General features: G+C 42.0%; 48 protein-coding genes, 4 long non-coding RNA genes and 4 other non-coding genes across 132 annotated transcripts; 23 read left to right on the top strand and 33 right to left on the bottom strand.

Annotated features, from left to right (window-relative positions):
- The first annotated feature begins 20,369 nt into the window (after positions 1–20,369).
- Hgtx (HGTX homeodomain transcription factor) lies at positions 20,370–38,784 on the top strand. The gene is made up of 3 exons (XM_070667108.1): positions 20,370–21,810; positions 29,307–29,417; positions 38,058–38,784. Exons 1-3 carry the CDS (start codon positions 21,039–21,041, stop codon positions 38,375–38,377), a joined length of 1,203 nt encoding a protein of 400 aa, XP_070523209.1. The 5' UTR covers positions 20,370–21,038; the 3' UTR covers positions 38,378–38,784.
- Positions 32,305–58,319, bottom strand: LOC139108650 (uncharacterized). The gene is made up of 5 exons (XR_011546692.1): positions 57,741–58,319; positions 56,561–57,163; positions 56,176–56,448; positions 55,941–56,041; positions 32,305–32,687 (listed from the first exon to the last, which is right to left on the bottom strand). It is a non-coding gene; the product is annotated as an uncharacterized lncRNA (long non-coding RNA).
- An 846-nt stretch (positions 58,320–59,165) lies between these two features.
- Positions 59,166–67,103, bottom strand: LOC139108674 (ubiquitin carboxyl-terminal hydrolase 8). Of its 3 annotated transcripts, XM_070667163.1 has the most exons (12): positions 66,955–67,103; positions 66,376–66,721; positions 65,943–66,298; positions 64,946–65,846; positions 64,683–64,852; positions 64,285–64,420; positions 64,033–64,191; positions 61,893–62,129; positions 61,716–61,820; positions 61,431–61,637; positions 60,993–61,348; positions 59,166–60,843 (listed from the first exon to the last, which is right to left on the bottom strand). In XM_070667163.1, the coding sequence occupies exons 2-12, from the start codon at positions 66,637–66,639 to the stop codon at positions 60,729–60,731; spliced, it is 3,006 nt and encodes a 1,001-aa protein (XP_070523264.1). In that variant the 5' UTR covers positions 66,640–66,721; positions 66,955–67,103; the 3' UTR covers positions 59,166–60,728. The 3 variants fall into 3 exon arrangements, with proteins under 3 accessions (XP_070523264.1, XP_070523266.1, XP_070523265.1); XM_070667165.1 differs by lacking the exon at positions 66,955–67,103 and having other exon boundaries at positions 65,943–66,270; positions 66,376–66,490; XM_070667164.1 differs by lacking the exon at positions 64,033–64,191 and having other exon boundaries at positions 66,376–67,057.
- Positions 67,104–67,263: 160 nt separating this feature from the next.
- On the top strand, positions 67,264–73,958 carry LOC139108685 (uncharacterized). Of its 4 annotated transcripts, XR_011546704.1 has the most exons (4): positions 67,264–67,378; positions 67,484–67,765; positions 69,663–70,690; positions 73,886–73,958. It is a non-coding gene; the product is annotated as an uncharacterized lncRNA (long non-coding RNA). The 4 variants fall into 4 exon arrangements; XR_011546706.1 differs by lacking the exon at positions 73,886–73,958 and having other exon boundaries at positions 67,286–67,378; positions 67,480–67,765; positions 69,663–71,417; XR_011546703.1 differs by lacking the exon at positions 73,886–73,958 and having other exon boundaries at positions 67,287–67,378; positions 69,663–71,417.
- Positions 73,959–73,963: 5 nt separating this feature from the next.
- Positions 73,964–266,926, top strand: Plexa (plexin A). The gene is made up of 11 exons (XM_070667156.1): positions 73,964–75,209; positions 206,090–206,272; positions 258,010–258,741; positions 260,343–260,468; positions 260,687–261,148; positions 261,275–262,953; positions 263,035–263,248; positions 263,318–263,501; positions 263,581–264,291; positions 264,377–264,522; positions 264,616–266,926. The coding sequence occupies exons 1-11, from the start codon at positions 74,025–74,027 to the stop codon at positions 264,787–264,789; spliced, it is 5,796 nt and encodes a 1,931-aa protein (XP_070523257.1). The 5' UTR covers positions 73,964–74,024; the 3' UTR covers positions 264,790–266,926.
- On the bottom strand, positions 251,285–256,404 carry LOC139108684 (uncharacterized). 4 transcript variants are annotated; one of them, XR_011546702.1, is made up of 3 exons: positions 254,402–256,404; positions 253,694–254,284; positions 251,285–253,433 (listed from the first exon to the last, which is right to left on the bottom strand). It is a non-coding gene; the product is annotated as an uncharacterized lncRNA (long non-coding RNA). The 4 variants fall into 4 exon arrangements; XR_011546701.1 differs by having other exon boundaries at positions 251,285–254,284; positions 254,402–254,570; positions 255,360–256,404; XR_011546700.1 differs by having other exon boundaries at positions 251,285–254,284; positions 254,402–255,822; positions 256,007–256,404.
- A 1,738-nt stretch (positions 266,927–268,664) lies between the features above and the next one.
- LOC139108676 (patched domain-containing protein 3) lies at positions 268,665–273,569 on the bottom strand. Its single transcript, XM_070667166.1, has 9 exons — positions 273,076–273,569; positions 272,740–272,986; positions 272,554–272,630; positions 271,987–272,431; positions 271,114–271,359; positions 270,731–271,033; positions 269,990–270,557; positions 269,417–269,899; positions 268,665–269,308 (listed from the first exon to the last, which is right to left on the bottom strand). The coding sequence occupies exons 1-9, from the start codon at positions 273,192–273,194 to the stop codon at positions 268,932–268,934; spliced, it is 2,865 nt and encodes a 954-aa protein (XP_070523267.1). The 5' UTR covers positions 273,195–273,569; the 3' UTR covers positions 268,665–268,931.
- Positions 273,570–273,593: 24 nt separating this feature from the next.
- Positions 273,594–283,225, top strand: LOC139108673 (uncharacterized). 6 transcript variants are annotated; one of them, XM_070667162.1, is made up of 12 exons: positions 273,594–273,721; positions 274,072–274,154; positions 274,701–275,709; positions 275,839–275,984; positions 276,106–276,222; positions 276,304–278,820; positions 278,926–279,057; positions 279,341–279,682; positions 279,844–280,027; positions 280,454–280,660; positions 280,807–281,399; positions 281,595–283,225. In XM_070667162.1, the coding sequence occupies exons 2-6, from the start codon at positions 274,135–274,137 to the stop codon at positions 278,072–278,074; spliced, it is 3,063 nt and encodes a 1,020-aa protein (XP_070523263.1). In that variant the 5' UTR covers positions 273,594–273,721; positions 274,072–274,134; the 3' UTR covers positions 278,075–278,820; positions 278,926–279,057; positions 279,341–279,682; positions 279,844–280,027; positions 280,454–280,660; positions 280,807–281,399; positions 281,595–283,225. The 6 variants fall into 6 exon arrangements, with proteins under 6 accessions (XP_070523263.1, XP_070523259.1, XP_070523258.1 ...); XM_070667158.1 differs by having other exon boundaries at positions 273,607–273,721; positions 274,701–275,984; positions 281,595–281,848; positions 281,932–283,225; XM_070667157.1 differs by having other exon boundaries at positions 273,607–273,721; positions 274,701–275,984.
- LOC139108677 (hemocyte protein-glutamine gamma-glutamyltransferase) lies at positions 278,149–283,485 on the bottom strand. Of its 2 annotated transcripts, XM_070667168.1 has the most exons (9): positions 283,389–283,485; positions 283,245–283,265; positions 281,925–282,399; positions 281,627–281,853; positions 280,792–281,393; positions 279,889–279,986; positions 279,386–279,676; positions 278,935–279,095; positions 278,149–278,792 (listed from the first exon to the last, which is right to left on the bottom strand). In XM_070667168.1, the coding sequence occupies exons 3-9, from the start codon at positions 282,397–282,399 to the stop codon at positions 278,508–278,510; spliced, it is 2,139 nt and encodes a 712-aa protein (XP_070523269.1). In that variant the 5' UTR covers positions 283,245–283,265; positions 283,389–283,485; the 3' UTR covers positions 278,149–278,507. The 2 variants fall into 2 exon arrangements, with proteins under 2 accessions (XP_070523269.1, XP_070523268.1); XM_070667167.1 differs by lacking the exon at positions 283,245–283,265 and having other exon boundaries at positions 283,389–283,481.
- Positions 283,486–284,269: 784 nt separating this feature from the next.
- LOC139108678 (uncharacterized) lies at positions 284,270–321,207 on the bottom strand. 2 transcript variants are annotated; one of them, XM_070667169.1, is made up of 8 exons: positions 319,930–321,207; positions 317,493–317,784; positions 313,647–313,829; positions 295,484–295,660; positions 291,188–291,338; positions 289,992–290,521; positions 289,441–289,708; positions 284,270–289,092 (listed from the first exon to the last, which is right to left on the bottom strand). In XM_070667169.1, exons 1-8 carry the CDS (start codon positions 320,012–320,014, stop codon positions 288,979–288,981), a joined length of 1,800 nt encoding a protein of 599 aa, XP_070523270.1. In that variant the 5' UTR covers positions 320,015–321,207; the 3' UTR covers positions 284,270–288,978. The 2 variants fall into 2 exon arrangements, with proteins under 2 accessions (XP_070523270.1, XP_070523271.1); XM_070667170.1 differs by having other exon boundaries at positions 289,992–290,500.
- Positions 321,208–321,259: 52 nt separating this feature from the next.
- Temp (protein prenyltransferase alpha subunit repeat-containing protein tempura) lies at positions 321,260–325,413 on the bottom strand. The gene is made up of 2 exons (XM_070667172.1): positions 325,040–325,413; positions 321,260–323,415 (listed from the first exon to the last, which is right to left on the bottom strand). Exons 1-2 carry the CDS (start codon positions 325,114–325,116, stop codon positions 322,173–322,175), a joined length of 1,320 nt encoding a protein of 439 aa, XP_070523273.1. The 5' UTR covers positions 325,117–325,413; the 3' UTR covers positions 321,260–322,172.
- Positions 325,414–325,922: 509 nt separating this feature from the next.
- LOC139108683 (tubulin-specific chaperone A-like) lies at positions 325,923–326,869 on the top strand. The gene is made up of 2 exons (XM_070667174.1): positions 325,923–326,566; positions 326,636–326,869. Exons 1-2 carry the CDS (start codon positions 326,437–326,439, stop codon positions 326,860–326,862), a joined length of 357 nt encoding a protein of 118 aa, XP_070523275.1. The 5' UTR covers positions 325,923–326,436; the 3' UTR covers positions 326,863–326,869.
- Positions 326,870–327,036: 167 nt separating this feature from the next.
- Positions 327,037–328,590, top strand: LOC139108681 (programmed cell death protein 7-like). The gene is made up of 3 exons (XM_070667173.1): positions 327,037–327,883; positions 328,111–328,318; positions 328,401–328,590. The coding sequence occupies exons 1-3, from the start codon at positions 327,037–327,039 to the stop codon at positions 328,522–328,524; spliced, it is 1,179 nt and encodes a 392-aa protein (XP_070523274.1). The 3' UTR covers positions 328,525–328,590.
- A 146-nt stretch (positions 328,591–328,736) lies between these two features.
- Positions 328,737–331,288, bottom strand: LOC139108679 (U3 small nucleolar RNA-associated protein 15 homolog). Its single transcript, XM_070667171.1, has 5 exons — positions 331,134–331,288; positions 330,357–330,939; positions 330,004–330,224; positions 329,457–329,895; positions 328,737–329,372 (listed from the first exon to the last, which is right to left on the bottom strand). The coding sequence occupies exons 1-5, from the start codon at positions 331,221–331,223 to the stop codon at positions 329,131–329,133; spliced, it is 1,575 nt and encodes a 524-aa protein (XP_070523272.1). The 5' UTR covers positions 331,224–331,288; the 3' UTR covers positions 328,737–329,130.
- An 86-nt stretch (positions 331,289–331,374) lies between these two features.
- LOC139108351 (CXXC motif containing zinc binding protein) lies at positions 331,375–333,017 on the top strand. 3 transcript variants are annotated; one of them, XM_070666547.1, is made up of 3 exons: positions 331,375–331,451; positions 331,721–331,865; positions 331,945–333,017. In XM_070666547.1, exon 3 carries the CDS (start codon positions 331,973–331,975, stop codon positions 332,456–332,458), a length of 486 nt encoding a protein of 161 aa, XP_070522648.1. In that variant the 5' UTR covers positions 331,375–331,451; positions 331,721–331,865; positions 331,945–331,972; the 3' UTR covers positions 332,459–333,017. The 3 variants fall into 3 exon arrangements, with proteins under 3 accessions (XP_070522648.1, XP_070522647.1, XP_070522649.1); XM_070666546.1 differs by lacking the exon at positions 331,375–331,451 and adding an exon at positions 331,459–331,599; XM_070666548.1 differs by lacking the exon at positions 331,375–331,451 and having other exon boundaries at positions 331,656–331,865.
- A 95-nt stretch (positions 333,018–333,112) lies between these two features.
- LOC139108341 (uncharacterized) lies at positions 333,113–397,631 on the bottom strand. Of its 2 annotated transcripts, XM_070666521.1 has the most exons (11): positions 397,100–397,631; positions 379,390–379,711; positions 379,233–379,276; positions 343,336–343,643; positions 341,486–341,941; positions 339,627–340,018; positions 338,462–338,971; positions 338,003–338,351; positions 337,043–337,860; positions 336,716–336,885; positions 333,113–336,432 (listed from the first exon to the last, which is right to left on the bottom strand). In XM_070666521.1, exons 4-11 carry the CDS (start codon positions 343,483–343,485, stop codon positions 336,191–336,193), a joined length of 3,087 nt encoding a protein of 1,028 aa, XP_070522622.1. In that variant the 5' UTR covers positions 343,486–343,643; positions 379,233–379,276; positions 379,390–379,711; positions 397,100–397,631; the 3' UTR covers positions 333,113–336,190. The 2 variants fall into 2 exon arrangements, with proteins under 2 accessions (XP_070522622.1, XP_070522623.1); XM_070666522.1 differs by lacking the exons at positions 379,233–379,276; positions 379,390–379,711; positions 397,100–397,631 and adding an exon at positions 376,646–377,246.
- Positions 387,001–387,073, bottom strand: Trnak-cuu (transfer RNA lysine (anticodon CUU)). Its single transcript has one exon. It is a non-coding gene; the product is annotated as a tRNA-Lys (tRNA).
- Positions 388,518–388,589, bottom strand: Trnad-guc (transfer RNA aspartic acid (anticodon GUC)). Its single transcript has one exon. It is a non-coding gene; the product is annotated as a tRNA-Asp (tRNA).
- On the bottom strand, positions 388,940–389,021 carry Trnas-gcu (transfer RNA serine (anticodon GCU)). Its single transcript has one exon. It is a non-coding gene; the product is annotated as a tRNA-Ser (tRNA).
- A 268-nt stretch (positions 397,632–397,899) lies between the features above and the next one.
- LOC139108346 (uncharacterized) lies at positions 397,900–411,381 on the bottom strand. Of its 3 annotated transcripts, XR_011546647.1 has the most exons (4): positions 408,898–411,381; positions 407,092–407,922; positions 403,494–403,590; positions 397,900–398,359 (listed from the first exon to the last, which is right to left on the bottom strand). XR_011546647.1 is itself a non-coding variant. In XM_070666535.1 (3 exons), exons 1-2 carry the CDS (start codon positions 409,637–409,639, stop codon positions 407,126–407,128), a joined length of 1,539 nt encoding a protein of 512 aa, XP_070522636.1. In that variant the 5' UTR covers positions 409,640–411,381; the 3' UTR covers positions 402,184–403,590; positions 407,092–407,125. The 3 variants fall into 3 exon arrangements, 2 of the variants coding, with proteins under 2 accessions (XP_070522636.1, XP_070522639.1); XM_070666535.1 differs by lacking the exon at positions 397,900–398,359 and having other exon boundaries at positions 402,184–403,590; XM_070666538.1 differs by lacking the exons at positions 397,900–398,359; positions 403,494–403,590 and having other exon boundaries at positions 407,040–407,922.
- Positions 411,382–413,886: 2,505 nt separating this feature from the next.
- On the bottom strand, positions 413,887–416,966 carry LOC139108348 (uncharacterized). The gene is made up of 5 exons (XM_070666540.1): positions 415,452–416,966; positions 415,230–415,371; positions 414,998–415,141; positions 414,704–414,855; positions 413,887–414,224 (listed from the first exon to the last, which is right to left on the bottom strand). Exons 1-5 carry the CDS (start codon positions 415,565–415,567, stop codon positions 413,999–414,001), a joined length of 780 nt encoding a protein of 259 aa, XP_070522641.1. The 5' UTR covers positions 415,568–416,966; the 3' UTR covers positions 413,887–413,998.
- A 6,765-nt stretch (positions 416,967–423,731) lies between these two features.
- Positions 423,732–441,138, top strand: Lpin (phosphatidate phosphatase LPIN). 3 transcript variants are annotated; one of them, XR_011546646.1, is made up of 13 exons: positions 423,732–424,038; positions 431,722–432,688; positions 432,959–433,945; positions 434,038–434,153; positions 434,229–434,437; positions 434,660–434,839; positions 435,191–435,715; positions 435,820–435,901; positions 435,973–436,240; positions 436,318–436,821; positions 436,915–437,018; positions 437,611–438,015; positions 438,799–438,938. XR_011546646.1 is itself a non-coding variant. In XM_070666518.1 (12 exons), the coding sequence occupies exons 2-12, from the start codon at positions 432,500–432,502 to the stop codon at positions 438,947–438,949; spliced, it is 3,315 nt and encodes a 1,104-aa protein (XP_070522619.1). In that variant the 5' UTR covers positions 423,732–424,038; positions 431,722–432,499; the 3' UTR covers positions 438,950–441,138. The 3 variants fall into 3 exon arrangements, 2 of the variants coding, with proteins under 2 accessions (XP_070522619.1, XP_070522620.1); XM_070666518.1 differs by lacking the exon at positions 437,611–438,015 and having other exon boundaries at positions 438,799–441,138; XM_070666519.1 differs by lacking the exons at positions 434,660–434,839; positions 437,611–438,015 and having other exon boundaries at positions 438,799–441,138.
- Positions 441,139–441,999: 861 nt separating this feature from the next.
- Rplp0-like (ribosomal protein LP0-like) lies at positions 442,000–443,671 on the bottom strand. The gene is made up of 4 exons (XM_070666544.1): positions 443,531–443,671; positions 443,012–443,331; positions 442,632–442,868; positions 442,000–442,544 (listed from the first exon to the last, which is right to left on the bottom strand). Exons 1-4 carry the CDS (start codon positions 443,556–443,558, stop codon positions 442,398–442,400), a joined length of 732 nt encoding a protein of 243 aa, XP_070522645.1. The 5' UTR covers positions 443,559–443,671; the 3' UTR covers positions 442,000–442,397.
- Positions 443,672–444,065: 394 nt separating this feature from the next.
- On the top strand, positions 444,066–484,262 carry 14-3-3zeta (tyrosine 3-monooxygenase/tryptophan 5-monooxygenase activation protein zeta). Of its 3 annotated transcripts, none has more exons than XM_070666543.1 (5): positions 444,066–444,194; positions 470,141–470,448; positions 476,579–476,702; positions 478,857–479,020; positions 479,751–484,262. In XM_070666543.1, the coding sequence occupies exons 2-5, from the start codon at positions 470,149–470,151 to the stop codon at positions 479,904–479,906; spliced, it is 744 nt and encodes a 247-aa protein (XP_070522644.1). In that variant the 5' UTR covers positions 444,066–444,194; positions 470,141–470,148; the 3' UTR covers positions 479,907–484,262. The 3 variants fall into 3 exon arrangements, with proteins under 3 accessions (XP_070522644.1, XP_070522642.1, XP_070522643.1); XM_070666541.1 differs by lacking the exon at positions 478,857–479,020 and adding an exon at positions 477,925–478,088 and having other exon boundaries at positions 444,068–444,194; positions 479,751–483,664; XM_070666542.1 differs by lacking the exons at positions 444,066–444,194; positions 478,857–479,020 and adding exons at positions 461,400–461,862; positions 477,925–478,088 and having other exon boundaries at positions 479,751–483,664.
- Positions 484,263–487,485: 3,223 nt separating this feature from the next.
- Pfk (ATP-dependent 6-phosphofructokinase) lies at positions 487,486–498,484 on the top strand. Of its 8 annotated transcripts, none has more exons than XM_070666530.1 (17): positions 487,486–487,648; positions 490,379–490,499; positions 490,604–490,755; positions 490,840–491,029; positions 491,115–491,325; positions 492,433–492,541; positions 492,820–493,008; positions 493,087–493,277; positions 493,363–493,438; positions 493,698–493,724; positions 493,827–493,847; positions 494,074–494,175; positions 494,254–494,460; positions 494,541–494,693; positions 494,765–495,089; positions 495,184–495,406; positions 495,488–498,484. In XM_070666530.1, the coding sequence occupies exons 1-17, from the start codon at positions 487,619–487,621 to the stop codon at positions 495,630–495,632; spliced, it is 2,472 nt and encodes an 823-aa protein (XP_070522631.1). In that variant the 5' UTR covers positions 487,486–487,618; the 3' UTR covers positions 495,633–498,484. The 8 variants fall into 8 exon arrangements, with proteins under 8 accessions (XP_070522631.1, XP_070522633.1, XP_070522632.1 ...); XM_070666532.1 differs by lacking the exon at positions 487,486–487,648 and adding an exon at positions 488,190–488,336; XM_070666531.1 differs by lacking the exon at positions 487,486–487,648 and adding an exon at positions 488,649–488,672.
- A 461-nt stretch (positions 498,485–498,945) lies between these two features.
- On the top strand, positions 498,946–502,139 carry Tram (translocating chain-associated membrane protein 1). The gene is made up of 7 exons (XM_070666539.1): positions 498,946–499,192; positions 499,706–499,882; positions 499,994–500,109; positions 500,188–500,400; positions 500,471–500,580; positions 500,667–500,954; positions 501,074–502,139. The coding sequence occupies exons 1-7, from the start codon at positions 499,061–499,063 to the stop codon at positions 501,169–501,171; spliced, it is 1,134 nt and encodes a 377-aa protein (XP_070522640.1). The 5' UTR covers positions 498,946–499,060; the 3' UTR covers positions 501,172–502,139.
- Positions 502,140–503,072: 933 nt separating this feature from the next.
- On the top strand, positions 503,073–509,905 carry LOC139108343 (uncharacterized). The gene is made up of 4 exons (XM_070666523.1): positions 503,073–503,488; positions 503,887–504,744; positions 504,832–504,960; positions 505,104–509,905. Exons 1-4 carry the CDS (start codon positions 503,143–503,145, stop codon positions 506,405–506,407), a joined length of 2,637 nt encoding a protein of 878 aa, XP_070522624.1. The 5' UTR covers positions 503,073–503,142; the 3' UTR covers positions 506,408–509,905.
- Positions 509,906–510,809: 904 nt separating this feature from the next.
- On the top strand, positions 510,810–524,944 carry Cry2 (cryptochrome 2). Of its 2 annotated transcripts, none has more exons than XM_070666533.1 (11): positions 510,810–512,645; positions 517,873–518,101; positions 518,917–519,168; positions 519,714–519,898; positions 521,204–521,433; positions 521,859–522,026; positions 522,322–522,462; positions 522,818–522,969; positions 523,586–523,788; positions 523,965–523,991; positions 524,106–524,944. In XM_070666533.1, exons 2-11 carry the CDS (start codon positions 517,887–517,889, stop codon positions 524,255–524,257), a joined length of 1,725 nt encoding a protein of 574 aa, XP_070522634.1. In that variant the 5' UTR covers positions 510,810–512,645; positions 517,873–517,886; the 3' UTR covers positions 524,258–524,944. The 2 variants fall into 2 exon arrangements, with proteins under 2 accessions (XP_070522634.1, XP_070522635.1); XM_070666534.1 differs by having other exon boundaries at positions 510,810–515,935.
- Positions 524,945–547,579: 22,635 nt separating this feature from the next.
- Positions 547,580–601,210, bottom strand: Mid1. The gene is made up of 4 exons (XM_070666520.1): positions 599,216–601,210; positions 553,662–553,884; positions 551,342–551,545; positions 547,580–550,941 (listed from the first exon to the last, which is right to left on the bottom strand). Exons 1-4 carry the CDS (start codon positions 601,208–601,210, stop codon positions 550,112–550,114), a joined length of 3,252 nt encoding a protein of 1,083 aa, XP_070522621.1. The 3' UTR covers positions 547,580–550,111.
- A 5,579-nt stretch (positions 601,211–606,789) lies between these two features.
- On the bottom strand, positions 606,790–609,961 carry LOC139108661 (neuronal acetylcholine receptor subunit alpha-9-like). Its single transcript, XM_070667147.1, has 8 exons — positions 609,775–609,961; positions 609,474–609,664; positions 609,333–609,377; positions 609,120–609,229; positions 608,739–608,949; positions 608,479–608,650; positions 608,254–608,406; positions 606,790–607,990 (listed from the first exon to the last, which is right to left on the bottom strand). The coding sequence occupies exons 1-8, from the start codon at positions 609,842–609,844 to the stop codon at positions 607,665–607,667; spliced, it is 1,278 nt and encodes a 425-aa protein (XP_070523248.1). The 5' UTR covers positions 609,845–609,961; the 3' UTR covers positions 606,790–607,664.
- A 287-nt stretch (positions 609,962–610,248) lies between these two features.
- Positions 610,249–620,030, bottom strand: Gogo (golden goal). The gene is made up of 15 exons (XM_070667116.1): positions 619,119–620,030; positions 616,867–617,014; positions 616,500–616,743; positions 616,013–616,217; positions 615,602–615,823; positions 615,358–615,507; positions 614,885–615,233; positions 614,465–614,595; positions 614,114–614,359; positions 613,778–614,033; positions 613,416–613,628; positions 613,126–613,294; positions 612,731–612,904; positions 612,447–612,588; positions 610,249–612,266 (listed from the first exon to the last, which is right to left on the bottom strand). Exons 2-15 carry the CDS (start codon positions 616,925–616,927, stop codon positions 610,947–610,949), a joined length of 3,882 nt encoding a protein of 1,293 aa, XP_070523217.1. The 5' UTR covers positions 616,928–617,014; positions 619,119–620,030; the 3' UTR covers positions 610,249–610,946.
- A 1,412-nt stretch (positions 620,031–621,442) lies between these two features.
- LOC139108658 (SCY1-like protein 2) lies at positions 621,443–625,745 on the bottom strand. Its single transcript, XM_070667143.1, has 7 exons — positions 624,883–625,745; positions 624,571–624,809; positions 624,157–624,495; positions 623,722–624,024; positions 623,229–623,613; positions 622,764–623,139; positions 621,443–622,678 (listed from the first exon to the last, which is right to left on the bottom strand). The coding sequence occupies exons 1-7, from the start codon at positions 625,304–625,306 to the stop codon at positions 622,165–622,167; spliced, it is 2,580 nt and encodes an 859-aa protein (XP_070523244.1). The 5' UTR covers positions 625,307–625,745; the 3' UTR covers positions 621,443–622,164.
- A 714-nt stretch (positions 625,746–626,459) lies between these two features.
- Positions 626,460–704,872, bottom strand: Ripk5 (receptor interacting protein kinase 5). 9 transcript variants are annotated; one of them, XM_070667124.1, is made up of 8 exons: positions 704,241–704,654; positions 670,536–670,681; positions 670,377–670,420; positions 634,877–635,006; positions 631,192–631,365; positions 628,681–631,116; positions 628,207–628,452; positions 626,460–627,262 (listed from the first exon to the last, which is right to left on the bottom strand). In XM_070667124.1, exons 5-8 carry the CDS (start codon positions 631,313–631,315, stop codon positions 627,186–627,188), a joined length of 2,883 nt encoding a protein of 960 aa, XP_070523225.1. In that variant the 5' UTR covers positions 631,316–631,365; positions 634,877–635,006; positions 670,377–670,420; positions 670,536–670,681; positions 704,241–704,654; the 3' UTR covers positions 626,460–627,185. The 9 variants fall into 9 exon arrangements, with proteins under 9 accessions (XP_070523225.1, XP_070523226.1, XP_070523219.1 ...); XM_070667125.1 differs by having other exon boundaries at positions 628,309–628,452; XM_070667118.1 differs by lacking the exon at positions 626,460–627,262 and adding an exon at positions 704,685–704,872 and having other exon boundaries at positions 627,435–628,452; positions 704,241–704,372.
- Positions 633,458–634,783, top strand: Bin1 (histone deacetylase complex subunit SAP18). Its single transcript, XM_070667154.1, has 4 exons — positions 633,458–633,908; positions 634,024–634,130; positions 634,250–634,444; positions 634,525–634,783. The coding sequence occupies exons 1-4, from the start codon at positions 633,837–633,839 to the stop codon at positions 634,616–634,618; spliced, it is 468 nt and encodes a 155-aa protein (XP_070523255.1). The 5' UTR covers positions 633,458–633,836; the 3' UTR covers positions 634,619–634,783.
- Foxp (forkhead box P) lies at positions 679,508–923,949 on the top strand. Of its 18 annotated transcripts, none has more exons than XM_070667137.1 (19): positions 679,508–680,336; positions 703,803–703,874; positions 761,104–761,157; positions 798,588–798,695; positions 831,877–832,011; positions 896,667–897,242; positions 897,647–897,709; positions 900,984–901,233; positions 901,372–901,476; positions 901,594–901,768; positions 902,927–903,113; positions 903,909–904,206; positions 904,791–904,859; positions 906,675–906,751; positions 907,277–907,378; positions 912,920–913,095; positions 916,505–916,580; positions 916,929–917,035; positions 917,640–923,949. In XM_070667137.1, the coding sequence occupies exons 5-19, from the start codon at positions 831,889–831,891 to the stop codon at positions 917,887–917,889; spliced, it is 2,634 nt and encodes an 877-aa protein (XP_070523238.1). In that variant the 5' UTR covers positions 679,508–680,336; positions 703,803–703,874; positions 761,104–761,157; positions 798,588–798,695; positions 831,877–831,888; the 3' UTR covers positions 917,890–923,949. The 18 variants fall into 18 exon arrangements, 17 of the variants coding, with proteins under 17 accessions (XP_070523238.1, XP_070523239.1, XP_070523234.1 ...); XM_070667139.1 differs by lacking the exon at positions 679,508–680,336 and adding an exon at positions 691,787–692,273; XM_070667138.1 differs by lacking the exon at positions 703,803–703,874.
- Positions 923,950–924,526: 577 nt separating this feature from the next.
- Positions 924,527–932,840, bottom strand: LOC139108660 (protein tyrosine phosphatase domain-containing protein 1). Of its 4 annotated transcripts, none has more exons than XR_011546696.1 (13): positions 932,746–932,840; positions 932,540–932,617; positions 931,442–932,167; positions 930,930–931,148; positions 930,303–930,499; positions 929,726–929,848; positions 927,434–927,723; positions 927,032–927,233; positions 926,740–926,859; positions 926,386–926,606; positions 925,714–926,047; positions 925,072–925,347; positions 924,527–925,001 (listed from the first exon to the last, which is right to left on the bottom strand). XR_011546696.1 is itself a non-coding variant. In XM_070667144.1 (13 exons), exons 5-13 carry the CDS (start codon positions 931,145–931,147, stop codon positions 925,163–925,165), a joined length of 1,890 nt encoding a protein of 629 aa, XP_070523245.1. In that variant the 5' UTR covers position 931,148; positions 931,442–931,887; positions 931,984–932,167; positions 932,540–932,617; positions 932,746–932,840; the 3' UTR covers positions 924,527–925,162. The 4 variants fall into 4 exon arrangements, 3 of the variants coding, with proteins under 3 accessions (XP_070523245.1, XP_070523247.1, XP_070523246.1); XM_070667144.1 differs by having other exon boundaries at positions 924,527–925,347; positions 931,442–931,887; positions 931,984–932,167; XM_070667146.1 differs by having other exon boundaries at positions 924,527–925,347; positions 931,984–932,167.
- A 212-nt stretch (positions 932,841–933,052) lies between these two features.
- Positions 933,053–934,068, top strand: Alr (Evr1_Alr domain-containing protein Alr). The gene is made up of 2 exons (XM_070667153.1): positions 933,053–933,426; positions 933,600–934,068. Exons 1-2 carry the CDS (start codon positions 933,340–933,342, stop codon positions 933,999–934,001), a joined length of 489 nt encoding a protein of 162 aa, XP_070523254.1. The 5' UTR covers positions 933,053–933,339; the 3' UTR covers positions 934,002–934,068.
- A 590-nt stretch (positions 934,069–934,658) lies between these two features.
- LOC139108670 (transmembrane protein 145) lies at positions 934,659–936,534 on the bottom strand. The gene is given in 4 exon segments (XM_070667155.1): positions 934,659–934,931; positions 935,018–935,607; positions 935,684–936,107; positions 936,352–936,534. Coding segments are annotated over 4 exon segments (1,467 nt in total). The 5' UTR covers positions 936,532–936,534.
- A 2-nt stretch (positions 936,535–936,536) lies between these two features.
- Positions 936,537–939,539, top strand: LOC139108666 (ribosomal RNA-processing protein 7 homolog A). Its single transcript, XM_070667151.1, has 5 exons — positions 936,537–937,659; positions 937,739–937,887; positions 937,954–938,286; positions 938,370–938,666; positions 938,748–939,539. Exons 2-5 carry the CDS (start codon positions 937,845–937,847, stop codon positions 938,831–938,833), a joined length of 759 nt encoding a protein of 252 aa, XP_070523252.1. The 5' UTR covers positions 936,537–937,659; positions 937,739–937,844; the 3' UTR covers positions 938,834–939,539.
- LOC139108663 (integrator complex subunit 15) lies at positions 938,985–940,644 on the bottom strand. Its single transcript, XM_070667149.1, has 4 exons — positions 940,502–940,644; positions 939,600–940,311; positions 939,212–939,513; positions 938,985–939,125 (listed from the first exon to the last, which is right to left on the bottom strand). The coding sequence occupies exons 1-4, from the start codon at positions 940,578–940,580 to the stop codon at positions 939,037–939,039; spliced, it is 1,182 nt and encodes a 393-aa protein (XP_070523250.1). The 5' UTR covers positions 940,581–940,644; the 3' UTR covers positions 938,985–939,036.
- Adcy8 (adenylyl cyclase 78C) lies at positions 940,629–951,367 on the top strand. 2 transcript variants are annotated; one of them, XM_070667115.1, is made up of 23 exons: positions 940,629–940,767; positions 940,844–940,936; positions 941,064–941,177; positions 941,290–941,521; positions 942,413–942,461; positions 942,823–943,067; positions 943,156–943,313; positions 943,605–943,794; positions 944,395–944,579; positions 944,934–945,132; positions 946,300–946,458; positions 946,632–946,861; positions 946,980–947,116; positions 947,202–947,523; positions 947,644–947,850; positions 948,015–948,112; positions 948,231–948,755; positions 948,997–949,314; positions 949,407–949,644; positions 949,758–949,884; positions 949,997–950,103; positions 950,262–950,525; positions 950,654–951,367. In XM_070667115.1, the coding sequence occupies exons 5-23, from the start codon at positions 942,427–942,429 to the stop codon at positions 950,870–950,872; spliced, it is 3,963 nt and encodes a 1,320-aa protein (XP_070523216.1). In that variant the 5' UTR covers positions 940,629–940,767; positions 940,844–940,936; positions 941,064–941,177; positions 941,290–941,521; positions 942,413–942,426; the 3' UTR covers positions 950,873–951,367. The 2 variants fall into 2 exon arrangements, with proteins under 2 accessions (XP_070523216.1, XP_070523215.1); XM_070667114.1 differs by having other exon boundaries at positions 942,303–942,461.
- Positions 951,368–951,520: 153 nt separating this feature from the next.
- Utx (Utx histone demethylase) lies at positions 951,521–1,007,571 on the bottom strand. 2 transcript variants are annotated; one of them, XM_070667112.1, is made up of 13 exons: positions 1,007,413–1,007,571; positions 1,006,746–1,006,999; positions 1,006,338–1,006,446; positions 967,651–967,829; positions 966,281–966,409; positions 962,548–962,731; positions 961,746–961,961; positions 961,329–961,484; positions 960,508–960,688; positions 959,892–960,209; positions 958,169–959,740; positions 957,485–958,078; positions 951,521–957,226 (listed from the first exon to the last, which is right to left on the bottom strand). In XM_070667112.1, exons 1-13 carry the CDS (start codon positions 1,007,478–1,007,480, stop codon positions 956,951–956,953), a joined length of 4,236 nt encoding a protein of 1,411 aa, XP_070523213.1. In that variant the 5' UTR covers positions 1,007,481–1,007,571; the 3' UTR covers positions 951,521–956,950. The 2 variants fall into 2 exon arrangements, with proteins under 2 accessions (XP_070523213.1, XP_070523214.1); XM_070667113.1 differs by lacking the exons at positions 1,006,338–1,006,446; positions 1,006,746–1,006,999; positions 1,007,413–1,007,571 and adding an exon at positions 993,513–994,157.
- A 479-nt stretch (positions 1,007,572–1,008,050) lies between these two features.
- On the bottom strand, positions 1,008,051–1,011,673 carry Ing3 (inhibitor of growth family, member 3). The gene is made up of 6 exons (XM_070667148.1): positions 1,011,243–1,011,673; positions 1,010,509–1,010,580; positions 1,010,062–1,010,421; positions 1,009,456–1,009,879; positions 1,009,042–1,009,240; positions 1,008,051–1,008,977 (listed from the first exon to the last, which is right to left on the bottom strand). Exons 1-6 carry the CDS (start codon positions 1,011,268–1,011,270, stop codon positions 1,008,861–1,008,863), a joined length of 1,200 nt encoding a protein of 399 aa, XP_070523249.1. The 5' UTR covers positions 1,011,271–1,011,673; the 3' UTR covers positions 1,008,051–1,008,860.
- A 336-nt stretch (positions 1,011,674–1,012,009) lies between these two features.
- Tfb4 (transcription factor B4) lies at positions 1,012,010–1,013,886 on the bottom strand. Its single transcript, XM_070667150.1, has 6 exons — positions 1,013,710–1,013,886; positions 1,013,116–1,013,612; positions 1,012,913–1,013,035; positions 1,012,690–1,012,825; positions 1,012,577–1,012,613; positions 1,012,010–1,012,482 (listed from the first exon to the last, which is right to left on the bottom strand). Exons 1-6 carry the CDS (start codon positions 1,013,717–1,013,719, stop codon positions 1,012,407–1,012,409), a joined length of 879 nt encoding a protein of 292 aa, XP_070523251.1. The 5' UTR covers positions 1,013,720–1,013,886; the 3' UTR covers positions 1,012,010–1,012,406.
- A 147-nt stretch (positions 1,013,887–1,014,033) lies between these two features.
- On the bottom strand, positions 1,014,034–1,015,265 carry LOC139108667 (uncharacterized). The gene is made up of 4 exons (XM_070667152.1): positions 1,015,011–1,015,265; positions 1,014,745–1,014,871; positions 1,014,535–1,014,677; positions 1,014,034–1,014,436 (listed from the first exon to the last, which is right to left on the bottom strand). The coding sequence occupies exons 1-4, from the start codon at positions 1,015,107–1,015,109 to the stop codon at positions 1,014,263–1,014,265; spliced, it is 543 nt and encodes a 180-aa protein (XP_070523253.1). The 5' UTR covers positions 1,015,110–1,015,265; the 3' UTR covers positions 1,014,034–1,014,262.
- Positions 1,015,266–1,016,368: 1,103 nt separating this feature from the next.
- LOC139108574 (uncharacterized) lies at positions 1,016,369–1,026,241 on the top strand. 3 transcript variants are annotated; one of them, XM_070666981.1, is made up of 16 exons: positions 1,016,369–1,016,439; positions 1,016,630–1,016,831; positions 1,016,955–1,017,076; positions 1,017,284–1,017,622; positions 1,017,756–1,018,023; positions 1,020,535–1,020,748; positions 1,020,867–1,021,100; positions 1,021,190–1,021,321; positions 1,021,478–1,021,677; positions 1,021,771–1,021,891; positions 1,021,997–1,022,103; positions 1,023,287–1,023,468; positions 1,023,589–1,024,040; positions 1,024,105–1,024,851; positions 1,024,941–1,025,077; positions 1,026,116–1,026,220. In XM_070666981.1, exons 4-16 carry the CDS (start codon positions 1,017,292–1,017,294, stop codon positions 1,026,126–1,026,128), a joined length of 3,138 nt encoding a protein of 1,045 aa, XP_070523082.1. In that variant the 5' UTR covers positions 1,016,369–1,016,439; positions 1,016,630–1,016,831; positions 1,016,955–1,017,076; positions 1,017,284–1,017,291; the 3' UTR covers positions 1,026,129–1,026,220. The 3 variants fall into 3 exon arrangements, with proteins under 3 accessions (XP_070523082.1, XP_070523083.1, XP_070523084.1); XM_070666982.1 differs by lacking the exon at positions 1,016,369–1,016,439 and having other exon boundaries at positions 1,016,671–1,016,831; positions 1,017,443–1,017,622; XM_070666983.1 differs by lacking the exons at positions 1,016,369–1,016,439; positions 1,024,941–1,025,077 and having other exon boundaries at positions 1,016,671–1,016,831; positions 1,024,105–1,024,641; positions 1,026,116–1,026,241.
- LOC139108578 (uncharacterized) lies at positions 1,018,041–1,020,477 on the bottom strand. The gene is made up of 7 exons (XM_070666995.1): positions 1,020,069–1,020,477; positions 1,019,667–1,019,910; positions 1,019,359–1,019,557; positions 1,019,105–1,019,232; positions 1,018,823–1,019,005; positions 1,018,542–1,018,711; positions 1,018,041–1,018,380 (listed from the first exon to the last, which is right to left on the bottom strand). Exons 1-7 carry the CDS (start codon positions 1,020,080–1,020,082, stop codon positions 1,018,254–1,018,256), a joined length of 1,065 nt encoding a protein of 354 aa, XP_070523096.1. The 5' UTR covers positions 1,020,083–1,020,477; the 3' UTR covers positions 1,018,041–1,018,253.
- LOC139108577 (palmitoyltransferase ZDHHC16A) lies at positions 1,025,210–1,030,598 on the bottom strand. Its single transcript, XM_070666994.1, has 6 exons — positions 1,030,278–1,030,598; positions 1,029,922–1,030,069; positions 1,029,440–1,029,749; positions 1,029,104–1,029,294; positions 1,028,714–1,029,024; positions 1,025,210–1,028,488 (listed from the first exon to the last, which is right to left on the bottom strand). The coding sequence occupies exons 1-6, from the start codon at positions 1,030,322–1,030,324 to the stop codon at positions 1,028,398–1,028,400; spliced, it is 1,098 nt and encodes a 365-aa protein (XP_070523095.1). The 5' UTR covers positions 1,030,325–1,030,598; the 3' UTR covers positions 1,025,210–1,028,397.
- LOC139108536 (serine protease snake) lies at positions 1,026,478–1,028,040 on the top strand. The gene is made up of 4 exons (XM_070666936.1): positions 1,026,478–1,026,574; positions 1,026,765–1,027,026; positions 1,027,262–1,027,509; positions 1,027,685–1,028,040. Exons 1-4 carry the CDS (start codon positions 1,026,478–1,026,480, stop codon positions 1,028,008–1,028,010), a joined length of 933 nt encoding a protein of 310 aa, XP_070523037.1. The 3' UTR covers positions 1,028,011–1,028,040.
- Positions 1,030,599–1,030,842: 244 nt separating the features above from the next.
- On the bottom strand, positions 1,030,843–1,038,426 carry LOC139108580 (A-type potassium channel modulatory protein KCNIP2). Of its 5 annotated transcripts, none has more exons than XM_070666999.1 (9): positions 1,038,188–1,038,426; positions 1,037,898–1,038,077; positions 1,037,378–1,037,420; positions 1,037,006–1,037,142; positions 1,036,047–1,036,755; positions 1,033,367–1,033,594; positions 1,033,173–1,033,243; positions 1,032,806–1,033,024; positions 1,030,843–1,032,641 (listed from the first exon to the last, which is right to left on the bottom strand). In XM_070666999.1, exons 5-9 carry the CDS (start codon positions 1,036,057–1,036,059, stop codon positions 1,032,531–1,032,533), a joined length of 642 nt encoding a protein of 213 aa, XP_070523100.1. In that variant the 5' UTR covers positions 1,036,060–1,036,755; positions 1,037,006–1,037,142; positions 1,037,378–1,037,420; positions 1,037,898–1,038,077; positions 1,038,188–1,038,426; the 3' UTR covers positions 1,030,843–1,032,530. The 5 variants fall into 5 exon arrangements, with proteins under 5 accessions (XP_070523100.1, XP_070523102.1, XP_070523098.1 ...); XM_070667001.1 differs by having other exon boundaries at positions 1,033,367–1,033,561; XM_070666997.1 differs by having other exon boundaries at positions 1,036,267–1,036,755.
- Positions 1,038,427–1,038,559: 133 nt separating this feature from the next.
- On the top strand, positions 1,038,560–1,042,942 carry LOC139108576 (putative uncharacterized protein DDB_G0267716). 4 transcript variants are annotated; one of them, XM_070666993.1, is made up of 5 exons: positions 1,038,561–1,038,772; positions 1,039,531–1,039,767; positions 1,039,942–1,041,097; positions 1,041,257–1,041,684; positions 1,041,945–1,042,942. In XM_070666993.1, exons 1-5 carry the CDS (start codon positions 1,038,686–1,038,688, stop codon positions 1,041,960–1,041,962), a joined length of 1,926 nt encoding a protein of 641 aa, XP_070523094.1. In that variant the 5' UTR covers positions 1,038,561–1,038,685; the 3' UTR covers positions 1,041,963–1,042,942. The 4 variants fall into 4 exon arrangements, with proteins under 4 accessions (XP_070523093.1, XP_070523094.1, XP_070523092.1 ...); XM_070666992.1 differs by having other exon boundaries at positions 1,038,560–1,038,772; positions 1,039,960–1,041,097; positions 1,041,257–1,042,942; XM_070666991.1 differs by having other exon boundaries at positions 1,041,260–1,042,942.
- Positions 1,042,943–1,043,727: 785 nt separating this feature from the next.
- Positions 1,043,728–1,044,934, bottom strand: Mrps26 (mitochondrial ribosomal protein S26). Its single transcript, XM_070666996.1, has 3 exons — positions 1,044,719–1,044,934; positions 1,044,391–1,044,637; positions 1,043,728–1,044,304 (listed from the first exon to the last, which is right to left on the bottom strand). Exons 2-3 carry the CDS (start codon positions 1,044,630–1,044,632, stop codon positions 1,043,869–1,043,871), a joined length of 678 nt encoding a protein of 225 aa, XP_070523097.1. The 5' UTR covers positions 1,044,633–1,044,637; positions 1,044,719–1,044,934; the 3' UTR covers positions 1,043,728–1,043,868.
- Positions 1,044,935–1,045,042: 108 nt separating this feature from the next.
- On the bottom strand, positions 1,045,043–1,054,494 carry Med (Smad/Smad4 homolog Medea). 6 transcript variants are annotated; one of them, XR_011546680.1, is made up of 13 exons: positions 1,054,010–1,054,493; positions 1,053,470–1,053,677; positions 1,053,182–1,053,330; positions 1,052,816–1,053,095; positions 1,052,231–1,052,497; positions 1,051,581–1,051,718; positions 1,050,979–1,051,173; positions 1,050,728–1,050,901; positions 1,050,379–1,050,633; positions 1,050,007–1,050,288; positions 1,049,778–1,049,908; positions 1,049,180–1,049,567; positions 1,045,043–1,048,602 (listed from the first exon to the last, which is right to left on the bottom strand). XR_011546680.1 is itself a non-coding variant. In XM_070666988.1 (12 exons), the coding sequence occupies exons 2-12, from the start codon at positions 1,053,534–1,053,536 to the stop codon at positions 1,049,487–1,049,489; spliced, it is 2,004 nt and encodes a 667-aa protein (XP_070523089.1). In that variant the 5' UTR covers positions 1,053,537–1,053,677; positions 1,054,010–1,054,494; the 3' UTR covers positions 1,045,043–1,049,486. The 6 variants fall into 6 exon arrangements, 5 of the variants coding, with proteins under 5 accessions (XP_070523089.1, XP_070523085.1, XP_070523088.1 ...); XM_070666988.1 differs by having other exon boundaries at positions 1,045,043–1,049,567; positions 1,052,231–1,052,482; positions 1,054,010–1,054,494; XM_070666984.1 differs by having other exon boundaries at positions 1,045,043–1,049,567.
- Positions 1,054,495–1,055,170: 676 nt separating this feature from the next.
- Positions 1,055,171–1,055,242, top strand: Trnaa-cgc (transfer RNA alanine (anticodon CGC)). The gene has a single exon. It is a non-coding gene; the product is annotated as a tRNA-Ala (tRNA).
- Positions 1,055,243–1,057,561: 2,319 nt separating this feature from the next.
- Positions 1,057,562–1,087,017, top strand: LOC139108581 (ras-related and estrogen-regulated growth inhibitor). Its single transcript, XM_070667002.1, has 6 exons — positions 1,057,562–1,057,669; positions 1,059,886–1,061,119; positions 1,065,500–1,065,556; positions 1,069,001–1,069,077; positions 1,078,837–1,079,018; positions 1,084,824–1,087,017. Exons 2-6 carry the CDS (start codon positions 1,061,059–1,061,061, stop codon positions 1,085,080–1,085,082), a joined length of 636 nt encoding a protein of 211 aa, XP_070523103.1. The 5' UTR covers positions 1,057,562–1,057,669; positions 1,059,886–1,061,058; the 3' UTR covers positions 1,085,083–1,087,017.
- LOC139108582 (uncharacterized) lies at positions 1,083,225–1,120,307 on the bottom strand. The gene is made up of 4 exons (XR_011546681.1): positions 1,119,871–1,120,307; positions 1,119,558–1,119,603; positions 1,084,387–1,084,507; positions 1,083,225–1,084,268 (listed from the first exon to the last, which is right to left on the bottom strand). It is a non-coding gene; the product is annotated as an uncharacterized lncRNA (long non-coding RNA).
- Between the last annotated feature and the right edge of the window lie 13,949 nt (positions 1,120,308–1,134,256).

The raw sequence follows: 1,134,256 nt of genomic DNA, 5'->3' as shown, positions 1-1,134,256 counted from the left end.
AGATAGGAAGAGACAGAGAAAGAGAGAGAGAGAGAGAGAGGCCTGTAAGAGACGACGGTTGGAGAGAGGGCTGGTTAATTGGCATGACAGATAGAGGGTGCGAGAGAAGTTGTCGCTTAGTAACATTACGCGATGAAAGTGATTTCCAACCCTCCTCCCGTTCTGCTACTGCTGTCGCTACTTCTGCGCCACCCGCTGTTCCGCGTATTGGCGAAACGTTTCAGAGTGGATTGCACGAGCGCTCGATTCCTTGTATTATTAGAGAAGAAGAGCTCTGAGAGTTTTTCATTGCGTGCTATCATCTCGTATTCCGTCTGCCTCGATAACAACAGATTTTTTTTTTCTTTTTCATAAATAGTGAGCCACTAAAACGCGTAAAATTTTTACTCAATACAACGTAGTAGAGTTCGCCGAATTTTACAAGCGTGGATTATTAATTTTTAATACATTTAAATTAACAGAAAAAAAGAAAAAAAAATCCTGGATACCTCTCACTCTTTTCCGTTGCTAATAGATAACCCGTCCTTAACTCAATTAATGTACTTGTTTATACTAAACTAACATATTCGACTAACTTTACATTCCGTATTACGACACTAAATCACAAATCCTGAATAGAATGTCAAAAATCTCATTGCAGAGCCGGTGGGGTAGGGCGTGGAATCTCGCCATATGAGCACCCGCGCTTTCCTGCGACCTCTTTCTCTCTTTCTCTCTCTTTCTCTCTTCTCCGTCATGTTTACAGAGTATCAAGCAACACCATAAGTGGGCGGTACAAAGAACACATCGTGGGTCCATATATCCCCTTGTCCCCTCTCGAAACAAGTCTCTTCCATCCCACCCCTTCTATACATCATCCGACGACTCATCCGCTGACTTGTTATTAAATTAATCCTTCGTTTAGTCAAATTGATGCATCGATATCACAGAGCGCTCATAATTCACGGCACCCTCCCTCTCGGCCGGGGTGCACTCATATACGAGCATACGCACGCACGCGCGAGCGCGTGGTACCGCCGCCCCCGGATTCGTGGCTGCGAAGGGTTGCGTCCCCGCGAAGCCCCCAATTGCGCCACGCGTTGCACACACAGACTCCACTATTTATTAATATCGTTACTTAACATTTCAACCGCTCGTGCATCACGTCGTGACGTCATTAAGATAAATGCGGCCCGCCGGCCGCGCGGCCTGGCGTCACTCGATTGTTGTTCATTATAATTAATAATTCGAGGATCGGACGACCGTGCTTTTATATTAAGCGCCACTTTGCGTCGTACATCAATAGCGACAGCACGGTACAGGGGGTGAGAAAGAAAGAGAGAACAATATCGCAGATCGAGATAATAAAATAATCAAAGACTTGATACAGAAAAGTTGACAGGAATAATTTCAAAAAAAAAAAAAAAATTCTTGTCTTACAGAAAAATTGGTAAGATCTTTTTCGGTTTGTCACAATTTACATTTTACTTATTTTTATAAAAACTAAACGTTCAGCATTAAATCCCAAAACGACAATTTAACTAAATGCATTTTATACGCGTCGTTGTGTAATGGTTTATTTATGTTAATCTTTAGAATTAATTAATCAGTTTCTTTTTTCTCTCTCTCTCTGTAAAGATTAGGTTTGTTCGCATAACGAGACCAGATTTCCATACGATACTTTCAGATTCAGATGATATTCCTAATCAAAGTGAACCGAGATCTTCGAAATTGAGTTTGACTCCGCGGCGAAGTTTGAATCTTAAACGGTGGAGAGGTCCGTGACCAAATCAGGATCAAACGATTCGATTCGAGGACACAGGATTAAGGAGCACAAGCCAGCATTCGGATGGGTGCGTTTAGGGGATAGAGCGAGTGACCGTGTCGGCCATCATGGGACGGTGAATTAACACGTGCGTACATCAGTAGATATCAGTATGTATCAGTATGTACTCTCGCGATAGAAACTATCGAGAGTAAAGCCGTCCAAATACTGACGATTAACGAGCGCTGCACAAGAACAAAATAACGACAAAACACATTAACGCGATCTAATAATTAAGTATTGTTTAATTTAAAAAAGACAATATCATTTTTATCCTCACACATTTTATATATCTTATATAAAATAATGAACATTATTACGTCAATACGATTATGATTACAATAGACTTTTAATTAAAAAAAAAAAAAAAAAAAATATGCAATTTATTTTAATAGGTAAGATATTTAAAGTTCTTCCTTTCGCCCTCCGGAAATCCACGTTGAATTTAATACTTGAAAAAGAAGCGAGGCGCGTTTCTACTATAAAGTGCAAAACTAGTGCATCGCGGTGGCGGGTGGTTTAAAAAAAAAAAGAGAGAGAGAGAAAAAAAAACAGGAAAAGCGCGAGAAGAGAAAGAGTCGGGGATGAGGAAAAAGAAAGAGAAAGGGAGAGAGAAAGAGCAGCTTTAGACAATAGGACGACCGAACAGAATCGAGTGCGGAGAGCGAAGAGAGCGGAGAGGCAGGGCGGGCCATAAACAAGTGCTTACCGCAATCTAATGCGTCTGTAATTGCTCGAGCACCGGTATCTCCCCCAACGGTCCCACTTGCTCCCGCGATTTAATTACTATGTAAATGTCGCATTCCCTAACCTGTCCGTTTTCCTGCCTGCCTGGCCCGCCCTTTCCCCCTGTCCCTGGATCCTCGTCGTCCTCCGCTGTCGTCCTCTGCCACCGCCGTTGCCGCCCGATGTCCTTAATTACTTTATACGTTATTATAGCCCACCAACTACTACGTCGACCGTACTCACTCCATCCGGCACCCCGGCAGGCATTCCACTCCATTTCGTTCAGCCATATTGCCGTCCCGGGTTAAAGCGGACTGGCTGGGATACATTCTGTTCGCGCTGATTATCTCGAGCGAATCGCCCGCGACGCTCACGAGCTTGTTGAGTTATTTTCTACAGCGGGCACGGACTCCATATTTATATGGTCATTCGGGTGGTTTGTTTAATAATTCTAATGCGCGATAAGGTTTCGTGGATATCTTGTGCAAGCGTCGATGCTGTTTAGATAATTTTTTAACGCTGACACATGTAAAGTCACGTTAAAAAAGAAATAAAAAAAAAAAAAAAAGAAAGAAAGAAAGAAAATAAAAAAATGTCTCGCGCGTGAGAGTAACGCGAGATATGAAGAGAAGACATTTTTCCTGCCGCGAGGGAATTTTAACGTGCGCGGGTAAGCCCGTTTAAGTTGCTTGAAAGTTTACAAAGGGTTAAAATAAATATCAGTCCAGCAGGACGGGTAATATCGCCTACCGGTGATTTGGAAGCCGGCCATTGCGCGAACGCGCGATAAACTGCACTCGTATTGCCTCGAAATGGAGAACGATTTCATCCCGTTTCGGCCCCTCTTTGTCTCGTCTCGCGCTACTTCCGCCCTCGTCCTGTGTTCTCTCGTCGGACTTTTAACAGTATAAATGGTCCGGCTGTCCACAGGCTTCCGATAATGTGGCGGCCGAGAGGGTCGTGGGAGGATGGCTTTGGTCAGTTTGTCAGCCGCCGATGTACCTAAGAGGGTCCTTTTCCTCCTGCGTCGATTTGTCTTCCACCGCAATGGATAAACTTCACGCAATCTGCCACTGGTATTTCTCAGAGGCAGACGCGATCTGACGCGAGCACGTGCGCCCCGGCGCGGATTTCGCTCGCCCGCCATTTGACAATGGAATTGATTTCGGAAATTAGCGGATAATTCCCGTTGATAATTACGTCCTTACGATGCTACGCGGCGAGCGATGTATTTCGGAGATTTCGCCAGATTATAGAAATACGTCATTTGACGTAAGCAGGTAAGTCTGTGATTCATGCGAACGCTTTCAATGATATTAATTTAGAGAAATTAATCAAGCAAAAAGAAAAAAAAAAAAAAAAAATGTTATCTCAAACGTAGACGAAACGTATTGCTTTTCTATTGAAATTTATCATAACGATATCTCATGTACTTTGCAAAACGTTGTTTAAAAAAAAAAAAAAAAAAAAAGATATATGTCAAAACATTATCTTCGATTGAGAACAACGATAGTGTAATGAAGCACGTCTTTAATAGAAGAAACTTTAAATTGCGGTTTAATCAAATGGATATCGCGTTTAAAGTCCGCGTCACAAGTTAGATAAAACAGAGGATTCTACAATGATATTATAGTCTCGCTTATAAACTTTATAATTAAAGAAAAAAATAAGAAACAGAGAGAGAGCGTCTAGAATATTTGCAATCTTATTTTATGTTACGCACGATTTGTGCAGTTTTAATTTATTATCTATCAGTTTTAAATTGGATATCAGTTGAGATGCAGGATTCTCATAGTAAAGAATAACTCGCGTTATTTTTCGTAAGTCCGCGGCAAACACACGCGTGTAAGAAATTCAGGATAGGGGAGTTCCGCCCTGGTCTCCGGGAAATATATGCGTAAATCGGGGTGGCGGCATGCGGTTTTCACCCGCGGCGCGTTCTCTATATGAAACAAATATGACTTTTAAACGGAACGAACATCCCAGACATTCGCAGAGCAGTAACGGCGGGGAAAGATTAAAGTTGCGGGTCGTCCCGATGTTTTCGAGTGGCCTCCAGTGCTTTTAGTAGACATTTCTTGGTGATTAAAAAGAGCATCGCGTTAGGGCAACCGGCCAAATGAATCGGATTTCTTTCCAGCTTTATCAAAAATTCTGATCGCATTCCAACCCCGTTAACTACAAGCTTCCATATCTCGTGCTATCGAAATTCTTACGAATTAAATGCTCGATAACGAAGCGATAGTAATTTGTCATCATCCTATTTTTTTGTTATCTATTCGACTTAAGATACTATCAAGATTTAATTAATTGCACGTCGTACTACGTGTGCGAGAAAAAGAAACTTTTTCTTTGGAAAACTGAAAAAATTTGACGAATTCAAGTGCGAGAATCATTCTAGGGATGCCGTGATAATCGTTGTCGCATCGATTGCGACTTGATCCACCGCTGTAAACTTTGATAAGCGAGCGTGACGAATACGCAGCCAGAGATTCTGATTCTTCCCGGTCCGATATGCGGAAAAAGTAAGAGCGTGCGTCGATGGACCAGCCACCCGTTCGCCACCGTGATTTTTTTCTTTCCTCCGAAACCCCACGCGAGATCGAGCGATCGCGCGTCTACATAACTGCCAATAATTCCTACCTCCCTCTCATCTCGATTCGCCAGCTCGCTCATGCCGGCCGACACGAAATCCCGGGTTTTACTTTGAATACCGCATTGATTAACTTATCTAATCTAATTTAAATGCGAACGAGGGGACGACGACGACGACGACGCCGACGACGACGGCGACGCCTTCGCTTTGCGTTCCCACTTGAAGGGAAGGAGAGCAGGGGGATGAAAAACGTAGGTCGGATCCAAGTAGCGTCGTTGAAGAAGGGGATGGGAGAGCGACGTCGGTGGTGGTGACGACGCCGTTTGCGTCGGTGGCGGCAGGAAGCGGGCGGGAGAGACGGACAGTGGAAACATCAGGAGCGTCGGCAAGTGTTCCCTCTCGGGACGAGAGGGCTTGGAAGCGGGGGGTGGTTGCTCCCGGGGATGGAGAGACAACCAAGGGGAAAGGATAAAGACGGAAGGAATAGATGCGCTATCGTTGGATAAAGGGAGAAGTGGAGAGAACAGCGAGAAGAGAATCGAGAATAGAGAACGAGAAGAGTAAAGGGGAAAAGAGAGAGAACGAAAAGGATGGAGTAAAAGAGAGTAAGCGGCGCACAGTGGTCTCCGTTCGCGAGAGAAAGAGGGACAGCGGGGTGGAAACAAGAGACGAGGCGATCCGGGATATGGGCGGGTTACCGTGTACGTGTGTGCGGAGGGTAGGTAGGTAATACGTGCGAGAGGGTGGCGGAGAAAGAGAGAAGGAGACGAGAGAGGGTGTGTGTAGCGGATGTAGCGGGTAAGGCAAGCCGGGGCATACAAACCGCCGTGTAACGCACCAAATTGAGTGCTGAATCCCGGATTAAATCGGCGAGAGCGAAACAAGGGTATCGGAGGGGGGCTGAGAGGGAGAATTTCCTGGCGCGGGAGGCGAGGGGAGCGTCCGTGAAACCGGGGCGAAGATGGGGGAAAATCCGCACTCGGAGCCCGGTAGTCTAAGTCCGCCTCCACGTTACATTTTCTCCTCTTCCTCCTTCTATTTATCTATCTCGCTCGCGATGGGGGTGCAACTTGTAGATCTCACTAATTCTCCGATAGATCTCTGCCTACCCCGTCTCTATCCCTGTCTGTCACGACAAAAGGATGGGAAAGGGGTGCGTCTCTTACGTAAGTAGATGCATTTTGCGCCGCGAGGCTAATGCAACGCGGAAACTGGAGGTTCTGCACTATGAATTGCGCGATGAAAGATTGTCGGTAAAGGATATATTCAATTTCTAAAGCAATAAACGCGATCGTTTATTTTTAAAAAGCAGCTATCGCTAATCAAATTATCGATTCTCAGGTATCTCACGATACACTTTTATTCTTAATTATCATTAATTAATTATAATAATTTCTGTATGATAATTATAATTGAGTAAATTATGGTTGGCGACGTGTTATCGGATCAAAATACTCAACTACGAAACAAACTACGAAAAAAAATTCATGCGACTTACCAATCTGCTTCAGCGGAGTTGTTGAGTTCTGCTGGTGACTGTAACAGAAAAAAAAATTAATATAGACATGTAAATTAGTTAATAAAATTAAAAAAAAAAAAATAAAAGTTTTTATTTAATAAAAATTTTATAAGAAAAATTTATGCTTACCTAAGAGTTGCTCCGCCGATGCAAGATGCCCGTCCCGGGCCTGCTCCTCCTCTCAGTTGGGACGTGACGAGTCATCCTTCCGCGCACTGGACGTGGGATAGTTCACGTTAAATCTTCAATCTCGACGTAAGAAACTGGCCGCAATGTAAAGCGAAGTCCAAAAGTTTTTTGATTCTTCGGTCAATTCTCACCGGAAGAATAAACGATGTCGAGAACTTGCGTTAAGCGGCGAATAAAACGATCTCTGAAACATTTACGAAAAAAATAAAAAAATTAAAGTAAAGTACGATTACTAAAAATTTTGTTAAAAAAAAAAGTCAGATTTAAATTTATCGAAAAGTCGGCACTCGAGAAATGCGCGATATCTAGAACGCTGTACAAGCTATTACACAAAAAATGAGACCCAAGTTAACGCCATGTCACGCGTGTACTCGAGGATATTAGAGGGAGGGCGTATCGAAATACGAGGAGTTTTAAATAAGTTTCCGCCGGCATTACCGTGTCGAGCAGCCGCGGCTTGTAAAGTTTCTCGTTAAAAAAGGCGAAAAGGTAGATTCCATTATAAACTTTAAGGCATGAATTTTCATTTAATTTCATCCGCGCGAACAAGTGAGCGAACTAAACGGCCACGAGCTTCGATTTCCGATCCGTAAACTTCCGCAGCACGCTAATTACCGCCAACAACCGCGACACTCCGTATAGACATTGTCGCGTTTCGCCCGAATAAGCGGTTGCAAAATTACCGATTGCTACCGCTACTAAAATAATTTAATTAACAAAAAAGAAAAAAGAAATAAAATTCACCGAGAAAATTAATATGTCACGTTATTACTCTAATTTTACAGGACTTCGTCAATTTTTAACATCAAATAATTATAGCCAATCGTAAAGTATACATCGCCTAAAAATAATGCCCAGAAATATACTAATTAATAATTGAAAAAAAAAAAAAATGTCTAGGTAAATTTTTTGTGTGTGTAACGTAAATGTTCTAAATGCTTGGGGTAACTTGAGTGAAGGGAGAAAGCTAATAATCTCTCAATGACACCCAATGCAGAGAAATCTCACCCTATTACGAAGAACAACGTGAGAACCGGGGTGTTGGAGAAACAACCAGGAGCCTTTAAACATGTCGCAGTACTGCTCGCGCTGCTCTCGAGCAGGAACATCAATGCGAAACCACCGACGATGATCCGAAAGCGCAGCGAAGGGACTCCGCAGGCTGTTCACATAAAGAGAATTCTCTGTATGTGTGCGTATACCGCTCGTATACGTGTATATATCGGGTGTTCCGCCTACTTCATATTGAATTTTCCAAACGGAAACAGATTTGTTAACCGTACCGTATCTGGATATTCTTTAAAATACCGAGGTGGCAATAACTTTTCCAACGATTAAATTTTAGAAGAAAAAAAAAATATAAAAAAGACCCAGAATTAATTATAACAAGAATATATAAAAAAATCAATCAATTAATTAATTAATTGTTTAATTAATTAATTATTTAAACTGTCAAGAGGGTTTTTATTTAAAACAGTACCTGAGAATATCGAGAAGTACGATAACAACCTCTTAGAATTCGTTTTTCAAAGAACGGTCTAAAATTACATTAAAAGAAATACCGTTTTAATATAACGTATATCAGAAGAATATAAAAGACACCTTGTATATCTATGTACATTTACGTGAGGGATGAAAAGATGCAGGGAACGACTACCATCATGATACACCGTAGTAGCATAGCTCCGCTCCGAGTGACTTTGCAGCGCGATTCAAGAGAGGAGGCATGGGGGTCCGCGGGAGGAGAAGAAGGTGGAGGAGATGGGGACGGCATAGAAAGGCAGAGCGCATAATGGCCGGAGATCAAGAACTATAATAGACCGACGCGGCAATACGTGGCCAGGGCGCATAGCAGCGACTGACTCCGACTGACTGACTGACTGCTTATTTGTATTATGGTATTATAAGGGCAACCCTATATCCGGACGGGGGTAGGACCCCTGGCTTTTGGGCCCCGCGCCGCGCCGAGAGCGAGATAGAGAGCCGCCGCCGCCTTCGTCGTCGTTTTCGAGCCGCCCCGAGCGTTCGGCCGAAAGTCACGAACCGACGAAGGGACCCGGGACGCCCATGCAGTTGACCTGCGCCGCCTAATTTGATGGCTTTTGAGGCCATTGTGCCCCGGATTTCGTTCGCGAGAGAGACGCGATTCTATTGCCGCGCGCGGCCGTGACCGAAAAAGTGGCAGCGCACTTTCCGGTGCCACGTTTTGTCCCGGGACTCCCGAGAAAAGGGCGCGCAGGCAGGATGTGGCGAAGGAGAGAAACGGGCCCCTTTCCTTTTCCCTTTCACCCTTCGTCCGCGGGGAGTCAATGCGCGGGAGTCGTTTCCTCTTCCATCTCTTCACGGTCGTGGCGCTCGGTCGATCCGGAGCCGTGAAACAGATTATTCGACACTTCGCTCTCCTTGGCCGAGAACGCGTTATAAATCACACGGAAATTCCCGGGCTCCCGGCATATACACACGATTTGTCGAGATCGTAATGAACCTGCGGTCGACTATTTTGGCCCCCGGACCCCGCCCCAGAAGGCCCCAGCGTTAGATTTCTCGAGTGTACATCATATTTTCTAGCTGCTGTCGCGGAGGGGTTGCTCCTGCTCGTTAGTTTAGGGTAAATAAAAATATGACGTGCATACGAAAATTCTCGTAAGGTAACTTGGAGAACTTGTATAATGCATAGATCATTCTCCGCGTTTGTAATTGAAATAGAAATATTAAATTACTTATAAAAATTGTATCGAATAAAATAAAAACTGTCTCTTTAATAATTTAATTTACTTATTACGGCAGTAAATATATTAAAAGCGTCAGTCTGGAGAACACATTTTCAGAGATATCGCCTGTAACTTAAGAATTATTGGCGTCCCGCGTTTCTTCACCGAGAAAGATTTCCAGACCGAGGCAGCCAATATGCGAAAGATTTGCTAGACTTGCCGGGGTCTAGGACACCCCGTAGAGGATTAGATCGTACCGATCAGAGGCGTGTCCTGCGGGCTACCAGAAGGACGAAGGACTGGCGCGACCGGCAGGCGAGATCGACGTGATCGAGCTCTCGCTAATACGGAGAGATTAGCCGCATCTGTTCACCGTGCAACGCATTGTATTCGCGAGGAATCCACCGTGGAAACTTGACGTAGCCGGGGCCCTTCGTTCCACCCTTCCCCTCCTCCCCCGATCACAATAATGATGTCGGTTTTCTACGCGGCCACCGCGCCACATCGCGCCGCGTCCGCGCCGCACCGCACCGCGGCCATCCATCACCGACTGGTTATTATTTAAGCCGCAAAGTGACGTCATAAATACGTCGTTAGGCGCGCGAGTCGTTGCGCCGGGGAACAATGTTACCCGCGATGACATTGATGCATTAGGGCCCCGTCTTTATTCCGCAGCGAGAGCGCGTCCGCCGCCGCGTCCGCCGGGATGGCCGCGCCGCGCAGAGGAATTAAGGAATTAATAAACTGGATAAATAATAATAACGGCGACGGGCGTCGTGGCGAATCCACGTCTCCGTTGAGCGGGATTGCCGAATGAATAATCGCCCACCCGTAATAATTGAATTTCCTTACGTAAAAGAAAAAGAAAAAAAACGCGGCGCGCCGCACACTTTTCGTCCAGGATGTTTTCGAACAAACTGTAAAGAGGCTGCGTTCGCTCCGTCGACGCTAACCCTTGAAATTCCATTGTTGAATAATTAACGCGATAAAAATTATTTAACGAGCCAGAGATATTTCACGTTTTATTTAAATTGTACGATATTTGTTTAATGATTAATAACAATTTTGACTGCTATTAATAAAGAGCGCGCCCTAATCTTCTATCAGTCTCTTATATACCCTTCATCAATCTCAATAGCAGTACGCGCGCGAATTAAATTTGCGCGTAACAGGCAACGGCGAATTTGTTTAGGATAATTTGCTCGAGATGGGGCGTCCTGCACCCTTGTCAGAAATCTGCGATATAAACAGCGGCACAAGATAAAGAGAGATAGTAAGTGTGCGCAAGTACGTGTGTGTGCGCGCGTGTGTGTGGCAGAGAGGAGAATTCAAATGTCCTCCCCGCCATGTCGGAAGGGATGTTGCGGCGGGTGCGAGATTTGCTGTTGGACGGGTAGATAGCGATCGTACAGCTCGATTTAACGGCGTGAATTTTGTTTTTAAGTGTCGCGGAGGCCTGCCATGTCCGTCCCTCCCTCGTCCCACCCGATACGTAGACAATGCTCGGTAATAACAGTAAAACGTGGCGATACGATAGCGTCAGGACCATCAGATAACTCCAATTACTCCTTCCATTTAAATGTACTATAGCGAATTTGCTATGCTATATGATTCTAGTATTACAATGCGTCGTTTAAAACGAATGATTTCTATAACGTAACCAAATTTTCGCAAACTTTTTTTACACTTTAATATTCCTTTTTTTTTTTAATTACAAAAATTTTATTTAGAAAGAAAAAACTATCGCGGGTAAAATAAATTACATTCGCGCAAAATGTAAAATATTTTTTTGACCTGTAAATCCATCGCGGTTGCGTTACACATCCTATCTATTAAAAGTTATATTTAATTTTTCTCGTTGAAACAATTAGATCGTGACGTCGGTAATTCAATGAGTGTCACAGTTACTTGTTCAGCCTGATTGGAGCTCTTTAGAAATCTCTTTTGTAACCGATATGACATTATGCCTGAGAAAAAGCGGCTAATTGAAATAACCGAATATAGTGGCGGGAAACGAGCTCTTAATAAGTCGGAGGCGCGAAGCGCGCATTATGCTTCTCGTACGAACCGTTTATTCTTGTGTTCATAGCAAGCCGGAAGTGTACGCTGCATGCGTGATTAATAGCTCACTTTCACCGATCTTACTGACGGAGTCATCGTTGCACTTGCGCTTCGCAATAGCAAACGGTACACCGAGATCCTCTCCTTTCAAAGGGAGACCGTTGCTACAAATTCTTTTCTTTTTTTTTTTTCATCGTGTTAACGCAGTTAAATATAACGTCGTACAATTAAATTTAATCGTATTTTATACAGGACTAAAAGAGTCACCATCACGCTTCACTTTTCGATTGTTACAACACAATCGTGTCAGTCGTATATCCGCGACGGAAAATTCTCCCGAATCAAAGGTATAGATTTCCCTCCCCTTAGCACCATATTCTACGGCAGTGTCCTGTTAAACCATTTCATTGACCAAATTTAACGCTAATGCTGTCCAAATACGACAGCCGCTTTTGTTGGGGACCATGAAAGGATCCGGTGCCCCGAACGAGAACGGCGGGGTTAAAGGGGGGGACGGGGCTACAGCTGCTGCTGTTGCAGCGGGGCTAGTAAGGGCCGACAAACAGGCTTAAGTCAGTGTCCTTCCTCGGTCTATCAGTCATCGTGAGCGTACGGAGAAAGCATCCGAGCGTTATATAGGTCCATTCACAGGGTATATCTAGTGGCCGGTGGCGACACGCACACTGCTGGAAGTCACGCTTTTACACCTAACTCCGCGATGCAGCGTGGAACACGTCGGGCGTTGCGCGAACCTAACGAAAAGGGGTTGCGACCACACGGAGGCCTCGGAATCGACGGCACGGATTTGAGGACCTCGGATTTGCTCGTATATTAAAGAAAAAAATTATACCAGATAAAATACAAATTACTTGGCTACGTAATTCGGACGCGCACGCACGGCCTCAGATTTTACAGTGAACAAATTAATATAGCCGCCACGTTTATTCCGACCGGTCTTTTAATATCTCGGAACGCTGGGAAATTCAAATAATTTCATCGGCTGTAGTTATAGGGCTTGATCGTAAAAACGACGTCCCGCCGGTTTTCACCGGTCGTGTGTGTTTTGTGTGTATCGCGACGTATACGATGCACCCTATTCGCGTAATATATGCGTTTCGATCTTTTACGGCGGACCGTATAAGCATTTTACAGCCGCGGATATAAAGTGGCTCTAGGAAAGAAGCACTGATCACCGGCAAGCCATTAATGGCGCTACGATGTTGCGGAGCGTCGATTATTCGGCCTCGGAATTGAACGTCCAATTACCGAAAAACACATTTTTCTTTTTTTTTTCTTTTTTTTTTTTAACTAGTACAACCGTAATTTAAACGCGTCGTTCAAGTCGCACGACTTCAAGTAATTCGTCAAACTCGCGCGACAAAGAAGCGTCTCGTTATATTTAGAAGACGCAAGTTCTCCTTTTACATTTATTCGAAGCATATTTCATTACCTTAGAAATGCAAATTAAAAATTGTACACGGGACATAATTCGCTTTTTAGTAATTCTCATTTACAGAATTGACTCGATTCACCGACAGAATCAATACCAATAAATGGCGGATTGCACTTAAAATTCAGCAGCAATTAGCCGTGTAATAATCTGTATGTTAATTGTGTACATTAATTGTTTACTCGTTGGAGCGAATACAAATAGTTGCAAACGCAAATAGTTAACTACATTAACTCTGTCAGATAAATTAATTATGTATATGCCTCCGTTCACACGCGTCGCAATGCCTATTTATATTTCCACAAGAATATTCGCAAAAGAACAGTCAATTTTTTTTTGCCCCTCAATTTTTTTCTTTTTTTTTTTTTATTTTTTACACGGTAATTGCAATTTTATTTCAAAGGCAACGTACTCCAAGAAACACCTTTTGGTGTAATATGAAACGATCTATCGGCGTTAACTCGGTGAGCCGGCGCGCGTTGTTTATGAAATGAAAACATAATGCCAACCATCTCAATTCGTATTTCATTAAAATATTATTCGGCGGATCGCTTTCGCGGGATAATACGTTTTTAAAGGAGGATGCGCGGTTGTTAGGAACTATGCCGTGTTCAAAGCAGCAAATGAAGCTCGGACTCATTAATCGACAGGGCAACCGTGAATATTATCGCGAAATGATGAAGCGTCACTAATAGGCGTCTCAGTATTCTTGAAGACGCATTGATTTCGCTGAATCACACTCCGCCATCCAGCGTCATCTCCGGTCTCCCTCCGTTCCACCCTCCCTCTCTTTTCGCCTCCCTCCCCCCTTGGCCCCCGCCGCTTCCTGCCCGTCGTCATATAATCGCCATAATCGGTCGCCGCTGGACCGCGAGCATTTATAAATGTCGGGCCCAACAATGTGACGAAATGTAAAACTACTTCGCCGCGGTAGAAAGAAGAGCGTACGAAACGAGGAACACCTCACCGGCTTCCTGCTATCGCATCCTCCGCCTAATCCTTTGAAGTCGAGAGAGCTACCCGGGGCTAAATCCTCGGGATAGAAACCTCGATTCTCGGTCGTGCCGTTGTGTGCCCGAGGCACAAGGGGTAGCCGTTCCCCGAGACGCGTTTTGTTCCCGCGTAAAATATGGGCTTCTTAAATCGTAGAGGGTAACCGAATTATTCCTTGACGAATAGTGTTTTAAGAAGACGGATCATATTCGATGTCTATTCCCGCGGCGTTAGCTCGCGTCGCCGTAGAAGTCGTCGTCATTGTGACTCCATTGAGAATTGCTCCAAGTTTTTTTCTTTTTTTTTTTTTACGCCGGTGACGTACGCACGTACGGCTCGCAATGACGTTCTACGCGCTGGTGCTCTTTGACAAACGCACGGAACGTCGTTTATCAAAATTTCGAGGATGCAGGAAATGAATAATTCGACGAAGAATTTTTGTTCTGGTTCGACGCTGACAATGTAAACGCAAAACTTTCGTGGGGATTTTTTTTGCAAAGGTAAAGTAACGTTTAATTTCCTGGCACGGCGGGGGAGTTAAACGCACCAGCGCGTACGCATTTTGGGACCCATTGCGGTTCAAATTATGTTCGCGGGCACTTCGCGCCGGGTGGGTTCATGTTAATTTCGCGAGATTTCTTTACGTGTCCTCTCGTATTCGAATTAACGCAATTATCTCATATTACAATGTACGTCCATCCATTTCGGTATTACCGCGTGTTTTCGCGAAGTCTGCCTTATTGTTTGTCGTCTACGCGGAGATGAATTATGACGCTTGTGCGATATGGTTCCCCGAAGGGCTAAAATGGCTCATTAACAACGTCGCTGCGCGAATCGAGATTAGAACTGTTACTTCATATTGTGACAAATATAATTTACATTACGTATTAAGAACACATTGTTATCCAAGTTACGTCGTTCGTAATAAAAATAAAATTAATTAACTTCCCATACGCGTATTGCGTCTTTTGTACTTTATATTTCAAGCAGACGTGAAATAAAACGAGAACTTGATAAAATAATAAATAAAAAGAAAACGAAAAAGGAGGAGAAAAAAAAAAACTCGGCAAATCGGGTCGCGAAAAAAACCACCTCGACCCTCGAAAAGTCATATTCGTAGGTCCGCCGCGAGATCGGCATCTTTACGACGCAGTCGATCGATATAATGTCTGGGGCGGAAATAAAACAATATTGGCCATATGCAGCCGAACTGCAAAAGGCGATCCCGGGGTCTGAGCGCGGCAAAAAGCACGAGCTATTACAGCGAGGGGGATGAATAAGGGAATGACGGCCGCGCCGCGCACGGGCCCGCCGCGATGCGGATTATCCACGGGCGAGCGATCGACTCTGCACGCTTAATATAATGCAATCATCGGCGTGTGACGAGGCCGTCGCAGACGCACAATGGTGCCCCGGAGCCCGGTGTCCGCGCGAAATGACTTCTTCACCGACGGCCGAGCTACCCGGCACTCTTCACCTGCCTCGGCGCGCTCGGCCGTGTCATTAATAAGAGCCGATGTTCCGTAAAATTAGGTCGCACTTACCGAAGGCCGCCCCTACGAAGTGTCGAGACGACACCCCCCGTTTATCGCCGCCGACCGGAAGGAAACGCCTGTCGTAGAATACAGACGTTGATCGTGTATATTCGCGTGTATGTGTGGCTTTATTGAGTATAATGCACGTGTGTGTATTGGCCGGAAAAATTTATGTATTGCACGAAAGGGCGGGACAAAAATCCTGTCGTATGGCGTATTAATACGTTGAAGGATCGGGACATTTAGTGCCAGACAGTTAAGATAAATCTCATGCCCTTCTAACTGTCCAAAAATTTTTTGGAAAGTCTAATGGAAAATCGAGATGTCATCTGGTCAAGATGTATTGATTTACAATTTTTTCTTTTTTTTTTTTTGTTTGTATTAAAGTAACTTTTGTATGTAATAAAATAATTTTTTATCCGTGGTAATGAAATTAATTATTTACTGCCTGTCTTTCCCTTTTCATTCTTCCCCTATCATCATGTCGTAAAATTCTCGACACACGCGGATGCAACGATGAATTAAGAATAAACCGTTCTCGCGCCTCTTAAACTGCCATTTGAAAGCGATTCGTGAAATAATAATCGCGAATCGATTGGAGAAGGAGGGACGAAAAAAATTCACGTTTGACGGCGATCGTGTCTCGGCCGCCCTTTTCCCGAGCGACTTGTTTCGAAGTTTGACGGAAACGTATTATCGGGCCAGGGGCCACCGAAAAAGTTTCGTGTCCTCCGTGAGTTACGCGATGGCAAAACGACATCCGCAAAACTTTCGATGCGTTTCAGATTCGAATCCATACGGCGTGATCATGCGACGCGCGGTCGTGCCGCGAATACGAATTAGCCGAACGTGGTAACGGGGGGAGTTTCCGCGTGTTCCTTCCGCGTGTAGATGAAGATTTTCAGCGAGCTGCCGCCAGGGCGTACAAATGGACTGCTAATTCCGCGTTTATGTCCCGACAAGAGACCGCGCGTGCAAAAAGCGAATCTTAAGTCTTATCCAAGTGAGCCGAATTTCCAACCAAAGATACTTTAGTCTTCAGTCAATAAAGATATTAAGCGGATAAAGATCTCGACTCTTTTCTGCGTATTAAAAAAAAAATTAAATTAATATTATCTGAATATAAAGACTACATTTTTTAAGAACGATTACCCACGATTGGATACACGCTCGCCCTTCCTCCCCTGATCGGCTAATCTTCCGATAAATTAACTCATCGTCACGCGATAAAGCGATTACTACAGCTGATATACGCTAAAACCCCAAAACGACGTTGGTCGCAAAGAGTCCTCCGCGCGCGGTCCTGCGCCGATGAACATCCGATTAATCAGCGTCATCAAATCGCCAGTTTTCGCCGTTATTGTCAGTTAATCACGGCAATGAAGCTTAGACACGCATCGGGGCGTGTAATTTGCGCGATTTTATGGGACACTTTGGTCTGTGCATAATAATTTCACCCTAAATCGAAGGGATAACAAAAGAGAAAGCGAGAGAACGAGAGAGAGAGAGAGTGAGAAAGGGGTCTTCCAGAGAGGGTAGAAAAGAGGCGCAGTCGCCGATAGGGTGGTTTAAGGGGTGGGACTTGGGGAGTACAAGCAGTCGAATTTGTATAGCGACTTTCTACAGGAAGGGAACCAAATAATGGGCGTAGTTTTTAACGACGAATTTATGTCCCGAGCACGCGTTGTATCTCAAAGCGATTATGCGAGGTGTCGAGGAGCATTCACGACTGTTCGGCCGTCGGGACCGCCTTCGAAATTACTCGCGTATATATTTATAGGCGCGAATAGGTACATATAACGAAAACGTAGGAGTAACAGTGGCAAGATGAGCCTCTTGTTCGCCGGCGCATGACGGATTTCTTTCCCGTGATATATTTCACGCTGCATGGTTTATTAAAGCGAGGTATATTTGATAGATAAGCTCGCCCTGGCAATGCGAGGGTAATGATACGTGGCGCAACTAGGATTTAATATTTCGCGATCGCGCGCGGCATATGGCGCGTACTGCCGCGCTTATCGGGGCCAACAAATTATTTGTAATAATCCTGCGAAACGGTGTTTAAATAAGAACAATTTTATTGCCACTCGATTCGCGTCGGATATCGGTACGTCAAAAATTGACTCACTTAATGACGGAAATATCCCGGCGCGCAAAATAATCGATAACACAAAAAAAAAAAAAAAAAAAAAAAAAAGAACGAAAGCAAAAAAGATATTCTGATAAGATATAAAATAATTTTATATACATATCATATCTAATAATAAAAGTAACGTGAAAGAAACAAGGAAAAGAAAAAAAAAGAAAGAAAGAAATAAAAAATAATATACGCAATTTACCAATAAATTCACGTAAAAATGTTACATGTCAGTACCTACAATCTTAAACAGAGAGAAACGAAGTTCCACTTCAATTTCGAATCTTTTATCGCGCGGCGCCGCGCATCGAGATACGTATTCATGAGAAAAATAATTTTCCTCATCGTCCTGATCTGTTATACGATCCGCGTAAAAGGAGAGAGCACGTTCCGGGCGAAACCGAATTTTTCCTCGCGAGCGAAAAGTTCACGCAAGCGGGAAACGAACGGTTCCGCCGAGGCGAGCGACTGTTCCTCGCGAAAATAATACCCGCCGTAAAACATCCGGCGATGGGAATCAATACTTGTCGCTGGCCGCCCGTCGCGTTTTACATAATTCGCAAGGAGCGTCCGTGGAGGCGCGCGGCCGGCAAGAGGGACGGCGAGAGTTCCTCTTCCTGCCCTCGAAAAGGACCGATCCTTCGGGGTCAAATAAAATGGATTTAAATCCCGCACGGCTCTCGCCGGCAGAGTGGCCGGCCTTTTTTTCCCCCCTCCCCTCCTCCTCCCCATTTCGTGCCGTCACCCCTCGCTAAGAATCGACATGATAATTAAATAGAGGGTACGCGGCAAAGGTATACTTGGCAGGAAAATCAGCGCCGACAATGGAAACGGTTCGATTCCCTCCGATACAGATACAGATAGTCGACGGTTATCGATACGTGCGTAAAAAAAAAAACGGCTGAAAAGCTCCCTCGCAAATTAGACAACAATGTGTGGCGCGAAGCGGATTGCAAAAGCCTCCTACGCGCGCAAGTGCAATATTAATGCGACTGGTGATTAATACGGTGCAACAAATATTGGCAACTGCGCTGCTTGCCGGCTATTATTGCGTCATGCTGCTTTAATAATATCCATTATTGTTTCATTATTAATAATACGCACGTATTTGAACGTGGTAATGATGATACCCTGTAAGCTTATTTCGAGCCTTCATCATAATCGGGCCGCATTAGCATAATTACTCTTAAACGATCGATCTCGGCACGCTCGCGTTTAATGATGCAGATACTGCGCCCGGTCGTACGCTGCCGGCTCAAAACGTCACGTCTACGCGTACACGATTTTTCGCTACAAATTATTACCGTAACGATCTCGCGGCGAGATAAACGTCGCAGCCTACATACCGCTAGCTACAAGTAAAACATTATTATTTCACCCCGTGAAACTTTTACTTCGCGCTCGCGAGAGCGTTCGGCACGTAAAATTGGAGAGATCTACGTTTAAAACGTGAGGGTAAAAAATTTCGTGCCCAGAGGAAACCTGCCCCGAGTGGGGAAAATATTTATCTCACACACGGGCGAGCGGAAGAAATTTGCGAGGATTTCGTTGGAGGATTATACGGTCGCACGTCGAACCGGAAGGAGTCCTTCTCGCGCGAGAGAGGAAGGATAAATGCGGAGGACAAGAAAGGAAGAGAGAGAGAGAGCAAAATACACCCCACCCTACGCGGCGCTTAATGACCAGGAGCGCGAAGTGCAGTCAGCCGTCGTAAATTATCCGTTCGGTTCGACGGCAAGTCTAAAACGCGGATCCAATAGACGAGAGCGGGACCGAGCAGCGAAACGCGGCCGACATTACATTGGTCGGCTGCCAGAGTCGGAGAGAGCCCAGCGAGTTCATCTGACATTAGTTACGTCAGCCGCCGTGCGACGCGGCGATGGTTCGTCGGGATGAAGTAACCGAATTCTCGTTGACACGTGTATCGTATCGGCATACGTACGGCGGGCGGCCAGGAGCCGGCGGGACAAATGGACCATCCGGCGAATAACCCGATTCGCCGTATCCGCGCGTACTCGACCGGCTGAAAGGGTGGAAGGGTAGGTGGTGAACGGAAGTCGTGCGGACGCGAGGGACGGAGCTAAACGGCGCGAGAGGGTGACGGAAAAAGAGATACGTTAGGTAGGCAGCGAAGCAGGAAACGACGGAAGGAAGCGAGTTATCGAGACAGTAGCGTCGTCGTAGTCTCGCGCGGAGGTGCCCGGTCGCCAAGCGAAGCGGAGGACTAGTCTCGGAGCCAAAGAGGCTCAGTCAGCCAACCAGCCAGGCCGTTCGGCTGCCAGCTAGCGAGCGTACGAGCGAGCGAGCGAGCGGACGAGCGAGCGAACCAGCAAGTTCTTGTTTTATTCAGTCGGGATCATAAATTACGAATTTAAACACACAATGAAAGACGCTTAACAAGAAGCTAACGCGAGATTGAGAGGCCCCGCCCGGAACACCTCTCTTTCCGGTGGAAAACCACCGGGTCGACCAATCCGGCGGCAGTACCGCCCCCGAGCACTTAAACGACCCAGGGACTGCACGCCAATCGACTCTCGTCGAGGGCAGACCTAGCTCTCCCTCCCCCACGGTAGTTCCCGGAACGCGCGCGCGAGGACGAGGGCAAGGACGAAGGCACGGGAGAGAGACTCGATCTCCCGCCGGAGAGAGAGCGCGCGTCCGATGCACCCTGCTTGCACACCACTTGGCGACGCGGCGAGTCACTCGGCGAGGACCCCGTACCGTCGCGGCACGGACAACGACTCCCTGATCGCGCGTGTGGACCAGCCGTCGATGACAGTCGAGGTCGGAGACAGCCCGTGACCGATCCGCGATAGTTGGTTCTCCATGTTATCGCGCGGAACCGGAAAACTCTCACGGTGTGCGGTGGCTACCCTTCTACTCATCGATCGCGAAACGTGTTAACTATAGCGCAGAGAACGCGTCGTGCGATCCGCGGAAACAATGGGGGATCAGTGATTGACCTGGGTGAGAACATCGGTGAAACGGAGGGAACGAAACGGCAGAGTATCATCCCCCTTCGAGAACAGTGTCGCTCGCGGTCGCGATCGTGAAGAGTGCCGGACGTGTCCTGTGTCATCCGCGGCTTAGCGTACGTATAAGAATCGCGCAGTGAGACGATAGTTACGATATTACCTTCGATCGAATCGCCGACATCGTCGCGAGACATTTATCCCCGGCACGGCGAACGGCTCTTGGGAATCATCCCCTCGCGCGCGAGAACTTGGCGGCTTCGAGGCGGCCGCAAGCCTCGTTCAGCGCGCAGCTAAGCACCGGCTAAGATTTTTCGCTCACTACCGAACTATGCGTGGTGCGAGATGGTGTGTTCTCTGACCAGCGGTAAGGCTTGCGCCGACAGCGGAGACCCGTGCCCGGACCCGCCATCGCGCTCCACGCCGGAGGGCGGCGGACTCGAGATCACCGAGAACATGTCGTCGCTCAGCGACGCGCACCGACGCAACAATAACCATCACCTGGACCAGGGCGACCGCAGCTCGTCCGCGGGCTCCTCGCTGGGCTCGTGCTCGCCACCACCCGCCTCGAGCCACTCGCCACCACCCCCGCGGCCGCCCTGGCTTCACGATTTCCACGCGGCGGCCGCGCCCCATGTTTTGCAGTTTCTCAATCTGAGCGCCGCCGGGGGTGGCATGCTCGGCAGCCAGCCGCTAGCCGCTTTGCACTCTATGGCTGAGAGAAGTCATCAGCATCAGCAGCAGCAGCAACAGCAGCAGCAGCATCAACAGCAGCAGCAGCAACAGCCGCAGCAGCAGCAGTCACATCAGCAGCATCATCCTCCGCACCAACAGCAACAGGGCGGCATTCAATTGCCACGTATCACGGTGCCGTTGTCTACTATCACGCAGGGCCAGTCGTCGCCCACCGGGAGCGGCAAGCACAGCCCGGCGACCTCTATCACCTCCGTCGGCAGCAATCCCCACGGCATCGACACGATACTCTCGAGACCGACGGCGACGGTTCACCCCCAGACGACGGTACCGCCGTCGCACGCGACCCTGCCACCGACCCCGCATCCGCAGCACATGGCCGCGCCGCGATACGCCATGCACGCCGGCTTCACGGCGTCCTCGGGTGAGTACCACCGCTTTTCCCCCAAGTTTAAACGCGGACGATTCGGTAACATGTTTAATAATCGAGAATTGCCAATGAAACTGATTCGTGTCATTATATAATATAATATAATAAATAAATGACGTTTATTATAAAAAGAAAGAATCTAAGCACTGGATTCTAAATTCTTGAAACATTATTATATGTTTAATAAAATTTTTTTTAATTATTGCGAAGATAAATATATCACTTTTATAGTAATAAAAATTTAATAACTATTGTAATATTTAATTTTAATACTTGATACTGTTTGTAGCAAAATCAGATAATTGGCAAAAAGAAAAAAAAATTTCAGATGTTTATACGACGATCATAATTTTATGACGAAGGAGCTAACGATCGAGGTGAAAATATCGTTCGAAAATATTTTTCAAACGTCGGAGGGAGATAAACGTCGGGGCGTTATTGATGCTTGTAGATATTAGTAGCATCTGCAACCGGTAACAATTCGCGCGTTTGCGATAGAAAATCGGGGGAAACCGCTGTTCTCCACGCACAAATCGTCGCGTGCTACGATAGCGTGTAATGCGGGACGGATTGAACGCATTAATCGTAGAATTACCAAGGGCGGTCGATCGAACAACCGCGAGCCAGACGAAAGCACGACTAGGAGTTACGAATCTATTACGAAACTATCTGTGCATTCGATACGATCGGTCCCGGCGTATAATTCACGGATTTACATAGTCGGAGTCTGATTTTCCACTTTGATTCGCGTGAATCACTATCGCCTGTTTTAACCCGTTCCAGTTCTAACTAGGGAGATAAATATCAGTTGCGGCTTTTGATTTATTGCCGGGGTAAAGCTGAAGAAACGTAAATTATTAGAAACGTTCACGAGTACGTTCGGGCGTGTTCTAGCAATTTTAAAGATATGAAGTCGTTAAAACTAGTCCTTAGTAAAATTATGAGAAGTTGCAACAAAAAGAAATCCTGATACTTTGCGAAATATATTTTTTTGACATAAATGCACGAGCTTTCAATTCACTTTTACAATGTCATTTCCTCGTGTTTTGTTGCTGGCAGCCCGCGCCATCAAGACCTCGTTTGTGATGTTGCAAATGCACAACTTTTCCATCGAGTGGCGCGCGACAAAGCAGAAGGCGTTTGTCATCGTCTTGAAAGCTTGTGAAAAGATGTCACGTTCAAGAGCGCTTTCGTGCAACGCTCGCGTATACATTAAGCTGAATATGATGCCGAGAGCATTATTAATATTTGACACTAAATTATTTGGCATCAACGGCGACGTTTGAGTTCGCAAAAATGTACGAGGTGTCAACGTTAAGACGAAACGAATTTATCTCGACGGTATATCTCGAAATAACAAAATTATAGAAAAAAAAAAAAAACATATTAACGAGGATTGCAATTTTTTAAGAATAACATTTCATGAAAATCTCCTTCGCGTTTTTTTTTTCACGCGTCACTTATCATTTCCCGAGTATCAGGAATGTGTTCGGGTATTAATTTTAGAATTATCTGGGAAAGGGTCGGCGTTACAACGGAGGGAAGATAGGATCGTATTATGAAGTTGCTCGCGCAAATAACGTGTCGTACAATATCGCGGTAATATCGGAGACGTGGATTTAATTCATAAACGCCGGTATCACGGTTTACGATCTATAATCTGTTAAAACTGCTTTATCACGCCTTCTGACCAAATCGCAACCTAAATATCACGATTTCAAACGCAGCTACTTGAAAACGTTAATTCGTATAATAGACGTGACGTTGAAAACTTTTAAAACGGTTGATATAAATGTGACAGTATAAAGAATAACGGTACTGATTGAAATATTCGACCGGAAGGAGCGGCGGATACGGAACGGCGGCTCTAAAATTTATGCTTACCGAATTACCTGCTCTCCCCCGGTACATTAACGAGCGACGCAAACGAGGGACGTTACTTAACATTCATGGCATTAAATTTCTAAATGATTTGCTCCCGACAGAGCGCGATTATACTTCGTAATAACGAATCGCTAAACAGCGGGTGCTATAATATATCCGCGATTTATACGTTTCGCATGTCGAAATGTGCTAATCGAGGCATCGCCGGTTCGATTTTATCGCGTGATAATATGACATACGAGCGTGTAATGCAGCGGCGAAGATAACACGATCGTATATGCAAGATTTTTCAGTAACTTTAATTCAAGAACTTTGTTTGCGCTCTCTTTTTATCTTTCATCTCCACGATTTTGCTTCGTATTTTTTTTTCTTTTTATTTTTCTTATATCTTAAAAATTATTATCTTGTTCCGTCGCAATATTTACAATCAGACGACTAGTCACGACTGATTTTACTCACGTAAAAATAATGAGAAAAAGTGTAAAAGGGTATAATATTACACCGCGAACGATTACAATAGCTGTTTACAATAGGACGTGAATTATTTGATAGCCAAATAGGGTGACCATATACGAGCGGAAGTTAGGATATTGTGGGTTAACCAACTGACGACCATGCTCGTACGCGGCTTGGTGGCGAATTCGGATTTCCGCGAGAGGATGCATGGAGCCTCTGGTCCACTTGCGGTTCAGCGAACAAAAAGATCACGTTGCGATAAACTGCAGCGGTAAACGAGGCACCGAGCACCGCGGCACGGCGATGATAAAAAGTGACGATAAAAGGGAACACGCGTGTAGATTTAATCCCGCGTGCAAAAAGAAGGCATTCGCGAGATCGGTATTCGAAAAATAAAGGGTAATGGGAAATCGCATTAAAGCTCATCCCGCAAATAAATCCTTCATTACTCCAGCCTTGTAAAAAGAAAAAGGAACGAGAGAGAAGCGGGAATCATATCGGAAAGCGACCCAGCACGCGCGAGCAATTCAATTTTGGAAAGTTCGCCGCAAAAATATCGCGGTTACGTTCTTGCGCCGTTCCTCGCGTGACGAATTACATCCTGCGGATTTTCACGATGCCGACGATACTACGCGGAATTATTCCCGGCACTGCTACTGCCTCGCGACGCTCTTCTTAAAATTGTTTTTCGCGTTTCGCGCGATTCTCGTCCTGATCGATTTCGAAGGGACAACGCGCATATCGTCTAATGTCACGTATCCTCGCGAACGTTCGTGCCAAATTGGAGGACGGCTCGACGCAGGTGTACCATTCCGAAATAGAGTCAACGCCCTGCGGGTGTCGAATATCGCGAGCGACGGTAGGTTTATCTTGAAAGCAGATATTCACGTCGTCTTAGAAAAGAAACTGCTCGACGCGCCATGTGCCTCCTCACGTCCGTCTTTCATTTTTTTATCGCCTGTAATAGAAACCTCGGAAATATCGCGTGACATCTGCTCCTGTTTCTATATCGTAAATTACGACGTTTTCCTTCACCCTTTTATAAGCGCACCTCGCGAAATCTCGGGGGCCTCCTTCCCACACCCGCGTCTTTCGCGACAACGGAGAATCCCTTTTTTTTTTCTTTTTTTTTTCTTTTACGCGACAGTACAGGACTACGTGATTCCGGGTGGTCTGAAAATTCCCGCGCAACCGAATTGCCGTCGGCGAACTGCATTAAGAGGCGCGCCCCGCACCCGCAATAAATGCGGTTATCTACGCGAATAAATTCAAGAGCGGAACCAATGACCACGGGTAATCGATAGAGAGGCGAGACGTTTCTTAAACACATTTACTCGCGTGAACGTACGCGTCCAATTAAACGGACCGAATGTTAAAATACGGAGGTGGCCGCGAAAGCTTTTCGAAAGATTGCACGTCGAAAGGTTTAGCACGGCCGAATGATCTTCAGAACGTAGTCCCTCTTTCGCGCGTCAATGCAGACTTGAGAACGACGTTTCCTTCGCATGCCGAGCGAAAGCACTTTGAAATGGAAATATCCTGTATTTCGAACGGCGGTACACACGTGTATGTACGTGCGCGCAGAATTTTAACGCGGCGAAATAAAATCGCCATATATCGCTGTTACGTAATCCTGTTGCATTTACGATATTTGCCTCGTCGCTTCGAATTGGTGAACGCGTCCCGACATTCGGTGCATATGCGCGTTTACGACGGCGCGCACCGCCTCCCGTAATTCGCCGTAATCGTATACGGGTTTCAATAACGGTTTAATGGGTAACCGACTTCATTGTCGTATTAGACAGATTACAAATGCGACGAGCAACGGGCTCGTATTTACAACGCCAATTCGATGCCGCGCGAGCGCGCCGTTTCTGGTAAAATTACAGACGGCAGTCGGGAATACATGCGTAACGTATGCAATACTGTTACACGCGCGCGTACACGTACGCTTAAATATAAATTTTATCTGGCAAAACATATCGTCGTATTTTATTCATCATCGATAATGCTCTCCGTCGATTAAAACGCATCCCGATACGATTCGTCCGATTGAAATAAAATAACTTCGCAAAGAAAGGGCCTTCAAAGATAGATAACTTGTCCAAGTTGTCTTTGAAATTGACATTTACTCTCGTTAATCACTCCCTCGTAATCTCGCGGCGCAATTATGCGATATTCGTACGATATAAAGAAAACAATTGCACCGACTTGTTAGCGGATAGAAAATATTACCCGTTTGCGTAGTGTAAAACTTCTGGATTATATCGAAATGTCGTGTGATAAAGTACAGAGAGCCGCTCTTTATTTTTTCTTTCTTTTTCTTCTTCTTCTTTTTTTTTCACGCCACGTCGCATTATCGCCGTCCCGATTATGCGACTTGCAACGCGCGACGCTAATTGACATCTGATACCGATCGATCTCTCACGCGCGCGAACGCTTTACACCGACGGCGGTCATTAATTAAATTCTCACTGGGCGCGCGCGCGAGACTGCCGATCGCCGCTGTATGAACGGCCCAAAAAAAGCCCATCAAAATGTGCGGTATTAAACGATAAATATTTCCGCTTGCTCGCCCGTCGACGTCGCGCGTCCGTGCCTTATTCACCGCGATATTCGGTGCGTCAAATATTTATAGCCGGCGCTCACGCGCGCCGTGTTTCCCCGATTGCAGTCGCATCAATAAACGTATTCCATATATGCACGTAGGTTGTTCTAGCTTGCGAGTTTAAAGCCGGCTCTTTTTTGACAAAAACGTTGACGCGTCGATGGCACTCTTCGCACATACAGATTGCACCAAATAAAATCTCGCGGTTGCAAACAAGAGGGGGAGAAAGGACTTTCGCTGACTTTAAATGATCCCCGATGGTTTCGGAATTTTAATTTAAAATCGAATCTTTACGAATAAAAAAAATTTAACTTGTAACTTTTTTCCTAACGTTATTTATAAAATTTTATGTATAAATTTAAAGTGTAAAAGAAGTATTCGAATATCATTTAGGTATGTTTTTTTTTTAATACTTTTAATTGCCCGATTCACGGCATTTTCTCGAAACGAGGCGTCGTAAAAGCGCGTGCCGGGGGTTCCGTTCGAGAATCGAGGACCTCACCTTTCTACTTCTTTCCTCGGACGGGCCCCGGCCACGTGGACCCGCGGGACAAAGAACATAATCGCGGATATTTTTGTTGATGAGCGTGCGCAGGTTTAACTGTTTATGATCCCATAAATCCCGCCTGATTTCGGCGTAACGGACAAAAGAAGCGACCGATCGAATAGCGCGTATCCCATTATTCTCGTTCCTGTTCTCGTCGTCGACAGTAAAATGGAAATGGCGCTTTATTGTTCGGACGGACGAGCATAAACGGCCGGTGGAAACACGCAACTGGAAACGAATTAAACGCGCCCACGCAACCCGGGAGCCAGCGCTCTCTCAATCGCGATTATGGCTAATTTCTGAATGAGAACGACGCCTGTCGCCGATTGTTAAACGATGCTCTTTAGTAAACGACATCGTGTCGTGAATGTCGCCGATGAAATATTGCGGGTAAGACGCCGGGAGAATACGCGTTATATGATGACAATTAATTGAACGTGGGTGTAAATAACTTTCCAAAATTATACTATGAATTACACGCCGAATTAGACTCCCGATGCTGAAGCCGGACGACGTTAGGAAACTGGTCCGCGCGAGGCTCGCGCGGAAACGATTTATTACTCGTCGAAAAGCATTTTTCAAGCGGGTAAATTATCGTCGACTTTCTCACAAAGACAGCGAGATGATAATAACATTTGGAAACGCGTGCAATGATAATTTCTTTATTCGTTCTTTATCCGTTCTTTATTCGATTCGCGGCGTTTCGATCGTCAGAGAGATCAGCTTAATCTTCCTTAATCCACGCAAAAAGTCCGTCGGATCCCAACGAGCGATATTTACGGATTCGATATCCCAGCCGGCGTTACCTCACACAGAGCCCGGCTTAAGTCGACTAATTTCTCGCGTTCGAAAGGTCGGATCATTAAGGTTCCCGCATAGCCTGAGTAACCCGGAGGAACCTCTCTCGAGGCTGCGAATCGAATTAGGCGTCATATGTGCATGTGTGAGTACGCGAACCCCAATAATCTCGATACCAGATTCGATAGATACGAATCTCCGTCGAATTTACTGTCGGATTATAAATAAAAGAAACGAAAAACGCCTAAAGGTGTTCTAATTTTTTTTTTTTTTTTTTCTAATCGATCTTATCTCTCTTGATACGTTTAATACGAATTACATTATTCCCACACTAATCGCTCTAATAATAATGATCAACTTTAAAGAATTGAAACTGTACGATTCATAAAGTGTAATAAAAATTGTTTCTATTTGCGACACAATAACACATACGCTCGGAAATTTTTTTCCTCAATTTATTTTAACGTTTAATTGTTCGGCGGGGAGGAGGGAAAGGCGGGAAAAGAGCGAGATTGAAATCTGTCGCGAGGTCGCGTGGCTTATAAAATTGCGGGCATTTAAATTCCGCTTGCATATTCCGGCCGGGGATGCGAGTTGTATGAAAATAGCGTGTGATAAAAATGTGAAATGAATCGCGTAGATGTGGAAACGAGCGGGGTAAAAAGCTCAAGCTTAATAAAGCGGTTTACGGTGGAGAAACGGGACGACTTGGCTCGACATCGATCCAAGGAAGCTGTTTCACTCGGTCAGTAAATGCGCGTTCGCTTCTACATCTCGCCGTTGCATTTTACGGCTTCCTTCGATTATTACTCCAATATGCGCCGCTATCTGAATTATCGTAAATCCAATATCGTTATCTACACCGACGAGCCAAGGCATATGTTACGTTCACCGCGTTTAATTCTAATATCAGTTAAATATAGATCAACCATTGTTAACGATTATTAATATCGCGCGATGTACACTTTTCTTTTTTTTATCAATTATTTCCGAGGAACAATCGAAAGTGGAATTCTCGCGAATACGGCAAGGAATTGCTGATATTAATTACTGTTGTTGATTAAAAAATATATATATATATATATATATATTAAGAAGAGTGGCGCAACCTTATTAATTCACGCACTATCGAATAACCGGTTTCAAAGTCAAAACTCACACGTTAATACGCAAGTATTTATTTGTATATCTCCCTAGGTATCGGTCAATTTCAACAAAGGGCGGAACCACGGCACACTGCTGTCTATTGGCCGGGCCTTCAGGGACTAGTCAGTGATCCTCTTGCATGGCGGGCAAGATTACACACATGTAAGTTCAATATCTCTCACGTACTACATCTCTTATCCGTACATGTACGATATTAAATACACGGAGAAAATACTGCCTTGTATATTTACGTAGCGCGATTTACGACTATATTTAAATGTAATTAACTCAAAATTTATTAGCCGCAGTCTATTGGAACGGGGATGCTATTTAATAATGTCTCGTTTTTTTATTCTTTCTTTTTTTTTTTTAACTGAAGTTCTCCAGTCTTTTTCCTATCTACTCGATTTCTATTTTCTCGAGCGCCTTATTCCATCGACAATAAAAGAGCGTGTTATCACTACTTTTAAATACACGCATCGTCGTACGTCTCGACCGTCTGCTGAATGTTCCGTTACCTATCCCCGGGCGCTGTCGCGGAGGGTTTGACAGCTGCGCGTGTTTGCTTTCGCGGCAGGAAAATCACGGGACCGAAGTGAAGAAACACGTGCTGCCGAACGTGTCTCCGTTTGTAACGGCGTGCCTGGAAAGTCGTTTGAACCGAACTCCCGGCGTGGGTCGCCTACGGGGAGGAATTTAAAAAATGCGTGGAAACCATCATCGCGCGCCAGAGAGTGCGGGAAAGGAAGTTCGTGGAGCGAAGGGCCCGCGGCTTCGAAAGGGACGATGGGGGACCTTCAATCCGAACGCAGACACGTAGATGACACATAAACGAAAGATTTGACCAATCGACAAAAAAAAGAAAAAAAAAACGCTCACCAATTGCTTCGTCGTTCCCTTCTCTCATGATTTTGATTCAAAATTGGAAAAACGCAAGTTTGTGCGCCACGTAACAAAATAATTGTAGAAATAAAATTGTTGCATATAAAATGCATAATTATAGAGATTTACGAAATTGGGGTAAGTCGAGTTAATGTAAAGAAGAAGAAAATTTTATAAGCTAGCTAGACGAAATTGTGCTGTGCAAGGTATATCGAACGTTGAATATAAAATTAATTCGAGTTATCGAGTTTACAGTTTCATCGATATAATGCAACGCATACTAATTGCTAATTGAATTGCAAATATTCGTGTAATCTATTATTTCCCAATTTACACTAATGTACATCATCTTTTACATGCAATTTTGTGGCAAAGAAACGGACGCAAATGAGTAGCTAAATGAGGTAGGTCAATTCAAAATTTTTAATTGTACGATCCGAGAGCGCATTGATAATACCAGATTTATTGTATTCAATTACAATGAGGAGAGACGAGGGAATATTTTAAATCGAATAGAGAACGCCGTTATTACCGGGAGGTATTAACTTTCAGTGTAATAATTATTGTAAAAAATTATTTTATCGCATTTGCCAATTATATATTAAATAAGTTTATTAAATTTCATATTTATTTGATTGCCTTTCTATGCAAATCGCCCGATAAAACGTTGCAAATTACGAGTTAGGTATCCGCAGAGTTTTGCGACATTCATATCTGGATTGTACGAGACTATACGATCATCGCGTTTGTATGTAGACCCCGGCAATGCCGATCGCGACAGGTCGATCCCGATCGTTATCAAGTGCCGACACACTCCCTTCGCACTCCCTCGAGCACTTGGACGGTTCACGCTCAATTAGCCACTGAGATCCCTCGACATACATACCGGAACATTCCCAACGGTAGTACGACTGCCGTATATACACCCTCGTCCTTACGAGAAGACGATTAAGGGCACCGCAAAGAGAAAGAAAGAGAGAGAAAGAGGAAAAAAAAGAAGAAAAAATCACAAACAAAGTAAGGGAACACGTGACGTCCCGTCTGGTTCCCCTTTTCGACGGACAACGAAGATGGAGAGCGACGGCGGCGAAGACAAGGAGGCGAAGGAAAGTCGACGCGGTACATCAACCCTCCTCCGTGGGGGACGACACATGTGCCGCGGTTGCGTTGCGACGTAAGAAGAGCGTGGAACGCGGGCGTGGACACGCCGTGTGGAGGCACGTGTGTGGGCGCGTGTGTTTCGAGTGTGCTCGGCGTGTCGGTAAAAAGAAAGAGAGAAAAAGAGAGAGAGAGAGAGAAACGTGGCAGAACGAGGGAGAGCATGTCGCACGGACCGTAGGGGGCGAATAAGAGGGTGGTAGCGGTAGTCCGCTGCGGCGTCGGATCCGGGATATCATCATATTCAATATCAACCCTGCCTCCAACCCCCGAGAGCGACCGCCGCCGGCCGTCGGCCGCCCTGTCCCAACCCCCCGTTCGACTCCTCTTCTCCCTCCCCCCTCCCCGCTCGCGCGCTACGTTTTCCACACTCGCGCGAATAACTCCAGCAATATTTTAACTGCGGCATCCGGGGCATCCGCGCCTGCCTTTTCTACCACCCACGGTACACGCTGCGGTAGATTCCTCCTCCCGTGGGGCGACGGAGGAGGGGACAGAGAGACCAGCGCGCACCCCCTTTCGCATGGAACGTAAGAGTTACATCGGCTATCCGGTATATTTTATATTCTGGAGCGAAACGTTGATCGGCTCATGGCCCTCGCGAGGCATCGCCGAACGATCGCCACGGGAATCGTCGTCTATTTATGCTTCCGCACCATATATATCGGGTACCTGCGACTATACCCCGAGATAAACCAGCCCGGGCCAACTTCCATCTTTTCTGTGTCGCCCTTATTTTACGCGCGTCCAAAAAGAAAAAGCTACCGACTATAACGATTGGCCCGATATTCACCCGAGACTCGTACAGATTATTAAAGACACGAATTATGAATTAATTGAAATATTTATATAGATTAGAAGAAACCATGCGCACGCTACGCGTACTTTATTTTTTAGATCTCAATTATAAGCAACGAAAAAAAGTTATGCAACTTACCGATCTGCATGAGCATCAGCGGAGTTGTCGAGTTCTGCCGGTGACTGTAACATAAAAAAGAAAATATTAATAAAGACATGTTTATTAATTAATGAGATTAATAAAAAAATATATATATTCTTTTTCAATTTATACTTACTTAAAAGTTGCTCCGCCGATGCAGGATGCCCGTCCCGGGCCTGCTCCTCCTCTCAGATGGGACGTGTCGAGTCATCCTTCCGCGCACAAGTAACTCGCGAACCCCGACCGTGATTTTATATCGCGAGAATTACTCTATGATCACTCTCGCGCATTCTATACTCGGCACTCGCGATTAAAAGAAAATCGTGTATCGAAAAACTACGCCCGAATACTCAGCGGAACTCGCGAAACGACCGACGAACCGACCGCGGTTCGTATGATTAATATCGGCGTTGACGATACTCGTTGACGACACTAGATGCAACGGCGTCGATCTGTAACAAAAAGAAATACCAAGTTGAATCCTAGTTATAGTGTCGGAAGGGTTTTCGTTAAAAGGAAGTGCGAATTACTTTTGGTACGGAGACACGTGCTTGCTCCGCAGCGCGTAGTACGTGTGTGTGCTCGCGCGACCGCTGGAGAAGGACAAAGCGAGAGTGGGAGTAGTGGGGAAATATACCTAGCGCGCGGCACGTAGGCTCGCGCTCGCTCTCACCCAGTCCCCCCCGCCTCCCCCCGACCCTCCCGCGCCTATCTATTCGTTATTCTCGTTCGATTTAATTGTAATATTGAATTAGTATGTCCAGACAAAGACGGTACTTTCACCAGGTCGTTCTCGATCTCGAAAATCGCGAAGACCGTCTTTGCCTGGACATATTAATTAAATATTAAAATTAAATCAAACCTCAAAATTGACTCGCTTGGCGTGAAGCAAGTCAAGCGAGAGAGAACAAATATTAATATTAATTTTAATTGATATTTTCATTGCAAAGTTTTACCCGAGCCTGCCAGTATCAATTAATAAATAAAGCTTGTTGAGACTTTTAGTAACTTTCGTTGATATTAATTTGTAATCCACGCGGAAGAATTCCCATATAAAATCTCATAACACCCCGATTTCATTCCCGTATAGCATAAAATCCTATCCTATGCATAAAACACGAACTTCTCGTGAAAATGACGGGCATCTATCCGTCTGCACGTCTTTCTATTCGTTTCCATTCCCATAACGAGAACGTCGGATATCGTGCACCTTATTTCTGTTTTGATATCTACGATGTACACTGTTATTCCTACTGCTCCTTCCTGTATTTTCCTTCTCATTTCTCCACTTTTTTTCGCGCCGTCATCGCCCGTTCTTTTCCGTGTTTCCTGCCTTTTTCCTTCCCCTCGTGCTCACCAATTCTATCTCTCCTCGGCTTCTCATTTGGTCGGCTTTATGGACACGAAACTCACCCGAGTAAGCGTCACGTAAGCGAACCCGGTAATGAAAACGTCGCTGACGCGACGAGATTCCGGTGGTCCACGCCACGCTGGCCGATGTATATTGTTATTACTCACGATATATCCATAGAGAGCGAATGACCCTAGTAGGGAGAAACCGACCGCGATCTAGCTTCAAATAACTTTGTGCTGTTTCACGGAAACATCGTCTTGACGTAGAAATCAAGAACGACCCTTCGACAATTGATTAAAAAAAAAAATTTACATTGATCCCAAAAAATTATTATTGTACAAAACCAAATATGAACTTTGTATGTAAAAGCATTTAAATAATTAAAAAACTCGAAACTAAACGATTATATTTGTATATAAAATAAAAAAAATTTTTTTTTTTTACTGCTTTAATTTCTCTTTTTTTTTTTACTGCACATTGTTGAAAATTTATTCGCAATACATTTTTCTCTGCAAGTCGCGCTAATGATCGCAACCCTTCAATCGGCGCCGACATCATCGTTAATGGATCTCGCGCGACCAGCGTGGCGGGAAAGTCTCGTTAGCCCGAATTAACTAAGCATCCATTTACTTTTGGTGACAACACACTTTGCACACTCGATAAAGCATTCCTCTCGAACGTCAGTCGACTCGATGCGCGCCGTTATTACTCACGTCGCCGATGGAGCGAGCAGCCCCTTCAAGAGCGCCCGATCATGCTTTCTAGAAGTCGAGTGATATCCGATTCAATTACGTCGAAGTGACGGACCATCGCCTTACGTCATCCCTAACTTTTTATTCCAACGAAAGTACCGCGCCGAACATTTACTTGAATATAATTATCACCGATAAAGCACAAGTGATGCGTCGGAACAATTTTATTCGGAAGATTAATTTTCTTAATATTGTAATTCAATATAGAGACGCTTATTATGTTTTCAACTCAATTTCCTATTATTTCCGAACATTACTTAACAGAACCTATCGGCGGCACTAAATTAAAAAGACTGATTTTGTTATATAACTCGACAGTATTGTATATTAAAACATAGTTATAAAGCCTGTTTTTTTTTATACCGTAGGATTTTTAAATGAAAAACAGCGGCCACAAGCCTTCAAACAAGAATAAATTCTGATATTGCTAAAAAAAAATAATAGCAACTGTTCTATCGATCTCCACCCACCTCTCTCTCTCTCTCACCCTCTCTCTTTCTGTCTTTCTCTATATCCGAATCGCGACGCATCTTTACCACGAATGATTTGTTTCGCCCCGAACTCTCGGGTGGATAAAACGGCCCGTGACACCGCGTGCGCGCGGGGGGTCGCTCACCCCGTATAAATCGAGCAATCGAGCCGCGCCGTGCCTCGCACCCGGACTTCCCGTTCGCCGATAACGAATATTACGAATGGCCGGACGGTGTCTCGTTTTTGATCGTTCCTCTTTTTTGAAACGCCGCGCGCGCGCTCGCAACCGATACGGTCACCTGCCGCTGATTTACATCGACACCGTGCGGGCGGACGCATCAATTTGCCGTGCCGATACTTCGTCTAATCGGACATCGGAACGTTATCCGCGACGGCGATGCGGCGCGCTCGCGCGCGATGGCCGGCCGCGTGTGTGGTGGCGGTATCGATATATACGCATTATCCGGAAGCGATTTCGCTCGCATACACCGTCTGCGACACGGATGTCACTTGTTCACTCTAAATCGGCTGATTAAATTATGGTTCTGCCCTTCTCTGTCCTCGTCCACCCCTCTATCACGCCGCGACACGCTACAAAGATTAATCCGGAATCCGTTGGCGCAGCGGAGGATGATACCTTCGACAGATATGACCACGTGCCGAAGACAAATAGTCCTCTGATCGACGCGATGCGTAAACGACCCGGCTCTCTTTCCGTGGATTTTATTTGCGTAAGGGCGACAACGTAATCTGAACGCGGCAGCTTCGGCGGCTCGTTTACGATTCGTTCGTTTCGTTTATTTGTATTATAACTTCTTTGCGGAAAAAAAAAACGCGCGGAACGGGCGAATTCAATTGGAATTGGACGGGCACGGTCGATAGATGGGTTAAAACTTTATACCACAGGTTCGAATTCCCGAGCGGAAAAAATATTTTGTGGAAAGAGTCGAGCAATAAATCGTCGAAACGACCGGACGCAACCGGACGTCCGGCTTGTTTAAAAAAATCAAGAAAGTACTTTAATTAAAAAGCTCTCGCGCATGGAAACGCCATATTTCTTCGTTATATATTACAAAATATAATACGACGAATCGTCCATCGTTCTTTGTTTAAAAAAATTCTCCGGTGATGTTACAAATATCAAAATGTTACAGCCGTACGTATAATAAGCTTCAATTCAATTTTATTTAAGCTCAAACGTAGATGGGAATAATTCAGCTCGACGTTTTAGTAAATTCCTCAGTAATTAAAATTTAATTGTCACGAAGAAAGAGTCCGATCATTTTTCGCGAGCTCCCCGACGAATCGCGCCGATGACGCTGACAATATCTTTATCTCGCCGAGCGCAAGTCCTGAAATTATATCGCGAAAGAAATCCCGCTTGCCGTATGCGGCGCATACAAATTTTGATAAAAACGCGGACTTATCGGGTTTTGCGGAGGCGGCCGCGGAGATATGCGCGACGGCTTAGTAGGACGAATGGAGGGATATCCAACGCCGGAGAACGTACGCCCCCGTCGCCGTCGAAGGCACCCGGGGTTGGAGTGCGGTAAGCAGCTCATTAGAACCCTCCCCGCCGACCGGCCATTATTGCCTCGTTCCGTATTCCGTTACAAATTGCTTTATTAAATTAAAGTCCCACAACCCACACTGTACCGCGTCACGGCGACCCTGCGCGTCGACCCTTCCCTCCGCCCACCCCCGGCGCGTCCCTTTCGCTTCTCGCACCCCCTTGTACACGCGCCCACATGCCACATCGGGCCGTGCACGGCCCCCTCTTGTCCCCGTGGAAGACGTTCCCCTCCCCTCCCCCTAAACTGTCCCTCTCGATTACCCTCGAAAAATTTCTCGAACCTTTTTTTTTTTTTTCCTAATCTAATTAAGAATCGGACGGCTCGACCGAGTGGCCGAGATTAAAAATAATTAACCGACACGGAGACAAGATTAAGTCCTTTAATCTGCAAAAGTTTTTCCACGGGGATTATCGACGGTAACATTAAATAACGATCGTCGATTAAAATTTTGAAATAAGTGTTAAAAAATAATCTCGAATAAAATAGAGAAAGAACGTATACGTATACAGATATTTTTTAGACTGCTAGTGATTGCGAGTATTGTAATTATAATTGAATTTAAAAACTAATCTGCTTGAAATGCGCAAAATAGTATAAAGTGCATATTGTGACAACGGAAGAGTCGTTTAAATAAGTTTCGCGAAAAATAGATATGCGTCGGTAATTGAGACATTAATAATTGAAGAAGTAGAAGACTTCGCAGAAAAATCAGTCGGCTGTAGTCGCGGGTTCAATGAAAGAGAAATATTAAACGGCTACGGCAATAATTGCCAACCGTTATAAGGACCGTAATTAATTCCCGGAATATGGCGAATTAATTTCGAACTGCGGTTAAAATGAAATACTTCTTACGGTTATAACACGGAAGCTAATTATGCTCGAAGATATATCGCAGACATATTTTTCCTACGTTAAATAAATGGGGGTAAGTGTGTATATGGGGCAAGTGCATATAATAACGTTGCATCCACGTAATAAATTTCATTGCGCTGTATAATTAGCATAATACCAATACGACGAAATCAAGATAGTTAAGAAAGCGCGGAATATGTTACGTGCATTATCTCCGCGTATGCACTTATTTTCGCTCGGTGTAATTCAGAGTAACGGTATTAGTGTGACGAAGTAAATTATGGCGATATTTCCCTACGACTTGTCATAACGATAGAAAGTCACAGATGGGACTTGCAGCTTCCCCTTTAATTTAACGAATCGAAAAGGAGATCAACGAGGGGCCTGATAGAATACCCTCCTCGTGTAACGGTACGCACAACTGGATCCGCACAATTGAAAACGAAACGAAAATTTACGGCCGGTAGAGAGGTTGATATCAAAGTTTCATTACTTTTTCGGAATTTCTCGTCTTGACCGTAACGAAAAGATCGGCCTGTCTTATTAATTAATTGTAAGATATTGATCGCAAACAAAAATCGGTATACGTTTATAGAGATTAATTTGAGGAATGAGAGCAGCGAATTTCAGGCGCTTAAAAAAGCAGAACAAATTTCACAAACTAAGATGCGACTACGTTTCTTAAAGTGATATCTCGCTTCGAACATCTAAATTGAACGGAACGTCGCCCTATGCTATTGACCAAGGCTAATTACTCAATTCGCAGCGAAGCGAAACGGATATTCAGGAGCCACTCATCGGGTGACGCGAATGTTGCAGTGTCGCAACAGCTGGGCTGTCAGCAAGCGATGACGGGCACGGGCGGCGGCGCCGGGGAACACGAGGGCGGCAAGAAGAAGCACACGAGGCCCACGTTCAGTGGACAGCAGATCTTCGCCCTGGAGAAGACATTCGAGCAGACCAAGTACCTAGCCGGACCGGAACGCGCCAAATTAGCGTACGCTCTCGGGATGTCGGAATCCCAAGTCAAGGTAACATCCCGGTTTTTGCACGCATTATGCATTCGAGTATGGTTTGTTATATTTACCTTCGGAATTGACGATATATCTTTTTTCTTTTTTTTTTTTTTTTTTTTATAACGATATCTTATTTTTATGAGGAAAAGTTTTGGAGTTTAACGAGAGGTGTTTTACAAATGATAGCCTGGCACAACAAGTAAGATATTACCGTGATTCGCGCAAATATCCCGACACTCGTCAAAACCATATCGCAAGTATCTCTCTCGGTGGAAAAAGAAGGCGAGGAGACATTTGTCTTCGCGTTCGCCGCTGACACTGGGAGATCGATCAAAGCATCGCCCCGCCGCGGGAAAACGCAAATCCGCGCGGCGCGAAGTAATCCACGACCGAAAAATCACCCTCGAAAAAAGAAATCCGCCCGCGATCGCCCGTCGACGCCCCGAGGGGAGAAGGGGGGAGGCGCCCTCCACGATGGTTCCCGCAAAAAGCGACTCGCTCGCGCGGAGGTGCGATTTTAAAAAAACGTCCTACTCGTTGCTCAGCTTACTCCATCAACGCGCCCCATCCGTGGGGTAGAAAAGGCGCAGAAACCGAGAACGGGGAAAGAGGGGGGCGAAGCGGAAAGGGCGGGCGGGGAGGGCATCTAACGAGGTAGCCGGTAAAAAAGTTCGAAGGATAAAAGAAGGTGACAAAACAGCCGGAGACGTGTCAAGCTTTGCGGCACCTGCGTCATCCTCGGCATCGCTCTCTCGCGGACGCCGGCGGTGCGTCCTCCCTTTTCGCTACCCCTCGCGTCAGGCAGGGGGGAAAGGAACGGGTAACACCGAGTGAGACACGGATGAAACTCGGGTGAGGCCGCGGTGACGGTGAGCGAAAGGACGGAAGGAGAGAGAATTATCTCTCTCCTTTCGTCCTTCGCGTGAGCTTTTACACTCCTCTTCTTCCACCCCTGGCATCTCTCCGCGCCCGCAAGCTCCTCCGCCCTTCGCCTTCTATCTTCAGCGTTCCACTACGAGTCGAAGCCTTCGCCTCTCACCCTTCATCTCCCTTTTCCTCCTCTTACACTTCTCTCGCCATCTTCGACCCTCTGACGGTGAGAGAGAGAGAGAGAGAGAAAGAGAGAGCGCTTCCCATTTGGAAGCCCTCAACCCCTGCTGCAGGGCAGGGTTTTCCCTTTCTCTCCCTCTCTGTCTTACTCTCTTTCTCTCTCTCCATCTATCTATCCCTCGCGGACTCGGGCGTCGATGTAGCGCTGTCATTGGCTCGTTCTACGCCGCCATATTTACATTTTTATTGAAAGCTACAAGTCTGTGTCGGTGAGTGATGGCGAAGGGGGAGCGAGAGTGCGAGCGTAGCGCCCCCTGAAGCCCACGGGGGTTGGGGTGGCCAGGAGGGTAGACGAGGGACGCGACACGGAGGGTGGACGACGAGGAGGAGTTGCGCGCAGCAAGAGCGCGGACGAGGGGTCGCGCCGCGGGGGTGAGGAGGGTTAGCATTCAATTACCTCGGATTTCCTCGGGAAGAGGCGATTCACCTCCGCGTATATGCCATCTTCGAGGGTGAGATTGCCCCCGGATCTCCGAGTGCCGGCGCGTTTTTCGAAATATTACGACAATATATACCCGCGTACTCTTTTACGCGCGCAACCGGCTGACTGAAAAAAAAAAAAAAAAAGAGAGAAAGAAAGAGCTTGTTTACATCAACACCCCCGATGAATCCTGCGTTATCTCGCGATATCGTGTCGATTTTCTTTAAAGTTGGTCGGGGATGAGCACGGCGATCGTGAAACTATCTGCGGGGATATATATGTACGTGATAGGGGAAAAAAAAAATGGTGATATCAACCGGATTACAGCTGTTGCTTTACACATTCAGCGACTTCACCCCTATGCGAAAAATCGCGGTCTAAATGTTTCAACTTTCTCCAAAAATACAGACTTATCTGCTACTAAAATATATTTCAAAAAATTTGCAAGCATTTGCTTTTATTTAAAAAAAACACACGCAAAAGAGAAGCTTGCATAAAAAATTTCAGCAAAGCCCGAAATTACTTGCCCGAAATTAAGTAAATCATGTAATTGCATTCGTAGCGCGACATCGCGATCGTATGCACCCGAGTTTTGTTTTATTCGAGGATGGTATCTTATAATTGGGATACATGGGAGGATGTGGAGAACGATGCGGTCGATGCGAACGGAATACCAACGATAGATCGATACCGCTCCCTCGCGGTTTCGGGTAATACCGGATCATTACATACTGGACCTATCACTTTTTTCAATATTGGAAAGGGATTTACGCGGTACGAAGGGATTTGGCAGCGCAGCGCGATGAAGATTTATATCTGCCCGCCGTTTCACAATTCCAGATTTATAACTTTTTCATTATCGAAACGCGTATACCTTACCGACGCCCGCCGTCCGTATGGGCCACGCGAGAGAGCGCCGGTCTTCTCTCTTTCTCTCTCTTTGTACCTCTACCTCTGTCTCATTTTTTCTTTTTTTTTTTTTCCTTTTTTCCGTTCGCCTAATAGCGCGACGGCGGATTTCGGGAGATGTAATCCCCAGAATACATTTTGCCACCGATGGTTCTCGGGGTTATATCCGTCAGGCTGTACAAATTGCCCGCACGTTAATATATTCGATCAACCGAACGTCGTTGCTCGAATGTGACTCCCATATCCTTCTCGCGAAACGACACGGGAAGGAGCGTCTCTCCGTAATGCGCGCGGTCGGCGTTCGCATAAATTCTTGCGATGAAATATTTGCCGGTGATGTATATGCGTAATCTGAGCTAATAAATGATACAGGTGTTTCGTATGTATGATACCTCGTGCGCGATGTGTACGTAACGTTGAATGCAAAATCGTCAAAAGTCTGCAACACTTTTTTATCATCGCATAATGAAATTGATTTATCATACTTAGTGCTCGATCAGCGGGAATTAATTTTTTACACGATAATAATTTTCTCTTCGAGATGTATTTAAGTATTATTATGTCTAAGAAAAAAATTTAATTACGACAAAGATTAATTTTATTTTTTTTTTTTTAAATTGCCACCGTTAATCTTTTGCAATTTCCCATGCTGGTACGTTAAAATAATAAGTATATATTCATTTACGCATATTTTCAAAGAGATTCGCTAATTTTATCGTATTCGATCAATAGTTACGCGCATCAAATGAACATGATTTTGTCGTTTCCGAAATTGGCAGTGATGTCCGTCGCGCGATTTAATCAGAGACCGCCGCGTAAACACTCAGTTAAGACAAGTCAAGTGCAACGCGACGTGGCGAGGCGAGACGAAGAGCTCTTAGCATGAATGATCCCTCAACTGACGCGCGTGTCCCCCTATTAGAATCTAATACGGCGAAGTGAACGTGGGGCATTTGCGAGTTAAAGACCGTGGCGCCCCTGTTTCATGGGCGGGTTCTATCTCTCTCATATCGAAGCGTGTATCGCGAGAAGAGAACGCGTGAGATAGGGGGTGGCTTCAAGGGCGATGAAGAGCGCGAGAGCGGACGACACCGCGGGTGGTTGTACGAGGGTGGCGAGGGAGAAAGAGGAAGAAAGAGAAAGCGATAAGAAAGAAAGAGAGAGCGGAAGCAGACAGGGTTGCGTATAGCGATGGCATCGACAGTGAATCAGGGGGATTAGATACTTTCTTGTACAGATGATGCCTGGGGTACGGTAGACGCGATTCATTGTCGCGACGGAAAGTCAGTGGTCTCCGCAGCCTCCTCTCTCTCTCTTTCTCTCTTTCTCTTTATCGAGGCGATTGCGGATACGACGGCAGGGAGTGTTTGGATAGACTATAACTTTGTTGAGCTGGTTAAAGTGTACGATGGGGAGAAGATATTCCTTTATCTCTAGTGTGGTCTAATAGTTGTCTAAATTGCACGGATCTTATTTGAGAGAATTACAGATTCGAACTCGAAAGTGTCGTTTAAAAGTTAACCATAAGCCCGACGAGAAATTTTCTACTGAAGACGTGTGTATGGAATATAGATAAAAATTTAATTATCTGTGTAATTTTTCTTGAATACTTTGGTTTAATAATAAAGAACAAGTTTAATTAATAAAAATAATTCGAAAATTATTAACGTCAAAATTTTATATCGTCGTTAAAAATATGTATATTAAGTATAAAAATATTAATATAAATAATAATTTGTTTAATGAACATTGTGACGAAATCATCAAATCTTCAACTTTATTAACACAAAAGTATTCATAGCGTTGCTTTTACAAGACAATCAACTCATCGTACTCGATTAATTTTCCGTCCTTTCTCTATCGCTTTCTCCCAAAACATTCTGTACCGCTTCGAGTTAATTGAAAACAGCGGCATCCCCAACGCATTAAACGCGATATCAAACTGCGCGTCGCAAACGGGCTCGGGCCTTTCGCTACGAGTGCGCCTCCTGCAAAGGGCAAACGTTGGATAGGGTCACCAGTACACGCGGGGTTTGCAACGGCCTTACAACGTGGGCTACGTATCCCTATTCGCGCTATACGATAGCAGTGATGGCAATGCTGATGGCAATGCTGATGGCAAAGTGGTTCCCCGTCGAGGCGGAATGTGCGGCAGCGGCTACCGAAAGGGGACCGGCTCGGTGACTGGGGGGTTGGTGGGCCGAGTTGTTTACGGCGGAGTAATCTGCTCGTCGACGGATACCAATATCGATGACGTCAATTAGTACGAGGTGGAAGGTCCCTTTCTCTCTCTTTCTCTCTCTCTCTCTCGCGGTCTCTCTTCCACCCGCTTCTCCACCTCTGGCCATGTATCATCATGGCGGTGTATGTACGCGGTGCGGCGCGGCGTGGCGTGATAAATCACGGCAGCAGGCGGCGTACCCTTCATTCACCTCCCACTACCACCATCAGTGTGCCGTATCGCGCTGCACCGCACCACATCGCGTACCCTCGAAATTGGCCCACATGTACTTGACTCCATAATGCCCGCGATTCCACCGGCACGACTTGCCTCGGCTCCACTCTCTTTTTCTCTCTCTCTCTTCCTCTCTCGCGCTTTCCCGATAAAACCGACTTTATTTTTTGGCCGAACCTGCCAGGCTACCTTCCCGCTCCGATCTACCTCTCTTCGTTCATTTCACGCGTGTCCCACCTTAGTTCGTTTGTCCATCTTTCTCTCGCTTATTCCCTTCCTTCCGCTCGACCCTGCCGGCGGAACGATCTCGTCGAGATCGCCGGCACGGAATTATATCGGGGTGTATACACGGGCGCCCGAGACGCCATTATGTTTTATGGGCCGCGTAATTGTATGGGCTGGCCTCGGGAAATTATTAGGAACCTTTTTCCGGGGGGCCAATATTTCGATACCGGAGCGAGGAAAGTAATGCCCCGCTCGCACGTAACGCGGTAAGCTCGGATTATCGCAGCGCCGAGAGACAGCATCGGTGATGTTTGATAAATCGGACGCGCGATACACTTTGCGCCGCGACGACGCACGCGATAATTGCTTTTCGATTACGTTGCCTCATTAACGTCACGAAGGCTTACACCGAATTATTTTCAAAGTCCACATTCGCGTGTAAACGTTGTCCCTGCACTTTGCATATCTTTGCAAATTTTTAAAAAATATTGTAAAATAAAAAATTATTATCGATAACGTAAGACAGAAATACGAAACGTCAAAAATGTAATTTGCAAATGCCCATTACCGTGTAAAAAGCAATCATGGAAGGTTTATCGCTATATTACGAGGAACGTTTCGACGCATTCAGTTTAACCGGTGTTCATTATCGAGTCAGTCGACCGCTCGTATCGAGACGTCTAAAGATATTCCACATAATGTGTTTCTTGTATAGCGACACTGTGCGTCGACATGTACCGTTCCTTCGCGTACACATGTCACGCACATCGTATTGTATCCGGAAATTCGCATTAGAGTTGCATTCCGCGTTTGCAAAAAGTTAATTTCCATAAATCAGGAGTAACTACTACTCGGAAAAATCTCTCAATATAGACATGCACCTTGTATTTCATAAACAGGCCAGGTTCTGTAGAACATGATTCCTTTTTCTAAAGGTGTGCATACACTTAGCGAACGAACTAACAGCGAGTGCGATTACTCATAAAGAAATCAATCGCTACAAAAATAACACATTAAAAACGTGCATCACCGAAGAATGTTTGCTGTGTTTGTTCGGTGTTCGTTAGCTTAGTGCCTTTTTAAAATAAGAGGATCATAAACTATCCCGATTTAATTTTTAACGGTGTATCGACATCATTTTAACTAGGTATTAATATTTTCCTATTTTTTTTTTTTTTTTTACGCCGGTGGTTTATTAGATTCCCTTCGCGTTACATCGATCGCTCTCCACCGTAAGCACGAAATCATTTTTGAAAGGATTTTATAAGGAGATCGAGCGGGCGTTTACGACCCGAGAATAGACAATGATATAAATTTTCAATCTCATTTACATCGTTCCCGCCAAATCGGAGCAGGATGGGGTAAACGCTGAATGTTTTTCACGGAAAAAAGATTTTTGAAAGAATTTTAATAGCGATTTCAAATCAAAACCTTATTATTTTCACGTAAAACAAAGAAAATTTTATCAATGAAACGAGCGAAAAGAATCATGCATAATTATTAACTGCAAACGTTCCGATATAATAAAATTAAAGTAGTTAAATAAATAAATTAAAAATAATGTTGAAAATATTTTCTTCACTAAACACTACCTAATAAATTATTTTTTTATCGACTCTCTCTCCAGTATTTAAAGCTGGCAAAAAATTCTCCCGCGTTCTAAGCACCGGAATGTCGCGTGGAAATTAAACAGGGAGTACTTTAATAAACGCGGGAGCATCTCGATTGGGGATGGTAACGTAAAAAAAAGAGAAACAGTTCTTTTCTATTGAGGCGCAGGGGAGAATTAAGAGCAGCTGCTCTTGAGAATAATCCCGCACGCAAAGAATCGTGCTCGCGCTTCGAAAATATTTGCGGTGTAAAATTAACGCGCGAGAAGTAGCGCGAAAAAGCGAAGTGTGCTCCGGCTGAGAAAATTCATTAACCTCGGCCATCGTGCTGACGCTTATCTGACATTTCAATGTGCTGTTATATCTGATAATTCACTTCATAACGGAGTGTATCGGGATCGAATCGTCGCGACTTTTCCGAGAATGGAGGATTCCCGGCCGGGTAAAGAAGAGAGACAGAGAAAGAGACAGAGATCGTAAAAGTACGTCGGGATCGCGACGGTCGTCGCGAAATTTGATTCCGAAATAAAAATAGAATATTGGGGATAACGCGAATCGGTGAAGCCATTTGATCTCCACGCGGGGCCAAATGGGCGGTCGGGGGTGTCTCGGGGAAGGTGCAGGGGGACGAGAGGAAACATATCGATATGGGGAAGCGCTACGGCAACGGAATACAGAGGAGCGCATTATCGCCGGCAAGCCAACTACCCTCCGTCGTCCGAACCCCCGGTTTCCCTCCCGTTCGCCTGCCCTCCCAACCCCTCCCCCTCTCTCCCGGTCGTACCCGCGAAGAGATCGCGTTACTTATTACTCGAAGAAACGTTCTGCTCCAAGCACTCTGTAATATTGCGAACCGTGAATTCCTGCGATTACTCCGAACCGATTGACGACGGAAAATCGCGGCCGCGTTAGCGATTCGCGACACCCTGCGCGACTCGGAGGGTGCGCGACGAGAGAATCTCCCATTTCCCGATTCTGTATAATGCGTAAATATATATGTATATCACATTTATTCAATCCTTACATATATCTCTATCAGAATCAAGCGGTGAAGAAATGAGCGAAGTTAAAAATCATACGCGCAAGAAAATTTCGGAAATTTATTCCGAACGGAAAACGTTGCGGCAAAATATTAATTTCAAATTTTGTTTAATATTAAAATAAAATTATTAAATCAATTACTTTATTAATTATATATTTAAACTCCCCTTAATAGAAGTAGTATAATTTTCTACGCGTTCAAAAATTCACCGGTGATTTCCATGATAATAAAATCCGACCGAAATAATATTCAGCTGAGAATCTTTTCTTCGAGTCTCTTTATAAATTAAAATTTTAGTTAGACAAACAAGCGCGCGATTACGTACGTCAATCGTAAATAATCTCGTCATCGTCGTTCACTTTATTCACTTTGCGTTTGTGACAAGCTGGCAGAAAAGCACCGACTGCCATCATCGACCTGCCTTACGACAAAGCTAATGTAACATGTGACACAAATATCGAGCCTGCGGCGGTTAACACTCTCGGTTTGATGGCATTTAGGAGCTCTCGTTACTCCACCCCGGTCGGTAGGTTACAAATAGGCTGTCGCGTCACGCCATATGGCGTAAATGCAAATTTTATACTAAAAGAAGCCCGGGCAGTCAATGCGTTAAAGGGCATCGGTCGAGGCTCAATAGTTTTGTTTGCATCACACGGATATGTCTCTCGCTATACTATCGTACCACATGCATCAACATGACAAAAGGCAAAAGCCAGGTTTTTCTCGTCGTGGCATATAGCGGCTCACAAAGAAAAAAAAAAACTCGATATTAAAACCACCGTTCTCCGTTATCTTACGATATATTCGGCTAATATTCCATAGAATCGATTAAATATCGGTCCCGTCGTTAAAATCAAAATTCGCTGAATCTCGATCGAAATGTTTTGCCGCGGAAATATTAAATATAAAATGTGATTTCTCTCAAACCGATTCGACAATCAAGCCGATAAAATATTGAAAAATCGCTGCGATTAATGTACTTCGTGCATATCGTACCGCGACAATAGAAATTCATAACGCGAAGAGATGCATTGCGAAATCAGCGTGCGGAAGACGAAAGGCAAGGAGTTACAAGGATAAAATTCTGCTAAACACGCCGGGGCCGCAATAATGCTTAACGACGCGTGCGGAGTCATGTGTGACATTTACTCGAAGGTTTTCCGCATCGTTGGACGAATCGCTTATTATTCAAAGGGTACGCTTTCATCGGATCGCCGATAAATTTTTAAGCTCCGGTGCACCTTTTTTACGCGCCAGACGTGGATATGGATTTTGGAAAAAGTTACGGGAGTTACGTTTCCCTCGTCGACGCGACGACGACGCCGGTGGTAGATCTCGCGTATCTCGACGAACGGCGGGATCGATCGCGGATTAATCGTACGTGCTATTTAAAAACAACAAGCCGGCTCTTCGTTGCGGCAAAATTCGATTGATATGCGAGCATCAATTTCTATAACGTCATATATATTATCCTCAAATACACGGGAATAACTTCCATTTATATTATATCACTGCAAAAATAATACCTTATAAATTCCAAATGCCAAAATTAATTAATTCCCATATTGCATTGCGACAAAAATCTTGGAAAGAAAATTACGAGCAATCTATTTTATGATTTGATAGGCATGATTTTGTGCAAGGAATATAGAGAGCCACTGAGAGAATTAAATGCAAGTAGGAGTAAAAAAGATTGAGCAATATATCCATTTGGGTTATTGGCAAAAGTATTGAAAACGAGTATCCTATATGCAATACGCGCGCTAGTAGTAACTAGCAAGGCGTGCCAAGCCATTGAAAATAATGCATCCCAAATGCAGTGAAGACGGAAAACATGACTCTCTTTTCCTCCTTTCATTTTTTTTTTCTCTCTCTCTCTCTCTTTTTTTTTTTTTTTTTTTATTGGAAAAATATATTTCTCCTATGTGCGCGGCGTTCTCTTAATACGCGGCGTAATTCAATCGAACGGAAATTTCGCTCTATTTCTGGCAGCGTTTCCAATTAATTGACTTTTTGGCAATCGGCGTTATCGAGAGTCCTCGAGAACGCTAAGTGGTCCATTTCAGCGCGATAACCGATTCCCGTAAACGCGAAATCATTGAATTATTTTTTTTTTTATCGCAAATAACGTGTGTTTTGCATATTTAGATTTGTTATTTTGCGAATGCGCGTCATAAATTTCTACCTGCGTCTACATTTATTTATTGCATTTTAAAATGCGCTTCGCAAATAGCAACGAAAGACCATACACTACTGTGATATCTTTTTCTCCTGAGAAAAGCAGAAGGAAAAACTGATTAGGACTATCAGAGCTGCGCCAATGGCATCTTGGAATATACGCGGCTTTAAATGTGAAAGGTGGAGAGAAGAGAAAAGAAAGAGAAAGAGAGAGAGAGAGAAGGAGAACAATCTGTAACTGCAATCCGCAGCTTCCTTTTCTTTTCACGCATTTACATCGAAATCCGTTCCTATGCATACACAGTTCTTTCATCTCGCCGTCTCCCTTTCTCTCGTAATCTCTGTGCCAGCCCGTTACTCGCACTTCTCTCCCAACGGAATATCCCACCTTGTCAGTCGGTTTTCTCTTTCTATTTGCTCCTCTCTCTCTCTTTCTCTCTATCTCTCTCTCCCCCAAATTCCACCTGCACCTAGGTTTTGCGTTAATTTACATCCTTTGCTTCTTTTCTGACCATTCCGTCTCCTTTCGCATGTCTGTCTTCGATGTTCTTTTTCTTTGCATCACGCTTTACCCTCCCGATATCTGTGTCTATCGACACTCCCCCTCCCGCTATCTTTTTATTATATAGTTTATTATATCTTAGAATTAATTGTTCAAAGAAAAAAAATTGTTTCTTTCAAATCGGATACTCTATTAATATAAATCACTCGTATTCAAATAATTAGATTAAAAATAAGATTTATGCGTTTGAGGCAAGGTACCTATCAAGATTATCAGATTCGCGATGGTCTTATCAGAATTTTGAGTTGAGAAGCTACACGCGCGAATTTTGCCACCCCCTCCTCGAGGGTGAGAACTGAGTCACACGGCCGTAATCTTTCGCATAATAAATTGTCCCAGCGGCGATATCAACGGCGAGATCAGATGCTATCGGTATTATCTGTTACGGGCGAGGGGAGGGAAAGGGTAGGTAGACGACCGCGGAAATCAGTGCCGCTCTCTACGGGACCGCCCTAAGGGCTTTACGCGAGTTACAAATGCGGTTTTGTATCTAGCTCTCGACGGGACAAAGTAATGGGCTTAGATAATCCTGATTTAATAAATCGAACAGTTGTGAGGCGACGCGCAACGCCGACGACGAGGGAACGAAGGGCGAAGAGAGAACAACCACCGCTGGTCCCCCGCCCTCATCTCGCAACGTGCGCGTGACTAATGCGTTCAAAAACAAGATGGATGGATCCCGGCCAGGACTTTCTTTGCATTTACATTTTCGCACTGTATCAGTCGCGACGATTTAAAGAATAACGATCGGGAAAGCTTTGCGGTTGCATCCCCAAATCGGTTTTTCATCGTTTCATCGAAAGAGATCAAATTGTCGTCCCCATTTTACGAACGTTGCTTATACGAGCTCTTTTATTTTAATAACGTTAATTTTAATTCTTTTATATTAGTCGGTAAATTTTAATTGTCATTATTTTCTTTATGATAAATCTTTGTCTAACAAAATGCAGCATCCGCGTTTCTGGAAAAATAGGACGTTGCATTTGAATTTATTAAGGGCTTAACTAAGTGCTTTATCGTCTTTAAAGTTTGTTTTAGCAAAGTAAACAGGGTCGGTACTAATAGAGAGAAACTAGGTCGGCTCGCGCGATCCCGAGGGGGAGTTCGGTAAACTTAGCATCAATTTTGATTGTCTTCAGTTTCTCCGATCCATTGAACGATATCTCTGAAATTGCGAATCCTCGCGGACGGAAGGAGCTTGTTTATCACGATTGTGAAATCACAATCGCATCGAGGCAAACCCGTGCACGAGCATCTACTTATTTGCGGAATGTGTGTATCTCAAATAACACGATATTAATCTATACTCTTATTTGATAGATCGATGAGTTAATCTTGACTGGCATTCTTTAAAAAAATCTTTCTTTCCTCTAATTAAAATATTTATCTCAAATGTTTACAACTGTCATATTAGAAAAAAGAAAAAAAAGGGTAAAAATTCTTCTAATTACAATATAATAATATTCAAACAATCTTCTTTTTAATTTACAATAAATTCTAAATTTTTTTTTTTTATTTAATGTATTTACAATTAAAGCGATTGAACGACAGCCGAAGGCTCCTAATCTTTTCCTCGCGTATCTCGTTCTCTTTCATCTCTTCCTTTATCCTCTTTCTTTTTCTCTCTCTCTTTTTTTTATAAAGATCAGCATGAAATACAAATTGGACTTTCGTTACCGAACTGCTTTTTTACGTCCGACATTTGCCTGCAGTCAATCCCTGCAGATTGTCCATTCGCCTGCCTCTCCGTTATCTTAATTCCTCGAGTATTTTAATTTTCATCCGAACAACCATTAACTTTTACGGCCGGCCGTTTACTTTTTAATTCGTTTACCGCTTCGCGCCCGCGCTCGCTCGCTGGGACGCTTATATCTTTAATTTAAGCTCTCGACTTGGCGGCCATTGAACAAGCCTGCGGATTGGGGTTGGATACGGAAGAGCGGCGGCGGCAGCGGCGGCGGCAACGAGGGTGGCCGGGAGGAGGGAGGACGAGGGCGAAGAGGAAGAGGAGGAGTTTAGCGGGGGCCACACGCTGGCATGGATCGGGGGTGGTTTGCGGGTGCAATCGCGCTACGGTGAAGCACCCCCGTGCTCCCCTGACACCCGTTACGTTAATTAAATACATTGTTGCGGGGACACAGACTCCTACTGTGTATCTCGAGCTTTATAGGTGCAGAGGGGCACCTTAAGTTAGCGCCGTTCCCGACCCCCTCCGATCCCCGCGGGAGGCCAGTCGCCGATGAATTTTCTCCGGGACCTTTGCCCGTTAATTCAAATGTTATAGACGCCCGGCCGGAGTCGAGGCCGGCGTATTAATCGAAAGAGGTCGAATGGACTCCGCGGGTGGCCGATGTTAAAGATGTCGAGAGAGTCGACTAATGTCAATAATTCACCCGGCGATTCGCGCCGAAAGCTTCGCCTCGCGAATGAGAATTTTTTTTCTTCGGAGCTACGTTCCGTTTCTCTTCGAATTGACTGCTTGCGTAATTTTAAGAGACCGTCTCATCGGTAATTTCTATTCACTCGACATAATTTATAGTGGTTGAATGTACAAGAAACAAGATCCAAATAGGATTTTAATGATCATCATATTTACGCTGCAATTCTTTAATTAGTAATGAAAAGAATTATGAATATCCGATAACGAGATAATTAAAAGAAACTTGGGAAACTTTCGATGCATCCTTTTTGCACGTTGTCGAAACATTTATTATATGCGGCTTGAAGAATGTCGCCGTGTAGCGAGTCTTCTTACCTTGCTTTCCATTTATCGCCCCGCAACTAATATAAAAGTGCAACATGAATATGCAATGGGCAATTTTAAATTATAATTTCCGGCGTCCGGCCGGAAATTGGAGAACGTATTCGGGCTTAACGAATGCATCGGGGAATTAGAATCACGATTTAATCATGAACTTGTTAACACGGGCGTCCGTTTCCGGATTTTTCAGGTGTGGTTCCAGAATCGGCGGACGAAGTGGCGGAAGAAGCACGCGGCGGAGATGGCGACGGCGAAGCGACGGCAGGAGGAGGTCGAGGGCGTCGTCGCCGAGGGTGAGGACGGTTGCAGTGATGCCGAGGCCGATGCCGGTGGTGGCGGCGGCGGCGGCGGCGGTGGCGGCGGCGGTGGTGGTGCTGGCGGTGGTGGCGGCGAAACTGCCGCGAAGAGGCTGCGAAGGGAGCTTGAGCAGCAGTACAGGCATTGAGAACCGCCGGGGACGGCGGGGGTTGCCCGGGGACACGCGGGGGTGCGAAAAAAGGGAAAAGAGGGATGCGGAGGAGAAGGATAAGGCGTGGCCCGGGGGCGGCGCGTACCGGAGGGTGCCTCGCGGCTTGTTCGGAGAACAACGCGCGTGTCGGCTCAGAAATGATCGCAGAACGACTGCACGGGTGCTTGCGGCAGAGAGGGAGGCAATGGGTGAAAGAGAGAAAGAGGAGAGAGACGACCGAGTACGTGTGTGCCCGCGTGTCTTCCTTCGTGATTTAGCCGGACGCTTAACGCGGGCGTCGCGAGTGACGTACGGGATGTCCGGGAGGTCGCGCGTTTTCTTCCGTATCGCGCCAAGGACGAGGGGCGGGTTGGGAGGGGGAGAATGGTTGGTTTTGGAATTTTAACAGAGAGCAGAACGGAGAATCTCCGCGGTTCGCACGAGTCGATTCTCATTGAGTTGCGAGCGCAGCGTTGGAAGATCCGCCGAGAAATACGGACGGGATTTACTTTCGAGTTTAACTTCCGGTGATGAATTTTTGCCGGGGCGAAATTCTAATTAGAGAAGTTTAATTGTCGTTGCCTAGTCTTTCATAAGGAGAACTTGATTTCCCAAGATTATTAAGGAAACTCGGGAGCCGCGGAAAAACGTGAGCGATTTGCGGGGCATTCGGTATGTCGTCTAACGTTCATAAAAAAAAAAAAAAGTATTTCGTGTACATTGTTGCGCTATTGTAGCTGAAAAAGATTGTGGCTCTTTGAGAGAACCTCTCTTTGAAGCTATTACCTTGTGCCCGATTCTAACGGGCAAAAATCTCGCTCTAAAACATTGCGAATTGCGAAACGTGGATTTTGTCGATGGCGGATTTTGGTGCTCGATGATTTAAATGTTAACGAAACGGCGATTATTTAAATCGAAATTAAGCGTTGCAATGTATAAAGCAAATTAGCACATATATATAATTTATTTATTTGTCGCATTAATTAAAATTTTTCTTATTATTACAAATATATTTATTATTTATTGTTACGAGTATTATTGCGAATATATCACGAATATTAAATGCGGAAATATTTTCGTGATAAGAGGCTAAAAATTTCGATGCGCAATAAATCTGCCATCAGACAAAATAATTTGGCGACGAACCCGAGCTACGTCCCGTTGCCAAATTGATCTCTATGATAATTTGGAAGTATCGAATAAAGACTATTCATCGCTGATCTCAAAAAAAAAAAAATACAATCACTCGATCAGACGGGTGCATTTATCTATCTGGAGACTTTAATTAAACGCCAACAGTCCCGATACCGATTTATTATCATAAAGTGAGCTCGCAGTAATTCTTGACCGTCTACTCGTCTTGTTCCAAGAGATAAACACGAATCTAGTGTCGTAAATTCTTTTAACTAGAATTTGTTTGTCAAGCAAATATATCGTAATCGAATATCTTACGTTTATGTTCAAATTTCTACTTTTTTAAAGAGATTATTATAAAGTAATACGCGCGTATATTATAAATAGACCTCACACAAAATAATCGTTAAATCCCGTATCGATCAACGAATCCGAGAGCTGAACCTACGTGATTTAAAATCGATGGGCACTTGCCGACACTCGCTACAACACTTCTGTGTTTGTCGAGAAAATATAGCGACGTCCAAATATCGTTAACCACCTTCCGGAACGCGACGTGTTACCATCCCCAAAATCTCTCGATCACGTGTGCATATTTAGTCTGTAGCTGCGAGAGCATACGGAGAAATCGATAGGAAGGGTTTGCCGAGCTGCTTATGCGATGGCAGATTAGTCGCTGGGGGCTTTGTTATCCATCCGACAAACAAACGCACGGCAAATATGGCAAACAACGCACGCGACGTGAACGTCAGCCCCCCGTCAAGAAGGTGTTAATGGATAACCATAAATCCAAGGGCCCGGCAATCTACACGCCGTTCTAAACTAGTCGACTCATTTCAACCGGGAATAGGCGCGATATTCTCCCGATTGAATAAAGTAATAAATACGTAAATATCTAAAGGCTCAAAACGCCTCGAGGGAATTACTCGGTACGTTGAAACACGCGATTGACCGTCTTTTCCATCGGAAATAAAATTGAAGCACGGACGTGACGAAGACGTGTTGCCTCCGCAGGGGAATAATGTCGCATAACACCGACGTCGCGCTCACGCGCCGCTTAATGAGATTATTTGCTAATGAAAGATGTCTTTCTCACGTGGTGTCGAGCGAAATAAGGGGAAAGAAAAGAAAATATACATATATCTGAGAGGTAAAATTGTACGTGAAGTTTGAACACGTTTGAAAAAAAAAGAAAAAAGAAAAAAAAGAAAAAAAAGAAATCAATAAATAATGGACTTTGCGCATCGACGGATCGCGCGAAATGGATTTTGTATATTATGTAGATATACGATAAACGTGAATGTGATATCTAACGTATTTAATACGACGTTCGGTCTAGGAGCGTAAATGAAGTAAGTAGATATCGTCTATTGTAGACTAAAATAAAATGCAGAGGAATAGGAGAACAAAAAAAAAAAATATATATATATACATACACAAAATATATATATAAATCGCACGTGGCGTGTGATCTAAACTCGTAACTCTGGCTCTGTTTTTTTCAGCTGCACTTCCTTACGTTTTCCGCATTTAAAACGAGAGAGGTGTATATTCGGGCTTTCGGGGAAAGAGTAAAGGGTAGGAAGAGAAAAAAGAAAATAGTAAAAAATAAAAGTGCAACTAAAAAGAACGAACCTTTTGTGTTCTCGCCATAGGTTAGCACTAAATACGATTGTCTGATCCTGCAGCTTTCGCTCGTAAAGACGTTATTTTAATGAATATATAAAACCTGATTTTTTTTTTATAAGGCATAAGATTTATAAAGATTGCATGTACTTTAATAATTAACTTTTAAAATTTTTTGAATTGCAGAAATAAAAGTATTATTTTATTCAATCAACATTTACTAAAATATATCTCGTTTAAAAATTAAATATTTAATTTTTTAATTATTTCTTTTCCTCAAACAAAGAAAAATTGATTTCTTATTTATAAACGTGCTATTATCTTTGCTTTTGGTCTAACATGTGACGAGAATGCGAGCTATAGAATCTGATAAGCTGTGTTCAGGAAAATTCGGCAGTGGACTAACATAAGTCCTCTAAAGGACGAAAGAGTTTTCGAGGAACGTTTACCGGAAAAGAAAATAAAAAGAAGAGCGCTTCGCTACTTTGCGCTGTGACTAATCGAGCGATCGTTTCCTAAAAGGCGCATCCTAAGTCTCTTGTAACGTCTATCAAGTATCCCACAACAAACACATACCCATACACACTCCGCCACACACCTATACACACAAACACATGCACAACATACATACATTGCTGTACAGTAAATCTAGGTAAATTGTTAATGGACGAGGTAGAGACAATCTGTATAAAATACTGTATAAATTATACATACGTGTTATCTATCGCTTGTGTATTATATCTCCAATTTAATAAATGGAACACGTATTATGGTATAATTGTAGAATTATATTATATATCTCGTAATGTGTTCACTTCATTTATTCCATCCCGCCCACTCCTCGCATTGTCGCATGTGCAATTTTCAGTTCGGCGTGTTAAAATCATCATGATCGGCGCATGTTTTCATTCCATTAAAATTCATTTAGCTTTGGCTAAGCATTCGTTTAATTGCAACGCTTAATGAAGTTAGAATTAAATACTGATAAAACAATACATTTCCGTTACTAACGGTAAAGTTTCATAATCAAGTTACTAACTTTTTTTTAACTTTTATTTTAATTAAAAGAACGAACTAGTTTCTCTACTAAAAAAAAAAAACATAATAACGAATGCCGACAGTTTACTTCATCAAATTAACGTTGTGTAATAAAGAGGACGAAGTCGATAAAATTCGCAAAAGGTATAAAACAATGAGTTACTCACCAATGATGACTTAATCTCATCCGTGTTTCCAACCAAATTTTCCTGTTTGTCCTATTTCCGTTCGATTCTTTTTGTCTTCCTTCTTTCATCCTTCGTTGCACCTGAAAACAGAAAATATGTTAGAATAAAATTTGCATTTAATTTTGATTTCTTACGATTAAAATTAAGAAACACGACGAACGATTATTCGTTGTATAAACTTGCGCTCTCGATATTCGTAGCGTTGTTTACTTACCGGGTCTTTACTCGAGTCGTCTTCGATTCCGACACAACTGGTTGCGATGGAAAGCGTGGTCCAAAGGTCATGCTGATCCTTCGATTGATTCTCGCCGGTGGAACGAATGACGCCGCTTTAAACGGCGAACGAGACGGGTCGCGATGTAGAACGTTCCCTGCGCACTTCATCTTCCTCGAGTTCCTCAAAAATAAGTCGTTCCAAACGGATTGAGAATCCCATCTGCGACGAAGAAGACTGGCGAGGTGCAGATCTCATGCTCTCAAACATGACCTGAAATTTAAGTTTCTATAAGATTTCGATCATTGCAGCTACGATGCTCGCGTATCGTCGCCCGACCACAAATACGCAAAGCAATCATAAAAGAATAAAGGACGAGATTAACCTTTATTTGCCTGGTCGAATGGATAGACAACAGCAATGTTCTCTGCAGGACACTGCGGTTCATAGGGATCCCAGGGCGAGGCGAGACATATGCACAGGACAATAAGCCGCGAGAGATGCTTTGCAACACCCGCAGATGCCTCAACATCCGTCTCGAGAACCGCGATGCTCTCCGTGTGACCGGCGTCTATTCTCAACTACGCAATGGGTTGCGCGTAGGCTGCTGGCGATCAGGCGATTCCCGGAGCGCTGTGATTGGTCGGCGCGCTAGCGTCCCTCTCTCTCACTCTCCCCGAAAGTTACCTAGCGCGCGTAGCCGACGACGTCACTCGAATACGATCGCTAGTGGTAGTTGAGGAGATGCGATGAGGGAAGGAAAAATCGTGTAGACCGTCTTTGATAACCTTGAGCCCTCTTTCCTCGTCACGCACGATTTTTTCAGTTGCGATGTACTGTTAATCGGCACCTCCGTATTCCGATTAAATTGCGGTTACAGCGCAATTCCTTGCGTACCTTGCGCTACATGAAGCCACGTATCCGTGTCCGGTGGAATCATTTGCAACTTAGTCCCGGCGACTTGCTGTAGTTCGCGAGGCGCACGTCCCTAAGGCAGAGCATTAACGCGTAATTAATCAGCCATCGCCGGAGCAGGGGGGCAGGGGGAAAGGGAGAGAGGGACGGGGGAACAGCTAAAGAAGGAGCGGAGATGCAAAGAAATTTAAATGCGGCGAGTGATTTCCTCGAACAAAATCCTAGAAAGATGTTTCGCTTTTTGCGAGACGCGAGCAGTAAATTATCCGCCGCTCCAACTTCGCCGTGAAAAAAAAAAATTATTTAACTCCGCTCGAAGTAATCGCATGGCCATATGCGGCGATCGTATTGCACGATGCCGGAAGCTAACTCCGCAATAATGCCGCGTCATCGAAACATTTCGCACCGGCTTGATCTACTAATAAATAACGTAATTTGCTTGATCGCTAGTTTCAATACCCCGCATTACGATCTCAACCGGAAAGATCGTCGGAGCGAGGCGCCGCTTACGACAAGATGGGATCTTTGAAACGCCGCTTGGGAGCTTGCGATGCCCCGACGAAAGTTTGACGAAGCGAGGCGTCCCCGCGGCGTAACAGCACCGGCTTGTATCGCCGTGAGTGCGTCTCGCGGTATTTTACTATATTTACCTAGATTTGCGGTATAAATCGCGGTTAGAGTACTTTGCGGCCGAATCCAACGACGCATCGGAGTAGCAAGGACCATGCGAACTCCACCGAAACTTCGTTCAATCTGGCCGTTACTCGAGCCTCGATCCCAGCTCCTCGGTATCGGTGCTACGCGCGTCATCTGTGAGCAACGCAACAAATTACCAGCCGTTGAAATAAACCGTAACTACTTATAGTCGTACAAGTAGAACAGCTCAATTACTTTTGTACACATGCACTTCGTCCCTTTTTACCGCAAATCTTGAAAATATTTTGAATTAAAGCTACTCAATTACGTATGCTTGATATATTATTAAATTAATAAAATAATTAAAACAGCGCGTAGAACTTTCAATAAAAAGGGAGAAGATAAAAAAGAAGCACGGTTCTCCTACGTCATTTTTAGCTTCTCGAAAAGGATCTCTACGTATAACCCTCTTTCGCCACCTCTCGATTTTTCTTTCCCGCAGCGAGGGTCGAGGAAACGAAAGAAACACTCGTAAACAGGCGGGGTGACAAGCGCGCGGCCTGCTCACCCCCGCGGCCTCGACGTATCGATTTCGGATAAGCACGGTGATTAATGTTAACGAGAGTTTTTGCGACTCGTAAAGTGTGTCGGCGACACGTAAACGCGCGCGATCCTTACGTCCCTTCCTTCCCCGCCCAGCCGAAGAAGGCTCTCCTTCTCCCCCGAGTCGTAGTGCCGCGGGGCTGGCAGCCCCCGCTCGGCGTATCGGCTCTGTAAATTTATCGAGGCGTTAAGGCGTTAATATTTGCCCGCCTCCTCGACGACCGGGGCCTTAAATCAATGGGAAATATTCCTAATTGGAATATGGAAAAAGTTGAGCAGAGCACGCTGCGACGACACGAGGAAGGGTAAGAGGGGACGCGCGAGCGGGTACACCCCGGGGGGGAGTCGTATTAAAGGATAAAAGAATATAAATTGTGCCGAGGGAACAGCGGCGAGCCGAGAAAAAACGGCGAGAAGTTTCCAATCGAGGCACGGGATCGCGCGGGACGTGTATTGAACTACAGATTGCACAGGAGTTATTAACGACGCGCGAAAGTTCGGCACTTTTCACTAAGGGTGACCCGATGCTAATTGCAAGGACCGCGGCTGTATTGGCGCGAGAACATGAACGCAAATCTACGGTGCCAGCTTCGCCGAAAGCACGCCGATCGGCAGTACAATTAATTAACATTTAATTAAAAAGAACGGACACGACGAATAAAGTACATGCTTAATTACTTTTGGCGCTTTTAATTACATTAGGATTCTTAAACAACACAAACTTTTCGGGCAGCTGCAATAAAATATACTTTAAAAATATTAATGGAGCACATGTTTACAAAGAGAGAAGACTGGATATGTGATTTTTGTGAAAGAAATAAATTTACAGAAATAGATACGCTGCACGAAATGTTGTTATATAATATAATCATACATGGCAATAATAAATAGGTACGCAACATAAGTTGCGTCATAAACTAGCGGAGCTCACGCAAAATTCTCTTCTACTTCTAAATTTTACAAGTGCAAATTGCTTTCATACTGTGTCAATATCAGGATGTTTCATCTACATATTCATAAAAAAGATATTCCCTGAGAATTGAGACAATTCCCTGACTTGTCAGACGTTTTCATTAAAATATTTAAGTAAAAATAAAATATTTTTCAAATTTTAAGTTTTATTAATTATTGCAATAGTATTTGTAAACTACTTACATATATTGAAAAATAATAGTGTCAGTATTTAATCAAAGATCTCTAAAAACTTACTGATTTGGATTAAAAATTTCCTGAGAACTCTATGCTTTCTTTTTTTCAGGTTTTTCCCAATAATGGACACCCTGAACATGTATGGCAAATGCATATAAAATATCTGAGGCTCGTGTTACATTATACAATGCGTGAAAAAGAGATATATACATTATATTATATACATAAATATATTAACGTAATTATACCAATATAATTATATATAGAAATTACATAAAATTTATATACATAAACGTATTGTTATGAAATAAGAAAGTAGCTTGCATTTGCAAAGACTATACTATATATAGCCTTAATTGGAACATAATGTTTCAAGTATAGAAATATTAATCATGACTATTTAAAATGTGACTTTAGGCTGCGTTGAGCCAATAAATTTATATACATATGCTTGCATTATACGTTCGTACGCACCGGAACCATAAGTAACTTGTTCTCTTTCTTTTCTTGTTTTTTTTTTATTTTAGACACACGTTTCAACGACGCCTTTTGTTTCATATACAAAATGTTACGACAATACTGGCAGCGCAGCGAAGAAGGCAGTTAGTGTGCTGCTAATATATCTAAATCGGCCGCATACAATGTATACATTTCATCTATATTAAACGTTATTTGTAATGAATGACTGTAGAAACCACTTGTGCAAAATATGATTAATCCTAACATATTTTTGACATATGGATTCCAAATTTGAATAAATTCCTCAAAAACGTCTTAATTGCTCGATAAGGCAAGGAACTATGGCCCCATCCACTTCGTTTTATAAAGAAAGTATTATAAAAAACAAAAATTCATAATAATGTAATAACATCTATCTAATTTTTCGATTAAATCTGTCAATATAATTTATAATAATATAACGAAGCTCTATGCACATATTAAAATATTCTTGAACTCACCTATATTTGCTTTATCTCGAAAGCGACAAACTGCAAAAATACAGAAAAATCGCCACATGCATTTACATATTTATAAATGCCAGCACCAATAAAGTTTTCAATATCGTTACAACCACTTTTTGGAGTTACGTTCACTTGTAGAAGAATTATCATGTAAAATATAATCGTTTGATATCTACAGACCGTTGTAAGTCATATTCTTATGATTTATACTCCTTCTCTTAAGTAATATCACACTGAAGACTTTCGTCATAACCGGATTTTGATCACATCCATGGATGTATCCTCATACTACATGATCGTATTCGGATATGACGTATAAAACAATAAATAGGCAGTCGCATTTTGAGATTTTACTTGACTCGGCGACACCTCTGTGACTGTTTGATCATCGTACTTGTACCATCTGCAAATATACATACATTATAACAATACCACAAAGTTATCTTAATTTTCTGATAAAAATTTTACTAGAAAATATAAATTAATATTAAAAATTTAAACTTAAAACAAAAAAAATTTAAGGAATTTTCCATTTACCAATATCACACGTACTTATTTTGAGTAGCGTTTTTGCAAAATGCCGTGTAGTGACCGCCATCCATTGTTCCAAAATGATTTGATATTGCATAAAGAGAGTAATTGTAATTACGAACACTGTTTGACATGATCGACTTAGTGTTTTCTATAACAAGATATGGCTTCAAATTGAATCCTGTAAGAGGAAAGTCGACGGCGGCATTGCTTTTTTCGAAAGATCCGCCGCTGTCGCCAAAACGGTTCAAGTGAATTACAACAACGGGTGCAAGTTTGACGAAATCGAATTTCTTTATCGCATCGCGTGGTGCCTGGCACTTAGGACACTTCCATCCGCTCACTTTCTGTCCCGTCACAAATTTCTCCATACAATCCTAAAATAATAAAATAAACCAATTAAATATAAGACATATACAATAGTTGCTACAGTGCATGCAATACATTTTGTAAACTTACGTTTAAAGTACAACGACTGGATGAAGATAAAGACATTGTTAAACTATTAAATGTCTCATATGTAGTACTCGCTTGCTTGCAAAATAAACATGTGATAGTGGATCTTAATTGTCCAAAGAATAAATCGGAAATAATAGATTTCTGAGAGTTCATTGCTTTGTCCCATTCTTTCTCCGCATTAGTCATTTCGATCAACATTTTCGTCTCCTACAAGCAAAAGATAATTTTAATATTTTTATATTTATTTTAATAATAAATTTCATGAAAATCTTCATAAATTTTCACCTTCTTAAGCTCATTATGCATCCAGTCTAAGAGAAATGTGAGAAATTCGTGAGAATCTTGTTGCTCGTAACTGTCAAATTGCTCTTTGTATTGTCCAACTGCAATCTACAACAATAATTATTAATAATAGTTGTATAAATTATAATTTATTTAAAAATAAAACAAAAAAAAACCTACCTTTAGGTCGTTAGGAGATATACTTTTATACTGGCCTCTCCACAACGCTTTAATTACTTGAGCAACTTCTTCTACTACTTGGCGTTGTGTCACTTTGTGGTTATTCGAGTTAAGATCGTCAGCATATGAGTTATCAGTAAAATATTTTGCTAAAGATGTCGTGTTACTTAGGCATTGAATAATGCTGTTCATATAACAAGAATTTCCCAAATTCTTTAGGCCAGTTATGCCCGGATACTGCAAATACAAAAAAACTATTTTTACACTGATATATATTACATTATTAATCTATACATTTGTACTATATATACACAATATGCACACGCATCCATCCATCGCATGTTATAAGTACAAATACATTAATCAAAATTTTTCTTTGAATAATTTTAATATTTAAACATTATTTAACTTAACTCGTATTACGTAATACTTTATTTTAATCTTAAACTTTGCTTAAACATTTCTATTTAAAATGTTTAATAAATTTTTTGTATATAATGTTAAAATTAGAAATTTTATATAATTTTTTTTAATAAAAAAAAATTGCTAAAACAATTCTTTGTTACACAAATTGAATGAAATTTGCAGTTGCAGAACTTCGTAATTTACTAATATAATTAAACAGATTTATTGATCTATTTACATCAACATGTGATGGTCAATCAAACCTTATAACGTACTTATTTTGACGTATTATACATTGACTTAAAGATTAAAATGCCATTCGCTACTTTTTATTAAATAGAATTTATTAATAAATAATTTCTTAATATATGACACTAAACGATTTTATTAAGAATTTGTAGAGAAATTTAATTTAACGTTCAGTAAATATTAGAATTACGTTAGTTTCGTATAATAAAAACTTTATAATTCAAGAAAGATATTCAAGAGATACATTAATTTAATTAATTACAATACTCTTTAGCAAATCCAGAAATGAACAATAATTTTACTATTCATTACCTTTTTAAAATAATTAAGCAGTTGCAACGGAATAAATTTTCTGTGAAGATACACCATTGTCTATAATTTTTTATAACTTCAACGAAAAATAATTTTATCATTTTGTGCCCACGCACATAGTTAACTGTATCGTGCATCAAATTATGATTAAATATTATATTGTTATTGTAAGCAAGGCGTGAATAAAATTTGCAAATAACAAATATGAGCTACACATTTGCCAATTCAATTAATTCCATAAGACAAAATGTAGAGAAAAAATCCAAAGCATTAATATAAGTAAAATAAATTATTACTTCGACGCTAATTGTAAGTATAAAAAAAATTTTTTAAGTGGAGTTAATCACTTTGGCTTCTGAACGGCTCATATATTAATATAAATACATTAACAATCTCACATACACACACTCAGCTACACTTTATGGATGTCCTAAGATAATTAATATTTCAATATAATAAGCTTTCAAGTTTAAGAAATAATTTTTAATAGCATAAAAAAAAATAAAAAAATATCACGAACACTTTCGAGAGAAAACACCTCCGACAGGTGATTTCCCGATCTGGCAAATGTTGCTTGGACACTACGCGTGCTTGCCGTAGCACTAATCATCAGAAGTTTGTCTGTGAATTGGATTGAGAAACCCCACGTGTGTCAAGTCACTCCACGCGTACACGTGCGAGTACATTCATTTTTTATACGATATAATTATACTGCACGCGACACGTGTTTTACGTTTCCTCGGGACAGAAACCTTTAGAAACATATCAACTGACCTAATAATTTTCTTTTCTTCTAAAATTGCGCATCTAGAATTTTAGATAATTTTTATTTATTTATTAATATTTAAATTTTCCCAAATATCATGTCTAATATAAAATTATCTGCATAAAATTCTATATAATTATGCTTAAGCTCTTAAAATAATAAATTTTATTTGTTAGTATGCCAATATCGCTCGCAATTCAATACACGAGATATGTGCTAAGCATTGCATGAAATGGAAGACTGAGAACCCAATACCATAAGCATTTTTAATCAAAACACGGACGTTCATCTCCAATATCGCGAAAACGAATGTAATGAAAGCAAAAGCTATGACATATTCATATGTACGATCGTATTAGCAATTTTGCCGAAAAGCGCCCGTACAATCTTGTCCGAATAAGTACTTACAACAGTGCCGTGAATAGGAGTCATTCGTTCCTCCCGATTTCCCCAACTAAGAAGAGACACTTTGATGTTCTCATTCCCAATTCCCAATCCATTTTGATTGCGCGGCGAAATATGTGGCTTAGAAGTTCTATCTATCTGAGGTGCTTTACGTTCTCCCAACTAATAAAAATGTCATTATGCGATTGCTATTTTAAGTACATAAACAAAAGAAAACGGATTAATTGTAAAATTGTAGCGCGGGATTCTTTGTACCTGGAATAGATTTGGAGTTGAATAAGAACGCTCCAAGTTAGTGTTCATGGACGAACCATCCGTCTTCAAGGGTTCCTTGAAAACATCACTGTCATTCTGCTTCATTAGCTCCTTGTGTTCTCTTTGTAAGAAATCTCTATAACCACACAACGTAATATAAATTAAAGCCAAAAATTAATTTTAATACAAAATATAATATTGATTTTTGTTAATACGTTGATTGCTAATTAATTTGTAACCAATAATTTATTGACAAACGTCAAGTCCATTAAATTTTCTATAAATATAAAAAAAGCATTAAAATAATCTCAAAAATAATATAATGTTAACATGTAAATGGCATTTAAAATATAAATTTTCAGTTTTATAATGTTAATAAGACATGTGCACATATTTACTCTTGTAGCTTTTTTCTTTTGGTTTCAATTTCTTTTATACCGTTGTTTAGAGAGAAGAGCTGTAATTCATATGTTTTCTTCTCATTGTCTTCATTAGCATTATACTTGATTGTATCAGCTTCTTCTAAATATGCTTTATACTCATTCTCGACTTTAAGGTACATTTTGTGCTGTAACACAAAATAATAAAAATATTTAATTTATTGTAATTTATGGTGTAGTAATCAATAAGTCGAAACAAATTATCAAAAAGAAACATGTACCATATCTTCCAATTTAACTTTTAGAGATTTTATTTCTGTTCGTAAATATTTTTCATCACTGGCACTGTACTTATCTTCATGTTGCGAATAAAGTTCATACTCTTGGTGAAACAATTCTTGGGCAAGCTTCGCTTTTGATTTTGCCAGTTCAGTCAATTCTTTCATAAATCTTAACACTTCCTTACATCGTGGATCAGACGTCTTCAAGATAGTTGGTTTGCTACTGCGATCAATCATAGGTTTTATATTTACTTCATTTTGGAACTCTTTATTCAATATTTTACGTGAATTTAATTGCGTTGGACTTTCTGGATACTCTAATCGTTGATCGATCACACTGTCCCCCCATAATGGCCGTTTGTCATCATCCGATATCGTTACATGAGTAACAAAATTCTTAGATTTGTTTGGAGAAACAGTAACATTGCTGTTTGATTTTGTATGCCTGAACTTTGCTGATTTATTATCACAATGATCCATTTCTATGTTAATGTTTTTATTATTTAATTTATTTTTTCTTTGTTGCTCTTCGTTCACGGCCTCATCTTCGTCGTCAGAGTATACCCATTCTGGATATTCGAATGTCTTCAATATCTCGTCTTCGATATTGTTAAATTCGGGCACTTTAATACTGGGATTTGTTGTGAATGCAGGATATCGTTCGAACCATTCTTGATACCCTCCATTTAAAATCTTTATCTTATTATGTTTTATACCAGGATCCCATTCCTCAAAAATATTTTTCAATAGATTAACATGAGCAGATTTTGCCAGAGTTTCTTGTGTAGCATTCCAATCTAACAAAACTAAAATATCTATGTCCTGTGATGATCGATTAATATACAATTCACGTGCCTGAGACCTTTTTGGAAAACACTTTTCAAAATGAGAACCCAGCAACCTACAAAATTCACCATTTAAAATTAATAAATTATAAATAAAATAACACAATTCCAAGATAAAACTTTAAAACGTTGTAAAAGAACATTTCACTTACCCTCTTTTAATTTCTGATTGTGGAATGTTAATACATCTATCAGACAATATTGTGGAATCCTCAAAATGGGTCTTTGGCCTAGTATCAATGATCAGATATCTGATACCTATCTTTTGTATTAAATAATATAAATGCTCACATGATATAAATTTATCGCTATCGCTACACAGATTTATGTATAAGGGATCTTCAGTAGGTATTTCTGGCAATTTCAATCCAATGTCGCTATTCTGAGCATCTGTGTTTACCTCCACATCCATTGCTTCCACTGTATTGTTTTGCTTCTTGGATTTATGCTCATAGCGTACTTCTAACTTTTGCCTCATGTCTGCAAGTATGTTTTTCACTTCATTTATCTAGAATACAAACATTTATGTATTCCAACATTTATATAATAAATCAGGCTAGTTATTTCAGAAATGTTACTTCTTACCTCGTCAATAGTTACTTTTGCAGCATTGATTAACTTGCCGTCTTTGTTATGAGTTCTCTTCAGCCACTCTACCATGTCTAGCCATCTTTTCAACATGATGAATGCTTCCTCGTCGTCCCCTTGTTTCTTCTTCACATCAGACTTCTGTCGCATCGCAGCTAACCTCTGGTCCACCGAGCGTGGATCTTTGTCTGCAAGATTGATCTTGGCTTTTTGCACAAGATCATTGATGCAGGTAAAGTTCAACTTTGACACGTCGGACATGCTGCCGGACCTAGTGGCTCTGGATTATCGACGCGAGATCGGGGATCCGTTTAGCATCCGGAACTATACGCGTCGCAGCTCACTGATAATCAAAGAACCCGAATTAATTGCCTAATCTACTTAGGACCGCGAGACATAGCGGCTCGTGACGACTCGTATAGAGGCGCGTGTCGCGGTCTCGGCGTCGACGGAGGCACGACGAAGGATGCTTATCGATCACGGGCGCGTCTTCGTCACGTCATCGGAGGAAGCCTCTCCGTGACGTTTGATAACAGACGAACTCTTGCCCTCGAATAAATTCACATTTCAGAGTACCTGGAGTGGACCTGGACTACTTGAAGTACCTCACCACGATATTGTCCTTCGGTAATTCCGTGGTTACGCGTGCGATAAAGTATTGTAGATGTCAGCTGCTCGATCGAGAAATCCAGGAATGCAGCCAGGAAGAGAACAAATAATTTATGACCTTTATGACTGTTGAGGTTTTTCGTTGGACCTGGCCTGTTTAACCACGATGCGATCAGTCGTTCGATAAGCTTTTAATTACAACGAAATCCGCTACGAGCCAGCACTGGTACTACTTCGGTCAAGATCGCCATTAGTCGTCACCACCATGGTGTGACCAATATGGTGGGGGATGGTGAGAGTAGCAGTGCGGCGCGCTCTCTTCAGACCTTGGTAACCGGCGCTCTGTGGCACATGTACTGCGCGCTTTGTGTGAGATTCAACGCATATCACGGTAAGGTCGCGTACGCTAGCCGTCGTCGTCGAAGCAAATGCTATACCTGCCATCCAGTCTACAACATCCAGCTACTTTTCTTTTCCTATCTTGCGTTTAAGGCAGGCCCCCCGCCACGATGCCACACAGATGAATCCAGTAGCGAGGGCCGGGACGAAACACATGACACTCAAGATGCATAAAGTGTTACCCACACATGTATTGGTAAAGGTAGATGCCCGCTACATCTGCGTCCGACGGAGACAGAAACTTTACCCCGCGACCGCGCCGCACCTTCAACGCCGAATCGTGATCTAAAAGATTGAAAGGAACAACGAAGCCTAAAGATGCATCATGCCTCGCATTACTCGACCGAGTCGAAGCCTCTGGATGCTGACAATGATTCGAGTTAGTAAGTCTTATGTTCTTTTGTAATCAAATTGTTGCGTGTTTACATTCTTTGTTTTGACGATTTTTAAGTCTTGAGCTTTTACGCTCCCTCGATTCTCTGCATTCGTCTTGTATTTAATATTCCGTGGTTCGTTTGTGCGTATATACGTATCGCAAATTCCGCGTACTTTATTCGCTACAATAGGTCGCGCGCATCCTAGTGGCCCCTTTCACGTGATGCGTTCCTAGCGCGCAGACGAGTCGCAGGACTGGCCGGTCCGCGGGCGTGGGAGCTCGGCGGGGGTTCGTGGCGCGCGACACGGTTAGTAGAACAGCACTGGGGGTGAGTCGAGATACGCGGGACGGCTAGTAGTCGCGGAACTTTTGGGACAGGGCGCGACGGGGGTAGGTAGGCCGAAGTGATAGCCGGTCGGCGCAAGTCCAACGGTGAAGCAGCGGGGGTGAGGGGCGTATCGCGGCCTGGCGAAGCCCAGTCGAGTCCCGTGAGTCCGGGCAAGCACTGCTATCGAGTAGGTGGCATCGTGAGGTGGTGGTGGTGGTGGAGGTGGTGGTGTTAGGCGTCGTCCGGGGCCGAGGAGCGAGAAAGAGAGAGAGAGAGAGAAAGAGAACCCTCCGAAAGAGAGAACCGCCATCGAGCACCGCTGCCGCCGCCACCGTCGTCGTCGTCGTCGTCTCGCGGTCGCGACCGTTGCCGTTGTTTTCGTCGCCTTCGTGTTTAACGTCGCCGTCGTGCTGCCGCCGTCGCGCTCTCGGTAAAAGCCCAGCCCCGAAGAGCGAAGTAAACAGCCTCCTTCATCTCCCTCGCACCGCGTAAAGAGCAAAGTGGATGTAAAACGAACGGGAGAGAGAACGGTCAGTTAACGTAAGCGGATGACTGAGTGAAAGAAATGGAGAGAAAGAGAGAGAGAGAGAGAGAGTGAGTGTATGCGTGAATGGGAGAGATGAGGAAAATGCAGGGTGATTGCGAGTCAAGAGAAGGAGAGAATTGAACGTTCTTAGAAGCGGTAAAGAAGTAAAGAAGTACCGGTCTTGCTTGTTGTCGGGGTAGGGGAGGGGAAGGGGGGAGGGAAGGGACGCGCCTACCGGTCGTGTAGCGCGCCAAGTCTTGTCGAAACCGACCGAAGCCTCGCCGGCGACGAAGATGACAGACGTGGAAGTACGAGAACGCGACGGAGGAGAAGGAGGTGTAGGAGGAGAGGCGACGGCAACGAGAGCTGACACTCTGATCGCCATTTTAGCGGCGAGGAACGGCTGCGGAGGATACGCACGTCGAGGCCGGTGCGTGCCGACGACGCAGCGGATGCGCTTCGCCTGGCCGTGATCGCCCTCGTCGTGCGTCGAGTACTCGCGAGTGCCCCGAGCGACTCTCTCCTCCCACCCCTCCGCCCTCCTCTTCCGGGATGATAAACGCGCGTTAAGTCGAGACCCTCGAAACCTGCGGGAAGCGCGTAACCACGCGCAAACGCGCACGTGTCCGTCACGATAATGCTCGCGATTCTTTCTGGGGACTGTTAAGCCGCCGTTAAATTTATAGGTACGTGTGCGGGAGAAACGTTACCGCGCTCACCGTTTGTAATCCGTCGCTCGCGTAAATTCACCAGGTCGGTTTATCCGGCGAGATTGACACAGAGCAATTATTCAATTGTCGAATTATTTTGATTCACGCCGCGAGAACAGTCTTGATTGACGAAAGTGTTTTTTTATTGGCGGACGGTTTTTCTAAAGGCGACTAACAATAAGAGAATTAATTTACTGAAGGAAATAGAAATTAAATAATTATAGTTCAATTTAATGTAATTTATTTATTTATTTTTTTTTTACAATTTGGTCAGTACTGTGTTATATTGATATTATTTTAATTTTCTGTTGGTAATTTTTCTTTTCGTCATTTTAGGTTTAGAGCGACGTCGCATGGAGAAACAAGTGAATGGACAAACGCGATGATCGCACGAACGAGTGAGCGAAAGAGAAGAGGAGAAAGCTAGTGTGCCGGAGGGAGAGCGCGCGCGAGGGAGAAATAGGGAGAGTGCTGCGAAAGAAGCCCGGCGCCATACTAGCTCCCCGTGGTTTCGCGACACGCACGCCGGGAAGCGTGGTCAGTGAGCGAGCCAGGCCGACGCTTTTCACGGGGCTGATCGCCGAAACGCGAGGCAACCTGATCGATCGCGCTTTTCGAATGCCTTTCCAGATGCCAACGCGGCGACATCTGTTCCCACGACGGATCGTCGTTTCGCGCGTCGTCGCCGCCACGCACCTGGCCGCGGATCACCCGGAAATCAGCGATCACTGGTCCACCGAGGAGGAGACTCGTCCCCCGCGGCGCACGTGAAGAGGACCGAGAGCGAAAACGCGGCCGACAGCCGCGTGCGCGATGATTCTGCGCTGCTCGGGCCTACACTCTACACCCTGCACCCATGCACCGTGAGCGAGCCGAGTGAGACGAGACAGAGCCAGGCGAGTTGTTCACGCGTGCGACGCGCGTGCGTGTGCCGAGGCTGATACGGATTGTTTGACGGTAAAAAGAAAAGAAGAAAAGGAAATCGAGCCGCGACGCTAGGCCCCGCGGCGTTAAGTTCTTCGTGGTGATCGAGTGTTTCCAACGTATAGTGCGTTCAGAAAAAGAGGAGAGGAACGAACGAGAGAGACAGAGGAAGAGAGAAATCTAGTTCCGGAACCGCGAGTGTGCACTGGATTCACGAGACGACCCGGAATAACGATATAACAGCGAACTCGCCGGCCGCGTGTGAGTGTGCTCGTCGCTTCAAACACGAGGATTGTGTCAGGAACGGCGTGGTCCAAGTGACGTCGGGGGGGGCGCGTTCATCCGACTTTGCCCCCCCGTCCCCTGCGCCCGTGATCGTCCACCCTTGGAGGTCCGCCACGGAGGGAATCGCTCGTCGACTTTGCTGTGCTGCGGTCTAGGTAAGTCTCAAAGATATTTTTTAAACTCTCTTGTCCGTTGGCTTACAAACATCGGAAGCACTTTATCTTCGAGTACTCACACTCGGTATACATGTGTATTGCGACGGTCAAAACGAAATAATAACCAATAATTTGCTTTATACATTTCGAAATATGCAAGTTGTACGATTAAGCCGATTGGGAAAATGGAAATGATAATGGGAATATTTTATGTAAAACTTCAATAAGTATTTCATTAAGTAACTTTACTCGTCGCGAAGTGAAACGCCGAAAAATCACCGGCCGGTGGTTTACGATCGCTTTCGCAATTACCTCGAGATTTATTTGTTTGTCGCTTCCGCCGTCGGGAGCGAAAGAGCAAGCGCGCAATAAACGAGCTGAGCGCCTCCGCTGCTCGCTCGCGATCCGCGCCGTTCGGTCCGCGGCGTGTTGCTTCGATCGACGAGGACGCGTGCATCGCAAGGTAGCGTCGGCGCGCACCGGTTCGACGGAATTCCATTGAAGTCGAAGCTTTCCCCGCGCGCGGCCGCCTCCGTAAAAACGCGTGAGAACGCGTCGTCGCGCCGCCGCTTTTGCCGAGCGCCGGGAATATCACGGAGAAACTCGGTATCGCGAAGTCGTTGGCCAAGCGTCGCATTTCGCAACGGCGACGTCCTCGCTCGCAGGAAGGCCGTTTCGCTCGCGGAGAGAGACCGCCTTCGCTCGGTGCCGATCGCGACGAGCTCGCGGACGAGGCAAAAAAAAAAAAAACGCTAAACGTTTCGAGGAAGTGAGCGTCGCGAAAAGACGATCGTGTTTTTTTCCAGCCTGCGCGGAGAAAAACAAGAAGGTAGTTTTTCACGTAAGACAAAACACAAGCGTTATTATTCCCGTCTTTCTTCGGCGTTTGTTCACCGACGAAGATAGAGCGACGTTGCGCGCAGAAATAACCCGCGGGTTCGGTGTGAGTAGATAACGGTCGAAGTTGGCCCCGAATCGATGTTGTTATTCTCATATATTTATACATTTGAGTCGATTTCTTTTAAACTGAGAAAAACTGGCGCTATACGAAATGAAATAAAATTTTAAAAGCTAATTCTCTTAAACCAAGCGCAAGCTGAAGCAACGACAAATGTTTTCTTCGCGCGCGAGAGGAAGATTCTTGATTCGAGAGTGGGTTTTTTTTATTCGCGTACCGTCGCGAGTCCCGCGGTCGGAAACGAGAGCAAGAAGATAACGAGCAGCCTTCGTGCCAGACGGTACGCGAGAACGCGTCGCGACTTCTCTCGCGGTCACGCGACACCCCTCGAGGAGGCACGAAGGCGACGGCAGGGGCAGCGTGGTAGCCGCCAGCAGCGCAACGCTCGGGGACGCTCGAAACGCAGTCGTATCTGCTCGGCCACGCTCGAACCAGCTCGGTCGCGCCCGACCGTCTCCGGTCGTCTTCGTCCGTCTACGGCTCGCCTAACTCGCAGCTCTTCGCCTCCGCGGGTCAGTACGCTGCAGTCCGGGTCAGTTTGTCGAACGATCGTCGTCCCGTGCGGCAGGACGCGTGCGCGAGTGCCGTCGAGTAGTGATTACGTGAGAAAGCGAGTGCGGAGAAGTTCGATAGTTGGTTCGGTGGCTAGCGTGCCTGAACCGTGCGTCCGCGCGTCGCCTTGGGAAACAAGTGCATAGTGAGTAAGCGATTCCACCGGCCGGATATCAGAGCTTCGCAAGCGTACCTAGGGATAATGTACAGGCGTGTCGGTGCGAGGGCCGCCGTCGAAGTTCCACGGAGAGAACCGAGATCCGCCGACGGGCGCCAGCACGCGTGACAGGTAGGACTTAACCTCCATCATGGTGTCTCTTGCGCGCGGCCGAAAATTCCCGTCCGGCTTCGACCGCTTCGCGTAGGCGTGGTTTTTTTTTTTCTTCTTTTTTTCTCCCGACGGATCTCGGTATGCGAGACCCTCCGCTGCGAGAGCGAGAAACGAAATAAAAATATCGACCCGGCGCAATAACTTTTAATCGATCGATGTCGTCCAAAGTGTATTAAACGCGGGATTCTCATGAAAGCGCGTTCGGCGTTTGCGGCATCGATGCCCTCCGCCCTTTCGTTCCCCGTCTCAATCCCCGCATATCAATACGGTTAACATAAGATATTGCAGAGATCTTTGTCTTTGAGCTTCAGGCATTTTCTGGTCGAGCGTTTTCTCGCAATTGAAACGTGATATTAATAATCAAGTTACACGTCTCGAGGATCAAACTTTCTGATGATCGATTAAGTAAGATTCTGCATCTTCGTTCGAGTGCAAATTAATTTTAGCTGTTGAAATATTTAATTCTTTGCGCTTAAAGAAAATCACAAATGAAAAAAAATAGAATAATTCAGGCGCGTTATTTTATTTTCTATATTTAAGATGACGCTTAAAACAATAGATTCTATCGTCAAGTTGGAAGAATACTCGTAACTTGTAACGCAAGTTTTTGATAAGTATCATAATTATTATGCGGTGGCTTGCGTTATAATGTACCGCGTTATTTTTGCGGAAGATATTTTTCGTCATCGGTTATAATTATGTGACGGAAATCATGCTTGACTTCGACGGCTCGTACGTTCGCCAAGTCCGAAAGACTTGATTATCGGTTTTATTTATATTAATTGTAGAAAATTAAAAATTAACGCGAAGAATTAATTATTAGCAAGCGTTGTCTTTTCTCTCTTTCATGCGAACATTTTGGTTGTTTTTAGTGCAACTACTCAGAGTGCTTTCAACGCACGTTGCGCGTTATTATGCCCGATTGTTATCACGCGTTCTCCGCAATAATTGTTCCGTGTCGTTGCACTAATTGCACCTTTCCCTTCGATCGAAAGTAGATTACGTTGCATGCAAGAGGTGCTCTCACCTTGAGTCCAAGGAGGTAATCATTACAATTACGATGTGAATACTGTCTCTTACGTATAATGATGCCATGAACAATACTGCGTTGCTGCAGTTTAATATTTTCATAAGAAAGTACAAATTAAAACTGAAGAAATTTAACACGTTACATAAAATATATTTTCTTTTAAACTACTTTATCTTATTTTACTTCAAAGAAATGTATAAACGAAGAAGATATTTCTTAAGCGTGTGGGGTTTTTAAAATTTGATAAATTTAATTTGTTACATTTCTATGCGGCTCAAGGGCGTTTTAATATGCTAACCTAATCATCAATTTTGCCTGTTGCAGATTTGAGAAAGCTGAAGGAAGAAGTTACCTCCGTCACAATCGCCGGACACCGCAGAAGAGGAGGGGGTGGGGGAGGAGGTGGGGGAGGTGGTGGTTGAGGCGCGACGGAGTCCACAGTGCGATAATAGGTAGAGTAGACATGTTGTCAGTCTTCCCGACAACGAGCACGGGGATGACGAGAAGGGTGGCGAGGCCACGGCGACGATGCTGGTGTCGTCCGTCGCTGGCGGTGATCCTGGTCCTGATGCTGCCGCTGTCGCTACCGGCGGTGCGCTCGTTGCCGGCCGACATAGTGCACAAGTTCCACGATCCGGAGGTAGAGCGCATGAACCATCTGGTGGTGGACAAGAACACCGGCCGGGTGTACGTGGGTGCGGTAAATCGTCTCTATCAGCTGTCGCCGGACTTGCTGCTGGTGATAAAGGAGGTCACCGGACCGAAGGGAGACTCGACCGCGTGCTCGATGCTGGACTGCCCGCACGAGGCGCAGAAGCGGCCAGTCGACAACGTGAACAAGGCCCTAGTGATCGATTACACGACCACGCGGTTGATCTCATGCGGCAGCCTGTTTCAAGGCATGTGTACGGTGCGCAACCTGCACAACATATCGGACGTGGTGCAAGAAGTAAAAGAGGCGGTGGTGGCGAACAACGCGACGGCCTCGACGGTCGCCTTTATCGCGCCCGGGCCGCCTAACCCCCCGGTATCTCAAGTGATGTACGTCGGCGTGACCTTCACCGGAAACTCGCCTTACCGTTCGGAAGTGCCGGCGGTGAGCTCGCGCTCCCTCGACAAGGACAAGATGCTCAACATCGCGGAGGCAGCGGTAACGACCGGTACCCGGATGTACGTTAACTCTCTGTCGCGCGAACGTTACCCCATCAACTACATCTACGGCTTCAGCAGCGGTGGGTTCAGTTACTTCCTCACCACGCAGATGAAAAACACGGACACGCCGATCTACCTGTCGAAGCTGGTTCGCGTGTGTCAGGACGACGAGCACTATTACTCGTACACGGAGATACCAATCAACTGTACCAGTGACGAGCGTATTTACAACCTAGTGCAGGCCGCCTACGTCGGTAAGCCCGGCTCGCTGCTCGCCGCCGAGCTGGGCATTACCCCTCAGGACGACGTGCTGTACGCTGTGTTCGCCGAGAGCGATGGACCCAACAGTGATGTGCCGCGGCCACTCTCGGCTCTCTGCGTCTACTCGTTGAAGGCGATCCGCCGCAAGTTCATGAGCAACATACAAAGGTGCTTCAGCGGCGAGGGACAGCGGGGCCTGGAGTTCATCTCGCCGAGCCACAAATGCATCTTAACGGTGAGTCATTTTCAACAGTTATTTTGTCGCCAAGGTGCACTGAGAAAAAAATTATTTAATTAAAATGAATATTTTGTTGTATATGTTTAAACAAATGTTTATTTAAAGTGAGCAAAAATACATTTATATTAGTAAAATATATTGTCCATGTTAATATATTTTATTTAAATATATTTTTGCTTACTTTAAATAATTTATTTGTTTGAGCGTATTCAACTAAATGTTTTTTTTAGATTAAGTTATTTCTTTTTCTTAGTGTGTTTACATATTTTTTGATACGCGTGTGCGCGGCCTTAACGTCGGTCAGCACTTCGGTGTTGACTTACTTTTGTTTTGGCTGTCGCTTTCGATTGTTTCCTCTTTTTCTTTTTCATGGCGTAGAAAACATTGTACGCCTTTCATCAAAAAAGTATAGCTATTCAACGAAAGAAGTGAAATCGATCGCATGCCAGGACGAGCTCTCGCCATACCACGCGTATATAAACGTGTTAGTCACTGCCTCGTTGAAATCTCTCGTTACCTCGTTTATTCCCTGGCATGCCCGCGGTGGATTGATAGCTCGTTTAAATGAATTGATATCTCGCAGCGCGGCTACCGCCAGCCAACAATAACTCGCGGAAGGTACTTTGCGCGCCCGATAGCCCGGCACGGCTAGGGTATCGGTGCCGTCGCAATCCGGAATTATTATAACCGCACGGCGCGATGAACGCCGGTGCGTTCGCGGTCGTCGGCCATCAGGCTGGAAGACCACCTCCCGCTGCCGTGAAGGACGGCGGGGCTCGTCCTCCCCGATTATTACGGCGCGAATCAATCGGCCGCGTCTCAGGAAGCTCGCGTTCTTCTTCTCGAGTCCGCTCGCATTTACGTAACAGGTGGCGTCGAGAAAGACATAGACGCGGGAGACTCGCACAAAGCGCCATATGCTCTTTTCGCACGGTCTCCGCGTCATCCGTGCGTGAGCCCACGAGAACAATCTCGCCGCAGCATCCGCTCTCGTTTCCGCGCGCACGTTGAAAAAAGCGTCCACCTCGCCGCGGTGCGCAATCGAATTTTCGGTACGAGCGAAACGGCTCCGCATTAATTTCCCAAATCCCGGGGACTCGTCTCGGGGAAAGTGCCCGCCGTGCGATCTGCTAAATTGCACGTGTAATGTTACATCCGAGCCGTTATTTGCATTAATGCGGAAAACACGCGTCGGGATATTGTTTTATTTACGTAATCGCGAAAATTAGCGTTGCGCTGCAATTAAAACGTATTGTATCGCAACTCGCAGTGATAAAGTGGATAAAGTACGTATGTTTGACCGCGATTATGTGGGAACGCGAGCCTGAGCACTCGTCGGGTATATCGTGAAATGCGATTATCAATTCGCCGCCCGGGTTTATTATTGCGGGATCATATGATTCGCGGCTGTCGGAATTCTAAATGAACTCTCGTGATCGCCTTCGCGCTGTACAACGTTATCGATCGTTTCGCAGTACCTGTATCACCTGGTAGGTCCCTAAGAACGTGTTCGCAAATTTTAAGCCGAGTTTCTGTTGCTTACGTTTAATTTCTACAACGTCGCCTTTTACGTATTTCGATGCCGCTTTCCTTTTCTTATCTTATCCGTGCTTATTTTTTTCATTGAATTTTCTCGAAACGCGCTTAAAATTATATTCTCGCGATACCGCATTATTTTCTGGAAAAACTCGTCGTTTTGTAAATCTTCTGGAGCGGAGATAACGAGCTGCGATGTTTTCGTGGAGTGCGCCTCGCAACGGTAATACACTTCGCGGACATTTAGTTTCAGTTTAAGTTCGCCGGCGAGGAGGAAAGTTCGCCGCTCTCCGGTCACCGAAGCGGCGGCTCCCGATGCGAACTCACCGTCGGAATCGGGGAGGAAGGGGGAAAAAGGGTGGGCTGTTTTGAAAAAGTCACCGGTCGGCCGATTGCCCGAGCCCTTTAACGATTGTTCAACTCGTTAAGGATCCATTAGGGGCTTCGGACTCGGTAGACCGCGCGCAAATTTCCCGCCGGCTCCAAGTCTCTCGTCCGCCGCTTCCTGCGCTTTAGCGCCGGCAAATTAATTCAAGTTTTCCCATCCGAGTTGGTTATAGTAAGTTTTTGCTAACGGCCGTTCTCTTCCCCGGAAAATTTCCCCGTAGACCATAATAACCGCGCCGCTGTATTTAAGAGCTTTTAGTTAGGTTTGGCGAGCGATAAATCGCTGTTATCGTAAACGGCGCTCGTTCAACTCGGTATACCTCGAAATTTTCGGTTTACGCAAGAATAGCAGAAGGCGAAACAATAAATGGAACGTTTAACTCGATGAAATAAACTTACAGCGAAATGTACATCGGTTGTAAATTGAGCAAATCAAGCAAATAGCCGTTTGATAGTAATTTAACAGTAACAAATTAAGTGTAAACCAATGAAAATTATTCCAGATAAAACTCCCACTTGTTATCTTTTTTTTTTTTTTTTACGACGGAAAATGCCTTCTTTACGCATCCCCCCCTTGGCTGGGGGGGTATGTGGGGCTCTCAGGTCTTATGGCTCGCTAACCGAGGCCTGCCCACTACCCACTAAAACCCGTCGGGGCTCTGACCCAATGCGTTTTTCTGGAGGGAGTCCGAGGATGCACGATAGTATGACTTCTCGGCTCCCTCCGCACTTGCATTCAATACATTCATCTCGGCACTTTTACATGCCTAGGTCGTCTTTTTGCTCAACTCCTTATAGTTTGGAGGAGCATCTCGCACTTCGACTACTTTCTATATATGTCGAATGTCCACGGGGAGGGGGATGATGGTGTCCCTCCCCGTGTTTGTCACCGTTGTGACCTAGTTCTCGGATATGACGCGGAGGGCCTGAAGGGCACGGTGCGAGTGCCCGGGCCCACTTGTTATCTATCGATACGTACGTAAATTTTGCCGGGCACTGAAAGCGGCTCTTATCGTTTCACCTTTTGTATTGAAATTACCGGCTCCCTCCAGTTAAACGTCGTGGAAAGTTAAATTCGTTTTTACGTCGCGTCTCTTTGAATTACGGCTCGAGTTTCCGCGACATGTTTTCCACGTCGACCATTTGCTTAATGAGGAATCAGGAGGAGCCCGAGCTAAGGGGATAGAGGGTTTAAAGGATCGCGGCGAGCATCCCTCCCCGCGTTTCAACTTCCCCGACTGCCGCCCGTCTTCTTCTTTCAACGTTTACCGCTCATTCTTTTTTATTTTATTTTTTTTATGCCTTCAATACTTGCACTTTCCTCCCGGACGCGTTTGTCGAGCAATCACATTCGTTACGTGGCCTTTTCTTGAAAAGGCAATTTGTCTCTCAGGCTTACGCGAACGATCTTATCTTCAATGCGCGTTCCACATAGCGACCGTCGGAAATAAATCTTTTTGCATGAGGATTGAACGGCTGAGAAATCAATCAATCGGAAACTTCATATAAGAGACAACTTCGAGGATCACTCCGGGAGTGCTGGCGTATTTTTTTCATACGCGATTACGAATATTTCTCACCGATATCACTGTGAAGTGGTATTTATTTTTACGCGCGTAATGCTTACGGTATACTTTTACATGAATATGCGAACCCGAATGAGTGAAAATATCGTCGCTTCGATAACTCGAAACATCCCGGTAGCCTTGAGTTTGGCAACGCCCGAAGCCTCTGCACGCTAATTAGCCTGTAGTTTCACGCATGTTTGACTTTCTCGACTAACGTAACTCGTTGTCGGCAACGAGAGGTGTCTCCGTCGTGTATCGCTCTGGCGAAATCGCGGTGCAAATTACCGAGAGCAATTAAGATCGTTAATTACCGACGTCAAAGTGCGTGTCGCTCCTCTCCGGCACAATGGGAATTCACGAAGAAAGGCACGCGTTCTCTCCATCAGATACGGCCGGCTATCATAGTCTATCTTCTACATTGTAGAATCCGCGGCGTAATTGACTTACCAGCTGACATCTATACGCGAGAGTAATATTTTTTATTCGGTAACTAACTTTTGTTTCGCGTATCGAAGAATTATTTTGTTGAACTTTACATTTAATTATTGGGCTGCCTTGAATATTAATTTGAAGGGTCTTTTATGCGTTTCTGTTTCGTCGAGCGCGATTTTTTTTTTTCTTTTTTTTTCTTTTTTTTTCTTTCTCTTTCCTTCGCCACATTCCCGCGCTGTTTCTTTCGCGAGAAGTTGCGTGCTCGTAGTCAATTCAATACTTATCAGTGCACGTGTCACCTAGTCAACTTTCTTTGTATCTGCGATCGTTACACATGCTGCTTACTCACCTTAAATGGCACGAGCAATTGCGCGAACTCGGTATCTTTTTTTTTATTTTTTCGCGGAACAAACGCTTTTATGCGGCATTGGACACCCCGATTTGTCATTTAATGACGCGAGCTTGTTGGATCGAAGCTGCTTATAGCCTACGAGACTGAAACTACGCCTCGCTGAATAAATAAATCGATAGCAATTCGTCGTTTCTATCAAGCTCTTTCGAATGCACGAGGCAGGGGACCGCGGCACCGTTTGACTGGCAATTAAATTAGTTAATTAAATCGGCTGATCGCGTAAAAGTCAAAAGAGGTTTGAATGCATCCGTGAATCAAATTAATCTTAAAGACCGCGCGGAGTGTTTGAGATTTTTGCACGCAGATGTTTCTAATCCTCCTAGGGGTGAGCGGCACTATGAACCGAGATTGACATCGAACGAAATCGTCGGGGGAATGGGGACGTAATCCGGGAACAAGGGGGAATGTGGAGAAAACGGATCTTCGGAAAATAAGAAAACTTTTTTTTCCCGATCGGTCGTTACCCACCGCGTGGCGATAACAGACGAAAGAGAGATGATTGCCATCTCTCTCTTTCTCTCTCTTTTTCCCCCCTTCTCTCTTCACCCTCCTCGTCCCTTTCGCCACCCTTCGCTTTTCTCAACTGCTCGCCGGCTGCATGAAGTCATTTTCTTGACGGTCGGGCTCGCAACGGTCGTTGCGTTGCGTGCCGCTCGTATTCGTCCGCGTTAACTTATCGTTTCATCCGCGCAGTCATTTGGGCCCGGCAAACCCATAGATTCAAGCCCAGTGAATAGCCGAAGGAAGATAGAAGCCACAGATAACTCACTTTAAAAAGAAGAATAACGATAAGAGCTAGAATGCACACGCGTTTGATTTACGCGGGGCAGGGTATTCTGAAAAGTGCTACCCGCTTATAACAGATGTAAACGTACCTTGTATCTTAGCTATATAATTGCGGAATTCGCTGCAGTGGTCGACGACGCGTGTAGAGAAAGGCCTTATTCGCAGACTCATTAGAGATTTTTTTATTATGACGGGCGCGCGATCCCGGGACAGCCGCAGCGCAGGTCCATCGGAGCTAATGAGAAGTAAGAGGAGTGTATCGGCTCGATTTTTCTTAGTCTTTTTTTTTTTTTTTTTTTTACGTAAGGAAATCCCTTTACAGATACCCCCGGTTAATTAAGATAACTGTCGAGGGTTATGTAGGACTCGGAAGTCTTTTCAATACTTACTAAAACCTCACCAGTGGCCTAGTGGCAATGATAGGTGGGCGGTATGGGAGGCATGAGCACATTACGCGTGCCACACCGCCCACTTATCACCCTTACGGGAGCTATTGGGCCCCTCGTCCCCCGACACCAGCAGGCGGCAGACCGTCTGGGCCCGATTTTTATTAGCCTTCCCTTAATGAATTCTGTTACCCGGCCGATTCGATTTTTATCCGTCGCTCATTCGCCTATTTAATCGCGTTATATTTTTTTCTTTTTCTCTCTTTTTCTTTTTTTTCAATTAACAAAACCTGGAATTTTCATTACAGTATTAATATTTGCAAGTGCTCATCATCGTAACTCTGCTAATATTTTTTTGTTACTTGCTTCGTATCTCGTAAACTATTTATTTTGATTTAGTTCAGCGATCAAAAGTGCTGCTGTCTTTTTTATTAAAAAAAAAAAAATTAAATTAACGAGCCCGTGTTTTAAATTTATTTTTTGTCGTGTATGTACAAAATATAAAGAACCTAGCAAATTATTTGTGCAATAATAATAAATATTTGAAAATAACGAGTAAGCTTTCTCTCTTTCTCGTTTTATCTCTCATTTGCTACTTAGTTTGATGCTGAAGGGCGCGCCTGCTCCTTAATTGTCACGAAATTATTAAAAGGGCGTGTAGAGCGCTCGCAGGTCGAGTCGCAGCCCTGCCATAAGGGGGCACGTCGTGACGGAATTCATTCCCGTAGCGCATCTTGCGCGTGGGGCTTCTCATTTCGTCCTATCTTTCCTTTTGCCTTCGTCTGACTAGACGACACACGTAGAGTTTCTCTTTCTCGCGCGGACCCTCCTCCTGGAACGTACCCGGTTCTATTTGTCTCTGTCACTGGTAAATGGCCTTTGCCGAGTACCACGACGAGTCTTCGGGATATCCCTTCTCTCTCTCTCTCTCTCTCTCTTTCTCTTTCTCTCTTTGTCTCTGAGTCCGCAGATTCTCGTAGCATCTCCTGCCTTTTCCCGTCGTCTCTCCTCCTTCTTTCTCTCTTTATGTGTCTCGCGCATTCCTTCTCATACACTTTTCTCTCTCTTTCTCTCTCTTCTTAGGCTTCGAACTGGGACCGATAAAAATTGGCTCGGATGACGTCATTGAGAGGATTCTCGCCTCTATTTCTCCGCCGGCTTCGCGGCGCAATCTCGTTTGTTCACGTTTCTCTGCTTACATGCTAAACGAGTCTTTATCTAACGAATCGCTGCAAATATTTTAGCCGGAAGCTCAGTTTTCCGGCACTTAAAATTTGAAACCCTTTCGCTATAATCTCGAGAACGATTGCCTGAGTTGTTTTTTTCTCTTTTTTAATTTCTAACTAGTTGTACAGGGTTGACACGCGTAACTAAGTAATTGTGTTAAAAAAGATTGATGACCGCTGTGATGAAGAATAAATTTGGGAGCTATCTGTAGTTGGTCCATTCGCTCTCAGATGACACGGCGTCATAACGCTGCTTATACGATCGTGCATATAAACCACCTATCGTAGGTCAAAGTGGATAACGATGCCCGCTTACTGTCGAAAGTCGGGTATGACCGTTACCCGATCAATGCGCGCGCGCCTAGAAATGGCACATTGGTCTGAAAAGTATTGCGCTCGATCGCATATTTATTCCCGCGTTTATTCCACTCTTATTTCAAATGCATTTCGTTGCAGTATAGTTATCTTCGAGCATAACTTTTAAGGATACGAAATATATGTATAAATGGTCCCAATTTCTTTATTTCAATTTAATGGTCTGATTTTATTTTAAAATTAAACAAACTTGGTTTTGGGTAAAAAATATTTTTTTGTTAAATTAAATAAAAATAATTTAGAATTTTTTAATTTAGTTTAATTACATTTTTTATAAATAGTTTAAAACTGATTTCGCCGCATATTTTCCTCTTTTTTTTCTTTTTTTATCTTCATCGGCCGAGCGTCCTTGCATACTGGAAGTCCCGTTCACAGATACAGATTGCGATACCGCATTTTCAAGGAATCTTTCCGAGACGGAGCGCGAGTTCACTAAAAATTGTCGCCTTGCCCGAAAGCACAAATTTATTTTTTCTTTTTTTTTCGTCGAGAAATGTTTCTCGACGAAATGTTTTATAAATGGTCCCAATTTCTTATTTTCAGTTTAATGGTCTGATTTTATTTTTAAATTAAACAAAACTTGGTTTTGGGTAAAAATAATTTTTTTTGTTAAATTAAATAAAAATAGTTTAGTATTATTTAATTTAATTCAATTAAATTTTTATACAGGATGTCCCAAACAATGTGTCGCTCTCAAAGACTATATAGGTAGGAAATTGGAATTGAAGACTAAAGTCAAATACAATTTAAAAAATTTTGAATAGTTTTCGTGAAAAAAATTAATTTATGTACGCGTAAGAGCGACATGAAAGCTGCGTGCGAGTGAGCGCGACAGGCGAATGGCGCCGTCGTCTGTCGCGCTCACTCAGCTCGCGCATCCTTACTCGTACATAAATTAATTTTTTTTTCTAAAATTATTGAGAGTTTTTTAAAATTGTATTTGACTTTTCGTCTTTGGTTCTAACTTCTTACCCATAGTTTTTAGAAGCGACACATTGTTCGGGTCACCCTGTATAAATGGTTTAAAACCGATTCTTAAATAAATGGTCCCAATTTCTTTTTTTTAATTTTTATATAAATGGTCCCAATTCTTTCAATTTAATGGTCTGATTTTATTTTAAAATTAAATAAAACTTTGTTTTGGGTAAAAAATATATGGGTAATAAATTAATTCGATATCGCACGCGTACGGCGATTTGCCTGACGTTACTCGGCCGGATTGAGTGAGATAAGTTGAGAATTTTTAAATAAAGCCCTATCTGATATGAAATGTAATACACGTCCGTGATCCGTTGTCTAGAACCTTGAGAAAAAAAAGGAAAAAAAACCGAGATAATGCATTGAACACGTATCAAATATTTTAAAGAATTACACGTGAATACATGCCACGCTGTTCTTAAATCTTATCAACATTTCTTGCCTTATCTTTTTGTTTCATCTTCACGTGCCTACGTTGTGTAAGCGCGGCGCCTGTGATCTCTGTCTACAATAACTCATGTTAATTAACAGGCTTGGACGTTGCGAAGAGCATCAAAATGTAGCTAGTTCGAAGTTTCGAAAGAAACATTTCTCGACGAAAAAGAGAGAAAAAATAAATTTGTGCTTTCGGGCAAGGCGACAATTTTTAGTGAACTCGCGCTCCGTCTCGGAAAGGTTCTTTGAAAATGCGGTATCGCGATCTGTATCTGTGAACGGGACTTCCGGTATGCAAGGACGCTCGGCCGATGAAGATAAAAAAAGAAAAAAAAGAAGAAAATATGCGGCGGGACGTACATTAAGCATGCGAGAGTGACGGATACGTCTGCTAACATTTGCGGCTACCGACTGCCGTTCGCCGTCCTTCCTAATTAATTACCATATTCGATCGGCGCGATCCATCCACATTAATCAACCTCTTACAAAAAAAGAATAAAAACAAAATACCTTAATTCACAGTCTCGACCAGTGAAAACATCGAGAAATATACCGCACGATGCTTGACCGTGATGTAATACAGTAAAAACCGACGTAAACTATAACGTCTAGAAAATTTTAGTGGAAAAGTCGATCGTTTAGAAAGAAAATAAAAATAAACATGCACGTTTATAAAATTTATCTCGTTGCAACTGCTCGAAATAAAAAACTCTTCATTAGATCATCACTAAATCATTATCTGGTCTGATCATCACTAAATCATAAAATCTGGCGTATAGCAATCGCAAGCGATTTTTCTTTTCTTTTTCTCTTTTTTTTTTTTCTTTACCATCTTTCGCGAGTCGCTCGCGGGCATGGCGTTTTTCGCACGTGCGTCCGAGTCACCGTATTATTCTCGGCGAGGTGCTGTCACGCATTCCAGCGGCGTTTCGTAACGCGCGCGGCAGTTTTCTCGGCGGTAAACTGTTTTGCCCGGCGAAAGAAACCGCAGTGGTGGCGCGTAACGCGTCTCGGAGTAATTGTTTCGCGTACGACAGTGCGCTCGTTTTTCGCTTTACGGGCCGAGAGAAACGATTAAACTCTCTCTCGCGCGCATTGATTTTCTCGCGTAACAGGCGGCTAATGTGGCGGCGTAAGAAGCTACGCCCGCCCGCCGTAACGAGAGATCGGGCGTCGTGGCGAGATGAATAGTTGCCCGTTTTATCTAATCTTTACGACGGTGACGATCGATCGGTCCGATAAGGTACGCGGGGTCCCAGTCGCTTTTTTTTTTTTTTCCCCAGGAGATCTCCGGTTGCAATCGTGCAACGGCACTCGGCGCGCCGCTAATCGATAGGTATTATTTCCTGAATCGTACGGAAAATCGCTGGGCAATTTGCATTCGATTTATATTCCGAGAACAAGACAGATTATAATGCCTCGCGACGGAGATTAAGTCCTTGGATCTTCCTCACTCAAGAATAACTCGAAGGCCTCGGGGGGGTGGAATGGCAATGAAGCGATAGCTCAACTTCCCGGTCGAACTTGGGGGCCGAAACGCTGTACTCGCAGCTTAACTCATTTTAAGCGCCGGTAAGCTCCGACGGGGTAATTGAAACTATCGGAATGAGATACATAACTGATTTTCGTACAGGCAATTACCAGTAATTACGATACTGCGCGAAGAAAACGTGTTTTTTATTATTATCATATAATCACTTGCCGATAACTAAATAAATGGAAATTTATCTCGTAATAATTGCGCTACTAATTTTATTATCTAAAGCTCATTTATCCCGAGACAGAGTCGGCTGTTGAATCCTAAATCAGGTTACGAGATTTAATCCGAGTTATAACCGAGATTTTTACAATTCAAGCGCGTCTTATTTTTACGCACGCGTCACCTTGTTAGTCACATTTTATAACTCTGTTCCTATGCCGTTCTAAAGGTCCCATTGTACCTGCTCCCAAGTCTTTTCCGAGTCATTAAACCTACGAATTATGCTCGCCCGATGTCAAATAATTATTATTTGCGGGACACTTGTCGCAATTTGCATTCGATTTGATATTCAAGATTAACAAACACGGCACTCCAACCGGGATATTAAATCCTGCGGTTTTTCGCTTCGGGCTCTCGCGAATTAAGCCCGAGCTGGCTCAAGAGAGTCTCGAGAGGAATCGCCACGCGAGAGAGATACTTGCCGCGCCGATATTTTCGTTTCGCAAAGTGTTTTCAGGCTTATAATATTCGAGGGTGGATTTTTATTTGGGTGGAACATTGCATAATCGAGTATAACAGCCGCAACGCCGCAACCGACAATGAGCGATTGTTATTATGCCGCATGAAGCTAAACATTTGTCGCGATTTGCATTCCTTTGATGACGCCAGAATAACAAACATTATTGCCGTTCGGCGCGGCTCTTCGCCGGATAAACCGAAGCTCTTGGACAGAATTGCAATATATGAGGAGGCAGGAGGCTCCACTTGCTACGTGAACTCTGATATTTGTCTCGTAAAGCGCTTTTGAACGTGTAATTTCCCCGGGATCCGGTATTTCCGAAGTGAAATAATGGCTCGCGGAATCGAGTTAACGGTTTTCCACCGCGGCTAAGTGATTGGTATTATTTCTTACACGAAGAAGCCTGGCAGGTCTGTGATTTGCATTCGATTTCTTACCGAAGTCTGGGAAAATCTTATTGTCCGCGGCAATCTTGAGATTCCACCGCGGAAATTAAGTTCACGAATCTACTATTTCACTTCTCTCTCAAAGTCGCGGACTCCGTCCCGGTTTCGCGAAATAGATTCTAGGAGTCGATACGACATCTCGTTACGCGCCTGGCTTTGTTTGCGCATAACGATCGCAATTATCTCGGCGCGACATTATCCGCCGTGAATCACCTGCTAATCTGACGTAACGCGTGCCTGTTGCAATTTCACGTTCCCGCGACGTATTTAGGACGAAGAGCGCCTCGGCGCGGTGTGCGCATCACCGTGATAATACAACGATAAATACAGATTGACTTCAGCTCGTGCTCTCTTACGTGGCAAGATTCCCTGTGAGTCAGCCGTTGTTAATCAATTTGATCTCGCAATACCACTTTCAGGAAACGCTTAATGTCGTTTGACAAAAGACGATCAGATATAAAAACTTTTTTTTTTTCTTCCTTTTTTTTTAATTCGATATACGCTGCAAAAATATTTCCATCATAATAATGTACGTAAAGTTACGTTGTAAAAAAATTTTTTTTCACGCTCTAGAATTATTATAGAATTGTATATGGTAAATAAATCCATTCGTGATCGAATGGCCGAACAAAAGGCGCACTATTATAGTTACAGTTAATGCCGAGCCAGCTCGGGTAGCATCTGTGCGAAAGGCATGACGGAAATATAATCAATAAAGTGCATCTCGATGGGCTTAATCGCATAGACAGGCCGGCCGCTTCGTTAACCCTTTCCATGGAAATTAATTTAACAAGGTCTTGCATAGCCCTTTCTCACGAGGACACTTTTCTTTTTCTTTCTCTCTCTTTAGAAAAGAGCCGCTTGCAACTCGGTCAGATTAATAAACAGCTTTAAATTTAGCGTCCGCTTAATAACAACGTTTTTGTCGAGCTGTTGTATTATTGCAATAAAAAGATATTAGCTTCTAAATAATTGACATTAGATGACATTAGATGGTCAATGCGAAAAAGAAGAAATTAAAAATTGCAGCAATTTAATACTTTAACCGAAATATTTAAAAGATTATTAAAATATTATCAGCTGTATGTCGATTTATCGGTTATTGATAGGATTTTTTTTTTTAAATTACTTAATTAAAAATTAAAATGTTTTATAGTTAAACATTAATAAAATGTATTAAAAACTTTTAATAATGGTTATTGTCAAAGTCCAACAAGACTTATCGTAACACGCTGCCGGATTCGAATAAAAATTATCCGAGTGTTATGCGGTCGTATTCTGTTTCCACTTGTCTTTATCACGTTCACTTCTCTTTCTCAATGTGCAGTCAAACGTTCGTATCATCCTCGTCCGGTCTTTTGCCGTTCGTTTTTATCTTTTGTACGCGTCATCATTTTCGAAATGCACGTGTCTTGTCCACATGTTTCTTAGAAAACTCGATATATTATTAAATATATGTAAGATATGTTAATTAATTTTTTCCTATAAAATATATTTAAAAATAAAACTTTACAGAAAATATATTATAAAGTAATTAATAAATTAGTATAAATATCAGTACCTATATGTACATATATTTAATACTCAATATCGTTCTTGATTTTTTTTCTTTTCGTTCTCCGCAAAATAATTCGCGGCAATCGAATTATTTTGAACAATATTACAATTCTAGTGGTTGGGTTCTTTGAACAATATTACAATTCTAGTGGTTGGGTTCTTTACATGGGTAAAAGTTGCACGCTCGAAATCGCCTTCCGGTCTCGAAATATGAATTTTCGATTTGCAAGAAAGTAGACGGAAAAATCGTCGGTCCAGCGAGCCCTCTCGGTCCCGCGAACCCCTCGGATCGTTGCATAAAATCTACGTTATATGAGTCCGTTCGTGCGTGGAATAAATCCTTACTTCGAAGGACATTGCGCGTCAGAATTTGGAGTTTTCCTTAGCCGGTACGTAATGACGAAACGATACGTGTCATCCTAATCGCGCATTGCGTTCACGTAGTAGCTCCCACGCGTCTGGATCGGTTTGCTGATGTGCGCGTTATCATTCGCCGCGAGAGTTATCTCGTGTCAGACGAAAGGGTCACGTACTCGATAACATGCCACGATACTCGGGAATGCTTTCGACGTATTCGGGTTGAGACGGTGGAGTCGGCACGTTTGTCCCGGTTGTTTCTCTTGGCTTGTCAATTGTTTCAAGTGGATATTTTCTACAATCGCTGAAGAATCGCGAAAGAGTCAAATTAGCGCTTACGCGTATAAATATATGAATGACAAAGGGAGATTCGTCGTCTCTACGTCGTTCGTTTCAATGCATAATACGACACTTGCAATATAATGTTACCGCCGAGCCGCGAAATTCGGTGACACGGGGATTTCACGCGTTTTCAATATAATCGGAAAACGCACGCCGCGCTAAAATTCCGATTATCCCAACGTAATTCACGGCGGAAGTCAATATTGGCGTGTTCCGGAGAAGTCGCCGCGTGGCGAAGAGGAGTGTTTCGACGACGTTGTCAGGGCTCCCGTAGATCGCGCACGGCCAGAGCGGCTTTCATTGTGATTTCGCGAGTGAATTCGTCGAATATCTTCGGCCCCGAGCGGCTGCGTCCTTATATCTCTTCTCGATGGCTGTACCGGTATTTCTATACGAGCGCCCTGCGCTTCTTTCTCCATCCGGATCTTCTCTCCTCCTTGGTCCCCTCTGCCTCTTCTCCGCTGTGCTCGTTTCCTCATTGTCAACGTTCGCCTCTTCTTTGTCTCGTCCTTCCCCTTGTTCTTCTTCCCGAGGATCACCCGTGGTCCTCTCGTGGAACTTCTCTCGCTGCCCTTTTCCTTCCCTCCGTCCCTCCGTCTCCCCCGTTCTTCCCCCACGCTCTTCCGCAGGAATTCTCTTCTTCTCCCGTCCTCCAGATCGCCTCGGGCTTTCCAAACTTTACCATCTTCTCGTGTCTTCCCATCGTCCCTCTCGCAATATCTCTTCGTCTAAATAGACCTTTTAGTATTTTGCATTTCTTATATTGCGCGACGTGTGCACCTGCAACTCCTTTGATTTCTGTCTTACTTTGAGGTCTCGTTTTTATTTTTCCTCATTTTTTTTCCTTTCTTTCTCGCCGTCGCGTTCTATTTTTCACACACAACTTTATCCGGGCTTGACAAAACGGGTCACTTCGCGTTGCACTTTGTAATCTAACCCTCGTTTCGAAAAGTACCCTTCAAGCACATTCTAGCTGCGAGTTATATAATATAAACCGTACGTTTCTCCATTTCTTTCTCACGTGTGCAGTCTCTTCCCTCCCATAATTTATACCTCATACATTATTTAGCTGCACGCCGCTTTTGATTTATACAGTTTAACGCAACGTCGATTTTATTATTTCGAGCGTACCCGCGTACGTTCGTCCGTCGGTATAAATTAATGATTTGGTAAATAGCGTTTCATACCTTGCACAGATTTTTTTGTTATGCGTTTCTTTTTTTTTAATATTATGTTTTTATTTACGCATAACTTTTGCCCGCTCTTTCAAACGCTGTGCAATTTATTTGCAATATATAAAAGACCGCAAAATATTAATAACTATTCTTCCTTCTTTCTGTCTCTCTCTCTCTCTCTCTCTCTCTTTTGCTCGTTTGCCAACTTCTTTATTTCTTAATTCTCTTTCTTTTGTACGGTATTGCGAGATCTTTTTACTCTCTTCGCTTTTTCGCTTTGCCTATTATCCCCGAGGTCATGGCATCCCTCCGGCTCTTTCTCGCTTTTCGCTTCTCCAGGCGCCGTTAGCATCATCGTCGTCCCCGGCGAACTCTTCTTAATTTTGTGCGAGAAACGCGCCTTCGCGATTAAGACAAAGTGCAACGGACTTATCGAGCTATGCGGCCCGTATGCCACTGACTTCTTTACCGTACTCGCCAAAGGGAAGAGTGCCTTTGAGATCCCCAACGGCGAAACTTCGGATAACTGGATGTAATGCTTACTTTTTACGAGAGAGTTTCTGTATCGTAACGCCAGTAATATCGCCCGAGCTTGCACCGAATCTTTTCGAATTTAATATTGCACGGGAAGGGGATTCCACGTCTTGCGTTATTTTGATCTCGTGTCTCGACAATAAGAAACTTTTAAATATCTATATAGATTTATCGAAGAGAATGTCAATAATTGTATCTCTCACTCTTACCCAATACTTTTTTTTTCTCTTATCGCTTGATAGCGAGGGTTATGATAAAGAATCAGCTTACCGCGTTTACGATGTTCTGGCTTTCATTAGATTTTATTCACAGCGACAGAAGAAATACTCTTTTGACATCCTTTTACCTTTCATCTCGCGCTGTCGCGTAAAGAGAGATAAAGATAGACAGAGAACGATAGAAAGGGAGGGAGAGGGAGAAATTGAAATGGACGGACGGAGCGAGAGCGCGAGGATCAAACGAACGCAAATTATTTCCGCTTCCAAACGAAATAATCCCGCTCGTATCATCGTCGTGGAAACAACGAAAAGCAATTTTCTCCGCAAGTACGAAATAGTTACGGCGAGTCTATACCGGGGCTTTAATACCGGGCCGGGCGGTGTATGTGCAAATGAACTCGGCTCGCACAAAGAAATCATCCTGCAATTCTACTTTATTCGATCGTAAATCCATTGTAGCCGCGTTTTAATATTTATTTCTATTATAATCGTTCCGTAGACAAAGCCTTTCCGGAGGTGTAACGAAACCGTGGCTCCGCGACACACATTTGCAGATTTTCCGCAGATCCGCTCGACCGTAGGCAATTATTCGTCATATGAGTAATTATTCGTCACGTGAAAAAAAAAAGAAAGGAAAAAAAAAATAGTGAACGTCATAGAACTTTTTTTTTTTATATTACGACTCGGACTAACTTTGAGCATGTACGAATTGCGATTCGCAGCAGCATTTTCTCCCTCTCAAATTCTCGATCTCTTTCTGCGAAATTTCTCTTTCGAAAGAACGAACTCGCGCTGATTAGATCGATCGAAAAGACATTACTTTCTACTGCAACTTTATCCATTTAGCTCTCGAATTCGACAGAATTCTCTCAGTTGCTTTCGCCGCTTTATTTTCGTCAATACGAAAGCCAATTTCGAACACGGGCTAAATTATTCCGACAACATCATTTACATTCGCCTAATCGCTTTACACTTGAGCGATATCTCCCCTTCCAACCGCGTGCGCAAATAATTAAAAATTATATGCTTATTTTTATCGTCTGCGGAAAAAAAACGCGCGCGATTATGGATGGAATGACAATGGGGACACGTGTCTAGGAAATTAATGCAATTCTCCCTGCGTTCTCGTTCCTCTGTATATTTAGTGGCGCACGAAACATTAGGCTAGGCTGGTTCTAGTAGTTGATGGAAAGAATCGCGTGTCGCCGCTTCCCGTCACGCGTCGATGTCGCCGTGAATGCCGCGGTGTAAGGGCACTGGGCCGCCGGAAGTGAATGTAAATACCTAACGTTGCTCGTTGAAATTCCAGAGACGTTGAATGGTATCATTAGCAGCCGAGAACATAGAGCGTACAACATCCGAAAGTATGAAAAGAAATTCTTGCGTAGAATTATTCGGGATTTTTTTTTTTTAAAGCATTGCTAGCCGACGCGTGGAATAAATTTAATAATTTTTACTACAGTAATAACGAACAATATGGAAAAAAGTTAGGTTCTTACTGCCGCAAGAATATTAGATATTTTTGCGTATTTATTCACATTTATGTGTCTCCGCGTCAGGCCGCGAATTTGCCTCAATTATTCGTGCTTACCGATAGCGTAGAAGGTATTATGGCGCAACTACTGTCAGCCGGTGCAATTTTCAATTCTGCTCGGTCTTCTTGCACGGCTATCCGCGCATCCATTTTTTTTTTTCCCTCCCGCAAGCCGATCGCGACCTTTTTGCGTTCGCATCAATATTATTTCTTGCCGTTTTCAGCGCCGGCAAAACCAATTAACGGAAAGCCGAGGAGAAAAATCGTGTCTCGAAAAGATTATCCGCACCTTGGTGGTGGGAACTTTAATTTATATTCCCTTTCTTTCTTTCTTTCTTTTTTTTCTAAATATTACTTGAGATTACGATATTTGTGAGATTTAGCTTTCTTTTGACGTGTAAATATAATATCGGGAGATCTGTGGCGTTCTGCTTTCTAGAATAAATGTTGTGCCTTGTCGTTGATTAGTTACGGACGAGATCTTTTTTATTGAAATGCTAATTGAAGTGGAGCGCCTGACATTTCGGTTTAACTTCTTTCTGCTTTCACGGTAGGTGATTTTCGACACTTAAACGATCGAATGACGCATATAGGTTTTTCTCTTAAATTAAAAGCGAGACGTTTAGTACTCGATCTCATTTATCGTAATTTACCTCCCATTTCGCCAAAATTATAGAATTATATATTCGGACTTGTATATAGTATACATGAAATAGCTCGATAATTAAAGAACGATCAATTACACAGTATTACGTGCCGTTTTCGCGATACCGCGGGATTTTTGTTTGCTTTCGAGCCGTGCCGATTCGGGATTGACCGAAAAACCGTTCGATTTGGCGACTCGGCTCCGGAACGAGATGTACTCGGCGAGGTCGCTCGACGTTCCCGATAATCGATCCGTTACACACCGGTAACAAAGTGCACGCTCACCGACAGCTCGGAGCCGTTGAACTTGTTAAGAATGAGATTTCGTTCACACCGCCTCGCTGGAATCAATAGAGAGTGCCGGGGCTGAAGCCGAACTGGGTTAATACAAAAGCGCCCCGCGATTCGGACGCGAGAGCTCTCCGCTCCGTTCTATTTTCACGTACGCGCCTATTCTCCGCTTCTGCTCTTTTTATCGGCGCGCGTAATGGATTACGCGATTTAATCCGTTCTCTATTTCGCACGCGCGATCCACCATCGACAGCCCTCATTCTCTCTCTGTTTTTCGATTCCTCCCCCTCGTGTTCCTTCTCTTGGTATTATTATCACTTGCATGCACGATCTACGAATGGACGATCAAGGTATAAGTTCTCAATTCAGTCGTGACGTGCACTTTTTATAATTGAACAATCACGTCGCTCTGTTTATTTATTAATTTATTTCTTTTCCTTTCTTTTTAAAGATTTTAGTTTGGGTTATTTTACAGTCTCTTATCCTCGGTATTTATACGGTTTGCTAAATAATTTGCGAGACCACCAATCGTGAATGCTTAATTACAACAGCTTGCTCGTCAAGCTCTTCCTTTTGAATCTTAACATTTTATCAGGTTATTTTATAATTGCAGAGTGTAATATATTTATCGAGTGTAATCGAATTCTCTTCCAGGAAAGATTGATCGGACTGCACTCTCTCTTTCTCTCTCTCTCTCTCTGTTTCTCTATTAAAATTTAATTAAACCTCACCCATCGTGGTCTTGTTTGAAGTTTCGACGCTTATTAAGATATAATATTATCTCATTTCTGGTCGGCGTATAATCAACATATAATATTATAATGTCGTCCTTTTTTTTTTGTCTTCCAATAAACGCTTCTTTCTCGGCCTCGCTCCGCTTTATCTTCTCTCTTGCTCTTCTTTTCTAGCCGGAACGTACGGCCGACCGTATAACGCGGTCGCGCTATTAAATCTAAGTGGCTTAAGGCCTTAAAGTCCGTTTCGCGCCAATAAAAAGTGGATGAAATTACATTGGCCGGCTTGCGGCTTACCCTGCCCTCCGGTCGTCCTTTCCGGCATTTTCGCCAGGAAAAATTCGCCGCCGCCGTATTCGCGAGTTATCGCACGAATATCGCGTCTGTGCGATGCGCTCGCAAACGATTCTTGTAACCGTGGCTCGTAAAAACCCTTAAGAAAGTAAAACTAGAGATGTGACGGAAACGACGAATTACGTTCGGGGGTTCAAGGGCGGTCATCTTGAAATTCTAAAGTCTCGCGTTCTACTGCTACAGATTTTTTTTTTTTTTTTTTTTTTTTTTTTTTTTTGATGAGTTTTACTCGTAAAAGTAGAACAAAGCTGATGGCGACGATGCGCTCAGGTCGGACCGAGTTTCGCGGTTAGGTTAGGACAATTTCGCCAAAAGATAGCGTTCCCTTTACGAAAAGAGCTAGATTACTGGATAAAAGGGTCGCGGCTCGCGCCGGCAATAAGTGCGTACGCCTGTGTCTTTGGCGAGGCTTTCTGTTTCCTCCGTGCAGGACGGGGAAATTAGACGGCGAGAAAAAGGGGATTCTAACTCGTTCCCTGAAAAATTCCGGAGTATTTTTATATCCTCGCGAGAGCGTTTCTTTCTTTCGTTTAACCGGCGCCGCCCGGCTCCCGCAGGTCCACGACATGTTACATATGCTAATAGCCTGCTTAGCGAAAAGACATCTTAAAGGGTGGATTACGGTACACTTGGTCTCGTTTCTTTGTCTTTTTTCTACGTATATAAAATTGCGGATAAAATTCACGTAATAAAATTAATTATTTATTTTACATAATATGTATAACACGTAACGGCATATGTCGCAATACAAAGTGTCCCACCTCATCTTGACAAACTCTCCGAGTTAGATAGGTCTCGTGGATACAACTCAATAAGTTCTATGTCATTTTGTACAATTTTCAACCATTATTGAAAAAATAATTAAAATGTGTAACTTAAAAACGACAAGGAAGCTGCGGGCGTGTGAGCGCGACAGACGATTGGCGCCGTCGTCTGTCGCGCTCACTCACGCGTAGCTTTCTTGTCGCTTTTGCGCTAGACAAATTAATTTTTTTCTCAATAACTATCGTGAATTTTTCAAAACGGCAAAGAACTTATTGATTTGTGTCCACGAGACCTATCTAACTCGGAGAGTTTATCAATATGGGGTGGGACACCCTGTATAATAAATTAAAAGTTACATATTAATTTTGCATGCTTGTAAGCGGCTGTTCATCATTTTGTGACGCTTAAATCTGTATCGAAGCTGTCGATAAGGCGTACCGCGGCGGGATTATATGTATACAGGGTCTCCTTCGCCGCGACTTACGTGCACGCTTGCTTCGAAAAATAAAACTATCGCCTTGCAGCATGGAACAATAAAGAATTCTCGCATTCAAATAACCTTTCTACCTGCTGCAAAGTGTTACGGTATTAAATTTACGTCTTCGGTTCTATTTACATTTTTTTTCTGCTGACAATTTATCTTTATTTGACGTATATTTTTAACTTTGCCGACTGGAACTTGAACTCTTTTTTTTTTTTATTTATAATATTTAATTTGTCAAGATTAACATTTTTTTATATTAGGGTGAGATAATTCGATTTCTTTAAAAAAAATGTATTTATTAAGAAAAATTAATTTACTTGAAAATCAACTGTATATCTTTACTGAAAAATTATTTTTTTTCCGGTAAATAGCATTTTATATATTTATTTAGTTCAACAAAGCTTCGCTCTCGGAGAACAAGCGGAGTTCCGAGCGAACGAGTCGGGACACCCTGTATACACGTCGAGTCCTAGATTCTTGCTTTCGTATCCGTGAGAGAGGAGAGAAGGAACAAACCCGTGGTTCGCCAGTCCCACGGAGCCTCGGTGTCCTCAGTTATCTCGGCCGGCCGGCGTGATGGCGGCGACGGTGGAGGGAAGGGGGAGGGAGAGGGCAAAGAGACGCGGGGCCTTACCTCCGCGATCCTCTTCTCAGTCCCCTTTCTCTCTCGCGGCCAGTCCTTTCGAATCCATCCGCCAGCCTCCGTCTGTTCGCCTCATCTCCGTCTTTTTCTTCGGAACGCCAACGCCGCCCGAGCGGTCTTCCCCCCTCACTCTCTCTGTTCTCTTTCTCTTTCTCTCCCTCCTCTCTCTCTCGCCTTGCTCGCCCCTTGTTGCTGTTTCTTACATTTAATTCCGCCTTGTCTGGTAGTGATCTCTACCTCTTCGTCACGACCGCGAGAACTCACCTCTGGACTTTCGTAAAATATGTATCCGCGTCTTGCTGATAATGAGAGGAGAGCTTGCTCGCGAGGGAGTTGCGCTCTCGACTGCGATCTCGCGACTTCTCCACGGTGCGGACCGATTTCCTCGTTGCCCCCCTTGATTTACGTTTGCCGATGAATTATGTGGGCGCCGTGTCGATTAATAAGCGTGGCGTGCGCGATGTTACGTTCGGAGCCCAGCAGTGGCAAACATTAGCGAGCCTACGTGCCGGCGTAGGAGTGTTGCGGGAATTTCAAGGAATAATCTTTCTTCGACATTGCACGGATTTGATACACGAGCCTTCTCTTGAACGAAAGAAAGGGAAAAAAAAGAAAAAAAAAACGACTTTTGCGCAACTTTCAGCCGCGATTCCAGCCGAACTCTTCTACTTCTCGTCATGAAACGGTGTTTAGCAAAAGATAAATACTTGCGGCGCACGTCTCTTGAAATGCACATAATTTCCGCCAATGTATTTTTATTTTAACTTTTAAACATACACCGGCGGTTACACGCTAGTTGTAAAATTAATCTGACATAAGATCGTGAATCGTCCCACATACATTTGTGAAACGTTTGTTGAATAAATCCTCCGCCGGCTTTCTTTTCCCTTCCAGCTGCAAGGTTTTAATTCGCGTTGTATCGTTTGGGTTTTTTTTTCCCTAATACGCCTTGATATTTTTTTATCTATATAAAGATCGACATCAGGCTTTTGATGATCGGGCGTTTCGTGGAGCTCGCGCGTAACAGCGGTAACGATCATTGGGTATTAAACGGTACTCGACGCGACTAATAATTAATCCCCTTTTTTTTCGAAACTGAAGTAGGCGTTTTTTTTTTTTTTATTATTATTTTTCTTAGCCCCGCGTTAACCCGGCTCGCTCGATGGCAGGACCGGTCGCTCGGCGCCGGTAACGCAAATGACTTTAACGTGCTCGGAACGCGCGTTCTAATCAACTTCATCTAGATAGCGCGAGCCTGCCGATTCTTTTTCGCCTCGTCACGCGATCGATCGCTCACTCTTTCGCGTTCGACATTCAATAACCGGGAGCCGCTCTCGGAGAGATCATTCGGCGCATTCGACGCGGGAGGTCCGCGACTCCGCTCGACTCATCCGCGAAGATGAAATATCGTGCTTGTCGGCACGCTCGCCACGGGAATCCGCGGGACCGGGCGTGCAATTAGTTCTCGTGAAAAAAGTAATTGTTCTCTCGAACGTCCTTATCGAATGTTTAAAGCTGCCCCGAATTGCCGCGACAGTTTCGCGGATATACTTTTTACACGCGGCTTAACGTCGCGATTACATATTCAGGAGCCCCCTGCATTCTTGCTGGCGGCGCTGTTTCGCGGCGATGAATTCGTGCGAATGTAGGAAGATCCCTCAATTATCCAGCCTTCTGGTTCTCTTAAGAAACGCGTAAAAACGGTGCCGCTTCCTCCTTTTTCTCGTGTCTTTCCGTGTCTTCGTTTCGGCGCTCTCGCCGGAGTTAATCGACGCCGCAAAAGAGTTTGCTGCCGACTGCTGGGCGACTTTAAAATACGGCCGGCTTTCGTGGCTCCGACCATTAACAGGCGGCACGGTTAACCTCAGAAAGTCTACGGGTCGGCCTTCCGCCGGCCTTCCGCGGGCAATTTCATTCCGGTGTATGATGAGGAAGGATGGCAACGAAGAACGAGGTCGACCGTTCGTTCTTTTTTTTTTCCCCCGTACCCTCTTTTTTTTTTTTTTTTCCGGCTCTCGATGCGAAAAGGCGCGATCTCGCGGCATTATTATTGGGGACTCAGATAAATCTTCGATCGCCTCCTTTGTTTTAAAAAAAAGAAAAAAAAAGTAATTGCACGTAAATTCTCAAATTTTAATAGACGTAAAATCACGCTAAGCATTCAGAACGTTTGCATAAATAATATTTATATTATCGATTTACTTTCTGCTAAAATTTTTTTATTAAAAAAAACACTAAAGGTACATTTTTTACGTTGAGAAATTTAATCAACTTTGTAAAATTTGGAAGGAAAGTTCGCCTTCCTCGTGACACCGAGTTCGGGAAACGCGTTGACGGTTTTGATCTCGCGCGGGTAAGCGGACCCCTTTTGAAATACAACCTACTATGATCCGACCGTGCGACAAAAAAATGTGGGCAAGATCATTCGTAGTTGGGCAGAGAGGTACCTGAAATAACAGGCGCGAAAGGGTCGCCGGATTACGTTTCGTATTTGTTCGGCGGGGTCGATACGCGAATTGTTTTTAGAACGCATTGGCACCCCCGGGGGTTTGTTTACCACGCTCACAGGTAAAGGCACGCACGTGTAGGTATTTAAAGATCGAGAGTTAAAACGGAAGAGAGCTAAAATACACTAACGCGAGTGGAGTGTCAATTTTTATCACTCGAACGTTGAATCGCATTATTTTATTGGAAGTACATTTTTACATTCTTGTTTATTGGTAATTAAGTACGTTACTCCTGCAAGTCGATATTATATTTTTACACGTATTACTTTGGCATTATTATGTTATATGAATTATAATAATAAATTCGGAATCATTAACAGTTTAAGGCTTTTTCGTAATTTACGAGACAAATATCCGCGAGAACCGACAACGGCATGCGCCTTCATAAATTACGAGAAGGGTTAGTCCTAAAGACTATAAAACACTTTATTTGCGCGAAGACAGGAAAGAGAATCTGACGCAGTTTGCATACATTACGATGATAAATTCGTATTTATCATGCCAGCGAAATACTCGACGATAAAGACCAAAAAGCATCCTGTTCATGTTTAAGCTCGTTTTAGAAATAATGTGTTTATTGCGCTTGTTTATTCGGACGACGCTCACTCGTCTTTATTTTTATTTTATTGGTTATTTTTGCTCGCTGTTCGAACAACAATACGGTTTCGTGTTACATTTTATTTTAAATTATAACGAATTCGATTTGGTCATTTTTAATTATCCGAACATATCCAAAGGGCAAAAAGCAGGAAAAGCTTCACTTTCTATTTATATTTTACACAAATTCAGAGTTAAAAGTGGCGGAGAAACGTTTATTCCTTTTTTTTTTTTTTTTACGTGTCTTTAATTTTTTTAATTCATTATTTTACAAGTTTATTATTTAGTGCAAAATTTAATCGGAGGAATCAGATAGTTATTTTTTAAATTTGGTTTTTTTTTTTTACTTTTTTAACTAGCTGTTCTTAACTCAATTCAGCTCGTTCAAATTTACTACTAAACGGGAAAGTTTAATTTGAGTAATTAAGAATTCAGCTTTATCGATTTCTGTTGCGTTATACACATTCGTGACGAATAATAATTTATTAACATCATGAGCAATCGTTAATTTTATAATTGTTGTAGAACATAATAATGATTTAATTACATTAAAAATGTTGCTCTTAAATTAACTGTTCGAGCCGGCTTAATTGTACTATATTGTACTATATAGTATTTCGTACAGTTTCGGTAAACGTTATAGGTACCTTTCTGACCGTTCCTTTATTTCTTAATTATCAAAATCGCTCAGTTTGAAGAATATACACTCGAGCATCAAATAACGACGTCGATTATCGATCGTCATCAATTTTAATTACGTTTTCATTGCCGCTTCGAGACGTCACGCGATTTCTCGCGCGATTCGTTTGATCGCCGCGTTTGCCAGTCTACCTTGTATTTTCAACGGAAAAGACGAAGGGGGGAAAAAAGAAAAAGAAAAAAAAACATGCGAAAGAGAGAAAGAGGGTCACGAGCTGTGAGTTACCGAGTAGAACGTCGCCCGAGGATGACGGGTTCGATGTAGCGCCCAAACCACCAGCCGCCTCGCCTCGTAATAACGGTCCGCCGTTTTACAGCTGGTCGACTCTTTTATTTGAGGATCCACGCGAACGGAGGGATCCGAGGCCATTCCGCCGCGGAGTTTCCCCGAGAGCGGAACGGCGTACCGGCATTCCCGTCCCGCAATTTTGCTCGACGCGGCCGCGCCAAGAGGCTCGTTTTATCGTCCCCGGGTAAGCCCAGCCGGGATGAGAAACGCCCGATGTCGCGGATAGAAGCCCAACCCCCCTCGGTATCCTCCTTGCCAGCCACTGTCGCCCGCGACAGGTGAGGCTGATCGCGTTTGATTAACACGTAAAACACGTTGCCAGGGATCCAGCCCCAGCCTAAAAAAATATATTTATAAAATATATTTTTTAATCCATTTTTCCGAGTCACTTATGGTATTAGAAAGAAAACAGATTTAATTTAATTTTGTAGAAATAGTATGTGGAAAAAAAAAGAAAAAGAAAATAAAAATAAATAGTTGTTGAGAAAGCCTTTCTCTGATTTGCAACGATTTTGGTAAATTATTTAGCGTGAATCATTTAAAGTGAAACACGCAGAGTTTCCAGCCTAAGTGATTCGTGAAAGTGCATTTAAAAGGCTTCGTTTCGCATGTAGTTATAGAGGCTAGATTTATATAGATGATCTTGAGTGAATTATGATTCGGTTATTGTACAAATGGACGTTTCGGTCGTGCCGCAAACTTTAAATGGAAGGCGAATTTATCTACATCTTATTTTCGACATTTTAATCCTTTCACTACCGACGCCGGAATATTATTTCAAATGCCATCGACTTATTGTTCTCCATATATTTGCACGTAATACGTTTATTATATTTCAACCGGTCCGGAGTAATCTCGCGAACTTCGTGACGAGGAAAATGTTAGCGATACGACTACGGCTTTTTCACCGACGGTAAATCTCATTGCTTATTGCGCTGAGAAAGAACTCTGATTAATTTCTCACCCGCCCATAATCTTGTATTTATTCTAATAATAAATCCAACTATCTTAATATCATACATACAGGGTGTCTCAGCCCATGTGTAAAATCCTATACAGATAGGTAGGTCTTAGGGAGATAAATAAAAAAGTTATTTAACATTTTGTAAAATTCTCAATTGTTATTGAGAAAAAAATTAATTTGTCTAGCGCAAGAGTGACAAGGAAGCTGCGGGCAAGTCAGCGCGACAGGCGATTGGCGCCGTCGCCTATCGCGCTCACTCACCTATAGCTTCCTTGTCCTCTTGCGCTAGACAAATTAATTTTTTTTTCAATAAGTATTGAAAATTTTTCAAAACGTTAAAGAACTTTTTTATTTATCTCCCTAAGACCTACCTATCTGTATAGGATTTTACACATGGGCTGAGACACCCTGTATATCGTCAGATTAGTAATTTACGTTAAATAAATCTAATTTAAATAAATAAAAAAAATTTTGTCTGCTCACAACTACATCATTAGAATAAAATAAATACGGAAACTCATCAATTTAAAACTCGCTCATTAAATCGAATCTTTATGAATATACTCACGCACTCACGTCTATGTATATTTGATCGTTGCGATTTGATTTGAAATCGCAGTTTAAATCCTCTTGACGTTTATCTACTCGGTTATCTTTCAAGTAGGCCGTAATATTTAATTTTCCCCACTCAAAGGGACATAAAGTGAGATAAAGCGGATAAATACTGACGCGGAAAGCAAAAGTGTCTTAGCGGAATATAGATTTCACAAAGTTTGCAATTTCTCAACATTATGCTTTTTGCATTTTGTCTTTGTGCACTTTGTTTCGGCATAAAGGGATATTGAAAAAGTTCTCTTTCAGCGTGTTATTATTATGGATGGTAAACTGACCTATTCGATATGGATGGTTTTCATGTAAAAGCTGAGAAATAATATAAGCTTCATAGTTGATTTTTTTATTTATTATTTTTTTTCTCGTTTAAAATTTAACCTCTTTTATTTAAAGTTGAACTTAATGGAAAAATAATCTAAATGTATTACCCGCGTGTATATGCGTACGCCGCGTATAATGATTATTTAAAATTAGCTTTAATCTCGTAAATGCACAAAAAATTCCCGCTTCCAAAGGATTCAAACTTTTATTTTTTTTTTTTCCCCTTTTTTCCCTCTTTCTTTGCACATAGTAATTTCCTGCAAATCCTTCTGCGCAAAGTTTATTAAAAATAAAATTAAGCATTTAACAGACATAAAGAGGGAATTAATTTTTTACTTTGCTCCTTCTGTGCTTGGATCGCGGATAAAATAACCGTTTTCACGATTCTCTTTTACACTCTTAAACGTTCATAGGAGCAATACTGTTCGAAACGGATACGAGCTGGTTTTCTAGCGCATCATCGGCGAAACGTGGGCGGACGAGACCCTCGGGTTATAAACTTCTGAAAGAAAGGAGGCGTGGTTTTATAACGATTTATTGCACGCGGCCGTAATAGCGTGTAACGAGTCGGAAGTGGGTGCTTTTACTGCTTTCCCGCGTGGAAAAAAAAGAGAAAAGTAAAAAAAAAAAAAAAAAAAGAAAGAAAAAATACGCGCACGTTCGGACGGCGCGCGCTGTTTCGCAGCGAAACGGGCGATTTTGTTTCGGTTACCGGCGCGCAGCACTTCGCCTCTAATATGAGACAGTTAGGAGGATATATGCGCCTTATATAGCCCTAGCCAGGTCGTTCCGCGGGTGTTACTTCGACGTGAAATTCCGCACGCGATACCTCGTAAAGTGAATCGAATAAGAGGCACAACCCACCCCGAGAGAAACCGAGACAGGCCTTCCCCTCCGATGGGCGTCGAAAAAAGGGTCACTTGAAATTTACGGACCAAGTGACTCCGGAACTTACGAGGCACGACCGCGATGATTGAAGGGTTGCACTCACGAAGAATGTGGCCTTAATAAAATCCCGAGCTTTGAACACAGCTCGGCTCGGTTGATAAAGACTTTGTCGGATTTTAATTCTAACATTACCGAGATTGAACACGATAGGAGGGAAAGTAAAAAGGCAAGATCTAAACGGGCGCAGAGAAATGTTACGTAATTATTATATATATTTGTTTTTTCATCAAAATTTTAACGACTATTTTACATTATATTTGATATTCGATATCGCTGCCTGAGAGCCGTAAAGGTAGAGCTTTGTTCGCAGTATCGACTTCTCTGATAATAAAAGAACAGGCGTGATATGGTGATTACAGCTCGATGACGTCGTTAAATTATATGATCGTTGACAAAGACCAGAAAGCAAGAACAAAGCTTGTCAATCTAATGATATATAAAAAAACCTTTTATAAAATAACGTAAATGCAGCTGCAAGACATTGTCAAATTTAAAAAGTAACGGGTGAAAATAATAAATGAAAATAAATAATAAATTTTTCTAAGTTTGTATTAAATTAATAATATATTCTCCCAATTAAATCCGATCAGAAATGATATATGCGTCATTAGTACGTAATAAAAATTAATATTTGGACGGTTTAATTAAAAAAAAGAAATGTTAATTTTTAATCATGATAAATAGTTTCCCAACAAAGCGAATTGAATTAAAATTATAAGATGCGATACAAATAGAAATCACTTTCCCTCATTTCGAGAGTCGGAAATAAGCGGGTGGCTTGTGAACAAATGTTTTTAACCGGGTTAAAATGCGAGTTTATTTCGCGTTTATGATAAATCGCAGACAAACCCGCGCACATCTATACTTGCGCATGCACGCGCGATCAGGATTATACCGCTGTGTTCTTCGAAAAAGGATCGAGGTCAATTTGATTTGAGCAAATATCATCAGCGATTTCGAGCGGAGCCATAATCAGTTTGGCCGGGAATGCGACCCCGAGTATTATCACGTTGCTCGTAAGAGAAAACGTTCTGGCGAAAAGTGCAAACGGTACGAAAACGTGTTCCGATATCGTCCGCAGCTATTCCCGGTGTTTTCAATCCCGTACCGCTGGATATTTCGCAGCTCTCGTAATACTCGCGGGCTTTAAAAGCGCCGCATACGCATTCGACTTAATTTTTTTTTTTTTTTCCACAAATGCTAATGGCACTGATTTGTAAGAGAAATAGTTACTTACGGCTGGAACTAGGATTTTATGATATTTTTAACAAGCAAATAAATACCAGTCGACTTTTCAACTGTTATGATGGAAATAGTTAAGTCTAAATCTTGATTATAGATATGGCTAGAAATATGAAATTATAGTTGAGGCTAAATTTTTCGCTTTGAGTGAGAACAGCTACTTTCCAATTTAAACGAAAAATGTCATAAAAAGTTTTTTTTTTATGATCATATATTTTATAAAAATTATTTTATAAAAAAATATATAACTTTTATTATGTACGTGAATACATATTATGAATTATTAATCAATTATAATTACATTTTATTATAGCAATATATATATTTTTAATTATCGTAACGTGTGCGATAAATTAAGTGCTGTTACATGACGAGCTGAAATTAAATAAAATTCTATTCATCAAACGTTTTGCGTAATTGTATATTTCAATTAATATTTAATTTGATTTGACATTAAAGCACTAAACGTGCCCCGTTTACGTCCAAGAATGATAAATAAAGGGAAAAAATTTTTATTTATTCGTAACCCTGCTAATTTAAATCAAGACTAATTGTCAAAGCTCAGTTGCTAACTTTAACCAATCTCAAAATATTTTTCTCTCCTTTAAAAATAGGGGGAAAAAAAAATTAAAAAAATAAAAAGAAAAAAAAATATATTTGATGCTCGCGGATTACGTCATTTCGTAGATTCGCGTGGATATCGCGGACGGATACCACGAGTATAAGGTGCGTCTATCGCGAACGACTGTATAAACGGGGAACGCAGTGAAACGCGGGATGCGGCGGCGAGATTAACGTAGAAAATCGCGCTTCCCTCGGATTTTCGTTGTCGTATTTCCCCGGGCGACCGTCTCCCTCTTCGAGACGATGCCGCAATACCCGCTTCGGTGGAATGCCACCGAGGACAGCTGCCATCCCTCGTTCCGTTGCGGGTATCCCGACTGGTAAGTTACCGCGGTGCGCAGGGTAAACTTACCAATGGCATCCGAGTGGACGCCATCCTCGGTCACGTTTCCGCTCACGGTCTCGCCATTTGTTTGAAATCGCATAACGCTTACACGAGCCACCATTACCTCGGCCGTCGCCTCGGTCGTCGGTGCGGCCGCTTTCTTCTTCTCACTCGATTTCCCACTCTGTTTGTTTCAACCCTTCCTTATCTCGCGCGCACTCCCCTCGCCCCCTCGCCCCGCGGAAACCTTTTCTCCCCGAGGGACGTTACCCTCCTCATTCTCGCGTTTTCCCTTTATTTTGTTGCGAGTTGAGAGCGAGCGTGCTCGCCGATCTGTCTACAAGTGTCAAAAATAATTTCACGGGGAAAAAGTTGGGCTCTTAAATGTATGCGCGCTGTAATTTTAGTTTCGTCACTTAATGAATAAAATTAAATTAATTATCGCCGTAAATGTTACGCTTTTTCGTATACAGACATAATAAAAAAAAATTAAAAAAAACCTTGAGAGTGAAAACTTGATTTAAAATTTGTTGCAAATTCGAGCAGGGTATATCAATGCAATAAATTTATTCGTGGCGTTTTCCTACGCTAATTTTGCCAGTCGCAGATATTTCCACGGTATACAATCGGTTAATGAATATTTCTGCCACTAAATTTATTAGCGGTTGCGACGAGGGTGGAGACAAAAGCGGGCGACGTGGCGTCTCGGGGAGATCTTACAAACGTTTCGTCAACGTGGAGCCAAGAGTATAATTGGTTTAATTCGCATCTACGGTCGCGAGAAACTCCGGCATTTAAATGTGCTTAGACGCGGCGTTATTATGTCTCCCTCGTACTTGATTTCAGTTCTCGTCGGCCTTCTTTAAAACTCAATCATTCCAAGTAATATGCATATTGTTATCAGCTACAATTATTTCACTTTAATAAATATATTTAACAAATAAGATCCAAGAATTAAAATCAAATGTAATTTTTCAAGATACAAGGGAACGTTGAAACGTTAAACTTTGCTAGTCTAAAAAAGAAAAAAAAAAAGACAGTTACATTTTTTATTTTGTGCAGCGAGAACCGACGCGAAATCGTGCAAGTAAATGCCTGCGCGAAACCACGGAGATACGCTCGCGACTCGATGTCCCTTTCCGGCTTGCAGCGGTAATTAATTAGTGTAATGATTCATCCGCGTAAACATTCGTTTCGTTCGCCTCTAACGAGTAGAGTTTCGCAAAGTTTTCGACCCCTACAATATTGCGATGCAGCTCTCCTCTCCGCCAACCATTCCGCCGCCTTTCCTCTCTTTTTCCACCCCCTCGGCCTCGCCTCATCGAAATTCGTATCGCAATTTTAATGAGCGACAAGCTATGCAAATATACGCGCTTAAAGAGAATTTTACGTCTGTGCAGTAACGACGTTATCGGAGCTTAGCGCGCGCGTACAACAAATTGTCACGCGTGCGATCAATTAAAAAAAAAAAAATTTATATCTATTGCAATTCTTAAAAATAATTCACTTCAACTATTTCTACAAGCCACAACTGTCTTCATTTTGTAACAAATGAGACATAATTATTATAATTATTAAATTAAAAAATTTAATTAATTACGGCAGGTTTATATTCATCTTTCGTATCTCTCATATTTTTTTTTTTTTTAATTATCACCATTTCGTTAATAATTCTTCCTCTAGCATTTTCTATGTCTTAGTTATCGTCGTGCCTTAATTTTAAATCGCTGTAAGAAATTATCGGTTATATAAATTATTAAATTTAATCTCGATAATCCCATCGCGCCTGTAACAAGCGCAATTTTCATCTCCATTTTGGTAGAAACGTCTCACACGTGTATGTGCGCGTCGTTATAAATTATTACTTTCTTGTGTACGTGTCTCTTAGGTAACGGAGTTACTTAGTAGATTGAAGAGGCGCTTTTTGCGATATACCGACCTGCTTTCGCAAATTGCTTTTTGATGTCACACGGACATCGATGGCGAGTCATGCTAATATACGCGAATCGATATTCGCCGATGAACAACATATCGAGCTAACGATCTCATCGAGCCGGATCGGATTAAGAGTTTCATTAACTCGCAAGCACCCATCGCTAGATCGCTAGATCTTTTCATTTCAATTAAATGTCAAAGTCGCTGAAATAATAGAGCAAAAAAAAATTTATATCTTAGGATAGAATAAAAAAGAAAAAGAAAAGGGAAGAGAAACAAACACTTGCAGATAAGAAATTATTTTTGCTCGAAGCAGGTCTCTGCTGAGAGTCCCGGTTTATTTTCAGTAAATCCAGTTCAAACATTTCAAATATGACTTACGTATTTGTTATCGAATTGTCACGAAGGTATTGATGACTGAAGCTCGGCTTCCGAGGTGTTTACACTCCTCCAATGACAGTAAAAAGATTTTCCGATAAATCAGAAGCTTAACATAATGCCTTGATAAATTTTGAAAATTTTTTTTTAAATTACAGTAGCGGCGGATAATAATAAATACTAAATCGCATTGATTCAAGCTGATATAACCGCGCAAAAATTATTCCGTATTTAAGTAAAACCGATTTATCACATTTGCAATTTACGATAATTCACGACGACTCAGCCCCCGAAGGAATATTATATCTTTCCCTCAACCGTTTCCAATTAAATTTTTTAGCGAAAAATAAGAACCCCGGGGTGCAGGTAGAGCTGTCGCGCGATAGAAATAAAGCGAAATTACCTCGCCAGCGGGACGGAGGATACCGTACGCTTAAATATTTATTCGGTCATTTATTTGTCTATCGCGAAAAGTTCTCCGCTCAATTCCCGGTTGCAACTGCGACGAGCAATGGCTCGGGAAGCTGTTTTCTCCGCGAAAGAATCGCGCCTAATGGAGTCGGTGGAAGATCCGAGAGCTCGCGTCGCACGACAAGCTTCTTCCTTGCATTAATGTGGGGCGCATTTCCTTCAACGATTTTTTTTTTTTTTCCTTTTTTCCTTTTTACGCGTAATGCCGACTAACAATCTCCCGTAAAATGTGGACAAGGATAACGGGCAAGGCCGCGGGTAGTCGGCCGAGATTTCAAAGTCACGGGAGCGTAAAAAATGCAATTTAATACCACGCCGATGCGCTCGAGGACCGCAATTCCGCGCGTATAGACGTCGGGAATATGAGATTAAAGCGCGGGAAAGATTCCAAAACGGCCTTTCCTCTCTCTCTCTCCGGGGAAAGATCGCCAACGAAATTCGGCCGAGAGAAAACGCGCAGCTCTCGGTATCTCGGTGATATTAGCGGAGAAGGGAACACGGTGAACGCGGACCGCCACGTTCTAACTCGCGACCTTTCGAGTGGAGATAACAATGCGAGCCCTTCGATTACACGCGATCGACGGATGCATGTAAATGGAATTTAATATAGATAGATATATAAGGCATTCCCTTCCATTGTTCCCCGCGAGTGCGGCCTCGCTTATGCGGCCGGAATGGAATCGGAATAATAAGCCGAGAAAATTATGCATGTGATTTTACGCAGAGGCTTTCGGGGAGAAATCTCGCGATCCACGCGTAAAGCTCGATCGATCCGATTTATCTTCAAATCGAGGAGATTTTTCCCTTCCACCCGGGCGCGACCCGCCCGCTCGAGATGGAACGCCGTCGAGAGGAGGTCGTATCCTTTCCTCGAGAGTTTTCTTTGTCGACGGGGCGGAATCGCGTTTAATGGAGTCAACGGTGGCTCGCGCTACGCGGTCGAAAGAGAGAAGAAGATCGTTTCCCCGCATTAATATCACTTCGTGCCGCTTTTTTCCCCGCGGGTCTTTTCTATTTTTCGCATTATAAGGCTCCCCCATTTACGACGCGCGGAAAATCGAGAGGCATCCGGCGTCCATTAGAACCCCGGCGGAGGAAAAATATTCAAATCGCCCGGAGCTTGCCACGAACGCGAAACGATCGGATAATGAAAGCTCATTTCGTCCTTGATCGATCGATTTGATGCGAGTCGGAGGAGAAAGCAGAGTGGCGGGTCTCCGCCGATTTAATTAGTCGGAAAGGGAGGCTACAAGGGGAGGGATTTTTTTTTTCGTCTTGAAATAATGCTTTCAAGATTTTTACGTTCAAGGCTATCGTGCCATGTCCCTGGCTATCGACGCATTTATCTTTTCTTCTCACACAGTCGTTACGAGCGGCTTTAAAATTATTTTCAATTACAACTTAAATTATTAAATTATTAAGTGTTTTATTTTTTAATATTAAATTAATTACTATGAAATAATGATTAAATTATCTGCTTGTAATTGATAAACCATGAATGTATTTGGTTAAGTACGTTATTTTTTTTCTTTTTTTTTAATGTTATCACGATGTGCTGAGTGGACGTTTTTGATATACGAGTTATCATATCGACACGCAGGATGTGCAAGGTGCCATTTCTGACTCTTGATTTATTTCTTGTCGGCTAAACCGGTTGTCAGCGATAGTCTTACGGTGCCCTTATTCTTTCCCGGAAGTTATGTTTTCTATCATCTGCGATAGAGTTCCACGCTAGAATTATCGGTACTTACATTAACGAGCTTGAAGAGAAAAAAAGAAAAAAAAAACGTAATGTACAAGGCAGAAGTTTAATTTTATTTTATAACACTTCTATATAGTTCTATACAGGGTGTCTCAGCCCATGTGTAAAATCCTATACAGGTAGGTAGGTCTTAGGGAGATAAATAAAAAAGTTATTTAACATTTTGTAAAATTCTCAATTGTTATTGAGAAAAAAATTAATTTGTCTAGCGCAAGAGTGACAAGGAAGCTGCGGGCAAGTGAGCGCGACAGGCGATTGGCGCCGTCGCCTATCGCGCTCACTCACCTATAGCTTCCTTGTCCTCTTGCGCTAGACAAATTAATTTTTTTTTTAATAAGTATTGAAAATTTTTCAAAACTTTAAAGAACTTTTTTATTTATCTCCTTAAGACCTACCTATCTGTATAGGATTTTACACATGGGCTGAGACACCCTGTATATTACAGTTAAATAACTATTGATTATTAATTTGCGATTTCCATTTTGTGTAATTATTAATCAACGATTATTAAATCAATAAATGATTTATAAATGATTTAATTTTTGACTTGATTTTTAAATTATGTTTTTAATAATTAAGTAATGTTAACGTTAAATGTTTCCGTTCATCCGTCATCAATCGGAAATGTTTATTAGTAGTTCGCGTGATTAGTAACGTAATACAGGATGTGATACCGAGCGTGAGGACCCTCCCATCGAATTGTTTGCCTTTATCTCTTAGTGTTACGGGCATCTCGCCGACCCCTGCTATCGATACCGGTTAGTGCCAATGTTGAATTGCACATGTCTAATTGCCAATTCCGGCTATCGAAGTTGCGAAAACGGCGAATCGATCCACCGAGCCTATCTCGACTCCGTTCCCTGTTCTTGTTATCTCTCAACGAAATCAGACGTGAGCGAGATGAGCAGACGTGGTAGTAGAAAAAAAAAAAAAAGAGAGAAAAAAAAGGAAACGTGAACTTTGTTGCAATGCTGTTGCAAATTACGCGCCACTTCCAGCTCGATCTTTATTTTATTCATCATTTATCTAATACAGACTTACGTGCAAGTGCACGGAAACTAACAAAAAAGAGGCTTTAAAACGCAAAAAGAAATATAGTTTCGTGGTTGGATTAAAACAGCGTGGTGGAACGTTGTTACTTTTAAACTCGCTTCGCTCCGAGAATTTCAGGATCGATCTGCGAAAAATAGCGGTACGATATGGAACCGAAACCAGAGTGAAAAGGGGTGAGGGGGGGTGGTCTCAAAAAGCCTCCCTTCAAGTACCAATATACCCGAGGTTGACGTTGTCTCGCAATACGGTACAATCGTTGTCGCAGAAAAAGAGCGCCTCGCGCCGCGGGACGGATATTGGAACGGATTTTCGAATGTAGCGCGCGAAACACGGGAATCTCTGCCTTTACAACGGTCAAAGTATATTTTACTTCGCTATGCGCCTCATGTATTATTCAGGTTCCTCGCCGAAAGACCGTCGCTATCATATTTTTGTCGCGCGCGCGCGCTTTCTCTCTTTTTCTCTTGCCAGGGAGCTTCGCCGCGAGCTGCGGATCGTGTTCGCCCTTCGGATTCTCCCGGTATTCATTAAATATAATGACGAGGCTCTTTCACGCGTGTCTTCGTAATAGAGATTTTCGCGGGCATTGACATGCCAAAAAGGTCCTATGGAATAATCGAAACGCCGCGGGTTTCATTGGAATGTCGACAATTGCGGAGATAATTCGCGCCGACAGGAAGCGAACTTGACTGTAATTACACATTTTGGAAGGAAAAAAAGAAAAAGAAAAAAATCTTTTGAAAAAAAAGACTAGTCAAACATGCGGCGACTGTTGTTCAACTTGTTTTGCAGCACTCGACAATAATAGATTACTTTTTTTTCTCTTGTTTCCATTAAAACAAAATTTTAAAGCTTTCAAAAAAAAATTTAAAAATAAAAAAAGAAAAAACTTAATATATCAAGTATGGTTGAATCAACCGTATTTGCCTAAAATCAATCTCTCTCCCTTACTCTCTCTTTTTTTTCTGTATGCGTTTACGGTAATGAACGGATTCGTTTAACGAAATGATCGAAACGCGACTCGTAAATTCGGCTTAATTTTGCGGAGCTGGCAATAATTCGCGCAATGTGTGCTCCCGACATTAACGGAAACGTGCCATCGCTCATCAGCAGCGAGGAGCCCGGGATCGCGTCCCGGGGTCAATTCCTGAGATAATAAATCAGTACACGCGTTAGGACGATAAATCACGGTGTTCCACGTCGACGCGCCCGGCTTCTCTCCGCCTCGTCTTCGCGCTCGCCGAACGCGCTCCTCGCGATTAGGCAAGTTTCGTTTCCCGGGGATGCGACGTTATCTCGATCATAATCACAGAAGTTCGTGGTTGCGCCCGAGATACATCCTACCCGAGCGAGTTTGTTTTTTTTCTTTTTCTCTCGCCCCTTTTTTTTTCTTCTTTTCCTTTTTTCTTCTTTTTTTTCTCTTTCTTCGCCGAAGATCCGCAGATTCCATCGCGGCCGAAAGAAGAAAATCCTTTCGTTTTTATTCAAATGCGTGGGATTGATGTAATCTAGACGCGGCGCTGTTCTCGCATCGCGTATTATTAGCGATAACGAATCGCACGCTTACGGTTTGCGGCTTTTCTTTTCCAGTTAGCGCCGAACGATAGTTGCGGTATCTCACGTTCGCGCTCGTTAATACAGCAGGTTCGGTTTTTCGTTAAATTTGCTAAATTGATAAAGAATCCACGGGCTGTAAAGTAAATTACGCTCACGCTGCCAAATGTGATAAGTGCGAAATAATTTTTTAGGCTTGCTCTAATCGGGGTTTTATAACAACGACGATTTTAGAGCTCGAAAATAGACGGTGCATACATATACTCGATTACTCGAGCGTCGAACGCGATGATATTTTGTTTTGGCTGAAGACGCCTCGAGCTCTGGAAGCACATAAAAAAAACGTAAACAAAACTCCGCGTCGAGCTCGGCGCTTCCGAGAATTCCGACCGGGCTCGTGCTTTTTGTTTTCGCGAGAAGGACAGCGCGCAATCGACGGTTGACTATATCGGCTGTCTCACTTTCTTACGCGGTACTAGTCGGTTCTCTTCCCTCTAACGGCCGAAATCTCTAATGGTCAGTCTAGTTGCGGAGTTGCGCTTCGCAATTAGATAACGGGCAGAACTCTATGGTATTTATTTTATTTCCGCAAGCCTTCTTTTTCGATACAAGTTAAAGTGTAATTTTCATCCGGGTTCTCGTAATTTCGAGGCGGAGGCGCGCCATACACGACTGCATTTTCGTATCTCTCTTATCGTACCACCTGCCGTCTTCTTTTTGCGGGCGTAATTATCCCGGCGTGGTGTACAAAATTTAGAATACACGTTGCCCAGCCAAATATATCAAATTTAACTTCGGACTCCCGAACTAATTTGTCGTAATGAGGAATAATGAGCTGCAATTTTCTTCCCGGCAAGCATGTCGTATATCGATTTTCACTCATCCCCCCCCTACCCTCACCCCCTTTTCGTCCCTTTTTCTTACTTGCCTCTCGACCTCTCGCTCCCCCTCGTCAACGAAATCTCGTGGCGCTTTAATTAAAATCTTAAGCGATCGCGTCGCGCGAGTGATCCTCGCGTTTTATCCGCCGTGAATCGTCGATGGGGCGTGAATTTTGGAAAGGCAAAATTAATATCTCTCGAAGATTACGCGAGGCCGGGCTTTATGTGCGTGTCCGTCGACCGTCGCACACTTGAGAATAATTCGTCGACGCTGGATGGACCGCGGAGTGATGGGTGGCCGCGGAAAAAGACTTCTCTCTCGCGGTGCGTTCGTCTCCTTTGGTTCGCACCTCGCGGTCGAAACCGTTAATTACGTCGTAACTGCGGGGCGAAAGGTAACGGCGGCGAGCCGTGTTTAGTTTTTTTTAATTCGAGCATCGAATTGTCGCGTTTGTAATTTCGTCACATCGCGACGCAAACAGAAATGGATTCCGTAGTGTCAAGATGCAATGCGAATTATCCTTTTGTCTTTGGAGTTCCTTTGTCCCGATACTTCGGTACTCGCAATACTCGCGTCCCGGGGACCGAACAGAATTCCTCGTCTCTCGGAATTATATGGCGAAACGGCAACAGGGAGTTGTTCTCAGGGCTATAATACGAACGGACATCCTTTAAACGACTATTGTTACACTGTGCGCGACGAACAAATGAGACTGTGCTACTTCGCCATTTCATTCGCGAATAAATTTCACGGAGAGATCCCATCCCGTTGTTTTACAGACAAACACGTCGAAACGTCGTCGCGTCAAAAATTCGTTCTTAAAAAAAGAAAAGAAAAAAAAGACTAAGCTCTCTCACGGCGAGAACGAGAGCAAAAAGCTCCGATTCAAGCTCGGCTATTTAGTTTTACGGAAATTGATTGCGTCATTACTCAGGCTTTAATTAATTATATTAATTTTCATTTTCGAGCTCTAAAATCGTCGTTGTTATAAAACCTCGATTCGAGCAAGCCTAAAAAATCATTTCGCATTTATCACATTTGGCAGCGTGAGCGTAATTTACTTTACAACCCGTGGATTCTCTACAACGTTATAGGCACGGCGGACACTTGCGGTGATGAACGGCCGCTCGCTAAAAAGCGTATCATCAAGCCACAAGTGAATTAACTTAATTCTACGGCTAACTACTGATAAGCGTTTATCATTGATAGCTGGTCGCGGTCGATAGAAGTGCCTGTCTTCTTTATTTGCGACTACAGCCCTGGTTCTCCTTGCCAGCAGCCTTGCCCGAACCGGCCAACGACCGTATCTCTCTTACCTATCCCGCGGCAGTTCTCTCTCTCTCTCTCTCTCTCTCTCTCTCTCTTTCTCGCCCTCCTCTCTCCCTCGCCCGTCTTTCGCGCTCCTTTCTCTTTCGCTGAAACAAGCTTCGCTCTTCCAAGTTTCCTTTGATCCGACGTGTACAGGTAGCCCCATGCTAAACTTGCACCAACTCGTAAACGATCGGCCGAACGATTAAAGCCCGAGGTGTCGCGCGTTCGAAATGAGACGAGATATTTTAGGCGATAAGGATGCCTCCGTGACGTTTTACTCCGCGTTGATCGACGCGGAAAAGGCGAGAGGTGGGTAACGAGAGACGAAGGCAGAAGCAGAGAAAGAGAGAGAACTGCCACGGTATAGGTAAGAGAGATACGGTCGTGAGAGCTAGACGGACCTTCGGTCTTTCCCCCCTCCTTGTTCATAAACCTTGCGTCGCAACGGGATTTAATTTTTTCGTTTCCCTCTTTTGTCCGCGCGCGTGGATGAACGGGGCGGCCCCGCGTTGTTACGTGTGTCAGATCGATGTCGAGATCGTAGATTCAGAGTTTTCGGCAACACGGAGTCGCGCGCCCCCGTCGTCGACAACATTCGCTCCGTGTTCAACGTCTACACTGCAAATCCAAGTGTGTTATTTAACACATTTTTTGTGTGTAATTTTAAAATTACACGTTTTTCCACGTTTATGTGTGTTATTTAAACATACGTAAGTGTGTAATAGATTTATTTTAATACAAATTATGTGTTTTACAAAGTTTATGCGTCTTAAAGACGTGTAATAAAGTAAAACACTTTATGCTTAAAACGTTTTAATACATTTTAAATGTGTTTAAAGAGAACATTTTTTTCGATTTACACGTTTGCACAGATAACACGTTTTATTAACACGGTTCATTAACACACGTATGAACACATTTATTACACAAAAAAAAAATTTTTCTTTAGGGCTACTATTTCAGTTCCCTATAGGGCTACTATTTCAGTTCCCGGCATTATTCATGCGAAGGGGTATGAAAATGCCGGCGGTATCGTCTCGAGCGGAAGTCAGATAAGTACTCAAATGTCATTCAATAGCACGGCGGGAGTGAAGGAGAAAGTATATCAACGTTTGTGGAACTCGACGCTACGGTTTAGGGACTATATCCGCTCGATAGTTTAGACATTTTACTCGGATCGTGTGCGAACCGGCGTTATTACTTTGCGCAATGAATCTTGTTAAGTCACTTTCCGACAACGTAACGAGAAATATTTTTTTTTAACAGCATGTGCGTGAGTCTGAAATAATTCCATATTAAGTTATAATTATCTTGAGTTGACCTGAAAAAGGCTGGATTAGTACAAGAAAGAAAAAAAAAAAATCCAGATCCATGACACCGTTATAATCGTTTATACGACAGATGGAGGCGCAATTCCGCGAATTAGATCCTTCTCTATAATTATTTCATTCCGACTCACATATTATCCTGCCAATCGGGATGAATATTCAGGGACGTTATGTAAGCGATTTCGTCGTTTTCGTTTTGAAGCGCTTTAATTTCACCACTGCATATATTCCCCGGCACATTAAATACGCATTAATAAATGTGTATCGCGGTCTTAGGCGTGTTACGTTAAATTTCATGCCTTTTAGGCATGGATTCGTTGACAGATATGTTATTATCCCATAGTAGCACGAACTTATATGTATATTACAACGTCGCGATCTGGAGCCGAGCTCTCTATCTGCTTCGTATCTTTTCGTTCTTGTGTTTCGAGCGCATTTTTACGTGGCGTACTGATCTTTCGTTACTTTGTTAAAATAATTTTTTAATAATAACATTTTCTCCGGCTGAGATTTATACGAAATACGAATTCACCTACGTCGTCGATTTTTATTTTCGCACAATTAGTATCACGAGTGCTCGTAAGTTTCTCTCTCTTTTTCTTTCTCTCTATTTCTCGTGATGTTCTCAGTTTTCGAGAAGGAAAAAGATCGGACAGTCGGAACCATTAATCTTCAAGCGGACTACAAGTGGTTAAAATTTCAAACGATTTCAGGGTTATTCCGGGTGTTTGAAGGCTTCCCTAGAGATAAGTATCTTTCGGGCCCTTCGTTCTGATAATAACGGCCGAATCTTCGTCTTTCTTTTCCGCGGGGGCCTTTCTTCCCGCGATAGAGAAAAAAAGGACGCGTAAAGTGTTTCCCTTTGTCCCGACCGGGGTCCGTGCACCGGCGATTTCGCAATGAAAGTGCGAAGTCAAATTAACGTTTGCCGAGACAAACCGGGAACGACGGTTTTTCTCTCCCTCTTATTTTTCGTCTTCTCTCCTTTACTGTTTTACCCAGCCGTCGTTACAAACCCTTTGTCTCTCTTCCTGGAACCCGTTTCGGGCCGATCTCGCCGGGCCCGGCGAGAGCGAGACCCGAGACCTGTGAAAACGATCGCATTCCTGATCCCGTTCGAACCTGTCGAGGCGAGTTTAACCTTGAATTCTTCGGCTTTTGCGTCGAAATAAAGACGTTTCGAAATCGAATTTATGAGATTATCTTTTTATTATTTAATACACTCGTCGATCCTTCTAAAGTTAACAAACGGAGAAGGCGATAGTTAACTTGAAAATATATTTCTGCAGCTAGGCAATAAATACATATAACTTGTCTGTATAATCGGCACGATACCGAGAGCCTTTTCACGTGCGCGCGTACGTGAAACTGCACGACCCACCTTTACCTCACGCTAACGACTCCGCTGCCAGAGAAAACCGACATGTGGAAATATAATTATCCCGCGCCCGCGTATGACGCGATCGTAATAACGTGTCCAGCCCGAATCATAATGATTCTCGCGATACGATGATTATTTTCTCAAGCGGCGGCTTAAGAAACGTTAATCGAGCAGAAATTTAGCATTAGACCGACCTTCGCCGTTGACACACTGACACTGTGAGATAATAAGTGATTGAGTAGCGGCGAGATTAATCGTGTTTGCCGTTTTTCGTACGACACTTGGGGGCAGAAATTACAACCGCCAAGAGCTCACCGAGAAAGACACGCGCGTTGAGCCTGTCGATAAAATGCCGCAATTAAAAATTAATTTTCAGAAAGTAAAAAAATCTTTTATAGTCGCGGGCATTAATTGTTTTTAATAAATTCCTCCAGAACTCCTCGGCGCGCAGTTCTTCTTTAATAAGAGCTGACTCGGCGAGAGCTGGACGTTAATTATTGACGGGGGAAACGATCGTAAACCACCGGCCGGTGATTTTTCGGTGTTTTACTTCGCAATGAGTAAAGTTACTTAAGTGTTACGTGCGAGCAACGTACTGCTTTTATTTAAAGACGAAAGTATTCATTGAAAACCGTGTAGTAATTTTTTTCTTCTCCCCCGTTCAATATTTCCTCAGGTGCTGCATTTGTGTTTTCGAGGATACGTTTTAATAATTCGTTGCTTCAATTCCACACTGTTGTAATTTAACGTGACGCTTGAAACGGATGGGAGTAATCCCAAAGAATTGATAACTCGTCTACGATGTGAATATTTAAAAAATGCGGGATTGATCGCGGCCGACCACTTGGGTTACATGCGCGGCCGGCCGTGCACCTTAACCATTCCGTAATGTGTAACGTCGCATTAATGATGTCCAGGTGTTAGGCGATACGGGCAACGAAATACGATAGCTTCCTCGTCAACCCGACGGCTAGAGCGCGGCGCGGCGCGGCGTAATGTGGAAATGGAGCAATTCCGCAAGTCGTCCGCTCACTCGCGCATGAAGCGAAGGAATATCATTTTTCGTCAGGCTCTTCTTCCGTAACCGTGCGAGACTGTCACGAGGTAGGCTCGCGCCGGTGACTCGAAATATGAGTCAGCGGTGAAGTACTGTTACGCGCACTTGCATCGCCGCGGATAACAATAAGAAGATTCTACGTTCGGTGAAAAGAGTTTTACATAGATGTAAAATTCAATTCTAAAAATAAGTATTCGAAAAAAAAAAAAGAAAGAGAAAAGTAAAAATAATTTTTTTAAAAGAAAATTACTAGCGCGCAGTCGTTTGAGAATCCTTTACCCAACTATTTCGGCGTGCTAGGCTCATTACGACGATGAAAGCATGCTCAAAGTCGTATTATCGCGACATCCGCCTCGCCCGCGGTTGATAAGACGGGATAGGCCCACGCCACCCACGCCTGTCAGAACGAAAGTTAGCCCACTCGTTCTCTTTCGAGCGAGTCGAGTCCGGCGCGACTGCTTACAAGGAGGTTCAAAGTATATTTGAAATTCTTTCTACTATATTTCTGATATGGAGCGACGTAATATGTCCCTTGTCATCTTTTCGCATTTGTTCCCGCGGACATAGTTCTAGGTGTGTGATGCTGGCACCCCCAAATTAAGATTTTTAAAACACATTGTTCGGGTCACTCTGTATATGGTTTTAATTTTTTAACTTAGATACAACTTTTTTTTGAAAATTGAATAAATAAAATTTTTAGTTGGACTTACATGGACAAACAATGGACAAACGTATGGCACTCAGAAAAAAAAGAAATTGTATCGTGGGGGTGCTGGTACCAAAAAAAAATAATTATTGTAAATAATTTTGTTTATAAAGGTGGACAAATAAAATTTTTTATTGGACATACGTGGACAAACGAATGCAACTTGATTTTTAAAAGAATCTTAATTTGGGGGTGCCAGCATCACACATCTCATAGTTCTTGATCTTTAAAATTTGTTATTTTCCGCGCGACGTGATATATTTCATTTTCTACGTGAGCACGAGTGTATAATAATAAAATTATTAATATAATACGCCCGCGGTTAACGCAAACATATTTAACTTGCGAGAGGCGCAGCGAAATATTGATGCGTTCCTCAATTATTTTTTAATCAATCATCAAGCGCACAAAGGGGCGAAATTGCGTCCCGAAAAACACATCAATCGGTGCAATTGGAGCTGATAATAAAATAATGTATTCAATGCGGTTCGCAGCCGTGCGCACATACGCAACGCGATTTCCCAGAATCGAAAACGAATTATTTATACGGGAAAAGAAATTTTCGCGGGACTTAAATATTTTAATGCTGTTGCGGAGAAACAACGCGTGAAATCGAAAATTTTTTTTACAGCACGAAGTGCATTAAATGCATCACGTTAATATTCTTTTTTTTTTCGTAAGTTAATCAACAGTACAATCATAATTTACGTATTCAATTTTGAAAGAACAAAAATTCCACGAGCTGTAGTAATTAAATTATAAATAAATAAAAATAAAAAAGAAAACCCATCGTGCTTCCGTTGACAAGTGTTCCGCTTGAATGGGTGGGCACGTCGTATTTCCAGAGCACCAGATACACTTATTTCTTCTGGATGCGCCTACGTATGCATATGACTGTTCGAATCAAGTCGGGAACAAGCTATTCGGGCACGGGCAGGTAGTATAAAGTCGTTCTTCGGAGGTGAATATTTTAGCGGCTCCCCCGCGGGTGCGGGAAAATTTTCGGAGTGCGCGCGTGAATATTTCACGGCGCGCCGAGCTTCCGCGATAAAATAATTCTCGCGCGGCCGCGGCAAGATAACGGCGGCTTTCGCTCGAGTATAATGCGCGATACGTATAAACGTGTCTCTCGCGGAGAATCGGAAGCGGGAGAAAGGTTCGGGACGTTTTAATACTTTAATGCCGTTACGGGATACAGACGCGGGCACGGGGAAAACGTGTCGCTTAGCGTCGTCGGCGCGAACTCGCGCCCCGAATTTATGCGCCCGGTGTTCCGCCTCCCCGCGGTGTTCGTCGTATATATCATCCCCGAGTCTGGCCCGGTGAATCGCGTGTAATCCACCGTCCCGTAACGGCGGCCACAACGCTCTCTTTATTCCTCGCCGCGGCGCGAAACTCCGAGCGTTTTCGAGCGGTTTGCGCTACTTCGAGCGCGAGGGCCCCATTGCCTCGTGAAACGCTAGAACGTTTTCAGGGGAAAGTAGATAAAACCCCGCTTGTGTCAACAATGGTTACGCGCGGAGTACGCGTTTTTCCCTCGGATTCTGAAAAGTAAGCGTGACGACGCGCAGAGGTTTTAATCCCGTCAGTTTTCCGTGAAAGTCGCGTGATTACTTGACCAGGCGACGTTTAAAGGAATGCGACGTGACTGACCTTTGCGAATTCTTACGTGTAAAAATCTCGAAAGGGGGTAAAAGTTGAAAACGCTGACAATGCGAATATCTGTCGCTTTTTTTTTTATGTTTGGATGCGTGTAATTAAGTAACTCGAAAGTCGTGCGTCTAATCGCGATGATATGAAGCCGAGGATGTGAAACCAGCGGAGATAAACTTACTTAAATTAATTAGCCCGAGATTTATGCGTGCGCGAGAACTTTTTCTTTTTTTTTTTTTTTTTTTTAAGTATCGCACATTGTAGATACGGAATTGCGGGTGGGCGAAAACGTATTATCTTGCGGCACTGGCGACTTGGAGCTACGCCACTGTCTGCGGGACTATCTCTGAAGATGGACAGGCACGGATAATGGAGAGATACGTCATCCAGCCGGTCCCGCGTGTGAGCGAGGTGCAGCCTCGAGATGAGCTGTTTGCATGTGTGCGCGGCATAGCTGCCGCCCGCGTCTGTGTGCGAGAGAGAAGAATCCATCGATGGGAATCGATGCAGCGTCCGCGTTATTCCGATACAGGCGTTTTCCTCGAGTTGAACAACTCCGCCGCGGAAAAGTTAGTTTTCTCGTTAAAGGCGACGGCGTTAACGGCGCAGTCATACCGCACGCGGTACGTTACAGAAAGAGAGAGAGAGACGGAAACGACATCATTACAATCTCGGGAAGTATGGCACACTACCGTCAGTTGAATTTCGCCTCATTGCGGGAAGAATATTAAGGAGGTACACGTCGTTAATTCGAATGAACGCGCGTCTTAATAAGATGGCAATCTATTCGCGTCGTACGAAATCACGGAATGTAAAAACGGACGTGTAATGAAGAAACAATCTTACCGATAAGATATTATAATTTTGACTTTCTATCCTGTCGAGAATTTTATGAATTAAAAATAATAAAATAAAACTGAATTGAGTATTACACGAGAAAAGTATTTTTTTTTTTTTTTTTACTTTCTAAAGTTTCAGTTGAATTTTTATATAAAACTTTTTGAGTCACGAAAAGTTTTTTGACTCAAGATATATATATCCGCTGGAGTTTATTCAAACGTTTTATTAATACTCGTGAATATTTGATAAGTGAACGCGTCGTCTGGAGTCGGCTTCATAATGGCGAGGCGCATAACCGCGATGAATGGACAAGAGGCGGGGGAGAGTGAGCTGAAAGTATGAATGGATTAATCAATTTATGCAGGCGTAGTCTTTGCCCGCATCCCGGCTGTCGTGGGATCAACAATTTTTATCCGCGAATAGTTAATACGAGAGAGAAAGAGGCGTAAATGTGCGTAAAATAAAGAATTGAATACCGAGGCGTACAACTCTCGCTTATAAGCGTTGGAAATTAATTTACTCAACTAGAATAATATTGGTATATTATATAAATTCAATAAAAATCGAACAATTTAGCGTCAAAATTCAAAATTTTATTATAACAAAAAAAAATGTTTAGACGACAAGACCTTTGATTTTTAAAGTCAAATTATATAAATTTAAAGTCAAATTATATAAAAAAATTATATAAATGCAAATTTAATTTTTGCAATTGAAATCAAATTAATTTGCATTAAACTTTACGGACGCTTTTATTTTCTCACACTCAGCTGGTGTATGTATACTTTTAAATATTCCCTGTGATAGTAGACTTCTACTTGAAACGCGAGACTTAATCCGCTGCAAAGAGCATCGATTTCTTTACTTTCCCGGAAAAAAACAGGACTTTCGGTAGCGCGAGGACTCGGCGGCGGACTCGGTGATTATCCGCAAAATTTTTGAGGCCAAACAGCGACACAAAATCGTGCGTAGGGAAGAAGGCATAAAATCAATTTCTAGTTAGCGGTTCACAACTTCCTCGAGTTGCTCAAAGTCGCGCCGACAGTTGACGCCGCGGCGCCGTCGAGTCGCAGCCTTCGACGCGGCCTGAATGTGCGGTTGGTTCACGAGATTACGGTCTAAAGTGGTTAGCGAGAAACAACCCTCTCGTGCCTTTTGTCGTCGCAGCGCGCGGACGTTACCTGGACCGAAGTCGATCATTAACGCGAGATGACAAGCGGGAAGTATCGCGTGTTTGTTTCCCATGAAAAGCGACGCGAACGCGGAGGAGTATCCGATAGTTCTGATACCGTCGCGCATTGATCTTCGCAGCTTCTCCCTTCGGAATTCAGAAAACTGAGAAGCCGCCTCCGCTTTCTCGGCCACTTTCAATAATGCCTAACGTCCGTCAGAAAAAAAGGAAAGCGTAGCCACCGCGTTTATCCGCTACTTTCCCCGCGAGAGCCACTCGAGCGTGTTTCCATCGCGTACAACAATTCGATCGAATTATCTCCGGATAAATGGAGAAGAGAGAATGCCTGAAGTCACTTGATACACGTACATATATTCACAAGCTTAAAAATCGAGTTTATAAACCGCCGCTTGAATAAAAAGCCTCGCATCGGTGCATAATGTACAAAAAAGGGGGAAAAATATATTTAAAAAAATAATAAAAATAAAATAAAAGGTTGAAACTGTGGAGTGTCACGGATGCGTAAGTACGGGAAATGTGTGTCAGCAGGAAGAGAGAGAATAAACGTGAAGAGCAGGGGGAGGCGTGGGGGATGTGCGGGATAACCGACGTATCGATTCCACGCGCGATACACCCGGATGCTTCCTGGGTCTCAACGGAGCACCACCTTCGACAACTTTGACAACGCTAATTACAAGACGACGGACCGTGTGACCGCAGGCGGCAAGCTCGCCGAAAATTTTCGTCTCTCGCGGTGCTGAGAGTTACACGAGCGCAATCCGCGTCCCAAGTTCTCCCAGTGATTCAGCCTGACACCGGCCGGTCGCCGCAAACGCGGAAATATTGAATCGGGTTCAGTCATTTTCCACCGTTATCCATTAAGTCGTCACGTCGCTCGGATTTAACATTGATCTCTCTGAAGCATTTCGAAATTATTCCTTAATAAACCCTTAACTCTCGCTTTAGAAATAACATTCATGTAACATTCAAATAATGTGCACGTTCTTAATTAATAATAATGAAGTTAAAATTCTCATTAATACTTTTTATAATTTATTATTCTTATTACTAATTATCGCTACTTTTATCTTTATTTTATTGACTATAGTTTTTTGTAAATGTTGATCACGACGTGATCAAGTATGCGTAAAAAATCTACATCTGGTTCTAAAAATTGTTTCCACTTTTTTTTTTTTTTTTTTCTTTCTTTTTTTTTCTTTAAATTGCACACGTTTAACCGATGACAGAAGAGTAGGAATTGCGACTTGAAAGAGACGTCGACGAATAACCAGCTTGGTACGTCACGACCGACCGGAAATCGTACGACTTTCGGTGAAAAGGGGGCTCCCACAATTTTCCGATGCCATTCATCGGAGCGGCGGCCCCGTGAAATTGGCATATAGGTTTACAGGCGTGCAACGCGCACGATTGCTTCCCTGAGACTTCCGGGCTGGTCGCTCCGATATTTTTTACCGTCGATCTCGTATTCCCGGCCGGGGGGAAACACGAAATTCGAATCATGCGAGATTGCCGGGAGACTGCTATCGGGGGTGGTTTTTCCCGCGATAAAATCTGCCAGGTCGAGAAGAGTGTGCGGTTTCTCTCCCTCGAAGCTGGACGCAGGAAAAAAATTCCCCTCACCGCGCGCGAAGACTGACGAAACTTATTCGCCGCGCGCAAAATCGGTCTCTTCACGTTATTCAGAATTAATAGATATATCGTCACAAACACCCTAAAGTGAAGGAAACTAGCGTTGTTTAAACGGTTGTTTTATTAATTTAGGACAGAGAGAGAGAGAGAAACGATTAAAAAACCAACGTTTTGATACAACTTTAAAGTTACATCAAATGTACGTAGATTAAATCGCGTTTCCCGCGAGACAGTATTTGTCATTCATATTTTTATTCCATTTTATGCGATCCAATTTAACTTTGCCAATTAAATCCGCCATTGTTTGTTAACACTTTCATAATTTTTTTTTTCTAATCGGTAAAAAAAAATTGTCTTATTGTAAAATATAATCAACTTGAAATGTTTTTAGAGCGTAATAAAGATCGCCCGCGTAACGTGAGGTCAGCAAAAAAAAATTTTTTAATGTATAACGTTCCGACTAAATAAAATAATTAAGGAGGCAGAAAAGTAGTGTTTCGCGTACGAGATATTTTTATAATTCTAATGTAAAGATATAAGCAGAAATCGCGAGCGCGTATCTTTTATACAGAGTCGACATTTTACGGATTGTAAGCTAGAAATACTGGCGTTATTCTTCCCTCTTACAGACTCGCGGAGGTCAGTGAGCTCGTTCTGCTGATAAACTTGTTATCGCGTGCATAAAGATCATCGTCTGCAGGAAATAATTCAATATCGAATACAGTCATAAAAAAAAAGAAGAAACGTAGAAAAACTTTTTTAATCGTCTCATTCGAATTCTTGGAGCTCCTTTCCTTCGCCATTTATTTTCATACACCCCAGCAGCTTTTTTTTTCCTCCTTGCGTTAAATGTTTCGATACACTCCCTCCGCGTATAAGGTAGCGGGCATCGATACATAACGCTTTCCGAGCACGTTCCTTAATAGACGGCCGTGTCGGCGCGGGGTTAAGCGACACATTGCCCTAATTGCATGTAACGCGATCTCTATCTTTCGTAACGGTACTCCCGGCCGATTCGCTTAATAAGAAAACTTTGTTACGGCGAGTTGTCGATCCTGTCGTGCCGCCGAGGCTGCGAATGTACCGCGCCGTCGACGGGAGAGCAGCCGTGAACTCGCGCGAGTGACTGGTCACTGAATCATTCGCGCAATAATCCACGCCTGCACACCCGGGAGGCGCTCGACCGTGCATCTACATGCGGCCCGCGTGCGTGTGCGTGCACGTGTGCGCGTATCACCCAGCGTGCATGTGTAGTACATCATATCGCGACGTTCGTGCGCGAGTAAAGCCGGTTCCGCTCGCCAAATATGCATCTACCCGAGGCGGATATCGTATCACGTAGATGGTGTAAGATATGTGACTGGATTTGGCGAGCGCCTCACACGCGGAATATCTTAAAACCCCTCGTCCGCACTTACACGTTCTACATAATAGACCAGGTTCTATTACGCGGGAAAGAATGTTAGCCGCAAATTGAGAATGCCGTTCTCGCGTATAATCGAAAACAATGGTCGGATTTTTTTTTCTTTCTTTTTTCTTTCAAAGAATCAAGTTATAAATCACCAACTATTACAGATGTGAACACGCTGAATTATAATAGCGCGTACCTAATTTATTACAATTGGTCATTTACGTGTTATTTTTAAATTAAATAAAACTTGGTTTTGGATAAAAAATATTTGTTTTGTTAAATTAAATAAAAATGATTTAGTATTATTTAATTTAATTCAATTAAATTTTTTATAAATAATTTAAAACTGATTCTTTAATAAATGGTCCCAATTTCTTTTTTTTAATTTTTATATAAATGGTCCCAATTTCTTTTTTTTAATTTAATGGTCAGATTTTATTTTAAAATTAAATAAAACTTGGTTTTGGGTAAAAAATATTTGTTTTGTTAAATTAAATAAAAATGGTTTAGTATTATTTAATTTAATTCAATTAAATTTTTTATAAATAATTTAAAACTGATTCTTTAATAAATGGTCTCAATTTCTTTTTTCCAACTCTTATATTTAGTTTTAAGTAGATTTCCGGTTATTATTATTCCGGTTATTCCGGCTATTAATTTTTCTTAACAAAGGGCATAGCCAGATAAGCATGTCAAATAAGTTCCTATCGAGTTTTTAATCGGTACTGCATAGATGAATTTAGTACCAAATAAAAATAATTTCATCAACATTTCTCTCTTAATCTCAAAAATCATTTTACCGGTAATAAAAAAAAATTTATTGTTTTGTTTCATTATTTTTTTTAATAGTGAAATTTGAAATTAATTAATGGCAATTTTTTTTCAAATGCTTACAACTAAAAGCAATAAAAAAACACTTTCATCATGATTGTACATTTTTGTACTTAGAAATAAAAAAATTATTTTTTGTTTGACGCAACATAAAAAAAATTTATAACAAAAATTAAAAACTGATTTTTTAAAAATAATTTTATATTTTAACTACTTGTACTATATTTTATTAATAAAAAAAACAAATAAATTTTTAGATACAGAAAATACTATATTTGTTATAAATCGTATTAGCAAAATGCTTTAAATTTATCTTCATCGCTGTTCTCATTGATCACTACACAGTGACTCGATGTTATTAAAAATGCGAATTAATATTTCTGCTGATCTTACAATTTTTGATAAATATCTAGCTGTGACAAATAATATAATAATCCCTGCTACATATGACATGTATGATAGGTATGACAACCAACTTGGAATAAAAGCAAGTTAGGTTTCGGCATATTAATGCGAAAACATTTCGCTGCTTCATTGAAGCTTGAATATCATTCTGACAATATTGGAAGAATGAACCAAATTTCTCGATACTTTTTTTTTTTTTTTTTTATTTTTATAGTGGGGGAATGCTTTTACGCATACCTTCTCTCCTGGAGAAAGGAGAGGGTTATGTCGGCCTCGGGTCTTATGCCGCAAGGCTGCCCATTACCGACTAAACCCCCACTGTTGGCCTGCATGGCGCCGAATTTTTTGATACTGCTATGATTGCGCTAATGGTAAGCGTACAACTGTACCTTTGGTTCAGTTATCTGTATCAGTTGGTTTAATTGTTTTTGTCACATACTAAATATTTATTAAAAATTGCTAGATTAGCAGATATTTAAAGTCGAATTTTTAATATTTCTTGGCACTGTGTAGTGATTAATGAGGAGAGTGATGAAGATTAATTTGAAGTATTCGAAATATAAATTGCTAATATGTTTTATAATTGTACTTTTTGTATTTGAATGTACATTTGGTTTTTTTTAATCAATAAAATATTGCACCAAGTAGTTAAAATATGAAATTATTAAAAAAAAATCAGTTTTAAAATTCTTTTTTAATGTTACACGAAACCAAAAAAATTAAAATAATTCTTGAGTACAGAGGTGCACGAGAGGCTCATCTGTCAAAATTTGATGCATATTATAACATGCGCATTAAAGAAATAATTTTAATTTTTTTTTTTTTGGTTAAAAATCGGGTTTTAATTTGGGGATCATGACGAAAGCGTTATATTATTGCTTTTACTCGTAAGTATTTACTTGTAAGTATTGCCATAAATTAATTTTAATTTTTACTATAAAAAAAAATAAATAAATAAATAAATAAAATAAAATAAAAACTAAAAAATGGATTTTTATATTATTAGGTACTCGTAAAATGTTAGAGATTTAGAGTTGAAAGTTGAATTAAATTTTGTTTGATACTAAATTCATCTCTTACAGTGCCGATTGAAAGCTCGGTGGGAGCATGCTTATCCGGTTATATGTTCTTTGTTAAAAAAAATTAATAATGACCAGAACTTTGCTTGAAACTAATAAAAATAAACATATTTATTCGCGCTACATAATAAATAGTAAAAAAATTAAGTAAAAGTGATTTAGAATTATTTAATTTAATTGAATTAAATTTAAAAAAATGGTCTAAAACTTATTCTGAAATAAATGGTCCCAAGTTTTTTCTTTCAATTTAAGGGTCTAATTTTATTTTAAAATTAAATTAAACTTGGTTTTGGGTAAAAAATATTTTTTTTGTTAAATTAAATAAAAATGGTTAGAATTGTTTAATTTAATTCAATTGAATTTTTTATAAATAATTTAAAATTGATTCTTTAATAAATGGTCCCAATTTCTTTTTTTTAATTTTTATATAAATGGTCCCAATTTTTTTCTTTCAATTTAATGGTCTGATTTTATTTTAAAATTAAATAAAACTCGGTTTTGGGTAAAAAATATTTTTTTGGTTAAATTAAATAAAAATGGTTTAGTATTATTTAATTTAATTCAATTGAATTTTTTATAAATAATTTAAAACTGATTCTTTAATAAATGGTCCCAATTTCTTTTTTTTAATTTTTATATAAATGGTCTTAAGTTCTTTCTTTCAATTTAATGGTTTGATTATCTTTCGAAGACCGTATCGAGTCGCGCGGAGCCTCGCTCGTAATAAATGTCTCCGCGCGAGAGATCAAGAAAAAAAAAAGGAAGAAAAAAAATGGGGGAGGTCGGGGCGACTCCCGCGGGATTATCTCGAGCAAGAGTTGCCCTCGTCCGCATTAAACGTCGGGATTTATAAGCCCGTGGTCGGTTCGCGCGTCGGCGACGACGACAAGTCGGTAAGTCCCGAGCCGAGGCCCCGCCGCGCGAGGTCTGGACCTCTCGATAGTCAAGATTTATCGGGTCTACAGTTTGACGAATTCGATCCCGGGGCAATCCGCTCCTCGTCCTCCTTTTCGGACTTTTGTGCCGCGGCGCCTCCCACGGGAGTAGAAGGACTTTTCCCCGATACATCCTTAGCGAGATTTATTGAACGGATAACTTCCCGCCGCCGACTGCATCGTCGCGGAAATATCTTCCTCTGATCGACAACAATAAATTCTAGGCTATTTATTCTGGAATTAATCAAGTATCTTATTCGATCTCCTCCCCTGTTTTACAAGAAGAAATTGATTTATCGGGGCTAAATATAGCTCGTAGCTGAATTAATTTATACCAAGTAAACACCGTTTCCCCGTAATAGCCGCGCCTTGTGATATCGGTAACCGCTTCTGCAATTCTTTAAGTGGAATAACAACAGGATACGCGACGTTTAATGCCGTTTTGCTGTTCCGTTGCTGCCAACGGCGAAATCTGTGAAACATAAAATCGCGTTGTACAATTGCTCGTTTATTTTTTCCTTCTTTTTATTATTATTTTATTTTATTATTACTTTTTCATTTCATTTTTTTTTATTTGGCTATGCAAAACATTCGTTCACCCAGCGGTTACAGAGTAAGCAAGCACGACAGGCATTTCCGGGATTCGCGATGGAACTCGCCAGTACGATAGCAATTAGACCCGAAACATTTTCAGCGTCAATTAGGCGTTAATGTTTGTAATAACGACTGACGACGATGGCTGTAATCGCGATGTCGCATGCGACGTTGTACGAAACTGCGAGAATGCATTCCTGCCGTTACGAGATACTCGTCCCGTCGACCTAAATCCATAAGACAATGTCGAATATTATATTACCGACAATCGCGAAGTTAAAAATTTATCGGGCAGTTCGCGTAAGCATTGTTGATGTGCAGTCGTTTCCCACGCAGAAGCTCGCGACCCCGATGCGGTCGCCGAAGTGGCCGCGTTCTTCTTAAGACTCGAGGCGTCCTGGAGTGCGGCCAGTGAAAGAGCGGCGCAGCACTTGGCGGGAGGCTTAGATAGTTAATCAAACGATAAGCATGCTTGGAACTGGTCCAAACTAGGTTTGTTCTTGTAACGGCGCGCTGTATAGGCCGTTCGAAACACGCGCCTGATAATAAACATATTTTGTACGCGAGCGATTACCATTTTACACGACGAAGCGAGTACGTGTTTTTCGGCATTCGTTGCAATTATTTTTACATTGATTTTTTAAAAGAAATTATTACGAAACCGTCGGGAAATTGATTGCAAAAGTAGCGAACTGTCCTCCCGGAGGATAATCAACGACGCCTTGTCCTTTTTCAAGTACTCTCGACTGATCAGTTTTAATTAACGTCCTCGGAAAGCTCGGGGGGGATTTTGCCCGTCTGAAACACGCCCGGTGCTTCAATCTATTTGTTTAATGATACCTTGATTGCACAACTATATTACGCAGGTACTCCTAATCCGGTGCGTTTAGCAGCGCGTCCAGCTAATAAGCCGGGCGGTCCGATTTTTGTACCGGCTCACGGGCTGAACCTACCGCGGCGCTAATCGCGATAATTTGTAACCGTTGACGTCGCCCGGTCTTCTTGCAGCGCAGCCTCCTCGTAACTGACAATGGCCCTTTATTCCACGAGTAGTGCACGTACGTACAGGTGCATGCGACGTACGATACGACGCATTAATGGCTCTGTCGGCACCCTCCCCATAAACTTTGCCTCCTCCACGAAGCAACAGTATTGGAAAATGTCCCGGGGATCCGCGTTCCTAATTTCGCAGACAGATTCTTTGTCTCGGTTGAAGCGCGCAAGTTCTCGAGAAGCCAATACTTTCAGCCGCGGGGATGAATTTCTTTTTTTAATATTCAAACCGCGCGATTAAAACAAACCAAAGAAACTGGCACGGGGAAAACTTTGGTCAAAAGTCGACGGCGATAAATTAAAAATTTTATTTTCTTTTTTTTATTTCTTTCATGCGACGTTCCCCCGCGTTATTTCTGCTCCAAAAAATCGTACCTTGCACAAATGTCTGGAAGTAAAGAAGAAAGACTTTCCAAAGTTCAGAACACGACGTGTGTACTGTACTTTCCCAAGTTTCGCATTATACACGCCGTGTCACGAAGATCCTCCGATATACCGCTTTGATTCGCAACGTATCTGTATTCGCTAAACAAAGTCAATATGTATGGGAGGATAACTTTGGAATACGAATTTCGCGTTTCGTTTCTCCAGGCTGTTTTTTTTCTATTTTTTTTTAATTATTTTTTTTTTTTCCCCCACGTTCGAAACGTATTTCCTGTTGACTGATACCGCTGAGCAATAAAAAAAGCGCATCCACGGCTGTTATTACAAACGCGCAATCATTCTCGAAAACGTAAACATATTTTGCACGCACACGCTGCTCTGTCATCCTGATAAAATGTTTCCCGACGAAAAATTCTGCAACTTTTGCGTCCGTTGTAATCTGATAAAAAGACGTATGTACATACATACCGTGTACACGTGTGAGATTTTTTTTTTATTATTATTATTTTAATAAACGTTTTTGTTGCGTCGAATCCTAAAAACAGTCCGTTACTGATTTTGTAGATATTTATCGAAATAACGCCGTTGAAATAAAACTTTAATTTTTAATATAATTTCTGTAAAACAAAAAAAATTTATGCGCGGAAACATTAAAAACTATACGCAGTATATTACCTACAGCGATTAAAAAATCGGCGCCAACTAATGAGAAAGTTCCGCATCGCTCAACCACGTGCAAGTAAGCCCGAACGGGTTTTTCCGGCAAATCTCGCCGGTGTGCGATAAAAGCCGTCGACCGCGCGCTAATCTCGTCCGACGGCGAAATCGAATGAGAGAGCCCCGCAATTTTCGAAAATATGAAAATGTCGACGGGCGGGCAATGAAATCGCAAACGCGCGCCATATTTCGCCGTTCGGCAATCCGATTAAGGACAATCCGTTCTCTCTGCCGCCGCCGCCGCCGCGGCAATTTTTCGCGTCGTCGCCGAGTTCCACGCCGAAATCTCATTTTCCGAAAAAGAGGGGGAGCAAAAAAAAAAAAAAATTGACGCTCCTCCGTCGATTCGCCCGTCGTGTCGATCTGCGAGCGACGACGGACGGGCGCGATTTCGAGAATGTCGAGAGCGCGGGCACGATCGTCGCATTTTCTCTTCTTCGATCTCGACGTCGTCCTCGTCGTCTATTCCGCCTTGGTTTCCTCTCGATCCTCCGCCTCTCTTCCATCTTGGTTTTCCGCCAATAATTTCGACTTTCGCGTACGGCGCTGCACCTCGCTGTCGTCACCTGACGATATTTCTCGGGGAGTACGTGACACGAAGGTCCTTTGGTAACATAAATCGACGCCCGCGCCCGATATGTGAGGCAAATATTTCCATCCCGCGGTTACTATATCCATTTTATTTGAATATGCTGATTTAATGTAGATAAATTGCAATTTTAACTTGCCGCGATAAATATTTTAATGCTATGATTTTAAACCACGTTCGCCGCGTAATTCATATCGCGATTATTAAAAATAATTAGCAAGAGAAAAGAAAAATAATTTATGACTTTCTTCTTTATAATACAGTTTACATATACATGTAATTTTTTTTTTGTTTTTATCTTTTTTAAAACGCATTTGGAAATGGAAAAATACTGAAATATTATAAAAATTTGGTTACAAAATATTTTTCCCATTTGCCGAAGAGTAACGTTAAATTCGTAAAAACTCACGTTGCGCGGTAATATTTAAACGAACGCGTCGCCATGGCTTTTAAGGAGATAATGTCAAAAATGTTCGCGGAGAGATAAATAACGTTACAGCTCGCGCTTAAATGAACAGTTAAATTACGACTAAAAGAAAAAGCGCACTGCTACCGTAAACGCGGCATCATTTATGGAGAGGCGCGCTCATAACTCACAATTATTCATGTGCCATCAGCGCTACAAAGGAATGCATCACACGGGAGCGCCGGCAGAAATTTCTCCAATTAACCCTACCCCCGTCGCGCGTTTCGCGTAATTCGTAATAACGTGTATATCGCGGTCGACTCGCGCGACGCGGCCCGCGGTACGTTAAATTTCCGGAGCGAGTAACAAAACTGCGCGCGGACTATGGCCGCGTAATCCGCGAGAAAATACGACGCGCGATGCTAAATCTTACACCAGTAAAAACGAAAAAAGAAAAAAAAAATAATGGTGTAACTTCCAGCGAAGTAGTTTGCACGGCAAAGTATAAGTAAAGGTATTTTTCAACTGTGACCTAATATCTGTTTAACGCAACGGTATCACTTCCACTAACGTATCTTTCCGTTTCCTTCTCGAAACTCGACTAACGAGATCTCTTCTTCAGGGTATCGAGCGAGCAATTTAAGAGAATAGTTCGGGGGACAACGGGTGCCGCCGAGAAAATGGCGGGCGCGTATCGAGTTATTGGGCCACTTATCGCGAGTGCTTCCCGATCCGCGGCGAAAGTCCGGCAAAATCGCTTCAACGCAATTGTTTTTCCATTGGCTTTTGTTACACCGCGTTATACACGGCCTTTCGGCGCGACGTTGCGAAACGCGTGAAATTATCTTTTCCAGCGAAAGGGATTTAATTAAATTTCTTTTTGATACAGATGTAATATTGCGAAAATCTTTCGTAACAATATAACATTTTTTTTTCTTTTTTTATTATTATTACTATTTTTTTTTTAATAAAAGTTCGCGCATTTATTAAATAAAAAAATTGATGAAATGTAACTTTTAAATGTACTCTCCCTTTCAGGAGTTTGTACAGGTACTCGATGAATAGAATATAAACTTATTATTACGTGCGCGCTTTTGTCAGGTACTTTTACGCTCACACAGACAAAATTCATTACGTGGTAATTAAAATATCGTAAATTGTTTTACACTTGAAAATATTGTAAACACTGCAAAAGTCTTTTTCACGATAAATTTGTCTCGTAATATTATTTAAAAATATTGATTCCTTCTCTTATTTTATTTCGACTGTATTATTATTTTATAATTAATTGCGTATAATCGCTGCAATTTCAGTCAAGTTTACGGAAAATCTGCACGTTGCAGATAAAAATATCACTCGTTCGAAACATCGCATTTTGTACGAGTAAATTTTGACATCATTTAATTTTCTTTTTTTTCTACCTCAAATAGTAAAGTAAATTGGAGAGGCAACGTCGGTTTTAGAAAGTTTCGGAGGAGCGCCAAGATTTTCCCGGAAAAATACTCCCTTTCCGAAATTTTTTCGCGTACACTGTCGAATGACATATTCGAAATACGAAGTTATCGACAAAACAACGCGACAGACCCGTCCCGCGGACATAATTTTCGCTCGACATTGTTTCATTTTCCTTCTTTCATTTTATTTCAATGACCGCGTTTTTGTCAATACGGGATATTGATTCGCTTTGATGTTATCCTGCTCGACGGAACAGAACAGGAACAGATAAGGGCTGATTTATTTTTCCGTCGGCGATCGAGTTGTGTCTCGATACTTGTCCCGGCGCGTTATTACATCTCTCGTTTTGCGTATAAAAAAAAAGAAAAGAAAGAACAATGGCGAACGATATTAACTTCTATCGTGGCTTCAGTTGAATTTATTTTCTCCTTTTTTTTTTTTTTCTACCTCGATCAAAGCAAGATTTTATACAACATTAATTACTCCGAATATAAATTTATTCTTAAGAAATAATATTGCGAGAGAATCCTGATACGTTTGCATTTATCGCAAAAAATAAATTTAATATATACCCTTTGACCCTCGGCGCCATGGGACCTTCTTTGGGGTTGATAATTTAGTTAAGTAAACGAAACGCTAGAGGTGGACATTTGGGGCTGGAAACATCTGGGAAAGCAGAGTGGAAATCTCGCGTTGAATGATGAATTTGGTTCACGAGAAGAGAGAGCTCGCGAGAATACCGAGTCTCCGAATTTTCGATGCAGAAACAACAGAGGAAAGTATTTGATTTCGGTTAACTCGCAAAACAATATGACTCCTGACAACTTTGGAGATGAAACGCGTTTTAAAAGTGCAGAGCCGCACTCTGGGAAAGCAAAAGGAAAAGAACGTAATAAAACTACGTAGTATTCGTACCGTGGCGTTTCAGACACCATTCCATTTGCAAAAATAATGTTATGTGTTAAAATAAATTTTACTTTAAAGTATTATATATTTTTTGTGGTAAATTTTAACGAACTCTATCATTCTCGCGGTCAAAGATCTATCGCGATCGATTATTACCCACGGTGATTAATAAAGGAAAAAAAAAAATTAAAATTAACTCTGCTCGATAGCCGGCTGACTGTCAGTTACGAAACGCATGTTTACCCACGTTTGCCGTCAGTTATGTATCAGCTATCGCCGAGAAGCCGTTCAATAACGCGAAGCGTGTGGATTTCAATTTAAGACGCATTGAGGTTAAGCCGTCGTTGCGGCATTGGGGGAGGAAAATAAAAGACAAAAAAAATAGGAACATAAGGTTCGGCACGCCGCGTATCACACGCGATACACAGGGTCTCGAAAGGTTAATAGGAATATGTCGAAATCCCCCGCTTCCTCTACCCACTCTCGCCTACTCTCGATTTTTTTTCCGAATCTCGCAGGCGAGAGAGCGCCGCCGTTGCTGTTATTATTAGGTATTATACCGCGTTGGGTGCACATTGTTTGCCGGCCTAATAGAATTTAGATGCAACAATTCGTCGCGGTGATTAATTATTATACACATTATATACGTCGCTTACAATGCATCACATATTTATTAAACGCGTTACATTGTTAGCGCGGATGGCAGAGCGGAGAGAGGCGCAAATGTTATAGTCGTATGTAATCAATCGGAAATTCATCTTTAGAAATGCATAAATAAATTATAGCCGGACGACAGAAGCGAACTGTCCTTACTCTCGGCGCAAGGGGAGCTGCGAAATGAAGTCTCCCGGCGAAAATCAGGCCGCGTTGCGACACGAGTCCCGCTTTCGCCGCGACGGGAAAACGGATCGCGGGGGTCCAGCGATGTCGCAATCGTTCTCTCGTCTCGAGGAAACGGGCGTGCGGAGGCGTGCCTCATTGTTACGGCCGTGAAATTGCGAACAACGTCTCGTCGGGCGCGTGTACGGTCCGAAAGCGCGGCGAGAACCTTCGTACGCGCGCCAGATACACGGCCGAGATTTGCGTAAATCACGGCGGCCGGACCCGATCCTCGGCCCTACGCACGTGCGTGCACGCGCGGAATACTTTCACGTTCGAGATGACCGAAAAAACGAGCGGTACATTCAGAGTTTTTCTGCACCGTTTGGAAGAGCCTATTATTAGTTTGCATTTTAATTTTTTTATACATTTAATATGTATTGATATTGATTCGCGGCGGAAAATGAAGACGCGCAAGATTGCGGAATGAATACGAGAAATCAAGCCGCGGTAAACATATCAAGCTTTTACTCATGCATGTATCTGAAACCGTCTTGTCGCACCAATCATCATCAGGATCTCTCGATCCCACCAACCGAGAACCAAATAAAGTATTTCTACCTGAATTGATTCGCTTAGAAAACGATATTTTTATTTTTCAGTCTGATATTAGTTTACCAACCCGCGGCCGGAGCCGAGTAGTTTTTTTTTCCCTCTCCCGGCGACTTCTGCGAGGCTGGAAAATTAATTTTCCGAGCTTTTAATAGAACCGTCCGCAATTTCTACGTTTCTAATTTCAAAACAAATCTCAAAGGGACAGGCAAATAAGCCCCGGGAAAGAGGCGCTTAGACGGGCCGGGTAGAGAGCGATAGCTGCGGCGGTGCTAATAAACGTCATCCGTTAGTGGGAAGCGTAGCAACCGGGTCAGCAGATGTTGACCGTCTCGTTTAAGACTTCCACGCTCGAATCAATTCCGAGATACGCGATAAGCGAGCCGATCTAGCTCCGCTTGCCGAGTTCACCGCGAGGGCTCGTTACGAGCCCTTTGCCTTGGCTCTTCCACCGTAGCCCTCTGTTCTTTACTGTTACTCCCGCCACTTGTTTCGTTTCCCTTGTAGGTACATAACGGCTGCCGCCACCCACGCTGCTCCTCCCTTTCTCCCTTCCCCCTCGTCCTTCCATCTTTTCCCAGCAGAGGAATCTCGCTCGCAGTTTTTTTCCGGCGCCCTGCACACGTAACCACCCTCCACTCTCGCGTCTCTGTTTTTCTCCCGGGCGTCTCCGCCCCCGGGACCGAGAGAGAAGCTTCTAACGAAGGGCGCGCCGGGTCCGGGATGAGGTACGAAGGAAAACGCCGGAGAAAGACGCGCGCGGTACGGGAAGAGACTGCTGGAAAATAGTCACGTTCCGGTTAATTTCGAGCAACGTTCCACCCTCTCCCTTGCCGTCGTTTCCCCCGCGCCTCCACCCCTTTCTCTTTTGTACACGACGTGTAGTTGCGACCATCATCCCGCCGTTCTCATCCTCCTCTTCTCTTCCGTCCCCCTCCTCCCCCTTTGCCGTCTCACGCATCCTCCCGTAGTTCGTCGCGAGTTTCCGTTCACCCGCGTGTTCCCGTTCGCGTTCTTTCACTTTGCCAACGGCTTCCCCCCATCCTCTTCTTCGTCGCATCTTCCTCTTCTCACGATTCAATAGCTGCGTAATTGCTTGTGTCAACGCTTGTGCGTAATATAATAAAGCGTTAATAATTCCGCGCGGTCCCTCTCAGTGCGTCTCCTCGTCGGATCGATAGATTAAATTGTTTGAAACGTAACGATTTAATACGGTCTCAGTCGGATAGCTTTGCAAGTAATTACAAGAACTTATAATCTTTTTTTTTTTCATTTTTTTTCATATCATTTTCATATCTATTGACGTTGGCCGTCCAGGTGTCTGCGTGTAGACTCGTAGTATATTCCGCACACATGTGTATTCATCTCGGTAAACCTGTCGCAAGGCGGGCGTCGAGCAGCGCGCGTCCTTTGATCCTCGAATATTAGTTACGCGCCGATTTAGTCGTCATTAAAATCGTTCGGTCGTATCGCTGCAGCTGCGCCGCACGGCGATTATTTCATTTTCAGCCAATCGGCGAAACGGTTCGGCCCGGCTCGCTCAAGCTGTTTTGCTCCCTTTCATCTTAAATTAAATGACGATGCCCGGCGCGGGTAGAAAGTCTCTCGGTCGCGCGTGCGGCCACCCTCCTCATCCCCACCGTGTCGAGAATAATTCATCGCACTCGAGGTTTTTGTGCCAGATAACACATGAATATCAAGCGCCGCCGAAGCATTGACACAGCGGCTTTGTGTGCCCGAGATATTAAAAGCCGACGCGAGATTTTGCATACTATGAATTTTTTAAGTCCCCACGCCCTTTGCGTGGGAAAAACATAAAGAGTAAATCCGGGCAAACGCGAAGGTCCCGCGCGAATATTTAAGGTTTGAATATTAACGTCGCGCATTAACATCTTTTTACCGCCGGAATTAAAATTAGTGAGAAGCGCGGTGCGCTAAATATGCAAATTGCCGCACGCGCGCATAAAGCGACCCGCTCGAACTGCGATTAACGAATATTTGTTCGCGTTACCCGCGCACTCGTACGTCAAATCGCGGTTCTTTGTAAATTCCGACGGGTTAATTTTTTTTCTTTTTTTAGATTCTTCACGTTGTATCGAACTCGATAAATGTTGAAAGCTTTATTTATCCTACCGCGGGTTTAAATCGCTCGACCACGCGGATCTTTTTTAAAACACCGGAGCTCCGCGAATCGTTAATGTATCTACTGATATTTGAATTATTATTACCGACTTGCGCGCGGAGTGAAGAATTAATTTGTTTCAGCTCGCGTTTGCGATTTGCATCTCGTTCAGCGTGTTTAAATTGAATTCGCATTGCACACGCGGATGCCGCTTCGGGCGCGGTTTCGCGCAAGGACGGTACCTACCACCGTCGCTGATTTTCCGTAATTATTGCCGTCGCCGCGAGGACGCGGCCGCAGCGAGAACGCGCCGCGACGCGCCTTCCGTACCGTCGTATTAGCGCCGGGAATGCAAATAATTGTTCGCCGCAATGCGCGCGTGTGCGTGCTTGCGCGGCGTGGCGAAACCGACCCTCAGAATGCAAATAGAGGCCCCGACTTCGCGCGGGACTCCCGCCGCGAACGAGCTGGTTTGCTCGCTGACGTGGATACATATGCCGAGTGTTGCGAGCATCAAGTGAAACCCACCCTCAAAGTCGCGTAATCGCAAGTATTCCATCAGCCCTAACACGTTATTCTGTTATTGTTCTTCTATAAGTAACGACGCGAAAGATAGCGCGACGTGCCAGCGCTGATAGCCCGCTCCTGTATCGCGTATCCTACGCTTCGCGAAGAAGAAAGGGTATAGCGTGTTCGATAAAAGGCAATAAAATATCGCATCTCCGTGTCGTAGAACGCGATTAATCGCCGGTCCGGCAAGAATTAATCGTCGGAGGTGCGATAATATATCGCGGTCCGTCTCGCCGCGATATTTTAGCCGCGGATGTTTTTCCTGGTTTCGCGCTTCGCTAACCTACCCGCTTTTGCCCCGGAAAAAGGAAGCGCATCCCGACTCCCGGCGAAATCACTCCCTCGATTCTCTGTCCACCGAGATTCCCCGGTGCTGGTCGTTCTCCCGGTGTTACCTTTTTTCCCGGGCAATTCGCCTCAACAGCGTTTCGTACTTTTTGATCCCGCCCAGAACAGCAATGCAATTTCTTTTATTACAAAATCGACGTTCAAACAAGAATTTAATTCACCGTGTAAAATTATGTTAAAGACAGGTTTTTTTTTTTTTTTTTTTTTTTTTTTTTTAAATAAAACCTAATGTAAAAGTTAATATTTTACGTTGGACGAGACAGCGTTCTGTAAAACTCCCGCGGAAAATCCAGTTTTTTTTAACATTTCGCACACATGCAGGAGAGTCAAAAGGATTAGACTTAGTGATTTTCCGCTAATGCGGGAGGGGAAAAAAAAAGAAAAAAAATTAAATTTATGTCCTCGTACTTCGCACTTTAACGCGCGGGGTTAAGGATCTGCAAGTAAAATTAATCGCGCCCTATTTCCCCAGGCGGCGAATTAGTCGTTATAAAGTGAGCTTTTAATTCTTAACCCTAAGGGTCAAAGGGAAGCCATTTACAACACAAATAGGAAAGAGTTGTTTTTATATATATATATATATATATATATATATATATATATATATATATGCTTTTTGCTTCGTCGTATATATCTCTAAAATCCCTCCTCTCGAGTTTCCTTTGCGTTGGCGGCGGTAAAGCGACGATATGCGCTCTGTGCAGAAGGAGAACGAGGAGGCGCGCAATTATCTCGCGGCCTCTATTCTCCTCTCCGATCTTCATTCGAAGAAGGAGAGGAAAACTCAAACTCGGTTCTCCGCGCTCCTTATGAACTACTTCTCCGTGGATCAGCCTTGGATCCCGCGCGCGCCGCAAGCGGCACACAGGCCACCTTTCGGGAGTACAAGCGCGAACGAGTTGTCGGCTTGTTTCACTCCGGGCGGCGGCGCGCGAGAGGCAGATCTACTCTTTTTCGTTCGGCGCGTATATACGTATAATTATTTTACGCAACACATAAATGTTATTTATGTATGCAAACTGTACATTTTTGTTTTCTTACGTAGAAATATATTAATTAAAAAATTTTCAAAGAGATACCACCGCGACTCTCGGCCGCTCTTTTGCGCGCGTTTGACCTCGCCGTCGTCGCCGCCTGCCATCGGCCGATCGACGAATATTAAAGGGCCACGGACGTTTCGGAATTGGACGCGTCGCTCGACGAATGCCGATAGTATCGACGCGCCTGATAAATACGCCTTCATTGAGCCGTACATTCATGTCGAAATGAAGCCCTTTACGTTTCGCCGCGACGTGAATTTATTGGACATTTTCGGGGCCCATTAATGTGACAAGAGTGCAAATTCGCGAGCATGTTGCATTTTTCTTCCGCATTGCGTAAATCTACACATACGTACACGTACTAAAAAAAAAAAAAAATGATTGCGATTAATGTTACCGGCACTGGTCCCCTCTTCGTTGTTCAACTCTCTCCGCGTTCGAGTTTTACGAGCTTCGATAATTATCTCGATCTGACGGCGACTGCGGGGCTAACCGGCGCCGTCATCCGGTACCTCGAAGAGCACGTAGAGCGGTTGAAAGGTTAAGTGTAATTTCGAGCTGTGAGGTGACGACGACGACGACGACAACCACGAAGACGACATACAGCGCGCGGACTCATCGGGCGAGACCTCGCCGTAACGGAGGTCGACGTCCTCGTGGACCTTTCGAAACTACCGTGGAACTCGCGCGCGCAGTCTCGTTAATCCTCGTCGACTATCCGCGCGAACTTGTCGCGCAATTCCGCCTCGTGCCTTTTGCAAAAAAAAAAAAAAAAAAGAAAAAAATTGAACGCGCCGGGTTTCTTTCTCTCTTCTAGTTCCTCTCTGAGTAATCGATAATCACTCGTGAAAGCGCATCGCCGTTGATAAGTCCCGGTGTTCCGCGATTTCCGGAGGTGACTTCGATCGTCGGGGAAGTGAGCGAGGGAAAGAGGAAAACGTGGGAAAGTCCCGAAATTGCTTTTTCGGCGAGGCAGCACGTTCCGTCATTTGGCCTCGCCGGTTGTTTTTGCCGCGGCGGCTGCCGTCACGTTTCCGAGAGTATCGCGAATCGGCCGCGATCTAATCGGCAAATGAGCGGAGACACATGACGCCAAGTGATTATCTCCTTCTCGTTCCGCGCCGAAACGAAGGCGGACGCCGCGCGGTCGGCATTCAACGCCGGGCTGTTGCGGTTCCGTCAAAGTTCAGCCGGGTGCCGCGCTTCCCGGTTCAGTGATTAAACGTTCGAGTTTTCCGGCGGTTTTGGTTGAAATATCCGGTAATGGTCGCGCGGGCTCGCACTTACGGCGGCCGACCATTACCGTAATTATCGCGCGCTTTTAATTTCTCCGCCTCGTATTTGTCGCCTACCCGCGGTAAGCCAAGGGGGTGGGCACTTAATTAGGCGCAGACTAAGCGGAAGGCGCGCGAGCTCGCCGCTTGAACGACGAGGAAAAAAAAATTTCCATTTAAGAATAATACTCGCACGAAAATTATATACTACGCGAGTGTGACGCGCTTATACGCGACGCGCGTATTAAAAAATACTTTTAACACGGGGAAAAGGGGTAGATCGTCGTTAAATATACCGTCGCATATAAATCTTTCTGCGAGAGACAGCGGGGAGCTAGCTCGCGGGGTGGCTTCGGCAGTCTCTTACAATTCTAACTCGCCGCAAGCACAGGTGATATTTTAAATTCGCTGTATTTTCGTCACGCGCGCGACTCGAGCACCGATTTGGCCGCTGCTCGCGGAATTGGTTTTATCGAGTATTGGCTTCGCACGAAAAATATTTATACATTCCGCGTTACGTCGGCGAGACAGCGGCGTTTTTTCATACCCCGAAAGTTTGCGATGACGTTTCCGAATGACGACCGAACGCGCTGTGCGCGCTTCTATCCACCCCCGGTTCTCCGCACCGTCCGCCGCTTTGTTTGACGTAAACGTGCAAACGTTGTCGCATATGGCAGCCGGGAAAAACAGCCGCGTTGTCGAGAAACGGAACATCCGCGCGCACAAAGAACCGCGTATTCTAGAGATTAAATATCCACCGTCGCTCATGCAATTCGCGTTCTCCACCGGCTCGCACACATCGGCTGAAAACGTTCAGTAACATTTAACATCGGTGTTTCGCGGCTGGCTGTTACTGCGCATTGATCAACTTTGTGCACTATCTGGCTATTTGAAAGATAGCCGATTCTATTTCCCGATTGTAGGATTCTATTTCCTCGTGCATCGATAACATACGGTGAAAAGTAAGAGGGATTAACGTTGTGTTTTGATATTTTATTTAACATATTTATCGATATAAGAATTAAATCATAAAAAAAAAAAAATCTGAAAGCCGGAGGCTTTTCAATCGCCTCTAGGATCTCTCTCTCTCTCTCTCTCTTTTATGAGTATTTCCCTGTCACGCTGTAACCCAAGACAAATGAGACAAACACCGCGCGTTGCGTGCGGGCACAATGCCGCCGAAAGCCGTCGTCATCGCGCGCGTGTTTCAGGTAAGAGAGCGGCGTTTAAACGCGGGAACCACCAAGGCAAGTATCGCGCCTCTCCTCGTGTACTTTACAACGTTGCATACATTTATTATACCGTAAAGACAGGCGTGTCAGATTTACTTCGATTCGCACGCACGACGAGAGCGATTTCGCACTAGGCGCGGTGCAGCGCGGCATCCATTTCCGATAATTGAAAGGGAGGACAGGCTCGGCTTTCGCAAGGAAGGCTTTTAAGACCCAATTTGCAAGGCCTAGATATTTACTTTCGTCCTCGACTGTCCCTAATTATAATTAAAATTTAAAAATTAATTTTGAAAAAGAAGGTATTATTGTAATATTAAATTTTTTTTTTATATGAATAATTATTTTGGAAATTAATCCATCATCGCGTCGTTTAATTTATGAAAAATTAAATATTAAATGTATTAAAGAGATCAATTCGTGATAACAATTTTTAGATAGAGTTCACTTGTATTTGCATATTTTATGCGAATTCTACGGACTGGGAAACAATTTTTAATAAACGTTTTGCACTTTATGAAGAATTTTGCGCTCGGTAATTGTAGAGATTGAAATTCCCGTTTCGAAACGGTTTAACATTTCGCGGTTGTTGCTCACGAGTAGCTGCAAGCTACGCGCGAGGGAGGGATACAAACTCCGAACGCTCCGAGAAACTTTCGAATCGAGCATTAATCCAATTCGTTACGCGAAAGTTCTGAATTAACAAAAATAGACGCGGGAGTAGATTTTTCTCCGCGTCGTTCTGAGCAAAACGTGTCGTCCACTCGACCAGCGAAACTTATCGCGGCCAACACTTATCACTTTTATTTAACCAATTCAAAGATGATTTTCAAAGATGATTTTCTTATAACAATTTACAAAATTTTTTTTTTTCTTAATATACAGGCATACGTTATTGATAATAACGTATGTATTACATTTATTATTACACGCGACGCCAGATACTTACCCACCGTGGAAAAATTTCCATTCGTACGATATCCATTTACATAAACAATTGCGCCGAGGCGGGTAACGGTGCGGAAACCGACGTGAAAATTATTAACGTAAGCCCGAGAGCCCCGCGCGCCTGACAAGATTCCCGACCGGCGGGTCTCGGCTGGAAATTTTGCTGAATTACATCCGACTTGCGCTTCGCCGACCGTGAGGGAGCTAAATTAATCGATTAATTTCGTCGTACTCTAATACCACGGTCGCTTCTAATGCGACATAGGCTCGGGCCGCTCTGCGCGCGGCCAGGTAAAATTGCGCAACGCCAAAGCGACCGCGTTCCATTCGTGTGCATTCGATAGTTTATGCAATGCATTAGGAAGCCGCGTGTCAAAACCGCGGCGAATAATTCAACCACTTTAATGAATCGACGGAGCATTGCGCGGCATTGCGAAATCCCGAGTTATTACGCCGGTGATTCGTGCATTACCTCGCGGCATCTTAATGCGACTACTTTCTTGCCGGCATTTACTTACGAGTTTAGTACACTCGAATATGCACGTATATACATATACATAGGTTTACTCAACATTAATGAGGGGGGACAAATTCACGGAATAGAAATATATCGGAAGTAAAAAAGTATTCTCGGTAAGGCAGCCGCGTTGCTATTGTACTGCAGCTGTTTGTTCGTAATTTATCGACTAATATAATTTCAAGAGGGAAACGGTTCTTGAAACATTGTGTAAGAGTTGGAAAAAATTTTATCTAATTAACGTTAATTGTTGTCAAATATTAATTGTTGTCACATATTTATATCACTATTTTATATCACTATTTTACAGGGACCGTGCAAACTTCGCGAATCTAGCACGGCACTTTCCCCTCTAAAGTAATAAAACTCATTGAAAATAATTATTTTTTTAAAGAGACGGTCTGGAACTCATACGCTGTACTTTATAAATTTTTTTAAATTCATGTCTCGACTATAATTTAAAAAAACGTAAAATGATATAGAACTTTTATGTTTAATTTATCGAGATCTAACACTCCACGAGCGTTGTCACACCAACCTTGGAACACCCAGTATACAGGGTGTCTCAGCCCATGTGTAAAATCCTATACAGATAGGTAGGTCTTAGGGAGATAAATAAAAAAGTTATTTAACATTTTGTACAATTCTCAATTGTTATTGAGAAAAAAATTAATTTGTCTAGCGCAAGAGCGATAAGAAAGCTGCGGGCAAGTGAGTGCGACAGGCGATTGGCGCCGTCGCCTATCGCGCTCACTCACCTATAGCTTCCTTGTCCTCTTGTGCTAGACAAATTAATTTTTTTTTCAATAAGTATTGAAAATTTTTCAAAACATTAAAGAACTTTTTTATTTATCTTTTTAAGACCTACCTATCTGTATAGGATTTTACACATGGGCTGAGACACCCTGTATATATATTTTTTTTTCTATGTTGAAACTTTCGTTAAAATATTAATTAAATATCTCCAGCTCGAGAGTGTTGTAATTTTTTGATGAATTTAATTATTTTCGAGTATACCAAAAAAATCGATCTATAAAGAAATGGGTCGAGAGCACCCTCCGCGCAGCGAAGGGCTCGTAAAGTTCCATGGAAACGGTTTCGAGGCTCTAAATGTAGTTAACGGCCGGAGCTTGTACCTCGGCCTCGCACAGTCTCCTAGGCATTCGGGGGCCACTTTGCACACGCTACGAATGTAATTGCAGTTCATAATCCGTAGGACTAACAAGCGCAGTTCTGAGGCGCGATATTAATATTCGGTGAACATCAAAACGTTATTTACAGTCGCGCGCCGCCAATAACGATCCGCGCACTGTTGCGAACGAACGGCTGCCGAATTGCAGAATTTGTAATCCCGTTGGAAACTGCATTAGTCGAGATGCGCTGGCATATGGCGAAAGGGACAAAGTTTGCTCTTCGCACACGTTCAACGGGACACGGCATCTCGCGAGATCGGCAAATGTCGGCCGTCCGCTCGATACATTTGCCGCAGCCGTTAGGTTTTTATAGTTGGGGAAAACTTTTTTTTTTTTTGCAGATAAAAATGCCACGGTATTAAATATATAATATTAATGAAAATAATTTAATTCTTTCTCTCTCTTTCTCGGACACAATAGCACGAGAGCAGAACAGCACGTAATAATTGTGACCTACGCGTCGAATTTAATTTTCGTACAAATTCTAAATATATTTCTCTCGAATTATATTTTATTTCTTGTCATTTAAAATGTTCTTAAAAATAAATTTTTTTTTATGAAAAGTATATTTAGTTCAGATCCCAATAAAAAAATATATTTCTTTAGCCGTGTAAAAATCTTAATAGATTACTTGAAGAAAATAGCTCGGTTGATTACATTTGGCTTTAATTAGTCAAATTTTTTTTTTCTTTTTTTTTTTAGTCGAGTAATCGCAAATCAGATCACGCAGTTGTGACACGATGTCGCGGAACACTGTTCAACGGAGATGTCTCGTCGTGGTTTCGTCGAGTTTCGCCAACCCTCGACGAGACAGCTCGCAAATGCACGTCCATATGGTCGCCTAACACGTTCGCGTGTGCATTATTTTGGTTACGCCGATTCATCACGTTCTGACGCATCGTCGGTGACTACTGCACTGACGAATGTCACCGTGACACTGCTTTTCGTTCTTCGATCTATTACCGCGCGCGATAATGAATGATCACCCGACACTATCGCCATCAAGTTCGGACATTAATAAGTAAATTAAGAAGGTAAAAATGAAAAAATATAGAGGGCACGAGAAAAAAAAATGGGCAAAAGTTATTACTTTAAACTACAAGGTAGAAATTGTATACAAAATACCCGTAAACCTTAAAAGATAAAAAGGAAAAGTCTTAAAATCTCAAAATGTAACTCATATTGTTTACGACATCATCGGACTCAATAAAACGGTGAATCCGCAGGAGATTAAACTAGTTTCGTTGACGAGGCTCTAGAAAGTGATGGGAATTACCGATTCATTATTTTGACGTCATAATTATACAGTTATTATCTTCAACTGTTTAATTTTGTACTTGCTTCGACGATAATTTGTCACGGGAGTTTGGACAGCGCAATACAATACGGCGGAAGTTTCCTGAAACTTGAAGTGTCAACCTTGTTAAATGACCAATTTTCGTAAACTTGTGATAAGTGATATATGCACGTATACAGGGTGTCTCGAAAAATACGGCGTTGCCCTGCCTTATCTAAAACGGCGAAGCATTTTATTCTTCTTCGCACAATTCCGCATTCCCGCGTCTTCATTTTTACTTGTCTCGGTCTTATTGGCGTGGAGGACGTCATTTTTCGCGTACACGATTCGCCGCGTCACACCATCCATCGGCCGAAAATTCCCGCGTAGGGACGGCCATGCGGAAAATCGAGCCGGAATTTCCGCAGACTCGTACAATCTACGGTTGAAATGGCCCGGAACGATGGAAATTTTCGCGGTTATTGATTTTTCCCAGCCCGTGGCACGGGTGCAGATGCGCGCGTGCACGTAATCCCACGTCGAAGGGAGAGGAAAAGGGGCGAGATGTAAAAAGAAATAAAATAACGGGCTGATAAAACAGCGACGTTGTAAAAAAAAAAAAAAAACAGTAAATAAAATCGTCGAAAATGCGATTTCGCAATCTTGTAACGAGCGTTCTAATTATTCGCACTTTGCAAAATTTCGTGGAATGATATTCCGATTGTTTGCAAATAAAAATACTTGAATTATTTGTTTTCCGGGACTTCCTCGACTGGGATTTCAAGCGTTCAACTTTTGTGCGAAAAATCATACATGTAGAAACTTACAAATTATTTAACTTTTCATTTAAAAAGTTTTCAGAGCTTCCAAAAACAAAGTTTGCACGCGCGCATATATTTTCGAAATTACGACAGCTAAAGTGTGTGGGATAAAAAAAAAAGAAAAAGAAACGTGTGGGTCGCGGAAAGTTTTCTTTTATTTAAAAAAATCCGGTGAAATTATTGCGGCCCGAGCTCTGGCGATAATTCGCGCGCCGCGAAAGTTAAGGGAACCATGATTATAGACGAGGAGGCTCCTCTCCTTCGCGAACTTCACCCGCTACCACCTCGCGCCTCTGGTATCTCAACGCTAACACGTCGAAGGAACTCGTTCGACGCGCCAATTAAACGCCGGCGCGTCGAAACAAGAAAGCGAAGCGACGTTTCGCAAATTGCTTTTCTCGCTCCCTTCAACGCCGCCGATTTCACCCCCTTCCGTCCCCCCCCTGCCCCCTTTTTTTCACTAGGTCCCGCGGGAGTCCAAGGCAGGAATTCGGCTGAATGATTTACCTGAAGTCGAAGTTCCCGGCGCGCTCAAACTTTGCGCCTCGAAAATTTACAATTGAAACATGGAGCCCGGCTTTTTTTATTTACTCGCGCGTGCCAGTCGAAATTCGATTTACGAGCGCCGTGCCGCGTGGGAATTACGAAAAATACCGACGGCAATCCGAGAGATAGCCGGCATTCTGTTGCCCGTAAACAAGTCGGGCACGGCGGAAAGCGATATTTGCGCCGCAAACGAATCGCGAGAAATCGAAATGACTCCGGCGACGGATCGGCAGTCGCGATCGCGACGCAAGTTTAAAGTTCCACGAGTTTTCCCTTTCATGGCGATCGTCATGGGTGAAATTGATTGACGAAGAGAGTTTCCGCTGAAATTCACGGAAAAAAAAAAAAAAAAATACAGTTGGCTATTGAAGGACCCAACTGTAAGCCAATTTACGATTATTTAACAATATACGTGACGAACGTGACAATTATATTATTAATTAACTCGATCGTACTTGTCGTCAGAAATGTCATAAAATTACGAATAAGTTCAGAAAGAAACTAGCATTTGTATCTCAGTGCGTAGGCGATTATTCATCTCCAGCCGGTTGCGGATCAAAGCGTTTCCGCGATTTTTTTCCCGCTTAGAGTGACTCATCGAGACGTTGATCGCCGTCAAAGGCGAAACCGCGTAAATTCGCGGCGACATACGCGCGCGGCGCGCCGCAGAAATGTATGCCGTGTCTCAGCAAGCGCGAGAATTTCGCGCGCATTGCCGCGTTTCATTGCACGCGATTACCATCTTTTCCCGTCTCTCTTTCCGCGCTATAAATTTCTATAGTGTCGCGCGTTAATCCGCAGATTAGCCGCCGACTGCGGGGCCTGCAGCGACGCTCGTTGCAAAGAGCGCGCGCGAGAGAGCGAGGCCGAGAAGGCAGGCGTTCCGCGCGTAGGCTCTACCACGAACGTGATAAAATACGGAAAGCAACGTTCGCGAGAACAATTAGTCTCCCCCGGCTCTTCCGCATTTGACGCGGCGACCTGTAGGATAAATAAATTAACGGACCCGCGATAAAGTAAAGTAAACGCGCTCTCTCTCCGCGGGTCGCCTGGACTGTCGAAACATTGTAGATGAAATTTGAAATTTTATTTTTCAAAGATATGTATAAATATTTAAATATTTTACTTGGGATAGAATAACAGCTGTATATAAATTTTTTAAACAAGCCTTCTATTTGCGTATTCAATTTGTCTCGTCGCAGTAACGAAAAAGTGAATTCGGAATTATATCCTTTGTAAGTACACCGCGACGTAATATCAAGCGGGTGGCTGCTTGTTATGTTCCTATACCTACGTATGTATATGTTCTTCAAATTCTCACTTCCGTTTCTACAGCACACTGCTGTTTAGGACTGTCAAACGAACGATTCCGAACCTCTTTCATTCGCGATCCCCATGTTTTACGTGCCCTTTTCCATCCTTTTACCAGTCTCCCCTTCCCGCTTCGCCCTTCAGGTCGATTTTGCAGCGCGCTAGTAGTACCGTTCTTTGGTTACGCTGATCCTGCCGGATTTGCAGCCCCCCTGGATCCAATAAATCTGCCTTGCTACGCGTACCTGCCCCCCAACCCCTTATCAAACCCCTCTCTCCCCCTAAATCGATGCACCCGCGCCCCGGTCTCGTCACTCGACCGCCCAAGCCCGCCGTCCTCCCCCGCGCACGTGCGTGCGTGCGTTTCTCTGCGTTTCGCTCTCTTGGATCATGTTCGCATGTCAAGCCCAACCGCTCTGACACGCTTTACGCTCGAGAGGCTCCTTTGTCGAGGCGCTCGTCGGCGTAATACGCACATACATACAGCGTGTCCCGGAATTATTATCGCCGTGGATTTGTCTCGAGAATTTTATCCCAGCATCGAGAAGGATTCCCACGCGCGAGAACTCGGTGTATCGCGAACGGTCCACCGATTACAATTACGTTGATCCGCGCAAATCTTTCTCCGCTCCGACGACGAACAATCGGATCTTAATTTTTTATTAAACATAAATCTCGGCCACCAAGATCTTAATTCAGTAACCGAGATGTTTGCGGGACGAGCTACGATAATTATTAAAATTGCCGTCGATGATCGGGATACCGAGGGACGTTTAGTTTCGAATCTGAAAGCCTTAGAATATATTCCGGACACCCCATATATTCTGCGGATTATTATCCGGATGATGCGCGCACGCTGATTATGTCTTTGATACGGTGTCGCCAGGGTTCGAGGTCGTTTTACAAGGTGCAAGGTTTACATCGAACAGTAGACTCTTGTTCTCGAAGTTTGATGAAATGCGCAACTAGTTATTTTCACATTACAGGCGCTTCGTGCGCGAAACGTATTTGCCGGATATACCTGTTAACAAACGCTGCAAGAATACACAATGAACGTTCTATATTCGCCAATCGTGACGCAGACGAGTCCACTAGTCTCGGTCCTTTATTCATCTATAATTTATTGAAGCGGATGTGTCGGTCGGAGGGAAAAGAAAAAGAAAATAGCTCGGCAGTTTCATTTTCACGGCTATTCTAGTAAATAGTAACAAGAAAAGTCTTCTATTTTCCATCCTCCTATCGTGACTGGTGCCCAATCGCGTACCGCGAAACAGTCGGAATATAATAAGGCGGTATTCAATTTCGAATTAGCGCCGGGACAAGTCTAATACCGCTATTTCGAGCTCGACGGTGATATTTGAAATCGATTCGCCGCGGTGTTGCTGACGCCGGGCGACGTTCGAAATTAATTTCTGTGGCCAGCGGGAAGGAACTTCGCCGCGGACATCGATTACGGCGGCGTCACGTCAGCGTGCTTTAACGACGAGAGCGGCCGCGCTCGCAATATACAGGGTGTCTCAGCCCATGTGTAAAATCCAAATAAAAAAGTTATTTAACATTTTGTAAAATTCTCAATTGTTATTGAGAAAAAAATTAATTTGTCTAGCGCAAGAGTGACAAGGAAGCTGCGGGCAAGTGAGCGCGACAGGCGATTGGCGCCGTCGCCTATCGCGCTCACTCACCTATAGCTTCCTTGTCCTCTTGCGCTAGACAAATTAATTTTTTTTTCAATAAGTATTGAAAATTTTTCAAAACTTTAAAGAACTTTTTTATTTATCTCCCTAAGACCTACCTATCTGTATAGGATTTTACACATGGGCTGAGACACCCTGTATATTTATATATACATATATGTATATAGGTACCCGAGAAAATTATTGCGCATAATGTATCGTTCTGTGTTATCTCGACACTCGCCTCAAATTTCGACAGTCACCGGAGAGAGAATTAAGGGAAGAACTCTGTAAAAAAAAAAAAAAAAAAGGAGTGTCATCATTCTCCGAGGAGATGAGATCTTGTCCGACGTTGTAGTACACCGACCTCCGACCCAATTTCGAACCGATCAAGCAGAGGTTCCTCTCGTCGCGCATTTTTCCCTTAAATTGACGGGGATAGTCCGGAAAAATACGGAATTTTATAACACCGATAATGATAGTCGGTCCGCGTCTGAAGTTATTTTTTTCTGCACGATCGCGTGGAAATTATTAACGAAAGTAATGCGCGAAGTAAAAAAGCGAAGGATGATAAAAAATTACGAACGTACGAATAAGGAAGTGTAAAAAAAGGGTTGAAAATAGAGAAGCCACTCACAGCTCGAAAATTCGTACGTTACTGGCCTGTTGTCGGCGGCATAGGGATGTGAGACTTTTACATATGCGCCTCGTACACCCTTGGGGTGTGAGGTGACTGAATAATCTCCCTGCCGCGCCCTATTCCCAGACTCGTATTTCCACAGTGACCCAAAACTATTGTTGCCTCTTGTACAAAATTCTCTGACCGATTCGCGATCGATTTTTTTCACGAATAAAAATACCGGGCCAATACTTGTTGCACGGCAAACAAGCCGATAAGAAATAACTGACATTAAAATCTTACTTTTTAATTAAATTTATTAATTTTCTCTAACCAAATTTCAGAAGTATCATGATACTTCTGAAATATGCGGCTTAAATAACTACAGTAAGTTGAATATTTAATGCATTAAATATTCAACTTACTGTAGTTATTTAAGCCGCTTATTTATTTTTAAATATTTATAATAATAATCAAACGCAATTTGAAATGGATCGTTTTAAAAGAAAATGTTATTTGATCGAATTTTTATTGAATATAAAAATATGCATATCGAATAAAATGAGAAAAGAAATTAAACGGCAATAATTTTGCTACGTTCGATACGAGATGGCTCCAGCCCGAGTACGCTAAATTCGCGTTTCATCACTCGCGAGCGCGCACACAGATTTGCGTAGCTCATGTTGCGTGCAGCAGTTGTGCCTTCTGGCGCGGCATTGTGCGTGTGTCATGCGTAAATTTGCATAAACGCGGGCACGAAAGCGACACCGCTGAATATTTCAGAAAATACACACGCGCTTAGAAATTTATTATTGCGCTATCTCTTTGCTAACGAGGCAATGTATATTTATAAGCTTCATCACGAAAACTATAACACTGAGAAAAATATTTTGATCGTGTGCAACAAAGTGCATTTGTTACTTAGTGATTTACGTACTTGGCAAAGTTCTCGCTAAGAGCGCAAATCGTTAAGTTGATATCGCAAATCGTATCTGACTCAACTAAAAAAAATATGTTAATGATATAACGTCAGTAAAGCATTTTTCTCAGTGTACCGTTGCTATTCGGCTTTAGTGAGATCGACAACAGATTGGAGGCGAAATATTTAACGCAATTATTGCAAAAATGAAGATATATTCATTTGCATTGAAAAACCTTGCCGTCCCCTCGCTCTATCCGGCACCCACCTCCGCCCCTTTTGACAATATGCGTTAACACGAAAAACGTAATTACGGACACACAATCGCGGTGGAAAAAGTGTCTGGCAGTTTAAATACACACGTATCCGCATATTTTTCATGATTTTATTCGCCCCCGCGCGAAAATACGCGGCCACGCTTTGTCTCCCGTCCGCTACGAATCCACCTCTGTGGACTGGTTTGATTAATTCACATTTATTTTGCCGCGAGAAATGTCTTTATCCTCTTCGGTGCAATATAACCCGCGTTTGTAACCCCTCTTTCAATTTCCACGATGCTGCGATTAAAGGGCCGTTATTCGGGGATTGGTGGCCGTGATCGAAAGCAGGACATTTAATCCGTTCTCCATTCACGCGCACTGCCCGCCACCGGGCGCCCACCAATACGCTCGCGAGCGCCTTACACGTAGAAAACGAAGCTTCGCGTATTGACCGTTGGACCGAAAAGCACAGATTGTGTGTGCGCTTGTTAAATAATCGATGTCTTTAGATTAATTCTCGCGGTATCTATTCGTCGGACGACGGGAAAGAGCCGACGAGAAGAGCCTCGCGGTGGATCCTCGAACGTCAGGCCGCGCGGGGAAGTCCTGGAAAAGGGGAGGCCAAGGTGAGAGAGTGCGACCGGTTGTGTCGTCAACCCCCGGGGTACGTCATTCTCGCGGAGTGGAAGGCGAGTTTTTCTCGGGCCGAGTCAGGGCGGGAAAGGAAGATTGATACCCCAGACCCTTCTGGGGAATGGGGTGAATAAGTTAGGACGTATATCCTTTGTTGTTTCGCTCCTTTGATACGCATTGGAGGAGAGGGAATTAAGGGAGAAACAGGGAAAAGTATCGGATCGAGTGTTCCGCGGGCACCGTCGAATGAAAAAACATGGGTGTTGCGCGTCCTAGGCGGCTCTCGCTCCTCGCTCTTCTCTCGCACCGCCTGTGAATCCCGACGCCAGGACGACTGGGGAAAAAAGGGCGAGGAGGGCGCCCGAGCGCGCGCAGCTCAAAGGCGTTAACCGGCCCGCCACCGCGGTGGTGGTGGCGTCGCGTTCACCAGGATATCGACGAAAGTCCTTACCGAGGGCTCTTTTCCTCGAAGCGGGACGTAATAACGCTCCCACGCTATCTCGCCACTTCCGTTCTGGCTCCCTTCGAGACCGGCCGTAATAATCGACTCTCTTGACTGTCTCCATTAACCGCGGCGAACCCTGACCCGGCGTGTATCGTAAAAAAAAAAAAAGAAAAAATTGCCCGCAATAACAGATGTGAAACGTATACGCTGTAAAATTTTAGTGAGCTTATACAAATAATAGCTACAAGAGTTATAAAGATTATTTAATAATTACTCAAGTTTGCGAGTTTATTGTTTCGTCATATAGTTTATATAAAATGTGACGTTGTTGATTAATATAATGTGCCGTTGCATCTCTGTTTTTTTTTTTTTTTTTTTTTTCTCCCCAAAATTCTCTTTTATATTCGAGTAAAATATAGCCCGGTGCATATATCCTGACACGTTTTCGGTGTGAAATAGACCGGCGCAAAGTACATCGGCGCCCTTTTACGAGCGCGTAAATTCACGTTAGAGAGGGAATGTTTATAAATTAGCGTTCGTACACGCGGGGGATGAATCCGAGTTTATCGCGAGGGTGACGACGAAGGGCGCGGGCGGATGGTCAGGCATAATTGTTTGCTCTGCTAAATGTCAATCCGATAGCGGTGGCCAATGAAGTCCGTGATTATGCTACTGGGATGCATTCGCGGCGGATCGAAGGGAAAATTAATCTCGGCTCGTTGCTGGGGTGCGAAACGCGCGATAAAATTTTGGGCGAAGATACGGCGACAAGTTGGTGCGCCCTGAACTATAAAATCTTTTTATTGTACGAGCGTATGATACGTGTAGTCGAGTAGTTAAATCTTGACAAATATATTTAACATTTATTATAAAAGTATATTTAAAAAATATTTTTATGCGGGCATTTCTAACTTAAAATTGATACACTCTTAATCATGTATCTCCAAAAATTGGCGGTACATGTTTCATTTTTTTCCCTACGTACTTTTCGAGGTACAAGAACACTATCAAACTAGAAAGGACAATAGTATCGCGAAATTTGGAGGTACTATTGTCAAGAAAATTTATGCGGTACAAAATACTGCACAATTAGGAGATACATTCATACTAGCAATGAATCATTCCGCGGGACGAAATATTTTCTGGCATAATTTTACCTCAGTATGCAATAATTACAAAATTAAACTGATCAAGCAAATGTTGTATACTGAGGTAAAATTATGCCAAAAAGGAAGAAAAATATTTCGTCTCGCGGAATGATTCACTGCTAGTGTGAATGTATATATTATATATCATATAATAAATATAAAAATATATTAAAAAGAAATAAGACCTATTAAAGTGACTACGGCTTTCGTCAAGAATCATATTTTACATTTTATTCAATGTTTGAATGACAAAGTAATTTTAACAACTTCTTTAAGATAGATCCATACGTTTTAAGACATCTTTAACTTTTTGAGATAAAAAATTTTTGCCAAAATTATCCAAGGGAAATACGATTTTTTGTAAAATTGCAAGAATTGGGGCAAATGCTGCAGGATAAGTTAAATTCTTAATATAATAAACTCGTTATCGAGTATTACTTCTTCATATACTATAGTATTATCTGAAAAGTTTTTAGGAAAATTTGATGAAATAATTTTCTTTAAAAGAGAAAAGAAAAAAAAGAGAGAAAAAGGGACGAAAGAAAAATAAAAAGAATCGATTTTCGTAAAGAAAGACGAAAGGTGAAAGTTCTGGGATGCCTTGTATTTACATTTCACATACAGGGTGTCTCAGCCCATGTGTAAAATCCTATACAGATAGGTAGGTCTTAGGGAGATAAATAAAAAAGTTATTTAACATTTTGTAAAATTCTCAATTGTTATTGAGAAAAAAATTAATTTGTCTAGCGCAAGAGCGACAAGGAAGCTGCGGGCAAGTGAGTGCGACAGGCGATTGGCGCCGTCGCCTATCGCGCTCACTTACCTATAGCTTCCTTGTCCTCTTGTGCTAAACAAATTAATTTTTTTTTCAATAAGTATTGAAAATTTTTCAAAACGTTAAAGAACTTTTTTATTTATCTTTTTAAGACCTACCTATCTGTATAGGATTTTACACATGGGCTGAGACACCCTGTATATTTCCGAGTTGAAAGGCACGTCAGGGCGCGGACGAAATGAACCAACCCGACGTCTATCGTCGGATTCCGCTGGGCTCCCCAGGCAAAGATGCCGAAGCGAAGGAGAGGAGACGGTTTTCCCCTTCGCGAAAAACAATATCGTTACACGTCGTCGCGCGAATCCGGCGTGTCTCATTGGCTGGGCGCATCGCGATGTTACCAACGATTCCCAGGCGAATCAATAGCATTACAGAAACTCGCTCTCGCGTTGTAACGCCGAATATTACTACTCGCGCCACGAACGAACGCCGTTCCCGTCCTCTCTCCCGCTGATCTCTACCAGAGTCGGCCGCGTATACGGACACGCATGGCTGTAAATTCATAACTGTATTAGAGCCACTGCACTCGAAACGGCCGATGCGCTCGATGGCGGCTTCATCGGATTTTGACGTTGCCGAGAGAGAGAAAGAGAGAAAGAGGAAGAGAGCAAGAGAGAGAGATAGAGGGAACGCGGGCGGACACTTCGTCGATAACGTTTTCCAACGGCGGCTACACGGTAATGTCCGACGAATCGATATTCGGAGCACCCCCCGGGGAGGGAGGCGGCGGCCCGAAGGCGCCGGGGCGACCGAGGGGTGCCGTGGTCAGGGTGAAAAGGGACGAGACGATGAGGGCGGCGGGGCACGCGAGACGGCGAACGTGTGTTCCGGACGGCGCGCCGTTGTTCGGGGACGGCGATCACTATTCGATTAGGTTTCACTTCGACTTTGGCGAAGAAAAACGATATGCGACCACTCGCAGTCGAGTGGATCGCCTTTTTCTCCACGCGCTCCGGGAAAGATGTCGATCTTTTCATTTTTAACTTACGCGCAGTCGGGACATTTGAGCTTGTTTTTTATTTTATTTTATTTTTTTTTAATACGTATTTATTACGGCACAACCCCTTGTCTTTACAAGTAGAATAACTTCTAATTAAAAGTGCTTTAAAAACGATTAAACTTATTATGTTCATTTTAATATAAAAATTATGTTCGCGTTTGCATTAAATTTATAAAAGTAAATTGAAATATCGTACAAACATCTTTATCTTGAAATGGAAATTTTACTCTCAAAATGACAGAATACTATATTCTTTCCATTAATCTGCGATTCGTATTCTTCCAAATGCATATCTCTTTATAATCAGCCCCGTTCTCAGAACGTAGGGTTGCAATCGATTGCATTCTGCCCTCCGGGCAATGACGTTATTGGGTTACCACGTGGCATTGTGCGTGTTAACTCTCAAACATAACGCTATACACTGAGAAAAATATTTTACTGCTGTTATGTTATTATAACAAAACACAAGTATCTACAACAAATTTTTTTTGTAGCTATAGTGACAGCAAATAACATTGTTCTGACAACAAATATGATTTGTAACTTTTGATTTGCTACTGTAGCAGTACATAATAACATTTACTGATATGTTAATTTTACAAATCATTTGTCCGTCTAACTTTTTATTTGCTACTGTAGCATCACTTAACAACATTTGGTTATTTGTTGTGTTTACAAATCTTTTGTCATTAAAACCTTTTTATTTGTTAATATAGCCACACGTAATAACATTTGCTCATCCGTCAATTTCACAAATTATTTGTCGTTTTAAATTTTATAATTAGTTTTTATAACAAACTAAATTCACCGTGGGATGCAAAGTTAATTCGCGCGATCGCGCAGTATAAATTCGCGGGCAAGGCGGAATTAATGTAACGCAGCCGACGGACGGTGAACGATAAATAAAAAGGAGAGCAGAAATCGTAAGGATAAGAACGCGTGTCGGTGCCGCGCGTCGACAAGTCGTAAAGGCGAGCCGGGGATTTTACAACAGGCAAACGATCAGATCCACGCGGACGTTTAATGTATGTAACGCTTTTTTTTTACCGTAGCCGGCGGGTACAGCCGTTCATAATGACACCGTCGTCGTCTTTTCGCCTTTACCGCGTGTCACGGTAGCGACGTCCACCGCGTGTTACAGCGATATGGCGTGTAACACGTTTTAAAGTCCCCGCCCGACAAATTGTCGGGAGCGTTTGCAGAACGGGATTTCGCATCGATCCTTCTTCGATTACCTACGACGGTTTATGATCGAGGAGATGCGCGACCGTTTGTTCCTTTACGACGCCGCCGTGACTCTTTGAAAAAAGGAAAAAGAAAGAAAGAAAAGAAAAGAAAAAGAAAAATTAATCTACATTCCCTGCATTAATTTCGCTATTATTCTTTTCTTCTCTCTCTTTCTCTCTCAGAAATTAAAATCGCCGTCGCAATTAATTACTTGCGTAATTAATCCACGTGCAAATATCATATGTTAAACTTATCACGGTATTATCTCGTCTCGATGAAATTTAGTTTCGCGTATGTAACAATGATAATAATTTTTTTTATATTCCACCTATTGTTTTGTAACAAATCTAATTTATGATTGCGTATTTCTTCCCCGCCCACATTTCCCTTCCGGGATTAAGATCTCACAATCAGATCAAGTTTATATTATATTCGAGAACTCCAAAGGGTCTGAACGGTGAGGCGTGGGTTACTCTTGCATATTTAGCTTTCACACGACACCTCATTCTGGCAACTCGTAGTATCATTTTTTTCTGCTTACGTCTCGGAACATAATATATTTATTTTTAAGTGGTTTCTTTTTTTTTTTTTTTTTTTTATCGATACTTAAATGTTTGGGGAAAGAGAATGTTTTTACTTTAAACACTTGGAAATCGTCCTGAGTTATGGTAGCCCTATATCCTTACGATTTCTGCTCTCCTTTTTATTTATCGTTCACCGTCCGTCGGCTGCGTTACATTAATTCCGCCTTGCCCGCGAATTTATACTGCGCGATCGCGCGAATTAACTTTGCATCCCACGGTGAATTATAAAGATTACATGGCTGGATTTTTCCACATTTTTTTATTGTCTTTTTTTTAATAAAAATAAAAGTTGAGAATGCACGATATTGTTGTGTTTCAAAAACACATACGTGGATTAATTTATTAATTATCTATATTTTAGTAAAGTCGATGATATAAATGTTGACCGATACGGATTTAACTAAACTGAGCTAATAATGTCTAACCGCGTCGCTTTTTATACTAGCGATGAAACGAAAAAAGTAAAACAAATTTCACGAAAGCCAGCAACGTCATATGAAAGTATTCTAATGCCCCGAGAGCGCGAATTACCGCTCGGCAAATTCGGGGAACAATTATCCCCGTGCCATTATATTCCCCGGTAACTTTTCCGCGCCGTCTGCGCGCAACGGGCTAATTCTCTGGTGTGTATCGCGCGCTGTACATTAGTTAAAACTCGACGATACGGCGGCGACGGCCACGGCAAAGTTCGCTCGAGCTTGACTTCTCGCGATAAAGGCATTCGAGAACTTGGAGGCCCGACCCAGAAGCGCAGCCGGCCTGACCTAGAAACGTCGAAACGACGGCGAAGGCTCGTCGAAATAGCGAGGACGTTCCGCCTGCCGCGCGTTTGTCGACGACAGATGGAATTCACTTAGCCGTCATACCGATGAGGCCAATCGACGTACTCGCCAGAGCGTGAACCGAGTTAACTGCACGGCACGGAGATGGAATCCTGCCGGGCGCACAATTACAGCTTTTTCTCGCGAGGCTCGCCGATCTTTGGAAAAAAGAAAGAAAGGAAGAGGAGAAAAATAAAAAAATAACGATCCCCAGATTAGAGGTAGATAAAAAAAAAAGCGGCGAGCTTTATTATTGCAAATATCCCTAACAAAAAATGTCACCTCGGGTAAAATCGACGGCGGCTGACGGTAAGGATCCTCGAGCGTCATCGGGAGATAAAAGTACGAGCGACTGGCGGGTGATAGGCGGCATCGTTCCAACGGAAAGGTTCAAACGGACGTGTGCACGCCGAGCGCGCGCTGTTCCATATGACAAATGCGAGGAGCTGCTCGCGAGAACGGAAACACGGCATCTAATTTTCGCGAGTTATGCGATTCCGTTTGACGGCGTAGGTGTCACGTCATCGTGTGTCACACTTGATGCAAAAACGCCTCTGGAATCGCGGGATAAAAGCGAAAGACGTATTCTACTTTGAGAAGAAGACGCAGAAGGACTTGGCCTCTTTCTCAGGAAGGGTGACGGTGGCCCACCCGCTCATCTTCTTCTCACTTTCACGTTCGGGTTGATTTTTCTTCGCGAACAGGTCTAATGTCTTACTTCGTTGCATCTTTACGTCGGCGTGGAGCGAGATATTTCGAGCTATTATTTCAAGCACAATCGAGAGAGATTCTCCATTTGTCCGCGGGTCAAGGGCAGTATCGCGATGATCAGCGAACGGTGACTAATTGCGGTGCAAGCCGATCGTGCGCGCGAAAGCAAGAGTCTTCCTCGCGACGGCGAGAGCGGGGCATTTGTTCGCGAGGAGATCGAATTGGAAATAATTATCCGTCGCGGCGCAGCTCGCAGCCGGTATGCGAGGCGAGATAATACAACGGCTCGATTAGGATCTTCGCAAGGTCCGCGCGCGTGCACGATCTCGCGGGCACGAAGCGCCAAGTGCGCCCGTCGTATCGCGAAGCTTCCGTTATCGGGAACTTTGATCTGCCCTCGACGCACCGCCTAAGACGATCCGATCTTACCACCCTGAGGCCGTTCTTAGCCTTAGCGCGCACGATTTCGCCCCCGATAAATACATTCATCTCTCTGGCGCGGCTTGCTGTGAGCTTGAGACGTTAACGTACCTTCGTTTGGAATTTGGAATAAAATAAAAATTTTTTACGTATTTTGCACGGCGCTTTAAACATGCCTTTAAGGTTTTAACGGTCACGGCACGGATTCGGAAACGGAGGCTCGCGTGTCCCTTAAAAACCCATATCGATCCCCCTCGCCTGGCGCGACCCAGCGATTTCGAGCCCGGCGGGCTCTCTCGCGCGTTCGAGACGTTCGTCTCGTTCGCTAAATTATTCCACCCACTTGCGCGCGCCATGTGAAAACCCACCTTTCTCCTCGCCAGAGGAGCGCCACCCTCGATTGAAGAAACAATGGGATACGCAGGGGGTTGCCCCGCGATTCCGCGCCGCGTACGTCAAACGCGAGAGAGAACAAACGTGGAAGCGCGAGGCACAACGAGACAACGTCGTTACTTTCTAAACGATGGAAAATCGAGGGGAGTCGATAATGTACGCGCAACGGTTAAGGACCAACGAGGTTGCTACTAGGACGGGGATCAACGGACAAGTTTTCCCGTTGGCGATTGTCTTACGCCGAGTACGCGAGACAAAGATTTTCCGCGCGAGCTGCAAATATTGTATAACATAATTTTACCATTGGCCGGAAGATGTCAATTTGGAGCTAAATCGAGCGCGAAGACGGAGAGAGAGTGCTCGGGTGTATAATTCGATAAGTCAAAGTTCACCGTGGCGGTCAGCTGCGACATAGGTCGGCCCATTGACGACACGACAAATGCGTGAATCGATCACCGAGCTTTGACTTTTCCGGTCACGAGTATGTCGCGCAGTACGCTCGCGAACAACGCGCACCGCGGCGGGTACAACAATAGCACCCCTTACGCTCTTTAATCGGTGTCTTTAACCTTAGCTCTCGAGGAGCGTGACGCGGTGAACGTCGACATGCGCCGCTTCCGCGAGCGGTGACGGATAAACGCTAGGTTTTCTATCCCCGCGATGTAATTACGCTACACCGAATTGTCCGCGTTCATCGACGCTCAACGACTAGGAGCGCGACATAAGAACAGTCCACGTGCGATAAATATTTAAAGGCGTTAATATTATTTATTTGAAAATTTTATTAACGAATGTAAAAAAAGAAAAAAAAGAAAAAATCGCGAAGTCACGTCGTGAAACTTGATAGAAAGCGATAGGTCTCTCGAACGAATGCAACCAATCCGTAAAAAAGACCTGACAAATTGCAGGAAAAACGAGCCGTATTCCGCGGGATTATTCGAATCCCGAGGAGAGCGTAAAACGCGCCCGCGTATTCTTTAAAAGCCGCCCATAAATATCAGCCGACTCCATGCGTGCAGTTTCCCCCTTCACCCGGTACCCGCTTCGCGTCTCGTAGATGGTTTTGCATGGCAATAACGTCGGGTCGCGGCGCCGCTATTCTTCTTACCGAGGTTTTTGCGTTATTATTTCAATTTCCGCGCACGTCAGTCGCACGCGCGACGAAAACGCTAATCAAAGCTCGATAACTCGGCGCGCGCTGCTTCCGCCCGCGCGGCGTCCCCGGCGTGCGCTTAATATCGATCTCGCGGACCGGCATTACAGAGGCGGGCGCTATTGTTTGCCGGGCAAATTATTGCACGCGCGCCGCCGATCGGGATCTACGACGGCAGCGCGCGATACTGGCGGGGCCCATTGTGAGCCCGGGTTCCCGCCGGCGGCGCGTATCGCGTATATCTTCCCGCGAGAAAATTATCACGCGCCCGAGTTCTTGACCTTACTTGAACGTCTGCCAATACGCTATCCGGCAAGTCGCACGCTTAAATACCACGCCGGAGGCCAAGGCAAGGTGGAAGACAACGAGCTGGGAAAGGAATAAAGAGATCACACAGGCTCTCGCTCCCGCCTGCGTGTCAAGTTTTAAACCGGAATTTTAGAAATGTATGTAGTTTAAATAAAAATCTTCTCGAAGACAATTTCGCGAGGGAGAAGATAAAAAAAAATTTTTTTTAATAATAATAAAAAGGTGGAAAATACTTAATCTATTCGTAAGAAATAATGTAATAATAATAATAGATTTTATACAGGGTGTCCCACCCCATATTGACAAACTCTCAGAGTTAGATAGGTCTCGTGGATACAAGTCAATAAGTTCTATGCCATTTTGTACAATTCTCAACCATTATTGAAAAAATAATTAAAATGTGTAACTTAAGAGCGACAAGGAAGCTGCGGGCGTGTGAGCGCGACAGACGAATGGCGCCTCGTCTGTCGCGCTCACTCATGCATAGCTTCCTTGTCGCTTTTGCGCTAGACAAATTAATTTTTTTTTTTAATAAGTATTGAGAATTTTTCAAAACGTTAAAGAACTTTTTTTATTAATCTCCCTAAGACGTACCTATCTGTATAGGATTTTACACATGGGCTGAGACACCCTGTATAATTTACATGGCTGAGGGATAATAGCTCGAGATTCTGGTAGAAGGATAGAAAATAATTGCACCCGATAAATTAATCTTTCCCCGGTATCTCTCGTGTGAGAGCATCTTACCCGACGTGTTTCGCCTACGCGGAATATTGATTAATATTGTAGAACACGATAAACATGAACACTTCCGCTGATGCAACGGCAAAAGAAAGCAGGCATTTATATGGCGATAAGAAAATTATCTCCCACAAGCGGCAACGCTTGGATTCCCGTGGCCGGCTGCCAGCCCTGCACAACGGTGGCATACTCGACCGAAATAACTCTGAATTACTTACTTTAAACTTTAAAAACGTACATGCTAAAACGCGGAATAAATCCGGGTAACTCGCGGCTGAAACGCGAAGCGATATATCGCCGAAAAAAAAAAATCATATTTCACGACGTGCAATTTATTAGATAGTAAGTCCAAGTATCGTTTGCGATTTTATTATTTTCTTTTGCACCCGAAGATTGTTCGGAATCTCGATTGCTTTGTCTAATATTGAAATAAGATTTATTGAAGCGGCTCAAAGTTGCCGCGCAGTTGCTAATTACGTTTGCTGCTGTGTGCGGGAAAGTGTATTCTCGTTACGCCGCTCAGGTTTTCAATTACGGGCCGGCGGCCGGCCGGGCCGCGTTTCAGGATGATTATCAGAGCCGCTATTATTTCCGGCGCACTTCCGCCAAGTCCCGCGATATGTTTATGCCAATTACGGCCGTCGGCGGAGTCGCTAACGGGATAATCTTTCGGGTGACGTTCCGGGCAAATGAGCCGCGAACACGCGGCGGCATCGCGAGAACGGACACGTCGCGTTTGCCGCGACAACAGATCGATAACGCCCGCTGGAAAATGTAACGATAACGAACGAGGCCGGACGCATCGACGATCCGTCCACGGGCATTCAAACATTTATGCCTCCACCTGCGTTTCATAATTCAGATAGAAAAGTCGACGGTGCGTTGATTTGACGTCGTGCAATCGTTATTAAACATGCAACGCGCACGTCGAAAGTCGATCGCATGAAAGTCAATAGACTTTCTCGGGCGTCGTGTTTCTCGTAGGATCGAGATCTCGCCGGTACGTGTGAGACCGACCGTCCGAAATAAACTGCGCGCGAGAAAAAAAAAAAGAAAGAAAAAAAGAGAAGAAGAAAAGATGCGCGGATTATTCGTGCGCGTGCACACCAAGAGGCAGATATTAGCTGTAAAATAAAACTCGGGATTTTTATAGCAATTGCGAAATAACTCCTTTCCGTTGGGCGCAGCTGCCGTCGATTTTCGGCCTCGACTGTGAACTTTGTAATACTCCAAACGAGTGAACAAATATATCGACCCGACCATTCCCGCCACCGTAATCGTTACAAGAAATACCATGCGATTATATTATCGAGGCTGAATTTGTCTCCCGGTGCAGCTGCGCGGCCATAATGAAGTTTCGCGCCGGTCGAATTTGCTCGCACGTAACTTGTTGCTGGCGAGGAGCGCGTATCCGGGACCCGCTCTGTTCGTTAACTTTGCTTGCTGCGCCGGTTCGCTCCCGCTGCGAGTGACGGCGAGCACCGCGTTTATTGTCAACTGCACGAGGCGAACGGTGCTCTCACATTCTCTCCCTGAAACGAGGCTTAACGCGCAACGGGGGATCGAACTTCCCACCGTCCCTCCTGCCGTTGCAGCCCCCGAAGGGCTTCTAAACCCCTTTTCACGAGAGGAGACAGCGCGGCACTCCTCTCCGTCCCTTTACTTGCTTTCCCCGTTCGTTTACCGGCATCTCTCTTCGCGAGATTGATATTTGCTCTTAGCCGGCCGACGCGGCTCGGGCTGGTCAACGCTCGGCCATCAACGGCCGACTACCTACCGCGCCGTTTATTCGTGTCCGTGAACCATCGTCGTCGACGTCGTCACGGTATCTCTCGTGCCCATTGCGTACTCGTCTCCTTGAATGCTTCACGGGCGATTTCTGGTCGATGCTCTCTTAGCACCGGGATACCCGGCTCGCTCTTTTCCCAGTACTAACGAGCGGCCGTAGGACCGGGCGAAGGGAGGCGCGAGAGGGCCTGTGCCGGTGAAGGAGGAGCGATACGACGACGGCAATATCGGTATTAGCAACAGCAACGGCAGCATCACGATGCAAAGAATCGTGCGCGAGGGAAAGGGCAACGGCGAAGAGCAGAGGGCAGACGTGTTACGGGAGAAGGAAAGATCTGGGCGGGAAAGAAAGACGGGCAAAGGGGGGGGGAGGGGGGAGAGCGGAAGAGAGAAGAGAAGAGAACCGCGGACTGGCCTCAGAAGCGAGCCAACGTCGACGAGATAGGAGGCGGCAGCCTGCAATTACTAGCTGGAATGTCTGGGAACGCGTGGGACTCGGACCTAAAGGCCCGACCACGACAAAGTCTCTCCTCCTCTTCGCCCGTCCGATCCCTTCCTCCACGTCAATGGCTACTCCGTGAGGCCCCTACCTTGTGCGGGATGACCCCGGGAAAATACCGCGGCTACCTGCCGATCGCGCCGCGATCACATCGCATGCTTAATCCGCCGGACGCACGTCATATTCCGCGAGATGATTACGCTACTCCCAAACGAGCGGTCACGTAACAGAGCGCTAGAGAGAACGAATTAAAAGAAAGAAAGAAAGCGAGGAAAGGCGAGAATTTCCATTTCTTACAATGGCGCGTTTTTAATTTATAATCCCCCTGCTTTTTGTTCGCCCGCGATTCCCGCCGGCCCGCCGCCGAAGTTTGGATCGAAATTCAATCGGGGAATTATGCAAAGTTAATTTCGGCCGGAAATTTAATTAATTCTGTTGACTTAAGGCCGCGATGAAAAAGAAGCCGGGCCCGCACTCGTTCCTCGCTCCGGCGAGCGAAAAGAGTAATCTCGTTACCTCATTTTTCTCGCAGCGCGCAGCACGCGACGGCCCGATGACGCGATATCGCGTGGCGGTTTTAATGAATATAATTAACGCGTACTTATACGCCACATCTCTTTCAATCATTATCTATTGTGGCCGCGGCGGCGCAGTTTCTTTCGCGGGGCGTTAAGAATCAATTCATTTATGCAGATTACTCATTTTACGATCGGCGGCATTCGTTATTACAGTTCTTAAAGGGATTTTTACATTATTCATATCTCAATTCAGAACTTAACGTTATTCGCCTTACGATTTAACGTTGTAATAATAATTTTTTTTAATTTTTTTTATTTTTACGGCGTTCTGAACAAGTCCCTAACATTATTCACATTCGAAGATGTGTGCTAAAATTATTTGCTTGTGATAAGGTGCATTTGCATTATTTTCATTACACTGTTAGAAATTTCTTATTGATTTTTAATTAAAATGTAAAGAAAGCATGTGGTTAGGCCCGTAAATAAAATGTAATGAACACTGTATATGAGTCTTCATTTACTGATGTCTTAAATTTCATTAAGAAATGTAATGAACACTGTATATAAATATTCACTTACTGATGTCTTAATTTTCATAATTAATTCATTTACTGATTTCTTAAATTTTATAATAAAAATTATGAAATTTAAGACATCAGTAAATGAATACTCATATACAGTGTTCATTACATTTCTATCGCGTCGCCTATCGCGCTCACTCACCTATAGCTTCCTTGTCTTCTTGCGCTAGACAAATTAATTTTTTTTTTTAATAAGTATTGAGAATTTTTCAAAACGTTAAAGAACTTTTTTTATTAATCTCCCTAAGACGTACCTATCTGTATAGGATTTTACACATGGGCTGAGACACCCTGTATACTTATTACACTAAAATTTAATATACACGTACATTAAAATGTATTTAATGTACTGTAATTTAAAATTGTTTTTATTATTTGCGTATTAAATATGTATTAATATTTAATACATTTATATACTTTAATTAATTTTATTAAAATGTACATTAAGGTTTAGTTTTATTGATGAATGAAATTTAAGGTCTTTTCTAACAGTGTACTTCCCGTTTACTGTTAACCGGCAGTTTGAACGTAACTTCTCTCTCTTTTTTCTTTTTTTTTTTAACCGGTTTGTATCAAGGGCTACTGTTGTTTAAACGCCAACCATGTCGTCGTGCGCGAGTATCAGTTTCAATCTCATCATAATACGGGCGTTTGTATTACATACACGAATCGAGCGTTATGATAATACGTAAGCACGCCGACAATGTGTACGAGTAATTCGCAATGTTTCGCGTTACACGTAAATGAAATTCCAGCGAAACGTTGTATCGAATACCTGTCGATAAAATGACAAAAAGTTGATCCTAATCAGCAATCATGTATCAATTAAACGTCGGCATAACACGCGCGTATCCGTCCCGATCGAAGAACACCGGTGCGGTTTAATATATAAATTTGTCGCAATTCTGGCGATCGAGAGAGCCACTTGATACTACGCCCGGCACAATCGCGAGGCGTTTGCTCCCATCGAGAATGGCGATTCGAATCGCCATGCCGATAGGAATATAACGACCCAAATCTTACCCCGAGAGAGCCCAAGTGCCCTCAAACGCGATTTGCACGTCTTGACCGCGCTCGCAATCCCGCTCTTCGACTTCTCGCCGATCTCCCTTCGATTCTTGCTCGCGCTGTGTCGCTTCCTCACCCTCTCCACGACAAAGTGCTGCGCCGCTCTTTCACTGGCCGCACTCCAGGACGCCTCGAGTCTTAAGAAGAACGCGGCCACTTCGGCGACCGCATCGGGGTCGCGAGCTTCTGCGTGGGAAACGACTGCACATCCTCGCATTTTCGTGCATTTGAAGAGCGACGGCATTCACGCGAAAACCGCGACTCTCACGAAAAACCGAAATATACATGAGTTTTTATTTTTTTTAATTTTTTTATTTTATTTGTTTCTATTGTTTGCAGTTTCAATTACGGAATATACAGGGTGTTCCAAAGTCATGTAGACAGACTTTGGAACTAGGTAGATCTCGTTATTTTAAGACGAAAAGTCCTTAATCATTTTTTATTCTGAGTATTTTATTTTACGCACGTTTTCTTGGTGCTCGCAGCTTTCAGTCATTATTATTACTTTCGCTGTGATAAAAATTGCGATGGAAAGCTAAACTAAATAAATAAATCTTTCTTTTTCCGTTTCTTATCACGATTTCTGCTATTCACCCGGAAAACCACGCCATTTGAATCCGCAAAAGTGAAAAGTCTCGAAGATGTATTTCTCTTAATGCCTTCTGACGGCAAGGTATCAATTTTCTGACGGAACGTCAATTAATACACGACGTCCTTAACTCTTTATCGACAAACGCCGTGCCAGCGAGGCGCATAAATTCGTTCTTCCGAAACTTCTAATATACTTTTGCGCTTCGAGATTACACTTAGAGATGGAATAAATCATACGTCTCGCCTTTCTCGGTCTGCCTCTCGACCGTTTTCCTCGTATCGTCGTCTCGCAAATCTTCTCTTGTCTCATCTGTTAAGCTTTGAAACACTCGAGCGTAATCAATGAGAGAGGTGGGATAGCGTAAGGAGCGCGCGCCGGTGTGTACACTGGCCTCACAACTGCTCCTGCATACGTGTATGCGCGTATTCGCGTACACGTATATATTGGCCGCCTCTCTCATCGGGCCTTGCAACCGCGTATTCCTGTATAAGGTGCTTCCAAAGCGCTGTCACGTAGCGCCCAAGATCGCTGGGATTCTCGGCGTGGTTACGCAGGACGCCTTGACCACATTCGACCGAATCCGGCGTAAGCAAACGCGGCCGCGCTCAGAGAAATGTACAGTTGGCCTTTAACTTTGTTGTATCTCTAACTAAATATAGGTATAATAAATTTTTTATGTGATTTTGCGTATACAACATATATTCAGCAATACGTATACTCGATACTCTTAATTTTCGTAGTCATATTTACGCTCGCGAGGAAAAATCTGGGGTATAAAGCCGATTGTATCGTCAAACCAGGCGAGAGATATAATCGCTATTCGCGACTCGATAACTTCCTCGTTGCGGTAACTAAATTTATTATTCAAATAATAAATTGAAATTAAAATAAATTGAAAATAAAATAAAACTATTTGTGTGCGTGTATCTATGTGAAATTTTGACTCGTTTAAATTCGATTAATTTTCGCTGACGGGCACGTGTAATGAATCATATCTCTGTTATTACAGGAGAAGTAATTTAGCAAAGTTGAATAATAAACGTTCACCTAATTTAATATCGGGAACTATTTCGTCCCCTTTCGAGAGATGACTTCGCATTACGGCTGTATAGGGAGGAATGTTCCCCGCGATCGCTTATTGAGACGAGCATGAATCGTGAAATTCGTCCGAAGTCGCGTGTATCCGTGCGGAATCAATTCGCCAGGGTTTCTGAACAGGAATGCACGGGACGATCTAGGTTTCCTTTTATGGGTCTTTCCTTTTTTTTTTCGATAAAAATTGACGACGAAGCCAATAAAAATCTTTGCGCTATAAAAAATTGAGGAATCTTCCGAGAGTTAAGTCTCGAGCGAAATTTCGCGCGCGTTTATTTTTTATACTATAAAGATGTTATAATTTTTTTATTTTGTATTAAAATGATGACTGAGCATAAAAAAAATTTAGGAAACTTGTGAAATTATCAAATTCTTAAATTTAATAAATTAATTATGTTTCCTTCCGGCTCCTCTCTCTCTCTTTTTTTCTCTTTCTTCGCGTTCACGACAAACTGTTAATGAAAATTGCAACTGCAGCTATTCCAAGAAGAAAAAGAGTAAATTGAAATGTAAATAAAGAAAAAAAAAGAAAAGAAAAAAAAGAAAGAAAAAGAGGAAAAACTAAAGAAAGGTGAAAGTAAAAAAGAACAGTCGGTTTTTCCCTCCGAATTCTGCCATATATGTACGATATGCACGGACACATGTTCACGTCCGTGAATATTCCGTCGCTGTGTAGATTCAATTTTTACGTCACAAAAGAATCGCGGCAAAGGGCTCGACACGAAGGGCCGGGGGTGGCGAGGGAGGGAGGGCTTTCGAGAAAAACCCATTCGCTCAAATTGGATGGCCTCCTCTCGCCTCGATCATCGGAGTGAGCCTCGCAATTAAAAAGTTTTGCGCGGTGAAAAAAAAGAAAAAAAAAAAAAAAAAAAACGCGACTCGCAGATAGTGCAAATGCGATGCAGTTCTGCGGGAATTTTTCCTCCCTGTCTCTCCGGAAAACGAACACGGGACCGTGCGTGAAAAAATCACTCGCACTCGATTGTTACAGAGGATAGCGATTGGATCGGTTGGTATGAAAAATAATAGGCGCATAAATAGACCGGGGAAAAAGTAAATAAGTTGCATATCGAGCGCATGTAAATTTTTATTTACTCACTTTCACAGTTCTTTTGTTACTACGGCGAAAGTAAATTTGTTTAAATTTCTATAAATCAATTACGGAGACACGGTGTGGTGTACAGAATTAAGCGACGGACTTAAAACAATGCCGGTTTGCGTCCCATTCCAATTTTAATAATTTTTTTAATTGTGACTGCTTCTTGAAGGCTTAAACCTATCATTAATACCAGATAGAAAAGGAGAAAGTATTTAACGCGATAGACACCAGATTGTTAAAATTAAAAGCTTGATAGGAAGCATCAGTTCTAAAGCTGTCGTTGGACAGGCTTCCCGAGACAACGTGTATACACTTCGGGAAGCCAACATCATCGACGTCGAGGTGGATCGATCGAATCTAATCGTTGCGATTGAAGCCCCTATTGAAGCCCGATTGAAATCCGATACTTTTGTTGTTTTTTCGCTCATAATTTATCGGAGGAGACGAGAAATCCTTACTGCTCTTATTACAAGGAGTGGACATTACGGTAAATTGAGGCCCGACGTAAAGACGCGCTCGAACATATTTCGATACGTACCGAAGAATCCGGTAATATTTTCACTCATTTTCCGAGATAATCGCTCCACGCCGCTCTACTTTTTCTCCCTTTTCGTTCAAGTGCAACCTCACTTTCGCGCCCGGGAACAGTTAGAAGTAACATTGCGAGATACCGTATACTGGGCTTACTGGGGCGTGGAATAGTAATTGCTGGACGAGACACGAAGCCGCGCGCAATCGTGCCGCGGTATAAACCGCGTCGCGATAACTTCTCTCCCGAGTATCGGAAACTGTATAAAAAAAAAAAGAAAAAAAAAACGAAAAGAAAGAAATCGAGAAATAATTGGGGTCCGAGAATCGTGGGACTTTCAACGATTAATGTCGTAAAATTCGAGATGACAGGTTTTAAGACTCTCGCCTCGGGTGCTGCGAGGAAAAATTTCGAGATCGGATTTTTATCCGGATTAGAACTTTTATTTTTTATAAATACCTTAGAGTCTCGCAGTGCGGTACTCAAATACCTCGCATTCCGTAAAAGAAAATAGCCGAATTCAAGAAAGGAATATACCGGTTTCCTTTTTTTTATTACCGCTGCATGTATAGCGGGGTTTAAATTAAATTATCAATATTTGCACAGATTGAATTATATGAAACTTGAAATACGGATTGGCGTGAATTACAGGGACATTCACCAGAAGAGTCCGATCCATAAAAGTTATTCCTAATTTAGTTGGACGGCAGACACATACGTTGCGTTTAATTTTGCAGTGACGTCTGGTTTCGAGGAATAACCAATTTATTAATAATTATTAATAATTATAAGAAGACACGAAGACACCTTAATTTCTTATACGTGTACATTTATACATACGTTTCAATGACTTGAACGTTTTAAGTACTGCGAGCGTGATTATCATATTGATTATTAATTGCAAAAATCAACGCGCAATGATGAGCCGATATCGCCGCGTTAAAAATCTATTATCTGCAGATCGGCAATCAGATCGGTTCAATAAGAGCTTATCACGCGGTGAATAATACGCAGCTGTGCGTTTGTTGTGTTATACTATCGACGCAATTGATGACATTTGAGCCTCGATATAACACTCGTGTAATGAGTATCATTGCGCTGCAGTTGTTAACAAATAATTATTTCGCGAGCATCATGCAGATATTGTTTCTTGCCAGAGAAAGCGCGATGAAAGTAAAAGAGTAATAACAGAGATAACAAAAAAAATTGTTACTTGGCCAAATTTTTTTTTTTTAATAAAAGTAGCTATTTATAATCTTTAATTATTTTTTCACGTAATTATGTTATACGAACGTTAAATATTCTGCAGTTAAATTTAATAATTTTGAGGAAAAGCACAGATTTTATTGTATAAAATTAAGACTCATAAGGCACGTTTTCTGTTTAGTTTGATATGATATACTGGCACGCGGCTCAGGCATATACAGACGCGAGACTGCGCGAGGAGAGTATATTTGAATAAAAACTCTGACAAAGCATCTGAAAATGTGAATGATTTGTGGTTATAGCGTTACAGCGGTGACACAGGCTGTCGTTATTTCGTTACAATGGGGAAGGGGTTGTATGAATTCTCGCAGCGAAACGGGAAGTCGTCGAGAACTATACGTCGCGTCGGTGTGTGACAGGTGTGTCTGATAGCGATATCTCGACATCGTATTACATAATACACGGTGTCCGAGATCTTTGTGTCCCCGGAGTATTCGATTTCCAAAGTAATTCTCAGTTAAAGACGTCATAAAATTCTGAAAATAAATTTAATTCCAACTACCGACGTGTTATACAGGGTGTCTCAGCCCATGTGTAAAATCCTATACAGATAGGTAGGTCTTAAGGAGATAAATAAAAAAGTTCTTTAAAGTTTTGAAAAATTTTCAATACTTATTGAAAAAAAAATTAATTTGTCTAGCGCAAGAGGACAAGGAAGCTATAGGTGAGTGAGCGCGATAGGCGACGGCGCCAATCGCCTGTCGCGCTCACTTGCCCGCAGCTTCCTTGTCGCTCTTGCGCTAGACAAATTAATTTTTTTCTCAATAACAATTGAGAATTTTACAAAATGTTAAATAACTTTTTTATTTATCTCCCTAAGACCTACCTATCTCTATAGGATTTTACACATGGGCTGAGACACCCTGTATAATTTGTTCGGACAAATTAATTAATAAAAGAAATTAAATATTTTAAAACTATAACGAAAGGAATAATACATAATTCGGTGCGAAACCGTGGGCTGGAGTCCTCGACGGTAACCGCGTCCAGCTGTTCCCGTGTTACGGGATGGGGAAAGGGCGGAAGGGGTGACTTTGTTCAGAAATTCGAATACCAGAGCGCGGCCGGACACACGAGGGGTTACAAACTTACGACACGCGGAACTCAGGATCTGGAGGAAAAGAACAGACGCGCGGATGAATATTGGAAGGGACGTGGCAAGGGCACCGGCACCGACGGGAGAACGGGGCGATATGTCGACGAACCGCGGAGAGGTCGGGGACGAAATAGAAGAGGGATGTTGCTTGTACAGAGCCCAGCCTGTTAAGTTTCCCCGATGAGAGAAATAAAATCAAATAAATGAAAAAATATTATTTGCATTTCTATAAATTGCTCGCCGCTTATTTCTGCAACTTCGCCGCGTTATATTTTTGTCGGAGGGCGCCCTAGATTCGCGACAAGTATTTACCTATTTATCCAGGCGCCGTCCTTTTCACTCGTTCGCTTTTGCTTCTTCTCTTGACACGAGTCAAAGATGCAAGACCGTCGGGTACACGAAAACGAGACGCCGACGATGCATTATTACATCGAGCGATGCTCGAATTAAATTTTTAATCGTTATCCCGGGCGCGCTTCTCCTCTCCTTCTAACTTCTGAGGTCGCTTATGGTCCAGAGAATTTCCCCTTTTAGAAACCGGCAAGAAGATTATATACATAATAATTAAAAGGCTTCGGCGTCGATAGCGCGCCCGGTTCGCGGTTCGCGTTAAATAATGAGAGCGCAAACGTCGGCGTCGTCGTTTCGAAGAAAATTTAATGATATTCTACATGAGACTGTCTATAAACGTCGGCTGCGCCGCGAGAATGCCACAATGTAAAGTTATCCGTTCTGATCGAAGCAAAATTCTGCGAGCAAGCTCAACTATTAATCAATTTATGCTTATTGAGCGAGCGTAGCGCGTTGCCTGATAATAATTAGTAATGCTGCGGCGACAAATTTAAATTGCGACGACAAGCCGGGGCAACGATTTAGCAAACAAAGGTAATGGCCGGACAAGAGAACAGCGAGAGAATTTGACAAGGGTCGCAACACGGGTATCTCGAACGCCGCGCGCATCCTCGGTGTTCTGGTCTCAACAACAGTCGGCAACAATAATGGCAAGCTGGATGGTCGGCCGGAGTTTAGCCGCAAATTATCGCTGCGTTAGGACGATAATGGAAATCCGATTGAAGCCATCCATTTGCGACACGTTATGGTGGTTGTTTGGCATTTTAATTGGGAAATCGCAATTAACCTGACAGTATAGATCGTTTAGGCTTGCGACGTTCGCCGTATCGCTGAAATCTCTTCGCGCCCTATCTAAACTACCGCTCGGAATCATCCGCCGGATGCTGTAAGTAAAATTACGTGTAAATCACCGGCCGCGATTGACGACACGTTTATATCTATCGATACGAAATATATCTAGGTAGGATTCGGCTTTGAATTCTTTTTAAGTCGACGTTCAGGAAGAGCATTATTTTAAAATTCGTTGTACAAACGAATGTTGTCGAAAGAGGAAGTGTTCTACTCCTCGGCACCTATTTCCACGGATTCTTTAAGGTTCTCGCTCTTTATAAATCACGGCATTATTCGTCGCGAGGAATTTTCATCAAAGTTTTTGTCTCGCCTAGTACAAAGTCGCCGAATACTTTTAACGGCCGAACTTCGATTCCTTTTTACGGCGGAGACGCGCGCGGCTTTCTCTCGTCGATGTTGAGGCATCTTCTCGACGGACGTTTTAATTGGAAAATTGTAATTGGCCCTGTCTGCTTCTATGGGACGCGCCGCCCGCAGTCTTCGGGAGCCCGAGAAATTCCCTCGGAACATCGACATCCTTAGAGACCACCGATTCTTTCACGTTTGTTTTCCCGCCCGTCCGTTCGCGCTGCTCCTCTTTTTTTTTATTCTCTCTCTATCATTATCTCACATTTATTTCACTTGTACATGATCAACGATAGTGAATTCTAATTTCTTGATAGTACCATTATTTTACGTCGCAAGTGCTTCTCGATATTTTAATTGTTAAAAATGTCATTTTTGTAGCAAATCACAAATTAATAAGTTTTTTTTATATTTAAGAGACTGCACAATTATTCTTTAACAGATATCAAAACAATGATTCTTTTAACGCAATGCTTTCTCGAATAATCGTAAATGTACTTTTTTTTTCCTATAATCGAGTCACTTCCTCGAGCTGAGAACGAAAAGTCTTTTTTATGGAGCACGCCCGGTACACCGTCCCAACTTTTAATTGGCGAATGGTAATTGGACACGCGGAAATAGCTGGGTATAGTGGAATCCTTTGACTTCGATCTGTGCACCATCAGGCGGAAGAGAAAAAGAAAGCGGAGAAGCGACGAGAAAGAAAGGGGAGGTTCTTTGAAATTTGATTGAAATTTATTTTAGAAATTATATTCGATGCGCGCGTAGGACACGGGGAAAGCAAATAGAAGCGGCGAAAGAGAGAGATAATCACGGATTCGCCGAAGGAATGAGTTATGGCGCATTATTTACACGAATCCGCGCTGTAATATCCGCGCAATCCGATGCCGGAGGGTCGCCGGCGGCGATGTCCAAATGCAATTAACATATTTCGGGCGCGAAGGGTGGAAAAAGACCCCCTCCCCCTTCCCTCTCGCCCGGTCCTTCATCCCCCGCGGCTGGCATTATTCTCGCCCGGCCCCAATTTTCTTGCCGATGCACCCTCCGAGGGTCCGCCGCAGATTTTCAATCTGCATTTCTCTTTCCCTCCTCCCCTTCTTTCGGCCACCTCACGCCGCTCCTCGTATCCCAACCCCCGCTTCCTCTCACTTTTCGCGAGGACCCACGGCTCAATTCTCTGCGGCCACATCGAAAAGAAAGTGTAAATGCGAGCCGGGAAAATGGAAGGGAAAACGTCGAACTTCCGCGCGTACGTCTCTCGCGACTTTACGAGAGCTTTTCTCCTTACAGAAACTCCAATTCCGTCGCATTTACATGGGCAAACCTGAGAGCAGAGGCTCGTCAACGACCGGGATGTGGGTGTTATACGTTTCGACGGTATTATCAAACTTCGCCCGCCTCTCATATACTTGAAAAAGGAAAGTTTCCCTCCTAAATTTCAATCAGGGATTTGTATTAATTTACTCCCCGATAATTTACGGCGAATGATAAATTCGTGCTTCGTCGAAGTACCTATAAATATTCTATGCTTTTTTTTTATTAATAATACAATAATGAAACTTAGAAATAATTCTGCAGATCAGAGAACAAAAAAAGAAAAAAAAAAAGTTATTACGAACAATGGTGGGCGAAGAGTTACGTCACGTCGTCCAAGGCAGAATGAGGGAGAGTGACTTTTAGCCCACGTTTCTCTCCTCTCCTCCGATGTACTACTCGCGGCCCTTTAAGGTCCTGTCACGCCGCAGGATCACCCGGGATTATTATGACTGTCACGTGCGCCGCGAAGCTTTTGTCGGCCCTCGTCGTTACGACAACGAACAACCGCGATTTTTCCGGCTTACGCCGGTACGCTCTATGAACTCGAGGGCCTTAAGAAGCTTGGAGGTGTTCTGATATATTCGCAGCGCCCGATTTCAAAAGCCTTTCTCCTTTTCTACAACTTGGGTCGGTTTAACGACGGGACATGAAGATAGCTGCGATACGAGCTACGGTCCGTTTAATTGTTCTAGCGAATGAATTTAAATTAAAGTATTTTATATTAATTTTTAATATGCATTTTTAGGCAAATAGTTAACATGATACACGGGCGGCTATAAACTTTATGAATATTTGAAATTTCTTTACGCACGTAGTATTTCAAAATAACTAAAATCTTGTGTAAAAATAATACTTTCGCAAACCAGACGGTATTGCTGAAATTTATTTAAACGTAAAAAACTCACGCACATTTCTAATAAAACAACAAAATTTCTATATTTTTTTGATGACGTAAATAAAATTGTTTTGACCACGGGGGATTGTTATTTTGGTAAATTGTATAATTATTTAAGAGAAAAAAATATTGCATTCGGTATTGAATAGAGTTTAATATTTATCTGATGTGTTTTTCTACGCCACGCATACGCGTAGCATCGTTGTCGATGTATGGTGATTTATATAGCAGTCAGCCTAGATTATTTAGATTTCTCAAGACCTACTGGTTCTTCTTCAGCGATTCCGATTATTTGCTTGCCGTGGCTGCTAACGCAACACTCGAATACCACTAGCTTTTCAGTCCAACGTGTCGGTGATCGCTTACGCTTTTTTTTTCCCTTTTGGTCGTCCCTTTACCATTAGTTTTTCCATGATATCGTGGCGTACTATATGTCCGAAAAACTTAAAAATTCGTCTATATACAATATTTCGATCGCACATCTTGGTATATAAATTTATTATTAATATATTAAAATTTCCCAACGACGATATTAAGTCAAAGACAATATATCGAAATATATAAATTTTATTCTACCATTTACATGTGTCTGACCACTTCGAGCGTGCGTCAGCGATGATAGATCCCTGTCGGAACGTCGAACAGACCACGCTCCGGTGAACAGCATCAAATTAATCAGAATGATTTTTTTCTTTTCGTCGAGCGCGCCGAGTTTCTCGATGAAGAGATAACGCGATCTTGATATACGCCTTCCTTTCTTACATCGAGAGTTAAGGATATATTTAATTTTAAAATAAAATCAGATCAAGTTTATAACATACTTTTTGCGCGGATCCCCAACAAACTCGTACTTTATTACTATTCACTTTGGGCTTTTTGCCACTATTCCATTCCTCACGTCCCGAGAGATATGAAGTCCCCGGGCATGTAATAATATACTATTGTCTCAACGTTTTCTAATTCGATCGCCGTTATTATGTTCCTTTGTTTAACGCGCTGTCCGTCAATGTTTCTCTTTAATTTTTTAAATATTTTTTTATACCGTCCCTCGGATAAATAATATTTCGCCTGCTAACAAATTTATTTCGCGCGTTTAATTATTCTTTTTATTACAAAAAAAAATTTTCGGCCATTCCGCCACCGCGGGCGGTTAACGGTAAGCGACAATGAGTGTCATCCGATTACCAAACGGCGTAAAACAAAGCAATCCGGGAATCCGACACGATCTCGCCGTGTGTCGATCCCCCCGTGTGCTCGTAATCGAGTTTGTATCGAGAGTTTCCACCGAACCAGCAGAAGTACGCGATCGTTTGGGATGGCAGCGGAGCACCGGGAAGGGGGGGAGGTAAGGGCGATGGATGGAGGGGTAGAAGGGGGATTATCGATTACGTCTGAATCCGCACGGCGCGCGGCACCAAGGCGCATCATCGAAATTGCAAAGCGCTCTTCCGTCCGCCGACAATGAGCAGGGCGAGATGGGAGGAAGGGGAGGGGAAGGGCGCGCGGCTTCTGCCAGAATGGCAGAATCATCCTGCCGCGGTCTATCACGAGAGAGCCGTGCCCCGGCCGTTGCACTTACGCCAGCGGCAAGGTAGCAATCAAAATATTGCGCAAACGGTATCGCGCCGCATGCCGTGCCGGTGCGGCGTTTATATTTGCGCGATTGTCGGGCCAGTTAGCCATCAGGTGAACACCCCGACGGTAACGAGCGTCTCTCTTTTCCGGACTTCTCTTTTCTCTCTCTTTCTCTCTTTTATTTAAAACATTTTCATCAACCTCACTTATATCTCGCTCTCATATTTTTTAATTAATTGTACGTAATTTAATTAGGATATTTTTTTCATCTGGATTTTCTTAATGCGAAGGAAAGATTGATGCACTTAGTTCTGGAACAGGACCGGTTAATTAAATCGCAAGGATATTATAATAAACAGCGCGCATCTCTTTGGCTTCTCGCTCGAGTACTAAGCTTTTGACTTTTGCCGAGGATCTAAGCCGACGAGGCCGTGCAAACGAGCGACGGCCGGCGATTTCACAAGTCGTGTGCGTTGTGCAATTCGCCCGGCAAACCGGCTTCTCCGTTGCCTTTCGACCCGGGGGTTTTCTCGCTCGGCCGACTAATAATGGAATAATTGGAGGAGCGCGTCTCACGATGCACGCGGCGGTGAATAATGGCGCGTAATGATCACAGAACGTCCAAGTGCTCCCGCGCACGCGAGCAGAGGCCGGAAAGAGCCATCGAAATTACGTCGATATTTGAACGCGCGGTCATCGTAGGCGAGTATTAATTAAATAGAAAGCGGGGGCGAGATTGGGATGAATGGGGATGCAGGCCGTGCGTCCAGTTGTTCGCGCGAAGCCGAGTTGACGCGGCAAGTTGAGCCTTTAACCGGCCGGCGTCGACTAATTCTCGCAGTTAAATCTTCAGCCGGTTAATTAACCGACTTACCCTGCCAATTATGATAAGTAGATAAGCCCGCATTATGTTCGGACCCTGAATTCTGACCCGCCATTTCACTCTATTTACGATTTTGTCTGTCGGCCGTCTAACTCTCACCGACGCCACCGGGGCCCAGGCTCCAGTCAACTAATTATTCTAACTAATCAGTCGAGTGAACTAGCTAATCCGGAGTAGTAATTCAGTTATCTGGCTACTTTAGCCCCGACGCAGCTAAGTGAATTAGCCAATTACGCAAGTTAATGAACAGCGCCGGGCTCAGGGAAAGTTCGGTGAAAATTATTAAGCGCCGATCGAGCTCCGCGCGATCGCCTGCGCGACATCGATTCCGCGGCCGGTTAAAATCTCGCGGTCCCCCGTCGGTGCCACCCGATAGAGAGAACGTCTCATGATTTTACGGAGGTATTACAATCTTGCGAGGCGTAATTTCGGCGAGTCCGGCGTAATTTCCTCGGGCATTTACGAGCTCTCCGGCTCGGCTCGACCCCCAAGGGCTCGTCATTCCCTCTCCCGCTTGTCCTTTCTTGCTCTCGCTCGCAGAGCCTTCTCCTTTCCATTCACCTAGGGATCTCTTTCGAGACGCAGTCCCCCTCCTCTTCCTCCTCCTCCTCCGGTCTCTGATGTCCCATAAGCGATGCCACTCGCAGTCGCCGACATTTACGAGCCTAAGTGGGCGATGGTCATACCAAAGTAAGTAAAGTACCTACATGCTCTTTGCCGTCCTTCACCCTCTCCCATCTCCGTATCGTCTTTTTCTCTCGCTTTTCCATCTGCCCGCCGCGCGAATGCAATATTTTTCGCCTATAAACTCGCCGCCCCCAAGGCGCGCGTTCGCGTCGTTTTTCACGGATATACCGCGATATATTCCACGCGCGATTCTCCAACGGAAAACTTACGCGCTCGCAATTCACGACGCATAACTACGTGAGGTACTGCAGCTCCGGAATCGCATGGCCCTTCGCCCTCTTCCCGCCGCTCTTTTTCTAGCGATTGATCTCGCGTCTTACAGAGGTCTTTTGAATTTTGAACACCCCTGACGTTATTCGAAGCGATTGCGAGAGACTTAAAATGTTTTATGAAGCTTGGGCAAGAAAGAGAAAGAAGGAAAGAAAAGAAGAAAAAAAAAAAAAAAGAAAAAGGAGATTTCTTTGCTCTGAAAATATTAAATAATTGAGCAATGTCGTAAAAAATGGAAAGCTTTCAAATGGTCTATTTTAATTCTGTTCCACTTGTATCTTCGCGATAATTTGCGGCTTTCGGAAGATCAATCGTTTCCATCGTGACCGACGAAAATAGAAAGGAAGTCTAGTTCACCCTTTCACGCGACCCTTGGTTACAATTTTAGGGGCGCGATCGGCTGGTAGTTTCGTATCGATGGCGCCCAACCTCGGCTGAAACCCGCGGAAAAAAACATTTTGCGGCCGTCACAATCGCGACGCGGCGCAAACCGCCCGCCAAATTGATGTCCGGCCGACCGCGGCGCGTTTCGGTTTAATCGCTTTTCGCTCGCTCGTAATAACGCGAGAAATAATTGTCGCGCCGTAATTTATACCGTAGAAAAATACATAAATAGATTCACTCCCGCGATTCCATCCCGCGCGCGTTTGTGCCGAAAGAATGCCACATAAATCGCGCAAATGAAATTTATACCAGAGTCAATACGTTTCGCCGTTATCTCTCCCGGGCCACATTTTCGATGGTAAATTTTTCCGCGGCGGTAAAAAAAAAAAAAGAAAAAAAAAACTAATATTCCGTCCGTCAATTAAATAATCTCGTAAAATCCTACATTTTGTACATATAATTCGGTAAATTCAATCCACAGTTTCTTTTCAATTTGTAAATCCTATAAACGTTCCTCCGCAGAATTGTTACCGCAAAACGGGGGGAATCCTCTTGCTACAAACGGTTCTCGCATAACTATTAAAAATCCCGGTCGCGTTTTATAAATAATTACGAGAGATTTATAAAATTTAACTTTCACTTAATTTGACGATACTCGCCGGGAGTAATGTCGCAACGCTGAAGGTAAAATTCCACGTCATCTTTAAATCGGGATCCGTGACTAAGCGCTTCGCGGTTCAATCGGCATCGGGACAGCAGTAGGATAATTACAGGCCGTGTCAGAACAGTCAACTGGATTCATTCCGCAACCAGTGGCGGCCGTGAGTGGGACGATTTTAAGTTGCATTCGTACGAGGACGATTGCTGATAGTATAGATAATCGCACCGAAGGCAGCTTGCCAGCGCCCATTAAAAAGGAACGATCATTGCCGGTCGTTTAGTCGTATAGGATCCGATTTCGACATAGAGAAGCCTGGCGGAACGTGAGAGCTAGAGGCGGGAGGGCGGGATAAAAATAGAAAAGAAAAGTGCCCCCGGCTGGAGAGACGGAAAGATCCTAAATCGAATCTTAGGACTTCGAGAGAGAGAGAAAAAGAGAGAGCAGGGCATCGTGCCAGACGAGTCTCGTTAAAGGGCGCGCGCGTCTTTAAGAATGTATGCCACGATTTTTCGTTTTAATCTTCTACGAGTCCTCCCTTCCATTCAATAACGCCATTGAGAATGTATCGTCGTCAATTTCATCGGAATTGATAACGCTGAATTCACTTTTAAAACGCGAGCGCACAATATACCTCTTTAAATAGTAAACGCTACGCCGCGGTTAGGCAATTTATAAATGTTTCAACGGTAGTTGCATAATTATATACGAGCGCGTGTAAACACGCGCTGTAAGTATTAACGTTACAATCGACAAGGGAGATTGTAAAACGGTAGACAGGAAATTATCTCGCGTGCGATAATTAATGAAAATTAAACGCGGGACCGAAAAGAACCGCCGTCAGACTTGATTTACAGAAATCGTCGACTATTTCCGGGGACACATTGGTCCACCCCGCAGGGCGTCGATATTTGGCCTAACGATCCGAGATAAGACGCCAATACCGTAAATACCTCGGGCCTCGTAAAAACAAGACGCCCGCCGTTATTGAACCGTCCTAGTATTCCCTAATCGCGCGGAGTTCAACGATAACCGCCCGGCGCGGTCGAGTTTAACGGGGCAGTGTGCCAGCCGTTATTATAACGGAGTGACGGCGACGATCATCACCGTCGAAAGAGTCCCCGGTGAAAGAGGGTGGCGGGGACGTAAGAGAAACGGATGTTTAAGAGGGCGAGTCTCGGCGTACGGGGAGACAGTGGAGGCCTCGAGACACGGGTAGATATCAATGGATCGTGCAGCCCGGAGGCTTTCTCTCTTACCCGGCGACCTGGCCCTTATCCCTACCGCGCAGCCCTTCCGCACCCGCCCGCAGGGCCATCCACGACGAGTACACCACCCTTCTCTCGTGGCGCAGCCGCCCTTGCGCGGACCAAACGAATTTCGCCAGGCTTAGCCCGGGGGTTGGCTGCTTTAGGGCGCCTCCGCTCTCTTCTTCGCTCGACCTGTCCCTTACCCTTCTCGCGATCTAACCGGCGTCTCTTCCTTTACTACGCCGCTTCTCTCGCTCAGGAGAGAAAGAGAGAGAGATACCGCTCGCTCTTTCCACCTCGCTCCTTAACTTACGAAACCCGACGAGACTTCGTTGCCAAGTTTCTCGAGGGTCTCACCTACTCGATGTTGTGTACGCGCTGTGAAATATGCTTAAATCCCTAATTACGTGCAGTTTCGCGTTTACGCGATTTTTCGAACGGCCGAACGAGCGCCTGGTGAAATAAATTTAGATCAGACTAACTAAAAACTTGGCTCTTTAAAAATCTATTCGCCATACGTGGGACGTAAATAAATATTCATTACTTTCGTCGGATGTGAGAATCAACGTCGGCGAAATGAATAATTAAAAACTTCTGAATTTATTTTAATTAAGTTTAAATTTCCATTTGCAGCGATCGAAATAAATCTGAATTAATTTGGACATCTAACCCGATACAAATCAATCGTTCCGAGCTATACTTACTTGCAATTAGAAACAAAAATAATTATTAGTCACAAACGTAGAGATTTGCCGTCGTCTCATAACACCGCCGCGGCGTACGTTCGTTCGTTCTCCCCCGCTCGCTGCCTTCGTTACGAGAATAAATAATGAAAAAGCACCGAGCTGACGGCGCGTTTTAATTCCTTTATTTTTCGCGCAGGAACTTAACCGCGCTAGTTATGTCGGGCCGTGTACAACCACGGTAGTCGGTTAGCCTCGCAATCTCCGAGAACGGATGCCCGGCCGCGCCGAAATCCCGCGCGCGCCCGTCCGAGTTAAGGATTAACGGTATGCATCATCCAGCGTTTCCAGCTAGAGTAATCCTTCTAGCTGGCCGGTGGAAGATGCATCCGAGAGCCGCGGAGAGCGATGTATCCCGCAACAGTGCGGGTGCATCTGGATGCAGCCAGCTGCGTCGGACGACGATACTCGAGCGGCTTCCGTCCATCGAGCGACGCGGTCCTCGAGAGAGAGAAAGAGAGAGAGAGAGGTATATATAGAGAATATAATGCACTTCCCATATCCGGGACACACCGGCGCCCACTTCCGTGATCTTGAGATGTCCTCACTCCGGGAAGAGTGCCGCCCGTCTTTGTTCGAACCTACGTGCCATTTCTTAACGATTATCCCGCGCGTTAATCACCGCGCGGCGAACAATGCCCTCGCGATCTTGATACGAAGGGAGGAGAAAAAAAAAAGAAAAACTAAAGAAACCTCGATGACAGAGTACGTTCGCCGTTCAGCTCCTGACAATCCCGCATCGCGGCAAAGGCCGCGCCGCGCGCCTCGGAGAAAACGTGACTTTCTCACATTGTTCTCCACGGACGACGTGCAATTAGATATATCGTCGTAGATGAAGTATTAATGTTTTACTTGTAATTATTTCGAGATAAGAATACTTATATTCTGCTGAAGTTTCTCTTCGGAAATTTAAGGGCATCGGAGATTATACATATACCTCGTTCGCGAGATGCGAGGCGCTTTTAAAAACGCTGAAGAAGTTTCAGTCGGGGATAAAGACGCGATAGACACGCGATATCGTTAAGAAGGTTTGACTTTCGCCGTGGAGGCACGGCAGTTAACCTCCTTTGATGGAATGTCTTCCCGGTCGTCTCTTCTGTCGATACGGTTCTGACCTCGTGGTCCGTCGTCCTCTGACCCGCCGCAGTCCCTTAACCCATGATCCCGTGACCTAACCCGAACCAACGAGTGCATTCCAGCCGACGGAGCGCAAGAAAAGAAAAAAGAAAGGAGAATAAGAAAAAAAAAAGATGTTAGACGGCGATAAATTAAAAGGCGGAGGTCGTTGGCTCGTCTAAGTCAGGATAGTCAGGAAGAAGGAGCGCGAGGTGCGGAACTAACAGAGATACAATCAGGAACTAAAAAGGTATGTGAGAGAGCTGGAAGAATTCGAGATTCGACAATGTAATGAGAGTGGAGTAGAGTGGATGAGAATCTTGGTGAAAAGAGCAACACGGTGGAAAGATAAAAAATATTTTTTTTATACGTCGAAATGAGCATTTTAAAAGCGGGATATAAAATTTATAAAGCCGTTAAAAAAAAGAAAATTAATAAAAAAAGTTAAAAGTAAAAATAACATTTAATTTTAATTAACGGGAGATATATTTAAAAATGCGTTACGCAAAATATAATATTTTTAAAATTAATAACATTTTGCGTAAAGTACCAACATATTTTCACAAGAATATCTGGATTTCGACGAATAATCGTAAAACATCGTCGAGGAAGTTACAACTTTTAGATTCAAAAGGCGATTAAACCGGGACGGGGGGAAAAAAAAGTAGGAAAAAAGGAGAGAGAGGGATAGCTGATTCCACTCAGCGAATTCCTTAGCCAGGACCGTTCAATAAGTCGATGGATGTAAAGGAACACGCCGTTCAAACATTTATAAAAGTCGAAGTGATAGTAATTAAAGACAGCATACTTCGGCTTTAGTGATGTTGTAAGCTTCTGGGAAACAAAGTTTCAAACCCCTCGGTGTACTTGGAATTTCCAAGTCCAGCGGAAGACACAAGATCAATAGAATAAGGCGGAGATGCTGCATAAACGAGATAAATACTTGGTCACTAGACGGCCGAAGGTTTTCGCTCGCTCCAAGATTTCGCTCATTATTCGCCTCGAGGTTTTACTTTCGAGTTTGTCTTATTATCATAGCGTGGACTAGGAAAATCTGGCCGCCCCGTGGAAAAAGTCAGACTTATTTCTTTCTGCCAAATGACACGTTTTTATTTTCTTTTTATAAATTACACGATCGGTTTATTTTTCGCGCGCACTTGACTCGATGACGAAATTTATTAATTCATTAATATCCTGTTACAATAAATATCATAGTAATATAATAAAATTGCATAGCAATCCTCCTGCAAAATGCATCGTGCATTATTAATGTCTAAATATTGATATTAATAACATAAATTATACCTAATATATATATATATATATATATATATATATATATATATATATATATATATATCTAATATTATACATTAATAAGCAAATTAAAAAAAAAAAATGTGGAGATTTATATGTTAAGTAAAAGGATGATTTTTACTGTTGAAAATTTAATCAATATTTTAGTTTGTTTGAAATTTATTGACAAATCGCCGTATAATGGATAAAATTTCCATGAAACCAGAAACGTTTCTGGATGATATTTTACTGTAAACACGTCGAGAGAAGCAGCCGTAATACTCTGCTATTATAAACTGTTGTACGCTGCGGTTAGCTAAAATCATACGCAAAAGCGCAAACAGCGCATTGAAACATGTTATCTCGAATTAAACAAAGGGAGGCAAGATTTTTTTTTTTTTTCAGAAACATTTCAAACAAATTTCTTCTTCTCGATTGTGTACGCATTTACTTTACCGTTAGTTTCTAGTACTCGCAACGCTCTGGCGGCATTAAAGAGTCATAATTACTAATATTTAAACGGAATATGTAAAAAGTCTATTTGTAAGTGGCCGGCTCGGACCGTGATAACTCACCCACGCGTACGTAGTCGCGCTTTTGAAATTGTAATCGCACACGATGCGAAGGTAAAATTAAAAATAAAGCTGTTGTTAAAAAAGATACACGTCCGGGACGGTGGTAGCTTCATCTATCCCGTCCAGCGAATAGGTGTAAAATATACGTGGGGATTTGTTCGGGTGGCTGTTAGAACACTGCGTTACAGCGAGCGGGAAAGAGTGCGGAAGGAGAGAGAGAGAGTGTCAGGGCCGGTGTGTCATTGTCCCTGGTGCACCCTTGCCGGACGAAGAGGGTGCATCGCCGTCCCTGGACCACCCTGAACGCCTCCTCGCCCTCATCTCGCCTCCCCTTTCTCTCGCCCCTCACCGCCCCCGGCTCTCACCCTCGTTCCCGTGCGAATCAATAGTGCGTAGTCGCGGCGCCCCCTGGCTCGGCTCGGATACTGTAAGGGGGTAGTTGCTTGTCGGCTCGCGGGGGTGGCCGCGACGACGCCCGAGCAACACCGGAGAACACCGATTCTTCGTACGACGACGGGGTTCGGCGATCGACGAATCTCTATGAGGGTGCGCGCTCCTTCTTCTGTGTCGCTCTTTAATTTATCCGGATGTTAATTATTCGTATATATTTTACACGGCGACACTTGGCCGTTTTCTATCCTTCATTTTCGGCTTAAGACACCTGACCCGAATTCGCTGCCTTGCGTCACTTTCGTCTTTACTTATTTATTATACTCTGTATAATATATACAGAGTATCTGTATTGCTATTGCTATAATTTAACATTTTAATATACCAAATAATATAAATATTTTAACTTATATTACAATAATTAAATTAATTTTTTTTTAAATATTAAAATATAGATAAAAGAAGATGTAACGTTTACATGTCTCCTTTTCCACGGTTATTTTTTTTCTTTTCTCCTTCGACATGTGCACTTCTGGCATATTATCGCATATAGGACAAGGCAGAGCAGCGGAGGGAAACCCCCCCTTTCTTCAACTCTCCCTCTGTCCGTTTTCCAAGTAGGTTTTCGCCAGCAACGACGATGAGCATATACCCCTGGGTCGATCTTCCCGGCTAGCTAGCCCCAAAACCTTGGGCGTCCCTCGAGTTTCGACGTATGCCATAATACTCGCGGGTTCTCATAGTGACGTAATCGCGGGACTTCTTGTAGTACGCGCGTTATAATAGTCACCGCCGTTGCGAAACACCGCGCGAAACATGCGAGCTGACCGCCTGATGCTGTATCGCGCCGCGTTTGTACGACCTAATGCAAACATCAATTATTTTTAGTCCTCCCCGTCGTTTCCGCAGATTCCCCCGTCGCTTTCAACATGCCTTTCGCGCAAGTAGAGAAAAAATATTCACGAAATTAATATTTCACGGATTGAATTTAACAATTTGTAATTATAACAAGTGAAAAAGATCCTGGAGCAATGGCAATTAATTATTATTATTCCCCGAGTTTATAAACATCGTTGTAAAATAATAATTTTTAATATTATATGTACAAAAGAATATTAAATGGAAAAAACAAAAAATTGAAAACGGGTTTTATATATGTAAATTATGTATACAGCGTTTGTCAAAGAGATAGCGAATTTTCGACGTCTCTTCGAAAATTTTCGGATCCACTTTTCCCCGTAGAAATTTTGCATTTTCAATATAATCGATGTGATTAATCGGAGTCGGGATTATAATTCTGGGCATTGAAACGGCGCTATTATGGACTACTTTGTATTAACCTGTGCAATCATCGTGATGCACGATTGCTCCGATTAACATTCTCGATGTCTGCTGCCAGATAATGATATCCCTCCGCGCGAGTGCAGGGCGCCGTTACGAAAACGCAGTAATTTCAGGCGCGGCTGGCCTGCTTCGCTTTTATTCCGGCGTTACTGTTGTTACGCGGGCCGAGTGTCGACCGAGCGTCTCGGTTGCGCGTAAATCGCGTAGATAAATTTATCGCGAGCCGTAAAATAGCGCGGCGAACGAGCGTCCGCGGGTAGCCAAGGCGGCAACAAAAATTGGGGATTACGTTCTAGGACAGGTTTCCCTTTCGAGCGGCTTAATCGCCGCCGCGGTGCTCGACTTAACTCGGATTACTTGCGCGAATGCCTCGTTAAATTGCATAATTTCCTCGGCCCTTCCGGCAAGCGCCCGTTTTTCCGTTACGGGTCGCGGAAAAGTATCCGCGCAACACTTCCGCGAGAAACTCGAGCGTAAAATTCGACACTGTGTTTGTGGGAGAAATTTCCTTATCAGATTACATACACCTATATATAGTATATACATATATATATATATATTTTTTTTCATTATCACCTCGTAGCACGGAACCTATCGAGAAGCTCTTTAAGCGCGAAAAAACTTAATTATAAAACAGCAATTAAGAAACTTCCTTAATCAGACGCTTTACGTTGTCTCGAATCAGATTTTTCAGTTTGTCTCTTTTTTCTTTCCTTTTTTTTTTTTTAATTCCGCGAACAATCGCGTTACACAGATTTTTGCGATATCGATTTCGTTCGCGATGTCATTCATTCATTCCGCAGGGAAGGCGGTAGACAAACTAGAATTTCCGCCCGCGAGGTTCAATTTCGTCCCTCAGAATGAAGAAGAGCGAGCGCGGGAAAAGCAAAGGGCGCGTCGGAGATGAGGGCGAAAGGTGGAAAGGCCCCGGTGAATCGCGGGGAGAAGAGGGGGCGCCGGTGGGCGAGGGAGAGTTAGAAAGCGAACTCGCTCGAAAGGGAATATCGCGTCGGGGTTGGATGCTAATTAGCATTTTCCAATTAAGGCGCCGAAGGCGCCGGGATCTCGCGCCCTCCGCTGGGAGATAGAGAGAATCGTTTCGAACGAATTATCTTTCGCGTCGACACCGAGAAATCGCGTTATCGTCCTCGTAATTCGCGCCTCGGCTCTCACAATTGTTGACTCGCGTGTGAGATTCGCTCGCAGATTTCCGACGCGTGTGTTCTTTTTTTTTCATTTTTTTTTTTATCGCGTACGTGACGTTTATCACCGCCGGAATAGTCACTCAATTTATTTTTAAGTTTTATAGATTTAATAAAAAATTAATTATCAATAATTATTTTACACAGAATTTTTACAGACAACTGCTTCGTTTGAAAATGAAAAATAAAATAATTTCAGCACACGCACGTTCCGATCTTCGTGAGCATTTTTCTAATTAATCCACGATATAATACTAATAAATACTTCCGCTATATCGAGCAGACGATCCGTTGTGCTGGTCATTTAAATTGCAATTAAGGGAAAATTACGACTGCACTCTGGACCGTCTTGAGCTTTATCTTCGACTTTGCGTCGCTATTTTCCTCGCGTGCCGCTACTTAATCTTAACGCGCGATAAACTATTTGAACTTATTTGAAATTGAAAAATATAAAATATTTTTTTATTTCGGTGCAGATTTTTACATTACTTTAATTCGAACGAGTAATCGAAAGTTCTCGCGCAGTGCTCGATCAAGCGCATTTATCTCAATTCTTCGATTTATTTTTACAAATTTCGGACAATTATATACGAAAGAAACCATTCATTTTTCATATCGGCGCCGTCATTTGTCTTCCATATCGGTTAAGCGGAGTAAGACACCTCTCTCTCTCTTTTTTTTTTTTTTTTTTATCTTGCACACGCTCGCGCAGAGAACGACGACGATGGTTTCTTTCCTGAATGGTGGTTATAACGAAGCTGCGCCCGAGTTTCGTCGCGCGGGGTGCACCGCGTTGGCTTTCTCGCGAAACTTCGCCGGGAACGGTACTTAGAGAACCGTTTCCAGTGCCCGCTTAAAGATGCGGAACACTCCGTAAAGTCTCGCGAAATGATATTCATGACGCGGCGCGAGATTTATTCAAATTTTCTGCATTTCGTCTCGCTTTCTCCGTCGCCCGTATAACTTCCCCTCCTCCCCCCCTTTTTCTCCCCCTCTGCCGTGGGAACGTATGCCGGAACACAAAGGATTTCTTTGCGTAGGAAGGCGAGGAAAAAGGCGCGGAACCTGCCGAGAGTTAGTCGCCGGACGGAGATAAGCGGGTGGCCATAAAGAAGATAAAGATTGTTTGTTTGGTCTAGCCGGCGTTGAGCTACCGTGGGACTACGCGTCTTTTACTCCTATTTTCCTTCTTTTCTCCGTCATTCTGCTCCGGTCGACTCTCGAGCCTCCACCCCTTTCCGCAGCTCTTTCTTTATATCTCGTCCGAACCGCAACGGACATTATTGTATACATATATCGCGCGAACGGAAACGGACAAATTCACCGGATGTGCGGCGCTCGTCTGGCTGATTGGAGATCGTGTTTAGTCTTTGTCGATCTTACAGACAACCTGCAGCTTGAAAATAATAAAACGTTAATGGTTGGTCGAGCTACATTCTCTTTATATTTATATGCTTTTATTTTTCGCGATTAAAAACCGTTTTGCTCTAACGAAATTTATACATATACGTATGTATAAAATCCTTCCCTTTTTTTTATTTTTTTCCCTTGCGGTTTGTCCGATAGAGTTTCCAAATGCTAGGGCTCGACTTCGAAATTGGAGTACGCGACAGCGTCCCGATACGAAATGTCCGGAAAAGCGGTCAGTAAAACCGAGGACTCATCCGCGTTTTGTATAAGTTTCGGTTAACCGCTGACGAACAATCGGCAGCGATCGATCCCGAAGAGATAGCCTCGGTGGTTGCGGGCAGGAACGATGCGGCGGATGCGAAAGAGCTGTCGCATTTTCGCCTCCGACGCGGCGGAAAAAGTCGCGGAATGCGATTGCCGCTCGCCGCGAGCGCGCGCGCGCGGCAATAAAATTGCTCCGCGGCGGCGAAGCGGCTCCCGGTACGCTAATAAATTAAAATTAGAATAATCGTCTAGGTGACGAGTAGAAGAGACGAAGATATTTTTAATGACGTGTCTTGCGCGTCTATTTTTCGGACAATTTGGTTGTACTTTTCGCGCTTAATAGCGTTACTCGCGAGAGTCTCGTCGTCCAGGCATCTCTTTTTGTGCGTATAATTTGGCGCCGCGAATAAAGAGCACTAGGGAGGGAAAAGGGTGAAATTATTTCGCTAGATTCACGAAAAATATGAGGCGATAATGACGAACGCGTAACGACACCACGTTGCAAATAAAAGGATTAAAAATTTTTTTTTTTTTTTTTTTCGAGAAGAAAGAGAGAGAGTAAGGGAAGAAATGTTACAAGTATTGTAGAAAGCTACTGACAGAGAGAAATAGAGCGGAAGAATTGAGAGCGAGGCAAGGGCCGTTTTCATGTAGATTGCACGCGACGTAAAGTCAAAGAAAAGACGGAAAAAGGTTATCTGTGCGGAGTACACGCGCGTAAGAAATATCTACGGCAAGGAAGAGGCGAGAAATCGCCGACTTCGTCGTGTCCATTCGAACGCCGGTCCGACGCGGAACAAACAGCGTTCTGAAAAGCGGCGCAACGTTTTTCCGAAAGCGCCGAGAGAGGAAGGAAGTTTAATGCGATTTGAAAACGGGCTTTTGAATTCTCGACGTGACCGCGCTTCTCTCTCCCGAGTATCTTATACTCGATAATGTCGAAAAGAATGAAATGCGCTTCGCTTGTTTATTAAGCCTCCGGACAAGCATCCGTTACAAAGATTGTTTTACGTCAAACGGGTTTTCTCTCCCAGTATCGATCGAATCGCGGCTCGTTTATCTTGCCTTTTATCTCGCTCCGATCTCGTCGCCTCGAAACGCCCACGATTTCGAGACCACTTTCGAACTTTCAAATCATTTTCTGCTCCTCCCTATTCTCGGCGGCGATTTTTCATTTCTATATCATTTATTACGCCAATTTATTTCTGTTATCTGCTTAGCTTTCCCGAAGTATTGTCTTTAAACATCATCGGCGCTATTATTCATTGCCCTCTCACGTGTCTTTAATTCTGGTTTATCGTTTTACTTTTCTCTAACGCACTCTCGCGATTCTTAAATAGGCTCAGCTCATCTGCATACGTTTTTTCCTCGGTTTTATAATTAATTTATTGTATAATTAATTTGCCTTCGCTTCCGGGAGAGATTACCCTACGCCAACAATAAATATAACTCCGGACCGTTTCTCTTCTTCTCCCCGCTGACGTTTCCAGCGCATTAGGCTGCTTGAAATAATAATCGACCGTCTCTTCCTTCCGTCCGTCGCCATCGCGCCGAATAATCCGACGTGCCGGTGAAATTCACGCTCCGATCCCCGCGAATCCCGTCCCTCCCCCTCTCGCCCCTTGGCGTCCGGTTTTTCGTTCGACCGACGCTTCGACGGGCGCGGCTCAAACAAATGCAAATCCGTTAAGCTCGGGACTAAGCTCGGGGCTTTTATCGAAAAAAAGCTGTGCCCTCGAAATCGGCGGCCCTTCCCGTCGCGACGGTGAACCGCAAGCTCGGGCGCCATCGAGGAGAAGCAACGTTTTTAATCCCCGCGAACGCGTTCCAGAACCCCCGCAGCTTTCCCTAAACGACCACGTAAATGCGCGGACGAGAAGTTTTACGAATGCGAAAAAAATACGCCGGCTCGAAATGCCTTCTCACTCACTCTTTTTTTTTTTCTTCTCTAAAAAAAAAGAATTAAAAATTTAGACAAGCATTTTATTGGTTCTTTACAATTTGTACAAATGCGTCTCAACAAGACTATTCTACTTTCCCGTGATAATTGCTGAGTTTTCTGAGTTTCTTCAGTTGTATTAATTAATTATTCGCATGCTAATATATGTATAAATAAGAAACATGTACGAGATAAGATCGACTGCTAATAGACGCAACTCCGGTATTGTGTCTCCGAAGTTGGACACGGTCGAGATATCCGCGAGAAGGGGGAAAAAAAAAGAAACTCGGAAAATGTCACGACATTTAACACCCCGAATAACATTCCGATGAAATATCAATCTGTTACCCGGCGCGACGAGGACTACGCTGCGATCCCCGCGGCCTACAATTTCGTAAAGTGTAAAACGCAGGGAAGAGAATCGTCTGATTTGCATACACGATCCTCCCGTGCGGAGAAAATAATATTCTTACCCGCTTGAAAATATTATACGACTGCTATTGCTTTTCTTCAATAAAAGTTACATTCTCGTCTGTCGCGAAGTGCGATACACTCGGACTCGCCGTACTAAAATAAATATAATCAGAACGAGCGGAAATTATAATGTACTTTTAATTGACCTTTTGAAATCTTTATTTCTCCTAATATTCATATTCTCAAATAGCTTCAAGAAACTTTTCACATTTTTTTTTTTTTTTTCTCTTTCCGTCTCTTTCCGGTCTCCTGTTTCTTCTCTTTTCTGCACTTCGTGCCTCCTGTTTATCCGCTATGCATTGAACCAATAATCACGTTCCCTGATATGGCTCTGGCACATTGCCCTGTATGCCATCCAATGAACATCCCGCTTTCGACGTCGCGACGTCCCGCTACGCGAAAAAGACGACAGCCCAACGTGGCTGCCCATTCAGACTTTGATCGCGCATGAGCAACGCCGTTCTATATTCAGAAATGTTCGCCGCTGGTCCACCTCGTAGAACGCACGAGATACGATATCGCCACGCTCGAGTTTATTAGATCGTTACTTTCCCGGATTTACCGAATTGTGTTCCTCCTTCGCGGCTTGGCTCTCCCCCGCTTATCGATTGCCCGACGAGAACGAAAGTGCACCTTCAAACGCAACGCGAGTGAATTAATGTAAGCCGATCGACGCGGCGCATTATATTATTATTCATTTCGCGGGATTTAGTATTTAACGCTTAGTTTTATTTCGACTCGGCAGACGAGCGGAGGTTCTGAGCAAATTAAATTTATAATTATTATCAACGCGCCGCATATTTGTTTGTTATTGTCTCGTCATGCGAGCTGTAATCGCGATACGTGTTAATGGATATGTAAATTTAAATTACATCATATTAGCGGATATCGCGAATTTAATTTCACCGATAAATATTACTTTGTAATGCTTTGCGCAAGACATCGGTAGTAATTAACGCGTATTATTTGAACAATATTTTAATAATAATAATATTAATGAAATTCTTACAAGTAACATGCGCGAAGACTCTTTAAAATTTTGCGGCGTTATGCTTTCTGTTTTCTGTTATTATTATAATTGACAATTTACTTGCCAATTCTTTTTACGGCTAAAGCTACGCGTGGTTTTTTTTTTTTTTTTTTTTTTTTTTCTTCTTTAGCGGGACTTACGTTCGTAATACCGTTTCATTTAGTGTGAGGTTTACATTGCCGTCTTACGGTTTGCGCAGCGTGTTTGCGCGTAGATGCTTCAGAGACAACGACAATTAAAAGCACTCGAGACCGGGCGCGCGGCGGGAATAATCCCGTGGATAACAGTTAAACGGAGCGACGTTACGTACAAACGACACTGGCCCCCGGTGCGGCATCGCTGGCCCATTGCCTTCCGTGCATTTCGTAAAACGCTGTCGCGTCTACAGCATTCTCTTTCGCGACGAGATGCAGTTTCTCGACTTCCGGTCGAGCGCCCGCCTCGCCGAAGCTGCGCGAATACCCCGAAGTGGGTTATCACACGTTCGCGTTAAGAGGTCGAGAGACGCGAGTCAGCCTCTCTTTGCCCTTGAAGATGAAGCGCGTCGCACCCCATTTTCTAACTCTTTTTTTTCTTTCCCTCCCTCTTTCTCCGCTAGTTTTCTTTATCGTCCCTATTTCCTGCCCCGGTATTCTCTCCTCCACGCTAGGTCGGTCAGCGTGACGCAACGGTATTATTGTCTGGGCGCAGAATGCACCGGGAACGATAGCACTCCTTTCCCAGAGCCCATCGCCGTGGAACGTACTCAGTCGGTGTCGATTTCTTTCTCTCTTTCTCTTTCGCTTTTTCTCTCGTATTTTCCTCTTCGCTCTTTATCGCCGTCCCGGGGTCATTTCGCTTCCGCCAACGACGAGATGACGCGTGATACGTTAAACAAAAGTGAGATGATCTAGATATAATCTGTCGTTCGGAATGAGACCTTGTGAGAACATTGTTGTACAATAATGCCCGACGCGGGAGACGTTCCGGGAGAAAGCAGAGAGCATTACGGATACCTCGCTGATTTTATCCGCAAGAATCATATTTATCTCGTTTAATGTGCATTTCCCAGGGAGAATATCGCGGTAGCGAATCGCATTCGCTCGTCTCAACGTAAATTTTACTTGCGAGGATACTTCTCTTTTCTAAGCTGCTATTATCGTGTTGTTAATTGCAATGTAAAAGCAGTAGGTAACGATCGGATTTCGATATCTTTTTTTTTTTTTTTTTAATAGAATCACTGTATCAGCGAAGAATCACTCGAAAAGTTTATCAGTATTTTTTTTTTTTTTTTTTTACCATCCCGAAATATACGTATAGCGCCTACATACAATCTTAGCTTTGCACTCGCGACGGAACGTAGGGAAGCTTACGGAGTCCAGGTCGGGAACGCGCAGATTAAACGACGTCGCTCTCACGAGCGGTGCTAATCTCGGCCGATTAGAACAGACTTTCAAGAGGGGGTTCACGTACGGATGTGAAAATTCCACATGGCCCGATGGGCATCTCTGTAAATCAATCGAGCGTTTACCCTTTGCCTTTCGAGCCACCCTCGGTACGAGCGAGCGACCACCCTCCTCCGCGAATTACGACGAAGGAGCGGTCTTGACTTCTATAAATAAGGATTACCCCCGGGGGTGAGGAGAGGGGAGGGGAGTGGTTGGTTACCTCTTCCACCTGCCCTCGTCGCACGGCCGATTTTATTGAGCGCTCGACTGGCGCAAGTGCGGCTTACTTTTTCCAGTGGATTATTTATCAATTAATGCCCGGTGAATAGTGAAAAGAGAGGGCTCGTTCGCTAAATCGCATTTACTTCACGCAGTCGCGGACGTCGAATCGAACGGCCGACAAGAATTATTTACGGAATTAATTGATAGCAGGATCCATCGATCACGTCGCTGCGGCTCGTATAAAAATAATTCACTGAATCATATTGGTGCAGGGAAATATGATTAATCTACCGCTCGGTAAATATGATTAATCTACTGATAAGACAGGCGTGATTAAAATGTTGGCCGCGAGTTTAAATACTTCCACCTCTCCGCGACATATACTTTTATTAGGCAACCAAAGAGAATCGCGATACTTTTTGCCAGGTCATCGCGATCGCGTCATGATTTTACGCGATAATCTTCGGTACTCCACTTCGTTTCTTCGGTTTTCATAACGCGAAGCGCACGGTTTAAATTTCCAAACTCCAAACTCGTGCTTATCCGAGGTTATAAATTTAAACTAATACGATATAATTTATATCTTAGACCGCTCATACTCGAACCACGCCGGGAAGCCGCTCCTATTTATATCGCCGGATTAATATAATTAAATAGAGGGGCGAGGAAGGGGCGAGCTGCAATTTTTTCACATCAGAATCTCAAAAGCCTTCCGCGGAAACGGGGATTAATCCGATTAAAGTGTCTTTTTCTTCTTTTCGCGCCTCCCCCTTTCCCCCCTGGGAATCCGACGGACAAAATAATCTAGCGAGGCGCCAGGTGGCGGCGGAATTTTATCGGGAACACGTTGTCCGTGCAGTTGCCTCCCAACGAGACAATCAAATCGGATCGCGGGAGATAATGCGAGGTGCGGCGGAAACCGTATAAACTGCCAAGCGGGAGCCAATATGGAGGCGAACCTCCGCTTTTCCCGGGGAAAAGATTCTTATCGGGCTGCAGTCGTCGCCGTCGTCGTCGGGCGGCGTGAAATCTATCGAGCTAACTTTAATCGAACCCACTCCGGCCGCGTAAAGCGCGCGGGTGCTGAGAAACAGCGTCCCGCCGCCGTCATTGTAGAGCCCCCCCAATCGCCTTTTCGATTAAGGTGTCGCCAAGTGCGTTATCGCGCGATCAAAGCGCTTTAACTTTCACGCGTCTCGCAACTCCGGCTCGGCAACTCACCTCCAGCCCGACTTTTCCACGTCGAGTGGCGAGGCCTGCGAAGAGCTAATCGCGTGCCATTTATGCGGACGGTATTAGCGAACTGCTCCGCCTTATCTTCATTTGTTTGTTTAAAATACCGCGCGTGGAAACGACGGAAATTCCGCTTTATCTCGGTGCTCCTCGAGTTTTACGTCGCTTTTCGCGGCGGTTTTAATTATTGATTCGCATAATAAAAAAATATAGTTATGAGTAATAATTTTTTTTTTTTTTTGTTGAGACACTTTGAAATGGAAATAACTGAACTTCTGTATTGCTGGTGTTGCTGGGCCACGTTGTATCATTGTTTTTTTTTTCTTTTTTTTTTTATCTCAATGAGTCAGGGTTTTTAAAACTATGCAAATTAATGAAATAAAGCCTTTTAATTTTTTTTAAACAGCAAAAAATAAGGCTCATACCGTTTCATTTGATAAAGTCTACAAACTTTTTTTTAAACCGTGAATAATTAATTATAAATAACAGTTTTACGTTTCAACAAATTACGTTTATACCTTCGATTTAAATTGATTTACCTTTCTTATTTTTATCGGACACATATCTTTTTTTTCTTTTTTTTCGTAAGACTTTCTATTCTCGGAGCGAGAGTCTTTGTCATAGATTACGGCATTATCTATGCGGCAAATCTTGGAACATTATACTCGCAGCTGGATATCTATGCGCTTTGTTTACATTGTTATTATCTACCTTGTTACATCTATGACATCGTGTTATAAATGATAATATAATTTTCCGAAAGGCATTTCGAAATAATTTCTATTGTTAGGCATACAGATATCTCATTTAAATTACATCAGCCATCAGTGACTTAAGTTCGCTCATCTCTTTTTCCTGAATATTAAAATAAGTGGAAGGTTTAACAATGCTTACTTAATAATGATTTGCTCAATAATAACTTCCTTTCGATCAGAAAACTTAAAAAGCTAAAAAATTACTTTTTTACGTTCCGCGCTTCAAAACTGACCTAAAAATCAATTTTGATTAATACTATCGATGAAATAAATGCAAATGTACGTAACGTATTTATTTAATGAACTCAAATATTGTGCATTATTGCTATTTATTGATTAAACAACGGTAATTCAACATACGATCTTATTTTGAAAATCGTGAAAAGATGCGTAAATATTTCTCTCCCGCGTATCTATTTGTATCCCCGATTTAATTTGTGATATAAAAATAATTGAAAAAAATTAATATCAATAACAAAGATTGATAATCAGCAACGGTAGTTACACGTTACATAAATATTTTTGCGTGTCTCAGCATCAACGTAATAGTCACTCGTCTAATTAATAAATTCGCTTCGTTTATGAAACGTGCTCATTTAAATTCCGAAACGTGCGCATTCGCTAGTCGCGGACAATCGCGATGGAGACTTTCATCCAGCTGGCGCTTATCGCATCCGTTTTTGATTAGAACGTTATCTGCCCGGCGATATCAATGCTGCACTCGCCAGTGCGTACTCGCACGGTGCCGCGCTCGCTTTTGGAGGAAGGGAGATGGAGAAAAGGCCCGAATTCCCAGGGTGCATTAAGCTATCTATCAATCTATCTCTCGTGTATACGCGGAGAGCGCATACGCTCGGGTACTAATCACGCGTGTGCATACGCGAATCCGCGTGCACGCGCCTAGGTTGGCAAACGCGGTAACGTACGGGCTTCGCATTGTCATACGCGCACGAAAGTTACGTTAACGTCAGTCACGGAGAGATCCACGGAGCGAATCGAGATACAGTCGTACAATTGTAACGAATATAGCCGCTCTCGATGGATTAATAATACAGAACGTGCGTAATGTAGGCTTAAGAAGCTCGAAAGTTAAACACCATCGACGAACTTGGGTGAATTTTTACGGTCTCGAAATATATTACGGGGGTGGACACGCTCGTGGGGGCGCGGAGCAGCGTTTCCTTTCTTTTCATCCCTGCACGCGACCAGCCCTTTTTCACCGGCAAGGGCAGCACGCCGCCAGACAGCGGGCGGCGACCTAACAAAGGCAGATCTCAACTTCAAGGCGCCGCGCTATCTCCACGACGTACTTCCGCCCTGTTGCGTTTTTCCGATTTCTCTTCTCTCGGACTTCTTTTTACCGCTTTGCTCTTAACTCCACGTTCTTTCCCTCCCCCTCGATCGTACATTCACGCCGACAATCGCACTAGAACCCCGTGCCATTCCCTCGCTTACCGACACCCTCGAGCCCTTTCTCGCCGCCCAGCGCGAATCTTCTCTTAAACGTATGTCCGCGTATTTAGATAAGGGCGGGGAGGGGCGCACCTTTGCGAACTACATGTCCCGCTTTATCATTGCGAGGACTCTTTGTGCATCACGACTCGTTTTGAAAAAAAAAAAAAGAGAGAGAGAAAAAAGAGGGTGCGATAAACACGGAGTAAATAGGGTACGTCGATGGGCGTTTTAATCCCGCATTGAACGCAAGAGGGTCAGTGAACTTCCAAAGCCTAGTTATTTTTTCGACGTTTTCAGCGGAATATTATTTAAACGCGATATTTTCCCGTTTCAAATACACGCCAGAGTGTGTTACGCGTTAACAGAAATTTGAAACTGCAGCGTTTGCTGTCGCGAATAAATTTACGATTAATTTGAAAAATTACTCGAAAACGTTATCGCAAATACACCGAGCGGCGTTTCTCCTGAAAATTAAAAATTACACGATACCGTATGTTTTACGGTTATAAATTATATTAAAGTCCTGCCCTGCCGTTTAAAATATCATCTCTCGTAATTATTATAAAGATTTATAATACATATTAATAAAGATTGTGCAGGTTTTTGCGGATATACAATATATTTAATTCGACGTAATTTCTTTACCTCCGTTTATAACGATGCGCGCTCGCGTAACGTATTGTTCAATAAGTTCCTTGAGCAACGAGCGTGTTAAAATAAAGCTTTCGCCACGAAACAAAGACTTCTGCGGGTTCTCTCGAGAAGCAGTTTCTCCATAACGTTTTCTTCTTTTTCTTTTTTTTCTTCTTTTTTTTTTAACGCAACCATAACCGCGACGGTACAGCCGCGCGATGATCGATGCGAAATTTCTAAATGAATACCGGCGGAGAGAATTACGACGATGTCGTAAACTTTTCCCGGCTTCGAATCGCGGACTCGGACCCCAACATCGCCCAGAACTTTCGCCATTTCCTTCGGCCGCGCGAGGCTCGGGCTGGCTTCCTTCGCGACGTACGTTCGTGCGCTTAGATAACAATTGCGAGGCATGGCTCAGTGCTCGAGAGCACGAACCCAGTCGGCTTCTTCGCTCCATCTCGCTTTCCCCGGTTCGTGCATCTTTTTTTTTTCCCCCTCCGCGTCCTCGCGTAAGCAGGATGTATTACGTACACTTTATGACGGTCGTGACGGGCAAATGGGCTAATGCAGCTACACGCTCGGCCGTCGTGAATTTTTATCCCCGGTGCCGGAAGGAGGCAGTGCCCCACCTACACATCTCAACCGAGTTGTTAACCCGCGCGCTAATTAATTACCACGGCTAAGCGCCCTTCTTCCGCGGGTCGGTCAGCTACTGGCTGTCTACTTCAACCACCTCGACTCGCTCCGCTTTACTCCGACGTTCCGAAAAAAGACTCCTTAAACTCCTTCATTTCACCCGGCGATAAGACCGACAGACTCGTTGGCTCTTGGCGTTTCACGGTACGAATAACATCCCACGTGTTTCGGCCCACGTGCTTTATTACGGAAAATACAGAAGGCATCGATTAACGCGTAATCGTCGGTATTGTTGCCGCAGCGGAGTAAAGGAATTTGCCGGTTCTACGAGAAAAAAGCGTGTGCGAATAAAGGGGCGGCTTTTAGTTTCACGCTTTACTATTATCTCCCGGTCATACGTGACGATTTGAATTCACGTTTGTCGTATATTGTTCGCCGCCGGCATAATTACCCGGGAAATCTGGTGCAAGTCGTCAAAAGGGAAAAGAGAGCAAAAGAGACGGAGAGGGACGGAGGCATCTCGAGTCTTCAATTTTAATGAGCGGCGGCTTAAATGGCGCAACGAGTTGAGCTGCGGATTTAAAACCTTAATTCCCGTGTTTAATCCGATAATTCGGTAATACGAAACTGTGGCAGATGCCTCGCAGCATCTGCATACCTAATCGCGCATCCAGTCGGGATATTCAAATCGTAATCCAGATCCAGGTTGGATTTCATCAATCCGCAAAATCGCGCGTGTACAGTAAGACGTGTACTCGCTCGCTGGAGTCAGGTAACTCAAATACTTCATTTAAGATTATCACTTAAAGCTTGTTTAACTTTAGATCTAAAACCGCATTCTTCTATTACTAATCTCATATTTCAGTTTTGAAATTAAATAAAATTGAACTATTTTTTTCTTCGCTGACCAGTCTGGCTCTCGTGAAAAAAGCGATATTCAATTCTTTCTCTTTTCGATCTTCGGATTGTCCGCATGGAACGTGCAACAAATCTCACCACGTGCACGCACGTGTACCTGTCCGAGTTTTTTGGCGAGAAAAAGAGAGGAGGGAGAGGGGGAAGGAGAGAAGAGAATCAGTAGAGAAAAAGAGAGTGAGAGAGGAAACGTGGAAGGGAATGGCAGGTACGGAAAAAGAGAGAACGGAAAAGAGAAACGTCCAGCAATGTCAGCAATTCGGGCGATGTAAACGCGCGTCAATCCGTAACGCGGCGTAACGTTTCGTTTATTTTTCGAGGAAAGCGCTCGGGCAGCACGTGGCGGCTGCCGCTTGCGAGTGACACGTGTGTATACATACAGCGCTGCGCTTTCTCTTCTTCCTCCGCCGCCTCTGCCTCCGTCTCCCCCTGGTCGCTCATTCACGGTGGTTGATCGCCGGCGACACGCGTTTGCATGCGGCGGCAAAAAAAAAAAAGAAAAAAGGCGTGACACCTCGCCGCGACAATGGCATGATAATTCGCGCGAATAAGGACGGCGCAGGAAAACGCGGTGAGAGTAGACGCGAACGTGAGACCTAAATCGAGGAACGCTCTTGGTGAGCAAAAAAAAATTTTACTTTCTACCAACAATTTTTTATTTTTATGTTTACTTTTTTTTCTTTTTTTTTTCCTTTTTTTTTGCTGGAAAAGTTTAGTCGCCTCAAGTCAGTCAAACCAATTATTTTTTTAATGTAATTTTTTCTTTTACCTTGACGTTCTCTGGCTATACATATACGTTCGTCCTTCTCAAAGTACACTTGCCTGCAAAGAAGTAACAATCTTCGGCTTTCGTCTATTCTGCTTTATAAAGATTCGACAGATTACATGCTTCGCTGTTTACGTGTAACGGTATGCCGCGCATTAGTATCCTACATTTAACGGTATAGCTCTGATTTGGATTTTTGCCGGCCTAATGGACAGCGCGCCGTGTCCCTAACGGGTTCGAGGATCAAATGGATGACATTTAGCGATCACGGGTCTCGGCATTACGGGATGGGGAATCAAGAAAGCGCACGAATGTAGAGAATTAAACGACGCTGTCCGCCGATGTTCGCTATTAATGAAGACGACGTAAGAATGTGGTGTCATAATCGGCATTGCCACCAGGTGCAATCCCGTGATTCCCTCAAGTTTATTGCCGCGCACAATAAACGGTACTTGCAAACGGTCGTGGCATGAATACCACGATACCTAACCGGCGAGTAATCAGCAAGCAGAACGCTCGTTAAAAAGCAGCTCTTGTTCGTCTCTTATTCGATATTTCTATAAATATTGCCCGCGAATTACGCAACAAAACATATTTAATTTATTACGTGCGAAACATCGATCAGTTAATTTTTTTTTTCTTTTTAAGATTCTTTAACAATTAAGATTAATATTCATTGTAGGTACTGCCGCGTAACGCGACGATGAATTTCCGTAAAATTAGATTGTCAGGTTAAACGCGAACGTTTTTTATACCGTTTTTTATAATCGCGCCGACGCCGCACCGCTCGGCATCGAATTATGCTTATTTGCATGAAAGAGAAGGGAAACACAGAAGGGAAGGAGAATACCAAGTCTCGACAAAGAGGTTTTGGAAGTCGACGAATTCCGCCGAGATAAGTCTATCTACCGGCGCACTGCTCGTTCGTTATTATTTTCGAGATTATTACGTCCCCGAATCGTTCTCGTCGCACAGTATTCTGCATTTAACGCTTAATGCCGGCTTAGCTGATGCCATTGAATATAACTATCGCGTTTTGTGTATAAAAACGCTTTATCCGGCGCAATAACGATTTCACTTTTCATTCCCACGTCCATTTGTTCGTCTAAAATCGAGTCTCAGGGTGTATTCATTTAGAAACGGTCAGAATCGAAACAAATATTTCGCCCTCTCTCTTTCTCTCTTTTTCTCTTTTCTCCCTGAAACGCGGCTGAGACGCTGAGTTTTTTCTTCTGATCTTGACAGAGCCGCGCCTCTCGAAAATTTCGCGTTCTCAATAGAGTAATTATGCGACGTGGTATCTGGATTTGCCAGGTTCCGCGGGCTGGTTTTTCTTGGTGCGACGACGTGGCGCGTTAATCTCTTGTTGAAGGGCTGTCGCTGAATTGGATGATTCAGGTGGAGGATGGCCGGGGCGCGCAACGCTCTTTGCCTAGGGTCGAACGTTTACCGGCATCTCTCTTCCTCGGACGCCTCCATCCGATCGATTATCGCTCGATCGAACCCTGGTATGTGCCTTCAGATAAAGGACTACCTGGGACAATAGATGTACACGCGGACAAGTACACATGCATACAAACATCCAGACGTAATGATTTCTAGCTCGATTCAATCGCGCCGTTTTTTTTTATCTCTATTTTTATTTTTTTATTTTTAGAGATAGACTTTTTAAGTGATAAAAATGAATTTCTCTCACTCATTCGGCGATCGAAGCCGTTTAAACTCGCGGGGGTCAAGATAATTCTTCTCTCTTCCCGTGTGATCTTTCTTTTTTTTTTTTTTTATTCTGGTCGCTGTCCTCACTTCTCGTCGTATTATTATTATAATACACGAGTGCGGGATGTATTTTTAATCAGTCCGAATCGAGTTCGCTTCCAATCCGCCCCGGCCGAGTCGGTGCGATCCTACTTTCCGTTCGACTTGCCACGCGATTCTCTCCCGCGGGAATTCGCCGCGCGGGGACCTTCCCGACGAAACTCGATATTCGCAATTTTGTTCGACTATCGCCGGAATCGAGAAGCAGAGAGGTTTCATCCGCTCCTTCCGCCCTCCGTCGATCGATCCTCCCCCCCCCTCCCGCGGCCCTTCTCACACCTCGGGAACATCGTTCAGACTCTTTCTTTAAACTCGATTTCTTTTGTTTCCTTTTCGTGTCTCTCGCTGCGCTCGATCAACTTGTGTATGAAATAAAATGGTCGACAAATGGATTCGTAATTGGAGAGTCATTCGCGAAGGAAGGGGCGCTTGCTCGCAAGCCGAAACGTTGTTCCTCGAGGCGTAGCTTTTCCGGTTCGCTCGCGATAATCTCTCAAGTTTCCACTTCGGAGATGTATTTTAATTATAAAATCAAAGTAATGTCGAGGACGATCTCGTCTTTTTATATGCTTTTTAATTTTTGCCGTTTTAATTACACGCGCGGTTAAATGCGCGATCGAAAAACCGGCAGGAATCGAAAACGCTGAATTGAACTCATTTTCGACCGCGGTGAATTTTGCGAAAAGTTTTTCAAACTTCCGAACACCTTGTGCGTTTTCACGCGTGGGTGCTCCGCCGATGCTTTCGCTTTGATTCGCGCGAAATGCGATATCTGTTATTTGCGTCGGACGCAATCTTGGCAACCCAATAGGTCGCGTGCTTACCTGGAACGTCTCGAATTTACAACTCACTCCCGAAAAGAAGCAATTCGCCACGCGAACACGTACCGCCGCTGATCGGAACCTTGTAATTAGTTAAATCGCAACTCACGCCGACGGTGACTCGATTCGCGGGCGACAAAAAAAAAAGAAAAAGAGAGACGAAAATACAGAAATTGCATATAATTATTATTTATTATTTTTAATATCCCCGTTTTAATTAAAGTTTACTGCGCGGCGCGGGCATTAATTTTACGCAAACGATATAATTTACGTACTAAACACGTTAAATATTTTCATAATAATTAATTGGCGATTCTACTCCCAACAAAATCGTCGATTGACGATATAATACTCTCTCATAATATTTAATCGCACCGATAATCGATATTTACGATAGTCCGTCCAATATTGAACTTTCCGTAACTTATTCGATCTTGTTTATTTGTATTTACAGAAACTGCAAACGATCGGGGAGGACTTCTGCGGCCTCGACGTGAACACGCCTCTAGGGGGCGAAGAGCCGATGGGCGCGACTGCGGTTTTGACGTTCGAGACTCACCTTACTGCCGTGGCAGCCACTTCGACCGGCGAGTACACCGTAGTGTTCGTGGGCACCAACAAGGGCCATCTCAAAAAGGTCAGTGCTCGAAGCTGATTAACTTAATACTCGACTCGACCCCCGTGAAATTATAGCTGCAGCCGCGCGCGTCTGCGATTCGCGGGAAAGATAATCTCGCCTATAAATTTTCCAAGCGAGATAGTTTTAAGTCCGTCAATTATTAACGGGACTTTTAAAAACTTGCAGTTGAATTATTGACCGCGACAAAATAGTTACATTATCGCTCGGAGGTGGAGAGAGAAAAAGAGAGGGATTGTCGGAAAATTGATGAGTTAAATAAAAGTACGGCACCGGGAATGGATCTCGTTATATCGGGACAGCTTCTCTCGTTGCGTGAGTCAACGACACCGCGGGCGAGAGCAACCGCCGTTCGATTGCGCGCCGCAAAAACGTTTTCGCAAACCCTGTACGAGACGAAAGTCGGCGCGATCACCGGCGCTTTAATAATTACGTGATAATGGGGAATTTCCTACGTGAGATAACCGAGACGGTCGGCATTATAGAGTCATCGATTAGCGAAACATAGGTCGACGCTTAACGCTACTTGCTTCCCCCCGGTCTCTACGGCGCCGCAGGCAAGGAGTTCAGCAACCCTGAACCTTAACGGGGCGAAGCGGGGATCAAATGGCAAAGTTCAGTAGTTGCATACGTGCGCGTGCACACGCACGCGTGTGCCCCGAAGTCCCTTTCCCCCTGATCGCGGGGCCACGATCGTTAAATTAATCGCGATCTACCGCGCTCGTGATTCGAGAGACGTAACAGCCGCATAAATGTTGCACCGGGCCGTTTAATTGGCAGCGCGATGGGAGTTCGCCCGAAAAAGCCCGCTCGCGCTCGTAGAATTCGGGATCAACGATAGCGAATTATCGCGTCATCGCCGTGGCAATCCCCGCGTGATTTTCTTAGGAGTAACTGCACCGTCAGTCGGATCATCGCGAGCGGGAATCTTCGCGGCACGAACTTCTACTTTTTTTATTTTTCCTCCTCCCCCTTTTTCTAATCCGGATGCCGCGATTTGTTGAGAGATTTCGTACCTCTCGTTCTCTGCGTTCTCAGACGCATTTTCGAATCTCTTCTCCCGTGCGCGTTACGAAAACTCTTATTCAGCAGCCGCTAATAACTTTTCGATTTATTTCGCGAAACTTTGTCGTCGGTCACCTGCGGGTAGAAAGGAAACGCGTTCTCGCTCGTGATCTCGAACGACAGTCACCGTCCTCTCGACAGAGAAAGTAGCGATAAATATAGCCGGCCGTCCCATTGTTGATAACAATATTTATAGAGTAATAATGTGCATAATATCGGGCGGAGAGAGAAGATGGGAGAGAAAAGGAAGCGCGGCGGCGCACGCTGCCTGCACACGCTTCTATTTCCACGTCTACATTTAACGCCACGGTAGGCTACGTTTTTTACGCCGTGGCGTCATATCTCGTTATAAATTTACATTATTTACGATACCGTAAATGCGAAAATCCGGATTCGCGGTGCTCTTTCTTAAGATTTATCGGCCGCCGTAAACAGAGACGACGGTGTTGCGAGCCCTTCTCTCCCTTCCCCCTCGCTTCGGACATTCGTCGCCTCTCGGTGCTGCAACATCCGGAATCGGGTGCCTCGTGATTCGCCCTTTGTGAGCCTCGGCGACGTAATACGCCTTTTGCCATTTCAACGGAAATGGATTATCTCGGCGAGACCTCGCCTCGGGCGCGCCTCGCTAATGTTTCCGAGTACCCGATCAGCTTGCTCGATAGGTCAGGTCGATTTACGCGAGCGTGAGCTTATTATCACGAGGAGATTTATTTAGATCCAGAAAACTGATCCGAGAATCGCTAATACAGAGCTACGAGAATGCGCAAGGTGGAACACGAATGCGTGCATTAGATAAAAATGATAACGGCGGGTGATGTTGTAAAACTACATTCCCTTAAAATCAAATTAAATAATATAAATTTAATCATTTAGATCGTAATAATTTTTTAAAGAACATTATATTTATTATTTGTTATTTTATTAATTAACGTCCACTCCTGGCATTATTTTAAATCGTAACGAGATAATCATTTCTCTTGTTTCAACTTTTCCTTTATGGTATTATTTTTTTTTGGGGGGAGGAGAAGATGTTTTGTATAAACTGTCTCGAGATAACATAAAAGATACGATTTCTACGAAGGGCAAAGTTCAAATAAATAGGATTTTTGTTCAAATTAAATGTTTTATTTCCAGTAAAAGTTTTCGCGCACACGATGGAGCATTGTTACCGGCGAGCTGCGATATCTCCGCTTTATTCCCTCGCAAACTTATTTTATTAGTTCCATGAGATCATCTCGTCACGAATTGTACCTTCGGTCATGTAGGAATACTTATTGTTAGTTTTAATGGGGGCTATCAATATCTTCATGCATTCAATATCGAATATTGTAACTACTGATCCTTCGCGATATTAAATAAAAAATAAAAGAAAGGATATTTTATATCAATGCTGTTTCGAACGGAATAATACGAGAAAAAGAGGAAGCTCCAACGGGATAAATGAACAACAGCAATTGTTAATAAATTAATAATTATTAATAATTTATTTTTACGTTGTATTATTTTAATATATTGATGTGCCCACCGATGAATATTTTCAATATTAATATTTCACGAATAATTTATTGATAAAATCTATTGTTACTTGAATAATTAACACGCTCGCTTTTATTTATACAATATATAACACTTAAAATTTTTCAATCGTAATCGTTTTCAGCGACTGATGTTGGGGATGACATATTAATATCGAAAATATTTTTATCGAAACGTCAGCATGTTAAAATAAGTATGCGAGTTTCCGCTCTGAATAGTTTTATAGCGAATGCGATATATCAGATGCGAAGCGTGTCTTCGTCGTATCGTTGTAATTCAATGATGGGAACGAAAACGACGGTAATAAAATGCGCGCCGTACGCAAATCAATGACGCATAGATAAAATAGAGGAAAGAAAAAAAAGAAGAAGAAAAAAAAAACGGGGTCATCTCCATCTCTCGTATTTCGCATTCTATATAATTCATCGGTCGGTCAAATTTAATCGTACTTTCGGTTTTATCGCCTTTCTTATCCACGCGCCCGACCTAGTAGTGCGAAAGCGTGTTTTCACGTAGCGACACGTGGCGACGATGTATGACGCATGTGCGCCTGTTATAGCCGATGTTTAATATTAATTGATACAGGTAAATCGGTAACCGAGCCAAGTCGACAGTTCCACTTTTATCGCGTAAAAAAAGAAGACGTGTAAATTCGTCTTCTGTCAAATTGACAGTTACAATACAACTATTACGATAGAAGCATTACGCCATACTTATTTATTTTAAACAAACTAAATAATGCACGTTGTTTTTTTTTTTTTTTTTTACAAAGCAGCGTCCAGTTTTTGCGGATCGGACTTTTTCACACGAGTGCATTGACTCGCGCGAGCTAATTACGGCCGATCGGCCGGCCGATGATTAATTAATCGTATCGCATTGTTTATCATTCCTATGATTATAGCTACGACGCGGCGGCGGCGGCGGCGGCGGCAAGATATTTCGTCCGCAATGCCGTGACGTGAGAAGACGCCGCACGCGGCGTTGATTCATGACTCGTCCCGGTCCCGGAAGGTATTAATTAATGATCGCGTCTACTTATACACGTATACGCGCGTATATATCGGTAAAACGTGCGGTCGAATGCGGGCCGGCACCTCTCAGGTCGTGCCGGGGGGTCACTTCGGAGATTTACACGTGCAGTCGCCAGGTATATAAACTTCCAATCTGCTTCGGTATAAATCGCCGTATAAATTTCATGTCGTAGCTCTTTAGTAATATTCGCCGACCGGCGTGTCACGTGAAAGAGATGTTGAATTAACGAACGGAAAATCTGCCACGGCCTTGCTTATGAATTTTATTTTAAAAACGATTGAAAATTATTTAGAAGTTGGGTGCCAGCTGTTTCGCGTGGCATCTCTTTTATTTTTTATTTTTTTATTTTTTTTCGAACTGAGATTTCCGCGTATATTACGCAAAGGACTTAAGCAGACTTCACTTTTCGGATTAATCAATACAGATTTCTGTAATTAACAAGTCCTAAGATGCTTGACGGCGCCTCCCCAAGTTAAGTTACTCCGTTATAATCTCCTTCAATGGCAGGTTCCCCACGTCTCGCTTCTGTTTGCTTGCTAATTGCCGACGCATCTGATGTCGATCTCTTAATTAATACACGAATCTTAGATCTTCCGCGGTCCCGTGGTCGTTGGAAGCGCGACAACGAGCCGATCGATCGAGGCGGGTTCCCGAGTCTCGTCGATAGACCACGGCTTCTCGTTGCGGTGATAATTAACCATCGCATGCCTGTACCCGCGTTTAACAACGTGCGACTGACGTTTATGGTAGCGATAGCGTAACTATCGGAAACTATCTTTTAAGCTTTCGCCGGTAATTGTGGGAATACACCGAGTAAGACGTATATACGTTAGGGTTATTCAGGATAGCGTCGAGGAAGTTCGCGCGTTAACTTATCGATACGAGTTTGGACCCCGACAACTTCAAAAGATTTTCAAAATGGATTTACTTCGGATAACATCTACTTTTAATTTATTTCGTTTTCAACATAAGTAGCTCACTTATTTCCTATCTCTAAAGCAGCCATGTTAGATCAAATCAGAGTCCCGATTACTGCTTTTTCGTGTCGCCAATTAGTTTTCTTTTTTTTTTACTTTTTCGCTTGGTTCACTTCGTCCCGTCAATCCTTCAGTTAATTATATCTCCCGAGCGGATCAACGAATGAGAGAAAACGGCATTAAAAATACTCTTTTTCATAACTGAATAAAAATTGACTATGCATCTGGCAAGCGGCGTTTCATCGCAAAATAGAAGCTCGATTCGGAAAGTCTTCAGGTCGAAAAGTCATAGAACGTGATTGGATAAAATTGTTTGATTTTCCGATATCCGATATAACGAGAGTTAACGTCAAATTTCGCCGAAGTGCATGCCAGACGGTTATACGCTTCCATTACCCCTCTCTGCATTCGATAAAATGTTCATTACATTTTTCTTTCTGCCGCTTCAATCCGTAATACCCCGCAAAATCCAATTTTGACATTCGTAGTAGCTACGAATTTATGATACCGACAATATCCAACCTTTTCCGACCGTCGATTCGACTGCGCCGTTGATCATTATTTAATCTGCACTTTTTTTTTGTTTGATTTTTTCTTTTTTTTTTAGTAAACGTTGAACGTTCTTAGGAAAAGAATTATTTTCTTCGGTTTTGAAAATGCTAATTTTTCCTATAATTTTTCTATAATTGATCTCGGGATTCTCGCGCTACTAGTAAAAATAGCCGCGGAACAATATCTCCCGAAAATGTTCATCATACGGAATTTAGTTTGCAACGTAACTAGAATTTAATCACTCACAGCTGCCGTGAGAATAGACAGGTACAATCGCATGGATCATTGATTAATTCCGATCCATCAATTGGCCGATTCTGTATGGAAGCTCGCGATTAATAATGGCTTACAATTAATAACGGTTGTTTAAGATCTTACGTATGAATAATTATCCGCTCCTATAGATAGATATAGATTTCTACTTCGAATTACTAAAAATGAAGCAAACTGACCGAGGCAACAAATTTATAAACCAAGTCGCTTGGTCGTTTGGACTTTGGACGAAAAAAAAAAGATGCTTGAACGTAACGCGGCGAAATAAATTCAGTAAAATATCAGAAGTTGATGTTATTCATCGTTGTAATAATTTAGGGGAATCAGAATTGATATTATATTCATCGTTCATCGATATTATATTCATTGTAATAATACGCAACAGGAATCTGCGACATAGGTAATGAGAAAATGGCGATTATCATTATGGCAAAATATCATTATTTTCCGGATTTCCGCATTTTCGCATATTCAAATGTATGAGCATAGTAATATATTTATGCTGTAGAGCTAATAAACGTAATTATCTCTCCATGAATTGCAAGTCAATGGGTTTATATCTCTTACGCGTTAATGCCGTGTATGTTTTTTAATTTCAATTTTGATAATTATAACGCAACAATATTTTATTACGTACTTAATCAAAAAAATTTTTTTTTTTTTTCTTTAGGGAAAGTTTATACTATATTTATAATTTTTTCTGATTTAAATTTTGTGTTTTACGTGATAATTTATGATAAAGCAACGTAATAATAATTAAATGTATGTTATTTTTCCGTTTTATGTAATCTTGAAATAGTCACATAATTATATTACACATATAGTAAATGCTTTACTGTTATACAATTTTATTTATTTTAATTTTTGTTGTATTAATTAAACTATGCAATATTAAATTTCATTAGTTAAACTTGAACCCAAATTTGAGCATGTTATTTTTATGGGTTTAATTAAATTAATAATTAGTTTAATTAACAAATAACAGCGACACAATTTCGCCAGGTCAAATCGCAGTCTTTTCATTACCTTGTTCTTTAGTATATTTATTATACTTTGTATTATTTAAAATTTATTTCAATAAGCGGTATGTAAAGCGCGCCGATCGTAATACTCGGATGATATGTTCTATCGTTGTTTCATACATTTTCGGTCGAATTGATAAACTTTATGCGACGTAAACCTTGTAACACGGATAATAGGCTCGGAAGGCAACATTAACACAGTCGCGAGCTAAGCCGCAAATAATATTGATCCGCGGTGTAATTAAGTGTACTAGTTTCAATTTGTTCATGATTGGCGAACATCACGCGGTCAGAGAGAGAGAGAGAGAGAGGGATCGCCGAGCGCCGCACTTTGAAGGGCGTGCTCGCGATTATTGCACGCACGCCGCGTTTCGAGAACACGTGCGCCACGACGGCGACCATGGGTTAAGGGCCGGTAATGGGTTAAGCTCGGAGATTCCCGGTTAATTAATTGGTATTAACGTGCGGCTCGATGGGGATAGACGCGATGCGAAACGAGGGATCATCCCGATATTCGAAAACGTTTGCGTTATCATATACGCATTACGTTGTCGTATATGCAAAGATCGTAAATCAGGCACGGTCGAATCCGGGAAAGCCGAGGATCGAGCGGTGAATTATATCCACTCGGCTTATTTCGCTAATAATACTCCTTTTCAAATTTTATACCGGTAACGCCAAGCCCTCGCCTTTTAAATTCCCATGCAGCTCGACGAAACATTATCACCGCGCCATTCAACAGATCGCTCCGTAAAGCGCGAGAGTTCGATGACGTGGTACGAGAAAGCACGTCCGCCGAAACCGCGCCGTGATAAATAGGACGCCGCATTTCATTTCATCGAGGCCTCCGCGCTTCGTGGGATGCGCCACCCGCGCGTTCAAACGTTCCGTCACGCGGAAAGAATCCCGAGCGCGCCGCGCCGCGTCGCGCGCGCGCGCGACGGATCGATCCCCCGTAATTTATTATTCGCTTTCGCGTCGCGACGTTCGATGACAATAATGCGCGACGGTTCGATGATAATAACGCCGTCGAAAGGGGCGAAAGGGGGGAGAGCGCGGAACGGTCCGAGCGGGCAAACGCGGCTAATGGGGGGCGTCCTCCTCATCGCGCAGTTTCATCAATGCGCAATAATAGGCTGCGGCGAACCGCGCTGCAACTGCAGCATCCGCGAGCAATTGGATTACCGTACGCTCGGGCCGCGTCTGAAAATTTCGATCGGCGATAACGATTCGGCTTATCGTTCGGCGGGTACAGATGCTCAAGCGGCCCCTTCGCCGAGGACCCCCGCGATTCTAATCCTTCACGTCGCCGCGATACCCGTAATGCGGATAAATTAATTAATCCGTTGGACAGAGAGACACTAACGAGGAACAGGGCCGGTACCACGCCGAGAGAGACCTTCCCCACGGTTAGGCCGATCCGCGGATCAGCGTCAAATCCTTCAAGGGCTCAATTTGTCCTGTAATCAATTTACCGTACTAGCTCGCGCGAGGCTTTATTAATTTGTACGCCTGTTACGTTCCTATTGATAAGTGACGTCGCTCGTTCGTGATTTTTAATTATTTATTGTTATGTTATTACTGTTATTAAATTGCGCTTTTATAAAAAAATAAGCCCGTGACCGATGCTTAAACACTTTTATATGTATGCCTGCTTCGAAGCTCTGTATTAACAGATACCGACCTCGCGCGAGTGACTTTAGAATTTCGCGTATTAAATCCGCAAGATAAATCGGGATTTGTCTTCGAATTTTAAATAATTAAACGGGCTTATCGATTCGACTTGATACGCTATATTTAATTTATATACTTTAAGGTAACATGTTATATCAATCCGCAGGTGTATGTTAATTAAATCAATAGAGAGAGCGATATGGTCTCGCTTAGAATCTAATTTGGGACGCGATTATTTGTCGATTAATTTGTCGATTTCGTTGGGCTCGATATTGCGGTCAGCGTGCGAGGGCCGCCGCCGCCGCGTTGAAAGATGTGAAATTAAGCGCGACATAACGGCGGAATTAATCGGCCTCGCGATTAGGGTGAGAGTCGACAGACGCAGCCGCGAGCATTAGTTTGGTACGGCGATCGATCGACTGCCGGGTTTCCCGGTCGGGCACGTCGTGCCTCGACGCCACGAATTATTAACACGCTTTCGCGAAGTCTTGTCGGAAAGAGTATCTTCCGCCATATGGCGCTCCTTGGACGTTTATTCGCGGATATATTACTTCCCCCTCGTCACCTTTTATTATAAGTTACAAGTGGCGTAAACATTTGCGCGCTACTAGAAATACGCTTCGCGCGTTAATTAAAAACTTATTTACGATTCGATTAAGCGGCAGCGCGGGCGCGCGCGGCGGCGGCGGCTCTCGCAGTCAAACGAATAGATAAATTAATTAATTAAACTCAAGGAACAACGAGGAGAAATAAATAACAAATTATGCCGAGGCGCGCGAGGCAAATTATATAAATTATGCAAACGTAAAAAAGCAAAGGAATTAAAATAATAAAATACGCTGAACTGTGTTATTCCTCGGATATAGAGACGGATATATGTATATGTATATTTTTCTTACACCCGCAAAAGTCAGAGGACATTTTTAATTAGTTAAACTTCGTGTCTATGTGTCAATTAATCTTCGTTCGAGATATTTTTATTATCCGAAATGAGCGGCGATGGTTACTTAACCGTCATCTGTCCCACGGGCAGTTAAATTTATATACCTCGCGACGTTAAATACCTGTGAAATCCGTAATACCTTTCAGTGAACCTCGTCATTATTCTTCCTTCCTCATTTTGACCGTTCTATTACGTATATCTGTTCTCGTATAATACGTCCGTTTAATTTTTTTTTTTTTTCTCCCCTTTGTCTCGCTTTTATGGTCACTTTTCGGGATCGCGTTCCATGACCTCACGGAAATCGGGAGCGAAATAAGTAAGTAAGCAACGAACGCGAAGGGAAACACACGGGACAAAGGGGGCGGGATGTGGATGCAGGCCAGATCAGTAGGGCGGAATGGCGATGGGAGCTTTCGGGGAAGCCTGGGGTATATCGGGTCCCGGCCCAGAACGCCTCGGGAATAACGAGAGATTGGGACGACGAGGAAATTTCATCGCTCGTCCGATCGATGTGTGCGGCGAGATAGAAGGGAACCGAACGGGGGCGAGTGAGAAAAAGAGAGAGAGAGAGAGCGGAGGGAAGGCAAGATTTATCGAATTTTCGAAATACCCGTGCACTCAGCGGTGTCGAACCAGACGCCTCCATTTCTCCACAGTTCCTGTCTGTCTCACTCTTTTTTTCCGTTTCCTTACTTCCCGCTGTGGCCACCCTCGCTTCCATTCGCGATTCGACCCCCTTTTCCCGCTCGCGCCGTTGTCTCTCTCTTTCTTTCTCTCTTTTTCTCGTTTCCTGTCCTAAGATCAGTTCTATTTCGTAATGATTCCCGATTTCTCAATTTTGCGGACACCTGGAAAGTACTTTCCCCGAGATACGTATCTGGAAGATTTTTGAGAAGAGACAATCCTTGAGATTGCAGATTATACTTGAAGTAAAACATCTTTCTTCTTAATATTTTCTTTTATTTTTATTATTTTTTTTTAATAGATATTTTTAATCTCTATAAAAGAATATCTAAATATCGTTTAATGATTAAATTGAAACTGAGAGAAACGTATTCGACAGTATTTATTTTAAAATTTAAAAATAAAATTTGATCCTTGACCCATTTTTTTTTTTTTTTACACTCGTATTAAATAAGAACGGTAACGTATAAATTTGATTTTGATCTGTATTTTTAAAAAGCACAGCGCAAAAATGTTTTTTCATCCAATTTTGTTCTCGTGATTTTCCTTTTATTGAATTTTTATCGAACCACCGGTCTCTTTCCCTCGCGCGCTTCTCCGAGGGTCGTGTTTCCGCGATTGAGATATATCGAAAAAGAACAACCGGAATATTGCCGCGCTGATCGCACGAAGTTGTCAGACTTCGTTGCACAAGGGTGGATCGCTCCTCTGCCCAAATAATCGAAAATCAGGAGAACTTGCGCGAACTATGTTTGTCTTCGGGATATCTTCGAACTCGCCCGCTTGATTTCTTTCGTAGTTTTCTATTGTCCGCGCCGGGTGTGTTTGGCTTCTGGGTACCGATCGTGTAACTTTGCTTAGAGAAGGAACGTGTGGAATGAAAATTTTCAACATTAAAATTAAAAGAAAAGTTGTCCCCTTTTTTTTCCTTAAAAAATGCACGATTGGAATTCGAAGTATTTTACTTTGCGAGTCGCGTACGGTTTTGTCATAAAAATATAAACATTGTTAATTTAATGACAAAACTGAATTCAATTATCATTATCCTTCTAAAAAGTTACACGGCGGTTTTTTTTATTATTAGGGTAATTACGAATGAGGGGAAAAAAAATTATCGTCGGCATAATAACTGTCGGAAAGAGTGATAAACTAAGCTATCGCAATTAATTTTTTTTTTTTTTCTTCATGAACAGATGGCGAAGGGATTATTTTTGTATGTTTCGCGTGGTTTAATTCCGTTTGTTTTACATATTTTAATCCGGCTCTCAATTAATCACCGATAACGTTAGTAATTCATAGATTTTTAGAACGTAGAGTGACACGGATGATGTAGCTGTGACATAAATTAATTACGAAATGAGATAACAAATTTTCGTTTGCTAATGTAATAATACATCTTGCAAAACATGATAAAATACTACTTCGATAAAATATTCTTCGGGATACTATAATATTTAATATTAATTAAAATGTATACGCGATGTAAAAGATTTCTTATTTATCACTGTTTGTCCCCTTATTTTCTATCTCTCTTTATTCTTTTCTTTTTCGTTCTCACCTATTATTCCGTGCAGCATCAGAATAAAAATCGATAGCGAGATATTGAATTCAATGCGAAAGCAACGAGATCCCGACGAGTATCGGAACGGGAGGAGAATACACGGTGAAACGAGCACCGGAAGTGCGGGGGAGGTGACGCGAATACGCAAACCGGAATCATGGCGTTCCACCGTCGAGAATTTGTTGAGAATTTCCAAAAGCACGAGGCCAGGCATGGCAAATTACATATATTATTCGTTCCCGCCCGGGTTCCGCAAATATTCCAGCTGCGATACCGCCGGTCCTTCCTCCATCTTTGTCTATATCCTTCTCCCGCGATCTCCCTTCATCTCGCTCCTCGTCGTTAATCCTGCTCGGACCCGCGAATGGATTCCCGCATGCCCGCGTTTCCCATGGGGGCCACCCGGGAGAAATTATGAACGAGACGAGAGCCGAGGAAAGAGAGGCCGAATGCGTTTCGCGTTCGTCATATTCTCGTTTCCGAGCGGCGCTGACACGCGCACGCGTGCGCGATATCGCCGATAAAAGGAATGGGTTAACGTGAGTAACGTTATGCAATATCATTTAATATGCGAGCGACCAATGACATTTTAATCGGACTCGATACTCCTCTGCGACGTGTTTATAATTTTTTTTTTTCCTGACAAATGGAACGATAAAGATTGCTTATCGATTGCGAAATCCGCGCGGAAGAAGGCTTTCGTCGTCCGCGAATTTTCCGAAGGCAACCCCTTCTTTCTCGGCGCTCACCATCCGCGATGAACGGGATAATTAACGTGTCGGAAGCGCGCACGTGAGAAGACGGGGACCAGACTTTAAAGGTGGACGGGGACATTAGAAAATACGTTTTCGCGAAGCGCTCGAAAACCGGGTCGGAAATTGCATCCGGGGCGCGTCGCAACTTTTCCGTCTATATCGTTCTCCTCCCCGCGTTCGTTCGCCCGGCGTCTCGGGGAGGAATAAATATATCGCCGCGGCGGCGAGCGAGCGCTGGAAATGAAAAAGGTGAGGCTGACAGCTACGAGAGTTTCTGTTTCTCATTATAACCGCTTTAAGTCGCGACTACGCGATCGCGGTTATTGCTGCAGGAGGTAATATCGCGGGGGTTCGTTCGCAGTGCCGGCTTATTGGGAGCGAGACGTGGCTGATATCTCTCTTTATTCGGAAAACGGATACGATATCTCTTTATCCGGGAGAAACGGCCGCGACGGCTCTTTATTCGCGAGATACGCGCGACGTCTCTTTATGCATTCGATAGAGGAAGCGGATACGGGACCGAGATTTCAGCGAGATGAGGACGAGAGAACGATCAAAGGACGGACCGACTATTTAACGTAATCCGATCTTTAAAGCCGTATCCAGATGTACCATTATGCATAATATTCTTTTATAATTTCACGTAATCGTAACGGCAATCTTACGCCGCTGCACCTCGTGCGAAGCACCCGTTCTTATTTTCCGGCGGAACGTGGCGTTTCATTGAAACGGAAACCCTCCTCCCGGGTTTTATTACTAAGAATCTTAACTTCGCGCGGCAACGCGATCCGTGTTCGGGAACGTGGAACTCGGGGAGTACAACGGGGCGCGAGTTGGTCCCGGTGATAAATTACGAGACGGCGGAGAGCGAACTCTTGTCTTGTTTAGGCCGGCGTAGCTCCGGGTACTTGACGGAAAACGTTTTCTTCTTCTCGGGCACGTCGAAAGTTTCGTTGTTGCGAGGCCGCGCGGCCGCAGTTAAGCCACGGCCATATTCCGCCGGGAGAATTTCCGCGCGACGCTGCGCAAGTTAAGCGAAACTTCTTGCTTTCGTTATCGAAGGGCGGGGGGTGGGGGGAGGATACGGTAACCCGGTGACACGAGGGAAATCCTGCGTGGCGGGCCGCGAATTCCAGACGGAGGTATAAAACCGCCCTGTTTCTTACGAGCCATTGTCAAGCGTCGGTCCGCCGGTCTCTTTTTCGGCTGCCGCGGTGTAAGTGCTGCTATTTTTCTACACCACGAAGTTCCCGGCCGATGAATTACGAGCTGGAGTGATTAGCTTGAAAAATTGTGAAAACTCGCCGCTGCCGTCCATTGTTCGCGGTGCGATTTTGCGGGCATTTATTTATCACCCTTCGCCGAAGATACCGCAACATTTTTAACTTAAAATTTAATACGAAAACAACGCCGGTGTGTCATAGAAATTTTTCGCGGGGAAGAAAAAAAAAAAAAAAGAAAAAAAAATGTACGAAGAAAGGGCGCGATTTACACCGCGCGACCTTGTGCAACATTTCGTTCGAACGACTGTAATTCTCATCACGATCGTAAGTCAGCTGTACTTTTGCTTTTCCCACGCGGGCCATATCGCGCGGGGAAAATTTATTCCCCTCGCGTGGAGGATATTTTCCGGAACGGAGGATGTTCCGCGCGTTAAAACGACGAATCCCTCCCATTATTGGCTGATCCAGTGGAATCGACCTGGGCGCTCCGGGTAACGTAACACGAAACGGAATATAAAGCGGCGGTCGGGGTAAAGGCGCCTCGGCCTCTAAGTCGCCCGGGTACATCCGTCTAACTGAAAACACGCGGAATTTACGACGACCGAACCGGTATTAATGCGAGCCCGAGACGTACGGACTGATGCTTCATCGTCGCCGAAGATTACGCCCGTAAATAAATCAGCGTAGGAACTTCCCAGCTGATCGTTACGTAATCTGAGTCGATCTTAGCCCGGCGAAGGGCGGCGGCCACCTACTTCTTCCGGGTCCCAAAGATTTGCGACATCGTTCCACCTGGGGGATCTTGCCGGGCGATTTGCGACGCGCCACTTCGGCGGTTTGTCTAACCGCCAAAGTACCTAACCCGCCTGGAGTGCGCACGGAGCGAAGTGCTTCGTCCCGCCGAGGTCACGGAAAAAAGACCGCGAGAGAGTCCTCCCTTTCTTCTCCTTAAAAGGTCGCCGATCCCCTTTTATACATCGCGGCGGAAATCGATTTGCGCGGTGATAAAGTGAAAACGATAAAAATTAACCGCGCGCACGTTTACGTTTGTAATTATTCGATAAGGTAAACGGCGGGAATAACTGGCGCGGGTGAAAAATAGCGTTACGGTCGATCAGGAATGACTTTAATCAAAACCCCGCGTGAGAAATGGCGTCTGCAATTACAGTCATCTACGACCTATATGCTTTGATTATTTAGCAGATTATATAAACACGCTGTCTCCAGCGTTGGCGCAATGACGCGGCTCACAAATTGCAATCCTTTCTCCCGACTTAATTGCGAATTACAAAATTCTCGTCGATCATGCAAAGTGATTGAACGCCGCACGCAATAACGGCTTATGAATAGTTAATTCGTAACGACGTCAACATCCGCGATGACGTTGCATCTAAGCTCAATAGGCGGTTCTTGAGTTTTTCTTTATTTTTTTTCCCAGTTTCCCGGTTTCCTCCGCCGTCTTCATTAGCGCACAAAAATCAGTTCAATTGACCTCTTCCGGCTCTCGGTTATTCTTATAATTCTCGCCTACGTTTCAAGTTCGATAATAGTCCTCATTAACGGGGTTCTCGTTTCAGCGTTTTACCTGCGATCCGCCAATTTAGCGCTCGGCGAATTCCAGGTTGTTAATATGTGTCCGATTGAGGGAAATTACCGGTCAGCATTGTTATAAGAAAGTGTACACAAGTCGGAAAGACTAGACCCCATTGTTTTCCACATAGTCCAAGAGAGCCACGTCGAAATTAATTATCGGAAAATTATAATGATATCGGGGCGAGCGTGTTAATTTCCTAAACGCTAGCTGGAATATCTCCGAATCCGATAAAGTCAAGCGCGGGGCCGAGTGAGTATCGTAACATATCTCGCGTGTAATCGATAGGTAATTCCGAGCGACCTGCGCCGCCATTAGACGACTAATTAAAATAACGCGAGCCAGCCTCGCCATTTGCCTCTTTAGCGTTCCGTCAGATACCACCGGTGGTAAACGCGAGCCTGTTTCGCGGCAGGCAGAGCCTGCATTGTCGGCGTTCCTGGCGGCGATCGGTCGTCACTCGGTTGGCTCAGGTCAGGTTCAGCCGCGGCGTAGCCGTGAGTACCGTGAGTCCAGTGCCCTGTGAGAACCGTTCCGGCCGATAAACCACCTCGTCCGCCGCGCGCCGTGTACAGGATTCGACGCGGATGGACGTCGTGAGGGTTAGACCGGGTCAACCGAAACGCCGGACACGACGGAGCGAACGCACGCGAAGAAGACGGCCAGTTAGTTAGCGCTACAATGCCTTTGGCCGGCCTCTCGACACGTACCACCCCCACCTTTCCCCCCTTCGATCTCCCTATGATCGGCGCTCTTCCCTTCGCACCGATTCGCAATCCAGTTTCGAACTCCAGAAAATCGACCGTCGTCGCCGAGCTCGCAACGATTTAATTGCCAATTTGGTACTCGCGTCGTTCCCGCGACAATGCCGTTACTTGAATCGTTAATAAATTAACCTTCTCGACCCTTTCCCCTCCCCCCGCCCTTCCGCGAACGTCTCCGTTTCGCAAACCTGTTACGAATCATTCCGCGCGCGGCGATTCTCTCGTGGTATAGTGATACCGCCGTGAACAGCGGACGGCTTGGGGATAGAAGCGGAGGAAAAAAAAAATTCGAGGGCACGATAAGAACATTTCCATTGCGCTCGGCCGCGTACGTGTACGCGGATGTAGCGCGCGTCTCTTGCATGCCGCGGCAACGGAAACTCTCGGAGTACAATTCCAGCGGGCAAGCGCGCGACGAGCAAAAATAAGGAACACAACCGGCTCCACCCACGCGGTTTCCCCGCGAGAGATCGTACGTCAGTCTTGTACCAACTGCGAGCACAGCAACAGCGAGCCGGGCAGGTCCAATTTGCCGGCTACAGAGGCGGCCGAGTAACACGTATGGAATATGGGATAGAAACGGAGATCGCATCAGCTGCGGCGGAGTCGCGAGAGCGAGTTTTGACCACTCGCCGAAAATCGATTTCTTTTTTTTTTTTTTCTCTTTTATCTTATTATCGGAAATTTGTCAGGAAAAAAATATTTAATAAAATTCTGTCTCTGAAAGCATTCGCAGACTTCGGTTACGATTTCGGAAATTGCGTACCGATAATGGAAACGTTAAATCGCTCGACCCGGGGAATTAGAAATTTAACTGCGACGAAGACTTAATTACAGCACTCGACGACTTGTATTCCGATTTATCTCGCGAGAACTTAATACCTGCATTATGACTGATACATTATTCATGGGAGTATAGTGTTTCTCCGTAACAAAGTTCGCAATTACGGTGAAATGGATTAAAAATGCGGTTGCGCTTTTTTCTCTTTTTCTCTCTCTCTCGCTCCCTTTTTTTTTTTTTTTTAATTTATTTGCTTGCGCCGGTGGCGCCGAAGCGGTGATAAGTTATCGATTTTGTTATACATAAAGTTATCCGCGACGCCTCCGTTTGTGTCGCGAGCAATCGCATTACCGCGGCAATTTTTTCTCATAATCGCGCGTTAACGAGAGTCGCTTTGTATACCGCGGGGACGCTCTTCAAATAGTCAATTTTATGAATAATCCAATCCCTCGGTCTCAGCGCCGCGCGTCATCTCGCAGTCTCCATTAAACGCGTCGTAGACGCGACCATTCAGGGGACCGGGTCGTTGCACCGGCCGACAGGATAGAAGTAGATTACTAATGTCACTGGTATCAGACGTGCAGCGGTATTATTAACAATCCCATCGGCGGCGGTGCCCTGGCAGCCATAGAAAATCATCCCTTAATTTTCTCCATTACGCGCCGTGAACGCGCGGCGGTTCGTTAAAAAAAAAAAAAAAAGAAAAAGAAAAAAGAAAAGGAAAAAAAAGAAATCACCGGAAAATGTTCGGCTTGTTTACACGCAAACAACGAAGTAACGTCAGAACCTGCCTGCTGCTTTGACTTTTGAATACGTAATAATGAACTCGTAACAGGAGATATAAACGAGTTTGTAATATTACTGTTAATCACAATCGTCCCGGTAATAATTATAACGTATATAAGTTTGCAAACTTGGTGAACCAGTTCGCCAAAGTTTTCGGTTAAAATGAATCAACCGAAATTGGAAGTAGAAAGATGCACGTATGAAATATTCGTCCGACAGCGGTATCTTTCGCCGCCTTAACGCCTTTGTAGTCCGTTTAGTTCGTAGCTCTGTTAAAGTGACCCGGCTGATGCATTATTCGGCGCACGAGCCTCCCCGCGAGAGAGAGAAAGAAAGAGAGAGAGAGAAAGAAAGAGAGAGAGAGAGAAAGAGAGAGAGACGAACAGCAGGAATTCGTCGTGAGAACCGCGAGCCCTATCGGGCTTAGCTGGCGAACACGCCTGAAAGATTTAGCGGATTACGTCGAGTGAATCGCTCGACGAGCACTCGCGGTAAATGTTACATGACGTTCCGTTTTCTCTCGGAGATCCGCAGCTTTCGATAAATGGCTCCGCGAACGGGGCGCATTCGCTCGGATATTAAAAAGACCCGGCACTGACAGGAGATAGACACCTTAAGGCTACACTGAGGTATTGAGAATTTTTTACCAGACGATGGCCGACCGATCGTTAAATATCGCTATTCAGTTCGATTGTAAGTGAAATGTTTGACTAACGCAATTCTACAATTGCCGGGCGCGTTCTCGTGTACCTGCGGGGCTTTATTATCGCTATGTAATCTTGTTGTTCCTGCTTATTTGTATATAAAATATTTTTAAAAAGTCGATAATTAATCCTGAACTTTATACTTTGCGCATTGTTCGTAAAATCGGGGAAAATCGAAATTTTTCGGAGAATATTTGCAACACCCGCAGTTTCCGTGTTGTACGTATATTTTCGCCTCGGCTACGATATTGCCTATCTGCAATATCGAAAAGAATTTCTTACGTATGCTAGTCATGCAATATAATCTAATACCGATAAAATTCGAATTATCCGCGATAGTGGCATCAAGCAACGATACGATGCTCGATCTAATTTATGGCTACTTGAAATGTTTTTGTCCGCGAAAGAGATATTTTTCTCGTCTAAAAGCGAGGCAACGTTAAGAACTTCAATGTAATATCGAAAAGTTTTTCCCCGTTGGACAACTCGGTGCTCCGCGGTGTAATGGAGAAGTATACTTTTATATAATTCATTCTCAGCTCCGTTAAGATATTTCATCAACATCCAGAGACCGAAGTTATTCAGACTTCGACGTGCATTAATTCGCCGTGGGAGAACGCGCGAAGTAAACGACACATCGCCGCCGTAAAATTATATATGATTTACCTAGCTCGGCTTCCTCCAACAGCGTGGATAATTTACGGCCGTACCGAGATCGATAGCTTTGCTCTCTGGTTAAAAAGAAAACGTTGAAATTGTCATTGTTGCCCAATTGCCGACACTTTTCTGCAATACCGATTCTCTCGTTCGGCTCGTTTCCTGCCGCGAGAGTGAATGTCAGCTTAATTTTTATTATTTTCTTCGCAAACTGCGGCACCGCTCTGCTGCAGGCAGAGGAATGTCGGGAAGCCGTGCCGACAAAGTCACGCGTAGCCGCCCGATCGCCCGAACTTTATTTGCGTGCATATCTTATCTCCCTACGCAGGTTAAACGCGTTGCAAAAGAATTTATACTGAATATTATGTCGCATACCTATTACGTCAAATACCGCTGTTAATATATCGTGAATTTGTAGAACAGATACGTGTTCGTTGATTAAATTTTAATTACTATTGCTGTATATTATTTTTTCCCGCATGCGATGCGTATAATTTTTTCTAGATTTAATATAAATATTTTTTGGGTGTAAGCGACATTTTCTGTAATTTTTAAAGAAATATTATTTAAGCTTCGCCGTTACAATTATCTTTAATCACTTATAACGTAATATTTTATTAGCTTCGAAATATATTTACGACCACGCAAGGTTGAAGAAACGAGCGATATCGATTTTGTTCGGTCTTCGAAATATTAATACGAGAGGAGCGAGCGATCTTTTATATAAATATATCAGGGATTAAACTTTTCCGACATATATATATATATTTTTTTTTTTTTTTATCTAAATGTAACTAAAATTGACGACTGGTGCCCGTTATATAGAACAACCATCCATTTGACACTCGAGTGTCGATGTGTAAAATGTCAGCAGTTAAATGGAAGACGGATGCTATCGGACGAAAGCGGCACGCTTACCTCCGCGGCAGAATTATGTCGATCATCTCGAAGCTGCAATATTTTCGCAAAAATATCGACGCAATAACGTGCCGGGAGGTGAATTGTGGCGCTTTATCATCTGCCATTTTTCGTGCAGCCGTTTGTAATACGTGTGTAGTGAGATGCGAAAACGTACCGTCTTGAAAGTCCGCGGCGGATAATGCTCGCGATAAGACCACGAGATTTACGAAATACAAGCACGTCGGGACAAAATTTACGAAGAGAAGGTGTGTAACAATCGCGGATGCAGAATCGTTTATAATCGCGCGAGCCAATTGTACACCTACGTTCTAAAGCCGATCGGATTCCAAAAAGGATGGGTTCAATATATCGCAGCACGATTCCGGTTTTTTTTTTTTTTTTTTTTTCGGCGGGCTAGCGTACTGCAATTCAGAAAATCTGGACGTTCTCGTTTCTGTTTTGTGAAAAACATTGATTCTCTTTGCCGTCCGTTCTGGTCGCGTTGTCGCGCGCACGTGGACATATAAGTACCGATGTGCCGAAATAATGAAAGGGCGTCGTCGAAAGAAACGGAGCTGCGAGAAAAGAGCAGACGCAAAAAAAAAAAAAAAAAATTATATGTATATATACATATATGTATATGTTGAGAGTCAGCACGTATCTACCGACCCGTAACGTATGGCACATTTTGCCCAAACTCGGCGAGGACGCACTTTCACGCCGCACGCGCGTTGCACGCGCTTTCACGAGTGCCTGCGGAGTCAGCAGTGATGAACGACGGACTCGTCTCACATGAACGAGATATCCCTTTTTTTTTCTTTTTTTTTTTTTAATTTGAGCGAAAGTTTACATTCGACGCAATCGATTGGACGTACAAAATGCAGCCCTCTTCTCAGAGTTTCTCTTATTACATTTAAATTATTTCATATTATTTTTAATAAAAATTGCGCTTTTTTTTTTATTCGAAGGGACGAGCAGGAGTGTTTCGAGCGATCGGTCGCCTAGTGGCAGTTCCGTATTATTCGTCATCTCAAACGAGCTTCCGATCGATGGATCATACAGCGCAAATTTAATTTTACATTTGCCGATGCAGCGAGAAATATAAAAAAAAAATCCCATTTTCGAGCGCTTGCCAGATCGTGTCGAATGTCAACCGATCCTGACGATCGAAAATAATTTCCGTCAAACGGCCCACGAAATTTACGAAACGAGTTGCTTTAATTCGCGTGCGGAGCTCTCTTTGCGCGGCCGTGTCGCGCTCAAACGCGAATATCGCGTTATAAACTGCATTGTGCTGCCGGCATGCGTATCAAATATTCACGGGGTTTATATTTATGAAACACTCATGAAATTTATATTGTTGCTTTGTGCAACGGGGCGTGCGGGCGTGTGCATGTAAATATCATGTTGCCGCGCACTTTGCAGTCGTTTCTCGAAATAACATGACGCGGCTATCGCGGCCGCCCGGGAGGCTGTCGAAATACGGCTTCAAAGTAAATCTCCATTTTGATCATATTAATTTTTCCCCTCCTCTTCCCCCCTTTCTTTTTATGAGCGACATTGGGGTCGGTGATAAAGCAGCTCTACGACCATTGTCATTGGTCGTACGTTCGTATTGGAGGCACAGAAACTCTAAAGCCGCGCAGTATTACCTTTACGATCCACTTTCATCGTCTAATCGTTTAATCGTTGGAAACTTACAGTTTACGCGGCCAATGAAAAAAATTGCCATTGCGATCGGCGATTATAGTATAGAAAACACGGTCTTTGAAATCACGCGATTCGAATTTCTAAGTGACATCGCCGTCCAACACAGACACGAAGTCTTCTAAAATGACATGAAGAAAAAAAGAAAAAAAAAATGAAGTACTTTAATTCTTCATTTCAAACGCGATAAAATTTTTAATATATAAAACGGAATATTGTTTGTATAATACTTTTTTTTTTTTTTTGTAGCTCTACAATTTTAGAACGTTATTTAATTATTATTGAGGACCTCATTGAGGCAAACCTCTGAGTACTGTTAAAAAAAATTACTTTCCAATATCGCCGCGGTGATTCTTACGACTTGAAAGCGAACGTCAGGGACTCGCCCCGAAGCGATCGTTAAATTTTTCCCAGAAGGAACCCCGTTGCGGGACGCTAATGACGAGTAATCAAAACGCTAACGTTGTAAATCCGCATAACAGCGTCGTTAAAAATGAGATCGGCTCACGACGCGAGAATGCGCGTAAAGGTCGCGTCGCGGAATGAGAGTCGCCCGTGAAAATCGTGTCGTTCCATTAAACTGTTAACGCAACGGGGATGCGCGCTGTTAATTCGAAAAATCGAATGCGGGATTTAATTAACTCGGCGAAGGGAGAGGGGGAAGAGATATAGTAGGGAGCTATCGACTCCCACGTCGTTGTTTATGAGGTCCCATTATGATTTGGCTGACCAATTCTCGATTGAATTAACTTTTTTTGCTATTAAAATGATAATAGCCATAATTAAACAAATTGAATGAGCGCCGCGCGTCACACGGGAGATCATCGCATTACGGGATGCGAGCTAATATGAAGTAATATAAACGGGATTACGGCGTTTGGATGTAATATAACGAGCGTGGTCGCGGCGTGATGTAACTAGGAGAACGAAGAGGGAAAAAAAAAAGATTACATTAATTACGCGATGATGTTGTATTAATGATAATGGAGTGCTCTGATAAAAACGGGAGGCTCACTTGAATACGAGCGGTAACAACCGTATCGCAGCTACGCGTTATCGCGTTACATCACGTGTGTACTGGTGGTATCGCTTGTGTCGCACAAAAGTCACTAGAGTCCAGGAGAGAGAGGAAAAACGAAAAAAAAAGAAAAAAAAAAAAGAACAAGTTGTCAAAGCTCTTGCGACGCGAGGCATTAACGTATTACGCGAAAGCAGTACAATGTAACGCGATAAAAACTGAAATTTACGTAGAACGCGAAGCGGGCGTTGGGAGCGAAATTTTCACGTCGCTAAAGCTCGAGAAACGCGTATACATGCGAGTTAACGAGGGACTTGGAAAAGCGACGTGTTCAACGTGTCGCCATATCGGAATTACACCGAAACTAAAATCACCGGCGGCAGAGGGTGGGGAAGGGGGGGGGAGACACGGAAACGCAACGCGCGGATATTTGTACGTCGCTGCCCGCGTCTCATTACGCGTACACGCGCTCAGGAAAAACAGATGCGGATGCAGTGCGTCGTTTGCCAGAGCGCGGGAGGGGGGAGAGGGAGGTAAATCTAAAAATCCGAACAAAATTTAATTAAACCGAGGACGCTGAGTTGACCCGCTGTTAACTGGAGCTCTTCTCTCCCTCCCCCCGTCATTGCGAACGTTGCGAGCCGCGCGGCGCGCCGCTCTGCAAAATGCACTGACGAGCGATGTCTCGAAACGATTTTCCGTCGCCAAATTACCTTTTTTCGGATCTATTTGCAACTTAAAAGCCTTTCCGGGCCGCCTGCAGCGGAAATTTACATCGCCAGCGCTATCAACTGTTTCGCCGTTATCCACCCATTTACGAAAAACCTGCTGTAATTGAAAACGTACAGCGGGGAGGGAGAGAGAGAGAGAGAGAGAGAGAGAGAGAGAGAGAAAGAGAGATACGCATCGTATAACGAAGTGAAAATTTCTACAGCGCGGGTTGCGTGCTCGCGAAAATATTTGTGAATCGGCGTAACAATTATTTCAGACCGCAAAGCGGATTACAGATTAGCTGCGTATCCAGAACCGTTACGGACAATGAGTCCCCCGCATTTGCCAAATGAGTTCGATCGAGTCCCGCAGTATCGCACGCGAATTTTATACGCTTACTAATTAAAATAATTAGAGCGTCATTAATAAACATTAATTTCATTTATATGCTATATCCTACCAAACCGGAACGTAATACTCGAAAACTTTTAAAATCGTCAAACGTTTATTTTGTAAAATGTTAATTACTTACGTAAGACATTTGATTTCACATTCTACACTCCGCACGCGGCAGAGATACCTAGTCAATTTTTCAATTCCCAATCTACGCGATTAAAAATAATTATCAACAGTCGCCGTTAGACAGCCAAAGTGCTGCTAATAATCAGACAAAGCCAGCCCAGACATTTACACCTGCATCGGAAATACTATCAAAAACTATCGCTATCAGCTTGATAAAAAAATTAATAAATAAGTAGACTAAAAAAAGCCCAATAAAAAAAAGGAAAGATAAATGTTGCATAAAAACTAAGGTTGATTACCGAGCTCGCGTGTGCCCACTCTTGCGAACGTGCCCGTCTTCTCACGTGCGTAAAAAAACTCCCCGACCCTGGGCAGCGTCGCTCGCTGCCGGTGTTCGCCAAAAATAGCCGATCGATTGTGGCATCGGCACGCACAAATAAGCCCCCGCGCAACCCTAAGCGCCGAGGATACGGCCTCGCTTGCGCGTCGCGATTCCCTTTTTATCGGTGGAATTCGCTTTCGAGCGAAAGCTTGGGATTCCAACGGCGGCGCGAAACCGGTTCCTCCTCGGGACGAGGACGGACCGTCCTCGGGAATTGGAAGGAGGTGCCTGGTGGGCGATCGCCTTATCTCGGGGGGCCTCTTTCTTTCCTCCTAGCGCGTCTCGGGATCGGTTTCTCGCGCGCGACCCTCGCGGCCGATAAATCCGCGCGGCGTAATCGCGCGCTCCCTCCGCGCGCGAACGAGCGACAAATCACCTCGATTAGCGATATTAGCGCTCGGCGACCTGGCGATGCCGTCGCCGCTGCGACACTTTAAACAAGACGACGAGATAGAGAAAGAGAGGAGAGGCTGTGAGGATGCCGCTCGCAATATTAACGGGCCGAGTCCCGTACCGCCGTCCCGCAATATACGATTAATTAGCCGCACGCTAGAGACTGCCCTCTGCTCCGGGATGATCGGAAAAGCGGAGAGGCAAAGCCCGTTATGTACCACCGGGATGAGAACTCTCTCAAAGCGATAGGTAAATAAATGCGAGCCGGGGACGATAATGATTAAATGGAAAATTACTGCCGCGCGTAGGAAGCGTCGCCTATTTTTATTCGAAAAATATACGGTGGATAAACGGGGATATAAATAGCGTTTAACGGGGTCGTCGCGTCGCGTTTCTGATTTCTTTCAAAGCGCAATTTTGTTTTTCGCAGTTTCGAAAAGCGTTAAACTGTCTTAAAGCTTTTTGTTTCACATTTTTACATTTTTTCAATCGATATACCTACGTATGTTTTATTGTCGTATACATGAAGTTATTTCTAGATTAATAAAAAATTAACTTGCCAAACTGGAAAAATATATTGAAAAAGATTATTCCGTAATGATTTATTTTCTTTATTTAATATTTATTTGATAAAAAAGATTTTAAAAAAACGGAAAAAAAGGAAGAAAAAAAAAAATACATCGGCTTGTATATTCCATGACAGCGAGAAGAGATATCTGCGGCTTATTGTACAGCGTTTGCCCGCAGTTTCAGATACAAGTTGCCTTCTCTCGCATGGACGGCCGATGGGAGCGTTAAAAAATGACGAAAGCTGCGGGATCGCGGTATTTCTGCGCTAATGGAACGGCCGGGGCGGCGATCGCTCTTAAGCAATTTTACGGTACAATTTTAATTGGCTCTCGCCGGCCTATGTGCGGATTGCATAAATTACTATTCCCCGCGTAATGCGTATGAGTTATACAAGTGCGTTTTAATTTACGATCCGAGCGATTAATGCGTTACATCGCGCCGCGCTTCTGATAAAATCACGCTCGCGCCGGATAATCTCCGCGAAAAACTAGTCGATGTAACGCGCGGCTTATAAATATGTAATTATAACGACGCGCGGATAAAAATATACATGTGCATATATATTAATATGCGCCCGCGCGCGTATGGGTGTACTGTGTAAAATATTTAGCATAGCTTTTGCGAGAACAGCAGCAGAAACAAGAAGTGCAAAACAAACTAAAATAATTTAGCATTTTATTCGGAGATATAAAACTATCTCGAGACGCACTCTGCGGAACTCTAATTAATACTCGTTAATTAGCCAGAGAGAGAGAGGGAAAAAGAAAAAGAAAAAGTGACGCGTATTCGATTTACGTTTGCAGATTGCCAAAAATGATACGAATGATACCAATTTAATCCTAAGCGTATATTAACGACGCGTCGGTGCACCGGACTTAACGCAGCTCTCGCGAGGTTGACGATGCAGCGAGAGAGCCTCCGTGTAATAAAGTAAACGTCGCGGATTGCAAATATATAAATACGTTTAATAAACCGGCCGGAGAGCGGTCAGCTTTCCGTCTCTGTCGGCGGAGATTAATCGCGCCGCGGTTTGTCGCGGATGAGAGGAAGCGCGCGCAATCTGCGGGATACTTGCGGCGTGCACGATAATATTGTAGCAGCCGTACGACCTGCGCGATGGTATTTAAACATTATGCCGGACGAGTAATGGGACGGCTCGGTGGCGAGAAGCTTCGCGAGAGATCGCGGCGATGCGCGGAGCGTGCATATGGCGATGGACCGACCCATGCCGGAACGGGCGGCGTCGCGCCGGTTGCGGGAATCGTTTTCACCGGCGGGCAATGTTCGCGCCGATAAATCTGCGCCTCCGTACGCGCGCGTAATCGCGATCGTTTCGCAGCGACAAAACGCACTCCCGCGACTCACGGCAAAGCGCGCCCGGCGATCGCGATACACGTCGCTATAACTCGCGGCCCCGAGTACACTTTTTCCTGAATTATCGCACGTCCCGAGATTCGAACTCGCGCCGCGGAGAGAATTTCATCGCTGCGAGGGCTCTCTCTTTACGACGTCAATAATAATTTGCAACATCCTTTCGACGATACGTTAATAAAACTTTCGGGCCGCCGTAATATCTTGTTCCCGTTACGTCAGAGTTTCCATTGTCGAAATTTCGATAGGCTTTCATAAAGCATTTACGACGCCATCCGGGCGCAGCAGGTCGCCGGGATCGTGTTCGGCGCGCGCTCGCGAAGGAAAATAATTTCTCACGGCGGGCTCTCGTGCGGCCCGCGCCGATAAAATCTCGCGGGCGCCTCCGCGCGAGAAGGCGGAACGGAGCGAAGTGGGTATCACTCGATTTTCGGGCGGAAATTGAAGCGGCGGTCTCATCGCTTTTCCCGGCTTTCCCCGCGACAAAGGGTAGTCTCTCGCGCCTCGATCGGCGTGCGCCTTCTCGCTCCGCGGTAGATTCGCGGATCCGCGATACAATGCCCCGGCGTCGTCGTTGCGTTTACGGTAACGCAGCAATGTCGTTACGCGCTACGTGACACGCCGACGGCGCGGTATGGAACGTAACGGATCGCCGTGGCTCGCCTGTATAATACGCCGTAGCTCGCGCGAAATTACGGGATTACATTCGCGCGCGCGACTATTTAGTACCGCGACGTGAGCGCGGCAAATAACGATGTCTTATTGTAATCGATACGTTATCTTCGCGAACGCTGCGGCCGCGGCCGTGATTTATGCGGTATGAATATGGAAAATTGTCTGAGGCGTCTGGAACGGGGCAAACATATTTTGTCAAGTACGTGTAAACTTGCCGCCTTGCCGCGTCGCTCGATGCGCAGTTCCTGCGCGAATGTAACGCGCTGTTTTATTGAAAACGGCTATTTTACTACTTTGCTTGATTTATTATTATTATTACCCGTTTAGAACGGTTTCGTTGAATTATTTTTGCGATCGTAGTTTTACTGCAGTTTGCCCTGTTTTTACCAGCGTTTTGATTAGCTTATTTTGTGCATTCCCACCAGTAGTTTTATTTATATTCGTTTTATCTGTCATGGAGCTCAGCTGTCAGTTTCTCGTACATTATACAGTATATATGACTGTTCTATTCTCGGCATTTATATTTGTCTATACATATATACATATATTTCCTTGATCTGTGACGACGCGTCGCTTCCTCGCGCGCTAGTTATTTATTTATCGTATGCATTCGCCGCGGAAAGACTCGCGTTTTCGTTCACTCGTTACGCGACGATCTACATATTTTTTTTTCTCTTTTTTTTTTCGCGGCGCACTGTGCGTTCTCTTCGTTTCCTCACAGTCTGCGTCTTATCTACACGGTCGCTTACGTATTTCCTCCGCGGCTGGTTTATTTCTCGATTTCATTAGCGCATTATCACGCTTGTTTCGCGCGGTTTATTGCGCATACGTTACGCGCCGTGATTAAGAAGACGGAGGTAACGAGTCGCATGGGCGCGCGCGTCATTACGGCACCCTGGCGCGCGCGGACAATTTAGCGCTTCAATACCGCCGTAATAGAAAATCACTTCTTGATACGTTCCACGGCGGGACGACGAGCGGCGTCTGTCCCCGTAATTGCGACTCTGTAATCACGAGCGTCCGCGTTTGGACGAGTCACCGAACGAAACGGCGACTCGCCGAGTCACTCTGCGCCGGAAGTTACATCTTTTCGCGCGGCTGATGGAGCTCTCTCCCCCTGCGGAAAGTGTTGGCGATCAAGCGCGCGAACGCGTGTCGCCGCTTCGCTAATATTTATCACGCGGCGAATTATAACAGACGGAAGTCCCGACCTGACCGTTGCCGAACGTTATGTGCGTGACGAACGGTGGATGATTTTTTTCTAAGTGGCATCACCGCGGAAATAATCTGCCTTTGCGTTCAAGATCTCTGATTCTATCGCGCCCGACTGATTTGATTAAACCGAGACAATTTTGGTATACCCGGTCGTTTGCCGATCGTTACAGATCGCAGCCCGGATGCTCGTCGACGGCGCTTGTAGCTCGACGTTTAATCGGCGTTCAAGCTTGAGGTGACGGCGCTACCTCGAGCTGTTCTCGCTGCGTTTGACGGGGAAACTCCGAAAGGCCGACGGGCTCGAGTCGACGTCCATTACGTTAAATCGCGCACGGAGGAGCGCGCGGCAATTTATCAGCGGTACGGTTTATTTACACGCGAGTCCTCCCGGTGACGCTGCGGCGCGGATGGCTCCCTTTCATCTCTTTCATTTGCCGGATAGTCGGGCGGACGGCAGCGACCGAATTCGAAAACGTCATTTAATTCGTCGCCGAGGACATTTCACTTTCCGTCCGCCTGTCTGCCCATCTGTCCCGTCCGTCCGTCCGTCGTGTCTCTTTTCCCTCGTTCTCGCTTTTTGCACCGCCGACCGACCGACCAATCGTGTTCACGTCAGGACACAGCGGCCGCGTATCGATCATGCAACGCGTACAGAGAGATCGCCCGACGACGGGCGAATCGACGAGATTTTTCCTCCCCCTTGGCGCGCGGAACGCCCGCGATCCGCGCTTCAATTAAAGCTCGCGGATGAATGGTACTTGCGAAGGGAGAGGAAAAAAAACCGGCGGACAGGATGCTCCGAGGATGGACATGATACTACGTCACGGTCCGTATATGGCCGCGAAGGTGGGCGAGGAGCGTGCGACCGGCGCGAAATTCTCGCGAGATTTGCGAAAGCGCCGGAGCCTGCGTGTATTACAAAAAGCGAACGTGTTTAATGTGCAATTATAAGTATTCTTTACGCGGCGGAAGATGAAAGACTTTATCATTTCGATTTTTATTTATTTATTTTTATTATTATTAATATTAATTATTTTATATTTTTTTTATACGGACTGCAAAATATTTTTTATGTAAGGGAATCGGTCTAGACTTTCAGTCTGAATCATTTCGCGCATTCTTCCAAACCGGCAGATATATAAGTTGACATTTAATCTATTTAATGTGGAAGAGTTTTCCTAGACTGGCACAAACTAGATTTATAGTAAATTGATTCTCGTTTACGAACGCGCTGAAAGTGAATTATTACACATATATGCATCGATAACAACGTGTTCCCAATAGTATTAAATGAGAAGAGGAATAGAGAGGAGAGTAGAGAGAGACAGAGAAAGAGAGTGAGAGAGAAATGTTAAATGGAGATGAGAGAATATAACGAATTCAAGGGGATTATAACGAATTTGCGATATACATTCCGAATTGAATTGTTAATTGCATTTAAGCCGCTTAAAATAATCACGATTGTATTAAATTTCCAGCGGTATTTCGGTTAGCGTTAATTCTTTTTAACTAAATTTTTCTTTGGTTATGTTACAAATACGCGTAATACCGTAGAGGAACAAATTTATTTCTAGCTTTCTCGGTATTGGCGATAACTCTTTTTTTTTTTTTTTTTTCTAAACCTCCGCGCGTCTCCCACGCAAGTCACATCTGTCTCAGCTTTCCGAGCTCTCGCCTATGAAGATGTAACAACTTGCTTGTCGCATCCGAGTGACATCTACTATAATGACAGCACCGCAATTCCCATTTCGTTGAATACCGCGGAACATTAACCCTTTCAAGATCCGCGTTATAATTTAACATATATAATAAAATGATACGCTATTCATACAACGAATAATGAACCACGAGTAAAAAGAAAAGAAATTTTTAATATGAAATAAAAATTAATTTATTATCGCAGAGTTACGTTTTTCGGTTTGCGACTCTTTCTCTCTTTTTATTTTTTGCTCGCGAACGGAGGATTCTCCGTCATAATTCAGAAGTTCCCGAACACCTGAGACGCACACGCGAACGCCAACGAACGACGTCTGAAAGCGGCGCGATTCACGTCCCGCGGAGTTTGCGTTTGCCTCTCACTCGCCGGGCTTTCCCCTCGAAGCCGTACTTTTTTATTGCAAAATTAAATTTGCATTCCGAGCAACGGAATACTCGAGGTGCATTCGCGATATAAAAGTGCCGCCTTGAGGAACTGTACGACGAGTCGGAGGGTTCCTTTGCGGGTTTTCTCTACCTTCGCCCTTTGGTTATTCGTTATTTCGCTTAGTTTTTTTTTCGAGAATCGCGAGGTTAAAATTTTTTTTTTTAACTGACCGCTCGACGGATGTTCACATTAAAAAGTTTTTGCACCTATGGGTTTCTCTCTTGAAGCGCTTTGCCGTTCCCGAGCCACGTAGATTCGATTTGGAAATCATTGTCAATTATTATTAGCGTTTAATGTTTAACGTTAAAATCGTTGATTTTATTATACGCATATACTTGATTATTAGTAGTAAATTATTAATTTTTATATCAAAATTAATTGACAATAATTAGTGAGTTAACGAGCAAACGAATATCGACATTTATGTTGCATACAATATGTCGTTCTGTTTGAACTCGTAAAGTGAAGTTCGTCTCTTTTGCCCTGTGCTGGCTTATCTAACTAGTGCAGTTTCCAACGAGACTACATCTCATCCCACGAGTACTCACACTTATCAGTGTCTAACGTAGTCGTTAAATTTATCATAATTATTCTAGATTTGATATCAGTCTTAATTGAAACCTAATCTATTTTATTTACGTAAAACATGTGTAATTAACCGAAGTAAGAAATTTGTTTTGTCATTTAATTTCTCCGATATCGATAACTTTTTATTGTGCTTACTGTCGTACAAAAAAATCGAGTGACGTATGTTAACAAGCGCAATAGATAAACGAGAGAGACTCTCGTATAAAGCTAGAGCTTGAAGAGCGTACGTGGCGAAGCAACGATTGACCAAATAGGAAAATCGCCGGTAGAGTTTGCCATTGCAGAATTTTCTACTGATTGTACGCGACGAACGGCCCCTCGTTTCATATCCGACGACTAAAGGAGAGAGAAGAACCGGGTATCAAACGCAAATTATGCTCATAACACGGTGTCGAGTTCGAAAAGTTGAGCTTGCTGAGCGATCGTAATGCGATAGAAAGCGTTATCGGAATGCATTCCGCATTTGCAAGCTCACCTCCCTTCCCACACAACCACCCCGAGAGAAAAGTACGACTGCTTTTCGTATCCGGCGATGATTTCACGAGATTCCAATCGACTGAGTCACTCTCATTTTTATCAGAAATGTAAATTATAAAATTATAATAATGTTACGTAAAATATTACGAAATTACGACTGCTTCCGATATCGTCTCAACGTTCGCGATCGTTTTTCTTTTTTTTTTTTTTCTACTCGGCTTATCGCAATAAATTCGATTCACCGTAAACGTCGGAAAAAGGCCGCGCCGGATCGAGTTTTACGCGTGAGGCATTACGCGCGGGACTCAAGTTCCGCTGATACAGATCTACGATCAGGAATGCGAGCGCATGTAAAATTTTTTACTTGTTGCCGTTGTGTGCGGAGAAACTTCGTGCCGGTGCCACGCCGAAGAGCCAGCTCGCCTTCACCCTTCGCGGTGGAAAGAGGAGAGTAGTAAGATGGCTTCGAACTTTTCACTCGCGGGCTCGCGGGAAAATTTTCACGTCGCATCGCCCGTAAGAAACTTGACAGAAATTGGATTAGAAATTCCCGGTGAGAGTCGGGTCAATTTTCGTCACCCCGCCCGCCCCCCAGTTCCCTTGGCGGTACGTCAAAAATCGTACGCCCGGCAAAAATCACCTCCCCTTGAAAGAACAACAAAGAGACGCCGGGCGCTATTTTATCGAGAGGAAGAGTGCGATTTGAATTGCGTTTGTCACGAAACGGGCTCTCTCAAATCGAAGTCGCTCGTGAAACTGTAAATCTCGTTTGACATAAAGAACACCGTCTCGTCTACCCGGATAGTGCGCAAATTGATTTTGGCGGCGGTTCAAAGTCATTTTTGCCTCGAGTGAAGAAAGTATATCGCTTAATTAAGGATCAAAAAAAAGAAAAAAATAGGTTTACTCAATAAATAGCGTGCGCGGGAATACGACTTGCGAATTGTGTCGGAGATAAAATTACCGCGTTTAAAATCTATATGCGGCTGGAAATTTCGTTGCGATATTTCCTCCCCGTTCTAACGCGGCCAAGTACCGGCGAATAAAGCGGGGTCTCGTTAGTGCGGCTAACATTCGCATTACAGTGAGCGATTGCAAAAATGGCGAGCGCGGCTGTTCCACACAATGCGAACGCGATTGTCCGCAATTTACCGTATTGTGGAGGCAAATAAGACATCGTTACGTTGTCACGAACAGTTGTACGAACGCGACCTGGTTGATTAGGTTGACACGTCGCCCTCGGTTCCTTAATTATGTCGTCTTTGTTCGGTAATTATGGTACGTGCGATTGCGATACCGCGGCGAGACAATGCCGGTGCATCTCTTCTTTTCTGCTCAATTCACCTCCCCTCCCTCATCCCCTCTGTCTTTGAATCTCTCTCTACCTTTTTCATTCCCTCTGATCTAGCGCGTTAGCACGTATTTGCCGTCGAGGGCTCGCGTTAAAGGCCGCGTCCACGAATTGCGCTAATGCGCGGAGACAAGAGTCCCTTTGTCATCGAGAAGACAATGCCGGAACGTCCTTAAAGAGAAGCGCCTTTGCGCTCGCACTCGTCCTCTCCGAGATGAAGATTTCTCACGGTGGTGCGGTACGCGTCATACACCGTCTTACTTTGCCGGCGTAACGGCCGAAACTCGGCGACCCACCCGACGGCTTTGCGACTGCCGCCTCGTAAGATCGATGGCGTTATTCGCGGATTTAACCGCTATAAAGTCGTAACGCGAAACGTGACTTTAACTCTTTCCCGGCACGAGAGGCGCCGGCGCGCCGCTTCCAGCGGGGCCGAGTCGGCTTTAAAATCATTAATTGCGAATGTACGCGAGTGTACGTCGACGATATTAGAGGGGGAGACGCGTTCCGCGGCGGACATGCACACGTTTTTCAAACGCCGGCACGACACGTCGTGACGATCATCGCGAGACTCGCAGGAACGCGTAACGGTGCCGGTTGTTTGCCGAATGAGACAGTCGTAGTGCTGGGTCTAATTACGGCGCCGCGCTCACGGGTCTCGTTCGTGAACCGCGTCGAAGTCGATTTTTCGTCGGTTTCTTTCTTTTTTTTTTTTCTCTCTCTCTTTTTTTCTTTCTTTCTCTCGCGCAACGGAGAGGCGATCACGATCCGAGGCGAAGGAAGCCAGATACCGTTGCGCTTCCGATAATTTAGCCCCCGAGCATAGATGGGATACACGCCGTGTAACCGGCACTACGTTACGCTTCATTGACAATAAATTCGCCCGAACGTGGAGCGAAACGGAGCCATTAAATGTCCCGGAATAGAGACAATCCGAAAATGTGGCCTCATAGACGTTTTACCCGCGCACTTAGCGGAATCGTTTGATAAAAGAAACATTAAGAATATTACAAATTATTTCACGTGCGCCTATTGCGAATTTAAATATTCTCCTAATTTTAAAAGGTAACGCAACCGTGTATAATATTTAATTAATATTTTCAATGCTGTTTTACGGTGCTTTTTTATTAGCCAAGTTAAATAATAATTGGTTTGCAAACTGGTAGTTGAGAAGCATTCGCGTGCTTAAACTACAAATCACGTTTTATGGAGAAACAATTTTCCTCATTATTAAATAGGATTATGCATTTTATGCAGATGGACTTGTGCCCGGCAAAATTTATGTTAGCGATAAAGATTATGTAACTTAAAGTTCCACGGAAACGGCGGTAATAACGAACGTCCAAAGCACGCGAGGGATATTTCTGGAAAACGTGATATCCGATCATTCGCCGCGATCCTTCGCGAGAGTTATTCGGCGAAGTGGCTCGAGATTCCATCCAGGGCACCGCCGTGCCCTTTGGAAGGCCTCGCGAGGCAGCGGAGAGAGATTTTTAACGTCTCATCGAGACGAGAAGAAACGTTGGCACGATTGTAGTAGCTGTATATCGGTTCTAGGGTCGGCGGGAGCGACGAAGGACGTGAAAAGAGGAAAAAGAAGGTCGGCGAATGCCATACGGAGGGCACACGGAATGCGCGAGTGCGCCCTTTTACGTCCGTAGGGATAAAAAAAAAAAAAGCGAGCCTGCCAAACTTTTCTTGCACTTGAGCCTCGAACGACCTACCGGAGCTGCATTTACACTACATTCTCCTTCTTTCTCGTTCTCTCTCTTTCTCTTTCTTTCTCTCGTGCTTGCCTTCCTCCTTTCCTGCCTCCTTCTTTCCACCTCTCTGTTCATCTTTTCAAAGAGCACCTTCGAACGAGCATTCGCGTAGGAAACAATTTCGAGAATCTGCCGAGAGACAATCGAGAAATTGTACGAGAAGAAATTTCAAAGAGAGATAGACGCAATCTCTCGTCGAAATTGGAGTTTGGAATAAGTGAATTTTGTTTGATCGAAGAAAACAAACGATCGCCGAGTGGAATCGAATGATGAAGGGTCCACAAAGGAGAGAAAGATTTAGGAGGAACGCAAGAGTGATATTCCAGCGGTGTAAAAATCTCGCGTAAAGGCCGTTCGATTATCGATCCCTTGAAATTTATAATTAACACCGCGAAACGTTTAGGCTTGTTTCCCGAATGATTGAAACCGATCTCCATTCTCCGTGCCCTTATTAATAACCCGGTGTCGTAAAAAGTAATTAAACGTTATATATTCGAACGCAAAAATAAAAGGCGCAAAATAGTTTTATGGCTTTAAAGGTTCGTTTGAGAAACTCGGATAACTCGCGGCTGTTTCCGGGCGAGAGAAAGGTGATGAATAGCCAAAATCGCGCGGATATACTTTTTCGTACGTCAAGGCGGGGAACGTAACGAGCTTCCGTAACGAGTTCGTACTTGCAATTTCTTGCGTGTACACATCGCGAGTTATAATACATCACAAATATTGTTTTACGTAATGGAAGGTACCGTGGGGATATTAACCGGCTCCGCTGTATTCTATGGATTGTCAGAAATTACACCGCGAGACACTCGCTGCCTGTTTTGTTTGGGGATCGATATCTAGCTGCCGTTTCTATCACCCTCATATTTCTCGACAACAAAGACCCGTGGAGTTGCTATCGTAAAGTCTCGAAGAAGCTCCTTTGAAGCTCCTTTCGAACTTTCCGATTTAGAACATTCCCCCCTTGCCACCAGCCCACCCCCTTCGTTCATCTTCGCCCGTTCCCCGAGTCATATCGATGACTTCGAATTAATTATTGCCCGACGCGTCGTCTAAACACTGTAAACCTATTAAATTCTCTGATCGAAAGTAATTTCTCTTCATTTGCTTATCAAAACAGCGTTTGCTTGTTTTCGAAATAGAGATTACTCCTTGTTTCTTATTTTCAGCGTTAGAATAGCTGACGATAAACTCCGGTAAGGGATAAATCGAGAGATAAAAGAAAAGAGCTACTAAAAAATTGTGCAAAGACGTGATCGAAAAGTTATAACTTGAGAGATGAAAATACACTTTATAGCAAGATATATAATTTTATATAGTTTTAGTATTAATGTGGTTAACAAAATTTTTTTTTTTTTTTTTTTTTTTTTTGTTTAATGGAAGATTCAAATATCGTCAGTACCTAAGCGAACGTCTAGTCAGTACTCATAAACTTCACCGGATCTAACTAATTCGAGTCAGCGTCTTTCGCTCTCGACTCGAAAAGATTGCGCCGATTCGTCTGATTGCCGTTGTTAATTACATCTTTGTAGACTCGAGGCGACTCTCATCCTTTCTGGGCGCCGATGCTCCATTAATCAAAAACTCTTTCGAATCTCTATTCGTTTCCTCCACGTATCGCTGAGAAATACGGGACGAAATTACGCGACTAACGGACGCGAGCGTATCTTTCGCGTAATTGACGCTGAGGTATGCGACCCTCGATATTAAATCTTTGGAGCGAGATCGTCGTTAATTACCGGCGCGGCGTACATCGCTCGATTAGTTTTCGAAAAAGAAAGTCCCGGGTGAACGTGCCCTATTTATCGAAAGTCGATTCTTCGCAATTTTCTCGTTCCCTCTTTCTCCGTTTTACACCCGTATGCGCAGAAAAAAAAATAATAAAATGCGAAATCTATGAAGTAAAATAATATAAATAAAATATCTGTGCGATACGTTTTAAACGAGCCCTTTTACGCAAGAAGTGTCACTTCCTGGCAGCTTGAATTATACACATTTAGCGGTAGCACGAGAGAAGTAGATTGGATATTATGCCATATATCAACGAAGTTTACTAATTATACCCTTGTGTATTCTAGGAAGCGCATTGTAATATTATGCTCGGCGCTCGGTAAGAGCATAAGTCAAAATTGCGTATAATCTGGAGTTAATAAATGAAAATTGCAATAAATTCTTGGGGAGAAAAAAAGAAAAATAGTAGAACAGCTTTTAAATATGATAAAGGTTAAATGAATAAAAATTGGGGAATTTCTACTGCGTAATGTATTTTAAAGCAATTAACTCATTTTGAATTAAGTTAAAGTACATAATTTAAATTTCTTTCATAGAACTAGAAATACCGCACGTTCTGGTCTTGTCATTAAATTCGGGATATTTCGAGACGTTAATGCGATTTATTTTAAAATAATATAATTGGATTCCGATAAGACTTTCTTAACTTAATATATTTTATTATTACCTCAAAAAAAGCGAAAATATCTTATAGTATAATAAATTACATTTTTATATTTAAGTACCTAATTTTTTATTTATTTATTGAAGATTTAATGTGAATAAAAATGAAATATCGTTAGATATTATTTCCTGAATTCACGAGATTAGCACGACCTAGTAAATCTCCTTGGCGTGTAACATTTCGCATAAATGCTTCAATCGTGAATAAAAAAAGAAGTGAACTCTATCAACGATTTGTTAAAATTTGCTATCGACAAACTAATTGTGAATTTTATTTTGAAACCGAAACTCACGGATACAGATTGAACACGATAAATGCTTCAAATTCTGATTTCGCAGCTACGTAATCCGATTACAACTGACATTTTTAATATCCCTGTATATTTTATCACAGCGATTGTTATTTTAAGTTTATTCACAGTTTTCTCGCGCTTCTAAAAAAAGAGGGAGGCGGGGGGAGAAAGGATTTCGTGCAGTACCAACTGAAAAATTTAGTCCTAATGGAGTATCGTTGCACATTAACAATCATTCGATGGGACGCAAACGTGACCGCTTTCTCTTTTTTTTTTTTTTTATTCTCGATGGCTCGTTTTTCAAAATTAGTTCGGGCTGACTTCGACAGCTCGCGTTTCACGCGAATGCCCGGTCGAAGTAACGAACTTTGGCATAATTGACGGGAGGCGCACGCGTGAAGCACGGCTTTCACCCGTAAATCTTTGGATGCACAATCGACGTTGGTGTTCCACCACCGCGCGTACGCGAACCTCATCCGCTAACTGGACCATATTTTCATCTTCCTCGTGAATTTAATCCCCCTTCCGATTTCAATCCCGCCCGCGGCCCGAAATGACGATAAACACGACGGACAGTATTTCAAGTTTGATGGTAATTTTTAAGTGCATTAAATGCACGGCGAATGCAGGACCTGTCTCGTTAGTTTATTTCGCGTCAAGTCAAACTCGATAGCATCACGTTGGGTTTTTAGCGAGGCGCAAAAATAAATTGATGTAACGCGATCGTTTTTTGTGACACTTACGAAACGTCTTTAAAATGAACGTTTTATTTACGGCGCTGATGTATTCATTACGGATAGCCGTATCGAATTCGATTCTCCTACGTGAATAGAGCGTTATTTTAAGAACGAAATTGTAAAGGTACTTCATAAATGTCAAATATCGGTTATTTTTCCGATTTGTGTATATTGCGATAATAATATTCGTTTTTACAGGATAAAACTGTTTAACAAATAGATCCTTTTTAAAATATAGATACGCGTGTTATAACAAGCACGACGAAGGGAACTCCTAGCAGCGCAAGTTTGTCTGGGTTTCAAAAATAGTATTCGGAAAAAAAAAAAGAAAAGAAAGAAAGAACTCTTGATTTACCTTTCGACCCCGAAATTAAATGGACTTCAACAAGATAGCTGTGAATTTTATTCAAGAAAACTCGCGACGAGAAATTCAAGTTCGACCGTGTCTCTATTAATTTATTATTCCGCAAGCTGAGTGCAGACTTGCGTAACGAGGGATGCCGAATCGCGGCGGCGATGGGGGGAGAAAATTTTTACGACCGGTATCGCGGCCGGCACTCCCGTCGAAAGTAAAAACGGAAATAACCTAGGGCACTGCGACATGTGCGTGTCCGTAAAAATCCAAAGAATGAATCGTAAAAGTACGCGTACGAGGGCAAAAATATGAAGAGGCGGAAGGGACGAGCGGCCACGTAGAAATCAAATGAAGCAGCGAGAGCAAGTGGCAAAGGGGAGAAAAATGGAAATTACTAAAAAAGGAAAAAAAAAAAAAATTGGAATACGATGAGAAAAGTCTGCGGTGAAATCGCGAAAATCTCGAGAGAGAGAGACACTATTATTACATTCGTTGCTCGCAACGTAAGAGAACTTATCCTTTTTTTTTTTTTTTTTTTTTCAAGAAAATATATACGATGTATTTTAATAATTTAGTAATTAGATTCGGTGCGATGCACACTTAAGATGTGAAAGTGAGATGCAAAACAGTAATTTAATGGAAATGTACACATATGAATACGTCGTTGGCGAAAGTCATTTTATTAATTTCAAACGGACAAATGGTATGTTTTATATATATATATTTTATATATATATATATATATATATATATATATATATATATATATATATATCGTTCACGATCGAGGGACCAATAAAGCACCGGTACATTAGAGGTCCGAGCGCAAAGAAAATATAGATAACCACGATAGAGCGCGAGCGTGCAAGGGGAGCAAGGTAAAGTATGTCCATAAATACGGCAGAAGTCGGAACACGGAGCTGTATGAGCTATAAAGAGGAAGCGAGACAATAAGTGGCGGGAGCGACCGAGGAATCGGGCGGGCGAAATAAGGTGAAAAGGAAAAATCGCCGGCAAGGAAAATATACTCGAGAGAAACTCGGCGACGAGAGAAAGGAAAGCACGGAGAGTGTTATTAATGTTGGTCCTCAGACGACGAGACCAAATCTGACCGCTTTGTAGTCAAAGAAAACTCATTTCACCCATGAATTTTTAAAATAATACGGTCCCTAAGTTCATCTCTAACAATCTCTCGCACGTTCTTCGTTCCGTTAAACAGCGGCTGATATAATCACGGTAGTTCGCTAAGAGTTCTTCTAATTCGTGCCGCGGCAATTCATTTTAAGCGTTATTTCACTTGGATCGCTTTCGATAGCGGACGCTTTCGATCGTATATTTAACCGCGAGCTGCGCGAGGCACAAAAATTTGAGCGACACAGGCCCGCTGGTGGCGCTAAATTATCTTTCGCATACGGCATAAGAAAAACTTACCGACGCCCATCTCGCCCGACGACGGCAAACCTGGGGCGAGGATAATTATAAAATAAATCTCTAGAGGGAAAGCGGAATGAAGTGTATTAATAAATTGGGTGGTAGCTGGGTGGATGGTGGTAGCAAAGCCATAAAGATGAAGCGAAGAGGGGTGAAGGGAGGAAAAGCTATGAGGCGAGACGGTGGATGGAGAGGAAGAACTCTCGACGAAGGCGGAAAAGATGACGGTGAGAAGAAGAAGCTGAGAAACGGGTGAGAGAGAACGGTCGGAGAAGAAAGAGGGGAGAAAGAACACCAAGGAAAACTTGGAAGACGAGCCATTGTTTCTCCATGCCAGACCCGTTTCGAGACTAATGAATTGTATTATTGGAAATCCAGAATACAAATTAGATTCTCTTACTGTATATTACATGTATATGTATAAACGTGTAATATTAATATAATAAATTTTAACAATTATATAAAAATCATAGTAAAATGTAGTGCTTACATAAATATTGAATAGAAGCGTGACGTTTAAAATGCCTCGGTTAGATAAATGAGGATTCCCTAAGAAGTAGCCGACTTTATCGCACGCGGGGCAAAAGAATAATCCGTAAAAGTAAGAGGGGCAGTGGAGCCGTCGAAAAATGACGGAAGATTAATTCGCCGCGTTTCTTACAACAGTTTCGACATTTTGCCGGAACCGAACTTTCCCTTTAGAAAGCCATTTTTTCCGATTGTCGTGCATAACGCACGGCGGGATGACGGGGACGTGCGAACGTGAGTTCGCAATCGCGCGCTGATCGCGCTGCTACCGGCGAACGTTTATTTAGCGATCATTCGGGCACGGCTCGTTGAAAAACGATTTATACCGCGTGTTCTCTCGCGTCGACTTAGGATTCGCTGTTCCGCCGCGCGCCTTTCGCGACAGGATTTTTGCGAGACTACCACATCGTATGGTCGTTAGCGTCGGACGGGCGGTATTGAAGGGCCCCGAAATGCGGCGTTAGCCGCGCAAAGTATGATTTATAGGAAAAATCCGATTAGCTTCACTCGCGGCTGCAGTACGTACGCGTCTTCTCACCGTAGCCACCCTCTTTTCATCATCATCCCGCTCACACCCTCGCGCTCGTTTTTTTTGTTCCGCGGTACCGGCGTGGATTTCTAAGGCGAATTTACACGGTTCATCTCTGATCATCCTGGATGAAACGACTCGACTCCGGTCGCGATGAAAATTTCATTAGACGTCGTAATTGTCATTTATCAGTTTCCGATACGCGTGACGTACGTTAGTCTCTTTAACGAGCGATCCTCGTGGAAAAGTGGGTTGTCGCGGGATCAGAAATATACTCGGGCGCTCAGGGTAAAAGTAACGTTCCAGAACAATGCTAGTCAATTGATCCGCACCGCGAAGATGTCGACTGTATTAATTTCGCTCGCTCCCCGCGGCTTCGTCGGGAATGAAATCTCGGCCTGCCGCCGGAACGAAATGCCGTACCACCGGCTCCCTCGCTCCCTCCCTCCCCCCTCGGGGCATTTCGTTCCAGGATTGTCGTGCCGCTTAATTAGAGTTCGCGAGATGAGACTTTTTTTCCCCACCGTGTTTCAATAGCGATTCCATTCGGCGATTCGATGGCAATTAATCTCGGACGTTGTCGAGGAACGGACGAAAGCGCAGGTAAATAGTGGAGGACCCTTTTATTCGGGGTAAAACCGATAAAAAGTTCGTGGCGTTATTCTGGATTCTTGCCACCTTCCTCTCCCTCCCTCCCCCTTTTTTTCCCCGCGGTCCTTCGCGTCGAAAAACAACGACAGATTCGAATAATGAAAAATTGTTGGCCGACTATCGCGCGCAACACCGTGGCGTACAATCGCATTATGTCAACCTCGGTTGTTTTATGCCGGGACGGACGGAGGTAGGGGTGGGAAAACACGAGGGTGAAACACATTATGCGCGCGCTTTTACCGACGTCGGGGCGACCCGGTTATTACACACCGCGAGTTCATTTATCAAATCGTGGGATAGCGAGTTCTTGCGCCTCCATCGGGGGGTTCGACTAAAAACGCGATTCGCCGGCTATAAATGCGCACTGCCGGCCGTCGCTTCTTATCGGCACCGATTATCGCCGGGAAACGATGATTCGCGCGTGCGGCATTTTAATGACGGCCGCGGATGAATGTCCGATGGTCCCTCCCCCCCTCCTGTTAATTTCAGTTTAATGGATTTCTCCGGCCTGCGATTATTTTTCGTCGCGTCGTTATCGCTGGGATATATAATTTAACGTACTTCCAGCGACCAACCTTTCAGAGCTCCATCAGCATTAGCACCATCGCTAGGTGCACGTTGCGAATTAGAAATAATAGTAATAAGGAGAATTGAATTAAAGGACTTTGCCGTGGCCCACCATTTCGTCGAGACGCGATGGAAATAATGGGAAAAAATACCGTGAAAGATTTATCCGTTTCTATCGAATCGCTATTTCGGTCCTAGCTCGCAAATACCTAACTGCGATTCAACAATAATGACGCAACCCTCGTTGCCATTGTGCCGCTTGCGCTCAGTTCCGTAAATGTGACAACGATAAAGTATCGATTTTTCATACCGATCGTTTATTTTTACCGAAGCTAGATTAGCGATTCATCACTTTTTTTTTTCCATTCCGATCCACCGCGGTTAGATTTGCACGGCTAATAACGATTGGTTTCAGGAGTCGATTAACGTTAATGATTTAAAAACCAGTTCTCGGTACTTCAAAAATGTCACATTAAAATTACACGCAAAGCTTTATTAATAAAATAAAGATAGAAAGAGGTCGCGCGGATTTTTTTAGTAGATTACATATAATATCTACGCGTCTGCAAAATTGTAATCCTTTCGTCATGCCGACAATAAACATACATATATAATAGGAGCATAAAAAAAATTAATTAGTACGATTCTAAATAGGTAAAAGAACGCGTTTGCGCAGCAAGGAAATTTCTACTCGCTCGAAACTAGGATGCGAGATTACCCGACGTTAAAAATCTTTCGACTCGCAGCAGCGAACTAAGGCGATATTGATATAAAATGGTGAGGAGCAACTTCTGTCATTAATATTAGGCACGGATAACACGGGAAGAGAGTCGTAAGTGATAAATGACGCGGATTTAATATCCCGCGAAAGTTCTCGGGATAGATCCATTATCACAGAGCACATTACATTCTATATTTCTGAGTCGGGGTTAATGAGAGTTAATTCTAATCGATTTCGTTCATTCCCTCCCTTCGCGAATCCCGCGGGGCACGAACGCGCATCCGATCCCGCTAGATAAAATCGATAGGAGAGATTCATGAAATAGGATTTTGCGGGAATCTCTCAGTCGGCGGAATACATTTGTGCCGCTGTCGAACGGCTCTAAGAGACATTGTCCTCCCGTCACCCTTCTCGCTGAGTGGCGCCAGGAAAATCCCTATTCTTTCGTCCCCCCGCTGCCCGTCGCGAGAAGAAATCCCGGCGATAGTGCGGCGAACCGCGTCGAAGAATGCATTTAAAAATTCCGGAGAGCCGGCGGTTGACGGAAGGGGAAGAGAAAAAAAGGGGCTAAAAGGCTGAAGGGACGCGAGGGGAGAAAGTAGGGTGGGATGCATACGTAACTTGACGTATAATCACCGCGTCGGAGTACATCGCGGGAGTACATCCGGATTTAATCGCCCTCCCGTACCTCGAGACATTCCGACGGGACGCAAAAACACGCACCGTAGGTTCTTGCTCCGATTATCGCTCCTAAATCTGTCGTGTGTTATCGGTAATTAACAATTTAATTTATTGATCGGCTGACAGTCCGTCGCTTCCTGCACGCGCGACCGGAGACAAAGACACGTTTTGTTAATCAGTCTTGCTCGCTGTTTATCATGCAACGAGCCCCGAGGTGTGGATTTCACCGTGGCATTAATGCGCAAACACCTTTACGTGGGACGTGCAAACATGCTCGGTTCGAAATTGATTCAGGAATGTCGACGTTCGATTCGCTTTTTATCGGCCAGTTCGACGCGCCGATCGGCAGCATATGTTGCCCACGCAATGCGAGCGCAAAGATAGACGCACATGCGATTGCATCGTACCAGAAAAAAAAAAAGCGGGAACGCGGCCGGCTCGTTAATTAAGACGTCCACCTACTTCTCGGCAGCATCGCGCGGCGATTATTATTTTCCGCGCGTTTAACCATCGTCGATTGACTGTCGAGATACGAAGACAACTATGTTCTATCATCTCGCTTCTTTCGTTATTTTTATTTTACTTAAATTTTTTCTCTTTTTTTTAATTTAATAGCTTGTCTTCTGTGAATCGAAATAACTGTTGGCTATCATTATTTTTTTTCTCACGAGTATATACAAATTTAAAAAGACAAAAAAATATCTCTATTTGTTCCGCTTAATGTGACTGATGTATCAAGCCTTCATCAAATTTTTTTCACGTCAATCCAGATGACCGTTTCTGAATTATTCCTCCGAACGTTCATCTTTATTGTTAGATACCTTCGTTTTATCGGCGTTTCTTTTGTATATATTTATCCTTTTTCTACGTTCCTTATTCCGCACGCAACTTTCTTGCGAGCTCGTTGCCCGCGCCTTGTCTCCGTCTCCTTCATCATTACCAGGTACCCCGTTTACGTCTACCTCGATGCTTCTTCCTCTATTAAGAAATAATTTCTATCTGCCTCCTTCCTCCCTCCTCCCCGTACCCTCCACCCTCTTTGCCGCCTCATCCTCGACCTCGCCGACCTAGCCTTTATCCCCGCGCGTTTATTAAAGCCTCTTTGTGCGTCGACGTCGGCCGGGGATTTGCCGAGGCCGAATGACGCGCGAACATCGCACTCGTGTACCAACACGGGTGAAATCACGCGTCCCGAAACGGCGGATACCGCGCGCGAACCTTAGAATTAGCAGCCATCACTAACACTCGGTAGCCCCGTAATTATTGTGATTATTACCCTTCCGCCCTGGTTTTACCTGGACACCAGGACTTGTAACATAGTTACTCGCGTCGTGATTACCTGTCCCAAGTAACGACTCATTACCCGGCAAGTGGTCGAGCGCCCACTGATACACGCGGTGGACATGCAGCCTTTGGCCCTCGTTTCAGGTTTTTTTTTTTTTTTTCCTACCACGACGGGACGCTATTCGGTATTCCGCGGAATCTAATCTGCTATTGTAACCTAAGAGTTCTTTCCGACGGATTATTCTTCGGTTTCTATCGCGTGACAAAATCGTATCGTTACCGAAACCTTTCGGGGAGCGTAACGTTTATTAACAACGCGACGATGGAAGCTGCCTATGTTGTAAGTAACAATCTATCCTTCCGCCTTTATTAAAAGGCATTAATTATTGTTCTAATGAGCATTGTAGAATAGACGAGCAGATGTTTGCCAAATTGCGCCAAATTGCTTGTCGGCTCGATTCGCGCTGCGCGACGCGACTTAATTAATATTTGTTAATTAAATCGGAATAGCGTGCCGTGCGTTTACCGCGAGCTTCGCTTCGCTCTCTCAATTCAATTTGTTGTAAATTACATGCGAGTGTTTAACTATTCCATTTCTGCGGCAATAAAACAGCTCGCTTGCAGGACTGTGCGAGTCTTTCTTCTCGTTACATTATCGTTAACAGGCTACAGTGCCGAAATTACTGAGCCAATATCAACGCGCCGCTGCTAGAGAGCCCGGTATTACGGAAAATTTCTGCAGAAGGAAAATTACGGTCCTCGCATCTTAGAATCCGTCCCGAAGAGTTTCGCAAGGGAAATCAAACCGAGCCCGAAGGTCTAACTCTTTACTAATTACTCAGGCAAAATGAGAAAATCGCGAAGCCTGATGTACTCGTTACATTACACAATATTACCGCGATCGTTACCGATCGTTACGTAAAGCACCTATCTCGGGACCGCCAGGAATAATTGCCAGACGGTGAATGTCATTCTCTAAATTCGTTACATCGAATGTAAACGTCGTCGTCGCGGCGATTCACGTCGCGTTTCGACATGATTACTGTTATTACCGTTCGAAAGTGCGGCCTTTTTATTAGGCTCGCGAGAACGTCCGGTCCCCGGGGACCCCGTCTCCCATCCGTCGCCGTCATTTCGCTGTCAATTGAAAATGGACGTCGCGGGCCGAGATTTAATTTACGACCCCTTAACCGCGACCGCGAGTGAGACTCGCGGTGAGGTCCGGAGAACGGATGCTGCGAAGCGCACCTGGCAGAGGGACGCCGCGCGAAAAAGACACGGCGCGCCGAGAATCTTAAAATAATAGCTCACAAATTGTAGCCGCGCTATTACTTTCGGTGACGGCAATCTCGCGTCTATGCGACCACCTGCGTTGGAAGGAAGTTTACGGCGAACGCACGACATCCACCTGGGAGATCTCGATTAAAAACTAATTTTTTTTTTTGGTCATTTACGTTGCACTCGAAAAATTCACCACCGTTAAATGATTACAGTCGGATTATTCTACGCTATTACCGCTGAAATCGGCAAGGGAACGCACGCATAAAATATTTTTTGCAAATGTGCATTATCGTGGGAAACTCCATGGGAAAACGGAATGCGTAATGAGAGGTCGTCATTGAACTAATATCGAGAATTAATAACCAATAAATACTTAAACGGAAGTAACGTTTACTCCGCGCCGGCCGACGGCGGTTGTTCATAATTTCGTCGTGAATATTTAACTCTTCATCCCACCCGCATGTAGTCCCCCCCGTTTCGCTCGTGCGAGAGCACTCAGTATTACATACATGGTAAATATATTATACGCCTGTTATCTACAATCATCAGTAACTGAGCCCCTCTAAATTTGTACCGGGCAAGTTTCTCTCATTTTTTAACAAATCCCCCGAGCCTGTCGTAAAGACGCCGTAAAGTTTTCCACTACCTCAAACGTTTCTCTTAATATAACTCAGATATTGCATTCTCGCCGAACTATTTTTTCGATGGACACAACATCGTGAATCACACGATACAACGATCGCGTCAATTACGTTCTCTTTCAATTACTGATCCTAATTTTAAAAAAAGATATCTAACATAACCAGAAGTTTCGCCTACGATAGGATACGCAGTACCCTGGGTGGTTTGTAATTCGGTGCCGAGTTCGTTTAAAATTATTTTTTAGCGAGAATAAATTATGATACGCAGACGAGTTAGAAAACGATTTTTTAAAACGAAAACGAATCAGAGAAGTAATCGAGAATGTCGACTATATGTCGTAAGTGGTCGAGAAAGACGAAAATGTCTTTCCATTCTCGAAGTTAAAGCACTTTCTAAACTACTCTACTGCTACTTCTACGTATGTATAGGCAACGAATCTACGATTATCTACGTTATAATATTTTTAAATAATTACTGAATATTAATATAATATATTTATAATTACAATGAATACTGTAATAAAATATAATTATTTTTTTGTTAATCGTTAATTCATTGCCTCGGTAAAAAAAAATTGATTACTCACATTCGATGCGATGCGAGCGGAGTTCAGCTACTAGATCCGATGATGGGATGATATTCTGTAACACAAAAGAGAAACAAAAATGAAAAATATATGTAAGATAATATTTATCGATTTTAACGTGATTTTTTATGAATATTTTTAAAGAGATTTTTGAAAATATAATAATTTTACTTTAAAAAAAAAAAAAAAAATTTTTTTTAATTTTAAATCTTTTTTACTTTAACATTTTTTTTTATAATTATTATTGAATAATGAAAGGAGTCAATTAAACAGAAAAAAGATTTTGTATTTATGTAAATTAAAAATGATACTTACCCAAACGGTGCTCCGCTGATGCCTGATGTCCATCCGGGACCAGCTCCTCCTCTCAGCACTCAGATCGTTCGTCCCTCCAGAAGTCACTCGCGACACTCGCGAATACGCGCGCGGATTGTTAATGAAAATTAATCGCGCGACCTCTGACGTCACTCCCGATTTAAAGATATATATAATAAAATTCGTACGCGCGATTACTTATATGCGGTATCCGCGACGAACTCTGACCGTGGTTCGTTTATTTAATTATCGGCGGCAACGACACTTAAAGTTTAAATAATATCTTAGGAGGTGCTTATAGCTGTAAAATACTGTATTAAATGGCACATTGAAATATACAATTAATATAATCAAATCTACAACTACTACTATTACTACAACTACTAACTACAAGCTTTGTTTTACGCGAAATTCGCGAAATACGCGGACACCCGATTTACGCGGAATGATTTACGCGATCTACATGAACATTTCGATTTAAACGTGTTTTTTAAATAATTTTTACGCGGTCAGCGATAATTTTCTTATATCGCTGACATTGAAAAAAGTTTTTGACTCACCATTTGATGCGCAGTAGCGGAATTGTCTGATCTGCAACAAATAAATAGAAAATTTAAATTATTGAGAGGCTGAAATTGTTTATTGTCTTAAAAAAATTTAATTGAAAGTACAAGAATTAATTTTGTGTTAAGGATAAGTGATACCTACCAAGGGGTTGATCCGCTAAGGCAAGATGCCTTTCCGAGGCCTCCTCCTCCTCTCAGGGTGTTTGGAACGTGGGGCTAAATCATCCTTCCACACTAGATATTGGTGATGAATTACTCGTAACAGTATGGAAGACCGCGGCGACAAGAGTACTCTTCCTTCAGACTTCCATCTGAAATAGAAAAGTACTTCAGTTGAAAATGATCTTGGGATACTTCGCGTAAAACTCATTGAGCGTGACAATTACTCTTCTGTACTCGTGGAGCTCCGCTATCTCCGTATGCTGCGTATGATCTACTACGCTACGTCGTATTGATAAAGGATAGGATAGGAGAGGTAGCGAGAGTAGTGAAGGAACATTACACAAACATCGGCCGGCTCGTCCTAAGTCAAGGTCTATGTGTGTGTACATTTTTTAGCGATGAAGTTCAGTGAAGCGTGAAAAGATATATACTCAAAATAATATTTTAAATATCATGTGAAATATTATGCCGAATATTCACTATTCACTTTAACAAACTTATAACTAAGGAATATGTTACGGCATTTTATTTACTGAATCAATCACTTATTGTTTAAAAAATTAACTTAAAAAAATTAATATTATTAAGGGAAATGTACAGACGTACGAATCGTAAGAAAAAAAGTAATTTTTACGATTTTTACTACTCGTATATGATATGTACATTCATACGTTAATTATATTAATTTCTTTAAGTTGATTCAGTGATAACGATAAGTGATTTACTCAATCTAATAAAATACCGCGACCTATTTCTCATTGTGTGTTATAAGTTTGTTAAAGTGAATAATATTCGACATAATATTTTACATGATATTCTAAAAATTATCTCAAGTATAAATTCTTTTACACTTTACTGAACTTTACACAGATATCGGTAAGGTAATTACGTGCTAGCTAAGATTTTTATTTTACTAAAAAGTAAGAAATAATTTTTACACTGGTTTGGTTGCTGCGGCTGCTCTCCCGATGTAAAATAGTCCTCATGAGTCTCCTCTTACCCTCAGGATGTTGTCAAGGATAATGCGTTGGCATCTTCCTTCTACGCACAGGGTAGCACGAGAACCAAGACTGTAAAAACGCAATTACGGGAACTATTAAATACATTATCAATTAAATACCTGCGTGACTCTGGACGACACTCGAGTTACTCACCTTTGTAAATCTTCCTCCGAGATTAAAACGACGCCTCCAGGAAGATATCTGACCTATCCAATGCACTGGCTGCGGCGTTAAAGAGACACGTTCGCTCTTTTCTCGTGTACGTGCGTCGTCCATGCACGTGCTTCGCCGTGTGCGACGCTGGGCCTGTATGCCGCCGGATGCTGGCGGCCGAGCGTACTCGAACACGATCGAAGGCGCCCGACTATTCCGTTTATTCCACTGTAGTCGTAATTCACTGCTGAAAATAATTAAATATAAAATAATTTTCTTTCATTGAATATTACCTCAAATATTATGCTGAATATTCTCTTTAAAAATGCATACGTCTGTAATTTATCGACGAAGTATACATATATTTCACGTAAAATTGTTTTCTCACTCATTGACAGATAATTTAACGAAAATATAAAAATGATGCGTACCTTGAGGTTGCTCCATCGAAGCAGGGTGTCTCTTCCGAGGCCTTCTTTTGCTCTCAGTATGTCGGGTCGTGTTCTCTTTTCTCGCACAAGATTATCACCTAAAAAAAGAAAACGGTCACATAGATAAAATATTCAGAATATTTCATCTACCACGATGAGATCGTACTCGGGAAGGGAAGTATTTTTATTACATAAAGTCAGATTATCCTATATGTTATATCTATCATAAAAATGCATAAATATATTTTTTTTTTTTTAATTTTTACCCAACGGTCGTTGGTTGTAGAAGGTAATTTTCATCGCCCGATGTCTTCGTTCGTCGAGCGCAATTAATTTTCAATCTTCCACGACGTTTTCGGTTATCGCCAGATGAAGTCGAAAGTGATAACGTGTCGATAGTACGTCGACGACGTCGACGTGCAGGAGTCGCGTACCCTGCTCGCTCGCCTTCTTCTGGGTGTCTTGATCGGCCGCACGAGTTTCACTGCGTTATTTAAACAAATGTATATAATTCTTTATGCAAGCTTCGCAACATATTCGACTGCCGATGAGCAAATATTAAAATGTGACGTCTCGATAATGCGAAAGTTACGTACGGTACCTGTGCCTCGACTTTGGCGTACTTCTCTCGAGCGCTACGCACTTTACGCGTTAAAATAAACTACGTATATCGATTATTACACTGAATATTACATGTATTAATATGTTATGAAGTTACAATCGGTGGATGCGTTGCAATATGATATTCATCGATTACAGCCCGCCGCTACACTCAACTGCCCGATTAAACGAATCTGTTTAACTTTTTGTACTACCAACTGTGTTTTTTGGCGAGCGTCCGCAAATGCGTTCAGCGAGAACGCTGTTGGTAGCGTTAAAAATTAAGGGCTGTTTCGTCCAATCAGAGCTTGATCGAAGCGATATAAACTAAATTTCTATGAATGCAGATTAACTCGAATTTCGCCTCATCTCGCTCCTTAATTAATTAAATTAAGATAAAGAACAACCCGAGCTGAACAAGCCGAGATCGAAATAAATTCGCACGAAGAAATATCTCTCACTCAATTATTTGTCGCTTACGCGGAGCAGTCAAAAATAAAAAAATTGAGAACATAATTATAATCATAAATATATTTAAAATTACCTGTAGAAATTGAAAGAGCGCTCATGAATTACTCTCCGCGTATAGACAACCGATCGCGGAAGTGATCTCGCCGCGAATTAGGAGGTTTTAATTATTAAATACGTCGCGACGTTCGTCGATAATATCCCGCTTCGGCTAAGCTCCGACTGAACTGACCCGACCGGCTTTTAATTTTCGTCACCACGAGCAATATTTCCGTCAGCCGTAAAGCTCCCGCAAACACTGACAGCGGCAGTAAATCTCCGATCGCTTTGATCGCAGCTCGGTGAACTCGTCGCGGGTCACGGCGTACGCCCCAGCGACGCAAGTGTAATTAATAACGCGTAAATGAGGATAGCACTTACCTCGAAGGGATTCTTTTCGCGAGTGTTTTCTCTGCGCGGAGCAATCGCCGGAGAAGTCAAATCACGCCGGGAGCGTCGGGACACATCCTCGCACCATCGCACAAGTATAATACGTATTATTTCCGATACGAACGGAAGGCCTCTTGACCAAAGTCGTGCTGAACGCTGGACTTCCGACAGAGGGAAGCGTCGCGCACCTACTTCCGTGCATTTCCGCTCACACTCCTCCGCTTCCTCTCGCTTCAACGTCATCCGCGGCTCTCGGTCTCTAACCTATACGCAGTTCAAGTTTAACGCGCTGTGAAATCATCTACGTCGAACGTGCAAGAAACTGGGATAAACGCCGTTTAGTTCTTATTATCTAGTATTGTATAAAGTTCGTAATGTCTCGTTCTTTAAAAATCGTAATTACATTACCCTGTACGTATATGGAAACCCTATTTCGTCGTTTAATTAAATTTATTAAATAAATTAACCGCGTCAAGTAACCTAAAATATATATATTTCTGTTGCAGGTGGTAGTGGAAAGCTCGACCCTAGCCCTGGAATACGGCGACCTCGAGATCGATCCCGGCTCTGCGGTGAGCCCGGATCTGCTGTTCGATTCGCAGCTGATGCACCTCTACGTGCTGACGGAGAAGAAGGTCTCGAAGGTCAAGGTGCAAGAGTGCTCGGTCTACAAGACCTGCTGGGACTGCTTGGGCGCCAAGGACCCGTACTGCGGCTGGTGCTCGCTGGAGAACAAGTGCAACCTGCGGAGCGACTGTCGGGACGCGGCCAAGGATCCGCTTTACTGGATCTCCTACAAGAGCGGCCGGTGCACGACCATCACCACCGTCACGCCGGATCAGCTGCAGCGCACCACCGCCCGGACCCTCGAGCTCGTGATCGAGAACCTGCCGACCTTGTCCGGGCAGTTCCTATGCGCGTTCTCCGCCCTCGACAAGACCCTGATCACGAACGCCTCCCGCAAGTCCTACGGCGTTAACTGCACCACGCCGAGAACCGACCTGCTGCCGTCGATACCGCAGGGTCGGCACCACTTCACGGCGAAGCTGTCTGTGCGGATGACGAACGGACCTGATTTGGTGGCGACCAATTTCACTTTCTTCGACTGCAACACGTACAGCTCGTGCACGCAATGCGTGTCGTCGAGCTTCCCGTGCGACTGGTGCGTTGACGGGCACCGGTGCACGCACGACACGGCAGAGAACTGTCGCAACGACATCCTCGTCACGGGAGTTAGTGTGAGTACCGTTCGTCTTCACGTTAAAGCGAAATCAAATGGCAAAAATATTTCCGTCGATGGTTAATTATAAGATTTCTCGTTCCAATCAAACCGAGAACGTCGCACGCGCGCAAAACCTGAGAGAAATTCGAGACTACATTTCTGTGGCCAATAATACTCTTGGCGGATTGCCACGGTCGTCACCTCTCGGATGGAAATTGCCAGTTCTTGGATTTTAAACGACGTCTTTTTCATTCGGCTATTTAAATTATTTCGTCAAATTATTCGACTAAGGGAGGCCATTCATTTTTTTTTTTTTTTATTACGTTGAGCGACAAATTATCGCGCATTAATCACCGTAACGCGGTATTACAGATGTTAACATTGCCATACGATTGCACGAAATATTAATAAACGATACGTGTAACGCGATAAATACCACCTCGCTTCATTTATTCGATCAAACACTTCATGCGTTACCGCAAGCTCTTAATTTCGACGATAATTACGCGCGATAAATTGCGACGAGAAATCGCGGGGCTGTTCAAATTCATTTTCAAATTTAAGTACAGCTAAAGAAATAATTATCGCGATGGAGAACGGTAATTTGTACGAATTCTATCCACCGCCGCCTCTCGATCTCGACAAATAAACGCGCAACGCGTGCGAAATAACGTTGCTTCGATAAATAGCCTTCGCTTTAATACGCGCGCGCGCTATTAATTGTAGAAACCGACTGATTGCGCGGACCAATAATCGCTAATTGATCGGAATATTCGCATTACATAGAATAATAATGCGATAGCACGTGGAGCAATCGCGCAGCTGGCTGCTTGCTCTAGTATCATTGCGCGAATACCGGCGTATCGACTCTGCTTATACAGTAAGCCGTAACGAACAAAATTATTGGCACGTAATAATTTGTGTAATTATCTAATCGATCATTCTTTACCTACTTGACTTGTTTGAATTAATTATAATTATGCACGTGCGCGTCTTGAGTTTATAAACGGAGAAATTAACAATGCTCTATCTCGTCGATCGGTCCATTTAAAAAAATATAGAAGGAAAACTCAAAAATCAATATAATCGTGAGTTCAGTCATATTTCCATTTTAGTAGAGCTCATTAAAGTTTCAAAATGGATTTACATCGTTTTCGCAAGATAAACGATTCATATGTGCTGCAAACTCACAACACCTAATTTCGAAGCAGAATTGGAATTCTGTTGTTGCGTACATGTTAACATGCATCGACTAATTTAATTTTGACGTCAACTCGATTTGTTTTTGAGTTAAAACGTTGCGTTCGCTCTATGAATATTAATGCGCGATTATCAATTAACTTGTAATTTTTGATGAAAATTTGATGGCCGAAACTTGGCTCTATGATTCGAATTGTATAACGTCGACAATAATCAAATGGGAGAAAATTCGAATAGACACGGTAATTGCACGTTAAGTTATGTAATTGTGCTTTATTGAAACAGGAGAAGGCACGGGCAATATTAAATCCGAAGGCGAAAATTCTAAATTTATCTACGTAGAAATTTTAAATCGTTTTAATGATAGTTTTAAGTAAAAATATTAACTGTCTCCTTACCTTGTGTGTATTCTTGCAGCGAATGGGACCAAGCTATAGAAGCGGGCCAGGTTTTTGCCCTACTATAAACGCCACCGAATCTCAAGAGATCCTCGTGTCTTCCGGTATCAAAAAGGCAATACGAGTTAAAGTGCATATCATTGGGGTACGTAAAAAATATTACACCACTAGATGCTAATTGTCAATACATTTTTGTTTTACAATTTTTTTGTGAAACTGTTAAACGTCGCAGACTTTCAAGTTTAATTTCTAAAATAGTAGATTTGTTCAACACTCTTCAGCCCTGTGCTGACGTTAACTCATTTTACACTCAATTTATTGAATTCGTTGAAAAATAATATGTACGTTTTATGCAATTTTCAGCAATTCATCATACAAACGCGGTTTGTGTGCCAATTCAACATCGAGGGTCGCGTGACGAGCGTGAACGCTCGTCTGCTGGCTGACACGATCTACTGCGAGGAAACGGAGTTCTCTTATACCTCTCGCGCGCCGAACATTACGGTACCTTTTGCAGTAATCTGGGGCGGTTCCAAGCCCTTGGATAATCCGGACAATATACACCTTGTGATATACCGTTGCCGCGATATGGCGGACAACTGCGGCATGTGCTTGGCCCTGCCAACCAAGTACGGTTGCGGCTGGTGCCAGAGCTCGGACAGGTGCGAGGTGAAGGATCAGTGCGACCGCGGCACGGGCATGTGGCTGAATAGTAACCAGACTTGCCCGAATCCGGAGATAAAATCGTTTGAGCCAATTATGGGCCCTTGGGAAGGCAACACCAACGTGACGATTCGCGGCATCAATCTTGGCAAGACGTTCAAGGTATGACATACGTAATTTGATTTATCTAGCATTTCTTATCGTAACAAAATATAGTCAGCTCCATTTTTTATTTATTAATTTAGATTAAATGTATTTTTTAAATATGTAATTAATTTATCATTGCAGGATATAGTTAACGGCGTTACCGTGGCTGGTATGCGATGCCTGCCTTACGAGGAGCTTTATATTCGAACGAAGCAAATTGTTTGTCGAGTCGACGGACCTGGCACGAAAGTAGTCAGAAGCGGGCCGGTTATCGTCAAGATCGAGGATTTTCGCGGTGAATCAGACTACAATTTTGAATTTGTAGATCCACAAATTATATCGATATCACCCAAATACGGCCCTCTGAGTGGTGGTACTACCATCAAGATAATCGGTAATTACATGAATGCCGGTAGCACCATTGACGCCGATATCGACGAGTTACCCTGCTCGATAATAAGTGCCGAACCGAACGAGGCTCTTTGCATGACGAGTCCGAGCGATCGAAAACGGAATGGCACGTTGAAGATGTCATTCGATGGTGGTAAGCGATTGTACGACGGCAGGTTCGAATACGTCGACGATCCGACAATCGAGAGCGTGGAGAGTGGCGTAGCTGGTCAGATGAAGGTTCCAAAGGGAATTCCGTCAGGCGGAATAAAGATCTCCGTGACCGGCAAGAATCTCGGCTATATACAGAGCCCACAAATGTACGTCTACTACGACGAGAAGATGTTCGTATCGCAGTGCGAGGTGCACAGTCAGGAAAATATGGTGTGCAAATCGCCGACCATCGAAGTGTCTGACAACGTGATGCTGGATGCCGAACGACCACTTTCTTTAGAATACGGTTTCCGCATGGACAACGTCACCGGCGTGCAAAATCTCTCGCAACACGGCTTCAACCATTTCCTTCTGTATCCAAATCCATTCTATGAAGTCTTCGACGAAGAGGTCAAATATTATAAAAGCGACTATCTAACTATCAATGGGCAACATCTTGACCGAGCCTGCCAAGAATCCGATGTGGTCGTGCAAATCGGTAACGCTTTCTGCAACGTCACGTCTTTGTCGCGGCAACAACTCACCTGCCGGCCCCCCTTAACGCAGCCACCGGCTATCGACGCTCAAGGTCTGCCGAATAAGCAAGAACTGCCCGAGGTAGTACTAATAGTTGGTGGAACGCTTCGTTATAATATTGGGAAACTTAGCTATGCAATGCCAGCTGGACTGAACGGACCTTTGTCGAAGCCCGCGCTCTTCGGCGTGATCGCCGCCATCGTGGTCATACTATTAGTATTCGTAGGGTTCCTCATCGCTTATCGCAGAAAATCTACAGAAAGCAATCGCGTGCTGAAAAATATGCAAGAGCAAATGGATATTTTGGAGCTGCGCGTCGCAGCTGAGTGCAAAGAAGCCTTTGCCGAACTGCAAACGGAAATGACTGATTTAACAGGGGATCTCACCAGTGGCGGTATACCTTTCCTCGATTATCGCACGTACGCAATGATGATATTATTCCCCAGTGACGACAATAGCCCGGTACTGCAGTGGGACAGGCCAGAGCTCGCACGAAAAGAGAAAGGATTACGTTTATTCGGCCAATTAATAATGAATAAAACTTTCTTATTGTTGTTTGTACGGACGCTTGAAAGCAATCGTTACTTTTCGATGAGAGATCGCGTTAACGTTGCCAGCTTGATTATGGTTACACTGCAGAGTAAAATGGAATACTGCACCGACATTTTGAAAACTTTACTGGCAGATCTTATTGAGAAGTGCACAGAAGGCAAAAGTCATCCGAAATTATTTCTCAGACGGTAAGTTTACCACATTGTATTCTTTATTATTAATGTCCGATTTTTATATTTGCAATTTTAAGAGATTTATTTATTTTATAGAACTGAGAGCGTCGCCGAGAAAATGCTGTCCGCTTGGTTCACGTTTCTCTTGTACAAATTCATGAGAGAATGCGCTGGTGAACCGCTGTACGTACTATTTCGCGCAGTGAAACAGCAGGTCGATAAGGGTCCTGTCGATGCGATTACATCGGAAGCACGGTATTCCTTGTCCGAAGAAAAATTGATCCGACAATCTATTGACTTCAAGCCAATGGTAAAGAAACGTCGAGGCTCCCAGAAGATAAGTCGATGCTCTGTAATAACATTTCTATTACAATTTCAGACGGTCTTCGTTTCGATATCCCAACAAGCCGTATTCGTTGGCGGATTGGATTTTAACACGGAGAACGTGCCAGTCAAGGTTCTCGATTGCGATACAATATCTCAAGTGAAGGAGAAGGCATTGGATACGATCTTCCGAGCGACTTCGTACAGTCAGAGGCCTCGGAAAGAGGATCTTGATCTCGGTAAGACATTTCTCGCGTGTATTTAAATTTTGTATAAAAAATTCTACGATTCTTATATTACACTAATGAATTGTTGCAGAGTGGCGAACTGGTGCATCCGGTAGATTAATTCTCTACGACGAAGACTCGACAACGAAGGCAGAAGGCGAGTGGAAGAAAAGAAACACTTTGAATCATTACAGGGTACCGGACGCAGCGTCGCTCAATTTAGTCTCCAAGCAATCGTCTATATACAACCTCTCGATTCTATCAGAGAAAACAGACAAATCGCACAAGTACGAAACTTTAAATCTTAGTAAGTTCAGTTCGGCGAGTCCTCCGCTTTCTCGCGCCACTTCGCCGCTCAATCAGAATATTGAAGCCGGCATGAAAGTTTGGCATCTTGTTAAACATCACGATTCCGACGCGCGGAAAGAAGGAGATCGCGGAAACAAAATGGTTTCGGAGATTTATTTGACGAGGCTACTGGCAACCAAGGGTACGCTTCAGAAGTTTGTCGACGATCTGTTTGAGACGATATTCAGCACTGCTCATCGAGGCTCGGCATTACCTCTCGCCATAAAGTACATGTTCGATTTCATGGACGACCAAGCTTTGCAACACGGCATATCCGATCCGGAAGTGGTCCACACGTGGAAGAGTAATTCCCTTCCCCTTAGGTTTTGGGTTAATCTCATAAAGAACCCGAATTTTATTTTCGATATACACAAGTCCAACATCGTGGACTCGTGTTTATCCGTCGTGGCGCAGACATTTATGGATAGCTGTTCGACGTCGGACCATAGATTAGGTACGTATTTTTTATAAATTTTACGCACCTGTGTTAATTAATAAGATTCAGAAATGTGTAAAGATTTATCTTCTGTTACTTTTAGGTAAGGACTCTCCGAGTTCAAAACTATTATATGCGAAAGACATTCCAGTGTACAAAGATTGGGTAGAGCGTTACTATTCAGATATTAAAGTCATGCCAGCCATATCCGATCAAGACATGAACGCCATGCTTGCCGAAGAATCAAGGGTATTTATTTATTTCTATATTTATAGTGCACGAATTTCCCAAAAAAAATTTATTTGATACGATTTCGTCAATATCTGTTCCCTTTTGTTTCAGTTGCACACAACGGAGTTTAATACGAATTGTGCTTTATACGAACTGTATACATACGCGGGTAAATACAACGAACAACTAATAGTCACGCTCGAGGAGGACGAATTCTCGCAGAAACAGAGACTGGCGTATAAACTCGAGCAAGTGCACAATATAATGGGGGCGGACAATCCCTGATGCATGACCATGAACTCCATGAAGCACATGACGAAGTCTGCTCGTCAAGAGTTACCCTGCTGAGCGGTCAATCGCGATCCGGCATAATTATCAACGGCGCGAACGAAGGGAACTGGCCTACCTTGAAATCGATTATCTCAGGATCCGTGCAAAAGCCAGTTTTCTCAGCTTAACGCGAATCGCGAGTGAACTTTCAAGCTATTCCGACGGGGGACTAAAAGGAAAAACGTCGCGAGTTAAACTGGGAATTAATTAAAGAATTAAGTGTTAAAAGTATGTGTCGAGGAAGTCTTCTCAGAGGTCGCCAGTTCGTAGGTGTGGCCATAATCATAAGCACATTGCTGCGTGCGCGCATAATTGTACATAAGATATCAAAAATCATGAATAATTGTAATAGGATATTAAATGTACGATCACGCCTCGACGAGTCGAGTCGAGTGCAACGGCGGGGCGAGAGGAGCGTTTCCCTCGCTGCGCGGTGATCGCACGCCCGTTTGCACCGCGAGTAATAATTTAAAGAAAAAAAAAAAAATAATAAATGTAACACATGTTAGTGATAAGGGAGGCGCGAGTGAGGGAATCCGCCGTGATATCGATCGATACTTTGTAAATGTGTTTAAAAATGTAAGGAAGAAACGGTCGATCGCCGGCGCCGGTGATCTCGGTGATCTGGCGATTTTTAACGAAGAAACATTTCCATCCACCGCTACTCTAGCTGAAATTTTTTGAATTACGAGAACTGACGAATTTTAAGAGATAATGATAATTATCGATAACGATGAAATAATTAAACGATATATGGATATATTATATATATATATATGTATGGATGGTATGTCGTATGTATATGTGTACATATATACACTTTATACTGGCGCAAGCATGCCTGCGTGCGCGTGTGCGTATATCTAGTATCCGATAAGGATGCGCGCGTGTGAGTAGGTAGAACGGTATCTCGCGCCGAGTTATATTTTGCCATAACTTTGTCACATGAAAAAAAACGAAGATCCAAGGAAGTCTCACTCGCTCGCACGCTTGCCAGCGCGCTGGTGCACCACGTAACTCGGCAGCCGTCGTACCGCACGCACGTGCGCACTTAAAATATTACGTATACTTGCACGGCGCTCGAGAAGGAAAAAGAAAAAAAAAAGGGAGGAAAAAAAGTCATCCGCGCAACGGAGACAGACTGTGTATTAGCTAGTAAGTAATTAATCTATGGACTATGGCCGCGCGCGAGGCCAGCTCGATGTGACGGTTGTGTTGAGTGTGCGTGCTTCCCCTCTTTGGTCTCCGCGGCTCATTATTCCATTTCGCCATTTAATCGTTCATTCCTGTCGTCGTGCATCCATCACCGATGTCATTGTCGCTGTTCCATAATCATTGATAAACCCCGACCCCTTTCCCGCTACGTCCTTTCGTCCGTCGTTATCCCCCAATTTCCTCTCTTCTCATACTACTTTGTAGCATGTCCGTCATCGAAACGTCTCCCTAATCTTCCCGCTCCTAGAATTCACACCACTTTCAAAACTCTTCGTCTATCTACCTGTATTTCTCTCTCTATCTCTCTCTCTCTCTCTCTCTTTCTCCCTTGTAATGCTTCAACGCCTCCGTCGTCATGTTGTTGTCACTCTTAATTATTGTAATATATAATGAATAACGATCACTGTTGAGTATTGTCTTATTGTAATACATTAATATTGAATTGATATTGAATTGATAATCATTAATTAAAAGCGTAACATTAACTCTGTGGATGTAGCCATATTGGTGTGTGTGAGAGTGAGCCACGCGAGTGAATGGGTGCTTGGTCAAGAGTCGGAAGCATTGCGCAGTACTGAAAAAAAAAAAAAGGCGCGTTTGATCTTGTATCTGAGCCGATATTACCGAAGGGCCGCCGCATCGATGAACGAAGTTCGATCAATAGTTGCTTCTTTCGTATTAACGCACAAAACAGCCAAGTCGCGGCACGTTCTTTGTAAGCCGAGCAGCAAATCCGATTTGCAGAATGTTTTATTCCGGCACGATTTTACACGAGGGAGAAGGAAGAGCTATTGATGCGAAACGGGAAGTTTTTTTTCGAGCTCGCAGCCCTTGCGTTTTAAGCGACGTTCTGCCAATGCGTACGGCTGGTAGCGAATGACGACTGCCCGACGTGTGTGCACGTGTATATGTGTCCTGTGCGTCAATTCAATGTGCAGTTATACGTGGAGAAAGTATTTATTGCTCAAAAAACATCGGAAGACCGTGGTGGAAAGGTAAGGAAGCGGGTGAAAGACACGGAGTTGTTGGTAAGCTTATTGGAAAAGGAATTGGGGGAGGGCGGGGTGGAGAACCGAAAAATGATTAACACAATGGAATCTACGCGCCGAACAGGGTAACAATCATAGCAGAAAAGAAGAAGCGAGAAATGGTAAAATTAAATGATAACGGGTCAGCCGGGAACGATTGTCTTTTTAAGGGTGAGGCGCGTGCTCGCCCGCTGTTCCGCGCACGAAAGAACGGGGCGTGCGGTTACCCTCCCCCACGCACGCCGACTTCAAATGGTACTAATAAACCCAAAGTGCCTCTGGTAGATTTTTGGGCATAAGCTTGAGTAATAAAGACTACATAGCATTTACTATTAAAAAGGAAAGAAAGGAGAAAGACACGACTACGACGTGACCGCTGATTATAATAAAACGATAATAAAAAAGCCGAAAAGAAGAGAGAGAGAGAGAGAAGAAAAAAAAAAAAGGATTAAAAACGGAGAACGAAACTTGGCGAGAGTGCTTCTGACGCGCCCCACGCGAAAATCGACTGCGCGCAAAATGCGAGCGGAGGTGCCAGGCGTACCAGACGTGTACGCGGTGCGTATGCTAATTAAACGTTTAGATAGATATTAACGTATAGTCGGTAGCCTAGTCTCTATGTCGATGTCTGTCTGCCCTGAGTGTCTTTCCCACGGTGTACCCCTTAAGCGCGTGTACCTTGAAATCCCGGCGAGCAGATTCCCTCACACTGCCCAAACGCCCTCCTCGGTCACCGTCGTCCTCGAGTTCAGCCTCCCTTCACCCTGCCGCGTCACATCCCCGGCCGTGTATCAACCCGTTGTGAATCCTCGCCGTCCTTCGTCCTCCGACTCTTCTCCGGTACCTCGACACCCCCGTCTTTTAACGCAACTAACTGTGCTCACATCACGCGTCATTCACCACGATTACCGATCGGCACACGTTTTGCTAAGTACATATTACGGATTATTATGATTATTATGATTATGATTATTGTATCGATGGTTCCTCACCAATTATGGAATATACGAATCCCGATTTGTAAAATTCGACTTAACTAAGATGTGTAATAACTTAATCATCGTATCGTTCATGCGTGGCTTGCTGCCCCGGCAGTCTAACTACCGTCGTGTGTCTGAATGCGGAGACAACGTGCGCGCCTCCGAGAGCGTTTCCGATGTATGTTGGTGCATGAACGAGTATGAACGTCTGCGCGTCTATCACATTCCCGTCTTTTTACGCGTCTTATCCAAGTTGTTCGCTCCGTTTTCCTCTGTGTTGCCCGTCAATCAGAATTCCGTCGGGTTGAACTGCAAGAGATGAAGAGGAACAATTTGAAAAAGAAACAGAGGAGACGAGACTGCAAGAAACGAATGGTCGAATGAATGTTAGGTGGATTGTGCAAGACTGAGAGAGGCAGCGGAGGGAGTCTGCCAATCAATTCCGAGGTTGCTCCCTCGCCGCTCATTTTTACGTCGTAAATATTAATTATGATTATACGTAAAAGATAAACGCATTCAACAAAACATGATTACGTTACGTTTATAATAGTCATGTTCCTTTCCGATCGATGATATTTGGTAATAAATCTATATCAATCTTGCTACATTATTTTGTACTTGTTTTTTAATATTTCTTAATTTTTTAATCTTAATATATATTATATATATATATATATACAAATAAAAATCTATAAATAATGCCGTTTTTAAGTTATACCGAACGTATTAGTATCATTATTATTATTAATTATTATTTTTGTATAAATGTGTGATTAATAGTACGGATAGTGTAATAATTTTGTATGTTTATTGAACCAAAAATAAATATTATTGATAAAGAAACGAAATTGCCTGAACCAACTGTGCATCTGTTTCAATCTTCATCGTCAATTATAGCAATGGACTTTTCGGACATTGGTTCCGGTTGCCGTATCACACGTAAGCTTTGTGGCCCGATAGTGCTCAACACTACCGGTAAAAGGATCAACCCATGCCAGAGTCCAAATAAAATTACTAAATAGAATATCCGGAAAAAAGCGATGAACACGTAGGACGACGATAAACCCAGCATCGAAACGGCGAGAAACGTTGAACCAGCACCATATGCGACCGCTGCACCGATATGTCTAACAGCAATTAATGTGCGAGTTCTGCGAGCATTATCATCATCTTCTCGCGCTTCAGCATTCAGGAAAGCATGAGCTACGTGTGCTGCGTAATCTACACTTAAACCGATGGCAAGCTCGAGACCTGTAAAAAATTCTTACTTAATTGAAAAGAAATTGCTTGACTTTTTTTAGAACAATCGAAAAAAAGATCGCGGAAACAAAGTACATACAATGCACAAAATGTACTCACCAATGCAGGACACTATATCTATTGTAAGTCCCCAGAAATACATGAAACCGCAAACATTTAACAACGTGAGAAGCACACAAAGCAAGATCCAACAACAAGTTTGTACTTCGGCGATGAGAAATGCTGTAGTCCCCATCACACAAACTAATGCCAGGATGATATTTCGTATTACTTCTTGACTAATTAATTTATCGGTGGTCCATGTTGCGAACATTTTACACCAGACCGTTGCATATCCATGAATTTGTGCTTCTTTCATAAAGAGTTTACTATTGTCCATTGCCGGGACCCATTCGTAAGGAGCTTCAAATCGTCTAAAGTTGAAATCAATAGTTGCCACTACAATTCGTGGGGCATTGGTGCCGCACTTGAACTTCTCGGTGAAAAAGAAATTTCTCTGATATTTACCACCGCTTCGACTAACAAGAAATTTCGATAAGTAAAAATTAAATTTGTCATTTGTCACTCTTGTAGTCTTTAAATCTAAGTAAAAGAAAAATATTCAGTTAATCGGCAAGTTCGATATGATTTATCAAACAAATGTTAATAATAATAAATGTTACAAAAAATCACCTGTAGCATAATACGTTGACACAAATTTGGCGAAATTGATCGGCCAGGGTTCTATGTTCTGCACGAAAGATGCATTCTCCAAACGTTCCGTCAAAGATATTATTTTAGGAAACTCAGAGGCGTAATCGATATCATCTCCCATAAGTACGAAAGCCTCTTGTCCATGATTCGGAAATGCTTCATTCAACACAGCTATATATTGGGACAAATATGAATCTTTCGGTAACAACCACCTTGGATCAAACCATTGTTGCAATTGAAGCAAACCCATAATACTTATAGACATCGTTACAATAGTAATTAATACTGTAATTATTTTTCCAGGCGTAGTCAATACTACCCTCGAATATAGAAAGTCAATAAATCTGCAAGATATTCCAGTTCTTATGTTCGATGACTTTGGCGTAAAAGTTTCATGTACGATACACGGTATCATCCCATTTCTTTTTCGTTCTATTCTTTTAGCGTCCAAAGTAAAGCAGGCAATAAAAAACGTAATTTGTAATAAAAATGTCACAAATACACCCACTGCAGCATAAATACAAAATGACTGAAGCGAAGGTAATATCTAGAAAAAAACATCATTATAACGATATCTTTCAAATAGTAATTTAAATGTAAATAGTACATGTAATTAAAATATGATAAAAAAGTACATGTAATTAAAAATAATAAAAATAAAATTATGGTTTAGTTGCAATAATCACCATTATTCATGCATACGATTATTATTTTACATACTGTCGAAGCACCGATGATGAATGCCACGACATCGGTAAGCGAGGTAATACTGATAGCGGAACCGGCATGGCCTAATGTAAGACCGATTCTTTCGGTTAATGGCTTATTCGAGTTCAATTCGTCGGTATGTATTTTTCTCCAAGAAGCGTTAATTACGAAAATATCATCTATTCCTAGACCCAAAAGCAGAAACGGCAGCGACGTATGCACTGGACCATACGGAATTCCGATTAGAGAACATATTCCCACGGCGAGTATGAATGCAGCACCCACGCATAACAGACCGGTACTGGTGAGGCAGAACTGCAAAAAAACGATAACTGTTACTAAATAAAAGTATCAAATCATTCGAAAATAATTGCTCTTGCAATAATCATACGTACCCGCCATTCGACCCAACTCTGCTTCGATAATATCATCAAGACGTATAGAAACATCAAAAAAATACCTATAATCAATTTATCCATGTCTTGAAACATTGATATCGCGGTAATATCTCCGAAACTTCGACCAGCTTCGTAATAAAGCGCCATGGAATCATTCACATCACTGTCGTTTTGCATCTGATTTGAAATATTCTCTATATTTTTTAAATAAGCTGATTCCCATTTTAATACATCTTCTGTTGCCTAGATATAAATGATTGGCTTTTATTTTAAACTATTGTTTGTTCATTATACGCATTAGATTCAGTATTATGAATAAAAATAAAATATTGTGATTTGTAGATGTAGCGAAAAAAATTGTATATGACTGATAATGTAGACAGAAATAAATTAATTTAATAAAAGATAAAAATTAATTAATTTAATAAATTATTCAACATTATAAATATTAGAATTAATACTTTTGATTAGCACAATTTATATAATATTTTTGCATTCGCGTCTGGTTGCAGTCGCGTCTCTCTTGTTCACTCTCTCTCTCTCTCTCTCTCACGCTCACTCATTCTGCGCATTTCCAAATTCGTTTACTTTAAATGATAAGATATGAATAACAAGATTAAGTTATTTGTTCATCTATTAAATGATTATCTTTAAATAAATATATGATAAGTTATGATAATGAAAGAGGCCTAAATCATATTAAATTTTATTAATAGAGATTTACTTTTTCTGTTTTTAAATTTGTAGTTTACTTTCAATAAAGTAAAGCTTAATTTATAATAAATTTTAAAACTTTATCAGAATATTTCGACAATTGTCAAGATAATTATAAAAAAGTATGATTTAGACCTTGACATGAACTCACCTTACCCAATCGGCAGTCCCAGCAATATTTCCAATTTTATCCATATCCAAATTGAGAAAACTGACATGGACCATCAGATCGGTTCGTATAGCCTCAGCAGCAACAATCCTGCCTTTCTCGTCTAAAGTCACATCTCCAAGGAGCTCGCTAAAGTTCATAGGGTGGCCCAATGTAGGGCTCACTTTTATCGTATTTATTTTAGTGATAATGTCTTCTGTGGAATCCTTTTCAATTTTAGCGCTATCAAAGTTCCATATATCTAAAATACTGAATAACAAGCAGCCCATAGGTAGGCTCTCAATTACGCTACAATATAGATTGCTATCAACATGAACGGCGGGTTCGAACGTTTGATTAACTGTAGACATGAGATCGTCGTCAAAGAAACTATCTTCCAAGAGAAGGCTTTGTCTTTTTTGCCTATACATATGACCAGAAATAACAGGAACTCTGCAAATAAATATTTCTCGTCAACAATTAGTTTTCATCTTACTGTAAAACGTTTTGCAAAACTGTAGTAAAGTATTTATTAAAATCGACCTTCTAAAGAAAATTACGCATTTTATGCTTACTTCATACAAACATCTGTCCAAGAAATGTTCTCAGCTGGTGTTTGAGTTGAAATCATTTGCTTGGTAATCTCATTTAACTGCAACAATCGCAAAATGTTCTCTCAATTACTAATAATGAATTATAATCAGCTATGTCAAATGAGAATCAACTATTGGAATAAATCATTCATAATGTAATTTAATTACCCTAATAAGTGCTTGCTGTTCCAAGACATTATCTCCAGTTAAGATAAACGTTTGGATTCGCAAAGCCTCCAGGTAGTGAGTCATCAGCCACTCAGTAGCAATCACGAAATCAGAATCTGGTGGTACCCAGAGCTTAATAGGATTTTTTTCCTGACGAAAACGAAGGAGACCCAGGACACAGACCAGCACCACTGCGAGACATCCGAGCATCCACTTGTACGGGCTTCGAGCGATGTGTACCCCAAGGCTGCAAACAGTGACAGTCACAGTTGCTTAATTATTAATTCCAAAGTTTTCCTTTTCCTCGCGGATTACGAAAAAAAAAAAAAAGCTTACCGATAAAAGGCATGTTCCACCGTCCTAGATATTCGCTCTGGCAGGCTGTGCCAAAACTCTCGGCACGACTGACGCTTCCTGACACGGCTCTCGCGTAGATCCATCGCTTCTTTTGTCATGACGGGTCAATAAGATCTGAGATAGTGCGTTACGTGACGGTCTGATCGATGCGTTACGCGGCGTGACCTCTGATCGAGACGATGTTACACATTTACCGTCTCACAAGATCGTAGAATTAAAAACCAGTTAGATGACTAATCACTGTTAATTGCCACTTTTAATATCACATCATGAAAATTGCGTGCGACTGCGAAGGTCGGCGGCGGGGTTAACCTCCAAACCCGAGGCGAGCCCTGCAGGGCCTCCTACGCGCTGGCTTTTATCACGCCGAAATTCTGACTGATAACGCGCTCTCGCGTGCTTACCTGCACGCGGGACCTCGTCTTCGAACAGTCAGCAACAACGTCTCTCATTGTTATGCACTGTGCGTCGGAGCTGGTTACGTCAGGGCCATTAGTATGCGCGGTCAGCTGATTCTACGGACTAGGGCAGCGGCAGACTTCAGCGGACTAGGGATAGGGAAGAAGAAGGAGGAGAGCAAGAGGGGGATATGCGGAGGAAAACTGGGTCATGGAGATGAAACTAGGTGAACCAGTTGTTTTCTTACGATATTTAGGACGGGCTGTCAATATTACGATAAAGCGATTATATCAAATACCTATTAATTATTAGTATTATTATTATTTGATATTAATAATGCTAATAGAAACCGTGAGTTCGGTTGGCATGTAATCTCCCGATATATCGATTAAAATTAAGAATGTACATATATTAATTTGATTCGCGATTTTTAAAACAGTCGCAAGACAGTCTTTTCTGCCGAACGCAACCAATGGCAATAACTCAAGGCGAGTTTGCCTCAGTACTTAACCGATTGGCTTAGAATCGAAGCGTTGAACGCTTCCTTTGTTTTTTTCTACTTTTTTTTTCTGTTAGCATTCTTCTTTGTGACAACTGAGACGTCAGACCTAAGCCTCTCGCAGCCTCTCGTGTCAAATTATGGGACCGCAGCTCGTAATGTAATCATGATTTTTCGTTATTCGGAAAGCGTGTGCATGCAGATTTATTCGTTTCTCTACGCGCGTATATGTCTACATATTATTGATCAGTATCGATACAGGAAATAATTCTACCAGTGCCTCTATCGCAATTTCTTCGGTTCTAAAGACGAAAATGTAGTTTAGTAACCGTAAATTCGTAAATCCGCGTACGTGTACTTTCTGTATTTTCTTCTCTTTTTATTCCTTTATTAATTTCTTTTATGTAATTAATGTGTACTGTAGATGTATCTTGTGTTGTTCGGACAATATTTGATAGTATTTTTCAAGTATATCTCTGGCTTGACTGTTATCCCAGAAAATATCTACAAATATTTGTTTTATTTTTAGAGTTTGAAAAAGAGATAAAGAAGAACAAAAAGCTGCGTTAAAATCGCGAAGACCACTTCGAAGACTTGTTTTAGTCTGTACATTATTAAGAAAGTAAGAGAATGTAGGAAACAAATTCCAATCTGTAATGTAATTCTTTCATTTTACACTTAAAATCTTTTTCTTTTTTTTAAACAGAAAAATGTTGAGACTCGGGAATACTACAAGTAATGCCCACACTCGGCCACATTTTGCCAGACACACTCAATCTTCGTTGATGAAAGCACGGACACCAATGAAATTGAGAAAGTCATTGCTTAAAGATGTATGCGAACCAAAAAAGCCACTGGGAACAGTCATTCTTAGAAGCTCAATTCACAAGAAACGAAACAGCATTACGAAACAGAATAGAAGCTTACAGATGATGTTATCGATTCTTAAGGAACAGCAAGATCGTCGTGCGACAATCTTTTATCCCGGTACTGAGCTAATAAAAACGACTTATCACGTGAAAAAATCATTCATTTTGCTTCAAAACGATTTGATCAAAGACATCACTTGCGATCTGAAAAAATGCACTGGCAGTCCAATTAAATTAGGGACAAAAGTTACTGATAAACCCGAAAAGCATGTGGAAAACTTGCAAAACGATTTTCAGAACGAAACAAACTATATAGAAGAGAATAACGATACCTATGTTATAGAAAGAGATAATTTAGTAAAAAATATTTGCGTTCCTGCCGAAGATCATACAACCGTCTCTTGCGATCTGAAAAAGTGCACTGGCAGTCCAATTAAATTAGAGACAAAAGTTACTGATAAACCTGAAAAGCATGTAAAAAACTTGCATGACGATTTTCAGAACGAAACAAACTATATAAAAGAGAATAACGATACCTATGGTATAGAAAGAGATAATTTAGTAAAAAATATTTGCGTTCCTGCCGAAGATCATACAACCGTAGATGTTGCCTGTAAGTTTCAATTGTGTTTGGACAACGAGAAGCCTGGAGACTCGTGTTGTAAAATTAAAGTTCTCCATAAAACAGAATTGGAAGAAGAATCTGATAATTCTCTAACGAACGAAGGTTGCTCTCAACTCGAGACTCAAGTACATCCGCAAAATGTGAACGTGACAAATCGTTCACATAAATTTTATAGAAGGAGAAGTTATAAGAGGAAAAATATTGGAACTGAAAATGAACAAGTAAGCGATGTATATCGTGCCGATTCACAAGATTCTAAAAACGCAAAGCATGTTGATAAATTAATTAACAATAAGAACGTAATTACTCGGAAGAAAAATACACTTCAAAAGAATTTCACTGTTAATCAGCAAACATGGAAACCAACCGGCATTTCGAAAACCTGGAATACGGAAAGCGTAACATCATTGCAATCAGTATCGAAGAAGTCGTCTCAGTTAATGGAAAAATGTTTCGTCCCGTCAAAGAGTAAACATTCATCGACTGAACATGTCGAGTAATATACATTATATTTATTATCTTTTATTTTATATGTTTATGGTCATTCTTATTTTTATTTCTTAATTTATTTTTATTTAAAATAATTTTGAGCATACTTTATGTAATCTTTTTTTCAGCGCCTCAAAAAACGAGTCTACGGCCACATCAAAATCGGCAGATGAGTTCAAGGCGATAATGAAAGAAAACAAAGACCCTCGCGCAAACCACATGACAAAAATCTACAAAAGTTCTGTGTAAGAAACATATATTTATATTCAACATTTTGTAAATTACAATTTATGTAACAAGATTTATAAATTGCAATTTTATTATAGGGAAACGAAGGAACGACAGAATCAGCAAAGCTACAAAAACTTGTCGAAAAAGAAACAATCGAAATCAAAGAATAATCCAAAGAATTTAAATAAAAATGACAACTCGAATCCAACCCTGCCGAAATTGAAGTCGCAATATTTTCAAACACAATTAGTGCCAAAGAAATTCTCAAATAATGCGGACATCGAACGGAATCCTGCGTCTATCCAGGCTTGTAATAAAACAACCAAAACTTTGGAAGTGGTTCACACATTGAGAACAGTCAACGATAGCGTAAAAAAAGACGGAAATGCAGAGAAAAATGCTATAAAAAAGAACTGCGAAGAAGATAATAAGGAAGTACAAATGTCACTAAACGATGAACTTTGCTCGCCAGGTAGTAGGTTATATAAAATTTTTTCAAAAGATATAAACGTATATAAAGTAAATAAATTACCTCAAAGATCAATTGGTACGCAGACAGATCCGGTTTTCACTTTTTACGAAAAAGTTGAAGATAAAAATAAGACAAATCTAGTTGACATTGGTTGTAACACTTCTGTTTCCTACAATGATGTACAGATTTCCTTCGATCTGCTAGACTTTACAGAAAGTGATCCACTGATTGATAACAAATTAACTATAAATTCTATTGATTCAGAGCTTTTAACTGTCAATAATACTAAAATAAATGTTGAAAGTGAAGATGGTAATAAAAACAGTGAGCTCAGCAATGAAACATTTAACAAAGAGATAAGCATGACATTAAAAAATTATGAAGCCGTAGAAGTTTCAAAAACAATGATAAACAACGCTTCTAAAGAAGCGAAAGAGGTTGTGTACGAGAAAGCTTGTAAAGATATTTTAGAATCTACCAATCTAAATGACAAAGCAAATACTGATATCGATAGACGTCGGGAATCTACAAAGCGCTCCGATAATCACGGTGCAAATAGCACTGCAGTAGAAACTTCATTTTTGACAAGATCTGAACCATTAATTTATGACTACGATACATCTCGTCCTCCCGAAGAGGTCCCGGAATATCTCGAAAACGACGTTCAAAACGAAGATGCGATTACGTGGGAATTAAAAAAGAACAATATTTCAAAAGATATAATCATGACTTTAGAGCTCGCAGCAAAACGTGCGCGGAATATTCACGAAGCATTTGTTATATATCGTGAAAACTTAATGTCAAAAGATTCTGGAGAACAGAATAAAGAAACGATTCAAGATTACGAAACATCAAAGTTCCATGATACACAGCAGCGTCTTGAGACAAGTGATTCTTTCATAAATTGCGAAAATTGCATAAAATCCAAAGCGATATGCCATATTGCGGACAAAGAAGATTTTAGTGAATTCTCAACGTGCTCGTCGAGAAGCAGCATTTCTGTTCTATCGTGCGAGTTTGAGAACAAAGATTTATTACACAGTTACATACCACAGAATTACGAATTAGACCAAAAAGAAGCAGGCTCTACTTTTTCGAAAAATGATCGAGCTATAATGAAATCGAGTCTAAACGAATTCACTGATCACAAAGACATAAAGTCACTGATGCAACTGATTCACCGCCCGCCAGAGAAGTATGCTCTCGCATTGTTGTCGGAAAGTGAACGTAACAAAAACTTCGAAACGGAAGGGGCAGCGAGTAAAACTTTAGCACTTTCCGCAACGATTGAAAAAACTTACCTTTTATCACGTGATAATTTAATTCCTTTTTTTTATTGTGTCGTTTGTACTGTAGTATTTTGGTTTTTACAATTTTCATTCCAATGTGATTAAAAAAAGTATCTCTTTGTAATTTACGTCACATATTTTTTTATTCTGCAAAGTAAAAAAATTTAATTTCGTTGACATTTATTTAAATTGACTCTTTTAATTTCAAGAAAAAAAGTTCTTATGTTATATTTTATTGTATTTAGTATGCATACTTTATGTTATATAAAAATATAAACGATAGCTAAAAATATACATTATCAAAAATATGTTTTGCAAAGTAGTCAAAGATTTTGTAATGTCTTTGTGATAAAATTAATATATAAAAATAATACTGAAAGGAAGAAAAGGTTCAATTATTTATATTGTCGCTCTATTTTAAAAATTATGAATTGACTGCGAGAAACAAATTATATCACGTTAATCAGATACGTCTGATATTCCTGGTACTCCGAGTGATTTACATTATAATCGAATTAAATCCAAATTGTCACGCCGTTTATTCGGCGTCAAGGACATCGACTGTTGCGCAACCAGTGATATCGACCAATTCTTTCGAAGTGAAAGTGGCAATTATCTTTTGCTCTCCAGGCTTCTGCGGCACGAGCTGATGTTCCACGTAAACGTCCGCCTCAGGCTCAACGTCTCTGAAGGCCAGAGTCTTGTTCCTGGAAAGACCGGGTCCGGCGTAGTTGAATTGGCAATTGGTCAAGGTCCTTTTTAAGGGATTTTTAAAGCTCAGTGAGATGGGCGTCGGCTGTCCAACTACTGGGTCACCTTCGATCTACAATATTGGAAATGGTTCAATTTTGGTAATAAGTTTTTTTAGTAACAGAAACATTTTTAGATAGGTATTTATATGTAATAATAATGTTTAGTTATTCTGAAAGTAGTTCTAATTTAATTATTTTTTTAAGGATTTGTACCTTGACATCGATCGTCGGTTTTAAAACTTGAAAATCATCTTCATCTGCCCAAGTTTGTCTAGTTTCCTTGACCGTGGCGATGCAATATAATTTCATAATACAATACTCCACCAGCTTGTCTAGGTAATCATTCACTGTTACAGTGAGTCTTAATTGTTCCTCTGTAATGAATTAAAAAACTATTTTTAATCTAAATATAAATTGCAAATAACCATTTAAGTTCGAAGCAATAGATACAAAAAAATTAATAACGCAGTAAAGAATTAATTTTATATTTTTTTTTTCTTATCCAATAAATTATCATTATCTAGGAATTCCACTACTTAATTATGATACGCTTCAACGAGTTATCGTTTTTGTCCATTTATCTCTAACGTTAATGAAACATTTATTTCCAATATTACAGATGTTTATCACAAGCACTTGCAAAAGAAAAAAGAAGCAATCTCACCGGCATTCGGTTGAAGTACAAAGTCTCCAGACGCTCTTTTTACTAGGTTTGCCTTAACTCCGGTGTAATAAACACTTCCGGCTGATAAAATAGCCTGGATAGTGCGTGTTTCGTTGGATTTGTTTTTTATATTCACAGTCACGGCAAACGGCTCCCCAATGTTAACGCGCTCGAGCTCGTCGAGATCAAATTCGACGTCCTCTTTACCCGGCGATGGCAGCGAATAGAATCTTTTGGCCATCTCCGTGCTGCGCACTGCTCTATATAAAGTCAATCTCTCAACCCCGGTACCTGAAAGTAAGTCAAACTTGTTTTCCATTGAGATGAAACAGGGTCTTATAATTAACATGCGAATAAATTAATATATTAATTATTTAATAACGTAGTTCAAATTTTGAAATACTTAAACACTCTCATCAACAAGATTGATTGTAAATTTGTATGTAATGTCTGTACAGAGTCAACGTCGAAATGAGAACGTTTTTGCTTGGAGTCGTACGCACCTTCTTTGGCTTTGTAAAGTGACGTTATGTCCTGCCTATCCTTATCTCCGTTAGGATCGAAGATCCATGGTGCCTTCGTTAGAATCATTCGACCGATGCTGTGGAGATATATTTCACTTGATTATTAGCGCATGTGGTGGTAAGATCTTTTTATTATCTTTTTATATATATTATATATTTTAGAAGGGAAAGATGAGAATTGTGGAATTTCTTCATAATTAATAATAACACTAATTACTAATGACTATTGCGATGAAAAAAGAATCCAAGCGGAATCGCTGGAAGCACGCTTCTATAATGAGATAAACGTGAGAAACAATAGTACGCGGAATAATCCATTACAAAGACATTATATTCACGCATGTGTTTTACATTATTTGCATTTGTCTCTACATACCTCGCGGAAATTATGGAAATTGAAAGTGCACAATAATTCACGCTTTACGACGCATCGAAGGACAAATTGCGAATTACAAGATCAGACAAATTGCGCAAGGCTCGCCTTTCCGTTTTGCCGGTCGATACCGTCGTTCACACTCGTCTAACTCGTTTTTATGTATCTCAGACTTTGCAGTTTGTCATAACTATTTCTGTCCGCGACGAATTTGCTTGCACCGTGATGAACGATCGGCGAATCACCGACGAGTGAAATCATCACAAAAGAATAACAAATGAAACGTAAAGAGGAGGCCTGCGGAAGACTCAAGGGCACTAATTGATGTGTGACTCGTTTTAATAGTATTGATTGAATGAATCAGTTCTTATAATCACGGTGAGAAATTTAAATAGTTTTTATAAATTAAAATTTTGCGTTTTTAATTCTAAAAATATAATCCATCATACTTTGATGAATGATACGATTTTCTAAGTATGCGTTCAACGAATATAAATTTGTATACTCACTGGTACTTGTTACAGTCGATTTTGGAATATCCCAGATCGCTCTCCGGATCCTCTTTCCATCTCATTAAGTCCGCGTTCACGGACGCCACCATAAACGTCACGTCGTAGTTGTAGCCGACGGCGCCTTCCTTGATGGCTTCTACCGACGCCGGGCCGCACTGATAAAAGCTGTCCGACTGTTCTTGCGGAGTAGCATCGATGGCCTGCCAGCCTCCGTAACCCTTCGGCAGATCCGGCCTCGCCATCCACACGTCGTTCCATACGTGGTAGTTCCAGACCGAATCTTCGCCCATGGGATTGTTCGGATCGTATTCGAGCTCCTCGTTATTCAGGTCGTAATAACGGTCCACCGAAAGCGACGCGTTGGCGTCGTGAGCTGACACTAAATTGGATACCACCCTCGACGGGATTCCCAGAGCGCGACACACCGTAGTGACGACACCCGCGAAGACCCAACATTGTCCGTATTTCACCTCGTTGCCGGTCTCCCAGAACTGTTCGAGAATGGGCACGCTTCCGGTCCAGGCGGCTGGCGCGGTGCCGTCGCTGTACTCGCCGTCCCAGCGCCCGGTTATAACACCTTTATCATCATTTGAGTTCACCTAAAAGTAATAAAAGACAACTGTAGTAGAGTTCGATTTAAATGAGATAAAAATAATAGATTTCGAGCTTAGACTAAACATTATAATATTTGTTTCTAATTGTTTTTAATTAAGATATATTTAAGTAATCTTGCGGCATATATTAATAATCGTCAAATATAATTTTCTACAAATTTATAATATCTTGAATATTATTTTCAGTTCTGGAATAATTTTGGACGAAAATATATTACGATTCTCGAGATTGCCCGAGCGGTTTTGACAGGATCGCCCCTAGAAATCGCTTTGATACCGGACCGTTCGAGCAATAATTGACAAGCTGGCAGCACACACTCATCGAACTGCCCGAAGATCCATTCTCTACCACGAGAGCTACCCCATGGGCCCACCCATATCTTTCCGACGTCATTAAGGATGTACTCGTCGAGCAATTGTTCGTCTTCCATGTACACCAGGTCCTCTGTGTTACATTAAATATTAATTACAGTTGCGTGATATTTTTAAATTTTTTAATCTCGAAACTTTCTGTACCTTTCAGCCACGGATTAAACAGCAGATAAATATCCTTATCGTAGCTGTAAGTGTACGGCGCGTTCCTTCTGCCAAGAGTATTGGTTTCTATGTTTAACTGCCACACTCCGACCGGACTATCTATAGGACTTCTCACTTCGACAGAGATATCGACTCCTTCAGCGCCGACCATGCGTACGCCCCAGGCTTCCAAGTCGGTCAAATACGTGTCTCTGTTGGTGATCGTGTTAACACCCCTGGTGCCTCGTAATACATTAGGATTCGGGCCGAAACTAAAGAGCAGCCGGACGATATCAGTCTCGTCCACGTACTCGCGATTGAATCTCAGGGCTATGTGGAAGGCCTGCCCTCGTCGAAGAACGGGAGTTGCCGGTTCCTGATGGACCATCTCGAAATTGAAAGTACGATGGGCCTCGGCATTTTTCTTCTCGTACAAATGCACCGCCTCGACTATTAACGGCTCTTCGAATGACATCTGAAGAGATTAAAAATAAAAAATTAAAACATGCCTCGCTAACGACATGTGAAAAGAGTTCACATTAGATTTGTAATTCAAGTTTGCACGTGGCGAGAGAAATGGTAACGTCAGATATCAAATTTGTACGGAAATAGAACGGAAGTATGACTGGCGCATCGGTCGCGATCTTGTAATTTCACTCCCAGATATTGCTACAATGAGATCACAGCCAGGATGTGTTCCCATTGTCGGATCGCATGACTGGTCGGTCATTAAATCACCCGAGAACATTGCGTAAAAGTTCAAGAGAAATTCCGAGCGCGCAATCGTGTCCTGCAAAGGGGCGATCGATCGACCTCGATTAATCCGCTGATTCACTGAATCCGATCTCTGTGCAGGTGAAATACGGGATTCCACGTGTGTCACACGCATTCTCGATCGTCCGGTGAGTTACTCGTGAGAACTACACGTGTATATGCATATATTATATATGTACGTATATTATATCGAACGTAGAAATTAAATCAGTATTTCGAGACGACCCCTTCATTTACTGAATCGTGTGTTACGCAAGTTACGATTCCTCGTCTTATTTTGGAATCGCGTTCAACACAAGTTACATGATATCGTAATCAAATAAAAAGTCTCATTATTTTTTTTTTGTGAGAACGTTCGAGCTTGATAATTTTTAACAACGTCGTCAATATTGCAGAAAAAAATTGCGAGTAGAGAGAGATTTTAAAATGTGAGTGATACTTGATAAAAAAATAGAGATAAAGGAAATAATATTCATTAAGTAATATACTTACTTTATAATATATTAAATATATTAAACTTTTATAAATATACTTTTCATTGCTCACCGGTATTATATTGTAATATTGCTGCAACAATTACATATTTATATTTAATTTTATCGTTAAGAAGTTATAAGTACCGTCGTTTTTCATTTAATCGCTCCATTACTTCTCTGTATAAAAAAGAAGAAGATAAAATTTGTAACTTACCTTAAAGTCCTATGTTAAAAATTAAGAACGGAATAGACTGTGACACAGAGCAACCGCAAACGATCATCGGCTCGTAAGTTTACACACCGCAAGCGTACTGACGGCTCTTAAACACGTCGTACTTTTTATATCGGATACAGCTTCCTCCGGAAAAACCACAGATCCCCACTACAGTAGAATAATCTCGTGTAACATACATATCACTGAATATTAGTCCACGGTAAAACTTTTATTTTATTATTTTTATTATCATCGAGTAATATGCAATTCGAGCTTTTCAATGTACGTACATCCATAATTCGATCATTGTTGAAAATTGTTAAACGTATAGCACTTCTTTAACGTATAAGAAATAAGAGTTACGAAGCACCTAAGCTCAGACTTGTAATGTTATTAAAAACCTATATTAACAATCGAATAAATAAAATATTTAATTAAAGTGAAAGAGAAACAGTATAATTCAGTCATGCACTCATATAAATGATCGACAAATTCAAAGTGAACAAGATGACAAATAGGCAGTATCTGAAAACGCTCGGAATATACCGGAAATACAGAAGACGTAAGTTGGTAGCACGGAGGATCACGCTTTCCGCCAATTCTAAGGCCACGCCTTTTTTGTAATGGTTGCTACGAAATTGGCGGGAACGGCGCTCGCTAGTGTCTAGCCCATATAGACCATAGAGTAATAAAATTATTTTAGTTCCGAGAAAATCCACTGCAGGTCGTCGTCGGCAAATTAAGCAAAGTAGTACGAATAAATGCATCAATAATCAGCTGATCCACGGGAGACATCAGTGGTATATCTAAAAATAATTTGGACGTTAGAAAAAATAAAATACAGCAAAATAAAGCAAAATATAGAGATAAGGAAAAAGGTATTATATGTTTTCATAAATTTATTTGCGTCCTGTGTATCGAGCTACACAAATTACGTAGTAAATTATTGGTCTGCAATTGTTTTTGGATTCCCTTCCGCCACGCGACTTTTCACGCGCGCAATAATTGCGAGATCCGATAATTGCGGGCACGAATCTCTTTCCCTTCTCTGCTGCCGCGCAATATTAGTGTTAACAAATACTCTCTCCAATCGTGCGCTTCGGGTATCGCGTCGAAAAGCCTCTCGGCTTAATATCTTTCTCATTTAGAAAACGATTCTTAGTCAGCTGCCCGTCTCAGACAGCTACCTAGAATTTAAAAAAATGTCGTGTCTTAACAGTCCGATTGAGATCTTTGATATACTTTTGACGACACGCAAAGCGCACTGTTCCAGTATCAATCTTGCAACACATACACACTCGTATATATCGTTAAATAAACGGACCGTGTGTGTTGAGCACCCATCTAAAATGTCTAAAAACATTACGGTAAGGCAAGTAGCAGTCATATGTAAACAAGAACGAGGAATAGATACTATCGACTACTCAATACAATCAACTAACGCAACATCCGCTTCAAGTAATTTCCGGATCGGGGGGATTGTTATCGTCTTGTGTGCTTCGCATTTTTCTTTCAATCATCTCTCTCAAGATTCCACCGCAATGTCCAAGTTCGTTCGCGCAAAAAACATGCCCATCTCATTGTCCATTCATACGATTAATCTGTAATCACCCACAAAAAGCTGACAAAGATTGCCAATAAATAATACTTAATTTTGTTCGACGCAATATACTTTATGTAAAATATTATTTAAAGTAAGAAATCATAAAATTAAACTTTTATGCAGTTACGCGTCTATTCAGAATTGAAATCCAGGTTTAAATTTTACATATATTTACTATCTTTATTTTTTTGTTTGATTATTTTTATTAGAAAACCTATATTTGTCACGAATGCGTACTCTTTTTAATTAAAAATAATTATTGTATAATAGATAATTGTTTCGTTGAAAATTTTTGTGGATGATTAATCAATCGGCAACTGTCGCTTCATTTTTAAACGATTCTTGATATCATTTGGCATTACTTTCCTTTAAACAAGTTCTTAACATCGACTCTTTAATGTGGTGCAAAAACTGTACGAGCGCACGACAATTGACAGGAACAAGTATATCTTCGTTAAGGAGATTTCATTCAATTTTTACCAAATTTGGCACAGAACTTGGCTGTTGCGTATATTGGCTACGATTCTCGCAAAATGTCTCAACGTCCATTCTCAATTTCTCTCACAACAGATCGCCAATTTCCGACATGAAGTTGTTACATCAATTTCAATTTATAAAATATTAGAAAACTAATAAAACAATGATAAGACATGCTATTATAAATTTGTGAAAATTACAATTTTAATTTTAAAATAGATTAGCTCATCTCAATCTTTCCATTAATTTTGCAAGCAGATCTGTGTAGATAAGTTCTTAATAAAATCTAGATAGCGGAAACGGCAATCTATTCAAATGACGAGTCTTAAAATTGATCTTTCAGCGTATGAGATATGGATCGAGAGATCGTATTTTATAAATTCCAAGGGTTTATCATATGTCACAATGTACAACATATCGGGCTTGGGCACAAGTCCCGTTTCAAGGTTTTCGAGCAAAGCGGTTTTATAAGTTTAATTCTTATGCGTATGTTCGCGGTTTTCCGGCGTATATGTCGGAATACTTCCGTCTTTTAATGAGCTGTTAATAACGACACGTGTCGGTCGATACGGTCGTTCTATTTACGGTCAAACTATATATCTCGTGTACGCTCTTGCGCAAATTGCGGAATATTCATCGCGCGCAAAGTCGAGTCGTGTATTTCAAATTCGGACACGCGAAAGAAATACCACATCGTTTTCATGAGAAGACGTTTCCGAGAGAAAATTGGAAGAGAATAAATAAGTTTGTGTTGTCTCGTTTCTCTGCGCAAATATAATAACGCATCTAATGTAGTCGATTGATAAAACGTAATACCAGTATAACGATAATTTCTAATAAAAAATCGAAACTTAAAGTAACACCGCAATACCGTCCGTTATATCCCATTAATTATGAAACAATATGCAAATCAACGTATAAAAAAAAACATTTACGGGATTTTCCTCTTTTTTTCTCCCTTTACGTTCTTATAAATATAGCTAATTAATATAACAGCACTTCTCTTAGATTCCATATAAAGCCCGAAGAGAGAACGATCGCGCTTATCAATTATCTCTTTTCTCGGGCCAAAAAGAAATCATAAAAATAATCTTTTACCGACAATGAGTCGCATGTGTCACAACAATATATTATACTATTTCAGCGTTTTCCTTTCTTTTTTCGTAAGTATAACGTTTTTCTTTTTAATTTGCAAAGACAAAAATTTACGCAGCACAGGATTAAGCGCGGTCGTGGCCTCTACACGCGCACATTCACGATCCTATTATCACAGTCAGCCTCCATCCTCTCATTTTCCATATGATAACCGCAAATACAATAACGTTTTTTTTTTAAAAAAAAAAACATTCCTTGTGCCGTCGGAAAGTGCATCAATTTCGGAATTTATTCAAGTAAATTAAATATTTCGCGAGCACTTTCGCGCGCGAGTCGTTTGTTTCAAATAAACATAAAAAAAACCATAGATATCGCTGTGTTTTCAGATCTTTCGCATCTTAGACATTGGTATAAATATATAAAAAAATCTACACATGCGTAGATTAAAAATAAAATCACAAGCAGATATTATTAAAGTAAATTCGGTCAAATATTTTAGTTAAATTGATCGAGTTATATATAAGTTAAAACGCCAAAAGATGAAGCCTTTCTGTGTTTCTAAATTTTCTCAAATTTATCTGACGTTGAATAAAATCATTTTCGATACAAACGACTCGCGTGATCGAAACCAGAAGAGATATACGTCGTCGTTACTTCCAGAAACAATCAAGAGCGTGTAGTAGGAACAGTCACGCAAGAGAATCCGACATCTCTCTCTCTTTCATTCTTTCTTTCTCTCATATCTCCGGGTTCATCCGAGCTGCGCAACTTAACCCTTTCAGTACCGAAATAAAATATGGGGATGTTCCTTCCTCTTCGTAATTCAATGCAATTTTACAGCCAGTGTTCATCAATATGATCGCTTAACTTTAACTGTCATTAAGTAAATATTCCTTTACGCTCATCTCGGGATACAAATATGTAAATCCTAATATTTAGGCAAGAGTTTTCGTTTACCGTAACTCTCTTTTAAATTTGTCAAAAATCCCTCTTTCCATTTGTAATATATTATAGTTTATATTTAATCTGTTAAGACATTGAAAATTACTTAAATAATATCAGCAAATAACTACGAGGTCACATTTTTCTTCATTTACGAAGATTTGTGCTGGGCTTATAGTTATTAAAAGAATTCATTTTGTAATAACAGAAAATTGCGTTTTTTTTCAAGAACCCGGTCTACATTTTTTTTAATTATACAAAAATTATGTTACCCTTTCCTTTAATAATATTTAACGCACATGTTTATAATTTTGTTGCTTAATACAGAAGAAATTGCCTTTACAAATAGCGTTTTACTGAATTTCAGTTAAATGACAGCGAAGGAACGTAATTGTTAACAAGATTTAAGACATTGAGTATATAGCTGGGACAGGGAACTTCGTAAAAGTTTATTAAACTTTTATATCATTACTAAATGCAGATTTAAGGCAGGTACTGAAAGAGCTAATGGCGAATAAGAAAAGCAAACTTCTCTATTATATCTCGGTAGATACTTCATCGTGAAGTATTGTCACACAACGCGTAGATTGCGCGTAACATCGAGATAAGATTATCCAATTGTGATGCTATATAATACGTGTCGATCTTTATAATATATTATATATTTTATATGTATATATATAAATATGTATATATATATATTTATATATATACATATATACCTACATATATATATTCATATATAGCAGCGGTGATAGAGTAGTGCCCGACTAGCTCGAAATACATAATTAACGAACAAGTAATCGCGAAATATGCGTTTGTTAATCTATATCTGTATGTATAGATATTTTAGATGTATATAACCGTGTATATATATATACATATACCATTTTGTTCATTCTGTTTCTTTCGCCGTACCTCGGGGCTTAGGTACACGCGTGACTAGCTCAAAAAGAAAGAAAAAAAAGAGCGGAAATCTCTGTTTGCCCACCCGCGCACTTCGCTTCTTCTTCCCTATATGTGTATTCGTATATGTGTACCTAAGGTATTCTTATGCACATATATGTTTCTGTCAAAACAGCCTATAATCTGTAAGCGCTCGATTTTAACTCGCGCGGGCATTCAAGGCTTCGCTTCAAAAATTCACTCGAAAATGATATATCATTCTCAGTGTTTGAGATGCACCCGAAGTCTCTCTCGCTTTACGAGACGAGGCTGTCTTTCTAAAACGCTCATGGAAGTCTAGGTTCTATAATGACAATAGCTCCCATTTGGAAGGCCAATCATAGGATCGACCCTTGCGGTCGTCGGCGATTAGCGCGACGAAAACGAAGACAATGACAATGATGACAACGACGACGACTAAGACAATAATACGGTCGTCGTTTACGAGGCGATGCTATGTGCGCCGGCGGACCGACGAGGCCTCGTGTCGTTTTTTGGCTGAATTGAGTCGAGTCTCACTGTCGAGGGCTAACTCGGCGCGTCTTCTGGTTCCACCACTCCGCCAGCCGGACCCGTCTGATGACTACCACCCTGGCTCATCGTCACAAACTGCTGCGATAGCGTTTGCAAACTCTGCCGCACCTACAAACGTATTTCCTTATAACAAGCGAACGTGATATAGTCACTCACTAGACCGTACGATTAGATGTCAACCACACCTTAGCAGATCACATCAAGTTCTTCTTAATTATCTTAGATTTTCAAGTATATAGCGATAAAATCTGAATACCTGGAACCGTTGCGCAAATAAAACTGCTCATAAATTTAGTCGTCTATTTGAAAAAGAAATTAATCGTGTCCAATATTTATGTATTGAGATGAAAGAGACTTCATCACCGATATTATTAATTGAATTTATGTGTTTCATTATTAAAATAATAAATTTAGATAGATGTACCGGCACACCGATCGCGAATTGAGAAAATTTACCTTCACTATTTGATCCAGGTTCGTGTTAAGATAGTGCAACAACCGATCCTGCGTGAAGCGTTCTGGCGAGACGAGCGGGTGGTTCAAATAAGCGGTGTGCAGCCTGTCAATGCGCATCATCATTAAAGCCGCCGATACGTAAAGAACTGCCAAGAGAGCCACCAGTATCGCTATCACCATGCCAGGCTTTAACCCATTGGTAAACAGAGACCCAAGCCTGTCGGATTTGCTCGGCGTTAACGCCTTTGTCAACACTGTCGTCTCCAGCCTTAAAAAAAGAAGCGAAAGTAAGTAAAATTGCGTAAAACACATAAGAAAAAAGGAGCAGAGACTCGATAAGATTATCTAGATTCTTTCGTTATTGCGATTTAACGAAAGTAAAGATAAGATTACTTTGTGTTCTCTGCATTACGACTGCATACCGATTTTGTTTTTGTTTAAAAACCATCAGTTATTTCGTTTGAAATAATTAACAAAACTAATAGAATTTCTTTGCTCGTTTTATCCACGTTCTAGATGCAGTGGATTAAGTAACTAACTGGAAGACTCACCTTGCGGGGGGCAAACTGGGCCTGTTGAGAGCGACGGGTGCAGCGTCGGTGTCGGTGCAAGCAGGCGGCGATCTGGTGGCCGCCGTGAGATCGGTGCCGCTCTCGGACATGCTCGTCGACTCGTCCTCGTCGACCAGCAGCCTGTCCGGCGGTAGAAGCTTGTCGTCGTTGTCGATCACTGGCAACGCGTCCTCTGTCGCTTGCGGTTCCATCGCCGCGTCCCAGACCTGTTTCATCAATTTGTAAGTGGAGTCGCGCGAAAGCAAAGAGCAAAAGACGTGACGCTCGTCTTCGGTGGTGATCGCCACCGCGTTCGGTATGATACGCGCGGTCTTCTCCTTGCTTATCTTCAGCACGGACGCCGTCGGTATCAGCAGCTTCGTCACGTAACCGAACACGTTGCTGTAGAAGGCGAAGTAGTTGGGTGTGATGTACAAGTGGCCTTGCAGCAGGATGTCGCCCACCAGAGCGCAGCTGTAGTAATTCAGCACGCGCTCGTCCTCCGCTACCTGATACCGAAATTTTGAAGACTAGGGATTAGGTCGGCACTGCCCTTTTGCCAAAGCGACGAGGCTCCTTTCCTCTCAAACGGAAAGGAGGCCTTCGTCTGAAAGTTCGAGTAAAACAAACTCGAACGTCGCGACTTAGTCTGCACCGAGTGTGCGATGGAAAATGAGCGAAGAAATCGGCGCGCTAGAATAACAGCAGCTTTTAACTTTCTTGCAGAGAGCCCTTGGGGTTCTCTTTCCGAGAACGCGCATAATTTATCGCGCCTAAGACTGATTAAATTACTGTGCACTCATTACCTACCGATTGACACTTTTGCCTCCAAGACCGATTCAGTTTCAAGCTGACACGCGAAACCTTGTTTATCAAATATTCGTCGAGCATCAGGTCTCTTCTCTTATCGCGCCGTAATTGCGTTCATTAATAATTCAGCTTGCATATGCGACATTGTAGTATGTAAGCGTATACTCAGCGGTAACGTGGGTCAAGATAAACCGTGTGACCGCGAATTCCGATAAACTTCTAATTAATAATTAATTCTCGTCAATTAATTAAAAATTTAAAAAAAATTAAAAATAAAAAAAGGAGAAAGAGAAAGAGAACGCCTCGTAATATTGATCGAGTGTTCTCTGTTGTACCTATTCGTGAACGCGAAGAAAATGGAAGTATCACCTGAAATGAGTCTTTACCTGTGTGAAATGCCTATTGAATTTCTTCTGTCTCGCGCTGCTGGTAGACGTCGGCGACGACCTCGACGAGGATCTGCTAACCTTTGCCGGAGTTTGCGCGCCGCCAGCTGCCATCGATGGTGTACTCCTACTCAGTGGCTTCGAAAGGTGACTGAGGAGAAAAAAAAGGAAAAAAATAGAAATATATTAAAAGACTTCATCATAGGTATTAAACATGACGCGGGCAGATTCATTGTTTATACGCATCGTTAGAGCTTATCGTCGTTTAATTAAAAATCGCAATTGCCTACAGATTCGAAAAAGAATTTGTAGGCAATTGCGATTTTTAATTAAATATGAACGATACGAATATGAACGTGTTATCCAGAACTCTTTAGAAACTGCTCGGCAGTGTCTCGCAAGACGTATTCGAATTTATTTAATATGCGTGTCGCGAGCGATAGGAAACGATTTCCGACGACATTCCGGATGCGAGGCCGGAAAAGAATGTCGAACGAAAGGTTGCCGATCCTCTGGAAAACGTAACGATAACGGCGTGTTGCAAGGGTTATCTTTTTAGTACATTATCGAAAAACACAGCTCGACCGGTCGCAGCTCGTTTGCATCATTTTAACGTGTTGCGTAACACTCGCTTTAGCACACCGCCGTTATATGTGTGTTGGCGGCGCACAATGAAAAGCCTTTCTTCGGCGGTAAATCAATATGATAATTAATCGCGACGGACTTTGGATGTTTTAGCACTTGGCTTTCAGATTAATATGCAATTACCTTTATCCTTAATATAATTTCGCGCCTGAAGAAAGCTACGATATTTGGCGGAAGGAATAAGAGATCGAGCGCGGAATCATTATCATTAACAGATACTTTATCTTATCCTTTCGCTCAAACTTAAAAAATAAAATTATATTACTTTCACGTCCCTAATTTTTATCAAAAATAAACAAGTAAATAAAAGGCATTGTATTACGAAAATAAGCTGGTAAAAAAAAAAATTATTAAATAATTGCTAACTTGTTGGAATGGCACTTTTCAGACGTCGTCCTGTTTCTTTTGCTCTTAATAGATATACTCCATAAATCGTTACCCCACATGTCCACACGTGTTCCCATCTTCGGATTGTTCTCTCCTCGTTTTTCGCGTTTCAGAAATTGAAGCAATCTCATGCGTGCGCTTTTGTTGACTCGGCTCGCACAATGGGGCGTTATCACAGTTTCATACCTAGCGGCGCGCAAGACTCACGTATCGTAGAAAAATACGAGAGCCTGCACCTTTGAAAAATTTCGACACATGAGCAGGATGGATAAATTAATTTACATTTCTCGTTAAAGAAAAAAAAAATTTTTTTTTTTAATTTTTTAGTTCTAAAACATTTTAAGTTAATAAAAAAAAAATTTAAGTGAATACCTGTGTAACGCTTGCATAGACTCACGTATATTATTCGTGAATTCGAGTTTCCTCGAGCTCAAATAATATTAAGAGATGCGGAGAATACGCCTAGCTGGTCTCTTTATTTCTTTGTTACAGTGAGAAGGATTAGTTATACGGCAGATATGATTATTCCTTTTCGGAGCGGCGGGTAATAAAAGCTCGAAGGGCCGAGAGCTCGAGTCATCGACCACGGCGACTCATCTTGCCGATCCCGTCGCGTAATCGCCGCGATTTCCGCAGCGTGAAGACGACCCGGCCAACGCGCGGCTGCACGCGTAACTGGTGCACGACCCGCGGCTTAACAATCCGCTGCCGGCGGCGGTGATGATAACACGTAGGAGACTGTTTGGAGCGGCTGTCGTGCCATCTCGATCCGAGAGACTCGCCGGAACCGAAATAAAGAGACCCGAAAGAAAAAAAACCCCCCGACGAGCCGTTTTTAACGATAATGAGTAACGAGATAACAGCAAGATATGAATTCGAGCACGATAAGATTCACGGGTGCCCGATGACACCCAAGTGTTGATAGGGGCGCGAATTTTGTGGCTCGGCATGATTTCCGTGAACGGCGAGGTGGGGCAGGAAGTGAATGGGAAAAAAAAAGTAAAAGAAAATACGTCTTCCGACGCACGTCTACGACCGTTTGATAAGACCTGCCGAGTATCACGAGGTTGTGTCTTCTCCTTGTCGCTCATGTGCCTTTTCACTCGGGATTATCTCTCACGATACAGTCCGTATGTCATTGTATACAAAACGATGCTAATCTTCGTCCGGCGGTTGTAAGAGAGCTGACCTCTGATAATCTCTTTCTTCTTATTTATTTAATTTCTTTTTTTTTTTTTTAATTAGGGAAATGTATTGTTTCTTTAAATATCGATGGCGATTAGGTATGTTCAGAAAATTAACGTTACTCGCATATTATTACAAGCCAAATGGATAAATATTAATAAAAGCCCGATGAAAAATAAAATTATAAACACGTTTATCAAGCAATATTCGTTTATTTCGTCAGAGTTAAGATAACTGCACAAAAGTGCGCAAATTTCTTTAACTAAAAGGTTCCAGCTAGGCTGAACCGAACTTGGTAAACACCCGAAGGAACTGTAAGTAAATTACTTTTACTTTTTAGTGCATTAAAAAAAATAAAAAATAAACGTATAAACGAGAGAAAAGGAAAGTATATTGTCTACTAAACGTTCTCGATTTGTTTAAATTTTATCCGACAAAGCTCGAGAGGACAAAGAGAAGATATTATCGACGACTAATCGACGCATGCATTTCGTATCGAGGCGATTTAGCCGCAAAAAGGCAATTTCACCCAGATAATACGCGCAACGTCACGCTTTGTAGCGTAATAAGCGTTTACGAACGGCACGCATGGAACGGCTATTGTAAGAATGGCCGCAAAGCATTCCCGTACGATTAAACTGTTTCAAAACACAATTCTATTCTCGACATGATTTAACGCTGCAAGTGCCGTCTAACTCCCGCGGCGTATACCGATGAGAACAATCGACCTACATTTGCGTGTCGCTTATTATTTTTTTTATTGTTATCATTATTATATTTAATAATAGAAGCTCGCAAAGCTCTCCAACAGACGCAGCTTCGCTTCTGCGCGTCTCATCTTACCCAGAATCAACGCGTTCTATTGGGTTTTATAACAGTTTTAAGAATAAAAAAAAAATTAAATGCGTTACGTAAATAAATGCTAAAAATAACGTAGAATTCACAGTAAACTGGAATATACTTTTCGCGTGTTTGCTAAAGGAAAGAGAAGAAAAAAAAGAATTTTTTTCTATTATCTTCCTCGTATGTATTTTCCTTAATAAGTATAATAAATAGACAACGATTGACTTCGAAATAATTTTGCGTAATAATTATTTAATCAGTTAGGATGCATGCGAAAGTAAGGCGGAGACCAGGCTGGACCGTAATTATTTGCCACCGTTTCTAAAATGACGACTTCTATTACGAAGTCCTCTTATTTAACTGACGCCGACGGATGAACGACTCCGCCAACGTAATCGAGGCAAGCATAACGTAATAATATTTGAAGACCATAAATAAATGCAGCTAATAACCGGCGCTCGATAATTATGACGTACCAGCTATCTCGTAGAAACGTATTTTCCCACCGTGCAAACAGATAAATCAATTATATTACTTTATCGCGAGGGAGAGTAAGCCTCATTTTTTATCGCAATCCTCCTCCCACCCCCTCCGTTCTCCTCTGCCCGCGCATCCTCTCAATTTCTGCACAGGTGGGACATTATCGCTATTGCCACTCGTTGACAATTTCCAAGAACCGATATCGCATGCGATTTCACGCGCGAATCATCTGACTCGCGGAAGCAAAGTTGAATGTAATAATAACGATATTAATAAAAATTCCTATGCAAATTTATGTAAAACTATTCAACGTTTATTTCTTTTTCTTTTCCTTCCTCCCCATACTTCGTCAGCAAAATGTTTTTCAAGCGTTCAACAGCGAAGGAAAAAAAAGGAAGAACGATTCAGCGCACGTAACGTAAACGCAATTAAAATAATTGCACGGCAAGCTAAATCTTCTTTTTTTTTTGAGAACTAAACGAACCGTTGGTATTTACAGATAAATTAAGTATTAAAACCTACGTGTTGCTTTCACGTTTCTTTATCGCGTCTGCATTCATCCGGCTGAAGTTAATGTCCGCAGTGATTTTATTTCTCAAATTTAAGTTGTTTACAAGCGAAACGTAATATGCGACGCGTGATACATACGTATGAGGAGGAATCGCGACATGTGGCAAGTTCACGATCGTAAATTCATATTATAGCCGCAAGCGCAGCGGTGTCGAAGTTTGCGAAAAAGGACATAATACGACTTACCTGTCGTTACATTTCAAGGCCGCGTGGCTAGGGCTCCTTGGAGGCTGCGGATAGTTGGCGCCGGCCACGGTGAGTTGGGATCCACTGATCGATTGTTGGCCCCCTGCCTGAGGTGCATCGGGGGCAGCTTGCAAGGGGGTGCTGGGTGCCGAGCGCGCGCCTATGGACCCCGCAGACCTGCAACCAAAACGAAAAGATTAATTTAATTTTCTTTGTTTTCTATTTTTTCATTTTTTTATTTATTTATTAATTTCTTTTATTTTTTATTTCAATTTCTTATCCATTTTTGTTACGTCAAAATATTACGCGATATAATATATATTACACGGTAACATACGCAGCGTTTCGACTTCAACATCTAACATAAGATAAGCTTAACCGACTTCTGCGGTATTTTCACTCGCGCACGTAATCAGTTACGATCTTCTTTTTTAAGCTTGAAATTCAAGAGCCTCCGTATCGTCTCGATTTAATTTGAACGAAAATAGACGGTGTTTACGCTACCGCGGAGTTTTATCGCTCTCGCGGTTGTAAATCACGTACCTTGCCCTGATGAGCGGGCGCGAGGAGAGGCAAAGGTTGATCAGCCCCCGAGTTTCAAGCTCCATCATCGTGAAAATTCCAAACGTTACGAAATCCTCTATCGTTGTATTATCTTCCCCGATAATATCCGCGGGATTTCCTTCGCCAGTGACAATGTTATCGTATTAAAAGTAGCCTCAACGCCGGTTACTAGCTGATCGGTAATCGACGTGAGCTCCGCGATCGGTCTGCGCCTTCTGCGCGATCACCGTGAAGGTCCCAGACAGATGTACGGGGGCGATTCCCGATAAAAATTGTTATCGAAAACTTGCACGGGCGTTGAGAATCAAACTGATTCATCGATGTATTTGATTACGACGATTTTTCTTTGAATCCACATCGGTTACCGACGCGCTGCAGGCATCGCCGTCACGTCGGATCGCTCGACGCGATAATGGATCGACTGTATCCGCTTCGTATCTGTATATTTTATCTACGTTATCACTCCGGGTTATGAAAATAGCTCGAGCGACGGATAAGGATTAACGTGTGAGAACGTAGAGGCAAAGTAGTTAGGACTAGTATTAGCACGAGTCGAGATCGAGTGAACTAGGCTCGCTCGGCAACTTCGACGGAGCTGTGCGGTAAGAAGATAAGAGGAAACGAGGGGCCGAGAAAATCGCAGGAAAAAGGAAAAAAATAAAAAATAAAAGGAAAGCTTGTCGGGACCGAGAGGTAAAGCTAAACGGGGTGAAAGAACGAGATGCGGTGACTAACGAGCCAGTTTCGGTCCTCTCTTCGTGCCGCGAGAATAGCCACACCTCACCGCGCGGGTTCAACGAGCTTTGAACAAGCGCGGACGCGACGTCGATGCACAATCGAGCAAGGGTGGAAAAAAAGAAAAAAAAAAAGAGAGAGCGCCCTTTGCCGCGGAGAGAGGTTTCCTCCGTTTCAGTAGAATCCTCGCTGGTATCGACACTTCCTGAAGATTCCCCTCTTCGACTGTCGCCACTTAGCGCCGAACGATCGCACGGCCAGCCTCGCGAGAAAGATGATACTCATCTCGGCGATCTTTTCCTCGCGGTGAGAAGAAGAGGAACGAATGTCCGGTTCGCGAGAGAGCGATCGCACCGTTCCAGCGGTGCCCGATCCTCCCGCTGTTTACGCGGAGCCTGCGAGTCGGCAGGTGCGACGGAGGTACACGGGAAAATTTACGAGACTGTGTAAAAGAAACGATGAAGAGGACCAAAGAAGAAGGTGCTTATGAGGTACAAGAGAGGCTCAGCGCGAGTCCGGTGTTCCACGGGCCAGCCGGGATTACAGACTGATCGCAGGTGCACAGGTTCGAGACTTTTTACTCAGCCGACCTTGCGACCTTCTTCATAATTGACAAATCCCCGACGTACACCTGTCTACCTAATGAAGAACCTATAGCTCGGGCTCTAGACTACTTGTACTTGAATCGCACGGGACGCGCACGTTGAAAAATGACTGCGCGTAATATAGTTTATTCCTTCGATTTTTCGACTCGCGCTTTCCGCCGCGTGGAGTGTGCGCTAAAATTAATATCAGAGCGCACGGAGACGAAAAGGTATAGGTTTCGTGAGCAATCAGAAGTTGAAGAATCTACGTACAGTCCTACGCAACGAGGAGAGCAACGCTGAATCAATTAGTTATGCACATAAGCGGCTCGCCTACATTCCAATCGAAGGCAAACACATTCGCGAAATTAATCGACTTATTAATCTCCCGAGTGGCGGGGCGGGCGCGATTGATCGCCCGGCTACTTTAGCGTAATGGCGCGAAGTATATACCGCTCGGTGCTTACGGCCCGACGACGTGCCCGGTCTCCGGGAAGTGCAGCTGCGACTATTATTATCTTATACCACGTACTCACGGACGTAACGCGGAATTTGATTAGCGGCTCGTTCCTTTTCTTCCACCCCCGCCGGGATATCAATAAAGCGCGATGACCACAACGCACGGCGGTGTCCTGCATTATTGATACGCGGCCAGGTGTCCCGCCGATTGCGCCAAGTCCTCCTTGAAGGCCGCGAAAAGACGTCACCCGGCACTTAAACAAAGTTTCGCCGTAGATCCGGAAGTGTGTTCGAAGGAAAGTTATATCCCGCGCCGGGAACGCGTTAGCTCGTACGCGACGAGGCGGAGGTGTTTCTGGAAAGTGTTTTTCCTTATTGATTCACGGTGCCCAACGTGCGCGAGCATCGTCAAATGTTATCGCGAACGAGATAATCGTTTAAAATTAAAGAACTATGACGTCGCGCGCGTGACGTTGTACCCTATATTCGAGAATTTAATCTCGGCGCATCCGCGGGCAACGCTGAATATCGCGGATGCACCGCACGTATTACGTTTAATGCGCCCGTATAAACGCCGAGTATTATCTAACGGATGGAAAAGGTAACGCGGAGTCGGCCGGCCTTCAAAAATAACTCGGAAAGCCGCTATTGAGGACGAATGTCCCGATAACACGCGATTTAATCGATGCAGGAGGAACCGTCCTCCGCAATTTCTTAAGAAATTGTGTGCAATTTCGTCCAATTTCGATTTCGATCAAATCCTGGTTAATCGTAAATAATAGTTAATAGTTAATAACAGAGCGTGATCAATTGATAGCAATATTCAGCGTATCTATAACAAATATATGTAAAATGTTAGTTCGATAAATGATAGTTGTTTCTCTCGTGCGCATAACGTTACCGCATTTTTTTACGTTTTATTATATTCGAATCAATGATTGTAAACGTTGCAATAATAAGAAAGTATTCTTGCAGCGTAAAATATTCACAATAGGTGAATAATTAATCGCTAACAGTTGCGAACTCCGTTTTGTGCAGTGATAAAAAGTAAATATGTAGCGTCTGGAGTTACATGTGTAAAGCGTGTCTGTACTCGACCTCCATAAATTGTTCGATACTTCAACTTGAAATTTTAAACGAGCGTTCTTACGTGTGCTTATCTCCTCTCGACTTCATTTTTTTTTCGCTTTCTTTTTTTTTTCTTTTCTTTTTTTTTCATTACCTTGCACAATTCGACTCTCCGCTTTATGTTCCAATTAGCGCTTGACCAGGGCGAGATTTTTAATTTGTCACGTTAGTTAATATTTCGTGCCACTTTCGTGGATTTAACGGAATCTTCGAGTGGTAAACCGCGATCGTCCTCGGACGTGTGCGTGAAATCTTGGCAGGGCTTTCAGCGTGCCTGTCAAACGAGGGAAAAATAAACGAAGAGTAATCGGGAGGCGAAGCGGATCACGAAATATCGTGACGTTCGACAGAAGTATATTAAATAAAGAGGTCATGGCATCGTCAAGGTTGCCACAAGGCAGAAAGTATTCGCGATGATGCATTTTAAGCCCGCCGGTTCGCAGATTATAACGCCAGTCGGGGATTATGTTTGACAGGCGATGGTTCTTGTAACAGAAGCGGGCGTCAAGGCGATATTACTTAGTATATTTTTTTTTAAACTTTATCTTGTATTATATTACATATAATTAAACGCCGTTAAAATGTTAAAAAATTCCGAAGCAATATCTCTTCCCGAGACTCGATATTTAACCGACTGAATTTTAATTCTCTCCTCTCCACAAAAGAAAAAAAAAAAAAAAAAAAAAAAAAATTAATAAAAAAACCGAGAAACAAAAAAAGTATATTAAATGTCAAGACCTTCCGGAAAGTTACGACAGCCTTTTGCAAATCCGCTCATTTAAATCTTTTATAGCTGTTGCATCATCGAGCGAGCCGCGTAAGAGCAAGATATACGCGAGATGCCGACGAAAAGCGATTCAGAGAAGATCCCCGGGAGGGATTCGCGAAGTCACCTTAATTTTCGGCGGATGTGCGGCCGGGTTCGGCCAGCTGTGAATGAAGGCGATCCGGGACGCGGAAGTTACGGCGATCGCGGTATACGGACGAGGCGACGGCCGCTTGAATAACAACAGATCGAGCCACGTGAACGTGCTGTGAAAACGAGCCGGCGAGGGCAGCTGCCAAGTGCTGGCTGGTGTGCCGCCCGCTGCGCCCGCGAGCAAGTCCGAGACACCGCGCCGGTTCCGCGAGGTCGTCGTTCTACGAACGGAGGAGCTTGACGGTATTCCTCCTCTCTCCTTCCGTACGCCCGGGGGACCCACCGACTCGCCCGCAGCTACCGAGCACTGATTGACCCTAGAAACCCACGGGTGCAGCGTCGCGCGTATGATGACCCCGATGAAAACTCGCGATCGCACACCGAGAGAGGAATAAGTTCCTTTCGGGTTTTCAACGAGAATTTTACGGTATCTTTAACGAGGAATATGGGACTGAGTCAGTCGTCAGTCGATATGATACATTTATCGCTGGGAATATTATAAAATTATGTTCGGACCGGAAGAGATATACTTTTCTCTTGCTCCCTCCCTCTCTATTCCTCTCTCTTTTTCTCTCGACGTGGCTGGTATCGCCAACCGGCCGTATCATAACGGTCCACTCGCGACGAAACCGTTCTACGTCGGGGCTTTAAGGCCGTTCGCTATTTCGGGCCGCGAACCGGCACGGGACTTCGATCGTTCATTAAAGCGGGACCCGCCCGATCGGTATCCGGCACGGAATAAAATACGAAGTGGAACGAGATAAAAATTCCACGCCGTCGCGGATAGATCGTAAAAACGCTCGCAGCGGCGAGGTGCTCGATAGCTCTGAATATTTAACGAGCCCCAGGCTAATTGATATTCAACTTTAAGAATAGAAACCTACGTCGTCGCTCGAGAAAATTTAAAATTTCAAGTTTGGTGGCGGCAGAGGAGATCTTTATCGCGGGCTGCCTCGAGAGGGTTTGAGGTAACCGTGCCGATGGTCGCCGGCTGGCTCGTGTCGAAACGTTTCAACCAAGTATTGTGCGGATAAAGGGACGATGTGCGCGGGTAATATTTTTTTTTCCTTTTTTTTGCGGCTCGACGAGAGAGCCCTGGCATTTACAGGTCCTCGCGGCTCGATCAAGTTGTATCAATTAGCAAATTAGAAGGTCGTTGCAGCGCCAGATCGCCGTATCGTTTATCCGACTACGTGACGACGCCGACGGGACGAACGGCAGCGAACTATCCTTCCTTTTGGGTCACGTCAAAATTAGAAACGCTCATTTCTCTTCGTGTTAGCACGGCGGCGAAAATACCGCCCGATGAGTTCGCAGCTTTTCACTCGCACGCCCATCGCAGCGCTGTTATTTCTACCCCCCCTCCCCCTCCTCCCTCTCCCGGGTTTCCTGCAATTAATTATGGAGCTATCGAATGTGTTTTTACTCGCGATCACGTTACGTCGCGTAACGTGCGTCACGCGAGACTTTTGCCGATCGCAACACCACGCATTCACGTGTAGCATCGCCGCCTTCGACGTAGATCTCAAACGTTTTTAATTGTCTCATTTCCATAAACGTAAGCGAGCATCAACGATGATCGTCGTGTTAAAAAAAAATGTTCTACGTCACAGAACCGTGTGCCGGGAAAAATAAACCGATTACTTTTATACGCGGTCAGAATTAATGACATTTTCAGGGATAAATATAGAGGTCATAATTTAATTATACACATAACCGAGATTAATAAATTAATTTTTCTTTCTAAATAAGTAAGTGATTAATATTCATCTGTATAATAATACAGAAATATCCTGAAATTGTAGCCAGCTCGAAAGGTGAGCTGACTTGTACATTTCTCTCTCCGTGTAGCCGAGGCTGAGCGTCTCCCGCCTCGCTGCGCTCGCAGGGCTCTGGTATATTTTATAGCCGAGGGACGTAGAAAACGAAAGAAAGAGAAACGCGCCGGGGCCGGAATCGCGGTCGGTCTCTCGTCGCTTCGAGCACACATCGCGTCCGGTCTGATCTCGTCTTCTACAACCCGCGCCAGTAGTTGCACGCCTGCGACGTCAGTGACCCAAATAGGACGGCGGGACTGGCCAAGGGGAGGGGAAATAGAGATAAAAAAGCACGTTCCCTCGAACCTATTGACCCTCGCCGCGATAAGGCGTAAAACTGTACGCGATCCTCCTTTGCGATCCTTCCTCGCGACGGTAACCCGAGATAGAAAGAGAGAGAGAGGCACAGTCACCTTTGGACTTGAGGATAATTATATATTTCCACCGTGATCAACTCGGTCGCATTTATAATCGACTCGATCACGCTTGTTGTTGGGAATATTAAAAAAAATTATAGTAGCGTGCAAAAGTAACTGTCGGTATTATACTTGCGGCACGGAAAGAACGGGCGGTGCCCTTTTCCTCGCACGACGGGCAGAAATGTAGAACGGCGGCGCGCTCGGTGCGCGCAGCGAGAGACGGAGCTGCATTATCGATAAAAAACGATTTTTATATTTGAAGAATCCGTGGAATCGCGCGCGGCTCTGGGTTGTGTTACGCGGATACGGGGGAGGGAAAAATAAACAACGCTGGTCTCGTTTCACTCCGTACGTTTTCCGGCGCCGGTTTGCGGGATTCCACGCGCCGCGCCAATGCCGGGCTTGATACTTCATTTGTAGCGCACGATAAAGGATACGATCTAATCGCAACGTCGTGTCCGCTTTCAATAATGGAAACTCGAAATGCACGTCGCGGATCTCTGGATTTCGACGTGGGAGGACCTTAAATATTAATATGAATACATGGACGTGCACGTATACGTCGAAATATATTTTAAGCGTGTAAATAAAGCACGGAAGCAACGATAATTGTTTAAAATAATTACCTCACCGAATTACGGGCCGTTTAATAATGACGAATTATACGATTAGCGTTGTCGTATTGCATGAATGCATTGTCCTCGCTCATTAAACTCTTAACTAATTAGTCGATTGATTGTAATATTATTATACTCCCCGAGCTAATACTAAGTGCATAGATAACAATTACCCGATAGCGCACGTAAATATGTTACAGTGCAACAAATTTATTATATTATTAATACGTGTATTCCGCAAATTTATTATTTATTCGCGCTGCTGAAACGTGTCGAGCTGCATTCCGAAGATAAAACTAATCGGTTCTTTACGCGAAGGTAATTAATGAGTTTCTTACGCTGAGCCAAAGACACTTTCGGAATGCAGCACGAGAGGATAAACTTTCGGCAGCCGCTCTTTCCTTTTTTCTATTTTTTTACTTTTTAACAAATCACGCGAATCTCTCAATTTCCTTTACCTTTTGTTGCGTCGCGACTTCGAGTCATCCTTCGTGTAGAACCCCTGAACGAAGCAGAGCATTATTAGTTCTCTGAGATGTCCATGCACCTCTCCCATGCACCCTTACTCGCGCGCCCTTCCCCAGCGTCTCTTCGTGACTCGCGCGAGATATGTCGTAGGTTCGCGAACTCGCGTCTCTTCTCAAAAAGATCACCTCGCGGATCGCGTACCACGTCCTCTTTTCGTCGACACCTCGAGCGCTTCCGAAAGCTCCGATCTGTCACGCGGGCACTGCCGTTTACGTCGAACATCCAGAGCGGCGGCGTGGGTATCCAGACTGGCGAGATACGCTTCCTGGAGAAGATGCTGGGCGCCGAAGAAGCGTCGCGAGATTCGGACGAGCTATCGCGCTGAGCCGGCGATCCTCCCTGCTCTATCTCGATCGGGATTCCCCGCGGTGCGATCGTCTCGCCGAAAGACGACGCGGGGCATAATAACGCGGTGGTTGCGGGGGCGGCGTGTCGGCACCCTTAAGGTATCGCCACGCGGTTGCCAGGCCAACAACCTAACCAGGAAAAGGGCGAAGCACTCGTCGAACTGCTTACTAACGACAAGAAGGCACGAAGCCCGTGTTACTCTATCGATTCACTATTCTCTCTTCCTCCGTTCTAGCTCACCCACCCTCTCTCTCCCCTTCCCTCCCTCCCTTCCGTGCCCTCCGCGTCCCGGCCTGCTCTCGTTAGCCGGAGATCAACGGAGTGCCATTGACTGAGTATTTTCAGCGATTGGAAGCCGATCGAATGTCCGCGAGAGGCTTCTCGAAGGCAGACGGCGGGGCCCGCCTATCGTTCGACGATTAATCGTCCCCCTTCTTTTTACACGCTCGATATTTCGCCCGCGAGTTACCGGGGGTGGAGTAGGTGGTGAAAAGAGGTGTCGATACCTAGCCGCACGTCCGTTTTTATTTTCCGGTCAATTACGCGCGAGCCCCTTGATAAAACGAGCGTTAAAGGATACCACGGACCGCGCCTGCCTGTTAGAGTCTCATTCGAGGGTAATTAATATAAAATATTAAGGGCGACGCGACGACCTTCATCCTTCGCGTGGTATCACGTAGCAGAACTCTCCCGAACCCACTCGGATCTTCTTCACTTTAGCCGGCGAACGGGCACGGACCTCGTATCATCTCCTCGCGCGAGACGCGCCGCGAAGATTTTCACGCGGATGTTAATGGCGCGCGCGCGGTTCTCCGGGCGATATTATAATTAAAAACCTGTCGCTGATTGCCGTGCCACTCGTTCGCTCATCGATCCGCTTCTCGTTGACCGAGCCACTTTCTGTCCCACACGACGGTAATTTATTTATAAATTAACACAGCCGAGAAAGGAGACGTTCACCGGCCGATCTCCGAGTCACCGGATCGCTCCGGCGCCGATGGAAGCGTCCAGCTCGCTGTCCTGCACACCGTCTCGAGAAGGTTCATTCACGTAAATCCAAATCCCGTTCGAGAGGCGCGGTTCTCAATACGCGACCCGAAATATCGGTACCCTGCGGTTCGTGGCAGCATCGCGTCGTACGGGTATCCACACTGAAGAAAGAGCCTCCTCCGCGAGAATCGAGATTCCCAGGAAACTGGAAACCGCGACCGGGAAAACACGCCAAAATCGGCGATCGATCGTTCGCGCGCGAGTACCCTCCGCCTCGGGGTTATCGGGGGTTAACGCTCCCCGGGTCGGACTCTCCGGCAACCCACAGCGAGAGAGAGCGAGAGAGACGGCGAGAGAGGGAGGGAGAGAGAGCGAGAGAAAGAAAGAGAGAGAACTAGACGCCGATGGCACTTGCACCGCTCGGGACTTGCACCAACTCACGATAGTTCGGGATGGGCGACGGCACCTCCGTTCGCCGGTGTACGGAGCCGCTGCCTGCGAAACAAACGCGCACGGATTTTGACGCGAGGTACGGGAACGATACCGAACGATACGAGCAAGCCGTATCTCCATCCGACACTGGCGACGACGAAACGCCACCGCCGCCGATCAGCGCGCGCGTTCTTCGGGTTCCTCTCTCCACAGCCACCGCCACCGCCGTCGCTCGATACGTCTCCTCTATACTACCTTCGTTCTAACTCGCGCAGGGACGCGGTGCACGTCTGCGTATGGGTGTACACGCTTCCACGGGCTTTACGTGTGCGCGTGCCTGCCTCTCCTATATGCACCTGCACGAACATCGGGGCAGGTGGTTGAGAAATTAAAACCGGTACCGATACGCCGAAGACAAAAAAAAAATAAAGTATATATATATATATCGGCACTTTTCACGCCTAGATAACAGCGCGTGCAGCAACGCGGAAAACAATCTAATTTTTGCATCTTTGACGAATGCAGGAAGTATTGAAGGAATATGCGCGCCGTATTTAAGTGAGAGTTCTTCCGTGCGAATGTTTCCTACGATGAAAAATTCAGCAGCTTTACTTTTGATTCGATGTACCGGCGAACAAACTCCCTTGCAACTGTTAACGGAATTTTTTTCGCAGCACCGTTAATTATCTGGCGTTATCGATACGCGTCTTACGTTTGAAAAACGTTTCATTTCCGTGAATAAAACGGCGAACAAGAAGGAAATGCTTTTTACGTAACAGCTCTGATGTTACCGAACGCTTCTGCTTTCTAAAACGTGGAAAATTTGAAGTGGCTTTCCTTCAAACGCAATCTAAGCGGCGTCATTATCTACAAAAATCAGACATTTCCTTTTTCTTTCTTTTTTTTTAATAAGTACGTAAGATTTTACTGCAAATTTTTTTTTTATAATACAATCAATAAAATTCCCAAATTAAATTAGCGGAGTTTAGAAGAATTTAGTTTAGGAAATTTGCGATGCGATTTGCAATAACGGTAGAGCGCAAAGTTCCGCTGGCTCGAGTCACCGGTTGGTTGCGAAACGCAAGTAGTTTAATGCGAGCGATCCGATTACTAAATTATTGCAAGCCTCGCAGTGGCCGCGGCATTTTTTATTTCCTTTTTTCTTTTTTTTCTTTTCCAACTTTTGCCGCAAACGTCTTGCGACACGTGTAAGCACCCGCGTGTGTTTTTCCGCCAACCGCGATGCATATATATCATTTATACTTTCTATACGCTTAAAGACACGAACTTGGAGCGCGAGCCGCGGCTAAGAGGCAATAAACACGGCGGTTTAGCCGTATTACGGTAATTTTCTCTTTTCTGTAAACGCGCGCGTTCAATTATCCGTGATTGCGTACCGTTGCAATCTCAATTTTTCCTTTTTTTTTTTTTTTTTTTTTTCCCTGACCGTTAAGTCCCGCCTGAGCTTTTAGAGTCACGAGCTCGGCTCGTTCGGCTCGAAAAAGCCACGCGTAACATAACGATTCGAATCGATCTCGTTACTTATCGCGCGGGCACAACATAGTCTTACAAACCATAACTTGAAACAGAATGCACGATCAATATCTGTAAGACGATATGCAATTTTCTCACACAGCTCTTGCTCGTTGATTTCTTTTATATCGAAATAGAAAAAAAAAAAGCGGCGTGCTGCGTGAACGAGAGAAGCCGCCAGAAACAAAACGCGGGTCTCGTCTTAAAACTTTCCGGCGTTCTATACGCGAGATATATGTTTAATTATCTTTAAGAACGACAAATTATATACTTAGACGACCCACTTAAATATTTGCACAAACATTCGTGAACAAGTAGCTCGCGAGATTAGATACGCGTCCCATTTTAGAAGTCGCTATCTCAACAGCAGAATGTATAACGATTGACTTTCGAAATCGCGAATGCATATATCTCTATAAACAAACACCGTCAAATCGGTTCTTAATCTACAAAAATATGTAAATCGTGACAATGGCATTTAATTATAAATCGTTACGTCAGAATTAATACATTAATTAACAAGTCGCTCGGAGAGTTTTTACGTCCGAAAAATAATAGCCTGATTGCCTCTCCGAAATCGATCGCCGTTTTTCACGCCTGCAAGTGAAAAAGTTTACCTGTTTCTCGGACGATGAAGACTCGTTTCGTTCTCTGTCGCGCTACAATTGTTCAAAACGCGTTCACTTGACCACTCGCGAGACGGAGACGAGTTTCAGGATAGACCCGCGACTCTCGCGGGAACGACTGGGTGCCGCGGATTCTGCGCGGCGTCGCGTTTCTTTCCTTCGCCGGCGGGAACAAACGGGCGGTGAGCGCTTGGAAAAATTGCCGCGTAGCAGCCGTTATCTATGGCACGGGTTATCTGCGACGAGGAGCAACGACAATGACGGCCAGAAGACGCCTTTGCCGGCTAACGGCGGCCGCGCTGCATCGCCTGCATATGCGCGCGCGGAGGCTGATAATCTTCCGGCTCGCCGCAGCAAAAGGAATCGCGGATCGAAGCTCGACGTGTGCATCGTGATAAAAACAAAACCGTCCTACAATCGATAAAGCTCAATTGACCGTTTTACCCGGCCTTACGCCTTTTTAAAGACGCCCGAGCGCTTCTAAAGGCGCACCCGAGAGCGCCGCTGGAGGAGTAGTCACGTGGGAATGATTTAAATAACTTTATGCCCCGCGTTTTTAAATGAGCGATCATTACGCGTATTAATTCACGGATATATTAACCCGGAGCGTGTTGGCCACTTGTGCAAATTTAAGTCCCGCTGAGTGATTATTATATTGCGCTAGGGGATTAGCAGTCAGACAGTTAAATATTTTCATGTCAAATATTATAACGCGAAATATTATCTCTTGTTTGCGCCCGATAGCGGTCGATTGAAGAAAAATTAATTAGCTACCCGGTGGAGGATGATAAAAATATATTTTATGTACGGTCTCCATTTAAAAAGGAAACGTAGAGATCTCGTTGTTTCGCGGGATCGCGCCGACGTTTTTCCGCGACGCTGACTTGAGTCCCTCCGTTTGGCAGAGGTTAAAATTTAAGCGACCGTCATACGTTTAATTAATCCGACAGATAATACGGCCCCACGAAACCTCACGCGCCGGACATCGGCGTTGGATTTATGTCATATTTAACCGGCTTCGCGTCGTTCTTCGCACTTCCTATCGTTATGCATTATACAATCGCGAGAAGTAAACGATAACGATAACTGGCGTTACTTAAGACATGTTGTCTTTCCGCCGGTTCATTATCTACGTATTTTTTTGAAGGGGGAAAAAAAAAGTAACGACTGTCTACACGTCCCGATTAACTCTCACGTACGCGGTTATTAGTTTTTAGAGCTTTGTGATTTCTTTTTCTTTTCTTTTCTTTTTTTTTTTTTTTTACTTCTACATCGACGAACTCATTTGAGTCCGTGACTTGCCAAACATTCAGATACTCGTTTCACTTTGTCTCTCATTAATACGGTACGTTGCATTCAATGCAGATCGACGGTTTCGACCGCAAAATGCACCGTTACTTCAACGGAGCACTATTGTGATTTGCTCGTTCTATCAACCGTATGCAGCTTGTTAATGCCTTTTGATAGTACGCGATAAGTGCCGCGCGCAAGGCCGGCCAGTGGCACGTACGACGGTTCATTGCACCGCAATTTTTTTTTACTCTCCTCCGCGTCCACCTCTTCCCTTCTCCTCCCCCTCCCCCCCCTCTCTCTTTCTCTTCCACATCCAGTAATGAGAAGCTCGACAAACAGTAATTCTTTTTGATCTCTTTGCCCTGAGGATGTCGTGAATTATCGTTGTGCGTGATAGTAAGAATAATAATTTCCGAAATGACATCGGGTGATTGTGAGAAAGTTAAACATTTATCGCGCGCGATAAGACACTCTCGCATTTCCACACGCTGCTGTATAATTGTGTGTCGTACGATATTAAAGAAAAAAAACTTTTTTTTTTAATAAAATAAATTAATACTCGAAAAATACAATGCGAACGCGAACGCGGCATGTACATTCGCGCGTTCCCGGATAAAGGCCTCTCTGAAAATTTCTCGGCGACGTATATTTAGCCGGCGTTAACCGGCTTTTGCTTGCTCCTTTCTCGAGTCGGTCCCTCAGCATCGTAAAATCGAACGTGAACACGAGCCGTCTCGTAAAGATCAACGCGAGCGCGGAACAGTATTAATAGCGAGATGGAAGAACGAATTCTTCTTTTTATTACGGTAAAATGTTCCCGGTTAAAGTCGCCCCCGGTGGACGTAAGTCCGCAAAGTGCTGGGATGAAAAAAGTATTTCGACGATGCTGTTTACAGACATAACATATTTCGTAATATTATATCGAAACGACGCGTAACCTAATCGTTGTTAATTTTAATGGAAACAAGGGTTATCAAAATTTTTTGTGTCACCGACGATGGGTAGTTTACGTCTACAGATAATGTGGCACCGACATGCACCGATTAAAAGTAAAATGACATCGCGTAATAAAGAACGAGATAACTCCGCTTTAATTATAAAACAAGAATAATTATAAAACGAGAAATCACTTCTCGAAGAATGATAAACAGAGTGAAAGAGCTCGCTTCGAAATCATCATCAACCAAGTGATCTCTTCAGATTTAATTGGCAGGAGGTAAATATCTCAAGATGCGTGGATCGTGTTTGTTTAATCGAATCGGTGGATGGAAAATAAAATTTCACGGGTGATTATGTTTGTCGGGAACGAGTCGCGGCAGAGCCGATCGTCTGTTCGCTATGCGAAAAACGTAGAAAGCTCACTTTCTAACGTGAGGGACATTAACTGCGGTTAATGCGCGATCGTGAGAGAACCAAGCGCCTGCTGCAAAACCCGGGAGAAAACTAGATCAGAAAGATTAACCTTAATATCGAAGGCTCAAGCGAAACCTTAGGATACTGTTTCGTGGGAGAGGAGGACAAACCGATCGGCGTTCGCTTAGGGAATCCCTGCTTGAGAGCGATCGACTATCGCCCTAATTTATTGTTATCGGCGTGCACCTCGCGACTTTCTCACCGATTATTCGCGGACTCCGGCGAGCTTCGCTGGCGAGCTCGTGCGTGCGCAAAATATTGGCGGAGTTTACGGAGACACGTCTCGATTATCGAAATAAAGAAACACTTCCGAGGGAGATATCCACTTTCTATCGAGCCGTTTCGAAAGTGACGGCTTGATTCACGCCAGTCTCGCGAGACCGCGTGATTATTAAAAATCCAGCGCCGATCTTTTATTGTCGGGCACCATCACGTTCGCGCGAATGCTTCATTTTCGCGCGCGTGCCTGCCGGTGCGTCGTGTTAACCGTGAAACACTACCGCGTATAACAGCGGCTCTTTACAGCGCGCTTTTCGTCCGGAACAGTCTTTGAATAACGCTAATTTATTAGCACGCACGCGGAAGAGGAAACGTAAACCGCATTGCCTGACTGCGCGATCGAGAATCTGTCACCGTGCACGTTCACCAGCCGGTCTGTTAAAGTGACAGTAATCAGTATGCGGCGATAGGAGAGACCGCGGCAGGATAATTTTATAAAAACAAAAAAAAAACCCACAAAAAAAACCGCTACTGCGGCATAAAATGTAATACACGACTCTTTCGTGCATTTAATTGCGAAAGCATGACGCTTGGCAGGATGCTCGTCTATAGTCGAGTCGTGCCTGCATACGATGTTGCTGATTGCCGTTATAATTAACCGTTGCTATACATAGACATTCGCCGCATAGGAGAAACCGCGACGCGATGTCTGATGCACAGAGTTTTTGTTTAATTTCTAAGAGGCTCGTACTCGCCGTCGGGTTTAATCATTCAAGCTGAATCGACAGATTTAAATCGCATCGGATTCAATACTTTAGAGAATCGCCTTTACGAAAATTTAAGCGACGCTTGTCACGGCTCGTCGTGAATAAATACGAGACGACGCGCCTATAATATCGTCGAGTAATTTCATAATGAGATTCACTTCGCGCCGAATAAAAAGCGTGACGTTAATAAAATCAGAGAAATATCGTCGTCGTCGAATCGCGTCGCACTTTAAATCACGCCCGTGCCAATCTCGGCGCGATTCGCCGCATCGATCGCACCGCCAGATATCTAACAGTGAATTCTATTAAAAGTCGGACCCAGAGGCCGCGCAGAGAGAAGACGCCCGCGACAAATTGACAGCAATGAGTCCGTCTGCACGGCGATGCACTTTGGCTACGCGATGTGTTTTAATGCAAAGTCATTTAGGCGTTCACGTCGCCTTGGCCCGCTCGAATCGCTGATACGCCGACTCTAAATCGGGTGCGCCGCTATATGCTCATCCTTCATTACTGCCCGTTGAATTTAGAAGCCGTGCGCTTTCTACTATTGCCCTGACACTCGATTTAGATTACGAAGCAGTTTGAAAAGTGCGACAACAAATAATTTGATTAATCATCGCAATGATATCGTTTGTCGTAAAAAAAAGTATCGCGGGCAAACAATTCGCTTTAATTTATTTCCTTTTTTATTATTTTTATTTTATTTTATTTTATTTTGAATACTGACGTTTAGTGGAGTTTAACTCTTTGGAACTCCCGCTACAGAAATTGTGAATAATGTAGTATATACATGTCGCAAACTGTTAAAACGAGTCGAGTGACGTATATTTCGTTGAAAGTCATTAACGCTTCGGGTTATGAGTAATGCGATTTTGCAAAGGAGGTGAATATATCCGGCATCCAGCACGTTTGCTGATTTATCATAGCTGGAAACGATCTCGCGGCTGGCGTTAACGCGGCTAATCCTCATGTCCGATATCTCGCAGATTAAGAGTAAAAATATCCGTTATCAACGTGCCTGCGCGCCATAATTTATAACGCGCTGTCGCACGTTATCTGCACGTTATAAAGCAACAAAGGAACTTCAACTGTCAGGGGATTGCAAAATTTTCATTTTTATCGCCGCGCTTTCATTACCGATATTTTATAACTATGTGTCATAAATTATTCAGGCGGTAAAATAATATATCGTCGGATGCGATGCAAGTGGCGTGAAAAATGATACATCACTCGCTGCGAGAGACGGGGCAAGAGGCGTAGACGGCGATTACGTTGCCAGAAAACATTTTCCTCTTTCCGGGATTTGTCCCGGCGAGTGAGCAACTAATAAACGATCGCGCGACGCTAATCACCAGAACAGGATAATTATACGGCACTCCCGACGTATGCCACACGCGATACGCATTTCGCTACCGCTGCCAACGAGAGCGCGAGATAAGAACGCTAATGAGTTATGCCATTATTTGGAAAACTCCAATTGACCGAGAAATGTAAAATGGAAACTTTGTTTGCACACGTGCCATTAAAAAAAAAAAAAAAAAAAAACCCCGATGAAATAAGCGCGCGTTAACGAACGCGATCAATCAGTACCTACATCTACATATGATTTTCATTGTTTAAAATTTCAAATTTTATTTTAATTAGCAGAATATCCCGAGCGCGATACGAGATACGAGTGGAGTTATTCCTAAAGAAATTATTGCCCGCGTGAATAAAACGTTTTTGCAGTGTTTCTCCCATGTCGATTCGCTGACACGGGCCGCGAACGAAATCCCTCGAATAAACCTTGACAAACGGCTGGGCCCATTTATATTCAATTGCGCGAAGTTGATTAAAGCGCGACCGGCTATTACTAATTGTAATCATATAAAGTAATCGCGTTTCGATAGACGATATAAAAACGGGCAGAGTGACATGTGCTCTGGTACCTGCTCGTTCAGAAGCTGCGTGTGCGAACAATGCGGCGCGTGGCGATTTGGCCTTGTACGAAGTGTGTACACGGGTAACCTTGCGGCCAGGGTCGAAATAAAACTCGACATCAGAGCCGCTGACCTCGCCGTTGAAAAGTTTCACGAGCATTTAATATAGAAAATTACGCGTTTCCATTACGGTTTTTTTTTTCTTTTTTCTTTTATTTTTTTAATCAAATTAGTGATCAACACGCTAACACAACGAGACCAAGACGCGATTCCTGTACTTTTCTCTCAGCCGATCAATTGCAAGATAAACGAATAGAGATTCGATTTCAGAATATATAGCTATATAAAAAAAAGCCCCGCGTGTAAATGGATCCAATATTGTTAAGCCTACCCGTTAAGTTTGTCAAGGAATCGAGGGGATTCATGAAATCCACACGGCCTTCTGTTTGCCAGAGTGGCGGCGAAGAGAAACTGTCAAAACTGCTGCGCAAATAAACCTAAGAGCGAGTACGGAGAAATTCTTTAGCGATTTATTTTCAAGCCTTGAAAACGATAGGAAAAACTTGCTCTAAAAATACATAAGCGAGCGCGAGAATTTTATTTACGGGCTGCGAAACATATTGATCAGTTTGTAATTGTTTACCGCGTCCGTCTTCAAGCTGAAGAATTTTATGTAACGCTCGCAACATTAGAGCGAAGAATAATTTTTAATGCACATATACAAATAATAAAATCGTTTTCGTATGTAATTATTCTCATTGATCCTTTAATAAATCCTTCACCTATCAATCGTGGAAACGCGGAAACGATCGCGGGACCAAATTTCAAATTAGTAATTATTCGTGAGACTCACCCATTGATGACGGAAGCGGATTCATCGACGTTAGGTGGGCCCGACACCTGGACTTTAGGCACGGTGTAAGGGTCCAGATTCTGTCCGTAACTACCCGCATGACCTGTGGGATGATGATGGGCGGTGGTATAGTCATCGCTGTCGCTGCTTGGCACTTGCTCCGACCCAACACCGCCGCGAGGTCTGCAACAAAAAAATCAAAATAAATTAGATCGAGAGAAAGGAAAAAGGAGTCAGAATCGGGAGGAGTCGTAGTCACTCGAGCCTATCTGTTTAAGCTTTCCGGATCCTTACGTCATCTATCTCGCGCGGCACAAGATTGCGGGGGATCGATCGTCCTGAGCTCGCTGGCATTTTGCCAGTGCAGGCGCATTATCGCGGAAGGATATTTCCAGAACAACGATGTGCATACGCGAGATAATGACGAAGCGAAGGAAAGGAAAGGGGCAGGAATATTCCGCGAATCCTTGCCTCACGCCTACGCGTTTCCTTCGTAACCCATCGAGGGTGTCAGCGACAGGACAGAGCGCACTGCACAGCCGCAAGACATCCGTTCACGTCCGGCGCAAGATCCGGCGAGAAAATGGAAACTACCTAACCGTTTCGCCCAGCAATTTCGTGCACGTTTTACATTTCGCGAAAGCTATTTTTGTTCGCGGAAGTCCTCGCGATCAATCGCGATGGTTTTATTCGGCGGCTACGGTTGTATGCTGTAAATTAAACAAGATTACGTGCAAGCCTCTTTTTATTTGCGACAGTAAGGCATCCGAAGTAGAATTTTTTGCTCCACGTAGAGAAGCCATGCAACTGATACACATCTACGTCTGTCAATCGACGAGACAGTCCAGTACCACGTACTCGTTTACCTTTATCTCTTTTCTCGCTGCGTATCTAGCTATCGGCAAAAACACGATCTCTGATCCGTGATCTTTGATCTCACTGTCGGTGAGCATCTCGCGACGCCGATGCACCCGATCGTTCGCGGTTAAAGTCGCATGCATGATCGCGGGTAATAAATGTTGAAACGACTGCAGAGAAAACCGAGCTGGCTCGCTGTCTCGGCCTCTTAGCCTTCCAAAAATTTCCAAGCGAGCAATTAGATCGCTCTAAATGCCAAAATTGTACGATGTACTTTTATCCGTTTTCTCATTTTTTTTTTTTCTTCTCAGGATATCACCGGCGCGTTTGGCTGTAAAAGCAAGCTACAACTACCCGGCCATTATCACAGATTAATCTCTAATGGCGGCAATTAAATTTATATTTCTACTAAGCTACGCAATGCTGCAACGAGTATATAAGATGGCGGTTTCAACGAGTAGAGCCAGATTAAATGAAATTCAATGAGATAACTCGCCGATATTTCACGGCGGACACGCGGCCTTCGATCGCACCTGCGGTGTGTGTTATCGTAGCTGGCAGTCCAGTAGAGAGGCGCCACTGTCCCGCGTTATCGTTCACAACGGTGGGCACATGCAAAGAGCCGTCTCCGGAGCTGGAATTGGGTCTTGCCCCACGCGAAGCGCAGCTTCAATTAAACCAATTTTCCCGCATCCTCTTTACGCGCCTCGCCTCACCGACGCGAGGAACCGCGACGGAATCTTGGCCCGCGCGCGCGGCACCGGACGAGAGGCTCTCCCTTATCAGCTGGTGACACCTCCTCAGCCGTATCCTCCGGGAAAGTCCTCCTTCGCACCTCGGCCCTCCTTTCTTCCGGATCCTCGACGTTGAACCGCCGCTCCTGCCCGGTCCTTTCCCACTGTCACCCAAGAGCGACGTCACTAAAGACCGGGCGAGACCTTCTTCCGGGTAGGCGCTTCCCTCGAGAGGGAAGACGCGGGACCGCGGCGATGACGGCCGCGCGCGGATGGTGGCAGAGGAGAAGGACGTGACGAGCCGCCGCTCCGATATCCCCGGACGTGTTTCCGATAGCGAGCGGAGGAGAATACGGCAATGCGGCGCGAAGCGTGTCCGCGTTCGTGGTCTACTCTCCGCGACGACGGGTCTCGGCAACGCTTTCGCGGGATGTACGTGTGGCACGACGACGGTGAGCACGCACACAGACCGGGCGAGAGCGACAGGCTGGTACCGCCGCGTCTGCGCCGCGCGGCTCACCTATTGACCGAATATCATCGCGGTAGCTATATAGCTGCGAATAATGGTGCACATCGGCAACGAGAGCGACGGGCCGGAGAATCCTGAAGCTCTCCTGCTCTCCTTCTCTCTCTATCTCTTTCTCTCTTTCCCGTCTCCTTATCGAGCGGCTGCGGTGATCGCGATGGCGGTCCACTGATCGCAGCTGCCGCACCTTATCCCAAGACCGGCAGACTCCTTCGTTTCTCTATCGTTCTTCGCCCACGGAAATCTTCCTTTCGTCAGATCTTATCATTCCATGACGATTCGACAAAGTCTTCACCTTCCACCTTTCACGCCTACGAGACGAGTTCCGCGATCAATCCTTTCGCGAAAGGCCGCGAACGCCTCGCCGTCTTGCCGTCCCTTTCCGCATGTTTTTCCCTCCGTCTAATCTCTCGTCGACGTCCTACCTTTCCCCCCCGGTTTTTCTCTTTTGTAGGACACTTATCCGCTTTTTACGCAGCGCTTTTTGCAACGTCAATATTTTCCAACGCCCGTCTCCGGTTTTTCCCTGCGCGCTACGTACGTTCTTTCCACCCGTGTATTTTTATTATAAATTTTTTCCCACGGCCGTACACGCTCTCGTACTATCTATAGAATCCTGCGAGACCAGTTCTCGCCCCAGCGTCTAGTTTCAACGAGCTGGGAGGTGCGACGACTAGACTCTACCTCTCGTGAATTCAACTTTGCAATATTGCGAGATAATGGCAGACCGTAACTACTGCGTCGTACCTCGGTCCACCGTTCGTTTCGTTCCTCCCCTCATTTCACCCCTTAAATTTTTAATTTACCTCGCGAACGGGCTAGCGTGCGTCAGCACCGTGCCACGAGACCGTCATAAATTTAATTGCCCCATGAGAATTCGCGGCGCAAAAATGACTTCCTTGTTGAGGAAAGAGGGGCCCCGGTTCGCAGTTCTCTTCTCCGCGCTCTCGTTCCCAGACGCGACCGCGGAAGTTCGCCAGCATCCCGACAAAGGAGGGTCGATCGAGGGAGCACCGCTCGCGAGGGGCAGACCAGCTCGGCGTATCGTTCACACAACAATCAAACGCGCCATCGTAATCGCCGCCGCGATGGAAAAATTGATGTTGCGTGAACGCAGTGCTTTACTGGTTTTTTATTTTTAATTCATTTTTTTTTCCTGTTAACTACGACGTAATCGGCTTCCGATATTAGAGAACTCGACGGACCGATAGTCTTAACGACGCCTCGCATCGCGACAATTATTTTCAACAGACGCGTCAGAACGGCGCGAGAGAGGGAAAGATAATCGAGTTACTCTTCTCTCGCCTCGTTCCCGGTTGAACGTGGGTGGGAAACGTGTCCCGACGTGGGTTTTTTTTTTCCTCTCTCTCTCTTTTTTTTTTTACGTTCCTCGCGTTACGTCATACCTGGGTTGCGCAATCGAGACCAACCCTCGGGCCGATCCACCCAGCATCTCCGTCGGCGTCGCCTTGACCGGGATGCAGCCACGCGCCGCCGTGTCACGTCTCGAGGAAATCGGGGCCGATGTAATTCCGATACGAGCGCGGATTCCAGCGCGTTCGCCGCGCGTATTGAGATCACCTTTGTGCTTATTCATGAGTGAAAACGTGGCCCTCGCCGTTTCTCGCGCGCGAAAGTGATTCCGACGAGATTGAACGCGATGCCGCCGCGGCCGCCTGCGCTCCTTCGGACCCGAGGTGAGAGAAAGGTACCGGAAGCGTGACTTACGTGGGCATCGACACAGCAGGACATCCGAGCTGCAGGAGGCTCCTGGCGAGGTACTCCGGCGCAGGTGCGTCACTCGTAGCCTCAGGTACGTATCGCCTGGCGGACCGGGATCTTTCCCCGGCGGCGGCACATCTGTCCGACGACGAGGAAGACGCTGAGCTCGTGGACGTCGACAACGACAACGTCGACGGAGGCGACGATCTCGTTTCCGCCAACTGCTTCTGCGCGTCCTGATCGCCGCCCGTCCGTGGAATTCTCAAGGAGCCGCCGCGCCGCAGGCCTACCTCGCTCTCTGAAATTTTATATTCACACTCGTTGATTATTAGTCATTACTTGCGCCGATGATTGACGTGGGCCGCTATTATTATGCCAATTGTTAAAGTGAAAGCAATCCGCGAAGAGCGATTGCGAAATCGGGGGAAGGCGGACACTTGGGATACACTACGCAACGGCCCTTCCCCTTCGCACCCTTTTCGACCTGCTAAACGTTACACAGGCGTCCTTAATTCTCGTCCTTGCGATAAGCGCCCGCTGGGCAAATATAATTTCGATATTCCGCCGAGAGTTCTCCGCGGAAAAAAACAATGGAAAAAATACAAAAGAATCAACGCGCAATCCAGAAGCAGGCGGAATCTTCACAAAATAATATTCTCAATGTATTACTGTATTTAAAAAAATCGTAGCACTTAAGTAATCGTTCGAAATACATTTTCATTGATATAAGCGTGGTATTTTTCTTTTTTATATCGCACTTCGAAACCAACAGAGACAACAGAATCGTTCTTCACTCGGCCGCGAGGCTTTCCGGATGCGCTTTCGCAGAGCCGTAAGACAATCCTGCGACAACTTTCCCTCTCGCGCGCAGTTCCTTCGGAGGAAGTTACTTCGGCGAACGCGACAAGCCGCCGTGATGGATCATTGGCGCGGGACTTTAACACGCCGGAAGAAAGGAAAAAAATAGAGAAAAAAAAAAGATCGCGAGCCAACAAAAAAAAACAACGGACGAGCCAGCGATGCGTTCCGTCGCACGGCCGTGCTTGCTAGTCTCCGGCGGCTTTAATTCGTTTAAAAGCTCCAAGCCGCGCGTTACGTCAACCGGCATATTAACGAGTCTCCGATATACCACCTGCATTACGTGAGCGCATTACGAACACGGGATGCCTTTAGCTTAAGTGACTTAAGCTCGCGTTGGACGCGAGGATTTACTTACCCCGGGCCGTCCGGAGCCGAGTCGTTCCGTCCGAGATTTGCGACACGCGAGCGCAAACAAATTTCACCGAATGGCAAAATAATCGAACGGCCAAATTGTGGCATAAACCGCGGCGCGAGGGGGAGAACCCCGCCGGGTTTCGTTATCCCCGCAGATTTCGTGAGGGAAATACCACCGGGACCTGGGAAAATTGCTCTCGTCGTCGATCAACGGAAATCCCGTCAGGAGATTTCAAGCGAAGCTCGACGAAAGTGGATTTTGCGAAATCTTCTGCGAGACCTTGAGACGAGCGACACGAGTGGAAACGTTACCGAGACGTGGAATTATGCTTGGCGCCCGGCAAAGATTAACGACGACGAACATTAGGTTCGTTTAGGATTAAAGCGTGACGATCGTTTACGAGATAACACGCCGACGTGCCCGAAGTCGTTCTCGCGAACGATGCGTACAATTTTTAATCAAACCGTCACGTCAGCCTCTTTATTTTAATTACATTTAGACCGCTCGTTAATACGAAATTCGATGACATGTGCGGGTTTCAGCGGTGGACTGGTTACGAGCTTCTCTGAGAGTATCGATGAGCGAGCGATTTTCGCGCCGAGTGCGCACTTCAATGTATATATTTGCGTCTCTATTTAAACAACAGCGCAGCTGAATAAAGTAAATCATTCTCCGAGTAAAAGTGGCTCTTAGAGAATCGCCGGGAAGAGCGCGGGGTTTCTCAGGCATGAATCACAAACACCCTGCCGTGTCGCCTGCCAAATGTTTATACTTCTCACTATTAATAATGTCATGATATGTACGTGATAACGCATCCCGCGTTCTCACGCGAGAAAACGTGCCGCTCGCGTCGTACGTCACGCATGTCTACGGGGTCGCATGTCGACGCGCGTAATACCGCACGTGTTTAACTCGGTGAGTAAAACAAGTATATATTTTTTTCATTTTTTTCCTTTTTTTCGCGAGCTCGTAATCTACTCGTTAGAAAGATGAGTCAGAACGAGGCGGCTACGGTTTAATTACTTAACGTCATGTACGTTTCAAATAACTTTCCTCGTGTCAAATTACCGTTAAAAACTGGCGGCTAGCAGAGACGTTCTTTTAAATCTTTTTTTTTTACATTAAAAAATATGAGACTAAAAAAAGATACTTCGATTGGCAAAATATCCACGAGCGTCACGGGGAGGTTTCTTTTCCGGGAAAATCGCTGCGACTTGGCTGTCTTACCTTCGCCAGGAGTGACTGATGGGACTGTGAAACTCGTACCGCGTCGCAGACTGGTGACTGTGGTCTCCCCTTCCGGTTCCAACATTCCAATCGTCGATCCCGCAGGATCATAGAGGAAGAGGAAAAAAAAATGTACCGCCGGGAAAGCGGATGCGACAAGTTGCGTGGTAACGCGACGGCAAAACTCGGTCCGAGTTGTGACAGCTGGACACAACGGTGTCCACTTCTCGGGCGAGGATATCGCGAGGATGCCTATCGACCGGCTTTGCAGCCTATCGCCCGGATCGGCCAATAGGGATTAGTCACGTGCGACCGCTTCCGACGGCATGTCCTCGAAAGATTTCTCGTCGATTTAATCACCGCAACGTGTACGAGTATAACGAAAGCCAGGCGCGAATATTTCGGTGCCGCTGACGAGTCAAAGTCTAAACGAGACGAAACGTTCGCCGAGGGATCCTAACGAACAAAGCTGCCGATAAGCGTGTAATTGGCCGCGCGTAACAAACGTTTGATCGCGACTGAGAGATCGCAGAGTTAAAGCCCGACGGTTTATTTCTATCGCGACGTGTTGTGCCAAGGAACGAAGTGCCGATATCGCGTGATACGCTCTGTCCAGAATTAATGATGCGCGTGAAAATTAATTTATTTTCATATTCGATGCGGGTCGCAAAAAAAAAAAAAAAATACGAGCGAGTTATATTCATTCGCGCCTGCTAGAAAAGAATTCGAACGCAAACTCGGAATCTATATTTTCTCAAGAAAACCACGTGGCTTTCGTTACCGAGAAATCAAGCGCGCGATTCGACTTCTTCGCGGAACGAAAGAGATTCGCGCGAGTTCGAATTGCGCGAATACAACGAACGCCCGAGTGCGACTGAGGGTGCCAGCCGGGCGTTAAAAAGTTTGTTTATTTTGGCTATTGCGTCGTGCCAAGAAGCACCTGACAGCTGGCTGGTGACAGCAATCGCGACGACGTCAAACTGTCCCTTCGGTTAAATCGATCGAAACAATTACCTCGAGCAATCTTTCTCGCATGGAACTTCTTTTTTTTCTAACTTTTTTTTGAGGAACAATAGAACGACAAAGAAAAAGCCGACACTTGCTACCGATCCAGATAAACGGAATAGAAGGAAGAAAGGAACTGATCTTTTATTGCTGCACATTAGGAACTGTAAATTTTACTTCGAAACTTACGGACGTGAAAGAGTTAAATAAATGAAAAGACGGGTACATGTCGTTGTGAAGAAGAAGAAAAGAAAAAAAAAAAAGAAAAGAAAAAAAGAAAAGAAAAAAGAATTAAAAAAAAAAAAACATACACATCCACACAATCTTAGAAAACTAATATCTTCATTTCTTCATTCCATATTTTACAAGTATACATAATTATTCTCACGACAAAACTCTCACACTCGACGGAGATCTCGTTAAGACGGATCCCGCCTTTTCATTTTTCTCGGCTATATCCCCTGTACCTCGTTATTATATTAAATTTTACTTTTACGTATCACTGGTGTAGTCGATGGCTCGCCGAACTCGCTACGCGAGCGAACAATGCAGGAATTAAGTATCGATAACGATTCAATTCCGCCTATCTATATTGAATCCTGCTTATCGTGCTAACGTGAAAGAAACGCCCCGCGAATCGAAGAGAATAATTCTTTGAGCATCTAACTGGAATATTTCAGAGTTACGAAAAACCATGCTCTTTCGAAAGCGCACTCATTTTCCAAACCTATACCTTTAAAATATTCCTGCAATATACAAAGAATCCATCCTCGTTAAAAAAAAAGTCAAGTGGTAACGTGAAAAATAATAACTAACACACAACTATCCTTCAAGTAGTTTCAAAGCTCGAAATATAACCAGCGAACTTTTTAAAAAGATACCTTCGCAAATTGTGTAAGTAAGAAATTGAAAAGAAAAAACTAATAATGAAAACACACAATCAAACGCCTTAAAAATACCTCAGGATTATCAAAACCTTTTCGATACCTTTAAAGAAATAAACAACAATTCGCAAATATTCGAAATAAACGCCTCGCGCACTGTTAAACTTCACAGATATCGAAGAAAAAGCATCTTGATAAGACTTGGACGAAATCACAAAAAGAGAGAGAGAAAGAGAGAGAGAGAGAGAAAGAGAAATAGTACATCTCGACGAAATTATTGCGAGAGCATTGATGCGAGTTTCCACTTTTAGCTCATTACTTAATTATATGCATTCTCTGGCGCAAAGTCTCGGCTCATCGCGGCGTTGTAAAGTCGTAAAGTGCTAATTCCGATGACAAGCCTATTCTCTCGAGATACTTGCAGAATTTATCTAATAACCCATTTTCATACGACGTGAGAACGGCTGGATCGGCGTCGATGAGCCTGGTGGAGCAAAAAGTCCTGATGAGCATCACATGGGCCGCCATAAAGAGATCGTCGCTAACGTCAAGAGGCCGTTGAGGAGGAAGGAGCGATGCGAGCGAGGACTTGTCGTAGCAGTGAGCGTACCAGAAGTCGTCGTAGCGGTAACAGGCGTGCTTTGCGTAAGCGGTGGTGAGAACGGCGAGCAGGTGACCGAGGAACCTGAAGTGGCACCACAAGATCTCGTGATCGGTGTACTTGCACACGTAGTTCACGATGAAGCAGCACTCCTCCGTCCAGAACGTGAGCGCCAGCATGTAGATCTTGAGCTTACGGGCATAATCGGGTGTAAAGTCGTCGCATTCGTAATACATCGCCTGATTGATACGCTTGATCAACATCTCCTCGTGAACGTCGAGGTTGTGCTTGCGCATAAAGTGATTCGTGCCGTAATGTGGGCTGCAGATGCGAATAATGTCGGTCTCCTTCCCGGAGGTGATTACCTTCAGCATGAACTTCCGCAGCAGGAACTGCCGGTAGGAGTACGCGCTGTGGTCGGACACGTGCCTTTTGCACCAGTCCATCGTGTCGTTCCACTCTTTCTTGAAGGTAAGCTGCCACTGGCCAAGCTGCTCGAACATGGTGACCAAGTAGCGACGATAACTCCACGCGTGATAATTATTCGCGTAACGATCCGCGCAGGTTTGCACGAGCTTGAGCTCGTCTTTGATGATTGTCTCCTTAACGGCGGCGTCCAGGACGTCCAGAAAGTGCGGCATCAGCCAGCTGCGATACGAAAAAGCCTCGAAGCACTTCGGCGTGTGATAGAGGACCGGTCGTGTCAGGGACAGTTCGTCGCGCGGGTCCAACCGGCCGGCGCGTACCAGTTCCCGGCGCATGTTCCAGAACGTGGTCACGTTCGGGTTTAACAGCAGGGCGCCCAGCAGCCACCTCGCCACAGTGCTGGGCTCCTCGCGCCGCTGATGCCGCTCCCGACGATACTCCAGCAGCCGGCGATACGTGTACACGTATAGCGGTTGGACGCACCATGACGCGAGGCCCAGGCTGTCTTCCTGATAGAACACCGGCGACCGGTTCTCGCTATCCTCCATCGGCAAGATAACGAAACTGTTTCTAACAAACAAGAGAAAAGTCGCGATCATCAGATCCTCCCTACGCTTTCTCCTTGCATTCGAAAAGGAAACGCATCAAAAGCAAGCCCCTTTTTTTTTACGTAGAAACAAAAAAAAACGTTAATAAGCTATCGTCTTCGAGTGTTAATTTATTTCGATTCCCACATCGAGGAAATTACGCAAGGCTCGTTACGTAAAATGGTGTACCGTGCAATTATGTATGCAGTGTGCGTGCGGAAAGAACTTTTATGATCACGCGTGCACATACGCGGAGCTCTGATAACAAATAGTCGAAGGAGAGTAGAAACCGATGTAAGATACGGCTGTTTTTTTTTTGTTTCTCCCCTCCACGTCGATTTCTCCTCCGGCAGCGCAAAAGAAGCTGTGGTGAAAATAAGCAGGTAATTGAAATCAAGCGCGGTTACATAAGAGGAATTAATAAGGACCGCGATTATTAGCACCCGATGCTCTCAGGATGGCGCTACTTTACGGACGCGACCGATTATTAACCTCGCGACGTTCTCGTTTCTGCGGATTTACGTTATCTCGCGCAATTTTCTTTTCTTTGATTTTATTCCAATCACGGTCGCAAGCGCGAGCTTGAGTCTGAACTCTGCGGAAACTGGAATAACCAGATTGACAAGCACCTATTCAGAAATAAACCAAGGAACTTGAGCGAATTTTCCTGTGCATCTTTATTAAATATAAATAAGTCGAACCTCGGATGGAATACTATCTTAACTTCACTTCCTTTCCTTTCATCTCTCAGGATTTGACATACCAACTTTATTATTTTATTCATCGATTCGCTAGACATTGAAGAAAAGGAATACATTGAGAAAAAAATATATATATTGTATAAAAAGAAAGTTTCTGATAGCGCTTGCTCTATCATACTTCATAAATTACGATCTAGAGTGGTACAGTTATAGTTAATTATAGATAGACCACATGACTCGCGGCATCGATCGCCGCGTTAAAATCGCAACAATTGCGATTAACAACTCGCGATCACTGATGCACTTGTTTTTTTTCTTTTTTTTTTTTCCTCTCCCTTCCGCCTTCGCCGAAGACTCCGCCCACGCAACTGCGCGATGCGTGCCCGTCGCCGGGGTTTGCAGGCCGCGAAACGAGAGATGTTTAGGTTAGGACTCTCCTCACCGTGTGAAGTCCGCGGTGATTTTAAATACGCGTCCGTGGAACGATTTGACTGCTTTTCTTTCCCTTTCACGCGCCCAGTTTCCTTCCGTTGTCGCGAGTAAAATCGACGCGCGACTGAAAACGCACTCTGAGAAAAATCGAAGAGAAACGATTGCGGCGAAGTGCGCGGCAAACGCGTCTAAAGAGAGCCGCGAGTCGTGCAGCAAAAAAAAATGTGTTAATTTCGTGCCCGGAGTTCGAAATCGTGACTTAACCGCAAAAGCCTGGATGCGTGCGGCGTGAGATGACAACGGACAGCGGTGCATGAGAGAAAGGGGGAGCAGGGGAACCATGTAAATTGTCGGCCGTGTGAACTCAACCGGGTTTCGATCTTACGCGGAGGCGAAAGCACACCCGTGTGCGCCGCTGGTATGGCGGGGTCGTACGAGAAGCGCGGGGAAGGAAAAAGGCAAAGGAAAACTCACATGGTGGGATTCCTTCGGATGGTGTTCTCGATGTCGCCGAGGATCTTCTCGGCGGCCGGAAACTCGTTGTCCGTCATCGTGCGGGCATCACGTTCTCCCTCGTGGACGTGTATCAATCGACGGCGGACGCGCCAGTGTGACCACACCACCCTCGCATCCGTTCCTTTCTCGCTTCCACCCTCTCGTCGTCGACCGCTCCCTCTCTCGCTTCCTCTTTCTCGCCCTCGCCGCCTATACGGCGCGGTACGACACAGTACACATCCCGTTGCGGCCTCTGCGGCGTATACAGGCGTATATACGATGCAAGTATTGCAAGTGCGACACTTCGGCGCTGCGGAAGCGCCGCCGAACGGCCAACGGTCGCGGCGCTGCGCTGGGCTGCGGCGTAAAGTCGACCGCGAAGCCGGCCCGGCCCGGGCCGGGCGCGCCGCGCCCAGGTCCACCAACCTCGCGCGTTTTTACCCCGCGAACGACCGCGCCCGCGTCTCCATGGCAATTAGCGATAATAACCACAAGAACGATAAGTCAAGACGCCAATTCGACGTCATGCTGATCAAATTATGACGAATTTACGTCATTTTTTTGGTCAATACAACGTCAAATTGATATATCACTTTAACTCTGTTCCTTTCAGAGCTTGCATGCCTTCCGTTTTTATGCCAGTCTGAAATCTCGACAATCTATACATATATTACTGTCCGTTTATTTTCCGGCCTTGACTTATTTCCCGACAAATAAAAAAAGCCCTTCAAGTACTTTTATTCGAATCCCTTAAAAACGCGCTCGCTACTTTGTCAGATTACTTTCAGAAACATAATGTACCGAACGTCCAACGGTCAGTCTCGTCGGAGCGCGATGTCACCGGCACCAGTGAATAACGAAGATATATGCCCGTCTGATTTCTTTGTCTCACCCGTATCTCTGATAACAATAATCGCCGCACGATAAGCCGCCTCTTGACGTTTTCGTATCGTGATAAAGCTCGCGGCGAACTCACGGCAGTCAAGGTGCTCGAAGGTGCAACGCGACGAAGGAGAGTAACCGCCATAAGACTGAGTAAATTCGAAAAGTTAACAGCCTGCCATCTCTCGTTCGCTCCGCCCCCGTAGCTTCCGAAATCGAGATCTCGACGAGCGCGTCAAGTGTACGAACTGTACGAAGTGAAGTGAGCGCGCGAGGTGGCACATAACCTCGTTGCGTTCGCGTGTCTCACCGCTATTTCATTTCCGTCGAGTTGCCTAATAAGGTAAAAAAAGGAAAAAAAAAAGAAAAGGAAACGAACCCAGGGAGAAGTAAAGGACTTAACCTTTCGACACGCAGCCCCACAACCTACGGTCTCCGTCTTTCTCGTCGAGCCGCAGAGTCCCCGTGTTCCGTTTCCACGCACGAGATAAATAATGTCCGACCCGCGCATAAGAACGCTTAAGATTAAGACAGGAGTAGTAAAGCGCCTTGCCAAAGAAAAGGTCACGTACGAGAAAGAGGCGGCGCAGCAGCGCGAGAGGATACAGAAGCTAAAAGAGCAAGGCAAAGATTATACATTTATATAATATAATAACGTGATATTTTAATTTTAAATTTTGTATGTACTTGCAGACAAAGACGGTTACGATATAAAGAAGCAAGAGGAAGTGCTCCAAGAATCTCTTATGATGGTACCAGACTGCCAGCGGCGTCTTGTAAAAGCATTTGAAGAGCTCAAAAAGATTCTGGACACCGAGCAAGATTTAAAGGAGGTAGAAGATTACGCCGAGGCTGAGAAAGTGCTCCGGGAAGCAGAAGAGCAGCTACCAAAAGAAGGGGATATTTTGCAGATGTGCTAAAACAAAAGTGCTCTCCAATAACTTTCGCAAAATTTTTTTTTTTTAATATTATTCAACATTTGTGTTTCTCACTCTTACTAACCTTTTACAATTTACTAAATCACGTCAAATTATTATTCTAGAGTTTCTTTTTTTACTTCTTTTTGTATTTAAAGGCACATATATTATATAAACATGTACAGTGGTCAACTTTTCCAAGATACTGGACAAACTTATGAAAATGTACATATTAATATGTACGGTAATTATCCGGTAACTCGGCAACCGTTTGCATACAATGTAAATTATGGTGGGAATATATATTATAACGTTTATCCAAGCCATGCCACATGTGATAACAGTACTATTAATAATGCGACGTCAATCGATAGACTAAGAACGAGACAAGAAGATGAAAAGGCCATTGAACAGTTCCTCCTGCTGACAGAATCGGCAGTTCCTACCAAGAACAAGCAGAGAGATGCGTTTAAAATCGCGGATGCCAAAAGTGCGCTGATATCGGTGGCTACATTAAATAAGCAACTTGAGGCCGTTTGCACGGAACTCAAGAACAACGTTAATTTACCGGAAAAGGAATGGCAGGAAAAGGTTAGTGCCTGTAACGCTGCAAAACACGAAATCTGCGAGATCTTAAAAACTATAAAAGACGTAAACTTTTTGAATAAAGTTAAAAAAGATTTAGAAAAACGTAAGAAGAAACGTACAAGGGAACGACTTAAAAAGGAAGAATGGAAAAAGAAAAAGTTAATGAAGGAAGAAAGAAGAACGAGATTGCACGCGGAAGCTGATGCATGGATTCGAAATGAGCAGGCGATAATTGAGCGGGAGAAACAAGAGGAAAACTTACGCAAGGATGCAGATATGGTTTTATCTGAAGTTCGAAGTAAGAGAAACGACGCACGGAAATACCTTGGGATTTTGCAAGAACTACAAAACTTACGAAAGATCAAGGCAAATATTGCACGAGCGAGAGGCGAGAAACTTTCCTTAGCAACTGAGGAAGAATTCAATAATACAATTGGTAATATTTTATTGCATATTTTTAGTAATCAATTTCTCAAAATTCTGAATAAAATATCGATACGTTAATTAACACAAACGCATAAAAAATATTTTGAATAAAATAAAAAATATACGCGTATGTATAAAACGTGCGACATTAATATTCTGAAACTGTTAAGATTTTACATTATACTGACTTGTAACAAATTATAATGTTATTTTTAATTATATAAATGTGTGTTACAGCTAAGTTAATCAAACAATGGGCTGCTTTGGACAGCAAGTATGCATTAGAAGAACAAGAATTAAAATTGATGTTAAAATCAGATAATGAAAAAAGAATCGAGAAGCAAACAAAAAATATATTTAAAGATTGGGAAAATGTGCTATTTGGAACAAACATTCTGCCTGCTGAACAATCTTACAAAGATACAAATGGTTTCATCGCGATTCGGTGCGTATTTAATATATATATTCATATATAATTAATTGTAAATAATATAATTTTTTTTAATGAAAAACGATTACCTTTTCAGTGCGGCCTGGGATAAATTTATCAGCTTAGACGGTGATGCAACAACGATTCCAATTGGATGGATAGTGCCTGAAAAACCATCTTCTGCTGTTTGGCAAAAATGCCTCAATAAGGAGACTTTTTAAGATAAGCAAATAATGTATCGATTTAAGTTTACTTAAAAAAATAATAATAAACAATTTGCTAGAATATGATTGAGTTAAGTGATTTACATACCATAATCAAATTTTTCCTTGTGCTTCCATTAAAATTGTTATATATAAGGAAAAATATATTGTTTTAATTTTTCGGGAACTAATGTTGTTATTTTTTACTTATTCACATAAAAACGATTACCTTTTCAATCAAAAAGATATTTAAATCGTTTTACTTATTTCGGAAAATGTTCATGTAATATAAAATTATGTACAGAAAGATATTTTACAAAAATTATTGTACACTCACAGTCAGGAATGGCATTCGTGGTGCTGCGACGGCGGCTAGCGTATGTGATCTTGGCGTGATGTGCGTCGAGGCTCACACAAAGCACGTGCGTACGTGTGTCGCGGAGCACCGGTCACAGAAGAATGAGGAACGCGGCCTACTACACCTCCCCGTACTCGGCGGCCGAGAGAGAGGGAAGTCACGTACGCCAGTCGCCGTCGCCGCTCGCCGTAGCAAATGCCATATCTGTCTTATATTAATAATTTTATAAATTATATATATATATATATTTATATATATATATATAATTAACCTATATTTAAAACAATATCACGTTCCGTTTGAGCAGCGTTTGACGGCTCCAAGCTTTGATTCTCTTTTATAGCAGGCAAGGAAGACGTTTCGGCGCCAGATAACATGATTTGCATTGAACCTTGCAATTGTGTTAAGGCTAAAATTAATTGATATTCCTCCTCCAGCTTCTGTGATAGTATAACGAACATTTTTCGTACTTCTTCCGACAGTTCATCTAAATGGTCTTCGTACACGTCTATTAAATAAAAAAATATTTTCTTTTTACATGAAAAATATATAAATTTCTAAAGAAAAATAAAAAAAGTTTTTTTAAACTTACCTAATAACACACTCGCCACGTGCAATAATACTCTTCCAAAACGAATATTACCAATATATTTATTCAGGAATTTTATAATGTTCACTAACGATTTACCATCTCTACCGGCCAAGGCTCGCCTTAAGCCTTCGCGTCTAATGAGTTCCTGTGTCAGCGCTACAGTGACGTGCGGCGTTTTATTAACCACATAATTCATCATAACGCAGTCGAGTGCTTTACTGTATTGAAACTTTCGCAAGCAGGCATCATGCTTGCTCATTATGTCTTTGACTTCTTGATGCACGATCACATCGATACTTCGCACATGTAGATTTTCGCCCGCGTGTCTATATGATACCCTTTTACGTTTTGGTTTTATTAAATTTTTTACATCTTCTTCGCGTCTTCTAACAGAAATTAAGCCGTCCACCATACCAGCTACAACGGTTTCATCATCTGCCTGCAATTTTAATTAACGTTTACCTTTATAAATCACTTAGTTTAATAATAATAATTAAACGTTGCAAATAAATATATAAATAATTAAAAGAGCAATATATTTTCTTACACTGATTCCTATACTGAGTACTGCATTGGGATAATCCAAAGCATGAAGGGTTTTATATGTTCCAGCATCATAAACTTTAACATGCCTGTCCAATGACCCAGATAATATTCTGTGGCCATTAGAGGCGATATTTAAACATGTTACAGTTTTGTGATGTTGTGTAATTTTTGCGAGTAATTTGCCACCTGCAAGGGCATCCCAAACTTTAATATCTGTCCCACCTAAAAATCATAGATAAATAAAGCATTAATTATAAATTATATTAAATTACTTACATATTACATATAAATTTATAGCAAAACTCTCAAAATTTAGAGGTATACAAAATTGTCTAAATATTTTAAGTACTGTACCTGCAGAGAGAAATATTCCTCCAGTAGGCAAGAAAAGTACACTTTCCACTGGTGAATCATGATTAACACTGAATATTTTTTTATTAGTTCTGGCGTCATACATATTTACAATTTTGTCATATCCCCCAGACAGCAACACATCAGTGGACACAGGGCTCACTGCTCCAGCTCTGATGTAATCTGTGTGTTCATTAAAACTTGTCAATTGTTTTTCAGTAGATATATCCCACAATGCTACAGTCTTGTCGTCTGAGAATGAGGCAATGTGAAGATCATTGCTTGTAAAGGAAACTCGGTGCACTGCAGCCTTGTGGCCAGAAAAAAGCCGCAGCATGCTGTTTGAGCTGATGTTGAAAAGGCGGACGACTGCTTCCTCTCCACCAACGCACAGTAGCTTGCCATCTCGACGGAAACAGCCTCCATATGCAGCCTCTTTGAACCTGCTGTAGGTCTTCGTGGCTAACTTTGTAATAGGATTATACAATTGCACTCGAACCGAGCATGTTGTCGCGAAATAATGCGGTTCCACCGGTGAGAAGTCTATATAGTCTATCGGGCCAAATTCTTTTATTAAAACTGGAGGCTGTTAACAAAAATTGACAAATAATTCATTAATTTAAGAATTATATAAAAACATTGAAATTGTGATTAAACATGAAAAAAGCGAGCTATTTTTTAATGAGAGCACGATTGTTTTTATTCATAGGCTCGCACGTGTTATGGCGCACGTGGATGGCTTCAAGTAAAAAGCATCTCAATTGCTCAAACAATACGTACTGTATATTTTTTCCAATATATGTTATCTTCAGTCAATTCCGATTTCGTTCTGGCAAACGCTTTCGTATTAATTTTCTTAAACGAAGTCATGTTTTAGCGACTCGTTAACCTCACCAAGATTGAAGTCAGAAAGCGCGTGTAAAGGCGGTGGCGGCTCGTAGCGAATTTTCTTGAAACTAAAAACAACATTTTTAATTTACCGCGCAATAGTTTTTAGTACCGAGAAGTCTCTAATCACGTCGCCACTTTACCAACGGCAATTGGACGTACTGACAGTACTGACCGCCACCGGGAAATCACGAGAAATCAAGAATCAAGGTAGTGATGGGATTCAACCAGTCATTTTACTTTTCAGTAGTACATCTCGTATCAAGTTTTATCGGAACGAATTATCGCGCGTTAATATATGTATGTTTCTGATTAAGTTTTCGTTGAAGGTTCGAGTCAGCTGTCGAGTCGAGTCAGGGTTGGTAATTAGCTATTAGTAATTTTAACATGTTTTTCGAGCAGGAGGATGCAGCCAATGCACACTGAAAGCCGGGAGCTTCAGTCGCTCGTTGAGAGCTGATTAGTTTGTTTACTTGTAGATCCGGATAATCGCCTGGACGATAAACCACCGAGGCGATATAAGCTCGCAGTTTGCAACTGCAATACATTCACGTACGGATGAGGATTCATCTGTAAAGTTCTACGGGCCGGCATTTCATTTTTACGCAACGAAGCATTTCGCAGGTAAGCTCAACCGAATATAAACTATCGTCTACCACCTGTATGTTTACGCGCCATTAACTGGACGAACACTTACCTATAGGAGGAACGCCGGCGTTTGCCGATCGAAAATGGTGAAAATAGCGCTCAGGATAACTTGCAGACTCGACAATGTCGAAGAGCTGAAGCCCTGCGGGCCGGAGTTCAGGTGGTGTCTGAAATTTACTTGTTGTAACTGCGGCGAGACGTCGGACAAGTGGAACTACGTCTCTCTGGACGAGTCGACGCCGGTGGCGCGAGGCAACGGGGTTAATCACTTCGTAAGCAAGTGCAAGCTCTGCTCCCGAGAAAACTCCATGGCGATAATCGAAGACTCGATGGGATCTTTCACCACTGACGATCAGGGACAGTTCAAGACGGTCGTCGTGTTTGACTGCCGGGGTATAGAACCGTCCGACTTCTCGGCAAGAGAAGGATGGATAGCCAAGGCTGTGGACGGTGGCAAGGAATTTAACGATGTGGACTTGACGGAGGGTGAATGGGAAGACTACTGCGACAAAATCATGGAACCTGTTGGAATATACGAAATCCAGCACAGATTTGAGAAAATCAAGTAAAATCATGCTCGATAAGTGTACCGGATGCACGTTTGAAATTTTGACGATTTTGATTTTTTTTTTACTGATTAATGAGATGAGGCGATACGTCTGTTATGTGTAAATATGTAAAAATATGCATCACAGTCTTCATGCCTCTTTCACTTAAACACAGATTGTTAACACATAAAATATAATATAAATATAAGATTGTTAGATTTCTCATCGAATTGAGAAGATAAATAATATCGTTCATGTAGAACTTGCATCTGTGACTTCTACTATATAACGGCCTTTGTTTTGCGTCAGTAATCAATGAATGAGCTCGTAAGAGTGATAATTTAACTCGCATTTCATAGTGAAATGGAACCATGCAATGGATAGTAATTCTGTTATACCGGTCTCGTGAAAAGTTATCTTGCTGATATCTGAAACTGAAAAAGATATCGTTACACACACAGACACACACACACGTACGCTTGTTTAACATAAGTTATCTAACATGTTTGCGTCAATAAGCAAAGCTTGCAATGCGATAGGAATTATTGCTTTGTATAATAAACATACAGTCTTTTTGTAACTTGTTTTTTTTTCATGTGTAATCCTTCGGCATGATGTCTCCTCACGTATGCAGATACGTTTTATTTCGTCGAGGTAGAGTAAAAGCAGTGCAAATCCAACGACATAATATAATTTATTCATAATCATATAAAAAAACCATTTTATTTCATAAATGGCTTGGTACACAAAAGATGTCGTTTGCAACAATAATTCCACTTTGCCTCCAGGCACGTTCCGAGTCGTCGATCCATACCCTGCGTAAATAATCGAGTGACTAGTGTCAGCAAGGGCAATGCTCGAAACCGTGAGGCTAGCCGATTCGTGAATCGATTCGGGCAACATGCCTCTTTTCCGTCACCAACGCAAACTGCATTCTTGGAATGTCGATGCGATCGCATAAAAATCATCGAACTTATGACAACGACGCACTAATTCCACCTTACGATTATAAAAAATTAAAATATTCCTCGGTTAAAAAATTATGTTATATACATGTGTATTCTTTTTGTCTTCACGTATAAAACTCTAGAACAACGTCCCACGTAACGATACTCAGCGTATCGTGCAAAGACATTCGATTACGATCTCGAAGTAACTCTCGCAGTTTGTCTTCACAATAAGCTATGAACAGAAAAATTATGATTAATAAAAAACAGAAATTATAGTGGCGATATCTCATGACAATAAAATCACAAACACGATTTAAAAGAAACGAAGAGAGGAAGAAACAATGACTTCGTTTACTTGATTGCCTAATGCACTAACGCTACGCTATATTTGTCTAATGCTTTTGTTAACTATGCTTCCTAATATCTAACACAAATAAATATATCGCGTGCGTATTACAATCCGCCGTTTTCGGTAAACCTTTAACGTATTGAATCACATGTAAGTAACCGCTAAAAATTTTTAATCTAACAATCGATAACGCTATCAGTCTATTCTCACAAAAATATCACTATGACCGAACATACCGTGTCGATACAACCAGAGCCCGAAATTATGAAATCGATCGAAATTGAATAAATAAATAAATAAAACTTTCGAAATATCTTTAAAATAATATTTCTGTTTAAAATAATATAACAGCTACGTGTCTTTTTGAATCGCTTAAAAGTAGAATTCAAACAAATATAAAAGCACGTAAATTTGTTACGAATGCTGGAATGAAATATTCGACTCTGGCCCGCGTGGAAGATTTGTAATCCGCTTGACGTAATTCGAACAATTATCCTACTAGCAAATCGAGGTTTCTAAAAACGCTTTAACCATGATCCTCTAATATTACGAATATGCATCGCTGTGCGCTTTTTGATCGGTTAAACGGTTCTAATCTACTATCTAGCTAAGCTATCGTCTTTGGTATACTAATCTGGGATGCTTATGAAGTACTTCATCCAGAAACAGAGGTGATTGTTGCACGGGGAAAGATCTCGCTTCCAGGGATACGGATATCGCATAAAAATAGGAACATTACGAGTAATACGTGTAAGATAGCTGCTTATAACGTCATCATGTCTCACAGGAAAAAACAACTATTAAAAGTCTTTATTCCCTATGCGAAGAACAAGTGGCGTTTGCAGATGAAGAATCGAAACACGAACGAGGAGCAAAATATAGGTTTTTCTATGGTGTGTATAGAAATGGGAAGTCTCGTTTTAGTAGAATAGGTGCGCATGCTATGAAGATCATATTTTGCAACAGATCAAATTGGAAAAATCGAGTATTGGAGAAGGAAAACCTTGACTCGCATTTTATCCGATGGTGAACTTTTTCATTTCTATTATAATACGTTTAATCAAAAGCTCCCGTGTGCAGCGTGTTTGTTTAATCTATTTAACCCTTTGAGCCTCAAGTTTTCTTTTTTAGGAAGCACATACAAAAATTAGTTATATTCATAGAGGTGATTAGACACATATCTTGCTTAAGGAGCTTACATATAGTAGGAGGTTTTGCTTCAATGAGGCTCAAATGGTCAATGAAACTTATTTCAATTGTTTCATCAATTAGCGTTATCCTTCCCCGCTTATCTCGATGAAAATTGGGCCATATTCCTTGGGCATGTATTGTTTAATGTCTTTCTAATGTCTAAATCGATTATATACGTTTTGAATCACCTATCTGCTAATGTATTCGTGACTAAATTCGTGATTTTCTAAATTCGTAAGATGGATACATGCTAAATATTTATGCTTTTTGATACTGTTATATTATTCATTTGCATGACTTATTTTTGACGTTTTTACGATTTTTTTCGCTATTTTTTCTTGTTTCTTCTAAAGTATATCAAAGACAGACACCCGTGAATAGGCCCGTTAGATGTTGAGTAAATCTAAGTTCCATCCTAAAACGCTAACGGGGACTCTGTCAGGACTCGGTACCATCTCAAACTAGTGCGTATATCTCGTGTTTCCTATTGCAAATTTTATAATAACATTTTTATAATAATACATTTTGCACTACATATTAAAAACAAAAATTAATATAGCAATATTAATATAGTTTTACGTTTACTAATATTAAATTACTAGTAATATATTAGTATATCAGTTATTAATAACTCCACGTTAGCATTTTAGGACCAATCTAAATTCAACGATCTGTATTAAGAATCTCGTCTGCCGTCATCTCGGGAAGAAATTTCGAGCGAGCACCGCGACGATAGATCGAACAACAAAAGTCTAGATAGTGAAAAAGCTAATCTAAAGGGACAAATAAGAATCGACCTACTCGCGCAAAACTAAAAATTACGAAAGAGTATTTCGTGAAAAATGTTAATTATAACAAACAGTAGAGCGAAACAATGCCCAGCGAGGATACGCGACACTCACTTTCGGCTTTCTCTCTCTCTCTCTTTCTCTCTTTCTTTTCCATTCTCTCTCATATCACGTAGACGGACAGAAAAATAGAGATTTGACTATGCGCGCTCGCATTCAGCCGACCCTGATATTGTCGAGCCTGAGAAGGATCACGTCATCGTAATTCAGTATTTGGCGCGCATGAAGTAAACGCCGCGCTTAATCAATACTTCTCGCACCGCGTGGCGGCTCGACCAATCGCGGATTTGCCAAGGACAGGACTCGTAACTTCGATCCCGTCCATCCGGCCAGCCTGTTCCCCTCGCAAGAAACAAGACGTTATTAGTTGTGATCGTGCGGCACAATAGACCGGAAACATGTTGGCCGATCGGTTTCAAGGCAGTTCGTCGGTTAGCAGACTTGTTGGTTCCAGGCAAGTCTGCTTCAGAGTGGCCGATTGATCTTCAAGGCTGCGCTTCAGGCCCTCGATTGTTTGCATCAGCATCTGTCGTCGTAACTGAGATAGCTGATGTTGAAAGAACTGCGAATCGTGAATGTTATTCGCATTTGCCTCGGCGGCTAGTCGTTCTTGTCGCAGTTGTGCTACCTTTTCCTTTAGAGATCTCCTCGAGTCATCTACGCGTATAAAATAATAAATGGATATTACGATCACACATATCACACACATAATGTAGTTTTAAAATTATTTTTTTAAATCTATAATATAGACAAAATATTCAATATTATTATTAAATTATATAATTATTTTAAAAATTGGAAATGCGTGTATTAAAATGTCTTATATATTTATTGTCGCTTAATATAGTCAGTATTACTAAAGAAATTATAATAAAATAAATACTAAAGAAATACTTTTTGTGTGCTTCATAAAAGAACCAGATATAAAAGAAACACGCACCAGTATCGTCAGTTCCTGTATCGCCGTCAGAATTTCTCAGCATAATATGCTCGCCCAATGTCTTTTGTATTCTGCCATATGTCGCGCTTCCGGCATACACTTTTCTTTTTACCGGTTCGCTTTGCGGGCAGTAGGAAGAACCTTCTTTGATGGGACCCATATCAACTGATCTAAAAATATTTTTCTCTTATAAATATTCAATTCTCTATACGATGTTTAAAATATGTTAAAAAAATTATTTTTTAAAAAATAGGACCTGTAATAAAAAGATTAATATTTTATTAAATTTCAGTATAAAAATTCTTAAAAATTGTCTTTAAAAGTAACCTGAAAGTCATCAATGGAGCTCTCCGTCTCACGTCGCACTTCTCCTCGGAATCCGACGAGCTGGACGTCACTCCTTCCTCTTTTGTTGATTCTCTTGCGGCACGAAATTCCTTTCTACCTCCGGCGAGAGAGTTTTGCATCATTGCGTTTATCTTCTCTCCAAGAGAATTGTTCGCATTTATAGTATCTGACTTCATTCCGCCATTACAATTCAATGCAAGTCGAGGTGATCTATTACCCTCCTTGCTTTCCATTTCGCCATTACGCGGTCGATGCACTTGATGGTACATCAAACTCCTGCTGGGCGAGCTCTGGGGTGTCGTTCTACGCGCTATCACCGGCGAGTCCGGACACTTGGATACCTCGTGCTGTCGGAAAACAGGCGGAGGCTCCTTCGGCGCAAAACTGGCCGGCGAATTTCTTTCGATAAATCGATGAATCGGTGAACAGGGTTGCGCAAACTGCCGTTTTGGACTAGTGTGCTCCAAGTCACGGATACTTCCGCTCTGCAATTCCGGCTGGGAATTGCGGCTCTTCGATAGCGCTAGTTCGATATTCAGCTCTGTGTTTTTGATGAGTTCAACGCGCTTGTTAGCCAAACCATTATGCAGTTTACGCGACGGCGATGGCACACACGGCGAAGGATTCTGGTATTTTTGCATGCTCACCAGAATGTTTTCCGCCTCTAAGATAAGCTCACGATATTTACGATCAGCTTCTTTGTCCGCTTCGATAAGCGCGATTTCCGACGCAAACGTGGTCATATATGTATTGCCAGCTACGTGGCGTCGAACTATATTACCGTTTACGTAACTCACCTTAAAAAGAAACAAAATGAAAGATATAATTTAAGTTTAGATTACGATGTCTTAATATAACTAATATAACTAATATAATTTTACGTTAACGATAAAAATACAGAAGCTGTAGAGAAATGTGACGATTAAATTAAAATCTTACCGAGTTTGATCGTCTTTTTACGATCTCGTTCTCAATCATGGTAGGTCTGATAGCCGACGGGTTACCGTTCATTCTCATCGGCGAGAGATTCTTGTTTACGTCATGCTTCCTGCGTCGCAAGCACATCGGCGTACCGCCTACGCTTCTGCTGCCTTGATTAAATCCCGAATTCTTCAGAAGCATCCTTTCGACCAACACGCGATTCAGATTTGCCGTCTCGTCATCGCACCGGTCCAGGTTAGGCTTGCGACGCTGCGATATCCTCTTCTTACGTTTCTCACTTTGCTTATCATCCATCTTCCTGTGCCGTGTGCTCTGCCTTTTCGAGCTGGTTCTCGTATTCACGTTTCTAGTAATATAATATAAATAAAAGATATAATTTAAAATCATCGTTTGGTATGTGGAACATTGTGTTCTCGAAAGTTATAAAAAATAAAAAATGATTTTTAAGCCGCTTACCTCTGAGAGACGATTTCATCCTTGTTTCTGCGCTTGAGAAAAGAATCGCGGAGTCTGCTACCACGGCGGCTAAGTTCGCTAGTGAAGGTGAAATAAGTGCAGTGACCAGTATTGGGAAAGTGGCTGGCACCGTCGCATTCAAGGCTGTCGAGATCAAGGAATGAGCCGTTATCGATGTAATCAAGTTCATCGTTTTCGAACGGATCATTCTCGTCTCCACCATCCTGACCGGTGTCGATGTCCGACAACGAGTCAATGTAATCCTCGCAATCAGTCGGATCACTGTCCGACAGGATATCGGTCTCTTTCTCGTACACGTAGCTCTCGTCGAACTTGCCCATCATCTCGTTCAATGTGATGTCATCTTCGGATGAGCGCACGCTGCGAGTTACAGACGACGCCGACGAGCTGCTGCTGCTGCTGCTGCTACTGCTGGAACGTCGTTGCAGGGCTAAAGAGATTTTCGGCCGGAGATCCATGCCCGATGTAATTCTCCAATTTTGATTGATCCTGCAAGAATATTATATGTTAATTCATATAAATATATAGAGTATCTGTAATTTGCAAATCGATAAAAATATTACAAAAAACATTACATCGAATGATGATAACGTGGGTAATAAGCTTGTAATTGTGCATTAAAAATTAAATCTGAAAAGAAGAACAAACGCCGCTTTTTATAATTACGAGTCGGCGGATAAAAGTGCGGCTCTTTCCTGCTTCGCGGAACTTTTCTAAAAACTGTCGAGCTCTTCTTTTAAGTGTACTGCGCTTTGCTAGGGTCAATTCCAGACCGAAGACGAGAAAAGCCAATGGTTTTAGAAAAAAAAAAAAACAAACTTTTCTTTAGAAAGAATACGCCGTTCGCCAACAACTTACGCAATTACAAGTTTCTCCAATGAGAAATTGGATAAGTTTCGAGAACACAGAAATATATCAAATACTTCTATTTTAAAAACTTTTCACGTTTTGCTTCTACAATTTTTACAGTCCTACTTATATGTTTTCCTTTTTTTCTTATTTCTTTTTTCTGTTTGCTTTCTGCCAGGCAATCTTCTAATTCTGTTGGAGAACTAATCGACATAATTTATTAAGAATTTTATTTAAATCTCTCGATAGTATATCAATCGTTCGCTTAAATAAGATTTAAAAAAAAATCACTTACGGGCTTCGGCCTGCACTGAGGCTCTCCTGACGATCTTTCTTGCCATGAGGCTCTCTGCCATTCAAGTTTACGTCGCTGGCACTGCCGGAGGATTCTGTGAGCTTCAGACCAGAACTGCTGCTACTCTCGTCCAAGGCAAGTCGCGACTTCAGGCCGTTCGTGCTGGAACCAGAAGAGTTGGCTGACAGCCACGGGTTCGTCCGAATGCGGGAACGTTCGCGAGGTGACTGCACCGGAGGCGAAACCAGAGGCGGTGGTATTGACGATGGCACAGGCAGATTGTTCCTCGTCGTATCAGCGGTATAAGACTCTGTTCTGCGATGAGAGCTCTCCTGTTGCCTCTGTTGCTGGTTGTGTTGCCTCTGGCCGTGATTCATCGGCGTCTCTGTGCTCTGCCGATTAAAATAGAAAATAGAAATAGAAATCCAACGAAGGAAGAGACGAGGATTCCAACTTCATTAGTTTTATATTTGGTTTCTTTACGGTCGTTAATCCGGAGGGTGGAAATAACGATCTTCGTGAAAGAAACACGCAAGCATCGATAACATTACGGCCGGTAAAAAAAAAGTCGTTTTACTTGCATTAATATTTAAGCTTATCAGAGCTTAATTGTTAACAATTTCTTTAAAATGTATTATACAAATTAATTAAAGCAAATTAAAGTAATTAAAATTAATTATTTTTCAATACGCATAACTTGAAATTGCGTTTGTAGAAAATGCTCACGAGAATTCATTTATTTGTTCAGCCCATTGAAATCGCACTTTTATACCACTCATCCGCTGTATTTTCATCCTCATCGTCAATTCGAATCGCAAACTCAATCGTTCCTCTTCAATGTACCGAAACGGAGTCGCGCGACACGCAATCGATCACAAGCCTCGAGGAGGTAGGATTCGTTTTTCATCCCCGTCGGCCGTTAACGCCCGATATCCTGGCAGGCGTTTCGCGACAATAACGTATCCCTCGCTCGAGTCGCGCGGGAGTGAATCCCGCGGAGCAAAATAGAGTTTCCGGACTTTTCACCTACGTGTGCTTCTGAATTCACGACAATGCGGCTAATAAATTTTTTCTTCTTTTCCTTACGACAAATAGCAGTACGTGCGCCGCAAAGAGAATGGGTCATCGCGCCACCCGTTTCTCTCAAGCGAGCTCAGCATTTACGGGATACATTGAGGGAAGAGACCCGCGAGCCCGCGTCCACTTTCTTCCCCGGCCTTTTTTTCTTTTTCCCTCTCACGTCACCCCCGTGATGCATGCCGCGGCGATAAATGCTACTTCCAGAATGTGTACCTCGGCAAAAGAGACCGAGAGTCGTTGAACTCGCGGCCTCAAAGACCCCGCGGCGCACAAGCGCGCCCCGCAAGACGTCGTGCCCGCACCCGGAGGGTCGTGCGTTTCATCGGTAATCTCGAGCGACGGACTCGAAGCGCACATTTACTTTTGGTCTACAAACTATTCGAGCCGAGGCTGAATGGAATGCGACGCGTTTGACGGCAAAATCCGGACGTCGTTCTCCTCCTGAATACATTATATCGAAGCATCTTGAAACTTCGCAACAACGTTCGCTTCTGGCGTTTGCCGAACGAGATATGAATTGGAATTCCGCCCCGGAGCACTCGCGCAGAGGACGCGGATGACGGTTCTTATTTTTAACGGTTCCCGCAGATCTTGCGATCAAAAATGTTATCTCTGAAATTAACGTGCTCGGTAATAAAAATGTTAAAATACATGGAGCGCGTTTGTTACACAAAATGGGTGACGAGTACACAGTTAACGGGTATTTTTGAGAGAACATTTTTGGACACGAAACGTCGTAATTCTCTTTAAATTCCAGCGCTGATGAGAAGCGCGCTTACCTTGTGCGGCGTGCTCGTTCGTACTTCCGACTGACCATTGTCTCTGGTCATGTTCGTCGTGTTCGCAGATGACTGTCCCCTGTCCTCGGCTCTTCCATTTCCTGACACCCCACCGGTCGAAAGCAGGTGGCCCGCGTTCCCCGGTGGCCTTTTAATTCTGGTCTTGCTGTTGTTATTGTTGTTGTTGTTGGCGGTGGAGGCACCACCACTACCGCTGCTCTGAAAATAATGGGTGCCGGTCCTGATGTTGATGTAGTACTCGGGCGGGAAACTGGTGCCGGGCGAGGTGCCGTCGGTCGAGTAGCCGGTCGAGTACGCGCTCTCCGGCGATGAGAGACTCACGCTTCCGGCCGTACCGCCGGAAGTGCCGGACGAAGTGGTTACTGTCGCGCCGTAGCCGCTCCCGTGCAACCGGATACCATCCACGTTCTTCGTCAGCGAATCTACCGGATGTACCTGGGAAGAAAATCAAACATTAGTTTAAATCATAGAATCATATATTAATAAAAATAAAATTAATTTAACTTAATATACATTAATAATAATAATTTAAGTAGGTATGTCTTTACGTTTCAAAAATCTGTTAAACAAAGAGTATTTCAAAAAGCTGCAAACTCTGTCTAAAATAATCTCGAAAAGTAATTCTCACACATTAAGAATTTACTGCGTAGTGAAAAATAAAAAAAATAAAAAATTTATGCGATGTAAAAATTCATGAATTCAGTACTGTCTAATCTGCAGCTTCGACAGAACAGTCGTCCGATGACTGCACAAAATCCGAAGATACTGCGGCAATCTACAGCGGATGGCGCGAGAAAAAGCGAGGACGAGACGGCGAGTCGGCGTGTGTCGGGAAAAGAATACTGAACCCTTTTTCTATCCGCCTTAACGATAAGCGTCGACGTGCCCTGGCAACTCCTTCCACGGAAAACGCCGACCTAAGGGTCTGTTAGCGGAGAAATGGACGGGCGTAACGAGCAAACGCTGGCAAGCAGTAGGAAAATAGGGGAAGCACTTGGCAAACTAGTTTGCCGATAATGACGATGAATCCGACGAGCGCCCGGGCCTTTCGAGATACTTCAGAGCCGAGTACTCGCGATCCCGAGTAAAAGCAATTAACGTTAGCCCCATATAAAATCTCGCGGACGTACGAAAAGACGGCTGACGAAACGATAAAAATAATTCTCCACTTCGAGTACTTGTAACAGAAAATAACCCGAGTAAGCAAATTATCTAGCTATTCTAATTTTACAGTTAGTAGGTTAGATCGCGCAGATTAGATATATTCTTTAAATATATAGTGAGACAATTATTACTCGCTAATAACGGGCCAGAAAAGTTAAATATCTAAACGTTTCTCACCGCGTACTAGTATACTGTACGTTCTAACCTATGCCAACGAGCGTTTGACTGCCGAGTCCACCGGCCGCCGAGGTTAACTGTGAGCACGTGCGCGTGTTTACATCGGCCGGTGGTCACTTTGCGCGCGGCGCCGCCACGTGGTGAGGGACCGCGGCGGCCGGCGGGCCCGGAGGTCAGCGGCCGCGGCAGTCGAGCGCGCGTAGGTATAGGTCAGTACGCGTAGTAAGCTTATAGTACGCGGCGAAAAACGTTTAGATATCCATTTTCTAGTTCGTTATCAAGCGGTAATAATTGTTTAGTACATTGACGATTTGATAATTACATTATTTAAAACAAATAAATACAAATATATTTGACAAAAAGTTTGTTTCAAAACTTGAGTCAAATTACGAAGTAAGAGACACGGGAAAATCCTGCGCGAAACATGAAAGATTCATTCGAGATCGTTTCGCGAAACGGTCGAGGAATTGCTCGACCGTATTGCTCACCTGGTGCAAAGCGGGCGATCTGTTGGCGCTGTGGCTCCTGGGGGAGTTGCAGTTTGAGTCGAAGCCCTTGTCGCCCTTCTTCCGGTCCTTCTTCTTTTTCGATCGCACGATGTGTGCCTCCATCCACGTGCGCAATTTCGTCCCGAACATGTTGCACACGAGTTCCGGCTAGCGAAGCGGCGCCTTGTCGAAAATGCCCAAGTGGACAGAGGAACTCCTCCCCGCGATTATCGTCCGCCGGTTGCAATCGCGTTATTTGCGCGCACGTTTGCTGCTCGAGCGTTCCATTTCACGACGAAACAGGACTTCTGTAACAAGAAAACACTCGTTCAATCTCGGGGATCAGGATAACTGCGATGAGAAAGCAACGCCGGCATGCATTGAAAGGAGCACCGAGTAGCCCAATCTTACGTGTGTGGTGTAAAAATATAAAGACCAGATACAGAGCGCGCATAAAAATCAAACATTATTAAACATAAGATCTTTCCTGTGATGACAAAATAATTATTTTGAATTTGCATCGTGATTTATATGTATATTAAAATAAAATATATATTGACACCTAAATTGACTTAACGTAATAAGATCGTAAGCTTCGCGGTGTAATCGCAACCGTTGACTTAACTGATTCAACCCGTTCGACTTAATCGTTATGACGCTCGCGATCGCCGGCATTAGGTTTCCTCCGATGTTTTCTCGGGTTACGTCGTAGATCATTGCACGTCGCCCCGAAGCGATTATTGCAGCCTCGCGTTACACACCGCTATTTACACGCGCTTCGCAGCTCGTGTCTGGATGAAGCATGCCGCGGCCGTCAATAGCGAAATTGCGCCAGAGCTCGTATTAACATAGTAAGTGACCCGTCGTCGCGTTCACGCCATTTTTCCCGGCCCTAACGCGAACGAGTGACGGGCTGTCAGGCCGCCTAGTCGTTCCCTAATCTCGCGAGACAATAAATCTCCGGTGGAAGACATATGCGCGCCTCCGCGCCAAACTCTCGCGTCGCGAAACGAGAATTTATGCGATCGCTAGCGGTGGGTAAAAAAAATAAAATAAAATAAAAAAATCCCGGCGATCAATCTTGCCTCGATACCAACTTGTAAACCTATCAGCGGTACCCGTCGCCTGACGATTCGCGAAATCGAAGTTAATTCTCACCCATTACTCTAAATAAAATGAAGAGTCGAGTTCTTTAAACGCCGGGAAGTCTTTTACCGCGCTAAAATTTCCTTCACGTTCGCTTCCGGTCCAAGTCTAATGAGATCGCTTGATTCTTTGGTGGCACTACGGCCGGGGATAGTAATCAGCGGGCTAAACTTAATTAGGAACCGACCATCGGGGGTCCAAGCAATTTAACGGACCGGATAATTAATGCGCCACGTGTTCCAGGAAGCTGCGCGGATTAAAACCGTTTTCCAAGGTTGCGCTAAAAATACGTGTTGCAAAATTTATTTCGTCCATTACGATTATACGCGCCGAGGATAAAGCGGTAATCCAAAAGCGTCGGCTAAGTTTTAGGAAACGAGAATAAAATTTTATCCTTACGCGCGACGAAAGTAAAATTGTTGCTTTTAAGACGCCTTTTTTTTTCAGTCTTCTACATTTGTAATATTCTATTACGGCCGAGGAAGTTACGGCGGCGGCGCTTACCTGTCCGCTAGTTTGTGCCTTCGACGAAGTAATACAAATTTGCATAATCGAAGTTTCAGCCACGATTTCGGAAACTCGTGGCGGAGCGATCTCTTTATGGAAATAAGCGGATAGGCGCCTGTCGCTCCAACTTTTAAGAGGCACCGAAAAGGTATTAGTCGAGCCGACCGAGTTTTAATCAGGGCTTTCCGTCGTCGTCTCGAGACTTTTCGAACGTATACTTTTCTTTCTTTCTTTAACAGGCCGCCATATGTGAATTTGTCGCGCACGTCGGAAACGTTCCGGATATGTTAATCTTGTTACACACGGAATTAGCGGCGTTAATTAAGCCCCGTGCGGCTGACGGGATTTTGTCAGGCATTAAATGCGCTCGAATTTGGCAGAGCGTGATGCAATCACAAATCTCTGCTTTTGCCCTTTCCGACTTAAAACTCCGGCTAACAATAATTCATAAACTTCCCTCTCTCGCTCACATTTCCGTGCCTTCGTGGAGTCTCGCACGCTCAAATGTCGTTAATATTTTAGTGCCGCTTTCGCATTGTCGATTACTCTCTTTTTCCTCCCGGTTCTACCTCCCTCGTTCACTTCCGTATTTATCTCGTCGATCCCTGCTGTTCGAATTTAACATTTCGCTATCAAAATTTACACATCTCTCGCTGTCCTTGCTATCTTTCGTCGTTTGTTTCAATCACAGAGAAGAAACGCGATGTGAGGGAATATCCTCTGTCCATTCTCCCCGGAGCCGTTATCAGTTCTCTCGTGCATTTCCGTGCGTTATTGCGTCCTTTTATCTTCTAAAATTGACTTTGTTACTTCTTATGTATTTTTTATTCATCCTCGTCGGCTGCGAGACAGATATGATTTCTCCTTCGGCGGGCAACCATCTCACGTATGCCTCCCTCTCCCCCGGCCGGTATATGTATACCGCGCGGTATGTGCAAAAGCTTGCGCGCTATGTGCAAACCGTAGACGAATACGTGTAAGGTTCGTCGCAATGCATATTTACTCGCGAAGCCAGACTCCTCGATCCCGCCGCGGCGCTTATCAATCTTCCGACTAGAAAGGGCTTTTCGCGAAATAAATATTTCGTCGGCCGTGCGCCCGCGTCGCCCGGTCGTCGCCGGCGCGATTGAATCGTTCATGCGACTTTTTCCTTCTTCTGACTCGGCGGTTCTTCCCTACGTGAGCAGAAACCGGAAAACGAAGGCGACGGGGTCCTCGAATCGAACGCGGCGAATTTCGCGCGCGGGGGAAGGAGTGCCGCCGTGACTAGAGAATGGATGAATCGAAGAGGAATTCGAAAAACCATGCGATTAAAAGGCCGGCAGACACGAGAACGTCTGAGAAAGGCTGAAAGAATATAGGTATCCGTAAGACGGAGCTCTCTATGGAGACTGAAAAAGGTCTACGTGTCTTCCTGCCAGGATAATACAAAGAAAAGAATCTATTCTTATTTCGCAAATTTTAATCAAAATACCAGAAAGAAAAATTGTAATAAAAAAAGGGTTTTTTTTAGGTTTTAAAAGGTTTTTTTTTTTTTTACGTCTTTAGGGCGCGTATTGAACGACGCGGAATATTTTACGCTTTCCCTCCATTTGCCGCGAACTGCCGCGAACGAGCTCGTCAGATCTTTTAATCGCATCTGGCATCGCGACGCTCGTTAAGACGTCGCTTGCTCGCCGCGCCGGTCGCGATGATCCGATTGCGTATGCTAACGCGCAAGTTATAACGCAGTTAAATTCGTTGTCCCTGTTCTACGCTCTTCGTCTTCGTCTTCGCCGTCGTAGTCATCGCCGAGTCCCGGGATTTCATTTCCATAATGTTTCGGCGGAATTTAAGGACCTCCAGAAGGACAACCAACCTCCCCCTCGCCGCCCTCGGAACCGAGGGTGAAATTCTAGTTAGTCTAGGCCCGTGTCCCCGTGCTTCATCCCCTTCTCCCTGTTACATGAACTTTCCTCGAACAAAGCGGTCCGCTTTGAACCGCTTGCATGTATTCATGAGTTTGTACAGTTCAATAATTGCGTAGTTCGAGCTCACTTTCTCTCCCTAGCTTTATTTTACTCCTTTTCGGTATTAGACATTTGAAAAAAATGCTAATTGTTTGTTTAAATATTTGCTGGGAATAACGAATCTGTATGTAGAAGGATGATTAAATACGTGGATGCGGAAGAAGTCAGTTTCTCATTACATTGTGCCAAAAAAATTAAAAAAAAATGTATGGCCCTTTAAAAAACTAAAACTGTTTTGATTTGACTTTACAATATTTTTGCAATACAGTATTAATCATCAGAATGGTTGAATTTGATCCAAGACGTTCTGTATTTCAGAGGCGTTCTGGCAGATGAAAGGGTTAAATTAATTATGATATGAGACCGGGAAAGGTAGTCTTCGGGGTTAACGAGGGCTCCTTTGGCCAGAATGCCGACAGTATCGCAGTATCGATGAATGGTCAGAGACAAGAGCTCGTTAGAGTTCCAGTGGTTGGAAACGGGCGCGTCCTGTGTCGGACGAAAGAGGGGGAAGGGGGGAGGGAGGAGAAGGAAAGGACAGGAGGCCTCGACTGAGTGCACCCCCAGTGTGTACCCTGTATAATGCCAGCCCCTATAATTTATCGTGGTCGAGCTGGCGTGTAATAACGATGATATCGGGGTAACTTCTGGCTTGATTAAAGCGAGGCTTATCGCCCGGCCAGGGAGAGACCACCGCCGTCCTTGCGGAAATTTCGCTTCTTTCGCGTACTGGAGGCTCGCCAAGTCGGCCTGAAATTCGCAGGTCAACATACGAGCGTAATCCGCTTATCCGATTCGTAACGAAGTATACCCGCTGCATTTCCGAAATAATTAACGCGCCGCGGGTACGGAGGAGGAACGTGTAATCTTCACGCGTTCGCAGCTGCCTGCTTCGAGGTAATCTACCCTCGAGAAATCTCCGAGAGGTAGGTAAAACTTTATTGGACGTGTGTATCCAGATATTGAGAAGTAATTTCCCTTAGTACGAAGAAACAATTTAGTGAGAGGCTTAACGGCGTCGAAATGAACGCGGGTGCGTTAACGCCGCCGTTCTCGGCGCGTAAATCGAAACGCCGGGGAATGCGCGGAATATTAAGGAAACTTTCGGCGTAACATATCGGCCATTAATCATCGTGCCCCGGGTTACGGGATAGTCGCGTAGCGTTTCCCCTCGGTGAAATGGAAATTGCCCTAATGCGTGTACGAGCGGTATTCCCCGGTATACACGAGCGGAATAATATCAGAGTACTCGCATGGAGCATATAGTGATTTTCCATACCACGAAACGTAGCCGGCGTTTGCAAGAGAGAAATATATGCGTGTCTTCGCAGGGGAGTTCGGGAAAAGAAATGGTGATATTTCTACGCTTTATCGCTGCAGATACGTTTAAGTCAAAATGTCTTGGGATCTCGTACGGAATCAAATGTGACTGAATAATTTATAGTTACTCTTTGTTGAAAATATTATAAAATTATTAAAGAATTTTTAATAAAAAAAAAATAAAGAAAGAAGAAGAAGAAGAGAGAGAAAAAGAGAGGACGGAAAGAAAAATTAGATAATTAAAAATACAATATCGATACTCATTGGAATACCCTTTTCCAATTTACTGCACAATTGCGTAATTGAATCTTCATATTTATCACCTGCGGAAAATTTTTCTTTTCCCCCCTTTTTTTTTTTATTTTTTTATTTACGGAGTTCGGAGAATTCTGACGTCGGGTCGTAACGAATCGTGTACAACGACGCGTTAATTACTGAACGCAGCGGTCCGAGGATGAGATTCGAGGAAAACTCACGACCCCTCGACTTAACGGCTCTTAGAAGCGTGTAAACGACAGTAACATCGCGTGCACATTAAACGCGATTAATTCGCGGCACGTGACGTCGGTCATGCGCGTGTAATTAGCAGCGCCTGCTTCGCGGTTTCGATAATCAACGTTTACAGGCGCCGGGAACGTTGTCGTAAAATTAGTATCGACTGATTTGTAACTTTCGAGGTCCTCCTCCAAAGGTCCGCCTTTGGCTGAGAAGGAGGGTCGTCTTTGTTAAGGCGGATCAACATCTTGTCGTTTAATATGCATGAGACACGTACAGGGTGTCTCGGTATTCCTACCTTCAACTTAACGATCCTCAAGGTAAAATCTCGTAAGCTCAGTTCGGAGCTTATTTTTCTTTGACTGAAACACGTCGGGGGGCTTTTGAGCGGCCGGTTAATGAAATCAGGGAAAAAGATGGTGGTTGTTAGCGCGAAAGAGATCTCAACGATCCTTCAGTTGCGCACAAATTTTTAATCATTAAAAGCCTCGTTAAAAGTCTTGCAGATCCGTTTCAATGCGCGCCGGGTAAGTTTTCCATGCGAGTTGTAATAAAGTGGAAACAACTAAAGCGCCACATGATCTACGATCTAGTACGCTAATCGCGTATATGCAAATGTCACCCTTATCTGGTGGGTACATACGTACACGGGCTTGGTACATGTGTACGGCTTGATGTAGATCACCCCGGCTGTATTACACGCGACGTAACTCGAGATTTCTCGTTGGATCTTGATCAACGATTTCGCGCATATTACGCGGCGTGCACGCGATCGCAACGAACCTTGCGCGAATGCATGAGAATTTCACTTTTCCGCTCTTCGTGTTAATGCGAATCGATACTTCGGCACGCGAGGAATATCTACACTGTTATTTGAACGTTACCTCCGCTATCCGATTTCGCAAACGAGACAACGAAAACGATGAAAGTTAAATTAAAATCTTTATTTATACTACCGGCAGATTGATTTCGCGAAATCTTGAATATTTTGGTGGTATTCTTAGAGACGAGAGAATAAGAAAGCGCTGGATTATCGACGTTAAAAGATACGCTTTTGCGAAGTGAAAGGACGCGTTTGGATCTGAACATCGCAAGAACGAGACAAATGTAGCGGACCATTTGTCGTTATCAACGATCGAGTCCAAGTCTCTCGAGGAAGGTGTCGTCGGGAAAATAACGACTACGATTCTATAGCCATCTCGCATTTCCGTTTTCTTCCTCCTGCGAGACTTCCCTGGCGGCGAGAAAGTCAGCCGACTCTTCCTGCGGGACGCACGTGCGACGGATTAAAAGCGGACGGAAATTATGGCGGTGGCAGGGCCGGCGGGAATCCCTCCCCGGACATCCCACGGGACCCCACGTCGCCGGAAATAAAGGTGCCAAGCTACTGGCTGAAGGGAGCGGTTAAATTCACTGACACTGCAATGCGGCGAGACAGAGCCTCGACCCTTCGATGCGCGAGTTCCGCCTGGACCGGCCGGTACCCTTCTTTCGATCCGAAGGGGAAACGTCGTGGTGATAGCGCTCGTGCCCTGAGTAAGTGTTTTCCGCAATACGTCAAAGGAAGCGCGAATCGAATATGCAAAGCTCGAGGATCGAAAATGTAAAACATAAATTCAAAATATTTAATTTTTACGACTTTAAGGCCCCGGTTTCACTAATGAAGCGAGCTAATTCAATCGGTCGATTAATTTTCAAAGCTGCAAACCGCGCCGAACATAAAACTGATGTCAAAAGTATAAATTGATAAACGTCAGTTTTACAAAACGTCAGTTGCAACTCTGAAAGTTAGTCGGCCGATTAGATTAACTCGCGTCGGCAAAACCGTGCCTTAGAAACCAAAAGAGGACCAAAGTTCGCCGGCACGGCTCCGCGGCTCTTCAGTTGGCGAACGCGAGAATGTATAATTGGAAACGAAACGACAAAGTTTCGCGAAACGTACGAAATATTCATGCCCGTTCAGAATCCGTCTATACATATCGCGGCCGTTGGCATCTCGCACGCGAGCGAAACACACTCGCAATTCCATCGCGGCATGCATGCATAATGATCGAATAGCTTTTTTTTTTTCTTCGTTACAAATCTCTTTCGCGACAGGCAACAACGAGGCGCGTTGTACTCAACGCACGCGCACTTAATTACTTAATTAAGACGCAAGAACATGCTTGCGCAATAGCGTGCGTAACGTGGTATCGCTTTTTCCGTAAAGAAACAATCAGAAAAAAAAAATTTAAAAAAAACAAAACAAGAGATTTATACGACGAAGGGATAATTTATGTTCTTCCATCGAACTGAAGATCGTCAAACTAGTTTTTCTCACCGCGAACTTGAGAAAGTTCGAAGGAGTTAAAAGAAGTTGGAAGTAATGGTGCTGACTGTACGTTTGCGATGTGATTTAAAGTTCCTCCCGGTCGAAACACATTCTTCCGTTCTGGTTATACGTGTTCGCGAGGAACCACCCCATAGCCCAAGGGAGCTATGCCGCCGATTCAACAGACATTCCGTACAAGGGGAGGGACTTTTCGGGAAGGGCGAATCGCCCCCCGGATGGTATTTTATGATATAACGATTGTGGGTGCCAACTGATCCTTGCTCTCGATTAAAGTCAAGTAGGGACGAATATATGTATACAAAATATACATATACGACTAAATTTGCCGAAATACAATTATTCGACATTTCCAACTTATTTAATAATTTAATCGTCTCGATAAAAAAAAAAGAAATTTAGTTTCTCATTCTCTCGCTCAGATATATTTTATCGATAGATTTAATTCGTTGAAACAGCTCGGGAGAATATTATTAAAATTTCACGAAGGATTACAAGGCTCGAAAAAAAGAAAAAAAAGAAAACACAAATCATTAGAACGCACCCGGCAATTTTTACGGCGCGTGCCCGGAATACTTGCGTCCTCATTTTTGACACTTCATCGCGACGAGAAGATCCCTTCGTTCCCGAGGGACGATTCCCCGATGATGACGACACGTCAGGCCCTCACGGGTGCGGCACTGCGAAAAATTCGCTCCGAAGATAGGATGTGACTCACGGCGCGGTGAGCGAATAGGCTTTAATTAGAAAGCCCGTTTAATTTTTGTCAGCACGAGCGACGAGGAGCGAAGTGGCCCCAATTTAGATTCCGTCGTCGGCCCGTCATAAAGCCCGCGATTTAATCCGCCGCCTTGATAACACGCGGAAGGGAAAAGGCGCGATTAAATTGGGAACGAACCGATGACAGTAATTAGCAAAATACGTTGTTTCCCGAACGACGCGTCGACGCGTTGAAAGTGATACGGCGCTATTAACTTCTCCACGTTAAACGCGATCGGGTGACGCATGTTTACCTTGGGGAAGTGACGTTTTCGCCGGAGAGCCGTTTTAAAATACGCACCCAAATAATCGTTTCCATCTGCGAATTTAACGGATGTACCTCTTCCTAAAGAAAGTCATCGGAAATATACCGAATAAAAAAAAAAAATACCGCATATCATATAAAACGCGAATTTCTAAAAGCAATTAAATTGCAAACAAATCAACAGAAGTTACAAAGTTTGTTATAAATAATTTGAATATCTACCATCAATTGTAAGATTACCAATTTCGCGAGCAATGACGTTTACGTGGCAAAAAGTTCATGCCGCTAATTGCTGCGAAGAAAACTTTTCTTAATTAAAAAAAAAAAAAAAAAAAGAAAAAAAAGAAACAACGTTGTCCAAAGAGTAATAAAGCGTGTCCTATTCATCGGGAAACTGAAAACTGAGCGACTTCCTTTTGTCGGAAGCCTGAATGCAGAGGGAGTCGGTGAATCCGAAGGCGCACGCTTCTCGGATTAATTGCAACTGCGAGTCCTTCGGTCGCAAAGTTACTAATGATGCTCGTTAAAAAGCATTCAAGTCCAAAGTGAGGCAGCCTCGAAGTAAGGCGCGAGTCCGCGGCGAGTTCGGCACTTCGACGACGTAGAATCCGGAAACTTGGGCCGAAGTTTCGGAGCCGGGGAGTTTTGCGAGAACTCGAGCTACCCTTTCGTCCCTCGCGAGCCAGAAGAGTTAACACAACGGGAATGAAGGAGGACCGAATTAGTTGACGCGATTTGCGAGACACCCGAGTTACACGAGTAACCGTGTTACCAGCGAGCGCGACGGAGGGGAAGCGAACGGGGAACATCTCTCTCGCCGAACATTACACGTCGACTGTCACGTCGTGCTCGACGAGACGCGAGATTCTCTTTCCAAGTTGCGTCATTGCGAGAGCTCCTCTCGACGACAAGTCCCTTCTTTTCCCGCGAACTTTCCTTCAACGCGACATATTGCTTTCCATTTAACGCCAGACGGTGGTAGACACGCTCTTGCAACTTCGTCCCTTTTACCACGATCACTTCGACCTTTTAAAGTAATTTCCAATCGGTACTCGAGACAATTTTCGCTCGACGTCGCATCTTCATTTTGGTCCGCCGGCCAGACCGTCGGAATCAATTTGTAAAATTCACCCGGGGAACCTAACTAAAGCTTCTCGCCGCGTAAAGAAGTTTTTATTACGATAAGAGCATCGGAAGGACGTGATTATGGGGTGAACGATGACGTGGCCGCGGGGGAGGACCGACCCAGATTCCGAATTCGTCTGATGGCTCCCCTGGCTGGCGCGCGATGAAAAACGGCGGGGTGGTAAATGTGCGTGCGTGCAATGGGGTGCGGCTTGTAATATACCGAGACAACCTAAATCCTACTGGATCTATAGTCGCGGATTAAACCACGGGAGAGATATACGGGACGCGCGCGTCGGCTCGAAAATGTGTGGGCGATGAAATAATTATCTATCAGTTACCGCCGAACATCACGGCGGGCCTCGACAGCAACCGAGCAAATAACAGCCGTAAAGATCAAACAGTTCCGATCGATCAAAGCGGAACTCCCGACTTTTAGCGAGTACCTAATATTGAAATAAAATTTTGAAATCAATTTGAAAAACCCTTTCGTATTACGCGCACTATTAGTTTTTCAAGGGCAATTGTTTTCAATTTCGTCCACCGGAGGCTATTTCCGTTGCGCTGATACCGCGGATTCAGGCATTCATCCGCGGAATACGTTCCAGTATGCAGGAGCTGTAAATTTTAATTTAAACGACATCGATCCTCGTAGTGCTTGATTCTAAAATAAGCTGCGGGGTTCACGCGCTATCCGCGCGGCCTCGTCTATTTTTTACCGCTCAATTTATCGTGAACGGACGACGGGGTGGAATATAAAATGCACTCTCTCGATCGGCGGGCGAATCCCGGGACGAGTTCCCGAAGGACTACGGGATTTGCATTTTCATCATCTCCGCGATTCCGCGCTTTTATTATCCCGTCGTTGCGGTATCCGCGACGGTACACCCGAGAACGGAATCCGCATCGTATGCACTTCCAAGCGCGATGTAATTCGAAAACAAAGAGCGCTATATCACGCGAATGGCATATCGCGGAATAATATTTGCGTTTCTTTCACCGGGACGCGACATTTTTACCCGTCACAACGAAAGCGCGGAAAAATTGTCCCCCTCTGACCGCGGCGCACGTCAGTGCGATCCTCCCGGCAATATCATCCCTTTGCCGGCTACGTTAAGCTACGAACATTTTTGCGGTTTACGCCGCCGTGCTTTTTCAATACGTATTTTCGCGCATTTAATTTCCCGTGTCCAATAATTCCGCCTGTTACCCGCGCATCGTTGATAAAGATCGTGGAAACGGAATATATTTGTCATCTCAATTTCACGTCGTGTTAAAATAAAATTCGATGTGAGAATTATTCTAATAACAAAAGGAAATTTCATGACGAAGTTAAGAAAAAACACGTCTTTTTTCAAGAACAGCAACGCGTATAAAAATAGAAAAAAGGGAGATCCTCACAGATATACATAACAGTCGTCAAGTTTCACGTCATCGGTAAAAAGACGCGATAGCGTGCGGGAACTCCGAGAAACGGTCTCTCTTTAAAGTGACTGTAAACGTTCGGAGACATGTTCAACTCGCATCGGCGACGCATCGAAATGGTCTCACGTAATTTCGTCCGCCAATTTCAACTTTCATCGTTCTCGTAGTCGCTCATATTTCTTACTTTATGTCGCCTCCTAGCTGTATCACCGTTTCCGCCCTCGACGTGCAACTTTTTCGCGCTCGCCTGCTTTTTGGTTCGCGAAGAGTGACTCCGCGTAGGTACGCGAGGTGCATGTTGAATTTCTCACGAGGCCCAAGGCCGGAAAATTCGGTCGAAGCCTCCCAGTAGACTTTCACGAGATGCGTGTCGGAAAGCCAATGGAACGATCTGTATAAGGGGGTCGAAGAGGGATGGGCGAAGGGTGAGAGCGAGCCAGCGAGAAGGACGGCCCCCAGGGTATGCATTTTCCCTTCGTTTTACGGCCTCTCGGCGAGAACAAGGTTCAAACGCGTTCCTGAGAATCACATCTTCGTAGTTTGTACCGCGTGTGTGAATATTTCACAGCGGAAACCCCGATCCCGGTGAAAAGGGGATAGAGCCGTAAAAAAAAAGAGTTCCATGTTGATACTCAACGTTAAATATGGCCTGACTTCGAGAGTTCATGATAACGTTACACTGCCGCGTCAAACGTGAAGTTTGAAATAGGATCGCATTGCGCTAAGTACGGTGCACGGGTTTAAATTACAATAGTCGCGTAAGCAAATTAGTGAATTACGCGGCGCGCGAGGATGAGACGAGGATGCTGAAAGTTTGAGCTCGCCGGCGAGCGGGAAGAATAATCGCAGACGCGTCGGAAAGGATGAGGTAACGCCGGGCAGTTTCCACTGACGTTTCAAACTAATTTTTAAAGGCAAACGATGGAAACTAACGATAGTAGGCATAGCGGAGAATTGCTAAAGCATCGCTCGAGATAAAAGCAGACAGACATGAAATGCAAAGAAATATCCCTCCGCACTTTCTGGTCTTGAAAAATTCATGAAGTTCACCCTCTCGCGCCGCGCGCCACAATTGCACCGCAGAGACGATATCGCGCGCGAGAAGGTGGAAGCGCACGGGTAGAATTATTGTTGCCGAATAATAGAATAACCAGACTCGCGGGGATACAGAAAGCGCCTTAAATGCCGACGAACACGATCGGTATATATGAATAAAAATAAACCGCCGCGGAAGAAGAGAGAAACTTTTCAGCGCGTCCTCTATAAATGACGCTTCGTTAAAACGAAAGGAGGGTGGCGAATTCTTTTTTCGCACTTCCCGGCTCCCTTCACCATTTTCAGGACAGCCCCATTTATCACCCATGTTACCGGGATATATGTATATCGCGCCGCCGCCGGCGCTCGCGAGCCTCGTGACAATGCAAATTGTATCAGGAACAGAAATACATCGATCGGTTAATTTACAAAACGCTAAACTAAATTTGGAATACCCATTAATAGTTTCAGTTCTAATCCCCGAGTTGCGGCAAATAAAAATATAATAATTAAAAATAATGTAACTATTTTTTTTATTTTTCTTTTTTATTTTTTTCTTTTGAGTAATTATTCTTGATTTTCGCGAAGAGGAGAAATCACTATATCTCTAATATTAAAAAGCAGGGTTGACATTAATAACCTTAAAGGGATTAAAATAGAAATTTCCAAGCGATAGGAGGATTAATATGTAAAATGCGATCGATAAAACTATCGGTCTGTTTCACTAGAACGGCGGGGTTCTCTTCTTGGAGCTCCCAAGAAAAAAAAAAAAAAAAAAAAATAAATAAAAAGACAAAAGAAAAAAAGACCGTATATCAGCAGTTAGAAACTGGGACATCCGGTGTTATCCTGCAGCTGCGAGATAGAAATACGAGTGTCGCGTGCGAGTACGCGACACTTTTGTGGACTTAGTTGAAAGCACGGTGACACTCTTAATAAACTGTAGTGCGGCCCCGGCTTTGTGATCTTTTATATTAAGCATTAATGCCCGCGCACGAATCGCGAGGTCGCGAAAAATCCTTTTACCGCACACGGTCCGTAATTATGCTCCGCGCCTAATTACGCGCGATTGCACGTCGCGATGAGCGGTAACGTTGTAAAATTAGCGGCCAAGCGCGAGCTTTCAGCGTGTTCGCAGGTGGTCAAGGGAGCTTTTGACTCGGTTCACGCGCTGGGACTCACCCTGGACGCGTTCTCGCGTGTCATTAAATTCGAATCGAAATGCGCTTACGTAACCAACCTCTCTCCTAGCCGTAGAAGAACAGAGAGCATTGACCGTTGATGGTACATTACTGCCTCTTTCAAGAGAGAAAGAAAGAGGAAGAGAGAGAGAGAGAAAAAGAGAGAACGAAAGAAAGAGAAAAAAATAGCGGCGGTGCAAAATGATAAAAGGATTCGCGATAAAAGGAAATGCTCTCGCGATTGCGATATCGAATCGCAATTCCGCGTTCGCGTTTCACGCGATTTATCTCGTTTCTCTTGCCCGCGAACGTCGGAGCTTCGCGCGTGCCCAAGGTCTTTTCCATATGAAAGAAAAGATTAGTTCGCATTGAGTTGCCGCCAATATTGGCATTATCGTTTCTGGAATTATTTATAGAATGATCGATGCGTCCTATTTAACCCCGGTAGAAACGGTATCTAATACCGGGGCCTTTTAACCACAAAGGATTTTATCGGATTACCGTCGGCTGCTACAAAGTTTTTACTTTAATTTCGGATGGGAGTAATCTGGAAAAAAGATCGAGCACGAGTACCGAAAAAAAAAGGAAAGCTGCAAGGAAAGTAGAACTTTAATTTAGCTCAGGTTCTTAATATATCTCAAAGTTCCAAACGTTAACAAGAAACTTTTATACGAAGCAATTACTCCATTATATTATTACACATACATATACATTAAAAAGAACTCGCTCGTAAAAAGAAAAAAAAGCAAATTAATGTTATCTACGATAGGAGAAAGTTGTGCACTTTTCCTTAAAGAAATCTCGCGATATTTGCTGCATGCGGTTTCTTTGAAATGAAAATTTTGCTTATGGCATTTAGATTTAATTAATGAGGCTCGAGCAATCCGCGGGAATCCCGAACAAAGCCGTGTCTTTCGCAAACGTTTTCATTATACTCTCTCCTTCTGCGCGTTTAATTGAATTCGCGAAGAGAGAAAAGCCAAGCGAGGAAGGACGTAAATTCACGAAGCATTCTTTCGCGGGGTTTTCCTTTGAGGGTACTGTATCACCGACGAAAATGAATCTCGTTCGCCGTGAAAGCGAGCGAGAGATCGGGCCCTTTCCAAATTTTTTTCTTTCTCACTCGCCGGCATCGTCGAAGCCGTAAATCTCTCGCTATCGCGAGCCGGCGGCGCGGCGCCGGAAGCGCGGGCGAACAACAACGGAAATCGAGTCGCCATCGAGCCGACGCGATCGTCCACAAAGTTTTAAGCCCTTTTCGGGGTACCTAAAGCTGCTGAAAAATTAATTTGCATTCCGCCCGTCCGATAATCTCCCCGCGCGTCCTTATGCGCACTCTTAATCCTCCTCGCTCGATCAGTTGTGACGTTTCTTTTTTTTCTTGTGTTTTTTTTTGTTTTTTTTTTTCCTTGCGTTTCTCTCAACCCCTCCGTCTCTTGAGCCGAATCAATCCACCGTCGTGGGCAAAGAGCCAATCGTTTGCGGTGCAATTTCATGCGGATCGAGAGAGCCGGGTGAGCTACCTGGATGTCGGCGGAAAAAAAAAGAAAAAAAAAAAGAAAAGAAAAGAAAGAAAAGAAAGATCGTCTGGCGGAACGGGAGTAGGGAAAAGAAAAGGAAAAGAAAATTACGAAGAGAAAGAGAAGCCGCGACGGCGAGAGTAGATTGCAATTTTTTGGAGATAATGACGTACCAGGAAAATAAATAAAAAAAAAAGAGAGAGAGACAGGAAGAAAATCGATTTTTAAAAATGCCCTGGAAAACCCTCTGGCCAAATCGGCTAACAAATTATTTCGTTCGGATGGATTATGCGAACGCAGCACTGCCCCGATTTTCTTTTTACTCGCGAAAGTATGATAATTCGCTCGTTCATGGAAATGAGAGCATCTCGCTCGCGGTAATTGAATGATAATAAATGCATGAGAAGTAAGTATAAAAGAGATGTAGATTAAAGTAAGAAGTATAAACACTGGCGAAAATTGAGATGGGATCTCATCAAAGTTTAATCTGCCCACTCCGATCACCTATCATCATCGCCGCTGAATTTCTTCTCGGGGGAAATAAATCACGCGATAAATTTCGGTTTCGTGGAAAATAGATAGATACGCGAAACAACCGCGGGCTCGGGAGGATAAATTCGATAAGACTTGGGAACGGCCGCGTATAAACTGGGCTTTTAATAGATAATATTTTAATCATAGAGGCGGACGAAACGCACGCGGGAACTGAATGTAAACGACGTTAACGAGGGCGTTGATTATTTTTTCAACGCGAGCGATATAGTCGCGAGATAATGTAACAATACAGAGAACGAGGAAGCGAGCATTATTCCGCGGTGAACCTAGCGCGCTTCTTTTTTACACGGACGGGGGAGAGAAACGAATATGAACGATGAAATATAAAACATCTGAAGACAATGGCTGGGCCGGGTGGCCACCCTTTTTCTAACGCATTGCTTTCAGTAATTTCATTCAAGCTTGTCCAGGATATGGCAGCCAGGACCCATGTACACATATATTGAAACTGTATCGTCCAGCCATTCACGTCTCGCCACAATAATGCAGACGAGACCCGCTTGTTTTTTTTATTTTTTTTTATATTTTTTTTTTCTGTTTTTATTTTTTCAGTGCCACCGCGAAAAGAATGATATTGTTATTCGCTGCAACGTGCTTCTACGAAGGAATTTTAATTTGCCATCCGCTTTCAATCTCGCGTTTTTATCTGCCTAACGAAACTTGAAACGTCACAGATAAAAAATCTCATTGGGACTTCGTGTGAATGGAAAAATGTTTTAAACGTTAATGCAGCGTTTCGAAATGTCTACTTTTCGAGGTTGAAAATATTTTTACTTTAAAATTTTTGCGTTACCACCTCGTGATTGATATTTTTTTGCAGTTTTCAACGGTTCGACGACGATGCGATATTAACGGCGCCGTATTGAACGTGACGAATTGCTCGTAAGGGGCATTAATTCGCGTGAGTGCGGATTCGAGTTCTGTTGAATCTTGGATTATCCAGCCAACGTGAAATGGTCCGAGAATAAATTCAAGATAATCCCCGCTGTATCTCGCCGCTGATTTCCGTCTCGAATGTGCGGTTTGGCGGTGATCGAGCCCTGATACTATACGAAATTGAAATAAGGGAAGCAAGATAATCGAGCTATAATTGATATCGCAAGAACGGGGGAACAAATGGCCATTAATTTCACAGAATAAATTCAATCTCTTGTTGCATTAGGCCGCGCAGCCTAAATACTCGTAATATATCTCGGTAATGTCTATAAAATAATTTCTAAATTTCTTTCTGCGTCGGTTAATTAATTAATTATTTTTTTCTTTCAAACGTCTAATACTTAATTATATATTTCACTCACGCGGAAAATAATAATGCATATAGTAATGGTAATATAATAATATATAAATTACAGGTGCGGCGTAACGTGTAATGCGATACAAAAGAGAGGCAAATCGATCTCGGGGCAGGCCGTAACGGAATTTACATCTCGCCGATATCACGCTTATGGCCAATTTAACCAGTCGTAACCATCCGCGCCAGGTGTTCGCCGGCAAGTCGATAAATATAATCCACCCACTCGCCCACTTTCCGCCGCGCGATAGAATCCGCGGGGGCTCCTTCGAGTCGGAATGAAATCAACGACGTCGTGCTCGACCACCGAAACGCGCTCGTCGCGAGCGCGGGAAAGTTCCCTCCGACTCGTATTTTGCGATGTGGAAAAAAAAAAAATCTCTTTCTGTATAACGGAGGCTGTAATTTCATTAGAGGCCGTCGGCCTGGCCGGCAGTACACCCCGACGACGAGGTAAAATTCGAATTTCCATACCGAGTGGTGGTTACGCGCGGTAAAGCCTTTAGTGGCCAAATTATCTCTCTTACTCTCTCGCCGTCTTCCGTCTTTCTCTCTGCTCCTGTCTCTCGATGCTTTCGGAAAAGCGAACGCATCCGCGATATATACAACGATCAATCAATTTGTGCGAGTGAATCAAAGGTTGAAAGGATCGCCAGAGCGAAGGTTGTCAACGAAATACCACTTTTTCATATTTTTTTCTTTCGTTTGTTTTACGTCAAACGTGAAAGATATCGACTTGTAAGATAAATGTTAAAAATACACCGTCAATAGAAACAAAAGCTTTCCTCTAACTTTAACCAAAAATAAAGAAAAAATGAAAACCATTAAAATCCTGTTCATATAATTAAATAACAAAATCAGTAACCTTTACTCAAAATAACCCAAATAATTAACAATAATTGTATCAATATCTGGACCATTGATTTTAAATATTCCACCCGCTAACTTCGCGCTGAAAAACTCAACGGGAATTTTATATGTCTATTGTAGTGTCGCTTAATTGCGTCATTAGGGCTAATGTGGAGGGAGGACAAATGGATTTCAGCTCCAGCGAGTTGTCAAAACTCCGCGTCACTCACAATGGACAATAGAGAGAATCGGGGACTTTGCCGGGTTTTCGAAGTCAGGACACCCCCGCGCTTGGCGGGCGCGATCAAGGGGTGTCGAGGGGGAGGGTGTGGGCGGCTGCGGAGGATTGGAAACATATGCGGCCAAGTAGCCAAAAGGGTTCGATTGAGCACCTCTGTCAGTGGCGGGGCAATGGTGGTCGTCATGGCAACCCTCGCAGCTCTCGCCCCCAGCCAACCCCCGGATCTACAGGGTGTTCAGATCGATGCAAGGAGACGCAACAATCGTCGCATCGGCCCGAGAATCGGCCGACAGCGATTTGACGGAGTGAGAATCGCGCCGCACACCGGTCTTCCTATCGTCGCCCTACGTCGGACATTCCTCTCCGCCTTTTGTGCGAGAGGAACGTCTATCTCGCTTTTACTTTCATCGTGGGACTGCGAGCGCTCATCGCGAAAGTGTCCGCGGTTCGTGCATCACGGCGAAGCGAAGGATAATCTTCGGGAACGGAAGCGCGGCAGTAATATCCGCGATGCGGCGGGCTTGAAATTTTTTTAAGCCCACCCGTATATTGAAAGATATTTTATTCGCGAATGAATAAAAAGTATATTAAATACGTGACCCTTTTCTCCTTCCTTTCTGTTAAAATTGTTATTAATTTTTATTTTAAACTGAATCACAATTGCATCGCTGGCGATTTTATCCGAATTTATTTCGTGTAATAATTTAGCTGAATGTTTAAGGGGGAGACGGTCTTTGGGGCCATCGAATAAATGATTTTCTTTTTTTTTTCCCTCGTTCCCAATCCCCGGGCCTATCGTTCAATTTCCTTTTAATGCACAGATTTCATCTGTCAATTGCCCTCCTTTTTTTTCCTGTATTTGTGCGACGCATCGCGAATGCCGTCAAGCAAAAGTCCGTCGAGTTTATCGAACGACCGGTCCGCTGCAGACGGGGCGGGGGTGGCGTTTATCTTTCCGGAAGGGTGCACTCCCTTAAGGCCGTCCCGCGGATGACGGCGAATGTACGGTCGCGCGAAACGCGATTTATTTCCCGACAAATAGAAAGGGTTGCGCGTCTCGTAACGCGAATTCCTAGACGACGCAAATCTATATTCAAGAGCTATCCCCGACCCGCTTTTCGACGATCGCTTTTAGAAGGGTGAAGGGGGGAGGCCAAGCTGGATCTGAAAGAGTCGGGCATCCCCATTCGAAGGGTGCTGTAAGCCAGTAACCGGCAGCAAAAGGGCTTTCCTTAGACGTCTCCTTAGACGAGGACGTGAAAATTAGACGACGGATTTTGCGATCCTCCGGAATTTCCCCGAGGGGGAAAAAATATTTATTCGATAAATTCGGAATATTCACCGGAAACTCGCGGGTCCTTACGGAGAGTAGCTGAATACTTTTCTGTGGCATTTTTCATTAAGTTCACGGGGGTAGTGCAATAAATATGACAAGATCGCGCATGAGAAGTAAAAATAAAATGTAAAGTCAATACAACTCTAAAATAAAAAAAATATATTTAGACTCCTAGTGTTCGATATTATTTAAGATTATTTAAAATAAACTGTCAATGAATTTAACGCTTTAAGTAAAAATGTTATTCAGCTATTTCTTATTTTTAGACAAAGTAAATCGATATCGGACTTAAACCGTAGCAAGAATGAACGTCTACGAAGATCAATGCCACGACGAGACATTGGGGCTGATTAATGAGTGCTCGGAGAGTAGCTAACGATCCGGAGAGGATAAGAGGGTTGCTTCCTGTAGCGATTTTCACGTAATATAATGTTCGTGAATTGGTCGGCAACACTATTATTTGCTTTAGCCAAAAATTTTTGGATTTTTTTTCACCGTTTAAATATTCAATTGTTTTCCAAAATATTAACAACAGTTAAACGACGTAAATTTTCCTATTTAAAAAACAAATATGGAGATTTCGTTGTCGCGTAAAGCGCACGCCGTAATGTAAAATTATTCTGTATTGTAAAATTATTCCGTGTAAAACTTTTAGTTTCTCGTCGAGTAAATATTTAATCCGGTTCCGATTCATTGCCGAACATTCTCTGCGGCACCGGAATTTCTCGGATATCGATGGCGCCGGGCACGTTATCGCGTTCACGAGGCGCCAGTATTACAGAAATTTCACCAGCGGATTTTCAGGCAATTATTCTGCATCGTCGTTGACACAAAGGGAACGCGCGAGAGAGAGAAAGAGAAAAAGTTTGCGAGTACTACCAGCTGTGTGACAAATCGCTCAATGAATCGCACCGTGTGCGTTCGGACTTATAATTATCGGTGCATAAAAAAAAGGGCAAAAAAAAAAAACGAAGGGAGAAATACGTGACGCGTCGAATCAAAGCGAGGCCGCAATTAAAATTGTTAATTCGACGATTACACGCGACCAGTCGCGCGGTCTGATTCAACGTCGCTGTCGGGCCTTTCGAAGCGTTTATTTTGTTAATTGTCTCAAATTATTTCGTTGAATATCAATCCACGAGCTAATCTGGGCGAGATGTCCGTCATATGTACGTACGGTGCGTAACACGTAACCACGCAAGCCACGAAATTTATGCGCGCGATTCTCGGGAGAGGTTCATTAAAGATTCATTGACGGTGAAGTTACTGTCATAACCAATGCGACTCGCCGAGAGGCAAGCACGTGCGACAGTCGGGTGCATCGAGTACAAGGGCACATGTGCACGTGCGCGGCGCCGGTTTACGAGAAGACGAGAGCACGCGAGGAGAATCGCCAACGGGAAGGCGCCGTTACTTTTTCACAAGTGACGCCACTTCGTCGCTTATATTTGCCTCGTTCTCGCCATCGTCTTCCGCGCGCCTTACCTTTCAGTTCTGTTTTTTTTTTTAACTTTTTTATTTTCCATCTACGAGCCCGATTTAGAAAGCCGCGACGTGACGGAACTTAAACGTGACACGTTCGCGTTAATTTCTCCCGGCTGCGGTACTTGGAAGAAGAAAAGAAAAAAAAGAAGAAAGAAATATTTGTTGCGGCTGCTGTAGGCGTTTCTCGTAATTGAATCGAGGTTGATAAGGTAATCAAATCGGTCGATTTAATAAGATGGAATTAACACCCTTCTAATCTGCGTTATTTGCTGCAACGCGGAAGAGCTAATTACGAGATGATATTACAAGGCGGCGACAAGTGAGAGCGCGGAAGTAATTAATAAACCTCTAACGAGGTTGGACGCTACCAGACGATAAGCACAGCGATGCAGAATGCCCGATAAAAATTGCTGCAGAGTTGCACGCGAGAATGAACGCACCCAGGCACGGGTTAAACGCAGGGGCGCATGCAGAAAATATTATCTAAAGACCGCAGCCGACTGAGATTTAAAAAAAAAAAAAAAAAAAGGAACAATAATAAAAAAAATGAGGGGAAACAAACTGTCGCGAGAATCGCACATTTTACATGTCATGTTTCTTTCTCGACGGACGCAACCTTAGTCCCACGAGTCTCGGGGGAAAGACTATTTTTGCAGCGAGACACGTTGAATAGGACGAATTTAATTTAACCCGGCTCTCTACATGAATTCGCAGCATGCCGGTCACGCGAGCCGGTGATTGCACCCCTACGTCGCTCGTGCGATTTTAACAGCTCGCTTCTCGCGTAACGCATAGAGCGATAAGACAAACGTCTCGAGATTACACCGTCGCGACGTCTCGGTAAGCTGCTCGCCTCGCAAGAAATGTTTACCACCTCGACACGTCGTAACGAGCAACGTAAGCGAGATGTGCACGAGCTATGCCGTCTCGGGATCTGTTTATGAGTATTAAATTTAGAGATATCGTTTCCAAAATAAGAATCGCCAACACATCGCGAGATTCGAATCAACGATCGAATGCGAAAGCTAAAATCAATTTCACTCTCAGATTAAAGTTGATCTTATAATCCGCTCATTCTCTCCCTCTCTCTCTTTCTGCATATCGATTACGAAATGTTGATACGCGTCCCTATACAAATTTGTACCTTCGGAAACGAATTAATCTGACGCTGTTGGAAAATTGAAATTAAATTACACGAAACATGTGCGCGCGCTTAGCGCAATGTCACATGTAACGTGATCCCGGCAAAGACACACGTGCGATTCGCTCTGGCGGACGGCCAGAATTATGCAATTTCACAACTGTATACAATACCCCGGCTAGTACAATTAATGAGATCGCCAACGATTGTGCTTTAATTACAAAAGCCGGACAACAATGTATTACAACAACGGCTAGAATTTCGCGATTTCCACATTTCAATTCCATCATTTTCCCAATAAAAAAAATAATTAAACTCAGTTACATTCTATCAAATTAAATCGTTACCATAAATTCCAATTACAAGATGATTAAATTGATATTGCGTTCCAAAATATTAAAAAAAAATTTTTTTTTTCTTTACACGTCATATTAATTTATATACAATATATATATATATATATTTTTTTTTTATAGATTATCGAGTATACCGAGCTGTTCGACAAACATACTTCGGATTGCGATATAATTATGTTCGATCCACGTACATCGAAACGGGGATCACGTTACTGTATTTTGGGGTGTTAGCTTTGGCATTACTTCTGTCAATATTAGCGTATATCTCCTTTTGACGCGTCACGGGATTACGTTTCGATGCGAAAGAAGCAAAGGCTCTTCGTAAGATGAGATAGACGAAAATACTTGAATCCTCTACGGATCAACGATCGACGACGATGACATTTATATTCGAGAGAAACCGATTTAAAGAGTACAAAGTTGTGTACACTCCCTTTGCGTGTATTTTCATATTATCTTCGCAATAATCTTTTATACGAAGTTACTAAAATATTAATCTCGTTAAAAGTACCAAAATTGATTTTTATTTCGACATGTGTATATTTTAAAAGTAGAGTAGATAATGTTACGTTCTTCGAGGAACGAATATCTTTTGTCTAGATATCTCGTTCTCTTTCACTTCGAGGCACACTACTTTTCCGCTTCCTTCGCAGAAGATATCGATTCACGCGGGCGATAAGACGGAAGCAAACTTAGGCGTCTGAAGTTTTCGTATGTGGAATACACGGATGAAAATTATTACACTCGAAGAAAAGGCTCGGGAGCGGATTTGTAATCCAACGGCGAACAAACGAACGAACGAGCGAACGAATTTTGTCAGGCGTCGCGAAGAAGGAAGCGACGGGAAAATGGGATTAAGAATTCCTCTTTGTGCTGCTTAACAAACTTCGTCAACTCGCGTACGACGCCTCGGCGTTGGCGGGCACGAAGTTACCCCGAGTAGATTTACTCCCGCAACGGTAAGATCCCCCAAAGCGGTACACCCCGTGGGATTTCTCCTTCACCTTTCCGAACACTTAAAAGCATTCCGCTCATTACGGCGCAAATTTTCGACAAGCGATATGCGACGCGCAATACAATGGCTACGATAACGCACGCGGTGCTTGGAAATCGACACGAGAGTCGACGCGAGAGTCAACGCGAGGGTCAACGCGAGGGTCAACGCGGGATTCAACGCGTGATACGACGCGGGATCCTTGCATCTCGGGCGAAAAGTGTATACGCGAAGTACCTCGGAAAAAGCTCTGGGCGATTAAACGTAAAAAATGTGGAAGGGAGGAGGGAGGGGTCGGAAGATACGAGGTACGAGAGACACGGAGTTTCCATGCGCCAAGCTTGTAAGAATATTTCATACCGTTGCATCGCGCTTGGGGATAAATGAATCTCACTTTGCTACTTTTTTTCCCTTCCCTCACGTACGGTAACGCCGTCGGGCTTGCATCCCCTACCGAAAGCTGCTGCTGCTACGTTTACCGTATGGACCTGCTGCGAGTAGATTGCAGTAATCAACGCGAAGCCGGCTACATAATTCGCACTAACTCGACTATTTAGAGGAGCGCTGTAATGGGATTAAGTGCGAGTGTTTCAGCCGCAACCCTTTCGTATCTGCGAACGAACACTCGGTGTTTTACCCGCCGAGAAATAGAGAGAGAAAGAGAGCATCGTCCCCGAATCGATCGGGCCTAAGACCGAATCTGACGAATAAATCTTGCCAAGAATATTATTATTCCTTCTCCGTTCGTGAGATATCTCGAGTTAGATATAGATAATGAACTAGGCGTACGTATGTAACTTGAACCGGATCAATAGATGTAAAGATAATATAGAACCTCTCTGTGATTTCTAAAAGACGCACTGGAAAACTCGAATGCATTTTAAATAATTATATTTTACTTAAAATATTACGCGCGTTTATTTGCGATTATACGTGCGATTATACGAGCATCATTACTCAAATATTCTCCAGAGGCAAAGTCTGAAAATCGGAAAACGGTCTACCTGGAGGTAGGTACCTCGCAATTTTCATAGGGCACAATGGCGGAAGAATTATCCGCGGAAAAGGGCACCCCTCTGCCGTCGACCCTTATTACCGAGTTTCTTTGTAGCGCACGAGACGACTGACGAGAGACGACTCCGGCAGGACTCATTGTCGCGAGGACTCACGAGTAATTTCGCCGGAGGTCCTAGGGTACGAGGATTTTAAGGAGACGCAGTAGTCTTCATTGATCCTAACTTCTATTGAACGCGACAACTTCGAAAGGAACGCGACTCTTTCGCCGTAAGAGACAAGTGCCACTCGAAGGCAGACTCGGGAAAGCGAATAATCCTCTCGGTCGGAGTACTCTCGTTAATATGGATTTAACGTATGCGTAACAACGTGCCTAATTCATCTTTTCGATGAGCAAAAATATTTAACATAATGCGTGGCTCAGCGAATCTTTCGCGAGACATTGTCAGACGTCGATCCAATTGGCGTTTATTGATTTATCACTCACCGATCGATTCAATTGGCGTGCGGTTTATTAATACGAACGAGTTTTGTAAACAAGCCTCCCCCTTTTAAACGACGCATATATCTTCCATCAAAATACTAACTCAAAGTATATTTTATAATAATTTCATGAAAAATATCTAGAAGTCAAATTATTGCAATTTCTTTTACTTTCCTGGCTCGTGTTAAAAAAAAAAAATGTTTAAATAAACTCTATTGAATTTCTCTTTTGACGGGGAGAACATTAATTCCAAACGGCCTATTTTTCTCTCGATCGAATCAATCTTTTTTTCGTGACAACGTCGAACGTAGAATAAACAAGAAATCGTCCATCTTAATCCGACGAATATCGATCAGGAATCTATTACGATGTTTATCGCGCCTGTATGTGTCGTTGCCTTTTAAGACAGCATTTATATTCCGTCGGAGCTCAAGCTGCTCCGATATTGCGAAGTGACTTCCTCGCTTTATATTGTCCGTCGCCGCACAGGAACGGTGACACGTCATTTAACATCTGACGCAGTAAGGGTACACGAGATCCGATACCACGACTCGTAACTGCGACGTTATAAGTAACTATACGCGCCAAGTGACAACTTTTGTTTTACGTTAATGATTCCCGAGTGAAGAATATTAATCGCGGAAATCGATAGACGTAATTTCGTAACAGCCAAAATATTAATTTATTAAGCGGAGATTTACTTGCGAGTTCTGCGGCTCGAACGAGGAGCTGAGCGGTTGTGGAATGCAGCGAGCCGGGCGAGCAAGATCACTTGGCCCTTTGTTTGCGCATATTCGCTGCATATCTCTAGACATTAAAGCGTCTTAAAAGACTTTATAACGCGATTATTTTGAATATTATTCCGAATATTAAACCCACGAGACGCGTCCGCGAGAAGTGCCCACGAGAGACGAAGTAAGATATTTGTCCGCCGTTCGAGTGACGTCGGTTTCGGTAATAACGTTCGTAGGGGAGCTCCGTGAAGAGGGTACGTCGATAAAGGGGCGTCGATAAGGTTTTCCCTGAGAGTGCACCCTCTACGTCGTGAAGGCATCCGGCCGCGAGGAAATTTGAAATACCACGTCGAGAGGGTCCCCCGAATCTGATATAATCGGCTGAAAAATGCGCTCTCGAACAGAAACGAATAGACGGAAGGATTCGTTTTTCAATCCCTTAAAATGGCTTAAAATAAGGATCAAATTCTAGGCATTTCTCGGAAAAGATACTTAAAACAGTAATAACCTAAGAACCAAAAAAAAAAAAAAATTTTATTTAATCGTACGAGAAAATAAATCTCATCTAAGGCAACATATCTTTGCGGTCAAGACTTTTTTTTCCAGGATACCCCTTGAAATATCGCGTTGATACAATTTCACGGGACGGTAATGTTCGCAAAATTGAATTCGCCGCGATGAGAAAAGTTGAAATCCCAAGTTTCGAAGCGGGGAGGGAGGGGTGACTTTTCTCTCCGCAGCCGTGTTCGACTTTGACGGTGGCAGAGCGAAGGGAGGAGGTAAATGATTTAGGGAGTACAGTTCGTGACTTTTGGAGTTCATTACACGACGGAATGGAGCATGGAACACGCGATTGCTGAATTGTTCCGCGTGAATTGGTCGCGTCAATGTCATTTAGGATTCCTATCGAACGTCCGATGAGATAAAACTGAAAAAGCAAATTTACTTTTTCCTTTTGACAACTACAGAAAATTAAACTGTCCCATTATCTACATTTCTTTTTTTCCAAGTTCAGCAAAATACTGATTTGATATTATTAAATATTATAATTACAATTTTATTTTAGAATATAAAAGAAATTTTTAATTAATAAATTTTTTTTAATAATATGAGGTAATAAAGTATAATACGTTTAAAGAATATTTATTTGGCAGAAGTACCTAACAGAGAATACTTTCAATCGTTAATAAATACTCGGAATAAATGGCGCGGACAAGAAGGCGTCTCTCAAAGAATTTTATGGTGCAAAATATAGACCGTCGTAGCTGAGATTGGCCATTGGCCGGGGAGAATGATCGAACGACCGTCGTTCGGGGAATTGAATAAACCGATTCCTTTGATTTCAGCTGACTATCACGCAAGTGCGTGGCGCGATTCCGACCGACCGATCGAATAGTTTATCAAAGCGCGAATGAACTTTCATTTGATCAACAGAATCCCGAATTCGAAAGATCGGAATTCGAGGTATTTCCCGTGAAGCTTTGATCCGATTGCTGAATTACCTAAAATCAATCGCAAACGTTTCGGAAATGTGTACTTTAATTCACGTTTCGACATAGGTATATCTCGCAAAAAAATAAAAAAATTAATAAAAAAAATATCATAATAATAATTCTGTGAAGACCTTCGTATGATTTATTCGCGATTAGACAAAGCCGGATGGCATAGAGTGGAAATTATTCGGTGAGAAAAATTCTTTTCAAGCGACCGGGTATTATCCCGCAGACGCACACCGATTAGCATCGCTTATTATCTGCGAAGCGCGTTAAGAGCCATTAATAAGAATTAAGAGCGACGGCCGGGCGACGAGCGATTAAGGGTACGCGGGATCGGCTCCGAAGGGACGTCGCGATGCTAGGGCCCGTTTTGTTTCGGTACTTCTCGGTTTTCCCGGCAGCAACAGCAACAACGACGGCACCGGTAGCGCGCTCGTGAATTTAAATGAAACATTAATCAGGATACGTCAGGGGAAATAGCAAGAGGCATCCCTCTCCCTTCCCTCCCGCTGCCGAAATTTGTAGCGTCACCCTCTCTTTCGAGGACTAATTTAAATCAGCCACCCCGCTGCACCCGGTATTGTCGACGCAAAAACAATGGGACAATCCGCTTTTCGCTCGCACCGACACTCGTCGGTGGTCCGATTGTTACTGCAAATACCGCCGGGGCCCGCACGACAAATTGATAAGCGGCCGGGACAATGACGAGTCTTGTGTAACTTCGCAATGAAATTCTTTCGCGAACGCTAAATAAGAGCAATTGTCAAAACAAATGCGTCGCGCTCCGTTAAACGTGGATTCGTTTCTGCGGATCGGCGGACAGAAATGACGTGGGACGTTTTTTAGAATATTTAGACAATTTTCTTTTTTTTTCGGAAAATTGCTTCAAAATGCATACCAGAGAAAGCAGAGGAGAAAGGGAGAAAAAAAGATCGAGACAGTCACAATTGCATTGCTGACATTGCGTCGCAGGTATTTTCTTACCGCGGAAAAACCCGAGAGAGAATGACGCGGATATGAGAAATAAAATCGCTACGGAGATAAAACGGGCGGAGGCGCGAGAACCTGCGCTACTATCAACGGGCGGCGGAAAATTTCGGATATATGAAAAATGCGGAGACACGTGAGAGAAAACACGGGGGGAGGGATGCGAAGCCCTTGTAGGTTTTTCACGGCGCAAAAAATTTCTCGCCGGCGTATTATGTCATTTTCGAGGGCGAAATTTCTCGTCGGGCGCACATTTTCCCGGCCGGCGGAAAGTTCGCCATCGGTAGTCGCTCGGGAATAAACGCGCGAAAATGGGAGAAGTTTATATCCTCGCGACGAATTTTTAATTCGGCCCGATGAGAATGAAAAGACGAACTTCGAAACTTGTTAGGGAAGTTCGGAATTTTAATTCGACGTTATACTTAGCCAAAGATAAGTACGCAACGTTATAAATTCTATTTGCATAATAGCGTTCTAATATCGCGCTTATAAAAAATTGCGCCACAAATCAAATCTTCGAAAAATTGTTCCCTTAAAGAAACGTTTAGTTTAATTGATTCGAATAAATTTTGTGCCGAGTACGAGAGACATTCTGTGTGCGCGATGAAATTTACTTCAAACAGAAATTACGCCGCGCTCTTCAAGACGCGGGAAGAAAAACGTTTTGCAAGAGAGCTGAAGAGGCCTGGGCGCGAGTGCCGTCGTAGACGATACGCGTGTCGGACTCTGCCGCATTATATACCGAGGGGTGGCTTTCGCACGGGTAAATCGCGACAGCTCAGCACTATGAACGAGTTAGGAAAGGAAAGAACGAGAAAAGGCAGAGACAGAGAAAGTCCGAGGGGACGAAGGACGAGGTCTCGAGATCCGACATGCTCGGCGCCGGTACTCGTGTCTCCTCGCCTTGTAGGAATTTCAGAGGACTTTCGCGCGTTGTCTCCTTGTCTTATTTTCGATTCTCTCTCGAAGCTGCCTTCTACTTTTTCTCACAGCATTCAATACGGTTACGCGGCGGGATCTGGGTTGGTTTTCAGATCCGACTAGAGCGAGAATTGAGACGCGTCTATTTTATTCTTTATTTCTTTTTTTATTTCTTTTTATTTCTTTACCCCCAAGAAGAAACTAAACATCTATAGCAATCGCTTAAATTTCTGTTTAAGAATCGCATTCTTCAACGTCCGTAAATATGTCTAGGATTTAAAAATTAAAAACTTTTCACGATAGAACGTTAGCGACGTATTTTAAACTTTACGTTCCTTTGTGTTAAAGAAAAAAAAAATTATAATTGTGCTGAAGTAATTAAAAAATCTGCAATTTATTTTACGCGACGTTTATGATAAATTCGTCCGTGCATCTTCTAGTGTTACGCTTTTCGCCCCACTGTCAACCCTTGTCGCGTCGCATCCTTCCTACAAAATGTTCTCACGAATTATTCGCTACTCCTGAAAACATCCTTTTTTCTCTTCATCCCTTTGCTAAAGTCTCGCTCTCGAACCTATTGTCTGGGAAGTTTAGCCAGTATCACGTTCTCCTAATAGTGCAACGGGATCCTGCCTCGTTGGTAAAACGGTCTAGATAAGGAACCGAGAGCCGTTCTCGCCGGTAACGGACGCGTAAGATTTGTTTTTATCTTACGCTCCGAGAAAACGTCGAGTAAGGTTTCCGTCCGACATGGGGAGAAAAATTGCGCTGTACCGTGCCGGATAATCGCGAGGATAGCGATGTGTATTACTCTTGGGAGACGGCAACCTTACCGGAACTATGTGAGAAGGGTCAGGTGCCGTCGCACCTTCCTTTGCGAACAAACGGCGGAAGCTACTTCACTTTAAAATAATGAACTCAGATATACGAAACAAAATACCGCATCGAGAGCAAGGGGTAAATTTTTGCCATTAATCGGAATTTAATCGAACAATTAACGTCACACTTACCGCGAAAAAGAAGGATACATCGATGTCTTTGGAATATTTTCTCGAGATTACGTCACGCTTATTGCATCGCGAGGAAATTGTGAACATTTAAAACCGCGTCTGTCAATACCGATGTTTCCGATAAAATAACTAAATATAGAAATATAAAATTTCTAACGTCAAAGCTTCATCCGAGAAGTTTCCCTTCGCCGGGAGTTTCCGAGGGCAGACAATCACGCGCTCTTTATGGTTACTGAACGAATCGTATAGACCCTTGCGCAAGCTCTCCTTCCATTTCAGAAAAAGTCTCGCGAACGCAGTCTCCGATCTCCCGGGATAACCATCCACCCACTCGATTCCGAGCCAAAGCTCTCGACTGCACCCGCGGGATGTATCCTTCTTCCCTCGATCTTTTCACGAAGATTTTCTACGCCGGATTAAATTCTAAAAGCCTTTAATTAGATACGTAAAAGAAAAAAGAAAAACATTTAGAGGAAAAGAAAAAAAAAAAAAAATAGAAACTTTTATTGACAAAGTAAACGTCGAGTCTTTGTAAGAACTTGTAAACGAATATATACTTTGAATAAAGTATTGAAATATTTTATAACTCGAGATCATCCGAGACTTAATTAATTTTAATTTTTGCTCAATTTTTTTTCAACGAGGTTTTCGGCTCGCGACTATTCGGAGACCGATATTTAAAAGGGCGCGAAATGTGACTGCGCACTCGGCCCTTCGTCGCAGTAGCACCGCACCGGGCACCGCACTGCGGTGCCGTAATTCATGCGTACTTCGCGATCTTAAAATGAAAGTCAAATAGCAAATAAATGGCGTTCATGTCGATCTTAAAACGAAAGTCAAATAACGAGCAACGGGCGATTAAACGGCTTACCCCTTACACCCCCTATCGATCGATCGGAACGGCGTTCCTGCGCCGAGAAAAAAAATCTCTATCATTACGTCGAAGACAAGGCATCGAAATGTTTCGCGCACTCGGATCGGATCATTAAGCTCGAAAATTACGGGCACACACCGCCCGTGGGCGTTGTCGAATTATGACGCTTCGAAGTTTGAGAAGCACCGCGGCACATACGTTCACCAATCGTGGGAACGAACCTTCGTTAGGGTTCGCCACACCGATCCTCAGGTCAGGGTCACTTAATTGTGTTAACTGCAATTCGGGACACACTCTCTCAGTCCCCGTATCAGTTATATTATGTTCCGAATATATCAAGATAAATTAATAAATATCTAAGTATCTTTTTCTAATAATTTCTTACATTTCTCTAACATTGCAATTTTTCTCTCTTTTTCTCTCGCTTTAAATTTTTATTTTAAATTAAAATAACACGACATTATAAAAGTTTTAAACGATTTTCGAGCATGTACTGAACCGTGTGCGTACGAAAGCTTTATTTATACGCGTTTGTTGCCTTTGACTATCTCTCCCGAGAATTTAATTATTATTATCGCGGATAGTTTCAAAACCCTGCGCGCACGGTATCGCCGATGAACGTCCAAGGATTAAATAACGAAATGGCTTGGTCAATACTGTTACTGTGGAAATTCCCCCCTCGAACTACGAGCATGACGAAGAGGCGATTCCAGCTTTCTAGCGGGCTATCTGATTACCGGAAGCGCGACGCGGTGGGAACGCGAGGCTTACGCACGGCGCGTATACCGCTACGCGCGTTTCCGCTGCGTGTGTTCGTCCCGGGATCTTAATTTCTATAGTCGTGAAAAAAGAAAAAAAAATCACGGGACGCGCACCGGAGCCTCTCCATTTCTGGCGCCTACGGATTCATTCATCGCGCATACGGCGCCCCATCTTATTATTCTCTCGTCGAGCACTTTTTCTTTACCGCGCGGGGTCACGAGCCACGTAATAGCGGCGAGGAGGAGCGTCTCTTTCTGCAGAAATTGCCAGGAGAAATTCGCGGAGAAATTGCGAGAAGATCTATACCGAAGCCCGGTGCGCCGACCTGCGAGGTACTTTAAATCCTATCGACGAAAGAAATCTCCTCGGTCGAATTACGGCCGATCGCGCGCCGTGCGAGCGAGACATGTTTTGCGGAGAAAGCGAACAAATAGTTGCAGATTAACGATAACGCCGATATAATACGCTATTACGTATTACACGTGTTATTGCTACGAATATAACGAGCGCGATATTTAGCAGAATATTTCGCAACAATAACAATAGAGAACTATTGTATTTGAGAATCAATTTCGTCATTATATGCTAATGATAATGGTACGTCGTGATTAAAATAAACAAGAGCGCGTTCTGAAAGTTTCAAATTTTAATGACCAAAACATTTCATTATTAAATAAAAACTAAATAAATAATTATAAAAGGAAAATGTAATAAATCAACATTATTCTATTACTTTCAAAATGTACTGAAACTTAAGTAATTGAAAATCTATAATCATAATGTGTACAATGCGTTATGTGTTGTATAAACTGCATGAGGTAATTTTACATTTCAAAATGGCAGGTGGCCTTGCAAAACTCGTGTCAATACAAGATTGACGTCAAAGATTATATTCAATATTCCTCGAATGTCAAATTAATTTTTTTTCTTTTTTTTACTTAATGAAATATTAATTCCCTTTATCACATTTTTATCGCGTATCAAATTTTCTATTGTTAGACTTTCTATTGCTAGACTTCTCCTTTTACAGTCCGTCACACATAACTTTTGATCATTAAATATTAATACGTATATTTATATATTCCATATCGCTGCTGTAACTTAATTCTTAATGAAATATTTATGAGCTTTACGTAACGTTTATTTTTCACTTATAAAGAACGCGCTGGTCTAGTTATTAATTCAGCGCAGTAAAATTTTAATAAACATTCTTAATCATGAAGAAGCAATTTTATAAATTTTCCGTGCGCGACGTATGACTCGAGAAGATACGAAAGTCTTAAGATAATAAAACGTTAAAACGAAAAACAACGGAAAATAAAATTAGTAATATAAAGAATCCAAGAGTGATAAAGGTACAAATAAAATTTCTAAATCCCCGCAATGAAATCCGATTCGACGCCCAAATATTCGAGCAATTCCAATCTCCAACACGCCGGATTACAGGGTGCTCGCAAAACGTCGCGCGAATATGTCATCGAATTCGAATCCGTGTGTCGTAACGCCGCTCGCGATATTCTAATATTGCAAAGCTCGTAAATCGCGGTTATTTGCGGTAGGAGCATCTCTCGCCGGAGAGTTACGTCCCGCGGTGCGTTACGCACACCCTCCGTCACGGTGCTACCCGTCTAAGCTATGTCAACCCTCGCGGCGCGGATTCCTACCTTTTTCTCCATCGAACGTCATCCCCCATCAGTTCGCTGCGCCAGCAGCGGACCGCCTTGAAAATTCACTATTTCCCTAACTATTCACAGGGGTAAATATTCGTGCTTGGAATCGATCCCGTACACCAATTTCTAATCGCGATCCACGCTTGCGGCGACGTAGCGAGCGGCGAGGAGAAACAAGCGGGACAAGCTACCTCCAAACACGACGGTAGCTCAACGGAGACTGAGCACTGCTGCCGCTGGCCACCGAGAGAGAATAGTAGGGGTCGTCAGGGCCGTAGGGAAAGGGTGCCGCGGTGGACGTGCGATACAACCCCGAAGGGATATCGATATCACAAGGGAATGTCCTGTCCGCGAATTACCGGATTTTTATAGAACACGCGGTGGAAGGGGAGCTAAATGTCCGCTCTCTGCATCGGGAGTCACGTGCGTCGAACGAGGTACAATTCGACGGGAAGTTCGCGCCGTTTGTGTTTTACCGTACAGACGGCATTTGGAAAACTTCCGGCGTGAGAATAGAACGGGGATAATCTATTGTGCTATTTCGAAATATTCGCCTACTCGGTTAATTGAATTTGTATTCTCGTACTGTTTTATTATCAAAAATAAAACGACTTCTCACTTGAGTTGAATCAATATTTTGTGCTTAACTGACTGATATACCAGTTGTTCCCGTTATTAATCCAGCGTTGTTCAATAGCGGCGTTAATCTATATAATTATTTTAGTCAATTTACTTCAAAGCGTCTCGGTACATATTCCGATTTATTGAATAAAGCTCGATGATTAAAAAGGACAAATTCAGGAGACCCCCACGCGACCACGCTAATAAATAGTTATTCATACGGTGAAACCTACGCCACCCCTTTCATACGACGTCCGCAACGATACATGCTACAAATCCTGCATCGCCCACGCAATTTCACGCGGTCACGTCATCGTCGTTTGTCCGCCCGTTCGTTCGAACGACGCGTGTGCGTAATCGCCGTCGGGTCCAAAAGGAAAAAAAAAAAAGAAAATAAAAAAAGGGCTGCGCCATAAAATCCGCACGCCCTTGTTCCTGCGCGCGATGTCACTCACTCGGGCGAAGGGATCATCCGGGGCTCTCCCTCTCGCGTTGCCCTTCTTCGAAGGGTGGCGTTTCCGCGCTCACTCTCGCTATGCACGCGATTAGCATACGCCCGACCGGCTCGCGTTGGCGATGCCTCGACGAAGCAGAAAATCGAGGCCCCAAGTGCCGGGCCGCGGTATAGAGCGAGTTATTCACGTGGCTTAAAAAACATTGTGCAAAAGAGCAAATGACGATGGCGTGAGATTCTCGAATTTATAAACGTCGCTCGCAAGGGCTGTTTCAAGGATCGCTTGCATCGCAATTGCAATACGCGCCAGATGTTAATTTCGCGTCAATGCCCACTTGATGTTCATTATTCATTTGTTTCGATCCGCTCGCGTATTCCCGGCGCTTTCCAATACGTGGCAACTGAAATTTATCTATCCTCGGTTTTAGATTACGAACCGAATTATCAGAGTATGCATTTCCAGCGCGCTAGGTGCATTATGATGAAAACGCAGTGCCCCAGGAATTCCCCGTTTCTGGCGCATTAATTAGATTCATTGTTATGCTACGGTGACTCGTAACAATTCAAACGAATTATCCGGCCGTTCAATACGAGCATAATGCATAATAGTTTCCGTGAAAATCAACTTGCTTTCGAAAGATTAGAAAAAAAAATAATAATAAAAAATATTTAAAAAAAATAGAGAACGTTATGTGAATTTCTTTTCTCTCTTAAATAAGAATCTTAATACAGCAGCAGATCCGTAGTTATTTCGGATGATTTATGAGCTACAACATATAATAATTCCATCGCGATGCATCTTCGTAATTAAATGTTCGTGTACTAGATTAATAAGACAATAATTGACACTCTGACGTAGCGAGAGAAATCACGGCAGATATGAATATCTTCGGGCCGCCTGTCTACCGGTCGTACCGGCAGCAAATAGAGATAAAGCGCATCTACCTCGGCAGCCCGTGCCCACCGTGCCATTCGTGAAATTGATCGTGATTGATCGACCTTTAATTTTTTATCTAATAACGAAGAGTGGCGCGACCGATAATGGACTCGGGCTAGTTAAAGCGCGGCGGCGCTTATCAAAGTTTCGCTAAAGCGATTACCTTCTCACCTGAAAACCCGTAATGTTATCGAGTTCCGTTAAAATTCACTTATACGGAGAAGTGAACTGTATAGGCCTTTATACGCGTCTGTATCTAAATTTGTCGCGTTTGAAAATTACATCTCGAGATGCCGAGCACCGACAGTTGCTTGCCACCTAAAATCGCGTTTAAGGGTCAGGTAACGAGAGTTTTAACGTTATCAATTATTAACGCCGGCATTATTCGATGTATTAATTATTGAAATATCGATCGATTTACTTTTATAACCTAAGTATAAGTATAAAAAGTGTGTACTTTGTAACAAAAATGATAATAAGAATTTTAGAACGACTAGAAGAAACCATGCGTTACTTTTCACGAAACCCCAATTATAAGCTACGAAAAAAAAAAGAATTATGCAACTCACCGATCTGCTTGAACTTCAGCGGAGTTGACGAGTTCTGCTGGTGACTGTAACATAAAAAATATTAATGTAGACGTGTCTGCATTAGTTAATAAAATTAATAAAAAAAGAAGTAAAAGTTTTTTTAATGAAGATTTTATTTAAAAAAATTTATGCTTACTTATAAGTTGCTCCGCCGAGGCAGGATGCCCGTCCCGGGCCTGCTCCTCCTCTCAGATGGGACGTGTCGAGCCATCCTTCCGCGCACAAGTCAATCGCGAACACCCCGACCGTGATTTGATCGCGAAAATTACTGAATGATCTCTTACGCGCGTTTCATGTTCGACACTCGCGTTTAGAAGGAAGTCGTATGTTAAAGAATTCCGCCCGAATATTCTACGAATTTCCCGGACCGACCGACGAACCGACTGCGGTTCGTATGATTCTCAATATCGGCGGTGAACGACACTTCGTTGACGATTGCGGGATGCGACTGCGTCGATCTGTAACAAAAAGAAACACAAAGTTTAATCGTAGTTGTCGTGCCGAAAGGGTTTTCGTTAAACGGAAGTGCGAATTACTTTTGGTACGGAGACACGTGCTTGCTGTGCCGTGCGTAGTACGTGTGTGCTCGCGCGACCGCTGGAGAAGGACAAAGCGAGAGTGGGAGTAGTGGGGGAATATACCTAGCGCGCGGCACGTAGGCTCGCTCTCGCTCTCACCCCCCTTGCCTCCCCATCCGCGCCTATCTATTTGTTACTCTCGTTCGATTTAAAATCGCCGACTTAACAGCCGACGTTGACGTTGCTTCACGCCAAGCGAGAGAGAACTACTTAGCGTCGGTTTTAAGCCGTAGAGAGGAATAATTATTTTTAAATAGAAAAACGATTTCGATACAAAAAGCATTGTATCATTATAAACGGAACTATGTCGGCCAAACTTCTATTAATCTACTTTGTGTTTATCAATGCGTGCGTAACGGTGAGTTCGTAACAATAGCGTTACGTGAGCCGGCGCGGCTATCTTTAATATCCGAGCAGTTTGAATTTTATTTCGCCACACGCGCTATTATTCAGCCCGCTTTCTCTGACGGCCTGCACTTGTCCGTATAAAATCCTACTTTTCGACATAAAAAAAAGAATTCCGCTGCCATCGAGCGACTTTTACGAGTGTCGTAAAGTTACGAGTGTAACGCGCCGGAGGGACGTGTGTTATGCGTGTGTGTATAGATTCGCGTTTGTATCCGCCAAGGAAACGGCTAGTCGAAATAAAAGAAAATCCAATAACATCAACTAACGAAAGCTCGCACTTGCTATGCATATTGGAAGACGACTCCCGTTTTATGCGGGGGGAGATAAACGTTCGGGAGAAAAAAAAGGAAAGAAAGAAAAAAATGCTCGCAGTCGTCCGAGAAATTCTATATCCCCAGAAAGCTTAGGCCTTTTACTGGCGATATGATACTTTTATGGAAAAAAAAAAAACACGCGTATCGCGTATCTCCTTTTACCTGACGGAGAAGAAGCGGCCAACGATATTTCCAGACTTAAACGTTACGCGCTTGAGAATCGGGCGTCCGTAAATCAAAACCAGCCGCGGAATTCGAGGCCTGTCGGCAGGTCGCGGCGGGTTCGGCCGGCCGAATGAGAGAGAGAATATCCGCGGACGTATCGTGAAATTGATATTTATCCTGGCCGACATCCAGGGCGGAAGCTGCGTCAGCTTTTCCGCGGATAATGCCGCGCGCAGCGCAATTATATCGTTCCGCAAGTCGCAGACAGTCGGGAACCCGATTTTTCCGCCCGGTCCTTTTCTTTTTTTTTCCTTTTTCAGCTCGCCAATCAGAATTACGCCGTATGCAAGTACGAGGTCGATGGGAAAATGGACTCGTTCGTTGAAAGGCAGAAATGTCCTAAGCGGCGGGATATACTCGCAATCGATCGATTACTTTTGCCGTTTGACGTACGGAGTATAACGTCGCGCGAAAAATAACAGGATAAAATACACGAAAAGCTTTTCAGCTATATACTAAACCTCAATTTTTCTTTTTTTTTTCTTTTTTCTTTTATTAAAGTGTTCTTAATGCACGAACTCTCTCATCGGTGTAACCTAATATTAAGTTTACTTGTAGCTTGATTTATTCTTAAAAATCGCGTCTTCGACGTAAAAGACTCATTTACCGCCAGATAATAAATATTTTAAAAGACGACGGGCAAAACAAGATCTAAGATCCCGAAACGCTGGTCGCCGAACGAAAATATTTTTCCTTGCCAGCGACGCGACGTTCCACTGCGCTATTATCGCTAAGGAATGCGGAATATTATCACGATTTATACGAGCGACTTTTCTTCTTCCCGGAGTCACGTTCGCTGGTGGCTATATTCCGGGGATTATCGGATGTCATCGGGAGTCGATATCGCCGCGTAAGCTTTACTTCCTTGTAGAGTACAACGCGGGTAATCCCGACGTGCTGCCGGACGCTATCGGTCGAGACTCGGCGATTTCTCCCGCGATAACGGAATAATCTGACCTAGGCGGATTTTCTTGAGGCAGAGAACTCTCGGAAAACCGGCGGACACGCGACGAATTGCGTTCCGCGACGAGATGCCGATAGCCGGTGATTTCGCCCCGATCGTGTAACCCCGATGGCCCCGAGAGCAAACCCAATTCCCCTCCCGATTTACGAACGATCTGTCGATCTCCGTTCGCGAAATTTAATTTCACGATGCAAATTCGCTCGCGAACAAAATCGCGTTAGCGTGCGACAGCACGACGTGTGCATTACGCTTTAAATAACGAGGAGTAATGCAAATTGTGCTCGTACGTGCATACCATTATGATAAATTATAGATATTTAAAATAGCCAGATACATAATTTTAAGATCGAGATTAATCTACGTATCAACGAAAAAGATAGACCCCCTCTTGCTAAGTAAAATTACGTATTTAGAAAATAAATTATCTTTTTCTTGTACATATCGTAAATTTGCATTGATAATTATTCGTTACTTTACAAAAAAGGGTTGATAAAAAGACCGATGACTACCGACAACTGTGAAAGATGCAGAAACCGGAAATAGCTGGTGTCGTTTAAAGCAGTTTGTCAACCGGGCACACCCACGACGAACGATTCTGCGACGAAGCTAAAAGGAAAGAAAAAGCGATTCCTCACGGGATACTCAGCGCGAAGAGATTTTAATGACGTCGTAATTCAGCAAGTTCCGCAATGCCACCCAAAATTCTCGGTTTCATATACCCGACCCCCAGGAAAAAAATTACACTGCAGAAAGTTTCAACATTTTTCGAGTTTCAGAAAAGAAAGATTTTTTTCTTTTTTTTTTTTAAATTGGAAACATTTTGTCTCTCAATAAAATAAAAGTACAATTTAATTTACACACGTGGATCTTTGACAATTCTCTAAACATTTCCTATAACAAACGCGCCATTTAACTTTATCGTATAAATTCTACAGTTATTACTCGCAAATATATTTTTAATAAAAAATAAAAAAAAAGAAGGAAACCTTAGTTTAACTTGGTCGATTATTTAATTTTCAAGTATTACTTTATTTTTATTACGTTGTACTTTGGTCCAACATGTACAGCAGTTACGAACCATTTCAAACGGAGCAGTAAACTTTGAACGACAACCAGCTTTCTGAATATTTTATCGCGAGACTGCCGGCGGGACGATAAAATATTAAGATCGACTTCCGATGTTTAGGACGAAGGTAGCAGCGACTGGAGCGGGATTTTTCGCAGAGAAAGAAAAATCAGTGTAATGGCAGGAGGGGCCCGTTTTATTCGTTTACATTGCGTGCATTATTTTTCTTTCTTTCTAAATTAAAAAAAAATAAAAAAAATACAAAAGCTATTGCCATTCAGCTCTATACATATCAAACGTATGCGTTGATTGATCACGTTAATTAGTTACGCAAACACCGGTCGATCGTTCGTGGTATTTTAAGCATACGCGAAGCACTTAGGGAGTTGTAACAACCGCGTCTTCGCTTCAGCAGAGCGAGCGCGAAAGAAAAAAGGAGACTAGTCGCCGGAGGGACAACACGTTGGGGGATGCACTTGGACGACGCGTCCGTCAACGAGAGGAGAGATGCAACGTCGGCGTAATAATCGCCCGTGGTCACTTTTCCTCGGTCGAAAGAGCCTCGTCGCGATACGACGACAACGACAGCGAATTTCACGGTCAATCGGGCCGCTTTCCTTCCGCAGCTCGCCCGGCGGTCTCTCCTCTCGATTTCGGGCGCACGTGTGAACGCGAGGACGACGTGCGCTCTCTGTGCCCGGAACAATGTACGATTCATTTCACGGCTCGTTAGCGAATATCGCCGCGCGCGTTCTTTCCGTCTCTCTCCCGTTGGCTCGGTCGCGCTTCGCCGAGCATGCCGGAAAAGGGAGAGCGCAAAAAAAAAATCTGCCGTCTCCTCGAGGTGCTTTCCGTGGCCTCGTGCACGTCGCACGCTCCGCTGCAAAGCGGGCTACATTTCGGGATCACGTCGCGTAAGACCGATTTACACACCCTACTGGTCGGGGGCTACGAGGTTTCGGCCGAGTAACCTGACTCGACGGGCTTCGAATGTGTCAATACGCGCGCGCTCGGCCACTCGGTCCTAGTACCCACGTGTGTGCATACACACGTCCTAAAGTCGTCTCAGCTGTCGTTAGTGTATGCAAACTGGACGTTACGAGATACCAAACGTGTACGCACTTTCTCTCCCTTCTGCAGCCCGAGAAATCCCCCGTGGCTACCACCCTACGTGAATTTTCCGTCTCGCTGGAGGCACCGTGGATACGCAAGGACATCAGGATGTTTGCCCATTATTCGCGATAGTGCCTTTTGACTATCTTAAATTACGTAATTAACTTAAACGAGATATCCCTGACGAATAAAAACCTACCGACACCGCGCCACGGGATTTTTTTTTCAACGGGTGTATACGAGAGACCAACCACATTTTATTCGATAGCTAAACGTATCTGTTCATTCATTAGAATACCTGGATAGAGGATTAACGAACTTTCCTAAGCTAAAATGCGCATCGATCACTCGCGATGAAGCTTCGCAAACAGGCGTGGCGACGGCAATTACCGGCTTCGTTTATCGCGAGACTGAAGTACGCGCCCATGGGAGGTGGGGTGGCTCCGTTGAACGGCAACGTCAAACGCGTCGTAAACGCGAGGGTGCGATGCGTCTTTGGGTGCGCCCGCATCCCCGCGTATTTATTCCGTCGAGATCTTTTGCGGCGTGCCGCCCCTCGTTCGCGCACGACGACCCTCGAATGCAGCATCAACTGTTCTCTTTTTTTTTTTTTTTTCCTTCCCTCGTGCCTTCTCTTTTCCGTTTTCGTATTTTTTTCCCCCTTTTTTTCGCTCTTTTTTTTTTAACCAACAGTTAGTCGCGCGTATCCCTTTTTTACTGCAGTCAATACCTCGCGAGGTGCATAGAAGGGTGTCAGCCGAAGGTGCAGGACGTGTTTAAACGCGCGCAGGTAATTCGCTATGAGCTGCACGACGAGTGGAACGCGCGTCGGCGGCCTACTGCATTTTCACGCGCGAATTCACGGCACGTCGATCGCGATTATTCAATCAATCCGGTCCCGATGGACGCGAATATTTCCGATGCAACAAATGTCGCCTAGCATAAATTGCACATTGCAATGCGCGTCGTCGCGCTATCATTATGTCAGTTTGTTCTGCGTTATACTCTATTGATTGACAAGAAATAAATAAATAAATTAAGTCCACTCCGTTCTCGTTATCGGCATATTCCATTCGATGAATAATTTTCAACGTTTAAACGGGAACAAACAATTAGTTTACAGCCTGCGAAGTAAAAGCATTCCGGAAAGCTTTGTAATCGAGACTTTTTTTTCCTCTCCTCCCCCGATATTTTATGAGGTGGCTCCCGGTCGTTGGATGTTGATGGCGAACTTTACGCTCTCGTTTATGCGACGCGAAAATCGCCAAGAGCATAAATCTCGTTTGATTAACGACAAGCGCTTAAGGGCCAGCGCCGGCGAGCTTTTGTAAGAGCTGCGGCATCCGGAAGATAGCGCGGATATGAGAAGCGATGAAATGACGTGCCCATTCATCGAAATCCGCGGATTTACAACGCGTCTTTTACGTCGAACAAACCGTGTGAAATCCTCGCGACGAAACAAGTATAATAACGTACAGGACACGGTGAGGCGGTTTCCCTCGTAAAAAGAATTTTTTTCTCACGTCCAAAAGCTCCAGAATAAAAAAAACGTTGCGTATTTTTGTCGTCAGCGCTATTTTAAAATAGGTTAAGACTTAAAAGTTTTAGTTGATTTATTTGCTTTATTCCCTCATTTCCATTTTTCACGTGAAAATTTATTTTATCCGCGAACAAAGGGATCCCGATGGTCCTATCAGTCAGTGCTATTTTTTATCTACCGTCGCGGCGACAAGGACGGAAACGAAATGTTCCCGGCAATGCGATTCGCGAGACACATTCGTGCTTCACGACAAGAACCATTGTCGCGAAAGGACTTCACTTTACCACGGAAAGCCGCTGTATTACTTGCGGCCAGAAGGAAAAGCAATCGTCGCTCCGCGTCTTTCCTTTTTTACCCCTCGCCACCTTTTGTCACATCCTCGACTGGTCAGCCCAGACGCGCTAGTCAATAAACGAAATCGTTTTCACCGGCGACTCGACTATCGAGCTAACGGTTCTCGGCGAAACTTGGTTCGGAAAGCTGCTTTCAGAATCGAATTCAATTTTTACCGCGAATGGATGCCTGCGGTTTATTTCATCTAAATAAAAAGTCGCAGAAGCAGAAAGAAGCGAAGAGGAAGAAAAAAAAAAATGTAAGATCCGCTTCGAGGTATCTCGAACTGCAACGTAAATAATATCGCTAAATGTAGCTAAGTGAAACGCTCGTATAGAGATATACTATATCTTTGAATATCGCAAGTTTCAAGTTGATGAGATTCTCCAAATGAGATTCTATGTCTCATCAATATAGGTGACACGCGCTTATCGATTTCCCATTACCGCAGCCGTACTAACAGCGTCGCTGCATCTGGTAACCCAATCGAACGATCCCCGGCTACGATTTATCTCTCTTTATCAAATGACATCCGTCCGAGACTTCCGTGAGAAACGACAATCGCGTGAAACTCTATCCGGTTGAATCGTAGATAAAAGAATCAATTCCACTCGGTGACATAGAGGAGCACTATACACCGTTAACGACGACCATCCCGCCGCTATATTGTTGCGCAAGACGTAAAATTGTTTGAACAACCCGTGTTTGCGATCCAACAACTTCCTCGAGCTCGGTTCGTTTGCTTACCCGATTTCACCGCGAAACTGCATGCGCGCTCGACTCTCTCGAGGTACAACTACACGCCACTCGATTCACGTGCGCGTATACTTTGTTTGACAAACAAAAGTTGAAAGTGGAGCTGGCGGAGGTAAATATTTTTTCCCGATACGCGGATAATATGTGCACGAATGGCCCGTTTGTTCATTTGCCGGCTGATGAAACGATCTTTTTATTTCGACAAGTGCCGCGGATGTAACTTGCATAGTAGCACGTCTCTTTGTCGATCTACCGAATGTAGAATTTGAAAAACAAGAACGTAGGTCGAGTGTTTGCGGTATGGTAATGGCTCATTTCGTCAAAGAGTTAATAGATAAAACCAACAGTCGTTGGCTAATTAGCTAATTTTAATTTAAAGAACAAACTGCTTTTGCGACTCTTTCATCTGGCAAAGTTTTTTTATAGATTAATACGTAAGCAAAAAAAATTCGCCCAACGTGGGGCTCGAACCCACGACCCTGAGATTAAGAGTCTCATGCTCTACCGACTGAGCTAGCCGGGCTGTTGCACGGAAGTAAAATCTTTCTCCAGATAGAATGAACACGCACGTTCTAAATTCAACTATAATACATAAATTGTGAATTTACAAATACCCGTATTGCATGTAATTACGTAATTTCTATAAATCCAATTGATCCTACTATTTACTTAATGAGGTCTCATTATCGGGCGTCCCTCTCATATTCAATTCTAATTAACCATCTTACTGGTCAGCGTGCGCATTCGCTCATTAGCCATATTATTAATATAAACAAATTATTATTAATTACGCACGTATATACATATAATTATGTATGTGACACATTACATTATTAATTTACATAATATAATAATAATTAATCCAGCTGCGCGCACAACAAGACGGAATTACTCTCGTAAAAGTCTCTGCGTTATAAATCTTATTTACAAACACGCCCTGACGTCTCAAAATTGCTTACTTAATTATAATAATCATAAAACAACGCGAAACTTTAAAGAAATAGAATACTACAATATAACCGGATAAAAGCAGTCCTTATCGCGCACGGTAAATTTCCCCTTATCGCGTGATATAAACGCGACGCGGGCATAAAAAGAAAGTCTAATGAGGCTGTAGGCGTGGACCGTAAGCGAAACTACCGCCAGACACTTTCCCCCTCCCCTAATAATTAATATTGCAAGTGTCGCAGAATTACCGATCGTAAAGTCGTACCTACTCAGCGTTCCCAAGACACCCGCATGTATACTCCGACGGATGCACGAGCGAGCGCGTAAATTGCGTCTAGCGCGCAAATCGGTATCCGGGCCTCGTTTTAAGCACTCCTAACTGTATTCAAACCCTTCCCGAAGGTGCTTTCTATCAGAACGCGCGAGATTACATTAAGATGCCGGGGATGTACGCGTGTGGCAATGAGAAAATCCACGAGGTAGCGACAAGCAGCATCGCCGCGGTACCGGCGTATTGTGTGCAGAATAATCGATCCGCGCGCAACGCCATAACTTCCCCCCCGCGCTGCCTTTTTGGCGCGGCCCGCTTTAGGGCTGCCCTTACGCCGTATATCTCACGGAGCTTTCTATCCTAGAGTTACCGTCGCCGGTGCGGGATAAACAGCGGATTCGAGCAGCCGCGCCACGCTGTAAACCGCTCTAAGCCACGGAGGCGTCCTCGCGTTATCGATTGTCGCTGAGTGCCGGGCGCGAGTTACGCGAATTCGAGCTCGGGCTTACCGGAGACGCATGCGTGCGAAGTAATTCTTTCTTTTTTAGTGAAATAACTGTTGATTACGTAAGTTTTCTGGAGATAATATCCAAGTTATAATAGCAGTAAAATCTGTTTTCCAATTTTGCCGGAAAAAGTTTTGAGAGCAATCGTCGTTTGTCGTAACTTTGCTAGTTAAAAAAAAAAAAAGAATATTAAAAAAAAATGCGAGACAGGTGTGAGGGGAAAAGGTGCAAAAATAAGAATTCTCCCCGACGGGGAATCGAACCCCGGTCTCCCGCGTGACAGGCGGGGATACTAACCACTATACTATCGAGGACTCCTCGAAAAAGATTTTCTTAGAAAACGGCTAAATGGGATCTATTACAATGCTATGAGAGCTAGAATCTAGATTGCAGCGAGATGTTTCTAATAAATGGAAAATTAAAGGCTCAATTATCCGAATAAATAATTGTATTAAAAGTATTAAAATATATAAAATATTTAAATAAATAAATGTCAAACACGGAGAACATAGATTACCAAAAAGAATATCAACTGCTGCAATTATTTAATTTTAGTGAATTAATTTAAAGAAATTCGAGAAAAAAGTTTCGTTAAAAAATTATAAATGCGTTATTGTTCATTGTTAATAAATAAAAAAAAAATTTCAATGTAAAAAAGATTCCCCGACGAGGATGGGATTCGAACCCACGCGTGCAGAGCACATTGGATTAGCAGTCCAACGCCTTAACCACTCGGCCACCTCGTCTTCACGTGCATTTTTGTTTTAATATACAGCAGACCATAATGCGTCCTAAATTGATCTATTATTTATTATTTTTTAAAGCGGTAAATCAACAGCTAATTTTGTTAAAATATCATTTTTAGATTCTCTACAGCGCATATTTATCATATTAAAAGTAGCAACTCTAATTAAATAAATAATAATTTATTGTATTAACGTTTAATTATACGCACAAAAAATAGCAGATTTATTATTCTCAATTATTAATGAAAATTAAATTATCCCTAGCAAGCCCTATATTAAATAAATCCGCAATGTTAAAAATACTCAATATGGACTCGGATTTCATCATCACACGGATTAGAGCGTTTATTTAAAGTATGATTGAGAAAAAAAAAGAAGAAAAAAAAAACACCATAAATGAGGGAGCCTTCAATAGCTCCTTTCTCAACGCGCATAACGATAAATTGAAAAAAACGACTGTGTAATGTAACCTTGGTAATAAATTTTGTAGTTGCGATTACCGCCCTTGGGCACTGAAACTTTTATTATAAAAGTTTTAGCCGATTTGATAGCCGAAAAACGGTCCCAATTATTATATTTATGTGGGTGCCGAAATAAAATTGCCACCTCCGTAACGATAAATTCATAATTACGTCGTACCCTAAATACACTCCGGCAGGTCCTTTTTTAATCAAAAGAGCTTATAAAAACAATTTATGACGTCGAAATTACTTTTTCATGAGGTATATTGAGTATAAGTTACGAACAGTGTCGTTTATTAAGTTCGAAGTTTTTTCTTCATATTACGGGCATAAATTATTTTCAAGTATCTGGCGAATGTAAAATTCTTTCCTCGATATGACGTAAAATAAATCGATAAAATGTCGTAAAGAATACAAAATATCCCGAACGTTTAATTAATATATCGTAAAGTTTCAAGCAGGCGCGATTAAATAAAAGATTTAAAATAAGATTCTTTTTTTTTTTTTAAATTAAAGTAAATGACGTGTAAATATAGGTATGATCGTTAACGTGTAACGACACGATTCAGTCGTATGATTCACGCACGTGGGTATCGGTTATCGAGTTTCGACGAGGCATTTCGTGATTGTATTCGACGAAGACGCAATCAGTCGCACGCGCGTGAGGATGAAAGCAGAGAAGAGACTACCGTTTTCAGTCAATTAATGCCGGTATAATCGTCTTGTCTGCGGAACTGACGAGGGTACGTGGTTTAACGTAGTAATCGCATCAGTGTCGGTGCATTCATCATCGGATTGAATTGTGATTAGTTCGAGTTGATAAACCAATTATATCATTCGTCATCACTGCCCGCGACACGAAATGAATTGGCGATACGAAACAAATTCGAGGCTCCCGATCGGTAAACGCAAAGCACAAATCTCAAGTTTACTCGCCTGTATTAAATGTTTATTAATAGTCTTCGTTAATTACGGTTCAAGAAGTAGAATTTATATGCATAAAAGAAAAAAATTATTAAAAGCGAAATAAAAATTCCCCTCATTTTTCTTACAACAGTTTGATCGGCACGCCGATAAATTGACGAAAAGAAGATAACCGATTACCAAGAACGATTGCGCGAAATTGCCGATCGAAAGTGGTAGTTTCGCTCGTTTCACAGTACGCCCGTACCCTGCATTTTCCAACGCGCCCTGTGTAATTATCGAGACGCGTTTGCAATGATCCTCGTTAAACGGCACTTCCCTTGCCCTCGCGTCTTCTCGCGCGTCGCGATAACGCATCGGGGTGCATTATTCATGCACGATATCGCGTGCACGCCGCAACGTGGAATTAGAGAAACGCACCTGCTCTCATCCGGATGGGCGTCCCGCGGGTAATATCTGTCCCAGCTGTCGTTTCGCGGCTTCTATTAATCGCGACGTTCCCCGTGTCGGCTGCCGCGGAATTCCACCCCGGTCGGATGCCTGCGATCACCGCAGAATATCGAATCGAATTCCGCAGGTGCGAACAAGGACGCGGAGCGACGTACGTTGATTCGCGACATTCAATTCGACGATGCACTTTTGACCCGGCGCCCCACGGCGGACGTTGATACATTATTCATTCAGCGTTATCAACTTTGTAGGAGATTTTATTTATCATAAAATTACGGTGTATTAAAACGGCTTCGGAATGAAACGTAGCTGCTGAAGCTATTCCGTTGGATATGTATTACGACGTCACGGTTCCTTTAAGTGAGACCGTTGGGTTCTAATACAAGACGCGCGAAACGGGGATCTAAATTGAGCGACATTAGCCCGCCGATCGATTCAAATTAGTGAGCGTGTATTTCAAGAGGCGCCGCTTAAAATGACAGCTGTTCCTTCGCTGTAACAATCGAATCGTTCAAGTGGATACTTAATGAATATCCGAGAACGTTGTACAGTCAATAAATCTAAGTTTCAACGAGGCGGTTTATTTTTACTTGCCCCCTTCGCGGGAGATTAATCGACGTCGATTAAATGACTTGCGTTCGAATTAACGTGTTAATCGGTTCGGTAATCGATTTGACATTTTTTTTTTTTATTATTATTCTTCGCGTAAAGTTAATGAATTTTCTACAAATTAAAAATCCAAACGATGACAGATAATTAACGAATAATAAAAGTGTAATGCATAAGACTAGAAAAATGGTCCCGAATTTAATAGATATATCCACAACTTTTAAAATCAAGTGTCAGCAAAAATGAAACGTTACGTGTCGCCGTATGTCGTACGTTGTTACGCAGTGAAATTTCTTTTTTCTTTTTTTTTTTTAAGTACCGAGCATCGAGGCATACCCTCGTGCATTGTAAAAGCATGATTAATGTAGCAACACGTGCCGCATTTTGCGCGCGCTCGATCCTCGCCTGTCTCCTCCTCGCTTTAATTCGAACGCGATGGTATCGCAATAATTGCTCGGCGCTCGAATAAACAGATCCGCGCTAGCTCCTTGTAAGGCATGGGGGGCTTCACCGAGCCCGTGTACGTAAATGCGCGCGCGAGTGCATCGCGATATCTGCCGTTCAATCAAACTCCTCGGCGGGATTGGTCCATCGGCGCGAAAAACCGGCCGCGAGACACGTCGGACGTGTCTCGTTTCGAAATTGCGTAATTGAAATCGCGCGAGGCGATGGCTGATAAATTTTTCACGGGCGCCATTCATTTCTCGCGGAGGCGGCACCGTCTCTCGCGTCGTAATCGAAAACTCGGACATTGTACGCGGTCTCGTTGGAAGTCTCGCGCGGCATTCGCAACATACGTCGGAAGAAATCTTCGGACCTTCGTTGCTTATCTTATCGTAACAAAACGCGCAAATAACTCCGCGAATTATACGTATAGTTGCGCGTTATAGTCTACAAGACGATGCTCGTAATATAAATAAGTAACCGGACACACTTTAATTGCAAAATTTTTTAACTACAATGATATTTTATAGAAGTAACATTGTTTTAAAATTATTTTAAATTTTATCTGATAATTTTATCGGAATGAGTTGCAGTCGGCATTTCACGTAAACTTCACGATGCGCCTGTCACAATTTCAGCCGATTTCTCTATATGCACGAGGCGTCTCGACTCGCGCGCGCATTGTACTTTCCCAATAATAATGCATATAGTTCAACTATTTCACACTGGAAATCGCGGACTGTCTGTGTTATCGAGCCCATTTGTGTCGCCGGCGTGAGAATTATTTCCACGCGCGCACGGTGAATGCATGTCCATGGAAATTCGCCCATTCCCACGGAGATATAAATTCTATAGTAACGTAAAGAGCGACTGCGATCGGATGACTCAGAATTTACATCGCGGAGTGCCGGCGTTAGAGCGATCTACGGCGCGAATGTCTCGTCAGGGATTCGATTTCGTCGCGCTTCTCCCCATCGAGGAGTTTCTGTGCAAATTTCGATAAGTAACGTAACACCAGGTTCTGATTACTGAAATTCACGCGATTATGTTGAAAAATAATTAAAGAGGTTCAATTAACTTTGCGATTTTACGTTAAAAATCTCATAAAAATAATATCAAATAAATAATTAATGTAATAAAAAATTGTTTTTTAATCAAACAGAGTCTACTTGACGAACGTGTTCGCTGTACATACGCGAGATTATGCAATTTCCAATAATAGAGATAGCTTCTCCATTTCCTCAAGCCAAGTTCCATTCTTAGCTCGCAAACAATACCCGACTTTTCCGCAGTTTAGCAATTCTTAGGCGGATCTAATTGAGGATTCGTGTGGGATGTTGGCGATGGCGATCGCCTCCTCTTCGAGTCTGCCTCCTCCGTTATCACCGTGGGGTGAACAATACGCGATTACTTCTCCGGTCGCATTACCATACGATCGTTAATGTTAATGAACGCCGCTATTACGCTGACGCTAATTGCGCACTATCGTGACCGTGTTTGGGATTGATGCGGGGGGGTAGGGGGAGGGGTAAATCAACGTGAACGAGACATTAGTGTCTCGCGGCGCGGCTGAAACGATCGCGTTTTATTCCGCTAATTAGCAAGCGAGCGGTGCTGAAATCGATCTACGACGGTAATTCCCGAGGTTTAATATCGATAGTCCAGTATTATAAATCTGTATCTCTCAGTGAAAGATATATGCATATCGTTTTCGCAATCGTCAAGCTATCTATAAATCCAATGCCTAATACTTTAATCATCTCGAAGCGTAATTATCGCTCGCGTCCCGAAAGATCGCTATCTACAACGCGATTAATTGCACGTTATTGTTAAAAATCGCGCTTTACGATTGACGAAAGTAGGACGTCGTCTCACGGTACAGCCTGTCAATTTTAAGACCGCGAAATCGTCGAGTTCGAAGCACCTTCGTACCAATGTTCTCCGCGGAAAAGAAAAAAAAAAAATAAAAATAAGCCACGGAAATTCTAACGCCTAGACCACCTGCGCCCACGACGTATACGGAAAAGATGGGCGTATTGTCACGATAAAGACCACTTTCGCTTCTAGGTCGAGGCGACGAGGGGCACGTAGGCATCGGCGAATTGGCGAATGCACTATCGAGACGTTCAAGTTTCGCACGTTGTGAGATCGTTGGCGCCAACGCCGATCAGTGTCTCAGCTGAATAAGGTCAACCGCGGTATTACGCCTTGATTAATGCCCGGCCAATATGGAGGAATGCGATACTAGATCGGCCTGATCAATATCGATGCATAATGAACGCCACGACGAGTTAGTTTATTCACCGAAGGTGTTTCAAATATATAAATTGTACAATTAATATGCGAGAAAGCATATTTGTGATAATAATAATAAATTAATAAAAAATACTTTTAAAAGTTCGGCCTCTTGCCAGGAATTAAAAAAAATTAAAGAATAAATTCAGAGATTTAAGCGTGAGTGTCGGTCATCAATTAGGAAGGTATCAAAATTCAGGCTTTATTGCCATTTTCATTCTGGTACAAAAGAGATCACCGTAAAATCCGTCAATCGTTATTTATATATTTATATGCACCTATATATGTATATTTAAAATGTTACGTTTACGGTCCGTTGTCAGTTACAAAATACGCCCGCGTAACGTCGTAAATTACGCGGTTCTCGTACATGTTAGTAGCGTCACATAAATTACATCGTTAAACGAGCGCAAAAGAGGACTCGGGCGCACAACGGAGTGATTAACAGCGGGAGAGAGGGGATTTGAACACTCAAAATACGAGAATGGCGAAACGCTCGCGTGACAAAGTAAGCGCCGTAACCGTGGACCTTGGTGCTCGCCGTGGCGCCTAAAAGCAGATTAAGTCTCCGAAAGTGCACTTACATAAGTTCTCACTTGCAAGCCGGTGGAAACGGGAGCCGCGCGAACTCGCAGCGGGATACGCGTTGCGCAGCGGTGACGAAAGTAACAGAATTTCGATTGCGCGCGTACGTAAATTAAAATTCGCGACCGGCGGCTTAATCTTGATCGATCGGGGCTCTCAATGTGCGCGCATGAAGGGGTTAAAAGCGAGATATCAAGTTCATAAATATAATTAAAAAAAATAATAATAATAAAAAAAAGAAGAGTGAGAGGAAACCAAGAAAGACGCTCTCTCCTCCTTTCTCTCAATCCCATTTTTATAATTTTTTATAATTTTTTATATTGTTTTTTTTATCGCGAGGTACTTTTTCCGTGGTTGTTTATGTATGTCGCGCTATAAAAATACACAAGAAGGAACGGGATGAGCCTCGATATGACGGATTAACCCTTAATTTGCGGTGTCAACTCGCTCGGTACGTGTCACACATGCGAATGACTCGCGAGAGTGGAAGCTCGGTAAACATAAGAAGATAAATTGAGAAGCGCGTAAAAAAGTACGTCTCGAATGGAAGCGGACGTTGCGCCGTATCATAAATTAGGTGAATGATAATGGCGGGTAAGCCGGTTTTCTCGGCTACAAGTTCTAAGCGTATTTTCATACGAGCGAGCATCGTCTTAAATGCTAAACTCTGTGTATAAAGCGAGCTTAAATAAATTACGAATCTGATTTGCCTCCCCGCTTTGTATTACACGCGAAAGACGTTAAAAGATAAACGAGATAAATAGCGATTTTCTTTGAAATTACGGTTCTAAAAAGTAAAACGGTTTTCCTAGACATTCTCGCGAGGAATTCTCGTTAAAGATTTCCGGTTTATCATCCCAACGGACTTATGATATATTCCGTGTCGTAGCTGCCGAGTTAGACGGCTGTTATTACTTATGCTATTTTACGGCGGCAATAACGCGCGAAAATGTGCATCCGAAGGATGCCAAACTAAAAATAAAACCGAATCGTTCTGAAATCCGGCTCCGCGGATTGCGCTCTGGGTCTCTGGAGTTTATTCACCGGTTTTAATAGCGTATCGACGATTCGTCTCGCATAACGCGCACGTTTGCCTGATTATCTGCGAGGGTAAACTCCCGATTGCGCGTATCGATTTTTCGTGCGGCCACCGCGAAAGCTATTTCGACACTTCCCGCTTTTTTCCCCCCGGTGCAAATTACGCGAGAAACGAGGCACGCGCAGTTTACGTCGCGGCAAAGTTTTTAAACTTTTTACTTTTAATTTTTTTTCTTTTCTTTTCTCCTCCGGCTCGTGCGCCGACGATATCCCGATTCGTGTCGGTGGGTCATCGGCCAGCCGTAAAATCGCGGACGTTGGCGGTAAATCCGTAAATCCGCTGGCTCGTTTCGCGTCATTATCGCCGGTATAATTAGCCGTAACGACGGCACCGCGCGCGATCTTCGACAGAAATATGCGAACGTTTGTTTGCGATCTTACCGGGCCGGAGGTGGACGCGCGAAACGTTCGCTAATTGCGGCAATCCCGCGAAATGAGGATGCGCCGTTGAAAGAGCCTTGATCCCAACGAAATCAATAGCGCGCGCACGGGGCGTTATTACCGTCGTAAAATCGCGCGAGTGATCGCCGTTGCCAGAGGCGCTCTTTTCGGTAAAACGTCCGCCAACGGTTTTGACAACGGCGAGCGCCGGTCGACCGACGGTTTCCCGCGGCGATCTCGTTCTAATGAAAGTCGCATAAATTCCACGACGAAAGGATTATCCGTAGAGAGGGAGGGAATGGAGCGCGGTTTCTCCAACGGAGCGATCCCCAGTCAATATTTATCTTGCTCGCGTTTGTCCAAGTCTTGCGTAACCGAACGGGAAACGCGGGCCGACGTAATGCGCGCGGTGGAAAAGGGTTCGCCGACTGGTTCTCGGATTTCTAGGATTTCGCGAGAAACGTCGCCAGGCAAACGCCGCCGGATCGCGAAATCGTCCGATAACGCCGCTTATCAGCGGCACGAGTGCGGTGAACCGCGGTGCAACGCGAACGATCGAGGAAATTCACGGAGGAACGAGAAATTCAATCTTCTTATTGCGGAAATTTTTTTTTATTTAAGCGCGACGTGGTTAAGCTTCGAGAAAGTGATTGCGGACCGCCCGCGAGTTTGTGTATTTTCTCGAGAGACGTTCAATATGTTTGTTAAATCGCCCGCGTGGTTAATTTGCGATACGCTCGTAGGCTTTGACACGTGCGAGACTCTCTCGACTTTGTCTGATTTGGCGTCGTCGATTTTTATTATTTAATTATTAAGTATATTGGTACTCACCGGCTGCAGTCGTTCTCTCGTTCTCTCCCTCGAAGTTGATCCAGCTGATTGTTGTCGATCGCTCTCTCTCGTTCTCTCCCTCGAAGTTGATCCTGCTGATTGCTGTCGATCGCTCTCTCGTTCGTCCTCTCAGGAAACTCTCCGGGCAGCCATCCGCGGGCAATGGCGACGACGATCACACACACGCGCACCAATTCACCAAAAGAGTTCGTCCGATGTTATTTCATACGGAGCTTTCGCGATTCCGACGCGAAGTGAACGACACGGCGCCCGGTCATCACGCCGGTGTTACGAACGGCAGTCGCGCTGGTGTGCAACTTCACTCCGCGAACGGCGCGACCGAAGGTTAGGAAAACGAATTGTCTATTACCGCGATTGTCTCTCAGTTTCTTCGACGGTCACCACAACGCTCGACCTCTCGGCGTTCGTCATCCGTGTACAAGACTCGAGATCCGGTGAATCTTGCAAGTGTCTCTCGTGAAATGTCCACTCACGCCACTCGGCGAACGGCGCACGCCGACGACCGCGCGCTCGAATAACACCACCCTGCCCGATTCCCTCACTCCGACGAGTATCCGCCACTCGATTCAGCACTCTCGTTGCTCCCGGCACCGCCGGAAATCGTATCGCGTACTAAAATCGCCGTCCACGAGGAGCTGAACGCCGCAAATGCGCGCGGCAAGATGACCCGGACGCGGAACGACAACGAGTGGTGTGAACTACGGCGCGACTGAAGTCACCCGCGACGTCCGCGTTGCATGGCGCCGATCACGTGATCGCGGACGCGAGCCTCCAGCGCGGGCTCGCGAACAGCGGTACGTACGCACGTATACACAGAGCGAATTGTTCTCTTTCCAATCCCCGATCGATCGGTGGATCGATTAGAAATACGGCGCCGCGATGACCATTTCGCGGCAACGCGCACAATCTCCCGGTCACTTTCTCGCGTTCGCACGCCGAAAAGAACCGAAACCGCGAAGCCGCGAGGCACGGTGACTGCGAGTTAACTGCAGAGCCGATATTCCCGCAACGAGGGGTAAACGATGACTGAAGAAACGACATTCAGCTTTCTCTCCCACCAACGCGCCCGGCCTCGCTTCAAGCGTCCCGTGCTTTCCCGGAACGCTACAAAACTCTCGCGCGACGTCCGCGGAGTTTGTTTTTTTTACCTCCAAGTGTTTTGATTTGTTTTGATTTTGCTTTCTTTTTTCTTTTGCCTTGGCAGACGTTTCTTGACATTCTTCGGCGCTCCCCTGCTCGCTGAAAGTTAAACGATGAAATATATTTTCAGAAATCCGAGTTGTCTACGATAATAGCATCGCCTGCCCGAATAACGCGTGCAATGAGAATTAAAATATTGTATTAATTAATATATTGTAATGCGCGATGCGTTGCATGTATGGTAAACCGCTAGATTGCCTCGAAAACATATTTTTTTATACGTTATTTTATACATCCTGCTTGTTATTTTTATAATATCGTTCGATTCGAATATATTTTATTGAAATAATTATTGGAGTTGATTAAGCAGCCTCTTTTTTCGACGGGCTGGCATCGATTGAATTTTAATGTCATTAAAAGTTAATATTTTCCAATAATGAAAGTGTATGATACCTCACCGATCTAATAATACCTTTGTGATCTAATAACGCCTCATTAATATCCGGACTTTATAATTCCATTAAGTCTTTTGATCGGAAATCGAATCAATTGCATCGTGGATTCAATTTTGAAATACAAAAGATCGTCGAAAAGTTGACTTGAAAGTATCGTCGTTTATTAGCTCGATTTTAATACTTTTATATCTTACGCATTATTAGTTTCTCGTCACTTAACTTCCGTACGTAATATAAATTAATTAAAAATTAATGATTAAAATTAACACGGTATACCCATCGCTTTCTCTAAAAGCCAGCCGTGGAATTTTCTATTTCATTTATTCTTTTATTAGGTTGAGAACCTGTTCGGTACAATTTTATACGCGACGTTTTGCTACTTTCTTAAAAATTCAATCGACAAATTACAGCTTTTCACGGAAGTTCACGTCACGGTGGGATAATTCAATTGGCCGTGTTCGCCGTGCTCTCACTTTAATTCAATTAATTCCGATAAGACGACCGTGCCGCAAGGAACGTTGGCGAACCGGTACGCGCCGAGCACTCTCGTACGAAAATTCATAATGTCTTTCCTTTTCCTTCGTCCTCGCTCGGGATCTACTTTGTTCCTAGCTCGGCGAGTTACGTCTCGTCGTCACCGTCGTCTAAATGCGGCAACGAAGGGAACAGGTTTGCCCTCCGTAAAACCGGGAGCCGACTGTCAGCCGATGGAGCCGCCCGCCGATAAACCGTCGCCGTCGCGCAAACCCGTTGAACTAAATCGCCGCGACGTCGGCCCGATTATTCGTTAGCGGAGGGAAACACGCGTGCAATAAATCGCAGCCGCACGTTGTTGCATCAGTATTTTGTGGCGTGCCTCTTGTGCAATATCGGCGGCGACAGGTTGCCACGCGGTTGAGACTGCGCAGCGGGGAAAAAGTCCGGGCGCTCGAGAGCAAACGGTAGGCGAACATTAAAGTTACTTTCGTTACGGTACATAAAAAAAAAGAAAGAAAAAAAGAAAAGAAACATGATCAATAGTGGCGGTTTCGTGAACGTAAAATATTTCCCGAATTAAATTTCGTCGGCGCTCTCCAGTTGAGAAATCAACCGCTGTCGGGGCTGTCGGCGAAACTGCGTTCGAGATACATCTGGCACATCTCGATACAAGGCGACCGCTGATTTACGCGGATCGTTTTCATTCGGCGTCGCGTAACGTGGCAATTACACAAACGAGCGTAACTCGCGATCACGAGACAAGGCGGTATCGCCGAATCGCGTAATAACGTGGTGAAAACCGTTTTCGTCGTTGCGGCAGGCGCGAATAACCGATGCAATTACCAAGTGCACGAGAGATTGGATTATTATCCCTCGACCCATCGGCGAATCTCGGCGAATCCAGCCAATCTGGCTCGCGCTCATTATTTCTCTTAAATAATCCGTGGCGAAATTAGGCCGCTGTGATTGCGTGCGATGTACGCGAAATATGTACATTTGATACGATAGTCAAAAGCTTCAAAGATAAATTCGTGAAATCTGTCTGTTAAAAAATAACAAAATATATTATAATACAACTTACATTTACCGTCGCTATTGCCGCATTCCTCAGCCGGGGAGTCGAGTAAACAAACAATACACAGATAGCGGAGCTCTGGGCGAACCGAACGATCGTTATACATTTGACGAATAAAAACTATCCGTCTACGTTTTAACAAACGCAGAAAACATCGTGGGTTAAATTAACTACACTTTATCAGTATCAAATAAATATTCCGCGCGATACTTTTACGTCTTTTGCTCTCGCTAGAATTTATATCCGCGTATAGATTAAGAAGACGTACGACTTTAAATTCATTACGAGACGTAACGTCGCAAAAAACTCCAGGGAGCACGAGGACGATATTTCCTCGACGAGGACCGTCACCGATATTTCTCCCTATTGTACACCAAAGAACAGATATCGCGTTTGCTGCGGCGACGGCGGCGGCTAGCGTACATGACCTTGGAGTGGTGTGCGTAGAGCCTCACACAGAGCGCCTGTTATCAGCGATATATGCTACGGAGCGCCGATCGTCGAGGACTGCGGGGGAACGCGCGCCCCACTACTACCACCCTCGTTCTGGGCGGCCGAGGGTGGGGATAGAGAGAGAGAGAGAGAGAAGTTACGTACGCCAGCCGCGGCAGACACCAAATCTGCCCTTGAGTGTATCAGTGCGCTTTCGTAATTATCGTCCTTTGTACAAAGTCCGTTAGCTTAAAGTCGCGGAAGCGTTTTCACTTCTTTATCTCTCGCGCCGCTTGCGGCCGGCGATGCGGCGGGAGATATATTCCGCACGTCTCGGACATTAATCAGAGCCGGCGACCGCATTTTTGCACAGTCGGGTCCTGCGATTTTCAGGAGGAAAGCTCCGCGCCGGCTTGTTCTGCGCCTCGCGAGCACGAGGGAGGGATCTTAAGGAATTTTCAGGACGAACGTATATTATCAGAGCGCGGCATTAATCAACACGGGGTTCAACATTGTCTCGTTTTTTGTACAGCGAGGCGAAGGTTCTGCGCGTCCATCGGCGTGTCCGTGAAGTTAAATGAGAGGTGCGTTAAGATCCTCCGCGATATTCAGCGAGGAGAGGGGATTATCTTTAACGCGAAGATAAATTAACAACGCCGAGTATTTCTTATCCGACGACGTAGGAAGTAAGTCGGGATGTCGCGTAAAAGTTGAGCTACGAGATAAATTCCCGACATAATCGCCGTAGGGATAAATTCTTGTCATCGTCGGCTTAAGAAAGATTATCCCTTACTGTCAATTCAACGATCTAATTATTTCCGGAGATGAATTACGAGGCGAGAGAACGCGGAAGACTTGAGACATTACAATTTCAAGTTTTAAGTCGCGGGGCCTGAAAAATCGGTCAATTAATAAGTAACACGTCTCACGATTCGACCAATACGTTTATCGTTTCACGTAAGAATGAAACACGAGGAAATATATCAATAATGTTAAAGGAAGGTTGATTTCAACAGAGAGAGAGTAAAACCTCGGTGTCGGTTCAGTGGCTCGAAAAACCGTTCGTCGCGGTATCGTCTTTTATTTACGGTATTCTCAAATTGTGTAATAAAACGCCTCTTTGCGGCGGAACCAGCTCGCCACCGTGGCGACAAAGAGCAAAAGGGTCGAGTATCAAACTGTGTCTCTCGACGGGAGACGACCGACGACGGCGACGGTTTCTTCCGAGAGGTGCGGTCTTACCGCTTTTTCCGTGTTACCGCTGCGAAACGCGTTCCGCGACTTTGTCTACCCGAATGGAAATTAGATTCTCATTCCTCCGCGTTCGCTCCTTCCATCCGGCATGCGCGCGCGAGAGGAGCATCTCCGGGATTGAAAGTGCCGCGGAGGACTTTTATCTCGGGCGACGTAAGCAGATTCCGTTTGAGATCTTCATTTCAGTCGGAATTATGCTCCGCGTTTGTCTCGCACGTTCGTCAGACGGCGCCCACCCCTCCCCTCCCCCCGGAATTATTTCGAAGCGCATTTCATTTCGATTTCCCAGATAAAAGCGGCTGAGTGAAAATAACATGGGCTTTAGTGATTTGTAACTCCTACCGCGAACGAGACGCAAATTGTTGTGCTAAGACTTGCAAGAATGTGTTTACAACGCGGACGACGATAATTCGACCGACATAAGGGAACGCAGCAGCAGTCATGTAAGTACTGTACATTTCGTATTATTAATCATTAATTATTTAAATTAATTCACTTGAATTTTATAAAATAAAATAAAAAAGAAATTTAATAAATCGATTAAGCCAGAGAGTCACACGCGGTTCATAGTGAGTGAAATAATAAATTTTGACTCAATAATTACAATTAAAACAATAATAAAAATCTGTCATAATTATATCCTTCGTTATGTATTTTATTTAATTTATAATATTTTAATTTTATTTTATCGTATCCCTTTCGTTATTGCGTCAACTCCGATTTATTTTGACTATCTACGTGACGATAATGCAATCGTGTTCGTATCACTGCACAAACATGCATGTCGGTCATTGCTCCGTTATAAGACGAATTTGCGAGATTTATTTCGCCGAAAGCGGAACGGGATAGGTAATATCGAACGTGGAGCCTCGGGTTATAGAGAATAAACTCTTTTATAGAAGAGCGCTGGTCAGACACACGATAAAAAAAGAAAAAAAAATAAAATAAAATAGGAAGTGATTGCATTTCACTTTATGATCAAAGTGAATCTCTGTGATCTTCCGCACACTCTCGTTTCCGTACTTTGCCAAAGCGGCGAGGCAGTACCGAAAAGCAAACCTGTTCTTTTTGTTCGTAATTAATTGCAGTCGAGACTACCGTTTTCGCGAAGAACGGTTTGAAAGATGAACTTTGCGAATATTAGAATTTCTAGAAAAAAAAAAAAAAATTATAATTCGGTAAGCGCGTGTAAATTATATATTAACGTTTAAATTAGATATTTTGTCTTAAAAGTTCAATTATTTTAATTCTCGATTAATTTTATTTTACGTCGATGTCTTAATTAGTTTAAATTTAATAATGCTAGACCCCCCTCTAGCTATTTGTTGAAAGTCACAAAAAAAAGGGATAACGAAACGAGAGCGAAGGATAAGAGGGAGGATACTAATCTCCCTTTGTAAGAAAAAACTGAGAGAGCGATGCGTTGAAGCTTGGTTTGACGGGGCTTTCGATTAAGCTATTCACTCGATGCAATATACCGTGTTAATATAATGCATCTCGTCTAGACGGTAGCGGCTGTTCTAGCCGAGCGAAAAGTTACCTCGTCATGTTGCGAATTCCTGCGGGAAGGACCGGGAAGGAACGGAGATGAATGAGTTTGGAGGGATACATAATCTGCGCCAGTCTCTCGGTAGTCTCTGGAAAATAAAATAGAATAGAAATAATCAAGACGAAGAAATACGTCCAATTTTATAAAAATAATAATTTCAAAAATATAATTTAATTTCTTATTTTTTTTTTTTACGTTCGTTCTCTACGTCTATTTTTAAATCGTAATTTACTCAAAAGAAAATATTTTTCGGTGGCGTTTTATATTATTACAATTTCGCTATTTTTCTTTTTTTTCCCTCCCGCGATATTAATTCGAGGAGAATATTCGTCGATTCTTACAAAACGCGAGGTCTGTGTGCCGAATAGTCAGATTCGCATTGACGCACCGTCGTCTCTTAATAACCTGGTTTAATTAAACTCAAAGCGCGCGTCGCTTCGATATTCAATAACTGGTGGCGTTGCGCGGTGCAACCACCTCAGAAACTGGTGCAAACTCACTCAGGAGCTACGAGCGACGTTATCAGAACGGCTCGCGCAAGGACGGGACATTGCACAATACGCATTCAACGGACTCGTGTGCGATGTCAGTGGCATCACGTTGTTAACGTTGTATGTAACAGTCACGGTGCATCGAGGTATATCGCGCGATTCTAGTCAATACAGACTGCGCCCATAATGGAGACAATTCCACGATGAAGCCCGTGAGCGTGCGTCGTGCCGTTGTCGTGGCGAAATGTACACCTTGCCGTTCGCCGGCCAAGTTTCGCGGTACAATTATCACGACGCACGACGCGAAACCAAGCGTGCAAAAAACACTCAGAAGCAGATTGAACTCGCTTCGACGGTGGTCCCCGCTTACCGCGAAGCTCGAGTGAATTTATTTTTAAACTCGAAAAGATTAACTTTTCTCTGTCCCGAGTTCTATCCCGGGAACTTCAGAAGGGTGCCTTCGTGGCCTTCTCGCCCCCTTATACCATCGATCAGATTGTTTCTCCACATTCGACATCGGCTCGAAATGGAAACGTCATTCGTGATTGTCGTTTATCAAAGCCTGTTCTTATTGAAGAAAAAAAAAACAAAAAGTGGCATTTTATTTGGCGTATAACGGTACAAAAATTAAAAAAAAAAAAGAAAAAAAAAATTCTTTTTTGAGAGTCAACTTCAATCGCGAGCGAATTAATCATTTATTCGGTGTATCAAAGTCACAAGTACGACGAATGCCAAGTTGGAACGCACTCGAGCAGGCTTTTGTCGACACGAACGCCGCGGTACACGGGGACAATTCATGCGTACGTGCGTATACGCAGCCGGCATCAGGGAGCGCGTTGCGTTTCGACGCGGTATACCGGGCGCGACAACAAAATTAGCGCTTCCATATCGCTCATCCGCCGCAATATCCATCGGCCATTATCCACCGGTCCGACATAATAACTGTCCATTAGCTCGGCGACGTCGGTACATAACGCGACTGGATGAAGTATCGCCGTTAATCAAATTGTGAAATTTGCGTAAATTGAATCAACGGCGCAGCGGCCTGTTTCTCAAGTCTCTTGAGAAAGAAAGGTCTTTTAAAAAACAAAGTTAATTGCTCGCAATAATAAAATATACTCTCCGGATAAAATCTATGATTTAAACCCTTGTTTTTCTCAAACTTTTGACAATCAAACAGTCAACAGTAATATCCGTTTGCAAGCTTTACTCCATATTTTTCTGTTATTTTTTATTAATTACACTTTATCAAATACATGTAGTAAAAAAAAAACACAAAAAAATATTGACCTATCAAGCTTAATCATAGTGAGACGTTTCTTTTTTTGTAAGTATGATCGATATACGTTATGCCAACACGCGTGACCATTATATGATCGATGTTCATCCATCAGCACAGTCCAGACAAAATAACTCTGTTTTTCTATTCCACTAGCGACGTGTAGGGTGGAGCAAATCGTGACTACACGCCCTCATATTTTACTCAATTCCCTCTCGAACGAAAAAACATATTACACGAATTTTTCAGAGAATATAACACTACCGATCCATCAATATTATCTCAATGCTAGAAAAACAGGATCAATTTGATTAACTTAATTTTACAGCGCGACATATGATGCCCGTTTTATTAAATGCATTGAATAAATGTGCATTTCGTAAGAGACGGGAGTATTTTCTATTACCAAAAGTGTAATTCTTTTACGAAACTTACACGGCGCAATAAAATAGTAAAAATATTATTTATAGTTTTAATTGTTTGATAATTTGCATGGAAAGCGTGTTTAGTTTTACGAACAACACGGCCTTTTTAATCTGGCCTGAGAGCGGTTTTACAATTCTCGAGAGAATCCTAATGACGCAGGTGCGATACTTCTATTCACGTTCTGTACCTCATTAGTAGGTTTCAGAAAACTCGCCGAAACAACTAGGATACGCCGTGAAAAAGAGTGGCAACGCGTAACGTGGACAGAATTAATTCTTACTAACGTAATTAGGTTAATATGTTCTTTAGATAATATATTCCTCATTAAATAATGTATATTATAATATTTAATTAATAACGTACCCTTAAACGCTGACGTGAAAATTGCCCGTCAACTTACAATGCTAATTAATACATACGCGGGATCGATACAAGCGAACTCAATATCGTGAATAAAATTCATATAAAATATACCGGCATTAAAAATATTTTACTTTTATTAAAAAAAAACAAAAAAAAACAAATTGCTGACACGTAATTTAGACGAGCTCAAATATATTATTGTATTAACACAGTAGATTAGCCAGTTGCGCGGTAAAGAGTTAACGAACGTGATGGTATATTGACATTGGTAAATTTGGTCAATTCTGCACCCTCCCAGATTGCTTTCCCGCATTAGGGCATTGTATTTCTCTCTCTTTGTCGGATCATTGCGCGTATCGGAGTGTGCGACGCTTCCCCGACATTGACCCGCGCCTTTTAATCACGGGGAATGAAAAATGCGACAATGCACGAACCGAGAAATCAATTACCACAGCAGAATATAATTAGGTTTCTGCCTGTGACGTAGATGGCCGAGACGTGCGGGCGCTAATAACACTAATTGTGTCGGCGACCGGTGGTTCATTAATTAAAAAGCCTGCCGAGCCGAAGGCAAAGGTGAAGATATTTTAAGTATCATTCCCGCGACGTGAAAATATGCATATACATATATGTCGCGCGACGTTGATTCACCGTACATACATGTTCCTGCAAGCCTGTTTCGCGAGAGATTTAATTTCGTGACGGGCCGATAAATAACAAGACTATTCCAGTTATTTTATCGCAATCTTAAATAACTTACATTTATCTCGCTGTTTTCTTAGCTCTGGCGCAAACGCGTGGACATTATCTTTAAAGTTACCACCTTCGCAATATTTTCAATTAAATGTCCAAGTCGACGAAAGATATATACCACGATCGCATGATCGCGCGCTCGCAACGAAGATCTCTACGCGCGGGGTAAGGGGAGTCGGTGGAGTCGGAGATGGGAAGAAAAAGACGCGCTGAAGTTCGCGGAAATATTATTGAAAAAATACCATTGTTTATTCTCTATTAAAATTATAATCCTTACGTTCATTAGCAAATTAAACTGCAAATGGTTCTCGTCAGCCGAAGAAGGCGTCGTCGCCGGAGCCCTCGGCCGCGCAGTTCTGTAGCAACGACGCCGGGTTCGACATGTCGTTGATAACGTCGCCGCCGACGACGCCGTTGCCGCCGTTACCGGCGCGCGGAGGTTTCACGTCCTGGCCCTGCGAGGAAGCGTCGTAAACCCCGCGGCACGCGGTCTGCTGATTCTGCGAGTTTATCTCGTTGTAGACGAGCTCCTGAATCTTGAGGCGTACGAACATCTGCCTGTCGAGCGGTAGGCTCCTCAAAGGATTTCGCACGCTCATGAGGAAGTGGTAGGTGTCGTCTTCGTCCTCGGGACCGATCGCGAGCCTTTTCTGCAGCGACTCGTACCGCTTGCGGTCTACTTCCACGGTGTAATCGTTGTCGATCGCGTCCATGAGCGCTCGTTTCCGACTGATCATTTTGTTCATCTTCGGCGGTGGCATCACCTGATGCAGCCCGTCGTCGTTAGACAGCAACGATTGACAAGAGTCGCCGTCCAGCTCGTCGAACTGCGTCTCCTCGTGGCCCTCGAGGATATCGATTTGCGGCTCGATCTGCGTGCCGTCCGGCGACGAGCGCATACCGACCGCGTCAACGCAGTTTTGCGACAGGGCGCAGCCGATCACCCTCGAGTTCATTTGGTCCCGCAGGAAAAACAAGCTCTTGAACCAGACCCACTTGGAGTCGTGCTCGGTGCCGCCGATACCATCGCACTTACCCCGATAGGTCTTTTTCAGCTCGTTCCGAAAGTTGTCACGCAGGTGTTTCCATTTTGACTTGGCGACATCCGCTGGAACAGAGCGACGGGCCACGTCTTTACGCCGCCTGACTTGGGAAGATCGCTAATTAACATACGACCTATTCCGAAAACATTACCCTCGAAATAACTCCGTTGAAACGTAATGGTTACCAGCTAAAATTTCCCTCCGATTTAACGATCGAGCGTTTAATTCACGGATACGTAAAATTATCGAAGCTGCTACCTTTCCATACGTTGCGTATAATTATAAAAATATTTATCGAGAAGAGTCAATCAAATTCGATTAATTTTCTTAATTATTTCTATTGCGTTCGGATGAAGTTTACAAAATCGTAAACGAAGAGGAGACTGCGGCTATCTCTCTACGTGAATCACCCTACGCTCAGCGTTACTTTTGCTTGTCCGTGACGCATGTACATACGTACTAGTGTTCGGCGCGCACGTGCTACCGCGGGCAATCGTGTCGTACACGCTCGTAAATAAAAGAGAAGAAAAAAGGAAAAAAAAAAAAGGAAGGAAAACCCGTAGTAGTTCGTCGCGCGTATTCCGCGGTATCAGCGTGCAACCTGGCGGAAATCCGCGCGAACTAGCAACCTATCTCTTTGGCCGGCCTCTCCTTTCGCGAGCTATCGACCTTCCGGACGGAGCGGCTCCAGCGAGAGCGGTCGCCGCTTTCGGCCACCCGGCTTCCTCGTCCTTACCGCCCCCTCTCTCTCTCTCTCTCCCTCCTACCTTCCACCAGTTTTTCGGTCCGTATCGAGATATCTGGCGCGACCTCAGGGTCGCGAGGCTCGCGGTCGCGTATCGTATGGTGCCGAGGTCGAATCGACTCGGCGTATCCCACCCGGGCATCGTGCGGCCGGCCGATCTCCTCCGCTAACGGCCACCCACACGTGCACGTGCGCGGCAACATGTACTACACGAGAGTGCGTTTCGGCGGGCGGAGAGGTGAGGAGAGAGAGAGGAGGAGAGAAGGCCCCCCGATCTCCGAGTCCTGATACTCACTGGACACCTCGCACGACCTCGCGATCTCCCGCCACATCTTGAGTATGACGTCGCGGTTGTGATAGTTGACGTTTTTCTGGTCCCAGATCGCAGGTCTCGCGTGTACCTCGTTGATCAGCCGCTGCAGGTCCATCGTCATCGCGCTCCTACGTCCGCCGGCGTTGCATCGCCGTGGCGAGCGCTTGCCGGCGCGTCGATTGAGAAGCGTGACGCCGGCGGTGCCGACGGAGGAGGCGGCCGCCGCGCGCGTGCCGCTTCCTCCGACGCGTAGGTAATGGGATTCCCCGCCGGACGCGGCGGTCTGCTGCTCGCCGAGGAGGCGGTTCCTCAGTTTATCGACCCGCGCCGCCGCTGGGTCCTCTTCCGCGGTAGCTGCGGCGGCGTCAGCGTCAGATTCGAGGACGACGACGGCGTCGGCGTCGGCGTCGGCGTCGGCGTCGGCGTCGACAGCTGTGGCACACTCGGCGCCGTTATCGCTGGACGTGGCAGCGCTACGGGAGGCGACCACGACGGGCACGTCGTCGTTGTTCGCAGGGAGTCGTTGACGCCTCCTCTTCTTCCTCTTGCGTCGGGCGACGCGGCAGGTGGTGGCGGCGGCCGAGGAGATAGCAGAAGTGGTGGTAGTAGCGACGGTGGCAGTGACGGCGGCGGTGCTCGCGGCAGAGCCGAGCCGAGCGGACGAGCGTAAGCGGGACGAATCCAGGGCTATATCCTCGTCGGCTCGTGCGCGCGTGTCGTCCATGCACGCGCGCGGGCCACTTGGAAAGGACGCGGCGTACACACGCGACGAAACGGACCACGGGCCACGGCTGGCGGCGATCTCACGGCTACGCTCGCGACTGACGGCGATGACGCGCGCGCGGAGATGATTGCGGCTCTCGCGGACTGCCTGTCTGCTCGCTGCCGCGACCGGACAGGAGGAGAGTACGTGCGAGGAGGAACGGAGCGGGTAGCAAGCGGAGCAGAGCGCGCACGCACGCACATATACGCTCCGGCAGTGTGGTCTACTCGCGCGCGTCGCGACCACCGCGAGGCCTTCGGCTCCGCTCGACCCCGGCGCTCGGTCCCGCTCGGCACCGCTCGGCGCGGCTCGACCCGACTCGATTCGACTCAGCGCGTCTCCGCGCGACTTGACGCGACGCGGATAACGCGCTGCCTCGCGCGCGCGGCAGACAGAGAGGACACGCGCGATAAGGGGCAGGGGGAGAGAAGCGGGCCGACGCCGAGCGAGTAAACCACCACCGGCTCGAACGAGCTAGCAGGGGCGGAGGTACACGCGCAGCCCGAATTTCGAAGCGGATTGCAAAACGCACCGCCCGCCCTGGGAGAACCGAGGCGCCGACCGTGCCATACACGCGACGCTGGCCGCAATCCGGCGAAAGTGACGGAAAGTTATACTTTCACGGCTGACGAGCGGCCCAAGGACTCGTCAGCTGACGATTCATCCCTTCAATCGCGATCTCTAACAACCTCTTAATCTCGCTCGCGCGACTCGACCGGAGCGGAACTACTTTAACAAACCTCTCTTTATTTCCGGAAAGATTCGCGTTTGGTCTCTCTTTCGTTTCGTATTTTTTTTTTCCTTTTTTCCTCTTCTCGATCGACTCGGTGGTACACGCTTTCCGCTTCGAGGCAGAGCGTTTGCGCGCCGAAAATAAATGCGCCTGGGCGTTTAAAGCACGTCCGCTACTGAATGGGCGTGCAGCTGCAATCGCGTCACCCGCTGCGAAGCGGCGCGCATCCGCTCTGCTCGCCAGCTTTTATCGCGGGTCCGCGCGCGGACCTGCGTCGCAGCGGCACGAACGCGCTTCATCGTCCGCTCGTTAAGCTTGTCTCCGCTCGGCTCTGCTCGACCTGGCTCGATATCACTCGGTCGGCCTCGACATGGACCGCGACGATGTCCAGCATCGAACCCGCGATTCGGCCGAAATGTCTCTCTCTCTCTCTCGCTCGGCCGTGATTTCAGGACCGAGGAGGAAAATCGATACGAATGCGAAGTCGGCGATGTCAAAGGAAAACGCTCCAGCAAAACGTTCCGGGCTGTTTCCTAGTACGAAGCTGCAGCTCGTTTAATTAACGAGTTCCTCTAATAACGGTTATTAAATTAATCCAGATAAGATCGCGAGGACGAGCATTTTGTTTGATAACTCAATTATCGCTAGGACGTTGCGGATTAACATCTGGATCGCTGTTATTCAATTGTTAGGTATATCGATCAAATTGTCACGTCTCATTTGTACGGTGTCGCGCCGGGCACTTTATATTCTATAGCACTGCATCTGTGCGAATACGATTAATTAGTTTTGTTTATTAATAGGTACGCTACTCGCGCGACCGACTTCGCGAAGTCAAGATGACGATGCCACTTCGACAACCTTGCCCCATACGATCCCACTTCATGATTCACGTTTCTATTAATAGTCGCTTCGGTCGCCAAGTATTCAAGGATCTGTCGAAGTAAAGGATATCGCGAGGTATAAACCTGAGAAGAGAGAGATTGTAACATTCGAGAGATTGCTACTTAAGATTCATTTTAAAAAGCGCGAAGTCGCGAGGCTACAAAAAGCCCGATGTATGCAGATTCGTGGAATTAAAGATAACTGCAATATAAAGAAAAAATAAATTAAAAAAAAAAAAAAAAAAAAAAAAACAGGTGTAATACAGCGCGTAGATTTATTTTTAAATGAATTTTCGCGAGAGAGAACATCCCGATGTTCATTACAATCTGACGTGCGAAATCGATTTTATTCACGTCCGCCATACGAGCGATTCGGAGGAAATTAGTTTTCGAACGCGTGAGAGTTCGAAGAAAATTAATTTCCTCCGAAATCAGCGGTTTTCGGAGAGAAAGAGAGAGAGCGTCGCGTGCAATTTTGACTATGCGCTTGTCCCTGTTGTATAATCCCAACGGTCTCGTACGAGCTTTATCTGCGTCCCGTCGCATTTTCCGGATTTCTCCGCATGCACCCGCCGCCGCGTACGCGTGCTAATCAGCGCCCAAGTTGAAGTAATATGTCGGCGTGTCTCGTATCAGTTTCTGCATGGTCGGCAAATACAAAGAGACAAAGGTGGAAAAGAGAAATACTCCCATTAGTTACATCTGCCGCGTTATTCCCTACCACGAAACATTTCGGATTAATAATACCGCGTCGGACTGACTCGTGTAGGCAAGTAGAGAGAAAAAGAGAAAGAGAGAGAGAAGTTGAAATCAAGCTTACATTGACGATTTTAAAATAAAGTTACCCTCCCATCTCATGAAATCTCGAAATCACCGCTACTTAAAGAGGCAGATAACTTGCTCTTTAAAAAGAGAATTAATTTAAACTACTTCTCTTAATAATCTCGAAGTTAATTCCTCAATTCTCGATTCTACAACTGCGACGCTTCTAAAAAAAAATTCCCCGCCGAGTTACTAATCCTAATAATAGATATAGTTAATTTAATTTATTAGCTTTGTATTCGGAAGATCAGCGATTGCGGTGTCGGTGGACAGTGATAAATCAGCTTTGTGACAACTTTCATTGAATCCAGCCGAGAAATGCAATGAGAAGGATCTGCGCGACGCGGTAGCGGGCAATGCAGTTCATAATCCTTTGGCACGCAGGTATCACGATCAATAATACGTAGGGATGTTGGATACTAGATGCGCGTGGACGGACAATAGCGGCTTTCTCTCGAGTCCCTATATTGAGTATCTGATCCAGTATGTGAGGCACAAGCCGGATAGATATGCCTTGGCGTCATCGCGGATAGTGCAAGCACGCGATTCCGTCATGAATCGCACGACTCGTCCTCTCGACAGTTGAAATATTGCACGCTGTCTCGACCCGAGGAAAATATAGCTCGAGAACGGAGATCCTTAACGCGTACGTGTCGCACAACTTCATATAACTTATGCGAGTAGGCCGGAGACGCATATATAATTGTAATGTGACAAAGACATCGCGTACTTGTATTCGTGAAGTAACACGCGAGCGTAAATTGATTCAACTGATAACGATGGGAAATACTTTATCCGTTCGTTTGCAAACGTGACGGTAAGCTCGGCGAGCCCTGGTTTAATAATGTACACGTGCATTGATTATGCACGTTACAGATGTTAATTAATTGACATAAGTAAGGTCTGCGTGGATACACCTGGTAACAGGCAACCACTACCGCGTACGAGTATTAACGCATAATGTTCACGAGGGGAAAGACGGTACCGTTAAGCTTTAGCTTCTGCGATATTAAATTAATACTCCTCGCTAATTACCGTAGACAAAAGTTGGATTACAACGCCAAGAATAATTTATTAAATTAACATCTCGGTTGGAAAAAAAAAAAATTCTATTTTAATTTTATTCACCGCTTTTTACGCCGCGCCAACAAATTGGCTTTTATTAAAATTCCGATGTTACCTCGAACAAAGTCCGATAAATCGGAGATTAGAAGGGTTGAATCGACAAAGGTATCCGGATAAATACGAGCGGGATGAACCAAATGAGGTAATATTAGTATTAGCATTAGAGCACCTAGATTCAACTGGCGGTATCGATCGGAAGTTCGTCCTGATATCCGCAATGTTGTATGTATAAACAAGATTACCGTGTGTGCCTCTCGCGATATCCCCGGAGACCACCCCCCCTGGACTTTCATGGAGCTATCTCTATGCAGATTGCGCTATCGCCGTTCGAGACAACGGCGCCGAAGCGCGACGTGCCCGAGAAACCTGGCTAAGTTTAATAAGATTAAGCGGCAGGAGTGCGCGCCAAGTTGTGGCTTAACAATGTTGTAAGTAATGCATATTGATCGTCGCTTTAGGTTCGACTACTCGCCGCTTGCCCATCAAAACTACTACCGTAGTTTGCTGTCGCTTATAAACACGCTGTACATCGCAACATGGTTTTTAGCATTCCGCGTTCGTCCTGATTATATTAATCTTGCACAGATAAATAATTTATTTCGGATAACAAAAATGCTTGCGCACCATCGATAATAAAACTCGTATTTCGTATTAAAAAAATTTACAGTATATTTTGCATTCAAGTAATACAGACTTACATTTGTGGTATTTAAATTAAAAAAAAAAAAACAACAAATATTTTATAAGGGAAAAAATTTAATAAATCTTCTTTTCCACAATGTCGAGCCACGTATTAATTATTTCGATGCGACTTGGCTTTGGAAGCTTCGTGTTCCATTCGTCAAGTTTTGCTTTAAAGACCACCGCGGCAAAGTCTTCAATGACGGGTAATATACGGCTTCGGAAAACTGTTGTAATTATTTTAGTTATGGCGTTCAGAAGATTATCTAAAATATGGCCCTCGAACTTTATGTCGTATTTCCTGCAAGAAAAAAAAATTAAAACATTATCGTACGAGCAAATCCTGAAAAAGTAATAACTTGTAAATAAATTAATAAGACAATCATTGAATCGAGTCGAAAGTCGAGATTAGTATTTCATAACGATAGTAGAAACTAGATATCAGTTCAGGTATTTAAAAAAAAAATTAGAAAACCAGTGAGATATATTAAAAAAATTACTTTGAAGTTTGATTAGATTTTTACAAGATGATTATTGTCATCTCTCGACTATTCGACGCTTATCAACGTACTTAAGCTATCAGGCTGATTATCTACGTATTGTTTCGCTACTGCTCACCTGTTCGATATGTCATAAAAACAATTCGTTATCGACAAAAAGATTGTGGTTTCGATACCAAATTTTTCATATCAAAAGATTCATCAATATTTAACACTGATTTGTACGATAAAATATCTACGCGCATTCTTTTAAAAAGTATTAAAAAAAAACAATATTTACCCGATATCAGAAAATTTGATGGAATCGAGAATCAAGTGATATTCTTTCAGATCGACCGTTGCCACGACGTTGACGTCGAGATCGTATAAACGACCGTATACGTCGCCTTGTCTTTTATACAGCAAATGTTTTAGATAATACTCGTAGTTGAACTGCAAAATTACACAAAGTTAACGTTATAAATTACACCAGTATATACGTAACATTAATTATACATATACATATATTCCGTGAGATGTAATCTGGGTTTTTTAATTAATTTAATTAGTATAGCATTATTCGTTTCACTCTTACGTCCATAACGTTAAATCCCAAATTCATATCCAGCGTCAAACGTTTGTTCTTGTAAATCGCAGTTACGTTATTAGTGCGTTTCACTTGCGATAAGTTTTGCACCCATCCTTTCTGGAGGTCGAGGCTTCCCTTGAGTTTCCCAGGCTAAAAAGACGATCACAAATTACGTTCGGCACGAGATAAAAATTAATTCGAAATTAAAGATTGTATTATTAGCTTTAATTTTATATACCAAATCTGGGAAAATATATTCGGAAATGTCGGTGATTCGCATAGGATCCATTCCATTTTTCACGATGAGCTTCCGTATGGAAGGCAATAGATCGTCGACCGTCTTATCAAGATTCGCCCTTATTTCCACATCGTCTACAATACTGCGTGCAATAGAAAAACGCAGGTATTGCCGTGAAATCGTGGAATAAAAAAAGATTATCCAAGATTTTTAATAACTTACCTGTTCGTATCGATTGCAAGAGGTACACTATGCACTACACACGCTATGATCGCGAGGAGGAAAGTCAATTGTATTTGACCGGCCATGATTGCACCAATAACTCGACTACGAGACATGCAACGCTTTCTTCTACATTTATTGTCTGTCTCCTGTCAATCATCTGATTATGACTTATCGATTTGATAATATTCTAAACAATAAGATACCGTAATACTTCAAAATCGATTAAAGAAAAAAAAAATCTTTTTTTTTACTGATACAACCGAATGCTTTGCAGTATCAAAGATTGAAATTTAAATAAAATTATTAAATCTTTTCATTTGCCTTCGAGTATTAATGATTCGTATATGCGTATATTAAATTTGCGTGTCTTTGCCGTAAACGAAGCGTCGACAAGTACAGTCAGGCTCGAGGAAAGAAGGTTTTGATCGAATAGTCCGCGATAGATTTGGGAGATATTCATTCGTAGGAATGTGTAGGAATGCGAGGCCTGAAAATCTCTGTTAATGAATTTTTATGGCTGCATAGTGACCGAGAGTGGAGATCAGTCGCGCGCACAGCGTAAACATATGGCGCGATGATCATATGAAACGTACATACATGTGCCGACCGGTCGGCCGCCGTGCGTAAAATATTTTTAATGTAAGTAAAAATATTAGCTAATTCGAACTGACCCTCGCGATCGATAAACATATACGCGTAGGGTGTTTGTGAAGCGAATACTTCGCACAAAATAGTTATAATTATTTGTAACGTAGCACGTTTAATTTTCGTCATTTTTGCTAATCAAATATGACTTTTTTTGTTTCAGATAAAAATCCAGAGGAAGACTTTCGTCGAAGTACTACCCTGACATCCCCGTTAAAAAAAAGTGGAAAGAGAAAAGTGTCGCACGCCGAAATTATATGAATACGAACCGCAGCCGGTTCGTCGGTCGCTTCGGGAGTTTCGCAAAGTATTCGAGCGTCATTTTGTTATATAAAAATTTTGTAACGGGAGTGTCGTGGACTATCGCGCGAAAGTGTTAAATAAAAAAATTAATTCTCGCAATAATTAATTAATCGGGCGCGTTCGCGAGTGTCCAGTGCGCGGAAGGATGGCTCGACACATCCCATCTGAGAGGAGGAGCAGGCTCGGGACGGGCATCCTGCATCAGCGGAGCAACTTTTAGGTAAGCATGAACTTTTTAAAATAAAATCTTCATTAAAAAAAATTTTGACTTTTTTTTAAATTAATATTTTTAACTAATATGCAGACACGTCTACATTAATATTTTCCATTTTATGTTACAGTCACCGGCAGAACTCTACGACTCCGCTGAAGTTCATGCAGATTGGTGAGTTGCATAATTTTTTTTTTTTGTAATTGAGGTAATTGGGAGGTTTCTTAAAAAACAACGCGAGGGTACCGCGCGCATGGTTTCTTCTAGTATTTATAAAAATGTGAGATTTAAAATTATATACTGTGTTAGAAAGTCAATAGTCATTTTATGTTTATGCTATATTATTTCTATATTTCTTATCTATTTTAATAATACATAGCTCGCTCTTCGTTGATTTATTTCATCGAAGCGTGATCGAATTGCATTCCCTGTTTCTTTCTCAACGGCACTCGTGATCGTGTTCTTAAAGAACGGAATTACGATATTAATTATGAAAGTGTTGATCCAATCCACCGATCCGTTTTTATTCTCGACTACTACGTTAATATTGCTGAAATAACATCATCGTATTAGTATATTAAACGTTTCTTTATAAGTAATGTTACAAGAAAGATACAAATTTTACCCAATAATTTCATAAACTTACCCTGGTATTTGTAGTTTGTATTTGTCGAGAGATAATTTATAACTCGTTACGTTAAATGTGATGACAGCTTCAGCGCGCACAACCGCTGAAGCTAAAACATGGCCTCTCAATTTGAATAAAACCATGTCTACAGTAAAATCATACCCTCCCTGAATATCGTTAAAACGGAATAAAAAAAAATTAAAAAAATATAAAAATTATGCACGTGATATTAGCGAGTACTTGTATATAATTACATTTTTTACGTATGTCTTATTATTAAAAAAAAACCATAAATGATAAAGTGCTACCTGTAGAAATGGAAATTCGCAACCAATGTCCAGCTTAACTGTTTTATTTTGGTAACTTAATATGGAATCGCCATAACGCTTCAAAGAGGATAAACGCTTTAGTTTCCCCGAGTTCAAGATGAGGTCGGCTTTGTATATCATTGGTTCGACATCGTTCGTAATAGTGGCGTTCGGCGGGTTCTAATGTAAATTTAAAATAACTTTATGCTGCTTCTGAATTAAATCGTATAAGTTCGTTATCGCAATCGTCTTAAGCTTTGTTTCATCAACATTTACAGCGTATAAAATCACGGCGACGTGGGAAGTTAGACGAGACATATAAGATTTCGCATGCTTATCTTCGTGGCTGCATTATCTTATGCACGTACCAAAATAAGATGTAACGCGAAACCGAAAACAATGTATACGCTTTATCTGCAACGTTTCACAAACATGTCTATTTTGCGACAGCGCAAAAGATTACAGATAATTTTCAACTTGCTTCGAACTAAGTGATTAATTACGAGCTCTTAAATATTTGATTTCTCCGGGAAAGGCTTTGAAGTCTCTTTTTTTTCTTGCTTCCACGCGAGTTTATTCAATTTCACAACACTGTCGCGAGATAAATGGCTTAATTCGCAACCGGGCTGAATCAGGAAGGGTTCGAAGCACTCGCACCGAACGGCGGCATTGAACTTGAAGCCTCGGCTCGTGTCTACCTCGATCTACCAGGTGAAACTTTGATTTCACTCTCGCTCAAGTTCAAAGCTATCGCGGCGCCAGCCTTCGAAGCGTCAAAAATGGGATCGGCGAAAACGAGGCGAGGAGTGACCTCGGCGCTCGACCGTGATCCACCTCGACCCAAGGTTAAACCCTCGAAAGTGTCACAGCCCGGGATTCACTCTCGCTCTCATCCAAGGCCCAATTCTTCGGTTTCACTTTCTACGGCCCCCGTGGTTAAGCGTTGCGCTCGCTTTCGCGGCCCGCTGACCTCGAATCCCAGCTCCGACCCCGAAACCCAGCTTTCTCCGGATTTTTTCGAGGCCTCCTCGCGATCGCGCCTACGTTTGCCACAACAACGAGCTCTCTTACGTAAACGACTGGTTTCCGACGCAATACGGAATTCATCGCTTTATTCACGAGCTTTTAATTTATTGCTAAACCTCTAATTTACGAAGGAAAATTTGTTGCAACGCGTTACGGCAAATATTTGTTATTCAATCGAAAGTATTTAATAATCCCAGTCACAATTTAATTAAATTTTTTTTTTATGTATACGTCGAATTTATAAGCGCTTTACGTACCGTCCATAATTTTGTTTGAGTTTTTGGGAGACCGAGCGGGTCCAAACCTCGGTTAATAATAAATTGCGAAATATCAGGAATAGAATCGTCCACAATGTCATTTATATTAATCTCGGAATTTTTATTGTTTGGAAGACTTCTATAATTAAATGTTAAACGTTAAAATTAAAGTAATAATATTTGAAAGAGATAAAATATTATTTTAGGACTTACAGAGTTTTTAATTCCGTCGGAACTAACCAGATGTACAATATCAGACTAACGTAAAAGAACTTCATGGCGATTATAACGATACTATGGCTGCATTCACTGTATGCACTGAAAATCTATGAACACCGCGTTTATAAATTTCTTGAAAAATTCGATTATCACGTCTTTTTTATTATCACGTCTTCCTCCCCTCCCCCACCCTCTCTCTTTCTCTCCGTTAATCTCGTCGACCATCAATCAAAAAAATGCATTTTTTTCAATCATATCTTTATTGCGCAGCCATCTAAACGAATGATGAAAGAGTAAAAATGATAAAAACAAACAGTAGATATTATCAGAAATACCTACCGGTATATGAAAGAAAAATAAATATCCTGCCGATATAAAACGCAGTTTCCGTATTGTTTAATAAACGTTATCTCTTTCTACGTTATCACGGGAATATAAAATTTCTTTGTTAAGCCACGAGGTAATCCCGAAACGTGCTTGCAGAAAAAAAGTATACAAAAAAATATTGTTTGTAACTGTCGTAATTATTAAACTCGCAAACTTTTTGTCTTCTAGATAAAAGCCCATAAAAATGTCTAGAATTATATAATTTATTTATTGTATCAAAAAGTTTGGTACGTGCAAGTGTTGTTCGTTCATTTTGTTCGTTCGTTTTGCCCCTTCGTTAATTTCTGTTTAATTAGGTAAAGTCAATCTCTACTAAAAGTTTTTCAATGTTCGTTATCGACGCAGACTCATCTCGTTACGTGGCGCTCTCTGTGCTACGTATCCCAATATATGTATAATATTCGAAGCAAATTGCATTTGATATTTACAGACGTATATTTGGAAAATGTAATTGAAATATTCTACAAATTATTTTTTAACATTTTATTTTAATAATATTTTGACGAATTAATTTATTCAGTTTCTTATTTCTAACTAAATTATTTCATATAAAAAAAATGTTGCATTATTAAATTATTAAATTAATCCTACAACAATTTGCAAAACAATACGTGTAATTATCGAAAGTAATAGACTAGAAACTGATTTGTTCAACGACTCGTTTCTTTGCACTGGAAAAAACAGGTAGCGTAATGAAACCGCGTAATAAAGCGGCAATTTTGCAGTTATTTACGTTTAGATATTACGTAAAATTTGCTAAAAGCTTTGTATTTTTCTTCGCGTCTAGTTTGTTTTTTTCCCCCTTTTTTTTTCGTCGAATTTTAAATTCTTGGCACGGATACACACGACGCACTAGGAAGTGATCACGAGTGAAAAACAGTCTTGTTTGTCGGCCCTGGCTCTGTCCTCGAATCGAATCATTTACGATGGACCAATCGCAGCTCGAGAAAAAGTGGGTGTACGTCGTGACGTATCTTTTACTACGCTTTAATTACGAAATCTGATGCGTAAGAGCGTGCGCGTACACACTACGATTAGATGTCGACATATAACTGAAACGTTTGCAACCTGACGTTGCGTACATTGAAGATCTGTTAAACGTCAGCAACATAAAGTAGCTGACGAGACTCGATTTGATCCCCGCCACCTCGTCCCCGTGAAATTTCAACAGCAAAAAAACAAAATTTAATATTTCCCACGCAGAGCAATCGAAATCCGAGTGCTCAATTAACCCGCCTACGTTTCTTATTTTATTAGAGATTAGAAATGAGAATCGAGCATTCCCTTAAAAGTTTAAAATAACGCGCTCCAAATATCTCGAGATAATACATATTGTTCGGACGATGAGTTGCGGTTTGAACGAAAGAAGGAAATAGGTTCTCGTGTCTGGCACACTTGCTGACCAATTGTTCCACCGAGAGGAATTTAAGTAATCGAGGGACTCTGCTGCACGAATCGTGGATTACCGCAACGCTGAAGAAGTACAAAGCGGAGAAGCACATTGCTTTCTCCTTCTGTGCGGTTGAACAATCGAGGTTGTCGAAGAGAAACCCGCGGGCGGCGCGCTCTTATTATTCTATTTTCGCCTCTGTAGGAGAACTACGGGCCGCACGTAAAAGCCGCGGATACATGGTGGCTGATAATTGCAGTCGCGATATCCAAGGTCGGTGACCTCGCGAGAGTGACGTAAGGCGGACGATCTGTTCCCGCGGAAAGGGATATCGCGAGAAAGTTTCGAGACTGCGTTCGCGATAGGAAGAGAAGCGTGAGATCGAGTAGCGCGATGATAATAGGACGCCCACGTGTCCCGTCGCCGACGTGCATCGCGGAAAATCGAAATTTTAGGTAAACTACTTGGTCGCGAATTATGCAAGATTGAAAAATCGGCAGCCAGGCGACATACGATGAAAATAATTGAATATACGACGAGATTCCATTGTATGCTTATCCAACCGATATTTCTAAGAATGGCACTTTTGTATTTTGTACCAACGATCAATGGTCAAGTTGAACGCCTCTTTATATCACCCGACATGTGTTGTACGCCGTCAGAATCTTAATTAGCTCGATGACCAATAAAGTCCTATTATCAGCAATATTTTAACGCGCCACGCACCGCAACCGTTATCTATTTCGCTTATTAACCGTCTAACGTGCGCTAGTTGCATACATTTTTTACTGGGAGAAGATTAAGAGAGCGATTTCTAGGCATATCCTGTTTTTCAAACCCGTTTTGCGAGCCGTACAGCGTAAGAAAATGCAATACGCGCGACAGTGCTGTTTCTTTTTCGCGTTACGTATTACGCAGCAGAAATTATAACGAGATAGTCAACAATTCCCGTATAGTCTTCTCATTATCAATTGACGCGTGAGACGTGCGTAGACTCTCGTTATGACAATAGCAGATAACGCGCGATTACTTTGTTCGTCGCAGCGATAAAAATGTAACGTTGACTTTTAACCTTCTGTTCCTCTGATTGATGAATAATGTGAAATCGAAATATTATCTTAGCAAATTTTTTTACGACTTTTTTTTTTTTTTTTTTTTTTTTTTCCCAATAATATTTTGCAAAGCTAATTAAGTTACTTTTTAAATTAAAATGTCAAGTTTTTTTTTTATTTTAACTGAATATCAATTCTATTGAACGAAAGCTCAAGAAGCGTTTAACGCGTTATCATTTATTCTCAAAATAACTAATAGCTTGTAGTTGGAGAGATAATAGTATGTGAGTCATGGTAACGTAATTAAGCACTTATTACAAAATGATAATTATGTAATATGTGGCCTTTTTTAAAAGGCAGTAATCGTCGATTGCAAATTTAACAATTATCCATAATAAAACTTTCTCGCGGTTACATAATTTGCATGCGGTTTGATATTACCGCAAAAATGTGCGGTGCGTACGTTTTTCCGTTCATATTTCATAATAATTACGATATATCATTTTTCGTTTTCCGTTTAAGACGCTAAAGAGTTTCGGCACTCTTAGAAAATTCATCGTGAACAGTATTTCACAAGGATTAGCAATCTTATATCACCTATTGCGACGTCAGAGCCGATATGCAGATTAAGAAAATAACAAACCAACTTTTGAATATGATTGACTGCGAATTAAAAAGAAATAACAACGTGATTTTTAATTGATAGCACAGATAGTTAATTTAAATTAAAAAAAAAATTATATACAGTTGAGAGAGTTTTAAAATAATTTAAAAAATGGATGCAGTACCGTTCTGTAATTTCGTGAAATGAACTATTTGAGAAGTAACAGACTACGTAAAAGCCATCTCGTGTCACTAACGATAACAGCATTCGTAATATTAAAAAAAAGAAAAAAAAATTATGTCGTAATAAGTATATTCGCCCGTTCAAGATATTCGAACGTAGATTCCACGAAATTACGGATCCGCTAGGAAGAAACGTGAAAAACACCTACAAGGACGAGGCTTTGTGTCGCTCTTGTAATTGGTTGATCGTCGATGGCGTGACTTTTACATGAAAACAATTTTCGACACGTGGCTAATCGCGCGATATCGTTGCCGATCTAGGCCAACGATCCTCACGTCTTTTGCTTTCTTTGGTCCCCTACATCGAGGCAAAAGAGGCTCGCTGGGGCGATCCGTTAACGACCAATCGCCGGGCTCTTTCTCGCACGAAACACATCGCGTGGTCTCGCACGCATACACGCCAGCAAACGTTTACACGCGCGTCGATCGCGTCATCTTTTACACGCGTGTTTCCCGTACAGAATAAAACGATCGTCCACGAATACGTTCCTCGTATGACTCGAAATAGATAAACTTCGAGGTTACATTCAAGGTTTCGGTAAAATGCAAAATCGGCTAGATCACTCGAAAATTATTTGAATCTACAATATTTAAAAGAGGTAACTAGTGAACATACGATAACTTACGTAGCCTGAGACTTCTTGGATAATTGTTATCTCAAAAAAATATGAAAGTAATAACGTATCATATCTAAAAGATATTTAACTATTTAATAAAATTATTTCGAAGACGTCTATTCAAAATGCTATTAATATTAACACGTTAATTTTTTTTTTTTTTTTCTTCTTTTTTAATTTAAATTTTACTCTCCGTTTCTTTTGTTCATAAAGTGTCGAGATAAATGCATAAATAATATATTTATATCGATTAGTCGCTGTACCCAATTCTAACGGCTGATATAAATTCTTCCCGCTCTCCTTCGTACATACATACATGTATAACCGGCATACATATATTCCTAGACGGTTTCCGTCACGGCGATAAACTTCGGACCGCGCGCTCGCTTGTGGTTTCAGTTTGTTTCAAACGGTCGTACAAGTCGGACGTATTTACGCACCGCTCGCGCTCCTCCGCACGCAACGTCAGTCACGCGTATACACACGCATGCGAACGTATATAGACTGTTTCTACGGCCAGTTCGTGACGGTAAACCTTTAGAGTTGTTTCGCCAATCAAGCGCAATCGCCTCGACTACGGTGGACGCATCTAAAAAAAAAAGCCCTCACGAGTCACGAGCGTGTTCGTACAAAGCCCTCATTACGCCACGTGCTTATTAACGAACGTCCACGTGCTGCATTTCATTCTCTTCCAGGTGAGCGACGTCATGTTTCGATAACTAACGTTATTTTAATTTTTTTTTTCTTTTCTTTTTTTTCTTTTTTTTTTTTTTTAATTGATATAGGAATAAAAGATTTTTCAGAATTAATGTTTGAACGAAACGATTCAAAGTTTGTTACGTTTAAATTAACGATATGCTTTTTAAGTATAATAGCTAATATTTATTATAATGTAAAAACGGGAGATTGCAATAGGATGTTAAATAATCAGAAGTAAAATAATTTGATTCGACGACGCCAATGGAAAGCACATGAGTCAGTATAAGAGAAAACATGTTTACACTCTGCCACGTACTGGCAGAAGCTGACTATCGTGTTGATCATTTTACCGGCATAATAGATACGGCGACGCAAGTGTAACGAATTGTACGCAACAAAAATATGTTTACGAATACGTCACAACGGTGTCAAGGTACAACTACAGTTTTGAGAAATACGATCAACAATACCGCGATAACATTAATAAAATATTTTTTAACATTTAAATATCTCGGAATTTAATATTCAAGCTCCTGAGAATTTCAATTCTATTCATTAGATGACGAAGTAGAAAGTTTCTTTATCTCATTCAATTGCAAGCGGAAATAAATTATTATTTAAACAAACCGATTATTATATCGAATATTTTATTACATTATGTTAACTGATAAATTTTAATGACGACCGTTATTTTTTTTTTTTTTTTTGTAATATTACGCAATTGATTTAATAATTAATCATGAAATTCATAATATGTAAATTGAGAAAGAATAAATAGATGAAAAGCATTATAAAATTTTCTTGCGTGCATTCGTTACATAATATCGTCATTGGCTGTGTAATATCTCCGAAGGAAGCTTCGCGTTTCCTGCGCTTTGATCTTATTTCGGTAAGAAGCACTGAATCAGCGAAGCTCAAGGCTATCGCGAGTGACATGCCAGGCTTTATATTCCAAGAAGTCTGTATCGCGAAAAGAGGAACAAGATATAAAAGTTGATTCAGACCATACGACACTAACGTTGCCGGTACGAAACGGTTCGTGTCGTATTAGTCGGAATCAACCATAAAAAAAAAAAATAAAAAAGAAAATGCAGAATGAAAGAAGCAGCACGAAATCTTTCGTCACAAAAACGGTAGAGAAAACTTGAATCGACTTCTATCTTCGTGGCTAAGACAATTGACACACTTTGACCGTCCGAGAAAAATGTTATTAATTCTCAGAAAGTTTAATTATTTGAATCTCGAAGCACTTTTCTACGTTATCGATTAGCCGCGTTTATTTTACATTTTACTGTTCCTTTTTCTCTTTTGTGTTCCGAACTAAGTTTTGGGTAATAATGCCTTTGGTACGAGGACGTACAAAAATAAATACCACCTCACAATTGTGCATTCAGTGCCAGGTCCACGGTCAAAGAAATTTACCTGGACGAGAGCCAGTCGTTACCGTCCCGTCCGGATATTCTACTTTTGAAATCGTAGGTTGGCGATTGTCGGTCACGCGAATTCATTTCAATCTCGAAAGCAGCAGGTCACGAGACTCGCTGTTTTCTTCCGCGTATCGTGGGTGGCCATCAACAACGCCGAGATATTGACTGCTAGCGATTTATTTTAGACTGTGTAAACTAAAGAGTTGGATACGCGTGATCAATCTGCGTACGGCCGAGGTATGTACGTTGTAGGAAAGTGCTCGAGCGTAAATCCACCTTCGCGTGAGTTTGATTTACTGTCATTAAAACGAGACGGGAATTATAAAGAAAGGAGGGAAAAATAATTGCGCCTAACCACCATTGATTTTCCGCGAGAGATGTAGCAAGTGTAATCGTACGCTTGGTAATTATATTTAATTTCCGAATATTATTTAGTCACTGATCAGCATTTTTCGCAATGTTAATATTAGAAAGCTATAACGCTACTATAATTTGGTGGACAGATCGGAATGCCAATTTCGCGCGCCCGTTCGCACGCAACTCATTATCATTTTCTGAATTTTTGCGAAAGCCAGTCTCGCGAAAGGTAAACCGTCTTTAGGCTTGTTACAAGCGGCGCGATTTTTATTGCTGGGTTACACACGAGGTATCAGCTCGCGGTTATTTCACGATCGGATTACTTTCGCCGCTTAACAGTCCACTGTCTTTCCCATACACGAGGCGATCGCGCATAGACCGCGAATACGTGTCGAAGTTAATTACGTAACACGCGCGAGACGAACAAATCGGAGAAAATCGATGCGTTGGCAAAAAAAGAAAAGAAAAAAAAAATCGTACGTAATCGGCGGTCGTCGATCATCGGTCGGTTCTTTAATGAAAAATTGAAGTAATCTCAGAAACACCGCTCTGTCTGCCGGAGATAATTTCTACGCACACCGCGCGTATAACACAAGCGATGATTAATCGCGAGAACCTTAACTGACGACACAGTTAATCACCGGTGCATGCTTGTCCAGTGATTGCATGGGTAACGGTCGATGGAATTAATTTCCCTACCTCGACGAAGGTGTCTTAATTAAAGCTGCGTTTCGCGACGCGCCGCGAATCGCGATCTGCAATTTCACAGAGCTGCGAATTTTACGGTCAGCGATTGCTAACAGTTTATTTTTCGACGGATTGTTTTTGCGTTTCGGAGTCCGTTGGATAACTTAGATTATACGAGTGATTCTGTAAATGAGGTTTCTTCGAATTATATCCGGGAGTAACGAGACAAAGATTATGAACTTTGAATTCGACATTTATTGCGTCGAGTTGAGATATATATAAATATATAAATTTTTTTTAGCGATTATATACGATTGTGACTTTGACCGGCTCTGAGTAAACGATGACGCGTGATACCGAAGATAAAAAGCACCTGTTTTTAGCAGATATTTTTTTTAAATAAAAGACTATGTTATTATTATTATTATTATTTTTTTTTTAACTAAAAATCCCGCGAGAAGAATTTATTATTAGATACTTCTAACATTTTTTCGAATAAATTGTTTTTAAATATTTTAAAATTATTTTACAAATTAAATCTTATTCTTTTACTCTTAAACAAAAGTAAGCGTGTAATGTTTGCAGCGACAACAAGCGAAATTATTTGACAATAATTTAACAAAAATAATCTACAGCAAGACTTCGCGAGGCCTCGCGTTTTCAATATGCACATATCTCGTTAGAGTTTTGGCCGTTTGCCGAGTTCTCCGGAAAGTTATGTATTTGCGATTTAAGCAGACGGATAACGTTATATAACAAAATTGTTTGGAGACGTCGCAGGTCAATGCGCCGAGGTAAAAGAAAACGCGGCTTTGGTATTCACAGATACCGGCAATGAATTAAAAACTCGCGTGCTCGGTGATCGTATTCGTTTAACGAGAACAATCGCCTGCCTACGTTATTTAGCCGTAGGCAGCGCATTCTCGTTAGGCGGTCGTCCAAATGTCTAAATTTGCATTTCGTCTTGTTTCGAGAGAAGCGCAAAGTGCATTTCCTCGATCACGCTTTTACGTATAATTGCTCACGCGAGCGCAACAAACTACGGTACAATCAATGCCGCCTTGCAATCAATCGTTACGTCATTATCTTCCCTCGTTATCTCAAACAATTGCGAGTTTCAGCATGTTACGATTGTGTGGCAACGTTATACATTTGCGAGCTCTTTACAGGCAATAAAATAAATTGTGAAAAATACACCACGCGTGGTGTTCAATCGTAAAAATGAGCGCAGTTAGAAAAATGTCTCAGGACGAACGCGGCTTTGCAATTCGCATACTCTCCGAATTGCCTCGTTTGCAGGCTGATCGTTAAGCAATTATTATTCGCAGCTATTAATAGGGGCTCGAGAGTGCCATTGATAGAACGCAGACGTAAACGAGATTTACGTAGGTCATGTCAGAGCTATGAGCGAGAGCAAACAGGCAGATGTCATGTCCAGAAGTACGAGATACGCATATATGTGCGTGTATGTACGCATCTAAAATATTCGTGAAAATATTGTTCGGCTTTTTGACACCGGTCCAAGTGTCAGATTAAATCACCGTTTCTTTTTACTCACTGATTGCGCAATATTGAATAATCTTGCGACTTCCTCCGCGTGAATCTTGGACGATGTATAAAATTCAATCGCGACGTAATTCAAATGTATTCCCCCGTATAATTTGCGTATTAATTATGTAAAAGGGGTAATGGATAAATTATTATCGAATGGTAAACAGCGAGAGTCGTAAAAAAACACCGCGGCACATTGAGAACCTCTGAAACTTTCTTACTCTTCGGTTAAAGAGGTGAATCTCTCTCGTTGAGGACGAGATGACTCGTACGAGAGCTTGCATATTTCTTGAGAGAGCGCAACGGTAACTTTTTATGCCTTTCGAACGACATCGTGAAGTTTCAACCGTTGAACTTTTTCGCGGCAGACGGTTACGTGATCTATATAAAGTCGATTTAAACTTAAAAGTGATTCGGAAAAATTCCACGAGACTTGTATCTCAATGTTCAAATGCATATTGTCGTAGTCGATTTCCTGCTTTTATCCGCGGATGATTTTAACATCTTTGAGGACAGTTTTTATAATTTTTTTTTATAATTAGAATATAGCGCGGTGCGAGAGTTATGCATGCAAATGTTAAACGAGAATTCTCGGCTCGTTTTTTTATAAACGCGGCTCGACTTTTTCATTTACACGCGCACTCGAGTTGGAAAATTACAAAGAAAAAGGTATTTTCGCGAAGGGCGACGCGGATAATTCGCCTGTTATGAGCGAGCAAGCCGGTTCTGTCGTTGCGTTTCACTTGCGTTGCAACCTTCTCTTTTACGCAAGCCCCAGGAAAGTGATTGATCTTTTTGCGCCGTTATTCACCAGTCAAAGACTGGGCTCATATTTTGCAATTATGTTCGTCGTTCTTGCATTTGTTGTGCAGACAATTTTTTTTTATGAATTTTATTCAGCTCCTAGATACATTCAAATGTCGGATTAAAATTAAATTTTATCAATCTACAATCGCTAATATTCATTACATTTATATGCAATTACGTAGCTAATGACTGCAAGATATGCGAATAAAATCAGCTGACACATCGCGTTGCGAAAGGTCGCGGAAAATAGAAATCTGAATTATAAAAATATACATATAAACAATTGCAAGAGAACGATTCGAGCTTAATGCAAAACAGAGACTAACTGCTGCAGTAAGTTAAAAAATAAATAACAACGTCGGCTATCAGACCATCAGCGAAATACGCGTTGTAAAATAATCGTTACGCGGCAGGAAAAAAGATAAGTGGACATCCTCTGCACGTTAATATTTAACAGATGAATAATGATATCTTGTAAGTTACACACTCACCGTACGGCGAGACTCTCGTAAACATCTGGACCAGCTCACCCGTTTGCGTCGCCAGAGGCCTTTGAGTTCTCGTACCAAACCGTTGTTTACACATCACACACGTAGGCACAATATCCATGGTACACTCACGATCGCGAAACCTGTAAAAAAAAAGACGTGTCGTCATTATACCTTGACAATGTTAAGCTGTATGTGACTTGCGTTGCTTAGCGAACAAAGTACAACGTTCATGATTTTTGCATTGCGCTCACATCAACCGCCTACACGTCACTCGACAATCGGATGACGGCCAAGTGAATACAAAATTGCACTCTCTTTTTTCATTCGTATTTCTTTGAGGCTACGATCATTGTTCAATATTAATTCGCCGCGAATGTCAATAATTTATTAATAATAATTATAAATTTGTTAATAGTTTACTTATTGCAATACTAATAAATTAAACATTTTTTAATATTTGTCAAAATAAATTTTCAGACATTAATAATATATCCATGATACTGATATCAATCTTTCACTTTTTGTACAGCTAGAAATAAATAATATCTTCAGTATGTGTATAAATTGAATGTTGATTGAAAGTGATTTAAGACGATTATATATTTGTAAGTATTTTTTCGTTGGAAGAATGTAATCGTGTCCAAAAAATATGTTTAAAATTTATAAAAGCAATGCATAAAGAATGAAAACGTATGTACTTTGTTCAAAGTAATCTAGGCGAGAGCATGTTATATGTTACATAAATGTTTCTGCATTGGCGACGTTCTGTATCAGAGATTTACGCTATTTTTAACAAATTGTATCAGGGCACATGTGAATAACGGAGATGACTACCGTGACACGTTCGTTTTTGTGTTCCTCTCAAGTAAGCCTCCGTGCAGTCTACTGTTATTCATATCAGATTTGTGTGAAAAGAAAACGTGGCATCTCACGTTTTATAAGGATTGAAAAGAGTTGTCGCAAGAAGAAAGAAATCACAAAATATTCATAGGTCGCTACTTATGCACATTCTAAATATAACTTCGCTTACGTGATTCCGAAGTTGAAATCCAAAGATCGGCGTATCACGTAACAATATTCAGGTCAGGCCGATACTTCGCGTTATCTCCCGTTTTCGGTGAAACCGCGCGATCCGCCGGCGATGAGCAACGCGCCGCGAAGACATCACAACCGCCATTTGTTGTAATTATTAATTACACAATATGGCTGCATTCGTTGATGGATTAATCGGAAGCCAAAGACGATCAGCTTCGCACGGCCATCTTTGCAGAATGATTTTCCAATTACCTGAAAAAGAAAGAGATCTTATTATATGAATTTGAATCTTTTCGTCGATATTTTCCGGCCATTCTATTTCTAATCCTGAAGAATAATAATTATTCGAAAGATGCCTTTCGGGCGATCGCTGTTTCTAGAAATTAAGAGTGTGATAGACGAGAAAATGAACGATCGTGTTCATCGATCATCAGCCGTGATTTGATGCTTTTAAGTAGGCTTTCGTATACCTCCGCCCAAATAGAAGCGGGCTCGTTCGGCCGCGATTAAAATATCTCGCGATCGCGTCGATCGCCGTGCTTCCGCCCGATTATTTCTCGACTTTGGTCCGACGAGATCGCTTCGTCGGGCTCGACCGAAATAGCTTACGATCTTACCTAACCCCGACTCTTGCGAGGGTTTCGGCGAACTTCGACCGCCGTTATCGGGCTTCGTCGAACTATGCGCTACGTCGTCGTTGTCTCGCTGAATATTTCGCGTATAGGACGAAGGATGCGTAAGATTTGCGTATATATTTACGACGGATCGACCAGCTTGATCCAGCCCCGAAAGAACGATGGCTATCCCGCGAAAACCGTTAACGCCAAGATGACGTCACACGTGAAGCTAGTCGATTTCCTAGAGTTCAGTTAATGCGCCGAATCGCGAACTTTTCGCAGCGCCTTGATTGGCAATTGACTAGGACATTTTCGGACACTCGAAACTTACTGTTTCACAGCGGCCAATCAATACTCCCGAAAAATTATTCTAGATACATGAAGTATCAGCTTTGTGCGTCAACTACGTTCGTCTCTAGAACGATTTTCTTGATTCTTTTCTTACGAGATTAATTTTAAGAAGCCATCAATAATAAAAACCGCATATATAATTTTCTGACAAAATTTTAATTTTTCTAAATTGAGAAATTCTTATATTCGAAGTATTAATACCTGACGCTCGCGGCAGGTTAGGTATCAGAAATTGTAACGGCGTATGTCGTTCGCTTGTCGTATTCAGAGCGCAGCTGATCGATGTTGTGTACATACGTGGAGACAGGCAAGTGAGCGCGCAGGTGGACATTGATATCCCGTATTCTTTGTTCCAGGCAATTTCTCGTGCCGGAGGAGTCTTTCGAAACGCGCGGTAACCTCGCCGGCCGACCACGGTTACGTCGCGTTATCGACCACCGGCGTACCCGCTGCGCCGATTGGCACGGCCGGGACACGTGACCCCGCGCGTAACGTCAGTTCGGACGGCTCTACTACTCGTCTGCTGGCGGTGTCAGGCTGTACTGCAACTGCACTTGTCAGTTCTCGTTCGACGGGGGAACAAAGGACTCGTGGATAGAGACAGTTCTCAAGCCTGTCCGCGCTACGGATCGTACGTTTTGTCGGCGACCGCGCTCCTTCATCAGGCTGGCCTCCGCTCGACTCGGCTGACGGGAATTCGCAGGCAACCTCACGGTACTGAGAGAAACCCGTGTTCGCGGTACGTACAGGTGCTCTTGACAGCTCGCCGTCACACAGCGTCGTCGGCGGCGGGCCGTGGCCGAGTTTCGTCGTGACGGTGTCCTTGGGCTCGAAAAAATCGAACGGCGAGCCGTCGACGGGTCGTCGTAACTTTAGACATCTGTCGAGCGACGAATAATCTCGAATTCATTGACGTTCTTGGCAGTCTATCGCCGTCGCTGTCTATCCGTCTCTCTCGCTTTCTCTCTTTCTCGCACGCGGGAGACCTTCGGACCGAAGACAGCCGTGGATACATTTCCTTTTCGCCGCCCCGGGAATTTCGAACCGCGCTTCGTCGACCGTGTTCCTTCTTTTCTTCTTCTCCGCCGTCGTCGTCGGTCGAGTCCGCGGCCCCGCGGTGCGCGGGTTTAGGACATGTACAGCATGAACTATATCGCCAAGATCATCAGCAACTTCCGTCTCTTCTACAACGAGATCAACGCCGCAACACTCACCGGTGCGATCGACGTGATCGTCGTCGAGCAGCCTGATGGCTCCTTCACGTGCTCGCCCTTTCATGTTCGTTTCGGGAAGCTCGGCGTACTTCGCTCCAGGGCGAAAGTGGTAAGTCCTCGAATGCCTATTACCGGCAGTTTGTCACCGCGCAAATTAGTACAATGAGATTAGATTGTCCTTCGCCGCACATTTAAAAACGTTTTTACTTTTTCTTCGCGATAGTATTTTTGAATTATTTTTTAACACTATAAATATTATTGTGACATTATTTATTATGCAAATTTTTGTCGAATATAATTTTGCGTAAGAATGATATTTTTTCTATTTAATTGTTTACAGAAATTTGTATTTCCCTGCGTAATAGAAATGTTTTTGCAGGTGGACATTGAAATAAATGGAGAACCTAGAGAGATTCATATGAAACTTGGAGATTCTGGAGAGGCGTTCTTTGTAGAAGAAGTCAGTTCAAACGGATCTCCAGCCGATACTGAAATTCCACCGCATTTGGCTTGCTCGCCCATACCCGACAATTGCTTTCCACCGCCGAAGTTTAATCTGCTGTCGGAATTGCCCCCAGAACAGAAAGAAAAGATTCTTATAGATTCGGTGCTGTCCACCGAGCGAGAAAAATGGGAACAGATGTCTGCTTTGCCACCTGACCAACGGGAGAAGTTTCTGATTGAACAGTTCTCAGATCTTCCGGCAGAACATCGTGAAAGATGGCTTCAGATTGCTTCATTAACCGTAGAGGAACGAGACGAGATGTTTAAAGAAAGCTTTGGCACTATATCTCCAGAGCAGAAGCAGCAGATGATCAGAGAACAGTACTCTGCTTTGAAAACGGAAGATAAAGAGAGATTGTTTAAGGAAAATTTTCCAGAGCTTTCAGTCGAGCAGAGGCAGAGCTTCGAGAAAGCTTTATTGAGTGATTGGAAGGAAAAAGAGGAAAAATGGGAAGAGAAACATGACAAGAACGAAGACGAAGAAATATTTGATATGGACGTTATTAGTGACGAGCAACCGAAAACGACAATTTGTCCAAAGTCTTTTGTAGCCGTTACTTCATCGGAGAGAATTCGAAAGATTAGCGTGGTAAAAAATGACTTTAGACCAATTACTGATGACCCTCAAAGTAGTAGTAAAGAAAAGTCCAGTGACGAATCAAATTCGTCTTCGTGCAAGAAGAATTTAAAGGAAGAAAATATTGAAGAGATCAAGAATAACAATTCGACTAAGAGGAAACGCAAGAGGAAAAGTATTATGAAGAAAAAAGGCTCGCAAAGAAAAACTAGCAACGGCAGTAGCAGTCAAACAGAGTTGAGTGAGACTGATGCAGTTTTTACCGAAGAATCAATTAGCGAAGCGGTAAATTATATTGATGAATTTAATATTCTGTTACATATCGACATATTTTTTTAATATTAATTTTTTACATTTATTTATTGAATATATTTTAGGGCCCCAATCCAATAACAGAAGATGAAAAGAACGCTGTGGAATCGGTAACGACTTCTCAAGATGAGATACGACCTGAAACCGATTTTCACTTTTTTAGCGACTCAGAAGTTACTAAGTATGTAATTTATACGTTTGGTTTATATAATTTATTTACGTAGATATATTTATAATTTTATTATGTGTTTAACAGAAATAAAGACTCTAGATCATGTTCACCTATTCAATCGGACACCGAGTTCGAAGTGCGTAAAATTACGCAAGAAGATAGCGAGAGAGAGGATGACAAGGCTCATCAACAGAGTTGGAGATGGGGCGAACTGCCCAGTCCTCCTCCAGAATCGGCACATTTGTCGCATCGGAATTCATTGAGTTCTTTAGCAACAACTAATCAGCCAAATAGTTAGTATATAATTTTATTATGCTAATTTATACATGTATACGGTTCATAATTAACAACAATTCTAATTATCAAATGCTATTATCGATCATTCATGTTTCAAATTACTAAAATGACTGATACACCAAACTTAACATGTCTGAATGTAAAATTCTTTATTTTTTCATGAAAATAAACTATCCTAACGCTTGTTCATTAACCGCTAACCGCTTTTTTAAACGCAGAAGATGCACAACGATCTATGCTCAGTGGCATGTTCTCCTTTATGAAGAAGACTTCTCGCGTAAGACACAATCCGGAATCTGAAGGAATTTATCTTAGTGATCTTAATGCTGACGAACTGGACCCCGAGGTTGCGGCTTTGTATTTTCCTTCTTCCCATCGAGGCTCGACGTCGGCTAAAGGTATATGGTAAACTAGCTGTTGCTTCTGCACGTTGAAAATAAACCGAAACTAACAAATGCATTTTTTAACATTAAAATTTATATTTTCTGTTTTTGCTTTTAAAAATAAATAATTTTTTAAGCATTTAACGAAAGTATTTTATATTAATTCATGAGGGTACTTTTTAACTTTCTGAAAATGAAAGGGTTTATTCTTAACTTTTTAATAATAAATAAAAATAAATAATTAATGAAGCTGTATTTGTAAAAAATTTTAATTTATTGATTTTTAATTAACTTTATGAGTTGTGGTGTTATTATCTAATATTATTCTTTATATTTCATGTGAAAAACCCGTGTATTTTATTACAGATAGAAAAGGAGTAGATGAAGAAGATACAGAGTCGGGTAACGGCCCAAGCTTACCTCAAAGCCCTAACAGTGTTGAGGGAGCTATCGGTGGACCAAAGTCTCTAGACAGCGATTTCGAGGAACCGAAGCATCCTATGTTCGATAATAACATAGATATAAGTATATCTTTATGCGGTGGTTTGGACAGTGAAAACGGACCATCCATTGAGTCTTTCAACGAAAACTTATTGCACTTTGATGACGTTTGTACCGATCCAAAATTATACGAGAATCCAAATCTGGTCGTGAAAATTAATGGAAAATTCTACAATTGGACTACAGCATGTCCAATAGTGTTAACCTATGTTGTTTTCCAAAGACATTTACCACAAAACGCAATTGAAAATCTGTACATGTCATTACCGGTGCACGAAGATAAGAAACAACAGAGCAGTGGCAAGCCCGAGAGTCGTAGTGGATATAGTTCGTGGTTTTCTTGGAGACGTTCTACACAACCTCCTAAAAAATCGGTGGATGCTAGTCAAAGTAAGACTTCGAACTTTTGGTTTCGTTTAATAAATTTTTTTATTTTGTATTTATCTTGAAATTAAGTTATATTAAAATATAATTATGTTATTGATTTGTTACAGATGACGAAATTACAGTGCAGACATCTGAACAGTCTTTGGAAGCTAAGACTGTTACAAACGATGAATTACCCTCTGTCAACAGGTAAATTCTTTAATATTTTATATTTAATTTTGTTTATATTTAATTTAATTCTACGATTTGTATTTTTATAGGGAAATAAAGACTGACCAAAATACCGACTCGTCAAGCTCAACCGAAATATCAGAAGCCTGTGCTAGATTGACAACTACATCGAACGAAGTTACACTCGTAAAGACTGAAAAAACGCGTGAAGGAGAGGGTGAAGGGTACAGTGGTGGTGAAGATTCTGATAGCAATCATAATGAACCAACGGGCATTAAAATACCTGTTGAAAGAAGACCATATTACGAGTCCACGGAAAAATATCGTAAAACTTTACGACTGTCATCCGAACAAATAGTAAGTATTTTTGTGCACTTTTTTTTCATTGCGTAAAGTATGAACAAAAAAACGAATAAGTTGATTTTTTTTTGCAGGCGAGTCTCGATTTGCAGGATGGGGCGAACGAAGTTGTCTTTAGTGTAACCACTGCTTACCAGGGTACGAAACGCTGCAAATGCCATATTTATAAATGGAAATGGAATGATAAGATTGTCATTTCTGACATCGACGGTACTATTACGAAATCCGATGTTCTGGGTCACATTCTACCGATAGTGGGCAAGGACTGGGCTCAATCCGGGGTTGCTCAATTATTTACAAAGATTAAAAATAATGGCTACAAACTATTATACCTCTCGGCGAGAGCAATTGGTCAAGCTGGAGGAACTCGAGAATATCTGAGGAATTTGAGACAAGGGGATTTATCATTGCCAGAAGGCCCGTTACTTTTAAATCCTACAAGCTTGATTTTAGCATTTCATCGCGAGGTTATAGAGAAGAAGCCGGAAGAATTTAAAATATCATGTCTGAAAGATATTCAGGCATTATTCCCTGAAGGATCTGTGCCATTTTACGCAGGATATGGAAATCGTATAAATGTATGAAAATTCGTTCTCAATTATTAATTTATTTAAAGTAAATAATACATTTTTTGTAGTAAATTTATTAAATATAACATTCTATATGTACAGGATGTGTGGGCGTATCGAGCAGTAGGCATTCCTATAATGCGGATTTTTACTATAAACCATCGAGGAGAATTGAAGCATGAATTGACACAGACATTCCAATCTTCGTAAGTATTTTATCACATTATTGTCTTGTACTAAAATAATCTTTTTTTTGGGGGGGATATTAAAGAATATATAACAACAAAATCGAGAAACAGATACATGTATCTATCGCGCAATATATGTTAAATTTACTTTTCGCGTAATTTATTATTTAATTACTTTTATTTTTTTTTATACTCAATACAAAAAATTCTTTTTGTGCTTTATAGCGTCTTTATTTATTAATACGATTTTTTAAATGTTATTTTTTATGCTTTTAACAATTTTATCGTGTTAATCTTGAGCATGTGCACTTACTAACTTTAAAACAGTCGTATTATTGGAGATGGGATAAAATTAATTGCAGCTAATTTGTATTGTGTATCTATGTAATATTTAATATTATTGCCTAATGTATTAACTAATTTAATCTACTGCTTATTAACAAACTTTACGATAAATATTAATGCTTTTAAACATGCTAAAAATTTAAAATAATTAACAATCTAGATGAAAAGGCTTGAGCGTTAAAATGAAGATTGGTTGAAAAAGAAAAGAATAAAAACACAAATTTTTCATAGGTTATTGATAGGCCGGATATTTCTGTGATTACAGTTATACGCGTCAGTGCAATATCGTCAATGACTTGTTCCCGCCACAACCTATGCCAAACGTCTACTGATAAGCACAACCATAAATTTAATCGATCTATCAATTGAATTAATTTCATTAAAGTATTATACAATAATGCTAATATACTCAGCATTATTGTGTTATTACTGGAACATTGCCGTGCATAATTGCACTATATTTTCTGACAATCAATATGGTACAAAGTTAAAATATATTTTAAACATATACAATCATAAGTACACACGAATAATATAACAGATTATTAGGGCAAAGCTTATTTCCAGTTATTATGTGATACGTCGAATATAATCTAATTAGATATGTTAATATTATATTTTGGAGTATATTTGGTTGTGCAACAACTCCTATCTTCTTATGATTTATAGGGTAAGCACTTGTTTTGTACACATTTGCTTTTCTTATCATCGCTTGATATGCTTTGATTTCCAGCCATTTCTAACATTTTTGTCATGGATTTCGTTTGGGATACATTTTTGGTTTGTTTTGGACTGCAATAGGGAATGGATGGTACTAATGTTGTGACTTGTAAAGTCACTTTATAATATAAAAATGAGACTTAATAATAAACCACTGTTTTCAGACACTTAAATGTATAAGTGAAGAAAATGATTACTGTGTCTTTGTCGAACTCATTTTATTTATTATTTGCTTATCATATCATAATTTTTTCAACCAAGCACTTCACGATCGCTCTCGCATAAACTGTAATATTACTATTTAAATGGTAATAATCTTAGTCATTTTTTTATAAAATAATTACAACTTGTAAGGTGTGTATTAATACTAATTGCTCATTTACATCAATTTTCTTCTTTTGTTGCAATTGTTTATAACGTATACGATTTAATGTAATTTTCATCTTTATTATTTAATTTTTTCTTTTTGTTATAATTTATATATATGTTTTTTGTCGAATTAATCCAAGATTTTTGACGTTTACTTGTACATTTTTATATAATTTATTTAATATATGTATAGAAAGTTAGATGAAAATAATAATTTTTTTTTTATCAGTTTACATATTAATTCATGTTATAAAGTGAATTATAAGATCAATTAAACATTCATTTTCAAGCCATACTGACGGCACAAGGATGCAAATATTGTATAATGCATATTCTATATTTTTTGTTTATTTCCTTATTACAGATATTCGAACATGAGTTTCATCGTCGATCAAGTATTTCCGGCGTGGCGAGAAGATGCTACTGATGAATTTAGTCATTTTGCATATTGGCGAGATCCAATACCTGAAGTACCGAAACTCGAGGAACTCTACACTCAAGCTCAATTTACCTAATAAATTTTACTCCGCAGCTATCATTGCAGTGGACTACGAACGACGATTATGATATTTAACTAACTTTTTATATTCTATGCGTTGATCGTAGTGACTTTGACAGGTGTGATCTCACTTGCGTGAGCACTGAGCCCGTTCTATATATTTTACGTTTATTCTTTAGATATTAAGTAATTTTTGTAAAAATAATCCAGAAGAAAAAAAAGTTTACATATGTATGTGTACGATTATATTATTTAACTTATACGTATAAATGTATTTGTACCATTTATATGTGAGAATAAGTTAATAATGGGAATAAGTTTAATTACATACATGTGATTTATCTTTGAGTAACAAATTTCATCGAGATTACGTAGTAAAACATTCCAGTTTTACATTCAAGTAGTAAAACATCTTCATATTAAATGATATATTAGACGTATTATATCAGCTGTAGCTATTGAATTTATTCACACCAGTCAATGTACACAGCGTGCCTATAATTAAATATATGCTAGAATTATGGCTACGTGCTTTAAAGTGTAACTAATAGCGATTCTTGTATTGCATTATAAGTCAAAAGTCTGCAAACTGTTTCAGATGGCATTTTTTGTCAGCGTCGATGTAGAATACTCTTTTGGAATTCTTAACCGAGAGTTTCTTAATCTTTGTCACGTAGCGCGAATTGTCAGTGTATTTGTGGCTAGAAAACCTCGCTTGTTACCGCACATGTGCTGCAAGTTTTATACGACCATTGTTTATAAATGACAGTGAACGTGTTGTCGTTGGAATTTTTCTTAGCAATCGATAGTAAGAAATTTTAAAATGTAAAAGAGATGCAGTAGCAGATGAATAATCAAGTGTTTATCGCTTACGTTTTCTATTTTTATATAATTATAATTTCAAAGAGCTATAATTTATTTTTGTATAAGATCTCGTTTAAGTTAGTGTGCTGTGAAATTGCCATATCCTTGAAATAATGTTATCATTTACATTGTGATATTCTGATCAAACTAAGGATTGTCAAGTAGGTAACGTGTACAAACGTGAATTTTTCTTTAAATATTGTGTTAAGATAATAATGTACAAGATCCTATTTCGTATTCCGTACGTACTTTTTATTTGCCATTTAATTGTTCTCTCAATTATGGTTGTTCTAATCAAATACATTCTACTAGCTTTTGCTCTTTTACATGTTACCTAAAATATTATTGACGTGTAGATTAAGTTATTTTAGTTTAGTTAATTATCATGTGAAAATAGTGTTGACAGTTTCACTCTTCGTTCTTCTCGAGTCACGCAATTGAAGAAACAGAAGTACAATTGTATCCAAAGATAATGAAGTTCATATTTGCAATAGATTATGTCTTATTATGTGATAATGCATTGTAAGACGACAAGATAACAAAATTGCAGAACAGAGCTCGAATAATTGTAAAACCATCTTGATTTAGATTATCAACGCAATTACACGAAATGACAAAGGAATTAATAATTAAAAAAAAATTACATATATTTAGTATTAATTTAGAATAAACTATAAATTAACCATTTTAACTATTATTGCGTTGTTGTACGATACGACAAAATGTTATAATGTAAATGTGTAATCATTTAATATTTAACTTATCTAGTATTTATACATTTTGTTAAAAGCATTATTTTTGGTACAAATATACTTAGACACATCCTGTTTATTATTTATTTTACTGTTTTTTTAAAATAAATTTGCTTAGGTTTTTTAAAAAATAATTTGTTTAGGTTGTATCATCACAACCTTTCTCGCGATCGTTCTCTTCGCAATAATAAAAAAAATCTTTCATTAAGAACTTTTTAATAAATAAATTTAGGATGGAATAAATTAAAGATAACAGATAATAGTAATAAAGATAATGATGTAATAAAATATGACATTTTTTTACCGAATAATCTAATTTTTACAAAAGGACATAATACATGATTGTTATGAGATAAAAAATTATGTTGCATAAAATGATATATGTCTACTAAGTTTCATATGTTAATAATAGTATAACATTATCGGTAATTTAAGATGATCTCACTATAATGCAACCTAGCTGTTTTACTGAATTTAATTAATTTAATTTTTATCTGTTAGCAGTATTAACACATCCCTTCTATCTATAATAAATGTGTAACCTGTATCTCTTGGAATCATAAATAATAAAAATTTTAATGAAGATATATACTATTCTATAATCATAAATTCAATTATCGTATAAATATTAATGTTTTGTTAATTTATGTTGCATAAATATGATTATATTATAAGAATTCTGTTAATACAACTGTTTAATCATTTTCAGCATCAAATAGAATTTCTTTTTTAATCGAGAAATAATAGAATTATTGATGGGATTGAGTCCATTAAGATTGTTGAAAAAACCATCAGTACAAAGTATAGATTTTCTTTAAATAACGAAAACGGAAGATGAATCGAAGTAGTTACGTGGAACGATAATATTAATAAAATAGAATAAAATAAAAATAAATCTAATCTCGATTTTATTGATAGGTGATAGAAAACTCTAGCGCTCCATAGATCGTCTGATCGCGAGCTCGCAACGGGCTTACGTCAATCGTTCTACTGCAAACGAGAGGACACGCGGCCACGCGAAGAGCATCTGTTTCGAGACGAAGACGTCGAGGCATCCGCGTGTGTTTTCTCACGGTTCATCATCGTGTACCTGTATTTAGTGAAACGCTGTGATTGATCGACGCGTAGTTTTTCTAGCGCGCCGACCAATTACAGCGCTCCATCGATCGCCTGATCGCGAGCTGGTAACGGACTATGCAATTCGTGTTACTGCGTACTACTAGATGTCACGACGAGCACGCGGTTCGAGTTCGAAACGAAAATGTCGAGGCATCCGTGCGTCGTAGCCCGTTTCTCGTGTCGAACTCGAGGATTTAAGACGGTCGGGAGTGTCGTAAACTATTTCGCGAGTGTCCAGCGGAAGGATGGCTCGTCACGTACCATCTGAGAGAAGGAACAGGCTCGGGAAGGGCATCATACATCGGAGAAGCAACTTTTAGGTAAGCACGAATTTTGTAAAATTAAATCTTTATTAAAAAAAGAATTTTTACTTTTTTTCTTATTAATCTTATTAATTTACTGGCACGTCTACAGTAATATTTTTCTTTTTGTGTTACAGTCACCGGGAGAATTATACAACTCCGCTGAAGCTCATGCAGATTGGTAAGTCGTAAGATTTTTTTTTCGTAGTTCGCAATTGAGTCTCTTGAACCAGCAACCCGTCGTCGGTCATAGGTTACTCAATTGTAATTATCAAATAGAAATTATAATTAATCAATGCCCCCAATTATAATGACGCGCACGAATTAAAACCTTTCGAAAAATAACGCACGCGAAGCGTGCGCACGGGTTGTTCTAGTATATATAAAACGATATACATACATTAATTTTATTCTAAAATTACAAGTTTCACGTATCATTGTTGATTTCCATGTCCATGTCATCTTCAGTTTCCTTTGTGTCATCTGGTATATGAAGTTTTGTAAAACCATGTTTTTTTGTGTACACTCCCAAAAGTATCAGCTTAAAAACTGCTAATGGTTTACCTAATAATTTCTATAAAAAACAATGTCATTAATAGTTTTAATATTTTATCATATATTTATACATTATTTAATATTCCACATATATTTTAATGCATACCAAAATTTGTGCTTGCTCTGGTGTTAAAGTATCACCAGCCTGGCAAACTTTGAAGGGTTTAATCAAAGTAATAACTCCTTTTTGCAATGATGTAGGCATACCCAACTGTCGCAACTGTGGTTCCATGCTATGCTGGAACTGTGGTAGAGGTCCTTCAGGTAATTCTATTGTTTCAGGTGTAACAAATCCAGAACGAGCATATTCCATTTCTTCATATTCATTTACCCATTCTATTACCTAATAGAAATATATAAATATGTTATTAATTATTAGGCATCATAAACTTGATTCTTATGAAACTTTAAACATTCTGTCACAAATATATAACTTCTCTTGTTTTAAACTTTAATAATATTATTTAGGTTTTATGTATTACAAACCTGTTTCTTTGGTCTGTCAGTAAATAATAGACCACACTGGCCTTTCATAGAGTGGTTCTTCATTGCAGTAGCTAATTTATGTATTCCATCTGCAATCTCAGTTTCCTTTGATTTTCCTAGACCTAGTGCAATTATTCTGAGTTTTCCAAAGAACAGTTTACTGTCTTTCCATTCGGCACGTAAATCAAGTAGTTTGGTATTACGTGTATTTTGAACAGAAATTAGAAATATGTGACTATAATCTTCTACACATTTTTTAACATCTTCCATGATTCGCTGCTTCAAGACCATACCTTTTTTATTGGTTTTAGTAAGAGAAACTGTAATAAAAATATTTTATATTAATTCTACACATATTCTTTTTATTAAAAAAAATGTTTAAATTAACATTGCTCGTAATAAAATGTAAAATATAATTATTTAAATTTAGCTATGGAGGTTAGTTGCAATAAGATGCTTTTAAAAAAGAAATTACACAAAGATATGCAAAAATATGTATAAAAGGTTAAAAAAAATTACTTTTCTTATCTCTCTTTGATTTCGGCATTTTCGAAACAGAATTATTCACAGATTTAATACAAAAAATATATCATTGATTAAAATTCACGTTTCACGTCCATGTGCTGCAATGTGCTGTCTGGTGCTGCCATGTTCATATGTAAATTTAGATACAGTTTAGATATTACAGATGGCACTATGCGTTTCGATTTTGAATGACTCGTAGCAAGATTATTCGCAATTTAATACTTTACAAAAGAAACAAATCTTTAACAATTATAAAAAAAATTATTTACTTAATTAAATTTAATTTTCAATTAAAATAAAGTCTAAGTTTTAAATAAAAGTTTCTAGGTACGAGAAACGTGGAAAATAAAATTATAGCTTTGCAGGAAACTAATCTCAAGTTAAATTTCAATTCGCTCAATTTTCCTACAGTCCAGTAATTAAGATTAAACGCTAATCTGCGAAATTAACCGACTATTATTTTTGCACAGGACTGACGAGGAGGCGAGGAAGCGATCCGAATCGCGCGCTGCGCCACGGCGGAAGTAGATGCACGAGCGCTCGGCAAGATGGCGGTTTCCGTTAGTTGCGCCAGTGTATTCAGCGAGAGCGTAGTGAACGGTAGCTGTTGAACACGTCGAGAGCCCGATTTCCCAGGCCCGCTTACAGCACTCCGAAGGTGAGTCCGTTCCTTCCGACCGTCCTTCGATCCCTCAATTGTTGGCGTCACGCCGGAATCGCTGTTTCGCCCAAAATTCGCTCTGCCGATTCACGCGATATGCGCCGCAACGCGGCTCGTGTGGACCCCGTAGCCATGCCGTCCGACGTCGGGGCGGCCCGCCGCATCGCGCTCCTCGGCCGCCGGTGATCGCGTTTTTTCCGCCACCTCATCCCCTTATCACCCTGCGGAATCATATACGGGGCCGGGTCGGATCGAATCGTGAAATCTCGCCCGGCGAGGACGGTCATCGTGCCGAGATACGAGCGACGGATTCGCTCGCTCTTTTCGTCTTTCCGTCTCTTTCTTTATCTCTCTCTCTCTCGCTCTTTCTCTCGCGCGACTACGTCGCCGCGATCGACGGCCTGAAGGCGGCCGCTTGCCGCACCGATGACGCACGCGACGCCGTGCGAGTGAGAGAGAAAGGGTGAGGAGTGCCAGTCGTCTCGTTTCTCGCGGCCGCCATGTTGCTTCGCGGCCGGCGACGAAATTCCTCGCACGTTGCCGGGCCATTCGAGGACGCGGCACGCCACGGGGATGTATCCGCATCGCCGCCCTGAACGATTATCAGCCGGCCGATAAGCAGGGACAATCGCGAGGTAATGACGAAAATGCCGAGGTGGAAGAAAAAGGGAGACGACGATGCTCGTGCTCGTCCGAGCATTCGCATCGATCGCTTTTTTCCTATCTCCATCCATCTCCCTCTATCCACCTCTCTCGCTCTCTCTCTCTCTATGTCTCTCTCTTTTTCTTTGCCGAGATTCTTTTAACTCTCATTTACAAAACGGTCGTTGGCGAGAGTTATGACTCGCGATGCCGTAATCGTCTTTCGGCCGCCGATTTAATAACGTCACGGCGACGTTTTCGCACTCGTTTCTTTTATCGACCAGACGCGAGATTGATAACGCGAAATGCCAGGCGTTCCCTTGCCGCGAATCGCAGGTTCGCTTCGGCGGAGTTGCACGCACCTTTGAAAGGTTGCCCACCTTTCTCGCGTGCGTGCGCGTCTTACGAGATAAACAAGGTAGATAAACGCGCAAAGATGAGGATCCGGTCGATCTACAGATGCATAATACCCGCCGCGTAGTTCGTCGTAGCCCGCGAGGAATCGAGCCGCAGAAAAGGCGTGTCGTTTATTCCACATTTAACGTTCCAAACACCTGGATCTATTTTCAAAGTGACAGAAGCGCCTGAAAGAGATAAGATAAGAACGTTCCGATCTCTATTACTCGGCGCGCAATTCCGATTATACGTAGAAAGATTGTTCCGTTTCTAAAAAACTATTGACGCCTTTTTTTTTTCTTTTTTTTTTCTACGTTATCAAGCTGGTCTCGTAATAGAATATTAAAAAAAAATTTAATGGAAAATTTCTTTGCAAAATTAATCTCGTCATAACAGACTCCGTCATGAAATCTCTCGCGAGAGCAATTATAATCACATATCGTACGTTCCGCGTAAACAATTCGGCGATCGATAACTTCGCCGCTGTCGATCGGTTCTATTAACTTACGGTCCAGCCGCGCGCGGCTGTTTTTCTCGGGTTGAGATAGCGAGTCGACGTCAGTCATAATGAATGAGCGTAAAGTGGCCCCCTCGCAACAGCGGCCGTGGATTAGAGGGCCCCGAACGCGACCGGCTCCGGCAAAACGGATCCGTCGCTCCTTCTTCTGGCACGAAGGCCGGGATAATTCGCGATTTAGGTGTGTAATGAGCGATATTATCGGATTACCTGCGCCGGTAACGTTTTCCCCTCCCCCGCCTATCTCGACTCTAGGTCATCGAACAGCCGGCAAAGTCTGCTCTTTTCGCCAAGGCCGGTACCCTCCGCCTCGCCCTCTCTTCCCCCCCCCCCTTCCTTCACCGCTGTCGCCGACGTGGTTCTGCGTATTTGCGTAACGAGCGAAGGCCTCTTCTACGTTCTGGAAGGCCGTCGCGTTCCTTATTCCCGCCGGTTACTCTCGCCATTACTCTGCCATTCATCCGTTCGACGGCTTCGCCGATCGCGCATTACCTGAGCCCGATCGTATGAGAAAATAAAGAGAAAGAAAAAATTCCCGTGTACAGGATGCCGAGAAGTAGTTAGCAATTTAAAGGACTCGATTTCCGAAACTCGTGAATGGCTCGTAAGATGCTAGGTCTGTGAAAGTTTGAAAATCAGACGGCTAAGATTATTTAGGTCCGAGAGAATCGACCCTCAAACTCGCCGGAAGAGCGTTGCAATGTCGGAAATCTTTTTCTGTAATTTCACCGCGTTTTAATCAACGCGGCAAGATGTTGCGATCGATACCTTCTTTTTCCGCGGAGAGAAATGTGTCCATATATAACTGCAGTAATATTGAAAGATAAATCGAATCGGCCAGAGAAATGCGCGACTTCGCGGGACTAAAAGTCACGGGACTAAAAGTCGCGGGACTGTCGTCGGTTTCGCGGAAAGCGACACGGTTAATTGGGATTGATATATCAATCGCCGTGCTATCTCGCCGGAGCGGCGCGATTGGCCTGGAGAGACAGGTGATACCTGTTTATCAGCGCATTCCCAGGAACATGATACCAGCTTGTAACGGAGAAAATACTCGATACCTCCAAGAAACTGTAGATAAATTCTACAAACCGTAACATCATTTTTGGCGTTCAAAGTTCAAACTGCATTTAAGCAGAATAATCCAACGTTAATGTGGCCGGAATAATTTAGTCGTTCCCGTTGCGTCTCCACATAATTATTATTATTAATCGATTGAAAATCAATGTTCACCGGGCGCGTGGTACCACTACATGCGGCCGTTTATTACGCCTCGATATTGCAACGTGCATTTACACGCGCGGGTTTGTATGTACAAGTGCTTTCACGTATTCCCGGGTGAGCTTGCAGCAGTCACCCTCGGTGTACCGCGGCGCAATTGGAGAATCAACTTAATCAGAACGATTCTCAATGTCGCGGCATCGCGTGAGGATTTTAATTGACAAGCGATTGGATTCCGGTGATGTATCGAGCACAAGTCCGCGTACAATTTTTTCCGAGTCGAAATCGAACGTATCGCGATAGCGATACTATCCCGGCAGGCTGTTTAAATGGATTTTATGTAACCCGGCCCGCCGTTAACCAGTTTTTGATCCCGGATAAATAGAGCACTGTCGAAATCGCGCTCACCCCCTTTCCCCCGTATGTATATTTGTTGACGCGTCGCCGGGGTTTATTTGCTCGGCTTGTTCGCAAATAACATCCAGCCAATTAAACGTGTCAGTGGCGCAACGCCGTTTACAATTACACCTGCATTTCCGAGTGATTTAATTTCCGTGGATTTCGAACGAGCGGTCCCCCTCCCGACTCGGCCGTAATTCTTATTCGAATATGCGGGTGGCTTTTAATGGCGCTTTAATTGGGAAACTTATTACTTATCCACGAGTGACTCGCTGTCGTTCGACTTCGCCGGACGCTAACGACGAAAAGTCGAAAATTGATACCAATTACGGAGGCTACGATTATATCTTGTACAATGTTTCTAATTTTATCGAAATGGAGAGAACAAAGTCTCTGACGCGAGCGTTATCGATTTGCATTCGGCGAGCAGAGCGCAATTTTCTTTAAAATGTTATTTACATGTTATTTAATTAATTACTCGAGCCTTCCACCACAAAGGTTATGAGATCTTTAATCTCGTTTGTAAAATTGATATTAAAACATTTTTTTAATATTTGAACGTTACGTCTCGTGACAGTTGCAAATCTGCAAACTAGATTAGTCTTTACGAGATTAGTTTTTTTTTTCTCTTTTTTTTTTCTTTTTTTTTTCTAATAACATTTTGTTAATGCAAATAATTACGTAGATAATAGTAAAATGTCTTGCGAATGATTTTTCCTATCACGGAAATTGACGCGAGTTTGATTGCGAGTGAAAAGAAACTATCAGGTTCTCTCATTTTAATTTCGCTCGCGATAAGCGAGCCTGATAAGCCAGCCGGCAGCGCGTTAATGAATCTGAAAATTGCATTTCTACTTGGACGGCAATGATGCGAGTGAAATTCGACTTGACGCGAGCTCATTTCCCGATTGGAAAGCGAACGTTCGTTGATCGGAAACCGCGCGCGGTCGGCTCATTCAAGAAAGCTGCATTCATTCGGACGTTACCTCGCGTGTGTTCGTTTAGTCTAAACGTCGCGTCTAGCCTCGCGGACCAAGGCAGCAGATCCTCGCAATTCTCGCATCCCGTTTCGCAGGCACGATCGTTAAAACGTGCTCGCCAGTTCGGGATAGCCGGCCGAGTTCCCGAGTAACACTCGGTACATCGAAGGGCAATTTAATTAACCGGCGAATCTCGTTTGAAAATGAAGAGACATCGGCGCGGTCTCGTTTACGCGAATACCGCGGGCGAATCGGAGATCCGTTGAATCGCGTTCGATCAAGTGGACATGCGCCGGTATTGCCGCCAGCTGGCGAAAAAGAATCGTACGCTGCTCGTAGCGATCGCGACGCAATTAGCGCCCGACAGTTACGTTTCATTTGCATGGACGCACGTCGGCGTCACTCGCCGCGGGAGTGGCGTTAATTATCGCGCGTCAATTAGCCCCGCGTTTCGTGCGAGCCGTGCCATTAACGTTATGCGTATCTTCCTGCCGTCGAGACGAGGAGATCTCGGAGCCGTTTCGGGACCGCGGCGTAGTAAAGTACTCTCGAGTTCCACGCCGCTTTAGGCCACTAGAAACACGTTGGAATTAACGCACCCGATTGCGCAATCAGAGAGAATGCTCACTTCAACCCCGAGTACTTTCGAAAAATTTAACTACGTCGCAAATATTCAGCTGCCTAAAGTGATTTTCGAAGGTTAAAGTCAGATCGGATCGAGATCCAGCTCATAAATTTCTTTTCGCTCGCGGGTGGTCTCTCATTCTCGCGACTAACGCGTGCAAAAAGCGCGCAAACAGAAGATCTCGCTAACATCCCTAGTTGAATGATTGCGCAATTTCATTCGGTGTCGTGCGTCCCCCTGGGGGGTCGTGTCGCAAAAGTGGCTGCTGCCAGAAGGGTCCTCTCAGCTCCCTTTTAAGAAACGCTTTTAGCGCGCCAACAAGCGCGCCCAGTATTCGTCCTGAGTGAGTTTACTGAGGTAATTAGCTGGCGCTTCGTTGACGCTTCCCTATCGGCATTCACGCAGCACTTCCGGTAGAACGAGAAGAGAGAGAAGAATACCCTTTTCAAGAGTTACACTTGTTATATTCGCGGATTAAATGACGACGACGGCGTTGTCTCGCGCTGGCTTAAGCGTACGTTAACGACGAAACAAATACCTTTCGGAAGTAAAGACGGGACGTTTTATTTAATTGGCGAAACTTTGAACAATTGATATATTTTATATAATTTTTTCGAGGCAGCTAATGAGAAATTTACGCTTCAGCTTTAACCGAGGAGATTATTTAGGTTTTTATAAAACGTAACGATCCACTGGCTTAGACACAATGGGTCGGTTTCACCGTTAATTAAGAAGTAAAACAATAGAACGTAATCGCTTAAGTATTAATGAACTTAGTCGCAAAGACTTTCTGTATAATTAATAATTTTAATTCTCTCTGGATTTTCTCTGGAGGATCGACACTCGTGTCAAGGTTCCGCGTCGTAGGTCACATGACTTATCGCGATCCATTATCTTCCGTTAATTAGTACACCCGAGAGAACGGATTAGGATCGTGTACTTAGGAGGATGACAAACCAGTCGCGGTGTAAATTAGAGGACGCGGTATAATTTGACTGCGCGATTTATGCATCACACTTTATGTTCCGCTTCTGTAATCCGAGGATCGATATATCCGGCCACGCGATAAATTTTCCTACACGCCAATCGATCTTATTGATGTTGTTTATCAGAAACTCGATATTGAATAACGTCCGTAACGCTCCTTTTAGAGGTAAAATATATTAATACAATATTCATCACGATAATTGACATTTTCTCGTTTATTAAAAATAATACAGTAAATTTTCAGATTTTGTTTTACATCTGTTTTTTTTTTTTTTTTTTCTTACGTTGTTGAAAAATAACTAGATTTTTTTCTCGTTGTTGTAGAAATTTATTCATAAATTTGTAACGCTTAATTAGATTTAATATATCTCAAGTTTAATGAAAGGTTTATTTGAAAAAGAAAATTTAGTTGCAATATTTTTCTTTGTTGACACAGGACGGCAGTTTCTGATTAATAAAATCTGGCGTTCTCTTGACATCTTATGTGATGTTTCGAAATAAAATTTAGCGTCATATGTCTGCTCAATTCCACATGGGAACGGGCGTTATTCGCGCGAGAATGACGTGTCCGTGACGGCTGAGCGGCCGCGAGCGTGACTCACGTTGAGAAAATACACGGAAACCGCGTACGGAAATAAAATCGCTGAAGAGCGAATTGTCGCGCGAGTGCCGCGCCGGTACCGCCATAATCCATAATTAGCTCCGGGCGAGCGTCACGATTGTGACAGCGTTCGCGATCGTTTTCTCCTTCCACCGTCAGAAATAATCAGCGTATCCGCAATCTTTCCCTGAAACGAATCGGAGAGTCGCAGGTCGCCAGATGTAACAAATTAAAAAAAAATTCATAATGTTTAAAAATATTTTTAATTGCCCACGGAATAATTGAGCGCACTTTCGTTCGCGATATCGATTGGACGGCTATAAAATCCTCTTTCTTCTCCCGGTTGTGAGAGGAAAATGCGCCAAAAAACACATGTGCCGTGCGCGAGGATGCGCGCGGAGGCGCGAATGTAAGTGCACGGGGCTTGACATCAGCCGCTATTCCAAGCTGGGTGACGCACTACTATATCTTTCGCCAGGGTCCAACGTGCGTCGTGTCCACGCACAAGCACCGGGGGCCGGGGCCTGGCACGCACACGCGCCGGTGTGCGTGCACGTGCGTAACGTAAAGACTTTTGCGTGCAGTTTCTTTTTCCGGTCGGCTCTCCCTCGGCCGAGGGCCACCCGCCGTTGTTGAACCTCTCTCCACCCTCGACGTTCGCTCGCAAACGCTCGGCATCGCACCCGCCTCACGTACCGCGCGATATTTCGCGGGATATCGCGCTTTGATCCCCACGATCCAATTTTCCTCGCACGTCGGAAGAGATCTTCGAGATATCCGGCGCGACTATGAGAAACGCCTATCAAAGCAAATTGATTATCGAAGCACTGTTGTCTGCGCGTAAACAGCCGCCGTAGTGCAACGCTCAGTTTTTAGAAGAGAATAGTTTTTTTTTCTTTTCCTTTTCTTTTTAATCTTGAAACCCAATCGAGGTTTTTTAATCGAGTCGAAAATATTAAACGGACGTGGAGAGGTGTTTAGGATTTAAAAAAAGAATTATTTCTCGCAATATAATGTAAAATAAAATTAATCATTTATTTACAATTTTCTTTTTGGAAGAGATATTACATTTTTCTTTTTTTTTTTAATTATTATTTTTTATTTTTTAACGCTTTACGTTTAACGAACGATGTCTTTCCGAGAGATTGATAGAATTTGGCATACATATGCGTAACCATCTCGGCTGTTTCTCACACGACGGCGCGTAATAACGCGCGAGATAACGTCGGCGGTCCAGCGTTATCGCGGTACGGCGCATGGATACTCAGCACATTGTGCGATGGACGTTTATTATATTCGCAGAGAGATGAGAGAGAGAGAGAGAGAGAGAAAGCGTATTGGCCTACTCTTCTCGTGCTGAGAAGATGCATTTGTGCGGGTTTATGTACGTGTAGCACCATAGAAACGTCGGGAACGCTTAGGATTCAAGTGACTTCGCAGGATATTGCGCCCGTCGATTCGCAAGTCCGCAGCCCTTCGAATAGAAATAATAGAATTAGCACTTTTTTTCCTTTCTCAAACGATAGTATTAATTCACGAGAGACTTAAACTTCAGAGAGAACCGCGAGTTTAACGTTACGCAAAAATGCAGCGACGATTTTACCGAAGAAACCACTCGATGTAATTCGTTTGATAATAAATAATTAGACGTTTCCGGGTCACGTTTCAATTCGATGGAATTGAATCGCGATAATGTCGGGCTTAAGTAACGTGAAAATCTCAAGTTCACGAGCATGCCGAAAGTGCCTGTACTTTAATTACCACCGGTCGAAAGTTTCCCGGATTCTTGCTTGTGGGTTAATTATAGATTGCGAAACCTGACGATAGAAAACTGTCGGGTATGTTTCGCGTAATATTGTAATATCGACGACATTACGTCGCTTTAATTCTCGTTAAGTAGAAATGTAGTTGACAGGGCCGAGGTGAAATTCTTTCCATCGATTCTTCGAACTATCGTACTAGCTCGACATCCCTTGACGAGAAAACGACAGAGGGAAAGAAGAAGAAATAAAAAAAAACGGGGCTTTAAAGCGTGCGGGGGTACTAATTGCAGTTTTTATCGACTGGCGGAAGGGTGGATGGCGAACTCTTGTCTTTCCTCTCTCTCCCCCTGACCTCCGTTTACGCGATAAAAGCCCTTAAGGCTGAAGTGGTTGCGTATATACGTACACAATGTCGCGTGTACGCGTATACAGTGCCACCTGTGGCTCGTCGTCCGTTCGAGCGATGAATTCGAGTAAATTTCACGCTGCCAATCTGGACCAGTTTCGTCCCGGAACTATCGGAGAAAGTTCCCGAATAGCCTCCCCTCCCCCTCCGCCGTAGGGGAGCGTAGAAATACGCGTTTCGCACTTTCGTGCGGAGGAATTCTTAAATTGTATGCAATTAGAAACATCCGTGGAGGAGAGCCCGATGTTACCGGTACATCTGCATCTCGCGTGACGGGATCTCGTTTTGCGTGAACGTTGCTTCGCGGAGCTCGGACGGCACGAATCGAGGAAACATATTTTATGCCCGCAATTTGGGAGGGAGGTGAGATCGTTAAATTTTCATTAACATAATGATACATCAGCGCGCGGAAATATTGTTCGCTATATCTTCGAAGCGTTGCACACGCCAGATTTTATCCGGGTAATTGTAAGATTATATGTTATGCCTTGAATTAGAACGTTTTTTTATTATTATTATTACTATTTTAAATTGCATTTATTCTAACTTTGATCTTTCTCTGAATTTTCTCTCCGGTTTTGTCGCGCGCTATCTTATTTACTTAATTATACTCTTTTTCCGCTCTATTTTCTTTCCAGTCTTAAAGTGATAACGTAAGCAAGGTAATTATTTAACGTCAACGTAATTTGCTCGCGAGGTTGTGCGGCGAAGTCAGTCGTTTCATTCGCGCACAAGCAGCTTTTTCTCGCTTAGCGTTGTGTCGATTGCGATAGACGACGTTTTTTTTTCTTTTTTTTTTCAAACATAAATGCCAAAGTCTTCATCGTGTTGATGTGATAAATAAACATTTTTGCAATATCATATTTTTTTTTCATAATTTTGTAAAATAATTCTCTGAGTTAAAAAATTTTATTAAATTCTGCTGTATTAAAAATTTAATTACGTTAGTTCGAGTTGCTCTATTAAAAAAAGGACTTTTTCATTGAGGGAAAAAAAGGAAAAAAAAACGTATTTAAGTCTAAATGCAATTCTTAATAAAGCTGCTTTTTCCTCGGTTTAAAAAATAAATTCTTGCGCAAATACATTTTTAATTTGGCTCGTACTATTATGAGGGCGGGAGGGTATATTTCTAACGTCATATTTCAAAAGAAAAAGAGGCGAGAAATACGTAGGTCGAAGTCGGAGAAGAATAGAACATATAAGAGGTGACGCTGTTTATTCTGAGCAACGTGACACAAATCGAATGGCGCTACGCTAAAAGCAATCCATTGTATACAGCCGCAGAAGGAAAGAATAAAGTCTCATGATTTAATTTCAATCAGGACGTTATATACCAACGCGAGTATTTATATGGACGCTGCAAATCACATATCGCGCTGTAGCGACGTATCGAAGATACAGAATCCGATTATTCCATCTACATCGACGTGATTTGCTTTTTCTTTTTCTTTTTTTTTTCTTTTTCGAGACTTGGAATAAAATCAAATTTATTTAGCACGACGTAGCTTCGAGTCACGAGTGTTATTACGTCGCTCGAAAACTCTCTACGGAATAATTCCGCAGACGAATAGAAATTCTCCGATCGAGTGGACAAGGTCAATGTCGTACGCTGAAACCTCGATTTAACCGCTCGCACGACGCGGTTTCGCACCGCGGATCTGCGAGAAAAGTGCATTCACGTTGCTCCGCGATGCGAGTCGTCCGTTTGCCAATTAAAAATGAGTTTGCGATTTATCAGTCGACGGGTCGTTCGTAAAAAAACAAAAAAAAAAAAAAAAAAAAAAGGAAACGGGGAGGAAAGGAGCAATCGATGTCTGCCGCCTGGGTTACTATTACTATGCGTGTATCGATCTCGTTTGCGAGGGGCACGCTCAATCTCGACACGTGCGGCAAGGTAAAATTCACAGCGGTAATTCACGCGAGAATTAGCAATTGCATCGCGAACCCGCGGCTGGGAAAATTCACGATTCTGGGTAATACGGCGCACCGGCTTTATTTAATACAGTACAGCGGGCTAATGCGTTATAAAGGTTCAGAAGCTGCGCATTTACGCCTCGATGCGAATCCGAAAATACAAAAGGCCGCGCGTCGGAAGGACTCGCCGAAAGATCGCCGGGCTTTAAAAATCCGTCGTCGGTCTCGCGAAATCGAAAATCGGACGACGGGTGGGGGGCACGTCCGGTCAGATGGATTTTGCTAAAACGCCAACGTCTGCTTTTGACGAGATGAAACAAAAATATTCCGCGATGGCCCCGGCGGAAATGAGTTCATACGCGGCCCGATGCGCGTCACACGCAAACCACGAGCCAATATTGATCTATTTGTTACTAACCTAGTGTATAACACTAGTCTCCGAGTGAAGCTAAAGGTTCGCCCACACCGACCGGTGTCGAGAATCTCCATCGTACCGAGCGTGCTGTGGGTTAATTATCGGTTCACGTGTACGAAAATAAATATGTGTGTCTCGACAAAAAAAAAAGAAAATAAGTAAGTCTCTCAGGTGGAATTTTTAATTAATAGCGGGATATCAACGTTTGATTGGAAATATAAATATAAATGAGTACTACTTTGTTGCGGGGTTATAAATTCACACGTTTTTCCGATATTAAATTTATATTTGACTGCTGACAATTTCGAGAGAACGTTAAAGCGCCGCAAATAAAAGCGATTACAAATGATGGATGGAGATGAAAATCTCGCGCGAACGTCAGACTTAGTTTAATATATGTTTAAACGCATTGTTCTTTCTTTTTACAGGTAAGTCCACGAACCCCTCCGTCTACGTCGTCGAGGAAGACACTGTATCGCCGCAGAAATTGGTTCGTAAAACCGCCCTTTATCGATTTTCGTTAGCCAACGTTAGCCGCATACCGTCGCAAGTTTCTCTCGCGTGTTTCCCCCGCACACAAACATACCCAGACGTTGGCGCAACGCTTTTCGCACAACCCAGTAGAGCTTTTCCAGGTAGGCAGGCCGTTTTTTTTCTTCTTCTTTTTTTTCTCTCTCGCATGGGTATATTCATCCGCGGAGATTTGCCGTCCGACATCGATATGTCTGCGCGCCTTTCGCGGAAACGAGATATAACGACATAAACGAGTTTTTCAACTCGCTCGCAACGCCAGCGAGCGTTTCCGAAGTCCTGAACACACTACAAACTTGCGTCGCATTGAAACGTAAGAAATATCGAAACTCTCGTAATCCCGGATTTTGCGAGATCCAAGTTTCGGTTGGGCGCTCAAGTTTTCGGAGATCTCAAGGATCGGCGAGTTTAACGTGACGAATTTTCCGAGGGTGAACTAAAGGGTCGTGAGTATCAATCGTGGGATCAATAAAACTTTGGTGTACATGTAAATTTATTGACTCGGGTGTCTCTGATCGCGTTTCTTTTGACTCGGCCGGTGTGCTCTACGTCGTTACGACACGTCGATGCGACAGAGATTTTACGTCTCGCTCGCGCGAGCGCGTTTTCACGTTGCGTCGGCAAATATTGGATCGAGATACGCGCAGCGGGGATAACAATCGGGTGAGAATCGTCATTAATTGTCGCCGCGCGCAAAATTGAGCGCGCGTGCGGGAGTTTGCAGACGCGTTGTCTCCTTCCTCTTTCGCGAAAATTTATATGTTGTTCCGATAGATCTTTATTTCGCCTGTCGCCGAACGTGCTTTCGCTTGACCTTTACCGATAAATTTTTATTTGCTCGTACATTAAATTAAATTAAAGTCGCGCGTGCAGAAAGTGTTTCTTTACGGCGTGCAAACTTTGCAAAGAAGAAAAAAAAATGCATCTTACGCCGCGAAGAATTTTTTCAAACTTGCAGACTTGATAATCTCCTCGGTGAAGGATCGGGAAGAAAAGGGAATGAAATTAGAAGCCTTCGATCTGACAAAATATCTCACGGTTACGAGGGTAATTAATATCGCGTTTAAATCGATAAGGGGATCAACGGTTACCGATCGTGTGCGCGATATCGGCCTCGTAATTCCGGATGAGATAAGATTACGGAATCAATCACGAAGCTCCCCTCCTGTATAAATATTGCGTTTGAAAGTTTGCTCGTGTAATCCGTGTTTTACGACGTTACAAGTTTTCCTCGTGAGCGCTATCTCCTCCCCACTCTCTCGTTTACCGGTTTAATTGATATTAACGATGGGGAGGAGGGCCGTGGGAGGGAGGGGGGAGGTTCGATCGGGAGCGCCGGTCGGCGAGAAAGATTCGCGAGGGATGTTGAAATCGGCGAAAATTTTTGGCGGCGTTCACAACGGCGTGGAGATCGGCGGAAAATGGTGGACAAGGGCGGGTCGGCTGCAGGGGTTGCGCGCGCCTCCACAGATCAATATTTCATTTCAGCCTCGGCAACCTCCGACCGCTACCCATCCCCCGGCGCGCGCGTCTCTCACCCCCTTTTCTGCTCTCCGTCTTCTGCAGCTTTTCTCGCGACCTCGCGTAGCCACGTCTCACTCCAATCATCCTTCACCCCATGTATTTTCCCTCGCCTCCCAGCTTCTCTCCCTCGTACCACGATCGCCTCTCTCTCTCTCTCTCTCTTTCCTCCCTCATTGTTCCTCATTAGCTCTCTAGCTTCGATGACTTGGTGCGACGGGCCGACAACGAAACATTCCATTATTGTCGCTGTTCTAATTGCTAATCATTACGGCGACATAAATCTTTTAAAACTACCATTCCCTCGGTTCGCAAAGAAAATATTTTAAGTGAAACACTCGAAATCGGCCCGTTTACTCGAATTTATTTTTATCGCATTGTTTCGTGGCCTGGAGATTAGAAAGCCTGTTCTCGGAGTGACTCAAACCGTGAAATGGAATTTTCTTTACGAAATAAGGCGCGATTAGACCACGTCGTCTATTGTTCCAAGATTTACCTCGATAAAACTGATATATCTATAAAAAAAAAAAAAATTTCGTAGGATAAGATTTCGGAAGTTACACAGACGAGACACACAGGCTACGTTTTTTTTTTATCGCTTTGTTGACTAAAGTGCAAAGTCTTATCGCGGTAGAGAATCCCGAAATTGGTGGCGGAGGAGAGGAGGCCACCCCTTTCAGGATGATACGGTGAGGTCCTTCAGGGTCGAGCGGTGATCGTCGGTTGATCGGCAGGTTTTCCGGTCTTTAGCTTCTCTTGTTACTCGCGACGACTTGGTTTTAACCCAATTGTATTCTTAACGATCGATGTTACGAGAGCGCCACGGCGCTGCGCCTCCGCTTTCGCTCCGCATTGTTTCAGTTATTCATTCGATGCGGTGCCCGCGCACGAATCTGCTCCCCCCGCGTACGCCGAGGATGACCAGGGAGAGAGGAGGCCGAGGAACAAAAGTGCTCTCGTTCGCACTTCTCGCAACGGCTCGCAACTTTCAGCGCGACCCGCGCGGCTCGGCCTCTGCGGTTTTTCAGCGGCCCCTGTGTCCCACGTTGTTTCCGTACCTTCGATAATAGCCCTTGACATATCGCGGCCGTGTCACGAGTTCTCCGTGTAATTAAAAATTACACACGACGCGCCCACGTTCACTTTGCCATTATCAGTCCCGAGGGTATTTTTGTTTTTTTTTATTTCTTTTTTTATTATTTCTTTTTTATTATTTTATTTTGTTTTTCTTTTTTTTTAATTTCCTTTTACGATTGTGCCATTTAGAGCCGCGCTGGTATTCGAGAGGATTAATATCGTATATTCCTTTTACATTTTTATCCCGTTAATTTTTGTTTCCTTTTTTTCTTTTTTTTTTCCATCAACAAAATGAGAAAAATATTATACAAAGATTTTTGTTACGGCTCATATATTCAGATCAGTTGATTACGTATTAATATCTATCGAGGCATATTAAAAGAGTAACACAATGGGAACGCTTCGGGTTCTGAATAAGCGGATTTTACATGCTTGTAAATATGGAAGTTTTTTCAAACGTGAAACGCGTACATTTGCCGGGTTGTACCTCGTATGTCGTTGAAATTATTATGCGAAGTTACCGAATCAGTTCCATGAACATATTTAATTAATCATTTGCGTGCGTTTTGAAGCGTGAATAAGTTGTAAAGGAATAAGCGGTCGATGCTGCTTATGGACGGGCTCGATATATTCGAGTTTGAATAAATCAAGCTATTGTTCAATTCGATATTAGTTTTTAATGAGGAAAAGAACGAAATTTACGAATGACCTTTCGAGCGAGCGGCAATACTTTGAGCGCGTAAAATGCGCCCGCCTAACGCATCGAACGTGCTCGTTTCAACAAATATCTCGAGCATGTACGCCAAATAGAGTTTTCCCGAGGGAGGCGAGATTTTCTAAAATGTAATTACACCCACGTGAATGAAATTACGAGACGCACGACGCTGGGATACTAAAGTACGCGATTTATAAATAATAACGCGAAACGCGAGTATCATAATAATTAAAGAATTAACTGTTATTAAGTGAAAACAGCCGCGGTGCTCTGAAATTATACGTACGAGAGTGAAAGTGAGGAATATCTATTTAATAAATGAAAATTACGGAAACGATAACGCTTCGCGCGGGGGAGAGAAAGAGACGCGTTGCAGAAACTGCCAACGAAAGGTCAACATGCGAAATAATACATCGAGCAATTTGCCAGCTAATTAAGACCAGTGGGCGGGGAATAGCTTGCGCGTGTAATTTCCGAAAGTACTCGTTAAAGCGAGAGTACGAATTCCCAAATAAACATTTACGCGAAGGAGGAACGGCCCGCCCGCGTTTCGGCGGGTTCCGATTCGTCTCGCGGACGGAATTACATCGCGGCTCGTTGTCTCGGCTCGTGCAGCGATACTACAGGATCGCGAGATCAAAATTCCTATCGTTAATGTATATTGATGTCGAGGACCAGGGTGAGGAATAACACCTGGGTGTACACGCTCGCGATGTATTTTACGCGGCCGTATTCCGGTTTTATTCGACGTTTCGGACCGTGTGAATGGGTTCCGTTTGAAATTTTCACGATTGGACGTAATGTCACACCGCGAACATCACCGGAATCATTGTTCGCGATCGAAATTGTCGACCTTTCGCAAAATTCGGCCTTTCACGTAAACGGTAAATGGTCAGTCGAACCAGACTCTCCCCGATAGATCCCGCGCGTATCCGATTATTTTTCGCTAATTTTGAAACTTCCACATTGCTGTTCACGATGGAAATTCTCTGGGTTAATATTATTTTCGCGATTAAGTTTACCGCGGGATGATGAATTAGCGCAGTTTTTTTCGGTATATTTATGTATCGGTTTCTGTTCTTAAGACTCGCGGATTTTCAAATGTCTCGTCACGTGTGCTTTGCGTGTGGCGATATTCGCGAGATTAATTGGTTATTCATAAATTCCTCGACTTTTTACGAGATGTTGACGTCTACTTAAGTACTACGCTATTTTATGGTATTAGCGTAGACGCTGTAGTTCTTAAAATCCTTTTCTTTTTTTTTTTTTTTTTTTATTTATTTTACTGCGAGGCGCCGGTCGCACGGCGGCAAGGAATCGCGTTTCGTGAGATTTCTTTGATTTACGGCAAAAAAAGAGGCACGGTTCAACGATCGCGAGAAGGACGAAAGTGCTTTTATGGTAATCTGTAGATCTTTCTGATCCACCCACCGCGTTTATTTTAGACCGACCGTTTCTTCGTTTTTTAAATAGAAAATTGTCTTCGCATATCTATTTCGAGAAGCAGAAGTAACGATTTGCGACGCCGGTACCTTCGCAAATAATCATCAACTTTTATTCTGACCTAATAATGCGAATTTTCCTTTCTATGATCGTTTGCCGTGGCTTGATAAAAATATATACGATTAAGAAAGTAGTAAGAAAGTATAAAAAAGAAAAATACCGGAACAATTTATTTATAAAGCAATTTCTAAAGAATTACGGTGCATTTTTATATAATGATTACCGGTAGAATTTATTTGCAAAGTGGTTTCTGAAAGAATTACGGTAAATTTCTATAACAAGCTGCTTTTCGTGGAAACTCGTGGAAAGCGAGTCCGGATGTACCTAGGGAAGGGGAAGGGGGAAATAGAGATTCATTTTCCAAGGTAATTTCCGTCTCGGACGAGCCAAAGGTGTTGGAGTAGGGCAGGAGAAGGTAGGCGGAAACGCGTGATAATACGCGGCTCGTAGGATTAACGAAACACGCGTGATAGACGGTTTAGCGGGTCGGAGGAGCGGAAAGAGAAAGAGAAAGAAAAAGGAAATAAAAAAAAGGTGAAGCAAGACGTAATATAAAGAGTGGTTGGACCTAACCGATGAAAGCGAGAGAAAGAGAAGCGCGGCTCCGGCAGTTTCGCGGCGATTAAAGTGAGCGGGAACGGGAAGCGGTCGGGCGATCGAAAGAACGTGCGAGGCGGACGAAAGGAGTGCGGAAGGGAAGAGGGAGAGAGAGATCGGAAAGGAAAGAGACGGCGAGAACGTCGTCGTCGTGTAGCGTGGCGCGACGCGGCACGTCGGATCGGTCCCGGGACACGGTCGTGGTGCGCGCCCGTTCCATTGCCCCACCCAGGTCGGTTCGACGAAGCGGCCATGCCGGGTCCGCGAGCGGATCAATACTTCTGTTTCGGACACGAGGTTCAGCGAGATCTGACGAGCGTAGTCGAATGTAGTCGAGCGTAGTCGAGCCCTGGCACGAGGCGAGCCGAATACCTCGCCGCGGGCGGCGTTGCTGGCTCAGTCGTTGTGCGGGAGTGGTCGTCGAGGGATGTGTGGCATCGTAACCGCGAGTGTGACCGAGGAATAAAGAGCCGGCTGAGAAGTTTTTTTCCCGTTTCTCTCGTTCGCGTTCTAGCCCCACGTCTCTCGTTCTCTTTCTCGCTCGCTCGTTTGTCTCGGCGCGTGTTTCCTCCGGCCGCAGAGGAAAGGGGAAGCCCAGGCAGGCAAAAAGGGAAAAAAAGACCAAGAAAAACAAAAGGAGAAATAAGAGAGAAAAAAAAAAGGGGAAGAGGATCTCCCCCGAGTAAACCGGGCGCCGGAGTTTGCAGCCCCGTCGTAGCCGCGGCACCGCCAACCGTTCCCTCGACGTTCCTACCTCCGCGCGCTCGTCCGAGCCGACTCGAGCCGGTGCACGGATCCACGCACAGATCTACGTGTATTTACTTTATTTATTGTACAAAGGACTGTAAGCCATAGGTAAGTGGAAAAGTCTCTGTGATCCCCTTTTCTCTGTTCCGCGTCTGGTTTCCGTCCGGCGTCCCGTCCCTCTCGCTCGCTCCCTCTCCGCATGCTATAAGCGCGCAGTCGTCGGGTCGGGCCGTTTCTTCCACGCACTCGTCACTTCCTGCGTGAGAGCGATTCGCCGCCGGCAGCCGCCGTCGACGCTTCTAGATCGTGCCACGGCTTCGTCCGCCGTTTATCGGCCCTCTTTCACGGGTAACGCGGAACCCCGGTCGGCTACTCGGCGGCGGCCCGTTCTACCGCGAGAAATGAGCCGCGGGCTATCGATCTCTCGCCGCGTCGTACTGCGTCGCAGAGCTAACGGGCTTCGCACGCGTATATCTCGCCGCATTGACGCGTAATAGCGGGGGAGGGGTCCCCCTCCGGTTTCGCGGGGCGACGTGCGTGCGATCGATCTTTCTTCGATCGGGAGACCAGACCCTCCGACCTCTCTCGCCGATAATCGTCGAGGCGTCGCCGTCGGGGAATGCAGCCGGGAATTTCGCTCTCGCTCCCGTGAAAGTAACGCCGCGCGGTGCTACCACGGCGACCTCCCTCTCGGGAAGACGGCCGTTCGCTCGTTGGCGCTCTCTCTCTTTCTCTTTCGCTCGCTCGCTCGCTTTAGGCTTTGCCATCTCTGCGGCCATAACCTCAACCCGGACGCGCTTGATAATGCTCGCCGCTTCTCCTCGCGCCGGCCTCGCCTCTCCGCGACCTTCTGCTCGCGTCCACCGCCTCCCACGAGAGCCACTTCGCGCGGCTAAATATGTCTTTCCGACGAGAGTCCTCGGTGAAGTGCCTCTCGTTGTCACTCCTGACGAGAACTCCCAACTAAAATACTGCGAAAGTAGCCCGGGGAATTGTTACTCTGCTCTAAATCTTAATTTTTCGATTTTTCTCCGCGACGATGACGGGACGAATGCTTCCAAACGGGGAGAGGTCCAGATTGAGAAAAAGAAAAAAAAAAAAAAAGCGAATCACTTGTTAGCTCTTCAGATTCGTCGCACGGCTTCGCCCGCGAGTTATCGCGCGTGCGATACGAATGAAAACGCGATAATCGCCACGGTCGTAACATCTCGGACGTACGGATATAGATATTAATTTTATCAGTCACCGCGTTTATCTGCGCCTTCCATCACGTCACGCTTTACTTCGCTGATAGCGTCGTCTCGCGTATTTGCGCAAGGCGAGAGTCCGCGCGCAAAAATCCGACGTCGTCGTCCAGCGGCCTTCTCGGCCACGTTATAAAAGAGTTCGTCGCACGCGGACGGTTCGTGGCCGCGATCATTCGATAGTCCGCTCGTAAACACGAGAAAAAAAAAAGAGAAAAAGAAAAGAAAAAAAAAAGAAATGTTCCGCAACTAATCGCAATTTTTTTTTTTTTTTTTGCGTTTTATTTTAATTTTCATGTCGGGCTCTCGCTTGAAACAAATAACGTTTGCGATCGTTGATTGTATCGTACTTTGCGCCGCTAAGTGTTACGTTAAAATGTAACTCGGATTCCCGTTATATTTGTCGTAATAATTTTGTTGGCACGTGAGGAATATTCGGCGCCTGCGACGCGGGGTCGTCCGGCATTAATGAATCGCGGCGCGATCGCGTGCGTATGGCAATGACGATCTCGCTCGGGATCGCAGCCGCGTTTGCCAGGTTCGCAGGCATTCATAAAAGCTTGCAAAAGCACCGATTACCCACGCGTGACGCCAGCCGCATTCTTTCCGCGCCGAGGCGGCGTGGAGAGAAAGAGAGAGAGAGAGAAAAAAGGTGCATTTACTTTCAGGATCGTGTGTCGACCGTGCGTTTCGTCACGGAGGATGACGGAACGGAAAAACCTATCGCATCGAGACGATGATTTCTAAGTACTTATCGCTTCAAAGCACCCGGTCGAAATTTCCAATTCCTCGGCACGGTTCTCCGCGAACAATAGAAACGTCTCGTCAGCCACTACTTTCTTAAAACGCCTCCCGTTTTCGCTTCGCGAACGGAGGAAACTAGGTATTGTCGCAGGGAGGCGTTCGGTTTACTTGGCGCTTGAATTTTTATGGAATATATTTTAGCGAGTCTCAAGAAAAAAAGAAAAAAAATAACCCTCTCATCGCACGTCTAAGAGCACGGTGTGGATTAGAATTACATGTCGCATTCGATGCGATCTCGACGGGATAACTCGGTGGGAATTGGAACGAGTTGGAGCCCGCGCGTATCGCGAGATGCGTTCCGCTCGCGCAAGCCGCTCCGCGAATTCTTCGTGCCAGGAATATTTCGCGCGGCGACGCGGGGCGCCGGGTCGAAACTCGCCAGGTGATCGCGTATGATTAAATATAGGGCCGCCGCCGAGAGTACGGTTGTCCACTCGCCGAAAGTCTTCCTCGTCCGGATTTCTTTGTGCGAGCGCTTCCGAGGGAGACTCCAGCGATCGATATTTATTGCCGTTGATTCGTCGGTTAAACCGGGTCGTCTTCCGGTGTAAAGTTGTATCCGGGTGTCCCGCAGCGAAGTAAATTCCGCGATTAAAAGTCTACCCGGGGGATCCCGCGAGCGTTTACCCCGCGAGAAAACCGCGAGTCTCACGTATCGCGCGGCGGCGATCTTTATGTGCGTGCTCCTCGCGTTCTCACGAGGGTAATTTGCACTCTATTACCTTCATTTCGCGCACAAAGTTGTGCGCCAAGTGCCTCGTTTTTTCTTTAATAAATAGCCATTTCTCGTATTTAATTGATAGATTGTCTCCCGGTCGTTTAATGAACGTAGATATCATTCTGTTCCCTCGGGATATCATATAGATAAGCGAAATTGATATCGTTGGTCGTAGTTATTCCTCGGAGAAATGAGAACGGTCAATTTAATAAAGTGAAAAATAAGCTCACATTTGAACCTTTATCGGGCAAGCTTCTTGAGGGTATAATTAATGATCTTTAGTTACAAAAAACGTTAATTGTTCGGCCAACTGTTGACGAGACACGGTTTGTTTCTTTCGTGGAGTTACGAAGGCGTCGCTTCCGCGGAAATTCGAATTCTCGCGGAATGTCATTCCTTTCCCTCGGGTGCATCTCGAGAGAGCGGTGAATGCCCACTAACCGGAAACGTATTAATAAAACCGGATCTCGGGCCTTCCCGTCGTTCGTGACCCGGAATTCTTTCGTCGCGCTCTCGACTCTATAAGGAAGGACCCGCCGCGGCGAGTCGCCGTCGTTTAAATATGGAACGTGGGTAAACGCGGGTGCGATCCGCCGTTCGATGTTAATCCGAATTTATTGCACCGTCATGAATTTATTGCCATGGGATCTGCGGAGGCGGGGAAGATTTATGAATCGCGAAGCCCAGGCGTCAGAACCGCTCGATTTTCAACGTTGAAAATTCTCGAACGCGATGAGAGCTTCGAATGACATCAAGTCCGCAAGTCGCAAAATTTTTTTTTATTTATTTTTCTTTTTATTTTTTTTTATTTTTTTAATAAATACTCGAAATTCAAGCGGTACGAACGCTGGGAAAAAATTAATCTTGCGGAATCTTTTTGTTCTAAAAAAAAAAAATTTACGAAGCGTATACATGTACAAGTTGTCTAGCGTGGTGTGGACGATTTTGTCGAACCGAATTTACGTAATCTGATTTATCGCACGACCGAAGCCGCGTGACATTTAATATTTGCGAAACGCGGCGCTAATGCCTCGGGGAATCCGCGAGACAAATAAACGTATATAGTTAAAGAAACTCTAAAATATATTTGCAAGTCTGAAATTATACGAATTGCATTTTTTAATTACGAGACAAAGTCGCGCGTGGTCGAAGCATATTTCCACGACGATGATTTATCGGATTCCGGAATTTATGAAATAATACTTTTACGATTGCATAGTAGTTTTTCAAATGTGAAAATCATTGTATATGGAATCCATTATTTTTTCCTGACATTTAACTCTTGCTGAGAATTATTTACGAGACGAAAATTGCATGCGTGACATTAACGTCGTGCGTTTTTCTTATTAAAAAAAAATTATTTTTTTACTTTTTTATATTTTTCCGTGGGAACGGTGACACGATCGGCATAGCTTCCAATCTTCCCCGACTCCTTCCATCATTGACAATAAATTATTCAGTTCAACGAAAGAAAATACTCTTGGCCACGTGCAATTAATTGGTACAATTGCACTTTGACTTCGTTACTCATCGCATTTTATTATTTTAACGCCAAACAACCACTCGTCGTTTCCTCTTGTCGCTCCTTTGTTAAGTAAACATCCGTTCGCTCGCGTTCCGTAATCTAGCGAATATTCAGCGTCATTAAAATCTTGCAGAACTTTGCGCCAGGTTTCGCCCAGCTATTTTGAGAGACGAAAATTCTTTGACGAGTCGAAAATGTGTCTCGGACAACTGAATGCATGACGTGGCGTGTGATTTTGAACACGCGTGCAACTCGATCGTGTACGTAGATATTTTACAAAGTCGAGTTTTAAGTCTTTCGAGTAAGAGTTCAAGAGGATAGATAAATATTAAGAAGGTGGCGGCCATTGAAAATCCCGAGGCTTCTAGCGTGTAGGTTTTTGTAACTTCCCGTATATCTGTAAGAAGGCAAGAGGCTTTCCCAGATGGGAAGAAACTCGTCCTGTATTTTTCAGGGTTAAGTGGCCCTCGGAGCTCTCTCGTAGGTTTTTCGACGGCATCGACCAGTTTCAAAGCAGTGAGTCATCGTACCATGCGATACCCGTTCGTTCTGCAATGAATTATCTGCGCACATTATACAGGGTGCCTTTTTGCCAATCTCATTTCCTTTCGACGACGGTTACCATTGTACTACAGCTCGCGGAATCCATTAACTTGCATTACGTTAAATTATGGAACTACCATAGACTAACATACTACAATTAAATCGACTAACTGTGTTAGAACTATCATTATTTCCGATTTCTCGGATTTTATGAAATATGAATTTAAAGATTTTTTTTTCCGAGTTTTCTGTTTTAAAAATCACTTTTTTTTTTATATATATCCTGTTATTTACGACGTATTTTTAATTATTTTTCCTACCGCAAGCGGTATGTTTCGGGAAATTTGATTTATTTTCTGGTTACTCGTGTTTCAATTCTGTCGTATTGCTTTTGCTTTAAAGTTATCGAAAATGCAAATATAATTACAGTTACGAGAACTTCACGTTGTAGATCCCACAGGTTAACGAATTGGAACACGAGGAAACATGCGTAATGGCAATTTGTGCAAGGTCGTTACGTCGCGGGTCGCCGTGGAAAATTATGCCGTCCGATTTTCTTAACGGCACGTTACGTGCGGCTTGATGTAATTCGTGAATGCGTCTAAGCTCCGCTTCCCAGTCCGAGAATGTAATTTGTTCTTTCAATTCTACGGCATGAATCATCGTCGTTTCCTCTCTTCGCGCGTACTACGACGGGCGACATAACATTCCGGTGCAACGGTGGTATTACGACATCCCATCCCGTTGCACTCGACAAACGTACAACTGAGTAACGCTGGAAACTTTAACCGTTTCGAATACTAAAGATCTCGATTTTTGTTTCACATTTAAAGCTTGAAACTCGGTATTCGAGGGATTTAAATTAAATCGCGAAGACTTACGAATTTTATTTCCAACGCGTGGGAATTAAATTCAAGAGAGCTTCGGTTAAAAAGTTGAAAAATTTTCATGTTAATTGTTATTACACATTTTTATCGTGTCAAATTATTTTTTTTTTCTCTCTTTCTTTTTTTATTGTTAACTATTCTTTGTATTGTAAATGTAAACGGTAGAAGAAGAATTCTTTAAGAAGAGATAAAAGCGGAGCTTATCGCATAAATCACGGATTTTAATACCGACGAAGAGTGTGATTTACGCATTTCTCGGTAATGGGCTATTATCGATGCACTTCTGCTCGATGACTGTATAATCGGCCGCTCTTCACGGTGCATCGAACGTGTTCGCTCGTTTATTCGTACGTTTTATCGTGCGGACGGCCAATTCTCTTATCGCTCATGGATTCACACGCGCGTGCAATCCGTCGGCGAGATATTAGCCCTCTGACCGAATCGCCTAGTCGTTCGTGATTTATCGTCTCCGAGCGGGGTGGACGCCGAACCGTAAAGAGGGGAACAAAAGGAGAGCGATAATTGCCGTCCACGCGTTTGCCGCGAACGATCGAGAGGCGCCCGAGCTTCGAATGTGAAATCAAAGAACGGCATAGATTTCATTTCATTTAAATATTAATTAATTTATCAAAAAAAATTTTTTTTTTAATTTTTTTTATTTTATACTTTCTAAATTCTTTGAAAGAACGACAAGCAGAGGTGAGACCTAGGGCAACCGTTGCGTAATCTCTGGATAATCTCGACGGTCACGCTTTGTCGATTTGTTACGCGTCTGGTGATATCCTGTTCGACCGATTAAAACGACAGATTGAAGATAAGGCGATCGTAGGAAGAAGCGAGAGATAAGTCGTAATATCGAGGCTCTTCTATTTTTTTTTTTTTTTCTGATGAAATCGAAAAGAAATTAATTACATATTGATGCTACTCCGAATGGAAAAGTATTCATTGATCACTTCTGCTTCTTGAATGGGAGGGTAGACTAAATAGAAAATTGCGGTGCCGTCGAAGTGAAACGAGAGAGAAATATAGAACTGAGGCTAAAATTAATAATTCGAATGGCGCGTATTCGCAATGAAAGTCAGATTAGATAATCGGCGGTTATCGCGATCTTACTTAGTTATGCGTAATGGCATTATTTCGTATTAAATCTTTATTATTAAATGTCACTCGATATCGATATTCAAAGCTACAAGTCACGGGGGCTGCCTTACGTAACGTGCTTTCGCCACCGACGTCGTTCGCGTCCATCGATCGGTAACGCTTGAAGGGTCTACGCGATTCTCTATTTCATGGCAAATCTCGTTTTCCACGTCGGAAATAGACGCTTTTGAAACTGGTTTCCATGGAAATGCGATCTATCCCGGCGGTAAAACCGCTGCGTTTTCGCTACTTTTTCTTACCGCGCCGTTTCATTAAGTCATATGCCACGTTTGATTTCTCGGCGATTAAATGCTCATTCGGTTCGATCGAAGAAAATATTCCGATATCTTTTATTGATGTAGTCTTGTTTAGCACCACGATCGTTTTCTTACAGTAGTTAAGAATACGATAATACGATTAAATTACATAACTGCGGTGATTTTATAATAATCGTAAGAGAGAACAGTTCCGAAGTATTATGAAAAACCGTAGGATAACTCGATATTTCGTGATGGAAAAGAAATTTTAATTCAAGCTTCTTTTGCTTTGAAGGTTTAGGTCTGCTTTTCCCTCTCCTCCTCCCTCCTCGTTCTATTGTCAGGAGAAAATTCTACCTGAACCGTTGCCGTTAAGTAACAGGACGAGACTGGTTGGCAGCTCGAAAAAATGCATCGTTGCGCGCCAGGAATGCTTCGTGTTTTTCTCGCGCTTTTCGAGACGAAAGCAGCAGTTTTTTCCCTGAAGAAGTGAAAAATAAACTCGATAAAGAAAGCTCGATGATTTCTTAAGAATCAGGGCGAGATAAAAGAGAAGTCGGCTTCTCGTTCGTTCCGTTTTTCTGGAAGGTATCCCGCCGATGTCGGATGTGCATTTCCGCTTCTCGAAACGCCCCAAGGATGAAAGGGACTCTGTTGCGCACGTGACTCGGAAAGGGAAAAGGTCGTTCTATCTCCGTAACAGCAGACGTACGTTCGATCGGTTGAGGCGAAACGAGGCCAGTCGCGTTTCGTGAGCGGATACGCAACGTCGTCACCGTCGTCACAGCCGGTGGTGTTCGGCTACCAAGTGCGTTGGTGTGCGAGACCTATTCTTCCCGACCTCTCCGGGGACACGCGACAAAAGGAGCCCCCGGCGACATTGAAACGCGCGCCGGTCTGTCACGCTTTGTGCATCGCGTGTTGCATCCTCCCCAATGTCGTATCTCGCCGTTTGACGGTCCTCTCTGACCTGCCAGATAACGATATAAATTTTTGTTTGTCCCTTATCTTCCGTGCCAAGCGTGGCAAAAGTTCTTATCTTCTTTAATCACCTTTTTCTTATTTCACAGCTCGGTTTTCTTTTTTTTTTTTTTTTTTTTTTTTTTTTTTTTTTTTTCTTTTTTTTTTTTTAAGTGCACTTTATTTTTATAAATATGAAGATATTCGACGCGCGCGCGTGCTAGAAAATATGAAAGAACCTCTGCGAACAATACGAATTCGGAGTAGACTACCCGTTGCTGACGTCAATCGTTCTTTTCTGATTCCAGCCGACACAATGTCCGTGGATAAGGAGGAATTAGTTCAGCGTGCAAAGCTTGCGGAGCAGGCAGAAAGGTACGACGACATGGCGTCCGCGATGAAGGCGGTCACCGAGACGGGAGTCGAGCTGTCGAACGAAGAGAGAAACCTGCTGTCCGTCGCGTACAAGAATGTCGTAGGAGCGAGACGTAGCTCGTGGCGGGTAATCTCCTCTATCGAGCAGAAGACCGAAGGCTCCGAACGCAAACAGCAGATGGCCAAGGAATACCGGGAAAAGGTCGAGAAGGAATTGCGCGAGATCTGCTACGATGTATTGGTAAGTCAAGACTTGGCCATTTTTTAATTTAAAAAAAAAAACCAAAAAAAAAAATTTTTTTTTTTTAATTAAAAATGAAAATCGTCCCCTTTACCCCTGGCGCCTTCTGAAAGAGGGCGAGAAGGTGCGTTCGCCTGGGTCTTATTTCAAGTCGCGAGTTAACTTTTATCTCTAGAAATATCTCCGTTGTCCGCATTCCTCATTAACACGTTTCGCGCCACGTGTATACATTTAAATTGCGCAAAAACGACTCGGAGCGTGTTAGCGGAGATAACATTAATTACCCTATTGATTGCGCAAACAATTTTTATTGTTATAAGGGGTGACCCTTTTGTAACCGCGCTAACGAATGCGATGCCTCGCGTCTCCGATTGTATCTCTTCTCCCACGAGACATCGATATTGCATACCTTTATTCGGAAAGATACAGCGGGTTGGAGGAGTCGGGGGAATCAACGTTTCCGCCTTCACTTGCATCGTTGCATCGCACGAACGGTATATGCGCGCAATTCACGTGTGTTTGCCCGGCGATCAGGCTCATTGTGTCGCTCGGGTATTGATCGAAGTCGCTCTAGACAAGAAAAGCAACGACGTGAACGATAAGAGATGAAGCTGGCATTGAAATATAGAGGAAAAGCACCGTTCTCTCGAAGTGCGGGAAAGAGAGAGAGGAAAAAAAAATAGGGAGAGAAAAAACTGCGAATTGTGTTTGCCGGGGAGTAAACGTGTTTGAACAAATGTCTTGGCACGACCCAGATGACGGAAGACTGGCTTTTAACGTTTTCTCTCGCCACGGCTATCGGTAATCCTTCCGCTAATTCATCAACGTAGTTTCTAGAACGCGTGAGAGAAACGAGGCGTAATTAAGCTCGTCTTATTTTTGCATTAAAAAAACGAAAAAAAAATACTTGGCAGTTTCCGCCTTTTTTTTTATATATTTATCTTGTTTTTCGTTACACAATCTACTACGAAATCGCATTGTAAAGCACATTGGGATGATGCTGATTTTCGTTGTTCTCTCTCTGCGAATCGATGAACATTTGAGAGATATTTTAGGATGACACAGTGATGTTTAGCTGTCGAGCTCGCGTTCAAGCCGTAATAAGGTTAATTGGGTTGACTCTGTGCTCTCGATGAAGCGAACTTCAGCGGAACCGTTCGGGCGAATCTCTCGTGCTTTGACCGCGACGTAGCTTTTGCATGATTCGATAGTGCGATAAACGACTCGTTGACCATAATGCGTTGCTCGCAAACTTAACGTTTCGACGTTTCACCTTTATATTATACAGCATTGTTTCTTTGCCACCGTATCTCGACTCTCGTCTCTGCGTGACGTAATAATTAAAACGATATACAAATTACAATGCGGTATTGTTTAAGGATTTCTCTTTTATAAATTTTGCATTAATTAACTCGCGTTTTATTGCCCTCCGCGCGTCACTTTTTGTTTCGAATAACGCAGCTTTTCCGAGTCCTTTTACCGTAACTTAATCGTTTATTTACGTGTTAACTTTGCATCGCTTTCGATCCGATCTCGTAATGCACGATCCATCAACTCCGATGATGTACTCGTGAGAACTCTTCGTATTCGCTCGTTCTGTCGGGAAACATTAATTTACGTATGAAAATGAAATTCCTGCTCGTACGTTACACGAAATTAATCTCGGGAGGGGAAAACGCGCGCACGTGTTTTCTCGCGCAAATTCGCGATATCGTATTTCAAGGCGGGTTGGCACTATCGCAAGCTTTCGGCACTGAGTAGCGCGGACTCTACATCGTCGAGATGTGTCAGTTTTATCGCGCATTCTTGCGTCGGGCTTTAACTACCGAGTAAATCAGTTCTGAGTAGGCAGAATCGCCCAAGATTGTCGCCGCAACGACGCGATCTTTCACATATTTATTAATATTTTAATTTTATTCACTGCGAATGGATTATTTTACATTTTTTTTTTAAACATTGCCGTCTTTGCTCTAATCGAATTATAATTCAAACCAAAGTTTTCTTACGCGATATATTAATGAGTCATTTGGTTAATTTTGTCTTTTATAATACTCGCGCTGTTAATTAAAAATTTTATAACGATTTTCCATTTTGATCAATTTAAGAAAAAAAAAAAAAAAATAAGTAAAAGGAAAGAAAGAAAAAAAAATTGAAAGAGGAAATACGAAAAGAACAACATTCTTTTTTCTTTGTACGAACATGCTCCGAAAGCAAGCTGAGTGCATTCCACTCCTTTTTCCACGCCGTTGCAATTGTCGCGATGTTTCCTGTTCTCCATACTTAGCCGTACTGTTCTCGGACAAGCCCCGGAAGGTGTCGGAGAAAATTATACGCCGTTGAGTAACCGACGCGTCGTGTTCGCGCGTCCAAAGGGGGTCGCGCTCCGAGAACCGCGATGGGCGGGAATCGATAAACAAGTAATTTCGCATAATTACGCAGAACGATGATTTCATCCTCACGTGAGTTATTCTTTATCCTGAAACGCTCTCCTACGCGCATAAGATTCCAGAATACGCCCCCTCGAGTATTTATTGTTTACTTGTAATTAATACCACTGACCGCTCGCAGCTCGTTTTTTTTTCTTTTTTTTAAATATTTTTTTTGGAATTTTATTTTGGAACTAGATTTGCAAAAATTGTACAAACATCCAGGTCGTTTTATTACTTCGTGGAAAACAATCGCAGGCGTTAACTTCGAAACGTCTATCTGCCGTATCGTGCATTTGTTAGTAATTCATTACTACGCCGTCGTCTAGCGACGTGATAACGAAACGAGGAAATGCGACTACGAAAATACCCGCCTCGTGCAGTACGAAGTCATTAGCATGACACGTTTTGCAACGACAGCGTTGACGCGAGTTTCCAATCCCGTTGAACCTCTCTTTTGGAAACGTGTTAATTAATTTTAAGTAACAACAATTTCGCCAATAATGTGACTTTGCAGAAAGCAATTACGAGAAAACTTTGCAGCTTTCTTTGACAAATCTATTTTGCAGTAATCGTCACGATTTTCGCAACAATACCCGCGTTGAGTTACAATTCGCACATTGACAGTTTTTGACGTTAAACAACACAAAATCGTATGCAGACCGATCGAGCTTTTTCATTTCGCGTGACACACCCTCTGCGTCTGCTTTTAATCGTTTTCAGTAGTTGAACTTATAATTAAATTTCTTTCGGCCGAGATAATTGAAAAGAGAATTTGCCGCTTGTTTCGATTCATCGCGGTAAACGTTAACGCGATTAAGGTGATAAAGGAATTAATTCGGCGGCGGATAGGCATCCCATGTAATAAAGCGTCAACGCCGTGACACGAGGTAGATTGTGCACCCAGACGGTGTCTTGCTGCGAGCATTGGAAACTCGTTTGCGAGCCTTAGGTACCAGTTTCTCTTCAACGTCCGGATCGTCTTACGTTTCTTAGTTGACAATCTTCCGCACACGCTTCCTCGCTGGGGATCTTTCAAGGGTGGAAGACCATCTTCCGGATTGTATTTCACACGAGTAAATTACGAGTTCCTATTCGCGATTTTTATGCCCGTATTTTTTTTATAAAAACCGTGAATATTCTGGCAATAATTAAAAAAAAATATTTTTCTTTCTTCGATCATAAATAATTGGGTTTTTTTTTTTTTTTTTTTTAACAGCAATACAGAAGCTGCTTAACTTCTTTAATATATCTTTCCCGAGATCCGTACTTAGGATACTTTTTATTTGTATAGAGACTCGTGGCGAGATATTAAAGCTTGACCTTTCGAACTTCGTCACTCGAACGCTCACGAAACTCATTAAACTCGGCGAATTATAAATCCACTCGGCTGCTTTTTGCGACATGCGCCGCGAAATTCTATTCTATCTCCGCTCTTGTTACGTGGGTGATATTTTCCAGTATCCGGAAATAAGCGGAAACGGAAGAGGAAGCGGGCACGCCTGGTCAGACGAACGTTTCGCGGACCACCGGATATGGCACGTTCCGCCTCATAATGGCCCTTTCTTTAAAGGAATTAAATTTGCTCGAGGCTGCTTTCTTTGTAAAAGGGGAGGAGAAAGGGAGAGAGGAAACGGTCACTCATTTCGATATTAAGTAATACGATAATGAATATATATATAAAAAAAGCGCATTTGCGCTCCGTGCCGTAACTTGCACCAGTTTTACTCTCACAATTGTTCGCGGATTTCTTGCGAAAAATAGTAATTTGCGATTCAAATCTGTATTCCTGATTAAAGAAAAACATTTGCATTTGTTCGCCGAATGAACTACGGCAAATGAATATTTGATCGATCGAAAACAAATTACTTCACCCCGGCGACGTTACCGTTCCTGCGGAATTTTAATAAATTAACAGGTTGCGCGCCGCAAAATATTTTCTCTAATTGAAGTGCATTTTAGGCGCCGCGTTAATTTTATGCGCGCGCGTGGCCCGCTCGGCAAGACAAGCGGCGCTAATTGGTGCAACAAGCGCGGTGGTTACCGAGAGGTGATGAAGGGGGGAGGGAAGGGTCGGATTCGAGGAGGAGAGATGTACGTCAAACGACGAAACTGGAGCAAGGCTCCAGCTGAAACACAATCACCGGGCGATCGGAATCGTTCCTGTTCTCGCGCTCCTATATACGTCACCGTAAACGTGTTACGCTATTGTATTGCACCTTGACGTAGCCGCAGCGTTAGTTTCGCAGCGGTTTATTAAAACCGAGTTATTTCCAACTCGACGCGGAACAAACGGCGGAGAGGCGCTAAAAAGTCTCAGTCGTCATCTCGAACAAATCGCCACGAAATAAAAGCCGCGAGGATGAAAAGACACTCGGCAGTATTCGAAACGACAATCGGTTTAAAGCTGAGAATTCGGATCGAGTTTCGGGATGTCGCTCTCGAAGCGGAATTATTCCGTCGAGCTTCTGAAGGAATATTTATTTCGATAATTTACGGCCTTGGCTCTCCCAGTCGTCGGGAAAAGCTGCGCTTGATTAAAATTAATGAGCTCGGAGGATGGAAGGAGAGATGGCTAACAAGGTTCGACACGTATGAGAGAATTGAGACCCGATGACGTACGAGACGGATATCTTATTTTTTTTTTATTTCTTTTTTTTTTTCTTCTTTTTTTCCCTCTCACTTTACACCTTCATTGCGACGCAGGTCGCTCGCGCGATTATGCGACGTAATTTACGACGCGGCCACGTTCGCGCATCGAAACGCGACGATTTGTTGTACGGCGACGCTACTTTTCGAGACCCGACGATAAGATAAACTGCTAAATTAGAATCTCGGAGTCCGAAGCGCGTTCGTTTACCTCTCGGGACACGCAACAGCGAGAACGGAATCTATTTCGGGTGTTATATCTACGACGCGGTCTTTATATAACGCGTAATTTTTATATATACGACGCAGTATTGTTTGCCGCTTGTTGTTTCGGAGGCTGCCAAATTTTATCGCGACGTAGCGATAATCAGGGGAGGAGGGGGGCGATTTCTTTTTTGTCTTCGCTCTCCCGAGGCGGTCGACGTTTGGCGCTAAGGCGCAATAAATGTCGCGCTATTTGCACGTGAGTCTTACATATGCAAAGTTGGTCAGCCAACAGTGCTCTTACGTCATTAGTAGACACACGGCTGAGATGAATGTGCGTAGTGTGGAAACGCGGCTCGTCATTGACCGGCGGATTGCGCATCAATTCCATATTGTTACACAAGTTAATTATGACGCTTAATTGTTCGATTAATTCCTGATTTATTGGTTTCATATCGCTATTTTATTTCGCAGTTTATTCCCGGAAAAATAACTTGAATATGGGGCATCTATAATATTTCATATACATATATTTAAATTATATATTTTTAATTTATTTTAAAATTCTAGCGTAATGCTTGAGATTTATAGTTTGTTCTGCAGAGAGTTGTAAATCACATCCGTGATTCACATTGCGGGAATAAATCAATTCAATTATGAAACACGATCTAATCGCGATAACCTAATTCGAAGAAGAGAATTAGCTAATTAATGCAATGAGCGCAAGATGCGCGCGAGATTTGTCCCTATTTCTCGAATATTGTTTTCCTCGTTGTTTCCCCTCTTCTAATTTCTATTTTAAAACGGTTATTAACGTTGGAGATTCATTTGCTCGTGTCGCGTATTTTCAGGGACTCCTGGATAAGTACCTGATCCCCAAGGCTAGCAATGCCGAGAGTAAAGTATTCTACCTCAAGATGAAGGGTGACTACTACAGGTATCTCGCAGAAGTCGCCACTGGTGAAACCAGAAATAGTACGTATCGATCCCTCTTCTCGTTACCTCGCGAACGTAATTCCGGAAAAGAAGGATGTCGAAGCGAGAAAGACTCGGAAGCACGGGGATTATCGCCTCTCACAGCGATACAATCAAGACCTTTTGCTCAGTACTAACGAGAACATATTGTTATAATTGATGTAAAGGTAAAAAGTCTATTCGTCGCTGCGATTTATCAGCGGCCCGAAAATATTTGCTCCTAAATCGGTCGTCTCGTTTCGATATTGCTCTTTTTGACGCAAAACTGCGTTCGGTTATGCAAATGCGTGAGATAGAATGCACTTTTTTTTTTTTTTAACCGAACGCAGCGTTGTAACGCAGCTGCATCGACAGATGCTTTATTTTGATACATGGGCGGATCCCTGGACTTTTGCATCGGAAAAGAGTCAGTTGCAGCCGCAGTCGGTTGCAGTGAAAGTCTGGTTGTCATTCGTGGGTGAAACTTCAATCGCGAGAACTTTAAAGAATATTAACTATGAAAATTTTAATTTATTATTTGCTAATTTAGTCATTTTATTTAATTTGTATTTTTCTTTTCTTTTTATTTTAATTTATAATTATTTCTCTGATAATATGATAATTTAGATTAGTCGAGAGATGCTGTTTTATAAATTAATTGGATATATTTATTGGAATATACATTACCTAGAATTATAAAACAGTTTTGCAATCATATGAGAGTTATGTAAAATAATTTCTATAAAGTCCAGGGAATTGCAAGTACTTGTATTTATATTAAATTAAATTGAGACGATAGCACATAAGAAAATATATGCTTTTACATGCCGGACATGATAAAAATATATTTAACTGTGACCAAGTAATTTTTTTTCTTTATATGTAATTCTAATTTATTACGATAATTATTAAATACGATATAAATATAATTCAGAAAAATATTAATATATATTTTTTTTTTAAAGACTTGTATGAATTATCTATTAAAGCATGTAAAAGCAGTTGAGCTACTTAGAATTGAAACATAAATTGATAAATATTATAACTTTACGGAACAAGAGGTAAAAACTCAAGAGTCAAATTAAAAGTTGAAAGTTTAATTTTTTAAAATTACATTTCGAGATAGGATGATTTCGTGTTACGTATCTTGAGATTCTGAGTAGCTCTTAAATCGATTTGATACGAAGCGTGTTAGCCTCACGCAAAACAAGACAGACATGTTGATGATCCACGTAATATCCAGCCGTGGTAGACGACAGCCAGAAGGCATACCAGGATGCCTTCGAAATCAGCAAGTCAAAGATGCAGCCTACCCACCCGATCAGGCTAGGTCTCGCCCTCAACTTTTCTGTCTTCTATTACGAGATTCTCAACTCACCAGACAAGGCCTGTCAACTGGCCAAACAGGTACACGATCAGAGGAACTAATTGTTAATTTTTCTAGCGATTCCGCGGGATAGAGAGCACAATGACGGTGATGGGTGGTGATGGTGCACAGTGATGACAATAGTTTATCTTACGTGAATGATTCATTCTACCAACTTGCCTACTTCTGTCCTACAAAGACCCGACATCTTCTAGTTTACTACTTCGAGGCGCGTTATCGTTCCTCTAGCGATTGTCACGAGATACGGCTTGACTACAGTTCTAAAAACATACAGTGATGTTAAAATTTAAAACACGATAACTTAACTAGTAAAGTTTATCGTTAAATATAATATCGAATACAATTTTGTTTGTAATCGCCGGGTGTTATCTCGATAACGTGCAATTCTTATAAATAGCACTGTTTTATATGCAAAAAAAAAAAAGTGTTTGTATAAAAATGTTTAATAGTGCCATCGGCGAACTATTCGCCCGGCTCGTAACGATGAGTCAGAACGGAGATGCACGTCTCGGCAGGGTCACATCGTAGAAGATCGGTGGCGATTTATGAGCACGACTCGTTCAAGGCCGATAAAGTCCCCGGTGTAGTACGCACGTGGTCTTTGTAGGACAAGACGCGACGCGAATCACTGAAATTCGCTTGCGTTTTCCCTCTTGTCCAGGCTTTCGCCTTTCCTTTCCCCTCCCTCCGCCTCTCTCAACGACAATTTATTATTACTTCGATGGTCACGGCGTAAAAATGAGGTCGTGGAAGGTGTAATCTGAATAGAGGCTGATTTGCATTTCCAGCGGTAGTCGAGGATTCGCAGAAGGCGTACCAGGAGGCGTTTGACATCGCGAAGGCGAAAATGCAGCCTACGCACCCGATTAGGCTCGGCCTTGCCCTCAACTTCTCCGTTTTTTATTACGAAATTATCAATTCCCCGGCTAGAGCCTGTCACTTAGCCAAGCAGGTTAGAAGGGAAGATTGTGGAGGATTTGCTCTTGACGCTACTGCGTGATAGTTCTTCCTAATAAATTCTTCGTTGTGCGCATTAATGTGTTCGCTAAATTGCATACGTGATAAGACTGCTGATAAAAGACACGTGAGCGGTAATCAGAGCTTGCGCATTCTTGCTAAAATCTTGACCTCTTTTTTTTTTTTTTTTTTTTTTCGTGATTTGAAGACAAAAGGAAGAATAAAAATTAATTATAATTTAAGACGCAAGGAATTAGCAGTCTTACTATGAAATCAAGTTTTGCCGTGTGAATTTATCCTATCTATCCTCTAATAACCAACTTTCCTGGATTTAACTCTAACTTTTTGTGAATGGTTGTACCACTTAATCCAATTTTTCAAGTTGCTAATACATAATTAATAAGCTAAGATACTTCTTCACTGGTTCTGCACTAACCACCCCGCATCGTATTTTCTATTTTTTGTTATTAAATAATAGTTTGATTTATACAATTATAAATATAATTTATAAGATATAGACTAAAATTATAATTGTATTTGATTGAGATTGAGTTTTATTTTTTTATCTTAAAGATACATATACATTCAAGAATGTTATACATTTATGATTTTATTTAAAAATTAAATATTTTTTTAATTAAAAGATTACGTTGAAATTTTCGAAATAAAATAATATAAAAAAGAATATTAAATGAGTTGTGTCTAATTCACTTGTTACTTTGCAGGCGTTCGACGACGCGATCGCGGAGCTGGACACACTTAATGAAGACAGCTACAAAGATTCCACATTGATCATGCAGCTGCTGCGCGACAACCTCACTCTGTGGACCAGTGACACGCAGGGCGACGGAGACGAGCCACAGGAGGGCGGCGACAACTAACCTTCCTAAGCTTAAGTCCTTTCTAAACCTAATAAGAACATCCTATTCTCTATCGTCCCCCCGTCCCCCTGAAGTGCTCACCCATATGTCCATCTACCCGGATCCATCCATCCATGTCCACCTGACCTCTCGTCCCTCGCATACCTCGTTTCCTTCTTTCCTTCCTTTCTTCCAATCGCAGGCCTCCCTTTTCCTTAAATCACTCCTTTTCGAGAAAATTGATCCTTTTTTCTTTTTCTCTCTTTCTCTCTTTCTCTTTCTTTATCCTGACATGACTGCACACTGCTGCCAATGCCACCGCCAGCTGCTACATCCGGTTCGAAAAGTTCGAACGTCGAGAGCATCCGAATTATTCATCTCTGCTCGATCGTACCTGCTCGTGGATGATGGCAAAGGAAAAGATCTTAAAGATCAAAAACAGATTCGAAATTGGGGAATCGATATTAAAGATTGAAAGGAAAAAGAAACAAAAACTAACGTTGATCGTAAAATGTATCAAAGTAATGCGCGAGAGAGCCATCATTGGCGAGAAGAAATGGACGATCGATTAGAATGTGGATTATTCGATCTTTCACGCACGAAATTTCTTAGATAAAAAAATCCATTTATTGATCCGTTTGTATGGAGGAACAGGAAAGGAGCGAATTGAATGAATAGAGGAAAGGACAGGAGGAGACACTTACGTTTCCCCCGCATACCCTGTCTCGTTGACTCGAAAGTCATTGCGCGGACGCAGTCACGCGTGCGTGCGCCTCATTGTCGATAACGCACATAGCAGAAATAAGCATAAAGCAAATGATAGATTATTTGACTTTTGCGATTAAAAAACGAAAGTGTTGTACTACTAAAGGATATAAGTCACACGCATCGGGACGAGACAGGGAATGCAGAGGACCCACCGACCCACTGTCATTACTCCCAAAAATCTGCTCGCTGCTTACCATCTCAAAAGTAAACGAAAAAAGAAAAAGTTAAAACGAGAAAAGAAACAGCGCGGAGGTACGAGAAGAAGCGAAGAGAACGAGGAAATGAAAAAAAAAAGCACGCATGAATCTACTGCATTATATCCAGTTGTCATTTAAATTAAATTTCACATTGTCTAGCAAGTAACGAATATTATTATACGAAAGGAAGAATGCAGGAGGAGAAAGGAGAGTAAAAACAAATACATTAAGTTATTAAGTTCCAAAACGAACATTAGTGGTGACTTAATTTTTCAAACACTGTATTTTATTTTTTTTTTTTTTTCTATTTTTTTTCTATCCTATCTTTCCAACATTACCATAATTCTGCACACAGCTTATATGCAATTCAATATATTTTTCCCTGCACAGACTCTCCTTCCTTTTCCTTTTGCCACGTAATCGAAACTTTACACGATTTTTCCCAAAAAGCTCGAAGTCACGATCCAACAAGAATAAATTTTCTTAAATTTCTCTTCTCTGATGCGAACAGAAAAAAAATCAAACGGGATCGTTAATAATAATTATCACAAATATGTTAATAACGCAAAAAAAAGAAAAAAAAAGTAAAAGAATAAAAAAATAAGAGACGTTTCTCGTCGTTGTTTCTGCTCGTCATCGCGGTCGTTCACACATATTTCCTCTAAGTTTCGTGTAACGTGGGAAATAATGCAAAAAGAGGGACGGGGATTTGAGTAAGAGCCGCTTCGTTCCCATTGTCATCACCGAGTGCAGATTACACGTGTGACAACGTTATTAAGAGACTGCATATCCTGGCATTCGGACCTTCGACTTCCTCTCGCTCTTTCTATTCGATCACTCCTCGTCTTTCTCTCTTTCTCTGTTATACTATATGCAATTATATAATACAACATATTATACACACAAATATATATATATTTATATCACGTACTCGTAGGAAATTCGTAGCGCGGTCGAGAAGATTGAAGAGAGAACGAATTATACGCACACAACATATACACGAATATAGATATATATAGCTACGTATTTACTTTCATTCTGCGATGTTCATTTTTGAGGGTTTGCGAGAGAATTACGTGTTGCGAATATTGGATTTATAGTTGCTTCTCAAAGATAGCGACGTGTAAGATAGAGTATCAGAGTTTAGTTCCCTCGAGGAAGACGAGGCTCGCAACGTTCCGCCTCTCGATCGAGATGCACACATCGAAGGAAGTCACAAATAAGATGAGAAATTGCATAAACGTTTGCGTACACAATTACAATTGATTGTTTAGAATAAGATCGAGGCGATGTGTCGTATAATAAATCACGCAACGTATTAAAATTGTGTTAACAATTTGTATCGTCCGATGTAGGACTTGAGGTACGACGTGTACTTTAAAGCGCGATGTAAGTGTTTCGATCGTTGTTAACAGACATTCTACATTAGAGGAAAATTGCAAGATTCCAACGGGAGATTTTAAAGACTATCCAAATTACGCTCTTCGCTCGCGTTCGCCGTTCAGCGCGAAGGGATAAAGAAGAAGAGGAGATTTTAAACGAGGAATTTAATGCATCCTCGTATTCTTCTCGTATATATATGTATAATTAAGTATATGTATATACGCGCGTGCACTAACGGTACATATATATTCATACATACACACATACACATTGTATCACGCATATGTAATATCACTATGGGTGACAGTCAGTTTCAACAAGTTAGTCGCTAATTACAATGTGAATGGGTAAACGTTTTCCTGTTATCGCATTGATATTTCTCGATGTATAATCGGTGTCTTTGTCGCAACAAGATTGTCCGTAATCGCCGGGAAGGGAGATACACGCAGAAACATCGTTCAGTTGCTAGGAAGGAAGGGAGAAAGAGAAAAGAAACGAGAGCGAGACGTGGAGTCGAAGAGACCGAGTAATGACAGCATTCGAAATGGCGATCTTCCTATCCTCCTCATTTTTTTTTTTTTTTCTCCTTCTGTTTAAACAGAAACGAGAATGAAGCGTGTGCGATTGAAGCCTCGTGGTTATAATTTATCATTGATACTAGTATCGCTTCTATCGCAGCGGATGTAGGATGTGAAAAACTGAGTGTGTACTCTGGTAAAAGTAGAAGCTTGCGATTCGAGTCCACTGCACACGAGGTCTTTCAACGTCGAGGCAGGATAAAGCGGAAGATTAAAATATAGATTACAAGAAATGAAATATAACATAAAGGGTGCATGTTCACGCGGCTCTGTTGTGATTCGATGAAAACGAAATACATCCGTAGATATTTTTAACGCTTCTTGCGATTTAAATTTTATTTTCGCATTGTTCTGCCTCAATAACTTGTTACCGTAAAGAGACTCGAAATCGAACGATGAAAACCACAGGTATTTTCTCTTCGATCCTATCTCTTTTTTTTTTTTTTTTTCTTTTTTTTTCCGAAAAGTCCTCGGTAAACATTTTACGAGAGCTGGTTGGATGAGAACGAGAAGTCTTGTATAATTAGAAATGGCAAAGAGAAACAGGCCATTACGATGCGTCAGAGGTAGTGTTGATCTTGATCTCGCTCAGCGAGCTTTCAAATGTAACATTCTTCTCTTTCCATCCTCTCGCGAGTTCTCTTGAGGCTTCTCTTTCTCCTGAGAGTACCCTGTTCCTCCTCTCGCCCTGTTTTCTCTTGGATCTACTCTTCAGGGATGTTTTCCCCGATCTAACTTCGTCCTTATCCCAGCCGCCCACCACCCGTTTCAACAAGTCGAACGTTAACATCTTGTGTTCTTTTCATTTTCTGGATATTATAAATTTTCCAAAATAAACGTTATGTTTTTTTAATTCTGGCAGTGACTTTACTCGGTCGAGAGAGCTATCATTACCAACATCAGCATCATCAGCAGCAGCGTCATCATCGTTATCATTATCGTCCTTATCGTCATCAATTTCATCAGCGGCTCTTGGCATATAAAATATTTCCTCTTTGCCATCTAGGTCTCCTCCTTCTTTTTTAAATCAACTATCTTGAATAGAAAACACGAGTTTTTATTGAAAAAAATTATTAATTTTTTTTAAATATTTGTCAAAGTAATTCGCGTGCTTACATTAGCGGTCGCGAGAGAAGCAACGACGGCGCGTCTTTTCATTCGACTATACGTTCGATCACGAGAGTTTACACAATTTGTCTCTCTTCCGCTTTTTTCTTCATACGAAAAGCCATCCATCAATCCGACCCACTTACCCTTTCACCTCACCCATGCTCTCTACCTTCTTTTCCTTTTCCTCCTCCCATCTATCCTTTTCCTTCCCGACCCAAATTACGTTGTTTCTATTTGTATTTATCATCAACCCATCGTAATTGTAAATTATAATTATTATAAACGTTTACACGAAATAATAAATTCTGATAAAATGTCTGAGAAAAAAAAAAAAAACAAAACCATAACCCACGGTTGTGTCTTGCTTTGCGACGAATTACCATCGTGCCGGAGAAAACGTTTTGCACGCTCGACCGACGTTTCGCGATCCTCGAAGGTAAAAGTCGAGATTACGTAACATATCATCATCGCGAATCGTTAAGGATTCTAGCAGAGTCTCTTATCGATAAGAAGTCTCGTCGGAATTAATCGCGGAGTCGTCTCCGAGCGATTCTTACTGCGCTTTTTTTTTTTTTAATACACTGCGGTCTGCGAAACTCTAAATAATCTGAGCAAACGTGAAATACGTAAACAATTTGATAATATTACACACGAGACGATTACTCATCGTACAAACGTATAACGTATAAGTTAACGTTCATTACTTATATTTCCTAGAAGCATTTTTATTTTAATCTTTTATCACAGAGTCCTATTCCAAGATTATTATTTACGTAACTTTTATCTTGTCAGATTATTATTATCTTTTTTTTTTATCTATTAGTCACAATTTAACAAACTGATTTTTTTTTTAACGGCAGTTCAGGCGATGGCGAAATGCAGTTGCTGCATCGCTAGGCGAAATTTAAGAGAGAAAGAGAGAAGGAGAAAGTAGAATAAGAGTATTTAGCTAAGGGTGACGTTTGACGTGATTGAAGTCTAGCAATATCGAGAGCAGGTGTTACAGAGATCTTTTCGCGCGTTTAAAAACGCGGAGGAATATTTATTATGAATTACTGTTACGAGTATCATTGTGCTAGATGTATGTTCCCTTGTTCCATTACCTCAATTCTTCGCCCTATCTCACCCTGCCCTTCTCCTCCGCCTACTCCCGTTTTTCTTGTCGATGGTATATTTACACATGTACTTGTATACACGACTTACGCATTATGTATACATACATTATATATATATACATATGCATACCGCCAGAAAGAAGGCGCGAAAAAAAAAAAGAAGAAGATATAACGCGAGATACATATATGTATATGTACGCGTGCCTTTTCCGAAAAGGAAGGCCTACCTACGATTAATCATGCTAAATTTTTTGCACAATTTATACGTGTAGCCGATACGAAGTACGAGATTACGGTTTTTGCTAACGAGAGTAGCGAATTATCACTTAACTGCGCGAGTGGCAGAACGCGAAGTGGTCGCGCGACGGTGAGGATTACATTCACGGGCAAAAAAAAGAAAGAAAGAAAAAAAAAAGAATTCCGAATTGAGAGTCGTTTTCTGCCGACATTCTTTACGAAATTCACGGCCGTTCGATGTCGTCGCAATCACTCATCGTGAGACTAGATAGAAGACCTCAGAGTAGATCCAGGCGAGTCTCAATCTGCGGAGGTCGCGCGACATCCTTCGACAATCCAGAATTGTAATCCGGAGTGGTTCCATATTATCTTTGAGAACGAGAAAGAAGGAAAAAAAAAAGAAAGAGACGTTCAGAATGGAGTTGAGAGTCCGCGTTAGGTGTAGAGTACCATTTTCGTACGGTAGACATTTCTAAGGACACCGGGGCGGCAAAACCCGATAGGTTGCTTGCTACTTCAGTCCGCGGTCATAAAATCTCGTCTTCGCGTCGACCGAAACTGAAACAAAGCCTTTTTTTATTATTACGAAAAACCGCGGATTTTAGAAAAGAAAGAATTGATTTTTATTCGCTATGGGAACTTAATGCTTTTTGAATAAAGATTTTGATTTGACTTCTCTCGATACGTTCACGTTCGAACGAGTTTATTCGTAGATATGAATACGTTTAATTTCTTTTCTTTTTCCGCATCGCATTGCCATTGTGCTATGGGGATATTGCGTCAGATATTTAATACAACGTTGCGTCAACTCGCCTTCGACTTTCGTCAACCGTACGCCGAGAAAGAAAAAAAAAAAGAAAGAGAGAGAGAGAGAAAAAGAAGTCCCTCTACAGCAGTAGTTGAATCAAATTTAATTTATTAAAAAAAAAATTTCTACATCACTTTGTAATGCGTCTTCGATTTTGTCGCCGCGTGAGTCTCGCTAGAGACAAAGTTTTTTTTTTTCTTTTCTCGGTTTTGCTCTTCTACGACTGTAGCCTGTTTTTAGCTGTCGCTCTCGAGGCCCTTATCCGCTTCCCGCCCCTCTTCCCTCCTCCATTCGATATAGATCAATGCCGTTTCAATCGAAAAATATAATACACGTTAAATGGATTAACAAAGAAGCAAAGACGACGCTGATATTTGGCGAGGTGGTGTTTGTAAATAAAAGCTGTCAAAGCGACGAAACGGTCCAGTCATTTTCACCCACATCAATCTGCCGCATCAAGGAACGAGATATAAAGATATCTAATAAGGGCTAAGGCCCTTGCGGCTTACCGGAGGCGACGAGATTATTCGAACGTAAAAGCGGGTAACATATAAGTGCCGGATGGTCATCGAGAGTAATTATTCCGATTTTTGGATTTTGGATTTTGGTGCCGATGGGGTGAGGTTTAATTTATTTCTCCCGCGACCACTCGCCGCTCATCGTTCGCCTGGATTAAGCTCGCATGCGGCGTAATGCAGAATTGCGACATGTTGCGGCATTTCGCGGATAAGCCTCGTGAAATTTCTGCACTGGATTTTTGTCGCGTTCGCGAGGCTTTCCAGGTACGAATATCGCGGATCTTTGCACCCACCAGACTTTGCTCAGAGTCACGCGTGAGGCTGTTTAACGTTCCCGGCGACGTACGTCGTAAGTTGCGTCATTATCAGTTGGTCGTCGCGCCTCGTTCTGGAAGGCGCTCCGTTATATTAACGTCGGTCTTTGTTCCGGCTATCAGAAGCTGCCGTCCAAGTAAACCGTCGCCGATTAAAATATTAATAATAAATACGACATTGGTGAAGTGGTGCGAGAACTAAGTAATTGCAATTAATAAAAAAAAACTCGGAGGTGTGCTTTGACTTGAAATCGAAGAGATTGAAACAGTTCGGGCGATTGTTTCAGCCCGATTTCTTTTCTTGGATCGTTTTATTAATTATTATTTAGAAAAAAAAATTTAATTATAGCTGCTGTTAATTGTTTCCTTAAATTCGAAAAACGATTAATATCGGAAAAGTAATCGAATTTATAAAAAAGGAGAGATTCGAATCGAATATGTGGACGCGATAAATATTAATTTTTAGATTCAGTTTGGAATTATTTTGAAGGTTTTAATTTCGTTAAAAAAAAAGCATGATTCGTTCGCTTCGACGAAGCGAGCGAGTTATTCGAGAAAATTATTTCTAACGCGTGATGATAAGCAAAAATATGAACGTTTTTATAGATAAAAAAGCGCGTCATTGCACATTTGACTGAACGCGTTTGAGTTATTAAAGTTTTAAGTGTCACCTGCGTCCCGATCTGCACGAAGCTGGATATCACAATGGAAACTGACTGTTATCAGAATCATCAGGTAGGTTTTATCTCTTAACTTTTTTAATAAACAAAAAATCGGAAAATACGCTCGCATAACAGAGATTAATCTGTTTTATCGCACGATGACACCTCTTATCTTTTCCTCTACTTCAATCAATTTTGTAACAATTAATTACAAAATTTAACATTAATCTAGTCGGTGATCTATATTCAAGAATCTTACGTATTATACGTAAAATTATTATTATTTTTCCTTTATTAAAACAAGAATTAACTTATTTACAAATATAAAAAACTATGAAAAGCAATTTGTAGATTTTCAGGGTATGGTCTCATTTATGAATTCTTTCCACGCTGGAATTTTAAATCAAGAGTATCTCAGCTTGTAAAATCCGGACTTAGAGCATCTGTTCAAAGCGGAAGGAACAAACTCGTCTTATTTATAGATTTGATTTCGCGACTCCCAAGGTGTCCGGTTTTTCGAATTTTCCGCCACGCGCGTGTCGTTCAAAATTGTCCGCGCGGTGCGATAGGTCGAGCGACGGCGCCGCGACGACGACGACGATGGCGGTCATCGCTGGGAGAGGTGGCGCGCGGCCAGCCCAAAGGTCACCTTCAGTCCATCGGACGTGGCCGAGGCGGCAGATGTCCGTCAGAGGAGTGTCAGCAACGGTGGGACCTCGTCGTCGTCGTCGTCGCCCGCGGTCATCAATCGCGCCTTTCTGGTGAGTCGATTCGTGGCGTCGTCGACGCTAATCGATCCTTGATTTTTCGTACGCCCGCTGTCGTTGCGACGCTGACGCCTGACACCTGCACAGTGCACGCGACTGTCAATTGCTAGGTCAAAGTGGATCACTTCGTCCAACCGCGGCTCGCATCGAGTTCGATCCCGTGACGCGACGGCATCGTCGCCGAATAACCACCGGGCTTGCGAGTGACCATTCACTCGCTATTCGATCTCGTTTTAGGTGACTGGGCGCTTTTTAGGTTAACCCTCTCGCCAGGGCAGGCAGGCAGGCACGATTTCGCTCCGCGGGAACACGATTCACGTTATGACGCCTGTAAATAACATGGACTCGATGATTCCGAACGATTCGGCGAGCTGTAACCGCAAGGGATCGGATCGTAATTCCCGTCCGACGATCGATTCCCAGTGGACGGGACTTCCTCGGCGCTCCCACAACATCGCTCCAACGAGAGGAGCTAATTGTCATCGCGGCGTCGTACGCATATCTCGCGATGACATAACTACGTCGGCTACGAAATAATGCACTGTTTTTTTTGTCGTTATCGCGCGCCGCGGGACCGAGATCGGAACACTTCCGAGTTCCATAGTCTCGGAATTTTTTTCGTTACGTTATTTCCTTTTTCTTTTACTGTGGAAAGTTACGAGCTCCGTTTTTCGTCCGTCGTGCGAATTAGAACATCTCTCGTAACGCGACGCGGCGAGACGGGACGGAAAAAACTCTCCGGCTGGCGACCGACGATAACTTCCCGATCGCGAGTTGTTGACGCGTTGTTCCTCCTGGTTTGAAACGCGGCCAGATTTTTTCGTTCGCGCACGTGTTATTTAATTTTACAACGCGGTTACTCGCGTGTCGCAACCAAGTTTAGTTCCGATTGCTTTTTGATCTATATTTTTCCGCGCAGAGGTTCCTTTCGCTTTTGACGTAGCTCGTAGAGTATTGTAAAGCCCGTCTTTTTAAGATTTACTGCGAAGTATATTAATTTCTTTTTTTTTTTTTCTTGTATATTGAACTGTATTGTTATTGCGCAAATTAGAGTATAATTAATTGAGTACAATAAGAGTAATTAATCGGTACTATAGCTACTTATAAATTGATGCAATGAAGACTGATTTTTACGTAATGATCTATTCGCGTAATAGATGACTAATACGAAAATATGTCGCGATATAAGTACTTCATTGTTTTATTTTATTTTTTTATTTTTTTTTTTATTGTGAAATAAAATTTTAGAACATTTGCGATTATTCGATACTTTAAATTGATTGAATTAAGGTTAAAGTTTTGGGCCGATGTGAAAATTGTACGTTGAAAAATGTTCGAGAGACACGGAGCTGCTCGGTGCTGTTGTAGAAATGCAGTTCGCTCGGGAAATTATGCGGAAAGCGATAGCGATTCGGACGACGGTCCACTTACACGCGAGAACGTCGCAGAAGTACAAACTGTAGATACAAAGAGAAACTTGACGGATCGTACTAGAATTGAATCTTCGGCGGTGTCGAGAGATCTCTCACAAAAGTCCATCGCGGTTGAAGTGCTGAGAAAAATCGATGCCGACAGAATGACCAGGATCAACATGCAAAATATCAAGCTCTCTTTGCTGTTTCCACAGGCAGCAACAATATTCAATAATCACAGTTTTTTCTTTTTTTAAATATTTTTTAATAAGAATTTTGTGCGCGATAAATGTTAGAAAACTTCATTTCCGAACAGATGTTCTGGGGCAAGGGTTACGAATCGGTTGAAGAATTACCAATTGGCTCGTCGTTTGAGATAAGATTTGATACAGTCGAAGAGGAATACGCTCGTAGTCTGCGTTTCCCGCGGCTTACCAGACAGAAAGTTACGCTCCTCTGCTTCTTTATCTATCTCTTTGTATCTGCTCTTTGTTCGGTATAAAATATCGCATAGCAATGAAATATAAAAATTGTGCCATCAACGTGTAAAATAAGATTCGAACGGGAACGACGAATGTAGCTTTGCAAAAATGTGTAATTTCGTATTTTTCTTTTTTATTACAGAGTTATAAGGAATACTGTGATACAGTCATGGCTGAGGACGCGCCAGCACAGAGGTTTATAAAACCTGGGAGTCACAAGGGCAAGGGCATCGCTGTATTCACCAGTGGAGGAGACTCTCAGGGTATGTTAAATTTTAATTTATACATATTTTAATATACACATAATATACGTGCCTCGTCTGTTTTAAAATAAATGCAATTATATCTTTGATATCTTATCTTTCAGGAATGAATGCCGCGGTACGAGCGGTTGTGAGGATGGGTATCTATCTCGGATGTAGAGTGTACTTTATCAGGGAAGGCTATCAAGGCATGGTGGACGGTGGGAAACATATTGAAGAAGCTACATGGTCGTCCGTATCTTGCATCATTCATAGGGTACGCATTTAAAAATCAACAATATTAGGTGATTATTTATATATTTAATAATACTTTCTAATGACGTTTTCTTCGTTTCTTTAGGGTGGTACAGTGATCGGCTCTGCCCGATGCCAAGAATTCAGGGAACGCCCTGGTCGTCGAAAAGCCGCTAAGAACTTGGTTAACTTAGGAATAACGAATTTAGTTGTGATAGGTGGAGACGGATCTCTCACAGGCGCCAATCTCTTTAAAGAAGAGTGGCCTGTGCTTCTAAAGGAGCTTGTTGAGTCTGGTAAATAAAAAATTAATCGAGAAACTGTTACTTGATCTTGGCGATACGCTTACGTACTTAATATTAACGTATTGGTTTCCATTAGGTGATATAACTGCGGAGCAGAGCGAAAAATATAAGCAGCTGCACATTGTCGGCCTAGTAGGTTCTATTGATAACGATTTCTGCGGTACAGATATGACGATTGGTACCGATTCTGCATTACACCGTATCATTGAGAGTATCGATGCTATAGTTAGCACGGCTTATTCGCATCAAAGAACGTTTATAATGGAAGTCATGGGTCGTCATTGTGGGTAAGTGCTGGCTATTCTTAATTTTATTATTGAAAGAATAACTTAAAATTTATATCGTATACGATTTTCATCGTCATTATTTATCGTATGTAGAAAAATCATCATTGCGATTTATTAATTACTATTTAGAACAAGAGACTTATGTTAGTGATATATATATCGTTATCGCACTGAGTTGACTTTTGAAGTAAAACATAGATAAACGAACGACTTATGATAGGTATCTGGCTATCGTGGGTGCTTTAGCTGCGGAGGCAGACTATGTTTTCTTCCCAGAATGTCCGCCTCCTGTCGACTGGCCTGAAAAATTATGTAAAAAATTGGAACAGGCACGTCTGATAGACTTTCTCAAATATTATTTATTTTAGATTGCATCGCTAATGTTTTACTAACTTGACTAAACGTGAGGAATGAGTTTTTTCTTTTTGTATATGTCAGTATTTTAGTTAAATGTGTTTTAATTAAATGTTGGATCATATACGAGATCCTGAATGTATATTCCTCTTAGCAGTGACGTAAAGGGGAATGAAAAATATATTTACCATCGCGTATTAATTAATATAAAGTCAGAAATAAATATAATAAAATATCTGATGGTACTGAAGATAATTAGATGACAAAGCCTTTCAGGTACCTGACATTAGCGTCAAGTTTGTCTACCGAAGCCGCTTATTGCTTTATTCCTGAGTCCCCGACAAGTGGTGACTGGGTCGAAGAGCTATGTCAAGTTTTGCGACAGGCACGTCTCTAAACCAGTCGTTAATTTAAATTATTACTAAAATAACCAATTTAAAGATGTGCAGAAAAGTCGAAACGCATTTATATTTTACTCTTTAAATGCGGTGTAACTTCTCTAAGATAATCAATTATAGCCAGATTTTTTCACGTCAAATTTTCTTGCTACTTTTATCTATCCTATTGGTACTTACGTACGAATTTATCACATATATATTACTTTATACTCAACATTTTTTTATTAAGTATATTACAAATTTTTAATCAAATGTGATCATGTTTAACTAATAAAGCGTAACATTATTTTACGTAATATTTTTAAATATTGCATTAAAGTAGAGTTTTAGTTAGCTTCACAATGTACCATTACAGTTATCTGGCTCTGGTGGCAGCTATATGTTGCGAAGCTGATTATGTTTTCATCCCAGAATGGCCACCCGAACAGGACTGGCCCAACAAGCTGTGCAAAAAATTGTTGCAGGTTCGATCTTTTTTTTTTAATTTTTTAAAACAGGTAGATCTATTTTTCCTGATTTATTCAACCTGCAAGGAAATAACACAAATTGCTATTTGCAATTCACGCTTTGTTCCTTTAATATCGCACCTATTACAATTATTTTAATTCCTTATTCTTATTTAATTATTTTGGATGTAATATTATTTATGTAAGTGTGCATGCTGTATTAATTGTAAATATGCAACATTATATATATTAATTATTTAATGAGCAGTTATTGCTAATTATAATTTTTCTTTCAGGAAAGACTTACTGGTCAACGGCTTAATATTATTATTGTGGCTGAAGGAGCTGTTGATAGAAACGGCGATCCGATCACTGCTGAAAAGGTGCATAAGGTCGTTGTAGATAAATTACAGCAAGATACAAGAATCACCGTTCTTGGCCATGTACAAAGAGGAGGAAACCCTTCAGCATTTGATAGAGTTTTGGTAAGAGTATTGCGCACATTTTTGAAAGGTAGATATTTTATTAATTTTTTATTTATCATTATAATATAATTATTATAGGGATGCCGAATGGGAGCTGAAGCTGTGATGGCCTTAATGGAAGCAACACCCGATACTGAAGCTTGTGTCGTTACATTGGACGGTAACCAAGCTGTAAGATTACCACTTATGGAATGCGTTCGTCGTACAAAAGCTGTAGCGCATGCTATGGCTGATAAAGACTGGGATCTTGCTGTTCAGCTTCGAGGAAAGTGAGTAAATTAATAAAGTCATAATATTAATGTAAAATATTAAGTATATATAAATAAATAAAATAAAAAATTAATAATTTTTCAGGGGCTTTGCACGGAACTTAGAAACATACAAGACGCTGACTCGGTTGAAAGCGCCGGACTTGGATGATACTAGCAAGGTACATTATTTTTTTTTATTCAGTGTGTCAGAGGAATAAAAAATTATGCTTTGTATTTAACGTGGTATTAATACCATGTAGCTTTAATATAAGAAAGTAAAGTGGCAAATTTTTTTATCTCTGATATATAAAGTAATGTATATAAAATAACAAATAATGCATAAATTACTATATATAATTATTTGTTATTTTATTACTATATATATATTATTTATTATACATATCTATATACATATATTTTTATTTGATACTGCTTCAGGAAATTAGTGGCCGCGCATTATCGAAGGTAAATGTCAGTTAAAAGTCTATAAGCATACATTCTTGTTAAATTTTGTACATAATACACAATTCCCTAACGATATTTCGTTTTATATTTTTCTTCCCATAGCAATACACTTTATGTGGACAAGTGAGTTAACCCTTTGGAATAGAGAATGTGTGCCTAGTGTTAGAAATATCATTATACTTCATGATTATTTCTCTGAAGGCGGACAGAATAAAAGCATTGTGCGCTATTTAATGTGCAACTTTATACATACAAACTTCATACATAAAAAAGTCCTTTCAGCTTCCCATGCACGTTGCATGATGCATTCTTGTCAACTTTCATCTTATAATCTGTGATTTTATTACAGGATCATTATACGTTGGCCGTCATGCATATAGGATCACCGTCTTGTGGTATGAACGCAGCAGTTCGTTCTTTCGTGAGGAATTGTATCTATCGAGGTGATAAGGTACGATATTATATTTAAAGATTTAGAATATTATTTCTTGTATTTTTTTTGCGCTCAATTTTATGCTTTTACTTGCAGGTGTACGGTATCGGTGACGGAATACCAGGTTTGATAGCCGGTAGATTGAAATTAATGGATTGGCCGTCTGTCACTGGCTGGGTCTCAGAGGGTGGCGCGAAATTGGGGACAAAGCGCGCACCGCCGCAAGAAGATCAGTTGCCTAAAATTGCTAAGACACTTAAAGAATTTGGAATACAAGCGTTGCTCATTATAGGTGGATTTGAGGTAATTAATTCGCTAAGTCTTGCATATAAAAAATTTATTTAAAGATAAGTCAATAAAAAAAAAATTTTTTTTTTTTACAGGGTTATCAGACTGCCCTCACATTTTTCAACGGAAGGGATAAATACGAAGAATTTAGAATTCCTATCGCAATGATTCCTGCAACTATTAGCAATAATGTACCAGGCACAGAGTTTTCATTAGGTTGTGACACAGCTTTAAATGAAATTACAGAAGTGAGTATTGTGATTATTGTAGATTTACTTGTGCAAATTTTATGTTAATTTTATACTGTCTGATATATTAGATATGTGATCGTATTCGGCAATCAGCTCAAGGTACTAAACGTCGTGTGTTCATCATCGAGACGATGGGTGGTTTTTGTGGGTACTTAGCGACAGTTGCTGGTTTAGCCGGTGGTGCCGACGCGGCGTATATTTACGAGGAGAAATTTAATATCAAGGATTTAAATCAAGATGTAATTGCGATGGCGGCAAAGATGTCAGAAGGCGTTGAGAGAGGTCTTATTATCAGAAATGAGAATGCCAATGAGAATTACAACACAGAGTTTATGTTTAGACTTTTCAGCGAGGAAGGAAAAGGTTTATTTAGTTGCAGACGCAACATACTTGGTACGTATTGTTTATTTGCTGCTTTTTTTTTGCAAATTTCTGTTATTTTATTTGAAATTTAATTTTATCTTTGTTAAATATTTTTTTATTTTAGGACACATGCAACAAGGAGGCTCACCGACGCCGTTTGACCGTAACTTGGGAACAAAGATGGGCGCTAAAGCGGTGGAGTGGTTGAGTGATCAATTGAGAAAATGCACTAGTCCTGATAATAAAACGTTTACTACAGCAGCAGACAGTGCAGTGATGCTTGGTATTATAAGACGTCAATATAGATTCACGCCGTTTACAGAACTTATTGAAGTTACTGACTTTGAGTACGTATTTTATTAAACTTTTTAATAAATTGTTTTAATTTTATTTCTACATAATATAATAATTTACAACACGTTCTTTAGACATCGAATTCCGACTTATCAATGGTGGATGAAATTGCGTCCGTTACTGAAAGTATTGGCGAAGCATGAATCGACGTATGAAGAGGAGGGTCTGTATATAACCGTCGAAGAGATGGACGAACAGAAAGATCCCCCCCTTGTATAAACCATGAGGTTAATCTCTTTAGGAGCGTCAAGGTAGATAAATCCACACAAGTGCATATCGCTAGCCGTGTGGAAAAATAGGCGCCCGTTAATTAAACTGCGCAGTATTGTGTAAATTATATACGATAATTTTATTTTTGCTCGATAAGAAACGAATCTTATTAATGAATTATGAATATCTGAAAAATTTTAACTGTATATATTAGTAATCATTATTTATTTAACATTTGCATTTGATTTTAAATTCATATAATTCGGACAGTCAATAAGAATATACAGCAGGAAAGAAAAGAAAAGAAAAGAAAAAATTTCTTTTTGTTTTTGGATCTGACTTACTCGTATCTTGAACTTTTCAAGCTCAGGTAAGAAATGGGTACAAAAGCAGTACCTGAAACACTAAGGTATATAGTAATACCTTCATAATAATGTAATACTTATCGGTGCAGTTTGCTGATAAAGGTGATATCCTTTGTAGGCAACGAGACTCAATATGATATTATTACAGTATCTTATAGTAATGGTAAATTCGCATTGCGTACATTGATGTATAGTATTGAAGATAAATTAGAATTGGTATGTGCAAAATATAGCGTAGTAAAATATACCAAGTTCAAGCGCTAAAAAAAAAAAGAAAAAATAATAATGGGCAAAGAATCATTTTTACAAAATATGTAGAAATACGAGACTAAATTGAAGACGTGCAAAAATCAATATTTGATATGCTACTCGAACCTAGTATGCACAGTTTTGGCACTTACATTTAATTACAAATTTAACAACGAAAGAATTACGAAACGTTTATTAGCATTATTAGCAAATAATGATATTATTTGTGCATTTTTGATGCTTTGAACATTACGGATGCTCTATAAGTTAAAAGCTAACAGTCTTAAATTTTATTTTAATAGTTTATTTGTCTGATCTTTCAATACAAATCAAGTTTAGTAGAACGCTTAATAATACAATTTTGTTTTTTAGTTGTACGGATCGAGAAGTAAATCAGATTGAGAGAAATTACAAGAGTTTCACAGGTTAAATATTCTGAACTGTATTTGTGGTCTACTAAGGCATAGGATTAAAAAGTAATGCGGTATTTTGCGTCGGTGAAAGTGTTTATCTTTCGGTTTAGCGTTAATCGAAGCTATAAAAGGCTATTGGAGAATATACCTGTCTACCTCAAAACATAATTTTGCAACGGTCAACGAACGACTCATAGGAAAGAAATTGACCTGAGTCGGCGCGTCAGTTGCACATAACATTAAAAAAAAAATTTTTGCTAAAATTTAAGGCTTGTGACCACAAAAGTATTTAGATTTAATTCTTTTTCTCTTTCTCTATCCATCTCTTTCTCTCTATCTCTCTTTCTCTTTCTCTATAATCATATATTTACCTTTCAAGCAAGTCATGCAAGTATTAATCTCATATAATTGTTTTTGGCATATAAGATAGCATTCGTCGTGTTCTTACGAGATTTTAGAGCCAGATTAGTACATTCTGGTGCCATCGAAAATTACGTCTTGTGCAAACTCTTACTCGTGTTCGTGTGAGTTTATTTAAGTGTTAAAATAAAACTACATCAACTTGTGAGTTTAACAAAAATATGCGTAGGCAGAGAAACTTGTATACCATAATTTTTTTTCAATGTAGTTAACACGCCCGTGAGAATTATGGAGCTCTTGGTGAATTTCATTCGAATTAGCACTCGCCATGTTATATTTAAGATTGGCTTAGTATATAGCAATTAATGCATGCAGCGAGAACGAAAATGGTAAAACTTCAAAAGTACAATAATGTGCGCATACGTCACTCGATTAGAGTAATAAATTAAAAAAAAAAAAAAAAAATTACATATGTATAAATTATTCGATAAATTGAAATTATTTTAAAGTGTATAACGTTTAATATAAGACAGTTAGAATAGGTATTGTTGAAAAACCACAGAATAATATTGCTAATGACACTTGTTTAAACGACCACGTAGAAACCACGTTTATCTATGTCATATATTGAACTGTTAAGCGAGTCTAAAGTGCGATACGAAAGATAAGGCTCTCATCGATTTTCTGTGCATAAAATCGTAATTGTAATCTGTATCGGTGTGCTTATTATATTTTCTTATACATTTCGATGAGCTTTTATTTTTGGATAAGTATATTAATTAGAAATTTTAATTGAGAATGTTAATTATTGCAAATTTTGTTTCTAATTTTAATGCATAAAATAACTTCGACGTCGGGACAGAACGCCCGATTAGAATTAACGTTCGATACGAGTTGAATATTATATATCGAGCTTCTGCCGGTACAAAGAGATCAACATTGATGTTCATTGTAACTTAGTTATTCCGTCGTTTGATTCACCAGCCATAATTTGTAGATTATATGTACATATAATTATCAAGCGTTGTACATCATGCACCGTTACTAGTTATATATACGCGAAATTGTACAAATAATAGAGTTGCGTAATGTCGAAACTGTTAGCTGCCCGCGTCACTAGTGCAATAAGAATATATAAAAAAAGAAAATGAATCGATGCAGATTATTTTTAAGATTCTCAGAGATATATTTTCGACTCATTGTTGATCAATGAATTTACATCCCAGCAGCGCCGTGTGTATAGTATTAGAGCTAACGTATTTAATTTATTTTTTTCTGACGTTGAAGTCGCCGATGTCGCCGCACGCTTGACGCTGTGCAAATGATCGTTGTATTAAACTGTAATTCGTCCGGCACGCCAACCCGCGAATCGATCGAGCTGCGACGAAACGTCTAAATTTAGGAGAAGCCGCCACGTATTGCGCGCGATGTTGTATCCATGTCGTGAAATAAATTATATCTTGTAATCGTGTTACGCCAATGTGTCACCTAAATATATTCTTTTCTCACGAGGCAATGTCGCCGAATAATGTTAAAATAAATATCGCATCAGAGCTGTCGTTCTCTGCACTCCGAGTGCTTATATTCTCGCGCCGAAAACGTCGTTCGTAAAATATGCATCGTCTTTTCAATTCGAGTCCGCGCCAAGTACTTCGCGCTGTAGGTCAAGCAAGCGTTCAAAGAGATTCTTTTCTCCGATCTTGCATTTCTTTTCTCTGCGTCTCCCTTTGTAAACTCTACGTTAAAATAAGATGTTAAAAAACTAAATGTAAATATATTTATACAATCGAGATGAAGAAAGCAATTTTGAGACAGCGAGAGCAATCGGTGACCAAAGTATTATGACTCGCACCGTGCCAACGGGGTAAAGTAGCCAGCGCCACATTGCTCGGTGTTGGCTACTTGGTTCGGACGTGTGCGTCCGTGTGGCATACGTGCGTGTGACGTTTTCCGCGCCGGTGGCACGCCGCGGTCGCCGCTACTCGGCTCCGTACTTCCCACGTTCGTTCCGTCAGCGCAGTTAGCATTAGGTGCTCCTGACTCGATCGACATGGTCGCGGTGAAGGGACGCAAGAGCTCGAGCAAGAACCCACCGATCCTGAGCCATGAGTTCGTCATACAGAATCATGCGGACATCGTTTCCTGCGTGGCTATGGTCTTCGTGATCGGCCTCATGGTGCAGGTAAGTGACGTTTTCCCCGGGCGTCCTGTCAAAATTCCCATCTGCTTTCTATTTACTACCCGACTTGCCTCGTTTATTCGGCGAAACGGCACGGACTTTCCCCCGCGTTGCTTCGCCCTCGATCTCATTTCCGCGTTGCTCGGGCGGAAAACCGAAGATGCTTAGAAAGTAGAATGACCATATGTTATTGGCGTCGAGACGAAATGGACTCGTGCTTTTGTTTTGTTTGCGACATATGCGACGACTTGTTTCGTACTCTCGAGTCTTTTGAGACTTTGTAATAATTTTGTGTGTAAATGTATTATGTTTAGCGTCACAATTGTAAATTTATAATTGATAATTACTGTCTTAATTTGATCTTAGAAAAAGGGAAAATCTATTAAAACGTCAATTTATTTTGCTGGAAATTACCGAGTATTTTATTTATATTTTTGAAGCTGTAGAGACACGTGTATGCCTTTAATGTTAATTTATTTTTAATATAATTTATTCAATGAGATTATTTTGTATCAGGTTACTTCACCATGGGCCTATACATTTATTGCTATTCATCATAATGTGACCAATACTACTGAGGATCCAACAGCAGTGATAAAATATGCTACAGGATGGAAAGATGCATGTGCAGTATTCTTTTACTTCTTAATAACCATTATAATGCATGCTGTGCTTCAGGAATATATATTTGATGTAAGTATTCTCTAAATTAATATATTGATTGACTGTAAGAATGTATATCAGTTTTTGTTAATATATTAATTTTTTTTAAACTTTTATTAATATATTAATTTTTCTATAAAGAAAATTTCCAAGCGGCTTCATCTCAGCAAAGTAAAGCTCTCTAAATTTAATGAATCCAGCCAGCTGATAGTGTTTTATACCTTATCGGCATTGTGGGCCATTGACATTATAATCAGGTAATAAAAGATAGAATTTTTATTAAAGTAACATGAGAAAAAGAGTCAGCAAAAAGATAATGTTTCTTTTTCTTTTAGGGAGAATATTGTTTTGAACATATGGCAATTGTGGGAAGATTATCCAGCACCAATGTCTGCCTCTTTAAAACTATTTTTCATCAGTCAGCTTTCTTATTGGTTGCACTGTTACCCTGAGCTCTATTTTCAACGAATTAAGAAAGAGGATATTATGCAACGTGTCGTTCATGCAACTTTCGGGTTGTTTTTCACATTTGCAGCGTATTTCTTAAAGTAAGACATATACAAATTTATACTTTCTATCTTTGTCTGTTGAATTTTAAACATTTGTTGTTGTCTGTAGCTTCCAACAATTTGGCTTAATTTTATTAACACTTCATTACGTGGGAGATGCTTTGCTACATACGGCTAGGCTCGTTCACTTCGTCAGTCAGAAAGAAAACAGAACACGATGTAAGTTATCTTTAATCGAGTTATTGTATTACGCACGCATATATAATTTTGAATTAATATATTTATCTGATTTTTTTTTTTTACAGTGTCATTTTTGGTTGCCAATGCAACTTACACGTTGATGCGTATTGCAACCATCACATTTACGTGTATAGTATTCGGAGTCAGTATTCTGACGAAAGAAAACCTTAAATTCGAGTACGCTACTGGTAACTTTAGTGCTCCTGTTGTGCAGATCACGGTACTGTCTACTATCCTGCTCTTCCAAGCTTATCTCCTGTATATCTTTATCCGAAAGCAGGTTAAGCGTTCAGGAGAAACAACTTCGCTTGTCGTAAAGACGAAACCGAAGCAGAAATCGAAAAAGCGGGAAGGTAAAATTAGTTTCGTTTGCTGTTATATACTTTGTTATTACCAATTTTATTATTTTTTATTTTTATTAATATTTGTTTTGTTGAAATAAAACCTGTGCATGTATTTTGTATATTTGCAGGCAAAAAATCAGCTTTATCTGAGGATGACGATCTCCCAGAAGTAGACCAAGCGACGAAGAAAAATTTAAGAAATCGTCCTTCAGCCAAAGCAAAATAAGTGCTCAATAAATTAAAGAAATCATTCTCACAAAGTTGACTGAACGTCCGATTTTATTCGCCTGTATGTAACAAACACGTCAGATTAAGGTGTACAAAAATGCATAATTAATGTAAAAATACGAAGCTTCCATAATGTTGCTGATTAAAATTCTTATCGTGCAGAATATTGAAATTATCCGGCACTCGATTTTGTACTGGGCAGAGGTAAAAAAGATTTTTTAATATTTTATTTAAAAAAAATAAGCACATATTTACTGCATTAATAGATATTTTAAATTACTAATAAGTTTTTCTTTTTACCATTTTATCACTTTTATATAAATTATACAGACAACAGATGTATACAGAATTGCAAAATGTTAATGCCCACTTTGGTACGTTGTCTTTATATGCGCGTTATTTATAATCAAAGAGAAATTTATACAATTTTATACTTATTTGTTGCTATTTAAAACTATAATTTTTTGATGCACTTCTTTCGATAAATTTAAAATTTATTAGAATAATTCTACCCAGCTTACTTTTCAGTTTCTCCTTTTCTTTTTGCAAGTGAATTCGGACGAAAGAGAAATTGAAGAGAAAGCTTTAGACCAAATAACAAGCTTGGATCGATCTTGCTTGTTACCTTGGATTATTCTTAAAATAGAAGATACAACTCTTTATTATTCTGTAGCATTAAAGTTTATGAAAAAAAGAAGAAAAAAAAATATATATATAGATATATAAGCATAATGCACGAAATTTACTCTGGATCATAAATGTGTTACAAAGCTCATGCCATGTAAAAATATACATATCCTATCATGAAATTATATTGTTACACTTAAATATAAGTTCAACTATTTTTTAATATATACTTTATCAATGGAAAAAAGATGATCTCGTTATTATCAGCGTTGTTATGTGCTTGGCGAATGATTGTATTTCTTTATAATGACTATAATATTAGCTTACAGCTTTATCTTATATTAATTTGTACTAAGTTGCACAAAGATTCGGACAGCTCATTAGAATATTCAATATTTTAATAAGAGAAATTACTGCTTAATTTTTTATATTTTGTCATCGCTGTCAAATTTATTTAGTAGTACGAAATAACGATAAATTAGTCGAATATCACTATAAAAGTATAAAAATCACAGAGCATTTCAGTAGTACGTATGAATTATTAACTGAACGGATTTTAATTAAAAAATTAAGCATTAATTTTAGCCAGATCTCTTTATTAGTATAATTTTTTAATTAAGTAGTAATTGGAAGTATTTAACAATTTTTTTATTATTAAAAAAAGAATTTTTTTATGCAAAAAACAGAAAGAGCCGCTGTTTTATCAACCTGAAACGGCGGATAGGACAGTGTGATAATTACACGTCTCCGACAATGAAGCGCTAGCGTAAGGAGGCGCAGTGCTCCCAGGGAGCTCAACTCGGAATCGCGGCTTCCACGCGACACATGCAGAAGCTCGTCCGTGTGAAGCCAGCGCTTCGGCTGCCGTCGGATAAAGGAAAAGGCCAGAGTTACACTCTGTCTGTTCTACTCTTTCGCGACGTCGCCGGCAGTTATCACAGATTCGCTTCTCGGCAACGTCGGCGAGTTATAACTTATGTTTTGTAATTTATATTATGAATAAACTGTCATATTATATATATAAAAATGTTTTTCACTGCCCTTGCGGGCAGTGGCAGTTTATTCATAATATAAATTACAAAACAAGTTATAACTCGCCGATGTTGCCGAGAAGCGGATCTGCGATAACTGCCGGCGACGTCGCGAAAGAGTAAGACAGACAGTATATAGCTCTGGCCTTTTTCGCTATCCGACGGCAGCCGAAGCGCTGGCTTTACACGGACGAGCCTCTGCATGTGTACGAGTGGAAGCCGCGATTCCGAGTTGGGCTCTCTGAGTGCTCCGCGAACTCACGCGAACAAACGTTCGGCTTTGGCTGTCGTAGATACGGGGATATGGGAAGATGTATTTGAAGCGGGCGTCGAAGCTGCTGGATTTGACGGTGTCGCGCGCGGCCACGGACGTGCATTTGCGTGACCTGACGTGCCCGATATGCCGCGGCATCCTGATCGAGCCAGTGACGCTGCCGTGCACACATAACCTCTGCCTGCGCTGCCTGCAGGGCACATTCGAGCACAACAGCCTCAGCTGCCCACTATGCCGGGTGCGAGTCGGCTCCTGGGTGCGCACCGCTACCCGATCCGAGACCCTCGTGAACCACGGTCTCTGGGAACTCATCAGGTCCAAGTTCCCGAAGGAGGTCGAGAACAAGCATAACAGCGAGGAGGGGGATCTCAGCTTGGACGCTGGTGAGTGACGCGAATATATATATATGCGCTCGCATACGTGTGTGCGTATACGCGCGCGTGCTTGCGAACGCACACATTTGCATATCTGAGCAATAAACAAATGCAACATAACCTAGATCATTTTACGTTTATTTGTTAAATAACATTTTATGCGTTTCTGGTCAATGTACTTGCATAATGCGATTTCGACGCTGTTTCTTTATTACACAGCTTCCCACGGTTTGCTTTGTGTTCGTTGAAAACGATTTTTACGATTTTAACGTATAGCAGCAGCTCCAGCTCTGTTGTAATTGTTGGTATAAAAATTATTGCAATTGAATAGGGTAATGCTTTGTGTGCCGAAAGAGATGATTTTGTCGCAAGGAGCCAAGGAAGATTTCTTTTTTTTTTTAATGCAGATTATGCGGCGACCAGAATACTCAGTGCTGCTGGAGAGATACACCGGGAGTACAAGGCTCAACTTCAAATGGCCGAGGAAGAAATGCGCCGTCAGCGACAAGCTGAGCAAATGGCCAGTGAGGCTTTGATTCAAAAAATTCAGGCGGAGGAGAAACAGCTTCTGGCTCAGTTGGCACAGGATCAATTACTGGCTAAGACCCTGGCTAAGCAACAACAGAAGGAAGCCGTGCAGAAGGAAGCGACAAAGTGCTATAACGAGTGTTCGATTGTACCGAATTATACCTTTAATGAGTCCAAGTTTAATTATAATACAACTATACGTGTAAATAATATCGAGACCCCGCAAGTTGAAACTGTGCGCTTGGAAGGTAGACACGTGGGTCTTCCAGAGTCTGTCAGGGACAATTCAAAAATGAGGCAAATGAATATGACATTGTTATCCAAAATGGATATGTACTCCAATGTATGCGGTTCAAAGGTAGCGAACGCGTCCAGTATACATAAAAATCCAGCCACGCATTGCCAGAAGCAGATGCTCGTTTATAATGCGGTTGCGAAAAAGCATCAAACGGTATCAAAGTTTACTCAACCATGCACTTCAAACTATTCCATGGATCCCGGATGCTCTACATCCAGAGCTTACACGATAGAAACTAAGGAGGAGTTACGAGTACCGAGCGACGTGGTGAACAGCAAAAAGAAGAGTCTCGGAGTGGAGGTTTGTATGACAGTAGCCGACGATGACGAGAGGATAGGAAGCGCTGAGAGTTCCGGTAGTCACGACAGCATAAATCAGGAGATTCATCATTTCAAGCCGATCAGGACGGTGCCCAGGACAAAGCTGCTAATTTCTTCTGGTATGTACGAGGAAAAATAATTTGTAAATGCTAATAATGTAATTATTTAGACAAAAGCATTTTTTAAAATGATATGTTTGTATTTAGATGGAAAACAAATTGATCCCAAATTGATAAGGGCAATCCCGATTTTAAAGAAAGTGTCTAATGTAGTGCCAAAACCTCCATCGCCGACACACGTGAAACGTATCGGATGCTCTTGGAGCGCTTTTAGAGGTAAATCGCATTTATATTTGTATAAAATTATTATCAAGTGTATTATAAATACATATATTTGCCTTATTAAATTTTTAATTAAAATTATTTAAAGATTTAGAACATATTATATCTTTGTATTTAATTACAAGATGTTCTTACAGGTAAAATAAGGCAAGACGCAAAAGAAAAGTACGCTGCGCATGATATAAAAAATAATATGGGAATATTAATGGATCAAAAGCCATCAACGTCACTCATCCAGTCTCAAACGATTCCGAAGCCAACGACGAAGCCTCAGATAAATGACGCTATCCGCCGACTAAATTTTATACCCGAAACGTCATTTGATAGCAACAAAAATTGTACGAAGAATGCAGATAAAGTAATCAATGGCACTAAAGTGAACAAAAAGCTGTTAGACGACGAGCTGGATGCAAGAAAGCCACGTAAGTCTTGGAGAACTAGTTTGCGAAATGGTATGATAACGAAGTCTAAACGTCATAGAAACCTGCGAAGTAGAAAAGAAATAAAATACACCGTGATAGATGAAGAGGAGAACGATTCGACGAGCTCCAATTCGTCATTCAGTAAAATAAGTCCGCAAACTGGTGAGCGAAATGGTAATGATGACGTGGCCATCGAAAATATAGCGGAACGAATCAAAAGGAGAAAAGAAAATATAGAAAAGAAGACGTTGGAGCCAGAAATGGAATCCAATGCATCTAAAAAAAGTAAAACGGTAACGAAAAGAGCGTTATCTGAAAGGATAGACGATATTTCTGCGGATCAAGTCACGATCCCGACGTCGCAAGAGAATACGGAAATTGATGGAAATTCCACAAAAAGGACGAAGCGACGGAAAATTAGCAGAAGCTCTCAGAACAATACGGGAGAAGTGGTGAAGACCGATCACTCAACAGACGCTGTGTCCGGCCTAAGAAAGTCCACGCGAAACTTAACGAGGATTTCATCCTTAGCAAGTGAATCGGATATGCGTAATAAGAGTAACAGCAAATTTAATTACGATTCGCCGCCGGAATCTTGCGATGAGACGGATGAATGCGTTCCGGAGAACGAGCGTGCTACTGATAATTGCGTCAGCAATCTTATTTCGGACAAGGAGATGATTGAAGAACAGCAACGGATCGAGCGATTGTTACTGCAGGAGCGAGAAGATTTCGAGCTAGCTCGGCGTTTGCAGGCGCAATATGACGAGATGGAGCGAATAGCTGGACGTACTAGACGCTCGAGGCAAACAGACATCGTCGAGAGAAATGTTAATGTGAATTTGCGCGAGAATAGCGCAGCAAGAACGGTCCGGAGAGCGAGCGGTGTGCGCAAAACCGCGAAACAAAATTCGATTGTAGGCCGAGTGGTGAGTACCGTAACTAAGGGAAAGCGCGGTAGGCCGAAACGTATAAAACTCACTGTTGATACGCGCGAAGATGAGACGCGCACGCGATAATCATGTCACAACCTGCGACACGAATACCCTCCATAGTTGGATGTTCCTATGAGCCATATGTTTGACGAAAGGAAATTAAAACCACGACATTTGTACAGCGTCTTGTGTATTTTGTAACAAATTATTTGTGTCGTTATCGAATATGTACCTGGATACATTGCAAGAGTATGAACGGAAAGCAGTTTGGATCTTTAGATTATCGTAATATCGTGTCTACACGTTAAAATATCTACGTGCTGTTTTTTTTCTCCTTTTCTTTTTCTTTTTTTTTTTTTTTGGTTCCTAATGCATCAATCGTGCACGTTTTATAAAATAGCAATGTAAAATGCAATTTGTGCTCATGCATAGTGTGCCCTGGAACGACCGGCCTAAATTTTAGCAAACCAATAATTTTTCCAGCGACAGAATTTCTTAAGATTAAGGTTGGCGTTTCTCCGGTATATCTCGTATCTATATTTTTATTAGTCTTCGAAAGAGTGGAATGTCAGCATTATAATCAAAACGATGAGTGACAATATTCGAGCGTTGTTACATATAACTGGGAAAAGAATCCAGTGCATGCCCACAATTTGAACGACGACAGAGATGTGCGAGATTGAAACTGTAGTTTTATACAGTGGTTACATTTATTTTTTAAGGAAGTTTGTTTAAGTAGATTTAAATGTCTTATAGTCCCATAATAATATTAGATATATTCAATTAACTGGCTTCTTTCTTGAAAGTTTGATTGTGCGCTGACAGCAGATCTTTAGTTTCTTTGCCTTTAGCAAAGCGCTAAATTGCATGCCACTTGCTGTCGATTTCCGCCAGAAACTTTCGGTGAGGAACTACTTTCTAAATAAAATAAAACGAGATATGAGTATTTATAATTATATGCGTTGCCGTGAAGAGTGGTTTTAAACAAAATTAAAAAGAAAACGGAGAATCTTTAAATTAATGTTCAAAAACTTTTACCTTCATGGGGACTTGTCTTATGTCTAAAGTTTACGTTAAAGTTTCGTTACGTGAAAATTATGCACATACAGATTATACATCGATATAGTCGAGAAAGGTAGATTATAATTAATAATATACAGCGTTACAAGAGAGATTATATGTTTAATAAGATCAGCTTGGTATCGCAAGCATCTACTGTCAGCTTCGATGGCCTTGATTATCACTCTGCAATCGAATTAATTGTTACAAATTAAGCGTTTATATTAAGAAGGTTTATATACTTTGCGCGATTGTGTGCAACGGACTTAACTCGACGGGCGCAGAGGCTAGTTATCAGGACATATGATTCGCGAGCTATAGTTCCTTCACAGCTCACAGTTCCGTTTACGGTAAACCGGTTTTGTTTTCGGATTCTTTTTTTTTTACCATACTAATCGTTGTCCATAAATATTTTACACATATTTATTAAAAAAAAAATTATAGAAATTTTGCGTTCACGCTTTTCGCACTTCTGTTATTTGTGATACTGTTGCAGTATTTTACATCCGAAGTTTGTCCTTGGGCCTTTATCGTTAACGGTAACTGTCGACAGTCTTTGCTTTAAAATACTGTCGCAGGTGAGCTCGCATTTTGTAACAACGGGCAAATACTTCTTAATGGTTGTTTATAATTTATGCATATATTTTGGGGCTAGCGCAATTCCTTCTCGTGAAATGTACCGTTGATCGGGAATTTTAACTTTCTTAAAAAAAAAAAAAAAAAACAAAAAAAAACATTAAAAAAAACTGTTTGCACAAATGGTCAGAAAAATTTATAGCGTGTTACTTGAGCCAAACCGAACAAGTTTCTTACGACGAATTAAATCGAAAATACTTTTTGTACAACACGGTCACAACTCCTTCCCTCAAATTTCACAGAAAAGACATTCTTTACTGAACTCTTATATAAATATATAAAATGTTCTCTAATGTCCAAATTATTATGTAAACCGAGAGGTGGATATAATTTGCGTTTGCCACGGCGACGGCGACTGGCGTATGTGATACTAACCGCCGTCGTATCTGCCTCTCAGTGTATACGATATTCGTATAGAAACAGAAATTGTAAATAAGGTAGAGAGACATGTTCGGATTCGAACGCGATTTTAATGAGCTGCGAGTAACTTTTTTTTTTTCCTTTTCTAAAGCGACTGAAAAATAAAAGGGGCGGTCTTTCATTCCGATCTGTTTTACGACAAATCCAGAATTTGCGAATTCAAAGAGGCTTCCGAAAGTTTCCTCGTTAGTGCGAGATAAATGAGAGCAACAAAGGGAGCGAAATTGTGAAAGGGATGTTTTCATTACTCCTACTAACTTTCTATGGGGGGGTTTTTTTTGTATTAACAATTTTATTTATACTTAACATATATATTTGCCGTTAAAACATATCGCACGAATTGCTTGTTATTCGCTACACGAAGAGTCTTTCAATTATCTTCTTCTTTTTTTTTTTTTCTTTAGGTGAATTTTAAATGTAATAAATATATATACGGTATGCACGTGTCGCGCGAATGCGTTTAATAAATAATCTGTGTAATAAATCGCGAGAAGATAAAATAAATCCGGTTGATATCCTTAGGGAATTGCATGAATATATATAAATATATATCTATATATTTATATAAATAATTATATAAATATATATATATATATTTATTATAAATTAATCTAAATAATATATAGTGTAAAAAAAGCGCATGGAATTTATGGATTAAATCATAGAAAATGTATAGAGAAGATATTTAGTTATATATAGAATGACAAGATAATGTCAAATATTACGTATTGATAACGAGTAATTAGAGTATCGCGGGAATAAAAAGAGAAATTATGAAGCGTAATCTATAACTCTGAATGAACGAGCGGAAATATTTAGTGCGGATCTTTAAGGAGAGTCATTTTTATATTATGTTTAATCGTACGTTTTTTTTTTTTTTTTTCCTTTCGCGCAACAGAAGATGTAGCAAGTGCAGCGGATATCCGCAATTTCTCGCGGGCGGTATCTCCTCTCTTGATATATTTTACATGTGGAAACGAATAAACGACTGTAATTATTCTAAGCATGCCCGTCATTACTTGCCGCGGTGTGTCGAGATGTTTTCAGTTCCGCACGAAAATACCGACGCGAAAAGCTGAAGACTTAGAATATAATTATTCTCTCTTTCTCTTTTTTTTTTCTTTTTGCAATATTACCTATATCCTTTACAATTTAATTGTAAACTCATCGAACCTTGGGGCACGATGACACGATTTTGTACACGACAATTCGTTCAAGGATCGTCGGAGGGTAAATCCTTTCTTACATAACGAGATTAGCGATGTAATATGCGTTATAATAATAATAGCAGAGAATCTTCGTCTAATTGTGATATACAAAATAAGAGAGACTCGCAAAGTTACGCAAGGGAACTAATTAATAAGGGCAACGACACTGTATCTTTTCAAGGTTTAGTATTTCTTTTTGATAACGTTTCTCATTAAAATTTGTAAGAGAAGAAAATGTATTATTTGACATAAGATGAAAGTGAAGTTTTACGGTATCAGAAGCCGCGAGATATTTTCAAGCGGAAATAACACTCGGTAGTTTAACGGTATACGTGAAACTGTGTGCAATGTTATAATGTAAAATAATATGCGTTTCTATCACGTTGTTCCTTTCGGTTGTAAAGCTGAAATTACGAGTTCTCGAAAAGGAATCTATTCGACAGCGGAAGAATATTTTTTATATACCGCTGACAAATATCTCGTGGCTTCTGATAGCATGAATCTTTATTTCATTTATTTACTAGTAAGTGATTCCTTTAAAAAACGATAACGAGGAAATGCGGGGATAATAAAGCACTTTTATACGACTCCTAGAGTCGCATATTGTGTAACTAATTATTAAAGTATGAAGCCTAATTATTTTTACTCAAGAAACATACACATATTTATTTTACTTTACTTAATATTTCACAGATATTTAGCGGCTTAAACCACATTTGAATAATTCTAATTTTCTAATCGTACATTCTCTGTTTAATTCTTAATTAATAACCAACGAAATAATTAAAAAAAAAAAAAATTATGTACACGCACCATGGAGCCATATAAGAAAAGATGCGTGCATACAGTTGTATGCTCTATTCGCGACCGGCAGCAAACAGATAATCGCGTCCCTTTGTAATCCCACCGCGATCCGAAGGGAATCCGGAAAGGAGAGAGACCCTTCGCGAGGCGGAGAACCGCCGAGGAGGAAACGGCGACGCAGGTATGCGCGTAATTGCCGTCGAACCGCAATTGCGACAGCTTGCGCGAACACTCGTTGCGTCATCTTGCCGTGAAATAGCGACGGGAGCCGATATTCTCGCGTGGCGCCGCACACTTTCCTCTGCCCTCCGCCAACTCCCGTTCTTCCACCGCGCCCGTCTCTGAGAGAACGACACTTTTGCCCCGAGATTACGCGGGTCGCGGTGGAACAACCCGTGTAATCCCATTGTCGCTCATCCCCTCGCTCCTCTCTTTCGCGTGACTCGATTATGGTCGCATCTTTCTGAACAGGCCCGGCTGTTACCTCACGAATTACCAGAACGAATTTGCGGAAGGGACTCTGGCGCTTTTAAACGCAGCCGTCCTTCCTTCCCTTTGCAAACCTCGCCCGCCGATTTTGTAATCGTTTATTAAAAGCCTGGTCTTTCCTTTTCATGTAACGGCGCGGGACTTTATTTAAGGGAGACTTGGATCACTGCGAGCTTGCGTAAAAAGAGGAAAAAAAAGTCTTCTTGTACCGCGGTAAAAGTTTGCCGATAATTAATATTCGGAAAAATAAACGGCTTTAAAGAACAGCGCCGAATGTTCGAAGAAATATGTAATTTCATGGAACGTTATTAAATTTTCGACGAAACATATACGTTCACTTTAATGTACGAAGCCTATTTTAATCAGGTAAATATAAGTTCCGTTACGCAAGCCGGGCTTTTGTAGATCAATAGTAACCTCGTCCCACTGTCTCCGGCGCATTTCAGATTGATATCACATGGTTACGTAAAATATATAAATTAGTAATTTGTTGGGTTAAATGCGTAATGACGCGAGTGAATAATATAATTTTACAAACTCGGCGTTAAAATTGTTCGCTCTATTACGCGAATAGTATGATATTTCGAGCGTATCGCGAGAGGATTGTCGCCGGGATTTTCTCGAGATCCGTAGCGATTTCGTGGCAATTTGGTGGAAATGACGGTCTCGAACGACCTCGACGCGGAGGAGAAGCGCGGGACCGGGAGCGAGAGGTGTTCTCCAACAGCCACGGCGGCTGCAACGTGACCGCAGCACCACGTGACCCGCGCAACCAATTGGATCTACCGCGAATTGGCAGTCACGTTGCACTCGGCGTGGCTCGCTCGTCCCCGCGCTCCTGCACGCTATCCCCTCGTCCATCGGCCCCCTTTCGAGCGTTTCGCGCCTCGCATATGCGACCGACTGTTAGCGCGGTGCGGTGCGGTTTTTTGGTCGCATGACTCCGCTCGTCTGCTCACGTACGCGTGTGGAACAGAAAAAAAAAGAAAGAAGAACGATGAAGTGAAAGAAAACGCGCCGCGAGAATTGGTGAACGCGCGAAGAGCGCGAACGATCGTCGCGAGTGTGAGTCGACAATTGCGCGGAACTCGTCAGCTGTGTGTGAGCCACGTAGAGTGAATTGTTATTGATATTATTTTTTATTTCTTTTTTCTTTTATCGTACGACGCCCGGATCGCTTCTGGAATCAGGAGGCGAGGCGTCAAGTTCTGATAAAGCGGGACGATTAAAAAACCGGAGAGGCGCGAAGAAGAGAGCGGCGCGCTGAATTAAAGAATAATGCCTGCGCCGCGAGTGAATGATCGCGGCTCGTGCCAGGTCGGAAAGTGACCGAGAGTTCTCGTCGACGACTGGTGATGGTAGACGCGTCGAATAAATCGCTTGACTTTCGCGGAGCGACGGGATCGGGGATCGAGGTCCGCCGGAGGAGAATGAGTGTTCAACGGTGCGCGCGTCGCGGGATGCTGATTTGAGTTCCGGTCACGGTGTCTTCTTCTTCTCCTTCGTTTTCGAATCCCGATAAATCAGCGAGCGTAGGGATCTCGACGAGCGGCGGAACCTGGTGTCGCGGTGATGCGCGCTTTTCGGCTGGTCTGAGTTCAACTCCTCTCGTGGTGATCCCCGCGAATTTCTGGGGCGGATCGACGGCTACCGTGGTGCACCAGCTCTTCTAACTTGGGGCGCTTTCACCGGTCGCACCGACGAAAGTAAGAGAGAAAGCGTAGGAGAGCGTTACGCGGACCCGCAATCTCGCTTAGATAGCGACGGGTCAAGGCGACAGCTCGCTCCTCCGCACGAAAAATTATATTATTGTGGCTGATACGCGGCCAATTAATCTTAATTAATAATCTTATTTCAGTGTACGCGATTTTATCGAGGAGCAATTTCCTATAATCGTAGATTTCTCAGTTATATATTTAATTTATTATTTAATTAAATTATGTAATTAATTATGTTAAGAATTAATATCTGTATAATTAATGCGTAATCTTTTACTTCATTATTGCGTACACGTGTGTTGTAGCTTGCAAGTTTCTCTAAACGTAACGTATGTACGTACACCGGAATTAGACTTTGCACAAAAACACGGTGGAAACTTTATTTCTCTGTAAATTTAATTTGCCACGCATATTAATATTCCGCCGAAATCGTTTAAAAAAATTCAAGAAGACCCGCTTTAAAAAGTTAACAATTTACACAGCTTGAAATAACTCGGACTTTCTTTCCGTTCGACTCGTCCTCCAGCAGCTCCAACGAAATTAATTTCGCGCCGGTTGAAAAAATTAAAGAATTAATAAAAAAAAAAAAAGAGAGAGAAAAAGAAATACCTCCGATCTGAAGTATATTAAATAATCAGTCGATTCGCAATGTGTTGACAGGATGATTGGTGGAATAATGTATACGGCGGTAATTCATTAATCGTCGAGGAATTAATAACTCTTGTCATCCGACGGTAGGAGGGAACGCGTCGTTGAGAATTTACGAGCCAGAATTTACGGAAAATTCCCGATTGTTAATTACGGGAGCCGTTTACCGCCTGCGCGAACTTAGGATCTCGGTTCTCGTTGACGGGAATCAACGTCGGGAACAGGTGTTACGTCGTCCCCGTTGGTTCAGCTTATTGACTCGTCTACTCGGCGAGTGGAATACTTTCGGGCTGGAATGGATGTTTTCCGACTTAGTCCCTGGGCCTCCTTTCGACCTTCGTCAATTAACGCCTACAAGGGCTGCCGAAATATCGCGCCGGCGGCCGTTTTGTCACGGGGGGAAAAACGGAGCGCGGAATACGCGTCTTCATCGCCGCGATCGTCGCGGCTGAACACGCCGATCCATCAAAGTATACCAGTTCGGTCTCAGAAGCGCGATCGAGGGCTGCTTCTTCCGCGCGATTCTCGTCGGCTCGCGAATAACGCGACGGGTCGTCTTCCTCGCGACGTTGCGTAAAAGTAACGCGTGACTCGCATCGGTTTTAAGTCCAAAACGCGGTTTACACCGTGCTGGCGAAAATTAAACTCGCAACGCGATACAGGCCGGCGAGGTGGAAAATATTCGACCGCGCGGCCGAAATCGACGTGAAAAACAAAGCGCCAAGATAAATAGGATGCGCTTTAAATGAATTGTAAAATTTTGCTGAATTAACGGCAAAAATTATTTATCGCGGCGATCGCGTCGAGCGGCGCCACAGGTGGTTAATTAAATTTATATGCAATAAGTAAAATCCTCCCGCTTGTCTTGATTGCATTAACTGTTAGCCCGCGCGCTCTTCCATCGAGGGTGTACCGGAAGCATGTAACAATAAGCCGCCCCCGGTGTGCGAATTACATTCGATCCGCCGTTAGTTTCGCGCGCGAGCGTTTACACGCTCGCATTAAACGCTGTAATTAGATATCATCAACAATGGCGATTGCAGCCCCCGGTGAAAACAAAACTACGAGATACATATCGCGCGCCCGTGGTGATTCGCTCGAGTAATTACACCGAAATAAGATATCGAATGCGAGAATGTAACATTTATCGGACGCGCCCGAGTGCGTAATTCCAATGTTTTTCATGTACCATGTAGTAAAAAGAATAGACTCTTGCACGTATTGAATCCGTTAAGCGGATTCCAAATACATTTCTCGCTCCAGCGTTTAATATCTGCTCTTTAAAGTGTCGATATTTAGAATAAAAATATAACAAAAGTTTGATCGACGAGAATAAAAAAAGAAAAAAAAAGAAAAAAAAACAGGTCGTTACGCATTGAACAAAGCTCGTGTTCTTTGCATTTAATTTTCGAGACATCTTTCGAGAACAGAAATCGTCGAGGAAGAGCCATCATTTACGTCGGGCTGTGCTAACTGTGCGGAAATAAAATAAACGCGATCGCGGCAGGCCGAGTTCGTATTTCGACGGTCGTCTTAAATTTCTGGACGCTATTCTCCGCAGCGGCCGGTAAGATTACGAGTCCCACGCGCGACAGCTTTCCCCATTTACATCATAACTCAAAGGAAAGGATGATTATGTCAGCGCGGCGCGGCAGCCACGTAACGTCAACGTCGTACTACTTGCAACGCAATGGGATTAACTCTTTTGAGACATATATGTATCGCTTTACATTTTTTTTTTAACTCTATTTTTTTTTTTATATAATTCTTTTACCGTCTTCTCAGCGAAAAATGAGCCGACGCAGCGATGCGGATAACGCAGCTGCGTTACTTATTGGTTTCGCGCAGCGCAGCCGGCAACGATAACTCAGCGCCTATTATTAAAAAAAAAAAAAATATATATATTTCCTTTTTCATGACGACGTTCTCTTCACGCGTCGAGCACTCCCGAGGACGTTGCTCCTTTTTAAATAACCCAACGCGTCGAAGTTTGTTTTATGTACATAAATATTTAAGTTACACGGGGACATTTCTCCGGGAAAATCTCTCGGGAGATTAAAGTTAATTACGCGCGCGCGAGCTTCTGTTCAATCGTCGCTGCGTCGGAATTGAAGTTTCTTTCCCGTTGCGGTTTTACCGCCGCGAGCGGAGGAGTTACCGCGGGGAAAATTGTGTCGCGGCCGCCGCAAACGTCCGCGGACACGACCGAGATAGCGGACGATCGTGTTCTCTCAAGTTACGACGCATCGAATCGGCTTAGTGCCTCGCGATGCGCGCCGCGCACACGTCCTCGTCTTCGTCTTTCTCTCGAGAAAAAGTTTCCTGCGGCAGAAGTCCGTGGGATAATTCTATCAAAAAACGATAAATTTCGATTATATCGCCACCGGTTCCACGCGGCGAAACGCGACTCGGCGATGATGTAATAGCGGAACTTTAAATGAAGTTAAGACGTGCCTCGGCGATGTCGATGCCTCGCGACGACGGTACAATTATCCGTAATAATTTTAACGTGTCTGCGAGAAATCGCCGGGGGGTGGATTAATTGGCGAAATGTGAGTGGACTGGCGACCGAGAGAGGTTTATAGCACCGGTAGACAAAGTAACTGACGGAGAAACTAACGTGTCAAACGGTATTTTACTTGATATAACTTAATTTTTCAAAAAAAAAAAAAAAAAAAAAAAAAAACCTCCGCACAAACGCACGTGCTTTTCAGCCAAAGTATTTCGAGTCAGTTATCAATCCGCCGCGCGACTTAAGACTAATCTTTATCGCGATGCTGAAGAGGATACTTCTCTAAGACGTTATCGATTAACGCGCCAGCGTACCTTGTACTTGGGGCAAGCTGCCCGGAGTTTTAGCCTGCGTTTACGCCGCAGGTAGAATACGTCTCCGGGATAAATTGCGTTAAAAACGCACGTGACCAACCCACCGGGAGATAGCTCTCGACCGAGGGTTAATCTCGCGGTGGTCTCGCTGCCGTTACTAGAAAACGGCACACGGAACGATGAAACGGTGCGGCGCGAGCAGCGTAACCGACATTCAGGTCACTCTCACCCTTCCCGCGTTCCCTCCCTTCCGCCCTTTCCGCCCCTGTGGAAGAACTTCAAAGGATCGATCTTGATTACCCTGCTCCGCTGACGGCGTTTGCCCCGGAATAATAAATTGATCTATCTTCGCCTCTACGTGCTGACATTAATAATAATTGACAATTAATAATGAAGCGAGAACGCGTCGGTGTAAATTGGAAAAAAAAGAAGAAAAAAGAAAAAAAAAAATTACTTTTTGAACGGAAGAGTTTATACATATAGAATCTCAGCTTTGACATTTTATTCCCCGTGCGGAAAGGTGGAAACGTGGCTTGTGGGGAGAACTGCGCGTCTAATCTTCCAAATTGACAATACATTTATTTTTATTCCCTCGTTTTTTTTTCTCGTTTTCGGTGGATCGGGGAAAGTTTTTCTTAAAGCTTCTCTTGCGTGTCCCAACCGAGCCTCCGTCCCGAAATAATGTACACGTGCCCCACGTACAATGAATACGCTAATTTCGCCGTACAATGGAGTTCACGACATTGCATGAATCATTGCGCGGCGACAAAACCACGTTGTTGCAGTAGTTTCGTGATAGCAGGTCGAGTGTCTCGTAGGAAATTTCTATGCCGCAATACGAATAGATGAACGTCTGCTGAGGAATTAGTTATCGGATAAAGTCTGATAAGTGATAAAGTTAAGTTTGAAAATTATAAAATTTTATAGAAATTAAGTTACTTGTATTTTAAAGAATTTAAATTTAATTTAAATTTAATTTTTGTCGATATTTTAATTAAAAAAAAAAAAAAATGCGTAGAAAAATATAGTTATAATAAATAAGAAAGATTACGTTTAAGATTAAAGCGTTTGACTACATTTAGGCCGTGATAGCTTAGCTGATAATGAAAATTGATGAGAAAATGATATAATTGTCTGACATAAATCGAGGATGGACGATCTCCAAAGCGCTGAGCTAATAGTCGTTCTCGTTTACGCGAAACGCCAAATCTGAGTAAGCCAATTGAGGCGCGGGCCCTTCGAGGGAGCGTTCTCGCGAAGGTAGGAACCAGAGGCATTCGTGGAAAATCGAATTTTCCGTCCGACATGACCCTACGTCGAGGAACCGAGTTCCCGGAGAGGAAGAAGGGTTTCCTCGGCCTTAAGGTCGCCGGGTGTCAGGCCGACTTATTTTCCGGCTTGGCAATGAAGCAAAAGGGACGGTAGACGGATCCTTTAGCACGCGCTTCGGGCAGACGAGAGTGGCGGCAAAGTACATTTGTAAGAGCTCCCACGGGGATCGATCGCGCCGTACTTCTTCGGGCTTCGTGAGCAAATAAATTTGTGAAGAAACTTGCGAGCGATTCCTTAAACATGCCCTCCTCCTCCCCCTTCCCCCGCGCTACAAATAAATGTCCCTCCTCCCGCGAAATATGCCGTAATAACGCGACCGATTTATTATAATTGCGAGCAACGGGAACGATAATGGAAATTGTTTTTGCGCGCTGAGTCAACTAATTAAGGACGTCCTGTTATTTCGAAGGGTGCTGAGGAAAGATGAGGGGAAGTAGTAACGAGATGGGACCTAGGGTGACCTCGGGAGTTCGCGGTGACGGCGGGAAGCACACGGTTCACTGGTTCCGTAAGGGACTACGGCTACATGACAACCCTTCGTTGAAGGAGGGTCTCGCGGGGGCGTCCACTTTCCGGTGCGTCTTCGTACTGGACCCCTGGTTCGCCGGAAGTACCAACGTTGGCATCAATAAATGGAGGTGAGCGCTCGCGACGACCCGGGATCACGTTGGAGATCGATACATATTCGTCCGAACACTAACAAAGAAGTAACGGGTCGCGTTGGCGCGTTAAACGTATTATATTTTTTATTATTAATGCAAATAAATTAACACAGATATAGAAATCATTTAAATGCAAGATAATTTTTCTAGAAATTTTCTTCGATTTTATTACTTGAGACTTTTCTTTTTTTTCTTTTTCTTGCTTTAAATTAATAATTATCACCGCAATCAATCGCGACGTATAAGGTTCTTTTCGCGTGTTAGGTTTAGATGACATCGAGACAATGTTAGAGAGTTACGATTACTTAATTTGTCGATAATGGCGAGTCGATACTGTTCCACAAACGGCGCCGTAGATCTTCGTTGCATCGCGTAATCTCGATGCATTACTGCAGCGGACATTCGAGCGCGACGTTCTCAGTCGTCGATCATTTGTCACGTTGATTAAGCGTTATGTAACCGTTTCCTAAGCGATCGCTTAGATGTTGTCGATAATCCTACTGAATCACGGTTGACAAGGAGGACATTAGTGGCCGACGTTCTTTAAAAATGAGCCAACGGCGTGAGTAGGTGACGCGCGTTTGTATATTACGTTGCTTTTAATGACGAATCATTTTTCAATTATTACAAAAGGCGCTAAAGCCAATATCGCAGCGGGGACATTTAAAATATCGTTTTCCGTTCTTCTGCAGCTTTATGCGGGCAATAATTATTATTTATACGTTATTAAATAAAATTGAATGGATCAATTTTCCACGTCTTATCGGGCTCGCACTGTTCGGCCTCGATAGATTCCTGCTGCAATGCTTAGAGGATCTGGACTGTTCCCTGAGGAAACTAAATTCCCGGTTATTTGTGATCCGGGGACAGCCGGCCGATGCTCTTCCCAAGCTCTTCAAAGAATGGGGCACGACAAATTTGACTTTCGAAGAGGATCCAGAACCGTTTGGCCGGGTGCGAGATCACAATATTTCCGCTCTCTGTAAAGAGCTCGGCATCTCGGTGGTCCAGAGGGTTTCCCACACCCTTTACAAATTAGACGAGTAAGTTTAAAACATTTTTTTTTAATATCAATTTCTAGCAAATTAGCAAAGCGATTAAATAATGATAGGGCAATTCTATTTTTTAAATTAATTTTATAAGGAAAGTTTTCTGACTGTTTCCTTTTTTTTTTTTAATTGTCGCGGTACATAAATAATTTATAAATTGATCCAAATTTATAAGCAACTATATATTTAAATAATATAATAGATACAGTTAATTATCGATAGTTAATCGTATTTTATTCATAATTTCGATCGGTAGTTATTAAATCAGAATTAATTAATTATTAATTATAGTTATCGTCGGAATTTGTAATTATAATTCCGAAACTATTTTTTAACGAGGCATTTATAAAGGGGGAAAAAAACGGGGAGCAGAAAAATAGGCTTTCTTTTGAGAAGGAAACGTCAATTACCAGCACGTGTGTCCGAGTGTTGAAAATGGAACCTTGTGCCCGCACAGTTAATTAATACAGTTGCAACTTTCGCCCATTGTTCGCAAGCAATTTCGCGACTCTACCGTTCTCGTCGTCGCCGCGTTTCAGAATCATAGAGAGAAATGGTGGCAAACCGCCGTTGACCTACCATCAATTTCAAAACATCGTCGCCGGAATGGACCCGCCGGAACCACCGGTACCAACGGTGACTGCTGCCTGCATCGGCAGTGCCTATACACCCTTAAAAGACGACCACGACGACCATTACGGAGTGCCCACTCTCGAGGAACTCGGTGAGGAAAGATCAATTTATCCCTCGCAGGTTTTAACGTTCTAGAGTTTGTCATTCGATTAAACAACGTAAAGTATTATCAAGCTCGTAATTTATCACTTCTATATTTGCGTCAGAAGCATAGGAACCGTCGTAATATCAAACCACAATTTTAATGACTGCGGTTTCTTTTTTTTTCCTTCTTTTCTTTTTCTTCTTTCGTAAGCGTTGACTTAAAAAGCGAGACTGACTTTTGACCCGGCTCAAAGAAGATCGATTGTTGAAATTAAGGGCAGAAGTCGGCACACGGCATAAACTGCTAGCTGCAACATCCCGTTGTTTCGCGATAATATATCAGGCAATAACGAGATATGCATTTCGAATAGAATTCTCTCTTCCCTTTTCCCCGCCGAGCCTGGCAACTGCATGCGGATTAAACGTGAGTATGTTGCGCCTGCGATGGAGAATTCATTCGCCGCAGATTAGTCGATGCAGCATTAACGCGCCGCCCGTAAGGGCGCAATCGGGTATTATTTCATCCCCGCGTCGATGGCGCATTGTAATCCGTGACGTTTAAACCGTGTTACGTAACCCCGTCACTCGCTGGTGGAGTAAGAGGTCCGATCGATTATTAATTACCCTGGGGCCGATTGTTCTTATTATCGAGCTTCGGGCGTCTTAAAGTCTCTTCGGCACGGCCCATTACCGTCGATACGTAAACCCCCCTCGCATTATATTCGGTATCCCTCACTTTCAAATGTCGCACGTTACTCTGTCATTTTCCTTTATCGTCATTGTTATCAAATGTCAGCTCGCGCCCCGAAAGGCTTCCGACCTTTTTTTTTCCTCCGACAATTCCTTCGCGACGACCGAAGAGACGGAGGAAACGGAGACCGTCGCCGAAAAACTTTGTGCTGCACGGGAATGCCCGCGACTCTTTAATTTCACTGACAGCTTTCCCCGATCGATACTTTGAGTCAGCTGCTTCTTTTCTTTTTTTTCTGTTTTTCTTTTTATTTTAATAAAACTGTCCAGACACGGGAGAAAACGAGAGGGTATTGCGATGTCACATTCGAGCGCGGTGTCCAATCGTTGCTTTTTAAGTCGATCACGAACATTATTTATCTAACTATTTCGTTGAAAAAAAAAAAAAATTACAACCTGCAGTAATGGGATTAAAATGTGTGGGCGGTAACATTTGCGACGAATCGATTCGGATATAAAAATGAAATAAAATCATGTTCTTGGCTCGCAGAAAAAAAATAGGGGAGACACGACCTCCCTCGGCTTTGTACAAGCTTTCCGCTTTTTTTTTTTACGATTATAGGCTTCGATACGGATAATTTGCTGCCGCCGGTGTGGGTCGGCGGCGAGAGCGAGGCTTTGGCAAGACTCGAGCGTCATCTCGAGAGGAAGGCATGGGTGGCGAGCTTTGGCAGGCCGAAGATGACACCGCAGTCCTTGCTACCGAGTCAGACCGGACTCTCGCCTTATCTGCGATTCGGCTGTCTCAGTACGCGGCTGTTCTACTATCAGCTCACCGACTTGTACAAAAAGGTACGAGGCATCGTTCCCGAAACGATAACGCGAGTTGTGTTTATCGCGAAATACATCTAGCGGCTCTCCCAGGAAACCACCCTCGCTCGCGAACGTTTCCACCCTTCGCCTCTCTCTCCTCCTCGCACCGAAACTTTGCGGGCAATAATTAAACGAAACTTCAGGGACACGTTAATTGCGCCGCGAGATTTTTATTTCCACGAGAAGTCGCAAAAGCTGTTTCCACGCGAGAAGTTTGTAGTTATGAGGGAATAATATCCCTTTTTGGCGAGAATTATATTAACGAGATTTTTTGTTGCTACTGTTTTTTAAATTCTTTTTTTTTTTACTGACGAATTTTGTTTTTTATCGTTTTTTTTACGACCCTATTTTCAAGCATTTTTTGAAAACTTCCGGGCGGCTGCTTGTTAATAATGCTGTTTCAGATAAAGAAAGCTGTGCCGCCGCTGTCGTTGCACGGCCAGCTTCTCTGGCGCGAGTTCTTTTACTGCGCCGCAACGAAGAATCCGAACTTCGATCGGATGCAAGGCAATCCGATTTGCGTGCAAATACCGTGGGACAAGAACGTGGAGGCGCTCGCAAAGTGGGCGAACGTGAGTAATGCTTTACGTTGATCGCAGACGGTAGTCACTTCGCCTCGCAATTTCGTTCGTACTAGACGATCAAACGGAGAATTCCGACAGCGAGGAAAAATGTTACGATCATTTTTGTCGGCTGTTCGAAAAGATGTTTAAATCAATTAAAAACGGCGCTGGGAATTGATTTAAAATTATTTAAAAATAAAATCGAATTAGAGTTAATTTTAAAATAAAGAGAGTAACGAAATCGCGACTTGCGGAACTTCGGGGATTTCACGAACGTGATAATTAAACTACCTTTTCGCACCAGGGTCAGACGGGATTTCCGTGGATCGACGCGATCATGACGCAGCTGCGAGAAGAGGGCTGGATACATCACCTAGCTAGACACGCGGTGGCTTGTTTCTTGACCAGAGGCGATCTTTGGATCTCATGGGAAGAGGGAATGAAGGTAAAATGCCACGGCATGCTTAGCGTATCAATCGACACGTGTTGCTCTTTTATCCCGTTCGTTTGTTCTTATCATTAATATATAGACTGCGTAAGAATAATTCTTGTCGCTAGATCTTTCTTTCGGCAATATAAAATACGTGCAGTGCATCCGATAATATAATATACCTCTCCAGTAAAAAGAAAAAAAAAGAAAAGAAAAAGAAAAAGAAAAAAAGACATGTAGATAAACTGGTTGCTCTACAGAGCGACTATATGTATAACCAGCAATAAGTCATGGCTCCACGCCGACGTGGAAAAGAAAATTAATGAGATCGTCTGATTACGTGCAATCTAACGTCCTTTTCTTTTTCGAGGTCTTCGACGAGCTCCTCTTAGACGCCGATTGGTCCGTTAATGCTGGCATGTGGATGTGGCTGTCGTGCAGTTCGTTCTTCCAACAATTTTTCCATTGTTACTGCCCCGTGCGATTCGGAAGGAAAGCGGATCCGAACGGCGATTATATCAAGTAATCGATTAAAAGAGTATTTTTAAAAAATAATTTTTTAAATAAATGAAAATCCACGTGAACGAGGTATGCGCGAAAAATTCTTCCAAAAAAAAGAAATAAAAAAATTTCGAACGGGCGCGTTTATCGGTATTTCCTCCCCGTCTCCCCCGCCGAAATAACGTTCACGCTTCACGATTGCACGGACGATGCTATCAGCGCGGTGATTAACGCTCGCGCGATGGCTGAACTAATGGAAATTTTAATCTTGATTGATCTTAATTTGTAACGTATCAGGCGTTAATCTGAGCGAAGCTAAATTCCGCCGCAAGATAGATGGAACATTAAACAGCTTAGCTCCATTAGAGCTTAATCGCGCAAAAGATCGCCGTGACGAATCGTCGGCGATGACAGCGTTCAATTAGCAAACTATCAATATTTTCGCAGGAAACGCGCTTCCCCGTTGACATTTTTTGCGAAAACTCGAAGGCGACCGCGATTACCTTCTATTTTTTACTTTTTAATTTTCTCAAATATTTATAAATCACGTGTACGCGCCTCGTATTCGTTGTGCACGGGGGGAGGGAAGGAGATCGTTGCCTCGGAATAAAAATCAATTTTATTTCCGCACCATTAGGCGGTACCTGCCGGTGCTGAAGAACTTCCCGACCAGGTACATTCACGAGCCCTGGAACGCGCCGCTTAGCATACAGCACGCCGCGAAGTGCATCATCGGCAAGGAGTACTCGTTGCCGATGGTGAACCACAGCAAGAGCTCGCGCATCAACATCGAGCGGATGAAGCAAGTGTACCAGCAGCTGAACAAGTATCGCGGCAACGGTGAGTAAAAATTGACCTCACACTTCCGCGAGGCGCTCGAACCTGAACTTTCTACCTACGATAATGGTCCACCGCCAAACTTCGGTCCCCTTTTCTTTTTCGCGTACCTTTAAATTCCCACCGATTTCGGTGAAACTTTCAGAATCACGATTTTTAAGATTCTTTTTTTTTTTCAGGTACTTCGTTCAAGGGAGAAAGTATTGGTGAGTAAATTGACTGCGGTTGACGATTAATAACTGTGATTAGTTGCATTGGAATATATGCGAGCTGTTGTAACAATGATATTAATAATGTAATATTAATTATTTTTTTTTAAGGCTTGCTGAACGCATTGTTGACACCACCGGCGAAAGACGGCGACGAGGAGAAAAGAAAGCAGGACTCGACAAATCGGGAAAACGAGCAGAATATCGAGACCATCGGCAGCCCTACGCAGCAACAGCAGCAACAACAACAGCCTCAGCAATAGTATATATAGACGACCCGTATAGCGATTCGGATAATTTGTTAGCACGATAGCATTGATATTATTCTATTTATATAATGTAAAGGCGATTTAAAACCCTCGGAATAAGTTTCTCACGTCTAGTAATCATTTCGATCAATCGACTTCGAGAGGAGAATCTGTTAATTGTAATTGATATAATCGGTGCCTTTTTTTATCTTGACTTTTCCTTCTACGTACAAAGAATTTATAGCAATTCGACAAATCTAACATATATGTATATATATTATATATATACATATTTATTAATATTAATGCGTTAGATATGTATAAAATTTTTATACTTTTCACGGGTTCAAGCGACATTTTTGTTAAGTTAATCGTAAAATCGATATTTTATGAAATACTGCGACCGAAGAAGAATCCGCACTATTTTTTTAAGCATCTAAGGAAAGAATAAAACGCGTATTTTAGGCTTTGCGCTAACTTTCGCGTGCGTGTTCCTACCTAGAGCGAGTACGAGATTCGTTCAAAGCGAAGAGATTATTGTTATTTACGGCTTGTATTTTATCGTACAATTTACACGTAACTTTAACGCTTCTCGCAACGTATCGTTTTGATAACTATGCCGTTTAGATTTCTTTTTCTTCTTTTTTTTTATGGCTGTAAATTGTAAATAACAAATAAAACGCAAAGGAACGTTTCGGAGAACATTATGTCGCGTCTGCGAATCACCTTGTCCGGAATGTCACTTACCTTATTCACTGGCTTCTTCCGCCTCGTCGTAGCTCCTTCGGTCCGCCTCGTGTTCGCCGTTTTAAATTATCGCGACTTTAAATAACCGAATGACGGTCACAGAGCATAAATAAACGGAAAACGTAAACGGAGACACATCGCCCACGTTAATCGCATTCGCTGGAATGAAGCTTCGGTCGACTTGACAAAATGAACATTTAATGGTCTATCTGTCACACTTTGCGCTTTAATGGCACCTCAATCCGGAGATTCCCGATGCAGCTCGACGGGGGGCGGGGGGGAGGGATACCCCCGGTCTTTCTGCTACAAAAAACTCGATAACACGGTTTGTCACGGCTATTTGTATATCACTATTGCCCACGCGCTTAAACGCTAGACTGAAGCTCGATGCACGCTCTCTTCGTCGTTTTCGAGACTCGCCTAATTGAGACGCTCGCGAACTTTGCATCGCGCAACGGTGCGCTCTTCCGTTTACAAACGGGCACGGTACAACGCATCGCGCGCACTAAACTCGCGGCCTCGTTTATCATATACAGAGGGAGAAACAAGGGGGGGTGAGGGAAAGAGGGTGGAAAAAAAAAAAGAAAAAAAAAAGAAAAGAAAGAGTTTACAATTAATGAAACGTCTCGTATACGCACACGCAGTATATGCATCGCAATTACGTATATATGTGTTTGCCGGTGTGCGCGTGTACCGTCGTACTCTCGTCTCGACGCCGGCGAAACCAGAACTTCATGCCACACAATCGGTTTTCCTCTTTTTTTTTTTTCTTTTTTCTTTATGCCTCACCTTTTTCTTTTTTTTTTCTTTTTTTTTCTTTTTTTTTCATGTCAACAAATGATATATTTTTAGTGCCTATAGTACTTATGGTTTTACAGTACATTTCTCATTAGATTTAAACAATTACAAATGAACATTCTCAACACTCAAAAATGGAACTAATGTTTCTCACGCATCGTCACCCTTTTCTCTCGCGCTTTTTCTCACCCTTTCGCACCGGCATACACTCGCGTTCTCACCTCACGCGCATTTTCTCCCCCTCATTCTCTCAGTTCTCTCGTTCACTTTCTCACTCGCACTCTCGCTTTTGCGTTTTTTTAACTTATTTTGTGTCACGTGTGCCTTACAAACGCTTATATACTTGGTTGTATGTCCTCCTTGCGATAAAAGATCAAAGATTTTTTTTTTTTCTTTTTCTTCTTCTTCCTTTGCGAGTGTCTTGTGGTCGCAGTAATAAATCTCCATAATAATCTCTCTAATAATAATCGGGACAATATTTAATTATAATTGTTAATAATAATTAATCTTGTTAATTATTCGTCATACGGTAGTAACATCATCGTCACGGCGTTTGCGTGTCGCGCACCCAAAATTAATTTATCTATTCACATTACGACGACGTTCCTCTCATCCTGCTTATGTAAATATCTCTATGTATACCGACGCCGACTGCGGCCTCCACCTTTTTTTATTTATTAATTATTCTTTATATATATATATATATATATTTTTTTTACGTTTATTACTTGTCGCTAATTTTACACTCTATCGCCGCGGAACATCGAAAAAAATACCAGCGTGTACAATACACCACGAAATTTCGGACATCTGTCCCTTCCCTCTCCCCCTTTTTTCTCCCTTATTTTCCTGTCGAGGAAAAGAATAATGCTTATCTCGTCTCGCGAAATGCAATTCGTAACTCTCGGTCGTCAATTATACGACGTGTGCGCAAATAACTTCTGTGCGAGGGTTTGAGGATAAGAAACGTAGCGAGAGCGTCCATGTCCGTCGTCCGCTAACGAGGCCCTTGGATCTCGGATCGTAATACGGCGGCCGAGAGCTCATTGAAAATTTTCGAGAATCCCCCAGAGGAGGGGAGGAAGATCTTAAAAGTTTATCAGTTATTCCCGTCGCACTGCGTGATTTCGGAATTCAAGGATTTAAGAGCCTGGACTCGAAGGCATTCCGGTACTCGAGAGTTCCGCGACTCGGAAACGCGCGAGTCGACCGGTACTCGAAATTCGGTGATTCGAGAGTTCAAACGCGGCTACCAGAATCCAAGGATCCAAAATCTGCGGACAACTCAAAGGTGATCGAAATGCAATTCACAAAAGACAGGCATGGGACACCTCATCTCGCTTCCTTCTTTCTCGTTTAAATACGGCATCGGGATAACGTACGCGCGTTTGCACTTCTCTAATTAATTCCTCGTTATTACAACAAACTACGTGCGGAGCTCGGGACGTCAACGAGTAGCGCATCGGAAATAATTGATTTATTCGTCGCAATCATGAAAAAAAAAAATAAAATAAAATAAAATAAAACAATAAAACCCTCGTTTGGATCGGCGCGCTCGTCGTTTGCGGTCTCGTGCAACCTTTTATGCACTCATCCTCTTTCGCGCCCTGCCCTTTCCCGCCTCAGACTAATAATTAGTGATAATAACTATAATGGCTAATCGACTATTAATTTCCATAGTTTTATCGCCAACTACCGCGTTACTTTTTATTTTTTTTCTCTCTTTCAGATCGTGTTAATTAATGCATTGATCCAGAATCAATTCCCTGGACATTTCGTCCTTAGTTCAAACGAACGGTTTTGGATTTTGGAAAGCGTCGCGCGAATCCGAGGACGAGGGTCGACGAAAAGAAAAATTCTCTCTCTCTCTTTCTTTCTTTCTCGCTCTCGTTATACGTACACGCATATTTCATACAGAAATGTGTCCCGATCGTCGACGATCGCCGGCTCGGCTAACAATACCTTACGCGATCAGGACGCACGTTAAAAAGAACGACGATTCACTACAAAACTCTTCGCCTTCAATTCACGATTAAAGGACGTTCTCACGCCATTCTCGCACTACGCATGAAACTATCGACAGTATTTCGCTTTCTTCCCGCAATGCCGCGTTATCGCGAACTCGCAGGAGACAATTCGAAAAAGCGCGATCGTGTGCGATCGACTCACGGATTCCATAATCCGCTACGTTAAAATCGGGAAAGGAGAAGAAGGGCATACGTTGCACAACGAGATATCCAAGTCGCTTCTCGCCTCTTTCTCGGATAACTTCGTAAATCCTAAGAGACACATTTTTTTAATCAAGATCTAGAGAATCAGAAGCATTCTGCGAGTTTATAAAAAAAAAAAAAACTTATCGTTATTTTTATACTAAGTACGGTTAATATAATTCTTTTTTTCCTTTCTTCTTTTTTTTTCTACAAAGATATTATACTAGAAATAAAAAACTCTTTAAAAATGACGCCGCGTGATAAAATCGCCGTTTAATACGGTAATCGATAGTTGTTCATTTTCCTGGTTGGGCGTCTCGTTAGTTTTATCAACCGCGTTATTTTTTCAGCGCATAAAAGGACCGCTTTTTTAATATTCGACACCTCGGGCAAAACATTTGCGAAATCGGTATTGCTCGCGGCAACGAGATATATTTTGCACGGGATAAGCGCCCATCGATTTCCTGAGTCAACGTTTGCAACTGTCACGTGCTTCGAACAACGATTAATTATCCAACGGCGCAGGACAGCAGATTGTTAATAAATCAGTCGTATTTATCTAATAAAAAAATAAAAAAAATTAAAAAAAAAAGGAAACCGAGAATAAATAAAAAAAAATATCACCGATACCCGCTGCGACTTGATGAGCAGTAACGCTGATAAATCGCAGTCATTTATCCCAAGATCGATCCCGTGCACCCTCGAGGATCCGTTGCCTTTCGACATTTCTGCGACGCTTTAACACTCGAGCTCGCGTCACTTCAGAAATAAAACGAGACCAGCGTGCCTTACTTCGATTATCATCGCCTTCGCGACAACGCGGGCGCTATTAATCATTTCAGATGTTTCTCAAGCGATCAAGCTTCTCTGTTGATCGAGCATCATTCAGCGAAGATATCGTTAGCTGGCCTGGTTCTAACAAATCAGGTTACGGTGACTCGGGTTTCAGAGTGGCCGATATTGCCGGTATCGCCCTTTACCGCCGGGCTGTTATGGAATTCCCGGGGAGAGAGAATTTCCTCGCTCGTGAAATCGCGGCGATAATCCCGCTCGTCACGGGCGACCCCACGGGCACGGCCACGCGAATCGGTTCATTATAGGCGAAAGAGGCGAAGCGATCGTACCGTGGGTCGTATAGCGCCGGGTATACGCCTCATTTGGCGGGCGGTCGACGTGACTTCCGGCCGAGATTCGACGGCTGCGACCAAGTATGTACTACGGCCGCCTGTATCCTTACCGGCTGCCTTATCAGAATCGAGCACGCGACGCGCCGATGCGTATAACGAGCGTTGAATCAGAATATCTCAGCATCCCTCCCCGGGTGAGAGAACGGCGAGAAGTAAACGCCGCTAATACATATCCAATTAGATTCCGTAATCTCTCCGGCCGTTTCTCGATTGCGCGGTGAGCTAGGACTCCGTCCGTCCTCGGAATATCGCACGGAAAGTCGGCGGGCGTCTAAGCAAATTTTCCGTTTAAAGAGTCGCGGGAGTAACGAGCCCCAAGTTAATCCCCCGTGTATTATGCTTCGCGGGTTAAACGTCGACGACGTCGGGGAGGGCGTGTCGGGCTCGACGTTTCAGCTTTTCAAAGGGCCGCCGGGCTTGATCTTACCAAACGGAGTGCGAAGTGCCTTTTATCTCTGTCAATATTATCTCAATGCAACCCGGTCAAAGATGTACCTTTTTTTTTTCTTTCTTTCTCTCTTTTTCTTTGAAGTCCGATCTTCCGAGAGCCGTATTTACACGAGATATGTGGAAAGCGACGCGATTTAACTCGGCCATCTAATTCCTTATGTAACGTAATCTTCTTAGGATGTACTTTTTCGATAATCTGGCGAATTAACGGCGGGCGAACGATAGGAAAAACAAGAAAAAAAGTATTTAAAAAAAAAAAGGAAAAAAAACACCGAACCGCGCGCACAACCCGGGAACTTGGCTTGCGAGTTTTCATTTTCCTGTGCACGTGCGTCGTCCAATTCGAAGAGTCCCATCGAATTTCTATTTCTCTTCTCTCCCTTTCAGCTTGCCCGTGTAATGGGAATTGCATTGAAAAGCGACTACAAAACCGCGGGAAGGATAATAAAAGACTATTGGAGATAATGTGATAAAGAGAGCGCGATTTTTTCATTTTTGAGGTCATGAGGCATCATCGACTTTCGATTATACTAATCCCGTAGAATTTCCAATTCGGCGAATTAAGACGGCGATGATTAATTTAATATTAACGATTGAACGTAAGGTAGGCTCCGTCAGCTTTTTCCTTCGCCAACTTCGCGGTGGATCAAAGTCGCGCCCAAGTTTCACCCTGACAAGCGAACTAATCGAGAGGAGGGTACCCTAGAACGGTTGATCGAATCTCGGAATTTTCCTACCCTCCGCCACGTCCTCTCCACGATCGCAAATCGCCGCTTATTTCGATCGATTCGAAATTCTCCAAGCACCGGCTCGGTGATTATGCTATCTTTAACAAACTGTTAACGACCATCTGTCGACTCTGAGAGGATTAATTTTCACTTTTGTGTGTTGTTAGAGCAACAATTAATTTTAATATTCCAAAAACGTGAAAATAGAGAATAAACTAATTAATCCGTAAAATGTCATTTTATTAAAATGTAAAGAAATATTTAATGAGAAGAATCATAAAATACTTATTGAAAATAGTAAAAAGAATTGTGAAAAAAAATTGTTACATTTTTTTTTTATTATTTAACGAAATAATTTTCATTCTGTTGTAAGACAATCTGCGATTTGTCGATCAAAGTTTAAAACGATAAGATCAAAGAAGATCACGGTCTAAAGTTCTCAGGATGAGGAAGCTACGGTGAAAGTGGATTGGTAAATCTACCGCGACGAAGGCGAAAGGAGAAAGGAGCACTTCCGACCGGACGTTGCTTCAATTCCCTTCCTTTCTATCGCCATCCACGTGCCATTCGCATCCCCGTAACATATTCTAACGATGTCTACAGCCTCCTTCTCAAACGCGTGTACCATTCCTAAAGTGACCGAATATAGATTCTTGTCGTTTTATAAAGAACTTTACGACTCCTCAATGTTCTCTGTTAAAAAAAAAAAAAAAAAAGAGAAGTCATCTTTTAAATTACATTTTACGGATTAAGTAACAGTTGCTCAAATATTAATAACATTTACCGATAATTAAAAAAAAAAAACGCTTTTAAGTTAAGCTCGTGATTATTTTTGTAACATAATAAATTTAGTCGCAGTCTTATCGACGCGTCGGTGCGTATTGAATACGTAAGCGTATCGAGGCGCACCGCGATGTCGAACCGCGAAAACGCAGCGTGGCCGATATTATCGATTTCGCAAACCGTAGCAAGTCTCGTGCCCGCTTCGAGGCGGCGGGATTAATCCATAGGACGGATATAGGGAAAGAGAAACGAAAGGGGGAGGGAAAACGATGGGTCGGAGCGGCTTTAATATGGCAGCGAGAGCGTAACTTCCTCTCGCCGACGTCGCTATTCATTCAGACAATCTCTGAGCGCCCAACGTCTTCACTTCCGCGGGCAAATCGCACTTCTGCGGCTCGCTCGTTGCATTATTACTCGTGCTTTAACACGGCTCATCGGATAAATTAAACAGGCACGATTCTCCGCGCGCGAGGTGAGAATCCGCATCGTCGCCGTTTCCCGCTTCGAAGTGAATGAATGAGCTTACGGTGTCGGCGCTGGAAATTGCCCCCGCTCGGGAAATCGTCTTCCGTTTCACGAACCGCGAGTCCTCGATGTTTCCGAGGCGGGTTACTTCACGGCGGGATTATCCACAATTTATTTGACTTGTAATTTTGATAATTGCACGCTTCTCTTCTTAATACTTTTTCCACTTAATGGAATATATCTAACCGAAGAGCGAGACTTCGTCGCGATTACGTATTTCATGATAGGCCGAAAGTTTCTCGAGCGTGAATCGTGTAATGTCTACAATTTAATATCTTTGAATTTAAACTTGTCTTACCTCAGAAACTCTCTTTCTTTTTACGTTTCTTTTTTCTTTTCTTTTCTCTTTTTTTTCTACTCGAGGCAAATTATTCTATGCCATTTTCCTTGTGCCGCGAAACTCGTTTCTACCCCAAAAGTTGCAACTTCCTCCCTTTTTGATTCCGTGATTATTTTGCATAATTCGATTCTTTTTACCGTCTTTAAATTTTAGAATAAAAAAAAAATGCAACGCCAATGCATCTTCTTAGTGAGACGGAATTACGACTGGTTCAAAACATATTACGCGTATACACGACGCACGATGCTTGTCCATCGTGAACAAATCACGCGCGATGCGGATAGTTAATCGGACAAATTCGATTTAATTGTTAATTAACAGCAAAGATATAACCAATCTCGTAATTATAATTATATTTAAATTAGAACTTAACAAAATTCTCGACGATTATTTTTACGTTGATTATTCGCAAGTCGAGTATCTCCAGTATTAAAATCGAAACATATGGATCAGTAATTTATATAACGATGATTAAATGATCGAGAGGCTGCAAACGTTTACTGCGAAAATATTAAAATCTCGATCGCGCATTTTTATGGACAATAATTTCTCCCGAGGTAATTGAAAAATTGATATAATAAATATTATGCTTGTCACGTAATTAAATTTTGTAACAGATAAAATTAGAAAATTTATTGTAATTTACAAATAATTAACTTTGAAAATTAATTTTAAACGGAAAGTGAAAGGGAACATAATGAGTCGCACCCTCTAATTAAAATTAAACGTGCGATAAAGTGCGGCGCATTAAGATGGAAAATCGTAATCGGGCGCTGCATAATTTTCTACGAAGTTACCAGTCAGCTCTCAACGTCGTCGCGTCGACTAGCGCGGGGCGTTAAATTCAACCCCCTGTTTTAAGAGCCGACCACCCATGGGGGCCCGGGGTGTCGAAGTGGATTTCCAGCGGTAGAGTTCCGCGCGCGCGCGTTTCTCTATTAAATGAGACCTCAACCGTGTTTTGTAATCGAATATAGTCCATTCTCATTGCAGTAATACAACCAGGGCCGCGTTACCAACTGTGCACACAATACAGTCGTTTGCAAATTTGCAGTACAAACTCAAAATCGTACTCGGCGCGGTTCCGCTGATATCCGATACAAACGCAAACTGCTTCCTTAACTGTATTACGCCCAATTTTTGAGGCTCCGCTTATTTTGCCCGCGACCGCATAATCAATTAAAATCGCGAAAAATATAAAATCGCAATAAATAAAAAAGAAGAAAAGAATGTCAATTTTTCAAATCAACATTTTCCAAGCAAAAGAACATGTAACGTGCGCTAATGACTGTACGTCGATGACGACACTTTGAAAAACGAATATGTAAATCTGTTCATGGAAGACTAAACGTATCGTCGTTTCTCCGAACGCTTCTGTGTCTTTTTCTATTTTTTTACCAATTTATATTCGCAACTTTTTAAAATCTTATCTTGATCTTTCTTTTTTTGCTCGCCCATTCTCTGCCCTTCTTCTCCTATCTCGCTTCCTCTCTTTCGCACATCCTCTTTTTCTCCCGCTTACCAAAATCACTGTCATACCCGGTTTTGCGACAAGCATGTGTAATATATATACACTACGTTAAACTACGCTTTAAGAGGCCTACTTAAGTACGGGCACACAACACGAGGGATTAAGGTATCATATATATATATTTATATATATATATATACAATACACATTATATATATATTTTTTTTATACGTTACGCGCTTAGATACAACCGCTAATTAGTTTTACAATGCGTTAACATCTTTGTTCTCCCGTTTCTTCACTAATTGTAAGTGCATTGTTCTTTTTTTTTTCTCTCCCTCTCTCTCGCTCTCTCCTCGCTCTACGTCTTCCGTCTTCGCACCACCATAATCTTCTTTGTTTCTTTTTGTTAACAACAACAGACTTACTTAACTCTAATTATGTTTCTGGTTTGTTACTTTCTAAGGCCTTGTTGCTAGTTCGGATCCTGCTGTTGCTAAGGCAGTGGCTCTTTTTTCTTCTCTCTCTCTCTCTTTCTCTCTTTCTTTCTCACATTCGCACATTCATTTCTACATTTATTCCATTTATATTCACAAGATGCATGCATACATAGTCAAAGGAGAAATCGACGATCGGCTTCCGGTAGACCTTTGAGATTTGATTCACGCGCGATTCCTTTACGTGATACACTTTATTCGGAGAATCGACGATTCGTAAAGAAAGTGTCGAAGATGCTTTCACCTCGTCATCTATTCCAAAAGTTCGACTGATTCGAATCACTTTCTCTATGACTGTCAACGTATTCATGTTGAGGTCACATTAATAATTGCGAGTCGATTTTATGGGTTTGCGATACGAAAAAAAAAGGAAAGAAAAAAAAAATATAGGGGAACGACTAACGAAGCAAATTTAATTGCTGTAAGATCAATACCCGTTTCATAATTATTAATTCAACCGAGCGTAATCTCTGTCTGATTGATAAAATCGGGATAAGCCGGGAGATCCATGTGATTAATGAGTAGATCATGAGCGAGAAGCGATAAGAAGCTGAACGTAAAACCCGTATGTTAAATTAAGGTCTTGACAATGATGTAATAAGTTTGACAAGAGGCTTATTAGTTTCGAATTAACGAATGTTCCTCCCGATAAATCGATTCGTTATCCACAAATGTAAATTTTTTAATATTTTAATTAATTTATATAATAACATTATATTTATTAAATTCACGGATTTCTTTAGTTTTTTTTAATATTGCAAACAAATTTTACTCTAATAAAATATATATATATATATATTGCAGTTATCGTAGTAACAATTTTATATTTTGCTTTATATTTTGATTCATTTAATTACGCATCAGAACAGCGGAAAATATCGCGCTCTCCATCGAGGATGATATTATGATGACACCTAATAGGTGATAATAAGGCTGGTACACGATCCAATACACCTTTCGCAATAACGAAGAGTATTATGAAATCCGCGGAACAGCGCTGTTATTACTTCGCAAACGAGTATTTGCCGAGTGCGCCCACCCCATTCGTATCCGGCCTCGTCGATACGAGAAATTCACTCGTCATCCGAGCTCGTCCGACTGCACGAAAACGCAGGTTCTATACCTCGGAGCGGTAGCATTAAGGCTATTTTCGGTCGGGAAATGTGAAGCCATTTTACCGGTTTTGAAAGGGAGTATTTTATATTCGAGGCGAAGAGTTACAATCGCACGTCAATTTTTTATAAATTATTAATTTTCTTTTTTTTTTTTTTTTTTGGAATGATATAAATATAAAGAAAATAAAGCTTGTATCAATTTTAAGTCTCGACGCAAACTTTTGTTTGCGGTATTCGCTGTCTTATTTTAAATGGAAAATAATTATAAAATTATTATCATATAACGTAATAATTGTATCGCGCAACAACAATCGAGTTATTCGATTTCTTGAACGTACTTTAATATCGCTTGAAGATACAAGCTTCAACAAAGTGAGTACCTAATAACGTGTCGTCATAATTTTTCCCGAATCGCGGTCTGACAAGCAGTTATTATTAATCGGACTGTGAACCACTTGAAGATGACAGTAAAGCTCCGTTGAATTTGCATTACCGCTATCCTCTTCGATACATGGAAACTCACGCCGCGAAACTTCGCTCTGACATGAAACTGCTCTCAGAATCGAAATTGAAAGCATCTTAATATAAATATTTCAACTCGAAAACTGACATTTATATATTTATAAATAAACTTATATATTTTTATATAAGCTTATACATATATATTCACATTACATTGGAGTAAAACTTAAATAAAGTATAAATCAAAAGAATTTCTCCATCCGACATTTCATAACCGCGCCCGATTTTTTAATATTTTATTTCTAAAATTAATAAAAGTTCCTTTTTTTTTTTTCTATTTGTGTTTAATGTAGAAAACTGAATTTTATCGTTTAAATATGAGAGATTTCGCTCAATCAACGACATTGTCACCATGCTCGTCGGTGAAGATATTCGCGCGCTAGGCTTTTCGAATTCATCCGAGATTTTTTCGGAAAAAGAGCACCGCAATAGGCGGCTCACATCGCCGACGACGGCGTCTACGAAAAAGCCGCGGTGCGTGAAATTGAATTTTAGGTCGCTCGACTCGGTCCCGCGGCATATTCGCAGGCTCCCGGTATTAATCCCCTTTCCCGGCTAACCCTATTCTCCCGAACTCGTTTTCTCGCTCGCGTTCACCCTCGCATCTCTGCCGCGAGGAGGAAAGTCGGCGAAAAGCGGAATACGAGCGTTTAATCTAAAATTACGGAAGCCTTTGAAGCGCCGGACATATCGCCGGCGTCTTCTTCTACTTCTTCGCGCGTCAAAGCAATTTCGCGGTTTCCGTCGAAATTCCGCGTGATGACCGCTGCAGCGACCCTTCTCTCTCTCTCTCTTTCTCTCTCTCTCTCTCTCTCGATCTTTCACCCCGCCCTGTCTCTCGTTTCCCGGTCTCCTTCTAATCTTCCATCACGAGATCCTTCACAACTGGGTCGGCCGCGGTAATATCGCGAATAACGAAGTTTACAGAAGCAAAGACGATATCATTAACTGAAGAAAACGAGTTATACGCGGTGAGCAGAATTAGTTTTCAGCGAAATTACCTAAATTGACGTTGAAAAAACATCTGATTAGTAATTAGTACTTTAAGGCGTAAACTAGATAAATCTTGTTAAGGGATGCTCGGTCCGTTGAATAGTTTTACGATGTCATTTGTGCTCAGTTACGTGACCTAATAAAATAAAAATTATTTTGCGCGGGTAGGAACTCATTAGCTCGTAGTTATTATACTCTCAGGATTACTTCGAGATTCGTGATTCAGATAGGGACTTTAAATGCGACTTTTAACGGGCAACGCGAGTCCATACAACCTTGTGCAACGGTAACGCTGTCAAAAGAACCCGGAAAGAATGATCGTGAGTGTTATAAAGATCTTCACAAGTGCTCTTAGACTTATTGTTGGCTAACAGAATTCCCTCTCTCTCTCTCTCTTTCTCTCCATCTATCTCTTTCTCTTTCGATGTATCAATAAAAAAGTTTATTAGAAAAAGGAAGAGCAAAAAGAAGGAGAGGTAAAAGAGTCGGCAGGATCTCGCAGAATCATTCGCGTCAGCAGTTAAGAGTTAAATCAAATCAAATCTATTGATTCGAGCGAGAGGCTGACCAATTCAGGAGTGAAAACTACCTCCACTTCCTTTTCCTCCCATTTCATCCCTTTTCGCCTGTTTCCCTCTCCCACGCTTTCTTGCGCCCGTGCAGAACCTTTCCTCCACCTCCTAGCCACCTCGTTCGAAATCGGCCTCGTAGAGACCTCCAAAAATGCAGGACGCAAAGACGTGGACGTCGGCGTCGTCGAGGACGACGTCGGCGACGGTGGCCTGTTTTATGCGGACGCTGTGTGTCGGGTATGTGTGTCAATACGTACTCTAGTTCTCTCTCTTTCTCACTCGTTCTCGCTTCCTCTGTTCACCCTCCCGCCGTTCTCTCCGCGAGAGAGAGCCAGAGAGAGAAAGGGAGGGGAATAAAAGGGGGGCAGAGGGAGAGAGAACGCCCGTCACGACCGAAACCCGACCGGTCCCCCGACCCTGGTTCCTCCGATCTACCTTCCACCACTCTTTCACCCTTGCCGAGCCCGCTCCTTGCCGTTGCCACCGTCGCTCTCCCGCACCCACTTGCTACCCTTAAGCTACCGCTGGCTTCTCCTTCGGTCTCGTCTCTCGACTACCTTGCGCTCCCTTTTTCGCTCTCTCGTCGCTCCGCTCGCGGTGCGCCCTTCCCTCTCATGACCGCCCTCACCCTTTCGGCTGGGATTTATTGCCGTTATTATTTTAACGCCCGGTGAATGATTCGTGTCGAGAGGGTGTACTACGCTCGCTCGCTCGCTTGCTTCGCATGTAACGCGCCGTAAAACGCACGCCCGTTCCCCGCGAATAAACGTGTAAGTGAGAAAGGTAGACGTGCCCCTTCGCACGGGGTAGGTAATCCGAAACTTGGCAATTCGGCTGGGTGTCAGGGGGTGTTTTCGGAGCTCGCGCGCGAGTCCGCCGGGGCGGAGGGAGGGATCGTGATAGCGAAAAAATGGTGGACCCGACGACGGGAAAGAAAAACGGAGGATCGGCCTCCGAGAGATATCAGGGACGTTTAACCCTCGGCGCCGGAAGATGTATCTTCCTCGCCTCTCCGTCTCCGATTTCTACGCGTCAGGCTTTTCTGAAGCGAGAATCGCCTCGCGCGCTTTCTCCATCATTCTTTATTACCTTGTTCATACGTGGTTTCTGTTGACGATGCCGTCACGTTACACGTTTTTATTTGCTCCATTGCCGTTAATTAATATCGCACACATATTACTCTACAGCGTAATTAATTATCGACGAATCAATTCTCCGCGCTATTACATTCGGTTTCTACGTCTACAATCCGCTAAACAAATTCTTTATTAATTGCGCGTACGTCCATATTTGTGCACTTTCTTTTATTTTTCCTCTTCGCGATTATACGGCTATGTCGGACAGTGAATCCGACAATTCATTAAAGTTCCACCGCCGTCGGTCGATCAAATCTGCGATTTTATTGTCGCGCCGTTTGAATTCACTTGGAACGGAAAGCGCGACCGGGGGAATTTTATGTTCAAACGGGAAGCAAAAAAAATCGGAGTTTATTTACGAAAGCGCAGCGATTTTACGAGTGCCCGATGACACTCAACGATAGAGATGTGACGGTATCACTTTTCGAGAATTCAACAAGCCTTCATACTCGATTTCGTGTACGTTCGGGCAGTAGTAACGAGTCGCGCTTCTGTCGCGGGCGATTTTGTTTCAAGTCTTAAAAGAGAAACGCCGAACGTGAAATTAACGACTCTCGAGGGACCGTGGCGTCTTTATGCGCGAAATGAGAAACAAATTCTGCTGCGGAAAAATAGTGCGACGGCCGTTTCGCGCGATCGTTGTAATTTAAGGCGCAGCAACGCGGGACATCTTGACGTCTTGACGTTTTAATCAGAAGAAAACTTAAGTTAGAAACATTGCGTCGTTTCACGGGACGCGCCCATTAACAAATATCTTGCGTATATGTACGCTCATCTTCCCGGCCTTGATATTATCTCAACCACGCCGTGCCCCGTTTTACGACTCGGACAATAAAACATCGGGGCATCTATTTATCGAGAAATTGCCGCGTATAACGATGTCTTAATGAGGGCGACGCTTTTTAGAACCGCAAACGACCGCGCGCGGAAAACTATGACCATTTACTCGATACGTAGATATCGGAGTATTGCGCTTGAGATAGATTTTTCACACCCGCGCCGTTGGCGGGTGGTCCAGCTCGGTGGAGAATAAAAATCCGCGACTGTTCCAACCACGGGAGAAAAAAAGCAAAAATAGTATATAATTTATTTTCATTCTAGAATTTTTTTCTCTTTCGTTTTTTCTCTTCGACTTGGAACGCAGAGGGGCAAATAGAAAGTGATAATAAGAGCAATAAGTAACGACGGTGGAAAGAAGAAAAAAATTTAAAAAGAGAGAGAAAAGTGTCTTTTATATCTGAGGAAAAATCCAATAAAGCAAATAGAGGCGAGATAAAATTAACAAGAAATATTACGAGGACGTTTAGCGTGTTAAACATATATAGGAGATTCAAACATATAGAGGAGAAATTAATTGCATGTATGAAATTGAAACTATAGAAAAATAAAATGAAGAAAAATGATTAGAGAGAAAGAAAGAGAGAGAGCGCGCGGTGTGTATTAAAAGAATGTGAAAAAAAATGAATTTCTTAATTTTCTTTTTCTTTTTCTTATTTTTTTAATTACAAGCGTCGCCCTCAAATTTGCGGAAACCGTTTTCCACAATTGTTGCCGCTACCGTGATTGCCGAAATGAGGCGACTAAAGAAAACGAGAGGGAAAGAGGGTGAAAGGTGTTAATTTTCGGGAGAAACTTGAAAAATAGGAGCCGAGAAAACTTGAACGTCACGCTCGCGAGGAAAATTCTTCGCGATCCTTCGTGCTCTTTTAAAGAAGTTCGTAGATACCTTCTTCTCGCTTCAACGCGTTGTTGTATTTTTATTACGTGCACGACTCCGGGGAGGTCCAAATACAGTACAATTTCAGCGGATTTTACACAAAAAAAAGGAAAAAAAAAGAAAAAAAAAGGCAAAAGAGAAGGAGGCAGCTATCTAATAAAATCGAGAAGCTGCTAATGCTTTCCCAAGGAAAAAAAGATGTGACAATATTTTACGTCAATATTTATGGCGTAACGCGACAATATTTACGCTCGTATTAACGTCGCCTCAGCCGCCTGCTGGACTCCTGTAGAACACGAATGTACAGAATTTACCCCCTTATTCAAGTCCCGTTATTATACATTTGATTTCGCAAAAACCTTTCTCTTTCGATTGCAGACAATTCGAACTGGCGCTTCGATCTCTGATGCATAAAGATCCCTTTATTTGCGAGTCGGAATTGTCCGCGGTACTCCTCACTAAAGATCCTTATGACTATCGTCGTAAAACTGTGTCGTAAAGACGCAAATCGGCGCTCGTTTGAAGGTAATGTAAATGGGAAGACGTGCACGCGAGCGCGAGATGTTTTCGTCGCGATAAGCGCGCCGGTGGACAATCGGACAACAGCTGGATGTGATTAAAACTTCAACAGTCAGGTTATACAAATCGCGGCGCATTAGGTTGCATCCGATGAGGGGGAAGCTCGCGGGAGAACAATGGAAGATATTAATACCGTTTCTCTCGCGACGCCCGCAGGAAGCGAGCTGCAAATTATCCGAGTGTATCGCGAAAACCTGATGTTTGTCGAAATACATGCACCGTCGTCGCTCTTATCGCACCCTCGCAAAACGTATCGTAAAGAAAAATTCGATCAGATGAAGCGAAATACGCTGGAAGTCCCGATTGAGGAGTAAGTGCCCGACGACTAATATCCATGGCCGCTTAATGAAACGGCTTGTCGTCCGATACTTTTTTTCTCTTTTTTTTTTTTTTATTTATTTCGCGTTATCCGTTTTCGCGACCGCGAAGAATCAGCGTCCGCAGGACACCGCGTCGCGATCGGGCGTTATCTAAAAAAGAACGTGAGGCACCTCGCGACATATTTAATAAACGACTGTATTTTCTGACGGCGCACGAGCTGCCAAATAGCGCCTCGTGCGGAATTACAATTCGTGCGAGTTTCCTCGAAGCACGGAGAGCACGGATGTCCGGTTGCGTGTCGTGCTCGCGAGACGAGACTTTAATCTGCATTGTATAGACGCAGCCGGCGCGTTCCTCGCGTCGCATAACGGCAGAGGGCTGGGAAACGAGTTTCTCATCCCTTTCCTTCTCATCCGTTCTTCACTCGCACGTCCCTTCTTCCACTTCCTGGATTTTCCCGGCCGCGAATATCTCGCCGCACCTGCGGTAGGATCTCCTCGCCCTACGTTACTACTTTCACTCGCGTATATTTATATATTTTTTTTTTCTTTTTCTTTCTTAATTTTCTTTTTCATCTATTTTAATCGACTGGTCCAAAAACATTGCTTATCATTTCCTAGAGGCGAACTTGACGAGACGAGCGACCCGCGGGGATCGTTCTCTCGCGTGTTGACGGGAAGGAAATCGACCGGAAGTCAACCGACGTGATCGATGAATAAAAAACGATAATCATTTTTTTTTTCTTTTTTTTTTTTTTTCTTGCATAAGCTATCGCAAACGAGCGCGTACATCAGCGACGTTAAAGCGTTAATTGCTCGACGGCGTCACTCGCGATGGCACCAAAATCATTCCGGAGAGACGTTGATATCTGTGTAATAGACACCGTATTAACGCATGAAAATTCGTGACAAGCGTATCAGAAGAATTTCATTTTTATATGAAATTATGTCGCGCGACATTTTGTACGATCACGTTTCTCATTATACGAAATTGTGTTTCGCGTCATGATTCCTTTTTTCTACCTTTTTTTTTTTTTTTTGCCATGAATTTTTAATAGGTCCTCAAGCGGAGTGAATTTTGTAAATTTACTTTATAACGATCTTGCTAGAATGTGTTTCTTTTTCAAAGAGAAACTTCATTGATAAGTTTACTTTTTACCTTGATAAGTTTGCGGCAACTTAAAAGTGGACGTTCCGAGTTTTATTCGAATTCCGTAACGCGTGCGCTTTTCCGCGCGTGTTAAATGCGACGCGGGGGCGAATCACCGCAACGAAGAAATCGCGAAGCGGCTCGATCGCGCATTGTACATACGTACGGTACGTTTATGGAGGTACAGGGGTAAGCAATCGCGGGTAAGGCTAGCAAGTAAATTCGTGCGAATTTCCGCTAACGGGGAAGACTGATGATTAATTTGGCGCCATCCGCAAGCTCGACGCACGAGTAAATAATTAATAAACTAATTAGCATCGATCCGCTTATGCACAATCTTCTCCTGACCTCGCGTATCGCGGGCGTCGATCGAAGGTTGCGGACTTGTTTCCCCCGTCCTTCCTCGATTTACAACCCCTTTTCTCCCTTCCTCTTACATAATACTTTTCCCTTATATAATACCCTCCTCGTGCATACTTTTTCTTCCTTCACCCCCCTCGCTTTCGTTAAATCGCGCGTGCCTACGAGAGCTTTTAAGACTCGTGTATTCCTACATCGCTCTATGTACATATGCACATTTACGTGCGCGTTTGTCGTGTACGTATGTGTGTCAGTGAGTGAGTGAGTGAATTTTATATATGTAAAATATATTATATAATCGTATGAGAGGGAGTATACAGATTGCCGCGCCTCAAGTTCCGAAGCTGCACATTTTGAGACGTACTAAAGATAAGAAAGACGACACAAGGGAGGGAGGAGGGGAATGATTTCAGTTTCGAGAGCACTATCGGATTTTCTTCTTCCGGATAGATACCCTTTGTGCGTTATGGCATATTTTTTTTTTCTTTTTTTCTTTTTCTTTTCTCTCTGTCTCGAACGGTCTTTGAGCGTCAGACAACGTGTGTAGGCTTTAAATTATATTCACTCAGGGCGCCTCTGGCGCTCAAGCCCCGTTAAGACTTTCGGAAATATACGTGACGTCGGAACTCGAGATAAGGCACCCCGTACACGTGCGGTACATTTTACACACGTATACAACTGTGCGGTAGGCTAGAGATTTCTTTCTCTCTTTTTTTCTTTCTCTCTCTCTCTCTGTTTCTCTCTTAATCTTTCTGCATGCGGTTCTACGTCGTTCTAAGCTTTCTCGCGTCTGCTTTCCAATCCTTTACGAAGCGACGACAGTTGCCAAGTCGTCTCTTCAGTTTCTCGTTTACTCCTGTCGGCACAGTTAGTTAATTGCCGTTAATCAAGAACCCCGTCGAGGCGGCACCGTCATTTACTCTCGCAGACGTAACTCGAAGCAACGAACAATATCGAGACAGTTCAGCCACTTGATTTAGAAAACAACTCAATTTTCTTCGCATTCTCTTTGCGTGTGTGTGTATGTATGTGTGTGAAGTAAAAAAGAACTCTTTATAAACGGCGTTAATTCTTTTTTAGACATTTAAAACTTGAACGAAATACTATTTTGAATGACAAATGCTTGGAACTGCAGGTGGAAAAGAAGATTATCGATGAATCGATACACGCAAGTGTCCGCGGGTGCTCTAAAGAAGAGGGAGGAAACGCAAATGTGGCCCAGCCATGGCCGGCCAGTCTGTGCCAAATTATCTATAATACCGTTATCTACTGTAATACCGTTAAGCCACGGTTACGAGCGACTGCTGCAACGTGGTTTTACAGCGCGACGAGAACTGTCACCGTGACCGGGATCGAGAATTCTCCCGGCCGCACAAGCCACGACCGCAGGACCGCCAGGTCCACGTTACTGTTCTCTGTCCCTCGATGTCCTTAAATGGATCTGTCGATCGAGGGCGAGAGACAGGGACGATAGTACGGAAACGGAGGAAGGAAAGGACGCGTCGATGTGCGTGTGTGTATAAAATAACGTACGATCCGAGTTCTCTTTGCGAATGGAATTTAGAAAAAACACAGGCGAAACGGCAGAACGAGGTAAAAAAGAAAAAAAAAAAGAATGGAAGGATAAAAAGTGAGAGAGGCAAGGAAAGAGAAGACGAATCCCATATCGGTAAACTGACGTACGATCGACGTGTTTCTCTAACATCTATTGCCCGCAAAGAGGATCGAAGTCTAAGATAGATTGGAAAAAAAAAAAAGTCTAACCCGTTCGGACACGGTAGCGTAAATTTCTGTTACGAGCTGCCAGCCGTTCGATCTTCTTGACCTCTTGAAACTTGTCCACTTAACCCTCGACTACTGCGCGGCGTATTTACCGAAAATTTCAGAACAGATCGGACATCGCGGTACATCGCGAGACGCGATTGATATCGAATCCGGTGTATCGCGTGCTCCGTCGCGGATCTGCAGACTCGAGCGAGCGAAGTGCGGGAGTACTTCCTGGTCGATTACCTCTTACATCTCTGGTACGTGTACGTGGCTCTGACCTGTAACGCGCTGTTTTTTTTTTTTTTCCTTTTCTTCTCTGCGCCCTTTGCCCGGAGGATGTAATACGCGGCGTAAGGTACACGCACCCCTTCGGCAAGCAACATCTTTTTTTTTTCTAATTTATGCATCTGTCGCGTGTGTGTCCCTGCGGGGCCGTGTGCACAAATATATATATATACGTATTTACATGCAATCACGAACGGAAGGAAATCGAAAGTAGGAAAAACTCTCGAGGGTAAGAAAAACTCTCGATCACCCGTGATCGATAACTCCACCTCCGTCTTCTTTTATCTCTCTATCTATCTTTCCCGAGACCTGCTTATTCCCTTTCGCTATTGCGTTTATATGTATGTATATAGTACCTATATATTTTCGCGTAACTATGTTAGTATTTATACGTATCTCCCTTTTTATTCCACTCCCCCCCGTGAAAAGGGACGCCCCCGTAAACGGAGGCTTCCTTTTATCTTCTTTTTATATTCCTATTTTATAAATGTAAATTAGTAACAATCACATATTGGACAATGTTCAACAACGCAATTAACACACGTGGAGCCGAACGGATCTTTCCTTCTCGTTTCAGCTCTTTCTCTCTGTTCCGTGACGTGCAACGGGCACACCCTATTCTCCTGCACGATTTCCTGCAATTACGATGATGACGACCATCCTTCTTTCTCGCCCGCCCTGTTCCTCTCTCTCTCTTTCTCTTTTACCTTCTCGTTTTAACGTCTCTTTCTCCGTATTCCAGTGATGACTTTACTCTTCCGCCGTTTGCTATTTACCCTCCCCGTGTACCACTCGCTTTTTCCTCCCGCTTTGCTACCCGCTTGTTATCGCGCAGACCTCAGACATTGTAATCGATTGGGCGAAATGCATTTCTTAACTACGAAGGATTTTCCCCGGCGGAACGTCGGAATTTTCTCCGCGATTATTCCTCGGTTGAAAAATGGCGTTTTCACGGTATTTATTTTAAAATTTTATAATACACGGCCCCTTCGAAACAATCGAGGGGGTATCCCTTTCATCGCTGGAAAAACTTATTACGATGGATATACAATTGAATTAGATTTTTCAATTAGCGTAGCAATAATTTTTCACCGTCCACTTACGGGCGGCATGCTTTTGCTTTCCAATTACATCCGGCCCGCATTTACTCGCGCGTTCGATAATTTTTGCAGGGATATGGATCCCGTCGAGAACGTATCAGCATCGGCCTGAGTAAATAGCAAAAACGGTCGATCGGTACGAACGATCGTAATTCATCCCGAAACAATTTCTCCTTCGACCGGCATTTTCTCCGCGCCCATGTGATGCACTTACGTTCACATGAATATAGATGCGTACGTAAAATACGGATACACGTAACATGCCATAGCTACGCTTCCGAGCAACTCGTTACTTGCTTTTTTTTGAGATATAATAAAAAGATTAAATATATATATTTTTTTATCGAAGCTATTAATCTGCCGTTTTATAATATCGAGCTTTTAGGTAAAAAAAAAAAAATTTAGAAAGAAAAATTTTCTGTTTAAAATATCACGTTCTACGGAAATATTTTATGCACGTAAGAGAAATAAATTTTTTAATATAAATTAGAAGAAGAAATTTAGAAAATCTCGGATTACGGATTTGACTTTCTTAGTTTTTGGCTCGATTTCTCTATCTGTCGTTGTGAACTTGCCGAGTTAAATCAATCGTGTATATGGATTGCACAAACGAATTTTTTAGACCGCGATGGACGTTTCTCCGAAACGTGGCGTAACAGATTATAACCGGATTCGGCGACGATTAATCAAAGCATGACGCTCGCACTCTGACTCAGCACAAAGGCACACAATTCAGCTTTTCTATTCGTTTTCGTCCTTTCCTAACCCTTGGCGCGGATCGAAGTTGATGGCAAAATTATGCTTTGAAGCTTCGTCCTTTGACGTAATTAGGCCGTATTTGCCAGTCGGACAATTTACCCTGTATTAATTATTAACGAGAATGTGAAATGTTAATTTATTTATTTCAAACTCTCTCTCGAATGCAGTTACACATTGCATTTGAAAATCGCTTAATTTGAAAGATATTAAACGGTAACGACAGCTTTTTCGACATTGTTCTCTTTGAATGAACATTTAAAAAGCTGAAATATATGTAATTACAATAATATTAATATAACCGTCAACAATGGGCACTTCTTTCTAAATCCCTCTGAAAAGTTGAACGAAAAATCCGATTTTGCAGGTGTGAAATCGGGATAATAGAGATCGAGCTTCCCGCAATTATTTCTACGGTATTTACTGATCGAGGTTGGGGATAAGAAAACGGTGAGAGGAAAAAGAGAGAAATCGGGCCGAGAAATCTCTCTCGTTGAGGTGGAAAGAACCGTCGGCCTCACGGTGTTATTCCTCAAGTCGAATTACCTGTTATATCTCCGATCGGAACACGTGTGACACGCAAGACGTTTTCCGCAATACGTGCAAAATGTGTGATCGCATCAACGCGAACGAGCTGTGCGTACAGTCTATTTTTATTCGTGTACGAACGTGGGTGACGCGAGTGTGTGTGTGTTTGCGCGATCCTAAAAATCGAGGACGAGACGATTCGCAAAATCGCGCGCGGGCTTTCTTCCACGACGGCAGATACACATATATATGTACAAATATATTTCTCGAGGAGGCCACTCTCGTTCCAGATGTCTCTCTGCATTTTCGTTATCTTCTTCCTGCACGCGTCACTCTGTCCGGCTCTCCTCGCGCGGGCTCGCAACAACCACGAGAAACAACGCGAGCGATCAACGACTTCTTTAGGCGGTTAAGCGAATTTGTGCGTATCGTGTGGATCTTCTTTTACACTTCTCCGTCTTCTACCTATTCCTTTTCATCGTCCTCCGCCGTGATCGAGAAACTTCCCTTCTCTCGGTACGCTCTTTACTTCTACGGTGATCGAAGATACCCTTCTTCTTGTTCCGCGCTTTATTTTACGTAATCGAGGACGTCCTCCTTCCTCGCTCTACATTTTATTTTACATCGAAGAAGATGGCTGGGTGTGCATGTGTGTATATGTGTGCATCCGTGCCATTGGATACTCCTCCCGATTTCTTGACTTTTCTTTTTTTTTTTTTTTTTCTTTTTTTTTTTTGCTCTTTTCGGAGAAGGGTTACATGGAGTCTCTCGTTGCACAAGATGAACAAGTCATCCCCTCGAAAACTCAACTTTCCTTTGGTTACTATATCCTACCATTCTTTCGTTACTACACCCCGCGCTCCATCGTGCGGTCGTATCCTTTCGATGTTTTTCATCCCGCTCACCCCCGACCGAGTGGCCTTAACTTCGTACACTTTTGTTTCCTAAACTACTTCGTATCTTCAATTCGATGGAGACATTCCTAGGATTTTCTTTTTTGGTCAACTTCTCTGTAAATCAGATAAACTTCAACTGTCCTGCCTGTCTTCGGGTCCGTTTAGAATTTTCCCCGGCGCGATTAATTCTTATCGTGCCCACTCCTGAAATCGACTCGCAATTTTTTGCCCTTTCCTCCCCTCCCCCTCACCCTCACGACGAATAAAGCGAACTAGACGTCTCCGAACGTTACATCTAAAAATATCTCAAGACCGAACGTACAAGCGTTCCAAAGGATTGCTAAGCGAAATAAAAGATAAAAAGACAGTCGATAAGGCGCGAACGAAAAGAACGAAATGAAGAATGGAGTGTAAGAACGGATAAAGGGAGAAAGCGCGTTTGAATCGAATTTAAAATGTAATAAATCTGCCACAAATACCAAAAAAAAAAAAAAAAAAGAGAGAAAAAACGAAAAAAACTCGATGACGCTTGAAATCACGACCAGCCTAAAAGGAAGTCCAAGTCCTGACACTTCTTCGCGTGAAACGAATCACCAATGTGATCTCGCGCGACCAATCTCCGCCGCCATCCACCGCTGACATCGCCTTCCGCATGGTCGATCTCGATAATCGAACGCATCGCACCGCGTCGCGTCGCGACGATGCACCCGAAGATCGAAATGCGGACCGGAAGCTCAGATTTTCTTGGAATTTCGCGTGTTTTCGCTTTTCCCGTTGTGGCGAACAAAGAAAAGTCGCATCTAAAAATTATCCCTCTACCATTTCTTCGAGCTTTTCCTACGCCCGCGATCGGGTAAGACTCTCCCGTTCTTCATCGTCCGACCGTTCTCGCGCGTTGCCCGTCATTTCCTCGTTCCACGTTTATCTCAATTTATCATTTCCCTTCTTTCTCCACTTTCTCTTAGCCTTATTTCCCCTATATCGATCCTATCTCCTATCATTCGCACAAATACACGTACGCACACATGCATACACCCTCATCATTTCGACTCAATTCTTGTTACAGGTCTATGTTTTAATATTTACGATTATTATTTGCGATAATGTCTAAACGAACACATATTATATCTCGATAATGTCACGCTTATTTATCATCCCGTGCCACACGTTTTAACACACTCTCTTTCTCTCTCTCTCTCTCTTTATCTCCCTCTCCTTCTCTCTCTCGTTCTCTCGCTCTCTCCAGCAGGTGCACATCGACTGTATAAGAATATACCAATCCTCCTCCCGTCGTGCGTTCAAAATACTATCCTTTGGCTGAAGAAACTACTTATCTACGAGTTTTTTTTTTTTTTCTTTAATGTTGCTTCATTAAAGTTTAACGACTTATACCCCAATGTATATGTGCTCTTTTGCGTGCCTATACGTCTCTCGCTTTAGTCGGATTCTCCATCTATTCTCTCTCTTTCTCCCCATTCTTTTATCACTCTTTCTTACACGCATATTCACGCACATTCAGAAATACGCGCACACTCCCTCTTTCTTTCATTTTTCATCACTCATTCATTCACTCTCTTTCTTTCTTTCTCTCATTCTCGCTTTCATTCGCATGTGTGTAACGTAATATAATATATAGTAATAATTGTGTCGTTATCATTCTATCGTTTACTTTAACGTTACTCTTCAATCGTTTCTTTTTATATATAATATATTTATATATTTATATATTTATATCGTTTACTCCATTATTTAATCTTCTTATTATTTCTCATCATGATCATTATTGTTAACTATGTTATTAATTATTTATTTAATTATTATTTTATTTTGTTTTATTCATTATTATTGTATTATTATCATTATTATTAGCTCTAGACATTACGTTTCCTTCGTTCTCGGTTGTTCTTGTTGTTGTTGTTTTTTTTTTTTTTTTTTGTGGTTGATGAAGTTGTTCTTTGTTGTTCTCCCTTTCCTCCCTCTTTTGCTCTAGTCGGCGGAACCGAAGTCGTCGATGAGAACCGGCCCCGCGCTCTTCCACTTGAACCTTGGATCCTTTTGCACCCGTCTACTTCCCCCGTTATCCTAGCAGTGCTGGTGTTCTTTCTACCCGTGCATTATCCCGGGGACCGTCGCCTGATTCTTCGTATACTTTCTTCCCGCCTCGCGCGACGTTGCGCCACGTCGACCCCGTTTTCCTCGATCGAGTTTCGCTTCGATCGAGTCCGCGTGGTTCTCGCGTACCCCGCGCAATCAGCGAAGACAAGCTTTGTTTTGCGGACACCCCGCAATAGAAGAAAACCGGTATCCTGCGTGTCCAGGAGAGCGACGCTGTTGATTCTATGGCGGGTCCTTCCTGGATATCGATTTGAAACTTTCGACGTCCATCCTGAGAATCTTAGAGAGATCTCTTCTTCGTCCGCGTCGCCGACGTGCCGCTGGATGTTTCCGCCGAGAAACAAGCGTCGCGCGCTGCCCGCCTGTCAATCTGCACTTCCGCCACCGACGCCACAACCACCACCAATCGCGACACCGACACTTTACCGCGAACGTGAGAAATAGCTCGAGGATAGCAATCGACGAGCCCACGACGGGCCGCAGGGACGCGACGTCGAGACGACGGAGGAATTTCCAGCGGAAATGCCGGCTGCTAGACCTCCTCCAGGACCTCCACCACCACCATCCGCGACGACGGCACTTCATCACCGCCCGTCCAGGTATTCCGAGGACGAACAGGAGGCAACGAACGACGGCGAGTCGGTAGATGCCGGTCGAGCGTGAACCGAAGGAAACGCCGAGATCGTTCAAGACCCTCCTTAGAACGAACGTGCTTGGAAGAAGCAAACCGGAGCTAATTAGTCGTATGAATCCGGAGGGACTCCAAGACATGGTATTGTACTGCAGCGCGTTCGTAGGAAGGGTGATCAGGATCGAACAAAGCCAAAAAAGTTGTAAGACAAACGGCGGACTCGGTCGGCCGGGCGAGGACGCGCTCGATATCGAGCCGATGCGGCCGCTACCGCAGAACGCCGTGTCCTTTTGACCGACGGTGATGGTCGAAGGTGTCGTACTGGAAGAGGAAGAAGCGGTGCTGGTGTCCAGGTCGTCACCGCCATCGGTGAGCTTCGGGTCCGTGGACGTTTCCGGTTGGCCCGCCTTCGAGCCCGGACCTGTGGTCAAAATAATGACCGGACCGTTTGCTTAGACGAGAATTACATCGATCGGACAAATAAAACGGATAAATTATCCTGCCTTTCTCGATATCGGCAACTGGACGGACACTAGCTGTCCGAAAACTCGTTCAAAAAAAAAAACCAATAAGTCTACTCTTGCCAATTTTCCGGAGCATGGAAATCCATTCCGCGAATCTCATTATAATTAATTATACATATATGTAAATTCGCATATAGATATACGATATAGTATAATACAACTATCATAAATACTTATAAATAAAATGCTCACTCGAAATATTTTTATAAACGAAAATATAAAAATTTTAATTTTTATAATTCGTTAATTGTTGCGATCGTTTACGGATTTCAATTTTTTTTTTTTGGCGGCGCTTACCTGTAGAACCAGATTGAGGGGCGTTCATCTCGCACTGGGGCGCCGTCGCGGGATCGTGGGTCTTGCCATATTTCCACGGCTCCTTACATTTAGTGCAGATACCGTCTTTGGTATCTTCGGAGCACACGTGGAAGCAGCACTCATCGTCGCTGATGCTGTGCAATGCTCTCGTGGCCTGCTCACCGGTCTCGGGGATGTTCGGGTCTGAAATCATTGCGTTTTCCAACGACCTCGTGCACGGACGGACGCATACAGCGATTGTTCTCCACATAACTTTGTAAAAAGGAGGATATCGAAAAAAAAAAAAAAACGCGGTGGGAGCTACGCTTTGGAGAACATAGAAAAAAAAAACTCCGCGAATCAAAGTAATTATTTCTTGGTAATTTCATTTGGAAGAGACGGAGATGAAAGAGCCTCTCGGGTAGGAAATGTTGCGGAATAGTAGATCAAAAGAGTTATAAAAAGAGTCGCAGCTCCGTAAACTAATCAGCGAGCGACAATCTCTGTGTTCGCGCGTCTTCTATTATTTTCAACGATTTTGTTGCACATGAGAGTTTAAATCTAGCTGATTCGAAGCGGATTAGTTGGCACGTAATCGTTGACAACTCGCCAAATTTACTGGACAGACCAATTATCGATTAATTCAAGATCAATCTTGCCAAGGACAATCTTCGTTCGCAATGAATTGACAATCGACTCTTTCGAAGAATTCCGAATCAACGGCGTGCCAACTTATTTGTTACCATATCTGTCAATTAGCTTAGCCTCCCATGCGACAAACATCGTAAATAACAAGATAAACTTCAAACAAATTAATTAATCTTTCTCTACATATTTCTTTTTTTATATACTTTAACTACGTTTTTTCGCATTTAATTTGATTTTTCGTGAAACAGGCGTTTCTGCACTAGGTGTTATCATAAAATCCCACCTTTGCGGTCTAGATCCGTAGCGCTGCAAAAATTTACATAACAGCGAAGGAGAAAAAAAAAGTGAGGGGAAAAAGAAAAGAAGGGACAGAAAAAAAAATATTTCTGTTAATAATTACGAAAATGCGGCAGCGTGAAGCGGAGGGTTGATTTGCACTCAAGCCGGGATTATATCGGGGCGAATTTTGGGATACCAGTGAGCGTCGGTGCGACAGAGATAAAAAAAATACCCGATAAAGCGTCCAATAACCGCACGATACGCATCCCGTTTTCACGCAGTTTACAGTCAAACGTGGCGACGCTTCACCATTTACGATCACGTCAACACGTAAAAAAAAAAAAAAACGAAAATAAAAAAAGGAAAAAAAATGAGAATAATGAGGAGACATTCCACGGTTCAGACATTCGCCCATATGTGTTCAGATACATAAACCCGTTGCGCTCTCTATATGGCGATATAAACCGGCGTGGATTCCTCGTATAAAATTGCACGGTCGATTTCTTCCGCGGAGAAACGATGATATGCGAACCGTGATATTGGATTGTTGCAACGTTTATTCTTATATTTGTTGTCTCGATAATTTTTATGTATTACGTATTGTTAAGTCAATCAAATCTTTCAACAGATAGATTGCAAATTTGTCTTTTGCGATTTTTAATACGGCCGTATATCAGAATATCCGTAACACCGGGCGTAAAGTGTCAAGATTACCGAGTCAACGGGGGTTGACAATGAAGCATGTCATGCTGGCAGAACGATAAAACGTCGGATAGCGAGAGACCGGTATTGTGCCACGAGGCACACAACGTGACGTAAAAAAAGAAAGAAAGAAAAAAAAATGGAAATTTTATTTTAGAAACGCAAATACGCGTCGACCTGATAAATAAAAAGTGAAAGAATTCATACCGCTCGTTGCGGGGGAAAATTACGACGCGAGCCTGAAATGTCGTTGATCGTGTTACGGCGTGGCGCAATATGGCAATATAATAATTTACACGAGTACGAGACGCTTCTCCTTCCCTCGGAATAAGGCGGCGCCCGCATTGTTTCGCGGAGCTTATGCAGAACGTTCCACCGCGACGGCCGTTTATGCGCGTATCCTCATGCAAATTTCTAGGCCGCGGACTTAGCGCGCCACGACGTAAACGCCAAAATGAACGTACGCCGTCGTCGCGAACAAGAGGAGGGACTGACGGCGGTGTGACGAATACCGGACATCTCGCGTTATTCCTCGCGAGCTTACGCAGCAAGCAGGGTGCCAAGTGAACTTTGTACCCTTTTTTCGAAATGGCTCGCTAGAGAACGACCGAATTGAACTAACATTTCGACAGAGATTACTCCTCTTTTTTTTTCTTTTGTATCTTAATTATTAGTATTATTTTTTTTTTACCTCTGCAAAGAAAAGTAGGCTCGCCGGCGTATTGGGTGGGGTATGCGGGGGCACGATCGCCCGGAAGGAAGTAGGGGCAACGTTGCTCCACGGTCTGGCAAAAGGATCGGCAGGGCCTTAATCTGGGGCCGGTCCAGCTGCCCTCCGAAATTTTCACCTCTTTCGGACTCCTGTGAGCAAAGTAAGGCACCAGGGAGCTGCACACCCATCTTCTATACGCCTCCTGTAATCAGAGTCATCGTGCGACGTTAGTTCACCCTTTCCTTACGATTCTTCATAGTATACAATTTAATTGTACGCAGAAAGATGTAAAGAAAAATTTTTTTTTTTTAATAAAAAGAAAACTGCAAACATCAGTTACTAAGTAAAATTGGAATTTTTTTTTTAACTACCTTTATTTTACCTAGACAAATTATTTCTAACGCCGAAATTTTATGTCTATTATTTTGTGGCTGAAAAAAGAGCGTGAAACTTTCAAGAAAATTTTATATTATGGGCCGAAGCTTTTAATACGCGCTCTCCTACCATTTAACCCTCCCCAAGCTGTTCAGAATGCGGTTAACGCAAGTGAAAGATATGGAACTATATTACAAAGCGTGGAATAAGGAAGCAGGAAATAGGTAAACTAACGACTTAGAGCGCATTAAGCTACATTACCTTGAGCCTCACAATTAACGTATTTTCTTATTAACACGAAGCTTCTCTCCGTCTGTTACAAAGGTAATTTTCTCAATAGTGTACGTTCAAACACTTATGTAAAAAAAAAAAAAAAAAAAAAAAGGGGGGAAAAAAGTAATAAACTTATTGTCAGTAAAGCACATCCTTCGGATGACAATTACTTTAAAACGTTTCCATTTGAATAAAGCATTTTTTTATATGTATAATAAAAATATTTTACACATTTTATAATTAACAATTAAATTTTAATCTAAGCAAGCAAAATTATTGCAACGGCAACAAGCTCTATTGCCAGATTATCGATCGTAAATTGATACTTGTACTTATCATAAGCGTACGCTTAAATAAAAATTGCCAACTGTATTGAAAATCGAATGTGCTTGAAATTCGAGTAAAAGCTCGTAGCGCAAGATGATTCCGTCGTTTGTCTCCCAGGAGATCGCGGGGGATAGGTCGGATCTGTTTATAAAACGGCGAAAGGGCACGGCGGAAGAAGAAGAGGGCATCGAGAGACGTCGATCTATCCATCCATCCGTCCAAATTAGCTATCTCCCGTGGGACAGACCGGCGGTTTACGAGCATCCTATGCCTTTCGAGGATTATTTGTCAAATATCAAGGATCTTTGAGGTCAGCCGACGAAGTTAGAATAGGCAATAAGGCGGGTGTCTGACCCACATAGCCGTCTTCAAATATGAACGCCACACTAGAGCGCATCCATCCGAGAACATGCTATAATTACATACCGGGCTCCGCAGAATCTTTTATCTACCGCCAGGCTGTCCCCGGAATCTCTACCCGCGACAAAACACGCCGAAGCAAGAGTGAGCACACCGAAATATCCCGTCGGAATGACGATAACACGAGGCACGAAAAATATGAACGCTTGTTTTTCTGCAAACTCAGCCGCGCTACTATCTGCGAAATTTTCTAAGTATTCACGTCAACAGCCCTCGGCTACGTTAATAACGCGTTACACCAAACGAACGTGGACAAAAATATTGTAATCGATATTAAATCAATGTCTTACGAATTTTTAAATACGATTATCGTCGGGGTTTTCATTGATCGTGTCTTACTTCGACCGCGCTCCGGCTGAGCCGATCGACGAATAATTTTCAGTAGTACAAACGACGTTTCCGCCAACATCATAAAATTTTTAGCCGATGGCTACATTTAAAGGAAAGAGAAACATCTATGTATCACGTAAGATATCCACGCGCACTCGTAGCTTGTTGAATTCACGCTATAGAATTAGCTCTAATCGCAACTGTCGCGCGAGAAAAATGAACGCGAATTAATAGCAGATACTTCTTGCCTTCGGATGATGGATGAAAAAATAGTCCCGGCGAACAAAAATTTCTTTGCATAATGCGCGCTGTCTTTCAAAGTTATCCAACTTGGAACTTTTTCTCTTACCTCCAACCCTGAGGGAGGTATACAGGTGACCTGTTTCTAATGGATCTATCCAGCATACCAGGAAGAGGAAACTTGATCCGCGACGAAATTTGTCGTCGAGTCTACCCTCGACGCGAATTTAAATTCCGCGCCCGCCGTTTATCGAGACCTTTTGATTTTCAACGAGCTGTAAGCGATTAATCACTGGATAAATTCCTCGGCGACCGAAACCGAACCAAGTCTCGATCGGTGCAATTAATTTTTCATCACGGGAGCCTGAATCGTAAAAAAAAACGCGCCTCGTATTTTTTAAGCGACGTAGTGCGAATTTGCAGCGTTCGCGCGTGAAGAAAGTAAGTAGTGTCGAAGGCAACGCGAGGAGTTTGTGAAACGCCATCGTTTCCCGCTGGGGAAAACGTTGCGCATTAGGAACTCCGCGGACACAGAAGCGCGGCAGTATCCCAGCAAAAGTATAAGCAAACCTATAAAACAGGGTCGGGATTTATAAATAGGGTAACCAAAGTATAGCTTTGAATCTCATATCCCGCGGGGATTTCGCGCCGTCTTAAAAGCCGGGCAACAAATAATGCAAATACCTTCCAACTTTTTATATACATTTCGCACCGCCAACCGGATTACGTAATTTATTACACCGCTAACATTATTTAAAATACATTTAAAAGCGAATGGCGTTTAAAGTATCAACAAAATCCAGCTTCGAAACGTGTGTCTTCGCATGAATTAAAAAATATTAATTCATATGCCTCCGACTCATTATGCATTTTATCAATAAATTATATAAAAATTACTTTACTGGCATTATTATTAATATTATTATTTTAAACAATATTTTTCTTAAAATATATTTAAGATTAATAACATTTTGAGGTTTGCGGCTTTGAAAATGACATGCTGCAATAAAAGCAAAAATTAAAATCTCAACTAAATTGAGGGTTTTTTTTTCTTTTTCTTTTTTTTTCTTTTTTATTCGTAAGCAGATATTCCAGCTCCACGAGAAATGTACAGATCCAATTATGTGATGGTATCATTTGCGTGTATATCGTTAAAGATTTCGCCGTGGAAAATCAATTCGACGCGAAAGCTTCGGACAGTTGATGTAACAGAGAATATCGACAGCTATCTTTGAGAGATATTCAACGAAATATGGATATTGACCTTATCGAGTATCGCGCGTATGTACGATGCATCATCGGAATTGCGCCCGGAATACGCAATTTCTTCGAGTGCAGTGCCGGGCGAGTAACGAATTTCCGACTCGCTGTAGCGAGTAGGACGAAAATATTCCGTAACGAGCAATATGCAAAGAAATACTACGTTTTACACGATTCAGTTACGTTCTATTAAACGTTAATCCCTTTCAATACAAACCTTTTGACGAAATTAAATTAGGTAAACTAATTAGGCACCAAGTTTCGTAATTACGGAGCGTACTTCACCGATATGTTTTAATATCGTTATTTTACACGATATCTTTAAGAAGTCGAAACATTCGTAACTCGAAAGAGATCGTCTAAATTTTGTCAAGATTTAAATCGTAAAGATTAAACAATTTCGCTTTTCTTTTTTTTTAACATATTTTTAGCCGTCTGAAACAAATGTCCTTTTAAAGAAAAAAAAAAAAAAAGCTAACACAGTAGAAATTCGTTCCGAATATTTCTCTCTTTTCGCGTCTCTTCTAGGATATTTCCCATAATAACGATGACAAGGGGAAGACTTGGTACGAAGAAATGAGAAATAACCAAAGACGATAAATGCGGAAGTACAAACGACGCTATAGAGAAGATGAAGAGAGAAAGCCAACGATATTAGTCGGCGATTACTGGAATTATAACGAAAATTTCAGCGCACGGAAATGCATTAATTCTCGCCATAATTGCGCACGGAAGGATAGCATAAAAGGACAAAATTTAAGGATAACGACGTAATCGTCTGATAATTCCTATACGTTTTGCAACTTTTTTTTCTAACCGTTAGAGTGCTTAAAAATCTATTCAACATAGTTATAATATTATTTTTTACATATCAAGCATGGGGAAAAATTTTCCAGATGACTTTAAACATGTCTTAATTTTCTTTTTAATATCTTTTTTTTCTCTAAGCTTTTGATCAAGTTTCACGCGAGTCGCGGCCGCGATTCTTACGTCAGCGCATATGTCTACGTTTTAAAGCGGCCGATAGTTTGTCATACATTTTATCTTCGATGCTACAGCCCTCTCAAACTGTGCACGAGGACAGGCAGGGTAGTCCCGCTACGTAGGAAAATAGGTACCTACACCTGAAGTGCCCTCTGAGTACGCTGACCCAATTCTCTCCTCTGCGCTCAGACGATCTGCGTTAGTACAAACTAGACAGATACCTATCATCCCTTTCTCCTCTGTTCAATCCTCTGCAACTCTGCTCCATGCCAATCTCCTGTCTGCGTGTTCGCGTTGATTTAATCCATTTGTTTTCCGTTTATTTCGAATATATAATATTCAATAATAATTACGAAACTCTGTCTCGCCTAATCGTTGTACGATTTAATTCCGTTTCTTGCCTATTCTTTTTTTTTCTTCTTTTTTTTCCCCCCTTTTTTTTCTCATATAAATTTGGTGTTTCAAGCTTTACGCTTAAATCGCGGCCTTTTCGAAGTTTCGACCCGAACAAAGTTCTCGAATCGGAGCTTTTTCGAAGTTTCGACACGAAAACTAGGGATTCGTAGAAAATGGAGCGTTTACTGTATGTACATAGTGCGTTTGATTCGCTTGAGAATTACAAAGGCGCGGAACTTTGTTTTTCACATGCAAACAGTCACTTTAAAATACATATTAGATAAAAGCATACTTGAAGTGGTGTTTAAAATATAAAAAAAAAAAACAAAAAAAAAAAGAGAAAAAGTTAAAGAAAAGTAAAGCAACAGGCGAATACGGAAATCGTATTACACTGTATAATATAACAAATGTAGTTGCATAATCTACATGCGTCGTGTCGATATAACACGTAATTTATTACATCGCTAATTAAACAAAAAAAAATTATTCTTCCGCGTTTAACAGAAATATTAATAAATATTAAATAAATAAATTATTAACCCGTTTTAATTTTTATAATTTATATGCGATTGTTAGCAGATTTCTAAATTTACGCATGGATGAACCGTGAAGAGATATCAGAGACCAGAATTCGTGATTCCGGGAGTCGCAAAAGGAGTACAAGAACTCGGACAAAAAAAAAAAGAGAAAGAAAGAATTTCCCCGTATCCTCTGCTAAAGGCCTCGGCACAATGGGTAACAAAATGACAACGCAATCGGCGCGGTAAAATCCCAGCACCCTAGTGAAAGGAAGGTAGGACGAGTGTTCCCAGTATCCGCTCGTCCCCGACCAACCCCCGTGCAGTCTGGACCAATCGTTATCGTATAATCCGACGGCATTCCGCGTGGTCATGTCTAATCGATAACGAACCGCCACTCCGGCGAGATTAAAAATTAAAACCGTTGTTTAAACGCTTTTAATAGTGCTAAAAAGAATATTAAGAAAGAAAAAAACAAAAAAAAAAAACAAAAAATGGAAAATTACACTTGGCAAGATGTTTCGCCGAAAACACCTTTGCCTGCACGCGCCAAGTAGCACTTGGCCGTAAAATTGTCCGCGGCGTGAAACGAGCGCAAAAGTGAATGCCTCGCGCGCAGGGAAAACACCCGCGCGTGCAAACCGGAAAATGGCGAGGCGGCTCTTATTAGCCCTTAGGAGCCCGGCGCCTCTTCAGTATCTTCTCTCGAGAAACCCCGAGCGAGCACGTTTCTCCGCACTTCTCTCTTTCTCTCTCTTTCTCTCTCGTTCCCTCTATCCTACCTCGCGCTCTGAGAGGCAGAGATAGGTCATAAGCCATACTCGAGAAAAATTACCCAGCTAAAAATATACATTCTATATTCTAGACTTATTATACGAGTTTTTCAAGATACACCCGTGCATGTGAAAAGCGGAATTTTCTGAGCGAATTGTTTCACGGCTGCAAGAGCCGCGACTGGGTGCAACTACGTTTATTCTCAAAGAGTTTTTTCACCCCCTCCCTCTCTCTTTCTCTCTCTCTTTCTCTCTGGAAATCATCGTTTCTGCCGCGATAGACATCCTCTGGTGCGCTGCGCACGAGTACTCGTAAAAGGATTAAATGAGATATTGAGCAGGGGCTCGCAGGCGTAAGAGAGGAAAAATCACAGCGCAAAAGCGCCGGTGAGGAGAAAACCCCCTTAACTATGCACGGAAGGAAGTAACCCATCCGCGAGAAACGAGACGGGGGATGAAAACCGGATGACGTATCGTAAATAAGAAAGCGGTAGTCGTCTGTCGAAGCCGCGGCAGAAGAAACACGTCGTCCTCATATCGGATCGGGACACCGACGGCGGGGGTTGTGATGCGGCACGAGAGGGTGGCTGGATGGGAGAGGGACGGTCGCGCGGCGGCAGAAGCAATGCCCTCAGTCAGGGTGACCTAGTTACCTGGCCCATATCTGCCCTCCCGCTTCCTTCCCGCTGCCCGGCAACCCCAAATCCACGCGCTTGCTCGCCATCACCCTCTTCAATTCGTCTCCTCCCCCTCGTCATCGTCGTGTCCTCGAAGGCATCCGCTCTCTTTTTTTTTTCTCCTCCACCCTCCCTACCCTCCTTTACCTTTCACTGTAACCCTTCTTAAAGCCTTCAGTCGCGGAATACAGTTAAAAGAACGATTATCAATGCACTCACGTGCCTTCCATCTCTTTCGCGACCGTTCCCGTTGTAACCCCTTGTTTTCCTCCGTTTCGTTTTTTCCCCCTTTCGGAGGTAGCTTTGTCGCTAGCGGAAAGTTGGACTCATTACGCAGTGATTTACGGACGAGATAATGGGGCTGGGGGACGTCGCCGACACGAGGAATTCACTTGTATCAGGCGCAGCCTCCGTGCGGTATCCACGCGAATACGGACCGTCAGTCGGTCGGTCACCGGAAACGGAAAGTCCGTTCCGCTTCTGTGCTTCATCTACTCGGCAAGCGCAACGTTTTTTTTTTATTCTCGTGTTAACGTTCTATTTTTTTTTTTCTTTTTTTGTATTTGATTTTCCCCGAAAAGATATACTTTTTCCTATAAATTCCGAAGAATTTTAGTCGATTTTTTTTTTAGTCAAAGGATAAGACCAGAGTAAAAATTATTTCACGCACATAAAGTAAAGATTATAATTAGTTGCTAATGCATTAATTTCCACAGTACAAATTTAATTCTCATTTAAATTAAACTTATTGTATCTTTAAGTGAAATTTTCACCAAATATGTATAAGAGGTTTTATATTGCAGAACAAATTAATTTACTTGGCTAGAAATTTGTTGACGCTAAACTTTTTTAAATATTCGTGTAAGAAAAGTAGCACGATTGAGTAATATCTTTAACAGTAATTGCGCTTCCGTTTTCAAACTACAGACATTTGACAAGACCTTAAATAACGTTCTCGGGAAAGCTGAAGCAGTTAATAAACAATCACGCTAACTTTCTTTTTTTTTCTTTTTACAAAAAGTGCATTCCGCAATAACAGCTTTAACGAAGTGCACGTTTGCGACGAGAAAGAGATAAACGATAAGAGGAAAAAAAAAAGAGAAAGAGAGAGAGACAGAGACGGAGAGAAAGAGAGATCGCACAATTAATCCGGGAACTCGATCTGCGACGAGGAAAAAAAAAGACCATCCAAATACTGGCGGTATAATTGGATTAAATTCCACACCCCCGCCTCGAGTCACTCATTTGTCGGCCACTGGCGACGTTGTTTTCTGCCTGTTCTTTCTTTCTTTACCCCCTCCGTTTTTTTTTTTTTATTTTTAATTATCACCGCGGCCTCTTTTCAGGACATTAAATTTATGCACGGCGCGCCCAGCAGCCTCCTACGTGTTGTATAATTGCTAACAGGAATATTGGCGCGGCTCGGACACCGTGTCGCACTAATTTTATACGTGTACACGTCGTATCCGCGCTAATATCCATGCCAATACTCTTATCGCGCTGTCGACTCACTCGACAATCAATATTCGCTATCGCGCGCGCTGTACCAATCCGGCGGCCCGTAAATTATGTTTCGATCAACGGCGCATTTGACTCTATCGAATCACGAGCGAAACTGACCAACAAATAAACACGCGCAGTCCATCCGATTATTTACCGCTTGCAATCTTGTGCGCGCAAATAAAATGATATCTCACCGGAGGTTAAACTGGAGTCCGATGGAGCGATCGCACGCGCGGCCGGCATCCAACATTTATTTCATATCTAATAAAAGTGGGGCCCATAAATAGAGGCCCGAGTTGAATTTTTTAAGACACAAAAAATCGAAAGCCCCCGCCGAATTATAAATCTTTACGTCTCCGAAACTTCCGAAAGGCGTCGTGTATCCGGAACGCAGTCGGTCCGCGATACGCTTCTGTATTATTTATCGCACGGAATTGCCGGGCTTCCACTCGGAATTGGTGACGGTAATAACGATGGAAGCTGCCCACTCGAATTCGTCAAGGAAATCTATTATTCAAGTTAAGGTCGAGGGGCTTTTCTCTCATGGATTGTACCCGTACGAGGCCTTTCTTTCTCTCTCGTCATCGTTGGGGATTTTCCCTGTATAAATCCGCACGCCAGGGATAAATTTCACGCTGAGCATCGAAATTCTAATATCGCCGCCGCTTGCCAATTAGTTGCGCTTCAGATAATGAACGCGAATTTCAAATGGCAAATATTTTCCACCGACGGGCGTACGTGTGCGCGCACCGTCCGCGAGGTATTAATAGGAAAACATTTTCCCGAAAATCCGGTATTACTTCCGGCGATCTATGTATACGCGCGTCCCGTACATTCGCTTCCACGTGTGTCACGAACCCTGAATGCACCGCTGCAACGTGTCGCAATAACTCGCTCGTGACGCGCTTGAGAAGGAGACCGGAAAAATGCGCAAAAGCGAAAGGATTTGGGATTCAATATCGAGTGATTTTTACGCTCGCGCCACTCTCAATCTGACCGTTACATCGAGGCCCACAGTATCCGCTCGGAAATTCGATGGTAAGTCCAGCGATATTGAAATCGATAAATAACTTAAAAAGTTTTATTAATTCGGCGCATTTTTTTTTTTTAATCTTTTAATTATTTTCTATAAAATATTTTATTTAATTTAATGAGAAAAGACAAGTTAAATTTCTTTAATCGTAGAGAGACTTTTCGCGTTTATTTTAATAATAAAAATAAAAGTGTTGAAATTATTTTTATCAATGTCTCGTATTATTTAATTTCGGAATATCTTTTTTTTTTTTTTAAACGTGGTTTAAGGAGAAAGACCGCTGCAGATTTAAGAGAGGAAGCTTCTTACGCTTTGCGGAAAGACGCGAATTGCTCGGTGACATGTGTACCTGCAGCTCACTCGCAGCTCGATAAAGCTGTCGCGCGGTCGTTGAAAAAGACAATTGCCCGGAAGACAGCCACTGGCAAGTGTCACTTTTGTATGCATACAAAGCGAAGTGGTCGCGAGAGACAAAGACACCGGGGAAAAAGGTGCACCTTCGCCATTTTCGACACTTTTTACCAAGTCGCGCGTCAAAAATTTTTCCCTGTTTACCGAACAAGTTACGAATCTTATCTCGATCGATAAAATTTTATTTCATCCATGTCCCGTGATTTTAAACAAGTGTCCATTGATAACGACTGAGATATATAATTAAAATAGAAATTTTGATTCGACCGTCGAGGAAATGATATTAATATTTAATGGAAATCAAAAATGTATTAATAAAAATTATTATTAATGTGCTTTACAGACGGTAATAGAGCTCGGTAACGAAAGTTACAAATTATTATATATCGTTAATTATTGCTGGCTATGCGGTGCTAATTTTTTTTATTTTATTTCGCATTAATATCACGCGCGTTTTCTGTCCTGGAGCAACGCGACGCGGCCTTTCCCCAAACCGACGGCGTCGAAATCCCCGGCGTCGTTTCCGGCAAAGCCGTATAATTACATTATCTGTATTTTCGACCGTATAATAGGCTTCAGCGGGGAATTCCGGTTTTCGCGTCCCGACAAGGTATTACATCGATTATTGGATATTGCGAGCCAACTCGGCGACCGAACGCCGAGCTCATTTTGATTGCACTACACTGAACTTAGGACTAAGCCCTTCATGACTCGCCGCCTTTTACACCTGCGACTGCGCCTAATAATACACTCGGCCGATGGTACCCGCTAAATCCGGTGGAGTTTTCGCGGGACGCTTCTCGCACCTTTCCATTGCGCGAGATTAAATAAAAGTTTAAACGCGTCGGGGCTTAAATTTTATGCCGCGCCTGCATCTTTAAAGAAAAAGAGAGGATAATACCGTTACGCGCCGGCTGCACAAGAATTTTTTATTCTGCCGGGGGAAGAAGAGGAAGAAAAAAAAAATGAAGGAAAGAGATTAAAATTCAGAATATATTCACCGAAACGGAACAGAATGTAGACAAGCCGCTGTGTCAAAAGGAGATGACAAACGTTCGCGTCGCGAACAACGGCAGGTGAATAATTTCCGGCAAGTTCAAAGCGCGCGGCGCGGAATCGTGGCGGCAACGGAACGACGGACGAATTGAAAATGCAAATATAATCGCGGTAGGAAAAAGAAAAGGGGGAACGTCGTGGCGACTAAAGGCGATGCAACCACCGGTCGTCGCTGACAGACGAATATCCATGGGATTGAGCCATCGGTGACGGCGCGCAAGAAATATGTTGACGAGGATGGATGAATGGCGCGCGATGAGTGATGGAATGATCGTTTTCGGCAAGCTCCTGCCGAAGCCGTCGGATTTAAGATATACACTTGCCCTTTTATCTCGCGATTTAGATACTAATTGATGTAAATATGAATTTAAATAAAATTCTTCTCTTTTTCTTTCTAATATTTTCTTTTTTTTTTTTTTTTAATAAATTAATTTAATTATTTTTACATCGCATTATTTAATATATTTATATCAAACGTGTGTCTTTAAAATTTATCGTCTTCGTATTGATAATAAATTTAATCGACAAAGGTATTAACGTTTCAACGAGATAAAGAGTTTCACGGGAATATAAAAAAAAAAAAGTTGGCTCGATTTTATGTAGAATCACTGGCATGTACGGCGACCGCAGAAGAGATTCCTCACGTTTTCCAACGAAATCGCACGTGCGCACGTGCGAAACGCAACAGTTTGCGTGAAACCTCGGGAAACTGTATGGGTGGATCGAATTTCGAGTCGATTAGATTCCACGCTCTTCCCCCGCTAAAATTGAAACTGTCGATGTTTCTACCAAGCGATTAACTACTATGTGTACGCATTTGTCCCGCGCAAATGCTCTCGTTCTCGCTCTCTCTACCTCTCTTTCGCCGTCTCTCTTGCTATTTTGTTTTCTTACTCACTTTCTTTTTAATCATACAAAATTGCAGTTGCTGGCAACTATTACACATCGCTCAGTCGTATCAAATAAATTGATACGTCTCCGCTAGAAATAAAAATCGTGCGTGCGTGTGCCGCTCTCGTGTCACGTTCAATAAATACGAGCCGCGGACAAAATTCCAGCGGATCGAAGCCCGACCGATATCGCACGTCGAGCGAAGCGAAAAATCCGCTGTTTAAAATTTATACGCAGCAAAGTTACGGATCTGGGTTGATAAGCTGAAACTTACGATTTCAAAGTTGATAAGATAAAATTACGAGCTGTGCGTTAACGAGTTAGTACTTGGCGGTGAAACCTAAGAAATTAAAATGTTGAACCGTGAATTAATTTCCTGATACGCGCCTTTAACTTCGATGGGTTATTTTTTATCTTTTTATTTTTTTTTTCTTCGCGCGGCACAAGTTTGCAACCGGATGTCTTACGCGACGTGCTAATATCGCATGTTCGAATACTGTAAAATTATAAATGAAGATATTACTAACCACGCCACGGTATTATCAAACACCGATGAATTAATTAAACTGTATAATTAAATTGAACTATCGCTCTTCTATAAAGACGTGCCTTTTTACAGTGGTGTCATATCACATAGATTCGTTAAATCGTATCTGTTCAAACGCAATCGGAGTGGTTTGCAGGAAGCGACAATATACTGCGAATGCAGATGTTTAGGACGCGCGTGATAAAAAAAAAAAGAAAAAAAAAGAGCTATCGAATTTAACTCGCCGACTAGCGGGCGCGGCAAAGCGTGGCGAGAGTAATTAATTTAAATCAAATAAAACGTTTACACATGTATGCCGCGCGCAGCGGCCGGGTTTTCGATGAGTCGTGGCCGAGATAAATTAAATGAAAATGATTTTGTAATATTACAGTATTATCAAAAGATCCATAATTATTGAAATTGCGCATTGGTAGCGGTAATTATTATTCTGTTACGCGTCCACGACGTGCCACGCTAATTGGCGAGTTTGGCGTAACTGCGAGGCGCAAATCTGCAGCGGCTGTCGTTTTGTTAGCCGCACAAATATTGACAAACGCGGCATAGGTACGTTATATTCCCCCGTATGCCGGCACGATACGCAAAGCGTCCGGCAAGAGAAATTAAAACACCGTAAGATAATTACGAGACCGACCGTTTACTTTTACGTCGTAATCATTTACATAAAATATCGTTTTATTTGGAGCGAAGAAATTTTTACATTCGACATAAGTTATTTAACAAGAAGCTGTTATATAATTCAGCTTCTCGTTGGTGATAAATTATTGCTTAATAAGGGGCATAAAAAAAATTCCCTCCCCCAAGAAGCGACAATCAGCTGTACGGGAGCCACTATTTATACACGGTGATTCGAGACGAGATCGATGCTCTGTGACGTCCGCGATTCTCCAACGTCGAAAGTTCAAAAGCCGATGCCTCAAAGGGTTCCAAATATAAACGGTCTTTCGTTGCCGCGGCGAACGTACCACGTTGTCTCCGAAAAATGGCAGCGAGGACGATCTTACAGGGCTTTTTCGCGCAGGAAAGAGCGACGCTGTCTGATAGGCGGAAAGTAAGCCCGTTATATGTATCTAGCGGTAAAACTTAAGGAGATTTCTGGTAACCAGTTTGACCTCGTTTAGTAACCAGTGATCGCTGCATTATAAGCAAGCACCGCGTATTCGGTCTTGTAAATACTCCTTCTCTCTCTTCCTCTCGTTTGCTGGCTCGTTGAAACGTCGCTGTTACGCCGAAATTGAACCGTAACGAATTTCGTTGGTGAACGAGATCGATGTTCAACCATGATATACCTTTCGCGACTATCCAACCATCCATCCATCCAACCATTCGATAAAGCTATACGCTTTCAAAGTGGTGGCACTTTTCAGACGGATTCTTTGTCGTTGCCAGAAAACTTGCTCGCTCTTTATACGTAAATCAGGAGACGGCACTGTCGTCCGTACTTGCGAAGATGAAGAGAAATTTCGTGGAAGAATAAACCGACTCTCGAGATGATAAACCCGACGACTCCCTTCAATGGGGGAGCGTCTCATGCAATTATACGAAGCGAACTAAAATCTTTTTCGCGGACGATAACGGCCAAGAGGGATTTATAGCCGGGGAATAATAAACAAAAAAAGAAGTGAATGAAAAAATTAAAGAATAAAATCTCGATATCACGTTAACAAAGTAATTAAGCTTTGTCGCATAAAATAATATAAAAATTTGTTTTACGGCAATTTTATAATATAATTTAATAAATTGTTTTCAAATTAATGAGAAAAATGTTAATTCTTTATGCTTAACAAACAAATATATTTTATTTAAGATAACGATAACGAGTCGTGCAAGTAAAAAAAAAAAAAATATATATATATATATTTTTTTTTTTATTCGTGCAAATCCTTGTACTTTAAGCTTGACAAAAGAAAAGTAAAAATTGTAAATTTTTTACGCCGTGCCAGCGTAACGTTCAGATAATTCGTGAATTTTACGAAGAATATGCAAAAAGCGAGAAAAAAGCGGCGAAGTAAAATGTCTATCAACGTTGATTGCCAAGACATAATAAACGTAAAAGCCGAGACATTTTTCGCTCTTACGAAACGCCATCTCGACAAGTATTTTTTCCTGCATCAAATTCGCGTCTACCCTCCGCCGTTCATTCTCTCCAATTAAATAAAACCTCTTCGGAAACGATTCGCGGTCGGTCGTTGATATCGACGGAGCCCACCCAATTAGCAGGTCTGATAATTGTGTAAGGGGAGGAAACAGAACAAAGGTAGACGCACTTATGCTAATTACTACTGTTTAACCGAACAAAAAACCTTGGTCGCGTTAATTTTCTAAATAAAATCAAATTAAATGGCGTCTCCTTTTCCGACTGGCCTTCGCGCGTACTTATAATCGCGAAAGCAATAGAATTACAAAACAAAATAACAGAGTATTAATTGCGATACAAATTGCCCAGGCGAGATTCGCTCGTTTAAATATTTAGCTGACAATAAGTGTAAAGAAACCGGCGAGTTTCGCGTAGGATTTGCAAGAGCGTTAAGTATCGTTGTCGGTGAGTACTTCTCGGCGTGTATCTCGAAATGAGCATCTTGTAGATGCCGTTGCTTGCAATTCCTCCGGAGGATACCCATGGGACTTATGCTTACGGAAACGCGAAGGGATATATGTTTGCCCGAAACGCTATCTTCCTCCACGACGGGAGGTTTCTTAAAGGAAAAAGATAAGATCGCGCGGTATTGAGATAGAAGTAGAACGAAATGATGCGAGTCAAAAGAAGTCTCATTTCGACGTTATTTGATAATTTTCCAAAGTGTACCTCTATACTTTATTAATCGCCGTGCGAGTAAAAAGGTTAATTTTATTAATTAAAAAGGTTAATTTTGAAAGCTCTAAATTGTTAAAAGTGTTTAAATTCTGATTACTTAAATATATTTGACAACACTAATATATTACGTCTAATTTAATTGAATGTTTAATTTGTTCATTGTCTGAGATTGATATTTAAACAATATTATATTATATATATGGTCCGCGCATGAAAATTTATAAGTAACAGTGAAGTAAAAAATTGATCTTTAAAGAAGTAAAATAATAAAAAGCGGTAAAAAGAATTTACAGAGCTTTGATACTTTAAAGCGCTTATGTTTTAATAACGTGACAACGGATAAAGCGCACTTTTTTATACAATTGCGCGCAAACAAGAAGATCAAACAGCGCGGGACGCCGGGAGCGGAGAAGGAGCTTTTCGAAATAGCCGGCGGGGGTGGAATCGCCGGCGGCGTGACAGAGAGTGACTTACAACGGGAGGGAGGGAGGGGGGTGGGCTTTACTCGTCGTCGCCGGCAATGACAAGGAGGGTAGTCTCGCCCGGGGAATCGATAATCGAAAGAAGAAGCGTGTATACGCGACGCGTCAACGTGATACCGCCACGTGAGTCATCGTCGAATTTAAGGGCGCGTCCGTTTCCTTAAAGCGCGTATAATTGACGATGCAACGCGATGTACCTATATATCCGGCGACGTGCGCATAACGAACGGGAGGTCCTTTGTGCCGCACTTGAGCGGCACGTTTCGCTCCGCACGTAATTAACTCTTTACAACGGAGAAATTACGAAGCTACATCGCGGGGAGAGCGACTCCGTGCGACGCACAACGTGACCGGTGTGCATTCAAGATTCCGCTATCTCGGCTGTAAACCCTGAACGTTAACTGTTCGATTTTGCCATCCATAGTTTGGTCTCGATATAATAAAAAGGGACGTTCAACGTCCAGGAGGAAATGCTGCATATAACGAGCGGTTCACTCGTGCTATTATTAAACAGCGTAATCGCCGATTGATTAGACTTCATTAGACTTACGGATAACGTTTAAGTCATAAATGAGATATACATATATCACGCTTTCTTCGATACTTTTACGACATTCACCGTGTGGTGATCGGTATTAAATGTAGATTATTTTAAACAGATTATTTCCCCCGCAGCGGATTTCCTACGCTTAATCCTCCGAGGGAAAAGGCAACGCACGAAAATCAAGTTAACACCGAATTCGATTTTCAAGTTGCGTAGAACGGCGGAACATTTTGACACTTACGTCATTCGAACGAGACTCGAGGGCGGCTTTTCCTTCCCGTCGTGGGATCGTTTAAAGTCCCAACCCCAGCGTGTAAATTGTTCCACGACGTGTAACGAGAGCGAGATGTGTGTTGGCTTTGGTCATCCATTGTGAGTCCGTGTGTAAACATAGAGGAGGAGGGAAGTCGATCGGACGAGAATTTGTGGGCGAGAGCATCGGCAAGGGAGAAAGTGCCGCGCGCGCGGTTACGTGTGTGCCGAAGATTGTGTACTTGTGTACGCGCGCTCCGAAATGTTCAACTTCGTCGCCGATATGTCGGCCCAAATGAGTGTACAGCACCATTCGGGCACGGTGATCAACGAGACACCGATCCTTGGCCTACCGCCAAAATCGGGATATTAAGTTAGTACTAGCGATTCACTTCGAACTCGACTGAATTTCGCCGCGTTTACCATCGTCTGGAATTTGATCGTCCTCTCGCAAACGTGAGCCGCAAATTGAACCTTCACTTTACATCCCAAAAGGCATTAACCCTAGAGTTACCGAGGGATCTGAGCACTTAGTATCAACTGATATCACATTCATATCCGATTTCATTATGTTATCACGAAAATAAACTACGACGAAGTAATAAAATTCGTGAAATGAAATTCTCTTAATAATCCAGAGACATTTTTTTAAATATAAGTAATAGAATCCTACAAAATCGACGCTTTGTAAATTATTAATATACGTATGTACGTCGATATTCGTTGTGACTTTAAAATAATAATTTTGTGGCAATTGTTATCGGGATTGTCATAAAATTCCAGCGTCGCGTTGCAAGAGATTAAAATGGCTGGAGCAAGGTATCGGATATGTAAGATGCTATCAATCAGGGCACGATGGACGATATATAGAGGAAGTGATGGACGAACGAGGACCCTCTTCGACCTCAGTGTGTCTCCTTCCGTCCGGTGGAAACGCATCAGTGTCAGTTTCGAGGAAGACCATCCTTTCGTGTCGGACGACGTATCGATAGACCGTCGCTCGCGATGTATCGCAATTTTACACCGTAATTTTGCCTTGCCACACATACTCCTTTCTCTCTTTTATATAAATTACTTCGTATTATATTCCGCAGGGTGTCCCAGATACTTGACGCTCTCGCCTCCTCTATCCATTCTGGAAATTTTCCGGCGAACTTCAAGATTTCTCCTTTTTTTTTTTTTTTTATTTATTTTATATTTTTTCCAGTCAAGATGGAAAATCATTTTTGCGATCTCTAACACAATTCTTAAGTTATTCATTTTCTATGGAGTATTCAATAAAAAAAAATCCAAATACAAACTCTGTATCAGAATTTTTTAATAAAGAATACAATTTTTAATTATACAAAGTCTAGAAAATTATTTTTATTTTAAGTTTAGTCTAGTTAATTTTTAGTAACAAGTAAGTAATCTAAATATGTGAGCGAAGATCAGTCGATCTTATTATACGGACAAATTGCAACAAACTAGTGCTCACAATCTTGAAGATTTCCAGAATCGATTTCGAGGTTGTTCGTACCGTTCCCACGGGACGGCGGTTGTCTCCGAATACATCCCCCGTAGAGTTTCGCGTAGTAGAAATAAGTAGATGTTATTTCTTGGCCGAGCGAATTTCGCGCGACACGTCTTCGTTCTCGCGCGACTCGGGGACGAAAGTTTCTAATTTTTATTGCAGTACGGGAGACTCGTCAAGGCGGTATAAGATTCATACACTATTCCCCAAGGCACCCCCTTTTCTACCATACATATCCCACCGACCTGCCTTAGAAGCCGGCAAACAACAAGCAAGTCCGCTGTGTCACGAACGTCGCCCGTCTCGCAAGACGTCGAGCTATACTGCCCGTGGAAAAAGAAGCCTCGGACGAGCGACAAACATGACCCGCAACTGACATTGTTTTGCTCCTCGGCTCGTGTCGCATATTACGGAACTTGTGATTAATATTTTTCAAAGATATATTAATTATTAAATAAATAAATTAAATAAGAACAAAAATTTTAACTAACTTTGCAATCGAGAATATGTGCCTAATTTTTTTTTTTTTTTTTAACGCGACGGAAGCGTTAAAAAACATTAATAATATCTTTTTTTATTTACTCGTTTAAAAATTAATGCCTATAGCTTTCGTCGCGCTTTCTGGTAAACATTGCGGTACGCTATACGGAACGTTGTAACGGCAATGCAACCACATTCACGGAGAAGTACGCCCTTAATTTCCGCAACGATTCGCCGGTACGTTTCTCGCTGCAGTCATTCCCATGAACGACGTCTTTTGTTCTACCATTGCAAAGTGCCGCGATAACGCTTATCGAACAACACAGGTGTTCCTGAACGGGGAAAGACAAGCCATTTCGATTTAAATAAAGCTTTTGATTTTTTTCCCGACTTTTAATCCACGTCGCGATTTTAATTCACAAATCTATTTCAAAGTTCATAAAGAATTAATTATTAAAATTAAAATTTTATTCCAAAGTAATTATTTAATTAATAAAAAAAAAAAAAGAAATTTAATTTGTAATTATTATCTCGTAATTTGGCGAATATAACATTATAATTTAAAATAAAATAATAATGTTCTAGTAGACAAAAAAAAATTATTTTATATATATAGAAATCATTTAAATTGATATTTAAAAAGTTAATAATGTCGCGAGCCTAAACGCGTGCAATTTTGAAAGCCAACCACGACAAAAGAAATATGGAAATCGCCATACGCGTCGACGAGGCGTATTCTATAGAGATGCAAATCTTTCGGCAAGTTTTCCATAGTGGCTCTGATGACTTTCCAATGGTTTCCAACCACTGTCGTCGTTTTCTCATGGCTGCAGCACTTAGGCGAACCATGATTTCCCTTCGTGACAAACTTGTTCAACTCGCAGAAACTTACGTAGCTTCAGACATATTCAATTATTTCGGAACTTGCACATATCCGCGCATTTCCTATAACACTTTGTATTATTCAACCGAAGACAATTTACATGCTCGTATGGCAGAATTTTCAATCGTAATCTTAATAAAAAACATTTTAAATATTTTTTCTTTTTTTAATTACATTAAAAAGTTGAATAATTATCAAGTGAAGTTCTATTATCTCTTTACTAATTTCTTTTCTTTTGCTTTTATACTTAGAATGCTAAAATAATTTATTTTTTAATTGCTACTTTCAATTTTTTCTGTTTTTTTTTTTTTTTTTATTTCCTCGTACTTCTCATTACTAATTTCAGGAGAATATGCTTCAGATAAATCGGCCATCTAAGCTATCTAACACTATTTCATATTATTATGCGTATCGGAAAATCGGATGTGACGGATGGTGCTAGACAATGGATGTTTGATTGATATTGCGGCCGTGAGTTCGCGCCAAGTTCGGCGGTTTCGAAACCTGACGCGCGATGTCATATTCGTTATTCGTCGTTGCATCGTATTCCGACCACGTTCTACCGTCGATTTAGCCTGTGCTTGCCTTCTCTTTTGCTTTTCTAAACGACACTCTTTCTTCCTTTATCGTTTGTTTACTCTCGTCCCTTTCCTTTTTCTCTCTCTCCTTCTCTCGGCACTGTACTACTTTTATATCAATATAACTTTTATCACAAAAATATCGTAATGATAGATTTTCAATACATAGAAATAAACGTCTTTGCGCGAATCTAGTCAAATGTAATATAAAAGAAACGGAGGAACGATCCGGATTGTGAAAAAGTTTTAGCGACTGCGAGCACGAAAAGTATCGCCGGGCACGTATATATCATATTTTTTAAAAGTTTTCCTCCCTTTATTTTATTTCGTTGTATTGATCGGGGGAATTTTCTGCTGTACGCCCGCAGATGGAACTCGCGTGCCAACGCTGCTTACGCTTATACTGCGGTACGGTGTACGGGATACATCGCGGTGAGCTGCGCACAGAAATTGCGGCGGACAACAGACAGTTTCTCCTATCCTGCCGGATTTTTATCTCGTAGGCCGAATTAAGCTAAGTAATAGCGACACGGACACTCTTCGGGGAAAGTGCCTCGTCGGTATGATTAAATTAGCGTCTTCGCGTCGGCACTGTCGCAGCTACGACGTTTCGAGCTGTCGGAATTCTAACGGAATAATTTGAGAACTTGCGTTCAATGGCAAAGCGAATATTTTACGCGTGGGTTATACGGAGCTCCGAGTTTATCGCATTTTCAAGCCGAATATTGCAAATATTGTAAACGTCATAAGTTTAACGCCGAATTATGTGTAAGCGATTGTATGTCGCTTGCGAGTAACGTTTACAGCTTATAAAATTTTTGTTAAATATCTCTCGCGAATATTTGTTATTTCATATTTTTTAATAACGTAAATACTTTTCTTTTTTTTTTTTAGAAATTAATACACATTTGTGCTCGAATAAACTTTAACAAATCTTACGTTGTCTTACATTAATCCTTTTTATTTAATTATATGAAATATATATTGTTTACACGTTTCTTTAATTAAGTTTGTATTAATCTAAGGAGATCGTCGAGATTGTATGTCTTTCTGTGAGAAAATTCACTTTAAGAATTCCTTATGCGACTCTGCGACGGCCAACGAACTCATCTGCTTTTATTGCAACAAAACTCTGCTTTGTTTCTCAAGCATAACAGTAAAAATCTCTTGATGTGGATTGCCTACCAGCTAAAAAACCCAGGAAAAAAAAAAGAATTGATATATGTACCTCTGGCATTGCGCCAGAGAGGGTCGTGCAGTTGTTAAAGAGAGAAAGAAGAGATGATGGTGGAAAGAAAGAAAGAGAGACAGAGAGAGAGAAAGAGAAAAAAGAGCAAAAAGAGAATGTCACAATTCTTCCCGGTACAAGAGCCGCTTATAAAACCGCAGTTTCCATAGCGCGCATGTTTTTTTTTTTTTATCACAAGGTTAATAGCGGGGAAAAGTGACGAACGGCCAATATGCCGATGACTGCAATTGCCTTCTGTAAACCCACCAACAATCGCGCACCAGATGAATGATGGAACTCCTCGAGAGTGCATTTATGTGAAAGTAATCGTGTTTCTCGCAGCGTATTCATTGCAACGTACACATTTCAAGCCAATATTATGTTGTAAGGAACACCGATCATTTCGTTAGAATAATATATGAAAAAGAATAGGTAAAAAGAGTATTAGATAACAAAAAAAAGGGGAAAAAAAAAATAAAAGCTGATTTGAGAAATTATTCCAAGCAGAAAACATAAAAAGCTAATGATGTGTGCAAAAAGTCTCGCGCCGCAACTTCTTTCGCTTGTTGTACATAACGTCTCCTCCCGTGTCTTTTCGCCCTTTTCTCCTTTGGATCGCGGGACCTACCACCCTTGCTCCGTTTTTACGCGAGCCCTTAAGCCACGAGGGACCAACTTTCTACGCTCTTGTCTTTCTTCGAAATGCAAGAAGGGAGAAACAACATCATATCGGCTCTCTCTTACTAGGTTTTGGGAGAAATCGCAGTCTTTTGAAAGAAGAGAGTAAAGACAGAGAGAGAAATAGAGACAAAGAGAGAGAGAAGGGTGGAGGGAAGAAAGGAAAAGAGATAAACAAAGAAGAGAAGAGACAGTCGAGAGGGATGATGGCCGAGATGGGCGAGGGAGAGCCTACGAAGGACAGAGCGAGAAACAGGGAGAGTAGGAGAAAAGCTGCTCCGGAGAGAGGACTAGTTCCGCGCGAATGGAATACGGATCAATATCAGGAACCGAGGAGACCTCGCTCTGCCTCCGTTCGGTCCAACTCCTTCGGTCTTCGAAGATCTCGTCTCTGTCTTGTGCTTTTGACGAAAACGCGTGAGAAGAGATTCTTTTTACCTATCCTCTAACACTGGAAGATTTAATAGAGACGACAACCGGAAGGAAACGGAACGGAAGCGTGTTTTTCACGACACGGCTCGTAGTTGTACCTTTCTGTAGCTAACAGCGTAAAGAGATCCCGATCGCTTCTAAATTCTTTAGAGTACGTGTCATTATAATTTTATTGGGAAATCCCCACCCGATTTTTTTTCATTATTTTTCATAATTTTTCCGTTGCGTGATTTACTTCTATTTTCTTTTGTTTTTAACAATTATAATTTTTATACAAGTATTAACCACGGAAACATTTAAAATGTTAACAATTTGAAAATTGTGAGAAAACATCTCATAATTTTCTCATCCAATGCAATTATCATGGAACAAAAGCACCTCGAAAAATTCGACAAAAAACAAAAAAAAAAGACTTCGTTATACAAGTTATCTAGCGGATCCTATTTTGCATGGCAAAAATAATGATTAAACAATTTGCAAGTCTGATACGCAGACGTGCGTGAAAATGCACAAAAGCGCTCATTAGAAAATCCGTACATCGTTTCAGCGTGAAGACGCAGAGAAAAAAAAAAAAAAAAAAAAAATTACTGCTCGTTTCAATGTGGCGCTTTGTTTCCCTCGTTTCCCGGCCGTGCAAGATGCAACTTTTTCCACTTGTCTTAAGTTTCGAGTAGCTTTCGTAACCTGTTCGAGGTTTGTTGCAGCTGCGTACTCGACGGTGTTACAACTGCAACCAAGCCGGACATCAACCGTCGCAAATCCGAGGTCATTATTATTAATATAATTTTTTTTCCCTTTGTCCACATCAATATTTCTTTAACTATTCTTAACAAGGGGATCGCGTTTCTACAGTCTGATGGGACTTTCTTAACCCTTTTCATTAGAATTTTGTTTAATTGCGCGGATTACCGACGTGCTTATGAATAATTAAATGAGATGTTTGTGATTCTTAAGATAAGACCTTCGTTTCATTACACGTAATGAATAATTCAGTCGTTCATAAATAATTAGCACTATTGATTTTTGTCAATCGTCCCGTACGTCTCGTCTTATTTTTATAATTTAATCAAAATTTTTGTACGTACGTTCAATTAATTTCCACGTTAATTATAATAAGTAAGTAGTTGATTATAGAATAGCTTTTCTTTTTTTTTAATATAACAAAAGAGCGATCGTTCTATTTATACGTGCATGTAATCTAAATGCATATCTATCTTGGATGGAATTGTTAACAACGTATACGACTATTCGCGTTTACATCGATCTCAACGTGAGATGCATCAAAGTGCACTTAGGCACACGCAAATAGCTAGTTGGAATGGGGTTTAAATGAGCGGACAGTTAATTATCGTTTTAATTATAATTCGCGCCAACCACTTCTCTTTGTGTGTACCCTGCTAAAATACACGGGGCTATCGTTAACACGCGATCCCTCGCGCCATTGCCGTTTCTCAAACATTATCAACATTATGCATTCTGATGCGGTTTGAAAAGTTCCGTATAAACGGATGCAGAAATAATAAATCGCCACGATTTGGCAGAAAGGCGGTGATAAATTCTCAAGTTACCCCAATTCTCTCTCAGCCTTGGATCCTTTGCCAAAATAAAAATTATCGAACCATAAATGATTGTTATTATCTTTGACGTGCAGTGTGCGGGAATAGCAATTTCCTTCCAACGCGATACGCACTATTTCGAAAACAATAGTTGAGTCATATATTATACTTGAATTTCGAGCATTATCGAGAAAAAGCAGAGCTGTCGTGATAAAATTAAAAAAAAAAAAATTAATAAATAAATAACGTTAATTTTTATAACAACGTTAATTGTCGTTGATACATTTTACGTTTCTTAAAAATGCAATATTGTACTTCCACGTGCACTTCTGTTTCAGATTCGTGTTAAAGCGTTTAACTCGCTACTCTACCGTGGCTTGCCATTTGTACCTCTGATATAAAAAGAATTATCGCGTTGTACTCCACCGTCGATATAATCCACATACAAGACAAAGCAAACGTATGCACTTTGATCGCGCGATAAACGATCCCGATAATATAATCGGCGGCTTACAGCCGCCAACGCAAGCGTATCGATATACGAGGATGAAGTATTCATGGTATCTCGACGCCTCATGCGTTTCCCTTGGTAGCTATTCGCGTTAACCGCACGCACACACACGCACGTCTAAATATATTCGCGTTTTAATGTTTCTTACCTCATATTGAGACATTAGTTCAGTAATATATACGACATTTTTTTCCGGCACTTTAAATTAAGTAATCCACGTTAATTATTAAGTTAATAAATCGAACGTGCGTATGCAGATATCTAATATAATTTAATCTAATAGAAATTCGAAGATTGAACGTTCCACGGAGCCGTAATCGATAAGCTGAGCGGATAAAACACGCGTATAGATATCAAACAGCGCGATATTGAAATCGGAAGAGAAACGGGGCATAAAATCTATCGTCTGCAAAGAAAACGTAGGAGTTTGAGATACCCGGGGTCTAGTTATCGCCCGACGGTTATCAGGTCCACTACCGGAAACTGGGAACTTTTCAGGGCGCCTTTTGCACGCGATGGGTGCCGTTAAGCCGCGGTTGCTTTCGTCCTACTGCCGTGCCACGGTTACCCTTGCGACTTACCCCGTGTCCGTCCTAGGCACATGGCAACACCCCCCGCGATAGATCTGCAATCGTAACGGCTCTACGTGCATGTCTATAACGGTTCTATATTGGCGTCGAGTAGCGACCGAGCGAGGGCAATCTCGCTATTGATTGCACCTTGCATCCTACCCGAACGATCCCCACGTCGCCTCACCATCCACCCACCGTCCCAACCTATTTCACCCTGCCGCCACTCCACCTCGGCCACCCCAATTCCATCGTCCTGGTCCCTTTCAATCCGCCACCAGCATCCCGCCACCGCCCCCTCCCTCCCCCGGAGCTTTCCTCTCTCCCTCCCGCCACAGTATCCTTCGCCCCCCTCTTCTCGCGACCCCTCTCAAAATAACGGTGCCTATTTTTGGTTGAGATATCGCAACGGGCTGGTACCTGGGCTAGTTCTCGCCCGTACCGATTCCCTCTCTTCGACATCAATCTCGTTAATTAATTCGTCTCTATTAGAATATATCTCTCGGGCGACTCTCGGTATCGGAGTTGCGGTTACATCACCACGCTCGAGCATTTCGTACTCCTGTGTGTTCTTGGGAACTTTCGTTCGGGCATTAATACACACTAAGGCTGCGCATACACTTATACGATTAGTCGTATACGATTCATTGCATACGATTAGGAAATTGTTTCTTTTTTTTTTGTCTTGTATACGACAAATGTAAAAAAAAAAAAAAATAATGATTTTCTAATCGTATGTAATAAATCGTATACGACTGATCGTATAAGTATGCCGCGGTCTAAGAAGAAACTTTGGCTAAATAAGCGCGACGGTAGAAATTAGAGTCTTGCCTTGCTCACGCAAATATAAAATATTAATTACTCGAGTAATTATAATTATATCAATCACATTAATAGTTGCAAATTTGTAATTACACGAGTCATTACATAAGTAATTAATTAGAAACGTCATTCGGCTTTGATAATAACTTATTCCATCTAATTAAATTTAAATTATAATATTATAATATTTCTCGATTACCCATATGTTAAATTGATTAATTAATTAAAGGTTTTCTTGTTGAAAGATCTTGGTGTTCAAGAAATTAATAATAAAACTACAGCGCGTTATTACAGAAGGATACGATAAAGTCGTCAGTATTTCGTTTTATTTTACGAAGAAGCGTGTATCGTATCTTATTGTTAGACTCAAGTATCCGAAATCCGCCACTAGATACGGTGTCACCGGACCGCTTTAAGCTCGGAGGTCGTTAGAGTCGTTCCCGAGAGTCCTTGGAACTTGTCGCTGAAGTCGAAGAAAAGGGCTGTTCTTGCGCGCGTATACTCTTTCTCATGGTAAAAACTTCTTTTCACGTATGATAAATATACCTGTCGCGAAAAGCTGTACAGCGTTTTACGGCAGGTCTGACCGCGATAAGGCGTATTATGTCGTTCGCGTGATGTCGTACTAGCATAAAACGATAATCAAGCGTACGTGACGATATAATCTTTCCGGCGTGAAACCGTTGATGCATCTAATGTCGCGAGAAACGAAATTACTTTCACCGCCCAACTGCACGCAAATTGTCCGCTCGTGAGACTTTTTATTTTATTTATTTTTCTATTTTTTTAACAAAAATCGTCAAAAGGTGCTAAAATTTTAATATTAGGTCTCCGAAAATAATTTCCAGCTTCGTCAAAATTAAATGTAAACACGTAATTTGGTCGTTGTGCGAATTCTGATGACAGACGTGGTTGATTGGACGCGATTTACTCGCTCGGCTGCGTTTGGCGTCGCGCCGAATTAAATGAAATCGTACAATTTTATGACAGAGCAAAGCGCGGTAACAGGTTCGATCAGCTTGGTCGACCCGTACTTCACCCTTCTCTCCTTTCCCGGCTAGAAATTATGTCTTCTCCTTGTCTTCTACAGGGATCAATATTCTCATCCTTTCCCTTGTCAGAGATATAGGGACCGAAGGGAAACGCCTTAATGTCTTGCTTACCTCCCGGCCCTTCGGACTGATAAGGACAGCAAGCTACCCGCAACATTGGCGCCGGAGAGGAGGTATCAAAGTCGTGTGGCCCGATACGATATCTCGGAATTTCGTTCAATTCCATTACCAATCCCTGATCGAACCTGTACCTCTATCTCGATACCGACTGTGTCTAATTCGATCTGCATTATGAGACTCCTCGGACGGAAATGCGATAATTTACAGAAACGATTCATTAACGGAATTTCTTACAAATAATCTTATATACGGTAGCGCCCGACTAGAAATCATCTTTCAGTAGAAATATTCCGATTTAGAAGTACGAGTATGATAACAATCGTTCTTCGTTTCATTTGGACGACAAAGCTTACGTCTATCAACTCAGGATAAATAAACGAGCGTCGTGCCTGATTAGCTCCGAAGAAATATTCGAGGGCGACCCTTTCTGAAGACGGAGAGAAGGGCTCCGGAAGAAAGTACGGAAATTACGAAAGCCGGTATAATCGATGTCCATTTTTCGATAGTAAAACAACAATAATAAAATTTTTAATAATTTATTTTTTTTAATTCTTGATTATACGGGATGTTTCAGAACAAGCAAGTGATATTTTGAGAGTAAGTCTCTTAGAGACAAGTAGAAAAGTCCGGTAGATTCGCGCTTAGATTTTTTTAACGCTTATTCGCCAAGATGTTCTAGTTTTTTTTTTTTTCTTAAAAATAACCACGACATTTAAATAATTATATATGAATATTTGCTTCAAATTATTATTACCTAACCAAAAAAATTTGTGAGTGACGTAACGAAACGGGCACTCCGTATACGTATACGCCGTTTCTCGTTTATTTTATTTTCCTTTCGAGAAGATTTCATTATTTGTCGGCGTCATATCTTCGTATTTTCTCGGCGGATAACGCATAAATCTTCGCATGAGCCGTGACAAATTGATCCATTCGTCAAATAGCGGCGTTCCACGATTTTCGAGTAAATTTACCGACAAAACCGTATTAATACCCCTCGCGATGCACGCACGATATGTTTTCGCGAGAGTCCTCATTTTCGTTGCAACTTTTCGCAGCGACTACCGTCAGGTTGGATTAACGTCAAACTTCGTCCCTATTAACTTTACCCTCGACTCAACCTTGATTTATGAGCGTCGATGCGCGGAGATGTGCCAAGGGTGGCATGGGATACAGCGGGGCTGTGACTGAAGCGGGATTTACGAGAGATTCGTATTCGAGCGAAGAGAAAAGGACTCGAAGTACCTAACAGGACTCACAATTTTTAGCAGCCAGTATAAATTTTTTCGACTATTCTAATTTTTATAACATATACGAAGAACTGCCTATCGTCAATTAGAAAATAAAATAAAAGGTTCAATATAAAAAAAAAAAAAAAATTTATGTTACTCATCAAAATCGAATAAATAAAAGTCGAAGTATCAAATTGAAAAATTGATCATTTCTAAGACGTGGTTTGTCTTCATTGACAGCGATAGTATCAGAACAGCATCGCTCCGCGCAACCTCGATAACAATACCATCTTCCTTGCTCGACAAATATCAGTCGATATTACATCTAGAAGATGGAGAATTTCTGATATATTAGATTTTTATTCCGACAATTTTTCATCATCCTATGCGCCGGGGTTGTTAAAAAGTAATCGTATCCACCTCGCGACGAATTAATTTTTCGGAAATTAACCAGGCTGCCTGAACTTTAATCGCCGGCATCGATATTTCGGAGCCCAAAATAATCCAAGGGCGGAGTCATCCCGACTTTTATCACCGTGTTACACGCGTCTACTGCACGCTCGCGTTCCGTGCAATTTGCGCCAACGAAACGCCAGATCAACGAACAATTTGCAACCGGCCGCGTTGTCGCGCTTCCGCAACAGCGAGGAAGTTGACAAATGGTGCACTAATTACGCATTAATATCTCCGAGCGAGCGGTTGTCGTTCCATTTCGTTAAAAGCCCGTTTCCTAAATGCACGATATAAATTGCACCTCTTTGTAATTCAAGACACTCTTCTCTTTAACTTCCCGGGATCTAAATAGTTTTTGGACGAAATTACAAGACGGAGAACTTAACGAATGCAGTATTCATGTAAGTATTCTTATAACAAAGAAATGAGACAAATGTTATAAAAATTAATGCAACCAGATAGTACTAAGACGTCCGTTAAATACCACAAATATATAGAAAGAAAGGAGAAGCCTACAAATTTGCGGATACACAAGTCTCTAATTGTATCAAGTAATTTATCACAAATTATCGGATTTTCTCGAACGAGGGTTTTTCTTTTTTTTCTTTTTTTTTTTTTATTTGCGGCAGTACTTTGCGAAGGCGAGAATCGCACGTTTTTACTGAAACGCATCTACGCGCCGATAAATGTTTCACGCCGCCGCTCGACCCATAAATCTAACGGCGACATAAAAAGGAAGATATTAAACGACGATACCCCTCTATCGCATAGTTGATGCTGCGTAGTCGAGCGTTTTTATCGCCCTGTGCCTGATCGAAACGTCCACACTCGAGATTCTTCTTTCCGGCGCGTACGTATGTGTCGCAGGGGACGAGAACGCGAATGTGAGAAAGGGATAATTTTAAATAAGGCACACTCTATAAGAACCCACATTTCGGCTCAAAGCGACACGGCGCCGCGTCGAAGGTGAATAATTGATCGCGCGATATCTCCCGGGAAAGCTTAGAGCGGTGAAAAGGAAAACGAGGAGGGAAGCTCATCGACGGACGGTGTGCAACGGGAACTACCGCGACGAGGATAAGCCGCATCGAACGTTTCGTGAATGAACTTTATACGGTCACGAAACAGTCCCGAGGGACATTAATAAGCGATAACCGCCGGGGAGATTAAGAGCCTTAATAAATAACGGGAAGCGCGCGCTTTTCCGTCGAATGTTAATCTTGCCGAAATAGAGACCGGCGTATTAATTTAATTATTCACTTAGCAAATTTACATTCTTCAACGCGGACATGGGCCCGACAAAAAGCGCCAGATGATTAACAACCGTTTAGTAATACCCGACGCATAAATTTATTTCCCGGTCCTTCACACTTAATTAATTTCGGGAAGCGTGTCCGCGGGTGACAACTTTTCTCGGGGGACGCATCCCCCGCGTGCAGTTTTCGCGTTCGTATTTTTTTTCTTTTTCCTCCGTCACGCGGTCTTTACGGCGCGGGATTTAGACGTGTTTAATTTAAACACCTGGAGGAAGCGACACGTGTTACAAGACGCCGGACGCGATCTGGTCCCGGGAGAATATCGGGTTTATCGAGATAATAACGAGACACGCTCGGGTCACATCCGTGACCGCGGTTCGTTGCCAAATATCCGAAGTGTTCGCCCTGCCCTACCACCGAAAAGGGGTTTAGTCCGGATGAGAAATAGATGCCCGCCGACACATGGACGCGCGCACAGCCCCGGCCGTGCACGTGCATACGTATACACGTGAACGAGTGGCCAAACGTGAGGATGAGGAGTGACTCGCCGTCTGCTAGCGACAGGCCGCAACTGCATACATACGTCGGGCTATGCAAACCGCATGCAATCGCGCTGTAACTCGTGGAGTTAACAGCACGGCGGACGTTTTCGACGGCCGCCGTACGGCGAGACGGCGATACCGCCCCCGTGTGACTCTTACGCAGTATTCACTTACATGTCGCGGCCAACGCGTGTAATCCCGTTTTAAGTTGAGAAATTCACCGGCGGAATTCGCGGCGAGAAGAATTTACGACGTGGCTCGCGTACGTGCGCGCGTCACCCTCCATTCCCGATCTCTTTATTCGCAGTATTTTTATCAGACCGAAGACGGATACTTTTCTGGATATAATTCATCACGAACGATACAACCCCGAATGACATTAAATTCTCGGTAATGGTATAGTCCACTTCGTAAGACAAATTATCGTTTATTTTATTACCCGGGGATTTCTTAAAAAAACATTTTATTTTATTAAGTACAAACCGAATTGCAATCGACTACTTATTTGTATTTGTTAAAATTTGATAATTGTATCTTTCTTTTTTTTCTCGAGGCTCGCGTCGAATTATTAGCCGCCGATAATTAATTTATTAACTGTAAAAAGACGTGTGCCGCGGCTCAGATAACAGTATCGCGATTGAAACCGGCTATCCGTGATTGAAATACCTGACATTGAATTGTTACACAAGATTATATCGGAGAGCAGTGTATTTGCGAATACGTGCATACACAAACACGTCCAACACTATCGCTGCAGCCGGTGCGCGTGTCCCAAACAGCATTTCTCTGAAAATTTTGTTGTTTGGGACACCCTGTATTGGAAAGAGAAGTGGCCGGTGCCTGCACGCGACAGCCTGCAACTCCATACGCATCATTTCGATGGTAATTCGATGGTATGCAAAATGATGACAATATCAATTCTCGGCGACACGTTCGAATGAATAATGCTCCGCCCGGCAGAGACGTAACGCGCATTTTCCCGCATTTTTCATCGCGAGTACCCTCGTCATCGTCACTGAAAACGCCGGCAGTTCCCGCCGTGGGGGAAAACAGGGACACGCGAAATCGAGGAATCGTAAAATGCGTGGAGAACGCGATCTCAGAATCCGCAAATGCGTCGACGTACGCAAAATCCTATTGATTTATTCCTGTATTTGATGATCGATCAAACGACGATTTTATATCAAATTATTAAACTAAGAGAAAATTCGATTTTGGGGAAATTAATAAGAAACACGAAACGAAATTTGAGCGAGGTCTGCGAATAACAGAATTACGTCACAGTTGCGCGGTCGTTAAAGTTTTGTATTAATTAATCGTTAACAAACAAGTGAATCTGCGTTCGAGTCGCGCCGGATAAACGCGTTAAAATGTTCGCGGAAAAGGAAAAAAGAGAGAGAAGACGAGACAAAGGAAAAATAATTTTTTGCGGTTATACGTCGAACAATAAACTATTAAGCGGCCCATCGCTCGCGCGGCGTGTGTGTGTACGTGTACGCGAAAGACGGAGAGATGTGGCCGTCTGGATACGACAGGACTGAAGCTGCAACTGCACGACAGCGGCCGTCATATATCTGGTGCACGTGCACCAGATCGCCATCGACCGCTGGAGTGCGAGGGATGCGCAACGATAATTATTACGTCGTGATAATAATGATAATAACAATTAGCGTTCCCTGATTCGCGATCGATCGTTATAGTAAACGCACAGCTGCCACGCTTTTTTTCTTTTTATTAATTTATTTTTTTGTTCGCTGCGTATTTACGTTAAACGCACTACGAATTACTACGATAAAAAAAAATAAACGTGCAGATGCAATAAAAATTGCAGTATGAATCAAGTGCCGGTTGTGATAATCGAAACCATGGAAAAAAAAAACGACGCTCGCGGTCATCGAATTTGTCACCTGAAAACCGCCGTTGTAAATCGAAAATTACGGCAACAAGCAACTGTTATTTTAGTAAGAGCAATAAAACCAAACGGTTGTTTCTATTTTTTGTAAAAGAATTTTCTACGATTGTTATTAAATGTTATTAAAAATGTTACGGCCTATTAAAGATCGTTTAAATCTGTTCAAATTGCATCGTTCGAACTATAAAATTGTTAACTGCTTTAAAAATATATAAAGTTTTTTTTATACCACGTAAAATTGTTAAATGTCAATATTCAATAATACCTACAACCGCCAGCTGTTCGAGATAAACGGTGCCGTTTGCTGCGTTACAATGCGAATCGTGTACTTAACACATTTTGTACGTTCTCGTATCAATACCATTTTTTTATTCGAGAGTATATCGGTGAAATTATTAAACACATTCAAAATTTACTGAATAACGTCATATTTTTTATGTAACAATATTTATATTAAAATGTCTTTTTTCTTTTTTTTTTTTTTTTTTTTAACGTATAAGATTCGCGTTCAAAGTCAAACAAGTTCGTCGCACGGTCACGGATTAAGAAAGTTTCTCGGCAGGGCAAACAGAATAGGAATGTTCACAGAATTAGAAATATTTTTCTACAACGAAATGTCCGACGGAATCTAGAAAAAGCAAGGAAAGGGACGCTTTGTCGCGGTTTATCCTGCCGCGAATCGATTTCCGTACGCAAATGGCGCGGTGGCAATTTCCGCGCGAGAGAAGTTCTGTCGGCGAGCGAAACTTTTGTTCGCGGATTTCCCGTTGAAATGGCGATTCGCGCTACAAAAAGCTACCTCGCGACCTAAAAATCGCGAAATTGCCGTGAAACATTGCAGCTGCGATCAAATTCACGGCTCGCGTTAAGTATTTTAATGTCGAAAGAAAATTTCTTCGTTTAAAAATAATTAAAGAAATAAAATTAAAAAAAAATTAAAATATACCCGAATGGAAATTTTGCAGCTAGTAGTTAGATCGCGCAAATTAAATATATTTCTTACCCGGTGACTAAGCTTGGTACTAGTCATAATTTATAAGAAAGTATTAAAAAAAAAAATCAAAATCTGTCTAGCATCGGTCGTCTAGTTACAAGTCCATCGCGGACCATGTATCTAAATAGATGTCTAGACGTTTTTTTCGCCGCGTACTTGTTTACTGTTTTGGAGCTGACCATACGCAACTCTTGCTTGACTGCCGAATTCGTCTGGCAAACCGGCTCTTGCTGTCCACCGTCCGCGCGTCCTCCACTTTACGAGCTTGGATTCTTGGAACGCGAAGGCCGACGGCCAGATGTAAACACACGCACGTACTCACACTATCGCTGAGCGGCAGGAACCGGTTAGCCCGGTGAATTCGGCAGTCGAGCGTTGCGTAATATCAGCACACAACAGTGGACTAATACGCGGCGAAAAACATTTAGCTTTTCTAGCTCGTTATCAGCTCGTAATAATTATTTAGTACCTGGTACGTTTCGAGCGTTAGGCGCACCGCACAAGAATTTCCGTAAACGCGTTACGTTACGTTACGTTACGTACGAACCTTAAATTTACGTCGCACTTATACTTGAACTTGGGTCAACGCACAAAGAAAAACGTAAACGCAATAGAACGCGTTTACGGAAAGTCTTGTGCGGTGCGCCTTACATTTCTGGCTCAGCGCTGAACAGATTTGCTAGACAGCCACGAGATGAACCACGAATCGATTGGTTAATTATTAGATAACGGTGGGAATTAATTTCCACTCGGGTACGTACTTTATAGATAATTGGTTTCAATTTCATATTTCACACGAGCTAAAAATTTTATTCAACTTCACGAGACTTTGTTTTATCACGAGATAAAAAAGGATTTATGTTAAAATATTAAGAGTAAAAATATTTCTGACGTGTAATATCGATTTCGATAATTAATAGTGACCACATTCGCTAAGACACCTAAGAGATTAGACTTGGCGTGCATTGGGTGCGCTACGAATCCTATAAAAATCATATTACTAGCGAGCGGCCCTAACATCCTCTCCCGATATCCTTTTGGCCCAGAAATCCGATCCGGTGGCACGTGTTCAATCATATCGGGGAAGGAAAATCGGTAGTAACGACGGCGCCGTAAGTGATAACGCGCTATCCCGTAGCGAAATCCCGGCACTGTGGTCTCGTGCACGGCGTTAAAGTAAAATCTTGGATCGTAAACCTCCATTTGACTGCACGTAGGACGTACCGTGGGAACGTGGAAAAGTCTCGCCGATAAAATCAGATAACTGCGAGTGATAGCCGACGTCCGACGCGTTAGAAATTATTATTTTTATTTTTTTTTCCTCTCTCTCGATACGTGACCATTAATTTTTTTTTTCTTTTTTTAAGTCTCGCCCGTAATCAAAATTAAAAATCGTAAATAAGCTTATAATAATTTCGCAAATTTTTGTATTTATTTTAATAGCGCGGATTGCTGAAAGTAGTTTGCTAAAATATTCCTGAAAGCGTGTATCTTTAAATATTTAAATGTTTGAAATGAGATAATCTCCGATGAATAATTTACCGTTAAATTATTTTTCAGAAAGTACCTGGCAGGAGTTGACTTTGAGGTGAGCTTAACGCGATAATTTAGCGTGATGCATTAACGTTCCACGTGACCACTTTTCAGATTCAATTATTTCACACTTTGACTCATTATGAGGCCTCTTGCAATTGGGGAGAGAGAGCTTAATACGGTTTTTGGGGTAGAAAATTACCTGCAAATCCGCGTTTTGCGTTCAACTATATCGTCACCGTTATCACCCTCGTTTTATACGATCTGAATCTTGATTCGTTACGCGATTAACCGGAATTTAACACGCGCTGCGTTGACTTAACGTGACTTAGAGCCGATTCGCGAGCTTAATGTCATCTTTATGATTCTCGACGTGAATGTCCTGTTTATGTCATTAATCCCAGATTATCGCATCGAACGGGACATCGAATCTAGTACTTTACCGTTCTCGTTAACCGGAACATTTCCTACACTACATGCGTCGTCATGTAAAATCACATAACGGAAGATAAAATCGCAGTAATCTGTACTTTGTACGTTTCGCGAAATAAATAACTTCGTATTAAATACCTAACATCTACGTCCACCGGTTTAAAAGTATTAAAATTTTAAAACAGTATTACAGACGATGAATTGAAGCCGATTTAATTACTATCAGCTTTTAATATTTCATACGAAATACCGCCCGCAATTAAATATCGCGCGATTAATCGTCGCTTACTTAAAGAGAGATGACAAAAATTTCGAGAATCTCGAGAGACAACGAGACGGTCTATCCCGCTCGTTTCGAATCCTTACAGAGGGGAGTGAAACCTTCGAGGGAAGTGGAGGATCATAAACAGGCCGGTTAAAGCGGCGTTAGTCGTGACGAGAATTTCACGTAATTCTCCCGAGATTGAGGAGATCCCAGGTTCCCCTTCTGACAGGCGTCCCGTTCCGAAAAGACAACGTATTTCTCTGCGAACTAAAGCGCATCCCACAGTTTAACCAAAGTCCCTACACGATATCCCGCCTGCTCCGTCCGTCTCTAACTAAATCGGGCAATCAAGCGAGAGCCTCACCTGACAAACAATCGTTCTCGTTCGCCCGTCGTTGATTAGACGAGAGGTTGACGAACCTCTGTTACGCGCTTTGATCTCCGCGACCGCGATATACGTCGCAATTAGCTCAGTAATTAGCTTATAAATATGCATTTTTGTTCGGACGACTCGACAATCAATACGATACATGTATATGTAATTTTCTTTTTAATAATAACGAACACAACACAAGTTTATCCAATACGTGAACCAAAAAATGGCAATAGTATTCCCAAGTGAATTATTTGACCAATGCTAAATAAACTTTTCAATTTAACGATTTATTTTGGCACAGCCCGAAGAGAATAAACTTCGCGAACGATCTTACGCTCCGCTGATCGTGATAAAATGTTTCTATTTACGTGGGGCAAAGCTAACGTCTGAATTATCCAGGCCCTCCTCATCACGGCCAGGTTGACTTAATCGATACCTACGCCTCCATAAAAATTACGACACCCGACGCGCGGGCTTGATGAAACCAATTGGTGCCGAAGCTATATTCGTATCGTGTGGAAGATCGATAAATATCGCTAAAGAGCAAGACAAATTACATGATAGGGTCGATTGAACAAATTGATACCGCCCCATCTAACACCCACGAATACTGGAAACGTAAGAATCGAAAACTTCTGACTCATATAGAGAAGTTGCACGCACTTTGGAAAAAAGAAAAAAAAAAAGAAAGAAAATACATAACATTTTATCTAAATTTCTACAACAATTTCATGTTGATTTTATTAAAAATTTTATTTTTCTTAATTTCCTTTTGTATGCAGTTTAGTCGAAATTTTTCATTATTATAAAATCGTAATAAGATCGTGAAATAGAAAAAGTTATTTACGATCAGTAGCTATTTATTATCAAAGTTAAATAAATTATATTTTACGCGTATAGCATAGTGTTAACTTTAGTAATCTAATAATATTTATATTAATCAAATGTGAAATAAATTGTCACAATTAGTGATGAGATAATGATAATTATAAATCTATTTAAAAGTCATGAGATAGTTATCAGTGCAAATCAATGCCAGTTATAATTATGTCCTATTAAATTAATAACTATCAATGTGACGCGCTACGTTGACAAATATGATTTTGTATAAGAACGACAGAGTATATTATAATTTCTTCATAATTAATGACTTGTTACATAATAAATTGTAGGAAAATGTAATATATCCAATGAATAAGTAAGATAATCATTCACTATTAACGTGATAATGTTCCATAAATTTATATAATAATTAGTTATGTATTTTTCTTTTCTTTTTGTTTTTCGGTACGTGAAATTATCGGATATTTATATGCTTGTAATCACAAGGCCGTTGAGAGAATATTTTGCGTGTTGCCTGATTGAAGCTTATCAAACTGCAGATAGGTGCAACAATCGATTACCGATAGGACGATTACAACGTGTCTGTTCCACTATTTGCATGACAGTTACAAGAGGAGCTATAACGCCAACAGTATCTACGAAAGATACCTAACATTTGTCCTTTAGACGGGTATCAGACATCGCACACGTTCGTAAATCAATAAATCGAAAGGTGTAATTAAATGCAGCAAGATGATCTCTCAATTAAGAACGCCGCGGCTAAACTTGTATGTCGATCAATTTATAAAGTCCATAAACACCACGATCATGATATCAATTATATTTTACGGTATAATTATTAAGTCACGTCCCTACGTTCTTACTAATTGTAAGTAATTGTAGCTGCACAGCATAGTTGCTTAATTATGTTCTCGTAACAAATACGAATATAATTATTTCGTGATATTTGAAATTTATATGTAACAGTTTGAAAAAGAAATATAAATTATTTTAAATAACACAAAGTATTTGTAATGTTATTATAGATTAAAACTTATTTTTAATTAATTTTTCATTCTTTTTCCATTCTTTGAAAGCGTACAGACGAGCTCCGTTCAACAAACCTGGCGCAACTTTTACCTGAATTAGAAGAGAATAGTAAATGGGCAAACTTGTGGTCCGAACAATCAACAAGAGTATATGTGCTTGTCTCGGAAATTACAGAAAATCGCTTTCATAAGAAGGGGAAGGGAGGAGAAAAAAGAGAGAGAGAGAGAATTGCTACGGAAGATGTCAGAAACCAGAAATATTCTAATAACGATAATACGATAAAACGGGATCGATAAGCCACTAGGAAATGCGTTTCGAGAAAATTATGCAAGCACACCAAGCCAGCTATTCCTGAGGTTGTAATGAAGTAGTTCGAAGTGAGCGAGGAAATGAGTAAAACTCCAAGTGTAAGCCTTTGAAATGGAAACTATCGTGAGCCGCACGTTCCTCATTTAAGAAGTTAAACACACATTCCGCGTTGCAAATCTCTTTTTTTTTTTTAATTTTTTTTTAATAGCGTTAAATTTGTTGGTAATAAATATGCAGCCATAAACAGTCCGATACTAATTTCGATTTGATTTCAATCGGTAAAAGAAGTACGGTGGAATATTAATAAAGTATCTAACACGTAAAGAAATATTAATTTCTATGCTATTATAAGTTGCATGCTTTAATCGTACGGTACGTGCAACATTATTTAATTGTACGTAACGTTTAATTTTTCTTAAAATCGCTGTTAATAGTTTTCATCTTTTTACGTATACATATACGTATATACATATGTATTTTACATACGGAAATTCTTGCCAGAAGTTTTATTTTGCTGCGATCAATAACCGATACGGAGGAGGAGAGAAAAAAAAAAGGGGAGTTCGATAATACATTTCTAATTTGATAGCATACGAATCATAGTGTGACGCACATCGAGTCTTCGTTGAATTAGTTAATTGATTATTAAATTGAATTAAAATAGATCGTGCAAAAATAACCAGAAAGGATTACGATTTTATACCAGCGAAAAAAAAATAGGAAAAAAAAAAAACGATTCGTGAATTCTTACACACAAGCTTTTACCTTGCTTAATTCGTTTGATCAGAACATTGTGCATCGTTCTGAAAATGGAAGAGCAATTCTATAATGCACAAGTAACTTTGCTAAAGCGCTCATGGCCAATTTACGCATTTCAACCTATGCGATACCGACGATGTCATGTGCACGGTCTGTAAACGATGCGCCAACACTCACGCGTCAAGTAATTCGCAATTGATCGTCTCTCACCATGCGAAAATCATATCGGCGAATTTATCACCAAAGAAAAAAAAAAACAAGAGAGAGAAAGAGAGAGAGAAGAGAATCTAAGAATGTCTGCGATCCATATATCACTCGGCCACTCAAATGCGACGGGTTATTTTAAAAAGACATAGATGCATATACGGAGCTAAGCGGGCTCACTGCTTGACCTTTGTTATCCGCGAACAGAAACCTATCCCATTCGCGCGTGCAGCTTGGTGGATTAATTTAGCCGTTCTTTAAACTAATAAGATGTCCGTAAAATTATTTGAGTCGCGGGAACTGTCTTAGTACGTTCGAAAATTTTTTTTAAGTGCGATTGGTGAAATTAATATTGATAAAAAATTATCGAAGTATCTAAATGTTTTTAAACTAAATTCTCGTCAATAAATTCTGAGAATTAATTTGCAAAATGTAGTCTAAATTCCTTGCCAAGTGTATAATCCCACGGGGATTAGACTTATAGTTTGTAATTCTGGTTTATAATATTAATAAAACCGGTCTCTGATTATTGCCAGGGCGTGTGATATCCATCGATAATGTAACTATGGCGCGCGGGACAATAAAAGTATTTAAATCAGTTTGTTGAAACTTGACGGAGCGAGATAAAAATTGAACGGTTATATACATTTAGAGTATGCCCTCGAAAGAAACTTCGGCTACTAAATACGCACATAAACTTATCTCGAATGGACTTGGTCTGTACGTCGCGAGAGAACACTATCGTCGCGGAAATTGCTTTAATAAAAATTGCATTTCGCGTAAAAAAAAAAAAAGAAAAGAAAAATTCTCGATTGCGGAATATATTTTTGCAAGATAATTTTTTTTTCCTATTTGTACAATAAATTCGAATCTCTATTATTCGCTAAATCTGTTAAATAAACGGGAAACCATTCACTTTTACGGTCAACGGAATGGTTAAAATATCTCACGGTTAATAGATATTCAAATACTTTTATTAAAACATTCGTACGTTGTTGGGGTCGGCAACCGTTTGCGAACGACGGTAATCTACACACATACAACGGGCGGGTGGATTATATTGGGCTTCTGGTCACCCCGTCGATTCAATAAGTGATAAATATGACCGCTGCTCGGCACGTAACCCGAGTGTAATACCCTCTTCGCGACCGCCAATACCGGTTTATACCATAATTTTCTCATCTTTTTTAAGATGGTGGCGCGGATGGAATCAAGCCATAATAGGATTTTTGCTCGAGGGAAAGATACTACTACAGATTTCTCTATATACCGCCCGATGGCTCCTACAAAACGAGAACGAGGATGAAACCCGACGAGGGGAGTTTCGGGGGGGGGGAGGGGTGGTAAAGGCGCGGGACGGATGTACGAGAGCGGATGAGAGATGAGCTTTATTAATGTCACCGCGCGAGCGCTTTGCCGAGTGTAATATATACGAAAGCACAGTCGTCTGTAAACAATTTTATCATTTTTCCACGTGCGTAGGGCTGAACGCGATGCGACTAATGAACGGACACGTTAACGTTATTAATTCCAATGAATAAAAGTCGTATTAATCGCGTACAAAAAAAAAGAGGATATTAATAAAATAAAATAAAATATCACGGACGTAATCGAGATGATGTAAAAAAATATTTGTGCATATATTATTAATAAGTATATTACGCGGTGGATATGTACGTTGTAATAAGACGTTTTATACGTTGTTCGTGCCTTTTGCTTATTCATTGATATGCTGCATATTGCGTAATGTCATTTTCTTTTTTTTTAATATTTTTTATATAAGGTTTGTCGCTGCACTGCTGAACTGATGCAGTAAATTAGAGTGAAAGGAAGTATATTCGTTTCACTTTAACTCATTGCACTAGCTCAGCAGTGCGGCGACTGAGTATGGAGCAATAATATTTTATTTTACTTCGTACAAGTGTATCTGCATACGTATGTTGTACTATATATTTTTTTTAATATTAAGTTATTTATAAAAAAAAAGAATTGTACAATATCGTACCGTACGTACCACATGGTAATATCAGAGAATATAATTTTAAATAGAATAATTTTAGCTCACCGAAACAATGCGCAGTGGCAAAGATGTGAATTAGCGTTGCGAGCTGCGTCGATCCTGTAAAACACAAGTATATCCAAATTATATTATACAAAGTCGTCAATTAAAAATAATTATATGATAAAATAATGTTTTGAATGTACGTTTAATATAATAAATTTTACTCACCCTCAGGTTGCTTTGCCAAAGCCCGATGTCTCCTAGACCTCCTCCTCCTCTCAGATATTGCACACACACACACACATAAAATCACTCGCGGAAATGTTAATTAATTATCACGTAGAAATTGACTCACGGCGCGACACTCCCGACAACGGTGGCTTCGGCTTCGTTAATCGTGCACGATGAAGTGCGCACCGAATGACAAATATGGCGCCTGCTGCGACGACGGCGGCTAGCGTACGTGATCTTAACGTGGTGTGCGTGGAACTCACACGGAGCGCGCGCGTAGAAGTGTCGCTGAGCGTCGGCCGTCGAGAACTGAGGAGAAACGCGCCTCACTACACCCCCACCCGTCCGCGGCGGCCAAGGAAGAGGGAGGCAAGAGGAGTCGCGTACGTTAACCGCCGTCCCCGCAGAAAACGCAATATCTGCCTTTTAACGTACGTTGCTTCGTTACGACGACGATGGGACCGGAAAAGAATCGCGCGATCGTGCATTTCAGCGGCCCGCACAAGACTCGACGACCGCGACGTCGATTACGCGAAGGTGCTTACGAGATGAACGCCTCGCGAATACGGGATTCGCCGCGATTCCGCGTCTCGAGATAAACGCCTCGCGAATACGGGACCCGCCGCTGTTCCGCGTCTCACCACCATTACGACGAAGACGAGACTGCCAACATCGCCAAGTTCATACCGACGCTATGGCAAAGTACAACGCGAGTGTAATCGACGGTCACTTCGTCGACGCGTAAACGAAGCTCTTCACACCTGCGACGTAACTCGAGCCCGTAAGTGCCACGAAAATGCCAGTCCGGCTGAACGAATAAATCAGCTGGGATTACATCGCGCTCCGTCGAATCGCGTGCACTTCTCTTCGTCGCACCACAATTCGCGTAGTCGCACAGTTAGCGTTCGTGTCGCGGAGTGGCGCAGCGAACTCTCTCGTTAACGAGCGGCGAAACGGACGTCGGCCGATAAGTAAATCGCGACGCCATCGAGCTAGCAAGTTCCTTTTACTCGTCGTCAAGATTTCTTGCACAGAGAGCTCGCACGGGCGCTTCGTATCGCGGCGGATGTTACGCAGGGAGAGATGAAATAGCGGCGACGCAAGTGAGCAATGCAACGTTACTTTTCGTCGCGACACTCGGTACTTCTCGCGACACGAAAGGCACCATAACGTTGCCGTACGCGGGGGCGATCATCAGCCGACTCGGGATGCGGGACGAATATGTTCTGGAATCGTAGCGAGGTACGCTCAGAGAACAGCGCAGGGTGCGACTGGCGACAAAAATCAACACTGCACGGTGACCCCGCGCTCGTCCGCCTTCTGATGTTTTCGTAGTACGTATTCCATACGCATTCTATACACGGCGTAAAAAGCAACACGGCGCTAAATACTTCTTGTTTTTCAGCTTTCGGCGGGTTATCATCACACAGCGGACATCCCGCTCGCTGGACCAGCTCAGCATCGCTCGACGAACGTGGAAAGTCCGCAGCAACTTCTCATCGAGTTACCGACAAGTATTTTTAACACTTCTGCAATTTGGTTTGCCAGGGAGGATATTAATTGATCGGCGGGACAAAATTGCGAAGCGAGAGACACAACACGTTCGGTGAGTGTCTTTGACAAAAAGAAACATTTTCCACGCATTTATTGTATAATTCGTAGCTTGCTAAAATTTTGTTAGAGATGAGCCAGTGAGAGCGACTAGCCGGGCCATTTGTTCTGAAAAAGGAGGAGAGTTTCTTTAATCTAATAAAAGACAACATATTTAATACGTGAACGGGGTTACGGTATGCCCTCAAAATAACTCACGGCTTTATTCGGAAGAGCGAACTCCGCGTTTTCGTACGGAATAATTGTATCCATTTTCTACCGATTTTACAGCGATGCTTGACACGGCAAAATATAATTCCCCGCACAGTCGTAACAGACGTTCTATTCACGTCAAGAATAAAATCACCCGGGATGAGATTCTCCTCGTTAGTCAGGCTGTGTTTTGCAGAAATGTCAGCAGGTAAATTTGGACAAGTTTGCTCGGAGCTTGTCGCTCTCGCAGGAAATAAGATCATTTTGCTTCCCGAGAACGGGAAGAGGGGGGAAGATAAGGAGAAGCTCCGACGATAAATTAAATTCGCTTTTAAAAGCACCACTTTTCCGTTGGAAATGCTCATTAGCGCTGATTGTGAGGCAAGCTCGTTCACGTTTCGCGGGCGCATTCTACACACGTCGCTATGCAGTTTGCCAATAGCAAAGCCGGCCTCGTCTCGAGACCGACAAAATCAATCCGCGTCTCGATTTCACGTAACAAACGAACTGAATTAAACGAGAATTGTATTTACCACAGTCGGACGCTTGAGATCCCCCTTTTTTTTTTCTTTCTTTTTTTTTCTTTTTTTTTTTTTTTCGCGGTAACAAAATGATATTGCGAAGGGTAACGGGATTAATTGGAGCGGTGAAATTGCACAATGCGCGAATGGCCGCGAAAATCAACGGGTAGCGGCGCGACGCAATTAATTTTTTCAATGTATAATTATCGGCGGTGGTTACCACCTCTTTTGCGAGCGTGTCGGACACGTTTTTATCTAATTATCCCGATTGCAGCCTTATTGTATCGCCGACGATAAGGCGAATTAAGTTAATGCAATCGAGAGGTTGAATGCAAATCGATAAACGTAATTGGGCCGTTTCTGATGACGATCACGTACGACGAATAAAAAAAAAAAAAAAAAAAAAAAAAATATATGTATACGTACGTATTCATCGACACTCGAGTTTACAACAAAATTAATGACCGGAAGGACGTAGTCGAACACGAATCGCCGGAATTTACGGACTGGTCGGCATAATTCTCGTGTAAAACGATGCATTATGAGTTTCGTATTATTGCCGCTCATTGTAAATTATCGCGAACTCTGCTCTCGCGTATACTCTTGTATAGAGAACGATAACGATGCGAACAACTCGGAAAGCGGAGGAAAGGCGGACGTATTGTCGGTTGGAAATAGTTTCGACGCTCGTTGAATGAACCGGACTGTGAATCACTAAGCAAGCAATTTATACCGACGTTATCGGTCGGACAAGGGAGAAACACCTGTTCGTTAACTTATTCGACGGGGGGGAGGGAAAGGACGACGACAACGGCAACGACGACGACAAAGTGCTCGCCTTTCCAAGGCAGACCGCCCACGATTTACCATTCTCCATCTGGAAATTAGTCTTGCTTGTTGTAGACACCGGGACGTCTATCGACAGACCGCGCGCGACTCGAATAATTCGTCTCGCTGCAATTGAGCGGCACGGGCCGACATTTATAGCCGCTAGCTATGTATATATAAATCTATAGGGCAAAGAAAATCGCGGATCTTCTCTTTTGGATCCCTCTTGAATCAGCAATTCTCGAGACTACGGGTGTTCTCCAAATATAGTCGACCGGCAGTTAGTCACGGCCGTAAGTGTCCGAGTTAACAGCGTAGCTGCTTGACTTCGCGCATTCCGAGATTTATGGATCTAAAGACGTACGCGAGAAACGATCTGCGGATTCAGAGGCATTCCCAGTCTTGCAAATCCCGCCACGGTTTCTCTAATCCGCCGACGAATCGCCTCATATCAAATTATGATACGTAATGCTTTCGCATAATTTACGCGTTCGCTTAACGACGAATGATGTAAGATGCGCTGGAAAATCGTATCGTCGTCTCACTCTCTCTCTCTCTCTCTTTCTCTCTTTCTCACGGAGTCGTGTAGATACCTCACGGAGAAATACCGCGAGTAAATTTATTACACTCTACATTAGGTACAAGAGTAATACGAACTCCCGGATACAGCCTGCGAGAATTTCAAACAATTTCGCTCGTACTTATGAACGATTATGCGAAATTTTTTTACATTCCAATCGATGAACGGATTAATGCTCATCTTGGTTTAATCGTTCATAAAATAACTGCGTAGGAATGGCATGCCATGAGAATAATACAAACACAATTTTAAATTATAATTTTCGGCAGGGCTAATATAATTAACTCGATATGCAAATTAAAAGAATTTTTTGAACGTACGTACGTTTAAAACATACACGATTTACGTCTACATGTATATACGTAAATAGCGATAAAAAATTTCTACCAAAATTCAAAGTATGATTCCAGACTATAATGAAATATCGAATGTTTTATTTTAATTATAACAGAGATAAAGTTGGTTTATTATCCGATAATGGATATGAATGATTAACGTTTTCAGTTCTATTCGAAATACATTGCTTATTTCTTTCACCGGCTCTTTCTAAAATAGAGCAACTTGCATTTTTAAACTTTCGAGCGTGAAAATGTTGAAAATTATTTACGATAAGTTTTATTTTGGATAGAACTTTGGAAGATTTTTTTTATTTTAACGTTATTAATGTGACAAAGCATAGAATATTCAACGTTTCAATTTGCGCAAGTTTCTTTAAAAGTTGGGCATTTAAATTCAATATTTCGCGTATCGTTTTAACTTCTGCTATCATTTATGTACAACTAAAAATATATTTTTTTATTCTCTCTCTCTCTTTCTTTCTCTCTTTCTCTTTCTTATCCCCTCTTTCTCTCTTTCTCTTTTTTATTCTCTCGTCTCTCGAAAATAAGAAAATTGCCGTCTTACCTTGCAATGGGTGCAGTTATGGATGACGGAGTACGGCTGGGCGCAATCGTAGCGCGCCAGTACCTCCTCGAACTCGCAATGCAGCCTCGCGGCCAGGGCATCAACGAGCAACAGCTTGTCCAAGGCATTATTGCACTCATCGTTGCCTTTTAGCACATTCTCGAGCGGGCCATCCTTGCCCGGCGCCAGGGCGTTAAACACCGTGTGCTCGCAGCAGTGTCGTAGACGCAGCCGACGCAGCAGATCACTTGGATTCCTCTCTTTCTTCATTTGACAGACGATCTTCTTGTGCGATTCCTCGAGATATAAAAGGCACTGTTCCTTCTCCTTCTTTTTATCGGTGCTATATTTATCACCATGTCGACTGCCGCTCTCGCCTCCGTCCTCGACTCCCCTATTTATTTTCAAACTATAGGTCTTGATGATCTCGGAAGCGTTTTTGCATGGTTTCGGGCAGTACTTGGGCACCTCCGGTGGAGGTGCTCCGCAGCTACCCTGAAGATCGGTCGGCGCTGGTCCCGCCAGATCGCAAGCCGACAGCCAGGGATTCATTTGGTTCACCTCCCAAGTGTATTCGTTGTAGGGGTGCCGCTGCTCGGATTCTTCTTGATCCGACTGCTCTTGATACTCTTCCTTCTGTTGCTGGTGATGACGATGACGCTCGCTATCGGTATTGTGATCGCTACCCTGAACGTATTGTTGCGAATGCTGGTATTGGTGCTCGATGACTGTCGACGACGAGAACAGCGATGTGTTCGGCGGCGTGGTATTACCTCGTTGCGCGGGATTCTTAGCGTGCGCGAGAGTCGGGTTTTGCGCGAAAGTCGAGGCGAGGTGACCTGAGGGACTGCACGAGCACAGCAGGGGCCACGCCAAAAGGTACAGCACGAACAGCAGCAGCTTGTAGTAGCTTTTACGTGCACGCGGCTTGTCCCCTGTTCTTCTTCCTTCTCCTCCGCCCCCTCTTCCTTTTCTCCTAGTAATTGGCTTTTGGAACCAGGCAGTGTTATCGGTACGTCCTTCCTTCCTTCGTTCTTGCCCGTCGAACACCTCGTCCACTGTCGGGTACCCGTAAGTATAGCCGTCGACGCTCTCGCGATCTTTCTTCCCGTCAAATAAAGAGAATTGCGATGCCCACTGATCACTTTTAAATATATCACGATTACTCGCATCCACCTCGGTGCGGATGTAGTCCTCGCGAGGCGCGATATCGTGTTCGTCGCGCGGATTATTCGAAACACTAACACGCGCGCTGTTTTCATCGTTTTCGCTCTCCTCGTACTGATCGTGGATTTTTTCAAACTCACCGTGGATCCCCGTCCGTACGCCGTGCGTCTGTCCCTCGTTGTCATCGTCGTCGTCACCGTCGTTTTCTCCATCGTCATCGTCGTCTCTGTCATCGCTATAGGCAGTGTAAGCATGCACGTCGACGAAAGAAACGGCCGAGATAGCCACGTCGGGCTCCTCCTCGGAAATCGTTCCGCTCTCTCGTCTTCTTCGTGATCTTCTTCTTGTTCTTCGAGCGAATCGCGGGGCCCGTCGTCGTCGCAATGACGGACGATTCGCGCAAAGAATGCGTGTCCGCGCGCGCAACGCGTCGCTATCGTTATCATCCTCGTCCTCGTGATCCTTGTGGCGATTACGTGTGCGCGCGCGCACCTCGCTGCGCGAAGTGGTATCGTGAGGGATGCGAAAGGCAGTGGCAATTCCGACTTTCTCATCGGGTCGGGTTTCGCGATGGTGTTGCGCGGAGGACACGCCACCGTCGTCGACGACGCGATCGCGAATCGACTTGGGGAACGGTTTGAACAACGCGTACGAACGACTCGCGATGCGACCGGGCCGTACGCACTCCACGAACGAAATCGATAACAACGACGACGACAACGATAAATAGAGCTGTCGCTCCTTTTCTTCCGCCTGCTCCTTTTTATCTCTCTCTCTCCATGTTTTCGACGTAGGTGGTCCCGTGAGTCCGAACGGGTCGAGCCGCATGGGCGCGACGGGATAATCGGGGACGCTAACGTCCCCGACGTCCTGTCGTCGTCGTCGCGCTCCTCTTCGTCGACGTTTCTCGGCACGCACGTGCGTATCCGTACGATGCAACGTGCTTCGCTTTCCTCTGCCAAATCCGACCGATCTCCTCGCCGTCTCTCTTCTCGCGGTATCGCGCACGCCAGCTGATGGCAATAAAAATGACTCGCGACGGACTCGTTGCGTTGATGATTCGTGTCGCAGCCGGGCTGCTGCAGGAGGCCCTGCATCGCTGCCGCCAAGTCTGAGGCCCGCCTCTCGGCACGCGCTCTGTTCTCCGACACTCGATTTTTCGTGCACCCGGGGCGCCGTTCGCGAAGCAATCGGCGACGCTGCAACCGCTATCGTTATTTCCGGTACGCCCGCTGAACGACGACGCAAGTAACACCGCGCGACGTGACCATCCAGGCGATTCCGTTTCCGAATGTTTTCTCGATAATGTATCGTAGATGTTATTTCGCCGCTCGACAACTCTCGCCAGACTTTTCTCACTTTCCAGCGCGCAGCGATACGCGTAAAAGCCTTCCTGGACGGGTGATCGTGTCTCGAGGTATCTCCGCACTTCTCTCGTTTTTCTTTCTCCTTTCGTCCGCGCCCCCCGTGTCCGCGGTAACGGGCAAACTCGCGCCACGATAATCCGCGTCGTCGTCCACCCCGTCGCTCCGTCGGCAAGCGACCACTCGTCAGGGTATCCCCGCTGTTCGATGATGTCAGCCCCGCTCGTGCGTATCCCGGACCAAACGCCCAGGTGCCTGCCTGAGCGGCCCGGGTTGGCGGGGCCCTTAGAAGTTCCCCTGGACCAACGTACCACGGCCGACCGAGACTGCAATAGTCGCGGCTGCTGCGGTGGTCGCGGCGACGACGACAATACCGGCGAGGAGTTCTCTCGACAGCAACAACGACAACGCAACGCGTTCGTAATAATCCACCACCTCCGCTTCCGTTTCTTTCTCCTGCCGCGCCACCTGCACCTCTTGCACCACCTCGTGTCTCTCGTCGACCTGGCGGTGCCGCCTTCTTTCCCTGATGCTGTTGAAGCTGTTGCTGTCTGCGCTGTGCCAGGTGTTGTGCGCGACTTCCGAGTGAGCACGACGACGCCGGCGACGACGGCAGCTCTCGACGCGCGCGACGATGCTGCGGGTATCGAGGACGACCTGATGCGAAAGCACCTGAACAACACCTGCTTCGTCGTCGTCGTAGTCCCCCTGCCGAGGCTCGCGAGCTCCCAGTGCGGGGCACCGAGGTTCATGCTGCATCCTGAACGCCCGGCTACGTACCCTCCTCCTTCTCCCTGTCTTCTTCTTCTTCCTCTTCCTCCTCCTCCTTCTTCTTCTCCTTCTCCTTGCACCCTCTGTTGCTGCCTGTCGTCGCCGATGATCACGGCCGGTGGCGGTACGGCAATACGCACCACCACGATGATAACGACAACGACGGTAGCGGTGACGATAACGTAGGCAAACGGCAGCTATCTGTTTAGAAATCCCCGCACTCGAGATCTCATGGGTGCATTCCGAGGTCACTGCGCGATGGTAACCGATCAACTAACCCGACCCGAAGTTCACTAGTAGCGATACAAGGAAGGCGCACTCACTCGAATCGCGTCGAAATCGCGGCAACGGGAGATGAACACGCGGCGATTCGTACTCGGCACAGCAACATTGATGTCACAGTGATTCTTCGGCGGTCGTTCCTAGGCAAGAGAGGGAGAAAAAGTGAAGGTTATGGCGTTTCACCGCTCAAATTACACCTTCGCCACCGCCACTTTCGCGTTCGCCTACAACCGGAAGACGGGATGATCGAATTAATTACTCGTATAGAAGATTTACGCGCAAAACCGGAGCGCGCACTTTTTTTCTCTCTCTCTTTCTCTCTCTCTCTCTCTCTCTCTCTCTCTCTCTCTCTCTCTCTCTCTCTCTCTCTCTCTCTCTCTCTCTCTCTCTCTTTCTCTCTCTCTCTTTCACGGTTCTCGATTACGTTTCCGCCGAGACGATAGACGACGACGACCAAGTATCACAGCGATGACGATAGGCAGACACCAGCGGGTATCTCGCGATCGCGACGAAGAAGGAACGTACGAAGGGCATTATTAAGATTAGGACATCGTTGTCACAGCGGGAACTGCCGAGAGGTTGAAGATACGCGCTGGAGGCCGCTCCGTGCTGGCGGCGGTGCTCGGGACCCTGCTGCTGCTGCTGCTGGCACCACCGTCGTCGCATCGGCGCATTGTCAACCCCGTGTATGCAGCCTTATCGTGGCGCTCCTCTGCGCTCGACGATTCCACTCTTGGATCTCGGCGATGGACGGCGGTACGCGTTATCGAAGAATAACGCTCCGCTCGGACGGATCCTCGTCGAAAAAAAAAAAAACCTCGTAGCGTGATAACGACGATAATAGAAAAATCGAAACGGCATTCACTCGTCCCGTCGCAAGAGTAATTCTCCTCGTTTTTAGTGCATCGCTGAGATCTGTTCTATGCGCCGTTCAAAGTAGTACTCGTCGATATTATTTCTCCGATGAATTTTTTTCCGAAATACCGTTGCCTATTTAAAAATTTTTTTTTTCCTTCTTTTCCCTTTTTTTTTCCGGATTTTTCTAACGCGCTTGTAATATCGATACGTGCACACGTGTAACCATGTAGCACATGCACGGGGAAGGGACAGGCGATGTTGTATCGATGTATATACACGTAAATACGTTCCTCTTCGTTAGCGCGATCGTAGTCGGTTCGATCGATATCGATAATTGATACGCTCGTTATCTATCATTTTCATTTCTCTCTTTTTCTAAAATGCGATACCATTGCTTCGCGCGGAGAGGGCGGGGGAGAGGATCCTCGATCCCACCGTTAATTATCCACTAACTTGATGCGCCTCGGTGATCGTCGGTTCGCGATCGCAAGTAACGAGCACGTCGATTGCGGGCGAGCATTCGCGAGAGGAGGAATCGAGAGAACGAGAATAAAAGAAGATAACGGGGTAGGGGGTGTTGTTCGCGCGACACGAACGACGGCTTCGAAAGGGTTACGACGAATCCACTCTGTTCGCGCCCCCCCGAACGGGGGAGGGTTAAACCCGCGTCGGGTGCGTCGAGTTGCGCGGCGGCACGACGCGAATCGCAACGTATCCGGATGTTACACCGAGGTAGTAGGTGTACTCTCCCCTTATATCCCTATCTCTAAAGGACGGTAAAGGCGACGGAAGTGGCGAAGGCGGCGGTTATAGTTAACGGCGGTGACGACGACGATGATGATCGTATGTCGGAACAGGCCCGGCGACGTAGGAAGGGACGACAGGGAGCACAGTGGGCGAGCGCACCAGGCTAATAGTAGGGCACACACACGCGCGCACACATACACATACAACATATATATACACACCACTCTTCGCTCGCTCGTTCGTTCGCTTGCTCGCTCACGGCTGAGCGTGCACGCGTGTCGACACGACGTACGAAGAAGAAGAGGAAAGAAGAAACACCGCGGAAGCGCGATCCGCGCCGACACCAGGCACTGCGCGCTAGCTCGTTATCGGCTAGCTCCTGTACTACACGGACGTACCCGAGGATCCCTCTTGGAGAGACTCGTCGCAAAACTTCGGGGGAGAGCGCCCTCTCTCTCGTACGGATCATGTCCCTCCGTGTCGCGCTACCGAGCGCGCGCGCACCACGCACCCCTTCGTCCACCCCTATCGCTCCCTCCCTCGTTCTTTCGCCAACCCCCGGTGCCGACTCTTTGCGTCCTCTGTTCTACCTCCCGTTCTCCATCGGCGTCTCTTTTCCGCCTGTCTGTTCGTACGGTCTACCTTTCTCCCTTTCGCCGCTCGCGTTTATCCTTTTCTCGCTTCCTGCAAAACCCCACCGATCCCTTCTGCCGAGAACTTCTATCCGTTCTCTCTTCCTCTTTCCCTATCGCCCTCGTCCCCGCGGGAAGAGATTTGCAGGGCGGATTCTTTCTCCTCGCGGAAGTCACGCCACCTGCGTCCTCGTTCTCGCGGCCCGTGGCAACGCGATTCTCTCGACGGGGGTACCGACGTGAATAGGACACGTTCTCCGACAAACGGCCGATCGTCGTCACAATGCAGGATCCAATTATATCTAGATTTCAGCGTTTCGTGTTCACGAATTGATGATGACGACAACGTGATGGGCGTCATCGAGCGCAAGCCGCCATCTTCGTTCTCGCGCCGCTCCCCGTCCGGGGACGGTGGCTTCGAGCGTTTCTATCCCCCCATGCGTTCCTCTTTGCGTCCCGTACCCTGCATCCCTCATCAACCCTTCGCCTATACTGTACAGTCGCGATCCTTCTCGCTCCATCCCCTTTCGCTCGTCTCTTCTCCATCTTCCTTCACCCTCTTTCCACCCCCTTTCCCTCCTCCCACGGTTCCCGTCTCTGTCTCTTTCTCTCTCTCTGCCTTTCTTTTTCTCTCATCTCGAGTCGCGTGAATCATCTCTCTCTTTTCCTCACTCCACTCTCTCCCTCTCCTCTATTTTCTTCTTTCAGCCACCGCCTACCCCCGACGCATACGGAGCTACATACACACGGTCGTTTTCAGACTCTTCTACCCCCTTTGCATTCTCTGATTCCCAAGTCTCATCCCCGCGGAGAGCCCTCCGCCAGCCTCCGTTTTCTTCTCTGATTTCCCCGTCGTTCCTTCTCCTTCCCTCCTTCGTCTCTCGTTGCTACCACTCTGCTGGTTCGTTCACCACCCTCTCTTAGCGAACGAGGCGCTCGCCGAAAAAAAAAAAAATTAAAGTAAAAAATAAAAAAAAAAAAAAAATAAAAAAGTGAGGAGAGAAGCCGGCCCAAGTACAATCCTCGACTCTCTTGCGCGCGTGGCGCAGTATGGATTTGTGCTCGTTCCGAGATTCGAGCGACCATCCGAACGACCCGAATATATCGACGGCGGCGGCGGCAGCGGCGACGGCGGCGGCCACGGCCGCGCGCCTCGGCGCGCGTTATATACGCTTTGACTTCGATCGGTCGAGGTCGAGAGGCTGAACCCGAGAGGATGAGAAAGAAAAGGAGCTAGAGAAAGAGAGAGCCCGCGAAAGATTGGACCACGCGCAGTCTGGGCTGACTTCGCAATCGTCTAGTCTCGACTTCCGATTACGAGGAGCGATGAATGCACCACCATTCTTCGCGGTACTCTCAAACCGTAGAGACTACCCTCTTATTCTAAGAACCGCCGGACTCGAAGATAAAAGATTTTTGCGGAGCTAGCGCGCGCGCGATAACGCTTATCGATAAAAGAACATCGTCGATTCAACGATATTAACGACTTTCGGCCCACGATTTATAAAAAATCTGGTTGATACCTGGCTGTTATAAAATTATAGAAAGAAAAAAAAATATATATAGCAGATAGAAAGATTAGAAAACATAGATCGAAGTAAAGAAGCGGTTATAAAGCAAAAATAATAATTTTTTTTTATATGGACATTTGCATTGATATTTTTTTTCACAATTATGAATTTTTTTATCATATAATTATACAAAAGACAGAATTATAATAATATTATAAAAGAGAAGAAAATATTCTCGAAATAGTAAAAGTACTTTTTTTCTATTAATAGTACTATGGAAATTTTATTTTTAACGCGCTATGCAGCTTCTAACTTTCTTGTTATTTTACGCGTAAAGTTATGTATGTGATAAATATCTTATTTAATATTTACCTGTATTTTCGTAAAGATGAGAGTGTCCTCCCTCTCATTTGGACTCTCAAAGTGCTATCTATTAAAATGTAGCTTTCCGTGTGAAACGTTTTTACGCCTCAAAATGTATCGCGATAAGTATCGCGACGATATCAGAGTTATTAAAAAGATGAATCGTTCTTTTTTAATCGTGGGATTATCCGTTTTGCCCGAGCGTTGACTCTTGCTACTTGCAAACGCGCCGAAGTTGCTGGTCGCAAAGCGAGTCTTTTACTCCGCGTATCTATAAAGATTGAAACAAGAACAGAATCAGCTCGTTGAATCAACCTTCCGGTCGCGATTTACCTGACGATTTATTTCTCGAAGGATAATTAAACTTGAATGTGCTGCGTTTCGAATTCTTCGTTGATTCGGAAGCGATTTAGCTATCGCTGCCGCGTCGAAAATGTAGAGTACTCGAATCCATGAATTGCGCGATTTACAGGAAGTAAGTAATAGTGCACGGATAAAATAATTTAAATAACGAAATTCAGTAACACGTCGACTGTTCAACTGTAGTAGTATCTGTGGAATTCACAAACTCGAATTATATAGCAAGTCTATCTTGGGTATATGTGTTTTTGAATGGCTCGTTTGCTTGGTTGCTGGTTCAACTCACGTTGTATCCGCGCGCAGTTGATATGAATATTATCGCCGCTTGAATCTCTTGATAGATTTAAGCAACGCTAATGCCGTAATTTTGCCGAATTATATTTTTTATTATACATTAACTCACAGGCAATAAGATTATTAATACGATAGCGTAAGTGAGAACTATACAGAAGAAAGATAACCAGTCAATAATGGTAGAAAAGTATTTCCATGACGATTTCGGGGCGTTTGTATTTTCTTCGTTTACATTATCTCGGTCGGTTGTTTTAAGATCATCGTCTTTGAGAATGAGGAAACGTCCAGCCTTATTATTCAAAACAAATGTCGTAGCTAACGAGATCCAGCTTGGAATATCTGTGGTCATATCTTCCACTTTTCGTAACAGTGCTGTTAAAATTAATGCGAAAGTAGCCAATCCCAAAGATTCACGATAAAATAACACTGCAAAATAAATATGATATGCATTAAAAGTAGATTTTTGAAGTTTGACTTTCATATTAAGTAATGCTTATTATTTCCCATAAAAGTTTCGTGTTATAATTTTCATTTTAATTAATATAATTATATATAAATATATACCTATATATGTATATTATTTTTAATAATTTAAAGAGAAAATTTTAAATTTGCTACTATAAAAAAAAAAATATTCTTTGCATTCAGTATTCTGTTATAATCGTATTTTCAAAAATATCATTACTTACATATATGAGGGGTATTGGCACCGTTGTATGGTAAATGCAATTGTACTACATACATGGACAGCAAGTGACAAATAAAATTTACACACGCTACCATTACTCGTTCAATCGATTTTAAATCGAGGCACAGCACCACTAAAGTGAGCATCATTAAAGCTGGAAAAAAAAATTGATCGCGCTTACTATTAATTATTCCCTGTTTTTTTGGTATTTTAAATAATTACTCACCGATAGCTGGTACAATAGTAGACGCATTCATTTTGCCGTGATGACGTGTTAACAAGAAGTCGTAAGTGATCCATGGGGATGTTTCGTTCGAAGTTGAATTTATAACCCGTTTTGTCGAATTGATAAACTTAAAATCCCACATTGTGTCATTTATATAATCGTTCATGAAAATCTGCAAAAGAAGTCTTAGATTTAATTTTCTTTTTTTTTTTATAGGAAGAATATTTGCCAAAGAATTGGTTTTAAATTAAAACGTATACCCCAGTCCCATCAATTTGTAAATTGACTTGTCCTGTTGTTTCTTTCCACGAGAAAAACGTGACGCGACATTGATGTTTATCGTAAGGCCAATAAGTAAAATCAGGATTGCATTTTGAAATAAATTTTACTGCAAAAACACAGCTGACAAGACCCGAGTTATAGAGCAAACACTCCGTTGTAGGTAGTCTATTTCGATCACTAATATCGGCACTAAAAAAATAAAAAAGATAAATCAAAGATTGAAAAAAACGGCGTGACATAAATTTCTTTTTTGTGCTTTTTCATATTTTTGCGAAAACTTATAAAAATGAGTTTACGATATATATTTAAAGAGAAGATTAAATTTATTTTTATCAGTTAATTAATAAAAATCTACTTACATAGTATCGGCGTACAAATTGGGGCTCCAAATTTGCCAACTTTTTACATGAACAAAAGTAATCTCCTCGTAATCGCTTGGTGTCCAAATCAATTGCGGATCCATCCAATTCTGTCAAATAAATATTATATTAGATATAGTAAATTAATTAAATACTTAAATAATAAAAATAAGAGAATGCCGTATAGTGATAAAAAAAAATTAATGCACTCACAAGTGCTATCCAACTGTGTAGCGATATGTCACCATTTTCTTCATCCTGAATTAAAGAACAAGTACTTCTAAATTATTGTACTTTTATTGAGTAGTTATAATTTATAGACTGCAATATTTTTTATGACTGCATGACACTTACAAAATCCAATATCTTCGGCATTAAACTCAGACTGACGTTGGTTGTTTTAGAAGGATTGGGAGTAGCATTGTTGTCGTAATCGCAAAATAGGTTCCTTTTAAGATTTAATAATTGTGAAATTGATTCCATAAAATTGCACGTTGCTTTCACTTTCTGTATACTTTCACTGTCGACAAAAGATGGAAAAACGTCTGCAATATCAACGAAAGGATTAGAATTTATTTAAAATATGAACATTACATTGAACTTGTTTAAAATCCGTAATTTTGTAGACAGTATTGTTTTACATTTTCTTACGTACTGAATTGATCGGAATTGATGAAAAGAATACTGAAAAATCCGAGCACCTTTAATATTCTCATATTGATCATTACGAGCCAGCGACTTTGAATCGACTAATTCTGTTCGTTATAACGTTAGATTAGTTATCGTAGAGTTCGTGAAATTCAATGCTGTTGATAAGTCTCACGCCCCCGAAGTATGAACTAATGATATCAATTTAAAAACTTTATGGCAACGAATCAAGAAAAAATCTGTACAATATGCAAGTTGAATTTTACAACTATTAATTAATTAATTAATTTTTTTTTGTTAGTGAATTATCGCGCTGATTTATAATGAGAGTTAATAAATCTTGAAATATTAATTTTGTAATATTTTCGCTTTCTATATTTCTAAATGAAAAAGTATACTTACCTTTAACATTGAAATTAATTTATTTCCCGTAATTGTGATAATTTGCAAAACTCTTTAAGTTATATGTGAGAAATGTTTATTTCTATATGTACACGCGATAATTCCACAGAACATTAATATATCACAGAAATTACAACAAATACAATGGTGCGACTACTTGTTAGTGCATCGCGTTTGTATGCAAATCTAAAAGTGTACCGGAGATTTAAATTAGCAGATGATAAAAATATGATAACGTCTAATTATTTAATTATTCGACAGCGTTGCTAGCTCGTACGGTATTCAAATTGCAGAAAGACTCTCTTAAAAGCCTGTAAAAATATATAATCGAGAATTGCAAGGTATAAGAATATCGAGGTATTTCAGACAAGGTTACGAATTGTCGGACTAACTACACGTCAATGTGTGCGATGGACGGAGCATATTTACATATCTCGTGCAAAGTACTCTACACATTTACAAAAATAGTGATTGTAGCAGTATACTCGCTTTTCAGTTTTCTTCTGTGTTAGAAAAAGAGTTGTGTATGGTCGAGATATTACTTGACACGTTAATTTATTATCTAGTATTAAGAAAAGTTTTTTTTTTTTTTTAAATTATGTTACATTATTTTATAATATATAATTATACAATGCTACATTTAATAACGTTAAGCGTGTCAAAACGTATCTCGTTAGTGTTCCCCAAAAATGTCGTCGTATTGATACAACATTTCTCGGCCATAAAATACCAATACTCTTTATTGCACTCCCATAAATAGAAATTACAACATAAGTTTCACAGATTTGCTCTGTTGTCAATGTATTCGTCGTCGTCGTCCGCGAACTTGATGCCGTCCTCGTTTTCGCGAATTAAGTCGTAAAAGGAGTCGCGCGATTCCGTCTTTATGTCGCTCTCGACCCCGTAATCCGGACTCTGAATTTCTTTTTTGGACAGACTGATGTTCAAATTGTCCGTTGTCAGTCTTCGTGCCATCGCCGGCGAGCTTAATCGCGGTCCCGAAAATTCAATCATTGGAATGTTAGTAGAATCCGATAGCTTATTGATTTCTTGTGGTTGCGTAAACTGCGTAAAGTCTCGGTACTTGCACGGACCGCTGACGTTTAAATTTGTTAGCACGACATCTGATTTAGGCTCGTCCTTGGCACCTCTATCCTTACCATCTGCGTGCCCTTGAGTCTTCGAGCTCGTTGACTTGCTAGACAATTTCGACGCGTTCTCGTTTTTACAATAGCGATTTTTTTTGTCACTTTGAGAAACATCCTTCGTCTTTTGGTTTACGTGGAGCTTCGAGGTACCATGATGAAGTACCGCATCTTCGGTATGTTTTTTCGAGGCTCTCGACTTTTCCGACTTATCGTCCAACTTTATCACGATCCCGTCGACAACGTTCGCGTAGTTGTCTTGCCGACTGCTTCTCGAGGCGTTCTGCTCCTGGAAGAAATCGGATTTAGTCCCGTGAAGGCGATTCGGAGTGCTCCTGTCAACCGCAAGCTGGCTGCACAGAGATTCCTCGCTGACTCGCGTTCTGGAGTCCTCCAGAATCCGATGAATCGGCAGCAGGCGTTCGGTCAACCTGGTGGTCCTACCGTCGCTGTCCTCGGACAGAATGCTACCGCTCGATGACGAATCGTTTTTCGACGACGAAGAAGACGTCGAGTCTTGGCGTTGCTGTTCGAGACTCGGTTTAATCTCTTCGATGCCGGACGCGATTTGCTGTCTCATTCGTCGATACTCGGCCGGAGTAAGAGTCGCACCCTCAGTGCTCTCTGGCAGCCGATACAATGCCGAGCTCGTCGTAGTGCCTTGAAAACAATCCGGACGATCCGCGGACGGATCTTGAGAATCCTCAGACATCGATAACGGGGGTATCCATAGGAGAAAAGCTGGATCCATACCTAAGTACGAGCCCGGCACGGCGCCGGCATTCGCGACGTTGTAATCGTAATAGTCGAGCTCCATATCCGTCTCCGGATTAGTCAAACTGAACTCCGAGCCCGGTCCTTGAAGTAGTCGCTCACGATTCCGACGGTCCTTCGTTTCTTTTCCGCTACGTAACGTGGATGCGCCTGATAGCGGGCTGCTCATCGACGAATCCTGATAACAGTTTTTGGTCACGGAAATTAATATCTTCGTTCAAAAAGTCACAGACAGAATAAATGTTTTCTTTTTGAATTTTCTCCGTGCAGCATTACTCAATTAATTTTATTTGACACATTTAAATACTTATTAAAAATTATCTGCCGTCTCAAACACGTAATCGAATTAGATCTTTACCTTAGATTGAATAGAATTCGACGTGTAACAATGTAGTCTTGCAATATGCGGACTCTCCGTGCTACTCGCTGTGCTTTGACATCTCGTCGCGTTGCCTGACATTAATTTATCCGCAGAACTGACAGATCCCAAAGTGCGTAATCTGCAATGTGAGTAATATACAAGCCATTAAATTGCCCAATCAATTATCAGATGCATTTGACACAAGATTATTCTGACGTTTGTCGACGTTATATAAAATATTTTGTTATTAAACGCAATAAATTTTTTTTTTTTTTAATTACTTGACGGGTTGGGCATATTTTACTTCTGGTTGACCAATTGCCATAATAGACGATACAGTGGCCGGCGATTCATCGACATGCAATTTATTCGGTATTACACTCTTTTCCGTATAGCTCTCCTCGTTATCTCGCAACTTTAAGGTGGTTGAACTCAGGCTGGTCTCGTCCTCGTATCTGTTACATTAAAAATATATACGTCTTAGAACGCCAATGTAGGAGATGATAAAAGATTAAACGAATCAATAGTCCTTTCATAGAACGGATAAAGCAAAGTTATTTAGCAATATTTAGCAATATTAAAACGTAAGATAATTGAGAAATTTAATTCAGAATTTTATATAGATGATAATAAGGATATTAACTTGAGCTGTTCAAACTAATGAATTGCCGCTTACTCTGCCAAAGTTTCCGAACTATCGTAGCCATCCTCCACCGCACAGGGTGCTTTGCGTTTCGACAGTCTTGGTGTACATTTTCTTGGTAATCCTACCAGAGACGCGACTTCCGAAATTAATGTTGTAGAAGACATCGATTTTCCTCGGCCCGCCATCATATCGCTGCATCCTAAATAATTTATTAATCTCGATTTTTATTTTTTACATTAATTAATTGTTATTTTAGTACTATAATTAATTTTGATTTTTGTAAAATTAACGCTTGCTATCGATATTGAAATTTTACTTACCCGAGTGCTCGCTCAAAGTATCCAAGTCTTCCGCGATATGGTACTTCCTGTATTTCAGTGCAAATTGCAATGCTAGAAAAATAGATATAAAGAATATGAGTATCAAAAAAGATGCTGTTGCCAAATGCGCGGGACCCCAAAAGATCCATTGCTCAACGGTGAGGGTAGAATTTGTTTCCGAAGGGAGGGACGTCTTGTTCTCGTATAATTTTTCTGAAAATAATTGCATTAATTGGATCAAATGTGAAACATCATAAATAACAATAAAGTTTATATAATTAAAAATTATTTTAATTTATATTTATTAGTATACTTTAATACTCATCGTTATTGGACTTTGACGCATATTAAATTGTACTCACGAAACGTGCTCGCGTGCCCCAAAAATCCACCCACGCATGCATCCCCCGAGGCAGTGTGCTCGTCGCTAAAGAACTCGAGCAGCAAGCTTTGGCCCGAGGAAAATATAGTTCCCGTCACCGGTGTGTTCTTATCAAACGTGATATCTGTCAAGAGTTCCGCGCTCAGCGAGTCACCGTCGCGGGCTCGAAAATATTGCCCCGGACAGGGAAACTGTGTTTGATCCAAATGTAGTTTAATTATGTAATCCGATTTTGCCTACAAAAAAAAAAAAACTAATTAAAAATAATTTTTTGTTTTAATAAACAGAAAATTATTTAATACGCGGTTAGATTTACCTGCAGCAGCCAAAAGGAACGGCCGGGGCAGGCCTGAGTGTTAGCCGCCAGAATCTTATTCAAAGTTTTATCTTCGAAATTGATAATACACCCACACCGACACTGTAAGCCGATCTGAGCCGTGACTTCCGGTCTCGCGGCCACTAATGTCGTTCCGTGCCGACACTCCCATCCTTCGGTGTTCCATGCTTCCTGAAAATCAATCCTGCCGGTGCCGCCGCAAGATTCTGTCTCAACTGCTCTTCCCTGTTTTATTAATTAATTTTTTATTATTATTTTTTTTTTTTTTGGCCAAACACATTCATTTAAGACGATTATCGCGTAATTTGTTTCAACGATCGTTACACTTACCTGACAAAATTTCGCTCCGTATTTTGGAGGTGGCGTGTCGCAAAATCGATATCGATTGCGAACACCACCTACACAGGAACTGCTGCAAGGGCTCCACGCGCTCCAAGGACCCCATCCGGCCGCATCGTTTTCTGCGTTAATAATTTAAATGTGAAAAGGGGAGAATCGATATAGAGCGTTTCAAAAGTCAAACTTTCCGTCGTCGCGCGAAATTATTAAAAAGAAAGTTATTTTATTGAAGAGCTCTATTAAAAATAATCGCGGGCGTCTTTTATTTTTACCTACATCAAACCGATCGCCGATGTTCGTTAAGGGTTCGTTGAATCTACATGCTTCTCGCGATCTATTGAGGTAACTTATGAGGCGGTAAATCTATCGCGCATCAGGCGCCCAGCTTTTAAACGTTTGCACGTAACTCACCCAGAAGAGGGAAGGTCGGTATGCACGCGAGTTTCACTTCCGCCATCGCGCCGGTGATCGCCTGGCTCACGTAAACGAAGCAGTACTCGATGAACTTTTCGGTGAAGATATCGCAGTCGAAATTCAGCGAGTGCTTCCCCGGTGCCGCCTTCAATTCCGCCACGTAGTGCAAGGCGGACGGCGGTGCCAGAGAGCTCACGTCCGCTCGAAGACGGCCGTAAACGCGCACGCGGTCACCCTGAAGGCGACACGCGGGATATTGAAAGAGGACCGATATACCCGTCGATCCCTCGCAAGGATAAATCGACCTCGCGTGGACGTTGAAATTAAACTCGTCGGACCATTCCACCTACGAGCAAATACATAAGCGCGCGATGACATTAATCTCTCGCTGCCACGAATAAGATAGTAATTGAAGAGATAATTACTTTCTGTAACAATACGAAATCGTTCGAATTAAGAGATTCAATTACCTTAATGTACGCGCTGGTTGTCGGCGCGGATGGATTAACTTCCGAGGCCTTCAGTCTGAGCGCGTAATTTCCGGCCAGTCCGAAAAATTCACATTTCAATTTAACAACTTTCGGCGAGGCGAAGCCATTTATTTCCTCGTAATAGAGCACCTGAGGAAATTTGAGGAACGTGAGGAATTGAATTTCACGACGGCACTCGCCGTTTGATAGGAACGCTCCCTTTATTAAAACGTGAAACGCTTACTTGCATGCGACCGTTGTTCTGCGGATCGCAGGCGGCCGCGGTGGTGCCGCAGTATATGAGTTGCAAAATATAAGCGGCCACCGGAACACCGTTGGCAGGTATACATGAAATTCCATTGTACTTTATTGTAGCTATTACTGACCGGTTAGGATATGTACCGAAGTGTTGGGATTCCAAAAGCAGAGAAGGGGTTGGCCATTTCACGTCTAAGGCACTGCTCATCTGAATACGTTTTACATCTCAATCAGTTAAATTTTATTTAAATGACATTTGACAATTATTAATTCGAGATTATGTCAAGACTTCTTTTTCCTGATTTTTTTTTAATCTCTCAAAAATAAATTTAGATAAAAAAAAAAAATAAATTTTAATTTTTACGTGTTATTGAATAATGAAAGTAATAATGCCTACCTCAATTTCGGGCAGCCCAGTAATGGCAGTGTTGTGTCTGGTAGCCACGGTTGAGAACTTGTACTGAAGTCGTAGTGTATAAATTCCGCCGCGCGAGAAAAAACCACAAGGTATTATCACAGAAATATTCTCACTCTTATGTGGCAAGGTGTCGAGAGGGAAATCTCCGATTAATTCCGACGTGAGGCCATCGACGTACAGTATTCTGAAATTAATGCGCGCATTGTTATAACGATAACTTATTTACCTATCTGTTCTTTAAACTTCAGGGAAGGAAAAAAAATTAATAAAAAAAAAAAAGAAGAAGAAGGGTCTATTTATTTTTATTTTATTTTACTTGTACGCGAACGAAATATTAATCAAAATTATTTAACGCTGTCTAGCTCACCTATCCGCCTCCTCGTTTAAGGGTGCATACAAACTGAACATTTTAGGGCGTCGCGAAACTTCATGCGTGTTCGTTCAGTTTTATGATCTTTTTACATACCTAAGCACGAGCGGTTCGTGACCCGCGCTAACTCCACCTTTCTTCGGATCGATTTTTTCTCTCTCGCCTTTCTTCGTACCACTTGTAACGTTGGCGGGTATAGTACTTGTGGACACCGTAGAGGATTCCGCTTCCGAGTCCAAGATAAAAACGGTCACGTCGCCGGACAAAGCCGTATGAGACGGAGGAGCGACAACTTTTAATAGTATCGGCTCCTTCGCGTCTGCCATCGATCTTGTGATACCTGAAACCGGTAAACAGACGTTTAAAGTCGCGCAAGATAACTACTTCCCTTAATATAAAGTCACTAATAACTTTTCACGATATATTTTTATTCCTTTATGAAAATTAAAATCAATGTTAATACCGCATCTCAAGATAAGGACGATTAATAATCCCAATGATATCCGTTCGGATGTCCAATTCATGTCCAGCTCTTCATCGATGGATTGCCAGGGCCTAACCGAGATATTTCGGTGGCCCGGAAAAAAAATAACAAATCTGCGTCCTTATTCCTGTTTGGAATAATAAAAAAAACGCAGTTTGTTATTAAGTTCTGACGGTTCTGAAATAAATCATTTTTGTTATTTAGAACAATATGGCCGATTAAATAAGTCAAGCCGAAGTAGAACATACTAGATTACGTTCAAAGAAAATAAACCAGAGTAACCCAGATTACGACGGCATAATAAATGCTCCTATAAAGGTCCTAAAATATTTTTAACTCCTATGATAGCTATCGAGCATGCAATTCAACCTTCGCGATACGTTCACCGAAAAATCATATGTTGCGGTGTAGCGGTAATAAAACAGAAGTTTATAATTTTACAATTTTGTGAAATCTAAAAAATCCAAACGTTAATGTATTATTATTAACAATAAATTAATGCAAGGCACGCTGCTTATTCAGTTGTCTCCCAGATGCAAATAAGTTAATATTGTGGCAGCAGCATAATTTACTTCGAGCCAACGATCAAAGTTATCAAACGACATGCGTGCATTTTGCGCCCCTGCTCTGCTTCTGAAAATCTGCAGCCTCGAATAATTGCACGTGTTGCACCCTTAGGGTAACTACGCTTCTCGGAGGGAAATCGAAATCGAGCATCGTCCTTTTCCGTCCGTATCGATCTGCCACGTCCCTATAGCATGCACCGTTTTAGAAAACGCATGTACGCGTCTGTGTATAACGTCGGCTGCGTTAAGGGACACGATATTTTATGTCTAGCGTGAATCTCCTAAAGTTAAAAAAAAAAAAAAAAAAAAATAGCGTAATTAACATTTACCAATTTAATAAAGACATATTGAATAAATTTTTTATGTTTATCGCGCAGTTTAATTTTATTTACGTCGGATAAAGCACATTTTAAAACGTTTTTATTTTAACATCGTTAAGTGCATATGTTTTTTCTTTTCCTTCTTTAACTAATTTTTTTTTTTTTTTTTTTAAATTAACTGTACTGCAAAATATTCAATGCTTTGCTTAAATTATTTTCCAATATCGTTTATGTCCACAAAATATTTGCTCATATCTGTGAAAGACCTGACTGGTCACCGCGGGGTGTCTCGAATCCCCTGAGGATTCTTTTCACGCGAAACAAAAATGGATATGTGGCGGACCCTTCCATAAAAGTGCTCGTTAAAATCGAGATTTTTCGCTCTCTGCGTTCCTCTTAATTTATGGGGAAACTCAATTCATACGTGAATCTTTTCTGTTGAAACATCTTGTTTAAAGAACTGAAAAAAAAAAAAATATATGATATATATTAAAATTATTATTATATATATTTGAAATTGTTATATTATTTAATTAATTTGCCCTGGTTGTACGCGAATATTTTACATTAATTACATTCACTTTTAAATACTCGTAACGACATATGGAGAGATAATGGATGGTACTCAATGTGGATAGTCCACGTGTCGGAATCGCGTAGAAAACGGTATTTCGAATCGATTATGCAATTGGAGTAATGAGTTCGTTGCTTCGTGCAAAAGGGAATGTCGACCCCACACAGACAGATACGCGTTGGTTATCGCGGCAAACACGCGTAGTGGTGATTAACAGTGATATATCGCAGATAAACATCACCCCCTCGCCGCAGGCGCGACGGTAGGGCACACTGAGCACTCTTGCAGTAATAATCGCAGAACATGCACAAGATGCAGCGAAAATTTATGGCCTTAAAATAAGTCTTTGACAATTCTTTAAGCACGTTTTCGTAAATTAAAGCCAAACATATAAGAAAATGCTCAATTACAAAATTACTCTCTTGCTAATTAATAAAGCGTCAGCGCTATCAAGCAATCGCTTTGAAATTCATACATTTTAAATTACGTATTTCGTATTAAAGATTAAAATAATTCATTTACCTTTGTATCGTCTTTACTAATTTTTCCAAACTTATTCTCGATTGATCTCTAATTATCATTTATTATCGAATTATTTTGGGAGCTTTTTGAAAGCGATATAAAAAAATAAAGCGCGCGTGCAAGATGTTTCCATATTACGTTTTAAATACGTACGATATACGTTTAATTATAAATAAAATATCTCTGCCACGTTTTTATCTTTTTGCCACGCGTATGTTACTTAAAAAGAAAACAACATGCTTTGCTTACGCCGATGCTTTTATCCCGATACGATTCGCATCCTCTTTGAATTAATCGCAGATCGGTATAGATCTCTTTCGCACCAATGTAGACGGGTTCGATCGCCGGTACTCCGACCCGATCGATTGATCTTGCCTCTCATTGATTCCCCTTTCCGCGTATCAACGACGACGATGTCAACGAGCGGCCGTTTTGCCGACCGAAGGACGAAGAAGGGGGTGCGCGATTACGCCGACAGTGGCGGCGGCCTCCTAGAATCGATATCGAGAGCCACACGCGAAATTGCCGGCTCGCCTATCCTCGCCGCACAAACACCCTCGCGCGCATCCCTGTGCTTGCTCCGAGGGTCGACCCTCCGGCGGACACAAAATTACCCTCCCGCCAAGGGAGAATGCCGACGTTGTTTACGAGAGTCTGAGCGCTAAGAAACCGACACTATTCTTGCTTCGTTCTTCTTATCCCTCGACCTCCTTTTCGTCTTTCTTTAATAAGCGAGAAAAGTAACTTGGTTGTTGTTTTTTTTATTTATAAAATATTTAGAAGCAAGTCCACAACTGCGACGTTTGTATTTCTTTTTTTCTTTTTTCTTTTTAATTAATACAAAGAGTAGTGAAGATCTCTTTCATGTATCTCGATCGTTTTCTTCGAGTTGGCGTCTACAATGACGCGACGACATCGCGAAGACTACCAGAACTAAAGTAAATAGAAACGTAGTACGTAAATTAGATAGTTAATTTTTTTTTTTTTTCGGCAGTGGCTTGGTTTAATCGTTTCGGGGTATCACTTATCACTCCTCTGTTTTGAACTATCTCGCGAGACTACGGAAATAATTTACGACGCGGTTTCATCGACGCGAGATTTTTGCTCGGCGAGGAATCCCGCGGAAATGCGAAGCACAAGGGGCAAATGCGATAGGGCGACGTGCACATCGCGACTAAAGCCGGGGTCGCCGGCCACCCCTCTTTCCCTGTGTCTCGGATGGGGTCGAATCGCCACCACCGCCACTACCGCCGCCGATACCCGCTGCCGCCGTCGCCCCCGCTCGCACCCTCGTTCATCGTTCGACGGGGTGCGCCTTAGGGGTGAGCATTATGACAGAAGGTTTGGCTTCTATGAATGAATGCCAGATATACGTGGCGTATTATGCCGTTGCGTGCTTCCGAAGTTGAGAACGCAAGGGCCAATTTCGCCAAAGGGGGGTTGGCGATTCGATATCCGAAGGAACGGCAAAGAGGTGATTGCGAAGGCGCCAAAGTCGGGGAGAGGTATCAGCGCTAAGGAAGCGAAGGGTAGTGTTGGTAACGCTGAAAGACCAATATAATATGATGTTCCTAGAGGGGAAGAAAGAATAATTTGTACATTAAATGTAGATATGAGACATATATATCTTCCTTTATATCTTTTAATGATATTAGGGGTAGTTTCCGAAGTCCAAACTATTTTTCCAATATATCATGAATATTATAAGTGTTTAGACATGTGTAATTGTATAAAATTATTGTTTCGACATCTACGTTGATTTTTTATTTTTAATAAAATATTTAGTATTTTTAATTGTTTTAATTATCCTTTTTTTTTCCTGTGCAATCGGTTTTTCTATTTTGCTTCTACAAATTAAAAGTGTATTTAAAAAACTTGAAATAAAAAATAACGCGTAAGAAAATATTCGCTGCAGAATTCTATTTCTTATTTTTTAATAAATCGTTGGGATAATAAGACACGAGTAATTATCGCGAGTAATGTTCAAACAAACGAGGGTTTCGAGTGCTTAACTTCCCGGGGCGCGAGCCACTTTTGCGCGACCCTTCGTCGACCTGCAAGTACGAAAAAGAATGGAGGGTTGTTGCAGAAAGGCATACCCAGTCAATTAACCAGTGCAGGCTTTATTTAAAAACCTTCTGCTGAATTTTTCCTATTTATCGTTCGTTCCAGCGAGGGGTGGCATTCTCTTCATCTCGGCACTTCTTCTTGCACGTCTTGCGCGGCGACGATAGTACAGCTTGAATAATCGATACTTCCAGCATTTCTCTGCCGTTGCACACGCACATCCACCGGCGTCTACGAAACCTAATTGCGCGGTGTTCCGAGAACAAAGAAATTGGCGGTTCTTTATGACGGACGATAACTATAAGGTGAACGTCCCTTTACAACACGTATCCGTGTTTTTAGGTTGTAGATTTCCTACTGCATTCTCGCATTCATTGGTAGAGAAAACCCTTGCATTAATAAAAAAAAAATAATAACTTGAAAAATTGTTTTAAATTACAAATTAACATTTTGTTAGAAATAATATTTTTGTATGCAGTTAACAATTAATAATACAATTCATGATGGGTACGACGGAAAGACAATTTTGTGATTAAATTTATTAAGTAGTAACACCTTAAGCTATTTTATTCGACTCAAACAGCAATTATTAACAATTGTTTACAGCAACGAAATAAACAATAAAGAAATACAATATTAAAAAATAAATACAATTTATTTCTTTGCAACTTTATGCAAGCACACTTGCTGTAAAATAAAAATTGCGTATATATACAAGAAATTTATGTAATAGCTTAAGTAGAGATTTACGTAGTAAGAATTCTGCATACACTTAGTTTTAAATTAAATTGACGTATTATTTCAACTATATGTAACATATAAAATGCTTTCTCTATACAGAAATATATTGTAAACTTTGTTTCTAGAATTTCACAATAGGACGATATGTTATAATAACAGTAGATACCAGCAGATAATTGTCGCATTAAGTTTATAGATTAATATATACATACAAAAGACCTATTATTACAAATCGCGAGTTATGGAATGAAAACGACAGTCCACAATCTTGAATCGTTAAAATGAGAAATGCTTTTATTAAATAATTCTTATATTAAGATTTATATTCCGCAAGCAAGTTATATATACATATATAATATACATCGAAGCGTGAGGGAATATGGCGAATTACATCACGATAAAAACATCACTGTAGCGCTCTTATATCTTTCTTTAACGATATAGCTATCTTTTTTTTCATTATTAATTTAAAAAACGTTTAAGTCTATTAACTAAGTAGATCCATGATATCTTGTGTAGATGAATGAGGTTTATTTGTATTATTTTGTATATTAGTGGGTGATATAAGAGGCTGCAAAGTTCCAGAAAAATTTAAGTTAGATTTACCTTCTGGTTGTTGTACTCCAAAATTAACGTTATTTTGAGGAGTAATAGAACTCCACATCGAGTTAGATTGTGACGAGTTCCAATTCATGGCCGTGTTCATTCCATTAGAATTCCAATTCATTGGTCTATTTGCCATCGTTTGCGAATTAAACGTTGGCGATGTTAAAAATTGCGTTGAACCAATATCGTTATATGTATATGTATTTTTAGCAGTTGACTGATCTGATTGTGACATAACCGATCTTGTCATAGATAAATTTAACTCGTCTAGATTGTTTTTTAACAAGGTTGCAGTTAAATCCTTCGGCTGTGATTTCATAAGCTGTGGCGCAGCTTTGGGAGTCAGTATAGACTGAGACTGCAATCTTTGATGCGTTTCTTGCTGTTGAATTAATCTAGAAAAATATTATTAATATAATATTTGGTTTTGTATATCAAATAATTTTTTTTTCTTTTTTTTTTTTAATAACTGAGACAAACCTGTATTTATCTTCAATGGTCAATCCATTTTCAATATTTACAGTTTTAGTATTAGCATTCGGAGGCGAAACTTGAGGTGTTAAATTAATGTCACTTAAATCGTTATTCTGCATAAAAGTAGACGACGTCACTTGAGAAAGCGCTTGATCGAATTGTTGCGTCTCACGACGTACCGCATCCAGTTGTCGTAATGCTTCTCGATGCTCGCTGGTTACTCGATTTATCATATCAACGACTAACGTAGAAAGTGTTTCGTATTGTGACATGCTAAGATTTTGTTCTATACAAAGAGGTAATAGAAACGGCAGTACTTTCGTTGCCAATATTTCTTTACCCATACCTAGCTTACTGTGAGTAAGCAACATCCTATAAATACCTAAAATAAAAGGGCATTTTTATTAAATTTTTCAAAGCAAAAATTTGTAAATTACAATAAATAATAAATTATTTGAAAATAAAAATTACCTATAATAGCCATTAAAATTGCTGGTTCGCCAGAATGAGGAACTTCTTGAAGAAACGGTAATATGTGATCGAATACCAACCAACGATCGAAAGTCGGTAACATTTTCGCAAGACACAGCAAGCAATTAACACGTATTCCAAGACTAGTAGATTTCTTTCCCGGCGATAAACATATCTTTTTCATCCGCGGAAGTATGGCATTTTTTATGACTGGTCCCTCGAACATTGTCACTATATTGGGTAAAGCTGATAAACAGAGTTCTTGAAGCTGTTCCCACTCGGATTCCAATGCGCGTAAAAGCATAGGCACTATATCGGTCTTAATGACGTCCGTAGGGCACAATTTCAGTAATAAATTTACTTGTTGCATAAGAACTAGACTAATCTGTATAAAAATTAATTTTATTTATTACAAATATTTTATCACCATTCATTTTTAATGTATTTTAATTTGTCTATCTTATTGTATTTATTTAAAAAAATGAATACTTACTTGTGGTGGATCTTCTAAAGCAAGAACAGGTTTTAAATTTGGTAGGATATGTTCTCGAAATTCTTCTACCTCGGTAACTTCCATTACTTGCAAAACGCTCGGTAATACAAACGGTATCATAGGTGGATTTACTAATTCCTTGTAAAGAGCAGGTAACACTCTGTGCAAGACAACTCTATGCGGTAACTGTTTTAATAACTGTGGAAGACCTTTGTAAAATTGTGACTTTTGAAGATTGTCCCATTGAAATAATTTATCCAAATAATTTAACGTCTTAACGCCAATATCTGTAAAATACTCGATCTACAACAGTTTAAAATAATAGATTATTTGAATAATATTTTAAAATTATTTTTTTGAAATAAATAAGTTGAACAACTTAAATTAATAGTTCACATAAAATCAATTATTTAAAAATAAAATAAACCGAACTACCTTGATAAACTGATGAGCGTCTAATCGCAATTCAGGATTATGACTCAGCATGAGCTTTACTGTATCTCTTAGAGTTTCAGGGATTGGCAGAAGCTTTGTTGAGACATTAGTTCCCTTGAAATTTTCCAAAAAACGTCGACATTTTCCTAAATCATTGTGAGTTTCCAGCAGTGGTTTATGTTCCGTGGAATGTATTATGTATATTAGCATACCCAGAGCAAAAATATCACTAGATGGTCCATTACTACTTGCTAATATACATTCAGGTGCTTGATAATTTAACTGAGGCTGTACAACTGCTGGTAGTGTTGAGTTATATTCCAGATAAGACCATGATGGCTGTAATAAAATAATAATAATCAGTAAAATGTAATCAGGCAATGAAATATATTTATTGTTTAATAAAGTTCATACTTGTTTACTATCAGAATTTTGATTTAAGGCACAAAAGTCAAAACCAAATATCTTCCAAGCTCCATGGATGTTAATTACAATTGATTCTGGACATAAATTCCTGTGCAACAGTTTCACATCACCATGTAAAAATGCTAGACCTTCTCCTAACTGTAGCAATCCATACTTTATCTCTATATCATGTAATTTATAACCTTTCAAATTTGCAGGAGTAGGTTGAGGTATATTCTCATAATTGCCTGTAATATATCACATGTAAGTTTTATCAAATTAAAATAATTTTAAATAAATTTAACTTCTACAGTCACTTACCTAATACATTAGCCAGACTAGCAAACACTGGCTCAGTTGCAAATGCCAGACTATCTCGTGACTCCTCCAGTGGATGTTGCACAATCAGAATTTGCGGATGCCTTAACTTAGTCAGCTGCATCACACCTCGCTTTAGAGTCTCTAGCACAAGTTCACGATCCGTTTTACTGGACCATCTTTCCAGCATGCGTTTTTCAAAAACAAAAATCGCTGCCTCTTGCTTGGTAGACTTCTTATAGCCACTGTAGACCTTCCACAGCAGTCCCGGTCCAGCGCTCGCTACATGAGCAGTTGCTTCGAACTCCCGAGTTACTGGATTGCCAGGCAGAACGCTGGACAGTTGCGACAAGCCATATGCCGTGTTTTGGACTGTATTGCTGATAGTGTTGCTAACAGTATTGCGAAGCTTGTTCAAGACGTCCATCCTGTTGTTTTCGACGAGACTCAGGTATCACTATCACTAAGGAAGATGCACCGTCGCGTGTGACTCACCACTTCGAGAATCGCAGGCTATAATATCGCGGTATCGATAAGCTGCGGATGTACCAATCAGGTAATCAGGTTGTGATGTCGCAACTTGGTAGTTGGACGTGAATTATAGCCTACGAAACTACGTGCTCGACTGCTTACGAATGATAGTAACGATAGCGGCTGTGGTCCTAGTGCTGTGGAATTCAACGCGTTATACGATGAATATTATATTGAATGCATCACACGTTTTTAAACGGCGTTCAAATCGGATTGAAACTGCTCGTTTCTAAGCACAAATTAGTCACCCTAACGCCATCCGTGGCTGGAAAGTGGTACTATCTCGTTAACCTGATTTAATTACAATCGAAACGAGTGAAACACTCGATAATAATTTGTTGTATGCACTCGCGTCCACTTGCGTTGACTTATGTCCAGTCTTCTAAATTTGGATTGTACGTACGCTTTACGTCGAGTCTGATGGACTTAGTCACGAATTATACTTAACACATATTTTAAAGACACGATGGAAAACAATATTAGCAAGATACTTGACGTATCGTGGAGATTTGGAGGTAAGACGACAGCATTCTTTTCGATCGTATTATATTTTCAGATTATTTTCTTCTTGAATTTCTGCTGAGTAAAGCAAATTATATTTTTAAATTGCTTGTTTTGCTGTTAATATGATTAATGAATGTCTGATTAAATTTTGTTTTCAGTGACAGCAGCGAGTAACGATTCTGATGTTGCAAAATCATTTTTACAACTTAAATTACGTCTTGATGACGATGGCAAAGACAAAACTGTGTTTTCTGAAATGACAATAGCGCAATTTTATAAATTTCTACACGATTTAGAAAAAGCAAAATCTAATCTTGATTTACTGTTATAAAGACATACATATGTGTATTAATGTATAGTATATATTAAAGTAAAACTCTGTAATAATAATTATTAAAATATTCTAAACTGAAATAGACATTTTAGGTTATTTTATGAAAAAGTTTTTTATATATTTTATTTAGTCTACATTACTTAAAATATTATAAAAGTTTATTGCTTAAAAAATAAACATGTAAATTATCTCTAATAAGTAATACTTTAAGTAATATTCAATAACTTTATAATCTTAATATTTTAAGCCCTCAACAATTAACTTTTTCATAACAAATTATGATTACAAGATTTTTCATTATATTAATTTTTCACATAATACTTTAGGATTATAATTTTTCGATAAATAACTAAAAAATATAATAAATTGTGAAAAATAGTTATACAATTAGTTAACAGGTTTACAGCTGCACTGAAAACTTAGAAAACATTTCTGAAACAAAACTTATCATGGATTACACTACAAATGTTAACAATGACATGATATACTATATTTAAATAATAATTTAAATATATAATATTAATAAATATTTCGTATTTTTTTTTAAACATAAACAAAATTTGACATATTTTATTATGATCTAAACCTTAATAAAAAAAAACTGAAATCGAAAAACTAAATAATTCGTACTTCAAGAGAGATTAATCCTCTTTTCTTAGAAAAAATATATAAAAGCTTTATACATTTATATTAACTTCTTGAACTGAAATTATATAGGTACATTACTTACTATTTTTTAATAAAGTGGTAGTATTATGCACGTTAGCTGAGAAAATAATAAATAAGTTTATTTGTTACTGCTTCCAATTATTTTAAACGAATTCATTACAATGTCAGTACCTTTTCAATGCAAGAAGTTAAATCGTTCCACGTAATATTTACATTTTCATACTTCTTCAGTAATAAAAAGTATCGTATATACAATCTATTTTTTCAGTTACATTTCCTTCAAACAACTGTAGTAGTAAGATCCATCGAAGTTTTCATGCAGGCTCGATTGTGCAGAACTATAATCTGAAAACAATATACATTAAAAATTTTGTTAGTCAAATGTAAAGGTTCTCTATTCGCTAATAATGAACAATAAATATTGTTTGCAAATACAGATAAGTATAAGTAGTAGGTTTAATTAGTGACAAAATATGAGTCAACGGAAATATGTCAACGGAAATGTCAACGGAAAATATAAAAGTGAGAAACTTTATTTATTCTTTAACAATATACATTAATGATTGATCATTTATATTTCTCAAATTAACAAAATCATGCAGTCATCACAATTAGGAGTATTAACAAGTAATTTAACGATGAAATTGCTATACTGTACAGCAATAAATATGTTTTCATGTAAAATAAAAGAAGATTTAACATATTTCGTTAATTAACAATAAAACATTTACATTATTAGATTCTTATATATATATATATTATTTATAAAACCTGCAATAATTTCTATAATAAGACTATAAAAATATTCAAAACAAAAATTGTTGAATATTTATCGTTGATATACTATTTGGAATGACTTCGGCCCAATTATTTCATATTTAATTCTACCACACCGTATTTTATATGTACTAATTGTGATTTTGTAACAGATTAAAATGTATATAATACTTAGTAAAAAAAAAAAATAAAAAAAATGAAATAATTTAAATATAAAGTTTGTCACTTTAATACTATGCTGTAAAATACTATTAAGGATATCAAATCGGTGAAAATGAGAATGACGAGCCGTATGTCAAGCACATTCCAAGCAATAAATATATCAATAAGCTATCTGTAACAAAGTAATAGAACGACATTATTGTCCCTTGGTATTTAAAATTCTCGCATTTGAACGAACATGTTCATGGAACGAACATGAACATGGAAAAGTTTGTTCTTGTGAAAAGGTCTTGCGACAGGATTGATAGTTTTAAAAGCCTTGCGTCTAAGAAGCGGACTGAATACGGCACCTCTTTGATTGTTAGGCTCTGCTAGTGCTAGTGCAGGATTTGGTTGTTCGGATGATAAACTGTCTTGCAGTTTCAGTTCACCTCCTAGTTGCAAGGACTTGCCTCTTTCTGCCTTTTCCTGAATAGACTCCAATACTGGTTGGATCGCACCGAGCAACGGTCGTTTAGAAGGTTCGGCCGACCAACACTGTTCCATTAATATCCAGCATTCCTCGTCAAAATGTGGCAATCTTTCAGGCCTAATACCTAACATAAATATATTCATTTAACGATTCATGTAAATATGTAGTAGTAAAAAATACGAAATCTATTTTTTTAGCTAAACTGATTGTACTAATTCAACGTTTTTCGTTTTCTAAAAAGAAAATATAAATATTAGAATAATATTAGAAAATATTAAAATAATATTAAAAAATATTAGAATAAAAAAAAATTAATTTTAAACTAATACACGCAGCGATAACATAAAATTACCTTTTCGTACACTCGTCCATAATTGTTCTTTGTTATGAAATTGTTCGAATGCATATGGTAATCGAACTTTGCCAGCACATATATACCAAAACAAGATGCCGAAGGCATATACATCGACACTGCTGTCATAATGGCCAGATAGGAGTTCTGGTGCCATATGAATTGGAGTTCCTACAATACTGCCCGACATCATAGCTTCGGTAATGCAAAATCCGAGATCGGTTAATTTAGCTCTGTTTTCCGTATCGAGTAAAACATTCTTCAGTTTAATATCACGATGAACCAGACCTTGCGAGTGAAGATAGCGTATTCCCTCTAAAACATCAATCGCTATTTGTATACGTTCCAGCCACGAAAGACCAGCATGTATACCACAGTATAAATCGCGGCTTAATCGATCAGTGATTAAGAGAACTGCGGTTCCCAATCCGAATCCTCCGCCATATGAGTGATCCATAACAGATCCACGAAGCTTCACTATCCTTTTGTGATCTGGTATCGATCTGGTATAATAAACTTCCATCGCGAGATCATTCCAATGCCTCTCATCCGGTGGAACAACGGATTTCACCGCGCACGGTCCTGGTGCACCGCCCCAACCGTCACAAGCAAATACCACGCCATACTGTCCTCTACCAATTTCCTTGCTGTACTGAGGAATACCAAAACGAATCGCATCCATCATCGATGTCGATTCTAACGCGAGTTTAGCTAATTTTGGTGCGTGAAACTTTCGTATAGCTATTCTCTGTTCCTCGGTTCTTTCTAACTTCCCTAAATAATAATTTTCCAGAGATTTCAAGGCAGTTTGGAAAGCATCGTGTGACGATTTTAATTTGTCTCTGAATTGTGTAGAAATTGTTTTTGCCAATCGTCCTGCCGACAAAGAATTTAAAATATTAATAGTAACTCTTTTTCTCCAGGCCACATTCAGAGTTGGAGTGGGTGTCCACGGCAATGGCAAAGAATTAAAAAGTTGTCTCAATCTTTCCAAGAACGAGTGTACTAAAGATGGTGATGAATTGTGCAGTTCTACATTATATGCCGCGGAAAGTATTTGCTTTAAAGCATCACTAGCTAACAGGCTGTTATCGTGTTCGTAAGTTTTTTCGAGACTTATTAAGCAACGTTGAAGAGTTCCGATAAAAGTTTCTCGAAGACAATTAACCGAGTTTACGAGCTCCTTTGCAACTTTTTCGCCCAAACAGCTCAGCACAAATCGTTGAACTTCCGACGTTGCAACACGAACAGTAACAGTCCATTCTGTTCGTTCGCTATTATTGGAAGAAATAGTCTGACACTGAGAAACGTCATCGGTAGATTCTATTATATCATCTTTCATCTCTTGAATAATACATTGTATTAATTCAGTTAATTCCATTTGCTGATCATTAACAATCTCCATTAGATTAGCGTAGAGTTCGTTTTCTTTTTGTTGAGCGTATTGTATTCTTCTAGGAGTGATCTGTATTTTACGTGCCATGTCAAATGCACTTAAAATAAATTTACGTAGATTGGTCGTATGTATTTCATTCAAATAAGTACTAGCGTTAATCAGATAGCTTTGCAGGCAGGCACGTGTGAAATGTAAAACTCGGTCCGTTTTTTTGCATGAATCCACTAGATCGCTGGAATTATTAACGTATTGCTCGCCGACAAGCCACGTTAACTGGTGAACTTCCATAGACTCTTCCATTCCTAAGAATCCTAAGCTGCTTAATTGATCTAGCCACGTTAGACCGAGTGAATTCATTTTGTCAATATTAATATTATCATCATTTTGTGACTCCTTAGATACATTCAGCACTTCTATTCGATTTTGCAGACTATGCTGCTCAGATTCGGTCAATTCCGCGTCTGTGCCATCCAATGAAACATTAGCTAACGATGATATGAATAAAATTGGATTGTATGGATAAGTCTCTTTCAAATCTTTTAATTCTTCCAAGTTTTCTTCAGTCAATGATTGCTCGCCGAGTGCATAGAGAAATATAGGTAAAATCTTTAATGTACCTTTAGCGAGAATTTGTACTACACCATTGTTAGGGACAACAAATATTTGAACATCTTCTTTTAATATTGGTTGATTTAATTTCACTTCCAGTATTGTAGGGCAATTTAAGTCTTCGTTTATCGATTTTTCTAAATCTTCGAGAGGAAGTGTACTCCATGATTTTTCGTTTGCACGTAAGGTTTCGACTACTTCGTATTCCAAACCTAAAGTAAGACTGACATGATTTGTGTGACTGTAAGTAATCTTGATCCATCTCCACAAATTGTTGGACAGTGGTAAAATATCAGTGGAGAGCAAGTTATTAACCAGCGAAGCTTTGGCTTTATTGTCTTGCCCAAAAATGACTATCGCGGGAGAATTACTAAGAATATGTGTCACTCTGTCCAAAGTCAACGGAGGCAGCAATTCGTCGATAGCATTCTCTAAAAAAAAATATGGCGCTTATTAGTAATGTAACGTGTTTACCGAATTAAAATGTAAAATATGAGTATAATTACCTTCAGGGAAAAAATTTTTAAGTTTTATGACTTCTAGTGTACGCTGCGTTTCCTCAAGTACATGACGTAGCTGATTCCTATTCCGCTGATACCTCTTGAATTCTTGTGGTAAATTGCTTACCATTTTTCTCACATTATTTTAGTCATGTATACATTCCACAAAATGGTCATGCCCTGTTGATATTAATACACAATTAATAAAACGATTAAAAATTAAAAAAAAACCATCTCTCTTCCAACACACATTTACATAAAAATATTAAATTTTACACGAATTATTATGCATTTTTTCGAACTCTGAATGAAACGAAATAGGTTATATCATGCTTGTCAATAGCGGCGCATATATATTTACGGTTCTACGTGACGCGGATACAAACGAGATATTTTCGCCAGGTCTGAATCACGTCCGAGAATAGTGGCTCGCGTATGTAAATGCGAGGAAACGTCTGAAAACCCCGGCTTTATCGTAAAACGGGGGAGTACCTCCCAGCGACGAGTCGTCACCAGCTTCGATCGGCTTGTGTATCGCGTACGCGTCCCGCAGGTCGGGCAGCCGCGGAGCATTGTTTTTCCGCGTGACCGAGAATCGGCGTTATAGCTCACCGGTGTAGAAATCTCAAGCGGTCGCAGCCAGATTCGCAGGGTGATCCGAGGTGCAGGCAATCCAATCCGGATAAGCTCACGCGAGGCCGCCGCGTACTGCATACCGAGACGCGCGTCGTCGGCGCATTCTGCCGACTGCGGGACGCGAGTAATTCGGATTGGATCGCTTCGTACGTAATATTTGAGCTTTGAGCCTCGAGGGGAACAACATACGTGCAGTCTGTACGCGCTGATACGCAACACGCCGGGCTCCACCGCGCTCTTGGCAACGACGCGAGATGCTGCGCGCGATAAAATGCACGCCAGTACGCTCGTCATTTATTTGTACAATTTCACCCGGCGCCGTTATCTATTCTTCTTGTAACAATGTCTCCCGGTCTCCGAAGCCATTATCCACTCATGGGAATCGATGCGCGTCGACGACAGCTGTTTATCAAATTAGGATAACTATCTCTTGCGGAAAAAAAAGAGGGGGAGAGGAGAGAGATCACGTGCCACCGTCAGCTGTCAAGCCAGCTAGAATCACGTCGCGACTTTTTAGCTAAAAAAAAAATTATATGTATTACCGAATATCTATTAGTAAAAATTAAATTTCGCGTGTCACTTTGTTCCACTCGATCCGATCACTTCGACTCTGTAATTACTACGCGTTCCTCGTTTGCTCGCTCGTTACGTTTTAAATATCTCGACGATTATAGACGGCTTGTTTATCGAATTTTATAGACTTAAATATACGGACGTATATAAATGTAGACATATACAATATAATTCACGACTTACGATACGCGTTATCTTTTCAACGACTGTAATACGACCTCCGCGATCGTTGCACCGAGTTTTTAAGTAACGCGTGAACTTTCTCTCTTTCTCTTCGTTGCTCGAGTGGCCAAATGTTCTTATCCGATTTGGTCCGCCGCGGTCGTCGAATCCCTGCTTAAATATTCATTCGGGGGATACGAGTCGCTAAATGCGGATATGTTAATACATATTATCGTATTCGTTTCATTAAGACAGCGCATTGTCTCGCTAACACATACGTATGTACACGATGGCGTCATTGCGATTAGGGATACGCGATGAAAAAAAAAAGAGAAATTAATGTTCTCTCGCTCGCGCAAATAATGCAACCGCATCGACGTTTTACGTTATTGCGCTTTTTAATAATAGAGTTGAAAGGGGAAAAGAATATTGTATGCTTTAAAACGCGAATCCCCGTCGTGGTATATTCGAAGCGTCAAAGCCACGATTTTATCGACGACGAAATTCAATTTACAGAATTGTCCGGCGAGGAAATTACAAGCTACACAACTTTTGAGAGTCTCCTTCTTCCTCGGTCACGGCTTATGATCCCCAGGTTCGGATTACAGCTACAATCGATAGTCGATAAATTTGAGAATTGAAAAAAAATATATTAGATAAGCAAAAGAAATATTAAGATGTCAAGGAACGGATAACGCGACTGCATCCAGCAGAGGTTTAAACATTTTCGAGACGAGAAAGATCAAAGAACATATTACTCGATCGTCACAACGCGGCAAATTATTCCTATTGTTTCCAATCCAATCTAATATCTCTCTCCTTCTTTTTTTTCTACGCGTTAAAATTATACAAAATAAAAAAATTTTCTAGTTACATTTTTTCGAAAATAAATTTTATATAAAGTATTTGTCGCAGAAATAACTCGCGATTTTCTCGAGCGTATTTCGTATTAATCAGTTATAGTTTATTTCAGTTCAAGAGGTTCCGGTGGAAGCCACTTGATAATTTTATTCTTATTATATCGCATATATACATCTGTTGAACGACCCGAGCTTTGTGGAAATCTCCATTACGCTAAAGATTATTCAGAACGTTGTTGAATGTTGCGGAGGTAGCTGCTTGGAAACGGCCCTTGACGTTCTGAAACCTAACCTCTGAAATCACGCGGTTCCATTATTGTTGTTAAACGCGACGAGCGATCGTGCAATTGTGAAGCTAATCGCCGAAGGCGGAATTCTTTTGCAGCTTTTAATTATCAACGGTCTTGTCTGATCATCGAAATGGCCTCAGCTTTGGAATCTATGGTCGTTGATGAAAAACAATTACCCGAGAAGCCGGTAGATAGAGAAAAGGTAAAGACGACGACGTGAAGCCAATTTTTGAGAAGTCTTATCTCGTATACTAAAGTTTTCTTTTTTTTTTTTTTAATTATGAATACGATATTATTGCATTTTTATTGAATTTTAGACATGTCCACTTTTACTGCGAGTATTCTGCAATACTGGGCGTCATCATAATATAATGGAATACAGCAGAGGAAATGTTCCTTCAAACGAGCTACAGATATATACATGGTAACATTAACATTGTTTCTAATGAAAGAAAGTGTATGAAATTTCGTCTGATTATTATTCTTATTTTTATTAATTCTAATAATGAACTAATTTTGATTATTTTTTTTGGGGGCATAAAGGATGGATGCAACATTAAGAGAAATTACAGGCTTAGTGAAGGAAGTTAATCCAGATGCTCGCAGCAAGGGAACATATTTTGACTTCTCATTAGTAACTCCTGAATTACGTAACTCTGGTTATCGCATGCGTGAGATTGGCGTTACATGTTCTGGACAGAAAGGCGCGGACGACAACAAAACGCTTGCACAAGCAAGGTTTGTATTATAGTTGAATTAGAAGAGCTAGTATTTTTTTTTAATTAATATACATAATTACACATTTTGTATAATTACAGATTCACAATAGGAGATTATTTAGACATTTCAATAACACCGCCAAACAGAATGATGCAACCGGCAGTCAGACGTGGTGGTTTACGTCAATATTAATATAATAATTCTAATATTTAAGTTATTATAAAAATTTCTCTTTTATAAATATGTAATACGTAATATATAATTACATGTTACACATTACAAAATTCCAGAAAGACTTCCTAAACTTTTGTATTTATAAATGTATAAATAATGAAATTAAAAAGTAAATTTCTTTAATTTTTTTGAATTTTACTACATTTAATAATTTTATTCGTTAGATTTATTTGCTGTGAATATTTAAATTATATAATACAAGAACAATTTAATTACCTGCGATAGTATGTATATCTTGTGTCAGTATTGTAACATTGTAATGTCGCCAATGCATTTTTTGATTCGTCCAATAGCTGGTAAACGAGGTTTCTGCTCCAGTCACGTAGCGTAAATTTCCTTTTGTCATCTGTAAATAAAACACAAAAATAGGTGAATTAATTAATTGTAGGTAATTATATAAATTTTGCGATTTACCTTTCGATAGTACAAGATTATCGAATTAAATTTAGCAAGTCTAATTTAAATTAAAAACGTATATTATAAAAATCAAGAACGGTGTATTTAAACCTTATTTATTTCCAATTAACAAAAAATCAGAGAAAGCAAATCAATAGAAGTGGAAATATATCAGAGTAGCACCTGTAGCTGACCAGCAGCATACTTTTCGTTCACGAGAGATTTTCTTTCTACATTTTTTAAGTTTCTTTATTTTTTATTTGTAACATTTCGCTAAATTAATCAACGACAAATATAAAAACTATTAAATATAAATCTAGTGTTTCTGCTGTTTCGAAAAAGAAAAAAAAATAGTTGATACGTTTCCACTTAAGTGCCTAATCGAATTGGGTTTTATTTGATAATAATTACGATGAGCATTCAGAAGTTTAACTTTATCAAGTTCAACTCGATTCTTCATTATGTATTCGCGGGGAAGGATACGTTTTGTACACATTAGGCAGCTCCTATGTCGGTTATTGTTGGCGCTTGTAAGGCGGGCGGAGCGCAAAACGGCGGAAAGATTGTGGGGTGGCTTCTTACCGCAATCACCTGCGGCTATTTTAAAGACACTTCCACTTTAATTATACCAAACCGCTCTCGCGATATTACGATATTATGATATTACGAAGCATAAGCCGGGTCCCGGAGATTTAGGGTCGCGGAAAGTTTAAACTGTGCACACCCCAAAAACCCATCCCAGTCCTCCCCGTTACGATTTCTCCTCGACCGTTATCTAACTTCGACGATAGCGTTACTGCCGCTTTCGTTTTCCAGTATTGCCGGAAAATACCTACCTACCTCCCTTGAGTAAATATATATAAGCTAACGTAAGACGTTACAGTCGGTGCGATAACACGAAATACCTGACATAGCAATGCAATACTCTTTTACAATAATATGTTTCATTAAATGTAAAAAATATAATTCAATTTAATTTCACTAAATATATTTTATTAAATATATGTAGTAAAATTCCAATTTAAACGCTAATACATTCCAGAGGTTAAAATGTACTGCTACAATTTAAAAGAAATAAATGATGTTGCGATAGAAAAAAAAAAAAAAAAAGGAATCATAATTTTATTCCCTAATATTTCATTTATAGTTGCGTCAAGAATTTAGTGAGTCTAACGGTATTCATTTTTATATTACGAAGCTTCATTCTTTGTCGACGGTTGTACTAATAATCGCATATTATCACATCAGACTTGCTACCGTAAAATACACGCTATATCGTACAGGGGAAAAAAAAAAAAAAAGATTTTAATGAGAAAGTAAAGTTTAAAGCACTGAGGGGGTTTGCAGAAATGGTAGAGTGGATTTGGCGTGCATTAAGGGCCGCACTTTCTCTCGAAAATTCGCGGGTGTAATCAGTAATCAAATTTATTAGTTTCTATTGTCTTGGGGGGCGAAATTCTTTTCCGATTTTATGGCGTGGAAAGACGATATAATAAGGAGAGAGCCGCCTCAAGCAAAGCTGCGAGTAACGAGGGAATAAGAATGGCTAGGCGGGTCGGGGGTGGCTTCGGAGTGGTGGCACGGTTTCCTCGGCAGGAGAGGGGCAAGATTTACTGGACTCGCTAGTAGCCGCCAACTTCGTAAGGGATGTCTCCTCGAAAATATTAAAGCGATATAATGCGAGCACGCGAGAACTTAAACGAGCGCTTTTAGAGAGCGATAAAAATGGTTATTGAACTGTTATTTGAATTCAAAAGCTCATTTCCGAATTACCAATCTAGTTTTTACTTTCAAATATTTTAAAGTATAAAGAGCGGAAGAATATTTTTTTCTTTTTCTTAAATCAAAGACGCATGATATTTTTAAATGTTATTTTTATCCACTAAGTTTAAATATATATATTTATTAAAGTAGGAATTTATATTAGATAATTGAAAAACGCGGAGAGTCGCGGGCTCGCCGGTGGAATGAAGAAAATAACTAAAGCCTCTCGTTTATTAATTTTTGAAAGTGTCGGAGGCGCGTACGCGTTAGAATCGATTCGCGCCCGATGCGGTGACAAGAAATCTGTTGACTCAGGAGCGCGAGAGGTGGTCGTAATAAAAATAAATATTCCCAATGTATGCGAACCGAGCGGGACGGGCGGGGGGACAGTAAAGTATGGGGGCAGCAAAGGGGTTGCGAGAGGGTGGTGGAGGGCACGATGTCGTTTCCCGCTTGTATGCTCCATAACGATATATAAAGCCGACATATTTCCGAATAAATCGTTTTTTTCAAATCTCTTGCATAGAACGGCCGATAAACTCGACATGGATAGCTCACGCCGAGGGGGTCGTACCGATACTCTCTTCGAAGCCCGACGCCGTTTTCTGCTGTGCTGTTGCACGGGGTTTTTTATTCGATTATCAATATATTTATGAACGATATATCGTGCGCGACGCTGCGCAGATTCACGATATGATTTACGCCGGTTTTTTCGATTACGCCGCCTCTCTGCGGATCCATAATCGGAAATATATGTAATCTACGTTTGTCTACAATAGAATTTCATTATTCCCGAATTTATGGTACAATAAAATATCTGTTATCAGCCGTCCGTTATCTGGCCCGCCGCCTTTGGCACCTTTTTCGAAGTACCAATTGAATCAAATCATTTTCTAACGAACGAGTCGAAATTAAAGGGCTGTAATATAAAAGCAAACACACAAATCTCGGTCGGTTTCGGGTGGTTGCTTCCCAAGATCGCGGTAATGGACCCCGGATATACTATCGGAGTGGATGTTTCCTGGGTCTGAATCAGTTTCTAATACCAGCCGCTCACGATATAGACACATTCGTTATTTCGCATTACGATTTGAAATGTAAAACAATAATGAGATAATGACGAAAATAGATATTAGAAAAAATTATAGTGGGAGGGTTAGTATATACAATAATTTATAGTATTAACGTTATTATAATAAATAATTATAGTTTAAACATTTAAAAATGTAGCCGTGAGAAAATTTATATTCTGTCGAGTTGTATTTGGTATTCCGGTACAGTGCCCATGATGTTTTACCGATAAATCGTGGGTGGTTGTGCTTTTTTTTTTTTTCCCTCGAACCCAGCAGGCTGTAATGGACCGCAACATCTTGCAGAGCAGTTCACACACCCGTCTAGTTTTCCATCCCTTTGTCATTTTGTCTCAACCTCACAGCCAACGAGAGAGTAAAAACTCATATCACGTGGCCGACAATTTTTATGTTTTACGCGAGTTCCGAGTGATATTTCTTTCCTCGTGAATTTATTGCATTTTATAAACAGATATCAAACTTTTTTTTTCTTCTTCAAATCTTGCCGTATCATTCAATAATGATTTCTATTTGTAATATTTAATATAACAATCCCAGAATTACAATCTTATCTCGATAATTAAAATTACTATCAAGTTCTGCATTAAAATAATGACAAATTGAATTTATTTATAAAAACTGCGAAGGAACTATGCTTAAGACATTATTTTAAAATCAGTAAATCGCGTCTCCCCTTCTCATAAACCTTCCCTCATCTCCTTCTTGATGAAAGGCATTAACACCGCATTGTTTATGAGGCACCGTAAGAAACCAACGACGATAGCAAGAGATTTAGGGGTGAATCGAGAGACGGAGCGGTGCTGGAAAACAAACGGCGCCGGGATTCTTCGCGATAAAAAATTGCACATCTGTTTACATTAATACCCAGTCATTAGCAAGACTTAGTGTCAAAATTTTAAGTCGCTATCTTCTGGGTCGCGCGAAAGGTCTGAACAGACAAATGCGATGGATCGCGTGCGGATCATCGAAACACAGAAGTGAATCTTTTGATTAATTACAGTGTCAGTGAAAAATAATCTAAATTCTAATTACAAATATTCTATTGAATTTTCAATATTACCCGTTTGGTTATTTCATTTTATTTTATTATATTTTTTTTTTTAAGTAAAAATGCGTACATAAATATTAGTTCGATATATTGCTTATTGATGTCAGTTAATATACCTATTAGGCGATTCAGTATTTTATTAAATCGTTATTCAATATTTTTTAATTTAAAAGATATTATCATATCGAATTTACTAGTTAAAGGGATTAAATATTAAATATAAAATTGACAATATTTTCATGAATATGCTTTCAAATTTTAATTTTCTCTATTAATATATGACAGTTTAATTGTAAAGAAAGATATCTCATAATGACATTAAACCGTCGCTTATCACTTGAACGTTAGATGTAGAAGTGGCAATATGTTTATTAATACTGGTATCTAGTTTTAATTTCATCTATCGCGTGACAGTTTAATAGTAAAGATAGGATGTCTCATATATTGTTAAGTGATAGAATATGAAAGTCTAACTGTAGTATTAATAAAGATAATGTAATTTAAATTTATTAAAAAGTTATTAACGATGTAGTAAATTTAAAGTAACGCCGTATGTTCTTTCTTCTGTAATTAGTTAATAAAAGCTTCTAGCGCGCGTCTAACTTTATCATTCAAGAGAATGCCTAATTCAAAATAGAAGCATTTGTAACAATTTTGAGATTTACACTTGATAAACTACTCAGAGTACAATATCTTGTAATTCTTTTTATCGCCGACGTTACAGAGTCTGTTGAAGAAAGTTTGTCCAATAAATTCATCTTTACAGAACAAGTGATTGTTTTCCCAATGAGTCCAGAATAAGGACACGAACGAAAATGAGGAAAGGGTGCGACGGAAAGGGGGGTAAAAAAAAAAAAAAGGGAGAGAGAGGGAGGAAGTCCGTCGCGGGCTCGAAGGATGAGAGAATGGTGAAAGGAAGGAAGGCGGAGAAAGAGATGGAAAAGGGAGATGGGAGACATCGAAGGACGAGCTGGGCGTTCATCGGACATTTATCCAATTAACCGATTCGAGTCGAGTAACCGGGGGGGTCAGGAGATCGTTCTGATATCTATACAGAGACCTACACATACGCGGCCTTCCGCGTTCCTCCGCGGGGTCGTTCGTACGGCTACCAGAGAAAGCTCCATTACGTATATATACCTAATGCCGAATGTTGATCTGTTATGTTTAATTACAGGGGCTGATATTGACGGGTCGGTATGTGCCTCGAAGAGGAGAAACGCGGCGCCGTTACCCGGGCGGGAAGGAGGGCTCGGGGAGGGCGGGATTGGTTCCGGTTGCTTGTTCGCAAAGTCACCCCTTTCTCCGTGCGGATCCGGGCGGAGGAGAAGCGACGGAGGCGCTCGGGCACTGTCGAACGAAATGGCCAGCAATATTGTCGTCGTGGTCCGGGGGATTTGCGTGGGGCGGATCGGAAGGGGTTGGCAGGGGCCGCCCGAGTGACACGGGAAATTAATTATACGCTTCTGGAAGTCCTGACCTCCGATAGAATACCCGAAGCAGACTGCGCCGTTCCGCGACTTCCCTCCCGCGCCTCTTTCCCGCCGCCCCCCCCCCGCGGCCGCGCGCGCCGCGACGGTTCTCTTATTTTCCGATGATGAGAATCGGCTTCGTTTCTTTTCCCGCGAAGCGTCCCGACGCGCCACTGGCATCGATATGTCGGAGGATATCCTTTGAGATGTCTACCTTTCGTTTGAAACTATATAATGTTTTGAAATCAAAAGGACTCACGGGATCCAATTTCGTACTAAATTTCTGGATGACGGAGGATTACGAGAAAGATAATCGCTCGGGAACGAGTAATAACGCACGTTGCGCGGGGATTATTACCCGGTAAAACGTCTATTTATTTCATATTTTAAGCTCGCAATCCGAACGGTAAAATATCTTTTATCTTTCCGAGAAGCAATGAGAGCGGCGTAGTGCTTAATATCGGGTGTAAGGTCACTTCCGCGCTGTAATTGCGAAAACGCGATTATGTACCGCGCGATTATTACACGGTGACAAAGTTATTGAATCGTCGAAGGAACCGCAACAATGTATATCTATTTATTTTGCGTGCCCGACGGTGACGGGGTTTGCAGGAGAATATTGCATTTCCAGTCTCCGCAAGCCATCTCTCTTCATTTGTCTCCTTCCGACGTCGACTTCACCCCCGGATTCTATAATCCGCTTACGGCATGGACTCATTACACAGCTCACATTATTAATACCGCGTATAACGTATTCTTATTAGTTATTCTCGGAAGTATAAAGTCAGCTCTCCTTATCCGCATAGCTGACACTGTCTGCTTGCTCTGTGAAACTCCGTTAGAATTTGTTACCGTTTCTCTATTACATTTTCTTTAAGCAATAAACTCCTTCTCTCTGTCTCTCTCTTTCTCTCTCGACTATTTAAATTTACCAACGTTAATAATAAATATATCTCTACGTTATTAAAATTAATTAAAAATTTTTCTGCTTATTGATTTCTTTAAAGCGCCTCGGATAAACGGCTGAAATTATCCGCCGTCGAAAATTGATATGTTGCGAATAAAATTTTAATAAATTAATTTTAGCTGCCCAATCGGTTTGTTTTATTAATAAGAATTATGCATAGGAGTGTGCCGAGTATGCGTGTCGTTTGGCGTTAGAATTCAGGATTGGGGTTCTCAGGCATATAGATTAGGATGCGTCGTGTTCACATGCCGGCGCGCTTCTTAGACACGGCGATGGCAAATAAGGCAGTCGGATTCTAATTGCCAGTCATAAATCAGGGACAACACCTGCACGATTCCGAAATGTTTATGGGGGCGGTGCTGTTACATCCTTCATTAGAAGGACGAACGGATGAAATGACGAACTGATTCAAGTTTAACCGACGCTCCGTGACATTAGTATTACTAATTACGTTCGGTAATCAGTGGCACGTGCCATCCCGTCAATTTTATATGATTGTTGCGTCTAAGAAACTTTAAGTCTATCATCTCACAAGTTTTCAATACGCGAGTTTTTTTTTTTTTTTTTTTTTTTTTAATGTGCTTAGATATTTTTTAATTGAATTTATTTGAGCGACGTAATGAAAGTAATAATAAAATAGTAAATATATAAAAATTAACTTTTTTTATCTTGTAGCGTATTGCACGCATGCAACATACAATTAGAAAAAAAAAATTAATTAATAAAGCAAAATTAATTCTTATTTTATTTATTATCTGTCGTTATCTTGAGGCAAAGGGGTAAGATGAATGCTATGTCGTAACGTAACTTACGCAGTGAACAAGAAGGGATTCGGACAATCTCTTTGTCGGCATTTTCCTGCCGAGCGCCGAATTAGTGCGGAATTAGTGCCGGAGAGACGACGAGAGGCAGAGATTAGCGGATATGTAAATTAGGCATCTTCTTCGCTGTGCCATTTGTCATTTTTGTTGAGAGGTTTATTCGAAAAGCCAAATATCTTGCAAACGGAATGCTAATATTCAGAAAATTTAATTCACTCATCAATATATAAATATCTCTTTAATAACTTTCAGTTTTTCTGTAATAATTTAATCTTAATATGTTCGTAACTATTTTTTATTTTTTATTTCCCGATAAATTAATTATAGAACGTGAACTATTAGCATAAGTAAAAGACGCCTAAGTTTTAAGAAAGTAGATTTAAGACAGTAATATTCTTGTTCTCCTATAAAATAATACTGTTGTTAAATATAGGACTGCGTCAAATGCGTTTCGCGATGCACAAAGCTGCGGCCTCCAGGGAAGCAATCGACTTTCTTTGAGGAACGTTGGTTAGATAAAAAGGGATAAGAGCGAGCCTCCGACAAAAATAAGAATAGTAAATAATATATTCGAGTAATAGGGGCTGCGCCGCGTTTCGCGTGCACAACTCACTATAGAACGGCGCGTGTCTTATAAGAATGAAGAGGGAGGCGCGAGAATAAACGTAATGAAAAACTGGGGCTGCTTAAATAAAATAAAGCTTGTCGGCATATTATTGGTGAGAGGGCCGTATTTTATTTTTCACCCTGTTTCGCTACCACCTCGCTATTTTCCTGCGTACTCTTCGCGAAGCTGCCGTGCGTCTATTAATAATCTTAGGTACGCAGTGCGTTACAAAGAAAAGAAGAAAAAAAAAAGAAGAAAAATTATTTTTGCGTGTTAGATAAAAAATTATTATGTATATTTACGTAGAGAGAGAAAAAAAAATAATTTACTTATACAATATGTTAAAATAAAACGTCAGAGGTTCGATTATTTTCTGAACTTTATTACTCTCTATATCTTCTTTCCATATAATTTTTTATCTATTATGCACGATGATATTTGTAGTATATCGTGATACGTTATTATCTTGCAGGAAAACTACTTCAATTTCTTTTGCAATCGATTAAAATTGGCATTTTCAAAGAGGCAAAAATAATTAAAAATAATTAGAAATGGTAAATATCCGGGATAATCTACGGTCTGCTACTGATACTTTGCAGGATATTAGATGTTGATACCACACACGGGTTTTGAGTTATTGGCTTTCCTTTGCGCATAAATCTTATTCGACTCCACCGTGTTGCATAGTTCGTTTCCATGTCGCAAACTACGAACGCTATCACGCGGATATCAGAAAGGGTGAGCCTAAGCTCCCTCCACCCCGAAAGCTTCGTCGATCGATCGCGATTCCCAAGGTCATCCGAGTTTTCCGGCCATGGACGTTGCGTCGAATGACCCGTTTTGATAGGCTATGGGGATTCGAAAAGAAATCCCTACTAGTCGAAGTCAAACTTTTTTTTTTTATCAGTAATCTTGCATCTCCCATGACTTTTTATCCTCTCCCGCCTGCCCCCTTTCTCTTTCTTTTTCTTTGCATCGTATCCCGAAAACACCACCGTTCATCACGGTGAAATGGGGCGTACTTAAAATGCTTTCACACGCAGCTTTCTTTTTTACACTTGCATTTCTATCAAATTTGTTTTTTTCCTCTTTTTTGTAATACCCTTTTTAAATCAAGAAAAAAAAAAACATAAATGAGTAAAAATTAAGCGTTACCGGATAAAGAAAATCTTTTGACGACGATAACGCGACGAAGCGAAGAGAAAAAGATTCGGGAAATTCAAGGTTATGCATTCGCTTTAGAATTGGATAGTCTACGAAGAGGGTGGGAAAGACCGAAATGGCAACGAGCAGCGGGGACTAAAAGTGGGAGTTGCTCGGTAGCAAGATTACGGCGAAGTTGCGCTCATTTAAATAATGCGCACAATAAAGTATGCAATGGGCGAGGGCGGAGGTTGGGGCTGGGTTCCGTTAGTTCTCGGTGTGAAGCGTAGGGGATGGCGCTCCCGGGTGCAGTCATGTACCTTGAAGAAGAGGCAAAACAGCTAAACGCACGCACACGCATGAGTGCATCTTCAAGCGGAAAGATAATCATCTCAGTTAGAAACATAATTTTAGAAGTATAATACTTCACTTTTAGTACTTATCTAAATAGTAGCCGTGTCTTTCATATTTAATTATTAATTGCTTTTTAATCGAATTAATATACGACGAGCAAAGATAAATATTTCGAATGATTAGATAATCAAATTAAATTTTTTTCTTTTACTTCTGCGCGAACATTTTTAAACTTGCTTCCTATGCCGGAAACTACGAATTCGTGCGTCTCTTAAATGCGTGGCGTTGTCCGGCGCGGAAAGAAGCAGTCAAGCGACGAAGAAGCGGTCGAAAGATACGCGAGGGTTTGGCGGAGTTTTTCTCCCTAAGGGTCGCTTGCTTCGAGGGGTAGAAGAGATGCCGGCCGACCGTGTTTTTGCGAGCTGTTTCTGCTGACCAGTGCGGCTTTTCCTGTGCGGTCATCTCTCGTCGCCTCCCAAAGCTTGTAGAGTCGCTTATTGCCTCGAAGCTCCTGTTAACCACCCTCTTTAGCTTCCTGTACCGTCAGTCCTCCGTATCCCTACCTCCTTCGGTTCTTACGCGTCAATCCGTGGGACAGATTATAGCCGGATTTTAGATGACCCTTCGCTAATTCGTATCGAATATGCTCGTTGAACGTTATACCAAATGTCATCGCGCGATTCGTCTTAATTATTTCAAGCTGCATACATTTTAAGATTTTTTAAGAACGTATTAAGATTAGATATTTTTTTAATTTCTTTTTTTAGAACCTTGAATAAAATATCTCTCGAAATTTATCCGGTCGCGGTTTGGTGGATAATTGCATGTACATTTGCCCATTGGCTTCTGTCCCAATTTTTTTCAAGGTATCGTAATTAATGAGCAGTAAATGGGGGGAGACTTATAAATGAAGCCGCGTATTATTTCCGATAAACAGGCGAACGTTCGCGATATGCTTTATTTCCATTTGGCTGGCGGTAGTCCGTTTGGCGAAGCGTTACTTTAACGTTTTACATGGCTGGGCTTGCTTTGATACCAACGGAGAGAAACAAGTAAATTGCGCAAGTGAAAATTCCAGCTCTGCGAGAACGTAATCAGTACGGCACACTTCGCGCGCGCGCGCTCGTTCCAGGTGGAGGGAATACAATGTCCCGAGGCGATCACTTTGTGAAGATTCCATGCGGTGTAGATCTCTCTCTCCTTTATCACCCCGCGATACCCCGGTCGCCGCGCCCTCAGCGGACTCTCCTCTGTTCGCCCGGTTGATTTTAACACGTAATAAGATTCGCGGACGGTAATGTTACATGTTTGTACTCGGCTTGTTATCGCAACGTAAAATTACACAACACTCACCGCCGCGCCGCCGCCTCCTCCATTAAAGGGCGGCAAAACATTTATAAGTATCCAGCGACGCCGCGGGCTACGCGAAGCGAAATAAAGTCTACTCCTCTCTGAAACAAAGCGGTTTTTATGAGGCGCGAGACACCGCGAGTTTGCGATTCAAGGTATAAATACGGGATGGCAATTGATGTTGAACTTCTTGCTTTGGAATTTAATCGACACGCTCTCTCGTATCTAATTTGCCGTTTTAAATATGCAATCCCTAACAAAGGCACGGGAGATAATATTCATTATAAATCGTCTTTCATAAAATAAAACTTATCTCGTATTATAAAATAAACTCCCCCCCGCCTCTCCCCATGATTGCGCACGGAATTTACTTTTAAAATAATTTAATTCATACCGCAGTTGAAATGTTATTTCTTCCAGAGTCTTGGGCGGATCTTTATTTTTGACAAATAATTAATTTATTAATTGTACTTTAATAAATACGAAATTTACCCGTGAAACTGAGCACGGAATAGTTGCTTCTTTTAAATATCGTATCTCGGTCAGAACAAACCGTCCGATTGCTATCGCAAGATAATAATGTGGAAGCATTAACAAAGTTAACGGATAACTAATATAGCGTTTACTTTAGACTGATCTCCGGGCGTAGCACTTCAGCGTGCGTGCAATATGTAAAGTTATGTCACGTAATTGAAATGGTCGGTACCGTAAACTAGTATAACGGTATTTCCGGGATAAATGCCGAGAGAGCGGCACAACTGTCGCATAGTTTTGCATCCCTCCGGTCGGACAATTAAGCGAATTACATGTAACAGCTGAACATTAACTCGTAATGTGACCCTTCATTTACTCGACCGTTAGCCACACCTACTACCCTTCAAGGGTGAGTACTTACTATCCCTCCGTCCCTTCGATCTCTCATACTAATCGAGGTACGGATTTAGTTTGAGAAATAGCCACCTGAACCACGCAATCATCCGCTGGCGCGACTTAAGTACAATTAACGTGCGTTAGTGTATACGCGATCGTTTATCATTTACATCTTGGCTAAAATTTCAGCCAGAGCTGATTTTCCAATAAATCGATTTTCGTGACTTTTGAATTTTTACAAGATGTAACATATGTATTCCTTGCACAGAAATTAATTTTATCATTTTTTGTCAAGCGTCTAAAAATTTTATTTTATTTTATTTTTGCAAAAAAAAAAAAAAATTTCTTACGTAGAAACGTTAGAAAGAGCGTAAACAGTATTAACACTCAATGAACACACTGTGGGGTCGTGTTATCGGCTATACCCTCCAAGTTCAAATTACTGCCGGCATTTGCCTTATCTCCTACCCTAGTAAGCCGGCAAAGAATAACTACCGAAGATATCGGCTCTGCATATGTATCAGCTCGACTCAAAGTAGATAAAGAAGTGAAACAAAATGCTGTTAAAATGCTAAACTTCGTGCTATATTACCAGCGTTTAAAAATTATTAAGCCCCGCTTATGCTGCATTTTAAATTATTTTAATACTTCTCGATACGAGCTGCACAGTAAGACGTGCAAAATGTATATAAAATAAATGCTTTCGGTAAATAATGTGCATACAAATTTTGCTCCTTAACGCTAATACGATCGTGCAAATTTTCCTCGGCGCTCGAAAAGCATTCTCGCGAATGTATGAAACAGATGGCGAAGAACGGTTGCGCGAAACGGATGAAAAATCGAACCGCTACTGGCAGACAAAGATGGCTCTCTGTCGAATTTCCGGGGTGGTGCGTCCCCGATGACGCGAGAGCCTGGATAATAGCACGTCTTCGAATGCCGCGAGGAAAGAAGGAAGCTGGGAAAATCGACTTGTCAGACTGGCATTCGAGATCGCGTCGCGTCGGGAGCATAGTTGCTGCGCAAATAGCAAGTTTTTAGTTGGGAAATATTTGTAAATATCCTTTTGTGGGAGGGCCGGAGGTTCGGAGGCGGTTGGAAGGGCTCTACACACCGCGGGACGAGTCAAGGGTGGAAAGAATAAAAGCTTTCTGCTCTGTACGTTTGACGGTCAAACGGATTCTGTATTTGGCAAGAGCTTGTGCCGGGTCCGGCCCGCCCTTCAAAGAAATGCCACGTATTTCGCGTGGTGCGTTTCCTATGATTAATGCCGGCATGTAATGGGTTGTTTGCCTTCAAAATACACCATCCTTTGACGATCTCCTGGATAGACCCGGTGATGTTTACGGGGCTCGTAGGATATTCCGTTAAATCAAGGAGATGCCATATATTATGCGTGAATAGGTTTTATCTGACAGAATTTACCTCGCCGCTAACTTTTCGTGAAACAGCGTCTTATTTTTCGGGGGGGAGTAAAATCAGAATTGCTCATTTATAATAAAATTACTATGCGAATAGTTGGCGTTACCGTTTAAAAAATTACCGCTTTTATTAATATATATTTTTTTTTAATTTAATTTATCTATATGAATCGAATAAATAATTAAAAATTGCGACATCGTTATATTAACAGCCTGGCAGAAATAATAACGCGTTAAGAATTAGTAAGTAATGAATAATATATAATTAAATAACATTTAGATAACTGTAAAGTAATATAAAATACATTTGTAAATTCGTTTTTGGCAACTTTATTTTATATTCGCTTATTAATATTTTGCATTTGACTCTTTCGATCGTGACTCTAATTATAACGTTATCATTTATGCGCGGGTAAGCTACTATTAAGCGTATTTCTCGCGGCCAGCTGGAAAAAAGCTTACCGCTGAAATGCGTGGTAAGCAAACGCGTAAGTAATTAAGTGGATCCAGGTGTTTCCCGCGGAAAGGATGTAAAATTAATGGGAGTCCGTAACGATAGATATTCTCTGGGGCAGATCTCTTGGCCCGCTACGCGTTGGATCGTCGAATCACGCGAAAGGCACCCACGATTAGCAAACAAGCAAGGGTAGTTAGAGCAACGGTTAAACCGACGACTGTAAGCCTGCGGGGATGTTTAGGAGGGTTGTTTACGACTACTTTCTCTCTACGGTCAATAAGGTCCGATCGCCCTAGGAGACCAGGCAATGTCTTTCCATTCAGAGACCTTCTTATTCGCTGACGATGCGACCATTGCCCATCCTCTATCGTATTTGTTAAAGATAAAAATGCGTCTTTAACTCCGAGATAGCGATACACTTGCCAGACGTTTTACCGACCGGATAAATTTCATATTAAGAAAAGTTTCCAAACAGAAGTTTCAGCTTTCAATTATTTACTACTAAATTTAATATAATTTAATGTTATAGTTTTGCAATTATAATCTTTTTATGTAGACTCTGTGGTAAGTTTAAAATAAATATGTCGTGGATATCAGCTATAAAAAAAAAAACATTTAAAAAAAAGGGAAGGAACAAACTCGAGGGTGATGCGAAGATAAAGCATTTGCATGTGCTGATTGATCACGTGGAAACGTTGCTTGCTTCATTGCCCTTTTCTTTTAGTCCGCACGTGATTTTTTTTTTTTTTCCTAGCACATTCGTACGCACGTGTACGCGCGCACACACGCGTAAGGGCATTTTTAGGGACAAAACTTCCATATTTTCCTTTCGACCTCACTCGACGGCGTTTTAATAAATATACGCATTATTTTTAAACGCCAAGTAAAATATGATCCGATTATGTGATTTTTGATAAAAGATTCTATTTCGTTTGTATTAGGGGCGAATAATAATAAATCAACATAAGCATTACTTAGGGCGACTTAACAAATATAGATTAAAAGTTGTTCAGATAGCACCGAGGGTGTTGTTACGAAAGTCCGACAGAGAGGAAAGAGGGAATAACGAAGGATGAAGGGGGGGGGAGGACGAGATGCGTCAAACTTGGCGTGGAAACGGGTTGGTTTTCGAGATTGGCGGCTGCAGAACGGTGCCCTATACACGTACCCGATGGAATTGTGTTTGTATTTTAATGAGGGGGCTATGCTAATCCCTCTCGCGGCATGCAGCCGTTTCAACCCTCCTCTCCGGCGACGAAGGAGAGCCCCGTTTTTCCATTTCGTGGCTGGCGCGAACGCCTGAACGGCGCTGAACCGCGGGGCTTCTCTACGCCGTTCGAGACTGACGAATAAATTCGCACTTCACTTGTGTATTTGCAAATTTTAAAGGGGACGGGCGGGCCTTACAACGCTCGATTGTTTTAATATCGTTTCGCTGCCGCATGCACGAAGGGGGGAGGGAGAGTTACGCGAAAGAATTAGAGGGTTAACGATATTCGAGGATATTCTAATAATTTCCTCAAAGTGCAATAGATATGTACGTGAAAAAATATTCTTGCGAGTAAAAAATGTTATTTATTATTTTGATAAGCCGAGTAATAATAGCGCGATAACGTACCTAAAATGTTAAATATGTCTAAGACGATATGTTTGATTTAACATTTAATTAAATTTAAGTAAATTATTTAGGTAATTTAAATATTATTTTTTTTTTTTTTTACGAGCTTGTCTTTACAAACTATGAAGATTAAACATTTATTGGGCTAATACTATTCAGATCCGCGAAACTTCTGTGAGATTCATTCTAACACCCTTTTCTGACCTACTGCCATAATTTCAGTAATCGATAGAGTCCATACGCGCGTCTATGTATATACGTTCGTTTTCACCCCTGGACAGTTAGTTCCCCTTGTTAAAGGATCGTTAGTCTTTAAAGAGGACTCGTCAAACTTTAACTAAAATGCTATTTGTATTGTTTTCTTTTTTTAATTATATTAATATTTTAAAATACGCGCAATAAAAAAAGAAAAAAAAATCAGAAGCGTAAAAATTAAATATAATATTTTAGAAGAAAAAAAGATATTTCACAAACAATTATTTGGTAAAAACATTTCAAAATGTGGAGGTTAATTATATTAGGAATCTAGCATGCTGTAGAAATTAATCAAATTACGTCCACTAAAGAGATCTTCGAACTATCGCATTTATGCACTACGAAAATATCAACACATGAAGTAATATAATTACGTCACGTGCAAAATCTGATTAAGAAATCACAGAAAATTATTTGTGTTATTCGACGTGTGTGTGTGTAAGCGCGAATTTTTATTTTTATTCATGTTTGAACATGAACTTGTGTTTGGAGCAAGGGACAACAAAACGCAGAAGCAAAGTCCATCACAGGATATAGCGGAGCAGCTATTACACGAAGACCAAGTGCTTTTTTCCAAGGGAGTAAGCTTGAGAAAGTACAAAACTTCCCGCTATACATGAAGTTAGAGACCAATAGGGGTCAATCTAATCGAATCGATGTACTTACAGATCACTAGCTGGCCAATGGAAGTTATTCCCTCATATCGAATTCAAATTGCTTTATCGATTTCTAGCAACATTAGCCTCGGAATAACAGCATTCTGCATAATTTTACATAGTTCTAATTTTATCAACAAATATTTTACATTTCTTTCGGCCGCTAATTTTTTGGAAAAAGAATTTTAAATAAATTATTTTTACTAGATCTACAATTAATTTTTCGATAAATACTTGAAACGTATTATTTCGACGCAGAGACGCTACAGTAGATGAAACAAAAATTGACGAAGCCACTTTCTCGCGGCTGTAGGGGCAACATTTAATCGACACCTGGTTGACACAGCGTGGGTCGTTTCGTCCCGATCTTCCGCAAATATCGCGTTTTCGTCGGCGCGGTGTGTACGAGAGTGTAGGCCTGCTTGAAATTTTCCACGTTCTCCTCTCGGCGGCTTTCCTCCTCTACCCACCCCATATTCGCGGCCGACGTTTCGCGTTGGAATCGAAAACGGGCCAGGCGGCGCCCGGCAAGCGGCAGACGGTTTAAACAATCGTCGAAGAGAAAACGAGTTGGAAAGGAAAAAAAAAAAAAAAAGAAATAAAAAAAAAATGTGCCGTTTCGCTTCGTGAGTCCGTGATACATCGAGATATCGCGGAGTCGTTGTTGACCGAAGTTTCGATGATCCCGGCTGGAGAAAGATTCAACTCGTGCTCGGACGATTATGTGAGGGGGTGGACGACGCCTACCCGAGCAGACACGAGGGTGAATCGCAAACTGGCCTGGCCTATCGATGTATTTTCAATACCGAGACAAAGCGATATAATCCGCGTTTAATTGGAAAACTTCACCTCGGCCGGCCTCCCTCGCCGATACAAATCGCGGGAGTGAGATATCGCGGCTGCTACCCCTTTTTCTCCCCTACCGCCAAGAACCGTCGCGCCGCGAATTTGTTTTCGTTGGCGGCAACGATCGGCGATACGTGCGGCCGCGCTGTTTACGCACGGAATAATGAAAACCATTATTTTGTTTATCCCAATAAATGATACACTGAATAATATATTGCAGCTACACGAGTACATGATTGTAAATTTAAGATTAACGATATTATATTCACGAGTTTAAATGTTTGTCGATCGAAAATATTGCATTATTTTCAAATGTAAAGAACGTAAAGTAGATGGAATGTTAAAAATATATACAACTGATATCGCAATCGTGATAACTGACGGCATTCAAAGCGAATGACTGAGCTAAGTATCTCGAGGGATGTTTTACGAGATTCTCCGTGAAACTCGCCGTCTTGTGTGTATACTACATCAGTATTTTCCTTTTTTTTTTTTTTTATTACAATGTCTGAAGACAGCCTCGCCTAGGATGGGGTTAAATTTGAAAAGTTTTTAAACGTGCCTTGTCTCTTGTTTCATCGCCTCTAAGGAAACTTGCGAAACAAGCGAATTCCTGACTGCCCGTCAGTCATGTCGTTTCCATAACTTTCGGGGGATGATTAACCTGATGTGACGTTGGAAAATAACACTGGGGACATCTTGTTCGCAATATTGAGAATAATACTCTCGTGATATACTATCTTTAATATTATGTAACTTTGTCTAACACTATGTATTAACTTTATATGCAATATATATGTAACTCGCTATCCACATTATATATATATTTATGTAATAAACTTTTATAAGAAAATTATAAAATTGTCTACTTTAAAAAATGTTATACGTAGTCCTTCTTATGGTTAAATTACTTCACGTGCCTTACAAGTAAAACTTGTTTAACTTGCAACTCCTTCGTTAGCTCATAAAGTTTTGGTGATTTTCTTATGTTACAAAATACATTTTTTTTTTCTTTTTAGAAGAAAGCTTAATATCTTGTAAAAAAATTATTTAAGTAAAATGTAAAAATAACGCGAGTTAAATAACTATAAAAACCTCATAGCACAAGACCTGCTGTTTAATTACAATAATTAGTTTCTTAAATGAGATGACTCAAGCGGCTTCTTTGAGTTGTTGTAATTTCTTTGTGCTTTTAAACGTTTACATATGTAACGAATTTAATATGAATAATTAATTAATTAATAATATTAACGAAATTGATTTTAAAGATATTTAATTAAGAAAGTGCACGGAAAATTGGACGAAACGATTGCAAGCTTTTTGCTATTCTCACGGCTGCCGTAATTCAGGGAAACATGTAATTGAATAAGAAAAGTCACCTGGGCTGCAAAATCAATTTAATTACCTCATTTCCTGGGCACGATAAAGATACTGATAAACTGCCGATGGAACATTAAGAACTTAAACGAGCTCCGGGCACATTCTCTCAACCGATAGAAATGCCATTAGTTTGGTTTCATTTTTTTTAACATCGCTCCGTGCCGTGTATTTCGGGACACGAGAACACCTAATTCCTCGGAGAACCCGTCCGTTATATATATATGCACGAAGGGGGAGGTGGATATTGACGGCGATTGGAACGACGGGCGCGCGATGGATCTAGCCCGCGGAATTTTTTTTATCTAAGCCAGATAATCGCAATTGGTTCGAGCGCGGCCGCAAGGCCGGAAAACATTCTTGATATTTGCAGATTGCAATGAGACATGCGAGGGCCAATGTTTTTTTGCCCGTTTTCGCGCCTGGTTTAGACGAGATACACCCTCGGCCCGGTAATGGCTCGCGCCCCCTTTCTCGTTTCTTGTTCCTCCCTTCCTACTTTTCACTCGTACTGGGAGCCCTTCAAAGATTCCCCATACCCGCTGCGAGGCATGTCGGCCGCTCAATTTATCTTTGCTTCCCTTTCTTCCCCCTTCCCGCTTCTATTTCTTCCCTTCTATTTCACCTCTTTATCTTCAGATTAAGAATATAGGTGTCAATTTAATTTTATGCATGCAAAGTTTATTTTTTATTTTTTTTCAAACAGCGGAATTAAAAAGTGTTTGAAAATAATCCTAGCAGTGCGACGTCAATTGGAACGGCGATAATACACCGTCGGGAAAAACAAATTTCTTATCGCCGTCAACTTTTTCTCCGAGAAACGGCGTTACAACGAGGTAGCAATTAAGAATGTAAGAAGAGGACCGTCGTAAACCAAACGACGCGACGGAAACGCGTAATGGAACAAAAGTCGCTTCGACTTCCCCTCGCCGCGCCCCTTGGGCTCCTCACGCCGTCATTACGGTATCGCCCGTGTCCGCCGCTAAAGAAGAACAATTAAAATATGACAATCGTTAGATTTAATTATCGGGACAAAAGGGCAGCGCGAACGAGCCCCGGCCTCGATAAGAATGCTGCGCGCAGCTGAAAACTTGAAAGACATTTAAAAGCGCGGCTAAAAGGGGGCTGGCCATCTCATGCCTGATTTCTCCGACATCCAAAAGTCCCGGTCCGACAAGTTGTTATTAAGTAGGGGCATAATAATCAAAGGAGGAATCTTCCGAATCATTTATAACAGGCGTTATGGCAATAACAATTATCTTGGGGAGCCGATCTTCCGTTCATATAATAGGATACTCTTTGAAATGCCGATTTATTTTAATTACACAACTGTACTAATGCAAAGAATAATTGACCACAGTAAACGTAGCATAAATATGATTTGCTCAAATAATCCGTCAAACAAATATTAAAAAAAAAAATTAAACGATATATTAGAGACTTAAATATTAGAATAAAGGGCCAAGAAACTACTCGCCTGCAAACCCGACAGCATTCATTCAACCTGAGAATCAAGATCATGGTGTAGCGACGGCATTCAGTCCGCAAAGACGTAATATTTTATTATAAAACGAAAGAAAAATATAGGCCCAACAAAGTATAAGTGATACATCTATCTAATATTTCCTTTCTTTGAGCCGCGTATTCACTTTGATGTACGTTTAATAATAGAAATGGTGTTTGACATAAAAAATGACGTCTAAGTTGTAATAGCATGCCAATTGCGATATTACCGAAGAAAGATATAACATTTTTAATTATTGCATATCCAATAGAGTCGGGCTACGGCGACGGTAGCCGAAACCTGTTTTCGTATGCATAAAGGGCTCGAGTCACTAAAGGTTTTGCCGACCGCACATGCGATAACTACCCACAATTGCCTGGTCAACCCTATCTTTTATCCTCCCCTATTGTCTGAGGAGTTTCTTCGATCGCTTTTTACACGAGCGATAATTGCAGTTCAACGTTTGTATAAACGGTACACCAAGGGTCAGCTAGTCAGCTCTTGCCAGTTTATATCACTCTGGTACGACATAAACATTATCTATTTCGATCCAGACGATATAAATATATTTAGCAAAAATATAATTTAATAAAATCAATAGTTAATTGTGCCAACAAAGCAATGCCATTAAAATTTTACAGCTGCAATTATGATCCGTTAAAAAGTTATTTAAACTTGAAAGATTTCCTATAAAAGCGCAAAGTTTATATGTAATTCAATTATTAAAATACAAAGTTGTGAGGTTTAATTTTGATTTTGCGATTAATTTAATTTAATAAAATATATCTTTTAACGTGTGGTAAAAATTAGAGAAATTCATCTCTCGTATGTATTAAACTGAGGGTATCTTGTTTAAAGAGTTAGGTTTGCATAAAAAAGGTCGGGGAATATTACTTTCCCTGAGACACGAGAGATTTTCGCGATCTCGATTATATCTCGGTAGAAGTATAAATAACCGCCACGAGTAAGGGTGGCAACCTACAGTTGTTTATATAATTTACGCTGCGTCTTGACTTTTAGTCTCGTGAGTTTCGTGTAATACGTTTTTACCATAATCTATATAACTTCTCATTTTTCTCGATTCGTAAAATGATTTACTCCTTGTCTTTGTCACGCAATTCACATTTTTTTATCGCCCATATAAGTTTCATAAGAATTATCAATTTTAAATATCCCTTCGTTAATTATTCAAATTAATATGGCTCTTGCATGAAAATGATAATAAATTTAATGGTTTTATTTATAATGGATATAGTAAAAAAAAAAAAAAAAAAAAAAATCAAAGATCTCTCAATTTCATTAATTATTTTCGTACTTTTAGGCGGATTTTATTGGACAGCGGAATGAAAGAAATTTTGTTCACACTTATTAGCATGAATTTAATTAACGCGTTGTCTGCACCGGCGCGCATCAGCACATTGTATAAATACTATTATTGTTCATAAATATTCATCTACATTTAATATTGGCGGCATTATGGTGCGTAAGTTTCACGAAGAAGCCACGCCGGTAGAGTTCGGTCAAAGTTTTGTGAAAATTCTCTCTGCTATCTTTTGCTTATCTCGTAATAATTTATATTTTTCTACATAGTTAAACATTCTGCAACAAATATATTAACAAATACCCACGCCAGATTTTTTATATCATTAATATATCGATATGCTAAACGACAAAAATTTGCATTCCCGAAGAAAGGCAACGTTAGTACTTAGAATTTCGTTTTAGTTATACCGATTACACATTTTTAACTTAAAATTTTTCAAAGTCAAAACGTATATTTAATTATCCCGTTTGTTATTTGCACGAACTTCTAATTCACTTTCGCGCATCTCGCTAATCAAATTCATAAAAATCGCGTACATTCGTTCTACCAAATTCCCGGTTAACAATTCCTTCAAACAAAGAAAGTAAGGCTTCCTTCCGTTTCTTTTATTTTTTTTTTTCCCTCCTCCACTTCGTCACCGCTATACTCTAGTCCCGCAGCGGTTGAAATATTTGCTCGAGGTTTCTCCCAATTATAATTAACCTTAATAATATTCATTCCGCACACACCGAAACGAAGTTGTTCGTCTGCTAGGAAGCCCAAGCTGAGAGATTATATTAATTAATCTATTAAGATGTACATTTTTAGCGGGGCCGCCACCGCGTCCTGCCACTGTACCTTTCTTTATGCTTCTTTAATTCTGTTGTTGAGAAGCTCTTTGCTACTTTATCAAGAGTTATGAAAACTGGCAGCTGACGCTTTGTATCTTGTTCCCAACCTTTTCATAAAATTTCAATATCATTCCGATAATAATTGCCGGCTTATTAGCAATCTAACTAAAATTAGACAACTGAATCAAGCTCGTATTCTCTTTTTTTTTCTAACTATTAATATATAATAATAATAATTTTGTATTTAAAGACATTTAAATAATTTACCTATGCAGTGTTTTTATTAAATAACGATACGCGCTATTAATGAAACTAGTAAGAGTGGGTGTACAAAAATGCCATTGGGCAGCGAAGTGCCTTCTATGGAGATGTTTCGAGCAGCGACAGCGGACAGACGCGCGGAAAATATTTAATTAAAGTAAAAACCAAAAATCCGCGGCTTCTGCCTCGGCCACACATTGTCGAACGTCGGATGGTCGCGGTGGCCTTCTACCTCTCCGTGGTACGTGTCACATGCCCACTTTATTGGTAAACTCTCGTCAGTTATTTAATTAACACGTCTGATCGATAGGCGTCTGGTAAAATCATATACAGCGAATGCCGAACGGTAATATGTGCGGCTTTCGACGAGTCAAAATTTTTCTCTTTTTTTTTTTCTTTTTTTTCTTTTTTTTCCCCTCGTGCCTCGCAGAATGCAATTGCGTTTAAACATATTTCCCGCTTGATATAATAGTAATAATAATAGCATCGTTATATCAAATTTTCGATCGGATAAATAACGCGAAAGAAGGCAACGTTAAAATTTATTTTAAATAATTACGCAAGACAAAAGACTTTTTGTATCGAAAATAAGAAAAATATGAATCAAGAGATAAAAAATGTATGCGAAACAGGAAACTGACAATCAAATGTTAATTACTAATACACCTTTCACTCAGGAAACCGATGTTATAATCGTCTTCGGAGTAATGTCGTACGACAATTCGCGTTTTCCTAATAATCAATAAATCTATTTTCACGATTAAATTTTTATTCGAACGTTAACTGTATTCGTGTCGCCGCAAATGATCGCCTTATTTAATACGTACTATTATTAATTTCTTCGAACAGATCACGTAACTCGCAACATATTCCATCTAAAAATTCCGCGTAGCGGGCGAGAAGCGACGAAGATCGCACAGGCGCACGTGGCTCGCTTCGAGCAGCGTACAAGGCTCGCGCGCGCGGACCCGCAGATGGTCGGCTAACGCTGCGGTCGAAGTGGGGACCGAGGGGACCGTTCGAAAGTGGATCACGAGCGCGTCATCTGATCGGCTGACGCACTGGTAACCTACTTCTCCACGTTAGCCTTCTCTCTCTCGTGACTCTATCTGTCTCGGTCGACGACCGGCTGGCGCCGCGCGGACCTACGGCAATCGCGCGACCTACGACAATTCTGCAGCGGATTCACGCGCGCGGTACCAGGCCATCGTTCTGCACAAGACGACTGGCGTAGCGGGAAATACGCGCGAGACATTCGTCGCGGAAAATACGTATAAATATATTTTTGTAATATATTGATGTATTTAATTAATTATTTAATCAACTGAGGTAAGGAAAATTTGTTTGCTTGTTTGTTGCTTTAAACAAGAATTGAATTAATATACGTAAGAGTGTGCACGTTCGAAAATAAATAAAGTAAAAAGTATATGTACGCATGTAAGAAACACAATTCGATAAACTCATTACGTAAATTTTACCGCAAGCAAAAATGTTTATCAGATTCTAAATATTTTTAGACAGAACAATACATGTTATCTTTTCAGCAGGATGAAACATGTACGCAAAATACAGTTTACGAGACTGTCGATAAGCATGCATTAGCGACGTCGTTTTTATGTTTCGTCGCAAAATATACGTCGTCAAAATAAACCGATAAATGCCAGATTCGCGGACAACGGATGACGAATCCGAGCGTGTAAGCGTTCGAGCGAAATGCAAATTCACCACCGTCTCCGCATTTTTATTTCGCAGTTATAAAAGTTGAAGCGAAGTCTCGTTTTCTCCTCTTTTTTTTCTCCCTTTTTTTTCTTTTTTTATTTTACGGCCAACCACAATATTTCCGAGGACTTTAGCGTACTCGATTGCAAAGTGGCGAAGCGAGGGGTCGAGCGTTGTAAAGCGATTTACGGTGCAAACAGCCAATAAATGACCACGATCGTAATGAAATACCGCGAATAATCGAGCGGTTATGTCGTCGTGCAAAATTAAGCATCTCTCTAGCCAGTCGATAAGAACTCTTTTGTTTCTCTTTTTTTTTATATATATTATGCTTATTACAGTCGAGTTAATATATTTTTAATTTGCAAAATAAATTTACTGCTGTCGTTATCTAATTTAAAAGAAATACAAATTAAAATCTTTTTTACTCGCAAGGCATAAATTGCGCGATGTTTATAACTCTCACATTATATAATAATATTATATAAAGAAATAAATCTATTTCATTCGTACGAATAATCATTTGATGCGAAATAAAGTCGCGATATTAATACTATTCGAAACAAACTCATACGAGAAAACTTCAGTCCCGCCAGTCCTCCGTCCTTTGTAATTTCGCCAATTAGCTTGATAAATTCAGAATGTACAAGCGATCTAAAAAGTTAAACCTAATTAGTAGAAACGTACGCAAGCGAACATATTTGAGACAAAGAATGCTTTTTCCAGCAGACGAGCGAATACCGCGCCGGCTAAAAGTATTTAAGCGTTTATTTACCTGCGCACGGTCTATTATTCGCATTGCCCGTATATATTTGTAAATTTACGTCATTTCTATCAAACGATTTTAATATCTCTTTCGATCATCTCCCTTTGCCCTCGCAGGCGCGTCCGTCGCGATATACGGCGTGACGTTCGCGGCGGACGCCAAGTTAAAAGCGACCTAAATACACGAGATATGTTTAAGAGAAGAGCGCACATTGAAGTCGTATTCTTCCATTAACACAGAGGGGTGGAAAAGCCGGGGGGTAGTGGAGCTTTTGTGTAGGATACGGTGGAGGGAAAGGGAGAAAGAGAGAGGGACAGAGTGGCTTGTTTACGTAACGCTTTATCGTTAGAGGGTCCGTCGGATTTTCTTGTTGATCCTCCACGGTCTCTCTAATAGCGATTTTGGTTTATTTTGGTTAACAAATTTGGTTAACAAAGTGCGCCTTGCCGCGCGTCCGTTCGTTCGTTATCGCCCGTTTTTGTTTCGACTTTTTCTTCGCTGTGAACATATTTGAAAAATTTACGTACGAGGCGACCGTAATGCTAAGTGCACCTGTGTATACATCGCCCGTATAAATAAATGACTTTAACGTGTTATTTAATTACAGCCACCGATAATTTTTATACGTAAATACCTTTCTTTGATTTTACTTAATTTGAAGTGGTCACGTATTCAATCTCGATTATAGAAGAATTTATTTCGCAATGTATAAAAATAAAATTTATTACTATTTAAATCGTATGTGGCAATAAAAAGGAAAAAAACAGAAAAAAACAAAGAAAAAAAAAAAATAGAAAAGCTAATAATACGTCTGCGTATAAATTACATATCATCTCTATCGATTATACATATAACTTTATACTGCTTTCGTTCGATTCTAGAAGATGCATCACAATCAGTTGAAATTTATTATTCAATATAGACTCGAGGAAATGGTATAAAATATAGAATATACAATTCTCACTTGACGCGTCTCTTACGGTTTTCGAAATGGAATCGCGTCTATTTGTCTGTTTGTAGTAGCAATTAACGCGAGGCTCCCCATAGATTGGATCATCCCCTACCCCGGTCGTACATCTTGACATCAGGCTCCAGCGTCGTCGACGCGGCCGCAAGATAGCGAATTACAATTACCTAAAATACACAAGCATGCGCCGCGCACTCCCGAGGAGACCGATAATGACAAAGGTTACCGGCGACAGTCGCCGTTGAACGCGCCGATGATTGATTATAAGAGCTACCATTTTGATATCGTTTAACCTTCGGTTTTCTCCTAAAAAGATATTCGGGGTTTGTCCCGAGGACGGTGGGCGAGAGATAGGCGATGTTATCTATCAATTTTAAGCAGCTCTGTAGCTGAAACCGGTCGAGTGGTTGAGGGACGTTACCAATAAATTGATGAGACACCGGCAGCCTCGTAATAAGATGACTACGTTATAACGATCGGGCCACTCGCCACGTTATTAATTGGCCCTTCAACGCGAAGACCCTTCGTTGTTCTGCTTCGATATATATTCCGCGATATCAAGCCGTCTCGATAAGTGGCCAATTGATCGATCCCTACCTTCGGAATCTACATAATCTTCATTTTTACCGCTACGCATTTTATGCCTCGTATCTAAATCGCCGGGTAATTTTCTTTTTTAAAGAACACTAGTCACGTTATAGATTATAACGTATGTAACATATAATGTTTAAGAATAGCAACCCTATACCAAATAATTCACGTCTACGTGTTTGGATATGAGATTCATGCAACGTCGTCTGCTGTGTACGAGCCAAAATCGATCACGAGAAAAGGCAATAAGTCTTGGGAACTTAGACTACAGAATTTTTTTTTTTTTTCCGCCCCGCCGATGGAACCGCGAAGACTGGGTAACGAGTCGAGTTTTTCATCGTTATTCCCCGACGAAAAAAAGCTCTGGGTGGGGAAATAAATACAAATTGCGGGATTACCGAGACTTTTCGCGCTGATATGGGGCCCCATGCTCTTCACGCGACAACGTTCTCTATTTTCCGGATACTTCGTATAAGTTACGACGGACCGCTTCATGAAACCAAATGTACCGTGAAATTTTTCCGCCGTCGCGAAACAACCGCGGCAATGCTGGATGACGGTACCGTGCGTTTCTCTAGATGCTTTATTTATGTACGAAAGTCACGAATAAGCTTAAAAGTCGTACGTTTTATGCAAATAGTGACGCACGATATATGGACCATAAAAGATTTCGAAAACTAATCAATGTACAAATGTATAAAACTCGTTAAAAAGACCGAGCTAAGTAGCAAGATACTCGTTAATCTTTCCTATTGTTGTTTGCAAAGAAAGATAATCAAATAACCCGCTGCTCGATCTGCTGATTAAATTCATAATTGATTCTTAAGCTCTTGGATTTGTTTCGATTTTATAAAATCAAGTTAAACAGAATTAAGGTAGATGCAATTTTTAAATACAGTATTATACAATTGCAATATCGCGCGTGTATACGTTAAATATGAAAACATTTAAATAAATAATACTATTAAAAACGTTGAAATAATTTCTTGTTTAAGTTGTCCAGAGATTTTAACAATGATCCCCGATAATCCACGCGGATGAAAACCGTGAGAATGTTTTTGAGATAAGCAAGTGGCGCGAGAGAGGGTAGTTCGAGTCGTACGAATTTGAACGAAGAAAGGGTGTGTCGGACGGCCGTGTCCTGTCATGTTCGATAGCGATATACCTTGGGCTTTGGTTCCCTTAGAATTTCGTGGTACCTACTCTCTAATTGCATAATAGGATGCCCGCATGTAGGGGAAAGGTGGATGGATAGTATAGACGTTCTTGGACCCAGCATGGGGGTAGCAATCGAAATAGATATCCTTTCTCACATACGCATATACGCTCATTGCACTTCAGCAAGTTTAAATTTTTGTAATCCTTTAATTTGTATCGCTTTGCATCTCGTATATTTTGCGCATAAAGATTGACATATAATACTCGCCACGCAAAAGAATACGAAATAAAATAATTTTACTATTAAAAGAATGGCAGACACTTGCAAATATTTCTTACAGTAGGATTTAAAAAAAATTAAAATAAATAAAAATAAGTAAATAAATAAATATATATAAATATTTCTAGGAAAAAGTTAAAATGTAGTTTGTATTTTTGCTTACTATCTCTTGAATTTTTTTTTTTATCTTTGGACAATTTGAGAATATTCCGTCTAATGTAGTAAAAACTTAAAAGTGGGTCGACTCCCGTTTCACTTTAAACCGTCACACACGTACACGATTCAAGTTTAATAATATATTAGCCTGCTGCTTAAGTCAATTACTGACATTTTATAACTTCGATAAAGCTGTTCATGACGATTATAAGCGACGGAATATGCGACGGTGCCATCTGTGTTTGTGTGGCATAAAATGAGTTAATTGCCAGAGATTACGGGGAGCGTATCGAATATTTAATACGCACATTCAAATTTTATAAATCTCGAGATAGATGTATCTTCTGTATTGAAGCTTCCGAGTGTGCTATAACGCATACATTTTTAAAGACAAAATTAATTGTGTTACGTTCTATTATTTCTGTCCCCGTTATTTCAATGACTATATCGATTAATGATCAAATTATTCAGAAATGAACAGTTTGAAGAAGTGACGGCGCGATAGAATTCAATTACCATTGCAACTTAATTATTTTATTCTTATGCTACTGATGTTTTAATTTGCAGTACGTGCAATGTAATAAAAAAAATATAAATATATGTATATATATTATTTATGAAATCTACAAAAGCGTTAGATCCGAGTAAGATTCAGTAAATAAATGACGTTAATAATAATATTAAAATTTCAATAAACCAAAAGCAATTTCTCCACACTAATCTGACAATATTAGCATAGATTCCTGGACGGTAGATAATTCCGAGTCTTGAGGGGTCGAAGGCAGAGACGTCTGATAACCGCCCCTTGTAAGTTAGCGTATCTACCAGCGAAGAAGGGTAAGGAAAGGGATGGTTTCGGGGCAGCACGCGTCCCTTCTATTAAATTAACGTAAGGCAAAGGGATGGAAACCACCCCCGCCCCAAACACTAGGTCAACCGGTTCAACCTCGCAGAATCCTGACTATTCATATGTTGGGCAACCCCACGGGTGCACTGATTTTCTCGATAATAGATTAAAGTGTCGCGGTAATTAACATATTAATTTTTAATTAAAGAATTGGCAATCGCTGGCGGCAAGCTTTCAAAAATTCACCGCTAATCGTTGTATTTAATAAACTTTCGCGATATGCACGCGTTAACAAACATCACGTGTGTGCGTGCCAAGCTTCTCAGAAGCGACCCGCACATACGATGACACAATCGTAGAAACTGATTAAACAAGATTCACAAACCGCCCTCATAGACGACGAATATCCTTCAGGATCTCAAACGATATTCGGCCCAAGCCTGAAATTGTCACTTCAAAGATGTTACAGAGAGAAACGGAAGTTAACAAACTGAATCTCAATTAAAAGATAAATAAGCATATTGTATCGAAAGAGAACAGTTTACGTGCAGCGGTTTATTGAAAAAAAAATAACAGATTCCCCTGAATATCAGATAAAGTCATGTGACCAAGGAAATGTAAAATAAATACTAGCCGCTTGCTGACCGTTGCTGCACGATTCTTCCGCGTTGCCCGCCAAAGGATCCGCGGAGGGAAGTAAGGACAGCAGTAAACGTAATTTGAATTTCATGGCAGTTTAACGATCTTAATTAGAAAGCCCTTGCTCATCTTGGCTCGAGGCCGTCCAGACCTGGAACCTGCAACCCCGAATCTCGAACCTACCTCTCGACTTAACCGGGCTTACTCAAGGAGAGACGCGTTAAGCCAGGAGGGATCTTAGCTCGCTGTTTATTCTCGTATTAACACCGTGCCTAAACTATCCGAAGACAAATCGTGTACACTACGCGCGAAGAAGGTACTCAACTGAGCTTGACCCTTAGGATAAGCGCCAAAGGATTCAAGCTGATTGATTTATCGCGTTAACGTACATCGAAGGACCGTTACACTGTCGCCGGATTGCTACATTACGTATCCTGTTACGTCTTTTCTCGTTATCATTCGATATAACAAGCATACAGGTTGAAACGTGTGAGTGCGTGTGCACGTAGAAAAAAAAAAAAATTATCGCAAATACGCCCCAGAACGAGAAAATTTTTCTGCCTGCTCAGTATAATCGATCAAAATATTTCACGCATACGAGACTCTCGAGAATTTCGGGAAGAAAGGTTTGAGCGCTTATGCAGAAAATAACTTTAGTTTTATATACCTTGCGACAAAAATTTGCCGAATCATCCTGGTCGCTATTTAAAAAAAGAGATGTAAACATTTTCCCGCCCGATTGTTGCAGCTTTTCCGCGATGCTGATTTGTTCTTTAAAATACGTTATCAGATCGTACTGTTATCGTGTGGGTCTATCCATTTTTACTCTGTCGGAAAAAAAAGAAAAAAAAAAAAATAACAGCTGTTATGAAGCGCGCGGTTTACAACGTATAGTACTTCCGAATGAGAACGGCGAAATATTTTAGTAATATTTCTTCAGAGTATTTATTAAGAATTCAATCTGCTATGCGTGTAATATGCTGTTTAATAGCCAACGCGGCCGCGCACCCGTTGCGGCGCGGCATTGCCGAAATATATCGTTTTAATATAGCGGCGTGTTTGCATCACGAGCAAATCCTCTGTAATATCCACTGGCCGGCCGTGTAGGGAAAAGGGGGTGAATTTTGCGCGAGAGTGGACGAGGTACTTTCAGGATGGCCGCTGGCCAAAGCCAAGGCGGACGCGGGGTTACCGCCGCGGAGGGTGGCTCCTAAAAGAAACATAAATAAGACAAATAGGGGCGATCGACAATAGAAAATATCGAATGTACAGAATGCTCCATAAATCGGAGGGGGCGAGGTTGAACGAGGGTGGCGCGGTGGCGCGACGGGACGCGAGGGAGGGTGGTCACCGTTTGCTGTAAGGCGCGGCCGATCTTTTTATGTTCCAACGCGCTCCCTTTCGCTCCCTCAGAAATATATCTATGGCCAATATCCGCAACCATTTCCCGTGCACGTTTCTACTGCGGATTCGATATACTCGCGGCGTCGTGCTAGGTACGTACGATATCACGTGCGTGTGTTTGTGGCCCCCGCGTGTGAATGCACGGGGGAAAAAAAAAACTCGTGTGGGGAGGGCACGAACGAAGGGATCGCGGATCGAGGTGGTGCTTAACTGTATTAATTGCGCGATTGTAATATTCTAAGTGGCCGATACCAATGTGCATGTTTTATGATATTCTTGAAAAATGGAAATATTAATGTTTCTATTAGCGTATATCTTAATATGTATTTAAAAAAAAATTAATAAGCTGCAATATTTATTATATTTTTTACTCTATTCTTCTTCTTATTTTTTTAATTATAGTATAAAAGAATGTAATCCGAGATATCGCGATATTTTCTTGGTTTTCATTCTCAAAGAGAGACGTTCGCCCAAACGAAGCTCAGTTCTACTTGCTACGTCACATGAATTGTTGTAGGATGCGAGACTCGTATATAGTTCGAAATTAGAAGGGAAGGAAAGGAAACGAAATGTGTGGTATGAACAACGAGAGGGTTTGCAAACATAATCCAACGTTTGCACAGCGACGTCGCGCGCTGCACGCTACCGACGAGAAAGGAGGAAAGGGGGGGTTCTTACGGAAGAGGAGACAAGGAGCGCGTGTAGGACGTAGGGGAGGTTGGTCTGAATTCCCAGGTTTACGTTTACAACCTTAACTACAAATTCGACAGAGTTTCCGAGGCATAAGAGGGCGGATTGAGTCTCGCAAGGGTGGTTAGAACTGCGTGTAAGAGTCACCCAGCCCGCTTCCCTCTCTCTACCCCGCTATTCTCTTCCAGTTGTTAAGAAGTCCCTCTGGGCTAATTTGGCCTCCGCGTCCTTCTCGCGCTTTATCGTCCTGCTTCTTCATGTCTCGTTTCGATCGCTTCAACCACCTACGAGTGTTCCGCGTCATCTAAGCTCACGGCTGCGTCAAATTAGGGCTGTTTCATCAGAAAGCAGGACAAGCTTCCCCGTGTTAAGATTATTTTCCGAGGGAAATAAATTTTTATGTCGAAAGTTATAACCAATTACGTTGTCATTTTCTTTAATTTATATGTGTGTATAACGAAAAAGTTGGATGATAATTCTGCACGTTTTATTTACGAAGGCATACGAATAATATGTCTAAAATCGGAAATTGTTTTAAAAATATGCGTAAACTAGCTTGAGAAGATTTCAACGCGTCTCGCAAATCAAACGGTCAATACACAAATTACTCAACCCTTCCCGGCCGAAGCACCCTTTTTCTATAACCGGATAAAGAAACGAACGAGCGGATTCTCGTGAGCGGATCCTCCGCCGTTGAAATTTGCCCCGGCGGGCAAGCTACCCTCTTGGCGCGTTCGGCGGGTACGACGGCGGAAAAAAAGAACGAAAAAAAAAAGAAAAAAAAAAAACCGCAGACGAACGCGAATTTTCCCTATTCCAACACAATACGAAGAGGTATTGAAATTATTTATAACAGCCGTTCATTAGCGAGAAACACTCTGGAGGCGAATATGCCGGCGAATAAAACCTCGATGAGTCATTTAATCATAAATCTGACACGCTGCATGTATGAGTAAATTGATATCAGGAATAGCCACAAATTACCGACAAAAAGATTGGAAAAATTAATGTCGTGAAATAAGATTTCTTTGCGCAAAGTCTTACGCGACTCAATCTTTTTACAAATATTCTTAAGTATTATAAAAAGAATATCGATTAATAATTAAAAAAAAAAAAAAAAAAGTGCTCCTTTAATACTATTATTTCAGTAAATTTATATTTTCTTCTAATCGATCTTTTTTTTTTTTGCACATATATTTAGTGAAATAAATTTTATTTCGACTTAAACCGAAAGACTTTATTAATACTAAGATTCGATCAAGACACATATTAAAACCGGCGTAATACAATTTGACACATTTTCGTCAATGAGCCATAAATTCATAAAATTTTCTTTGTCATGAATCGGATCTGATAGTTGGATCGAAACTGAACTCGCAGTGAATGGCAGTGAACTCGTCAATCGTGTCACGATTCTCTCTTAGCGGCGGCTCTTATCAACGACAATTGCATTGGCTGCATTCGCCGGCACATTGACGCTTCACGCGGATTCCGCCATCCCCTCGTGGCACGGCAATAGTATTGCCAGTTCCGTTATTTATAAGCCGGCTATTTACCGCCGGCAGCTGCCAGAAGAGCACAATAAAACGAAGCGCGCGAGAATGCAGCTATGTAAATCCTGTTGGTTGCCCCGTATCGCGCGCCTGTAAATGCATTTATGATCCCGAGTTCTCATGTGGCTCTCTACTAGGAAAAGTTTACCGGAGAATATGCTTCGCGCTGGCTTATATCTCTGCTTGTCGTTTGATTTATTTCAGATAACGAGCAGGCACTCTTTTCCGACGGCTGTTTATGTTCACAATAATATTTTCTCGCAATTATTAATATAAAAACTATTTTTCTTTTTCTTACTTAATTCTTAATACTATTTTCTGGTTTGATTAATTTTATTGTTTTCCTTTTTTTTTTTAATTAATTAATTATTCTAAAAATAAATACTGTTGGAAAAATAATTTAACTGCGCAAAAATATGTTTAATATTATACATTTAGATTGGGCCTGCGGCAAACATATTTTAATTTCGGTATCATTTCGCGATAGAGAAAACAGGGGTGGTTGTTAGTGAACAATCGAGGATAGCACGGAGGAAAGAAAGAGACTGATAAAGAGGGAGAAAACCGGCGAAAAGGAGGGAGAAAGGGCGGAAACCACAGCTAAGAGAGTAGGTACTTGCAAAAAACGCCATGGAAGCTATTAAGCATTTTTTTCGTACAAGAGGAAAAAAACGAGTGTTTCCTTTTCTTTTATGCGAAACCAACGTCGAGAGACGGAAGGGAAAATGGGGCTAGGGAGGAGCGGTATTTATTACATAAGCGACAAAAAATTTTGCCATTATTATTTTAAACTTGTCGGAGTTCCAATAATTTTCTAAAGCAACAAGACTGATTTTTAAACTTATTAGAAAATCTGTCGTTAAAATTCCAACAACGCTTGCGTTAAAGCGCACATTTTTGGGCAATGCGCTACCAAATCGTGCGGGAGAGTTGAAAGCGAAAGCAACTTGTTTGGCCCTGAGGACGCGGAGGGTTCACGCCGCCGAGGGTTAGGGGTCTCTAAGTAGATTTCAAGTGGAAGATTTATATAAAGGAACGATACAACTTCCAGCATGCCGTCACGTAAATCGGGAGTATATCTAATCCGCTGGCGTAAATGTCTCGAGACATTTGTTTCCGCGACGTTTTAAATCCGATTGAAAATTATGAGATAATAATATCTCGTATACACGTGGATTTCATTCTCGCTTCCCATCGATTTACCGAAAGAACTTTCGATCAGCTTTACGGATTAATTATCGATAACGAGGTATCTCAATATTCACACATACATAATTTTAAACTATACGTATTCGAAAAGTTAACGTATGCGCGCGTTTTGTATGCTACAACTTGAATTAGAGATAATATTACGAAATGTTAAGTCGATTTAGAGAGATTATGAGTCGACGAGTCCCGCGCGGAGACGTGGTCGCGTCGTCGGCGCCAAGGGAACAAGAGAAATATTAAACAGACTTGTTTTCTCGTAAATCAGTTAGAAATTCCCCTTGAATGAGGGGACCACCGGCCGTAGGAGGGCTAAGACTTTGAGAGGTAGCTGGCAACCCCGTCGGATTTCTAATGACACCATCCCCCCCCCCCTTCCCACCCCCATTGGGTCCCTTCGTGGCCGCAATTCATTCTCGAGCTGGCATAACGCGGCACCTTTGACTTTTTCATATCTAGCGGCGCAAAGTTTTCTATCCGATATAAAATTGCTACACAAACCGTGTAATTATGAAAATATCTGGTCCTTCAGTAAAGATTCTTTGTTATAAAGTATAACGTGATTAATACAGGTAAATGAATTAAGTCATTAATAATCTGTCCAACTACAATATTATCACTTTCGTTTTTAAAGTGTAAAAACTTATTAGAAAAATTTTTTAATCATGGCTCTCAAAACTTTTTACTAGTGCCATTTTTTATGTGAAAAATAAAAAGAGAGAGAGAAAGAGAAAACGAAAAGAAGTCTTGATTTTATTTTTTACAAAAAGATATTTTTACTTCATTTAAGTATAATTATGCTTTAGAAATTTTGCTCTTTTCTTAATCAAGAATTTTCAAATTATGCTTTAAACATTGTAATTAATAATTCGATAGTGACAATGGTTATTTGCAGTGGAAAGTAGAACTCGTTTTTTGCGACGAGATTCGATTTGATCACGACGGCGATCAATCTCTTTTAACGGTCTCATCGAAGTTTTGCTGAGGATTAGATACAGAAGGAGTGGATCCACGTGATCGCAAAGGATTCTAGTAGCAATGCGCAAGAAAACCACGACTCGTTAATTTGTCATTCTGAAGCGGCGCTTTTGCGAAGCAATTCGCTTCGTGAGAATTCGTCGACGGTGCCTCTTGTTTTCTTTACGATGTTGGAGAAAGACAAACTTTCTCGGATTTATAAGGATTAGATCCCTCGCGCACTAATCGATATAGAATATTGCAAAGATACGACTTTTAATTTAAAAAACCCACCCAATTACAAATTACAATAAAAAAAAAAAAAAAAGAAAAGAAAATGATGAGACTCACCGATCTGCATGAACGCCAGCGGAGTTGAAGAGATCAGCCGGTGACTGTAACAAAAAGAACAATATTAATGTAGACACGTAAATTTGTTAATAAAATTAATTAAAAAAAAATAAAAGTTTTTATTTAATAAAGATTTTATACAAAAAAATTTATGCTCACCTAAGAGTTGCTCCGCCGATGCAGGATGCCCGTCCCGGGCCTGCTCCTCCTCTCAGATGGGACGTGTCGTCATCTCTCCATGCACTGGACACTCACAGGATAGTCCACGACACTTCCGAAGATTTATCCTCGGTCTCGATCTCGATCTGCAATGTAATGCGAAGTCTAAGAGTCTCGTCGGCGGAATGAACGACGTAGGGAACTTTCGTCAAGCGGCAAATGAGACGGGCCGCGATATAGATTGAGAATCTGAGCCGCGACGGAGAAGAAGCCGCGGACCGATAATGTTGATCGCGAGCGACGTGACTAATATCTGGTCGGACGGTCCGTGCGCTGTATCCGCTGATCTAACCTTGTCGTTCCGGAGCACTTTTTCGAGCCACGAAACAAAGCACAGAACGATGAATGGAATAACACACGAGTACAAAAAATGATAGTCTGTTCCCGAGCCGACGACGTCGACACTTATTCATACGTGAGACTGACCTTTCTGCGACCGAAAACACGCGAAACTGCGGAGCGATTAAGCGACACGTGCTCGCGCCCGAAGCTCCGCAATAAGTCTGACTGTTAGAGATTTCGGCTTTTAGGCAGAAAGAATTCGATGCTCGCCGTATCGTCGCCCGACTACAAGCACGTAAAACATACGCAGATACCTCGATATCCGTCGCGAAAACCGTAGCGCTGCACGTGGTCGGCGGATCTCGACTGCGCCACGGCTCGCGTGGATCGTTCGCGATCAGGCGATCGATGAAGCGCTGTGATTGGTCGGCGCGCACGAGGGTCACCCATCTCTTCCCCGATTTCTCAGCGCTGCTTAACCCGATTACAATCACTGGCGGTCGCGGGTGAAACGCGGGAAAATCGCGAAGACCGTCTTCGCCTGAACATTTTAATTAAATATTAAAATTATCTACGCTTTAAACATGATATATAAACTATAAAAAAAAATTATAGATACCTATATTCCATATAATTTAATTAATTTTAAACATCATAAAAGTACCTCGAATTTTTAATTACAAAAACAATTACCGCGTAAAAAAAAAAAGAAAGGAGGGGAGAAAATTTTCGCGTTGAAACGCTACAGAGAATTTTCTTAGGTTCCCTAATTATCGAAATCCATTCTGAATCTGTTGTCCAATTACCGAAGTCCGGGCCATTGTGCACCGATGTCGACGTACTAAGGGAAATAAAGGATTGCGAGCATAAAATATCCATGGGGAATAAAGAGACAAGCCCGTGAGGGGACGCGAGTTCCTCTTGACGCTCGCGCAAACGAACTTTCGGAAACAGGCCTGACGTCCGGTTGACGGCCGGAAGAACAGCGTCGAAGAGTCCAGGGCGCGGCTGGACAGATGCGCGTATCATTTATCCGCGCGTGTACGCTGTCGCGCGACGTCAGCGCTCGCAGCTCCCATTGTTTCAAGACTTTTATAATTGGGAAGAGGCGGTCAGTCGCATTAATGCGCCCACGGAAGACCACGTTGGTCAACTTTTCAATGGCATCGTAATTACACGTTTGCCAGGCAGAGGTATTACCTTGCGCTATCTCGCTTGTTTCCTTCCTCCCTCGGCCGCGCGTTTCCCATTTTTGTCATTTACCCCTCTCGTCCACCGCTCTGTTCTTCGAATTTTCTGTTTTCTGTCTCGCCGGTCGCGTCGCGTTGTGTTCTCGTTTTCTCATTCCTTTCGTTCCGGTTACGTTACTCCACTCTTTGTTCCTAGCTTTTAACTGCTATCGGTGACGTTTTTTTTTCTTTTTTTTATTATTGTCATTTTTCAATAGTATTATATTGCGTTAAGCTTTTGTGTCCGTAAGAATAAATATAAAATGCTTTCATTGTGCATCGTAATAAGGCATACAATGTATATACGTGCGTATAATAGATACAAAAATGTACACGTAATATATTAAACTTTTTTTTTTAAACTAAAAAAATTGTAATAATTTATACATATATGCTTATAATATGTTAAATAAATTTTGTAATAATTTAATAAAAAATAAGAAATTTGCTGGAAATGCAGTTCGTACAAGATGTATAATATTAGAATCGCGAACAAAGTAATCACCGATCTGAGAAACGTATTGAAAACGTACGAGGAAATATATTTCCTTTCCCGGCGGTCGGGCCACATTAACGGAAACAAACCGTTATGAAAATGTTCCGTAAATAGAAGCATGACCAAACGTGATGTGGTTTTGTGGTCTCCACCTTTTGCCGTACCTGGTTTCGACTTTCAAGAGGGTGGCAGCCGGGCTGGGAGGGATTATAGAGCTTTGCCAGGATATCAATTATAACCAGAAACAGTTATTCTGTGCACCCGAAACCCTTTCTTCCCCCTTTCCTGCTTCCCCCCTGCCATCCGTTGCACCGTCCCGACCATTCCTAATCCTCTGTAAATTATATTATTTTCACTGTTTGTTTACCAGCCTCCCTATTCTGTACCCGTCCGCGCAGGATTTGCGGCGACTTTCCGGCTTTTGCCGTGTCTCACCCTTTCTCAGCCGGCACCGTATTAAAATCATTTCCCGGAACGTCATTTCCTCCGAAAATTTCACTTTCCGCCTTACATCGATTCAAAGTTAATTCGCGACCGACGATCTATAAATTTTTTAGCAGGAAATAAACAACGTGTTTTTTCACCATGTAAAAAAAAAAAAAAAAGTAGCTTAACGTCACATTATAATTATATTACAAATGTTATTTATTTTATTCACGTGTTTTCTTTCAAGAATAACAAGAGCGCAATATTATGTGCATATAATTTATTAAAAAAATTTTAATATTGTGAACTTCGGAACAAGTAGAAAAAGTACCGATTGTATTGCATTAAGAAAATCTAAAATGTAAATTTTTTTTTCAGATTTTTATTATTTTATTTAGAGCTTTACGAATGTATTATATAAAAACATATACAACATACCTGTACGGAACAGGATTATTATTTTTGCGAATGCATTAAACAGCGTTAGGTAAAGTGAACATGCGAATTATTTTATAGACTGCATGTCTATTTTTTCATATTTAATTATCTCTTTCATAAAATGGCTGAATATGCACAATTTTTAATTATATTCTTTTAAACACACAAAAGTTACGTATGTGTACGTATTGCCAGCTATTATAATGCTACCTTTTTAAGTTTTGATTTGAATTTCAATTAATGTAGGCACATATAGAAACGCTTTATAAAAAATATAATAAAAAAAATTTTCCAGCAAAAAAAGTTACATTATACAACGTTAGGCACCGTCGCATTTTATTTTCGTCCCTAAATTTCGATTATTATTAATTCTTATTGAAAGATAGTTGATCTCTAGATTTGCATATTTCTTAATAACGTTATTCCCGCTATGTTCAGCGTAATAATGGGGCTACCAGCAGCGAATCCGTATTCCCCGAAAGAATCTCACGACACGTACGATTTTTTCTTTCTTTCTTTCTTTTTTTTTCTGTGCTACACTTTTTAACACCCTTATTTCCCCGACGTCGTGTTCCCGGACACGAGCTGCCCTATTATGCAAATGTACTAGGCGAAACGGCCTGGACCTGGCTATGATCGCTCGGAGACATTTCCCGCGCTCCTATGGGGGTAGTTTGCACCTTACGCAAGGCAGTGGTCGTGGAGGAAATGGGCTGCGTGCGATATACGCGTGCTTGGCTCACAATCGCTCGTAAATGCTCATATTTACTGATTTTATGAAATCCTCACGTTACGCTGACAAATAATTTTCAACGTAACTACTTACTCTCAATTATATCGATATTCTTTTGCAAAATTAAATAAATACGTGTTGCATTTTATCACGCGAATAATAATTGCATTTTATTCCAGAAAGAAAAGTTAAGACCCGCACTCATCGATTAGATATTTAAATTTAAACACGTTCATACTTTTTGTACATTAAGAAACTAGAGTCGAAAGAGAGAGAAATCGTTTAAATGTGACACACGACAGTAGGTATTATTGCTATTTAAGAAAAGCTATTTTAGTTATATTTGATTTATATAACCGTGGAATACCAACAAAAGGCATGGGCTATAATTAGTTTTTCCGTTAAAATTAATCTCGGTGATTGAAGTATTTTTGTTGTTTCAACTTCATCCTGATGTCTCGGGAACGAGAAAATGTTCCGCTTGTACCGGTGGCAAAAATCCACGTGCGAGGCACGTCGGCAACGTGCGTCATAACGGTACGCTTATAGACGGTTCGTAGGTGTAATGACGTCGGTGAATGTCCATGCATCTACGGCGGCGGTCAGATACGACGGAAAGAGGGTCTCTAGGAGAGGATAAGAGAGACACAGAGGCGGCGGAGGGCGAAGGGAGGGAAGGTGGGAGGACGAGTGAGAATTCACCGGTAGATGCTTGACGGAGGAGCGGCGGGAGTGTTGTTGGGGTGATAGCGACCGGGGGTGGGTGTTTACTTTTGGTGTTGGGCAAGTAGCGCCCGGCATGCATGGTTCCCTCTGATAGCAAACACTGAGTATCGATCAGTATGACTCTGGTAAACAACTATTGTAGAGTAGTATAGTATAGAATAGGCTGCGACCCCCTCGTCCCACCACCGACTGTCCCACAACGATGCCCCAACCTCCACCAGGATTCTATCTCTTGTTCTCTCTCTTTCCCTCTCCGCCCTCGCCGCTTCTCAGCGTCGCATAACCCCTTCGTTCTGTATGCCAACCCTGCGTCCACCCGCTCCTATCCGCAACAACGCCGCCGTGTATTCGCGATATGCCTGCTTACGTGTCGAGCAGGGCCGACCCTTGTCGGCAAATTGCTCGGAAAAATACGGCCGCATCTTTCAAGAGAATTTTTAACCGCATGTGATCCCTTTTCGGTTAGTTGCGCTATAGATCATAAACATTTTTTTTTTTTTTTTGACCGGAATATCACAGACGGAGAAATTGTTATCTATTACCTTGAAAAGTTATAATTTAATGCCATTAGTGAATTAAAAAAAAAAAAAGAATATATTAGAGTTAATTATTATTTACATTCAAAAGATTATTTTACGTAATCGTACGATTGCATAAGGTTTTTATTTATTATGGGAAAATTATTTAAAGTTATGGTGGAGAAAGAAAAAGAGCGCGACGCACGTATAAATTTAGGCGCAAGTGGTTTTAGACACGTGTAGTCAGACATAGGTTATTGACTTCGATATTGAACGTAGAGATGCTATGTTTATAAGTAGTTACTTACATCACTACCGGAAACAATGTAAACGCCTAGAGAATCATACGAATGAAATACGTATGTTACGTAAATGTGATAAGAAGAAAAAAAAGGCATTTAAATAAATTTATATAAAATAGTTTTACACTCATGTTTTAAACAAGGATCATAAGTTTTATGTTACACGTGTGCACCGCTCTTTGCTACTATATCGAATGATAGATTTTAACGCGACGTTTAAAAATATTTTATAATGGGATCCGTCCCTGACGTGGATGCTAATCATCTTGGCGAAGGGTGTCTGAAATTGTCGCCCTATGGCGTAACTCCCGAGCTCAGCAACCCCTGCGATTCCGCCCTAACGGCTCGCTTAGCCAAACAACCTTGATAAATTATGCAAAAATCAACAACACTACGAAATGCATCTCCCATGCTGCGGCTGGGACGACACGAGTCTCCTGTTACGGAACTCCTAAACCTTTTCGCTTTTGATTTTCAGTCAGACTGGGCGTGAGAATAATTGCGCTTCACAGATATATTAAAATTAACGAGCTATACGAATATGTCTCATTAATGTCTGCGATAAAAAAAAAATTATAATAATAAAAACTTTGCTAAATTACGTGTTATTTATGTATCCAATGTATGCATCTTAAATTAATTAGAAGCAAATAGTAGCAAATAAAATATATTCCCGAGGTAAATTCAGATGTAAGTTATCTCTTGTATAAAATTGAAAACCATGTCGCATATAATAATTTCGTAGTTTCCTCATAAATTTCTCAATTTGTCTGAATGCTGAATAAAACTGTTTGTCTGTAAAAAAAAAAAAAGAAAAAAAAAAGAAAAAAAAATTAGCGGACTTGTATTTCGCGCACTAAAAAAAAGAAACGCGTACAATTAGTTTGCAACCTTTTGCAGGATACATTTCGTGTATTTTATTAAAAAATTTTTACGAAATATGATTTTATTGGAGTACACGCGACAGCTGTATTTCGTGTTAAAGGCTTTCGTGTCATTCGTGTATCGACGTGCGCGTTGTAACGCAACGCGGCGCGTCGCGTCGCGACGCGACCCGTCAAATCCGCGAACCAATAAATGAATATAACCCACGCGTGAGAATAAAATCCGTCGCTAAACTGCGCAACAGGTGTTAGAGGTTATTGACAATCTTTTCATCAGGGGATGACGGTGTTTGTGTGATATCTCGTCGAATATCGGTGCCGACAATTTCCCGGTGCACAAAGTCCGGCCCCGGCTCTCGCTGTTTATTAAACCAGATGTCATTTTTTCATATTCAATTCTCTCTCTGCACTCTGCCTCGGCTCTGGCGGATTCCACCTGGGCTCGAGTGCAAAATAAGAACAGTTTATTGCGCGTCGACAAGTGCGTTAGCCGTTTAAATTTTTTTGATCGATGTACCGATGTCAGGATTATTCGAAAATACCAATAATTAATCTCAATTAATCAATTTTATCTGAAATATTATAAACGCTGTTTTATAAAATACACACGTTTTCTTTTTTTTTAGTTTTTTTTTCTTTTTTTAGTTATTAGCGGAACAAAAAATAAAACTACTTGTTTCGGGAAAAAACGTATTGCGATAATTCCAAGATGCGGCGGAAAAGTTAAGAATTCGCTTCTCGTAGTAATCACCGGGCTAACGAGCACAGCCGAGATGCATCGCGAAGCGCCGTGGATACGTGGTATTGATGCCGCGCGCAGTCTGGAAACCGTCGCACTGTTTCCAATACGATTCTCTAAGTGCAACTTGCTCGCCGCGAAAATGGGGTAGTATGTATCTTCAATCACGGGTATTCCCAACATCTCTCCCTCTCGCCATCGGAGGGTCTGTTATCAATACCAACGTCACGCTCTCGGCATTGTGCCGCGGTTCGGTACCGCCGCGAGAAACAACGCGAACAACAACAACAAACAACAACAAACTAGACCGCCGTGAAGTCTACCGCACGTTGTCCGCACCTACCTACCCGCGACCTGCTTTTCCCCCGACATTGTCACCAGACCATCTTCAGTTATCGCGCCGATTTATAGCCGCGGCAGTTTCTATCTTACTCCCTGCATGTTGTCTCAATGAAAGTTTCTCACCATTTTACGTAATCTCGCGAAGACACGACATTTGGAGCAACTATAGCTTAGAAAAGATACACAGCGGAAAGGCTGCGATTAAATTGCGAATAAAGTTCCAGCAATTGCGCCTGAATATTCTAAGAGTTATCGAGTGTACGTATCATCGTGACACTTAAATTTATCATACAGATATGAATTTTCTAAAACAAAGTAAAAATAAATAATCAAGTGGCATTAAAATATATAATTCGCGTCGTAAATTACAATCTTGAATATTTTTCTTGATCGATTGTACGACTCGTGAACAATTCAGCGACATTTGGTGTTTTAGAATACACCACCGGTAATAAACAAGATAAATTATTTGCGACGTCGTGTCAAGCGGACCGCAATATGCTTTAATATTTCGACGATCGCGAATCTCAGATAGGAAGAGCAAACGATATTAAGGTGATGCCGATTAATATTTGGCTATGTTGCGAATAAGGAATGGACGTGTCACTCGCGGGATCCCGGAGTCGGGGAATGGGAAATTATGTTGAGCATGATGAATACATCAGAACAGGTCGGCTTTAGTCTGGTCTTAGCAGTAGGTCGAATCGATAACAATAACTACATGGACATCCGTACTACTACCATACGTGATGTCAGAGATTCGTTTACGACGACGAGACCTTTGTCAGTCTCGTAAAATGTAACGTGTTTTAACACGTGACGTGTGTTAAAGATACACAGAGTGAGCTTGATAGAAATTAAATTCCGGTTTACAAACATAATTATTTCTTTGCATTCCGTAATAAAAAGAAATATAAAGTAATTGTTAAAATTAAGAAAATAAAAAAAATTAATTACCTTAATATGTTTCAAGATATCGGAACTTTGATTGAGTAAAAAGTAATGTGCATGCTTAAAATTTATATTACGTTATTTACATCTGATTATACCCGCGTTATCAAATTAGTAATTGAAATTAAATTTATTCGGAGATTAAGATTAGCAATAATAAGTGATTATTAGATTATAGACGTAACGTTAAAGATATGACGCTTAATAAAAATAAGAATATCAAATTGAAATAAAATGCAAAATTAAAGAGTATCTCGCAGGTAAATTTTTGATAGATAAATAACTGTTCCTTTCAATCCATTCGTTTCCACGATAATTATTTAAAGGTGAGATACGTAAGCGACTATTTCGTTTTGAGAATCGACGTCGTGGATATATTTTTTTTTTTTGTTATCGTTGGAAAATCAGAAAACAGGCTCAAGAAGGACTGACAAATGGTACCGGGGAAGAAAACAAAGTGCGATGCAAATTGGAAAACATAGCGTGGGTCAGCACACTCGGGCGACAATCGCCGAAGTGCGTCGCGACGCAACCGACGGGACTGCCTCTCTCCGGAGAGCCGAGAAACACCCACGCGACGCCGGAGTGAAAAAGAGAGGGCTGATAAGAACGGAGACGGGAGATCACCCCGCGAGAGCGACGCGATAACGCGCGCGACGAGGACGCGCGGCGCTGGAGCGACGAAGAAAAGAACGCCGTCGGACGGAGGGAGAGACCACCGCGGGCGCTGTGGGACGTCGACGAGAACGAGACGCCGCGATGGTCCTCGCAATGCGCCGACTCAGTAGCCGCGTGCTCGCCACGGCCGGAGGGTTTCGCGGCTAAGCGGTGCCGAGCGTCGCACAGTCGCGACGGCAGCCACCGGCGCGCGGTTATACCCCTTTTTCTTCAAACCTGCACACGCAACCCCGCACCGCTACGTTCGGCGCACGTTTTGCCTGTCTCCACGACGGCGAGGGAACGTTGCCCCAGGTTGCGAGAGAGAGAGAGAGGGCGTCCTCTGCGGCCGCCCGCCACCACCCCCCTCCGGCATTCATCTCCGGAGAGAGAGAGAGATAAAGAGAGATAAAGAGAGAGAGAAGGAGAGAGAAAGAAAGAGGGAGGGAGAGAGAGAAAAAGAGTGGCGTCGCCGTCGGCGTCTTCGGAAATCGGTTGCCTCCTTTCATCAGGGCAACAACGGCATACGATCGGGCATCGTTCTTTTAACGTCGCGGCGGTGCACGTGGCGCGCGCGGCACGCGGTGCTCCGGGAGAAAGACAGATAGAATAGGTACACAGTTAGGTGGATAGGTAGTAAGAGCGCGAGCTATCGAAGTCGAGAGAAGAGCGAGGAAAGAAAGAGAGACAGAGAACGAGAAAGAGAGAATTATAGAGTGGCACGGAGGGAGGAGAGAGAGGAGGAAAAGGGATAGAGGTGACAGAGAGGCAGACACCGAAAGGGGGTGGGCGGGAGGAACGAGGGTAAAGACTAAAAGAAACGGACAGGACGAGGAGCTGCGTCCCGGCGGACAGAGGAAAATCGCTAAAGAGAACCGAAAAGGAGCTTCATATCTTTCTTCTGTCTTTTTTTTCTGTCAATCCTATCACGTAAAGAAGGACGGAGGAACCGACAGCCACGAGTGAATCGACGAGGAGGAAGCGGGACATGCTGGAACCACGCTGGAGACCCGTCCAGGTAGCCTTAGTCACCCTGCAAGTTACTTCTTCAGTGCACTGCCTGTATTGTCATCCGATGTCCACCTGCCTGCGTAGACGCATCGGTTCACATAACGCACTTACGTCACAAATATCCTCTGTCATTTATATTTTTCTATCTCTCACTCACTCTCTTTCTCTTCTCTCTCTCTCTCTCTCTCTTCTCCTACTCTGTTTTCTTCATCTTTTCTCTCGTTTATTCAGCGCTCGAATCGTTTGCTCGCTTCTGCCAGTTGTGTAATTTTTTTTTGTCACCAACTTTGTACGCTTCTGACGCTCTTTGAATCGCGCTGCAGACACTGGTGACAGCCACGTGCCACCGGCGTTCCCCTTCGCACGTCGCTGCTGGAATTTCGAGTGTTCCTTTTAAACGTTTCACCCATTTAACGCGCGCGGTTTACTATCAACTGTTTGCTGCTGTCCCGGCGTAAAATTTTGAACGCGTGAAGCCTTCATTTATTTGTACTTTTATGTCGCGATTATCTTATTAATTTTGTCTTATTTTATTGTTTTTTTTTATTTCGTGGATGTATTTATCAAAAATAAAAATTTTTTTATTCTACTTTCTCTTATTTTAAATTTAACATATTTATCTGTCATATCGTAGATTTAAGAATTCGTTATTTTATACATAATAATTTTTTTTTTTCTCCTGTCGTATCATTTTTTTTTTCTCATTATTCAATTGTATTGTTGACAGAAAGAAACTGTAATTTTTTATCGTAATAATGTTAATTCGCACCTTTTAAAATTACTACTCGACAGCTATATTTTTATCCTCTCGTACATTTTAGAATTTACATTACGACTGTATATTTTGATTTTTGAAGCTACCGCTAAGCTTAGAAGATCCAGCGCATGATACGATTTCGTCACTATTAATCTTATAAATTACGTTATAAATATAGATATTGAAATTAAATAGAAACATAAGAGTGCGGACGCCGTACAAGATCGACGAATATTTCGCGCGATTTACTTTAATCGAATTTAGGTCGTAGCAAAAATAGAAAAGACATAAATGGAGATTATGGCACGGTGCAAATTTCAAGCTGATTCGATCGATCATCGTTAAAAACGCGCATACAACGATACCCGCCGTTTCTTATTTAATCGACTCTCATCTCGATGATTCGTCAAAATTGCATAAAAATATTTCTGTTTTCTTTTTTTTTTTTTTCTCTCTCAATACCTTCGTAATTAATAGAAGGGGGAAAGAAGGGAATGAGGGGGGGAGAGAAATATGTTGTTGTTGCCAAAATTATGAACGTGAAAATAGAAACGTTATCGCGTTATCGCCAGCAAGACTTGCCAAGATGAAATGATTTAACGCATCTATCTCACGTAATGTTAAACAAATTAAATACGACGTTCCCGTAATGCAGACAAATGTTCCTTACCCCCGAGATCTCCTGATTGATCCTGCACTCCACTGGTCGAGGTGATATTCGTGGAAATGACACTTTAACGATCACGACAAGACAAATAGGTGCGCCGGACAACCAGAATGGTTGGTCAAATAAATCTCACTATACCGGCCTAAGATTAACTACGTTCGAGTTACTAAATACGTACCTGCCGCGGTACAGAAATCTTTGCGGCGTAAAGCGCATTTTTCCGAAAATAATCTTGGCAGAGGTGCGCCGCCTTTGAAGCTGCCTGGAGTCTCGGAGTAATCTAATATCGCATGAATCACCGTGCCATTGGCTGAGGAAGTCCAACGACTTGTTTCGAAACGCTTCTGACAACCTGACAAAAATTCCTATTTCGTGTTTCATCCGCTTGTCACGCAACGCCTGCATAGCGTTCACCGCGAGCTTTTGCTGCCGCGAAAGTAACTTTAGACAAAGTGATCAAATGCAGAGATCAGCGATCATTACTCATGTTCGTGAGTTATATTCGAGCTATTCTAAAATGATGACTCGCGAAGTAACGATTGTTATCTGTAACATCCGTTGCATCTGTTTTGCGAGTTACGGCAGTAAATTAATTAATTTTAAACGTAAAAAATTAACGACGGTATTTACGTTTATTTAATTAACAAGTGCGTTATAATGAGCACTTGAGAACGAGAACGCGTTTAATTTTTTAAATTTGTAAAAAAACATTGAACGCGAGATAAGCTTAAGTTTACGACGGGACCTTTGAATTAAACAATGGAATCCTTTCGCTCCTTCGAACGAAACATCAGAAATAACGTCGTCGCGCAATCGAAAGGGTGAGACGGTGGGTGACGGCAGTTACGCTTCAATCGCGGAGCGCTCCATGTTACCTGGGAATGGGGATGATTTTTTTAGAAGTGTATAGCCGATAGAGATAGTCGGGTGCTCCAAGTCGCGGCTTTGTGTGGGTGGCTCGTCTACGAGGCTGTAGAAGTCCCGGGTGGTGTAGTAGGTGGAACAGCAGAGACGGAGGCGGTCCTACCCTGCTTGGGGGCGTTAAAGAAGTAGGTGGGGTTGGCCACCCCCGCGCGTCAACCCTTACACCCCGCGTCTCCGAAAGCTCCGTATGCCCCCCCGGATCCCTTCGATCCCATATTCGCCAATCAGCCGAACCGTTCTTTGTCACCCTCTACCGACGAGGGATACCCGGCACCGACCGTCTGGTTGTCTGATCTTTCCTCCGGGCGATGGTTGATTTCTTCAAAATTCAAAGATCAGCCTGGCGACTGCGAGGAAACGGACGTAGCGGAGAACGGGCTGCAGTTCGGTTCAGGCGGACGTCCGACGGACGAACCATGAGGATCGCCGCATGTTCTCCGTTGGCGCGCAAGCCGGTTGATCGATTCCGTGTCGTTAGGTAGTGTTTTGTGCGCGATGTCGGCATCTTGGAGGATCGAGCGTGGTTCTTTCTGGCTGATGACACCCGGCCTAGAGTGTCACGCCTTCCTCATGGTCGCATCGGGACGATCAAGCCGACCACGGGGAAGAGGGTGGTGTGCGCGTCAATCGTGATATATATTTCGCATCATCCCCGCCACCTTGGCTTCGCCCATTTTCTCACCTCCTCCGCCGGCGGTTCAGACGTACGTGCCGAGTACGCGCGCGGTTTGCACACATCGACGGTGCATATACACGGATACCGGAGTGCAACGAGAGCCAGCACAGCTGCGGCGGCATAGCCCCTCCGTTTTCGCGCTTGCTTGGCACGGCACAGCATCCCTCTTCGGCCACTTCCGGCCTGGCCAGGCTCCGCCCACTTTTATATTAATCACGTCTTGGTTCGCTCCTGGCTTCTGTTCTCCATCTTTCTTCCCCAGTGAGCGATTTCCTACCGTGGACGCCTGGGAACCACACCTTTGCCCGTTGGCTTATTCATGTCCCGGGCCTTGCGACGCGAGCCTCTACGTCCCTCTCCCTCTCCCTCTTTATTTTCTCCTCTTTGTCTCACCGTCGATCTCACGGAAATACGACGACGATGCGCTTTAAACGTGACGGTGCAAGGCTGATGGAGATGTTCACGTAGCCGTTCACAGACAAGCCAGCATTGGCTTCTCCGAACCATCGCAAAGACGTAGTCCAGTAATTAATTTATATAAAGCGAGCGGCGGTAACAACGTTTTACGGAAAATGGGATGTGGGCGAATTAATTTTCTGCTTCGAGTCTACACTCGATTTAATAATCTTTTAAAATTTATAGTAATATTTGTTTTCACATTTAAATGACGTAAATATTAATCATTGTCGTGCAATTTACTCGTTACTATATTGCGTCACCTGACCGTCGTCACCCTTTCAATGCCCTAAAAATCTAAAATATAATACGTTGCATGCAGCTCGTTAATAACTTCAAAAAAAAAAAAAAAAATAATAATAAAAAATAAAAAATAATAAAAATAAAAAAAAATTATAATCACACTTCAACGCGCCTTATTGAGAATCGTTGCACCGTGTGGCGAGTCTCGGCGAAAAATGAATCGCGGCGAGGTGCAGGTGAATGCAACGTTCGTGTGCTTGATGCCGGAGTAATGAATAATAACCTGTTATTATTACCAGGTCGAGCAATAAACACGCAGCTCGCAACGTCCCCTCGCGTTGCAATAAGGCTCGTCACGCATAGACACGACATTTGTTTCCCGCGCGTCGAGTGTGCAGGCTATTACGAATGCCACCTTCCTACAACAGATATTGGCTCTATTGTTGCACGTTGTATATCGTGACTGCTTCGCCGCTGTTTCCGCCAGTCGCGACCACTTCGGCCCCGTTGATATTCCACCTCGTGTCCCTTCGCTTTTAATTTCTCTTTCGAACCCCACCCGCTCGAGTCAGTGCCGCTGATAACGGCATACTGCATTGTCGAGATGCCTCGCGACGATTCAATACGCCGACCACTCAAATTTGTTTCTTTACCTTCGATATTCTCCTTTCATAATCATTACGTGACGCGAGCACGTCATCTTTGATAATTATTTTCGTGCATCGATTTAAAAAGATTATTCTTTTTATTTATACGATAAAATAATTTTATGACTTTATTAAAAAAAAAAAAAAAAAAAAAAAAAATAAAGAAGGAAAAGAGATCCGTACCTGTTAGTAGGTACAATGTTAGCATGAGATATCCATCGTTACACATTCTATGTCGTGACCACTGTTTCCCGACCTACCACACCTTACTGCTCCCTTTTTAACGCCGCGCGGCAGATCCGTTGTTTTCCCTTTACCCCGAAGATCTTAATCATAGCGTGCTACCTCGACTATAATACAACATTACTGACGAGCCAGACCGAAGAATCATTCCACGGACAAAATTGCAATGTTCATCAAGATTTATCGTGTTTACACTCGATTACCTCGTCATATCTTATTAGAACTTTTAACGGAGGCTGATAAAAATGCTGTCGAACAAAATCGTTGCAGCGCAACGTTGAGTAATCGCGAGAACATCGATCTTGAGACGAAAAAAAATATACAGACGATCCCCAGCCGAATGCAAGCGTTTCACTTTCCGCTTTTTGATTTTGATATTCGAATGGGCAGAGGCATAACTTTATAGCGTATAGAATATAACGATATGATCGAGAGTGCTGCAGCGCCGCGCGAAAATATGTCGCGGCTGTCGTGAAATTGGCACCGGCGATGCGAATCGGCCGAATTCCTACAACTCGGTTCATTTTGTCGCGATAATATGCATTCCATGTCATTCCGGCGGCGCGTGTACGGCAATGCATCATCGCTCCTGCGACGAGTATTTGTCAATAGAAACAGACATCGACGCCGCAACCGCGGCAAGTATACGTCAATATACATAACGGCCGGCTGTTGACTTGTTACGTTGTCGCGTACCGCCGATGATTCGATGATTTGCCGATCCGTGACTGTCCCGTGTCAAATATACCCCGCGGCCGTTCTCGCGGGCGCGTTAACACGGAAAACGCCGGACCGTTCATTTGCGATTGGCGCACTAACGCGCGTCGTTACATTAGATTATCAATCCGCCGCGATTGTGATGCGCCGCCGGTTTGTACTTCGACTCGTCATGCCGTGATAATGGCCCCTCCCTCCCCTCCCTCCCACCCCCTTTCTCTCCTTCTCTCTCCTCGTTGCAGCGACAATTTCGCGAATGTTCGCCTATCTAGCGCGACACGTTCTCGCGAGTGACCGAATTTTAGTAACGTGTCATGAATTGGGTTGACCCGCGAAATCCTACTTCAATATCGACACGTTTGATTAGATATGCAATTTTAATTATCACGGTACCGTTACCAGTTAATAAGCGATAGCTGGATCAAATCGTTAATAATTGACGCTTCGAAAGAATGCACCGATGTGGGTAGGAAAAAGCGAAGTTACGCACGTGTGACTCTGCTTTACGATACGTGACATGCGAGTTTTGCTGCGAGCGCGCGTATCACAGTGACACAGTATTCCGACCCCCTCTTATTCCGCGTCGTTCAATTATCAACAAGTTTGCATCGTATGCAAATCGCTGCCGAGTTAAACCTCGACCCATTCGAAATATCGCGTCTAATATAGCGTTAAAAACATAATAACAATGAAATGGCGGGCCGTTATATTGTCGGGCATCGGGGATGATTCGTCGATCCGTGACGGAGTCGTGTCAAATGTGCCCTCTAGCTGTTCCCGTGTGCGCGCCCGACACGGCCGGCTCATTTGCGATCGGCGTACTAACTCGCGTCGTTACATTAAATTATCATCCCGTGATTCTGATGCACCGGCAGTTTGTACGGCGACTCGTTATAACACGATAATGGTTCTGCGCTCGTCTCTTCGCCGCGATTAGCGTTAAACAGACACCCGTCCACGCAAACCCGTGCACCGCTACGCGTTTGACGACGGTGACGTCAATAACTGATGTATCTGTCGTTCGTGAATCTTCATTGTGACAGGTTACAGACTGTTATGGCCGCTCGACAACGACACTAACGGCCGAATCGGGATCGCGTTTCGATTTCCGAGCGGCGGAACGCTCAGCCGATTTTCATTTCGCAATTCCGCGACGCTCGTCTTGCGTTTATTTATTGAAGTCGGAGACAATTAATTTTCCCCGTGAGAAAATATTTCTTGAGTTAATTAGCGTGCACTTTTTTTTTTTTCCCCGATTACGCAAACATTATTTTTACTCGCGATGCGATACGCTTGCATCGTAAAATCGTATCAGTCTTTAACTGATCGATAGGAGAAATAGTTGCTGCCGAATAGAATTGAACGTTTAAAACAAAAGACGCGGGGATATGTCGCCTGTAGTTCGTATTTCGTTCGGACACCGCCTCTCTCTTTGTGTACAAACTGCGTAATAATTGATATACGATGGAACCGCGAGCACACATGGAAGGTTTTAATATGCCCTGCCGCTTCCAATGTCCAGCGCTCACCGGAATCTCCATTATGGCACTGCAAACGAGATGCATCAGGAAGCGCGACCAATGCAGAACCGAGTGGATACTGATCGGCTTTTTTTTTATTATTTTTTTGTTTTTTTTTTTAAGTCCAACCCCGACTACTGCCCGCTCGAATCGCCCCGCCGACAAAGTCGGCAACCCTTTTCCCGGCGTCCCGCAGGGAACGTGAAACGCGCTTTGTACGCCGCGATTTCGCGTTTTCGTTCGTCCGCGCACAATGACGAGGTCGTTCTTTTCTACTGAAAGGAAACCCGTAATCTCGTGTAACGGTATACTATCGGAAGACGCGGCCGAACGCATTCGCCAGAAGCGCTATTAAATGACTTGCGAGCGATTTTTTGCGCGCCGCATCGCCGACGACAAAAATACGGAACGCTGGTTAAACTCTTTACTAAGCGAAAAGAGAATCGGACACCAAAAGACGCGCTCCTCTCGACTCTATATCGGATTGAAAATACACGGAAACTTCATTAGCAGCGTTTCAACGTTACTCCCCCGCGTTCGAATCCGCGTGTTTAATATTGAAAGGATATAATATCATATTTGTATTAATCTGTAATAGCCGATGCAACTAAAATTCTATTAATTTTATTAACGCCGCCTGAAATTCTAATGGGAAATTTATCTTTAATACAATTTTGCGCCATGATTATTGAACGGATCGGCATTTATCATGCAACTTGTACATGTACATGTCTAATGCCAGTAAAATTAACGACGCGATGCTGCTACGATATACGCGATTAGCCACCGGTAAACGCAATATCGCGAACGGACCAATTTTGCGGATGACTAAAACTTTGTGTCGTATAGTCGAAAGCGATAACTGCGAAACGCGGTTCGTTCTGAGAGTAGGCGCAAAGGACGCGAGTATAAAGGAAATAAATAAGGGTGAGAGTCTTGCATCCGTATGCAAATGACCTGTATCTGAAATCGTTGCGTCCCGTTGTGTACCAATTACTACGTAGATACGCGTGTAAAGGGGATGGTCGATGCGCCAGCGAAACATAAACTGCGATAACCGTCCGTATCTCCTGCCTTATGGTCGAATTGGTCTGACGTGAGTAGGTCAGTTTTCACTGTCGAATACCAATTGCAATCAGGCTATATCGCCCTAAGTGCTAATAAACGCACGTATCTTGTTAAGTGTTCTCTAGGTTCTCGCCGAGATAGCAATCTCACATCTATTCTCCAGAAATTATGTCATAAAGGATAACAAACTAATATCTTTTAAACGTAAAGCATTACATTGGGATATTTTTTTATAAAAAAAAATGGATGATACTATATTATAAGATATTTGATAAATTTGAATTTAGCAGAAATGATAAGAACTTCACGAAGCGTTGTTGTTTTTTTTTTTATATATATATATATTTTTTTTCTTTCTGTCGAGATTGATTAAAAAAAAAAAAGTTGCGCGTGCGTTTTTTCGCGGAAGATATAAAGCGATTTATGAAAACTTAAGTGTCAATTATGCGAAACACGCAGTATCATTGATACCTGCATTATTGTGACAATAACGCACGCACGCTGTTACAGCATCGGTCGCCGCACCAGCGCGTGCTTTTCTCAGGCTCCATTGGAATAGGAAAATCGGTCGTGTTGATACCGCTATTGAAACAGCCGATCATTACGCACTCGTTCCGCATTGGTCGCGCTTCCCGATGCACCTCGGTAGCAACGTCACCGGCATAATGGAGAGACGCTGCAGGCCGCCGCGCGTCCTGGTACCGACGGCATATCAAAATGCAGCTCGGCCGTGTTTGAATTCGCGGTTCCATCATGAATCAATTACCCCGCGGATTCGTACACAACGGCGAAAGCTCGCGCGTGAAGGATGAGGAACATAAAGGGAGGCCACTCGCATGCGTGGAGGTAAAGGGATAGGGCTGCGTGTGTACGCCCGGTGCACGTGTGTCGCTGTGCACACGCGAGATCGTCGCTCTTCTCTTCCCCTCGCCCCTTCGATGCCCGGTTTCACCGTTTCTGCACGAATGCACCGCTATCGTCGTACACCGATCGCTTCTTTTTTTTTTTTTTTTTTTTTTTTTCTTCCCCGCCCTCCCTTCGCGCGCTCTGCTACCTTTTCCCTACGCGTGCTTTCCTCTTTTTTTTTTTTTTCCTACGATAATCATTCCATCCAACTTTACCCATTCGAAACGATGGCGCAAGTTCGTCGAAGTCACGCCTAGAGAAACGCGGAGGATTCCGAATAAAGCTGGGCTTTTTATTCCCTACGTAGTAAACGTTCTTTCGTACAAACGCCACCGCGGTAGTATCAAATGTATTCATTTGTTAAACGTTGTAGTATAATTATATCGAACGAAATATCAGTGGTTGTAGGTCTTATCGTTCTTACGGACGGAACTATACGTATACTGGCGCCGGTTGTAAGATATTCTTTATTAAAAAAAAAAGAAAAAAAAAAGTAAAAATATTTTATTTCAGACTGTATAATTTGAAAATTTTATGTCGGAATCTGCTAATTAATTAACCTAATTTGTATTACAAAGAATGAACGGAAAAAAAACTTTTTTAAAGATTTGTTCTCATCTAATAGTTAAGATGTAATACTTTTACGAGCGTTAATTGCCAGAAAATCGATGAATATGAAAAATAACTGCCGAAGTACGATGTGATTAATATGTCACATGTTACTAAAGCGAAAGCAATATCGTGTTATGCCCTATTTGTGTTGTGCTTTAGCCTTAGCCACATATGACATTAACATATTGAGCGTGATATTATTAAACCAGACGTTGCTAAAATGGAGAATATACGCCGTCATTATGCCGCAAAACGCAGAACAACATAAGATGTATATAGATGTGTTTTTTTACCTCTATTTTAGCAACAGAATTTATTACCATAATGAATACAGCGTTATCGATTACTAAAGTGGAAATAAGTAGCATATAAAGAGAAAAAAAAACACCTGCGTTTAACAATATAAGCTTGTCACTTTTCCGAGAACAAAAAAAAATCTCGTAGATATTATCCAATATCACGTTTCAACGCAATTACTAATTTAGAGTTTTATATTTATTCGTCAGTTATAGCATATTTAAAAAAAAAATTGTGTCTACACGTTGTCAATTTATTATTTTTTAACGACAAATTCTTGAAAAGAAAAATATTATTTTAATCTCGGTTTACCCTCTCTCTCTCCTTCTTTTTTTTATTTTTTTTTTTTTTTTAACACATAAATTGTCATGAGTAAACTAGTTATGCAACACGCCACTCGTCAGCCTAAATTTAATTTAAACGAGTTGAGAAGCTACCGAAAAGTTGTTTTCGCGCGGAAGGTGTATTTATAACGATAAACTTGACTCCAAGTCAGCCATTAAATTTTTAAGCGATTTACTGTTTAAACACTTAAGCAGGTTGCTTTAGAATTTAAGATGACAAACGATTCACGTATGAATCGACAAACTTTTTAAGCCTTATTCAAGTTTTTTTCACATAAGTGCATCTGACTTTTTGTGATAAATTGTAATGCAATAAATACACGATATAACTGAATCGCACACTTGCATAAAATAAATATATAGTTCAACAAATGTATTTATTGTGCAATAATTATCGTATAATTATCAATAAAAACTGCCGTTACTTTTCATCGACAAATGAAAAAAGAATCGAGCCTGTTTCAGAAGAGCTCAATTATATTAGTAGGTAATCCAAATAAATGACAACATCAACTTGATCCGATTTAGTATGCAGCGATAAGAGAATGTTCATTCAGCAAATAAATAAATGACAGAGATATTTTTGCTATTTAATATTCTTATCTGTTTATAGTTGCTTTTGGAAAAGAACGATATACTGTTGTTTAGTTGTATAACTACATGGTTGGACTTTTAACGATAATATTACAGAAGTAATCGTTTTTTTTTTCACTTTAATCGCGGTAGATATTAATCATTCCCCTATGGACTTAAGATAACCCGTCGCTTATCGGAAATTATTTATCAGGAGATTGTTTATTAATTCCTTATTTACAATTTAAATGTATTTACCCTATTCGTTAAATGAGACTATATTGATTAGCCCAAGAAAATATTAACGTCGTTGTGTGCGGGTGTTATTTTTGGCAATATATTTAATTCGAACAGCCTCACAAGGTTTATTGCAATTTTTTAATAAATAATTTTTACGACAAAGAAATTTTTTTATTTGATTTTCTTTTTTTTTTTCTTTCTTCTTTTTTTCCGTTAAAGAAAATTTATAAAATGTGAAAACGGTTTGGACGTGAATCGAATGCTTGTATCGCGCAGGTATTACTCGTGTTTACGTTTCGTCGCGCAGCGTGTAGACTTGGTACTCGTCAAAATTTTACGTTAAGAGTCCGGCAGATAAAACGGGGTACGCTTATTCTCGCTCTTTCTGCAAGTACTGCATAAAACCGTGGCATCCAATCGTGAAATAGAAATTCATTCGCAATACCCACGCGGCTTACTTTAAATTCCTCAAGGCTCGAGCAGCCTTATCAGTTTGTCGACACCGTTTGCCAGTCGCGGTGGAAAGACATCTCAGAAGACTGCGAGAAGTTCAACGTTTGTGATACACGATCGAGTCGGTTTTGTTCCCACGTCAAGTCTTTCCTCGACGAATTAAATTACGTGCAAGGCAGCCCTCTCGAAAGTGCACCATATTTGCATCACGCGTTTGCCGCACCGAGCGTTTAGTGCTTATTTCACGTCTCGATACATTACCGTCGATGACATAATCGTCTGAGACGCGCGTCGACCGTAATAAAATACTCGCTGGAAAATACCATTTCGTGAATATAATACCGACGCGCGTGTAACTCTTAACTGACATTCGCGGATATTTATTTGGTAAAGTTTGCCAATACTTGTTACAATATGAATGCAAAAAGTTTGATTAAGTGTTGTGACTAAGAAGCGTGACGTTTCATGAGTCGTCAATCTGTATTTTTGTGTTTAAATTTGACTGATCAATCAAGACTCAAAATGTGTTTCTTCATCGGTTGGCGCGAGGGCGGCATAAAAATTCCTAATTTATGAAGTGGAAGGGCTATTACCTATTAAGGTTTGTTCAGCAAGCTTAAACTATCGGACAATTTTCATAAATGTATAACATTATTTCACGATAAGACAGAATTTAAAAAGTCTCCAAAAAAAAGAAGAAAAAAAAAAAAAAGATTTTATGTAGACTTGCAGAAAAAGAAATCGTCATTTGTGTATTATTCTCTTATCTGCGCTCATTATTGTTTGCACAATATTGTTTTTCGAGATAAGTATTCTTGTGTCTAATGTGTTGCCAAGGCGTACGTGTATTTACTCACTGTATTTCACTTTTATATGCTCCAAAAATTCATACTAAAATCATCACGAACTACAGCGATTTATTCAGGTTTAAAATATTCACATTTAACAAAAGAAGAAAAAAAATCCCGATTTTATTTTCTTTTATTTAATTATTACTTTTCAAGATATAAAGCGTAATCTTATCTGCAGCTCTTGAACATCTTAGTTTCCCGACAGGTATAGCGTTAAGGGAATTTCGTGAAGGTTAACGTACTGTTAGCGTCTTTGTGAAAAAGCGTGCAAGTGTACCCGGAAACGTCACTCCAGCCGCTCGTGAGGAAGGAGGGAAGAACGAGCGCGATCTGATCGCGCGCTCCACTCCGTGGAAACGAGGCGAGCGCATCGTGGAGGAGTGCACAGCGGTCACGGGGGAGCGAGCGGGGAGGGGAAAGATGACATAATCCCACTCTCGCAATTTGCGAAACAGATTTACGCGTGGGACGGGCCCGGCGCGGGCATTTATGATAATGTGTAGCGCGGTTTACTGGACTCGATGCTCTTCATGTGCGTACGAGTGCGTACAGCGTCGTTCAGAACCAGCCGCCGACGATCTCGCGCACCGTATCGACGCGAGATGCGATATAATTAACTCGATGTAAATCGCGCGGAACGCATTCACACCTGCTTCTACTTATAGAACGCGATTTCATTGATCTCTTTGCAAAAAGAAAAAAAAAAAGGAAATTTTACATATGTAAAAATTAATATGTAAAAATTAATATATAAAAATTAGATTAAAAAATTATCGAGATACAAATATCAAAGTATTTCGTGTTATTTGATTTTATTCAAAGTCTTGTCAAAAGTCATAATCAGGAGAATAGTAAAGAACCATATTAATCTTTGCCAAATGCTTAAAGCTGACAAAGAGAAAGACGACAGATTTTTAAATAAAAGTTCGTAAATTTTTTTACGTTCGACAGCGCTAATTGCATATTGTTGCTTAATTTCGACCCACCCGCGTGCATATTATATTACAGCGACAATCATTGCTCATCGATCAATAATGGGGAATCATAATCACGGTGCGATCACGACAGTCCATCGAATTAATCGAGCCATCTCCTCTGATCGCGTCTGATCTACCCGATTCCTGGACAATGCTATACAACACGTGCACAGACAAATCCGCGAATACACACGCGAGGGAACACACGTAAGCGTGCTGTAGTTGCTTCGTGGCGAATCCTACTTAACGCTGTCCCTGATGCCTGAGCTGACGCACATGTACGATGTATGTACGACACGCGGGGCAGGGGCACCGGGATAATCGCACAAGACGATTGGTAGCTTCCTGTCGGTCACGTGACCGGCCTGCATCGCGGAACGACGGCGAGCGCATGGGGCTGCGGAGGATGACATTCGTTGCACTCACCCGGTGTCATTAACTATGTCCGTGTGACATACAACGTATCAACGTATGCGGGCGCGTATTTACTAATTGCAACCTGACCGAGGAATTTATCGGAACCGTACAAGTCATTTTCCCGGTAATCGGCGGGATCCCCTTGCTAATTAACGAGACTCTTTGATCGATCATTTGACGCTGAAGCTGCTCGGCTTGACGGTATTGCAAAACCGATTTAAAAAGCAGGCTCAGCCAGCGCTCGAGAACGTACGCCGCCTACTCTCCTCGCAGACAAACCGCCGCGAGAATTTTTTCGGTAAACCCTGGTAGCTCGATCGGAAACACGTGTTAAACCCACGTCGTTCGGGCGAAATGTTTCTCGCGGTCCCCCTTCAAATTTCGAGTTAAAGCGAAATACAGACAGAGAAACACTGCTGTAACTAGGTGAGCATGCACTCGGCACGTAAGAGCACTCTTTTCTCTTTCTTCTCTTTTATGACCTATCTCTCATTACACACATGCATTCTTCGCTTGATAATTTCAAGTATAATAAAGTTTATCATTAAAAAAAAATTATTTTTATCAAATTTAAAAAAAGGTCCTATTTGTATTATCACGTCGAGATTCTTCGCCATCTTCGCGATGCTAACTCTTTTTTTTTTTTTTTTTTTTTTTTTTACTTTTAATCAATTTAATTATATTTTTATCGCGATACATATATTTCTTACGCCCAAGGGATATTTCTAAATTCAAATCTTATCGTCACGCTCTGATCCACTACAGATAATATCTGACAATTTATCTACAATTGTATAACAGACATAATTTGCGTCGAAAAAAACAATCCGTCGTTGACAAATTGATCGCGTGAGGTCTTGCAAAATGCTAATAAAGTATGCCTGTATAAAAAAAAAATATCTCTAAAAATTGCAGTTTGAATGAAATCATGTTGGCAAGAAGTTAATCACGTTGACATTGACTTCAAGCCCAGTCACAAGCTCTCTTTCTATCCTAATCGTGATTATTGCAAAGTAAAATTAACCAACGTAAAAAGAAAAAAAATTCTCTCCGTTGACGTAAACAGCGAGGAAGCTGCGACAGTGTCGAGGCCGTTTCTTTCGTTTCGCGTTTCTTCTGCACGATCGTTTTCGCGAGTCGCGGAGCTCATTCGCGCGGTTACGCTACCTTCCGGTGGAAAAAACGGAGATTAGCCGCGCGACGACGTTGCCTCGCAATATCGTACCATCTATTTTGTAATAGAAACAACGGAAGAGCCTAATTCTGCGAGACTGCCTCGCTCTCGTCCTCACTATTAGACGTGCAGATATATATATAATATAATATTATATATATATACGTGTACAATATACATATAATGTCATTCCTCTCTACCTATACTTGCTTAACTCAGCTACCCATCTACCTAATTATACCGAGTGGTCCACTAGAAGCGATAAGCGATTTACATACCGAACGGCGCGATGGATTTACCGCTCAGCTTTACACGACATCGATATACTCGAATCCCGGCCGCGCCGAGTTCGGGCCGGGCTGAATCGCGCCCGTCCGCTTTGCTCCATTTTGCTCCTATTTCAGGAAGTCGGAGGAACGTCTCGCAAATAGTGAGCATTGCCGCGTTTTCTCTTCCTCTCGCTCGCGCTCCTTGTTCCACGTGTCGCATTCACCGGGAACAGTTGCTCTTTGCACTCCGCGCGGAACGCGAGCGGAGCGAAAGCGGTACTGTCGCCGTGCCACGCTTCGTCCCCGCGCTTTCGTTGCCTTTTTCGATTTTTCGACAGCCTCGTCTTGCCACGTCTAGATTAATTCAGAGCGATCGAAATGTCTTAAGAGCGGAACGGATCGTTTCACGAGGATCGAGACTACCGCGAGGCGCATTGATTCCGCTTCTATCAACTTCGCGTCTTTTGATAATCTTTAACGAGCATATTGAATATTCCCAGTTTTGCAACACAGTAATAAAACACGTATTTTAATTTTTATTTAAATAAAGTAAAACTTTCATATGCAACTATTAAGTTTACGAAACGTAAATTTAGCCATAAACATTTCCACACAGTCCTGTATATTATATTATTTTTATAATAATTTATTACTGTTACCTTTGCCAAGAACATTATCATTGAGCAAACTGCCTGCGAGATGCTGACATGTTTATTATTGTATTTACTTGACTGATAATATTTCTGATATTATTTAGAGATGCAAAATATGTAACGAACATTATGTAACTTGCAAAGAGGTAATCTGTGACGATTATTCGCAAACGTAAATCTTAATGTGCCGCATGTAGCACTTAATAATCGATAACTAAATCATTCGCTCGAGAAGATAGGCACGAAACGTGCCAACGACGAGACAGATTTACCACACGCTCCATTCTTAGCATTAGCGTATTTTACGTCGTTTTAACATCACGGTAGCTTCCGTATGAATATATCAAAAATTGATACGCAATGCTTTCTTATCGAAATAATTTATATACACGCTACATAATTTAAATTAATTATTCTCCCTGATTATTTTTTACGTGCGCGTGGAAACCAAAGTCAGAATGTAAATTTTTTTTTCTTTTTTATAAAGTACATATAGTAATTAGTAGGAATAAAAAGCCGTGCTTTAACTCGTAAGTTAAATTATACCTGATAACTTTGCAATGAATATTGGCCTCGACATTAATTAATGCTCTTTACTCTATTACTAGATGAACAAGATTTATTTTACATTACCGTAGAAAGTTAATAATGTAAAGAAGCAATGTAAATAGCTCTCGATATAATTTGTAGCCTTTCATCGGGCACAACTCAATTTGATTCGAATCTGATTACGGGCGCGAAATATATCGAGCAGAGCAATGACAACAGGAGTCTATTTTCAACGGCACTTATTCTTAGAATGGCGTAAATTTAATTGCGACAGGCGTAGCGACGCACCGCGACAAGCATGTATCGTGCTTAAAATATGACTTGGAGATGTAGTGAAACGTTGATTATTTAATTAAACTAATTATTATTCCGGCAAAAAAGTGTCTGCTGATTTTGATCTGATGGTTTTATTAAAAGTAACGACGTTAAAGATAATTGTTTATCACATTGCCATCGTGTTAAATTCATTTAATTACGGTTCGTCGCATTATAGCGCATGTAATTGTAACGAGCACGTATTATTTAATACAAACACGAAAATTTGCGTAAATGGATAAAAAAAAAGAAAAAAAAAGTGGATTCTTCACGTTTGCGGAAACAGAAATTTTTATCACTTCTTCGCATAGGTTTGTCTTTCTCCCAGAAAATAGTAGACTTGCCCGGAGTTAATATTTTTAAAGGAATAATGAATTCGGACTGCCAGGGTCGCACGTTCTGGCTCTAAATCTTTTTCGTAAATAGATTATGGCGTGAGATAATGAAAAATTTGCCAGGGCGCAAGCTATCGCACCCTTCTCTTCTTTCTTTTATCACTACCATATTTGAAGCTTGTTTATAATTCGTCCAATGGTTAAAAATATAATCCGTCACGTTGTGTTAAAATTATGTCTTTTTTGTTTTCCATTAATGTGCGTTAAATATAATTTTGTTAATATACGCAAAGGCTAAGTCCCACGTAAGCGACTGGCAACGCCTGAAGAAGAAAAAAAAAAAAAAAAAAAAAAAAAACGCTTTTTCCGTTTATAAAGGATTGCGCAATCAACATTTAGCAACAGTATTATCGGCGAGAGGTATATGCATTGAGATAAGATAATTTATACGCCGCGTATCACGTGGCTAGAATAATCGCAGACTTGTCTGCTATCTGGAAACTGGCAAGAAAATTGAAATATGAATCATCGAATACACAACGCGTGCTCCAAATACCGCATTTCTGTCTCACAGCGATAGATGCACATATATTATTTTATGTGTCACACTTTTTAACGTCGCGGTTTAATTTCTACAAGATTTTTGTACGTACGTCAATAATCATAATTTTTTCATCTTTAAGACTTTTCTAATTTAAATAAAAAACTACGAGACGATCGTTCGAATCGGATATAAACCAACAAGATAATCATATTTGAAACATGTCTAGTCACTCGTGAGAAAAAAAATTAACTATCTTTAAAAGCCGACGGATGAGATCCGGAAATTCGTTTTTATCTACGTTCAGTCGCATCGCGATGGCTAATTTATATTGGGATTTTTTTTTCCACGGCGGCCGCGATTACCGCGATCGCGCCGTGAACGGCACGTTAAACGCAGCGCGATAACTACGAGAGGCAGCCGGCGCGGTGGCTGGCTCATTCCCGTTGATAAATTCGCGTTTGCATATGTCTGAATGCACCATTGATGAGAGGTAGAAGTGGTCAACGTCGGCCAAGAACCTGGTCCTACCTCGAACAGCACGTGCGCGCGCGCTGACATTAGTATTAATAGTTATGAATCTAGAATAGAACGCACCGGGTAATGCGTTATGCAGATATGCGAGGTGAATTCGTGCGCGTTTCACAGCTGAGCGATATGAATGCAAACGCGCGGAATGTTGTAGAATCGAAGGAGCATCGACAGTCTTTCCCGATCGATCGAATGGCGTGCCCGGCGTGGCTCGCACGTCGAAAGGAATTACGACGCGCCGCGCTGATAAACCCGATGAAAAAGAGCTTCCCGGAAAATCGCGCGTCCCAAAGTTTCTACGCAACCCGCTGAGAATGCCATTAGGGTTAACGATCTCGGCGTGTCGGCGCGAACAGTACGAGACGGAGCGTGTGAAAGCGCAAAACAGAGAGACGCGATAACGACCGAACAAATTCGCGCGAGCGAACATTTTTCGCCTTCGCGACCAGATAAATGCTTCTTACTGTGCGGATAATCGACCTTTTCAGACGGCCGTGGGATTAACAATCATTTCCATACACTGCATGCTACTTTCTTTATTGTCGTAATAGATCTTTGTCTTTGTTGATTGAGGAGCGAATACGTCAAACGATAAAAATGCTAAAAAATCAATTTTTTAAATTTATTTTTTGATAGATAAGATTTTTTTACGATACGTAAGAATGTTTTTAACGAATAATATCAATGACATGTTATGGGGAAAAAAAGAAAACTGCTATTTTATAAATTAGATGGTTCTTCATCGTTTGTCATATTCAGTCTTTAGTTTATTTCAACTCTGTGGTTTTGATATGATAGAAAGACGATAATTTTTATATTTTAATTGTGGTTATTAATTGATAGAAATATTTGTATCTTTAAAGATAATGGCAAATACTATTTATGTGTACGAAAATATAAGCGAGGCAGATGTCTTTCAACGCAAGAAGTGTTAACTCTTTCGAGTAATCTATGTAAGATATGCTTAATTTTGTTAGTGTCAGATAAATTTTAATTTTGGGCCTTACATCTATTAACGAGAATTTACGTGCGGTTAATTTTAAGTATGATCTATGATACGAGTTGTATAAATTATGAGAACTAACCTACTTAGGAATAAATTGGTAAATTCCTTACGAATTAATTATGTGCAATCTTTATATAGTACCTAAAGAATTTTGTTCCTTCTTTTAGAGTAATCGGAATTCGGTTTAAAATATAACGAGTTCTTCAGTTGATTATTCGAAGCTGATTGCGCTCATCTTTTGGTATCAGGTGTTCTGTCTGTCTTTAGACATATTTATAGCCTTCTCAGAACGTGTGCTTGCGAAATACAAGACATTAAATAAGCTTCTTCCTCCAACTACTTAAAGTCATTTTTAGTTTTCAAAACTTTGTTTTTTTTTTTATTTTATTTTCCTACGTTAACTGTAAGTTAAAATCAAAGTAAAATTATTTTAAAGTGATTTTAATATATTACCGTCATGATACGTTTTGAAATCTACTGTTTACAAAGTATATTAATGCGCGAATACACAGCGGCGACGTACCGTCGTTAGCTTTGTTGCCCACCCTTGACGACGCATCGTTATGTGAAAGTAATAATAAAAAAAAAAAAAAAAAAAACGCCAGTATAATAACAGGTAGGATTTTTGTACAGGATCGGTGAACCGCGAACATATAAAGTGGTGTCGCGAGATGGAGTTGAATGTATATATGCATCGGGTGGGTGATCGAAAGACGACCGATTGTAATTATTTTTCCCCGATTATCTTGTGATTGAGCCGCGCATGAATCAGCGTCGAGTGTCGTCCCCTCATCGGTTCGGTTTCGCGTGAAGCAACGAGACAAAGCCGAGCCTTATCGGACCGCATTAAAACAAGAGATCATTTGGCGTACGCATGAGTTCGTTTTTGGATTTGCAATAGAAAGCTATCGAACGAGTGGAAATTTTTTCTTTTTTTTTTTTTTTTCAGAAATTGTTGTGATAATTATAACGTATAGAAACTAATATTTATAGAAAAAAAAAAATGTAGCTTTAAAATTAATTTTAAATTTTGTAATTTTTAAATTCACATTTCTAAGAAAATATAAATGGTATTTTATCATCAGCGCGATAAATACGAATGCACCACTCCCACATAGTTTCACATAATTTTATATTACGCATAATTATGAAATATTTTCACCGACTCTCCTTATTTTGATAATTCGATTATCAATTATTTTCCGATGCGATAGGAAGCATTTCGCTCTCGAAATTGCTGTGAATTCCGCACGGTGTTAATTGTTTTCGCGATTGCCGTGTTTTCTCATAAAATGGCATGAAAGAATGCGTTATGCAAATGATTGAAAACGCGAAACGTGTACGATGAAATTGAACAAACGTTCGACGATTTTTGCCGCATAACAAAGCGGCGTAAAAAAACAACGTATAAGCATTATACTTTATAGTGCACTTAAAAAACTTGATGCGCGCCGTAAATGTTAGAGATATTTGACAGCGTTCATATATCACTCAACTAAACAGGAAAATGAGATACTTCAAAAGCGTGGCTTGTTGCTCGGTTATTCACGTATCATATTATGCACGACACATCGCATCGTCTCAGGATTTGCAGAACTCGTTTATCCCATCTCGTTCGCTTATCTCGACATAATTATATACGGAATAATTAAAACGGCGGGCATTGGCGATACAGAGGTTCTCCGCGTAAACTTTATCGCTGATTCAATGAGTTATTAAGATCGGTGCAAGCGGGACGCAGCAATTTATATTCGTGGCGCATTATGTCCGATAACATCATTGTTTCACGGCGGCGGGCATTGTACACAATCGCGGCAAGCATTGCGCGTTTCATTGCTGGTTGGACCGAGTGAGGCGCGATAACGCCGGCAACAGGGTGTCAGGTATCGCAAGGAGCTGTCTAATTCGAGTTTATCACCGGTTGCTTCGTTGCTCATCGAATTATCTCACGACAAGGTGTAAACCTGCGAGAAATCGATCGGGCGAAATTATCGGGCGCCCGTGCGCGGGACAGAGGAAAACAACGGGGTATATTGGACTACCGCAATATGCGGAGGGAAAGCGTTCGAAATTATTCCTGAGCTTCCTTACTTGCTAGCCTATTCGAACGAGTCGAGAAAGGCGAGTCGGCAGGCGCCACGAACAGGCAAACAGATATAGTAAAGAGTTCCTCGACCCTACAGTTCGATCTTCAAAGTTTTCCTTCCTGCTTTCATATATATAGAGTTTAGGAAATTCCATTATTATTTGAGAGAAAGTGAATGTTACCTATGTAGTACAAGAATATGGAAGAGTTCAGTGTATACATATGACCCTGTTTTTTTTATTTTTGGAATAACAAACCCACCCTAAGTCTAATAATTAAGCAGAAACGCTAGGTCGTCGAAAGCAAATCATTTTTCATGCTCGCGTGTAAGAAATACTACAAAATAATATGAAATTGCGCTTTCTAAAAAGAAATTGATTGTCTTTTTTGTCTTACTAAAAAATATGTAATTATTAAATTGGGACTTGTCCAAATGACGCGATTACTTTGGAAGGACATTACTATATAATCACCGCCGACTGTGATTGTCTACGAGTATGCGAACCACTGACTACCGCGACTAACCGTCACAGGTGTTAAATATTAAACTCAGTCACCGGGGGGTAGACGCGCTTTAGAAATCTCGCCAGACATTGTCGCGCTCTCATTTGGGATATGATATTTAACGAAGCTGTGTCAGAATATGCGACGGCGTGTTACGGAAATATTACATGTAATATTTGATCGCTCATTACTGTCTCTGCGAATCAGGTATTTTTATTACTCGCGATAATCTGATATGGTTTGATGCTTCCGGACGTGAAATATTGAGAGGCTACATTGCATTCTCATCGGCTGCAAGAGACATTTTAATAAACACGCGACGTTATATGCAGTTTTATTTTGCACGTTACGTGAAATCAATCTCTTGTCGAATAAATGCATAAATTTATCTCTTTTTGTGCTCGTGCACTTCGTTAACAATCTTAATATATGCTTGAAGCATAATCTATTTCAATATACAATTCAATAAAATTACTTATTACTTTAGATATGATAGAGTTTGAAAGTATCTTGTATAATTGATATTCGTATTGCCTAATATTGCGTTGCATTATTTAGATTGTTTAGAATATGAGAAATATCATAAACCTATCTGATTAGTAAATATAATTAGTATATTGTTATTAGAGGCATTACCTCAGATCTTTAAATTAAGTTTATTGAGCAATTTTCACGGTGTTACGTACTGTCGCTGCGACCCTCATAAAAAGCGAGGGTGGTCGGTTATATCGAGCGCAAGCTGTTTCTTCTTGATATAGTACTACATTAAAATTTTGAAGTTAATTAAAAAAAGTGCTTTGGTAATATTTAGAATGTTGTAAGAGAACGTAATACAAAATGAAATAAAATGCACGGCGCAGAGAACGCGGTAAACAAAGAAAATAAGTGGCCTATGCTCGTTTTCCAGAGTATAAACTTGCTTTACGAGTTTAAAATTCTTTTCCCACCCGTATTTCGGCGTAAACAATTATAGTTTAACGAATCCATCATACTGATGCAGCTTGGTGAAAAAAATTAATGAAAAATCAAACATGATTTAATTGCATAACTATAATTTAAAAAGAGAGATAGTTATTCTCTATAAATTCATTCCATTAATTATTTCTGAAAAATTTTTATATATGTATAACTGTATAACGATAAAAGATAGAATTCTTTTAAAGATTTATCTATTCAACCTTAACCGTGTATGCGTGTCTTAGCGCGTATAAATATATGTGTAATTTAAAGTATATGCATATTTAAACATACAAAATCGATAAAAGTATTGTTTTTTTCCTCTTTCTTTTTCGCTTAACACGCAACAGATCCGGAAACCGCGTGGAAAATATTTTTTTTTCTATTGAATGGGACGAAGACGAAGTGGTTTGCAGCAATCATTTCCGGCGGGTGATCGCGCTTTCGTAATTAGCCGCCCGAGAAGTAAGCGTCGCTTCTTAATTCCGCATCGATTGGCAGAACTTACTCTCCTCTCACCCTCGAAACCGACCGTTGGTCTCCCGTGGAGGGGAATTTTTTCACCAAGTTGCTCAGAAATGCGGAAAATCGTGAAAAATGCTTTAAATTCGAGGCGATTTGATTGATCGTGTTAATAAGAAAGTTTTCTTTCTTTCTTCGCCATCCCGCTCTTATCTCGGCGCTCGTGGAAAAGTGCGGAGCGCTTTAATCGATCGGTTACCATTGATTACGCATGATTAATGAACCTCTTGAAACATGGAAAATATAAACCCTCGATACCAACAAAACTCCCGCTGCTTTACGGCATGATATGCGGAGAAAGTAATTAATAGCGTGGAAAGCTGTTTTTACCGAAGCGACCATTGTTCGCAATTTTTTGCTATCTTCACGTACAGAAAATATGAGTATTTCTTATTTTCTCGAATGTTTGGCTAAACAACGTATACGTTTTCTATTTGTTTCAGGTAAGAGCAATTGTTACTCGACGTTACTATCCACGTTGCGATAAACATCCATCTTCCATGATTCAACGCAAGGTACAATATCTTACTTTACAAAAAAAAGATACAAAAAGCGCCAAGTATACGTGGTAATTTGTAATAGTCAGCGAAATAAAAATCAAATTAATATACAGAGACTTGACATGTTCAATAAAAGTTACAATTGGCGCTTGGTTTCATTCATTTGTATAGAAGTATGCGAATACTTGACGCTTATGTAATTTATTTTGTACAGATAATTTTATATAATCGTTAAGCTTCTTCTGAGTTGCTACGTTGTCGTACACGCATCTCAGGTTGCTGCTTTTTCTTACCTGTCTGTGAAACAACATTACAATTAATAATTTATTTAAGAAAAGTATGCGGGTCTTTTTAGTAAAGTTACGTGATTATTAATTTTACCATTGAGTTACTTCGTCGTTGCCCGATGGCTCCTAGCCCGCCTCCTCCTCTCAGCCTCCAGGTTGCCTCTTTGTCTCACTTTCCTCGGTCAAGTTGCACCTTCCTGGTCAGCTCGCTCCTTTCCTCAGCCTCCTTTGTAGCACATAGACACAAGCACACTCATAAATATGCGGTTAACCACGATCGCTTGTCTAATTTGTCACGAAAATCGCGAGACACTTTCATCGGTAAACGCGGAAGATTCTACTAATGATCGCATCATGGCTTCCCTTTACGCGAATTACTCGCGACCGTTGACCGCCGCCCGCCTTCCAGAAATATCTCGCGCCAACGAAAAATCCCGAGCCCGGCGCGACGTAGAAAGATCTTACAGTGTCGAACCTCGACGTGACGTATATCTTGGCGTATGTAAGCACCCCAGCGATAGCAATGGAAAAATATTACCTCAATACGCAGCACGACGATACGCGGGAAACTATCGCTGTTCGTCACCATCTTCTTCGTGCGCGTCACCATGAAGTTGCCGTGGACGGGATTCCATCGTGACGTCACTTCGTTCGTTCGGAACACTCGCGGGCAGCTAGTACAGACATGGAGTCGATTACGGTCAAATAAGGTCGAGTTGATACAAGTACGACGAACAGAGCTGAACGCGTATAATACCTCTAGCCGTAGAAAACAATTGTTCCTCGCGCGGGGCCCTCCGCTCACTACGCTGCCGAAAAGACGTCGAGTGGTGGGGGTAAGCGACTAGTCACTCTGTGCTCTTGTCCCGCGTGCGACACTCGCCTATGTTTCTTGCTGCGACTCGGCGTGATATGTATACGGTCGGAAGGTGACCGGTGACTGTGGACGAGATTACATCATGACGTCACTTCGTTCGTTCGGAACACTCGCAGGCAGCCAGTACGGACATGGAGTCGATCACGGTCAAATAAGGACGAGTTGATACAAGCACGACAAACAGAGCTGAGCGCGTTAATACCTTTAGCCGTAAAAAACAATTGTTCCTCGCGTGCGGTCCTCCGCTCACTACGCTGCCGAAAAGACGTCGAGTGGTGGGGGTAAGCGACTAGTCAGTCTGCGCTCTTGTCCCGCGTGCAGCACTCGCCTATGTTTCTTGCTGCGACTCGGCGTGATACGTTCACGGTCGGAAGGTGACCGGTCACCCAGTATTTTCACAGTGATTTCCACGAGAACGTGCGCAAGTACTTTAACACCCAGAGTATAATCTCGACACGAGACCCCTTCTGCGAACTCCGCGATCACTCGCGCGTATTTTGCTGACGTCGAAACTGACCATCGAAACGTCGGTCACCGGGCCTAGTGGAGATGGCGTTAGTGGGGTCACGCGATCGCCGCGATGCGCGTCAATCATGCGGACAAGTAACGACATCTCAAGTGACGCGGGGGTGTTTTTTAGTCTACCTTTGGCGCCAAGAACGCGCGGTTTGGCGCCGAGTCCGTTGCAACTTGTCCCCCGTAATAGTTCTGGAATATGTGAGTACGTACGTTTCCGCGGTCCCCCATAGTGCCCCGCATCGCGTTTCGCGTCGGATGCTCGCGGGGTACGCAGTCTCCGGTGCGCAAGGTGACCCAGTTACTCGTCACCGGTTCTCGAACGGGCGGCCGTGAGTGATCGGACTCTTCCTCCGGTCAGCCATATTGGTGCGAGAACGAACGAGAAGACGTTCGCGCCTTCGTCACGGACAGTTACGTCTCATCTTGGACATTCGCGTCTACGCGATCCTGTGCGTAAGAGCCGCTATTAATCCTCCGTCTAATCTGGAGCAAGTGCGCAGCGATGAGTGATTGAGCTTTGGTCGGACCTGATCATGCGAGTTCAAGGACAAGAAGACGGCTCTACGTCACGGCTCGTTCTCGAACATTCGCGATGGACATGGTGCTCCGTAACACAAGACTCCGCTCTACGGACTCTCGAGCGGGTGGACAGGGGTGAGTCATTGTGCCCGTTATCGCCGTGTTCGTCTACCGATTCTCGGGCGGGTGAGGGCGAGAGGCGAGGGAGGGGGGAGACAGAGGAGAGTCGTCGTTTTCTCCTTTCGGTCGTGATAATGCGAGTCGGGTGCAAGGAGATGTTTCGCGTCTACGTCGTATTTAGATCATTCGCGGTGTACGCGGCGTCCCGTACGTAAAACGTCGCAGTTGTTCGTTTGCCGATTCTCGGGCGGGCGGTCTAGGCGAGGGGGGGATAGAGGTAAGTCGTCGTTTTCTCCTTTCGGTCGTGATAATGCGAGTCGTGTGCAAGGAGACGTTTCGCGTCTACGTCGTATTTAGATCATTCGCGGTGTACGCGGCGTCCCGTACGTAAAACTTCGCAATTATTCGTCTACCGATTCTCGGGCGGGCGGTCTAGGCGAGGGGAAGAGCGGGGAGGGGGGCAGTGGTGAGTCGTTCTCTCGTCCTGTCGGCCATGTTTTTTCGCGATTGGGGAAGACGTAAGTAGATATCGATATCGATTTCGATAATCGTAATCGAGAGCGCCCGCGATGCCCCTAGCCGTCGAGTCGATTAAATTGCGTGACGGGCAGCCATGATGCATTGATCATTGTTAGAGATATCCTCGGTAATTTCGCGGCGGGAGTGGGGTCAAAAGTGCTGTGCGATTTTTATGCCAAATATGGGAGTGGTCGTGAATGACCACGTATTCGTGAGTGTTGCTTGTGCCTGTGCAACGATGTGAGCTGAGAGGAGCGACGATTGAGAGGCAACGACCGACGCTGAAAGAGACACATGGAGGTTAAGGGGTGCGATCCACGGATGCTGAGAGGAGGTGGAGGCCGAGGAGCGGCATCGGGCAACAGCAGAGAAACGATAAGGTCAGTGACTATCATATACATATATATTTTTGTAATCATTATGTAGAAAAATGAAAAATAATAAGATGGGTTGTGATAATTGTATTAGGCTTGCGTCGCATATTTCACGTCGATTCCGACGATCGTAATCAATTGAAACTCGTTAGGGCTAATTGCAGCACACATTTCGTTGAAAGTTTCATCAATTTAGAACCATGCAATTTCTCATGTTATTCGATACGGAATTTTTTTTTTTTTTTTCCTCTCTCTTTTGTTTGATTTCGTTTGAGAAACCTGGTTTAGCAACCGCACGAGCGACGGAGATTGTCGATTAATAATCCATTAAATCAGGAATTTGTGTTTGTGCTAAGGAAAAGAAGTTTCGAAAGTTCGGTCTCGCGCATTAATTATTACCCTGATAAGTTGCCAATTCCGTTCTCCCCCACTGTTATTTTGCCACGGCGTTGCTAGATAGAGATAAGGATTGAGAATACATAAAAAATTCAATCGCAAATTTACAATCGCCGGCTTTCGTTATCTTTATTCATCGGCGCGTCGTACATATATTTGTATCCTGAATTTACAACGTTGTTATTAATTAACAACTTACGACACTGGAGGTAGGATAATTCCAATAAAATAAAACCAAAGAAAATGCGTATACGCGGATAAATTCTTTAATTCGTTGTAAAAGTTTACGTAATTATTATTAGTCCGGCGATGTGAATGCTATTAGCTATAATACACCGAGTGCATTGTCGTTGCTTCAAATTTACTCGGGGAAAGTCAATGAGAGAATAACGATTATTCGTTTTCGTGGACGAACGAATTCAGAGCCAATAAGTTTGATCGCCTTACAGGAACGCCGGTTTTCCCCGTGTACGGGAGAGTCGATATAATAGTTGTCCGTAATTGGCAACACAGATCTGCTCCGCTAAATTACAGACAATGCATACCTTATAATGTTGTGCCGGGACCATTATACCGCGGCAGTTTCCTTCCCGCGCCCGCGCTATTTCGCCGCCCGGTTTTCCGTAACAAGTCCACCAGCCTACGTAACGCCGGCATTGTCCATAAATTTATCGCGAAGCGATCTGAGTTTGAAGGTTTTCCTTCACTCTTTGTTATATTGTTTCGTTACCTTTAGCAATATCGTTCGTTAGCCGCGGAGCATCGATCCCTGAGAACTCGCTGCCGCAGTATTTTTCTTTCAATGTTTCATGACGCTTTAGAAGCAGAAATATTAAAATTGCAGACGTAGCAGCGTAAAATCCAAGCTTATTAACGCCGCGTGAGCCTTGAGATATTTCGCGCGAATATTCGTTCACGATGCGCGGACAAATATGAATATGTCGCCAGGTGGAAATGTACCGATTGGGAAATCGCGAGGTGGAGTTAAAGTTTACGGCATCGATATCATAAAGAAAGCAACAAATGAGTCATTTCGCAGCAAACACTCGTTCCCTCGAATCGCATCAATTCTCGATCGTACCTTCAGAACACACTCTCGGTCGCCTTCAACTAAAGTCGATCTAAAATTTAGGTTCGCGCCGCGCGCGCGGACGTCGGGGAAGGGGTCCGTTGAGGGTGGACCCTTTTACCGGGGGCAAACACAAAATGCATTATTTATTGCCCGTAGCGGCTGGCAATTCATCGAATTCTCGCTAAAAGCAAAAGAGTTGAGGTCGAGGGTTGGCACTCGTGCAACGCGAGGTGCGTTTATCGGAAACGGTCGCCAGGGTGGGGCTAAGTGGCACCTTTTTTCTTTTCGACCCCTTCGCACATACTCACGCGTGTACACGCATTTTCTCACGCGACTGAAAATTTCCCACCTTCTCTCGCACTGATATCTTTATGTGCGAATATATAATATATACTTTTTTTTGCTCTCCGAGTATAGAAAATTACATTCGGCAAAGCAATGCTATAGTATTTTACTGCGAAGAGTTTCTTTTTTTTTTTTATACAGAATAATAAAGTAAACGAGTAAAGGAAAAAGGGGAAAAAAAATAATAAAGAGAAATAAGTTTAAATTTTTCTTAAGAATATTAAAAAAATCCTTTTAAAACGTTTGTATTTCTAGATTATTTTATATTATTGTACAATTTTTATTAAACTCAATTTTATTTTTTTTTAAAAAGATTATTTTTTTTTCTATTAAATTTTCTAAAGACCATTCAAGTCGATACGTGCATTTTCCACTTCCGCTTTCAATGAAATCGCGTGTGTACCGTTCCCGCGTCTTATATTTCTTCTTCCGAAAACAAATCACCCGTAAGTTTTCGTGGCACTAATTGCCAGAGTAACAAACGAAATTCATCGGTGTCGTTAAAGGGTGCTGCGAAGGGGATGCACAAAGTGAATCGAATAAACGCCTGATCCGGATTGCCGGTCCCTCTCTTTCGCGTCTTTCTCTCCCATTTCTCCTATCCGCCCTCGCCCCCTCCGCCTCGTGATTTATGTTAATGTTTTTGTCTCGGAGGCGAGATACACCAAAAGGCGATTCGATTCGCACGGGCGGCGGCACCGCCCCCGTTATCCCCCTGTAGTTCTCGCTGCGGCGCGGATTAACTTAACTGCTTTAAGACGGCAATAAAGGTCGTCGACGCGATTTAACCGGTTCCCTTTTACCGAGGCACCGATGCCCGGGCGTTCGGAACGTTAAACCAATGTCTAGGCTGCATATTGACGGTAATGGGAAAAGTTCAGGCTTTCGGTATCTGACTTTGCGCGCGGGGGTGCGTCGATCAATCAATCGGACCGCGGGCGGCTCTGCTTTTTCCCCCCCTTCTTAAAATCCCCCCACGTAACAACCCTTTCTCTCTTGTTCCGACTTTTTCCTTCCGTTCGTCCAACGACTTCTCGTTGGTATTTTAAAGTTCTTCATCGCGCAATCGTTGGGGAATCTGAGGCAAGGACGATTTTAACATAAGGGCTCAAGGGCCGAGTTTATATACGACAATAAAATGTAATAAATTTTTATTGAGCAGTCCACTTGCACAGCGAAACAATATTACTCGTTGAAAATATTTTATTTACGATATAAACGCTGTGCGTCAGCTGTTTATCTTTCGGCAGTTTTTGCAATATAGGTTTATGTATATATAATAAAGATTTAAATAATAAACGCGTCATAGTAAACAGTAAATAAAAAATAATTCAAAATCGCGATATTCTGCATTTTGCATAAAAGGTTGTAAAAATCAAAAATAACATTCGTTCTTGGAAAGACAAGAATTATCTCTTGCAATTGTCCGGATGATTTGAAAAGAAAAGAAAGTCTTGCGCTGCCAACGAGTATTGACAAGCGGCTGATTTCTGCAAACACCGCGGATTACAATGCGCGACAGGTCGACAGGCATATAACCGAATCACTCTCGTGGAAGGCGTGGAGGAAAGTGGCGGATGCGCCCTCCGATAGTCCGTATATCGCATAATAACTACCCTTCGGACTTAACCGCGGGGCCGCGAAAGGGCCGTCCTCGCCGGGCTAAATCGCCGCGTAAACGCCCCGGTGTATGAATCGCCATGGATTTCGTTTCGAAATTGGCGCGACCGAGTGAGACCCCGTAGATAAGGTAATCCGGACCTCGAAAACTCGCCGAGACTCTCCGAAAACACCCTTGCACACCGGATACCGCGTGCCTGCCGGTTCTTCGACTTCGACCGGTTGAACCTCTCGGTTGGTGTGAGATTAAAAATTTTTTTACCGAATATTAACAATTTTATATATTTTCTAAACAGTTAATCCGATGAATCACTATATTTTTTATAGTAAATTTTAATATATTACGTGTATAATATTTTTTACAATTATAATTTATTTATTTATTTTTTTCTTTTTTTTCTTGTTGAGTTCGGTACTTAATACAATACATAAAGTTGGTTACAATATTTATTCGAATAATAAAACACGACAGGTCTCGATATTTGTTACCTAATTAATAGTCGTCTTATCGCGATACATTTATTATTATTTTGCTTCTATCGAATAATTCTACGATAATACATTAATCAAAATATTAACATGCGCGTCGCTGAACGATGTAACAATAAGATTACGAGAAAGTAACAGTATCGTATTCTACATTGCTCGCCGGAGAAGTCGCGATTATCGGCCACTCCTAACCAGCGTCGCGATACGTAATGCGTTACAACGGACAGTGGTTTAGAAGCGAAATTAACACGTGGGTGAAAGGCCGCGAGTTCCCACGTGTATCGTCGCGTAATTCTTTTCCAAGGATAACGACCCGTACTTTCTTTGGCGGCGAGCGAGAAGTGACGGAAAAGGGGATTCCCCTCGTACCTGATGCAATTAACTCACTATTAGCGGAGCAGACGTTGAGCAGGAGGCCCCGCCGTTACGAAAGTATAGCACGCTGTACGTGATTAAAGCAGGAATTCGTTACGCTGGCGCGGCCGCGTCGATAAGATTAATTGATAAATGGTTGAATCGATCCGACGCCCGTAGTTTAGTTACGGCGGCACGGCCTCGCCGGCCGGCGAGATAAATATCTCGTCGCGAATGCGGTAACCGTATTAATCGAGTTGATTTCGGCGCACGTAACTTGACGCGATACGCGAAAGATTATCATTACCGCGAGGATATCGGTCATTAGCCATTAACGTACGTTTTCTGCGATAACTCCGCGAGAAACCGAGCGAAGTCAAAGGAACCGAAGGGAAAATGTTCTCTCGATCTTGTATTTTTAATCTCTCCCCGACTTTCTTCGATTTTTCATTGCCGGCGTTAAATTATCGATTAGATTCGTGCGCGTAATTAGTTATGAATTTTTTGAGCAAACAACTTCGATTTGAAATATAAATTGCTATTAAATAATTAATATGTGCTCGTCGACTTTTATCGTTGTGGATCAACCTTCGATCATTTTTTAGAGTTAATCTAGCGACTCAATGCTAACAAAAGATTCATGTTTTTTTTTTTATCCTCTCGGAAAGAAAAAGACCTCCAGACGAACACTTTTTTAAATCGTTTTTGCACAGATTGTCGTTGGTCTTTGTGAGAAAATATTCGCTCGGCAAAGTTTCCGCGAAGCATCGCGCGTCGATGTAAGATCGAGTAAATAAACCATGTGGGTAGAAGCATTAAACGAGTGCTCGCCGCCGCGGATGAGACATCCCATCCGGGACGGTGGGGCAAAAAGTGACAGCGAGGGCAAGGCGAATGCTGTACAGCTTGCGTGGGTTCATCGCGATCCACGTGTTCGAACGGCCATGTTAGACCGATGATGCCGTCGTTCGTAGAATAGGATAAAATCTCGTTAGGTGATATTCAGGTCGATTCCCGCGGCGAGAAGATTGCCGTTTCGGTGCCGCGATAGGTATAATGAGTGACAGGTTGGCACCACACCCGGATGATGCAACTTTGCCCGATCGCTACTTCTCGAGTTCGAGCAAAAGGAATGTTAGAAAGTACCTGTATGTACCTAATTGCACGGAACACGCCGCGTACACACCGTCGCGCGTAATTTGCATTCATTCGCGTCGAGATTTGTATCGGGCAATCCACCAGCCGCTTTGACAACTAATTAACATTTACCATAAATGTGTAAAAGACCACTCGTACGTGAAACGGTTCGGGGGGAAAACGAATGCTCGGCGCACTTCGGTTTAATTGCGGAGAGTTATTGAGTCGCTGGTGCAAAGCGGGCCCGTAAAAATTGCTCGGGAGGGTTGTTTAAAGGCTGCCGCGTTAATTTCGATTGATAATGCTCGCGGTGTTAGGCGCGAGGAGGAAAGTTAAGGCATTCATACGGCACTGTCACACTCGGCAAACGTAGAAAACGTGAGCGAGCGAGACCGATGAAGGCAGCGGACCATAGCGATTCGTGGGAGGAGGTTAAAGTCCGCTTTACAGCGATTTCTGCGCCTCATCAGCATCGCCGATCGACCGTTTTCCGTTTACGATCGAACAAATGACCGGAACTTAAATGAAAACATTGTAGAAAGGATGCAACTGCGAGCGTCGCATGAATTTTAATCGTTGACAACAGTAAATTAGTTTCTATCTGAGTTAATGAACGTGTGCGATATTAATTATAATTTATATAAATGATATTAGATGATTGCTGAAATGCATAAAAAAAGAGAATATCTTCATAATTTGCGATAATCATGAAATTACTTTATTATGAAATTATTTTAACGTAACAGCTAAATATTGTATTTGTATATTAATTTTATTATTTTTAAACGATGTGTGACATAAATAAATAATGAATATTACAAAGATAAATTATTAAAAAAAAAAGGGGGAAAAAATTCTTGTTGTACGCAACGGAAATTAATAATAATATAAAAATAAAATAATATATTGTATTTGTAAAATAAATCGTAATTATTATAATTCTGACAAGAATTAACATTCACGTTAAATTAAATAGAATCGCGAATCCGAGAAATAAAAATAATTCGAAACAGAAAAGCTACGCTCTATTTAACAACGATTATTTTACCAACCTTGGAATGTTGACCATTATTTTTATTAGATCGTTTTATATTACTATCATTTAGCTTTGATAATAAATAATGGATTATCTTAAATATTTTTAAACCTTTTATAATCACCGTAGAAATATTAATCGGTCTAACAACTTTATTAGAGGACCAGAAATAGTACTTTATTCGTTGACACGAAAATCGGACCGCGATTCGTGATTACGTAATCGATTAACGAAGAATTAGGTCACATTTCAAAAAGATGTAGGTTAGAGTCGATAAATTTCAAAATATCAAATGATTTATCGGTAGACGAATCATGGTACCTATTGCAGTTTAAAACAAATAAAAATTTATCTCGCTATAAAAATTTTCTAAAGAATTATCTTTGGCTACTATCGGCAACAACCGCGATCGTATCGATATAAGAATCACTCACGTGCGTTACGTAAACGATGCAGAATAGCTGCGAACAATTAGAATATTCGTATTTTACGCATGTTGCGCGCGATGTTTCTTCTGTCGCGTGTCTACTTAATGAGTATACGCCGCATAATTTTTACCGATGATGTTGCGACCTCAATAAATGCTAGCAGACACCTCTCTAATATCAACGATCTATTAATATCGCGGATATCTCTCACATTAGACTCGCAGATGTAAACAACGTGTTTTATACGTTGTCAATTTGATAATGTAGACGCAATCGGCACACGCCGACGCTTCAAACGACTTCAGCCTTCAAGTCGCGGTGTGGTCAGTGAGTTTGAAGGTAAATTTTTGCCACGCAAAAATTTTACTGTCTCTATTCGAACGTGAGAAGCATTTCTTAAGACTAGAATATATTTTATTGATCGGTTAATGAATGTAGGTTACAAATATTGAGTATATTATTATATCGTGTTTTAATATTTAACGCAGTTTACCGAGTTTATAATAACGCGGAATAAAAAAAATATATATATATGAACGTTTATAATTAATTTTATTTACGTGTAGGTATTTCTGAATAAAAATTAACATTTAGAACTTGTCTGTCCCGCATGGTCATAATTACTACGAGGTCGACGTACGTAACTACTTGCTAATTGTCATAACTATTTCAAAGAATCGCACTGCGATATTATTTACATGTTGTTCAGCAATAGTAAAATTTCCGAGAGCTTATTTTGAATCTGTTTTGCACTTACATGTATCGCGGATATTTAATTAGTTACGAAGTTTTAGATAAATATTTTAATTGTAATTTAAATCGATACGTGGATTCAAGTTTACACTGGCGTGCGATTTGTATTCTTAATCAGACAATTTTTAACGGGACCGTCGTCTGGGTTGTCCGCCAAATGAGTGATATACATTATCCGTAATCGTTTCATAGTTTTTCATTATTAAACTTGATATTTGGCTGTCGTGGTTGCGTCTCTACGAATATTAGGAAAATAATATATTATAGTCGTATATATTTAATACGTTTATAGAAATATTACAATGACATACTAAATGTCTAGACACAGTAATAAAGAACCCTGAAACATAAAAAAATATAAAATTAAAAAAAAAAGTAACGAAAATCTAGTTTCTTTATATTACTAACAAATAATTCAGAGCGATTGGCAAAGTAGTTTTATTAGAATTATTAATATAATATCTAACGAAACTAAAATAAGAAAAATACACGAGTACAGATGATTCATTACCTAAGTTAAATACGTTTAGTCTCGCTTATGTATATAGGCCAGATTCATTGGCTGACACTTTGAATATTCCGATATTTGTGAAATAAACAACAAATGCTGAACGGTCAAGATTGATAAATCGGTTTTTATTTTAGATTATCAGGCTGACGTTTCGAAAATAAAACTCAGATAATCATATTACATTTATTTCGAGTGAAAGAAATTATATAACTCTTGCAGCTATGCGAGCCTCAAGGTACTGAGTAATTTTTTTAAACGTAAAATTGACAGAGAACGGTTTTTTTTTTTTTTTTTATGTCGGGACAGAATGCACCGTTTCGTCAGTGACTTCTTTTCAATCGGTCTGAATCAAACGTTATCAACAGTCGGAACCTAAAGTATGAAAACATTGCGATAAAAAGTTAGCGGGCATTATAATTCTACGGTCAGTATTTTTCCTCTAAAGACTCGTACATCAGCGGATTATCTAATTAGCGATTCAAACAAAGATCGTCCAATTCCTCGCTACACATTCAGCTTTCGAGCACACCGATAATTTTATCAGAACGGCAGTGTAGAACGGGCTTTATTCGACATCGCAGACACTCGCGTCGCGACACAAAAAAAGAGGGAGAAAGAGAGAGCGCGAGAGAGGTAGACAAAGAGAAAGAGGAGGGACAAGATCGTCAATGACGCTGACGAAGAAAGAGAATGATAGAGCACAAAGGAGAGGGAATTGCGTGGTGCCAGGCCGCGAGAGTGGAGGCAGTCGCGAACCGAGCGCGGGTCGGGAGGGGGCGGAAAACGCGTAAACAGAGAGTCAACATGTAAACAGGCCACTCGCGAGACAAACAACGTGGGGGCCGCGGGCTGCTCGCCGCCGAACGAGGCAGGCAGGCAGGAGGCAGGAGTCAGGCAGGCAGGCAGACAGGCAAGCAGGCTCGTGTACGTTCACTCTGTCGGTGCGCGTTCCGTTTTCCGAGCGCGTCCGCTCTGGCGATTCGGAGTAACGCGTTCGCATCTCGCTCCGCGTGTTCGACTTATCAAATCGCGCGCGCCGCGGTTCCGCCGGGGGAGGAACGCCGGGACGGATCGTATACCTTGCGTCTGGATACTTTTGCAACGGCGACTACGGCCTCTGCGCCGACGGCGGTGACGGGCGAAACGGTATCAGTGACGGTGGCGGTTCGGAAATCCGCCGAAATTTCGAAACCGAGAAGGACGACGGTGCGGATCGTTGGTCGTTTACCGCGCCGCGGCACGGCTCGGCCGATTCACTTCGCCCGGGAAAAAAGGAGGGAAAATATGAGAGACGGACGTGAGAGACAAAGAGAGGAGGAGGAACAGTGCATTCGTTGATAAAACGTACCCGTTGTACACGCGAATTTTGGTGCCGCGATGGAAACGTTCAACGCGCTGTCTCGACGTATCGAGACAGTTAATTTTGTCGAATCGTTAATTAAATTGTGTTAATGACTCGCTTTGCCCAATTAATTATTCTCTATTGGTGATGAAAGTTCGTGACGTTGCGATATAAACAAGGTTATAAGAAAAAAACGCGGAATAAACGTGCGGTTGCCTAAAAGTGCGAAAAACAAAGTTTTTTTTTTTTTCTAGTCATATCGATAAGTAAATTACGATGACTTTACGTTAGAATGCACGATAATGAGTAATTGCAGAGTATTTTAAAGCCGACACCGTTGGTTTATTGAAGCATTTTCTTTTTCTTGATATACGTCTAGTTCCTATTTAGCACTTTACTCACAACTGTGACATGCATTTATTAGCGATAAATTCTCTTGATAATTTTCTTTTTTTACGCCCTGAAATAATATGAAACGCAAAGTAGTTTTAATGTGAAATCATTAAATCACATCGTGGAGAAATTTGTCATTTTAGTCTCAGCTGCTTTTTCAAAGTAATCTTGAACCTGTCGGGTATAACTTCTCGAAATAGAAGCATCAATTCAGAACCGCGATACTTTGTGATATTAAGTTGTTGAATAACGACTTGCGTGATTGCTAACAAAGTGCATCAATGCGAAAAGAGGAGAATTTGCTAACAAGCAATAGATGAATGTGTGGTTATTTCGTGCGTCAATAACATGTCGTTTGTGCGCGGAAAAAGTGATTGCACGGTGATAAGGGATATATGCATTTCCGCGAAGGCTCTCTGACACCAAGTTTTCCGGAGGAAATAATTATACGTGCACGTTCCTCGGTACGGTCCCGAACAATACGTTTTGCATTTTTCGAGTAAATTGGTGAGTTTGTATTTCACAAATTATCATTTCAATGGTAACGATTATTATAGTTGCATTTCAATCATTATTACTCAATAAGAGCAAGCTAAACATTAAGATACACACTTGATAATTCTAATATAATTACTGTTAATTACATATTCGTAAAATGCATAAAACGCTCTAACGTAAAGTAAGAAAATGTGTGTATAATTTGATAGTTTAAGATATTTTTTTTTTTTGTCTTTAGATAAATTTTAGATAAATTGAAAAGTTTGATATTAACTGACTGGATACAATTAATATTATTGTGATGCAAAAAGTAATTGCTCTTATTGCGTATACATATATTGTCAAATAGTTATTAATGTAGTCGTACAGGTTTTAATCGATTGATTTCGTATACGAGTAAATGTGTCACGAGGCTAAATTTAACGCGCTTTATTAAATGATTTATATATATTATATATTTATAAATGATATAAATTGTTTTATTAAAATGGTCATGGTTATTAATTTAAAGAACTATTAAAGACTTATATTAATTTGATATGAAACTCTTAGTTACTTATATTATACAACAGAAATGCACGAAATTATTACTACATTTTAATATAATTTATTATAACGTTTAAAAAAATTAATATCATTTTGCAATTATTATTCTCGTATGCTGAGAATACCACGATGTAATTTAATGTTTTCTTCTGGAGTAAGATAATTGATAACTTATCTAAAGCAGTTCACAGTGTAACCGCAAGTAGCGAAATGTGTTATTTGCTTCCGGTCTGAGTGTCAATAAAATGTACGAAGGCCACGATTACGCGGGTTTCACTTTTTTTTTTTTTCCGACAAGTATAATACGCATACGGCAATGAAATTATAATCCAAAATTGGCGACAGTTGTACGCACAATGTAACGGCCGCATCCGCAATTTCGTTACCGTGAACTCGATTACCGTGACACGAGGAAATTAGAAGTGATAATGTCTCCTCCGAGTCCCCGACGACGTGCCGAGAAAATGGAAATCGTCGTTAATGTTACGGCGAGAAACCTAACGGAGGAATTATCCGCGCATATTGGCGGCCACTCGCGTGAATCATTATCTTCTCGTGGCAAACCGTGTGAGTGAGCAATCGTTACTCGCGGCTTTTATTAAGATTTATGAGACGCTATATACGCACACGTTCTCTAATTGCACGCTCGCGCGAACGCCTTTTAAGAAAACTGCCTCGGTACGTCCATTATCCGCTCATTACTACGACTACGTTGCGCTCGTAAATCGTCGATCCCGCGAACATCATTCCCGGTATTCCAAATTTAAGAGCGGCTAATTAATTATCCGTAGGCGGGCAGCTTTTGGCCGTCGCCTATCCGTCTGCCAATTCAGTCCGTACGATTCGCGCGAATTACCGGGTACCGCGTCGTTGCGTTGCGCCACCCAAACTGGAGCGCGGGAAGAAAGTGTCGAATGGAACAGAAACATTATTCCCAGATAAGAATATCTGATTATAACGCAAGCAAGCTATTTGTTTTCTAGGAAAAATTGCCGTTTCCAGCTTACGGTGGCTCATGATATAGCAGCTCGTTAAAACTCGAGTGAATTAACATAAACCTAATCGCTAATTGGCTCTTTCACATTAGTAAAATGTCTTGAAAACTATCTAACTTTCCTTGACGTTTCATAAACAGTCGTAAAGTATTAAAAAAAAAAAAAAGAAAATAGAAATATGCGGTGAAATTTAATCATGACAGCGTTAACATCATTTCCTTTGATAATAGCTTTTAAGACTTAAAAGTATATTCGCGTATTTACGCATACCGGTACAATTATAATGAGATCTCGCCGAAAAATTCTTCTGAAATAACAGATAATCGTCATCGTGTTATTTCTAGAAAATTAGTGCTGATTAAATTATTACGCAAGGGGGACTGCTGTGGTACCTTTAACGGTATATGCGGCTAGAATGGGCATATTCTATTCTCGCGCTCTGCTCTCGCACCATTTATGGAATCTAGAGTACAGCAACACGTGGAACATGTGCGTACGCACGTGCACGATGTATGACAGTTTAATCAATCGGAGTTCGATGGACTCCCGTATGATTCGAGCGTATTAGATGAAACGCTTAATTGGCCGGTTCGGAACAGACGTTCGAATTTCCTTTTAAAGTTCTTCGTTCACTTTCTTCCTCTCGCCTTCTATAAGAAAACGTATAGGTACGTTAACAGGCAAGTTAAAGGTCGTACGCGATTGCGAAATCTATGCGTCGAAGCGAAGAAATTCTTGCATAGAAATTATTACGTAAAACAAATTGATCCCAATTTCGATTGTGACAGCAAAAATCAATAACGTAATTGGATAATGTACAGTGATTATAGTTTCACCTAGGCAGGGGCAATTAATTTTAAATAGAACGAACCGATTGCAAATAGGCATTTTACAAACTGTTGCTCACCGGTATTTTTTTTTTAGGTTAAAACAATCCCTCGTAGCGAGTCTTTTGAACTTTATCGATAGTAATAGGGTAAATTTAATAATCGAATCGAAAGCGATGAATGCGAAAGAAGTGACGCGTTAAAGAAAAAAATATGCAAATAAAAAAAGTTAAAGGAATTGGAACGGCGTATAAATAAGCGTTGTTACGCAACAAATTTATTATACGGCAAGGAAACACGCGTACACAATGCGAAAGGTATACGCAATACTTATTGCACTGTCGAAAGATTCGGACCGATGCATACTTATTCCTTCTCGCGTTGTATTGATGTTTAATAAACTATCACGGGACTGTTTAATAACGTTTTAACTATCGATCTCCGCCGCGTCAGCCGAATCGATCTCCCGACGAGGGTTCGATTCAAGCGCAATGGGAGAAAACGTTTAATTGGATCGGTCGTCGATTTGATCTCGTTGATCGAATCTGAACAGTTTAACGATTCGTGCCAGACGATTAATCGGCAAAATTCGTGCCTGTAGTCTTGTCTGGAAACGCGAAGCCCGCAAATTGTCCGTAATTATTTATTGTACCAACGTCCATACACAGGGTCAAACATTCAAGTGTCAAATTAAAACTGTTACTTCTCTCAATCGTGATCAATTTTTTATGAAAGACAGTTATTGTTCGTTGGGAATGATTCAAACGGATTAACACGTTAACATTAAATAATAGATATTAGAAAGGAAGGGACAAGAGTATCCATCTTCGTAGTTTATGTCGTTAGGTTCGTAATTGCGTTAGTTCTTGACTCAGTTAAACAAAATTCTTGTTTTCTATATTTAAACTATTAAAATACGTCGATAGAAAATAAAATAGATTATTGCTTCTTTGATAATTAAATAAAAAAAAATTTTTTACTTACATTGAGAAAATTAAAAATACGATTTTTGTTTCATTTATTACCGAGAATTATCGAAATGTCACATTTTGTTGGCCGAGTAGAAATTTATTGTGTAATAATCGTGAAATGATGGGCGTAAAGTCGAAATTGCCATAAAGATATTTTGCATGATAAGTATTAGAACACGCGATAGCGCCGATAATAATTCTCTAATAAACAAACACGTAAGACGTAAAATGTTCACGCGTATGCTTTCTCGTGTTAACAGAGGTAAGATTACTTAAAGTAGGTTTCCATTAGTTGTTCCAAGTTACGATCGTTTTATAGCCGAAGATAAGAAGTTAATCTTATTTTGTTTATAGCTGCGTGTCGTGTAATTTTACGGCGGAGTTCGTATTGCCTCAGGAATATCACCTGCCTTGGAATTATCGAAAATGATGCGTTTTGATAGTGATTAGGGAAAATTGAATTAAATTATTAACCCGCCGGAACATGCGCGTCGCGATAAATAAAAACTAACAGGCTCGACTTTAAGTAACGATGCGTAGAAATAATATCTTCAATGCGTTTTAATGCTAAATAATGAATTAGAGCGGGGTTTTTCCCGCTTTTTCGACCTTGCATTGTCACGATATCTCATACATACGTCGCTCGGTTTGTACTTTCAGACCTTCGCGAAGAGGTAGGATGCATTAAAAAGTGCTTGCGAGCAGTAACGAGTAAACAGATGGTTATTTATAGCCAAGATGTGCGTCAACTTTAAGGTAAAGCGAGTAACGGGGAAAACCGCGAGACTGTATTCTATGCGTTCAAAACTCTGTCACGGAGTTGAGGAATTGCCGTCGTTTCTCGCAATTATTTTCTTGAATTAGCTAGATTGTAGAATGATTGGGTCCATTCGCATGCAAAATAAAATTGCCTCCATCATACACGCGGAGCGTTTCGTATACGCGTTCATCTCGCCAGGTTCCCGTTAAACTTCATTACCTTCTTACCTCGATAAGTATCAAGCGTTACCTCACAATACATGAAATGTAGGAATTTGTTTCCTGTTGGAATTATGTTGCGCTGTTCATAGGAGTGTATCTATGTTACGCTCTTCACGTATAATCGATGCATTAAAGAAAATTATATTTTACCGCAATATTAGATTTATAACTTTGTCGTGGAATTCGAAAAATTGCGCGCACAATTCACAGAATTCCACAGAATTAAAGATCTCTTTTTTTTTATATTTTTTTATATTTTATTACTCTTGAATTCTTCGGGTTACCTATAAACGTTTTTGTTTGTTACCATAATTTTTTTTAATTTACTTAAATATACTTAATGAAATTAAGACGAATAATTTAAAGAATTGAATATAAATAAGTAAAGTTATCTTTTGGTATTTCGTCATCTGCTGAATTGCCGCATGTGCTCGCAATCTTGAAATTTTCAATTTATCGCCTCCTTGCGAAATCAACTTACGTGTTTACTAACATAAAAAAAATTTATAATTCCGATAGAATATTTTGAGTGGACTCTTTTAAAAGTAAAGTGATAAAAGTTTTACTGCCGCTTGATTTATAAAAAATAATATTGAAGGTCTTAATGTTACTATTTTTAGTTATATCTAGCTATTCTAAAGTAAAAAAAAAAAAAATTAATAATACGACTATCGTTTCCATCTAACGAACTCTTATTGTAAAGTCGCACGTAGTAATGTACACCTGTCATACAATAATGCTTTTAAGCAAAGATGCCTTAAACGGAAAATAGTAGTATACGATGCCGAAGATTGCGAGAAGGTAATAAAGTTATAAAAACAAATTTAAACACGCGAACAGGAATATAAGATGACAGGAAGATATTCGAGTAAAGCATTGACGCGCACAACACACTGTAATCTTTAAACGACCGCAAAAAAACTTTCTTTAATGTCGCAATTGCCGCAACATGTCGGCATTTTGCATCTTTCTGCAATACCGCGTCAGCTGGAAGTGCATTTACCAGTGTAACAAATTTGCTAAATTACCGTCTTGAATTGTTTGTTGAGAACGAAGATATACGTTGCTGTTTAGCTGCCGTGTAACGTTTTTCACTGCCGCCGCTAATGATAGTAATAAAGTTTAAAAACGCCGGCGACACATTAGACTTGCATCCTCACATTTATCTTTATTCCGTATATTTTTTATGCGCGCGATTAATTGACTGTAAATATAATCAAAAAGTAGAATTTTTTTTTTATTCGCTAGAGAAAACGTTGTAATAATAATAATACTTTGTTCCACTTAATATTAATTAATATTAATTTGGTACGATAGCTAGCACAAATAATTAATACTTATCTTATTAATTATTATATTAAACAATTATCAGGCCTTAAAAGTAACGTTTTAAATCTCTACGATTAATTTTCTTTTTTTTTTTCGTCTTATTTGATGCAAATTAAATTCATTAAACCTCGCATTCACCGCTACGTCATTTTGTTCTTTAAATATAATCTCTGCTGAAAAGCTCGCGGAAAAACGTGGACGAAGGTCAGTACTGCGCGAAACCTCAATATGTCCTGTTTAACGTTAACTTCCATGTCGCGCGCGTTAAGAGACACGTTTATGCAAATTCGACAGGAGGTATTGTCGCTCAGTGAAGAGCAAAAAAAAAAAAGAAAAAAAAAAGAAAAAAAAAAGATGCGCGCATCAGCCGAACAAAAGCCGTTGCAGAGCGACAACGGCGCAAACAGCATCGGGCAAACAACTGATATAGGCGGAATAAAGAGAGACGGTCGTTTAAAGATTTCATTGAACTGCCACGATAATGGATGGCGCATACATACAAGCCCGGCGGCGCGCCACGCCACGCCACGCCACGCCACGCTACGCCGTGCAGTTCGTATTATCAAAAGAAACTATTGTCGGACCGTTGTTAACAATGCGTTGTTATTAAAGTGTGTCCGTGCGACAACGCGCGCGGACACTTCGCGCCGTGTCAACTGTGCCGGGAAATCCGCGCGCACCGGGGGGATTCGGACGCGTTCTCTCTTTCTCGCCGCGGTTCGTTTTCCGCCGTGTTGACCTTGACTCGAACTTGCTCTCAGCTGGCGATCCGGCGCGGGAATCAGCTGTGCGAAGCTCGCGAACGGCACCTGCGGCTAGCCGGCCGATCTCTCGCTTTCGCGAAGGCCGCGGGAAAAAAAAAAAGAAAAAAAGAATCCGTTGTTTCGGCCGCGTTCGATCGCACGGCGTGGTACGCGGCGCGAATCCGCGATATTTCGCGATCGTGGGATTAGCGCAGCTGTCGGCGCTTCGTGATGCGGCCGAGCTATTTTTGTGCTAACTAGTTCGGATTGGAAGTTTAACGTTTGATTGCCGAGGGAGGGGAGTTCCGATAGATCGCGGAATTTTCAAAGGACTATTTTAAGACGCCGATTGATCCGAATGGGCCCCGAGCAAAATGCTACTCGCACAGATTCGTAGGTTTATAATTGTTTCGACGTTTTGTATTATTATTACATTAATATTCCTCGGGCTGTCATAATTATGAAAGATTTTGACGATCCTTATCTTCGTTTAACTTTTATTCTTATTTTTGCCTCCGTGACGATAAACCGTGAATACCCGATTGTTTCATTTATTATTTGCGAGAGATGCGTTTCTCAAGCGTAAACATATGATACACGATATTCCTTTTAAACGCGCTTGAAGATACACGTCTAAAAATGTAAACTCACGATTTCTTTGTGTCCTACATTACACGTCTCTTGGCCTTTAATATTTCGTATGCGCAAAATACATTAGGCTATTTAATATTACATTGATCGATTCACAATTATAATTATTTATATTGAAATTTATATCTTGAAACCCTTATATTAACAAACACCCGCATGCAGATATACAACGCGAGTAATTAAACGGTCGCTGCTTTCGCCGTAGTATCAAAATTGTTTATTGGTAACGCGCTATCTGTTACGTATATCGACGAATCGTGCCGCATTTCGCGTATCTCGCGTACTTCATAGTCGTCATTATCGTCGTTTTTCTATAAATAAAATCACGCTCCTTGATAAAACCCTCGGCGAGTCATTCGTAAGCGCGAGATTTACAGAGTCGCGTTGTATAAATAGCCGGCAATCGCGCCTCGGTGATGTCGAGCCCCGTGCAGTTCGCACGCATTTGAACGCTTCCTTTCTCTTTTGTTTTCAATGGAGATTAATCGTTTGTTCCTGCATCGTTTCGACTCGCAAACAAAGCAGACACGCTATTCAAACTTCGAGTGGAACGACTTTCGATTTGTGTCGTCCGTTCACGCTCCCACCGCCGCTCGACGCTCATTAATTTGTATTGCGTTGCAGTAGCGATCCTTTTTTTTTTTTATTGTTTGTTACGCGGCGTTTAGAGAGCAAGGAATTACGGATAAATCCCACGATGCGGCTTCTTGGTGCGAATGACGTACATTGTATACGTAGCGAAATGTTCTATACGCATCTTACGAAGCGTCTCTTTAGAAATTAGCTGAGCGCGTAACTTAATTATTAGTTATATACTTTTCTCGAGTTTTGTGGAATAGCATTACGACATTTTTCATGTAACAATAAATTACAAAGAAAACAAAAAAAAAAAAAAAAATTGGATTTCATATAACAAGGAATGCAAATGATCTAATTTTCAAAGTGTCCCCAGAGCTTCGGGAACTTTTTATTTTACATTTTCCACATTTTCATCATAGAAACTAATCTGGGGAGATGTAATAGATCAAAGTTCGATGACCTGAGTATTGGTATTGGTATTACCCGTGGGAAAACCAACCCGATCAATAAACTGCAAATAAAGTCATGGCGTTACGATGAGGATACTCTCGCTGTCGTTTATATAACTTTTTTAAATTTCTATAAAACACTTCGCCGTTATATATCATAACTTATAATTAAAATTAATCCTCGTTTCGATTAGTGATCTTCTTTGTTTACATTTTGTTGCGCAATTTTTCATCGAATTACTTTTATTTGGCACTTGTCCTTTTGCTAAATCCTCGATAAGAGTATCAAGTATTTCTTTCCCACCTTCTCCTTCCCCCCCCCCTTCACACATTTCGCGGAAACTCTTAACAATAGTTCGCGTAAAATAAACCCGCGAAGTAGCAGCCCGTGCGCGTTGCAGTCGATTTTCCGGGCTTACCGCGTGTCACCGGCCGGCACATTTTTCTCCAAGCTTTAAGGTAAACTCATTGTTTGCGCATATATGCAGGCGGCACGCGCGAGCGCGCGCGGATACACATACGACATTATAAATGCGCGTGTAAGGCTACCCCGGTGTCTCTATTCAAGAAGGTATTATGAAACTCCCTCGGAAAACGTACTCCGCTTTGTTTCACCTTTTATTTTGTTCTGCTTTAACCGGATGGGAGGAACGAAATCCGGGCACACGCATACGCACACCCATCGCGTCACGCATTGCGCGCGCGTACACGCACACGCGCGCACACAGAGAGAGACAGACATACACTTGACAGCGAAAATGTCGAATCGTCGTTCCGCGTCACTTTCGCTTTCTTTTTGTCGCGCGCGGAGAGTTCGATGTGAGAGGCACTCTACCCTGGAAAAAATTCCAGCTCCGGAGTAATTCTAGTGCACGTTATAAACAGAGCTTTTCAATGCAGCACCGATCTCTCGAGCCTTAATCGTGTAGTACAAACGTCCATCCCCTTAAACGACCCTTGAAACCTTAAACTCTTTAGTACGTCATTACAAAGTATCGTAAAAAAGTATCGCGTGCCAGTCTAAGAACTTTATAGAATAAATATCATTTAAATGTGTATAAACATTTCTTTGATATCCCGAGGTGGCTTCAATCGCGACATGCGAGGTGAAAGAACGGCAGTAATTAAAACTTTTCAATACGCACTTCGGTATCCCCGTTTTTTTTTTTTTTTTTTTTTATAAACGACAAAATTTTGCCGCATAATAATTGCGCTCCTTTGAAACTTTAACGTAGCGATAATTTTCTTTTTGATCTCGCCTCATTGATAAGAAACGTTCTATTTATTAAAATTCCACGTTGCATTATGATTAAATAATATACGTCGTTGCATCAGCTCGTAAGTGTATAAATCTAACTTTATCAGCGGAATATTATTTCGATTAGGCTTCAACAATTTTTTTTTTCTTTTTTTATTGTTTTGTTTTTCATTACCCAAGTCAGCGTGATGCCTATAATATCGCGTGTCTAGTATTCTAAGTGTAATCTATTTGTCATAATGACGTGTACTTAATTCAACTCCACGGTTTTACCGTTGTGCAACGTGTCCGTTACACGTCTAAACAAGTTTGACCCACGATATCGTTTCATTAAGAAAACTAAAACTTGGTCATTGGGGCAAACGATCTCTAAATTTGTATCCTTCGTATTTCTTGCGCCGTTCGTTTTCTTCGCCGGAGCAAGATTAATTCCCTTGTGTACGTGTTGTACAACGCGAAATTACCACCGTCTGAACTCCGGGCAGGGAACATTGAGCATTCGCTAGCGCGTTAGACATTATATTAAATCATTTTGCAAGATGAGAAATATGAAAGATATAATAGCATTTTATTGCGAGACATAAAGTACTCGCAAGCGGAATGTCTTAATGTTACCGAGATGATTTATTCCGTACAGTCTTTCATTTATCTATCTGATTTTATACCAAGAAGTCGCGCTTTACGACAATGAGGATGCTGCGGGCGTGAATAAATAATTCTATAAAACACCGGGCTGCTGCGCCGTTTTAATATTTTACAAAAGAAAAGGACGTTTCGTTAAGAATGAGTTTAAAGCCGTCCGAAGCGGAGCCTACTCCCTCCCCCCGTTCTTTAATTCTTCGCCGGTTGATTTTCTCGATCTGTCAGAACCGGTTGGACACGTTTCCTTCTGCGGATTTAAAGAACACGCGCCATCCTCGGTGATGTGTACCCACGCACACATTATTTTCGAGCGTGCTGGTTCAATTGCGCGGCCGACCGGCAATTTCAAACGAATAACTGCGTCCTGACGTGTTGCGGGCTGAGTGTGTTTAACGGGCGCGCATTGCTGCAGCGCGAAAATATCAGTAAATTATATACGTGCACCGAAACGCCGGTTCGGGAATCACGCCGCTTGCATTCACGGACTCGGATACATTCCTATCGCGAGATAAGCGCGTATTTCTGAGCTACGTCATTTCGTACGCGTGCACCGGACGAACGTGCGTACGCACGCGTGTGTTCACCACGCAATTTTTCTTAGATCCTCTTAGATCCTTTTAGTTCCGATACGCTTTCGACGCCCGCGAATTCACGCGCGTATCGCGCGTACGTATAAACCGCTTTACATCAAAGATTTATGCTCGTGAAATAACACGGATGAATTTATAAATGCAAATTATGCGGCCGCGTAAATTCGTATTTATCATCGCTGATCAGAATAATATAAGCATATTTTTTAAGGATGTAAGATTCATATCTGCCGTTATTTTGTACTTATATAGACCAGTCGTTAAACGCTTTATTATAGTATTTTACATTATTATTATTATTTTTTTTTTTCTATTAGTTCACAAAAAATTGCGACAACGAATATCCGCGATAATACTTAGACCACGTACCTACCACTGTAATAGATTAATTGAACAAGCTTCGGTCGTTTGCAGATTTAACTTAGTCACGCAATTATCTGAGAGGAGGATTTCCTGTTTAGGCCATGAGATTAAGTGGATGTTCGTAGACATGCTCTATTCTCGCTAGCATTGTGTTGAATTACGCATACTCCGCCTAATACGCAGATTTAACAATTTTGTCAGCTGGAGACGTGCAACACGTCTCAAATACGAGATCGTTTTGTCGCGCGACGTAGCGTTATCGTATTATAGCGATGAGAGGTGACGTACGTAATCGGTTGCGTCCCGTTGAAGTGTTTTACCGAACGAAAAAGAAAATTTATTTTCTGTCGTAAATAACTCGCTTACGTACATTTTTATGTACGCGCGCGCAAATGAAAAAGAAAAGGAAACAAAAAAAAAGAGAATTACGCTGACGTTAGTAATAGCTGTGCTGGACTATAAACTAATATTGTTAGCTTGATGAACCCAAGGAAAAAAATTTTTTTCAGTGAATGACGTTTATATAAACATGCCGCTTAAATTTATATGCGAATCGTTAGAATGCATATAGATAAATATGATATAATACCTAATCTCACTTTAATGTTTTGCATGGCAATCATAGTTGCGCAAACATCTGGGTAAGCGTCAGTTTTTTAACAGCGATGACGCATGTGAGGATATTACATTAGAATAGAGTCTTGAAAAATACCGCGGTACAAGGATTTTTTTTTTTTCTTTTTTTTTATTACAATATTTTATTTGTCACGAGATCTTGATATATTTTTAAGTATTTGTACTTGCCGTGAATGTACATATAAAAATTAAATATTTAGCAGTATTGAAAGGCTAATGCGAGTATAATGCGGGGCAGCAAAATGCTTTCGACGAGAAATCGTACGAAATATATTCAGCGGCCGATGTAACCCGGCACGCCGTATTGTAAGATTACGTAAATCACGTTAAGGAGCCACCTTGCCTGGAAGGAAACCCATATATTATCCCGGCTCTAATATGCCCGTACGTGCGTGCATCCCTGATGGTACCTGGCTCCTTGAGATGACGCGATATCAACCCTTCTATTCGTCCTGTGTCTTGAGTCTTATTTCCGGCTTATGTCCATCATGTACAATTCCGTTGGCAGTATAGTTTAACGTTGCTAACAGTGTCGCTTGTGTACGATGGATATTTTATTCACATCGGTTGAAATAATTTTTTTAACATCTGCTCATATATCATTCTCACAAATAATTTATTATGACAGCATAGATTAGGCTCTGATTACTTTTAATGATACCGCATCTATCACATAGTATCACGCGTAATTTTTTTTTTTTTTTTTTTTTTAACGTAAATATCCAAATGCGTTTCTTATAATGCGAAGAATTGATTAGGAGAGTCGTGAGAGATACATTGAGAACCGCTGTTCCTTCCGCGCGACGAGAACCTGTGGCAAAGGGTTAAAGGAAGGGAGTGTAACTCTCCGTTATCTCGGCGTGCTTCCGTCGAGCGGTAGGCCCGGGGGTGGGAACGGTTTCTCGAGGGGTAGTAGAGGTACCGGGGGCTAGTTCTCCGGAGTCAAAAGAGGTCCGCAACGTTTTCATGATTTTCCCAGGCTAATTGTTATGCATGGCGCGCATCCCGGCCATTTAGCCTTTAAACTCCTCGAGCGGCTCTCTCTCTCTCTTTCTTTCTCCGCGTTTCTCGCCTCCTCTTTTGTCCGCACCCCCGCTCGTCGTCTCTCTTCCATTCTCCCTTTCGCGCGTGTCTGAATGTACACGTGTGCGGCCTCCGAAGCATCCTTCCTTTTTCGTCCACGACTGCCCAGCTACTTTCGTCTCCATTTGTCTCGTGGAATATCACCTGCCCTCGCACAATTTTCCAACCGTGTCACCGAATCTCACGTTTTTCTCCCTAACATGCGGCATCTTCTTATTTTTTATTCCGCCCGGTGACACCGTGATAAGAACGCCGCACGTGCCGCCGTTTCCTTCCGAGAGCGCCGTCTTTGCCGAGGGGATGACGCGTGATCAGCTCGCGGCAAGAAAAATTTTTTTTCCCTTTTTTTTTCTCCGAGAATATAGTTGAGATTCTTCGAACATTGTTTTTTTTATATTCGGTGCGCAGTCGAGTGCTTTTAATCCTCGGGTATATGTTTTGGTAAAACGACACGATTATTTCGCAATTAATAACACGCCGCGGCGCGCGCGGTTGGAGTGATCGCGATTATTTTACAGCGCGACGTATACAAATGCAATCACATTCGTTCTCTCGATATCGCAAAGCCGATAGTCGTTATATGTATCTTTCATCTGACGACGCGAAACAATTGTTATTCTTTAAATCGCGCCTCCAGGAATCATTTTACGTTACACCAACGCGCGGCTGAATTATTACCGCTCCATGTAGATCGGTTGTCGCGGTTTTCCTCGTGAAACGCACGCAGACGTAGGTTGCGTGAGCAGCGCGGTATTACTGTAAACTCTCGTGCGTTTCTCAGTTTGTCCCGAGTGTGTCGTGCACACGGCATAATCAGCTTCGCGTGACGCTTCGCGTTCTAGTCGATATACCTCGCAACGAGTGAAGACATTAAATAACAAAGCGCGTATCGGTACGCATCGATTAGAGGTCCGATTTTTTAACGACAACCCTAGCAAGTATATTCCTTCTTCTCCTTTACTCCCGATTTTACTTGCGAGGCAGTAATTATTTTCGAAATGTAGGAAATGGAAAAAAAAAATTAGTCGTTACGTAATTGCCAGTATTTTTTATTTATTTATTTATTTATTTATTTTTTTTTTTTTTTTTTGTTACCTAAATGTTTTAAGCTCGAATAGGAAATATTACGAGGTCGGTGTAATTGATAAAGGTTAATTTTATTGGTGCTTCTGTCGGCTAGAGCTGATTGAAAGATGACCGAAGAGAGCGATATGCTGAGAGGATTAAAATCTGAAATGGGGTAGACTTAGGTACGGGATTAAACGGATTCCATTTGATCCAGCTATACCGCGCGCGAGGGCGTGTATTTACGCGTATATTTGGGCGGCGGGCGCCGTAATTCGAGGCATAATTCCTCGTTTGACCGTGCGATTTATCGTCGTTGCCAATACATACACGTCAACGCGATAGTTTCCCCGGCAGCGTACGAGGTATAAAGCGAGACCCGTCATTTCCTTTGTAGAAGCGCGTTGTGCCCGATGCTAAGTTTAGCGTATCACGGCTAGGCTGCCTTCAATAGTAAATGACACTCGGATGCGGTAGTTTGCTGTGTTGTAACGATGACGATTTGCGACGCGACGCGACGCGACGCGTTGACGTGATGCTTAAGGGAACAATGAGGCGCGATGCGTTATCTTTACGTGAACGGGATGCGTTACGACGTTACTGATCTGCATTTAGTGGAGCAGCATGGCGATCGCCGATCAGGTATTTCAGAGCCAAAGGGATAGGTAAATAACTTTCGCCACGGTTTACTTAGCCTCCTCCGCTCTATTTTAATTCATCTATTGGAAATATTCACGACGTCGATCAAGTCAGTAAAAAGTTTAAAATACTCAAGCTTTGTATCTCGATGCGTCACGGGTGGGCCATGCGATCGCGCAATGCGAACGTTAAATATCATAATGATAACAATAAATTACATTTTATTTTTATTTTATATTGAATTAAAAAGAAATTTTAGTCATAAAAAAAAAGAAAAAAAAAAAATTATATGAACGTAGCGCGGCGGGTATTATTTTCGAGATCGGAAATATTTTAAAATCGTCGCGTTTCATGCGCAGAATTCTCTCGGTCAAATTCTGGTAATTTAATACACAGTTAATGTACCATTAAAAATCTGCGATACAAATAAATTACGGCAACGTAATCCAACTGGGAGGCGCACGAACCGCGCGGCACGGCGGCGCTCGCATAAAATCGCTCTCTCGTCTCGTTCCATTTTTGATACTCGACTCCCTCGGCCCCGACACTGCGTAATTACGACATCTAAACGATTTACGGCGGAGGTGTGACGGTGAGGGAGGAGTCCTCCGGCGTCGCGACGTCGCTGCCGGCGCGTACAAACCGCATCACCGCGACGCGGTCCTCGTGGAAGGGTTGAGCGTGTCCGGTCGGGAAATAACTTTCTTACCTACTTACGCCTTCATCTCCTGGCGCCGACTAACTGCGAAACGCCTCGAAAGCCCCCTGGCTTCCTATCGCATTGTCACGCGGACGAAGACGTTGTCTCTTGGCTGAGTTTCTTGTTTCGCGTTCGACAGACCGCAACCCTCTGTCAAGTTTCGACGGCCCGAGAACATGCCCGAAGTTACGATGATCGTTGCGGGATTCGCCGAGCGACATTCCCGGCGGAAGAGATTCGCGTACGCGGTCTTTATCTTAACCCACGTTTGATCGTAACGTGCATTCGAGCACCGCAATCAACGTGAATACGCGTCGGTGATATTATTAATGGAGGAGTTAATAATTTCGATAAGCCGCGCGATAAAGCTGCAACCGCAACAGTATTGTGTTTTAATTAAATGTTTATAGATATATAATTTTCCAATATTCCGTCGTATAATTAAAAATAAATAAAATTTGTCCCGATTCAACGCGTTGTCAATCGATTTTGATTTTTTTTCACACGCTTCTGTCAAACTCGTCGCGAATAATTTATAGGAAAATGTCCTGACTAGTTTTTAATTGCTAATCAAGCCGGCGTTACTTAAGATAGACTTATGTATTTGTCAATTGATTGAATTACACCACTTTCTACATTTTCATTACTAATACAACGTAATATTTTTAACGGGCTCCAATTTAAAGGTGATTACATTTAAGACGAATGATGTGTATCGATGGTAGAACACTACCGTGAAGTATAATAAGAATCGGGTCACGGATTTATAAATGCATACTACTACTATTGAAACAAAACCATGTATAAATTCCACATATATTGTCGTATATATTGCGAACATATTGATATATTGAAAATGTAGAGTGTTATTTTAGTGACGTACGTTGTAAAAATATTGTTAGATAAACTAGATAAAACAAGGGAACACATACCATTTGACTTTAGCATAAAACTTGAATTACAATTCCACGATTTATTTGATTCTCAATTAAGACCGAAAAACACATATTGACATTTAAGCAAAACAAATTCTGCTGTTACGTGATAATTCTGTGTAATAAATACGTTTGATTTATTTCTCAATAAGGAGGGCAACATAATTACACACTTAAAAGTAATTATGTAAACAACTCGAATAATTTTATGTATGCATATGCATATAATTTGTACAGTAATGTTTTTTTTTTTTTTTATAAACCTTAAATTTATCGATACTACTGCAGACAGTACGCGTTAAGATTAACAATATTTGTTACGGAATCAAGAAGAAAACGTAAGCTTGCAAACATAAAAAATTGTCACATTTGAGAACGTCGCGTTAACCCTGTAAACAATTACAGTTACAGTTTTGCTTGTACGGATTGAAATCTCAACTCGCGGCGGTAAAAAAAAAGAAGAAAAAAAAATTAATACCTATGTAAGTTCATTGAAACGGCGTAAAAAAAAAGAATAAAGTAAAAAAAAAAAAGAAAAAGTTTTCAAGCAAGGAGTCAGTCGTGCGTGGAAATCGCCGCGCCACATGTCATATCGATAATCGTCGGTCTTTCTGCATAAGAGAAGGCAAGGGCTGTCGTGGGGTCGCACACGTGGGACACGCAATCTCCGCTACCGGCCATTGTTTATTATTCGTAGCACATGTGCAACTTGAACGAAACTCGCGCAAATGCCCGTGTAATGAATCGTATTTTCCAGCTTGTATACCACACGCGGGCAGGCTGCTCGGCGTGTGGAGAACGCATACTAAAATCACGTGCGCGCGCGCGTGTATGCAAACGCTGCGTATTCAACATTACACTGATAATCGTATTTACTAAACCATCTAGCAACCACAAACTTTCTTTACGCATATATATTTTATTTATCGTTCGAATCTCTTTGAAGATATTAACGTTTTAAATTTAATTCTAAAATTACGTCGGGGGGGAGAAAAAAATACATTTTTCAATTAAAAGAGCGGTAATATAATTTTAATTTGAACCGGGGCTACACGTTTAATTATTTATTGAGCTATATGTGCAACTTACCGGTATGTTATTCGATTACTATCGTTGCAGTTTTGAATTTTTTTTTTTTCCGTTTTTTTTTCGATGAAAATTACGCATGTAAAACGTTTGGTAAAATGATGTTTTGATAAGACTCACGTAAATAGAATTTATGTAGCTAAATTTTTCCGCGCTATGAGATGCATGTGCTACCTCGTATACGTTTCTTCGTACTCTTAAATGTAATTTTGCTATGGTAGTTCTGTTATTTTTCATTACCTTATCTGCCTTGTAAGCAGGCTCCTTAGGATATAGCGTACGCGTACGGTTGTTTCATATTGGCAATAATGTATACATATTAGGAACATTACATACACTAAGGTACATTTGCTTGCCGGACAGCTAATGGAATTAAATACGGGAGATACGAGGTATGTCAGCGGGGAAAACAGTTATGCCCAATGGTACGAACCGATAACGGTATTTAAACTGGGCTTACCAGCGCTCAACATCTGTTACAAGTTTCCTCTGCACGAGTATTTCTCCATTCCGTATTCCTTATCGTTGTGTATCTATTTCGCGAAAATCGTTACGTCATGCCGGTCTCAACTTTACCGCCGCTGGTAATGATTTAGTTTAAAATTTTAATCAATCGAAATCGTGTTTTATACTCGCGCTAAATACGTATACCTCCGACCGCGAGCGAGTGATACATTACGATTTCGCAAAGTGAAATATTTATAAGGACACATTGAGACGGTGAATTTCCGTCCACGCTGAGAAAACGCAAATAATCTCGAAGGCAATGGGGTTATTCGTTCGCGCGGTGTGTTTTTCCACGACTGTCCCATTTGTTTCGATGCTGCGCGGCTATCAAGCGGAAACGGTACGATTCCTCGAGCACTCGGTGCATTTATATCGCACGGCGGACGTTAACTTCTCACTAAGAGCAGCGTGCAAATATCCCGGCGGCAAATATCGTGGGCTTCCAGCCCCGCGAAGAGTCTTGAGGGACCGTCGCGTACGCGAGCGATACGAATTCGCGAGGAGAGGTAGAGAGAGAAAGAGAGCGGCGAGGAGAGAAAATAGACGGAGCGCGCACACCTTTCTAAGCGTGCGTGTCGACGCACGCTCGCGTATTTTCTTGTAATCCATAGCATTGCGTGCCTCGATAACGCGCCAGTTCGTCGACAACGGTATTTTATGGTCTCGCACCTTCCCGCCTGTCCCGGGGCTCTTCCCTTCGGTACACCGATATCTCCGCGTTTGCATTTAACGTTAAGGTCGTCCGCCCACGTGCGCGCGAGCGTTACTTCAGCATCGGCGATCGGTGACGCGATACGTCGATCTTTCATTATTACGTTTCTCTTCTTAAGCCAGAATACTTTTAGACCGTAGGTGCTCGATAAGATGGTATTATCTGGGTGAGATTGGTCGATTCGTTAACGAGTGAGGAGCTTGTGAACTCGCGCAAGTTACGATTATGAGCGTAATGCATTAGATAAATATGTAATTTTGCGAAAAAAAAATTTAGGAAATGTGAGGATTAAAATTGGACAGGATAATTCGCGATATAAATGACTTTTAAAAGACACGCCTAATGCGGGGAGCTAATGCGATCGTTTATCAGTAATATTCTCGATAATGTAAATACAAAAAAATATTGTATCAACGAGCAGTGCTCTATATATATCTAACATTATTGTAAATTGCAGCTGTATTTAATTCACAGTATCATATTCTACATACCTATCGTGCCGGTGATGAATTCCTTGCATTACTGGCGTTTTGCCATCAAGTTATGTAACGCACACGTCTGTCTGATGTGTAACGCATTAACCGCCAACGATACATTACGATAATGGAGTCTTTTAATATTTGGTCGGCCGTCGATAATTTCTCTTCGTTGAAAAATTCACATCAAAACGCGTGCAACTCGATTATTATTATTATTTTACTTTATTTTTTTTTCCCCCCCTTAACGAAACGTGATTTTAAAATTGTTGCAGCTTTTTCTGAACGTAGCATCAAGAACGAATATATATATATATATATTTTTTTTTTTTGGTGTTTTTTTTTTTGTAAGATAATATGCATTATTTCGGATTTATAATAAAATTTTTTATCGAACATTTTTACGAAGTAACAGACATTTTATTGCTTTTACTTGCAATAATATAAATTATAAGAACATTCGCTGTTGCATCGCTGAAAGAGCCGGTCAAAACAAAGGGCGACATTAGTTTCACGCGTTCGTCTGCATTTAGTCGTTCTCTAAACCATTCTAACTCCGATACGATACGAGCACTTGTATCGATCGTAAACGTAGCATTGCTTGATATCATAAACCTACATTGGCACGTTTGGTTTCCTGTATTAAGCACGCTGCTAGTTCCGTTGTGTATTCATCAGTCACAGCATTTGTACGGGGAGCATTGATTTGTTGTTGCCGCGACATCGCGACGCGATTGTAACCAGTACCTTTGCCGAAAGGTACTTTAAACATTTATATACCATATATTGCATTATATTCAAACTGTAAGATATCATTACATAATTAAAAAAAATAAGAAAAAATAAAAATAAATTCTTTTTGACATCGCTTACAAGTAACAAAACGTAATGTTCGCCGTGCGGATAATTAACTTAAAATAACGTTGAATTATATTCGGTTATACAAACAACGATCGTATCTGTCCGGTGAAATAGGGATAAATAGTTCATCCGGGTAATAACCAAGTCCGCATAGAACGTAAGCGACTATTAATACCAGCTATCTTACGTATGGTGATGGCAATGTTAGCCGATGCCGCGATTGTATCGTACTGATTACAGTGTAACGCTGTGTGCCGCGGCCTGCATTTTGCTCTCTCCGATTCCGCGGCGGAAGCGAAATAAAAAAAAAAAAACCTCTGCGGGAGCCTGGCAGCGAAAGTTCGCAGGTGATTGGTCGTGGGAAATATCGCGGTTAGGAAGAGGCTGATAAAGTGGATCGATGAGTCGATATATAACGGACACGAGCGAAGGGCGGAGGGGAAGGGAAAGGGGGAGGTATCGCGCGGCTGGTGTGAGAATTTATGTGGATATAAACAGACGAAAGTTTCGCGGGGATGCATGAATGGCGGCGGCGCGGACACGCGTACGGAAAACAGAAAGAACAAACAGGGACCGCGCGCGCTCGCCGATCGCCGATATCGGAAAAATTAACGGGCAAAGAGTCGGAGTGACGGGCCATTAAATTGAAATCAGCGATCCGATCGAAGTCAGCGGGCGTCACTTCGCGAAAGTGCATCGCGCGTCGTTTTTAATCGAAGGGGCGGGTTGTTCCAACGTGGACGGGGGTATAAGCTGCGCCTCGCGATTGAAAACTTAGAAAATAGAATATTAACTGTATTCTATAATAGGCAGGCTGGTCATTAAAAGGGTATGAAGTGCCCGGCGTTGACGTATCGAATAATACGGAGCGCAATAAGAGAAGGTATATCTTTCACAAGCCCGTTAAAACATTAAAATATTTTTACGTCGCCGGGAAACTTTGCCGAACAAAATTTAATTACGAAAAACGCGAAAATGGCAATTTTTTTCTTATCGCTCCATTATCTTGTATCGAATTATTCGGAAACAAATGATACGCCCAAAAGCGAAATTTTTTTTTATTTTATTTTTATTTTATTTTTCAAAAATATTACTCTATTATTTCATTTAATTAATGCTCGGTAAATTGATCGATCAAAGGGGAAATAATTAGATTTAATCTGCGTATAAACTGATTAATCGCACATGCCCCTCTTTTCCCTGTTCCGACGCGGAGCAAACGTAAAAACCATTGATTAATCTAATGAATCCTTATAGCGCCGAGTGCAACCTAAATTGCATCGAGTTTGAACTTTGACACTGAGCAATGCAGTCGCTCGATCGAAAGCAGATCGGCACTGAGGACTGAACCGCATTCGAATGCGCGTATCGCGGAAATGCACACCCTTCCAACCCCTAATGCCAATGACCTGCTCGCTTATAGGCGCAAAGTCTTAGCTATATCTGACCGTCTGTATGCTGCCTATTCTTAGCACGAAGAGCTCCATATGCATACTATATATCCGCGTACATACTATATGTCAAGGTGTACACTCTTACGTGCGCAATACGAGAAAATACGTCGTCCGTACGGACACCGATAATTAATGTGACACGTACTTTCAAGACGGCACGTGGACGAATATCGATCTCACAAAAATTATACCGCAATAAAAGAAAAAAAAAAAAAAGGGAAATTTAAGATTTTAATCTTTAAGAACAAAATTTAATAAAATAAAATCGAACCCTCGTTGAGTTATTAATCGCGTGAGTGACGGCGCATTGTATAAATGCGAGTATTTATCGAGACGTTTAACGGATAAATTTTAACGTCGACCTGTTTAGCACTTCGCGCTCGACGCGGCTTACGAAACGTCGTAAAATAGTCGGATGTTGCCGCGCGCATTATTACTCGCGTTACAATCGCGTTTCGCGGTTCATGAAAGACGCGGTCATAAGTTACACAGGCAGCAGGAAGAGAACCGTCAGGGCCATTTGATAAGCAACCGTGTTCATTATTGCACATTAGCCCAGTTATCGTCACGTCCTCTCTTTACCTCCTACTTCTAGTTCGCTACGTCTTTGCCGCGTCCAGCGACGCGGATGTGACTTCCACACTCCGCTTGGTATGCTTTAATTGGCACATGTATCATAGCTATAAGATATTATTCTCACCTGATTAATTGCGTCTGAAACCTCTCGCATCTGTTCTGATCTTTTAGACGTTTACGCGCTTATAATATATACTTATAAGTAATAAGATAATTATACATTTATTTCATCATGATTTTTATCTTACCACGCTGTGGTAAATAATTAAAAAGCGATCAAAGCTGATTTTTTTTAGAAGAAAAGTTGTAGAAGTTTGTTGCGTAATTATCGTCTATATTTGATTCTCTATAATATTTATAACGCTACTAGTCACGTTAGCGCCGTCCGCTTTCTCAATTTAATTTTTGACGTTCACAGTTTACTTTCGCGTAAAGATAGATACGTTACGTAAAGTAATATAAAAAGGAAAAAAATAAAAACAAAGATTTGAAGATAAGTGTCTTACGAACACTTTTAGTAGAATTACATCGTAATTCATGAATATTAACGCATACAAAGCAAGTTAAACTATCCGAGACGTAATCTTTTTAGTCCAGTCCAGTTAGAGCACGTAAATACATAATTAGAAGTGAGATATTTACGACGCAAGTATGAGACCTTAGATTCCAATTAGCATAATCCGCGTGCTCTTTATTGCGCTGGCAAAGCGGTCTCCACGCGTCACACTCGATTAAGTGGCCGTCAACAAGTGCATTGCAACTTCTACATAATTTTAGTCGCGACATTTTTGCAATTTAATATTAATTTAGAAGGACAGCAAGTAAGTAAATACCATAGAAAAAAAAATATATATATTTAAAAAACAACATGTTTTTACTTTAATATAAGATATTAATTATGAATCTTAAAAGTTAATAAATTACACGCGTTAAAAAGGGTGGGAGGATTGTCGCGAGAAATACCGGGAAATGGCGTGTTTAATGAAAACAATCCTAGTTTATAATCCGCAATAAGTCTGGTGACGCGCTTCGTTATCGCCGAATTCTCTCACCTCGATCCAGGGCGGGGGTGGGGAACTGGGATGGTCGTCTTGACTCCTAGAAGTGAATTGGCGGGTACATTCTATGAGATGACATGAGCTGAGAGGAGATGGGTTAACGCGGGCTCGTAGAAGGGTTGAAGAACCCAAGGTACACGCGCGCGGGGGCCGCGGAGAAGAAGGATGGCGATGGGGGAGAACGACTGTCACGCGAAATGAGGTGCACGGTGGCGAAGAGGCGAGACGCGGGTGGCGGAAGGGCGCGAGCCCCTTTTCGGGGACTATTAGCAGTTTAGCTTCTACAAAAGCCTTCTAATTGTACATGAAATTTGCTCAGAGAGAGAATACACCTTTAAGAACGACGATATACCTCCTTGACACGATGAGGAAAAGAAGTAGAGCGAGAAGGAGAAAGAATGTGTACGAAAGAGCAAGGGAGGTAAAAGGCACGCGTCGGTGTGTACTGGAAGAGGTAGAGAGGCTGATGGCGAAAGAGAAACGGAGTCGGTTTATTCCTCGGGCGTTTGTTAATTTGCCACGCGAGCACATTACGGCCGGTTGGTCGTTCCAGCAAACAGAAATGAGAAAAGTCGGGGGTGGTTTCGTAGCTTCGTAGTGGATATGGATGTCACCCGGTGTCTTATTGTCAGCGCGACGAAGGGAGGATGTGACGGAGTCGATGAACTCCGGATCTTGCGATGGAGGGAGGGCTTGAAGTATTGCCTGTTAATAAGCGACGCCGCACTGGCTGTTCTCACTAGGTCGTTAAAATTTTAAGCGATTTAATAACAAAATGTAAATTTAATATAATATATTTTTGCAAATTATTACGCGAAGGCAATATCATTATTTTTTGAGAACTTACATAACAATAATTATTATTAAATAGAAAGGCATTTTATTCCATTTGAATGATACAATCTAATTATAAATTTGCTTTAATTTTATTGATTATTTTAAATTGCATTTTTAGATATTACAATATAAGATAGAGTTTGAAAGTTTTTATTACGTTAAACGTTAGTAAAATAAATAAAAATTTTGGCCCCCCCCTTTTTTTTAAATGCAATCCAACCGGTCATTATCGTTAAGGGATTGGCAAGAATTTGTCGAGAATGGCGTGCGAAAGAAAAGGCGCGCTCCTGATTCGGATTTTTCATTAAGAAGACGTCGACTCAGCTATTCGGTTGCTCTCCCCTGCAGGGGGTGCAAAGCGGGAACCAACAAGCGATGGCACCAAAAGGGGGATGGCCCCTGCATAGCCTCGCGGTATAATATGGTGGATTAATACGCGCAAAATCTGCCACCTAAAAGTTATTAATGACTATCGCGGCGCTGCCTCGCTCGACGACGCGTCAAAGATTTTATAAAGGAGGGTCTTCAACCCTCTGGACCACCGACGACGTGCCTCGTCCATTCTCCGCGCCGTCGAAAGAAAGGCAGCTGAGAAGTCAATGCGGTTGTTAAGAAAGCAATACGTTCCGCGATCGATATACCTTATTTATTAACGCAAATAAAAATAAAATATAATATAGAAAATATTAAAAGTATATTAAATTACTATAATTTATTTTGTCGACGATTGACGCAAAAATTATTTTATGTAGAAGTTGTATCGGTGTATAAGCTAATCTCAACGCGATATAATTCAAGCCACACGTACGCGAGTCGATATGTCACAAATTTCGAGCGATCGATGACTTTTAGCCAACTATCAACAGCTCTTTAATGAATTCCTTGGCGCAGGTAGCTGTCAATAATGACGGCGTCACCGGCGTTTTGCGGAGTTGTCGAGCGAAATCGACCGGGTGGCCGACTGACAGAAATACGCGTCGTTTTCATTTTTAATCTTATCGTCGACACGGAAAGTCTATTAGGGCTCGTATCTGGCCACGCGTATTTTTGATCCGATCGAATGACGGCTAGGCGCCTGAATCCAGTCTACATATTCGATTGCGTGGCAGCTTTTCGGTATCGTATTTAATGCGAGTATATAGTTCACACATTTCGGAATAAACGGAAAATGTAATTTAACGTTGGGTATAGGACGCTGGACAAATGCAGATAAAATTCAGGAGAAATGTTGCAAATTGATATAATTGATATGTCGATTGTCGAGACAACTAACGAAAGATATAAGTTTTTATTTATTTTTTTTGTTAAAAAATTGTTTCCCTTTTTTTTTCTTTCTTTCTTTTTTTTTTCTATTTTGTGTTGGACGTTACCTTTTGTATAATTTGTTATCCACGTAACTTTTGCTCCATTTACGTAATTGTTGATCCCATTATTTACTGCTTTAAAAATAGATATATGACGAATGATTAATAATGTATTATAACGTTTTTAAAATATAACGCGACGTGATTGAAACGCAAAGCGAATAAATGTCAGAAAGTAAATATTCGTTACACACTGCTATACGTCATCATAAGACACGTGTTACGAATTCACAGTTAAAGACACGTGCAGTCGTATAAGTAACACCGTGAATATCTAAGTCGGCGTAATTGCATGGCGTTAAATAACTGATAAGTTTGACTGACAATGAAGGAATAAGAAATTAGAGGAAAGAAATGTCGTGTGTCACAATGCGCGGATTTAATAATCAATAATGCAAATTTTAAAAGAACGTTCGATATATAAAACGTCACATTACGAATAAATCTGCGTGGTGTAGAGTAATTTTATTTATGTCCGTAGAAAAGTCTGTTTTACTTTAAATGCACAGTTTTATTTAAGCGTCTGTGGACAGGACGTTTTGGCACGGTGAATCATTTCTTATCACTTACGAACATTTATATGCTCCCCGGTGTCACATCTCCGCAGCGTTAGGAATATTTTATCTGACAAATGTATCCAGTGCTTTAATGAAAAATCTTCGCTCGTAATAAGACGTTAGATTAAAATTCGAAATCACGGCGAGAAAAAAAAAAGGGAAAAAAAAAAAAGACGAAAGAAAGAGAGAGAGAAAGATGAGCATCCAGCGTGCGAAACTAGAAGGCAAGAGCCTCGCGATTTCAAGAGCACCCTCAAGTTATCCCCCGGACTCATCCTCGGGAAGGAGATTGAACATGAATGCCCGGGACGGAAAAAAAGCCGACAGCATAACAGGAACGATACGGAGTGCCTGACGAGGAGTCACGCTGGCGGCCGGGGCAGGATTTGCAAGGGGTTGCCAAAGGGGTCGAAACAGGGGGTGCAGATTTGAACAAGAGCTCGGTTGCTATGCAAATTGGAAAGATAATAATCGATTGTCGGAGGATGGTTGCGTTGATGGGCTCGCGGATGAGCGCGGCACCTCCCCACCTGGAAAACACGCCGATCTCCCTCGTCCTCCTTTCCACCTCCCCCCCCCTCTTATCGTCCGTCCCTCTTTTTCGCTGGCCCCTTCGGCCCACCCCCGTATCGCCCATCCCGATCTCCCTCAAGGGAAATTATATAGTCTGCCCTCGACGTACCCCAGGCACCATAGACCGTCAAATACCTTACCTGTCCCGTCTGCATTCATTCCCTTTCGTGTCTCGTCTCTATATCGGTAGTCCGAGAGAGTCGGGATGGACACTGCGAATTTTTTGGACACCTTTGGCTGCGCTCGGATAATCGAGTATCCGGCGATTGGCGAGCATACGCGCCGCAACATTTTTTTTTTTTTTCTTTTTTTCATCTCAGGTTATCGCGAATGTCTCGGCCGGCGTAATTCAAGCCGCAATAATTAAATAGCTTGTTTCGCCCACGGACTTATTATTACAATAACACTTGAACGGTGGAGATAATTATTCTCGTTTCGCGAAAATGAAATCTCGTTGCAAACACTTTCGGTATCTAAAGTTCACTTGTTGTCCGACGTTCATTTACAATAAATCACTGCGTTACGAGCGAGGGGGTAGGACTGATGAAGATACAGTATAATTGTCATCGAGTTGCTTTAACAACCTACGGCTGGTTCTTTGATCAATTACGCGTAGAATGTGGACGCTTGATTATAGGCTTTTCGATATGCCGTTGCGACCTCGCGATTGCGCAATCACTTCGCAAGGGCTTGCACACCGGAAGATTGACAGGGCAAGATTAATCGATCAATCAAATGGCGCAAAGGATAGAAATAAGCGCCGGCGCGGGCATTATGACAAATGGTGTTGTATCTTTTAAATTCGCCGGAATAAATGGCGATGTAATAAAATCAGCATCGACTGCGAGTACGGGGGCGGATGAATGAGTAAGCGTTTACTAATTGAAGAAAGGTTCCGCGATTAATCTTCCATTTAGCGGCAATTCTTCCACGTCTCGTTATTGACCCAATTCTCTCTCTCTCTCTCTTTTTTTTTTTTTTTTCTTTTTATTCTACTACTTTAACAGTACATAGAAAATTATGGCACTCGTAACGAAGTAAAGTACTACGTGAATTTGATCGGCACGATGTTGTTCCATTACCCGAAAGAAATACGATCCTGCTTTAATATTTATTTTTTCATGTTAAATGAATTTCTCCTCGCACCATGCAATTTATATAATAACATAATCGGATGAATATGACTTTTGAATCAGAATAAATTAAAAAAAAAAAAAAAAATAATAAAATAAAATAATAATAGTAAATTGTACAATGCAGTAAAATTTAATATTCTATGCAAATTTTAAACCTACAATAATGAGAAACACGATGCGAAATGCTATTAATTAAAAGAATTAAACAAGTTGAAATTAATAATCGTTTTATGGAAATGTCTCGAAAAATGATACTTTACTTTTAAAAAACAGTATTTTAATATAACAATTGCTTCGTGTAATATATATTTATTTGTCGTTTCGGACAGCGAGTAAAATACCTTTTTTTTTTTTAATTTTTTTTTTTATAAGCCTAGTATGATATCTCATTTTTATCTTATGACAAATTTATTTCATGCGAAATATTTAATGGGCGTCGGTGCACGGTAACATTATTTGATATTATCCGACACTAATGCTTTGTTGCAAATTCGTTGAGTCGCAGTCACGTGTAGCGTTCTGACAATTAGCTTGCTCATAAAAGTTTCGTTAGTGCGCCTTCGCTATTTGCTTCTGCCTATTTGTATTGGCGCAACTTGTTTGCGTATGTAAATTTGCGAAGTACGTCATCGACTAAAACGACATCCACATCCAATATTACAGAGTCAATTTTCTTAAACGTCATGAAGTTTGTGGTGCTATATCATTGGAACTTATACTCGCGCTCATATTTCAGCGAATTAATGCTGTATTTGCAGCTTTTCACGCAATTCCATTCCGCGGGCATTACGATATTTGATTTTAGAAAAGATGTCTGGATAATAGGCCTATTCACGCGATGAGTCACGTATTAGCGAAAAACAACATAGTAAGTTTTTTTTTTAAATGCGCCGGGTTTTGTAATTAAAATACATTAAGCGATAAACACTCGACATATATTAAGAAGTGACACATCGCGTTTTGTAAAACTACAGCAATTATCAGTCCTCGGAATAAATTCTTTTTTTTTTTTTTCTATTTAACATGATAGCTCTCTCAAGATTACATACTCAAATCGTTTTTTTTTCTTTTTTTAAATAAAAAAGTTTTAATAAAAACAAAATAAATAAAAATAAACTACGTGCATAAATAAAAAAAACTCTTTTTTTTTTTTTTCTTTTACTTTATTTTTATCGCAAAAGATGTAAGATTTACATTAGCATGCGTACATACATTCGAAGCGGTAGATTATTCGGAAACAATTTCCGTGGAGCCTATTCGGTTATTTTTCCGCGGTGCTGGATGCGTTTGAAGAAAAAACTTTCCGGGCCAAACAAACTCTCGGCGAGCGAGAAAATCCTTGACGAAACATCGGCGGGGCATAAATTAAGCGGCGATACGGCCGAAGTGCGTGAACAGAGCGAGCGAGCAGCGGCGACGACCGGGGAGGGAAGCGGCGCGAGAGGGCACCGGCGGGTACTTAAAAAAGTAGGTTGCAAATGAGCGACGCGGACGGGCGGCGGGGGGCAAACGCGCGGCCAAACAAACGAAAGCGAGCGGAAAGAGGACGGCGGCGTAGGAGCGAGAGGGTGAGCGCGAAAGGAGGAACGAGAGTTTCATGTTTGCGCATATTTCTCGTAATATTCTCTGTTTATCTCTATTGCCCCTTGTTTATCCAGTGTCCGTCCGTCCTGCACGGTCGTGTGTGTCCGTCCTTCTATTTTCGTTTCTCCTTTTTCCTCCGGCTAGGTCCTTGCGCGGCCCGGCTGTCGCCGTCGTTGTCGTCGTCTTCGCCGCTGCCGTCCGTCCTTCTCTCCGCGGCGAGGTTCGCGTGTTCGTTCGCAGTGCATCTCCGTCTCTCCTAACACCACCTCCTATATATTCCAAGCGATGTTTACGTTCGAGATAAAGCGAGGAACAAACAGCGGGCGTCGAGCTCTCATGGTCACCGTACAGTCCGTCATAGCAGCTCTTAAATACAGTTGAGAAATCGAGGAAACGATCGCTCGGTCGCGGCGATTTCTCGTGTCGTCTGAAAAAAAAAAAGAAAAAAAAAGGTGGGAGAACGGTTTAAATGAGTTTCAAGGTTTGGCGTGTGGCTACAGTAAGCAAGAAATTTAAGGCAATAACGAACGAGCCGCGCGAGTTATTTACGATTCGTACGTTTGGCAGTACCGTTTACGATTCAATTGAATCAATGAATTTGCCGATTCGCTGCCATTGAAAATTATTACGTCGGCCCAATTGCGCGACGGCGTTGATTATATTATTGTCCGACCTTGCCGCGCTTGGCGTTATTTTAAGAAAGATTTTCTCGCCAATTATTTCGTCCCTCTCCGCTTCAACGCGATTACCCGGTATCGCGGAGGAATCTGTATTTCCCAACGATTTTCTTATTTCCCGAGACTTGGCGTTACCAAGCCGCTTAATAAAGAATCGTTAGTGTGCAATCAACAACGGAGATCCATCATTATCCACGCAAACAATACGAAAATCGCAATAGGTATGCAAATGCTACGCGCTTGCCGCGGCCGGGGCGCACCACCAAGGAACTCGAGATCGGATTTTTCCTGCTATCGGCGGCGTTACGTTTCACCGGAGCCCGTCGCGAAAAAGCGCGCAACTCCGCCCGTATTATCGCCATTACGCGCATTAATTTGCATCCCGAATTACCCCCTTGCAAACACTCCGTCTCGTGCGCGCGACATGTTATTACAGTCAAATGAAAGTCCGCGCGCATATCGCGTACCCGTCTCCGATAAATATCGGCTCGCTCGCTCGCTCTGCTCGCCGCACTCGAGCCCGCTGGGACTTTAACGGCGGGCCGCGCCGCGCCGGCGGGACGAATTACGGGTATCCGTTTCAAAATTTTCCTCGCGAAACAACCCGTGCCAACGGAAGCCCGCCCGCGTCTCTCGCACCGGGACGAAAATCCTCGGAGAACGCGCCCGTCGATCCTCCGCGCCGCGATACGTAGATCGATGTCCTGGCGTTCGTCGCGCGCGATGGTCTCCTCTGTGTAAATGAAAAAAAAAAGAGAGAGAGAACGACGAGATATTCACGAATCAGTATTACATTATATCGGAGCAAATATTTCATACGCGGGCGTACGATTGCATGAGAGACGGAGAGATCGGTGTGTAATTTCGTTGCATCCGCGCCTGTATCGCGTGACCCGCCTTGTTATTCTCTGTTTCACGTCGTCCGCCGTGCAAGTCCATCATCTCCCCCCGAGAGAGGAGAGGGCGCCAGGTCAAAAGGGGGAGGATGGGCGAAAGGGTGGGCGCGAGCGCATGAACGACGCCGGGGATGATCGGCGAGAGGGATGGACAGCGGCCGATTCTTCGCGTACCGAAAAAGAAAAAGGATAAAAAAAAAAAGAGAAAGAGAGAGAAAGAGAAAAAGCGGCCGCGCGCTTACAACGCCGATGCGTTACAACGATTGTTTCTCCCCATCTCGTGAGGTGATATGATAAAATCGATCTTCTAACGATCGGACTATCGATCTCGTAAACAACGGCGGGCCGCGCGCGTCGCTTCGCATCGTGAAGAAAAGCCGCCAATGAAGCCCCGCAGCGTGTTGTTCCAATGCATTTACAATAACGACGTTGTTTATCTATCAGACGACAAACGACTGGTGGTTCCCGCCCTCGCGCGTCCACCCCCTCGTCCCCGTAACCTTTCTCCTCCGTCTCTCTCTTCGCGTACGTGTAAGCTTTCCACTTTGCCCCCGTCCTCCTTTGCCGTATTCAACGTCAACCCTCCGCCTCTTTACCCCATTCATCTCCGTCTATATCGCTACTCTCCGTCCATTCTGTGTATATATACAATCGTTATATATTAAACACAGTGTGAGCACGACAGGCCGGCCGAGTTGCAAACAATCGTGATGCGCTCTCCACGCCGTTATACGAATCGCACGTTGACGTAATGCGGTAAACTATGCGGATGATCATCGGGGAGGGTTTTTTTTTTTTTTTTATGCGGTTGTTCCATATACTACGCGCTGTACGTGATATTCGAGGAAAAGGAAGTTTGGGTTACATATAAAAATAACACTCGGAAAAATGCAGGGCTCTATTAGAGAAAATGAACGTTATGACATGTGTAATGACAGCGGCGTAAAAAGAGGGACTTGGTTGATCGCGGCGGAGGCTAGGTCGACGTCATGAAGTCGTAGGGGATCATAAGTAAGCAGGAGGATAGCGGCGGCCGAAGAGAAACTTGTAACGAACTTCCGCAACAGTCACGCGTGTGCGTGTGTGCTCGCATGCACCGGCGATTAACACGGACGTGTTTCTCTCTTACCCCGCGACTCGAGTATCGTCTGGCTGATGTAAAAAACATGACGGCACGTAACATGTTGTGCGTTGCTTACACTACGACTCTCCTTATCCCCGGATAGGGTTGGAACGCGGCGGTAGACACGAGGTCCGGCCGGGGCATCGTTTACTCTGGGTTAGCATTGTTTTGCACGACGGCCACTCAGACTTCTCGTCGGAGAAGGCTGCTCGTCGCGAGCCCCCCCACCGACGCGAACTTCAATAACGCATGAGGCCAAATTGAAAAATTATCACACCAAAGTGAGTTGGCTGTTTAAAAAGAGGGTAGTGCCGGGTCTTGGCCGTTCTTCTAAATCTTTGGGCAGTCGGCTGACACGTGCGTACTGTTTAATTCCACGCGATAAGAATCTTCCGGCAATCTCTTAACGAACAATTGAAACGAACAAAAGGCTCGGACAATTTTTACGTGCAATGGATAAAAAAAAAAAACGTTTTGTTAAATATATATTTTTAATCATTAATTAATGATAAGGGGAATTGATTACACGTAGAGTAAATAAGAATAATTATATTTATTGTGAAATGTAAAAATAAAAAAGGCGAGTCGGATAAAATGACTGGATAAAATTTTGATACAACGCACGATTTATTTTTGAAACGCTTTAAAGTGTTTTTTTTTCTTAAACAAATATTTATTTAAAAACTGCACTTTTAATGAGAGAATACGTTTTATAAAATCTAGCCAATCCATCTATTTACTTCACTCTGTCCTGCAAATACAACATTCATGAATTTAAGGTTGCGACTATTTTTCGTTGTGCCATATTTTATTTGAAACTCAGCTCTTTCCTTGATTTGTTTTTTATCCGTCGGGAATGTTATTTCTGCTACTTGACGCAGGAATGAATTTTTAACTTATTTGTTTAAACATGTGTTGAGTTGATCTTGCTTTACTTCCCCTTCTCTCCATCACAATTTATTTATAGGTATCTGATTTTTTTTTATATAAATATTAATTACTTCTATAATTATTATTACGTACTTCTTCAAGTTACCACATCTTCTTCGTTGATAATTCTGATTTGATCGTCGATATTCCGTCAACATCTGTTTGTAGATTCACGGTAGAGCGTATCTGTGTTTATATATGCACTGTACGTCGGTACCGCCTGCAAGGATTGAGCATTGATATAGCTTAGTGCTTACATTATTAATTCCACGTGTCGGTGTGTCGAATTGAACCTGCTTGGTAAACTGGTTGTAGCGTAACGATTTTACCCAGTTCCCTCGTCGATCTGTGTCTTCGGTTTTCGTCATTTAAGAGATCAGTCGTTGAAACGGGTCAAGCTGTGTACGAGCTAGAAAATTAGAATTTCTTTCCGTGACTTCGATATTTATCGTGCTATCGGCGTTTCAGGTTTTTTTTTTTTCTTTTTTCTTTTTTTAGCTAAGTACTCCGCCACCCCTTGCAAACTTTCTGAACGAATTAAGTTCACGTCGGGTGTATAAACATCTATCAAGCTGTAGGCTAAATATAAGGCTCCAGGAAACAGGCCATTTGCGGCTCTAAAGTCGTTTACGAAAAATTCGCACTCGTCGTTTTTTTCACGTCCGGCAAACAATCGTGTAATACGCCAGAAATGAATTAATTAACTAGACGTGAACGTAAAGCGCAATTGAATAAATACGCTTATAATTTCTAGAATAAAATTTTATATCGACCTAGTAACAATTGTTTCGTATTCTCGAATTAGTAGTGGTGTCTTAACGCAACGGGTGTATTTATTTCCACCGGCAAATAATGATAGATGGACAGAGTAGCTGACGACGAGGTGACTTTAATCATTCCGAGAGGCCGTACTCGGACGATCAGCGGTGGTATAGCACAACAGTATACGCCGCGATCACGCACACGAATCGGCGCCGCGAATAAATAGCACGTAACAGCTGTAGGAAGGTGTGCGCGATGCGTCGGAGAAAAGCTACTTTACGAGGGTGGCAGGTCTGATCGTCGGGCTTGCCTGCTTTCTTGCCGGCGAATAATTAGAGCCGATAAGTCACAGCGCAACACCCTGCCGCACGGGGATGAGGTGCACCAAGTAGTCGGGGGGGGAGGGAGGGCTCCCGTCGGGGCTCGGGGGAGCCGTGAGCGAAGTTGAAAGTTAGAAACGCGCGAGGTACAACCGAGGGGGGTCAGGGAGGAAGAGAAATCGCGTGCCGATGCCCCATTACACGGACAGACTTAGCTTCACCCATAGTCGCGGTTCCTACTTTCGAGTTGCCCGGCTTGCGAGGGTGGAAACCACCTCCGGAGCGCGTCCCCTCTCCCTTTATCAACCCCTATGATTCCTCGTCGCACCACTACTGCCATCGGCGGTGGGATATCCTTCGCCCGTCCGATACGCGCCACCAACACTGTTGCTATTTAGGGTAATTTCGACTTTCCGATATGTAAGCGCGATTTCGAGGCCGTTCGCGATCGATCATGCACCGCTCGGCAGAGGCTTTCGATAATAGGCTTTGATTTCGCATGCAGCTCGCAATGCCGCAATTATATTTCAAGTCGAATTTTCGTACGACCCGTGCTGCTGCTATATACGTTTCGGTTCAGGCGATGGTCTAATTATTCATTACGCTTAGCTGAAATATGTCGTGACGTTTCGTGAATAATTTATTATTATATTTTATTTAAAAACTTAATTGAATAAATTAAGAATAATTTAAATACGTATATATTTTTCGAAAAAAAAAAAAAAAATTTATATACTTATTTTTTTTTTTTCTAATAATTAATATTTGGCGTAAAAAAATGACGTTGCTAATTAATGTAAGGAATTAAAACAGAAATCGGATTTGATTAAATTGTTGCACTTTGCAGTGGTACATTTAACGCTTATCAATTTGTAACGTCAATCTGTCTTACGTCGACACACATATACAGATATTTCCTACTTGATCTACATTAAACATGCGTACCCGATATACGGGCATTTGCCGAGTACGTTGACTTCTGACATGAGAAATTTCCGACGTATTAATCGAATTATGTGTGGATAAGCGGGTAATTTTTCGATATTATTCTATGGTCGGTTTTTTTTTTTTTTTTTTAATGTTCCGATGTAGGCTTCAACGCATTACAAAGCATTACATCTGCCGTCTTTTATGTCGTTGCACGACGACACTGGAATATTGAGCGATTACGAATTTAGAGATGGCTCATTCTGGGTTATTCCGTAATCAATAATTTAGACGCATTGTAACGCGAGTTGTGCATTGTATGTTGAAAAGTACGTCGAAGTCTCGCTAAACGCGATCTACGTATGCGTGGAAGGACATTGTAGCAATTTAGCGGAGTTGCTCGAGCACAACTTTAGAAATGTAACTTTGTGTTTGATGCGTCGTAACTACTTTCGGCCTATACACCCTGCATTCGTTAAAGATGTGTATGGTCTTGAACGTACATGTCATGATCAATTTTTTAGCATTTCTGCCGCGTATTCCGGGAAATCGAAGAAACTGCCGGCACACAGCTGTATTTTCAATAGTTTATATATAACATTCTTCTGGGAAAGGTCGATTGCACAAGCATTCGAAAGCGCAACTAATTTCGTGATACATATTATTGATTGCTTTGAAAAACGATAGAAACGGTAGTTTTTTTCTTTTTTTTTTGTACCCGGGGATACATATTTGAAGAAGATAATGCTATTACTTTAATTACATTAATTAATGTATTTATGGAAATAAATTTTTATTACGATGGCACAGCAATAGAATCGCTAGAAATATTAAATTGTTTACTTTCTGAAAAAACAGTAGTGTCAACAATATTAAAAGATACATGATTTTTATGATTTTTTTAAAGCATATATATTTCGAAGGGAGCAAAGTATATCAGATACTGCCAGGTGAGAGTAATTTATATATTTCTGTTCGTATTAATTCATAACGTTGCAAGTGGCCGAAAGCGATATCGAAAAGCGGAGAGTGTTTTCACGCGGGAGTTGAGAACGTCAAAACTCGGGCGTTGATTTCGCGCGCTATCACCCGGTACCGAAGATTTTTCTGCGCGCGGGGGTCTATCTCGGCGGTTGGACAATAGACACGGAAAGGAGTTTTTTCACACCGCTATTTTTAACGCCCCGGGAGCTTTCTGGCGGCGGGAAAGCGCGGGGAGGGGACGGGGAGGGAAAGTCCGACGGGTTTGACCACGTGCCGGACACGGATGAGTTATTTTGATATCGGGACTTCATGGCCCATTAGGTCGGCTCGACGATTATTTCGGAAGCGGGGCAGGACAATACCTTGACAATACTCTGACCGGCGGTTTCGTTCGATCGTCTACCACCCTACTTCTCATTGTCACTCTTTTTTATCCTCTCCCGCTTTCCAAGCCCCGCGCGCTTGTCGAACATCAACGGGTGCTTTCAAAGGCTGATTTCCACCGTTACCACTGTTCACTTTGATCGAGCACGTTACAAACGTACGCGCCAATCGTATTAGCCAAATAGGTTTGATCTTCTCTGCACACTTGAAGTGTCTATACAAATTATTTTTTTTTTTTTAACATATTCTAGTAAACACGTGTAATAAGCGCGGATATAATAAATTATTAAATCATTATAATATATATTTTTGGATATTATTACGTGATCAGCAGGAAACAATAATTTATAAATATACACGTGATTAATAAAAATATTTAAAACATTTATAAAACACACATTAGATTCTTATAAAATATGTATAATAGTAAATATAACAATAAAATATATCGAATTAATATGATTAAAAATAAGTAGAAAAGGCGATGCATGTCAGTACAGTTAACAATACATATATTAAAATTGCATTCATATATTATATTTATTAAAATCGTTTTTATTAATAAATGAAATTATACAATTGTGTAAACAACATTTTATATTTAAATAAATTTCATAATAAACGACATGCATTAATAAAAATTTGATAAAAACGAGCACGAGCGTCATTAAATATTTCTTAATAAATCCGAATAAATATCTTTATTTACAAAAGCGAGTTTACGCTGATGGCAATGACGCTCCTACCCTCTGTGTTATGTGACTGTGTCACACATAAAAGGGAGTTATGCGGAAGTTATATTTTACCGGAAAAATTGGGAAATTTTTCCCTCAATTTTATCGTTACAGAGATTATGCTTTTTTCAGGGCTTATTCCCAGCGCCAATATTTACTCGTTTATAATATACATCGAAGCGAAAATGCTTTGGCCGGATGTGAATCTATTCGAAAATTTAGTCGCAGTAAATAAATATTTGTTTATCTCAACTCAAATATATTTCGAAAAATGAAATATGCAGCCGCTGCGAGGATTTTTTTTTTTTTTTTTTTTTTTTTATTTGTCTGAAATATTTATCGCCGGACGGATATGTAATTTCTACGATGATATTTGATAATCAAAGCTACAGATTAATCGAATATTAATTTTTACTTATTGCAAATTTAGTTCCTTTTGCGTTTCCTAAGTATCGTCCGGTTATAATAATCGCCTAACTTATAACTTGTAATTATATTAAATAGTTACAAATTTTTACTAAACTTTTTTCACATATAAAGTTCGTGACTTTAAGTTTCTTTTAATTATTGACTTTAAAAAACAAGATGCATTGGGAGAACTTTAACGTTAACGGAGTAGCGTGTAAAGCAGGCAGGCAGGCACTTTCTTCAACGCGCGCGAAACTGTAAACAATAAATACCATACGCTGTACACACAAAGGTTCAACGATTTAAACGCGAGCACGTAATAGCCGGAAGCGTTTTGCGCTGTTTTTCGACGGCGGGCATATCGCAATAATCCTCTTTTCCGGAACAACATAATAAGCGGTAACGTAAACGCCACAGTCTCGCCGCGCTGCTATCAGGTGGTGGAGGGAAGACGGGAGAGAAAGAGAACGATGGAATGCCCGCCGAATTTTTTTTTTTTTCGGCGGCGGGAAGGAGAGAGAAGCGGTTCAGGTTCGGATTGAACTAACAAGGTCCCTGAGGGCAGTTTACGCCCGATGTCCCAGTAAACCCTAAACTGTCGGGGGATGATCGTTTGACAACTTGCGCCGCATAACCGAGTGTCTATAAATTCAGTTCCATTGCTAAGCTCATCGTCTTTTTAACAACGTCGCTCTTGCTTTCTTTAATAAAAATGAAAAGGGACACGCGAAATAAATTGAGAATTTTAATACAATTGATGCAATTATAACGTCCAGTCGACTCGCGTGATATTTATTAGCGGAGCGCGCATTTAATATATGAAACAATGAGCTACGTTTATCAAATCCTCTTCTCTTGCGCTTCGCCGTAGCATTTCGGTGAGGCTTACCGGAAGCCACGTGACGGTGATCAACCTGCTCAAGGAGTCCTTCTCGGGTGTCCCGACAGTTCTTATGCGCGATTCGCTTAGGGTATTGTTCCGGCCGCAAAGCGCCAGTGAGAAATGGCGGTCATAGATCCTCCGCATCTCAAGTAGGTGCGTTTCGTGGCAACGACCGAATGACCATTTGTTAAGTTCCTCTGCTCCGCCGTCATCTGTCCGCCACCGGGCGGGAAAACAGCTTGCTACAGCAGCCCTCGGCGCAGTCGATTGTCCTCAGTTTTTGCCCGTGGTCTGACAGACGTGATAACCGTTCTTCGGGGAAAATCTGTCGGCCGCGTATTTCACGGAAGTGTTTTAAGCGCATCTCGTGAACAATTCGTATACAATCTGTTAACGCGACGGTTGTAACATCGACAATTTGTATCCCATTTTCTTTCCCGTCTTAATCTTCCGGGCGATCAAGTCTCTTAATTACTCGATTGTTTCTGTTTCGCGTTTAATCGTCTTTTGTTTATGTTTTTTTTTTAATTATTCGCGCGCTATGCGGCAAATTCGGGAACGAACGATGTTCCGCGGGCGGGCCTCTTTTTCAGATAGATTTGCACTTTACATTAAATGAACTACATATCGCGTTACTTACACAAATTTGCAGCGGGCAGCATGCGCATCGCGAATTCCAATTTCAGATCGGCCTTCCGTAATTTCCGGAAATTTTCAAAAATCGCCGCGAACTTCAATAAAGCCGTCGTAATTAATTTGTGATTATATCGTGAATTCCTGCAAATTCATGTTACGTTGCATAGCGCGATAGGAATGCAACCGACCTCAACAAGCCCGATACGAAGTGCCTGATTTAGAGAGACGTATAAACGATATTTCGATACTATTTCCCCGCGATACTTTCCAAATCGAATTAAAAGGTGCAAAATTGACAAGCGGCGCGGCGCGCCGCGGGCTGCGATTTTTCCCGGGAATCGCCGTATCATTTTTCCTCGATAGTTACGCTCGCGAGAATGCGGAAAAATGTAACGCGCGCTCGCCCTCAGATATGAAATACCGCCTCGTGCCGACAATCGACTTATTAATTATCGATCGCCCACGTTGTCCTCGATACCGTTAGATGTGCAGAAAACAGATTTTGATCATCCCCGGAGGTTTTTAACAGCTTGACGTGCGAAATTTATGCGCCGAGTCATATTTATTTCTATGCATATTTATTCGATGAATTTCATAACTAAATTACAGATCCGTATGCAATGGTTTGTTAACTTGATAGTACTTGTAACAAAATATCAAACGTCAGAGCTCGCGCGCTTGACATGTGCATAAGAGAGGGATATGAAAAATTTGCCTAATTATCCATTTCGCGATTAATTCCGAATGGAATATTGACGAAAGCATTTACCACTTTAACCGGCTATAATTAATGACTTAAATAACGCTTTTAACATTGCCGCGCGATATCTTTCGATTGCGAGAGAATTTTGACGTGAATCGTTTGTTTAATTAACGAGAGATAACCGCCGATGTGTGATGTACCACAGCGGCGTGCTTGTTCTGGTATATTGATATGCAAGATATATCTTGAGTTTATGGGGTTATTAAGGACTTCATCCGTGTCTCGTGGCAGGATTACTACGTTATTATCCTTCGGTAAGTGGCAGGCAGGTTGGTCGGCTGGATGGTCGGCCCCCTTGTAAGGAAGGCCAAACATCGTCCTCCTCCTTACACGGTCCCTCGAGCTACCGGCGAAACTAGTAAGACATTCGCTCCCTCCGATCCAGCCCGTGGAACGGCATCCAGTTGTGAATTTGACCCTCGTAATTAATTTATAACCGCCGTTCTTGTTGCAAAGCCAGTCGAGTAAGCAGAGTATAACTGACCTCGCGCGGGAACTCTCCTCTTCGAACTCCGGCCAATTACACCTATCACTCGTTTGACGCAAATGATTTTCGACCGGCCTGATTTGATTAACTCACTTGAAAGATTTCGCTAATAAAATGAAGAGTAATTATAAAAATAAAAGAATTTATTGTGACGTAGAGCCGAACGCCCCGCCGACCGCGGTACGTGTTATTATACTATTAAACTTAATTGATTTACTGCTATTTCGCATTTAAGTACACGGGATATAAATTATTTACTTAGGAAGCAAGTATCTAACCTGATTTGCAAACGGGATACACGGATGCGGGATTATTTAACGCGTATCAAATATCAGAATATTCGCTGTAAAATTTATAATACTGACTAATAATACTAACGATAAATTAATCCTCCACATGTAAAGGAAAACGTCGGTTTTAATATCTTACGAGTAGCGCTGCGGTACGTTACGTAATGTTTATTCGAGAAGATGCATTGTTATACTTAGACATAGTTCCCTCGATATGTTTTTCACCGGCAGGATTAATATAGAAAATTCGCTATGACAGGCGTTACAATCTCCCGGCCACTTTCATATATCCATACCGATCGCTCCCGCGGGATTCCTCTAATGCTTCCGCTTCCGCTCGGTGCACACGTACCTCGTACTTATTACGAGCCTAATACAAATTCGACGTGGAGGCGAGAGTTGTTAGAACGCGGCTTGGTGGCGCGCGGCGGGACGCAGGAATCCATAGATCGCGGGGCTAACAATCAGCCGTAAATTATGGTCTCAATATCCATTGTGTACCCTACTTGCTCTCGAGCGGGCCTAACCCTAAAGTCTGAGGCCAAGACTACCCACCCCAACGGTAGCTCAGAGACGGTTAGCTCTCTCACGGCCCGGCTGAACCGAGAGATATGTATATTAATGGGGCAATCTTACATAGTTTTGTTTACCTTGCCATTCTCCCAGTACGTATACAATTACTATCCCCCCAGTCTGTATGGTGCGCCGGCACGAGAGCCGCCTCCGTTACAACCCTTTCGGACTGCGCCGGCCTCCGACCTAACTAGTTTCCGCCGACGTCACTATCGCGCTCAGCTGCCGTCCCGTTCCTCCCCGAATCGAGCGAAGTTTATGGAGTATTTCATTATTATTTGTAAAGATCAGACGAAACGCAAAATTATATGTAACCTTTGAAATTTTGTTTTAAATTTAATAAACCGTGATAAATTAAGAATTTTTTTTTTTTTTATGCGTGTGTTATTAATTAATAAAAAATGTAACAATAGAGAGAAATTTATACGGGTTTTTTCTCGGAGATATATTTAAAGCCGACGATGCGACGGGACGCGGCCGATTCATCGAAGTATCCCGATACCGTAGAGATTTAGTGACGTGCGTCAACGCGTCTGCAATATGTCGAAGCCGCTGACGGCGACGATCGAGGTCGAAGGATGCTATTTTTAAAAACTACACCGGTCGTTGCGGTGATATTCCGATGCGAGAGCGCGCGTATCCGATAAAAACGAATTCCATTCTTGAAGGGCTCAAACGCCGCGCCGATGAAAATCCATTCTACGGCGCGCCGGCTTTCAGCAAAGAAAATATTGTCCGCGGCGCGGGGGTCGGAGCGATCGCGGCAGAGCGGCACTTTTCACCTTCGCTCTTCCACCCCGGTTTTTAATTCCGTGCGTGGCACACGGCGTGCGCGGACTGGCTTTGTAGCGGAATGTACATTTCTCCCGCTGAACAACCTCATTTGTGTAATCCCCGAAGCTTCGACAACAAACTGTCTGCGGCATCGGAATGGCGCTGGGGGTGCACGGGGGTGTGAGCACGACATTAACGTACTTTGTAGTTGAGCTTTCTGCGGCAGTCGTCCTTCTCTGTTTCCCTTTCCCTCGTTCCGCTCTCGCGCTCCACCCCGCGTCCCTTCGCCACCAAGGTCCCGTCGTCCTGGATGAAATTGCGATTGTAATAGCAATTATCTTATTTCTACTATTGCTTCTTTGTACTTCGATTCGCGACATACGGACTTGGTGCTGATGCAAGCCGGGGAGACAGGAAGGGGGCCGATGGGGTGCCGCGGGGAGGGACGGAGGGTGGGCTCACGAATGAAATTAAATGTTCACGGGATAGCTCGGGAAGAACTGTGACGCAATTTAAGTCGCGCGAGTATTTGCCGGAACGGAATGATGGCTCTTTCAGAGTCCAGCATTACGCGCAATAGTTATAACGCTTTTTTGGTATTGTTGCGCTTTTCGTTTATACTTTTTCATGTGCACCGCTCGCGCTTTTAATACGCGTTGCATTTGAAAGGTCGGCACCGGGGTAGGAGACTCGCAATTTTTATTGGCCGCTTAAGGGGGTTGCGTGATGGGAGGAAAAATATCGAGAGAGAAACTAATTATGTCTTTTTAATTATATATGCGTTTTTACACTATTTAATTTTATATTGTGACAAGAAGATTTTGTAAATGCCATGTGGCAGAGATATTACAATTTTTTTTATTTTTATTTTTATTTTTTTTTTTTATTAATAATTACGCCATGGTAAAAATTATTACATTGGCATTATGTTTGCGCTGATTATGTCAATGTGACAAAATTCTTTCGGCTTTTTAAAATGCATATATTATTAAAAAAAAAAAAAAAAGAATATGTAAAATTCATTGAGCTTACTGTTAGTATAAAAAAACTGAGTTAAAAAATGTTTGGCAAAGTTAAAACTCTTAATCACAATTTTATGTGATAGCTTTTTGAAAACGTTTAATAGATACACATCGATTACCTCTGAGACATAGATAAATTAGACATACAGAAGACAGTATATTGCTATTGCTTTACGATGCAATTGCGAGATCGAGGCCAAATCGCCGAATCTAAAAGCGAAAAGCTGCATTGCGACGTTGAACGCTAGTGGTTTAGAAGGGTGGGAAAGTGGTTGGCGGCGTCGACAACGAGAGATTGACTTGAAGGCTGTGCGCCGCGCGGGGGTGGCTCGCGTAGGGGTTGTCGGCACGACGCGGCGTGGCGGTTCGAGTCGGAGAAACGGTCTCAGCTCGCGCGCCGCTCGGCCTGAAATTCGCCCGAAGTAATCAATATTATAGCTCGCAAAGATATATGCGGGAGGATGTGAGCAAACAGTGTACACACGTGCATTGTTACATGGCCGGAGGAGGTGGATGGGTAGGGCGGGGGGAGGGGGAGGGTGAGGTTGCCGGGAGAGATGGGGTTACGTGGGAGGAGGTGATGAAGAAGGGGCTGAAGAGTGCCACGGGGTTCGCAGAACGGAGCCACGGTTACGCAGGGTTGGCGGGCGGGAGGTAGAGCCTGAACGGAGGAAGGAAAGGGGTGGACAGCCGGACAAACAAAACCCTTGCTGCTTCATTTCTGCCCGTCTGGCCAGACACCGACCCTTTATACGCGCGCGCTTCCGTCCTACGCTCGCCATCACCCCTGCCCGATACGTGATGGACCCGCACCACTCTTTCGTCGACATTCCGAGACGAACGAGGCTTTCTATGCAGTACTTTTCGAGTTTGTTAATTAACGGCACCGCCGAGTCGAAGAACGCGTTGTAATGGCTCCGAATGGGATTGATAGTCTCAAACGCCGAGGTATTGTTCTTCTCGCTGGCGGAATGAATATCACGGGCTGGCCTGTCGTGCATTGTGAGAGACGTTGAAGGTTAGAGAGGGATGCGTAGTATTTCTTCAATATTTTATTTACTCGATGTCTCTTCTCGTTTATTTGTAATCTCAAGAATTGGAAAGATATGCGAATCTTTATGGATTTTTTTTTACTATGTTTTCAAATTATTTTAATATAGTTTTATGGAGAATATAACCCGAAAAATTAATATGTAATAAAAAGGCATTTTAAAAAAAATTGCACAAGTTAAAATAATATTTTATGTATAATAGTTATAAGTAATAATTATTTGTAATTAAAATTCTATTTAATAATGATTTTTTCTTTTTGATTACAGGTCAGTGGTGTATACTTCCCTGGCTTCTGAGACACAGAGACGTGGCTCGTTGATGTGAGTGAGAGTACTTTTTGTAGTTGGTGTGCATCTAATATTAAGAGGTTTCTTTGAGCTGTTATAGAATGCGTAAAATTTTATTCTTGCACTTGCCCCCTTCATTAAGTATATTTTATCGAACCTTTAATAATGTTAGATGCCACTTATGTTTATTTGATCATAATATTAAGTATTAATGAACCGATCAATTACGTGAAGACTTTCATAAAAGTAGATTATAGTAATTTAATTTAAGCACGGTAATAAATAATGCAAAAAGAAACAAAAAAATAGATAGACAAATATAGACAGATAGGATTTTGCGAAAACAAAACTAAAGTTTCGTTCCGATAAATTCCGAATCGGTATTAATAAAAAAATTCTCATTTTATGAAACAATCGGAGCTCCCGCAGATTACGAATCTTGCAGAGAAACCGAATTCGTGCCACTGGATAGTTAAAATACATTAATTTAAATATCTAAAATAGAACCAATAGCGCTCTGTTGTCGGTTTTAGATCGACGTCGCGACTCCTTCTGAATATTTAAACAACAAATATTAAAACTTTTGTCGCGCGCGACGCGACGCAACTTAAAGTTCTACCCAGTCTTCGTAAATCTCGCGATCAGCGATCACCCCCTTCATATGCGACGACCCTAAAACGTTATGGATGTTGACGGGTGAGCGTTGTCAAAATTTCGCCGTCGTACAACCCTCCGTTGCATATAAGGAATCGCGATTCGACCGTGGCGGGAGTAAGAAGGATGCTGCGCGAATATTCGGGTGACATAATACTTCTTAAGTCGTAAACCTTCCCTGGCTTCTTGGCTGAGCGGCATTCCTGAAGTTTCGTATCGGCAGTCGTACAACAAACACGATTATCGATGTCTCGTTCATTCCCCCTAAAGCGAAAGGGAGGCGGCTCACCCTCGCGTCCCACGTGCTGGGCTCCTTTCAACCCTCTCCCTATCCGCGTCGCGTATTTTATGCCGTCGTTTTCCGAAGAATCTTTTTCCCACCGTGATCTTTAGAATTATCATTTCCGTATATCGATTCGACTCGGCGAATTTTATTTTCCAAATAAAATTCATGGAAATTTATTTAGAGGTATTTTATTTTGTACGCAACTGCGTGAACTAATGCGAATTATAAAAGCCATCGGTAGAAAGATAATTTTGTTTTTGTAAATAAATTTGGGATTCTAGCTTGTTTGCCATTGGCAACGGTATATTTTATTTTGGTAAAGAAACTAATTTCCATAAATTTTATATATTTATTTATTTTTATTTTTTTTATATTTCTTTTTACTTTAATGGAAACATTTTTTTTATAATATATACAACGTTCGCTAAAGAGTTAATCTTTGTGTGTTATATGCACAATCTGCATTTCTCGGAATAATACCCAAGAGAGGAGATTACTAATATGAATGAAACTAAAAGAAAGCGTTATTTTTTTTTCCGTTTATTTTAACGTACGAGCTGCATAGGATGCGCGATACATGTCAGTATACGAGACGGCGGGTACATTTGGCTTATTTCTGGATCAACACAGTATTCGCTAGCTACTTGCTCACGCAGTACATTAGCATTCTAGCTAATTAAAACGTAACTGAAATTGTTCTTGTCTGCGTTATCGATGGTATAGCGCGAAAAGAGATGGTGCGGCTGGAAGTTAGCCTGTTACGTTGAGCGGAGTATACTTTTTCCTGCTTGATTCGCGAATAAAGGGAATGTCTGATTGTGTGGCCTAGAAAAGCAGGTGTACTCATAGTTTTTCTCCACAAAAGATGGTTCTGCCAGTTAATTTCTCCCACGCACGAATCGTTCTTATACTCTCTTTTACTTTTTCTCGCTCTTTTTTTTTCCTCTGTTAACAGTCTCGCACATGATTTGAACAGAAAACATTTAGAAATGTATTTAAAGAAATGTTGTGATTTATTAAGTAACAGACAATTAATACTAGTTAATAATAGGTTAGAAAAGCTAGATATCTAAATTGTTTTTCGCCGCGTACTCATTAGTTTAACGCGTGCTCGACTGCCGCGTCCGCTGGGTACTGGACTCGCCGGACCCGCTTCCCGCGCGGCCCGCACGTTTCCTACCATGTGAACCGTCCACCGCGATGGCCACTGGCCGATGTAAACACACGCACGTGCTCACGGCGGGCCCAGTGGTCAGTGAACTCGGAAGTCGAGCGCGCGTTGGCATAGGTCAGAACACGTAGTAGTAATAGTATTAGTACGCGACGAAAAACGTATAAATATCGAGCTTTTCTAATTCGTTATTAACGAGTAATAATTGTTTCGCCACATAGCCTGCGCTAGACAGTGGCTAAACAATTTTTTTTTTTTTTTTTTTTTAATAACAATCTCACTTTTTAAATTTTATATAGTAATGGCACTAGCTAGATAGTCACTAAATATTAAATATTTTTTTTACAAATTATGGAATAGCTAGATGAGTTTCCACTCTGGTTGTTATACGTATAAAAATAATATATAATTTTACATTTAATTTATAATAATTAGAAATAACTGCACGTTAATTCGATATTGCCGATCATCCGTCCGCTCTATTTAATCGAGTAGGCAAGTTAGATGCCAACATTAAACGCATTCCCGATATTACTAAGATACTAATTATTTGCTGTCGGTTGTGTGGGGGATGCTTTATCCTCTTGTATATGAATGGGTGCAGCGCGTTCCTGCCCGCCCGTGTACTAACCGCATGGGAGGGTGGTTTCGGATGAACGCTCGGGATATTGCTTGCGTTATTGAGCGTGTTAATTGATATTTCTTTCGTTCGAATTTATTTTTAAAAGCGCAGAGCGGCTGGGAGCTTTCTCGCCCCCGGGAAATTTGCATTTTCCTGAAACTGATAATAATATATATCGCCGATATATTATTATACCTTTGTCCTTTGTGTTCTCACAGTGACACCAAGTGCTGACGACAATTAACATTTTTACATTATTTATTCACTTTTGTAGCTTACACGCGTACGATCACGCGGCTGAAAATAATTCGCACGCTTGCTCTCCTTTGTATTAATTATAAATAAATATTTTACGCAACCGTGAAAAAACGGGCTCGGCAAACGGTAGATATTACATGATAATTCTCGTCCCGGTCGCTGTCTGTAATTAACTTTCTTACATATACGTATTCATTTCAATCGCAACTATTTTTTTTTTTCCACATCTTATTTTTCTTTCTTGTGATATATTAATTATTTTATACTTCTTGATAAATATAATATTAAAAAAGAAATTAAAATTAAAAAAAAAAGAAAGAGAAAGAAAAATGGACTAACGAGATATTTTATTAATTTTTGACATGTACGATTTTTTAAATTGTTAAATAGTATTATTAACGTCCCGTGTTCTAAATTCATCGTGATTGATTACAAATTAAAAGTCGTAATAAAATTGATTTCGATGGTAACGGGTTAACTGATTGCACGGGAGCATTTCAAACGATTAAGATATAACCTGGCTGCCTATGATCAACGTCTGGTTAAACAAAAATGCGAATGGCAGTAATAAATGCTATTATCGGACATTGTGACAATCGTTTGCGAGCACTCTAGCAACGCGAATGTACTGTCCATTTAATTTCTCGGCAAACAATGGGATGATTACGCACCGATTATATTGTATCAGAGACCAGAGATGCGCTGGGAATTCCACGGTCAATCGTTCTATTAACTGCAATAAAAGTAACGAACAATCTTAATTGTAAATCAAAGGTGAAGCATCGGTATGCGCGCGTAATGTAAATATCAGTATCAAAAAAAAATTTCCAAGTTCAATTGCAGCGTAATTTCAATAGAACATGAATTATGCAAATTTACTTATGACAAAACATCGTGAAGGATATACGTATGAATAACTATATTTTTTTTTCATTGGATGGTTTGATGAGGTTGTTAATTAAAAATCCGAATAATTGCTGTTTTTATTTATCAGTTTTAATTTATTAAAACTTTTTTTTTTTTTTTTTTTTTTTTGTACAAGGAAGTAAAATGTCAAATTGAAGTGTACCGCACACTTTCGTGGTAAATTTATCTCGTAAAATACTAAAAGCCTATTTGCGCTCCATTGAAAAAGACGTAGAGTGAATACAGCGAATGTAGCTGCGCGAAATAATGCCATCAATATATAGAAGGACGACCTGTCGCTGCTCGGTAATAGAAACCGATTTGTCAGGGTGCCTTTACATTTCCACGCAGCTAGTTTCGCATCCGATAACCCGTTTTATCCCACGGGAGCCCCCGTCCATATCCTCCTGCCATCTTACCCATCCCGGCTGGCGAGTCAGGGAATCGTCCCCTTTTCAAACCCCGTCGCACAACGTGAGTGCGTGTCCGAGTGCGCCTACCGCCGCCGATTTTCATCTTTCTTGCCTAGAAAGTCGAGTAGATAGGAAATCTTGTAAAATAGCCCGATGAAAGACAAATATTGCCGGGGATCACCGGACGAAAGACGCGATTTATTTTGTGGGATTGCGTGCGCCGACAGTTGCAAAGAGATTCCGGCGGGTACCGGGATATACACGGATTTGGGAATCGCTACAACACAGGTTGGAGTTATAGTATCGCAGGCGAGCTGATCACAGCGCTTGATCTTTTTAAAATTAACAATTTTCAATGTAAATTTTACACGATAATATTTTTACTTGTTGTTTGATCGTGAATTAAATTTTTTATTGGTGCAGATCGCAAATAAGGATCTAAGATACATAAAATCGTAGCTTTATTAGACGCGCATTGTTCTGCCGAAATTTAATAGTTGAAAACGAAATTAAGTACGCGCAAATAAAATTTCCAAAATCCAGACGAGAAAGTCGTAATACACTCTTATGAGTTTGCGGAACACAAAGAACAACCGATTCATTGCAGGAAAATGCGCGCGTATTCAGAAATCGGAGCATATTTCCGTTGCACCACCTCTCTTCCCTTCTCCCCCTAAAAAGAGAACAAAGGGTTTGGGTGAAAATGCGGGAGGATAGAAAAAGAGACGGGGGGAGGGAAAACCGGTCTCCACGTCCGCGGGTATACGCGCGCGTTAACCCTCCACCTGACAGAAAATTATAATTACGAGCCGCGGGGCGCGTTCGCGCGGCATAAAAACTTAAAGCAGTGCTGTGCGTCGCGCCATTCGGCGGGTGTTTCGCGGTGGCTTGCCGCGCCACGATTCGGCTTGGCTTGGCTTGGTCCAGCGCAGCTCGAGTAGGTGCGGTAGGAGCGGCTGTTAATTGAAAACTACCGAAAAGCACAATTGCACGAGAATTATTTCTATTCATTAGCCGGATAGCGTTGCCCGCCCGCCTCGGTCGGGCCGACCAGCCGCCGAAAAACTTTTCCTCGGCCAGCTGCTTTTTTTTTTTTTTTTTTTTTTTCTCTCCCTCTTCTTTTCGTCTCCCTCGCGCTCGCCATCGTTCCGCGTCGCGGCCACCACCCTTTCTGGTCTCTATCCGACCGGTCGCGCGTGGCGTAATTATGTAACATAAATACAATCCCTGCCGCGACGTAATTTTTGTGGTATAAGCTCAAAAGCTCGCGCGCGCCTCTCCCTCCGGCCGCATCATCCCACGAACCTGGCGGCACGTACGGCGGCGGTGGCGGGCCCGACTCCGCTCCGCGGAGGGCTTTTTCAGGAACGCTTTCGCAAATCAATTTACGGCGTAACGCGGCCGTTCTCATTGTCCGCAGTGGTACCCGACGGCCGCCTCGTGGCTAAACCTTTTGTAACACCGGCGGCCATTGTTGTGACAGAAAATTATATCGTAATGCTTATTTACGGTGAACATTCCGGCAGTCCGGGGCCCCTTTGTTGGCTCTTGTCAAGTACCAAATGTAAATGCGTTTGTAATGCCCAACCGCGACCCTCCACTGTCTCTCTCTCTCTCCTCGGCTTGTAGATTTTGTTTGATAATTATATACGCGGTCGTATTTCGAGAGGGAGTGATCCTCGACGTCGCGTTGATCATTCGCTGGCGCGTCCGAGCACGATTTTCTGAACGAATGAATTTTCATCGCCGCCGCGTGTTATTTTTGCGATGCGAGAACGCCTACGCATTCACCGAGGTCTACTACTGGACATTGATATTTTTGTACCTCGACGATAGCGCATCCTCAGCGCAGGTGACGCTGTCTTTTTGTCAGAAGATTAAGATTTATTAAAATAATTTCTTTAATTTATTTTCGTTCAAACACTGCGATTTGCTATACATATATATATCATTAACAGTTTACACTTTATTGATCGAAGTAACAATCTACACATCTAAACGCCGGGTTAAACATTTCACGAAAGTATCGAGAACCCAGTCTTATTTTTACGCGATTTAGGTGTGATCCCGAATAAGTCTAGCGGTGGAATTGCTCGGAAGGCGCTTCTGGGAATTCCGAGGGTATTTTCGCCAGTCAATGAATTTACAGCCCCTCTTTACCAAGCTACCCTTAACCGCTTAACGAGAACTGCTTCGCGGCACGTGAGAAAAAAAAAAAAAAGCTAGCTTGTTCGGTGGATGGTGGTGGGAGGCGTGAGCGGTCTTGAGGGGTGAATTAGCGCGAAATAAGTGTAGAAGAGAACACACTCGTGACCGCCTTGGCGATAGAAACGGACACGCTGTTACGTGGCCCACACGGACAAACGCCCGGGCGTATACGTGCGTCGGACGCTGTCGAGTTCCATAAGAACCATCGCGAGGGTGAGTCTTCGGGAAGAGTACGGCCTAGGGTAGAGGTACGACGCCACGGCGAAGCGAGAGGGCGGAAAACGGCGTAACGCGCATAAAGTAAATTGCCGCGAAATCTCGGCGTGCCTCAAGAACGGCGGTGGATAAGCGAAACAAATAAAATAAGAACGAGCCCGCAGGAGATAACGCGAGAAGGGGTGAAAAGGGCGCATGGGTAATATGATTTAAGACCATAAGGTACCGCGCATTCGAAATACGATCTCCTTCCTTTTAGCGGAACACTTTTGTGCCACGGGTAGTGTAAAATCCGCGCTCGTATAATTGTCACGAGAATTGAGCCTTAAATTCGATAGCGCGGTGAATATTTTTAGTCGATCATTTTACTTGCGATTTTATTTACGACCGTAAAGTGGTTTAATCTTGCGTGAGGCGCAGTCATTATTTCATCTAATTAGTATATCTTCTCGGGATCAATTTTTTTTACGTGTTTTCACGATGCATCGGGGCACGTATAATTATAATGCGAGTGTTCTACTTTGCGTCTTGTCGTAAAGCTCGTCGACAAGAATCTCGCGGGACGTGGTGCAGGAGAAGGTACAACGTCCCGGCGACAAAGGCGGCCCCGAGGACTTTCCGTCACGTGTCGCGCGCAAAAAACTAAGAGCCCCGTCTCGCGTGCGTGGCGAGAGGGGTAGAGGGGCTCGCTTCAGGGGGTAGTCCTCGAAAGCATCCGAAAAGAGGTTTCCGCGATGCGGGAAAAGGCGCGCGCGGCCAGACAGAGGAGACAAACGCGGAAAGGAAGAACGGAACGGACGTACGAGTAGACGGACGGGCAGACAGACAGGCAGGCAGATGTGCGGGAAGGAATGAAAATAATAATACCCGGTGTGTGGCCCTGGGCCATAAGTGTCAGCAAGGAAGGAAGGAACGGCGGCGGGAAGGAGCGCGTTGAATTTGTCATATGTAAGTCTCGCGAACTCCCGCTTCATCCTCGCACGCACACGCGTACGTGACCGTCGCCTAGCGTGTCGTCCGCGAGGATTATTTCGTGGAGGCTTCGGGAATCGAGGGAACTGAGATTCGGGTCCTTTGCTACGCTGGTGCTCGCGTTACGTTTCCCTTGCCCGTCCAACCCTCTCGTCTCACGTGATTGTACCGGGAGAGGAAACGTCTCCAGGGTATATCGAGATACTGTCACCGAATTCTTCTATAGCCATCTCTTCGATCCCGTCCGTACGTACTTTCGTTTCGTAGTTTCAGATTTATTTTATTTGAGTCGAGTTTTTTTTTTTTCTTATCTTTTCCTTTTTTTTTTTTTTTTCTTTAAGCGCTATGATGATAGAAATGTCTAATTTTTAATTTAATTTTACATTGAGAGCATCGCATAAGTTTTCATTTATTGACGACGGCAACTGTTTTTAATTATTTTCAATTTCGATCGCGGCAAAGCGTTGCCATCAATCATCCTCATATTATTCATATTGTTACATTTGTGTAAGCATCGGTGGGGCAGCATTTTGATTTTTCGCGATGAGCGTAGACGCGCACAGACGTACTCGCGTTGATTCAATTGTGGTTTCCCGTAAACAAGTGCATCGTTTTATTATTTATCGCCGTTATTCCGGCCACTTAATCAAAAATATATTACGGGCAATACCTCTCAGCGTCTGACATTTTCGATGCCCGACCATACGAGCGCGAATGATTTCATCAGCGCATTATTAAGTGGGCTTTGATTTTCGATCCTCATTTTGCAAACCAAGCTCTTTGTTGCCTAGCCAGCTCGTCGTAAACGTCACAGAGAACACACACATACCTGTCAAATGAAAATATTCTATTTGCGAAACTATTACTCTAATCATAGGTATTGCATATTTGCTAATTATCAGGCCCGTTGTTCGCTAGTAGTATTACGTTATATGTTCTACACTTGGTAAATTCAATTCTGCTACGCATAACTCTCTCCATCGACTAATGGAACGCGCGTCGAAATTTTGTACCGCCGTTTCGCACTTTTCACGATGCCAATTGCGAAAAGTGTCATTTCAGAAAGAAAAACCTTCACCCGCGAATTTTCCACTCGATTGACAATTCAACAAGGATCTAGTAAAAAAAAAAAAAAATTTGTCGCGAAATTAAAAACTGCAATTGACTTCTTCTTCTCTCTTTTTTTCTTGTTTGCTTAACGAGCAGTTTACATACGATTGTAAATAATCGTTTATGCATATGTAAATATCTTTTTTTCTAAAATATAGAACGCTGAAGTAGGAAAAAAAAAAAAAAAAAAAAATGTGAAAGATCGAGGCAAATTATGTACGTCGTAAAGAATGGAATTAGGAATACGAATGCGTGCGTACTAACATGCGTACACAAGCGTGTATGGACGCAACGGGGTTGAGCAAATGAAGTAGATATGACATAATGATTTCGAGTGCACGTACGCCGAGAATTGTTGCTAGTCGGTCGGATTTGCGATTCACCTTGTTCGTTGCAATTTTCATTCCTGTCGATACGTACAATTACAATTTGATCTCGCGGTGAAAACAAACATTACATTTCGCTTCGCGGAAACCCGATTAAACGTATTAATGATGATTTTATACCCCGCGATTTACATTGATCGCGATTAAATATATTTCGTTTGTCTAAACTTTCACATGCATCTTTATCGTTTCGCGATTATTACGAATAATTGAATATAAAATCTAAAGAGAAAAAAAGAAAGAAAAAAAAGGATAGAAAAGGAAAATAAAAATGCTACAAAGAATTGTGTTGTGCTTTAATTTAAAATAAAATTTATTAGTTTATATAAATATAGATTACACGTATCGAAAAAAAATACATCGCGATTAGCAATATGTTTTAAAATTACAGTATTGCGAGAATTATCTCGAAAGACTCAAATGACAACTTAATACGGTATGGCTTCGCAGTAATTGCTGCAAAAACATTAGATCTCCCTTGCATGAATCGACCATGAACCATAATTATACCCTCTAGATCAATAAGCTCTTATTATGCTTACACATCGGCACAAATGAGGCTATCGCAAACAGATGTACGTTTTGTATGTTTGTTGAGACATTTTCAACAAACATTACGTGCTATTTTTACGATTCGGGCGATTCTCTCATTTTTTCAGAATATTATAATTTAATATCATTTAGTATGTTTAAAATCGTATTCTAAGTTGGGAAGAAAAAAAAAAAAATTAGAAAATAGCACACGAACAGGTGTCGAATCGGATTCTTTTTTTATTCTCAAGATGCAATATCAAAGTGGCTGCTTTTAACATAAATTATTATTGAATATCATTTTTTACGCAACGCTGTTTAGATAAAACAGCTATCTATAAATGTTGGATAACGTGTGATAAATATCGTATATCATGGAAATCAATTGAATCAACGTTTTAAAGGAAGTAATAATTATCACTCTCGATTTTTAATATTCTCTTCTTGGTTACATTCTAGTTGTATTATTAATAGAAGAAAGGTAGAAGTTTGATGGTTACGAATTTCATATTCCTCCCCCTTTCCCCCCCGCCCCGCCTTTTTTTTTAATAATACACGAAGGAAGGTACCTGTGGAAAATTTAAGAGCTGATGTAACATTATATTCGGGGATACGCTCGCGAATCAGCTTTGACATCGAAACGAGCCTGGTGTTTCGAGCTTCTCTTTTTGATCTCTTGTGCTTCCTGCATTTCACTGTAAACAACAGGCATACCCACCCTGGACAGACATTGCCGACCCCGAGCGAGGCCTCCCACTTGCAAGGCACCACCCCTCATCAGTCGGTCTGTACAAATATACTATTGTATTGATCCTATACCTTTTCCACCCGCTACGCTCCTTTTGTTCCCAGGGATCCTCGTTTTACATTTTAGCCGCTTCCGCGAAACAACTAATGTGCACCGAGTGTGTTGACAGTAACTGTCTCGCTATTGTTGCACCCTCTCGACTCGCGCAGTACACCCTCGCGTCCCGTTCGTACGCGCGCGGGGGAGGGAAAGGGAGGACGATGGCGGGATCGTCGTGTCGTGTGCAGAGCCCGCGGGGCTCTTCCGTTCGATTCTTCCTACGTTTTGCGATAAATCGACCCCTCTCCCCCGTCTCCGGCACACCTGAAACTTTGCGACGCTCATATATTGGAGGACCGAAATAAAAAGGGCGCGAGTCAAAAAATCGGGACAACGTACTCACCTCAATTACGATTCACGTTATAATTGAACCCGACCAAAGCTTCATTCGATGTTTTAATTATTATATATTAATTTAATGAGGATTACGATGGTGATTAAATGAAATTATATAAATGCTCAATGAACAGCGGCGACTTACCGAGATTGGTTTAAATCTCGCAGCCGGTGCAACCTGCAAATAATAATAACTTTTATTCCACTCGTGAAATATTTTTGTTTGGATTGTTTTCGATCGTTTTTTGCGCGGAATATCTAAGCGGACGGGGTAAGAATAAGCGCGTGGATATAGAAATCGATGCGATGCTATTAACTGAAATATGTGACAGAAAATTCCACTATTAAGATGTAAGGAGAGTTAAGTAAAAATAAAACCCCGATGGTTACAGCGCGGCTGGCGTCTAAAAATCCGCGCCCGTTGATTATGATGTCGTAAAATAGCGATTAAAAGATCGACCGTGTTATTTTAGCGAAAATGGTGATATTCTCTCGCGGGCTTAATTAAGGCCGGCCGCCTAAAAATGTTTACCGGTTGCGCTTCTCCGGTTGCGTTGCCGAAAATTGAGCCCCGGGTAAAAAAAAAGAAGAAAAAAAAAAAAAATTCCCCCTCCGTGTAACTTCTAATTTCAGAAAACCACAACGGTATTTTCGAGGCGTCGGTTGTAACCGTTCCATGAAATTAGTTTCGCGGGGAACTCTATTTCGTTTCCATCGTATCACTCCGTGCCGAACATTCCGGATTTTCGCGCGATCATAAACTCGTGCATACGATGCATACCCAAATTGCCTGTGTGGCTCGATGCACATGGTACAGGGCAGTGCGAGCGAGCGCATATTATTCGTTTAATAATCGATAGAATCACGTCATCGCGTGCACACCTCGCCGCATATAAAGCCCCCTTTGCAGTCTTACTTCCCCGGCTCTCTCCGCCGATGTTAATGCACGTTACGTGCTCTGTTGTTGCGAGACCGCGGCAAAAAAGCAATAAACGCATTATGCATCGCGGGCGCTTATTATCGAGGAGAATGCGATCAACTCTCAGCCCGCGCCGGCGTCGGAAGAATTGGGACGCGAAAACGTGTTTTCAAATAATTAACCACGGAGATGACAGGTATTTTAAATACATAAAGTTTCGATTACGTGACATTGATAGCGATTCTTTGGTAATAATTAAGAACCTGATTCCATTAAAAAGAAATAAGTTACGGTAAATTAATTGCGATTTGTTGCGATGAACATTGCATATATGACGTACGACGACAAGGGGAACGCGTTTCTTATTTACGAGGTACAGCTACTTTTATTTTCGTGCGCGATATAAAAAGTATTACAAGGCGACAATCTTGGTTTTATTTAAGTTGTTTTCGGCAATATCTTTTACAAAGCTGTACATAATGCACGTCTTGCGTATATCTATCTCGCGCTTGCTAATCGACGTTTTCGCAGCCGTAGGGACTTAATCCGTCCGAATTCGTTTAAAGTGTGCCGCTCCGTGCGCCGGTCAGGCCGTGTGTGTACCGTTGAAAATTTCGCACGTCCGATGAAAAAAATGATTCTCGCGCGGACGGACGGGAACGTAGCGTCGTGCCGAAATCTCGACGCGCCGGTATGCCGGCTCGTCGTCGCTATTCGCGAAGAGCATTCGCGCGTAATGGACGAGGGCCGCGTACGTAGGCATACACGCAAACAGGTATCGTAACGATCGTAACGCATCGAGGTCGAAGTAACCGGCAAGGTAACGAGCAAAAAGGATTGCACTAACGAAGTGCCTGACGGGGTAACTTGCTCCGGGTCCAGGGCAATAATGTCCCCCGCTGGTAAACTCGTGTTTGCACAACTCTTTGTCCCAGAAGTACGGCGCGGGCACACTCGCAGCTCTCTCACACGCGGCGGTGTGCGTGCGCGCGCGCGTGAATCGGCACCCGATGCGACGTGCACAAAGAGGCGAAGACACGGACGAACGGCCAACGACTCCTGCCCTCGTGCTCCGACCTAAGTTTTTTTTTAGTTGTTGTATGCATAATAGCGTTAGGATTCATTAGCAATCAGAGATGGGTCGGTCGGTCGGTCAGGTCTGGCCGGAGAGGATTGTTTACCGGTCGTTCCAGCCGTTTCGCTCATGCCTCTTACGCCTCTCGGCCGGTCATCGCGGCTGCAATCTCCGGCTCGCTGCTCTCCGTGCAGCCCCCGGCGCGCAGCATCCGCGAGAATTCAAAACGCGACGAGCGAAGAAAAACGAGATCGCGGCCGGAATTCCGCAAGGGATCGGTCGACGGACCCGGAGCCGCCGTTAATTCTCCGCGCGCTGAGATTTTTGAAACAATCGTGCCGCCAGATAGAAAACGATAAGATTTCGTAAAGTCGGATAATTCGATTGCGCAATACCGAACTCGTCGCGGCGATATTTTTGAAATTTTTTAAAGATAGATGTGCAATTCGTGCCGCACGCTAACATTATCTTGGATCAATATGCACAAGTAAATGTTACTTTGCAAATGAATTTTACATCGTACTTTTGGCCGCGCTCCAAAATTCAATAAAGAAATAAATACGGGACATTCATCGGATTCGTGGGAATCTTACGAAGACAATTAAATTGATAAAAATAAAAGATGCAAAACATATCCATCAAAAAGCAATTCTTGCCGATTAAAATTATATATACACATATGTACGGTATAACGTTCGAGATTTACTTAAAATATCCAAATAAAATTAAGCGCCGCGCGATATACCACGTCTCGCGGTGGGAAGGAGGGGAGGGATCCTACATTATAGAAACGTTACAAATCGATAAATTACTTTAAAATAGCTAGTTATTAGAGATCGCGGGGTAATTTTATTCGATCATATGCATTTAATTGGAACGGATTTGACAGGCGAGAAGTGGGCGCGATGATGCGTGATTTCCATCGCGTGATCATGTTCGGCGAGAGAGTCACACGCGAAACGACGACAGCGGAAAATCGCTCGCGAGTCTATTTATAATTTCGTCTCATTCATTCGGAAAACAATCAAGCGCACCGCGCGAGATCGAGCGGGCGGGACGCGCGCCGCGGACGCGCTGCCGATCGCAGAGGTAGGATAAAAGCGACAATGAAAATACACTCGCGGCAAAAGCGACAGGCCGGGCGAGATAGCTTATACTTCCGGGAAAGTGGCGAAGGTTGTCAGTTTAACTCGCGCCATCACTTTAACGTCGCCTCGTGGTCTGTTTAGTTTTGCCGCCCAACTCGCGCCGGCGAGTGTCGTGCCCGCCGTTCGATGGCCGGCACAAACACGAAGCACGGAGTAGTGCGAACCGACGAAATCGACGAGCAAAATACGACGCGATGATAATCGTTCCTTTGACTCGAGTTTATTCGTGTGCCGTTCCATCGAGAATGTTTATTTGACGAGCAAAGTGGATGACGTTATATGCGCTCGTCGGGTTTCTTCTTCTTTTTTTTTATCAAGTTTGCAAAAAAAAAAAAAAAGAAATTAAGAGATCGTTTGTCTCGCAAAATAATGACGCAAATCGATTACATATTTATTCAATTAATTTACTTATAATTAGAAATTATTTAATAGATTAATATTAAAAAGTAATGACATAAAAAGAGTGAAATTATTAATAAATATTGTTAATCAAGTATATGCGTTCAAGTACGTATTAAAATATTATTCGCTCTTGTAACGACATAACAAAAATTTTTTTATGGCCCCGTGTATGAAATCATCGAAAAAAAAAGAGAGAAAAAAAAAAAAAAACTCGCGAGAGGGAATATTTCGCTTTGATTCCCCACGAGCACAACGTCATTTTTTGTGATAGCGATATTATACCGAATTACTGCAACGGCGAAGGATAAAATATGCAGCCGAGTTAGTAAATCCCGTCCATTATAAATAGGCGCATGACACGAAGCCAGAATAAATATCGCGATATCCTATTTCCGGCGCGCGATCCCCGGATCGGTGTTTATTTTATTACTTTTTCATGAGATTTCAGTGAAGTGTAAATATCGTGGAAAATGCAGGAACACAAGCGACTAAACATAACGATTATAAGCGCTCGAGGCACCGCCGCATCATGGCTTGTTTTCAATGTAGTTGCATTGAACTGCAGCTGCATTCCATCTCCATGCCTCATCCCCTGCTTGTCTGTCCGTACCGGAACTCCGCACTTTGTGAAATGTCACGAGTGATCTAAAATGAGAAAAATGCATCGGGCAACACGCTGAATTACGCATCGAATCGTCGCAATTATGGGCGCGGGGTAAAAATTTTTTGCATTAATCGCCAAAAATTTGCTCGTAATAAATAATATAGTTATATCGCGCGGAGGCACGTGCGTCAATTGAGTATTTTAAGAATTGAATTAAAAATCGGCCCGATTGCGTTTGAATTGAAAATGTGTGGAGACAAACGTTTTTCCCCACAATCATTAATTTTATAAAAATATAATCCTATAATACCGCTCGCATGGTCATATATATATTTTTTTTTAATAATTAAATAATTACATAAATAAATTAATTATATAGGTATATGTAACCAAAATAGAGTTCTTGTGCAAATGTATGTATAATGTCTCATTGGGATATTAAAAAAATGAGAGATAAATAAATTGCGTGACACGCTGTCACAACGCTGCGTGAGACGAAGACGGTAAAGAGGAGCTTTTTGGTCGAAAAAGGGATAGGAGCGCGGAGAGGTGGCGGAGATAATTTTCAGACATTAAAAACGATATTAGAGCAGAGCGCCCGCGGGCGAGGGATGAAACGGGTCGTTGTAAGCGGCGGGGAGGTTGAGACGGAATAAGTACGGGTGGAGAAAAGTTGGTGTATAAACAGAAGTTACGTAAGTACATTACAAACTGTAATGGTGAATCGGAGCGGCTCGCCGCTTGGTCTACGCCTGACGAAAGTGGGCTCTTCAACCGCCCCAGAGAAAGCAACCCTCAGCATTTATTATGCTATATTGTTACAAGGAAATTGCGTTTTTATAAGTGGAGTCGCGGCGAGATCGAGCTGCAAAGGGCATATCTTTTACCCCACCTTGCTATAAATTGCTGAAGATATAATTGAACCGATTATTTTGAGAAAAGGTGATCGATATACTGATTAACAAAAAAAATAAATTAATTAACATACGAGTGTACGATACACAGGACACTTTCTAATATTTCTAAATTTCGTGATTCTAACATTAATATTTAATTGTTTTTAATTGACATCGTTTAACTTCTCGTTGAATTTAATAACTATAATTAATGCAATTATAGATTGCCTTAGGTGAAAAAACATGTATTTTAAATGCATAATTTATTTTTATAAGATTTAACATTAATTTTTTTTTATCTTTGATTTTCCAGATGAATAATTTTATCACTAATAATTATAAGGTTATCATTGCTTATTATTCAAATGCAGATAGGCGTGGTATGTATATTATTAAAATACCGTGTAAAAATGTCTCGTGCAGTCGTAGGATAAAATAATATAAAAATTAATTCGATTCATGTTAGTGAAAGTAATATATAAAACAATAAAGTCTCCCAATTACATCAAATGCGTAAATCTGTTTTATTGATAAAAAATTCACATAATTTTCTATGATAAAATTATCCATTAAAAATTTTTTTATTAATTTTATATTACTTCATTACACGTATTTGATGAAAATAATGTTCTTTTCTCAATTTAAAAAGCGCCCGTTGCTTAATATACGAACTTTCTTTCGTGAATGAGCGGCTGACAAAGTCGGCAAACATAAGTTGGAATAATTATCTGAAAATTGAGCGTAATTATCGGAATAGAGGTGAATGCGAATCGAAATTTAGATCTTTGTACATTAATAACGGAAGCGAAGAACGTGACGCGGGCTTCGCTTCCCTCTTAGAGGGATAGATAAAAGCCGTGGGATGTAGAGATGGCAGAGGGGGAGCAAACTCGGGTCGGCAGCATGTTGCACGATCGTAAACACTTTGCATATTTCCCGTTCCATTCGCGGATCCTCCACCTACCCGCCACCTTTCCAACGATCTTCTGTCTCCCTTTTATATACGCGCGTTATATAGCACCAGTTCGCAATTAGCTAAAATCGATCGCGTGAAAGTGCACGATGGTGCCCGACTATACATACAGTCCTTCTCTTGTATTTCTGGCTGGCGACGCACGATACCAACCGTCCTTTCACACTGTACTTTTCGCGCTTTTCGTTATAATAACGCGCAATTGCTGGCTGTTCTTAATATTATTTATGCAATATTATACATTTCAGCTGCACGCTCGCGTTTCATAATTAGGCGCCAGTTTAATTAATTATCTGCGCTATAACGCACGTTTAGCCGCTGGCTGCGGGAGAAGGGAAAAAAAATTAAAAATTTCCGGGCAACCGTGAGTTTTCAAGAACGAAAAATAAGATTAGATATCGAGCCGGGGCATAGGTGTATTCCGATATCTAGATACATTTCCCGTATTCTCTGCAAATATTCCGTTAATCAGAAAAGTTTTATCATTTGAAAAGGTGTTTATTCGCAATTTCGAAATATTTTCCCTCGCTTGAACTCGCGACGGCGTAACGAAACAATGTGATAAATAAACGTCAAAAAGTACATGAAAGTATTATTCAGTAACTCTCGGTACATTTAATAAAATCCTCGCTATTTCCGAATATCTGTAGCGCGAATATCAGCACTATCTCTAATCCCCTCATATCCCAGTCTTTCCTTCAATCTCGAAGTTCTATCTATCCTCTCTCCCCCCGCCTCCCCCTTCTTCACCTCCGTCTTTCTCTCGTTCTCTCTTTCTCGCGTCTCTTACCGCGAAGCTCGCCCAGCGAACCAACCCGCCCTTCCGCCGTCCCCGCGAGGCAGAAAATCTGAGAGCGAGATAATTACGGTTGGAAGCGCGGATATTATTTAACCAACATTTCGCTGCGCAGACCGAGGGAGTGGATGAGCAAAGGGTGGTCAGGCAAGGGGGGAAGGACGGATGGGAAATCGGAGGAGAGCTCGGGGGTGTTCTTACACGAACGGCCCAATCAAATATAACAGTGGTCGGTACAACACCGGCTAATATCGCAGCGCGGTGGAAATTCCTTCCGTGTTTTCAAATCTTCTCTCCTTCCCCCCCCCCTTCTCTCCACCCCCATTTTTTCACCGAAGAAAAACACCCGATCGCCTGCATTTCTCGCGGCGGCGCGCGCTCAAATATTTTACTTCCGCCGGAAGAAATATAACCGGGACTTAGTCCAACGCTCCGGCCGCTCCGCAACCCGGCAGACGTGAATGTTTTGAAAACTGACTGATTTCATATCAGCAGATTGAGAAAACCGATATGCAAATTATCCACTCCCGCTGGGGATACCCAAGAGAGGTTTTAAATGCTCTATTGATTCTCCGCGATACTTTTATGTTGCGCTTTTCCGCATTATGCCGATTATATAAATTATTCAGCATCTTATATATCAGGCTTTACCGTCGAGGAGTGAATAATTAATGCAAGTCAACGAGCTTACGTCCTATTCCTTCCACGCGAATCGGGATTATTAATCGGATAGCTAAAGATCTCGGACGTTCGTACGGCCGTTTCTAGTTATTGCGACTCGAGAAGCTGGACGTGCGCCAGCGTGGGAGTAACGCCGCGGCTATTTTTCCGCGGGATCTTGATATTCATGCTAGTTTTACTACTGACGCGAAAAGAACCGAGCCAATTTTATGCGGGCATCCCCGTCGTTTGCAACATACGAGAAAAAGTCTAACAATAAGTCGAAACACACAGCGAAGAAGCGGCATTCGTTTTATGAATAATTCATCGATCGTAGAAGGTATTAGCGCGCGGCACGAGCCGAACAGTAACATGTAAATGAAGCGATAAATTTTGCATGGACAGGTTGTGAAGTTCCCCGTAACCCCAATTTGGCACAGTTTTGCCATCTCCCTTATCCCTTCTATGTCCCTTTTTTCTCTCTCTCTTTCTCTCTTTTTCTCTCTCACGGCGCGTGCAAGTCGTTAGTGTCTGCGCTCGTAACTTCGAACCACTTAAACGCACGAGTAAGACAGATTTAAATAAATAAATTTACTGTATCGCGCGCGAGACGGTAATTTATACGTTTCCGTCGGAACGGTCGTTTACGATCTTCGACGTGCTATCTTTTCCTTACAATTCTTCGTAAGCGAGCGAATGCCGGCGATTCGCAAGTCCTGTGTTCGCCGCGTTTTAATAGTCGCTTTTGTAATTGCGCCGTTTTCTGCAGCGCGTTGTTCCGTCCAGATATACAGTTTCATCCCCGCGACCATAAGGCTTATCCGCGAAGAAAATCGAGCTACCCCGGACCCCATCAAAATCCGACAGAGCCGTTCGAGCGCCCCTGATGCCGCCGCCCATCCCTTTTTCGAAGCAGCCGCGAAGTAAAAGAGAAACGGGGGAGGGAGGGTGGGATGGTAATGGTGGCGCGTTGCGGTTTTCAGCTTTTACGACCGAATTACGACTTTTCAACTATTTTTACGAGAGTTGTTTCAATTATTTCACCAATTTGCAATTAAGAGCGCGGGCGCACCACCCCCGCGGGAGTCGACGCCGCCAAACGATAGGGGCCGCAAAGGGTTGGCGCCTCTCTCAAGCTTTATGGGGCTGATAATTTCGTGATTAGCCAATTAAAGGAAAAAAATTAAATAGCACAACCGACAGGCGTTGATTGCGGGACAAGTTTGGTTGGTACACCGAGAGAAGGCGCGAAGGCGATTAATAAAAGAATTATTATCATCATTTTTGATCGACTAATTAATCGAGAGGAAACTTGCGAAAAGTTTTGCCATTCGTTTTAATAGATTTTATCGAGACGGTGATGTTTCTCAATTATATTCTCACATTCGGGCGGTGCGGCGACGAAAAAAAAACCTAGCGTTTTGGATTGCATTGAAAAATAGCATTATCTTGCAGTGAACTCGGGTGATTCGACAGTCAACTTTGTGATTGCGCCGCCGGGAGAAGGGGACGATACATAAATTTGTTATTAACCGCGTCATGCCGCGCAACGTCGACACACGCATCGGCCGACGTCGAACGAGAGCCTCTCTCACGCGATGGGATCTAAAACTTTTTTTTTTCCGAGCTCGATTACCACAGTCGCGTCGATGTTTCTTAATAACGACAGGGAACAGAAGACAATTTGTAGCTTCCCGTCTCTGCCGATCGCCACCGGTAGCACTTTTTAAAGGCGGTCCGATGCGGTCGAGGAGGTCAGCATTCCGTTCGCTGCCGGCGTGGCCGATGGGTAGCGCGGGGTTGTTGGCATCGCGGCCGAGGGTTTCGCCGGGTCGGCGGGCGGGGGAAGGGGGAGGGGGGGTGCAGCTCGAAGGAGCCAGCGGCGCGGAATAACGGTAAGTCTAGTGTTTATTTGATGGCCCGTAATCACGCTATTTTGTCATCAACGGTAGGCCTCCTTCCGCGATGTATACCGACGTAGGGGCTGGCCTCCCGCACTTATACCCTCTAACTCACCCTCTCCCGGCCACCCGCGGCCCACTCGAGAAGGAGGGACTAATTCGAAACGCCGGCTGCCGCAGCACCGGGGCGCATCTTACTTCCGGTATAATTCTCAAACGTAGCGAGGCGTAGCACGCGCGAACGGGGACGTGATGCACGTACGCAGGGTGCAATCTCGCAACAGGAGATACCTTTGATATTCTGCCGTTATCATTGCTCTTCCTGCCTGACTGCCGCTCGTGATACGCGTTGCACGCACGGCGTTGCCCGGCTATTAATTCGCGACGGTGCGAAACCGCGAAGTCTTCCCGTGACTTTGACAGTCCGGTGAGAATTTGTCGGCAATGCTATCGTTAATACTCACACGCGAGATATCCCGTGATATCAGTGTCAACGATACCTCACCGGGATGATATTTACGAAGTTCACTCTCCACACAATCGCAAATATGCAGAATAACACGAATTGTGATACGATAAACAAATAAATTTATTTTTTATTAAAAAAGAGTAATAAATAAATAAATAACATGACAAACTGATGGATCAATTTTTAACTAATAAAAAAAAAAGAACGTGCGCGCTTTGTAATGCTCAGTCGAGTTAAAATAGAATGAAAATACGCGACGCGAGAGATTTACAAAACTTTATTGCTGTTTAATATGACATTTTAATTAATATTAACCGTATCGATAGATTATTATAAATCACGAAACGGGGAGCTCGATCTTACTTATCGGGCGATGTAAAGAACGACGTAATAGTATTTGCGCCTTATTTAAGTGTATTTCAGCTACAACTGCAATACAATACAATCTTTGCATATTTCTGCAATTTACAGAAGCCGATATGGTGTTACGCCTCAACGTATAGCGCGTAATAACGGTGCAACGGTCTGTGAATCATCGGTAAACGGCGCACCCATATCTATATACGTACTTGCGTCTGTATGTTTTTGTGTAGGTATATATCTCACACTCGCAATATCGATGGTATAATGTTCCTCGCATTTCTGATGCACGTCATCGTAAAAAGCTAAAATAGAAATTACCGAACGGTTAATATTTCTCTCGTTGACGTTAATGATATTCATTACGAAGTGTACAATATTTCGCTTAATTAATTCATTCGAGGCGTCACTGGCGTGACTGATACGCTATTTTTTTTTTTTTTTTAATAAAGTTTCTAAGTGCCACGCCGCGTTGCGATAACATGCAAATAAACCTGTTGTGCGTAGGCGTTGCGTTGGGACGTGAATTTTAGATTCAATATGCTTGTCGCTCGCAGTATCGTCGATTCGTCAAGCGAATACCGATTGCAATGACGAAAGAGAGAGAGAGAGAGAGAGAAAGAGAGAGAGAGAGAGCGGAAGAGAAGAAAGGAGAGAAGGGATCAGTTTGTCAGGAAGTGCACAACTCTGATACCACATCGCGAGCATTTACCCTAATAGACCTCTAGATGTAACAGCTCGTTGAAAGCTTAACACGCATAAGCGAGTAATCCCCATGTCCCGGTTTCTCGATGGAACGCCTCGATTAGCTACCCTTGCCGATTAGGATACCGCAAATCCGTTGATAGCTACTCTGTGATCACCACGGTTTATTCCTCGATTGCTCTCGACGCTCGATGCATTCGGGCGCTGATATAAACAGTAACAACACATGAGTTATTATATATTTTTTTTGTCTCGTTGAAATATCGTGCATATTTTGACAGTCCCGTCACCTCGCAGCGATACAAAATCGAAAAAAGAAAAAAACAAAAAATAAAGCTGCATTGAGAAACTTACAATTTTGTCACAGTTACAAGTCGAATGCAACGTAATAATTTATATTTGAAGGTGTAAATCAATATCGCGATTTAAATAATAAAATTAAATAATATTATAGAATTGTAGAAAAAAAAAAGAAAAAAAAAAGAAAAATGTGCATATCAAGATTTCTTTCTCTTGTTAAAAAAGAAGATAATTATTTAGTGACAGATGAAATTTGAAGTAATGTAATCAGGGAAGCCAGAGAGAGCCCGATATAAATTTCTTAGTAATGTAGTACCGTCGCGGAACTTTCGTAAAAAGAAACTGCCGACGATTCTTCAACCCCTTCCCAAGAGAGGTCGTCGGCCACGCTAATCGAACTCTTCCTCAAAATAATAGCGGGGGCCGCCCCCTGCCACCCTCTCGCGTATAACGCGAATCTCGCGAGTAGTGCCGAGCCCGGTCCTGACTGCCTCATTACCCGCTTTTAATGAAACTCTTTTCTCCGGGCGGGCCCGAGCTAAGCGCCCGTTGCCAAACCTCGTTTAGGCGATACGGATCAGCGTGCCTGCGAGCTCCTACTCAGCGAAGACTATAAAGCCTCGCCGTCCCGACGGCTCCGTTCCATGGACGAGTTCCGGCATCGAAGTTTAGCGCAAGTTTGCCGAGCCGAGGTGAACGCTTTCGCCTCCCGCGCCGCGCGCGTCGGACAGGGAGGGCGAGACAGAGAATTTGGTTCGAAGGGGGTGGGGAAGGAAAGGAGATTCAAGGTGGAAAACGTTTAAGGCGTAGGGAGCGACCGGAAGAAGAGTCGAACGCGTCTGACACGATGCTCGAGCGTACGGAACCCTCTCCCCGAACTCGTCCCTTTCTGACCGGACCTCAGTTCCGTTCCTGACAGCTTTCGATTCTCGTTCGTAACCCCTTAGCAAAGGGGGGTACATCTCGCATCTCGAACTAACTTACGGCAATCGTTATGTTCCACACTGCTCGCTATTTGTCGCAAATTGACGCATTGTCGCTTTTGTGCGACATATCGTTAGATATCGTTAGATACGTTGCATCATCATATGTGAATAAAAGAAAGATGACTCGAGAATTTTGAAGAGCGAACTCGATCGATCATTTCACTAGTCAGATGAAAGTGAAAGTCCGTATATATGTATACAACGCAATTGCATGCTCATTGAAAGATTTACATAATGTTGACGATGTAAATTAATTATTAGTAAAATCAAATTATTTAAAGAATCAGATTTAATTAATAACATAAATTTGATAATTGTATCGATAATTACATATATTTGTTTTAAGCATTAGAAATTTTGCTACAATATATCATGCTCATTATACAAAATTAATTAATCGTTACAGATTACTTATACATTTTTTATCTTTTTTTTTTTTTTAATCTCAAGGTTTGTTCTGTCAGAATTGTTATCGTAATCGCATACCTTTATGTGAGGATAAATACGGTATCATTTGTTTCAAAATGACAGCATGAATAAGAAAATAATGTGTCGTACAAATATCTTTTTTTACTTTCAATGGGTTAAATAAGTATTTGCTTTGTAGCTCGCACAATTCACTTCTCGAAGCCAAATATCATTTTCTGTAATTTGCTTACAGAAGTTTTACCTTCTCGAGCTTTAACCATCGTTGATCGTATGTTTCTAACACGTTTGTCTCGTCGAACAAAGATTAAGAAAAGATTAAGGGGAAGCTCCTTCTTCATATTTCATCGACGCGCGATCGCTTTAAATAAATGTCTAATACCCGTCGAATCGTATCCATGTAACTTTGTTCGGACTGCCGCGGCGCGGAGTAAGAGCCATTCTGTGCTATCCCTTTAAGTCTAGCCGGTTTCTTCTTCAATAACTCATTCCACGTCTTGCTTGCCAGTCCCGGAAGGTGCGCGGGACGTGTCAAAAGACAACTCCACCCCGTGCTGTCCGCTGTCTGCGGGGAGTCCCCCTCTGAGTGGCCGAGAAACCGCAGTGCAACGAAACTGGTGAGTCGGCCAGAGGGTTGTACGGCATCGGCGGAGAAAAGCCGGCGGTGTGGACCCACTCTCCTCCCTACGGTAACCAAAATTTATATACAAAGTATCTTTGCTGACCAGTCGCCGTTGGCGAATAAGTAAAACAGTAAACCGGGCCGCGCGGCGGTGGATGTTGAAGAGGAGAAACCCGGGCGGGAAGGTAGAGGGACGGCTGCGGTTTCACCTCGTAAATTTGTCCCTAGGAATGCGTGGCATTTTTCTCGACCCTCCTTACGCATCTCCCCCCTCCCCACGCGACTATTCTTTAGCCGCCCTCGCGATGTTTCGCGTCGCGGCGCGCTATTGGAAGCGATCATCCCTCTTTAAGGATATATTCCATTGCCCGTGATAAATTCTTCGTCCCGTTAAATTGCTCGCGAGATAAATAGGCATCGGTTTTTATGCGTTCCGTGATACGGAAGAGAGCTTGTACAGTCCGCGCGGGATTCTGCAAGTTGTCGCGGCGACGTTAGGCGATATGGAAATTAGCGTACGTTGCGCGATACATCGCGCGGTACCGATCTATTCGTCGGTTCGGCCGAATTACACGGACAATCCTTGCACGCTATCGAAGGGCCTCGTTTCATCTTCTAGCTGGACACGATGTCTACGTGGACGCGATCGCGTCGGGGGGCGCGGATCTCGGATCGTAAAACATATCGTGGCGGCCGCATCGGGTCAGATTTAATACTGGAAATGGCAGGGTGTGGCGGATGAGCTCAAGGGATAGAAACGGACTCGAAACGTATCGTGCGCACGATTATTTCGGCCCCGTATACTCTTCCTCGAGAACGGCCCGTTGAACGCCGACGCGTTCAGCGAAAATATATACCGCAATACAATGCACGATGTACAATCGCGTACATGTTCTTATGTATTGTAATAATAAAGTTGATGACGCATCGGTGCTGCAATTCGCATGCAAACAGAGGCGACGTGTAGGCTTGCGCAAATTAGAGAATTTGTTCACAGGCAAGAGATTTATTTAAGCGCATCATCGCGGATGTAATTTGCGGATAGCTTTATATTTACGAGTGGGTTTTTTTTTTTTTTTTTTTTTTGTGAGCCTCGCCACTATATGCTTATCTGATTTCCGCAATTAAATACTAGTGACCTATAGGTGACTGCACGAGGGATGGACGACCGCGTAAAAAATAAATTTTAAATAAATAAGTTATTTAATTTGTATAATGTATTTATTAGCCGAAGGATATAGAGAACTAAAAATAAATAAAAAAAACAGTTTTGTATAGTTTAAAATTAATTAATTAATTTTGTATAACGTTTTTAGCGCGATAGACAGTGGCTGCTTTCTTGATAATAGAATTAGATAAAATTTATTTATGCTTAGCATAAGAATGTTTAATCGCGTAAGAATAAAAAAAGAAAAAAATTATTTTAAATACCCGAAAACTAATTTGTTCTTATAAAAAAAACACTTCTTTCCACTGTGCACCGAAAATGCAGGTGCTTGCGACCAACAAAAATTTTGGAAATAAGGTTCCAACTTTTCAAGGGCCATTTATTCCGGTAATGCTCGCTTCTGGTAGGAAGCACATCCGCGGCCGTGGCGGCGGCGGCAGCGGTGGATGTGTGTCGTTAGTATTTAGTGTTTAGTTAACATCGGGGATGGAGAAGCCGCCAGTGTTTGTAATTGGTACAGTTTAGGAGCGACGAAAGCGATTGTACACCTCACAGATTTCGCCCCGGCCATGCCGAGGACGCGCGGCCGCGTAACTTTTGTCTGCCCGGCGACGTCGTCACGTTGTTACGCGCGAACCAGTTTCAAATCCGCGCCGGGTAAACGGCACGCCAGATGGTACGGGTACGTATCGCGGTCGTTACTACAATTAGATATTCGCCCCGGTCTGATCTCCAAATAATAACGCCGAAGGACCGCGGCGAAGGTCTTAGCCGACGGCGCTTCTGTTCGCCTTGGCGACACTTGCACCTTTCGAGTCTGCCCGGTCAACGTTCGCCGGCGCTTAACGTGAATTTGCCTTGTAAAATTTTTTTTTCTTTTTTTTTTTTTTTTACTTTTTTCTTTTTTTTTCCCCCCGCGAGATGATCACTTCTTTGGGCGACAATTCGCGGATGAATCACCAGCTGAAACACGATTGAAAATTCGCGAGGAATTATTTTCAGGACACGTTGTCAAAAATGAAACGAGTTAGGGTTTAAAAAATTGACAATTTAATCTTTATATTTAAAACTTAATTAAATATGTACTTAAATGCAAATTGAAACGGCGCGGATTGTTATCGGAGGTTTATTTATAGTATCTTTAATAAAGCTAATTTTAATACAGCCGCGAAGCCAAGGAGCGACGGATTATTAGGATCCGAACTTCGCGAGGGTACGGATTATTGAAAGAACGTGATTTTGGATTCGTTTGAATTAAAACCTCTTTATTATAACATTTTCTGAGTAATGCATCTTTAATTTTACGAATACTTAAATTTGCATATCTTAATATGCGCATTTCAGCCGTTTTACCCGGGTCTGATTTTCGTCGTTAAAGAGAGTTGAAAATACGATTATTATTAAATCATTGCACATTGATGCGGTGAATGATACATAGTATTCGGCTAATGACCCTTGCGATCGATATTCAAAGTACCGATACGAATCGATAACCTTTTAAAAGCAGGATAAGCGCGAGATCCGCTACGTGCATCATTAGTTTAAGCTAATCAATTCTAATCTAATTTTACTTCTAATTTTTAAATAAGGCAACAGGAGAAGTCATTCGATTCATTCGATCGCAATCCGAGAGCGATGCGCCTCGCGCGTTATCAGCACTCGGATGAATGACTCGGGCAATAGGGTTTTTATGCCGGTGACTTAGTATTCAGGAAAGCGTATACTCACTTATTTGGAGATCAGGAGCTCCCTCGAGCGAGACGACTTTAGACCAGGCGCTCTTTCGCCGACAACACCCCGTATATTTCATTTTTAAACAACAAAAAAATGCTAATGCACCGCCGCGCCCGTTATCGGCTCGGCTCTGTATATGAAATAATAAATAATCGGGTAAGCCCCGGCGCCATTATTTTTACGTCGACTTTACTTCGGAGATACACATTTTCCCCGGGTTATACTTTCTGCGTCGCCCGTTTCGTTATATACGTACAGTACGTGACGTTGACTCTAGCGGTGGAATTTTACTGCTGGATAACTCGTCGTAATTCGCAAAACAGCTATCATATATACGCGAAAATATTTTGGACAAATGTCTGAAGTATAGGGAAAGCTCGCTTGCATGTTAATAAATATTTAATAAAACATTTATCTCTCATTAAAATATTTAATCTATCGCGTTTAATAATTCTTTACTTGTTAACGTAAAGTTGCAAAAGTTTGTGCGACAATACATATATTTTATATAATCAAAATGAGCATGGATGTTTTAAATAATTTAATTAATTTTGTAATAAAACTTTGAAATCATATGTATATTAAATACTATGCAATATGTTTTTTTTTTAATTATCCAATATTTAGATTTGTTTAATAATCTATAAATTTATGAAATTGAAAAATTTAATGAAGCTTTTAAGCATCAATTTCTGTTTCTGATTTCAATTTCGAGTTGTGCTACGTAAATGTAAAAAATTTTTTTTTAATTGCATATTTATATATTTTACACTATATTTTATATCAAAATGCGAAAAGTTATTAATATTTTACATTTAAATATAAATTTTTATATAAATATTAATTTTTTATTTCAACTATAGGTATCTTCTATCACATATTAAATTATTCGAAAAACTGGAAATAAAATTTAAATCAAGTACGAATTTTTTCGTTATTAATAAGAAGAACATCGTTCTGAAGTAATCAGCGCCGTTAAAAATTAAAATTAATAAGTACGTGCATACTTTTTTTTTTTAACACGCAACGTGTAAAAATTATTTACTGATTCTAATCATTCATGTACAATTTAATGCTTGATATGGTGCGATGTATCTTTTACTGCTCGACAAGACTCGCAGATGTTTTCGAGAAAATAATTCATATGCAGATTAGCTGAAACAGGCTGTATAAAACGTATCCCTTCATGAATTCTGTGAGAATATGATAAACACGCAAGATCTTTGACCGGCAACTGTTTCATGCACTTTTGAAACTTTAGAATAACATCATAACATCAGTTGTGCATAATTCTCGTACTTGGTGCACTGTCGGCTATTCCGACATGAAATCCTAAGAACGTTGTCAGATTGCAAATAGTAAATAGCTGTCACATTAATACCTCGGGTTTTGTTGGAAAATTAACAGTCTGTAGTCTGTTCCTAGAATTATCAGGATGTGAATCGATAAAAAAATTAGATAAAAAAATTATAAAGATAAATTATTTAGCCGCGCGCGAAATGTAAAGGGTATACGCGACGCAATACTGAATTATGCAGATATAAGAAAAATAAAATTCAAGAAAATTTCGTGTTTGAAGAGGCCCAGTGGCCAATGTTGAATATTACTCGTGCGAGAAAAGGTCGCGGTTGAATCAGCGTCAATCAGAACGTCGCCTTGACACCCATGTTACTGTAAACCGAATCGAAAATTCAATTGAATGCTACCGCCGAATTCTTGTTAGAATATCAAGTTCGCCAGGCTCGACTTTTATTTATGAGAGAAAGACGGGGGGGGGGGAAGAAAAAGAGAGAGAGAGAGAGAGAGTTTCGGCCACTACAAACTTTTTTCGCGTCATGTAAATTCAATATCTTTCTTTTAAACTTCGCTCATCTCGAATGTTTTGGCCTTTATTGCAAGCATTGATTTAACTTCGTGAAACTTTCACGTTTGTTGACGCCAGCGATTGTTGCGATGGTAAATCACAATGCAATCAAATTATGTAATATTATTTTTCACGTACGTGAATTACGTAATTTATTATTGTAACAAATTATACAAAACATTTTACAGCGCAAGTGACATGATTATTTGGGTTATTGTTTTTGAATACTTCTCCACATCGTTTTATTCAAAGAAAGTCTTTAACAAATTGATTTAGAAAAATATTTTGTATAAATGTTTGAACAGCTCAATTTTTTATTACTTCCTCAATAAATTAGAAGGAAAATCGAAGTATGTATTAAATGAATATTCGATTATAAATATCAATGAAGTTAATATAATTAATATAATTGGTAAGATTGTGTTAAAACTTCTTTCTGTCACCGTTTTGTAATTCTCACGCGGGAGGAAGGGGAGGAGGGGGAAGAAATGATTTGCGATATAGAACGCGGTCCTTCCGGAGGCTTAGGCCGAGATTGAGAAGCGGCCGTGCGAAAGAATCAGGCAAATCACGAGGACCCTTCTCATCGAAGGGATGCTCGATCAAACAGAAATTCCCCTAAATAAAGGAGGTTATCGGACTATAAACTCGCCGCCGTCAATCGATAACTGTAGCGCGCTTACTCTCTGACTTTTATTCCAAAACTTTTTATTGTTTAAATAAATCATCGTCCGGCACTAAACGCGGGATTACGTGGAGGTATTAACGGCAGCGCATATGCATTTATATTTATTTACGCAATTATCTGCCGTCCGATGCGCAAAAAAAATATAATTGGCCGTGCTTTATGGCTTAAAATACGGATCGCCCGACGTCAAAACATATTTGTATCACGAAGCGACTTTTCATCAACAATATTCGATAAATCGACGCGTGATTCCGCGCGATTGTCTGAATCTGATTTTTGTCATTTTGTTGTCAGGCACGCAAAAAATATTCCAATATCCCAGTTTTGGGAATATCGGTATATTTATTGCGTGCCTGACTACAGTTATTTTTTATATTAGCTTTAGTCGCATTTCTTTGTAAATTCTGCAGTTTTGTAATTTATAATATCAGCAGTGATAAAATTTAATACGTAAAGTCAACAAACATTTTTTTTATTTGCAACACGTATAAATATGTATATACAAAATACTTTCGCGTAATAATCTTGAAAGAATTTAATCAAATTTATTTTCTCTTTTTTATTTTTTTTTCTTTTATTGCAGCGTTGTGTTCGAACAAATATTTACGCTGATGGCATAATACTGAATTCAAGGAACAAAAATTATGCAATTGTAAAAAGAAAAAAAAAAAAAAGAAGTAACACGTGAGATTTTGTTAATATTTTTTGCTTTACGTTTGAAACATTTACTTCACATTTCGGTCGAAAAGAAAAATTAATCGTACGGAGAATCTCATTGTGCATTTGAAATTGACGTCGGGCGAAAAAGCTGTATTTAATTTTTATTGCATCAGCTATACGCAGTGCTCCGAGCACCGGCAACGATTCGGAACCAAGGGGGTCGTGAAGATTACTATAGATATACAACGAAGACAGTAAAGCGGGGTGTATGTAAATATAGCGTGATACATTGGATACTTGCTTATAAACACCCCATTTTTATTCGGGTAGCGTTTCGCCACCCGGCAACCACCCTTCCAACCACCAGCCGTGCCTTAGCTGCTGGCCCACCGACGCAAAGAAAAGACAACCGCCGACTTATTATTTTTGTGTTTAGATACGCGACTCGCGACACCATCTCTAATATTAAAGCGAATATTTCGTCGTGACGTAAAATTATAAGTCACCATCGTTAAAAAGAAATTTTTTTTTTTTTTTTTAATACTTATATATTATTCCCGAGATATTGAAACGAGTAAACATGTTTATTGTTGCACCACGCTGTTGATGTCATAAAAGTGTCGATATGCTTGGAAAATATGATGGAACGGGCACGATTAAAGCAAATTAGTCAGATAATCTAATTGCGCAGATTGAACCGCTGGATCTTTCAGCCGTTCATATCGAGTAGCCTTGAGAGATGCTATTGCCCTCGCGAGCATACAGTCAAGCTCGCAGTTTCCGAGAGTATGTGTATGCTGAGTTGTCAGAATTACGATACATTTTGTTCTTTCACTTTCTCTAAATTCACACGCATTTATTATATCGAGGTATTATCTTGACACAAATATAAAAAAAATAAAGCATTCAACGGGTATTTTTAATACAGCTATTTATTCTGATACATCGGTGCAATTAGTTATTATTTATTTATTTTTTTTTTTTTTTTTTTTTTTTTTGCGTCATAGGTTAAAAGGCTGACTGAAATTTTTTGCTGCTTGAAATGAAAAGTACAGGCACACATAGCGTGATACCGTTCGGCTCGTGCGTATCGATTTGACTTCGGAAATTCGACACCCACGTACAGGGCGCACGTGTTAATGTTATTTACGCCGTGATGTTATTTATGCGCGCCAACTCGTGTTTGAACAAGTGTGCCACGATGACGACAACGCCCGTCGAAATTGGGAAAAAGTGTTTGTCAGCAAACGAACGCGCCAACGATCACAAATAATTTTAAGCCGGCTAATGGTAAGGACGCCAATCAGTAAATTGTGCCGCCGCGAATGTGTGCTCTCTCTCTCTCTTTTTTTTTCTCTCTCTCGCTCTCTTTTTTTCCCTCCCGGCGGCAATCTAATGCGATTATTAATTCGGCATTACGTCTTAAGCCGGCGCTCAAATATTCAATAGATAAGAGAGGCACCGCGCATGCATTTACATGCGTAAAATTATTTCACATCGCGGCGTTCTTACGACGAGCGCGATTATTTCACAAAGTTCTGGATTTTAAATGAAATAACGAGGCTACAAATTTTCAATTTCCTCGGTGACTCTTCTTTTGTCTTCTTTCCTTCAGTTCTCACGTCAGCCTGTGCTTCTTTCTTTTCCCCGGCTTTCTTTTTTTGTCTTTCCACTTGATGTACCTTCCCACCGGTCGTCGAGTTTTGCTCCTCTCGAGTGTCCCACAAGATTCATAATTGCATTTGTCGGATTTTACGCTATGTACACTGAACACGTGTAGTTATCCGGGTTGATTTCGCGTGAAAGACCACGTAGGTCTTGGGATTATAATGGGAGGGAATTAAATTAATTCTACGCGCACGCTACCCACAGCGCAGCTTGCGTCGTCTGCATTTATCTCAAAGATTAAGTATTTTTTTTTTTTTTTTTGTTAATATTTGCGTGATTTGTTATTACTTTACTTAAATCGACGATGATAAGAAAAGAGATCGCGATCCGTTCGGCGGGAGTAATAATAAAATTGCGTAATGTATTCGCATATTAAATTCGAACACTTTGCCGCGCGAGGCGGCCGCTCGGCGATCCAAGTAAAATACGAATCTGAGGTGCGATGAAGCAATTCAGCCAGTTGTTAAAATAATAATTCGAATGCGCCGCGAGCGTTCTATCTTTGGTGCGGATATATTGTACGTTGTTTGCATTATGCACAACGCCACTCTAGAAAGTAAACGCGAAATGCGGGGAATCGGTGCATATCGCAACTTTATGCCCGCGAAGTGGATGCTAAGAATACCTTGCATGTTGCACCGCGCACGAACGTCTCGAGAAGAACCGTACAGCGTTAACTCTGGTCTCGCGGCTGAAAACGGCGCGCAACTTTAACATACGTTAGCTATCGATGAAAAATCGCATCGCATAGGAATCGACTTCTTTCTATCTCGGGGAATTATTTCGCGTAAATTTACGAGCTCGTTTCTGCATTTATTCGTACGCCGCGCGCGGAACTTGGCGCGTTTCTCGCACAGCGGCTTTTACTCGGGAAATTCCACCGCGCAAAATGTACATACGTACAATGTGTTACACCGATTCGCAATCGGAAGAAAATAATATCACTTCGCCGTTGTATAAACGCACGAGGAAAAATAATTCGAGCGCATCCGCGCGAGCTAAGCAACACAAAGTGATCGACGATTGAATGTATCCACCGTCAAGTGTGGCCTCCGGTTATTATTGCCACGTCTATAAAGTACAAATGTGCAATCGCGATGACACGCGCGTAATGATATATTCTTACATCCCGGCGATGACGGCGCCTAAGCGCGTTAATCTTATTTTTGACCGGTGAGTCACCGGCGATGCAAATCACTCGCCTGACGCAATCTGGCTATCACTATGAGAATCGCGATTACGGCGTCAGCTGTTCGTCGCGTCTTCACGCGCCGTACGTGTCACGGTGTCAGTTATTAGTGGTAGGATACAGCTGGAGAATTCTAGCACGCGTCACGGCGAGAGGCAAAACATACCGGAAAAAGCACAGAGGAACCGGGACGCTCGGCTCCGTCATGCCTCCCCTTCCCCCGACCTCCCTTTCCCGTTCATCCCTCATGCCGTCTTCGCATCGCGCGCGTTTCTGTCTTTCGCGCGGAGGCGGGCGGGCGTGCGGCGGCCTCGTTCTCGCGGCGGCAAAACTTAACAAAACAATTTGCTCCAAAGCAAACAACGGCATCCGGTTTACTTGTGAATAAACAACATATTTATTTTTAGAGGCCCCCGCGGCCGTAACTCGTCCGGTCTCGGACGGCCGCGTTCGAATGAGCCGAGCCGCGTCTATTTGTCGGCATTACATGAGCTAACGGCGGATAAAAATTGCCGGCGGTACGGAATATTGTTTCGTTGGGTTCTCTTGTTCCGTCAGAGATTGGACGAAGCTACGTTCGCGTAAACCCATCGATTTTATATGTACGAAGAGATTTAATTTTATACCGTTTAAGTTTTTATACATTTTAGAGGTAGATTATTTGCGCGGTTAAAAAAAAAATGAGTAAAAGAAAAAAAGAAAAATAGAAATAACAAAGTCGATGTTCGTTTAACGATAATGATAAAATATACGTATAACGAGTATGGGTTTAACGTTTAAATGACGTGACAAACAGTTTCCATTGATGCCGTCGAATAACGTGATAAATTAGTCTTATTACTTGGATTTGGCATAAATTTATCGATATTGTCCCCGTCGTTGTACATTAATTATTAAATTACAACTGAAATATCTCCGCGAGCTCGTTATTAAATGCCAATTTAAGTACGACTCGGTGGATCGTTCGCGGCGTTTCGCGGTAAAAGTCCATTTACACTTACAGCCGCGCGCTAACGCCGTAAATGCCGTAAGTAATCGAATTGCAAATGAATAGCGGCGATCGCTGGGAAATCCTGCCGATCTCGGGGAAACTGATTGCATATTAATTATGCACAGGCGCCATTTCATACGCGAGACACTCGGCCGACGATCCTGAGAGACGTGCTATGCGCGCGAAAAATTAGCATGTAGAAGGCAGTAGTAAAAATAATAATTGACGAGATTATTCGGCCTCCTCGTGAGACACTCGGGACGAAATGGAACGTTTTATCGCCGCGCCGCGTCTGAGGGGAACTGCGCGAGCTGCTCGTGGCTTTCTTCCATTTTCTCTCTCTATCTCTCTTTCTCTTTTTCTCTCTTTCTCTCTCTTTTGTACGGCGCCGGGGAGAGTGATCGTAATCATATTTTCACGAGGACGGATTTATGCAACGCACCGCGTCGTCTCTGTACATAAAACGCATTTAAAATTCTCGAGGCGCGACCGGAAGGTGCTCCCTCCCTCCCCCCTTCGCCCTCGTCTCCGTTGATAGCGCGAGTCGTGCCGCGCTGCACCGCGCCGGCGGTATCGCCGCGGGGGTTGTAATTGGCAATATCTATCGAATTTTACAATAAATCTCACCGTGCCCCGAAGGAGGGCGGTGGGAGTGGGCCGCCACGGCAATAAAACACCGGGTAGTATCGCGAGGGGGCTGCCGCGCGCGCCGTGCACTTAACGACTTATCTTATCTGCGAATTAGGTCGCGGTTAGTGCCCCGCTTAATGCGAAGCTACGAATACCAGGAGGCGCGCGGCTGCGATCGTAACCGTGTGATTTATGCCGCGGGTGTTATTAGATTGGCGTAAAACCAGCACCGTTCGCATTTTCGTTAAAAATCATTAATTAATAAAATCTACGAGGCGGGTTACGTAAAGGCTCAATTTTGTTTAAGTGCAGAATGAAAGAGTCACGGAGGTGGTACTTCGGAATCAACTACTCCCCCGTATTGTAATACGCTAGTTCTTAGCTTTCTCATATTATTTATTTATGCGTACATTATCGACGCGAGATTCATTTTCTATAGCTCAAGTAAGAAATGTTATTTTAGCGGTGCATAACGTGCGCGCGCGTGTGTGCGGGAATTTGTTCTGCAAAGAAGACAAAGTCTATATTCTCCGCATTGGCATCGTCCAATTTTACGGTTACGATTATATATATGTATATGCATATACATATAATATATATATAAATATAAAAGGCATTTAACTGCAACTGATCCTCGCTCGGAGACGGTAACAGAGAAGTTAATTAAAATCGCCGTCAATTCCGCGTTGCTCGCGCGTCGTCGCTCGCGCACGTGACGCGATTTGACAATGAGGCACGTCGCGAGAGGGATGTCGGATCTTCGGGCTTGTCGCGCTACGGTAAAAGATCCGTTTGTTTATTTCCACGTGGCACAATACTTAACATACAACATTCCGCGATGCCGGGCGCGCGCGAGCGAAACGATGACGAGGACGACGACAAGCGGTCGGTGTGCGTCGCGTGTTTTGTTTGCGCGTTTTCTTTTGTCGCGTGTATGTCCAGCTGCGCGCTGAGAACGCGGCCGGCTTCATGCAAATGCAACGGCACACAATGTGCCTCAATAGCCACCACATATTTATGCTATATGCTATCCGGTTCAGTATTTTCCACCGCGACTGTTTATTTCTGCCTCGTATACAGAGAACACGCGGGGTTCTCTTTTTAGAGAAAGGGTGAGAAAAAGGAAAACCGAAGTAAGTGGCGAAGGGGTGAGAGAGAGGGAGAGATGGGGGAGAAGGAGGACAAGCAAGTTTCATCGATCGCGCGTGACGATCGTTACATATTGCCTCGCCACCCCTATGCGCGTCGCGCGTGGAAACAAACGGAGTTACATTTTGTAATTACACCCTTCGGGTTGATGCCGACTTCGCGCTGTAATCGATCACGGGCGTTCTTGCGGCTCGTTTCAAAATTTACGACCACGAGGTCTCCGTAACGTTGCGCATTATTTAAATCGCTTAGATATTCATTCCTGCTTTCTTAGAGATTTCGAGACCACTGACACATTTGCTGCGTAGCCGTAGGCTCGATACGACGACGATATTATTGCGCGAGCGTTTACTTGAGATCGCAGTTTATAACTTTGAAAACGTTGAGGAAAAAGAAACGTACAAGAAACACATGTACGTTGCGGCGACGGTATTTAAAAAAGAAAAAAAAAAAATAGATCTGTTTGCGCGATCGCTCGAAAACATCGAAAAGCGACCGAGGCACGTCACGTATATATTTTAATAAAGTCGGCGCCGCACGATGCCTCGCTTTTTACGGCAAAAAACGCGATTTAAAATAACGGCAATGTAAATAAAACTTCACATCATGAAATACGGCAGGTAAAATATTCCGCAGTATCAATAGCGCATAAAATGGTCCATTGTGTGACATTTAGTAAAATATCATATTTAAATTACACGAGTCCGCGCGCGTGTGTCGCGTGTCCGCGGGATCCGCGCGGATCTTTGAGGTCATTTTGAAATCGACGGGCGCTCTTTGTCCTCCCGTGCCGGCGGGCGAAATGCCGCTGTCACCTCGCGAGGAAAATGAATATTAATATAAGCACGTCGGCCGGCCGAGTGATTTCCTCGGCGAGGCAACGAATAATATAATAGCCGGTCCGCGGGAGAGGATGCGTCTGCGACCGAGAGGGCGAAGCACCCGAAGACGAAGTGTTCTCATTATACCCGGTGATTTATGTGCGTGCCACCTTGCCGTCGGAAGAGATTCTAGGTTAGAAATAAAGTTAAAAGAAAAATAAGGCTTACAGGGTGCAAAGTCGGGAAAGTGTAGAGGGGGGAAACGCGCGCCGCGGCTCGCGGAATATATTACAAAAATAAGCTTCGCCGGCGAGGCGGCGGGCGACGCGGAAAAGCGCCGAAAAAGAAGGAAAAAAAAAAAACTTTGAAACTCCGAGGAGCCTCGAGAGATCGATGCCCCTCGACCTGCCCCGTCGTTGTAACTTTTCTTGTTTATTGAGGCTTGGAAATAAAAATCCTACGGTCACGACTCGCGCGAGCATGCAAATAATTTCGTGTATTTCACGAACGATTTTTACGATTCATTACCGACGGAACCTCTTTAAGAGAGACTCTTGAACGAGGCTAAAGGAGAAATTATTAGGGATCGAGCCGTACGTATCTTTGAGATACGTCGAAAATATATATTTCAGGAATAATAAAATTGAAATAGAGATAATGTCTTACGTTGAGAAATGTGTTACACACATATGTCTTTATAATTATAACTGCATCTCAATAATCGTAATACTGTTTTGTTTCAGGGACACATCGGTGAAAATCCATTTGACAACGGTTCGTGGGGAAAGGAGCATTTTCAGCCATCGGCAGTTCCCTGGCAGCTGAATCCGCGCAGCCACGGCCGTCCCAATGTAAGTACCTTTAAACATTTTTTTTACCTCATTTATCTTAACGCATAAACTACACCGGTTATACGATAATCGTGGAACATCGTTAGGCAGTGAAATAAATTTAATCTACAGTTTTACCGTTCGTAACCGGCGAGACGCGGAAGTTTTCAAAAGGATGAGTGGAACTTCATCCGGGACTTATTCTTTTTACATCAATCGGTTGTATGTTTCGCGTAATGCGCTTTAAATATTATCGGCTCTAACTCTCGGGTTCTCGGCGAGGGTGGGTGCGTCAAATTTATAATTCCGGCGAGTAAGAGTGCCCGCGCCGAGGATGTGGAAGGAAGAAGGGGGAGGGAGGGGGGTGGGAACGGGAAAAGAAATCCGGCGGCTCATTGTGTCGGCAGGTAGCAAAAATGCTGGCGGGGTCGCTGCTTCCTCGAGCGTTTTCTCTCAGGAGTCGTCGGCCACTATATCGCCATACCCCTTCTCGGGTGCCTCCACCCTTCGGTCCGTCCGTAGCCGGCCACCCTCTTACGCTCGCGCTCGTTCTCCCGCACCACTCGTCCTGTCACCCGGTATTTATAATACGCTTTGTTTTCCCTCAGCTATTTGTCTTGGGCTCTCGGCTCCTTCGCTAACATTATTATCCCGCGTTTTATTTTTATTTAATTCCACCGTGTCGAGCCCTCCCTCCGTACGCGTGTCCGTTATTTATCCTTCAAGGAACTTAACGAGCGAATGTGTCACCGAATCTGGCCGGTTTTTTTTTTTTTTTTTTTTTTTTTTCTTATTTTTACGGTTACTTTACTCGACGTGCTAATTCTAATTCTCGCCGCGATCCAATGTCCTGTTGTGAAAAATCTTAGGAATCGCGCTCGGACTCAGATTACCATTCGATATTATAGGTTTCGCAAGAGTACGCGGCACGATGAATATTTCTTGCCAAGTTACACGTGTCATTGTGCATGAGTCACATCCTGCGCACGACCACGATAATCTCCGTTCGAAATCTAAATTACTTGATGATGCGCCAATATTCGCGTTTTAATACGTACAAGTCGTAGTAGCTATTTTTTGACGTCCGCTGATTTATTTATCCATCGCTTCTTATTAATTACAATTTTTTTTTTTTTAACGAAAGTATTTCTTTAATATGATAAACGTGAAACAAATCCGATAGGTTTCAAATTATCTGTAAGCTCGAGATAATTATACTTGAACGGATGACACACTTTGTTTGTCTAAGAATTATTAAACGCTCGCGAACTGTCACGCGCACGTGTGCAATCGACGGTCGTCTTCCTGATACCATCATATCGGCGCGATCGTTTGCAAAGTAACAAAAGCAACCGAAACCACTGACGTAAGCGTTTCCGTGAGCGTATGTACGCGACCGATGATCTCATGCGCGCATACACGCGTGTGCTTAACCGCGGCGCAGCTCCTTTTACGCCGCTCGTACACGTGGTTATACGCGCGAATTGCTACGGTATCGCGAGCGCGTCTACGTGACGACGACGCGGTACAGTACCTTGTTTGCCGCAATCACGTATGCATTTGTCAGCATCTCGAGAAATAATACGCAGCAATATATGTGTCACTGCCGCCAGAATAAACAACGACGTCCGCTAAACCCGCGGTGGTATAATGAATTTTCTTACGGCAATAATTTCTTGCCAACAATTAAAGTTGAGTAATTTTCCGTTTACGATATTTTTCGCCTTCCCCTCGTGAAGTTTGCATAATTGGCCCCACGAAATTTCGAGCTTACTCCGCCGCGCGAGTACTCCGCGCGTCTCAATATAGCCGAAATTTCCGGCGGAAGAACGTTGATTCTCTCACACCGCCCTCATAATCTCAGCCACGCCTGTAGTAATATGAATCGCGGCAAAAATCAGAACGGGGGTGGCTCTTAGAGCGTCCCCGCGGCAACCCCTGGGTTTTAAGATATGCAGAGCACAACGCACGCTTTCCTAGCGAGACTATTTTAATACGAATGAGGGTGGGAGGATCAGACGAAAGCGCGATGGTACGGCGGACGGCTCGGAAGATCTACTTCTTGATTACAGAACTTTTTACCTAATTACATAACATTGTTACCATTTACAAAGTCGCGTCGAGTCTGCGCCGGCTGACTACTAATTAGAATCCTCGATTAGCACCCGCGGCGACATCGTATTCCATTTCGATAAGTCTCGCGACATTTTGTCGGTTCTCATAATAAAAGGGTTGCGAAAGGGGCAGGGAGGTGGGGTGGAAGAGCGACTTTTTAACGTTGCTGCTGTGTTAGGAATAATACGTAATTAGATATCTTATGTTTGAAATATATATCTTTTTGCCGCGCGACGCCTGGATCAGTTCTCGCGAGATATTTTTGTAACAAATCTTTTAATTTGTGTCCTACCATCTAGACGGTTATTTTTACAAGAAAAGTGAGCTCGCAAACTATATATATATATGTGTGAGTGACATGACTGACGAACTTCTTTGAATGATAAAAATTTGAATCCCATTTTTCAGACGTTCCCAAATAATTAGATATACCGAATCGTGCCAGACTTAACGCGTCGGAATTCAAAGTATCAAAGGTTCAGAAAGAGTCGAATTTATCCCCAGGACTTACGGTTCTTATCGGAAAGATATAAGGGTCGTAGAGATAGTCATGCGCGAGGGACGAGCTCCCGACGATGCAGACATTAAGACGTCTGGTCCTCGACCTCCGGCTTTCCGCCCCGCGCCAACCCCTTTGGCGAGCGCGCGGCCCCCTTTAGACGACGGGAGGTTTACCCCGTCTTCATTGTCCTCTAATTCTCATCTGATCCTCACATTACGTAATTTTCTCTTTATTATTTTATAATTCCCGGGTTTCGAGCCCCGGGTCCGCGCTCATCCGACTCAGGTCCGCACGAACTCATCCCTCGCAACGCATACTAATGCACCCTGCATTTATTAATTATTCCGTGCTAGTTACCCCCGGCTTCTCGTCTCGCCGTCGCAATGATAGATTAAACCACCTAGATTCGGAAGCTCGCGATGCGAATCCCGCTCGTCACCGTGATGATACGTGCTCGGAAAGTTTTTCTTTCCGCAAATCGATAAAGGCTGGAGTACCCGCTCGCTTCGCTTTTTATCTCCGCATCGTAATTCTTGTTACGGACTACAGGTAATAATGATTAAGATTACGTTCGGCATTATTAATTGCATTTATCAAAATTATATATATACATATATTTTTTTTTTATTTTTAACTTGCACTTTTACTGTATTACATAAATATTTTAAAATTTACTACACACGTCGAAATTAGCTTTTAGAATTTACTATTAATGTAAGGGAACTACGCGAGGTTCGTCGATGCTGATAGTTAGGTGCCGCGGGGTGAATATCATTCACTGCGTTCGAATTCATACTAAAACGTGCCGCCTGAATAGAAATCAAGCGGCGATCGAGCGACTTTTGACGAGCTCCTAAAACCCAGTTCGCCGCCCGCGTACGTGATATTTGAAGATACAAGCGACTACCCCTGCAGGGAGCATCCCCCAAGATCTTTAACTCCGCGGTCCTGGAGGGCTCGGCATCCCACTTGGTATGCACGGAGAACAGCCATTCATCTCCCGATCTCCAGCATAGTCTCGACCTCCGGATATAAATTAACTTTTGTTTAGCATTCAATGCAAGGCGCCTTTTCCGACGCGCCGGTCCGATCCACCGCCGCGTAACCCCCGTGATTAGGCAACCACCTGACCAGCAATCCCCGCTGCAATTAATGTTGCTACCTGCTTCTCAGTTCGGCCAATTAAACGTTCGCGAATCCCGTAAAAAGAAATTGCTCGGATGCTAAAAAGGAATTTAATTCTCGAGGGTGCAATCGAAATCGACATGAAAATCTCTCTCGCTTCAACGTGTTTCGGCAGGATAAATAGGAGGATTAGAAAAAACTACCGCAACGCGCTAAACTGAATTAAATGAGCATCTACATTTCTCGAATTTATTATGCGAAGTTTTATCAGAAGAAGAATAGAAGTTTTAAACGTATTAAAAAATAAAAAATAAAAAAATAGTTAGGTAATATTTTACAATTTAATTTGCATTCTAAAATTGTATATTAAAATTAGAATTTTGAAACGATACTCCTGGAAAACTTTCTCGTGGCGTTCAAAATAAAGGTCTTTTTCTCTGTTCCTTCTCCCTTTAGGACTTGCTATCTTTAATATTCTATAGTACACCTCGGCAAAGGGTGTCCAATAATCATACATCCCCTTCAAGACTCGGTATCTTACCATCTCGGTATCTTTCTTCTCTCGTAACAGATATAATTATTAATATTTAATATCAAGGCGATTAAAAACTTAACTCGTAAAAATTTTATAATGTATTAAAAAATTTATTATTAGCTTTATACATATATACATACATTTTTTTTTTCATTATATTAAAATTACGTGACGTTTGTCGTAACGTTCTTAATTACAAAAAAAATTTGCTCGCTCACGAATTTCCATTGAATTTCGGAAAAGAACTTCTGTTGCGAATTTTGAGATAGAGGGCTATTTCTGCCATTGGTATATTCCACTTCCGTAAATTCGCGCTATTCTTAATCTTCGATTACGTCGAAAAGGAGATCTTCCTCGTGGTTCCTTCGACTTGCCTTCGCGGTGGAAGCCTGTTGATTCCGAGACCGCTAAATCCGGTGAATGGAAAACATCGTCTAGCCGGCGTTGAACTTTCTCGATACACAAGGCAACATAGCAACACAACACGGTAAAGCACAACAAGTGGGGGTGATGCTGGGGGTGGAAAGCCCGATAGATATACAGCCACCCGTGGCAGAGAGGCGCGCGTCGCCTGCGCCACGTGCTTTTCACCCCTCCTCGATGTTCCTCCACCTCTCCCCTTTCTCCGTCTGTCATCCTCTCTTTCGCTCGCTCTAAACAACCCCTCTACCTACTGATCGGCCGACCGTATACACCCCTGTCATTCCCCGCCTGTGGAAAACGCAGCCTCACCCGCGATACACCACGTGGCCGCTGCAACAGTTTCCACGCAGCACGTTGCGTGTACACCAACAACGCAACCAAAGTATAATCCCGATTCTGTGACAACTACCCTTCGTGCGTTACTCGATATCGTATACAAAATAACAATCTCCCTTTTTTCTTAACAAATACCGTAACTTCCACGTCGTAAAACACCGCAAAAATATGTTTCAAACCACTGCGTGGATATTCGGTGTCATCCATCCAGCGATTATTAATTCGCGGCAATACTATCGATTAAGAACGCATAAAAACGCGACCCGCGAATGCAACGTGAATAATGCGCTCCGGAAGAGCTCTCAGGCGCAGCGAAATGTTATACAGTAGCGGCAGAGTTTGGTTTTGCTCACCCCGGACTAACCCGAGGCAAACGGCGAGCAGGCGGGCGGGCAGGCGGTCGGAGCCAAGTTAGGTCTCTAACAACGTAACCGAAACGTGCAACCTTGTAAATAGATGTCTGGAACGTGCCAGAGAGCTCTCGCGCGTTACCTAGCTCCACTACATACTCGGGCAAGAAGGGTACAGCGTCGCGGGGGGGAGGAGGAGAGAGTTCGCGCAGAGCTGAGCGAGCCAGCCGGGCCCGTTGTTGTACCTCGTCGTATATACTCAGCTTCTTACGTGCACACGCATGCACGCCGGTAATTAGTGTCTTAATGAACCCGCGCCGCGGGTAAGGAGCTGCGCAAATAATTGCCAGCGTACGCGATCTCACCCGGCGCTCGAGCTTGCACGCTCTCCCTCGGCGCCGCCGGGTCTCGGATGCGGCGGAAGACGGTGCTCCGCGCCTCCCTCCCCGCCGTCAGAGGGGCGAGGGCACGAGTTTTTAAGTGTGATTGCGTGCGCGCGGAATAGCGGAGCATTAATTTAATGCGACTCCGCGTGCAAATGTGCGAACGCGCGCCGCCGATTCGTCGCGAGCGTCGCCGCGGCATTATGACGTTTTAATGCGACGAAATTGCAACACCCGTCAGCTGAGCGTGTGTACGCGTGTGTAATTACCCGGCGCACTTACTGCCGATCGCGTGCAAAGCGGATTATATCTCGAGTTACGAAATGTAATATGTTTACCGTTTCGTAGGCAAACAAATTTGCGTGCGCCGGCACGCGAAATAAGGAAGGCATTGAACATCGTGAATACGAAAAGAAAAAAAAAAAAAAGAAATGCACTCAATCACATTTATTAACTTATAAATTAAACTTTTCGTCAAGTGGAGCGGTTTTTCTTTCCGCCTCCAACTCGAGGTGTTTGTTAAAAGAGTTTCAAGTTTAGTTATCTCTAGGTATTCGTTATTAGAGTTGATGAAAATAGATTACGAGGGAATATCTATGAAAACTTTAACGCAATTAGAAACGAAAAAACTCGTATAAAAATTTTATCGAAATTAAATTAGTATCGACTATTAGTATGACTCATTACTATTTTTATTGTTATTCATCGAGCAGAAAAACACGCGGGACAAGAGAGATTTTTTTCTACAAATGCATATCTCTAAATAATAAATCAACGGCAGTTACGAGCTGCAGCTGAAACTTTGATTCGCCGAACGACAATGTTAACCACGGTAACGGTGCTTTCGGATCGTGATTAAGATTGATCCAATTTTAATCGACGTCGTAAACGACGTCTTAATAGCTTTTTCCGATGTTTGCGACTCGATTCGACAGCCACCGAGAATCTCTACGCGCAAAAGTTGATATTTTTAACGATACTTGGACTTCTTTCCAACGCGAAGGGATACAATGAAAAGGATATTTACTGATTTCACTGTGCATTAAATGCAGTCTTACGCAGGTCCGGCCGCTAATGCACCACCCTTATTCGACTTGAAACGACTTCATACTTTACGACGAACGATTTGAATTTTATATACTGCGATATTTGAATTATGATGCGGCATAAAATACGAACGTCTCAGCGTACGTTTGACCCGCGCGTTTTTTTTTTTTCCTGAGAATATCATCTCGATACGAGGCAACGCTTTTTTTTAACTTATTTATTTTAACGTTGTTTTGTATTATTTTATGGCAAATTGTACTTGTTGTTAATAACGTTATAAATTCTAAGACATATAGGCGATTCGTGGTTGCATAATTAAAAAATGTAAGAAATAAGCTAACTTCTTTGTCGGAAGGGAACATGAGAAATTACCTAAATTATTAAAAATGTAAGCGCGACTGTCAACGTCGCGCCTTCGATTGATCTTAGACATAAGCATTGTTAAAAATAAATTCCAGCGCGTGACTTACAATTCCTTCGCGCGTATATTGTATCATTTTTACGCGACAGGTCGCGATTTTTGTTCGCGAGCGGTGCTCGTTACAAGTGTCAAGTCTCGCAGATAAGAAATTTCGCCGATCCAGCAGAAACGTGTGTCGACCCTTTCATTTACCGTATATCTTCGCTTTATATTCTCGTGTACTCTACTAGCCACAGTACGTTCACAGTTTTAGAATTCGCGTTTTCTTTCTTCCCCGTTTATGACTTGAGCACTGGGATGCAAAAGATGAGATTAACGATTTAAAAAAAAAAAATGTAAAGCTTTATTTCTTTTTCTGCTTTCAAGATAAGTTTTCATGATGTTTCGTAACATAAAAGTGACCTACCGCTTGGTCCTCGCAAGTTTCTCAATATCGTACGTAAAACGGCGGATTGTTTAGTCGCCTAATTAATAGAAACGAACGCGTTAATAGCGAGCGCATACGGAGAGAGAGGCAGCCGGTTTCCCGTGAAATAATGTCGGCTACTTCCGCAGCCGCGGCGAGGTCTGATCAATACCCACGTCTTTCGTCCCTCGGTACGAGACGTGCACGTAGGAACATCCCGACGGTAGCTTCGCGTCGGAAGGAAGTGAAAAAAAAAAAGAACGAAAAAAAAAAAGAAGAAGGAGGAGGAAAGAAGAGACGCGGGGGAGGCGAGCGAAAGGAGACGACGGTAGGAGGGAAGAAAAGCCGAAGGATTCTGCGAGTCTGTGGTAATCGCACTTCGCCGAAGACTCTTGCTCCGTCTTTTTCCGCCTTCCTCCCTCCCCCCGTCCTTCCTCCCTTGAAACCGACGCCGGCCAGAGATGAGGCCGAGAGGGGAATCACGTGGCCGGGACACCGGCGAATATCGAGTGGGCGGATGGGCCAGGGGTAGAGATAGAGAGAGCACTGCGCGCGCACTTTTACGTGTGCATTCTCCTCTCCCAGCGAAGCTAGACACCGGCAACCCACGCTGATACTAGACGTCGAGCTCGGCGGGCATGCGTGCGATGGACGCGTACGTGCACCAAGCTGCACACACGTGCAACAAGCAAGCGTAGCGGTTTAGCTAGGATACAGGTCCAAGAGGAGACGAAGAGAGACCTTTGGCGGTGGAGCAGTGTTGATAGCGACGGTGGTGGTGGCGGTAAAGGTAGTAGTGGTAGCAGCGGTGGCGGTTGCGGCGGTGCGTCCTCGTCCTCCCTGCTGCGAGCGACAGCACGCCGGCGGTGGTGGACGGTAAGGGGTGGGAAGGGGGCAAGGAGAACTGTCGGCGGAGAGAATAGAGATCCTTGATCTCCTCCTAGGCGACGGAGGGTAGAAAGGGAGAGAGAGGGACCGAGTGAGGAACGCTGGATGAGAAAGTCGGAGGAGCGCACATGGCAATACGCGGAGGAGAAGGAGGAAGTAGAGAGAGGGACAACCGAGAGAGCGAGAGCGAGCGTGTAGGCGGATCGGAGAGAGGAATTCCACGGAGGCGTGTCTTCCCCGGCGCACCAGGTGCAAAGGTGCGCGAACGCGATATCGCCACGCCTTTTCCACGGGACCGACGGCGGTCCGCGACCGCACGATGTCGAGAGCGACGACGAAGATGACGATGAGGACGAGGACGAGGACGACGGCGACGTTGTCGGCGTATTATCGCCCCGTCCTTGTCCAGTCCGGCACGGAGGCGCCGCATCCGTCCTGCTTGAACGTCTCACTATGCCCGGAACAACTCGCGTCTCTTTCCACCCCTCCCGCGCGACACCACCATGGTACCGTCGCCGCATCGCGACCTCGCTTCCTCTCCGCTCCTGTCTTACCCCGTGCCACCCACCACCTAGCGGGGATACTATGTTAACGGACGGGTCGCGTCCGACCTACCACCGCCATCCCCACGTCCAGAATCCAGCTTCTGGTGTCAACGTCCCGGAGTTTCCACGGGTTTCTCTCCTGAATATGCACCTTCCACGCGCGCCGGGTCGCGGGGGACCCGGACCGGGAGGAAACGGAAGAGGACGGGGCACACCGGGTGGGACGGGCGATGCAACGAGATTCTTTCTATCTTTCCCGATGCTCGCGACTGGAATGCGGGATGACAGTATTCGCCATCACGTAGCGCGCCTGCCTCGGCGCACGGTAAACAGAAATGAGGGAGGTCGCAGACGTGATCGTGATTTTCTCTTCTGGAAAGTGCAACGGCAGATCGGGCGGTATCTGTTTGACGGGTGGTAGTCGATAAACTGCTTTCCGGGGAAAAGAATTTCGGGGGACGGGCAAGATCCTTCGGCTTTTCTGTGTCGCTCGCGCTTATAATTCGCCGATACCCTTCTTCGTGCATTTCTAACTTTATTTCGAAATCAAAGAGTAGCACTAAAATATTTGTCGCTTAAATGAATTTTATGTTCGCCGAATAGGCAAGCTTAAATATTCTCGCTTTAATTAATATTTAATTAGTTTGCAATAAATTCATATTGAGAAAGGATTATATATAAATCTAAATTTGGTCAAATTTGACGCTACCTTTATCGCTGACACCATAATTTGATATGTGCGGAATTCATTTATTTTAATTTACTTTATACGATAATTAAATTGTGATTGCAGAATTTGTCGCATAAATTTCCAAAAGTGGCGAACGCTAAGTAAAAAACGTGCGGCAATAGCCAGCTTTGTTGTGCACTGCGAAAAATTGCTTAATGATACAAGTAAAAATAATGAGCATCTTTCGGAGGAGAGACGTCAATATATTAACAATTTTGCATTTATACGAAATTAATTATATTAATTAATTCAGCATTACATTGTAGTAAAACAAAAACGTAGAATTAAATGTCATTGCCTTTTTTAATACTATCTTTAATTTAAATATTAACGCATATAGATGCGCAGAGATAAGATATTTTATTAGAGTTTTAATAATAGGTATTCATAGAAAATGTAATATATGATTGAAAGCCATATTTGGAACTGCAGATTTGAATAGCTCCAACAAATTTCATTTAAGAAAATATTAGAATCATTACTTATTTTGTTTCTACATTTTCTGTTACAGCAGTTTTCGTAATTATAAAATGTTTCAAAATGTTTTTTTTTATACCAACACTTTACTAATCATAAATTATAGTTATTAATTATCCTGACATATCATTTAGATTTTAAAATAGTCTTTTATTATTAACCAATGTAATGAAACATTTTACTCGAAGTTTTCGCAAAATGTACGCGCTATCAAAATTTTTATTAATCACCATGAAGATAAGGAATCGTGTATCTAACGATTTATTCTGTTCCGAAGTCAAATGGTAAGACTTGTTTAATTTTAAATTAAAATGTTGCACTATAGTTATTTATTATTAGCTCATATGTCTCACAGCTGGAATAGAAAATTAAAAGGTCTAACCAATTTATCGATCTGACAAGATTCTAAGCTGGCTTTTCACCGCAGCCGAATTACGGGAGACATTCGCCAATGTCTCTCATCCCCTGTAGTTTCCAATCGCGTCTGCCGACGGCAAGTTTGATCTCGGGGCTCCGCGCGATTCACGATGCATCGCGCTCCGTACGCGACATTTCGCATCCTCGTAATCGTCGGTCCTCCGCCGCAGTTATTGCGTTTCCCCCGTCGTTTTGCCCGGGATCCTTTAGCATCGGGTCGGCGATCTTCCGACGGTTCCTCTCCGCGTTCTCCTTCATGGCGAGAGCCACCCTCTTCTACTCATCCTGCTGCCTACCTTCCGCCCCCCGCTCCCTTTCTCTCGCGATTCCATTTCTGCGTTGTTGAACTATAACTCTCTCTAGGAAGGCAGTGGCAGCTATTACGCCAGCTCCTAAGCTATTACGGCATCTGGGAGCCTCGTTCGTGCTGCTCCGTAGAAACGACGGCAACCTAAGAGGGCACGAGAGAAGGAAAACCCGGAGAGGTGAAAGAGACGAAGAAGAGAGAGAGAGAAAGAGAGAGTGAGAGGGCCGGGTTAGGTGAAGTGATGTATTGAGATCCCATTGTATCCACGGAATCCCCTAAGATTGCCAAACGACGCCCTCTCCCACCACCCCCGTACCTCAGCCTCCATACATCCCCTCCCCCCGTTCCCTCACCCGCTTGCATAATACGTCACCGTAGAAGGCGAATCTCCGACCTACCTCGACGCCAGGCGGAAGGAGGCGTATATTTCTCCTCTGCATTTTTTTTTTTTTTTTTTTCCTTGTCCGCTTTCCTCCCCCTTTGCCGCCCTTCGTCCGCACGGACGCTCTTCTTAGATTTCTTCGCGGATGCATGCAGTATTTATATGGGGGAAGAGAAAATGGCTGACATGGAGTTAGGAGAATCCCGTCTTTCGAACTCCGAGCTTGCAGTTTTTATTTGCCGCGCGCAGCATCCGAGGACAGCGATGTTGAATATATATTACTCCTTTTTAATGTCGCCCAAGTTTGAAGAAGAATATTGAACGGTGGATTCCGTAGCTATCTGCTCAACGCATTTTTATATCACTTAGTGCGCTTAAGCGCATAGTTCACCCAAACGATGTATTTGAAAATACTTTAGGAAACCGTGTGCGGATATGACTTCTTTTACCCAACAGCTTTCATAATATTAACGAAATGATCGCGGCGCTGGTTTTCGATATTTTTCCCTTTGCTCCGTGTTGAGTTTTTTTTTCCTGCCCCTCGCTTACTCCTCCCAGTGCGATTAGAACACCGCGGAATATTCATGTAGCAACGGAAAGCGAAAAAATAACGTCACTGCCGTCAAAATGATCGGCTCTCTTCGTCGCTCCCGCTCTCTTTTCTTTTGCTCTTTCTCGTTGCTCCGGCCACTCTATACGATGCCTTTAATAATACGGCGCGGCCGCGTGCAGTATTGAGAATGGCATAATATCGGGTCGCTCTCTGATATTGCCAAGGTTCAACCGTGGTGGCGAACAGCGGAACGGCAAGGGGCGGGGAAAGGGCGCAGGGGACGAGGGCTCGGAGATGAGACGTAAAGCGCGAGACCGACAGATGCCGAGCGGGAGAAATTCAAATTTTTGCGCGGGTGCCTGGCAGCTCAGCAGCGGCGCCGTTCAATAACAACCTTTATTATTTTAACGACCTACGTCCGCGGTCTCCGCCACCTTTGTTAGGCGACCTCGTACGTACGAGGCTGAGAAGAGCCACCTTTGGCCGCGCGGGATCCCCGTGTCTTTCGATCAATGATGACGGTCGTGAGTGACCCGCGGGGTGATTACATATCTGTGTTTTCCGATCGAATCTCGAGTGAATTATTATTTTTTTTTTTTCTTTTTTCCCCCCTTTTTTTTTCTCCCCCAACCGCGAACGAGCTACTGATATCCGGTTATTTTATCGAATGCGCAAGATAAAGTTAAGCGCTGCCGGCGGAGCTAATGAAGGACACCGTTCTTTTTCACGGCGAGTACCCTCCCGATCGTACGGGGGCTCGGGTCATTTTCAATTCAAAATTTATGAAGATTTCCGCGTGCTCGAAGTCACGGATCAACGTTCTGTGTTATCGTACCAGCGACTACTTTTTAATTCCTTTCGTTACGCCGAGGGATTTTTGTACTTTTATGTTAATATCAAAATATATATTAAGACTTAAAAGATACGTTTCAAACGTGCGCGATTCATCTGTTTAGCTAGATCAGAAAAATTCTTATACATATATATTCCCCTCCTTTTTTTTTCTTTTTTTTTTTTACGGAAATGTCACCTATTTTTATTCTTTTTAAACGGATATATTTATTGCTGATTCAACGAAGGTATAAGAAACGAAGATAATATATTGTAGAACATTTCAACGGTGATCATCGTGTAACAGTCAAGTGCACATGGCAAAAATCCACGATATTTCCGATGCGCGTAGATCAATAAGACTCGTTTCTCCGTGTACAAGCAGAGGAAAAGAAACTAACATTTCCTGACCATATGCTACCGTAATTTAGTTAAAAATAAAGCTCTTTTTCTAGCGATTGTCATGCTAAACTTTGCGATCATTCTTTTTCTAGAAAACTGCGCGCTTTAACCCTTCTATAATATCATTATTGCTAGTTATGTATTTTTACTCTCGCTACAATAGTTATTCGATTTTTTTTTTTCTTTCTTTTTTTTTCTTCTGAAGTTCGATTCTGCATAAGCGTGTAATAATTGTAAGCGCGTCCGCAAAAACAAAAGTATTTGAACTTTTTTATTTTCATATTCGGTCGTCATTATTACACGAGTATTCTTGTATTAAGTGCGGGGCTTTTAATTGTCGGACGGCCAATCTACTGCTCGATGTACGCTGGAAGGCTGATATGGAGTCTGCTGCGCCGACGGCAGCTAGCGAACGTGACTTTAGAGTCGTGTGCGTCGAGTTTCACATGTGCCGCATGTATGTACCGCGCCGGCCGGTTTGCCGATGACTGATTTTCCCCCCGTTCTCTTATTCCCTGCCTCCGCCGCATAGGGTTACGTACACTAGCCGCTGTCGCCGCAGAAAGCGGCATATCTGCCTTTTGATGTACAAGCGAATACAAATATCGACGTCGCGGATGACCAGTAAATGCCATTTGCCCATCATCGTGACCACAACTCGACACACGGCGGGCGTTCGGGTTTGCATGCAGGTGAGATCAATATTTGGTAAATATTTGTGATGAATTGAATCAACGAGCTGATTGAAAAGCCTAAACGCGGAGTTATGAGTTATGAGCGCAGATTTCATTCGAAACGATCAAAACACCGTTCGAGGGACAATTGATCGGCATTGTAAAAAAAAATTTTAATTGACTGGCACATAAAATATTTACATATGTTGAATTTGGATTTTACTGAGAGAGTCAATAGCGGGGTGCATTATTAGTAAAGTAAATTATTAGTGTTAAACGCTTGATAAATTTGTTCATAAATCTACTCGATTATATATCTACTAAAAAATGTCTTTTTTCTTTAATAGGTATTTAATTAAACACGTATTGTAAGTTTTATGGCTATCGTTGCGGTTTAATGAACGAAAAGTTTTGTCGTATTTTCGCGAAACTTAGAAACAAAATAAAACTCGCGACAAAATTTTCCAGCAGGAATTTCTGTAGGGACATATTTCAGGACATTGGCGCCAAATGTTCGCTACATAAGGCGACTTCTGCAGAAAATGGGTGGAAAATAGCTTAAATTTAGGATATTTTTGCAATATTTTACAGCACTTGTAGAAGAATTTGAGTTTGAAAATTATTATTGTGTATTAATATCGATTTGCATTGTCACAGCTGATAATTCAAATGACGAGAAAATAAGTACAGAATTTATTTTAGTTCGGAATGCAGCCGTACACATATTCTATGTTACGATGCTGGTTATCTAATACTGCTCTAAAAATATGATTTTCTACGTCATCGAAGCTATAAGTCGTTTTAGTATATAGTCAAACGTTATTGTGACATTTATGATTTGCTACATGCACAATTTCAATTGATTTAAACTAATAGATCAGAAATATTTAATGCACAAGATTGTCAAGGTTTCTTTTTTTCTTTTTTTTTTTTTTAACGTACCTCCAAGAAGTGACATTTAATAGAATAAATAAATCGTACGTGAATCGATAATTCTGCAAACGGTAGCTTGAAATTGCGTTTCTCTTGTTGATAATCTAATAAAAAAATATTACAATGAGGTAATCCGTGCGTGACAATCGTCAACATATACCTATCGTAAATGGAAAGGGCATGTAAAAATAGATATTTTTGTAGAGCGGATTAGGGTTCGTCGAAAAGGTCTTAAAGCGTTACGATAAAGTTGCTATGTATATAACGATATCCCACAACATCGGACAAACACATGGCCGATGGGAATTTATTTTCTCACTGGATTGTGATACCGGGCTGAGGTTAGCTAGATACGTGAATAAACAATTTTAACATATGTTCCGTGTCACTTGTCATGCGATTTTGCAGGTAACTGATTGCAAACCCGGCAGCTGTTAGATTATATTTTTACATAGTCACGGAGGTATTATTTTATTGCCACTTTTACGCGTCAAAGCCACTTGCGAATATATACGTATTTATTATAAAATATACCTTAGAATATTATACTTATAGTGCATTTTACCGCTCGTTAGTAACGCGTACATAAAACACGTATGATCCATATAGAATTACACCGGACCGAATGTTTTATTTTCCGCTAAAATAAATTTGTATCGGCAGAATAAACGAATAACAATTTTAAAATCGAAAAGTGACCCCAATGATTCGGCAGTGGAAAATAATTTTTTTTTTTTTTTTTTAATAATTTACGAGATAGCCTGTTTATGGTAGCTGTGAGCTGTGAGACGCGTCGATTAAGAATATCATCGAGATAACGCGACGAGTAAAATCAACAGCTTTGAAATACACGCCACCAATTTTTATTTGATGTCGCCTGCCGAAAGAAATTGGAAACTTTGTCCGAGATCACATCGTCGGGGTACCACGGTTTTTCACATAATTGCAAATCAGGCCGCGTCAATTTTCCCTGACTACCGTACCGAGGAATATCGTGGATATCGGTAGATAGACGCCTAGACTCCTTTGGGTTGTGAGGATATGAAGCTAGGCGGGCGAAAGCGCAACTCCTCGGAAAGTTCGCGCTCACGGAAGCGGCACGATAAAGCCGTCAATTTTCACCCTCAATACCGTTTGTCTCCGGGAAAGAAAAGAGGAGTAAGCGCGGCGGAGGCGGCGGCCAAGAGAGAGCGAAAGCCCGTCGGAAGGCGAGAGACATTTATTACGACTTTAACTGGACTTTGTGTTTATTCAACGACTGTTGCTCTCGCTTACCGTCTCCCGTCGGTCCTCCCGAAAGTTCCGCAACACCAGCACGGACTTGGTGTATTCTCCAACCAACCTCTTCCCAAGGCGAAATTCCTGGCACGTAGTGCGACCGTCGGCTTCAACCCCTGTCACGCGAGCCACCCCTCGCGAGAGAATCTTTCACTTTATACGCCGTGGACAGCGATCTCGTTGGCTTCGATTCGTCTCGTCCTCGCGTCTCGTGGTCCCTCTGAATATCATTTTGTACCCGTCCACTTCTATCACCCTTTTACTCTTGTCGGATACGACTTTTTCCGACGTCTGATTTTTCTTTTCTTAATTTATAATATTTCTAACGTCACGTTGTTTTATAATTTAAATATATACATATATTTTTTTTTTTTTAACTTTAAAAAATTACTGAGAAACGGTTTGAAAAGAGATTACAAAATTTAGTACTTTCTCGCGTTTTAATTATATTATATTTTTGCAAGATAAGATTTAAATAACGGCAAGTATTGTAATCTTTCGTTCAACGATCGCAGACTTTCGCATTGCGCGTGCAGGAAAATCGTCCCATTTCTGTTTTCGCTTTGCGATCCCTCGTCGGCGCGAAGATTCGCGACGCGTAACACATCGAGCGGAAGAAACGGGCGCAACTTGGAGAACTCGACGTCCCGCGACGTCGGTGCGCGCGGGACGCAAAGTAAAGACAATCGCGTACAATTGGCACATGAAATTTAAAGGAGGGGGGCGACTCGTTGTACGGATGGAAAGGCCGGCGCGGCTCACTCAATATACCCGCGGTGTTCGAGCCCTTATTCTTTTCTCGTCCTTCCACCTCGCTGGAAATTTACATTTCCTCCCCCGTGCTACTGGAACTGTCTGTTTATCCCGCTTTCTTTTAAAGAGCCGCTGGTGGCTATACTTCCTTTCCCTCACCGCCACCCTCGTACTCCTGTAAATCTTCCTTCCGCGCTGCCGACCCCCTTCGACACCGCCCCTCGAAGAACCCGCGGCACCTCATCTCGCGCTACACAGAGACAATCCTCCATTTACGGCGTAGATTACGCTTCGTTGGCCGATAATCGAAAATATGCCATCGAATAACGCTCCGGAATTATTTGTAGCCTCCTCCGACCACCCTTTCCGCGATGAGACAATCAGCTCCGGCCGGAGGGTCGGGAGATCGTGAAGGGTCGAACTAGTTGACGGCACGAATTAAAAAAAAAAAATTATAGCAATATTATAGGAAAACGGGAAAAATTTTTTGTTCCACTGACTGTTGGATTATTAAAAGTCCAATGCAATGAACTACATTGTCGCTTAATTTCGAAATTATTGAACTAAAGATGATTTTTATTACAAACGGTCATCATTATTAATTTTTATAATTTAATAATAATTTGCCTACCAAGCAATATATTTTATTTTATTATCAAAGTTAGATATCTGTTTGCAATAAATGTTATTATTAAAAAGGATTAACAATTGCGCGAGCTTTAATTTACTAATAATTTCCAGCGTAAAATAATGGCGCCACCGCATAAAGTTGCACGAACTTTCTCTCTCTTTCTCTATCTCTCTCTCTCTCTTTATGCATCGCGGTGCCAGATCGTCATACGAGCGCGGAAGTGGAAATTTATTTAAGCCAAACTTTATATTCTCCTCGCCTCATTGTACACATTATCATTTAATTCTCCTATACGTTGCGTCGCGGCGCGCTCGACATCCGAGCGTAAAGGGCTAGAATTCATTTAATTCAAACTGCAGGTAATATATTTCCCTTATAAATATTACCGCCCCATTACGGAAAGCCGCCCCTCCCCCGCACCCGCTCGCACGATGCTTCGTCGCACCATCCGGTGGTTTATTAAAACATCCAATTTCGTATATTACCCCGCTGGCTCTTATCTCTCGCGACGGAAGCGCGTCTTTCGCGCGTGAAAGGCGGCAGATTTCTCTCTCCCGCGTGTGCCGTATCCCGCTATTCGTTGTGCCATTTCGAAAACGTCGCTCAATAAACGGCAGGAGGGATCAGCATTCGCGGCGGGACGTAATCCATGGATCAGATGCTGAAATCAGCGGGTAATTGACGCAATTTCTCCCACTTTCCCCCCTCCCCGTCGATGCGAGACCCATCCCCTCGCGAGTCGTTAGACCGGAAGGCCGACGCGAACGCCGCGGCGTGGGATCGCGAAAAACGGAGATAAGAAATATAAGAGAAAAAGAGGGGGATGTCGCCGTTAAGAGACCACAATCTCTTTTTCACGAATCGCAGCGTCGATTCGCCAACTTCGGCCCGTACCGCGCGACTCTCGGAAGAAGCGGACCTTTAATAAAGAGCTTAAGCGAGCTAAATAGAAACATTTTTCCGTCGGCTTGGCTCCCGCTCGCTTCCCGGCTCTTGGCTCCGTTGCAATGAAATGAGTCCCGGCTGCTCGTGCATAAGTAATCCGCAGATGAAGGTATCCCGGCTTCCATCTAGTCTAGCCCCTCCGCTTTCTTCTCAGAAAGTTACTACACCGACGTGTATCGCCCCCGTGGCCCTTTCAAATCCTCGTGCCGAGTCCGACCGCGCCGTCACGCGCCGCTGGATTCCAACGACATTGTTTAAAATTGAATATCGTGTGAAGAATCTCCACTTTTAATGTGCAGTCCGTATAACTCCACTTTAACTTCGGGCCGCGACGCGATCGTTTAGATCGTTATAAAAAAATAATATAACGGCGTTCTATTTTTGTTTAATTAAAAAAAAAGTTAATGAATATTTGTTGCAATTACATTAAGTTAAATAAAAAAAATTTGTTAGGACACAATTTAATCGGAAAATAGAGTAGAGCGTGAAACTTTCGAATACAAAAATTAACATAAAATTCTAAACGAATTCTTACGTCGATTGTAATTTACGGGACAATCTGTCGCGGTACTATGTGAAATCCCAAACAATCCACGTATCTCTTCGAGCTCCGTGACAAAAAAAAGGGAGGGTCGGGGGAAGGGGTGCAGGACCGTTAATCACGCTGGCAAATTCTTCGCACCACATTTTTCATTGACGTTCCGCAGAGCGGAGCCCGCGTGTCGGTGGCACGACGGGCGCACCAAGGAGGCAAAAGTGGCAACGCCAACCGTTGGCTGGCGCTCGAAGCCGCCTGTCGAGGGAAGGATTCAGTAATTATTCGCCGTAGGCTTGAAAAATTGCTGCCTAATCCTGGAATCGATAGTCCTATCGTAGCACGTGAGAGAGTAAAGAATAGTCGCACCCTTCTTCGCCCGCGTTCCCCTTTTTTTTTTTTTTTTTTCCACGAGGGTTGAAGATTGTCCTCTCAGAAGGAGATGTCGCGCGATATCGTATATAACAAGAGCACAATATTTTCTTCATTTATTGTCGGATAAGCGTATTTGCAAAAGAATTATCGTTCGAGCGGCACGGTGAATAATAAAAATACGGGATATTATTTTAATTATATATAATTAGTCTTTATAATTGATTAAAGAAAAAATTGTTTTATTGTTTTTTTTGTTACATTTACAATATGTTATTTAAAAATCGGTTTCGCGTCGTTTTCAAGATACAACATGAGCATGCGAATAAGTATAAAAGTGGTGAAAGTTTCGAGTGTTGATGGATATATACGCCTCAATGTACCCAATCATTCTCTTATTACAATATCGATATATTATTTTTATAACATGGCGATGTCGTGGGGTGCCTTTGGCCCTGTACTCGCCTCCCCTTTTCAGGCACAGTGGAGAGGGTGCTTTAGATTTGCAGAATCGTAGCTATCGATTTTAGGGTGAGCGTCCTTCTTCCCTCTCTTTCTTTATTTCAACGTAACGTCGAAGTTCTTAATTTCCATCGATAATATAACAATAAGACGCTCGAATGTTACGAATTTATTTAAAACAATTTAAAAAAAAAAAAAAAAAAAAAGAGAAATGGGAAAAAAATCGACAGATTTTGAAAACGCTTTTTAAAGTAACTAACGAAATTAGCTGTAAATCGATCTAAGCGCTAGAAGTGGCGAGCGCGAGTAGACGTTATCGAAATATCTTTCGCGTTAAGAACCCATCTATAAACGACCACGTCCGATCTCGGTTGCATATCGCGCAAACCAACACGCCCGTTCTTACACTTACTTATCTCCCTCGAATCCACATACTACATTTAGTAGCGCCGATAAACGTCCGCGACGTCTGGCAAGTTCCGCATCAAGAATCCCCGTCCGGATGCCTCCACTCTTCCCTGAAATTCTTCCTCGCCACGTCACGCGTACACGTACTCGCCCGACCTGTCGCGGCCGTACATAGGTATCTCGACGTGCACACATATATACCCCGAGACTGGATTAAATAGAGGACGAAGGATCTACCCTGGTAATCGGCTCGTCTCGCGAGCTTGCAGGGCGATGTATAATTTATAAAACGGCATTAAATTGTCTATGTCGCAACGGCGACAGCGGCGGCGGCGGCTTCTGGCTCGCGACGCTCTCTTCTTCAGGGGATATATACGAGTCGCGGTTGGATGGAGGTTGAATTTCGGGGGTGGCGTAGCGCAGGAGGACATATTAGCTCGACTTAAGGCGTGGCGTAATGATCTCCAGGCGAAGAAACCGTCTTATTCCGAGCTCGCAGCAGGCGCCGAAGGGGGTGGCTTCGCGGGGGCTGCGGGCAGTCAGGCGAAAATAAGTGCGAGCTACCCTCTCCGCGGGCACCCTTGATTGTGGGCCATGACTCCTCGCGCGGGGTCCTGCACTGCAGTATAAAGTAATGTCCTCACTGTTGAGGGAGAATGCGGCGGAGTGGAGCGAGAAAGAGATAGAGAGAGAGACGGAGGGTAAGCTTTAAAATCGGCATCAAACGCCGCCCTCGCCGCAAATTTTTATTCATTGACACTACACGGCTGAGCACCCTCGAAACTCGCAGGCTAAAAGGTAGAGGTTAAAGTAGTTCGTCCTCGTAGCGTCTTCTCGAGAACGGTAAATTATTCTTTTCGAACGGGATCGCTGCAAAATTGCACGCCACTTAAATGACGCGTTTTGATATAGGTACGCATAAATTTATACCATAAGTCTGTCATGATTCGCACGTTATCTCAATAAAGAAATTATACCAGCAGTATTTCATTTTCGTCGCGTTTAAATAAATCTCGCGAGCCCTTAAGTTATATTATTTATTGAGAAATATTAAGTACAAATTAGAATTTTCGCATCTCGTGACAAATGCGCGCAACAAAATCCGCGGGGTCACCGGTTAAGATCTATCCGCGGGTTAAGAACGTCGTTCTCGAAGACGGTGGGAGCAGTCCTTATAAATTCGGTGCAAATTTATGGCGCGCGCGAGCGCACGGAGCTATGGATCAAGCGTCGGGGCATCGGGGGGTGCTCGGGTTGGATTAGGGACGAAGTTGCAATTCACTTCGATATATTTACTGTGAGAACGGTCAGGCTCCAGGAGTAGCCCATCTAGGTATGGATGGACAGAACGGCGGTCGGTTTTTCCCCCTTTACCTTTTAGAGTAAATAAGGACCTTCTCCCGTTCGTGTAAAAACCGTGTATATTTTTGCCAGTAACACACGCACGTTCGCACAGTTGCGATCCCATACGTGCGAGCTTCCTTTCGGGTTTCCTCTGCCTCCGCAGTGATTTATGGAGTTTTCCTCGACTGGCAGCTTCATCCCTTGCCCTCGATTCTCGGATGTTCAGCAAAATGAGGGTATTTCCGCGATATGCGTATTATCGAGCGTGTCATGGCATTTGTAAGATATTACCTGCGTCTTCATCTCTGCTGCCGATACACATACATATCCCGGTACCTCTGAACCCGAATAATATTCATTCAAATTCGTAGTTAAAACGTAAAATAATTAATGTACAATATTTAATTATACATTTTAATGTAAATAAAATATTATTTATAATTTAAAAGTAATTCTCAATTATATATAATTTAATAGTAATTCTCAAAGATTCTCAATATTTAAAAAAAAAAAATTAAATTTAACAGTATATAATATTAAATAAAATTTTTTTAAATATATTAATTATTATACGTTCTCTCTTGTTAAAAATAATTTCACGTTGGAAGGATAAACAAGGAAACAGTTTCCCACGCGCGCAGTTAAGATCGTACGGCCGATTCTTCCGCAACGTGTTCTCAAAACGATAATTATTGACCTTTATGTCTTATCTGGATTTTAAAAAAGGAAACAATCGTAAAGTCTCCGTATGCACGTAAAGCCTAGTAAACCTCTTAAGCTTAACTGTAAAGCGTCCAAAGTTACCTTTTAGTGGGTGATTAGCAAAACCGAGCTCACCTTTTCAGGGGCCAATTACAGGAGATTTCGACATAATCCTATTACCTACATTAGCTCATTATTGCATAACTGTATCTGGTCGTATCAAGCGCTTAGTCGTGTACGTCTGGATTCCTGTAAAGGTCGATTTTAAGGGTCATTTCTAAACTCTCTGACTATTCGTCCTTTTTAATCTTTTCTCTCGGAAACGCAAGAGTCCCCCGGGTATTACATCTTATTAAAAGTTTTCGTAAAATATAAATATATATGATTTAATATTAATAAGTACGATCGATAACTTTTTTTCTATTTAGTTACTATCTCTGAATTAAAAAAAATTAATATATATATATATATATCGACAAAAATGTAGAAAAAGAAAATCTTATTTTACTTTTATTAAGATTAATAAATTCATATACGTGATATTTAAAAAAAAATTTGTTTTAATTGTTAGTTGAGAAAAATATTTATGCCGATCTTTTGCAGCGAATTTATTTTGCTGGAAAATCCGCGAATCGCGCAAGTATATTATATCGTTCGACGTATCCTTCGAGACAAACTGGCGGAGGAGGATTTGCTCCTCGTCGGCAAACCTTGCTGTTCTTATCTGCACGGGCAGAGATTTTATTTAGATCCCGCCGACTGCGCTATAAACGTGGAACGCTTCGGCCCGGCTGGCTAACCGGCCAATCATGCGGGGTAGGCGAGAGCGGGTGTTAAAGGCGTTAGGGCTATCCGGTGTCCACACCTCTGTTGTCAGCTAATGCCCGGCTATTGTGAGGGGTCGGCTCGTAAGCGTAGCGAATCTCCTCGGAAGGTGTTGTCGATGCCCTGTGGGGGGAAAAAGGAGTAGGCAAAAAGAACGGGATAGTACAAAAAAAAAAAAAAATCGGGAAAGACAGAAGAAGTCAACTGCGCCTCGGGTATTGGTGCGAGTTTTCACGGATTCCGAGCTCCGACGCCTCGCTTGTTCACCCCTCGGTGGCTATCGGTTGACGGCAATCCGACTAAATCTCTTCCACCATAAACGGCTAAACAAAGAGGTCCATTCTTCAGGAGCGGCAACCGCCACGGACTACCCTCGCCTCGTTTCGTTTCCCGACGGCTGCCCTTATCGGGCACTGTCCACCACTTACGATCATCCATCTGGATCACCTTCTTTTCTAAAGCGAAAAGCCCGAAGTTGCGAGATAGCGGCGCCGGCTATTGTTAGCTGGATTTTTTCGCGATACACCTACATCGTTTGCACCGATAAATCATCATTAATCCGTAGCGTTGATGACGAAATCTAATTCGACGGTTAAAAAGTAATCGATGTGCCGTTTTAAGTTTTCTTTCTAAGTTCGGGTTGAATTTCTTAGTATGGCAATTAACATTTTGTAATTTATTAAATGTTATTTAAATTAAGACGAGATATAGATTTATAAGTAAGATTTATAAGTATACACATCGAGTATTTTATTTCTATATTATCAAAATTAAATTTTAACGAAACACTTATTCTTTTCCGATTAAATAAGAAATTAATTTTTTTTTTTTAAGTCAAAAATAGTATAATCTCCTTTTAAATTATTTCTAATGAATAATTTACTTAAGATTACTGAAATATTCAGGTATCTGAAAAATGCACAGCGGAAGCCAAGCATTCGGCAAAGTTTTTGTCGAGTAAAAATAGGTTTTTCAAAAAGAACTCGCAGTTCTAGAATTTTATTTAACGGAATGCAGATAGATTTCTATCTATAGACAAAATTTTATACCGTGTAAAGTAACAATAAGATCTCGGGGTCTAAAAATTAGGCGTATATAACGGAGCTCGTCCTTCGAGCGAAAGTAATATCCGAAATTGAGTGATCAGACGAAGTTTTGGGCGAATGCCAGTGAACGAGATTTTAACGTCGCCGAGATACACTTCATATTTTAAGTTTCAATCGGGATATTTCGGATCGACGGCAACTGCAGATACAGGGGCATGGGAGGGAGGTAAAGGGGGGGCTGAACGGCGGTCGTAGGAGCGCGAGAGCAGTTGAAACAGAAAGGAAACCTTCGTATTTCGTGTAAGTGGGTATCAGCTCACGAGAAGACGGCGCGATTCTCGCAGGCGGAGGATAGGGCGAGAGAGACGAGACCGGAGAATGGTTCTCTCGGTACCATAATAAAAGAAGGCAGATTAATGCCTTCGGTCTTGAATCCAATCAACATTACTCCGACAATAGTCCGCCAGCCAATACCCATCTTACCCTGCTCGGACTGATATTATCAACAGCCCGCACCGCCACCCACCTCCTTTTCCGTTTCTTTCCGTACGACAATCGTCCCTTAACGTCTTTCTCTACCCTCGCGCGCTGCTTCTTCGTGCCGTCCCACCACCCACGGGTACCTCGCTCGCTCTCTTAATTCCACCAGCGGATGATAAGTATGCTAACAAGAGAACCATCGGCATGGATATAAGAAAGGGAAGGGGGCGGTAGGTGAAGGCGCCTTAAAGTCGAATTAACGCCACGCTCACATAAACGCCCATCGACTACTTCCCCTCCTCCTCCCCCTTCCCCCCGTCAATGTTAATGTCTACCAAGGGCCATTAGCCGATCGAACGCGAGTTGGGAGAGCCGATCGACGTTCACTCGGGCCGAACGCTTGCTACTTTCAGGCGGTCTCTTTAATCGTCGCTGCGATAAATCAGCTGCGAAAAATACGCGATACCACCGGCGGCTTTCGTGTCTTAAATGATGTATTTTATTTATAATTGCGTAACAGTTTCTACATGCAAATTATAATTTTATATACTTTGAAAACGAAAATTATTTACACGCTTTAGAAATTTAAGCACGCAAAAATATTTTCGCGAGAATAATTGAGACGTTCAAGGCGAAGACGACCACCGCAACGACGCAGTACAGTGGTCAGCCTACTTTTCTTTCTTCTTCTCCTCGTGCAAGGGGGACATTTCGGCAACCTATAAAGGAATGTTTTACGAGGGCGAGATAATGCGATGAAAGATGCGAACAGCGAGCAGTCATGCTTAAAGAGTGTGTGTAACCGGACCATCCGCCCTCCTTCTTTCACGGATCCGCCTGACCCCCGCGGTTCCGCGGCCCAAAGACGGGGGTGGGTGGTGGCGGAGGGTGGAAACGGCCGAGGAAACGGTCCGCCGACGGCGGTCCACGACCATAATATATCAATTCCGTATTCTAATGTCCGAGCGGTTAATCCAAAAAGCGTCGACGCTGCGGAAACCTAAGCGGTCGGCGCTCCTCTCGCTTCCTGGAGGGTGGTTGCCCTCTCCCTCCCCCCCCCCTTATTTCTGCCTCTCGCTTCAGACACCCTCCGTTATTCTCGAATGATCTCCGACTGGGCCTCCACTCCGTTTACTGTTCCGTCTATTCTCTTCTTCATTTGCACTTCTTTACGTTTTCTCTGCACTGTTCTCTCTCGTTCAATCCCCCCTCCCGCGTGTTCATTTCTTTGCAAGCTAAATAATCTTTTATTTTTCCTCTACAATCGTAACTATATGTACTGCTAATCCTTTCCGTACCGAGGATTCTCTCATTTTCTTCCCGTAGAAACGCGCGCGCGTGTATGTAAGTGTGCGCGTACGTATGTGTGCGCCTTATATCCCATTTTCCTTCGCTTTTCCTATTCTCGTGGTACGATCTGGGAATAAAGTCGGCTCCCCGCTTCGCTCCGCGATCATCCACGGAGCCGATGTCACGTATGCCGTTGATACACGCGAGATTCGGTGCCGGTAACGACGCTTAAACCCCTCCCGACCGCTCACGTCAGACCACGTAGATAATTGGGGAAACGCGTGTTTGCGGTCCCGCCGGGATATTCCGGTCTAAGGGATCATGTACGAAGCGGCTGTTCTGGTTGCGTACGCGACCGGGGGGATGGATATCGAGTTGTGCTTTTCGTGACGAAGCTTTCTCCGCACGGCTGCTGACGATAGCCGTTTTCCTCCTTAGATTCGAGGAAATGTGTTTATCGTGTCGCGCCGATACGAGACAGATGTAAATGTTTAGTTGGCTATCGTTCGTAACGTGGCGTTAAGGCAAACATAAATGTATATGGCGATGTTTATCGCGCTATACCATCACGATAAATATTTCCGCGTGAGCGGACGTGACGACGCATATGTTGCTGCATGCGCCCGCAGGTGTTTCCTATTTATTTACTGGCCACCGAAGAAACTCTTTCTTGTTTTAGAACTTTAGCGAAGCGAGAAAAACTTCGCGATGGAATTCTTACGTATCTTGAAATATTTCGCGGTAATTTACGCGAGATGATGCATCCCGTGAATCACCAGCAGTAGAGTTCGCGATAATGATTTAAGGAAAAATAAAATAATACTCGTTATTTAAAATCTAAATTATTGCTGATTAAACTATAAAATCGATTTCGCTAATTTTTTTTTTTTTTTTTTTTTTTTTCTACGTTTCACGGAGTGATTAATTGGCGGCATTATAAGTTCCAATAGCTGTAATCTATTAGTCTGAGCTGAATAATAGAACGAGGCAGCTATTTTTATTCTCGACGCGCAGCATAAATATTAATTGCCCCGGGGCGGAAAACAAACGAAGTTTGCCAGACGAAGACAGGAAATTTTCATTTTCTTAGAATTTATTGATAGATGAATGCATAATCTTTTTTCAGTGAACGAAGGAATGAAGGAAAAAGCCAGTTTTGCAATATGACTTTTGCCCTCCGTCGAATGATTGTTACGTGCTTCGTAATATTTGTATGCGCGACAAAACCGTGACAAGCGCATTATGAGCTCATAAAATAAACGTTTCAACGCTGATTGACTGCGCCTCCATGGACTTAGCGCCGTTCTCGAAGTTAAACGACGTAAAAAAAAAACAAAAAGGAAAGTAAAAAAAAAAAAGCGATGAGTAATCTGTAGTAAAATTCGTCGTTTCAACTCGTGCGACATAAAGTGCGTGGTAGATGCTCGCTTTATAGTCTCGTAATTTTCATCGTAATCGCCGCGAGCGACGTCTCCTCGCTGTCCTTCCGATACGGGAACGAGGAACAAAGCGGAATAATCGCAGAGCGGAAAAACCAATACGAGCCTATGCGCGCGGGGGGGAAAATTCGCAACGGTGTCGAGATACGCGGCGGGACGAGGGGGTGGAGAAGCACGACCGGTCCTCCGAGAGTGGCGCGCGAGAACTATTAAAAAGCGCGCGTCCGCTCAAATTCTCGCCGGCAGTAAATTACCCGAAAAAAGAAATAAGCGTGGTGGATCCGAGGCCCTCCTCTCGACCGCCTCTCTTCTTCCTACCCGGCCCTCTTTCGCCCTTGTCTCCATCCCGGCCAGCGCCGTGGATAGATCGTCGCGCGCTTGCTTTTCTAGGGTAAAAACCCCTCGCAGCGCGGCGAACGGCCGCGGTTCTGAGATAAAAAATTAGCCGGAGTTGCAAACGTTTCCACCTTAAATCATATATTTATCGCGACATTAATTCAACCCTTTTAGGTACCCTTTTTTCCTGGCCACTCCGCACGGAGACCGAAACGCCTCCGTTGGCCGACCCCTTCCACGTTTCTCTCTTTTTCAACGTCTCCTCTTTCACCGCTCTCTCCTCGGTTTCGCTTCGCACCCTCGTCTCTCTCTCTTACGCCACCTACAACGGACGACAGCCCGTTACCTCGCTAATTTCTCAGATTCAAGTATTTTTATGTACCGTCGCGCGAACCTGACGGGGGTAAATCCTCTCGTTTATTATTTAGTAGGGACGAACCGGACCCTCGACGGCCGTGTGTGCGTACGCGTATATATGCCGAAAGGACTTCAAACGGCCGTAAGCACGTGGGAAGACGCACGTTTGCCTTGTCGCCCTTTCCGGTTTGATGGGGATATATGAGGTCTCGTTATCTCTTCTTGCTTCGACTCTCCGCGATTATCCTCCTTTATGACTGGATTGGTAAATCGGTCGCTTCGTATATCATTTTCCTCTTTTACGATGCTTAATAACGAGTTGCAGCATTATTCTCCGTTAAATGTTATCTTCTCTGTATTTCTTTTCTTTTTTTTTTTTTTTTTCTTTTCTTTTTTATTCATCGAATAAAATTTAAATTGGCGATATATACGATCTAAATAAATTATATATTATATCTTCATTAAAATTTAAATATCCGCCAATTACTCCGTGTTCAAAATGAAACGTGTAAGAAAAGTTAAGAACATTATTTAACTTGGGATACTTTATTCCGTTCCCATGCAACCCTTTTATCGTTTCCGCCGCAGTAAGTGTGTACGTAAATTTTTTTTTATTTTTTTTTTTTCTTTCTTTTTTCTTTTTTTAAGCTCGTGGAAGCATGCATTCACACCTTGTGTTCGAAATATGATCTACAACCACGCCTGTGAGCAGTGGCGCAAGCAGGCCTTCAAAATTCCCAGACGCATTATCCACATTGAAATAGGAAACGAGGCGTACCCGGAGAACCTAGACCCATCGTTGTTTACTTAATAAATACATATTTAGTACATATACGACGTATATAAGCTGACTGAGCCGGCTGCGTCTATTTTTGCCTCCAGTTTTGTTGTCATAGGACCGACGGTGGGACTCGGTTCCCCTTCGCGTTTGCCACTATAAGGGCAGGCCCTGCATCTTCGACAATAGACGACTGAAATTGTGAATCGCTTCGAACGCTGCTGATAGTCCGGCGCAGTATCGCGGGGAATCCAGTAAAGTCACTCGCGGAACTTCCTTCGCCGCGATGCCGCGACCCGTGGATTAAAGGCGCGGGCTGTGCGGCGCTTACGTTGTTAAAGCTACCCTTCTACGGCCCGCTTAATAAGAATTTTATGTACCGAGGCGTATAATACCGGCTATATCCGTTTGCGCCGTTAACCATCCGCCTAGAATTTTTGCAGAATTTATTTTTATATTACGCGGGCGCTCTCTAAAACCCCGCGCGCGCAGAACGTGCGAGTCGAAGGCAGCGGGAGGCACCGCCGCGGAAAATGCGATGGGAAACTCGCGTTACGCCGCCCGTCCGGATTTTCGACGGGAATTTATGCAGGTTAGTCGTCCCGACTTCGACTTCGGCTTTGTGTTATTTATTCAAGTGTTCCGTAAAACAGGTCTCTATTAAGTTTCACAGCGAAATATTAATAAGTTTAATGGCGTTAGAACGTTCAATTTAGTTTTTTGGGGATTTTCGAGTGATCTAACTTACATATTTGCCGCTGTTCTTTTTTTTTCTTTTTCTTTTATCATATAAGTAAAAATATATTTAAATATTGCGTCACGCATTATTAGTATAACACAGATTGACGTTATTATAATTTCATCTCCAGCCTAGAATCGCCGCATAATAATAAATCCGAACGCGAAACTAGTGTTGTAATAATTCTTAATTTGAGTATCTTTTTTTTTTTTTTTTTTTTTTGGAGGAGTCTCACAAAGAGAGACAGAGAGAGAACGTAGGCAAAGAATTGCAGTATTGCTCTACATCGTGTAATTGTCGAGTAGCCGAGGCAACGAGTGAAAGGAATATTTAAGGACACACGTCATTTCGAGGAACATTTTGTCCCCCCATTTCCGGCTTGCCTGTACAAACTCGAAGCCGGTGGTTCAAGTTGCGTCAGGCAACACGTGTGTACACGCGTATTTATCGCTCGTGTGTACCGCCTCTCGTACGTATATACTCAGCTAACTAAAGAATAGGATTTCCATACCTGTACCGTCCACTTCGTTTCTTTTCGCGAATCGCGGAGTAAAGCTGTAAGGTGCTTATCGTGAAGTGCGTAAAGAGGGTTAGTCTTCAATGACGCGCATGATGCGTCGTTTATACATAAAGATTGTGTTGTTAAAAGCTGTCTGTACGCGAGCCACTTAAAGGTACTCGGAGGAAAAATCCTTTTTCTTTTTTCCGATGGTTGACGACTGCTGATTTTCGACCTCGCACCTTTTTGTAAGATACGACAACTGACCAGCTTCGAAAAGACTGTCGATCAAAACTCGTATAATATTTACTTTCATAAAAAGAAATAAAATAAACGAAAAAAAAATCTTGAAAAGATGAAATTTTAGCACTCGTTATATGTGCATAAAAAATATCTTAAAAGTATTATTTATATTTTAATTATTTTTTTTTTTTTATGTTTCTAATAAATCAGACAGAATTTTTTAACAACATTTCGCGACGCCATACAGCAGTCTTATGCAAAAGTGTTGAAATTTTCGTACTTAAAACTGCGAGGAAAACTTTATATTTCTGTTCGTTCGCTTACCAATTGATTGATGATAGGACTTTGGCACGTTAACTCTAGTTCGGAATAATCATAGCTATTCCCACAACACGCACGTCAAAAATATCCGAGAAAGACGCACTTCGACCGTTTCCTTTCTCTACAATCCATAGAAGCGTCCCACAAAAAAAAAAAGAAAAAAAAAGAAAAAAAAAAAAAAAAGAAAAGAGGAACCTCGAAGATCTCTTAGGGCCCCGCTGGCACGTAATCTACCGACTTCGGCGACAGTGTGTGACGAGTCGGCGATGTGAGATGCGCGGATATAGAAGAGGAGAGCGAGAGAGAGAAGGAGGAAAAGAGAAAGAGAAGAAATAGGGACATGAACAGAGAATGAGAGTAAGAAGGAGAAATGAACATATGGTAAGGCGAGTCAGACCACGACGTGCCGCGTATGATGTAGTCTGGCGGCGGCGGGGTCAGGGACGCGTTGAAGGGTGGGTGTCTAAGCGGGACGAGGGGAGAAAGTCTTTGGATGTGCCGCGTAGAGGGGACTAAGCGGGAATACGGGGAGAAGTATGGAGGCGCGGAGAAGAAGGTAGGGTACACACATTGAGCGGAGGACTGCGGCAGCGGGGGCACGAGGGGTGGGAGAGCTGAAAGCAGGCCTGTTGGTTGGTTTCAACTATATTTGTTTATATTTACACAATAAGCAACAGCCCCGCCGCCCCCGCCGGTCGAGCTGCTTGGTATGCCTGTGCCGCTTTTAGTGTTTAGTCCTCGGTCTACTCGGTCGGCGTGCTAACGTTGGCTTTCGTCTTCCGCGCGAATCCGACGCACTTCTCCTGCCTCTCCCATTTTTTTTTTTTCTCTTTTCAAATCCTTTTCGCTAATTTTTATTCCACGTTTCGCTCCTTTTGTTCTTCGCCGTTGCTGTCCGTCGCGCGCTGTTTGTAAGGGGTGCGCTTTTCTTACCCCCCTCGTCCTCGCGCTCTTTCTCCCTCCCGTTCCCTTGCCGCCGCGAGTGACTGGAGTTTCGCGGAGGAGATTCAAAGTTCCGCTTTCTGGATGCAGTGCGAGAAACGTGTATAGCCGGCGCCTTTCGTCAGGCGCAATCCCGGAGTGGCGACTCCTGTCGCCGTTAGGTTTCCGCGTGTGCACACCGGATGTTTACAGTGGACGTAGGCGCGGAGTGTTTGCGACCCGCGTACGCGCCACGTCGTTCCGCTTTCGTGACCGGAAATGCCGCTCGCCGGGTGAAGCGCTTTTGTAACTGTGTCGCCGTTCTGCGACCGCCGCGAGATTTTCTCGCCGGAGAGGGTGCCGCCGTTAATTCCCATGGACTGCAGCGCGCCCAACAGCAGGTCGAAACAGATGTAAAGAATTTTGATTAAATCTTTGGCGGCGCGAAACATTAATTAAGAATTAATTAAACGATCGTCTTAAGTGACTTTAGGCGTGACGTAATCTTAATCGCGACTGTCGTCGTGAATAATCGACGATGCGAAGTGGGCATTAATTATAGGATGCATATATTATCATTTTACGAAATACTCTTCGGAGCGTCTCTTCTAGCCGTGGAATTCGTAATAGCTGGCCGATAGTTTAATTAATGGGTTGCATTTCGCGCGCGTAATTATTTCTTTCCCGAGAGAGTGGGAAAATAACGCTTTCCGATTTAGCCCGCCGGTAAGACGCGTTGTCAAAGAGTATATATTACGTAACCAATATGTCCCGAATTAATTAATACGCTAATAATTATTTATATATAATTTAGAATTTATTTTCCGCAAGTGCGAACGTAATACGGCCCGTGAGATTAATTTATTTCTTTATTAGAAAGCTTTTTTTTTATTTCTTTTTTTTTTTTTACTTTGTGGGAAATATAGCTGTTCATAATACACGCGCGCACGCTCCGCACACACGTTCGCGTACGCAACTTATTGTATAATTTTCTACTTCAAGCTTACGTCAATATACAAGCCGCTTAGCCTACCTCATGCACGCGTATTGTGATAAAAGCGAATCATTTATACGTAGCCAGGAATTATCATTCGCTCGATGCTCCGAAATATTTACGATCGCGATACTATGTAGGTATTGTATATTATCCATTGCTTATGACGAGAAGCAGAGCCTTGGCGTGAATTTAACAGAGCCTTAGCACGATGTTACATTAGCATTTCCGGGAAAGTATGTATTATTAGCTTTTTCGTAACCGCGTAACATTGTTTCTCTTGCGTCGGGTAGGTGGAATCACGTGCGTCAGACTTCGATCCAGAAATCCGGTCGCTCACGCGAGCGCAATATCGGATGGAAGTGCGAGTTTCGAGATTTCATCACGATTACCACATTTCGGTATCAAATATTCTTAAAATACACGTTGCATCGAGTATTCGTGTATTTGTTCTGCAGCACTTTCTGAGAATCTCTTACACTTTTGTTATCTCTCACCGGAGTACTTGCGCGTGTCTAGAAATTCCGTGCTAAATTTATATTTGCGTGTAATTTATGCGTTATTTTTTATTATAGTTATTATTTTATTTTATTTTAATTTTTTTTTTTTTAATGAATTGTATCTCTTGACGAGATTCGTATTCTTTGCAAGCGTATCTCTTTTATAATAAACGAGATCAACGTGCGAGAGTGTAACTAACGTAATGATGATCGTGATTTCAGGACGATGGCATAATGGATCATGATACAGACGGAGACGGCGCGATCAACTTGTCAACGTCACAGCGACCCTCCGCCGCCACTACCCCTAATGGTGATACTTCCACTTACGGCCAAGATCAACAAGACAACGATCAGGTAAGAAATTAATCTCTGAAAACAATCTCGATTTATCATCGCGTGTAATATTTATTTTTTTATTGCTCTCGTGATGCAATCGCGTCTTGAACATTACAGAACTAAGCAACGATTGACGAATTCTTTTAATCTAAAATCAACACAGATGTCATCCAACATACTGGCTGTAAATAATTTTATTCTAAAATTGATTTTCTCCTCCACTTTTTTTCTTTCTGCTTGCTTTTGTTTTTTTTTTTCTTTTTATTTATGAATAATGAAATATTACATATACATTCACTTTTATTAAGAAATATTATGGCCGATTTATATCGACAAAAATATAAATCGAATACCGAAATGTTATTCTATGGAATAAGAGAGTGAGTAAGAGAAAGAAAGAAAGAGAAAGAGTGAGAAAGTGTTATATTTGGAAATTCTTGTAGCAGGGAAGAGAAAATATTTACTGGTCACAGACATGTACGAAAAAAAAAATAGTTATTTGTTTGGGACGACCTGACCAGATTAAATTTGTGCTATTTTGAACAATGAAACAACCTCTTTTATCAAATGATGACGAAATGTGATAACGTTCATATAATATCACTAAATATAACCGCAGCTGTTTATACGCGATAAGATTCAAGACGCTAATCTGCGCCAACAATATCACATTCTTTTTTTTTTCTTTCTTTTTGTTTATAACATTTGGCGTTAGTGGGTGGCTCGCGTATTATCGCGCGGAATATATTTAAAAAAATATCATTAGATTATTTTTATATTTATATTACGTACATGTTCTCTTCGTAGGCACACGAGAGCAAAAATTAAAAATATCCGCGACAAATATCGCTAATAGTAATAAGAGAGACTCGGGATCTTGCGCGAAACATCTGCAACAAGTAGGAAAGAAATAGCTTCGAGCTTCCGAGCTATAAGTATATGACGCGATCGGGTTGAGTGATGAAATCGCCGAGATGAAGTCCGGCTAATAAAACGAAACAGTGACCTTCTCGCCCTTTTACGCTTCCACTTTTGTGCTTTTTTTTTCCACGCCGAGTCCAAATCGAAAAACGGAATTGAACGGTCCTCCGCATCCTGTATCGCGACCCGCGGGTGCAAACCGATAACGCCCTTGGAGCTTTCGTCCCAGGATCCCGGGGGTTTTTCTCGCGATAAGCCGGGCGCGCGACACTTCGACATTTGACACCCGGCTGCCATAAAATCGGGCCCCCTGATTTCAAATTCAATTCAAAATCCCACGCGCTCGCGGACGAACGCAATATACCGCCCCGGCGAGCCCGGCGGCGGCGGAAACAAATGTTTTATGGCCCTTAAAGCGGTTCTTTTCCACAGTTTCGTTTCCGCGGAAAGCATAATACGACTCGCGACGTATGCGCACCTATATGACGTTATGCGCCTCGCGAATCGTCTGGCGAATCAATTCGCGAGAGACCACCTTTGCTCCTTCTAGCTAGCGTAGATCAAGAATATTTATGCACCTTTGTACTTTTTTTTTTTTTCCCCCCCAAATGCTTTAAATCTTAATATACCTCGAGGAGCAAAAAGAAAACCTTATATGCGTCCGATATTAGCCGCGATAATTAATTATAAATGTGAATAAGCAGGTTTAATACCAAGGGACCCGCGTAATACGAAACCGTTTATCGAGTTTTATTTTCGGTTTTCCTATTCCTGATGACCCAAGGAGTAAAATCGTGTTTCCCCATCCGAAGGATCGACTATCGAGCTAATATTAAAATGCATGTACCGTATTAATCTTGCCGAGTTTAGCTGAGATATATCAAAATGAATACAGGTCGCGACATTTTATTACGTCCAGGTCAAACCGAAAAAGTATTATCGTTGTTAAGAGATTCTGAATTTCTAATATTATATTAAACCAATACAAATATAATTACTTAGTATGCGATCACTTCTTTTAACGACGTTCAAATTTTTTTTTTGTTTTTTTTATTGTATTTTTCTATCCATTTTCAATTACTTCGGTTTTAAAGAAATAAGCTCGATTTTAAGATAAATAGCTAAATAAGTTAAGGGTTTTTTTTTTTCTTTTTCTTAAATGATATATTTAATTATATATCTTTAGAAATAAAACCACTCATTATTTATTCAAGAATAATTTTATATAAATGTACATTATCTTTAGCTTTATTTAATACGAAGGGAACCGAAGTGACTATTCTTAATAACCACATGCATAACACATTAACGAATTGAAACACGTGAAAGTGCCAGGGGAATTACATTTTCTCGTAACGAAGTAACGGAGATATCAGAATCTCAATGGCAAGGCACGTAGACACCTCGACACTTCGACTTTGTCCTTCTCGCCGTCTTCTCCTGCCTACCGATCTCCTTGCACTCGTAACCGCAATAGAACGACGTCCCTCGCGACGTCCTTAGGCTACTGCGTCACTCCGAACCCTCGCAGCCGGCTCTCTCGACTCTCAAGAACCTCTTAAATTATAAACAGTGTCAGACCGCGGTACTTCGATCGCGGCCGTAGCTTAAACGCAAACTTGGTTCCCGACTGCTCGTATCGGAACGACTTCGACAAGGTTGTTAGACACCGTTGTAGGTATCTCGCGCTCGTTTTCGCAATCAAAAATCCATTTTGGATAGCTCGCATATTTGATCAAACTGCAGCGACAACTGCATTATTCGGCGAACGGCATTGTTCCACTGTACATGGGATTTTTATATTTACATTCGATACACTTTTGACTTTGTAACTCTTTTTTTTTTTTTTTTTTTTTTTTTTATATATTTGCAACGTTTATTTTTTCGTGAAAATGTTGAAATATTATTAAATAAAATATTGTCAGGACTTTTTGGCTAGATTAAATTGTTCGGATTTATTGACGTAGTTGGATAAATCGCGCAAATATAAAAATTCCCGACTCTCAGTCCGATCTAAGTTTTTATTCAACTACTCTCACGGCAATGTAGACGTTATCCGCAAAATTTCATTACGGCAGTGCTAAAAGAATTATTAATTCTAAACGGTAAGAACGAGAATGATAACGGATATCAATTTCCTGTCTCTGTGGTGACCTCCCGTGGATAAAAATTCTCGTTACATTGATGTAATATCTCATTCGGCGTGGCGTGGAGTCGTAACTTCTGTTGAAACTTTCCGCCCCGTTAATAAGTTAACTACAGAATCGCCTTGAAGTTCTGCATAGAGATTGCAAATAATTGACTCAACGGGACAATTGTCGACATTAACCTAAGCCATTACTTGGAAAGCTAGCTGGGACTCTACGAAGTTACCGAGTCTATCAAGATTGCTTCGAGTGTGACACAATGGAAGTAAGGAAATCGCGGTCGAACCGTAGGACGGTCAGCAAAAGTCAATGGTTACCCAAAACTCCGATCCCAAAACGATCAAGCCAACTTCATAAAATCGTAAGATCCCGAAGTTCGTTGATGTTCGATTCAATCGACACTTCCTTCCTCCGCGTTTAAAATAAAAGTAAAATGACCCCGAGAATTGCGCGAAGGCTTTCACGTACCGAAGCTTACAATACTTTTCGGAAACTGAGAAGTCTCAATACAGAGCGCACGTTGTTTACTCTTGTTCTTTTTTTTTTTTTCTCCGCGTTGAATATAATTTTCGGTGTACAAATGCATTTGTAACACGTTAAACTGTGTACAAATAGCTCGTCGAGATATTGTAACGTATAAAAAAGATCGCGGGCGGCCGTTCGCGACTTTGACATTACGGCTCTCTCGCATTCCTTTCTCAGCGGTCGAACGATACACAGTGTAGCTCCGTATACATATTATACGCGGCCGAGCAGTATATTAAATTCAGCACAGAGTACATTACACGCGGGGAAATAGTAATTAAAATTTATAAAATAATAAAAAAAAAATCGAACTGTCGTTTTACTCCTACGGGCACAAAGCGAATTAAACGAGAGACCGAGGGCCAATCGACGTTGCGAAAAAACGACAATAACCGGGGCGACAATAAAACTTTTACATCTCCATTTTTAAATAGAGAAATTAATGTAATTCTTAAATTATTATTTAATATCTTTAAATTATTGTCGCGGCATAATTGTTCGCGTTATTTTTCCAAGTAGCGAGCATTAAAGTATTGCTTCCAGTCGCTGTTTAGTCATCCCATTCCGTCGCACACAGGCACACGCGCGCGCGTATATGTGAATATGCATACGAGAAGTAATATAGAAGGCTTCCAAAATATCCCGCTATACGCCAGGCTAGCTTACCGATAAGCGAATCTTTATTTACACAAGCAACGACTGAGCAGATGTACGGTGTCGCGTGTGTAATGTAGGTTTCGCGTGTGTGGTCATATATGTACACACATTAACGCAATATCCTCTTTTACAACCTACGTCCGTGCGTGCCGTCCGTGTGAGCCGGGAATTTTCTAACTCGTCTGTATATACCAACGCGATATATCGCCTCTTTCTTGCCGCTCGTTATTTCCATTGAATTTTTTAGTTTACCAATTATTTATCGAAATAATTTTATTTATCCCGGCGCATTTAGCCGATTAATTTTAAATTACGACGCGAAAGGAATTTCAAAAGTTGCTAATGGCAGCTGTTTAACCTTTTTTTTTTTTTTCGATTTATACGATAAATATACACGACGTATTGTTAGAAATAATGAGCTGATAATAGGTATTGTATTTCTCGAACGAGTTTGCGTGACATTTGAAATGAAATGAAACTCTACCTTTCACCTTTTCCCGAATAAAAACTCCGAATTATTTCTAATACTAACTGCCGCGGCGATGCCCCGCTCGCTCTCCGTGCATTCGATAACTCGCTCGTTCGCGTGGACGGCATTTCGAAATTAAACAAACTTTTGCCGTGAATGACGTCGATATTTCATTAGATTCCCTCACTCCGTTTATCTCCGGTTAATATCCAAACGCCCGGAGAATCCAAAGGATCTCCAGCGGGAGTATCAGCGTTCCTTGAAATGCAAAAAGGGGTTGCGAGGGACGGGCGAGTGAATGAAAGGGTGAGAGCGGGGATTAAAAAAGAAAAAGAAAAAAAAAAAGGAAGACAGAGCGGCGGGTAGGGGAGTGAAAGAGACGAGCATGGATGAAAGACAAGCGAGTTCTCACCTCCCGCTTGAGTTTTATAGATCGCAAATTGCGGATAGGCTGTCCTTCCCAATCAGGAAGCTTGGCATTCCCCCTCGCCGACCAATTCTTCTTTTCCCGGCTTTACCTCCGTTGCCATTTCTCTGCCTCCCTCCCTCTACCCCTTGCAGTCTATAAGCGGCTCGCATCCTCTCCTCTCCCGGCCCGAAAGCCGTAACTTTTACGTAACACGCTTCGCTATGAATATCGATGCCGGCGGAGTTAAGGAGAGCTCGCTTTTCTGTAATTGAAAGAATTTTTGTCGTGCTGAGCCAGCTGGCCGGGGCATAAAAGGTCTCGGATCGGAGCGCTCTCCCGGTAGCTCTTGCGCGCTGAAGAACTCCGCGGTACGACGTGAGCGACGAGGATTTTAATAAATTACCGAAACGGGTGGATTTGGGTGGCCTTTATTCTCCTCTCGGGGCCTTGCATCGTCGGGGATGGAAGTTCCTTTCCCCGAGAGTAGCGATCTGGTTTGCTTCTGGTCTGATTAGGCTCGTTTGCGCCGGGTGCTGCTAGAAACTCTCGAAGTGGGAATTGTTTCGCCCCCCCCTCCCCCTCCCCCTCAGGTTACTTCGCTAAAGTATGTATGTCGAGCGTGACTCAGCTTGACGAAAGCGATTAATAACGTCTTCTCCAAAAGAGTATTCACGATACGTCTTAATTAATTCTTTATCTTAATTCTTCATGTTAATGTTTTTTTTTTCTTTCTTTCTTTTTTTTTTTTTTTTTTTTTTTTATTATTGCGAAGTCAAAAATAGAATTCAGAAATGTTCTTTGTAAACACAGACGTGTTGAATAATATTTAAATTACGTTTATACATTCGTAAAAAAATTTGTGGAGCTAATCGTTTATTGCATAAAAGATGATATTGCTTTCAGGGCACGATATGTATGCAGAGATAATGATGAAGGTTGTTATAGCTGGAGAATAATGATCTTTAGCTTCTAATTTAGCTATATTTATTTCTTTGCTCCCTCGATTTTTATTATGAAACGTGTGTTGCCCGTAAGTGACACGATTATCTTTATAGCGCTCGTTATTTCACAAAGTGGTAAGTTAGCAAAAGCTGTTGTTATTTGTCGTAATACGCGTATCTAATGAGCCGCCGCTAATGAAAACATAATGATAGGCTAGTGTGGGAAAATATGCGTAACACGGCACTTCTGCGATTATTTCGTGATGGAAGAAGGTTATCTCGTTAAATTACTTTCGACCGATACAGCTATATATACATATGAATGCTTAATGCCATGAAAATCGTCGGAATTGTAGGCCATTAGATGAATTCGAGAAGGCACATTGAAGAAACTAAATTTGCACTTAATTAACTAAAAAAAAAAAAAATAAAATAAAAAAAAACATATACGATAAAAAAAATTTAAAAATTATGCAAATATTGTTTGATAATTGACGTTCTTCAAATTTCTATAATTCTTTAATTAATGCTGCGTTTTAGTGGTACTGATAAACAGCTGAAATGTCACGAGATTCTCGCGCTCGGTACAGAAATATATTTCAGAGTGAATTTAATTTCTATTAATTAACCAATTTTTCAAAGCTGGTAATCAGATCCAGGAGCACCGGAGCGGCTGACGACGATAGTCGTGGTTAAGGTCGGATTTCGACGGTAAGATGGAAGTCAGAAACTCAGGAATGCCACAGTTGTAGCGCGACGTCTCGTGTAGTCTTCCAAGTCTCGGTTTTATCTGCATTATTAACCGGTCGAAACCTCACGGCTGTGTACTTAAATCCAATCTAGAAATCCCACCCTTCTAGTCTCCTACTTTGCTAACCTCGGAGAGAGAGCAAAGGTCGACGGAGACTGGCAAGGGCGATTACCCTCCATTATTCACACGTTTAGTTCGTATCGCTGAGTGATACCCGAGGAGAAACTTGTCGAACATCCTAACGTTCGGTGATACATCGCAGTATATTATTTACGTCACCGTCGTATATGTATAATTGCCCGCGAATTTATTTTACCGTCGGTGCAATGCGTTTTTATTTCCAAAGATCGGCGGTAATTGTTATCCCGGAAACGAATCGTCTTTCGTTCGAAGGTACGGTTGATTTTATAAATATCGTAAACGAACATTGTTATTGCAATCAAATGCAAAGACAACGATGACGACATCGGCGGTGATTTCCACAGTTCGGGCGATCAGCTTAATGTCAGTTGACAAAACTGAGATCCCACCTGAAATAACTCGCGTCAGCGTCGTGACCAAACATTTCTCGTTCACATTGTAACTACATCATTGGACTCGTGACAAATATCGATCATGATTGGTGCTCGATAGAATATAAAACAATTTTATAACGATATCCCGTACGGCACACCTGAAATAATCGGTTTCTCGTTTCTTATTATTTATGAAAAAAGAAAAAAAAAATTGTTTCGAGATATTTCAGCTTGATAATTCATTAATATATCATTATCGCGTAACTGTAAATTACTACTAAACGTTAAGTAAATTTATCATTATTTTAAAGATTCAATTTCAGATTTTTTTTTTTTATGCTTGTGTCTTTCGTAAAAAAAGAGAATACATTTTTGTTCGTTCAAAAGTTGTTTGAATCAGGCCTGTAACAACACGTTGAGGAAAAAGATACATTTCTTTAGTTAGGTTTTGTTGATCAAGCTGTTAAGCTTTACAAATTTAACGTATTGGAGGAAACGGAGACTCGACGGGAAAGATAGACAGATAGATTCACGCCACCTTGGCCCCTTCCCCCATAGTATCTTCACATCTGTTCATTTTTATCACAGCCACCACATGCATACTGTCGCTTTACCTTATCATGCCTGTCATTGGTCGCCAGTGGCGTGGGAATCGGAATATCCGATTTCTTTCGAGGTCCATTTTGAAAAATTCTACTTCCGACGCTTTCATTTATATGTAATACTGTACTCCAGATTTGGTTCCTCGTCTAAATTTCGAAAGAAACTCGCGCGCAATTCTAGGATTGAGCTGGATCTATGTTCCATTTTATCTCGTACGTAAAATTACGATAATTAGATAAGACGCTCGTATTAAATGACTATAAAAAAAATATATTTCATTGTTTGGACATTAAGCGGGAATAGCGAAAATTGATTTTTACTTGAAATTTTATAATGTAATCTATAATTTTTTTTTTTTAATTAAACAACCTAGATTATTGCCAATAAGAAATATATATTAATCAAAAATAGTTACATTGGTTATATTACTATTAAATGGTTAAAATTATTAATAAATTACGAAGCTGTCTAACCTTATTCTACTTTTATCGAAGATAGATTGGTTATTCAATATTTTACAAAGGATATTAATTATGTATTGAAATCTTCTAAATGTTAGATTTTCTCGTATTTAAATTGAATGATATTCGCGAAAGAATTTTTTTAAATTGGCAGTGTTATAATTATGTAAATATATTAATAATTTAGTCGCAAAAGTAATTTGCGTAAGTTCATTATCGTTATAAATTTACTAATTTATGATCATAAATATGTTTTTTTTTCCCGTTATTATTACGTCATTTCCGTTTTTTTAATCAGAACTGTAAATATATTTGAAATATTTCACAACCGAGTTATCTTACGGTATTAAGTGCAGTGTCTACGGAGGAAAGAAGTATGATTATTTTATAATGATAATTGTGTTAGAACAGTACAAATTCGTTTCCTCATTGAAAACTGCACTTCCTGTCCTTGCGATTATCGCTCTTTGCATGTTACCGGAGTATCTGTCTCTCCATATCGCAAGTTGGAAGAAAGGAGTCTCGGACTGAGAGCTTCCCGAGAATATCCAGTTCTCAGACAGTGAAACTTAATTAAAAGCACGCGCGATGATTATTTGCCTAGCCGCCGTTCATCGTTTATTTTGGAAATTGCGTCGCTTAGACAACGCTTTCTCACGAACGGGTTTGAAATCTTTTTCGATAAAGCCGCGCGAAAACGCTTTTGGAAACTCTTTCGAAATCCAGATACAATATAAACAGAAAATATCTTTTTGTAGCGTTCTAATTATCAATAATTAAACAAACGGGTAATTTTTTTTTTTTTTTTTCTTTGAAGAAACGTACTGACGTACCTTTTTTTTAGAATTTGCATAGCATAAAATTATATTTAAAAAACGTCGTGCTATAAAATTGTTAAATTCTGTTAATTCTTTGACACTTTTTGAATTTCCTATGCGAGTTATTTTACTGAAATAATTTTACACCGATCGTAAGCACAATTGGCGAAATAACCGAAAGGGAGATCTGCCGATGTACAATTGAAAACGCCGCGTAGCACTCGTGTCAGACGCTTAAGGGATGAAGGGGTTATCGCTCCCCGCTGGAGGAAGAGAGCGAGAGGGCGAGAGGCGAGCGCACGTGTGCCGAAAGAGTACGTACGTCGGTCAGAGAGGAAGAAACGACAGGGTGAAGGTAAATGAAGAAAAAGGGACAGAGAAAGAGTGTCCGCGAAAGGGTAGGACCTACACGCGCGCACGAGAAAGAGCGAGAGCGAGAGAAAGAGAAAGAGAACGGGTGCGACGAAGCCGCGATGGGGTACAGTCGAGGGGTGGGAGGGGGGAGGGTGAGAGGAGGCGAAGCGTCGGCTAGAATAAACACATAGATGTTTTCTTTGTTCCTCTAAACTAAACAACCAACGAGGAATCTAAACAGAGGCCAGAACCCAAATTCAATTTGGTCGCCGCCTCCGTCTCTACCTTCAGCTGTTCTACGGACGAAAGGTATCTCTCCTCCCCTCCTCCACGATCCTGCGCCCTATCTGTCCATTTCACCCTTATACACTTAACGCTGCAGGACGGTGCCTAATATTTACCACGCCTCTCTTATACCGGATAACCGACCTCGCACACGCGTTGTACTTCGGCCCTTTTAAACAATACGCTCTAATATACATCATGCGTATGCGAGAGGTTCGGACGCATAGGCGTCGTTTGATGTAATTATCTCATGGATTTTTTCCCTCGTCCCGCTATTTCAAACGATTTCGAAACATATCGGCGAGCGGTACCACATATATTAAATTACCTGATTCCTTCCTGACGACCGTATGTTTGTAACGCGCCACGGCTACCAGACTGAGAGAGCCCTTCCTACCATGAAGCGGACGAGAAGAATCTACAGCGCGGCACGTTCTGTAAAAAATTAATTTTATTAAAAACTACGACACTATGTACGGTGCAAGTCCCCGTTGCGCCGTACAAATAAGTTTCTTTTATTCGATACGAACAATTATCGAAAAGGGAACTCTGCGCGAAGAGCAGTTTATCAATAATATCACAAGATTATACAAATATTTGCCATCCGCTCTCTTTTATTACTGCGCAACGATATTTATATATGTATATCGCGAACGCGAGGAGATGGAGGCGAGCGACGTTTGCTTGTATCAAGATCGATTGGTAAAAAAAAAAGGGAAAAAAGAATCGTTCTTCTTTTTTTCCTCTTCTCGCTATCGCGGCCGGACAACTCTTCCGCGCGCCGGCGAAAATCCATTCATTTCGATATTTAACTGCCGCTGCGCCGTTTATTCCGTAACCTAGCGCGATCACGTACCTGATATCAGTCGGCGCGGCGACGCGGCGATACGTGCGAAAGGTACGTACGTCAATACGTTGGACGGCAAGAAATTATAACAACGGAGCAAAAGTCTATTAGGATTTTCATTTCCTGAATAAATAAAACTCGTCGAATCGTTTAATACGCCGGGGAGGAATTCGCACGTGCATGCGCTAATCCCTGCTTTCCTCGTCGGGGATAGGAACGTGTACGGGCACACGCCGGCGCGAATGTATTTCGGCGGGTGCTGCCTGTGCGTGTAACTAAAGCTCGATTCGCACTGAGATATACCTATCTTATTCGCCGACCGCTTGACGAGACTTCAATAATAAAGTCTTAGAAAAAAAAAAAAAAAAGAAATCTCGATTATAAAACGAAGGAAGAGTCTTAGCTGCAGAATCGGAGTCGACAAGTCGACGTTCTCTACCCGGAACGAGTAGCCGAGTACATGCTTCGTCGATCGCAGTGTTCTTTACGCTTGAAGCTTGTCGTTTCTCCTTTGCGCGATTTATTTCCTACGATTTAACCGCGCGAAGACCAATCGGAACCGTCATCGCGTGGACGTACGCCGGGAGTTTACGGTCGGCTGAACGCGGCGTGCCCCGCGGAATTCGCAAGTTCAGAATCGAGGAAAGATCAAATGCTGGTATCGCGGTTGCGGATCGTTGAAGGACAGCCGAGGCGGTAGCGGCAGCGAGTTCGAAGTAGGAGGGGGGCGGGAGGAAAAAAAAAAGGGAAGTGAAATTAAAAAGTATCCGCTCGCAGTGCGGCCATCGCGGAGGCAACGTGCAGGTCCTTCTCATCCCTTGCCCCGAATAAACGCGTACATCCTCTATTCTCCCTTGTAATAATCCCTTCCGGTTAATCTGCTCCAATGTAGCCTGCAGCGAGTATCCGATGAACATCGTACATACCCCCCTATCCAGCTGCACGTCGGCAAAAGTACCGGCTTCCTGCGCCCGGTACACACTTCAACATTGTAGGGTAGAACCGCCGCGCGTCCCACCCTTTTCATATTCTTTCGTGAAAAAACGAGTAAATAAATACAAATGTGCGGAACTCCGCGCGCGGTTCATCACTGAGGATGAGGAAGTTACACGGCCTTGTCAGAATCGCTCGGCGTAGAAAAAGCGACGTATTTTAATAAGAAGAATCTCGCACACACGCGTGCTTTACACGTTTTGTTGTGGAGTCGCGTAAATGATGTTGTAAGGTAGAACGAAATATCGAAAAAGTCGACAGTCGGTACGATAAAAAATAATTGATAAGGGTGAAAATTAAAATTTTATAAAGAAAAAACTGCGCTAAGTAGTCTTCGACGCGTTTCTTGAATATTGTAACGTATAATAGAGACACGTTAGATAAATTTTTAAAGTTGCTGAGAAAGAATGAGAAAAAAAAGACGATGTTTATTTCATATAGTATTTCCATTGCATTAAAAAAAAAAGAAAAAAAAAAGAGTCTTGTATCTATGAACAATTCGATTTATTTTACATTTTATTGAATTGTGCGATGAAAATACGAAACAAGAAGCACCACGAAAGAGAAGAGATTGGAAAGATAGAGGAAGCAGGGGATCGCGTAAAAAAGCGCGGAAAACAGGTAGCTCTCGGTTCCTCTCTTATTTCGGGTAAATAATGTGCATCGGCGTACAAACGGCTGGAATTATATAAATGAAGAAAGGGAAAAAGAAAAAAAAAAAAAGAAATGTGAAAGAGACACGGCTCATTTTCCGTAGCGCGCCGACCAAACGGGAAGTGTGCTATATCTATAAACAAATATACACCTATATGTATATCGTGGTTTAGGAGGAACATGATATTCATTCGTCGGCTTTGGGCAAAGAATGTTAAGTAGTCCAGTGCGCGTTTCCTCTTTACTCCCGCCGGCCTGCCTTCGCCCCTCTGGCCGCCTTCTCCGTCGATCCTTCTGATATTTTCATCTATCCGTGTAAATGTACTTAGCGTGCGCGCAAGCTGCCGAGCCGGCAAGCTTTATTACGTGAATTTGGAAGCGCTGTAAGCGACTGAAGGGGAGGATGAGCGCGGGGAAAGGGTGTACAGAGAGAAGATATTTCGCCGGTTTCGCGCGCACTGGTAACACGGAGGTGGCGACGAGGGGGGAAGGGTGGGCCGGCGACGGGTGGTCGCGAGAGGGTGGCGGCCGGATAACCCGCTGTACCGTGCCAGCACTGAGGGACCGACTCTTCAGCCCGTGGATATGCATTTTCCGCTCGCAGCCCGCCGACCTTTCTCCACCCGCGCCGTTCTTCACAAGCCGCTTCTCTCCGCGCTATCCTATGTCGGTTTCTCTATTGCTCCCTCACTCCCTCGTACTTACCGGATCGTAGACGAGCGATCGACGGTACGTGTGCACGCGTATGCGCGCGGGAAGAGTACTGTTAATTCGGTTTACGAGCTGCTATCAGAGACGTAAAGGACACGAACGACCGGCATGACGCACCATTTCGAAGCTGAGACGAGTGCACTACGTTGTACGTATATCTTTACTCTATTTTAAAAGAGACAGCGGAAGGGAGGGAGGAAAAGAAAGAAATAGACGAGGTTGTTCTAAAAATACTTTCCTCGCGAAGTAGATTCATCGTTTACGGGCTTTACGCATTGGCGAACGTTGGTATTAATTAGAAGTGCGCTGGAGAGAACACTGTTGCGCCGTGAGAATTTCGACGACGCTGCGGCGTAAATTTTAGATTGACAGAATGGGATCACTACATTTTTTAGGCACGTTGTAAAATATTTTACGTAAATAATCTTCTTTTTTTTTAAATTATTTTATAGATTTTTTAGAATTATATAAAATTTACACAGCTAAATGTTACAACGTGCAGCTGAAGAATTACATAAATTCGTAAGTAGCCGAGAATTCCATCGGTGAAGTAGTATCGGATAGCGTGCGTGTATCAGGTGACAGAAAAAGATGATAATGCTGTCGAAACGAAACGCAAGTAGTATTACACCGCCGGACGTTCCAGAGTTACACGAAAATTAAAAAATAATGTCACGACCGAACTCGTTCTCTCGTTCGTCTAATTTTTATTCTGCCGCACGCAGTGCGTTTCTTGCTTCTTTTTTTTTTTTTAAATACATCGGAAACGAAATATTAATTCCACTGCGTAATGCCGACAAGACGGGCACCCCGTTATTGTTCGCGATGACGTACATAACGCCGCCGGCGACGCGAACCGGTTGAAAACGAAAATTGTACGTGCATGCCGTCGGTATATACAGGAAGGTAATTGGATATCGCACATCTCGCGGACGCAACGTGCACAACGAAACACCACTACTGATACGTCGAGACTCACGTTAGCAGTTGCTACTCGGAATTGTTTTCCCGTCCGAGATTACACCGCACCGCCACCGTCTTTCTTCTTTTTCGTTCAAGAAAGCATAAGCACGCGATAGCGATCCGATCAACACAATATATATTTTTTTCTTACGGTAACCACGAATGAATTAAAGGAATTAAAGCCTGCGGATTTTAATAGTAAAATTTTAATCCTGGAAAAATTCGCGTGCGATTATAAATGCAGTTTGAAAGAATCGCGATTACTTGTACGCAGCTTGAAGTCCCGCGTGGACTTTTGAGGTAGGAATCTGAAGCGCTCACGAAGATACGTATGTCAGAAAAGAATCGGAGGCCCACGGATAAACTCGAACGAATGCGAAGAATATTTTTAATTATACGTCACAAACATATGTGGGAGAATAGAAGGAAAGAGAGAGAGATAAGTAAAATCTTTCTGCTTACGCTGAGCACACGCGCAACAAGCGGCGAAATAAACACGCAACCGAGTAACTAACAGCCTCAGTTAAATATGTCCGTTTTGTTTTCGCTGTTTTCATTACGATACGGTAAACTGCTGCAGCGTTAAACGTATCTGTTCGATACACTTAAATTATTTTTGCTGCTTCGATGCTTAAAAAACAGTTGCCGCATATTGTACAATTTTCGCGTTGTTTTTGCGTTACATTTGTAACATGTTGCGGGTTAAAAATAACTTAACAGAGGGTTACGCAAGTCTTTCACATTTTTTTTTTTTTCCATAATTATACTCGCTCGATTTTTTTTTCTTTTTTCAACGATTCTTATTTACTGTACATTTTAATATTATTTTTAATTTAAATTAAAGTATCGTATTGTATGCAGTGCCTCTGAGTGATAAATCTTGGTAGAAAATGATTAGAAATGTTAATATTACTTTATGAAAATCAGGTATACGTGAAAACCTCACGAATCATAGAGTACGTGAATTATCTGCTGGTTTTTTTTTTTTTTTTACAATTATTTGCGATTTTTCTAACATCCGCTATTTAACATTAAAATAAAATGAAAATTATAACAGATTAAAAATGCAGAAGAAGGCGGTAACTAATTAAAGATTGCGTTATTCATTAATATGTAAATTTTGCGCTGGTGCCGCGAATTAAAGAAACCTCTCTGACTGCAAGAGGAAGTCTCTCATCCTCCCGCATCTCTGTCGAGCCGCAGAACCGTGGGTCTTCGCGGTTGGATCTTAAATTCATTTTATTTCCGGCCGAACGATCCCGGCGAAAAGGTTTAAACGATTTATCATCTGCGAATTGTGCTTTGGTCAGACGCTTCTTTTGCAGAATACCGAAACTTTCCCCGCCTCATCTTCTTCGGTTTCTTCTCTTGTGTTTTTTTTTTTTTTTTTTTCTAAATCACGTCCTTATTATTATAAATACACACCTTCTTTTTATTTATAGCCCGAGAACTGTGAAAAATTCCGAATTTGTATAATTATTTAAATCTTAAATTCAATACGTTATCAATAAAATCTTTGTATAAGCCCGCGAGTTTTCTTCGCCCACGGGACGCCTTGTTCGGAACGCTAAAGGGAAGTCAAATATATTTCTCGATAAACGAACCGTGGCGAGGGAGAGGTAGGGCTTTGACGGAAGGGTTGAAGCGACGTTCTGGGTCGAGCTATCAAAACGCAGGGGGTAAGATAGGGAGAAGAAATCGCACAGGAAGCGACTCGCTCCGGACTATCGTTATCAACAATTCAATGATGTTTAACTTATTTATGTCCCGTTAAATGCCGGGGCTAATTAGATGGCGGCGCAAAAGATCTCCCCCGTACCCTCGGCGGGCCCTGTTCCAAGGCTCCGACGTCTCCCGGGGTGTAATGGGTGGCGAGGGTGGGAGATCAGAGGTAGCCTCCTATAACCAGCCGGAGACAGACAATGGCAAAGAATGGGCCAGGAGTCGCTCTGAATAGGCTTCAAGACATTGAACGCTATAATGCGAAAGACTCCATTGTGAGGCGGGCAGTTAAGTGCTTCTGTCTGGTCTCCAAAACGAAGTGGGCTATGCTCCCGGTGTCTTGCGCCCTTTCAACCCGGTCGTCTCCTCTCCGTCCCCGTTCATCATCTCGTCACCTCTTCGTCAACTCGGGGAAGGCGACGGACGGAGATCATCCGCGTAGCGGCGGAAGCTGCGGGACCGCAGCTATTTCGGGGATAAAACGCCGGTGCAAAACAAAGGTTTTTCGAGCAAATTAATAATTTAACATTAAGATTTTGCTTTGTCTAAATGCACATAAATACGTCTGATACAATAATGCCAATTAAAAAAGTTCTCGGGGTAAGACAATAGCGTAATATACCTATTTCCAATAAGACTGGCCGGTATCGATAAAAACAAAATTGCTGTTTGTGTTGCTAATGCATATATATGTATATAAAATAGAATAGCCTCTTTCTCGTAATTTTTTTCTTTTTTTTTTTTTCTCTATCGCAAAAGGATTATTCTGCCGAACTCTGAAATAACAAGCGCGGCGCTCTTACAATACGGTACAATAATATCTGAAGTTGAGAGTGCTAGTAGGCGAGAGTCGAAAAGGCGAGACCAGTTTCGCGATAGCTTGGGGAACAGATGGCCGATCAGATACCAAGGATTAAGAGAAGAGTAACACAACCCTCCCTCCCCTTCCCCCTCGAGGTACGAGAGAAATGTGTATTAATTTTTCAAGTTTTTTAATTAGCGAATGTCTCCGTTCCGCCTTTCGCCCTGGACATTTATATTAGAACTGCCGTACTGCTCTCCCGCCTTTACTTCCATCTTCCTCTTTTCTCTATGCTCGAAGCGTTGCTCCTCACCTCGAGCAGCCGGTTACTTTCTGAGTTGCCGGCTTCCTCTCTCGTTCTCTCGCATTCTCTTCTCTTGTTCGTTCCGCTCTTGCTCATTTTCTCATTTACTCTCCCCGAGATTTGAAACGCAATGCCTTCCGCCAAGCGGGACGACCTAATCTGTTATTCGTAATTACGCATTAAACAAGTATTATCCGTAAGCCCGTGTATACATAAAAATCAGTCGAACCGTGATTTATAATATCTATATTAAAAAAAACATGCGAGTTGCTCGCATAAAATATGCTCGAGCTTTCTTAATATTGAACTATCGATTGTTTGACGATATAATATTAATTATATTAATTTTATTAAAATAGAAATAATTATATAAATTAAATTAACGGATGTATGTATATTGTGGTAAAGTATCCGAATACATTTTTGCCGCTTCTATGGCTCCCGCTTGTCGGAATAAATTATTGCATCGTACAATTGATTCACGCGAAATATCGAAACCGATAGTGAACTCCGTCGCCGGAACAAAGTCTCTTGGGTGGTCCCGCCGAAGGGAGTTCACATTTAAACCGAATCGAGATTTCGTGGGGTTTTCTGTAACTCCACGAGAGAGTCGCGGGGGAGGAGAAAGGAGAGGGGACGGATTGACTCGCCCGTATTTATTGCTCCGTACTTCTGATTTTCATTGGACTGATGCTGCCGCCCTCCTCGCCCCCGTATCCCCCGAGCGTTCGCCCCGGTATCGCGGAGGCGCACTCCCGCCAAACAATAGCTCCCATATAATTGCTTTTATAGCTCACTGAACACTAAATATTCCATACTTTTCTTTCTGCTCCATGGTCCCGTCGTTCGTTCCCGATCATCAGCGAACCGATTGGGTAAATAGAGTCGCGAAGAGCCCGCTCGGAAGGGGGTGACTCGTTCCAAGACAGATCGAAAGCATACTCTCGATGTAAACTCGAGCGATTTAAATTTCACCGAGCAGTTTATTCAATTTTTTTTTTTTTTTTTTTTATGCATCAAAAACAATTCAACAATTTAAATAAAAAAAAAAAGTGGTATTCAAGAAGTACGTTAATCAGACGAAGAGGGGAAAAAAAATTCGACGAATACTGTCAATCGCTAAACGAAAACTTTTCAATGAGGTAGACGGCGATCGCGGCTCTATGTCGGCGTGCCCGCCCGACCAACGTCAATTACGGATTCCTAACGTCCCGAAAAGCGACGGGCGAACCCCCGTAACGAGGCAGTTTGTCCAGCTGCTCGAAACCGCCCTCGGGAAAGAACTCCGACGTCCACGAAAAAGGAACGATCCGTCCCGGCGCGTTTCCCGCGGAACCTCATTCGCCGAGCTTACCGCCGACGACAAGAGCGATGACCAGGGTGAGAGATCCTCTCTCACCCTCGTCGAAGCCATTCGAACCGATCTCAGCCGTTTCCCCTCTCTCCCCCAGCCTCTCTCTCTTTTGGTGTGGCGCGATCCCGAGGTCTTTTTGTCATCCCTGCTCGTAGATCTCGCCACCCCCCGAGGTTCCCCGTCACATTGGTGACCATTCCGGGGCTCTCCTCCGGTTAACCTGCTGGAAGCCGCCCTTCCAGTCGTCGCTATCTCTCGATACACGACAAGCTAGGCTTAAACGCTGCCACTCCGGGGGGGGTTGTAATTTTCGCAATCCCGACGAAATCAGGCGTTGGTTCTTTTGGTAACCCAGGGAATCGAACTTTATTGCTAAATACTATACGATCAGCAAATTCACACCCTTTCTTTAGCCTAAACGAGCTTGTGCCTACATCGTAATTGAATCTTATCAATTATTTAATTAGGAAATTTTTATTTCTCGTGCATTATATACGTTGCATTTCATATTTAAATATAATTTTTTATTTAGTTTTTGCACATAACACGATATAAATTTTTTTTTTTTTTTTTAATTTAATAATTATTTTCAGAATATTGTTTAGTATTTAAAATATTATTACGTTGGGATGTAAATTTGTTTTTAAGAATGCATTTTTCGGCGGATGCTTATGAAGTCAGTATTGAAAAGATTAGAATCGAGCTCTTACTTAAAAAAAAAACCTGATTCCGCAATCACAGTTCTTGAAACAGAAGGTGTGAGACAACGGTTTAGTTTCTCTATCGGTGGCTTGATCCACACAGAACCACATGCCTTCCCTTTCCACTATAAGAGGTTCTACCCTTCCAGACATTCTAGCTCGCGCAGCAAACCAGGGTAATGGTTTCTCGATTAAGCCATGTTCACAATGGGATTAAAAACGACCGGTAGACCGCTGCTGACCATGCCATTCGTAGCTGAAACTATCCCTTCTTTATAAACGCGAAGCATTTACCCTATCTATCCGCATTTTAACGGGCTACGAATTAGCTAGCAAACTCTTTTCGTTCGGTATTACGCTTAGAAAATAAAAAATATTTCTCATTATTATTATTTATCTCAATACCATTGACACAGATAGTAATTAATTTAACAATAAAATCTTTAAAAACTTAATCTGATTTTTAGTTAAAAATTGCACGTAAGTATGCTGCGCATTCAGGAAAATATTTAATTATAGAGTTAACTTTATGGAGTGAAAATTAATTTTACTCGTACTAGTTTGGCGCGTAATTAAATTTCTATTAAATTTAAAAGTGGAAATGTTCTATATTACGAATTTTGACAATCGTATGTTTTATCGAACGAATATAAATATCATTCTCTACGCGCCGAATCGCATATAGATAAAATCGTTCGAGCGAGCTAAGAAAAAAAAAAAAGAAAAAAAAAAAAGAAACCTCACCGTGGACACGCGGGCCCTACCGAAGGATCCAACTAAGGATAGTCACGGATCAGAAATCTCGTCGCGCCTTTCTAATTAACGTCACCTTCGCTCTCAAAGTAAAGAGGGTTTCCATAAAGGGGTCGACTTTTAGCCTCAACACCAAAGCTCGAGCTCTTCTCGACCTGGCTATCGCTCACCCCTTTCTTTTTTTAAAAACCATTTCTTCGCCACCGGCGTCCCTGCGGCTGCCAGCAGACGGCGTCGGCGAGGGATGAAGATTAATTCGTTCCGTCTTAATCGTATCAAAGTTTGAGAGCCGAGTCAAGCTCGGCAAGGCCCGAGCCGTGCTCGACGCGAAACGCCTTCCAACCTCCCCGCGTCACCTCTTTGAAGCTGCACCACTTCATACCGAACGCCGGCCACCTTCCAGAAGTCGCACACCTACAACCCTCCCTCCCTCCCCGCCCTGCACCTCCCCTACTTTTCTGCAACTTTTTACTTTTAGTTTGACCCTACCGCTCGTCGTTTCTTCCCACCGCCGCGGCCTCTTTCTGTTTCTTCTCGGCGTTCTTTCTTCCCCACTCACTTCGATGCATCTTTGCGCGACCCTCCCTCGCCTCCTCTCTTCGCCTGGATAATCATATTTAATAATGTCTCCAAGTATTTTTGCTCCGCTGTCAAAGTTAAGGCGAGAAAAGTTGGCGCGAAAAATGGTGGAGATGGCGCACGAAGTTTTCTGGTGGACTCCGGCGCGCGCGAGGGATCGGCCGGGAAGTGACAACCCTTTTTATTTAGGGCGCAACTTCCCGTAGGCTTGAATAAATCCAATATTGCAGAGGGATTTCGAAAATTTTTCGTTCGCACTTACCGTCTGCTACTTTCCGCGTTTCGTTTTTTTTTCTTTTTATTTTTTTTTATTTAAACAAATTATTTATTAATTTAAATACATGTTGAATACCGCAATAATCATTCATAGATGACAACACTTAATTTTATTAAAGTGTACAAATAAAAATTAATATATATTTAATAAAAATTAATTTAGACTTGATAAATGTACGAGAACATTTTACACGTAAGACGAAAGAAAAGATAAAATTTAGCCGCGCTTTGAAAAGTGCTACGCTTTCGTTATTCCATTATTGCGCGATTTTATCATGCCTTAACTTCGCGATTTTGCGATACACGCGTGATTATTATTTTTCTCTTATTTCGCTGAACTGGCGGGTTACACGCACGTTGTGTATAATGCGCACTCGAACGGCTGCATATGGTAACGGTATATTTTTTTTTTTTTTCTTTTTTTTATGCCGAGCCACCAACGGTGAATGAATATACTCCGCCAAAAACGAATTAAATCCAACTCTTTGTGCGGCCTTTTTTTAAATACAAAGTTCGCGTGTAAATAATACCGTGCTACACGGCACATATTGTATTCAATATTCTCTAGCGAGCGAAATGCACGCTCACCAACACACAAACGCGCCGCGCAGGAAATTTGCATGAGGGACTGCATTTTTTACATTTGCATTTATTAGCAATGGGCATCAAATGGAACGGAATATTATACGCAATTACATATATTTTCTGTATCGAAAACTTCCGAGCGTTGCGCAGATGCAGTTAACATATCAACCGTGCGCAATGAAAATGATTGTAATTTAGTATTTTACCGGATATTCGCATAAACTTGAATCGACACGACAGTGAAACGGAGGATAAAATTTTTTTTTTTTAATTCTATAATACTAACCGAGTTCTATAGTGCTAACTGAATGCGAATAGTATTCAACGCAAACGTTTAGCAGCACGTCATTTATTCTTCGCTGTACTCGCTATAAAAGCCATTAATTTTAATATCAAAATGAAAACTTGATTCAAAGATGTGACATTGTCGTATTAATGCATTTAGTAAATAACTATTAATATTATTAGAAATTGCGTCAGATATTTTTTAATTAAAAAAAATTTTTTTTTTTATTTATTATCTATTTATCGATTATGTAGCTATGACTCATAAAAGTCGTCGTAATTTTTTCGTTTTTTGGTATATCGTTTCCTCGCCATTCGCTACGCACCCGTTGATGAAGTCGCAAGAGTGTAACACACGTCAATGTCTAGGCAGTAAATATTAAGCAACGTGCGGCACAATGGGGTAGCAACGCAACAAAAGGCGCCGGCGCGCTCAGATCCCAGCAGGGTTGCAGTCACGCGCAATTTTGAGGAGACCGACGTGTATTTCGCGCTCCCGTTTAATTTTTAAGCGTTTCTAATTAAAAGGCTAGTTAAACAAGGCGTGCGCGCAATTGCCCCCAGGGTCCGCGCGTTTTAAACTCCGCGCACCGCGAAGACGTAGGAGGACGCGCGGATGAGGGTAAGATGAAAGGGAGAAGACGTTAAAAAGCTGATTGGCATAAGGATAGATGAAAGACGGAACAAAGTAGCAAATGCGGCTATGAGGTAACTAGGCAGAAAAATAGATGAGAAAGCGAAGACGGTAAATGGATAAATTATAAGCAATCCCTTTCTGCGAGGACTAAACTCGTGTAAAATATTCACAAGGTAGCAAAAAAAAATTTTGCTTTATTCGAGCAAAATAATAGAACTTGAAACGGAATAAAATAAAATGAATAATTAAAAGGTTAACCCGAATAAAATGAGAACATATGGACAATAATGTGAAGAGCTTTTAAAATATATATCGCCTCTGTATTCTTAAAACGTAAGGTGTCTATTTCGTGCAATAAATCAATAATTATAAAATAACGAGGTTATTTTATATTTGATTTGCTTCGGAGAAAATCGCGCTTAGAGCTCTAGAGGAAAATGTCGAAGAGGGACATTCATGAATGGGCTTAGAGAAAGCGCATAAACGAACAAGCAGAAGAAGAGATGCCGCGGCTAGGATTGAGCACCATCGTCAGCCCCATCCCTCGTGCCCAGAGCAGCCCTGAAAGCCAACGATGGAAACAAACATCGCGGAATTACGAGTATATATTCGCGAAAAGCCAACGGATGAAGCATGCCGCACAAGGGGGAGGTGGCTAGGTAGGTGGGCATCATCGTGCTGCTATTACAGCGCGAACGGGAGTGTAAATACGCTCCGTGATGTATTCCGTAAGGCGTGGATTTCTGGACGCTTGTTGATCCTTGTTATAGCGGACACTTGTATATCGGATGCATTAAATAAAAGAGGAGGAAAGGTTGAAGATACTTAGCGAAAGAGAGATCGAGCACGATGAAACAGCCCGGCATAAGCTGAGTCTTTAATGACGGAAATGTTAGTCGAGTTGTTAAGATGATAGCTTGAATGCATAATTTTTCTATATGTATATTTGTTCATGCGAGTGGCCGGATAACATGCTTTTCAAATTATCTGTTAATAATTAAAGAAATTTTTTTTTTTTCTTTTTTAATGAAAAAGAATAAGACTTTTATAGAATTCGACGAGAGATTTGCAGACTCAGGGATAAGTGAATCGATATATATAGAGGGATAAGCTCGGAGAAAGTTTCGCTGGATATTACGTTAATAAATAGCTTTGTTTGCCAAGCTACTTTTGCCGTAATAGAAGTTTCGCGGATCGTAGCCGAAACTCGCAAGTTTCCTCTTCAGCGGCGCGCAACATTTTTTTTTTTTTTTTGCGCGAACGCGAGTCTCTTTCTATCCTTGCGCTCAAATAGAATGTTTCGTAACGATTTATCAAGATCACCATGAACTACGAAGTAATATATATTTTCTAGAAGTGTTTCAATTATCTTATTGTCTATAACAAAAGATACGAAATCTCATTAATTTTCCTACTTACATTTATAATATATAAATATTTTTTTAATAATTATCAACTCTTTCATATTCTTAAAAATAATTATTTACGACGCTATATCTTTTTTTTTTTTCTCTCTTTTTCTCTTCTGGAAAATTAGCGTTTCACACAGTGCGGTTCAATCTAAGTCATCCGTACTGACTCGCCTCGAAAATCGTGGCAGTGCTCTCAGCTTAATTAAATGCGCGGGAAGGGAAGAAGGCTTTATATACGCCTAAAGGACAATTTCGGGGATCAGTGGAATAGATCGCCTGTAAGGAGCATCGATGTGGCGAAAGGGACGAGAGAACGACAGGCCTCACTAGCCCGAAGTAGTTAGCTTAGTGATTTTGGCGTTTATTGGCTAGTCGTGACGCCTGTGCGAGATTGGTACCGTTCGCCACGAACCCTGGGGACAGCTTGAAAGGTGTTTCGTATCTTCCTAGAGATTCTCTCATGGGTACCTTCAACGCTACTCTCAACCCTTTCAAGAGAAGCGGAACTATAATTCCTTCAAGCTGGTCGCTAAGACTACACGCAATGTAATCGCCGTAATGTTCGCTCCGACTGCTTGTCTGATTTGATTACCACCTAGCGACACTGAATGTGGCTTAAAGACGGTACTTACTAACGCCGTAATTTAATTTTATTAAAAATAATTTATTCAAGGTAGAATAAAAAATTATTAAGTAAATATTAATAAATTATCTGTACACGTTATCGATCACGATACTCAAATTATACTTAAATCAACTTCATTCTACTTCTGATAAATAATTTTAAATAATTGCCTGAAGATTTAATTTTAAATTATGCACTCGCCACGTGTTTGAAAAGCGATATTTATGCAGACTAACATAACGCTTTGTTGCAAAGTTTGTTGCATTTCTCTAATTAGCATAAGAAAACATAAAGCTCGCGATTCAGTAAGACGGCATGCGCGTCTCAAAAGGATGGTATATGTAACCACCCCCTTTCCGCACCAAGAACTTAACCGTCACGGCACTGCAGTATGTTACTAAATGATCCAACCCACGGCTATTATCCACCCCCGGCCGTTCCGTCGTCTCTCCACACATTCACCTCGTCCCCCAATTTCCTATGCTCCGACGTTAGAATACGCAATTTAATACTCGACCAATTACATATACGAAATCTTGTTAGCACGGGTTATACCGCCGGGGATACCGGATTGGGAATTGGAGGAGGGAGGGAAGGGGAGGGAACGCGAGGAGCCTGACACCCGAGGCATTCTTCGAGGGTGTCTTAGAGAGAAGGTGGAAGAGCGCTGCGCGGGGAGCCGGTCGTAGAAACAGGCAGGCATACAAACTTGCTCAATTACAATTCTCGATTACAACTATAAAATGCGATATTGTTCCCAGCCATGCCACCCCCTCCTGCGCTTTCATTCTCTAGGTATCCACTTTCGAACCCGACGTGGCTCACTTCGGTCTATGATGACGTTATCATATATGCGCTATAATTCAACGGCGTGTCGTCGCTCCGCGAAGTATTAAGAGCTTCTAAGACTGAATAGTATTTTTTTTTTTATTAACTTAATAGCGTCTGCTATTTGGAAATCCTTCAATATTTCGTAGTTAAATATATATATTTTTTAATATAATATTAATTAAAATTTTAAAACAATTTTTAATTGTTTACTTTGTCGGGCGTCTGAGATCGTTGAACGTTTAATTTCGAACTTGTCACAAATTTTGTTATGCGGCGACGAGCGAGCGCTCTGGCGAAAAATAGCCGTGCTTTTCTCGAAACAATACACAAATCGGGCGTCGGAAACAATTTTCGACAGAAGCCCGTGGAAATACAAAATCGCCTATTAACGGACCGAGTGTTTCGGGAATCGTGATTGATGGTCGTCCGGGGCGTTGATAGTTGTCCATTAATCGCAGCGAAACGAACGTCATAGGGGCAGGAGGGAGCCGGTACGGGAAGCGGCGATCAATGGTGAAATCCTTATCAGACCGAATGGATTGATAGAGCCACTTATCGGTACGGTCCGTTTGTACTCTTGACCGCCACGACACAATGGTACCTGTCACGGTTTGATATCCCGGGGAAATAACCCGCCCGATCATTTCCGCCGAGTTGTTTATTTCGACGATATTGCAACTAGCTACTGCTCACTTATTTAAACAACATAAGCGCAACTGAATGCAAATTTTATTAAGCCCCTGAAAATAATTCATCAAAACTAACCGAGACCTTTTTTTTTGTTTCAGGTAACTTTCTCGATTGACATCTAAACAGTTTTCCACGTTACTGTAAGTAGAAATAAAATATGTATATATGTTAATGTGAAAAATTAATACGGAAAACAAACGTAAGAGCGATTAAGTAATTCACACGAGTATGCGAGTCAAACTTAACATTTTTTTTTCTTTTTTTTTTTTAATTTAAAGGAAAGATTTGTAAAGTTTGTCCCTTGCCGTCATCCGATTCTTTGAAAAGTACATAAACATACCGCGCGTTACGGACGGTGGTCAGTCTGCCGAGTCGAGTATGACGCTAGACGAAAACCGCGAAATAATTAACGATGTTCTCGAAGGGATAGTGGCGATCGCGTCGCCTTCAACGGCTACGCGCGACGACCCTTCGCTTACCCTGAGGGATTTCGCGGAACAACGTCAGCTCCCCCAGCGAACTGTTCGCCGGCCATTCAGTTCGCATTTCGCAATGCAGAAACACAAACTAGGGTCAGCGACCAACCGGTTAATGGTTGATGACGGACAAGTGTCTTGTCTTCCGTACATACCTGAAGTATTTCTTTTTATTCGCGCGTTCGTTAAAAAATGCAAAATAACTTTTCAATAATTTTAACGCTGCGATAAATATATTTAAAAATTAATTCGAAAAGTAACTCAAAGTAGAGAAAAAAAAAAAAGAAATTTTATTGCGTTAACATTGAGAAAATAAGCTTACATGGGGGAGGAGGGAGGGTCGTTTGTGTATTTGCTCTGATTGAAACATAATATTCACAAACCTCCGGTTGACTTAGCGAACAAGGTAGCGGTTACATTATAAGTTGTTGAACATATTGAATCTCGTCTAATGGTTGAAATTTCGCCGTGATTCTGCGAGCGGCCGATCGACGGTCGAGCTTCGGATGGATGGATGAGTACGCGGATGAAGGATGTGGACATCGGCGTCGCGAACGGACAGGTCAGATGGATGGTTCCGGCGGGGGTCTTCTCGCGCAAGGATCCGATCCTTCGCGCGGTAGGTGCAGAAAAGTTTATTCGCCGTCTTCCGCCCGCATATTCTCGCGCGCTTCCTATCTTCGTCCGCGCGGCTTTATATACATTACATAATGATGTTTATCCCGTCATACCAGCGGGAACAATCGTCCCGAAAGTAAATATTTAACGTTATTTCGCGCAATGTTTCGAAGAGTGCGGAACGAGAAGCGCGCCGTGGGTGGGACGGGGATGAGAGGGTGATGAAGAGAAGCGACCGAGAATTGGATCTGGAGCAGAAACCGGGAGCGCGTGGAAGAAGCAAGGCGGCGGCGGAGGGTGGCGCCTACGGGGTGAGAAGAAAACGAGCGTTCCCTGCGAGCGTTTGTCTTTGAATTTTATTCGAGACGCTGATAATACGCGCTTCCACCGGGAATTGCGCGATTCTTGTTTTATACGGGAAGGTAAACGCCGCTGCGCGCCATGCATCGAATTTCAATGCTCCCTCGTAGTCGATGTCGAAGCGACGGGTTCAGGCAGCTCAACGATTCTGGCGGTTGGAAAATTTGAATTCCCTTTTATAAAGGACCAAGTGTGTCGCGTTGGAAAATAAAAGTCGTTTAGGATACGTGAGATTTTTATTCATTTCTGAGCAGCCTTTTTATTATCGCCGCGTATTTAAAATATTTCTAAATTAATTTCGAATAGAATTTATTATACTCGATAGTTTTTGTATCGTTAATGATATAGTACTTATTGAACGAGGGTTTAACGCGTCAGCAGAAATTGTGTCTCATTTCTTCTGCGTTATGTTTTGTGGATGGAGTTCACCGATTTCGGGTTCAAGGATTTCGCGCGTATCTACACATCTCGGAGGAGGAAAAAAAAAAAAAAAGCGCTAAGTTTCGAGATCCCAAAGCCGTGATATAGGCACGATGATATATGGCCGACGATAAAGTCGAGACACATTGAAAGGCTGCGATCGATTTCGTATGGTTTCTCGGTCTGCTATTCCTCGAAGTGTCGTTGCCGCGTATACTTTCTCCCACCGCCTTGGAAATGAATCGCGGGATCCATCGATTCGCGCTCTAAACGCGTATTTACGTGGATAGCCTAAAAACCGTGAACATTCGACGTTTATCGAATTTTATAAAGTAGGGTGGAGAACAAGGGTAAGATAAAAAAAAATTGTAAAAAAAATATATATATATATATATATATATATATATATATATATATATATCGCAGGCTGGAATCGGAAATTAAGAATTAAAATATCTTTGCGCACAATTCTTACGCGTTCACATCGATAAAAAGAAAAGGATAATTGATAAAGATGCGTTTGAAAAAATTTCCGAACTTTCGGCAACGCGTATTGAGCACAATTGTGTGATAAATTAATCCTTAAAGATTAAATTTATAATTTGACGCTCGATTGCCGAACGATACAAACTTTTTTTTAACAGACAGAGAAAAGGGCAGAGAAAACGGAAGTGAGCCGAGTCCGACTCTGGTAGGGAAGAAAGGAGAAATAGGCGGAGAACAGGCGGGAGAATCGAGACCGCTGACGTAGCACTGTCCAAGCCAAATGGCCAAAATGGTCAGCCACCGCCGGTAATGGCCCAATAGACGCTCCTTACATTGCCGCAAGATATTGTTTAGGCTCGCCGTTTCCACCCCTCGGCACCTCGCGAGCGACCGATTTTCGATTCAAAGACTGTCCCTTGCGAACGCGTAGCTGCCATGCTTCGCCATTTCTACGTTATGTTATCACTCGTAGAAGTATAGAAGTATCGTTCGCGCGCGATCGTCAAGTCGATAAAAATTTTTCTTATAGTAAGCATAATTTTCTTTTATTGTCGCGGTCGTTCTATGGCAATTGTCTGAGGTGTGCCTTTTCCATCTGTTTTTTTTTTTTTTTTTTTATTTTTTCTTTCTTTTTTTTCCGTGGGAAAGTTTCAAGTATAAATAATTTGCATTTTACACGTAATGCTCACTTCGAGAAAATATTATCTGTACTGCATAAAATAAAATTGTGCTCGTCTTATTTCATTCCGTACTTTGAAGGTAGTGTGAGGTACGTGCGTGTGTTTACATCTGGCCGGCACCTTAGGCTCGAAGTTCGCAAGGTGGAGGACGCGCGGGCGGCGGACGACGAGAACCGGTTTGCCTGGCAATTTCGGGAGTCGAGATAACGTTGCGTATGGTCAAAACACAACAGTAAACAAGTGCGCGGCGAAAAAAAAGTCTAGACATCTATTTAAAAACACGGTCCGCGCTGAACAGTAACTAGACGATCGATACTAGACGGATTTTGTTTTCCTTTTTTTTAAATGACAACTTTATCTTTTGAAGATAGTTACCGAGTAATAAATGCTTTCTTATAATTTATGTCTAGCACCAAGCTGGTCGTTAGTTAATATATTTAATTAATATATTAATCCGCGTTAGTTAATATATTAATCCGCGCGATCTAATCATTAGCTGCAAAATGAGAATAGCTAAATAAATTTCCACTCGGTGATATTTGCCATTAATTGTAACATTAAATTCATTATTATTATTAAAACTTAGCCACGGCGCAAACTAAATCCATTCAAATAAGATCGTAATTCTTCGCTTATATGACTGCCGAGATGATGGATCGGCAGCATCACTTGAAATATCGTTGGAATAAGGAATTTTATTTCGACAGTGATTTGTCCGTCTGGGTGAAAGGTTCCAGGGCCCTCGAGTACTCCTTGTTGGCCATTATAACTTTCTGGCGTCAGGTAGTAATTAAGTCTGCAATAAGGACGAGTGGCCTGCCACCCATTAAGACAACGACGGATCGACACTTTGTGCGGCGGGCGCGAAAAAAGGTCGTCCCGTCAAATGAACCGAAAGGAGATCCGATGAAAGAAATTGTCAAAGTAAGAGAGGAAATAGAGAGCGGGAGTGCGCGATAAATGACGGTAAAGACGATTCCGATACTCGACTCGATCGTTTTGTCGTAATTGCCAGCAGTAATTATGTATTTTTCATATAACGGGCTATCAATTTGCTTCTTTTTACACACACGCGTATAATACATAGATTGTAATATAAGGTAAAAAATTTTTCTCTCGAGCATTATCTTATCTAGAACAGTCACAAGCGTCGCCACGTTCTTTTATTTATAATCTGCGGAGAACGGAGTCTTATCTACGCGAATTTTTATTGCCACCGCTGTCACTCCCGCGAAAGTTCCAAAAACTGCTACTTTTCTCAAACTTATTCGAAGCAGCCAGCCAGAAACACACTGAAAAGTTTACGGGATTCGCTGTAATTACCTCGCAGCGAACGTTGAGTGACACGATAAAGATCTACAACCGGCGTTACTTTTGTATTATCTTTTATTGCTCGAAGGGGCTAATTAAATTCCCTGACGAAACAATCGGGCAACGAGACAAATTGTTTCGACGTTTTATCCCCTTTCGCTGTATTTTCCGAGGCGCCGCGGAATCTCTCGAGTATCGCGCTAAATATCCGGCTCGCGTAGATCTCGCAAAAAAAAGAAAAGGAAAAAAAAAAAAATTAACCCTCCGTCGTTCCTGGCTATATCTCATTGATCACCTCTGAGTCTGCGACGAGGACGCGACCCGCGTGAGTTACCGCCGAATACGATATGCTCTCGATGCAGATGCAGATATCCAGACGATGTAACGACCGGTAGGGATGAGACTGCAGTTAGGCACGGCCAGTGTCTCCGGGGTACCATGGTATCCGGAATGGTGAAGTTCGCCCGGTAGATTCCCTGTGTGACCCGCCGTCCGTCCTCACCTCCCCGCTCTCCCTTACGTCCTTTTCCCTCGCGTCGCTTCTGTCCCCCGCGCCGTCTCCGTCGCTCTCTTTCGCTACAATACCGCGTTCTCCGGAAATTCCATGGAAGTCGAATCTCGCGCCACCCATCCCGCCCACATAATTCCAGCAGGCGAGAGCTGTTCGGTTAATATCTCCCGCTTGCTGACACCGTCAAATAAAACATCCCCGGGTCGTCTTCGGGCTGGCGCGGGGCCGGGCCCGAGGAAGGTGTAACCTACGGTATAGACTCGAGACGCCGAGAGGAAATCTCGGTTCTTTATGTACGTACGTATAGATACACCACGCATCATCCGGCTGATGCGGCACTTTTTTGTGCGGCGCTCGGAATAAATGTGAGAAACCCGCGGGCATTTTCGTTTCGGGAGGGGGCGGAAAAGGGGGGAGTGTCGCGGGGGAATGGGACAGAGTTGGCGTGGCGATTCGCGCCAGAAGATTACGCTCGCCGCCGGAAATGGTGCGTTTGGGGCTTATAAGGTGCTTCACGCGAAAAAGATGAGGTGATACGACGCTCGGGATGGATGAACGCGCGCGCGGCTTCTTCATAGCACCTCAATCCCGCGATCTGTTTTTAACGATCAGAATATAAGATTGGCTGAAGTAACAAGAAGAGCTCGCAGAGAAGCTGGTTACGTTAATTTTCCAATTTAATTAAAATTTTGTAATTTTTTTTACAACTTTTTCAATGTTTTATTAGTTTAATTATAACTTTAAATAACGATAACGACAATTATACTGTGTACTCGTTGGTTCCCGCTGAAGAAAGCGTCATATAGCAGCTAAAGATCGTCATTTCGAGCATTTGCGTTAAAGAGAAACGTAGAGCCTCGGTAAAAAGAGACGGAGAGAGACGTTCAGTAGCAGAGTAGTACAGAGTGGCAGAGAAATAGGTACTCGGAATGCGCGGAAAGGGGGAGAGGAAGGGCGACAGAAAGCTCCGGGAAAGGGGGTGGGAGATTCGCGCATATCCGATGCCGGGAGGGGGCAACAGGGTGCGAGGGGGTTGGAAGATAAGGCTAACACAGCGAGAGAATGAGAATGAAGGGAGAGACGTTTCCACTATTGATCATCGAGGCTCAGAGTGTAATGCTAATCATGCCCCCTCGCTCGTACCCGTTTCCCAACGCTCGCAGCCGCACCTACCCCCAGCAACTCCACCTCACCTCCCCTTTCACCCCTGTTGATTCTCTTACCCGTCTCTCACCCTTCCGCCGCCAGCGTCCCTTCTGTGACACAGAGCCGGCAAGATATCGACTCTGACACCCATGCGACCTATAAGCAACCGAGCTTCGCCACCCTCCTCCCACCCCCCGTCATCTCTATCTCGTCGAGGACTCCCATAGATTTGAGAAAAGAATAACATTTATTTCCGAAATATTACAAAGCGTGAATTTTATTAATTATAATTAGGCGCGATTGATCAGCTGGATTTTTTGGTTAATTATTACAGATACTAAGTTATTGAATTCTTCTAAAGTTATTTAAATTATGAAAAGATAGTTAAAAAAATTAATAAGAATTGTATTTTCTTTTTTTTTCATTTGCATGGTGATAATATTTCACCAACAACAAGTTAACAACGTTCTAATTAAAAAAAAAAACTAAAATAACATTAATAAAATTAATCTTGTGATATATTTTTTAAATTTCTTATTTTATTGAGAAGCAGATATACTAATATCGAAACAACGTCCGGACGGGTGTTAAATAAAATTAAATAAATTGAATTGCCAACGATTTTTAATCGCGTATAGAACAGGAGAGCACTTGCTGGAACGAGAGGGGCGCGCAGTGCTGATACAATTAATTCCCGAAGCTCTTAAATTCCGGGCCGTTCACCGTAGATGCACGTCGGTGTGCGATCGCAACGTTCGCCGTACCCAGTAACGTCAACATTTGCCGCTGGTCGAAGGACCAGCGGCGCGCGATTAATAATTTCGACCGGGCATCCGGCGCCGCGCGCTGTCTCCGACCGCGGCGCAACAATATTTGCCGCTCTTGCAGCAACATTTTTCCGTGCGCCCGTTTTTATTTTCATCGACAGTCGTCAGATCCTGCCTTCATAATGGAACGAGCCGTAAAGCACACGTCTCCGCCCACTCCGTTCAGCCCTTTTCCCTCCTCACTCCTCCCCGGTCCACGCATTCTCGTCCAGGCGAGATCAAATTATCCATTTGAATATATATTGTTTGAACGGCGCATCGAGAAACTATTTTGGTCTGCGTGAGCCAGAAATGGAAGACGACGGTTGACATCATGAAATCGGCACTGCAGATTGCGTTATCCGCAGTCTCTTTTTAAATTGCGCTAAGCGGTTTTGTGTATGAATGATATACGAGTGTGTAACAACATGCGCAGGATACGTATAAAGTTGCATATCGAAGAGTGACTTATTAAGCGTAAACCTAGCTGAATCTAAATTATTGAAAATTTATATTTGATACGTATGAAATATTTGTTTCATTTTACTTCAAGTCGTTGCGGAGGTATCTAATGCAAAAAAAAAAAGATTTAAAAAATGCAGATCCGGACGCCTCGGCAATAATCGCATATCGGGACTGATGAATACGCATGACGTTAATACTGTAAATAACAAGAAGTTACGTCAAGAAGGAAGATTGAAGGCAATATAATAATTACATCAGCATATCGGTAAATAGGAGTCAGCAACTCTCGCCCGTTGACTTTAGGCGTTCGTAACTGAGCACACAGTAAGCTATAACCATATGGTGTAGTCATCGACGTAATCACTTCCTTCGCTAATGACAAAAAAAAAGAAAAGAAAAAAAAAACGTAATTTACATCCATTTGATTGATGGCAGAAATAAATTAAAATCTCTATTTAAAATTAATACAGATATTATTCTACAATTACAACGTCAATTGCACGCCTTATCGAGAGTCGCTGTCTTACGAATTTAATATCGCGCGGGCCACTTCGTTATAAATGAAAACAACCGTGCGCCGCGATACTTCGTGGGTGACACGCATGCTGGCTCCGCGATATCACGAGGGGGTAACGCGATGGAGAGAGACGCGGGAAAGCCCCTAATTTCTCAGGGTAAAAGTTGCCGACCGTAAGCATCTCCGCGAGGGGTGACGGGGTTGAGCCGTATCAGGGTGAATGGAGAAAGACGCGGTAGTCAATCGACAGGCGAAGTGCGGGAAGAGGGAGTTTATATTGGGAAAGGAAAAAAGAAAAAAAAAAAAGAAAAAAGGCGAGACTCGGGCAGAGCAACAGCAGAGAGTGAAACGTTTAAACTTTTTATGAGTTGCTGCGTCGTCGCTCGAGCGAAGAAATTTCAATTTTGCCGCCCACCCTCGTGCCGCGCCTCGCGCCGCGGAAGAGCAGCCTTTCGACAGATCCCTTTTTCTTTTAACCCCCGCAAGCGGTACCGTCACTTGCTGGGAATTTTGGCACATCCGGCTGCGATATTCGCGCGGCTAATTTGCCTCGACACCACGTCGCTTCGATTCCCGACGTTTCTCCGAACCCTCATTCGCTGGCGTATTTGTTTAATGCGGTTCCGAGCTCTAATTGGAACAGAGGACTTCCTAAAAAATTTTTTTTTCTCAAATAACAAAAATAGACTGCAGTAGGAAAAAGAAAAAAAAAAATTAGAAGTAGATCTGAAAAGTCTTTAATTATTTTATTTTACTTCTTCTCATACTGGAAAAGATATTTTTATTTTTGTGCGCTGATAAATCCCTTTCTTTTTTTTTTTTTTTTCTTTAGTCTTTTCCAAAAAGAAAAGTTATCTTTTACATGTATTACGAAAATTGATATGCACTTAGCTTCCTTAGACTTGCTTTCTAGAGAATTTATAAGATTTTTATAGATTACGTCGCGTCAAGCATTAAATATGTCAAACAGACATTTTATACTAGTCAGAGTTTGGCTATTCTTACGCGCGCATGATTTTACCATACATATTAAATGGCATAAATTATATTCCAGAATGAATATCTGTATCTGAAATTATCGCACGCGATTGACCTTATCGATTTACCTTTAGCGAATATGTTACAGTCATTTTTTAAGATCACAAAATATAACTTGACGCGTTTTATTAAATGTTACTCGTTATAATTCACAATTTATTAATATAAATTACTTTGTGATTTTTTTTTAGAATAGTGTCTTGCCCGATGATGCATAGAGCATAAATATTTCGCGTCGTTACTTTTTTGCGTTATACACCCGGTCCCTACGAACTACGGTGAGCCAGCCGAAGGCAAGGCGTAGTTCTCGCCTCATCCTCCCTACCAGGTCATAAAAGTCTTGATGAAGACGTCAATGAATATTTATCCTTTCGTTTCATCGAGGCTCCATCTTACCTCGACCCTGCGCGGTGGTCTGGCGGTGTTCCTTTCTTTTAAGGCGAGACATTAAGCGAAGTCGATTGACGAAGTTTCCCCAGTATTTAATCCGACGTCCCGATGCCGCGCGAGCCCAAGATAAATCACACGTATTTCGAGCGCAGAAACAACGAGATGCATTGAAAACGCACGTTACACAAGTATACGAATTTTTTTATTAATCGAAAATTGAGTTAATACGATAACGAGTTGCATTAATTTTGCGGTGTATTAAAATTTTCCAAGGGAAAAACTTTTTGCATTCACAAGCGAATAAAGTTAATGTATAATGCATATATTTTCTATTAATTAATTTAGCTGCGACTTTTCTAAGAATGAAAATTATGAATGGCGAACAGCCTCGTTGACAAACTTGATTAAGTTCGAACGTACGAATTGGAGTTGTGATTTCGTGTAAGAAACTAAGGGGGAGGAAAGAAGTCGAGTGGATGTTTCGAGGATGTGGCGAGAATGACCACTACGAGGCGTCGAGACGCTCCACGGTGCGGAAGGAGAAAAAGACGAAAGCGCCGAAAGGCAGTGGCCCCAGACAAACGCGGAAAGGCAATGTCAGCATTGCGCAGATCCTCTCGCCGCCACCGCCTACTGCATCTCCCCGTTTTAATATGTTGACGCTCCGCTGGATTGCGGGGGAGGGAGAGAAGACGGGGGACAGAATGGTGAAAAAAAAAGAAAAGAAAAAAAAAAAAGAAAACTAAAAGGAAGAGAAGTGAAAAAGCAAAAAGAAAAATACCCTCTCGGACAGAATCGCCGGTAAGGGGCGGTCGTGAGGTGTAGAGGCTGCAGTCAGAGGGTGGTAGCGGGTGCCTGCAGGGTTGGGCATCCCGGGGACGGCACAAACAGCAGCACCAGGCGAAAAGAAAGTTTGCCGTGTAACAACAAAAGACGTTTGTTATTGGCGCAGCATTTGAATTGTCTCTGTGTCGGCGGGCCTCCTTATTGGCCGAGCGTCGGCGACGCGACTCCTGCGCTGGTGGGGGGTTGCAAAGGGTGGTAGCCACCCCCACGGCTTGCCACCTACCCTCCACCGGCCCCACTTCTTGCCCCCTCCATCGACGTCCCTACTTTGTCCTCGAGAGAGAGAACGGCTATACACGCGGCTAAGTGTACCGGCTATCTGGACTACGCGCGAAGCTACCCCCATGCCGCTCCTACCCGTCTCGATCGTCCTCCCCGGATAGTGGCTGGGTCCTGGGATGACCCTTTCCGAGTACCTACCTTACGTACGCGGACCAACCTCGTATCTGCTCGTAACGACGGGGGAGAAATGCCTCGCAGAATGCAGGCGTGACTCTTATTTAATTTTGCTGCTTGAGCTACCAGCATCCGGCGAGCAGCGTTTGGAATTATGCTGGGGAATGCAAGAATGGTTTGGGAAGGAGGCTTTAATATCGCTGATAATTAACGAATGGCTCTGGTATAGCTGTATCTTTTGCAGGATTTCAAATTGGCATAATTTTGTTACAGTTCTATTAAATATTAATTGCATAAGTATATATAATTTGACATATACTTATTTAATATGATAAGTGTATATAATTGGATAATGTGTATAATTTTATGCGGTAAAAAGGTAAAAGGGACAGAGAAGAAGAAAAAGGAGAGAGTCGTGTGTACAGCCATTTCACATAAATGACGTGCTCTTTTTTTTTTTTTCTCTCTCTTTTCTTTTCTTTTTTATTGAAAAATACGAAATTACAGGAGAATTACGTCTCTATTTATTTGGCTGATCAAATTATTATTATTACATTATGAAAAACCTATAATTCAGACATTAATGACGACACGTCAAGAAAGAATTATGTATGCCGTAGCCTAGACAGTGCAGTGGAAATTCAATAGGACGCAGACATCCTTCCCGTATCGATTCTTTGCTTCTCTCATATCCGACTTCGATCACCGGCGTAGCATTATCTAGCCGCGCGATTCATGCACACAATCTTACCCGACACAGTTTTATATTCGTACCTATCGCGCGCTACGACGTATATCAATGGATCGGTTCCGGAATGTTTTAGTAGACCTGTGCTGATATCTACCTAGATTATTGTTAGCAACATCTGCTCCTAACGATTATTCTTGGAATTATACTGCAAATTTATGACGCGGGTCGAAGCCCCGTTTTACGAGACGCTTTCGTATCGAAAACTTCGATCTCACCGTGTAACTTATGACCCCTCGGCTTAACTTATGGCAATCGCTCGTCTATAGTCGTTATTAATTAACGTAACGTATCGCGATGCTCTTTCAACTCTTTTTTTTTTTTTTCTCTCTTTTTTGTTCTTAACCGAGCCTTTCTTTATGCGATCGATCTGATTTTCCTCGCGACAATCATTCGGCGAATAATGCAATTTAATTAATAGTACTTGGATATTGTATCACGTTCTGTGTGTTATAATAATTGCATTTAAGAACATTGCCACGCGTTTTACGTCACGCGAAATAATAAACGTGCACTTAGCGCGAAAATATAAATTAAAAATCATATTTAAGTAGAAAAAAGAAAAATTAATTAAATCGTAATTACTTGCTGTTCGATCATTTTACTTGCATGCACTGATTAAATAGTGCGTTCATGTTTGATGATTCACCTTTTGAACTCTTGACCGGGCGAGCGGAATTTGGCTGGTTCAAATGGCATAATCTGTTCGTGGTATCTGCATTAAGAGCCAATGAATGACATAAATCAGTATTTGTTGCCTATGGACAATGAGTAATCATTGACAGATAATATCAGACGTGTCCACTTGATATAATCGAATTAAATTCGAATTTGGTTACGTTATCATGGAGCACTACTACTGTGATTAATCGATGAAAATTGTAATTTTAGATACCACTTTTGATCTCACTGTTAAGGGTTTATATTCGCTAGTTAGACATGCTGTGATATTAATTATAGCATCACGCAGGTCGATCGTAGAAATAAATGTCGCGGTAAATGCCGGCGACTCAATAAAAATTTGCATAAAAGTATAATTGCGATTGATTGACTGATGTAAAAGCAGCAGTAAATGCTCATTCGTACTCGGGAGAGATAATTTACAGTATGCGAAAAACACAAATAAATAAATAATAATTAATTTTAATAAGTTTGTGGGAAAAAAAGGCCTTTCTTCGTGCTTCAAACAATGCACACGTGTTAAAAAAAAAATTTTTTTTTTTGTCGAAATTAAATTTGATGAAATTAATATATAAATTAAATTGAACGATATTCATCGATGATTAAATTACTCATTAACAAATGCTAGAAATTTATGTTTGGATTTTAATAAAAATAACGTTGTATCTCGGCGATAGTAGAGAACGCCTAATATCGATAAATTTTTTTAAGAAAAATACCATACAAAGAATCAGATCTGTTATCAATCTGTTATCAATCGGTCGAGTTATAAATCCCGCGTGTCCAGGTGTTCTTATAGGTTTCTAAATGCAAAGTCCGGTATAATTCTTTTTCGGACAGTGCCGTCAGTCAGACGACGGCGTGTACGCGTGCACGACCGTCCGTTCCATCCTCTTCGTCGGCACTCGCCCACCTGCATCGCCGGGAGAATGCGTCTAGAGCCACCCCAGGCTGCTGGCTCTTGCATCCCTCTCGAGAGAGGCGTGCGCCGCCTCCGATCCCCACTACTACATCCGCCCCCTATATTGCACCCCTCTCGCGCCCTCACCCCCCCGGTTACTGCCGCCGTCGCATAAAAGCGTTGGATGCGGGATGGTGCTGAGATGCCCCTAAAAGCTTGCACCACGCGCGAGGCTACAAGAAAGAGAAGGAGAGAGAAAGAGGGTGAGAGGAAGAGAGAAACGAAGCGGAAAGCGTGGAAAAAGAGGAGGTGGGAAAGGGAGTGAGAGACGCAGAGCGACAAAACGATGAGAAAGCAGCATCGAGACAACTAACGGCGCACGAAGCAACCACGATCGCTGGAGAACGCCGGGGAGAGAAAGAAAGAGAGAGAGAGAGAGAGCGGGAAAGAGAAAGAAGAGCTTACAACTTGCCTCTCGGGTGCCTCTGGAGGGGAGAAAATCCCTCCGCGCCTCCACCATGCCGCCCCTACTTTCCTTATCTCCCTACCTTCTCTCGCCCCGACACCGCCACCTTTTCTCTCGGTTTCTCTCACTTACGCTCTTTCTCTCGCTCCCCGTGTGTATGGTTAAATATTGCATTATTGTTTTAACGGCAGGGAGGAAAACAGCGCAGCCGATCGTGCCCGCCCGCAGAGTTGCGCGCATCCGTGCCGCGTGTACATTCCTGTCGCGTCCTCGGCCGATCGCTCGCCACGTCGGGAGATATCGCGGCACCACGTCGCGTCGCGTCGCGTGCAAACAGATCATCTCCGTTATCCCTCGCAGTCGATGAACGCGCGTACGAGTTCGCAGTCGTTTTCACTCCCTACTGCCCCCGGGCATCCCGTAATTCCCGAACGCATCTAGGGTCCGATGCTCCGGTCAGCATTCCGCGACACGTTCCGCGTGTCTTCCTCCACCTTCTCATCCCTTCGGTTTGCATCCCCGCCCGTATCGCGGCGGCCACCCCTATATCGCCGAGAATGACTACGGAGCCACGTCGCGACCCAGTTGTGTTTCGCGTGCTTTCGCGCGTCCGCTGTTTAGCGGACGAACCGCCGCTCGGCGCGGGTTGCATCAGACGCAGCAGCAGTAGTGGTAGCAGCAGCAACAGCAGGAGCAGGAGCACCAGCCGCTAGAGATTCGCGCGCACCCTCCACCCCCGCAGCGTACAAATCTACCCAACCCGCGGCCACAACCACCGCCTTATCCCGCGCTTTCTCCGCCACCCAGCCGACGTAGCTGCGCAAGGCCATTCTCGGGGGTGCCACCCCCCCGGCTCTTTCCCCTTCACCTCTCTCTCCCTTTGTACACCAATCCCTTCCCTCTCTCTTTTTCCTGTGTGTATGCACCGTCTCGCTCTCTCCCCTTTTTCTCTCTGTCACCGTATACCCCGCGTTTACCACCCCTATACCCCTATACCCGGCATCTCAACAACAAGTACTCGCTACCCGGTAGCATCCGACACAACACAGCAAGTCGCCCTACCTCCGCCTTCGAGGCCACCCTCGCAGGCCTGCCTGGGGTGCCTCGTAGCGTCGTGGCAAACACGGTATCGCCTACAGAGCGTGGATATCTCGAGACAACCGGCAGATATACCGCGGAACACTGCCAGCACCTTCTGACACCTTTGGGGTATGTTTCTCCCTCTCTCTCTCTCTCTCTTTCTCTCTCTCGCTCTCTCTCTCTCTTTCTCTATCTATCTCTTCCCTCCTTGTGAGCATACACGGACACTGGGCACACGTGTGTCCGTGTGCTCGGACTGTCTCTCTCGCTCTCTCTCTTTCCCTCGCACACTCGGCGCTTGCTCTCTCGGTCACTTCCAGTATGTCCGTCTCTCTCCTACGCTCGGGTTCGTTTTGAAGCGACCTGTCGATCCGCTTCTCTCTGTCTAACGGTTCACCAAGATCGCGCAACGATCGTCCTCCTCGGGCGCGATGTGAACACACGAGGAAGGGAAAGAGAGATAGAGAAAGAGAACGCAACGAACTTTTCTGACAGTGAATGGAGTGGAATCCCGGCGATACTTTTTCCGTATCAATGTCGCGCGCGTGAATCCCATGGGAATGACATATGGCGCGAAAGTACGAGATCGGGCGCCCGAGCCGTCAGTGATTGATCAGTGTACACGTTCGCGAATGTGCGGATGTACTTGCCTCGGCAGTCTCGTCGCTGATGCAGTAGGATGCGACGTAATTGTCAACTGCGGCGCAAGTGCAATAGTGATTCGAGAGTTCTTAAATATGCGGATGCTGACAGTGTTAACGATGTGCATTTATCGAACGAAGCGCGGCGTTTCTTTTAAACTGTAACTTCGATAATATTATCACGTGTAAAGACATTTAAAAAAAATGTAAACTATATCGTAAATTAATTCAATTGCATAGTGAGGCATTGCCGCGTAAAAGTCGTCGAGTTTTACGTGCCGCGAGGCCGCTGACAAGTAAGACTTGCACGCTGCAGTGAAACGTTTTATCATTAACACACCGGATTCTTTAATTCGTCCGTAATATTTCTTATGCGGGAGTTTGAGCTCGTTGGGGCTACGTGGTGAATTATTAAATCGAGGCATCGCGATTAAACGTATCGCAATCATAGCAAAGCGTTTCGATTGATATGAATCCGACGCGCGTCAGCTTAAAATCGTGAGTGCTATCAGGACATCGTGTCAATTTGTAGCAACAGCAACCGAGGCAATCAAACAGGTGTGTAAGCGTAAACTCGCAGCAAAATGCGCGGATCGATACACGGGCTACTTAGAGCTTCGAAATTCTTGACAAGCGTTTAAAACAAGCGGCTTAATTTTCACGTTGGCGACATGATGTAAAGTAAGCAACTGATAATGCGTCCCGCGCGCTACGCGAACTTTAAACACGACGTGACTTAATGAGCAATATTTGTAGTCGCCACTGCCTTTTGCGACGTACTGTGCCGTTTTTTTTTCTTTAAAAAAAGAAAAAAAAGGAATAATAAGAAGAAAAGTATTGAGAAATATTTTTTTTTTATCTTTACTTGGTTTGAATATTTCTTTTTTAAAGTTGGAAACATATTAGCATTCTTGCATATTTATTTTTAGAAGTAAATTTGTTTTTTATCTCGCGTAGCTACTTTGTAACGGCATCATTTAGATAGGCGCGTTCTTATCCTTATCTTCGCCAGACGAAACGCATTTTCTAATAATTGTCGCGAATTGCAACTCACGAATGACGCCGAATTTCGGGATTAATACGTCGAATTACGTCTTTACTTCGTATTACGTACAAGCAGTGGTTCGTTATTATTTCATAAGAAGCGCCGTCAATTATGTCAGCAACCCGATGCCATTATTTCCAGCGCGAAAAATTAATTTCCTCTAAGTGCATCCATTTAATCGACGAAAGTATTGTTCCGCTTTATCTTGTTTCACGTTCGCGATGCCGCGTGTACACCCTGACAAAGGGGGAACGCAGTGTTTACGCTTTATCGTCGGCCAAGCTGTTTTCTTTATCGATCGCGATTGTTATCAGGTCATCTTGCAAGCTATCGCCTGCAATTGCATCTACTGAAACGGCGGAACGCGCCTACAAGTTTCTCGAGCCGGTAAAAAAAAAAAAATTATCGCGCATAAACAGGTTGCTAAACGACCGTACGTTCTTCAACTTTGAATAATATTCGTTGGGCGAGATTATAAAATTTTTGAGGCAAATCAAATGTTACACGAGGAATCGCGATTAAATGGAATATGCGAATCACTCAGATTTTTAAAGACGATGATCGAGTGGGGTCGAGCGAACGCGTAATATCAGCGTCAGAAACACGAAAGATCGTCGAATAATAATAAATCAGAGAAGTTATCAACATCTGTCTCTCTTCGTCATCATTCTTCTTTGTAGCAAGTAAGCGCCCGATGACTGATATATGCTCCGTTCTCATACAACTTGGCACAAATCTACCAGGTCTAGACCCATGAATAAAAAATGAGAAGTGTGGAGCGAAGAGTATGCTATTCTCTTTTGACGTGTTGTGAACAGCTGCGAAAATCGTCGGATCAATTTTTTGCATTCATACGGCGACGTCGGGATTGCAGGCAGCCGATTATTAAGGGCCGGTTATTATTAACGGCAGTTGCATTTCCTGGGAAATGCAATATTTGAAATTCCACCGCGCAATAAACTGGGCCGCGTTGTAAAATATGTAATATAAGTCTAGAATTCGACCTTTTCGACGTTATGCCGAGCCGCGCAGTATGTTTAGTACTCGTACGTTGATAGCGGAAAATAAAATGCACTTTATGCGACATTCCGTTACCATTTTGTTTCGTTGTAGATAATATCATTAGTACAATCTTTAAAGTGCACAACGCGAAATTCTTTATTACACTTTACAAGTACCCAATATACATCACGATAATACATATAAATATATATAAATGTTATATAAAAATAATTAAAAAAAAAAAATTGCGCAAAGAAAAATGTATGAGATTTATAAAATTTATTATTCATACGTTTGAATAAAATTCAGAAAAATTCTAAAATTTAAGACAATTAGTAAAAAAAAAAAAAAAAATTAGTAATAATTATAGTATTAAAAATGTCAGACCATTTTAATTCCCTTGATAGACTTAACTTCATCTATTAACGGACTCTTTTAAAAATTAAATTTAATCGCTTGGGTTTAATGGACGTTAATAAAATGTTCGGATACAATCGATAATGATAATCGTCGTGGTGTCAATAAGTTTCAAAAACTTTTCTAAAAATTTGCCATTGATTTTTTTTTTGCTTTGCATCGAGCAGATTTGCCTTTAAACGATATGGGATTCATACGGGAATACGTGTTGTCGTGTCGGGCGCGTGGCACGCACTGGGATAGTCGCACGCATCGTTGTGTCGAGTAGTGTAGTGTATCGTTGGGCGCCGACGCTTCATCCCCTTTCACTCCACCCCACGCGCTTTCACCCGCACAACTCTCTCGTCCTATCCCTTCCTGAAACCGCGAAACCTCGAAACTCCACGCTCGAAAAGCCGTAAGCTGCTACCTGCTCGACAGTCGCGTGGCTACCGTGCCACCGTGCGCACGAAAGTACCGTGGAACGTTAGCCGATCGGTAAACCGCGTCATAAAGAGAGAGAAAAGAACAAAAAAAAATTGAACGTTTTCTCGCTCGCGAGATGCATCGCCCTGCAATCTCCGCGAAACCGCAGAATGCCGATCGCACGCGTGCCGCACACTTTCGTTTCTCATGCATCTCGCGTTATATCGAAATCCAATTAATTTCCAAATATTCGTATTCCTCTTTAATTCCCCGCAGCCTCTTAGCTGCACGTACCTCGTAGTAATTAATAAAATATATCTTTATATATAAATGCTTTTATATGTTAATTTAATTATTTATATTTTGCAAGCTCGACAATTAAAAATAATTTCTTGAACGTCACGTTGGGCTAAGTAAAATTAAGAAGATATTTCTCCCCGATGAACGTGATAAATTTGTTACACTTCCGTTGTCTATTTATCTGATAAGGATAATGTCTTTTGTCAACGGAGAAGGGGGGCAAAAAAAATTATCGCGGAAATAAAAATCGCCAAGATCCCTATTTTAGTTTAGTTACATATTCGCTTTGCATATATTATAAAGCATCGTGGACAGCAGTTGCGCACTTATTCGACATTGATATGACATATGAATATTAAAACATAAAGTATCGCCTCTAAATTTTCATCGACGTGGAAACTGCCGTTTCTGAATAATGTACGGTCCTATTAAAATCTAATTGCATTACAGTTCGCTGTACGGTGCGTCATTTTGGTACAAACCGGGATTATCAAACCGGCTAAAATTCTATATGACATACGTGTCTCAATTACTTCGTTATTAATTTAAGCATTAATGCTTCGATTTTAATTTATATTTAGAGAATGCTATCGCGTCTGCGCGCCTTGAGGAAGACACCCGCCGAAAACTAATATTAGCGTAATGATATAAATTTTTATATTTGCCCGTGCGATGTACACGAAAATTTTCACGAACCTCGCACATTTTTTTGAAGGCCCGCCCCAAACGCCGTGGCGTTTCCCGCATACTTTTCTATTAAAAGTCGTAAAAATAAAACGATATATGCTGGTATAATACAGATAGAAGTATTATAAATCTCATACAAACCGTTATCTTCCGCTGGAAATATGCGGCCACTCGCGTAAACCGTATACCTTTCCAGAATTGTTCGTAAAATATTACTACATCGAGCCGAGTATGTGGAATTTACACAAGCAAATTACACTTTGGGTATATGAAAGCGGTAATTATAAATCGGCCACTGAAAGCAGGAAATTTATGGGAAGGGTTACGACGGCTGAGGGCTGAGAAAACGCCGAATGGCGAAACGGCTGCGCGATTACAAAGTGGCCAGGAATATCATAATTATAAATTAACAAGTTATACCGCCCGCATTAAAAGACATAGCCTGGCGCAATAGGAAAGGAACATAATTAAAAATGTGCCAGCTTACGTCGCGGGTGCGCGCAAAACTCCACGCGAGGGTGCATCGCAAATTATTATCTTCGGTATTAGGAGGACTGTTAACGAGCGTCGTTTTATCGCAGCTGAATAGAGACCGTTCGCTTCGATGCCGTATGCATTTTATACGCGCGAGAATTATAGCGCATAAATTTTACCGACAATATATAATTACGGACTAAAACTCCGTATGACGTTGCTTACGCCTCGCGCGTCGGATATTTTTTTTTAATTTTTTTTTTTTACGTAGCCCGCAGTATTCGCGCTTACCGAGAGCGACCGGCGACGGAAAAAAGAATGTCGAGGCGCGATCGCATTGATTCTCGAGACTATATATCGTCGTCTAAATCCACGAAGGATTTCGTCTGACGGCCGGCTGCTACTGTCACTTCTCTCGCTCGCGCTATGCGTCTCTCGCAGGCTATTTGTTTCGGCGCATCGTGTATTGACTCTGCTGAGTAGCGACGGTAGGCGTCGTGGGCGATAATATATCGACAGCCCCGGGTGATATATGCCTCGACGGAGTGAGCGGCTGCTGGGCCACACAGAAGAAAGACTTGTCTCATAAAGTATAGGGCGATTTGTCACGGGAGTTTGTGATGCGACCGGGAGAGAATAATCCTCTGGATATCATCTAGCGCGCGACTACCCCATCTCGCGCGGGGTAGGAAGGGGCTCCACGGTGATTCTCTCCCCTCGGTGAAGTCTCCCGTTCCCTCTTTTTCGTTCTGAGAGCGGATTACGTCCGACCCGCGTTCTTCGTTAAGGGCGCGCGCGCTTCCCGCATCGCGATTAATCGTACCTGATGCCATTTTCCGAAATCGGCACGATGCACTTCGCGCGTGATACAATCGTTTCCCCCGCGCTTCGGTAAATATCGTGACTAATTGTCCCGGACTCGCGACGCGCGAGATTTCGCGCGAGATCTGCTCAGATATGCGACCGAGTGATCGATGTTAAATGCAAATCTCTTCGGCCAGGCAACTTTTTTTTTTTTTTTTTTCCAGCGCAAGAAACTCGAGCTGTTACTTCTCATTAAATACAGCTGGGCGAAGTATAATTAATCTATCTGACGTGTTTACAAGATGTCCCGCCGGCAATGAATGACTCACTTATGCGCTACGGGGAAAATCGCGAATGAAGTTACGAAAAAGGATATCCTCCGTGGTGTAACGGCCGCGCGTAAAAATAAGATTATCTTTGATCTGCATACATGGTGACGCGGGGCGGGTGAATTGGAAAAGCTATTTCTCTGCGGCTTCTCGCGCGCGTACGGAGAGTCGAGGGGGCCGGACGGTGTACCGGGGGTCTTCGAGGCCTCGAGTGCCGGGTGGCTTCCACGTAGAAGGACTTGTAAAATCTTCGGCCGATGATAGCCGCGACGACTCGCTACAATCGCTGCAGGAGCACTCCGGGCATCGCGTGACGTTCCTCTTCCCGTTAAAACCGACTCGAGCGAGCGTCCACACATGTACACCTCGGCGTTTCAAGTCCCCGACCACGCGTTTTCTCTTTGTCGGCGTCCAGCCGCGAGTATGTGTCGGCACCCTGAGCTGCGGCGCGGGGCGAGGGGGCCGCGAGAGCAGCAGGAAAAGTCTTTAAAAGGGCTCTAGGAGCGTAGGTAGAACTGACTGGGAGATAGGTGAATGAGTACGTGAGTACATATTTGTTTAGTTAGAAGCACTCGTTCCCTCCATCTCCCGTTGATCCTGTCTCTCTTTCTCTTTCTCTCTTTTTCTCTTATTCCCTACCTTCCTCGTCACTCTTTGTACGGGTTTTTTTTTTTCCTCCGTTTCTCCTCCGTTACATCTCGTTGTATCTATCCCTCTCCGTTTTGCTTGTTTCCACTGTAGTTTCATGTTTTCTGCGATTCTCGTCGGTGAATTGGATGAATAGATAAGTGAAGAAGCGCTCGGAGGAGCAAGGAGGGAATTATTTTCTCCCGCTTCTACCTTCTTCGCGGTGTCCCGTAAGTTAACAAATTTAATTGATCCGTCTGCGATAATGCGTTTACTGCACGAAATTTACACCCGTAAAACAAGATTTCGTTCAATGTCAGACAGTAATTAGAAAAAGTAATTTTATAAAGCGTTAGAGAATTGAAATTGATAACTGCGACAATCGAAATTTTATCAGAAAATATTATTTAAGTGCTAAGTTATTCTCTGAATAAAAATATAATAATAATTCGTAGTACTTTACACATTTATATTAAAATTGTTAAAGAATTAATGGCAAAAACAATTATGCGGTAAAACCGATTTGTCGAACGGAATCGAAATTTACTGGTTTCTCGTACGCAATAAAATATTCGGCAGAATATGCGGCATTTAGAAAACGTACGGTTTCCTTTTCCCCGGTGCCATGTACAGTTTTACGCCACACTCACACGCACGCCGCAAAAGCGTCAAAGAGTACAAGAGAAGTAGCTCGCGATATTTTGCGGACTCCTGATGGATTCGAATGACCGGAGAATTTTCGAGCAGAACGTCGCACACGTGCGCGAACGAGACGAGGCTGGAAGGGTGGCATATAAACGACAAACGGAGGTCCACCCGGGGCCTCATATGTGTGTGCCTTGATCGTAGTAGAGTTCGGGGGAGGATCAGGAGGTAGAAGAGATGTAGGAGGGTGCGTCGTATATCGATACTCGCACGGTCGAGTGTTTGCAGCGATATTTGGTCCATTTCCATTTGGCGCACGTGGCGCGTTTACGGTTCACACCTCTTACCGTCTCACCCTCGCCGGCCCACCCTCCCTCCCCCCTAACGCGCCCCGCTCGCCTGTGCTACCCCCGCGTAATGGACACGCAAGGTGTCGGCGACTATGCAAACGAAGCCTCTCGACCTTATGGGTGGAGGTTTATAAGTGGCCCGAAGGGAAACGTAATTGTCCAATAAACGTTTTTCTTGCAAATTTTCGACCGCGCTTTCGTCGTCAATTCCGATGCCTTTCTGATGTTTCATATCGTTACGAGATATTTTGTAAAATACTCAAGATACCGAATTTAACATATCTTTTAATACAGAATTATTAATTAAATTATTTATGTTGGCGATGCGTGCGACTAGCAAAATTTAGAATTTTTTTTTTCTCTCTCTCTCTCTCTCGTTATTGTATCGTTTTAGTACCGCGAAACGAAGAAAAGAGCGTCTAAGGATTTACGGAAGTAGTGGGCCGAATATTATATTGATTTGTCCGTGATACAAACGTAAATGTATATGTTTGGTGTCCAGTAAAATGTACGCGTATGGGTGTGTGAAAAAAATTTAATATATCCAAATATATCACAAGCAGCAGCAGGCGACGATCGGCCATTCAGAACTCCATAATTTGATATGCAGCGAAATCGGGTGAGAAAGCAGCGATGGGGTGGAAATGGTTTTTAGGGTGAGCACCAAGGTGAGGAAGTATAGAAGGAAGGGACGAAGGGGCTGCAGTTACTGATGGGATGTCCCGAACAGATGTGGGCATTATTCATTACGACTGACCAACGGGTTTTCTTTATGCCTCCTCGTCTTCAAATAAAAGAAGGAACTATTTTTTTTTCTTTTTTTCGACCCGTCGTATCTATCGATACATCGGCATATATCATCTGTCTAATTGAATATTAAATCGCGTTTACACCGAAAAGATAATCTTTGATTTATAGATAAAAAAGAATTTATTACAGTATACTTTTAATATTCAATTAAATTGAATTAATTTAGATAATTTTAAAATCAAATTTGTTTTTTTTTTCTTTTTATATCTTAGATATACGCTCCTCGTTTCGATTGAATAATCGTCCACTAAACGACGATCATTTTTTTGTCGCTTACCCTTTCATTTTCTAGCTTAAACAAAACTTTGCTATGTTACGCGTTCGTGAAATATTGACTACGCCGCCGAAAAATGGGGGGAGAAGGAAAGGGTGCTGCTTCTCGAGCATGTGAAGGAAAGGGACGAAAGGCGACGTGAGCGGGGTAGCCCTGCGTGGTCGACAACCGGGTGAAAGGGTAGTGGGTGTTCAAGGGGGTGGATCCGGTCACTTGCCTGCCATTAAGGGAGCCGCATACTGCCGCTGGCAAACCCAATTTGTTATCGACTTATTGGCCAAATTACTTACTATTACCGCAGATTTATTTCGCATATTAGTCCCCGGTTACGCCCACTCGTTACGTCTCCATTAATTACTGTCCGCCGGCGTGTCTATGCGCATTTTGAGCGACGCGAGGGAGTATACGGGCTAAGCTGTTTGGAAAATCCCCATAATTATGTTTTTCTCCGTCGTAAATTCGGTCAACGAACATTTTCAACGTCTGCTTAACTTTTTAACGGCTGCATTAATTCTTTGCGCGTTTACTGTCTTACAACGTGCCGCGCGGCGCAGACGTTGACGTCAAAAGCTGACGCAAAGTCTCAATTCCGCATCTTAAAATCTGTGCTTGCGCAATGAGGAACGAGATTTGTCTTTCGCGTGTTTCTACGTAAGATAAAATCGAAGACTTTGACCCACTCGAGGCCGACGAGATTCCGATTGGCGAGATTTCCAAGCGACCCTTATGTTTGCAAATTCCCCGATAACTCGCGGAGTCGTTCACAACTGGGATTATGATTCCCACGGAAACTAAAGTACTTTTGGAAGGAGTAACGCCGATGTAACGTCCTGGAAATTCCACCGAGAGATGCTCTTTACACACGAGCTTGCCCTCTCACAGGCTGAACATACAATCAACACACGAGTTTACCTTGAGTATTTTTCAAAGGAAGACACCGCCGCGTCGACTCTCTCAATATCGACAAAACCGCACCGCCGCTGACGGTGGAGGCGAGCGGTTATTCTGTAAACAATACACGCGGCGACATTAACGGCCCACCAAACAAACATCCGTCTACGCTTTCTTATCGTACAAACGCCCGGCGGGCCCATCCGCCTTCCTTAAAACGTAATTGCAGCTTATTTATTTAAAAATCGACAAGAAAAGTTTGTGCAGTGCATCATTTCGGAAACTTAATTTAAAAAAAAAATTTTAATCTTACACAAAAATTTGTTTCCGCGACAAGTAAAAATGTACTTCGTAAAATTGCGTAAAACTAATTTAAAATAACTGAGGGATTTAATTTTTAGAAATCGCATCCGTATATATTTCCGGTTTGATTACAGATTTATTTTCTAAGTCAATTGCGGCAATTTCTTTAGTCCATTATCGAAAGAGTTGACACGGAGAGGAGTCCGTTATAGCCGAAGGATATACTAAAGTTATCGGGAGGACGAAATGCGCCACGTGTTACCCGGCACTTGATATTCATGCACGTTCGTCCGTAGCACGTTGAACCTCAACTAACGGGTGCCCGGTAATCTAATAAAGATAAAAAATAACATCGACTCCTGGCTCGAATCCTCCTTCGAATCCTCTGTCGAACGATTCACACGGTCCGAGGCACCGCGCCGGTCCCCCGCGTGTTATATTGAAAAATATATATCTTCAGCCATGCTGACCCCATCCGTAGGCTGCATATAAACTGCCCCCTTATAGAATCTACGAGCGACTTAGGGGTGTTACAACTTCCGTATATTCACTTTTCTCTCGATCGTAATTGCTTTGACTCCTGAAGATCTATTTAATCTAAAAGAAAGATGCTCGTCTCGGCATTTTTACGCGGTCCGATCATCCTACGAGTGTATGTGATTTAAATAAATAATAAAATTTTTTTTTTATTTCCTTATGGAGAGAAAATTTAATAACGAGAAGAAAAAAAAACTATCCAAGCGTCTGTCGTGTAATTTACAATGGTGAATTCGCTATTACGAGAAAAAAAGGGGGTGGAGTCAAGGATTTATATACCTCGAAATGTGCGCCGTCGAGACAAAGCTTCGAGACACTCGCTAAGTAGTTCGGGTCACGTGCGGGATCGATTCGATAACGGCCTAAATATTTTTACTTAAGCACCCTGTTGGGACCAACGGTCGTTCGGGTACCTCCATTCATGTCTTCATCATTTTCTGTCCCGTTAGAAACAAAGTCCACTCTAACTCACCTCTGCCTCGGTGATAAAGTATCCGGTCGTGGAGTCAAATATCGATTGTAAATGAGTGAGACGTGTATATGTACTTTCAGTGGAAACTTGAGAAATTTCAAAAACTTTAGGGAAACGTGTGCTTTAGAAACTTGTGATTAAATGCTTTTTCTCGATTTATATGTAATGTCGCTTTTTTTTGGGAGGGAGTAGAGTCTTTTAGCCTTGCGCAATTATTTAGAAACTGATAGTGCGAGTGAATACGTAACGTGTTCTGCTAATTAAGTCTAAATGTATACCTATACTTTTACGCAATGTAAATACTTCGATAGATACCTTACGCAGACGAATATTGTTTGTTTCAATTGAGAAATCTTTATCGATTTCTGTCAAGCAAACGCTTTTTTTTTTTTCTGATAAATATACTTATTACGAAAACTTGAATAATAATTAATATATGTCAGCATTGTAACATCTCCAAAATTTTATTGAGCTTCGCTGAGCTGGATGATATAATAGAAGTTCTCATTTTTTAATGTAGAAATAAACTAGATTAAATAATTAATTTAACTTGTAATCAAATATTTTGATATGTAACGTGATATTATTTTATTTTTCAGGTGAGCTTGTCCTCGAGAATTTTCAAACCGTTTCCAAAAGTTTCTACTTTTTCAAACACGTAGGTAAGCGAAACGTAATGAAAGTTTGAAGTACTAATTTCTGTGCGCTATAATTATAATTAAATTTTTTCGCGCAATTTAAAATAAATACTCGTCTAAAATCTATTGTAATTTTTATTATATTATACGCTTGCCGCGATTTAACGCACGGGTATAAAAGTGATGAGCACGTTTTTTTTTGCGCGATAAAATATTTTTACGGAAAAGATGGAACTCGCGATCGCTAATAAATTACCGGCTCGAACGACCGTAGCCTCGTCGATACTACGATCGCTCGCTGTATTCGTACGTTGTTTATTGCACGCGCAGGAGCACTCGGAAATCATATTCAAGTTAAAGGGATAATGCCGCTCGAAACACTACGAGGGTGCTCGAGAAAACAGAATGCCGAGAGGGCTGGCGGTCGGAGTCCCGCTACAAGCGGAATAATGTTTATAACGTGCCGTTTCGACGGAATTCGAAATTTGTTTCTTTATCGACCATAATTTTCCGGAATCTACACACGAATAGATTTTGCGGACCGTGCGCGAAGTGGTACGAGGGTGATGCGAGTAGTTTCGGGTCCTCCGCTGTACCGCTTTCTTCACTTTCATCCGCGTAGCTTGTATTGAAAAGCGTTACGATTCGACGCGTCATCTCCCTACTCTTTCCCATCATTCGTGGCTCCGCGACTCTAAAATTTTATCCCTTCCGTTTTCAGGAGTGAGGTATTGCCTGAAATGCCTTGGTAAATGTTCGGAAAATGACTGTGCGATTTTACTTTTTTTTTTTTCTTTCTTTTTTTTTCCGGTGTCGTAGAGCGGATATATTATGTATGGGAAGGAGCATTAAAATTTTTCATAGGGCAGCGTGTATTTTAAATTCTGATTTTTCTACGGAGAAATCTTGATTCTCTATCGACAGAGATATTTTTGTATTAAACATATCAATTTTTTGTGACGAAAACATTTTCCACTGATATTAATACAATATGTATGGTATTTCGGTAACGTATCTCTAATGACTCGATGATAACGAGTGTTAAATTTTTTAAACAACACTGACTAATACCTCGAGTTTTCTGAAAGCTCTCTCTAACTTGTCTAAATCGCGTTATAATTCTTTCATATTTCTTACCTATTTTTCGTGCACGTTTTCAACTTCGGTATCAAAGAGTGAAAACATTTATATCTTCACCAAAGTGGTTACATCGAACGGCGGGATTTTAAAAAAGACGGATTCCGATTCTTGCGTTACCCTGGCGCATAAATTTTTCGGTCGGTGCATCGCAAATAGCGTATAAAGAAACATGGGACGAACAACGGAATGATAAGACGTTAAAATGCATCACGTTCTCCGGCGCGATAGCGCGCAGCGAGGGTGGGTGTCGCGTGAAATAAGAGACATACACGCGAGCGCATTATGCGAAAAATATGGTAATAATATTGCCGAGGCCAAGCAAAACAGCCCCCTGCATATGAAATACGCGGAGATCTCCCGCACTTGCAGCCACCGCCTTCCTCTCCTTCTTATTCATCTCGGCCTTCTCTCCCATCGTGGCCCTGGGTGCGCGGTCGCGTTTCGCGCGCGCGTTTACTCCTTTTCTCTTTTTAAAGCACCTCATCTGCCGCGATCTCGGGAGCGCACCCCCCCTATCCGGTCGACGCCACCGACTGAATACAAATGTGGCTTTCGGAAGCGGCGTAACGCAATTCTCGGCGAATTAGCGACGAAAAACAGGAGTTCGCGGAGGCGAAAAGAGACCGTCTCTTCCTTTTGCTCCGTTAGAGAAACGTGATTTACGCGAGCCTCCCTTAGTCCGCGATTAAGTCCGAGACGTCGACTTGCAAAGGTTTTTTTAAAGAATACTCTTTGGAGAACGTACGACACTACTGATCACTACGCGAGATCGATTTTTGATTAGCCGGCGAAGGCGCTGGAATAGGAGAAATTGAAAGGGTCGTTAATTATCCATTAATTGTGTCTAGAAAAGCTTCGGACGTATTTAGACAACTAAAAATAATTATATTCAGACTTTCATTGATTGCTGTAAGTCTGTTTACGTGGACGTAGAATTATTTTAAAGTGTAACAAATTTGTTGTATCTTAATATTAAAAAAAAAATGACTATGTTCCTTTGTTTTTTTTTTTTATTTTTTTATGTACGATACTCTCTCACGCTCTTTTCTTTTTTCTATACTCTCTACTTTATATCGACGTTAATATTCAAGACAGGGAACGCGCGAAATGAATATTAAACGCGGTAATCGTTTTAGCCTTCTATATAATACATTCTCTTTTTCTTTATTCAATTTCTGTCTTATCTAGAAGTTATATATAATATGAAAAAATTGACTGAGCACTGCTTGTACAACATAATTCGATAAATAAAGAATAAAATCTTATTGGCATTTCAAACCCAAATGTGAGATAAAAGAATTATTAATATGTTTAACACGATTTACATACTTCGACCTGCAATCGAATTATAATACATTCCGTGTTGCGATTGAAATCGGGAAATGTATACTAGTCAGAAATCTACTTATTTCGACAATTGGATTTGCTTTATTTTCGTGGCATTTGTCATCTATCGAAAGCGAAGCGAGCAAATTACATTACGACGTTTGAATAGTTTTAAATTAATTATCCTTGAATTGAAAAATGCTCTTTGAAGTAAGCTCCGCGCGCATATTTTAAACATTAAAGTAAAATCCATCTCGAAACGCGCGACTCTTGTATAAATACTTTAAACTCTTTTATCGCCTCTACATCGCGATAATGCCAAGAAGGAGCAGTTTTATTTAAGCTAGGTGTTGCAAGCGCTCTTTATTCTTGTCGAGAAACATCTTAGCAGGTCCACTTTTCATTAGAGGAGGGCTACCCCTTTCGTCCTATCTAAAGGCGCCTTATACTTCTCCCAATATTCTCGCGCTCCCTCCCCCCTCCTTCTTTTGCTTCTAACTCCTGAGCCCGGAACAACCTGGCATTTTTCTCACCCTTCGCTCGTCCCTCCTGCGCGGGGCGTGAAAAATATTGGATAATTTTCCGAGTCAGAAGATCCGCTGTTGCGCGACTTAATTGTATCATCAAGAACTCCTCAAATTCGGCGAGACGAGGCTTAAGTAATACTGTACAATTTTTAACCACAATCTCATCCGATATTCCAACCGCGTCGGGCTTGAAATTCAAAACGGTTTAACGCCACTCGAATACTCCGGCCCCCTTCGCACACTACGTTCCTTCTTAATCGCGTTTCCTTTTTGCATTACTATCGTTTGTCATTAAGATACGCTTTTACCGCGAGCTGAAAAATATGTATATATCGCGTAAGAAATTATGCGAGAAGAATTAATTACATCCCGCTGATATAATTACACACCATTCGACAGTTTATTTTACAGTCTGATTAATTTTCTTTCTTTTTTTTTTAACTTTATTTAGTAATTTTAAAATAATAATTATTATTAAATTGACGTATAATTTGAGGGAGATTGGTTACGAGGTTTAAATAATATTTGCTGCAAATATATATAATTTAATTTATTACGAGATATAAATTATAAAATGAAGATCATATTCCGTCGATAGGTGAAGCCGTCTTAGACCATTAACGTGAAAGGGAGCTTGGAGGCGGTAGTATGATTTCACAATAATGCGATCGTGAAAATACGTCAAAGATATTGGCGGGCCTATCTTTCCTAGCATTTTTTTTTACTCCCGGAAGCAGAGGCGCGTAGGAATGCAAAAGCGAAGTGCCCGGAAAAGTGGGGCGGCCAGGCGACGGCGGAGGTTCGTCGTCGGCCTGACGGACTCTCTCGTTTGTGCAAACAAACCAAAATGGACTGCGAATAAATATGCGTCTACGAGCAAAAGCGAACGCCCGTATGCTGGGTCATGATCCGTCCATGTACGCGACGGGGTTACGAGAGGGGATCGCAGGGATGAGTGAATCGCGTAGCGCGAGGGGGCGGGATACGTCGGGGATTTAGAGACCTTTAATGGAGCTCGTCTGCCCTGCGACCACCAGAAAAGGAATTCGCCACTTTCCATTATTCACTCCGCGCCTTTTTTTTTTTATCGCGTCCGCGCAACCTTTTTGGGAAAATTACGTGAGGGCTGTTCTACTCGATAGAAAGACAACCGTTTCCTGTTCCCACATGTCTTTATGTTGGATACTTCCCATTTGTATTTTTATTTATTCTTTTTCTTTTATAGAAAACGCGGGTTATAGATTAAAAAAGTTTCTTTTTCTTTTAGCTTAATCGTAGAGAAATTTATGCGGGTGCGTCAAGAGTTCGTTTGATATTTTTCTATTATACAATGCCCTTTCCCGATTGAATTACATTCGAAGGAACTGTCCGAGCTAAGAGTTATCAAATTGATTTTTTTTTTTATTTTATTTTATTATGCCGCTCCGTCTCTCCGATATTGACTGCGTCGTTTCATTGCTTTCTCGTTGACCCTGTTTCAAGATATTTTACCGAACGATAAAACACGGAGATATTTTGTTTCCTGCTGACTTTTCGCCATTAGCGCGTAGTCGCCTCTGGCGGCAGAAATAAACTTTCGACTACATCCACCGAAGAAAATGAAATAAAGGATACATCTGTTTGGTGGAGCATAATTTTCCGTTTCTTGGACCTCCCCTGCCTTCGAGCCACGGTTGTTGCCAGTCCGCGTTGGCCACAAGTCGTTAATGAAAATCAAACAACGGAAAAATTACATCCACTTGGCGGTTACCATCGTCCCAGTCTTTTCCACCCCTGAGACTTTTCAGGGGTGGTTTTGCCTTCGTCAGCCTTTCCTTTCCTCCACTGCATCAGCGAGGGCTTCTACCGGCCTCTCCCGTCCACCACGTTCTTTCAGCTGCCTTTTCACCCATCTCTTTCTCTCTTTCTCGCTCTCTTTCTCTCATCGTATACCGCCTTCTCCCTCCCCGTATTCGTTTTCCGCCCCTCGTCCAGCCTTCGTTAATCTACTGTATCTTTGCGAAAATGGAATTAATAGAAGTCGTGTTTGCCGCTGCTCGATATTACAATATCGCGTTCGGTGTAACGGGGAAGTCTAACGGTGTTTGTACAACTACAACAGGAGTCTGAAAACTGTTGTTCCTTCGCGGCAGTGTTTGAGCTACCTTTTTCGGAAAATGGACGTAGAAGGGTATTTAAAACACGGGTCCGCGCTATCGCAGGCTTCACGAAATCCTATCGCCGTGCAGTGCGATTTTTAGTGCTCCGTTTATTGCGATCCGCGAAAATTTACGTAAATTTATTAGATTAGAATTCAGCTGTTCGCGCGCCCGCGGAAAATCTTCAAGAAATACAGCTGGTAAAGTCCGCTAAAAAAAAAAGTCCGGCGCCTTTAAACATTTCGAATAATTAGCTGTTAATCAAGTAAAAGCATACGCTGCTTTAGATGTGCCGGCGCACTTATTACAGCAATTGACTTAATTTAATCAAAAACGGGACGGGCGCAATATGCCGTGCGAGATCCGAGCACAAGTATCCCCGTCGACCCCGTGTTTTTTGCTTCGTTCCTTTGGCAAGGAAGCCACGAGATCCGCCAGCCGGAAAGTCAGGAGCGAAGAAAGGTCTCTTCATAATTCAAACGGCCACTAATTGATACTGAATTATTAATCGGAATGAAAGTAAAACACAACCTCCTCCGGCGCGAAGAGATTACCTGGCCATTGCCTAAGGATCCATCTAGTTTTCTGTTTCCTGGTAGAGAAACTTTAAACATTGTTTCGATGAAACAACAGATTGTTTCATGTATATATAAGCGGCATTTGATTTTGCTAATTGAAATTTTTCTCGTTCCCCCATGCTTATTTTCACAGACTATAAATAATGCATAAAAAAAAATTTTCTTTTGCCACGGGCGATAATAACGATAATTACGAGATAGAACATTTTTTTTAGAATTAAATATCGAACGACGGAAGAAGTAATTGTGGAAAAATTTTACGATGAGTTATCGATCAGCCTTTTATAACATTTTGGTGGAAAAAAAAAAAGTCGATCCATTAGTCAAACAAGCAAACGAAATGCAGTTTGCAAGATGCGAGAAACTTCGCATATTTGCTCGGGATGGGGGTTTTTTTTTTTTCTCTCCTTTTATTTTATTATCCGTACCGACGGTATTCGGTCGGAAGCACACACGTATTCCCACCGAAACGGGAGAAGAAATCGAGGATTGCCGTTGCGGCGACACGTACGACGTTGCACATTTCGCGATGCGTACGTAGAAATCGCTGAACCGATGGATGTAAGCAAACCCGCAGAATGTCGAAATTACTCTCCCCGATGCACCCTCTGTTCCGGTTTCTCTGTTCATCCGCTCTCGCTTCTCACCCTCCGCCGATGTTCGGCCCTACGCCCTCTCCCGCGGATTCGCACGCACACATTTTCCCGCTCGCTCCGACTCTTCGGTTCCATCTCTCTGGGCAGCCTCGATCTCCTGTATCTCGCCTATCCAGCTGCGACGATCCCACACCTCTATGCGTTAATTCCTGTACACACAGACAGCGGATACCTACGGGAGAGCACACCGCGGGCAACGTTTACCTTGCATAATGCCAGCGATCTTTGTTTCTTCCTTCGCGCCGCGCGTCCGTCACGCTATCCCGAGAGCGCCGAAAGGCCATTCTTTTTTTTTTTTTTTTTTTTTCTCCACGCGAGGCCTTCCTCATTTATAAAATACATCAAGAGCAACGTAAACATGTTTAATACTCGCGTAAATATTTCCCCGCGGATTTTCTGCGGACAGTTGATGATTATTTGCACTATTAATTGCCCAGAAATGAAGAACACGTTGAAACACCGCGCGCGACTGCGAAAAATTGCAATAGATTGTCTCTGATATTTATCCTCGACGAAAGACTCGTTCGGATAGGATTACGCGTTACGTAATTCTCGTCGATTCCCGCGAGCCGTCCTCGTAAAAGATTTTTTTACCGGAATCTTTCTTCCGCTGTTCTAATAATAATATTAAATTATGGTCGAGTGATTGATAAAAATTTATCGCGGCGCCATAAAAAATGTGGACCAACGGGAATTTCGGCGATCGCAAACGACGACCGATAATTGAATCGAGAATTTTTGTAACGATCGAGACACCGTCAGACGATGAACAAACTCTACAAGAGAACGGATGGAGTCGTGGATTCCTGACGAACGGAGGTTAGCGAATCGTACTAATTGATACCAATGGAAGGGCGCTTTTACATTGTCAGTCGGGAGAATCAGCCTCGATAGAAGTCTGTCCAGGGTCGTCATCGTGATCCGTTCGGTCGCGTCGCTGCACTAAAATAAACCTTCGAAACGAGTGGCGGCGGCCAGGTAACTCCGGAACTACGGCATTGAGAGCTCGGTGGAGGAACGAGGGTGAAAGGGAGAGGCAGAGCGGAGGAGAGAAGGCGGAGGAGGTCGACGGCGATGAGTTCGAGTTTTTGAGAGGCTGACGAACCAATCACGGGGCCATCTATAATGTACACAGCCCGTTAACGATTGAGACCAGAGACATTCCGTCCGCTTGGTCCTAGCCATTCTCCAAATATCCGCCATGGCTAGTCAATCGTCCCAGGAAACCTGCCCGCACCACCGCCCAGGCAATTCCGCCCCTTTTCTCTTTTCCGCAGCCGGCACGTGAAACGTTCGTCGGACCGTCGACCGAAACGGACGCCCGCGGAATCGTTAATTCCTTTCAATATTGCACGTCCTTTTCAGAAGCCACGTCAAGTCACCGGGCGGACGTCCCTTTCGCCGGCCGAAAGGGCGTAAGTGGCGTTTCTAGCTGAACGCGTCTCTCGCGATTATTTTCTCCGAGACGGACATTTGCGGCGCGAGCGGAAAGCACGAAGTCGCGGACACATTTCACCGAGATCGGGACCTCCATTTTGTTAGGAAAGCGTTTTCCAATTGCGCAAATCGATTCGTTCGATTAACGCTGGCTGCCTGTGCGTCTTATATTTAAAACTATCATTTATATATTTTTTTTTTCGCGAGAGAGAACGTACACCGTGAGAATCGGTATTACGTGAAACATAAAAATCCTCAGCTGTTTGCATCTTTAACTCGCGAGCTAGGCACCTCCGGCGAACATTTTCGTCGCGTTCAATTATATTTTTTTTTTTAATTGTCGTTCTCTTCGAACACTTGACAATGATAGCGACAGGCAGTCGGGAGCTGCGAGATAATTTGTATTCCACATTTCTCGCGAAACGATGGGGACGTCGAATACCCGTGTCGTGTCTGTTCATCCTCCCTTCTTCTGCTCTCTCCCTCGCGCCCGTTCGTAAGACTCTTACACACACTCGGGGCCAGCGAGTAACGTCTGATTATGCGAGCGCATGACTGCCCGTAACGCGATTTAATATTAAAATATTATGACAAACGTCAACAGGAGGCGGGTGTAAAGAGACGCGTCTCTGATTGGCCCGCAACCGCGTGAATACGAAACGAGAGACAGGGACATCTCGCCAACCCTTGTTTTGCCCTTCGCTACTCTTCCCTTTTTGCTCCTGCGACTGAAACCCAGAAGAGAGTTCCGGCGGATAAAGCGAACAAGGGGACCAGGTGTTAATCCAGTTGAAAACGCGGTCTTCCGGTTTTTAATTCCATTATTCTTTTGTATCTTGGGAGGACCTGCTGTATCGAGTAAAGGTTTTGATACCATCTCGTATCATTTTATATTTTTTTTTTATGCGATAAGTACCGCGGAAGAAAATAATTCTTTTTCCCAGCGAAAAATTAAATTAAATTTTATGTTTCCGCGCGTTAAATATGAATATATGCGAAAGATTGATTTTCAGGTTAGCGGTGAAAAAAATTATATGTAATGCGTAATCAATTAAACGTCTGATAAAGCGGCCACGTATATCAAAACTGCGAAGCAAAATAGACAGGTGAATGCAAAATACAAATAAAGAATCGGCATGGAATCTGATTTGGATTCATCGTGCAAGTAGATCGTCGATGCGGTATCAATTTGAACGTCCGGCCCTTTTTTTTCGTACGATTTTTTTTTTTTCCCTCCCCCGTGCAAAAGTATCTGTAACACGAGCGAGTCTGCACACACGAGAGCACCGAACGAGGCTCGACGCACGTAGTTTAGCCTGCGCGCATCGTCGACATGCAGAAACGCGCGCTGAATAAACACTCCTGACAGCGGTGCCTGTAACGAGTTTAAAATCTAACGATATCCCGCCGGTTTGAAACACGGCCGAGGTTCGCCCGGCTATCGAACAATCGCCTATACAACAGAAATTTCGATACCCGTTTTGTATTCATTCCCGCCTATCCGCTGATATCGATATCATTCTTTTTCCGCTTAGCAAGCAATTACCGAACGATTGGCGTTGATCGTTCGCTATTAAATCACGACAATTTCGTCATTAAGTGATTAGCATCTTGATTTCCTATACACCGGCCGAATGATTTCTAAATCTCGTGAGATCGCGAAACTTTTTCTTTAAACGAAGATCATTCAAACGGTGGCAAAAATATCTTTTAATAATTTGCGTTTAAATTAGAAAATTAATTTATGACAATTAAATCGGTCAAAAATGTGGCGCAAAGCCGACGAGTCTAAACTCTTAGAAATCAACGGTCCTTTGCCAGGGTATCCCTTGTGCCGGCAGATGAAGCGTAATAGAAACGTTCGGCAGTTCAGAGAACCGAAAGTACCACGGCGAGGATGTACATAAGGGACTCATATACAGCTACGGGAGTTCCGATAGGAGACTCGTCCGCGGCAGGAGAGCGAGGGAGTAAATCCAAACAGTAAACAGAGCGAAGCTTTTGCGAGGAAGCGCTGGTGAAAATTCTAATATATAAAAGATATGAAGATCGTCCGCGCGCGAGGGGAGGGGGTTGAAATTCGAAGGAGCCTCCGGGATTCAAATAAGTGGGGTTACGCGCGGTACCAGCGGAGGCACGAAGGGAACGAGGGCGCGTGAGGGGGTGGCCGGGGGGGGGTCGAAGGAATCTGAACAGCCAACAACAAGCGCAGCCTCCAACCTTTATTTAACCTTTTCTTAAAAGAGTCTTAGGAGTCCCTCTTATCTGCAGTCGATGGCCCTTCAGCGTCGGCTCTTATACTTTCATTCTTTCGTACTCTTATATCTTTTTCCTCTCTCTCCCTCCGCCCTTTCCCCCTCGTGTACACACGTCGAACTTCATCGTCTTTTCCCCTTGTCGTGTGCCCGGCTGCCGCGGAAAACCCCTGCGCTCTCGCGGAGAGAGAGAATCCTCGCCGCGCTGTCGCGGTTTCGGTCTAAGATTCCTCGTTTCTTCATTAAGAGAGACGCGGAGTCGGAATTAATTAAGAAATTAAAGGTCGACTTCACGGGAGGTACTAGCATGAGCCGGAGTGGAAGTTAAACAGTTCCGGTGATCGTCGCGTTTCATTAATTTCGTGGGCAAACGCTCGGCAATCTGAACGTGGGTTTCTTTTTTTTTTTTTTTTTTTTTTTTTAATTCTTTAATAACAGTTGCCGGGCAATTTTTACGCAACCGTTGCATTTACGGCTATCGTTTATACTGCACTTTCTTTTTTTCATAAGGACTTAAGTAGATGTAAAAAGGACTCGGAATATTTATTTGCCCGATACATATAACGTTTTAGCATTATTCATAATTAACGAAAATAACATTCTTATTTTTGCAAGTCTACATCGACGTCGACAGCTTGCGTATTTGTCCGTGTTGTTCACAAGTCAATATCATGTAATTTAAATTTTAAACTTTGCCACGTGCTAGCGGCCATGTTTAATAATGATAAACAGATAAGTTTATTCAGCGAATACCTGGCTACAATCGCGTGAATAGATCACGGGTATTTGTTCGTGTTAAATTAGAGCGTTAGCCGCAGAATTTCGTGCTCGCGGTAAGTGACGGAAAGAACAAATTCGGGAAGCGGCGTCAATTCGCGCACACCCGCGTCAAATTCTGCGAGTGCCTTCGCTACTGTTTTCCTTCGCCGCCTCTGACTCCACCGTTTTCTATTTCCTTTCCTTTCTTTCCTCTGCCTCGCGGACTTCAGCTTGAAATGCCACGCGCTGGCGCTCCTGACTAAACACTGATAACGCGCGCCGCGGAATTTCTTTGCATGTTATAAACATACGTAATCGTACACAAATAAGATTAGCATAGGACTCGGCATGCTGGATTTGCAAGAGACACACGGTCTTCCGCCTGAGAGACAATCATTTCGCAAGCCCCGCGCGTAAAGGCAAACGTATTTTAAATTTATCTCCGCCGTCGTCTTTGGTAGCGACTGATAGGATGCCACCCGACTTTGAAACCGTAGATTCTACGCAGCTTGACTGCACAAGCCGTTAATTATTGTTAGCAGCAGACAATACAAAAGCCTTAAATAGCTCTAAGCGTCTTGTAAAGTAATAAAAGTTCACTACAAAAAAAAAAAATTTGCGTAAATTCATCTTTATGGATTAATTCTTTACGTTCTAGCTTAATTATAATTGCAACTGCAGATCGCGACGTCATAATGTATCTGATTTTCATAACGAGGTATACAATAAACTCACACGTACGCATGTCATTATAAAGACATTTATGCCGCGTATGTAGATTGCACAATTGTTTTCGTAGACTGGAACGACAATTGACGGAATCAGCGAATTTGCATCATTTGATATTTTAATGACGTAAAGTGCAATAGAAGTGCGTAAGAAATATTACAAAGAAAAGAAAAGAAAGAAGAAAAAAAAAAAAAAAAGGAAGAATATGTACGCGTAATAAACATATCGCGGAAAACGTATACCAGCGTCTTCGATAAGCAGTTTTGCTGTTCTGTTGTTCGATGGATCTTCGCGATGATAAATATTTGCGCAAGCGATGCGTTCCCGCGACACGTGTGTTTGTGGTAATTACTTCATTGCGTGATGATTGTTTGTTATGCAATTCGGTCCCGACGGAGGCACGAAGTGCAAGGCCAACGAGCACTCAAATTGGAAATATTTTCAACCGTACGTGTCTCGCAAGCTATTTTGCTTGTTATTGTACGTGATATAATATATGTTTAAGCTAAGTGTTTACCAGAACAAGCAGTTGATTTAGAGCGATATATATTGCGAGTAGCTTACTCATCTGTTTTAATTTTGTTCGCGATTTATGACACTACCACATATTTCATGTGGATGTAAAATATTTATATGCGTTACCGAAGTTATTAATAAACCGTGCTTTCTATCTTGACCCAAACTACTTAACTAATTGGCAGAAATTAAATACATGCGCGTGAATAACGTCGTTGAAAACTAATCTCTTAGAAACGTTCCTTGTAACGAGTGCTTTTTGCGGCAATGTTTTATTTTCTAGATACTTAAATTATTTATCTATGCAATAAGATTCAAGCCGTTCGATCGAGAAATTCCACGAGCGAACTGATATTTTCTACGGTGAATTATATATCTCGTGGTAATTAAGAACAATACATTTCTCTGAGAACGTTGTCAAATGTCGCTCCATTACGTCATACAATAACACAATAGTAATGATAAACTTTATCGAGACGTCTGAAACGCGCCTGAAAGTTTCGACCCTCGCGAGAAACGCGTAGAAGAGAACCTCGGTTCCGCCTTTACACTCGACAATCTGCTTGATGATGGAACTTAATAAAACAAATCCCGCTGTGTAAACAGCCGCGGAGACTCGAACCGACGTCATTTAGACAACACCGAGTTTTCCTTCGAGCCAGCCAATGATGACGGAGCAGCCGAGGCTGGTCCGCGCTCGAATACCATTAGATAAGATCAATATTGTTCAAAATACAGTGGAAGTTTAACGCATGTACATTACGCGGCTCTTATATCATGAATATTCCGCCCGAAGCTGAATCCTTTGCTTCCTTGTGATCCTCCGTCAGACAATCTCTTTCGTTTAACTCTCGTTTCTTATTTTGACGTTCGCCGCTATGCAAAATCCTCCCGATCGACTTTTATCTTATAATCTAGAAGTTTAGCTATTAAAATTTCGGGTGATCTTTGTCTCGTGACGAAGCTATTACGATTTTACTACGAGGCAGCTCGCAAACAGCCTGTGATCGAGCTCTCGATCTCCATTTTCATATTGCAGGCTACTTCGCTGTTCGCAGCCCTGAAGCAGCAGCAGCAGCAGCAATCGCGCGACAGCGTTTTCTCGTCGCGGGACCGCGAGTGCCGCGATAGGGACCGCCTGTCCGCGGTGCGTAATCGCGACTCCGGCAGAGGCAATATAGCGGAGACCGGCAGCGGTAGCGGCGTTGCTGATCAGCAGCAGCAGGATCTCAGTATCGAGTACCAAAGCAATGGGAAGCTCAGTCCCGCCGGGCACGCAGTGACATCAGCACCCATGACCCAGCAAAAGCAGCCTATCATCACGCAGCAGTCGCAACAGCCCAGCTCAGGGGCACCGGGGCCCCAGCCTAGCCCGCATCAAAGCCCGCAAGCCCCACAGAGGGGTTCACCGCCGAATCCTTCCCAGGGTCCGCCACCCGGTGGCCCGCCAGGGGCACCGCCGTCGCAGACCCCATCGCAGATGATGCTCAACTCCACCAATTTTCAGCAGATGCAACAGTTACTACAGCAGCACATACTCAGCCCCACGCAACTACAATCTTTTATGCAACAGCACACGTTGTACATGCAGCAACAGCAACAGCAGCATCATCAGGTGAATTTCATTCGTGTCTCGTTTATTACGTTAAGTGTTTTGTGAGCACTCGTTTTAATAGAATTAATATAAATTCTGACCAATATTATTTTATATTTATAAACGTGTATTGGTTTCATTTAGCTTATTATTTTATGAATAAATTTTTTTTTTTAATTTTACTTGACATCATTATTGTGTACCTTACAACAAATTTCTATTTGAAATGAAATATATACTGTGTTTAAAATTTAGTATCTATTAAAATCTATTGTCTTGTAAATATGTGTGTATATATGTTAATGTAATAAATCAATGTATTTATATACACATATAAAACTTTTTTTTTATACTTAATTTTTATACTTTTGCATTAATTAATTTTTTATTGCGCTAGTTACATTTATAATATTTTTATATTGCAGGATTCATCTTCCGATCATGCATCTAATCAGGAGCGATTCGGTTACTTCTCTTCTTTAAAGAACGTAAGTAAAATTTTTAATTACTTAATTATTTGTTCTTCGCGACGTACGTGGTTTACGCGACGTACCCGATTTACGCAAGTTTCTTTTTTTTTTAATATACTTTTGTGTGCAAAGTAATCCACCCAAAGTTTACCCACCCGAAGTTCTTATATTGTAAGAAAAAAAGATCTCTGACTCACCGAACGATGCGCAGCAGCGGAGTTGACGATCATCTGTAACAAATAAATATAAAATTTAAATTGCAGACATGCTGAAAGTATTAATCGGCTTGAACAAATTTTTTTAATTCGCGAGAATCAATATCTTGAATTGTTGAATGATATTACCTTTGGGGAGAAGAATAGGAAGTCTGTTCGCCTCGTGGTGCATATGCATAGTGTGTTAGACTCAATTCCGCTTGAGAAATGCTTGACAAGGCTACGCTCACCGCTCGTTCGACTGTCACCCGAACTTGTTTATGGATATTCTTCACTTCGGAGCAAGTCTTCACGCTCTAAAAGAGTTTCATGCTGATTATTCTGGCAAATATTATTTTGAACATTATTTCAATAGTTCGTGAGTTTTGACTATCGATTTTATGAACATACAAAATAATGCTTACTCTCGAGGTTGCTTCGTTCGTGCATGATGCCTCTTCAGGGCTGATTCTTTCCCTCGAGATATCGGGCCGGATTTTTGTTCGCACATGAGACATTTCCCACATTCGTTTCTCTTCTCAATATTCATCTGAAATAGAAAACAAGTTTCATTTAATCGCGTCAGCCAACAACTTGCGATCAGTGAATTATCTATCAGCGCGTAACTCTATGCACAACGCCTCCCCGCGGCCGCCTTCTTCTCTCGAATTGCCGAATGCTTTTCTCGGTCAACGAAGTATATTAATATATTATAAGAATATATTTGAACGTACCTTCCGCGTAACGAATATTCGGCGCGCATTGAGGCTCCGTTATCTTCGACGCGTCAGCCATCTCGTACAGAGCGATGATTGCGCGCGCGAGTCGCGTACAAGCGTCACCATGAAGTTCGCCGTAAGTCGCGTAGTTGCCGTAAGTCCGCAGAGCGCCAGCTGCGTGGGTGCGCGTCAGTCGCCGGCAGAGGCGCGAGGGAGAAGGACGACGTGGAAAGTAGGTCACTTGTCAGCTGATGCGCCGGCGAGTGCATTCACATCGTGTTCCGTCGTGCCCACGGTCCCCGCAGTCTCCTCGACTACGTGCTTCTCGTGGCCGTCTACCAGTCCGTGTACCGCGCATGTGCGCGCTAGCTACGTGCATACAGCACCGAGATCGCGATGACCGCTACGGTCCGAGCACGACGCATCGTTGCATAGTGCATGTACGCCGTTCCCAAGACCAACATGGCCGAATTATTTCCAATCCGAGAGAGAGCGCCGCCACTAGAAGAAGATGTATGTACGTCTGCAATTATTTCCGAACGCTTGGCAAGATGCTTTCCGCGGACGAAGCACTCGTCGGAGAAGTCGTGGCACCGGGATGCACTCCGCACATCCGACATGCGTATCATTCCTGTTAAAAACGTCCCTCGACTACGTTCTACGTGCTGTATGTTGGTCGCCGGGCGGAAGGAAGGAAGAAGGTGAAGGTAATGAAACTCACGCACCGCGCCGCGTACCTATTTTTTGACTTCTTTCTATCTTAACGTCCTCTGCGCTCGAATATTAAAATACCGCCGTTGACCAGTTGAGAAATGGTTAAAAACAGTAGTAATGAATTAAAGATTTTCATGCAAAAATAAAAAAAGAAAAGAAAGCTGCACGTTTCCCAACGAAAATAACTTTTTATTCGTAGCTATTTACTCAATGGATAAATTTATCGAAATCTAATCGTAACTTTTATACGAACGCGTACCCACATTTTCGCGCAAGACCTCGAGCGAGATGCGCCGCGCCGTGCAAATATAACGTCGTAATCTAATGACGCGGTATCTTAAATTTAACTCGTAATTGAACAAACGAAACGGAAACGTAAGACACTTTCGTGAGAGCGGGCTAATCTTGAAAGAGGTTTTGAATTTCTCGGTGGACGCGCGATTTGCGGCCGGCAGAACTGCCGGGGAAGTTCGACGCTGTAGCGAGAGGGTTGATACTCGGTCTGTGTAAACAGGTAGTCCCTTCTATATCGTTACGATAACAATACACGTCGCGCGAACCACTTTTGCTATCTAGCCGCAATGTTATCCTGGCGCCTACGATCCAATAAGCACTCCGATATTTCTTTTCAAAAATACCTAACGCAAGTGGCAACAAATATTTTTCGTGGCACCGTGTAGTTTATTGTAGTAGAAATTATTCGTCGAGGAGAAGAAAGTCCCGCCGGAGCTTCAAGCTTGGACAGGCTATTGTTCTCTCGCTTCCAAGATCGCGAGTTTAACGTAACGATTTCTATAATATTTAATTCGCCGAGACGAATAAACGCCGCGCGGAGTTTAAATTGTAAATCGAAACACGAGTTATCGCGGATATGTCGGGTAAAAATAAAAATTCTCGGAACGTCATCGAAATTTATAATTGCGCCGATAATTGTACGCGAAGTATAAGGTAAATACGAAATATAAAGAAACTCGTATGCTTAATATGAACATGGAAAATGCTTATTAGCGAGAATGTGTTTGCGCCTATTAATCGTGCGGAGTGTTCGTTTATAATAATATGATAAAGGGTGCGTACCTCGAAGTTTGTTTTAAAATATCCTCGAGGCGTAGGAGAGAGACCGAGAAATGAAATAGGCGGAGGGAGTTAGTTTGGAGGGTGAGGTAAGCAATTAAGCATCGCCATCAGCCGTTGTGTCTCGTTGTTTGTCTTCGAGCTACCCATCAACTGCCCTCTATCTTCTTGCCCCCTTGGTGCTGCGAATTATCTGCGCCCGTGATTTATTCATCATTCCAAGACGTAAGTGCCGCCCTTTTTTTTTTCTTTTTTTTTTCCTCTCCTTTTTATTCCGACCAACTAATTTGGCTGGGCCGAAACGTTCTCTTCTCTGACGTTTAATAAGAAACTGTCGGTGAGGTATCGTTTGATTTGCAATTAATTATCTATATTCTTTAATTAGGAAACAGCCTGTAGGAAACTTATGCGGAAGCTGCCATGATATGATTAATGTAACATTTACAAGGGAAAAATTAATGGATTTTTTATTCTTTTTTTTTTTCTTAGTAAATTATATGCATCAAATTGTTTACGTTTTATGTTAATTATTTTTAAAGATGTAATCGTTAAAATAGTTACATTTAAATACCGGCGACAAATTTGTTTCAGCATCAGCATCAATTTGCGGAACTCAATAAAAAACAACTGGAGCAGACAATGCAGCAACTGCATGAACAACTGCAGCTTAACTTATTTCAACAGACGCATTTATTGCAAACGGCGGATAAAAAGAAAGCGTCGGGGACTCTTCAGCAGCTCGCGATTCAGCAGCAGCAATTAATACAGCATTTGCAAATTACACAAAGGCAATATTTGTTGCAACAAGGACTGAGTCTTCAAGGCCACAATCCTTCTTCAGGTATTTATATGTTAAAATTAAGTGTAAGGGACTGTGAGAAATAAATTGACGATTATTATACTTTTTTTTATTTAATTTAATTTTACTTAATACATAATTTATAAATAAATATATATATATTTTTTTTTTCTTAATTAGGTTTGCCACCGAGTGATAATCTGCCATCATGGAAGTCAGAGCCCTCGGATACGCCAGAATCCCATCAGAATTCCAACGTGTCGAAATCCAATTCCGGATTAAACGGTAAAACAACAGTTTCACGCTTTTCCGATGACCACAAGCTCGCTCGTTTCCTTTGTACTCTAATTTTTTTATGTTTGTGTTTTACTTTTGCGACGTTCGTTTGCCGAACTATCGCAGGCATTCTGAATTCAATAGCTTCGAGCCGACGGTCCGAGGTGAACGGCACAACACCGATGGACGAGAAGCCGCTGGATGCCTCCTGCAACGACAAGGTTCATCCCCTTTATGGCCATGGGGTTTGCAAGTGGCCAGGCTGTGAAGTAATTTGTGAAGACTATCAAGCATTCCTTAAGTGAGTTTTCTAAATTCCTTTCTTAATTTTTTTTTGTATATATTCATTACATTTTTAATGTTTAAAATTGTCTGTGCAATTATCTAACTACTTTTGTATCGAACCTGACAAAAACTATCTTCAACTAACAAATATCAAATTTTTATAAGTATAATTTTAGAAATATTTTAATAATAAAATAAAGGTATTATTCTAATTTCGCGAAATTAATTAAAATCGAAAAATATTTATAATTTGCATTAATCCAAGTCAGACTTTATTGTTAACAACGCCACGTTACATCATATTTTAGAGAGGAGTAAACTATTTTTGAAGTTAACAGATAAATGTAAAAGAATGTTTCGAATACCTCGTATACGGGAAGCTGAAAAAAATTGGAGGAATAAAGTCGGTAATTAAATTGGGGAGAATGAGGTAAAGAAAGTGTAGAAAAATCGCTCGTGTCAGCGTATCTCATTGACATCAGGCATTTTCGCTCATCGGCCTCGAGCCGCACAACCGCAAGCTCCATCCCATCTGAAAGATCTTTCGTAATCACGTAGCTCGTCTCGGTGCAAACTCTCCCTCAAACAAGCTGTTACTTAAAAAAAAGAAAAACGCTAATTACCTTTGTCTCATTAATATTCACGACATTCGACCGCATCGTTATGCCCCTCAGTCTAATCCCTTTCCTCTCCCCCTTCAGTCCGTTCGTTCAAGCTCCCTCGACCTTCCCGCATCTTCAACCGACCCGCTCCTCCTCGCCATCCTTCTTCACTCTCGTCGATACAGCCGTCTGTTCTGTCGACGAAGAAGGATTACGGAAATTCTTAAATACGGAATCTTGTTGGCGTTGTTGGCACCCTCATTCTCTACCTACGGCGACGCGAAGCTTAATTTTCTGTCCTAGCGTCTCTTGGGGGTTCGAGCTCTCGAGATTGGAGAATGAAAGCGTTACGTGCTCAGGATTTTTTTTTTTTTTTTGCGACTTCTGACACGCAGAATTTTTTTCCGCCAATTCTTGAAATATAATTGTGCGACTGTCTCTGCATTTTTCCGTATCTTTTAGAAAATGCAGGCTGCGAATATATTATAATTGATTCGTTTTTAAGTAATTATTGCACAGACAAAACGATGTTGGATTTAAATAAAATCGAAATTGGTCTTGAATTATTGCAGGCACTTAAATACAGAGCACACATTGGATGACCGATCGACAGCGCAGGCCAGGGTCCAGATGCAAGTAGTGTCGCAACTAGAAATTCAGTTGCAAAAAGAACGGGACCGACTAGGTGCCATGATGCATCATTTGCATATGGCAAAACAAATGGCTTCCCCGGAACCGCCAAAGTCGTCCGAGTCATCGGTAAGATTCATTTATTATTTCTGCTTTTTAATACACTTTGTTGAAAATAATCTTATCTTTCTCTATTACAAATTAAACATTAATATTATATAAAACAAAAGAAAATTTTTATTATAAAACCGCAATTGTAATTCACTTAAGAGTTCGCTGTCGTAATGAATACTGAAAGCCGAACGTGGAAAAACGGTCCGACCGCGATGCGTAAACTTTCTCCGTTGCGGTATTGCTGCGAGATCGTAAAGCAGGATTTTCACGACAGACCAGCTCGTTGGAAGATTTTACGAGCTTCTCGCGGCCCACTAACAACAACGCGAGTTTCAGTTTTAACGCGCCGTCAAGTCGAGTGCTAATTTATACATAAAGTTCGTATTAATAATTCATCGGAGCCGCGGTAATTTTATATCGCCTTAATTAAAACCCCTAACAAGTTGGGCAGTCGGAGAATACCAATATCGCATTAGCCTGCGCCAACGACAACGCTCGACGGCTGACAGCTTAATTATTTTAACGCGGTTGTGTGAGTAATTCCGCTACAAGGATTAGATTCAATGTTTGCACACCACTGCGACATGTTATACAATATCCATTATTAAAAAAAAAAATATATATATATATATATTTCTTTAAGTTTCAAATATTTTTAGATTTATGAGAAATTAATAAATCGCTACGCGACGTACACGAATCTTTATTTAACAGTATATTACGGTCTGGTACCGAATCGATGCTTATATCTGTATCGCTTTTTTTTTGTCTGCGACGTTTTTTAATACTTTCAACAATTTTCTTTTTCAGACGGGCACGAATTTACCAAAGCTAAATTTTTCTACTGCGCTGATGGGTCAGCCGCAACCTAACTTCGGGGTCTCCCAAGTGTCACCGGTATCCATGTCCGCGTTGGTGTCGGCCGTGAGGTCACCCGCGGGTACTCAGCTACCCCCGTCTGTTGGAAGTGGTCCGATGCCGCCGCTTCCTACCATACCCAATATGTCCAGTCTACCGCCCATGCCGAATATGCCTGGCAGTATGCCGAGTATGGCTGGTCCAATCAGACGGCGCATCAGCGACAAGTCAGCTCTTTCTTTGGCAGGAGGTAAGGTCAACTCTTCATCTCACTGTTTAATTGTCTCGCCTGAGATTTAAGATCGCGTCTTCTAGGATTAATAACAGCCAAAGTCGCACATTATACGTTACCAAGATCAATTTAATGTTAACGTCAATTTAGTGACAGCTCTTCCGTTTTACCCGTTTCAAGGAAAAAAAAAAAAGGATTTTGTGTTAATAAATCGTTGATACGTTGAAATATCAATGCATAATATAGTTCGTTAATTGCTTACACATTAATGGAGATAGAGTAACAGAAAATGGGATTTTTACGAAAACATTAAAAAGTATTGAATTATTAAGGATTTATTTAGTACTCTTAATTAAATGGAATTAAATCTGCATATAAAATTTAATAGTGTTAGGAGTAGTTCTACTGTACAATTTTTTTTTTATTTATGGAAACGTATCTTTTTGTAAATTTAATGCCCTTAATTAAAATGTTTTCGATATAACCATTTTCCGAACATATAGCTTTATGCTTGATACGTGAGCTTGGAAGTGGATTAATATCGTCTCAAAACAAGGTGAAACGAAAGAAATGACAATTCAGAAATTAAATACTATTCGTAGGACTGTATGACGAGGGCACTGTAAGGCGCAGAGTAGCCGTCGATAGATCTGGAATAGATATTAACGAAGGTAACGATAACACAAGATCATACTCAGAGTGATGCGCGAGCTTCGAAACGCTTTCGAAAAATTTTACTCATAGTGCAACTCTTATTAAATTATTAATAGGAGAAGCTAATTGTTTTTTCTTTTGTTTTTTTTCAAGTTTATGTACAATACATGGTAGATAACAAATTTACGTGTGTGCAAAATTATAATACATCATTAAAATATAATAAAATAATATACAACAAAAAAAAGAAAAGTTTTAATGCACATTTTTCAATTTATTCGACAAATAACATGGTTTTATAAGACATTTTTATTTCAATCTTACGTTAAATGATGATTATATATTAATTATGCATATTAAAAAAAATTATTCTTGGCATTTCGAGGTTCGTCACGAAAACATAATCACTCTGATGAAATTAAAAACAAAAAAAAATATATATATCCGATCCTGTAGCAAATGCTCTTTACGGTCCTCTCTTGATCTCGTGCCTTTTCCTGTCGTAAATTGTATCACACGCACAGATTACTTATGGTAGCGACTATGTCACGTGAAGCGACAGTGTTCGACACCTTGTTGGCGGCGTAGAACGAGTATAGGTGTGTAGAGAGGGATGCAAGGAAATTAATTTCGATGAGAAAAGAAATGATACGTGATGAAAAATAAAATTCTTTCATCCGCCAGCTCGAACCTTTTTCTTATCGATGCTTTTGTTGTTTCCTTATTTTTTGTGCTGCCCGCCCTCCCCACCGTGTAGGGCTGCCCTACATGCTGGAGCGTGCTGGCCTTGACGTCCAACAAGGTACTGTCAACCTATTTTCCACATTCCCTTTTGTGGCTTACAAATTTTCTTGCAAAAAAGGCTGCACTTTGCATGCTGCACTCATCTCCTTTCTTTGCCTTCGCCCCGCTCCCCGTTTCTTCACGTAGTTACCAATTTTCCTAATTTCACCGATAAGCTCCTGAAACATTTAAAATCACAAGTATTCCAAAACCCCGTGCAAACAATTGGGATTGGATAAATTGACTTGCAGTTTATCATTTTCAATTGCTTCTATTTTATTTTATTTTTTATTTTTTTTTTACCGTCAAAAAAGGTGATTCATATATTTGGTTCGAGTTATTTTTGCTTAACTTTTGCAAACAAATAAGGTTTTTAATTTTAATATTAAGATACAGATCGAATACATAAAAAATTAATAGTCACAAAAAAAAATTTAATGTGAACTTCAATGTTTGGATTGCCTTCTTTCGATTTTTAAGTAACTTCCTTTTTATATTTTTTGTAAGAGCATGCATTAACAAAGAGTTATTATTTTAAGAGATGATCAGATTTCTTATTATCTTTTGCATATAGTTTAAAATTAATTTGATTACCTCTTCTTATTTTAAAAGTTTAGTAGTTTAATTAAAAACATGTAATCATTTTTAGAAAAAATGGTTAATATAAAAGTAGGAAATTAAAATTTGATACTTATGTAATGCTTTATATTAAATTGCAGTTTAAAATTAATTTTAAAATTAATATACATATGTTCGTCGATTTAATTTCTCTAAATATAGGAAAATATCACGAAAATTATATACAGCTTAGTTTATTTAGTGAAAATTTTTTAATTAGAATTTGATCATATTTTATATCTAAATTTATATGAAACGAAACAATGTTTACTTATTTGCTGTACTTCTTATTCAAATTTTTTTGCAAAAAAAAAAAAAAAAAAATTAATCACGTGTAATTGCTCATTATCGTAACGAAAACATTAGCTTCCCAATCACTCCAATTTTTAAAAATGTACAGGGTAAATGAAATTTGTTGCGTCCGGTTTCAGAAATTCAGCGAAATAGAGAATTCTACAAGAATGCAGACGTCAGACCACCATTCACGTATGCATCCTTAATTCGGCAGGTGAGTACCTAATACAATTGTCCGATGATTATCTGAATATCATATTTTCCACCGCGTTATATTAACAGCGCATCATCCCGAGGACTTTAACAGTATAATATAGGTTGAATGTTCACGTTATTATTATTTTAATTACTTAGAGAATATACTGCAAATTTATTTTTAATTTATTTATTAAAGTTATTAGCACATTAATTTTTATTTTGACCGAATTATATATTTATATAAATTTATGTAATAAACGATCACTTTTTATATTGGAATTACAGTACATTTCGTAATTATATACTTATAATTTGCGCATTAAAATTTATTTTGCCATTTATTTTACTTTTTTTTTTTATTCTAATATTAAATCATTATGGGACATTGCAATTGAAAATTTTTTAATGACGCGTGAACTAATTTTTAAAGAATGAGAAATTTTTCCATTTGTTTTACTTGGCTTTTAAATATTTTAATTATGATGCTGTGCACTTTAAAATAGAACAAGTTAATATAATTATAATGTTACTGTTTTGATAGTCTATCATCGAATCTCCCGAGAAGCAGCTGACGCTCAATGAAATTTACAACTGGTTCCAAAACACATTCTGCTACTTCCGGCGCAACGCAGCAACGTGGAAGGTATATTTTACAATTCTAATAAAATAATTATACAATCGTTTCAGGGCAGGAAAATTAAACAGGAACCAAAGATAAAACTACTGTTAGCTTTTTAAATTTGAGATTCGAGATATCTAGAACATACATTTTTTATTATTATTATTTTTTTTCTTTTCTTTCTAATTTATTACGCTTGCAGCCAGTAATTTTTACAAGGCGCGAAACAATTCTAATTTCTTACGGCTTTTATTATTTTTTTTATTTTTTTTTTCTACAAGAAAGCCGAAGTACATTTCAAGCGTAATCTTTTAAATAGCGGAAGAATTGCGATGACATGGAAGCAACTCTCTTTTAACTGTTGGGTGAAGTACGAATTTGTTTATTCCACGGTAGTCACGAGGACAAAAACCAATCTCGCAATTTCCATTTTGTACGAATGATTTAAGCTGAATGCGCTTAACAAGAAAGGGTGACAGCTTATTGAGAATTTCGGATAATTACATGTATATTAATTTGGATTAACAGGCTAAGTGACGTGCCGGGCAGAGCAGCTGGTAATGATAATTATGTTGCTTTCTCGAATAGGTGTGAAGGGGGGGGGGAGAAAGGGGGAGGGAGGAGAAAACAACTGGTAACATGCGAATTATGACATATTACGAGTCATTTATGAGCCATCTGTCATTATATTCTTCCCTGTTTCCCTTCGTTCGCTGACCACTCGATAGCCTCGCGTGTCAGAATAACAGCATCCCCTTAAACTAATAGTAAACTAATAGTCCAAATCAATAGTAAATAGAATTGAAATGTCCTTGCGTATGATTACTCGCATTAACATCGCGCAGACGTTATTACGTCGATTATTTTGCCATTTAAAATAATGGCCACCAATATGCTCAAAAGAGACGGTCGCGGCCGTCACGCGTAAAAACGTATTTAAATAATAATAAGGACACGCTCAATGGGGGATCTTGCGAATCGTTTTATTCCGACACGCAAGACGAGCCCGGACGATTTCCGACGTGTCATCCATTATTTAATCCGTTGCCGATCAACCGCAATAAAATTGCAGATTAACGTCGCGGGAGCTGTAAGAATAGGAATTAACATATACTCATTTCCCGGTCGTCCGAATATAAAAGTACCGATGGTTCATAATCGATTTGTAACCCGACGTGACAAGCCGCTTGTTGGCTAGAGTGTTTGCGCGCGTGCGTTTTTTTGCGTGTGTGCGAGTGTGCGTGAAAGTAATTGACGTTTGCCATGACGCTTTGCCTCGCATGGTTATGTGTATATGAAAACATAAAGAAGAAGAAAAAAAAAAAATATATGAAAGAAAGGAAAAAAAAAAGAAAGAAAGAAACGCAAACAGGTTTGCCGCAGATAGCGGAGGCAGATAGGCAGAGAGCGGAGCAGCCCGGAGGAGCCAACACGCCGGCGGTAGCTGATGGCAACGAACACTTCATCGAGCTGGTCGCGTTCCCGCGGCCTCGTCGAATTTTACATTCGGCCCTGCGGCATGAATAATTGTTGTCGTTGCCCCTAGATTTAGATGACTAGCTGTGCATTAACGATAAAGGAATGCCACAAACCGTGTCTCTTTCGATTAATCATATTTTGGTTCGTTTCATCCTTATGCGGCCTTCGACGTCGCGGTTTCATTGCCCGGTTTCCTTCTGTGCTAACAGCGATCGACCGCCACCGACATCATCGTCATCGTCATTGTCGCCGTAGCCATTATTGATGGTGGACTAATACGTTATAATTATTACTGACGGCTGGCTAGACTTTCTGTTATTATTTCTTTTTTCTTTTTTTTTTTTTTTTAATTTTCTGTATGTTACAACGCGATCGGGACTTCCGTTTCTCTCGTTTGGCTGCCACCTGGAAAAAAAGACTTTTTTTTTTTTTTAATTAATAAAACTAGTTGCCGCTGTATAACTACATAGATATGTAGATTTTTTTTTTTAATTCAGCACACTATTGCACTTGTGTAGTAACTTGCGCTGCTTTTTTTTTTTTTCTTTTTTACATTTAACAATTTGCATTACTTTATTTGTTTGCTTAGCATTTCTAAAATTCTATTTTACATGTCCCAGAATAGAAACAGCTTTTTTTTTTTTTAAATACTATGAAAAGTATTTATTTATTTGCATTTGTTTAAACTTATTGGACATACGCTATTTCGAATTAGAAAAAAGAGTAGAAATTGTACAATAGTATTTTTAAATTTTAATTTAAGGTGGCAGCTTCGCTTGTATTCTTCAACAAAGCTAAATTACATCCATCTTTGAATCATACATTTAAAATAATACATTTAAGAGTAAACCAAATTTTTTTAATAAAATATAAAGTATAATTATATACATTTTGAAAAACATTTCTATTATTTTCTTACAGATATTTTTATAATTTATTCATATATATCCATTTATAAATACATCACAAATATGCATTTTTTATACGTCATATAATACTTCAAAGATGGGTGAAATGCGCTTTTAGAGCAGCGTTGTCGAACAGGTCATCCAAAAATTGATCCGGGTCGAAAGTACTATCTACAAAAGACTTGAATCGTATTGAAACGAGGAAATACAAGATCTAGGTTATAGATCGAGACCATAACTATAAGGCTGAAGTAGCTATTTTGTGCAAGAGTATATAAAGTATATAAAGTCATAAAATATTTAAAAATTTGATTGTAGCTTTCCCGTAATATTGCAATATAACCATAATGTGAACGCTCATGGAGTTATTAAATTTCTTTTTAATTACAATATTTTAATTATTATTGCTTGTTATATTTTTATATTATCCAATATATTTAATTATTAGAAATTTTCTAATCACGGTAAAAACGACGAAGAAATACTTCGCCTTGGCATTTATTTGTCGACAAATATTTTTAATTTCTCTCTGTGTTTCTTTTAATTATTACGATGGTAAAAAAAAAAAAAAAACTGTTCGCGTATCAAACGAGATGGTTCGCAACGCTGCTCGTTGGCACCTTGGCACCTCGACAAACCATACCAGTGGTACACGCACAATATCGCACGTCTCACTTAGCAGCCTCGCGCCTCGGTCTCACGATCATCATCGGTTCTTGCCTCATCAGCATGATCGGTCGTCATCAGCCGATGTCGAGGACCCTCTAACGTGCCTGCGTAACGTACGGGGCCCCGCACGTACGCACACACACACATACATACATACACACAACCGCGGCACATATCGCCACGAACGACCGTGATCCTTTTCCCCTTCGCCGACTACCGGGACCGTGATTGAGTTGGCTTCGTTCGTTTTTTGCGTTGCTTATTTAGTCTGTGTATTATTTTGTATAGAACGCAGTGCGACACAACCTGTCTCTCCACAAATGTTTCATGCGAGTCGAAAACGTGAAAGGGGCCGTATGGACGGTGGACGAAGTGGAGTTTTACAAGAGACGCCCACAGCGCGCTTGCAGCACGACCGGGTACGTTGCCCCTCCCCATGCCCCATCGATCAGAAAAAAAAAAAATAATAATAATTACAACCGCGCTTTTTTACTCTCTTTATTCTCTTTCTCACTTTTCTCTGTCTTTCTCTCTCTCTGTCTCTTACACCAAGTGTCTTTTACGATCTCCCTGCAGAAGGTCTTCTCCTTTCGGAGCGGAGATCGACGAGACTCGAAAGCCCACACTCTTTCCTCCTTCCGAGTATGTCAAGGGGACAGTTTTTCTCAGGAATCGCAAACTTCCCCGCGACGTCCGCCGTATTTTCCCTTCCCTTTATATTTATATATATGCATATAATATTTATATACATATATATATGTATATACGTGTCTGTACTTCACTATCTATCTCTTTCTCTGTCTTTTTTACATATACTTAAATCATATTTATATTCACTCTTATTCGCTTTTACTATATTTATAGTCGTATCGCTGACCAACCCCCCAGCCCCCTATACTACAATTTTTCTACAGTTTTATATCATATTTATATAACTTTTTACATACTTTTTATACGTATTTTTATATATTAATATTTATATATATTTACACATATTTATATATATATTAAGAATATTTAATATTCTATTTTATACGTACATATAGCTCTTTTTATATATATGTATTTTTAATATATATATCTGTTTTATATATTATATATATATTTCCATATATATGCGACTTAAAGGCGAACGCACGTATCAGTGCGTTTGTAACCTTCGTATGTATGTATACGCACATACACGCACGCTCTCCTGTGCATTTCTCTCTACTTCTCTCTCTCTTTTTTTTTTTTTTTTTTTTATTTCCAATCATATATTTGACCGCCTACACAATATGTCTACGTCGTGTACCCTGTTTTATACATCTCTTTTTCATAGTATACTGTACCTGTTTGTACTTGATACGTGCGCATTCATACGTATAGATCTGTTGTGTGTATAAACCTCTTTATACACCTAAACGCCATAACAATCTTTACTGTACGTCGCTTGTCGTCTGTCTGTATGTTTGCTGCTAATATGCAGTTTCTCGAGGTGCCGTTCAATAGAATTTCCCGGGTATCTCGCGACCAGGTCGAAAGATAAAGAGATCATTGGAATGCGCCGGATAGTACGACGTTTCTTCTCAATCGGGAAGCGGGCGGTCCATTGAAAAATGGGTAGTTCCGTGACCTCGCAAACAGATGTTTACGGTGGCCGAAATCCTCGAGAAACTGCGGTCATCACTGTGTTTGAACCCGCGTGTGTGTGAACTTCTTACTTGCCCGTCGTCGTGTGATGGTAGTCGGCAGTCTGGTGGGTGCGTGGATGTTGCGTGAGAGTGCGTCGCCGATGAAAGAGCCACAACAGACGAAAGGACAAAAAAAAAAAAAAAAAAAAAAAAAATATTACACACTCAGATAGAAAGAGAGTTTAGAAATGCTAATCACGTTCACGGAGATGGGAATCCGTAGTACGTCGTGTGTGCTTTCATAATGAGCATGTGAGCTTTGCAGCGACTAACCCGATCGAGAACGGTGGGGCCGAGTATCTTGGCCCAAGTCTAGTCTCGAAAGCCCGGATGCCCGGAAGCGGAATTGCCCCCGGAAACAGAGTGAGAACCGCAGTGTTACACTTTGTCAGGTAGTGAGAGGAAGCCGCCTTACTACGTTTTTTATTATTCTGCGTCTCTATTTTTACTTTCTTTGATTTGTCCACCCCTTCTTTTTTGCGAATCTGTGCTGCTATTTGCTCTCTCTGAAAAGCCGACGTTTCCGAGATCATTCGTGTGTCCCGGCAACACGATAAGAGCGACGGAGCTGTCGGCAAAAGGACATGCCAGCGTTGCTGGCGCGTCTGGGTCCCGTAAAACGTGACCGCAAGCAAAACCTGGCCCCCGCACGATGCGTGAGGCTAGCCCTCGTTACAAAGAGCAGCGAGCGGCGAGCGGGCCGAGCGCAAATTATGAAAGAAAGAAAGAAACATGAAAATGCGCAACTACAAAAAAAAAAAAAAAAAACAACCAGAAACTTTATCTTTTTTACTCTCTTTTTCTCTATTTCTTGGTGGTCTTGTCTGTGTATACAGAACGCGATCCGCACCAATCTATCATTGCACAAGTGTTTTGTGCGCTATGAGGACGACTTCGGGTCATTCTGGATGGTGGACGACGCCGAGTTCGTAAAGCGGCGGCATCTGTCCCGCGGCCGCCCCAGGAAATATGACCCAACCCCATCACCCACTCCACCCCACCTCTCCGCACAGTAAGCACTACCACTTTTTAGAATTCTGCTGGCTGGCTGGCGCGACGTTCTGACCTTATCGCGGTACTTTTTTATGAACGCGGCGACCGGGACGTTTTCGCTTGGTCGTTGTCTACAAATTGAACCACTAAATGGGCTTTACAACCTGCTGCCTTTGAAAGTCTTTGTGCGTTTGCCACGTGGTCGTATTCAGTTGCAGCTGTTACTATTATATTGACATAATGACAAGATTTTCGGAATAAAAGATTTTGCTACAAAGCAGTAAATCTACTTGATTTCTGCATGGATAAATGTTAGAAGTTTTAATTTTAATATGTGAAACTTTAAGTGTACATTTAACGTAATAATTAATATAATGAGACAGACATGGATACGCTTTAAGGGACTTGTTGGAGAAGATAATGATTTAACGTTTCTAATTTATTTAATATTTAATACGAAACAATGTATGTTTAAACTTAATGTTGATAATTACGCATTATATTTTGTGCATTACATATAGAATTTGAATTACAACATTATTCTAATAGTTTTATAAATTAATTTTTCTAATCAACTTTTTTTAATTATTTATTATTCTAGCAGCTGCAATTTTAGATACAAAAACGAGTTTGAATTAATTAAATTTCACAGTTAAATATAATTATCGATGAACTAGTTTTATAAAAAAAAAAAAAAAAAAAAAATTATTATACTTTCAAGTTACATCGCGAATTTAAGGATCAGATTATGCCAAGGCAGCAGGAAACAGCTCCATGCAGTTTGTCCAATCCCTTTGAAAATGATTTCCGCATCATGCCTGCCTCGAGCGCCTTTAAAGTCCGATTCCTTGAGAAATTAGACAGTAGTATCATCCCACTATTACCTTGTGCGTCTATTTGTTACAAGTATTTAATTTTTATTCCGGTTTTTCTTAATATACTGTCTTAAAATTATATAATCTATTGTACAAGTGCAAACCTTATTAAAAAATTTCAAGTAACAATCTCATTTTTGAATATGATACATTATTTGATATTATAGCACATGTCATTAGTAAAAATTAATTACCATATAATTAAATATAAATATGTGAAACGTTTAAATTAACGTAGCATTGCAAAATGTAATTTTGAACGTACATACACGTTATTCATTTTATAATTATACTTTTTTTCTATTAAAGACAGTATAGTTTTTTTTTTATATTTAAATTATAAGTTCTTTATTTCGAAGAGCATAAATTTTTCACACTTGCAAATGACGTTCAAGAGTTTGTAAGACCATCCCCGTATACGTCACCAGTACTTTAACCCGAGGCTCTTGCACTCCGTGATAGCTTGGTCCTGCACGGTCTTGCAACATCCCAACAACAGGACGATTGGTCAGAGTTGCCGGATCTTCAATGTGTTTATTAGTTGCTCGCATGGATTACCCAATATCCCATCTCCCGATGAAGTCTTCTAAACTATCCCACCCACTTTGAAAACACTGCTTATAAACGTTTGACGCTTAATGTAATGCCGTTCACGTAGCGTCTCGTGTGAAAGTGGAGTGTTTCTGCGGGCAAGCGTTCTTTTGTGTTGAAGTTTTGCTTCCGTTCGTAATTTTTTTTTTTTTCTTTCTTTTTTCGTTCTGTTTGTTCTTTGGTTCTCTCATAATCGTAGAGAATTATTTTTTTCTCTTTGTATTGTAGAGGATTGCCATGACGTTGATAGACATTTGTAGCATTTTATGTTCATCATTTTTATTTGGTTTCCACAGAGTGATGTAGCAGTGTAGCATCCTGGTGAGATTCTGTTTCCTCTTTTTTTCATTTCCTTCCCATTTTTTTAATTTAATTTTATTTTTTTTTATCGAATGCAATTTTCTTTGCAATTTGTTGCGATTTTCAACTATATTACAAATATCTAGTAAATATTTTACTAGAATGTCTGCTTTTAACTGTTAAAACAATTTAACTTGCGCTTATTTTGTCAAAATTTTTTTCATCGATTATCTGTTTAAAATAAATTATAACAAATTAAATTAAAACGTCCAAGTATTAACACGAATTAAGAAGAAAATTTTTAGATGGAATAACAAATATTGTTAAAAATCGCAAAATGAACTTTAGCATCTTACATCATGCTTCCGCAATGAACGAATGGTTCTTGGTTTGAGTGAATATGTACGTTAGGGCTACTCGCGCATGTAAAATGTGTATACTATGCGTTACAATTATAATTTCGGGTGGAATTCTTCGATCTTCATCATTGCGACTCGTCTTGTATCACAGGTACCATGTGGATTATAAAATTTCAGTAATACGTAACGATAATAATTCTCGAAAAACTTTTACTTATTGATCTTTAATACTTTTTAAAAATTTATCTACTTTTACTCAATCTCTCTCCCTTTAACTTCTCTCTTTCTCTCACTCTACTTCTCTCTCTCTATCAACTATTCTCTCTTCTATTTCTATCTTCACTTTTTTCTACTTCTCTTTTTACTCAGCGCTCCCTCTTACTTGATAAACGGCCTCGGGAAATCTTTTTTTTCTCATTTTCTTCTTCGCATGCATTAAAAAATTTCTCGTCAAGATTTCCGATGACGTTAAGACCGAAATACGTTTATCATTACTTGACGATAATTGCAAGAAACACGGCGAACAATTCTTCGCAAATCGTCAAGGAGAAAATCCCGTTTAGTCGATTGTTATGCAAGGTGCAATCGAGTCTTAATAAATGATTTGCGAGGTAACAAGAGTGAACGGTAAGCTCAGATAACCTGGTGGCCGTTTATAAGTACGTTTGTTTCGAAACTGAAGTAATACTGTGTAAAAAAAATTAATGAGGAAAAAAGAAATAAGAAAAGAAAAAAAAAAAAGAAGAAAAAGGATTTAAATAAAATACTATTTTATTTATGAAGTTTCGAAACCGGAGCGCTTTTTTTTAAACTCTCTTTCTGTAATTTTTTATCTAATCTCGCTCAATCACCGACGAGACGAGTGCGGTGGACAAAACAATATGAGGCACTGTAAGTAGGTAAGAGTATCTCGGATACATTTTTTGCTCTTTTTAAATCTCTTTTTGATATATATTTATATGTATACATTTTTCATATTTATATAATTATCTTTGTCTCTATCTCTCTCTATCTCTCTTTCTCTTTATCTCTCTTCTTCTCTTTCACTTTATATCTCTTTCTCTCGCTTTCTCTATCTTTCTCAATTTTGTCTTTAATACGTCTACATATCTACTACTCGATCACATACACACATGCACACGGTACACCATACTCTACTTCTACTCCTCCTTTTCTGTCGAATCCGTCCCAACATTGACACGATAAAAAAAAAAATTCATAAACACGTCATTGATTTCAGGAAATATATTATTACGGCCGAATTTCGTATATTATTAACATATTTTTCTCTGTCGATATCTAGGGGTGTACCGTCAAAGAGTCCAACGCTAACGCATAGTCCGACTATGTACGGTGACGCGCTTAATGCCAACCTGCAGGTAACTATTAATAATTAATTTATTTATTTCTAAAATACGAATGGTCATTACGAAACCTTAGCAATTGGTCTCGGTCGAATAATCTTTATATATGAATTAAAGTTGTAGCGGGGAATAACTATACGATCGAACGTGTCTGTCATTAATGTCAAATCGTTTATTTAAAAAATATCTAAGCAGCTGATGAACTTTCGGTCTATAAATTTTTCGAAATTGTCATCGGCAATTAATTTCGTCAAGCGAAAGCATTTTTTTGTGGCTTTGCTTGTGTCTGTATAAGTAGCATCTAAGTGAGATTAACATTCTGGTATTAAATCTGTAATAACTAACCATCTAATGCAATTTGAGTATTTCCAGGCACTCGGGGAGTCTAACATGGGATTTTTGAATCCGATGTGCACGTCAACAGCGACAAGTCCTGATAAGGAACACGTGTTACCTCACAACGACTTAATGTAAGTAGCGTTCGTCATTAAATGCGCCACGTTTTTTTTTTTTATATACTCTTCGAATGTTAACAATACACTATCATCAAGTCCTGAGCAAAAGGTTGCTAGAATTCTGATAACTCTTTACTTTACAAATCTGTATTTCAGCTCTTATATTTTCGGACTGTTGTTTTAACTTAAAATAATGTTATCGAAACGTGCCAAAAACCTTTTATTTATTCAACATTCGTGAAATTTATTTTATTCACGGACGTGTTTACGGACGATTTGTACAATCCACTTCGTAGTACATCGCCGCGCATTGCAAATGCCGGTGAGAGCCCCGACCCACGCCGCTCTCTCACAAAACACAAACTATCCGTTGCAGTTTGATAAACCGCGCGAAGCCGCGCCAATGAAACAATAGCGGGGGAGGAAAAAAAAAAAAGAAAAAGGCGAAATCGTTTTTTTTCCCTGTTGGCCGTGGCGCTAAAAAATATACCGCTTGTATCTGTCCACGCTCTATGAAATGTATATTCCAACGCATCGGTGGACGTGTACGCGATACTCCCTCAAATTTTCCACTCATAAGCGTAACACAACATGTTCATGCGTGTCGTTGATTCAACAGGTCGCCGCTGGATGAACCAGCCGTGCACATAAAGCAGGAGAGCCAGAGCCCGGAAGGAGTGAAGCACACGAGATTAATAAAGCGCGAGCTGCCGGACGGCCCTATCGAGCAAGAGACGGAGGAGGATCAGACAGACGAGAGGGAATACTCGGAAAGCCACGGCCACGACTCAGGCCAGGATGAGGATATAGCGGAGGACCTGTCGATGGCGCCTGACATAATGATCCCGGAGGATCAGGTCGAGGCGTAGTGACGCTTCGTCGCTATGGACCGATAAATACGCGATGTATACAAGGTGTCCCGTTTGCTCGGTCACGCGAAGAGAGGAGCCCTCCTAAGTTGACCAGGGTAGAGTCAAGCACGGAAATTAAAGAGCGGAAGAAAGAACAGGGAACGAGTCGCGGAAGTAGAGATTTGAAGAAGACGATAAAGGCCCTCCAGGACCACCCACCCCCTCCACACTCCTCCTTCGTACGAGTTCCCTCTCCCCCTCCTCCCCTCAACGTATCATATCTGTGCCGCGACGTCCCAATAGCGGCGTTTAAGATGACGAAAAGAAGCCAAACTTGCGAAAGGACACTGTCGGTTAAGCGACGACGGTGCCGGGCGATACCACCGATCGACTATGTCTCAGCATCAGCGTCCGACACCGGTAGCGTAATCTCGGCGATATTCGGGAGCGATCCTTCGATCCATATCTTTTACTCAAGCAATTACGAACAACGATGTATTTTATTTTCCTCTCGATCTTTTTCCGTTCCGGAGCCGCGATTATATCTAATAGAACACATATACATAAATATATACATATATCTTTCTCTCTATCTCTCTCTTTCTCTCGTGTACATTGCATTAGAAATTAATATAGCGACGATAGAGCACCGCGCACGGCGCGCCTTGCGGTCGGCGCGTCTTACCGAGTGCCCCGAAAATGCGACAGGAAGTACTCTTCGCCGGAGGAACCGTTGTAACTTCGCGATTATGCACTTCGTCCTAGCATACCCGACTAGATACAACATACCGAGTACGATGATTAGACCTAGCAAGTCTTTAAATTCCTTTCCGTCACGCTGTGCCGAATTAGTAATAATATAATTTTATTGCAACATCTAAAAATATATTACGGCGCAACATTTTATATACATTTTGCTTTTTGAGAAAGTTAAATTATCTTTGTTTCGTAAATGTGAATACCCAACGCGAAGCAGCGTGCCATATATTCGTCGGTGCATTCAACTATTGGGAACTTATCCTTTCCAATAAAAAGGGAACATCGCCAAGAAGTAACGCGCGGTTCCGCCGGAGAAGCGAAGTCGATCAGACAGTCCGGCGGGATTGAATCTAGAAAATAAATCGATGAAGCCGTGGACGTGGTGGTGGTGGGTACGTACGGGAGCGACTGAGTTTAGTCTTTAAGGCGTTCGCCCAGCGAAGAGCGACGTGTTAGTCTCGCAATTAAGCGGGCCCTCCTAGCCCTCGAAGAGGTCCCCGGTATCAGGCACTCAAGTTAAACTAAGAATCGCATCCGTGACGAGACAGGATGCGTCCCGGCGTACCCGTCCGCTACACTTGGTAGCACTCTGTATAGTCTAGTGAAGTTGATCGTAAGTAGTTTCGTATTCATTAAATGGTAATTAACAGTCGAAGAAAAGAGAGGAGGATGAACAAGAGGCGATCGATGTTTGTAAATGAGCGCTACGACACGCGGCACGTGCGCGTGCGATGATCTTTCAAATTACTTTGCAATCGAGCCGGTCAGGAAAATCCGCGATGCTGAATTGACAGCTACAATACACGTGGCTGTACGCGTAGCTCGGCGAGACGATCGATGACACTCGAGCGAACGTTACGACGAATGAGGATAAGTGGGAAGATCGCTAACGCGACGTTTTATATTAACGTACATGTGTACCACGCGGCAAACAAAATTTCAGATTTGACGTCAACGCGATTCGACGGATCTTTTATACGATATACATATACATATATATATTTAGCATCGCTATTTCTTCTTTGTTTTTTTTATTTTATTTTATTTTTTTTTTATCTTTTATTTAAGGTATAGGATAGACTCAGCGCCGTAGCGAAATGGTGCTTTTCAAGTTCCAACACATTGAAAGCTAGTATTTCAACGTTTTGGACAATTAACGTAAAAATTTCAAGTTGTTAGGTATTACGCGTTCAAGATTATATTATAGTTATTAGCACTTCCTTCTGTGATACGTGATGAAATATATAGTAAGACCACTATATTTAATTATATATAAATATATATACATATAATTAAGGGACTTATATATATATCTATATGTTACAAGTCGTTTTTGGTTGCTAAGTCTATTGTATATCGACGTTTCCGATCAATTACAAACGGTTAATATGTGTCACGCTATTCGAATGTCGAAAGGAATATTGCATAAAACAGTGGCAAGGTATCACGTTAATGATCTCCCTACTTCTCTAAGCATCAAGTCTATAAATAAATTTAAAAAAATGTGTATGCATATATACAAAATATTAATACGTATACGTATCGAAATTATAAGAAATTAGATGTCAACAGCCCTCCCCATCAAATTTTTTCCCTCGTCCCCGTCCAACCCTAGTCCTATTATATGCACACGATTGAGGCCAGTAGATTTCTTCTAAAATGCGAGGTCTCCGAATCCCGAAACACAAATACAGAAAGCGCGCTCACATCGGTACAACGAGCACTTTAAATCGTTCGGAATCCGATATTACATGGATAATTCGAATTTCTTTTGAGTCGTCAGTATTCTTTTTTCGGTCCCCGTATTTAACGATAACATATTTGTCGAGCTTAGAAGCTTTAATTTGCGCTTATATCATCTCTGTGCAGTGAATTGACGGAAACAAAAGGTGTAGTTGTATATTTTATTAGATAATAACGAGACATTATGTGCAATTTGAAAAATTGTTTGCGAGAAATTTGAACTATACAAAGTTACTTTGTAAACTTGTACTAATTAACTTAGAATTGATTAGCGTAACTTCGCAGCGTCATCGAATATTGTTACATTTTTTGTTTAATGTAAGTTCGGAAGAATCTCTTCCACGTTCCTTTGATATCTATTATTAACGATCGTTCAATTTTCGTTTCAGTCGTAATTCCAATTGTGACGATTCTAATTTTTATTGACGTTGCACATGGATACTGATGTTTCTCTGCTCTTATGATGTAAGTAGAATGCGAAAGTTTGTGAAATTTGACGATAAACCTTTTTTTTTTATCGATATTAAGACCCGTTTTAAGAAATTAATTTTTGTTATTTTTTTAAATTCTGGATAACATCGTTTTTCTAATATTTTTCTACTCTAGCTGCGAGAAAAACAATGTATTTTGAACGATTAGCTTACAGTAAGAACTCACAAACTTTCGCAGTCTAGTTAAAAGATGCATACAAAAATAATGTTAAATTTTATTAATAAATGAATATAGTATACTTCGTTTCTGTTCGTCAGTCTAAATAAGTATCTTTCTCATTTCGGGAAACTGAATTATAATAATGCGAATATATGGATTAGAGTATTTCAGTAAACAATCAAATAAAAATAATAAAAGATACAATATTATTGATATAATACGAATATTATAAATTTTATATTTAAATTAAAAAAATCTCAATAGTCAAAGTGACTATAAGATGCACACACTATTTAATTAAATTTTTGTTCTACAAACTATTTACAATCCTTATTATTACGGCTTTTTATGTACACTAAATATTTGTAATCTATGCACAGAGCATCAAGAGCTTCATTCGATGAAATTTATGGCATAATCATTTTTTTTTCATTTTTGATTGAATAACAAATATGCGTTTCTTTACTTTTAAAATTGCAATTGTAGTATTATATTATTTGTCGAAAATTAGCTAAGAATATAAAAAAAAAAATATATTGAACAATTACATGACTTTCGCGTTTCGAGTTATAAGTAATCTTAAATTGACACGGCCCAATTTTAATTAATTAACGAGACATACATATCTGCGTTGTGAGGCTTGACAGATTTGATTAACTGAAATAATTTAAAACGCAAAATTGATATTTGCATGTACTCTGAGCGTAAATTACCGCAGGGTTAAAAATTAATGAAATTACACGCGCATAGCTGGAAAGGCAGGCACAAGGAATGCGAGAGAATGCGAAGTATGTATGTGTATGCCTGCATTTCTTTTTTGTTCTTTTGGTTTTTTGCGAGATCGCCGTTTAGACGTACGGCAGTCACCTGCGGTTCACCGATAAAATTTTGCGAGATTCAGTGCCGTTTGGGCTTGCTTTCGCGTATGGTACTATTAATAATCTAAGTCTATATGTATTATGTATAATGAACTAAGGGAACTTGATACACGCAAGCACACCTACATACAGACAGGCACACGAACACATGTATGGCATAGAAGACTCTCCTGTAAATAATTAAACTCATCGAGGCATTAGGAATTTGCGCATACGTCATTCGCGTACGGATGATTCTGCCGATATCGCGGCTCGTTCGCGCCGTATATACGTGTGCATGTGTACGCATGAGTGTAATTGTGTATGCGAGTGCACGCGTTAATTACCCGTTAACCCCGTAATCACGTCTGCATTTAATTTTCGACTCTTCAAGTCTACATCCCTCCCTCCCACTCTCTTTCCCGATGTACGCGGGAAGATAATTCGATGGAAGACATTTTCTCGTTTTGCCGGGTGAACGTTCGTCACGTCGCGGGGAGGTGGCGGGGCCCGACGACCGGATAATTTATAATTGATAATCGGTTAATTGATCGATCAAGCGCCGCGTCGCGTGACGTTTTTTGGGCGGGCTCGCGCAACGCGTATCTGCTGCTGAATCTTTTGTATTACGACAATGTTACATGTACCCACAGATGCTTTATTATTAATGTTTTTCCTTTTGTCTTTTTGTTATGTTTGTTGGCGAGAGCAATTTGGATTTATGTACGCGGGCACTGCGATCGATTAGCGCGCATTTGTACGAAAGGATTATTTTATTATTTTGCTTGCACAATATGCCTTAGAAATTGCCGCTTTTCAATTGTACCGCGTAGAACTTTGCAAAGCGCTCGAAAAATAATTGCCGATAACGAACCCGATAATCAATCAGCGATGCATTACCTGGCGTTTTATTGCTTTGCTTTGACGTAACCGATGGCGGTTCTGTGTGCAATCATATCAAATAGATCCAACATGAACGGTGCCAAATCGATGCTAATATTTATTTGTTTAATAAAAAAACAGAAAATAATAAAAACAAAATGAATAAATCGACCGGATAAAAATATTCCTCGAAGAAAACTACTTGCTGCTGATTTCTAAAAGTTTTTGTTAAATTTCTTTTATCTATTCCTAGAATAAAATTGTTAGAAAATCTCAATACAACACGCAACCAAAATAAAATGATATTTTGTCGTATTTTGCGAAATAATAATTAATTATTAATTAATTAAACACCCAAATGTATTGCAATTTCGATACATTGTATGTCTATGATCGAGATGGGCATGTTCATGGCAAATTACATTGCGTTCCATTCAACACTCACGAATTTGTACAACTGAGAAACAGATATAACATTTGCCGCGGCGACGGTGATTAGCATATGACACTATCGTCATGTGCGTTGATCCTCGCACGAAATCCATAATTAATATACCGTGAAGCGCCAGCCGCTGAGAACCACCGAAAATTGAGGGAGAGAACAGTCTTATTACTACCTCCCCTGTCTTTTTAATTACCACCCTTTAGGCCCGGTCCAAAGGGTGATATATTAACTATGGGTTTCGTGTGAGGATCGCCGCACATCATAAGTGTCATGTGCTAATCGCCGTCATCGCGGCAAATGATATATCTGCTTCTCAGTGTACGTAATACCTCGTAAAGATTCCCGTTAAATAAAGCATTCCCTCGCAATCATTGTAATTAAATCAAACGTGCTAAAGGACGTGCAGACGAGTGTGTTTAACGTAAAAAAAAGAAACAGATAAATTGTAGAAAATAATTTTCAACATAATCTTTATTTCTCTTTTAATATGTAACTCAAAATTATTTGCAAGGGGAAAGAAACCAGGAGGTTGTTATCGCAATTCGAGCTCACGCAAAGATACAAATTTCATGGAGAACCACATAATCGATCGAGTAAGATACCGCCAGCATAAATTAAAAATCATTGCATTCTCCTATAATGTTTATTGTCTGGATTACTTTGTTAAGTACTTGTATGATAAGTTGCCTTGTAAAAATGTACCGATTTTACTAAGAAATTAAATGTGTTACTGAAAGAAAACCGTGCACGATTTCTCTTCAATTGTTCTTATCAACCTCCGGTCTTTATCGTCGGGAATGGTAATGGATGGACCGTAGAAATAGTTGATTAAGTAGTATACCTAATTGTAAGTACCGATGAATTATAATTTTCACCGTACTTTCTTTGGATAAGACTGACATCGTTTGTATAATGCTTGATAATCCCGTTAGACGTATTGAGATTTATATACGTAAATTAATGTATTTAGGAAAAATATATGTCTAGATCGCAGGAAGCACTTATATCATACTGTAAATAGTGAACTTACGGAACCGCATTTTCTAGCTCGACGTAAGCGTTAGTATTAAGATCCTAACTGATATAAAATTATCTGAGAAGGATATACTTATAAATATGAATATAAATATAAATATAAATATATATATATATTATAAAATAAAAACTGCGACATATATAAAAACGAAACTCTAAACTCTTTAAAAATTCTGTTTTCAAAATCCCTATTGACGCACTCAATAAAAAAAAATTCCTTAAGTATTTCTTGCTATTTGTTATCACCTTTGATATGCAGTTTCGTTTTTAAATTACTGACCACTTTCTGCTAAAATAATTTTCTTTATTTATTAAAATAATTTACATAAAATTAACGCATTTGTTATTAAATATGTCAAGATTTCGATCAAAAATTAAATTATATTTTTCATTATACAAGTGATAATGAAAAATGTATAAAGTCCCACGTAAAGTAATCAGAGTCAATAGCTCCATATTACAATACATAATTTTCATCAAGCTATAAAATCATGCAGTTGCTGTTAATATTGGAAGTCAATTTGCTTAATCTTTGTTTAAAAGAATGACAGTGCTTTATTACAAATAGTATACCGCAGTGCACTATCGTTAAATTTTGCAGGCAGAATAACAATATGTGATTTTCAATACTAATACAGTAATAAAGGCATTATGTACTATTTTATTTTATATTAAAAAATTTATCCGTTATATCTTTAATCTATTGAATCTTGTCTAGACGCTGATCTGCAACTGCTATTACAGACATTATTTTTCTCCTTTAACAAGAAAATTGTTAATGTACGATGAAAAATTTGAATAATTATAAATAATTTTTTTAATTCATACCTGATGAAAAATAAAAGATTAGAACTCAATCTATGTCGTTGGCAATTCGAAAAAAAAATCGTCGAAATGCTAAACTGCAAATTTTTCACATTTATTCATTGCTGTTCTTCGGACTGTCTACATCTCGCAAATGACCAGCTAATAATTCCCACTTTGACGCCCATGGAGGCTTGTCTAATCCTTGGGTGTTAACTTCCTCTATTAAATTCATCAGGCGTACGAAAAACTCGTTGAGCTTACCAGTGGTACCCCGTCGTAGTTTCTGGTAATGCTTGCCTGAAATAAAAGTTTTAATGACGTCAGAATGCCACATATATTTCTATATTGGGATTAATCGATTCAATAGTAATAGAGTGACAAAAGTAGTGTATATGAGTCTGTCCTTTACAGTCGCCATAAAGACGTTATGATTATCGATGCTGAAATATAAATAGGATGAAGACAGACTGTGTAGCACAAATCGATATTCTAGGGATCGCGATATGACGCAAATAAAGTATAGAATTGATGGATAGGACGCAATTACACCGAGTATCTTGAAACATCTTTAAACAAATGTTATTCTTGGGGGATATTAAATTGAAAACTATAATTAAATTATATATAATTATTGATTGTAAATTAATTAACAAAAGTACGTACTTGAGGGATGAAAACAATTTTTGATCCAAATTTTTTGTTGAGTCAATGCTGCCATTAGCCTTTTAGTAATTAAACTCTGGCTTTCGGCAGTTACAGGCCTCAAGCGAGTAATAAATCGCAAAAGATATTCGAATAAGTATCTTGTGTGAACAGCTAGCTTTCCAAGACATCGCTGAGGCTTCGAACTCCACGCAACGATGTAACTGAGGCTGTCCACATCAAGAAGAGGATGTTTAAGACCTTCTATCCATTCGAACAACAACGTCGATAGTAACTCCAAATTGGTTTCCAATTCTAGACGCTGCCAAGCAGTACATCGATGATTCAAGTCGCTCTAAAAATATATGAATAAAAATGGTATCTTTATTTAAGCTTGAGGCAATATTTTCGACTTAACTATAATTTAAAAAATAGAACGACACACAATATGTCAATACATAAAGTATATTCGCGGCTGTATACTAAATTGATTTACTCTGTTAGCATATAGACTACGCTCAATATTCACTATTGACGGTTCTAGAGCTAGTTATAAGTGCAAGTTAGCAATTGAACAGTTTGAAGAAATTGAATGAATGATTCTGTACGCGTGTAGTAATTGTACCGCACACGCTTATAAACCTTGTAGTATCTAAAAGTGTTTTTTTTTATGTTTAAGTATATAAAATGCACCTGATAATCCTGCAAACGTTTCTTGATGGAATCAGGGAGCAAGGCACTATCTTTAATGAGTGCTTTAATAGCTTCTTCAGCAGTCACCGTTTCGTAGTCATTACGAGGGACGCTTTTCAAGTCCATGTGCGACTGAATTTCTTTGTAACAGTCGTTATCAATCAGATCCTGATCGTGAATACCATCGCCCAGGACATCGTCCACGCAATTGTCGTCCAAACCTGTGACAGTATAAGATCCTGCAGTCAGATATACCTACACTGAAAAGCAGATACGGCGTTTGCTGTGGCGACGGTAGCTAGAGAACGCGACTTTAACGTCGTGTGCGTCTGCACGTGAACTTCTCAATAGTACCTGGAAATGTCGAATCGCAGGAAGGAGTGTCCGGTGACATGCAAAATACGTCGCTCAATCTTCCTATATCATCGCAAGTACCACGAGATCCTTGACTGCTACTGCACGCTTTTGTGGAAGCTAAAATATAACAATAAGAAATATAGATTAGGTTTAAATATTTGCCTTACGTTTAAAATATTTAAATATAAGAGAAAGATTATAGAGATGTGTCGAATAGCCTTTGAGGTATGAATTAATTAGGCGTTATTACAAATTGCTTCATTATTAAATTGCATGCAACACTTCTCACTTGAGTATTCATAGGAGTCCGGAAGGGATTCCGCCCAGGAATAGGAGTGCCGCATATTGTTGTCACGAAATTTTTCCAGCACGTGGCAAATGAACTTCTGCGTAAACGGCACGTTGGAAACCGCATACGCAATTTCGGAAGGCGAATTGTCCTCCTGACAATCGCAGAGCTGTAGTATTCGCTCGCAAATAATAAAAACGATCTAAAAAAATGTATAATCGATTAATAATCAACAACTAATGGACATATAATTTGCGTATTAAAATAAATTTTAAGAAAATTAAAGATATATATATATATATTTTTTTTTAACAATATTTAACTTTTTTCAATATTGAAACTATTTAACATATAACAGTGAATTGTGAAAGAAAAAAAAAAAAAAAGTAGAATGTCTCGCACTTTTGGAATATGCTTGAAAGTGCGCTGCTCATATCCATGTAGCATGTTGTTTTGCTTTTTCAGGTACGATTGAAGACTATAGGGTTTGCGATCTCCCGTTGTACTGTGCAAAGGGAAAACAATCATTTGCGGAAGCACGAAGTGCTCGAATTCTTGAATGCAAATTATTTGCCCGCGCGTTTGTATGGCGGAGGGACGCTTCATGCGGACAAATCTAATGGCATCGTTCGCCCTTACACGAAGACTGTAAATAAGGTAGCACGCTATCAGAACGCCAGTTCTGCCGAGACCTGAAAATAAAATACTTTCGGCATTGTTCTACTACAGCTGGCTTAATTGCTGGCTCATTAATCACATGTAAGCAAGCAGGCAAATTATATGAAACAACACGGGCGCTACAAATAAAAAGATTACTTTTAAGTCTAAAAAAACTAGTGATTTTACGTCTAATCATATGGAAAATGTTATATGCATACATATAGAATATAATTGCACAAGAGAATTAGGTACTTAAATGTTTCTAATGATGTTTGAAAACGTTTATCGCGGAAGCAAAGAAAAGTGATCGCAGTTTAAGATTACATGTAAGATTCGGGGAGATATGAAATGGAAGCCTATTAAATGAAAACACTTTTGGCATTTTACATTCTAAGAATAGAAAGGAGAGTCACGATTATTTAATCATGCTAGTGATAAAGCATTATTTTATCGATCCGAAAACTTTTACATGAATTTACATGAATAAATATCAAAACTAAAGACAGAAATATCAACTGTAGCCTCACAAAAAATTGAAAGCTGTACACACGTGCATACAGTGGCATATAGTTCGATATCTGGCTGACATTAACAGTACTCGGATCTCTCGTTTTCCCTAGGTTTTCTCCATATAATTAAGTCACGTAGCATGCACACAAGACATTTCTAGCGTTGTAGTACGCTGATCAACTCAACTGACCGCGATAAATCTTACGTGGATAAATCTCGCAATTTAACTTTCCTAATCACGCTTGTTAGATTTATCTTGTTACTTAAATCTTTTTACTGCATCTAATCTTTTATCAATTTTAATTTATAAAATGGTAATTAAAATGATCATGGAAGACCGAGTGTCTTAGAATTAAAATTAATAATGTTAGTTTCCCCACTTTTTGACAAAAATGATATTTGATGGCATTTTGCTTTGCGGCTTTATGCCGTGCACGATTCCTTATATAAGCCAACACTTTTTTTTTTAACAAGAATGTGATTGTGAACTTGCGATAGTTCCAAAGCAACCATTACTGATCGATCGATCAGAATAAACGCTCGTTCTACATGTCCTTAAATGCTGCTTTGAATAATAATGGATTTCTAACACAAAGCTCACCTTTTTTCAGGTATTATTACAATAATTTATATTTTCAGAATTATTTTAATCTTATTAATTTAAATAAATGTTTAATTGAATGGTAAACTTATCTCGTTATTGAAAATCTTCACAACTTTAACATAAGTAATTAAATTTCAGTAAAGTGTAATATATAATTAAATGTAATATAAAAATACACAGAACTCTGAAATTGTATTAAGTTCGAAATCACTTATCGTTCCATCCGCTTTTTATGATTCGAATGGAATGGAATTCCCTTGCGACGTGGTAGCGTCCACGAAGCTAATAAATTATGTTAAATGGAACGTAATAAACCTAGTCTTTACTGCCTTAATGTAATTGGCAACGAATACACTTTAACTCAATTACGTAGTTATAGGTGAAGTTGTGCAACAGCATTGAGTTTTTTATAAGCTAACTTTTAGCTAAAAGATTAGCATTTATGTATTAGGAAATCATGCAAAAGTTTCTTCTCGTTTCAAAACATACTTTAAACATAAACTTCTCATTAACTAATACACTGTTCATTTGTAAGCAGAAAAATTTTGAGTTTTAAAAATTGGTTTATATATTTAATTTTAATATTTTACCTCAAATGTAATTTTTAAAACAGCATTTACGAATCAAGTGAAAAGCGTAAAAATTCTACGCAAGAATATTAATCACATTACATTGCATGTTATTAATTTGTAAATTAAATTTTATCACGTATTAATTATATCTTTCCTTCCCCTAGTATGTGATAAAACTTATTCGCGTGTGTAGCGTGAAGATTAAAATACCACCCTACGATACACATTTGTATATCTACATCATTTTATGCACCCACATCGATCTCACATGATCATACATTCAAAAAGCCATGATAACTGCAGGGGATGCAATTGGGTCAAGTGCATTCGCACGAAAAATCGATTTACCGGCATGACAGTGAATGGCCACTCTTCCTTCTTGCACGGCGAAGGCCACAACCTTGACCATGTCCAAAAGCTTTCCCACCGTGGCGCTACCATAATCCTTCAGAGCGAAATTATAATAATAAACTGCAACAGATTTTCGTGATCAGTACTTTGGACAACTTTAAACCGAAACTTTTCCGTGACAGAGGGTGTAAGCGCGACACCGACGTTATTTCGGAACTTTTCTTCCTCTCTATAGATATATGTTTTTGCTGCATTGCATGTTATATCGTGAGGCTCTTCGATCTAACTGGTGGTTGTTAGGATTCAGGGAAGAAACGCTCCCACACGATTCTACATGCGTTTAGCACAAGAATAAATTACCCTCCATTCTATTTTCTCTGTTATTTTTGCCGATTTAAAAGTAAAATTTTTCGCTTTATTTCACCGCCGTTATTACGTGATCCACACGTATACCATGTAAATATGAAATGCGATACAATAACCGCGTTGTTAGTTTATACGATAGCGGGACTAATTTACGAAATTGATAAATTGAAACAATGTTTCAATTTATTCATCAATATTTAATACTTACTATTGTTTTTCATAAAAATATTAGGATCGTATGTAAAGCCACTCTCCTCTAATGGACCACCACAACTCGCGTGCTCGCCAGGTGTTTGTAGATTTATTATGGTTTTTATACTCCACCCTTGAAATTGGGCGATTATATCTTTTTTTATTATCTGCAAGGTATTAGGCCGCGCCATCGCAAGGACATCGTCCGTTACCCTAGAATATTTAATTGATTAAACAATTGAGATTGAAGACTGATATCTGAGAATCGATGGCGATATACAATAACAAATTTTATTTAATTATTATGTTAATTATTAATATAGACATTGTGAGAGGCATTAATTTGTTAATTAAATGTACATATATTTGTTCTAAATAAATCTTTGGTTACTCCACTTGAACGATACTTCGACAGAATATCAATAGCAAAATAACTCAAATGCATGTCTTCAAGTCGACATAATTTATTAAATGACTTATAAGTATCGCTAATATTAGAACAAATCAGAAATATGTATAAATAAATAAGTATACATTTATTTAAAATTACAGCTGATTTCTATTAGCAAATTTATGCAATATAATTTCTTCTTAATTCTGTCACTTTATTAAAATTTAATAGACACTGTATTATAATGCTTACCAATGCGAAAAGATGTTCTGTATTGCCATATGGACAGCTGGCCAGGCCTTTGGATTCTCATATTTGCATCTAGATCCACCACAAAAAATAGCGCACTGTATTGCCTGCGGGGTAAATTTTCGCAAATTTTCCGAAAGTTTATTGTATCCCGCTTGAACCTCGCACGCGTCTGTTTGCCCTCCTTGAAGTCCCGCCGGGACCAATGAACTTATATCCATTCTACAAACGAATAAAAATTTTTAATAATAATTTTACTTTAAATTTAAGAGAAATTAAATTTCTGATCTTCGTTTTTTATAGAGTAGAAGCTCTTAAACATCTACAGCATTTTTATTTTGTATTTTAATAGCATAAGTAACAATTGTACGTCGATGTTATCCTTTTGAATGCATTTCAAAAACGTAAAGTCACAAAATTATAATTATTAAATTAATAAAAGTAGCAAAATTTTATAATAATCTGAAGGAAAGACAATTTTTGTAATTAAATGCTAGATAATATGTAACATATACATTTGCGAGAATATTCAAGCGCTTCTCATCCATCTCATAGCCAGGCACGAAAATGATAATTGTTCTTATTAATCACTCTTAATTTATTCGTCTGTTAACACGCGGACTAAACTGCGCGCAACACGAACTTAATAAGCCGAATAGTAAAAAAAAAAAAGAGAAAAAAAGTAGTTAACACGGTGGAGTAAGCGCATAGCGACTGGCAGTTCCGCTACTATAACGTTGCTTTATCTATTATCGAATCGAAGGAGTTGCGCCTGCGTCAGACATAGTGGTAAATCATATTGTCATTCTCGTGTGCACGGCATTTGTACGAACATTCGAAGCTCGTAAGCATGTAATTTCACACACGATAAGGCAAATTGAGGAGGAGCAATGACCTTCCGCCATGACATTAAAGTAGGATATAGCACATCGAAATAATTTCTTCAGACTTTTCTAAATGCCTATTATAGAAAGGAATATCACCTTTAAAGAAACGAAAAGTGTTTGCAGTACATCCGTAGTTCATTGATGAAAATGATTAAATATAAAGTAATTACCTTTAACATAGAAAAAGCAAGAGTACATGACTTATACAGTTCTGAAACTTTTTTCAGATTACTGACTTCCTCCAGCATATGTCTATTATTTTCCTCCAAATGACAAATAATTTGCTTGTATGATCTTAGTTCCTTTTTGTGCATTTTTTTTTTTGTAATAAATTGTCTCTCGATAAAATGGAACCTGTAAGAACAAAGGCAAATCATCGTACATTCTTCCAAATTTTACTTAAATTTTACAGCACTCATATTGTATTTTAATTATAAGCCTCAAACGTATCTTGTATAATATAAGTATAATACATATCGTCTGTCAACGTCTTGGCCAATATTTAATTTATAAAGCGGTCAAGTTAAACCAACTGCATTCATCATTGTGAAAGAAAATATTTTTTTTAACGCGATGAAACCATTATTATTCCTTTGACTACCGTAAAAATTTCTTTCCCTTATTCTTTCTAACCTTGATAATTATTTTCTTAACATATATCATTGTTTAATTAAATTTGTTTTACCATTAGATTAATTTCTTAATTTCCTGCTGTTATAATTTTACCTGCCGTGTTGCTGTAACTTTATTATTATTTCCTTATGTTATTGCATAAATGTATGCGGCTTTGTCTCTTCGGCCCTCCTACACTCGCAGAACAAAAAAAAATGTACGCTTTATAATGCCCGACATTGTTAAAAAGTTCATTATTGTTATAAATATGTAATTTAATTATGCGCCGAGGATATTGAGAGTAAATGAGATAACAATACCGTCAATCCCGGGATTTCGTGGTGCCGAATATCCGAAATCGTACGATAAAGTATTAGGAATACAGAAGAATAGTAAAGTTTGTGGCATGATCGAGAATGTGGCTTTGCGCCAATTTCGTGACCACGCCTTTTTTGTAATGGTTGCTACTCTTTACCACCGAAATTAGCAGAAGAAACGGTGGCGGCTCGTAGCAATTTTTTTCGGAATTAACAAAATTTTCTATTACTTGATTGGTCTTTTATAGGCCAATCAAATGACAAAAAAGCTTCGTTAGTTACAAGAAAATTTACTGCAAACCGCCACTGTCGCGTATATGGTCAGCCGGTCAGACGACTCAGACGATTGGAGCAGGTCGGAGACTTCAAATAATCAGGCTGTGTAAAAATTCAAGTATTATAAAAACATGCTTTATGGTGCTGCATATTTATCTCATTTCGTTCGGATAATGATCAATTTAAGTATGCAAGTATAAAAAATCAAATCACGGGAGCTCTAGCAGTCTTCGCCGCACGACGTGGAATTGGAAGGTTATGTCGCACGTGAGAACTGCGTTAACTTGGTCGCGGTGACACTTGAGAATCTTCACGAGCGCAATGTCTTCGCACGAGAAACCGTGCCGCGCCTGCATGGACTTCCGGACGTGGGCGAAACGCCAGAAGGAGGTCTACGATTCGGAAAAGGTAAGCCGACAGTTTGTCAATCAATTTATACACGATTATCGCAAATTACGTCGCTGTTACTCAAGCATCTAATCCGATTTCGTCAGATTTTTTAACAATTTTTTCCGCCTTTTATCATCGTTCTGTAAGAAAGATTATCACAATGTAACTTTACGAATTATGTTTTGTGTTAGGGAACGCATAAAATACAGGATCAAACGCTAATTGCCAAGGGTAATGGTAACGGTGCTCGAGAGGATTGTCCTTTAGACAAGGATGAATTGGGTTCTAAGACCTGGGCCTTCTTACACACGATGGCGGCATACTATCCTGACAAACCAAGCAAGGAACAAAAGGCAGACATGAACAACTTCTTTCACACATTTTCCAAATTTTATCCCTGTAATATATGCGCGGAAGACTTGCAGAAGCAGCTGAAACAAACACCACCCGAGACCGGATCTCAGGACAAATTGAGCCAGTGGCTATGCAGAGTTCATAATGGGGTTAATAAAAAACTTGGCAAGCCAGAGTTTGATTGCAAATTAGTGAATCAAAGATGGAAAGATGGTTGGATGGATGGTTCTTGTGATTGATAAGTAGCAACATTAGTTTTAAAATGTACAATGGGACCTGAATATAATATGAAATATTATTTAAACACATGTTGTAGAATTATTATAGATTTATTTAACAAGCTACTACTTTAATATGTAGATTTTTTGCTTTATTTAGCAATAAAACTACATATTAAAGTAGTTTGCTTCATTTAGCAATAAAAGTTAAATATTAAAATATTTCAAAGCATAAATTAGGATATTAAAGATATTAAAATCAAAGTATTCTTGAAAGGTTTTTCTTAAAATTTTATTTTATTTTCTAGAAAAGTATAATAAATTAATTAAAGCAAGAAATAAGAAAATTGCATCATGCTCTTTATTTTAAATGTCTTTGTGATAAGATAAGAGAAAAATCGTATATATAGATTTAAAACTACTTACATAGATATTTGCCAATGGCAATTATCTATTATTATTAACGATAATATTATTTTATTATCTGAATTGAGATCTTCATCTCAATAGGTATAATGCATAAATGTACACATTTGTTGCATTGCACCATATAGAGTAAAAAAATATATTACAAAATTGTTTTTTTTTAGTTATTCGTTGATTTTCTTCGCTAATCGTTTTAAGAATAGTGCATTCCACCAGTGGTTGCACGTTTTTATTTGCTATGTTTCTCTATAACTATCGTGATTGATTAAAGTAAGCTGGTGTTCGTGTAATAGTAAATGCAGTAACTGCAGTTCGAGGACCAGGTTCGTATCCGTGATCTTGCCCCTGACCACCTATGGGCACAACTTGGAATGTCCTAATGTGAAATGGAAAACGTTTATTGTTCACAGATGGACGAGTTACATATAAAAACATTATATGACCCAAGAAGACAATGAAAAGGGAACTTCCTTTGGCCATACTCTCTCTCACCCATTTGTCTACAAACATGGTATTGATCAGCACCTATAAAAGTAAAAGAAAAAAAGAATGTATTATTTTTTGCAGAAATTCATCATTTCAAAATGTACATCGAAATTATTTTTACTTACTATTAATGGGTGAAAGAGGAACCATACCGATCCCAAGAAAAGTAGAGAGGTGTAAAAGTGAAGCTTTGTATGCAATTTTCTAATGGTCTTGAAGCAACGAATAACAAAAATGAACCAGGCGATTATTTTCAACGCTAACAAATTATAACCCGGTGGCGACTCGTAAAGGTATAACACCAATCCCGGATCAAATGCTTCAGATTCGTATATGTAAAGTGACATTTGACACATGGCAGTACTACCGATAAATAGTATGAGCCATCGAATTTGCGATGACGTAAGGACACTTTTAGTGACCGTGTAACCGATAGCGAGCAGCAACATGAGAACTGTGTACAGAGTCTCGGAACACCCTTCCAAAAGCTGACTCAACAGATAAGCGTTCATTGCTGGTACTCCTCTTAAACCGAGATTAACGTAACTGTAAAGCTCGCATGATACGCCGAGTAATTGACACAGCAAGGAGACTATGAACAACTTATAGGATATATGCAACAGTCTCCTGGAGCGTAGCTGCAACGCTATGTACAAACTGAGGATAATAAATATCATATATATGCAGACGGTCGGTATCAGTAACGGTAGTATATCTAAAATAAGAAATAAACGCAATTAAGAAACGTTATTCTGATACTCGACGAATATTAATAAATTTAAATTACTTGCAGAATTCATCAGCAGAAAAATGCTCTTTCCAAAATGTCCCGGGCGCTGCGTTGGTCAACGATATCCAGTATGAAACGTTTAGGCCTTTCTTGGAAGAGCAATCAGCTAAAACTATGAACCACCATCTCGGTCGAGCCGAGATAAATCTTCGCTGACTATCGCATTGAATTATACCATCGTCACCCTCCACGCATCCCGATGATAAACGCATCGACGTGTTCAAAGGTATTATTTGACCATAGTCGATGTTGAGAATACTCTGCTTTTCGCGACATGTCTTATTGGAAGGGTAGACAGTGGGCCATTGGTGTGGTCCATCGTAGTACAACAGAACGTTTAGATTACGTTCTTCACCTCCTAATTCGAAGTGGTACCGAAAAGTACCGCTCTCCGTTAAAAAACAGAATCTTGCGAGAAATGACCAGTTCTGAAAAAAAAAATAAAAGAGAAATAGTTATTTTAGGTATGACATATCAGTTTTTTTTACGTTTAATTATAAATTTTATGTTAATTGTATTCATTTAACAATTTTCTCGATTGTTTTTCATTAACAGCAGGTGGAAAATCGTGTCTCGTACACGTCGCGCAACAATATTGATCATGCGAGAGGCGCGCGAGAGCCATGGATCGAAAGCCCGCTGAGACAACTCGTGGATTCCATTTTATATTTCATAAAATCGATTTCACCGGATAGTTACTTCGCGTGTAACCAAGTCGCCTTGGAGTATTTTGGCATCGGCGTGTCGCAGCAACGACAGATGTGCGATCGAGAAGAGCAGCAACAAAAAACCCAGCCTCACCGAGTTCCGAGTGCGCGACGCTCGTGCGACGAGCGTTCCTCCGCACATAACTACTGCTGATCGCCACGAGCGAACACTGTCAGAGGCCAAGCGACTGCTTTGATCAATATTTCCCGGTTCCATGACTTGTGCATCGATTTGATTATTCGCATGAAACAGGCCGACATCCGCGAAATGCCGTTGCGGAATAAAACAAGAAAAAAAAGTAATTCTTGGAGACGAAAGGATTCTTCTTCCTTCTTCGCTTTTTCTTTTTTGCAATGGTAATCTTAAATCTCATCATTTTCTTCTAATTTTTCTTTCGTAAGACTACAAAAGTAATTAAAATAATAATTTTAACGCAGTATTCAAAATAGAATAGTTGTAGAAGCGTTTGGGTGGCATTTTAAAATGTGAAAGAGAAAAAGCGAAATTTGTTTGCTGGAGAAATCGGATAAAAAAAAAAACGAAATAATATACTTTTGAGTCTAATATATACAGTAATTGTTTGCGTGTCCGTGACATTTGCGTGCATGCCGCTTGCGCGGCATGTAGTATGCATGTGCAACGCGTTATGTTCTCGGTTGATCGAATTGATTATTTGCAACCTAACGGCGAATGAGCGACGTCACTTTTCGGTGAATAACGCTGTAATATTATTTTATTAGAAAAGGCCAATTAGAAAAAGATATAATTTTTTTAATAAATATATTTATATAGAAAAGAAACGCGAGGAGAGCAAATTTGCAGGCACTATAAATTTTGACAAATTGATCGGAAACAGGAAAGCCTAGAACAAATTAAAAATTTATTTTTATTTTTGTTCTCTTATAAAAATAAATTATTAAAATATAATAATTAATTATTAGAAAACTTTCAAATAAAATTAATAAAATAATCACAAAAAAAGTAACTATAATGCTTACGCATTCACGTATGATCGTCTAGTGTGTTTTGCGTGCTTCGAGAAATTGTGTTGCAGTTAGTCTACCGACAACTGTGGGATTCGACTTGTTGGAGCACGGTATTACGTTCGAAGACGATAGAAAAAGAAAAGATAATCTTGATTTGAGTCTTTCACAGTTCTATCGTGTTAGATTTATAGCTTTTAATTGGATTGCCTTTCAAATTAAAAGAGTATAACACATCATTAACCTTTTATTAGGTTATGTAGCTCATATATTCATCGGTTCAAAGGTATGATTACTATATCAATCATGATTTTATTAATGAAATAATTATATAGATATTCTACATGTGTAATTATTTTTCTTAGGAGTTCGATACGTAAGGCTACATATACTTTGTTGTACATAAAAAAAAAAAAAAACCATAGGTTGCATCGCTTGATTCACGTGCAAAATTAAGGTTATAATTCGAAGATGGTTACAAAAGCCAATAAGCAAAGTGTAAAAAACTTTAAAAGTAAGTTGTGTATGCTGCAAAAGTATATCTTGAATTGTGTTAAAACATAATTATTTTCGATTACAGCGTTATGGATTCGCTTCGATGCGAACAGCTCGGACAAGCACCAGCTGTTTTTCAAGGAACATTCCGTAAGAAATCAGGAACCGGAGTATCCTCGAAATCGCACTCTTTTTGTATTAAACGTACCTCCGTATGCAACTATTGATTGTTTGAAACATGCGTTCACTAATCTTTGCGGCACAGTACGATCGGTCTCTTTTTCAAATGAAAAAGGATTCAAAACTGCTTATATCGTTTTTAAGAAAGAATTCTCTCTGGATAAGGCAATGGAACTTTCGGCAGATTGCGTGATTACGTTAAATAATGACGAGAACGCGTGCCTCACGGGATTAGAAAGTGATTGTCTTTTTTTTTTATATATGATAAATTTTTTTTTCCCTTTTCAATGTTTATATCTTTAATTTTAATTATTTTAACAGAGTGGTGTAAAGAGTATAATGATACTCTACATGACGAGCGGCAAATGAAAACAGACATTGAGGAGTACATAGGTGCATACGATAAAGAAGTAAAAGATCGTATTGCTCAAGAGACAGCCGCAGAAGAAGATAACGAAGGATGGGTAACTGTAACGAGCGGAAAAAAAAGAGGACAGTTTGCGCCGTCTAGAAAAGAATCTACTATTAATAAAGTACAACAGAAAGAGGAACAACGAAAAAAGAAAAGACAGTTACTTAATTTTTATACTTTCCAAATACGTGAGGCGAAAAAACAGAGTAAGTACAAGTGTTTTACGAGATTCTTTATAGTGCAATTTGTTTTTTTTAATTGTGCTTAATCGGGCGATTTGTTTTCAGATTTAGCAGAGTTGCGTAAAAAATTTGAATTGGATAAAAAGAGACTGCAGGAATTGAAACAAAAGCGAACATTTAAGCCATTTTAGGTATGTTAAATATTGTTTTAACATTAGATTATAATTATTAAATCTTTTTAAATAATTTTTTTTTTTTTTAATAATTTATATACAATACGATATGTTCTCTAATAATTATGTTCGTTATGTACAACTAATAATTATTTCTAATATCGTCGATCAAATTAATTAATTATCGTCTTTATCACCGTCGTTATTGTTGTGGCCTCATCTCATGCTGCTTTAGTTGAACAAGTTTGTAGTGTCCATTCTATTAAAAAGTGCTGATATGATAGTGGTTGTAGGAGAGCTAATAGTTCCTCTGAAACAAATGCGAAATATTATATATAATGTATATGCGAATACATTTTTTTTATTAATATGTGCATATGTATATAAAATATATACGTTTATTTCCGTAAATACAATTCGCAGACATCGCCGTGCTAACGGCTTGCGCGAGTCTTTCCATGGCTAGATCGCGTAAGCTTGTGTCAATGTTCGAACGATTTTGTAGATTCGCTGTTAGCAAACGTGTAGTAGATGCCAAATGTTGCGCCGAGATTGCGTGCTTGTTACTACCGTTGTTAGTCAGTCGTAGCACCGAATCCATAAGTAACTGTTGAACCTTTGAATAAAATACTCGCAATTCTTCTCGATTCGCTGCATTTTCGGCATTGTCATAGCGCAGAGGACTCAATATACACCACCTATTAAAAAAAAAAAAAAAAAAGAATTAGGCTAATGCTATATATTTTTACTCGTCATCTCTGTTAGAAATTGCATACGAAATAACCTGAATAGGCCTGCTATAGGTGTTATTGGCGTCATTGGAATTCCGCCAATTGGCAAAGGTGGATTGTCCATCAAAGGTGTTAACAGCAAACTTGGGTTTTCCTCGATCCATTCGCTTATCAATCTTAGCAGCTCGATAGGCGGATCTTTATCCTCGTATACCTCGCCGATCGCCGTTAGTAAATTCGCAGTGAAATGTGGGGCTAGTGTGGGTAGTTGCTTCAGTTTGTCAATGGATTTCGGAGTAAGAACAAAATAATCACTGAGTAAATGTCTTGCCAGTCCTACACTCTGCAGTGAGGTAGAACCCAGCTGCTGCATCCAAATGCCAGCCGCGTTTAGAACGGCCTTGTTTTGCGTAGTGATTGCCATTGATACTAGGTTACCTAGAATCTTGTGTCTAGAACTATCTGCTGGGAAAAGTGATAAGAAGAGAGCATTGCGCACGGCTGGACTGCTACCTGGACTCTGGAAGAAATCGCTCATGATCTCTATCAGATGTAGTTTTTTTAGTTCCACTGTCATGTTGCGTTTCTTTTTCTTGTCCATCTCCTTCTTTTTGTCTATATCTTTCATCTTCTCCCCCTCTTTCTTCTTATCTGATTCTTTTTTCCTCTCCGATTCTTTTATTTTCTCCATCTCTCCGAACACGAATTCCGCTATCAATTCCATTTGCAATTCCACTTGTTTGCCAGGTCTGCAGCATAGCACCTCTTATCGAACAAAATTTAATATGTTTAAAAAAGGGAAAGATTATAATACTATCGGAATAATATAGTATAGATAAATAATATTTTTAAAAAATTGTACAATGTTAAGTAATATAATAAAAAAAAAAAAAAAAAACGTATGCAGCTGGATAAACCGATTACGAACGGCGTTAAGATAATCTAACACTTGTACCGATTCTGCACAGAGCATCCCTGGCGCAGTAAGGATATTCCTGTTTTCTGAGGTTTTGCTTCTCCTCGTTGATCCCCATTGTGCGAACGAAATATAACACTGAGGGTCTTGGACGAATACGATATCAACGTGGAGCGTCGCGTTCAACGGCGATCATGTGCGCACCGCAAAGCTAGTCTGCTGCGAAAATAATTGAAATAATCCAGCGTCGACCGAGATTAACTTAATTTGATAGAGAGGAAACTTGAAGATCGAGTCATAGCCACGTTAGAATCACTTTATCAATTTTCTTATCTAACGTTGATAATTTATGAACATTCGCATAATTAAGACACATTTTAGTTTCGAAAAAACCTGCTACGAGACGCCACCAGCTTCACTTCCGAATTCGCCCAATGCTACAAGTCAACAAGTCAAGCAGATATTAATCAGCAGGTATCAGTATTGTAACGCAATATTAAATAGATCTTTATTTCGAATTCTTAAACGATTCACTGGGCTACTGTGACCCAGCCTGGCTTTTAAGCGTGCGATCAAAAATAATTTAAATGTATTCTTTTAGATTTCATGCCGAGTCGTGTTATTGAAGAATTCGTACGGTTATATGCGCATTTACGAGAAATTTGAATACGATCTTTAGGGTTATTAAAAATGGATTGCGAACAAAGGGGATCACGTAAGTTATCTGTGGACCAAACCACGATTTTATGGTATTTTTCAATGATAAATATGTTCGAGTAATCGTAATAAAAATGTGTTAACTATATATTCTTCTCTATATTCAATAGCAACGTTATTGCTACGCCGACAAACGCGCCCCTTCTCCGGATCGTCGGACTCAGCAAGGGGGGATGAATCGACAATGATGGGGGATGTGAGTTGAACTTTGCGAGCATCCCGTAGATCCCGTTCATCGGCTTGTTCAGAAGCGTGCGCGCGATTTTCGAGTTTTCCTCCGAGAATTATTCGCTCGATGCTGAAACGCGAAAGAAGTCGTTATTTCCTTCTCTGAGAATTAAGGTAAGTTTGCTCCCTGTCGTGTCTTTAAAGTAACGCATTCTTCTGTTAGAATTCTCACACAAAAAATACCTTCGCATAATACATAAAACGCGTAACATTTGTAGACTTAGAAACAGCCGTTTTATGCGCTCTTGTTTATTGGAATTGCAACGCGAGTAAAAATCCAGATCAGAAGTACGCAGATACTTTTCAGATTGATCGAATGCAAATTTAATTATTCTATAGCCTTGTTATAATAAAAAAGAGAAATTTATTGCAATTGTTGTCGAACTCTGCAATTTCAATAAACGTATATCTTTTCATCTTCTTCATCCACCGCGATCGCACACTTCTTCATTCGAAGACGCGACGGTCGTGACGAAAATATGGAGGCACAGTGAAGAAGACGCGCCGTCGCGTATCGCGTCGATACTAATGAACAAGTTGCCAACACTTAGATCCGCCGAAGGGACACTTGAAAGTGTTAGAGAGAGAAAAGAAAAAAAAGGGTACGTGGGCGTCCCCGTGGAGGCGTTTTCGTCACGACCCGATACACCGTGAGGAGAAAGGAAAAGATATGGCACTTGTCGATCAGACGCCCGTCGCATCCCGCCGGTCGTGAGGCTAGAGAGTCGGGCCGGGTATCCGTCTCGTTGGGCAAAGCCGATCGGCCGCGATCGCGATCGCGGATCGATCGATCTCGCACGCCCGGTGGGTCTCCTCTCGCCGGGGAGAATTACCGTTCCGTGAAAGCGCGGTGCTCGCAAATCGTCGCTTCCTCGCAGTCAGGTTTTCATTCAAGGTGTCTGCGAACAATGCCGGATGACGCTAGGGCACATGTTGCCTCACTGACAATCACAACGTGAGCGGTCAGTCGTGATCCGCGGATCATCGGGGAGATAATGATTACAGAACAGACCTGGAGCATGATGCTGGACAGCGATGTCACGGGCATCAACGAGTGAGTAGCCACCCAGAATGTCGAGCCCCCCGCCGTCGAGTGCGAAATTCGCCTGGTCCAAGTCGGGAGCGAGGATGTTTTGTGCTTGAGAAAAATAGAAAGTAATATAAATTTTATTTTATATTAACTATAAGTCTCCCGTCGTATCTCTATCGTAAGAGTTTTTTCTTGGATATAAATAATATATAAAAAAAAAAAAATAATGATAATGAAAGCAACATTAAAAAAGTTCTACTTCAGGTAGAAAGAACAAGCCTGTAGGCGAATTTTGCACTACACGATGCTAACGATCAACTCGGTCGTTCTTTTCTCGTTATTAGATAATTGAATATAAACGTAATGTGCGATAATTATGGAACAGGTCGAGCATTTCGCCGAGGAAACAGTTATGGATCAAGGCGGTGAAGAAACTGACTTCCGAAAGACTGGGCCGGGAAGGACTGGCGGCGTGGGAGGACCGGAAGTCCAACACGGATCCCGAGGTCGCCGCCGAGTTGAAGGACGACGGCCAGCTACCCGTCGAGGATGACGAGACCTCGAAAGGGGAACAGGAAGGCGAAGGTGCGGAGCAGGCCGTGACCGACGAAGAGGCTCAGACCCAGCGCGGTACGAAATTCCAATCCTTCGAAAAAAAAATATATCTTGTTAATTTAAGAAAGGCCCGAAAATGTGTGCGATCTGAATATTCTTTTAGATGTCTTCAAGAAGGGGATGCTGTACAAGGGAATATTCCTGCCCTCGCTGACCAACAGTTTCCACAGCAAGCAGTTGGAGACGTCTTACCTTCTCTACTCGAACCGACAGAGGCAGAAATCTTTGATAATGCTGAATATCGTAGATCTCAGCCTGAAGGTGAGTCACGTAATAAAGCAACGTGAAGCTTATTACATGATGGGAACATCTCGAATTTATGAGACGAGCAATATTTAATTAGTGTCCGTTTTATACCGTGCACATCTGAGATTTATTCGTCCAAATTTTTAATTAGATTAAGATCCACTTTAGAATTTTATTGTTATTTATTAAGATCATACGAGATTGTTTAATAGGTCTCACTTTTTATTGTAAAACTTTAAAAAATGATAAATTAATTAAAGGTATTCTTTGGCGAACTGTGTGATCGAAGAGATTTTTATTTTGCAGATCACATTGACGGCGATCTGGCTCTGGCAGCGGGATCCAAATGGCGGAGGGCTCATCGAGGGATTGTCGTGGGCCGCGTGCTGCATGGCAGCGAATTTGGTGATCTGCGTGCTCGGCTGGTGGCGTTGCTTTTCTAATAATTACCTGTATTGGGCCTCGATCTTCATTTGGTTATTAATAAATTCTCAAGGTGAGGCCCACGCGACTCATTCTGACCTATCAACTCTTGTAATTATAACTCTACGTAATTATAATTACTTGATTTTGTTGCGTCAAATTGGCGTAGATAGCTTTGTCTTTTTTTTATAGACTTAGACTTCATAAACAGAGCTATCAACTAAAATAGTAAAAAGATTAATAATTTTCTATTTTTTATCTTTAAAAGAGAAACGTTCGGGGATCAATGGCGGTTCATTGTCTTCAAGCGTAAAAATTGGGAACTTTGGAACTCGGCGACTTCGCTTCCGACCTTGGCTGGCAGGAATGATAAAACCTTTACGTTGTTCTAAAGCCTCGGTGGCTATCAATACTCTTGTATTGACTCTGCAATTGAATTGAACGGTCGTCTTGCTCTGTTGGTCAGCGTATCAGGCGAACGTCCATCGTAGCGTGGAATAAAACGGGAATTGCGACCGGCAATTTATTCGTTCTCATTCTGACATACACGTGGAAAATGATCTTTTAAACAATCTTCGGTCAAGTTGTTCCGGTTTCTCAATCGAATGTGTCACTTAGGGAAGAGGGGAGGGAAGTTAACAAACGTAATGGTATATCTCGTGGCTGTTTGCAGGTTTTATAGGTGCAGGTTTGAATTTCACGACGCAACAGCGGCTCATGTGGTATATACTCTTCGTCGTGTACGCGCCCTACGCGATGCTGCCCCTGCCGTTGCGATGGTGCGTTCTTGCCGGCTACGGAACGGCGCTAACACACATGGTGCTGGCCGGCATAAGTCTTCTGCAGGACTCGACATACGTGAGAAAACTCTGTCCCTGGAATTTTCACTTAAAGCCTCGTCAACCAAAGACATTTAATTTTCTCTCAATTATCAATTAATTAAAGAAAAAAAAGTTTATCAATTAAATTTGTAAAGTCTTGAATTATTAAATTATCTTATTGTAAAGCGGTAATATTTGTGGAAAAATGCAACCGATCAAAATTTTGTTAACTATTGTGAGTCTTAAGTGCATTTGCTTTAATTTAAATTCTTTATACATTAAATGAATAATATTAAATTTATATTTTAATATTAATTTTTTAATTTAACTGTAAATATTCAGTTTGCTTTGCTTTAATTACCACTTTCACGTCATTAAATTAATTTTCTAGGTACGAGATACGGCGTGCATTGTTCGCATGCTAACGACAAACGTATTGCTGTACTTAGCTGTGAATCTGGCCGGCATGTACACCAAGTACCTGACAGACCGAGGACAACGACAGGCTTTCTTGGAGACTCACCGTTCCACAGAAACGCGACAACGCACACAGAACGAGAACAATCGACAGGAAAAGCTGCTGCTTTCGGGTAAAAAAAAAGAACATTTCGGGCCGTTTTTTCCCGTATCTTCTCGTAATGGCGTAAAAACTATTCCGTCTACAATTTAAGCGTAAAAAATTCTCGGACGCAGACTTGAGAACAAAATCTTCAGAGATAAAAATGCTCAATTTCTTGCGAGACAAGTTATAGTCTTCTTAAGTAATACTCTTTTCTGTACTGAAGGAAAAATAATCGCGACAACGCGAGCATTGATTTTCATATTTGCCTTCGGCTGCGGCTCAAAGAAACGAGACTCCTCGCGTCCTCGGCAAGAACACCCCTCGGCGAGGCCGGAGGGAATCTTTGAGAGCTTCTCTCGCAGTTTCCGAAGAGGGAAGGCGGCGTCCGCCGCGGGGTCGTAACTAGGCTGGGTATTTATGTGCATATTTATCGCAACGCGCGGCGAGCGGCTCGTCGTCGCCGCTCGTCCGTGTAACTTGCTCGGCCGAGTGTCAAAAAGGGTCACTAGACACTCTCTCGGCCGATTGAGCCAGCTGGACGCACGTTTTTCCAATAGCCTTTTGCGCGTTACGTCGCCCGATCCCACCCGATATATCGACCGCTCTTCGTAGCGACTACAAAAATATACCCCTCACCGAGATACATTACGCTGGATTACATAAATACCACCTTTGACCCACTATTACTTGCTCCCTCAACCCTGTAGGACCGTTTGTTTTCCATGAATTAATGCCGAACGCGGCAGGAGTTAGTTACGCAAAATCGTAGGCCAGCGAGAATTGACACGATCTTCTAATAGTCGGATTTTGGACCAGACGCGACGAACTCTTCCTTAGTGCCGTTTGTTTAAACTTCCTGGCAGACTTATTTATCAGTTAAACATACGTTTACCTTGATCTATTTAAAATAAAGTATAAAGATAGACATATAATTACCTGATAGAAAAATTTACCGGAAAGTTGGAATAACCTAATCTTAAATTTATGTAAAAAAATTTTGCTTAAACGCGATTCTCTGTGATATTGGGGAGGATCAGCCACGAAGAAGCGTATTTTTAAACGCATCTTCAAATAATTACCTCGCTAAAGAGATTCACCGCAAATCGGAGGTTCCGCGAAGCCTTGAACTACACACCTTTGCGTATCATCGTCGCGCGTGCGATAGAGAAGTAATCAATAATTAATCTTGTTAAAGTGCTCCCCGACTTTGTCGCCAAGGAAATGATCCGCGACATCGCCCGCGAGACGGCACGTGGTGGGACGATATCGTTCACGCCGAATCAATTCCACCGGATATACATCCACCGCTATGAGAACGTCAGCATCCTATTCGCCGATATCAAGGGATTCACGGGTAACGTTACGCTTGTAGACTTACAGTATAAGATTTAAAAGAGAAGAATTTCACTGAATTTAATATTTTATATACTCAGCAAATACAGAACATTTTAAAATGTTACTGTGATATTCTGTGTTTGCGGGGATATGGAAAGCTGCGCACAATGACAATTGACGATTCTCCCAAAGCTCTGGCGAGCCAGTGCAGCGCCCAGGAGCTGGTTAAGGTCTTAAATGATCTCTTCGCCCGTTTCGACAAGCTCTCGGCGGAGAACCATTGTCTACGCATAAAGCTCCTCGGCGATTGTTACTACTGCATTTCCGGCCTGCCGATCGCCAGGAGCGATCACGCCCACTGCTGCGTGGAGATGGGCTTGCACATGATCAAGGCCATACGAGATGTCAGATTTACAACGAAGGTACAGACACTTCTCCATATAAATTATATTTTATTAATTTATTTTTTAATTATTTCAATTTATTTTATTAAAATACGTTTAGTTTTTAATTTTTCTTTATATTTTTTATCCGGCGCAGGTGGACTTGAACATGAGGATAGGAATTCACAGCGGATCAGTGCTCTGCGGGGTTCTGGGCCTGCGGAAGTGGCAGTTCGATGTATGGTCGTACGACGTGACGCTTGCGAATCATCTTGAAAGCGGGGGAATACCAGGGTACGAAATAAATCAAATTTATTTTATTTTTTAAAGTTTTTAGTCTGAAAAGATTAGGCTCGAGCGGAATTTATTTTTATTTTAGGAGAGTACACATTTCCGCCGATACGCTCAAGTGCCTGAATGACGTTTACGAGGTGGAACCCGGTTACGGATGCGAGCGAGACAATTATCTCAAAGATAGGAACGTGGTAACATACCTCATCAAGCAAGTGGAACCTCTCAAATCTAAACGTAGGCAGTCGTCGAAACCGAGAGTCTGGACGGAGGAAGAGCTGGCCGCGAATAAAAACAAAAAGAGCTTTAAAGTGAATCCACACGCTGTGAATAGCAATGCGCCGCAGCCCCCGGGCTCTTTGGATGACGATATCGGAGTCGACTGGACACCTGAAATTCCATTCGAAAATGTGAGCGTTAAAATATAAATTCGAATATATCTAGTTAACAATAAATTAATTTAATTGTATTAAATTAATAATAAAAGGCAACCAGTTTAATAAATATATTCTCTTATCTCGTAATTACAGCTAAACACAGCTACGTCAGTAAGCAATTTGGAGTCCGAGTACTTGGAGGAAGAGAACGGCCAGCCAGCCAAACCGAGCCATAAAGCAACTTCGCCGACGGCCAGCGAGAAGAAAAACGCCATTGAAACCGCCAGCAATAAACGTATGAGATCGGCGAATATAAACGCATGGACCTTACGCTATAACGATGAAAGCCTGGAGTCGAAGGTAAACTTGATTTTACTTATTAATATCTTTTCATAAATTAATTTAATTTTTTCTAAAAAGCAAAATATATAAATAGCTGTAAAAAAAAATTCAATCAAACTTTTTATTAAGCCTAATTACGAGATATCATATATTAATTAATCATGTCGCATTTTATTTTTTAGTTTGACCAATTGCGAGAAGACATGTTTAAGTCCAATATGATATGCTGCTTCGTCATATGGCTCTTCATCGCCATCAGCCAAGCCTTAATCTTATCCGAGTGAGTACATTTAAACACATTTGAAATTAATTATGTAATTTTTTACTTTTGGAGTCCGAAATTTTAGCGCAATAATATATTATTATGTATTAATAACTTATTTAAACTTTTTAAATAGCTGCTTGATTCTTCTGATCTCATTACTGGTAACTACTGTGATCCTGGTGGCATCATCGATTCTGGTGATGGCGGAGGAGTTTAAAGGTATGCCGACGTACTTGCAACACACGTCGTCCATGCTAGTTCACAACAAGAAACACCGCACCGTTTTTATCTGCGGCGTCATCAGCCTGATGACGTTGACGTCTATCATTGGCGTCCTAACTTGTCCCATTGCGGTGCGTCCTTATCAGGAAGTGATGGTGCTTCAGCAGCAGCAGGAACCGACGACGACCGTGGCAGAGCCGCTTCCGGCGCAAGAGAAATTGGTAGCGACCACCGCGAAGGCGAGCTTGGACCACTTTGTCCTCACGTTTTTGGAGGCTGCTTTGAGCGACGAATCTACTGAACGAGGAAAGACCGTCCCCTCGATAGAGAACAATACTCTAAAAACGGAGTCTAGCAATATCGAGCTAAAGCTGACCAGAGTGGTGAACGACAGGGAACCTGGAAGAAGTAGAAAGGAGTTCTTCAGATTTTACAGGTACGTAGATGTGTATTTAAAAATATATTAATTTCAACGAAAATTTATTATAAATGAATTACTTATGCTGAAAGAAATAATTAAATTAAATAATTAATAAAATAAAATTTTTATAATTGTTTTTGCGACAATATTAAGATGATATTGCAGGATTTCAGCGGGCGTTTGCAATAAAAATTAAAATAATTTTTTAATTGATTAATGCTTTTTGAAAAATAAAATAAGCGAATTAATATTATAGATACGAACAGCATTATGGAAAGCAGGAAAGCGGTAGTCGGCATTACAGACGAGTAGCGCGCGAACACGATGTCGAGGGGGAAACTCAAGTCCGCTCAAAGCGATCTATTTGGAAGACTTCCGAGGGGCTCGAAGAGATTAACTGCATTCGACCAGAGTACATGGTATTCACGTGGATCTTATGCCTGATCGCGCTTGCTTCAGCTCTAAAACTGTATTACTTGGTGAAGACTGCGCTGGCCGCAGCGATCGTTTTGGTATACGCGGTGCTGATCCTCGTCGTATGCAAGGACATGTTCACCGAGCGAGAAAGAAATGCGTGAGTCGTTTGGATCAATAAATTGAAATTGCAGTTTTTACGTTTTAAATACTTCTCAGTTTTTAAAGCAAGTTCTTTCAATTTTTTTTCAGATCGGCAATATCTTTGCCGGCGCAGATGTTAACCTTTTTAACGGTCTTCCTTGTAATGGTAACGTACCATGGTAGGCTGGTAGAAGTGACGTCGCGTCTAGACTTCTTGTGGAAGCAACAGGCGGAGAGAGAGCTGAGCGACATGATCGAGTCGCGCCATAATAATATGCAGCTCCTGAAAAACATCCTACCGGACCACGTAGCTCATCATTTTCTTACGGCGGATCGCGCGCCAGAAGTAAGACTCAATTGTTTTATTCAGTAGACTGAATTTATATATATATATATATATATATATATATATATATATATATCTATACGCCACGATGTTACTAATATTTCTTTTTTCAGGAACTCTATTCGCAATCGCGGGACAAAGTGGGCGTGATGTTCGCCAGCGTGCCAAACTTTACGGAATTCTATTCAGAAGACGTGAATAAGGGGATGGAATGCATTCGCTTGCTCAATGAAATTATCGGTACAGATATTAAATTAATTGCTATATTTTATGATATTATTGCTGGATAAGATTGATATGTGCCCTTTCAATTATGCTTTTTAACATATAATTTATAATTTGCAATGTACAGCTGATTTTGACGAGCTGCTGGATGAGACGGCGTTCCACTGCATTGAGAAGATAAAAACTGTCGGCGCTACCTACATGGCCGCGTCGGGCTTGAATCCCAGTCAAACCGTAATAACAATATAAAATGCAATGCAGTATAATTACTTTTATATTCCTATTAAAATAAATAATAGTTTTAATTAATATTTTAATAACATAATACATAAAATATTAAAAAAATTTAAATCGCAAAAGGAATAAAACAAAAAAAAAATTTTTACCGGTAGGATAACAACGGCGACGATATGGAGCATTTGTGTAAGCTAGTGGACTATGCGGTGGCCATGCGCCATCGTCTCGAGGACGTAAACGTTCACTCGTTCAACAACTTCGACCTGCGAGTCGGCATCAGCTGTGGACCCCTCGTGGGTGGCGTTATCGGAGCTCGAAAACCAGTTTTCGACATATGGGGCAATACCGTTAATGAGGCTTCTAGGATGGACTCCACTGGGGTGATGGGCAAGATACAAGTCCCACACGATATCGCCAGGGTAACGACAAAATTAAAACTGACGAATTATCAGCAAATAAAATAAAAAAATTAAAAAATAAAATAAAATTCATAAAAATATTATTAAATTATCATTAAAAACCGTGAAAATTTATTAATCTGTCGTAGTTTCTGGAATCCAGGGGTTATCAGACTCAGAAACGCGGGCTAATCGAAGTAAAAGGGAAAGGCACGATGGAGACGTACTTCGTGCTAGGCAAAGCTACCGTGCAGCAGGAAGGCACTCCCAGGCACAGAAGCACCTGCCGCAGCCTCGCCGCGGTGGTTTACGGTGTTGTTCAAGCACGTCGCAAGCAGATGAGAAAGCAAGCGATGCGAAGAACGTAGATCGGCGAAAGTTGTTAAGTATAGTTTTCCGTGTATAGTTTTATCTATGCCAGATTGGCGCGGATTAGTTGAAAGCAAAACATGCAACCTCGTGCTCTTAGATCGTCAAACTAGTCCGCGATGCACTTTTTTTTTTAATTGGTTCAATTCGTAAAGAATAATGGAACGCACAAGTGTACAGTAAAATCACATTGTCGATAAACTTTTGCGCCAATCTGACGAATAAGTGCCACAAATAAAATCGAGCGGACGTCTCGATCGGGTCTCGGCAAAAGGAAGTCTTATCCAGTTTAATTTCCGTGTGATCTTGTCACAAAGTATTGAATGTATATAGCACTTAAAATAAATAATCGATCTTATACAAACACGAGCCACGGTTTCTTTCAGTTGAAACTTTAATCACAAATTTCGTTTGTTACACAGATGATAATTCTAACAGTCGGCTACTTCGAAATGAGAAAAAAAAAAGAAAAAAAAAAAAAAAAAAATAGGAAACTAACACTTCTGCGAATATAACGAAGAAACTGATTGTTAACTTTATCACAGAACGGCGTTGTAACATACATACTTACGGTAAAAGGCATTATAGTTACACTAATGTAATTGTAGTAGTCGGTGACAGGTAGAAATGCACACAACATTTCTGGCTTCGTGTAACCTCGTATATTACACAATTATTACGGTAAACACAATATTTATAATCGTAATAATAATCCATGATAATAATGGCAATAATGATAATCATAATAAGGCTAACTACAGGGTGGCCGCCGTCGCGCGATTTCCAGGGGGCCACCTCATCTTCCTGGCCGACTCGATCGGCCCGGCTGTACACGACTTTTACAACATACTCGAATAATTAATCTAATTTTACATATTACTCATTAGACAATTAATTACAATTACAAACCTAGTCAGAAGAACGTCACGATACGTAGGAAGGACCGCGTGCCTCCCTCTCCCTCAAGATCACATGCAGTTATCTCTTTTACTTATTATTAATATCGGTCATCAGCAAAATTTCGCATTTACCGGGGAATAATTTTAACGGGGAAAATAACTTTAAACGGAATTTAGCACGAATGTAATTTAAACGACAAATCAAACCGGCGCTGTATTAAAAAGAAGAAGTCACAGTCTTGAGTCTGACATCTGACAAAAAACTGATTTTCTCAAAGATGTTTCCATATCCTATTTTTATTCTAAATATTAAAAAAACGATTTTCCAATTTATTTTCGAATTTATTGCGATTGCCGTGACATTTCAATTAAAACTTAATAAGGATCATATTTTATGGTCAAAAATGATCGGGGAAATTTTGCTCGAGTCCCGGAATTGATTGCTTTCTTCGAGGGACGAAGGGGGGACTTGTCTCATTTAAGATACAAAGGCACTGTACACGTAATGAACAATACAATTGGGAGAGCGCAAAAGGGAAGTCCGGCGGATGAAAAACCCTTTCCCCTTTCGCGTCTACCATCTCCTACCGCTCGACAGGTAAAACGTGCCCCGTTGAAAAATATCGCTTCGCTCTACATACATCATTTGTCGCTTTAAAATACGGCCGTTAATTACGGCGCTTAAAATAGGGGAGCGGTTTCCTTCGTTTCTAGCTGCATTGGTCGAGACTAACTTCTCCCGGTCTAGATTAGTCTAGCTTCGTTTAAGGAAAAATATATGACTATGATCGGATTGGATGCGCGGTAACTCTATTTATCATTTTATCATTATTATTAGTATTATTATTACATAGGAGTGAACTTTTGCGGCAGGGAAGATTGCGGAAAACGTGGGGGAGGAAACGGGGAACGCGAAAAACGGTTGGTCAATGCGATCAGAAGTCAAGAAAACGCTCCTGGCTTGAAGGTGGGATCTCTCACGCTTATCACAATTTGGCAGTGAACGTTTTCACATTGTTGTTGCTGCTAAGAAATACATTTACAGCGACGCAGTGTTCAGCCGTGTCCCTTTCGAAGCTATACACATATATTACGATCGCCGGCTACTGCGGCTTATACATACATATACACACACAAATATATGTATGTATAACGAAACACCACGGCTCCTCTATACATATTTCTAATCCGTATGTACACGCATATGCGATTATTGGATTGATGAGAAAAATATTCGCTATTTTACTTCACGGACCAAAAATAAGTTCTTCGTTTGCTCGGTCTCTTTTATCGGGTGTACAACTTAAATTAAAAGTAGAAGTAGTAGTAATAGTAGCGGTAATAATAATAGTAGTAGTTTATAGCGAAAATATGCCCTCGTTACAATCTTTCTTTCGTTCCGAGGTCGGTTTAATCCTCCACGGATAAGATTTCTGGAAGGAAAAGTGCTCTTTCGATCAGCTTTCCTTCCTCTACCTGCATATCCACAGAGGATCGACGGCCTCTATTTTTTATGTGCGCATTTATCGGGCACGCTCGTTCGCCCGCGTCTGAATGCCTTCCTTCGAAAGATTCCCGTTTATTTTCTACGTACAAGAGAAACGGCTCGTGAACGAGCAAATATTTCATCAAGTCTTTACAAAAGATTATGCAGTCGCGGGAGTTCGTTTTCGAACTGGAAGGATCAGAGTAGCGCGCCTCTGCGTAACGCACGCAATTTGTCGCCTTAATTTACGAAAATATCGAACAAACGCGCACGATCGTGGCATCATACGACCGGGTTGATTTTTCTAATTACGAGGAAGCTCGCGCGAGCTTTCTACTGGTGAATTTGCCTAGTATCCTTACCCTTTACATTAAATATATATATATATATATATATATATATATATATATATATATATATATATATTTATATATATATTTATATATTTATAATATGTATATATAATTTACGGAGTAGCGTTAATCGAAGGGTGTCAAGTCAGTTCGGAGCCTGCGTTCGCCGACGGGAAAATAATACGCGTAGATCACCTCCTTTTCCCGCCGGCGTCGTGCAAAGTTGAGATCATATAGCGTGCTCGTGGGTACGATTTAAAATCTATGAGAAACCAAGCTGTTCGCTGTTCCCTGACAAGTGCTCTATCGTGGAATTCCGTCGCATCGACAACTCGTCTACCTTATTTTCCTCATTTACAAAAACTTCGTCCCGAAGCGTCGTGCGTGATCATCGCCGTTGTACGCTAACTGTGCCACAAATGCCTTAACATTCGCTCGAATACGTTACTTTCGTAAGTGAAAATTGGTACATTTTGTGCCGAGGCTGATCAAACGCTTTGCTCGCTATATATAATTACCACCACGCAGGATAAAGAACCATATATTTTTATAAGTATATACAAATGAAATTAATTAAAAACGTGTATACATTAAAAGATGTCTAGACACGTATATGTCTTTAAATAAAACATAAAATACAAGAGAACTATTAAAGGTGACGAAAGACACTGATACACCGATTTGACGAATGCTACAGGCATTTATGACTTGTCTAGAGTACAATTGTAGAAAATAAGAGGAGAACGCGCGGCTCCCCTGTTCTCATTTGTTTCTCGAAGCTACTAACTCGGTGGATGAACTAGCGTTTCTAGATATTCAAAAATACATCGCTTCTTTTACAGATGATCCTCTTTCGTAACGCAAGAAAGCTAACTATTTTAGTTTCTTCCGCCTCCCTTCTCGCGCGCAGTTCGCTTGGGACGGGAACCGAGGAGTTGAGAATTAAAAGTAAATCTGATTTTCTTTTTTTTTTTTTTATCAAAGGAACACTTGCAGATAATCGTATCGACACGATTCTCACTCGCGCTTCACACTGATAATAGAATATTATTACTTTCGAACCCGAGCATAATTTCAAAGGGCTCAAAAGTGCCTATATTTTTCTCTCAGGGTAATCTAGTCTAATCGCAGTGGCAGTTCAAGTATCTTAGGTCGATCCGTTCTCACCGATCTCTTTTGCATAACGTCAGTTTTACTATAACAAAGGTGTTACTTTTAATCCTCATACTCCTCGGATCTGGCTAATATACAGAATGGCGATACAGTAAGCGCTCTGGCACGTTACAGCGGCTGTAAACGCCGTGATCAATTGACGAGACTGTGAGTGAAGGTACATTTGTTATCTTAAAGTACGATTAACCTGATGAACAAGAAGCTCTCTTTCACCTCTACAGTGTGTCTCTATAATCTCCCCTTTCCGGAGATCGTGTCCAGCTTTCTCGTCTCGTCGCCGCGTATCATCGCCTTGCGAGCGACGCGCAACTTTCGCACATCCGTCTCTTTTGCGTTTTTTTTTGTTTTCTAGAGCTCGAGAATTTTGCTAACGAAAATCACAGCGCGCGCACACACACACACACACGCACACGCACACATATATACGTTAACCCCTTATCGCAGGAATATAAATTTACATTTTTAATTTAACTTTAGATTAAAAGCAAAGAAAGATACTGTTACATTTCGGTGAAAAGAGTAGTTTGACGTTGCATTACACTTAATAAAATTCAAAAAAATTTACTCCTAATTCCGAGACGTACAAATCTCCGCCGTGATTAATTTCCTTCTATTCTTCGACCGTTCTTTTTAATTTCAACTTCTACATTTGAACGAACAGTGATTCTGGACGTCAAGCTTACACGCTCGAAGTTTCAGTTTCGTGAAACATTTAAATTTTAATTCCCGATTGTTTTATTTTACAGGAAACAACATGTATTAATTGGCAGTAAAGATCGCGCTATTCTAAAGATATTCTAATTTCCTTTATATCCTGATTTTGTAGATTCGCATACAAAAACGTATAAATAACTTGAGCAGTACCACACACGGCAGTAGTATGCTTGCAATCGTATTTCTTCTAACAGCGATTGATCAACGATGGGGAATCTTTCGTCCTTACACGATAAAGGGTAAATCTCTCGTTTTATCTCAGCGGCAAAATGGCAGTGAAGGTGTATTATCCATAATCTTAGACTCCAATCGTGAAGAAGGCAAAAAAAATTCAAATATAAGATCTGATGTCTGTGATGAAGAAATAAACGCTTCACGCAATATCTAATATATAAAAGATTTCTACTCTTTACCGCAAATCGCAATGATCGTTAATTCGATTAATAAATTTTTAAAAAATGATGAAGAGAACCAGGTTAAATCTAGCAAAAGATATCTGGCGCGTTAAAATGCGGATACGATCGCATGACGATGGCGCGGGTCGATCTTATTACGCTATTACGTCCTTTTAATAAGAGACAGTCTTCTCTAACCAATACCCGAGAGCTATATAAAAAGAAAAACCGTGGTCGCCGTCACGTATTTACAGGAAATAATCCAGCAACGGCGGTGATGTTTTTTTTTTTTTAATTGATAAGCGAGTTAGATTTGTACAAACAGGGCTAACTAACGATCGAGCGAGCGAGCGAGCGAGCAAGCTGCAAGTAGCGCGAATGAGTTTTCACGTCTACCGAAAATTGCCCTTTCTTTTTAATCTCTTGGGACCGGCTCACAAAGCTTTATCGTAATAATTAAAGTAATTCCTAATTGTAAATTTGATGAATAGTCAAATTCAGATAAAAGCACATGCTAAAAAAAAAAAAGAAAAAAAAGATCAAAAAACTACAACCGTACACGAATTTAAAAATATACAAAAATGTGTATATATGTACAGAATGAGGTAAAGCATGACAAGTTGTCTCCGACAACAATATTGTTACTAGAGGAAAAAATTAATTAATAAATAACGGTGCATATTTTCAAAATCAAAGCAATTTCATAATTTAAAAAATGCATCCTCACGCTCGAACAATTTTTATTCGAAATTACTTTTCCCTAAGAGCAATATTCCGAGAGAAATTACTGTCAAGTTTCCACGCCATTTGATATATTTGCGAACAATCGCCTGCGAGGAAGCTTTTAAGGAGCCGGTCCCGCCGTTTTTCGCGTAGCTCTCAGGTACATGGATAATGCTTATCGTATGAAATGTCTTCTTACCTTATGCTAACACGAGGACTAACTTTAGCAGTATTAGTCGCCACCATCCGGAAAAAATTCGTGTTTCCCGGATGGTAGTGATCACTACTGCTGCAGCGTACTTAAAAAGTCCAAATATATGTGTTGCATGTAACCTCAGGAGGACTGGCCGGTTTGTGCCGGTAACGTTGTCGGTACCGTCGACGATAACGATGAGGAAGAGGTGGTGGTGGTAGCAGTACTAGTAGCAGTAACCAGCGGCGGCATGTACAAAGTAAATCCGTCATAAACGTCCATTAAGTCACGCATACGATACTCCTCCAGACAGACAAATCCCTCTAACGAAGGAGATTGTTTACGCGCACAATCCATGCAGTGCACTACATGACGTTTCTCCTGCTCACGGATAAACAGAATGTTGAACACTTCAATCTGCAAAGAAATCAAGTACCCTTTTAATATGACAAACTTATTGAAGCAAAAAACTAGAAATAAAAGTTTTTAAGTATATGTGAAATATTTCATAATTAAATCGATGACAATTTGGGAGCTCGAAAGTGATTATTATTTTATTATTAATTTTGTTTATCGAGTTTAATTGATTTAGAATTTATTTTTGGCAAATTTCGAAGTAAAAAAAAAAAGTAATAAAGTTTTAAACGTGATTTTAAGGCTGTTAGGAAAACGTACCTCGCACTGGCCGCAGTAATGTGAGGCCTCGTTTTTGCCGCGACCGTGGAAGCGCACTTCTACGTCTTTGCTTTTTACGAATTCCAGTATTAAACAGCACTGTCTCATCGTTCGTAGAAGGCAATTCTTAATCAGCTCGAACAAACGTGGATCCGACACCTTGATATTACGCGCCAAATTCCACGAAAGATGCACCATGGGCACAATCGACTTGAACGCCTGCAGCTTATTCCATTCGTAACGTTCAATTGCGAGCTGATATTGTCTAGCAGTGAGCGGGCCAACGTTCCATGCAATATTGTTGCACCAGCCAACCGCTTGCACCCAGTGCACGCAACCAGCGTTCACCCACACGAGATCACCCGGTCGCTGATGGAACCTGTACACTGGGATATTTTCCTCGTACAAATCGTCCAAGTTTGGCCACCAGCTGCCGTGTAAATAACTGATACCATTACGCTCGCAGAGCGAGCATATCACGCCCCAGTACGCGTCTGGCACGGCGAACCATTCACAGTCGCCCGGTCCGATATTAATATTAATAGAACAGAAATTATTATTTTCTTGATGTCCGGGTGTTCTACTGCCAGGTACCTGAAAGCAAGCACAGAGATTAAATTACATTTAAAAATGTTAAATACGCTTTGTTTTATAATTTTATTATATTAAATAATTAATTTTTACCTTCATGTACAATTGTACGGTGTTCATTCCTAAGATTACATGGCCCACATGGCTGAGCATGTTACCAGCCGATACCACTCTGGCAAAAGCCGGTAACTTCATTAATTCGTGTAGCTGTGGTTTCCACTTTCTCTCGTCCGACAGATCCACGTTTGTACCAAAGCGCAACATTTTGGTTCCTGGCCGACCAGCTAAGCCAAATGTATTCTTTTTACGTCTGACCGTTTGACCAGTGCTGTCTTTCGAATCCGAGTCTGACAGATTAGAAGCGTGTACGCCACCTTGCACTTTTTCTTCTTTCAAGCTCTCTTGAAAACTGGAAGCTTGATACTGCGCGTATTTAGCAATCGTCGTGTGGCTGCGATGACTGATGCAGTTCCAGACTTTCTTGTTGAGCGTCGGGTCCCAGTTTTCTTCGCTGGTCTGCTGCATTTGCGTGCGCACCTCGATACCGTGATCTGGATTCGCCTCGACCAGAGTCTTCGTCGAGAAAAGGCCCAGATCGAGCTTAAGCGCCGCCGCGAGGCCACGTATCACAGCAATCGGGTGTTTTAGACAGAATTCTTGAAGATTCGGGCCGAAAGCGTCTTTTTTATTATCTAAATAGACACTTGGCGTAGGTGGCAGAAGTTGTTCTCTTGTCAGTCGTTGAATCGGTGGATCTGGCGGTGCAGGCGGCGGCGAACGATCGCTCAGTATCGAGCAATTCGGCACTCCCTTCAATCCTTGACCTTTACATGCTTCTATTACTCCCCTGGCGTCCATGTTAATGCTCAACTCACATTCCGGTTGTGACTCGCATAACGACTCGAGTTTTAAATTCATCATCGGTTCTGCTTTGGAAATGTTGGTCGTCTCGCTTTTGCTTGTCGTCGTCGTCACCGTCGTGCTGGAGGGTAATGACGACGTTGTCGTCTCATTCTTAACCGACGTCGTTTCACTTTTCACCGTCGTTACAGTTGTTGCAATCGTCGTTGTCATGGCCGTCGTTGTCACAGCATCCGTCGTCGATTTCGACTGCGGAGGCTGGGAGGCCGTGTCTTCCGGTTTTTCTAACTTAACTTCCTTCACCTTGTCCACCGCATTATCCTCAAGATTTGATGGCGAGAACGGACCGGAGCTGAGCGTGCCATTGTCACTGATAACATTACCGCTTGACGGCTCTTCTTTTACCACAGTTTCCAAATCATCGGAACCGAAATGCTTAAGCAGATCCTCCGCTAGCGATGTGGCTATGTCCTTCTGCGACAGTAGCGCCTGCAACTCCTGATCCGTCACGCCTAAGTTATCCTTATTCGCTGCAACCGTCGTGGAGCTCTCCGAGTAGCCGCTGGTCGCCGACGTGACCTGCGTATAACTCTGAGCAGCATACTGATTCGGTTGCTGCTGATATTGGCCGCTGTACTGAGCACCGCCGGCAATCTGTTGCCTCTGCGGCGGATAAGTCGTGTCGGAGGCAGATTTGTAAGGCATTCCTGGTGTCTGCGTGGTATTCCCGGTCGCCGCTGTATTATAGCCGACATTGGTATCAGAGAAACCCGTTTGTAGCGCAACGGTACCTCCCTGCTGCAACTGAATAATTGATTAATTAAAATAATTTAAACGAAGTATTGATTTTCGACGTGACACACATACCGTACTTTACGCGAGAATTAAAATATTCAGTGTCGTAGTTTTCTCGATCGCGTAAAAATTTGATCTCAACAATAAGATAAATAATTACCGGTTGTTGCGGTATGCCATAATTTTTTACGACACCCGATGATTGGCCGAGATTCTGTGGATGATTGTATACCGCGGGATAACCAGGCTGCCCAGGCCTCAGACCTCGTTGTCCCGGTTGCTGCTGTTGCCTAATCTGTTGTTGGTGCTGTTGCATCAAACGATATTGATGCTGCAGCTGAAGAAGCATAGCCTGCTGTTGTGGTGTCAGGCTGTTGACATTTTGTTGCAGGCAATTCAGCGTTTGCAGTTGCTGATGCGATAAGTAGAACGGCGGCATTGCCCGTTGTTGCGGTGCGGTTGATATCACTTCATCACTCTGTCGATCAGAATTGAATTTTATTAATGCAAGCTCGAAATACTTAATCCACGTTATTTATTTTTTTAATTTGTCTCCGCTTGTAATAATTAAATTCTTATTTTCACGGCATTATAAAATAAATTTTATAAAGAAAAGACAGTTTCTAGAAAATTAATAATTAGTTATCTAGATTAGGTCGTAATCATAATAGTAAAATAAATAAATAGAGAAAACAAGCGGATCATTATAAAAAACTGAAAAAAGCAAACGCACATTTTGTATCGATTTCTAGAAAACGTCTTCTATTTTAACGTACCTTAAAGCGCTTAGCGTTCTGTCCCTGAGGTTGAGGATAAGGTGGAGGCGGTCCACTCGGTGTGGCACCGTATTTGTACGAAGGCCCGCCAGGTTGCTGCTGCTGCTGCTGCTGTCGGCTGGACATTTCTGCACTGATCGGCAAATTCCAAGCCTCTTCGATGGACGGCAATTGCCGCCTCCTAAATAAAAAAAATAAAGGTAGTACAAAAAGGCAAGGAACGAGTGCCACCGCGGAGCCGAAGAAAGGAAAACTAAATGTCGGCTGTCTGATATAGTTGTGGCTTGTTTCGACCTTTAACTCACTTAATGATGTTTTCATATTTTGTTTTGTGGTTCTCTCAGATGGAATTCCTGTATCATAAACTCATGTTCTTTTATTTTATCAATATTCTTTATAACTGTTAGAACTTTATATTCGATAAAATTAGATTCAAATTAACATTTTTCTTTATTTTTATTTAATTATAATACCCAGAAGAGGAGTAATAAATGTAACATAAAAAAAAACTTTTTTATCGCCTTTAGATAAAAAATTAAATAATTTTTAAATAAATAAAACTATTAGAGACCAAATTGTGAGTGTGTACTACAAAGTAAACCAAGTCATCTGAATCTAGATATTCGAGATGAAAGAATTTGTTTCGCATTAAGAAGTTAACAAATATAAAAAAAAAAAATTTTCTTTTTTTCCATCTTACATATTTCACAGATGTGTAAATCCTCAAATATTTATATATTTGTTTCAAGTTTCGAAGACTGTGCAGAGAATGATTATGCTGGAACTGTAATGCGTAATTTGACTTTTCAACGATGACTTACTTGGTTGCGACGGAAGGCATTGGTGCTTGACTTAGATGACCCTGCAGAAAGTTGATACGATGGTGAAGGGACGGGTTCATCGGGTTGTTGCCACCGGACTTAACGCCACCCAGACCCGCGAATGGGCCCGTACAATTCGCTATATTGCTATTTCCCCTACGAGTAAAAAGAAATCTTATCACGCTGACCCAGTAACTCAACGCAATCATTAGAAAATTTTAATATTATCAAATGCAAGCTTGGCCTTCAACTTATGGCATATGACGATTATTTTTACGCAGAATACACGATTATTATAAAGCATAAAATTGCATATGTCATAGCAAAAAATAAGAAAGAAAATGGCACTTATACTTAAAAAAAAAAAATTATTATTACAGAACTCTATAAAAATTATTTGCGTAACGCGTAAATTACCTAGATGCGTTAACGTAACAGGCCAAAGCGTCTTTCGGCTGGCTAACACTTTCGTACAGTATGCCTAGATTAGTCCAAGCAGCTGAATGAGATTTGTCTAGTTGTACGGCGCATATGTAGGCTTGTAATGCGTCCATAGGCTGATTCTGTTGCTGGTATAATACGCCTATACTGCACCACGTGTCCGCATTGCCTTCCGATTTTTCAACTGAATTTCTGTTGGACATAAAGAATATGGTTAATTCCCAAATAAAATAAGATAAAATTGTAGATAATTATATATGAATATAAAATTGTGTTAATATTAAATTTACCATACTTGCCTTAACATTAATTTCAATATGTTTGTATTACATTGGCAATTTTCTGCTGTATTTTTGACTATACTCCTATATAAATATTACAATAAACATATTATAAAAACCAAAAAAAAAAAAAAAAAAAAAAGAATAAAAAAAAGTAATACATAACTAAAAGAAAAAAAAATAGAAATAAATGTAGTTTAATTTAAAGCATGCATATGTAAAAATAAAAAAAAAAGTCCAAGAATATTAAGGAAAAACTACCTATACCAATATTTAATTTTACTTTCAATCAATAACAACTACATAATTAAAAATAATTATTAAAACGCGCAGTTTTAGCTCAGTTTCTCGCAATAGAAATATTTTCAGCCTCAACGTATTAAAAAAAAAAAAAAAAGTCGCACATCGTTGCTTATTAAAATTGCGAAATTAATAAAACGTTACAAGTTCGACCGGCTCGCGACGACATCGCACCTGACATCTTTTCGTGTCATTACCTGTACGCGATGAACGCTTCGTGCACCTTCCCGGAGGCGGCTAGGCAGCGTCCCAGAAGGTAGAGACTTTGTCCGCTTTTGGGTTCGGCTTCGATGGACTGCTTCAGGCACTGTATGGCTATAGCTTGCTTCTGCTGCCTGCTTATACCCAAGACTGTGCACTCAACCACGTGGTACATCCATCCTGGAAGAAAAAAGAAAAAAAATAGGAATAATGAACGCGGTGCTCTCCCAGTCTTCTTTTTCCGGTTGCCATTCCGAGAGAATCGCGCGTTACCTCGACGCTACGTGATGCTACATGACGAACTAGAGAACTAGACTGAATAGACCTCTCAGGTATGGCCCTGCGCTTAGCCCTGGCAGCAGTCGTCTTTACGTCCCTTCTCTAGGGGTTCTGTCTCGAATTACCCCCCTTCGCCCCCCCCTTTCTTTTCAAACATAGGCGCAGCAGCGCGAAAAACGCTGTGCAACAGGATTTTCGTCCCTTAAACGAGAGCGGAAGAGCCTTGAAAGATTTTCATTCGGTACTTGCATTCAGTGGGTACTTTAAACTTAGCTGTCGCGTTCTCTTGGAAACCCCCAACGACATTAAGATGTTTCATTAACTCTGTTGTCGTGGATCATTGCGAATTGTTTAGCTTTTTATGCAGGACGAGGAGTATAAAATGTTATACGATTATTAAAGCCCTTCGGGGCACGCTTCTCTCGCTTCGGAATAATGCAGCGTAAGGTAATATGTCACCGCTATAATTAAAAATAATAATAATATTAATTCTTTCGCACGTTCCCCGGACGACGTGCTGATTTATGCCCGCCACTTCTATACTCGCGCGACACGTGTATACCTGTTGATACCTCGTGGATTAATCGTCGTGGGAAAAGCGAGGCGTCGGCAAAAAGTTGTTGTTCGTAACAATAAATGCACGACCGTAAATAGGCAAACACGTGGCGGAACCGCGCGTGGGAACAGACGGAGTTAAATAATTTCTCCGATTAGCCAACTTCGATCTGATCGCGCAATATATTTTACTTTGATGGCAAAGGAAAGCATTACTTTAATTAAAGAAATAAAATTAATCAATTGATAGTGCATTGTGAGAGAAAAATATATTCACTATTGAACCCGATTATAATTTCGTAATATTTCTAATATTAAATATAATTAGTTAATTATAAATATAATTGGATTTGTCGTATTTATCGCTGGGAATATTATAAAATTATGGCCGAGTTCAAAATTAAGTAACTTTTCTCTCATTGTAATTATCAGATTTCAACGTTCAATACTCCGTCGTGTTTTATATTTCAATATAACGACCGAGCAGCATTTCAAAATCCTCTCGGAAGTATTCCTCGCCGGTCCAATCGCAGGATTAAAATAACCACCGCGCGATTGCCGTTCTCCTCGATCCCATCCACCTTCATTGTTATTTATTCACCTGGTACATTTTAACCAGACCTGTTCCCTAAACGCTGCATCCGCGTGATCGCTCGATTTGCAAATTTGTTCGACCTGTGAATTCAAATTGGTCACCTGGCCACGGTTATCAAATGTCACAGACGAGTAGCGAAAAGGACTGGATTCGGGTCAAAACTATCAGATTGAACCGTCAATCAATTTAATTAACTCGTTGGAAATTGTTAAAAAAAAAATTCTTTTTCGACGATTCACCAAAAACAAGGCGCGAGATTTTTCAAAAATATGCATTTCTTCATATATTCCTCGCGTTCCTTCGTTTCTCCTCGTGGAGAAAAGAAAGGAGAGCGACCAGACGAGAACGACGGGGCAGAATTCCAAAAAAAAGGGAAGTAGGACCGGTCGCGACGGTTCGCCGACACGCGAGGAGCCATAAACGGGCCGTAAAGTGGATGTCCCGTTCGCAACGCTCGCCACGTCCTCGAAGAAGCGCAGCCCCGAAAGAGGAGACGCGCCTGTCGACAAACGGGCGAAACGTGCGGACTTTCACCATGGTGCAATCCGTTCCGAAGGGTGGAAAAGAAAAAACGGACCCGAATGTCCGAGACTTACACGCGTCACGTCGAGAAATAACGTCACGGCGATCAACTCTTCGCAAAGCATGAAGGTCCTTCATTAAAACTTTTATTTTTGGAGCGAGGGACAGGGTCAAGAAGAAAATATTTCTACTTGACAAAAAAAAAAGAAAGAAAGAAAAAAAAACCGTGAGTCGTTTATTTGCCGACTTTCACGGTCCATCTATGTTTCCTGGCAAATAAATAAAAAATACAAAAAAACAAAAAAAAAAGAAGTCTTCTCGCCTTCCACGGTCTAACCCATGTTCCCTGATAAATAAAGAAAAAAAAAAAGGATGGGTGGAAAAAGATATATCGCCCCCGCGCGGCTTAAACGACTCAAGGGCGGGAGAAGAGCGGCAAGGGGTGGTTTTTCCTTCGGATCGTCGTGCCTTCAGCCTCGCAGATTCGGCTGAAGGCTCTCGGCGGGCCGGCTGCACTCTGCCAAGTAGTCTGCAGACACGTGTATTGATTTATTCCGGGTTAGGGTGGGCCGGGGATGAGACGGAGCGGCAGCTCGGGGGGGAGGGGGAGGGGGAGGGAGAGTGAATGAACGAGGGACAAAGAGAGAAGAACAGACCGCGTGAATGAGCCCGAGTGAGAGGAAGCGAGGCCCTAGTTGTGGGAAAACTATCCTTTGCTTCTGTTTCTCTCGCACCTGCCCTACGTACTTCTCCCTTTCTCCCGCCCGATTCTCTTCCAGACTGGCGCATAGGCCGCCGAATCGCGACGAGGGCACGGTGGAGTGTTCCCCCCTAGACCTAGACCAAGCTCGCGGAACCCCTATTTTCAAAAGTAACACGGAGCGGGTCGACGAAACTTCTTCTCAAACAGTCGATGAAACTTGCCTCTCGGCAAACGTTTGCAATTATTTTACAACGCCGGGGAACTGTAGCTCGAAATAATTAAGTCGTATGGAAATATAAATAATTGAAAATATCGTAGTTACGTTCCTCTCGTTAAACTTTCATCTTATTTAATTATATGTTTTAAAGAATTGGAGAATAAATTGAAAGGTACTGCCTAATTCAATATGAAGTTCAGACAAAGTAATAATTACGAAGGAATTGGTTATTAAATTAACAGAAAATTGCCGGGGGGGAAAGTTTGGAATTTATTAAACATTTTTTTAAATATTCCTCTTTGCGATTAGAAGACGGAAATAAATTTATCGGCGAAACTTTTGTTCCTACACTTCGGTTATATCCTTCTTCTGGATTAAGTATTTATGCTCTCCTAGGAAATATCGGTAGTTTTAAGAACTTTCCGAAAGTAAAATTTTTGTTTCGTACTCCTCTCTCTCAATGTACTTTAAATATTTGCGTATAAGATATTTATGCATATTCCCCGAGCTAAATATAGTGTGTGGGAATCTTTAAGTAGTTCCGTAGAACGAAGTGGAATGAAACTTTTTCCTGTTATCCTTTTCCAATAAGATTTCAATATTTACATAGGATGGTCTAGCAGATCGATCTTTATCTTTTCTCTTTGCGAACAAATAATTTTAACGGTGTAAATAGATAATTGTAAAAAATTATGTCAAAATTAATTTACCAAAAAAGTTACAAAGGGCAGGTTTTTTTTTAAGCCGACGATTATTATAAATATATAATTTTAAATCGCTTTTTAATTAAAAAAAATATATATATATTTAAATTAAATTTATTTTTAATAAAACAGTGAAAAATCTTAGGTGACTTACCTAGTTGACGGCAAATGTCGGCCTTCAGATGCAAAGGCAGGACCTTTTCCTTCAGTAGGGCCTCGTAGTGTTCCTTAGCCAGACGATATTTGCCTTGCACCTCGTACAAGTGAGCGATGTGGAACTTGACTGCAACGAACACACAGAGAACAATTCTTCAGTAAGTTTCTCAGGGAAGTAGCTGCACAGCCTCGGTTCTTCTCCGAGATCGACAAGGGAATCAAATTATATTATTCGCCGATATGTTCATCATGCGGCGGACTCGTCAACCGGAACTCGACTAAAGAGACACGGAGATCATCAATAAAAATTAATTCGGAGCTTGATCAGTTTTCATATGGCGGCATCGAAGCCCGATAAGCACGTGCGCGAGACTAGCGCGCGAGACACGCCGGACCGGCTATTTAAAAGCGCGACTTCCGCCGGGAAATCATGTAGTTCTCGCGCGAAATTCTCGGTACTCGAAAGAGATAGAGAGGAGAGGAATGACTCCCGCGCGAATCATCGCGTGGAAAACGTACAATTCGGAGTCATGAATCAGTCCAGTCATCGCTGACGTGAGTCAGAACCGCCGTAACTTGTTCTACATACATAGATACATATCCGCGCGCGAGATGCAGAGTGGGGGAATCCCCACGAGGTTCGATTTCCATATTAATGTCAGATTTCCCGATGCATCGGTAGTCAGTATCCTTTTTTCCGGAAAAAAAAAGGAAAAAAAAAAAACGAAAAGGCGACGTTAATCGAGGGAGTTCCCCGTCTCTTTGTGATTTCTCTCTCTTTGTGACTTCGAAATTGAAATCTCCGCAGTGGAACTCGCGGAAATTAACAGAAAATGTAATCCACTTGCTCCTGCAAAGAGCTTAAAAGTTTTTCCTCCCGGCGATTAACGTATGTCGTGTTGCTTTATAAAATAGATATAAATCTCGTCGAGTTATTTGTTGTTAAATGCTGGAGTTTGCTATCGAGAAACATTTAGACGGATTTGCATATTATTTACTGGGATCAAAAGCTGATCGTGAACTGGAATTGCGCGGTAGGCGGATTATTTTAAATCAGGAAAAACTTGTGTGACTATCGTAAACGTTTTTATAATTTAAAAATAACGTTTGATATGCATATAAAAATACCGCTAAAAATCAGTGTTGGCTACTGTTTTTTTTTCTTTTTGGCCTGACAAATATTGAGGTTGAAGTATTGAAAAGTTCTTTAATGGAACTACTGAATAACGCAGAACAGAGTTATCTCGCTGACACGGGCATCGAGCGAAAGGCGGTCAAGTTCGGCGAAGGAAAGTGAGCGAGCGATTACGGAGTCGCGATCTGAATTTTCCGGCCGCGAGTTTGACAAATAAATGGACAAGCGCTTACTTTCAAGCTTGGAGAAGGATGCAGGGGTGGTGGCATCGATCAGGGCGAGGGTTAGATGCTTCAATGCGGCGTCGAACTCAGCGTGGACCTTCAGCATCAAGCCGAGCCGTAGGTGAACCTCGCAGGCCCGTGGAAATCCTGGTTCCACCCATAGCACCTGCTGGAACGCTTTCACGGCCCTAAAACAAGAGAACAATACAGGTGCCGTTAATAAAGTAAATTACTTTCATAAATTAATTACTAAAATTAATTAAATTTTTTTTACGTAATTTTTTATATACAAATAAATCATTCGTAGACCTTTGGCGAGTCTTTCCTTTCTCATCTCTCAAAGAATTTTCTTGTTCTTTTTTTTACGTATTTATTACTGAATTAATTTCTGTACAAGTGTATGCGTATAATTGATATCGAAAGCCAGTGCCCGAATAGAAATCGATGGTTCAAAAAGTCGACAGCCCTAGAAATATTTTGTAAAAAAAAGTGTTTCCCGGACAGTGCGGATTTTACCATAATATTTCGCACGGGCGTTTAAAATAATAATTTCGCCGCAACTAGAACCGGACCGACACCACCAGCCAGGTGACAATTTCCGTCACATTAAGTGTATTTTTTTATTTTTTTCTCTCTTTCAGGCCGAATAATCCGGAATAATAAATTCCCCCAACTTCGCAGACGACGTACATTAATCGCAGACATTAATTTTGTTACATTGCAAGTTGGTTGTTGCAATCACCCGGGCGAAATTGCCGTGCTTCTCATTCCCCGCAAAGCTTACGGTGCCGCGTGCACGCGACGTGGCAAGGTGAACGCACACAGGAAATGGTCAGTATGTAGTCGCCGTCACGCGACAACGGGCCCCACCCTCTCCCTCCCCCCCGCGGAAGAAAAAGGGGGCCGACGTTGCGGCGTAACAGCAACAATTGTCGCGAACGGCATATCGCAGGTCCACGTCGTGCCCGACGCGATCGATGCGCGTTGATCGATCGCACGGATGCACAGGGAAAGCCGGAAGCGAGCAACGTACGGAGGGGAAAGAAAGAAAGAAAGAAAAAAAAAACCGCGACGACCGTAATATCGAGACCTGTTCCGCACGATCCGCGATCGACCGACTGCCGTTTAGCGGATCGAGGGCTATTCTTAAAAAAGCGAGAATTACCGTGTCGAGAAATTCCCAGCGGCGATTTTTATTTTTTGAGATTTGCCAGCAGATTCGAAGGTGATTAGTCGAGAAGTATGAGAAATTAGAAATCGTCACCTGGGCTTAAAATCTTATTTGACACAATCTTCGAGCGGAAGGTAATTATATGCGTAGGATATAACGTGCAATTTGCAATATAATTATCTAAAGAATAATTGAAATAAGACGTGATTATGTATGTATATTCATATAACATGAAATCGCGAATGGAATATATAATTAGTAATAGCAGAAATAATCCGCGGTATTAAATTATTAATCGCGCGGCTGATAGAAGTCCCTCAGCCGCGTGAAAAAGGATGGACAGGCAAAGTTCAATATTTGTGTAACTTAACGATGGAAGTTTCATCTGTTTTTCAAACTGTCCGCGGAAATGAAATAAGTTAAAATAGCTTCGCTTTTTACGTCGCCAATAGAGAGATCAAGGAGCTTTCTCGATTATCAATGTTTCCTTTCTCTGGGAACTACACTAATTAGATAAGAAAAGTAACTATATTTTTCTATAAAAGTAATCCCCCCGAAAGTTAGAAGTGCAGGGAGGACTTTTTTTTCTTTTTTTTTCATTCTTTTTTTTTTTGCGCAACCGAACGCGTCGGCAAAGCATCCCGGTGATATGAGGTGATAAAGTTTGCTTTCTTTAGGGCGGCAGACGGTCACACGAGGGTGTGCCTTCGATCGTTACTTTATTCAGAGCGTCGTCGCCGCTGGACGCGAGCCAATGTCAGTTTACAGCCAACAGCAGCGTCGTCGAAGACGTCACTTTCGTTCCCGTTAAACGACGACCGTTTCCGTCATATAGGTCACAACTAAATTCCCGTATTTCGTCGAAAGCGCCCGTCCGCTCTTTCCCCGCCGTCTTTTAAATTTTTATTCGTGCATTGTCTCCACGTAGAATTTAATTTCCCAGCGCAGCCTTACTTTTCTGGCCTCGCTCAATTTCCATTGTTGTATTTTTTCTTTTTTTTTTTTTTTTACCTTTCTCTTCTCCCCCTCCTATCCCCGAGGGCACGGTTTCAAGAAAGCGCGGCTCAGTTTCTTTGTTTATTGGAAAAACGCGCCACGTGACTTCGCGTGTCGGCGGGTCCACGCCGACTAATCTTCCCCATATCGTTCCAATTTTAGTATGCGAAGCCGGGCACGCGTGTCGAGCAGCGGCTTCGTACGTGCACACAAACACACTCCGCTGCCGGCTGCATGTGCGCGACACACTTTTCACAGAGCGGGGTTACGGCACACTTTTCCTATCCTAAGCGAGCGCGGTTATGAAACACGAACGACGTAACGTAAGCGCGCGCGAGCGCGCGGCTGCTTACGATTATCTCCGCGCGCGATAAAGACTCGGTAACAGCTGAGCCCGAGCGGCCTTTCACCGAATGCAAGCCGCGTTTTCGCGAGGCGGATTTGCTCGCCGGCAATCCCGCAGAAACGTGAAACGGAATCACGAGCGTGGCTCAAAATTGCTCGACTCCCGCGATGGAGACTTGTAACAACGCGGTTGTTAAATGCACGATTCGCTGCCTGTCTAGGAATTTTAAAATGTAAATGCCTACGCTTTCTTTTTTTCTTCTTTTTTTTTTAATTTTTTCCTAGACACACGGAGTCGCAAAAAGCATACCTACTTATTTATTCTATAATTCCAGACGTGTTCCGATACGAGATAATTAAATTTTTTAAGCATCTCGAATTAATTTTTTTTTTTAAAGAGAAGCAGATGAATGGCAACGAACAGGCTTATTAATAGGGATCGCTTTTCAATGTGAAATTTATAACGTATCGGGAAATAAACGGGGATTTAACGAAAGTAATAAAAACGAGGAGAAAAAGAATCACCGTCGTCGTTGTCGTCATCGTTGCCGTCATCCTCGTGACTACATTAAAGAGCAACGCGGTAGTAAATTCATTCACAAAAAGGTCCATTCATCGCTTCATTCACTCGCTTCGTTTCCTTTCGGGGTTCGTTGTCTTCGGCAATGAGTCACTCCTGCGTGCGTCGAGTCGAACAGAAGGAGAAATGTCAGTGACTCGTTTGCTCCTTGCGAAATAATCGTGCATGATAGTCGATGAAGTAAAAAAAAAAAAAAGAAGAAGAGAGAGAGATGCCATCGGCAATGATCATCAACAATTAATCGACTGAATAAATTAAATTTTGTTTCATATTTCTAAACAGCTTTTTTATGGCAAGTAAATAAATTTTAAATTATTCAAGAATTATTATACATACACCTTTAAAAAAAAAAAAAAAAAAATATTGTAATTATAGAAGAAATATTTCTTGAAATACATTTATGATTTTATTTTTCTTTATTTAATCGGTATATTTAGATCGATCGGTTCGATAGTACCCTTTTCTTTCCACTCCACGTCGAACCGCCCGCCCGAAGTTGATTTCCTTGCTCGGTTACGCTCTGTATAGCGTAACGTTAAAATGGAAGCGAGCTTCAACGACGGTAGCCCAGATTGCGATTTTGCGTGGCGAAAGTGTGCCATAACAAACGCCAGATCGCGAAATGCGGCCGCGATCAAGGGAGAAGGGTGCGAATGGAGTCGTTAGGGCACCGTGACGTGTGCCGGCAGGGCGCGATATCGTTAAAGACAATCTTTGGACGGAGCCTTCTCATTATCGTGCAACACTTGGAATTTCCTGGCACGAGAGACGCCGTCGCGTCGCGTCGCGTCGCGTCACATCGCCGTCGCGCTGCACGAAGGGTGCATTAAAATGCACCCTTCGACCTGCCGGTCATTTAACACCTCATAAATTAATCGCGAGTATGATTCGTTAGTTAAGGCGACCCCCGCCGCTAACAATTTCACGACGCGGATTCCCTTCCTCGACGAGTATTATCAGCTAATCGATAAAGCTAAAAAAAATTCGTAGAGATTTATTATTAATAAAAAAATTAATTAATAAAATTTATGTAACATTGCGATACAGTTATCGGAAACTATAATAATTTATATTACTTCTTACGTTGCAACTATATAACCGCATTCAATAATTCCAAATATAGTTTCCATCCAAATCTTTTTTTTTTTTTTTAATAGAATAGAAATAAATTAATTATATACAAACGAAATAAGAAAGTTAAAGGTTATTAACGAGATCTCAAAAATTAAGCGCCTTCGATGTCTACAACACCGCCGGCGTTCATTTGCCGGTTCGTACTTGAGTGCACCGGTTTGTAAACGGCCCACATTTCTGTGCAGTTGCAAAGTCAGCGTCAATAATTTCGACACGCCGGAGATAGAGCGAGCGTTCCGAGAAATCTGATTACGCGATCGGGTATCGAATAAATTCTTCGCCCACGAAGAAAAACCCTCTCCCCGAAGAATAATCGTTTTTAATGACTTCCTTATTACAATTTCGTTATCTTGATCGCCGGCACACGCACCTCCACCGAGACTTGGACACGCGTCACGCACGTCGCAGCACGCGCTTTATCGCGGGAGAACTCGCGAATAACAAGCATTAGAAATAGATCGTAAAAAAAAAAATTTTGCTTCGACCGTCGGTTATCAGATAATTTCAATGTTGCAAAAGTAATTTGAAAAACTCATTTAGCCTCATTATTCCTTGCGTTTATCTCTAGTTAGAAAAATTGCTCTTACCACACCATCGCATTTTTAACGAGAAATATAAAAAAGATATGGACGAGAACCTTGGTTGTTTGAAATTGCGTTACATTAAACATTAAAATCAAACTAAAAAAAAACTAAAAAAAAAAAAAAAAAATTTAACTCGCAATTTTCTTCAAACAACGACCGACAAACTTTGGTCAAGTTTTATAATTAACTCACTCATATTTATCGTTAAAAATATTATAAAGTATCGTTGAGTAACTTCTTCTTTTTTTTTTCCTCGACGTATTAGCTTTACAATTACGTTGCAAATGTTTCAATTATAATTCTGAGGTGTTCACATCTTTCCTTGGAAGTGACAGAAGTTTTCTCATGCAGATTCACCATGTAACAATGCAACGGACTCCCTCCGGCCGCCTAACGGCGGTGGTGCATATCGTCGCGTACGTCGGCGGTGCCCTTACGCAACACGATAGTACTATTCTCTCCCGTTCTACGACGTGGTAGTTTCGTGCCGGGGCGAGAGTTTCGACATCCACGCGCGGCCATTGTCGACGACCCGCTGAACAAAAGGTCTTTTCCACCTCTCTCCCGCGGCCGGCATAAATTGTCTACGATCGCACGACGCGTCACGCATGAATCTCTCGCGGCGCGGCGCGCTTTTCCAGACAAACCGTTCAAACATATTCGTATCTAATACATGAGAACGTTTATTAGTTTAATTTCTCGAGTAGCGAAAGGCCGACTTATTACAATCGCCTACAGGGAAGTTTGTTCTAGTGGAAAATTTGTAATAGAAAAATTTTTATGAACGTCATAGCCGTCTTTAACTAACGTCATGTCAACTCTCTTATTTTATCCAGGGCATTTCACTCGCAGCGTATTACTTTCTAACGATAAACTCTTTACCCAACTGAGCTAAAAAAAGCAAGTTTCAGACTCAAAGTTTAAAGGGACTACAAACCGACCGCTTTCTTGAGCTGAATTCAAGTGACTTTTGCTTCCGAAGTTGAAATTAAAGTTCGTGACTTACTTTAGTTGCAAAAATACGTGACGTTAATGGCAATTAAATCAAAACTGTGCCGTAATAATTTTTTATATGTTTATTTAGAAAATCGATGTTAAGCTCGTCAAACAGTTTGTCGAAAAACAGAACGACGACGCACTGAAAAAAAAAGAACAAAAAAAAAGAAAAAAAAACGACGAAAGAAAGAGGACGAAGGTTGTGACGTAAAAAGCGCGCAGGAGACAACATATGGGGTGGTAGATCCCGACATTCATCCTTTCCAAGTTCTCTGCACCGCGGGATTACGACGCCCACGTAGCGCCCAGCTGCCGGTCGCACACAGGAAGGCTGTTGGAGCGACTAACAGACGACGACGACTAACAATTTCCTAGTGACCCACATCGCGTTCTCGATGCGATCCCACTCCCACGCACGCAAACACGAGTGCTCTCTTTCTCTCTCTCTCTGTCTCTCTTTCTCCTCAATTGCATCTGTATCTCTCGTGACGGCGAACAAATACGCACACAATACGACTGCCACGGAACTATAAACTAATGCTTCTGGAATCGAAGTAGAAAGTTGGCTCGTTTCTCGATTTCGTCAACTTGGACAAAAGGAAAAAAAAAAAAAGCATTTTGATCTGTCAGTAAAACTGTATTGCTAATTGTAATGTCTTCTATAATTATTTGCAATAAAAATTAAATTATTGAGCAAGTTTAAAGCTTCGTTTAAGAAAATGTGGGAGCCGTTCGATAAGTCTTATCGCGACGGGTGTCGAGCGACTTCGAGAAAAACTTTTAAAAATTCTGTTTATCTTTTCAGAGATAAGATGAACGTGATTGCAACGTAGAAAATCAAATATCGTTTTTTTTCCTTTTATCCGAATGATAGGAGATTACTAACTCCGCAGACGTGAGTATTCAGGATCTGAAAATTCCGCAGTATTGGCCGAGTTGTATAATACTGTCCCGCCCATACCGCGATGCAAATTCTCGGAGGAGCGCACCTCCGGTGTCACCGTGCGAGCACGTGCGAGCGTGTGCACGGTGCCTTGGCGCACCTGCACCTGCAACGATTCGGAGGATCCAGCTGCGCGATTCAACTAACGTGTCTTTCTACCTATCGTCCCTCTCTCGCGCATACATACATTCTCGCAACGCGAGTATTTTCGAGCTGCAACCGACAGAACGGTTGCGACAATCGACCTTCGGAAGCGACGAGAGGCTCGCCGTTTTCCCGCCGCTCGCCGTTTTGCAATGAATCATCGAACGGTAGTTTTCGATTAAACAAAGAGCACTCTCCTCGTCAAGTCGCTTTTCAAACGCGCTCTCGCGTCGTCGTTATTGTCCGCAAGTATCGCTGTCAATTAAAAAATAAAAAAAAAAAGTCCTCTCAATCCCATCAATCTCACCTCTGACAATCACTCCAAAAGCTTCAACGTCCCGGACTAACCTGGGAGTTCAACAAACGCGACCGGCAAATCTCCGCCTTAGATAATCGTGCCGCACGTTTTCGTCCTAGCCGGATTAAAATCATACACGTGTACCAAGTAAATTTGGCTTTGAAATGCCGCGGGCGTCGAATTAGAGCGCGGCGGTATCTAAGACCGCACGTGCACGTTGCAAATTGCAACGGGGAGAGACGACGAGAGAAACGGGCGGGAGGGGGAGGGGTCCGGCGGGACTTTCGCAATGGCGCGGCATTGTCGTGTTACCGCGGCTGGAGAGATTGCTGGTCTCGGTCTCTCTCTCTCTTTCCTCCTGCTGCGCATACGGCGGTGTGCAACGGTACCTCCCACTATCCCGGCAAAAGAACCGCCGACTCGAGTCGAGTCGAGCGGCGTGATGGACAATGGATGGATGCAAAGCCTCGCGAGCGCGGTTGCATAACGGACTGCGCGAACTAATTCTCGCGAACGAGCAAGCGACCCGAAATCGCGACGCTATCTCCGGCCTTCTCGATGTAAATTTAGAAACGTCGGAGGGGGGAAGAAGGGGGCAAAAAATAAAAATGAATATACGAGATAGCGTACGAAGTGATAAGGGAAGTCCGCGTATGTGCTTGGTCTACTTAGGCAAGGCCGCGAATTCGCGGATAGGAATTATCTTCGCGACGCCGAAGGCTGAGCTTTCCGCACAGTTAATTACAGACATTGACTTAGGTGCACCGATTTCGGAAGGTCTCTCGATAAATCAATTTTCCCGATAAATAAAAAATAAAAAAAGAAAATAAAAAAATATATATACATATATAAAATAAACATTTATCTGTAGCACGTAACTGTCTGAAAAGCGTCACGTCGATATTTGTATTAAAATCAAAATTAATATTTCCGTCAAGGAGCTTCATATAACCAATCTCCGAGTTCGAAGATCAATATTGCCAAGCCAATATTATTGTTTGTGCGTTTAAAAATAAAATGACTGCGATGCACATGCACCCGGGTGCGGCGACAGATGCATCTCCGCGTAGCACGCGCCAAGCGCGCAGGTGTGTGCCGGCACGGCGCGCTAAATCTTGCCGGACAAGGTGTCCGTCGATAGGTACGAGGCTCTTCGGCCGTTCTCTTTCGTAATCTCGTTAATCTTAAGCTGATCGAATAAGCCCGAGTTATCTCGGCCGCTTGGCAACGAAGGAAAACATCGGGTAACGAGAAATAAATTAAAAGCTATTAGTTAAATTATTCAGCAAATATGCTTTTTCAAAGCTTTTACCCTCGACGAGTGCACACGTTACTTCTTATAAATTCATATTACTACAAAAAAAAAAAATATATATATATGTATATATATAAAATATATATAATATAATAATATTATAATTGCGATTCTTGAGACCTTTTCGAGAAACAGTTTCGGTGCACGACAGTCAACGACGATAAAATTCCGCAACTGCCCGATTTCGTGAAGGCGGCCGCGAAGCACCAATGCGGAAAATCGTACGTCCGCATTTGTATTGCATTATGCACGCGTAGCGTTATATACCGCCGAGAAAGATCGGGGAAGATGATAATATTACGTATCGCTAAACGCTTGATAGCATCGCGACGGCCGGGGCTTGGAGAGAGCAAGCGGCTCTTCACCTCGCTTAATTACCTCGAAAACTTACCGCCGCCATCGACCCTCGGCGATCTCGGCTATTAACGGGGATTGCAGTTACAAGATTTATATAACTGTCATTATTATGTCGTTTAATTTCCATATTACTCGTCGTGCGATTCTTAATTGTTACCTTGATCGCCGCTATTTCATAATCGTCGCAACTGTATTACACCGAGGAAAGAATATAGTTACATTTCAGCTCAATTATAACTTCGTGACATGTCTAGAAAGTTTATGACGTTATCGGGTGTTTCTTCAGAAAATCATAATCATAAAATAAGCGATTGATAATCATTTTGTATTAAAATTACGAGGATTATGAATTATAAAATTATGACTGAGTCCAAGAGCGACTATATTATTCCCTCAGTGTACGTCTCGGGAATATTTCAAAATAATTCCTTTGATTATTATATTCAGATAAATGCCGAATCAAGCGAATTGCAATTACCTCGCTGTGCAACCTCCATTACCGAGACGTCGTGAATAAGTAAATCCCCGTCACAAACGTTCGCCTCGGCTCGTAACATCGCGAAGTCAAGTGTCTTTAAAATTAACCGAGCCCGCTCTGAATAATATATTTCCTACTCGCTCGTTATACTTCAAAAACGAAACGTACGCTCGCGAATATGACGTCCACTTGTACGCTGCAAGAACATCGATTGGAAAATTGAATATTCCGTTAAACGTCGGACTCCATTTGCGATAACGAACAATAGCGAGAGGCCGAAGTATCTCGCATCATATTCCGGAAAAGAAAAAAAAAGAAAGAAAGAAAGAAAGAAAAAAAAGAAAGAAAGGAGAACCGTTACGTTTCGCGGCTGCAGTCGCGGATGTGTCTCTTGCACGTGCATGTTTCCTGTGCAACTGGTGGCGTCTTTCGGTGACTTAAGGAAAGAAAGGGCCCGCCGTAAACAGGTGATCGATACGTTTGTGCGTGCGTCGCATCCGTTAATGGGTAACGTGGGTACACCGAGCCGCGGAATCGTTTTCGCGAAGTCCGGATGAAAGCGACTCGTGGTCGAGTGTCGGGCACTCCGCAATTAACGCAGTTGTCCGGCAAATACGCGAGCACGCAGGGACACAGTCATAAGCGCGCGGACACACACACACCTGTTCAATTTCGTTGTTTATTGCTTGCACATTATTCTCCGTCGACTTTAATCGTTCTTCTTGTCGGTCTTCTCGCGTCGTTCGAAACGGAGCTTATAAACAACCTTGGGCGTAACGCAATTACGGAGCAATTTCCATAATCGAGTTTTAGCGCGTCGCCGTCATCGGGTCGCGTTCGCAAAACGGCGCGAACAATTATTTTCCGATCTTTTGAGCCTCGCGTAGCAAATGTCCCAGAAGCGGCGAGTTTCTTTGTCACGTCTCTCTTGCCCGGACTTTGCGCGGACGATTCGAGTGTTTACCACGCTGGCAGGTGAACCGCGCGCACCTTTTACGATACCGCGGCATAAATTAAACGTATTTCGATCGCGCGGACGAGGATCGTCTACGACGATACGCTCGTAAGAGCGATAAAAGTTTTTTTTTTAATCGTCGTCGTTGTCGATTAAACGCGGCGCGCCGTGTCTATCGATTGAAAGATAAATCGCACGGCACCCTGAATATCCCCGGTGCATTTCTAATGGAGCTATGCAAATTTTTGTTGTCTCGAATAATTTCACGCGGAAGGCGCCGCGCAGCAAAACACTTTTTCGCGTACAAGTAAAAGGAAGCGAGTGGAAAACCGAGATAAACGGCTGGACCTCGCGAGAAACCTAAATAACCGAAACTAAATAAATATTTTCTCTATCCCGTACATTTCTCACTTTCCTTCTTGAATAATGTAATCGAGGCTCAAAGAACATATCTTTTTTTTTTTTTTGCAGCAGCTCGATGTATCGGAATAATTTGCTTATCAAACAGTCGTTTATCATTCTAACATACGCAGGAAGTAAGTATCCTTAAACTGAGAATGTAAATCTCGTATATAAGTAAAACAATAATTGCATTAATTCGAATATATTAATTTTTATTCTGTCTTATTCTTTTATCCTATAAATAAACTTCAATATATATAAAATAAAAGAATAAAATGTATTCTTTTTAAATTACAAAAGATTTGTTTCAAATTGAAATTTATATTTCCAAATTAACGCGATTATTCTGTCACTTATATAAAAATCTCAGTTTCTTAATTTAAGAACGCCTTTTTTTTTTCTCTGTTTATGTAGGGCTTCTTACACGCGCAGCTATAAAATGTTTCATAGTGCTCGAGGAGCCTGATGGAAGGAAGGAAGGGAAAGAAAGAGCGAGGACGCGTGCCACGAGCGCGTCCGGAGCGCAAGCAAGTCGAGGATGCACCTGTCCACCATCTTGGTCCCACTCTCTCTGGGCCCGTATGGCATCTCGCGGTCGGCAACGGCGAGGAGTGCCAGAGGGAGGAAGGAAGAGAACGGGAGAGGACAGGAGGAAGAAAGGCGAAGGTGAGAGCGGGACGCAGGAAGCGCCCGAGACAGGATGTGGGCAGCTGTTTACCAGCTGGAGGATGATACACCTCGGCGTCGCGCGCTTACGAAACCTGCGTACGTGGATCTTCCAGCCCGCCCTTGCCGCGCGAGAGAGGATGTATCGAAATTTCGATCCATTACCATTTTTTCATGTCGCTTTTTTTTTTTTTTTTTTTTTAATTTATTATCTCGTTTTCTTTCTCCCTAAAATATCTCCTCTCTGTGAAACATCTCAATTCGATCTTTCGTAATACGTAAAATATTTTCATCTTTAATATGGAGTACCTATCTTTTTCATTTTAATTTCTACTTTCCGAACACGCTTTCAAAAACTCACGGTCCGTCGAAATGTGTGGAGTTACAGCAAGGCGGAAAGGAAATGCGGCAGCAAGCAGGTGCGCGATCGATTTAGCTTTCCCCGTCGGAAAACGCGCCCTCAACACGCATTTCCCATCTTGGTCTCTTTTCCTCTTTACAATGGGGTTTTCACGGCGCTCTTCCGGCGGCGCAACAACCGTCGGGCGGCGCGATCTTTTCGAATGGTTCCTTTCACGAAGTGGACCACTAGTTAAGTTTTTGTTGGCTTCCACCTTTTTCGTTCCCCCCCTTCGCCCCCGCCAACCGCCGCCCGTTCCCGGGCTTTCTCCCGATCGGAATCCCTCTAAACCGATCTCGGCTCGAAGGCAAATTCACATGGTCGATCAGATTCCCTTTGTACCTTTCAAAAAATATCCCAGAGCCTGCACCTGGGGCGAACGAAACGCGAGATAGTCTGCTCTTTGAAATCACCGGATCCTCCCCATCGGTACAACATTGATCTCGATTCGCGTCGTAATTTACACACCTATAGCGCCTCTTGATTAATTTCTTTTTCTTTTTTTTTTTGGTAATGTTACATTTATATTGTTTTTAAAATAATTAACATTCCGTTCCTATATATTATAATTTTATTAAATAACAATAAATAACTTTGCGTGAAACTTGGTACGATATTTTTATTAATACTCTTAACGTTCGTAATTTACATTACGGGTGCTTCACGTTTTATTTCTCATGCCTCTTTAATTTAATTTTGGCAAATTATTATCTTAATCTGTTACGATTCGGAAGGGAAACGGAGAATTTAGATAACACGAAAGCAAAAAGTTAGCCAGCTTTCCGAGAGCCTTTTATATCCTTTTAGATATAACGTTTATTTTAATCCCTAATTATCGCATTCTCGATTTATTTCTACCTCAAGTTCTAATCTTCTACCTTAAGCTTCATCATATTTCTTTTTCAAATGTAAACGAACAAATATTGAAGTTTCCAATATTACTTTTTGATATTGCCGAAATGTAATATGTTAATATAAATATTAAAACGTAAACGGGGAGGGAATATTGAAGTTCCGATATTGCTATCGATTTCCTGATTTAATTCGATAAAATACTCGTCTCGTGTCACACTTTTTCTTTAATATTTTTCAAGCTCCTATCTTGTAGATTTTGTCTCAGACACTTTGCCAATTTTTCGACAGTTTGACAAACAACCTAATTTAGTTTCGCGTTGACTTTTCGCATCGACGCTGAGAAATTATTCCCCCGGTTACGTTTTGATTTTAAAAACACTTTCCTTCGAATATTTTTGTACATTCCCAATTAAATCCCTTTTGTCTTAAAAGAGGTGAGATAAGGAAAGAGAATCGAGTCCTGATTTAACTCGAAACGGCGAATCAAGGCCCGGTTCTTTTTCCTTTTTTTTTTTCTCGTCCTTCTCCAGACAGCCTCATTCTCCTCGCCCTACGTCGTCGTAGGGCAAAATATTCTGCGGGCCTGCCGAGGGCGAAACTTTGCCTGCCAAAGGCGCCCACGTATAGCACAACAAAGAACTGAAGATATAGGTGGCCTTCTAATTTTTTATCGCATGCCCTCTGCCCTCTCAAGTTTCTCCCGTTCGTCTATCAAAAGGCTTTGTGTATCACAAAGTGCATTTTCCACGATTTTCTCTAAAGCCTCGCGTTTCAGCCGTCAGAAAATTTACATTAATAAATAATCATCTTAACAAGTATGTAAATTTATTTTTCTTTTTATTTCTTTTTTTTTTTTTTTCTTTTCTTTTTCTTTAATTACGTGACAATAGAAAGCAACGAGGTAATTCCGGGCGTGACTGTCACCTAATTGAATTAAAACTGCATTAAGACGCTTCCTGGAAGTATCCTAATCGCCGGTCATTAAGGCGATAATTATGACGACGCGTGGACCGCTAACGGTAGCAGCATCCAGCAACGTTGGCGAGAGGATACACAGCCTAACCTAGCCCAACGCGCGGTGGAAGGGAGAAGTGAGAGTACCCCATCGGGGTGGCTAGTGAGCGGAGGAAGATAAGCGGCTGGTGCCCATCGATTTTCGCGCGTCGCACAGATGAATTCCACGCGGATGTGCAAGTTTGCGCGCTCCCGCGCTGCACTTTCAGCGCGAGGAACGCGGTCATTTCTCTCTCGTTTCGCGTCCACGGGATGTTTTCGCGGCTCATTTTTAAAGCCGGCCGCGCACGTACCGCGCTACCAGATTCTCGCTTCAAGTATATATAGAAACCTCGGGATTCTCCGTCGTTTATTTCGAAACCGAGAGAGCGTGGATTCCGCCTCGGTCGAATCTGATTTTAATTCAAAAAAAAAAAAAAGAAGCACGGCCGATAAGGCCGGCATTTGAAATTTATATTTACATTTGCGCCGCGGCGAGCGGTGAGACGAGCGATTTGTTCCGACGAGGATAATCGAGAGAAGAGGTTACGTCTGAGAGAAATGACCGAGTTCGGTGTCGTAGAGATGACATCGAAGGCAGCGCGTCGGAAGGCGGCAAATAAACGGGTCAATACTCCGAACGCCACATCGGCTTTAACGGCTGGCGGTACCGGGGGAGGCGAACAGCCTCGAAGAGGGCGAGAGAGGAGGATGTTCACCCCTTCGTGGTCGCGAAGCGGAAAAAATCGTCGCCCTGCCCACCGATCGGCGACAGAGAAAATTGCGATCGCCGCGTAGAAAGGATTTTCAGGCAGCGTAAAACCGAGCGTTACTGCAGTCGTAAAATGAAAAGGGGCTATTTCGGAAAATATGAAAAAGGATTTCCGCGGCAAGTCGAGGCGATCGGGTGGACCGTTCCTTAAATTGAAATGACCCTCGCCCTGAGAAGCAGATTGAAGAGATACGAAGAAATCTCAGACTAAATATCCGCGAAGACGCGGAATATATCGCGGGTTAAAATATAAATTTAAGCGCGATGCAAATTTCCGCGTTACGCACACGTTTAAATTTAGCTCGGTTCTTAATTCGACGAATTCGATTGAGCTCAATTTAAATCGAAACTCGTGGCGGCCGGTCGCTGTAGAAATTTATTGTTTCGCTTTGCGGATCGATGTGTGCCGAGATTCTTTCAAGGTTGCGAGCGGCGACGCGACAGTGCGTTATCGTTGGTCGTCGGTGCATCGTATCGTATGCGGCGCGTCGCGGTGAGTACCGTTGCGTCGGCCTGCAACGGATAGATAGCAAGAGAGAAAGAGAGAGAGAGAGAGAGAAATGGGGGCATTGAATGGAACAGCGAATTGACTCGGTGGAGGAAAATCGCGGCCCTTTCCCTGCCGCGCCTCCACCGCGATTGTGCAACTGTCGTCGCCGTCAAAGATATTGGCGAGCGCGACGAGAGGCCGCCCGATAAGCCGGTCGTTCCCGATATGCCACTCGATAAACTTTACACCGCCTTTTCTCGAGCACTAGACTAAGGCGGCAAGGCAATATCCGGCTCATTTGAATGTCCGGCACTGAATTAGATATTCCGATTCCTCGGGGTCGGCGTATAAAATCATAAAAGCTGCAACCGGAACGAAGATAAATAATATCCTCTCGCGAGCGCGATACCGCGCGAAACGCCGCTGGACTGTTGACCCCGGAAAACGGCGTCGATATTTTTACCGCTTTTCTGCGCGTTAAAATTCAATCGAAATAACATTACAATATAAAAAATCGCTAAAATTTTTCACCGAATATCACTGCTCCCTCGGAAAACACTTGAAAATAAAATTGCGAAATTTTACGGGAAACTTGCCTCGTGTTCAAAAGAATTTAAAATAATATTTTGCCCCTTGGCTTCTAAAAAAGAAGAAAAAAAAGAAAAAAAAAAAGAAGAGGAATTTTGCAGAGGGAAGGAGGATACGAATATCGCTAAATCCAGACGGAATCTCGCGAGGGGGAGCGAGATATCTAGCGACGGAGGGTGATACGATAAACGACTCGTTCAAGAGGGGAAAGAGCGCCGAGTGCTCGCAACCCTTCGCAGCGCACCAACGTTTCCGAGAACTGCCCCTTTGCGCAAACACGTGATCACCTTCACGGAAGTACAGTACCTCTTCCTCCTTTTTGCGCCGAGCTTCGCGAACGCGGATTATATCGCCGCATCGATTTTAACCGTATGCACTTATCCCATCGCGTGCACACGTTGCGAACTATGCGGCGCACGTGTACTACCGGCAGAATGGCCGTAGCCCTCTTTGTTTAACTGGCAACCTTTGCTCAGATTTCAATGAAGAAAACGCCGCCGAGAATTATTAGTAAAAATTATACGATGCGATAATAATTGCGCGGTTACAAAATGACAATATAAAAATATGAAAATATAAAAATTTATATGTAATAATTAGAAATTAATAACCAAAACTGAATACCGATTTTAACTCGTTTTCCTTTGCCTTTTCTCGCATTACGAATCTTTTGAGACGTTAAACGTCCGTCCGCACGAAAACGGCCGCTTTTAGCCCTTCGCCAAGATTGGAACGGTTACCCTATTTACGCGCAAATATTAAACCCGTCCGTCGAGTATTAATGGTGTTTGCTAATCGCCGCGGTCGGCGCATTAACCGTTTGCATTACTAATGTCGTACTTGAAACGACAGCGACAATAGTTTCGACCTTCGAGATGCGCGCCGCGCGCAATTTTGCCGCGGCGAGGAGAACGTAAATTTGCTTTTCTTTTCGCAGGTAACTCGCAATCGCCTTTGCAACCGAAATAGCATGGACCGATATGTAAGAAGGCCAGCCTTTGCACGCATTGACTTTCTAACGAAGGGCTCGCAAAATTTTCAGCAAACTCAGCAGGTGGAAAAGATCGATTTTGCGAGAATAAAGTGTTAAATTAACAATCTTTAATTTGAATTTAATTTAAAATAATAATTGTAATAAAGAATAACGAAATTAATGATATAAAAAAAATGACTGAATTAAATTTACGATAATCGAATTAAAATTATATATAAATTCGATCATTATTTTTATTTCGGAGCGAGAAATTTTCGTGGTCCACTTTTCTGACGACTCGGTGATGCGTTCGAGGCGGCAGTCAGTCAGTCAGTCAAGTCAGTGGACAGATCGAGTCCGTATGTTAGCGGCGAGCTAGCGAGGCGAATGCGAGCGGCATTATCGGCGCGATGCCGCGCACACATAGCGAGCGAACACGAACGATGCACGCAATAGTTATCGAATGGGAGGCAAAAGCGAAACCGCAAAGGCAGCCGGAACGAAGCGAAGGCCTACCTTCCGGCACGAGGAAACGATGCACTCTTGGCTCGGCGATGCTTACGAGCGTCTATTTAAATCCGGGAATTAATTGACACACTCGCTGACGCCGCGTCTAAATTTAGATCGAGAAAAGCGGAACGAGAGCGGAGGGGGCACGGCGGGAAAGAGAATGTTTTACAGGTGCAAGCACGATGCGAAAGCTAATTCTACAAATTATTCAACGAATACAATATTTTCTCTCAATTTTGTAAAATTATCCGACTTCCGATGATCGGGAGCTTCACACAGAAACGAGATATAAATCAATATGCCGTAAACTGTCGCCCGATAAACAAAAAGCTTCCGGTGATAATTAATATTAACCCAGCCGAGTCCCGTTAAAATAATTGCAAGCGCAAACGTATTTACATTAAAAAAAAAAAGCGAGCTTGGAAGACCTCCGCTCAGTTTTGTAACACCCAGTAGTAACGGCGGACGTGCTAGGAGACATGCGGAGAACAATGAAGCGCATGGTCACAGAACGCACACGCACGCGTCCACGCGTGTATTCACGCACGCACGGCGCATACGAAGATGACGTAAGCGCTGATTACGCGTCGCCGTTGCGATGGCGGGCGCGCGGCGACGACTCGCGTTGCATGTGCAGCGCGACGTTTACAGAATGCGGCAATGTACCGAGCGTGTGCGTGCGATGTATGCGTCGCGCGCGCGACCGAAGGACGAGGCCTTCAAGTACGCACATGCCGCGGCCACACATGCAAGCGCGGCCGATACAGGTACATATTTATATATATATATATATATATATATATATATATATATATACAGATATATATCTATGTATAGATAATTTTTTTTGATAGGTATATGTATTGTATAACATGTGCGAGATCATCAGCTGACGAAAGAGAACCAGGCGTAACAGGAAGAGTCCGCGGCCTCGCTGAAAACGTCCTCGCGAGATGAAAGGAGAGATAGAGAGAAAGAAAACGACGCGATAAGTGCAGGTTGATTTCGCGAGCGAAATTCAAAGGACGGGACTGTGTCACGTCGACTACTAAAAAGACTCCTTTTATTTTGATCCTCGGCGGGTAAAATATTATATAAAATGCAAATCTTGCCGTTAAATCCTCGGTTATTTTCTTTCCCCCCCCCCCTTTTTTGTAGGAAAAAAAAAAAGTTACGCGATAAATCTCCCCGTAATGAAGATAATTGCGAAGTTTTCCCGCTTTGTTACCGAAGCGTACTTCTACTCGAAAGAATTCCAACGGAATTCCTTCCGTAACAGCTGGAATAAAATGTTCGTGTCGACGAGCTGGGCAATCCCTGTTGCTGAAATTTTCTGCCGGCGCGAATAAAACGCGATGCAACGGTGACGCAAGGCTCGCGTGCATCGATCGGCAAAACTTTGCAACTGCAGGCCGAAACGCGGGCGAGTGTAACACGGCTGACACGAGCGTCGCTTTTGTTTTTCAGACGGAAATCGTGCCTTTCATTATTCACGACGTTAAAGAGGACGTAGGAGGATCAGTCGATCGCTGCCGCATCGAACGCGTGACCGATGAATTCCCGGTCCGCTTTACATATTCGTCATAAACGGGCCGTAAGACTTTCCTTCCCCCTGCTTCGCTATCAGAAATTCCTCGCCGGAATTATAACGGTTTCGATCTCCCTCCTCTTTCCGGCAGGACGAATCTCATTCCGAATCTCATTCCGAATTTAGACGCGGCGCTCACGAGCGTGCAGCGCGGAGAATATCGATCAGGCGACTATTATCGAACCAACCGTCAGTTCTACCTGGTGCCCCGAAATGAGGATGCTTTATGGAAGCGCCTGTCGCGGCGAGCGAGCTAGCTTGATAATTGACGCGGGGACTCGAATGAGAAACGCGCGAGAGACGGATGTTTAAACTTTGCTTTTAAAGAAAGAGAGAGAAAGAGACCCTTGTTCGGGCCGCACCGCGGGAGAACGCGATTTCAATTGGGCCCTGCAGCGAGGGAAGAATTTAGTTACTTCTGGATTCAACCGTAATTTTATATTTCTAACGATGTTATTCGATCTAATAATCACAGTAGAAGTTATCACACTTATGGTTAGAAATATCACAGAATAAATAATGGTGAATAATAATTAAATTAGTTAATTAATAATAAATAAAAATGTGAGGCGTATAGTTTTTCACAAAAAAAAAGAAAAACAAAAAAAGAAAGGAAAAAAAAATTAATTGTGCGGCAGAGATACATTTGTCTGTAAAAATAAAATAAGGCGTCGAAATAACCCTATATTTTTCTAATGGATGTCGTTTTTTCGGTTCTAGAAATCTTATTGTTAGTCTAGTCCCAGCCGAACGTGGCGAAAAAGAGGCGCAGCGCGGTGCATCGACGCGGCGGCCGGCCTAAGCGAAGTTAGGTTTCAGCGCGCAACACAAAGGGAAGAAGGGACACAAAGGGGGAGAGGGAGCGAGGGGGAACACAAGGAGAACCCGAGAGTGCAGCGCGCGGCCGGGGGGGAAACGCCATTCGAGGGAGGGCTGTTGAACTTTCAGGGTCACTCCCATGGGCCTCTTGCGCGCGGAAGAGAGAAAGCGAGAGGAAGACGAAGGGGCCGCAAAGGGAGGGGGGAGGGGCCTGAGAGGAAAACGAGAGAGAGAGAAAGGGCGAGAAAAAGAGAAGACCGGCAGGTTGAGACCCGACACGAAAATTCACTCCTAAACGCGTCTAAGAACGAGCGCGAGATTCGGGAACCGGGCAACGGACGACCGGTCGTCTAATTCGTCTCTGGGCCTCTTGGCCCCCCTCAGGGGCACGCGATAGACGAGTAGCGTCGCGTCGCCGTCGCCGCGCGTCGCTCTTCCCAAAAGCACGGCACTCACGAAGGCCCGACGCGCGAAACCAGTTTCGGGGCTCAAGCAAGGGCTCCGATTCCCTTGCTTCCCCTCCCCCTCTCCCTCCCCCCGCCCCCTGCAAGAGATGGCCGGGGGCTGCGAGCGAAATAGTCAGGGTCGCGCGAAAGCGCCGGAGATTCACTTTCGGCCGTCCTACTTCTAGATCCGGCACGAAAGCCGCCACTCGTTCGCCGCGTCGGCGGCGAAGGAAGAGGGGCGCCTCGACATCGCGAGAAAAATCCGAAGATCTGAAAAGCCGGCGTTAATTGCATAGGGGAACGTTGACCCGGCGCTAATGACTCACGGGAGTCGACCGCTATTTTTATCGTTTACTTTCCTTTTAATTTTTCCCGGTTCGTCGCGAGTGTCGCGGGCTCGAGGTTACAAGAGTTCTTGCGAGGCTCGAAAAAGAGACTAGCACGTCTCGGCGGCGGCCTCGCGCGATCAGACAGGACGGCGGGGCAGGAAGTTAACTGTAGTCGGTGACTAAGTGCGAGCAGGATTCCACGGACGTGGCGGAAACCGCCGCCACGGCTGTCCGCTGTGAAAACGCGCCTGCACGAACGAAGGAAAAGCCCGATAGATAAGGGAGATCGAGATAAGATCGGCCCCCACGTTCCATGTGCCGTCAGCCTCGCGGTAAGACGTCCCCCTTCATTCCACTCGTGAGACTAGAGAAGACACCGCTTAGCGGTAAACACTGCCTTCTCCAGGTTCACGCTAAATGCAGGAGTCCCGGAATCCTCTATGTCTACTTTTTAAAACGTCCCCGCCTCGGCAGTTTTTTTCTCTCGCACTGACGGCGTTTAGACACGTTTGGCAGTAAATAAGTTCTAAACTACACACCGTAAAAAATACAGAAGAAGAAAAAAGCGATAATAAAACCCGTAAATAACAGTATGTGGAAATCATGTAACATATGCGTAATTTGTATAGAGAGAAATATCGACGATCAAGAGATGTAGTCATCGGTATCGGCAACATTTATCCTGACAAATTGTTAAATTATAAAAATTTCACCTCTTTCATATTTCATTTGCATCTATATCTTTACAACTACTCGATTTTTTTTTCTTCTAATAACGATATACGACGTTTCTATAATACCGTTATCTGAGCGTATCTAAATTCCTCGCAGCGGCCCGCTTTAATCTTTCTTAATCGTATTTTCTTTACGCGATAATAATTATCATTGCTTCACACCAGTGCCCAAAATCTTTTTCAATTATTATTAGATACAAAATAAATACGTTTCTGCGGCAGTGCTTTTTATTCAATGTCATCGCGGCCCTGTCCCTACGTTATCGGGAGGCGTCGAAAGTCCGTTATCGCCCATAGAGAGGCCCAGAATTTACACGATTCCAGGCGCGATGAGACGAGAGGGAATCTTTATCTCGAGGCGGCCGAGGCGATAAGAAACTCGAACGAAAACCTCGGCCGAAAGAACGCGCGGAGCCGCGCACGAGAGGAGGACCGTCCGCTGGCGGAGGTCAACGACCGGCTCTCGTTCTCCTCTCTAGTACCTGTATCATCTTCATCTCTCCTCCTCGGGCGGAACGCGAGTCTAACCGCTAGCGAACGAGTGCGAACGCATCCTCTCGGTTCCCCACTTCCCTCCCTCGTCCGCGAAACTAGTCTTACGCGCAAATTACTCCCGCAGGATTCCGCTCGTGTACTCGTAGGCGCTCGAGATCGAACCTACGCGGTAATTTTTAACTCGAACTACTTACGCCGTAGGAAAATAAATGTGCGCACTTTTCTAGAACAGAGGCTTTTCTGCAGATTAATTTTTTAGTACTAATTTATAAATCGATAAATAATAATTTATAAATTGAAAAAATTTTTCTCACAATTTAATATAATTATTTTTTCTTTCTTCTTTTAGTTTTAAATTAAATTTATTATTAAAAAAAAAAATGTGTTTGATAAAGATTAAAGCAACCGTCGAGGTAAAAACACTTCTCTCTGCTGCTGGTTCCGAGTAACGTCAGTGTCTGTGCGTACTTTATTGTGCAGCTTTATTACTATATATATATTCAGCACTTTATTTCAGTAATACGTGATATAAATTACAAAATCCCGTTTTAGTGTTTCTCGCGAGAAAAGCGGCTGTTTGAAAGGCTCCGGCGCGAGAAAGGAAGAGCTAGAATGCATGACGCAATTTCGTATTTTTGCGACAAAGCCGCGTTAGCATTCGCGGCTTGAACCAGTGGCGATAAGAGACAAGGGAATCGATATAAATGCCAGCCGATGGGGTTACAAGCCTCGGGAGTCGCCGGGGTTAAGTGGCCCGTCGTTTCCCGCGGTTAGCGTGAATGCCGTAACGCTACTCGGCTCCAACGCGGTAACAGCTCGCGCGCTCTTAACCCACTGGAGATATTAATTCGCGCGTGTATCACGCGTGTCAGCTGATCGGCTCCGCCGCGAGCCGGCCGGCCGGCCGGCCGGTCGCCGATCGCGATTGCGCCACGGCGCGGTCGCGCGTAATCGCGATTAATAACAGTAATTACAAAAAATTGTAAACGCAACGCGAGCGAGCGAACTGCATTTTTCCGGGAAAGCCTTTCAACGCGAGCGCCGAGTCGACGCGATAATTACAACCGGGTCAGAATTGGTTTCTTTGCTTTTCGTTATTCGCGTCACGATTGAATGTGAAATCGGGTTTAAAACGCGATGAGCACTTGATTACGAGCCCCCTTTTGCAGAGCGCTAATTCGATTTTCCTTTCCCCCCTTCGAATGTTTAAACGTAATATGCTCGTTCAATTAAACGCGATACAAATATATGATAAAAAAAAAATGTAATAAATCGATGGCGCGATCGTCATCGCGGTTAACAACGCCACAAATTAATGTAATTAAAGGGCAATTATTCGTAGATTAAATAACCGCGACATAAATTAGTAATACAAACCCGCCCCTTTTTATCATCTCCGTCGAATAAATTCTTGCACAAATAACAATATTTGTAATGACTGCCCAGTGTAATTTAACCTATTGAAATATTAAAACACGCTGCGATGAATCAATGTTGAGTATGCCATTAATCACTAATCGTCATTTACCCTCAGAGAAAATTAGTTATTTTATGAACCCAGCCATAATTTGATATTTTCAAATATAAATATAACCGAGTCAATTGTAATTAAGGTCCGTCGTATTTGCTGTTAGAAATATGAAATGATAATTGGGCCCAAGGAAGCAATACTTTTCTCTAAGCGTTACCTTACTAAAAGTTCGGAGTTCGTCAATTAATTTTAATCCGGTGCCTCTCGTTTCTTTCTCTCTCTATCTCTCTCTTTCGATTCCGCCGCACGCGCCTACATACGTGAACGATTCATCGATCTCGGGGGCACATCGGCGTGCCGAGCTCTGACCGAGAAACAGCCGGGGGCCAGTGATCTTCAACTCGTTCAACAACACTCTGCGAGGTGGCATTGCCTGAATGCCATGGTCAGCGACCGTGAGGGATCGAGGATTTAAATTCTGCGCCGACTCCCATCAACCCGCCGTCTTCCTATCTCGCGAATCCCGCGGCACGATCTTGCCAGCGTGCCAAAGAAAAAAAAAAAAGGAATAAAAACCGAAAACCCGAACCGGCGGGATCGAAAACCGCAACGAGATAACTTTTTATCAGGACGCTGCTTCTGTGCGGTAAGAAGAAAAGTTTAGTCTCTGTTGAAACTTTATATGTCTAGTGAACTGTATTTATTGTGAAAAATATATTTCACATTGATAATCGATAGTTAAATCATGTTTATCGTTAGAGATATTAAAAAATTATAGCCGGGTCTAAAAGTACTTTTATTTTTCTCTCAGTGCATTATTTGTAATCTACTTGGCTTTTCTGAACTATTAATCGTCCGCGCTTGAACCCTGAGGTGGTATAAAAAAAATAGGAAGAGATTGGGACGCGAGAAAAAATTGTCGATCGAGAGAAACACGATTCGGGTTTTTTAAAACGCACTGACCAGCTGACGCATCCAGTCTTTCGATCTTTTATCACCATCGAGAACGTCCGACGGCGCTCGCAGAACTTGTTGCATTTATTCAAACGCGAGTCGCGATAATTAAAAGCGTCGCTAAATATCATCCCACCGCCTCCGATTTCCATCGCCCCCGGCTCTTCCGATACAAAGGTCAGTGATCCTGACGTATGTTTTATATCGTCGAGGAGTTTTTAAATGTCCTTTTCATCCGAGAGACATTAACACGCATCTTCGCTTATTAAACTCTGTTCCTCGCAACATAAATTGATCATTTAAACAGAAAAAAAATCGGAAAAATATAAAACTACAAAATCAAAAGTAAAAATTAAGAAATTAAAAAGGGCTTTAAATTAAATAGAAGAAAAAATTAAAATTAGAACAACTGGATACTTAAAAAATGGGGCAAAATTTAAATTTAAAAAAACGGATAAAAAATTAAAATTAGAAAATTAAAGAGGAGAAAAAAAAAAAAGAAGTTTAAAGATGTCGCCTGTGCAAGAATCGCGTGAAAATTTTCTTCTGCTCGAGTTACCGCGATAACGGTAAAAGGCACGAGATTTAACGGGTCTAGCGCAAATGCCAAGGTTTAGAGCCGCGTTTCGATCCGCGGCTTCGGCACTTCGGCTTTTATTCGTTATTTAGAGCAAGGTCTCATCAAGGCCGTGAGAGAGCATAATGGCCGGAAGTGCGGCTTCCACGCGAAAACGTCATGTGCATCGCCGCCTCCACGGCGCGATTGCGAGCTCGCATGAGCCGAGGACACACCTCTTATCAAAAAAAAAGCCCTTTACATATATATATATATTTTTTTACATAACGCGAAACTATCAAAAGATTATTTACAAACCGATTACTTAATTAACTGATTTCAGCGATTAACTAATTTTATGGACTCAACCTAAGCTTTATATTTTTAACAATAAACACGACTGAATCAAATTACAATTATAAATAGTTTTATCATATTTATCGCTAAAAATATCTCAATTATGGTCGGGTTGCAGAAGTAGCGTCGTTCTTCTCTCGTCGATAACCCGCGTATTTAGTCTCCGCATTATTTACACCGTATAATCGTGGAAATAAACACGCCTGTGTTCCACGATAAAAGCGCACTCTAATTACAAGCCGATATGCATTAATATTTAACTTCGAAATCCATTCAAGCGACGAGAGAGTGCTCAAGCCGATTCTCGAGAGTTAAACCGAAACAAAGACGCCGTGTATTTTATTTCTCACCGTCGATTCGGCAGAAGTGGCGATAATGAATAATGTCGGGTTTTGATTTTCCAAATTTAGTCAAAGAGCATGTGCGGTTTCCGCCGAAACGCGAGCTGTGTGGATGACACTCGTATGAATAGCATTTGGGGAGAGAGAGAGAGAGAGAGAGGGGGTGAAAAAGAGAAAAAAAACTCATCTATATCCCGCGGTCATTAAATCCCTGTCGCCCGTAAAAGAGCGTCACTTTCATTTTCGCGCGACGCAGCTACGGCGACACGTAGCTCGATCCCGAAACAGCGGAAGAGCAGAAGCGGCAGGGAGAGGAAGGTATTTCAGCGAGGAGCAAAACCCCGCGGTGGTGGTGAACGAACGGGCCGAGCGACGAGCCCTCCGTGGAGTTGCGCCCTGCGCGCATGCCGCTTGCACGGCAAAAGGGTCAAAGGACGAGAGCGGCGAGCCGAGGGCGGTACACGAAAGCGTCGTCCCCGAGGCATCGATCGGAGCACTGGCCAAAAATTCACACGCGCGACTCACTCCGCTGCTGTTCCGAAGAAGAGAGCGAGAGAAAGAGAGAGAGAAAAAAAAAAAAAAAAAAGAGAGAAATAGAGACACATACAGAGAGGAGAGAGAGAGAGAAAAAGAGAGAAAGAGAACAAGAAAGAGAGAGAAACAGAGAGAAAAAGAGAGTAGGCGGCAAAAGCCGTGAAAGGGCCAGGTTTGAAGATGCCGATCTCGCCGTAAAGGGAAGAACGCGTCAGGAACGATTGACGATCGCTCGGAAGGCTGCCGCGTGAGCCTCACGATCGACGCAGCGCGACGCGCCGCTGACTCTACGCAACACTCACCATTTAAATCTCCCAGCGGCGGCGGTGGCGGTGGCGGTAGTGGCAGTTTAAATCACGACGCGCGTCGTCGAGTATCAGTCGTCTCTTCTCCTCTTTCCAGCACGATAATGTATCCGCGCTCTCCGCCTCCCGTCCTGTTCTCGACGCTGCAGTCTACCTCCCCCGGCGCGACGTCGAAACGTTCAGCGACGCTTCATGGTCCCGATGATCCTCGCCGAGATTAGGTCGCCCGCGCGTCTTTGCCAACGGGGTGTACCGTACGTCATATAATAGCGATTGAACACAGAATAGGAACACGAGAGAGAAAGAGAGACACCGCGCGAGTACTCAGAAACGGACGCACTCGCGGAACGTCCAGCTCGACGCGTCGCGCGCGGCGTGAAGTGCACTCCGATACAGCCAACTTCTCGGCGGTTAATCACGCGATGGCGATCGCGATTATGCGCGCGCGCCTCGGCACACAGCAACTCCGGCAGTGATCGTATAATTATTATAACACTAATGGCAGTGATACGTTGTCGCGCGAGGCTCGAGGGGGGGAGGGGGAGATACGGGGGAGCTAGCGAGCGTGTATATGTGTGTGTGTCCGAGAGAGAAAAAGAGAGAGCGGCGGTAACGCACGCGGAGCGCGGGGAGACACCTCCACACGTCGAAGGCTCTCGCGCGACTGACGCGCCTGGCTGGCACGTAGGGCAAGCTGGGCAAGTTGGGATTAGGTGGCGGCATCTCCTCCTCCTCCTGACCCCGCAGCCGCCACTCGCGCCACCGTGGTGGAGTGAAGAGGAAGCACGCATGCGTAGCGGCCCTGTTTTAGAGCAGCACGCCGCGACACTCGTTGCCGAGCCACCGCCCGACGCGCGTCCACCCTCTTCACGATGCGACGTCGTGTGATGTCATGCGACGCACCGCGTCGAGATGAAATACCGCGGGAACGTAAAACTACCAAATTCGCACCTATTATGCTGAATAAAACCATGACGCTTACCACTTTACACCTGATGTCCGAATCGATTTATTTTTGAGAACAATCTTAAAAAAAAAAAATAAAAGCCTGAAAGTATCCTATCCCTAACCTTAAAAATGGCACAAAAATTTTGTTCCTATTTTATTTCCTATATGAAACCACTAGATTAGTAGCCCAGAACAATTTTTTGAGTAAAGATAAAAAAAATTATTTTCCCTAAAATGAATATATCAAATTGCAAGATGTAATTAAGACGATTAAGAAGTAATAAAGAAAATATTTGCCTTGTATTTAAAAATTAAAGTGATAAACTCAAGACGAGATAAGAAGCAACTTTGTTTCCAGAGAAAAAAAAAAAAAGTAAACATATTTTCTTATTAATATGTAATTAATTTTGCGCAGGCAATATCAAAAGTATTTTTATGCTCCCTATTACAGACCGAGTTCTGTGTTCTTTTAATTACTTTAACAGTAATTGAACGCATATATGTCAAATGACATACATACCATAACGTCGGAGTATCTAACAACAGTAGTCCGAGCTTAAATTGATAACAATCGGGCTCGCGCTTTTAAATTATCAGAATAAACCGCCGCGGCGAATGTAAAATATTGCGGGCATAAATCCTCTCGGAACGTTTGGCTCTCGGCTTCGCGCAAAAAGCCAACGAATTTGAGCGTCTCCGATTCAACCTGCCGCGGCCGAAAGCGAAGGTACGGAGGAGCAAAAGGAGAAACGAGATCGCCGCGCTGCGATTGGAGCCGTCGACGAAATCCGCGCGAGCGTTTTCTTCTTTTCTCTTTGTGTCTGAAATTTCCCATAGACCACATACAAAACTACGCGCCGGCCTGAGGTATCGACAGCGAATCCGGCCTACTCGGAATTTAAGCCTGTTATTACAACGGCGTAATCGGCTGATTATACGTCTGACAGCGCATAGACTACGATCCGCGCCTCTCTCGCATATGTATCCCGTATCGGATTCTGTGTAGAAACCGCCGGCTCAGGAATTTTGCGGCGACTCGAGGAATCGGCGGACCCTGCCGCCCGCCCTTCCCGTTACCGGAACCTTCGTTACCGAAATATACACGACGGTAGTTTCCGGTTTCGTTTCTCTTGTTGCGCGACGCGAGGAAGAACCTTGCCGGGCTCTCAAAGTCTTTTTTCGACATTTTTGAATTGGAAAGAAAACGATTTTTTTTTTATATAAAAAAAAAAATACTAAAGAAAATAAAAGATTGAACCGTAAAAGGTTTTTCTACTCGCGAAAGTTTAACACGACCGCAGAAAGAATTGACGGGCACCGAAAAACTTTCTATCGCGACGTAGAACGTTCGAATTATTTAAATGTACCCTAGTATTCAAATGTATTCGTTTCTCCCCTGTTCGAATATTTATACACATGCAGTTAATTTTGCCCAAAATACGTGACATGTCACGCGAGGTGTGAACAGCCCGTGCGCTTCAAAGGGTGAAAAATCATAGCGAAATTAACACTGAGAGAAGAACGTTTAGCGCCGAGTATATTTTGATAGTATTTCTAACAACAAATTGTATAGTTAAATCAACTCAACTATAATGTCATATTTATAATTAATTATACATACTATACATAAAAAAAAAAATTTTCTTAACATGAAAAAAAGGAAAGAAAAAGTTGACAGAAAATCCATGATCAACGATTACTCCCATAATAGCAAAGGTAATATAGTTTTCGACGAACGAGCGAAGGAAATTGTCAGAATGTGCCCGACGATTCACAGCCGCGCGATGAATTAATGCGGCGGCTGCGTAAGGACCCGTTATCCGGACGAGCGGCCGGTTATCACGCGTAAGCGGCGGCCACGAGCACGCGGTAAATACCGCCGCGGAAGGTTAATTATGTAAAAACGTACGCGCCCGCAATTATTTCATTTCAAGCTCACTTCGTTAATCCGCGGATCTATAAATAGCAGGCGAACGACACGTAACAAAACCCCGCGCGCGAGAGCGCGATTACGCCAGGCAGAAAAAAAAAAAAATGCACCTGTCCCGCGCGCCGAACGACGTCGGCCCGATTAACAAAGAAACGGTGTTTAAACGTTACGTCACGATCGTCGCACGCGGCGAATTAATAAACGCCGTGAGAAAGACGCGCGCGAGCGATATGTTACACCGGAGATTTATGCCGCGCGACGGCTTAAAAGCCCAGCTGCGTTTTGAAATGACGCGGAATTTAATAAATGCGCGTGGAACAAAATACTTTTGAAAAGAAACTTCTAAAAAAAAAAAAAAATTATTTTCATTAAAAAAAAATAAAAATAAAAAAAAATATATCCCGATGTTGTTTTACAAAAATTACTTTTGCACGGAATATGAAAAAAAAAAATTTCTAAATGGAATGGGATGTAAAGATATATCTCGTAAAATTTTCATTGATATGCCAGGAAAACTCCAACTTTATAGAAATGAAAATGGTTGAAAGTAGAAGGCCGTTGTGTCATTATCATTCGCGGAAGTTCACACGCTTGTCACACAATCGTGACATATATTCAAGATGTTAAAGCGGCTTACCCTATTTGCCGTGCCGTCCTTGAAACATCGCCAATACGAGAGTGGTCGTTCGCTCGCTAACTCACTTTTATGTACGGAAAACGCTGTTACTTTCAATCGAATCGATAGAGACCGCGATCGCGTCGCGAAAATCGAAATCTGTCCGCCATGTAACTTCGACTTCAAGCCATCATCGGCACAAAGTAAGATACTAATTTTTCAAACACTTCCACCCGAATGCAATTTTTTTTATTTTACCTCGCGCCAACGCGACTCGTTGAACGTTATTGTTGTCCACCGAGGTCTTCAAAGATACAAATATAGTTATACGAAACGAACGTAGCAAATAGCATGTTCGGAAAAAAAAAAGAAAAAAATACGATGATCCGAGGCGCGAGCCGCTGCGCTTATCGATAACACTGCTCAGGAACGCTTGACCTTAGATAAGAATGTAGCGATATTTTTAATTTGTTCACAGTGAGAAATAAAATTTACGTACGGTGCAATTATTCTTGATATTTTAAGAGCGCAGCCACATTTTTCTCTTTTAAGTTTTACGACGGAAGTAGATTACAAAATAACTCCCCCGAGTTATGCTACTCTGAGCCTCCGTGATTACAACGAGAACACATAATATCTATATTAAAATCGTGCTTCTGTAAATATAAAGCGAAATAAAATCGAGATAATTTCTGTTAATTAATTGAAGTCTTAATTATCTGATTGTGTGCCCGGCGAGAAAATAAAACGAAAGGGAGGTACCGGGGGAGTACGCTAAGTTACCTCTGACAAGTGCAATTACGAAGGTTCGATAACCTAAAAAGAGTCGAGTGTCGAGCAAACTTGGCCTAGGAGGTGGGTTTCCGTCGACCTTATCAGATGCCAAAGCCACGTGGTCGCGGCGGCACGCACCTCGCTTCGCAAGGTGCACCTCGCGCGACTCGCGCCAACGGCATGCTTTCACGTCATCCGTTAGAAACGATCGCGTATAAATCGCGCAGCGGGGTCTCGGCCAGATGGACCTCGCAAAATATCAAGTTTATAATAAACGACTGGTCACGATGACAAATAAAACATCGCCGGTGGAAGAAACGTTCACGCCAAGTCGGTTGTAATCTTTAAAATTACTATCGCTGTTCGCGACTTCGCTATTTCTTTTCTATTCCCGAAATGCAAGCCTTAATGGAACATCGTTCCAGATACATAATTTATGCGCGTTATATAATTATAATAAAAGTGGGTTACATACGTTTTATATTTAATCACTTATCTTATTTAATTCTCTAATCTAATAAATATCACGTTTTTCTCCACTTCGAGATAAGTTTTTAATTAGTAAGCGGATTTGTTCATTTACGACGCGCGATATTCTGCATTTATTTTTTTTTTTTTTTATTCTTTTTTTTCCTCGTGTTGCGTTGCGGAAGAAATTTTTTTCACGCCGAACCGAAGAAAGCCCGGTTTATCGCCGCAAGTCAGTGACTTCCACATGTAACGCTGCGTCGCGTCGACTAATTTTAACTTCCTCAGCTAAATGCAGAAAAACAGACCAATTGAAACGAGGTGCACCGAAATAAAAGCAGATCGATTAAACGCCGTAGAAACTGCGGGCCGAATTACCGCCGACGAATATCCCGCGAGAGAAAATCGCGGTGAGTTTATACGTAATGAAATTTTAGTCACTTTATAAAATCAGGCATCATATATCAATCGCGTATCAATGAACGTAATAAACCAAGATTATCAAATTATTAGTTCGTATTAATTCAACGTTGTTAAACGATAACGTTGTGAAATTGAAACTGTTTTCGAAACGCTCGCGATATCGCTTAATAAAATACACGTTAAATATCATTAACGCAGATAGAAATTAAGCGACGCTTTATAAACAATATCCAGTGAGAGATACTAAAATAAAAGCAATTAAAAAAATATATACAATTCAACGCGTTATTCATTTTAACCACCAATATTCGCGCAGAATACACACGTCTTTCAAACGAGACTTTTCAATACGACTTTCCTACATATTTCGTGCAAATCTTCCATCGTCGCGAGGACATCCGTTCGAGGCGATCTCACCTCGATTGCCACCGCGGGCCGCTGCGCTTCCCGTGCGTAACGCGCAGAGCAAAAGGTAAAAAAAAAAAAAAAAAAGAAAAATGAAGGGAGGACGAGATGGAGAAGAGCTCCTTCTTTCCAGGGAACCGCAGGAAGGAAGGCAGAGGCGAAACGTTGCGAGCGACGAACGCAGGAACTCATCGCCGTGGACTCTTGCGGCCTATACGTATCTATCTCTCTCTCTCTCTCTTTCTCCGTATGGTCGTCGTGGTGTATTGAACTCGGTTCGCGAGGTCGTTGACCCTCGCGCGCGCGGCACCGTCCCCAGACCTCGTGCCGTGACGTCACGTGACTCGCCGCTGTCTCCGTCCGCGGTGTGCGCGCGATGTACGAAGCCGAGGAAACGCGGTAAGCGCGCGGGGGCGCGTTATGACGTGAAGCTACACGATTCGCCGACCCGCTGACGTCACGTTACGCGGACGAAGGAGCCCCGGAGTCGCCGTCGACGACGGTGACGACGTCACCGACCGCAACGTCGAATCACTCGTCCGGCTTGAATCTTAGTTACGCGTCAACACCCGGGGCGTTCTGCCTTCTAAAGCTAAGCGTGTATCGAGTGCTCGTAGTATTGCCGCGCCGCTCGCGAGGATTCGAAATCTCGTCTCTTCTGGACGGCATTAGCGGCGTAAACCGTACAATCTGTCGCTGGAATGTCACTTATCGTTCAGCCATATGTTTAGGTTTCTCCAATATGTTGCCGGAGCATTAGCAGTTGTCGAGTTGTCGGGCGCAATCACGACGCGGGAGTATGTCGATGTGACACGTCCCGTACGATTTGAAAGTGGCCGGAGTTTGAGCGCGAGGCACGATGATGCAAATGACGTCAAACGCGTGCTAATAATCGGCGAGATGCCGTAAAATAATATAATCCTTTTGTAATGGCTCTTTCACAGATGACGTGGTTTTGCGTCACGTGAAAATTTGTAGCAGCTCCGCATTATTTATAGCGTCTGAACCTCACTTCGATTTTCATCAACAACTAGGTAAATTTAGCAGCGCGATATTATAAGACAATATATATTTTTTTTTCTTTCTTATTTTATCCCCGTTTTAATAAAGCCTCGCGGCGTTCTATGTATAGACTTTTGCAAGTTTTCGCGTCAAAATCGCTGCGAGAAAATTAATATTACGGGAGACGAGCAGTCTCAGCCTTAACACTTAATAAATTAATTTTTATTTTAATCTCGCTTAACTCCGAGCGAAGTAAAAGTCCCGTAAGAATACTCATAATCGCAAACACTTTAAATATACGCGCATATACAGCACGCTTAAATTATTAGAAAAAAAAAGTCTCAACGTAGTCTTGTACATTTTGCTACGCCGGAATTGAGAATTTAACTTTCAGGACTCGCAGAAGCGTCGTTGATCGGCAAAGGTTCGACGACGGGGATCGGGGATCTTAGATCTTTCGGAAATCGTCGCGGTTCGTTGACATCGATCGTGAACCTGTCGCAAGGAAGCGTCACGCAAGAGAAGCGAGCTATAAATAATGATCGCGAATTATTTTTAGATGGACGCGCCGAGGGGACGGAACGCGAGAGGTAGGAACGATAGAGGTAAGGACAAGGGGGGAAAGGCAAAAAGAGAAAGGGACGAAAGGGGAAAGAGAGAGAGAGGGCGGGTGGAAGAAAGAGGAGCAAAATCCGCTACCAACTCGGAGAACCAGCCTCTGTGCTGTGGTCGGGGTTACGTTTGGGTTGGTTAACTGTCCGGTCGGATAGCTGGCCGGTCGCTTGTTCGTTCGTTCGCCACTGAGCCAGAGTTTGTTGACTCTCAGTTTCAGCACGCTGCCTGACCATGACCTCGCCAAGTGACGAACACCGCCGCCGAGGAGGCGATTCGCCGTCGCCGTATATTGACTCTATCGCGTGGACTCCTAATTCACCCGCAATAATCATATCGGGCGTAGAATGCAGCGATATTTCAATCTGCGCCCCGACGTATTATTTAAAATAATATTGTTCTTCTCAAGTGTGCGAGAATAAGAGATGTTCGATCCGCAATTGATGATTAATGATAGAAACTCGACGTGGTAATTTGCGCGAATATAATCGAACGATTACGGTCTCGTTCAGGTTTATCAACCTCGCTTAAAGCAGATCGATTTGTAGTATTTCCGGTATTCGCACGGAGTCTTAAATTGTACGTGCATGTAATCGCGAAATCTTCCGTCGAGCCGTTTAGCGAAAAGTTATTGAGTATAAAAAAAAAAAATCTGAACGATTAATCGTCACCGTCGTCCTCGTCGGGCTCGCGTGGAAAAAATATTTAATCTCAAGAAGCAGATCTGGGCCAGGGAATATCGACCGCGCGATCTGGGTCAGAGCTCGCATGCACCTTGCACCTCGCCCTGCACTCTCTCTCTCTCTCCAGGGTGCACGGCCCGTGGTGGTGGTTGCACCCGTTGCAGAGACAGAGATTCGCAAACACGTGCGAGAACCCGTCGAAAATCGCGAAACCGGATATCCGCGAGTACTCGGCGAACCTGATTTGCGAAGTCTTCCCGAAAGAGTATCCTACATACTTCGGTGGCGAAAGGTCGTGGACTCAAAAACTTTGTATCCGAACTTAGTTTTCAAGCTCGCGCTCCGCGTTTGTAACGCAAGCCCGTGAAAATTCCAAATCCGTCGAGGACTCTCTCCGACCCGAGAACGAACGACCTCACTTCGTCTCAACTAACTTAAGTTGTTCATTTCCGTTTATTTCATAAAAAGAGGTATATCTTTACTTTAAAAAATGTCACGGTAACAATCTACAGGTAACAACAGAATTTGAAGCTGAAATCCAGCGGCAAGAGAACGAAAATAAAAGGGAAAAAAAATAAAAGAAAAAAATTAACTAATTTTGGTACCTGCTGGGCGAGAGAACGCTACAATTTTCCACGCGACGCGCCGTGCAGTTTTGACGCGTGAAAATAAAATATTCGGACGGCGAGAACAGCGTGTCCCGTTTAACGAGAAGCCACGGGCAAGAGGGTTGGTCCCTCGGTAATGAATTTGCTATTGTGCGCCACGCTGGAGCACTTTTCTTGGGGTCTTTGTCCCCTTCGTTCCGAAAGAGATGCGTATACGCACACGCGAAACATACACACGCGAGATACGCGCAAATAAAATTGCGCATGTTGCGCTTTGTGCTCGTCTCTCTCCCTCCCCCCCTTGCTAACCGGACGAAAGGGTTGAGATGGAATTGAATGCGTTCGTAGGCGGCCACCGATGGCCGGACTTCGTAACGGGATCGTTTGAATTGGTAATTAGCCGCCAACCCTATCGATTCGTCCTTCCCATTTTCGGCGTCCACTGACGAGAGCGCGGAGAAAATAATCAACTATTTTCGGACAATTAATTTCCTGAGAATTCGGTGCGAAACGCGGAGATTAAAGCGAGAAATGCTCGACTCTTTATCGTGCACATTTTTCTCTAAACATGTTTTGTTGCGCCTTAATTACTTGAATTTTCGGAGTCATTATAATTGCTGATTAAAATTGTGACGGTGTCGCAACGATGCAATGAGAATAAAATTAGAATTATGAAAGAATTACTTAGTGAATAAGGTCTCGTTAAATCTTTCAAATCAATCGCTGAAAATAATGCTAATTTACATAGTTCTAATTAAATACGCCGCGCAAATCGTAGAAAAGAAATGTCATTTTACATAATACCGCACGCGTAACGCAACCCTTCTACCCAGCGGTTTTGTTCCCTCTTGTTACCCTCCGGGGGGTGAGTTCTGAGAACCGAGATGCAGCATCACCCTAAAGGTGATTCACACGCCATCGCGCACACTCCGCGTCGTCGTTCTATTCAAGATTTCGCTCGCGGAAACGCAACAACACGATAAAAATACAACGACAGCCGTAAGCTAATACCAAAGCCAACAATTTCCTCGTCTCGTTTACCTCACAGACGTCTCCGGGACGTCGCGACTTTACGGATCAACGTAAGAGGCGGGTGCGCGTACAAATAAATTCCGACAAATAAATTTTTTAAAGTAAACGAAACAGTTTAGGGGACTCCGAAGAAAATTCCGTGATCCGCGGACTTCGCGCGAGGGATCTAGGCCAAGTTCGGGAGAACGAGGAGCGCGAGATTCACGGCTGCAGGACGAACGTTCGCACGGAGGCGCGCGCGCGGGAAGGGCGAGAATCGCGTCGCGAAAGGGCCGGCAAAGAGCGGAGCAGGAGGGGAAGGGTGAGGAAAGTGGAGGAAGGCAAGGGGGATTCTCGCCCGGGGCGTATCGTTCGGCTTTTCGAGATGGAACAACTGTCGGGTGCGCGTCGTCCGCCATGGCAGAGCAACGTTGGGTCACGCGCGACGCAGCCGACGCATAGATGCGTCGCGCCAGCAGCAGCGGACGGATGAACGGGCGATCGATTTTATAGCGGCCTTCACGCTCTGCTCTCTTATACCGACACGTGTTCAGCGAAGAACCACGGCGGTCCAGCGCGACTCGTCGTCTCTGGGATCCGCACGCTTAGAAAGATGTTAGCTTTACTTTTACACCTAGGTGTTAATTCTAGGTATTCGACTGAATCGATTACAAAGTGTAACCGTATTTATCGTTATGAATATTACGCAATTACAGCCGACTTCGAAAGTAACTATATTCTTCTCCCGGTGCACCGACCTCGAGACGCGAGGTGCCTCCCTTCGGCTTTCGGAATTACCCACCCCAAATTTCGTAGCTTCTTCTTGGCTCGTTAACTTTAAATTAATTAGAAAAAATGTGGCTGAAGAAGTATCGATGCAATTAAACCGTTCCGTCTTTTTTATTTGAAAACGAGCGAAATAGTTTTTGATATCCCGACATTTGTTTGATTCCTACCATTGCTCGCAGTCTCTCGGTATTATTTTGCTCGAAAAAGGACTTCGCGCTGGGAATAAAAGTTCGAAATCGCGGTTAGCGATCGTAGAATAACGAATGCGCGAATATACACGACAAAATGTTGCTCGATGTTATACCGCCCGTGCAATTTTCCGCATAAATCGGGGGCTATTTTTGGTGCGCCAGCAATTAAGCGTAGTTAAGTGAACCCGACCCAATTTACAAATTCGCGCGCGATTATTATTTGCGCGGAACGCGAGAAATGCAGCAAGCAAAAAGCGAGAGAGAGAATGAAAGAGAGAGAAAGCAATGTACACCATGGAAAAAATCCCTTTACGTCATATAATACACACGTATTATAATATACTAAAAAGAATTAACGTGTTAAAAAAATTAAAACTCTTCCTAATGTTTTATATATATTTTAAGAATTTTAATTAAAAATATACGTTGCCGTAAAAGTATTATTTAATTTTCTGGCTAATGGATTAATTAAAAATTTGCATATTACGTAATCCGCATCAAATATCACATAACATATGTAAAATTATCTTAACAGTATTATACATAATAAATTCAATCAATCACATATACTACACGAATTAACGTAATATAATTATACTCGCGTCGTCAGTAAAAAGCAAAAATAAATTCTTTAAATCGCGTCGATCGATCAAAAGACGAGGGCACCTAAACCGCGGAGCGAATATTCGCGATATACTTTTTCTTTCGCAACTTTACATTTATAATATGCAGGGACTTCGTGAAGAATTCACGTTCTCGCCACCTTAGCGCGATTTGGTCGAGTCTTAATAAACTCGTGGCTTGTCAAATTCATCATCGAATCCTCGAGGCGTCAATCATAAATAATCACGCGCTGGTGCACACGCCGAAAATAGAACGAAACGGAGAGGAAGAGAAGAAGAGCCTCGTTACCACGTTATTCCCTCACCACCCCCACGCGAGTTTTCCTGATCGCGGATATCCCAGGCGCGATAAGACCGCAGATTCGGACGGACGGGCGGAATTTGCGAGAGATTCTACGCTTGGGTTTGTTTACGGTGGCGTTTACTCAATCCGCCGCCGTCATGGCTGGAGAGAGAGTTGCGCGCGTATGGCGCTCCCGAAATTCTATTTTGGTTCGGTCGAGAGAGACGTTGCATATTTGGCCCATTACTGTTCTCCGCGGCTTTCGCCCCCTTTCCGCCTAACGCCAATCGAGCAGCAACGGCGGCGGCGCCGCCATGATCGCGCTGCCGCTCGGCACGTAGGCACCGCCGGCACGCCGTAATGTTGCACGTTTATAACGTAAACGTTCGTTCCGCGGCGCGAGAGACATCTGACGACTCACGTGGCACATCGCGTAGTCGCGCGACCGCATTGCCGACAAACATGCGGATTTATCGACCGCATATGTTTAACGCAGAGCGAAAATATTTTATTATAATATTTAATTATTATTCTTGTATAAATTTATGACATCGGTTTTTTTTTTCCCACCCGTAAAAAATATCGTACAAAACGTAGCCTTACGCAAAACTGCGTCGTCATTTAAATGTCAAATATACAAATTTTAGAAGCCTAAGAGTTATCGATGCAGAAACGTAATAAAAGATGACTTGAAAGAACAATTATGATTTTATAAAAAAAAATCTTTCGGAGCACAAGCGTTGCGATTTATCGTTCGACCTACGCGACTTATCGACCCGCGAAAAGAGAGCTCGCCGTTTATCGGCGAGCGGGCCGCGTCACGAGTGCAATACAAAATTAAAAAATAAATAGAGAACGCACGAACGCGGAGAAGGAAAGAGAAAGATATGCTCGGGGAACGATGAACTCGGCATATGTGTACGACGTGCAAGGGCCGACGCCCCCTTCTCAAGGCGAGCAACTCTTGCGAGAGATCGCGGAAATTTTTCTGTCGCCGCCATGTTTGCCGTTCCACCGGCGCGGCCCTTCGCCCTTACGGCTTTTCTAAGACCTGGTCAAGTAACTTGACCGCGAGATCTACCTTAGGATTACGCGCGAGAAATAAAGCTTCGTGCATTTGCAACTAGTACTCTGAGAAGTTTTTTTCCAGCCGCTACTTTTCGCTCTTTGAATAAAGCAAAAATACGAAAAGTCACAGCTATCCTGGCAATTTATATTTTAATAAAAAACATTAACTATGTTTTTCTCAAAAGATTTACAATATAAATTTATTTAAATTCTTTAATCTATAATTTTCTTTTTTAATATATATTAATATCAGTGAATTAATTCACAGTTAATTCTATTTTACTTCATTTATATTATTAAAAGTTGAAATATTGCAGGAAGCTTGTAATAAAATTCGCCACATTTCTCTCGCACGGATATGATTAAATAAAAATTTATTTGGACTCACCATTGGAAGGCATTGAAGTGGAAGTAAACGAGTCCTAATCCGTAAAGAAATGAAGCATCCTTCCAGTAATCGCCCTTTAAAGAGTAGAATTTCTGATATGCCGACATTGCTGTAATAAAAAAATGTAAAATATATAATTCACTACAAATGTGTGTTAATAAAAAAAAAAAATTAAATAAAAACTATTTTATTTTATCCTATCTTTCTTTCAGATATTTATTTTTAAGAAATGACGAAAAATTGAAGAAAATCCTGCTTGTCCAAAGTATTTAATTATAAAATAAAATTCAAATTAAATAATATTTAAATTTCAATTATCAAATTAAATAAAATTACAAATCTTAAGTAAAAGTAAAGTATTGTAGGCTGCTTTACCGCGAAAGTAAACTTAGTGAACATGCTATATACCTTTGTTATAATCCTCCAAGAGCAAATGAAAATGTCCCAGCTTGCAGTATGTCTTAGGATCGATGCTTATTCCTTTATCCTCGTCCTCATTCTCTTTATCATCCAGGCATCCTTTTGTACTATCCGCTTTCCTGCGCTGTTTCTCCGCCTGGGCCTGTACCAGCATGCGCTCCAGGTATTTGATGGCACGCACCACCAAGGCTTTCTTCTTCACCTGCTCCGGGGAGTTCAGTTTCAGAAAGCCAAACTGCCGACTGTGCACAAAAAGAGAAATACAAGTTACATATTGTATCATTTACAATTACGCGCGACCAGGAAGCCTCCGTGGTCCGCGAACGTTCGTGTTTACGCATCTCGCCACCCCAACGACCCACCGTTCATTATCGTTGGCGACCGGCACCGAAAGATCCGCGATTCCGCCCGTTTCGACGATTAGCTTTTCGCTTTTCGTCATTACTCGCGTCAACCCGGCCGGGAGAAATCTCCCGGTGCCGAAATGTGGTACACTCGGCGGCGTGAAAACGGTGTCAGTAGGTTGCGCACGAGCGCGCGCTGTCAAACGCGTTTCTAGGTTATCTCGGCGCCGCGGCGGGACTCGGTGGAACCCCGGCAACGGCGTTTGACCCGCGGGCCGGAGGCTCGCGGGATCCGTACGCGGGCGATTTACCTGTCCAGCTCCGATAGAGTCTGCAACTCCTGCGGCGTGAGATTGATGTCGTCGGTGTCCTGTGCCATCTTACGTTCTCGCGCGCGCGCGCTCTCTCACTGTCCCTCGGTAGAAAGAACTCGCGCGCGTCTTGCATCCGCGGCCCGCGCGAAACGGAAGTCGCGCGGCGACGACGACGACACCGAAGCCTGCGTCGACGAGGAAGTCGCGCGCGCGCGCGCGGTTATACGCGAATCAGTCCCGCGGCGCCGTCACCTCATCGCGACGAGCAGCGCGAGTTATCGGAACTTGTCGGCGAGATTGGGCGACGCAAAGATCCTCCCCTCTCCAGCGCACCTGGTGACCACAAGCGGAACTAATTTAAATCAGACATTTTTCTGTAAAAAAAAAAAGAACTTTAAAATCATGAATTCACACAGAAAATCTGGCTGCAAAAGAGAAAAAAAAAAAACATTGGAAATTTTATTAAAATACATATATAATTCGATTATTGTTCGACGTTCTTTGTCTCGAAACCTTTATTTACAGCACTCGAACTGAAAATATTATAGTCGTTTAATTGACGAGTACATCTAAATTAATTAATATTAAAACAAAAATCGACGTGACCAAAAATATTCGATAAAAGAATGAAGCAGTTTTTAATTCTTTATCTCGGCAACGTCCATTTCTGTTGCACGAACCACTTTATTTAGACATTTCAGTTTGTTACAGTTCTGTTAACTCTGTTAAAAGTTTTGCCTTTAAGATTATTTTAGATAGAGTTCGAAATAACAGCGGTTTGCATGCGTGAGAATAATCTTGCACTCGACTTTTCGAAACGAAACTGTTGATATAAATACGTGGACCACATCGTGAAATATTGCGTGACATAGTGGTCACCGATACCAGAGGTTCAAATTTTACATAAAATTATGTTCCTATTAAACTAAAGTTCGTCTAAAATTACTAAAAAAATGGAGCTTTTTTTACTTTATTTACAACCTTTATCAGAAAATGTTTTCTATTAAATACCTAAGATTTAAATCTAAGTTCTTGAGGAAAAGCAGTCGATTTCAAATTCATCCAAGAATATATTATAATTATCATAATTATCAAATTACCATATTTTCGTTTCTTTTATCATTCGAAAGTGAGGGCAATATGCGAAACACATCGAGATGGATGTGAAATACTTCGATTTGATATATATTACTTCGAAATTTTCATAGAATGACAGAGTCGTTTCTATGCAGTGTTCAGTCGATTGCAAAATGAGAAAATAGAAATCAAAATGATAATGCAGACTCGAAACAGCACATTGAAAAAGTTATACAAAATCAGAGTCAATAATAATAACGGCTTCCTAACTAAGTCGGTTTTCGACGGACAGTGTCAAAGAGGTAGTAGCAGCGATGCTTCCTTAATGTGGTCAACATGGGGCTCTTTTTCTTCTTTTTCTCACCTAATCAGTTCTTTCGTCCGCCACGTCTCTTCATCGAGGACGTACATTGAGGACAATACCACTTCCCCTTAGGTGATGCAGTGATGCCCACACATGGATAATGGAACCATTCGAAGGGGCACTAAAAGGAATCATTATAAATCTATCCACTTGTAATTGACTTTGAAGATGTCGACGAATCTTACATCTGAATTGTCACAAGCAACCATTTCGCCGTACGAAACTTGATTGCATATGCAATAGCGCGGCTCGTTCGGATCGTACGTCCAATCCGGATTGTCCGCATCCACCACTTGCGAGGTCGTGGTAACCACCGGTGGTGACACAGGTTGCTGCACCGTAGCTGCGATCACGCTCGAACTCGGCACAGCAGCTGTTACTTTTCTAAAATTCGCAACAAGCTTTTAACGTATAGAAAACGTCTCCACATATAAAATAAAAATTATAATAAATTTCTATATTAAAAATTGTAAATTTAATACTTATGGTTATTTAACTACACAGTCTTTTAATTTATAATTCTCTCATAAAGAGAATCGGTAAGCAAAAAGCAATTTTTTTTATTTGCTTCTTATTTTTATGCTTCGTTTCACACATACTTTTTATGCTTTTTTGTGGTCTCCTGCTGTATAGCTGCAATGGCGGTTTGAGCTGCACCAGCAAGTTCCCTGCTAAACTCCGCAGCATGTACACCGCCGGTGTTAATGGCCTCATAGCTTGCCTTCAAACTAGCTGAACGTCTGCCCTGTTGCATCGATTGCGTAGCTGCGATCGCCTGTGACGCAGCTGCTGCGATGGCATTACCACCGGCACCGATATGGCCAAGATTATAACACACCGATCCTACAGAATTAGCAATTGCTGCCGGCGCCGGCGAGACGCTACTCGTTGCGATAATAGGCGCGGAATTCGCTGACGCCGGCCGCGATTCCGGCAGACTTGTCGCTGGTTGCTTTTCGATCACCAGCCTCTTCTCAACCGACGTGGAAGATGCATTGGAATCTCGTCGTTTCTCCGATCGAGCTAAAAATGATGGAAATCACTTATCTAAAAATTGTTACACATCATCGTGTATATTATATTCTATTTAAAATAAATGAATAATTAGAAAAAATATTAAAGTGCTCTAATAATTGTTTAAAAAACCTTTTTTTTTTTGTTTTTTTTTTTTGGACTTTTTGTTATCGGAGATTACAATAACTTACAATGGCTGTGGTTGTCCCGCGTCCTGCTCGGAGTAAAACTGTAACGATTTTCTTTTTGGCTACTATTTGTGGGTGGCTGATCCAGCTCTAGAGATCTTTTTTCCAGGATCTCGGTGATACCTTTATTGTCCGCCTCTAATTCCATCTTGAATTTATGTAGCTCCTGATCGAGCCTTCTCAGGTACCTGTCTACCAAGTCATACATCTGATTCGCTAGATGTACCTTCTCGTCAGCATCCTCCAGAGTTTTGTAATATTCTTTCCTAATAGCCTCGTACTCGGTCTCCTTTTCATTAGGCTTCATCTTTTTAGCATTACAGAAAAATGTCTTTACTTTCTTCTCCAGGCTATCCATAGAATCTGTAGATAAAATCGACGTTAGTTTCGTATAAATTACGCTTGTTATCGCATTTTTTTTTTTTAACTGTCGCGTTTAATAAAACGTACTTTGTACACCTAGATCCATTTCCCTCATCTCTGTAAATCGATCCCTCAGCTCTTGTGGAAGATGCTCGATCACTAAAATCATAAAGGACATTTAACAAAAAATGTTTAACAATTAATTTTCAACATATACCTTAATTATTCTAGACTTAGCCGTTTCTAATATATTATTTGTTTATGCGCATTTTATTTGTAATAATCTCTGCAATTAATGTAACACGAAACTACTAATAGCAACAATACTACGACTTTATTAATAAAATTAACATTTAGTATTTTCATTCTTATATTATATCGATAAAAAAGGGGCATTGTTGTACATTCTTACTGTACATTAGAAGCTACAAAAATTAAAAAAAAAATCCCAAAAAATTTCAGTTAATCCTGTTAAAATGTAAAGGGGGGTGAGATTCGGCGAGTGGCAACCCGGGAATTTCGACGATATTTTATCAATCTCGCTTTTTTATCAACCGTAGCGAGCATCTCATCGCGCCTAACCTCTCGAGTCCGGGTCGCGACACTCGCGTCGCCGCGTCCCGTGAGGAGCCGCAAGTCGGCGATCGGCATGCAGAAGGAGGTACCGATCGCCGGCCGCGGCGCATAAACAAAAATGGCCGCGTCTGCTCGGCACGGAGATCCCCGCGCGGGTGGGTCATCGCGTTTCGTGGTTAGGTCCGCGCGTTACAGGTCGTAGGTTAGGATCCCGCGAGCCGAGCCGCTCCGCACTTCGCACGCACTTTCGACATAATCCTCGAGGTAGAGCATCTTCCCGCGCCACCGGTCGCCTGCGATTGATGACCCTGACTAGTGTCCGCCGCCCGTTGTCGGCACGTCGCAGAATACCGCGGGACCTCGCAGGGAAACGCGCTGATCAAGAGCGTGCCCGCGCGCGTCCAGCCCCGCCACATCCGCGCTCTTGGGGCGCCTCCGGCGCGCTCTTGTCGTCCTCGCGCCCTCGTCCAGCCAGGACATTCACTCCGGATTTCTAAAAGAGTGCGATTGCCGCCGCAAAACGAGCCTTGTCGAGCAACAACGCAGCTCGGTCCGGGCGATTTTATTTTCGGAATTATTTGATACTATCATCTCGCATCTCGCCATATTGCGCGACGAATCGACAGGGACGTCATGCGAGAGCTCGGAGTTTTTTGATGGAACTAACTCTCAACGACGCTCGTTTACAACTGTGTTTGTTCGCTGAACATTCGTATTTTGGGTTATCCGTCTTTACGTTTTATTAAAAATTCTTAGAAAGAATAAAATGTTTCCGAAGTCGCATATATTCGCGTGTAATTTCTCTCAATAAAAAATTTTTTAATTATATATATAAATATTAAATATTAATTATATGAAAATAAAATTAAAAAAAAAATATATATAAATTTTTATCCTGAATAAAAGAATGTAGCTATTTTCTTTTTCAGCACAATGATACGGCGAAGCCCGACGCGGATAGAAATGCGATTAGACGACTTACAGGTGTATGAGGAAATAAGGAAAGCGCCTGAAACTAAAAAGGATGCCGAAAAGAAAGCATCATCGTCTATGAACCCACCCGCCTGGGGCGGCAAGATCCCACAGAGCGAGATTCAAGAACGTATCGGCTATGTACCGCAGCATCCGTCTACTTTCGTAATCGAAGCGCGACGCAGCACATAACCCGCAGCACAAATGCATAGCAGCCGAATTATGCGTTCTTACATAATTTTAACTTTAAAAAAAAAGGATGTTTAATACAAATACATATTTACATACGACGTATTTATACAAAGTATAGCCGTTCTTCTTACCTATGAGTTCGTTCTCCATTAACTAATCATGTTGATTATGATTAAAAAATCATAATCTTAAAGACAACTTTTGCATTGTGTTGTCCATGTTTGCAAATTGTAAAATATACGAATTTAATGAACAATATCCACGTTCTTCTTTTTCTTTTTCATTTTCATTGGTATCGGTCCTGGCATTTTAAACACCGTGCTTTAAAAAAAAATTTTAGTAATTAATAAATATCTTTTATACTATACTTAAAATATGTAATTTTCATATAGAATATATCGTGTAAAATACTTACTGACATGTAGTGCAAATTGGACTAAACTTGCAGAAGACTAAAAAAAATTATATTAATGTATTTTATATCATTTAAAATTTATTATTAATTAATGTTTCTCTAATAATACTTACTTGATAAACATATTGAACAGACATATCCAATATCAATAAGTTCTTGATGACAAAAACATGCTGCCCTATAGTCTACCTTCACTGGTGGAGGAAGAACTAATTTGGATCTAACAATGGGATCTGGTAAAAACACCCACTAAACATTAAAAAAAAATATATAAATAATTTTACATAAAGCTGCATTTATATTGATTGTAATAAAATTAAGCAACAAGTAATTCACCAATAAATACTGTAGCAACCCAGCAAGTTGTGGCACTTTCAGGTAATTACCACCAGTAATGTCACAGCCTTGCTGTAAAAGTGTAAGTTCTTGATCCAGGCTGCATACATCCAAAATAACATTCTGAAAGTAGTCAGATAGATGTTTTTGCATTACAAATCATCAGTTTTATCATAAATTATAAAAATTATAAAGACAGAGACCATTCTTTGCGCGGTAAAGAATATATTCATGTAGTTCATGTATTGAATGGCTGAATCATTGCTGGCAGTGATCACCAGTATTCTGGGATGCAGTTTCTGACTGGGAACTTTTTCTCGCTCTAATCGAGCGATATAACACAACGCCATGCTAAGTGCGCCGGAGATGAGACTTTCCATATTTAACGGCATGTCTGTGGTAATCTCACTAATAATTTGCTGCAACTGTTGACGCACTGTACGTTCCACCATAGTAAATTTTTCATACTGTCCATCCATCTGCCTCACTTCCACTGCACTCTCACAGGGGTAGAGAAATTTAGCGCTGTGACCGTGACATGCCATTACTGCTAATTCATTGCTGGATGATTGCATCAGATGAGCATTGGCAAATACGATTGTAGAATCCAAACACTGCGACAGTATCTTTATTTCTTGCTTTACTATCCGCTGCATTGGATTGACATCCAGAACGATCACTAAAAGGCTCGTCTCTATTTCTACAAATTTACAAGCAGAAAACGTATTTATCGAATAAATTAATGATTGAAATTGTAATTGTAAAGTAATTAGCTTTATGCAGAAACGTTAACATACCGAAAGACATTTTGCTGGAATTTCTTTCTCTCGTGAATAATTTTTACTAGTCAATTAAAAGGTTTTTTTTTAGCCATAAAATTCCTTAAACATTTTAATTTCAACGTCTCTATACTGAAATCATTAACAAGAAAATAGTAATAATGCAAACGATTTGAAGAACAATAAAGAAATCAAATTTGTATGAAACGTATAAAATTGCAGCCACCGTGACGATACTAGCGACAGTATGAAGACATCAAACTATTTTATTAAAATGTCATCTAGCGATTTATTCGTCAACTAAGAAAATAAATTATCGTCGGTAAGTAGATTCTTGTACGAGAAAAAAATAAATAATTATTGATACAAGTTATAAAAATTAATAGCTGATAATTATAAGATCGAGTGAACTTGTTAATAAGTTTATTTTGCAGTCTCATGATATTCTGTTAGAAAATGCAATCACATTAAGCGAGACTAACTGCACAGTTACATATAATAGTAATTTATTTTAATTAATTTCTACAACTTTTACTATTTTTGTGCAGTATTGTCATCTTTTACCTTTCATTCAAGGTCTATAAACGTGTCCATCAGCTTCTTTGCTACTCATATAAGTAAAAAAAGCTTTTTTGAACGATGTGGAAGGAAATTTTCCATGTTCCATGGTATTCCACATTATACGAGCGTAAGAAACGCGGGCTTTACGCACTTCGCTGTAAAATACCTCTTTAATCTTTTTAATCTGAAAAAAACATAATAATACTTATTATTATATTTTAAATTAAATATAAAGATAATTTTTCTTTCATTAAAAAAAATATCCTTAAAGTTTAGGTCAACCTTTTTTTTCATCCAATTGGCTTGATCATAAGTCAACTTTTTTAGATCAGATTTTTTCATATGTAATGATGGTTTCTTAATATGTGCAGCCTTGTGTATTATTGTCGTGTTCCAGACAGCGCGGCTCATTCGCATCAAATTTTCTGAAAAAGGAAAAAAACTCAATTAAGCAATTGGAAAAAAAAAATAATTTGTTGCAATCGAGAGTACCTTTGTCCATTTTTGAGAAAACAACGCCCTTTCTGTGCATGATCCAATCTTGAAGCTGCGGCACCAGATAACATTTTGGCAATTTTGCGAATGTGTAGCCTTCTGCAGCCATTTTTTTTAACTCATTCTAAAATTTTATAAATATATATTAAAGATATGAAAAAACATGATCTGATCGACATTGATGTCGATATCACATTTGTAGATAAAATGTTTGATATTGACTTTTTTTTTAATTATCAGTTTTTAAAAATTCTTAAAAATACCTTCATTATCGTTGAGAAATCAGACTTGTTGTTTATATATTCTTTATCATCGACATTTATTCGATTTGCATTAATCTTTTCTTCTGTCTTATCGATCATTTTACATTCTTGATCGTACAAACTTGAAGAAATTCTTCGCAATTCCTTTCCCTTTTTTTAAATACTTATTAAGTAACAAAAATAGAAAGACGTTTTCTCATGACATACTTGATCTAAAGAAAAATCTTGATACCATCGCGGATAATTCAGCTCCAGTTTTTGCGAGAATTTCTTATCTATAAGAAAAGAAAATAATATATAATTAATCAATTTCATTGATGACCTGTAATACACCGATAACCCATAATGAGATGTTGTTAATTGTGCAAATTGTAACTGATATAAATTAAAATAAATTATATTTAAAAAAAAATCGTTTTTACTGCAATATATTTTTTCAAAGTTGTTTAAAAAACTCACGTACATTTCTTCTTTGTCAATATTATTGCTTTCTTGTTCGCCTCATTGTACATTCTTTGCTTTTCTGCCCAGAAAATATCCTTGGCCAATGCAATTTCGTCCTCTATAAAATATTGCCTTACATAGCGATTGTTTCTATTAAGCCGAAAATCATTAAGTTTCCTATCTTTTGATGGTTCCCTCTCATCTGTCATTCTTTTCGTCACTTTCTTTTTCTCTCTGGAAAATTCCGGGATAAAAAATTTCGCTTGCATCTTAACAATCGGACACTCGTGCACGGAGGTGATTGCCGTTAGCGAAGATTTGTAGGGTGGTCTTCGTTGATCGTATCGTGAGAGTGGATTAAAGCGATCCGGAGAGCAACAGAATCCGAACGGCTTCGATCTTGAATCATTCCTCGATGATTTTTTTCGAAAATCAGCATCCGATAAACTGCTACTTTTTCCTCTGAGTGTCGGCAATCTGATCCGATGTATTATGCACGAGAAAAATACGAAAAATTACTGATAAATTTATATATACAACTTATATAACAGAAAATATCTTTTACGCTTGAGATAAAAATGTAATAAAATTTAAATTACATATTGTACAATAACAATTACTAATTAGTTTTTAATTCTAATTAAAATGTTAACTTACGTTGGTCGCGTTCTAAAAGCCCGTGAAGGAACCATAGACATTTTCGATGCAAAGAAGCGAGCCGGTTCCTGTTAAACAAAATGTATTTTTACGTTTAGGTTTAATTAGCTTTGCGTAATTGATACTTGAGAATTTATAAGCGGCGTGGGTGATTTTCGGAGTAAAGAGCCCAACCTCGATCAAGTTTCAATTGAAGTAATTCGATGAACTTTCAGTGCTGCCAAACGACACTCCAGTAGATGTCGTTGCCGAAGGGTGGCTGAAGTGAGCTTAGTGAACTAGAGTCCCTAAACTTTCGACTCGACTCGATCGCTGTCGTCCACAAAATGTAATTAAATTCTTCTTTTTACTTGATTTTACTTATTCGAAAATTCAGATAACCTTAATTTACGATGTCGTTCTGTCTTGGTTACTCAATAAATGCTGAACAAAGACCGCATGACGTCAGAAGCCAGGTTATCAGAGTTTGATGTGGACGGAAGGCGACGTTTGCCACTATCACTTTTTCTTCTTTCAAGGGCACGTCTTACGATACCCCCTTATCACGATAAAATACGTACAGCTCAGCATCCGTATCTTGAATTTCAACCACGTCTACTAACGCTCACCATATTGCGCATGTTCTGGGGATTGTGATCGCAGCAGCCGGACTGCCGGGCAGCCGGGCACTGCCGGACTTCTCTCAGTTTTATGCTGTCCTTTATGCGTGATTCTAAATGCGTAAGCCACTTAAGCAATTATCAAATTATTTTAAATATTGTTCAACAAATTTTTATTTCTCGAGTAATTCAAAATTTTTATCACACTTGATCGCTTAATTGATATTCCCTTTTTTATCAACAGGCAAGGCTTTCGTGAAAGCCTGCGTCACCCGGTTACGTGTGGACATTTACGAGAAGAGCCGCTCGCAATTTCACTACGAAGTGTTGAATAAAAACTTCCTGCAACACGTTAAATTTAATCAGGTATGTGTAAAATACTACGCGATGTTATACGAGACGTGGTCGTCGTAATTAAATTGATTGAGAAAATGAACTTGGAAGGGAAGGAAATTGCTGTAATTTTTTTTTTTTAATTCCATTTTTTTTTCTTAACAATCTGTAGAAATAAAGCTCATGTGATTTGCAACAGTTATTCGGGAAAATTGCCAATGTACTTTGTTCATGTTGCAGATAACACTATGATTCTTCTTATCCTATTTATCTTATGTAGTGATTTGACTAATCCGATACGTTATCTGCTTGAGCCAATTCAAGTTCATTTAAGATCGTCGTTTGCGTTTACTCCCGACAATGTGTATAAACGTTCCTTCAACGGTGGAATAAAACTAGTGAGTGCAGAGGAATCATCAAGCACCTGTGACATGCAGAGGAACACAGATGTTGTGATTGTTGGAGCAGGTGCATCTGGCATTGCAGCTGCCTCAAGACTGTTGAAGAGAGGAGTAGAAGATTTTATAGTGCTAGAAGCTAATGACAGGATTGGTGGCAGGATATATACTAAAGCCTTTGGTAAATAGTAATTTTCTCAATTAATTTTGTATTAATTTCTCATTTTTGTTTTATCCAGTTTTTTATTTGTCTTTAATGATTTTTTTTTTGATACTTAGGAAAGTTTAAAGTCTGAATATTTTTATATTTTTAGGTGAAAATGTAGTAGACCTTGGAGCTCAATGGGTTCATGGAGAAACTGGGAACATTGTATTTAATCTTGCCTCTAAGCATGACTTGCTGAGTTCAGGTGAATCTCTCCTTGATCCCAGCAAACATGAATTTGTCACCATTAATGGCGAAATAATGCCTCTAGAGGAAAGCAGTGCAGCTCTAACACTTTATTTTAATAACTTAGACAAGATGAAACAGAAAGGAATTGAAAAGGAAACAGGAAATTATGGAGACTTCTTTATAAGAGAGTGAGTACACTTACTGATTACTGTAAGCATAATAATTTTAATTTGTAATATTTATTTGTAAAATTCTTATGCTTTAGTTAACCTTTTTATTTTAATTAAATATAGATTAGAATATTATGTACAAAAAATTATTAGTACCGTGTGTTAGAAATTTTTTTTAAACAGATATAAAAGATATAACTTGTCACAACCAAAAGTTCACGAAACTGACTGCACTCGCGATTTTTATATTAAATTTTATGAAAAAGAATATTACTGACAAAACCATCAACGTCACTTTCACGAAACCACGCTTGCAATGTGGGATGCAGGTTTGCTCGCACAATTGTATAAACATCTTTATCAGGTACAATACATCTGATAACAGAAAAAAAAAAAACGAAAAAAACGAGATATTAACAACTGTCTTTTTTTTGCATTAATAATTTAATTAATTGTAAACAAATACGAACGACATCATTCTATCACGAATATTTTCAGAAATTTGTGATTTACGAAAGACATATATCAAATCATACCTCACACGATTGTTGCAGCATTGGTTTCTCATATATTCGTATCTTAACAACGAATATATATATTTCAAGTATTTTGTGTCCAAATTGTTATTCATTTGTTCATATGTTTTCATGGGGCTATTAATCTTTTCGATGTAGCCTCTCGTTAGTATTGGTATAACATAATCGACCTAAAATAAAATTTATTTACTCTACTCTATTTTACGTGAAAGAAAGTTTAAAAGAAACTTTAATTTTGCTTTTTTTAAGAAAGTAAAAGTACGAAAAAGATATTAGTTTACCTGTTTGAAACAATCGTCTATAAATTCTTCAGCTTTACTATAAACGTGTTTTTTCTGTTCTTGTAATATAACCACGCCAATTCGTGGCTGTTTGGATCGAAATATTTTCGTGATGCACTCAACGGTTGGTAAACCATCGTCAGCAAATGTCAGCATAACTATACACCCGTATGTTTGCTTATGCTGATATAATAAAATATAATACTTAAAAATTCTTAATTAAAAGTCTTACATAGTAATTTTTTATATACATATATGTAATATACAGATCAGTTGAACTACCTTTTCTTTATCTTCTGATATGTACATCGGTGTTTTTTCTTTTATTTCTCTATTGCTCTTTACTGTTAAAATGGGACTGAGGACTAATGGTGCTCTTGGTATATGTCCGGGTTCAATTATTTCAAATTCTAAACGTAAAACAAACAATATAATTAAATGTATATAATTATTATACTTTTTCACTTACTTTATAATTTGTTCTGTAACATTTAGAAAAAAAAGTGCTATAGTTTTTTTTTTTATAACTTTTTTACCATTACGATTTATAATATGTTGCGAGGCAGCATCGACCAGATCGTACACGTAATCCTTAATTTGATTTATTATGTCGAGTCGTTGTATTTGTTGCAAGGCACTCAGAATTTTATCCAATGTTGCCTCGGGAGACTGCACGTAAGTTAGGAGTACATAATACGTTGGATCTTGAAGCCCTTTGAAGTCATAATCTATGCACTAGATAATAAAATAGCGTCATATTTAAGATTATTTTATAACGGTATGTGAATAATTCAGTTCGAACTTGTGAATACTTATTATAATAATAATTTTTTTATAATCTTACACGTATCTGCTCGATTGATAAACCCATATGCGTTGCAAACTCTTGCCATCCGTCGTAAATTTTTCCTGTTGCCGTAGCACTTAGCAACAAACATAATTTTTGTAAAGTAGCTTTACCAATATCCTCGAATAAGTACGCGGCATGGATCCGTGACGATTCTTTCTGAATATTCACAATCGTCATATCTAAATTTGGTGGGCCATCTACTTCGTTCCTGAGCTTCTCAAGCTCTGAATCGACTTTTCTGAAATTATAGTTGTTAATATTTCAAGATGACGTGTTTTTTTTATATTTGCTTAATATTTAATTTTATAAGAAATTAACTTTTTATTAGATTTAAGGTGAAGGCAAAATTAGTTATGATTCTATGGTCATCAGTGATTTAATATTAGATTATATTACCTTTTTACAAACATCTTGCTGTTTTACTGTTTTGTGGCAGTGAATGTTTATCACACGTTATCAGTAGAACTTGGTTTTATTACCGTAATGTATTAGTGAGTTGTTGTTCACAATAATGTGTAGAGATTATGCAATATATGCCCATAACTGAGAAATATTTAAAGACCTATATAAAAATATAAGGATCTCAAGTTGAACGAATTAATCCATAAAGTTTAAATATCACTGTTGGAGGCTATGCTTTCCTCATATGTGACACAATGATTGCGACATGCTACTGGTAGTGCTGGTGTCAGTCAGAATGAGCTCCTCCCCACCACAATTGAGTACAAGGTTGAGGATGATTCATCCTTATCTACCCGCCCAAAATTCAGATTAAAAGGAAATATCTAAAGAATAAAGATTCTCACACACATTAAACACCCTATATAATAATAAATTAAAAAATTAAAAATTAATGTTGCAGATATTATAAGGATTTCGACGAAAATCCTTTCATGAATCGTTCTCGAGTTGCTGAATATTTGTCTTGGCTAGAAAAAATGGAAAATTCTATACAAAGCAGCGACACATGGTTTGATGTCTCCATAAAAGGTTTGATAGAATATTGGGATTGCGAAGGCAATCTTTTGTTAAACTGGAAAGACCGTGGTTATAAAACAATTCTAGATGTGTTAATGGTAAGAAATCTCTTATTAAATTAGAAACTTAATGTTATGTATAAATGTTAAATACAAAGTGATAAATAATTGGCGCGTAGTTTTATTTCTAATCGAGTACGTGTGATTGTTTTTTTAGCAAAAAATTCCAAATCCAGAAGAACGCTTGCCTGTGATGGAGAAAATAAAATTTCGAAAAGTTGTAACGACCATTAATTATAACTCAAGCGAGAACGTTATAGTGACCACCAGAGATGGCTGTGAGTATTCCGCGCCGCATGTAATATTTACTGGGTCTTTGGGTGTTCTGAAAGACAAACATTCTACGATGTTTGTGCCACCCTTATCACAAAAGAAGCAACGTGCGATAGAGGTATTTTAACAATATAGTATTACAAAATAAATTGGTATATTATATATATTGTATGTATATTGATATTAATTAATACGATGTTATTATAGGGATTAAATATCGGATCGGTAGATAAAGTCTTCCTTGAGTTTCCGCATAGATGGTGGCCGGAAAATAAATCTACTTTTAATTTTATGTGGCCGGAGCAAATTAAACAAGAATTTTTAGAAACTTACGGTCAAGTAAGCAAATCTAAGAATATTTATGTTTGAACGTTTATTTTAATATTATAATATATTGAAATATATTATAATAAATAATAATTTGTTAAAAAATTAATTTTGACAGTTTTTAGTCTCTTTTGTCTCTTTACTAATTTTATCAAATATTTGTTTTAGAATAACGAGTGGCTCTGTGATGTATTTTCATTTTTCACGGTGGCTTATCAGCCGAACCTGTTATGTGCTTGGATAGTTGGAAGAAATGCGAGACACATGGAAACCTTATCAGATAGTGACGTAGCCGACGGGTTGTATCTACTGTTAGAAAAAGCACTTAAAGAACATTACGACATTGTGAAACCAACGAGAATATTAAGGTAGCTTTCTCTAAAAATTGATTGAAAGAAATATAATTAAATTTATTTTTACTTATCGGATAATTTGTATGACTTTATTTTTTAAACTTGTAGGTCTAAATGGTTTACCGATGAACATTTTCAAGGCTCGTACAGTTTTCAAAGCATGGTCTCTGAGCAAATAAATGCAAAACCGAAAGATTTAGCTGAGCCAATTATGAATGGAAGCAAACCTGTAAGTAACTCGAAGTAGAAGTAATATATTTTTAAATCGTGTATTTTTGTCTTATGTAATTGTTGTATTGTAAAAAAAAGATTTAACAATAAAAATTATGGTTAGGTAATTCTTTTCGCTGGAGAAGCTACGCACGACCATTATTATTCTACTGTGCACGGCGCTGTTGAAACTGGTTTCCGTGAAGCGGATAGACTAATCAATTATAAAAGGTATGAACATGTTAATTGAAATTAATTTAAAGCTTAATAACAGCTTGGCAAATACAATATTATAATCATGCTTCGAAAACAAATCTGCAAAAAAATTTTTTAAACATTTTTGGCTACAAATTTTTGTTGTCGAAATTGTTATAGTATATTTTTTATTAAATTATAATTTTTTTCCAGTTAATAAGTGAAAAAGAGAAGTAATGCATCATAAATTAATAATCTCGTTCGCTTATTTTTGCTGTTATTGCATGATCGTGTATTGTGTTTATTATGTCCAGTTTATTAATGTGCATTTGAGTTTGAGTTTGTCATTTATTCTACACAATATAATTTAATTATTTATTCTACACAATAGTTAACAAAAGTAAAGATATTTCTGCAATTTTATGTTACTTTTTAACATGTCAGCTTCAAATGCACAACTAATTTTTCAAATTATATTTATTGCATGCTTTTTCTTAGGCAATTAAACGCCCGTCTCTAGCTACATCTTCTACGACAGCATCTTCGTAATGAAAGGATTATGGCAAACTAGAAATATTTGCAATTCGCAACAAGCGAATATATTTAAAACATGGGTGACTATGATTGTTTATAAGATATAAATTTGTGTAAAATTACACTGTACATTATAATGTAAATTTTTTTAGTCGTTAACATTGTTACTTGTTGTAAAATTTGAAAAAAATAGTTTACGTAAAATATATATGTTACGTTATTAGTAAGAAAAATGTTACTTATTATATATATTTATAATTTATATTAATTTTATTTGAAACTATTTTTAAACAAATAGTATATAACTTTTCTCGTATATAGCTTTTAAATAGTAGAATATTTAAAATTAGAATAAACTTGTAGAATATTAGCTAATTACGTGTGTGTATGTATGTATGTTAGATGTACACCGAAGAGCAGATACGACGTTTTCTGCGGCGACAGCAGCTAGCGTACGTAACCCTAGGCGGTAGAGGTAAGGAATGGGGAGAAACAACGGGGAGAAAATCGGTCATCGGCAACCGGCCGGCGCGGTACATACATGCGGCACATATGAAACTCGACGCGCACGACGCTAAAGTCGCGTTCGGTAGCTGCCGTCGTCGCAGCAAACGTCATATCTGCTTTTCAGTGTACATATGTATCTCTCTGAGGTTTATTAGACTAATTTCTTCGGATGACGTAGACCGTGTGATCACTTAGATCAACTGATTGGGAACTTCGACGAAGCATTGAGGATAAAAGTAGACGCGAGCGCCAAAAAAATGGAAAGGACGAGAATCGTGATAGTAGGTGCTGGAATTGCAGGATTGGCAGCAGCGAAAACTTTAGAAGATGCAGGATTTAAAGATTATATTCTTTTTGAAGGTACATGCACATCATTAAAAAAAAATTTATTTTTTAACTGATCTAATCGAGCTAGTCTTTAAAACAGTTTTATTATATAAAAAAATAATAGTATAATTTATATTTTATGTTATTTAACAGCTCAAGACGTAGTTGGAGGAAGAATTTATTCTCAGCCTTGGAATAACGGTTGGATAGATTACGGAGCGCAATTTTTACACGGTGACAAGAGCAAGCTTGCTCAGTATTGCCTCAACAATGATTTACTTTCGGACATTCAAGGTACGGATGGCGAAGGAATTTTTTTACGCGACGATGGAATGATAATGAATAAGAACTTGGTTCATGAAGTTGATGATCTCGTGCGAACCATCTTAGATGATATTTGCGAATCTCAAACACTTCTAAAAGAGGAGAATATTGGCTCTGTTATGAAGAGTAGATTTGAGAGTTATTTGCGCGAAAGAAACGATTCTCCGCAAGAGAAGCAAATAAAACAAGAAATTTTTGATTGGAACGTGCGATTTCTTTTGGTCGATAACTCTTGTCATTCATTAAACGATTTATCGGCACTTCTTTGGGGAAAATTCAAAGTAAGTTTAATTTCTAAATGCTTTAAAAATAATTTCTATATAAAAATAATAAGAATTTCCACAGTACGTGGGCGGACCGGAATACTTACTCTTCAAGTCTGGATACAGTTCTTTGACGGATCTTCTTGTTAATAAGCTGGATAGACGAAAAATACGCCTAGCTACTCCTGTGGAAATTATTTACTGGCGAAACTCCATTGACTCTCTGAACGATTCTCCAATCACTGTAAAGACGTACGAGGGGACGCAAATTTTTGCCGACGCGGTCATAGTCACTTGCTCGCTCGGCTATTTAAAAGAAAATTATCGACAAATGTTTCAACCGCAGCTGCCAAATCGCCTGAGCGTCGCTATTGAAGACCTTGGTTTTGGAACCATTAGCAAAATTTTTTTAGATTTTGGCGTACCTTGGTGGAAAAAAGGCGAAAGCGGTTTTCAGTTGCTTTGGCGTAAAGATGCTGATTGTCAGTCTTTGCCGGAATGGACCAAGGATCTCACAGGATTCGACGTCTGGCCGCTTCATCCAGCCACTCTTGTAGGATGGGTCGGTGGCCGAGGGGCATGTATAATTGAAGATTTGTCGGAGGAGACAATTGCGCAGGTTTGCATAAATTTATTGACGCGTTTTTTGCCGTCTCGCAATATTCCACCAGTGAGAAAATGTATTCGAACTAAGTGGAACGGAAATAGATATACGAGAGGCGGTTATAGTCATATCACGAAGATTTGTGAAAAAGATGACGTCTCGCCCAGAACGTTGGCCGAACCAGTTTGGACAACAATGTTGCATAAAAATACAAAGAGGAAAAAGGTGAAATTTTTATATTTTACGGAACATTTTTTAAATCTTAAATTTAAGATTTTATCAATTAATTTATAAATTTTGGTATAATATTACAGAATTTACCAATCATATTGTTTGCTGGCGAAGCCACGCATGACGAATTTTACTCAACGACACATGGGGCATATGAGACAGGAATTCATCAAGCTCAAGTATTTTTACAATATCACGAAGACGTTAAATGCGTCGATATGTAAATATGTTATATTAACTTAATAAAATTTATTGTTTTATGCAGTTTTATTTATACTATCGTTTTTTATCCCATAACGATTATTTCTTTAATAAAATTTCTTTACAGACGTGTTTTACGCACACTGATAAGTAATACCGTAATTTTATTTTTTTTTTTAATATTATCTTGTTAATACTTGCGAACTACTAACTGGTTTGTCCACTTCAATCAGTTACGTCAGAATTGGAGATTCCCAATTGATCTACGGAACATTAATCGAAGATGTACAAAGCTTGCTTGTGGTATTTATCCTTGATGTGTGATACTTTCATTTTTTTTTTTTTTTTTTTTTTTTTATTACGAAAATATTATGGATCAAGATTCGTGCTTATCTATGATCGAGTAATGGAATGTCCAATTTAAAATATACTTCATTTATAATTATATTCGCAAAATTAGTCATTATTACGTTAAACACATTTTAATTTATACTTACAATTTTAATAGATACATACAATTTAATTGAGATATTATAATTTAATTTTTAACGCAATTAACGATTTTGTCTACTGCGATTAAACTTTAATGAAAACTGCAACGTGCATATCTTTTAAGTCACGACCTTGGTTAGAATGTTAGGGTCGCTCCCCACTCTGATCTTTTACGCGTTCTCCTCTCTTCATTTCCTTTTGCTTTTTTTACCTATCATGTTTATCTCCACAAAATTAAAAGCGAGAGATAAAAGAGAAAAACGCGGAGATTCTTCACCGCCACAAGCAGTTTATTGTCGTCGTTAATTGTCTTAACATCAAATACTTGATATTTTTGTGCTTCTTAAGCGTTTTTTTTAGTCATGCATTTTTGCTTAGTCCTGAGTGCAATTTTTCTAATACTTGATGTGATCTTTATTCGATTCGCCCGTAAGAACAATTCAGAACTAATAATTGTTTCAGTTATCATTTTGATAATTTTGTGGCTTAGTTTTAATGTATAAAAACAAATATGTGTGTACAATTTATAAAAGTGTCTTTATAATTTATCTTATATATTTTTTAGATGGCTTTCCTAAGAAGGATTCAAACAAAGTTGAACTCAGTTCGAACATTAACAACAATCCTTTTCTGCGGTCAGCTATACATTTTCCCAATAATCAAAATCAAAATCCTTTTTTGCAACCCGTAAATACTAACAAAAATGAAAATCCACCCATTACAACACCGTCTAATAATAATCTCTTTCCTAATAGATTGAACGAGAATAATGATAATTTATTTTACTTTCCTGATAGTATCAACAATCCCTTCCTGAATCCTATTAAAAGTGACACAAGAACTGGTACTGAATCATCTAGTTCGCAACCTTTTAATACGCCAAGACCAACAACAAATAAAAATGATTTTGTAACATCGCCTTCTAAAATGCCTTCTCCAAATATTTCTCCAATCTCACATGTTCCATCACTGGAAGATATAATATCCATGAAGACCAATTTAGTGAAAACGATATCTGAACGTAGTAAGTAATTGTGCATTTTAGGAATTTAAAGGATTTTACAAATTACAGAGATTAAAATCTAAGATATGATTAAGTTTTTATGATGTAACAGGTCAGACATTTATATGTTTCTGGTGAATGCAATTTATTTTGTATATATATTAGTTAATTTAAACTGCGATAATATTAAAAAAAATATTGTCAATTTCAGAATGCGATACTTACGTGGAAGAAATTGCGGGTTCGACCATAATATCGCCTCTGACCGGTGGATCGTCAGACGTGATTAAAGTGCCTAACGTTTGTGAGAATACAAATCGCCTGGTAGTCGGAGGCGTCGATGCTGATCACAGCGAATTCCCTCACATGGTTGCTCTAGGTTTTGAACGCTCCACATTCGTCCTGATGTGTGGCGGCTCGTTGATTTCACATAATTGGGTCCTTTCGGCTGCGCATTGTACTTATGGACCAGAGTATATTACTGTTATTTTTTTTCGCTTGAATATTCTTTAAAATTTACTCTACAATTTTTTAAGATAACACGACGGTCTTAAATCTCAAAAAAAAAAAATTATAAAATGTTAAAAATCTTAATAATTTTTTTACTTAAACGTATTATAATTTAATCTAGAAAAATTTATATTAATCTCGTAGTTATTTATAAATACGATTAGCAAAATAAATTTTTTATAATGTATTTTCTTATAGAGGAAGTCCAACTCATGCAAGGATCGGCTTACATAAATTATCGGAGCAGGAGGGGATTTTAATTACCATTAAAAATTTGACGAGACATCCAGATTACACGCCACCTGCAATGTATGCGGATATAGCTTTGATAGAACTTACGAACGACGTTCCATTTAGTACGTCTATACGACCCGCATGTCTATATCAACAATATGATACTGTGCCTACAAAAGCTTGGGTTAGTGGTTGGGGCGTTACGGCATTTGGTTAGTAATTTACCGAAAACTTGAAAACTATATAATTATAGAATTCAAAAATCTAGATATCTAAAAACTCTAAATTTATTAAAAATATTTAGTAGGTAAAATATCCTAATTTCCTTCTTATTGCAGAAGTTAAATATTTTGTAAAACAGTTTCTAATTAAATTAAATATTTTTAGGCGGAGACATTAGCGATACTCTGCAAAAAGTTCAACTAGATCTAGTAGATAACTTACTCTGCACAAGACAATACAACAGTTCTATAGAGGTCCCATACGGTGTCTCCCCGAGCATGATTTGTGCGGGTGATCCTCACAAAGATTCTTGTCAAGGAGATTCCGGTGGTCCTCTGCAAATGATCCACCCCACGAACGAGTGTGTCTTTCAAATAATTGGTGTCACCAGCTTCGGCATGGGCTGTGCGACTGATCATATCCCCGGCGTTTACACGCGAGTCTCCCATTATCTTACGTGGATCGAAAACATTATCTGGCCGCAAGAATAATAATCGCATTTTACTCGACTTTTACGAAAGGTACGAAAAACATTCTTTATTAAATTGTAATTATTAAAATCAATTCTTACGCAGTCATCAGTTATCGAATAATTAATAAAATAATTTGAAAGTCAAAATAATTTATGGCATTTGCAAGTATTTTCTACTTATCATTTTATAACACGGTTCATCAGAATAATTTTGTCATTTTAGAAAAATTAACTTGCTCTTATCGAGAGAATTATAAAATTGTAAATGGCTTATTATATGGTTTAACTACAACTATGGTATGCAATTAAGCAGTCTGTGATTGTGACTAGAACATTAGGATAAAGAAACCGTGAGAAGATATGGATTGCGGAATGTAGGATTGACGTTATCTTTTTAAACTAAAAATCAAGAAAATTTGCTGTCATGAATAGTTCGCCACGTAAGTCCGTCGCCATAAGGACCATGAATTGATGGAAATAAAATATACCACCAGTTTCTGTAACAATGAACGTTTATATGATATTAGAGTTTAGACGAATATTTGACGATAATACGAATTTGATATTTCACAAAATGCCAATACAAAATTTATAGAACTAAAATTTGCAGCAACTATTATTATTTTCCAATTTTTTTCACATTTGAAATTGTATTGTAGTTGTTTAGATCGAATGTATTTCAAACACGAGATAAAAATCTGTTTTAATAAAACTTCTAGTACCTTGTTTTTGTTCCTAAGAACAATCTCCAGTTCTCTCTCGGTCCAAAATCGTACGGATTCTGATAGAATTTATTTTGGGCTCGGTGCTTTTTCAATTCCGCGCTATTGATATGAGCTTCAATGCTCGTTTCTCCTCGAGTGATAAGACCGGCATGCCACCAAGCCAGGGCACCCAGCGCCGTGAAAGTGCCGACACATATTAGACCCGCAAAAATAATCAATTTGTGTCGCCATTCTTTCGCTGCGGTTTCTGCCGCCTGTCTTGCTATTTCTGCCAGTTCCTCTTTGCTCAAGTGATCCAACGACTCTGTCTGTATCATTAAACCCTTATTAAATATTTCGCAAAAATAATAGTTCGATAAAATATGAATTACTAATCAATTAACATACCACCGGAATTATTTCTGAATTGTTGAAGCGTACCGGATGACCGTCCAATTCCGGTTCCTGATCAGAAAAGAACTCCTCGTACGCGAGTTGCACGCCGAATATCATAATGAACGTAACGCCAACTACAGTGTAAACCATATATAGAAAAAAGTGTCGGTGATTGTAGTGACCGACGCAATTGTTTAACCATGCTAACACATTGATTAAGAAAAACTCTTTGTAAGATGTTGCAGAGAACGCCGACTATAAGTTCTCATCGATAATTGATCTATGTACAAGTTACCGATGATAAGTGAATGGATATGCAAAATTAACCTACAAAATATGCAAGGATACGACAATGGTGATCCATCTTGAGGATACATCTATTGCAGACAGAACAATGATGTGTTCTGGGTGGCTTTGGCTTGATGCACTTTTTGCAGATACTTACTGCCTCGGGAATGAGACCACCCTCGGGAGGATTACCCGCCGGCACACTCACACCCATATAGTAATGAAAACAAACGTTCACTAGCAGCCAGTTTCCAACTACTAATAGAACGATCGTTGTTGATGGGCTCCGTTCCCACCACCAGGGAAGGCCTAGATAATACGCGATGTACACAATGCTGACGGTCAGCAGGCTCACCACGACCACGAACGCCTATGGGCTGCAATGCTTAGTAAATACATTGTGGATGTTGCAAAGTTTATTATATAGAATTAAGTATAGTTGTAGGATATTCTATGCAACAATATTCACATAAAATAATAATTATATCTTAATGAAAATACAACGAAAGTGATCGCAAGTGCAAATAATATAAAAATCTTACCGGACCCAAAACAGACGTGAAATTTTCGACGAACCAGAACATCGGTTCTATAAGTATATCGCAAGCATAACTCCAATTTAAGAAGTCATTGTAGAACAGGGATTTGAAGACAATTTGTAGCCGCCACCACCTCTGTTTCAAGCCGATCCTAAAAATAAATGGAATCAGTTCGAGATACTCGAGTTTATATAAATTTGACACTGTAAAGGAATAACCAACAAAATGTAATTATATCTGTTGCAAGGAATAAATACGATCAAAAATAGAAATAAAATAAATTTGTTGCTCGAGAAATATAATTTAATTTTTAGTTTATAAATCTTAAGTACGGAAAATGGATATTTATTCATATTTACCGTAGAACGCTCGGTGCCTTTGCCAGGGACCACTGTATCTTCGCCATTTTCGCGTCCGCCCTCGCGTCCACTTAAATATATTCATACTATGAGCATGTTAAAGTCATGTGTTGCGTTTGCCTATTTCGGATATTTGATCCTGATAAAACATCCGATAAGATATAAGAACTAACAAATGTTGTGACGAGAAACGATAACCTCGATCGATCTGCTTGTCTGCCATACTTGTTTACCTGAAAAAGAGAGAAATCAGATCCTAATAAAGAAAAAAAAAATATATACGATGTTAAAATAGAATACTTGTTATATGTTAATTACAAATTTAATTTTTTGAAAATTCTTGTGATTACGTTATTAAAACTATAAAATGAAACACACCAAAGCTCATTTGGATATATCCACCATTTCATTCGCCGGCAGGCGGTATTTTCGAATTCAAAAGTTATCAGAAAGGCATTTATATTTATTAATTTAACAAAAGCCTAAGAAAAATTACATTAAATTTGTCAATTTGCTGAATTGCTAAATATTTAAATATAACAATTAAATATTTTTTAATAACAAATGACACGTGGTACAAAGGTAGATTTATTTTTTTCACAGGTATGCACAAGTGTATACATGCGTTTTAACAAAAGTGCATACATGTATGTATGTACACGCTACACGCTAATCTTGTTAAACACGCAAAAGGCGTATTTTACGTTCACAACGCCGAAAAATTCGCAATTACGTTTGCGAATAAGAATAAAATTTATAGAATGTTTTAACAGTCAACTTCATACAGTTACATATGTATACATACGTGTATGTACATATATGTACATATGCATGTGTATTATATAGAGCTCGTTTCTGTAAGAAGGATTAAATCTGAAACCTCAACAATTCGAGAACGAGTGTACTAAGTAGTGTCAATACTTTATCTGCCGTCAAAATCGAAATAGAATTATACAAAAATATATCTTCCGTTAGAAACCAAATGCAAAAAAAAATCTAAATAATAAAGAATTAAATGCAAGACTTCCATACATAAAAAAAATTTGTAAACAAAGTTATATAAAAAGATTCGATAAAATATGAGAGATATATTAATTTTGACGGCATACTGTATGACAGACATAACGAGTTGTCTTATATATAAATATATATATATATAATAATTGTATGTTAATGTCATTAGTATTATATAATAATAAGGTACAGGTCATCACACAAGGTACAGGCCAAGCAATAACGGGGCAGGGATTGATTTTCCTTACGTGGCCTGAGAAAAATACAGTTTTATATTTAATGATTTAGAAATTTTTGCATTCGCGATAATACATTAAGATTGAAAGATTTGATGAAGTTTGGAAATTTCAAAGAGTTAAGGCAGACTTTCGCCCTCGAAGAATCGATTAATACATGTCATTAAAGATTCCAAAGATTTAAATACTTCGTAACACTACTCAATTATAACGATCATCTAAAAATATATACGATCGTCAATAAAAACGTTTCTAAGATGCACATTTTTTTTTTTTTGCGAAGTCGTAAGAATAATTAGAGTCAAAATCAATTTTTGATGTTAATTAAATTATGAATATGCTCTTTGTCTTTGCAGATTAAATTGGCATCGATTACTTTTCAATCGAATATCTGAACGGACCGGCGATACATTTTCTTCGTCACTAACATAAATCATTGAAAAATTTTGTATATAATATTATAACTTGAGACATTTTATAACGTTAAAAATTTCCAAAACTGTAAAGTTTTAGTATACTTTAAAAGTGGCTTAAATCGCCGATTCCTTCAGATACTCAATTATTGAACGATGTATCGGAAGTATTGCACTTGAAAGACTGGGTAGGTGTGTAAACGAGGTACATACATATTTACAAAGACACGTGCGAAAGGGTTTTTCCAGGGTCTTTTCTTAAAGACACGTCTCGAGCAATGACACTTTAATTGGTCATGTTTGATTCTCTTTTCTCGTAAATATTAAATCGTTATGCTATGCACATAAATCGTAAACTCATTCGCAGATTTAATTAAATTTTTCTTACGTTTTTATATTATTAATAAACATTATTATTTTTTAAATATAATTATATTGTATAAATTATGAGAATTTGAGAATTTACGTATCCCCCTTGCCTGTATAAAAAAGGCGAGTAGATCGATGGTAAGGTTCACAATATTTCATAGCCATTGCTCAAAGCGTAGTTGATAATCTAATACTGAAATCTCCGATAGAACGTTAAGATCTCATAATACGGTGTCCAGGGTATCGAGACTTCGCAACAATTGCTCGTCCTTGGAACACCACTGGACTAGTTCTTCGATGGTCACTACACCATCCTTATTTGCGTCCATCAGCTAAAAATATACGAAATATTATTCCTAATCAATAATTAATTTATCAATTAAAAGTTATAAAGTTTCAAAAATTAATGTCTATATCAAATACAACATATTGTTATACGATTAAACAATAAAATTAAATTTTTATCTTTGTTTCAGTTAAACGTATTAATACTCACATGAAAAATGCGATCAACATGTTCACGGGCGGCCGCATGTGGCTCGGCGATTTGAGGTTGCGTGTAACGACCCAGCATCTCGTAAATGGAGCCCACGACGTCTAACATTTCCTCTTTGCTTATCAAACCGTCGCCATCCAGATCGTACAAACCAAACACCCATTGTAGCTTCTCCTCCACCGATCCTCTTGACACTTTCGACAATATAGTGAGGAATTCCTAATTAAAAAAATATTAATATTAGTCTATGGATTTTTTCTGCGAGTGGAATAATTATTCAGTAAATTCGGAAGTAAGTTTAAAATGCCACGAGGACATATCCACGTTCCTTTCAAAGTATTTGTCTGCGAAAACGCACATCGCTCACCTCGAAGCTTATCTTGCCGGACGGTTTTCTCTTCATGGTGTTGAAGACATAATGAGCGTACTGACTTGCGTCTACAACATGTGGTGATCAGAATGATAACTCAAGGAAAGAAGGAATTTTATACCTCTTTGCACTGATTAAAATTATTAATAATTATTATCATATCATTATCATTTCCATCATCTCTTTATTACCTCCCTGTGGAAAGAACTGCGAGAAGATCTGCTTGAAGGCATCCTCGTCTACTAAGCCGCTTGGACATTCCTGCTTGAATCCCCGGTAAATCAGCTGGATCTCCTTCCGGGTAAACCTGGTGGTGGCCGCGAGGGTGGCGAGCTCCTCCGGCTTATGTCGACCGCCAAGGGCGAGCGCTGCGCCCCCGGAGCTCCCTAAAACGCCCCCGAGTCCTTCAAGTTCTCCTTCTGCAAGTTCGCAAGCCCTTCACTCCTAAGACTGCGTCGCGTTTTCGAGATGTTCCCTCTCGCGCCTCCCTCCTCTTGTCGTCGAGCGTAGAAGAGTGACACCCTTCGCCCGAAGAGCCTCTATGAAGCTCGGCAAAGGGCACCCGTCGCTCACGATTGTCGAGAAGGGAGGTAAACTTTTTTTTTTTTTCTACTCGAGAGAGATACTAAGGAGATTCTTCTTTCCTTTATTTTACTTTTTTTTCTCTACTTTTGAGGGAACCATCGTGACCGTAGCCCTGAAGACAAGATACGTACTCTACTCTAGAGGGGATCTACACAGTGTGCAGAGATTTACAGGCGGAGAAGTCGTGAGAGGCGAGAGACAACAGGGGTGAAGAGATGTCGTGAGAGTGGCTTGCACACACAAGGTCGCTCACTTTTATAATTACGAATTTATAAAGTATGTTTTATGTAAAAAAAAAAAAAAAATTATATCTTGCAAAATAAATAAAGACAATTATTGCTGTTGCAAGTTTTATATATTAAATAATTTGCATTTCTTTACTTTATTTTATTAAGACAGTAATAAATTTTTAATATTATAAATTCATAATTGTGTTTGATGAGCGACTGTTTTTATAGTGCAAATCTAGAAGAGAATTAAGAAAGAGCGAAAGAACTCGAAGAAGACATTGCGCGAAACTCTTGATACTCTGAAAGTGAAAGGATTTCAGTATATAGATTCTACAGTGCGAGGTGGTTTTGTTCTCTAAATAAAATCAATTGTATGTGCGTGTTTCCAATATCGCTTTGATGAAAAACAGATATTTTACAAAAGCAAGCGAAAGTTCAACAACTTGTAAACAGAAATAAAAACTATAAGATAGTCACAATTTTACTTTTAATTGTTCGTCTTTTCATCAAAGTAATATCTATTGAAAAATCGTTCAACTTAAAATTTAACGTTAGCATTACTAACTAATCAAGTAATAAAAATTCGCTATTAAAAAGCTCAGTTTATCCTAAGAAAAAAAAAACTACGAACTTAAGCAATCGAAATCTACGATATAATACAGGGAAAAAATTTACAGATTTAAAAGAAGAGAATTTTTTTAAAGTTTAAAAAGATCTAGAAATGCAGGGGATTGAAAAGTAGATATTCAAATGCTCGTAAACGCACTTAAGGACTACAAAATCTTAACCTGAGTACTTTAAACTTTCTTAATTTATAAATCAACAAATTAAAAAATTTATAACTTTAAGATTTAAAAAATGTAAAAATAAAATAGTTTAGCAATCTAAAAAATCAAGTTGAAGCAACAATTAAAAATGTACGTTGAAAATCTCGTTACAGATTTACGTCGTGTATAATTTACTAATGGTAGCATGTCAAGGATCACTTTCTAAAGAATTGCGACGTTTTGTTCATCCCCTACATATGCTCCGACTTTTAGCCCTGGTCCCGGAGTTGCTATGGTAACGTTGCAGGTCCTACCCCTTACTTCCTGAGCGCCCCTTGCTTTTATAAATATTACACGAATACACGAATTACGTGAAAACGCGAAAATCAAAGATTTTCTTTGAGAGAAGTTCTTCGACAAAAGAATTTACAAAGGACTTAATCAAGTAGCAAATATAATTAAATAAAAAAAATTAGATAAAAAAATTAAAGAAAAAACTTTTTTACTTTTTTAATCATTGCAAACTAATTTGTTTTATAAAGAATTATAAATAATCCTGCCGTTTTCTTAAAAAAATATTATTGCAAAAAAGCACGAAAAAATTTAAGAATTAATCTATAAATTTAAGAATAAAAAAAAATGTTTAAGGATTTAAAATCGACGAATCTAATACTAAATTATTCTAAATTCTACGATTAAAAAAAAGCACAATCCAAAATTTAGATTTAAAGTGTAGCATCAAGATAGACAGCTAATTAAAGTGGAAGATTTGAGATTTTGAGAATCTCGAGAAGGCTATAAGAATTCAGAAATATGAGTTATATAAAATCTTTAAAGGATTTAAGAAGAATTAAAATTCAGAAGTTTTAATTACTGAGTCTTTTTAAGGTGCGACATCACTGTAGAGGGACAGATGCACAATTGGTCGAGTGAGATTGAAAGGGGGAGGCTTCATGAATTTCAAAAGCCGAGCGAAAGAATCCGAGAATCGATAAGCGAGACCTGGAAGATCAGACAAAGAGTGTTATCCAAAAATATCAGCTCCCACGATTGAGAGGCTTGGACCAAGTTAACACGCAAACATGACCTTTGACACATTAACAGCTCTGGTACGAGGATGGACTCCGACCTACGCAAAAACTACCATTCATAGAACAAGGAATTACTACGTACAAACGGATAAGGTAGACAAACAGACAGATAGTCAGGCCATTTCCACAGAGGTGGGAAAGGTGTGAGAGAAGAAGAAGAGAAGAGAGGACCCTGCAGAGAGGATCAGATCATCGCACCTTGGTGCTGCATTCGGCAGTTATCACCCCCCGGCTGTCACTCCGCTTGTCAACGACGCTCTCCGCTGAGTAGTCGATCGACTGGTCCAAGTATCAACGGCAGTAGCACGTATATTGAACGGTGTTGCACACGGACACAGGGCGAGGAAACAGGAGGAAAACCTCGATCGCGGGGCAGCCTTTCTTTCTCTTTACCGTCGTTCTCGCCTTCCAAACTTACGTTTGTCGCGGCTCTTACGTGCCTTCATCGGCCAGCAAGCGCGCAGACTTCTCGCTAGGCCTGCCCCTGATATATCGGCGGCTGGACGGGATTATCGGGATTACTCGATTCACCACCACTGATCGGCGCGACGCATCTCCGAGACACGCTCTCTCAACGAGAAAACTCCGCACGCGCACGGAGCGGTGTGGGAGAAAGAGAGAGAGCAAAAGGTGGACCACCACGCAGTTGTGGATGCTGCGCACGGGATACGCCACTCTCGCTACTGCAGTCGCCGTTCGTCCTTCGTGATGCTGAACGGTGGCTGCGGATGACGTTATACTGCGTCGATGGTGCCACACCGAACCACTGCAGGGGGTTCGTGGGAAAACGTACCACACGTCGCTTTTAACGCGCAAGTGCGACGATCTTCGACAGCCGGTGGTAGCGACGAGTCAATGAGAACTTTGAAAAAGTTTCGAATCGCTACTTCGGATACCACTGGTCTTACTGAAAAAAAAAAAATATTAAAAATCTTTTCCAACATCTACAAATTTTATGTCTATAAAAAAAAAAAAATTAAATTAAATTTTTGTACCTTTTTGTAATAAAAAAAATGCTTATATATCGGTCATAAAAAAAATGCTTATATATCGATTATTAAAAAGAAAAGACCTCCAAGTTTCTCAATGCCACAAAACTTGAAAGCTTTAAAAATGAAGGAAGTTTTGAAACTCTTAAAACTTTATCAAAGACTTACCCAACTCTGTCGTTCTTAAGAAATGGTAAACATTGTTTTACACCACAGAATGAAACTGACAGCTGTCTCGTTGCTTACTGCCTTATTTAAATTTTATATCCACATATTCTTGTAATAACTCGTTACTGAAATAATTGCTGAAAAATGTCATTACTATTAACAAGAGACACTGTATATTGTACACTTGTTTTAGAAGTTCTTTCAAAGAAAAATCTTCTCAATAAAAATGTTTCAACGAGTATAACACCTCGCTTTTTATTCAAATATCTGTATATCGATTTCATATGAAGTAAAGCGGACAAAGTAAAGCGGATCAATCTACAATGGATTTTGCAAAAATAGCAAATAGTTATTAATTCACGATGTTCTTACGTTTATTTGCGTCACACATCGGAGCGCCAAACGTCGATATTGCCTGAAAATTATAATTTGCGTGACACTCCATTTATACATCAAATTGCAAAAAGATTCAATTGTCCAACATTCTTACCTCTTTTTTTTTTTTTTTTTTTTTTTTTTTTATTATTACTTAATTAAACAAAAACTCTCTCTGTTACGTAATTCTGATTTACGTAAAAAATGTAAAACAAGTCGCAATTAGGTTAATGTGCAATGGTAGCACAAAGTGAGAATATTTCGGTTCATCTGTAACACAGTTTCATGGTCGCTGCAGTGTTACTCCAAAATTTATCATAACGATCTCTTCTTTTTTTTCTTTCATTATTTTTCCTAAGTATCCCGCAATTACTATATAAAGCATTAATTCGTTGAAAAGAAAACTTGAAGAAATTTCTTATTTAATTTTATTTTTTTTATCTCGCACATTAAGTTGTAGAAATAAAATAGCGTTAAAATGAAAGCATAATAAAGTCCTTAGTGACGTTTTACGTACCTATGCCGTACATACATTTCGCAGGAACCTCCGTCGTGATTAACACGTGCTCCAGTAACTTTCCAGTGGATTACAATTACGTGGATACATGACGGCGAGAAGGGGGTTCGCTCGAGCACGATCATCATCGATCCTATATCCCTGGACGTTCTTATTTCTCGCAGAGAAAAGGTAAAAGCGCTGAGAAAAACGAAGAAAAAAAAATTAGAAAAGGCGAGTTAGATTGAGTCGCAGTTCCTTCGAAAGCGTTTTTGAATGCATTAAATCTGAACAACCTAGAATAAACATACCTTCGTTCTCGGGAAATTGGCGTTGAAAGTCCGGGCTGTTTTCGCGACGCAGATGAAGAAGACCGGATCAAAGGTTGTTTTTAAGGATTAATTGAAGTGAGAAATATAATTATACCTAATCAAAGCCGTGCATTATTGTGATTAGGATCTTCTTCGCGAATGCAGCCCCAGCTGGGCGATAAGCATTGGAACTCCCTGAAGTGATCGGCATCGACACGTGATATCTCGTTCGCGAGCGATTGGAGAAGATCCGCCGCGCCAGCGATCAATGGCGCGTCGATCTCGCGACGGGGTGCCAACCGATGGGCACCCCGCGTCGATTGGTTTCAGCTCGATTCGCGAGTTTCTCCCCGCAACCCCTTCGTTCGTTACAACGATCGTGCACTCGCCTGAGAATGTGACTTTACAACGTTTCGCGCTTAAAAGGCAACTCTGCACGAATTCGAAAATCGTCCGTACGACGCAGACGAAATTCCACCGCGCAGCATCACCGGCAACATGAACGTTGGCAGAGATATCGCGCAGCTGTCCTACAAGGAGCTGCAAGCCCTGGCGCTGAGGTACCGTGTGCCCGGCAACATCAAGGTATGCTGTCACCCGTTCGGCGTTGAAAATTGCTTTCCTTTTCCTCTGATCACCTTTGATCCTCCACGTCACTGGTCCCAGCTTCTCCGCAGATTTATTCGAGATCGATCGGCTGCGGTCCCTGACCCGTGTCACGGAGTCTCCTCATGGCGCGCCGGGCCCGGCCGATTCGCTGATCGGCGCCGCCGCGATCTGAACCACTCGCTTGTTTGAAGAACTTCGAGGGCCGTGACCAAAGACGCGATCCTTTCAAGCACCCGTAGCGGCACGCGAGCGTTGCGTTCCGTTGGTAACCGACTTCTATTCGAACCCGGCGAGGTCGCCGTCACCTTCATGCCGCGATGCCGCCAATCTGACCAACCTAGGAAGCTGCGGTTCTAACCAAGAATCACGTGAAGTCGACCGCTCGACGTGATGCAAACCTCCCCCCGCCATGGCCCCTCGAGGTCCGTATGCACTTCGCAAATAAATTACTTTTTATTTGCATCATGATGCAGATGATTCTCGCCTGTAACGCTGTTCTACCTTTCTTTAGCAATTATTAAACGACGAAGCTGCGTAGAATTTAATCAATTCTTCTCTTCTTTTTTTTCGTTTTAACAGACGCAGATAAGATGAGACGGCTGGACAAGCTGCAGAATACTCGAGTTAAATGGATGTATTTAATTATTATTTAATTTGTTACCAGTGATTTTTTTTATTGTAAATTGTGCTTAATTTTCACTACAAATTAATCTCATTATAATCTCGAATTGCAGAAAAAGATACTCGTCAAGGTTCTGCAAGCTGCAAAAAATGGAAATGACGCAGAGTTTAGCAGACTTCTGCACGATTTAAAGAAGAATCGCAAAAGGAAAACGAGAAAATCAAAGGATTCTAAGCTTGGAGTAACGTCAACGCCGTTACACAGCCCAGATTACATAATGGCTGATGAAGATTATTATTGTCAGCCACAGCAACAACAATTACAGCAACAATCTTCGCCTTATCAGTGGGTGAGTTGCTACAAATTTTCGTAATTAGTCTCGATATAATTTAATTTATTGTAAAAGTCAAATAGCGTTCTCATTATTTTTTTTAATGTTTTACTTTTGCGCTTTATTTGCTTTTCTATGTGAAGAAATTCCATTTCGTAGTGAATATACGACAATGATTAACTTCGCACAAAGTACTTTCCATTTTTGCAGATTGGTGCTGAAGAGGAGATAGTCAGCAAAGAGGATGACCCTAAGATCCCGCACTACGAAGAGTTTAAACAGTTTTTGCTCAAGAGGATCCAGCGGGAGTTTCAAGGATGCGATAATAACAATAATCAAGTGGAAGATTTGAACGTCGTTGATTTACGAACATCATCAATGTCGCCTAATCTTCAAACCGTTTCTCTAGTAGAATCGAATTATTCGAAAGCGAATTTGATCAATAATATGGATTCTCTTGTGATTTCTTCAAACGATAGATCGAATTATCAAATACTAAAGGAACCTGAGGAAGGTCAACAGGGTTCGTTTCTGCTTAAGAGAATGCTGCAGGCGCCAGTAGGCGCCAATCTAGGCGAGATTGCTAGTTCCCTTTTCTGGGCTAGCAACTTCCTGGATAATTCCGACACTCTGACCGCTGAATCAGAGAACAATGAGAACGAAGATCAGCTAGAGGCAAATACCAATGAATACTATAACTTGCTGAAAAATTCTAAAGGAGAGTTCTTGTTGAATGAGGCAAACTTAATGCCTCACCAGGTTTCTAACGTGCCAGCTGACGAAAATCAGTACAGGTTTTCTAACGACACGAGCAATAGACCGAATTATCAAAACTGGACGATCACCAGCGTGATGGAGATGCCCAATAGCGAACTCCATCAATCTTCTAAAGTATTCCACACGATTTATTACAATAATACAGACCCCGCTGTGACTGTCGCGAACTCGGACAACAATCCGGTTTATCAGTATCAGACAGATACCGCTTGTAACGGGGAACAAAACTTTTTGAATTTTGAGACGCAGGACGTTAATTATGCGACGGGAACTGATGTGGCGACCAGCGACTCTTCCGATATTTATTATCTACCAAATTTTGACAAGCACAATGAAGATACGAGTACAGGATATTTTCGCAATGTCGATACCTTCGAACAAAATAATATGCAGCAGAATACATATCCGAACGATCAGCAGTATCAATACCTTTATCCTCGAATCGCTCAAGAAACAAATAATTTATTGAACGAAAGATACGAGCAACCACAAAACAATCTTGTGGAAAAAGTAATAGAAAATAATATTAATCAAGAAATTGATACGAGAAATTTACAGAGACCGGCAAATGGTGCGTAACTTTTTTTTTATTATAAATAGATAATGTAAATAAAATATGCATATATAATTTTTATATACAAATAAAAAATTACGTATTAGCTTTTCTTAGATATTATTTCTTTAAATAAAATTATTTTTATAATTTTTAATTAAGCAATATTTTATTTAGTAGACACGTTGGAAGCATTCTGGCCAAAATGGAGTACCGAGCCTAACAATAATCTGGAGAATATTTTGAACTACCACATACCCAAGCAAGTGGATTACTCCAAGTTGAGCCAGACATCTTGCGTTTATTGCTACGCAGCGCCGATCGTCTCGCAACGATCTAATCTATCAAATAACAGCTGTTCGATAGAACGAAGATACACCGCCGAATATCGACAGCATTCTTTCTCGCCCTACTGGATGTTGTACAACGACACGTCACAAGGAATGCGAATGACGAATTTACATAACACTTTGCTCGAGCAATCTATGTCGACACACGCAACTATCTTTTCAAACGACGATCTGAAAGAAACCACGAACAACGCTCCTATCAATGATGTGTGGATGAATCAGTACGAGCCATCGTCTATCGCAGACGACATTCAGGTTTCAGACTCACTATTTTACAGCGTTGTTACCGATCGGATCGACGATATTTCGGATATGTCGGATATGGCAAAAACTTAAAACTTGCGCGCAGAAATATTTTCGATACTGAACAAGCAACTAAAATTAAATTGTAATTTTTTCCAGTGAGAACGAATGGCGTCGTTCAAACTGAAATAATGATAAGCAATGTTTTTTTCTTTGTGAAAGTAATCGCAGTTTCTTCCATTTTTGAGCTAAATATCTTATTATTGTTCTAGTTTGCTGTTGAAAACTGAAAACTATATGTGTTTTTCCGCATCATCGATAAATATAATTATTTCACTGATTTATTACGGAGCGATATCAAAAAATATATCATTGGGAATCTTATTTTGAAACGCAGAAGCTTCAGAATTCGATATTATAAAACAGTAAATATTCCGTGGATCGGAGGTAAATCATTAAAATACTTATCTTAATTAAGTACTTGAATTCATGTAAAATTATAATAACGCGATGAGAAGACTTACGTTTTTTTTTATGTGTTAAAAGGGGAGAATTATTAGGATTTTTATATTATATGTAGGATTTATATAAGTATTTCGTTTCCTATATATTATATAAAACAAATAAAAAATTATAATCATAAAGATAATTAACAAATAATAATTTTTTTTTTATATATCTTTAGTTAGATTGTCCAGTCAAGTTGTAAGATTTTGTACATTAAATGTGTATAATAAATAAAATTCATGCATCAAAAAAATAACATGCACATCTAATTTATACATTTACATATTGAGTAAAATGTGTAAATGTCAAAAGTTAGCAAAATCTAACAATAATTATAAATGTTTAACGATTTATGATAAGCATTAAACTTTTTTCGACTCACCTGATATAGCATCTGGGTGAAACTGCGAACGAATGTAGTTTATCACCTTCATAGAAATCGATTCCTTTCTTCGGCCACTATATGTTCTAATTTCGTTGTCCACGTCGTCCGAGTTTTTCTTTCGCTCCGTGGACCTTCCCGGTGTCACATGTACACTATACATTTTCGTCGATACGCCAATTTGTAATAATTAAATCCGACTTGTTCCTCCGAAATTCTTCGAAAAACTCTTGTAATGCGCTTTACAGTGAAACAATTTCGTTGAACGTTATGAATTTCAATAATTCGATTAATTTAATTCTAAGGTTTGAGAAACTAAATTTCAACAAATTTTTTTTTTAATTAAATTGGTTATAAAGAAATGTTTGCGGTGCGTAATTTCACAGCACAAAAGCTGCTTCGATTAATTAATTTTGTACAACGAAGTAACTTTGCAAATGTTGACAGAAAATAATTTCACAACAGTCGGCGAAAAATTTAATTATAAGTCTCCGATAATCACGTTTTATTCATACAATTGTTATGTAAAATATTGCACACTTTCCAGTCAACGGCTATTTCCGACGCGTTTTTGTTTGTCAAACGAGTTTGGATTGGATTTCGGAACGGTCTCGCTGCTTCATTTATGAATATTTTTCCGGATTCCTTTCGCGATAAGGGTCGAGAAAGTAAAGTCAGTGATGCGAGTCGGCGCACCGTCCACGACAGACTGCGCTTGGACCTTTGAAGTGCGTTAAGGAAAGCAGGTAAATAGTAGCAGTAAGCAGTCGCCCGTATGTAGGTATAACATACATACTTACATCCGTCGTGAGTGCAACCTGGTTGTATGTGAGTCGCGCAGTTTTAATGAGGTGCTCAGTGGCGCGCGCCACACTAATTATCCAGACCACTTTAGATACTTTTCCCGTAGGCTCGCCGTAAAGATGCAAAGCCTTCGATTAATTGATCAATGCTATAATCAACTGTGCCTTTGAATTTTTTTGCTACAATATTACTACTGCGCATTAACTCACACCATTTTTTTTTGTAATAAAACTATCGATTGTTTTTAATTATATATAGTTTACTACGTTCTATAATCATGTATTCGATTTAAATAATAAAATAGCTGGCTAATTGTTTAAGCGTTTAGTTGACTCAATTTTTTAGGAGTGTTTATTTCAGTATTTTGGTTACCTATTTTATATTTATTGCGATATCTATGATACAAGTTGTGTTCGTCTCGAGCAATGTAAAAAAACATTTCACGAAGATTCAAGTCGAGTAAATCCTGATTTAACTTTTCCAAAAAGTGAACAGGTTTAATTTTACTGCTCGACGGCTGTCGACTTCTGCGTTCTTTCGACAGATCGAACCGGGGAATATTTTCCTTCGTGCCAATTTCCTTCCGAGTCTAACGCGCGATTATGATTGACGACATTTGCCAAGCACTCCTCGATTGCCGAGTCTATATTTTCCGCGGTAATAAACGTGACGGATTCTCTTTTGACTTGTTTAACATACTCATTGAGCTTCTTCATCTGTTCCTCCTTAAATTGCTCTTGCTGCATTAATTTCTCTAAGATCTCCTCTTTCTTCATTTCCCTCATTTTCGCCAGTCTGATCTCTCGATTCTTCGCTACTTCCGCATTCCATTGGTCATTTATAGCACTGCACATTTTAAAATCCTCCTCCTCAGTCTGTTCACTAGTCACCTGTTTACATTGCGCTTCATTTTTTTCTGCAGCTTGTATTAAATATGATCTGGCATATATAATAGTTTGTTAGAATCTTTTAATCGTATATGAGTTACAAATTGAAGTTTTGGAGTGATGCAATTTTGTACATACCTAAATGATGTCATATACGTCTTATAATTATTGTACAAACGTTGGATTTCCAATTTTTCCTCGATAGATATAACGGGTCTTTCCGGTACTCGAAACATTTTGGATTTTGCTGGGGGCAGCCAAATTGGTTTTCTTTTCCAACGTATGCACTGTACATAGACTGAGTTTGGCGCAAAGGTCTCGCAGAGCCCAGAGGTACCCATTGTTAAGGCATTGACTTTTATTATCTTTGTGGCCTGCATTGTTTCTAGAAGTATAAATGAATTAATTATTGTGAAAGCTCCTGTAACATTTACATACTGAACGGTAATAATTAAATGATTCGTACTGTAATATTCGTCTTCAAACTAACAACAATCTTTCATCGCTTTACCGTTCCAATTTGATTGTGTTCACTTCAATTCTCATGCTCTGAAGAGTGAGGTTAAGATGCTCTAAAAATTTCAAGTAAAGATAGTGATGGCTCGTAGCGGATTTCCTAAAAACTAAAACAAATTATACCGATTTCAGATAATACATGTGGGATCTATTTTAATGATATAATTTAATGATTAATTAAACTTTAATGCAAAGATCAAATAAAAGCTAAAGAAAATTAAAGAAAAATTGATATAATAAAAAAATTTTTTTTAAAGAGAGAAAGAGAGAAACATATCATTTATAGAATATGTTTATTGAAAATGATCGTGTATAATACGATGTATCTATAATGTACAACAACAAAATTGGATTCCGCGAAACACATTCATTCGAGCTCCCTCGTGTCTTTTCTCTTCTCTCTTTTCCTCTCTTTTTCTGTTCCTCCTCATGAAACAGCAATAGCGTGCTCGTACTATAATATTAATAATCCTAATTACAATTAATGCGTATTTAAACCTTCGTCCACCACGCGGTACGACAACATGCATCCAACACAAACACGAATAAATCTTATCTCAACAATCGTCCTAAAAGTATTATCGCCGTATATGGTTATTATCATTATTGTATCTTACTTTTTACTCCCCCCCCCCTTCTCTCTTTATCTCGCCGTTCTCTTTTTTTCTTTTTTTTTCTTTTTTTCTTTTTTACAAATGTGCCCGAACACTCTGTAGAAATTACTTAAAATATATCTGCATCGACGATAATCACAGATATTAATTTGTATACTATATTAATCTCATTCCTTTTCCCTTCCTATTCTCCTCTACCCTCTTTGTTACGCAACTTGCGAATCGAACGTAGTCGGTATTTCGCACACCAGCGAAAATCAGAATTTAATGGTAAATCGAACGAAATCTCGAAATATTTTTCAACAATTTATAACATTGCAGCATCTCGTCGGGGGTATCTTTGGCTTAGACGCAGACCAGTTTGTACCATTTGCTTCGAAGAAACGTAGAGATAAAAAAAAAAATATCTGTTTTGCGGCGATCTTGTCGAACGAAGAAGTGATTTGTAATAAACATTTTGCGGCGTGTCGCTTTTCGGAAGCTTTGGACTTTGATGTTGAAGGGCTCTGGGCAGTGCCATGCTAAACGTTACATATCTATGGATTGTAGGGTTCACAGACTTTATGAACTCGAACGTGGCAGTATTTCATACACAAATAACGGCCGACAAAGCATTAATTGCTAATATATTTAAGTCTTTGTTAAACATCTGTCTATTTTACGTTTAGCACGTCGACGAGCCCTTCAATCACTAATTTTAGAAATTTGCGCCGAGTAATTTTCTTCAATGGGTGTATATAAAAAGTTTGTGGTTTGTTTTAGAAGCTATATCCATTGCTCGTTCTACGCTATCGGGAGATTTCTAAGCGGTTAAACGGTCGAGTTACAATTGTGAGTTATCGTGTAGAACCATAAAGTTTGCGGAAGGTCCTTAGAGCCTTGGAGCCATTCTTAGATCTTTTAAAATTCATGCAATTATCAAAGTTCGAATCTCTCTTTCTTTTCGGCTTCTTAGACCTACGGATGCCTCGAAATATTATGCTTCGCGGTCGAGTCTAAATGTTTTTTTTTTTAGATCAACGGTAGTTTAGATTCTTAGTGGATTCACGGGGAACGCTTAGTCTGGAGTTAAAAATACAGTCTTGTAAGAAATCCTAAGTTTTATATCTCTCCTTATATATGCACGGAAACGATGGCACATGTGTTTTTAGCTTGGCTTCGTAAGCAAGAATCTCTCATCGACAATATAGTTGAGCTGAGTGTACATTTCATTGGTCGATCAAAGGAAGGCATTGTGTACATCGACGGCACTCCGCGCTTACTGAATTATTTTCTCCCTTAATTGTGGACTCCTTGACGGGCGCGCAGATCGCCGTCAAGAAATCCACCGTTGAGAAATAATACGGTAATCATCGGACAACTCCTATGTATGTATTCAGAGTACAAATTTTTTTCTCGAACTTAGTTTAAACGGTAACGTTCAATTCTCATCTCCTTTTTTTTTCTCTCTCTCTCTCTCTCTGTCTCTCTCTCTTTCTTTCTCTCCGACTCCGTCTCAATTCTCATGGAAAAATCTTACATTCACTCCGCAACGCTAGGCTGAATTGCAACAAAGAAGCGAGAATCGATAAATACTATCGTGTCTAAATAAGCGTTAAATATCTCTATGCTTTTTCCAGCTTTCGCGAATCAATCAGAATAAAATATGTGCGGAGTATATATGTACAAGGTGGACAAAGACATTGGTTTCGATCATTTGAAGGCACCTTGTACATGCATACCGTTGTATTTGGTCGACTCATTTTCCTTCACTTTCTCTCTCATTCTTGTATATAATCACTCTATGTTATAATATTATCAAATATTATATATATATAAGAATATTTTGTACGATTACATTTTAATAAACTAGCTAATAAACAGTAAGTATAATTATTCAACAAGTACTACGTTGTAATAATAATAACATCCAGCGGTTAACTGAAGGAGGCACACAACCGAAGAGACCGAGAGAGATTTATTCGCTTAAATTCAATTTGCCGATTCCTTTCAACATCAATGTAAAACAGACGTAATAAAATGGTATATTCTTAAAATATCATCTCTCCATTCAAAAATTTTAAAATATATCATCACTCATTGTTACTCTACGATACATACGATAATTTTTCGCATAATCGTTTTACTGTCTCCTCCAATAACCGCAATAGTGATAATAATGATAATCAATAGTAACTAAGAAATTAAACGATTTTATCTGACGAAACGAAGAAATAAAAAAAAAAAATTGTTGAACAAGTATGCTCATTATAGAACTTCAAGGTCTCTATATATAAAATAGTTTTTGGTTATAAACTGTAAAACAGACAATAAACAAGTTACCCATTCGTAATAAACAAATAATTCTAACGTCACTGTACCAAATTTCTGCCAATATATTCGCTATCGCATATATAAACTGTGATAAATATGTTTTCTAATATATGATCTCTTCATAAATTAGAAAAATGTGACATTACGACATTCTTTCTATGCGAATTTAAATATAAAACGTTTATCCTTACAGAAGGATTATTACATCTGTGTGTATGCATGGGTGATTCTTAAGACCTACGTTTGCTACTTGGCAGAAATGTATTACTGTGTCTTTCGAGATACTCTCTCTACTGTATACGCATGCGTTAAGATAATCCTTATGTCCTAGGATTCTTACGTCTTTCGGATTTTTAAATCCTCGGGCCTTAAGATTCCTGGATTCTGAGATCCCTGCGGTCTAAGATCTCCGAATTTCTAGATTCTTGAACGCTTACGTCGAAACTTACAGATTTAATTGTTAAATTTTATTGAAATTATTACGATACCATTTCTGTGATTATAATAGGGTTTAAAATTTGTTTATATATTTATTATTCTTTCTTTAAATTTAAAAGTTAGAAAAGTTTTAACATTTTGTTTATCTCACGTCCACGAATCATGAAATTCAAAGAATCAAGACCATCCTCTTGTCCGATATAAATGTTGAGCTTAACATTTGCAGTAAGTAATAAATGTAGACAGTAGTTTAGTCTAACTTACAAAGCTAATCTCAAAGAACAGAGTCGTGACTATGTAATGGTTTCAATTCTGAAACTGGTATCACTGTGAGCTTAGCGGACTGCGCGTCGCCGAGGGAATCTCTCCATCGCACATCTAGCAAAATAGAAGACTGCCATTCTATTTTCTTCGGTTCCTCCGTTGGTGAGACGTCCTGTGTCGTCTCTCTCTCCGTAAAAAATTACATCTTGTAAATAAAAATAACGTTTCTTTCACTTTTGTACGTTGATGATAGTGCAAGGCCGTGGCACATATTTTATCCTACACCAGGGGTCCACCAAACCAGTAAAAAAAACAGTTGAAGCAAAGAGTAAAGAAAATGACAATGATCACTTTTTTTTTTAGTCATCGAATTATGCACCAACAATATCAGAAATTTAAAATCTAACACATTATTAAAATCTTTTTTTCAATATATATAAATTATATATAACAAATATAAATATAAATTATATATATTATATAAATTAATAATCATGTCTATATATTTTTTTCATTTATAAAAAATTGTAATAAAAAATGATTAAAAAATGTTCAATTAAAATTTATCATGTAAATTTAAATTGTAACAATAAATTATGTAATCATCGTGTGCGATGACTCATTAGTTTTTTCATTTTTCTCTTTGATTAACTTATAAAAATTATTTGCAAATAAAAAAATAGAGATGAGCTACATTACGTACATTCTACGATAAAAAAAAAACATGCACATGTAAAATTTATATAGAATTTTGCAATATAGATATTTTATAGATATTTTACCTACGAACTTTGCAGCATGGACGTTAGAAAGTTTGGGAACCCCTGTTTTACACAGGTTATTATATCACGAGTGTCATTAAATGTATAAATAGCTTCTGTAAGATCTCTTTCCCGAACTTCTCGGCCAAATTCCGCGTATCAATCATCTGATTATTTTCGATTAATTTAGTAGGTTCGGCTTGTTCACTTGCATTTCCGTCAAAATTACTCGTGTGCTCGTTCAAACGACGTATGTAACACTTATGCACTTGATTTCAGTAACAATATCGTGATGTTCTCTTTGTGATTTCTATTCGCATTGATGAAATTATTCAATTGCCCGTGGACCATCGATGGGCATCGTGTGCAACACTTCATCCAGTAATTGAAGCGCTCTATGTAAATGCACCTAAAAATATATATTAGCAAATTAAAAAAAAGTACACGATACAACAATTAAACTCCAATTAAAAATATTAATTTTTTTATATGATATATTTTTAGATTAAAAAAATGTAAGTAAAAGATTGATAAATTTCTGTATATTGAATTTTAAAGTACATTAGTCTTCGCTTAAAAAAAAATGTGTTTTATTAAATCTCGTAAGATAAAATTATACCTCAATCCAGCATGGAGTTTCTTTTATGCTTTGTCGTGGGTAATCTGGACCCCACCCTTTAACAAAACTTAAACGCAAAATACAAAGTCTTCGTAAATCATCGACTCCAATCCCCGCAGCCGCGCTGAGACCTAAATAATTACATTAAATATATTACGTGTCTTCAAATACATTTATTTGTACATTATTTAAAAAGCGTCATTTAAAGATTTCAAGATTAAAGACTTACTTTTGGTGATAGGTGCTCCATGCGTCAGGTGGCCCGCGACAGCTGCAGCTTGCGCTGCTGCAGCAGCTTGAGCAGTGGCGGCTTGGCCTCGCATCTGTTTGTGACACTGTCTTAGATCAAAGACTTTAATATACGCTGAGGGATAAATTTTGTGTACTGCATCACCAGGTGCTCGGCCTGCCTCTCTGTCCAAATAATAAGATTGTACAAAGACACTGTGTTCGCTCTGGCATCTCAACCATACATCACCTTCACCTCTTAAATCCAACACAACGCCCTTCCCTAAAAAGTTTATTTTAATTATTTAAAAAATCGCGCGTATAATATTTTCTTGAATGTACACTTTAAAACGTTAAATTAAATTATGACTACCTATATGAAGACGTGCCCGTTCGCTCTGGTCCGTTCTGTGCACGTTGCTCAAGGCACCTAAGCAGAATCTGTTTCCGCCACTCGGATCCACGTAACCATCTACGGTGACTGTAGGACATCCGCTACTGACTTTAAACGTTTCTCCGACCTGGATATCTAATTCAAAATAACCGACGGAACACCAATATTCTGGGGCTGGTTGCGTAGAAAGCAATCCTCCGATGTTTCCACTGACATCATTTCCGTGATTCCCCCCTAATTTATATCATATATCATATATTAAATCATAAAAGATTTTAAAGTTATAATTTAAAGCCAACATTTTTTTATGTTAATATAACTAACTTACAATATGACGTTGTATGAAGATGTCGAGGATCTGGTGGCTGCATACTCTGAGTGTATGTAAGGGTATTGGCACCAGTCCATTGCGGTGCACCCGAATTGTATGGTGCTGTACCCACGGGAAAGCCATTCGGGTGATGAAGATGCACAGGCGATACGGGAGAACTCTGTCCTTCACCTAATTAAATCGTAATGTAAATTAATAGAATAAAATTTTTTAATGCCTGTCTTAAGACGGGCAAATATAATTTATACCCAGAGAAGCCGCTAATGCGTCGACTGTCGGAGGTTGGTTCATGTCCTGCGGGGGTGTGGTGGTGCTGTAGAACGTATCGGCGGTTGATTGTCCTTGCGCGGGACTCAGAATCTGTGCACCGGACGTTCCGCTCGATGCGGCATTCAGCGACTGTTGCTGGCTACCTACGGTGTGACTCATTGGATGTACTACTGCTGCAAAATCAAAGATCATACACGATGCAGACAACATAAAGTATTAAAATACAACGAACATGGCCCTCGCTATCGTTCCTCTGAAACCATACACTAGACGAATCAGCGTTTTCCAAAGATACTCCATATTCCAATAGTTCATTCTTGGTACCGGCTTTTGCAAAATTAATGCGTTTTCAATTTCGAAACATTTAGGAAAGATGCTACGAAACACTAAATTTAATAGTAACTTTTTTATCAAATTACTTTACAGTTATTTACTTGCAAAATGCTATACTTAACTTGAGAAACTCTGATTCAATTCCAATTAAAAAAAAAAAAATTTATATACTGACAGCAATCGGCTAATTAGCGACATATAATCGGAAGCTTCTTAAATAAATAGCTGTGTACAATGGAATACGTACGATGATGCATGTTACGGCCTGCCGAGTGGTGAGGTGTGGGAATCCATGTTTGCCTGGGGCAATTATTGTCTTCCAGCTTAGCATGAGGATTACCATTATTGCTGCCACCACCGGTGCTAAACATACCCTCAGTACTGGCTGTGCCGAACAATCAAAAGAAAAAAAAAAAAAAAAAAAAAAAACAATGAAGCCAAACCAAAAGTTGTATTACGCAACAAAAATGAGAAGATTTGCGAAGCGTACTTTTGCCTACTAGATCTACATTCGATAGCAATGAACGAAAGCGGCTGGCTCGTTAGCAATTATTTTAATAATTTACAACAGTATCGACGAGCGCGTTAAATTCAATATGCATACGTATGTATATTTTTAGCACAGTTGAATGGTAACCGGTTCAATTTTCCTGTAACGTAATTATTATATGCCAAATTTGCGATTTATCGGATTTTGTATTAATTAATATTCTTATATTTAGATGACAAAATACGTCCACGTGTCAATATATCACAGCGATTCATTTGACGTGTACTATTCTAATCACTAGACATAAATTACAAACAGATTCACATCGAGTGTAAAGCCAATTGGTGATTCTCGATAAAGTGAAAGCTTCACAAATAAAAAAGTAAAAGTTTTCACGTTCAACTTACTCGGATTGGGCGGCGGTAAGCCCGGTATAAAACTCTGTTGGGTCTGCTGCGCATTGTTCGAGGAGGTTTGCTGAGCCGGTGGGTGATGCTGAATCGTCTGATTTATCTCGCCGTCCACGTCCATCGCGGATCCAACCGCGGCGGCGGCTGCCGCGGCAGCCGTGCCGCCACCGCCAACCGAGTATTCGTCCTTAACCAGTCTTCCACCGGGTCCCACACCCACGCCGGATTGCAAGGTCAGGCCGGATAGGTCTGTAAAGAACGGGTCTGTGCGGGGGAAACCAACCCATTCCATCAAGACACCAAGAAGACCACAACAATCAATAATATTTCTTCTCTAATTTTCTGTATTCGTTAACCCCAGGATGTAAAATTTATTGTTAACACATTGAATAATTTTATAATTGCAAGTAATACAGAATTAAGCTCAAACAGGCATTTTTTTTTTTTTTTGCAAAATAATAACAGAGATTGACAGAAATGTGAAGAAATCAAAGTTGCAAAAAAGGAGTAAAATATACGTATACAAAATGCAAACATTAAACGTATTGAAAATAAAAATTCTAATTACGTGTCGTGACATACCTATGCCTGGTGATACCACTCGTTCATAGTGATACGGATTCACGCATACGGAATCGCATTTCAGATCGAAAGCAAACTGACAGTATTTCACGTGTTTTAGTTCATTTTTGTGCAGATCTGGCCATCTCCAAATGCGGGCGTAGATTACATGAGGAAAACCTTTTCGTCCTGCCACTTGTAGTCTACCGTCCAACGTTCTTTGGATGGTGACACATTTGCTTGGGTGTGCACCACTGGTAGTTATTGCAGTAATTAAACTGTCTAACTCGTCACGTTTTTCCTGTTGAGCAAATTATACATAAATTGCATATTAATTTTTATAATGCATTACTATGCTAGCGATATAAAAACATATATAAAATTTACTTTGAGTTTCTTCACTAAAGATTCGATGGCACGTTTACTAAAGCCCTCGCTTTCGCCACCTTGACGATGACACATCAGTGAGTGCACAATGCTTAAGCAAGCATCTGCACTGGTTGGTGCGCTGGGTGCTATCCCAGTCATCTCTCTTACTGTGTTAAAAATTATTCCTTTTAAATCGTGTATAAAATAAAATCATTAAGATTAAAATAATTATTAAATAAAAAAATAAGAGATAATTGATACCAGTAATGACTTAAATAATTTAACAAATAATACTGCAATATTTACACTCTGGATTTGGTTGCATGGGGGGCGAGGGATACAAGTGACTTCCCCCGCCCGCCAATCCAACCATCTCGGTGAAAGCCGTGGTGGACAGTGTCGCGTTCCTTCCTTCAATTCACTGGTCTTTTCCCTGGACTTGATACAGTCCAACCTTTCACACTCTACCATCTAGTGACTTGTATTTCATCCATATATCACAACAGTAGCTGTTCTGAAAATAAGTTAAATTATTTTTATATTCGTTCTATGTATTGCATCCATGTATAATTTTTTACCGCTGTTCTGTGCCTTTGTCTTCATTACAAATAAAACTAATAATTGCTCTAATTAAAATATAAAAGTCAACTTTGCATATCTAGTATCAATTATTATACTTGTAGTTCAATAAATTATTCATTTCCTAATAAAAAAAAAAAAAAATATATATATATATATATATATATATATATATATATATATATATATTTAATATTAATAATTAAACATATATATAGATATATACGTCTAATGCTTGTTAAAGATAACATAGCAAAGCATACATACCTTCGCTTATCTAAAACAATACTTGGGCAATATTTGCCGCCAACACCAACGTGCCTGTGTGCGTAAACGTATCTCGGCGAACTGTCAAAGCGGCTCGCCGCGAGTGGCCCCGGCGAGGCCAGGAACACCGTTGTCTCTTTTTACGTTTCAGGAACGTGAGATCGGAGTCGCACGACGTGGCCGAGGGGGATGGTCGACCAGGGCGGCTTGTCGCGTGCACTACGTGACGTGCTGCCGCGACGACGACGCGGGATGCCAGCTGCGCGCGGGGTGACGCTCGGTCGGTGGCCGTGGAGCGTCGTCGCCGTCGGGCGGACTCACGCTGTGGAATCGGTGCAACTCGGCACGGTGCAATGACGCTCTCACGCTCGCGACTACTTGCCGGATTCGTGAGTCTTCTCCATGGGTCTCCGTCGCGACGAGTACGCCGAGCGTTGTCCGCCGTCGCATAGGAGGTTAGCACATCAATAATACATGTCCGCGGGGCGCGGATGATGTCGCCGCGAACAGTGCGACCAACCGGCAGACGCAGTCTACTCGCACCGAGAATCGTGCGGGACGCGCCATTGGCGACCCTGCGCGATTGCTTCTTCTTCGCGTCTCATTGGCGAAACGTTGAAACACACGAAACGGAAAAAGACTTGCGAAGATGGCTGATGTGCTCGGTGCAGAGGTGCTACTTTTGCAGCTGCTGCAAAATTTGCGATCTTGATGGACTTGTAAATTCACCCGGGATTGAGAGCGGTACGTCAGTCAGAACATCGAATTTTACAGCAGCTGCAAATGCAGCGCTGTGGCTGAATGTATTTTACGTTCGGGCGAAAGAATCGAAGGAAGAATCGTAGAGAGCGGTTGCGTTGAGCGGAGAAGGTTTCTTTTGTTAATGCAACGATCAACGTGGTCACTGTATCTAATCTAAGAGTCCGAAGAAGGTAAATTCTTAATTTGAAATTAATATGAAACATGTACACTTTGTAGAATTAAATGGAACGATTTCGTGATTTTTTTATGAAAAGCAGCGTCTAGTGAAACAATACTTGGCTGTAAAAAAAGTAATACTATTATATCATTTGTCATTTTCATTCTGTGTAATTGTAAAAAGAAAATTAAAAAATAATGGTGCCGTATATGTTTTTCTGTTGAAGGTAAGATATATCAAATGGGGGTGTAACTCAGTGGTAGAGTGTCTGCTTCGCATGCTGAAAGTCCTGGGTTCAAATCCCAGCTCCTCCAACATACTTTTTTTTTTGTACAGGATTATTTTTTCAAAGGTAGGCTTTAATTTAATTACAAGAAATTATTAATCTATCTAACCGTGTTTTTTAAAACATATTTTATATTTTAGTTATCTATATTAAGAATTAATGAACTAACGTAGATTAATGTGCAAGACATAAATATTTCACGTTAATTATTTGAAGAAAATATATGTATGCATTTTAATTATTGTAGGAACGTATTTTTGCGGCGTTTAGATTAATATTTCGAATTTCCGGTTGCAGGTAGGGCTGGTTGCTGAGAATGACCTGCCCGTCGTTTAAATCTCTCTCGCGAAACTGCATCTCACATGCCCACTGGCTGATGTCGTCATCGATTACCCGCCGTTCGTCCGCATTTAACATATTTCGTCTCAAAACTGGCTCTGCTTCTCTCAGAATAGTACTGGTGGGTTGAATCCTAGCGAGACGTTCTTCCGCGCGCCTCGTCAAATCTGGATACTCTCCCTCTTCCCCAGAACTGGTATTAAAACCGCACGTGGAGATGTTTATGACGAATCGTTAATAAACATGCCGGAAAATAACGGGTTTAATAGCGCTTAAAGCGGTAGGGTTGCAAATCCTGCTGACGATTAGCGGAAACATAAAAAATCGCTAGTGCGTACTGTAATTATCATAATGTACGGGGGATTAACCGAAAGGTACTCAAAATAGGAGAGATGCGCCGAGATGAAATTAATATCGTTTCGCATAAAGATTGGCAAACGTTGCAAAGTTATTTTTTTTTTTTTTATGTCAGCACAAAATAAAAAAAATAATGACGATAAATAATAAAACATAAATTAAGGTAAAATAATAAATAATAATGATAATTGATTAGTTTCAGTACGAATGCTGGTCTACTTGTCTCAACTTCCAAGGAACTCACCGCAAAATGAGGACAATCTGTTCCAGAGTTTTTCCATTTGTACACTGTGATATGAATTCGTACGTGAGATGTTCCACCGGTAAGTTATATCTTTCGAGTAAAGTTTTTTTTTCGGGCTTCTGCTTGATATTACTTGCATTCGTTTTTTTAGTTATATCCGGTATGTGGTCCATGTGTTGCGACAGGAACAATTGTCTAGGCCAAGCGAAAATACGGAGATGGAGATCAAGATCAGATTCGGTGAGTCTGAAGCGACTTCAGCTCTAAGAGAGCACGTTAACAGCCACTATGATGATCAGGACCTGATCTCGTAACCTTCACGCCGGTGGACTGTGAGTTTGAAGCGTCTGGATCGCTAGCAGCCGCACGATCTTGAGAGAATTCCAGAGAATCTGCAAGATTGCACGGTTGCTATCGGTCTAAAACTTGTAGCTTAAGGGTTGTCTTAGTTTCTCCCCCCGAAATTGTAAATAATTTCTAACTGTCTCACGTATGTTTTAATCAGCCGAGTTACCCGTTGCTACGGATACGTGAGCTGTTGATTTTCATCGCCTTCCTTCGTAGTAATCAATAAGAATACCTTTTCATGCGCTTTACCGTCCGTTTTCCGTAATCTTAGTATTTTTAAAAACCGAAATCAGAACGAAAATCAAGTGCAATGCATGCTAAAACGTCTTGATTTTCCGTCGTGCCTTTTTAAAATTATTAAAATTGTATCGATACACCTGGCGCGTTTGTGCTTTAGAGATCTCGCAGCCGAGAATCACGCGTATTCTTATTTACAATCTTGCGAGTGCAGCTTCGTGCTGAGGGATAAACTTGGATTTCCACCTTCGTCGCGTCTCGCGGTACCAGAGTATAGTATTCTCCCCCCCTTTCTTTTTTTTTCTTTTTTTTATTTTTTTTTTTGAACGTGCATCTGTAGCCCCCCTCCTGCAGACGTGCACTCGCGGTGCTCGCATGCGCTTGCTGCCCGTCGTAATGCAACGCGACGCAACGCGAAGCGCGGCAGTACGCGGCGAATGAAAGAGGCGTGCAGTCGTCGTGGCCGGTCGTCATGATCGTCGGGTCGCCGGTCCCGGTGAGCGAGCGCAGCCAAGTGCATATTAGACGAGAGGCGGCCGCGAGAGCCGTGCATTCACCGGCGAGCGCTCGCTGAGTGGAGATCTCGAGAGTAGTGGTCGCGTACGCCCTCTGGCTCTTTCTCTCGCCGGCCGTGGTCCAGCGCGCCTCGAGTGCCGCTCCGAAAATTCCGCGGACGGAAATCTCGCGGGCACGATTTGCGCGGCGTTTATTCGTCATCTATCACCCGTATTATTTGCGCGCCGATCAGTGCGAATTTCTACGCGAGTCGGCGAAACCGTGATCCCGGCACGGTCGCGGCGAGTGGTCGGTCCCAGCTTTCAGTGTTTCGGTCTAAGTTAAATTCGAACGCTTATTGGAGCCTCGACAAAGTGAGTCGATCGATTTTTGATCGCCGATCTTGGAGCAAAGGTGTTATCAGTGGTGCGTCAGGTAATTATCCCATGCACTTGGAGAGATTCGCCGAGAGGTTCCAGCGCGCGTCGTGCCTCGAAGGTCGCCAGTCGATTCCCTCGGAATCAATTAATAAAATTAATTGATGCGCGTGAGTGTGACTTAATTGATATCAGCCGGCGTGCTGGAGTATCTCGGCGGAGTTACGTTTGGCGTGCGGGGAAACGCGTTATTTAATCCACGAGTCATCGGCCTTCCTTGGTGCCAGCGCGACTCGCGATTGCCAATCGACGGAATTAATTTGCGCGGAGAGAAAACCTCGGAAACAATCCAATCGAAGTTACGCACGATCAAAGCTCGTTTCTTTCGGCCGCGATTAATAAATTCCCCCCCTTATTTTTTTTTTTTTCTTTTTTTTTTTTTTAGGCAACAATTCTTATTGTAACATATTACAAATATAATATAGAAAATATTAGAGATAACAGGCAGGTGGAATCTAAATAGTTGCTTGCAATTATCGTTGAGTGACGCTAACCGAGCCGGCGAACATTTCGCGAGGCGCGCGAAGAACGGAGCTTCGGGACGCAATTAATTCCCTGAAGAGAGCCGATCTCGTTAAATAAACAATCGTGGTGCATCCGCGCGTTTAGTATTTACCATGGCGTGCGAGCTATGGGGGCTTGCTACGCGCAAGGGAAACCGACACCATGGTTTCCGATTACGTTCTTCTATCGCGATCTCGATTTCCACTTACGCAGCCCGGCGGAACGGAAACATTTGTGACAGATGCCGAAATTCAAGCGGGCAGATAAGAGCGAGGTTGAAAGGCCCGATCGGTCGCGCGACCGCCAAGTGCTTGATCGAATTAATTGCACGCCCGGCGCGATAAATTTAATTTGATGTTCAACAGTTGCCTCGACTCGCGGACTCGTTCAATCACTCGACGGCCGAAATGGGAAACGACGCAATTTTACTTGCTAAAACTGTTTGGCGCGATCAAAGTGTGACGACACCTTGCAAGAAAGTGCATTCTCGAAATTTACTCGCGGCGCCGACTCCTTCGTTGTATCATCGATGACTTCATATTTATTGTCTTTTCGAAACGCTGAATCGCGACTTGTTGGCTATTAACAAACATTTACGCCGGTTGAACCCGCTGCAATCACGTATTTCGTCGAATCGCTCGTGCAGTTTGCGGAATTTTCTTTTTTTTTTTTTACGTAAAAAAAATTTCTTCTTAGCTTGCCGGCGATTTATTGTTTATTTAAATAATTGAAAGACCGACAATTGCCTCGCGTAACAAATGATCACAGGTTTATCAACTCTTTGACACTCGGTTTATTATTCTATTTGCGTCTGATTTCACTCACCTGCACGTCGCGCTTTGTCGTCCAACATTGTAATGAGTCTCGCGATAAGGAGAAGAATTTCTCGTGAATAATATTGTCGCGATGCGCCCTGGGAGATAATGAGTCTTAATACGTGATACGGGACACGTTATCTAATCTAGATATCGTTTCGAGAGTAGTGAAGGTGAGAACGAGAGGCAGCGACTACGATTTTCAACGAGCTAAAACTATGTTTCTCTCGTTACACTTGGTGCACAGCAAAATTCTTTTACATTAAATAAAATTAATTAAAAAAAAAAAAAAATTATGTCTGGAGTAGTCAAACGAATTTATTTATAAAAAAAAATAATTTATCACTTTTTTAATTGTTTTCTAAAATTTATTTTGTGCATTAAACAATCTTCTGGCTCTATGAACCTTTATTATTATTAATTATTATTATTTTTTAATTAATTTTGGAATTAAAAAAGATTAAATAGCAGGTTAAAAGTTAATCTGCATTGGCAGAAATGAGCCTTAAATGGATTTTCTCTCCGCCTTAACGTGCTCCGAAACGGTTCTAGATTACCTTATTCAAAAGTAAGCCCGCCGCTTCCTTCGATAAAATTAGCTCGTCAGGCATTTGGTAAAAGAAAGGAAGAAAAAAAAAAGAAAAGGGACAGCGAAACAAAGTTGCATGTCGCCGCGGGGGATGAATGCATCCTACTTTTCTCGCGGCCGTCGTCTGCTGTCGTCTTCGCGCGAGCGAGATGCGAGCGTGCGTGCGTGCGTGCCTGTCCTTTTTTCGTAATCGCCGACGTGTCGGCGGCGCCAAGCTAGAAGACGCGGAGGCAGGCCGACGACCCGTTACAAATGGAACCAGAGAGACAGCATTTCTTGAATCGCCGCTTGTGTTGTTATTTGCAGCGCACCTTCGACGGGACGCGGACCGCTCGGAAGCCACCCTTGCTCCCGAAGGTGCGAAAAAGGAAAGAGGGGGAGTCCCCCCCTTGCGATCCCGAATCGCGCCATCGAGTTCGATGTCCGGCGCGAGAAGAAGAGGCTCGAACTTTTCTGGCGTTCTCGCGATAAAGAAAAAAAAGCCGCGGCTAATTAGCACACGGAGCAAGCGAAACGGAAGCGAAAAAGGAAGGAGCTGGAGCTCTTTCTGCTACTCCGCAGTTCCCGTTAAAAAATAGTTGCTGCTGGAGGACAATCGCGGGTAGATTTCTAAACAAAAGTCTTCCGTGAATCATCGAAGGAAGAAGAGTGACGAGAAAAAGAGCGGACAAAAGCTGCATCGGTCGTCATTTTCAAAATACCGGGAAATCGTGATAAGATAGCGACGGTCATTAGACTTTAATGAACAGTCACCAGTTGATGAGGAAAGAGACGTGCGATTTTTGATCAAAGGACGCGAGGCGGCTTCAAAGGAAGAAATTTGCCTAGCTCCGGAGTCCCGAAGTGAACCGCGGAAGATTACACAAAAGGGAGGCTGCATTACTCAACGCGCGAGTTCGTCCCGCGATTAAAGAAGAATAAAAAGAAAAAGAAACGACGCGCGAAACGAACACGTCGGACTTGCTAGTCGCCGGGAATCAGCGGAGAAGGTTCTAATTAACGCTGCCATTAATAGCCTTGTATCTAAGCGGTGACGACTTCGCTCGGTGATTAATAGATAGATAACCGCTGATTAAATAGCCGGCCGCGACGAGGAACAAGAGCGAGAGGACTGCTTCCGCTGATCCTTTTTGGAAACCGGCGTCTTTGCGCTTTGACATCGCTCAGTAATTATCAGTTCCGCTTGATCTGCGTAATTCCTCACGAGCGTTAAAACAAGACTCGTTCCAACAGAAGATTCGACAGAGCGCAGCGAGAATTAATTGCGCGAACGCGTTGATCGCGGATTCGAGAGTTACGTCGCGTGCCCCGGAAGATCGTTGGGCCCTTTTGTGACGCGCGAGTGCGGCCCTTCGGGGAAGGGGGGGGGTCGGAATGTGAATACGGCGGTAAAGTGTAAAGTGATGTAACCGGTGCGTCCGCCGCGGAGGCGATGTGCGATGCCACCCCAGCCCGAATGACACTTGACCCACGCAGCTGATGACAAACGTTAACAGGATCAAGGTGGTCGTCCTCGGCGGCCCCAGAGTCGGCAAATCAGGTGACTATCTTACGCTTTTCTTTCCTACCTTCCGATTAATTATAGCCGGTGGAAAAACCTTTCTCCCGGCTTAAAGGTGTTGTTCGCTTGCGTTCTATTTTAACTTATTTTGCCGCCGAGCCTCCCGAAGTTCAAGCAAACATTCGCGGTTAAAGCTACTTCCATCCAAGCGATCTCTAATAATTAAAATAATTAAATTGCAATAATTGTTTACTCGAAACTACAGAAAATCACGGCGCGACGTCGCACCGCCGTTATCGCGTAATCTGTGAGATAAGAGAGAAAGGTTTTGCGCGTCGATCCCGTGAATCTCGATAAGAGCTCAACCACGGATCGAGATCCGGATTGAGGTCAGATTGGAATTTGATCGTAGCAAATTAGTTAATGGAATTTCGGCATCAATTGTCTCTCCTTTGCGATTTTAATTTCTAGTCTGATAGGGGCTTCAAGACAGACGGCGGAGGGTAAATATGCAAAAACACCGCCGGGGTTGATGTCGAAATCAATATCTATCCGCGAGATGATAAACGGGGAAGAGCGAGGGGGGGGAGTTGGGGCGAGAAAAGGGACGTGCGGGTCGATTACGGCGCGACGTCGTGAAATATTGAATCGTGACGGAAAGATGTTCGTTACGGCGGCGCGATGCTAATATCGCGTCGTCCTGCGAAAGGTAATTTCTGCGCGTTGTCTAATAGCGCGGCGTTGAACGAAAGTGCCGTTAAGACGTACACGCGTGGCTCGCGGAATAATACGTTGCATTAGTTAGCTCGACAGTCGCGCGACGCATACAAAGCGAGCAAACGAAGCTGTGATAAGGCGGTTCGCCGACCTCGAATAAATCCTATTAATAACCGCTAGGACCGGCGACCTTAATAAAGGCACGCTCCTCATTTCATTCCGATCCCGTCCGCGCTTCGGCCCCTTTTCCGCTCCTCCCTACGCTCGACAATTTTGCGTGCTCATATTGTTCGGCGGGATCAACCGGCCCGCAAATTATCGTACTTGCGAGGATGCACCTATATACAAGGTGTTCCAAACAACGCTCCGCTCTCGAAAACGGTGAGCTAGGAAATTAGAATCGAGAACGAAACAGTCGCGTGTGTTTAATTTTATAAAATTAAAAATTTTTATCGTACAGTTTTTAGGACCGATATGTTGTTTAGGGCACCCTATATAGTATCACCGCCGATTATTTGTATCAGAGACATTGCTTGGGTTCAGCGGCGCCGGGCGCTCGGGAGTTCTTCATTCACGAGACTTTCGGTTCTTTAAATAGAGAATTGTGTCGCATAGCATCCTCGGAATGTTACAGGCTGGCTTGGTTCCAAGTCAGAGTTATTGCTTTTTCTTTTATTTATTTTATTTTTTTTCTATACGATCGCAATTCGTTGCTCCGTGCATTTTGTCGCGCGGCGCGATGATTGCGGCAAAACACGCGCGACAGTGTTGTTCGTTCCACTTTTTGCGGCAAAAATGATGCATTCTCACGTGGCGATTGCAACGGCGAGAGAAAGAGACGTGTCGACGGAAGCGAATCCTTAAAAGTCCTTCGTGGAATCTTGCCGGGTGTAATAAGGACTTTCGCGGGCGTTATCGAATATCATTTTGAGGAGGGAAAGGGGAGGACGCGCCACGAAAAATCCCGCAAGCGAAAGACGGCGAGATCTGGACATTCGATACATCCGTCTTGTCGCCCAGCTCAATTTTCAAATTCTCGAATTCTCGCGGCAACCTCTCTTTCCTCGCACTATCGTACCTCCGCTCCGATCCTAAAATAATATCGCGTGCCCGCAAAAATAACCGTAATTTTTTCTAAGAGAATAAAAATCTCACCAGAAAAAATTAGAAAATATCCGAATACTTCACTTTCTTTATTGAAGGAGCAGATTTTGCAAAAAAATTTCTGACAGTGAGGGATCGCGAGAAAAATTATGACCGCGGTAAGAAACGTGAGATTATTATCTTGAGCTATTTATCTGTGTTAACGCTCATTGAAGAAGCAATTGGAGGTCGCTATCCAAGCTGGAACGTGTTCATAAATTCATTTGATCTAAACGAATTACTTTATTGCCGCGTTACAAGAAATGCGGATTGATTATTGCCCGCGCTCCGATAAGTCTCTTTTTTCCGCGGGATTAATCTCGAGTTTTCATTACTTTTTATTCGATACTTTAAATATAGAACTTTCTATGTTACATGATTGAATCGCGATTTAATCTTTCATTTTTATACCCGCGAAAAATCGCGTTTCCCGTTATTTCCAAGTCTTAAAGAAAATCGATATATTCCTATAAATTACTTTAATTTTTTATTTATTTTATGCTGCGCAAAATATTTCTGGCAATTAAAAAATTTGTCTCGCCGGTAAAAAAAAAAAAAAAAATTACACGGTTCAGACATCGAAGTGCACGAAATTTGTTCTAATAAAAGATCGTGTCGAATGATTGAGGAAAACAAAAAGGTTTCCATGAAACAAAAGATGCACCGTGTGCTTGATCGCGCGCCTCATTATTTTTTTCCGTCCCTTCCATCTTTTTTCTTTCTCTCTTTCGTTCTCCTCTTCACCCACCTTTCTTCCCTCTTTCAGATTCCCCTCCGCGGTGATCGCAACCGTAATTACTATTTTCTTACATCCACCAAGCGGCTTATCCTCCAACGATCTATCTATAGAACCCTGGCACCGCACGTCAGCGAATGGCACCGCGAACGGCTGCCTTTTGCTCGTACCGTTGCATCTTCCACATTACGCACAATTCTTCGCAGGTGACTTAATCGGCTTCCCTCCCCGTTCTTTTTCGTCGTCTTTCCCCCCGTTCTTTTCTCGCTTCTCTCTCTTTCTTTCTTTCTCCTTCTCATTCTCGTTTATTTCGCGCAGCACTTGCCCGTCGAAAAATTACTTTCCCCCCAAAAGTTCGACTGGCCCTCTTCGAAATCTCGCCACTTAATTATACATCTAATTCCATCCGACTTGTTTCTTTCTTTCGCTTTTTTTTTCATTTAAAAAAAACCTACGTTGGATCTTTGACTGCCTTCGTCGTTTCTTTATAAATACAGCCGTATCGAAACTGTCATATGTCGCCGGTGCTCACCCGAGCTGCCCTCGCGAGAGATAAGAATTTTATGAGCGCGTTGTAACGCGGCGCGGGTATCAGGTTTCCTCTCGTGTTTGGGCTTGAGCGCGCTTTCATTAGACCTGGGCGCTTGGCACAGATCACTCTTGCGGCTATTAGGCATTACGAGCAACATTCCCGTGTTCGCATCAATTATCCTCCGCGTCCGTGCGACCCGTATAGGATTACGCGTGACGTCGATTTCATGACAGTCGTCTCAAAGTCTTCATTCCGTTGCACTTGGCGCGGCAATCATCCGCGGATGCTGTTGCATAGCGCGCGGCCTATTCGATAATTTTGGTTTCTTACTTTATTTAGTCGTCGGCGCAAGACGCCAATTGTAGCGACGTGAGTCTCGATCGATCTGCCATACACTCGTGATTTAATTTTGCCCGTCGCGATGTTTATGTCTTATATTTTAATTAAAGTTTTGACGCGTCGATTGAGTTATTATTCGGGTTAGTTAATAAGAATTTCCTTTCCCGAGGGGGTTCGGTCTCTCGACCGGGACATCGATTTTCCGCGCGCGTTGAATCCGCGGTGAAATATCGTCGCCCAGCTGCGCGGAGATATTTCGAAGATGCACACTCTATCTCTCATCTCAGCAAATGGCTCGCGAATCAAGTTCTATATTCCGTTTCTGCCTCGTGTACCTGCCCGCTTCCTCTCTTTCACCTTCTTTCTTTCTTTTCTTCTCCTCGCGAGTCCCGCCATCCTCTCGTCGTCGTCGTCGTCGTCGTCGTCGTCGTTCTCGTCGTCTCCAGACTTGAGCTCGACGACAGATTTATAAGCGGTGCACCTACGAGCACGGAGCGGTACGAATCTATGTACTCGATAAGTCTTGCGCGATTTGAACGGCAAACGACGACGACGACAACGGCCGATGCTTCGTCAAGCACCGCCGGATTCCCGGGCCGCGTTTCGCGTCGCAACGAAACGGAATTTATGACGCAAGAAATTTATCGGCGACCCGCAGGAAAACCCGTTCCCCGCGATATTTATGGTTCCTTTATTAACGCTGGAAATAAGTTAATGGCGTTTCAACACCTGCGCGCGAAGAAATACCGAAGAAAACGCGTCTCCTTGCATTATTGCTTGCAATTATCTGCGGGACGTTTATAGTATACTCGAAAAAAAAGGGGGAAAAAAAAAAAGAAGAAGAAGAGAAAAGATGTTTCGATTCCTTATGAGCATTGTCGAATTCATTGCAATTATCTGCGATATTATATTTCTGTAGCCAATCGATGTTCTTTTTCTTTTTCGGTTGCAGCTGTGGTCGTGCGGTACTTGACGAGGCGATACATCGGCGAGTACAGCTCCACCAGTGGTAAGTGTTTCTTCATTATGCCTCTCCCTCCCTCCCCCCCCCTTCGTCCCCCTTCTGAGATAATTGCCGACGCGGGGCATGAGTGATTGTGTCCATTCGTGGCTAATTTCGCGGCGTCGTATTCCGGATGGAACGTCCGGCTTCGTATTCGAGTCTACCCGCCCTGCTATCGAGCGCTCATCTCGCGGCCCCGGCCTGCACGCGAATACACCGCGCGAGAGATACGCGGATCTAAATCTCGATCGAGGCGCAGAAGCCGCTTGCGTGCCTGCACCGGGGAGGCGGAAAAATCCGCCCGGTGAAATATTCTCGCGCTCGGAACCGGACTCTAATTCAAGGGTACCGGGGGAAAAATCTTAATCATGGCGCCTCGCGAGTCCGAGGAGTCCGCGGGGCGTTCTTGCGGCCGCAGAAAACCCGCGGGAACGAACCGAGGGGTAGGGGCCCGGGGTATCACGGGAGAGGAAGGGAAGAAGACGGACGCCGCGTGCACGCCGCCTGGACCCGCGGAGGGCGGAGATTTAAACACTCGATATGAAATAGAGCCCGTGAGGAGGGTCCGCAGAATGCAGATCTCGGTCGTAACTCATGCAGGCTACCTCGCCGTAATAATTGCCGTGCACGCCCGCGGACGTGTGAGCTACGACGGCGGGGTCCGCGGATATCCGAGCCACCTGGAAAAATCCTCGGTGAAGTATTGTCCCCTTAACCCTGAACCGGCCGGCCGGCCGCTCGTATTTTTTTAACACCTCGCCCCGGCCGAGGGCCGCCTCGGCGCATCCACGCCTGGCTAGGATAACGCCGTTTTATCACGGCCCGGATAGTCGCGGGTAACGTACGCGCTATCGTGGCGGCCGATAATCGATGCGCTTGAAGCAAATATCATTACGTAAAATATGTAAATTTATTTGATTGAGATAAATTCCGGATAAAGCCTCGGGATTTTATTCGCATATTCGGGACGTTTCTTTCCTCGTGAATTGAATATAACGGCTGAAAGCAGGGTAGGAAAGGAAATGTTTTATTTCGCGTTTAGAAATCTTTTTGAGAGGATAAGTTTTAAAATAGAAAATCTACGTCTTGTTAAAATATGAATACATTAATTACAATATCTGTATAGATAATTATAAAGCACGTGTATTAAAAAAAAAAAAAAAATGCGCAGGAATGTGAGAGTCTAAGAATCAAACTATCTCCTCTCTCTCTGAATCTCTCTCGCTTTTTGCGCAGGGGGGAGAAAAAAAAATCTTTTTCCTTTTCTTTATCGTAAATTTAGACGTCGAAACGTGCAAGCGCGGCGAGATAGCGACGGTACTTTCGAAATAGCCACTTTATATCGGCCTCTATCGCACGACTTAAATTTGATCTCTTGACGGCAGATCGAGGATGCTCTTTTTACCGGCAATTTCGATTATAAGGCATTCGGCGAACGTTCGCGGGGGAGATAATCGGTACTTTTCATCTCCCGATACGATGCAGACAATGTCGTTATTATTTTGATCTCGATTAACAATGCAAATCCTTCTTTCTCTCTCTCTCTCTCTTTCTCTTTGCGCGGAATAATTCGAGGCAATGATTTAGAAAGCGAGTTTCGTCGCTCTATTGATTCCTCGGCGCGCGAGTTTTGCCCGCGCACGGAGAAGATTACACCGTCCCGGTTTCCTCGACGAGAAGACAATAGGGCTCGCGTGGCCGAAGATGAGTCCTCTTCGGCGAGAACCGAACCCGTGCGACAGTCTCGCAGCCTCCGACGAAAGTGTGTCACGGCTACCGCTTCTTTTCGCTGCGACGCGCAGCTTTTGTCGTGTCTCTCTTTTCGTACTTTCGATTTCTTAGAAATCAAATCCCCCTGCACTTTTATCGCGGTTTCTCATCGAAGATTTAACTTTCCACGCCGTGCCGATATGCAAATTGTCCCATTCCTGTCTTTAGATAGGACTACAATTAGATATCCCGAACCCCCGCGTGTCTTATCTGGGAAATAACTCCGTTGAATTTCATCCTTCGTTCTCGACCACTTCCGCTTATCTAGATTGCTAATTTTTTTCTTATTTTTTTTATTTTTTCTTTTTCGAGATTTCCATGAGATAGTTCCGCAGAGAAAATCTTTGCGTCTTACTGCGCGGTCGATTTAATCCTCAAATAAACCACTAGATAACCCGGGACAGTTTTCAAAGTTTAAAATTATTAAAAATTTTCTTATAAAAAAATCCTTCAAAACTAATGCAGTAAATTTAAAGATATCCAAAAAGAAAACGTCGAGATAAAGATATCAAAAAAAAAAAGTAGAGTGGTTAACACAGTGCGTCATTTAAGGGTTAAAGGGTTTATTTTTTTTTTTTTTTACGGATCGGTGTCTCGCGTGCAAAAATAAATTCCTACAATCCTAGAATGCAGTAAATTTACTATCACGATGCTCGCTCAAATATTTTTCCCTACGGCATTGTTCAGCGATAAAACTTTCTCGAGCGTAACGGCCGCCAATATGAGCTGCATATCCTTGCCGGGTTATTTCTAGGCTTCTTCGGCTCTTCGCCGCTGACACTACGAGGTGTTTATGAGTCTATTTATCGTATATTTATTGCGCCCATCCTGTTAAGGTTACTACCAACGACGTGCTTCCGCGTCTTTCTTCCACTTTTAACACCTCCAATCAGCCCCCGAGAAATATGTGAGCTTTTCTCTTTCCCATTAGAAAAATCTAAAAACTCTTACGTTTGAAAACATTTTTTTAATCAAGAAATTTAAATATTTTATTGTCATCTTCAGGAACGCATGCAATTAAAACGAGCATCTAAAAATCTGTATCCTAACATAAAAGAAAAAAAGCTCAGGAATTTATTTAATTAAATACGTGATAAAAATGGCAAAAAATATAAACATATTGTACATGGGCATTTTCAACGATAACGATCTCGCGAGCGAATAAATCGAGCGTGTAACGATCGAAAAATGCGAGAGCCGCGATACGCGGCTGTCCGATTCTTTTTGATCACGAACCTCCCGGCGAAAACCCACGTGTCGATGTCAATGATCGTAATGACATAGCGGCGACCGTCAGCGGAACTAATTGGAATTGTCGTTACTAGCTGCTTCGGCACTTTCGCGCATTAGCCGCATTTTCTTAGGAAACTGTCTCTTAAACTCTTGCAAGAAGATTGAAGAGTGTCGTTGAAACGCCGTTTGAGAAAAATTGCTTCATTTGGGTACCGTTGCTTTTTTTTTTTTTTTTTTTTTTTTTTGTACATTTTCAGTTCCACCACGTTAAAGCGATAATAATTAAAATAAAAATCTTTATAGTCAACTAACCCTTCATTAGTATTTTACAAAGATAATTGGTTTTTTATTTATACGCAGTATAATATAAATTAAGTGCCCTCGAGCGTTTCAAATTTTTTACACGTCTGCTGGAGGGTTGTACATATCGGTTTTTGTCTGTTGCAGATTTTCTCTATCGACACAGTGTCACTATTGACAACGTCACGACGGAGGTCGAAATACTTGACACGTCGAGGTGCGAGGTAAGTTTCCGATAAAGTCTATAAAAATTTTCTCTTTGTAATAATCTGCCGAATATCCCTCGCATCGAGTTTTCGTTTCCGAAGATTTAATCGGAGAGAGGAAATATGATTTATTCGACACAACGCGATACTTTCTACGAAAAGCTGTACTTGACCGGCTGCGGAATCGATCGTCTCCGCTTGACCTTTCCTAACCTGATTCTTTTAGAATGTGGTAACGATCGTTGTGCCGCCGAAGGCGGAAATCCTTTGAGGTGGCCCGTTAGCGTATTTGAATTGAATAACGAACGCGTCTCGAAACTTGAATCTAGGGGACTACGAGTGCGACTACGATCGCACGAGGCAACACGTGGCTTCACCTGTCGCGAGCGGCGGGCTCGTTGAAATTCCAGCGAGGTCGCCTGCAGTAATGTCGAAAGGCATTGTTCTCCTTTTTCACGAAATCGATGCTCGAACGTGCACACGATGGAAATTCGCTCGACAATACATCGAGCCACGATTCTTATGTTGTGTTCTATAATTTTTTTTATTAAATTCGAATAACTGAGCATTAGTCATTTTGAATTACCTAAGACAATTAATTATTGCTGGAACGGTAGTTTCTTTGTAACTTGATAATAGCACGAAACAATCTTACGCGACGGCAGGAGAAGCTTTGCGCTTTTTTTTTTTTCTCCGTGCAGCTCGTTTTGGCATTTAACTGTATCTTTCTCTCGACGCGCGGTGAGAAAGTTTATTCATAGAAAGTATTTCCCGCATATAGGTTCAAGTATTGCAGCTCTCCGGCGCCTTTTCAATGTGCCGGTATGACGCGTGCATTTATTACGTTAAAGTCAGATGCGTCACGCGAAAGGACAGATTTTCAACGTCGGGTAACTTTATCGCCGCCTTCTTGTTAATTTATACCTGACTGTCGGGCAGGGATATTTTATCTAAAAAAAAAAAAAAAAAAAAAAATTGGTGTTACGTGTGAATTAACTGTTTATTATTGCTGCAAAGCCGATTGGCCCTCTCGCTTGGCTTGCTTTAAAAATTAATTGAATTAACTAATGTCCGAAGATAATAACGTGCACGAGACGCGCGTTCCGTGGTCTCTAGTAAATAATAAAAATGTTAAGGAGGTTTATCTTCCCGCGACAACGCATAAAAGTGATTTACACCGATCGTTCTAATGTATAATTTTTCGCGCGCCGCAAAGTGCCTCGAATGAGGTCTCCTCTCTCGGCGGGACATAATTTCCGCAGGATCGCGGTTTCGAGGGGACATTTTAAAGCGGATTTCCAAAAGCTGCCTCTCACGAGAGCTCCCCACACGCACGTTGTCCACACCGACGGCGCGTTCGTTATTCGGTAGCCCTGCAACGAGACCCGATCGGGCCCGGGTTGTTTTTAGCAAACTGGTTTTTCTACCCGGGGCTTCCACCACAATTACCTGCTTCCTTTTTTGCGCTGCTCCTTGAATGTTTGCACCTGTCGCTTAAAAGCCCGCGAGCCGTGATCCGCAGGACAGCGGGTCTAGAACGCGATACTTCGAACACCTCACCGTACGAATTGATATCTTTCACTTTCCTAAATTTTCGAGTTATGAGACTCCCTCAATTCGGGAGTTTTCAAATAAAAAAAAAAAATCAGTTTTATCTTTCAAATCTATATATTTAATAAAATTTTAGTAGATTTTTTAAATTTACGTTTTGTTATTTTTTTTATTTTTATTATTTTTTGGATATTGTTAAAACTAAAAATATTTTTTTGAATTTTTAATATTATTCTGTTCTGATTCGCATTTCGGATTTAGCGTTTAAATTATTTTCGGTACATGAATGCAACTGCACCATTAACCGTCACTACACGATTCGCCAGCAAACAATGCTTGTCCATTTAGAGAACCTTGTACGTAGAACGCGTAAGGCAGCATGCACCGTTAGCTTGCGAATACAATAAATAATCTGGAACAGGAAACGACACTGGCGATTTGTACGTACGCGTATAAAATTACGTTTTAAACGCCTCTTTGCCAGTTAATATTGCTACACTTAAAAAATATTTTGACATAATTGGGTCGCCAATTTACATATCTTTTACAAAGATTATATTATAATCCATCTTCTACGATTCATATCTTTTAAACCTTTACTTTTTATCCCGAGATATTCTGCGATTTACAAATCACGCTTTTAAGTTCTCGCTGAACTCGATATTTCAAGTAAATAGAAATTCTTTTTTAATTCAGTTAGCTTCGCGAATAAAAACTTAAAAAAAAAATTAAAAAAAAAAAAAATGACGGAGAGCGTCGTTAGGGAACAGGATCTAGGAAGATCGATATCGATGTGGATCAGTGTGGCAGTGGTGCAGGAAGTCGATGCCGATTCCGCGTAAAAGAAGCGGATCGTTAAATTTACCATCGGCGGACACTTCTCTAAATCCGTCGTGCCGATATATCACGTCGCGACGCGTGAGGTCCCATTGTGAACGGAACTTTTGCATCGGCCCGCTTTACTCCCCCGGCAAATCCTCGCGAAGCCCGCGCCGGGATCAATCAATCCTGGATAACGCGCTGTTTATCACGGCTGCAACATTTACGAGCGGCGTATCGTTTTCATCTCCGCATTTTTGTTATCAGGTTGCGTTGACCATAACTCACGTTCAGCCTCGGTAAATCCGAAAGCTGTCGGCCGCGGTGCGATTAGAACTTTTGAATCTCTTGTGATTATGCGAACGTTCACCTGCCCGCGTCTCTGAATGTCAAACTTTAAATTCTTTTTTTTTTTTTTTTTTTTATTAAGCTCCAAGCTCTAATTCTCGTGCCTGGAGTTTTTTTTTCGCGATTACCGTGCTTTCACCTTTTTAAATTCGGTTCCCCAGGTTCTTTCGAGGTTTCTGGGTTTTCATTATTTGCGAACCTCGATCCCGAGACGCTCGATATCCGTTTTTATATACTTCAGCATTCACGAATTTGCAAACGTTCAGGTTTCTAAATCTTTCTAACTGCCGAGGGACGGTGTTCTCATGTTTCGCGTGAGAGAGGAGACCCAGATGTCGACTATCTCGACTATCTGAGAGACGTGCAACGGGTATTAGAACAAACAGCCAATAATTCGTGGCTAAACTAAGGCTCCGACCGTGCCAATAAAGTACATAACACGGCGTACGCTCGCGGTGTTATCTTTCCAATTATCCCTACATTCCTCTCACTTTTGCGATATCTGGCCGCGATATTACGTTCATCGGGTGTATTTAAAGCTACGGGAATTTTTTTTTTATACAGTTAAAATTTATTTTAATTATAATTAAAATTTGACGCGATCGGTCACGTCTATTCTGTATTATTTTTTTTCACAGCTTCTCGCCTCGATAACTGATCGCACGTCGCGCCCGAACGTTGCCGAGGAGCTGCAGCTTAAAGGGCACATAAGCCTCGCACCTAAACGCGCCTTAATCTACGGAATTATCCGTTTCCGACATTTCTACGTAACGTACATCTCGATAACCCGATACAGCGGGATGCCGGGTGCGATCTGCGGGCACTTAAAGCGCGCGAACCCATCGAGCGCACGTGGTCAACGTCCGCGCTTTTTCAGCTAGAACCGCCTTGGTTAGCGGACACCGATCCCCCAATCGCCGTTAAGATACGCCTGAAAATCGGCCGAGCAAGACGATTCACCGTACAAATGTCCTTGCAGATAAGCGCCACGCAAGGTTGGCCGCGATCGGCGTCCACCGACCAGGAAGTGCCCCGGCTCCGATTTCGACAGATGCTATTTGTTACATTATTTAATTTCTCCCGCTGAACGCGGGTCTCTTCTAAAATCCACGTCTCTTTTCCGGGAACCCGTTCGTTATTTTCTCGCGTCTCGAAAATATTCGTCCAATAATTAGTTAAAAAAAAAAGCTGGAAAAATTATGTCACGAAAAATTCACGTTGCTTCCTAATTATTATTATTAATTTTTTTTTTTCTTACGATTTATAAGTATTACCGGGTTCTATGGTATAGCAAAAATTAAGAGGACACTTCCGCATTAATTAAGAAATCCTGAGAACAGAATGTGTCCCTCGGTGCCGACGTCTATGAACGCGTTTATGTTCACGCGAACGTTTACGTGCTTGCAACCGCTCGTGCCAGTTTAGCGTGCCTACCTTTGACCGTTTTACGCTTCATGTTAATGACGAATACCGTTCTAATGCGATGGGCAGTCTCGAGCCACCTCATTAACTGCGCAATGAGAAAACCGGGGACGGAAAAGATTGCGAAAATGTATCGAGAAAACGAAAAGGTCTCGAAGAAGCTGAGAGAAAGAAGGAGATAAGCGTGGAATTTCCTAACGGAAGTAGAAATTATTTTTTATTATCAACGCGTGTTCGAGAGATATGAGAAAAGACTCGTGGAATCTCGGGGTCTTTAGTTATTTATTTTACATTTGACAAATTAGACTTTTCCGCTTCAGAGTTCAGTCTCTGAATTTTTTCAACTTTCTTTCTACCATTTTTGTTCCGCAATTTTAATTGTTCTTCAATTTGCGATTATTAAAATTTTTATATTACAAAATAAATATTTTTTTACTGGATTTAATAACGTTTTTTTTTTTTTGCGACTTGGGGACAAAATTGCGAGTGCATTCGGTTCAGCTGGAATCTCGTAGATAAAAAAAAAAATTAATAAATTTGAAGAGAGTTAAATTCAGTCTCGTCTATAATTTTCTGTCTCAATTATTTTTTATTACCGTAATGGTATATTTATTTGCTGGAAATATCATGAAATTATAGTCGGGGCCAACTATACGTTTCTCTCAGTGCGCAATTAGCGACGCGTAATGCGGCGCTTTATAGGCGACAGGAAACCGATTGAGAGAAGCCCTTTTTGCAGCCAGCGCGCGTCTCCGTGTGCGTGCTTCTGACGCGGATCGTGATGTCAATTACTAACGAAGACAGTCGGGCCGACTGTCACGGGCACTGGGCGCAGTGACAGCGGCACGCGTCTTAAGTCGCGTTTGCGAGACCCGCAAGAAGCGGTAATAAATCCTCCCGCGGATGCTAGAAACGTTTCTTGCCGCCGATGCCCGCCGGCGACTCCGCGAATCTGGACTTAATTAATCTCGTAGCGCTACTATGTCTATTATACCGGCCGATAATGGATTGTCTTAATTAAATCTATCTAGCCGAGGCGTTCTCTGTTCGACCTTGCGCGAAATATTCGGGAGCTCGAAGAAACTTTTCAAGCTTCCAAAATATAACCGAAAGAAATTAAGTCATCAGGATAGTGGTTTATTTGAGACTTAGGGCCGGAAAAGAAAAAAAAAAAAATAAAAATTGGTTCGAGCTTTTCTACTTTCTTCAGTTGGATGGACAGGTGGAGTTTGAAAAATTCGGGGTCGAGTTGCAGGTAATAATCGCACTTTTTCGCGTAAGCAGCGAGCGAGCCGATTGTTCTCGGCTCGGCTGAAATTTCGTAGAATGTTCGTTCGGCTTCCGAGAGCAGGGAAAAAAATAAAGAGAGAAAAACGGAGAGAAAGTGAAAGAGACCATCTCGTTGTAATATCGATCACGAGGATCGCAGTAGGTGTTCCGCAACGCGGGTATAATAATAACCCGGCTTAACAAGGGTACCGGGGAGGTTCAGGTAGGTGCTCTCCGGCGGAATCGGCCACGTAGGTAGGAAGTCGAGCAACAAATGAGTAGGTGGCTGCTGGGCCGGCTCTCGACCTCGTCGGCCGCCACGATTAATACTTCCATCGTGCATTGTTCCTCGTCACGTAAATCTTCGCCCGGCTGAGATAAGCCGCCACGGAAACCATTTATAAGACCGATTTATATCATTAACAGTGGCCGCCTCGCGAATATTCTCGCGTCAGCTGATCATCTTACCGTTTCCTCGTCTCGTAACCGCCGCGTATTATCGCCACCGGCCGAAACGGAGAATAGTTGGCGCCGCCTTTCCGATTTCAGCGTCCCGAGATTTACGACGTCAGCGCGGATATATCGCCGCGCGATAATTAGTTCAGAACAATCGAACGCTCGGTAACGCCTAGCATTCTTTCGACGGCGCGTGCATTAACAATTGCGTAATTGATTATCCTTTCTTTCGCCGTAAAAGAGATAAATTAAAATCCCGTTTTCGTTTATCGCCTTCAATCGCGTAAAATTCGATGCAGCTCGAAACGTCGAAGATTTTATTTTTTTTTTTGTTTTATTTTACTTATTTATTTCTTTATTTTTTTTTATTTTTTTTTATTTCATCCGGTCGGTTGATTTTACCTCGATCCATTGACAGCGAGAGGAAAGTCGACAAACTACCGGCGACTGACGTCAGTCCGGCCGCGTGTTTGCGTTTTTGTAATCTACATACGACTGGCTCAATCTATAATTTCGATATATAGGTCAATGTCTCAGGTCGAAATAAAGTATCAATCGTACTTCATCTCGCCCCGATCGCGCGTACGTTCTACTTTTGGTAGATTAATTTTTTTTTCTTTTCCCTCCTTCTCCTCCCCCCACCTTCTCGAATCTTTCCTTCTTTTTCTCCGGCTCCCTTTCTCTCTTCCGCCCTCTCTCGCTTTGTTCCGCTGTCATTTTCGCGTCTGTCTCGTTTCTTACAATCTACATACGGTTTAGCGGGTCAATGGCGCGCGCGCGCATGCAGCAATAAAATATCAATCATACCGCCTCATCTCCTGGACCGGGTCGGGATGCTGCGCGCCGCGTGGCGCCCAGGTGTTCCGCCTCGCGAATATGAGGAGCGCCGGCAGCCTGGTGACACACTTCCCTAATTCTCGCATTGTTCTTCATCCGCGTGCACGCACGAGATAAATCTCCGCGCGGGGGAAAGGGGAGGGAGGGGCCGGCGAGAGCGAGGGAGGAAGAAAAGGGGACCGGAGTCCCCCTGGCCTCGTGACCGGCACATAATTGCGATTGCTTTTCGTGGGAGGGCCAGTGGATAATTGATAATTAAGCGCGCGCCCCTTCTGCCGCCGGCGAGGCAGTCGGAAGAGAAAAGAACGAGACGAAGGACCGAACGATGAAAAGGAATGATCCCGCAGCTGCAGCAAATGCTCGTTTGGGCGTGAAAAATTGACCGAGGGCGGGAATCACCAAGCTTCGATACTGAATATCTTTTGCACTTGGTCGATCCAAATTAAGAGATGTAATATTTATAATTCTAATTTGCACCGCTGCAAGTTCTACGCGTAGCAGGCGAGTATTCTAACAAGTGCAAAAATCAACGATGATGATAGCTTTGAAAATAAAATTCTATTCGCCGTATCGGTGCCGATCTCGGCCTTAATTCGACTAACACTTCTGTAGAAGCCAACAGCAGGTATAAACGAACCGCGTGACGTTTTTAATTATCGCGAATAAATCTTAATCTTAATTACAACGAGCCGACGGGTTCCTTTTTCGGGTGCACGTCTTAATTTCGCGCGCGTCGCGTTGACTCGCGTCGAAGGCTTCTAAAAATGTTTCCACGAGTGATCGCACACGCGGTATGTCAATCGGTCTTCGTCTTCGGGTGGCGGGGTTTCGGATCGACATTGAAATTCCGTTTTTAACGGCCTTATCTCCGAGTGTTTTGCAGGTGCGCAAACAAGCGCGTGTACGTCAATTCTCGCACGGGTGTCTCTCTCTCTTTCTCTCTCGAAAAATAAAAAAATGCAGCTTTCCTTGTTTTGTTGAGAAAAATAACGGTTTATGCGTCTTGGAAAAAACCGAGATGCGAGCTCTACTTTGGCGCGTATTTTTCACAGTTGTGTATTTTTTTTTTTTTCTCTGTCTCCTTTCTTCCGCGAACGTTGTACGCTCGCGAGACGAATCAACGTTAATTTAAGCGACAGGATTAATGACGTTATTAGCGGCCGGCGAGCCGGAGCGCCGCGATTAATAAATACCGGCGATTTCTTGTTTTCAAACTCGTCCGCAGCCAATAACGCTCGGTGGACTCGATCTTTCCCATGTACACGCCGGCGATCGTAACGCGCGATTCAAAGTGTTACAACAATCATTCAGTTTATTGCCTCGACGTTATTTTCCCTCGCGTGGAATGGTCGCCGCTCGTTGCAGCCATAAGCTATTGACCATAAGCCCGTACTTTTTTTTTCTCTCTCTCTTTCTCCTTTCTCCCCTTCGCTATCTTCGTTTTTTTTACTAGGAGCCAGCCCGGTAGGAACTCTGTCGTTGTAAAACTCCAAGTAATAACACTGTAACTCATTGTCAGCGGCCGAGTAATAAACGCGACTACGATCGCACGAAGCGGATCTGAGGATTTTTCGATTCGGATCGCTTTAATTAAGCTTAATTACGTATATATGTGCGCAAATGATTATATTACGTTTCAAAAGTATTGTATATTTAATAAAAGGGATCTATCTTAGGGCCTCGCGTGTGAGCTGTTCTGGCTTCTTAGTGGATCTAATTAAAGGGCGCCCTGCGTGATTTCGTAACCAGGCGAATCACCGTCGGCATTACGAAACCTGCCACGTCATTCGCGCGCGAACGCAATATCCGACATCGCGTTCGATCGCCTCGAATGCAGCCGATCAATAAATATTTATGAGCACGTCTCTCGGCGCGACAGGCGCACGCCCGTTTTACGTTGACGACATCTGCTAGAAGCCGCAGACAAAGTGGATGCATATCTTTGTTCGATTCTTCAAAGTGCGAAACGTCAAAATAACGAGACCCCGTAAAATCACATGAAATATCGTACTTTCGTCACACATAAATATACCGAGTTTTCTAACCGCGCCTCCGTGGCGCAAAATTATTGCATCTCTGCGGTTCTAAAATTTTGTAATTGGATTTATAAATATTTAAAACATTTTTTTTTTCTTGTTTTTCCTTGTCACATAACTTCTATAAATCCGAGGCCTTTATAATTTTGAGAGGTAAGACTTTCGTGCTTACGTAATTTTAACACTTGCGCGTTTTGAGGCTCCTTAAATCATGTTTGCGACTAAGTTCGCGTCAAACTCGCGTTTGAGCAATAACGAAATTTTTTTACGCGACATAATCGGCGCCGAGCCTCTTTTTGCCGGAGATAAAATGTGCTCTTAAGATACTGTAAGATCGCGCTGCATAGGAAGCGCGCACTCGCCGTCACCGGCGTTCTTGCGGCGGCGGCGCTTATTTACGAGCGCGTTACACGCAATGTTAATTCGACAGATTTGACCGTAAATAACGCCCGTGTATACCCACACCGACCGGGTATATATTTATCTCGGTCTATAAAATTTATTCCCGCCGGATGTGCGCCGCAGTTTAGGTGGTGGTTCGAATTTATGAACGCAGGTTGAGGAATCAACGCGCTGCGACTTTTAAGCGTGTCCATCCGACAGGTTCTTTTATATTTTTTTATTCTTTTCTTATTTTTCTTTTTTTTTTTTTTTTACAGTCGTTAAAGACGATTTTATCCGCTTGCGTAAATAGGCGCATTGTGATGCAGACGCGTTTTGAAAGCTGGTCGCTGTATTCCGAGATGCAAGTTCTAATAAAAATATCTCAAGTTATATTTAAATATATTTATATTTATTACGTTTTTAACTGTTTCGGCGACGTGTCTCGCAAAGCTCTCTCTCTTTCTCGCTCTCACGAGAGCGCCGGACGGATTTAGAATTCGAGATCGATTTCTACTCGCCGAGAGCGAATGTCGCCCAAGAGACTGGCTTACATTCAAACGCGCTGGGGTGTCGACAGATGCGAGCGCAGATACGTCAAATTAAATTTAATTCTTGAATGTCATAGTGATCGCTCGTGTTCTGTCGATTGTTTCAGGAGAATGGCTGTTTGTATTCGCACATACGGTGGGGCGAGGCGTTCGTCGTGGTCTACAGCGTGACCTGTAAGCGGAGTTTTCAGGAGGCACGCGGACTTCTCAAGCAGCTCGCGGATCTACGCCTGCCGTCCTATTTTACTGCCCTTCTGCTCGGTAACAAGCGAGACTTGGACCATGCACGGTAAGCGTAACTCTAATCCCTCGCCCTTATAAAAATCTATGAATTAACACCGCCAAATAAAATTCTAGAAATTAAGTATTACGATAAAAATTATTAATTTTGAATGTCAGAACGTTGAACAATATTTTTAATACTCAGAATAAGTTAACTCTCGGTATTTATCTGGCGGTGTAAATTTGGGATAAATGAAAATTCTTACGAGGGGGGCGTGTTATGATCCTCTGGCTGATATACGCGCGAATAAATTGCACGCTTCTCATGAAAACGGTAATTATCAGTGAACCAATGCAATGCTCGCTCGAGTACGAATCGTATGAGAACCGCTTAAGCGATTCGCTCGGCGCAAAAATTACAATATCATTTTGTGTCGTACGATCTCCGATCTCGCGCGACGCCGCTTCGTGTATCGCCCTCGGCGGATCGTCGATTATTCGGTCGTTCCCTTTTTTTCTTTTTTTTTTTTTACTCTCGTCAACGTCGTCGATCGTACACGCGCGCGATACAGACACGGCTTTCATTAATCCCGTGAGTTCAACTTTCCACCTGCGAGTAACAGGATCCCCTCGACCGTTTCCTAGACCGGGGTGAGATTTCGCATACACGCGACTCGTATCTCTCTGGGCGAACTCTAATCACGACGTCTTATCATGCGGACTCTTCACGCCCTTCTGCGCTCGCTTATAATCCCATTTACGCCGCGAACCGGTTGCTTTAATATTTTGCGTTAAATACAAATTTTTTTTTTAACCACTCGAAAATGATCGAACGTCTGCCTTCGAGCTTATGGCTCGCGTGTTAATTCCCTGCTGTCCATATCTCGCGTTCTCTCGCGGACTACCGGAATTACAGGAGACTTCTCACCCAACGTTCTGGTTTTGGAACTTTTTGCCGCGTGCTCGTAAGGCTCGTTTTTTTTTTTTTTTCTCTCGTGCGCGTTTTCGCAAAAAACCAGTTCAACGAACCAAATGTTCGATCGGCCACACGATGACGGTGTAAGTTAATCGGCCGACCGGCCGTGTCAACTCTGCCGAGCGACTCATCCAAGTCGGTCAGCCGGCTCGGACAAGTAAACAGATCGCGTGGCGAAATACAGCGCGAACGGTTTCTAGACGAGCGACGTACAGCGTGAATTACTACCGGGCATTTCTCGAATTGGCGGGTATTCGATACCGAGGCTGCGGTTCGCCTCGCCACGTGTCACGTTTCACGTACTACTGCCGTCGAGGATCTCGCGGTTCAACATAGTATGCGAATAAATCGAAACCGTATCCCGGAGTTTTGACGATTAAAAAATTAACGAAAAAAAAAGACAAAAAAAACGGAGAGAAAGTATTGCATTAATTATACAGCTTCTCTCTAATTTCCATCGTATTAAAAAAATTATTTTTCTATAACTTTATAACATTTACGTACATATTAATTATTTCTGCCATTTTTTAATATTAATTATAACTATACGATATTTCTAAATATGATAATAAATTTTTTAAGATTCGCTTTTGATGATTTAGATCTCAGGGTCAGTGACCTGAATTTAATTTAGTAGCCGAAAGATTTTTATCACAAAATTTCTGATACACGATATGCTTTACATTGATACGGAGGCTGAATCTAATTTAATAACTAGTCTTACAGTTAACAGCGACCAGCTTTTATAAACCCGCACGGTTTCTTCGCGCGATATAAAATATCGCGGGAAAATTGTTCGATAAAAGACGCGCGATGGAAGCGATATCCGTATGCAGACTCTTCTCAAGCATCTAGTTGCGTTTTATGCAACCGTGATCGCTGACTGAGCGCATCATCGACGTTGCGTGATTCGGACGAGAGAAAGCTAGGAAATGCAAGTACCTATACGCGTACTCGCTTTTTTGCTTGTAAACCGAATAAAGAGTGGTGGCTCATTAGCCGGATCGGCTTCTCGTGTGTCTGCCGCACGTAAATTAACAGAACAGTGACGCGCGTGTGAATAAATATTCGAATCTCCCGAGACGCACCTCGTGAACCCACGTCGGGCGATTAACGGGTCGACGATTTTCTTTCGAGCTCGCGAATGATGATGAACGTAAATTCGCTGTCGGACTCTGAGTACTTTGAAATCGGATTTTAATTGATCGCAAAAAAGAAGTTTTACCTTCTTGAGAAATAAAATAAAAAAATAAAATTTCTCAACGTCGCTGATTTTATAATAATCGGCGCGATTTTTACGGCAAATTTTCTTTTACGCGGCCAAGGTATAAAGCAACCTTATCTCGACGCTTTTCCTTAATGAATCGTCTTAATTATTACTCGTTGTGACGCGGAGATTGCGGGCCGCCGGGAGAAGGGCTCTCCCCTTCTTCATCGGGCGCGAAGGAATTTCCCGCGCGATTCCCGCAAGAATGCGGATCGTCATTAACGGAGACACGCTCCTTTTCTCGCCTTACGAGCTCAGCTCTTTCCTCTCGCGCTGCTTTTATGGGCTTTTGCATACCAGGAGAAATCTCATCGATGATCTAGTAACGATGCCGGCGCCGCAATTACAGACCTTCGACGCTATTATGCAGAATCCCTCAGAAAAATAAAAGGAAAAAAAAAAAAAATGTATCCCGGCGGTTTACCTTTCGGAGCAACAAGAGCGAGCGGCAGGAGATCGTGCAAGTTTCACAAAGCGCACGAGTGCGATTGAGGCGAACGGGATGTCGCGAACTGTCTGTCGGGAATTTTCGCGTTAACAAAGGATCGAGATACCGGACCGCCGCGGGGCGAGCGCGAAAAATGTCACGCAGACGAAATGTCACGGATCCCTATGGTGTCGCAATTGACCGATCCGGCCATCTATTCGCGGCGGGCAAAAGAGCAATTCGATTTACGTAACTGGCATTTTGATGGCACGTGAAAGATACGCGCTCTTCGTAACTGTCACGATTATCGTCGAGGAATTTAATTAAACCGGAATTATTCGAGAGACCCATCGATCCCCGGGTCATAAATTACGGCTCTTCTCGCGCCGCGCGTGCGGGGAAGATGATCAATTTTAAGGTAATCTTATCGGGCGTGACGTTACTTCGCGCGTGGGACCACGGAGCAGAGACGAAGTCTGCTTAAACATGCACATATATATTATCTGCTACAAAACTCTCTGGTCGTATAATTAACAAAGTTAATTTTCCTGATTACGAGATAGTGAGCTGAAAATTTCAACCTCGAAGAGTTAACAAAACAATTTTAAAACGCTTTCTAATTTTTTAGAGAATAATTTTTTATAAAATTGCAAAATTTCGGGAATAAGAATTACATTTTTATTTTTAATTTAAAGTTCTAGATTAAAATAAAAATTTAGTTAAGAAGGGATTCCTGATACGGCAATTAAAGTGACAATTTTTTAAATAAATTTTAATAAATAAATTACAGAAAAATGTAATTTAAAATGATAAAGTAACGTGTAATTTTCAAGTCTTTAATTGAGAGAAACCCGTGAAAATCGAACCCGAGAAGGACGATCGATCCGTGAAACGAGGGAGCCGCGTCTTCTCCTATCCGGTAGCCACGCTCGTCGTCTTAATGGAGTTCATAAAGATTAGAGCGAAGCCCGCTGCCGGCCCGGTGAGACCGCTCTCCCGAGAACAAGTTCTCGCCACTTTGGATGCTGTCGGGGAGCCTGTTGCATCGTTCGCTCGCGAATATTGCGCATCGATAACGCTTATCTGACAGTATCGCGGCGTGAACGCGACAAGACGAACTGGCTCGGGAAGAAGCGCTTCCGTTTCGATCTATAGCGCCTCAATTTCTCTAACCCCCATACCTTTTGTCATTAAAACATTTTCTTTTTTATACGAGTTTCTTGTCTTTTCGCGCTGTGATTATTAAAATGTTATTCTCGAATTATTTCAAGATTAAAATTGATTTAAACCTGAATTGAAGTAACTTTCTTTCTTTCCTCCACAAATCTTTCCAAACCGTTTGTACGGCACATTGTCCGATCGAGTATATTGACGCGTTTCTGGTCTCGGAACGCTCGTCGTAAATACCTCGGTCCGTCCGCCGCGAATTGAGACAGAGAGAACGAAAGAAACCAGCAGCCTACGCTCGTAAATAACGCGAGGGGGAATCGCCTCGCGTATGAAATATAAAAGGGAATGAGCTCGCCCGCGATCGCGTCTAATTGTTCTACTCTTTTTCACGCTTTACGAAAGGGTTACGTATTCTTCGAGTTTCTCGAAAAGAAAAAAAAAAAAAAAAAAAAAAAAATTGACACAGCAAAAAAAAAAGTAAACGAGACATAAGGCGATCTAATGTTTATAGTCTTATCAACGCAAGACGTCAAACTTGCCGAGCTATCCGTCCTCAGTTTGCAAGGCTAATTTTTCCTGCCGAACAATCCCGCGAATATCCCGCCGGTAAATTTGTTCCGCTCTCCATTCCGGATGAAATAACATGCCATACGTTATAAGAAACGCGACGCGGCGCGCATTATAGGTGTTCAGAAATATACAAGCTGACAAAGCTCTTATTAACCCGGGCGTCGTAAATATCCTGTGGCGCCTGGCGGCTGCATCCTGGCGAAATTCCAGTGACTCTCGTAAACGTTTGCGGTCTTTACGGCCGCCGTTCGATCACCTCACCCGCGTTTGCCGAACTCGCGGCGGCGTTTCGTCGGCCGGGCCGCCCCGTATCGCGAGGATTTAATTCCAGCCTTGGACTATTCCATTGACTCTGGAAAGCAACGTCCGCAGGGCATAAATCTGCGAACGCCCGCGGCATCCGGTCCCGCATTTCCGCTCCCGATCGACGTTTCAACACGTGATTCGCGTGGCCCGCGACGTAAAGCACTCCCGTTGTGAATCATGCGAGATAAACGGTTCTTTTAGCAGACCCCGAGCGTGTCTTAAGCCGTCAATTATAAAGAGACTTGTAAATCGGAGACACCGTAAGTCCCCAAGTTTTATGATCGTCAAGTCATAAAGTTATAAGATTATTAAATTTTATTATTATTATTTTTTTGTTTAAAATTAAAGTTGCGGAGTTATTATTTACAATTAGACAAAATCGATCGTGAGTCTTGTGAGACTCGCTTAATTTATTATGTTTAAATGTGAAACGAGATTGGCAGAATTTAAGAAAAATTTTAATTCAAATGCGGTACATTTATAATACTAAAAAAAACCAAGCGCATGCTATATATTAAAAAACCCCAATTCCAAACTACGAAAAAAAAGTCATGCGACTCACCAAACTGCATTCAGCGGAGTTGTTGATTTCTGCCGGTGGCTGTAACATAAAATGCAAAATATTAATATAGAAATGCTGGTATATCAATTAATAAAGTTAATAAAAAAAGTAAATTTTTTTTTTAATTCAAGATTTTATTTAAAATATTTATACTTACTTAAAAGTTGCTCCGCCGATGCAGGATGCCTTTCCGAGGCCTCCTCCTCCTCTCAGAATTTCAGGCTTCCCGTCAATGTGCTTCCTCTCAGACCGTCTGAACTCCGTCCTCGCACTGGTCCCTGCAAACAAAATACCCAAATAATTAGTTAAAATCGCGAAGACTGTCTTTGTCTGGACATATTAAATAAATATTAAAATTAAATTAAACCTCAAAATTGCCGATTTAACAACCGACGTTGATTTTCGCTTGGCGTGAAACAAGCCAAACGAGAGAAAACTAATCAGCGTTGATTATAAGAGATAACAATTAATAGAATTTACGCGTTATAGCAATATTTTAAGACAAATATCTTAAGCGTTTGGGGGAAAAAAAAAACTGAAGGCGCGCATTTAAAGGTATCGTTAAAGAGGAACCGACGGACGTTTCTGTTACAGGGAGGTGTGCGTGGACGAAGGGCAGCAGTTATCACTGGCGCACGGATGTCAATTTTACGAGGTAAGCGCCGCGGAAAGTCCCGCGGGAGCAGCGTTAGCTTTTCAGGCGCTCCTGCGAGAAGCGAGGTCTGTTCAGCTTCTGCGGGCGTTGCCGATCCGCCGAAAGCTCGGCGTGCACTCAGTATCGAGGGTCCTCGGGACGATTTTCGGCAAGAACACTACCAAGGATCGCAAGAAGAGGCCGTCGCTGAGTATATGACGCCTTCTATGCGCCCTCCTCCTCGGAGGACGAGACGAGCCAGGCAGGAGGACTGACATCGTCGTCCTCAGCAGCAACGTTTACTCCAACCGCTGATATCGTCTTCGCTGAGGACGTAGAATCCTGCCTGTGCCTTCCCGAAAGAACGAGCCTCTCTCTTTCTCTCTCTCTCTCTCTTCGAGTATCTCGACGAAAAATCCATTTGTCAATTATTATTATTATTATTAATTGACACTTTAGGAGTGCCGAATTGATCTCGAAGCGAGAGCGAAAACTCCGAGGACATAAGACTGATTTTCTGGCGTCGAGAAAACGGGGTCCAGACGACGCACTCTGGCAGTCTGCGGGGTATATTTAAAGGCCCTCATCGACATCTGGCAGCCGAGAGATACAGACTCCGTGAGGATTCCGATCGTGGAGGGCGACATTCGTTTACAAGAACAACTGTTTTGTGCGCCGCGAAAGAAACTTGGTGGTCGCGTGTGATTCTACCTTCAGTGGCGGGAGATAAGTGCGTCGACGGTAGGACTCAGAGATTGTTCGTGGTACGCACGAAAGAGTATTCTTTTTTTTTTTTTTCTTTTTAATATCGCGATAAGTTTTCAGTGATTACAAGTGACTGGCGAGTTGTTCCTGAACGACGTAGCTCTTAGACTTTTTGAGAATGATTATAAGGTTGCAAGTCGCAGTCAGGTTTTGCGAGTGGAACTTTTGCGGTCTAGGATACGCGATACTTGCACATCACTCGTTTAAGTTATTACATTGTTAACCCTAAACAGTACGTGAATATAATAAATGCTTTAGCTTTCTTCAACATTTAAACGCCTTGGACTTTTCAAGATATTTTTATTAATTTTTTTACGTAATTTTTATTTGTATATATATACATTTTTTTTTTTTTTTTAATTTGTTAAATGCAATTTGGAAATATTTCGTACTGTTTAGGGTTTATAGTTTATCTTCTTCGATGCTCCCGAACGAAACCCGTGAGTCTTTCAAATTCCGATATTCCCAGCAAATGGACGGGATACACACAATTCGATTCGATTTTCTGCCTATCGCCTCGATTGCATTCGACAGGTGTTGACAAGTGCTCTCATTGAAAGCGACTTTAAGGGGATTCTAAAGCAAAGGCCGCATTCTTTTCTAACGCGACTAATAACGCAAAAAAAAAAAAATTTACATTTTATTTTTATTTTCTGTATTACCAAAGATTTTGAAGATCTGCGAATTAAATAAAAATTTATTCTACAAAAAAAAAGAAAAAAAGAATATCGGCTTACTTTAGGATTCCCTTCATCAGCAGGGATGATTGATTCGATGACTAATGTTCCTAAAGAAAGTAGCCTAAGTGTAAATAGCGCACGTTCACTTACACTCTGCGGAGAGTCTGTTTTGGAGACTCGAATAAACATTAAGATTTATAGGTGAGAATATTAAGGAGTACGGATGTTCGCAATTAAAGCTTATCATTCGATTTATTTATTTCACATGACGAGTATTACGATCTCAACAGGAAACACGAAAAAATTTGAATCTCGAAAGAGGATTATGAAGCTTCTTTTAGCTTAGTTTCATTTTATCTGCATTAAAGTTTCTTGCGGACCGGAATGAACGATGAGAGACGGCTATTAATGGCTCGAAAATATATTAGCGATTGTTAGCGAATGGGTGTTTCGTCTGTCAGCGATGACGAGCCGATTATCGTCCAATTTATTATAGGAAGCGTGTTGTTTGCCTCTTTGCTAAGGTCTTTAATCGCGCGTGTTTTTTAAATCGTGTCTTTATTATTATTATTTTTTTTTTCTAGCATAGAGACTACGATCGACTTTTGAGGTAGTCTATAAAAGTGCCTTCCGGACAATGTGAGGTCCGTTACACGTTTTTGCCAGCGGCTGACGTGAGAGTTTTAATGGAGAAAAAAAAAAAAAGAAATGACTCTATTTACATTAACGTTTAAGAAAATTGCTAGTTAACGAGTTGTAAATTGCGCGAATTTTTTTAGCACGTCAGTTTCTAAAAAAAAAAAAAAAAATTTAATAATAATAAAAAAGATAAAAAGGAGAAAGAGCGTGAATCGCGGTCCTTCAATACCGGTCTGTTTGAATCCGAAACGATTCGGCTAGCGTCTCCCTTTTTCACGATACATTCCACTCGAAATTAGTTCTTTTTGCGTGTGTGCGAGAGTGAGAGAGTGCATGATTCGATTTCGGGCAGATGTCGATCGCTGTATTCGAAGTGCTAGTCACTTGTTATCGAGAGAGGATAAAAATAAAGGAGCGTCTTTTGTTAAATCCTTCCGTCGAGTTAAACTCCACTTTTTATTATCCATCCTTTTCCCGCGCGCTTTCTTTTCGCGAATCGTCGGCAGTTGTCCATGGTAAGTCAATTAATTAAAAGAAAGAATTCCAAAACAATTTTATTTTCGTAAATGCAAGATGTAATATGCGTATTTATATAAAATTAAACAATTGTGCTTTAATAAAATAATTAATTATTCTCGTTAAAAGTAAAATTTAAAAAAAAAAAAAAAAAAAAAAAAATTTTCTCAGCGTAGCCAAAGAAAATTCAACACTTGCCATATTGTTCTCTGCGAGCCAGCGATTGGCGTCACGGTCATAGATTTTCGTGAAAAGTCGGTCGGTCTTGCGTGCGAAATTAAGCGAGCCCGTCGTCGAATGACTAGCGATTCGGGCCAAGGTTTTGGGTGCAGCATGTGGCCCGCCTGTCTCCTCACGAGTCGCGGAATACAGAAATAAAATACGGCCCCCGATGTGTGCATTCCCTCGCAATGACGACACGATTGCCCGACGGGGAAAATTGCAAAAAAGAAGGAACGGCGGCGCGAAGAACGGCGGTATCGACGGAAACGAGTCGAATATATCTCGCGCGAAACGAGAGCCTTAAATTTCCAGCGATAGGAATCTCTCTTATCTAAGAGAGAAATTCCAACGACGGTAATATGGCCGACTAAATCACCGCGTAGCGGTTAATAACGCATAACTGCGATAATAAAACTTACCGAGAATTAATTCGCTCGGTCGTTTAGTTCTTCACTTCGGAAATTCCGCGAGAGAATGACCCAAGTGTGAGAAATGGAAAGTAGGAAGGGAAATAATTCTCGAACGGCATAGAGATATTTTTCATACGGTCGCAGCGCGGTCTAAAAAAAAAAAAAAAAAAATTTCCACGGCGGTGTTCCTGGCGCTTCTTCATAAGTGCGTCTCTAAATTAATTACTTGTCAAAAATATCGAATGCTGGGTTTCGGTTCCCTTCGGGTATCCAAACCCTCGGACCGTCCGTATATCATAAGCGACGGACCGTGTGGGTCCGTTTCGCGGCGCGAGACGACATTACGGCGAGGTGACAAGCAGGCACAAAGATTCGAAGGCCAGGGTTTAAGATTTCCCGGCCGCGGGTCTAACGTCTAAACGCTCGGGGGAATTCCTCTCGTGTTACCTCGCCGCCCGATGCCCTCCTCGTTCCTCAAGACAAACGATCCGGCCGCGCGGCTAAAACGACGTTCGGATGCCCCGTCGATTTATCGCCACGATGCGACGCGTCGGGATTGCGTCGCCTCGGAGACTTTATCGGTTTGCCCCACGCGACAACTACAATCTGCGTGTTTCACGCGAGAAATCGAGAGAGCTACGAGTCAAAGCCGAACCCGTCGAGAAGCTGTCAGCTGCTAATGAGATGGAAATGCATTAAGAAAGCGCCGAATTGAACGGCGGCTTAACCCGCGCCACCCGAGTGGGTGGTGCTATTACTCGCTAACGAGCGTAATTTAATCCCCGTGCCGATAACGATACCACGGGTCTTATCTCGTCGGTGCCGCCTGCCGGTAGTAAGAGACTTCGCGAAAAATCGTCAGTTCATGTTTTTCACTGACTCGATCAAACTTGTTTCTTTCTTTCGCCCCGGCCCTCGTTGAATCAACGCGTTCAGGCGCCATTGGCGACAATTAGAAATTCACCCGGCCACGTACTCGCGCGACGATGGACCCTGCCTGTCTAGATCCCGCGGGCTGTGACTTTCAACGAAGAGCGATATCAGGGAGCGACAGGGCGAAATCGTGGGGCACGGCACGGCAAAGAGAATCGCGACTCGCTATCGGCGAAAGCGACGATTTCCACCGGCGTTATCCGACTCGCGACGGTGAAAACGACGTTCAGCCGCAGCGAGGGGGGCAGAGAAGAAGTCCCGCCCCCCTTCCTTCGTCTTTTCGCGGGGCTCCGTCGTGTCACGAAGAATAAATCCGTCGACGTTTAGCTTCATCTCTTTTCGCGGGGAAACCTCGCGAAATAAAACTAAGCTACTCTCGCCGAAAGATATCGAGGTCAAAGTGCACTGGATTACGTTAGCCTAGTATTGTTCTCGAGCGATTTTTTTGAACTTTAATTTGTAAAAATATTTTTTGTACTATATTTTTTTTCCTTGCTCGTTTTATCGGTTTAAAAGGATGCTGTAAAAGTGATCCGCGGTCTCGCGAAAAAATGATAAAGTAGAATGACGTTTGAGAATGTTTCTACTCGCCGCAAAATCAATACGGAATCAAAGATTTATCGGGCGCGAATTATGACCGCCAGTTTGATATTCAGGACGATTGCGAAAACGCGTGTAACACGAGAATTAGATGACCACCGTTCAGCGGTAAATGTCGCTGGTCTCCTTTACGTAAGTCTTCGACTCCGCAATTTCTTACGTAAGTCTATTTTTTATAAAAGTTATTTTCCTCTGATTTTATCAGGAAACCAATGAAAAATGCACTCTTTGTAAATACACACGGTTTTTTTCTCCCCCTCGCAGATTTAAACGCCGATTTCGGAGCGTCAGAAAAGAATTTTTTTTTTTAAATACAAATTTATATTTTTACGTTTTTTAATATTTTTAATTATAATATTTCAATTTTAATAATTTTAATATTTAACAAGATTTTTAAACGAGTAGTAATAATGTAACCCAGATCGAACTCGAGATCGTGTGAAACGAAAACATTTTTCCCGTCGACCGCAGGTCTGTCTGAAATTCTATCCAAGAAATTTCGCGTCTAGAAGCCCTACGTCTTTTTTCGAGCGACAGTTTCCCAGACGAGATCCGCAGCTGCCGATCACCCGATCGCGTTGGTGTTGCGGGGGGAAAACGGTATTCCGCGTGTTGCTCGCTCGTGGCGTCGTGACTGCCAAGGTCGTAGGTCGACGGTTCTGCAATCGCTGCACCTTGCACCTCCGCCTTCGAAGGAAGGCAGAGGGAGAGCCCAGCCTCCCGCCGCGGCAGGGCACATCTGACCTCGGGAGTTTGAAATTTAATACGCGCACACCGGATTCCCCCGCGCGACCTCGATCGCAAGGATCTACCTAGGCCAGCCCTTCGGTAGATTATCCCTTAAAGGGATCCCGAAGATCACGGCGTGGCGCACAGAGAGGTCACGAGATTCGCGCTCTCCCAACTCGATTATCCGCCTCACAAAGAGCCTAAGACGCGCCTGCTGCACACTTTGCGTTGTAAAGCTGCCTCGTAGCGACGTTTTATCGTACAATAATGACATTTTCAAGGACGATTAACGTTAAACGGATTTAACGAAGACCGACCATTAACGTGATTGTTACAAAAATTTGTTTCATATGTTTTTGACCCAGGTATACATTTATAATAATTTCTTTTCTTGGTAGAGTAAGAAAGAAAAAATGATTCCTCTATCTCGGCATCTAATTTCTCCGAGGATCAGAAAATTAATTCTCCGCGTAATTTCGACACCCAAGAGACTGGAGTTAAGTATCATCCAACTGTTTCTAATTATCTACGCCTCGCTCGGTGTGGATCATCGTTTTGCGCTTGGTAAAATCGATTGACTCGTTTGTCCGCGGCTCGTAGATTACGTTAACATCTTCGACGCTTTCCGCTCGGTGCTTTCACCTAAACCTTCGCCGGCTCGCGAAACCCCGCCGTTTAATCGCGCGTGCGGTTGCGACGAGAGAGCGGTCGATCCGCGATATCAAACGGCAGGTCCATCGCCGAGTAATTGGCAAACGCCATTGTTTGTTCGCAGCCGAGGGAGAGAGAGAGAGAACGAGAGAGAGAAAGAGAGAGCGTTGAGATTCCTCGCCGGTAGATGATTGGCGTGCTTTCACCTAACTCCGCGAGCTGCCCATTGTCTTTAGCCGCGCTCTCGCACTTTTGCCGCCCGCCCGATCTATATTTATATGGGAAACGGCTCGAAGCGAGCACCGCGTATCTCGAGAGAGTATCAGCCAGGCCCCGACGAGCGAAACTGTGTAACGCCGCGACGAGATGTAATTTGCCGGGAGATGCAATCGTGACCGTATAATCGCGGGATGTAATAATCCGTCGGGTTAACTAATCGAGAGTATCGCGGTCCAGCGCCGCTGCAGCACTTCGAAGATGGGACGGGGGGAGCGATGCATCAAAAATTCTACCCCGCTTTACAGCTTTACCAGTTTTTAGGGTCGCCGTTTCACGAGCTGCTCGCATTTTCGAGCACGGCGCGAGATCGGCTTATCGGGTTCTTTTCGGTTGCGCGAGGCGCGGTACTCGAAGGAAACGCGCTGTTATCGCGATCGCTGCTTCTGGACCGGTGATAATTAGGAGCGATTACTTGCCGCCAGGACTTTCTACAATGAACAATGGTGATCGATAAAGTGGCGGTCGCCGCCTTAAATCGGGATAAATAAACGTAGAGATTATGGTTCTTTATGTAACCGACGGTGGCTACTTCCAGCCTCGGTCCGCTTCCTGATAACGGATTTAACGAGACATTTTATCCGAGCCAGTCATCATCCGGCGAATTGATTATACGATCCGTTTTGATTCTATATAATTTCAACGTAAAATATGACACGTCACAGCAGCCGTCGCACCTCTTCATTTTTTAATTAAAACAAATTTTTATTTATAAAATATTAAGTATAAAATATAATTACAAAGCTGTTTTAATACAAAAAATAAAATTAATTTTTCTTAATCTCTTTATTTTTTTTTTAAATATTATTTTTTTTATTTTTTTAATACGATTTATTGACGATCTAAAATTGATAAGACCTTTGGAGCTCATTGATTAAAGCGCCATATCATTTTCCCGGGTTGTAAAATAATTGCGCGGCGGACCGAGAACTTAGAAATTACCAATGGCGCCGGTTATCTCGACGTATCAATTATCGCGCCGTAATTACAATGAGCGCGAGAAATAGACGGCGGTCGGTGATGTAACTGGCGCGATCGTTCTCGCAGCAGTCGTTCAACCCAGTTCTCCAATTTCCAAGTAAAGGCGACGTAATCGGCTACAGTGTCGTGATTTCTATTTTATTTTCAGGCTGCTGTCATCATACGGGGCTATCGAATAATACGACCGTCGAAGGCGCGAGTTTTTCCGCGACTCGCCGGGAATCAGACGCGAATCGACTATAATCTGCTGCAGCGGCGAGATGCAAATCGCTTTCGCGTGGCAGAGCGAGAGAGATAAGTAAGACCGCCGCCGTAATTAGGCGCGAGTTTACGGCCGGCCGGCATATTTATTGCAAGCGAAATAAATTCGCGTCGTCGCAACAACCGGCGCGGCACGGTTTTCCCACGTGCGACCCGCTAGATTATTGCGCTCCAACGATTCTCCAGCGATAAAAAGCGGCGCATCGAAACCCTAATTACAACCGGAAGATTGAAATCATCGCAATTCAATTAACGCGAACAATAACTTATCCTTTCGATAATTTTATTATAAAAACCTTAACGGTATCGATTATGATTTTGAAAGTATAGATTTTTCTTTGAGAATTATGTATATATATATATATTTTTTAATATATTACTGTACTTAGAATAAAATAATTATTATTTTAAAATCCATCGTTTGTGTATTTCACTCCTATCCAAATTACCGGATTCCAAAATTTCCAAAAGAGTACATGCCCCGAATATTACGCCGAACATTAATATTAGAATGTATTACGAATCGGCAACTTGCGGATATGTGTTACCATAAAATACAATTATCTCGTTAGGTTTTATTCCATCAATTTAGTTTTATGGGGCTTGAATATCGGGAGCGTTTATCAAAGCCGATTAATTATGAGATTTACGAATTCAGTAGCGACGTAGAGGATTGACCGATAATCCGGAAATACGATTTACCTGTCACGACAACTCGCCGGATTAAGGACGTTAATTAGAGCGTTAGCGATAAAAAAAGAAAAAAAGAAAAAAAAAAAAGGTCTGCTTCGTTTAATTTTACCTTTTCGCGCGACCCGCTTTTCTAATCCTATAAATTTCTCGCCTGCACGGACGTTTATGGCGAATCGCGATTCGGAAAAACGACCGTAATCCTTGCGGTGCACCGTGCAGGTGGAGCGTAATGTTTAGATTTGCGCGCGCGTGCATTATTTCTCATTTGAATCGAGAAAGTAAAGGGAGAAAGGGCGGTATGTAGGACAGATAAATTTAATGGGATACACGTTTTTACTAGGACACTTCTTTTGACCTCTATTTCATATAAATCACACGATATATAATATTTTATTATTCACAAGAATCAAAATTATTATATATTTATTTTACTCGTCGAGGATGTAAAATATTGTATGTATTTTACTTTGTCTCTATGACCGGCAGTTATTTTATTAATTTAATTTTTTTTTACTTTATTAGTATTTTTTTATTACTTTAATTTTATTGTTACGTGGTTTTACTTACTTTAAGACGTTAATTTGTTACCAAAAACAGATCGGGCGCCCACGTTCGTAGTTGGGAAATATACTTTTACGGTGTCGCGTGTAGCCGGAGTAAAGCGGTGTCGGAGCGATGGAGTAACACGACGGTACCGTTTCCATTGTGGTCGACGTGTGCTTTTATTACGGCCTCCGAAATAGGCGAGGAACGGTATAATAACGATAAGAATCGAGCGAGTGGACGTTCCAACCGCGGCCCTCGGTCAATCATAAGGTTTTGAAGTTTCGAACCGAGGGAAGGAGGGGACTTTCTCTTTCTTTCTAGACTTGTCAGGCAGAATGCGAACGGTTTTCATTTTGGGACGCCTCCTCTTTCGGAGATTACGTAACGGATGCATTGTCGTATAATACGCGCCGGAAGCGCGTTAATTTCGAAAGGCAGTCGCGCTCACGATTGCAACGTATCTTAGCATCTTAAAATTTAATATCTAAAAGTACGTCCTTGAGGAAAATTGTATTTTAAATTTAAAATATGTAATTTGCATAATTGGAGAAACTTTATTTCTCAATTATGCAAATCACGTAAATTTTAATCTTTCCACCTTGTTACAAAAAAGAAAAAAAAAAATTTAAGTTGTATCTCGCTTTAAAATTTTTTCTTTACCTTTTTTCTTTTTCTAATTTAAAAGCGGAAATCGCTCCTAAAAATGAACTCGTTCAAATAAATGTGCATATTTCATTTTCTATTAGAGTTTAGGTAAAATTACAAGTGTCTCGGCAACGTGAGGCGAATAGAAACCAAGAACCGGTGGGACACAATGCAGATTTATTTACGCGTGGGGTATTATAAGAGAAAACTGAAAATGAACGGTGAGTTAGCGGCATACGTTCGCAACAGGGAAAACTGGCGACTCGCATGAGTGACCACGCAAGGTTTTCGGCACCGCCCTTTCGCCGATGCCGAGATCTCGTTGTCTCGGGCTGATACGGTGGCGGTTTCTACCCCGCGGCCGCGCGCGCGTTAATGCGATTTCCGCGTATTGTTTCTCGCGAGAGAACGGCCGTTCCTGCAAAAGCCGCTGCGAGATCGCGATTATATTGTTACCGCGGCCGTGTGCACACACCCGTGAGACCGGGCTGTCCATTATACCCGAATAAAATAGAGATGTACCGGTCTTATAACCGCGGCAAGTCGCATCTGGCCGGTCCGTCCATCGAAATTAAATTTTTTTATTTATTTAATTTTATTTTCTTATTAAATTATTTATTCTAAAAAAATTTTTTTTTTTAATAATTATTTAATTTTATATTATTCCTAAAAAAAAAAAAAAAAAAAAAAAAAAAAAGCTTTGACTTTGTGTCGCTGAGATAAAAAATTTTGGAGAGAAGAATGAACGAAGCTGCAAAAACTTTCAAGGATGGACAGACCAGACACTCTGGCTCTCGTCAGGAGGCCGAATTATTCTGTTGACGTAATTAACTCCGCTAAACTACGACGCGTACGCTGCAAGGTGGACCGGAAGATAATGTAGTTGTACGAAAAAGTGAACGGCGGAGAAGCTGGTTCTCTGGCTCGGTTCTAACGGTACGAACGGATCTACGAGAACGAACTCGCGATCGAATCTACGGGAGAGAAATAACAAATCGTGCGATCGAAGGCGCTGAAAAGCGCCCAACGCTCCTCTCCTTCTGCTCGCTCGTTTTCCAGATCGTTTATGGTTGGCCTAGTCTAATCGCGCGAACTCCGGAATTATGCGTAACCGTTCGCGATCGCGCGGCGGAACCTCATGATACTGGTTTTCTTTCCAGTTCCGTCGCACACGCAAATGCCTCTTCGGGCACATAAACCTGTTTTCGGAGCGGTTTAACGCGACTTCGCGCCGCTTATCCCCAATTCCCAGTCTGCTGAATATTATCGCGGACAATCGCGCACCTTCCGCCGCTGTAACCGAGAGCTTGTCACCGTTATTAACGTGTCATTTAAAATTAATTGGAGAATAATGCCCGCTCTTGCCCCGCTCAGCTCGCAGAAAAGTGTTCGTATACTTTACTCTGTTTACGCTCGCGGGAAATAAACCGCCATTTCATTTGGAAAGACATCGGTAAGAAAGAAATTTATTTCGCGTTTCTTTTTTAAACGACGAGACTGGCGTCCCGCATATCGCTTATAAAAGTAATGCTCGTCGTTTACTGGTGAAGGAAGGGTTAATCACCGATTCTCGCGTTGCGTAAAGTGATAGGCGCATGCCGCGAAGTCGACGTGACAGTCGGGGAAGTCGTTGAAATTAAATAGCCGTCATCTTGCAATAAACGAACGGATTGGGATAAATTAGATATTAATTATTTTAGAATGTAATATTATTATAATTATTATACAAATAAAATAATAAAATATTAATATTAATAATAATTAAAACAAATAGTTCTCGTAAATTAAATGCCGCAGAAAATGCCACCCATGTCGACGTAAAATTTTAGCGAGAACACTCGACGTCGTGAATGCAATTACAAAAAAGAGTGGCTGAGTTCTCTTCGCAAAGCAAACGTTTAATTCGTCCCGTCGATTTCTGGCAAATAACAGCCGTTCGGTTGCGGCGGTTTCCCGATTGTTATTTTTTACGCGCGGCGAGTGACCCAGAAACATATTATCGCGACACGCGGCGACCCACTCCTCGCGTTACACGCCCGGCGATCCGGAATGATGCGCGTCATTATCATCGACACCCATCCCGAACGTCATCATCATCGTCGCATCGCGCCGTCAACGAGGTTCCTTCTATGTCATCACCTATAATTAACGTTACATCACGCGGCCTACTTTTAACCACCCGAGATACTCTCGGGAAGCGTGTAATTTGTTTATGAGAGAAACGAATAATTAGCGCAGGCCGCTTCGACTCGCAATCGCTCGAAACACATATAAACTATACAGAACGAAACGTAATCGGCTCTTTTTTTTCTCTCGCCACCGCGCAATTTCGGTTCGCGATTCGGCGAACGAGGGCTCCAAGGATCAATCGATTTTTATTCACGCATTTTCCTATGCTGCATAAGAAAAATTTCATATTTTAATAAATGACTAGAAATTATTTTTAGTGACAATTTACGAGCGTGTAAAAGAAAAAAAAAACTAATTAATGCGACCGAAGTCGCGGTGGTCATTCTGGCGTTGCGGTTTTAAGGAGAACTGTTCCTCGCGACCTGCATACAGATTTTTCCCCAGGAATCGTCCTGCTTCCCCGCGACCCGAACGCGGGTGACCGCATCTTCTCCCTATCAGTCCTCTAACGGTAAAAGCGACCGACCACTGCATTTGCGTACACGGGGGCCCCACGCCGGCTAACGGAGTTAATTAAAATCGTTAAAAATGGCTCTGTCCCTTACAAGGATCGCCCGGCACGAGTGTCCGAGAGCGGTGGTTTTACTAGCCTGCTACCACGCAAAAATGGCGGCGTGCTGCGGTTTGATCTTAAGGAATCCCGTGTCCGATCCGTTAATTAACGTCGAGTAAGGCTTCCCAGGGGAGAAAGGGAAGATCACGTTGTTATCAGGCTTGTATATGAACGCGGGTGCGCGATTCCGAACGAGACCCGAGAGATAAGAGTGCCGCTGATTAATCGGCGGGCTGACGTGATTGCGAATCGAGCGTTATCGATTTTCCCACCCCGACTGCTATCAAAAAAGCCAGGTTGGTTTACGCGACGATAATTGTTCACGAACATTATCTTTATCTTTACGATCTTTTAAGTTCCATCCAACATCCTGCAATTTACTAGCTACTCTCTCCGTCTTAAAGTCTAATAGAAAATCTCGATATCTTTATTCTTACATTCGGTGATTTTATTTTTAAAAATATCCATTTAATTTTATTATTATATATATTTTAATATTCACGTAGATTTTTTTTCAATTTAATAAATTATTTTTATTATTTTTTTTTAATTTAATTTTTTTTTTTTTTTTTTTTTACAAGTTCATCTATCCTTGGTATACCGCGGTAATTTAGGTACTCTCAAGCAATTATTTCACAGCATGTTTCACGATACTAATAGTCACTTGCTTCAGAGGAAGGATAATATTTTGCGTCTCGTCTATTTTACGGCAATTGCGAACCCGAAATAGGAGCCTCGTTGGACATTGTCGGCCGATGGACTCTTGAACGCTGACGTTCGTTACGTCTAAACAAATAACGAGATAAATCCAGCCGTTCCGCGACGAATATAATATCAAACTCTATACGAGGCGCAGTTACGCCGGCGGAACTTCCAAAAATAATTTCACGTTACCGAAATAATAGCCCGGCGGAAAATTCGCCTCGGCCTCGCGGAAAGTCTATTTTCATCATTTATTTTACTTACTCCGGTAATAAACTCCCACTGAACTTTAATTCACGATTTAGGTTCAATTCGATTTTAAATCGCCGAAGGCGACGAAGGAAATATCTGCGACTCTTCCGTATAAAGTTTTAAATTTTAAACACGGTATTAGGATCGGAATACGGAATCAAAATAAAAAAAAAAAAAAAAACCTTAACTTCTTTTTGCATTGACTAATTTTGCGATTACGTTATTAATAAATATTTTATTTTACATCTCATTTTTATTATGTGCCATTGTTTGCCGGGCGTTCTCCACCTCAATTCCGGAGTCACTGAGTGAGACTGGGCGATTCTCGGGATTCGATAAGGGCTTATTAATAACTGCAAGCGCGGCGGGCATTTTTCTTTTCGCGTTCACTTTCACTTCGACTTTAAAAAGCAGGAAGTAGACGAAAGAAGAGGCGCTTCACGACCGGTTTCGTCTTCAGGCATTTTCAGGCCCGTGGCCGGCATTGTAATAGATGCTCATATAAGGCACTATCGAGAAGTGGGCCATTCTCTCATTCATCCCGACTTTATTTATCCTTTTGATCGTGGCGTGTCTACGAGAAACGGTAGCAATATCCCGCAACGTCATTTGCATACATTTTAACCTACCCTTTTCATTTTTCTACAAGTGACGAACGATAAATTACACGAAACGATTGAAAATCACTCAATACTCGACCGCCCGTTTCTTGTTTTTTTTCTTTTTTTTTATATTAACCCTTTTTCTCTAGTCGCGATGATGATCGAAAATTCGGAAGAACCGTTTATTTATTCGCTTATTTTTCATCCTGATGAGGTAAACTCGATGTCGTTCTCTCGAGATAAAAATTCAAACGAACGGCGTTCTCGCGCGGCAGGAAAAAGAAAGAAAAGTGTCGCACGGTAGCAATTAGCAGACACGTAAGTGGTCGCCCCCGGCGACACGGAGAGGTCCCGGGAGGGAAAGGGTGCCGGCGAGGAAAGGGCCCTCGGGCAGCAAGGGGTAACGGGGGGATTTAGTTATAGTCTCCCTATCTCTTCCTCCTTTCTTCCTCCGGCGTTGCTCACTTCGGCGTTCCCTTCGCCAGCCCACGCGAGGCAACCGCCCTTTTAACATCGCCGGTATTCGCCTGATTTATGAATGCCCCGGCTATATTTAACAGCGTGTTCGCCATTGAAGACATGCCTTAGGCGCAGGGCGCGCGAAGTGGAGAGGAGAGGATCGTAGCCCGCGCGAGAGAAAAGAGAGAGAAGGGACAGGGGACAGAAAGAAGAGGCCGGGGCACACCGGTACGACGAGCGAGCGTGTAATCCCTGTAATGAAGGAACCTACACCGTCCGGATCTCCGTCCGGATCTGCGTCCGGGACGCAGGAAAGTGTCACCGGGCTCTATTGAGCTTTCGACATTCGTCCCGTCTTTGAAGTTATTTATAATAAATTAATAAACGTATTCAATAAATTAATTATATATTTCTGATACTAAACCGCAATACTATTTGAAGATTCTCGAAATAAAGGGGTGACGCGCGTTAATTAGAGCCGAACCGTTTTTCGCCTATTGACGCTTCATGGTTTAATTAATGGGCAAGTGTCGGGACGAGAGATGGGGAGAGAAACGCGCGTCTTATCGGCGTTCTCCCGAGCACGCTGATGCCGTCCCGGGGCCTTGAAGGAGCTGGTTCTATCGCGATCTACATAGTTGCATAACCTGAAGCCGGCTATCGATGCTCTCGAAGGCGAGCGACCGCGCGAGCGACTGGTGTATCACAATCTCACTCGAGGGGGGCCGAGTCAGAGCCCGGGCGAGGACCAAGGCGCGATGAGGACGGTGCACCCGAGCCCGATGCCCGATAACAGACCCCGGCACTCCACCAAGGGAACCATCTCGTTCTCCCAGTTCGGTGCTCTCCTCCATATTTCGCGCGTTACGTCACCCCCGGTGGGAAAAGGGAACGGGGGACCGTCGCGATCGGAAGCTAATTGAAAACGCGCGCCTCCCTCGACACGGGACACGATCAATTTCGCGCGTAATTGATTCCCGACGCGTTGGAAAGTTTCGCGAGGATGAGTTATGGCGAACGTGCATCGGGGGTCCGTACTCCTCCCTTCCCGCTCCCTCCTACCGCACGGTGCTCCTCGCGATCATGCCGCGGATGCGGGCGATGATTTGCTGCCACGCGGTTTAATTGGGGCCCCGGCATTCGCGCACGGCTCCTTCTTGCGCGGCTCTGCCTACCGGCCACTCTCGCTTTCGCGGCCAGGAGATCCCTCGTTCGCCGCGGGACGTAGGAAAAAGAACCGCCGTTCAACTTTCTGCGACGCGACTTCCGCATACGGATGCACGTAAAGGGCCGTGCACATTTGCATTGGAAATTCGGATGTTCGTTCGTTTATTTTTCTCCACCATAGAGACACTCCCGCCTCGTTGGAAATTATTTAGTAAGGACAGATACTTTATTGTTATTGCGAATGACTTATTGATAAGCACCTTACTTTTTTTTCTTTAATTTATATTTCTTATACGTATTATTTTAATGTAATTTAATTTGATTTTATTTCATCAACGTCGTATAAGTTTAGAAGTGAATTAATTAAATTATTTTTTTAATTGCTTCTAATTTTACATTCAATTTACTATTTTTATCTGCTAGTATCATTGTTATTCATTTTTTGATAATCACATTTTGGAAGATTAAATTTCTAATCGCGCGGCTGGCGTGTGCAAGGCCCTTTAACTTTAAGTCGTAGGGACGACGACGTGGGCGCTCTCTTCCCCGTCCGTCGATTTTAATAAGGCAGAAGACGACGACGCTGACGACGACGACAATGAGGAGACGCGGTTATGACGACACGAAGGTAGATGCCGTAAAACCGGGTGATAAAGATACGCGTCGCTCGCTCGTCCTGGCTATCCACCGCGGATATTGTTATTAAGTGTCGTAAAGTTTACTGCGGCGACTTTGCACCGTCGTGGCGAGTGTGGGTCGCGGGCGAATTCATTGTGACCCTCGACGTTTTTCCGGCGAGCCCTTTATCGCGTCCCCGTGACTCTTAACCAGTTTTTCCGAATGAAAAAAGTATTAAAAAAAAAAAAAAAATTTTAACAATTTTCTTTTAACTTTAACAATTTTTTTTTTTTTCTTAATGAACGTGGACAATTTAGAAAATTATACGGGAATCCGAACGAGTTTACTTAGACGCTACATTATCATGACATTATTGATTACGTTGATATAGGTCGCGCGTTTATTAGAGGAAAAACAAGCTCGCCGGTTCCGAGACACTGCCGCGGGTTTTGGGTCAATCATTTATCCTCGTTGGCGCTCCTGTTCGAGAAAGTATCATTGATAATTATGCGCGTTGCCCGTTAACTTTGATTGGCACGTTGTTCCGTTGTAATGACGCGGCCGAACTGATCGATCATCGGCTACTGCAATTGCAGCCACAGACAGCGTTCTCGCGTCCAGTCGGTGGCCTGCTTCCTCGCGAAGCTTTTGGGTGGTCTAAATTGCATTTAAAGCACCCATCGCTCGCGGGACCCGTAACAAAAATATCTCGCTTGACTCGCAAACATCTTTATTCGCGTAGAAATTCGTTTAAAAATAATTTATCATACAAATAAATAAATTAAAAAAAAAAAAAAAAAAAAAGTAAAGTTGACAATAAACTGAGAGGAGATTAACGGATGGACTTGTTGCTTCATACGATCGGCAATCTTTCTCTCTCTTTCTCTGGCGATCGTGCGCGCGGCCGAGTGACGTTCCCGGTGCGTTTCCGCGGAACCGGTGTTCTTTGTTGAAGGGACATTGATTAATGCCGCGTCGGCTCACTTTGCCGGCATTAGTCTTGGCTCTCATCTTCATTATAGTGTCACGGGGCTAATCCCGACGCCCATTCACGCGATCCACGGAGTTTCGTCGCGCGAGCGCGTCCTCGACAAAGGCCCGTTCTTCTCGGACTCACGGAGAATGCGCCTTCGCCTGCGAGTCGTCGCGCGCCTCCAACAGTCATTACAAACATCGGATTAATCTCGCTGCGCGACCCTTTTCTGGGTGGTCGCGCTTACGCGAAATCATAATAGCTCCTATTCCACAATGGGCCCTCGTAATCGGATAATATATACCTTTTAACTTTCGCGATCTCCTCTCCATTCTCACCGCGAGTAAGGACGTTCGGCGCGCGAATTAGTATAAATTAAATTAAATTATCCGTGAAAGGCATGCGAACTTGTCGCATCTCCGCCCGTCGCAATTTATTTAAATAATAATAACGATAACGAGCAAATCAAGAAAGATTTGCGCCGATTGTGCTTTCAGATAATTAACGGTGTTTTATTTGTATTAGTAGACTTGCGCGTAAATTTAATTGCATCCTACGGCCGCGCGTTGTGCCCCGGCTTCGAAGAGACCGCTCCCTTCGCCCTCCGCGCCAAGCTGGAGAATAAGTCTCCCCGCGGATCGTAAAGCCGTCGATAGCCGCTGACATTTCGAGCGCGAGACAAATTGTAAAGGCGATCCTATCGGCGACCGGCGTGAGAAACGGTGAGTTCCTGCGTCAGACAGCCGGCGATAATCCGCCGAGAGTTTCTCCGCCGCGTGCAACATTTTATTCGGCGAGGCCGCGCGCATTTGAATCCACGGCGCCGACAGTCGCCGTTCGCGAAGGGGGGGCCAAGGGGGGAGAAGGTGGAGGGATACCGTTACGACTCCGCGATCGTTAGGTCCGTATCGGGATAGAGATTAAAATTGCGATTAAATTGGAATTCGAGCCGATCGGTAGGAGAGGAAAAGCAATATCTGGCTCGGCGAACTTCGACCCGTCAAATTTCCATCCGTACCCGATTTTAATCTCCGGTCTGACACGGGCTTTACCCGCGCCACTGAAATACTGCGCCGTCTGGAAAAAGCGATAACGTCGGGCCGACTGTTTCCGCGATCGCGAGATGCAATTATATCTTCCATTTCGAAGTTCCGGGCTGCGCCGAGACTCCGTTGACGTTTAATTTTCCAGCCACGAGTTTCTCACGTCTTGCCGGTGATTAGACGGTGCATTGAGACCGCTTAATTGAACTCGCGCGTATCGACAGCTTGCCGGGGAAATTTCCGTGAAGAATGCGAGACGCGAGGAGCTCGTCTGACATACTTTTATCGCTTGCGCCGCGGCTTTTGATCATTGAAAATTCGATGTTCTCGCGGCGAATAAAGGGTACATTTCCGCCCCTCTAAGGACTCCCCTGTAATGCTCATGATTATCCCAACTGCATTATACTCCGCGGAATTATAAGGCCGACGAAAACGCATTCCCATGCACGTTATGCGAGACGAAACGTCGGATTTCTTTTTGGCGCCTCGCCCTTCGCCCTTTACGAAATTTCTCGGATATCGACGTGATCGTACGGATCGATTTCTTTCCGGAGGGAAATTGAACTCGCACCGCGAGAGAAAAATTCAGCTTCAACTACAACTTTATTATATTTTTGATAATAGATATAATTGACTTAATTATTTTTATTACTGTAATAATTGAGTTGACTTTAATATTAATTTGTTAAAATTATTATTAAATTGGTCTCCATATTCCTCCAGTTTCTAGAACCGATGTAACTTTTGTCGTTTCTCTGCCGAATAATTTTTTAATTGCGCGTCGCGCCCGATTGTAATCGATCGATGCGACAGATTAAAATTACGACGTACAGCGCAAAGCAAAGAACACGGCACTTCACTTAGTGAAACAAATATGTGAATAGCGAACGACGTGTAGATCGGGAGTTGGACGTCTACATCTGCACGTTTCTCGCGGTGAAAACTTGGTCCAAGGTTGGTGGCCGACAGGTCGGTCTTAATGACGGCGGGGTACACTAATATTGATACGGTGCGAAGGGCAACACTAATTGCGGAGTCGAGAAATACTACCGCGCGGCGTATTAGACCCGCGAATTTGCATATCAAATACAGATTTCGAGAGTTCCGAGAAATTGTGATCGACGATAAAAAATGCGGAAGAGGGAAAGGAAAACTCGCCGGGGAAAAAGTGCCAAGTCAAATATCGAGATCAAAGTCCCCGCGTCTAAAAATAACAGGCCTGCGTCGCGAGATCTTCTACCTCGAGGAGTTAATACTCGTTTCGCACTTTTTACACGCGATACCTAAGATACCGACCGGCACCTTGGCCAAGGTCGCCAGGCTGATTTGGAGAAATCGCTGTGATAGCGCGCACGTTCAAGTAACGCGAAATTCCCGGCTCGTCGGCAGAAATCGAGGCCTCGGCGACGCGATGGCGGCGAATTCATTGGCGCCATGAAGACAAAGTCGCGCTGCCACACCGCAAATATTGAATTTTGCGGCGACACAGCCGCGTTTAAAACGTCCTAGGGCCCCCACGGCACCGATTCGAAGAAGGCCCTACCTCTCCCTTTGCCTCCCTCGCTCTCTGTAATTTGTCGGAATAACACCGCAGCGTCGCGGAGCAATCTGTAAGGTCCTCCGCCGTAACCGCGAAATGTACTCGCGAACGAGCGATTCGTTGCCACGATGGTCTCGAGGAGCGCGCTCGGGGGCGCGAGAACGACGAGATTATAATAATTTAGGCGCGCAATTGCCCGCGGACGCAACGACCCGGGGGATGCGATTATTTGCGGATTTAACCGGCCGAGGATGTAATCACTTAGGGGTGTAACAACGCGAGAATGTAATAATCCGACGGCGCGCTTTCTGAGAATGCGATAATCGAAAAATGTATGGGAATAAAACCGCGTCGTTGTTCGGTCTAATTATAGAAACGAAAGCTAAATATTTAATTTATCTCGATGGAGGAAAAAAAAACTTGTTATCGGAAAATTTTTATTTATTGATTTATTATTTTTTTCTTTTTAATTTAGTTTTTGATAACTTGACGCGGGAAAAGCTGGAAAATATACTCGCTGGATCTTGACCCATAATTATCTCGAGATAGGGAAAGGCGGGTCGCGATAGCAATCTATTCTCCGATTTTCGCATCTCGTACGGCCGACCGAGTGCGTTATGTCGACGACGAGGCGGTCGAGAATTGCGAAACCAGTCCCCGCGAAGTCCCACAACGTTATCCGTCCCATGCGTTTCTCACTTCGCGCGTTTTATCCAGTCTAATGTGCTCCCAGCGAAACTTAATTGAGGAAGTAATAAGGTTATAAGATAAAAACTTGAAACCCACCGCGATTCTTTTTGCCGGCCGCCTGCTTGTCTCCTTTTTCTCTCCCTCTTTTTATCGACCCGGTATATCACTTTTACGCAATTAAATTAAGGCATTTATCGGTAAACGAAAAGCGAAGAGATCGGCTACAAAGTGGCAATCCGTGCGGACCACCGTATGGATTGTCTTGATTCAAATTCACGAGTCCTTACTCTTTTAATTTTCCTTGCGAAAATTCTCAATCAATACCGCCAAATAATCAATCAAATAATTTTAAATATTAAAAAAAGAAAAAGTTATTTATTTATTTATTTAAAGTACGATACTTTTAATACTCGGTATAAAATCTTTTTAATATTTATTCGCAGTATTAATTCAAATTCTATAAAGATTACCATCGTGTAAAAATTAATTTATAGGTATATGGAAATATTATCGAAAATGTGCCATAAAAACAATTTTTTATCTGTTCAACCCGACACTAGTGATAGATAAAGCGGAGTTACTTTCACGGTGTTGGTGTCAGTGTGCCGCCGAGGAGCAATAGCGGCAATCAGTGGGAATAGGCGCGGCCGGAAACGTCAATTTCGAGTCGGGCTAATCCCAAGTCGAGATAGCTCGCGAGGGGAGGTAAGCCATTCTCGCATTTGCGGACGAATTCAATCTAAACACCGTTAATCGCCCGGTCGCGCGAACGTATCACTCGATCGCGAATCGCAATTGTACTACGGAAGCGATTTTCTAAGCCCTAAGGATTTGGCGCGATCTGACACGAGACAGCAAACGCGGACGCTTGGAAGTTTTCCAAATAGCAAACGGGTTTAAAAGTCCGGGTAACGCTAGAGAGAGCCTGGGGGGCGTAAAAATCAGTTGATCTTGTCCTGAATTTGCGAGGATTAAAATGTTTAATTGTAAAGTTGGACAGAATTACAAATCGTCATTTATATTTAACGTGAGACTTTATTAATTTAATTATTATATTATATACTTTATTAGCTTATTTTATTTTATAATTTATTTAAATGATTTTTTTAACTCGCTTTAATAAATTTCTTTTTTTCTTAATTAATTTTACGAATACGCTTTATTCGGCGCGGTGTCGCCCCTGCTTTCGCCGACCTCCGACGGAATTGTAACGCGTTATGGTAATCGAGGAAAGGCCGAAGGATGCGAATGGGGCCAGCGCCGCCCTTCGACCTCGCGCCCGTCGCGTCGGCGGATTTTCGTCGATCGCGCGAGATCAATTCGGCATGAATCTCGATCGGCGTGCATGCACCATGACCTCGGCCGCCGCGCAGCCTCGCGACTGTGCCGGTCCTCAATTATAACGGCTCACGCGAAAATGCAGTTTAAATTGCAGGTTCACGTAGCCGCTTGGGCCGAGGCGAGGGAAACGATTTCGGCCGCCGCCGGTCGATTTCGAATGATCCAATCAAACGTATATATAAGCAGCTCCTGGCTCCGGCGTAGCCGGGATCGGCACACCGTTATATTCATCACGATTCGTGGCTCTACGCAAACGAACGCGGAAACGCGCGCCCGGCGAAAAGGAGAACGCGACGTCCGTCACGCGAACGCCGTGCCACTCTCGAAAACGCAGACGCAAAGCACGTGTCTCTCGCCGAATTCGATTTAATGCCCTTTCCTGCAATGTACACTCCCAAACGCGGTTTATCGATACGGCACAAAAATCTATATGCTAATTCCATGTTTTATAGCATAAAAAAAACCTCCCTGTGAACCACGTACGTTTGTACTCGCGGCACGTGTACCGCGGCGATCAAGTCTCGAGCGACATCAACGTCCGCACGGAAAATGTATCTACACAGGATTAAAGATTAAAGAAAGAAAGTCCACTCGCGTTTATCCGAAATTAAATATCGATGTTTGAACAAAGTTCGTTACTCTGTGCGTGATGAACGATATCTGAAACCAGAATCTCGCTCTCGATATCTGTTCCTTGTTCTTTCAGGAAATGCCGCGCGCTAATATCTTCCTTAATTACCGACGGTTTTTTTTTTTTTTATTAAGATTTGACTCGTTCTTTAAATGTCTCCACGGCTTCCGCATGACCTTTTCCGTTTCGGCAGCTGTCGGTTGCAAAACGGTTGCACGACGGAGCTTTGATTTGAACTCGATCGGTGCGAGACTGTGAAATTCGTCGCGAGGAGCAGCGATCCAGGAAAATAACGTTATGTAATTTTACAAGAATGCGCGTCATTTTTTCGATGTACAAAAATTAAACAAAATTTTTTTTTTTAAGAGATTTTTTTTTTTATAAAGATTTCTTTAGAGAATTTTTAGAGACCCAGGACGATTTTCCGCCGCGAGTCTCTGCGCCGTTCGATCTATTGTTCCGCGTACGCGAACGGCCATAAGTCATTATACGTCGCGGGATTCGATTATGATCTCCATTGTGGCAGCGGCGTGTCGTGAGCATTGTTCGCTCAGCCACCTGTAGCCGACGGTTTCTCTCCCCCGCCTCGTTCCCCGTTCCGTGCGTCTCATGAGAGTCGTGCGGCCTTTCCCCGCGAGACCAGAGACCTTCCTTCTCATTATTTATCAATTGCGCGGGAATATTGCGAGGTCAATCCTGCCATTTCGCAGCCTCATTAAGCCCGAAATAAGCCGGCCTGCGAATCCGTTGGGCGTTTTAATTCCGACGATCGAAGATCGCATTTATTTTCCACCGCGTCGGAAAAATCGGACGGAGCTCTACGAAGTTTAATGCCCGGAAAATGTTGGCGTACGTAAATTGTCACGACGCGGAAGGATCTCTTCCGAAAGTCTCACGGGACACAGCGGTCGTTAATCTTGTCGGATTCGAGGAAGCATTGTAATCGCGAAACCGCCTCGTCGCTCGTCCGTGAACGGAGGAAAGCGCATTTTTTTCCCGTTTCCGGCTAGCACTCGACGCGAAAGAAAACGCGGTGCCGTGTTCTCAGCATCGTAAGTTATGCATTTATCGATAGGATTAATTTATTAGATATATGACTATTAATAAAAAAAAAGATATAAAATAAAAATTAAATGACCATCACATTTTCAAATCACAAAAAACATATCTAAATTAATTATATTAAATTATTGCATTAAGCAATTAAATATAATTAACGTCGAGGAATATTATTATATGTATATCGATTTTGAAGTTTACTTTTTTCAGTTACAAAGTCTTTTCCGTTTAATTTTAATTTTTTTTTTTTATTTATTTTATTTTCAACAGGACTGTTAGAAGTTTTGGAATCAATTATATGCATTAATAATCAACTATATTAAAAGAGAAAGTGGACGGCTGTTTGACACGCGACTTACATTTATCGTGGAACAAATTCTGCGGAGGAGATCGAACGGAATTTTGGTGAAAATGATTCTCATCGTGAGACGCGAGATATTGCCGTTTCTATTTCTCGCGAGCCAGCGGCGGAAATTTGGCACGCTTCGATTCGCAGTTTATCGACGCAATTTAGAAGCCGCGACTCGCATGATCCGATGCAGTTTAGTTGTCCCGTGGCGTACCCGATGCAGAAAGATATCGCCTCCTCTTTCCGGATCGGTCTCGCACTAACTTATCCGCCTACTTGCGGGTAGGATAAGAGCAGAATGGAAACGGAGAATTTCTCCGCGGCCCGACGACGAAACATGTTTCAGGCGGGTTGTCAAACTTTGCTTTTTACGTGCAAGCGGTGCCGTATCGAAGCAGCTCGCGCGAAGCGTGCTTCGGACGCTCTAAGACTCGTATTAAAATTCTAAAATACTATTAATTCCGCTTAGTTATATTCGACTATACTTAGATACATGTTTTTTTTTAATTTTTTTAATTTTATAAGGCAAGAAGATAAATTAAAAGCATTTTTATAAATCTCTAATTTTTATATTTTTGTTATTTTATATTTGCCTCTTTTTTAATTATTTATACGCATTAAAAAACGACAAAGCAGAAATTGAGATTAAGATTTTTTATTTTTACGTTTCGGTCTTTAAAAATGATTTTTGATCACCTCGATTCATCTATCAAACTCGCCGTCTCGTGATTGACAGCTAATCGGGAGTGCGAAGATAGTCGCGCGGTCTTTTCTCGGAAGAGAAGAGATTTCAATGTTTTTTTTTTTCCTTCAACTTTCTTCCTCCCCCCTTCTCCCATTCTTTTTTTTTCATTTTTTTTTTTTTTTCGCGGCACGATGAGTAACGAGCGGACGCTTCCGAAGAGGCGCGCAGCGGCGTGTCCGCCGTGAGTTATACGGCGCGAGGGTGCGAAGAAGTGGTCGGACCAGTGTCAAATCTCGGCTTTCACTGCGCCTGTGTGTGACCCACAAAGGCGGCTCGCCTTTGCGTACGCGATTTTCGCGGAGGCTCATGAATTACCTACCTTCAGGCGGGCCCGCGGGAAAAACGACGAGGGAGAAAGGGCAAGAGCGAGCCCTTGCGAGCTACTGAATGCTTATTACTGTCGGCGCGCCGAACTACATCGCCGCGTAACGAGCAAAAAAAGCATCGGAAATAATGAAGCAGGCAGATCTCCGCCGCGTTTCGCGTTTCGAGACTCGTAAACGAGCGCGAGGAGCGTGCACCCTTGCATAACGACGCAGAGGGCCCTCGCGTCCCCACCCCCGATAGAAATTTAATACCCGAAGGTGGAAGCTGTGGGATGCGTTTACGTAAGTTCGTTCAACGTCGCAGTTTTCCGCTAACCGGAGGCGCGAAGGTGATCCGCGATCCGAAGACGAGGATGGTAGTCGAAGCACGGGGTCGCGAGAGTAAATGACGAAGGGAGGAGAGGAAGAACGAAGCACTGATCGACGGCATAAATTTTCTGTTGTCGGTTGACGGGAAAACGAACTGGCCCCCGTACTTTGCATTCAACCGCGACGCGGTTTAGCGCCTGATCGTCAGTAATCTTCGTGTATCTGACAATGAGAGATGTACGAGATCCCGGAAATAATCGCGGCGGAAAGTCGGAAGCGTGATGCATATTACATCTTTTAATACACATTATTATTATAAAATTTTTATTTGTAAGATTATATTTATAATTTATAGATTAAGTTGAAATAAATTAATTTATCACGTTACTTCAATTTGATTGATATAATATTTATATATTTATTTAATATCAATAAACTTATTCAAGAAATATAAGTTTCGAATATATCGCATGCTAAATATACCCCAGCTACAATTACGGCTACCCGATACCTGCGTATACTAAACATGCGCGTGCTGCGTTTCACATTTTCTTTCCAATTCGGGATTCCATCCTCCGGTAAAGAGTCCTGTGGCGATAAAAATGCCCGTAAAAGCGCGCGCCCGCGCGCAGATGCATTCTCGTTTCGCCGATGCGGCATCCGGTTCGGCGCATCTGCATGGGCCCGGGTTAAGGGACGATGACGTGCATGGGACGCGTGCTTGAATCGGCGGCGCGTTACGACGACGACGGGACTAAAAATAACCGCGGGACCCTCTTTGTTCGCTGAACGCACGCTTTGTCCGCGCCGGGTCTGTCACGACCTCAGAGATCGCATTTAATTGTCGCGAAACGAGGCGGCGTCAAGCCGGTGCGCGGCCTTGATCGAGGACCCACCGATCGTCGCGAGGAAAGAAAGGATCCTTGCGCTACGCATTTTTCCGGACCGCGTCTTGTCAGCCTTGCCCCCTTGGCGTTAATCCCCCACGTGTGGCGTCGCTCCCGAGAACTTTATCGCGACGACCGCGAGGTAAGGAAAAAAAAAAATTATTAATTTCGAATCTCAGATTCCTCTCCACGAATACGCGACGCTGTGGAAATTTTTGCGCTGCGATAACGACGCGGGGAAACAGGATCGTACCGAACCCAAAGCACTCAGCAACCCTTTTTCTCTTTCGTTACAATTTCCGATAGCGACCCGGTTAAAGTGGGAAACTAATTTGATTTAATTAATGGGGATTAAGTTCTTGATTTTATTGCAATATTTATTATTCTTTTATTACCAATCTGTTTTGTTTGACGGCTCGTGTCGCGGGACTGTTAATTGCCCGGAAAGGATCGCGAAATCAATTTAATTCCCCGACCTCGGCGGCCTCGAGAGGAGCGCGCGTCGTGATTGCCGCGTGCCGGAAGAGATCAATTAAAGAGCTGCGCGTCGCGCCGTCCGAAACGGCGAAAGGAGCCGGGCGAAAGGCAGACGCGAATCGGCGAATCACTCTTCCGCGCCTCCTCGGATCGCGAGGACCGTTGGGTGATCATTAGGCGTCCGTGGCGCTATTTTCTCTCTCAGTCGCACGATCGAAAGTCTCGATTAATCGCGCTCACCCCGCCCCTCCCCTGATAAATATCACGCGAATTCTCGTCGGGCGTGAAGCGTTCTCGTGAATTACGGCGACGAGCGAGATGTAGGTCGCGCACAAGCCTCTCGCGAGAAGACTTGCAGGTGCCATGGATTTAAAGCTCAAGCCGATCGGCGAAATTAACCCTCGAATAAATCGCTAACTTGGTCTAACTTCCAAAAATTAGACTTTTTTTTCTCTAATTTTTGTTCCTTAATATTTAAAAAATTAATAGATTCGGCGTTAAAATATTAAACTAAAAAGGAAAAAAAAAAAAACAGCAAAGTGATTGAAACAGCGTGTACCTATATACCCTTTGAAAAAGGGCTTGCATTTCAAAGTTATATTTCGCTGGATTTGACGCTCGCAAATCGCGGACCGATCTTGCCGTGGCTCTTTGGAAAGTCAAGGGGTCGGGGGGACGCGATCTTCGCGGGACGCGCGAAAAGACAGCCCGCTCGGTCGCCATCGATCTCGTCGGGATCGATGAATAGGATGATTAACGTGCGCGCTGGAATTCCGCCGACCCCCTTGCGCCCACGCGCGAGCCGTACCGAGCCGGGGCCCCGGACAATTAATTAACCGGCGAGGGGCCCGTGGGAGAGTATAGGGCGACTAGCGATAACGTGGTGAACTGTCGCGGACGAAACGCGTGGTGAAATTGAATTCCTAAGTGGACCGACGGGGCTCGAAACGCGTGGGAGCTTTCTGGCGGAACACCTGGCTCGTAAAATCGCGAGCTGATAGACACGACGCGTCCGACGCCGAATGTGACAGACGCCGAGGCGTCCACGTGCGCGACGGCCTATTGTCTCTCGAGCGAGACGAAGACGAGCCGCAACGTTTTCGCGGTCGACGCAAGTGGGCCGCGAAATGTCCTAATTTCTAAATTGGTCGGCGTAACATCGGACGGCACGCGTTTATTCTCGCGATGGCGATTACGCCGGTCGCGTGGAAATCGCGCGTGGACTTTCCAAGTGAAACCCGCTGCGCGTCCGCCGGTGAAAACGCGAACGAGATGGATTTACATAATTTAAACCGCGACGTTACCGTCCGCCCCTCCCCCTCCCTCCCTTTTGTGCCGATGTAAGGCCGCGTAAATCATCCGTGTAAATCATTTGAGTGATGCGGCGGAGGGAAGCCGGTCTTTCCCCGTTTGCTCGTTTCTTATAACGCCGCGATGCCCGAAGAAAAATTTCCTAGTGCCGCCAGCTTTTTTTTTCCTTGAATTTTTGCATTCAGCTGGAATATTGTCGCGCAAAAAATTTGCAGGAGCATAAATTAAAATAATAAATTTCTAAAATCTTTGTCATTTAAATTAATCACGTTCCTTATTATTCTCAAACAATTTTTGCCGCAGTTACCTAACGTTGTTCTCGTTCGCATAATAAGATTCACACGAGCCACCGTTCCCACGAGGGGAGAAGGGAGGGAGTATCGCGCCGTGATGAGACATGTGATCCTTTCATTCCGAGATAATTGCGCGGCAGCCTCGAAAATAGCGCAATTAGGCCGTTGCACAATTGCGCGCGGCTGAATAATTAAGAAAGCGGGATTCATAGGCGGCCGTGCCCCTTTCAATCTCGAGGGCTCAATCTACGAAAACGCAATACCGTGTCGAGGTGGATAAAGGGGGGAAAAACTGCATCGTCCAAGCCGTGTCAATTAAAGGAGATGAGGAAAGGAGAATTACGTTTAATTCCCGGAGGAAAAAAAACGGCGACGATGGATACTCGATAACTTTAAATCGGAAGCTGTAAATTCCCTGCTACGTGGGAAGATTTATTTAGCCGCGACGCGGTGCTCCTTGTGCTTCGTGAATAATTAAATTAACAATTAAGCTGTAGCGATTGTTAAATTTAATAAAGTTTTAATCACTTCGCGGAGTATCGACCGAAAGTCTAATTTATTCAAGTTTAATTAATTAAATAATTAATAGCAATTCAAGTTTAAGAACATATTAATTTAAATTTGTTCTTGGGCTTTAGTTCGCAAGCTTAGTATCTTCGAATAATAAAAATCGACCCTTTACAAAAAATCTATCACGCGATTTTATCGGAAGGAATCTTGTTGCCTTCCTCCTCCCCCCCTTTTTTTTTTATTGCTTTCTGTACGTGCCAATTTCACGGCTTCACGTAACGATGGTGTAAGAAACGATATATCATGCTCGCGCAGGCATGTTGGCTCACATATGCGCGACGCAAGAAGAATCGCTTACGAAACGTTCTAAGAATTCGTCGCATTCGCCCTTACGCGATCGCCGTTGGCGTACCTGGAAACTGATTACGATAAGGAGGCGCCGTGGCTGATTGCCATTGTCACGTTCGGTTCAAATCGTATTGTATTTCGTCGCGAGACGAGACCAAGACCTAATGTAACGTAATAAAAGTTGTACGGGTGACAGGAGCAGGGGATAACGCAGAATATGAGAATAATCACGTTTCGTCCTTCAAGAAACTTCGCGTCAAAAAAAAAAAACAGTTACTTTTGGACCCAGTCATAATTTTATGATTTTTTTTTTTGCAATTTATATAATAATCCCAATAAAAAATGTTACAAAGTTATGTTACAAAATGTATAAAGCGTTAAAAAGTTTATAATTTTATTCTTTTTTTTCCGGACAAACTAATTAGTGTTTTATCATCAACTAATATTTTTATCTTTCTATTATTTCTAACAGAATAATAATAATTTTTGCTCGGATTTAAATTAAGTACGTGAATAAATTAATACTGCGTACAAAAATAACTCCCACGTTAATTAGTGGCCTCCCGCCGGCGCTCGATGTCAATAAAACGTCATATTTCACGACGGTCGGCCCGAGGTGTATTTTTAGCCGCTGATGTAACGTCGAAAACCTCGCTGTCAATCGCGGGAACCATCGATCATCGGCGGCTCTCTTGTACGGCGGCTTCCGATCGCGTGGATTCGAAGACTGATAAGAGCGAGGCCAGATCGGAGATGTGCTTTTAGGCGCATTCGGGTTAATAGCCGATGATTGCCGCATTAATTATCCGACGAGAGGACCTCTATATCAAAATCGGTGAAGAAGTCGCGTCGTTGCTTTCGTTCGATAAGAATTGCCACGACAATTGCTCCCGAGTTACGTAAAATTTAATAATAATTGATAATTTGAAATTGATCGCAACAAAAATAATTATATTGTAATAAATAACAGTAATTGGAACGTGGGAAATAAAATAGAAATAAAAGAGACAAATAACCATGGAGGGCGGATCGAAAAGGCTCTTTTCCAATTAATAATTAACACAAATTTATCGGATTTACAAAAGGGTTTCTATTACTTAATGCGATGCTGTCTCTTAACCAACGTTTCGAAGCGCGGGAAACATTGTAGCGTGTCCAGTTTTTAATAACTTTCACCCGAACGCGGCCGGCCGGGTCTTATCTTTACGAGGACCGTGCCGGGCGACGCGAAACGTAACGGGAACGTCGCGCCGTTGTCCTCCCAGGTGAAATTGAAATCGCTTGGCCAAAGAATGCGTATTTACGCACCTTTGCGCGAGCCGCTGTCGGCGCTTTAAATTTCAACGCCCGCGCGCTGTTTATCGGGGGCGCGCGTCGGTGCCATTCGGAACCCCACGGCGGCATCTTTACGGCTGTGGCCCTGCATCCGGGTACCATCCAGAAATTCCCAAATTAAATACCGCCAAACAAATACCGAAAAACAAATGCCGAAGAAGTTTGTACTCATTTCGAGAATTAAAAGGCACCGAACATTTATTTCGAGTATTAAAACGTTAAAAAATTAATTATTTTGTCCGACAAAGAAACTAAAAATTATTTATTTTAAATATTCAAGTGTTCGTCGACGTTTTTAAAATAATTATAATTTTCAATGGTTATAATTTGAGAATTTCTATGAGGGGTGCGCCGCGAGGAGACGTTTTTCTTTATCGCGACGAGCCTCGAAGGCGGATGTGATTTTCTTCGAGGCCCCCTTCCCCCTCGTGGAGTCCCGCGTACTGCGTATATTAATCCTTTGGGTACCTGTCTACCACATGTCGCGCGTCAATTCGCGGTGTTCCGCGATGTTAAGTAACGATACGGGTATCGAGACGTAAGACACGCGGAGCGAACGAGGTGATCGTTCTTTCAATAGCCGGGGATTGTCGGTGAAATATTATCGAGGGAATACATTATCGGACGGATAGCAGGTGATCTCGTAACGCCTGCTAAGAAAAGAGGGTAAGGGGGGAAGGGTGGCCGTTTCTTGCATGCGTGAGTTTACCGTCTCACAAGTACAGTTTTATAATATTTTTAATGATAAATATGATTAAATGAATTATAAATATAATTGAGTTTATTACATTCAATTATTGTTAGAAACACCATTAAATAACGATCGGGTCCAAAGTAGTATACTTTTTTTTCCTCATACGCGTTACGACAGCTCAATAAGTTCTGCTTTACGGCAGTTTACTTCGATAATTTTGCATAATTTCCCGCGTCGCTACCTGCCTACGTCTTCAAGAAAATCGATGCTCGAGGTCGCACTTAAAATCCGAGCCGCTTTCCACTTTTGTTCCGCGTTAAATCGCGCCGGTTATCGCGTAATAATGCGTGGCTGTTCAGATTACCTGTCATTTTTTTTTTCCGTCTCTTTGAGTTTGAAAACAATAAACATTAACCCTCGAAGGAAACGATAGGTTCCGATAACCGAGCAAAATTAAAATAAAATAAAAAAAGATTTTTTTTTTTCTATTGTGACGATTGAGAGTCAACTAGGTACGTTTATCATTTGAAATATCATCAAGTTGTAACCGAGGCAAGGACTTTTCTCCCAGCGTGGCCTTTTACCAGGCCACAGATAATCCGGCGAAAAGAAATTACCGCTTTCCTAGACGCGCGCGATTTGCATACGTCACTCGGGCTGAGGGAGCCAGCGAGCGCAGAGCCGACGTAGGAAATTCGTCACGGCGAGTTGCTCGCGGCTGGACGTTATATCCGCCGTTAAGATCACCGCGAGTCCGGTTCCCTCTCGGACTGCCACGTTCGCTCGCGCCTATCGTTGCCTGTTATGACAAGTGGGCTATTAATTTCGCTCTCGACTTAGCTCGTGCCTCGCTCTTCTGAATGCACTTCGCGAACGCTGCTTCTTTCCCGTCGTTTCTTCTCGCTTATTCGCGAAAGAAAAAAAAAAAAAAACAAGACTTCGGACCGTCTCTCGAATTCTGAGTGACGACTATATTTAAATCTTCGCGTAGAAATGTAGCTAAGCCATTTATGGCGACGGAAGTGGTTGCGTTAATTATATTTACGGCAAAAAAAATTTTTTTTAATTACAATCGAACTTTTATTTTTCTCTCAGCGCGATAACGATACTCCCGCTTGTCACCGACAAAGTTTCTCTCGCACCTGCTCGGGTTCGCGGCCATAGATCCAAGGTTAGCACCTCGGGAATGAAACGAAGAAGAGATCGCTGCGCTCGATCTTGATTAATGATTCTCGAGCCAAGCGCACCATCCTCTAAACAAGGCTCGCGCAGAATATTTTCTTAACCACCCGCTAATATGGGCGAGCGTTTTCATAAGGAATCAAATTTTTAAGTAGAAATTAAAGTCAGGCTGGACCAAGCTCCGCGATTAATTATTTAATCTAAGGTTATACTCGATAGAAGATCCTGAAGCTTGTCTTCTAAGAGACATTCAGGTTTCCAATGAAATTAGTCAAAGCTCGGTTCAATCGAGCCTCGAAGTTCGAAAGTAGTCAGACCGAAAAGTAGTGCAAAACGCGATAAACGGCGAGATTAACATTAGCACGGGCGCCTTCGAGGACGGCAGCTCGAGAAAAGGTCGCCACTCGATCCTGATTAATGGGCCCCGGTACCCCGCGATGCTGTAAACAGTATTAATCAGGATCGAGTTTATACGGCGCGTCACGGGCCGCATTAATCAGGATCCCGGCGAAACGCTCGCGTCCACGTTACGTTACTTTGCGTCAATTTACCTCGCGTTTTCCGAATACCTCGACCACCTAACACCCTTCCCAGCACCCCGCGCGCGCTCTTCTCACACTTAATCCGAGATATATGGCCCTTCGGCTCGCTTCTGAGCGGCTGAAAGGGTATCGCGGGTTTTTCTCCCTCGCGAAAGTGTTCCGATAAAGTCTCTCGCAAATTTGAAACCAAGAGTGATTTGTATTCGTCGCGGTAAACGGGACCGGTAAGGGATTCAACGATAAATCGCACGTTCCAGAGAGGAATCATTTTTTTTTTCTTTTAATTCGATGAAATTTTCCGTGAATTAAAATTCTTAAAAAATAATTTGGTTCGATTCTAAACGATTTTCTTCTTTTCCGCGTTCTTAAAAGGATTCGTTATATTTTTTTTTCTATTTTTTACAGAGATATACTGCATGATGAAATACCCACTTTTATAAATCAATATACATTAATTAAACGTGTTAATTTTTTTTATGTAGAATTTTTTTAGGTAATAGAATTTAAGAGAAATTAGCTGCTTATAAATAGAATATTTTTTTTAATAATTTTTTTTTACGACCGGTAAGAACGATTTTATCGTGGATCGGAAATCGTGCGGTAGGCGGGAAGTCTTCCTGTCACTCCCGAGGTGATCTTGGCCTTTTCATACGCGCATTAATATTTCCGTGGGCTCCGCCGCGCTACGTCGTGATATATTACGCGCGTCATTATGGCAGTCGGAACTGGCAAGACGTATTTGCGCCTATTCCAACGTCAATTTTACAGCTGTCTGGCCGCGAGGACGAGCTTCCCGGGGCTATCGGCCTTGTCGTCGTTTTGCACGCCCGTGGCGAATGGATTTAACAACGGGCGTGCCGGGGAATCGCAACAACATTGTAGTTCGCGGCCGGAATCGGGTTAGCGGCTGTCAAAGGGACGAAAATTCACTCGCGGGACCGGCCGCTAATCGCCTCGCAAGATAAACGTGACCGATCCCGATTGTAAACTCACGAATTGATACATCAAGCGGGATTAAAATTAGATTTGCCGGTTAACTTTCTGCACGACGGTAACGCGTATACTTCGCCAGGAACGCGTTAATGACTTCTAAATTATCGGCAACTTTACTATTTTATTAATTTTAAACATTTGCGGTTTGAAAGATGATATAAAAATAATTTTGTAATTTTTTCGATCGCGATCCCGTATCAGTATTTTTCAATTTATGCCGCCGGATCGACTGCTGTGATCTCGGCAAGTAAAACGATCGGTTCTTCATTTTTTTAATTTTTTTTTTTTCTCCGCGAGTAGGACTTTAAGTGGAAGCGCCGAGAACCATTCGGTTGGAACAGATTCAACGTTTCCGGCAGCGATATGAATGCGCGTCACTCGCCCCGTCCTCGACGGGCGAAAAATCGCGCAGCGGGATGTCGGCCGGCGATAATCCTTCGGCAGCGAGGGCGTCACCTCGCTGATCTCGCGATCGGCACACTTTCGAGAAAGGAGATATATATATATTTTTTTCTTTATTTTGTTGGCTTCCTTGAAAACAGTGAGCCCTATTTCGATATTGTCCGCACTTCGCTCTTAATGTTACCGCCTTCTCTCCGAATCGCGCTGATGAACGACCGCACCGGCTTTCACTGATGCTTCGAATCTTTCTACGTTTTATTTACCGTATTATTAGAGACAACGCGCGCTCTTTCCGGCCGCGAACTTTACTTGAGATACAGATTAGCCCTTTCGAGGCACCGCCTGATTGTTATCAGAGGACGAGGTAGCGTAGAGCGTTAAGTCGACGTGTTTTTCTTTTATTAAATTTACGAAAAAGGTTTAATAATATTTAATCAACAAGCGACGTCCTAAGTATTTAATTTTTAGTCTAATATATTTTTATATGTTGAAATAAAAACTGTGCAAAAGCGGCACGTGTTGATATATTATAATATATTTGCCCTCCCGCAATTGACATACAATATACAATTTAAAAAGACAACGAAAAAATTAAATTGTTGTAAAAAATTATTACAGACTCACCGGTTCGATGCGCAGTGGTGGAGTTTATCTGCTACGTTCGATGACACTGTAACAAAAAATATAAAATATAATTTATAGACATGTTTAAAATATCCATAGTTAAAAAAAAAAAAATTTTACGCGTTTCTAAATAATTTTTTAATCAAATGGTAAAGCATAAAGTTATCTTGGCGAAGCAAAATATAATACATTAGACTTTGTTTAAAACGTAACAACTCTTTCTTTAAGATTTTTTAATTTACTTTGTATTTAATTACTACTGCAAGAACAACCGAGCGATCGTCAATTTTATGTAATTGAAAATGATTCTTACCGATACGTTGCTCCACCAAAGCATGAAGTCCTTCCTGGACCTCCTCCTCCTCTCAGTTTGAGCTGGTCGGGCTTCTGGGCAGAGAACACTCCCGTGCGACACTTTCGTTCAGAAAAAAAAAAAAAGCAAAATTAAGACGCCCGTTTGCTTGTACGGAATAACACTCGCGAGAAAATCCGAAAAATTAATTAACGTCGCGCGATACCACTTTACGACTCTCGCGGTAAAAACCGACAAACCGTTTTGCGACTCGTTTACTATATTAAACCGACGAGACACGGACGTAGGTCAGGCATCTTCTCCAGATCTGGCAGAGAATAAAAGTATTAGTAGGATACTGGCAAATCGAATATGAATATCTTACAAGAATAACATTATGAGCCCATTCATTTACGCAGCAGTCTACGCAGTAACTACACTAGTTCAGACTTTATATCTTTTTTTCTTAAAGTGCAAGAAAAGAAAGAAATTCTCTGAACGAGTGTAGTAATTGCACTGACTGCTGCGTGAACGAATACACCCTACTTTACGGCGCACGGACAGACATCTTGCGGCGTTCGCTGCGTGACCGACCTTGATGCACGATGCCTGTGAATGCAACACAACACCCGACCGCGACGGCACGTACGCCGTTCCGTGCTCGAGTTATCGACCTTGGACCGTCGTTCGCCCACTACCCAGCGATACCACGTTGTGCGTAGAATTCCGTAGTCGACACGAACGCTACCGGCAGCACTCGAACTAATCGTCGGCTAGCTCGCTTGGAGCTTGATCAACGAAGACGCGAACCGATTTATCCGCGTATACGAGAACGACCCCGAGACGTATATACCACTCGCGTATAAACTTACCTTAAAGAAGTCTTCCGTGCTCTCCGCAAAGACACCATGGGTGGAAGATGAGATGACTTTGGCTGGAGCTGCACAGTCGTTGGTATTTCCTCCGGTACAAACGCGACGACATCGTACGGAGACGTCACCCGATCGAGAGCCCGAGGCACTATGAAATGGAGGAATTGCTGCTGGTGACTAGTGCCCCCACTCACGGACGCGCATGCGTTTGTGGCGCTGCTACTGCTGCCTGCACTCGACGATTTTCTGTTCCTACTGTTACAAAATTTAATGTGTTATAAAATACGCCGAATTGTATCGCGAATCTGTAACAGATTGATATGTCGCGGTATAATCGTAAAGCTTGATCAACGGAAAACCGAACCGATCATTCCGCGGTTACGAGAACGGCTCCGAGACATATATACCACTCGCGTATAAACTTACCTTAAAGAAGTCTTCCGTGCTCTCTGCAAACACGCCATGGGTAGAAGATGAGATGATTTAGGCTGGAGTTGCACAGTCGTTGGTCGAATCTGCGTATTTCCTCCGGTACAAAGGCGACGACATCGTACGGAGACCTTACCCGATCGAGAGCCCGAGGCACTATGAGATGGAGGGATTGCTGCCGGTGACCAGCGCCTCCACTCACCGACGCGCAAGCGTTTGTGGCGCTGCTACTGCTGCCTGCACTCGACGATTTTCTGTTCCTACTGTTACAAAATTTAACGCGTTATAAAATACACCGAATTGTATCTTTAATTTGTAACAGATTGATGTGTTGCGGTATAATATTTTTCTTTTATCTACGTTAAAGAAAACTGCTTTACATTTATTTATTTTAATATAATACTTTTATTTATTTATTTTAATACTTCTCTTTTTTTTAATGTAATTTATATATACGTACACATATTAATTATATTTATTTTATTCGGTTATTTAACGACAAATAATGTATCATCGGTATCAATTATTATATTTTAACATTATAAACGGCTATCCTTAAAAGGACTAGCCTTATATCAAAAGTAGAGTTATTGTTAATGTTCATGTTGAGGTTAATGTTAATGTTGAAGTTAATCTCATGAACTCTAATCTCAAACTGTGACACAAGTTGCAAAATGCAGCACCTTATATACGAATCAGAGTAAGCAACTGCTGACCAATTACAGTCTCGAATATTGAAAAAAAAATTTGATTGGTTTGCAGTTGCTTACCCTGATCCGTATATAAAGTGCGAGGTTTCGCGTCGCGAGGCTTAGTTCGACGTCAGCCTGTAAGGATTCAACATCTCTCAATTTTTAATGTCTGATCAATTCATTTAAAGACACCCACCCACTTACAATATAATGATTTACAACGAAAATAAAGACTGTGCAACTGCAGTTTAAATCAGCTTTTTCTACGCTTGCTGTGTTTGCGGAGAGCACAGGAAATTTCTCTAAAGTAAGTTAATACGCGAATTATATTCAGGTCCCAAAGCAGTTTTCGTAACCGCGGAATGATCAGTTCGGTTCTCCGTTGATCAAGCTTTACGATTATACCGCGACATATCAATCTGTTACAGATTCGCTATACAATTCGGTGTATTTTATAACGCGTTAAATTTTGTAACAGTAGGAACAGAAAATCGTCGAGTGCAGGCAGCAGTAGCAGCGCCACAAACGTATGCGCGTCGGTGAGTGGAGGCGCTGGTCACCGGCAGCAATCCCTCCATCTCATAGTGCCTCGGGCTCTCGATCGGGTAAGGTCTCCGTACGATGTCGTCGCCTTTGTACCGGTGGAAATACGCAGATTCGACCAACGACTGTGCAACTCCAGCCTAAATCATCTCATCTTCTACCCATGGCGTGTTTGCAGAGAGCACTGAAGACTTCTTTAAGGTAAGTTTATACGCGAGTGGTATATATGTCTCGGGGCCGTTCTCATAACCGCGGGATGATCGGTTCGGTTTTCCGTTGATCAAGCTTTACGATTATACCGCGACATATCAATCTGTTACAGATTCGCGATACAATTCGGCGTATTTTATAACACATTAAATTTTGTAACAGTAGGAACAGAAAATCGTCGAGTGCAGGCAGCAGTAGCAGCGCCACAAACGCATGCGCGTCCGTGAGTGGGGGCACTAGTCACCAGCAGCAATCCCTCCATTTCATAGTGCCTCGGGCTCTCGATCGGGTAAGGTCTCCGTACGATGTCGTCGCGTTTGTACCGGAGGAAATACGCAGCTTTGACCAACGACTGTGCAACTCCAGCCAAAGTCATCTCATCTTCCACCCATGGTTTCTTTGCGGAGAGCACGGAAGACTTCTTTAAGGTAAGTTTATACGCGAGTGGTATATACGTCTCGGGGTCGTTCTCGTATACGCGGATAAATCGGTTCGCGTCTTCGTTGATCAAGCTCCAAGCGAGCTAGCCGACGATTAGTTCGAGTGCTGCCGGTAGCGTTCGTGTCGACTACGGAATTCTACGCACAACGTGGTATCGCTGGGTAGTGGGCGAACGACGGTCCAAGGTCGATAACTCGAGCACGGAACGGCGTACGTGCCGTCGCGGTCGGGTGTTGTGTTGCATTCACAGGCATCGTGCATCAAGGTCGGTCACGCAGCGAACGCCGCAAGATGTCTGTCCGTGCGCCGTAAAGTAGGGTGTATTCGTTCACGCAGCAGTCAGTGCAATTACTACACTCGTTCAGAGAATTTCTTTCTTTTCTTGCACTTTAAGAAAAAAAGATATAAAGTCTGAACTAGTGTAGTTACTGCGTAGACTGCTGCGTAAATGAATGGGCTCATAATGTTATTCTTGTAAGATATTCATATTCGATTTGCCAGTATCCTACTAATACTTTTATTCTCTGCCAGATCTGGAGAAGATGCCTGACCTACGTCCGTGTCTCGTCGGTTTAATATAGTAAACGAGTCGCAAAACGGTTTGTCGGTTTTTACCGCGAGAGTCGTAAAGTGGTATCGCGCGACGTTAATTAATTTTTCGGATTTTCTCGCGAGTGTTATTCCGTACAAGCAAACGGGCGTCTTAATTTTGCTTTTTTTTTTTTTCTGAACGAAAGTGTCGCACGGGAGTGTTCTCTGCCCAGAAGCCCGACCAGCTCAAACTGAGAGGAGGAGGAGGTCCAGGAAGGACTTCATGCTTTGGTGGAGCAACGTATCGGTAAGAATCATTTTCAATTACATAAAATTGACGATCGCTCGGTTGTTCTTGCAGTAGTAATTAAATACAAAGTAAATTAAAAAATCTTAAAGAAAGAGTTGTTACGTTTTAAACAAAGTCTAATGTATTATATTTTGCTTCGCCAAGATAACTTTATGCTTTACCATTTGATTAAAAAATTATTTAGAAACGCGTAAAATTTTTTTTTTTAACTATGAGTATTTTAGACATCCATAAATTATATTTTATATTTTTTGTTACAGTGTCATCGAACGTAGCAGATAAACTCCACCACTGCGCATCGAACCGGTGAGTCTGTAATAATTTTTTACAACAATTTAATTTTTTCGTTGTCTTTTTAAATTGTTTATTGTATGTCAATTGCGGGAGGGCAAATATATTATAATCTATCCACACGTGCTGCTTCGCACAGTTTTTATTTTAACATAAAAAAATATTCTAATAAATTAAATACTTAATTTAAATTAAATTCTAAAAATTAAATACTTAGAACGTCGCGTGTTGGCTAAATATTATTGAACATCACCTTTTTCGTAAATTTAATAAAAGAAAAACGCCGCGGTGTGTATTTGTACAGATATCACTTATCCCGAGTCGTGCCTCATTTCTCGACCGTTTCTTTATTATTACGTCGTTTCCGTGATGGTCGGGTCTTCCTGAGTATTGATACTACTACCGTGGATTTTGTAACTCGAGTCCCACGTTTATAGAAGTTCTCATAAAAATTTTATATTTTTTTTTATGAGTCGTAAGATAGACAGAGAAATAAAGATAATATGGCAGAGTCGTTCTCGATTATATAAATAGAAAAAATTAGTTTCCACTCCAAGTGCACGAGACATTGGCCTTTGAAATAATTAATAAAGTTACACTGAGAGAAAAAGTGAATTTTAACTATAATTTTACGAATGTTCTTTTTTTTATATTTATTTCTCATATTTTACAATATTTTTTATGATATTATTCATGATATTTTTAACCCTATCTATAATTTACTCAACTATTTATGGCTATAACAGCCGAGAGTTAGCTACATCCATTCGTTAAGAAAAATCATACAATTGATGCCAAGAGCAATTATATTTTTCTCCGAGTTCGTCTTCGCGTTAGGGACTTATCCAGAAACCTAATCCCGGAGATTTTCCAACGTTCCCGGTCCACGTAATTGGATCCTCGCGCGAACGAAGTCGTGAATCTTACAGAAAGGGTTTATCGCGAAGGGGAGGGAAGGGGGACTTTCATGTTTGTCATCTCGATGTGTAGCTGGACAGTCGCGTGCAAATGTAACGAGGCTCGATCTCCCGCGCGTCGTAGACCAGTGCCGCGACAAGATCGGATGCTAAACAAACCGGCGAGTCGCGGTTCTTAGACGGCCTCGCGTTCCTCTTGGAAGTAATCCGATCGGTGCATACCGTCACGCGCGTTCTGGTCATTATTATTGTTATTAAACCGCCAGGGTTTCGTATCGCGTTCGCGCAAAGAAGAGCAGGAATAAGATGAGGAAGCGGCCGCGAGTCGCCGATTGCATGCAAACCGCGAGATCTGCATACGGGGAAAAACGAAGGCGAGCAATTTAACCGCGGCGAATGTAGGCCATCGACGCAGATTAGGATAGCGAATACTCTGAGAGACAAGCACTTTTGAAGTTAATTATAATTTTTGTGATACTTCTGACGATAAATTTAATTGTCCGACAACTGCAGTCACTAGCGTCAAATGTTTAAAGCGACTTAGCGTTAAAAAAAAAAAAAAAAAAATAGATTTGCGTAATTGCAACATTTTCAAGGAGCGAGGAAAATCGGGGGCGGTCGGATGAGCAATTTGCAGCGATGTAGGCCGCACAGACACGCGCGCGTTGCAGATTAGGATAATAAATACGGCCGAGAGGTGAAATCATCCACCGCGCGTGGTTGACCTTACCATAGACCGTTTCCATACACCGTAGACGAAGAAGATAGACGAGCACGGCTCCTCTCATCGCGAGGCCCACGCCGCGTTTTACGACACAACCTACATTTTACTCGCTCGTCTTTCGGCGAGAAAGTTGACGGGCGAATGTCTCTGCGCGCTCGCGCCTCGTAGATTTTCAGGCAATTCTTACGCAATTATTAACGTCGTTGCAAACTGTTTTAAATTTTATTTTATTCTTTTATATTATTTAAATATATTAAAAAAAAAAAAAATAATTGTTTGCGCTCATTTATCGTCGTTTCTTTCCTCGCCTTCGCCGGAGATAAGAACAGCGAGAACGGGGAGCTTATTCTGATAAAAAGAAAAAAAAAAAAAGAAATGCGAGAGGAGGAGGGGGATAAATCACGAGTTAATCCGAAAGAAATCCCTGAAGGGGCTTCAGGACGACCGACGGGGCGGAGATCGCGGGGTGCGCGGGATACCGAAGGGCCGAAGCGTCTCCTCGACTCCGCCGGCGTGTCATTGTTTATCGCGCGAGATGGTATCGTCCGAACGGTCAGGGACCGCGAGATTGATGCGATCCCAGCGGGCAACAGCACCGGAACATCATCGACGCGTTGTACCCTCGCCCTCTTCTCTCTCCCTCGCGCGTATCTCTCGCTCGCCCGCCGACCCCCGTCGCCCGCGGCGTTAATTGTTTTCCTAATTCGGACGCTCCAGAACGGGATTATGTACACCGCCAATTACAGCGATACATCAGCGACACACGCGACACACGCCACCTCCGCAAACCTCGTCCTGACTTTATTATCGTTCCCCCTCGGGTCTCCCCCCTCCATCCCCCTGTCATTCTTATCGGTTTATTTTCGCGCGACGACGACGCGCCGGTGAATTTATCTTCATGTAAATTTGCGAGGCCACTCTCGTCGAGACTAAAGTCTGAGAAGAAGTCCGTGATTCTCCCCTTCGTTTCTTTTTTTTTTTTCTTCTTCAAAGACAGACGCGAAATTAGTGCGATTATATAAATCTATTTTTTATTATTATTATTATTTTTTTTTTTTTATTGTTTTGGGCACTTGACGCAAGGGATTGTTTTAGCGGTTGATTAAGGCGTGTTTAGGGAAAAAAAAAGAGCGTGGTGATCTCGGTTCGGGTCCTCGAAAAATCGGAAACTTGCCGTGAAAGGTCTAACGATCTCACGCTTTAATTATGAATCGATCAAATCTGTTTTTCGTCGCGGCGTCTAATTAGAGACTTACCGTAGGCTTATTTAATCACCTTCAAACGCAGCTTCCGTGTACGCGCGGTTCGTGTATGACTGTCGCAATTAAACACGAAAGATCCAAGCTGGAAGATAAACTTTATCGCCGACTCGTTCAATTTGCGAGCTAAAGAAACTCGCGGCGTGATTGACAAACGTAAACGGTGCTCTCGGAAGAAACGCAATTGGCAGAACGTCGGGAGAAGGTCTCTATTGTATTTTACAAACTTGCGTGATCGGTCAGTCGACGAACAATCGCAATGACAAGATACTTTTTTCCCACGTTACTTTGTCGACCTTTTAATTTAATCGAAGTGTACTCAATTCGACAAATGAGCGGAATAATATTTATTTTCTCATGCACATATTCTAATTTAATTATTTCAATTATATCATTATATTAATTACTTTTACATTTTCGTAAATTCTATATATAAAATTTCTATGTATAACTTTTCTTTTTTTTTTTAATATATATAAAAGTTTTCAAAACGCGATAAAAAAAATTTCTAAATAATACTCTGCGACAAAAGTCGCCGTGAAAGAATAATCGAAGCGTACTGGGGTGTCCGAGAATGCATTAAAACGATATCTCGCAGAATGGACCCACACGGCGGCTGATATCTTCTTTTCCGAGTCCGGTTTCGACTTGCGCAAAAGCGAGCGCGTCTCGCAGGTGTTGGCGCGCAGAAAGGAAAGATCGGAAACGCGGTGAAAGTGGTACGATGCACTCCGGCTCTATCGCGAGATTAGTCCGAGGGTGACCGACTACTAATCGAGAAGGTAACAAGAGACCCGCGTAATCTCACGCGACCCACCCTGGCCATTATTAACGCGCGATCTCCCTAAGGCCCGATCTCTTCCGAAATTATTATTATTATCGCGTATCCGAAGAGTGATCTCGCGCCCGCCTTTTTATTCCACGTTCGCCGATCGTATCGCTAACAAGCGTTATTTCTTTTTTCAATTACCTAATTGGACGGTGCCTATCATTTCCGTTCTTTTATTTTATTTTATTTTATTTTTTTCAATTTTCTTGGACGAGGAAAAGTTTGTTAAACGCAGAAACGTACCTCGTGAAAAGTAATGAGGCACTCGCTCGCTTTTCTGTCTATTACATGCGTAGAATCGCCCGCGGGCGAAGTTCGTCGAGAAGGTTGCACATGATCTGCCGATCGGAGAGGGAGAGAATTTTCAATCCTCCTTTCGAATATCTGAATTTCTACTTTTACCCGATACAAAGTCCGAGGCGGGATGGAAGGGCGATCTCAATAAATCTCTCGCGTCGGCTTAACACGCTCCGGGTGGTTCTGTTTTTTTTTTTTGTTATTTTTTTTTTTTTCTTTTTTTTCCCTTCTTCCGTGCGTTTTCGCGCTTGTTCATCCTCGGCCCTGTCGCGTCCACTTCCGCCTACACGTCGTCTCGCTGATCGGAGGCGCGATCGGCCAAGCGTGCACCGCGTTCACGCACGCACGCGGCGTGGAAGGCGCCGGGGGGCGCCTTTTCACGGGCTGACGCAGCCAGGCACGCGTGCAAAGCGAGCAACAAGGTAATGGGGCGTAACCGAGGCGGCTTTGCCTCGCGGTGAAAGTTAGCGCCGTGACGTTAATTGAGGAGAGCCTCGTAGCGCCGAGGAATTAGGAGCTATCCCCGGCGCCAAGCCGGATCGCGATCGCGCGCCGATCGACCCTGGGACTCACCTGTCAGGCGGATCGTTTGCCGTATAGACGTCCGCAGAGTCAGCCGCTCGAATTTGTCACTCGGGATTTTCCAAGATTTAAATGATAAAAACATCAGACGTGTAAGGCGCTTCGTAATTTTTCTTTTTTATTCAATTCGAGAATCGCGAGGAGTATTTGTGAGCGGGGATTAGCGAGGAGAGAAGTACGCGCGAGCGTGACGATTTCTTTCGATAACGCGAGTGCCATCCAGCTGTGAATTCGCGATTTCACGACGGGGAGGGACGTCCCTCGGAATTTAATCGTGACGAAAGTCGATTATTCGCCGCGTTTTGGGTCAGGGAGGCAGCCGACGCTCGTTCGAATAATGGACCGACAATTACGTCATCGCGACATGTTACATGCATGCGAAACGGGACTCTCGCGCAGATACGTCTCGATGTTGTCGCGGTAATTCGGCAAACTTTGCTCGCAAACAGATTCTCAACGGTACTCGTGTACCAGGCGCATGTGGGTCAGAACGCGCGCGTCAAATTACACGCGCGGTTACGCTTATTTATTGATTTTTTTTTTTTTTTTTATATGTAACCAACCAAAGGAAATTACGACGGTGCCTAAGATATCTCTTATATATCGTCGCTTTCTAACGTCTCGCGAGACATCGATAGCCATCGCGTTGAGTGTGGCTGGCTGAAAGAGCCAGTATCTTCTTTCATTTTAACTGAACATCCCTCGACAATGGAAATCACTTATTTTTAGTATTCAAATACTGAACAGCGATAGTTCTTAATATTCAATATATATATAACTTTCGGTATTTATATGAGATTATTAATTTGAGAATTTATCACTACCTTTAACTCTCAAATTCCTATATCAGAGTTGATTAATTTCTCGCGGGCCGATGTTTATTACGCCATTGTAGATCGGCCTAATCGATCGGGAGGGTTTCGTATGTGGATTGCGTGCCGAAGGAACGTCGCGGGTTCATTAATAATTGCATCCCGATCCGTTACTTCATACGGAACGACGTGCATACGTTAGAGACGGCGGGAGAGCGTGGTGCACCCTCGTTACGGTGCATCCAAGACTTTCACATTCTGCCGGCGGCGCGCACGACGTCCATAAATTCTTATTAGCGATTAGGCCATCCGAAATGTAATAACGTTCCACCGCGCGCCACCGGATTGTATCATTAGCCGATGATGGATAACCGTGTTGCGCAATTAACAATTACCGGCGCGCGTCGGTGCCGATCCGCCCGCCGCCGGAACGACCAGGTGACATTTCACGAGCCGCGAATTCAATGAGGTTGATTCCACGAATGATGCAGCTGGTTCTGATTTCAAACGACGCTGCGTCGAGAGAAGAATGCAGTTATTTTCCGGACTCAGCTATAATTTTTTTGTTAATTTTTTAACGATAAATATGATTGACTCGATTACATTTAGAATTGACTGAATTACATTTTTAATTTTTGAAAGTATTAAAAAATTCTGGCTGAGTCTGGAAAGAACAGTATTTTTCTGTCAGTGATACAGATGATATTATTTGTTATATATATTATTGCGCCACGTGCGATTTGTTTCGATTTATTTTGGAAAGCCGAAAGACCTAATTTTAATATAGAGAATTTTTTAAATTTGCCAGCAAGTCTATCGGTTTGTTAAAAAAAAAAAAAATTACGTCCGATGATAGCGCGTTTCTTTATATCAATATTCAATTGTACGTTGGAAAATTAACGTAAGCTTGAAGTAAGCGAGGTTCGCTTTTCCCTACAATCAATTTAGCGATCACTTCCGTCTGATCAAACTGCCACTTAGCTCCGCATGTTCGGACCCTCGGGCCCGAATGGGAAATAGTAATTCAACGGGTCCAACGAAAAGCGTTGTCTTCCGTGCCGTACGCGGAAAGTACGGTACATTCGCCTATTCGTACTTTCACTGTTAACCCTCAAACTAGGTGATTGAATTTTTAAACGCTAAAATTTTCTTAAATTTCCTTTTTTTTCTTTTGCAAATTTTTTTTTTTTAATATTCTCAACACATTCTTTTTTTTTTTAATTCTCAAATAATTGAAAATTACTTTTAATGCTTTTAATACTCAAAATTACTTTGAGTATTTAATTGAAAAATCGAAGTAGTGTTCCGTTGTAGGGCCAAATGAGTTTGTCCAGCGGCGTTCTCCTTTTCCTTAAAATCTAAGTTTCCTGGCCGTCGCAGACTCTCGAACAGGGATTAGACGCCGGGACGAGGTGGCGGAGAAAACGGCGCGCGAAACTCCTCCGTCGGCGTTTTTCGACGGGCACTAAACATCGGTTGCGCGCACGGAAATATAATTTAATGAACCGTAAACCGGCCGCTGCGGCACTTGCTCGTGCTTCGAAATTACGTTTCTGGTTTCGTGCGTCGTAAAATTCACGGCGCGCCTCCCGTTTCTCTAATTGATCGGGACCGTAAATCTCCCCTTCCCTCCCTCGCCCCAGTTTGCGCTTCTCCCGAGCGATTTTAATAATGCGCGAATTAAATAAAAGCGGGACGAGACCGGCGCCGTTCGCTTCATTTCGCGTCTCGGGATTTATTGCGGTCCGTAATTGCGGTAACTGAAATGCATCACGTTAAGCGGCAACAAGGTAGAACGCTACGGAGAACGTTCTCTCGCCCCAGCGAGACGTAATAATTAATTAACGGCACCCATATAGCTTTAGCAGTCGCGAGAACGGTCTCCGCGCCGAAGGAAAACTTCCAGGTGACGTAAACGCTTTTCCCGTGTCATCGCCGAATTATCGCGACGAGTAATCTTCGGCGAGGCCAAAAAATACAAATCCGTTCGTCTTTTGCGACGCGCTCGGTAAGTCCGCGGTGTATCTAGGCTCCCTTTTAGCGCAACGTTTTACCGTTTAGTGAAAGCAGAACATCCCGCGAACATACCTACATCGGTTTTACGTCGCGGACTAAGTCGATACATTATTTCGGCCCTGTTTATCCGGCGGATTCTGATAAATCTCGGCTGTTCCGCTCGCACGGCGCGAGCTCGGCGGTCTTCCGAACTATCAAATTTTAATTGAAGCCGCTGCTCCCGATTTCACTCGCGTATTTCTCGCACCACCTGCCGCGTCGTATCGCGTCCGATCAAATCTCGCGATGCAGGGAGTTGCAGTAATCAATCGCCGCCGGCGTAACGTTATTTTTCCCGAGCGATTAGCTCGCGATTGGCTTTGTCCGTTTGGGATCGAAAGAAGGCCTGCCGGACCGGCCTGTCGAACGACGAGGAACTGCGCACGGCGACTTACGTAAGCCGCTAGGATTTCAATCGCGATTAGCCGGCGATTTAAGGATTATTACCGCCGGACGCTGGCCGATGACGTTTCAATTTCTCCGCGATCTGATCGGCGGGGATCCGCCGGATCTCGCGGCGAATTTAATCGCGCCTGTCGCCGGACAATCAACAAATCGGCCGCTCGCGATAATAGCCCGCGGAGTTTCGCGCAAACAAAAAGACTTTCTCCGACTAATCTTTGGATCACGTTGTCGCCGGTGTGTTCATTACCGATCGTGCCGCCAAACTGCCGCCGAATCGATATTTAAAAAGGGACAAACGAGTAAAAAAGGAGCGAAGAAAGCGCATTTGGCAAGTAGGTTAACTAGTGAAATCTCGGATTCACATAACGACAGAGTGCGGATGTGTACCTAAACGAGCGAATCGCTCGCGAATCACTCGCCGAGCAGCTCTATACGCAAAAAGGGAGGGAAAAAAAAAAATAAAAAAGTTCTAGATGCTAAAATTTATTATTAATTTCTGTACCGATCAACTTTTTCACGCGCCTCAAGTCACGAGCGAATTTATGCGCGACGGTAATTTATTTCAAATGCGACGTAGCATTTTAATAATGGCGCCATGGACGGGAGCGGATTAATAGCGAGCCCGGAGAAATCCGGCTGATGAATAAGCGGGCGAATAAATAAATCCGCGCACGGCAACGCGAAGGGACGAGCGTACGAGCCGCGCCGCTTGCAAAACCGTTCCGCGATTTTTCCTGAGGCACGACGGAATCACCGGTTGCCCGCGATCGCGGCGGCTTCGAATCGATAATCGACGCGAAAGGTGGAGAGAAACGCATTGAGCCGGGGAAAAGGCTTCGCGAGATTAGACCGCGTTGTAAGATGTCGACATCGCACTTTGCTGCATTGAGAAAATATGCTGGAAAAAAGAAGAAAAGATCTTGTAGCTACAGTGTCGCCTCATCTGACGCCGCGAACTGTTATAATTACCGGGGATCGGACGGCGATCTAATATACCGCAACGCTCGCTGCATGGTTATTAATCATATATAACGAATCGTGTTTATGTTGGACGGCGCGGGGTTAATTAAAAAACGCCTTGAAATGCCGTTTGCGATCAAAGAAACGCAGGGTTCGATTGAAAAAAGAATCCAAATAATTTTCTCTAACTCTGGAATTTTTTTATAATTAATGTTTGATATATCTGGGAATATTATTGTATTTTTTTTTGGTTAAGAGATGCATTTTTGCGTTAAAGACAGATAGACATTAGAAATAAAGACAGCGTGCAGAGGAGTAAAAGATAAAAGGAGGATTCGTTTCCCGCGTCTCTCCGTGTCGCATCTCGTTCAACGTTCTCGTCGCCGAAAACAGAAGCAGTCTGCCGGAATCGGTCGGCTGCACCGGTACCTCATAACGGCTCGCGAAAGCGACGTTTTGTAAATTGCACGGTTATTGTGACGTCTCGTTAATATCGAAATATGCGAATCAAAGTCCCGCGGATTTCTGCGAAGCTGCGCCGAAACATTAAAGAACAAAACTACTTTTCGAAAAGCGTTAATCTTCTGCACGAGGAACTCCTATCTCGAAATCCAGAAATGGCGTTGATAACAAACAGAAACGTTTAAATAAAAAAAAAAAATAATAATAATAATAATAATAATAAAAAATTTAATTGCGCTAAAATTAATCCCTGAATAAATCTTGGAATAAGAACCGCGGGAGGGAGAGGGAACTGAGAATTGTCTTACAAAATCGATTCTGAAAAATCGACGGATTTTCTTCGGCTTCCTCGGTACAGTGCGCCCAGGATATGGGTGAGTTTTCCGCTCTTGCGCAGTGCGGCCTGCGTACGAAAGGAGGCGGGGTACTTAAGATCTTTGCGGTCTGCTATGTCTATTTATAGCGCCCGTACACTAATGCACACGCGTGCAGGCACACTGGTCGCCGTGCATAACGGGCTTTATGCACGCTGCACTGAATATTCCTCTCGCGGACGCCGGGCAGAGCTCGCGCCGTCCTCTCCTTTTCTCTCCTTCTTTCTCGTTTTTTTTTTTTCTCTCTCTCTCGTTATTCACCCTCGCTTCCCCGCGGAACGCACGTGCATCGCGCACACACGCGCCACGCGTGTCCCTTTACTTCCTCCGGCGTGTTAGACACGTCTTAGAACGACGTAAGTTACGCGACTTCCCGAAGGCGCGCCGGGGAGGCTGCGGGGGGGAAAGAAAA

This window comes from Cardiocondyla obscurior, linkage group LG15 (assembly GCF_019399895.1).
Source record: "Cardiocondyla obscurior isolate alpha-2009 linkage group LG15, Cobs3.1, whole genome shotgun sequence".
Classification (NCBI taxonomy): domain Eukaryota; kingdom Metazoa; phylum Arthropoda; class Insecta; order Hymenoptera; family Formicidae; genus Cardiocondyla; species Cardiocondyla obscurior.
This window is presented reverse-complemented; position numbering and strand designations above follow the sequence as displayed.

Excerpts from the sequence above, each read along its gene's own strand:
- LOC139108581 (XM_070667002.1), top strand. The coding sequence starts at position 1,061,059 with ATGACAAACGTTAACAGGATCAAGGTGGTCGTCCTCGGCGGCCCCAGA. Across the intron at positions 1,061,120-1,065,499 it reads CCCCAGAGTCGGCAAATCAG|CTGTGGTCGTGCGGTACTTG; the intron begins GTGACTATCTTA and ends TTTCGGTTGCAG. Across the intron at positions 1,079,019-1,084,823 it reads CGAGACTTGGACCATGCACG|GGAGGTGTGCGTGGACGAAG; the intron begins GTAAGCGTAACT and ends TTTCTGTTACAG.
- LOC139108683 (XM_070667174.1), top strand. The coding sequence starts at position 326,437 with ATGTCCGACCCGCGCATAAGAACGCTTAAGATTAAGACAGGAGTAGTA. Across the intron at positions 326,567-326,635 it reads ACAGAAGCTAAAAGAGCAAG|ACAAAGACGGTTACGATATA; the intron begins GCAAAGATTATA and ends ATGTACTTGCAG.
- LOC139108660 (XM_070667144.1), bottom strand. The coding sequence starts at position 931,147 with ATGGATATAAGTTCATTGGTCCCGGCGGGACTTCAAGGAGGGCAAACA. Across the intron at positions 926,860-927,031 it reads GGACTCCTATGAATACTCAA|CTTCCACAAAAGCGTGCAGT; the intron begins GTGAGAAGTGTT and ends GTTATATTTTAG. Across the intron at positions 926,607-926,739 it reads CTGCGATTCGACATTTCCAG|GTTTGGACGACAATTGCGTG; the intron begins GTACTATTGAGA and ends ATACTGTCACAG.
- LOC139108348 (XM_070666540.1), bottom strand. The coding sequence starts at position 415,567 with ATGTCTCGTAGTCGAGTTATTGGTGCAATCATGGCCGGTCAAATACAA. Across the intron at positions 415,372-415,451 it reads CTTGCAATCGATACGAACAG|TATTGTAGACGATGTGGAAA; the intron begins GTAAGTTATTAA and ends TATTGCACGCAG. Across the intron at positions 414,225-414,703 it reads ATCAAATTTTCTGATATCGG|GAAATACGACATAAAGTTCG; the intron begins GTAAATATTGTT and ends TTTTTCTTGCAG.
- Mid1 (XM_070666520.1), bottom strand. The coding sequence starts at position 601,210 with ATGCGGCTCGACCCGTTCGGACTCACGGGACCACCTACGTCGAAAACA. Across the intron at positions 553,885-599,215 it reads ATAACTGCACCCATTGCAAG|GAGGCGTATAGAAGATGGGT; the intron begins GTAAGACGGCAA and ends CTCTGATTACAG. Across the intron at positions 550,942-551,341 it reads CCCTCAATCTGGTTCTACAG|GTCCGGGCTCGAAGGCGGGC; the intron begins GTAAGCGCCGCC and ends TTTTGACCACAG.
- Foxp (XM_070667126.1), top strand. The coding sequence starts at position 830,364 with ATGTTTACAGTGGACGTAGGCGCGGAGTGTTTGCGACCCGCGTACGCG. Across the intron at positions 901,234-901,371 it reads AGGCCACAATCCTTCTTCAG|GTTTGCCACCGAGTGATAAT; the intron begins GTATTTATATGT and ends TTTCTTAATTAG. Across the intron at positions 903,114-903,908 it reads CAAAGTCGTCCGAGTCATCG|ACGGGCACGAATTTACCAAA; the intron begins GTAAGATTCATT and ends TTTCTTTTTCAG.
- LOC139108661 (XM_070667147.1), bottom strand. The coding sequence starts at position 609,844 with ATGATCAATATGAGAATATTAAAGGTGCTCGGATTTTTCAGTATTCTT. Across the intron at positions 609,378-609,473 it reads TGCCGAAGATATTGGATTTT|GATGAAGAAAATGGTGACAT; the intron begins GTAAGTGTCATG and ends TCTTTAATTCAG. Across the intron at positions 609,230-609,332 it reads TACACAGTTGGATAGCACTT|AATTGGATGGATCCGCAATT; the intron begins GTGAGTGCATTA and ends TTTATTTGACAG.
- LOC139108674 (XM_070667163.1), bottom strand. The coding sequence starts at position 66,639 with ATGTCCGACGTGTCAAAGTTGAACTTTACCTGCATCAATGATCTTGTG. Across the intron at positions 66,299-66,375 it reads CAAAAGTAACTATTGACGAG|ATAAATGAAGTGAAAAACAT; the intron begins GTAAGAAGTAAC and ends TTTGTATTCTAG. Across the intron at positions 64,853-64,945 it reads AAGTTAAATTGGAAGATATG|CACAAAATGTACCTTAAAGT; the intron begins GTACATGTTTCT and ends TTTGTGTTACAG.
- LOC139108677 (XM_070667168.1), bottom strand. The coding sequence starts at position 282,399 with ATGTCATTCGAAGAGCCGTTAATAGTCGAGGCGGTGCATTTGTACGAG. Across the intron at positions 281,854-281,924 it reads GTTTAATCCGTGGCTGAAAG|AGGACCTGGTGTACATGGAA; the intron begins GTACAGAAAGTT and ends AATGTAACACAG. Across the intron at positions 281,394-281,626 it reads CTCGGGCAATCTCGAGAATC|GTGAACTCAAATGATGATAA; the intron begins GTAATATATTTT and ends TATTACTTTTAG.
- Mrps26 (XM_070666996.1), bottom strand. The coding sequence starts at position 1,044,632 with ATGCAGGCCACAAAGATAATAAAAGTCAATGCCTTAACAATGGGTACC. Across the intron at positions 1,044,305-1,044,390 it reads ACGTATATGACATCATTTAG|ATCATATTTAATACAAGCTG; the intron begins GTATGTACAAAA and ends TATATATGCCAG.
- LOC139108346 (XM_070666535.1), bottom strand. The coding sequence starts at position 409,639 with ATGGACGACACGCGCGCACGAGCCGACGAGGATATAGCCCTGGATTCG. Across the intron at positions 407,923-408,897 it reads GAGGTCGTGCGAGGTGTCCA|CGGATGTCGCCAAGTCAAAA; the intron begins GTGAGTATCAGG and ends GCTCTGTTCCAG.
- 14-3-3zeta (XM_070666543.1), top strand. The coding sequence starts at position 470,149 with ATGTCCGTGGATAAGGAGGAATTAGTTCAGCGTGCAAAGCTTGCGGAG. Across the intron at positions 476,703-478,856 it reads CACTGGTGAAACCAGAAATA|CGGTAGTCGAGGATTCGCAG; the intron begins GTACGTATCGAT and ends TTGCATTTCCAG. Across the intron at positions 479,021-479,750 it reads CCTGTCACTTAGCCAAGCAG|GCGTTCGACGACGCGATCGC; the intron begins GTTAGAAGGGAA and ends GTTACTTTGCAG.
- Lpin (XM_070666518.1), top strand. The coding sequence starts at position 432,500 with ATGTACAGCATGAACTATATCGCCAAGATCATCAGCAACTTCCGTCTC. Across the intron at positions 433,946-434,037 it reads AAGAATCAATTAGCGAAGCG|GGCCCCAATCCAATAACAGA; the intron begins GTAAATTATATT and ends AATATATTTTAG. Across the intron at positions 434,154-434,228 it reads AGCGACTCAGAAGTTACTAA|AAATAAAGACTCTAGATCAT; the intron begins GTATGTAATTTA and ends TGTGTTTAACAG.
- LOC139108341 (XM_070666521.1), bottom strand. The coding sequence starts at position 343,485 with ATGTTCGGGACGAAATTGCGCACGTGGATGGAGGCACACATCGTGCGA. Across the intron at positions 338,352-338,461 it reads GATGAAATCGTCTCTCAGAG|AAACGTGAATACGAGAACCA; the intron begins GTAAGCGGCTTA and ends TTATATTACTAG. Across the intron at positions 337,861-338,002 it reads TAAAAAGACGATCAAACTCG|GTGAGTTACGTAAACGGTAA; the intron begins GTAAGATTTTAA and ends TTTCTTTTTAAG.
- Ripk5 (XM_070667118.1), bottom strand. The coding sequence starts at position 631,315 with ATGGTAAGCAATTTACCACAAGAATTCAAGAGGTATCAGCGGAATAGG. Across the intron at positions 631,117-631,191 it reads TAAAAATTTTTTCCCTGAAG|AGAATGCTATCGACGAATTG; the intron begins GTAATTATACTC and ends ATTTTTTTTTAG. Across the intron at positions 628,453-628,680 it reads ATGGACGAGTGTACGAAAAG|GTATTAGGCCTGAAAGATTG; the intron begins GTAATTTTATGT and ends TATTTATGTTAG.
- LOC139108681 (XM_070667173.1), top strand. The coding sequence starts at position 327,037 with ATGTACAGTGGTCAACTTTTCCAAGATACTGGACAAACTTATGAAAAT. Across the intron at positions 327,884-328,110 it reads AGAATTCAATAATACAATTG|CTAAGTTAATCAAACAATGG; the intron begins GTAATATTTTAT and ends TGTGTGTTACAG. Across the intron at positions 328,319-328,400 it reads AATGGTTTCATCGCGATTCG|TGCGGCCTGGGATAAATTTA; the intron begins GTGCGTATTTAA and ends TTACCTTTTCAG.
- LOC139108580 (XM_070666997.1), bottom strand. The coding sequence starts at position 1,036,294 with ATGAAGGCACGTAAGAGCCGCGACAAAC. Across the intron at positions 1,033,595-1,036,266 it reads ACGTAAGAGCCGCGACAAAC|AAGGAGAACTTGAAGGACTC; the intron begins GTAAGTTTGGAA and ends GCGAACTTGCAG. Across the intron at positions 1,032,642-1,032,805 it reads ATGTTGATCGCATTTTTCAT|CTGATGGACGCAAATAAGGA; the intron begins GTGAGTATTAAT and ends GTATATTTTTAG.
- LOC139108667 (XM_070667152.1), bottom strand. The coding sequence starts at position 1,015,109 with ATGATCGATAAGACAGAAGAAAAGATTAATGCAAATCGAATAAATGTC. Across the intron at positions 1,014,678-1,014,744 it reads TTTCTCAAAAATGGACAAAG|AAAATTTGATGCGAATGAGC; the intron begins GTACTCTCGATT and ends TTCCTTTTTCAG. Across the intron at positions 1,014,437-1,014,534 it reads CCAATTGGATGAAAAAAAAG|ATTAAAAAGATTAAAGAGGT; the intron begins GTTGACCTAAAC and ends TGTTTTTTTCAG.
- LOC139108673 (XM_070667158.1), top strand. The coding sequence starts at position 274,135 with ATGGGACCGCAGCTCGTAAT. Across the intron at positions 274,155-274,700 it reads ATGGGACCGCAGCTCGTAAT|AAAAATGTTGAGACTCGGGA; the intron begins GTAATCATGATT and ends TTTTTTAAACAG. Across the intron at positions 276,223-276,303 it reads AAAATCTACAAAAGTTCTGT|GGAAACGAAGGAACGACAGA; the intron begins GTAAGAAACATA and ends ATTTTATTATAG.
- LOC139108676 (XM_070667166.1), bottom strand. The coding sequence starts at position 273,194 with ATGACAAAAGAAGCGATGGATCTACGCGAGAGCCGTGTCAGGAAGCGT. Across the intron at positions 272,987-273,075 it reads GTGGAACATGCCTTTTATCG|CCTTGGGGTACACATCGCTC; the intron begins GTAAGCTTTTTT and ends CACTGTTTGCAG. Across the intron at positions 270,558-270,730 it reads TCATCATCGGTGCTTCGACA|ATATTACCTTCGCTTCAGTC; the intron begins GTATGTAAAATA and ends GTTTTTTTCTAG.
- LOC139108343 (XM_070666523.1), top strand. The coding sequence starts at position 503,143 with ATGTATTTGAAGCGGGCGTCGAAGCTGCTGGATTTGACGGTGTCGCGC. Across the intron at positions 503,489-503,886 it reads GGATCTCAGCTTGGACGCTG|ATTATGCGGCGACCAGAATA; the intron begins GTGAGTGACGCG and ends TTTTTAATGCAG. Across the intron at positions 504,745-504,831 it reads AAAGCTGCTAATTTCTTCTG|ATGGAAAACAAATTGATCCC; the intron begins GTATGTACGAGG and ends GTTTGTATTTAG.
- Adcy8 (XM_070667114.1), top strand. The coding sequence starts at position 942,403 with ATGATTACAGAACAGACCTGGAGCATGATGCTGGACAGCGATGTCACG. Across the intron at positions 947,524-947,643 it reads CTGAAATTCCATTCGAAAAT|CTAAACACAGCTACGTCAGT; the intron begins GTGAGCGTTAAA and ends TCGTAATTACAG. Across the intron at positions 949,885-949,996 it reads CTTGCTCAATGAAATTATCG|CTGATTTTGACGAGCTGCTG; the intron begins GTACAGATATTA and ends TGCAATGTACAG.
- LOC139108574 (XM_070666981.1), top strand. The coding sequence starts at position 1,017,292 with ATGATTCTTCTTATCCTATTTATCTTATGTAGTGATTTGACTAATCCG. Across the intron at positions 1,018,024-1,020,534 it reads GGAGACTTCTTTATAAGAGA|ATATTATAAGGATTTCGACG; the intron begins GTGAGTACACTT and ends TTAATGTTGCAG. Across the intron at positions 1,021,322-1,021,477 it reads TTTTAGAAACTTACGGTCAA|AATAACGAGTGGCTCTGTGA; the intron begins GTAAGCAAATCT and ends TATTTGTTTTAG.
- Ing3 (XM_070667148.1), bottom strand. The coding sequence starts at position 1,011,270 with ATGCTCTACCTCGAGGATTATGTCGAAA. Across the intron at positions 1,010,422-1,010,508 it reads AATGGATCTAGGTGTACAAA|ATTCTATGGATAGCCTGGAG; the intron begins GTACGTTTTATT and ends TTTTATCTACAG. Across the intron at positions 1,009,241-1,009,455 it reads ACCACAAAAAAGCATAAAAA|AAAAGTAACAGCTGCTGTGC; the intron begins GTATGTGTGAAA and ends TGCGAATTTTAG.
- Cry2 (XM_070666533.1), top strand. The coding sequence starts at position 517,887 with ATGAGGGGAAGTAGTAACGAGATGGGACCTAGGGTGACCTCGGGAGTT. Across the intron at positions 518,102-518,916 it reads GTTGGCATCAATAAATGGAG|ATTCCTGCTGCAATGCTTAG; the intron begins GTGAGCGCTCGC and ends CGGCCTCGATAG. Across the intron at positions 522,970-523,585 it reads CCGAACGGCGATTATATCAA|GCGGTACCTGCCGGTGCTGA; the intron begins GTAATCGATTAA and ends CCGCACCATTAG.
- LOC139108663 (XM_070667149.1), bottom strand. The coding sequence starts at position 940,580 with ATGGGGATCAACGAGGAGAAGCAAAACCTCAGAAAACAGGAATATCCT. Across the intron at positions 939,514-939,599 it reads CCTATAGCAGGCCTATTCAG|GTGGTGTATATTGAGTCCTC; the intron begins GTTATTTCGTAT and ends TTTTTTTAATAG. Across the intron at positions 939,126-939,211 it reads TTGTATTTACGGAAATAAAC|AGGAACTATTAGCTCTCCTA; the intron begins GTATATATTTTA and ends CATTTGTTTCAG.
- Hgtx (XM_070667108.1), top strand. The coding sequence starts at position 21,039 with ATGGTGTGTTCTCTGACCAGCGGTAAGGCTTGCGCCGACAGCGGAGAC. Across the intron at positions 21,811-29,306 it reads CGGCTTCACGGCGTCCTCGG|GTATCGGTCAATTTCAACAA; the intron begins GTGAGTACCACC and ends ATATCTCCCTAG. Across the intron at positions 29,418-38,057 it reads GCGGGCAAGATTACACACAT|TGTCGCAACAGCTGGGCTGT; the intron begins GTAAGTTCAATA and ends CGAATGTTGCAG.
- LOC139108577 (XM_070666994.1), bottom strand. The coding sequence starts at position 1,030,324 with ATGGCGAAGATACAGTGGTCCCTGGCAAAGGCACCGAGCGTTCTACG. Across the intron at positions 1,029,750-1,029,921 it reads TCACGTCTGTTTTGGGTCCG|GCGTTCGTGGTCGTGGTGAG; the intron begins GTAAGATTTTTA and ends TGCAGCCCATAG. Across the intron at positions 1,028,489-1,028,713 it reads TTCTTAGGAACAAAAACAAG|AAACTGGTGGTATATTTTAT; the intron begins GTACTAGAAGTT and ends TCATTGTTACAG.
- Temp (XM_070667172.1), bottom strand. The coding sequence starts at position 325,116 with ATGACGGACAACGAGTTTCCGGCCGCCGAGAAGATCCTCGGCGACATC. Across the intron at positions 323,416-325,039 it reads ATCCGAAGGAATCCCACCAT|AAACAGTTTCGTTATCTTGC; the intron begins GTGAGTTTTCCT and ends CTTGTTTGTTAG.
- LOC139108351 (XM_070666547.1), top strand. The coding sequence starts at position 331,973 with ATGGTGAAAATAGCGCTCAGGATAACTTGCAGACTCGACAATGTCGAA.
- Bin1 (XM_070667154.1), top strand. The coding sequence starts at position 633,837 with ATGGCCTCAGCTTTGGAATCTATGGTCGTTGATGAAAAACAATTACCC. Across the intron at positions 633,909-634,023 it reads AGCCGGTAGATAGAGAAAAG|ACATGTCCACTTTTACTGCG; the intron begins GTAAAGACGACG and ends ATTGAATTTTAG. Across the intron at positions 634,131-634,249 it reads GAGCTACAGATATATACATG|GATGGATGCAACATTAAGAG; the intron begins GTAACATTAACA and ends GGGGGCATAAAG.
- Tfb4 (XM_070667150.1), bottom strand. Across the intron at positions 1,012,826-1,012,912 it reads GGTTGCTACAGTATTTATTG|TGGGTGTTTTTACCAGATCC; the intron begins GTGAATTACTTG and ends TTTAATGTTTAG. Across the intron at positions 1,012,483-1,012,576 it reads CCAATTTGCACTACATGTCA|CACGGTGTTTAAAATGCCAG; the intron begins GTAAGTATTTTA and ends TTTTTTTTAAAG.
- LOC139108578 (XM_070666995.1), bottom strand. Across the intron at positions 1,019,558-1,019,666 it reads TATCAATCGAGCAGATACGT|TGCATAGATTATGACTTCAA; the intron begins GTAAGATTATAA and ends TTTATTATCTAG. Across the intron at positions 1,019,006-1,019,104 it reads TATCAGAAGATAAAGAAAAG|CATAAGCAAACATACGGGTG; the intron begins GTAGTTCAACTG and ends TTATTATATCAG.
- Alr (XM_070667153.1), top strand. The coding sequence starts at position 933,340 with ATGTCTTCGCACGAGAAACCGTGCCGCGCCTGCATGGACTTCCGGACG. Across the intron at positions 933,427-933,599 it reads AGGTCTACGATTCGGAAAAG|GGAACGCATAAAATACAGGA; the intron begins GTAAGCCGACAG and ends GTTTTGTGTTAG.
- Gogo (XM_070667116.1), bottom strand. The coding sequence starts at position 616,927 with ATGAATTGGACATCCGAACGGATATCATTGGGATTATTAATCGTCCTT. Across the intron at positions 612,905-613,125 it reads AGTTCGGAAACTTTGGCAGA|ATACGAGGACGAGACCAGCC; the intron begins GTAAGCGGCAAT and ends TTAATGTAACAG. Across the intron at positions 612,267-612,446 it reads CGAATTCTATTCAATCTAAG|GATTCGTCGATGAGCAGCCC; the intron begins GTAAAGATCTAA and ends AACTGTTATCAG.
- LOC139108536 (XM_070666936.1), top strand. The coding sequence starts at position 1,026,478 with ATGCCTTCTCCAAATATTTCTCCAATCTCACATGTTCCATCACTGGAA. Across the intron at positions 1,026,575-1,026,764 it reads GAAAACGATATCTGAACGTA|AATGCGATACTTACGTGGAA; the intron begins GTAAGTAATTGT and ends TGTCAATTTCAG. Across the intron at positions 1,027,027-1,027,261 it reads CATTGTACTTATGGACCAGA|AGGAAGTCCAACTCATGCAA; the intron begins GTATATTACTGT and ends ATTTTCTTATAG.
- LOC139108679 (XM_070667171.1), bottom strand. The coding sequence starts at position 331,223 with ATGACTTCGTTTAAGAAAATTAATACGAAAGCGTTTGCCAGAACGAAA. Across the intron at positions 330,940-331,133 it reads TATATTGGAAAAAATATACA|CCTCCAGTTTTAATAAAAGA; the intron begins GTACGTATTGTT and ends TTTTGTTAACAG. Across the intron at positions 329,896-330,003 it reads TACTCAGTATAGGAATCAGT|GCAGATGATGAAACCGTTGT; the intron begins GTAAGAAAATAT and ends TTAAAATTGCAG.
- Med (XM_070666984.1), bottom strand. The coding sequence starts at position 1,053,536 with ATGGTTGGATTGGCGGGCGGGGGAAGTCACTTGTATCCCTCGCCCCCC. Across the intron at positions 1,051,719-1,052,230 it reads CTTACCGCCGCCCAATCCGA|CCAGTACTGAGGGTATGTTT; the intron begins GTAAGTTGAACG and ends TGTTCGGCACAG. Across the intron at positions 1,049,909-1,050,006 it reads TGGAGCACCTATCACCAAAA|GTCTCAGCGCGGCTGCGGGG; the intron begins GTAAGTCTTTAA and ends GTAATTATTTAG.
- LOC139108666 (XM_070667151.1), top strand. The coding sequence starts at position 937,845 with ATGGTTACAAAAGCCAATAAGCAAAGTGTAAAAAACTTTAAAA. Across the intron at positions 937,888-937,953 it reads AAGTGTAAAAAACTTTAAAA|CGTTATGGATTCGCTTCGAT; the intron begins GTAAGTTGTGTA and ends TTTCGATTACAG. Across the intron at positions 938,667-938,747 it reads ACGTGAGGCGAAAAAACAGA|ATTTAGCAGAGTTGCGTAAA; the intron begins GTAAGTACAAGT and ends ATTTGTTTTCAG.
- Utx (XM_070667112.1), bottom strand. The coding sequence starts at position 1,007,480 with ATGGCACAGGACACCGACGACATCAATCTCACGCCGCAGGAGTTGCAG. Across the intron at positions 960,210-960,507 it reads AGAACGCTAAGCGCTTTAAG|AGTGATGAAGTGATATCAAC; the intron begins GTACGTTAAAAT and ends TCTGATCGACAG. Across the intron at positions 957,227-957,484 it reads ATTACTGCGGCCAGTGCGAG|ATTGAAGTGTTCAACATTCT; the intron begins GTACGTTTTCCT and ends ATTTCTTTGCAG.
- Plexa (XM_070667156.1), top strand. The coding sequence starts at position 74,025 with ATGTTGTCAGTCTTCCCGACAACGAGCACGGGGATGACGAGAAGGGTG. Across the intron at positions 260,469-260,686 it reads TTAAAGTGCATATCATTGGG|CAATTCATCATACAAACGCG; the intron begins GTACGTAAAAAA and ends TGCAATTTTCAG. Across the intron at positions 263,249-263,317 it reads CTATTGACTTCAAGCCAATG|ACGGTCTTCGTTTCGATATC; the intron begins GTAAAGAAACGT and ends TTACAATTTCAG.
- LOC139108576 (XM_070666990.1), top strand. The coding sequence starts at position 1,038,686 with ATGAACGTTGGCAGAGATATCGCGCAGCTGTCCTACAAGGAGCTGCAA. Across the intron at positions 1,038,773-1,039,530 it reads GTGTGCCCGGCAACATCAAG|AAAAAGATACTCGTCAAGGT; the intron begins GTATGCTGTCAC and ends CTCGAATTGCAG. Across the intron at positions 1,041,098-1,041,256 it reads TTTACAGAGACCGGCAAATG|TAGACACGTTGGAAGCATTC; the intron begins GTGCGTAACTTT and ends TATTTTATTTAG.
- Rplp0-like (XM_070666544.1), bottom strand. The coding sequence starts at position 443,558 with ATGCCGAAATCAAAGAGAGATAAGAAAA. Across the intron at positions 442,869-443,011 it reads CTGACAGACCAAAGAAACAG|GTAATAGAATGGGTAAATGA; the intron begins GTTTGTAATACA and ends TATTTCTATTAG. Across the intron at positions 442,545-442,631 it reads CAGAGCAAGCACAAATTTTG|AAATTATTAGGTAAACCATT; the intron begins GTATGCATTAAA and ends TGTTTTTTATAG.
- Tram (XM_070666539.1), top strand. The coding sequence starts at position 499,061 with ATGGTCGCGGTGAAGGGACGCAAGAGCTCGAGCAAGAACCCACCGATC. Across the intron at positions 499,883-499,993 it reads TTCAGGAATATATATTTGAT|AAAATTTCCAAGCGGCTTCA; the intron begins GTAAGTATTCTC and ends TTTTCTATAAAG. Across the intron at positions 500,955-501,073 it reads GAAATCGAAAAAGCGGGAAG|GCAAAAAATCAGCTTTATCT; the intron begins GTAAAATTAGTT and ends GTATATTTGCAG.
- LOC139108658 (XM_070667143.1), bottom strand. The coding sequence starts at position 625,306 with ATGGACGTCTTGAACAAGCTTCGCAATACTGTTAGCAACACTATCAGC. Across the intron at positions 624,025-624,156 it reads ACGCTCATCAGTTTATCAAG|ATCGAGTATTTTACAGATAT; the intron begins GTAGTTCGGTTT and ends AAACTGTTGTAG. Across the intron at positions 623,614-623,721 it reads CTTTAGAAGATCCACCACAA|ATTAGTCTAGTTCTTATGCA; the intron begins GTAAGTATTCAT and ends ATTTTTATACAG.
- Pfk (XM_070666524.1), top strand. The coding sequence starts at position 488,682 with ATGGACTCGATGATTCCGAACGATTCGGCGAGCTGTAACCGCAAGGGA. Across the intron at positions 488,835-490,378 it reads CTAATTGTCATCGCGGCGTC|AGTTATAAGGAATACTGTGA; the intron begins GTACGCATATCT and ends TTTTTATTACAG. Across the intron at positions 495,407-495,487 it reads ATTGAAGTTACTGACTTTGA|ACATCGAATTCCGACTTATC; the intron begins GTACGTATTTTA and ends CACGTTCTTTAG.
- LOC139108678 (XM_070667169.1), bottom strand. The coding sequence starts at position 320,014 with ATGTTGGAACCGGAAGGGGAGACCACAGTCACCAGTCTGCGACGCGGT. Across the intron at positions 291,339-295,483 it reads GCCTTGAAATGTAACGACAG|TCACCTTTCGAAGCCACTGA; the intron begins GTAAGTCGTATT and ends TTTTCTCCTCAG. Across the intron at positions 290,522-291,187 it reads TCAATAGGCATTTCACACAG|TCTTCAAAATTTCGGTATCA; the intron begins GTAAAGACTCAT and ends CCTAATCCCTAG.